We start from the raw sequence: 1,040,000 nt of genomic DNA, 5'->3' as shown, positions 1-1,040,000 counted from the left end.
TTTTTTTGTGGTTTTTAGGTCACACCCGGCAGTACTCAGGGGTTACTCCTGGCTCCATGCTCAGAAATTGCTCCTGGCAGGCTTGGGGGACCATATGGGACGCCGGGATTCGAACCGATGACTTTCTGCATGAAAGGCAAACACCTTACCTCCATGCTATCTCTCCGGCCCCGGATAAAACTATTTCTATATTATTCCCTAGTGTCCTTCCAGCACTTTGTATTTGTGTTCAATATACTTTTTGAAAAATACAGACACAAAGTATTAATTTTCTCTGTCACCACTAAATCTGTGTATCTCATTTATGTATTCAGTCAAATTCACTATTGTCGGTGTAATTGGTGTTGTCATCACTGTGGCCACCGCATCTTAACTGATACTTTAAAATATCTTTACTTCTTTGATTATGCCACCAAATTCAGAAACTAAAGCAGCAGTTCTAAATATGCCCATTCTACTAGCTACATTGGAACTGTTTTTGGTTAATCAGCTAGCTTTCATTTCAGAGGCAACAAAGCTCTGCTAAGCATAGGTAACAATAAAGGCATTTAAGCACTGTAAAGAGCAAAAGTTATCTATTCATGTGTAAGCAATTTCATGACTAAATTATTCCTAACACCTTTGTAGTATTCTAACTATAGTTTCCTTAGCCATTCATCTATTATCAAGCATCTAGGTTGTTGACAGTTTCTGGCTATTGTAAGTAGCACTGAAATGAATATAGGTGTGCAGCAGGCATTTTTGTATGTGTTTTTATGTTCCTAGGGTATATCCCTAGAGAGGTATACCTCAATCATCTGGAAGCTCAATTTTTCAGGTTTCTGAGGAATCTCCATAATGTTTTCCATAAAGGTTGGACTAGACAGCATTCTCGCCATGAATGAGAGATCAGTGAATGAGAGATCTTTTCTCCCCACATCTCTGCCAGCACTCATTGTTGTTGTTTTTGTGATGTGTGCCAGTCTCTGTGGTGTGAGATGGTACCTCATTGTTGTTTTGATTTGCAAATCCCTGATGTGGAGCATTTTTTCATTTGTTGTTTGAATTTCTTCTTTGAGGAAATGTTTGTTCATTTCTTCTACCCATCTTTGTATAAAGTTAGATTATTGTTTTGTATGTGCTAAGCTCTACCAGTGCCTTGATATATATCTTGGATATTAACTCTTCATCAGGTGGGTATTGGGTGAATAGTTTCTCCCATTTTATGCATAGTCTTTGTATCCTAGTCACCATTTCATTTGCAGTGCAGAAGAGATTATTATGCTGAGTGAAATGAGTCAGAGGGAAAGTGATAGACAAGAATAATCTCACTTTTTGGGGGTATATAAGAAAGAAGAGTAGTATGGTAATAATATCCAGGGACAATAGAGACGAGGGTTAGGAAGACCAGTCCAGGGTACAGAGCTTCCCACAAATAGTGGGAGAGTGCAATTAGGGCAGAGAAGGGACTCTGACAATAATAGCTGGAGTGATCACTTTCGACAAGTATTGGATACTGAAAGGAGTAAGTGATAGGTATAATCCCCTCAGTAAGAATATTTGCAAGCCACAGTGTCTAAAAAGGTTAGGAGGAAGAAGTGAGAAAGAAAGAGAGATGAAGAGAGAGAGGGAAAAACCTTGGGGGATGATGTATGGATATACATCATCAAACAATTGAAAAATAAAATTTAGAAAACAATTAAAAAACAAAAAAGAATACAATGGGCCTAGAAAGTCCATGAAAAGAGGAAGAACAGTACAAGGATATTCACTTCCTCTCATCTTCAGTTATCTTACTAACCAAAATTAACCTCAAAGACATAGCCTTATCACACTTCTGGGTTGTTTCTTCATCTCTAAGATGACATAAATTGGATCAGAAGATGACTGAAAAGGCTGAAGCACATACCTTGCATCTAAAAATCCCAGGTTCAGTTTCTAGTACTGCATGTGTCATGTCCCACCCAAAAATTTTTAAATGCCAGACAACACCCTTCCACAATGTGATAACAAGAATCGAAACTCTGAATTCTGTAGCCAGTAAATCTGACTGGACTGCAGCCACCACAGAGAGTGGCAGCATATATTAGTATTAATAGAGAAGCAATGACTGTGTAATCTGAGGCGGTCCTAATAACAATGCTTCTCCTAAATCAAAAGCCCAAAATTAAAAATATATATCAAAAATGTATGATTAAAATTTTGCAACTAAACAAAATATTATATATAACACAGAACCACCAGATATCAATGATTTGGAGCAACAGAACATGTATTTCTACCTCAGAGGTCTATAGGTTGGAATTTAATGATGAGACTCACATTGACTCATACTAATTATTCATTAGATCTATGATGATAGAACATGGGTAAGAAGAGTTTTGGTTACCTGTGGCATGTTCTTCACATGGCAGATGGTCAAATCATTTGCAAAGCTGACAAAAACTTTCCTGTCTGTTAAAATCTCAGCTCATGGCTCAAAAGATACAACATGCAGGGCTCTTGACTTGCACACATCTGACCCAAGTTCTGTCCTCAGTATCTCATATAGTTCCCGAGCCCTATAAGAAGTAATTACTGAATTAAGAGTCATTAGTAAGCCCTAAGCACTACTAAGTATTGCCCTAAAACTAAAAATTAAATGTGATTTTTAAAATAAAAGTTGAAATCTTGAGGAAAAATAAAAAGCTTGTCTCAAAGTTGGCATACTATTACTTTTGTAAATAAATAGCAGCAATAATAAACCAATCTCAAAACACAAATATGCCATTCAAAATATTCTCAAATCCTTAGCAGTGACCCTCATGAAATAAGCCCATAATCAATATTTGCTATTTCTTCAAATTAATACTTAGGATAGCATGGTGTATCATTTGGCTGATTTGGTTTCCATAATCACATTCTGAATTATTTTAACTATCAGTCCTTGTACTGAAATTTGACTGTTGAACATAACTTGAATTTTACTTCATTAATAACACCATTTGTTCCTATTAACACCCCCAGGCATAGGACATCTAGAGAAATTCAGAACTCCAAGTACTATATGTGTTCATGGACCAGAATGAAAAGTTCCTAAGCAATAGGGTTCTTGATACCAAGAATAACAGAGCTGTTCCTAGTCTTCCAAACTCCATGTGTTTGATCAGTTAACACACTAAACTTTAAAATTTTTTATTATTATTTTTTTCACTATTGCCAGCATTGCAAAGTCAAAATAGCTGTGGCGGAACAAGCTGTTCTGCCTCATGTCTCATCAACATTCCTTGTTCAGTGTATCAAAACACAGAGAGCAAACAGAGCAAATGCAACACTCCAAAAAGTTCTCTTGTAGGAATTTTCTTCCTGTTAAACGCTCCACAGTTGTCTACCCAGAACATCACAAGAAAGGTGGGTATTCAGTAGATCTAAATCATTAATGTTATGAATCAAGCTAAAAATCACTAGGGTCTATACCTCAGATCAAAAAAGAATCACAGCAAGCATGTATGGATGGATGCTCTCAGTTTTTCCTTTGAAAAACAAAAATATATGTATGTCTACATGAACTAATATCTAAGGCTAAATTTGCCAACAATATTTCCCCCAAAAGAATCGATTAATAATATTAAAAAGTATATTCCCCTAAAATATAACTCCCTGACTCACAAGAGCCATTGATTGACATGCACTAATCTCTTTAGATACCTAGGAAGAATTTTAATTTTAAAAGCAAATATATAGTAAGTTTTACTATGCCAAGTAAATCAGATGGGTCCAATAAAAGAAACCTAAAAGGTTGACAATCATAAAAATCAATTCATTGGGTCTGGAATAATAGCACAGGAGGCAGGGCATTTGCCTTGTGTGTGGCAACCGAGTTTGATCTCCGACATCCAATATGGTCCTCGCCCCCCAGCCTTCCAGGAGTAATTTCTGAGCACTGAGCCAGGAATAATCTTTGTCAGTAGGTGTGGCCCAAAAACAAACAAAAGAAATCAATTTAGCTAATTAACTTGCCTTTAAAAACAAACAAACATATATAGGAGAAAATTCTAAGCTATTTGTCTACATTTAAACATATTAAAAATTTAATCAATGATTTTGTTTCTATTACTCATAATCTTGTAATGAAATTCATAGCTATCCCAATAAAAGTATCTAAATTTAAGAGAGAGAAGGGTACAGTCAATTAAGTTCCAAAATATTATAAATGAGATAGACTTAAGTTTGCCTTCCTGTTTAAAATTTTTTTATTTCTGTTTTGCTAAGTTTTTAGCTTTAAAATGCACTTGCCTGCATTATTTGAGCTCTCAAGAGTCAATCAAAAGATTTATTCTCCAAAGAAGATTTTCCTTTCTCCTGAGTTTGTGGTTTGACTTTCTGTCCAATGCAGAAGTTCCAATATCTGTTAATATTATTGTACATTTTAATGTATATGTAAAAGGACTGGGAAAAATACTTTCCAACTTATTCCTAGAAGAGAGAGAATGATCTTAATGTCATGGTCAAATTTCTCCATTTAGTATTTCCTTTTCACTATTCTTTTTCAATGCAAAAGCAAGGCATTCTGTTTTCATGCATCAATAAAGGGATATAATGGATCAAAAGTAAACGAGAAGGGACTGGAGAGATAGCACAGCAGTAGGATGTTTGCCTTGCACGCAGCTGATCCAGGGCAGCCTGTGGTTTGAATTCCAGCAACCCATATGGTCCCCAGAGCCTGCCAAGAGTAAACCCTGAGCGCCACCTGTGTGACCCACCAAAAAAGTAAAGGAGTAAAAGAACATTTTTTTCTGTTTTTGTTTGTTTTGTTTTTCTGGGTTTTTCTTCTTTTTTTTAAATTTTTATTGTGGTTGAAGTGAATCACAATTTTCTCACAGTAATATTTGAGGCACATAGGGACAATGAGTGAGGGGCATTCCCACCACCAGTGTTGTCCTCCCTCCACCCCTGTTCCAATCATGCATCCCACATCTCCCTCTTTTACCCCTGTAATGCTAGTGCAACTGTTTCCCCCTTGTGCAGCTTGTTGTAGATTGGATATCGATTCTGTTGTCGTTGACTTTGGATTTGGTATTCAAGTCTGATCAGTTTTTATTTCCACCAAATAAACATTCGACTATCTAGCCTTGGTACCATTGGGGGAAGAAGAAAAAAAAAGGAAAGCCAAAAAGAGAAAAACTAGGAGGAGTGGTCTAGGTGTCATTGTTTTTCTGTTTTTCTTGAAAGAATATTTGTTATATTTTGCAGCAATTTTAGTCTCTGCTCATTAGACACTACAAGCACTCTACCCAATCCTTGGTTGTAACAACCAAAAATGTGGACAGACACTGTTAAATTAGACACTGTTAATTTTACTGCTAGGTGAAAAACAACTGCTTTGGGCCAGAAGGCCAAAAGCAAAAAATGATATCAGAGATAATAGTACTAAGTAAATAAGAATCTGCCTCACTCCTAACCCCAATAGCATCTTCAGACAACACTTGAAAATATTTTCCAGTCTGGAGAGGAAATAATGAAAACCTGAATCAACAACAAAAGGTTAATTTAACTGCTTCCTGTGTCAAGTTGCAGAAAAATAACAAGCTACCTAAGAGCTCAAGAGAAGAGATTTGTAATCTATTGTTCTAGTATAGTTCAGTTTTGTAGCTACAGTTTTAGAATGTATCTATAAACCACAAGATATAGAAGCAATAAAATAATTCCTGATAACATTGTCCTGCTCAAAAGAGACTTCCATTAACACTGAGAAGACTTAACAACAACAACGATTTGCTTACAGGACAGGGCTCCCTGCATTGCCCTTTGATTGTAAGGTGAAACCAGAGGACGCTCCACATCCTGACTTCAATGTTGGATATACAGATTCCAGGATCTTAAATACAGAAGCTTGATACCAACAACAGAGACTGTGTGAAAAATATAAGTGTGTTGGCACTACAGACAATGTCTTGGATTGGACGATCTAGCTTGCCTGGAGCCTAGAGTTGGTCTTGTGCCAGGAACCTTCAGGGGTCGGGTCTTTTTGTATTTAGGCCAAGGTTATTTCTTTCCATGTCCCTCATATTTTGGTGGGCCTATGCAAACAACAATTGCCACTCTAACACCATTTTTGCTGTGCTCCTTTGACTCTAATCCTTAAAAAGAACCCAGTTAAGATTTGAGGTCAACTTAAGCTAATATGCATGAATATGGAAATGTAAAAAAAAATGCTATGCCTGTAATGTTTAAGGAGTTATGTAAGTTTTATGGCTTTAGATTGCCTTGTGTGCTGTTAAGAAATATTATAGTGTGTTACAATCTTAATGTTCTTTGGATGAAATTTCAAAGTTGGGATATCAGCAAGGGGACTTCTGAGAATTATGTTATGTATTGTCCTTCCACTGTAACTTTACCTTGTCCTCTTTCTTTGCATCCTTGTTCTCATAATTACAAATAAAAAATTAAAAAAAAAAAAATAATTCCTGATAACTCAAGAATGGAAATAGCAGAGAATATGGCAGACTAGCAGTGGCCACCTGTATAATAGCAAAAGTCATCTTCACAGTGACCAAAAAGGAACAAGGGGCCGGAGCAGTGGTGCAGGTCGTATGGCGTCTGCCTTGCATTCGCTAGCCTAGGACAGACTGCGGTTCGATCCCCCAGCATCCCATATGGTCCCCCCAGCCAGGAGCAACTTTTGAGTGTATGTATAGCCAGGAGTAACCCCTGAGAGTCACCAGGTGTGGCCAGAAAAAAAAAACAAACAAAAAGGAACAAAAGTGGTGGAAAGAGCCAAAAATGAGACAGATTATGGCGACATTGAATGGTTTATTGGTGTTAAGACTCTGATTGCCTCCACCTCAGTATCACATCTTGCTATTAAAATATCTTCAAATAAGATGGCGGAGAGATAGTGCATTAGGTAGGGCACTTGCCTTGAACACAGTCAACCATATAGCAGTTTGATATATTCCTTACCTATACAAGAAATAAGGAGGAGAAACCAGGTAACATGTCAAAAACTTTAGAAAATAGTTTCTTAAACCTATCACATTGGTTGAACTTCAAAGTCATTCTCTCATGAGTCTGGAAACATTAAATCTGAAATTAGGGTGCATGCAAGGTAAAAATTTCTAGGAAAGAATTTTTCCTTGGTTTCTCCAGTTTCTGATGGTTACCAGTTACCCTTGATGTTCTTTGTATTCTTTTTATTTTTTAATAATTGAGGTTTTTAAGGTTAAATGATAAATTTTGAATTATATAATTTTACAAGTTTTTTCTTTCTAATTTTTATTGTAACATCAAGTGACCAAGTGATTCATAATACAGTCATTTAAAGCACTAAATGTTCAAACACCGAGTCTACCACCAATGAGTCCTTCCTTTCACCAGTGTCCCCAATCACCACCCACCCACCACCAGAGCCTGCCTCTATGCAAATACAAACAATTTTACTTCAAATTGCTTGTTGCATTACAAAGGTAAGTGGAATTATCAAAACTTACATCAACATGGGTCTATTTAAAATTACTGTAATCTCAGTCATGATGTTACTAAAGTTAGTGTCTAAGGATTTACTGGGTTAAGGCTGGTGCTGTTGAACCTTCCGTTTTACTGTTTAGGCTTCATTGACCTTGGTAGAGTACTATGTTATTTTCCCATAAGCTTTCCTGTAATATTACTGAACTGACACTACTATAAAATATTGAAGTATTGTGTAGCCACGTGTAGCTACTTAGTTCAGGATTTATATATCTAAAACAAATTTGGTGGCTTGGAAAGTCTGATTAACGGTAAGTCATGGAGCTGGGCCTTTTCTGTCACAGGGTGTAGGAGCTAGCATTTGGCTATTGTAGTTCATGCAGAAAGAGGAATCAGGGCCCCCTTCCCCACCTCCTCTGTCCTTCTGAAAGAAGATGCCAGCAGGACTGAACTACCTAGAAAGTATTAACAGTTATTTTCTTTTGGAGCATGATACTCTTTATTGCTCACTAGCTTATAGTTTCAACTCTCTTCCTTCATGTCTCTCTCTCTTCTTATTAGAGATCACTTTAGTCTAATATGACTTCCATTTAAATGAGTATATCTACAAAGCTTTTATTTTCAGGCAAAGTCACACCCACAGATTCCAAATGGACATGAACATGGCCATTGCATGACAGGGAGGAAGGAGCAATACTGTTTAATCTTGCAACAGGCTATAGAAAAAGCTAAGCCAGGTTTAGAAAAACAATACATTTTTACCTGAGTTTGTATTTTATAGTTTGTACAAATTCAAGGCAACAAAGAAAAAGTACACTCTTGCTATTGCAAATTATAATTTAGATATTGAGTAACAAGCCATTTACTTACTATGGTTCTGAGGAAAATTTACATTCTTTCAGTGCAAAAGACAGCTGTATTATAACATGTGCTAAACTGTTCACTCTAAAGGAAAATCACTGACACATATAATTGGTACTTAAAGCCTCTCTTGAAAAATTAACTAACTTGAGTTGAATAAAAAGAAGAGAATTGGAATAGCTTGTATCTCACCTACTGGTAACAAACTATTATGCCACAATGTGCTTTCCTCTTGCAAAATTGGACAGGTATGTCATAATATTAACACTGAGCAAGAATTAATGCTCACTGTGTGATTTAAACCAAAGTGATAGAAGAAAAACAACAAGCATAAAATTGTCTTATCAGCAGCAACAAAACACTTATATAATTCACGAATGAACTCCAAATCATGCCCACATTTATAGTAATTTATATCTATTTCTGTCCATATCAATAAAGCAATATCATGAAATAAAAGAAAATCAGTTATGCACCAAGCTAAATCTGATCCTGGAAAATCTAATGGAAAGGTTTATGACATTTCAATTCACGTTTTATATATATATATATATATATATATATATATATATATATATATATATATATATATTTGGGAGTGCTGGTTTGCAAAGGTCAAAATCACTGTTAGCCAACCAATAGGAAGACTGATGTTGAAATCATGAAGTGATTAGTCACCCACAGGTGAGGTGTATAAAGAATCTGCCTCCACTACTTTGTCATGGCCATCACAAAACTACCATGCCCACTGATAGACAAAAACATATATATACACATATATATACACACATGAGCATGCACACACAGAAATAAAAGATATAGAGAAGATACGATATTGTCAGCAGCTTTTGTGCCTACTATTTACCAGACCCTGATTTCCATAGTAGCAAACATCAATGATATAGGAAAATAACAGTCCCAGGGTATAAAGGTATGAACTGGAAGGGACTATTATTGCACAGTCTACCTTAGTGAACTAGGTGAGAGGTAACTAGTATTAATAAAAATGATCTCACTTGAAAATGAATTCTACTACCCTTTTCAGAACACTGCTTCTCCACTTCCTTCAGCTCTGATATAATTTTATTATTATAATTGCATAAACCTTTCATCTAAGGATGAAGAAGTAAAAAGAAATTAAACAATGAGGTCTGGGAAGACCATATCACTGCCAAATCCTGGTATGATTCTGATATTTTAAAACAAATAAATTCTGGAAGTCAGAGTTACATAAAATTCCTCAATCATACTTGCCATTTATTTTGTGATAATTCATCACTCTGATAAAACGTTGAAAAAATGTGGCAGGTCAAATCAGTTTTTAGTACATCCAAGTATAGAATCTAGATAAAATACTACACTCTAGTTGTTTTATCACTCAGATGTAATTTTAGTAGACTGAAATATCTAATTATTAGTAATTTAAGATAGTCTCTTACTTATAAAAAGAAACAATTACTTAACTTATTGATTTATTAACTTAGCATCTATCAGGTCATCCAATTAACAATTGGATGGTAAAAAATGTCACTAAGTGTCTTATATAGAACAGACATTATATTAAGCAATGATACATACCAAGAAAAAAAATAATTAGGAGCCACCCGGGACGAACCCCAGTTTGATTCCTGGCATCCCATATGATCCCTCGAGCCTGCCAGGAGTGATTTCTGAGTGCAGAGCCAGGAGTAACCTTAGAGCACCACTGGTGCTCACTGTTGGTGCTCATTGGTGGTCACTGGTGTGACCCAATAACCCCCACAAAAAATATTATTGGTCTCAAGAAACTCATATTATTGTATAGCAGTCACAAATATCTTACTGTATATCACTATCAGAAAAAAGATTCTTAAAAAATGAAAGACATTTTTAACAGTATCTCAGAGACAAGAGAGATGAGGGCTGTTATAAGGTGCAGCTCATGACATAAAGCTCATCACATAGAGTGATGAGTGCAGTTGGAGAGATGACTACACTGAAAACTATCATAACAATGTGAATGAATGAGGGAAGTAGGAAGCCTGTCTCGAGTACAGGTGTGGGGAGGTGGGGAGGAGGGAGATCTGGGAAATTGGTGGTGGGAATGTTGCACTGGTGAAGGGGGGTGTTCTTTACATGACTGTAATCATACAACTATAATCATGTTTGTAATCACGGTGTTTAAATAAAGATAATTATAAATATATATATAAAAGAAAAGAAAAATGATTCAAGCTCCTTTCACCCAATACCATTATTGTATAGTTCTTTATTTGTAACTTATAGATAAGTACTGTACTAAGTACTACTAAATGTGGTATGTGTATATATAATATATTCAGATAACTTATGTCAAAGAAACTGCACACACAAAAATTGAAGTTAAAGAACTGAGGTTACCAAGCTTGAGATAAGAAAGAGCACAAGGACAGTGGTGGAAACTGTGGACTTTGGGCTTTGGTGGTGTCTAAGGCACAGTAATATTTTATCCAGGAAAATAAACATCAGCACTATTGTAAATCATGTTGCCTCAAAAATAGTTTTTTTTCAATTGAGTTTAGGGGCCAAAGCAATAGCACAGCAGGTAGAGCATTTGCCTTGCATCAGGTTTTGATCCCTGACATCCCCTATGGTCCCAGAGCCTGCCAGGAGTGAGTTCTGAGCACAGAACCAGGAGTAATTCCTGATATCCACTGGGTGTGACACACACACACACACAAAATAAGTAAATAAAACTGAACTTAAAATGGAAATAAAACACAAACAGTTCTAAGTGAAGTGATAGAAAGAGTTCAAAGCAAAGAACCAAAACTTAAGTCAGCACCGCTAAGGATAGTGTCCTACAAGAGAGGCAGGATATTGTCCTTTGGCAGGGCACTGCTAACCTGAGCTCCACTAAGTATTTCTCTCTGGAAACATCCCCTGCCCATCCCAGACCTCCATGTGCATCTCAGTGACTTGAGTGCACAAAAATTTTAGGGCTGAGCAGTTAATGTCATCTAGTCCTTCATAAATAAATGATTTAGGAGACAATTTTTATGGATAGAAAAGCTTTACTTTGACAACCTTCAAGAATACCTTCATTTTTCATTTTGTACAAAAATTTCAGAGACAGACTGAAGCTTAAGTAGGTAAAAATATAACTACCTACAAGTTCTTTCTTGTAGTTATTAATAGTTAACAACGAAAAGCCAAATTCTGTCTCATTGTTGGAAGTCATCACTAAAAAGAATCCTCTTATCATTGACAGATGCTAAGACTCAGTGGTTTGAATCATACCATGTGTTACAAATTAAAAGCCTAAAATCAAAATAATGCTAGTATGGAGAAGGAGAAAAGCAATTGTTAGGAGCTGAAGGAACAACATTTAACAATGCCCACTTTTACTAGCAAAATTAAAAATCTTCCCAGAATTAAATATTGTATTATTGCCCAGGTAAGCACAGTGATAAAGTCTAAGTTCACTCTACATAAAGTTTTAAAGAATAGCTATCTCCTAGTTCTCTGAAAATGAAAGATAGGAAGTTTACACACGAGAAAGACTATAATAATATCTCCTGGATCATTAACATTATTTATTAATTGAATAAACTTTTATTTTGTTAAACAACTATATTTTAAGTTTGATTTTTATAAGGATAATTCATTTTTGTTCCAATCAGAAAAAAATACAACCATTTAATAAATAAAAATGTTTAGTAAAAGAAGTCATATGTAATGAAAAACACAATAAACTAAAAGAATCAGTCGTTTGGATTCAAAAAAAAAAATCACGGCTGTTCAGCCATGAAATTGATGGTCATTAATATTTGTGCTGATGCCTGCAGTGACTGCTGTTATAGCAACAAGGTTCCATCAATTAACTCCAAAGAATCCCTTAAATTTGCCCAATTCTGTTCTTTGGGAATGCTGCCTTTCAAATATAATTGTGTTCCAGCACTGCCCTCTACTTGTTTTATGTTACATTACAGCTTACCCAAAAAGTTTTTCCAACTGGGATCCATAAATAGGCTAAACATGCTATACTTTCAATCTGCAAAGCACTTCTAGTTTCTTCCCCTAGTGACAGAGAAGTGGTCAGAAAGACTTCCTTTACTGGAAGATGGTATGTATACTGAATGTTCTTCTGGAAAGTGTGAATTACCTATAAAAGTAAGAATTAGCAGTCTGGAGAGATAGCACAGGGTAGGGCGTTTGCCTTGCATGCAGATGGATGGTAGTTCGAATCCTAGCAACCCATATAGTCCCCTGAGCCTGCCAGGAGCAATTTCTGAGCACAGAGCCAGGAGTAAACCCCTGAGTGCCTCCGCCAGGTGTGTCCCCCCTCCCAAAAAAAATAAGTAAGAATTACCCTCCTCATTGGTGGGCTTCCCAGCCACTGATGCAACAAAACACCAAATTTCTCTGTTTTGCTGCTGGATAATTTCTCTAGATACACGTAGCACAAGATTCTATGCTTGCATTCACCTCTAACTAGTGAAGCACCACGACAAATCCTTTAAGTTTCTGCATAGGACAGTGTTTCCCAAAGATACTCGTCCTGCTAAACTGCCAGGAAGGCATTAAAATGACTAAAGAGGGCAGTGCACATCCTTGCATACAATTGCTTTCTAGCTGTTGCTTGAATAAGGTATATTTCCGGTGGGATGCTGTTGATTTACTTTTTCAGCAAAAAGGTCAATTGGTTAATTAAGTGTGGGAGCTTCTGTTAGGATAATTTTTTAGTACATGTGTAAACGTGAGGCTTTTTTTTTTTTTACTATATAAGATTATTTAGAGTGCTTCATGAGTAGCTTCTTGAATTTTATTTTAGCAGACATTTAACAAGCAAGCTTTGAAGTACACTTTATGTACTAGATATTGCACAGAATTGGCCATTTAAAAACAACTATTGTGCCTGCCTTAAATACACCATGTATTAATGTCTCAAATGACATAGGAAACAAATAAAATATACTCATTTTCATTAATGGGTTCATTCCTTCACAGTATTAGGTGATGAAACCATATACCTCATTCTCAAGGAGCCTACTCATTATTTAGTATATTCTAATTTATAGGAATAGAGATGAGTTTTTTTATAAGGCTTTGGCAAATTAACAAATTAATGCATTATATGAACATTTACTAGTCCTGGACACTAGACTTGATGCCATGAATTCAGAGTGCATAAAAACTATTTTCAAGAAACTGATAGGAAATAAATGAACTAGCGCAAGGCAGGAAGTGTTCCATGCTCTATAGCTGGTCAATGAGCTCTTCTTAGTGGACCTGAAGCAAGAACTTGGATTAGATCTTATATGATCACTGTTTTTTAGGTAATAACAGAAGAGAAAACAAGGGGCCAAGAGCACTAGACAGACACTGAGAAAGGACCAAAGCAAACAGGGCCATGATTAATACAAGAGAAATGTGCAAAAATTCAGGGTCTTTTGAAGAAGGGTTTTCTTTAAAATTCAAAGAACTTTGGGGGCACTCAGAATAAATAATAGTAGAGAGCATTTTAGAGATACCCTGAGTGAAAATGGGGAGTAGCTGAGGTTAGATATTAATGGTATCTCTGTCATATTTGACCCAAATAATCATTTCTATAAACTCAAATAGTCTCCTTACCACCACTGAAAAGAAAAAAACAGAAATGAGCTGAAGGAGGAAGCTTAAAAATAAAGCACAGGGGAGTGGAGGAGCTCTTCACCTATGTTCTCAGATGAAGTTTGACCTGTAATGTGCCTGCCAAAATGGCAGGCAGGGGGTAGGGGAGGGTGTTAGGAGTTGGGGAATGATGCAGTATGGGACACTGGTGATGGAAGTTAATACTAGTGAGATGGTGTTAAAATATGATGTGCCTAAAATTCAAGTATAACTTTATAACTCAACAACTTTTGTAAACTATGGTTCTTATATTAAATTTAAAAATTATTTTAATTATAAATAAAACCACTTTTCCAACTGGTGGGTGGAAGACAAATGGGTAGGGTGAGGACATTGGTGGAAGAAAGTGGACACTGGTGAAGCAATTCCTGTTGAATTTGTAGACCTGAAGCCCAATCATGAATAATTTTGTAATTTCACAGAGACAAAATTAAATTAAATTAATTTAAAAAATAACCACAATATGGGGCCGGCGAGGTGGCGCTAGAGGTAAGGTGTCTGCCTTGCAAGCGCTAGCCAAGGAAGGACCGTGGTTCATTCCCCCAGCATCCCATATGGTCTCCCAAGCCAGGGGCAATTTCTGAGCACTTAGCCAGAAGTAACCCCTGAGCATCAAACAAGTGTGGCCCGAAACCAAATAAATAAATAAATAACCACAATAAAATAAAATTAAAAAATTTTAAATACTATTCTGGGGCAAGAGCAACAGTACAGCTGGTAGAGTGCTTTACCTTTCACCAGGCCAACCCCAGCACTATATGTTTTCCCCATGTCCCACCACGAGTGTTCAATGAGCTTAGAGCCAGAAGTAAGCCCAGAGTACAGCTGGGTGTGGCCCCAAAACAAACAAAGAAAAACACAAAACCAGATTTCCTGAAAGAATTAGAATAACTACTTTGACTTAGGTTAAAGATGAAAGTTCAACTGCCAAGTCAAAAATGTTTGAGAACTTCATTATCAAGTTTTCTATTTTAAATAAATTATTTTAATCAAACATTTCTGATGGACAGGCTTATTCATATTTAGAACGTTCTGTTCAAATATAAACAATAGAGGTTTTTTTTTTAACCATGTTTAACACAAATCTTCAAAGCATTGTTTCTCAATCTGATCCCACCCAGTATGAGACTCCAGGCAAGGTCTCAAAGGGTAACAATCTGCAGGAAAAGAGTGACATCTGCAGGTCTATGTTGCTGCATAGTAAAAGACACCAATTCTCCCCAATTACTCTGTTTGCATGCACATTGCATACTGAGCACACTGAGTAAATACCATGAATTATCAATAAGTTTACCTATTGCTTGCATAAGCAGTAAATTGCTTGCTTGATGGTGGTTGCAAACACATATACATAGAATTTCTAAAAATTAAAAGAAAATAAGCTAAAGAGAAAGATCTAATTAAAGGCCAGCTATTCAACCCGTTCAGATCATTGTTTCTCACAGAAACCATTCCAGATAGACTGTGGTTCCACAATATACATATTGTCCTGGTCGAGTCAGTTAAGGGTGTAAGTATAGGGGTTTTTGTGTTTCCTTTCCTTGTTTATTTGTGGGTATTGAGACAAACCTGGCAACTTTCATGGGGTTGCTCCTGGTTCTGAGATCAGGAATTATTCCTGTGTGCTTGGGGACTATATGGGATGCCAGAGATAGAACCCAGGACTGGCCATGCAAGGCAAACACCCTACTCACTGTACTGTAGCTGTACTAATGGTAAACCTCATTTTTCCTGTGCTCAGGTAAGTCTGTGGATCCTGTCCTAATATAGCATGCTCCTTCTTTCTTATACTGGCACTCCACTACTAGTTTCTCATTTATTCTTCCTTGTGAATACTTTCTGGAAACTTCTCAATCTTCCTCATCTCTTTGAAAACTAATCTCCTTTCTATTTTCTCAAGATTCCAATCATCTTGCAAACTTATTCCACCAATTACTAATGGATCTCTCACCAAAAGAAGACACGAGTATCCAGGCCTTTGTGGCAAACTCATGAAGACAATACTCTTCTTTGCAGGAAGCTCTACTTGAATCTAGTCGTCCAGAGTAAAGTCAGATTGAGTGTTCTTTTTATATGCCATAGTTTAAACCTATTTCCTGATTTGCCTATAAGCACCGGTGACTAGCCAATCACATTGCATGATTTCATTGTATAATGTAATTTAAATTCCTGATGAATATATATATTTTTTCATGGTGTTCCCTATAGTGTCTAAAACTGTCAAAAATTACAAAAGGTATGTCAACTTAAATTTTTGATCTATTGAGTCTAACTTCTTAAATTTTATTCAGTAAATAAAGACCCCTTGAGCACTACCAGGAGTGACTCCTAAGCAGTCAGGTGTAAGCTTTGAATGCAGCCAGGTATAACACCCTCCAAAAAATAAAGAAAAGCTTTTTTTTTTTTTGGTCAATTGTCTAAGGCTTATATCAGATACAAGACAATTAGTAAGCTACCATTCCTGCTTCTTATAACTAAGTGATCTCTCCAAGTAGTTCTTGAACTAAATTCTTGCCTATTTTACAAGACGCTGTTTGCTTGGAATTCTACACTGTGAATCAGTAACAAAAGAGAGGTAAATATTAAAATAGCATATGAAATTCTAATGCGGACTTGTTTAAAAGCATTTAGGTCAATGGCAGAGGGAATCATTAGGAATACAGATGAAACAAGTTTGATCAGAGTCTTTAACCTTATCAAACATCACTCTTGCCCACCTCTATCTCTCTCCTCTTATCTCTCTCCTTCCTCTTACTTTTGAAACAAAATCATTTTAATTAAAAATAAAATAAAATAGCCTAAACCAAGATATGTCATTTCTAAATTATCAAAAGTCAATGATAAGGTAAAATTATTGAAGGCTACTGAGAAGAGAAAACTTACCAAAACACCCCTATTAGGCTTTTAGCCTAATAGAAACTCTACAGGCTAGAAGAGTGTAATAGCAATCAAATTGCTAAAAGAAAAATGAAAAAGACAAGAATTTTTTTCACTGCAAAATATTTATAAAGAAATGATGAAGAAATGAAGGCTTTTTACACACAAAAAAGCTAATAGTGCCTATCACAATGAGAATTGTTTTATAAAGATTATTTAAAGATACTCTTCTATATTAAAAGAAGAAATAAAAATAAATCCAGAGACAGTACAATGAGTAGGGCACTTGCCTTGCAAATGGAAGATCAGGGTTAAATCTAGCATCACATATGGTCCCCACAACACCCTTAGGAGTAATCCCACCGTACTGACTACTGTGGGTCCTGCTCCAACCCCAAGAAATGAACAAAACAAAAGACAAAAACTTTAAATAAAGTATAACAGAAATGAAAGAGAAAAAATACTGATAATTAGAAAATAAAATGTAATAGGGAAGAAAGAAAAGGACACTCTGGTCAAATGAATAGACAAGTCAATACCAATACAAAAATATTTTAGATCTGGTGTTTGATACAACTCTCACAATAACCACAGAACAAAAAAATTGGAGTAGAGGCATTTAGATTAAGAAAATGGAGAAATAAAGAAAAACACCATGGGCTTTGCTGGTGGCTGACCTAGGATGGAGCTAGTTTTAATTCCCTGAAGTCCCATATGGTCCCCAAAACCAAAACCAAGCTAAAACAAAAATTTTGTAATCAATTTTGAATCCAGAGACCTATACAATTACATAGTCACTACTTTTCAACTAATTTTTATTCATCAAACTTATCTCATTCTATAACTTTTAATAGCCAGACATTTCAACAATTCAGTCCAGAAGCAAAACAAAACAAAAGAGACTAACATGCTTTCAGACATTAAAAAGTTTTCTAATTCTTAAAATTTCAGATATGTGTAGAAGAAAGTGTTTGACCTGCCAATGTTTGTTGAATAAAAAAAGAAGATCTTTTTTGATTTAGTTTTAATAGTTCTGTATTTTTGTTTTAAGTTTTCTTTTGGAAGTTCCTGAAAACATACATTTATTTGTTAAACAAATACAGCCTAACTAGTAACTGAAGCTGAGTTTCAGTCAGCCTGTAAGATTAACCTCATGGTTATTCAGTCATTAGTTTTTATTTTATCTTCATTTTCAATGAACATTAAAGTTTTAATGCACAATCTAGGCTGCTTGCATTTTAAAGTGACTTTGTTCCTCCTTTTTTTAAGCAGTCCAAGTTAGGTACAGATTTATTAGCAAGGAGTCTTATGGACTGGAGGCTTCCTCTGGGAGGAGTGAAAAATGGACTGTTTCTGAGTTTTTACCTTAGAAAGTCCTAAATTAGAAAGTTTGAAAGAATTTTTCATATGACACATTAACATAGTATGGGAATAAAAAATGATCAATGACAACAGAACACAGGAACCAGTTTATAGAACTGAGCTCACCATAGGTCAGGGGTTAATAGGATGGGACCCTGAAACATTAATGGAGGTAAGTAGGTACTATGGTTGGGGAATTTCAGAGGATGACAATGTGTGCTAGAAACCTTATCATCAACTGTATTGTAAATTACCAGGGTTTCAATTCTGAAAAATAAAATATTTTTTAAAAGAAGGGCTTTTTTTGGTTTTCGGTTCTTTCTGATCTTTTCTTTCTTTGTTTCTTTATCTTTCTTTCTGGTTTTTGGGCTCAGGAGACCATATTTGGTTTTTCAGTATGAAACATATATAAAGCACCTAACACTGTAAAATCTCTCCAATCAAAGGGAGTGTTTTTTTTTTTAAAGATTCCCCATGTGATGGATGAATATAGAGAGCATTGTGTTAAGCAAAATGAATCAGAAGGAAGATAGACTTAAAAAGAGTGCACTCATTTATGAGATATAAAAAATAAAGTGTGGTAATAATACCCAGAGACAATAAAGTTGAGGGTCAGAAAGACCAGTCCATGGTACAGAGCTTCCCACAAATAGTGGAAAAAAGAAGTTAGGGCAGAGAAGGAACCACTATGCCAATGATAGTTGGAAATGATCAATCTGGACAAGAACTGGGGTACTGAAAGGAGATAAAGTGATAGGAATGATATCCCTTAGTAACATATTGCAAACCACAGTGATGGTGGGAAATATGCACTGGTGAAGGGTGTTGTCCATTGCATGACTGAAACTCAATCATGAATAACTTTGTATTTGTTTAAAAAATACTATATTAAGAACAACCTGTTTAAATAAAGTAATTAATAAAAATAAATTAAATTAAATTAAGGCACATGAAAAAATGATCTACATCACTAATCATCAGGGAGATGCAAATCAAAACAACTATGAGGTACCATTTCACCCCACAGAGAGTGGCACACATCACAAAGAATTAGAACAAACAGTGTTGGCGGGGATGCAGAGAGAAAGGAACTCTTATCCACTGCTGGTTGGAATGCCGTCTAGTTCAACCTTTATGGAAAATGATATAGAGATTCCTCCAAAAGCTGTAAATCTCCCTTAAGATCCAGCTATACCACTCCTAGGAAAGTACCCTAGGAACACAAAAATACAATACAAAAATCCCTTTCTTACACCTATATTTATTGCAGCACTATTTACCATAGCAAGACTCTGGAAACAACCAAGATGCCCTTCAACAGATGAATGGCTAAAGAAACTGTGGTAAATATACACAATGGAATATTATGCAGCTGTCAGGAGAGATGAAGTCATGAAATTTTCCTATACATGGATGTACATGGATTATATTATGCTGAGTGAAATAAGTCAGAGCGAGAGAGAAAGACGCAGAATGGTCTCACTCATTTATGGGTTTTAAGAAAAATGAAAGTGTGATGAGCTTAGTTAGAGAAATAACTACAATAAGAACTAACCTAATGATGAGATTGTATGAGGGAAATAGAAAGCCTGTGTAGAGTACAAGCATGGCTCGGGTGGGGAGGAGGGAGACTTGGGACATTGGTGATGGAAATGCTGCTCTGGTGATGAGGGTTGTTCTTTACATGACAGAAATCCAACCACAATCATGTTTGTAATCAAGGTGTTTAAATAAAAAAAAACCTGATTTGGATTCTTTTCAAGTTGATACAATGAGAGGAGCAAAAGAGATGAAAGATTATGTGAAAGGTGTTTAAAAATTAAATTTAAAAAATTCATGTGATTTTGACTTCCTCTGGAAAAGCTCTAGTAGGAAGACAGTATCTCCCAACTTTCAGATTCAGTCAAACACAAAAATCACATCATATAACATATAATACAAATTAAACATAACATCTGAATAAAGTACCCATTTAATATCATACAATGATATCATACCCATATCATACTATGGGATCACTCCTTCTGGGTCTCAGAGGACCTTAAATGCCGCCAAGGATTGAAATTGAGTCAGCCACATATAAAGCAAGTTCCTTTAATCCTGTACTATCTCTCTGGGCCTCAATACTAAGGGTGGAGTGTGGGGGTTTTCTAGAATTTGAGCTGATCTTGTTATCAATTTGTTCTTTAGGAGTACCTGCTCCTCTCCTCAGGCTCAGTCAGTGGGCCTACGTGAGGAGAATGAGGATCTGATTGGGGTGGGTGCAGAAAGTGTGGTAGGAGATACTCAGGACAGGGATATGACTCAGGTTTCTAGTAGATGAAGCATCTCCAGTTTCTTACATCCATTTCTCCACATCAGCTCCAGTTTCTCAGTAGTTTCTGTCTCTACATTCATGATTTGTCTTTCCCTGTTCCCAAGCTTTTTCCCTGCAGCTAGAAGATGAATATTCATTCAATAAATGCTCCACAAGTAAATACTGTCATGAAAAGGAAAAAAAAATTGCACATAGGAGATTTCCATATACTTTTTCTATTGTTTACACAAGAGATTTAACTGCAGGAAAGTATTACAATTCTGGGAACTCTGGGGGCCAGGCCTTCCCTTTTTCCAACTTATATTTGAATCAGGCTTTGGAAAATAAGGATTTGTAGGTCAAACATATCTCAGGTGTTTAGGATGCAATTTAGGACAATTTAGGAGAGAGGACAGAAGTTAAGGTGACTTATCTTGCATGGTGGAGCCCCAAGTTGGATCCTTGGCACCAAATATGGTCCCCTAACCACCACTAGCAGTGATCCTTGACACTGCTGGTTGTGGCCTCAAGCTCCCTCCTCCTCCCCCTCAATAAATAAAATTTGTCATTGTAGGAAGATAAATATTTCCTATTTTGTTCTTCAAATGTCAAAGTCTCAGAGCCTGCTAGGGACTTTTAAATCTGCAAGATTTATAGCATCCTCTTTCCAATAGAACTATGAAGAGTGGCTTCTAAAATGGTCCGCTAGCTTAGGTGATGACCTACTAAGGGCATTCCAGGGACTGCTCCAAACATCTCCCTGATTATATTCCTCCCTAAAATATGGAATTGACTACAGCCTCTGCCATTTTCCCCATAATCTTTATAGGAAAAATGATTTGCCCTTCAGTTCAAAGGCAACAAGTGTCCCACTGTATCCAGCTGCTGATCCCTCACTCACCTCTAGGTGCGAGAAACACCACCAGGTGCCATTAAAATTTTTCAGACATCATGACACAGAAATCGCAAAGCTGGATGACACTATGGAACTGAGTCCTTTCTCCATTGCAATGCTGCTTCCACATCTCACTGGGGTGAGAGGAAACTCTTTTAGCCTTTTATCACAAAGAACTCTCTAAATTCAGGCATGGCTTCTTTTGCTCTTTTCTTACTGTTTTTATATTTACTATTAAAGAGTATTTGATTTGATTATTGTCTTTTTAGTTATTTATAAATTTTTGTTTTTTAAAAAAACATTTTTGTTATATCATCATGACTTACCAGGTTGTTCTTAATACTGTTGTTTTGGGCATTAAATGTTCCAATACCAATTTCATCACCAGTTTGACCTTTCCTCCACCAGGGTCCCCAATTTCCTAGCTAGACCAAGCCTGCCTCTTGCAGGCACAAACATGCTTCATACTGTTTAGCACAATATAAAGGCAAATGGAATTATCAAAACTTAGATCAACAAAGGTCAATTTGTAATAATTGTTATATCTTCTTTTATTTTAATATAATTTTTATTTTGATCATAGTGTCTTACATATTGTTGACAATAACATTTTAGGTACATATTTACATAAAATCAGGGGGGATTCCCAACCCCAAATTGTCCTCTCTACCCCTCCGTTTTTGTCCTACCTCCCATTTCCTCTTCCCTCACCCCCAGGGCAGCTAGAATATGTGGTCCCCTCTGTATCCAACCCACTACTTAGTAGTCTTGCACCTGTTTGGTCTTGATGCCTCTCTTATCTCCCCCTCTAACTGTAGGCAGGACTAGCTAGTTCAAGTTGCGTGGTTTTGCCTGAAAAGGAGAAGATAAATAAACTGGGGTAAGAGTCTAATACTCCCAAAATGGGTGGAATCCTTCTAGAGGCTCTCATCATCGATTTGGGAGATGAAGGAGAGAAAGAAGGTGAAACACTCCACCAGTACCAAAAAAAGTGTCAATTATCCAGTGAGGACTCCAGCTATATCGATAAGCACCACAAAAAACAGATGAAAAACAAAGCAAAACAAACAAACAAAAAAAACAACAAAAAACAAAAACTAATAAACAAACCAAAAACACGCCATGGTCTTGAAATAAGAAACATGGCATAGCACATAACAAAGGAAAAGAAAAGAATAGAAAAAAATAAGTATAATTGGGGACAACGATTTCAATAATCACACCCAAACAGAGAAATCGACCAAAATAGATAGGTAAATAAAAATAATAATAACAATAATAAATGAAGGTAAAAGATATATATATATATATATATATATATATATATATATATATATATATAAAATACCAAGGTTTTGTGCTTTTTGTATTTTTGTTTTTTCCCCTCCTGCCCTGGCACAGTAAATATTGGGGTCATTCGAAAAGGAATTCACATGGCCTAAGAAATATGGGGTTTCTCCGTCCTTGGAGTATACTGTCATGGGATCAGCTCTAGACTTTGCTCAGGATCATTTATTCTCCCGGTGGTGTTTTTTGGTGTGTGGAAGACTTCTGTTCTGTCCAGGGTGATACACTCAGAGCTCTGTGTTTAGAGGTCTCAGTATCTGCACAGATCCTGAGGTAGGACTTATGGTGAAGTCAGTCTTTGTGGTTCTAGAGGTTCTGTTACCTCAGTGTCGTTTTAGTCCATCTTCTGTGGTTGGTGACCTTGGTCTTTGCACTGAACCTAGGATGGCACCTAGGTTAGCGTCTTTCTTTGTGCTTCCAGAAGGCCCATTTTGTTGCAGTTGTCTCTGTCAGACCTTTGGGACTGGGGATCATGCTTATTGTGCAAGTCATAGTTCAAACCCTAAACTAGGGCTTTTTTATTGGTCCCAAGATGTATACTGTCTGGTCGTGGTTCTAGTAGCCAGTCATCTGTAAGTCACGATCTTGGCTTTTGGACCTACCAAAGGGTGCCGAGTCTTCTGGTTTTGTCTTGTCGTTAGCTGGTAAGGTAGGCTAATCTGCTCTAAGGTCAAGTTGTTCACATTTTCCTCTTTGTCAGGATATCATGTTAGAGCTGGCCCTTGTTGTTGACCCCGCAGTATTAAGGCTGTCCCGGATGGAGTTTGTTTCCTGCAGCTGTTGTGAAGAGCTGTGCCTAATTGTTATATCTTCTAATGGTGTTGATATGTCTTTGCCTAACATTGGCAATTGGCAATAACTTATTGGATTGTTGTTGAGTGCTTGTTGAGCTGATTGGTGCTAGTTGAGCTTTCTGTGTTACCATTTAGATTCACTGAGCTTGGTGGTCTTCTATACAACTTCCCATTAGATTTGCGGTAATCCTACTAGACTAACACTATTATGAATTTTTGAAGTGTCATACACTTCTGTGTATGATCATTGTGTGGTCAAGGATCTAGAGATATGGAACAACAGACTTAACGGTTTGATAAGGTTTGGATGTGTAGTTGGGCCATTTCTCTTGGAGAGTATTGGGTCTGGCTGTGGACAGCTTGTGCCTTCAGGCAGAAAGGAGAATCTGCTTCCCTGCATTTTGAGAAGGCTCGGGGTTTACTGGCCCAGACCAGTCAGCCTGGGAAGAATCAATAGCCATCATGTTACTTTTATAAAATTTATTTGTGGAGCTGGACTATTTCTGCTTTCAAGATGGCCTAGTTTATTAATTTATTCACAAGAATACTTAGGTACTTTGGGGTTACTCTCATCATAGTGCTTGAGGGGCACTCTCAGCAATGGTTAGGGAACCCTGTGGTGCTGGCATCTGAACTTGAGGCAGCTCTTTTTTTTTTTTTTTTTTTTTTTTTTTTGGTTTTTGGGCCACACCCGTTAATGCTCAGGGGTTACTCCTGGCTATGTGCTCAGAAGTTGCTCCTGGCTTGGGGGACCATATGGGACACCGGGGATCGGACCGCGGTCTGTCCAAGGCTAGCGCAGGCAAGGCAGGCACCTTACCTTCAGCGCCACCGCCCAGCCCCGAGGCAGCTCTTTGAGTCATGTCCTCAGCCTAAGAGTGTTAATTTTTAGCATTAAATCACATAAAAGGAGGGGAGAACTGCAGTGAGTTATGCATGATTTAGGTCTGCCTGGAAGTCATTCTGTGACAGGTTCCATAAATATTTTGTTGTCAGAGCATTAGTTCTTTAAGGTCTTTAAATTCTGCACCATGACCAGGAAAACAGTTTCTTTTTTTTTTTTTTTTTTTTGAGGTTTTTGGGTCACACCCGGCAGTGCTCAGGGGTTATTTCTGACTCCAGGCTCAGAAATTGCTCCTGACAGGCACAGGGGACCATATGGGGCGCCGGGATTCGAACCCATGACCTCCTGCATGAAAGGCAAACGCCTTACCTCCATGCTATCTCTCCGGCCCCAGGAAAACAGTTTCTAATAATCACTGAGCATATTTCTGTTTTGTTTCAATTACCAGGTTATAGGTTCTCTTTCTATATCTTAAAGTAAAATCTCCAGAAAGAAACTGACTTGTTCTGCTCATTTCCATGGTTATTTTAACACATTAGCATTAAAAGGAGATATAGAATAAAATGAATACTCACTCTAAATTTCTTCAGAATAACTTATTTTGAGATGCTAAACAGATGTATATTTATTTCTTTGTATAAATTTGTGTGGTGAAAATAAAGATTGATTTCATAATATTTATGAAAATAAACTTTTTTCTGTACTTCAGTACCGTTTTTCCCTTTGTAAATAACATTCTATGAGCAAGAAACTTTCAAGAACTATGTCTTCTTTAAATTTGTATCAAGATCAGAAAACTTTCTACACTTCTATATTAACAGAAAAACATTAAACATATAATAAAAAAACATTTGTGAGTCAATGAATAATAATGTACCATATGGGCATTTCTTTCAAAATCCTATTTTGCTTATGTATAAGATTATATGAAAATTAAGTCAATTTATATGAAGAAAAAAACTCAAAATATTTTGAGGTACCATGATTTATAATTCTATTAATGAAAGAAGTCTCAATTCCTCAACATAACACCTAAATCTATTTAGGGCATATCTCTATTTACTTTTCCCGTTTTAACTATCAATATGATTTATATAATAATATAGATCTCTTAATACCAAATTAGCATTTATTGGATAGACCTGACACTGATTCACACATCTAATCTTCACAGCATATAGCTCTATTATAATCCCTATATTTCCATTAGGAACATTGAGACATAAAGTAATTAAGTCTTGATGCAGGGCCAGAAATAAACCATTAAGCTAAACTGACCTACAATCAGCTACCACCTACTAACACCAATATAATAATGTATCATGTGTAAGGACTGTATGCCAGGTAAAGAGCAAAGAGTTCTACATAATTGCATTTTGAATATGTATCACAGTTAACTCAAAACAAAGCTGAAAGTTTTCCCTCTGCTCATTGTCATAAGTTGTACTCTACAAGGTTTTATTTATTCTATTGATTTTTTAATCACTTCCATTATATGACTTCTTCATTCATCGACACATAAACGTAATTGGAAGTGTTTTATTTCAATGCCAGACGTTTGGAGATTTTTTTTTTTAGTGTTCCTATTTACTTCTAGCTTGATTCTACTCTGATCAGAGCACAAATAATTCACGTTTCAAATGTATTGGGGCTTTCTTTATGGGCGTCTCAATTTACATACGCACCATTTGGTAAAGATTACTCTTTTCCCAATAATGTTTACATATCTTAGAAAAAAAAGAAAGAGGAAGGAAGGAAGGAAGGAAGGAAGGAAGGAAGGAAGGAAGGAAGGAAGGAAGGAAGGGAGGGAGGGAGGGAGGGAGGGAGGGAGGAAGGGAGGGAGGGAGGGAGGAAGGGAGGGAGGAAGGAAGGAAGGATGGAAGGAAGGAAGGAGAAAGAAAGAAAATAATAAAGAAAGAGAAGAAAGAAAAAGAAAGAGAAGAAAAAGAAAAAGAAAGAGAAGAAAGAAAAAGAAAGAAAGAAAGAGAAAGAAAGAAGAAAGAAAGAAAAAGAAAGAAAGAAAGAAAGAAGAAAGAAAGAAAAAAGAAAGAAAGAAAGAAAGAAAGAAAGAAAGAAAGAAAGAAAGAAAGAAAGAAAGAAAGAAAGAAAGAAAGAAAGAAAGAAAGAAAGAAAGAAAGAAAGAAAGAGAGAGAAGGCATGTTGATTTAGTGATCTATTATCTACTTTGAAACCAAGATCTGGTAGCAATCACTGATTTTTGTCAGTAGGTTTTTGAGTAGGTTGAGTGTTTTTTTCTTTTTTTTTTTACTATACAGTGAAATGTAAATGCAATTTATAAGTAGTCGGTCATGAGAGAGGAAGGAAGGAAGGAAGGAAGGAAGGAAGGAAGGAAGGAAGGAAGGAAGGAAGGAAGGAAGGAAGGAAGGAAGGAAGGAAGGAAGGAAGGAAGGAAGGAAGGAAGGAAGGAAGGAAAAAAGGAAGGAAGGAGGAAGGAAGGAAGGAAGGAAGGAAGGAAGGAAGGAAGGAAGGAAGGAAGGAAGGAAGGAAGGAAGGAAGGAAGGAAGGAAGGAAGGAAGGAAAAGAAACCTGGACGGACCCTCTTAATATCACATATGTGAGCTTTTCCAAGCATCAAGAAACTAGCAGAGCTGGCTGGCTCTCTGGTTGTTGTCTTTCTCCAGCTAACTTTTCCCTTGATTTTTGCAAAAGGTTCATTAACTACTGCGCTTAAAACCTCTAGGTAGGTCGGGTTCCTGCCGGAGCATTGCCTACAGCCGGACAGAGGCTCCTCCGGCCGCCAGGGGGCAGCGTGCCACAGAGCCGACCCACGTGCTCACACGCCCCCAGGTCGCCCTGGCCTCGCCGTCCCCGCTCATCCCCGTCCCCGCCCAGAGGGCGTGGCCATCCCGGCGCGATGACGTCACGTGTGCGACGGCGCTGACGGCGCGGCCCGAGCGTGCGCAGTGCCGGGCCAGGGGAGCGTCGGGGCAGTGGGACGTCGCTCTGCTCCTTTGGGCTCCGGGGCGGGGGCTGCGGGGGCGGCGGCGGCGGGGCCCCCTCCCCGGGGAGGCGGAGCCCGGGCAGTCTCCCTGGCGGGGAGCCGGGGTTGCAGGAAAGGATGCACCCCAAGCTGCTCAAGAGCGCGCATTACATCGAGCTGGGCAGCTACCAGTACTGGCCGGTGCTGGTGCCCCGCGGCATCCGGCTCTACACCTACGAGCAGATCCCCGTGTCCCTCAAAGACAACCCCTACATCACCGACGGCTACCGGGCCTACCTGCCCTCCCGGCTCTGCATCAAGAGGTACGGTGCAGTCCAGGCCCTGGCGGCCCCCTTGCCCCCTGCGAACCCCCCTCTTTTGGGTCGACTCTCGGCTGCTTTTCTCCATGCCCATCATCTCTCCTCCCTGCCCCATCCTCCTCTCTCTGCCTCTTCTTTTCCTTCTTCTCCTCCACCACCTCTTGAGCCACAGGATGCTGCTGTTGTTGCTGCTGCTGCTGCTGCTGCTGCTGCTGCTGCTGCTGCTGCTGCTGCTGCTGCTGCTGATGATGATGATGATGATAGCAACCACTGTCCAGAGGACTTGACTGTCCTCCCAAAGTGTTTTGCAGTTTACAGAGCCCTTTATCCCCATGTTCTGGGATGATGATGATGATGATGATGATGATGATGATGATGATGATGATGATGATGATAGCAACTACTGTCCAGAGGACTTGACTGTCCTCCCAAAGCGTTTTTGCAGTTTACAGAGCTCTTTATCCCTGTGCTCTGCTGGGTGCTGCTTGTTGGGGTTACTTACATGTTGCAATCGACTCCAGTTTCGGTTCCCCATCACCACCCTCTCTCTGGTCTATAGTTGAGCTTTGTTGTGCTTTAGATTTTAGAACAATCTAGAAAAGCCAGATGCTTAGGGAGGGAAGTGGGAGGGAAGGATGGAGAGAGACAGAAATGGGGTACCCCCTTCTTACCCAAACACTCTACCATTCTGACAACAGCAAGATATGATCCTTGTTCCTAGGAAGTTGCCGGAGTCTAGCCAGGATGACACATTTAAGGACACGGTTACACTGTTATTACACAATAACTGCTGTGGGAAATGCCTGGTAGGAAAAGGACCGCATCAGAGAGAGCCTATTACAACCACTCAATCGCTATTTAGAGGGTCTCATAAAAAAAAAAAACAATAATAAAAAATACCTTCATCATTTCCTAAAACCGAGTTCCTGAAATTCTAGGAGATATAAAAACAAACCAAACTGTAAAAAGTATGTACTAGATTTTAGGACAGCTTTATGTTACAAAACCACCTGGTGACCTCACTGTGAGAGAGTTAAGAATCCAGGTCACTAGGGGTAGGCAGCCCCAGTGCTGGAATGCCGACTAGTGATTGCCCAAGCAATTACCACATGTTCAATATTGATCCTCTTTTCAGAATAACATTTTTTCTGGTTTCATCTGCTTTGTCCTAGATGTGTCCTGGAACCAGTTATGTAGCTCAGTAGTAGAATACTATTTGCCTTGCATCTTAGATCTCATGTTTGTAGTTTTGGGTTCGATTCATTTTTCTCTCAAATGGCTCCTGAATATAAGTAGGCAAACATATAAGAATTAAGAATTGAGCTCTGCTGGTGGATGTTGAAAACTACAAGGATAGAGAAGGTATTGAATTGCATTAAGGGTGTTACAGTCACCTAGTCCTGGGTCTTCTGCATTCTGATGTTAGAATTTCAGTCTCATGGAGTGGTAAAAGAGATACAGTGCTTTGAACATGAGCAGTTAAAAAGACTTAATATCTATGTTTGCCATTTCACTGCTGTAGAAACTTGTTCAGAAGATTCAGGTGTCTCTTCTCTATTTGTAAAAAAAAATTCAGAAAGTAACAAACATAAAATAACATATAATTGATAATTGACTGAAATTGAACAGAGTATGTGCTTTTCTACCAGCTTCCTATTGGTTCCAACTTCAGCTTTTGCCTCTCTTTATGCTATCACAAGTAATAAGAGCAGATTTAGGATTAAGGAGAGTTTTTGCATGTCACAACTTTTCTACCAAAATACTGATTGAAGCCTTGCCTTTAGAAGGCCAAAGCAATAATCCAGTAGGATTTACTCTCCAGAATCCCATATGATCCCCCCCCCCAAGTACAGTAATTCCAGAGTGCAGAGCCAGGAGTAACCCCTGAGCATCACCAATTGTGGCCCAGAAACAAAACAAAAGGTTGTTTCTCTCAGTTTAATTAGCCAAGTTATACTGGGTTGTACAAAAGTTTTGAGGAAGCAGGCAGAATATGGTACCTATCAAAATCGTTTTTAGATTTCTCTCACACTCCTACACCATTCTTTTCTTCCCATCTACATGTACTTGATCTTTTTACAGAATAGGCCAGAATTCAATAGTTATCTCACTCAAATAATAGGAATTATTTTTCTATATATTCACTATATTCTTTATGATCGTTAGGTAGTATGGACCTATTTATGCTTATGATAGGGAAAGGAGAACCATGGTGATCGAAGCAAATTCAGCAGGTTAGTGTTTTACATGAATTTTTTCTGAAAAGTATTCTGAATCAGCACAGTTCAGAGATCCCACATTACACACAAAAATTATATTTTGCAAGAGTTTTTTTTAACCGTTAGTCACTGATAAATTATTTACATTTTTGATAATCACATGAATTTGAGCCACTTCTATAGAACCACTTTACAAAATTAAGGAATGGGAAGGGACTTGGAGCAGCATCTAATCTGACTCCCTTGTTTATAGGTGTAAAAGTGAATCCAGAGAAATCATGTTATGTATTCATGATCATGGTGTTCTGGACTTCTGTCAGGGTGATAACCTTCCACCAATCTGTGTGGGTATTGTTAAACTTACACCTGTTTTTCAGGCCATTTGGAAAGAGAACAGATAGCATTTCAATTGAAAATACTATTGCTACTAAGACAGATAAATGTTTTCCTTTTGAAACTAATTTAATTCAAAATAACTACAATAAATTTTCAGCATGCCTATCTTCAAGAACATTTCCAGTAGGGATTTCTATTTATGCTACTTCTTTTAAAATCATATAACTTTGTATTTGCACCTGGTAATTACAAAGTATGTCTTTTAAGTCTGAGCCTAATTTAGCAAAATTTCAGGTTTTATTATTAAACATCAAAGTATATTAGTTAATTTTTATTTCTGATATATAAATTGATTTATTATCAATTAGATAATTAGATTAGATAATTAGAAATGATCTGGGGCCGGGCGGTGGCGCTAGAGGTAAGGTGTCTGCCTTGCCTGCGCTAGCCTTGGATGGACCGCGGTTCGATCCCCCCCCCGGCGTCCCATATGGTCCCCCAAGCCAGGAGCGACTTCTGAGCGCATAGCCAGGAGTAACCCCTGAGCGTCACCGGGTCTGGCCCAAAAACCAAAAAAAAAAAAAAAAGAAATGACCTAATCCGAGCAAGGACTGTGCTTGGAATAGTAGGGCATAAAGATGAATAGTGACAGCATCTTAGGATTTGAAAGGCTAAAGAACGAGGTGGAATTTATACATTAAAAAATCATCATCATCATCATCATCATCATTATTATTATTATTATTATTATTATTATTATTATTATTGGGCTACATATTGAGACAACATCCAGCCATCCAGAAGTACTCGAGGCTTACTCCTAGTTATCTGTTCTCCTCGTGGTACTTGGTGACTATATGCATACTGGAGATTGAATTGGGTCAACCACATATAAGCAAGTGCCCTACTCACTGTATTATCTCTCCACCCTATATATAAACAACTCTAATATGAAGAAAAAAATGGTAAGTTGGATAATAAAAATAAGTATGGAAAAAAATTTAAGCCCACAGACTTGGTTATATGAGAAAATTTAGATTAATTAAATGATATTTCACACATAAAACAACAAAGATGGGCTTAAGTGTTCAAGGAAGCAAGTATTACACAACAAGTATTAACACAACTGTTCCTAACCTTTGAATGCTGACAGGGAGCAAGACAGTGTGAATTTGAGTTGCATGTTTGTTTGTTTTACAGTTTGTTTATTTTATCCAATGAAACGGTAAACATCTGGAGCCATTTGCTGGGCTTTTTTCTCTTCTTCACTCTGGGAATATATGACATGACATCTGTGTTACCATCAGCAAGTGCATCCAGAGAAGATTTTGTAATTTGTTCTATTTGTCTTTTCTGCTTCCAGGTGAGTTATTTCATAAACTATTAGTAAAGAGAATTTCATCCAAGCAGACATGAGTAGGTGACTTCTTTAGCTTATTCACCACCTGCTTTAAAGAACCCCTAAATCTATGACTTTGTTCATGTACATAATATAAGCACCAAGAGTATTTGTAATATATTTGAGTATTATTAAGTTTTAGATTAAATACATTTTAAAGATTGATTACTTTTCCTTTTATCTTTCTTTTTAGATATCTCTGCTATAAGATAAAGAATAGAACTAGAACAATAATTAGAATCTACATACTGTTACCTGGTTGAAGTAAAACAGTGTCTGCTTAAAATCTATTTAAAAGATTTCTCATTTTTTAACCTATTCTGTGAATTTAGTGTTTAATGTCTTGTTTTTACAATTTTTGCGCTTTTACATTCCTCTAATGCTTAAGTCCTTGATCCTTTTACACTATTCCAAATAATTCCATCTTTCCTCCTCACTTCTTTTATCAGTTGCATTTATCTTCAAGAATTTGAAGCACCTTTAAAAATTGCATTTTATAGTTTTTCAAACAGTTACTTCTAAGGAAGAAAACAAATGCAAACTTTAATCCTGTTAATTAAAAAAATTCTAGAAGAACCCATAAAAATTCAAAGAAAGCGCTGTCTTTCCTCTGAACATAGGTCAGCACTCTGCATTTAATCTCTTGTTACTCTGAGAAGTTAATCTGTAAGTCAGCTTATAATGTTATACCAATGATGTTTTTTTTAATATAGATATATCATTAAAATCAACCTTTCGTTATTCTCAACCTTTATTATTTGATTTTATTTGTAGCTTTTGACCACACATGCAAGGCAAGCACCCTCCCTACTGTGCTCTCAGGCCCTAATTTCAAACTTTAAAGATAAGTGACTCAGAGTCCTACCCTTCCTCTAAGAATATTTCCCTTCTTCTCTTTTTCCAAATCTGATTCTGAAATACTTAAATTTTTCTTTGAAGAAAAAAATGCTGTTTTATTAAGTATTTTTGTTTGTGTATTTTGTGCCTCGAACCTCGCATATATGCATAGCAAGTACTCTACCACTCAGCTGTATCTCAGACTCTAAGTATTTTTTCAAATACATTTTTTCTTAGGTTTAATTTTTGAATTGAAAAATACCTAAACATTTTTGGTGGCTTTTTTTTTTTTTGGTGGTGGTGGTGAGGGCAAGGACTATACCCAGTAATATACAGGGCTATTTGTGTGCTCAGATTATTTTAAGAGTTCAGCTCTGATATTTAAGTAGAAATTATTTTGTTTTCTTATTAATTAAACTTTTAGATGTGTCTTATAGACAAGATACTCTTGACATCACTAATAAGTAGAAACTTATTTGTAAACTGTACTAGTCAAATGCTATTACGCATTTTTCTGCTTACTTTTCTTTGTCCTTAAGCCTGGCTTCATCTCTTTAATACATAGATACAAATGGTATTAGTTTAGGAATTATAAATTTTCATATTAGTTTTGAATTGAAAACAAAAAAGTTAAAATATGATAACCAATGAAGAAAAACCAAAGTGTGACAGGACTTGTTGTGGTTGACAGGGCAGTAAAATCTGATTTCCTTACCACTAGTGCAGTGATTTTTCTGTTGTGTGCTGCAACTTGCTGACAAACAGCAAATCTTCCCCTTGAAATGTACCATTTGTTGGCAATTGAAGCAATAGTACAATGGGTACGGACGGCACTTGCCTTGCATGGGGCCAACCCAGGTGGCCCACCTAGGTTCAATGCCTGGCATCCCCTATGGTTCCCAAGCACTGCTAGGATTAATTCCTGAGTTCAGAACCAGGAGTAATACTTGAGCACTCTAATATGGCCCAAATCTCAAAATGGTAATTAATATTAAATAAAAGTGCCATTTGTTATTTTTTATTAGCACATATTTACAGATTGCTCATCCATTGTCTTCAAATTCCTTTACATAGTAGACAGCATAGTAAATCACTTATACGTTAATGTGTTTATCTTTCATTTTAAAAGATTCATTTTTTTTTTTTTACTTTTATATACCTGGTGATCTTCCAGTGATTTGTGCCCTTCCAGAGAGCTTTCTTAGATAAGAATAGACTTGTAAGACAATTTCATTTTAGATTTAATTCATTAAAAACTCCAACCAATATTTTGCAATATTTACATCTGAAAAATATTTTCAAAGTATTTTTCATATTCACATCTAGACACTAAGTGAGCCAGCCATCTGGGACACAGTGCTGCAGACTAACCTTTCTCTAAGATAAAGACACCCAGGTAGGCAAAGAAAGGGAGTAGGAGGAAATTAAGTTTGTGTAAAGGTCCAAAGCAAGAGAACTTAGCACTTTCAGACATTAATCTGGTACTAAGTCTTAGAAGTTGAAGAAATGATGAGACTAAGGAAAGCAGGCAGGAGCCATATTCTGCAATATTTGGACATTAAATTCTTTGTCTATTTCAATGGGGAATGTATGCTATTATTTTATTGGAAACAATTTTTACACTAGATATTTTCTCAGCATTTGTGTGTTTTTTGATTGTTTGTTTTTTAATAATTATTTATTTAAGGACCATGGATACAGAAATATTCATATTTGGGTTTCAGTCACAGAATGTACAGAGCCCTTCATCAGTGCAACTTTCCTACCACCAATATCGCCCCTTTCCCTCCTATACCCACTCCTGCCTAACTCTGGGCAGGCATTCTGCTTCCCTCTCTCACTCACTCTCTTTCCTTTCTGATACTGTGATTTGTACTATTATTAATGAGAGGGTGCCATACGTATCATTTAATCTCCCCTTTCAACACCCATTTCTTGTCTTAGAGTAATCAGTTCCAACTACCGTATTTTCCGGCGTATAAGACGACTTTTGAAACAAAAAAAAAAAGTCAACCATACGCCGAGTATATCCCCAAAAATGTTTCAATATGCCGCTAAACGAAAATTTTCTGAATATTGCCACAAAACGAATTTTCCAACTCGATCCTCCACCAATCACTGCAAGGCTGCTCAGACCGCCTCTCTAACTCAGCCAATCCAAGCAGGCTTTTTATGCATGCAAATTAGACAATGTTCTGGACCCGAATCTACACTGTCAAAAGCCTGCTCAGATTGGCCAGAGTCAGAGAGGAAGTCTATTACAGTAGAACCTTTGAACCTTTGCTTGTTGTGATTGGCTCACTGTGGAAGATACAGTTGCAGCACAGGAACATTCTGTCTTATACAGCAAATATAGGCCTAAACCTATGTTTTAACTGTAAAATTAGAGGGTCGTCTTATAGGCCGGAAAATACGGTAGATTTCAATTATACAAAAGAACACCCCCCTTCACCAGTGCAACAATCCCATCACCATTGCCCTTCATCTACTTTTTCCCCCTTCTCACCCTCCCCCCTTGCCTGTATTCAAGACAGGCACTCTATTTCTCTCACTCACTATCATTGTTATGATAGTTGTCAATGTAGTTATTTTTCTAACTGAACTCACTACTCTTTGTTGTAAGCTTCAGAACGTGGGCTGAACCTTACAGCCCTCATCTCTATTGTCTCTGTATTATTATAAGACCATTGATTTTTGCATGTTAATTTTGTAGCTTGCCATTTTACTGTACAAATCTGTTGTTTTTAGAAGCTTTTGGTAGAGTCGAGGGTGGGGGCAGTTTTGACACACCTGGTGGTAGTCGGGTTACTCCTGGCTCTGAACTTAGAAATCATTCCTCGCAGGCTTACAGGACCATATGAGATGCTGGGGTCGAACCCTGTCGGTCCTGGGTTGGCCACATGCAAGGCAAATGTTCAACTACTGTGCTATCACTCTAGCCCCCTTCTTTAGGATAGGTCATATCACCTGCAAACAGTGAGACTTTGACTTCTTTCTTTCTTATCTGGATGTCCTTAATATCTTTTGCTTGCCTGATTACTATGACAAGTACTTCCAATACTCCGTTGAATAGAAGTGGCCAGAGGGAGCAACCATGTCTTATGCCAGATTTTCGAGGAAAGGCTTTCGGTTTTCCCCATTGACTATTCTGTTTGCCCTGGGTTTAAGGTAAATGGTCTTGACTATATTGAAAACTTCTTTCTATTATCATCTTGAGAGTTTTTTAAATCATGAGCAGGTTATGGACCTTATCAAATTCTTCTTTGAATTTATTGATATGATCATGATTTTTCTTTTTCTTTTTGTTCATATGATGTATTACATTGATTTGCATATGTTAAACCATTCTTTCACTTCTTAAATGATTCCTAGTTGGTCATGGTATATGACCTTCTTGTTGAGCCATTGGATCCTATTTGCTAGAAATTTGTTGAGGATCTTAGTGTCTGTGTTCATCAGGGATATTGGTCTGTAAATATCTTTTTGTGGAATCTTGTCTACCGTTGGTATCAGGGTGATGTTAGCTTCATACAAACTATTTGGGAGTGTTTCTGTTTCTTTAATTTCCTGGAAGAGCTTGAAAAGGATGAGCAGTAAGTTCTCTTTCAAGGTGTGAAAGAATACACTAATGAATCCATCTGGGCCTGAGCTTTTGCTTTTGGGAAGACTTTTGATTACTATTTCAATTTCCTCAATAATGTAAGGTCTAGATTAGATAGGTCTAGGTTAGATATCCAGATCATCTTGGTTCAACCTTGGGAGGTTATAGAAGTCCAAAAGTTAATCCATTTCTTCCAGGTTCTCTTGATTTGTGACATGCACAACTCACTGCTGCCTCCAGGGTTGGGCGCAGCTCACCGCATTACTCTGCACATCTTGCTGGGTCCTGTCTAGGCCCCTTGGCATGCACCCACACTGCAGCCTCTGAGGGGAAGGGACGGCTCACCACATGGGTCCCATCCCATTTAGCTTTTAAAGGGACTCTTAACAATATAAACACCATTTAATTGCTTTTATTTTAATTGAATCACCATGAATTACAGAGTTAGAAATTTTATGGTTGAATTTTAGCCACAATGTCCAGTTTCCTTTTCACCTCCCTGCACTTTTCCCCTCCTTGTCCTAAAGTTTCCTTCTATAACTTATATATACCCCCTCACCCCTACCCTCATGGCAAACTACTACATAAGACCAGTTCTGCTCTCTTTATTTCTATTGCCATTGGGCATTTGTTATTCTCCTATGAAGTTTCTTAATGCCCCACATCTGAGAGAAATCATTCTGAGTCTCCTGTTCCTCTCCCTCTGACTAACTTCACTCAATATGACACACTCTACATCTATCTATGTAACACATCCATTTAAAACAGGAGCTAGGAAATGTAAGATTACTTTTAAAAATGATTCTTGGGGGGGAAAAGAAAAAAAATAAGGATTCTTGGGGCTGGAGAGACAGTACACTTTCCCTGCACTCAACCAATTGGTTTAATCCCTAACACCACCTACAGCCACTCTGAGCACCACCAGGAGTAATCCCTAAGCAATGAACCAGGAATAAGTTCTCGGCACTTCCCAGTTTGACCTCAAAGCTGAACCAAACCAACAGGAAAAATTTAAGGATTCTGTATTTGCACAATACATTTTTACCTTTGTTTGATGCACTGGGCTTTGTTTCCTCTTTTATTCTTTTCATGATGAAACTCAATATGTTGGTGTCTTATTATTACTCTAAGACAGGGGTCTCAAACTCAATTTACCTGGGGGCTGCAGGAGGCAAAGTCAGGGTGATCCTTGAGTGCAAAGTCAATAGTAAGCCTTGAACATTGGGGGGTGTGACCCAAAGAACTAAAACAAAACAAAAAAAGGTTCCTTTAGGGCAGCGCCACAAAATGTTGTACAGAGAGCTGCAAACGGCCCGCGGGCCGCGAGTTTGAACCCCTGCTCTAAGATATATATTGCAGTAGATATACTAGGCTAACACATCACTTTATGGAAGAAAGTAAAAGTCACTTGAAATTCTAGAGGATTTGGTATTGGGTTAAAATACCTGTAAACATGTAGCTCTGTACCAATATCACAGGCTTCTGCTTATTTACTTACTTCCAAATTGTGCTTCTCTCTACTTATAGTTTTATGTCACTCATCACTTAATCAATGAACTTTTTTCAAGCTATGTCATTAAGACTGACATTCAGTCTCTGGGCTCACTTTGTTTTATTTCAGTGTTAAACTGAGAAAACAGTTAGCAAAGTTTGAGTTATGGTTAATATGGCTAGTAAACACTGACTTGTAGCTTGATAGTCAAAGCTGCAGATCATTAGAGATTTTTAAACAGTAGATAGAAAAGTGGGATTGTATCTCGGAATATTGACTATTGAGAATAAAGCTCTGGGAAGTGTTTAAGTTTGATTAGTGACCACGTTATAGAATAGATGAACATTTTCTGCCTTAATAGTTGTCTTACAAAAGTATTTGTCAAATTTATCTACCTCATAGTCTTTATTTTCCCAGTTTTCTTCACTTCCATATTGCTGGCTTAGTTTAAAAGGTCTTGTCATTGCTGCCATTAGCTGAGGCTGCCATCCTCAGCTTAAAGTCTCTGCTTAAATTCTACCTTACTCAGAATATTGATGTTAAAGCTTTTTTGTCTAGAGCAGTGGTCTCAAACTCAATTTACCTGGGGGCCACAAGAGGCAAAGTGGGGGTGATCCTTGAGTGCAAAGTCAGTAAACCTTGAACATTGGGGGTGTGACCCAAACAACTAAAACAAAACAAAACAAAAAAGGATTCCTCTAGGGCAGGGCCACAAAATGTTGTACGGAGGGCTGAAAACAGCCCACGGGCCGCGAGTTTGAGACCCCTGGTCTAGAGGATTTATCACAATCATGTTGTAAAAGTTAAGGTAAAGTTGACATTCTGGGTGATTCTGTATTTCTCAATATGCTGTTTTTCTGAGGAATCCCTCTAAATGTGTACATTTTTATTAATGCCCTTGGTGGATACCAAATCACTTTATATAATCCTGTTCAGGTGATAAACCAGTGTAGTCCTTTTTCTTTTCTCATCCATGCAGTAAGCACACAGACACCCATGGTCTTTACACTCTCTCCCCTATTTTCTCATTGTGCTCTGTGTTGACTTTTCTGCTGGACTTCTTCCATCACCGTTGTTCACTTCTTTCAAAAAAATATCTTTCTCTGGTTGTAGAGAGAGATCAGTGGGGGTAGAGCACTTGCTTTGCAGGCAGGCTTATCTCTGGCATTCCCAGATGACCTCCTGAGCACCATGTGATTACTGAGCAGAGCCAGGAATAACCCCTCTGCATCCCTGAATGTGGCCTAAAATCAAACAAAAGAATCTTTGAGAAGTAGAGATCTCATCATCATACTACCAGCATAGAATGGTTATTAAATACGTGGCAAATAACAGGTGTGAGGTTGGAGGGATTTCTACCAGAGAAACCTTACCATCAATCAGAGACACTGGTTGAACCTATTAATGCTCTTCTCAATTTGGCAACTACATAGTCAGCATTAAGTCCTCATTATTTTTTCCTGTATACAGCAATGCTGTGTTTAACATAGAATTTTTGAATTTTTTTATTTAAAGAAAATGCATCACATAGTTGACATAACTGATCATAATACATTTCTTTCAAGATAAGTGAAAGCAAAGTTATTGAAAATATAGAAAGAAAATAGAAAAACTAAAAATGGAAGAGTAGAAAAGTAGAAAAAGAGTAAAAGAAAAAGTGAAAAATTGTGAAAATTGTTGTATTGTTGTATCTCCAATAAAGTCATTAATAAAATAGCAGAAAGTTTAGTAAGCTCTTATTTTTTAAAGATAAGAGATAAAAATACAATAAAAAAGATGTGTCGGTTGTTTGCATAGGCACAGCAAAATAGGGGGGGAAATAGATCTTTGGTCTATTTTTAGACCTTTGTTCAAAAAAAAGGGGGGGGGGGAGACTTTACCCAAGAAGTATCCTGGCATAAGACCAACTGTAGGCTCCAGGCATACTAAGTGGTCCAACCCCAAAGTCTTTCTCTGGTCCCAGTAAAAGCTCTTCACAATCACGGTTGTTGCTGTCAGGTTTCTGTAGTTAAAGATCCTGGTTTCTGCACAGACCCTATGTTAAAGTCAGGGTGACGCCTCCAGAGCATCTTCTGGTCTCATCTCACCATTAGATGGCAATGCAGAAAACACTGCTGTGTGAAAGCAGATCGTGTGGTTACCAAGTCATCGGGGTGTCATATGAACCCACTCTGGAGTAAGTCAATGCCAGGGCAGCAGAAGGACTTTCCTTGGTAGGAGTCGGATTCCTGGTGTTGGTGTAGAAGACAGTTCTGTTTCCATAGACGGGATCCAAGGTTCAAGGGTGAATGGTCAATGTCCAATCTTCTGAAACCTAAGCCAAGTCACTATGACAAGTGTTCAGGGTATAAGGCCCCACTACAATATATAATTTATGTGTTCCTATCTCTATTAGATAAGACCTTAATTGCACACATAAGATTTCCTTTTTCATAATGTGCCTTTGCAAAAAGGAACAATGCCACATGGTCCTACTGGTGCAGATGGGGGTAAAAATAAGCCAGACAATCCCAATAACCTGGTTCTATTATGAACACAGAACACTGGAGAAACTTAACTACTAGAATTCCCTACTATAGATACAAACAAATGGGGAAAATTGCTGCTACATAAGAAGGTAGACAATAAGGCTTATACCTATTAAGGAAATACATCTAAAGAAATATTCAACAGAGATATTCATGTCCCCTTAAGTCTTTTGAAATAGTCTGGGTGGGATAAAATTCAGAGCACAGCTTCAGATTGTGATTTGGTCTTGTGAAGTCTGAAAAATGGCTCCCAGTGGTCACATATCAAGAAATGTTCTCAAGCTGGGGGCTTCTCAGAAACCAAATCTGGTAGTGAGCAACAGTCCACAGCAAAGAGGGGTGAAGGAAAAGGGGCCACCGAGTGCAAATCAGCAGCAGTGGCAGCTTCTTAGGCTGAGAGTCTATCTTTTCACTTTGGGAGCTGGTTGGCAGCTTGCTGGGGTGGAGGTAATGTTCTACTTCCTGAGGAGTTAAGAACTGAGGGTAAAAAGGGGTAAATGGGAGGAAATAACAGATGGGTGGCAAGAGAGTGAAGGGCTAGAAAAGAATTTGTAAGGTGGTAAGCAAAAGGAGGAAGGGGTTATACATAACAAGGGGAAGGACAGTATACAACATAGACATGTACATTACAGATGGACATTAGAAAGACATTGAGGTGGCCAACACATACACTCATGAGCACACATAGACACTGAGGATCGATTTATGGGTTACAGTTGAAAAGCTGAAAGGTGAATTGGGACAGAATGCTTAAAAAATATAAAGCTAGCAAGTCAGATGGTAAGGCTTTCCATTTTCCAGGCCAATCATATTGGTCAGGGTCAACTTTACTGAAGAAAGGCTTCATGGGTTAGATTGTGTATAGAGCATTCTTAGAAACAACCATAATTTTCAAGTCTAAAAAACTTAATTTTCAAGTCTAAAAAACTAAGTGTTATAGTAATGAACACTATAAGAGGAGTCTGCACAATGAAATATCATCTAGCGGGTCTTGAGCATCCAGTTTCCTTTCCTAAAAGTAATCTAAAATCATGAGCATTAAAGTATAATGGTAAACTACCTACAGTTGAAAACAGATTATAATAATGTTCAATGAATGAGCTCTGTAACAGAAGTTCATGGCATGCAATTGCATATTCCATTGCTATCTGTGGACATAAACATTAGATTCTATTAGCAGGCATAATCCAGTAGAAAATGAATAGGTTAGAATTTTTGTCGTGACATCATAATGATCCCTGTCTTCTGAGTCTTAATATAGTATAGCATTGCAATGTGGAACTGGGGTGACCAACCTATATCTCCAAGTACCACTGTGAACAAAAGGGGTTATTATAGACAGAGTAAACTTAAGACATTAAAACTCCTATAGTGAGCACTTACTGGGAGTTCATGGCTTTCAAATGCATTCTCACCCATTTCTGTGGATAAAAGCAATAGAACATTATTATTGACATCTATAAAGAACAATTGATTGGGCACCTGCTCAATCTAAACATCTGTATGTGTTCTTGACCTGAGAGTAATCCATTGACATTTAAGGAAACCATTGAGACAGAAAGGGCAGTTGTGCCATTATATTGTGTCGAGTTGTTGTTGTTACAATTGGGGATATGGTTTGTGTAATTGATCTTTGTGTAGCTATTTAGGGTCGGTTTTGATAGCGCAATTATTGCGAGCTCTTTTTTGTCTGAGAATGTTTTTAACCCTCCCTCCTATGTAAATGAGAGTTTAGATGGGTAGTGAACTCTAGGTTGAAAGTTTGAATATGTCATTCCACTCTTTTGCCTGGATTGTTTCAAGTGGAAGATCTGGTTTGATTCTTATGCTGTTTCCTTTATACTCAGTTTTTGGGGTTTGTTTGTTTTTTTTTTCTCCTTACTGCTTTAAAGAATCGATCTCTTTTTTTTTTTTTTTTTCCATTTGGATTACAAATGTCTTGGTCTGTTTTATTTGGCACTCTTTTTGCCTTTTGGATTTGTAGAGAAATCTCTTTCCCAAGGGTGGGGAAGTTCTCTATTATTTCTCTCACTACTTGTTCTTCCTTTTTCCCATTTTCTTCCCCTTCTGGAATTCCCATAATTCGAAGATTATTCCTCTTGTCTTTGTTCATTAAGTACTTTACATTTTCTTCCAGGGTTTTGCCACAGCTTTCTTTTTTGGGAAAGAAGGGGGTTTCATAATGACCTGGAAGGAGGCTGGATAAAGACCCAAAAGAATAGTCCCATTTGCATTTGATGGAAGGGAGTAAGGCATGACGTTCCCTCTCCCCCCACCCCACCCCTGACACAAACCTGGCTAGTCCCAAAAGGCAGATTAATGGTGATGGCACTGGAATCCAGAAAGAGGCTGAGGGAAGGCTGGAAAAGAGGGACCCATTTGAGCTTGGTGGAAGGGATTAGCGTTTAACAGAGTTTAAAAATAAATTCTACAGTGAACTCTCATAGGCTTTATAGTTTTAATTGAATAAAACAAGTATCAGAAGAGATGTATAATATAATTACATCAGGGGCCGGAGAGATAGCATGGAGGTAAGGCGTTTGCCTTTCATGCAGAAGGTCGGTGGTTCGAATCCTGGCATCCCATATGGTCCCCCAAGCCTGTCAGGAGCAATTTCTGAGCATAGAGCCAGGAGTAACCCCTGAGCACTGCTGGGTGTGACCCAAAAATCAAAATAAAAAATTACATTTAATTCTTTGAAGTTTTTACATATTGTGTATGTATGCTGTGAATATATTCATTTAAAAGGGAAGATGCATAATGATACAGTTCATCTTTTATTTGTTCTTTTTTTAAGAACAGATATTGGGTTACAGAGATAGTGCAACTCTTACTTAAGGCAGTGGTCTACCCCATTTGATCCCTGCACTACATATAGTCCTTACAGAGCCAATAGTAGGTCCTAAGCATCACCATATACTACCCAACTCACTCCAACCCCCTGCAAAATAAAGTGGGGGGGGTACATATTACTTCTTTAGTAAATACCTTTGCTTTTTATTTGGGGGCCACACCAGTTTATGCTCAGGGCTTACTCCTAGTTCTGTGCTTCAGAATTACCCGATGGTGCTCAGGAGACCATATGTAGTAATAGGAATTGAATTTGGGTCAACTGAATATGGGGCGGAGGGGGCTCTAGTAAATACATTTTAAAGGGAAGTTTATTTATGAATTTTATTATGAATTTCCCAATAAATTGATTGCTATTTTAAATATATATGATGTAATTTTCTATCTACTGTTATATTCAATAAACATATTCATTTGGAAGGAAGAGGTACATGAGACAAGACCTAAAAAACAGGGTTTTTAATGGTGGGTAGTATAGCAGCATTATAAGTCTAAAGCATCGATTTAGCATGAATACTATTGTTAACCTAATAAAAATTTTCCTAGTTATAAAATACTGTCATTTTAAACTGTTTATGATTATTAGTCCCATTTTCTTGTGAGGAAAAGAGGCAGGTTTAGAAATGATGCAACTTATCCAACTCTTAAGACACAGCTAGAATCCATACCCAAGTCTGACTGCATGGGAAGCTGAACTTATTATCACTTTTCTAAACATTATGCATGTATTTAAGTTCTTTGGATTTCCCTTTGCTAAGAATTGTTGCTTCTTTCCTAGGTCTGTATGCTTTGCTCTGTCGGCTATCATCTTTTCTCCTGCCATCGATCCGAAAAAACCTGCCGGAGATGGATGGCACTAGATTATGCAGGAATTTCTATTGGAATACTGGGTTGCTATGTATCTGGAGTATTTTATGCATTTTACTGTAATAATGTAAGTAACTTGAAATGTTTTCTATTCTTTCTTTTAGGTAGATCTGTTGAGCTTCTGATATAGCGTATGATTAATTCCTTTGAGCTTACATTATAGCACATAATTAGTTTATAGATGAAATAGAAGTCTGATAAAAGCATAAACCCATTTTCAAAGGGAACTAGTATTCTCTCAAATCTATCATCAGTTCAATACTCGTTTTCTTTTTATACAGTTATTTGCTGAACATTATTGTCAATATTAAATTTATATATATCTATGTGCCCTGAAATATACTCATTTTAATTTTTATACCTAGACGTTTGTAGACATTTAAACTTTTACCCATGTTAACCTTGAGAAAATTATGAAACTGGTTGCTGCTTCTTTCTCGCCCTTCTTATCCTTTATTCCTCCTCTCTGTTAAAAAAATATTAAAAAAGTAAATTAAAATTAAAAAATTGGGAGCTGGAGCAGTGGCACAAAATGGTAAGGTGTCTGCCTTGTCCATTCTAGCCTAGCACTGACCGCAGTTCGACTCCCTAGCGTTCCATATGGTCCCCCAAGCCAGGAACGATTTCTGAGCACATAGCCAGGAGTAACCTGAGCATCACCGGGTCTGGCCCCAAATCCAAAATAAATAAATAATAAAATGTTAAAAATGTGAACACTCATTTTTTGACATTTCAATTTATTTATCCACCATATTCTTCTGTGAGAAATATTTTTTCTGTCATCTTTGATGGTATCTTAGCATTTTCATGTCTTTCCTGAATTCTGAACTTGCTTTCTGACCAAAAAATTAGTTTTATGCTATATTCAAGTTTCATACCCTAAGACACATCCTCCCCCCAAAGATGGGGGGAAAATGTCTGTGCATCTGGTGGGGCGAATGCTACCTAGAGTTGAAGCCTGAGTATTTAAAAATTGTTTATTTTCTGATGTAAAAAAATAGGTTAGGTAAATGTGTTTAACCACCCGTGGACCTGCGTATTATTAAATATACTTCAACCTCGCAGGCTGGTTGTTCCCAGCCACCATCTCCTGATGGCGTCTAGCATTGCACCATTTACTTTAGAAATTTTTTTTTCTTGTTTTCCTCATCTGAAAACTGAATCTTATGGTCAGGTGCATCTTATAGGGCGAAAAAATACAATAATCTTTGAAACACTACGATCAGTAGTTACCTTGATCTAAATGTGTGGGCTCACCAGTAAGACTCTGGATTTCAATCCACGTCCCTTACCTTTTGTTCCAGCCACATCTTCCTGCAGGCTCAGCACAAGCAGGCCTCTTCAAAAAGTCCCAGTCAGCCAGTAGCATTGTTTTACTGTCCCACCAATCCCTTTTTTTAATGTTTGTTTCTCAGCTAAAACTGAATTTCTCTTGGGAGCAGTATACATACAACTAGTTAATTCTAGTCCTTATTCATGAGTCATGGGCCTGCCCTGCCCTGCTCTGCCTTGCCCATCCCTCTGCATGTGGCAAGTGCTCCAGCTCCCTTGGTCTTTATTATTGGGAAGATTTGGCAGCTATACAAGATTCTTCACACTGCTTGACATTTCTTAAGCAGGACTTTTGTCACTTCTATAACAGAGAAAACCTTGAATATAACTGAGGCTTAAGAGTAGCAAAGAGGGCCCGGAGAGATAGCACAGCGGCGTTTGCCTTGCAAGCAGCCGATCCAGGACCAAAGGTGGTTGGTTCGAATCCCGATGTCCCATATGGTCCTGCCAGGAGCTATTTCTGAGCAGACAGCGAGGAATAACCAATGAGCATGCCGGGTGTGGCCCAAAAATAAAAAAAAAAAAAAAAAGAGTAGCAAAGAGTTTCCTGTCTGACTACCACATTTTCTCCTACTAATAGATTTTAGTGGCTTTGCTTTTATGGGACCGAGTACAAATGCCACAATCTTAAGAGGGAAGATCTCTGTGTCCTGGTGCTCATGGCTATCTTCCTTATCCAATAAGAATTCAAGTCCCCATTCTCTCTTTATATCTAGTCTAGTGGGTTTTTTTTTTTTTCTCAAAGAAAGTGGCTTACCCAGTTTATTGTGTTTTTTTCTCCTATGCTGTCAGGATAAACAAATTGCAAAAATGACCATGTTCTATTATTCTTAAAGAACTCCACTATCACCTCAATATCATGATGTTTAACTTCTAACCTGATAATGATAAATCCTGCCTCTCAGCTTCTCTTTTGAGATTTTTTTTTTTTTTCTCATGTGCTGGTCCTTGAAAGCTCCCTCTTCTCACAAAGTCTTTCATGTTTTTTCAGGACCCAGCTCAGAGGTGGAATTTTTTTTCAGCTCCTCTTAACATTGATTGCAATCTCTTACTGTTCATAACCCAGTTATACTATTTATCATTTTGGTTTGAGCATTTGTTTAACAGTCTGCCTCTCCTGTTGTCTGTCAGTTCACACTGGGAGAGTCAGTTTATGGTCATCTTGGTTTCTACAATTGCACTTCATTTGTGTGTGCATATACTAGTCATTAAATGTGGTCTTTCCTAGCTTGTCTCTGTAGAATTTGACTTGTAATCCTGAGAGAAAAGTTGTGTAGGAAATGTGTCTATGTGTGTGTTATAAGAAAAAAGATAATCATGTTCAGAAATGAAAATGCCACATTTGGAATGTATAATGTTACTCCTTTCCTTTTCCTTATGAATAACACTGAACATGTGCTTTCTGTGTTTTAGTACTGGCGTCAAGTGTACTTGATCACTGTACTGGCAATGATCCTGGCAGTTTTCTTCGCTCAGATTCACCCCAATTATCTCACACAGCAGTGGCAGAGGCTCCGTTCTATCATCTTTTGTTCTGTTTCGGGATATGGACTGATCCCTACTCTTCACTGGGTTTGGCTCAATGGAGGAATTGGTGCTCCTATTGTACAGGTAGGTTGAGAGCAGTGGGTATCACCTTCTCACACACCTTCAACAAACCCCCATTGTTTTGTTTTTGTCCTATCAATTGTATTCATTGTAATAGTATGATTAAGGTAAGGTTGGTCTTAGACATCTGCAAATTTATAATTCTATCTTGATGTTATGATTTTTTTTTTTTTTTTTTGGTTTATGGGCCACACCCGGCGGTGCTCAGGGATTACTCCTGGCTGTCTGCTCAGAAATAGCTCCTGGCAGGCACGGGGGACCATATGGGACACCGGGATTCGAACCAACCACCTTTGGTCCTGGATCGGCTGCTTGCAAGGCAAACATCACTGTGCTATCTCTCCCTGCCCGATGTTATGATTTTTATATCTGTATAGATAAGCAGTTTTTATCGGCTGTGACACTGCTTTCAACTTTGTCAGCTGGAGCAGAGATAATGCTATTGAAAACATAAGTCTAGAGGAAGGAACAGTGGGGTTTTCTGTTTACTTTGTGGATTAGGGGGGGTGGGAAAGAATTTTCCTTAGACCTATTGTTTTAAATATCTGTGATAAAGAAAGGAATAAATCATGTCAGGAATTTTGTCAGTTAGAGATTATTTAAAATCATTGTAACTGAAAGCATTTTCTTGAGTTTGGGATAATGGAGGGCCATTTGGTGCACTTTGGGAAGAATTTGGGTGAGATAGAAACTGGAAAAACTTAAGAATTACATTCTTAGAGAATTGTATAAAAAGGCTTTTCTGTGCTCTCTCTCTCTCTCTCACACACACAGACACACACACACACACACATACACAAAAGAAGGAGGCTTTCCTGGGGCTGGAGTGGTAGTATAGTGGTTTAGTGCTTGCTTTGAACATGGCCAACCCAGGTTTGACCCCTGGAACCCCATATGGTCCCCTGAGCCCACTAGGATTGATCCCTGAGTGCAGAACCAGGAGTAAGCTCTGAGAATAGCTGGATGTTTACTTTTCCTACCTAAAAAAGGCTTTTCTTAGTATGCACTAGAAAGTAAACAAGATTTTTATTTGGGGGAATAGTCTGGGAATCAAAACCAGGGGCTCATATATGTAAGGCAAGTATATAGGAAGTTTGGCTATACTCTCAGACCAGCTTGAGGATTTGTAATAATTGCCTCTCCCTCATCTTCCCCCCACCTCTTACACCTCTAAATCTTTCAGAAATGACAGACTTGTGCAAGGGCCTTTAAATTTAAATTTCACTTTTTTTTTAAAAAAAAAAAGGCAGAGACATAGCATGTTTACAGATACTTGCACAAAGTTCACGATAACATGGTGGAAAACTTGAAAAAAGTTCCACAGTACTGTGAACTGGTTCAAAAGATCTCAGTCATATGCCAACTTGATAAGAGCTTCTTGAGATTGAGAAGTTTGAAAAATGGTGAGAGAGCAGTGATAAGAAACATAGCATGTTTCTGGCCACTTGTGAAAACACCATTTTTCTGATAGCTTCATTTTCATAAAATAAAGGAAAAAGAATGAGTATTTGCCACTCCAGATGTAATTCTAACCCACAGAATAAAAATAGCTGATAACTGATCAAAAATTTTGAGTTGAACATCCCTTTTCCAAAAGCTTATTTTGACAAAAAGTCAAACCCACTTAGCCAGTAGATTTTAGGGATTTGAGAAGAAAGGAAGGTAACTTTCCCATGAAGTGTTCTAAATTCTAAATGGTGGGAGAATCTCAAATGAATGATCATATGATCATAGATCATACCATTGAGTAAGCAAGACTCTTCCTAAGAAATCCTCCAAAGAGCTTTCTTTTTATTTTTTTGGTTTTTGGGTTGGGTCGCACCTGGCAAGCTTGGGGACCATATGGGATGCCATGATTCTAAACACAGTCCTTCTGCATGCAAGGCAAATATTCTACCTCTATGCTATCTCTCCTGCCCTACCGTTTTCATTTTAAAAGATAGGAGCAAAGGTGAAAAACTCCAGAAGGGCTAAACCTAAGAGTAGAATGAAGTTTTTTTTCCAAAATATTTGTGAAATCTAGGTTTGATGGCCAGAGCATATACAGGTTAGGGGAACACATGGTAATCATCCAATATTTCCTGGTACATTAGGTTTCTCACTGCAGTTAAGAACAATATGTATATATTGCAGCTGGCTGCTTTTCTTAGAAGGAAGGATCTTAAAGCTGGAGTTCCTTTAGTATTTTATTTTCCATCTGTTCCCTGTTTAAGGACTGCTTCCTGCAGTCCTGAGAGCAAGGTTTCAGTATTGAATGCTGTCCAAAAAGCAGTTCCTGCTCAAATGAATTCTGCTGATTTATTAGATTTATCATAGATTTGGGATTCAGTCACAGTAGAAAAAACTATGGGAGAAATAAAACTGTGTTTTGCCTTTTTTAGGACTTTGCACCTCGTGTTGCTGTGATGTATGTGATGGCTCTTCTTGCTTTTTTGTTCTACATTTCCAAAGTTCCAGAACGGTACTTTCCAGGTAGGAAATGGCTTCTCTTGTGATAGCATAACTATTCTACATCTGTGATTGGAGTATCTTCCTTGGCACATTAACTGAATTTTTTTTTTTTTGGACTATAGTATGGCCTAGTAATCAGTTTGATTTGAAACATTGCCTGTCTAGGGGTTTTTGGGAGCCTTTCTCATCCTTGTAATGTGAGTTAAGTCCTCAAGGGACTGCCCTTCCACAATTATAAACCAGTGACATATCTGGCTGTCTAGTCTGGGACTACTACTTAAAGAAAAATAAAGGATCTTCATATCCCCAAAATAAACATTGACTCAGAGTGGGGGCAGAATTCCCATGTTTTCAATTCAGAGAAAATAATTGGATAGACATTAACTAAAGAATATGGCCAGAGAGATAGTATGGTGGGTAGGGCACTTGCCTTGCATGTGAACAACATTGGTTCAATCTTCAGCTTCCATATGGTCCCCCAAGCCTCACAAGGAATGATCTTTGAGTAAAGAGCCAAGAGTTTTCCCTGAACATCACTAAGTATGGCCAAAACTAAAACAATAAAATTAGTTAATAGGACCTTAGGTAGAGTCCGTATTTTCCAGAACATATATTTGCTTATTTAAAACTTCAGTTCTAAAATCAGATGCTGGGCCAGAGAGATAGCACAATGGTAGGGCATTTGCCTTGCATGCAGCAGACCCGGGAGGAACCTGGTTTGATTCCCGACATCCCATATAGTCCCCCAGCCTGTCTGCTGAGGGGCGATTTCTGAGTACAGAGCCAGGAGTGATCCCTGAGCACCACTGGGTGTGGCCTAAAAACCAATCAATCAGTAAATGAAGTTTAAGAAAAATAAAATCAGGTGCTTGGGTTCAAATCTCATACTGGCTTCAAGAACTAATGAACAAGTCCATAACGCTGGCTCAATTCTATATTTTATTATTTTAAGAAAATTCCCACGTTAATAATCTCTTAGGAAATAACTTTTAACTGCAACGAAATTAAGTTTTAAAACTAAATATAAACTAATCAACTGTAATTAATCTGTTTACTATATATTTCAAATTATTCCCATTAATCTGATATAATTCAGAATATATCTTAATCCCTGTTAGAAATTAAAAGTGATTCTAGTAGACTTCACTATGAACACACAACCTAATTTCTTTATTTCAGAAGCACTGATTTGCAGTGCTAATTTCCTCATTTTGTTCACAGCTTTCTGAATTTCACCAGTTATAGATAAGTGAGACAAAGCAAATCATCAGATTTCTGAAATTAAGCAAGGAAATTCTGAAAACACACTTGCAATAATAGTTCTAAAATTTACCTACATATTTGAAAACACTTAAAATTTAAGTAATAACTATTCTTGATATCACAATTCATTATTTTATAGAATAAAATAATAAAATATTGTCTTTTGTAAGTAATTTTTCTTTTAATCTAAGCATTTCAATGAGTATTCTTTCCTGTCTTCTTTTCTAGGACAACTAAACTACCTCGGATCTAGCCACCAAATATGGCATATCCTTGCAGTAGTGATGTTATATTGGTGGCATCAGTCAACAGTGTATGTCATGCAATATAGACATAGCAAGCCTTGTCCTGACTATATTTCACATTTATGAATTCAGGTATGGCTTCCTAGTATATGTTCACTTGTTAAGCAATATATAATGGGGAGTTGTATACCCCACTATTTCTACAATTCCTATTTATCCTTTTCCTCTTGTTATATCATGAATTATATTTAAAATTACATTATAAAAATGAAAAATTATACTTGAGGATATTTAACAGTAACTGCTTAATGAACCCTTGAGACTACTAATTTGCTACTTGTACAGAAAGTGAAAATTAGTTGGAATTCATGAGAAATACCTGAATATAAACAGTGACTTAAAACCAGTAAAGACAAAGAATTTGTTTTACCAGCTTAATTTCCTTGGGAAGAGCTTACTCCATTCTGAAATAGTCTTCCTATGTGATTAGTTCCATAGAAGATCTGATTTAGAGAAGATAATTACAATAGATCATTGTACAATTATCAAGTTTAAGTGCCTAATGAAGGCAAGGGTTACTGTAGCCTATGCTTAATACAACAAAGGATAGTGACTTTGAATAATCACTAGACTTTAAATACATTAATGAGAACCTGGTACTCCACCTATTTATTTCCTTTAGCTCTTTTACCTGTAGGTTCTCTTCTCCCTAGATACACTGGATCTTTTTTAAAGTTACAAAGAGCAAAATCTTGAAATCTCTTCTCCTTTAGGTCAAGTGGCATTGAGAACAGAGTGAAAACTTGCACTGTCATTTTAAATCAAATAAGAATTACTTTAGAAATTTGATTTGCTATCAGGCAATATAATTTCAGATCTACTTAATTCTACATAATAATTGAACTCCTGGTAGTGGACTGCAGATTTTTTTCTTCAGAACTCCTATAGCATAAGGTTTTACCTCAGAATTTGTAGCCCTATATTTCCTGATGTTGGGAGTTTCTACCTATGTGAGTCCGATAAGATTATAGAACCCAGGTGAGCCAGTTTGGTCACTAAAATGTACCTTAATGTCTTAGAATAGTCTATCAGATGCTCCAGTTGGTGACATTAGTCACTGTTTATGAAGTATTAGCATCATGTTGGTTAACACAGCATTGATAGTCACTGATTTTGGGGTCTGAAACATTAAATATGCTTTTTATTATACATACTTTAAAAACAGACCTACCACCTTATTCCATCTACATAACATTTGGTTTGTTCATATGCATAAATTAACTCCTTTAAACAATTTTCGTAAAAGCATATGAAATAACAGGGTATTGAGTGATATATCTCGAGGTCACTGTAACTACAAAATGCCAAAAGTGTTTATTGACGGAGGCCTATTTCCAAAGTGACAACTTGTACATCTGATATTTGAAATGTTACTTTAATGTGCTTCAGTTTATTCATCTGTAAAAAAAATTTTTGGAGCTAGAGTCCATGAAGTAAGAGGAGCTTACTTGTACATAGCTGAGCCCAATTTGAATCCTACATATCCAGTCCTTTAAGCACCACCAGGAGTGACCACTGAGCACAGACCCAAGGAGGAATCCCTGAGCCCAAAACCCCAAACAAAATTGGCATTTTTTTTTCAGTATAGAGTATACTCTGTTATACTTTTAGTTAGTATCTCTGCTAGAATACACTGAACTAATTTGATGCACCTTCTTTTTTTTTTTCTTCCGGGCCACACCCGTTTGATCCTCAGGGGTTATTCCTGGCTAAGCACTTGCTTATCTCTAGCGCCACCTTGCCAGCCCCATGCACCTTCTTTTTAATAACACTACTTTAAAAGTGCATTTGTAAGACTACAATATACCATTCTAAATGACATGAGGCTGTGGTGTAGTAATTGGTTCTATTTTCCCTAAAATATCTTACTGGCTCACATGATATTGTTTTGAAAAGGCATTTTGACCAAGCAAAATTATTACTAGTCATAATTTTAAACAATGGAGTTCAGTTACTTTAGGTCTAGCTCCATGCTTCTGGATAAAATATAAAAATAAACTTGTTTTGGTTTTTGAAAAATATTCATGTTTTTGTCACTGAATGAGATTGTGTTTGACAATTTTTGTCATTGAATGAGATTGTGTTTGACAATAAATTTGAAAGGCACATAGGTCTGGCTCTCGGGAGAATTCTAACAATAAAACATTGAAATTTTATAATTTGATGAAAATATTAAGTATTGTAAGGAAGAAAGCCTCTCATTTTTATCACTGAATATAAATTGTCATCTTTTAACAATAACATGTATGAAAATATTGACCACCAAATGTGTGTATTTGGTTTCTGGCAAAACTTTTGACTGTCAACATTTAAAGGACTTCTATGTGTACCTCCAAATATTTATCCCTAAAATAATGTATACTTAAGTTATTTTTGTTTTTACCAAGTTATTAAAGACTAAAAAAAGCACACTATTCTCCTAACAGACTAGTTTTAGCTTTACCAATATGTAAACTAGAGAAACTCTACCTATAGACTGTGCAAGTACATTTTAAAATAATCTGTGGCTGTTTCAAATTGACATGTGATTTAGGTTGGAGTTAACTCATTCAAGAGACAAATATAATGTCATTTTTAAATAGTAGGATGGTTGTCTGTCTTTTTTGCTAGTACATGGAGTATAATTCTGTAAGATGCATGGGAAAAATGTACTGTGTAAATAAATTGGGTTTACTAATATGTGATTGCTGCCTGTCATCCTTTACAATACATAACTTCAAATCATATTTTAGAATCAGGAATGAAGATTCAGGGACAATCTGTCACATCTTACATCATCCCAGTTGGACTAAGTATCCGATTTGAAGATTGTGACTGAATGCCATAAAGCTGTACAACTCTTCATTTGGCAGGTACCTACTTAAAGAGATTGTGTGCCCTGTATTAAGTATCAAGGGCAAAGCCCGCACTGCTGGATTTTTGCTTAGCTTAAGATTCCATTCCTATTTTCTATCCCTGCCAAAATATGTAATGAAAAATCAACTACAATCTTATAAAAGATTAGAAGTGCTTTTATATATATGTATTATCACAATAAAGGGATATTAAGTAACAGTGTCTACCATACTCTATCATACTTCTCCATACTACCATTACTTCTCATTAGGTAATAAGATACAGCAGTTCAAACTGAAACTATATTTGAGAAAACATTTCAGAAGACATGAGATACAGTGGCAAGGATCTGTGAAAAGTTACACCATTCTAGGGTAGGAGTGAATAGCCGCCATATATATAAGATTAAAGGGGCCAAAGAGATAGTACAGCAGGTATAGTGCTTACCTCACACACAGCTGACCTGGGTTAATCCCCAGCTTCCTCTATGGTTTCCTGAGCATTGCCAAGAATATTCTTAAGTGCAAAGCCAAGAGTAACCCCAAGCATCCTTGGATGTGGCCCCAAAACAAAACCAATCTGAATATTAAAGTCTAGTATTTAGGTGTAAAATCTCATGCCCTGGAAAACATTAATATCTCACATCTGATGGAGGGGCTAGATTTCCTTTATAAAAGTAGAATTGTAACTCAGATCACAGCTTGTCTTCCTTCTCTAAAGAAGTGACTGTGGTGATGGTGTGAACACTATTTTAAACAAAGACATTTTTTTAAAGTTGACTATAGCCTAATTTGATCAATTTTACTTTCTGTATCATTCTTTGTTAACAGTGTAACATTTTTGTTTTGTGCCTTTGTACAGTTAAAAAAAAATAAAAATCTCTTAATTTTCCCCATATAATTTTAAGTAGAAAGCTTAAATTATATATTTTCCTTCTAACTTCTTCAATTGATTTCTTTCTAACTTAAAAAGTAAGTTTATGGGGCCGGAGAGATAGCACGGAGATAAGGTGTTTGCCTTGCATGCAGAATGACAGTGGTTCTAGTCCTGGCATCCCATATGGTCCCCCGAGCCTGCCAGGAACGATTTCTGAGCATAGAGCCAGGAGGAACCCCTAGGCGCTGCCTGATGTGACACCACCCCAAAACAAAAAAAAGTAAATTTATAATAAGTAGGATCAAACATTCCAGAAGTTACCAATCAACCTAAATACTGCCCAGATTTTGTAGAATAAAATGTAATAAGACAACAGTAGGCAGTGCTTATAAGCCAGAGCTACTTTTCTGACATAATTAAGGTTTATGGTATATTATTTAGCCAAATATTTTTGCCATTTATATAACCAGGGCTTTATTATTTTTTTAAGAGAGCTTAAAAAAATTCTATAGGGTCCGGGTGATAGCTTACAGGCTGGAAAGTTAAACCAAGACTGTATGGTCCGCAATCAAAGACAAAATATCTTTGTCCCTCCACCACACACCTTTGAGGACCATTGTAGAAGACCCAAACAACATTGGATGTGGTACACACACACACACACACACACACACACACACACACACACTCACTCTCTCTCTTTCTCTCTCACACACACACACACACACACACACACATACACACACACACTCTCTATTTGTTTCAAAATACAAGATCTACTTATTTACAATCTTTTTCATTTGTTTTTTGTGCCATACCCGGTGACGCTCAGGGGTTACTTCTGCCTTATACACTCAGAAATCGCTCCTGGCTTGAGGGACCATGTGGGATACCAGGTATTGGATCCAGGTCCGTCCTGAATAGGCCGCATGCAGGGCAAACGCCCTACCACTATGCTATTGCTCTGGCCCCAAGATCTACTTATTTAAAATTTTAGAACTGTAAGCACAGAGCTCTAATTTGTTTTTCTCGTCCACTGGTTGATGCATATAGTGAGTACCAAAAATCAGGGTGAATGAAAGAACTTAAGAGAACTTTACAAGACAAGTAATGAAGCACTAAAGTCACTGATTATAAAGAATATGCAATCCATCTGCAATTTATTGCATTTAAAGAAAGCAGTTTACTAAAACAGGTCTGATAAATACAGTAAGAAAATAACTTTAAATTTCAAAAACAAAGTAAATGAGACAGAATTCAGTCAATAAAAACATGTAATGTAAAGGCAATATTGTAGTAAAATCTGTTAGTGCTTAATTAGATATAGGAATGGGGGAAAGCAACTTAATTCTATCACATAAGTTTTCCAGCTACATTTAAAGACTGAAGTTACTTTAGAAAGTATATTTTGTAACAAATAGAAATATAATTAAGATGTAGATCAGATTTATTTAAAAAGTTAATTTTCTTAGTGGTACATAAGAGGCTTCAAGAAATTCAAGTTTAACAAAAATGGGAAGTATAATCAAAGAAAGTGCACTTAAAGCTGTTTGTCAGCAATTAAAAAGTAGCTACTACTATGCTGCTTACTACTAAATGACTCAAAAAGCATAGTAATAAAAATAATTCTCTTTCAAACGTAGCACTATAAATTTTAAAATTAAAAAAATAAAACAAAACAATGATCCTTTGCAGTTTCATCTACCTTATTCTCTTACTGGCTTTATAAACCTTATTAGGAGTGAACGTTCTTTCAGAAGTGATTGTGGTTGCAATTCCATTTAAATTTTTAAAATTCACATTAGCTCCACAGTAGAGATATGACAAGAGCATGTATGTGCACATATATTTATCTTAAACCACTAATAAAAGTTTTCATATAAACTATCATTTGTTATTCTCACAGTAGATATGTCATTCTCATTCTCACAGTAGATGTGTCAGCTTGATATTGGACCTAAGATGAATAATTTTTCTAAAACAAATTAAAAGTTCAGTTGAACATTCTACAAATATTAAAACCAAGGTACCCAAACTCCTCAGAACTAGTGTTACTATTCCACATGTACCTTCTAACAGTGCTTACTGGAAGTACCGAAACCTAATAGACAAAGAAGAGGAGCTGAATAATAAATCACTGCCTTGGTGAATGTCAGAGTAGAAAGAAATGTGGGATCCTCCTTAGCATTTTCTACCAGCACAATGAGGACAACAATCTATCACAGTAAAAGAATAGACAGGATAAGATCCAAGGGCATGTTTATCTACAACTCCTAATAATGTCATAACTTGACCCAAATACACAGAGACAGGGCAGATCAGTGGGAAAATGACACTTTCCTGATCAAAACTTTCTGAATAAATATTAAAGTCAAGTTATATTTTCATCCAACCTATATAACTTTTTCTTCTAATATAATGTACCAAGTAATTTTTGTATGTTAGCAGATAAGATCTTTTGTTGCCTTAAAAGCTTATCAATATTAATACTTTAAACGAGTAATAAAATAATTAAGCAAATACTCCACATTTTAAAAATAAACAAGCACTATTAAAGCTGTTAGCATAGAAGCAACTTTGGCCTTATATTTTTGCTAGTTTCATAGTATTTTACTTCCCTTAGTGATGTTCAAGTATAACAGGTTTAGAGCTATACCCACTTTAAATGCTAAAAAAGCAGTGTCACCTGATTAATTCCTAAACAAGAATTGGACTATCCATCCCAAAAGAGCAAAACTTATTGAGTGTTGTGCACTAAGAATGTGTTGAGAAATCTTTCACCTATCTTGGTAGTGTTAACTCTCATCATTCTCATATTGGAATTACCTTGGCAGATTGTGAATAACCTATTCCTAACAGTAGTGGTAGGAGATGATTGAAAATGGAAAGCAACCCTTATTTCTATACTCCTTAGGAAAATGTTTCTACTTCAAATAACAGAATCTCCCTTCCCCATTTCTGCTTATCTCAGTGAATCTCCTATCGAAGGCTGTATGTTTCAAGCTATAATTGAAACACTGGGCTGTGACATATAATAAACATAAACATTTTAAGCAATTTTAGTTCTTTCCTTAAAGTTTATCCAACATCATAAGCCAAAGTGTCTTAGTCATTTGAAGTTATACATACAGTGTTCCGTGAAGCAAGGGTAAAGGCCTAAAATACTCTCTAGGACGTATTACATGTTTACCTAAGGAGACCATACTAATTCATTTACTGCCCTTCTAAATTATAAAATGCATGAGTCTAGCAGAAACCAAGGCCAAGGACTAAAATATTCAAAGAAATATATTGTGTACATTAACAATATTCATTTAAAAAAAAACGTGTTTGATACAAACCTACTGGAATAGTAGTTCATGAATTTACTATGTGCAATCATCAACTCATTGCTTTTTGAATAAAGTATCACTCGAATATACACCGTAAGATTTTAAAGAACTACTTGAATGTTTTGCATTAGCAATATTAATTAACCTGAGAATCCGTAAACAAAAAAAAAAAGGTGCAAACAAAGTATTTGCCTTTGGCACAGGACAAATAGCTGGTATGGCGGGGCTCTAAAAAGTACAACTCTTAAGCAGTGATGCTTAGTAATGCTTAGCTTGTCTCAGTATCTGTCCACAAAAATGTATGTGATTTTTTTTTAAATAAATATGTAGTTCAGTCACATACATTTGGCTTCCCTCCAAGTTTAAAACTAAAAATAGGCATGATTAATCCCTATAATTTAAAGAGTTTTGAAACGAGATTCCTAATACACAATAATTGGTTTAAGGGGTCATTTTAAAATAGAGAAATCAGAGTGCCAGTTAATGAAAAGCTTTCATCCCTTTCGTAAATAAATTTGATAGTTCTAGAAACTTCTGTATATTAATTTTATAAGAGGACAGTTAATGATAACTAAAAAAAAAAGTTGGAGACACATAAAGTACAGATTCTGTAATTCACATTAATTCATATATGCAATTTCTAGAAAATCCTATTTAAAATTGGGGTTGTGATGTTAAGAAAAGGCAACTTAGGATTTACACTGTTCAAAACAAAAAGGCAATTTGGTAGCTGGGTTCTTTGTACTAGTGGCATAGTCGGCTAGCATTGTTAGTTGCTTGTCCCTCTTCAGCTAAGACCTTGGAGCCATTTTCAGATCTTGTGTAATAGTGCAGAGGTACTTGCTTGCAGCAGGAAGTGTGAATCCTGCCTATAAGGCTTTGTGGGTTTCACTGTTCTGTGCACTTATTAAAACAACTCCACCTCCAAAAGTAACTACAAAATTGTTTACAACTTCAGTGATATTTGGTGAAGGTGGTAATTTAGTAAGTACACTATTAAATGCAACATGATTTTATATATTGTAAACAGCTTAAAAATTCCATTTCAGCTACATGTTTTCATTAAGCAAAATTTCTATATAATCCTTGTCCTCAACTCCATTTTTCCATTAAATCTGCTTTATTAGGAATATAATATTAAATGTTCTGGGCCAAGTAGCCATTCATATAAAGTATAAAATGGTTTCTTTTTTCTCTTTTCGGTACTGATTCTTTTTCAAAAGTCAGATTATTTTCCTTCAGTTTCTGTTACAGACATTTTTTCTCCTGCTATTTAATGGCACTTGTTTTAAAATGAAGCAAAAGTTTTAGTTAGGCACGATAGTCAGTTACTTCTGGCTTTGCTTTGTAGAGGAAAAAAGGACCAAAAGTTCTGCACTATCCAGATAATAACTTAATTCTTTATGAGAACTAGATTTTTTTTATCTTTCACTGTGTGAAATTAGAAGAAACCTTTCAGATATTCACAAAAGTAATCTGTATATACAAGTAGGCTTAATTTTCAATGCTGGATTCTGGAATGGACCTGGAATTACACATATACAAATTGTCACAAAAATAACCATACAGCTTGAATCCCTTGCAATGGCCACACAGCTGGGCAGATGTCACATTTTCCCTGGGTGTCGAAACTGGTTAGTACATGCCATTCAGTGCCCTTTTCTGTTGCTTGGCAGGCATGTCAAGTCACCACCCAGTGAAAATGTTCCTATTGGGTTTTTCTTAATCACCTATTCTGATTGACATGTCGTAATTCCTTCAGATTCATAAAACTGCCCGTACTTTTTTTTTTAACAGGAGTTTAAAAATGCCAAGAGGTCCCTCAAGAGAAGCTACTGTTTAGAAGGAAATGGAGCGGCACCAAATGGGTCCAATTCCACTGGCTGGGACTGTTGGGACTGATGGGAAGTGATGCTTTGCACCACAAGTTCTGTGAAGGGCACAGCACCAAAGTCATCCATTTTCAGTGCATCTGTGCCATGGAATGACCCATGCAATGAATTTGGCCTTGGCCGCCCGGGCAGGACAGGATTGTGATCAGCACAGATGTCACTTAGGCTCTGATGTGAAGGATGCCAAGGCAGGTCTGGAGGATGGAAGGGTTTGGCCCCAAAGGGATCCAGCAGACTCTCCTCTGGTTGCAGGACACTGCTCCTGTCCTTCCCGTCAGTTAGTGCAACGCTAATATTCTCCTTGGAGTCTGAAATGGTTAAAAACTCATTGCTACTCTGCGAGTCTCGGCGACCCACCTTTCTGTGCCTGCGAGCCCTCTCAGGAGTGCGGTAGGTGGGCTTCACGGCTTTCTTGGTGCTGGTGGGCGTGCCATGATGCCGCTTCCCATTACTTTTGGACACATCCTGCTTGGTGCGCCTTTGGCGAGAAGAGAGTTTCTGTAAGCTGCGCTGTTTAATTTTTTGTTGATGATTCCCCGTTATTTCCTCAAAGGGCACAAGCCCAAAAAGGTCCTCCTTACTTTCACTGGTACCTGTTGAAGTAGGGAAAGGCTGAAATGGGGTGGAGCCAAAAATATCAACACTTTTTGGACAGCCAGGTCGAGTGTGTGCTTCAGTTACTGCTGCAGGGCAGTCTGGGATAATCACTTTCTTGCTGAAGGGGGCCTTTGTGAAGACATCAAACTCCTCTTGCTCCAGACCCACAGCGGGGAAGCGGAGCTGTTGAGAGAGGTTCTTTTCATTCTCTCCTTGCTGAGTGTGTACTGCAAAGAAGGGGACAGCGCCAAATACATCACATTCCTGTTGAGGAGTCTCTAGTCCAGCATCAGAGGGAACCTTGCTTGGGGAGAGGAGTGCTGTATTAGGCTCCCGAACTGGCCCACTGTAAATAGGGCTCATGCTACTGTACTTGGTTTTGGCCTGCTCATAATCAGAATCGGAACTATGCTTCTCCTCCTCTTCCTCCTCTTCCGAATCCATAAGGAGAGGCCTGTGACCCAGATTTTCTGGTTCAGTGTCGTCATCATTAAAGTCTCCTTGTTCACCCTGGAGAACTTCTTCCTCTTGTTCTTCCTCTTCACTGCTCTTAGGAGAAGGTGGGTCTGATTCAAAATCACTTTCGGATTCGGCATTCCCCTTTTGCACTTGAATCTGTATTGATGAATTCTCTGACACTTTCTTTCCAGCCCGGTGATCTTTAGATACTGGACTTGCTTTTCTGTTCTTCATAGGATTTACAACAGTCTCTTGATTCATGGGTGGCTGTTCAGTGCTCTTTTCGGGAGAACCTGAAAAATCAAAGAAAAATTATTAAAGGACCCAATGCATTTCTATTTGCACTAAGCATTCATATTTATTTTAACACAATATACTACAAATCTCTCCTACCACTTCTCTTAAAGGAAAACATGTATTGTGATTGAGCTTAAGGAATACATTTGTTCTGAACCAGATGAGTGAGGTAGAACCTTTAGTGCTGCAAGATTATTTTTTTTTTATAATCAGTACAATATAAGTTTACTTAAAGCACCCAGAATAGGCTTCTTACAATGGATAACCACTTCCCACCATCAAATAAGGACTGCTGAGACTGGAGTGAAAGTACAGCAGCTGGCTGACTGGGTTTGATCCCTAGCACCACATATGCTTTCATGAGCATATCCAAGCATAATCTGACTACTTCTGGCAGAGTCCAAAAACAACAAAAAACATTCTTTAACCTCTCTTACTCTGATGCCACCTAAAATGATTTCCTGCTTCTAACTTCATTCTAAGTTTTACAACTTGTGTATTAAATGCCATGTGTACACAAGTAACTTAACTGTTTAGTGATGTTTCCTTATACTATTTTGGGGGGTGGGGGAGGAAAGTGGCTCCCAACCCATACACGGGCCCTAACAAACTAGGCTGGGCCAAATGGATCTTTCTCTGACAGTGCTGGGGGGGGGGAGGGGACTTGCAGGACTACTGTAATAGTACTCAGTGGATTCCAGGACCCCAGTTGGTGGTGCTTAGAGAGAATGCCGTACCATTCACCCTGATCCTGCTATCTCTCCAACCCCCACATTTCACTATGACTTTCCAATTACATTATCATGAGTGAACATGGGCACATACCCATAGCTTGATCAAAATTAAACTACTAAAATGAAGATGCAGCAAGATCCGTCTATACATGGCACATCTCCATTTAACTATTAATAACTGTACTACTAGATATTGCCAATAAATGTTTGCTGATTTTTTAATTGTATTTTCATAGTATGATTAAAGAAAATTGTATCAAACACAAGAGTACTTGATGATTTTCATGTAGACAGAAAGCAACTTTCCTCATCTTGAGTACTGATCTTTTGTATAGACAGATTGTATGGTTTACAATAGTCTGTTAGTTTATATGAAAACACACTGCCTTCCCCCATTTACTTCCCCATCAAACTGCCCACGTGTAGGGATCAATCAGTACTAGCCCAACCATACAGTCATTCATTCCACTCCAATCCATTTTAAGATTAAATATTAATGCAATCACATATAGTTGTGTCCCCATTCCTCCCACCAAAAAAAAAAAAAAAAAAAAACAAAAGCTGGGTTGTGGAAGGATTATACTTTCCTTAATTAAAGTGGTCTTGGGGGGGAGAGATGGTACAGTGCTTGCCTTGCATGTAGCTGGCTCTGGTTGAATGGCCCTACATGGTTCTCAAAGGGCCACCAGGAATAACCTCCAAGAATAGAACAGAAATACCCCCTAAGTAAGCACTATCTGGTGGGGTCCCTGAGCCCAAAAAACAAGTGATGGCCTTTATGGCCTGCGATATCCTACATCTCTGAAATATCATAATCGCTGGCTATTTTTTGTAGAATTTACTCTTTTATCACTAGATTTTCATAAATGTTACGATGGCTTATTCTGCCCATCATCTGAAATGCATACATGACAGGATCTCATACTTAACATAATTACCCACCCATCTTATAAATCTAGTACATATCGTGTTACTGCTCCAAAATCAATTTTAAGAAATCACCTTTGCTCTGAGCATGTTCTCTTTGTGCCAGAGAAAGCTCAACAGGCTTTGTGTGCAGGTGGCCTTGGTTTGATCCTTTGCACTATGTGGTCCTATAGGAGGAACCTTGGGAATGATGCCCAAGCTGACTATAGCCCACATGTAACCTCTGGGTGTGACAAACCAAAGAATGCTCCTTACCTGTCCCATCTAAATTAGTGAATGATACCTTCATCTCATTCTACAAACCAGTGGAAATAATTTTCTCTTTCCCCCTCAAATAATGACAATGTTTTTGAAATTTCAAGATTTTTTTTCCCTTTTATCCCTCTGCCACTTGTCTGTTATGTTCCTCTTCATTAGTGACATTTCAGTCTCTAAACTCACCTACCTCCAATCCCAGATTCCTCAAACTGTTCTTCTGCAGCATGTTTACTAAAATAACCTAGATGAAACATTCCAGGTGTCTGCTTAAAACCTTTTTATGGATCCGCAAAGCAAGGCTTTTACATGTCCTACCCTGTGACCTTGATGTCTTTCATGGATATTCTTCAGGAATCACACCATAACTCTCCCTGAATAAGTTTGGGTAAAGGTGTTTTGTTTTATCTTATCTCACTGCTTTTCTTTTATTAATGTTGCCTATCAAAACTCAGAAACCTGGGATGTTGGGAAATATAGTTTAGAGGCTTAAAAAACCTGCCTTGCAAACTAAAGGTCATGAGCTCACCCCACTGTATCACTACCACATGCATGTGATTGTGGCAACTTGGCTGCTTTAGACTATTCAGCTATGATTCCGTGTAATCCCCAGCAATATCACAGTCAGATATATATGAGTATAACTAAAGGGAACAACCCCTGGTGAGCACGAGTGTGACTAGTCCATGCACAAGCACCATACTTACACAAGTGTAACCCTGTGGTTAAATGTGAGCACTGATCTGACAGCCTCTGAGTATATCAACATGCTAAACAAACACAGATGTGTATGTGATGCCTATCACTGTACATGAAAAGGAGAAAAATCACTCAGGAGCCTTGTAGACATGGGTGGCCAGGCAAGCTTTGCTACCATCTTTGCTACTGTGATACTTTAAGTACAGTGACTGCTCTAGTGCTCTGGTTGCCATGAAGGAGCTCTCCAGAACAGAGGCATCCAAATATATTTGACGTACTGTTCCTTTTCCAGTAAATTACTTAGTGCCCCTAGAAATCCACCTCTCTAACTGAACAAACAAGAAGTGTCCTTGGTTGCTTTCTGAGGCTACTACCACCCTGGACTGTTCCAGTGTCCCGGGAAAAAATATTCTAGAGGAAATACTTGAAAACATTCTGTGTCTGATGTTCCCACTGAGCCTAGTAGAAGTCTTAATTATAGATCTTTCTGTACATTTATGTGTCTGTTTTTCATAACATACCTCTCATTTTTTTTTTTTTTGATTTTTGGTTTTTGGGCCACACCCAGTGATGCTCAGGGGTTACTCTTGCCTATGAGCTCAGAAGTCGCTCCTGACTTGGAAACCACATGGGACGTCAGGGGATCGAACTGTGGTCCTAGGTTAGTGGGTGCAAGGCAGATGCCCTACCGCTGCGCCACCACTCTGGCCTCTCATTTCTATCCTAATTTATAGTCAATCAATATTTGCTGAATGGAGCAATGGCTACTCTGAGCTCTCTGCTCTGTACACATACTCAGCATAAAAAAAAAAGTTACATTGATCTTTTTAAATTGAGTATATTTTTTACCTGAGAATTCAATCACACACAATAACTTGATTTGAACCCTAAGATTTTTAAGACAATCTCTACTCATTATATAGTGGTGAATGAATGGTTTCTATATTCAGTTTATAAGCAAATATGGAAGGTAACGAGTCTAGGTAACAAAAAATACCAGAGTTCTGGAATACCCAAGTGGTGCAGATTAGAGGGAAAGGGTAGGGGCCAGGGGTGCAGAAACCTACACTGGTGCAGCTGACAGGAAGCAACTGTGCAGAAGACAGGTAGAAAGCTGAAAGACCTAGAACCAATTAAAAAATAAAGTCTAATGTTTGAGAGAGACCAAAGGGGCCAGTGTGGCTGGAACATGCTGAACAATGATGATATTGCACGAAATGAAGTAAGAGGGAGGGAAAGGATCAATCTGTAGAAGTTTCTATATCAAGTTAAATTCAGATTTTCTCCCAAGATAAGTGTGGTTGGCAGCCATTACAAAGTGGTTATATGATCAGATCAAAACCGAAAAAAATATATAGTTCAGCAACTGAGTACTTGGTTTACTCCCCAGCATGCGTGTGCGCACACACACACACACACACACACACACACACACACACACACACACAACTTGGGATGCATAATTTCTCTACAAGTTCTTGAATGCAGTTATTTTGTCTTCTATTCTCCTTAATTCTCTAATAAAAAAAAATGCTTTGCTTTGCTGTCTTCTAAAATTCTTTAGCAGTGATAGAATTTGGGGTACTGGCCAGGAAACAGAGAGATCAAATCAGTAAAGGAAGAACTGATCATTGAAATCAGATGTTAGGGTTGCTTCTCTCCTTAGACTATGGGTGGCAACCCCATTTGAAGACTAATGCAGTTAGGTTGTGAAACTTTTTTTTTAATTAGGGCTCAGAGAAATAGTACAGGAGGTAAGGCGCTTGTTAAGCACACTCAATCCCTGGCATCCTATCTGGTCCCCTGAGCCTGCCAGAAGTAAATCTGAGCATTGCCAGTTATAGTCCAAAAACATTTAAAAAAAAAAATACATGATTTCAGGATGGAGGTGGTGGAGAGGGAATAGAATGGCGGTGACAGTACATGTCTGTGGCAGTGATCCAGGCTTATCTCCAGCACTCCATAGGATCACTTGAACACTGCTAGAAATGATTCCTAAACTCAGGGCCAGAAATAAGCTCTGAGTATGGCACAGTATGGTCCCAAAACTAAGCAAAACAACAAAAAATATATGATCTCAGTAAATGTGTATCTACTTTATACACCCTGGGATTGCACAAACAATTAAACCAAATCATATGCAGGTTCTTGAATTTAATTTCTCTATACCATTAGGCTACTGATATTAAAAAGATTACTTTTAGATTGGCTGTAGAATTCTTTATTCATTTTGAATTTATTCAAAATCAAGATAAAAAGCTATAATAAACTCAATAAAAGTACAATCCTGTCCTCACAATAGTACACTCCCTAAATTTTTTAATTTATTACTTCCATTGAGGCTACTTCCCATGCATAATTTATAGGACTACCACAATTGCCTGCTCATGGACACCTCCTGAACATTCCATTTTTTCTCAAAGTGTATTCAGTGAAACACTAATGATGGAAGAAGAAAAATCAACGGTCTGTGGTCTCCAGCAACTGAGTTTATGAAATGCTGCACACCTATAGATACTTCTATCCCTCCTGACTTGGAGCCAAAATGTCCATTGTATTAACAGTGGATTCTGCATGCCCCTGCACCAATTGCAGTGCCAACTCAATAGTTAAGTGAGGTGCTGATAAGCTCTATGCAGAAGAATCATACTTTTAGGATGTCCAAGATAACCTAAATTTAGTTCACTCTGAACATCTATATGCTCATTTTATGGAACATCTATTACTGCTCACAAGCAATCTTGCTTTTAATGCACTTTTACAAATGCTGCTCCACAATTTCTACAGGAAAACTCCCATTTTCTAGGACCCTTAAGATTTTGTTCCTGCAGTCTAGAACTCCTAATAGAGATAATCCATTTTGGAGAACATCCTTCAATTTACTTGTGTTTTGTATTCTTAAGCATCAGTTATTTATTTTAATTTTCTTTAAAAAAAAATTTTCTTCTTAGATTTTGATCCCAGTTTTCCAAATTACTGCTCCCTTTACTCACTGGCCAACACTGGCTAACAATGGCTGCTGTCAATTTCTCAACTATGTACTAATTTAATTAGTAGGTGTGTTTAAGAGATGCTACTAAAACATCTATTCTTTTATTGTCAGTGTGCATATAAGATTTTAGAGTTTTCTCATCATCTTTAGTTATCTTTAAGGTATCAACATCCACTATTCTGGCAAAACATTGTTTATGTAACGTTTAAGCACTCAGAGAATTAACTCTTGAGTTATTTCTTTCTCAGTATTTTATATTTTTTTAACTTTATTGATTGATTGATTCACTGATTAGTTTCTGGGCCACAGTCAGGAGTGCTCAGGAATTATTCCTGGTTATGCACTCAGGAATCACCCCCGGCAGGTTGGAGGACCATATGGATGCCAGGAACCGAACCGGGTTCTTCCCAGGTCAATCACATGCAAGGCAAATGCCCTACTGCTGTGCATCTCTCCTGCCACTTTCTCAGTATAACATAACATATAGGTAATAAATTTAACAGAATGACTATCTCTAATAAGATCATATTTAAATATTGTGCGAACTTCATACATAAAACATGTTAACAAGAGGTTACACATAATATCTTAAGAAAGAACTGAAAATATGTCTTGAGAAATAATAAGCACTCTTAACTATCACCTTCAACTCCAGGGTAGGGCAAAAGAATCTGTTATTTATCTTGGGATAGGCTCAGGAAAGTACTTGCCTTACCTGTGTGAAGCCCTGGCTTCAAATCTCCAGCACTACTAAGTAAGCATGTGTACTTATTATCTATAATCACATCCATCACATTTCAACCTTCCTGCAAAATGTTTGAATTTTAGGTTTGATAGCGACTCAAAAGATGAGCGGAGAAAGTAGGCAGATAAAATTCCCTGGCTGTTTCAAGAAACACTAAGGCTCACTTTAGAAATGACCAGAACTAATTAAGCAAATATAAATCTACTGATCTTTTCAAGCAAACAAATTTCATTTTTAAAAATGTCTTCATATGTCATGTGGTCATATATGCTCATAACTTTTTTAAATTTTGGGCTCAGACACAATAGAAATTAGACTTACTCCTAGTTCTGCACAGAGAGATGACTCCTTGTGGGCCCAGAGGTATATATGGAGTTGTTGGAATTGAATCCAGGCAGGCCACATGCAAGCCTACAGCTCTAGCCCTCTCAACTTTTTTACATAAATATAATCCCTATAATACAGAGTTTAAAATATTACTATTTACTACTTAGGGTAGTCACATCTTATAGTCCTCACTGCCACACTGTTTAGTACTCTAGAAGCAAAAACTGTTTATCCTAAAAAGCTCCAGCCACTATGTAACCCTGAAACCCTTATTTAGCAAAGCCCACCCCCATCAGTGAGGAAGAGTCTTGAAAGTGGAAAACCCTCCAACAACAATGAACCAGCCCAATCTTTTCTAACTTATTTTTACAGTATTTACTTATTCTTTTCTATCTTTTGTTTTCCCCTCCTTTCACTCTAATCTGTATCTCAGCCAATTATTTATCTTTCCTTAACTCAATTATTTCTTAAGAGCTCAGACCCAGCCTATGAGGGTCAGGCCTCCAACAACCACCTAGGAATACATCATTAATGTGCGTCTTTACATGGGCATGAGCTTGTAGACAGTGGACTCCTCTCTGATTGCTAAATCTAAAATGTAAACAATCCATGCCCAAAGTGTATATAGCCCCTTTTATATATTATCCCTTCTACTCCCTTCAGAAATCCTTCTATCCTTTCATCCTCCAATTCTGATCCATTATCCTTATTTAACTCTTTTTACCCTCAATTCTTAACCCATTAGGTACCAAGACCAACCTCCTGTTCCAATAAACCATCACCCAGCTCCCAAAGCGAAAGAAAATCCTCTAAGTCCCACATTTCTTGCCTTGGCAAGAAAATACAACCTACTGACTCATGCTTTGTGGCCCTTCTCACCCTCCCAAATGTGGATGGTTGCATGCTACTGATTCAGCTCCAGAAGGACCCGCCCAGTCCAAGGACATTACCTGAACCCTTATGGCCGCAAATCACTTCTCAAACTCAACAAGACCACGATGTGTGATGAAAATGTACCATGAATTTCACCCCACACACACAAAAATGTCTCAGAAGACTTAATGGGGAAGCCTATATTTCCTTTATATGTTTAATACCTCTATAACAATACCACTAGTCTATATATTCCCAAATGTAAGGTAGCCCCTTAAACACCTTTTTTTCTTTAATTCCTTTTTAAATTCATTTTTATTTCTTTCTTTTTTATATATTCATAGATAGTTTTATTTTTTTTTTTAACTTCACCTGTTTTGGCTCTACTTGGTATGAAAACATATTGCCTGGGATGAAAACTCCATTAAAAGCCAGGGCACAAAGATTCTGTAATCTGACAATCTTACCTCAAATGTACCAGCAATATATGGCGCCATTACTTTTTGCAAAGGCATACTAAAATAAGGGGGAAATTTCATGTATAGAAACAAACTCTTACCTACTAAAGATAAGAACCCATACATTTTATAATACACGGTGCCTCCCATCCTGAACATGTGTCATGTGGATCCAACTTAGACTCCAAGTGACCTAGCAGTGCCTGTCCAATCCTGTGGCCTAGACCTCAGACATAAAAATGATACAGTTCCCCACAATAGCACCAGGAACCAAACTCCCTTTGGGAAATTCCTAATACCTCTCTAGCACCAACATGCGCCAATTTTGATATGATATCCTGACACAGAGGAAACAACAAAAACTTGATCTAAGAGCATGAATGTCTTAACAGTAAGATAAAATCAGAAGACATGTCTCTCTTTGACCTGTGCAAAAACCAAGACTGACAACTAATGAAGACTGACATTGACAGCCACGACTGGGCAGTGCTTACCCTGGGACCAATAAAAAGAACCCTAGTCTAGGCTTCGGTCTAGGATCTTGTACAAAAACCAAGATCTACAATCCCAGAGGTCTGAGGATGACAACTGTGACAGAATAGAACTTCTGAAATCATAATGTAAAAATTCTATTGCAGGCTTTGTCCTAAAATTTGTGAAAAAACTGAGACACCACCAACTAAAAAAAGACTGATCACAACAGTGATGGATCAGAATTTCTAGAACTATAAAGAAAAACTATTCCTAGACTTCGTCCTATGACCTGTGTAAATACCAAGATCTCGAATTAGAGAGGCCTGATTATAGCAGAAAGATGCTTGGCACCATAAAGACCTTGGTGTGTGAAAGAGTATGTACAGAGCCTGAAGTGGTTCTCATGACAGTATGCTTCAAGGAAGGAGAAACCTGAAATCTCTTAGACAAAGGGAATTCCCTTTCTAACTTCCCCAATAATTACTATGCCTTTGCAGAAGGAAAGAGAGGAGGAGGAGGAGGGAGATGAGAGAGGAGGAGGAGGAGGAAGAGGAAGAAGAGCAGCAGCAGCACAAACCTTTTTATGTAGTTGGGGGTTTTTGACTGGGCTTTTTTTTTTTTTTTTTTGCCGTTGGTTTTGGTTTTTTTTTGGGGGGGGTTGTCTGTTTTTTTGTAGATGCTGGCTTTGGTTTTTTGTTCTATTTTTTTTGTTTGTTTTCTTGTTATTGCTTTGTTTTTGTTTGTTATTGGGGTTTTTTTGTGTTTCATTACCTTTTTCTTCTTTTTTTTCCCTTTCCTTTTCTAAAGTGAAATTTATAATACCTAGAAATATTCCTAGTTTTTTTTTCCTTTTCCTTTTTCTTTTCCAATATCTCCAACAGAACCACATTACTTGAATCATCTTGTTCAGCCTCAAAAATTGAGGGGGGAAAATGGATGGTACCAGGTCCAGACACTCACATGAACATTTAGTGGAAATAAAAAATGATCAAAAAAAATGATCAGACCTGAATATCAAACCCAAAGAACCTATACCCAATCCACAATAGGCTGTACAAGTGGAGTCCAGTTACACTAGTATACTGGGAGGTAAAGGAGGGAGATATGGGATGCATGCTGGGAACAGGGTGGAGGGAGGACAACACTGGTGGTGGGAATGCTCTGATTCATTGTCACTATGTACCTTAAAATTCTAATCCCCATATTTTTTGAGATTTTAGTAACATAAAACCTTTTTAATTTCAAATGGGAGGATGTGAAGGGAAGGGGGAAGAGATTAGATTACCCAAAAATATTCTGATAGTAAATTCTTTCAGATTACAAAGATGAGAAAGTATCAACTAATTTTTGTTTGGATGTTCATTACTTCTCTATCAGCTCAAAGAAGATGAATGGCTTGATATTGCTATTGTAACCATATATAAATAAAGTAGGTAGGCAATGTAATGCAACATATATAACATCAGCAATTTCTGATGTTTCATCTTTTGAAGTAAAATGAATAGGGCATTCATTCTGAATTGGTAAGCATGCTGCTGCCTGTCATCATTTCCCAGCAATTTTATCAAGCCAGCCCCCACGATTAGTAGATTAATTCTGTAATTTTATAATAATTTAGGTAATATAGTAAAATAATGTGAAAATTGAATGTAATGACACTTAGCTTCTACCCTCTCTGCAAGCCTACATCCAGATCCCAGATTCTGTCTCCTCATTCATTTGATACGGAAGCTGAACCTACAAGACCTTTTTAGACAGAAAGACGATTCACATCCCTTCCAACTGAGTTCCAGCAACCTCCATGGCTGACCTGTGTCATCTCTGCAGGCCTAACTCCAGACCTAATTCTGCACCCATAGTTCCAGCTCACACCCTGAACACACAGTGCCCACATAAGCCAAGCATAAGTTCTACCATCTCACCTCACATGAAATAGCTATCATTGTCAGAGGATCAGTTGGGGAAAAAAAGGAGCAACATTCACCCTAATTTTTAAGAGCTTGACAACAACTACGAAGATGCATCCTCAAAGCATAAATGAGACAAAATGAAAAAGCCCACCAAACTCATGAATGAAGATAATAATGAACAAAGAAGAAGTATCCATGAAGAAGAGGTACCCATAAAAAAGGATGCAGTCAGCAAACATATGGAAGTGTTCAATATCACTTTAAGGAAAATCTAATCAAAATGGCAGTAAGATATCACCTCCTACCAGTGCGAATGACATGTACTAAAAAGACTGAAAACAACCAGTATTGACAAGATTGGTAAAATTAATGTTTTATAAGTATTTTACCAAAAATATTTTAAAGTAAGTACCAGAGAAATTAAAAATGAACTTTAAAATACTACTGACTGCAGCATTATTGAGCTGCTGATGGACTGTGGAGACTTTTGTGTGGAAGTATGGGGATTTGGGCCATGACCAGCTGCTTGCAGACCTGACTCCTGATTCTGTGCTCAGAAATCAATCCTTGCAGTGCTTGAGGGACTATATGTGATATGAAGATAAAAGTAGGGTCAATTGGGGCCAGAGAGATAGCATGGAGGTAAGGCATTTGCCTTTCATGCAGAAAGGTCATTGGTTCGAATTCCAGCATCCTATATGGTCCCCTGAGCATGCCAGGAGTGATTTCTGAGCGTGGAGCCAGGGGTAACCCCTGAACGCCCCTCCCCCCCAAAAAAACTAGGGCCAATTATATGCTAATATAGCACTTTAACCCCTGTGATAACTTTTGCTGCACACAACCATCAAAAATGTGATATAAAACTAAATTCAATTGGTAATCAACTTGAGAAAAGTTGGAAGTTGTTAAGTATCAACTCTCTAATACTACAAATTAGCTCGATAACCAAGAAGCTTCTTTCTGCTTCACCATTAGAAAGAATATACTGTTGGCAATCAAACAAATTGAGCTATTACTCGTTCCCTACTTAAATCCTCTTATTAACTGCTAAACATTATAACGTAAGGCCCCAAACCATGGATCAAAGCCATAGATAATTCAAAAATAGAGTACATTTTTCTTTTGAAATCAAATAAAATTTCCAAGTAAAAGAAATGTTACAGTCCTACAGCTGGGACCCTAGTAAGAACATTTATTATAGCTTAAGGCACTACATTGACTATAAAATTTTGGAGAACAACTATGTTAAAAGGTAATCTTAACGCTAGAGAGAAATGGAGGCTCTGGATTCAAGTTTGTGATTTGGGGGATTTTGCTGAAATAAAAAGTGAAGGGAAAATTGCAGCTCTAGATGAGAAAATTTACATCAATATATATAAGTATATAGTAACTATAGGGAAATCATAAATTTTTCCTGTTTTTAAATTATATGTTACTTCCTTTTTTAGAGAATATTACATTATAATGTTACGTAAGTTTCCAGTGCTTGCTCATGATTAAAAAATTAACATGTGTACAGTATTAAGTTTGGAATGGAAAACAATCATCTAAGATTGCATTTTTAGAGAAAAGTAGAATTGAACATAAGCAATTCTGACTTCTTGTAACTCCAACTCAACCAAAAAAGTCAGTAATTTATAAATTAATTACATACTGGAGAAGTTAAATATTTTTCAGGCACTACCAATAACAAAATTATAGGTACCTGCTATAAAGTATTTTAAATTATGACCTTCAATCTTCAGTATCTAATGATTGGACAAAAGAGGTACAAATGAGAGAGATTAAGTAATTTGTAAGTGAAGTCACATATAGTAAAGAAAAACCTAGCTGATTATGTCCTGAGCATCAGGTACATGGCTTTTGTTTATAAAACAGTAGTGTGAATTGTAATGTATCATTTTATATATTCTATTTACCCCTACTGATTTTCAGTACACTTAATCCTACTAAGAATTTTAGTTTTTCAGAAAAAATTTTAAATTACTAGTAAAAGCACTGGCATTTATGGAGAAATTTATTTACCATTCTGTGTTAATTTCCTAATTATCATTATTTGTTTTGTGAACCAGTTAAGATTTTTATAAGATATATTATTCAAACAATTCTGTCCATTAAAATACTGTGAAACATGAAATTATCCCAACTTTGCTGTTTATCTCTTTAAAAAATAGAATGCCTTAGTCTCAAAGATTTCAAATTAATATAAATGTTGACAAGCTTAATATGTTACAACTTGGAGCCGGAGAGATAGCTTGGAGGTAAGGCGTTTGCCTTTCATGCAGAAGGACGGTGGTTCGAATCCCGGCATCCCACTTGGTCCCCTGTGCCTGCCAGGGATGAGATTTCTGAGCCTGGAGCCAGGAGTAAGCCCTGGGCACTGCTGGGTATGACCCAAAAACCAAACACCAAAAAATAAAATATGTGTGTGTGTGTTACAACTTAATTTTTCTAAAACTAAAATAAAATATATAGCTTTCTCTGTTGAAGAGAATATCATCTAGCCCAGTATCTATGGAAAGCAGTATAGCAATATATATCTATTCTAAGACCAAAAGTATCAATTCAAAAAAATAATGTTCTAGTACCTCAGAGAGGGCACCAAAAAAAAAAAAAAAAAAACAAAAAAAAAACTTAATGTGCATTGCAGTGCTAAGTACAATAGTAAAGAAGTTGTATTAAAATATTTGAAAAAGAAGAAATCTTACAGTTTGTTGTAACTGAGGTAGAATGGGGGGAACTGATGGTAATCAAATTAAGTAAAATAAAGGAGAAGGAAAAGACCAAATAGAAGGTTATCTTACTGATCTGTGGTATATAGAGCAACAAAGCAGAGAAGAGAAATAGCCTGTATCAAAATATGACAAACCCTTAGTTTTAATTTGCACAACTAAATGAAGAACAAGCAGTCAGGAGAATGTGCGGGAAAATAGAAGCAGAATAGTGGTAGAGTAGCTCAAGCACTTTCGTGGTAATGAATGTGCATATCATTATTTAAAAAGTTAACATTCTTTGAAATATCTTACAATAAGAAAATTATTTTAGATATAACTATCATGTTTGGTGTAATATTGGTGTAATTTTGTTGTTCATACAACTCTTAGATGTAATTTATCTTCATTGCTTAGAATTTTTTTCTTTTTCCAATTTCTTCCTAAAGCTGATAGAGCATTTAACTTTTGTTTCACTAGATCAACTATTTACTATTAGAAGAAAATAAATGGGAACCCAAGTTTTTATGTAAAAATTACATATGCACAAGTATTTCTAAGTTTTATAATGAATAGGTCAGTGGCAAGAAGTCATTTCTCAGGTTTTTATTTTGATTATAGATTTAAGAACTATAAGCTTAAGTTAAAATGAGAATGTAACAAATGATCACCTTTTCTTCTCTCCTTGGAAGAACATATCTCCTATAACCACTCCATTCTTTTATTCTATGTAGTCAACTTTCCATAACCAAATGATTCCAATGTTCATTTTCAATATTAATCTGAAAATATTTTTTTAAAAAGTAGCATTTAAATCTAAAAACAGTTTTAAGGTCACTATCCTAATCTAAAATAAAAATGCTTAAAGAAGTAATTTTTCTATACATCCAGTGAATATCATTTAGCTAATAGTGTGGCTACAAGTCAATATTCAAACATAGCTAATTCAGGGTCCAAAACGGTGGTGCAAGCAGTAGGGCATTTGCCTTGCATGCACTAATCTAGGATGGACCGCAGTTTGATCCCCCAGCATCCCATATGGTCCCCCAAGCCAGAAGTAACCCCTGAGCCACTGGGTGTGGCCCAAAAAAATAAAAAAAATTTCTCCCTTTCAATCTTTAATAAGTTTACTATCTAAAAAGGAAAAACAAAGTAATAGTAGCAACAATCCTAGGGCTACTAAAAAAAGATACTCAGGGAAAAGACATAAATAAGACTAGTTCCTTACTCTACTATTCATTTCCCCAGGATGCTTCTTGAAGCTATTAAATAGCAGAGAAATTACATAGATATAAGCAAACCTTGAAAGATTTATGCAACTTCTAGAGTGTAAAAAACAGCTATTACTGGCTGCTTTCTGCAACAAATACTGCTTCTTCTGAGAGCTTACAAAAACCATTTTGAGATATACATTTTTATGAACACTTCATAATTTAGGGTACTAGTTGTATATAGGGGGCAATGTTGATTAAAAATGTATAAGAAACTGTCTTCTCCAGTTAATGAATCAATGTCTCATTAAAAGACAATCTGAAGAATTACAGCAAAAATTGGCAGAAATTACACACTTCAGTCAATAGCAGAAAGTAAAACATATAATATAAAAGCACTGAGAAACACTAGTTCTAGCTAACTAAATCTTTATCTTAAGCTGTAGCACTGCCTCAGTAATACTGCCTTAGTACTAAAAAAAATTCATTTCTTATTTGAGCTTTTACCATTATAAGCTTTTCCTTTGTTTCAATGTAAATTTTCCACTGTCAATGGTAATGTAACCTTGTAATTTGCCTGCAAAGTTCATACTGTCTTACCACCCGGGGGAGGGCATCCATCGAACATTTGTTTTTCAAATTTCAGAGATATATAAGAATATTTAGCTCTGTATGGCTTCTTTGATATAGTAGTGTGTACAATTCATCTTTTGTTCTTGTATAGTGCTCATTAATACTGTTGTATGCTATATAAATATGTTATAGTTAATTCACGCTGTAAGTAGACATTTGAAGTATTTTCAGAGTAATTTGGGTGACTGGAGTAAGGAAAGAGTGCAGGGAATAATAGCCTTAAGTCCAAGAGGGAGTACTTTCTATTTGTTTGCTTCAAGAAAGTGGATTTCCAGGAAGGCATTGAGTAAAATTTTTTCCTAAAAGGGGGATTGTAGGGAACCAGAGCTATAGTACAACAGACAGGACATTTGCCTGGCAGGCCAATCCCCATTATCCCTAATAGTCCCCAAGCATTCCCAGGAATGACCCCTGAGCTCAGAGCTAGGAGTAATCCCTGAGTAAAAATGGGGGGAGAATTGTAGTACAAATAGATTCTCTAAAATTAATTTATATAGGTATATAAACAAGCTAGAGAACCTTTTCTAAGAAAGCATGATTTCTTCTGAATTCCCTTACTAAGATAAAAGAAACTTTTTCCCACCATAAACATATATACAAATCCATTTATACCAAAATCCAAGCACATGAATTTATACCAAAGTAGATCCTATTCCATTGTACTATCTTCAGTACTTAATCAGGTACCTAAAATATTATTAAAATATTTTAAGATAGTTGACAGTAACCATTTATACCAAAATCCAAGCACATGAATTTATACCAAAGTAGATCCTATTCCATTGTACTATCTTCAGTACTTAATCAGGTACCTAAAATATTATTAAAATATTTTAAGATAGTTGACAGTAACTTCTGGGGGTGGCAGTCAAAAGCATTAACATAAGAAGAAAAGAATAGACAGGACTGGAGAGTGTGGTGGGTAAGACACTTGCTTTGCACACAGTCAGCCCAAGTTCAATTCTTGGCATGAACATAATCCCCTGAGCCCTAGTAGTAATGATCTCTGAACAGAGCAAGGAGTGAGCCCAGAACAAATCAAAAAGCCAACACATAAAATGTGACAAATACAAAATCATCATCATTAGTAGCCAGGGATTAAACCCAGAACCATTAATGCTTTTTAATTATAACTATAAACAAATGTATAAATCTGAAAAATAAGGGTTTATTTATGCAAACACTACAAAAATATCTTTAAATGTATTCTAAGTATATAAAACAAAAGACTCACACATGGATATTTTTCGATAGTATTAAATACTAAAGATGAAGGGTTATTCTCTTTCTATAAATCAACACTTCTATTTGGCAAAAGGCAAACTGAATGACCAACAGAAAGAATGACATAATAAAGAATGACTACAACTAAAATGTCTATTCTATTCTTTGTAACTAACACTTACTTTGACATTCTCTTAATATAGAGGTTGCAGTGAGGAATGAATATGCTGTTGTTTTTATATGTATTTTTTATAATTGTGATGTTACACATGTAACTTGCCTGAGTGAGAAATGAAAGGAACAGAACCAAAAGGATCTTCTGGAGGATGGTTATGTGGAGCAGAAAGTGGGTTTACATTCTTATCTGAGGGTGCTCTCTCCTCCAGTCTGTCTGCAAAAATAAGATGAAACAAAACAAAAAAAAAATAAAATAAAAACAAAATGGTTGTTGAATTTTTTAAATGATAAACAGCACAAATAAAAATGAAAAGTACACAAACCACCTTTTTTGAAAAATAGTGGATTCAGAGTTCATTTATTTAAATATTGTGGGTATTCCAAGTTAGCTTAATACGAATTTACTGCTACACAGACAAGCTAACTAAATACTCTCCATACCAGGTTTATTTAATATATTAAGTGAATTAGTAGCCTGGTATGGTCTATTTAAGTATTAAGCTAAAACATATTCAATTTAAACATACTTAACAGACATGCTTAGATTTTTTCCAAAAGTACATATAAAAAAAAGATAGTAAGTGTCCATTCATAAAATAATGATAAACATTTTATGTAACTTGTAGAATAAAAGCAATACCTAAAAATGTAACTACAATAATATGCTTTCAGTAATTAATTTGTTACTTCTAATTAATAAACCATCCATATGCACAGCTACAAAGATATAAAGGTCTCTTTAACAAACTATGACTTAATAATAGCTTATTGATCCAAAAAAGTATTTGAGCATCTGATATGTACAGATACTATACAACACAACTAGCATACAACATCAAACAAAATGAAGACTTGAAGACAGCTACTCTTGTAGATGATGCGATAGCATGAAAAACTGAATAGTAACAAAAAATGTGTATTGTATGTTAAAAAGATGTATGGAGAAAAGTGCAGTACAGGCTAAAAGAAATTAAGAGAGGAAAAAATTACAATAATAGAGTGATCCAAGTGAGAGAGAGTTGAAAGACGAGGTAGAAGAGCTACATGCGAAAGAACTAAGCCAAAGAAAACAAAGAGCAAAGACTCAGTCAAGAGTAGGTAGACTTGGTTATGTTTGAAGATCTAAAATATACTTAATTTCTAGCAGAGATCATTTTCTTCTGTTCTTAAACTCTGCATATAATATACTGCCAATGAGTTCTTGATTTTTATAAGATGCCTCTCCTATCCTCTAATTCAGCAAGCAAACTTTAATTTTCAGGATCCATTCTGCCTCTCCAGATATTTCAACCATTCCTAGATCACTCATGTTTAAGGAATTCAATGGGTTTCAATTTGAATTCTAAAGAATTGCAGGGTGGAAAGGCAACATTTAAATATAGTCAGAGTTCATTTTTCACAAAAATAATCCTTTAACAATCAGAATGAATCAAAAGCCCCAATTTAAAGCAACAACTTCAGTAAATGTTTTTCAAAATTAACATTAACAAAATTAACATTCCAATCACCTGCAAGTTTGTTATAATGCATATTTTGATTAAGGATAGGTATGAGATGAACCCTAAGACTTTATATAAGGACAAGGTCCTTGGTGATGTAATTCAGGGATCACACTCTTGAGAAAGCACATCTGTGGAGTCTACAAGACCCTAAAAATACTCTATTATTGTTGTTACTAACTAATCAAAGAAAACCTTATCACTTTATGATAATGAATCCAGTGTCTTTTATGCTAAAAAGTACAGTAATTCAACATGTCTGCATAAAATTTTACTTAAAATTTTATTGGCGTACTTAACAAAATCTGGCAATTTATATGCAAATAAAATTTAAGCAAACAAAACTTTTTAAATCTAAGAATTCAATGGATAACAATGAAGATGTATTTTATTTTAGGTATTATTTTTCAGAATTAGGATTCTGACTATACATTTAATAAAGGAAGTCAATAGAAGGTCTTGACACAACTTTTCTTTCTTTTATACCTATTGAAGAAAAATAGTTTAGTAACATCTTTCTGAAAAAATAGGGTTGCAGGATAAGTTATGCAACTAAGGGTCTTTGTGGTAGGAAGTCACAATCAAACTTAAAGAAAGGTCTAACTATAAACCAGATATTATTCCTTATTTAGGTTGAGTAGGTAGGTAATTAGCCTAAAGGAGAATTCTTCAACCATAGTCACCAAGATTCCTATATATGCTGTCCGTGGTCTGTAGTAGATGAATCACTTTAACTGAATAGAATATATATTTAATATGGGATCAAACTTTACAAAATGTTTATGTACTGTAAATGGTTCACTAGTCAGAAAAGCAGTCACTACTAAGGTTTTGAATTCCAACATATGGTGTATAAATCCTGTAAAACAATTGTAAATGTATAATAAAGTGTATAAAGTTCATAAAGTTATCTGTATACTGGAGTATAAAATACAATATAAATAGTAATCTTAGATATTTGAAATGCCCATGAATTCAAATTAAATAGCATATAGAGCTATTTTTCAAACATACAGCCTAAAATCTATTTAGTTCCATTTTCAAATATAAATTCTTAAATATACTGAGCTCCATTTTGAAACATTTCTTTTTTTCCTTAACACAAAACTTGAGCTTCATATGTCCAATAAAATACTTACCTTATCTTGTCATCCCCCCAATCATGTTGGTAATAGACCATGTTTGTTCAAAAATTTTAATTAATGCTAAATACAAAGTATAGAATTTAGTATAGTATATATATTCTATAGCATCAGAAAATTAACCTACTGAAAAATTAAAACTCAGCAATTTATATAAAAGATTTTAGCAAATAAATTGATCAAGTATCAAAATGTATTCACTGGCTATTTCTGAAATCTGTTCTAATATACTTGAAAAGTTGTTATTCTGTACTGAAAACAGATCTGAATTAACTTAAAACAGTAAGACCTAATGTTTTATAGCGTATTACATATAAAAACATTTGTATCAGTTTTATTCTGTGGTTTCAATAGTGAAAAAAATTATATGCAATACACTTTGCAAAGCTGAGACTCAGTCTTTAAGGTTTTCTATTTCTGCTTTCATTTATTCTGACGCAATTTTAAACAGGAACCATTCCAAAGTGATAGCACAGCGAGTAGAGAATTTGCCTTGCACAAAGCCGACCCTGAGTTCAATCCCTGACATCCTATATGGTCGCCCGAGCCTGCCCAAAGTGATTTCTGAATGCAGAGGCAGAAGTAACCCCTAAGTGCCTCCAGTGTGGCCCCAAAACCAAAAACCAAAAACAAACAAATACATCAAGAATAAAAATATTTCATTTACTATTATTTTTAATTATCATATATAGCTTTGCTACTTGAGCAAATGCAATTTTAAAAATTTCCAAAATAAATGCTTGTACTCTCACTGATGTTAATAATACGTTAAATAATATTACAGTTCAATCTCTGAAAGTTTACATACTAATCTGGCTATTTGGTTAAAAAAAAAAAAAGGCAGAAAAATACAAACTTAAAAATATCACTGAACCATGTATGTTTTCATGATCATTTAATGTTCATTAACATTTGGTCTTACAGGAACAGGTGAAAAAAATCTCACCCAGGAACAATTATATAGTTACATGGTAAGCAAAGCAAAATAAAAATCAAATTTATTTTATATGCTATGTGCTGTAATCACCTGGTATATGAAATCAGCTGTTTTCTTAAGTATAACTAAAATAATTTTTGTTTCAATTGCCAGATTTTAGCATTTTCATGGATTTATGGGTGCATGTGGAGGGAATTTTTTTGTTCTGGAGTGCTCTTTATATATTAGCCTTTTTGGTTTGAGGCCACACATAGTAGTGCTCAAAGGTTATTCCTTGCCCAAGTTCAGCAGCTCACTATAAGAGTACTCAGGACCAAGAAGAGTAAATCAAACACAAGCTTCCCTCATACAGAGGATGCACTCAGCCTATACCAAAGTGTTCTCTCCCTATACTTTACATTTATTTTATTTTATTTAAATATTTTGGTTTCTGGATCATACCTGGCAGGACTTACTCCTGGCTCTATGCTCAGGAATCACTCCTGCAGAGCTTGGGAAACCTTATGGGGTGCTAGGGATCAAACCTGGGTTGGCGGTGTGCAAGGCAAGTGCCCTTGCTCTCCTTGTAGTGCTATCACTCTAGCCCTAAGACTTTTACTATCTTAAAATGCATTACGATTTAAATACTACCTCTGAATAACACACACTGGTAATATTTCTGGATAGGATATCCTTTTCTTTTTATAAAAATAGCTTTGTCGTTTTAAGAAAAAGCTTCAAACAGCAATACATTATTTTAAACAATCATTACATGCGCAATGCCCTCACTTTTAAGGGCCATACATAATGTTCATTTTCCATCTGGAATGTGTTCATAAACCAAACACGATTACTTTAGAAGAACTTTTAGAAAAATATTGATAAATCCCTGTGCTAAAATAAAAATACATGTTATAATAGTTTAAAAAAGAAAGGCTGTGCTAAGAAAAGTAAGATTGATATTTCAACAAATCAACAATTTATTCATTAAAAAGTTAAGGACCAAACAGTAACAACCACCAATCATTTTTTTTCTTTATACTGCTAATATTAGTCTTCAACTATAACTCAGTTCTAGAAATCTTTTTATCCATCAGTGGACTTTAAACCAGGTTAAGACAAATATTATATATCTCACTGCTTGCTAAATAAAAGAAATGTTAAAAGTGATCAAATAGAATTTAAAAAATTGGAAGGAGGAAAATTTATAAACTATGTGCTATTAATCATTGATTTATTTACTAATCTTATTAAAAAAACATTTGAATGCCTGTTACTCTATCAAGTACTAAGGGAAAAGGCAGGTTATTTTTCCACTTTCTTCACTGATATAATGTCACTTCTGCAAAGACATATTTAATCATGAATCCCTTCTACTTTGGTTATTTGCCAACTGAAATATACATATGTGTGTGTGTGTGTGTTCAAGATATAATTTTTAAATGCTGATTAACAGTCAATAAGCTCGACACACATCCCGTGTGTTCCCTTTGTGTTGCTTTGGAGACAACAAAATAATTCTCAAAAAAAAAATTTCAATACTTTTTATAAAAATATGTCAAAAATTAATTTTATCAATTTTTTATTTTTCCGTTTGATGGGGGTGAGAAGACATGGAATGAGGAGACATTCAGTGGTGATCAGCTCTTACTTCTTGCTCTACACTCAGGCATCATTCCTAAAGGGGTTCAAGGGACCACCAGAATGCGTGCCTGGGATCAAATCCAGATAGTATTTAAATCACAGTAAATCATAGTATTTGAATCATAGTTTAGGATCACACAGTAACCTGTGTACAAGGTAAGCAACCTACCTGCTGTACTTTGTCCCTGACTTTACCAATGTTAACAAACCTTTTTTAAAGGCTCAGAACTCATTTTAATCTGCCTTAAAACAATTCAACTTTTCATTATCTTATAATGAATAGAAATAATAGATTTATATTCCAAACAATTATTCCTACATTAACTCAGAATACTTATAAATCTAACAAAAAACAAATACGAATTTAGAACAAAACGTTTCATCTAATAAATATTCTCATGAGATCAATTATCAAAAATAAATAAATTATAACTAGGGATTAGTAAGACCTTTTACTATGCAAAAAAGGAAAAACACAAAGCATAATAAACACACATATACATGTCTCAGAAAGCTGAAAATGATCATATTCTATAAATGAGTATTATTCCTATTTTGCATTGTCTGATAAACACTCCATATATACCTTTTAAAAAACACTTTTCTGAAATATGGAAGGCGAGAGACAGTTTCAAAGGAAATGATTTCAAGTAAAAAAACATTGAGATATCTGATTTAAAGTGGGAAAGAATTTATTTAACTTTTACCATAGCAGGACAACAAAGCAGCCCTTTTATGTTACCACTCATTAAAAGGGCATTACAAAACATTAACATAATGTAGTATCCCAAGTTTTCTTCAGGCACTTTCAAAGGGCATTTTAGACCCACAACACTTCTGACTGAGCAAGAAAATAGCTGCAAAATGAGTAGTAAGGCAAGATATAAATGACTCCTTTTTTATTTGAACATTAATTTTATATATTTTGAAATTTCTAATTTTAAGAACCAAAGTTATGTAGGTAGATTTAAGTGTTAGGAATCAGCATATTACCAGCAATCCTGGGTTTAATAGCTACTACCAAGCAATTGATTTCTAAAGCAACGACACAGTTTGATATTGTATCAAAAGAAAATGTAAAATAAATTGGCTTGATTTCCCCCCCCTCAATGCACAGAAAGAATTTTCTATTCACCACCTCAAGACAGTCTTTGGCCATGCTGAATAATTATGAGTTGTTATTTTACTGTGAAGCAAAATAAGCCTTCAAGTGTCCCTTACTTGATCTTAGAAGGTCAAATTCTCTATCCAACAGTTCCTCTTCTGTTAATTTAGAGAAATTATCCTCTCCAAAAGGATTCCACCCTGACATATCAGGTGGGTTATTGATACTCTTCTGATTTGCGATATTTGTAACTGCCTCTTTATCAGCAACTGACCTACAGTAATATAAGAAAAAAGGTAAAAATTAGAACTGAAGAAATTTAAGTGCCCCAGAATTCAGTTTAAAAATTCCTAGAATGTGGATCATTTATTAAGGCAAAGATTACCAACAGACAAAAGTATGGGCTGAAAAGGAAACCACTAAGTTTTGAGACATCTGATCCTTTATGCACTGTAGTACTTGTTTATTAAATGCATTATTTTTCTCAACCTCCCCCATCTCCCCACCCACCTTTTCCTTCTCCTTTACTTTCTTTCTTCTTATTTCCCTGCCCCAACACTCCCATACATATAGGCTGAGTTGGGATGGTTCTACAGCAAACTGTTTACATTATTAACTAACAAGTGGAGAAGTTCAGTGAACAAGTGTATAACTAAAGTTAAATACTTTAGGTTTCTCATGGCTAATTCTTGGTCATCTGCAGATATGTTTTTTCCTCAGTTAATCTTTTTAACCTAAAAGCTCTACCAGCTACCTAAAATATTAGTAAATATTCATAACAGTTAACAGATTTGTCTTAATGGTAGATTAAGTAACATGGTAACAATGTCCATGTTTATAGTTTTAAAAAACGTAAATGTTGTTAGTCTATTTATTCTAACTTGTGTGTATATATATGCAATACTAGGCCTCATATATTCAAAGAAGGAACTTTCATTACTGAGTATCATCCCAAGTCCTGGTTCTTAGAAAAAGAAATTCTGAAATATTTCCAATGTCAAATCTAAACTTTGAAAAAATATATGTCACAATTCTTTCATAATGTACTATCTTTAGTAAAAATACAAAATGCATTCATGTTTTCAGTACTTCATTTACTCCACAAAAATTTGCTCTATGAACCAATGTATTTAGTTTTATTTATATTTATCTATTTACTTCTAGTTAGTAACCCAAACATAGCAGTGTTCGGGGAACCTGTGGTGCTGGGAATTGAAACCAGGGCTCCTGCATGCAGCGTTCTTAGCGCTTTCTCCAGCCAGACCCATTAAATTAAATAATGTATCTGAATAGGAAAATACAGTATTCTTCAGCTATGTTGCTCCCAATAAGCATTAGGGAGAAGGGCAGAAGGGGATGAAGAAATTGAGGGTTGGGTCACAACTAGCAGTGCTCAGGATTTACTCCTAGTTCTATGCTTAGGGAATAGTCCTAGCAGGCTCAGAGAGCCATATATGATCAAACCCAAGTAGTTGTTCAGGGCAGGTGTTCTACGCACTATACTACAGCTCTTGCAGAAAGGAAAGAAAAAAGGAAGCAAAGATGGGAGGTAAGAAGGAGGGAGGAGAGAGGACAGGAGGATAGGAAGACAGGAGGACAGGAGTATAGGAGAGAGTGAGGGAAGGAAAAGAAGGAGAGGAAGGAGGGGAGGGGAAGAGAGGTAAATGGGAAGGAAGGGAGGGAGGGAAGGGGGAGGGAGAAGGAAGGAAGGAAGGAAGGAAGGAAGGAAGGAAGGAAGGAAGGAAGGAAGGAAGGAAGGAAGGAAGGAAGGAAGGAAGGAAGGAAGGAAGGAAGGAAGGAAGGAAGGAAGGAAGGAAGGAAGGAAGGAAGGAAGGAAGGAAGACAAAGAAAACAGATACAAATATTTGTATCTGTATGAACCAAATTATTCAATCTTTACTAGGAAATGTCATCAAATTAACTGTAATAATATATTTTTAAAGTAAATTACTTGTCTTAATGATCTTTTAATACTGAAGCAGTTTGATGTGGTCTGTTTCTATTTGTATTACAAAAACTTTGTTACAAAGGTTAAGACAATAGTCCTTTTAGCCTTTTTTTTTAGCATTTAATACTACCAAGCATTAATACTACCAAGTTTATGTGCAAATAGCAGTAAGAAGAACTGACTGAAATAAAATAAAGGGTGATAGTGCATAGGGAGCAAAAGATCTCTGCTAGGAGAAAAAGGGGGTTCATGGAGAGATGAACTCTAAATACAAAAGCTAATTAGCAATTCCATTTTTATTGAATTACATCTACTTTCCAGTAATTTCCTCTGCATTCACTAGAAAAATACTTGCCTATTGGCACTATAAGAGGAGTCCAGTAATGTTCCCTGAGCTGGAAGTGATGAAGCATATGAAACTAAAGCTGGCGAGAACTCTTGAGGGGAGGTAAGATATTCAGGTGATGCCGGTTGTTGAGACTGCTGATGTTGTGCTAGCATTTGCTGTTGCATGAAAGCCTGCTGATACTGCTGCATCTGAAACAAGAAATGCTTTGATGGAGAACAAAAGCAAAGCCACTATAAATCTGTCAGCATCACCTCTATTTCGCATATTTTCTCCTTTTCAGGTTGGCTACAAAATCAGAAAGCACAAAAATAATTTATATCCAAAGGAGAAGCTCTGTGGTGACTACTAGGTCACTACAACAAGATAAAATAAATCTAAGACAATGTAAAGTTAAGTAGATTTGGCACCAATGTGGAATAGAGTGTTCCACCAATGGGGTGACGTAGGGGGAGGAGGAATATGGTTGGGCCACATCCAGCAATACTCAGGGCTTGCTCCTGGCTCTGTGCTCAAAGATCACTCGAGAAGTGCATAGGGGATCATATGCAGCCTGGGGATCAAACTAATGGTTAGCCTTAATACTAACTAGTTCTATAGTCCAAAACCTTTAAAACAGTTTAAGAAAAAGATAAAAGCATAGCCAATAATTGTGGTTGTTATTTAAAATATAAAATTCTCTAAATCACATGCAATTTCTCTATGATTTTTACTTTTTTATTTAATATATTTACTAAATAAAGGAAATAATAAGGATTAATGGTAATAGATCACATGTTATACTATTAGAAGAAAAAAAATCCCATTTCTGAAATTCTCTCTCTTTCTCCCCCCCAATAGTCTCTACCCCCTTAATCCCAGTAAGCACAACTAAAAAGCTATGTGCTCATCATAACTGCAACTAAACATGTAAGCACATAAATATATCATTTCTTTTCTCTCCCTCTCTCTTCCCCAGTAAGCACAAAATATATGTGGGCATCATAACCATAACTTGAGTGCATCACCTGAGTGATCCTCCACAGCAAGTACATGTACAAGTACCACAAGTAGAGCTGTGTAAATCCCAGTGAATACTGGTGTGTGGGAGCCAACATTTGATGGGTCACCTCCAACAAGCATCACAGCTAAAAATGTATAAACAACATTGTATGGCATGTACATAATTAAACCCAATCATTCAACGGCATCACTATCGGGAATAACAACAAAAGAAGGAGCAAGAGGACAAAAGAAAAAAGTTAACTATAATTGATTTTGAATTAAAAATGTGTAAGTTCGAGCCAGAGCAGTGGCATAAGCAGTGAGGCATCTGCCTTGCCCGTACTAGTCCAAGACTGACTGTAATTCGATCCCCCGGTGTCTTGTATGGTCCCCCAAGCCAGGAGTGATTTCTGAGTGCATAGCCAGGAGTAATCCCTGAGTGTCACTGGGTGTGGCCCAAAAACAAACAAGCAAACGAAAAAAAATGTTGTAAGTTATGGACTAAGTGACAGTATAGGGGTTAAGGAGTTAAAACAACATGAATGAAGCCAGTCCTGGTTCAATCCTTAACATTGCATATGGTCCTCCAAGCACCTGCAGGAGTATTCATGGGCAGAGTCAAAGTAACCTGAGTACTAACAACAGTGGCCAAAAAACAAATATAGTAATAATAATAAATATGTATAAATAGAATGTCATGGTCTAGCATTGGTCCTCAAACTATGGCCCATGAACCACGTATTTGTTCCCATTCTGATTTTTTTTTGTTTTGTTCTGTTTTTTGGGGCCACACCCATTTGATGCTCAGGGTTACTCCTGGCTAAGCACTCAGAAATCTCCCCTGGCTTGGGGGTGACCATATGGGACACCAGGGGATCGAACCACAGTCCTTCCTTGGCTAGCGCTTGCAAGGCAGACACCTTACCTCTAGTGCCACCTCTCTGGCACCCCATTCTGATTTCCTAACTTCAAAATAAGATAGACACAGTGTGCATAGGAATTTGTTCAAAGTTTTTGCTTTTATTATAGTTCAGCCCTCCAACGGTCTGAGGGACAGTGAACTGGCCCCATGTTTAAAATGTTTGAGGACCTAGAGTAATGATACATTGAGTAAGGAATTTGCCATGCAACATAGCCAACTGAGATTCAATCCCTGGCATGCTATATGGTCCCCTGAACCCACCAGGAGTAATTCTGAGGACAGACCCAGAAATGCCTGAACAGTGTGACATGTGTTCCCAATGGCAAAAATATTAAATTAAAAAAAAAAAAAGTCCTGGATACTTTGAATTCCTCCTACTCTGTAATGAGAGAAATCTCTAGAAATTATCTGTCACTTACCATTGCAGGAAACTGTGATGTAGAAGGCTGTGACTGATACCGCGAATGTATTAAAAACTGTTGTTGAAGTATCTGTTGCTGTTGAATTGCATGCTGATACTACAATAAGAAAACATTATCAATATAACTGATGATTTTAATGTTAGTCTTTCTTTTAAAATTTAACAATGCTTTGAGTCTGAATGCTATTATAAAACTGCTATCTATAGTTGCTAAGTGACTAACTTATATATGCTTATTAGCCTTCATTAAAAACTATCAGCCTGGGGCCAGAAAGAGAGCAGTAAGGCATCTGCCTTGCATGTGCTGACCCGGGACAGTCCAGGTTTGATTCCTGGCATCCCACATGGTCCCCAAGCTTGGAGCAATTTCCCTGAGCATCGCCAGGTGTGGCCCAAAAATCAATTAATAAGTAAATAAATAAGCCTTTAAAAATATTATCAGCCATCTATCTTAGGGTCAAGTAAATCTCAACCTAAATTTGGTTAACAATCGAGGACGTCTCCTAAAGAAACTTGTATCCAAGATTCATCACAGCATATCATCACTCTCCTGTTTCCTTTAACTGATTTCTTCTGGCCACCCAGTGGTAGTATTATATGGAGAAATACATAAGAGTCATACACATTAAATAAAATTAATACTGCAGAATAGACAGGAGAGATAGTACAAGGGCTCAGGCATTTGCCTTGCATTTTAAAGCCAGGTCAATCCCTCAAAGTATGATCCTCTGTGAGATTCTAAGCAATGATCTGGGCACAGTTCTCAAGCACATTCCTCCAATCCTCTCCCCCAAAATACTAAAAATGATAACAGAATTGGTAGTTACAGTCATTAAATTAAGAAAGAAAAATAGGACAACTATAAATTTGTAGGTTCCGATGAGCTCAAAATATAGGGCAAAATATAATGTTTTTTCTATGCTACTCCCAATAAATTCTACCCCTCATATCCCAAACCAAGAGGGAAAAACAACCTGAGAGTATCACTTCTGAAAGCCTCAAATAATCATTTCAAATATAGTGTTAGTTATTTTAATGTAATATAGTACCTATAATTATAATAAATGTTGGTACCTATTCATAAGGGCAAATAACTAATATATTCTTCCTAACATCATGCTATAACCCATTTCAACAGAGAATTTATATCATAGAAAATGAATAAAATACTTATACTACTAATAGTTTGGAAATAGAAATGGAGCAAAATGTCTATTTATTTATAGTTAAATGTTACCATGCTACAGTGGATATTCAGTGATATTCAACAGCTCTATGAACCTAACAACACTTCCATATTGAAATTAAAAATAACTAATTGCTAGCTATATAGCATCATATTAGACATTAAAAATTCTATAGCCTCCACCAATATGGGGCCGGTGAGGTGGCGCTAGAGGTAAGGTGTCTGCCTTGCAAGCGCTAGCCAAGGAAGGACCGCGGTTCGATTCCTCGGTGTCCCATATGGTCCCCCCAAGCCAGGGGCAATTTCTGAGCGCTTAGCCAGGAGTAACCCCTGAGCATCAAATGGGTGTAGCCCCAAAAACAAAACAAAACAAAAAAATTAAAAATAATAAACCTATATAGACAATAGGGCATAAAATCAATACACAGAAATTTACTGCATTGCTATAAGCGAACAATAAAGTATAAGAAAAAGATGGGACCAGAGCAATAACACAGTGGATAGGGCATTTTGCCTTACAAGCAGCTAACCCAGGTTCAATCCCAGGCATCCCAAAAGGGCCCCCAGAGTACCTCCAGGAATGATCCCTGAGTGCAGAGTTAGAAGTAGGCCCTGAGCACTGTTGGGTGTGGCCAAAAACAGGCAAAAAAAAAAAAAAAAAAAAAAAAAGTAAAGGAAAAGAAAAGAAAAAAAAGAAAGAAAATTATTTTAATGCCCACTTATAATCAGGGAACTGCAAATCAAAATGACAATCAAAAAAATCAACTCACATCAGTGAGAATGGCCCATACCCCACCTCCAAAAGGGAAAATAAAAGTAAAAAATAAAAATAAAATAAAAATAAAAGTAAAATAAAAGTAAAAATAAAATGGAAGTAACATGATAAAGAAAGGAATTCTCACTGACTGTTAATGGAAATACCAACTGGTTCAACCTCTATGGAAAACAGTACAGATACAGTTCAAATAAATAAAATAGATATTCAAAATGAACTATAATTATGCTTCTTGGCATCTACCCCAAGGGCACAAAAACATTGATTCAAAAATAGATCTGCACTGCTATGTTAAGTGGTGATAGTCAACACAGTCAAGATTTGGAAACAATTCAAATACTCCCAAAACAAATGGAGCAAATAATGGAATTATGATATGTGTACACACAACAAAATGTTACTCAGCAATAGGAAAAGATGATATCCTGTAATTCACTATTACATGGATGGACCGGAAAGTATCATGTTGATCAGTGTGATAAAGGGAAAAGAACAAATAATAAATGATCTCACTTATATAGGGTATAAAAGAAACCTATTAAGGTATAAAAAGTGACCTATAATGACAAATCTTTAAAGTCTACCTATATAACTGGGTTTGCTATTGGTTTGGGTGATTGTATTCAGAGGAATCCAAAGACAGTGGTAACAGTGTTGATATTCTGCTTTTTCCTTTAACACTAGTGTAAATAATAATGCCTAAATATTTTTCTAATTACCTGATGTATATAAGCATCCTGAAGTAGCTGATGTTGCTGCTGGTGAGGATGAGGATGCTGTAGATGAAATTGCTGTAATCTCCAGTCTCCCTGTTGTAGTTGTTGAAGTACTCTATGTTGATGGGAAGGTTGCTGAGAGGGGCCCTGACCCAGTAAAAGTTCAGGGCCATTTCCAGGTCGTAGTGGGCCTAAAAGAGTTTTCCAAAATCTTTTATTACATACTCAGAATTCTGTTAAATGGCTGTATTTCACATTCCAATAATCATTTAACCAGGCCATTCAATTCTAATTTCAATATGAAAACTTCCATGTGTATATATTTCTAAAGGGATTATTTATTGCAAATAGTTACAAAATATAGATTTATCAGCTAAAACACTGAACAAATCAATGTAATAAATGCTTCATCTTTCAAAATTCTTCCCTACATAAGCTTATTATCTAATATCAGTTCCAGACTTCTCAACTGTATCATGCATAATATTACTCACATGTATCTACCAATATGATTCTATCTGGGATACAATTTTTGACCTATTACAATTCCTCTTAACTTTATAATTCAAATCTCTCTTCCTTGTTCCTTCATCTAACAATTCTATTCACTTAATATTTCATCTTTTCTTGGCATATTAGTTGTTTACCTTGCTACTTTCTGACTAAGAAGCCCCTCATGTAATTGAAAAATACAAAATGTTCTATACTTTTGATGTTTTAAAATAAACTTAAATTCCTACAAGTGATACTTTAAGGAAGCAAGTACTTATTTTTATACTACATGCTTCCTTTGTCTACGACTCTAGAAAAATAATTAGTTGAGCTTATAACATAAATGATTCTTGAAGATCTATTACCAACTTCACATTATCAACCTGGTTAGAAATTTATACTCCTAAGAAATCAAGCAATAAGAGATTTGCTTAATTTAAATGTGAGGGATATATTACCTTTTGGTCTATGGTTATCAAATTCACCAGGAGCAGGGACTTTAACAGGTGTTGCTGAATTCTGGATGGTCAGTACAGTGGGGGCAGTAGCTGTAGAGTTGGCCTTTGGTCTTTGTCTTGGTGCAATTGAGGTTTCTGTTGGTCCAATGGTATCTGTTATTCTACAACAAAAGAATAAAGTTCACTCGCAATATTGTGACTGTTTCTAATTTACTACTTGTTCTGTAAAAGCATGTTTCAACAAATGCATTTTATTGATAATTATTTTAGTCCTTTTGATTTCTAAGCCTCTCACTGTCAAGTATTAAGCATCTACTACAAATAGTAAAACAAATCAAAATGCAAGTATTTCCTTAACCCATTATATTACTATTCATAGTTTGTCAATAAAATTATAAAAAATATAATAAAAAATAAAATTAGAAACAACTAAAAATTTCTCTTAGCTTGAACTTTAGAATTAAGAAAGAAAAATAACTGAGCCTTAGTGTAAAATAAAAGAAGGCACAAATATTAACAAATGAAGATAGTTGCTCAATCCAACTACCTGAATATTAATCCTTCCTTTACTCAGCACAAACAAACAACTTTCTCCAATAGGATTTGATCTGGGACACAGGTATGGTAGATCAAGTAATACTGTTTTAAAAGCAAGGAATATAAGCAAAATTTAAGGAAAGACAAAGTTTTTTTTGTTACACACACCCTTTCTTTTAAGCCAAGGACAAGACTGGAGAGGAGTACAGATTATAAAAACTCAAGAGTACAGAGTATAGAGCCAAGAAAAGCACTTCTGGGTGTGACCCAACCACCAACCAAGTCCTTCCCAAAAAATTAGGGAAACCTTTTAACTTTCAAGTTTTTTAATTTTATTTTCAGTTCAAAATACTTGGCCTTTTTCTACTAGGGAGAAGCCTATGTTGTCTCTTGAATTGCATTCCTTTCTTCCTCTCTCCACATATCTCTTTTCTTACAATAAAATTTTTTTTTCTTTTTCTTTAAAAAGAACTCAAATGCTTTTGAAAACAGAGTCCTATTTTATTTCTCATCTGGATTATAAAATTTCTTTATCAGTACTCACACAAAATTTTCTTTTTTTTTTTTTTGTTTTTTTGTTTGTTTGTTTGTTTGATTTTGGAGGGGGCCAACCCGGTGACACTCAGGGGTTACTCCTGGCTATATGCTCAGAAATCGCTCCTGGCTTAGAGGAACCATATAGGACACCAGGGGATCAAACCAAGGTCCGTCCTAGGCTAGCATGGGCAAGGCAGACACCTTACTGCTTGCGCCACTGCTCCGGTCCCGCATTTTCTAATTATTTTAACCTTAAAAACTTTACCTATGATTTCTTAAGTACTGCAACATTTGGAGATTTTTCTTTCTACTGTAATAGCTACTACTATTTTCTATCTACTGCACATAGCTCTACTTTACACAAGAGGGAGCCCTGTTAACAACTATTTTCAAGAAAAGAGTAATATTAAGTGAAAATATTTTAACTAAAGAACATATTTATAGGGCACAGAATGATAGCATAATGGGTAGGGTACTTGCTTTACATATGGCTGACCCAACTTAGATCTCCAGCACACCATGTGGTTCCAAGTCCCACCAGGAGTTATCCGTGAACTCAAAGCCAGGATTAAGACCTAGGCAATACTGAATATGGCCCCAAACCAAACTATTAATAATCCTAGCCCCCATAAAAGAAATTTGTGATGGGCCCAAAGAGATAACACAGCAGCGTTTGCCTTGCAAGCAGCCGATCCAGGACCAAAGGTGGTTGGTTCGAATCCCGGTGTCCCATATGGTCCCCCCGTGCCTGCCAGGAGCTATTTCTAAGCAGACAGCCAGGAGTAACCCCGGGTGTGGCCCAAAACAAAACAAAACAAAACAAAAAAAAGAAATTTGTATTATAAAAGTATTTGTTCCAGGTGGAATAGGGGATGCTATAAGTTATATGAAAAGTGACTAAAAGCACCAAGTGATGTGTGTATATAGTTTGGTTGAATTCTAATGATAAGCAACTTATTTGCTGAATTCAAATTTTATAGATAGCTCTAAAACCAGTGATGAAATGACTACCTTCAATTATTTGAAGAAATATTATATAAAAATATGTGTTTGTCTATTCATTCTTTACATGACGTGACAGTCAAAGAGATCTCACCCTGTTTTGTTATGTTCTAAACACTTCTATTGAGATTATGATAAACACAAGCAAATTTCATGCAAGCTAAAAGTTCTGCAGATTTGTCTTATGTTAATATTTCCTAACCTAACTTACTGAACCACTATATCTTATCCATTGTACAGTCACAGGTACTTGAGAAACACTGCATAATCTTCACTGATTATAAAGAATATCTAAAAGGATATGGTTCATGTTTATGGAAATATAAAACAGCAAAAACAATCACTGCCAGACCAGCACTAGAATTCAAACAACAATTCAACTTTCATGTTTTTGTTTGTGTTTGTTTTTGGGCCACACCCGGTGGCACTCAGGGATTACTCCTGGTTCTGTGCTCAGAAATCACTCCTGGCTCTGAGGACTTTATGAGATGCTGGGGATGGAACCCACATCAGTCTTGGGTCAGCAGCGTGCAAGGCAACAGCTCTACCGCTGTACTTACCATTCAGGCCCAATAATTCAACTTTTAATCTAACTTGGTTAAAGAAGGATTCAGGTAAAAACTGGAGGTAAAGAAGCAAAAATGATATTCTGTAGCAAAAAAGGAATTAAGTATTTGTCAAAAGAAAGAATTCTGGGAAGAGTGGGCAAAGTGAATATATATAAATTAATAAAATGAAAAACTGAATAGTTATGCCAATACTTGCTGTACAGCCACAGCAGCACAACCAACCTGTTTTTTCTCCTTATTATTAGCTAAAAGGCTTTCCTAAAATATACATTCTTCTAAAATCCTTCACTGTTTCCTTTCCACTGTTAAGCTATGAATCATAAAAATGTCATTAGTTTAACAGACCCAAAAACAAGTGTAGAGTTGAATTCTGGCTTTGTGAAGCAAACCAGAGCTCTGGTTGGAGCTGAAGTACAGCATTACCTTACATGCTGCTGCCCAGAATTCAATCCCAGCATTCCATATGATCCCTCAAGCCTGCCAGGAGTGATCCCTAAGTGCAGAGCCAAGAGGAAGCCCTGAGCACTGTTCAGTAAGGTCCCAAAACAAAAAACACAAGAGCTCCATAAACTGAATGTCGGAAAAATAAACAATGTCAGTGTTTGAAAATATATAAATGATAATGCTAGTTTAAAATTTCTCCATATCATCCCCTTTAAAATATTAAATTTTTCATTTAAAAAAAATTTAAGTTATAAAATTAGATTTTTTTAAGTTCTTCACTTGATACTATCATTAGAGTAAATCTATACTACTGACCCATAAGCATCAACGAAGCATTAATATTTTTCTAAATAAATAATTTAAAGATTTAAAATATCACTACTGACTTTAACTGCACTATTTCACTTTTACTGGATTTTAATGTTTTTTTGCAGTGCTGGGGATCTAACTCAGTTATCTACTTATTATTACAGAGCATAGGTTTCTGAACTTATTTAGTTTAAAGACCTTATTTCAAGTAAGGGACAATACTCCTTAACTCTTGGAAATCTACCTTGTGTTAAGCAAACAAAAAAAGGAAGAGCTACCCAATTGCACCTTGAGGTTATCACAAATATCTCAGAACGGTTCCAGCACCACCCTCATAACCCCCAGAGAGTAAGACTGCCAGGTTTGGAAAAAACTGTTGTAGAGTTCTAAGTTGTGAAAGGATATAAAGATAATCAAAGTATTGTTCTTGGGGCCGAAGCAACAGCAAAGCAATTAAGGTGTTTGCCTTGCACGAGGCAAACACAGGACGGACCCGGTTCAAATCCCGGCATCCCATATGGTCCTGAGCCTCAGAAGTGACTTCTGAGTGCAGAGCCAGGAGTAACCCGAGCGCCGCAGGGTGTGACCACCCCCAAAAGAACAACAAAAAAACAAGTATCGTTCTTGTTCAGTTAAGTCATGCTTTTGTCCTAAATTATAGGCCTATAGATTTAATCATAAAAAATGTGAAAGTACAAGCATCAATTAAACTCAACTGACAATTCTACAATAATTCATGAACTCAAGAGATAGCTTAGAAAGCCAGTGGCATGTCTGCCATGCCAGAAGCTAGGGTTTATTCTAAGCATCACATGATCACCTGAGTACCAGAGCACACCAGCAATAGCTTCTTCTAAGTTCCTGACCCCAAAATAAACGGCTTAACTAAAACAGTTGAAAACAAATTCAGAATTATAACCCAGCTATAACAGCAGCTGCTAACAACAATGTCACAGAAAAAAGTTGTTCATTTTAGATTCCTAAATGTTAAACGTAACTTAACTCCTTGTATGTCAACAAGAGCGTATGAAACTGAAGCGCATAAAATACTATTTAAACAATGCCTTCTTGTTTGGTTTTGTTGGGGAAAAGGGTAGTTGGTTTTCGAGGCACAGAGTGGTGCTCAGGACATACGCCTGGCTATGTTCTTAGGGATAACTCCTGTGCTTGCTCAAGGGTCTGTATTTGGTACTGAATATCAAAGAGAAGCAGGAGGCCACAACATAAGGAAGGCAAGCACATTACTTAGCTCTCCAGCCTTATAAATGTCACATTTTTTAAATATGTCAGAAATGTTTTAATAATAAATAAATAAAATACTATTTAATAATAAATATTACAACCAAATCTCAATTAGAGCTTGACTAAAAGTTTGGTGTCACTGGCCTAAATGCTCAGTATGACATAAAAAGTGACTGATTTTATCTCTCTCTTCAGTTTCATTTACCACCACAGTCCCCGATCTGTACCCTTTTCTCCAGACTTGTGGTTTCATGAGGGCCATTCTCTTACTCATAGAGTATTAGTCCATCATTCCAGGTAAGCAATCATCTTTAATAGGAAAGTTCAATGGAAGAGTTTTTCTTAATAGAAAAGTCAACAACTCCCATATAATACAAAAAAAAAAAGGTTAGAAATGTCTCCAAATGCAATGTTACATCTGACTGATAATGTAAGCTACAGTTTTATTAACAAATTTATGTCTTACCCTGTATAATATATAGAAAACATTAATATGATAAATAACTATAAAAAATAATTTAAAATTTTAGATATTTCATCGTTAGGGAATCTCCCAAGCAGTACTCAGAAGCTAGGGGGTAGTCCCTGAGATACTCAGGCAACCTAGCTTCAAGAGTAGGCCTAAAAATGTGAAGCTTCTTGGGCCCCACGGTGGTAGCTATACTCAGAAGCCTCCAAGATCACACTTCGTGGTTCTCAGAAGGCTGGGCACTACTCAAATACAATTCCCAGAGCATACATAGCCTGTGTCTTGATGAATGATTATGTCCTAGCCCCATTTCTTTCTCTTGTTTTGGTGGGGGATTGGGTTGTGCCCACACCCCAGTGAGACTCATCAAAAGGGAAGTAGCCAAAGTAGTCCCAGACAAGGAAAGTACCTTACCTCCTACACTACCTTTTCAGCCCCCACAGCCTCTATATAATCATTTCAATTTTTTCTATACATTCTCCAAAATAATACATGATCTACATATTTATTAAAATACATGCTATTTTATTACTTTAGAATACTATAAGACAAGTTCTCTCTAACAGCTACTTTCCTGACCTTAAATTAAAAACACTATACACAGGGCTAGAGAGATAGTAAGCAAACAGTGTGATTTTGCCTTACTCCTGGCTGATCCAGGTTCAATCAACAGCATTCATTATGGTCCCCTAAGCCCATCAGGAGTTATCCCTTAGCACAAAGTCAGGAATAAGCTCTGAGCACAAATGAGTGTGGCAAAAACAAACAAAAACACCATACAGCAAAAATTTTTCATAAAGGTTATCATATGAAAAAATAGACAACCATACCCATAATACAGACCCTGTAACATCACTAGTAATCTAATCACTTCTCAATTGTTCCGTAAAGAGCTCAAGTGATAAGAATGTTAAATTCAATATCTAATATAAAAAGGCGTATTTTATTAGCTATATGCTACAATAAATACAATAAAATATATATCAGTGAGTGAATGTGATATAAAAATCACAATTGTGAGTATTTTAAATATTTTAACCCTTTTTTTTTTTTTTAAATGCCATTTTAAATATCAATATGGTTTTGCCTACCTGGTTTTTATTTGGTTTTTCCTAGCAGCTGCTTCACTAGCAGTCATGGGTTCAGGAAGAGTTGAAGGTAAAGAAGAATTCTTGGAAGAAAAATACAAAACATTTTATTTTAGTTTTCTTTTAATTACACAGAGTTTTATTTAATACTGTGCCTTTAGTCTTAAGCCTTAAAGTACTACCAGTGAGATACCACTAATTTCACCTTAGGTATCCACACACTGCACATATATTGCCAAAAATCGATCCGAAAATGGCACATGCTATACAAAATGTTAACTTTCATATTCATGTTATACAAAAATAAACCTTGGAAACTAAATCTCTCTACAAATATGTATATCTTGGGTCAAAAGAAATATTACACCTATAAAATGACTTTAGCATTTTGGAAGAAGCATATAAAGGGACTGTTTCTACATTAAATAAAAAGTGAATATTGCTTGTAAAACTAGAAAATCAGAGAAGAAAATCTGACTTTCATGTTCTACATTGCTTGGCTAAGAATATATTATTAGCTTTTACTAAAGAGAAGAGTAAAAAAATTCTAGTCAAATGTCAACACTTTCTATTCATAGGATGTTGGAAAACCATGACTTTTAGTTGACACAGAGAATATATTAGATTGATATCAAGACAAAACTTTGAAAGACAAGAAAGATACCAATTTTCTTCTTTTTCTTTTTTCTTACTGGGATAGATTAAGATATCCACTCCCTCAAAAAAAAACAAACAAACAAACAAAAAAAAACCCTATAAGAAAAAGTCAGGCCACAATGATCTTTACAAAGCTAAAAAAGATGATCAGTTTCAGATTTAAGCCTCTGTAAGATTAGCAAATCTGCCCTATGTAGTTCATCCAATAGTTAAATATACTTTGATAACACTAAATAAAATTCAGTCTTTGAACAATATAATGCATAACTAAGTTAGCACCTTCTATAAAATGTAGAAGCTTGGTTTTCTATTTATATTAGTAATATTCATAATTACAATCATTGTTTTATAGGAAAAGACAATAAGTAATTCCAAAATACAAAAAAATTAATAACTCCTTCATTAAACTCTGGTTTTTCCATTAGAATACCTGTGGCTCTTTACACCTAAAGCAACTAAACTGTCTCAGTTTAAAGTACGTAGTCTCAACTTTTTGGTCCCCTGAAAATCTAAGTATCATTTTTGAGTATTCAGGCTGAAACTATTTAGTTATAGCAATCTGTGGTAAATAATTTAGCAACAGTCAAAGATGTCACTGTGTTTCCCATTAAAATACAAAATACAAAGAGGACCGATGGGAGGGATAGTAGGAGGGAAACTGAGTATGCTGATAGAGGAAAGGGGATGCTTGTTAAAAAGACTGGTACTGGAACACTGCCTGAAATGCAATTATAAATAACTTTGTAATTCATGTTGACTCAATAAAAATTGAAAAAATAATAAAAGAAAATAAAAAAATACAAAACATCCCAGTGTCCTTGACCTTGTAGTTTCCCAGCAGTTTGGCAACTGTGACTTTATATAAAAAAAAAAAAAATACTAGCCGGAGAGATAGCATGAAGGTAAGGCGTTTGCCTTTCATGCAGAAGGTCATTGGTTCGAATTCCGGCATCCCATATGGTCCCCCGAGCCTGCCAGGAGCAATTTCTGAGCATGGAGCCAGGAGTAACCCCTGAGCGCTGCCGGGTGTTAACCCCCCCAAACAAAATACTAAACACAAATATACTATTAGACCAACTGTAATGAACTAAACATAGTATGAGAAAATGTGAGTGTATATATGTATGTATATATTTGTATATATGCACTCACATAATGAAATAGGTTAAAATTTTATATATTATCTGAAAAACTACTTACATTGATGTTCGATACTGGGCAATCCTTTTTGGCAAATTTAAATGCAAAATAGGACACTTGAAATATATCAGGTCTTTGCTCTGGATCTGGCTCTAGCATAAACCCTATGAAAATAATTCAAAATATTAAGTTTCGCTGAACACAAGCAACTTAAGTCCACATTAAAAGGATAATAATTTTTCATCATTCTAAAAATAGTAATAATTCTAGCTAAACTTTAATGCTTATATAAAATACAGATATCACTCTATTCCACAAGTAATACCTCAAGCTAGAGAATATAATTCTCAAATACTTCATGCTAGAAATATTGGTGACAAACACATTCTTCGGAGAAAGTGGCACCAAACAAAAATTAGTTTAACAATCACTAAAGGATATTGAAGTGACAGCAGAAACAATTACTTCCACTATTATCTACAGTATATTTACCAGTTTTTTAAATAATCTTGAATCAGTAACTAAAAAACCAAATTGTATATGGTAAAATATATTTAACAAAGTAGGCAGTGTTGACCTTATAATTTTTAAACACCAGGCTTTTCGCCCATACTGATGCTAACTATATCCAATATAATCCAATATATCAGCATATTGTCCATGTCATGTGCAGATATATGAGCAGAGTTCTATGGTGCTATTATGAAAAGATTTCACACCAACATTAATAACATTGCTTGAAATGTTTCTTTTTTTTTTCTAGTCAAATGAACAGTCGCTTTTCTTTATTTCTTGGGTAATGTGACAATTTAAAGTTGCTAAGGTTTACAATTATATTAAAACCTATATTCATCTTTTATTAACTGAGATATAATTAACTTAGTCTTATGTTCAAAACATTCTTAAATCTATGTAAAATGTACATCATTAATTATACATTACTCTGAAGTTTGCTAATAAATTAGAGGCTAAAATATAATATGGTTAAAATGATTAATTATAATTAAATCCTTTCAAATTTAAGATTTGAAAAATGCATTATGCTTCTCTAACAGTAATGACCTATTTTTGGCAAAAAACAACTCAAGTGCCATTAACACAAATGCTTATCTAAAATCAGTTTGAACTTTCAAAATTGCTCTCATTTTTCAACATTGTTCCATGAAAAAATAAAAACTTAATTCTAGTATTTCTAACTTGTAATTTTTAAGAAATATAGATATTATTTATTCCAATATTTATAGATATTAAATGTTTTCAAAGTAAAGGCAGTATATGAAATGGATAAATTTATATTCATAATTTTTACAACCAAATATTAAAAAATTATCAAAATCACAAATTTATTATTTTCTTCTTTTCATTATGGCAAGATTATTTGACTTTTAAATACCTAACATTAAATAATTATATATATATTCCATAAAGGCTGCACAGTAACAAAAATAATATAGTTGCCTATTAAATAAAGTTGAATATTTTTTAAATCTGAGAAAAGTAGGATGAACAGAAAATAAATGGCTGATTCCCCCACCTAAAGGGTGAAAAAATAAGACTAATAGTATCAGTAAATTATGTAAATTGTTAGCATAAATATAGACCAAAACTTAGCTCTCCACATACTAGCTATCAACATAAATAAGGTCACAAAATTCATTAAATGAATCAGTTTCCTTAAAACAAACAAACAAACAGGCCCGGAGAGATAGCACAGCGGCGTTTGCCTTGCAAGCAGCCGATCCAGGACCAAAGGTGGTTGGTTCGAATCCCGGTGTCCCATATGGTCCCCCGTGCCTGCCAGGAGCTTTTTCTGAGCAGACAGCCAGGAGTAACCCCTGAGCACCGCCGGGTGTGGCCCAAAAACCAAAAAAAAACAAAAAACAAAAAAACCAGATGCTGAAACTAAGTTATTCCTGACACTAAATACAAGGAGTAAAATTTCTGAGTCTTTCAAAAGATAAAAATAGTATATGGGGAGGAAGATTTTGAGGAAAAGAGCCTGGGCTACCTGAGCATGCTCAGTGCCAGGAGTGATCCCAGGCAATATGCAGGAGCCAGCAGCTGAAGTCAAATCAAATTATTGTTGAATCAAAAACTCAAGTAAAAATCAATGTAGTTCCCATTCAAGTCACACAAAATAATACTTGCATGGGTCTATATAAAAATTAAGTCAGCATCTCTAAAATTACAGCTCAACAAATTTAACAGAAAAATACTTTGGATAGAGATTTCCCGCTAAGAATGTTGATTTTTTTTTTCTTCCACAAGCTTCCAGTTATTTCACTTACAATAATTTAACTAAAAAAAAGAAAAGAAAAAAAGAAATACTAGTTCTGCAACCAAAAAGCTTCAAGTACTAACTTTCTAAAAATAGTAATCATGGGGCCAGAGTGGTAGCACAGTGGCAGGGCATTTGCCTTACATGGGGCTGACTCAGGATGGACTTAGGTTCAATCCCAGGCATCCCATATAGTTCCCCAAGCCAGGAGCGATTTCTGAGCACAGAGCCAGGAGTAACCCCTGAGCGTGGGCAGGTGTGGCCCAAAATACAAACAATAATAATAATAATAATAATAATAATAATTAATAATAATAATAAAATGAATAAAAATAGTAATCCATGGACATTATCACTAGGATTTACAAAATATGTGCGTGTGTGGAATTTAGATATACCATGCTATATCACATGTAAAGCATGCATATCATACACCACTCCTAATAAATACAGAAATGAAACCAAACTTAACAGATTATTATAAGCAGATTCAATCAAAACCAAAAATTCCAAAATAGCATATTTGACATAGTTCTCGTAGCTGCCCTCAGTTGTTATCAGCTTTTCTACATATTCACCCCAACAGTAAAAAAGCAGACCCAAGGGGTTGGAGAGATAGCATAGCAGTAGGGCATTTGTCGTGCATGCAGTCAACCCAGGATAGACTGTGCTTTGAATCCCAGTACCCCATATGGTCCCCTGAGCCAGCCAGGAGGATTTCTGAGCGCAGAGTCAGGAATGGCCCATAAGCTCTGCTGGGTGTGACTCAAAAACCAACCCCCCCCCCAAAAAAAAGGGCAGACCCAAAAACTTATAATCGTATGTAGTTATTAAAAAGTCTATCCTGAAATAAATTACTTATACAAAGTCTTCAGGAGATCCATCATTTAATAATCTAAAAAAACAAGTTCTGCACCAAAGCATCTAAAGAACTTCTGCAGGAAAAATAAATCTTATTAAGTATGTAATAGCAAAAGTTCTACCCCTTATCCAAAAATCAAATGTTAGCTACGGATGAATTATATCACTAGTGTGGTAGTTGTTATACTGTAAATGCCATCTCTTCTGAGTGCTTACACAGACTAAAAAGCACTTTTCATACTAATTTTCAAAATAATCTTAAAAGGTTTATTAATACTTTTAGTGTGCTCACTTCAGAAATGAGACTGAGATAAGTTAGGTACCCAATATTCTGTACTATGTATGATAAAGTATCCTTTTGGATCCAGAGACCCTGACCTTAATCTTCAGAACAGATTTACTTAACCATCTTAAAACACAGAGGCTGAAAGAATGCCGAGGCAGGCAGCCTTCTGTTCACTGGTCCTAACTACTCAGTAATCCTGTTACTTATGGTTCTCTTCGATATGTTCTCTAAGTTCTTTTCCACTCTAAGGATGCTGAGAATAAATAAAATGAAAAAATGTAAATAGAACGGAAAATTCTTTCCAAATAAAGTTGCTCATGTTCTTTAGAAAACATCAAATTACAGATTTTTTTTTTGTTAAGTAATGAATGCTAGTCTCAGTGATGTGAGATTACTTTTCATTGTGGTTTTGGCTTGCAAAGCATTTTCTCATATCCCATTTGGTCATTTGCATATGCTTTGTTTTTAAAAATCTCTGTTTTGGGGTCAAAGCGATAACAGAGGTAGTGCGTTTGTATGTAGCTAACTGGAATGGACTCGGGTTTTATCTCTGGTATCTTAGATAGACCCCTGGAGCTTGCCAGGAGAGATTTTTGAGTGTAGAGCAGGAGTAACCCCTGAGAGCCACCGGGCATGGCCCAAAACCCAAAAATAAATAAATAAATATAAATATCTATTTTGCTATGCTTTATTAAACACTGCATTTATAAGTACCATAGCCATTTTAATTCCCACCTAGTATTCAGTTTATTAACAAAATAAATGATGCAATTATCTAAAATCAACAATATCAGCTTTTCTACTCTCATTACAGATACATACCCACAAACATACACAGAAAATGAAAGAAAAATTAACCTAACACAAAAATACTTACAAGTAAATTAAATGAACCAGTGTGTATATGCTGCCCTGTCTCACAAGCAATAATGTTTAATAAGAACTTTAGGCACTAAGCTATCTAAGGATTCCCCTAAAATCTTCAGTTAAATTAAAACATTATATGTAAGCAACAAAACCATGTCATCTTTACAATGACTTACAATGAATAACTTTTTTTTTTTTTTTTTTTTTTTTTTGGTTTTTGGGCCACACCTGATGAAGCTCAGGGGTTAATCCTGGCTATGTGCTCAGAAATCGCTCCTGGCTCGAGGGACCGTATGGGACATTGGGGGATCAAATCGCGATCCAGCCTAGGTCAGCCATGTGCAAGGCAAACACCCTACCTGCTATGCCAATGCTTCAGCCCCACAATTAAAGATTTCTATACAAGGAAAATAATTCGGTTAGCCAAAACAATAAAAAGCCAAAGTAAGTCTCTCAATCTGTTCTTTTGGTACTACAATTAGTTTTTGCATGTTTTTGATTTCCTAATTTTTGAATAAAGGAAAGGGAAAGCAACTGCTTAAAATGAATGAATTAAAGGTCTAATGCTCATGCAAATATACCTAAAGATTATACTTCCTTTCTTAAAAAAGAAAAACATATTCTGCAAAATAAGGACAAAAATATAACAGGGCTAATGGGACAGACCTATGACTTTAGAGTACTGATACCTGAGAAGGTAACTTGGATTACCCTTTGTACTACTAAACCTTATCTAGGAAACTTAAAAATATCCACATATTAAACAATAATTAGTCTGCTTTGTAATTCCTTATCTAAGCATTATTTTCCAAAGTTTTTCTTTACTGTTGTTTCACATATATAATAATAAATATTAAAGAATAAAAAGGAGTATAAAATAATAGAACCTAGAAGCAATATTGCATGATCTTTTCATAATCTTTCCAAATACTTACTTATTAAGCAATGCATGTTATGGGAATAACGAGAATTATTTGGGATGGTGAAGCTTCCATCACATATGGCAACCTGACTCTCACCAAAAGGAAGAGTGAAGAAACAAAGTTTATACAACAAACATCCCAGTGCCTATAAAACAAAAAAGCATGAATGACTATGAAAGATCAAGTAATCAATATAACAAGTAAAAGCTAGCCAAAACCAAAAAGGTTACTTAAAAAATAATAAATACGAGGTCAGAGCAATAGTACAGTGGTAGGGCATTTGCCTTGCATACAGCAGATCAAGGACAGACCTGGGTTTGATCCCTGGCATGCCATATGGTCCCCAAGCCTGCCAGAAGACATTTCCGAGCACAGAGCCAGAGTAACCAAGGTGTGTTGGGTGTGGCCCAAAACCAAAACAAAACGAAATAAAGATAATACATAAACCAAGAATTAGTATTTCTATACCAGTTCAATCATTTCACAAATAACTGCTACCACAAACTGGTGTATTGAATTTTGTTTGTTTGTTTGTTTTTGGGTCACACCTGGCAGTGCTCAGGGGACCATATGGGATGCCAGGATTCTAACCACTGTCCTTCTGCAAGGCAAGACAAATGCCCTACCTCCATGCTATCTCTCTGGCCCTGTACTGAATTTTTTAAAAGATACATAACCATCTCATTTTCATATTTGTCTATGACATCTATCACTAAGTGGCTCAATAATGCTATCACTGAACTCTAGTTCGTGAACAACAGCTCAAATTAGAAATGGCTGGCACCTTTTGCAAAAAAAATTTTATCTTCTTATACAAAAAATATATATTTTACATAAAACTAGTGCATAACCAACAAAGTTCAAGAAAACCTCCAATAAAGTCTTATTACAACTTCAATTCTGGAGCCAGAACAATAACACAGAGGTAGGGCATTTGCCTGGAACACACTGACCCGGGACAAACCTGGGTTCGATTTCCGGCATCCTATACAGTCCCCCGAGCCTGCCACGAGCAATTTCTGAGCACAGAGCCAGGAGTAACTCCTGAGTGCCACCAGGTGTGGCCCACAAACAAACAAAAAGACTTCAATTCTTAGTAAATAATTATATTATTAGCAGTGGAATTTGATCATACTACCTAAAACTAAAAACTGGCAAATCAGCTTTCCTTTGTAGGATTTTCTCCATTCATCAACTTGCAAATAAAACTAAAGTTAAAAAAATTATTTTTAACTACTTTGAAAGTTCTAATAGACAGAAATAACTTCATGAATTTAGCAATACAAACTATAAAACTTTTTAACATATCTTTCAATAAAAATGATCAGGGAGGACCAGAGTGGTGGCACAGCGGTAGGGCATTTGCCTTGCACAAGGCTGACCTAGAATGGGCAGCAGTTCTATCCCCTGGCATTCCATATGGCTTCAAGCCAGGAGCAATTTCTGAGGACATAGCAAGGAGTAGCCCCTGAGCATCAATTGGGTATGGCCCAAGCCTCCCCTCCCTAAAAAGAAAAAAATTATTAAAGGGCTGGGGCTTTGATTTGGGGTAAAGTATCTTTACATATCTTGCATACATGAGACCTGGCTTTGATCTCTGGCATCACACACAAACAAAAAAAAGCTTTAAACAGATTCAAAAATTTTTAAATATTACTCAAAAATAGGCTACATAACTGGGTCATTTATTAAGAGCAAGAAAACTGCATATAACAGAAATAGAAATAGAGAGTTCAATGTAACTTTCAAAAAATTATGATGCAGGGCCAGAGAAAGAGAGTGCAGCACCTGCCTTGTATGCAGCTGACCAGGGTTCAAATCCCAGCACCCATATGTAACCCCAAGCCTACCAGGAGTGATCTTTGAGTGCAGAGTCAGGAATAAGCCCTGAGCATCAATCATCAGTTGTAGAACAAAAAACAATAAGGAAAAAAAAGTATAGCTTATTCTGAAAGGAAAGCATTTGTCATATTTATATAGCAATTAAACATAAGATTTCCTGAAGAACTTGTTTTGTTGTTCTTATTAATAGGGGCCAGAGCAAATGTACAGTGAAAGAGCACTTGCTATGCACACAGTAAGCAAAGCTTTTCAAACCCAATCACCCCATACGGTTTCATGAATACACCCAGAGTGATCCCTGAGGAAAGAAACAGAAATAAGCCCTGATCACTGTTGGGTGTGGCCCAAAAACAATTATTAATAGTATAAATTATTAGTATTAGCCTTCCTATTGTACAAGCAAAAGAGATCTACTTTTTAGTCAGTTTCATTTTATCAGATCACTAGTATAGTATTAAAAACGTGCACTATAATTTTAATCACTTTAATACATTAATATAAGTAGTGTACTTATATATTAAACTATTAAATGGGGGGTTAGCCACTTCCAGCTGTGTTCAGTGAACAAGAATTATTCCTGGCTCTGCACTCAAGGATTAATCCTGGTAGTCTCTGGAGATCAAATGAGGCACTGGGAATTGAACCCAGGCTGGCCATGTGCAAGCAAACACCCTACCCACTGTACTACCAAGAAAATACTTTTTGAGTTCCGCATAATTATTTTAGATAATATGCTAGTAGACTGAAAACACAAATCTGAAATATACTGATTCACACAGTATAAACATAAAGAGGCGGTGTTTGGGCCACATCAGGCAGTGTTCAGGGGTTACCTCTAGCTTATACACAGGGGGTTATTCCTGGCAGTGTTTGGGGGACCATATGGGGTGCTGGGGATCAACCCAGGGTCAGCTGCGTGCAAGGCAAATGCTATCACTCTGGCCTAAAGGTGTCCTAATTTTTTGTAATAAAACCATTTCCTTTTCATTTTGAACAATCAGAATTGTTGGGTTTGTTCTTTATTTGTTTTGGGGTCACACCTGTGACACTCAGGGGTTACTCCTGGCTATGCACTCAGAAATCGCTCCTGGTTTGGGGGACCATATGGGACAGTGGTGAATCAAACAGCGGTCCATCCTAGGTCAGCTGTGTGCAAGGAAAACGCCCTACCACTGCACCAGTGCTCAGGCTCCTGAACAATTAGAACTGTTGAGAGAGAGACAGGCAGACAGAGACAGAGAGACACAGAGAGAGACACAGAGAGAGAGAGCCAATGATTTGACTCTGAAGGTAGAAGAATATCACCATCTCAGTTCTCCTCATTAAAAAGCCAAATGAAACATATATTACTAAACTTCCTTATTGCGTCCTCAATAAAATTAGCTTCACATATCTAAAGATAACCTACAATATAAATTTCCAAGCCAGAAAAATTGTTGCCAAAACTATAAAGTTTAAAATGAATGCTTTAATCTCAATATAATTCTTAATACTTTTTGAAACAAATAGGAAATTAAAAAATTAATTTTGGTTTTAGGCCACAACACTCAGCATCACTCAAGGATTACTCTTGGTGGTGGACAATATGCAGTGTGCAAGGGAATATGAGGTCAATCTCAAGCAAGATAAAAAATATTCTTAATTCCTGAGCTTTATCTTTGGCCCTAAAAATAAAATTCTTGGCAATGTGAATTCATTTTATTTTCTGGATAATCTTGAACTAATATTTAAATGTTGTAGCATATTTCTATTTCACTAGACCTAAGGCATAATAATAGCATCATGGAAATGAAAGTTCTGTCAGGCACATATAAATAAATTTTGTTTTCTTGTAAATTTTCTTGAACCTTATAAAGTATCTCTGAGTAGTGTATTTGAAATCTTTATACATTAAAAAAGTACTCTCCCATGTACCAATTTGATTTTTTTTTTAGGGCCACTCCTGGCAGTGCTCAGGGGTTACAACTGGCTTGCACCCAGGAATTAATCCTGGTAGTGTTCAGCGAACTATATAGTATGCTGGGGATCAAACCCAATTTGGTGAAACACCAAGCAAATTCCCTACCCTCTACAATACATACAGCTCCAGCCATGGCTCTCCCATATACTAATTTATATTACTCTTTCGGGAAAAGTAGAGGTAAGGCAAATTGCGCCCACACAGTGTTAATCTGGGGCTATTTCTGACTGTGCTCAGAGTAACTCCTGACAGTATTTGAGAAGGTTATGCAGTTCTGGGAATCAAACTGGGGTCTCAGCATGCAAAATAAGCACATTACCACTTATATTGTCTCTTCAATCCAAACTAATTTACAAATAATATAAATTTTTGGGTATCAGTATCATTTTAATATGCTACCTTTGGTGAAAAAAAAGGGGGAGATTATCCTTTGGTTAGACTACTAACAACAATGCACTTAGTGACTAATTTTTTTATCAGTCCTTGATGATTTCAAAACAGTACTCAATCTATGTTATCTATTGTTTCTCTCTGCTGTTGTAATAGTCTTATAGATAAGTATTTCAACAGTAGTCAAAAGCTAGGCCAAATAAGACTTTATAATCACATTGTCTAATACTCTCATTTTATAAATCAAGACCCAACTGAATTTGTGTTCTGTACTATATGACAAGTCACTATAATTTAAAGAGTCAAATGTTAATGATGACAAAACAAAGTAAATTTTAGTAATACAAGTACATAATCTAGAAGCAGTATCAAATTAACCAAGTCAAAAGGCAAATGTTATTTTTGAATTATTTCAATTTTAATTATATAAATATTTATAATTATATGAATATAATTATTTTACCCAATTATATAAAATTTGCAAATTCAATTTATAAGTTATTTCAATTATACTAAGTTTATAATTTATATATATATTTCAATTATATAAATATTTACAAATTCATCTGCGACAAGGTATAAGATCACTGGGGAAAAGGTACTTATTTTGCACAGATAAAAAGATATCCAAGGGCTGGAGAAATAGTACATCGTGTAGGGCATTTGCCTCTAATATGGCCAACTGAGTTCAACCCCCAGTATCCCATAAGATCCTGAAACTAATGGGAGTGATTCCTGAGTTCAGAGCCGGGAGTAACCTCTGAGCACTGTCAGGTGACCCAACATCTTAAAAAAAAAAAAAAAGATATCTAAGACCTGCCTGACAAGTGTGTAGTCTTATAAACCACAAAGCACCAAAGGCTATGGCCCTAGTGCCTCAGATGCAAGATCAAGCTATCAGTACTCCAAAGTACTGGTTGGGAGACCTCTCCCCCAAAACAAATAATATTTTATATTCAAATATAACACTGAGAAAAGAATAGTTCAGGAGAAGACAGTCAAGGAGATAATAATTTGACTTTTACACATTAGGCTCAACTACTTTCCAAAACTTTTAAAAATAAAATAATTTTTCTATAAACTAGTAAAACTCGTAGAACTACTTTTTCTTTCATCCTTAATATGATTACCAGTGGGAATATGGCTAAATACCTGTTAAATTTAAATGAGCTAACATACAAATTATATGTTCCTGGAAGTTTATTAATTACAGTCAAAATAAAGTCATAATTTGTATCTATAAATTTTAATGAGTTACTGCCCTAACATAAAAATTGAATTTAGGGCTGGAAAGATAGTACAACTGGTAGGGTGCTTGCTTGATCTGCAAGTGGCTGACCTGGGTTTGATCACTGACATCCCAAGCCCAGCAAGGAGTGATCTCTGAATAAAGAACCAGAAGTACTTAAGCACTGCCAGATGTGACACCAAAACAAATTGATCTAAATAGAAAACAGCACAGTAATTCAAGCTAGGCATATATACTAAATGATAAAAAAAAATTTCAACCTATAAAACTGAACCAATAGTATGTTTACTTAAGAAAAAGCTGTACGAGGCCAGAGATATAGCATGGAGGTAAGGGGTTTGCCTTTCATGAGGAAGGACGATGGTTCGAATCCTGGCATCCCATATGGTCCCCCGAGCCTGCCGGGGTGATTTCTGAGCATAGAGCCAGAAGTAACCCCTGAGCACTGCCAGGTGTGACCCAAAAAAAAAAACAAAAAAAAAAAAAAAAAGAAAAGGCTGTACTTACATTAGTTTCCATTGAAAAGATTCTAAAGACGGAGAAGGAATATAGATCAGTGGGAGAGTGTATGATTAACCTATAAGAGGCCCTGGGTTCAATCACATTTGATATCAATGCACATGATATCAAATATTTAATATTACCTTAATAATATTAACTTAATGTTACCGCAACATAATATTTTAAAAGTTATGGATAGCTTTTTTATACAACAAAATTCCATTTCAGAAAAAAAAAATTTAAAAATATCAATACTCAGGCCAGAGCAATAGCATATCGGTAGAGTGTTTGCCTTGCACACAGCTAACCCAGGACAAAGCTGGGTTCAATCCCTGGTGCCCCATATGGTTTCCCAAGACAGGAGTGATTTCTGAGCACATAGCCAGGAGTAACCCGAGTGTCACTACCAGGTGTGGCCCAAAAACAAAATTTAAAAAAAAAAAATCAATACATAAAATCTAAATTCCAAAAATACTACAGCTAAAAGTTAATAAAGTTAATAAAAGTTAATAAAAAATATATAACTAAGATGCCCATTCTAGAATTAAGATGATAAATATGCTAATATTTTGGTATTATGATATTTTTAATACTCTTGACTAAACAAATTCATAATAGAGACATTCTTAGTTAATTTGGGCTTTGACAATAATGTATCACTGTCCTACTCTTTGTACTCTCATGATTAAGAGGTTCTATTTTATTCTATTCTCTTCTACTTATTAAGAAATAATTTTCCTATACAAGGATGTACATGGAATCAATTATGTTAAGTGATGAATGCCCTACCGCTGAGTGAGAGAGATAGACACAGAATAATATCACTCATCTATGGGTTTTAAGAAAAATTAAAGAGATTACTGTAATAAGGCCCAGAGACAACAGAGTTAAGAGCTGGGAAGGCCAGAAGAACCAGCTCACAATCTGAAGCTCACCACAAAGAGTGATGAATGCTGTTAGGGAAATAACTACACTAACAACTAGCATTACAATGTTAAAGAATGAGAGAAGTAGAATGCCTGCCATGATACAGGCAGGGGCGGAGGAGTGGGGCACTGATGGTGGGAACGTTCCACTGGTGAGAGGGGGGTATTCTGGTTTGTTTTTTTTGTTTGGTTTGGTTTTTGGGTCACACCTCGCAGCGCTTTGGGGTTACTCCTGGCTCTAAACTCAGAAATCGCTCCTGGCAGGCTCGGAGGACCATATAGGATGCCGGGATTCGAACCACTGTCGCATGCAAGGCAAACGCCTTACCTCCATGCTATCTCTCTGGGTCCCGGGGGTGGGGAGGGAGGTAATTCTGTTTACAATTGAAACCTAACAACGAACATGCTTGTAATCATAGTTTAAATAAACATTTATATTAAAATAATAATAATAATAATAATAATAAATAAAATAAATACTTTTGGAATAATCAACTATATTTATATTTTTTTTTAATTTAGAGAAAATATGAACCTTTTGTTACCTTACCCAGATATCAGCCTTAGTGGTGATGCATTTCCCTCCATAAAGGTTGATCATTTCAGGAGCTCTGTAGGACAGAGTTGTATACCTGGTAGTAAATAAGTTAAAAGGATGTAAAACTTGAAAAAAAAAAAGACATTATACTGCTTCTACATGAAATTATTATGACATACGTACCTTTGTAGTCAATAATATTACATAGAAAATAATACTACTTTAAAAACTATTAAAGGTCTGGCAAGAATTAATTAAAACAAAAGATTGTATTTTATTCAATAAGGAAATAGTTTCAATGTTAAATCACTAATCACTAAATATACATTTTATACTAATTTAAACTATACTTTAAACTAATATAACTTGACCATAAAATTATCCCTACCAGACCATTTTATTAATTTTAATGTATAACTTCAATTCTCAAAATATTGATTAGTTTGTTTTATGTACTATAATATAAATTTATGTTATATTTTATTTTATAATTATTGTTCCTTAAAATAATGTGGTAGTCATAATTCTAAATATGTTAACAGTACTTTTAGTAAAAATTTCCAAATCAAAAGTTACTTGAAGTTAAAAGATACTGTGAATAATAGGGCCAAAGAGAAAGCACTGCAAGCAGCCAATTCTAGGTCTATCTGAAGTACTCTATATGGTCCCCTGATCACTAGAAGTAATCCCTGAGTGCAGGGTCAGGAGTACCGCATTTTTCATACCATAAGAGGCACCTTCCCCCACCAGTGTGCCTGATGGAACAAATGCCACCTGGAGCTAAAGCCTAAGTGCTGGGGAGGAGAACATCTAAAAACCATGTGCATCTTACAATCAAGTGTATCTTATACAGAAAAAAATAAAATAAATGCTGCTAACAATTTGTGGGTGTGGCCAAAACAACAACTAAAGGATACTATAAATAATTGTTTATCAATGTAAAATTCCCGTTCTTTATAAATTTTAATGAACTTGTTATCAATTTCAAGACAGCATATCAAACTATGGAGATAATTCCTAATTTTGAGGTTCATTTATAGGCTTTGTTTTATATGAAATATCTTTTTCTTTTTCTTTTTCTTTTTTTTTTTTTTTTTTTTTGGTTTTTGGTTTTTGGACCACACCCAGTGATGCACAGGGGTTACTCCTGGCTATTCACTCAGAAATCACTCCTGGCTTGAGGGACCATATGAGACACTGGGGATCGAACCACAGTCCATCCTAGGTCAGCCGCAAGCAAGGCGAATGCCCTACCGCTGAGCCACTGCCCCGGCGCCATATATAAAATATCTTAAAGTTCAACTTCCTATCATTTTACTTTTTTCCAAATACCCAAACTGGATAAGATAATTTGGAATGACACTAGTAAAACCCAAACACCAGAATATAAACTACAAGACAGCAAATTGGATTTTACCGTACTGCTTTATGGCTCTATCAAGATTACTATCCACTACATATTAGTGAATATCTGTTGATTAAAGAAACAGATCATTAACTTCTCAACTGAGCTGAAAAACATAAAAATACCTCCAGAGCTTAATTTTATCACTAATGCAAAGGTCTACTAAATCTTAATTAAACTTCATAGTTCAACAGCAAGAAATAAAACTTATAGCAAGAAGAGGTACCTGAATAGAATCCTAGAGCAGTCATACATATCAAAATCCAATAATTTCTTAAATTACATATGCACATGTATCTCTAAGAAGCAATTAATCTATTAGTCTTGTGTTCTGCAGGACATTCATAATTAGAAAGCAGTTTGCTTTATGAATCTAATATAACCATCATAAGCTAAATTCCCCAAATAAAAGTCTAGAAATCTCTAGTGTTATACCAATAGGCTGAAAGAATACCAGTTCCACATAAACTAATCCAAAATATAAATTATAGTTTCAATGATAATACTACATAGGCTTAAGCAACTGGAAATTTGTGAAGTGAAGAACAACAACTTAGAAAAAGAAACTACTTAGTTTCCTATTATGAAAGATTTTTCTACACCCCATATCAATTATTAATGTAGTATACTATTTACAAATTTCTGTTTTCAAAAGTTACATCAAGAAAAGTCAGGGAGAGACCAAAGAGAGAGTGCAGTGGTAGGATATTTGCCTTGTATGTGGCTAACCCAAGAGGGACCTAGACCTGGGTTCCATCCCTGGCATCCCATATGGTCCCCCAAGTCCAAAGCCATTTCTGAGCGCATAGCTAGGAATAACCCCTGAGTTATTGAGTGGCCCCCCAAAAAAATTAAAAAAAAAAAGTCAGGGAAGAATTGTTTCTGATTAGCAACCATAGATAGTACAAAATTAAGAAAATAAAGTACAATTGGAAAGATAGTACAGCAAGTAAGGTGTTCGCCTTGCACACAGGTGACCTAAATTCTATCCCCAGAATCCAATATAGTCCCCTCTGAGTGCACCAGGAGTGATTCCTGCACACAGAGCCAGGAGTACATCCTGAAGACATGAGGATCCCTGAGTGTGGCAAAAAAATTTTTGACATATTTCTACTGGCTTTCCAACACACTATTGAAAAATAAAATATCTTCCAGTTTTTAATACATTTAGAATTTAAGCACTTTTTAAAATAAATTTGAAAGGGGGTGAATATTTTATGACTGCAACCCAACTACAAACATGTCTGTAATCATGGTGCTTAAATAAAGATATCATTAGAATTTTAAAATTTTAATTTAATTTAAAAATAAATTTATTTTTTAAATTAAGCTTTAGGGCTACACCTATCAGAACTCAAGAGCTATTCTTGTTGGTACTTAAGAGATACGTGGAATGCCAAGGATGAAACCGACAGTTCCTGAATGCAAAGCATGGGCTACAGCATTAATTTTCAAATCTCTGCATCACATAAAAGAAATATGTTAAGCTAGATCTAAGTGATTACATAAAACTCCCATTAATTATTTCATCAATTATTATATCTTGTTAAATTTCTTGGTAAATTTTATTACAATGTGGATTTTTAAAGAAATCTACAAGTGGAATATGTACGATTTTCATTAGAAGCTAGTCAAAGTTTCAAGTTTAGGAAGCTATTCATCAAACAAAGGACAATAAAAACAGGAACTTACTTCTTAATCTCTTCTTCAACTACATTTACTCCATCTTTTTGAGGGTTAAGAAATTTATTAGTGGCACTGCCAAAGTCACAGAGTACATAGTTTCCACCATCATTCAACAAAATATTCTCTACCTTAAGACAAGAAAAATAAGTGTTAGTGTTTCAAAGTAAAAATTATTTTTTAAAAAAAATGTAATATATTAAATATTGAAGGGTTTGTAATAGAGGGAGAGAGGAAGAGTGGGAAAAGAAAAGATACCTTAAGTTATGATGAAAGAAATTCATCAAAGAGAAGTATATTTTATTATTTCTGTTTCTCTCTAAAAGAATAAAAGTGAGTCTCCCAACCTAAGGTGATTTTTTAAGGGGCTAAGAAACCCATGAAATCTTCTCTAAACACTGGCTATACGAAAAAGAGAACTAGTAGAAGTCAAACTATATACTATATCTCCATTTTGTTTTCTCCTTTACTGATATTTTGGCTTATCTATAAAATAAGTATTACTTATAAAATACAAGTATTACTGTAAACCCATAAAAATCTATGTTTAGTGGTCATTATATTATTTTTATCAAAAATGTTACACTTCAAGATTATACTTTCAGGGATCATTTCTATAGTATGTGACTAGAGAAGTTTCTCTGATCGTGTAGAGCACCCGAACCCACGAGGAGGAGCCAAAGCGTCCTCTCCTGAGCGTGAAGCCGGCTCTAGGTGTCGCTTCTGCAACTGCCTTTTGCCATTGATGATCGTTCTCCCTTTCCTCTGGAGAGGGTAGAGGGAAACGATGTAGTCTGAGTGGTAAAAAAAAAAAAAAAAAGTTACACTTCAATACTGAAAACCATAATTTCTATAAGAAAAAAAAGAGATAAAAGAAAAATTGCCACAAAGGCAGGTAGGGGAGAGCGTAGAGGGGGAGGCGGGAGGGAAATAGGATATTGATGGTGGAAAATGTGCAATGGTGAAGGCTATCATACATTTTATCACTGAAACTCAATCATGAACAACTTGTAAAAGAATAAAATATAAAATAAAATAAAATTGGGCTGTTAGTTAAAAAAAAGTTACACTTAAAAACAAATTTTACTATATGCCTTGAATATTAGAGTCATGTAAGTTTCCAAAACAGGGGAGCACAGTTCAAAACCCAACTCTACTATTTATTAGTGTACCTTAGAGTGATTTGCTAAGCTACTCTGGTAATTTAGCTCCCTAATCTAAAAAATTTGAAAGATATTTATTTATTTAATGTGGGATTATAGTAAAAATTTTAAATAAACTAAACATATAAAGTGCTTGAGACAATATAGTAAATATTCAATAATGGTTACTTATCACCATTTTTCTCAATATTTCCTATTTTTGATCATCTCAGAGAATTCAATTTCTCTACACCTCAAATTGTTAATATTAGTTTTAACATATTTTTCTATAGACTCAACCATTTTTAAACCTGTATACAATGGCCAGGAAACAAGATAGAGGTTATGTTTCCAAACAGGGTTTGATACCCAACACTATATCCCTGGCTCCCAGAAATTGCCAGGTGCGAGCCTGGAGGCTCCAAATACAAACAGATGTGGCTCTGTTTACCTTTAGCACTGTAAGGATTAAGCTGTATCCTATCTTCAGGCCCTTGCATTGAACCATATGTCCAAATGGCAGAAAATCACTGGTAAGGTTCATTTGGGAGCCCTCCCAACAACAAAAAATAATAAATAAAACCTATGCACAAGAAGTATCAGTAAAACAAAATAACTTATACACAAATTTATCTACATTTATACAAATTATAAAAACATGTAACATGAATATGATCTATATAAAACTATGCAGTTCATTATCTTCTCTGATTTTAAATCTAAATGTATCTGCTGAAAACATTAAATTTAATGAAAAAGTTAATGAGCTGTGAAAGCACAAAAAAAAAAATACTAAATATTGGGGGAAATGGTAAAAGTTTGATACTAAAGAAACTAACCAAATTAAGGAAAGATTAGAGTTACTCAACTTTTTTGAAAGCTGGAAACTTTCATCCTTTCACTATGTTTCTCTATATGATACTTTAATTAATAATTTAGTTTTATTAATAGGCAAGTAACATTTTAAAAACTTTAAATCATCTTTGGTGTCTTATGAACATTGTATGATCATTCATAAAGTTTGTATTTGAATTACAACACTGATCTTGCTATTTGCCAGACACTATTCTAACTGCTTTGACATATCCCCACAAAAGGTAAGGATACTTGCTCTCCCTCAGTGGATTATGTAATGCCAATGAAAGTGACAACTACTATTAACAGGTATAGTGGATAAAGAGCAGGAATGCTTGATTATAATGATAAATATGCAACTCTAGACAAGACTGAGAATATAGATCTGAGCAGAGAGAGTGTGGAGGAAAAGGTTAACCATTGGCATAAAGCGTTTTTGGGCATAAAGGAAAATAAATTTTTATTAGTGTTTCTGGGTAAAAAAGAGGCTACCAATTGTTCTAGGTGATATGTGTGAGGTCATCACTAAAAAATGTATAATATTCAAATTCAATATTCTTACTTAATAGGAATATCAAATATTCAATATTCCTGTTAAATAGGTATATTCAATCTTTTGAGAACTTTTGTCACAATAATGCTCAGTACTTATGAGAGGCAAAATAACGTGACCTTAAAGACAACCAACACAAAATTACTATAAATTACATAAAACTATAATTATATTGCAAACAATGAGTAGAAAAACCCATTTAGTATATAAAGAAAATACTGATGCTTAATATGGTATACAAGAAGAATGAGAAATGCTAAACTAGAAATAGTATGGGAGGATATTAAACCTGTGTTAGTGATGATCACTTTGAAATGAAACTTTTGAAAGTCACCTAACTATGTATAAAAGAAGCCAAGAAGGAAACACTAAGTTCCCTACTATAGCCAACCTAGAGATTTTCAATATCAGGAAAAGAATAATTTCAATTCTACAATCTTTAGAGAGCCTTAGGAAATGGAATATGTAATGTAACAGAGAAACAGATTTTAGTGCTGGCAATAAAATGTGGCTCAGGGGCCGGAGAGATAGCATGGAGGTAAGGCGTTTGCCTTTCATGCAGGAGGTCATCGGTTCGAATCCCGGCGTCCCATATGGTCCCCCGTGCCTGCCAGGAGCAATTTCTGAGCCTGGAGCCAGGAATAACCCCTGAGCACTGCCGGGTGTGATCCAAAAAAAAAAAAAAAAATGTGGCTCAAATTAAAATAATCTAGGAACATTTAACTCTAAATGTAAAAAAAGCCATTCATACCTTCAGATCTCGGTGTATTATTGGAGTCTTACACTGATGCAATCTTGCAACAGCTTCACAGGTATCACAAAATATCTGTAACACTTCTGGTTCTGTAAAGCCTGTTTGTAGCTTCTTATTCATTTGATTCACAACCTGTCCAGCTAACCAAAAGAAAAAACATTATGCAAAAACATTTCAAATAAGTGAATGCTATCACAAACAAACTAAAAATAGGAAGGCAGTGAAGTAGCTCAATGGGGATTGACCGGAAGCCTAGTCCAATAAGAGGTTCAACTTCTGTCACCACATGATCCGAAGTATCACCAGGTATAGCCCTGATGGCCCCAGTACTACAATGTTGGAGCAGTTCATCATTACCAGTACCTATCAGTAAAGCCATCAGGGCCACACTGCTGGACCAAGTGGCACTGGATCCCCGAGGCCCTTAAGCATCACTGGGGTGCTGCGTAAGGTGCTTAAGCACCAAAACCCCCACAAGAAATAATTACATGTTTTTAATGTTATAGTTTCAGGAAATTGGGAACTGACTCTTTCATAATCCTTATTGTAACAGTGCTTATTATAGCAGATTCTACTGATTCAATGACATATTTTTCACATTTTATATGAGATAAAAATAATCGAACATAGATGATGGTTTCCTAATAAAACTGACCTTTGTTTTTAAGATGTAAAGGAAAAATTATCCAGCATTGGTTAAAAAAAAAAAGGTGAACAAAAATAAATATTCTGGGGAATAGAGTAGAGCAACTTGCAAGTGACCAACCCAAGTTCAATCTTTGCTACCTCATATGGTCTCCTGAGCTCACCAGGAATTACAGGAATTATCCCTGAGTGCAGAGATAGGAGCAAGCCCTAAGCATCTTGCCAACTGTACATGTACGTACATACACACACACACACACACACACACACACAGGAGCAAGCCCTAAGCATCTTGCCAACTGTACATGTACGTATACGTACACACACACACACACACACACACACACACACACACACACACACACACGAACTATCCCTGAGTGCAGAGACAGGAGCAAGCCCTAAGCATCTTGCCAACTGTACATGTACGTACACACACACACACACACACACACACACACCTCTCAACAATCATCCAGCCTGCTCAAAATAAATTTGTCTACTGTCAAAAAATATACAGTTCAAAGATATATAGTAAATATTCATACAAATCATTCCCAAACATTTTGTTCAGGAGGCCTAGCAGAGCCTCCTGGTGATTTATAGCCAACCAGATCAGAAATTCAATAAGAAAACCAAGAATGTGGTCGATGCTGCTCAGGCCCTGTAATGCATGAAACTACAAGGGCCACAACAGTGGTGCTTTGAGGTCTCCAGGGCTTTATCCAGAAATGTTTGGGAACCTGATGCATTTATGGCAAGTTCTTAACCTCTACACTCCCTCTCCAGTCCCCAAAACCTAAATTTAAATTGAAAAGAATTAAGGGAAAAAGTCCTATCTAATGATATAATATCTAAATAATAAGACTCAAGGATAATTAAGGATGAACCAGGAAGAGATCAAGAGAAAAATATTAAGGCAATAGCAAGCAGCCTCTAGTATATAAAAGTCTCTGGTTTAGTAAAGAGTTTTATAGTTTAAAGAAAACCAATGGGATATATACGGTCTAAGAAATAGAAATAGAAAAGAGAGTAAGATGACATAAATCTAAGAAGGCAATCAGGGATGTGATATTTTAGATTTTATCTTAAAAACCAAGGAATTTCCTGGTTTGACATTTTTTTCCTGGTTTGACAAGTTCTCCTTGACTAGGGACTAGGAAGATCAAAACTACTAATGCTTATAGGTAAGAGATAATGAGCAGAGTAAATACTTATAGGCAAATAACCAATTGTATACATCTATATACTACAAGGTACTAATGGAACTTCACAAGAAAAAAAAAATCTAATCTCATCCCAAAAAATGGGGAAAAGAAATGAAAAGACATTTCCTCAAACAAGAAATACAGATGGCCAAAAGGCACATGAAAAAATGCTCCAAATCACTAACAGGGAGATGCAAATCAAAATAACAATGAGATCTATCATACTAGAGAATGGGGCACATCAATAAGAACAGAACAACCAGTGCTGGCGCAGATGCAGGGAGAATTTATCCCTGGTCCAGCTTTTTTTTTGGAAAGCAATATGGATATTCCTCAAAAAACTAGAAATTACTTGAGCTTCCATACGATCCAGCAATACCACTCCAAAGGATAAACCCTATGGACACAAAAACACCATGCAGAAAATCCCTCTGCATTCCTATGTTTGTCACATCACTATTTACAATAGCCAGAAACTTGAAACAAACCAAGTGTCAGAGAAAAGATGGGTACCTAAAGAAACTGTGGTACATCCACACAATGGAATGCTATGCATAAATGGAATACTATGTTAGGAAAAATAAATTCATGAAATTTGCTTATATATGGATAGATATGAACATTATGCTGAAATGAAATGAGTCAGAGGAAGACACATAGAAATATAATTAACTCACTTATTTGTGGAAAATGAGAAAAGTATAAGTATACTAATAAAATCAACATAATAGAGAAGAGGATCATGAGGTCCAATCCTGAGTCAGAAGCTTGCCACAGAAATAGGTGAGTGTAGTTAGGGTAGTAAATGGTCCACTATGATAATGATAGTTGGAACTGATCACTTTGGACAAGAACTCAGTGTGGAAAGGGAATAAAGTGATATGCATGGTAACTCTTTATTAACAATTGTGCAAATCACAGTATCAAAAAGAAGAAAGGAGGAGACAGAGAGAAAGAGAAATTCCTGCCCCAGAGGCAGGTGGGTGATTGATTTTAGACGGGAAGGAAACTTGGGGACTTAGTTGCAGGAAATATATACTGGTGAAGGGTGGTGTAAATTCTATGACTGAAACTCAACTATGAACAATGTTGTAACCACAGTGCTAAAAGAACAAAATAAAACTATTTTTATTCACTTAAAAAAATTGGCATAGGGGCCAGAGAGATAGCATGGAGGTAGGGTATTTGCCTTGCATGCAGAAGGACAGTGGTTCAAATCCTAGCAACCCATAAGGTCCCCCGAGCCTGCCAGGAGTGATTTCTGAGCACAGAGCCAGGAGTATCCCCTGAGCGCAGTTGGGTGTGACCCAAACACCCACCCCCCCAAATTGCATCATGGGGCCAGAGTTGTGGCGCAAATGGTAGGGCATTTGCCTTGGAGGTGCTAACTTGGAACAGACTGTGGTTCAGTCCCCCGGTGCCCCATATGGGCCCCCAAGCCAGGAGCGATTTCTGAATGCATAGTCAGGAGTACCCTTGAGCATCACCACGTGTGGCCCAAAAAGAAAAAAATAATAATAATTTTATTTTGCAGCTTAGGAGGCCAAAAAGATAGCACAACAGTATGGTGTTTGCCTTGACACAGCCGATTCAGGACAGGTGGTGGTTCGAATCCTGGCATTTCATATGGTCCCCAGGAGTGCTTACCAAGAGTGATTTCTGAGCACTGAGTCAGAAGTAACCCCAGAGCATCGACAGGTTGGACCCAAAAACAAACAAAAAAAAGTTTGTATCTTAAATATATCTTATCAAATTTGTCTCTTTACTTTTTATATGGCATTATTTTTCTTTAATTTAAATATCATGGTTACAAGGCCATTCATAATAGTTTTCTCCCTCTACAAAGCATATTTTATTACTACAAAAATTTTATGTTAATGTAATAAAATAAAAATTATCAATGTTTCAATTTCAAAAAGATGTTAAAAGTCAACATTTTTCTAACCTTAGTAATCGAAAATATGTATTTAAGATTGTATTTTACAGCGTTGATTTTATTATTGACCCCTAAATCATCACCCTTCACAATATCCACAACCTTTGGCCATGTCTTCAGAACAGTTATGGGAGATTTATATTTCCTAATTTGGGCTTAGTTATAGATCTTACTTTGGAAACAGAATAAGGTTGAGGGACAGTAGAAGTTTCAGGGCAAGGCCTCAAGAAGCCTCATATCATATATTCCATTTGTTCTCGTTGTGATTCACCTATGGTTTACATACTACCATGTAATACATAGTAAAGGAATTCCATACTAGTGCTAAAAAAAAGAAGGTAAGGAACAGCTAAACAGTCATTCCTACTAATCCCAGAAACTCACTGGCTTTTGTAAGTCTATATAAACAGTACCGCCTCCCAGCCTTGGTTTATAAAAGATGACTCAGTGATTCTGAGCAATAATAAATGATTTATGCTACTGCAATTGGAGATATTTTGCTATTAACTAAAAGTTAACAATTAGTAATGAAAATAACTATAGAACCCATCCTCCCCAATAGACATTTATTTAAAGGAAAATATGCTGAAAATTTCAAAAAATTTTATTTCTAAAAATCTGATACCTAAACATTTAACAAAAGCTTAGAACATTCCCAAATCTTAACCTACAAAGAATTAACAAAAGTGTCTATAGCACTTATTAAAGCACACTATCTAATATGTTCTTCTACTTTACTTACAAAAAGAAACTTCACTTTTAAGCATATTCATTCAATAAATTAACTAATATAGAGGAAGTAAAGTGAGAATTTATTTTCTCACTCTACCCATCCACAATTCATTCCTCCATGTGAGTAAAAGGAAATTATATAATTGATTCATCTAAGAAAAGGAACTGAACACTATTCAGATTCTCTCATGCCTTCTCCTGCTGTATGTGTGTGCATATATATACACATAAACATATACATACATATATATTTTACTATATAGATATAGCGATATAAACACAGATATGTAATTAGAGATAATTCAATAAAACTTATTCTTTGCATGCAGAAGGTCAAGATTCAACTTCCAGCCTGATCACTGCAGGAAGTGGGGGCCCGTCTCAGCATGAAGCAGAGCTAGGCATAGCCCCTGGGTAGTACTGAGTGTGGACCGAAAACAAAGCAATAATAAAATATATAGCACTGCTCATTTAGAAAATACATTTAGTAGTAACAAATCAAGCTGCTGAGAAATTTGAAAAAGAATACAGAAAAGAATTCAGAAAATACAAGTAAATAAAAGAAAAACAATGCAAAGCACACACCAAAAAAAAAGAAAAAAGAAATATTTTTAATCTTCAAGCAGCATCTGTGTTAATTTGAAATAACCCAAAATGAAAACCTAAAATGAAGCAAGATACATTTTGAAGACATCACTGAAAGAAAAAGTTCTTCCAAATTAAAAAAAAAAATCACACATTGCAAGAATGATAGTGCAGAAAGTAAGGCGCTTGCTTTGCACACGGTTGTCCTGGATTTGTTCCCCCAACAATACTATTTGGTGCTCCACACTACAGAAATAATTCTTAAATGCAAAGCCAGGAATAATGTCTAAGCACACTAGTTGTGGCCCAAAAACAAAATAAAAGAAAATTCATCAAAATCATACTGTAGGGGGTGGGAGGAAAAAATAAATCACATTGTAATTGAAGAATTTCATAGAGATGAAAGATACACCTAATCAATGTTCTAAATACAAGTAGAATAAAAGAAATTTTTCAAAATAAAAGCAGATCTAGGAATACTAATATACAAAGTAAAACACTTTTAAAAATACAGAAAATGATAACTTCATCCCAGAAAAAAAGTTTACCAAAAGAATTCATAATCAACATAATATACATCTTGAAATTTTAGAGTACTAAGGAAAAATGCTAAAAGTGGTCATGGAAAAAAAAAGAGGTCACATAATTGAGGAAATTATATGAACTCAGACATCTTAAATAGTAATGCTAGAAAAAACAGAGTAATGAAAAGAGACTACTTTTAAATTTCTAGATTAAAATTATACCCAAGGGGGTGGGGTGAGAAAAAATTACAACCTAAAAATTCTTTTGTCAAATTACAAAGTATAAATGTAAAACTATATGCCTTTATATATGAAGGTTCCAAAACTGTTTCCTGCCCTAACCACGTTATTCGGTAAGCTGCTGGAAGCTGCACTCTACAAATGAGATGGCAGAAGGAAGGGGGAAGGGCAGGAGAAGCAAGAATTCTAAGATAAGAAGAAAAGTCAAAAGAGAATTCCCTGAGAGATAGCAAATTGCTGTGCAAAATTAAGTAGAAACTTAAGGGCCTTCAGAGGTCATTTCTAAAAGAAAAAAATTCTACAAATATCAAAATATTTTAAACAAATTATAAAATTTACAATTCTATTGGGGTAAAATAATACGCATGTGAAGACAACTAGGCAAGTAAAAAATTAGGTATTAATTCAGACAATAAAAAGGAAAATATGATTAAAGTATTAGATGGTATACAGTTAAAAAGCAAACAAAAATATTTTAAACACTGATTATTCATTTAGTCCCAAAACTGATAACATACTACACTGAAGTATCTTTCCTTGAAGATACTGCCAAAACATAAAATCAGAAACAGCATGGGACCAAAAACTAAGACAGTACAGGTGTTAAGGTTCTTGCCTTTCATAGGACTAACTCGTCTAGCACAAAATATGGTTCCCCTGAGCAATGTCAGAAGTAATACCTGAGGACAGAGTCAAGAAGAATAAGTCCTGAGCACTGTCAGTATAGCCAAAAAAATAATAATAAAAAGCAAAACAAAGGATGAGAGGGAGGAAGGGAAAGAGGGAGAGAGGGAGGGAGGGAGGGAGAGAGGGAGGGAGGGAGAGAAGGAGAGAGATGAGATAGTATTAGGAAATTTTAAGGAACTTCCTTATGCCCTACCCTGATTTTCTAAGTTTATTCTTTTGTCATACTCCAGGGATCTCACTAAAACTATGTATTTTGTTCTACACAGAATGTGAAATAAACATTAGAAGTGACTTTGTATAGTTAAGTAAGTAAATGCATACATGTATTTTAATATCTTATGAAAATATAGAATTAAGTATGAGAAAAAATTCAACTATTTCGAAGTGGTTACCTAAAGACAGGACAGTGACTAAAGTGAAGCTTTAAAAAGTAGGTATAAATATGTATATAAATATATATTTGATATATAATTTTTCAGGGGCTAGAAGGAAGTAGTAAAGTGCATAGTTTTGCACATCTAAAGCATTATACTATCTTTCCTTCTCTCTCTCCTCTCTCTCTTACACTCTCTCTTACATTTCTTTTCTCTCTCTCTCCTCTCTCTTCCCCCCACAACATCACATTAGGTATTAACATGGTTTTCTATCTTCTGATATTTACCCAAAAATAAGGAAGATTTATAAAGCTGTAAAATATTAAGTATCAAAATACATCCTCTAAATTACTACATGTAAACTGATAAAACATGACATGGTGCTAAAAAACATATAACACTAATACTGATTAATAATTCAGTATTATGTTGGACTATAAAAACTCATGTAGGGAACATGCAGTATAAATATTATTTTTCTAAAAGATTTCCTTTTTTAAATTCAATTTTAATTCTCCACTGACAAGTTCATGTCATCACTATAGCAACTATAACTAGATTTTAACTATTTTAATGACATTTCTTAATTAGATAATTAAAAGAAGGGATTAAAGGAAGTGTACAGAATGAAATGGGGAAAACCCAAGACACCTAGTAACCCATATTAAGAACATTTTTAGTATAATCAACTACAGAGATACTTACCTCGACAATATTCCATTAAGATAAGCACTTCCCATACATTATCGCCAATTGAATTAACAGCGCAGTCCAAATAACCCACAATATTTTTGTGACCAGATAGTTCTTTCTGTAAGAAATAAAACTTTCGAAAGTTAACACATACATGGAGAGCTTTAACACTAATAATGACATTAAGCATAAATTCATGTATTTACAAAATTCTTTTAAAAAATTAAGACAGGCCTAATGATAAAATCTGACACAATTTAAAATATAATTATATAACTTCTTTGAAAAATTTGCTCATATGCCATTTTTATTATTTCTAAAGGAAGAAGAGGAGGAATCTCCAAAGCTATGCTTAGTAAATTTAGGGCCCCCTCCCAGGGAATCCTCAGACAACTGAGAATACTACTCAGTGGCTTGGCAATGCCTGAGAGTCTCCAGGGCTACATCCTGCCAAACTTGAGCCTGCATGGCTGCACGACAATACTTAGGAGACTATAAGGTACAGGAAATCAAACCAGGGTTTGCAAGGCATGCATCTTCACCCTTATACTATCTCCCTGGCTGATGACTACCATTTTCTAAGAAAATATTCAAAGAAAATTTATTCTTATATTCAGACTGTTCATTCACTTGAGAATACCAGTCTCCAAAAGTAAGATACCTCTGAGACACAAAGGCAAAATACAGAAACCTTTTCGTATAGCATGGAGGTAAGGCGTTTGCCTTTCATGCAGGAGGTCATCGGTTCGAATCCCGGTGCTCCATATGGTCCCCTGTGCCTGCCAGGAGCAATTTCTGAGCCTGGAGCCAGAAATAACCCCTGAGCACTGCCGGGTGTGACCCAAAAACCACAAAAAAAAAAAAAAAAAAAAAAAAGCAAACTTGAACACATTTACCAATCAGCAGTTACACTCTTTTGTTTTGCCTGCAACGAACACATTACAATTTCAAATTAAGTCTAATGACTGACATCTATTTAAGTAATTTATATTCATTTATATTTTAACTAACTGAAAACTGAGCAAAGGGCAAAAGAAATAGTTTTTTTTTTTTTTTAAACAAGGGTTCAGGTGTTTGTATTATAATGACTGGTTCCATATGAGCCTTGGTACTTCTATTTATGTGGGCCAAAAACTCCAAAAAAAAGAAAATAGAAAGACTGAACAGGGCCCGGAGAGATAGCACAGCGGTGTTTGCCCTGCAAGCAGCCGATCCAGGACCAAAGGTGATTGGTTCGAATCCCGGTGTCCCATATGGTCCCCCGTGCCTGCCAGGAGCTATTTCTGAGCAGACAGCCAGGAGTAACCCCTGAGCAATGCCGGGAGTGGCCCCAAAAAAACAAACAAAAAAAAAATTTAAAAAAAAAATTTAAAAAAGACTGAACAAATGGCTAAGTGGATTTCTATAAAGAAAACAAAGATTACAGCTCAAAGGAATGGCCTACATGCTTTGTATGGGGGAAGCCATGATCTACCAACGCTCCCCAAGAAACATTGGGAATGGCCCGTGTACAGTGCATTAAATATCAAGTATCATCTGATATTTGATATCCCTGAGTATCAAGAACCATCTGATATGCCATCAATTAATCAAATAATAGAAATAAAGATGAGAAAAATATGGCAAGTAATACATTAGTTCCTAATACACTATACATCAATACCTATGATCAATAACAATAAGAATCAGGCTGGAGTGATAGCACAGTGGTAGGGCATTTGCCTTCCACACGGATGACCCAGGATGGACCCGGGTTTGATTGCTGGCATCCCATATCTGCCAACAGCAACTTCTAAGGGCAGAGCCAGGAGTAATCCCTTAGTTCTGCCGAGTGTGGCCCAAAATCCAAAATAAAATAGTACAATAAAAAAAATAAGGATCTAACTAGAGACTTAAAAAGCAATTGCCAATAATACTATTTAATTTGCATTCACTATCATTAACAACAGACATAGTTTAAGGTTAAGAGATAATACAGTAGTTAAGGCACTTGCCTTGCATGTGGTCAATCCAAATTCAGTTCCCAACATTACATACGACCCCACATCTCACCAGAAATGATCCCTGAGCAGATACTTCAAATACCGTCATGTATGACCAAAAACAGAAAGCAAAATAAAATCTAAAAAGCAATAAGCCTAGTTCTAACTATAAAATGCATTTTAAGATCTTGGCTAATAACACCCAAATAAACAACCTAGATACATAATTACATAATTGGAGATGGGTCAGAAAAATAAAATGTGGTTTACTACCCTAAAGAATTTAATCTCCTTCTAAATACTTAATCTCCTTAAAATATCTTGTTCAAAAGAAAAGCAATTCAGTGTTGCTGCTGCTGTTACTAGTGGCAATCACATTTCATAGGTCTCAAAATTATCTGAATTCCACTGACATAAGGATTATGACACAAGAGTACCGAATCATGGCTTGTTTAATGAGAAACAGTGTAAAATGTTCCATTATCTTGGAACAAGTCATTTTACTCTTTTAGCTAATCATCTGACTTAAAAAAAAAAAAACTCAAATCTAAATTTCTCATCAATTCTAGTGTAGCTAAGGAGCAGACGCAATAAAAACACTGTATTTCTCGCTCTATAAAGCACACCTGACCATAAGACACACAGATTAGTTTTTATGAAAACAAAAGAGCAAATATTTAAAGAAAAAGATACAATGTGAGACACCATTAGGAGATGGTGGCTGGGAACAACCAGCCTTTGAGGCTGAAGTATATATATAATATGCCAATCCACAGCTGGTTAAATGCATTTACCTAACTTATTTTTTACATCAAAAATTTTTAAAAAATAAACAATTTTTAAATACTTTTTGTTAATATAAAAATAAAGTAAGAGTCACAGCAGCTAATAGTCTTAAACAAAAGCTCTATATGTAACCTGGCTGTAACGTACTATGTGGTATGTCTGTGCAATAAAGGAGGCGTAACACTGAGGATGTCAAGTGGTAGTAGATGCTCTCCTCCCCTGCACTCAGGCTTCAGCTCCAGGTAGCATTCGCTCCATAAGACACACATTTTCCCCCTATCTTGGGGAAGAGGGATGTATCTTATGGTAAGAAAAATATGGTAAGTTAGGTTGTAAAAAAGTGCCTATCTTCAAACAAAAGGGAGCCAAAAATAGGTGTGATAAAGATATTAATACAAAACATTTTTTCTTAGTAATTGGAAAACAGAATTGACAATAACTGTTATAAAATGTGAAAACACTAAGACCTCATAAAAAGCTGATAGAAACATAAAATGGCTGTCCTAGTATAGAAACGTCTGGCGGTTCCTTAAAATGAAAGTCTAACAGAATTACAATATTACCCATACTGCTCCTACAGGAACAAAAGAAATGAAAATGGGCACTCATATACACACGCACATTACTTTTTTAATAGTCATGGGATAGTGGCAGACATATTAATACTTTTTTTTGTTTTGGGGCCACACCCAGTGATGCTCAAGGGTTACTCCTGGCTATCTGCTCAGAAATAGCTCCTGGCAGGCACAGGGACCATATGGGACTCCGGGATTCGAACCAACCACCTTTGGTCCTGGATCGGCTGCTTGCAAGGCAAACGCCGCTGTGCTATCTCTCCGGCCCAACATATTAATACTTTTTTAAAAAAATAGCTCCATCAACAGATAACTAAAAAATTGTAGATGAAACATGAAACAAAATAAAAGAAATCAAACAAAAAATATACATATTGGAGCCAGAAAGATAGTAAAATGGGTAGAGCACCTGCCTTGCACACGGCCAACCTGGGTTCAATCCCCAGCAACGAATATATTGCCTCACTCTTCACAGCTCTGCCAGGAGCAGAGTTAGGAGTAAACATGGAGACTCTCCCTGAGCAGAGTTAGGAGTAAACCTGGAGACTTCCAGCTATAGCCCAAGAAACAAAATGTATATTGCATGGCTGAATTTATATAAAATTTTATGAAATATCAAAAATAGGTAAAATCACAGACGACTACCAGAAATTTAAAAAGGAGGAAATTAAGAAGCAACTATATAAAGGAAAGAGGATTTCCTTTTAGAATGACGAAAAGCCAATTGCAGAATTATGTTGATTACACAATACTAAACATATTGTAAATGTCACTAAATTGTTCATTCTAAAAAGATAATTTTATACTGTCAAATTCATTATAAACAAAAAGGAACATTTTAAATATATAGATTAGAACCTGATTAAACAGTAAATGAAAACGATAGAGAGAACAGAAAGAGGCAGAAGGGAAAATAAGAGAAGTAGGAAAACAAGTGGACAATAAGAAAAAAGAAGCAATCCAATTCAAAGCACTAAGAATTAAAAAAATCTTTTAAAAAGCAAATTGTATTTAACTGTTTTTATAATGTTTTGTTTTCTTAGTACTGCAATTTCCTTTGCCTATTAAAATATGTTTTTAATTTTTCTAATGTTTAAAAAGAATTTTTTCTTACCACCTTACTATATATTACAACAAATATATTAAACCAAAAGCAAAACTAATTGGTATTTGTAAATACTAACACATACAATTAATGTATTAAATCACACATGAGAATGGTAACAGCATACATACAATTAAGAGACAAATATTTAGAAGGCATTTCATTATCTTTGTAGTTTTATATTATAAGCTGGGTAGTAAACAAACTGATATTCATTATATAATCCTCTTAAGTTTTTTACCTTTGAAATAGTCCACAATTAAAATATTTTAAAAATAGAAAGTAAACTAGTTTCCCACTGAACCACAACAGAGAAGAAAGAAAAGAGGTGACAATAATTAACTAACCCTATTATGGTTATAAGGAATGGGTTGCAAATTCCCAGATAATTTACCAGTTAACTTAACCATCTTCAGAGATTTTCTAGGTGCACCTAAAATCTAGTTAATGTTATGGAGAAATATGAAACATTAAATTTTAATGGAAATACATTCACTTACCATAATTGTAATTTCTCTTTTACAAATATTGAGGTCTGGCACATTATTGACATACATCCGTTTCAATGCATGGCGCATTCCACCATGAGTCCGCACCAAGAAAACTGTGGAGAATCCACCTAGCAAATAAAGTATCAATTAATTAAAAAAAATATAAAACTGCTGTCAAATAGTTTAACCTCAAGAGAAAATATTAACTATCAAATACAAAAATAAGAATAGTGATTATGATATTAAATGCCAAAGGACTGGCTTACATTTAAAGCATAAAGTTGCAGATATAGAATAACATACTCCCAAGTGAATACACTCCTCTTTTAAGATTGGGGAAGGTGGGTGTTTGGAGGGCAACAAGATAGCTAAATGAGCTAAGAGTATGCAAGAGGTCCTAGTTCAATTCCCATCATGCATGCTCAGGTACCATCAGGAGAAAACCCCAAGCACAAAGCCAGGAACAGTCCCCAAATCAAAAGTAAGGGGGATGTGCTCAGGGGTAAAGCACTTGTATGTGATCTTGGGTTTTAAACCTTAGCACCATACACACAAAAACGTATTCTTAACAGAGACTGTTTCAGAGCATTTCCTTACATGTATAATAATTTATATTATGCATAATGATATATAGATATCTACACACACTGCATATATATGCACTTAATCCCCAGCAAGGAATTTAAAAAAATGTTATAATACCCAAGGCTTCCATTTACATGGAACAGATGTTCAAGTATATATGACTGTTCTACACATCAATGGAATCACATGGGTGAATCCTTCATGCATATCCTGGGAATAAAACATTGGCTATAATGAGACTTCCCTTCTATCCCATCATTTACTACTAGATGTGTAATCCATTTTGATTAATGGGATTCAAGAGCAAGTTTTTGGGGGTTTATTGGGAAACATTTTCTATCAAAAAAACAAATTTGAGGGAAAGATCCTGATCTTTTCCTGGTGTGGGTATTTTATTGGATAGGAATATGTTTAATATCATGTGGACCCAACTTAGACTCCATGAGATTGTACAGTGATTGTCCAATCCTGAACCCCAGATCCCAGACATAGAACTGATGTAGTGCCCTGTAACAACACCAGGAACCAAACTCATACTGGGAATTTCCTAATACCGCTCTGGCACCAACTTGCATCAGTTTTGATATGACATCCTGATAACAAGGAAACGGCAACAACTTGATCTAAGAGCAGAGTGTCCTATCTCATCACCTAACAGTAAGATGAAATCAGAAGATATGTCGTCTTTTGATCTGTCCAAAAACCAAGAGTGCTAACTACAGAAGACTGACTTTGACAACCATGACTGGGCAGAACTTATCCTGGGGACCAATAAGAACCTACCCTAGGCTTTAACCTAGGACTTATACAAAAATCAAGATCTCTAATTACAGAGGTTTAGCTCTGACAACTGAGATTGAGCAGAACTTCTGAAATCATAATGAAGACTCTATCCAAGGCTTCAGCCTAAGATCTGAGCAAAATCCAAGACCACTTATTACCGAAGACTGATTACAACAATGATAGAACAAAACTAGAACCATAAAGAAAGACTCTATCCTAGACTTTGTCCTATAACCTGTGCAAATGCCAAGATCTCTAGCTACAGAGGCCTGAATTTATCATCAACAACTGAGCGGAAAGTTTCCTGGCACCATAAAAATACCATGGGGTGTGGTAATGAGCATGTATGGAGCCAGTAGTTATTCCCATGGCAGTATGCTTCAAGGGCAGAGAAACCCTGATCTCTTATGCTAAGAGAATTCCCTTTTTTATTTCCAAAACATACTGTGCCTATACAAAAAAAAAAAAAAAAAAGGAAGCACAAAACCTTGCCACACCAGCACTCCTTTGTTTTTTTTTCTTTTTATTTATTTTTTTCTTTTTCTCTTTTTTCCTTCTTTTATTTTCACTCTTGTGGTTATTACTTGGTGAATTTTTTTTGTTGCTGGGTGCCCTTTCTTTTTTTTTTTTTTTTTTTGGTAGTTACTATTTTGTTGTTATTGTTTTACTGTTGTTTGTTGTTATGGGTTTTTTTTTGGTCTTTTTCCAGTAAAACCACATAACTTGAATCATTTTGTTCTGCCTCATGAATTGAGGGGGGGGGTGGGGAATGAATGGTACCAGGACCAAACAGCCATATAAACATTGAGTAGGAAAAAAAAATGATCAGACTTAAACACCAAACCCAAAGTCAACAACAACAGAATCCCTATCTACAACAAGCTATACACAGAGGGGAACGGTTATACAAGGGGTGGGGGGACGGGACAAAAGAGGGCTATATGGACCACATGCTGGGAAAAGGGGGTGGAGGTAGGACAACCCTGGTGGTGGGAATGGCCCTGATTCATTGTCACTATGTACCTTAAAAATTAATGTGAAAGATTTGTTAATTCTTTTAATCACAAAAAAACTTTAAAAAAAAAAGAAAAGATAAAAAAATAGAATATGATATTTAGCTCTACTGCAGTCATTTGTGGCCACAATGGAAACAAGTGAGTGAAAATGACCTAGAACACTGACATAGTTAGGTTAATGAATTCAATCCCTCTAAAACCATCTCTTTCCAAAACACTTACGTGACATGATAAAAATAACTTCATTATTTATAACAGTTGGTTGACTGCAACCAGGAAAGTCTTTTATATAAAATATATGACTAAATATTCTAAAGAAAAATTACCTACGTACTAAGCTACATCCCCCATGCCTGTTTGATTAGCCAATCTTAACCATTCTTAACCAATCACAGAAGACAACTGTATAGCTCTGACTTAATAAATTAGATATAAAACAATCTCCATATAACTCCCATTTCTAAGTTACTTTGCTAATCCTTTCTACTAATCCTAAATTAGAGATCTGGAACAATGTTTTATAACAGTCACAAAGTAATAGAGTGGCAAGAGATACTTGAAAAATAGGTAGTAATGACTTTTACAAGTTAAAACTTAAGAAGACAGGGGCCGGTGAGGTGGCACTAGAGGTAAGGTTTCTGTCTTGCAAGCGCTAGCCAAAGAACGGACTGCGGTTCGATCCCCCTGCGTCCCATATGGTCCCCCCAAGCCAGGGGCGATTTCTGAGCGCATAGCCAGGAGTAACCCCTGAGCATCAAACGGGTGTGGCCCAAAATCCAAAAAAAAAAAAAAAAAAACAAAAGCAAAAAAAACCAGAAGACAAGATATTATCTAGATAAGAAAGTATCCAGAGAGAGTGAGTTAATACAGGGTGCTTGCCTTGCTTGAGAATGACCGCTCCTGGGCACCACCAGGAATAATCCCAGAGAAAAGAGACAGGAATAAACTTCCACACAGCCAGGTGTGGCAAAAAAAAAAAAAAAAAAAAAAACTAAAGTAACACAGAAATTCATTGTTTTAAAAATAAATAATAGAACTTTTAGATTAAAGAGAAATAATAAGAGAGAAAAACATTAAGTATTAAAAGATGTACAGTTTGTGGGAGGAAGAAAATAGAGGAGCAGACATTAAGACTGAAAGAATTAATAAGTAATTAATAAGTATTTGTTCATGTAATTAGACTTGTTACACAACAACTTAAAACTTAAGAGTTTCCTTTCCATATCATTTGGCACACCTTTACTCTGCCTTATCAACCTGACACTCTCTCTATTCAGAAGTTAAGCAACTTGAGACACACACACACACACACACACACACACACACACACACACACACACACACACATATGCAGGGGCCTGAGAGTTAAGTCAAAGGGCTACAGTACCATTCTTTCAAGTTGGAGGATGAATTTGAATCCCTTTCTCCACACTGTTCTGCCAACTTGTATAGCTCTTGGAGAACCAAAAACTGCTTGGCTTTGAGCAGCACCATATTTCACAAGGAGTGGTCCTGTGTTCCTAGAGTACTACTTACGAATGCCCCATCAAAATAAAAAGTAAATGCAAGTGCGTAACTAATGCATTTAAAACGTGGCCTTTAAATTAACCGAACTGACAGAAAGAGGAAAAAAAAGAGGGCCGGGGATGTAGTTAGTTCAAGTGATAGAACACATTCTCCGTGGGTTTATTCTTAAGCACTAAATCCTTGCCCCCAAAAGCAAGAGGATCTGGCTCAGACCCCCAAGCACTGCAACAACAAAAATTAACAAAGACAAATATGCTATTTGTAATTTCTCTGGTACTGCCTAACGAAAAATAATTTCCCTAATCACAAGATATTTTGTCAAATAAAATGCACATTAAATGAATCTTCTTACAAGGAACTCAAAGAAAACTTGGAAAACTTACATAAAAATAGTAAGATTAAATGTTTTGTCACCATCGTTCTAAACTCATTTTCCTAGTCCAACATATAAAGCATTACTCATTCACAAAAAGAATACAGATTACCATGAGAATTAAGAGTAAATAGACTTAGGGCCAGAGTGATAGTACATAGTGGTAGCGCATTTGCCTTACGTACATCTGGACCCAAGTTTGATCCCCTGCATCCCACATGTCCCTGAACTCACCAGGAGTGATTCCTGAACTCAGAGCCAGGAGTAAGTCTGAACACTGGTGGCTGTGACCCAAAAATCAAAAAAAAAAAAAAAAATTAAAAAGTAGATAGAATTAAAGTTGAGGATTATATATAAAGTTGATTCATCAAAGACTATCAACATATGGCAAAAATCCTAGATTGAAAGACATGGATCCAAAACATAAAAAATAAAAATAATAAACACTGTTTTATATTTTACTGGGATGAAACAAACCTGGAGATTACTATTACAAGTATTAGAGGGGCTAGAGCAATAGTATAGTGCCTCGATGGCGAACCTGTGGCACAGGAAGGCCTTGCAGCTGGCACGTGGGTAGGTCCGCAATTAAGATATGCCACACGGCAGGAGGCGAGCGTGCCAGTGTCTGCTTTGCAGCTCACCTGGCAACAGGGCCAAACTGGCCGTTGAGAGGACCAGGCATTGTGAGGCAGTTTGGGCGCTCGGGCTCAAAAAAGGTTAGCTATCACTGGAGAGTGGGTAGGGCACTTGCCTTACATGCAACCAAACCAGGGTTCAATTCCCAGCATCTTATATGCCCCCCCCAAGCCTGCCAGAAGTAATACCTGAGCACAGAGCCAGGAGTAATCTTGAGCACCTCCGATGTGAACAAAAATATAAGAGTAAAAGCACAGTAATACTAACATGCTTTCTGATGCGATATTGTACAGCATTACCTTTGTTTATACCTATAACCTAAGAAATTCAAAGGCTTAACTTCGGAGGGGGATAGTGCCAGGGATCAAACCCCAGTGTCTCACACATATAGCACAATTGCTCCACAACTGAGTAACATGCGAGTTCAATACTGACTGAATGTCTTTTAAAGTTTTTCACACATGAAGCAAAAAACTTAGAAATGTATTCTCTTTGAAGTTTTTGATACATACAGCTCCAAGATCCAAACACATCAAACACTTATGAAAGACTGGACTTTGGGAGTCAGAGATATTATAAGAGTTAAGGCATCTGCCTTGCACATGGACGACTCTAGTTCCATCCCTAACACCACAGAGAATCTCCAGACCAATACCAGGAGTGAATCCTGAGTACCAATAGGAAGTAAACTCCAGAGAGAGGGGAGAAGGGAGAGTGGAAAGGTAGAGGGGGTGTGGGAGGTGTAGAGAGATAATGGAGAGGAGAGGAAGAAGAGAGAATGAGAATGAGAACACAAACTGGGGCTTTAGTTGCATTCATTTTTCCCAAGTATATTTCCTAGGAAATGGAAGATGAGAGGTGAGAGGATTAAATTAAATGAGGTATTGTTGTATTATGTCTAGCCCCAAACATCATGCAAATCAACAGGCCTGAGGAAACACCAAGATTGTCAGCAACTTCCAGTTTCAACCAGAACCAACAAAAACAATGTCAAAACTAAATTCAAGACAAGTGTACTTTACTTTACAAGATGAGGCACTTTACTTGCCTGTGTGATTAGAGCCAGAGGAATAAGTTTCCTACTTAACAGACCAGTGACTTATGATACATCATGATTTATTACCTTAGAATCGATCAATAATGCTAGGATTTTCTTTTAAAAGTAAGTAGCCCTTATGATACATCATGATTTATTACCTTAGATTCGATCAATAATGCTAGGATTTTCTTTTAAAAGTAAGTAGCCCCAGGCCAGAGTGATAGCACAGCAGGTAGGGCATTTGCTTTGCACAAGGCCTACAGAACAGTTAAATCTCCACCATCCCATATAGTCCCACCACCCCCATCCTGCCAGGAGTAATTTTTGAGCATCCCCAACAGGTGTGGCCAAAAAATAAACAAACAAATACATAAAAGTAGCCCTAAAGAGAACTACTACCTTAAATTATTTACTATATTACTGTACCAGACAGTGATTACTAGAATTAGTTAAGTGCAACTGAATTGATTTTTCAGGTACACTGGACTGATCAAGAAATGGAAGGAGAGGAATCTGGAAAGAGAAGATAAGTAATGATCTCCTTATTCAAAAGTACTAAGAATAGCATTAAGTGCACTGACTTAATTCTCTTAACATCATGAGGCAACCTGGAGCTAGAGCAATAACAAAGTTGTAGGGCATTTGCTTTGTGACTGGGTTCTATCCTCAGCATCCCATATGGTCGTGCACACAGGGCCAAGAGAATCCCTGAGCAGCTTATTGAAGCAATTTGTGAGTCCCATTATTTAGATGAAGAATAAACTATAAACTTAGAAGTGTTCAATGCTAGAACAACAGAACCAGAAATCCTACTTTATCCATAAAACTCATGCTTTAATAATTTCTATATCCAAACCTATCTGCATTAGTTAAGTAGAGATCTGTAATTATAAATAGGAGAATCTGTGAGAAACGTAATGTTAGAGCAACAAAAGGAAAATGGGATTAATCAACAGAGAACAATTCCCATCCCACTCCCACTTTTCTTGCTCAAAATACCTTATTCAAAAGCACTTTCCTTACAGAAAACAGGCCTATCTATAGATCAAACACTTTGAGGAGTGAGGGTGGGGCAAAGGGCACCAAGTACCATATCCTTCTGTATCTTCAAGGACAATTCCTAGCTCTATACTGGGGTTGTACTGGCAAGGTTTGGTGGAACATGCAGTGTCCAAGAAGAAGCTTGGGTCTCCTATACACAAAACATGTGCTATAGATTTGGACTGCAAAAACAATATCCTTAGAATAGTGCACTAATTTAGATAGTACTATAAATATTCAGCTTCTCTCAAAGAACTTGAAAATAAGAAATTTCCTCTATAGCACCAATTAGTTGGAGCTATCATTTACTAATTCAGATAATTTAGCTATGTCAGCTTCTCTTGAAGAACTTGGAGCTAAGAATTTTCCTCAATGGCGCTAATCAGATGGAGTTGTCAGTTACTGCTAGCCTTTATTAAGGCTTATATATGTAAGCCCTCTGCAGTTCATGACACTGCCTGCTACTATCCACTGTCCCAAAATATTCACTCACTCACCCTACTTCACATCCTTTCTCTGCCCTGAGCAGGTGCTACAACTTCTTCTAAAAATTGTATCTACCACAGTCAATGTATTTATATTTACTTATATGTGTATGTAAAAATATATCTGTTATACTTATTTGTCTCCCCCATCGGCTTAAAAACTGCATAAAAAGAAAGACCGTATGACTTATTTATCAGTTTCATCAATGTGTACCACCTTGCACGGCACTCAAATGTGTTGACTTAACAGTTAAACTGGTTCTGCTCTAAGAGTAATAAGTGATAGCCTGACCCAGATCAGTGAATAAAAAGCACTTGATTTCTCACTAATTGTTTTCCATGGTATTGGCTGTATTTGTAAAACACAAGACAATTTCAAAACAGAATTTCACTTCTTTGCCATTTAAACCATTCAACAAATATATGTTAACTATTCGTAATTAGCCAAGCTCTGTTTCACATGCTAAGAATAAAAATAACTACAATTAGGGCGGGAGAGATAGCAAAGCATAGGGTGTTTGCCTTGCAAGCAGCCAACCCAGGATGGACCAGGGTTCAATTCCCAGTATCCCATATGGTCCTCAGAGCCTGCCAGGAGCAATTTCGGAATGCAGCGCCAGGAGTAATCCCGGAGAGGCGCCAGGTGTGGCCCAAAAACAAACAAACAAACAAAAAAATAGCTACAGTCAGTGCCAAACTTAAAATGTTCACCTTCTGGCTTTTATTACTTCATAACAGTGCAAAAGCAATACATATCAGAACAAATCAATACAAATTCTGAATCTTGATCTTTTCCCAAACTCGAATAAAAACTCCCAAGTTATATCAAAACTTAGAAACAAGCCATGATTTTTTATCATTTGCATAGGAATGTAAATGTAATGTCTTTTCATAGCTATGCAAATATAGAACTATGAATAGAACCATTTTTCAGATAGAAGCTCAAAAATACAAACAATTGAACAATATTATAAGCCTATCCTCTGAATGCTATCAGTAACTGAGCTAATATAGTGGCTTCATGTATTACTGAATACTACTTTAGAATACACTTTATACTGAAAAACTTGAAAAAATATGCATTCTTTCAAATATTTTTACATTTTATACATTTTCAAATACATTTAATAAGCATATGCTCAGAGATTCAAACATGACTATTGTTGGCAAAGTTACTGGCATTGATTTTTCATACTATTCACTTAATTTAACATTGCTCCAATCCTTTTTGTTTAAAAGAAATTTCAGGAACCAAAATGATTTTCAGTGTCAACAATATGACTATGTGTCCTACTTCTTGACATAGTTTCAAAAACAGATATAAGCTGTCCCTAACCAGGTCAGCTAAAAGGACAGATATCAAGGTTTTGGTAGATTTCAAAGCTAATGTTTAGGAGAGAAAGCACATAGAAAAAAGTATATGATAATCAACAAATTAGCCTAGGCTTTATAAAGTAATTCTGCCTTCATGTGATAGCCCCAGGATTCCATCTGTGGCATTCCATATGGTTCCCAGAGCCCACCAGGAGTGACTACTGAGGGAAGAGCCAGAAGTATTCCAAGCATTACCAGGTGTGGCACAAAAACAAAAACAAACCAACCAAATGCTCTTAAGAAATGTCATTATTAGGAGCTGGTGAAATATCACAGAGTTCAGGATACATGAGAAGTCTGGTTGGATCTCTGGTGCCCCAAGGCCCTTGAGTCTTGCCAGGAGGAGGCCCCTGAGCAGTGTTGATCTGGTGGATCCTGGCACCAGCACTGCAGAACCTGAGCACAATATGCAGTGTCAGGTCCTAGCACTGATTACAGCCTGACCAGTTGGCAGAGAATCATGAGAATAACACCCAGGGCTCCAGATCACCACTTGGGTAAAAACAAGAAATGTGAAAACAAGAAATGTCATATAGATGGACAACTAATAGATTACTTGGTAAAATAACATTTAGTTGTGAACTTATCAAGAAGCTCAACCTCATTAACTCAAGATGCACATCTATTATATATATGTATATATATATGTATATATGTATATATATATATTCACTTTCTAGTTATGTTCACAAAATTCAGGGGAGAGAATTTCTGTTGTAATTAAAATTAGTCTTGCATCTGTAATCTGATTTGTACTTATATATTTAAAAAATTATTAAACTATTTTCATATCCAGATATTTCTGTTTGTCTTGTTTTGTTCCGTTTTGTTTTTGCTTTTGGAACACACCCAGTAGTGCTTAGGACTTACTCTTGGCTCTGCGCTTTGGGATCACTTCTGGCAGTGCTAAGGGGACAGTTTGCACTGCCAGAGATCAAACCTGGGTTGGCTACATGCCGAATGCTAACCTTTGTACTATCTCTCCAGCCCAGTACATGAATTAGAAAAAGATTTTAGCGAAATTCCTGCCACTAAAGTACTTAAACAAGTACCTCTTAACTCCCTCTAACCATAGTCTCATTTGTAAAATTATTTTTTACAAAGAGTCTGCCGGGATTAATCAATTCTTTGAAACTACAGATCATAAAATATGCTCTCAAGGATATGTTCCAGAGACAACCCAAAGCATTGGAGCAAAGCTTTGTATTCAAGCAGCCTAAGCACTGCCAGGATCAACCCCACTCCTAACTCCAGCATTGTGATTGGTGCCTGAGCACAACGTGGACCAAAACATCTCAGACACACAATCTAGTAGGATAAATACAGTAAATGAGGAGTCAGGAGATAGTACAACAGTTGAATGCCTGCGTAGCATATGTTCACAACCTGGGTTCTTATTTTGGCACCAAATGTTCCCTCTCAAGCATCATCAAGAGCAACCCTGGAGGCCCTGAAGCACCAAGTGTGGCCTTAAATCAGCACCTCTCAGATTAACTGGTAAATCCTGGCACTACTGTGCCTGAACTGTATCTCATCCTCAGACCCTTGACTGAACTACTGAATCCTCCAGGACTCCTGAACACCTACAGGTGTAGGTGTAACTTCTTAGAACTATCAGAGGCAGCTCCCAAAAAAAACTCATCTTTTTTTTTTAACCTAACTACTATTTACCGTGCAAGAAGTTCCATTGCCAAAAAAATAAGCAACTGCAAATGTATTTTATGATGGGTTACATAGGGTTAACCAAAAAACTGTCAAGAGGATATCTACAGGAAAACTGTTTTGTTTCTATTTTTCGGTTTGGGGGCCACCCCATGGCAGTGCTCAGTAGAGGACTCTGCTTAGGGCTCACTCCTGCATATTATCAGGGGATAATAAGCTGCGCTGGGACTCAACCTAGGTCAGCCACATGCATGGTAAGTGTCTTAAACCCTGTACTATCTCTTTTTTGTTTTGTTTTGTTTTAGTTTGGTTCACACCCAGAGGCACTGAGGGGTTAGTCTTGAGCGCTCAGAAATCGCTCCTGCCAAGCCTGGGAGACCATATGGGATGTCAGAATTTGAATCACAGTCCACTTTGGATTGGCTGCATGCAAAGCAAACACCCTACTGTTAGCTATCTCTCTGGCCCAGCTGTACTATCTCTTGACCATCAATTGAAGCTTTGAAAAGTTGACACATTCCTGGCAATCTACAAAGTGACATCCATGTACAGAATATATTAAAGATTTAAGAAGGTCAGTAGAGTCTCCCACTTCAATATGACCTTGAAACTAAATGTAAAAGAGAATTGTAAAGTACTCTAAAGCACTTAACTCATGCACAATTGCTTCTATCTAACCACTAAACTAACTGGGTAAACAATCCAGTAGCAATTCAATACAAATTCCAAACATTACATAATCAATGCAACAAGTCACTAAGCAAACAGCAACAACATATTTTGAAGAGAGGAAGCTAATTGCAAACCTGTGACATACTAAGTGTCCAGTTTTCAATTAAAATTATCATAATTTTTCTATGCCCAAAAAGAAGAGGAGTGTAAGGGAAGCAGTCAAAGATATTCTCTAAGGAAACTCAGATGCTGGACTAAACTTTCAATCAACTCTGAACTATTTATATATATTTATATATTAAAAACATCCAAAGAACTAAAGTATGCAAAAAAAGTGTTATCTTACCAAGTGGAATTCATCAGTACAATCATTATTAGTGCTTTTGTAATCTTAACATTTTGTCATCTAACGCCTGATAGAGATTGGGAGCTGGGGGATGAGGGCATGGTCAAAGCCACTCCAGGTGCTGTTCAGAGGCCTTATTTTTTAAAAGAAACTTTAGACTCATGATTAAAAAAAATACATAAATTAGGGGCTGGTAAGGTGTCTACCTTGCAAGCGCTAGCGTAGGACGGACCACGGTTCGATCCACCGGCATCCCATATGGTCCCCCCAAGCCAGGAGCGATTGAGTTCTGAGCGCATAGCCAGGAGTAACCCCTGAGCATCAAATGGGTGTGACCCCCAAAAAAAATAAATAAAAATAAATTAGATTTTAAGACAAAAAATGGTCACTAAAGATTAAAAAGGTGGGCGGAGACATTTTGGTGCTGGAGATATGATACAGGAGTTAAGGAGCTTGCTTCACATGCACCCAGCCCAACTTTAATCCGTAATACCACATGTGGTCCTATGCATGGCACTAGAACGGATCCCTGAACACAAAGCCAAGAATAAACCTTGAGTACTACAGGGTGTGATCAAAAATGGGGGAAGGGGACAGAACTTGAACCTTATAACTTGATCTATAAGACATTAAAAGAACACTTCCATGTGACATCAACAAAAACAAAATGCACATGAAATCTTCTCCAGGATATGTTAAAAGTATAAAACAAGTCTCAACACATTTTAAATGTTTGAAATTACACAAAGTATGTATTCAGCCACAATAGAATAAAATTAGAAATAAAATAAAATAAAATACAGGGCAGGCGAGATAGCATGGAAGTAGGGCCTTTGCTTTGCATACAGAAGAACGATGGTTCGAATCCCAGCATCCCATATGGTCCCACAAGCCTGCCCTGCCTGGAGCAATTTCTGAGCGTAGAGCCAGGAGTAATCCCTAAACGCTGCCAGGTGTGACCAAAAAAAAAAAACAAAAACAAAAACAAAATAATAAAATAAAATACAAGAATTATGCAATTTAGCTGATAATTAACCATCTTAAAAAAGAATGCTCACTGGTGCTGGAAAGATAAGATAAGGTACTTGTCTTACACACAGCCAACCCAAGTTTTATCTCTGTCAACCCTTATAGTCCCCTGAGAACCACCAGGAATAAATCCTGAGCATCAATAAGTGTAACCCCAAAACAAAACAAAGTGCCACTTCAACAACACATACACTAAAATTAGAATGAAAGAGAATATTAATATGGCATGAACAAGGCCCTTGAATAAGCATGATTCAAAAATTCTGCAAATCATAACATACTTTTAAAAGAAATATTTTGACAAATTCATAACTGTGTATAAACTGATGATATTCATAATCAAGGAATAAAAGAATCTCAAGGGAAATGAACCTACTTAGACATGAGTAAAAATGACAGATTTTCACAGAAAATCAAAATGTTGGGATTACAGTTCTTTAAATTTGTAACTTCAAACAATTGCCTAGAAAAAAAAATCACGAATCAATAGCCCAATCAAAAATCTTTAAAAGCACGAAACATGTTATACTCAAGCAAAATAATAAAAATTAGGGTGGAAATAAAGAATGGGAAAACTAATAACTCTAGAGAACTAACAAAACTGAAACATTTTCTTTAAAATGATCAACAAAACTGAAAAGATCTTAGCAAAACAATGGGGGAAAATGACTGAAATGAGTAATAAAATATTTACCAACATTACACAAATAAAAATAATTATAAGATGAACAATTTTATGCCACAAATAAACGACAAAAGAAATAAAATGGGAAGAAGGGAGATGGGGGCATTGGTGGTAGGAAGGTTGCACTGGTGAAAGGGGGGTGTACATTTTATGACTGAACCCCAACTACAAACATGTTTGTAACCATGGTGCTTAAATAAAGAAAAAAATGAAAATGAAATGATCCAAGATTTTCACAATATTCAGCAAACAAGTTAAAGGAGGAATTTTCTCAGAGTAACAGAACATCTGGCTAAATTCCACAGATAATGTGGAAGACTAAAAGCTTTCCCCTTGTGACCATGAACTAAGTGAGAATATTGCTCTCACCAATTATAAATTTAGTATTATGTAGAAAATACTAACCAAGGTATTCACAGTTGAATCTATTAAATTTTCTTACAAATTACAGACCAAACAGACATAATTAAGAAAAAAGTTTGAATCCATAAAGTTGTATTAGAAATAAGTCAATACCAAATAATTAATGGTGACGGTGGGACAACACATCAAACATCGACCAAAATTATATTTACCCTCAATATATAATAGAAGCACTACATATAACACAACAAAAAAAGACAAGCCTTAATCTTGGCTCTAAAAGGAGATGGATATACTCAGGAACCTGGTAGATACAACTAGAAATTTTCTCTAAAGGAAGAAAATTTGAATCATGGGAAAATTCAACTAATAAAATTCAATGGGATGTGAGTAGTCAGTGAACAATTTTTCCAGTTAAGAAAATCACTGAGCATTTAAGAAACCAGCAATCATGAACAAAAGTCAGAAGAAATATCCAAAAAAACAATTACACTTTAGGGACCAGAGCAGTGGCACAGTGGTAGGGCATTTGCCTTGCATGCAGCTGACCTAGGACTGGTCACGGTTTTATTCCCCAGCATCCCATATGGTCCCCCAAGCCAGGAGCAATTTTTGAGCACATAGTCAGGAGTAACCCCTGAGCATCACCAGGTGTGACCCAAAAACAAATAAAAAAAATGCACTTTAAAAAACTTTCAAATACTAGAATATCAACTACAAAATATAAAGTAACTTATTTTTTGACCCAGAATGATAATATAAAGGTTTATGTACTTGCACATAAGCAAACTTTCTTTGTTCTCCAGCAACACATGTGGTCTCGCTCAAGCACCACCAGGAGTCATCCCATAGTAGAGAGCCAGAAGTGAGCCCTAAACATAAGTAGGTGTGGCCCAACCCCTCCCAAAATAGAATAAAAGCTTTACATATTTTAAGAAACAAGATAATAAGTTGAGTATAAAAAGAAATAAGAGGTTATAAAAATCAACAAGGACAAAAGACACCAGGAATTTTTTACATGAGTTCAGTCTCTAATATGAGAAATATAGTAACTAAAAGGACAACAAATGAAGCACAGCTGAAGGGAGTACTAAGAGGCTTAAGAGACTATAGGAGTGCTTATACATAACAAAATGTTGCACAAAGAACTATGTCAAAGTCAAGAAGGAAAGGTTATGGTTCTTAGTAAATACAATGAAAACTTTTAATACATAGCCAATTACTAAGGGAACTTGGAAAAGGATATTATCAGAATCAATTTGGTTAGGAATTCTCCAACCTGAAGTAAATTACTAGACTCAGAAAATTCAAGAATTCAAAGACAGCAAAACAGAAAAATCATATTTATTTGTCACTGTGAAACTGCCTACCACCAACAGAGAAAATAGGAAAGCCACCAGTGAGAAAAGACAGATTACTCACAAAGTCAACTAGTGGCTACCAACTTCTCAAATAACAGAAGACAGACCATGAAATAATAATGTCAAATTGCTCAAATATGCTTAGAACTCAAGGTCAAGGAAACTCTTGCTAGAATAAATTAAAATAAAGATTTCCTGGGTAACAAAATGAGTCTCATTAAAGTGTGAGTGAAGGCAACTAAATGTAGATAAGAGTATATATAGAATACAAAAAGAATGAAAACTGATAAGGCATTAATTTGTAAAACAATAAGAAAAACCATCTGATCTGTGGAATAAAGAAAAGCATAGCAAGCTAAGATAGGTGCATTATCCTACTTTTCTCCATTAACCAAGAATGGTGTTTGAAAAAAATAATCAGGGGTTCTTATATTTATGGGGCAAATAGATAATAACTTTAGTCTCACTGTATTAAACAATCACTAAAAAGAGGTAAAAGTAACTTCTCATTAAAAGGGGGTTGGAGGAGGTATTGTCATAATCAGTCCAAAACAAAGCAAGAAAGGAATTTTGCAAAGATAACAAGCACTGTCTAAAGAGACTTAAAAAAAAAAAAAACAGGAGCCAAAATAGAAAGATATTTTGGTGTGAAGAAGTACTAAGAAAAATGTTAATCAGAATGAAGTAAACTAGTTATAGGTGAAGAACTTCTGCCTTATTTATATTGATGGATTGTCTGCTTGGTTTTGGTTTTGGTTTTTGGGTCATACCCAGGGGTGCTCAGGGGTTATTCCTGGCTCTGCATTCAAATGTCTCTCCTGGCAGGCTCAGGGAACCATATGTGATGCCCGGGATCAAACCCAGGTCTGTCCTGAGTTGGCCACATGCAAGGCAATGGCCTATGGCTATGCTATCACTCGGCCCCATATATTGATGGATTTTCTTTTTATGAAAAAATAATCTCTATTACCTATGACATTAAAATGCATACTCTACTATTGCAATAGTCCAGGAAACAAATAATGGAGATATTCACAGAAAAGAGATGGCGAGTGAATCTCTCCTTTTGTCACCTGGATTACTTGTGAGCTCCCCTGTTCAATCACAACACATATAGATAGGTTTGGTAATTAGATCAGGTTTTCTAAAGTTTTAATACAATTTTTAGGGGCAGAAGATAGCTCAGTGGACTGGAGTGCACGCTGGAACCCTGGGTTCAACTCCAGAAACTAATTAGTCTCCCAAAAACATCTAGGAGCAACCTAAGTACAGTTTACTATGATAAAAAAAAATAAATAAATTTTGGTTTGGTTTGGTTTGGTTTTGGGGCCACACCAGTGACACTCAGGGGTTACTCCTGGCTATGTGCTCAGAAATAGCTCCTGGCTTGGGGACCTATAGGGGACACCGGGGATCGGTGTCTGTTCTGGATCAGCCGTGTGAAAGGCAAATGCCCTGCCACTGTGCTATCGCTCTAGACCCAAAAATAAATAAATCTTTAAACAATTTAGAGTCTGATAGCATGTCTATGACTGCAATAAGTAAGTATGAAGTACAGCTGTATTTAGAAAATTCATGGCTGGACCCTATAGTACAGAGGTTAAGCTGCCTTGCACACAGCCAATTGAAGTTTAATCCCCAACACTGCATATAGTGCCCAAGTATCATTAAAAGTTCCCTGACACAGATTCGAATTAAGTGTGGTCCTGAACACAATTAAGTGTGGTCCAAGCCCACACACACGTACCACCCCCCCCAAAAAACCACACAAAATTCATAATTTATCAATAGGTTAACCAGGTAAAGATTTGAGGGAGTGGGAGATAATAAGATAATAAGGTAAAAACGCCAATACAAAATGAGCTCATTTTGTATAATGGAATGTCAACTACATTTTAAACAGTTTTGAAGAATATTGGAAAATTACAAAAAGTGTAGGGTAAGGGGTACTCCTAGTATGATACTAAATAACTCTGAAAGACTTATTTTTTTAAATGTTCAGCCTCAAATTTTGTTTACAATTTTAGTGTCACAGATACTGATTATATATATATATATAAACAATGCAATTCAATCTAAAATCATTAACTAATTAAATTGGACATTTTCTATTTAAGATATTTTATAGTTCAAATTCTACTTTTACCAAACACAAGCAACTCACTTTCCAGTTTTGAAGACAGCTGTTACGTCATTCAAATTTAAATTATTAACAAATGAGAGGGCAAAAAAAGTTTTTTAACTTCTGGAAATTAAGTTAATTGGCGCTAAGTAACAAACACCATCCATACATTAACATTTAACACTCCGTTCATGAAGACAGAATTAAAATCCCACATGAGGATTGATGGTTAACAAAAACATCAGAAATTATACTTCTGAAAACAAAATTACTACTAAAATTGCATGAAGAAATAGGGTAGCATTAATTTCACATCATCCAATCCAAACTAGAATAAACATTTCTTTTGAAGTCACAGAAGATTTAGAGTGTAATGTTCAGGATATGTTGACTCCTCTGGCACTATCTGTTATCACTATACAAGCCCGAACATGCTGATGCTTACATATACACTTTGTAAAACAATCTCAAGTGTGCCAAGTAAACACAGTGCCTTCTGTAATTAGAGGCAGAGGCAGTTGTAACTACTGAAAGAAATCTTAGAACAGAACCAAAGTATCAGTAGCCAGCCAGTATCTATTACTTCAAGGCCAGTTACCAAAACCTTGGCCCATAAAATAGATACATATTTAAACATTCTGTGTACATCTAAGAAAAGCCTTCTACAATATTTCAAAACTATTTATCTGATGTTACTAAACACAAACAAGTCTGAAAAGAATAGTTTGTTGTAACTTCAAGTACAACTACTGAAGACAATTTCCTGACGTACCAGAACTGTCAGGAAAGGTATGACGTTTCCTTCTGACCAATTACCATTCCCTAGGCTAAATAGTATATTGACTACTAATAGTCTATTCTATTAATGAAAAATCATCCCATTAATCACCCTCAAATGTGGCACTTTATAATTATCTGTCTTGCCCCTCAGTAAAGAATAGACTTTTTGCCTTAATTGACTGGCAAATCCCTCCAACCACAATAGTTCAAACGTCAGAGCAGAGAGACATCTCTTACACCTATATTCCATACATGTGATCCTGGTGAGACTATATGCAGCATATAAATGGAGAAGAATTTGCAAACTCTGATACACAAAGACTGTAAGACTCAGCCTTACAAATACTTCACACTTCACCTTGGGGCTAGAGCGATAGCACAGCTGTAGGGTATTTGCCTTGTACATGGCTGACCCGGGAGGGACCCAGTTTCATTACCCAGCATCCCATAGGATCTTCTGAACCTGCCATGGGCAATTGCTGAGTGCATTGCAGAATCAGGAGTGGCCTCTGAGCATTGCCTGGTGTGGCCCAAAAAAACAAAACAAAAAAAAAAATAGTTCACCTTAATAAAAAAGTTTATTACACTAACAGAACCAGTACACAAAACTCTTTAATGTGTGTAGACACACATTTAAATCTGTGCCAATGAATCAAATATTTTCATACACTTTCACTTCTCAATACTCTTACCTACTGAGTATTTACAGCATTGAGTTACTAAGATAAAATCTGGAAAATTTTGAGTTGTAAACAAAGGATAATTTCTATACTGTCTATAGACTAAAATCTTCAACAGAATCTCTATGTAAATCTTTCTGAGAAGCGCTATATAACTTTCAAAGAACTTCAACAATTTTTACTATTCTATCAAAACATTCAAAAGGCAGTACTTTTTCCATTTATCCTCTTTGATAGACATAGGTCCTCTTCTTCTTCCTCTATGTGACTGGCAAAGCAAGAGAAATAGTACACTGTACTTACTCTGCACACATCTAAGCAACTTTGATCCCTGCTCCCCATAAGGTCCCCAACCCACCAGATGTGATTCCTGAATGCAAATTCTGAGTCAATATTAAGTTCTGACCACCACAGCCAGGTATGGTCCAGAAACAAGAACAAATGTCTATATAATTTGCTTCTAGTGTTCCTAGACAATTCCTTCTATATAAAAATGGAATTACCATTTGATCCCCAGCTCAGGGACCATACGGGATGCTGGGGATTGAACCTGGGATGGCCACTTGCAAGGAAAACATCCTACCTGCTGTGCTATCGCTCCAGCCCCTGCCTGATTTTCTTAATTTATCAAAAGCACCAAACGCAATATAGAAGAAAGTTCTCTAGACAATTAGTAGTTTCTACCAAAATAAAGAAAGATAAAATTAAATATCATTCTTATACACTACAATTGTCTACAGAGATATTTAAATTTTTAGGTAGAATTTCCCCCAGAAGTGCCACAAGAGTCACAGCCTCCAATGTCAACAGTGGGTAGGGAATCCCATTTGGTGCCAGGGAATTAAACTCAGGGAACCACACATGCTCTATGTGCCCTACTATTTGTGATAGCTCCCTGATCCCAAAACAACATGTAAACAGTCACAAGACATGAAGAAGTATTTATCATCACTTTCTATCAGAGAAATACAAATCAACATGACAATGAGATTCAGAAAGGCTGCAAACAACCAGTGTTAGCAGGGATGTCAAGAAAAAAAGATTCAATGCTGTGTGAATCTTGTACAGTCTGATCTCATTGGAAAATGCTGTGAAGTCTTTTCCAAAAAGAATAGAACTCCCATACAAATAAAACCCAGTGATTTCACATCTTGGCATTTATCCCCAAAACACAAAAACACTAATGCAAAAATATATATGTGCATCTATATTTATTGCAGTATTTATTAAAACCAGGATATAATAAAAAGCAAATGTCCAACAACAGATGAATTGATAGGAAAGTCACAATACAAGAATAATCATTTCATTTTTTCTTTGTTTTGGTATATTTTGGGACAACAGAGAGAGATGCTCAGGGATCACTCCATACAGAACTCAGGAGTGCCAGGGATCAAATCCGGGTCAGTTGCATGCAAAGCAAATGCCTTACAGCTGCTATACGATTGACCCAGTATTAGTCATTTCCTAATAATCAAGAGATTAAAAAAAAAAATCAAGGGATCAATACATTAAAAAAAACCTCACTCCTAAACATGTATGCACTTAATTGATAGAAAATCAAAATATTTAAAATTGCTAACAAACACAAAGAAATATATTGACAGCAATACAACAGTAGTAGACTTTTAATACTCCTGGACAGATCAACAAAGCAAAAATACTCAATGAAGAAATTAGCCTCGAAGGAAAAAATAAGAGAGTTGGGCCTAACAGACATATATAGGACCCTCCATTCCTTAAAAATTGAGTACATTCTTCTCCAGTGCACACAGGACACACCCAAATAGACAACATGCTGTGTTACAAACATAACTCCATAAAATTAAGATGTCTTAGAAAGCATACCAAATACATCTCCAGACCATGCTGCTTTGAAAGCATAAAATAATTACTAATCAAAACAAGAAAATCTCAAACAATATAAACAAAAAATAAAATTTTGGGGTCAGAGAGATAGCACAGCGGTAGGGTGTTTGCTTTGCAAGCAACTGACCCAGGCCGATGCTTGGCTCAAATCCTGGCATCCCATATGGTCCCTGTGCCTGGCAGGAGCGATTTCTGAGCATGGAGCCAGGAGCACCACCACATGTGGCCCAAAAAAAAATTTTTTTAAATAAAATTTTGTCCTAAGTTAAAAATAAAAAACAACCATGGTAATACTCATTAAAAAAAGAAAGAAAAGGCCCGGAGAGATAGCACAGCGGTGTTTGCCTTGCAAGCAGCCAATCCAGGACCAAAGGTGGTTGGTTCGAATCCCAGTGTCCCATATGATCCCCTGTGCCTGCCAGGAGCTATTTCTGAGCAGATAGCCAGGAGTAACCCCTGAGCACTGCCGGTGTGGCCCAAAAACCAAAAAAAAAAAAAAAAAAAAGAAAGAAAGGTATAGTATATGTATAGACAATAGCACACTATGCATCTATAGAAATAAATAAAATCTTGCAGTTTGCTGCAATATGGATAGACCAGAAGATTATCATACATAAAAAGCAAAGTAAATTTAAGAGAGGAGAAAAATTAGATGATCTCATTCATCTCTGGTTTATGGAGAAAATAAAACAGGAATAATAATAATCATCATCTGGAATGATGACAAATCCTTGACCTTTAATTAAGTACAAAACAGATTACTTAGTAGTGGGTTCAGGAAATGAAGAGTGAAGGAAGAGGCAGTCTAAAAGTAACACAGGAACAATGGTGGAAGATTTGGGGCACTTTTGTGGTGTTAAAGAGTAATAACTGGGGCCAGTGAGGTGGCGCTAGAGATAAGGTGTCTGCCTTACAAGCGCTAGCCAAGGAAGGAACGCAACCGCAGTTCGATCCCCCAACGACCCATATGGTCCCCCCAAGCCATGGGCAATTTCTGAGCGCTTAGCCAGGAGTAACCCCTGAGCATCAAACGGGTGTGGCCCGAAAAAAAAAAGTAATAACCATACCATAAAACTATAAGTGTTAACACTATCATAACCATACTAACTAAACTATAATAAGAAATGGAAGCAAGCTTTGTCTTGTCTTGGTCTACAATTACAAAATTCAGAGTAAGGGCCTGGAGAGATAGCACAGCGGTGTTTGCCTTGCAAGCAGCCGATCCAGGACCTAAGGTGGTTGGTAAGGTGGTTGGTTCAAATCCCAGTGTCCCATATGGTCCCCCATGCCTGCCAGGAGCTATTTCTGAGCAGAAAGCCAGGAGCAACCCCTGAGCGCCGCCGGGTGTGGCCCAAAGCCCCCCCAAAAAAATTCAGATTAAGCAGTGTGAAGAGGGGAATGAGTAATAAGGAAGAGGTGGACTGGAAGTGAATAAAAAATTGTGAGGTGAAATAAAGACTGTGAAGGGTCTTGTGTATTTTTGACGGTGGTGAAAATGCAGTGACTACATCAAAACAGTAAGTACTAACAATATTATAACCATGTTACCTTAACTATAATTATAATAGATTTCTTTGTCTTAAAAGCATTTGTACCCAAATTTCAGTTTTCTCATTCAGCTATAGACAGTTATATTAGCATATATTTTACTTAAAAGAACATAATAGGGGCCAGAACAATAGTGCAATACGTAGGATGCTTGCCTTGCATGTTGACAACCTTAGTTCTATCCCTTAGTTCTATCCCATATGGTCCTTCAGTCCCTGCCAAGAGTGATTCCCCTAAGCATTCAGTCAGGAGTAAGTCCTGATTATCAACAGGTATGGGCCATTTACTTTTTAAGCAGAATAATAGTTGCAAAAAAATTTTTGGTTAATAACCATTAGTGTGAAATTTAGGAGAATTCCGGTTGGTATGCCCCAAAATGTCCCTAAAAGTACTGTCCATTATCTATTTAGAGACTACTGTAAAAAAGCAGGCCCATAGTTTTTCTATGAACAAATTCTTTCAGAGCAAAATAATTCATATAAATGCCATAAATGAAAGCAATCTATAAGGGGCCAGAGTGATAAAAGTTCATAAAAAAAAAAAATTTGCCTTGCATGCAGCCAACCTGGTTTTGATCCCAGCACCCAGATGTTTCCAAGTCCTACCAGGGGTGATCAATGAGAACAGAGCCAAGAATAAACTCTGAGCACTGCCAGTGGGGTGCAAAATAAAAGGGTGATGTTAATGCAAATGTTGATATATATAAAGCAAATGTTTTCACAGTATTATGAAAAATAATTCTGACATCATAGATCTCTTTTATCTTTCAGAGTGCCTTAGGGGACTTTCCACCTTAGTTCCTCAACCCCTCTTTCAGATCTATTCCTGAAGTTTATTTTTCCAGAAAAACCAATAAATAAAAAAGACAGAAAACATCACAGAACAGTTTTGTTTTCATTATCACTTAAAATACATATTTTTAAAATGTTTAACCCAGAAGTAATGCCAAGTTAACTGGGAGGTATGGGGAAACTGGCCATATCAGCTGTACTCAGGGATCACTCCTGTTTAAAATCAGAGGACCATATGGAGTGGAGGAGATTGAAACCAGGTAAAGCACCTACAAGACAAACACCTTACCTGCTATACTAGCATTCAGGCCCTGTCAAGTTTTTGTTGGTTTTTTTTGTTTTAATTATTTTAAGTCATCTAGGAATGTCTTCACCACAAAGTCTCTGAATTTTAGTATTACAAGTTTAAAGTCAAATGCATTTGTATTATGTATGATAATAATCTTGTATTTTTTAATTGTGAATAAATTTAGCACTAATGAATATAAAACGGAATATGTTATTATGACACATCAAACTTTAAGCCTAAATGTTCCTATAACCTTGAACAAAAAGAGAAGGAAGTGAAGAGAAGTCATCTATTTCTCTTCCTCTTTTTTATTTTCCTGCATGAAATCTTAGATATTGATAAGATATTCAACTGAAAAAGCTAAAGGTATTTGATTTTAAACTACTTCTATTTCAAAAGTACCTTATTTCTCTTATGACTAGACTTCTATAGAATAAAACAAACTAAATTAAAGGAAAATGTAATTTTAACTCTTAAAAATTAAACCTGACATCTTAAATAACTCTAAAGGGTCAGGTGGTCCTTTTAAAGAACAAAATAAGAAAATTCTAACCCAAATATTTAGGTTCTGATATCGCTCCTCTTCCACTCAGACTGCTCAGGCACCCAGCTGCCTCTGGAATATTCGTTCTTAAGCCTGTGTGAATCCCCAGTCTAATCAGAGACCAAAGTTAGATAGGCAATGGAGCTAATTAAGAAGGCCACATGTAGTACAAAAAATGTTAAAGTCTTGAGACCAAATACTAACCTTCACAACCAACATTAATAGTAAAGCTTTACGTTCTTTTTTTTTTTTGTCTACTTTCTTATAGTTAAATTAGGAAACTGATTAGCTGCTACCATTACAGGAGACTTAAAGACACAAGACATACTAATATTTTAAAAGATATTAGTCAACATAATTTTCACCAGATAAGACATTTAGACTATCTTCTACAGAATGTTCAAACAGTCTTAACTTTATTCAGTTCTTACAATCGCCATTCCTATATTTAGTGATCAAAACATGAAAAATAAGAGTGAGCTTCATAAAGCCCATAATAACCACCATAACTTCTAAAATAACACAGGACAGGAAGATATTTCATGGGCAAGAGTCTAGAGTTTAAGCCAGCACCACATAGTCCTTGATGAGAACAGTCCCCAAACACCAACAGGCTCAGTTCCAAAACTAGTAATAGTAAAAATGACAAAACATATAACGTTTATTAAGAAAGACACTATGTGATAACAAATTTGAGCTTTGAATGCATAAATAGTAGTTTATCATGCCAGAAATGTACAGAAAGTTATACCCAAGTTTTCACACTTTGATTCTTATAATAGGACCTTAATCTTACAAACTACTAACATTTTTTCTTTGTTTGTTTTTGGGCTTTGCACTCAGGAATCACTCCTGGCAGGCTCGAGGGACCATTTGGGATGGAGAGGATCGAACCCAGAATGGCCAAATGCAAGGGAAATGCCCTAAATGCTGTAGTACCCCTCAAGCCCCACTAGTAACATTTCTTAAGAGTAGCGGTACTTACTGTCAAAGAGCCATATATAAATACTATTTAACCCCCTTCTGCAAACATTTCTAAATTCCCACCTTAGAGAAGTTAAAAAAAAAAAAGCCCATATCTGTAACAGATACTAGGGTTTAAAAATAAAGAATTTTTTAAAATAAAGTAAAATTATTTTATTACAGTATATTATATATCATATATATCATGTTATGTTCTGTTATATAAATATATTTATAAAATATAAAATTATAAAAATGAGTATAATATATATATTTGGCTGGAGCCAGAAAGATAGTGCACTGGGCAGGGCACCGGCTTTGCATGCAGTTCAATCCCCACAACCCAGATGGTCTCCTAAGCCCCACAAGGAGTGAGCCCTAAGTACAGAGCCAGGAATAAACCCTCAGCACAGCTGGATGTGACACACACACAAAAAAAAAGGTCCTAAAAATGATCCATTTGCCTTGGATATCCTAAGGATTTCTCCTTTGGGTTGTATAACAGTACTTTAATAAAAAATTTAAAACTTAACAACCAGTTAAATAATCTAAGAAATAATTTAAGCTGTACTAGTTGAAATTTTTAGTAACCCTCTTTTAAATCAACATTACTGTATACATGCCAGTTAATTACTGCATACTACACCAATTAATTAATTATCTTACAAATGTCAGGAATACTAAAATATATATGTACCACTAGGAAGATATACATCCTACTTCTGAAAAAATCAAAACACGAATGTTCTGCAAATCATGACTCAGTGAGTACATCTTTCTTTAAAACACACACACACACACACACACACACACAAAGAGTAGACCATTAACATTCAGTAGGAGAGGTTTTGTTATGCAGGCCAAAGAATGAAAAAAGTGGGTCACAGCCAGTGATGCACAATCCCATTCTCTAGAAAAACAGTCCTGAAAACATTAAAACACTTTACTACCCTATTAGTAAGTCATTTTAATACTAGTATTTCAATGATTTTAGAAAAACAGAAAAATCTAGACAAACCACTGACAATCTTAATCAAAACATTTAAAGTATATAAAAGATGCCATCTAGGAGATCCTTGGTAGGAAGCTTACCACAAAATCGGGGAATGGGAGAAAAAGGAGAGATACAGTTAGACCCAAAAGGGACCCCTATGACAAACCATTATAGTTGGACATGATCACTACACAAGAACAGGGCTGAAAGAAAGTAAAGTGTTATGCATGATACCTTTTTCAGTAACAGGATTGCAAACCATGGTGCCTAGACGGAAGAAAAGGGAGGAGGGGAAAAGAGAAGGAAAGTGTCTGCCAAAGGGGCAGGCAGGGAGGCGGGAAGGGAACACAGGACACTGTTGGTAGGAAAGGTAAACTGGTGAGGGATAAGTGCTAGAACATTGTATGACTAAAATTCAATCATAAGCAACTGTGTATTTGTATCTCACGGTGATTCAATAAAAAAAATAAATAGGGGCTGGTGCAGTAGCGCAGCTGTAGGGCAATTGCCTTGCATTCAGCTGATCCAGGACAGAATTCGGTTCGATCCCCCAGAGTCCCATATGGTCCCCCAAGCCAGGAGCGATTTCTGAGCGCTTAGCCAGGAGTTAACGCCTGAGCATCATCAAGTGTGGCCCAAAAACAAAAACAAAAAAATTAAATAAGGCAGAAAAATGTTCAAGAAGGCTCCAATCTGCCCTAATAATTAAACCCAGCTGCCAAAAACTAACAATAAAGAAAATAAGTAAACACAGCATATAGGCAGGGAAAGGAGTATATGACAAATTATTCTTCCAGGCAAATAAGGAATAGAGGAATTTAAGGATAATGATGTTAGTTATTAACATAATAATTACATGGTGTTTTACCCTCTGATCTGCTATGGCAGACCTAGAAATTTCCTAATGTAAAAGAAAATGTAATGTCTCTCTACCTAAACTGTGCCCACCTCTAATATTAAGGTTGGAGCTCATTACAGAAGTGAGATTACTTTCTTTTAAGAAAGAAGGTAATCTTCATCTAGAGGCTTGTTGACCCATTCATTAGGCCTTGGTCCTACCAGTCACTCAAAAAAAAAAAAAAAGAGCCACAGTCAGGTGAATAAGTTTAATATTGTTACTTTCTATAAGATTAGCTACCCAGAGATTATACTTTGGAATAACATTCCTTCAATCTTTTTACGCCTGTGGACTGGTACCTAGCTTCATATTAGTCCGGCAATCAGCTGGGGTAAATGGCCACTTTCCAACTTTTTACCACCTGCAGGCCAGCACTGGTCCATAAATGTTTGGTTGAATTCCACTTCTTTAGCTTGCTCTCTTCAAAAGGGAACTCAAACTACACCTTCTGGGGGAGTCATACCTACTAAGAAATGCTATGCAGCAGCAACAGAAACAAGAAGAAAGTACTGTTAGTGTAGTCACAGCAGAAATCAAGCAGGTAAATCAACCAGGAACAGATCTACCTGGTGGTAATTTTTCCATTCATCTACTAAATGTTTCCAAAGTAGACAAGACCACCCTGAGAGGAGCTTGAGAGGAGCTGAAAAGAGCCAAGAGGAGCAGGAGCAGTAGAAACCTTGTGTGTAAATGAGGAGGCAATTTCTAGTCATTTAAAGAAAGTGAATGTTAAGAGGTAACTGAAAAAAATCTGAAAAGGGGGAGTGAGGACAAACAAGGTTGGGAACCACTGACCTAAACAATTGGCTTACATATCGTTGACAGTAATATTTTAGGTATATGTCAACATAAAATCAGGGGAATTCCCATCACTGAATTGTCCTCCCACAGCCTCCGTTCTGGTCCTATCTCCCATATCCTCTTCCTCACCCCTGGGGCTGCTAGAGTTAAGTGGTCCCCTCTGTGCCTGGCTTACTACTTAGTGGTCTTACACATGTTTGGTCTTGGTACCTCCCTTATTTCCTCCCCTAATTGGGAGGCGGCACTAGATTGTCAAAGATCTTTATAGATTCTAGTTTCTATAGAGGAAGGTTTTTTGTTGTTGTTGTTATCGTTTTTATTTTGTTTTGGGGCCAAACCTAGTGGTGCTCAGGGTTACTCCAGCTCTGTGCTCAGAAATCGCTCCTGGCAGGCTCAGGGGACTATATGGGATGCTAGGAATTGAATCCGGGTCCGTCTGGGGTAGGCCACATGCATGGCAAATGCCCTACCACTGTGCTATCTCTCTGGCCCCTCTATAGAGGAAGGTAACAAAACACAGGTTAGTATCAACTGAACTTGAATATTAAATAAGATTGCTATCCAACTATTTTATAGTCAATATAGTAAATTTTTATGTCTTCTGAGCTATTCTCAATTCAAAAACTCGGTAACTCACAAAATATCTAACATTAGTATAGTTGCCAAGATACAAAGATGAGTAAAGACTACAAGACAGTTAACTGCTTTTTAATTTATATGTGATTGGACCACCCAGCAGTGCTGGGAGATGCTCCAAGCCATGCTTTGGAGACCACAAGGGTCCATGGGTAGAATCAAGCCTCTGGCAATGCAAGCATATGCTCAGCCTATTAAGCCATTGTTTCAGTCCAAGTAAAATGTATTTTAAATGTATCCTGAAATATTCAATTTCAATACACATGTGAGATTATAGAGTCTGCATTCTAAGTATATACTATAAGTTAAAAGTTAATAATGAAAAATGATAAGGAGTATTGAATACATGAAGTAATCTGCAATAAAATGCATAGAGATTGGTTGGACTCAAACCCCAGACTAAGTCTGTATTTCAGGGACCAGTGAGAGAATACAGACAGGGTTATTGTACATGCCTTGGAAGGGGTCAATCCTGGTTGATTCCTGTTCCGTCCCCAGTACAACACATACTGGAAAATCCCAAGTCCTGCTCTGGAGGACCCATCCCACAGTACAAAAAGTGTAATCCTATTAATTCCTAGCCGTGCAGGAGACAAGCAACATCACATTTCAGGCTCTTGCATTGAGCCATGAGCCTAGTTGGCAGAGAATCTCCAAGAATAGTCCTGAGGTCTCCTGACCACCACTTGGGAGCCCCATCCCACAACACACATGTCTGTATTATTCTTGGTCAAGAAAATAAAAGAAGATAACATGATCACAAGTCCACTTCGTAATGAAAAAATGTATTGGAAGAAAAACAAAGAGTGAATTTGTTGACTAGAATCTAACCACGAAAAGACCTGTATCCACAAGAAAAAAATCTCCAACAGATATTAAGGAGCCAACCGAGAGCAGTAAGCATTAATATATTGAGAAATGAACATTGTTTTAGGTATGATATCTTGTCCTTAGATAAATTACCTCTAAAATGAAGAGGATAGAAAGAGTACAGCAGGTGGGTAAGGCACTCACCCAACTTACAGCTGACACAGGTTTGATCCCCACACTCCTAAATGGTGTGCTGAGCCAGCCAAGAGTGATCTCTGAACAGAGCCAGAAGTAAGCCCCAAGCATGGCTAGGTATGGCCCAACAGGTTAAAAAAAAAAAAAATTACAGGCAGAAACTGAAGATTATATTCTAGAAGATATCATTAAAATCTAAAATATTCTATGTAATGAACTTTACTGCAGGTACTTTCCTTTTGCTGTGAAAGCATATACCACAATCAAGAACAAAATTCTATATAGCTAATTAAAACAAAGTGTATACATGGCTGAATGTTATATACTAACTTATCTAAAATGATTCAGTTGTTTTTGAAAATATTGGGAAAATAGCACATGGGATAAGGCCTTGCCTTGTATATGATGAAGGCCAGTTCAATTCTTGACATTGCATTTGGTCCCCCCCAAGTACTACCAGAAGTGATCTTTGAACAAGGCCAGAAATAACCCAAAAACTACCACCAGATTACCAAAAGACAAAAGAGAGAAAACCTGTTAGGTCTGGACAAATAACACAAGGGTCTTAAGCACCTATTTCCTTGCAAGCTATGGTCATAAATTCAAATGTCTGGTATTCCACATGAACTGAATACAAGTTTGACAGCTCTCACTAAGCCTAAGAGTTTGGCTGTTTGTAATCCCTAGTATGACAAGTGGTATCTGGCTCCATAGCAGTCATCCAAAGGGGTGCAATACAACTAAAATACCATGTGAGCACCATGGTCAGAAAGTACAAATTTTGGCAAGCGTATGTTTGAGCACCACAAATATGTACCTCAACTACAAACTTGAGGTCAAACGTGCAAATGAAGAAGAACAGATCCCATCATAGAACACCATGACAAATAGTACAGTACATTCCTAAGTACTCAAACCTAATGAGCAATCAATGGTCAGCTAGAAAGGGGTGTGTATAATACAACAATATGGCCAGTCACACAACAAGGAAGAAAAAAGGGAATGAAAAGGAAAAGATTTTTAAAAATGGATAGATAGTTCAAAGGGCTTGGAGTACATGCCTGCATGGAGAGGCCTCTACACTTGTAATGACACCCACCCTGCCCAAACACAACCAAGAAAACTACGCACCAACCAACACCAACAAACACACATACATAAACCTTAGCTCTACCAGAGTGGCTAGAAATAGCTACAAAATACCACCAGGTTTAACACAAAAAAAAAAAATTTTTTTTGGAAAAAAAAAAGTAATACTGGGCCTCTAAATTTCTGTTATCTTTTAGGGAGATAAAATAATTTACCATCTTTGCATTTGAGTGCTTGCATAATTTAATTTAAGTCAAAAAATGCAATGTGATGAGAAAAAAAATAGCTACAAAGGTCCCGGAAGTTGAATTACATATGCAAAGGCCAAATAATAGGCGAATAGATTTGGTAACAGATCAGGGAAAATACACATTGTAGATAAAGAAAATAATTATTGGAAATAAATTAGAAAAATAAATAGAGGTGAGATTTTAAAAGATAACAGATTGACCATGAATAATCATTACTGTCAGACCCAAGAAAAAGGGTTTTAGGGACAGTTTTTCTTTTTATTTTGTTTTGTTTTGTTTTCCATTTTTATAGCACAGCAAGTTGTGCAGTGTCTACTCCTGGCTCTATTGTCAAGGGGTTACTCATAAGATCAGGAGACCATATGCAGTGCCCAAGGGATCAAACCAAGGCCAACCACATGCAAAGCAAGCACCTTAATCCCTGTACTATCTTTCTAGCTTCACATATAAGAAAGTATTACCCAATCATATTCAAAAATACCTTTGCAGCCCCTAACCTAATGTTAGAGTACTACAACATATTGATGGTATTTCAGTTCTGAACACCCCCATTATTGAATGCAATGACATTTTTAGTCCCATAGACTTTTTTTAAGTAGTTCCCTACTATTTAAAGAAGAATCAACTTCCTCCTATTACCAATCATATTAAACTCCTCTGAACAGCATAGAAGACTTATAGAAATATGTAATCAAAAAGCCAGTGCATGTTTTAATAGAAACACAGCAACTTACATTGCAATGCAAGTGTATAACAATTTGAAACTATATTCAGCTAAAATTTCCATATGGCTCTACTTCAAATGGATAGCCCAAAATTGGATTTGGTTAGCATGTCACCTTGAAACTGATTTTAAGCAAAAACATGAAAATGCCCCAGTCTTCTAAGTCTTGAAAAGATATTAAAAGTGCAATTACACTATTTTCAAGCATATATAAATAATACTTGCCTAGAAAATATTTGATGCAAAGAATATCTCTGAGAACCTACTTTTAAACGTAAATATAGGATCAGGAAGGTAACTCAAAGGATATATAGCACACACAAAATTTCCAGTTCAATGCCTAGTCCCATATAATAAGCCTCCTATTGGGTATACTTTGATGGTTTCAACATCACTGGGCCTGGGCAGCACCACATCACGAATAGGTCCCTCACTGGGAATCACACCCAGACATATAAGCACCACTGGCGGGGCTCCACAAAATTTTAAAAAAATGATAATTTAGTGTATGACATTAGATATGTAGTACATGTAATATATGAATATAAATATAGCAGGCCTATAGCATTGATCTTTGTTTAAGAACTCCATAAACTTAAATTCCCCTAAATTGTATATTCCTATGACCAAAATCAATACAATACCCCCAAATCTACAGTAACACCTTAATTTCCATTAGTGACATTCATATAGCAGTGAAAATTTTTAATGAGGCAGCTGGAATCAACACTGTAACATTGCTTTCTTGTTCCTGCCTTCTAGTCTCAGACAATAAGCATATGCCTTTTTCACCTCTATAATGTCTTGTCTTTCTTATTTCCATGCTTTTAACTTATGTTGTAAAGTAGCATGACTATCAAGGGGCCATGAAGAGAGCTCAAAGATCTGGAGTGCATGCCTCGAATGTGGGAGCCCTAGGTTCAACAGCCAAGGTCTCCCCTAGAGTTAGAATTAGCACTCAGCAACCCTAAATAAGGTCCAAAACTAGAAAGTCCCTCAATCATAATACAAAAGCACAACACAAGACCAAGAACATTTTGATGCCCCTTAATATTCATGAGATACCATTTCTTTTAGGCATGAATTACAGTACTACTGGTCATGAGTTCAATGTTCCTGTTACTGAATCAACAATATATATACAAGTCTTTCAACAAAAATATACATAATACATAATACTATGTGTGTACATATAGCCATCTATATGACCAAAATGCAGAAGCTTGCAGAGCCATAGGTCTGTATTCACAAACTCACTACTCGAGAATTAGAGAGGTCAGATTCTAGCTCAGTGGAAGAGGACATTCTTTGCTATATGCATATGCCACAACAAGTGACCAAAAAGGATAAATCTGATACATAATACATGTATTATTAAATTGCTATGTGTGTAAGTATGGAGGCAGAGAGTGAGGGAGGAAAAAAGAAGACAATCAGATTTTTGAGAGCTAGTAGCCTGCGATTCGAACAGCTTGGTAAAAGCACTTCAGGAGCACATCTGGGCCCTTTTAAAAACAAAGCTTATCCAGGGCCCGGAGAGATAGCACAAAGAGATAGCACAGTGGCGTTTGCCTTGCAAGCAGCCGATCCAGGACCAAAGGTGGTTGGTTCGAATCCCAGTATCCCATATGGTCCCCCGTGCCTGCCAGGAGCTATTTCTGAGCAGACAGCCAGGAGTAACCCCTGAGCACCTCCAGGTGTGGCCCAAAAACCAAAAAAAAAAAAAAAAAAAAAAAACCAAAAAAAAAAAAACAAAGCTTATCCAAAGAAAAATAGTTAAAGAATTACTAAAGTTATTTTCTAATGTTTTATCTTTTTCTACCCTTTTCCACACAAAACTACCCTGCCCTGATTTGTTTATATACTCTAAATTCAAAAGCCTTTTTACACGAAATTTCTCTATTTCAGTTGCTTATCTCCATTTTCCTTTCCAACTCAGTAATGCCACAATTTAAATATAGTAATATTTATGTAATATGTATAATAATAGTAATATGGTAATAATGATGCAAACAACTGTCAATAACGGATGTTTGTTTGGGGATCACATACAGCGGTGCTCAGAGTTTACTCCTCGCTCTGCATTCAGGGATCACTCCTGGTGGATTGGGGCAACCAATATGGAACATCAAGTATCAAAGGTCAGCTACATGCAAGACAAATGCCCTGCCCCACTGTACTATCTATTGTTTTGGCCAGTATTAATTAGGAGGGGGGGGCCATATCTGGTGATGCTCAGAGATTACTCCTGGCTCTGCACTCAGGAATCACTCCTAACAGCCTCGGGGGACCATGAAGGGTGCTGACTGATGATGGAAACCAAATAGGCCCGGTGCAAAGCAAACACGCTACCCACTGTACTATCACTGGGGCCCCAGCCCTTAACTTTTCTTAATGCCAATACAGTTTGTGCTTAAATACTATATTTAAATTGTGGCATTACTGATTTGGAAAGGAAAATGGATATAAGCAACTGAAATATAAGTACAGTAGGATATTGGGTAGGATGCTTGCCTTGTATTTGGTTTATCCATCCCAGCAAGACATCTGACCCTACAATCTACACAGCAATGGCTGGAGTGATCCTTGGCACAAAGCTATGAATAAGCCCTGAGCAGGGAGCGGGGAGGGGCATTGAGATGTCAGGATCAATCCAAACCAAATAATGCCTGAAAGAGATAAAATATATCCTGGAAGAAAATCTACTTTGGCCTTTCCTCCAGAGCAGGCTAAAAGTCTAGTACCAGAAGTTTAATACATAGGGTGAAGAAGTCTCATCTTCTAAAAGGTTTTCTGAAACCCAACTTCTTTCGAGTATTTAAGTGGCAGTTTTTCCCATCGAAATGACGGACTTAGGGCTGGATAGATAGTACAGTGGTCTCTTGCAGGAGACCAACCCAGATAGATCCTCAGCATCCCATATGGTCCCTGAAGACAGCCAGAAGTAATTCATAAGAGCTAGGAGTTGTCCCTAAGCATTTCTGGTGTGGTCCCAAAATCGGGATGGGTGAGAGGGGAAGGACTCACAAACGTATGTTAATGAAGCACTCTTAACAGTAGCACAGCATTTGAAGTCTTTGGGGAAGTGGGAGGTCTTATGGTTAAGTAAAGACTCCCTTCTGAACTTCATTTTTATTTTCATTATTACTTAATGATAGGGTATTAAACGTTTAGCAGTAAAATAAGCTGCAGATCCAAAATCTAGTTTGGTTAAGTGTCAATGTTTTATTTCTGCTAAATAAAAAAACCCACCTGAAATTTAGCAAAATAAAATGAATGTAACACAACTCAATTCACACTTCAACTAAAGTCAAAAAACTACAGTAAGTTAAGATGACATAGGAACAAATCTACATCATCTTTAAACCAAAACAACGCTTTTGAAATCCATTCATAATTTTTCTTTAAAAGGGGTGGAATGTACGTTATAGTAAACTACCAAGATCAACCACCAAAGATTCATTTAACTTTGAGAAGTTCAGGACTCACCTCTCCAAGGTCCTGCTTGTCTATTGGGGGCAACAGCTTGGGAAAGGACATCTATGTGTCCCAAATAAATTCTAAATCGTTTCTCTTGAGAATATTTTGTGGGGGGAGAGTGACTTACTAAGTTGGGGGGGGGGGGGGCTCTTAAGTTTTTTCTCTTGCACAAATTCACTTTTGTCAAAGTTTCAACAAACCCAGGCAGGAGAAGAAAGCATCCATCGCATGCTTTCAAACGACTCCAAGGTCTACCACAGAACCAAAAGGACTTCGACTTGTTTTCCCTTAACCTTGGCCGGCCGTTAAATGATTCATTTAGCAACAACTAGTTATTTCTTGTAAACTTCTAAAAAGAGTATCGGCTTAAGAGAGCATCCTCCTGCAATGAAGAAAACCCCAAAGGTCAATGCAGCCAAACCAAGCGATAACCGAGGAGGCATTGCCTACCCTTATCCCAGAGCGAGACCAAAGTAAGTAAGTTAAGTAAGTAATAAATAAATAAATAAATAAATAAATAAATAAATAAATAAATAAATAAATAAATAAATAAATAAATAAATAAATAAAAAGTGTGCAGAATTTCCCAACCGAACAAAACTCCTCCTGGGAGCAGCACGCCAATTTGTAACTTTTGCAGGCACGATCTAAGTGAGGATCCTAAAAGACTGAACCTTAAAAAAACTTGGGCCGGTGCAAGTGGACCTTACACTCTTTCCCATCTGCAGACAGCTGAGGCTGTCGGAGGGAGAGTAGTAGTACACCCAGGGGTCAGATTTAAAAAATAAAAAAGAATCTAAGGAACCAACCAACATCGATCTTTTCCAGGCGCTTCCAAAACTTACCACCAGCACCCCAGCCCCAGAAAACCGCGCAGCAAGGGGGGAGAGGAAAGAAAGCACCGAGGCAAAAAATAAATAAATAAATAAATAAATAAATAAATAAATAAATAAATAAATAAATAAGTGGGGGGGGGGGCTCATAATCGCCGGCCAGCACGGAACCGACCGACCCAGCGGGCAGCAAGGTCCGCTAGCCCACGATCGGGGGTTGAGTCTGTGGATATGTGGGTGTGTGTGTGTGGGGACGGGGCTGGGGCCCCCCTCCGCCAGCAGAGCAGAGCAGATCGGGTGGGGGGGAAGCTTCCTTTTGCAGCTCGATCTGACCCCCTGGTGCAGGGGTGGCCAGCGGGATTTGCACCCTCGCTGCCAAAGGCGAAAAGCAACCCGTGTCCCCTCCTCGATCGTGGCTAGGACGAGCTGCTTTCGCGTGCGTGTCTGTCTGCTGTCTGTGCTGGCAGATCGCGGCGCGGCGCGGGTCGGGCTCTCCCAGAGGAAGATTCGGGCTCTTTGTGTGCAACTTGGTCGACGCCGCAGCAGCCGGCGGGGACGCGTCCTCCAGGGCCGGGGATCTCTGTCTCTCTTCTGTCTCGATCTCTGCGTCTCTCTCCCTCTCTGTCTCCCCCTCCACAGCCCCGGGAGCAGCGTACCTTCGGCCAGCGCCTCCTCCAGGGTGACCTGGTAGCGGCCCACGGCGAACACCCGCACGCCCACGGACGAGCCGCCGGAGCCCGAGCCCGAGCCGGCCCCGACCCCGCCGGCCCCGCCGCCCGCCAACGCCGCCGAGCCGCCGCCGCCCTCGCACTTGGGCATCCGCGAGAACTTCTTCATGGTCCCGCCGCGGCCGGCGCGCGGCAGGAGGGCGCGGAGCTGGCGCCAAAGGGCGCGCCACACAGCGAGTCCTCGGCCCCGGGGGTCCGGCCGATCACGCAGCGCAGCGCAGCGCGGCGGAGCCTCACATCACAGCCCGCGCGCAGCCAGCCAGCCCGCGCGCACTGGCTCGGCCCGGCCCCGCCGCCCGCTCCTCTAGCGCCGCGACCCAGCAGCTGCCCAGTTCCCGCAGAGGGCGGCGGAGGGGCGTGTCTTCGGGGCGTGGCTACAAAGGGGCGTGGTTACGACGGGGCGTGGTTTCGCGCGGGCGGCGGAAGCCTCCTGCGCGAGTCGAGCCCGCCAGAGGCTGGTTGGCGGGCGCGGGGGCGGGAGCTGAAGAAGCGGGAGGCGGGGCGACAGGCCCCTCCCGCGAGGAGGGAGTGGGCCCGCTCGCGTCGCTCAAAGCCTGACAGCGCAGCCCGCGGCGCGGCGCGGCGCGGCCCCGCCCCGCCCGCCCGCCACTCGCTGCCGTTGGTTGGCGACGCGGCGCCGCTGGTTGGTAACCGCTCTCCCCAGTCGTGGGGGAGGGGGAGAGAGGACGCCCGCGCAAGCGCATAACGCGTCCGCGCTGTGCCGGAAGTGACGGTTCCGGCTCCTTGTCACGTGGGCGGGGCCTGATTCTGGGGCTCCAGGTCGAAGAATCTGGGCTTACAGGATGCAGCCCGGCCTCCTGCGAGAGGCAGAGTGGTGGTCCCAAGAAGGCTTCACGCCCGCCAGGGCCTAACTAACATCCGGGTTCTGTCCCTCAGGGGCTTTAAATGCCGACGATCTCTACATCCTTCGGAGGAGCTTCTAAGCGGCAGTTTGAAGTTTCCTGTCTTCTGGGCCGGAGTGCTGTGACAGCGGGCTGCTCTCTCTTTCTGCACAGACTCGCTCCCTTGCACCCCCATTTGGCCTCCAGAGCCCGCCCAAGTGATCTTGCTGTCTGCAGCAGAGCCAGTTGTTAAGCCTTGGGCACCTCTGGATGTGGCATGGCCCAGGCCCTTCCCTCCCCTACCAAAAACAAAAAAAAAAAAATTGACTTATTTTCTCAGACCATCTCCACAGAGAGAATCATTGGCTCGCCTATCTCTGTGGGAGATCGGTGGAAGCAACAGAATGATCACGGATTCCACTATAAATATTCCATTTTTTTTTTCTTTTGGTTTTTTTGGGTCACACCTGGCAGCGCTCAGGGATTCCTCTTGGCTCTACGCTCAGAAATTACTCCTGGCAGACTCAGGGGACCATCTAGGAGGCCGGGATTCGAACCACCGTCCTTCTGCATCTAAGGCAAACGCCTGACCGCTGTGCTCTCTCTCCAGCCCCACTCAATTTCTGCCGCTAATGGAGTCTCCGTTATTAACAGGCCTTTCGGGAAGCGTTTGTGGGGTGGCTTTTATTGGAGGGGGGAGCGTGCATTGTAAAACTGAAAGTATTTGCAGCATAACCTGTGTGCTATGCAGCAACCATGGGAAGAAGAATAAGCTTGAGTCCTTTGCAGATGGTCACCTTGGAGTGATGAAGCCTAGCATCACCCAAGGCCATTCAGTTACCTTGACAAATCCTACAAATACTTGATTCTGTACCTGGAGCTGTTCTGGAAGAAAAGAAAAAAGTGGCTATGATCATGTCATTGGAAACAGCCCGTATATTTAAGAAGCAGTTCCAGAGTTATTCTCTCCACTGTCACCTCATCTTTTACTAAAAGATCTACCCAATTTTAAAACAAAATAATACACCCAATTTCACACTGCAGGAATCTGAGCTGCTGAATCTCTTCTAGGTGAGACAGACCAAGGGAACTTGTGGATGACACATTCAGGAGCGATGAAGAATGGCAAATTGGAAAGTTTATGTTTTCTGGGCAGCGAAATCTTAAATTCATATGCTTCCCACCAAAATGAATTATGAGACCACTGTAGCCAAAGCTATAATGTCTTAAGTGAGGCCAGAAATCTGGATTTATTTCTAGCTGATCCCAGCTTTTTTAAGTAGGCCAAATAGTGTCTACCTGACCCCCAGTCTGCAACTTCTAAGGAATTAAGTGTACCCTTTCATATTTCACTGTTTTTACTGAGATATAGACAGGAAACTTAGAAAAATTTTAAAGTTTTCTAAGCCAAAGAAAAGTATCAAATCTTATTATGGGGCCCAAGTGATAGTATGAATGTAGGGCCATTACACACAGCTCAATCTACAGGATCTTATATGGTCCTTGTACATTAGGAGTGGTTCCAGAGAGCGTAGCTAGATGTGATCTAAAAGCCAAAATAAATAAATAACCCACTACACTAGAATAATTCTTTTGAGACCTTGCCTTTAAAGTATATTTCAGCACAATGGATGTCAGGTTATATGTCATATGATTAAGGTGCTGTGACACCTGGATTTCAATTGAGAAATGAGTTGGGGGCCGGGCGGTGGCGCTAAAGGTAAGGTGCCTGCCTTGCCTGCGCTAACCTTGGACGGACCGCGGTTCGATCCCCCGGTTTCCCATATGGTCCCCCAAGCCAGGAGCAACTTCTGAGCACATAGCCAGGAGTAACCCCTGAGCGTTACTGGGTGTGGCCCAAAAACCAAAAAAAAAAAGAGAAATGAGTTGACCATTCTCATTCCTACAACCTTCACTTTTTTTCTAAAGTTGACTATCTCATATAATTCAGAATAAGAATCAACGTAACAGGGCCCGGAGAGATAGCACAGCAGTGTTTGCCTTGCAAGCAGCCGATCCAGGACCTAAGGTGGTTGGTTCGAATCCCGGTGTCCCATATGGTCCCCCGTGCCTGCCAGGAGCTATTTCTGAGCAGATAGCCAGGAGTAACCCCTGAGCACCGCCGGGTGTGGCCCAAAAAAAAAAAAAAAAAAGAATCAACGTAACAGAGCCTCGGCATAAGGCAGCTTCACCCATCACATCCCAAAAATAAAGTCTCCTAACTATTAGTTTATTACAATCTCTGTGGTCGAAAAAAAAAAATCACTTCTGTGTACCCATAAAACCTGACTTAAGGCATGGAAATTTTTCATTAGTTTAAGTTAGGGACCCTCATGAAATCTTAGGTCTGCAATATTTGTCAAGCATAAAATAAAGTTCAAAAGCCCTCAGCTCTTGAGAAATTGTTTCAATATCATAAAAAACTTTGTGGATGAAAAATTAGTATTTAGGAGCCAGATAGGGCATTTACCTTATGTGTTGCTGATTCCTGGCATCCCATATGGCCCACCAAGCCCTCCAGGAGTGGTTCCTGAATGCAGAGACTCATAATTAAATCTATTTAGACTGGGGAAGCAGTACAAAGTTTAAAGCTCTTGCCTAGCATACAGCTGCTACAGACAGCCATCCACTGCCAGGCATATCAAAGATGAGTATTTGGGGGCTTAAGAGATAATACATGGACCCTGCTGTACTCAGGGATCAGGCCTAGTAGGCTCCAGAGACCATATGGAGTAAAAGGCAATAACCATACCTACTATATATAAGTTGTCACTTGATGTGAGTTGTCACTTGACTTGCATACTGCTGGTAGATTGGATACCTAACACTCCATATGGTCCCCTAAATACAGATTCAGGGGGAAAATAATGAGTATTCTTGGTTGGTTTGTTTCAGGGCCATACCTGTCAGTGTTTAGGGCTCTGCACTTAGAGGCCCCTAATGGGGAGCCATGGGTCAAACCCAGGTCAGCCTTGTGCAAGGCCAGTGTTCTACCACTATACTATCATTCTAGCATCAAGAATACATATTTTTAAACTAATTTGTAGATGGACATTGAGATATTAAGGATAGACACTCAGGCCCGGAGAGATAGCACAGCAGTGTTTTTGCCTTGCAAGCAGCCGATTCAGGACCAAAGGTGGTTGGTTCTAATCCCGGTGTCCCATATGGTCTCCCATGCCTGCCAGGAGCTATTTCTGAGCAGACAGCCAGGAGTAACCCCTGAGCATTGCCGGGTGTGGCCCAAAAACAAAAACAAAAAAAAAAAAAAGGATAGACACTCAAAGATATACTGAGAAATCTACTTTCATTTTGTACTCATTATTAGACTCGGGCTAAGGAGGAAGAATATTCATTCTGACCTATTGAAAAAAATTAAAATTCTTGAAAAAAAATGTAGGGGCCAGAGCGATAGCATGGTGAGTAGTGTGTTTGCCTTGCACACAGCTGACCCAGGTTCCCTGCCATACCAGAGGGCCCCTCAAGCCTGCCAGGTGCAATATCAGAGCCAAGAGTAACCCCTGAGCACCACAGTGTGTGACCCAAAAGCAAACAAAAAAACATAGAGCTAATATTGATTCTGATTATCTCAAATACTGATATTGAGGTGACCCACAGAAAGAACAGAAATAGAATGGTTTAATAATTTACATTTTATATTTTTAGTATATATATATCTTTAATAAAATATTTATATTTTGCTATAAAAATAGTTGGAATTAGACATATAATCAATGTTCTCTTTAAACAGACTACTTCACTTTGCAAGGCTTCACATTACAATATTACAATTGATCAACAGACCATTTTAGCTAACAGATTCTTAAGAGGAAAGATTTTGACACTAGAGGAGCAAAAGATAATTGTTATATTTTTCTGCTGCAAAATTATAAACCTTTTTTTAACTTTGACCCTGAGTCTCAAAGACATATAATTAAAGTTATATGTCACATAAAAGGCTTATTCCACAAAATATAATTACCTTTATTAGTTATCTCTTCTAATGCCCAATTAATCTTTTTTATTCAAAAATCACCATTTTCCTTTGCTAGTGTGTTTTGTTATTGCTTTTTGGGAGGTTTTTTTGTCCACACCTGGCAGTGTTCAGGGATTACTTCTGGCTGTGCTCTCAGGGGTCATTCCTAGCAGTACTCGGGGGACCATATGGGATGCTGGGGATTGAACCCAGGTTGGCCATGTGCAATTTGCAAGGCAAACCTCCTACCGGGTTTGCTGTTATTGCACCAGCCCCCTGCTAGTGTGTGTTTTTTTATCATTAACCACTTCACAGTTTCCTTTTGAAATGTTTAACTGCCTAATATTTACTTTATATATAGTTAAGTGAACTTGCTTTTCCTTTCCAAAACCATGTAAGTCATAAACTCCATTAAATGAATATAGACATGTCTCCACTATTAACAAGTATTAATGCCTCCAGTATTTGGGGAGAGGAATATTAGGCCATAACCAGCAGTGCTTAAGGATTATTACTAACTCAACTCAGGAATTATTCCTGGCATTGCTCAGGGGACCATCTAGGGTGCCAGGAATTGAACCCAGGTGGTTGTACGCAAGGCAAACACTCTACCTGTGTACTACCACTCCAGCCCCTATCATCAGTATTTACATTCTCTTAACATCACTCAGCCTCATCACTATACCTTGTAAAAATGTATGCTTATCTAAGAACTATCAGTATGATACTTCTCAGTCAATCTTAATAGGGAAAATGACTTGTTTAGCACAAAATATTTTTAGTAAAAAAATTTTCCCTACAACTTGACCATGCTTTAAAGGAAAGCCTGCAAAAAATTAGCAACTTCAACAAGAAGCTTTGATCCCAAGAAGCTTTGATCCCAGCTTAAGAGCATGGAAGGGGGATATGGGAAATGGAATTCTATACCATGTGTAAAGCACCTTAGTCTCACATTTTATGTCAAGGATAATTTCCTCTACTCCCTAAAGAGGTATTTGCTCTAAGATGGGATTTAAGACACATTCCTGTATATATTTCAGTCCTCCCTTTTCTTGACTATCTTTGCATTTCCATCCTTTGAATTACCACACTTATTCCCAGTTACATTTATCAAGAACTTTAGCAGAGTATAAACTTATTGGACCTGTGCTAGTGACAAGTGCATTATGTATTGATCAAGCAAAATTTCTTTTGTGGGAGGACGGAGGGGACCTTGGACCATATCCAGCAGTGCTCAAGGCTTACTCCTGGCTCCGTGTTCAGGGATCATTCTTGGTACTGCTCAAGGGATTATGATATGGCATGGTGGAATTGAAACCAAGTCAGCCACATGCAATATAGTACAATAATGCAAATGCAATTATAATGTAATATAACAAATAATACTCATGGTATTATTGCTCTGGCCCAAAATACAATTTTATTTTAATATTAAAGTCATTTTATTAATGACAATTGTATTGATATTCATATTAATAAAGTAATTTTAAAATACATTATTCCTACCTTGCAATTAAAAATTTTATGTAAGAAAAAGAAAGAAAAAGAGAGAAAAAGGAAGGAAGGAAGGAAGGAAGGAAGGAAGGAAGGAAGGAAGGAAGGAAGGAAGGAAGGAAGGAAGGAAGGAAGGAAGGAAGGAAGGAAGGAAGGAAGGAAGGAAGGAAGGAAAAGATTAAGCACACTATTTTTGTACATGTTTTTAAGAGTAAATGAAGATTATATCATATACTAATATATCCACTTCTTTTTATTTTTTTATTTTTTAATATATCCACTTCTTAAGTCTTATTTGCAAATTGCTCTTTGCTAACCACCTTCAGTTACAGTATTTTCTTTTTCTAAAAATAATATTCAAGAAATCACTCTATGGGATTACTTTGCTTTTTTCTAAAGCTTTTAGCTTTTCATACTATACTTTGTTTCTTTTATCTGCTCACAGCAGAAAGCCCACTTATATGGACAGATAAAAAGGTTTTCCCTATTTACCATGACAACAACCAGCTAATGCTTACTGATAAACTTAGTAGCAACTAGTCAGAATATTTACAGGCTATACAAGTTACACTCCAGAGTACAAATTTAATTCAGAGGGGAAAGGAGTTGTCTAGCTCAAAAAAAAAGTTCACATATTGTTACATTTAATTAAAATTCTAGTCATTTTTATGCAAATCAAATATTCTCTGTAGAGTCCTCATGTTGTATCTGTGTTATAGACAAGCACATTTATTACACCCTCTTAATTAAAATTTTTAATTTATGCATATTTGTGTTTTGAGACACTAAAATGTTCTTGTCTACACTAAAATGTTCATTCGGTACTATAGACACTAAATTTCAATTTTGCACACATACTTAAACATGCCTGGTTTTTGAAAATCTATCTGTATATTTTAATCAAAACAATAATTATAAAATATTCATATACATAAAAACAAAAACAAAAAATTGGAAGAGCAAGGGAGGATGGTGGACAAGTGTGGATCATTCCCAGTAGTCCTCAGCAGGCTACTCCTGGCTCTATGTCCAAGAGTGACCTGTGGCAATACTCCAGACCATATATAGTACTGGGGATCAAACTCAAGTCTGTTACATGCAAGTGCCTTAATCCCTATACTAGCTCTCTAATCTTAAACATTCTTCTTTAACTTTGTAGGGGAAAGTTTAGGGACACACCCAACACTGCTCAGGGCTTACTTCCTACTCTGTGCTCAGGGCGAAAGGACGGACTCACAATATGAAGCTCACCACAAAAATGGTGAGTGCAGTTAGGGAAATAACTACACTAACAACTATTATGGCAATATTTTTAAATAAAAATATTTAGGCACCATGATTACAAGCATAATTGTAGTTGAGTTTCAGTCATAAACAGAACACCACCCCCCCCTTCACCAGTGCAATATTCCCACCACCAATGTTCCCTTCCTTCCCAACCCCTGCCTGTATTCAAGACAGGCATTCTACTTCTCTCACTAATCTAGATTGTCATGATAGTTGTTAGTGTAGCTATTTCCCTAACTGCACTCACCATTCTTTGTGGTGAGCTTCATATTGTGAGCTGGTTCTTCCGGCCCTCATCTCTATTTTCTCTAGGCATTATTACAATAATGTCCTTAATTTTTCTTAAAATCCATAGATCAGTGAGAGTATTTTGTGTCTAACTCTCTCCCTCTGACTTACTTCACTCAGCATAGTAGATTCCATGTACATCCACATATAGGAAAATTTCATGACTTCATTTCTCCTGACGGCTACATAATATTCCATTGTGTATCTGTACCACAGTTTCTTTAGCCACTCATTTGTTGAAGGGCAGCTTGGTTGTTTCCCGAGTCTGGCTATTGTAAATAGTGTTGCAATGAATATATATTCATTATGTGTGAGGAAGGGATTTTTTAATTGTATTTCTGTGTTCCTGGGTATATTCCTAGAAGTGGTATAGCTGGATCATATGGGAGCTCAATTTCCAGTTTTTTAATGACTCTCCATAATGTTTTCCATAAAGGAAATCATGACAATCTTAATGAGTGAAAGAAGTAGAATACCTGTCTCAAATATAGGCAAGGGTTGGGAAGGAAGGAGTGGGGGGGGGAGCATTAGTAGTGGTAATGTTGCACTGGTGAAGGAGGGCATTCTGTTTATGACTGAAACCCACTTATAATCATGATGCTTAAATAAACATTTTTATATACAAAAAAGGGAGGGGGGAAAAGAGACAGCACAGCGGTGAGTTGTTTGCCTTGCACGCAGTTGATTCAGGATGAAAGGTAGTTTGAATCCCAGTATCCTATGTGGTCCCCATGCCTGCCAGGAGTGATTTCTGATCTCAGAGCCAAGAGTAACCTCTGAGCACTGCCGGTGTGACCCAAAAATAAAAAAAAATACCTTTAAGGAAGACATTATACTTTATCTTAATAAAACATTAAAATGCAAATATATTCCCTTATTTATGTTTTTTTATCAGAAAAAATCAGCATTAGCAATTCCAATAGAACATTAATATTTCATGTTATTACATCTCTTCAAATAAGTAACACTAAGCACTAATTCAACCAACTCAATCCATCTGAATTACTAAGAATTTATAAGCATTTTAAAATTATGCACTAAAATCTTTAAATTCTAAAACTTGCTTTGAAAGCCATCAAATGCAAAGTCTACTGTACTTTTAGTTATTTCATTGTTTACGTCAAGTCTTTTATTCATACCTACCCATTAGTATACCTATAGTAATGTGTAATCAAAATCAGTTTCATAACTATACTTTATTCAGTACTCATGAATGTAGTAAATATTATTTATAATAGCACTCACAAGATAATATGTAATTATGTTGTAAGAAATACAACTCCTTAACCAACATGTTCTACTGGTTCTTGGCATGTAAACAATATATTTTGTGAGATAAATGGAGAAAAATATAGCTTGATGAGTTCTATAGTTTTGATTCATAGTAAAAAGAAAAAGATCAACTCCACATAAATCTGAAGGTTTTAGATAGAAGTATAACATTATACAAATCAGTTATTTGGTTAAATTATCTGTATTTGTATGTCTCAGTTATTTAGTAGGTTATAGGAGCAAGTTCTTAATATTATTATTTTTGCTTAATTGTTTTAGCATGTTAAAATGAGCTTTTTACTACAACTCCAGAAAAAGCAGAAAACACTTTAACCAATAAATGTTACTGTATCTTTATCATAATAGATATTATGTATATATAATATAGTATATGAATATAGTATATGAATATACTATTCACAAAGTGTGAATAGAGAATTGGCACCCAGAATTCACATTATAAATTTATATTTTTGAATCCTAATATTAGGGTTCTTTTTATAAACAATTCTAGTCTTTGTGAATGCATGTTCAATTTAGTATTCGTTATTCAACAAACAGTTATTAAGTCAACCACAATGTAGGACTCTGCAAGGGATAAAATGATTCATAAAGTACTTTTTATTAAGGAAATACTGTCTTGAGAGAGTTGCATTCATATTTAACACAAGGCAGAATGCTAAGTTCTGTAGTAGAATGAAATATTAATAAAATGCCAAGGAGCAGCATAATGGAGAGACACATGTTAACCTAGGTATTAAGATAGACTTCACAGAAGGCAGGGAATTTAAAACAGATTTGGAGAAAATCTGAGATCTCAGCAGATCACAAATATAGAACTATATCTACAAATAAGAACACAAATAAGAACTATATCTACCTCATACCTCCCATTTCATCTACTTTTAAACTGCTCTGCTCATTTTCTAATGTAGTATTTTTGTTATTTACCCCCACTAGTGTTGAGACAGGAATTTTTTCTTTTTTTGGGGGGGGCACACCCAGTGGTACTCAGGGGTTATACCTGGCTCTGCACTCAGAAATCACTCATGGCTGAGGGATCATATGGAATGCCGGAGATCAAACCAGCATCCATTCCGGGTTAGCTACATGTAAGACAAACTCCCTACTACTGTGCTATCACTCTGGCCCCAGACGTTTTTTTTTTTTTTTTAGGGCCAGACAGGTTTTTTTTCACTGATGTACTTTGATGTCTAGAGTTCCTTGCCTTATTGTAAACACTTGACAATATATGAGGATTAAGATAAGAAAAATATAGAGGTAGAAATTGCAGTTAACTTTTTCAAAGGAGTAATTTGCATCCAATATGACTAGTATGAATAGTTATGCAAAATATTTGATGGCCATATGACCTTAAAAAAAACCATAAGTACAAACGTAATGAAATGTCCTAACTTTGTCTTCACCTCTCCATTAAGAAATGAAAACACTTTTTTTTTATAATGAGAAACTGCTGGTGAATGCTAGTAACAAAAAGTGTTTGTTGAATATGTAACAAGAAGCTCTAATTCTTTATCATTTTTAGTCAATTTGCTGTGGTGGAGAGTGGGTAGGACATCCTATTATGCTCAGGTGCTACGACTAGCTCTATACGCAGCGATCACTCTGGTGATGCTCAGGGGCTATACGCAATGCTGGAGATCCAAATACTGACAACAATATACAGGTGATGAACCAATTACTCATACCTAACTAATGAAAATGTCAAAGAGCTTGGCTATTTTTAAAAAATCTAAGCACGAAAAGCTGAGGCAATTGGATTGGAGCACAGGCTTTTAATGGGCAACTCCAATATCTCAACACCACATGGTCCCCCAACACCACAAAAAATGACTCCTGAGCACCGAGCTTAAATAACTCCCTATCACAGCGAAGAATTGTCCAAAGAACAAAACAGCACCAAAAAACTAGACAAAATATGCAAATACTTAGCAACCTAATATACATATACATATATTTGATTTTGTAATTTCTTCTTGCAGATGTATAGTATTCCATTGCGCGTGGTCGCACACACACACACACACACACACACACACACACACACACACACATATACTTTTATTATCCACTCATCTGTTTTTGAGAAGTTAGGCTGGTTCCATATCCTAACTATTGTACTGAGTGCTACAAAGAACAATAGTGTACATACCATATTTATTCGAGTATAATGCGCACCCACGTATAATACGCATCCCTAATTTTCTATTAAAATCGGTATAAAATTTTGTTTCACACCAAGCATTGTAATTGACAAAACAAAAAACAACAACAACAAAAAAAAACGTTGTTGAACACATGCGGCCATGATAAAAATCATTTATTGGCAACCTAAATTGGTAAATTCGGTATACAATACCGAAATAAAATTATCAGTAACAATATTTATTTAAAATGCTTCGAAATCAGATTCATCATCAGACACACTAAAGAGTTGTTCCCATTCTTCTCGAGTTAATTTTTCATCAGATCCCAGTTGGCAGGAACATCTGTTTCTCCAGTTTCTTCGTTTTCTTCTGAGTCTGAATTCCACAGCAGGTCGTCTTCTGTGCCGTCCATTTGATTGCTGATGCCTTTCTTCCAAAAACTCTTGAAGATCATTTCTTTTGGTATGTCTTCCCATGATGTTTGTACCCAGGATGTCACGAGAGATAGGCCAGGTTTCTTGAGGTTTCTTTTTTCTTTGTACAGTGTGTGGCTGCACCCCGGAAAAGACACAGTGCGAACTCACAATCCACCTGCGCCCTCATTGAACTGGCCACCACTGCCACCCCACCCCATCCCTCGTTTATAATGCGCACCCAAACTTTGATTTCTTTTTTTGGTAGAAAATTTTGCGCGTTGTACTCGAATAAATATGGTATGTCCCTTTGTTTTTTTGGGTTTGTTTCGTTGTTTTTTGTTTTGTTTTTTGTTTGTTTGTTTGTTTTGGTTTTTTTGGGCCACACCCTGTGACGCTCAGGGGTTACTCCTGGCTATGCGCTCAGAAGTTGCTCCTGGCTTCTTGGGGGACCATATGGGACGCCGGGGGATCAAACCGCGGTCCGTCCTAGGCTAGCGCAGGCAAGGCAGGCACCTTACCTCCAGCGCCACCGCCCGGCCCCTGTTTTTTGTTTTGTTTTGTTTTGGGGCCACACCCGGTGACGCTCAGGGACTACTCCTGGCTATGAGCTCAGAAATCTCTTCTGGCTTGGGGGACTATATGAAACGCAGGGGACAGAACCCAGGTCTGTCCTGCATCAGCTGCGTGCAAGGCAAACGCCCTACTGCTGCACTCTCACTCCGGCCCCAACATATATCCTTTTGTATGAATATTGTTGTGTCCTAGAGTAATTGTTTGGTTGTATGGTAGTACTGTTTTTACTTTTCTAAAAAAAATCTCCATACTGTTTTCCACAGTGGTTAAACCAAGAAGATTCCCATCAACAATGAATGAGAGTTCCATTTTCACAATAGCCACCAACATCAATTGTTCTTAGCTTTGTTGTTGTTGTTGTTGTTGTTGTTGTTGTTGCTTGGTTTTTGGACCACACCTGTGATGCTCAGGGGTTATTCCTGGCTATGCGTTCAGAAATTACTCCAGGCTTGGGGGGACCATATGGGACGCTGTGGATTGAACCGAGGTCCTTCCTGGATCAGCCTTGTGAAAGGCAAAAGCCCTACCACAACGCTATTGCTCTGGCCCTTGTTTTATTATATTTTATGTTCAGTTATTACTGGGTCATATGATATTTCACTGTGGTCTTGATTTGGATTTCTCTGACAAGTGATGTTGACCATTTTTTCCCATGTGTTATTGGCCATCCTCTTGTCTTCAAAGAATTGCCTATTTTTCACCGTTTTTGTGAGTGATTTATATATATGTATATATATACATATATATGTATATATATATGATTTACCTAATGTGTTGATTTAAAATATTTTTCGTGTTTAGTTGGGTGACTCTTAGTTTTAGCTCATGTTTCTCAGCTTTCAGAAACATTTTAGTTTGATGAAGTCTCGGTTGTTATTTTTGTTTTTGTTTCTTTTGCCAATGAAGCCATATCATTAAAAACAACTTTGAGGTTTAAATTTTGGTGTATTCATCCTATATTTTTCTTAATTATTTTATAGATTCTGGTATAATTTCTGGGTCTTGGATATACGTTGTGTAGGTTTTGAGATGTGGATCTAGCTTCATTATTTTACATGTGCCTATCCAATTTTCCCAACAGCATTTATTGAAGTTCCTTTGTCAAAAGTAGTTGAGCAGAGATATGGATATTTTCTATTCTAAACAGAGAAAATGAACTGCAGTAAACTAATAGAAAAGGGGCCAGAGCAATAGCACAATGGTTAGGGCATTTGATTCCTGACATCCCATATGGTCCCTGGGCCTGCCAGGAGTAATCTCTGAGCACAGAGCCACGTGTAACCCCTGAGTGCTGTGGGTTGTGACCCAAAACAAAACAAAAACAAAAAAATTAAAGAATAAATGGAAGAATGCTTTTGTGAAATAATTTTAGAATTTTTTCTACTGTCTCCTATATAAAAAAAAATAAAACATCTTGACTATGTTGCACCAGACTAGCTCCATATAGACTCACTCTTTCCTAAAAAAAAAATGTAAACCAACCTATGAAAAATCATATGTGCATTGGCCACATAGTAGAAATCTGGACATCTTGGGAGGAAAGGAAGGGCCAAGCTCCCACCCTGCTGAAGCCAAGCCTGCTGTATTCGTCAACCAGTCACCATTTTGCATATGGCCCTGCCTCAGGACCCCTCTATGATTTTTTTTAATTTTTTTTTAATTTAAACACCTTGATTACATACATGATTGTGTTTGGGTTTCGGTCATAAAAGGAACAACACCCATCACCAGTGCAACATTCCCATCACCCAAGTCCCAAATCTCCCTCCTCCCCACCCAACCCCTGCCTGTACTCTAATCAGGCTCTACCTTTCCCTCATACATTCTCAATATTAGGACAGTTCAAAATGTAGTCATTTCTCTAACTAAACTCATCACTCTTTGTGGTGAGCTTCCTGAGGTGAGCTGGAACTTCCAGCTCTTTTCTCTTTTGTGTCTGAAATTTATTATTGCAAGAATGTCTTTCATTTTTCTTAAAACCCATAGATGAGTGAGACCATTCTGCGTTTTTCTCTCTCTCTCTCTGACTTATTTCACTCAGCAAAATAGATTCTGTGTACATCCATGTATAGAAAAATTTCATGACTTCATCTCTCCTGACAGCTGCATAATATTCCATTGTGTATATGTGCCAGTTTCTTTAGCCATTCGTCTGTTGAAGGGCATCTTGGTTGTTTCCAGAGTCTTGCTATGGTAAATAGTGCTGCAATGAATATAGGTGTAAGGAAGGGATTTTTGTATTGTATTTTTGTGTTCTTAGGGTATATTCCTAGGAGTGGTATAGCTGGGTCGTATGGGAGCTCGATTTCCAGTTTTTGGAGAAATCTCCATATCACTTTCCATAAAGGTTGAACTAGACAGCATTCCCACCAGCAGTGGATAAGGGTTCCTTTCTCTCCACATCCCCGCCAGCACTGCTTGTTCTCATTCTTTGTGATGTGTGCCATTCTCTGTGGTGTGAGGTGGTATCCCATTGTTGTTTTGATTTGCATCTCCCTGATGATTAGTGATGTGGAGCATTTCTTCATGTGTCTTTTGGCCATTTGTATTTCTTCTTTGTCAAAGTGTCTGTTCATTTCTTCTCCCATTTTTTGATGGGATTAGATGTTTTTTTCTTGTAAATTTCTGTCAGTGCCTTGTATATTTTGGAGATTAGCCCCTTGTCTGATGGGTATTGGGTGAATAGATTCTCCCACTCAGTGGGTGGCTCTTGTATCCTGGGCACTATTTCCTTTGAGGTGCAGAAGCTTCTCAACTTAATATATTCCCATCTGTTAATCTCTGCTTTCACTTGCATGGAGAGTGCAGTTTCCTCCTTGAAGATGCCTGTAGTCTCAATGTCCTGGAGAGTTTTGCCTATGTGTTGTTCTATATATCTTATGGTTTGGGGTCGGATATCGAGGTCTTTAATCCATTTGGATTTAACCTTCGTACATGATGTTAGCTGGGGGTCTAAGTTCAATTTTTTGCAAGTGGCTAGCCAGTTGTGCCAACGCCACTTGTTGAAGAGGCTTTCCTTGCTCCATTTAGGATTTCCTGCTCCTTTATCAAAAATTAGGTGATTGTATGTCTGGGGAGCATTTTCTGAGTATTCAAGCCTATTCCACTGATCTGAGGGTCTGTCCTTATTCCAATACCATGCTGTTTTGATAACTATTGCTTTGTAGTAAAGTTTAAAGTTGGGGAAAGTAATTCCTCCCATATTCTTTTTCCCAATGACTGCTTTAGCTATTCTAGGGTGTTTATTGTTCCAAACAAATTTCAACAGTGCCTGATCCACTTCTTTGAAGAATGTCATAGGTATCTTTAGAGGGATAGCGTTGAATCTGTATAATGCCTTGGGGAGTATTGCCATTTTGATGATGTTAATCCTGCCAATCCATGAGCAGGGTATGTGTTTCCATTTCCATGTGTCCTCTCTTATTTCTTGGAGCAGACTTTTATAGTTTTCTTTTTATAGGTCCTTCACTTTTTTAGTCAAGTTGATTCCAAGATATTTGAGTTTGTGTGGCACTATTGTGAATGGGGTTGTTTTCTTAATGTCCATTTCTTCCTTATTACTATTGGTGTATAGAAAGGCCATTGATTTTTGTGTGTTAATTTTGTAGCCTGCCACCTTGCTATATGAGTCTATTGTTTCTAGAAGCTTTTTGGTAGAGTCTTTAGGGTTTTCTAAGTAGAGCATCATGTCATCTGCAAACAGTGAGAGCTTGACTTCTTCCTTTCCTATCTGGATTCCCTTGATATCTTTTTCTTGCCTAATCGCTATAGCAAGTACTTCCAGTGCTATGTTGAATAGGAGTGGTGAGAGAGGACAGCCTTGTCTTGTGCCAGAATTTAGAGGGAAGGCTTTTAGTTTTTCTCCATTGAGGATAATATTTGCCACTGGCTTGTGGTAGATGGCCTTAACTATATTGAGAAAAGTTCCTTCCATTCCCAACTTGCTGAGAGTTTTGATCAAGAATGGGTGTTGGACCTTGTCAAATGCTTTCTCTGCATCTATTGATATAATCATGTGGTTTTTATTTTTCTTGTTGTTGATGTTGTGTATTATGTTGATAGACTTACGGATGTTAAACCATCCTTGCATTCCTGGGATGAAACCTACTTGATCGTAGTGGATGACCTTCTTAATGAGGTATTGAATCCTATTTGCCAGGATTTTGTTGAGGATCTTTGCATCTGCATTCATCAGCGATATTGGTCTGTAATTTTCTTTTTTCATAGCATCTCTGTCTGGTTTAGGTATTAGGGTGATGTTGGCTTCATAAAAGCTGTTTGGGAGTGTTTCCGTTTGTTCAATTTCATGAAAGAGTCTTGCCAGGATTGGTAGTAGTTCCTCTTGGAAAGTTTGAAAGAATTCATTAGTGAATCCATCTGGGCCTGGGCTTTAGTTTTTGGGCAGACTTTTGATTACCATTTTTATTTCATCAATGGTGATGGGGGTGTTTAGATATGCTACATCCTCTTCCTTCAACCGTGGAAGATTACAAGAGTTCAAGAATTTATCCATTTCTTCCAGGTTCTCATTTTTAGTGGCATAGAGTTTTTCAAAGTAGTTTCTGATTACCCTTTGAATCTCTGTCATATCAGTAGTGATCTCTCCTTTTTCATTCCTAATACGAGTTATCAAGTTTCTCTCTCTCTCTTTCTTTGTTCGGTTTGCCAGTGGTCTATCAATCTTGTTTATTTTTTCGAAGAACCAACTTCTGCTTTCGTTGATCTTTCGGATTGTTTTTTGGGTTTCCACTTCGTTGATTTCTGCTCTCAGGTTTGTTATTTCCTTCTGTCTTCCTATTTTTGGGTCCTTTTGTTGAGCACTTTCTAGTTCTATATGCTGTGTCATTAAGCTACTCAGGTAAGCTCCTTCTTCCTTCCTGATGTGTGCTTGCAAAGCTATAAATTTTCCTCTCAGTACTGCTTTTGCTGTGTCCCATAAGTTCTGATAGTTTATGTCTTTATTGTCATTTGTTTCCAGGAACCTTTTGATTTCCTCCTTGATTTCATCTCGGACCCACTGGTTATTGAGCATGAGGCTGTTTAACTTCCAGGTGTTAAAGTTTTTCTTCTGAGTCCCTTTGGAGTTCACAAATAATTTCAGAGCCTTGTGGTCAGCGAAGGTAGTCTGCAAAATTTCTATCCTTTTGATCTTATGGAGGTATGTTTTATGTGCCAGCATGTAGTCTATCCTGGAGAATGTCCCATGTACATTGGAGAAGAATGTGTATCCAGGTTTCTGGGGATGGAGTGTCCTATATATATCCACTAGGCCTCTTTCTTCCATTTCTCTCCTCAGGTCTAGTATGTTCTTGTTGGGTTTCAGTCTGGTTGACCTATCCAGTGTTGACAAAGCAGTGTTGAGGTCCCCCACAATTATTGTGTTGTTATTGATATTGTTTTTCAGATTTGTCAACAGTTGTTTTAAATATTTTTCTGGCCCCTCATTTGGTGCATATATGTTTAGGAGAGTTATTTCTTCCTGCTCTACATACCCCTTGATTAATATAAAATGTCCATCTTTGTCCCTTACAACCTTCCTGAGTATAAAGTTTGCATTATCTGATATTAGTATGGCCACTCCAGCTTTTTTATGGGTGTTGTTTGCTTGGATAACTTTTCTCCAGCCTTTTATTTTGAGTCTATGTTTGTTCTGACTATTCAGGTGCGTTTCTTGTAGGCAGCAGAAGGTTGGATTGAGTTTTTTGATCCATTTAGCCACTCTGTGTCTCTTAACTGGTGCATTTAGTCCATTGACATTGAGAGAAAGAATTGTCCTGGGATTTAACGCCATCTTTATTTCAAAATTTGGTGTGTCTTTTGGTTAGTCTTGTTTTGAATTAGGTCTTTCAGTTTTTCTCTTAAAACTGGTTTTGAGTCTGAAAGTTTCTGAGCTGTTTTTTGTCTGTGAAACCATGTATTCTTCCGTCAAACCGGAAAGTGAGTTTTGCTGGGTACAGTATTCTAGGTGAAGCATTCATTTCATTCAGTCTTGTCACAATATCCCACCGGTGCTTTCTGGCATTGAGTGTTTCTGGTGACAGGTCTGCTGTAAATCTCAAGGATGCTTGCTTGAATGTAATTTCCCCTTTTGATCTTGCTGTTTTCAGAATTCTGTCTCTATCTGTGGGATTTGTCATTGTGACTAGGATGTGTCTTGGGGTGGTTTTTCTTGGGTCTCTTTTGGTTGGTACTCTTCGAGCATGCAGGATTTGATCACATATATTCTTTAGCTCTGGGAGTTTCTCTTTAATGATGTTCTTGACTGTTGATTCTTCCTGGAAATTTTCTTCCTGGGTCTCTGGGACTCCAATGATTCTTAAGTTGTTTCTGTTGATCTTATCATAGACTTCTATTTTCATCTGTTCCCATTCTTTGACTAATTTTTCCATTGTCTGTTCATTTGTTTTAAGTTTTTTTCCAATCTCTCCTGTTGTATGGAATTGTTGTGTATCTCATCTTCCACAGCACCAAGTCTATTCTCAGCTTCTGATACCCTGTCCCAGAGCTTATCCATTTTGTCATTCACTTCGTTTACTGTTTTTTTCAGGCCTGTTATTTGACATGTTATTTCAGTTTGGAGTTTTGTGATTTCTGTCTTCATATTTTCTTTATTCTTATTAGTGTTCTGTTCTACTCTATTCATGGTTTCTTTGAGTTCTTTGAGAATATTCCATATTGCTACTCTAAAGTCCTTTTCTGAGAGATTGATTAGTTGGTTGGTCATTAACTGGTCATCAGAATTGTCATCTTCATTCTCTATGTCTGATGCTGGCCTGCGTTGTTTCCCCATTGTCACACTTGTATTGTGGGTTTTTCTACGTGTTGCGGTGGTATTCATTGGTTATATGATGCAGGCAACACACTTCTCTGGCTCCGCCCTTTCTGGATGGGCCGACTTGCCTCCAAGGTAGGGGAGTCCTCCGTGGATGAAGCCTCACACAGGATCAAATCTTAGGCCCGAGCACGCAGCAGAGTAGACAGTCTGGAGAGAAATTCTTGCTTCTGTGATCCAGCACAGTTCTTAGTGTGGTTTTTTTCTTCTTGTGATGGTGTTCTTTTTTTTAGAAAGAGCGCACGGCTGCGTAGCGAAGTGGAGCTAAGTGCCTTCTGGAGCCTCTTTTCAGCCCACTCTCAGGAGGTTCACGCAACAGTATAGCAGAGAGACACACACGCAGCACTCACAGTTTTTCACAGTCAGGCCCCACTGGTCAGGCGTAGTTTTCACTCGCTCGCTGGGCAGCTTCAGAATGCTGTATTTTTGGGGTTCACTTCCCAGGACTCTGAGGAGAGTCACTGGCTCGCTGGGAAGCTTCCTAATGTAGTTTCTTTGGGGTTCGCTTCCCAGGGCTCGGAGAGCTTCCAGAGTTCAGGAAAGACAGAGAAGAGTAGGACAGGGCTCCCTTCAGGTGCTCAGTTTCTGGCTCGCTGGGTAGCTTCCGAATGTAGTTTCTTTGGGGTTCGCTTCCCAGGGCTCTGAGGAGAGCTTCCAGAGTTCAGGAAAGAGTGAGAAGAGTAGGACAGGGCTCCCTTCAGGTGCTCAGTTCCTCAGAAGAAGCACAGCCCGGTGGGGACTCTGCAGGTAGAGCAATCAGCACTCTGCCTGGAAACCCCCACATGCAGCCATTTCTCACTCACCCCCTCTATGATTTTCTTTGTGACATCAATCTGATCAAACTTCAGTTCCGATGGTATTTGAGCATATTGGAGCACATGCAGGCATCCTACCCCATATCTTTCTTCTTTCAGAAGCCAGGAAGCTTAATATTCCTAAAAGTAACAGTATCTGCAATATTGTTTTGAATTTCTGGACTTCATTTGTTTGATGGAACACACCAATTTAGCATAACGGACAGCTAACAAGAAGAGCTTACTAAATCTTCTGCCATTATATTAATGACTTTATTGGAGACACAATACTTTTTACAAATGTGTTTGCTACTGTACTTTTTTCTTTCTTTAAAATTCTTCCTTTTTGGGGCCGGAGTGATTGTACAAGCCATAAGGTGTCTGCCTTGCCCATGCTAGCCTAGGACAGAGTGCAGTTTGATCCCCTGGTGTCCCATATGGTCCCCCAAGCCAGGAGCGATTTCTAAGTACAGAACCAGAAGATCGCCAGGTGTGGCCCAAAAAGAAAAAAAATGTTCTTTCTTTCTATTCTTTTTTAAATAATAACTTCGCTCTCACTTATCTGGAAACAAATGTATTATGTGCAACTTTCTCAACTATGTGATGCATTTTCTTTAAAAAAGTTTAAAAAAAAAGGCTTCAAAGTCATCATTACTGTCCTTCTGAAAATGGCAGGGCAGAGCTATTTTGTGCTAGTACTCAATTTTATTTTTTTTTGAGGGGGTGGGCATACCTGGAAGTGCTCAGAAGTCACCCTTGTTAGGATCAGGGACCATATGGAGTACCAGGGGTCAAATCTGAGTTGTCTGTCTACAAGGCAAACATCTATCTATCTATCTATCTATCTATCTATCTATCTATCTATCTATCTATCTATCTATCTATCTTTATATCTATCTATCTAGTCATGTATAATATCTTCCTTATAGACTAATTCTCATAAGAATAGGAACATTTATTTTCTTTACTACTCTTTCTCCAACCTCTATAACAGTGTCTGGACTATAGTAAGTACTTTAAATTACTAGTATAGAAAATTTGTTCTATGGAGCAACACTTATGTGAGAAACAGAGGTAAGTTTTTACTAATTAAACTGTTTCTACTATTAAGAAATTGGATTGGGGAGATAGTACAGCAGGTACTATCTCTCCTGGCCCCAAATACTTCTTTGTATTAAAATAAATAAATATTATAATAATGGCAGGGCAAAAGAGACATTACAGTGGGTAGGCCACTGGTTTTGCATATGACTAACCTGGATTCTATCACTAGCACCACATACAGTTCTCTTATCCCTACCTGGAGAGATCCCTGAACACAGCTAGTTGTGGTCCTCACCTACCTCACCCTCCACCCTCTCCACATATTGGCAAAGACCAAGAGGAGTGAAAGGTATAAGAAGTATATATAAAAAAAAGTGGAGCCGGATGAATAGTACAGTGGGTAGGGTGCTTCCCTTACAAGCAGCTGACCCTGGTTGGATCCCTGGCATCCTATATGGTCGCCAGTACACTGTTTGTAGAGATTCCTGAGTGCAGAGCCAGGAGTAACTCCTGGGAATCTCTGGGTGTGGCCCCAAAACTAAAACAAAACTTAAAGAAAAATAAAAAGCAAGATAATGTCTCTGTTTCAGGATAGGGGTACATCTGTTGGTACTCAAGAGACCATGTAGTAATGAGATGCAGCAGACTGCATGCAAAGTATCCCTGTAACTGAACCATTCTCTCTGACCCCAAAAACAGAGTCTTTAAGGCTTCTTCATTTACAGAACAATGCTAGCAATCTCAGGCCAACTTCTACTTCTCTTAAATGGTCTCATTGTCAAAAATCTCTTTTTTGAGTCACAAAATATGTACTTACTATCTCTCTGTATTGCTGAAAATGATGGATGAGTTTAACATCTTGCTGGTTATTCTATGAGTCTCTGCAACCCAAGTTCAAGTTTTACTTGCTGATTTTATTTTTGGGGTTTCTGGATAAGACTAGAGAAGGGACAAATTGAGTCTCTTAAACAATAGACAAGTAGCATGTACAGGTTTGTTGTGCACAGTGGTCTACCACTTCTCCATAGAGCTACAGGAAATCCCCGTTTTAGAATAAGAGGTGTGAAGCAAGAATTGGAGCTTAATGGCCACCAGAATTTATGCATATAATTTAGCTGCTTAGAACAGAGTCTAGCCACTACAGATGGGATTGGTTTACATAGAACAAACCTCACTATTCCCTGAGGACTTAGGGTCTCAGCATTTTTAAAAAGACAGATTTGGAGGGGCAGGAGTGGTGACACAAGCAGTATGGAGTCTGTCTTGCCCACACTAGCCTAGGACAGACTATCGTTTGATCCCCCAGCGTCCCATATGGTCCTCCAAGCCAGGAGCGATTACTGAGCACATAGCCAGGAGTAATCCCTGAGCGTCATCGGTATGGCCCCCAAACAAACAAGCAAACAAAGCAATGTTTTAGGACATGTTCCTTTTTTAGATCATTAATTAAAAATAAAAAAGAAAAATTTAAAAAATTACCCATCACTCTTTATTTTTTCAGCAATTAAATTTAATTTGAACATTTCATTCCTTTTTTGGGGGGTTGGGTCACTTCCGGTAGCTCTCAGGGGTTACTCTTAGGTCTGTGCTCAGAAATTACTCCTGGCAGGCACGGAGATATGGTATACGGGGATTCGAACCACTGACAGTCCTGGATCTGGCAAAAGCCCTGGCGCTGTGCTACCGCTGCAGCCCCAATTTGAATATTTCTTATAAATACAAAGCCAAGATAAAAAAAAAATCTCCTCAATATGATACCAAAGTTCCTTCCGTTAGGTCAGTTGGGCAGCAGGTGGGATTTGGCTTAGAGTTTTTTCCTTTGTATAAATAGATAGTGTGCGTCCTTTCTTCCAAAGATTTCTTTTTTTTTTTAATTAATAATTTTTATTTTGACCTGTCTTTTGCTTGTTTAAATCCCCCCCCCTTTTTTTTCCTTTTTATTTTCTTCTTTTTTTTTTCTCTAACCTTCAAACAGAACCACATGAACCATATTGTTCTGCCTCACAATTGAGGGGGAAATAATGGAGGGCACCAAGGCCAGTCATATGAATATTGAGTAGAAATAAACTTAAACAACAAACCCAAAGCCAATTACAACAGAATTGATACCCAATCTACAACAAGCTAGACACAGAAGGACCACCTATACTAGCAGCTTAGGGGGCAAAGGAGAAATGATATGGAATGCATGCTGAGAACAGGGGTGGAGGGAGGACAACATTGGTGGTGGGAATACCCTGATTCAATGTCACTATGTACCTAAAATTCTACTGTGAATGATTTGTGACACAACCTGATGGTGGTTAGGAATTGCTCATGGCTCTGTGCTCTTAGGTCCATCCTGATAGTGCTTAGTTGATCACATGGCATGTCAGGGACAGAGCCAGGATAATGTTATGCAAAGCAAGTGCCTCAATCTTGTACTATCTTTCTGGCTCAAATTTTTTATTTTTTTCTTCTTTTTTAAAAATTTTTATTTTTTAATTTATTTTATCTCAGCTTCAGCCCTCACCAGGGGAGGAGAAGGAGAGAGAGAGGGGTGGGGAAGGAGAAGGAGAAAGAGGTGTGGGGGGAGAGTAAGGGAGAGAGAGGGAGAGAGAGAGCCTCTGAGCAGGGAAGGAGAGCTTGATTTGTTTTATTTTAATTAACATATTTAAGTACTATGATTACAAACATATTTGTAGTTGGATTTCAGTTATAATAAAAGAACACCCCTTTCACCAGTGCAACATTCCCACCACCAATGGCCCCCATCTTCCTCATCTTCCCCCAATTGCTTGTATTTGAGACAGTAATTTTATTTCTCTCATTCACTACCATTGTCATGATATTTGTCAGTGTATTTATTATTCTAATGGAACTCACCACTCTTTGTGGTAAACCTCATACAGTGTGCTGGTCCTACCAGCCCTTAACTATATTGTCTCTGTGTATTATTACAATAATGTCTTATATATTTTTTAAATTCCATAGATGAGTAAGCCTATTCTGTGCCTATCTCTCTCCCTCTGACTTGTTTTACTCAGCATAATAGTTTCCAGTTCCAAGAAAATTTCATGACTTCATTTTCTTGACGGTTGCATAATATTACATTGTATATATGTACCACAGTTTCTTTAGCCACTCATCTGTTGTCAGGCATCTGGGTTGTTTCCAGATGTTTCTGGCTATTGTAAACAGTGCTGCAATGAATATAGTGTAGAGAATGCATTTTTGTATTGTGTTTTTGTGTTTCTAGGGTATATCGTAGGAGTGGTTTAGCTGGATCCTATGGGAGCTCAATTTCCAGTGTTTTGAGGAATCTCCATGTTGTTTTCCATAAAGGTTGGACTAGATGGCATTCCCACTAGCAGTGAATAAGAGTTCCTTTCTCCTCGCATGCCTGCCAGCACTGATTGTTCTTATTCTTTGTGATGTGTGCCAGCCTCTGTAGCATGAGATGGTACCTCATCGTTGTTTTGATTTGCAACTCCCTGATGCTAATGATGGGGAGTATTTTTTTTTTTTTTTTGGTTTTTGGGCCACACCCGTTTGACGCTCAGGGGTTACTCCTGGCTATGTGCTCAGAAATCGCCCCTGGCTTGGGGGAACCATATGGGACGCCGGGGGATCGAACCGCTGTCCGTTCCTTGGCTAGCGCTTGTAAGGCAGGCACCTTACCTCCAGCGCCACCGCCCGGCCCCATGGGGAGTATTTTTAGGTATCTTTCAGGCATTTGTATTTCTTCTTTGAGGAATTGTCTGTTCATTTCTCCTCTCCAATTTTTTATGGGGTTAGATGGGGTTTTTTTTCTTGTTAAGTTCTGTCAGTACCTTGTATCTTAGATATTAGCCCCTTAACTGATGGATATTGGGTGAATAGTACCTCCCAGTCTGTGGGTGGCCTTTGTATCCTAGTCGCTCTTTCCTTTGAGGTACAGAAGCTTCTCAGTTTAATATAGTCCCATCTGTTTATCTCTACTTCCACTTGTTTGGACAGTGCTGTTCCTTCTTAAAGATGCCTTTGGTCTCAATGTAATGGAGCATTTACCTATGTGTTTTTCTATATAATTTATGGTTGTAGGTCTGATATCAAGGTCTTTAATCCATTTGGATTTGCCATTTGTGCATGGAATAAGATGAAGATCCAATTTTACTTTTTTTTTGCATGTGGCTGACAATTTGTCTCAACACCACTTGTTAAAGAGGCTTTTCTTGCTCCATGTTGTGTTACTTGCCCTTTATCTAAGATAAATTGATTGTATTTCAGGGGGACATTCCACTAATTTAAGGCTCTGTCTTTATTCTAATATCATGCTGTTTTTTTTAATGACTATTGCTTTGTAGTACATTTTAAAGTAGGGAAAAGTGATGCCTCCCATATTCTTTTTCTTTAGGGTTGCTTTAGTTATTCGTGGGTGTTTTTTTTTTTTTTTGGTTTGGTTTTTGGGTCACACCCGGCAGTGCTCAGGGGTTACTCCTGGCTCCATGCTCAGAAATCACTCCTGGCAGGCACGGGGGACCATATGGGATGCCAGGATTTGAACCAATGACCTTCTGCATGAAAGGCAAATAAATACCTTACCTTCGTGCTATCTCTCCGACCCCTATTCGTGGGTGTTTATTGTTCCAAATGAATTTCAGGAATGTTTGATTCACTTCTTTGAAGAATGTCATAGGTATCTTTAGAGGAATTGCTTTAAATATGTACAAAGCTTTGGAGAGTGTTGCCTTTTTAATGATGTTAATCTTCCCAATCCTTGAACATGGTATGTGTCTCCATTTCCTTTTGACCTCTTTTAATTTTTGAAGCAGGTTTTGTAATTTTCTTTGTATCAGTGGAGTCACTTCTTTAGCTGACTCCAAGGTATTTCAGATTGTGTAGCACTAATGTAAATGGGATTTTACATTTCCTATCTATCATGTGTGTATAAGAAGGCATTTGATATTTTTTTCTTGTTTATTTTGTAGCCTGCCACTTTGCTATATGAATCTATTGTTTCTAAAGGTGTTTTGGTATAGTCTTTAGGGTTTTATAAATATAGTACCATGTCATCTGCAAATAGTGAGAGCTTGACTTCTTCCTTTCCTATCTGGATGTCCTTGATATTTTTTTTCTTCCCTAATTGCTATGGCAAGTACTTCTAGTACTATGTTGAATAAGAGTGGTGAGAGGGGGTAGCCTTGTCTTGTAACAGATTTTAGAGAAAAGGCTTTAATTTATCCCATTGAGAGTAATATTTGCCATTGAATTGTGGTAGATGGCCTTGATTATATTGAGAAAAGTTCCTTCCATTCCTATCTTATTGGAGTTTTATCATGAATGGGTGTTGATCCTTATAGAATGCTTTCTACACATATATTGATATGCTCAAATGGTTTTTATTTTTCCTTTTGTTGATATAGTGATCCACTTCTTTGAAGAATGTCATAGGTATCTTTAAAGAAGTTGCATTAAATCTGTACAAAGCTTTGGGAAGTTATGCCATTTTAATTATGTTAATCCTCCCAATCCTTGAACAGGTATGTGTCTCTATTTCCTTTTGTCTTCTTTTATTTCTTGAAGCAGGGCTTGGTAGTTTTCTTTGTATATGTCCTTGACCTCTTTAATTAAGTTGACTCAAAGGTATTTCAGTTTGTGTAGCACTAATGTGAGTGGAATTTTTTTTAATGTCCAATTTTGTTGATTGATTGATATATGTTAAATCATATTTGCTTTCCTGGAAAGAAACCTACTTGGTCATGGTGTATGATCTTCTTGATGATGTGTTGAATCCTATTTGCCAGAATTTTGTTGAGGATATTTGCATTGTGTTCATCAGGGATATTGGTTTGTAGTTTTCTCTTTTTTTGCAGCATATCTGTCTGAATTTCGATCAGGATGATGTTAGCTTCATAAAAACTATTTGGGAGTGTTATTGTTTCTTCAATTTCCTGAAAGAGCCTGAAAAGGATTGGTAGTAGCTCCTCTTGAAAGGAAAAAAAAAAAATGAAAGAATTCATTAGTGAATCTATCTGGGCCTGGGCTTTTGTCTTTCAGAAGACTTTTGATTACCATTTTAATTTCCTCAGAAGTGATGGGTCTGTTTAGATATGCTAGCTCATCCGGATTCAACTGTGGAAGATTATAAGAGTCCAAGAATTTATCTATTTTTTTCAGGTTCTCATGTTTTATAACATAGAGTTTCTGAAAGTAGTCTCTGATTTCCTTTGGAACTCTGTTTTATCTGTAGTAATCTCCAACTTTTTCTTTCAAATCTTATTTACTAAGTCCCCCCCCCCTTTTTTTGTGAGTTTTGCTAGTGGTTTATCAAGCTATATTTATTTTTTTTTCAAGGAACCAACTTTTGCTTTTGTTGATCTTTTGGATTATTCTTTGTATTTCCACTGCATTGACTTCTGCTCTAATCTTTGTTATTTCCTTCTGCCTATTTTTGATTCATTTTATTGATCATTTTCTAATTTTACAAGCTGTTTCATTAAGCTATTTATGTAGGCCACTTCTTCCTTCCTGACGTGTTTGAAAAGCTATAAATTTTCCTCTTAGTACTGCTTTTGCTGGGTCCCACAAATTCTGATAATTTGTGTCTTCAGTTTCATTTGTTTCCAGGAATCTTTTGATTTCATATTTGATTTCACCTCTGACCCATTTGTTGTTCAGTAGTAAGATGTTTAATCTCATGTTTTACAGTTTTTCTTCTGTGACCTTCATAGTTCACTTCTAATTTCAGTACCTTGTGATCTGAGAAGGTAGTCTGTACAATTTCTATTCTCTTGATTTTATGGAGGTATGTTTTATGGGCCAGCAGGTGATCTATCCTGAGAATGATTCATGTGCATTGGAAAGAATGTGTATCCAGTTTTCTGTGGAGTGCCATATATATACTTTATATATATAAAACTTTTTAAAGAGAGTTGTTTGCTTGGATGATTGTCCTCCAACCTTTGATTTTGAGTGTTTATTCTTACTATTCAGATATGTTTCTTGTAAGCAGAAGTATGTCAGGTTCAGCTTTTTGATCCATTTTGCCACTCCATGTCTCCTAACTGGTGCATTTAGTCCATTGACATTGAAAGAGATCATTGTTACGGGATTTAATGTCATCTTTATGTAGGAGTTTTGTGTGTATTTTGGTCTGTCTTGTCTTAAAGTAGACCTTTCAGTTTGTCATTTAAGGCTGGTTTTGAGTTTGTAAAGTTTCTGAGCTCTGATTTATCCATGAAACTATGTATTTAAAAACTCTCTTTAAAAAAATCTCACTTTTATTCAAAGCTGAAAGTGAGTCTGGCTGGGTGCAGTATTCTAGGTGAAACATTTATTTCATTGAGTTTTGTCACTATATCCCACCACTACCTTCTGGCCTTGAGGGTTTGTGTGTGTGTGTGTGTGTGTGTGTGTGTGTGTGTGTGTGTGTGTGTGTGTGTGTGTGACAGGTCTGCTGCAAATCTTAAGGATGCTCCTTTGAATGTAATTTCCCTTTTTGATCTTTCAGTATTTTATCCCTATCTGTGGGTTTTTATAATTGTGACTAGGATGTGTCTTGGAGTGCTTTTTTTGGGGTGGGGGCAGTCTCTTTTAGCTGCTACTCTTCAGGCATTCAGAATTTGATTGCTTGCAGTTTTTAGCTCTGGGAGTTTCTCTGCAATAGAGTCCTTGATTGTTGATTCTTCCTGGGGATTTTATTCCTGGGTCTCTGGGACTCCAATGATTCGTATATTGTTTCTGTTGATTTTATCAAAGACTTCTATTTTTATTTGCTCATATTCTTTGAGGATTTTTTCCACTGTCTGATTGTTTTAAGGCTCTTTTCCATTCTCTTTTGTTGTATGGAGTTGTTATGCACCTCATCTTCCAATTCACTGATTTGGTCCTCAAATACTATTACTCTGTTGGAGAGGCTTTCCATTGGTTTTTCATTCCGCCTACCATGTTTTTCAGTTCTGTTATGTCAGTTTGGAGTTTTCTGATTTCTAGTTTCATATCCTCTTGATTCTTATTTGTGATCTGTTCAGCTCAATCTATGCCTTTTTTCTTCTCTAAACTCCTTATCTGAGAGGATAACTAGGTGGTTGGCTCTTTTAGTATCATCAGAGCTGCCATCTTTATTTTCTATACATGGTGTTGGCCTCCTTTGCTTCCCCATTGTCATTTCTGTAGTATTATGTTTTCTGCATGTTGTGCTATGGTTCATTGACTAGGAGATGTGCATGGCCGTGGAGTGAAGCAAAGTAGCTGGGCTCCTGTGGTTCCACTCTTTTTGGTTGGTGCCAGCTCACCTCTGACCATGTGGCTTCCACAGATGCTTCTGGGCGGGGTTGGCACCAAAACCCACTGCTGTGAATTCAGGAAGCAACAGCTTGAAAGGTGGTTGGCTACAATCAGGCTCCCTCTCTTTGATTTATTTATACTGATTATGAGCACCACACCTGGTGCTCCCTGTTCAGAAGACCAAATAGTGCAGGGATTGAACCAAGATTTTTTCATGAAATTCATGGACTTTAGATCTATCTCCCTGGCCCTTACATATTATTTTGATCCTCTGGGTTGCTGGGAATTTTATTTTTCTAAGATCTCCTTCTTAATACCTGTTGTTCAAAAATATTAGATGCATTTCCTTAGCTCTTTGACTTGAAGATAGAAATTAAATGAAATTTCCTGTTTGGGCATGAGGCCATAGAACAGTTTTTTGTTTATGTTTCCCATATCTGAGATCTCTTCAAAGATAATCTCTTCAGAGCTATCCAGTTGACTGTTCAACATATTTCTCTCATGAGCAGGAGATGACATTTTAGTATATGTAGGCTTGAAAATGCTGTGCAGAGTTCTTATACTTTAATATAATTCTTGAATATGCTTTCCAGAGCAAGCATACATATCTGCAAAGATTATTATGGCTAAGAAGAATTCTTCCTTCCTTCTTTCCTTTCCTTTAAAAAGCACTATTCTAAACTTAGTTGAAATAGTCCTAGTCATGAAGAGACTCAGTAGTGTATGAAGTTTACAAATGTTGAAAGCTTGAGAAAATACAAAATGTATAATATTGTTTCTTCAAATTTTATCACAACATGATTTATGCTGAATTAGCATATTTTTATACTTCAATCTCAAATCTTAATGACAAACCCACAGAGTTGATCAGGGTGTAGCCTTTTAAGAGTTATATTGGAAGTTACCATTTTTACAGTTCTTCAACATTTATTTTTAGAACAATAAATGATACATATTGGTCATGATATATATAAATTACTTATTTATTCATTTTTCAAGTTATTGAGTATTTATTGAGTGCTTATTATATCCGAAGAACTGAATTGAAATTAATATCTATTTTTAAAATTACACCTCTAATTGCTATTTGATGTCATGGAAAACTTAGTTGGCTGAATTGGAGCATATACATGCAGACACTGTACTAATTTGATCAGGTTGCATTTCCTGTGGTCTATTTTCTTCTTCTACATTAGCCAATAATAACTTATCTTAAGATTTTTGCTTTATGTAAGCATTTCTGACTGCGAGTGATATGCAAGTATTTAGAATTTTAAGACAGACACTTCCTCTAAGTTTCCTTATTTATTAAAAAAGAGAAGATAATTTAAGACTTTTGCACTTAGCCATCTAGGATTTTATGATGTTAGTTTATAAATGCTGACTGTAAGGGAAAATATTTTTTGCAAACAAAGTTCTATGGAGATACCAGTAAAACTATGCAGGAAAAAGTATCCTCTGTATTTTAGTTCCTCTGCAATTTCTATTTTATTTGCTTCTAGCACCCATATGTTCTATAAAAACACTAATATATCAGCCCCCCCAAGTGCAAGAAAAAAGAGTACAAGTTATAGTTCTGAAACTCAATATCTACTTTATTAGGTATATTATTTTTTTTCTCCAGGCTCAAGATTGCTTATCTATGAAAATGGATGGACACAGCACTTTCCTCATGAATTGTGATGATTAAAATATTGAAAAATGATGCACTTAACACATATAAACATACATTAGAGATTAGCAAACATTACTTTTTTGTTTATCAAATAATGACACTCAAGAAGAAGCACAACCACTGCCTAGTATAATAATCATTTCATAAAAGAAACAACATAGCCTCATCTAAGAGGTAAGGTTTGACCTAAGTGGTAGTTTAAAATTTGGTGGTATTTCTACATTGCCATTGTTGTTCATTTCACTTTTTTTTTTTTTTTGTGGGAGAGAAAAGAATGGATCAAGAGTGATATAGTGTGAGGAATTGCAATAATATATGCAAGGCAAATATTTTGCCACTGGGCCCGGAGAGATAGCACAGCGGCGTTTGCCTTGCAAGCAGCCAATCCAGGACCAAAGGTGGTTGGTTCGAATCCCGGTGTCCCATATGGTCCCCCGTGCCTGCCAGGAGCTATTTCTGAGCAGACAGCCAGGAGTAACCCCTGAGCATCGCCTGGTGTGGCCCAAAAACCAAAAAAAAACAAAAAAAAATATTTTGCCACTGAGTCATATTCCTGGTCTCATATTTCTTCATAAGTAAATAAAAACTTCATTTTGTTTTTATTTTATTTTATTTTGGTTTTTGGGCTATACCAGGGGACGCTCAGGGGTTACTCCTGGCTATGCGCTCAGTAATAGCTCCTGGCTTGGGGGACCATATGGGAGGCCAGGTAATCGAACTGTGGTCCATCCTAGGTCAGCCATGTGCAAGGCAAACACCCTACCGCTGCACCACTGCTCTGGTCCCTATTTTATTTTTTATATATATTGGAACCAGGATCTTACAGACACCAGACAAGTGTTCTAACACAGAACCACACCCCCTGGTTCAGAAAACTTCTGCTTAGGCCAGTTTTAATCTGCACACTCGTGTTCAGATAACATTGCAAGTGACTTTACAGTTCTCTTTTTCCATTAATATGTGCCTACCACTGCCTTGAAACCCAATTTTTCTTTCTTTCTTTTTATTTTTATTACAGTTTACTGACTAATGTATTCATTCTTTACAAGAATAAAGTCTAAATATTGGAAATTTGTCTAAATAAATTATATTAATAGACTTTCAGACCACATGTCATCTGTCAAGGAAATAATTTAATTGTCCTTAACAGCACTTTTAACCCATAGCTGATTGTTCCTATACACACCTATTCTTTAGGTTTAGCCTTCAGCTTGCTACAGGCAGAATGGGTCTTTAAATGGTTCTCTCAGTAGCATCTGCTTACCACACTTAACTTCAGTATCAATCATTATAACTTAAAGTAGATCAGAAGGTCTTTCTAAATTTTCTTTAATTTATGCCTCTTCTCTGGATTAAAGTCAGTCATCCCTACAAAGTCTGTGTCTTGTCACGAGCCTCAAGAAAAGAGAAATTGAGAGTTTTTTTTCCCCAGGATTAATATGACAGGAACACTGTACTCCCAATGAGCCACTGGGTAGAACTAAATCCTCTACTAAATGTAGAGTTCTTTACAACAATGGAAAAAAAAATATTTGTCAGTGTCACAAAATGGCCTTCTGTTCCCCACATCCCAGGTAAACGCACAGTGAGGCAAAGAGTGAGTCCAGGGCCAGAGTAAAGGTCTTAAATCTGACTAACTAACCCACTGTGGAAAGTAGTTCATTTCCCTAAACTTTAATTTTCTATAGATTGAGATTAGGAATTAGACCTAGTTGAATTAGCTCAAAGAATCAAAGCTCATGCTTTGTAAGCCTTCAATACGGGGATCAGGACAGAAGCAATAGCACATCGATAGAGCGTTTGCCTTGCACATGGCCAACCCAGGACAGACTCATTCGATTCTCCGTTGCCCGTATGCTCCCCCAAGCGGGCCAGGAGCAATTTCTGAGCGCAGAGCCAGAAGTAACCCCTGAAAGCCGCTGGGTGTAACCTCAAAACCAAATAAAATAAAATAAAATAAAATTACAGGGGTCAGTTTTGGGCACTGAATCTATACCCAAGACAGAGCTAGGAACATCCTTAGTACCTGTGGTATGACCCCAAAACCACAAGACTAAAAAGCAGTTTTTAAATAAAAAAGAATAGTATTTAATCTTTTTGTTATTGTTGCTTTTGTGCCACATCTGATGGTGCTCAGGGCTTACTCCTGGCTAAGGCTCACTGATCACTTTTTGGAGGACCTGGGAATTATATAGGGTGCTGGAATGAACCAGGGTTGGCCACTTCCAAGATGTGCCCTACCCACTGTACTAATGCAAATGTCCCTAAAAAATAATTTAAATCACAGGCTTGTTATGAGAATTTGAAATAAATCAACTCGCAAATATTTTAGCACAGTGCTGCTTCTGGTAAACATTCAGTACATATTAGCTTTGTTATTTTTTGCCGTCTATAACTGGATGTGCCCACTTTGCTGCTAGCTTCATTAAGCACTTAATACTGAGTACATTTACTGTTTCAGTCAGGACATACTCTGAAATCACAAAATATGCAAACTCAGGTCCAGGTCTGAACAAATGCAAGGCATATCTTGGAGTTCCCCTTATACTTATTGTTTCACACAAATATTCTGGCTTTTACAGAACTTTATTTTACTTCCTCAAATTACCTCTCACTTCTCTTTTGCTGCTGTTGTCAGTTCCAACTCATTTAGATTGTTTTGAAGACCGAACTCTATGTTTCCTTTGAGTTTTGTTTTTATTTTTATTTTAAGGTTTGGTATTATGATTGATAGCACATTCTTTAACTTCCAGTAAGGATGCCTAGTATATAAAATATCTTGATTTACATTGACTTACATCTCAGCAGTCATGCTTGACTAAGTTTCTTGAAGTTGTCAGAGGTCACTATCACAGTTCTTAATTATCCATATAAATAAAATGGGCTTGTGGGTACAGATAACAGAAGATTATAGATTCTAAAATGATAGTTAACCATGCAGCAGAGCCATATCCAATGACAAGACATTATGATTAAAGGAATTTAGCTTGTACACAATCTCCTTGAAACCCTATTCTTTGACATAGATATTTGATATTTTTATAATTTTATGTAGTGTGTTAAGAAATTTTAGCTTTGAATTATAATTTTCTCAGGAGTCTGTTCTGCAATCTTACAATAAAAATTAAAAATTCTAAGTTGGTTCTGTCTGGGCAAGCAGGTGACCAAACAATGCGTTATATGATTAATCTCTAATGTAGTTAACACAGAATGATAAGTATGCTTTTATCTTGCTTCTTATTCCTAAAGCTAGCTTCAATCTATGAACAAGGAAACAGTGGTGCCTAAAGCTGCCTTGTTTTAACAGTGGAACACAGGATTTCTAGATATATCTTTTTGGTATTGTCTTTGTTACCTTTTACTGTTGGTTTTATTTTATTTTATTTTATTTTATTTTGCCACACCCAGTCACACTCAGGGGTTACTCCTGTCTCTTAGGAATTGCCCCTGGCAGGGCCGGAGAGAAAGCACAACAGCTTTTGCCTTGCAAGCAGCTGACCCAGGACCTAAGGTGGTTGGTTCGAATCCTGGCATCCCATATGGTCCCTCGCGAAAAAAAAAAAAAGAAATCGCCCCTGCCTTTAGAGGACCATATGGGAAACCTTGCATTCCTGCATGCAAGGCAAACATCCTACTGCTGTGCTATCACTTAGGCCCTAACTGTTGATTTTAGCACTTGAGGAAATACAAGATAAATCTCTTCTCTTTTGAGTGCTTGAAAAATTTTATTATATCCAACCTGGTGTTGCCAGCCCGGCTAAATTGCTTCAACCCTCTGAGTTTATTTATTGATTTTATTCTAGAAAAGGAGGAAATCAGATTATATGAGTAATAGTAGAAACTTTAATATTAGATAATTCTGTGAAAAATCTCTTTTGATGCTAGTATAGAATAATCCAACACAATTACCAAACATAATTTCAAACTTAATGTTCAAAGTATTTCTACTGGGCCATTGCTATTTTTATTTTAAAATGAGAAAACAAGGGATCAGAGACAAATAAATCATATCTTAAGTTTTTGGTATTGGCCCTCTACTCTAGGATTTCTTTTGATTCCAACTTATTTTCTTTGAAAAATTGCCTTTAAATTCTTGGATTTCATTGTCAACTGTAAAATAGGTTTAACTACAAAATCATATTAACCTTTAATTAGCAGATCATCCAATATGTTCTGTAGCCAGTGTCAGGAGATTTTGCCAGCATATTAAATTTCATTTTTTGAGAACTAGACCTAGGCTTATGAAAATATAGAAATATTTGGAAGTTTATAAGAAATTAGCAGTGAGGGGCTGGAGAGATAATATAGCCAGTAAAGTGTTTGCCTTACACACAGTGCACCTGATTTAGATCCCCAACACTGAATGTGATGTCCTGAACTTAGCAATTAGAGTCAAGAGTAGCTTTGAAAATTGCTGGGTGTGGTCCAAAAAACAAACAAAAAACAAATAAATAAAAAATGAAAAGAATTAGCACCAGAAAATGTATTATTATAACAATGATTATTCCTTTAGCGTTCGGACACAAGGACCTGCCTTGTACCACTGAGTTATTTTTACTTATATTTTTTCTCATTTATCGTAAGAACTCTGCGGAGTACCATTTAACATACATTACATTATTACTTCTCCTTGGGTTTTGTTTGATTTGGACCATACCTGGCTGATAGTGATGTCAACTAATGACTTGCCTGGCCTATGAGTAAAAAGACAGGAATTATAGACAAGTCTTCTAGGCTACAAGTTTTAGGTGCTTTCCATCTGCAGATATTTTCTAAAGTGTCTTTCAGGGCTCAAAATGCTCTTTTCAAAAATTATCAGTTGGGTTTGATTGAATATATTTAGGTTCTCTTAGAGATTCATATTTGGGAGGGCTAGGGGCCACACCCAATAGTGCTCAGGGTTTATACCTGGCTCCACTGGCTTGTGGCACCTTCTGAGGTTCCAGGGATCAGATCAAAGCTAGGCAGGCCACCTGCAAGGCAAATGCCCTATCCTCTCTTTTTGATTTGCCCTTCTTTGGCATTCATAGAGTTTAGACATTTAAGTTTTCCAGAAAATCCCCAAAAGGAAACATGCTTAATGATTTCCTTCCTAAGTCTTTTTATTTTTTTTTTAAATTTTTATTTTGACCATATTGGCTTACACATCTTTCACAGTAATATTTTAGATACATATTAACATTGAATCAGGGGAATTCCCATTACCAAATTTGTTCTCCCTCCACCCCCGTTCCCTTCCTGCAACCTATATCCCCCACCCTCACCTCAGGGCTGCTAGAATAAGTGGTCCTCTCTGTGTCTAGTTTACTACTTAGTGATCATATATCTGTTTGGTCCTGGTACCCTCCCTTGTTTCCCCCTCTATTTGAGAGGCGGAGCTAGATAGTTCAAGTTATGTGGTTTTGTTTGAAGGAAAGAAAAGCAATAGAATGGGGGAAAAAAATAAAATAAGCTGAAAATGGGCGGAGTCCTTTTAGAGGCTTTCAACCTCAGTTTGAGAGAGGACAGGAAAAAGGTAATTGAAACACCACAACAAAAAGAAATATCAAATAAAATATCCTGTGAATACTACAGCAATAAAGACAAGCACCACACAATAGTCTCGGTCCTGAAATAAAACCAAATAAAAGAAAGAGAAAGAGAAAATAAAATAAAATAAAATAGGGGGCCGGGCGGTGGCGCTGAAGGTAAGGTGCCTGCCTTGCCTGTGCTAGCCTTGGACGGACCGAGGTTCGATCCCCAGGTGTCCCATATGGTCCCCTAAGCCAGGAGCAACTTCTGAGCACATAGCCAGGAGTAACCCCTGAGCGTTACCGGGTGTGGCCCAAAACCCCCAAAAAATAAATAAATAAATAAATAAAATAAAATAATAAAATAAAATAAAATAAAATTGGAGACATCAAATTCAATATCTACACCAAAACAAAGAAGTCAAAAATAAATAAATAAGTAGATAAAAGGATTATTTTGTGCTTTTTTGTGCTTCCTAAGTCTTTTAAACTGACTTGTAGGTCTATTTATTTTCTTTTCTTGTTTTGGGGTCACACCTGGCAGTGCTCAGGGGTTACTCCTGGCTCTTCGCTCAGAAATCGCTCCTGGCAGGCTCGGGGGACCATATGGGATGTCAGGATTCGAACCACTGTCCTTCAGCATGCAAGGCAAACACCCTGCCTCCATGCTATCTCTCCACCCACCCCTTTTTTAAAATATGGAATGCTTCACGAATTTGTATGTTATTCTTGTGCAGGGGCCATGCTAATCTTCTTTCTATCCTTCCCATTTTAGTATATGTGCTGCCAAAGCGAGCACTTGTAGGTCTTTTTATCTAATTAAACACATTAATAACTCAGGGAACTGAATCCTGTGTAGAAACACCTCAGAGATATTGCTGATTTGATGCTAGACCACTATAAAGCAAACACCATAGTAAACATAGTAAAAACATAGTAAACATAGTTAAAAATTACAAGTTTTTAGGTTCTCTGGTGCATGTGAAATTCATATTTTCACTATTTTGTAGAGTGTGAAGTGTACAATAGCATTATGCCAGAACAACCATGTACATAGCTGGAAATGTGACTCAGTGGTACAACACAAATTTTGCATAAGTGAAGTCTGTGGTTCAATCCCTGGCACTAAAAATAAATAGATAAATGCGGTCAATTTATATAACTTAACTATAAAGTCCTTTATGGCCAAAATTTTCAGGAGAGATAATACAGCTCATCGGATGCTTTACCTTGCATGATCCCTAACTAGAGTCTAATCATATTGTCACCTTAAACACATCTAGAAGTGATCCTTGAGCATAGAGCTAGGAGTAAACCCTGAGGACTGCTTGTCATTACACAAAACAAACAAAAAAAGCTAACCATCATCAGATGAGTCTTAAATGAGTCATAATTATTTTGCCACAGACCTTCAATTTGTAAAATGCAATATGTGATGGGCTGGAGAGATAGTATGAAGGGGTAGTGTGGTTAAGGCAGTTACCTTGCATGTGACTAATTCCATTTTCCATATGGTTCCTGGTCACCAGCTGAAGTGGTCACTAAATATAGAATCCAGATTAAGCCTTAAGCTTCATATGGTGTATTCCAATCCAAACAAAAACAAAAACACAGCATCTAAGATAGCAATGAGGTAATAGCAAGAGATATACCTATAGAGGGATATTCTTTTTGTAAATTAGTACTTCCTGTCAGATGATATTAGAAAGCAATTTTGGAGACTGAAGAGATGGTTCGGTAGACTGAGTGTATATTTTACCTGTAGGAGGTCTAGATTTGATTTCTAACACCATGTGATATCCTAAGTACTGGATGTGGCCCAACACACAAATAACAAATATAAAGTAATTTCTGTAGAAAAGTTTGCTCTTTCCCCCAGATGCTAAAATTATATTTTCTCATGAGTTAAATAGTGGATTCTCATGAAAACAAATCTGGTCTTAAACAAATTTCCTACCTCTGACCGAAAGAACAGAATAATGTCATGAATTGCATTCATTAGAGCATTAGATAAAACAAGTATGGAATTATATAGACAAGTATTGTCTAGTCACACTCTGAAGGTAAGTACAAGAGAAAGTGCCCTTTCTTTCCACTAGATTTCTGCAATTTGGCATGCTGTACTTTTTAAAATTTTTATTTTACTTTCTTTTGGGTGGGATTGGGCCACACCCAGTTGACGCTCAGGGATTACTTTCTGGCTATGTGCTCAGAAATAACTCCTGGCGTGGGGGACCAAATGTGAAGGATAGAACTACAGTCCATCCTAGGTTCGTGCATGTAAGACAAATGCTTTATTGCTCTGATCCCTATTTTACTTTCATGTTAATATTATTTGGAAGGATGGTTTCAGGAATTTAACTCAGAACTTCACACATTCAAGGCAAGTGCTCTATCACTGAGTCACAGTCCTGGTCCATTTCATTCTTATTTTAGTGTGAAATAAAGAAACATTTTTGAGTTCTTAAAAATAAATAAATTCTTTAATTGGATCACTATAAGATACATAAAGTTGTTCATAATTGAGTTTCAGTCATATAATATACAACACCTTTCAATAATGCACAGTTCCCACTACCAATGTCCCAGTTTTTTTCCTTACCTCCCTCTTACCCTCTAGCCTGCCTCTAGCCTGTAGAGTAGACATTTTTCTTCCTTTACTTCCATTTTTTTCCTTTTAGATACTGATGTTTACAATATTATTACTAGTGATATATCATCTATATCACTTTCTCTCCTTTCAGCACCCAGTTTTTGTTAAGATTGATCATTTCCAACTATCATTGTTACAGTTGTTCTTTCTTTGCCCTAACTATACTCCCTCATTATTTGTGGCGAGCTTTCTACTATGGATTAGTCCTTCTGGCCTTCATCTCTATAGTTTCTGGGTATTATTACCATATTATCTTTTTTTTAATCCCACAAATTAGTGCAATTATTCTATGTCTATCCCTCTCCTTCTGACTCATTTTGTTCAGCACTATACTCTCCATGTCCATCAATGTAAATGAAAATTTCATTACTTCATTTTTCCTAACATCTGTGTAGTATTCCATTGTGGAGATGTACAGTTTCTTAAGAATACTAATCTGTTCTTGGGCACTTGCCTTATTTCTAGAATTCTGGCTATTGTGAATAGAGCTACAATGAATATAGGAAAGCAGAGGATATTTCTGTGTTGTGTTGTTGGGATCCTAGGCTATATTCCTAGGAGTGGTATTGCTGGGTAACATCAAAGCTCAATTTCTAGTTTTTTGAGGCATATCCATACTGTTTTTCAATAAAGCTGAGCCAGTGGACATTCCCACCAACAGTGAATGAAGGTCCCTTTCTCTCCACATCTGTGCCAGCACTGGCTGTACTTGTTCTTTTTATATGTGTCAGTCTCTGTGTGATATATCATTGTTGTTTTGATTTACAGCTCCCTGATTATTAATGATATGGAACATTTTTTCATGTGCTTTTTGACAATCTGTACATTTTTCTTTGAGGAAATGCTGTTCTGTTTTTGGTATCACAGTGATATTAGCTTCATAAATTTCTTTGGAAGTGTTTCTCTTTCTTTAGCTTTTTCAATTTCCCAGACAAGTCTGAAAAGGACTGACAATATATCTACTTCAAAGGTTTAAAAGACTTTACTAGTGAATCCCTCTGGGCCCAGGCTTTTGCTTTCGGGAAACCTTTTGATTACCATTTCAATTTCCTTGATACTGATAGATCTATTCAGGTATTCCAAATTATCTTGGTTCAATCTTGGGATGGTATAGGAATTCAAGAATATATCCATTTCTTTTAACTATCTATGGCATAAAGATTCGAAAAATAATCTTTAATTACCTTTGAGTTTTGAATATCTGTTGTGGCATCCTCATTTCACTTCTGATTTAATTTTCACAGTTCTCTCTCTTTCTTTGTGAGTTTTGCCAATGGTTTATTGATCTTGATTGATTTTTTTAAAAACAACAACAACAACAACAACAACAACTCGGGGGCCCGAGCGGTGGTGCAGGGGTAAGGTGTCTGCCTTGCCCACACTAGCCTAGGATGGACCGCAGTTTAATCCCCCAGGTCCCATATGGACCCCCAAGCCAGGAGCAATTTCTGAACACATAGCCAGGAGTAACCCCGAGCATCACCGGGTGTGGCCCATCCCCTCCAAAGAAAAACAACTCTTGCTTTCATTGATCTTTCAGATTTTTTTTGAGTTACCAGTTTACTAATATCTGCTCTAAGTTTTCTTTTCTTGGGGGGGAGCACACCTGGTGATGCTCAGGGGTTTCTCCTGGCTCTGCACTCAGAAATCACTCCTGGCTTGGGGGACTATAGGACACTGGGGGATCAAACCGCTATCCATCCTAGGTTAGTGAGTGCAAGGCAGATGCCCTACCACTTACATCACCACGCCAGCCCCTATCTGCTCTAAGTTTTGTTATTTCCTTCTTTATGTCTGCTTCTGACTCATACTCATATTGTTAGTCATTTTCCAGTTTCTTAAGCTGTGCCATTGTTATTTATTAACTATTATAATTGTTATAATAGTTATGATTAATGGGTCCTGTACGTAGATCCTTTCTTCCTTCTTGATGAATGCTTGTAAAGCTATAAAATTTCCTCTTAATACTGCTTTTGCTGTGTCCCACAAATTTTGATCATTTGTGTCTTCATTCTTATTTTTCTTCATGTATTTTTCGATTTTCTCTTTAATTTCCTCTCTGACTCTCTGATTGTTAAGTCTTTGAGCAATTGTTTTAAGTATTTTGCTGGTCCCTAATTGGGTGCATATTTGATTAGGAGTGTGATTTCTTCCTGAAGAACATATACCTTGATTAGTAATAAATGATCCACTCTAAGAACTTTATTAAATCTTAAATCTATGCCAACTATTTTGGCTTTTTTTTTTTTGGTTTTTGGTTTTTGGTAACCCCAGCAGCGCTCAGGGGTTACTCCTGGCTCTATGCTCATAAATTGCTCCTGGAAGGCACAGGGGACCATATGGGATGCTGGGATTCAAACCACCGTCTTTCTGCATGCAAGGCAAATGCCTTACCTCCATGCTATCTCTCCAGCTCATCATCTAATATTATTATGATCACTTAGCTTTTTAAGTACTTTAGAATAGTTTTGGGGCGGTAAAGACACCCCATGGATATTTTTTTCAATTTCACTCTCTCTTTCCTTCTAAGCCTTTTCTGCAAAAATATGATCCATTCTTAGAATGTTAGTGACTTCATATTGATGCTCAACCTAATAAATGTATAAAAAATATTATATCTTAGGTCCAGACAGAAGTACAATATATGTTTGCCTTAGATAGCTGACCCAGGTTTTATTCCCAACAACCCCTATGATCCAAGCACCACCAGGAATGATCCGTGAGTGCCAGAAATAAGCACTAAACACTGCCAGATGTGATCACAAAATAAAGCCAAAATGCCTCAAATATTATCAAGTCTACATATCAAGTTACATAAAACATTTACTGATGTCTGTGACAATATAATTTCTTTTTGGAAGTTTTTTTTGGGGTGTTTGGGAATCACAACTGGTGCTCAAGGGATTATTCCTAGCTCTGTATTCTGGTATTGCTCCGGATGGGTGCAGGTGACCATATCGGAAGCCTGGGATGGATTGAACCTGGTTGGCTGTGTGCAAGATAAACACCCTACCCACTGTGTTATTGCTATGGCTCCTCCTTTGGAATATTTTTTTTTATGAAATTACCATATATACTCGAGTACAAGCCGAAAACCTCGAACTTGGTTTATATTCGGGTCATACAGGTTATTTGATTCAGTGCACAGCACGTTTTCTGCCATCTGCTGGAAGCGGAGGTGCTTCAGTTCAGTTCACAAGTCGCGGCTGAGCTGAAGAGGTAAGCGGCTGAACTGAACTGGATGCCATTAAACTATTGAACCCACAATATTCTGCGCTTTGTATGAGACTGACGGCACTAATGATGATATCTGCGAACTCACTGATGATGGCAATGTCTATGCTGATACGCTCACATCAGATACAGCCGAGGCTCTGTTTGGACATACAGAGGAGGAGCAGGAGAAGGAGGAGGAGGAGGAAGAGGAGGAGGAGGAAGAGGAGGAGGAGGAACAATCCAGTTTTGAAGGATTTTAACCTTTGTGATTTAGCTTTATTACCTATTAAGCTATGGTTTTCTGCATGTTATTTAAAGTTTTAAAGTTATAGTTGCTAGTTTAGAGTTTTTCTTTAGCCATAAATATTGAAAAACAACCTACTAATTCCTCAATTATTGTAATTGTTTTGGGTATCTATTTTTATTTTTGAAATTTACCAGTGGCTGCTGCATTTTGACCTCTGCTTATACTCGAGTCACTAAGTTTTTCCAGTTTTTAGGGTAAAATTAGAGGGGATTATACTTGGGTTGGCTTATACTCGAGTATATATGGTATTTCGTTTGCTTTAAAAATACTTATTTTGTGTGTTATAAAAGATAGGAAAAAATCATAACTTTTAGATTCATGGACAAATAGACAAATTTAGTCTAATAAGACACTAAAATTGCATAGATAAAAAGATCTCTCTTTACTATGTCCCAACTCACTTCTTCTTGAATTTCCTGAATAACTTGAAATAAAGGCAGTCTCAGAGTTAAAACACATGAGTGTACAAGGAACAAATGAGTCAGATAAGAGAGTTATAGACATGGTAGCTATAATTATTGTCAATTTAATCTTCTGTCTTTGCCATTGTTAATTTAGTCCTTCTGTTTTTGTTTTTAAAGCTTGATTTTGACTCACTTCATGGAATAGCCCACTGAAAACTAAAAAAAATCTTTTAACTATTTAGGAAGAATTATTTGTACTTGGTTACCTCCTACATTTATTAAGTTTGCTCTATCTACATATGAAAGTCTGTGGTTGATAATGTCCAATATTATGTAGCTTATGGATTAGCTATCCTTTTTTATCATTATTTGTTAAAGTAAATTTTATTTCAGTGTTTTTAAAAAGCTATTATTTAGGCCAGAGCAGTGGTGCAGCATTGGGGTGTTTGCTTTGAGAGTGACTAACCTATGATGGACTGCTGTTCGATCCCCGGCGTCCCATATGGTCCCTCAAACCATGAGGGATTTCTGAGTGCAGAGCAAGAGTAACCTCTGAGCGTCATCAGGTGTGGCCCCCTCCAAAAAAAAAAAAAAAACAAAAACTAAGAAAAGCTATTATTTATAAATTCTTATCTTAGAATTAATAAAAATGTGTTTAGTTTTAGGGCCACACCTAGTGGTGCTCAGGGATTATTTCTGGCTCTGCACTCAGGAATCCCTCCCAGAAGGCTCTGGGGACCACATGTGATACTTAGGATCAAAACTGGATCAGCTTAGTGCAAGGCAGATGTCCTCCCTGCTGTGCTGTCTCTCTGGCCAAAATTATAACATTTAAAAAATTATTTTTTTGTTTTATGGACTACACAAAGAAGCGCTCAGGGACTACTTCTTGCTGGGTGCTTGGGAATTATTCCAATAGATACACAGGAGACTTTATGTATCCAACAGATATAGAGTGTCATGTGATTCAAACCTGTGTCTCACATGCAAAGCATGTGCACTAATCTTTTGAGCTATCTCCCAGCCCTACCTTAGAATTTCAATACTGACATCTTCTTAATGAAATCAAAGTAAATATATGTGTGTTTATACATTATGTATATGCACATGCATTTACTTTTGTAAATATGTAAATATTTACATAAATACACCTAGATTTACTTACAAATATACTTATTGCAGCCATATCTAATTCATAACAAATTATTGGAAACAACACATATATCATCCATTAAATATTAAAGACAGAACAGAGCCAGAGAGATTGTAAAGCAGATAGGACATTTGCCTTGCATGCAGCTAACCTGGATTTGAAGCCTGATGACACATATAGTCTCCCTGATCCCCTCAAGGAGTGATCTTTGTTGGATTAACCGGGTTCCATTCTATTCAGTATTTGCTTATTACTCATTAGTTGGAAGCATTTTTTGAGTGGAAGCATCCTTTGATTGATGCCTTAGAACACTTGTTCTCCGCCCCAGGGCGTGGTCTAGCAGTTGCTGATCAAATCCCCAAGTTTCAGGTAAAACCACTTGTGGTTTAGGTTTTCCACCCCCCTAAGTTACCTGCTTCTTAGGAATTCCTGAACTTGTTTAATCCCCTTAATCATGTGTGAATTATTTCCTGCATCAGTGTTTGCTTCCAAACCTGCATCTCTCCTGGATGTGGATGTCCTGGATGTGGGGCATGAGGCTTCCGCTTCTAATCCTAAGCATAAGGCCAAGTGTAAGCCCTGTGCACTGCCAGTTGTGGCTTCCAAGCAAAAATATTAATATGAAACAAGGAAAGCTATTCATAAATAATATTAGGAAGAAAATGACAAAATAGTACATATAATTTCAACTCATTTTTGTTTAAGCATTTATATAATCTATGCATGGGAAAGTCCAAAACAGAAGTAAGAAACTAAAGTAATAGTAATTGAACTGAAAAGAATGATTTTATTTAAAATGAAGATATTGTGTTAAATATTGTGTTAAATGAAGTAAGCCAGAAGAAGAAGAATAAATACAGAATGCTATCAATTAGATGTGTTATTTAGAATAACTGCATGAAGAACCACATTGATCTGAATGGTAGATATCTTGAAGACTATAGGCACTAGGGTATAATAAAGGGAAGGAAACAAATTGAGTGGGAGAAGCACAAAAGCCTTTATTCTCTTTCATACTTCCAAGAAACCTGCTGCAATGGACACAGTTTTTTTAGATTGAACAGATGTTTAATGAGCTGCTCTTTATTGAGGCCTATAATGTTGTAATGCTTTTATCCACAGAAACAGGTGCAGAATGTGTTTGGAAGCTAGGAACTCCCACTACAGTGCTCACTATTGAATGTTTTAGTGCTTTAATTTTAATATGTCTATAATAACTCTTTAATTTCTTTGGTCCACAGTGGTTTTTGGAGATATAGGTTGGTTGCCCTAGTTTTGCATTTCAGTGCTATACCATATTAGACTCCAATACAGTGCTCAATATGGTAATGTTTATAAAATTCTCTATCCATTTTCCTCCTATTATGATCTAATATTTATATCCACAGATACCATTGAAATAGGCAATTGCACACCATAGACTTTTGTTGCAGTTTCCATTCATTGAGTATGTTTTAGCATTTATTTTGTTCAGTTTAAGCTGTTTATTATGCACATGCTGTCAGTTTGCTTTCAGAAAAGGAACCTGGGTGCTTGAGATCTTGCAGATAATACTTTATGCAGTGCTCACTACCATATTTAGTATCCAGATGTGAAAATTATGATTGTCCTAAGAATGCTCTATACACAATCTGGGGCCGGAGAGATAGCATGGAGGTAAGGCGTTTGCCTTTCATGCAGGAGGTATCGGTTTGAATCCCGGTGTCCCATATGGTCCCCCGTGCCTGTCAGGAGCAATTTCTGAGAATGAAGCCAGGAGTAACCCCTGAGCATTGCTGGGTGTGACCAAAAAAACCACAAAAAAAAAAAAAAAAAAAAAAAAGAAAGAAAGAAAAAAAAAAAAGAATGCTCTAGGGGCCGGGCGGTGGCGCTCGAGGTAAGGTGCCTGCCTTACCTGCGCTAGCCTAGGAGACGGACCGCGGTTCGATCCCCCGGCGTCCCATATGGTCCCCCAAGCCAGGAGCGACTTCTGAGCGCATAGCCAGGAGTAACCCCTGAGCGTCACCGGGTGTGGCCCAAAAACAAAAAACAAAAAACAAAAAAAAAAAAAAAAAAAAGAATGCTCTATACACAATCTAACCCCAGAAGCTTTTTGTTTTTTGGGTTTTTTTTTGGGGGGGGGGGGGTCATACCTGGTGGCGCTCAAGGGGTTACTCCTGATTTTGTGCTCAGAAATCGCTTCTGGGAGGCATGGGGAACCATATGGGATGCTGGGATTTGAACCACAGTCTGTCCTGGATCGGCTGCATGCAAGGCAAACTCCCTACCACTGTGCTATCTCTCCAGCCCACCCGGGGAAGCTTTTATTTAGCAAAGTTTACCCTCATCAATGATCATTTGCCTAGAAACTGGGAAACCTTTCTGGTTTTCACTTTCACTAGATTTACTGGTCTCCTATTTTTTAAGCACTCTGACCCATTCCACAAGGGTTAGTTTCTTCAACTGCAACATATGAATCAATCACCAATGTCTGTCTATGTGTGTGTGTGTGTCTATGTGTGTGTGTGCTTGTGTATGTGGTAGACATCTCTATGTCTGTTTAATCTGTATTGTACATAACCCCTTATTTTTCCCCTCCCCTGCTTACCACCTTACAAATCCTCTTCTGTCTTCTCACTCTCTCAACCCTCTTAACTCCTCAGAAACCTGAACCTTTCCCCTGCCCCAGCAAATTGCCAGTAGGCTCCCAAAGCGAAAGGACAGCCTCCCAGACCTCCTTGTTTCTGCCCGGGAAGAAGCTGCTGCCACTGCTCCTGCTGATTCATCCTATGCGGCCCCCCTTTCCCCACCTCCCCTTCCTATAAACTATTGCTTGTTACTGGATTTGGCTCTGGAGAAACCCTCAGCTCAAGGACACTACCAGATCCCTATGAACCATTTCTCAGATTCCACAAGACTATGGCGCGGAATGAAACTGTGCTCTGGTTGAATGTATGCAAGGCAAATATTTTACTCACTGTATTATCACTCCAGCCCATCCGTTCCTTTTTAATGTAAAAATGCAGTATGAGTGACATTGTTGGGCTTTAAGATATTTATTTTTGATTTACAAGAATGGTTTATTTTTATTGTTTAATGAAGAACAATTACAAGTCTTCGCAGTTGTAGTTAAATTCATAGTAACAGTGAATAAGGGCTGTTCCCATCACCAGTGTTGACCTCCCTTCACTAGTTCCCTGAATGCATCCCAAACCTCCACTCCTAGCCCCCTGGACTACTAGTGTAACAGGTCCATTTTGTGTTTGGCTTGTTATAGTTTGGGTCTCTTGATTCTGTTGTCATTGACTTTGACTTGGGCATTTAGATCTGACCTCTTTTTTTTTTAACCACTCAATGTTTCTGAGACTATTTGGCTTCTGGGCCCCATTCACTTTTTTTATTTTCTCAATTTGTAACAAGACATAGAAATATGAGACAGAACACAAAATGAATCAAGCTTTATGGTTTTATGGAAAAGCTAGAGCCCCTTTCTAGAACATAGGTAAAGTTAAAAGAAGAAAAAAAGAGAAAAGAAGAAAAGAAAAGGTAGGGGGTGCAGGAGCAGGTGTGGCTTTTTTTTTTTTTTTTTTTTTTTTTTTGCATAGGCCCATTAAACGTCGAAGAAATTAGAAATAAAAAATTCCATTGGGCTGGAGCAGGATTCTTAGCCAACACGGGCGGGCAGCTGGCAGGCCTCCGTATGTGCCAGCGGCCCCTTAGCCCGGCCTAGGGTAGGGGGGCTCGGACATGGGTCACCCGACCCCCCTCTCCCCCTTTCCTCCGGATCTCCAGGTGGGTTTCTGGAAGGAGCTGATGGGGCACCCTGGGTTTTCCCCACTCCCTGGCCGGGTCTGGACCCTGGCCTAGGGTGGGGCTTAAATCCCTGTCCTTCAGGCTTGGGAGGGTCTCTCTCCCTTCCTGGAGCAGGATTCTTAGCCAACACGGGCGGGCAGCTGGCAGGCCTCCGTATGTGCCAGCGGCCCCTTAGCCCGGCCTAGGGTAGGGGGGCTCGGACATGGGTCACCCGACCCCCCTCTCCCCCTTTCCTCCGGATCTCCAGGTGGGTTTCTGGAAGGAGCTGATGGGGCACCCTGGGTTTTCCCCACTCCCTGGCCGGGTCCGGACCCTGGCCTAGGGTGGGGCTTAAATCCCTGTCCTTCGGGCTTGGGAGGGTCTCTCTCCCTTTCTGGAGCAGGATTCTTAGCCAACACGGGCGGGCAGCTGGCAGGCCTCCGTATGTGCCAGCGGCCCCTTAGCCCGGCCTAGGGTAGGGGGGCTCGGACATGGGTCACCCGACCCCCCTCTCCCCCTTTCCTCCGGATCTCCAGGTGGGTTTCTGGAAGGAGCTGATGGGGCACCCTGGGTTTTCCCCACTCCTAGGCTGGCTACAGAGGTTGGCTAAGGGGGTGGAGATTGATCTGGGGGGTGGCAGATAGCTGCTCAGCTATACTTAGGCTGTCACTGGCAATTTCATACCAGTCTACATTTTGCAAACCACGCGGGGGCGAACATATGCTCCTCCCAACCATTAGTACCCCAGATTTACTCTTCTTAAGTTCAGTAACACACAGTTCTATTCTCTGACGAAAGACATACAGTAGATCTAACAAATCCCAGAACTACTTAGAAGGACAGAAATTAAACACATATTGAACACATATATCTTTTGAATATTTTATGGGTATTTTCTTTAACTGATGTAACTCTCTATATATTCTTCTACTATGATGTTTCTATCCACTTTTCATCTTGTCTTTTCTTTGTAAGCTGTTCAGTAAGGATTGTTGGTGGAACTGTCCCTCAGTTTGATTCCTATGATTGAACTATGTCATGGAAACTGCTGGTCTTGTTCCCATTGCCTCCAGATGCACCAATAACGCTTCATGGCATTGATCCTTGTTTGCATAGACACATTAAAATGGGAAAACACCATACATACAGATAAGTTCTTATCTAATAAATCTCAGTACAATGAACCTTACACCCTGAACATTGATATAATGACCTGGCACAGGCCTCAGAAGAATGGGCATCCTCCATTCACGCCGGAACCAGGCAAGCTATCTACGAAACATCCAAGGTCTTTTATAGCAACAGCTGGAAGCAGTCCTCTACCAGGAAAGACTCTACCAAGGGTCTGACATCGACCTCTTAAAAAGAGACTTCCGTTTACACTGAGAAGACTTGACAACAACAATGACCTGCTCTACAGGACATGGTTCTCTCTATTGCCCCATAAGTGTGAGGTGAAATGAGAGGATGCTCCGCACCATCCTGACTACAATATGGGATATGCAGACTCCAGGATCTTTAATACAGAAGCATGATACCAACAACAACAGAGACTAAGTGAGGAATGGAGGTGTATTGCCACTACAGAGGATGACTTGAATTGGACAAACTAGTGTGCCTGGAGCCTAGAGTCAGTCCTGTGCCAGGAAACTTCAGGGGTAGGGTCTCCTTGTATTTAGACCATAATTTGCCTTTCCAGATCCCTTATGTTTTGGTGGGCCTATGCAAACAAATGCCACTTTAATACCGTTTTTTACTATGTTCCCTTGACTCCAATCCTTAAGAAGAACAACCCACTAAAACTTTTGAGGCTAACTTAAACTAGTAAGCATATGCATGGAACTAGAGAAATGTACTTTGCCCTCAATGTTTAAGGAGTTACATAAGCCTAATGTCTTTAGATTATATTGTGTGCTGCTAAGAAATAGTATGTACTACAACTGGGGATTTGAGGGACAAAGTAATTGTATTGTACATGAGTTCAGTTTTGTTTTTCTTAATGTTCTTTGGCTGAAAGTTCAAGACTGGGATATCATCGATGGGACTACCGAGAATTCTGTTTATGGGTGATTGGGCTTCCACTGTAACTTTACCCTGTCCTCTTTCTTTGCATCTTTGTTGTCATAATTAAAATAATAATAAAAAAATTAAAAAAAAAAAAATTCCATTGGCCTAAGAGATATTGTCTGGTGTGCCATGGGAAAACTTCAGTTTCATCCGTAACATGCAGCTTCGGTTCACAAATAGACAAATCATTAGATTTATTATTTCATAATATTTATTATTTCATAAAAAAGTAATTCTAAAAATAATTTCTTTGTGTTTATTTGATTCCTATTCAAGAGAATTACTTTATATATAGTCAATATAGGCACGAAGTTAAATTTTTTTTTAACATTTTCTAATGATGGTGTGCCTCATATTTTTTTTTCATGAAAAAAGTGTGCCTTTGCACAAAAAGGTTGAAAACATTGACTTAAAATATCTCTTTTCTTGAGTTAACTCCAATTCTTGAATTAACAGAATTAAAATATTTAATCTTACCATAAAACAACAAATGGTCTTTATCAAGGAAATACCTTTCTCCCCTTTTTCAAGCTTTGGAAATCAAATATGTGATTAATAAAGATATGTTTAAGGTATAAAAAGTGACAAAGATGCTAACTAGGTACACTAACACTGAAATTAAATCTCAAATACTTATTTTCTAACCTTGTACATTTATAGTAATATTTTGTTTTACTGGTGAAATTCTTACTTTAGGCAATAAAATAAAACAAAAATGATTTAAATATAAGTTCACTTGTAACATTTATAAGAAGCTGAAATATGACATTAGAAGTGAATTTAAAATTACATTCAAATAGTTTCTAGCACAGATCAGCAGCACATGTATTTATTTTCTCATCCTAAATGAAAAGAGGGTTTAGTTAAAGCAAGTCATATAGCCCAAATTTTGAGATTTTTCATAGTTTTGGCAAGTGCTGCGATATATAAGCTTTTTGTGAGGTGGGGTAGGTGTGCTAATCCAGGTCCTTTCACATGCTCTACAACTAATGAATTTTATTTACAATGCAAGATCTACTGTGAAGTATTAAAGTGTTGTTAGTATTTTCAGTGGAACTTGCAGTACAAACAACTTTGTATTTAGGCACTTTATCCTCATTACAGACTTTTGGCCAAAGCTAAGAAGATGTCTTCCATAATGATTTTTTTTTTGGCTTTTGGGCCACACCCGGGGTGCTCAGGGGTTACTCCTGGCTGTCTGCTCAGAAATAGCCCCTGGCAGGCACAGGGGACCATATGGGACCCCGGGATTCGAACCAACCACCTTTGGTCCTGGATCGGCTGCTTGCAAGGCAAACACCGCTGTGCTATCTCTCCAGGCCCTTCCATAATGAATATTAATTATTACTTCTTGTAACACAATCTGCTTCACCACCTATTGTTGAAAATGTTCTATTTTTTTCCACAGTATTAGCAGATTACTCTGTTTACAGTTTGATTTTATATAACTTTTATGAGACTTCCATTAGAAGGAAATAAATTCTGAGAGATAGTACAGGGGTAAAAGTGTCATGCCTTAGGCATGGCCAACCTAGTTCAGAGTTAAGAGTAAGCCCTGAGAACTATTGGGTGCGGACCAAAACACAGAAAGAGAGAGAAATCAATTCTATTGCTAGAATAATGGAAAAATATTTGTTTAAAAACTAGATATTTAACGAGTAGAGCAAAGTAGCTGAAAAGAAGAAACTAGATTATGAATTTACAGAGTTATCACTGGTTAAAAGCCATATATTTGCTTCAGGACTATTCAGTGGTTTTCAAGATAAAAATTAATTTTGGTTATAGTAATAGGGATCAGACAAGAATTGTTAGTCCCAAACAGTTGCATTTCCTAACTTTTTTTTTCTCTGCAACATCAGGTGTAAAGCCAGAAAGGGAAAAAAATCCTATTAGGAAAACCTATTGAAGTAGACTTGATTAACTACGAGAGAAGCTGCTCTAGTTTTGAATTAAAATAGGCAATCGGTATGTCACTCTCTTTTATAAGCACAATGCTCTAGAGAAAAGCATATTAGACTTTAGAAGAAATACTTGGAACTTCAATTTTTACAGGCTTGTTGGAAATTTTTATATTCCATATATAGAACTGAATATTATTATGATAAATTAAAAATATGAGAAAAATATTAGAAATATGAGAACAAACTTAAGTACATCATTGCATTTATAATATATGATATACCTAATTTTTTTACTTCTAACTCTTTAGCTTTAATTAAAACTTTTTTTTTAATTTTTTGACACCATTGTGAATTACAAATCCCTCATAGTTGGATTTCAGGCATACAGTGACAGTGAATTAAGGCCTCTCCCATCACTAGTGTTGACCTCCCTCCACCGAAGTTCCCAGAATCTATCCTATACATCCATGCTTAGCCCCCTGGCCTACCACTATAATAGGTCCATTTTGTGTTTTCATTGTTTTTGTTTGGATCTCTTAATCTACTGTTATTGACTTTGACTTGGATATTTAGTTCTGACCTATTTTTTTCTCCACGAATGTACCTGAGACCAGGTGGGCCCTGTGCCCCATCCTCTTTTTTTTTCTTTTCTCAATTTGTAGAAAGACACAGAAATATGAGGTAAAACAAAGTACTTCCTGTCCCAAGGTTCTATGAAAAGGAGGGAGCCAGGGCTGGAGAGACAGCACAGTGGCGTTTGCCTTGCAAGCAGCTGATCCCAGGACCTAAGGTGGTCCATTTAAATCCCAGAGTCCCACGTGGTCCCCCGTGCTTGCCAGGAGTGATTTCTGAGCAAATAGCCAGGAGTAACCCCTGTGTGCCGCCGGGTGTGACCCAAAAACCAAAAAGAAAAAAAAAGAAAAGGAAAAGGAGGGAGCCCCTATCTAGAAGATTCAAATAAAATTAAGAAACGGCAGGTGGCAGTTTATTTTTTAATTTTGCATATCAAAAAAAATATTGGGGAAATTAGAAAGGAAATACCCTTGGCCTAAAAAATCAGGATGTCCTACCCATGAAACATCCTGTTATAAGTTTGACTACAGGCTCTGGGCATACTAATTGTCCAACCCCAAAGTCTTTCTTCATAGTTTCAGGAAAAGTTCTATTCAATGAAGGTTGTTGTAGTCAGACTTCTATAGTTAGTGATCTTGATTTTTGCAGATCCTATGTCAAAGCCAGGTGTCATGGAATGTCTTCTGATTTCATCTCACCGTTAGGTGGCAAGGCAGGGAAACCTGCCCTGAAAGCAAGTTGTTGCTGTTTTCTGGTCATCAAGGTTTCACAAGGTGCCAGAGGGATAGCATGGAAGTAGGGCATTTGCCTTGCATGCTGAAGGATGGTGGTTCAAATCCCAGTCCCATATGGTCCCTGGAGCTTGACAGGAGTGATTTCTGAGCGTAGAGCCAGGAGTAACCCCTGAGTGTTGCCAGGTATGATGAAGAAAAGAAGGAAGGAAGGAAGGAAGGAAGGAAGGAAGGAAGGAAGGAAGGAAGGAAGGAAGGAAGGAAGGAAGGAAGGAAGGAAGGAAGGAAGGAAAAAAGGGAATATAGGAAGGGAGGGAAGGAAAGGAAGAAAGAAAGGAAAGAAGGAAAGGAAGGAAAAAAGGAAGGAAGGGAAGGAAAAGATGGGAAGGAAGGCAAGGAAGGAAGGAGGGAAGGAAGAAGGCAAGGAAAGTAAGGAAGAAAAGGAAAGAAAAGAAGGAAAGGTAAGGAGGGAAGGAAGGAAGGAAAGAAGGACAGGAAAGGAAAGGAGGGAAGGAAAGGAGGGAAGGAAGGAGAGGAAAGGAGGGAGGGAAGGAAGGAAAGAAAGAAAAGGAAGGAAGGAAGGAAAGAAAGGAAAGGAAAGGAAAGAAGGAAGGAAAGGAAAGGAAAGGAAAGGAAAGGAAAGGAAAGGAAAGGAAAGGAAAGGAAAGGAAAGGAAAGGAAAGAAGGAAAGGAAAGGAAAGGAAAGAAGGAAAGGAAAGGAAAGGAAAGGAAAGAAGGAAAGGAAAGAAGGAAAGGAAAGGAAAGGAAAGGAAAGGAAAGGAAAGGAAAGGAAAGAAGGAAGGGAAAGGAAAGAAGGACAGGAAAGGAAAGGAGGGAAGGAAAGGAGGGAAGGAAGGAGAGGAAAGAAGGGAGGGAAGGAAGGAAAGAAAGAAAAGGAAGGAAGGAAGGAAAGAAAGGAAAGGAAAGGAAAGGAAAAAAAAGGAAAGGAAAGAAGGAAGGAAAGGAAAGGAAAGGAAATGAAAGGAAAGGAAAGGAAAGAAGGAAAGGAAAGGAAAGGAAAGGAAAGAAGGAAAGGAAAGGAAAGGAAAGGAAAGGAAAGGAAAGGAAAGGAAAGGAAAGGAAAGGAAAGGAAAGGATTGAAGGAATGAGGGAAACAGGCAACCAGGGAGATAGTGAAAGGGACCCACTACCCATACAATAAATTCTTGGGAGTAATAAAACCAATGAACCCTAAGGATGCCAGTACCCATTTTGTAGACACAGGAACTAGGCCTAATATTACCTTTAATGATGCCGACACAGACCCAGAGATGATTAGACCTTCTATCAAGAGAAGTTTAGGCAGTAACAAAGACCAGAAAGGGAAGTCAAAGAGGATCATCACTGCTACCAACTTTCTCCTTGAACTCTTAGGTACAAAGCTCCACATAGGACATATAAAAATCAACTTGAACAAAGAAAGTTTATTCTTGTACTTCCCAAATGTATGTGTTGTTCCAGCACATGTGCTGCCCAAGTGCATGTGTTACCTACCTGTACATATGTATTGTTGGCAACCACATGTGTCACTTGCATCTCCCTCCCATAGTGTTGCTTAATGCTTGGATGTGTATTGAGGTTCTGTCTCCACTCTGGAAAAGTCCATGTCCTCTCACCCCTCAGAAGTTGTTTGACTTCACTGTTCGTCTCCTCCTAAATTAGTTGTAGTGAGGAGAATGTAGAGACTCTAAAGACCTGGATAACTTAGGAAAATGAAGATGAGAAGCATCACTTTCCTCAACATTAAATTGTATTACAAAGCAATAGTCATTAAAACAGCATGGTATTGGAATAAAAACAGATCCTCAGATCAGTGGAATAGACTTGAGTATTCAGAGCATGACCCCAGACATACAATCAATTGATCTTTGATAAAGGGGCAAGAAACACAAAATGGAGCAAAGAAAACCTCTTCAACAAGTGTTGTTGTGACAATTGGTCAGCCACATGCAAAAAAGTGAACTGGACCTCCATCTAACACCATGCAATTAAATTAAATTAAAATGGATTAAAGACATAGATATCAAGCCTGTAATACCTATATACCTGAAACTATAAGGTATATAGAAGAAAGCATAGGCAAAACACTTCATGACATTAGGACTAAAGGCATATCTTCAAGGAGGAAACTTCACTTTCTAAACAAGTGGGGTCAGAGTTAAGGAAATGGAACTACATTAAACTGAAAAGCTTTTGTACTTCAAAGAAAATAGTCAAAGGTCACCCAAGGAATGGGAGAAACTATTCACCCAATACCCATCAGATAAGGGGCTAATATCTAAGATATACAGGGTACTGACAAAACTTAACAAGAAAAATAAATCTCACCCCATTAACAAATTGGTAAAAGAAACAAACAGATATTTCTCAAAGAAAAATAGAGATGACCAAAATGTGGAGCCCTGAATTCTGAATAAGAAGGGTTGCCATTTTCTAAAAGAATACATGTTGTAAACCTCATAGGCTTCTCTTTTTCAAGCCTAAGTTTTTATTAACACCATCCTGAGATACCTGGCTATACCAGATAGCCTATCTAGAAAGGACACAGGAAAGCTGTAGGAAGGTACCCTCGACAATAGCCTATCATTTTAAAGATCATCAAAAAGTAGAATCTCCTTATCTCCTCCCTATACAAACTGGCTTGTAAGTTTGGCCGGGTTCATCTCCTGTGAGAAATGACTCAGGCTAGTTAGTTTGGAGTTTTTGGTAGAAGGGCTAAAGTTTTGTTTACCTTTACTCTAATTGTGTAGTTTAGTTCTTGGACTTCGGTTTCTAACACAAAAGGCACATAAAAAAAATTCTCTACATCACTAATCATCAAGGAGATGCAAATCTAAACAAGGAGCTATTATTTCATGCCACAAAGACTGTCACACATCACAAAGAACAAGAACAACCAGTGCTGGTGTGGATGCAGTGGGAATACAGTCTAATTCAGTCTTTCTAGAAAACAATATGGAGATTCCTCAAAATACTGGAAATTGAGCTCCCATATAATCCAGCAATACCACTCCTAGGATATACCCTAGGAACACAAAAACACAATACAAAAAAATGTCGTCCGCACTCTTTTGTTCACTGCAGTGCTTTGGGGAGGAGGGAAATGGGGACATTGGAAAGGGTGACAGATGGGTGAAGAGTGTACTGGTGAGGGGTGTTGTATATTAGAAGACTGAAACCTGAATACAAACATTTTTGTAATCAAGGTGTTTAAAGAAGTTATTTAAAATATAAAAGAAAATAAAATAAGATCTAGGACTGACTTTCTTTTCCTGTCAAGAGAAAGGCCTAGTCAAATATTTGCCTGGCTTCTTCATAGCACAGCTGAGTTGGATAGAGAGTAGATTTCCTTATGTGAAGTGGTGGGGAGAAAGTTGCCATCTACCCCCACTCCACTTCCACTTCACACAAATCACCTGAGGTAGAAAGGAAGGAAGGAAGGGAGGGAGGGAGAGAGGGAAGAAGGGAGGGAGGAAGAAAGGAAGGGAAGAAGAAAAAATAAAAGGAAGGAAGGGAGGGAGGGAAGGAGGAAGGAAGAAAAGAGGGATGTAAGGAAGGAAAGGAGGAAGAGAGGGAGGAAGGGAGGGAAGAAAGAGGGAGGGAGGGAAAATAAAGGAGGAGGGAAGGAAAAGGAGGGAAGGAGAAAAAAGGAAGAAAAGAAGGAAGAAAGAAAATGAAAGAAAGGAAGGAGGGAAGAAATAAGTAAGGAGGGGGAAGGAAGGAGGGAGGGAAGGAGAAAATAGGGAGGGAAGGAAGGATGGAGAGAAAAAGAAAGGGAAGGAAGGAAGAAAGGAGAAAGGAGGAAGAGAAGGAAGGCAGGAACAAAGGAGGAAGGAGGGAGAAAAGGAAAGGAGGGAGGGAAAAAGGAAGGAGGGGAGGGAGGAAAGGAAAGAAAGAAGAAAGGGAAAGGAGGGAGGGGAGGAAGGAGGGAAGAAAGGAAAGAAGGAAGAAAGGAAGGAAGGAAGGAAGAGGGAAGGAAGGAGGGAGGAAGGGAGGGAGAGAAGTAATTAGGGAGGGAGGAAAGAAAGGAAAGAAGGAACAAAGGAAAGAAGAAAGAAAGGAAGGAGGAAGGAAGGAGGGAAGGAGGAAGGAAGGAGGGAAGGAGGAAGGAAGGAGGGAAGGAGGAAGGAAGGAGGGAAGGAGAAAGGAAAGATGGAGGGAAGGAAGAAAAGAAGAAAGAAAGAAAGGAGAAAGGATGTAAGGAGGGAGGGAAGGAGGAAGGAAGGGGAGAGGAATAGAGGAAGGAGAAAGGGAAGGAGGGAAGAAAAAATGAGGGAGGGAGGAGAGGAGAAAAGGGGAAGAGAAGGAAGGGAAATGGGGAAGCAAAGGGTGGAGAGGAGATGGGAGGGGAGGGAAGAGATAATGTCTTTATTTGCTTTTATATACTTATTTCATCTCATTTATTGGCTCATTTTTCTAGCTATATTTATACATATGTCATGCTCTGCAACACTCATCGGGTGTTTGTAAAGAATTCTCCGGCCTATTTCTGATTAGTTTGCACCTTTTTATGTGTTTTACTGATAAAGCATTTACTCAACACTTGTACCTTTTAAGAGTTGATTGTTTCTCTCCTTTGATAATTACTAAACTCCTTGAAGGCAGTGGAGAATGTCCTTGAACTAGATTTTTCACTGTCCTTAAAAACTAAACCTTAATTTCTGCTAAATTGCCAGTTGTGTTCGTTACCCTGGTTGTTTTTGTTTGTTTTGTCTTTTATTTTAAATTTTATTTATTTATTTTTGTTTGTTTATTTTACCTTTTAAACCTAAGAACTTCTCTGACTGTTTTTGTTTGTTTTGCTTTCTAAACCCAAGAACTATTTTGGAGATAGTAGTAAGAAAAATCCGCCAACTCTTTCACATTAACACCTCACTGCCTCAAAGCATATGCTAAATCAAGCTGTTCAGAATCTCTGCACCCAGCTAGCTACTCAAAATAGGAGGTGGCTGCTTGAATGAGTAGAGAACCTGCTGAGCAAGTTCTGGGTCCCTAGTCCACTCCCCCTCATCCCCCTTCCACACCCCAGGACCAGAATTTGTACTTTCCAGGAGGCCTTTGCCAGTCCTGACATGTGCGCTCAAGAGGTAAGCCAAGAAAAGTCTTAGTACAAATTCTAAGTGTACTTGTTCATGGTTCATATCTTTAAGTTTTTGTTCTTCTTCTCACTTTTGCAATGACTAGAGCCCATCCTGGCTGTGGGTCTGAAGGATGCACACAGGGCCACCGATTTCCTAGCTTATGCTCTCATTCCCAAATCTCCAACACAAAACAGTGCTGAGTGTTTGTGGAGAAACTCACGGTTCGAAATATTCTTTAGTGAGGTTCCAACTGGCAGCTAACAACATCGTTAGGTTGTTAGTTTGTTGTGAAAAGGAATTTTGCTTCACTAAAATGGTGAAAGAAGCACCACTTCTGTTCTGTTAAACACCCTTTAACAGAACGAAAACTGAAAATGGCCTGTTAAGAATTAAAATGAGTTAAAGATGACTTAGGAACATCTCCCTGGAAATCCTGGGAGATGTCAAGATTTTGGTCTCTATCCTGCAGCCTGTTCTTTTCCAGAAAGAGCCTCTATAGTCTCTGGATGAAGTTCAGAACTCCAGTTATAGATTTAAAGAATAAAAACAGGCCTTTTAATAAAAGTCTCAGGTACTTCTCAGGTCTTTAGGAAGAAGTTACAAGAGCATTGATAATATCTAGAAGTATTTGAATGTGAAAGGCTTCAAGGCAGGACTCTTTACTTTGCCCTGAGGCAACTGATTTTCTTTTTCCCATCTCCATCCTTTTTGCTGTATGAAAACACCCTTATGAAATATAAAAAAAAAAATCAGACTGAACAGCAATTATATTAGATCAATGTCCTGATGTCTGGAAGCCTCTTTACCAGGAAGGCAAAGTGATTATTTTGACAACTCATTCTAACAAGAAGTGGGTATTATTTGTTCAGTTTTAGAGATAAGGAAATTGGGAATCAGGGACAATAATTTGTTCAACATCGATCTATAAGTACCAGATAAAGTTGCAGATTCAAACTTGCCTTGACAGAACTCTAAACTTCAGACATTTTCATATGAACGGTTTTTCTGTGGTTGTTATATTTAGCCATATTCCTTTTTAAACAGCTTTACTGGGCCAGGGTAATGAATTAAGGGGCTGCAGCACATGATTTGTATGCAGAAACCCCAGGTTTAATCCCAATACCACCCAATCTTTTTAATTTTGACAGGTATGGCAGAGGGTGGCAGGTCAGGTGCAGCTGATAGCTGCCTTAGATAAGCTGGCAGGGACCTGGATGTTCACACGGCAGGAACTTGTACCAGTCCCTACACCTCCATGTCATTCACATGCATCTCACTCACCACAATAGTACAGTGAAAACTGGGTAGCCTTTATGTATATTTAACCATTACTAAGATTTTATCAAATTTGTTCTCTCTGGCTCTGTTGTTGAATTACTTTGTTGTTGTTAGGGTCTGGAATCTAAGGATGAGATAACATAATTGGAGTAAAGCTGACCAAACTTTTTTATAAAATATAAATGTAAATATATGAAATATAATGTAAATGTAAATATATAAAATATAATATATATATGTATTTTTAATTTACTTTTTTTGTTTGTTTTTGTTTTGGGGCCACACCTGGTGACACTCAGGAATAAAAGAGAAAATAATGAAGTACAGTGACAAGCAAGTTTTTGGAAATTATTGTATCTCAGTTGCGGTCATTAAGTCATTGTTAGAAGGTTTAATAAGCCACGCCTGGTTAAACGGGCCCTGGGGGGAGGGGGTGAGAAATTCCTCCCTAGGCATCCAAAAATGTATTCAGAATATTCCTTATTCTTATGTTATGTTTTGCGTATACAGAATGTTCATTTTGTATTCTGCCCTTTCCCATACCCCTACAAAGCTCTTTTTTACTCCTTAACTCTCTAACCCCCTCTCAAATATCACTAACCTACATTACTCTTTTTAACTTCAGTAGTGTACAATCCTAATCACAGTTCAAAGCTGTGCATTGTGTATGACAACCCCAAACTGTTTCAAGATACATAAAATGGACACTTATTTCTTTAGAATATTTTGTGTTTTTTCTCTGACAGCTATAATTCTTACTAAATGTTGTCTTATACAGTGATGATTGTAACCACTTTTTATCTTCTCTTTTTGAGCTGTTTAACAAGGAATTTTGGTGGAAGAGTCCCCCAGTTTAATGCTTATGATTGAACCATGTCATGGGAATCATTGGAATTGTTCTTATGGCCCCCATATGCGCCAATAACACCACGTGGCATTGCTTCTTATTTGCATAGGCACATTAAAATGGGAAAATACTATACATACAAATAAGATCCTATCTAATAGAGATTGGAACACACAAATCTTGTAGTGCAAAGGGACCTTACACCCTGAACATTGACATAACAACCTGGCACAGACCTCAGAAGAAAGGGCATAATCCATTCTCCCCTGAACCAGGGAAGCCATCCACGAAACATCCAGGCTGGTCTATAACATCACCTGGAAGCAATCCTCTACCACGGAAGACCTACACTGCTCAGACTTCGACCTGCTCAAAAGAGACTTCCCTTAACACTGAGAAGACTTAACAACCACAACGACCTGCTTACAGGTCAGGGCTCCCTGCATTGCCCTTTGATTGTGAGGTGAAAGGAGAGGATGCTCCACATCCTGACTTCAATGTAAGATATGCAGATTCCAGGATCTTTAATACAGAAACATGATACCAACAACAGAGACTGTGTGTAAAATAAAAGTGTGTTGGCACTACAGACAATGTATTGGATTGGATGATCTAGCTTGCCTGGAGCCTAGACTTGGTCTTGTGCCAGGAAACTTCAGGGGTCTGGTCTCTTTGTACTTAGGCCAAGGTTATTTCTTTCCATGTCCCTCCTATTTTGGTGGGCCTATGCAAACAACAATTGCCACTCTAACACCATTTTTACTGTGCTCCTTTGACTCTAATCCTTAAAAAGAACTCACTTAAAATTTGAGGTTAACTTAAGCTAATATGCATGTATAGGGAAATGTAAGAAAATACTATGCCTGTAATGTTTAAGGAGTTACATAAGTTTTATGGCTTTAGATTGCCTTGTGTACTGTTAAGAAATATTATAATGTGTTACAATCTGGGGACTTGAGGGACAAAGTAATTGTACATAGATTCTGTCTTATTTATCTTAATGTTCTTTGGCTGAAATTTCAAAGTTAAGATATCAGCAAGGGGACTTCTGAGAATTATGTTATGGGTGATTGTCCTTCCACTGTAACTTTACCTTGTCCTCTTTCTTTGCACCCTTGTTCTCATAATTAAAAATAAAAATTAAAAAAAAAAAAGAAGGTTTAGTAAGCACTTGTTGCTAGTTGACCATTCTTTTATTTCACCTATTTATGAATATTAGGTGGCTTCAAATACAGATTGGCATCTAAATTGATTGATGTGTCCCTATGGGAATAACATTAATAAAAAAAAACCACAAATGCAGCTTCAAGGCCCAGGAATTCCAAGCACTATTGGTGATACTGCAACTTTTGTGGGGGTGTTTTTGGCTGTCTGGCCTTCTGGAAGTATACTAAGTTGGGGAGGTGAGGAGTGCCACACTCACTCCAAAAAAGTCCTGATGATGTCAGCCCAAATACTGGCATACTTGCAATTCTGCTCAGATTGAGTTTCTGTAGAGTGCTATAGAGACGTGCTGAATCAGGAACATTGGCAAAAATGGCAATTGTGATTGATGGGTGTAGCAGGCATGGCTTTTATAAGATGGATACTTGACTTGTCTTCTCTTCTTGAAATTGCCAGATTTTATCTGCACCTACTTATAATTTTTCATGGTTTGGTTTATATTTCTTTCAAGAATAAAGTAAGTCTGTGGAGCTGACCAAGTGAAGGCACAAAGACTGCATTTGTGCATATACTTCTTTTGTTTGCTGCTTGTAACATCCATGATCTTACTATACTAGAATAATGGGAATTATTTTATTTTTGTTTTCATTTGGTTTGTTTTTGTTTTGGTTTTTGGTTTTTTTTTTTTTTTTTTTGCTTGTTTTTTAGTTTTTGGGTGACACCCGGCAGTGCTCAGGAGTTACTCCTGGCTCTGCGCTCAGAAGTCACTCCTGGCAGGCTCGGGGGACAATATGGATGCCGGGATTCGAAGTGGGGTCCACCCTGTGTTGGCCACGTGCAAGGCAAATGCCTTACTGCTGTGCTATCGCTCTGGCCCCTATTTTTGGTTCTTATTTGGATGTTATCAAGATTATGTATTTATACTTAGATAGATCAATGAGATTTCTTCATAATCATATACCTAGTAAGTAGAATTTCTTTGCTATAGAATATTCAGTAGATCAGCTTGGTGAAATCTAGCTAACTTTTCAAGAGAATTTGAACATTTAAATTATCAATTAGCTTTCTAAATATGTCAGTTTCAACTTCTCTAAATGCTACAATAACTGCCTAGGTTTTCATTAGTCTTGACAAAATTTTTTTTTTTTGGTTTTTGGGTTACACCAGGCAGTGCTCAGGGGTTACTCCTGGCTCTATGCTCAGAAATCGCTCCTGGCAAGCTCAGGGAACCATATGGGATGTCGGGATTTGAACCAATGACCTTCTGCATGAAAGGCAAACACCTTACCTCCATGCTATCTCTCTGGCCCCAGTTTTGACAAATTTTAATTTCATTTTTGTTGCTTATTATTTTGAATATAGGGTGGTTGCATGCCATCTATGCCATTTGCAAGTTATAGATGGCACAAATAGTGTAGCTTTTCAGACTTAAGTTGTTTGAAATTAATGTGTTTCTTGTTGTTCCAAGTAAACCATCTTGCACGAACCTGGATAGCTTTATCAATTTATATTTAATTTATATTTATTGGGGCTGGTGAGGTGGCGCTAGAGGTAAGGTGTCTGCCTTGCAAGTGCTAACCAAGGAAGGACCACAGTTTGATCCCCCCACGTCCCATATGGTCCCTCCAAGCCAGGGGCAATTTCTGAGCATTTAGCCAGGAGTAACCCCTGAGCATCAAATGGGTGTGGTCCGAAAAACAAAAAAAATTTATATTTATATAAATATAAATTTATATTCAATTTATATATGTTAGGGGGCATACCTGGTGACGCTTAGGGGTTATTCTTGACTATGCGCTCAAAATTTCTCCTGGCGTGAGGGACCATATGGGACGCCGGGATAGAACCAAGGTCTGTCCTGGGTCAGCTGCATGCAAGGCAAATGCCCTACCACTGTGCTATCACTCCGGCTCCACAATTTATATTTAAGTATTCAAAGTTGATAGATATGTTTACTATAAAAAGTTAATGACCTCTCTCTCCTTGTGTTTTTTTTTTAACTACACATGGCAACAGATCTTGGGGTTACTCCTGGCTCTGCAATTAGAAATTAATCCTGGCTGGTTCAAGAGACCGTATAGGATGCCAGGGATTGAAATGGGTCAGTGTCTACAAGGAAAATACTCTACACCTGTGCTATTGCTCTGGCCCCTCTCTATGTTTTTTCATAATCAACAATTGAACCAATTAGAAAAATGTACGTTTGGGCCTGGAACTGGATGATATGGCTAATAGACAGAGCACCTGCCTTGTTGACTTGAGGCTGGACATTCACATGTTGCATACAAATTCTAAAACTCTATTCATGATCCCTGTTATACAAAGGAGTCTGTAATTTCTAATGCATCATTGCTATGTGAATACCAGCACTATATTAAATTGTGTGAGCACTGCAACTTTAATCTGTTTACCAACAGCTCCGAACTGACCAGGTTAGTATTGTCTCAGGCAAGAGACTAACCCCACCCAAGGTCATGAATCAAATTATATAGGAAGGGGGATAGAGGAAGATTCTTGCTTTTTAATGATCTTTAAAATGATTGGCTGTTGTCTAGGGTACTTTCCTATTGCTCCTTCCCCAATAGGCTACCCATATGGCCAGGTAGCTTGGGGTAGTGTTAATGAAAATAGGCTTGAGAAAGCCTAAGTTATGGTCCTTAAAAATGGCACCCCATCTTGTTCATAACCTAAGAGAAGTCTGACATGATGCCTTTAAAAAATGGCTTCCTTTCTTGGTTAGAACAGGACTCCACAGTTGTTTGTTTGTCTTTGGACCACACAAGATGATGTTCAGTGATTAGTCTTCATTACTCCTGGCTTTTTTTCTCAGGAATCACTCCTGGTGGTACTAGGGGATCACATGGGATTCCAAGGTTCAGACTAGGGTCAGGTATGTGCAAGGCAAGATCCAGCCCTGTTGTTGAAACATTTTCACAGTTGTTGAAACACTTTCTCATTTCTCCCTCCCTATATATAGACATGAGTCTCTAAGATCTGTAATAATAAAGTCATTTTCTGCATAACTACATTGATGCTTTTCCAGTGGGAAATGTTTCTAGTGGGGGAGGAAATGGCTTCAAAAGAGAAACAGCCACCTGAACTTCTGTTCTATTTGACCTGCTTGATCTCTGGGAAAGTGTCTTGTAATTAGGGCTGATAAAATGTGCAGTAGCAACTAAGGAGTGGACACTGAGTTTCTCCCAATTGGAGGGAGTCATACTTCAGGCTGCATCTGAGGCACTTGATCTATGTGGTATATGGGAACTCTTTGCTTCTATTCAAGTTTCCTGGGAACCATAGTCTCAGGCAGGAGCAAGGATTTGTTTATTGTAGAAAAGGAATGTCTTTTCCCAAGTCTATTGTCAGCCTGGAAGAAAAGAATCACAGGAGGAGACAAATAGTGACATAAGGAACTTTTATTAAAAGGGAAGCACATATGTAAAATTGGAATGATACAGAGAAGATTAGGATGGTCCCTGAGCAAGAATAACACGTAAATTTGTGAATCATTCCATATTTATTTAAAAAAAAAAAAAGAAAAGAAGAGAGAGAGAGAAGCAATGTGACCAAGAGAAAATGAGAGCTTCTCCAGAGAAAGCAGAGCCTTAAACAGACAACATTTGGTTGCCTCAGCCTGGGATTCTCTGCACAGATAAGAGTTATTGCCAGGATGTTATCTAAGAAGAAGATCTTAGAAAGTTTTGTGGTCTTCTTTCATATTCATGGCTTGTTCCTGCCGAAGTTCATGTGTGCAAGGCACTTTAACTTTTTTTTTTTTTTTTTAATTATGAGAACAAGGATGCAAAGAAAGAGGACAAGGTAAAGTTACAGTGGAAGGACAATACATAACATAATTCTCAGAAGTCCCCTTGCTGATATCCCAACTTTGAAATTTCATCCAAAGAACATTAAGATTGTAACACACTATAATATTTCTTAATAGCACACAAGGCAATCTAAAGCCATAAAACTTACATAACTCCTTAAACATTACAGGCATAGAATTTTTTTTACATTTCCATATTCATGCATATTAGCTTAAGTTACCCTCAAATCTTAACTGGGTTCTTGTTAAGGATTAGAGTCAAAGGAGCACAGCAAAAATGGTGTTAGAGTGGCAATTGTTGTTTGCATAGGCCCACCAAAATAGGAGGGACATGGACTTTAACTTCTATATTATCTCTCAGGTTCTACTATGTTGTGCTTTGACTTTTAATCAAGGCATAGTTCAAACACTATGAGACAGATCACACAAATCACACCACTCTATATATTTTTTGTTTGTTTGACTCCTACCCAGTGGGTGCCCAAGGCCTACTCCTGGTTCTACACTCAGAATCACTCCTGGCTGTATTCAAGACTATATAGGATGCCAGGGATCAAATCCTGATGGGCTATGCACAAAGCAAGCACCCTACCCACTGGACTATCTCTCAGATTTTGACACACACAAATCATCATGATAATTTGAACAGTTGAGAAATAAAATTACTTTTGTCAAGTCTATTAAGTTTGAATTTTATATTTTCTTACCTTAAAAATTTCCTTTAATATGCTTATATTGCCCATGTGGCTTTATTTATTTATTAATGTTAAAGTGTTTTTACATATGGGTTAACATAGGCATCATTTAAATATAGCGAGTATATTTTTATTTAAGTAATTTCACATATGTTTTCTTTTCCTGTTCGTTCTTGACTTTATACTGCTGTTACAGTTTGAATCTTCATGTTCCAGCTGTACTTAAGATCAGGCACCAATTTTAAGATTTTTTTCACATTACCATAATTGATATGGGGGCCTTGTAGTTTGGCAGGAAAAAGCTCTCTTGGTTTAATATCAAATTAGTCATCATAAAATTCAAGAAAAGGCTGTCAGACCCTGAATATGTGCACCATTTCCTGGGTCTTACTGGTTCCCCTATATTCTAGTTGTCAGTAGTTAACAACAAAAAGAAAAAGAAAGAAAGAAGTTATCAAACCAAAACCAAAGTCACAAATCTACTCAAAGGGCATGTTTAAAATGCTGATTATCAGTGGGACCAGAGAGATAATACTTAGGGTAGGGCACTTGATTTGCACAAGTCCAAGCAAATCAATTCCCAGCACCCCAGAAGGCCCTCTGAGCCTGGTAGAAGTGATCTCTGGATACAGAGCCAGGAATAAGTCCTGACCACCCAGGGTGTGATCCAAAAATAAACAAAAAGAATGCTGATTATCACATCCTAACCCCAAAGAGTTAAATAGAAAGTTCTAGGATAAGAAAGAGTAATCTGCAATTTTTACTATTTCCTGGGGCAAATCCTGTGCAGGTAGTTTTAGAGCCAAAGATCTGAAGCCACTCTTAAGTGCCAGATTTGCCCTTGACCTCTCCTCACGTTCTATCCCCTTGTCTCGGTTTTCTTTTCAATCAAGATATTTGCAAATATTTCTTGTTGAAGCTACTTAAATACTCTTCTCACTGTTCTCTCAGATAGATCTCATGAAAATGCACACATATTTATTAATATTTCTTTCATTACAACATTGCAGTTTATTGCCGACCTATTTCCAGGAGTCCAGGATGTTGCTTGAGGGCAAGAAGATTCATGGCATACGCTGGTACATAATTAAATTGGGATAAATTCTCAAATATAAACTTGAGTGATTATTATTTGAATCAATTTTATTTAAGGCTATTGATACATTTCATTACTTTGAAAATGTAGATAACTTAACTAGATAAGTCCTCCTTTATAATTGTTATGCAAATATACTTATATGTAATTGCTGATAATAAATGTTTTTTTTATAGATACTTTTTATAGAATAAAAATAGAAACTAGACCATGAAAAAAATGTTTTTAGTATGGAGTGGAAGGGAAGGGGTATACCTGACAGTGTTCTGGGGTTATGTTCAGCTCTTTACTCCAGGAACCATAAGATACCTGACTATGAGTTGGGGTTGGCTACATATTCTCTGGTCTTAGACTGTGAAAAGTTATTCCCAATTATCTTGTAATTCTACAAGAATTCTAGTGTCCAGGAAATAGTACAGGGGTTACAGCACCTGGTAGGCACTGAAAAAGACTGTGATTTTGGAGGGCCTGAACACTGCCAGGTGGTCCTGGTAGCCCCCGGAACTGCAGGTTCCTGAACAGCCAGCATTGAGGTATTCTTCAGACCCCCTGAACACCACTTGGGAGGCCCATCTCCCAAAGAATGTCAGAATTTCTATAATTAAATGTAAGAGTTCTATAATTCAATATAAAAATACAAGACACTTAAATATGGGGAGATACAAATTAAAATCACAATGAGATACCATTACATACCTGTGAAGTGACACCGTTGGCAAGGATGCAGATTACCTGGATCTCTTATGTGCTGTGTGGGAGTATAAGTTTGTATAGTCATCTTAGAAGAAAACTTGGCACCATGAACTATACAATCTTCTAACTATGAGCTCTGAAGACATATCTACTGTTATTCAACAATCCCACTTTAAGAGAAATTAGAGTACTTTCTTTTTAAAAGATATGAGTAAGATATTTTATAGAATTTTATAATAAAATTCATTTTTAATAAAGTATATAGAACTCTTCTTTATAATAAAATGTATTTTTAATAAATTTTATAGAGCTTTATTTATAATAAATCCAAACTAAAGACAGTCTAAAAGTCACCAGTAGGAGAACAGATAAACAAAAATTTATATAATGGAATTTGACACAGCAATAACAGGAGTGAATTACTAATACAACAACATAGTGGACTTCACAGACATGATAATGAGTCTAAAAAGCCAGAAATGATAAGCTAGAGAATAATATAGTGGTAGAGTGCTTGTCATGCATACAGCCAAACCGTGTTCATCCCTGGCTCCTCAATAGTCCCCTGAGCCCACCAGCAATGATCTCTGAGCATAGAACCAGGAGAAAAACCTGAGTATAGCTGGGTGTAGCCCAAAATGCCCTCAAAAAAAAGGGAAAAGGCCAGAAATACTATATACAATAATTTATTTTCTCTGAAGTTGAAGAATAGGTAAAATTAATTCTTGAGTATAAAAGACAGAATAATGCTTATCCTTTGAAAAGACTGTGACAAAGAAGAGGGTCAAAGGACCTCCCTCTTGGAGGATACTAAATGTATTCTGTATTTCTATTAGTAATCTTTTTCTGAAATATATATACATACATATATATTCAACAAGGTATAACTTGAGTTTGTACCTGAATTTATTATTATTCATTATATGCATTAATTTATTATACATACATTATTTATTATACATAAATTAAATTCAATTATAGTTCAGGTGGGAAATATTTGGCACAACTTATAATACATCTCTATATTGCTAAATGTAGATAACATAATCACAGGACTTGGCTGATTCCTTCCATATTCCATTCTTCCCCAGCCAGTACCAGTTTGTTAACTATAAATAGGAATGAAACAGTATTTTCCTTATTCAGTTATAAATATAGACACAGAACAATGAACTCAGTGAAATTAATAGAATATAGTAAGTGATATATAAGAATGTAAAGGGGCCAGAGCAGTGGTGCAAGTAGTATTTTAATTTTGCCTTGCTTCAGTTTGATCCTTCAGCGTCCCATATGATCCCCCATGCCAGAAGCAATTTCTGAGCGCATAGCCAGGAGTAACCCCTGAGCATCACCAGGTATGCCCCCCCCCCCAAAAAAAAAAAAAACAGAAAAAAGAATGTATGCACTGCTCTTATCACGCACTTGTGCTAAAATTTACATAGTTCAATACAGCATACCTGGCTGGGAGTTTTTGTTTGTTTTGTTTTTGGGGGGCATACCCAGTGGGCCATACCAGGACTGACTCCTGGCTTTGTGATCAGGTATCACTCTTTTTTTTTTTTTTTTTTGGTTTTTGGGCCACACCGACTGTGCTCAGGGGTTACTCCTGGCTATCTGCTCAGAAATAGCTCCTGGCAGGCACGGGGGACTACATGGGACACCGGGATTTGAACCAACCACCTTAGGTACTGGGTCGGCTGCTTGCAAGGCAAATGCCTGTATGCTATCTTTCCGGCTCCCAGGTATCATTCTTGATGAGTTAGGGGAACTATATGGAATGCCAGAGATTAATGCCAGAGATTTGCCACATTTAAGGCAAGCTCTCTACCTGTTGTACTATCTATCGCTCTAGTCTGGAGTCATGTTTTCAAATCATTAGTAATTTAATGACAACTTTTTTTTAAAAAATGCAATTTTCTCTACAACGTGTATGTTTCTCTACCACCTGAATTTCTTCAAAGTTACATATTGTCAAATATGGAAAAAATTAAAATACTATAATTCATCACATAATTTTATTTTGTTCTACTATTAAAACTCTCCATGAGAACAAAGAATAGAATAGTTAGAAAGTAAAATTAAACAAAGCTCACCATTTTTGTTATGATTCATCAAATAACAGGGAAGGGATTTTTCTTTACTCTTTAGAAGAAACCACCATTTTCCAACCAACCTGTATTTGAATTTCATTTTCAGGAAAAAATCATTTTGCTTTGTGTCTAGAAAGGCTGTTGATCTGATGAGTAATAGGGGTAGATAATGAATGCACAGGAAAGGCTGATGGATTTGGTCTCTGATGGAGAAGTTTCTTTGATCTATGTTCTCTACTTTGGTGTAGTAACAAATGGCTCCTTTATCCTTTGACTAAACCTGACCCTTCAGCATCACTCCTGCTGGTCCCCAGACATTTCGTAAATGAGCATTAAGCCTGCATAGCTACAGACTCATAGCTGATTCTTTGTCTTTTATCAAGTAAACATAATCACAACAATGAGGCACTGTGTCAGAAACAGGGGTGTGGATAGGGCTGTGTTGTAGAAGGGGTCCTTAGTCAAATTCTCTTTTCTAGCTAGTTACTGGATTTCAAAAGCTGCCCCTCTCCCCTTATAACTGTCTTCTTTCCTGGAGTAGCTCATACTGCTATTTCATATCTTCCAGCAGGACTCTCAGGCATGTTCTCGGATCCTTGTGAGTGCTGCCTCTTGCCCAAGGCCCCTTACTGCAGCGATGTAGGAAGAGGTGGAGGGTTTCTGGAGTCTGCAGATCTTTTCACCTAGAATCTAGAGCCAGTTTTTTTTTTCTCCTTAAGAATTCTTGACGCCTCTATTTTAAGGCTGACACATTTTATTATTATTTCTAAGGTGTATAAATTGGATTTGCAGGTGGGTTTAGAATCCAATATATCATTTTATCTTCAATTTTAAGAGGCAAGATAAAATTTTCTACATTCATTTGCTCTTACTCTGCCCCAATCTTTATGCATTACAGCTCTAGTTTAAGGCACTGTTTCTTTTCTTGTCTTTATTTTGCCTCTTCCCTTCTCAAATTTATCTATAGGCTTTATTCATGAACTTATTCAGCACATATTTTGTTGAACATCCACTATTACCATCAATGTTTCAAGATTATAAGCACAACAGTGAACAGGCCATATTTCTGATTCATAGGTCTTGTATTCTAGTTGTTAATAAGGAAACAAATTTATGTAAGTATTAGGAAGAACCCCCCCCCCCACCTTTTTAAGCTTCACAAATTTTCATGTCATCCTTGCACAGGGGCCATGCTAATCTTCTCTGTATCATTCCAATTTTAGTATATGTGCTGCTGAAGCGAGCATTAGAATCCTTTTTATGTTCCAAAGAAAGAGAGTTTTCCTGACACGATGAAACTATAATATGCCGAATAAATGTGACCAAAGAATCCCTATTTTAGGAAGAGTACTTGTAGGTTGGTGAGTAAACCTGTGAAAACTGGTCTTTATCAAGAGATTGAATAGTTAGGAACAAAAAGGCAGCTAAATATACACTACTAGATAATTTCAACTATCATTACAAATGTAATTAATTTATAATCTACAGAGACCATATAATTACCATATATATGAAACACACATTTTATTTGGTGACTTGTCTTGCTTCGGTCTTCCCTTTTGCTTTATTTTTATTTTGCGGCCACACCTGGCTGTGCTCAGGGCTTACTTCTCGCTCTGTGCTCAGGGATAGTTCTTCGGGGACCATAGATGGTACTGGGAATGAAACCTATATCAACTGCCTGCAAGGCAGGTAGATACCTTACTCTGTGTTATCTCTCTGGTCCTACTTCCTTCAATCATTCAAGATGCTGTTATTAGGTTGCTGTCCTTTTCATCTTATCCTTTGATTCCATTCTTTTCTTGAAACACTTTTCCCCTGGCAATGGCTGCTCTGACCTTCTCCCTCCCCCACCTTTTTTTTTTTTTTTTGGCCCACACCTGTCAGAGCTCAGGGGTCACTCCTGGCTCTGAGCTCAGAAATCACTCCAGGCAGGCAGGGGTGGGGTGGGGTGGTGTGGTGGGGAAAGCCTGGAATAAAACCTGAGTTCATTCTGGGTCGGCTGCTTGCAAAGCAAATGCCCTACTGCTGTGCTATCACTCCAGCCCCTGATCTTCTAATCTTCTAATTCTTTTTTTTTTTTTCGGCCACACCCGTTTGATGCTCAGAAATTGCCCCTGGCTTGGGGGGACCAAATGGGACACCGGGGGATGGAACCGCGGTCCTTCCTTGGTTAGCGCTTGTAAGGCAGACACCTTACTTCTAGCGCCACCTCACCGGCCCCTCTGATCTTCTTCTTCTTAATGTTTCACATTTCCCCCCTAATCATTACCAGGAGTTTCCTTTCATAGCATAACCCTGTCAAAAAGGATTTACATGTGGGTCCTTGGCACATACTTTTAGGTGATTATAATATCATTCCTATGCGTAGGAAATTGCTTTTTGAGAAATAATTCTTTTAAAGTTCAATTTCCACACTTTGTTGTTTGTATGAGATAAAAAAAAAATCTTTGAGAAAGGTGCCTTCCAGGACCTTCTTATTCAGCCCAACAAGCTGCTTGTACATAAAAATATGTTATAAAATTCAGGGAAATTGTGCCTTAAAAGACATTCATTATGAAGATGGTTGAGTAATTTATGTTATGCTCAGTTACATACATCGAAATCTGAGTGGAATTGCTTTTAAAAAAACCAACAACACCCATTTGTAGTGTGACTCACACTTTGAATGAGTTCCAGACCACCTGTTGTTTATTCCCTTCCTTTTGGAACTCTACCTTCATTCTGGGTTTCCTCCAGAGGACATGGAACAGGGATTTGCACAGAGCTTTCCATTTAATAAATAAACCCTACAGTGGAGTGGATGCCATGAGTTTCATTAAATAATATAGGGAAGCTGAATTTTGGATCTGTTTGGCCAGGCCCTTGGGACTATATAATCTCTATGATAAACGCTAGTGCTTAGCCTAATATCTGGACCATAGAAAGTACTGAATGTATCAACGAACAGAAAGTGAAAAGTTATATAGCTAGTAACGAAATGTTTTTCAGAACAGTTTAATTCTGTCTCACCCATAACTTGGAAACTGCCTATGTCAGTTTCTTAAACACTTTTGTACTCATAATGCAAGAGTTTTTTTTTAATTAAAACAGTAAATACAAAATTATCATCTAAGCAGACTCTGTGGTCTACAAAAAGAGTACTTTGCACTCTAATTAAGAATATAGCACTAGGGGAGGGGACAGGGGCTGGGAAATAAAAAGAACATAGCACCAAATTACATCAAAGACACATCTTTGTTTTTGTTTCGTCTTGTAATTTGGAACAAGGAATCAGAGGGACAGGTTGAGGCCAACTAGCTAGAAGTATTTAATTAATGGATTAAGATCTCATAGCTGGGGCTGGAGTAATAGCACACCCTGTAGGGTGTTTGCCTTGCACACGGCTGACCTGGGTTTGATCTGTGGCATTCCATATGGTCCCCTGAGCCTGCCATGAGCGATTTCTGAGCACAGAGCCAGGAGTAACCCCTGAGTGCTGTGGGATGTGGCCCAGAAACCACCACCACCACAACAAATCCCATAGCTGCTTTAGAGGCTGCTCAGATTATATATACTCAAAAGATGGCAATTAAAGTATCTATAATGATCAAACATAAAAACGTGCTTGTTAAGGAATAGGCTGGAGGGTGGGAGAGAACTTAGAGAAATTGGTGGAAGTTATCATCAATGATGGGACTGAAGTTGTTGGAACATTGTATGCCTGAAACTATTATAAATAATTTTTATGATACCTAATTGTTTTTAAACTCTGGAAAAACCAAGTTGTTGGTTTTATTGGTTCTGTGATTTCAATCTATCGTACCAGCTCAAATCCTTCTTAGTTTTCCTCTTGAGTTTGTGCCATTGATTTTCCAGTTTCAGGCCTGCCCCAACTAAAAGTGCTGATGCATCCACCAGGGATGTGGAGGTCAAAATATTTTTAGGTTTTGCTACCCAAAATGAACTACTACTCATCAATCAGGATATTATATGTGCCTTTCTTGTTAGATATGCAGAATATCAGGCTGCACCCCAAATCTTCCATTAACAGTCTACCTTTTAAAAAGAACATTTGTGGACCAAAGAGATTGCACAGTGGTAGGGCATTTGCCTTGCAAGTGGCTGACTCAGGACCAATGGTGATTCGAATCATGGCATCCCATATGGTCCCCCATGCGTGCCAGGAGTGATTTCTGAGTAGAGAGCCAGGAGTAACCCCTGAGCATCGCCGGGTGAAACCCAAAACAAACAAACAAACAAACAAAAAGAACATTTGTGTTAAACTTTGAGAAGATTTTGTCTACAGGACTGTTACTCAACACCAAGCACTTAAAGACTTTTATAAGTCTCAGAATCATTTGAACAAATAATTTGAACATAACCACTTGAACATACACAAAAATTTCTGGTCCCTAGCTTGAGATTTGATTCACATAGTCAAGAATTGACTGGAAATCTCCCTTTTAGAGCATTAACTCAGGATAAACACTGATAGTTGGATTTTTATGTTTTGTTTTTATTATGTTCCTATTAGCCAGTGTCCTGTGTTTTCAAAATCAGGATAATGATGGTTTCACAATTTCTCTGCAGAAAAGATTCAGTGCAGTTCAAATTGTAGAAGAATTCTTGCAACTGGTTCTTAATATCTTATGTAAGTTCAACTTACATAAACTATTGTAGAAATTAATAGAGATTATGGGGGACACTTATACTATTTACTTTATTCCTCGGGATCTCCTTTCAATTCTGAGACTTTCTCTTTATCTCCAGCATTGCAGTTATAATTCTTTAATCAAAAGCATCCATCTCTGCTTAACACAACACATGGGAATTTGTAAGAAGTCATCAGAGGACACATAGAATCAACAAGTAATCTATTGAACCAGACCCATGAATGGGTAAAAATATGGTCAAAAGCTAAAAAAACCAAGAGTGAAGGGAGGAAGTAGGAGAATAGGAAGAGGTGGGACTAGAGCTAATATAAGGACAGTGGTAGAGGATCTTGAGCTCTTTGGTGATTGTGAGGTTTATTATCTATTTATCAAAACTACAAATTGTAAATAATATATAACTATGCATAAACTATAGCAATACTAACTTAAAGAAAAGAACTAAGGGCCTGTCAGATATATTATACAGGTTATGCATTGATTTGCTTTCCCTGCAAGTGATTATGGCTCTGACAATTCAGATCCTGAAACCTCTGAGCATAGAACCATGTGTAACTTCTGAGCACTGTTAGGATGCCTGGAAATTATAAAAGCAAAAGGGGGGCGAAGAGATAGCATGGAGGTAGGAAGTTTGCCTTGCATGCAGAAGGACCGTGGTTCGAATCCTGGCATCTCATATGGTCCCTGAGCCTGCCAGGAGCGATTTCTGTGCATGGAGCCCGGAGTAACCCCTGAACGCTGCCAGGTGTGACCCAAAAACCAAAAAAAAAAAAAAAAAACCAGAGTGATAATACAGCAGGTAAAAGGCACTTATCTTTCATGTAGCCAATCAGAGTTCAATCTCTGGCATCCCATATGATCCCCCAAGCACTACCAGGAGTGATTCTTAAATAAAGAGTCAGGAGTAACCCCTGAACATAACTGGGTATGGCCCCCAAAACAGAATCAACAAATAAACAAACAAAAAAGCAAAGATAGAACCACTATTGATATAGGGGGTCTGATAGTAGGAACTTCTTCAGTTTTAAATGGGAGCTCCTCCATAATTATAGCAGAAAGGTAGTACAACAGTACTCAACTTTTGAGAGGGTGAAAAGTCCTATATATGTCTGCTAGGCCCACGCTTTCTTCCTTCAAGGACAATGTTTCTTATTGATATTTTTTTTTGCATAGTTCATTTATCCAAATGTGATAGCGTTAAAGTCTCTTCTACTATCCTATTGCTGTCAATATCTTCCTTCGTGTCCATTAGCTGAATGAGATAATAAGATGAAGGTATATATGCCTTTGTTTTTTATGAAAATGTTTGTACAGCTTGTCTTGTCTTTTAAAGAAATTCTTTTAATAATTCTAGCAAAACTGGTTTCAACTAAGAACTTCCTAAGTTGTTGCTCGTCTTTTAAGTTTTGTATAATTTCTTCAAATCTAAATGCAACTCTAGTTGGATAGAATATTCTTGATGAGCTATTCATTTCATTGAGGTTTTTATTTTTCTCATTGTCTGTCTTCCCTATTCACAGATAGATCTGCTGGAGTCTTACGGGTTTTCCTTTTTATAATTCTCCTTTGATCTTGCCACTTTCAGTATTCTTCCTTTGTCTTTGTCTTATTTTATATTCTGACTACAATGTGTTATGGAGTATTTCTATTTGGATTTATATTCATTGGGATCCTTAGGGCCTGTTGAATTTGGATTGCATAAATTCCTCAACACAGAAAATTAATTAATTAATTAATTAATTTATGGTTTTGGGGTCACACCTGGCTGCACTCAGGGGTTACTCCTGGCTCTGCTTTTAGAAATCGCTCCTGGCAGGCTCAGGAACTATACAGGCTGCCAGGAATTGAACATAGGTTTGTCCTGGGTTGGCTGCGTGCAAGACAAATGCCCTATGCCCTACCACTGTGCTATCTCTCTGGCCTTAAGAAATTTTTTTGTTTGCTTGTTTGTTTTGGTTTTTGGTCAAACCCGGAAGTGCTCAGGAGTTCCTCCTGGCTCTGTGCTTAGAAGTCACTCCTGGCAGGCTCAGGAAACCATATGGGATGTTGTGATTCGAACCAGCGTCCATCCTGTGTACAAGGCAAATGCCTTACCGCTATGTTATCACTCCGGCCCTGGAAATTATTTTTTTAAATAATTACAAATATTCTTTATTTTAGGTACAGTGATTTACTTTTTTTTTTTTTTTTTGGTTTTTGGGTAACACCCGGCAGCACACAGGGGTTACTCCTGGCTCTATGCTCAGAAATCACTCCTGGCAGGCTCAGGGGAGCATATGGGATGCCGGGATTCGAACCACTGACCTTCTGCATGCAAGGCAAGCATCTTACCTTCATGCTATCTCTCCGGCTCTGATTTACAACGTTGTTAATGGTAGAATGAAAGCAGAGTGAAAGTAGAATGTCTGCTTTCCTTCACCATTGTCCCAACACTGGGAAATTATTATCTGTGGTTTCTTTGCTTAGTACAGTGGTCGGCAACCTGCAGCTCGCGAGCCACATGTGGCTCTTTACACTTTTAATTTGGCTCTTCTGTGTGCTGGGCGGCCGCTCCAGGAGTCAGGACTCTGCTACTAGCCTCTGTCAGTGCACACCCTGTGTGGCTCTCAAAATAAATTTCAATCGTGGTTTTGGCGAGATTTGGTTCAGTTGGAAAAAAAGGTTGCCGACCACTGGCTTAGTGATTCCTTTCTAAATTCACCTTCCCATTCCTCTGAGACAGATGATTCTTATGTTGTTCCTCTTGAACTCATCTCATAGTTTCCCCATAGTTGTGCTCTTCATTAATTTTCAGACATTTTTCATCTTCTATTGGTTTTTATTTTTTATTTCTATTTCTATATTTATATTTATTTTTGGTTTTAAGGCCATATCCGATGACACTCTGGCTATGCACTCAAAAATCGCTCCTGTCTTGGGGAACCAAATGGGATGCCTGGGGATTGAACTGCAGTCCATCCTAGGCCAGCCATGTACAAGACAAAAACCCTACCGCTTGCACCACTACTCAGGCCTCTTCCATTGTTTTTAAGCGATTTCCTGCATTTTTGTCTTAGAGTTCACTGATTTTTCCTTCAACTGCTCTTTACTATTACTATTTACTTTTCTGATGTTTTTCATTCAGTTTTTAATTTGACCTACCATTGTTTCTTGTCTCCTCTAATATCCTGTATTATATGTACTTCAAGTAGAACATGAATTCTACTCAGAGTTCCTGATTCCATTTATCATTGTTACCTCTGGATATGTAATAAAAGGAGAGATGTGATATTTTTGCACATATCCTGAAGTGAACCTGCTGAGGTACAGTCAGCAGGCAAGTGCAAACAGGGATCCCTGAGGAAGAAAAGTATGTGGCAGAACAGCGATAAACCAAGCCTGTGACTGCCATCATTGTTACCTCTCTATTCAAGCATGTGCTGGTGTGAAAAGAACCCTTCCATTCTGCACACAGTAGTGAGACCAAGCCACAGATGTTGTGGACAAATGAATTTCATCATTGTTTAATGTCTAGCATCTCACTGACCTCTATCCATCTGATGTAGTAGCATGTTCTCTCCACTAACTTGTTTCAAATTATTTTCTCCAGACATTGCCAAATATCCCAGTGGAAAGACGGTGCCACATCTTCTATAGCTGAGAACCATTTGGTGAATTAAGTCATCGGCTGCCATTTGTCATTTGATGAAGTAAGTCATAGCCATGCCCTGTGAGGAGAGGCATCAAGAAGACTTAAAGTATACCAGGAGACTTGCTTTATTGAGGGTCACCTCCTCTGAAGATTGGTACAAGGAATCCTAATTTCTGAACACTTCCCAGATATTGGGCCAATGTCTAATTTTTGATGGGTTCCTTATTCTAACAACTTGTCTGAAAGTCACCTTTTGCTACTACTGGCAAGATTTGATAATCTCCTTGTCTGATAATTGGTCTCGACTTGCTTTTTTTTTGCAGCTCTGTAGTGGCACTGTAACAGCACTGTGGTGGCTGAACTTGTGTCCCTCCTCTTTCCTCTTTCTGTGGTTAACTGAGCTATCTCTAGTTCTGTGTCATAGCATATGACCAAGCTCTGGGGCTGGTAAGGCTGATCTTGCAACCTCCAAGGATAGCATGTGCTCTCCAAATCTGAAAGGCATGTCTTATAGGGTTTTTTTCCTTAAAGGAAAAAAATATACAAATATATATCTAGATAGATAGATATTTTATTTTGGTTTTGGAGGTTACACCTAGTAGTACTCAGGGCTTACTCCTGCTGGTACCCAGTAGGTTATAGACAGTGCTGGGTTCTCCACATGCAAGGTGAACTCCCTACTCAGTGTCTCTCAAAAAATTATTTTTCTAAACATTTATCTCAGGGGCTAGGGAGATAGTTCATAAAGCTCGAGCACATAATTTGTATGTTGAAGGCTTAAGTTCAATTCCTGGCACTGCATAGTTCCTTGAGTTTTGCAGGAGCAATTTTCAAGCACAGAGCCAGGAGTATACACTCAGCATTGTTGGGTGTGGCTCCAAAACCAAAAGAAAAACATCCATCTCAGGAACGATTAGAGTTATTACAGGTTTATTACCTTATTGTCATTCCGACTGCTAGTACACTTTTATATTCCTCATTACAGGGTACAGAGCTCTTGGGCTAAGGAAGAAAAACCCACATCACTCCCTGCCTCTCTCCTTAAGTCAGGAAACTGAAGTACCAGTTTTATTTCTCACTGCATTTGTTTGTGGGGGTGCTTAGGGACCATCTACGTCCAGTTCAGTTGTGGGTGTCCAAATCTGAGTTTCCTGCATGCAAAGTATGTACACTAGTCCTTGAAGAGTGTGTGGTCAGCTTCAAGTGGGAATTTAAGAGCCATAATGAACCTATCTAGCTTTCCCAGAAGGTGATATAAATCCAAGCAGAGGTGCCCTTACAGCAAAAAGTCAGATTTCTCCTGCTCAAACATTTTATGTAGTCTTTGGCTTAGAGAAATAAACCAGCTTTCAAAGACCAAGCCAGTCATGCGATTCTTCTTGTGTTCAGAGCAAGAAGCCACTCTTTGAAAGATTTGACTGATAGAGCCAGTTCTGGTAAGAGCCTTCTTGGAAAACCTTTCTTTTAGTCTGCTTAGTAGTATGACTAGGATTCAGGCCATGTCTATTCTGTTTCTAGAGCAGTGGGACTACTTCCCCTCCCCCCCAATCAATGAGTTAATTAGAAGCCGGGGAAAGAGTAACATTGGAGGAAAGATGAGAACACTGTGAAAATGAATTGTGCCTTTATTAGAGGGACCTCTGGGTCAGAAGTTTGAATTCTGGAGGCTCTGGTGGGTCTGGTGTGTGAGGAGACCAGCTGTGTGGGCTCAGCAGAGAGGAGTACAGAGAAATGAGGTCAAACAGACAACAGAGAAAGACCATTTGATTTTATGGATCAGAGATTTGCGATTGTATATAGAATGAGCTGAGAAATTTTGCTGAGGGGAAATTTCATGTAGAAAAATAACTTTACAATGGTAATTTATGGATGGCCCACCCAGAATTGCTTAGGGTCTACTCCCTTCTCAGTGCTGGAGGTCTTTTCTAGAGGGAATTCCACATGATATTGGGGATTGAACCCTGAACTCTTGCATGTAAAGCATGTACTCTAGCCATTTAAACATGTACCCAGGCCCCTACTTCTAAAATTTTATTACAGATAACTTAATTAATTTTCATAAGGATAACACCCAGTAGTACTCAGGTGCTAGAATTTCTCCTGGTGATGCTCAGCCCAGCAGTGTTCTCATTATGGCTTGGTGCTCAGATCTAGGGGTGTTTGGAGGGTGGGGTGGCATGTGTGCTGGGATCAAACTCAGGGTTTATTAGCACATTATGCTTGTGTTCTACCTCTTGAGCTCTCTCCCTAGTTCTCACCTGTCTATAGAGAATTCTTCTGGCTTACATGCTGAGAACAGACAGTGAAGAAGAACATGAAACAGTGACCCTAGTTAGGCAGAAATTCCAGTAATCAGGGAAGAGAGATGGTGACCTTCCAGGTGAATTAGACGAAGGTTATGAATGGTGTGGTGTCAAAGACGACATATTAAAGATCTGAGTGAAAATGAAGTGTTATTTTTCCGAGAGGAAGAGATTGTATATATTTAGAAAGGAAGGGATGGGGCTGGAGCAGTGGCACTAAAGGTAGGGCGTCTGCCTTGCAAGCGCTAGCCTAGGACGGATCCCAGTACTGCTACAGCCCTAAGGATTTTTTTTCTTACAAACAGGAAAAAGGACAACATATTTATAATTCTGGAAATGGCTCAGTAGAGAGCAAAAAATATTGATGATTCAGGAAGGAGAAAAGAAAAATTCTGGACTCTACTCCTTAATTAGGCTAAAGAAATCTCCAGTTTCATACAGTTTCTGAGCACCACCAGGTGTGGGCCTGGAAGCCCCCAGCACTTAGGAGTGTTCAAGAAATTCTTGGCACCTGAGGACATGAGTAACATGACACCTTCAGCTCTTTCATAGAACCAGGGTTGGCTGGTTCTCTGAAGGAACTCCTGGTCCTCCTGAGCAAGATTTAAGACCTCCCTTATCCCAATAATAAATTAATTTAGAATACGAAAGAAAGTTTGTGATGTGGTTTTATGCACAGTTTTGATGACTTTGAGTATGGACAAAATCTCCTCTGTGGATTCAGCCCATTAGTAATCATTTGTGCAGTCCAAATCCCAGTATTCTATAATGAGAGAGACTCAAAGAAGTATGAATTCTTCTTGTCTTTGAGTATCATTCTTGGTGGGGTTCATGAGATGGTGACAGGAATCCCACCCAAGTTGCCTGCTTTCAAGTCAAGCTCTCTACCTACTTTACTGGAGGGTCCATGCCACTTTTTAATAGCAACACCCACCTTCTACCCTCACCATTGTAAATGGTTTGTTTGGAATTTTAAAATGATAGGTTATTTTACTTATTTCTCAACTTGGCATTAGCAGAATAGTACTTCCTTTGGTATTTTACTTCTTTGATTCAGAGTATTTATAAAATTCATCCATGTGAATTTTTCATTCTCATTGCCCAAGGACATTTCACAGTATATTCCAGAAAATTCTTTTATTTATTAAGTCATTTTGCTGCTGATGTGTGTTGAATAATTTCTAGTTTGGGGCATTTATAAATAGCAGCAACTTAAATACATTTGAATATATCTTCTGAAATATGCACATCTCCTTTTGGAACAAATTTGCACATGTATTTTAAAGGGAGGTGAGATTCCTTTCGGCATTTTCATGTTGAGTTTCCAGCATCATCCTGTGAGTACAGGTGAAGCCACGGAATCAGAATGACCATATGTCAATATTCTTGGGTTAGTTGTTGGGCTTTTCATGAGACTATAGAGTGACTGAAGCCAGGGAATCAGGTCTCTAGTATGTGTTACCAAGTTGCAAAACAAGTATTTCATGTAGGTAGTTTAGTAAAGATTAAGCAAAAGTTGGTTCTCATTGCTTCCTTAGTGGCTTTGAGTCGAAAGTTTTAACTAATTATTTTGTACCTTCTGAGAAAGGTAAATAGCAATTCTTACAATACTAGAAAAGTTTTCTCCTCCCTCCCTTCCTCTCTCCCTACCTCCTTTCTTCCTCTCTTTCCTCCCTCCCTTTCTCCCTCCCTCCATTCCTTCCTTCCTATCTTCCTCCCTCCCTCCCTCCCTCCCTTCCTCCCTCCCTCTCTTCCTTTCTTCCTCCCTCCCTCCCTTCTCCCTCCTTTTCATCCTTTCATTCTTCCTTTTCCTCCCTCCCTTCTTTCCTCCTTTTCTTCCTTCCTTCCTTTCTTCCTCATTTTCTTCCTTTCTTCCTTCTGTTCTTCCTTTTTCATCCCTCCCTCCCTCCCTTCTTCCCTTCCTTCCTTCCTTCATCGTTCCTTCCTTCCTTCTTTCCTTCCTACCTTCCTTCCTTCTGTTCTTCCTTTTTCATCCTTCCCTCTCTTCCTCCCTCATTTCCTTCCTTCTTTCATCCCTCTTTTAGTCCTTCCTTTTTTTTTTTTTTTTTTTGCTTTTTAAGGTGATGCTCAAGTATTACTCCTGGATATGTACTCAGAAATTGCTCCTGGCTTGGGGGACCATATGGGACGCTAGGGGTTCAAACCATGGTTAGTCCTAGATCAGCATGTACAAGGCAAACATCCTACCACTTGCACCACCACACCAGCCCCCAGTCCTTCCTTTCTTTTCTATTTTCTTCCTGCCCTTCTTTCTTTCTTCTTTATTTTCCTTCTTTTCTTCCTTGTTTTCTTCCTCCCTCCTTCCCTTTAATTTATTTATTCTTTTTTCCTTCCTTCCTTCCTTCCTTCCTTCCTTCCTTCCTTCCTTCCTTCCTTCCTTCCTTCCTTCCTTCCTTCCTTCCTTCCTTCCTTCCTTCCTTCCTTCCTTCCTTCCTTCCTTCCTTCCTATGTAACCACTAGACACAGAAAATGTCAGGGCATTTGATATGTGGCAAGCATAATTGAGGTATAACTAAATTTTCAGCTATTATTTTATAAAATCTAAATTTACATTAAAATATTTCACAATATTGTGGGGCTGGAGAGATAGCACAGCGGCGTTTGCCTTGTAAGCAGCCGACCCAGGACTTAAGGTGATTGGTTTGAATCCTGGCGTCCCATATGGTTCCGCGTGCCTGTCAGGAGCTATTTCTGAGCAGATAGCCAGGAGTAACCCCTGAGCACAGCCGGGTGTGGCCCAAAACCCCCCTAAATTTTTTTTCACAACTGAATTAAGGTATATTGTAAAATACATTAAGATTGCATAAAATGGATAAAATATCTTTCTGTTCTGTTTTTGGGGGTATAACCAATGGTGCCTGGGAGACCAGGCAGTACTGTGGCTCAAACCCGAGCTTCCTGCCTGAAAAGCATGCACTCCAATCCTTTCATTGAGTTCTCTACTGCAGATATCAAATATCTTATTAAACCATTCATTTCTATTAAATATATAGAGAGATAATATTTTGTTTGAAATAATATGGAATACTATTACATTTAATTTTATTTGCTTTTATACTTTTATTGTGGCCTTTATAACATTTAAAAATTGCACATATGTCTTACATTCTATTTTTCTGGCACAATGCTGATTATTTGTGCAAATGTATTTATAATTTTGCAGGAGCACATCCATCAGTACATAGGTTCTACTGCTCTGTGATCATGGTTAACCTGGCCATGCTGGAAAACCAAGTGATGCTGAGGATTGAACCAAAGGCCTCTGCTTTCAAACACACCATATTTCCCCCAAAAGATGGCAGAAAATTACACAAGAACTATGACAATCATCTCTTTCAATATCAATGGACTACATGGACCTATTAAGAGACACAATATGGCAAATGAATCAGAAAATCGAATCCATCACTCTGCAGCCTTCACAAAACACATTGAATTTCGTCAATATTTTTTTTGATCCCCAGCACTGAATGTGGTCTCCTAAGTACTGTAGATCTGAATTTGCCCCTCAAAAAAAGGTGTGGCCTTTATTCATTTTATGACATATTCTTTGTATGGGACATAATGCATTAAGTGGAATAAAATTATCTTGTTTTTTAATTAAAAATGGTTCTCCCAAAAGATTGACTGTTATCCTTAACTACAGATTAAAATAATAAGAAAGCCCATAATTATTAGAGATTTCACCTTTATGATATATCATTCCCTATGGTAGATTTAGTATTTAGTAGTCTATCTCCTCAAATTAATTTATTCCATTTGTATAACACCTTTCATCTTAGAAATGCCAAACATCACATAAAAATTTCTGTTTAATTTTAGTTTTGTTCTTGCTGTTTTTTGGTGTTTTTTTTTTTTCTTTTGTGCTTTGCTTTGTTTTTATTTCAGGACCATGGTTATGGCTGCTGTCTATATTGCTCTGGTGCTTTTGAGTTTTTTTTTTTAATCTTTTATTTTATTTTATTTTTTGTATTGTTGTTATGTTTTTCTTACTTTTCCCTCTCTGCTCTAAAACTGATAGATATAGCCTCTAGAAGAACTCCTCTCATTTTTTGCTTGTTTGATGTTTGCCCCATTTTATTTTATTATTATTTTTTTCTCTTTCCTTCAAACAGAACCACACAACTTGAACCATCTTGCTCCGCCTCACAAATGGAGGGGGAAATAATGGAGGGTACCAAGACCAAAGAGTCATATGAATATTAAGTAGAAATAAAAAAAAGGATCAAACTTAAGCATCAAATCCAAAGCCAACAGAATCAATACCCAATTTACAACATACTAGACACAGAGAGGATCACCTAGACTAGCAGCCTGGGTGGGGGGGGGGAAAGAGGGTGATATGGGATGCTTGCTGGGAACACGAGTAGAGGGAGGACAATATTGGTGGTGGGAACGCCCCTGATTCAATATCACTGTGTACCTAAAATATCACTGTGAATGATTTGTAATCCACTTTTATTAAAATAAAAAAAGAAATATCCAAAAAATATTCTGTTTAATATTAACAATACAACTATGGCCTGAAGAAAACTGCTATATTATAGAGCTAAGTTTCCAGAAAGAGTTCAAAGTGCTTCATCAGTTTTAACTATACCGATCATGTGCATAAAATTTCCAGCTGGCAAGTGGTTACAATTGGGAAATGACTTCCTTGTATAAAGTTTGAAAAAGATAAGCTGGTAAATTGCATTGAATTTACAGCATACTTGCCTATTGCATTTCACTGCTTAATCTACAGGTTTTATGATATACTAAAAAGTGGGGTGCAGCCATTATGTGAAACTTTTTAGAAATTATTTTTATTGCAGTTTAGATAAATAGTTTCAAAAGAATTGATCTATATTTTTTTGAAGTTATTGAACTTTCACCACCTCCAAAGTGCTCAGGACTCTCCACCATTGTTCTTAAATCCTGTGTCAAATCTATTTCACAGTCTCCTAACTCTCTACCCTCACTCTCTGGCTCCAATTGCTTGGTAATCTCAGTTTTGTGATTCAAGTCCAAGGTTTGTCATCATTTATGCAATATATTCCCTTGTTTTGTTTCTTTGTATGCCATAGTTGAGTGAGATTATTTGGTATTTATACTTCTTCTTCTGACTTATTTGACTTAATGTGACACCCTCCAAGTTCATCCAAGTTGTAGCAAACTGCAAAATTTTATTTATTTTTTATATGGCTGCATACTCAATTTACCAGCCAGTGTCTGGGTAAGGAAGAGAGTCACCAAATGAACACCCAGCCCCACTCCCTTCATTTACAGGAGAGTGGCCCATGTTCACTCCAGACTGCACTTGGTCTTCAGAAGCCAGCACCATTGTTCCAAAGCAGCACCACTAATGAGGTCAAAAGATAATCTTCCACTCTCAATAGAGTTCCCTTAGAGATCTCCCTGGCAATAAGAAGTCACCAAACAAAGTGGAAAAAAAAATACCCCAGCCACCTGTACATTCTCTCTGGAAAAAAAACTTCATTTTTTTCAAATTTTTCAAAATTTCAATGGAAATTTTTTGTATGTTTACTTAATCAAAGAAGCCATGGAACAGACAGCTAGTAAATCACAAAAGGATGTAAGAACAGAAATGAGAAAACTACAAACAGAAATGTCAGAACTGAAAAATGTGGTCGGCAAAATGAAAAAAACTCATTGGAAGGCCTCACCAGCAGAGTAAGAGCTGAAAGGACATAATAAGTAAGTTCTAAGATGAGGTACAGAAAACCTCCAGGCAATGGTAGAAAGGAGCATCCTTAAAGGTTATAGTAAATTTATGAAATGAGACTCTTCAAGCCTGAAGACAATGGTAAGATATAGTAAAACAAACAAAACAAAAAATAATTAAATCAATGCCTCACCAAGAATTCTTCATTCAGCTAGACTCCATTCAGATTTGAAGGAAAGATACACAACTTCACAGATAAACAACAGCTTTATAGACTCAAAATTATCTTCACAAAGAGGACTAAAGGGGTTACTTTAAGACAAGATGAATCACACAAACACACCAAACTTGTACAGAAAGTTTGTAGAAAACGCCATGACAGTAATCTCATATGATTTCATAGTATTCCATTATATATATATCCTATATATTAACATTTAAATTCATTCATGTGTTGATGGACATTTGAATTGATTCTGTCCCTAGCTGTTGTGCTAATAGTACTATAGCAATCAACATGTGTGTGCATGTACCTTTTTGATTAATGTTTTGGAGGTATATGCAAAGAAATGGAATTTCTGGGTTGTACAAGTTGTATGAGAGTTCCATTTTTACTTTTGAATAAGTCGCCATATAGAGTTATTTTTGGTTCCTTTTTTATTGGGGGAAAGGAGAGGACACATCTAGTAGTGGTCAGACCTAACTCTTGATGATGCTCAGGAATTACTTCTGGTGGCCTTGGGGACCCTATGTAGACCATGTGTGCCAAACTGAATTTGGACATGGTACATGAAAGGCAAATGCCCTACCCACTGTTCTATTGCTCCAGTCCTACCATAGTTTTTTATAGAGGCTGAACCAGGTGACAATCCCACTACCAGAGGAAAAAAATTTTTATTTTTACCACATCTTAGCCAATACTGGTTGTTTCCAGTGTATTTGTTTGTTTGTTTGTTTGTTTGTTTTGTTTTTGGCCCACACTTGGTGATATTCAGGGGTTACTCCTGGCTCTGTGCTCAGAAATTGATCTTGGTTTAGGGGACCATATGGGACGCTGGGGATTGAACCCAGGTCAGTTTTGGGACAGCCGTGTGCAAGGCAAACACATCTTACTGCTGCACCATCGCTCCAGACCCTGTTTCCCAGATGTTTGTTTTTTTATCTTACTGGAATAATGGGATATGTTGTGTTTTGACATGCATTTTCTTGCTAATAGGCAACAATAAGCATTTTTTTATATTCCTATTGTCTATCCATATATTTTCTTTGAGGAAATGTCAATTCATCTCCCCTAATTTTTAATGGGGTATTGTTTGTTGTTATTTTGAACTTTATGAACTTTATGAGTGCTTTATATACCTTTATATACCTTACATAGTAAACCTCCACTGGGTAAGGGCACAAAAATCAAATAATAATAATAATAATAATAAAAATACTGAGTGTAAAATAAAATCCCAGAAGTTGTGAGATCACCCAGGCACTGTGTTTCTAAACCACATGCAAGTGGGTCTGAAGAGGCAGGGTAGGGACAAATAAATAATAAGCCAAGCCAGTCAGAAGAGAGTAGTTTGTCAGCAGCATCTGTGGCTTCTCCCTCATGGTGTCGGTGTCGGCCCCTGCCAAAAGCCAGATCTCTTCCTTATTAAACCAATTCCCAACACCAGGATGAGAGAAGGTTGAGTAATCCAGGTGGGCTTTTACATATCAACAAAGAGATTTACAAGAAAGATGAATATTGGGGAAATGCCTTTGTTTTGGGTTAATAACTAGGTGTCATCGTACAAAAGAGCACAAAACAAAAATTTGAAAATATGGACTATCTGCAAAACAAAATTAAGGTTTTTGCTTTATTGTCTAAATTTAGCAAAGAAATTATTACATAAATTAATAACATTATTTAATAAAATGAGACTTGGCCATTGTTCATATCCAGCCATAAATTTTACAGGTTCTTTGACTACGGTTAAAAAATACTGACCTTTATTCAAATGTGCCTTTTAAATTGGTTAATGTTCACTACCATTGTTCATTCAATGTACACTCTCAAACCCAGGGTGAGCAAATCTGATAATTGGTGCTAGAAAATATTGCTATAATTGCATCATTTTCCCTTATAATTTATTTGTTTTTAAAACCTTCATCCAGGGGCCGGGAAGGTGGCTCTAGAGGTAAGGTGTCTGCCTTACAAGTGCTAGCCAAGGAACGAACCGCGGTTCGATCCCCCGGCGTCCCATATGGTCTCCCCAAGCCAGGGGCGATTTCTGAGCTCATAGCCAGGAGTAACCCCTGAGCGTCAAACGGGTGTGGCCCAAAAAACAAAAAAAAAAAACCTTCATCCAAAGTGAAGGGCATTGATGTCTGTCAGGTCAAAGTTGTGAAGTTATAATCTCAAACTGTAAAGCATAAGAAACATGGACTTTTAAAATTTTAAATTAGTAGTATTATAATTTGTGTTTTGGGTCTCCATCCAGTCCAGCATTCAGGAGTGACTTATGGTGCTCAGGAACCATATACATTGCTAGGGATTAATCTATAGTCAACTATATCTATGTTAAGCATTTAACCGTTCACCATCTTTCTGGCTATGGACTATCCTTTAGCTTTTTTTTTTTATTGTTTTAAGATTATTTTTGTTACCTAATTTATTATTTAGTTTTTAGGGGGATTTGGGCTACAGTTAAAGGTGCTCAGGACCATATGTTGTATCTAGCATTGAACCACGTCAGCTACATGCCAATCAAGTGCTTGAATCCCTGGACTATCTTTCTTGCCTTATTTATTATTAGAAATATTTTTTATTCTCCTTTCCTTTTTTATTGTTGTTGCAATGACCAGGGCTGACACACATGACTAGTTGTAATACTTGTACATCATTAACTATGGTTATTGGAGGTGACACTTCAGGTTGTGGTGCTAACAGTCCTGGCTAAAGTGCTCACTTAATATTATCTTCCTTAAATTTTGGTGCTTGGATGTACTCATTGGGGTTCTAGGTCTTAGTTGAAGCGCATTGATTCATGGATGTGGTACTTACTAGGGATTGCTGTGGTAATCAAATTATTTATACTAGAGGTAATATTTCCTTGGTACTCAAACATCTTTTTCCCTTGCCATCTTGCTGCATGCCTCTTTGTGTAGTATTACTTGCATACTTTCGGCTGCTGTACTGGTAGAAATCACTCGCAGTAACAGGAATTAGAAAAAAACAGGGATGCCAGGTTTCAACAGGGGAGTTGCTTGGACTGCATGAGGTGCATGTACTTGAACTTATGATTATATGTTTGCAAGACAGAAATTTTTCAGCTGCTTTGCCTCTAGGCCAATTGCTTTTTTTTAATGGTTTTCCTACATGCAGGGAATTACTAAACTATAAAAAAAAATGGAATTTTCATCACTATTGAGGATTCAACTTCTTATTTTTAAAATCTTATTGAATTGTGGCCGGAGAGAGAGCACAGCGGCGTTTGCCTTGCAAGCAGCCGATCTAGGACCTAAGGTGGTTGGTTCGAATCCCTGTGTCCCATATGGTTCCCCGTGCCTGGCAGGAGCTATTTCTGAGCAGATAGCCAGGAGTAATCTCTGAGCGCCGCCGGGTGTGGCCCAAAAAACAAAAACAAATTATTGAATCAATGTGAATTAAAAATTTATTTATAAATTTTTATGATTTTTTGATTTTATGATTTATTTATGATTTTATGATTGATGTTTCACCACCAATTCCTTCACCAAAATCCGCTTCTTACCAAGGATTCATCTGCTGCTGATAATACACATTCTTTTTTTTTTTTTTTTTTGGTTTTTGGGCCACACCTGGCGGTGCTCAGGGGTTATTCCTGGCTGTCTGCTCAGAAACAGCTCCTGGCAGGCACGGGGGACCATATGGGACACCGGGATTCGAACCAACCACCTTTGGTCCTGGATCGGCTGCTTGCAAGGCAAACGCCACTGTGCTATCTCTCCGGGCCCTGATAATACACATTCTAAGGATAACACATAAGAATATTTATGTAGCACCCAGAAAGTTGGGTCTTTGAGTCACTGGTTTTTACTAACCCAACACTATTCCCAAACACTTCCAGTGTTACTACTGTCCTTGCCCCTGAGGGCAGGGGTTGAGGGCTGGAGGGAGATAAATGGTCAAATCATAATTACTAATATTAACAAAAAAGACTTCTGGCCATATGGAAAATACTCTTTTCCCTGATCAGTTGGATGCAAGAGTACAGAGTTCCCTCTTTTCTCTTTCTCCTGATTGAATATTATCCTGGAATCTGGAATTGTAGGAGCTGTCCTGCAAGCACAGGCAGGCTATAACTTCAGGCATGGTGGCTCCAGCCACTGAGCCACTGAACAAATCTCAGCAGTGTCATTCTTGAAGAGCTTCTTATTGTGTTAGAAAAAGAACCCCCTCTCTGTTGAAGATATTATATGCTGCTGTTTTTATTTTTTTTCTCCTTAAAGTATTTTTTGTTTTGTTTCTGTGTCATACCCTGAGTTTAGCTCAGGGCTCTGTGCTCAAGGATCACTTCTGGAGGGCTCAGGACCATACAGGTTGCTAGGAATTGAACCTGGGTTTGCTGTGTGTAAACAAACATCTTACATCTCTCGAGCCTGTTTAAAACATTTCTAACTGGTTCACAGAGTAAACAATTCTCTTCTCTAGTCTGTTATGCTAATACTGATAAACTTGTTGCCTAATGGTTTCTTGAAATCTAGTGACAAACTCTTTCAAGGCCTCTCATTGGATAAGAAAATGACTAGGTTTAGGATTCTAGCAATCTAGAGCACAAAAGACCCAACCTGGGGGGCAAGGAGTGAGACCTGTCCCAGTGCAGGAAGGAGTCATTTTCCCTTTGTCTTTCAAGTCACCTTAAAGGCTCCCTTCTTTCCTTTTTTATCTGTTTGAAGTAACTATTGTCTTCTATTCTGGAATTTAGGTTCTTTATAAATAAATGGGGTCGAGAATTCTTGCTCTCTGCTACAAAGCAAGGGAGCAAAAAATGAGCTAGCAGTTCCAAGTGAAGAAGAGAAAACCAAAGAACCAACATCTTTAATCTGTGAGTGAGCAGCCCGTTTAGGGGACTAATTCAGGCATTTAGCTACCAAGCCAAGTACTCTACTTCTGACCCAAACACCAGTTCACAAGTTAATAAATTACCTTACCACATCTACTGGTCTAGCAACTCAGCCAGCACAGCAAAAACACATTGTAAAAATAGTTACAGCTGATTAACTAAGATGACTTTTGAGTCTTGTGCCAATTCGCAAGATGAATCATGTGGCTTGTATCTTTTCTGCGCACTAGGTTTCCTAACTCACATATGACCGGAAGCTTACTCTTTTTCCGCATACAAGCAGAGAGTTGGTGGAACTGCCTCTGTGAAGTCTAGAGAGAGGAAGAGGCAAAGGACTTGAAAGTACCTGATTATTCATCCAGAAGGCCTCTGCTAAGATTCTAAGACCTTCTTTGTATTGAAGAGTCAGAGCTTTCATTTGAAAATATTTGCCTCACACTTCTGAATTTTCATTTTTTGATTGAAGGTTTTATTTACAGTTTAAAATTTGTGTTTTGTTGTTTGAAAAGCTGTCACTTTATATGAGTAATTGTAATTGTAAATGAATGGACATCCTAAATATAGGAGTTTGATTAAAAAAAATTCTGTACATCATAGAATGGAATGCCCTATAACCATACAAGCTGAAAAAAGATGTGGTCCAGAGTAGATATGATAATCCTCCCTTGGAAGCCTGGCTCCTTATATACTCATTTTCTATGTAACTTCTTATACATATTTTTGGTTTATATGCAGGTATGTTAATTTTTTTATTTTTATAAAAATTAGGATGCTGCACATACTTTTATATTTGTTTCTCATTTTTATTTTCCCCTTTAACATTTTACTATAATTTAGGTAAGATTTTATATTAGTACCAAAGTATATGATATTGGAATATAATTGTATTGTACTGCATTGCTATCAAAATGACCATGACAGGTTCCCACCTTCCCCCATGATGTTGCCTCTAGACTTATCATTATCCACCATGCTTCCTCCAGTGCTTGGGAATTAGCTTTGTTATCTAAGGTTAAGGAAGGGCTTAAAGTTGTTCAATATTTATCTATTCCCTTGTTTTGCCTCATATCACAGATGAGTGAGATAAATTTTTCATGATAATAAATTTTGGTTTTCTTTCTCCCCAAAGGTAATTTGTGTTTGCTTGTTTATTTATTTAGTAGTTTTGGGGCCATTCTAGGCAATGTTCTGGGGTTACTCTGGAAATCATTCCTGGCAGTGCTTGAAGAACCAGATGGGATGGCAGGGATTAAATCAGTCAGCCATTTGCAAGGCAAGAACCCTGCCCCACTAAACTATCTCAGAAGCCTCTCATTTGTGTTTTAACCTTTTCTTCACATTTGTCTTAAACATTTTTAATTACATTTATTCCCAAGGTTCTCTATCTTTTGGGGTGTTGTTTGGCACTTTTTCATTCCATTCTTTAATTGGTGGATGTCTGTATAGATGTCTTTATTTTATTAATTTTAATTTTTAAAATTAATATATTTAAGCACCATGATTACAAATATGTTCATAGTTGGGTTTCAATTATATAAAAGAACACCCCCTTTACCAATGTAACATTCCCACCACCAATGCCCACCCAACTCCTTCTTCCCTCACCCTGACCTGTATTCAAGACAGGCATTCTATTTCTCTCTCTCACTACCATTGTCATGATAGTTGCACTCACCACTCTTTGTGTTAAGCTTCAGTTTCCGGCTCTCATCTTTATTGTCTCTGGGTATTATTATAATGATGTCTTTTATTTTTCATAATTCCCATAGATGAATGAGGCTATTCTGTGTCTATCTCTCTCCCACTGACATATTTCACTCAGCATAATAGTTTCCATGTCCATCCATGTATAGGAAAATTTCAAGACTTTATTTTTCCTGCCAGCTGCATAGTATTTCATTGTACATATGTACCACAATTTTTTTTAGTCACTTATTTGTTGTTGGGCATTTAGGTTGTTTCCAGATTCTAGTTATTGTAAATAGCACTGCAATGAATATAAGTGTGCAGAAGGCATGTTTGTATTGTGCTTTTTTGTTCCTAGAGTATATCCCTAGGAGTGGTATAGCTGGATCATATGAGTTTAATTTCCAGTTTTTTTGTAGAAATCTCAATATTGTTTTTCATAAAGGCTGGACTAGATGGCATTCCCACCAACAGTGAATGAGAGTTCCTTTCTCCCCACATCCCTGCCAGCACTGATCGTTCTTATTCTTTGGGATGTGTGCCAGTCTCTATGGCATGATGGTATTACATTGTAGTTTTGATTTGCATCTCCCTGATGATTAGTGATGCCGAACATCTTTTCATGTGTCTTTTGACCATTTGTATTTCTTCTTTGAGGAATTATCTATTCATTTCCTCTCCCCATTTTTTGATGGGGTTAGATGTTTTTTCCTTGTAAAATTCTGTCAGTACCTTGTATATCTTAGATATTAGTCCCTTATCTGATGGGTTTTGGGTAAATAGTTTCTCCCAGTCTATGGGTGGCCTTTGTATTCTAGTCACTATTTCTTTCAAGGTGCAGAAGCATCTCAGCTTAATATAGTCCCATTTGTTTATCTCTGCTTACACTTGTTTGAAGAGTGCTGCTTCCTCTTGAAGATGCCTTTGGTCTCAATGTCATGGAGTGTTTTATCTACATGTTCTTCTATATCCCTTATGGTTGCAGCTCTGATACCAGCGTCTTTAATTCATGTGAATTTGCCCTTTGTGCATGGTGTTAGATGGAGGTCCAAGTTTGCTTTTTTTGCATGTGGCTGAACAGTTGTCTCAACACCATTTGTTCAAGAGGCTTTTCTTGCTCCATTTTGTGTTTCTTGGATTAATCTTTATCAAAGAGTAATTGACTATATGTCTGGGGAACTTTCTCTGAATAATCAAGTCTATTCCCCATATCTGAGGGTTTGTCTTTATTCCAAAACCATGCTGTTTTAATGATTTTTGCTTTGCAGTGCAAGTTAAAGTTGGGAAAAGTGATGCCTCCCATCTTCTATTTCCTAAGGCTTGCTTTAGCTATTTGTAGGTGTTTATTGTTCCAAATAAATTTCAAAAGTGTTTGATCTACTTCTTTGAAGAGTGTCATGAGTATGTTTAGAGGAATTGTATTAAATCTGTACAGAGCTTTGGGGAGTATTGCCATTTTAATGATATTAATCCTCCCAATCCATGAGCAGGGTATACATTTTCACAAATTTTGATTACATTCACAAGGCTTTGATTTTGCCCTCAGGTATGTATTTACTATGTTAAAATCTAAGTTGAAATTTTCGGTGCCATGGTTGTTGTCAGTTGTGTACACTCAAGGCTCCTTATAGTAAGAGCACACACACATATACATATTATGGCATATATATGTCTATATATGTATATATAGTAAGACCTTTTGGAGAATAATTATAATTCTGAGACTAATAGAAAGGTGCTGCCAGAACACAACTCAATGAAAACTGAAATCTTGGCACGAAACCTATTCTACCCATTTCCTACCACATAGCTAATGAAAGTCTTCCTGATATTCAGTTTCTTTAGTTGAAGCACACTTTGTTGGTGCCTATACCCATGCTGTATTGCATTTTTTTTTTGAAGCACAAAGGAGAAACTTTTTATGTGTTTACTTTTGAAGGGTGGGACAACTTAGTCTATGAGATCACCTATTAGTAAGTTATTTTGCATAATCATCTAAACTGCACACATTACATGCAATGTAATTACAATAAATGTTTTCTATTTCTGTATTACAAGAATAGGCAGTCATAATTGGAAAGAAAGGAGAACTATCCTCAGACCTATTAGTACATAACCTCTATTGCAATTTAGCTGTAACGGGGTGGCTTTTAAATGGAACAATTTATATAGTTATTTTCCAAAAGAACCTTGGACTCAAAAGGTCATTCAATCAAAACCAAAATATTTATGATCACCCCTTTTAATAACCCTACCTATTTTTTATTTTAGTATACAGTAACTACTTCAAAATTATAGCAGAATGGTTTTCTGTTTGATTTTCATTTTTCAGGGACAAAAAGCTTGTAGCTCTGCTTGGGCCAACTTTCTCAATGCCTATTTTTCAGTCATACAATTTCACTGGCAGCTTCCTATCAAATTCTGTGGTACTATATCTATCAATGCCTGGATGGTTCATATTATTTCCTCATCTCTTCCTCTATTTGCATTTGCCTTCATAGCTTCTCACCTGAATCCACTGCCTTTGTTTCTTTCTTTCAGGTTTTTTTTTTTTTCTTTCAGGTTATTTTGAACACCAGCTTCCAGAGTCATTTTTCCAAAGAGTGAATAAAATTCTCTTGCTGTGTTCTTGCCTAAACTCTTTACTGTCTTCCTCTTATCCCCTAAGTAAAAGCCATATAGAGCATGGTGATTTAGGTTCTTCATGATTTGTCACCTGTTTACCTAAGAGTGTATAAATTTAAATTAAAACATTTTTATTGTTGCAGGTTTACTCCTGATAATGCTTAGCATTTGGATGTGGAATGTGTGGTGCCGTGATGGAACTCATGGTCTCACACTGAGTTTGCTGTGCATACTTGTGTCCATATTTGTGTTTTAAGACCCAACCCTGAGGTTGAGAATCAACCCTCCTAGGGATGGGTGCAGGACAGAAAAGAAAAAAAAAAAAAAAAAGAAAAGGGAAAAAAAGTAAAAGAAAAAAAATTTAAAAAAAGGGAAAAAAAGGATCAAGTTTTCTAGACTGGAGATATAGTTCAGTGCAGAAGGCCCACTTATATCCTCCAGTTGTACCCACTTCTCAGAACATGTGCTGAAAGAACAATTCTGAGCACAAAGTCTGGTGTATCCCCAAAGCAAACCAAAACCCAAACAAATCAAAGCCAACCAAATCAACCCTTCAGTAAAGTCTTTATAGGCAGTTTACGTATTGATACTTATACTGTGTCTTACATGTATATCTGTCATTGCACATGGCATCACAAAGTACTTTCTTTTTCTCCCTAAAAGCTTAGATTTATATTTCAATGTTTTGAAAAAGAAAATTTGTCCTTTTTTTTTTTTGCATAGAATACAGAAAAAAATACATGCCCTAAAAATGACTGCTAAATTGAAGCCTTGGAAAACATGAAACTTTACTCAACAAGGTTACTACTAGAAATGAAAAAGAGAATAGGAATTTATAACAAGTTATTTACACACTGCTGATATTCATCTTTGCCTATAGACCTATCAGCATCTCAATGAATAGAACAAATAAATGGAAATGGCACTGGAGAGAGTCCAATGGGTGATTAAGGGCATGCTGTGCAGACTGAAGACCCATTTTTTAATCCAAACACTGCTGGAAGGACCCTCAAACACAGAGCTCAGAATAGAAGTATAAAATCCAATAACATCCACCTTATCAATAGGCATGTGTAATAATAATTGAGAACTCTGTTTCTCAACCTTGCTCCCCTTCCAACCTTGTTCCCTTCCCCACCAGTTGTCCCCTAGACTTGTGCCATTGGTTGTCAACTATGACCTCATTGGATTATCCTGGAGATATCCAGGGAGTCACATGACCCCAACTGAGAAATGCTGATATAGAGGAACTCTTTTTTTTTAATATAATTTTTATTTTGATCATAGTGGCTTACAGTTTGTTGACAATAATATTTTAGGTACATATTTACATAAAATCAGGGGGGATTCCCATCACCAGTTTGTCCTCCTTACACCTCCGTTTTTGTCCTACCTCCCATATCCTCTTCCCTCACCCCCAGGGCTGCTAGAATATATGGTCCCCTCTGTACCTAGCCTACTACTTAGTAGTCTTGCCCCTGTTTGGTCTTGGTGCCTCCCTTATTTCCCCCTCTAACTGGGAGGCAGGACTAGCTAGTTCAAGTTAACGTGGTTTTGTTTGAAGAAGAGAAAAGTAATAAACTGGGGTAAAAGTCTAATACGCCAAAAATGGGCGGAATCCTTCTAGAGGCTCTCATCATCGATTTGAGAGACGAAGGAGAAAAAGAAGGTGAAACACTCCACCAGTACAAAAAGAAGTGTCAAATATCCAGTGAGGACTCCAACAATAACGACAAGCACCACAAAAAACAAACAAACAAAAAAAAACACCATGGTCTTGAAATAAGAAACATGGCATAGCACATAAAGAAAGAAAAAAAGGGAGAGAAAAAAATAAGTATAACTGGGGACAACTTCAAAAATCACACCCAACCAGAGAAATTGACCAAAATTAGATAGGTAAATAAAAATAATAATAATAAATGAAGATAAAAAAATTAATATATAAAAAATAACCAAGGTTTTGTGCTTTTTGTTTTTTTGTTTTTTCCCTCCTGCCCTGGCACAGTAAATATTGGGGTCATTCGAAAAGGAATTCACTTGGCCTAAGAGATATGGGGTTTCTCTGTCCTTGGAGTATATTGTCATGGGATTAACTATAGACTCTGTTCAGGATCATTTACTCTCCCGGTGGTGCTTTTGTGGTGTTTGGAAGACTTTTGCTCTGTCCTGGGTGATACAATCAGACCTCTGTGTCTAGAGATCTCAGTATCTGCACAGATCCAGGGGTGGGACTTATGATGCAGTCAGTCTTTGTGGCTCTAGAAGGAGGAACTCTTTTTCTTTTGTTGTTTTTTGGGGTCACACTCAGGGGTGACTCAGGGGTTACTCCTGGCTCTGCGCTCAGAAATTGCTCTTGGAAGACACGGGGTAGGGCCATAGGGAATGCTGGGATTTGAAACACTGTTTCTCCTAGATTGGCTGTGTGCAAGACAAATGCCTTACCGCTGTCCTATCTCTTGCCTCATAGAGGAACTTTTCTTTTTTTTTTGTTTTGTTTTGTTTTGTTTTTTGGGTCACACCCAGCCACACTCAGGGGTTACTCCTGGCTCTATGCTCAGAAGTAACTCCTGGCAGGCTCAGGGGACCATATAGCATGCTGGGATTCGAACCACTGACCTTCTGCATGCAAGGCAAACACTTTACCTCCATGCTATCTCACCGGCCCCCTATAGAGGAACATTTTGTGGTAAAGTATAACCTGATATTCTCAAAACATCTGAAAAAGTACTATTTGGCCCATGCTGTTCAGAATAGATGTATTGCCCAGGCTGCAGAATTCTAATGCTTTGAATTTATAGAATTTTGATAACTAAAATTAAAATGATAATGATTCATATCTACCTTACCCTTTCATGGAAATATGAATTTGTTCCTTCACTATGAAATCATTGTACATAATTATCTTCAGATAGCAAATAATCACTTTAGCATAATATGCAGATATTAAAAAGACATTTTCTTTGTGTGTGTTTTTAGATTTTTTTTTCTATTAACTCTCCTGAATTTTTTTAATGTCTTTATTTAAACACCGTGATTACAAACATGACGTAGTTGGGTTTCAGTCACAAAAATGTGTAGTCATGGCCGATGGACTTGAAAAAGACATTTTCTATTTCATTTCTTTTCTAGCAGGGTGTTTACTAGAGTGTTTCTTATTATTTATTTATTTTTTAGGGGGCCACACCTGGTGACTCTCAGGGGTTATTCCTGGCTCTGCACTCAGAAATCACTCCTGGCTTGGAGGCCCATATGGGATGCCAAGGAATCGAACTACAGTCCGTCCTAGGTTAGTGCATGCAAGTCAAACACCCTACCGCTTGTACCACAGCTCCAGCCCGTTTCTTCTTATTTTCGACTAGTCAATTTTATGTTGAATATCACAACTTACAATAGTATTATTATGAATATTTTAGGTATACAATGTTACTACATCACATTCAGCTCCAGAGAGTCAATATACCTCCACCACTGTCCCTAGGTCCTTTCTGGTCACTACCCAACCCCCGTTTTGCAGACTCATTTCTTTTTTTTTTTTTTTGTGGTTTTTGGGTCACACCCGGCAGTGCTCAGGGGTTACTCCTGGCTCCGCTCCTGGCAGGCATGGGGGACCATATGGGACGCCGGGATTCGAACCGATGACCTTCTGCATGAAAGGCAAACGCCTTACCTCCATGCTATCTCTCCGGCCCTTGCAGACTCATTTCTGTACACAGAATCTCAGAATTAAATTTTAGTGGTCTTTGTGGATTTCTTTATTTGGCTTGTTTAATGCTCCATATAGAGTGAGATCATCTGGTATTTGCCCTTCTCTTTCTTACTTTGCTTGTATGATGCTGTCTAGTTCCCTCCAAATTGTAGTTCCCATTTTTCTTATAGCTGAGTCATATTCCATTGTGTTCACATTTCTTTATCCATTCATCTGTTGCTGAGAGCACCTCAGCTAAAAATGTGACTTCCTTTGAATACAACTAACTGTTAAAATGTCAAGCTTGATGATGACAACAAGGAAAGGGTAAATAGTTTAAAAGGAGTCCTGCTAGGAGTGATTCTTGAGCACAAAGCCAGGAATAACTCTTGAGCATTGCTGGGTGTGGCCCCTACACAAACAAAGGATCTAACTCTTGGTATTTCACTTTATTAAACAACTTTTTTCTTTTTCTTTTTAGATTTGTCTTGAAGTCTTTTTTGGGGGGCCGGGATGAGGTGGGTGCCAGGGATCACCCCTGGTAGTGTTCAAGAGACAACATGCAAGGCCAGGAATTGAACCTGGTATAATATACGCAAAACAAGTGCCTTCTTTCTATACTCACATTCTAGCCCAATTGATTAGCTTCAGCAAATCACTGAATCCTTATAAGTATAATTTCTCTCAGAATATTATACCTCCTCACAAAATGAGATTAGTGATACCTTATCATTCATTAATAATAGAAGATTATTTAAAAATGGGTTCTCTCAAACATTTGAAGTCTCAAGTTTGGAAAAATGGCAGGAACAAAGAAAGAGAATTCAGGCAGCAAATATATTGAACCATACCGAATCACTGTACCAGTGACACAAATTCTACAAACAGCCTCTGGAAGCCTCATCTTTGGCCCCCATCCCTGGTGGCCCTGAGCACACTTGCAGGAGAATACTGTTGCCATTTCTTCCACCAGAATGAATTATTGTTTCACAAAGTTCTAAATCTAGTGAGAGGATGGTGAAAAGAAAAACACAACACACATATTAGAGATTTTGTTTCTTTGTCCTTTTATTATTATATTTAAATAGTAGGAGATTGGTTATGTTCCAAATCTCAGAACAGAAACTTCCTAATATAAAAAGTAATTAAGATGGGGCTGGAGAGATAGCACAGCAGTACCGCATTTACCTTGCAAGTGCTGACCCAGGACCAATGATGATTCAAATCCTGGCATCCCATATGGTCCCCCGTGCCTGCCAGGAGTGATTTCTGAGCAGAGAGCCAGGAGTAACCCCTGAGCATGCCAGGTGTGGCCCAAAAACCAAAAAAAAAGAAAAAGTTATTAAGATGTTTCACTCAACTTCTATGGACAATGCCATGGGAAGAAGAAGACGAAGAAGAAGAAGAAGAAGAAGAAGAAGAAGAAGAAGAAGAAGAAGAAGAAGAAGAAGAAGAAGAAGAAGAAGAAGAAGAAGAAGAAGAAGAAGAAGAAGAAGAAGAAGAAGAAGAAGAAGAAGAGAGAAGAAGAAGGAGGAGGAGGAGGAGGAGGAGAAAGAAGAGGAGGAGGAGAAAGAAGAGGAGGAGGAGGGGGAGGAGGAGGAGGAGAAGGGGGAGGAGGGGGAGGAGGGGAGGGGGATGAGAAGAAGAAAAGAAGAAGAAAGAAGAAGAAGAAGAAGAAGAAGAAGAAGAAGAAGAAGAAGAAGAAGAAGAAGAAGAAGAAGAAGAAGAAGAAGAAGAAGAGTCTTATATGTAGCATTACTATTCTTAGGCATTTATCTAAAATGTATAAAAACATTAATTTGCAATGTGTTCCCCATGTTCATAGCAGCATTTTTCCGTCACAGCTAGAACATGGAATTGACCTGAATTCCCACCAAGTGACTGACTAAAGAGGTTGTCTTATATGCCTAATGGAATATTACTTGATATTACTTGGCTAATAAAAAGATGAAAGTGAATACATTATGGAAAAATAAGTCAGAAAGTAAAGGACAACCACAGGATAGTCTTACTCATTTCTGGAATATGAATAACTAAAGTAAATAAACTGGCAAAACCAATAACACTAATTCCTAGACTCAGTGATAACTGTGGAAACAAGAGAGATAACCATGGGGAAAGGGAAGAGGGTGGCCATCTTTTAAACGATGGGATCACATTGGAAATTTGGTGAGTGACAATGAGAAATGTCTTAGACATATGCAAAGTTGTTAAGCTGTATTCCCCCAAATCTACAATATTGCTAGCTAATGGCAAATACCTTTTTTTTTTTTTAATGATGTTCCAAGTCTAGGCCCCAGAGTATTGCAAGGAGAAAGAAAGAGATTGAATGGAAGAGGAGAAACAAATATGAAATGATAGGGAACAGGGGCCAAGAGATTTCAGGTGCAGTGGTAGTGTTAAGAAAGGACAGAAGTGGGCCAGAGTGATTTCACAGCGGTAAGACATTTGCCTTGCACACAGCCAACCCGGGATTGACTCGGGTTCTATCCCTGGCATCCCATATGGTCCTCTGAACCTACCAGGCACAATTTCTGAGCACAGAGTGAGAAGTAATTCCTGATTGCTGCCAGGTGTGGCCCAAAAATCAAAATAAGGAAAAAAATGGACAGAACTAAATACCCAAGCCAGAGTTGACAATAACGAAATCATGAGATCCAAACTTTAACAACCAAAATTAAAAATGGGCCTATTATGCTGGCAGGCTGGGGGGCAGGGGTGGTGGCATGGGATACGTTGGTAGGAAGAAGTTGACACTGGTCCGAATTGGTCTTGAAACATTGTATATCTGAAACCCAACTATAAAGAACTTATCTGGTATCACTGCCTTCAAATTTGTTCTTTCTAGTCTTTATCTGGGGGGGGGGGTGGGGTTATTGGGGAATCAAGCCAAGTAGTAATCAGGGGTTACTCCTGATTTGTTGCTTGGTAGTAGCTCTCAGTGCTATGCAGGGATCAAATTTGGTTTTCTGTATGCAAAACACTTGACTTATCTTCGCTGCTTACTCCTCCACTTCTTAACTCTACTTTCATCAGTCTCTCCCTCCCATGTCTTATTCTTGCCACTGCTCTGTTTAATGATCCTCTTTCTTTAATACTGGGGCAAATGCAGATGTATGAGGATACCAGAACACGCTTCTTAAGAAGTTCTTCATTTGCTCCCATGATGCTTTTGATCAGCTACTCCCATTGCTTCATTTGTGCTTCTCCTTCTCCAGGGAAGCTTTGTGCTGGCCAAAGTACTAGTGTTCCCAATGGATCATACTATTTTTTTTTCCTTTTTAAAATTTTTTTTATTTTTTATTATTGTTTTAAATCTAGTTTTGATAGATTTCTTTGTTTTGGGGTAGATATTGAAGTAGTTGTCCATTTTTTTTAATTATATATTTACTTTTTCTTTCTTCTTTTCTCTTCTTCCTCCTTGCGCCTCGTCATATTTCCTATCTCAAGACCATGGCAACTATGTGGTGCATATTTTTTTAAACATAATTTTATTTTGATCATATTGGCTTACATATTGTTGACAATAATATTTTAGGTACATATTTACATAAAATCAGGGGGGATTCCCATCACCGGTTTGTCTTCCCTACTCCTCCGTTTTTGTCCTACCTCCCATATCCTCTTCCCTCACCCCCAGGGCTGCTAGAAAATGTGGTCCCCTCTGTACCTATCCTATTACTTCGTAGTCTTACACCTGTTTGGTCCTGATGCCTCCTTTATTTCCCCCTCTAATTGGGGGGCAGGACTAGCTAGTTCAAGTTATGTGGTTTTGTTTGAAGAGGAGAAAAATAATAAACTGGGGTAAAAGTCTAATACGCCGGAAATAAGCAGAATTTTTCTAGAGGCTCTCGTCATCGGTTTGAGAGACGAAGGAGAAAAAGAAGGTGAAACACTCCACCCCTACGAAATGAAGTGTCAAATATCTATTAAGAGTTCCAACAATAACGCTAAGCACCACAAAAGCAGAACAAAACAAACAAACAAACAACCAAAAAAACCCAAAAAAACAAAAAAACAAACAAAAAAAAAACACGCTGTGGTCTTGAGATAGGCACCATGGCAGAGCACATGAAGAGGGAAAAGAAGGGGCCAGAGAGATCACATGGAGGCAAAGCGTCTGCCTTTCATGCAGGAGATTATTGGCGCGAATCTCAGTGCCCCACATGGTCCCTCGTGCCCGCCAGGGGGAATCTCTGAGCCCGGAGCCAGGCATAATCCCTGAGCACTACTGGGTGCCACCCAGAAATCTGAAAAGAAAAAAAAAAAAAAAAGAGGAGAAAAAAAAGTGGGGGCAATAACCTCAATAACCACACTAAAGCAAAGAAATCAACCAAAAATAGATAGGTAAATAAAAATAATAATAGTAGTACATGAAGATAAAAAGTAATATATGAAAAATAAACAATTTTTTCCCTCCTGCCCAGACACAGTAAATATTGGGGTCATTCGAAAAGGGATTCACATGGCCTAAGAGATATGGGGTTTCTCCGCCCTTGGAGTATATTGTCATGGGATCAACTATAGACTCTGTTCATGATCCTTTATTCTCCCGGTGGTGCATTTGTGGTGTTTGGGAGGCTTCTGCTCCGCCCTGGGTGATATAGTGAGACCTCTGTATCTAGAGATCTCAGTATCTGCACAGTTACAGGGGTGGGACGGATCATAATATTTAATGTATTTTTTGTATAAAGGGAAACTACAAAAAAGTTAAAAAATATATTGGCCTATGGACATTTTATCTTATGAAAAGCAATTCTGCAATAACATACTTGCCTTGCATGTAAAGGAACAATGGGATCCATCCATCACCCCCAAAAAAAAGGAAATAAGAAAAAGGCATGTTTTGAGGGACTTCCCAGACAAGAAAGAGGTGTTGGCAGGCTCTGAAGCCTGTAGACTTTAATAGGAATGTCACATACATAGTGCAGTTTCACCAAAATGAAAGAATGTTCTAGAGTCAAAGAAGCCAATTAACACTTTCACCTCATTTTTCTTGCTTCACAGAATCTTGGCAAGCTTTTCTTGACCTATGGAAAGGGAGCTGGAAAGTAACTCAGATGAATACAATAGATATTTTGCTTAATTAACAACAGTCTGATCACAGGCCAAATTGTAGAAGAGAATTGTGTACAGTAGCCTGGAAATCAATCATGCTCTGACGGTACACCCACACTGGCCCTCCACTTGTAGAAATTATTTTCTTGCTCTTCCCTGCCAAGAGACTTTAATTTCAGTTTCATGACTCAGCAGATGATGCAGATAAGTAAGGCTGTGGAAGGATTCACAGTCAACTGATACGATGACTTTTTCTCTGGTAAGGAGGGCAGGGCTGAGTGCATGAGGAATCTTCTCCTGTGTCCTTCTGTATTACTTAAACATTTTGCAATGTTAGTATATTATTTTTGGAACTGCATTTTTTTTTTGTTTTGGGGCCACACCAGCAGTGGACATGACTTATTCCTGGCATAATGCTCAAAGACCACTCTTTTGGGAACCATATGCAGTGCCAGGGATCAAACTGGGTTCGCTGCATGCAAGTCAGTTGCTCTACCTGTTGTACAAACCTGTAATATCTCTTTGGCCCCTGGACATGATTAACTTTAATGTACTAAGCAACAACCAAATGGTAAAATAAGCACACAGATGAACTGTTATAAGTTATTAGCATATACAAACAACCCTGTCAATGACTATTAATGGGGGGGATATAAGCATATGAAAACATACTACTTTTCATGCTTTAATTTCTTTTTTTTTTTTTTTTTTTTTTTTTTTTTTTTTTTTTTTTTTTTTTTTTTTTGGTTTTTGGGCCACACCCTGTGACGCTCAGGGGTTACTCCTGGCTATGCGCTCAGAAGTTGCTCCTGGCTTCTTGGGGGACCATATGGGACGCCGGGGGATCGAACCGCGGTCCGTGCGCAGGCAAGGCAGGCACCTTAGCTCCAGCGCCACCGCCCGGCCCCTCATGCTTTAATTTCTTAGCTGCTCTTTTCCTGTTTGCCCCTTTCCGGTTAATATGTTTTCTTTTTCTTTCCCTTCCTTCCTTCTTTCCTTCCTTCCTTCCTTCCTTCCTTCCTTCCTTCCTTCCTTCCTTCCTTCCTTCCTTCCTTCCTTCCTTCCTTCCTTCCTTCCTTCCTTCCTTCCTTCCTCACCACCCTTCCTTCTTTCTTTTTCTTTTTCTTTCTTTCTTTCTTCCTTTCTTCTTTTTATTTTCTTTTTTCTTCCTTCCTTCCTTCCTTTCTTTCTTCCCCTTCTTTCTTTTCTTTCCTTATTCCTTTTTGCTATTTCTTTCTTTCTTTCTCTCTCTTTCTCTCTCTTTCTTTCTTTCTTTCTTTCTCTCTCTTTCTCTCTTTCTTTCTTTCTTTCTTTCTCTTTCTCTCTTTCTTTCTTTTTCTTTCTTTCTCTCTCTTTCTTTCTCTCTCTTTCTCTCTTTCTTTCTTTCTTTCTTTCTTTCTTTCTTTCTCTTTCTTTCTCTCTCTTTCTTTCTTTCTTTCTTTCTTTCTTTCTTTCTTTCTTTCTTTCTTTCTTTCTTTCTTTCTTTCTTTCTTTCTTTCTTTCTTTCTTTCTTTCTTTCTTTCTTTCTTTCTTTCTTTCTTCCTTCCTTCCTTCCTTCCTTCCTTCCTTCCTTCCTTCCTTCCTTCCTTCCTTTCTTCTTTCACCTCACACAATAAAAGACAAGTACTCTACTCTGTGCTCTCTCCCTGGGCCTCTGGGGTTTCCCCCCCCCCATTTTTTACAGGGGAGTGTTTTGGCCTTAATCATTAGTTCTTGGGGCCTATTCTTGGCTTTGTCTTCAAGAGTGATGCCTGACTGTGTGCTCAAAGACCATATGAGATGCCAGAAATAAAATTGAGGTCGACTGCATACAAGGCAAGTGCCTCTGTCCTTGATCAAGATTGTTATAAGAAACAGGAAGTTGGCCTGTTTTTATCACACACACTTCTTTTCAAAGAGTATCATAGTTTCTAATTTGATTTTCATTTAAATCTTGAGGCAGAACATCAGTTATTGTTTTGCTGATGGGGAAAATGCCTACAGTTTTGTTTTGAGGTCACCCTAGTGGTACTTGGGCTTAAGCGTGTCACTAAAATCAACTGCTTAGCTTAGTCTGCTAGGTCAGAGCTCAGGCTCAGTGATGCAGCATGGACTAGTGGGACAAGTGACATCAGAACTACTACAATAGTGCTCAGGAACAGCAGCGCTATAACCAGTAGTGGCATAGATCAAACTTGGAACCTTGAACATGTAAGATACTTGAGTTTCCAGCCCTGAGAACTATCAACCTTTTCTTGCAGTTTTAGATAGAGCAAGGATGAAATTCTGGTCTATGAATGATTTTTTTTTTTGTTTCCACCAGGCTATTTTCAAATTATAATCCATACACTTAATTTTCTATAAATATTATTCTTTTTTAAACTTTATTTACTTATTAATTGGTTTTTGGGTCACAGCACAGCACTCAAGGGTCACTCCTGGCTCTGCACTCAGAAATCACCCCTGGTAGCTCTGTAGCAGGCTGGGGGACCATATAAAATGCCGGGAATCGAACCAGATCCCTCCCAGGTCAACAGCATGCAAGGCAAACACCCTACCACTGTACCAATATTATATAATAAAACCATACAATTTACCATCCCCATTCTCCTCTAATACTCTTTCTCAGTTTCTTATATTTTCTTTCATAAGATGAAAATAAAATTCATGTTTTATAATATGTGTGAGTGTTTTGGCATGAAATTATTTCTCTAATGAGAGTGTCAACTCTATGAAGACACAAGCTATGAATTCTTCTATTCCCCTCCTTAAATCAGTTAAGGCGCATGCACAATTAATGAACAATTAATTAATGCACAATTATTGAATGGCTGAACATTAGCTCCTCTGTTAGGTAGCACTTTTTCATTCAATAGTTATTTTTGTTTGTTTGGGGACCACATCTGATGGTGCTTAGGGGCTTACTCCTGACTTTGAACGCAGGCATCTGTCCTGGTGGGGCTCAGGGTGCCAGAGAATAAATCATATGGGTGCCAGAGAACGAACATAAATTGGCCATATGCAAGACAAGTTCTTAATTGCTGTTACTATCTCTCCAGGCCTAGTCACAGTTATTTTTTAAATAAGCTTGAATAAAGAAGAAAACATGTTGACACAAATATCTAGAAAATTGAGAAATCAGCTGGATTATATCATAATTTTGGGGGGGTTATTTCTTCTCTCCCACCCCATTTTATCTTTGTTTCCTCTTTCCCTTTCTCCTCCCTGTTCCTTTGCTTTCTTTTCTCTTTCTGGTTTCTGCCATACTCTACTACAAATAAGTGACTTCCACCTCTTCTGTGTACCACTGTAGCTCTGAAATTTCTTCCCTAGTTGGGCATCCAGGGAAAAGCAAGGATCTCTAAGTCAACATCAGTATTTAATTTTTGGAAAAGAGATTTTAGGCTACTTGGAGCTGTGTCCTAAATGAGGGAGATGTCTGGTGTTTGGAGCCCCTCTAAACCCATGCATTGGGTGGGTGTATTGGTTCCCCAAAGCAAGGAGTGCAGAGCAGATGGAAAGTATATATGGTCTCCATAGTCTCACAGGAAAAAAAATTTTTTTTTTTTGGATTTTGGGGTTTGGACCACACCCAGCAATGCTCAGGGGTTACTCCTGGCTGTCTGCTCAGAAATAGCTCCTGGCAGGCACGGGGGACCATATGGGACACCGGGATTCGAACCAACCACCTTTGGTCCTGGATCGGCTGCTTGCAAGGCAAACGCCTCCGCTGTGCTATCCCTCTGGGCCCTCACAGGGAATTTTATTATCGTATTTTCCGGCGTATAAGACGACCGGGCGTATAAGAAGACCCCCTAATTTTGCAGTTAAAACATAGGTTTAGGCCTATATTCGCTGTATCTGACAGAACGACCCTGTGCTGCAACTGTATGTACCACAGTGAGCCAATCACAACAAGCAAAGGTTCAAAGGTTATACTGTAAAGACTTCCTCTCTGACTCTGTCCAATCTGAGCAGGCTTTATTCAGACAATTTTCGTTTAGCGGCATATTGAAACATTTTTCGGGATATACTCAGTGTATAAGACGACCCCCGATTTTCGGTTGACTTTTTTTTTGTTTCAAAAGTCGTCTTATACGCAGGAAAATGCGGTAAGTAAAGAAGTGCCTGTTTGAGTAATTTCCTGCTTCTTGAATCTAAACTCTCGGGATGAAGCTAAATGAATAATCCTCTTGCTGTTTGAATGAAACCTTCATTATTTTTTTTAAATGGACTTTACTTTTGAGTGGAAAGTTGCTAATAAGTTAAGGACACCAAAAGAGCAAAGACCAGACTCAAAATTTAGCATCTATGTTTGTTCAGCAAAGCAGAGGACACTGCAAAATATTGTTTTAAAATTCATTCTGGCCTCTAGCCAAAAAGGAACTCTAGAAATCTGTTTGCAGATTAACTGTATTTCAACATCGAGGAGGAAATGTGTGGCTTGGTGTATAGCACAGATGTTGATCCACATTTCATGGAGAAAATGCTGTAGGCAGAACACATTTTTCTCCATTGGAAGAGCACCAAATGCTAGTCATTTCCAAGGTGGTGAAGGCATTGAAGGTTGTTAGTCCTCTAGCCTTAATTCTTAAAGGTTTTCAGTTCTCAGTATTTGTTAGTTTTCTCAATGTTGCAAAGTTTTTCTCTGGAAAAGAAAGAATACACTATAAAATAGCTAAAACACAAAAACTGTTATCAGTAACTACTTCAGGGTAGTTTACTTTGATACCTTTTCCAAAGCTTGCAAGTCCTCAAAACTCAAGTTCATAAATGAGTGATTTGAGTGCAACAAGTCCAACTCAGATATCCAGCAACATAGAATTTGAGAGTCAGTAGTACTAATTTAAAAACTGTAATTTCCCTCTTCTCACTTATGGCTTTTTGTTTTTAAAAAACTGTTTTTAGGGAGAAAAAAATTTCTGCTTTTGAAGGTTCTAAATATATGTGATTAATATGAAAAACACAGAAGGAAATGATAACAACCTCACATCCTGTGCTTCCTGACATCCTCTTTTGATTTTATGAAGTTTCCTGTCATTACTTTTCATTATATTTATTTTAAGGAAGTTCCTGTAACAAGAAAATCGAGGCCAGAGTCTTTTAGTGACCCTCCCCTGGCCCCATGTCCAATACTACAGAGATCTGGAGCTTTCCATTGCAGTTTTATGCCACATTAAAAAAATTAACTGGGGTGCTTGTCATACTAGTAGTACATATGGAAGGGCCTAGGAGCCATGAAGAGAAGCTTTAGTGCAAAAGAGAAAGCAAGATGTATATTATCCTAATGTCTACAGATTTTCACAGTAAAGGAACAATCAGAAAAATGTCACCATTACCCTTAGTCAGCCTTGTTAGCAGCTACCAATTAGTTGTCATCATGCTAAGTGCTTTACACACACACACACACACACACACACACACGCACACGCACACACGCATACCTGCATATTGCAGGCTTGTCATATACCATGATTTTTTGTATCAGAGCTGAAGGTTATGTTGATGGTGGTCACAATTTTTTAGTGCATCAGGATTGGAGAGATAGTACAGAAAGTACATTTGCCTTGTACATGCCCGACCTAGGTTCATTTCCTGGTATCTCATATGGTCCCGCAAGAATGCTAGAAGTGATTCCTGAGTGAAGAGCCAGGAGTAATCTCTGAGCATAGCCAGGTGTGCCCCAATATAAATAAATAATAAACCAATTTATTTGTGAATCATGAAATTAATTAGTGTGTAGAAATATACTCAAACCTAGAGCATACTTGAGAAGAGAATTGTATTATCTTCATTCAATAGATAAGGAATATCAGAATTTGGGCTAAGTACCTTGCCCAAATTCAGTTCATTTATTAAGAGGGAAATTGAATTTGGAGACTTCTTGTCTCTAAAACTTTTTCTTAACTTCTTAGGTCATATACATCATTTAATAAATCTCCCAACAATTATCAACAGTATCTCCTTTATGGATAATTTAAGGTTCTGGTTAATGGAGCAGCCTGTATCATTTAAAATATGGTTTAGAAAATCAAACTCAGGACCAGAGAGATAGTATAAGGGCATATGCCTTGCACCTGGCTTTCTCCCCTTTCCAGTTCAATCCCTGGTACCCATATGGACAACTAAACACTGCCAGGAATAATTCCTGAGCATAGTAGCAGGAGGAATTCCTGAGCATTGATGGCCGTGTCCAAAAAGAAAAAATATCTGTGTCTATGCCTGCGTGATTTGTGTGTGTAATATTAAGGTAGTGGGAAAATTTCATAGGCTTCAGTCTCACTAATATAGATATCAATATTCACAAGTAATTATTTTGGACAATTTTTTTACTTTAAAATTCCAACATCTGTGCTGGAGTGATAGTATTGTGCATATGGTGCTTGCCTGGCATGCAGCCAACGAGGGTTCAATCTCCAACATTCCATATGATCCCTCGAACACTTCCAGAGTGATCCTTGAGTGCAAAACTAGGAGTAATCCCTGAGAATTGCTGGGTATGACTCCAAATAAAAAACTTCAAAACTTCATATGACTGGGGGAAGGAAATAGCTCAAAGCTCTTGAGAATGTGCCAGGCAGGTGGAGACATTGGGTTGATTCCTAGCACTGTATGATCTTCCAAATATACTATGATAGCCCTGCTGGTCCTGGGCAGCACCAAACAGAGTGTTAATGGGAATGACCATCAGTCCCAGGCCCACCGCTGCTTCCCTAAAATCCTAATAAGTAATTGTGTATTGATATTGACAGTTTTTAATTGTGTATTGACAGTTTACGCAAGACTTTTCTGAATATCATGTGATTCACAGTCTATGAATTCTGCATGCGGCCTTTGTGGTACAGACAGTAAAAGTGGTTCGGGCTGATAAAAACGTGTTATCAACAGGAAAGCCAACACATTCTGGCTCTCATCCAACAGTATAAAAATGGTGCCTACAGATAATTTATCTTTATGAAATTTCCAGTTCTTAAAGAAATAACAAAGCAAGCCAATTAACGGTCATGCAAGTGTATCTCAAAGTTCCTAAAAAAACAACATAAAAATACAGCCAAGACACAGAATAGAATCACTCATCTATGGATTTTAAGAAAAAATAAATACATTACTATAATAAGGCCCAGAGACAACAGAATTAAGAGCAGAGAGGGCCGGAAGGGCCGGCTCACAATTTGAAGCTCACCACAAAGAGTGGTGAACGCTGTTAGGGAAATAACTACACTAACAGCTAGCATGACATTGTTAAAGAATGAGAGAAGTAGAATGCCTGTGGAGATACAGGCAGGGGTGGGGGAGAAAGGAAGCATTGTGGATGGGAATGTTGCACTGGTGAAGGGGGGTATTGTGTTTATGACTGAAACCCAGCTATGAACATTCTTGTAATCATGGTGCTTAAATAAAGATTTATATATATAAAAAAATACAACCCAGAAATTGAACCGGAACACAAAAACCTCTTGAAGATAACATCTCTAACTTAGAAAGAATGACAGTGATAATTCTTAAATACTTTCAAAAAGTCCCCTCCCCCAAATTAGTAATTCACCTGTCATGTCAACATTCATAAACTTAGTCTTAGTTCTTATTAGAAAAGAATAGAACCCCTGTAGTATTAGAGGAGGCTGGTTCAAGGTTCAGACTCATTTTCTTCAGTCACTAGTCATGTACTCTTCCACTTAAACTACCTCTCATCCCACGATTAAGATTTTATTTTCTAAAAATTTTTATTGGTTTTGGGTCACACCCGGCAGCGCTCAGGGGTTACACTTGCCTCTGTGCTCAGAAATCGCTCCTGGCAGGCTTAGGGGACCATAGGGGATGCTGGGATTCAAACCAGCTCCTTTCCTGGGTCAGCTGCATGCAAGGCAAATGCCCTAAAGCTGTGCTATCTCTCTAGCCTCCTAAGATTAAGATTTTAACAGTTACACTCAAACTTTTTCACAGGATTATAAATTGAAGATTAGAGTTTTTATTGTGGGTTCTGGGAGGATTTTTGGATAGTCAGGCAGGACTCACCTATAAAATTAATTTAGTAATTAGTGAAGTGATTTTTTTTATTGTTTGTTTTTGTTTTTGGTCCACACTGACAGCACTCAGGAGTTATTCTTGGCTTTGTGCACAGAAATCATTCTTGACAGGCTAAGTGGACCATATGAGATGCCAGGATCAAACTTGAGTCACCTTTTCATGGAAAAATCTTTTGGAAGCAATGACTTAATCAAGAACTTTTAAAGAAAATAAAATATATCCATTATTATTAGCCACTTTAAATATCAACACTTAGAAGGCACATAATAGACACGTGAAACACTGAAATTAGTTTCATAAACACTATTAACAAGGACTCTCTACGGAGCAGCCTGGCATTCCCCTGTTGTTCTATTTAACATTGAAAAAGCACTTCAGGGACTGGTGCAATAGCACTTCGGGTAAAGCATTCACCTTGGTTGTCTCAGAACACAGACTTTGGTAACAGGAGGGAATTGCAGGGAAGTATATTGATAACCTATTAATGACCAGGACAAAATAGCAAATCCCCCCTGGTCCAGCATTATCTCCAGTAGAGATCCTACTCTTTGATCTGGCTGTGATAATTAAGTTCAAGATATACCAAAGTAGAAAAAAGAAAAAGGAGGAAGAACTGAAAGAAAAGGGAAGGAGGGAGAATATGAAGAAGGGTGAATTAGAGTAAAACAGTGTGAGAGCACAGGTTGAGGTTCCGATTTAAAAAAGACAGGGAAAGAAGAGGGAAGAAAGAAAACTAAGAGGCATATAGGGTGAGGTGTGGCAGATAGTATGCTTTCGTTGCCAATAATATAATCTTGATTTAATTTTAGCTACAAAGAAATGGATTGATCTATTGACTCAGTGATGTCACAGGGCCAAACATAGCTTTGGCTTCAGTTGTGTTTCTTTTTTTTTCTTTCTTTTTTTTTTTTTTCTTTGAGATAAGAATGACTACAAGAGCAGCCGGGACCATGTGCTTCATTATTCCTAAGAGAAGACTGTATTTCCGTAGCCAGAGATAGCTTCCCAGCATCCTCCTGAAAATTTCTCCCTGTACCTTATTAAATGTAGGAAATGAAGCATATGCCATCAGACAGCTCAATAGTTTCTTCCAGTACATGGAATCCATTTCCTCTCATTAAATGAGAAGTTAGAGAGAAGAGAAAGATACTTTTCCCTCAGTAACTAGGTAATTGACACAACTCTGATATACGAATTTTTTAAAACTTTGTTAATATTTTCTAGTAGTTCTAATAGATTTGATACGAACATATCTGGGGTGGTAATCAGGCTCACTCCTGGTTCTATGCTCAAAAATTTCTCCTGGGGTGCTCTGTAATACTATGAAGTGTTGGGGATCAAATTGGTATCTCCTGCAGGCAATACAGTGCTCATTAAACTAGCTCTCTGGCCCAATATTTTTTTTATCATCAAAACTTTTATTTTGGTTTTGGGGTCACACCTGGCGGTGCTCAGGAATTACTCCTGGCTCTGCGCTCAGAAGTTGCTTCTGGCAGGCTTTGGGGACCATATGAGATGCTGGGATTCGAACCTGGATCCATCCTGTGTTGGCCACGTGCAAGGTAAAAAAAAAAAAAAGCCTTACAGCTGTATTATCGCTTTGGCCCCATCCAAACATTTTTATCTCTTGCAACCTATTATGACACTTTTCTTGACATTTAAATAAAAGGGAAGAAATCAAGTACAGAGAGAGCTTCTATTTTCTAGATTCTTTACCACCAAAAGAAATCTTCCATTTTTCTTTTTTTTACCCTAAATAGCATGCTGCATTCACTCTCCCAGAGACAATGCACAATGATTGACCTCTGCTGGAACAAACACCATAACAAAGAATCATTCGCCATTGTACAGTGCTTATTTTTCTTTCTGCTTCCCTTCCCCCACTCAGAAGTTCTACTTCAGCATTCTCCTCATGTACACTTGCCAAGTTTCTGTGTCATGACACAAAGATTTTGCTGGTTAGGATCATTTTTAGCCTGAAGAAAAGGCGGACACAACACCAGCTAGGCTTAGATGAAAAGCACACTGCTGAAAGTTTGTGCTGCTTTGAGGGCTCACTTTATGAAAGACTAACGTAAAGTCAACAACCCACGGTTGCTCAAATCTGGGTTTTGGTTTCATTGTCACCACCGGCCACTTCCCCACCCAGGAGAATTATAGCTAAGCGCTGTTTTAACTACTTCCCCAGAGGGAGTGTTAAGAAGAAAACACATTCTAGATCCCCAATAAATCATTTCTAGAGAAGAAATATTTCAGGAAAATTAAACAAAGTATCAAAAATCCTTAGTTGGCAATCTGCTGTTGCAGAGTTTGAACCAGGCTTTTCTTGCTTGCTTAGATAAACACCAAAGAAGGGAAGTTCTGAGCAGGAAAGAAAAAAAAAAGTTCTGTCCAGAAGCTTTAGGCGAGAATAGCTAACCATCACTGCTGTCATCACTCCACTGCCCACTTAGACAAAATTAAATTAGATCATGCTTTAACTCTTTCCAATGAGACTAATTATTTTCACGATTTCTAGAGTGGGGACTCCATACATTTAGAAACTGAAGTTTGCAATATGTGTTTCGCTGTTGGAAATCTCAGCCAAATCTCTATAAAAGTTAACCAGCTTTCTTTCCCTTGTGCCTGGTTAAAAAGGTAGAGGCAAATTGCTCTCCCAGGGATATATACATGTGATAGGACATAGCTCATTCATCAGTGTTTACAAATGCCTTTCAAGTTTTAGAACCATCCCTCTCTAGTGATTTTTCTCTCTCTCTACTGTCCTGATGCCTAGTTTTCTCTTTGCTGTACCATTCCAGAACTCAGTTACCATTAATCGTCACTGTCTTACCATCCCACAACAATGTCAGCTCAAATTTATTAGCTGAGTTTGCTGCTGGCTGCCTCCATAGCAACCAGTTGAAAATATTTTAGGACTTTCCCCATAAGTCCATACTGAACAAAAGCACATCACCACTTCTTTCGGTTTTAACATTTGTCTACTGCAGGAGCAGCTGGATAGAATTCAGAAAACGTTTTTCAGCTGGAAACAGAAATAATCAACTAGGTCAAATGTCAGGCCTTTTTTTTTTTGTTAGTTGCCCTAATGATTGCCATCTCACCCTAATGAATGATTTATGATGTTCACCTTGAATAAATCACTTACGTTATTTGAATTTCTAGTCTGTGTTTCCTAAAATTGACATTCTTAGGATAAAAAATTCTTATAATAGCAGAGTTCAAGGAACCAATTGATACATTTGACTACAGAATTTTTTTTACAAGATGTTTAAAATATGTATTTTCACATTTCAAAGACATCTAAGGACATCAATCAACATCTTAAAGAAAGCTGTAGGCACTAATTCTCCTTCCTTCAAAATGGCCTTCCAGCTTGAAGATGCAATGGATTTATAAATATATGCTACTCTACTCCCAATAGAGTATTCTGAATGATTCCTTTTCACAAAATTGAAGAAATTAAACGTTGACTAGACAACTCATAATGTCTAGTCAATAAAACAAAAGAACAATGTGGTTCTATTGTCATATAAGACCTTGCACACAATAGGTAACATTATTTTGTTCAACCACAATTACCTGATTCTTGGTAACTGCCCATTTTTAATGGTTTAATTTTATCATTTAAATTATACGTGTGATTTTTTATTTATAGAAAACACATGTCATAGGATTTTCAAATAGATTGCTTATTCTATTTTATAGCAACATAATCTTTGTTGCATGTTAAGAAGGAAATTATTTTCCTTTTTGGGTGGGAGGGGGGTTGAGCCATTCCACTGTGTTCAGGGCTTACTCCTGGCTCTGCACTAAGGATCACTCCTGGCAGTGCTGTAGACTATATGTGATGATAAGAATTGACCTATACATTGCCTTACCCACTGTACTATCTATCCAGTCTTTTTTTAATTTAATTTTTTTAAATTTTTTTGTGCCACATCCATCTATGTTTAGGGTTAAACATGTTTAGAGTTTCTATTTCTTACTATTTCCAGTAACTTACTGAGTCTTGGGACAATCCTGTGACCATTATCATCACCATCATTATGACCATCAACAGCAACACCATCATGACTGCCACCAACATCATTATAATAATATTTCACATTTGTTGCTTAATGCCAGATAACTAGTAAGTTAACAAATCGGATCTCAGTTAAATGTCATAAAAACTCCATGAGGTCAGTATAGTTTTTTTTAAAGTGTAGCTTGTTAGAAAGTACATAGCAAATGAATGATAAAGGCAAGTCTAAAACCCAATGAATCTTTTAATTGCTATTCACTTCCTTTTAACTCTTACACAAGTGAAAAATTGAATACTGTCCCTAACATAAGGATTGGGCTTACAAAATAAATGGGGTGGGGGGCTCAGAGATCCAATTTCACAGAATAATTTTTTAAGTCGTTTTTCTCTTAATTCTCATAGTGGTAAGAAGCTTTTCTAATTTCTTTTGAATTCAAAGACAGCTTTTATTTTCATCCACATACGATGCTATAGAAAACCCAGATTGCATTCATTATGAGCTATCCTCATGACTCTTGTTACTTGTTTACAACAGGGCTCTGGCTTGTTGTAAAATCCTGGCCCTAGATTTTAGGTGAAGTCATCTTAGAAAAAGTCAAAAGTCATAGAAATAGAGTTTAAAAAATGACAAATATTGCAAGCATTCATTCTGTACTCCCTCTATCTCAGTTTTCCAATTTCTTTTAGTTGAAAACAAGAACAGTAAAAGGTCTTTGAAAGTAGAGGATTTTACAAATACTCACAACTACCTACAAACAAAAGCCAAACCTACGCACTCCTACATCCTTATTCCATACAAATCAGATAATATTAAAACTACTTGGAAAGTGCTTACATCTGTGAGCATATACAAAAATGATTATTATACAAATGAACAGACGATACAACTAGCAAATACTTGGTTGACTTGTTCTATACAAATAAAAGGATAAAAAGACGAACTGGTGTGTACTGAAAAGAAAATTCAGGACTTAAGGCACTTGCTTTGCATGCAGTTGACCCTGGTTTAATTTCTTGGCATCACATAGTATCTCCCAAACATCACCAGTAGTAATGTCTGAACTCTGCTGGATATGACTCAACCTTCCCTAAACCCCCACAAAAGAATAAGCCTGGAATCCAGTTAAAAATTCAGTGATAGAGATTAGCAACTTTCTCAGTAACTTTCTCAGTTAGTCTAATCTAGTTAGAATGCAGAGCAAGAGAAGAGTAGTTGAATAACTTTGTTTTGCCTTCTGAAAAAATCAAGGCAATATTAAGCATTCAATTAGGGAGCAGAGCAGAAATATTTTTAGATAAGATGAGTAATAGTCCAGCCACTTTGTGGGAATGAGAACTACAGAAAAAATCTTAGCGTGGTAGCTTGGTAGAGAATGAAATATCTAATTTCTGAAATGTCACTAAGAGTTTTGAGTGACAGAATCAGGAAGGAAGAATGAGTAATCCCCAGTCTGTGTTGCATTTTGATTCTTAGGAAACACTGTGTTGAAGAATATGATAAAATCCATCTCTCTTACTTTATTCCCTTCTTTTAGGATTTTAACTCACACTGGACTTTTATCAACTGAGCAAATCGTGATTCTGAAGTATTCCACTGGGATATAGGGTTCCAAATGGCAAAGGATCTTGTCTGTTTTGTACATGTTTCTTCACTGAGTACCCAAAACCTTGTAAGGGCTTAGTAAATATCTTTTGGGTGAATGAATGAAACTCTCAGTGTTCAATCACTAGAAACCACCTAGAGAAATACTTGGAACATTTTTGTTCATAAAAACAAAAACAGTGGGCCCAAAAAGAAAAATAAAAGAAGCAAGCAAAATTGTCATCTGCTTGACAACTGGGTTATTTTGTCCGTATTTACTAGGCACTTGTGGCTTCCTTGCAGGAAGGATGCTAGAAGGAAATAATCATGTGTTTTTGTATATGTGTGCATGTCATTATTTTTATTGGCATAAGTATATCAGATCACACAGGCATAGTTGTTCTTATGTTTGACTTTAATTATTATTGTTGTTGTTGTCTTGTAACATAGCTAACAATGCTTAGGGGCTACTACAGGATCCATGATTGGGAACACATCCAGCAGTGCTGAAAAAGGTGGGGAGTGGGGAGAGAAGGGAGACTGAAGCCAGGCCTCTGGCATGCAAAGCATTGACTAGTTTAGTTCTCTCCAACCCAGAGGACTCTTAGGGACTCTTCATTAGCCTTTCTGGAATGAAGGCGTTTCCTGGTTCTCTTGATTTAGCAATAATTATTTCAAATTGTAAGAAACACGTTTGACTCAAACAAAATAGCCCATTCCTACTAATAGCTCAGTGCTGATAAGAGCTAGGTAACCTGGTAAGGTCACTCCTCCTTGCAGAAACATCATGACATCTAAATTGGGTGTCTAGTGGCCTTGTAAACAAATTAAAGTGACCTTCAGAAGAAACCTCAAACTACTAGTTGAAGATGGTTTGGCTGGGACACATGACTCCAGATCAAAATCAAAAGTTCCAGAAATACTGAAATAGCTGAAACAGAGACATGATCATTATAGGAAGCTGAGGAAAGTTCAAAGGAGATTTTTAAATTATAGAAAAGAAAGAAGAGGAAAAAACCCAGCAGGGGAAGCTGGTGGCATTACCCATACTACAGGAAATGTTGCTGAGATCCTCTGAAGAGGAAGGGGAAGGAGCAAGAAGTGCAAAACAAGCTGCCAAGACAGGGACAAAACAGGAAACAGGAGTGCTGATGAAACTCAGCTATAAATCGGGAAGAGCAAAGTATCCAAGCTACTGAGCTCTTAAAGGGTACCAGGAGAAAAGGAAAAACGTAGTGAGGTACTCAGAAAAAGCTATATCTTTAATAATGCATTCAGTTATAAATAAGGAAGTCTTCCTTTCCCCCTTAAATAACCTGGGAACAGGTTTGTTCTATCATGATTATTTCTGTTGTTTCTTTAATAAAAGGTCTGTCTCAGAGCAAATATTGCTTGAAATAAACGAACCTTTGTTCATTCAATTTGGGTAGATTTTGTTGTTCATATGGTACCAGAGATATCTGGTATCAGTGTTGGTCAAATGACAAGTAACATTTAAAACCTTAGTCCCAATATGATTGATATTATTTAAGTTTTTTTTTTTTTTGGTTTTGGGGCCACATTGAATAGAGTTCAGGGGTTACTCTTGGCTCTTCACGCAAAAATTACTCCTCTCAGGCTCAGGGGACCATATTCCCATATGCTGGAGATTGAACCCGGTTCAGCCGTGTGCAAGGCAAATGCCCTATCTGCTGTAAACGCTCTGGCCCCTATTTGATTCTTTTAAACCTTAGCAAATATATATTATAACACCTTCAGGTTCTACAGAAAGTTCCTAAGACTGTAGTTTGTAAGGGCAAATAACCAATGGAAGAGTCACAGATCAACCACTTTTGACTACAGTCTATTCTAGATACCATTTCATCTTGCCTTCAAAATTACAATTATTTTAGCAATACCTTTTATTTTCTGAAAATGTATTTATTGCCTTTAGCTCAACTCCATTTATCTACCAGACTTGCTCTATTTTCCTTACTTAATAGTAAAGGGCAAAGCAATGGGCAAAAAAATGTTTAGGAATTAAGGAGAAATATTTCAAGAAACAAAAAAGGGTTTAATAGGCCCAGAAAGGCAGTGTACTAAAATCAGCTGGGGATGAAAGATTCTTGAGTTCTTTTCTATAAGAGTGAGTAATCTACCAATCCCTAATGCTAGGCTTACTAAGATACTCTTAGTAGGTTGGTGACAGAATCCTTTTACCAAATGGGAGAGGACCAGTAAGTCATTTTCCTTACCTCTATTTAATAAACATTGAAATGCCTTGGGGCCATGGGGTGTGGTTACAGTTAGTAATAGAACACTATTATTATTTGTGAAATAATAGCTGGGTATGGTCAAGTATTTTTTCCAAAGTCACCCAACATATCAATTTTCAAATTTCTCTGTTGATTCTGGCTTCATTTGGGATTTGTGATACAGCTAGTAAGTTAGCAGCAAATTATACAATTACCTAAATTGAATTTAATGTAAATCACTTAAGGCTAGTTGTTCCTTTATTTCTTTTTTAGAAATAAAAACTGACTTTATAATTAGGGCTTATATTTTTCATTGGGCTGCCATCCTGTTACTATGGCATGTAAAGACACTTTCTTTAACCTTCAGGTTAGTTTAAGATTTCCTAACTGCTTTTTCATAACCCAACTGTTTTGCCATGTTTCTTGAGTTAGGAAATTAACTGCTCTGGTACTGTTGCTTAGAGTCTCTCTTCGGGGTGTAGGGGTTTTGGGGGTATTTGCACCACACCCAGAGACTCTCAGGGATTACTCCTGGTTCTGTGCTCAGGGACTGAATCTGGGTCAGTGACATATAAAGCAACTACCTTGCTAAACTGGGCACTGGTCCTGAGTTCTCTAAGGGCTTAAGAAGACAAATTCTCCCTCCTTCCCCCAGCATCTTCACATTTACTATTGTAATAGAGCACAATGGTCAAGAAAAATGAGCTTTTACCTAAACATCAATTTTTGTTACTGTGCTTTACAATTTTACAGTACAAATACAAAAAGTGTTTTACAGTTTTTTCATGAACAACCAAACCCCTCACCGGAGTGTCTGTTTCCCTCCACCACTATGCCTGACTTATTCCCCCAAATTCACCTCCCCACTCTCAACCCCTCTGAAACACCCCTTTCCTCCCTATTCAAGTCCTTTTCATATGGTAAACTTTATTCTGTAAACCATTTCTTAGGTTCTGTTGCTTTTGGTCATTTGCAATTCCCTTACTATGCTTCTTTATACCTTATATAGGAAAAAGAGCATTCTATATCTTTATCACCTTCTGGCTAACTTCACTCAGCATAAAACCCTCTAGATCCATCAATGTAGCAGCAAATTGCATGTTTTTGTCTTTCTTTATTGACGACTAGTATTCTATTGTGTATATATACACCACAGTTCTTTATCTGTTCTATTACTAGATACTTGTCTTCAGATTTTTGCTGTTGTGAATAAGTCTGCAATAAATATAGGAGTGCAAATGCCTTTTCTGAATAGTATTTTCTTTTTGGTCCTGGGAATAGATAATAAGAATGGGGGGTTTGAACCCCTAAAATGAAATTTAAATCTTATACATTATAAAACAAAAATAAACATTGCCATTGGACCTGATACTATGCGTATTATTATAAGAGAATGGTAATAGTTTTAAGACCCAATGAATATGAAATATTTATGAAGGAAAACCTGAAACAGGAAATTCTTCTCATTAACTTATAATTTTTTTCTAATGCTTTTCATATGGAAGAGACTTCTAATTGTCTGCTCCCATTTATTCTCTCTTCTTCAACAGAACACTGATTTTTCAGTTGGTCAGAAAATGCAAAGACAGAAACTTTATTTCCCAGTCTTCATGGTAATTAAGTATGGTCCCATGGCTATTTTCTGTCAAAGATAATTTCAGGGTGGTAAAGTTCAGAAAAACTACCTTTCTGGATCTCTATAAAAATATTCAACTTATGTTGTCCCCATTTATACTTATTTTTTTTTTCTTTTCTTTCTTTATGTGCTCTGCCATGTTTCTTATCTCAAGACCATGGCGGGGTTTTTTTTGTTTGTTTGTTTTGTTTTTTTGCGGTGCTTATCATTATTGTTGGAGTCCTCACTGGATATTTGACACTTCTTTTTGTACTGGTGGAGTGTTTTACCTTCTTTTTCTCCTTCGTCTCTCAAACCGATGATGAGAGCCTCTAGAAAGATTCCGCCCATTTTCGGCCTATTAGACTTTTACCCCAGTTTATTACTTTTCTCTTCTTCAAACAAAACCATGTAACTTGAACTAGCTAGTCCTGCCTCCCAGTTAGAGGGGGAAATAAGGGAGGCACCAAGACCAAACAGGGGCAAGACTACTAAGTAGTAGGCTAGGTACAGAGGGGACCACATATTCTAGCAGCCCTGGGGGTGAGGGAAGAGGATATGGGAGGTAGGACAAAAACGGAGGTGTAGGGAGGACAAATTGGTGATGGGAATTCCCCCTGATTTTATGTAAATATGTACCTAAAATATTATTGTCAACAATATGTAAGCCACTATGATAAAAATAAAAATTATATTAAAAAATATTCAACTTAGCTGGGAGGGGTACTTCTGCTTTTTCATCTTTTGGCCTGCAATACAGATGTGATAACTGGAACTTAAGAAATTCAAAGATATTCTTAAAATAATAAAAGCCACATGTCAGGACAATGGAGAAAAACGATAGTCCAAGACTAGTCACTAATCATATCCTACAAGAGCATAGTTAGATTGTCTTCCTCCAGGCATCTTTTATCTGAGAAAAAAACTCTTCTCATATTTTGGCACTGGTAATTTATACTTTTCTTTGTTTGTAACAAAATTAATACTAGCCAATTTGTTGACAATAAAGTAAAATTAACTCCTGGACTAATATGAATTTTTGAGTTTGAGCTCCTGTAACTTAACAGGATTGGTAATTGCCTTATGATTTCTCTCCCACTTTTTTTTTTGGCGTTTTTGTGTTTTTGTTTCTGTTTTTTTTTTTTTTTTGGGGGGGGGTCACAGCTGGTGACACTTATGGGTTAGTCCTGGCTATGTGCTCAGAAATCGCTCCTGGCTTGGGGGACCATATATTGAACCCAGGCCCATCCTGGGCAGCCGCATTCAAGGCAAATGCCTTACTGCTGTGCTATTGCTCCAGCCTCTCTCTCTCTCTCTCTCTCTCTCTCTCTCTCTCTCTCTCTCTCTCTCTCTCTCTCTCTCTCTCTCTCTCTCTCTCTCTCGCTCTCTCTCTGTCTCTGTCTCTCTCTGTCTCTCTCTGTCTCTGTCTCTCTCTCTGTGTGTCTCTCTCTGTCTCTCTGTCTCTCTGTCTCTCTCTCTGTCTCTCTCTCTCTCTGTCTCTCTGTCTCTCTGTCTCTCTGTCTCTCTCTCTCTCTCTCTCTCTCTCTCTCTCTCTCTCTCTCTCTCTCTCTCCTTTTTACAGAACCATGGAACATGAATCATCTTGTTCTGCCTCATGTATATATGTCTTCCTACAAATTGAGAGAAGAAAAAAGAAAAGTAGATGGGACCCAGAGGCCAAGTGGTTTTAGGAACACCGAGTGGAAATCAAAAATGATCAGACTTGGGGCTGGAGCGGGGGTGCAAGCAGTAAAGTGTTTGCTTTGCCCGCACTAGCCTAGGAAGGACCTTGGTTTGATCACCTAGGAGCCCCATATTGTTCCCCAAGCCAGGGGTGATATTTGAGCACATGAGCGGCACCGGGTGTGACCCAAACCAAAAACCAAAACAAAACAAAACAAAAGGGCCCGGAGAGATAGCATAGCGGCATTTGCCTTGCAAGCAGCCCCGGTGTCCCATATGGTCCCCCGTGCTTGCCAGGAGCTATTTCTGAGCAGATAGCCAGGAGTAAACCCTGAGCACCGCTGGGTGTGGCCCAACCCCCCTCCCCCCAAAAAGAAAAGAAAAGATCAGACTTAAATACCCAAACCAAAGTCAATGATAATAGAATCAAGAGACCCAAAGGACAACAAACTATACACAAAGGGGACCTATCACACTAGTAGTCCAGGGGCCTAAGGGTGGAGTGGAGGTAAGGGATGTATGCTGGAAACTGGCAGAGAGAGGTCAACACTGGTCGTGGGAATTGCCCTAACTCACTGTCACTATGTGCCTGAAGTACAACTGTGAAAGACTTGAAATTCACATTGGTCTCAATAAAAAATTTTAAAAAACATCCAATATACCTAATAATTTAAACTAATTTCTGTTTTTAGTTTTGGAAGTTTTGCTTTGCAGGAAAAATAATAAAAGAAAAAATTGCACCAGATTTTATTCATTACTGGATATCCATATATTTCTCTCTTACTAACATCCAGAAACAGTATGACTTTTATCTCAGCCAAAGTATTTATTTTTCTTCATATTTATATAATTTCTTGAGCTTATAAAGTATACTCATATAATTCTTATTTACTATAACCATAAAGTAAGCAAGACAAGTCTAGTTACCTCCATTTTCCAAACATAGTAACTAGATTTTCCTCTTCATTAAATCACTTTGAAGTAGATGAGACTATTATTATGCTCACTACACAGAAAGCAGAATCCTGAAATGCTCTCATCATTTGATCCAAAGCCTTGACTACAAGCTGGCATTTAATAAAAACTTGTTGGAATTCTGAGTTGATAACTGGTGAGTGAATGAATAAAGAAAATGAGGCCCGGAGAGTTAAAAGAGAACTCAATGTCACAACAAGAAATAAAATTAGTGTTTTCTCACTCCTACACTAATTTTTTCATTACATTATATTGCCTCTTCCTAGAATTTTGTTATACAACTTGCTGATGTGTGCATTTGGGAGTTTTGTCAGAGAAGGCAGTGTTCAGATGTTCATCAGAAAGGTGCACTTCAGCTGATGGCCCAGCATAGCATTGCAAATGTCATAAAAGAGCTTGCTTTCACTGGCAGCCCTCTGAACCTTTGCATATTAATGCTGTGCCCAAAGCTATTATCCATGATAAGTGACTTACTGATGATATAGGAGTTCCTTCACATGTCCTTCACATGAATAGCTAGCAAGGAGTTCCATTTCTAACGTTGCCCAAACCCTAATATGTTTCACTTGGAAAATATTCTAGGAGGTTTTAGGATTGTGGTGGTGGTTATGGTTTATCTTGAGCATTTGTTGTTCTTGGGGGTCTCACCTATGATGCTTACGCCTAGCACTGTGTTCAGGGACCATGCCTGGTGGTGTTGAGGAATTAAACCACAGTAAAGGCAAGTGTCCTGCCGACTGTATTATCACTCTTGTTCCTAACTTTATTTAAATACTTGAATTAGGAAATGCAAAAGACACAATAGACCATAATATTCAGAACATTTTCTTTCTCCTAAAATACTTGAGAAATGGAAAAAAAAAAAGCCAAAAAGACCTAAAATCATCACCCAGACTCAGTAAAGCATATATGTCTATTGTAAATAGGCATTGTTTACAGATAATCAAGAGAAAAAAATTTATTTCTATTAAGTCATCTAATTAGTCAAGATATTAGCTATTACTCAAAAAACTAAGAATTGAGCTTCTATATGACTCAGCAATTCCACTTTTTAGTATCTACTTCATAGGCCCCAAAACATTATTTTAAAAAAATGTTTGTACTCCTATGTTCTTTGCAGCCTCTTTACAATAAGCAAGTATGGAAATGTCTGAAAAGTTTGAATGTTCACAAACAGATGAATGGATAAAGAAGCCCTGGTATATATGCAGAGAAAGAGAGAGAGAGAGAGAGAGAGAGAGAGAGAGAGAGAGACAGACAGACAGACAGACAGACAGACAGACAGACAGACAGACAGAATGATCCCTCTCATATGTGAGATAGGAAACAGCATAGCAAAGAAAACAGAACAGAGAACTGTTTTTTAGAACTAAGTTTACTGGGGCCGGAGAGATAGCACAATGGTAGGGTATTTGCCTTGCATGCTGCCAACCCAGGAGGGACCCCGTTCGATTCCTGGCAACCCATATAGTCCACCAGCCTGCCAGGGGTGATTTCTGAGTGCAGAGCCAGGAGTGACCCCTGAGCAGTACTGGGTATGGCCTCCAAACCAATCAATCAATCAAGTTTAAAAAATTTAAAAATGGGGCCGGAGAGATAGCACAGCGGTAAGGCATTTGCCTTACATGTGGAAGGTCGCTAGTTCAAATCACGGCATCTCATATGGTCCCCCAAGCCTACCGGGGGTGATTTTTGAGTGTAGAGCCAGAAATAACCCCTGAGCATTGCCGGGTGTGACCCCCCCAAAAAACAAAAAAAATTTAAAAATACTTAGTTTACTAAGGTGGGGGTTGAAAAGAAGATCCTGAGACAATGGTGGAAGGAAGTAGACACTGGTGGAGGGTATTGGATTGAATTGGTCTTGTATATATTTTATAATATTTATAAAGTCATTAATTTATAAATTATATAAATATAAAACGCTATTATAAATATTATAAATCAAGATGCCTCATAAAAGATGAAATGATATTGCTCTATTTTTAGAAATACTGGTCACATTTTCTGACCTAGTAGAAACCTTAAAAAGCCCAATGGAATGCTTTTTAAAATATCACTTTTTGTTTTAGTGTACATAAATTAAAATATTCCCATTATATATAAAATATTCAAAAATATATAAAAGTATCTGAGATAACCTGGCCTGTAATAATTCTAGTACTTTCATCTATGTGGAGCCCAGATTCTATCATGAAAATTAGAATATTCTGTGCAGACTACTTTCTGCCAACCACATGATTCTAACCATTAATCCCTGTCTATAATCCCTACCTATATTTTACCATAAATGCATTACTTTATTAATAAACTAATAGTTGTTTGTTTGTTTTGGGATCTGACCATGTTTAAAAGCTATTCCTGGCTTAGTGTTTGCTCACAGCAGTGATCGGAGGACTATGTGGTGCCAGAGATCCAACTAGGACTGACTGCAAGCAAAGCAAGCACTTTAAAGTCTATACTATCTCTCCAATTCTCAGCCTTTATTTTGTTTTTGTTTGTTCTGGGACTATATCTGGCAGTGCTCAGACATCACTCTTAGTAGTGCTCAGAGTGATCATAAGGGATGCTGGGGGTCAAACCTGAGTTGGCTATGTGCAAGGCATGTGCCTTATCTACTGTACTATCTATATATTCCCCCCAAGCATGTATATTGACGCACCAATTGAGGCGCTAAGGATAAAGTAATTAACAAAATTAATGAACATTCTCTCTGTTAACTGGAAGAGAGAGAGATGAAAAACAAATAAATATGGTCATTTAGTGATGTATATAAGAAAAAAATGATTAAAATGGTTAAAAATTGATTAAGAAAAAATAAAGTAGAATAGGGAGATATAGAATGTCGAGACAAAAGCTTGCAACTAAAATGAAATAATAAAGATTAGCACGGTGGCCTACAGTGCCTACCTTGGAAACTTTTGGTTCCAAGTCCAAGTACCTGCGTCCCAGAAGTGCTGGACACAATTCTCACAGCTCTGCTGTCTAAGTCTATGGTAGCTTTGCTGCTTGAATGTTCCAACACCATAGGTGGTTTCTGATTGCACCAGAGACAGATGTGTTTGTGTTCCATAAGGAAGTGTGACCCCAGAAAACATCACAACTAAACTCTTTTCATGGCCCATAACCAGTCAATGCAACCTTTGGTTAGAATGTTTGTAGCATTAAGGCATTCCCAGTGAGTATCACAACCATAATTAATATGCCACTACTAAAAGGTCAATCCCTTATGAGCACTGAAACCCTACAAACTTGGTGATACTACAACTAAATATGCATAGCATCACCTGTCATTCTATATGTGTGTGTGTGTGTGTGTGTGTGTGTGTGTGTGTGTGTAAAATCAGGAAAGGTTACATAGAAGATGAAACAGCAGCTGGGGGTTTAGCTCAAGTGGGAAAGTGCATGTCTAGCAGGTGTGAGGTCCTGAGTTTGATCCCTTCATTACAGGTACCTACATCTTTGCCTCTTCTCATCACTTTCTACCCTGAACCCCTGTCAGATACAGAAGCCCTGATGGCTTAGAGTACCACCAGGCTAAGAACAGGCAGAAATGGCCCTGGAACACTTCCCTGCCCCAACTCCATAAAAACTGGGTATGCCCCCTGCATAAATATCAAAAGAAGAGGGTCAGTAAATCTTGAAGGAAGCTGGATTCTGGGAGATTATTGAAAGCATGGCGAGCACATAAATCCTCAGCCAAGAAAATGCCTGCCTTGTATCTAGAACAGTCAGAGGCCAATGTGACAAGCAAAGGAGAAATTAGTGGATATCAGTGAGATTTATAAGGAAGCAGGAAGAGGTAGGTTGCTAACTGGCATTGTATGAAAGTTGATTTGGTCATTGTTAGTTTTGTTTGGGGTATATCCCAAGTGATTCTAGGGGCAACTAGACCTATACCTCTCAGTGCTCAAGAGGCAATAAGTTTGATCCAAAGATCAAACCTAGGACCCTGTTTTTTTTCCTTTAAAAATTATTTTTTTTTTTGCAGGGGACACCAGGAATTAGCAGGGATCACTCCTGGCTGGCTTTGGAGACAATATGTGGTGCTTGGGATTGAACCTGATTTGTCCACGCAAAGCAAATGCACATCCGCTGTACTGTCACTCTAATGGGGCCCTGTTTATATTAGGTATATACTCTATAGTCCCTTGAGCTCTCTCTTAGGCTCTTTGCCTTTTACTTCAAGAGTAGTGGAAACCTTTGGTAGATCTGGGCAGCAAAGACATGCGAGATTACATGTTTTAAATTATTTTTATTATAGAATGCCCATGGCAGGAAGTACACAGGAATTAATCCTGGCAGTACTCAGAGGACCTTAAGTGGTGCTTGGGATTGAACCTGAGTTTCCTCATGCAAGGCAAGTGTCGAACCACATATATTATCTCTTTTTATTTATATATTAATAACATCACTATGAATAAGAAATGGGATAAAAATGCAATAAAGGTAGTATGGTGATTATTGCAATCTGTTTAGAAATGCTGCAGATATTTGCTGATGCATTACATTTTACATAAATTTCATGTAAAATCAAAATGAACTTAATGATTTTGGTATGAAAAGTAAAAGAGGACATTATCATTAACATATACATAAAAGACTACATAAAATATATTTGAAAAAGACCCACAATTAGTACTGAAGTCATTGCTAGTCACCAAAATAGAGGAGTAATGTAGGCAATTGCTTTTTAAGTCAGAATATAAGGGAAAAAGTTTGACTGGAGTTATAAATTTGCGTGTTTATAGTTTACAGGTGACCTTCAAAACAGAGAAGACATATATTTGCATGTAAAAATATGTGGGTAGGTAGGTGAGGCATGAAAAATAATTTGGATTCAGAGTAAGTGTCCAAAGTTGCTCACAGGGCATCTGATTCCTATGTGCTCATCCCTTGCTATCCCACCCTATGCTAAACTGCACAGTCATGAACTCACTTGGAATCTCCTATCACTGCCTTCATCTTTATCTGGCATCTAAAGTGAGGCAAGAGATAAGCTGCAATCATTGATCTGCATTACACACTGTGGCCCAGACAGGACCCAGAGAGACATACAAAGCAGCATAGTTAGCTGTTCCCAGCACTCCAAGGACAAATGAGACACAGATATACCCGTGCAAGGAGAAGAGTAGAACTGCTCTGCTATGTGGCTATGCACATATCTTCTAATCAATGGACCTAGCACAAAACATAGAAAATACCACACTGCAAAGGATACAACAAGAAAACAATGCAGATTACCACCATGCCTAGAAAATGAAGATGATAGCTTTGCCAGCCCAACAAGTATTGGCCACCTATATAGCCTCTTCAATGAAGACTTAGAGAAGAAATCTGAAAGATGTTCAAAGAACTAAAGAAACAATAAAACAAACTAAATGAACCATAAATCAGATTTAAGAGTATATAAAAGTAGAAATGAAAAAAATTCAAAGTGAAATAACAGGACTGAAATACTTGGTAGACAAAATAAAAAACTCACTGGAAAGCCTCACTAGCAGTAACAGCTGCTCAGGACAGATTCAGTGAGCTAGAAGATGAGTTGCACAACACCTCAATACCACAGAAGAGGTTGGAAAAGAGCCCCAAAGAAAGTGGACAGGTGACAACAGACTCTGGGATAAACTCAATGGAAACAGCATAAGAATCAATGAAGTCCCAGAGAACCAGCAAGAAAACCCCAATGAAGAATTAATAGTCAAGGACATAATTGCTGAGAAATTCCTAGACCTAAAGAGTGCATGAAATTACAGTCAGGATGCCTGAAGAGTACCAGCTAAAATATCCAAAGAAAAGTACTCCAAGGCACATATTAGTTATAATGGTGAATACCACAGATAGAGATAAAATACTGAAAGCAGCAAGATCTAAAAGGGAAATTACATACAAAGGAGTTTCCTTATCATTTTCAGATTTGAAGGAAGGATGCACAGCTTCACAAATAAACAACAGTTCAGAAACTTTACTCAAAAATAACCTTAAAAGAAGAGCTGTAGGGTCCACTTTTAAGCAAGGCAGACACAACATATACACCAAGCTCCTACAAAAAGATGACACTTAATCCCATGAAAATCATCTCTCAATGTCAATGAACTAAATACCCCAGTTAAGAGAACAGAGTGGCAAAATGATCAGAAAACTGAATCCAACATTTTGCTGCCTACCTTTTGGTAGCTCCACCTGCTAATTCCTCTCTTCAATTCAGCTAGAGTGTGAGGCCCCTCAAGTATTTAGTGCTTTGCTCCTTGAACAAATCATCAAATGTGTGGAACAAAAGGCCTCAAGATGCTGACTAAGTGCTAAGCTGGTAGAGACAACTGTGATGAGGCCATGCTGGATCTTGCTCCTATGAACACTGAATTATATCACGAGGCCCAAGTTTAATAATATGAGTTGGCCATGAACTCCATTGTTTCTAGGACACCTACTTGTCATCATTTATGAGTGAACAGTTCACTCACATTTCTGAATTTTTCGGAACAGTCATTTCCTGTTTGATTCTTTTCAGCTTCTCTTTGATCAGAGAATGACTGAAAATTCTGTCTGTTCTACAATATCTGAACAATCCTTTACAAACCAAGCCCTAGTGATTTCTATTCTGTCGTAGAAGACAGACAATATCACTGCAAGTTTGTGTAACACCATCTGATTTGAGGAGTGGGTAATCAATAGATATAGAAGGTAGGATGCCATTCCAAATGGAATTTATACAGAGTATGTTCTGCAGGGGTGAGGTCAACCAGATTTTCCCCAGGGAGGAAGCTTTAATAGCAGTATTCCTCTTTAAGATTGAGAAATCATTGGTTCGAATCCTGGTGTCCCATATGGTCCCCCGTGCCTGCCAGGAGCTATTTCTGAGCAGACAGCCAGGAGTAACCCCTGAGCGCCGCCAGGTGTGGCCCAAAAACCAAAAAAAAAAAAAAAAGATTGAGAAATCACCCAGCCCTCCCTGCTCTTGGCAAGCCAACCACTGACTTCATGCTATTAGTCAGCATTTTGTTTCTTATTGAACTGCCTGGATCTGTACAACCGGTTTGCAAAGTTGAAGAACTTCTGGACATACCCACAGACACAGCACCTTTGGGAAGAGAGAGCTAAACAGTGCAGAGTGAGAACAGCGGAAAGGCTTTACAGCTCACAGCCCCTTTAATCAAGTCCATGTCATGGTCTCCTACCCCCTACATTCTTTCCTCTCTTTCTCTAATTTGCAATCTTATTTACTCTTCTAGGAGGAGCTCAGATTTGACCTAGATCAGCCTTCTTTAAACTAGTCATTCCTCTTTTAAATATGTTTATTTTGTCTTATTCTTAAGTCTCTTTTGCAATCCATTTATGTCTTAGGTTTGTAAATTTCCTGTAGCCTATATAAGTCTCCTGCAAAATTGGATGGACTAGTTTGCATTCCTCATCCTCAGCACAATAATTTAATTAATTTTGAAAAAAATGCTTTAATTAAATATTTTCTAATGAAATTATTTGATTTGGAGTGAATCTGACAATATTTAGTTAGGCAATTGTCCAGTCTTCATGGGGCACATCTGAAATCCCCAATGAACTCTATTACTCCTGGGTTGTTACAGCTTCAGCTAATGGAGTATCTAACAGGTCAGCTATGGCCTATAGGAGTCTCAGCCTTAATCGGCTGACAGTGGCACTGACATAATCTGTCTTCAAATGATAAGGGAATCAATCACATACATTTAAATAGTTCTAGTACTAATACTTAAATGACTAGCACAGCCCAATGTAATAAAAAGGGAAATTCTTTTTTTATAATAATTTTTATTTTGACTAAAGTGGTTTACATATCTTTTACAGTAATATTTTAGGTACATAATTAACATTGAATCAGGGGAATTCCCACCACCAAAGTTGTCCTCCCTCCACCCAGTAAGCATCCCATATCCCTTTCCCTTACCCCCTGGGCTGCTAGTATAAGTGCTCCCTCTGTGTCTAGCTTGTTGTAGGTTGGGTATCGATTCTGTTGTCGTTGGCTTTGAATGTGGTGTTTAAGTCTGATCATTTTTATTACTACTTAGTGATCATACAACTGTTTGGTCTTAGCACCCTCCATGATTTCCCACTCAATTTGAGAGGCGGAACAGATGGTTTAAGTTCTGTGTTCTGTTTGAAGAGAAGAAAAGAAATAAAATGGGGTAAAAATCAAAGAAGCCAAAAATGGGTGGAGTCTTCTAGAGGCTCTAAACATCAGTTTGAGAGAAAAAAGGGAAAAAGGAAGAGAAACACCACAACAATACAAAAAGAAAAATCTAACAAAAAATCCAGTGAGCACGACAGCAATAAAGACAAGCACCACATAATAACCCCAGTCCTGAAATAAAAACAAAACAGAGCACAAAAAAAAAAAAAAGGAAAACAACAGTAACAAAACAAAAAAAATTTATTTTGTGCTGCTTTTTTTCTTCTTTTTTCTGCATAGTCACAGTAAATATTGGGGAAATTAGAAAGGGAATTCCCTTGGCTTAAGAGATACAGACTTTCTCTGCCCTTAAGTATACTCTCATGGGAATAACTACAGACTCCTTGCATGTTCATTTACTCTCCCCTAGGTCCTTTTGTGGTGTATGGAAGACTTCTGCCTATGATGAAGTCTTTATGGTTCTAGAAGTTCTGTTTTTTCACTGTCCTTTAAATCAGTCTTCTGTAGTTGATAGTATTGGTTATTGTGCTGACCCTAGGATGAAGCATGGGGTAGTCTTTCATTATGTTTCCAGAAGACCCATTCAGTTGCAGTTGTCTCAATCAGACCTCTGGAATTAGAGATCTTGGTTGTTGTACCGATCGTAGGCCAAAACCTAGACTAGGGCTTTTTTATTGGTTCCAGGATACTTTCTGACCAGTCATGGCTGTCATTGTCAGTCTTCTTTGGATAGTGATCTTGCCTTTGCACATATCAAAGAATGATAAGTCTTCTGATTTTATATTATCGTTAGATGGTGAGGTAAGAAAATCTACTCTTAGATCAAGTTGTTACCATTTCCTTATTGTCAGGATATCATATCAATACTGGTGCATGTTGGTGCCAGAGCAGTATTAAGAATGTCCCAGAGACTTTAGGGTTTTCTAGGTAGAGTATCATGTCATCTGCAAACAGCAAGAGCTTGAATTCTTTATTTCCTATCTGAATTCCCTTGATATCTTTTTCTTACCTAATTGCTATAGCAAGTACTTCCAGTGCTATGTTGAATAGGAGTGGTGAGAGTGGACAGCCTTGTCATGTGCCAGAATTTAGAGGAAAGGCTTTCAATTTTTCTCCATTGAGGACAATATTTGCCTCTGGCTTGTGGTAGATGGCCTTAACTATATTGAGAAAGGTTCCTTCCATTCCCATCTTGCTGAGAGTTTTTATCAAAAATGGGTGTTGGACCTTATCAAATGCTTTCTCTGCGTCTATTGATATGATCATGTGATTTCTATTTTTCTTGTTGTTGATGTTGTAAAGTCTCTACAAAAAAGCTTCTAGAAACAATAGACTCATATAGCAAGGTGGCAGGCTACAAAATTAACACACAAAAACCAATGGCCTTTCTATACACCTATAGTAATAAGGGAGAAATGGACATTAAGAAAACAACCCTATTTACAATAGTGCCACACAAAGTCAAATATCTTGGAATCAACTTGACTAAAAATGTGAAGGACCTATACAAAGAAAACTATAAAACTCTGCTCCAAGAAATAAGAGAGAACATGTGGAAATGGAAGCATATACCCTGCTCATGGATTGGCAGGATTAACATCATTAAAATGGCAATACTCCCTAAAGCATTGTACAGATTTAATGCGATCTCTCTAAAGATACCCATGACATTCTTCAAAGAAAGGATCAGGCATTTTTGAAATTTGTTTGGAACAATAAACACCCTAGAATAGCTAAAGCAATCATTGGGAAAAAGAATATGGGAGGAATTACTTTCCCCAACTTTAAACTGTACTACAAAGCAATAGTTCTCAAAACAGCATGGTATTGGAATAAAGACAGGCCGTCAGATCAGTGGAATAGGCTTGAATACTCAGAGAATGTTCCCCAGACATACAATCACCTAATTTTTGATAAAGGAGCAAGAAATCCTAAATGGAGCAAAGAAAGCCTCTTCAACAAGTGGTGTTGGCACAACTAGCTAGCCACTTGCAAAAAATTGAACTTAGACCCCCAGCTAACATCATGTACGAAGGTTAAATCCAAATGGATGAAAGACCGAAACCATATATAGAACAACATGTAGGTAAAACACTCCAGGACATTGAGACTACAGGCATCTTCAAGGAGGAAACTGCACTCTCCAAGCAAGTGAAAGCAGAAATTAACAGATGGGAATATATTAAACTGAGAAGCTTCTGCACCTCAAAAGAAATAGCGCCCAGGATACAAGAGCCCCCCACTGAGTGGGGGAAACTATCCACTCAATACCCATCAGATAAGGGGCTAATCTCCAAAATATACAAGGCACTGACAGAACTTTACAAGGAAAAAAACATCTAATCCCATCAAAATTGGGGAGAAGAAATGGACAGACACTTTGACAAAGAAGAAATACAAATGGCCAAAAGGCACATGAAAAAATACTCCACATCACTAATCATCTGGGAGATGCAAATCAAAATAACTATGAGGTATCACCTCACACCCCCAGAGATTAGCACACATCACAAAGAATGAAAACAAGCAGTGTTGGCAGGGATGTGGAGAGAAAGGAACTCTTATCCACTGCTGGTGGGAATGCCATCTAGTTCAACCTTTATGGAAAGTGATATGGAGATTCCTCCAAAAACTGGAAATTGAGCTCCCATACGATCCAGCTATACCACTCCTAGGAATATACCCTAGGAACACAAAAATACAATACAAAAATTCCTTCCTTACACCTATATTCATTGCAGCACTATTTACCTTAGCAAGACTCTGGAAACAACCAAGATGCCCTTCAATAGATGAATGGCTAAAGAAACTGTGGTACATATACATAATGGAATATTATGCAGCTGTCAGGAGAGATGAAGTCATGGAATTTTCCTATACATGGATGTACATGGAATCTATTATGCTGAGTGAAATAAGTCAGAGAGAGAGAAAACAAGGCAGAATGGTCTTACTCATCTATGGGTTTTAAGAAAAATGAAAGACATTCTTGCAATAATAACTTTCAGACACAAAAGAGAAAAGAGCTGGAAATTACAGCTCACCTCATGAAGCTCACCAGAAACAGGGATGAGTTTAGTTAGAGAAATAACTACGTTTTGAACTATCCTAATAAAGAGAATGTATGAGGGAAATAGAAAGCCTGTCTAGAGTACAGGCAGGGGTTTGGTGGGGAGGAGGGAGATTTGGGACATTGGTGATGGGAATGTTGCACTGGTGATGGGTGGTGTTCTTTACATGACTGAAACCCAAACACAATCATGTATGTAATAAAGTTGTTTAAATAAAAAAAATTTAAAAAAAAAAAGAAAAGAAAGCCTGTCTTGAGTACAGGTGGGGGTGAGGTGTAAAAAAAAAAAAAAAAAAAAAAAAAAAAGAATATCCCAGAGGGAGTTTGGTTCCTGGAGCTGTTGTGGAGAAATGTATTGGTTCTATGTCTGGGATCTAGGGTTCAAGGTTGGACGGTTGCTGTCTAATCACCTGGAGTCTAAGTTGGGTCCGCAACACATATGTTCAAGGTGGGAGGTGCTCCTGTATTGTAAAAAAGTATGAGTTCTTTTTCCTAATAGATAAGAGCTTGTTTCTATACGTAAAATTTCCCCTAAAAAAAGGAAATTCTTCAAGTGTCGATTAAAAAAAGAAAAAGAATATCTGTGCCTAGGGATTTAGTGACATATTTTATGTAGATGAGTAAATAGGAATTGATAAATTACAGTTATATGATTAGTATCATGCTAGTTTCAAGTTTCGGATTATTAAAAATACCTACATCTAGTATAACTCCATTTATTACATTTCTTTTTTGTCTTTAATTTTCATATAGGAACTAAATTTACAATATTTATAAATGAGAGTTTCAGATATACAATATTCCAATACCACACAAGCAATGACAATGTCAGCATCTCTCCACTGATGGCTCATGGTAATCCCACTTATTATTGTAAAACAAAGCTAAAGATAAATATTCAGAAAATTAGTTACTTATTTCTTTAATGAAGTATCCTTGATAAACAGCTGCCAATCATAAATCATAGTTTATAGAGACCACTTTATATTAACTTGAACTATTACTTATTTCATTTGAACTCTAAAATATATTACTACAGAATTTTTAGATTTTACTTATGACAGGGAAGATATAATAATTATCATAATAAAATTCAGTACAAAATAAAGTTTCAGATAATTCTTTTAAATACCAGAGTTGACAACTTATTTATATTAATGAAAATATGGATGGTATATTGTATTAAATTATTTGAATTTCTTTATTTTTATAGCTTAAAATCTTACAGCAACTGATCATCACAAATTAACTTTCATTGACTAGCTTTCTGATAATCTTATTCTTTTCACTTTTGCCATTCCTTTAATTTTTGTTGGGGCAAGAAATATGAAATAAATGTGTTATGTTCCTGGGGCAAGTTCGAGGGTAGTAGAGAAACTAGGGACATTGGTGAAATGAAGATCATACTGTAGGACTGGTGTTGGAATATGAGAGACACAACTGTAATAGGAACAATTTTGGAAATCATGGTGTCTTTATAATAAATAACTGAGAGGAAATTAGTATTATGTGAACAGAAGAAAGATTCTGTCTAGGGCCTGAAGAGATAGCACAGGGCGTTTGCCTTGCAAGCAGCCAATCCAGGACCAAAGGTGGTTGGTTCGAATCCCGGTGTCCCATATGGTCCCCCGTGCCTGCCAGGAGCTGTTTCTGAGCATACAGCCAGGAGTAACCCCTGAGCAAGGTCGGGTGTGGCCCAAAAACCAAAAAAAAAAAAAAGAAAGCTTCTGTCTATGCTGGCAGGCTGAAGTGTGCTTCTAGCAATCACACAGCAGATACGAAATGAAACCAGACAGAGCACAAAGAAGAAAAACCTTGGGTTTGTTTGGAAACAAAACAGAACCCTTGATTTTATTAATTTAGTTTAGTGGGTTTTGTTGTTGTTGTTATTATTTTTATTTTGTTTTTGTTTTTTGATGAGGAACTTACAGGTACACAACTCCTAGCAGAACATAGGCCACAATTCTGCATTGCCGATCAAACCTGGGCACAAAAGCATGCACTCTAGTCATTGAGTTATCTCTGTAGCCCTTGATTTATTTTTGATTAAAGATAGACATATGAGGAACAAAATTTAAAAGGGATATAACAATCTTTATACAACAAATGACCCCACTCTTTCCCCTTCAGCCATTTCTCCTCAGCTTTAATTAGGCTTACCTACTTTATTTTAAATCAGTATTAATTATTATTAGGAGAAATATTGGAACACAAGTGGCTGTGCTGAGGACTTATTCCTGACTCTGTGTCCAGGAATCACTCCTGGAAGTATTCAGAGAACCATATATTGTGCCCAGGACTGGACTGAAGTTGACCTCATGCAAAGCAAGGGCTTTAACTTCTGTACTATCTCTGCAGCTTTTTTCTTTTTATCAAATGTAGCCTGACTAACTCCCTTCTATTTGTTATTGTTTGTTTTTATCATTATATAGCTGGAGGTTGTGGTGTCAGGGACTGCAAACATATGTGTCACTAGGATTACACATGTACTAGAAATGTAGGGTGGTGGTGCCTCCTACCTGCAAAGAGGCCTCTCCCATGGAGCCAGATTCCAGGGATCTTTGGTTCTTTCTAAATATACATATATACATTAAATATATACATATCTATACATATCTATATACATATTTAGAATATATTATATAAGTATATATATTATAATTTGAGTGTTGGGGGCATATACATATTTTGCTGAAGTAGAAAAATACTTTTAAATGTAAACTAATGTGATTTTCCAAGGAGAAGATTACAAGAAAAAAAATTTTGGGTAGATTTTGTTGGCTCTTTCTCCAGTAGTTAAAATAATTAAAGATCACTTCCCAAACCTTTTTGTTGGATTTTGTGACATCATTCCTAAATTTTGCAACAACAAGGTTTTTTAATTACTATATTCTCAACTTCAGCATTAGTTAATTATATTGCTAATGTAAAGACTTTTTTTCTTCAGAGAGCTCTACTGTCTAATTCCCTAATTCCATACCTCATGAAGAAAAAAATTTTTTTTCGTTTGTTTTCGGATTACACCCGGCAGCGCTCAGGGGTTATTCCTGGCTCTATGCTCAGAAATCGCTTCTGGCAGGCTCAGGGGCCATATGAGTTGACTGGATTCGAACCACTGTCCTTCTGCATGCAAGGTAAATGCCTTACCTCCGTGCAATCTCTCCTGCCCCATGGAGAAAACATTATCCAGCTTTGTCATATTCTGAAAAGGAATTTCCTACTGGAATTTCTTTCAGTTTTTCTAAATATTATTTAACCCATGGGAACTAATTAGTATATTCATATCTAACAGGCTCCATTTACTTACAATATTTAGAATAATGCAATAGCAAAAAAAGTCTTAGGAGGTGTAATTTTATTGATATGAGTGGAAAAGAAACTATTTAAAGAGATATAAAATTTGTGAAAATTGGACAAGTAGTAATAACTATAGATGAATTGTATAAATAATATATATTCTGATGGACTTTTAATTTACCTGAAGTGATTTGTCTTTTAGTTGATTGCAAGTATAAGGATTTGAGTGATGAGGTTATTTATTTCTAAATAGAATTTATGTGACTTGGTGACCACCTCAGACTCAGGTCTTACTTGCCAGCTCTGGTCTTACTACTATGCCATCTATAAGTTTAACCCCAGTTTTATTTATTATTTGGCTTTCTCTCCCACTGTTTCTCCAAATTCCCTTGTTCTTATTCAGCTAGTGTTTCTTGTAGGAGATTAATATAAATCTAGGTGGAAGAGTTGAATAAACACTAATATAGCATTTTAAAAAACAGGATTCTTATTTTAGTTCTCTTCTAAGCTAGATATTTTAGGCAAGGATTTCTGCAGCCTAATTCTGTTTTAATGAATTGGGGCGGGGGGGGGGGGCTTGTGGTGCAACTAGTGGTGCTCAGAGACTACTTCTGGCTCTATGCTCAGTCACGTGTGGTGGTATTTGGATGACCATGCAAAACTGGGGATGTACTGTACAACTGGGATTGACTGAGTACAAGGCAATTGTCTAACCCAGACTATCTCTCTGACTCTATATTCTTGCCCTGTATTAAGCAAATATTTGCTGAGAAAATAATGTGTGTTAGAAGCTGTTATAGGGGCTAAGATACAAAGAAGAATATGGTTCACTTTGGATCTATGTGCCTGCTCTCTGCTTCCAAGGAAGCCCAGTCTCCCGCAGCAGCAGACACCACCATAGACACCACTAGTCTGTGGCACTTCTCTATGGAGCAGTGCATTAAAAGTGTGCATGAAGGGGACCAGAGAGATAGCATGGAGATAAGGCATTTCCCTTGCATTCAGAAGGTCGGTGGTTCGAATCCCAGCATCCCATATGGTCCCCTGAGCCTGCCAGGAGTGATTTCTGAGTGTAGAGCCGGGAAGAACCCCGGAGCCTCGCTGCTGGGTGTGACCCAAAAACAAACAAACAAAACAAAAAATAACAAAAAAAGTGTGCATGAAGACAACAGAGGAGCCCTAGAACAAGATTGTTACATGTGAATGTAGAATGTTGCTCTGGTGCATAGTGTCTCCAGTGAAAGAGGGCAGCTTGGGCAATGCCAGTGATTTTGAAGTCTGAGTGGCCAGAAAGTCAAGTAAATATGAGTACCTCAGATGGAGCGGTAGGCAAAGCCTGCTCACTCATCAGCTGAATTTGCGGTTATAAACAATCAAATATATACAGGCATGTAAGAACAAATGCACAGTTGAGCCTTTTAAAAGGCAAGAGGGGTAGTATAGTGGTTAAGGCACTTGTCTTGCATGTGAGTGACCTTAGTTCAATCCCCATACCTAATATGGTCTCTGAGACCTGGAGGATCCCTGAGTGTCTCTGAGCATCACTGCGATGCCCCTAACCAAGCAAAAATAATCCTTTGGTTCTATGAAGTAAATGACTCTTCTTTCTTTCTCTGTTCCTACCATTATTTGTGTGTTCACATTACAGAAAATTGTATGCATGAAAAAATATTCTGAGACTTGAAAGTCTATAGGGAAATTGGAAGAGACTTGTAGTCAGGAGAATTTTATAAATGATGCAAAATATTTTCAATTGAGTGTTGAATGTTCTTATTAACATTCATTCTCATGAAAAGAAGCCTTATGACGCTAAGAAAATCAAACTTGGGGCATGGGGTGGAGAAAAAAAGCCCCATCCAAGCCCATCTCCAGCTTTTTCTGAGGAGTATGAGCAGATGAGGAAGAAGCTTTGCAGTCCCATTGGTGGATAAAAATAGGCACCAAAGTGGTGGTGGTGGTGGTGAAGCAGAAAGAGGAGAAAATTTAAAGTTAGTGATAAAAAGGTACGGCTTCATTTTAACTTTACCTGGTTTAGTTTAAGCACAAGATTGTTGCATGTGAATGCAGAATGTTGCTCTGGTGCATAGTGTCTGTGTCTATTGAAAGATCTTCTGAGACTCTGATTCCTTTGTTGTAAATTAGGGGATTGACTGTAGCGTCCTCTTCCTCTACTGAGAAAGTTCTATTAGGGAACTTGCTTGCAGCAGAGTTTTACTTGCATAGGTATCTATTGCTTTCAAATCAGTGTTAAGTCTTTCAATCAAGAGAAACACAAAACATCTTCCCACTCAAAGTTGAAATAGATGAGATGAATTGCATGATCTCTCAGTCTGAGTGAGCTAATTATTAAGGAGGTAATAATAATCATTATTATTATTAATTATTATTGGAGGGAAGATTTAGGAAGAGATTGGTGGGGATATGTGAGCTTTGATTTGTCTATGCAGATTATGATGCAAGGAAATACGTCCTTACTCAAGGGCTGTCAGGAGAAATCTAAATGAGGGCAGATGCAGAGAAAGGTATTTGGTGGTGTTGACACAGTATTAAGTCTGGGATTCCATTCAGCAAAATAAAAGCCAAGAGAAGAAAGACCCTAGATCAGAATAAAGCCAGACAGATATCTCTCTGAATAATAGCTATCATCTTTTGGAGTAACCCCTTTTTTTCCATCTTTAAGTGGTGACTATAAGCAATAAAATAGCTCTGGGGAAATAAAAGACACATATAAAGAAAGAACAATTCAAGGCTCAAAGTAGAAAAGTAAAAAAGGAGTCAAAAGCTAGGGTCTTAGGTACAGACGGTCTTTTTTCTGGGAAAATGTGATGCAATAATAGAAATATAGCTCATTCTAGTAGGTCATCTTAGGGGCTGAGGCACGTGAATTGCCCAGAAATGGGCATAGGATTTAGATAATAAAAGGGCTCAAACACATGCATGCTGGAGGCATGGATTTGATCTCCAACCCTTCATGGTCCACCAAGAGCTGTGCTGGGAGAGCTCCTTGGGGTATAGACCCTCAAAAACAAGACATACTCACCCCTCCTAAAGGCCAGATTTGTTTGGAATCTGCATGGGAAAGGTGATGTTTCAGGTAAAACTAAGTCTGATTTTAGGAGCTACTCTACTTTCAGGACAGAAAAAGAATGAAGGGAAAAAATTTCAGATCCTGAAAACAGAATTTAAACATAGCTACTTTTATAAGAAACTGTCAGAAATTGAATATAAATGCTCTAAAAATTTAGTGAGTGATAAATGTACTTTATAATTTCTTAGAAATGTAAATCACTAATCTACGATCATTAAACCCCTGATGAGCTTCTGAGACTGATATTGTCTCACGCAGGTGAAAAGTGAAATTCTTTGTTTTCTCACAATAGAAATAGACTTTTTAAAAAATGGAACTAACATATATTTCTTGTAAAGGAAGTATATAAATAAAACATAGAAAGTAAAAGCTTACTTTAGTTTTCATTCAAGTACCAGTAAATATGTTGTGAATTATATGCCTCTTCTAGTATGATATTAAATTACATTACGCATAAATTTTTTTTAATATGGGAAACAGCGGTAGACAGTAGACTAACTGCTCAGCATGTTGTGAAGCTCTGAGTTCCATTCTTAGGACTGTAATGGCTTCCTTAGCATGTGGGCTTTCCGGACATCATTGGGTGTGAATTCTACATAATTAAAAAAAATAATAACAATTAGGGCTGGAGTGATAGCACAGCAGTAGGGCATTTGCCTTGCACATGGCTGACCCAGGACGAACATGGATTTGATTCTTGGTATCCCATATGGCCCCCCAAGCCAGGAGTGATTTCTGAACCAGGAGTAACCCCTGAGTGTCACTGGGTGTGGCTCAAAAACCAAAAAAAATTAACAGTTATTTGCCATCTTGTGAATTTGTAAAAAGTTACCAAATACTTAAATATATAACTCTTCTGATTTGTCACCTGTCATCTGTCTTACGATGTTCATTTGTACTCAAGAGTTTTAAACTTTTTCTGAACTTTTTTTTCCTTTGGTCAGTATTCCCATTCTTTGAAATCCTGTAGCACCAGATAAGAGATCTGAAAGATTTGAAATTACCAAAATACGGAATGTTTTGCAACACAAGGATGGAAATATAATTATCTCATGAAGAATAGATAGTAGGTACTTGAACTGGAACATGTGTTCTGTAGTTTGAGTTGCTGTGTTTAAATCCTGGCCTGCTCAGGTCCTAATGGTTTTGGTAGGTCATTTTTTTTCTATTTTATTATTTTTAATTTACTTTATTTAAAAAGCATGTATCACATAGTTGACATAGTTGATTTTAATACATTTGTTTCCAGATAAGTGAGATCCGAGTTGATTTTAAAGAAATAGAGAAAAAAAAGAAGGAAGAAAAGTGAAGGAAAAAAAGAAATACTGAGATAAGCAAGCTAAGGAAAGGTTATGCTTTTTTTTTTTTTCTTTTTTTGGTTTTTGGGCCACACCCGGCGGTGCTCAGGGGTTACTCCTGGCTGTCTGCTCAGAAATAGCTCCTGGCAGGCATGGGGGACCATATGGGACACCGGGAATCGAACTAACCATCTTTGGTCCTGGATTGGCTGCTTGCAAGGCAAACGCCGCTGTGCTATCTCTCCGGGCCCAAGGTTATGCTTTGTAGAAAAATAAAAGTTAGTCCTGGCCTCTGCCCAGTTTCTCCAGCCTGACAACCATAGTTCTCTAAAAATTCTGATGCTAGGGACCATTCCCCAGGCCACTTTGACTGGATTCAGGTACAGAGCTGGTTGCCTAAGTGGGTTGGCAGGGTTTTAGTGTCTGCTTCATGCAGGAGCTTCTTTCTACCTGACCTCCTCAGGCACTCACCCCACGGGTAAAATGGTGCTAGTGCTTAAAATTATATTTTTTGGTTTAATAAACAAAAAATGAATATTATGCAGAGAAACATCAAATATAGATAGTATTGTAAACCAATGTTAACTCAATAAAATTTTATTTTAACAAAATAAATGCTGAGTTGTATGGTTTATTTAAGAAGAACACAATAGAAATTAACAGAAGGGTATGTTTCATGAAGGGATCAGCTAAAAATGACTGTCCAACATACATTGGAGGTTAGTCCTGTTAAATTCTCTCTAAATAAATCCCATAAGTTAGTTTTAATAGAATTAGCACCAACTTCCTTCTAGTCACAATGAAAGAGATCAGTTGTTTTTAATAAAGCTCATAGAGTTAAACCCTGATGCCTTTGGTTAGGTCCCATTGACCCAGTTTTTTCCTGGCTTAGCTATGATTTTTAACCAACCTCTTTTGTTACTAGCCTTGAATTCTTCTTGAATCTATCTCATAAGCCATTCTAAGGCCTGAGATGGCATAGAAAGCATACTTTCAAGCATCTCAAATCTAAAAAACAAATGCAAAGGTCATTAAAATTTTGCATAAGAAGATCATTTTTATTGTGGTATAATTTACATTAGATAAACACCATTGATTTTAGGAGTTTAATTGAATAAGTTTTTTTAATTTATTTATGCAGGCTAGTAGTAGTATTCAGACCAAGATTTGGAACATTTATGGCAAAGGACTAAATAGTATGATTTTTGTGTGACTTTTTTCACTGTGCATAATATTTTTAGGATTCATCAATGTCACTACTCTTTGAGAAGGCTCTTTTAATTGCCAAATAGAATCCTACTTATTGATATGCCATATTTTTTATGGCATGGTCCAGTTGGTAGACATTCAGATTATTTCTAGTGTCTCACTATTCTGTGTAAGTTGCTATGAACATTTTATATAAAAGGCTCAGTGTGAACATCTGTTTATACTGCTCTTCAGTAAATATCTAGGAATAAAACTTTTGCATCACATACTATGTGTGTGTGTGTGTGTACCACCAAAGAAACTACAAAATAATTCTTCAAGGGGTGTACTGCTTTTATTTCCTACTGTTTACGTTCCTCTGCATCCTTGGGAAATTATTTACAAATTATTTACAAAAGCCAATTTCTTTATTAAAGAATATCACAATATCTAGAGTGAAAAAAGATTTTTGTGGGAATCATTAGGATAAAAAAAAAGCATCATAAATCAAAAGAGGGTGGATTGGCACTCACCAAATAATGTTCACCAGGAAACCAACCCAGAAGAATTATGTGGGCAACAAGCTCCATGGCTACCAATCCAGACTGTGCTCTCAACTGACGACATTCATGCCACATGCCAGGCCTGCTGTCCACAAGCCAAGCAATCTGGGCAACGCATTGTTTTTGCTCAAGTTGTGCCTCATTGAAATTCTTTTTGGAGTGTCCCTTTCGGTCACAAGTTCTCTCTTTTGTCCAAGAGCCAAGATCATGAAGCTTAGTACAGCAAAGCTTTTTTAATTTGCGCTGCTGATTTCACCTCCAACTGTGTTAGAAAAACTGGCTAACCTGCCCAGGCAGTTGTTTTGATCAACAACTGTCCCTTGGCTTTCCAAGGTGAATACTAGTTATCCTTCATTGTTTGACACTCCTCTGTCTCCTACTTTCAGGTTACTTTTGTTTGTTTGTTTGTTTGTTTTGGGGTCACACCTGGCAGTGCTCAGAGGTTACTCCTGACTCTACACTCAGAAATCGCTCCTGGTAGCTCCAGGGACCAAATGGGATGTCGTGATTCGAACCACCGTCCTTCTGCATGCAAGGCAAACACCCTATCTCCATGCTCCTATTTCTCTGGCCCCAGGTTACTTTTTAGTAAGAGTTCATTTTATTGTTTTTGTTTTGTTTGGGGTCACATCAGGTGGTGCTCAGGGATTACTTCTGGCTTTACAATCAGGAATTATTTATGGTTGTGCTCAGCAGACCATATAGATGCTTGAAAATGAACCCAGGTCAGCTACTTTCAAGGCAAGCACCTTACCCACTGTACTCTCTTCAGCCCTCTCAATATTTTTATGCTATTACATTCAAGAGAGAGCAAGATCTCTGGCTCTGCTTTACGATGCTTTTAACATTTTGAAGAAAAACATTATTTTGAGTTTTTCTTGTAAATTGTAATGACAGAAGCCAAAAATAAGATGGAGTAAACCCCAAAGGAATTAATCTTAGCTTTCTCCAGGCAGGGCTGATCCTGCCAACATCTACCTACTGATTCTATCTTGTAGTAAAAATTTTAGCAGAAGTAGCCAAGCAATGATTCTTATTGTCCAACCAAATTCTGTATGATAAGCTAGAATTCCAAACTTGGACAGAGTGAAATTTCACCCTGATTAGTCTTGCCTGTTTTTTTCTAATTGGCACTTGGCCTAAGGGCTTCATGACAGGAATACAACACTTCCCCTACTTCCCACCCCATTTTCTTCTTCTTCCTTCCTTATAATGAAGTAATCATTTGATCAACTATCAATGACAAAATGCTTTCACAATGTCATCCATCCCATTTTGTCTAAACATTCCAGAGAACTTGTTTTGTTCTCTGCAGCAAAAAAAAGATCATTCTCGAAGTTCAGATTTCTACTTCCATAGTATAGCGCTGTCTCAAGAAAATTGGTGGTTGCCCAGCCAGAAGCTTTGATCATACCACTTGTCAATATATTATAATAATATGTGGAATAAGTTATTTCTTAACAAAATTTCTTAAAAAGCAGAAGTGCTATTTCTCCTTTTGTAATAGAGCATGAAAACAGAATATAGAAAATTTGTTTAATTGTTGCAGATGAGCACACAAGTTAGAACTCACATATTAAATGCCTACAGAAAATCTACAAAATAAATGCATCCCCTGTCATCACTAATTAGCACAATTTGTCTTTTATATCTTTCACAGTTTTTCTTACTGAAATCAACTTGCATTCAAACATTCCATGCACCTTCCACTAAAAATAATAATGACAACAACAACAACAACAACATAACGTTTCTCTGACTCCATCTTCTTGCCCCAATGAATATTAACTTCGTTAGAAACGTGCTGTTGCTGCGACAGATATCAAAGAACTATTTTGATAGATTGTTTCCCCTTCACTCTTGAAGCCAACGTTTTTTTTTTTAATCACTTCATCGAAACAGCTTTGACTGAAGTTCTCCTAACTACTATGTTTTTAAATTCACCAGGCATGTTTAGTTTTTATTGCAATCATATAAAATTCAGGATTTAACAAAGCTGACCACTCTCTTTTATGACATTTTTTCTTTTTTTTCTTTTTTTTTATTTAAACACCTTGATTACATACATGATTGTGTTTGGGTTTCAGTCATGTAAAGAACACCACCCATCACCAGTGCAACATTCCCATCACCAATGTCCCAAGTCTCCCTCCTCCCCACCCGACTCCCGCCTGTACTCTAAACAGGCTCTCCATTTCCCTCATACGTTCTCATTATTAGGACAGTTCAAAATGTAGTTATTTCTCTAAATAAACTCATTACTCTTTGTGGTGAGCTTCCTGTGGTGAGCTGGAACTTCCAGCTCTTTTCTCTTGTGTGCCTGAAAATTATTATTGCAAGAATGTCTTTCATGTTTCTTAAAACCCATAGATGAGTGAGACCATTCTGCGTTTTTCTCTCTCTCTCTCTCTGACTTATTTCACTCAGCATAATAGATTCCGTGTACATCCATGACATATTTTCTTAAGTTTAGTTCCTTAAGTCTAAGTTCTTGTATTAATAAGTGGCCAATAGTTAAAGTTTAGCATATTTATTATATCTAAACCTAATATTTAGTTCCACTCTTTTATTGTCCCAACCAAATAAATGTGCTCTTTCATCTATTCAATAGTTCATGCCAGAAAACTCAAAGTACTTCTTTTTGTTGTTGTTGTTGTTGTTGTTTTGTTTTGGGGCCACACCTGCCAATTCTAAGGTGTTATTCCTGGCTCTGCACTCAGAAATTGCTCCTGGCAGGTTTGGAGGACCATATACAATGATGGGAATTGAACCTGGGTCTGTCACGGGTCAGCTGTATGCAAGGCAAACGTGCTACAACTGTGCTATCTCTCCAGCCCCCTCAAAGTACTTATTTGACATATTATTGTTCACTATTTATAACCAATCATCAGGTCCTGACAATCTTGTTTCTTAACTTTTCTCAAATATTGACACTTTTTTATCTCTATCCTTCCTTATAGCCTGTTTTATTAATTGCTTATTTGATTAAGTATAGGAATCAAAGATCACTTCAATCTTAAAATCTTTACAAGAGTCCCACTCTATTTAGGATTAGTTCCCTACTCCTTAATATATCAAACACTCTCTTATAGGATCTTACCCCTACCTGTGTCTTTAGCATCATTTTCCCCTGCTCATTTTATCCCAGCCCATCTTTCAAATCTCTGAAACCAACAAGATTTTTTTCTACTTCAGAACTTTTGTAAATGAAATGGAACAATTAACTCAAGTAAACTTAAAACAAAAATAAAGATAATGTCATTGTTCCTGGAAACGAGACATCTGATATAGAGCTAATCTCCAACATGAATCATTTCAGGAATTTAAATTAGGCCTTATAGTTCTCCTTATCTTTGATTTGAGTCCTTTTTAACCTGGACTGTTATCAATGGAGGTGAGATATCTAATATGAAGGTGTCTATTGTATAATGCAAAATTAATCTCACCCAAAGAAAGTTCAGGTCTATAACTATAAACTTAAACTTCTGAAGCTCTTGGAATATATAATTGATATATTAATATAATGCTTGGTAAGAATGTCTTTGTTTGCCTAGATTATGGAGTTCAGCTAGGTAGCCACAATGTGAATTATGAGTTCAGCTTTGAACCATATACACAATGTGATTTTTGAGTCATGAGAAATATCAGTTGATCTTTAGAAGCTTTGGAATCTGAGCTCAGTCACATGGGCAATCAGTCAAACATAGGTGACAGAGCTGCCGTAAAAACTCGGGACTGAGGGTTGAATGAGTTTCCTGGTTGATAGCATTCATATTGTCACATGTAGATGCCAAGAAACTAATGCTGTTCTAAGTCCATGGGAAGAAGACTACTGCAAATTTAAGGCTTGGAACTTCCAGATAATGGGAAGGCTTTTATTCAGCTAATTTTAATCTTTTTTTTCTTGTAATAAAAAGTAACCATGAATACTGTAGTTTACAGAGCTCTGCAAACATCACTAATCAAATAAATAAAAACTGAATAAAATTAAAAAATAAACTGAAAGAGGTTTTAGGAACCACCTAACTTGGTTAAAAGAGCACCCATTCTACTTACTCAGCCTTTTCTTCCTAGGCCAGGAGTCCCCATTTACACAATTTTAAACTGAGATCCTCTTGGAGTACCTTGGGATCCACAGGGCCCATATGGTTCTTTGGTTGAGAAACACTGCTCAGATCTATAGTTTGTTAATTCTCACACACACATATTATCAATTTAACATTTTCATGTGTGTGGGGGGAGGAGAGATAGCACAGTGGTTGGGTGCTTGCCTTGCACACAGCTGATCCAGGACAAATCCGGGTTTTATTCCTGGCATCCCATATGATCCCCTGAGCCTGACAGGAGTGATTTCTGAGCACAGAGCCAGGAGTAACCCATGAGTGCCATCAGGTGTGACCTAAAACAAAAATAAAACAAAACAAAAAACAAGTGCACAAAACAGAACAAAAACAAAAAAATTTATCTAGGGGCCAGAGAGATAGTATGGAGGGTAGGGTACTTGGTTTGCATGTAGTTTAACTCCCCACATCCCAGATGGTCACCCTAGTTCTGTCAGGAGTGATATCTGAGTGCAGAGGCAGGGATAAATTCTGAGCACAGTTAGGATAACCCAACTCCTACTCCACAAAAATAATTTCCAGCTAAATTATTCTGGTGGAATTTTTAAAATATAGATTCTAAAATAAACATTCTCAGAAAAACATTTGCTGACTAATTTAAAACAAGTGTCGATCCTGGAGTCAGAGTGCTAAGCCTGGCATTTGTGGTATCCTGTCTTTGATTTCTGGCTCTAAAAATAAACAGAAAAAAAAAAAACAAAAACAAACAAAAACAAAAACAACCCAACTTTAACAAGTGGTGGCCTGCAACCAATCACCATAGTCTAGGGAAAATGCTGGGAAGTCTTGTCAACTGTCTGCCTACTGCCAAATACTAATTACTCACATGAACAAAGTCATAGATCACCAAATAGAGAATAGGAGTGCTGTGTAGGGCATTTGTACCAGCATTTTCCTCTTGCTAGACTTTTTCAGATTTTTATTCACTACCCCTACTATCATCACAATTATTTAGTGACTGACTCTACTCACCATTTTGAGTTTTAAATTAAATGTTATTTCACCAAAGAGACTTTCTTCAGTAAAAATACAATTCCCCACTAAAGTGTTTTATAACCCTTATTGGTTAGCAATTATCTCTACCTTTGTGTTATTATTAAAAATAATATTTAATTATATATATTTATATTATATATTTAAAAATAATGATTTAAAATATATTTCAAGACTATATCTATGATGTTTATTACTTATTAGGTCCTCAATAAATAGGTAAAGAACCAGGGATGTTGAATAGCAGTAAAGTACATGTTTTGCTGGCCTTAGATATAGGTTCAGTCATCAGCATCAGAAAATGACTATCCCACTTTCCCCCACAAAAATACTGTAGAAGAAGAAAATAAGAATAAAAGAATACCTGTTAATGCATTTCTTTTATCTAAAGGCTTGTATAGCATTTTCAAATGTTATTTTTTGGCAGAAGGTCAATAAATTACTTTCTGGCTAAACTTTGGATGTAGTTATGGAAAGCAATACAAAGAATTGACAATGAATGTTGTTTGTTTTGTTTTGGGGCCACATCTGGCATGCTCTACTGGATGCTTAAGACCGGGAGCTTCCAGAAGGTGCTCAGAAGATCACGCAGTGCCAAGAACCAGTTCTGTAGTTCCCACAAACAATGCATGTGTTCCAACCCTTGAATCATCTCTCTGGTCCTCACTACAATCTTTTTTTTTTTTTTTTTTTTTTTTGTTACACCCGGTGTCTCTCAGTGGTTATTCCTGTCTAAGCACTCAGAAATCGCTCCTGGCTTGGGGGACTATATGGGACGCTGCGGATCAAACCACAGTCCTGTCCTAGGTCAGCCACGTACAAGACAAATGCCTGACTGCTACGCCACCCCCACTGGCCCTAATTCACTACAATCTTGTAGTTAGAAATTCAAGAACTGCATAAACCTAAGAAGTAAAAAAATAAATAAAATTATTGGATAAATCCACTTTGTCATTCTTAGTAGAAACAAAGTATGTAATATCTGTATGGATTATCTCTCATGAAACACTCACAGAACTATGGGCTTCACCTTTATCACATTTTTTTCTTCCTTCCTTCCTTCCTTCCTTCCTTCCTTCCTTCCTTCCTTCCTTCCTTCCTTCCTTCCTTCCTTCCTTCCTTCCTTCTTCCTTCCTTCCTTCCTTCCTTCCTTCCTTCCTTCCTTCCTTCTCTCCCTCCTTCCCTCCCTCCTTCCTTCCTTCCTTCCTTCCCTCCCTCCTTCCTTCCTTCCTTCCTTCCCTCCCTCCTTTCTTCCCTCCTTCCTCCCTCCCTCCCTCCCTCTCTCTCTCCCTCCCTCCCTCCTCCCTCCTTCCCTCCTTCCCTCCTTCCCTCCTTCCCTCCTTCCTTCCTTCCTTTGTATTTGGGTCACACCTGGTAGCACTCAGGGGTTACTCCTGCCTCTGTACTCAGAAATCGCTTCTGGCAGGCACGGCGACCATATGGGGATGCTGGGATTTGAACCACCGTCCATTCTGGATCACTACTGCAAAAGCCTACTGCTGTGCTATCTCTCTGCCCCCCCCCCTTATCACATTACTATCTGAATTCAGCCATATAGTGATCAGTGAGAGATAAAACAAGGCCTGGTGTTGACTTTAGCCCTTGACCAGGAAGGTAAGATGAATTAAGATCACATTGATATCACATGGTTAAAACAAGTTTATTACGCACCAAACCTAGAGTCTCTAATTCTTACTACCAACCTAATGTTGCATAACCATACAAATATACTGTCTACATATACTGCTACTCCCTTCAGCTAGGCATTGTGCCAAAAACATGACACAAGATCCAATGTAATATATTTGAATGTGAATAAACTTCTACCACCTTCTATATACATTTCTAATTACTTGGTTTTCCAACATTCTTTGCAATACTTCCTGATTTTAGTGACTTACTTTATTTATATTACTTACTTCATTTTCAGTTTCAATTCTTGATCATTTGAGATCATTGGGATGGCACAAGACCCACCCCCCAAAAAAATAGCATAATTCAACAATATCTTCTCTACTATTTCAGAACAAGTGCAGACTTCCTCTTAACAAAGCCTGCACCTGAAAAAAATGTGGGGCTGGGACTTCCCTGGTATTTACTCTCACATGGAATCTGAGGCTGAAATCAAGCAGGAGAAGATACAACTGATCAAAGAAGGAAAGAAAAAACTCATTCTGCTAATACATTTTGAATCCTGAATCTAGCTATAATCTGAAGTCCATACAGTATTGCTGGATTTTCAGTCACATTACTCAATAAATTTTATGAAGTAATCCTTTGGGAAAGAATTTCTATTTTTCTCTTTCCAAAAAAAAAAAATCTTACTGAGAATATCTTTGTAGCAATGAACTAAAAACACATTTCCACACTCTTTTTGCAAAGGGAGAGAAAGGAATGCAATTATAGCTATTTTCTGGAGAGTTGTATTGCGCATAGCAATGGAAATAGGTTTTTAAATTCTACTCTCTTCCACAGAGAGAGTTGGGGGGAGGGAAAAAAGAAGCGTACTAGAAATGATTTAAGGACATTGGTAGAAAGTCTTTGACATTGTGGTGGTGGTGAAGAGGTAGGAATGTTGTACATCAAAACCACAAAAAGTCACCAGGGAGATTGTACAACAGATAAAGTGGTTGCCTTACACTTGGCTGACCTGAGTTCAATCCCTAGCACTCATATCACGCATATGGTCCCCCAGAACTCCACCAGCAGTGATCCTTGAGTGTAGAGCCAGGAGTAAGCCCTGGGCACGGTGGGTGTAACCCTTAAATCAAAATCAAAACAAATCCATAAACATCAACACTATTGCAAACATATTACAACAATTTTAAAAGGGTGAGCAGTAAGGCCAGCAAGATTTGGTTGCAGATCTTTTCATTTGACGTTTTTCTTTTTTAGGATAGTCATGGAAGGACACCTTTTCTCACCTCCAGCACAGACTTAATTTCTATTGCTGGGGCTTTCTTCTGCCAGCTGGCAGGGACTTGAATAGTTTCCTCTAATTAAACCTGATGCTCTGGACAGGCTTAACACAGCTGAAAATTTCCTCTAACTCCCTCTAGACTCACATATTTCTTCTTTCTGTCAATATCATGACAAATGTGTCTATGGAAAAACCCTCTTCAAAATCTTTCCAGTCTTAGAATAATACTTCCAGATGTCATCTATTTTCAAATACTTTACGTGCTCCAAAATTAAAGGGTCAGAGAGATAGATAGGACAGAGATTAAGACACTTGTCTTGCATGAGGCTGACCCCAATTCAATCATTGGTCCAAGCAATGCCAGGAATGGTATCTGAGCACACAATTGGATATGGTTACAAAATGTCCCCCAACATCCCTCCGGGAAAAATCGAAGCAAAAATTAGGCCTAACTAATAACTTTTCTGTTAGCTAGACTCACAGAAACAAGAACAAAGAACATATCCTGTAGAATTATTTAAGGTAAAAGGGAATCTAGAACCATTTGGTTAATAGTAATGCTTTCAGTGCAAGAAATCTTTAAATAAAAATTCTAAATGTTTATATGAAAAATGGATAGTATCAAAATGGTGACAAAGTATTGACAATTGATTATAAAGCAGATACTAGCAGTGGCAGAAGTGAAGGAAATAACAGATCAGAAACAATGTTTTCTCAACCTTTTCCTATCATGTACCTTTTCTTGACCTGGTTTCCTCCCTGTGACCCTTATCCAATCAATTGTACTCTTAATTTTATTAGGTGGCCTCCTAGTTGTACACTTTTTACCCCCTCTCTGGGGGCCCACAGAGGGGAGATATTACATCCAGTTGAGAAATGCTGAATAGAAGTGACATAACAACAATGTAGAGGGTCTGGGTACTTTTTTGATGAAGAGTGCTGGCTATGTACATTAAGGCCATTGATGATGGCAATTTAGTGTAGCATAGTTAACGAAATTACAATAATTTTTTAATTCTATATTTAATTTGAAAAGACATATAAGTGAATCCTATAATAGAAGAAATTCCATTTTGTCAATCCAACTCTAAGTGTCCAGTCTTAGAATAATATTTCCAGATGCCATTTATTTTCAAATAATGTACCTAGTAAGGCTAAATTTATTGTATTTATTTTTAATTTTTATTGTGGTTGAAGTGATCAATTTTCTCACAGTATTATTTTGATGACATAGTGACAATGAATGAGGGACATTTTCCATCATCAGTGTTGTCCTCCCTCTACCCCTGTTCCCAGCATGCATCCACATCTCCCTCCTTTACCTCATAATGCTATTTATTTATTTATTTTATTTTGGTTTTTGATTTTTGGGGCCAGTGACACTCAGGGGTTACTCCTGGCTATGTGCTCAGAAATCTTTCTGGCTTGGAGGACTATATGAATGCGAAGGATCTAACTGCAATCTGTCCTAGGGTTAGGCACATGCAAGGCAGATGCCCTACTGCTCGCCGCCACTGCTCTGGCCCTAATAAGGCTAAATTTTCATTTAAGGCCTAATTTCTATCCCAATAATAATGGCACAGACCCCCAAGGTCCTTCCTTTAAACATAGCATACTGGCCCTCGACCATAAAATGACATGATTAAACAACTCTAAAAACACCCTAGACAATAGGCCAATCAACTTAAAGGTCAAGACTTCCTGCTTCTAGAAAGTCTTTATACAACCCTGGTTTGTGACCCTGTTGCAGGTCAGCCCCTGAAGAGATTACTGATGGAGGGATGGAGGATGAGGTCTTTCCCCTCCAGTTCGGAGCATGCGTCTGCCACCCCTGTCCAGCCCACGGTTTTGAGGTGAAACAGGAGGGTAAAACAGTTCGCAGACAGTCAGGCTTGTGGAAATATTAGCTTTATTCGGTGGACAAGAACTGAAATCCAAAGACTCAGCCTCAGTTCCAGCAAAACGCCCCTCGCCTTCCACAGACCCTTGTTTTTATCCCCAAAATAGGTACCACCCAATTGTGGGATCAGAAACCACCCAATGGTGGAAGCAGAATCAGGTACCACCCTAGGGTGGGGGCAGAATGTCAGGTCACACCCTAGGGTAGGGCACAATCACCGATCAGGGTAGGGTCAGTAACATAATCATCGCATAAAATGTTTACATATACAACAGACCCCTTGACAGGGTCTCCTCCTGTGGTAGGTGGCCTTGATCGTTCATTTTGTAGTTTATTGGTAAAAGCTTTGTTTTGCTTTATTTCAATTATGTGATCTAGTCCTTTGACTCCAGACCCTAACATTTGGCGGATTCTCTGGGATCAAACAATAAAGACCCTGTCACCAACATAGCTACCAAGGTCTTATGGACATTCTGAGGCCTCCTCAAGTTAGGTGAAGACCAAAGGGAGATGGAGCTCTGGGTATATTCCAAGGGGAAAAACTGGGTGCAGAATTGTACCTGGGCCTGAGGTAGTATGGGGATGCCCCACTCATTTCTAGGGTCATGCAGGAGCCATGATATTTGCAGTGGGATCTTCGAAGTTTGTGGGTGGAGTCCATACATTCCCTCATCTGTTTTGGGTATCCAGTGTGTTGTCATTGTCTTTCTTTATGTTGTCTTTGTCAGGACTATGAATCAGGGGAATGCTAAGGAAAATGTCACCCTCTTGAGTTGGTGAAATTTGGTTTGAGCTCAGCAAAATTGTGTGTTTTGCTTTTGTGCTTGTAGTTGAGTCTTGTGTCTGTCTTTGTTGTATAATCTGCAAGTTTGGCACTAATCCAGGAATGGAGTTGGAAGGTCAGGGTACACTAGTCTCAATTGGCCAATAGGCTCAATAGTCCTGGAGACATACGTCTTTCTTTTTTTTTTTTTTTTTTTTTTTTTTTTTTTTTTTTTTTTTTTTTTTGGTTTTTGGGCCACACCCAGTGATGCTCAGGGGTTACTCCTGGCTATGCGCTCAGAAGTCGCTCCTGGCTTGGGGGACCATATGGGACACCGGGGGATCGAACCGCGGTCCGTCCAAGGCTAGCGCTGGCAAGGCAGGCACCTTACCTCTAGCGCCACCGCCCGGCCCCTGACATACGTCTTTCTTGACCAACATTAGCTGCCCTCCTGTCATTCTTTTTTTTTTTTTTTTTTTTTTTTGGTTTTTCGAGCCACACCTGTTTGATGCTCAGGGGTTCCTGGCTAAGCACTCAGAAATCGCCCCTGGCTTGGGGAGACCATATGGGACGCTGGGGATCGAACCCCGGTCGCGATCTTTCCTTGGCTAGCGCTTGCAAGGCAGACATCTTACCTCTAGCACCACTTCGCCGGCCCCTCCCTCCTGTCATTCTTAAGTGAGAGCAGAGAAACATAAATTGAGCTTTCATGCATGTGATGGAGAAAAAGGAAGGAGCAAGACAAAATGAAGGGAGAAAGTCCCAAGGAGACCGGGAAGTCAGTCCCCATGTTTGTATCCCCACGAGATCCCTACTCCAAGGGAAAAAGCACAAGTCTACGTCCCTTCTCTTTTTATCCATACTGCAGGTCTGTGAGTCTGTCAATGGAAATGAGGGCAGAGGGGGAGAGAATGAGCAGAGTCCAGGCTTGATGGGATAGGTGGTAGGTAGACAAGGGCGTGGGGCAGGGATGCCAGGCTACTAATTTCCACTGATTGGAAGTGGCTGGAGAAGAGCACCAGAGACTTAGAAGCTGATGAGACCAGTAAAGAAGGGCTCTGGCTGGTAGAAAGAACTATTAAGGCATTGGGCATTGGAAGACTTTATTAACCCAGGCCTGAAGGAGTTAAAATCCTCCAGAGAAGCTAAGAAAGTCTAAGGTCTAGCTTTCTCTTTTATCACCTACCTGTTTGGAATTCCTCAGCTGTGGGCACTTATTTAGTCTTTGTTAAGGAGTCATCTATAAATAACAGACTATCATAAAAAAATGGCCATTTTAAAATTCAAGCCAGTGGGCTATAAAGAGCAACTTTAATTTTTAGTGGTTTCTCACCTTTCATGCTGTTTTAACCTTCAAGTGTAGAGAAACAACCTCTTTAATTTTAATGGTTCCTAAGAATGAAGAATTGGGTGGAAAACTTTGCAAATTATTGTTTGGCTTTTTTCAGATTATATCATTAATTTGTATGCCCAGTTCATGGGAATGCTGGATATTGTTAAGGTAACTCAATTTCATGTCAATTTTGTCACCAGATATCAAACTTATTGTTAACCTTCAGATAGTTTTAAGTGTGAAAAATCTCAATGGATAATGATAATCTTAGTAAATCCTATCAATGTAATCATACTTGATTGTCAATATCCAAATGATGGGAAACTGATATAAAGGCTTTCAATAAGTATCATAAAGAACATTTTGGTCCTGTTAGGTGAAAGCGTGCTTAGCAATTTGTTTCCAAATTGAAAGAGTACAGTTTCAAGTTTCTCTCCTAGATCCTCAGCTCTGTTTTAGGAGGAGGATATAAGAAAAGGCATGGGGGTCGGAGAGATAGCATAGCGGTGAGGCATTTGCCTTGGATTCAGAAGGACGGTGGTTCGAATCCTGGCATCACATATGGTCCCCTGAGCCTGCCAGGAGCGATTTCTGAGCTTAGAGCCAGGAGTGACCCCTGAGCACTGCTGGGTGTGACCCCCCCCCCAAAAAAAAACAACAACAAAAATATCAAAACAAACAAAAAAAGACATAGAAAGAGGCTGGAGCACAGGGTCCATGCTGGATACATGCAGGTGCCTGTGACAGGACTGCCTGTTGGACAATGTAGAAAGAAAAGGTAAGAGAAAGGAGTATAGATGTGTGTTTTATACAAAAACGATAATGGATGATTTGTGAATGTTGGGTAAAAAGAAAGGGATTTTGTGAAAGTGGAACCAGTGGTTGCAAATTGGAATGAAGAAAAGTTACAAAATGCCCTTCAACAGATGAATGGCTAAAGAAACTGTGGTACATATACACAATGGAATATTATGCAGCTGTCAGGAGAGATGAAGTCATGAAATTTTCCTATACATGGATGTACATGGAATCTATTATGCTGAGTGAAATAAGTCAGAGGAAGAGAGAAAGATGCAAAATAGTCTCACTCATCTATGGGTTTTTAAGAAAAATAAAAGATATTCTTGCAATAATTTTCAGAGACAAAAGAGAGGAGGGCTGGAAGGTCCAGCTCACTTAATGAAGCTCTCCACAAAGAGTGATGAGTTTAATTAGAGAAATAACTATCCTAACAATGTGAATGAATGAGGGAAGTAGAAAGCCTGGCTAGAGTACAGGCAGGGGTGGGGTGGGGAGGAGGGAGATTTGGGACATTAGTGATGGGAATATTGCACTGGTGAAGAGGGTTGTTCTTTACATGACTGAAACCCAACCACAATCATGTTTGTAATCAAGGTGTTCAAATAAAGATATTAATTTAAAAAAAAAGAAATGTTACAAAATTAATGTAAAGAAAAGTGCAGAAGGTTTGAGGATATATACTGAGGAAAGAAACTGTATGGTCAAACTGGATTGTTATTAGCATGTCTCTAAAATTGATCTAATGTTCTAGTATAAATAATTATATAAAGGGGCCAGAGTGATAGCACAAAGGTAGGGCAGTCGCCTTGCAGGTGGCTGACCCAGGACAGATGCAGGTTTGATTCCCAGCATCCCATATGGTCTCCTGAGCCTGTAGGAACAATTTTGAGCACAGAGCCAGGAGTAACCCTTGAGTGCTGCCAGGGTATGGCCCAAAAAACAAACAAACAAACAAAGAATACTATGGAGAAGGAGCTTAGAGCTTAAGGGTTCATGTTACAGTACTCTTCGAAAATTGGACCTTTAGATATTCAGTGAGGTGGCGCTAGAGATTAGGTGTAAAAAAAAAAAGATATGGCAGTAAATCAAGGTTTCCGAATGAAATTCAAAATTATATGCATAATTATTGTTCTGTATGCTCTGTAAATTTTGGGAAATATTTGCTTTTTCTCTTTTCTTGGCACCTTCAGGTTTTTTTTAAATTGGTAATGTTACAAGTACTCTTCTAATCTCAGGGAGACCATAGAGGCAGACTGACCTAAGGAAATCGAAAATTGTCTAGGAATGCCTAGATCTGTAAGGACTGGCTACAGCTTGAGTTCTCTCACAGTCCTGGAGAGGGATGGGACAGAGGATGAGAGGCATAGAGCCACCTTCGGCTTATGCTGACCTGACTTTCACATCTTTACATCAGCCAAGCCTGGGTAACCCTGACATGATTGATAAAGTTATTATTAATAACCCACCCCTCTGTCTTTGACCAATCCCCAGTAAAGTAAGTCTCTGTAAATAATGGGGTGCCCCAAATAAAGATTTCTCCAGTCATGCTGGGTTTATACAAAGACACAGGTCAAGTTTAATCAGCTATCTGGCTAAGTTCAAAGTAAAGGTGTAGAGAAAAAACTATTTTTCTCCAGCTGACTGAATTAAATATAATCTAGTGAGCATACAATAAAGACCACTCCTGTTGGATAATGCATATAAAAATGTAATTATTGATTGTAATAGATTGTCATGAAAGAACTAAAAGCTCTACATGCTATTGCTAGTCTAACTAGGATAGTGGGAGTCAGAATTTTACCAGGGAAAACTTATGCTGAACAGGACAGTAGAAGTAACTTAGAGCCATTACTGAACCTAGTAGGGGTTGTGGGCCTCCTCTCCAGGCAACACCTACATAACACTGGAGAACTTATGCTGAGGAAGAATGGCATCATGACCTCACACAAGTGCCTAAAAGCTCAGGGAACAAGTATAGTGCTATGATGCTTTGGTTTCTGTTGTTTAACTTCTGTGTCATCATCCCAGATGGAACTCTATCCTTCCAAGGATTAGATAGGACCATTTACTGTTCCAGGGCCTGATCATTTTAAATGATATTCCTCTGTCTAATTGATCTGATCTTTTTCAGATGTTGATAACTGCAAACCCAAACCAGACAATTACCTGGACCCCTATTAAAAGCCATGGTACCATGAGATTTCATACCTTCTTATAGGTAGTGTTAGAATCTAAAGTTTGCTTTAGACCTAACAGTAGAGTCTACAGTCTTTTGCCATCCTGAAGAAGTTACAGAAGATGGACCAAATGTGAAGGTCAGCATGAAAACTGCCAGAGAAGGGGCAAGAGGGGACACAGAAACTAACAAAAACCTAGCAGGAATTACAGCCTATACTGAAGATAATTAGCATCAGGTGTGGGAGGCATTTGTGTTACACCCAGTGCAGGGAGGACAACAACCATCACAGATTCTCTCCAGGCAACTGGGTTCTAAGGCTCTATTGTTATCTCCACCTCAACAGCTAACAGCTATTTAAGTTGCATGATTGAAGAAGAAGCAGGGACCGCCTAGTTCCTCGAAGTGTGGAGTCAACCACCCAGATGAGAATTACCCTGATAAGGCCCCACTGCAGATTCAGCTGACTCAACTCCCAGAAACAGGACAGAATGCAGATCATCCTGATGTTCCTGCTGAAGGTGGTGATCATGGATGATTGGTTGGAATGAATACCCCATTTGCATATGGACTATATTTAGACTCTTACCCAGACTGTGGATGGAGGGTTTGTGGGTCAAACTGTCACCCTGGGGATCCCTCTCCTAAACTTTGACTTATGAATTTTTGGGGTTTCTGAGTATGCTCCACAAGATCTCCTCACATTCTCTAGTGTTATTCAGATCACATAATTACAGTTAAGATAATTGTGCTAAGGTCCCAGTATGTGCCAATAGATAGGAATGGGAACAGAAGGACCTCAAGGAGAGTCAAATAGTTGACTCAGTTCCAAGAGAAGAGAAGGGAATGTGAAGCCTAGAGCAGAAGGGACTCCATTTTGTCAACCCAATGTTATGTTTCCATTTAAGGCTAACAAGGCTGTTTCCACTTAAGGGCTCCGTTTCTATCCCAACAATAATGACGCAGACCCCATGGTCCTATAAGTCATCCTAGATATCTAGCCATAAAAGTACATGATGAAACACCCTAGAAATACCCTAGACAATAGCCAATCAACTCAAAGGTCAAGACTTCCTGCTTCTAGCTCTATATAACTTGGTGTGTGACCCTGAGCAGGGTGACCTCCTGAAAGAGGTAGCTCTGATCAGTCATTTTATAGCTTGCTGATAGATGAAATAAAGCTTTGTTTTGTTTTATTTCAAATGTGTGGTCTGGTCCTTTGATTCCAAAGTATACATCATCATGTTCATTGCAGCACTGCTTACAATAGCCAAATACAATACAAATATAATAAAAAAAAATACAATACAAAAATACAAAAACAATCTTAGTTAACAATTAACAAATGATTGAACTAAAAAGTTGCGGTATATATAGACAATGGAAAACTATTCAGCTATAAGTAAAGATAATCTTGCCATATGGCAAGTACTTAAAGGCATTATGTTAAATGAATTAATGCAGGATAACAAGAACTAAATGCTATTGCTCTTCGGTGGAATAAAAACAAAACAGATAAAAGCAAAACAAAACAAAGAGGCAGGGATAGACCCATGGTTAAACCAAAAAGCAAAACAAAACAAAACAAAACACACTAATTTCTTCCTCAAACAAAAAATTAAAACCAAATTCTTGTATTTTGACTGCAAATAGAATTTATCAGTGGGTAAGGAAAGTGAGAGCTAAGGGTGGAGAGGGTTAAATGCAATGGGTTTGAGAGTTGTTGGTATTATTTTAGTGGGTAGTTATATTTGAAGATTAAGAGCTAATACTTCTAAAATAGAAGTAGTGATGGAAAACAATGCTTCCTGGAAAAAAAAAGAAAAAAGAAAATAAAATCCAAGGTGTGTGACATCTACTGAGACAAGGTACATTCTGTATGTGCTCTAGTTATTGAATTGAGCAATTTTTATTTGTGAACATAATGAATTTTTTTAACCTTACAGGAAACTACCATTACCTAACCAAAGGACTTGCTTCCAGTAAAGAATAGGAAAAAATGACTTGATAATGATTTCGTAAAAATAATATTTTGGATAATCAATATTTACAGGAATGAAAATAATATGCTGGAGCTTGCACAGGCTCTTCTCTAAAAATCTTGCCTGTTGTACTTGGGTCTTGTTTAAGATACCAAAGTTGAAAACTTTGTAAATAAGAATAGATGTTATATTATATTGTATTAAATAGTTTTCTTTTCTTTATTGAAATAAGTTAAAATTTCATAGCACTCAATCATCACAAACTGATTTATTGATTTATTTTCTGATAATTCCATGTACCATTCTTTTAAGTTTTGTTGAAGTAAGCAACATGAAATCAATTGGTTATGTGCCGCAATTGGGGCAGGATGAGGGTAAGGTGGGAGGACATGTAGGGACATTGGTGGAGAGATGGTCACACTTGTGACAGTATTGGTGTTGAAACAGTTGAAACAACTGTACTATTAACAATTTTGTAAATCATAGTGTCTTAATAAAAAATAAATCATAAAATAATAAAATAAAATACTGGTATAGATTCTTGATTAAAACCATAAAATAAAGACCAAACTTTTTTTTTTTTTTGGTTTTTGGGCCACACCCGTTTGACGCTCAGGGGTTACTCCTGGCAATGTGCTCAGAAATAGCCCCTGGCTTGGGGGGACCATATGGGACGCCGGGGGATCGAACCGTGGTCCGTTCCTTGGCTAGCGCTTGTAAGGCAGACACCTTACCTCTAGCGCCACCTTCCCGGCCCCAAGACCAAACTTTTTACAACTAAGAAATGGAACCAAGGGAGGCTCAGTGACAAGGAGGATTGGAGGACCATATGTTTTGCTGGGGATTGAATCTGGGACAGTTTTTTGCGTAGCAAATACTCTACCTGCTTTAGTATCTCTTCAGCTTGGAAGCTGAGTTTGATCCTTGGCAGTGCTTATCTATGTCAAATCTAATTCCTGATTACCATATATGTGGGACCCAATTATGTATTATGACAGAGTGTGTGATCTCTCTAGTGTACAACCCTGTGTTTAAACAGCTAAGGTTAAAACATGTAAGCACTGTAGCCAGGCATGCTACTTGTGTGAGCATCCCAAATAAGTATGCAATACTACAACCATGTTTGTGTATGACCTCTAATCAATGCAATAACAAAGATGAAAGGGGAAAGATTTTTTGTTTGTTTTGGGGCTACAATGGGCTGTGCTTAAGGTTTAATTCTGGTGTGGCTTAGGGGACCATATAAGTCACCAAGGATCAAACCCAGGTCAACCATGTACAAGTCAAGACCATTCCTGTAGTATTTGCTTTCAGTCCTAGAGAAAACAATTTTTTTTTAAATTTTGTTGTTGTTGTTGTTGTTGTTGGTTTTTGGTTTTTGGGTCACACCCAGGGACATTCAGGAGTTACTCCTGGCTCTACGCTCAGAAGACGCTCCTGGCAGGCTTGAGGGACCATATGGGATGTCAGGACTTGAACTGGGGTCCACCCGTGCAAGACAAAACGCCTTACTGTTGTGCTATAGCTCCAGCCTCCCCCCCTTTTTTGAAAGTTTTATGTGGTTTCTTTTTTTGGGGGGGTCGGGGCGCGGGTTGCAGAGAGCTAGTGTAGTTTTTGCACACATTTTTGCACACAGCCAACCAGTTTGTGGCCAACCTGCTTTGAACCTGGTATCTCCTATGTTTCCTTGCATACTGATAAGTGATTCCTGAGTGCAGAGTCAGGAATGACCTCTGGGCATTTCTGGTTGTGTCCCTAAAACAAAAAAATAAATAAAATAAAAGTCTGGTTTTGTTTTTATGAGGGGTTTTTGCTCTATACCCAGTGGTGCTTAGGGGTTATTTCTGACTTCTGCTCAGGTATAATCCCTGGAGTGTTGGAAGGATCATATGTGGTGCCAAGATCAAGCCAGCAAGGGTAGTTAGAGTCTTAACCCCCGTACAACTCTTACAATACTATTTCTCTAGCTCATATAATAAAAATACTTTTATGGGACCCAAAGGCATCAGGTATCTGGGTTGGAGGTAAATGTCAGTATTCTTCTATTCTAAGAAGAACCATCTTCAGCAGTGCTCAGAACCCCCACTCAGTGAAAATAGGAAGGTGTGGGGTGGGAGAGTATGTGAGTTTGGTGATCTGAGCCCAGGCCCTTGTATATGCTGGACTTGTACTCTATCTCTAACCATGTTCCCCATACTCAGGACTAAAGAAATTATTCTTTTTCTTTCTTTTATTTTGATTGTGTGTTTGTTTTTAGGCCACACCCGGTGATGCTCAGGGGTTACTCCTGGCTATGGGCTCAGAAATTTCTTCTGGTTTAGGAGACCACATGGGACTCCTGGGGATTGAATCATGGTCCCTCGTAGGTTATCACATGCAAGGCAAACGCCCTACCCTATGCCACCGCTCTGGCCCCTATTCTTTTTCTTTTTATTGTAGGGTTGTCTTAAATTATTCCCCAGAGATTCTCACTCCCTAAGATTCCTAGTCAGCATTATGGCAATACTGGGAACCATGTTGTCATGGAATTGAATATGGGTCAGGCACATTTAGTCAGTATTTGCTATGGTCACTCTCAAGTACCCACTCTCCATCTCTTTCCTGAGTGTGGCAAGGAAATGATTTCCTAGAAGTTTAATTTGCTGTTTTCTAGAGCTCCTTTCTGGTAAACCTTTCTCTTAGAGTTTTGTAAATAACCAACTCCCTATGTTAACTCCAAATTTGATTAAATTAGCAAAATAATTTCTTGTCTGCCATTAAATCTAATTGGTTGAGCAAAGCAAAAGTACAGGGGCGGGGGCCGGGCGGTGGCGCTGGAGGTAAGGTGCCTGCCTTGCCTGCGCTAGCCTAGGAAGGACCGCGGTTCGATCCCCCGGCGTCCCATATGGTCCCCCAAGAAGCCAGGAGCAACTTCTGAGCGCATAGCCAGGAGTAACCCCTGAGCGTCACAGGGTGTGGCCCCCCCAAAAAAAAAAAGTACAGGGGCAAACACTTGCCTTGCATGCAATTGACCTAGGTTCTGTCTCCAGCACTGCATACAGTTTCCTGAGCACAACCAGGTATGCCCCCTCCCCAATATATATACAAGAAAATCAAATACACCAACTTAATTAAGAGTTTATGCCACTATTCTCATGAGTCCCACAAATCTGCATCTTAAACCCACATTCCTAGTTGAAATATTCTTATTCATTGCTAACCTCTTTTACACTAGGTTCCACCCCTCATTGTTACCTGCAGAGATTTCACACAGTATAAGAGAATCCTGAAGGGCTTGGGTAAATTATATCTTGCAGAATAATAGTAAATGGGATGTATGTGTAGATACATATGGCACAGCAAGAGATGCAGATAGAGATGTAGATTGAGAGCCTTGGCCTTCACTGTGGAGGCAGACAAGTCTGTAATATGCAGAATGGGCAACTGATACTGCAATTCAAGATTAAAGGTAGATTTACCCTACTTCACACTGGGAAGTCTTTGTATCTTAAAGTCTTTAGCATTTTAGATGTGACCCATGCACAACATGGAGGATGATATGGTTGACTCAGTCTTCTGATTTTAATCTTTTATTTGTTTGTTTGTTTTTTGGGGGCCACACCCGTTTGATGCTCAGGGGTTACTCCTGGCTAAGCTCTCAGAAATTGCCCCTGGCTTGGGCGGACCATATGGGACCCTGGAGTATGTAACCCGGTCGAGATCTTTCCTTGGCTAGTGCTTGCAAGGCAGACACCTTACCTCTAGCGCCACCTCGCCGGCCCCTGATTTTAATCTTAATCTAAGTTACAAACTATTTCCACAGAAACACATAGGATAATTATTTCCACAAAAACACATAGGATAATTTGAGTGCCTGAGTTCTGCGGCCTAGTCAAGTTGACTCATAAAATTAATTACAGGGGCTGGAAACAGTACAGCAGGTAGGGCATTTGTCTTGCATGTAGCTGACCCAGATTTAGTCCCAGGCACCCTGGAGCCCACTGGGAGTTATTCCTTAGTGCAGAGCCAGGAGTAAGACCTGAGCACTGTCAAGAAAAAAAAAAATAGAATTAACCATTACAGTTTGGTTATTTCTTTTCTTCCCTCTCTTCCTTCCTCCTTCCTTCTTTCCTTCCTTCCTTCTGCCCTCCTTTTCTCCCTCCTTGTCCTTCCTCTCCTTTCTTTTTCTTCTTTCTTCCTTTTCTCTCTTTTCTTTCTTTCTTTCTTTCTTCTTCCTTCCTTCCTTCCTTCCTTCCTTCCTTCCTTCCTTCCTTCCTTCCTTCCTTCCTTCCTTCCTTCCTTCCTTCCTTCCTTCCTTCCTTCCTTCCTTCCTTCCTTCCTTCCTTTCTTTCTTTCTTTCTTTCTTTCTTTTTTTGTTTTTTGGGCCACACCCATTTGACACTCAGGGGTTACTCCTGGCTATGTGCTCAGAAATCGCCCCTGGCTTAGGTGGACCATATGGGACACCGGGGGATCGAACCGCGGTCCGTCCTACGCTAGCGCTTGCAAGGCAGACACCTTACCTCTAGCGCCACCTTCCCGGCCCCTCTTTTCCTTCCTTCCTTCCTTCCTTCCTTCCTTCCTTCCTTCCTTCCTTCCTTCCTTCCTTCGTTCCTTCCTTCCTTCCTTCCTTCCTTCTTTCTCTCTTTCTCTCTTTCTCTCTTTCTCTCTTTCTCTCTTTCTTCCTTTCTTCCTTTCTTCCTTTCTTTCTTTCTTTCTTTCTTTCTTTCTTTCTTTCTTTCTTTCTTTCTTTCTTTTTCTTTCTTTCTTTCTTCTTTCTTTCTTTCTTTCTTTCTTTCTTTCTTTCTTTCTTTCTTTCTTTCTTCTTTCTTTCTTCTTTTCTTTCTTTCTTCTTTCTTCTTTCTTTCTTTTCTTTCTTTCTTTCTTTCTTCTTTCTTTCTTTATTCTTTCTTTCTTTCTTTCTTTCTTTCTTTCTTTCTTTCTCTCTTTCTTTCTTTCTAATACAGTGCCTCATACATGAAAGCAAGTGCTCTACCACTGACTTATAGTTCCATAAACATCTCCTGTAACCTATCTTTCCATCTGTTTGCTTGAGATTTGTTATCCTATAAAATCACTGGTCTCTCAATAGTTCTTGGAAGCCTTGTCACTCTCTCAGAGGATGAGACAGAGCACCGCTTTTCTCCTTTATAAGCTGCCTTCTAACCCCTCATACCCTTACTAATCTCATATTTAGCTCATGGGAAACCTAGGCTGTTCGACACAGGATGTTCTGCCTGTGATGTACAGGATCTGTTCTCACTCTAAAGCCACTTTGAGCTGACTCATGCCCCTTCTCTCTAGCTCTGTTCTTTGTCATCATAAAGACATCTAAAATATTTTCTTTTGGGGGTGTGGGAGGCACACCCGGTAGTGCTCTGGGCTTACTCCTATACTTCTGGCTCTATGCTCAGCAATCACTTCTGGCAACGTTTCAGGGACTTAGTGTGCTGTTGGGGATCAGCCATGTGTGCTGTGGGGGTAGGTCGGATGCAAGGCAAATACCTACCCCCTATTCTCACTCTCCTGCCTTTGTTGTCTTTAGTGGGGTCTTTAGTGAGTTATGACTTAAATCCTGTTAGTTTTTCAGATATCAGGACCTCCATAGCAGTGTCTGCCCCAGACTATTACCTTCATGACCACCTCCATGGAATTGTGTTCTACTTGCAGGTGTTCCTGAGTTTTCTTCATCCAAGGGCAGTCATCGCCTGTAAATCTGCTTTCAGCTTCCCAGGCATTCAGTCTTGCATCACACAGTTTTTGCCTTTTTTGCTTCCTGTCTTGCTAGATTACACGTCTCTGGGGAAACCCCACAACCTGGACTCTCAAAGATCCCAAGGGAAAAAAGATCTGAAGTAATAATACGGTAGATACTTTTTACATGTGGATTTCTCCTTGTGTGGGTATGGGTTGCATAGTCAGCGGTGCTGAGGGGCTACTCCTAGTTTGGAACATAAGGTTCTCTCTTGGTGATGTTTGGTAGACTATTACAGTACTGGAAATCAACCCTTTACCTTACCCTTTTAAAGTTTGCATTATGCCCATTTATCTATTTTTTGGCACCATCCCTCCACTTTTTAAAAGTTTCTCCTCTCTTAATTGCTACTATTTCTCATCCTTCTTTAGCAGTGAGACAGCAAAATAGCCTGAGGACTGCTGAGTGTAGTGCCCCCCTAAATATCCATGCATTTTTCTATTGTAGTAGAAATCAAGTAAGTTCCATGAAAATGGAACCACCTTATCTGCTGTACTATTTCTCTAGCCCCTTTTTGTATTTTTGAGTTACAACATTCCTATTTCTTCACTACTACCACAATGTCAGACTCTCTACCAAAGTCTTTAAATTCTTTTTAGTTCAGGTCCGGAGAGATAGCACAGCGGCGTTTGCCTTGCAAGCAGCCGATCCAGGACCAAAGGTGGTTGGTTTGAATCCCGGTGTCCCATATGGTCCCCCCGTGCCTGCCAGGAGCTATTTCTGAGCAGACAGCCAGGAGTAACCCCTGAGCAACTCTGGGTGTGACCCAAAAACCAAAAAAAAAAAAAAGTTCTTTTTAGTTCACTCTCTCTTCTTATTTCACACTGTGGTTTGCACTATTGTTAATTAAGAGATATCATGATGTCACTTTTATAGTAGACCCTTTTCTACTCTCACTGCACTCTAATCTTTTTGGCAAACTTTCTACCTCCTAATCCTCATTTCTGTTGTCTCTGGATATTACCCCCACACTGTTTAATTTTCCTTATATCCCACATGTGATTGAGATTATTTTATTCTACACTTATCTCTCTCTCTCTAAACTCATTTAACTCAGCATAATAATCTTTATGCCCAACCATTTATAATCAAATTTCATGACTTCATTTTATCCTAATGACTACATAACATTCCATTGTTTCTTTAGCCACTCATCTGTTGTCGAGCACCTGGGTTGTTTCTCAATTCTGTTATTGTAAATACTGCTGCGATGAACATAGGAGTATTAGGTGAATGCCATTTCTTCATTAGCAAATGGAGAGGCCTTGTTATACACCTAAACTGAGGATGAATCTGTGAATTGCACATATGAGTCTGAAGAAATGATGGATATTATTAGTATTAAAAAGAGGAATCTGATCAAGTAAGCTCTAGGTCAGACTCATTTGCTGAAAGGAAAAGGTCTGGTCTGAATCAGGTTGGGGAAGATGAATTTCCCCTAAGGGAACTGGGAATGCGGTGTCCTTTAGGGTCTCAGGAGTTAGCTTCCAGAATATGCAATCTTTGGAATAGCAAAACCTTTGAAGCAAAATAATCTGTTACATGTTCATAGTAGCAAAAAAAAAAGGGGGGGGGATGGTACAAATAATATCCAGTTTTAGATGGAATGTTAGAAGCTTTTTATCAGGTAGATAACTTTTTTTGTTTGTTTGTTTTTCTCTGGCCCCACCCATTTGATGCTCAGGGGTTACTCCTGGCTAAGCGCTCAGAAATTGCCCCTGGCTTGGAGGGACCATATGGGACGCGGGGGGGGGGGGGGGGGGGGGGGGGGGATTGAACCTCGGTCCTTCCTTGGCTAGTGCTTGCAAGGCAGACACCTTACCTCTAGCGCCACCTCGCCGGCCCCAGGTAGTTAACTTCTGACTAGCAAAAATTACCTAATTGAACCCCTCTTTGTATCTTTTCCAACATATCTATTTAGTTCCTCCATGGAACCTTCTTGTACCATGAGTTAAATAAAAAAGCATGGCCATTTAAAAACATAAATGTAACTGACATGTAACTTTATATTATTTTTATGTGTTCGTTGTGATTGAATAGGTATATACATTGCAATATGTATATATATAAAGTGTATGTATTGTACATAGCATAAAGTTAGGGCATTATCACATAGTTATGATTTTTTTCTTGTGATAAATTTTCTTAAGATTTTTTTTTCTCTTAGAAACTTTCAAATGTGCATTATATTATGGTTAAAAATAGTCATTATATGTTGCAAAATAGCTTTTGATGGGGCTGGAAAGTGATGGGATGGAGGATGAGGTCTTTCTTCTCCAGCTAGGACCACTCGTCTGCTACCCTATTCAGCCAGCAGGTCTGAGGGTTCAAGATAGTAGTGGGTAGAAAACTCACTGCCATCAGGCTTCAGGAGACATCAGCTTTATTCAGTGGATAAGGCTGAAGAATCCATCCCAGAACCTCCCCTTCCTCAGACCATTGCTTTTATACACAAGAATCAGTACCACCCTATGGTGGGAGCAGAATACCAAGTAAGGAATAATCCAATATACTATCACCAGGTCACACTGTAGGGTAGGGCCAGGCACAATTACTGATTAGGTTAGGATTAGTAACCCAACAATCATACTGTATATTACATTCCCTGAACTTACTTATCTTTTTTTGTGCTGGGTGGGGGATAAAGTCTGCCAACTGGTGTTTATGGGGATCTGGGATTACTTGTAAATTTTTTTTGTCAATTTGGGCAGATAATTCAATGCAAGGGCCTGAGAATGTACTGCTTCTTGGGCCCTACAGTACTGGACGTTTTGTGGGAGATCCTGGCAGTTCTCTGAGGCTTCTAGGTCTGTACCCACTGGTGCTGGTAGAACCATATGGTACCAGAGATACAACTGGTGTTAATTATAAATAAAGTATACCCCCGTATTGTCTCTTTGGTTTCAGAAATTCTTTGTCTTATAACTGTATCTTTGGTCATTTGACCAGCTTTATTCATTTCATCTGTACACTAAACCCTACCTCTGATAATTACCAAACTGTCCTATTTTTCCCCCCTAGGTTCTACCTATGAGACTTTCTTAGCCTGATGTATTACTCTATTGCCATCTATCAAATATCAGAAGGAAGGGGCCAGAGAGATAGCACAGCGGTAGGGCATTTGCCTTCCAACCCAGGACGGATGTTGGTTCAATTCCCATATGACCCCCATAGCCTGCTGGGGCAATTTCTGAGTGTAGAGCCAGGAGTGACCCCTGAATGCTGCTGGGTGTGACCTCCCTCCAAAAAAACCCAAAATATATCAGAAGGAAACAGTTGGTCAGGATTATGATTAATTTGCCCAAGGTCACATAGCAACAATTGGTAGTTGAACTCAGAACTTTCAGTCTTCCATTTATTCTTTGGAAAGGTTGGGAGACTGTTTTGATTGTTTTTCATAAGTGAGGCTCATTACAATCAAGAAAAAGCCTTTGGAGAAGCACAAAGTCCCTAGAGGTGAAACCCGAGAAAGTTCTACAAAATTTTCACAGGGGCTTTCTCTGGGTGGATTATAAGTTCTGAGAAACTTTGGACCTCCCAAGAAGTTTTTGGCTGCACTTAGCCTAGCCAAACTACTTACCCAATTTCCAGAAAAAAGAGTAAGGAGAAACCCAAGAATAGATAATTTTGTTGTCTGGTGGGCAGGAAATAAAAACAATGCAAAGATTTGTCTTTGTCTAGCCAACACTGCCTAAATTAGAAATCAAAATAGGGTTTAGGAAGAAGCAGGCAGAGGCAAGTTCAGAAACTGCTTTTTTCCAAATCACTGTCTTCTCTCAGAATCTTGACTGGATAAACTAGAGACATTGTCCAGCCATTGATGCTGAATAATCAGTGGTGAGGTGATCTATGTGGTCTACCAATATCTAAAAACTAGGCAATAGAATTCAGTTTCATTTTGTGAATTCCATCCCAGAGAATACTGAAAATGGCCTTTAGATATTTTAAGCAAACAGAATGCTCCAATTTCTTTTTTCTGAAATTGGAGGGAAGGAGTGAGAGGAAAAGAGAACATGGGTGGAGAGAAGGGACTAGAAAGTAGAAAACAGGAGGGAGACTGCAGTTGAACTTCCAGGGGCCTCAAAAATAGTAAGATAAGTGAACATGAATGATGGACACAATATTCAGTGTCCAGAGATGGTCTCTTTACAAAGAATGATTTACTTATTCTATGTAATCTTTGCTGCATAGCATTGACAATACATAGCTGACAATCCTGGAAGCTTGTTCTCATATTTGATCCAAGTTTACATCTATGAAATACCTATCAATTAGTTTAATATCTGACTCAGAGTTTTCATTCCCCGGAAATTCATCCCTGACAGTTCCTATCAAACCTTTCTTTGAACACTAAGCTCCATTTTGGTACCTGTTTGTTTGCTTGTTTGTTTATTTTTGAGCCCTATTTGCCAGTACTCAGGACTTACTCTCCTTTTTAAATATTTTTATATATGCTTCTTAAAAGTTAGTCACCATGAAAATTACAGTTAGTCATAATTGAGTTTCAGGCCTACCATGTTTCAATATCAGTTCCTTTTAGTATTCACTTCCCTTCACCAATGCTACCCCCACATTTGCCTCTCAAGAGTCTGCTTCTATAAGAGACACTATAGTTTCAACAAAATTTTTTGCACCGTGGTTTACAGTACTGTTGTTGATAGGGTTTCTTTCTTTTTTTTTTTTTTGTTTTTGTTTTTAGGCCACACCCAGTGATGCTCAGGGTTTACTCTTAGCTATGTGCTCAGAAATCGCTCCTGACTTGGGGAACTATATGGGACATCAGAGGAACTGAACCTCGGTCTGTCCTAGATTAGCGCATGCAAGGCAGATGCTCTATCTCTTGCGCCACTGCTCTGGCCCTAGTTTCTTTTTTTAAATTTTATTTTATTGAAACCATTGTGATTTAAAAAGTCCTTCATAGTTGTATTTCAGACATACATTGAATTAGGGCCATTCCCACTATCAGTGTGTTTATTCCACGAATGTTCCCAGAGTGTATCCTGTACCACCGCACTTTGTCCCCTGGTCTGCCAGTATAACAGGCCCATTTAAAGTTTAGATTGTTATAGTTTGGGTGTTTTTATTCTACTGTTGTTGACTTGGTTTGGTTATTTAGTTCTGTTCTTTTTTTATTTCTACCAATACACATGAGACCACTTGGCTCCTGGCCCCCATTCCCCACCATTCTTACTTTTATAGAAAAATGCAGAAATATGAGGGAAAACAGAGTAATTCATGTCCCAAGTTTCTATGAAAAAGGTGGGAGCCCCTGTATAAAGGAGTTTTCAAAAGGTGGCAGGTTTTTTTCGTTGTTGTTGTTTTGTTTTTTTGGGGTCACACCTGGCAGCGTGTAGGGGTTACTCCTGGCTCTACGCTCAGAAATTGCTCCTGGCAGGCTCGGGGGACCATATGGGATATCGGTATTGAAACCACCGTCCTTCTGCATGCAAGGTAAATGCCCTACCTCCATGCTATCTCTCAGGCCCCATGGTGGCAGGTTTTTGCATAGGTGCGACAAAAGTTTGGGAAAATAGAAATAATTAACCACTGGCCTAAAACAGACTGTCTCTACCCATAAACCATCCTGCCATAAGACCAACTACATAAGATCAACTACAGACTCCTGGCATACTAAATTGTCTAACCCCAAAGTCTTTCTTCATGATCTCAGAAAAAGTTCTCCTCAAGCAGAGTTGTCATAGTCAGACTTCTGTAATTAGAGATTTTGGTTTTTGTACAGATCCTATGTTGAAGTCAGGATATCACAGAGCATCTTCTGGTTTCATCTCACAGTTAGATGGCAAGACAGGGAAACCCATTGATAGGGTTTCAGATATAACATCACCACCTTTCAGCACTACTCTTCTTGTTTGAAAGCTTCCATCCACCATAGACATTGATCCCTCCCTGTCTTATCACCCAGCCCCCTAAAGTGACGTGCTTCTTACTAATAAAGGTTCTCAAGATCTTTGTTTCCATTGTCTTTAGGTATTTGTTATTCCACTATTATGTTTCTTTATATCCTTCATATAAGATCATTCTGCTTAGGTTTCTTTATTTCCCACTTATGAAAGAGACCATTATCCCTCTGACTAACATCACTCAGGTTCTTCCATGTAGCAATACATTTCATGACTATTTTTTTCTTGTGGCCGAGTAATATTTTATTGTATCTATATTTTATAGTTTCTTTACCCAGTCATCTATTTTTGGGCACTTGAGTTGTCTCCAGATTCTGACTAGTGTGGATAGTGCCGCAAGGCGCATAGGAATGCAAATAGCATTTCTCCATTTAGTTTTTGGGTCCTTGGGTATATTCCAAGAAGTGAAATTGCTTGGTCAAATGGAAGCTCGATTTCTAGATTTCTGAGGAATGTCCGTATTGTGTTCCAGAAAGACTGGAGTAGTAAATGAGAGTCTCTTGCTTACGGCATCCAGGCCAGCACTGGTTGTTCTTGTTCTTTTGGATGTGTGCAAGTCTCTATGGTGTGAGTGAAGTCTCATTGTTACTAAGAACCTTTTTAATAAGCACACATTCTTTTTTGTTTGTTTGTTTTTTGGGTCACACTCAGCGGTGCTCAGGGGTTACTCCTGGCTGTCTGCTCAGAAATAGCTCCTGGCAGGCACCGGGGACCATATGGGACACCGGGATTCGAACCAACCACCTTAAGTCCTGGATCGGCTGCTTGCAAGGCAAACGCCGCTGTGCTATCTCTCTGGGCCCATAAGCACACATTCTTACACTGTATATAAAATGTTTAAAATTAGTACAGCAATCACTTGCTTAAAATTTATAAATTACAACTTAGGAAAAAGAAGAAAAAAGTCTCCTATAATCTTGCTACTCAGAGATAAACAACATGTCATGTATGCATTTAAGTTTTTCAGCTTTTATTTCATTTAACTATTTGTCAGCATGCTCTCTCCTCCCAGTTAGGAAGAAAATAGCTCTCTCTTTTATATTTAACCCCATTCTTCTAACTATAAACCAATCTATACTTCTTTCATAAATTTTATTTTAGTTTTGGTTTTTGGACCACACCTGGTCCTGGATCTGCACTTGGGGAATACTCCTGGCATTGCTCAGGCAGTGCTCGGTACACCATATGGGATCATGGGGATCAAATCTGGATGGCCTGCCTGGTAACAACATTACTGAATGTGTTACATTTGACTACATTGAATTACAAATTTCCAACTCTTCAAAAGTTCTGATCATTTTAAGTGTATTGGTCGCTTTCTTTTCATATTTATTTTAGGGGTCACATTCAGTGGCATTCAGGGACTATTCCTTGCTCTGTGCTACAGGGACGGTACGGTGCTAGGTACCTGCACTGGAATCTGTGCATCCTTCATGCAAAGCACGGGTTTTAATTCATTGAGCTCTCACTCTACCTCTACACTCACCCTTTAAACTATATCATCCTAGGTGACTGGTTTAACAAATAAGGAAACTGTAGTTAAAGGGATATTGTTGCAAGTCAGCCCCTGAAGAGGTTGACTGATGGAGGGATGGAGGATGAGGTCTTTCCCCTCCAGCTCGGAGCATGCGTCTGCCACCCTGTCCAGCCCACGGTTCTGAGGTGAAACGGTGGGTAAACAGCTCGCAGACAGTCAGGCTTGTGGAAATATTATCTTTATTCGGTGGACAAGACTGAAGTCCAAAGACTCAGCATAAGTTCCAGCCAAAAGCCTCTCACCTTCCACAGACCCTTGTTTTTATCCCCCAGAATCAGGTACCACCCAATGGTGGGATCAGATACCACCCAATGGTGGAAGCAGAATCAGGTACCACCCTAGGATGGGGGCAGAATGTCAGGTCACACCCTAGGGTAGGGCACAATCACCAATCAGGGTAAGGTCAGTAACATAATAATCCCATAAAATATTTACATACACAACATATATAAATACTTTTTCTTTGCTCATAAAACCACTAAGTTTAAAGCTGAAATTTGAACCTCAAGTAGATTGGCTTCTGTTTCTTAGAGTTCTCACAGCCTTTGAGCACCAAGTAATGTTTCTTCTATTATATTATTATTTAACTCTACAGGTTAGAAACAACTGTGTCAGAATCTGGTCAAATAGCAGCAAAATGGTCAGCCTGATAAGGGTAGCTCTATTCTTCTCACCATACCATAACTATCACCAGCACCATCACCATCACTAAAAATCTCCATCATCACCACATCCTCAGTACTTTATTAATCCTCCAGGTATCTTTGCCTTAGTCTCCAGATTATAAACTCCTTGAAATAGAACAAAAAACCAACTTTATTTATTTAATAATCTTGATAACTTCAGCATTCAGTATAGTAGCTGGACTGTCGTTAGTACACAATTGTATTAATGAATAAAGAAATGAAGATATCGGTTTGACTGGTAGCAATCAGTGAAGGTATTTCATGTGAAGAAATCAGTTAACACTTGTTTAAGAGGATTTGAGGTACACAATATGGGTTTTTTCTTTGTAAACTTGGCTTTCTAGCAACAAAATGAAACAAATCTTAAAATTTTCACTTTGTATATCCTTTATTTTTAAAAAAACATTGATTTATTTATTTAGGTTTTGGGGTCACACCTGGCGGTGCTCAGGGATCACTCCTGGCTCTGTGCTCAGAAATCTCTCCTGGCAGGCTCTAGGGACAATGTTAGATGCCAGGAATTGATCCCTGGTCCCTCCCATGTTGGCCACAAGGTGTTTGCAAACACCCCAATGCTGTGCTATCGCTCTGGTTCCTGTATATTTTTAACTCCTAGGACCAGGTACATAGATATAGGTCAGATCTTTAAAAAGAGATGTGGATTTGATTGATGCTTATCCACTTTGACTTGGTCCTCGGTTCTCTACCCCATTGTCACAAGTTCCTTTTGAAGGAACTGAATTTTACATGTCCATGTTCAAAGTCTGAGAGCTGAGAGCATAACAAGTAAACTTTAGTTGTTAGTTCAGACCTCTGCAAGACACACTGGGCCATATATTATTGTTAAATTTATTCACAAAGTTTGTGCCAAAAGAGAATGCATGGAAGTTTTGATTTTTTTTTTTTTTTTTGGTTTGCTTTTTGGTCTTGCTTGGTGTTCTCTGGTGTTACTTAGGGCTGTCTTCTGGTACCACTCAGGGATCACTCCTTGTGGACTTGGGGAGCCATATCGGGTCCCAGGAATTAAACCTGGTAGCTGCATTCAAGGCAAGTGCTCTTTCCACTTTACTATTGCTCCAGTCTTGTGAATATATGTAAGTTTTGATAATCGGTGTACTCTTCTTTTTTTAAATCTTCTTTTTTTGGGGGGTCACACCTAGCAGCACTCAGGGGTCACTCCTGGCTCTACACTCAGAAATCGCCCCTGGCAGGTACTGGGGGACCATATGGGATGTCGGGATTTGAACCACTGTCCTTACGGATGCAAGGCAAACGCCTTACCTTCATGCTATCTCTCCGGCCCCAACAATTGGTGTACTCTAATGCATGTAGGTTTGTTGTCTTTTCTTTCCTTTCTTTACTCCCTTCCCCATTCCTACTTGGGGTCACAGAGAGAGGCCTGTCAGAATGGCTGTGGAATGTTTGGAAAGCAGTGGGTTTTAACTAACCCTCTCATGCTTCTCATGTAGGCATCTCACTCCACTGAGTCAATTGTGGACAACAGCATGGTTTTGTTTTGAAGGACACACGGTTGAGGGGCAAGGGAGAGAGCTCAATTGGCTGAATGCATGCTTTGCATAACAGAGATCCAAGGCACTATCCCTGGCACTGCATGTTTTCCTAAATACTACCCACAGCAACCACAGAGCTGGTAGTAGTCCCTGAGCACCACCAAGTATGGTCCCAAAACAAACAACAACAACAAAAATGTTCACAGTTGAATGGAGTCTTTTGGTGTTTTAGGTTTGAGGGCTGAGGACTATTTATTTTTTAACCACCAATGACCCCAGTCATTTAATAATAATACTGGTACTCTGGTAACTAACTCTCCTACTTTCTAAAAATACTTCTGTCTCACTTTGGTTTAGTAAAACTTACAAGAATAGCAAACTCAGGTCCCAGAACAGGACTGGCAAGAAAACTGACTGAGTTTGTTGAAACTGGAGGAAACATAACACTAGAAAAATGACTATGCACAAAGCAACTAATAGTTGCTTCATTTTCATAGTCCCATAGGAGAGGTTGAGAGTGAATAGAATTGATCTGAGATTGTCAATTTGCTGTGGCAGTCTTTAAAAAAAAAGTTTGGGGTACTTTCCATGGTTTATAAAACACAAGGGGTTTTTTTTTTTTATATAGGCAGGAAATTGCAAAGATCTCCACTTTATCTTCCTTCCTAATTACAAACTAGAAGAAATAGCTTTTTTTTTTTTTTTTGGACCCGGCAGCACTCAGGGGTTTCTCCTGGCTCTATGCTCAGAAATCACTCCTGGCAGGCTCGGGGGACCATATGGATGCTGGGATTGGAACCACCGTCCTTCTGCATGCAAAGCAAACACCTTACCTCCAAGCTATCTCTACGGTCCCTAGAAGAACTAGCTTTATATCCTCTCTGGACCCCCTAATGAACGAAGAATAAACAATTTAGGATTTTCCAAAGTGAGCCAGAGAATAATAGCTTTTAGGGTAAGACAGGTCCTATGCGGAGTGCTTTGCCTAAACAGTCTTAGAGAAACTTCAGAACTATCTGTGTATCTTAACAAAAGCAAAAACTATAAATAAAAACAAACTATTACCATCCTGGTTTCTAATACATAGAAACAAAAAGTTAGAGAAGATAATAAGTGATTAATTCACATGTTACATAATTTGGGGGGGGTGTTGGGTCACACCCAGCAGCGCTCAGGGGTTACTTCTGGCTCTACACTAAGAAATCGCTCTTGGCAAGCTCAGGGGACCATATGAAATGCTGGGGTTCAAACCACCGTCCTGCATGCAAGGCAAATGCCCTACCTCCATGCCATCTCTCCGGCCCATGTTATGTAATTTTTAACTGATGGACAGGAAATAAACTTAAGGACCCAGTTCTTAGATTCTGCATCTTTCACTGCTGAAATACACACATGATAAAAGAACACTGATTTTCTAGCAAGCCATTTTAGTTAAGACTTTCAAGGTCACAGAGGCCAATGCAATAGAACAGTGAATAGGGCAGTTGCCTTGCAAATGGCTGGACCTGGTTCAATCCCTGGCAACCAATATCCCAGGAGTGATACTTAAGAACAGACTAAAGAGTAAGCTCTGAGCACTCTTGGGTGTGACATCAAAATAAAACGAACAAAAAACAACAAAAAAGACTTCCAAGACCATTCTTGGAAATATCTTTATGCAGTAATAAAATTAGTCTCATTCACTTATGCTAAATGTTTATAAACAACTGTTACCTTCCATTTACTGGGAAAAGGTAAGCCAAGGCAATTACAGTACTACAGTACTATTGAGGTGCATTTACAAATGCTTTATTTAATTCTCACAGCTCTGTCAAGTAGGTGTTATTTCTACTGGCAAAGAATTGAGGTGTAAATAAGTTAAATATTTGTCAAATACCTACTGTTATAAACACTGTTATAAGAAATAGTAGGGTCCAGATATAAGCTCAGTTTGATCTGATTCCAAAACTAATGCTATAAAAACAAAATGAAAATGGAGGTTATTAATATGTCATGAGAGTCAGGTAATAGAAAATGATACATAGAAAAGAAAAAAGACATCTGAAATATATACTACATAAAGGTTTTCTTCAGTGTGCTCTTCAAAATAGGCCAATCAATTTTCTATTTAATATTCTCATTTCTTTTCTTTTTTTGTTTTTGCAGTTCCTCATGATTAAGCCAAATATCCTATCATTTTAGAACACAGTGTACCAATCTCTTGCCTTCTGTAATTCACCAATCGTAGAATCCAGGACTCTTTCCAACTAGCTAATTTTCTCCTCTTTTATAGTCTTCTGGGACTAAATTTAGTGCTTAATGAGATGAATGTACTACTTAGGCAGGTGGTCCAAAGAAAAGTTAACATAGATTTCATGTAAATGAAGATAGTCCTGGGAGTGGTAGGAAAGTAGAAGATTGAATTAAATGACCCTTAGGTTCCATTAGAAAGGAATTTGTGGCAACAATAAGATGTTTGGGCCATAAAAAGCATCCTATAGTCGATGATATAATGAAGATCTCCAGCAGTTCATACTTGGCCCAGTTATTCTGAAGCAATTAAAGTTGGCTTTGCCTTTGGGACCTGGAGCCAGATCCACTTTAAACTTGACCTGCCCCCTTGTGGAAATGGGAGGCAATAAAAATATGCCCCTTGACTACTGGAGTATTAAGATGTAACCTATGGAGCTTATCTCCAGTATCAGTGTGTGTGTGTGTGTGTGTGTGTGTGTGTGTGTGTGTGTGTGTGTGTGTGTGTGTGTGTGTGTGTGACCCTATGTCTGTCTTATGTTGATCTGTGTGTGTGTGTGTGTGTGTGTGTATGGCATCCTATGTCTGTCTAATTGTTCATCTGTATTGTTCATAATGCCTGTCTATATTGTATATAGTCCTTCCCCCTGTTATAATATAACCCTTCCTTTCCCCCTTCCCGTTTATTACTTTATAAATCCTTTTATATTTTTTCACCCTTTCCTCCTTGATTTGTTATTTCTCCTTATTTAACCCTTTTACTTTCAGGTTTTAACTACTTAGGAACCGGAACGTTCCTCCCACCCCCAACTAGCTGCCAGCCTGCTCCCCAAGTGAAAGGACAGCCTCCCAGCCTGCCTTGCCTTGATCTAGGAAGAAGCTGCCGCCACCACTGCTGCTAGTTTGCTCTGTAAGGCCTCTTTTCTCCCACCTCCCTCTGCTTTGGGCTGCTGATAGCTACTAGATTTGGCTTTTGAAAGACTCTCAGTTTGAGGACATTTCCTGATCTGGTTTTTCAGACTCCACAAGACCATGTCGCAGGCTGAAACTGTGATTCGCATTTTATCCCCCACACCTAGACAATTTCAAAACACTTAAAAAGGGTATGTATATTTCCTTTATATATTTCTATAGATGTACTTCCTTAATAGGTAAAATTTTAGTGTATACTATTTCCTTTTATGAATGTACTTTCCCTGTCCCATTTTTTGGATTTGCTTAATAGAAAATTCTAGTGGATACATTTCTCTTGGGGTCTGAGTTGAGGTGAGAACCAGGATATAGGGGTTGTTTAGCTTGTTATTTTTACCCCCCATATACACCAGTAGTATCATGTGGCATTGTTCCTTTTTGCATAGGCACATGACAATGGGAAAATCTTAGATATAGAAAAAAGTTCTTATCTAATATGGATAGGAACTCATAAATTTTAATGTTCAGGAGGGCCTTTCCCCTTAAGCGTTTGTCATAGTGATTTGACATAGGCTTCAGTCAATTGAACATTGACTGTTCATCCCCAAAGCTTGGATCCCATCATTGGAACCAGTACAATTTTCTGAATCAGCACTAGGAATTGAATTTCCACAGGCACTGACTTGCCCCTAGATGGATTCATATGAAACCCTGACAACTTGGAAACAGCAACAAATTGCTTTCGGGGCAAGTTTCCCTGTCCCATCACCTAAAGATGTGATAAAACCAGAAGATGATCTGTGATACCCTAACTTCAAGATAGGATCTGTGCAAAAACCACATCTAATTACAGAAGTCTGACTATGACAACTCAGATTGAGGAGAACTTTTCCTGGAATCATGAAGAAAGACTTTGGGGTTAGACAACTTAATATGCCTGGAGCCTGTACTTGGTCTTATGGCAGGATGCTTCATGGGTAGAGACACCTGTTTTTAGGCCAAAGATTGTTCCTTTCTATTTCCCCACTGTTTTCTGCACCTATGCAAAAAATTGCGATCTTTTAGATCACAATTTTTAACCTTTTTAACCTTTGAGAGAGGGGCTCCCGCCTTTCTCATAGAACTTTGGGGCATGAATTACTTTGTTTTACCTCATATTTCTGCATTTTTCTATAAAATTAAGAAGGGGGGAAGAAAGAATAAGGGGCCAGGGACCAAGTGGTCTCAGTTGCACTGGTGGAAATAAAAAAGGACAGAATAGATATCCAAACCAAAGTCAACAATAGAATAAAGAGACCCAAACTGTAACAATCTAAACTTAAAATAGGCCTGTTACACTAGCAGGCCATGGGGCAGAATGGTGATTTAGGATATATGCTAGGAACATTGGTGGAGTGAGGTCAACACTGGTGGTGGAATGACCCTGATTCACTGTCACTGTATTTCTAAAATCCAACTATAAAGAACTTTGTAAATTACAATAGTTTCAATAAAAAAAAAAGATGATCTAGTAGGTTAACATTTACTGAGTGCTCGCCACATGCTGCATATTATGAACAACTTTAAGATGTTTTCTCATGTAATTATTAAATTAAATTTATGAGGAAAAGAGTATTATTGTTCCCACTTTAAAAGTGAGCAACATGTAAGTTGGTCAGATAAAGTGTCTCAAGTTCTAGATAGGACAGTGCAATTGCAGGACCCAATTATTCAATCATGCCTCTATCCTGTGCAGTATGGTCTTTTCATCGCTATGATATTTATATATTTAAATATGTAAGTCTTGTGGTTCATTAGAAAAATCATTAATAATAAATCCTAACCTGGAGATAGCATGATTCCATAAGAATCATTAAAATATTCTCTACTGTCCTATTTTGTCTTTTTTGAGATAACATGGCTTAAAAGAGTATAGATGTTTAGACAGGGATATAGGTTTATCACATCACAACCACCATTAAAGGGCCAATTATATCTACCAGAGTCTACAGGGCCCATCAGTCCAATCTTCATCCTATCATTCTTAGTACCTCAGTTTTGTTGTCAGACTAAGGTATTTTTTTTTTACTAGACAGTGTCTCTGCTCCTGTTTTTCTATATATTAATAAATTAAATCATTTGGTATTTGATTTTTCCTTCTAATTTGTTTTTCCTTATTGTGAGCTTTCTGTGTTGTAGCCAAATGACAAGACATCTTCTTTTCTTACAGCTGAGTAATAGTCCATTGTGAGTATATTGCAATTTCTTGATGGGAAGAGGGGCTTGGAGATTTCTGACAGTATTCAGGAAGTACAGCAATTCTCTGCTGATTGGGCCATTAGTGTAGCACAAGACCCTTTGGTTCTGAGGATACCCAGGCTACCCTAGTGATTATGAGGGTCTCCAGTACTGTACCCAAACAATCCTCTGGGGACTGTGTGGCTCAGGAAATCAAACCTGGCCTAGGTACATGAGTACACTTTTTATCCTCTGGCTAATTTCTTGCCCCACCAGTTACTTTAACAACTCATCTGTTGTTGGACATTTGTAACTGCTTTGCTTCCAGATCTTCCATATTGTGAATAGTGCTGCATTAAACATAGGTGCATCCCCTTCTCAATTAATGTCCTTTGTTTTCTTTAAATAGATGTTTAGGAGTGGGCTTGCTGGGTTAGACAGTTCTATTTTTATTTATTTACATTAAATTTTGTCTATTTAATTTAATTTATTTTATTTTTTGGATTTAGATCTAATCTCTACACAAGAAAGAACTACTTCTTGGGCTGAAGATAGCATGAAGGTAGAGCGTTTGCCTTGCATGCAGAAGGATGATGGTTTGAATCTCAGCATCCCATATGGTCCCCTGCGCCTGTCAGGAGCGATTTCGAGCATAGAGTCAGGAGTAACCCCCGAGTGCTGCCGGGTGTGACCCCAAAACAAAAACAAACAGACAAAAGAACTACTTCTCTATCTTTCTGAAAAGTCTCAGAAGTGTTCTCCAATAAAATTTGTTGATTAAAAAATGTTTTATTCCAGGGGCAGAAGAGATAATACATTTGGTAAGGTGCTTGCCTTGTATACAACTGTTAAATCCTCGGCATCCTATAGGCTCTCCTGGGCCCACCAGATCCTCTGAACATTGCTGAATGTGACCTCAAATCCCCAAACACAAATAACCCCAAAGCCTCCCTGTACTATTCCAGTTTAATTATTTCTACAGTAGTCCAAACCTAGAGATTATTAATGAATATATTTAATATTTAATAACACGCAAAATTAATATATTTAATAATACTTAAAATATAGCATATTAGGTCCCTTCAGAAGATTTTTTTTACGTTTAGTTTTATAAATGTATTTTAGAGGCATAGAAAAATCATAGAGACTAATTCTAAATAGCCATTCTAGTAAAGTAGTATTTAGCATGAAATAAGCACAATTAAAGGTTGCCATTTAGACAGAAAATGATTACAATGATAGTTCAGCAGATGTTTTTGAATACTGGAGTAGTTTATTATGCACTGACAAACTCTTATGTGTTGGTCAAAACAAAAATGGGAAGTCTAGGATTTTATATATCTCTACTTTTGTCTTTCCTTAAAGATAAACTTAAGTTATAGATAAACTGAAATAGCAACAGATTTTATAATTTAAAAAGGCTATCATTGCTACCAGGTACAAAACAGTATTGGCAGATACTAAAACCAAAAACGTAAGTTGCTTTTAACTAAGGCAACAACTTTTAGTACTTGCTTTATTTTGGGGTTTTGTGTTGTAATGTGAGGACGAAGCCAGGGCCTCATACATATAAAACATGTTGTTCCACTGAGCTGCATTTAATGTTGGAAACTATATAAACATTTATACTTCCTGGGCTGGAGAAAGAGTACAGCAGGTAAGGGATTTACCTTGTACAAGGCTGACCAGAGTTCATTCTAAATACTCCATATGGTTCAGCCCTGAACACTTGGGAGTGATTCCTGAGTACAAAGCCTGTAGTAAGTAAGTAAGTAAGTAAGTAAGTAAGTAAGTAAGTAAGTAAGTAAGTAAGTAAGTAAGTAAGTACAAAGCCCTGAGAACCACTGGGCATGACTCCCAAATAAAACAAAGATTTTTTTTTTTTACATTTTAAGAAGACACATTGAATACTTGGGATAATATAAACAGATATTTTTACCTTTTTAACATTTTCATTTATAAACTACAACATTTAAGATGAGGAGTTCCCAAATAATATTTTTTTAATAGTTGCTTTGGCAGTTAAATTTTCCATTAGGAAAGCAAGTTGTTGTGTATCATTGATTGTACTTTCCAATCCAGTAACAAAGAGGGAAGTGGAACTGTTAGAAAGGTTCATGGTGAAAGCAGGTAACCTTTGAAATTTATGTTCTCGCTTCAGTCGTCTCCTCCACAGATCTTCAAGAGAGCAATCTCATAGTCCCCAGAAGTATCTGACTGTAAAGAACAGGATAGACAGAGAAGACACATAAAACAAAAGCAATGATAGGAATATAAATAAACCAAATTTCACAATACTGAGGGATTAATGAGGTATGAGACTTGTGACTTTACCCATTTAGTAAAGCATTTCTGTAATTCCATCGTTCCATCTCTGAATGTAATTGTGTCCCACTCTAGCCTCCTCCTTTAATTAAATATATGTTTAAATCTTCCTTATTGCAGTCAAATATAAATCCAAGTTATAAAATAAAGGCGTCAAGTATATAATATCACTTAATTTTAACAAGATATTAAATGATTATAACTAACCGTTGTCAGATACTATTTTAAGGTCTCAGTGTATGTTAACGACTTTAATTTTAACAATAACTTTTTAACTCCTAAAACTGCAGTAGGCATCATAAATTATTTCCACTTAACAAACAAATACGTAAAAAAAAAAAGTGATTAGAAAATTTGACCAAAATTATATAAAGAAAAAGCAACAGGAAGAATTCAAACCTAGACAACACAGCTCCCTACATACACTACATTATACTGCTTAACTTCGGAAGGTGACAAGAACCAGATCCCCAAAGAGTGTCCACTTCAAAGAATAAGTGCCTTTTCACCTAGGGGAGTCAATCAAGATAACCACTTGTTGCTCTTTAAACACAATGATCATTATTATGTTTGAGAAGATAACTATTTGAATTTAAGTCTGACTGCTTGTTCAAAATACTTAAGTAGAGGGGAAAGAGATGTCCTGCAGTCTCACATTATTCTTATTTTGTTTCAAAGCAAACAATGAGAACTTCTTGTGAACATAACTTCACACTTCTATAACTAGTGTAAGTGGTAATGTCGAAGAAGCAATGAAGAGGGGTGACTTGGTGAGAAGGTTGAATACTCCTAAGAAAAACAGTTATCAATGGACAGTCTTCTGTTTACTGCAGATTTTTCTTCTTTCTGCTTTATTCAGGTTTCATTAGTTTATGCTTTACCATCTCACTCTCTCTTTTCTCTTTTCTTTATTTTCTCTGTCTTTGTTTCTTACACCTCGGAAAAGTTGAAAGTGCTCTGTCTTTATGTTAAAAGAGCTCCCTCTAGCCATCTCTGGTCATAGTGGTAAAGAATTACAAGGGCTCAATCACTTAAGTGAAACTAGATATCCTTGTTATTTAAAACAGAGGAATGCATAGAACATGTTGATGCACTGTTAGTGTAAAATGTTTATACTTCTACGTTCTTCCACTTTTCAGTAATACAATATTGTATTTGTGTGGTACTTCATTATATAAAGAAGTTAATGTGTTTGCAAAACTCTTAAACATAATATCTTCCTAGTATATATTCCGAATTAGACCAAATTAATTGTTCTTAAGAAATAAACTATATGCTAATGACCTGTTGTTGTTGTTTTTGCTTTTGTCACCAGGATCTCCTCAAATTTGGCCACTTCACCCCTTTCCCATCTACCCTCCATGGTAAGCTCCATTTTGTAGACCAATTCTCAAGTTCTGGTACCTTTGGTCATCTATTATTCCTATATCATGCCTCTTTATATGTCACATATGAGTGATTATATTTATCTGTCCGCTGGCTGTCCTCACTCAGCATGTCCTCACTCTAGCTCTATACAATTAGAGATATATGTGTTTCCAGAGCATTCATCTCTGAGATTCCACTGACCAGCATGGCATGCAAGCACAGAAGCTATTTAACATATTGTTTAACCTCAAAGGCAGACACAAGACCCAGTTTTCTTAGAAAAATGCCCTATCTAATCCCCAATTTCCTCTTAATTCCTTGCTACCATATAAACTCTGCAATCCTGTATTTAATTGTATGTTGCTTTATATTATTATCTTCTAATAATTTAATCCTTAGTCACTTCATATCTCTACAAAGATGATGAGTTGAGGGAGGCTACTATGTTTTTCATTGAAGAGCTTATTGCTGTTCTATTAATTGTAGGGGTACTGTTAAATAACAAAATTCAACTGAGCACATTTTAAAGATCTAATTGGCCTTATTTAATGATTTATGAATCAGGCAGTAACCCATCTAGAAAGCAGAAAGATCCTGTTGTACAAACTGAAAAGTTTTTATAATCAGAAAGAGGGTGGGGCAAGGTTACTTGCAAAAGAAAGGATTACTTTAAGAAAAGAGGAAGGCAAGGAGATCTTATGCAGATCTCTCCATTAGGAGGCCACTAACTAAAGAGTTAGTGTAAATTTCCACTTTGAGGAGAGATTTAAATTATATTTACATAGGGACTTAGCATGAACAACTCCATTTTGAACCTGTTACCTTTTCTTTTTAAAACAATTCTTTATTAATTGATCATGGAACTCTACCCTAAAATCTAACTGCATACAAAATTTCTTTAAATGTCTTACTATGATTAATAAGAGATACATTTATTTTTATCTACTTTCTTCTTTCCTTCCCTACTTATCATTTAAGACCTGAGAAGGATATTAATGAACAAAGATATGCCTAAATAATAAGTAAAAGGAAGGGGCCAGAGAGGTGGTACAGGAAGGATGGCACTTGCTTCAAATGTAGCTATTTCTGGTTTAATCCCCAGCCCCATAGATGGTCACCTGAGTCTGCCAGGAGTAATCTCTGAGCACCAACAGATGTGGCCCCAAAATTAACAACAAAAACAATAGTTCTACTAGTACTACTACTACTACTACTACTACTACTACTACTACTACTACTACTAATAATAATAATAATAATTAGAAGAAAGAGGAGAAAGAACTGAAGGTCCAGATAATACAAAATATGAAACTCTAGTTCCCAAATTGTAGAAGCTGAGCTATATGAAAAAAGTCTTCCCATCAGTAACAAAAACTCAATAAATTACTGGATTATGTGAATTAGGTGGTAAATTGAAGATATAATGATATCTTCTGCATTTTAAAATAATAAGGTGAACGCACTAGCAATGAATTTTTCCTTTTCTATCAAGATACGCATAAAGTTTAAACGTTTCCTAATATAATAAGTCTCAATTACCTAGACAACTGGGGGAGAGAGAGCTGAGGGGTAATTTAATTTTTTTGGTTTGCTCAGGGTGAACCAAAAGCCCAATTTTTGTCTCAACCTTGTTACTGGCAATCTTTATAATGTATGAGTCTCCATTTCGGCCTTAGTAAGTGCAATATGATTAACATTATTGAATCTTCCTCTGTTGATTGAAACTATTGTTAAGTGTCAGGATCAATCCCAGTTGAGTGTGAACACTTGATAAAATCTGTGCCAAGCCCCAGGCACAGCCTGAAAGTTGCTGTTTTGAGTGAGCTCTTGATTTAAACTTAGATACTATCTCTTTCTGCAAAGATTTAGTGTGGTAACAAAAGCTTCCTTTAGGTTTTGTTCTGACTTGTTTTGCTTTGTGTTTTTAAAAGATTTTGGTAAACAAATGTTTTTCCAAATATTTGTGGACTGAGATTCACTTGTCATTCATTCAAAAAACCATCTGAGACACCAACAAAAGTTCAGGTGTGTCTGAGTGGAAGAACTACATAAAGGCTAAACCAATGGGATTTTCAAGGAGATGATGGAACTATGGTCTAAGCTGTGGTACCCTCATGTCCTGTGGTGTTATTTCCCACACTGTAGGGTCCCAGCCTTTCACAGGGCTTGCAGAAGCTTGCCAAACAAAATTGAATCATGCAGTTGGCATGGTGACTCCATACTGTCCTTAAGGACTTCAGCACTCAGAGCAAAGTTGTCCTCCTTCCAACCCAGGGCAGTCATTGAGGTCTGGCTCCCAACTCTGGTTTAGATCTATTTAACTTTACCCTATGTCAAAACCATTCTTTGATGCTAATTTCTTCACAATACTTTCTTTGAAGGAGGATAGGGCTGCCAAGGCAGGGAAAGAACGCTGGATGCTGCCTGCAGATGTCTGCAAAGTCAGCCCTGGCTTGGCTTGAACAATTCTGGTCTGACACTATCATGTACTTTCCAGTGACTTTATTATGCGAGCTGGGAAGCTGGGGTACAAAACAACCTGCAACACCTATGAACCAACCCCTTAGTATTCCTTTTATCAGTTGCCATAATCTTTTGGCAGCCATGACTTCTTGAAAATATGTTCCCCTTCTCTTCCTTTTCTATTGTTGTTGCAAGGATGGGGCTACACACACTTAGCTGCAGAGCCTTGTGTATGTGGTTGTAGTGCTTGTGGGAAATCGCTTTCTTTAGCTGTGATACTAGATGACATTTTTTTGTTTCCAAGCTTGCTGGGAGTTGTACATATGGCCTGAGTGTTTGTACACTTTAGTTGTGGTGCACCAGGATCACTTTTTGTGGGAATGCCAGTGATCTCAAATGGCTGGGTCAAATGGCTTTATGCTGGGAGAATCACTGGTGAGGTAGTCAAGGATTTGCAAGGGCAGGTGCTTTGCCACTGAGCTGTCCTTCGTGACTATGATTTTTGAACCATGAGCTTAATGTATGGAAGCCTCTGGAACAATTTAGATCTTTTGTATTTATTTTTTTATTCATAGTCTAATCATTTATTTGTAGTTTTTATGCATTTCAAAATATCAAATAAGACATGAAAACAATAAAATAAATTTCATTGTTAAAACAGAAAGAGAGATCAATGGTAGAGCAGATGAGATGTTTGCCTTGCAAGTGACCTACCAGGGTTCAATAATTCCCAGCACCGTAAATGACACCTGAGCCTGCCAGGAATAATTCCTGAGTACAGAATTAGAAGTAACCCCTGAACACCAATGGTTGTAGCCAAAACCAAACCAAACCAAAACAAAACAAAAAACCAGAAAAATTTTGCAGAGATAACGCAAGTGGTATAGCATATGGCTGGAATGTACCAGACCTTAAATTTAATCCACAGAACCCAGCATAGCTAAAAGTGGCTCCTGTATCCACTGCATTTAAATTTAATTTTTAAAGAATCAGAGCAATAGGGGCCGGCGAGGTGGTGCTAGAGGTAAGGTGTCTGCCTTGCAAGCGCTAGCCAAGGAAAGGACCACGGTTCGATCCCCCGGCGTCCCATATGGTCCCCCCAAGCCAGGGGCAATTTCTGAGTGCGTAGCCAGGAGTAACCCCTGAGCATCTAATGGGTGTGGCCAGAAAAACCAAAAAAAAAAAAAAAAAAAAAAAAGAATCAGAGCAATAGTATAGCTGTAAGATGTTTGCCTTGCACGTAGTTGACACAGATTCAATCTATGATACCACATATGGTCCCCTGACCCTGCTAGGAGTGATCACTGAGCAAAGAACCAGAACTCTTGAGCACCATCAGGTATGGTCCAAAAGCCGTCCAAATCAAATATGCATATAAAAACATAAATTAATTAAAATATCTACAAGGTAGAAGTATAACATATTGTAAGAAGATTCTCACCCAGAATGGCAGAGTATAAGGGGAATAATTTAATTTAATTTAATATTGTTTTTTTTTTTTTTTCTTTTGGCCACACTTGGCAGCACTCTGGCTTTGCACTCAGAAATCACACCTGACAGGCTTGAATGACCATATAGGATGCCGTGGATCAAACCCGGGTCCGTCCTGGTTCAGCAGCATGCAAGAAAAATGCCCTACCACTATGCTATCGCTCTGACCCTAATTTTATTTTATTTATTTTATTTTTTCTTTGGTTTGGGGGTCACACTTGGCAGCACTCAGGGGTTACTCCTAGCTCTGCACTCAGAAATTGCTCCTGGCAGGCTTGGGGGACCATATGAGATGCTGGAATTCTAACCACCATTCATCCTGGGTCGGCTGCATGCAAGGCAAACGCCCTACCACGATGCTATCTCTCAGGCCTCCCTAATTTTATTTTTAATTAAGAAATTATAATAGGAGGATCAAGAACAAGAATACAGGAAATAGGAAGCTTGCCTTGCATATGGCCCACTAGGTTCAATCTCCAGCATCCCATATGGTCCCCAAGCCTTGCCAGGAGTGAATCCTAAGCACAGAGCCAGTAGTAAATTTTGAGCACTGCTCAAAACAAAACAAAACTTTGTAGCTTTGTAATACAAGAAGTTAGACGCAACTGCTGATGTGGTAGATACAAATCTACAAATAATGACCTGCTATGAAACTGTTAAAAGAGGATAAGAAAGTTTCCTATATACTAAAACAACAACAACAAAAAATTCCACACTGCAAAACCATGCTTGTTTAATACATCTTTTGGGTAAAAAAAAAAAAAAAAAAAAAAAGAAGTTAAAAGTATACCTTTTTTTTATTCTACTGCTACATTGAAATAAAAACACTGCAATATAAGCAAAAACAAAAAAGCCATATGCAACTCAAAAAAATGTGGCCACTGAATCTAAAAAGTACATTAAATATCTATATGTGACTATCTTTAAGGTGTAGTTTATTATTGCTCCTTTAAACTCAGAAAATACATTCATACATAAATAGAAAGAGTAAAACCTAAGTCACATAACTCCTTAAAAAGAATTTTTAAGGATTAATAGGAAAAGAAGGAGTAGAGAAGGGGGAAAGTATTTTGCTCTTTTAAAAAGACTTACTTGAGGGGCTGGAGAGATAGCATGGAGGTAAGGCGTTTACCTTTCATGCAGAAGGTCATCGGTTCGAATCCCGGCATCCCATATGGTCCCCCGTGCCTGCCAGGAGCGATTTCTGAGCACGGAGCCAGGAAAAACCCCTGAGCACTGCCGGGTGTGACCCAAAAACCACAAAAAAAAAAAAAAAAAGACTTACTTGAATTGCTGAATAGAGGGAATAACCATAATTTTTCTTAAACTCTGCTCGAATGTCCATAAGGTCAATTTCTGATCTGGAAACCACTATTCGGTTCAGAGTAAATTCATCAGTTCCTGCACCCTGTTATGAAAATCAAGAAGCCCACAATTCAAATGGTGAGGAAAAACAGTGAGCAGTGCCCAAATATTCAACCACAATGATCCTTCACTCACTTATATCAACTTTATCATTCATTCATTCAAAATAAGTTTACTGAGCAATTACTTTGTCAGCCCTACACCAAATGCTGAAAACAGAGATGAGATATATTCTTCTAGATTACAATTTTGTGAAGGACACAGGCAAAAAAATTGCCTATGTTATAAAATGGATTAGATTACAAGAACCTCATGGTTCTGAAGAGATGTTTCAGAGGCCTGATGCATGCTTTACATATGGGAACCCTGAATTTAATCCCCAGCCTGCTTGGCCTATTGAGTATCACAGGAAAGGCCCCTGTTCTCATAATCCCACTCCAACTCTGCTGGTAGTACTTTGGGTATGAACCCCTCAAAAAAACAATAAAGGAAAGAAAATATTTTTTTAAAAAAGAAAAGAAATTGAAGTATGTTTGAGAAAGTAGCATTAAAGTGAGGCCTAAATAATCATTCTCAAAAATGGTGTGGGATGGAGCCTAAGCAGTAGCACAACGTTAGGGCACTTGCCTTGCACAGGACCTAGGAAGGACCACAGTTTGATCAACCCCTGGCATCCCATATGGTTCCCCAAGCCAGAAGCGATTTCTAGTGCATAGCCAGGAGTAATCCCTTAGCATCACTGGGTGTGGCCCAAAAAACAAACAAACAAAAAAAAAAGTGTGGGATTCATATAGAGTGCAATGTTTCAATAGTGGAAAGGCCTACCTACATGAAGTTTTTTTTGGGTTTTTTGTTTTTGTTTTTGTTTTTGGTTTTTGGTTTTTGGGCCACACCCGGCGGTGCTCAGGGGTTACTCCTGGCTATCTGCTCAGAAATAGCTCCTGGCAGGCACGGGGATCATATGGGACACCGGGATTTGAACCAACCACCTTAGGTACTGGATCAGCTGCTTGCAAGGCAAACGCCTCTGTGCTATCTCTCCGGCCCGCCTACATGAAGTTTTAAGGCAAGAAGGAAAGTCACCTCTAGGGATGTATAGATTGTGAGGAAAAATAATGAAATGTGTCAGAAAAGGCCTGAACTTGAAACCATGCAATAAAATTCTGTTTGTTTGTTTGTTTGTTTGTTTGTTTGTTTTTGGTCTTTGGGCCACACCCAGTGATGCTCAGGGGATACTCCTGGCTATGTGCTCAGAAATTGCTCCTGGCTCGAGGGACTATATGGGTTGCTGGGGACCGAACTACCGTATTTTCCAGCATATAAGACTACCGGGCGTATAAGACGACCCCCTAATTTTGCAGTTAAAACATAGGTTTAGGCCTGTATTTGCTGTATCAGACAGAATGTTCCTGTGCTGCAACTGTATGTACCACATACAAGATCCATCCCTGACAGTCTTGTAGATGATGCTGAGAACTGAGAATGAAAAGGAACTAGCCAGAGGCAGCTTTTGAGGAGCAACATACTGGGGCAAAGAAACAGAAGAAAATACTATGACATGTCTATAAACAGACAGAAGATAGAGGAGACTGAAGCAAAAAAAATAAGGAGAGTGGGTGCAATGTCCTTTCAAAGGACTGGAGAAGTCCCCGTTCCTTTTGGACCTCAGAATGGGTGCAGATTTGGGTTGGGGAGTGCCATGATGGACACAAAGTATTCATGTAGGTGTAACTCCAAAGGTACAGTGATGGCAAAAGTCCAGTAAAGAAAAATAAACAATCATGTGCCCTCCTCTCACCCCGTGCAAAATTCTGCAGATATTGCAAAAAGCAAAAAGTATAATGTTGTAGTTCACCACTCACTACTGGAACTACACACAGGAAATGCGGGTGTTAATATCCGGTGAGGCTGCTGACAAGGCGAGATTTATTTTAAGTAATGCAGCACTGAATAAATGGCTCATGTTTGAAGTTTAGCTTAAAGAAATCTAATGTGGGGCCAGAGAGATAGGGCATTTGCCTTGCATGAGAAGATGGTGATTTGAAACCCAGCATCCCATATAGTCCCCCGAGCATGCCAGGAGCGATTTCTGAGCATAGAGCCAGGACTAACCCCTGAGCACAGCCGGGTGTGATCCAAAAACCAATATATATATTGGTTTTTGGATCTCTCTCTCTCTCTCTCTTTCTCTCTCTCTCTCTCTCTCTCTCTCTCTCTCTCTCTCTCTCTCTCTCTCTCTCTCTCTCTCACACACACACACACACAGACATAATGCCTCCACTTAAATAGTGAAATAGGGAGCTGATCTAGTCCACGCTTTAATGCATCAAGCTCTATAATAACTAGGATACTCATTAGCAACTGAAGAGACAATTTTGTAGACAAATGCACAGCAACAAAAAACTCATCCAAGAGGAAAAAAAATGTATCAATGTATCAATGTAAGAGATATTACACATTCTCCTTGAGGGAAGCTAAGAAAGTATATGACATTTCCAGACCAACCTTCAGAGCTCCATGTAGTCTTTCAGCTAAATAGGCAGGCATGTTCCATGCACAATGAACTGTCGAGAAAAGCAAAGTAAGATTCAGTTTCCTTTACTAGAGAATAAGCTAATCTATAGTTATATGTGGGTTTTTTTTTCCCCTTAAAAGATTACCTCTATACAACTTGCTCCTCTACTGGCTTTTATTTAGAAAGAATGAGTAGTCTAAATTCCAAAGCCCTATAATGGAATATTTGAATGGAACTTTGTAATTATCTTTAGCCACAGGGAAAATAAAATTACCTGCCAAGGAAATTCCCACAACAGCTGACTCATCTCCACCTTCCAGACATACTAACACCAACTCTTACACTGATAACTCCCTAGGGTGTACCATAGTTCCATTCCTAACATCTTTGACTATTGCTGAATAACTATCTCAAAACTGCAGTGAGGTTGTTCCAAATAACTCATTAGGTAAAAAGGGGACACTTAAGTTCAATTGAAAGCCAGTTTTCCCTTTGAAAAGATTTTCTCTGAGATGACCAGATTAAAATTTAAATATTTTATAAGTGTATAAAAACTAGTGAGAGCAATTTGCATTAGAACCATTGCCTGTCATCTACATTTAGTAATCAAAAGAATTACTATACTTTAATTTTTATTTCTGTTTTTGGGCCACACCCATTTGACACTCAGGGGTTACTCCTGGCTATGCGCTCAGAAATCGCCCTGGCTTGGGGGGACCATATGGGACGCCGGGGGATCGAACCGCGATCCGTCGTCCTACACTAGCACTTGCAAGGCAGACACCTTACCTCTAACGCCACCTTCCCGGCCCCACTTTAAATTGTTTTTGGGGGCCACACCCGATGACACTCAGGAGCTACTCCTGGCTATGCGCTCAGAAATCGCTCCTGTCTTGTGGGACCATATGGGATGCTAGGAATCGAACTTCAGTCTGTCCTAGGTTAGCACGTGCAAGGCAGACACCCTACTGCTTGCACCACTGCTCTGGTCCCTATACTTTAAATTTTTTATTGGAAAATCAAACAGAAATAAAGCAAGAAAAGGGTAAATGGAAAAAATATGACTAAATTCATCATTCTTTCTTATTTCCCTGTACCTTGGGCACTCCAGATCTAGGGGGCCGTTAGGAGTAGTTTGGTACCAGGGATTAAGCTTCAAATGCTTTAAACCAGAACCCATTTTAAGGCTTCAATTATCCATTAAATAAAGTAAAACTAGAGGAGGAATAAAAAAATCTGTAGAGAAGGAAACTATTTGTTGCAATATAATTACTTGTACAATCTTAGATCTGATCTTCAAGTAGTGAATGAAATTTTTAATGAATTTGGAGATCAGCATAAGATTACTGGTTTTCTCATTATAGTTAAGACTCTATTTTAGGATAGGCTTTTGGTTTATAAAAGTGGTTTAAAGGAAATAGAAGAAAAATACTTGAAACTCAAACATGCAATCTGGGACAAACATGAAAACAGAGTTAGCTGTGAAGTTAGATGAAAAGAAACCAACCATTTAAATTGGCTCTACCTATATTTCTCTAAGGTTCAGATTAAGCAATCTTTAATTATTTGGTCAAACATTGTTATGGACAACTTTAAACTATTAAACTTTTCAATCATATCCCTGCCCCTAAATCAAACTTCCCATAACCCTTCAGTGTTTCCACTGTTTTATGTTCTTAACCGCAAGGTTTATTGTTTGTGTATAAAAATTGGAGAGGTAATGGTATATTTTAGCACTTAAAATACTTTCTTTGGGGGGCCGGAGAGATAGCATGGAGGTAAGGCGTTTGCTTTTCATGCAGAAGGTCATCAGTTCAAATCCCAGGGTCCCATATGGTCCCCGCCGTGCCTGCCAGGAGCAATTTCTGAGCATGGAGCCAGGAGTAACCACTGAGTACTGCCGGGTGTGACCCCCCCCAAAAAAAAATACTTTCTTTGGTACCAACAGTTTAACTAGGAAAACTCCTGAATCTTAGAAAGTCCGTAAAAGGTTATTATAATGAACTTTTAAAAGCTCAACACTGTCCATTTCACTTATTCTGTTACCAGATTAAACTCCCATAGTTGTCTCTCTTTTCCACAGGCCCCTTAACTCTTACGTTTCCCCCAGCCTGAGTAGGATCTAAAATGCAGAACATACCCCTGAACCACCATACCCCAATACTCATGCCCTGTTGTTTGTCAGCTTCCTTTTAAACATTTTGTCTTACTCCTCTTTATAAAATAAGATTTTTTTCTATTTGATTTTGAGAGTTTTGCTCATTTTTTTATATCAAAGTGTTCTCTAAATTTCAATCGTCTTTTTAAATAAAGCATTTTCTTCTCTATATCCAGATTACTTATTTGGCTGCCAAAAACTTCCTATTAATTAATTAGGAATTAATTCCATTAATTAGAAAATTCTAACACGCTTTCTAAGATAATACATCTCGGATAGGCTTTTCCTATTAAAAAATGCATTGAACTTTATGGAAAGCGATATGGAGATTCCTCCAAAAACTGGAAATCGAGCTCCCATACGATCCAGCTATACCACTTCTAGGAATATACCCTAGGAACACAAAAATACAATACAAAAACCCCTTCCTTACACCTATATTCATTGCAGCACTATTTACCATAGCAAGACTCTGGAAACAACCAAGATGCCCTTCAACAGACGAATGGCTAAAGAAACTGTGGTACATATACACAATGGAATATTATGCAGCTGTCAGGAGAGATGAAGTCATGAAATTTTCCTATACATGGATGTACACGGAATCTATTATGCTGAGTGAAATAAGTCAGAGAGAGAGAGAGAGAAAAACGCAGAATGGTCTCACTCATCTATGGGTTTTAAGAAAAATGAAAGACATTCTTGCAATAATAATTTTCAGACACAAAAGAGAAAAGAGCTGGAAGTTCCAGCTCCCCTCAGGAAGCTCACCACAGAGAGTGATGAGTTTAGTTAAAGAAATAACTACATTTTGAACTGTCCTAATAATGAGAATGTATGAGGGAAATGGAGAGCCTGTTTAGAGTACAGGTGGGGGTCGGGTGGGGAGGAGGGAGACTTGGGACATTGGTGATGGGAATGTTGCACTGGTGATGGGTGGTGTTCTTTACATGACTGAAACCCAAACACAATCATGTATGTAATCAAGGTGTTTAAATAAAATATTTAAAAAATGCGTTGAAGTATTGTATTACATTCCTGGTATATGAGATATTCAGAATAGACAAATTTATAAACAGAATGTAAATGAGTAGTTACAGTGGATACAAGGTTTCTGTGGGACTGATAGAAATATCTTACATTTTATTTATTTATTTATTATTTTATTTATTTATTTTGGGATTTGGGGCCACACCTGGAGACATTCCGGTCACTCCTGGCTCTGTGCTCAGAAATTGTTCCTGGCAGGCTCTGAGAACCATATGGGATGCTGGAGATCGAACCCTGGCTGGTCTCAGGTTGGTCCCAGCTCTGCTGCATGCAAGGCAAACACCCTTCTACTGTGCTATCACTTCAGCCCCAGAATTATCTTAAATTTAGACAGTTGAGATGACTGCACAATTTTGTGAACACACTACAAGGCAATGAATTTTATACATTGGGTGATTTCTATGCTATATTTGTTATAGTTCATTAAAGATGCTTGGAGGGGCCAGAGCAGTGGCACAACCGGTTCAGTCCCCCAAGTCTCATATGGTCCCCTAAGCCAGGAGCGATTTCTGAGTGCATAGTCAGGAATACCCCCCCCAAAAAAACAAAATATGCTTTGAAAAAAATTTGCATTCTAATAGTAGCCTAAAATAAAACATTAAAATGTGGTTTATTTTAAAAGCTGGAGTGGTGGCACAAGCGGCAGGGTGTTTGCCTTGCATGAGCTAGCCTAGGACGAACCACGGTTCAATCTCTGGTATTCCATATGGTCTCCCAAGCCAGGAGCTATTTCTGAGCACAAAGCCAGGAGTAACCCTTGAGTATCACCAGGTATGGTGTGATTTTTGTTTTTGTTGTTGAATTATAAAGTCTTTTACTTAATAAAACAATGCACATTATAGCCTGTCAATACATACAATTCAAGGTATATTTCCCAAAATTCTTAGCACAGTGATAAAAGTTCATACATCCCAATAATGATTTCCAAATACTACAGTAAAGTGAAAAGCAGTAACATTGATGTAAAGATGAGGCACAAAAAATAGGAAAAAAGGGCTGGAGTGATGGCACATCAGTAGGGTGTTTGCCCTGCATGTTGCCAATGCATGACAGACCTGGGTTCAATCCCTGGCAACCCATATAGTCCCTGAGACTGCAAGGTGCGATTTCTGAGCACAGAGCCAAAAAAAACCTTTGAGTGATTCAGTGTGGCCCCCAAAAACCTAAACAAATAAATAAAGGGGAAAATCAGTGGGTAGAAGTCACTGAAATATTCTTTCATCTCATAGGGGATATTGGTATCTCTTCCATTTGCATTTAGAAAGCTTTCATTTTGCCTACATTTCAGCAATTTTATCAGAGTCAATAGTGTTTCAAGCACTGTTTGGTGTCAGAAATCTATTTTTGGCACTGAGGAACAAAATCTCTGAAGAGTGGGGCATAGATAGTGAATTCTTGTGCCCCCATATGTTCTCTTTGCTTTATTTTAAAAAATTGCAACACAGGGCCCGGAGAGATAGCACAGCGGTGTTTGCCTTGCAAGCAGCCGATCCAGGACCAAAGGTGGTTGGTTCAAATCCCGGTGTCCCATATGGTCCCCCATGCCTGCCAGGAGCTATTTCTGAGCAGACAGCCAGGAGTAACCCCTGAGCACCGCCGGGTGTGGCCCAAAAACCAAAAAAAAAACAAAAAAAAAAATTGCAACACAGACCATGTGGTGTATTTGCCTTTCAGTTTAAGTCTTCACTGCAGCTCTTCAGAGGGGTTCACAGACAGTATAGATAATATAATCCAACTGCCTGAGTTAGAACCCAACTCCATAGTTAACCTGTGTAACCTGGGGAAGGAACATAACTTCTTGGTGCCTCAAATGTCCCTTCTCTACCAAAAGGATGAAAATAATCTAATTCATGGGATCATTATGAGGCTCTGATTATTTGAAACTAGTTTCCTAAAATAGGGTCACAAAGTAAATGACTGATCAGTATTTATTTGAAAATTTATTCTGCAATGTCCAAGTTGGGAGACCCCTTATAAGTGATGTTAAAAACCATCTGAAAGCTGACTCTGAGGTCCACTCAATTAAAACTCCCCCTAGAAACAAGCTACTATTGATGAGGGTGGGCTTTGGAGATTGAGTGAAATGTCAGATGTATGGAATACAGTTTGCCTTTCTTGAAAGAATATCCTGGAAGAATGGACAGATGGCTGAGACCTCACAGAAAAGTCGTAGCAGTTTATGTAACACTTTTTTTTTTGTCAGTTTATTAATCCCATGTCTCACTTGGTGGGGATTTACTTTGTTTTTGACATACTCCCTACTATTTCAGCCAAGGAGGAGGAGAGGTGGAGTTCCAACCTGGGCTCAGTTTTGGGAGATCAAAGCAGTAATTCCCAAATAACCAAATATGGTAAATTAACAATTTGGTTTAGGGCTCACTTTTCAACAAGTCTCCAGGAATATGCCAATAAAAATATAGTATTTATTTCTCAAAGTCTGTAACCCACACACGGTGACAAGCCAGATACAAAATAGTAAGAGTAAGAGTAAGAGTAAATTAAGTTGAAAAAGATGACTTCTTCGGATATCCATTTGGCAGTATTTGTTGAAGATATTGTTTTTGCTGCCTAGTGTATGTTTGTGGGGGAGTATATGGGGGTAATTAAAACATAAAGATGACACAAGACACAAAGATGAACCAGCCAGCATTCTTATGTAAAAGATCTGACCTTGACAGATTTAAAGTGCAAAATACCTCAGTTCAAGTACACAAGGGCTTACCTATGGCCAGCAGTACATCTGCAAAATGCCCAGATAATTCTCCTTTTATGCTGTCCTCAATGTCCTTCTCGCAAATTTTTCTGTATTCAACGAATGCTAAAAAGCAACACCAAAAACATTCAGTGTGTCCCAGTTGGCTACCCTTGGATAATATGTTTTTTATTTTTATTTAACACATAGGAAATCAATCTTTAAGTGGAAAGTCAAAATCTCCTCTTAACTATCAATATTTGAACACAAAAGTTTTTATACATTTGTGCTTGCTTCTTTGTTGTTGTTTTGTTTTCAGACCACATCCAAGAATAGTTTGGGGTTACTTTTGGCTCTACACTCAAGAATCATTACTAGGGGTGGGGGAAATAGCATGGAGGTAGTGCGTTTGCCTTGCATGCAGAAGGACCGTCGTTCTAATCCCGGCATCCCATATGGTCTCCCGAGCCTGCCAGGAGCAATTTCTGAGCATAGAGTAGGAGTAACCCCTGAGTGCTGTCAAGTGTGACCCCAAAACAAAACAAAAAGAATTATTATTAAAGGCCCTGGTGGTGGTGGTGGTGGTGGTACTATATAGGGTGCTGGAATTGAAACCAATATGGTTCGAACAGCCTTACTCACTGTACCATCTCTCTGGCCCATTTTTGGTTTCTTTTAAATAAAATAACTAACAAGAAACTCCAAACTTCACAGTTTATTTTCCTTCAATTATTTCTCTTTCTCTATCCATCATAGGTTAGCATTTTTAAAAAGTCTGAAAGGTTTAAATGATTTATCTAATAAGATGGGCAACTTTTAAATTATAATGCATCTGGGAAACAATACTGTGTGGTGATTTGTCAAATATGTTTTATCTGTTAAGAATCTTAATTATAGAGATTTATTTTTTGCTGAGTAAACAATTCCCTAAGGCAACATGGCCTGCTTCACACTTACCAGAATGTATTTGAGTTTCTTGATCAGTATTTGCCCCAAAGCAAAACCTGCTCTATGTCACTAAGTATTTGGATGTATTTTATAAGCCAAGCAGTTTTGGCAAGTATATTTTGAAAAAAAAATAGTTTGCTTTTACTTTTCAAATTACAACACTACTAAAGCAAATTAAATAATATCATTACCATTATTTTACAAAACTATGATGCCCAGTTATGGAAGGCAACATTGGAATTTAAAAGTGACTGTACAATCAGGGACATGGCTCAAAGGTCTGTGTACCTTTGTATCCAGGACCCTCAGTTCAACTCCCAGCTCCACATGGTTCCCTGAGGACTCCCAGCACTGTGCTAGGAGAAGCCAAATAGTGAGTGAAGTGAGGAATTGGGAAGAGAACTTGAGACTGGTGGAGAAATGCTAAAACTATGGTACTAAGGGTCTATATGCCTGAAACTCTTATTATGATGATCATACTGCAGAAAAAAACAATTAGAAGAAAAAAAAAAGTCATTGTAGTATCTGATTCTTCATTTTCCCATCAGGCATGATGGGGTCCTCTACAGTGGTTCTCAATCTTGAAAACCTGAGAACTACCCTTGCTGAAGTACCTATTCTTAATAGGAAGGCCAGTGGATTTTAAACTCTACATACCTGCAGACTATCCTAATCCACAGACTATTAGTTGAGAACCACTGCATGTAGTCCTGCACCAGGAAGCTACAGTGAATGGAATTTGGGGTTTCTGGATATAGTTTCATGAAGTAGCAGGGTGGGGTCACTGTTCAGCAAGTTAGTGTAACAGTCTGATAAAAGGAGTTATCACTGCATCCCTTACCTGTGAGACATCAGCAAGTATTCAACACTAATCTATATTAATGCAACAACAAAGACTCTACAATGCTTGGTTTTACGGAATGCATCTATGCAGGATAGAGATGGCAATACCATTAGCCACTTTCATTGCACAGGAATACACTGGACACCCCTCACAGCTCTCAGTCACTGGTGGTCCTCTACTTCTCCTGGCACCTCACCTGTCTCTCACTAAACAATCTGCGAGATTTGAAGGAAAACTGGAGCAGTGTTTACTCTGCCTTGAGTGAGAACACAGATTTTCAGACTGTTAATGAAGACCTCTGGGCCACGTCCTATACTTTTCATTTTATTTTTCCTATATTAAACATTAAATGTCCTCTATTAAACCCTCAACATTAGCAAAAATAACAAAATGCCAACAAAATTGTCACGTAAGTCCTTACTTTGTCTCAGTTGAGGAAAGCTCCTAAAACATAGGATCTCCGTGAATTTATCTTCATCTGTGCCCCACTTGTTCTCACCAGCATCATAGAGAATCTATGATGAGAAAGAGGAGAAAGACTTCAATGTTATGTCTCTCTTTATTTTATTGACGAGATGAATGAATGGAAAGATAGCTTAGAGATCTATGCCATCTGAAATCCAAATTGTGGGGAGTTGTGGGGGAGGTGCAAAACCAAAGAATTGTCACCCCTACACGAAAGGCAGAAAGTTGGGATGGCGGTCCCCAATTTCAGGCTTCTCCTACAGAAGAGAAGAGGTTCCTGCTGCACTTGGGAACACACATGCAGACAGTTGAGGAGGAGGCAGAATAGTGAATGGAGATTTTTTTTCCTTGCTGTTACTCACCTGGGCATCTTTTTTGGCCAGATATTCATCTACTTTCAGACTTTCATCTCTCCTACCCTAAATGGGAAAGATGAAAGAAATCAACGCTTTTAAAGACCAAAGCTCTGACACTTCACCCAGCACAGTGTCTCAGTGCATTTTTTTTCATGTGACAGCACAAAGGAATCTGACACTTGGCTTTGAGGGCTCTAATTCTGGCTCTACCACTAACTAACCATGAAATAGGTAACAAATCACATAATGTTCCAATTTTGCTTTCTCTTCTGAAAAGGCAAAGGAAATGAAGATAAGCCAGTGAGGAGGCTTGGAAACATATTATCTGACACAGGGCTTGTGTCCAAAACAAAGAACTCAAAAAGCCACCATATTAAAAAAGAAAGGAAGGAAGGAAGGAAGGAAGGAAGGAAGGAAGGAAGGAAGGAAGGAAGGAAGGAAGGAAGGAAGGAAGGAAGGAAGGAAGGAAGGAAGGAAGGAAGGAAGGAAGGAAGGAAGGAAGGAAGGAAGGAAGGAAGAAGGAAGGAAGGAAGGAAGAAGGAAGGAAGGAAGGAAGGAAGGAAGGAAGGAAGAAAGAAAGAAAGAAAGAAAGAAAGAAAGAAAGAAAGAAAGAAAGAAAGAAAGAAAGAAAGAAAGAAAGAAAGAAAGAAAACTCAATTAAAAGTGAGTAAAAGATCTCAGATTATAAGAAAGCACAATGAAAGATGTTTAAGTTGGGGGTATCACTAGAAAATTCAAAATTAAAACACACAAAACTTAAAACAACAGCAAGATTCCATTCCTGTTACAATGGGCAAAATCCAAAATATCTTTAGGTGTGGTCAGTAAAGATGTGGAACAACAGAACCATTCCCAAAATCCATGCAGTGGGGGATGCCAACTAGTTTCGCCTCTGTGGAAGAGAGCCAGAGCAATTTTGTACAAAACCAAGCATACATTTACCCATAGAGCCAATAATTACACTCTTTATATTTATCCAAATGTGTTTGAAATAAAAAATTTTGAGGACTTATGTACAGGCCTAGTGAATATAGAAGAGGGTTAAGGCATTTGCCTTTGAATGTACCCAAATCAGGCTAGGTCTCAGGCATTACATAAGAACAATCCAGCTTGCCATAGTAAGCCCAAAAGCACCCACCAAGGTTGGCCCTCAAAAAATAAAAATTAATATTCATTTTTAAAATTATGTTTCAGACTATGTAAATGTGGTGTACACATATTTAAATATACTAAAAAATAGGTATTCTTTTAATTATATAAGCTTCAATCATAAACGTATATGTATACCTTATAATGTACTCATAGAATACAACTATAAATAAATGTACATACTTATGCTAGCTGAATTGTTAAGACACTTTTAATGTCTCAAAGCACTTTTTAATAAATATATTGATGAAAATCAGATTGCTTGGAAGTAACCAACATGGGGATCACCAGAACTATCCCTTGGCAATTCTCAGAGACTCAGATCCAGGGATGGAGTTTAGAGCCTGGTGTAAGCCAGTCTAAGCTCCAGTCCTTTAGAGCTGTTTCTCAAGGCCTAATTATGTTCTGCCTTTTTTTTCTTTTTTGTTTTTTTGGGCCACAACCGGTGATGCTCAGGGGTTTCTCTGGCTATGCACCCAAAAATCGCTCCTGGCTTGGGGGACCATATGGGAACCAGGGAATTGAACCTAGGGTCTATCCTAGGCTATCTCAAGGCAAGACAGACACCTTACAACTTACGCCACCAACCCCAGTTCTGCTTTTCTGATCACAACTAAGCATTAGCTTACTCAGAAGAGATGTAAATGTAAAATAAATCATTTCATAAGAAAAAGCCTAAACTTAGTTATGACTAATTTTAATCTTCTTAAACATTATTCTTAAATATGCTATTATTTGGTAGTTAAAAAGTAACGAAGTAAAACCTTACATCTGCCAAAGTCAACAGAGCTTTCCGGAAATCACCAGACGTCTCAGAACTAATGTCGTCTCCAAGACTCTTCTTATATACTAGAACCAGATAACAGGGCAATTAAACCTTGAAAAACTGAAAAAAATCATTATGAAACAGAGAAAAGCTTTAATATAAACAGTGGCAAGGAATGAACCCTGATAAAATAAATATTGCCTTTTTTATTTCTCAGCTTCCTGTGCTCTTCTGAGATAGATACATTTTCTTTCTTTCACTCTCTTTCTTTCTTCTTTCTTTCTTTCTTCTTTCTTCTTTCTTTCTTTCTTTTTTCTTTCTTTTTCTTTCTTCCTTCTTTCTTCTTCTTCCTTCCTTTCTCTTCCTTCCTTCCTTCCTTCCTTTCTCTTCCTTCCTTCCTTCCTTCCTTCCTTCCTTCCTTCCTTCCTTCCTTCCTTCCTTCCTTCCTTCCTTCCTTCCTTCCTTCCTTGCTTCCTTTCCCTTCCTTCCTTCCTTTCCCTTCTTTCCTTCTTTCCTTCCTTTCCCTTCTTTCCTTCTTTCCTTCCTTCCTTCCTTCCTTCCTTCCTTCCTTCCTTCCTTCCTTCCTTCCTTCCTTCCTTCCTTCTTTCCTTCCTTCCTTCCTTTCTCTTTCTTTTTTTTTGGTTTTTGGGTCACACCCAGCAGCGCTCAGGGGTTACTCCTGGCTCTACGCTCAGAAATCGTTCCTGGCAGGCTTGGGGGACTATATGGGATGCCGGGATTCGAACCACTGTCCTTCTGCATGAAAGGCAAACACCTTACCTCCATGCTATCTTTCCGGCCCCTGGATACATTTTCTTGAATATGTTATCATAGTGCATGTAGTAGATGCACAAGAACAGAAAGAACTGTCATTCTGGATAAATTATGGTCCATGTCTAGGTCTCTCAGGAGTTTAAGCACTTACTTGCCTTGCATTAAGCTCATCACAGTTCATTCTTTAAGTTTGCATATGGCTTCTCAAGGAGTGATTCCCAGGCACAGATTCGAGAGTAGGCCCTAAGCACCATCAGATATGACCCAACCCCTTATCTCATACCTACTACATAAAAAAAAAATCAGACTCCATTTAATCTCACTCTGGCACAAAGAAACACGTGAAAGAAAAATTTGGGTGGGCAAGTTGCTAGTTGGCTTTTGGTTCTTAGATCTCTTTCCTTGGTACTCAAACCCTCAATTTAAGAACTCAAATTCAAATTGGAATTATCTCTCTGGTCACTGAAAAAATTTTTAATTAAGAAATATCAAGCTGGAGCTGGGGAGATAGCATGGAGGTAAGGTGTTTGCCTTGCATGCAGAAGGACGGTGGTTCGAATCCTGGCATCCCATATGGTCACCTGAGCCTGCCAGGAGCGATTTCTGAGCATGGAGCCAAGAGTAACTTGAATGCTGCCGGGTGTGACACAAAAACCAGTACCAGGGAGATGACTCAATGGACTGAGTTAAAGCTTTGCATTCTGAAGGCCTAGGTATTCCTCAATACCTCATAGTCGTGGATGACAAGCACCTCCAGGAGTGACCCTGAGCACCGAAATTGAAGTAGCCACTGAGTACCACAGGTACCGTTCAAAAACAAAGGGACAGAACACCAATAAATCAATAATAAAATCAATAAAAAAGTTATTGTTTTAGAGTTATCTGAATAAGCCATGTTATGCAGCCTATTTAGTTTCATGTTAGAAAATGAGAATGAGTTCAATATAAATTGAGATCTAACTTAGGCATTAAGACACACGAGAGTAGAGAAAATAAATAGGATGTTTTAATAGTATACAAGTGTCTGAATCAGAATTCAGATATCTCACTCTCTCACTCACTTCCAGGTGTGCCCCTCCCCTAACTCCTCCCTCCTTCTACAGTGAGGCTTGGGGGTTACTCCTGGTCCAGGAAATTTATCTAGCAATATTCAGGGGATCTTGTGGTGCTGAGAATACAACTCAGTGTCTCTACAAACTAAGTTTGTGCTCCCTACCCCCAGTGATATTACTCCCAATTTATAATCTATGATTCAATATCCTTCACACAAAATTTATTGTAGAATATAAAATACTTTAAAATACTTAGAATACTGAACACATTTTTCTCAGAATATTATTCTATCTATTTAGACGCTGTTGTGCACTTATACAGAACTAACTTACCACCTCAGATGCCTGGTCACTTTGCAAGAACCAACTTGATATCATCCTGAGTGGTATTCATGTTACCCACTTTATACCACTGACTAAAACAAAGTTGGCCTTAGACCAGCCTGAGAGGCAACCTGATGGAAGAGCTTTGAATAAACTAGACAGTGCTGATTGGCCCACTGACAAGAGACAAGAGCATAGAATGATAAATACACCCAAATAAAAGAATGATAAAGAAATGTGCACCAGACTTTTGTACAATACAGAAGTCAAGAAGAACCAGAAACCAAGGGTCAATATAAGTTAGACAACCTGTAGTGAGAGAAGAGAGGCTAGTTAGCTATCTAAAATAGGAGAAGCAGAGAGTGAGAGGAGAGTTACTATATTGGAAACCTCTGCACAGCTATAGTAAGGAGGCTGAAGGAGTAACAAGAAAGCTGAGTCCCCAGCTAGCTCTGAATTCTGAATTTCGGTAAAGCATGGCTATACTTGATTGGGATGCTTTCCTTCTTTTACTTCTTATGGGTGATTAAATGTAAGACTACCAAGGTAATCAAACTCAGTGTCACTCAACTGGAGCCATATGACCCTCTGAGGGTTTCCAGGATATTTCAAGGGGTCTTAGTAAATATCATGTATATATTGTGGATCATAACACAATACTAGGGAACTCAGTGGAGAATAGGAGGCATAGAAATGAAGAAAGTTAAATGGGGACCTTTGAAAGAGATTAAGAAACACTTTAACAGGCACATTTTGATTCCTTGCAGCTTAACTTAGACCAGACTTAAGACTTCAGATAACTTTGAACTATTATCATCTGTAATATTTATAAAACAGCTGAACAAATATATGCTAGAATTTCACTTGGAGAGGTCAGCCTCAGTCTTGAGGTTCTTTATTCCATAAATATTGGATTTTATCCCCACTTTTGCTGGGCACTAAAAAGACAGCAGTGACCAAAATTGACCAGATAACCCCCATTCATAGAGTTTGTGTCAGAGAGTTCCTGCTAAATAATGGCTGGAATCCAGCAAGCCAGCAAAATTTAGGGAAGAAACATCTCTTCAGAGAAACACCAGCAGTCAACAAGGTGAAACTGTGCACAAGAAATGACAAGCGAAGTTACCAGCAGTTGTTCTGGTCAGAGACAGCTATCCTGATCCTGTCTCCCTCCTACAAAGCCTAAAGATAATGACAGTGTTAGCCTCGTAATTCTTAACCCTGACAATTTTGTTTAAATTTTCAGATTGGACGGTGTATGCCTTAGGTGAACAGTAGAGGAGGGAAATGTATTATTCCACTTTGATTTGCCACAAGTGGGAGTTAAAAGTTTGGCCTCCCTGTTCTTTTCTTCTAGGAAACAGCTGCTGATTATCAAGTAGGTCAAATGGTTCCTTTCAGACCATGTGTATTGTCATCGACATCTTCCAAAATGTCAGATTACAGTCAGTGAAGCACTTTCTCAGATCATCGTCCTGTCTCTCAGCTGATTGGCCTTCAGTCAGCAATGGAATGCACTTGGAGAGAAAGCTTCAGGCTAGGAAGATTTTTTTTTTTCTTCTTCAAAAATATGTGGGTCCTGTTTAAAATCTTCTTTGAACTTTGTCCTCTGAAGAAGCTTCCTAATACAGAATTGATTTATCTGATTCACAGACAGAGATCAAGGCCCTGTTAGGTATACTAAAGAAACTGGGTTGGTCCCCTAGTACCTAGGCAGAAGAATTTACATCTTTGGAATTTCCTAGATAATTGGATTGTCTTTGTTACTCAGAGCAGGCCCTGTAAATAACGCCTAGAGTTTTGCTCACAAGAAGAGTCAAAATAAGGGCTGGTCATCCAAAAAGACCAACCAACTTTGAGATCTCAGGTCACATATTACTCTGACCTCTAGAGAAGAAAGTGGAACAGGAGGTGAGGTTCATCAGCTAGTGAATCTTGATAATGTAGTGAAACCCCAACAAAACTCCAGCTCCTAAAGATCAATGAGTAGCTTCCCTGTTTAGTAATTATATACTGTTTGCTGGAGAATGATGCTTCTAAAAACATAGGATTGTTTTTTGAAGTCATGCTGACCTTAGTTAGTGTCATAAATGCTTTGTAGTGACTTCTGAAATTTCACACGGCTAACATCCTGTAAAGACTTTATCTAATGACACAGAATTCACATACTCAACACATTCTTTGAATTATCCAGCTCATTTTCTGTACCAGAAATCAAGTGGCTAATAATCTCAGTAGTTTTTTTAATATATAATGCTAATAAATAATATTTGTATGTCTTACATTGATGAAAGTGGTTGATTCAATTAAGTTGTGATGCAGAGAACAAAATCCTCCATAGTGCTGATGTTTAAAAAGCAACCATTAATACCATTATTATGCAGCTGTTTCTAGGTTAATATGTTTTTCACCCATTTTAAAATGCAGCTTTCCTTCTTTGAGTGGGGAGAGAGTGTTGGTGTCAGACTCAGTGGTCTTCACTGCCTGCTCCTGGTTCTGGAGGTCAGTCATAACCCCTACCCATGCTTGGAAGACCATATGTGGGTGTGAGGGATTCTAACTGGGTTGGAGAGGATGCAAGACAAATACAAGTATTTTTTAAATTTTTCAATGATATAAAAAGGCACTTGTCTTTATTTTTGTACTATCACTTTGTCTTTTTTTCTGTATAAGTCTAGTTTTATTAAATGCCTTGTCAAGAAACAATTGCTGAGTTTCTAAGGAAAGCAGCACAACTTTGGGTCCTATATTTAAAAATAGTGGTAAAGATATGCAGAAAATAGATTACCTGTATAGTAGGCTTGAGAAATCTCCTTTAACTGGCTGCTTGTTCTGGTAACTAAGATTTCAATCAATGTGCTTTCATCAGTTCCAGTGCCCTTTAAAAAGAAAAATCAATCAAATTTTAGAACACTGAAGAATTCCAGTCTTAAATACCTTGTTTCATAAATATTGAAAACTGGCTTTAAGTCAATTAATATAAGGTTTTATATTGATTAGATTACTTATACCTTATGTTATTAGATCACTATAAAGTAGTTTTATAGTTTTCCAAAATTTTAATATAAAATTAAAAGTAACATGAATGATCGGTTATCTGATATACACATGTCAAACGAGCATCTTTACTACCTGTACTATTTTGCTGGCCTTCTCAACTGACTTTAAGAAAGGGATATTGCTTTAGTTTTTCTAGGTAATGATTAAAAATGTTGAAAGAGCTTAAGAGAAGAGCTGATGCTTCTCTTGAGAAGTAACTTTACCCATGGCAAAATCTTCAGTCTCTTGTCAAAAGTTCTAGGCTTCCCTTTTCTGACGGCTTGCACTACATATTTCATTCAGATTTGCTTAGCCACCTCCACAATAATATAACCAATTCCTTGCAATAGTAGCTCATTTTTCTTTCTCCTTGCTTTTTGGTGTTTTGTTTTGTTTTGTTTTGTTTGTTTGTTTGTTTGTCAGTGCGCAGAGCTTACTCCTGGCACTGTGCTCAGCGATCACTCCTGATAGTGCCTTGGGAATAGTATGTGTTGTTCAGGGAATGGATCAACATTTGCCATGTATACTACCTTGATGGCCTTGCAATAAATCTCTTAATATATGTCTCCTGAGGCCTGGGAGGTAACTTGGTGATCAAAAAAACTTTCAAAGACAAGTAGATTCAGGTTCCACAACTTCTCCCCTATTTCCAGGTTATTTTTTTTTACCAACTGGAGAATACAATCAAAAGGAGTCCAAACCTGCAGTATTAACATATATATTTCAAGTGTGCAATAGAAAAAAGCCACTGTTTTTTAATGACATAATAAAAACTTGGACATATATGTCTGTATAAGGCACATTCATACCTTCATGGATTTCTTCAGTTGCTTCGCATCAAACACTGCTGGTGGTGTCACCAGGGCCACCAAGAGATGCTCAAAGTAGCCAGAAAGATCACCCTTCAGGTCATCTTTCAGTGTCTAAAAGAAGATCCCAGAGAACAAAACATGAAATACCTTTCCTTTCTCTTTCCCCAAATTTCTGTAATAAAAGATGAATGTCAGCACCTACCCAGACTAAAATGTACTAGTCCAAAGGAAATAAACATGATAAAAATATCCCTATTATAGGGCCAAAGCAATAGTACAGCAGGTAGAGTGTTTGTCCTGCATGTGGCCCTACCGGTTTAGGTCCCCAGGATCCCATATGGTCCTCCAAACTTGCTGGGAGTAATTCCTGAGCACAGAACCAGGAGTAACCTATGACCACCACCAGAAGTAGCCCCAAACCATAAAAAACACAACTCCTCCCCCCAAATATCCCTATGGCTATCAATCTGCATCTTGATTTGTTTCCCCGAAGTTCTATTTTATTTTATTTTATTTATTCTATTCTATTTTATTTTAGAAGGAAGTCCATGCAGAAGTCAAATAAATGAAACCCATATATATCCAAAATCAATGCTCTAGGTCCTTCATGTTCTCAAAATGGGGATGGAAAGGGTAGCAGAGTAGTTCTACATGTCTACAGTTTCACTGTTAAGTGTTCTATTCCTGCCTGTTTTTCAGTGACTGTCACCAAGATGTTAATAGAAAAGGTATATGATGTTAATGGTTGACAGTGCATCTTTGGAAAGAAGGTAGAATTAGACATCAAAAAAGTGGTTTTCTGGCACCTACAGTATGTGTTACCATAAATGTGCAGTGAGGCAAATAGGTTGGACACTACTTATTAATGTTGTCCTTTGGTGCTATTTTCACATATGATACAATTATGATCTATCTCCTCTGCATAAAGAAAGAGAGCATAATTTTTATTTTCAATACTGAAAAGAGTGTTATTGAGCTTTCCCCTTTCTTTTCTTAATATTTTCAGCTCAAAAAATTGGCAGCCACTCAGACTGCTAAGACAATATGTATACAGAACAGCAAGTCATACCATTGGGGATTACAGTAGGGATATACTCCTACTAGCTATGCTTTCATCTCCACAGAGGCTTTTTTTCTGAATGCTGAATCCCCTCAGCAACTGTTTTCAAACCAAGACTTTCAAACTGATTTGTATCCTACTTCCCTACCCCACAGTGAGAAGTGACAAAAATCTTTTACCTTCATCTTTCATTTTTTTGGAAATCACTAGACCATTTGTGTCTCTATATTTGTGTTGACTTGTCCTGAAGCCTGGTCATGCATTAAAATCAGCAAAAGGTTTCTGAGCACCTGTTGTATGCTAGGCATTTAAAACCAACTTAGACATGACCCCTATTCCTAGGACATAATGAAAACAAAAACCATTTCATGATAATACTTAAATATAATAAGTACTTGATAAAGAGTGCAGGTCAAGTCTCTGAGGAAGATATCTTAGTGGGGTCTGTGAGGTTGGAGAACACTTTTGAGAAAGGAGATGTTTGGGCCACTCTCAGCAGGGCTTAGGGAAAATTCCTGACTCTATGCTCAAGTCATCTATGGCTATGTTAAAAGGGCCATATTAGTGATAAGGATAGAAAAAGGGCTGGTCAAATACATGGCAAATGCCTTACACCTGAACTATTGCTTCAGCACGCCCAAGCACACTTGGGGGAAATGCTGAGTGAGCTGACATTTAATTTCTAGTCACTAGACCCTAGACATTCAATTTTCAACAACAATAGTCTGACTTATATAGATTTATATAAATCTAAGATTGGAAACAAGACTCCAAAGCTCTGCATATTTTCCTAAATCTCTCAGCACTGATCTATTTCCTCTGTCTCTTTTACTTGTCACTGTCCTAATAATAGAATTCTTCTTGTTTCTTATATATGTACATTTTTCTGCTTCACAAATTTTGCATTACATCTTCTGTCTAATGTGCTCTTCCCAAGACCAAGCAGAACAGAATTCTTCTTGCAAAGTAAAGAGGTGAGTGACTACCTGATTAAAAGGAGCTATTCACCAGTGATTCTCTATAATATCAAATTTTCGTTCTTTTCATAGCACTTACAAATTATTTGAATTTCTTGTATTTACTTATTTTTCCCTTCTAGAATGTTAGCTCCATGAAGGAAGAGAGGACTGGCTTTTTATATCTCCAAATGTCTAGAATATCTACTAACAGAGAGTAGTGCCAAACAAATCTGGTTTGAATAAACTATCTGGCAAATGCCAATTAATTTATTTGGTTCATTGATTCTGGTTGTTATTCAATTTTCACTTACAAAATGCATCAAATCTATAAATTCATAAATATCTTTCAATTGGTAAATAAATTACAACACTATTTATAATAGAATGTGAAAACAACCCCAAAATCCAAGAACAGATGACTCAATAAAGAAATGATGATACATATAAACAACAGATTACTACTCAACTAAAAAGAATCATTCAATTTGCTGCTACATAGAAGGAACTGGAGGGGATCATGCTGAGTGAAATCAGTCAGGAGAGAGACAACAATAGAATGAGCCCTCATATGTGGATATGAAAAAGCATAGTAAGGAAGCAACAAATTGCCAAAGGCAACAGAATCTGAAAAGTGGTCTATAGAACAGAGTTTATCAAGAGCTGGTGAGGGGACTGGGTTTGTGGGGTAGTTGGGAAGGGACACTGGGTAGTATTAAAGGAAAGTGGACACGTAGACTGTGTGGAGTTAGAACATTATATACATATAACCTTGTTATAAACAGCAATATACCTAAAATGTGTTTTTTTTCTGATTAAAAACACAAAATTTTTTTTCCATAATGGCTTACATATCTTTCACAGTAGTATTTTAGGTACATATTAACATTGAATCAGAGGAATACCCATCACCAAATATGTCCTCCCCCCATTCCAGTTCCCTTTCTACAACCCATAAATGTTTTTTAATAAAAACTACAGTAATGAAAAAATAACAAGAAAAGACCTTCTATGATAGGAGTTTTAAGTAACCAATCAGACAGTGCTTTACTATTGGGTGCATCTTAAGTTCTGCAACTTCCCCAGTGTCTACCTAATCCCCTAAGAGAAGCATCTTTTCCTCCCCTACCAGCTGTGATAATCAAACGTCTCAAACATTGTTAAATATCTTCATTTAAAACTGAGCTTATTAAACTAGGTTGGGGTCCAATACATGTTTTTGTGAACTGAATGTGAGAGGTCTTGAAGTATTTGGCAACATTAAAAAGTTTCTAAACAAGAAAGGCCCAAAAAAAAAAAAACATAATTCAAGGTCAAATGTTCAATCTCTTTATCATTATTTGTGCTGCCTTTCTTGGGTGAAAAGTGGAAAAAGTGTGAGAAGATTGATTTAAGGCAACCCTGCTAATTCCACAGGTAAAGCAACTGAGACAATGAAAGAACAAATAGCACTGGCTATTCAGCCAGCAGCAGAAAAAACAAAACTCTTGTTCTGAGTTGCAGCTGATGGTACGTGCTGCATTTGCTGTTGCTCTGTATTGGAAACAAAAAGACCAGTAAGTGGGGCATCCCTGGTATGTGATTAGTTCTTTGGTGTCTATTATGTAAATCAAAGTGTACCTTGTCATAAGCTTCTTGATATTCCTTCGCAATCAACTGTCGTTGAGCATTTGTCCTCTCAGTGAGAATGTCAATGAGAGCTTTCTCATTAGTTCCTAAATGAAACAAAGAGAATTTTCCTTACTGTCAGATATTTCATATCTGCCATGAGCAAAAGAAAAACAATTAGTTGTTTGAAACAAATGCAGGTTTTTACAAGTTGGACTCTTTATTTCTTTTGTTTAGTTTTTGTTTTGTTGTGATTTGGGGTCACTCCTGGCAATGCTCAAAGGTCACTCCTAGCTCTGAGCTCAGCACCTTTTGGGGTGCTGGGGATCAAAACTAAGGTTGGCCTCTGCTGCTGTACTATTATTACTGCAGCCCCTGGTCTCTATTTCTTGTCTTGCTTGGCTTTTGCAAAATAAAATGAACTTTACTGGGCATAAAGGGAAGAAAAGAAAACAACAACAACTCAGTTGTTTTACCCTTAAAAGATTTTGTTTCTGTGTTTTCACCTTTCATATTTCTCTTATCTCCATACTTGGTATTAGAATCTTTCCCTCTGTATAAAGGAAAGGAACTTTCTGTGTATCTTATGGATCAGTCCACTTTTATTCATAGTCATAGTTAATATTTACAGCAGTCAGGGGAGTAGGTCAGATTCAACTGTGGTAAAGATAAAGACACTAATACTTAGAAAAGGTATCCCAGTTGCAAAGTCATGCAATTATAAGTGGCACAGAAGTACACTTGAACCCAAATAGTTTGATTCTGAGACATGTATTTCCCTTTGATTCATTTCTCCCTCAGTGCCATAAACTTATTCACCTGCCGTAAATAAAGAGCATCTCAGGCAGGGCTGATCCAGACTAATGGATTAACTGAGAATACTTTAATATCCCTACTACTTGGTAACTACAATATTCAGAAAGTGAGGATGGTGTGCTGTCTTCCTTTGCAGAAAAGACTTGTGTTGGGGTGGGGAAACTGTGGTTGCTTTATGATCTTTAGATCTGCTTGACTAAAATGGTATAGAAGATCAGAATAAATAATAAAAACAAAAACTGAATTTACAAAATCTAAAGTTTTGTATCTTCCAGCATGAATAAGACACCTAAATTGAAGAACAAATTAAGATTATTAGGTAGTAATTTGTAAGACAAGCATCCTATCTGCTGCTGACTGTTACTCAGCCCCTACTCTTTTTATTTCTTTGCTGGCTTGGCTTTTGCAAAATAAAATAAACAAATAAACAAGGGATTCTTTTGTTTGTTTGTGTCTACACATGGCTATACTCAGGGCTTACTCTTGATGGTATTCAGGAGACATATGTAAGTACCAGGGATGAATCTTGGATCAGTCACTTACAAAACAATGATCTTACTCGCTGTACTATTTCTCCTGCTCCCTCCACCGATTCTGAGTGATGGAGAAGAGGAATAAAATAAAGGCACAAACAGGATAAGCAACAACTTTAGACATAACTCAAAAAATAGAATAGATCTTGGAAAATTATTGGGAAGAATGCTAATTTGTGTATATATTCTGTTGGTAAGATTAATTTGAAATAAATGTGCATCAATCTAAAAACTACTATTTGTGGGTATTCTAGAGGAATACTAGCACTAGTACATAAAATGTCACTATTATAATGTGTATAATGTTATATACTTATGATGAGTATAATAAGCAGGAATATTTATGGGAGTATTTCCAACTGTAATTGAAAAGAATTATAGGCCTTTTTAACTATTCACCAGTAGTTTTATTTTGTGATATCATGATGTAAAAGAATACTATGAAGCTAAACTCATTAATGAACTAGAACTAAATGTACCAACAAAATAATAGTAAATATGTTAACAAAGAAATCTCAAAAAAGCATAATGACAATTGAAAAAGCACACAATACTACATTTTGTACTGTAGAAGATTTATGTAAAACATAAGGACTAACCTATGTAGCTGTAGAACTAACCTTTTTGTTGGAATTATCTGAAACTTTTTTGGTTTGGATTTATTTTGCAGCCAGCCTGGCTATGCTCAGGTCTCATTCCTGCATCTGATCTTTGGGATCACTACTGACAGGCTCAGAGGACTACATGTCATACTAGAGATTAAACCTGGGTCAGCAGCTTGCAGGGCAAGTGTTCTACCTACAACTCTGGCTCTGATTGCAATTTTGAATGGCTTGTATCTCTCCAGAATGGAATGGCAGTGAGATCTAGGAAGACTTGAGAAGGACTGCATCTGTAATGATTTATTACTGTACCAAAGATGCTGTTATTGATTTATTACTGTACAGATATTGTTACTGATGATGGTAATATTTAATGTTAAATAAACATACAAAATAATAAGATTTAGTAAAATTGGACTTCTCAGCCAATTTAGGCAAAAGGAACCTACACACTTGTGGGATAGTGTGTGTATGTGTGTGTGTGTGTGTGTGTGTGTGTGTGTCTGTGTGTGTCCGTGTATTTATATCTGTGGTCCTGGAATTGAACTCAGGACTTTTATACGAAAAAGACACTTTAAGATCATAATTTTCCTAGTTTGCTTCAACATTAAAAAAGGAATTACAGTACAGATAGTAAAAAGATTACTTTGCACACAGCTGACTAAAGTTCAATTCCTGGCCACATATGGTCCCTTGAGTACTTCTAGGAGTGATCTCTGTTCACAGAGCCAGAAATAAACCCTGAACACATCTAAGCAAGACTCCTAAACAAAAACAAACAGAATGGAATTGAAAAAATAAAACATTACTTACCAAGTCCTTTAATTGCCTTATGAATTGCTTCAGCATCCATAGTTGGGTTAAAACCTGGATAATCTCTGATAGTCCCTTGGAGTCCAAGCTAGAAGGCAATATTTGACAGTCTAGCTTGTTTAAAATAATATTTTGGACCGTAGTTCAATCCCCCAGCATCCCATATGGTCCCCTAAGCCAGGAGCACATAGCCAGAAGATACCCCTGAGCGTCACTGGGTGTGGCCCCAAAACCAAACCCCCAAACCAAATAATAAATAAACAAAATAATATTTTAATTTACATGCCATATTCACAGTGAAACATAGAATAGATCCACAACTTCCACCCTTCTTACTACTTCCAGTGTTTAAGAGTACATCTCTCAGCCCTAGCATTTAGGAAATATGACATTTACTGAGGCCTCTAATAGTAACAACCATTAATTATCTAGAGCAATGAACTGGGTTAATCCCAGTAGTTCTAAAGAAGATTGCTTTAAATTACTATCTCTGATCCCCCCCCCCCCCATGGGCTCAGTGTGGGCTATCTCTTTGCAGGAGACTCCTGGACTGGAGATAGCAAAAAAAAAAATCTATGGAGGAGCTCAAGGAGCACCATGAAGTGAGTTTGTTCCTAAGAAAGCAGGGAAGACACTCCTTTTTTCCTATTGCTGCTTAGAAGCACCATCCAAAGATCAGATGTAGGTGCCCCACTGTGGAGCAGACAAGAGTCCAGGAGACCAAGATCCTTCTGACCCCCCTCCCCGGAGTAAGCTGGCCCCTTCTCAACTCCAGGAACAGCACAAAGAAATATGAAATGTAGTCATGAGAGGAGCCAGGAATGCCTTCCATCAAAGACAAGAGACCATGTGGAAAAAAACAACTGCTTGACCAACCACATCCTCCTATGATATCTCTGAATAGTCCGAATTTTGGTGGCTGGGAAGAGACATGCAGAAGCCAGAGTCAGCCTTGAAAATCTGCTTAGAGGTATAAAGTGGCTATGTCACCTGCTGCCTTCTCATTAATTGACCTCACAATTTTAAAAATAAGAACTTGGAATCTGCATGAAGGCAAAGAGCAAAGTGGGAAGTTTCTATATCCTCTTGGTCTTCAAGAGATAATTCAAAGCTCTTCATCACATCTCATGCAGAAGTAATTATGTTTATAGACTTCAAAATGCTTTCATTAATGTTGACCAAGTTCCTTAGGGAACTTTACACTAAAGATTCCATAAATGAAAGGCCCATTAGGACTGTTTTTAACTTTGTTTAAGGAATGTGTAATCTTGATTGATAAATTCCTTTTTGAAAATTCCACTGACACAGATCTTCAGGAACAGCATGGGAATGGAAAATTCCACAATAGTCATTTTCAATACATAAATTAGAAACATGACAGATAGCTTGGCTAGACAATTCTGTAAAAGAGAAAATAAAATATCTTAAAGCTTCTGGATACACTGAAGTCACAAAGGCTTGAGAAAAAAACAGGTAAATGCATACTTTTCTAATATCTACTATCAAGAAAAGACTTTTCTACTATCTCCATAAAAACAAAAGACAATTTGATAGTGAAAAATAGAAAAAATTTCCAATTAATTGTGTAGCTCACTACCTAGTAAATATTGAAAGGGGGCAGGAAGTGGTGCTGGTGGGGCTGGAGCTATAAGAGAGCTCGTAGGGCACTTGCCTTGCGTGTATATTGCCAGCTCATGTTCTATACCTGTCATCCATATGGTCCCTGTTCACTGCCAGGAATATTTCCTGAGTCCAGAGCCAGGATTAACTCTTGAGCATTTCCAAGAAAATAAAAAGGGAAGAAAATAAGAACCATTCATTTTATTAAAAGAAAAGAGCCACACACTTTTAAAATGCCATCCAAATTCTGAAGCCAATTTTAGTGAATTTTTTTCCAATTCATTCAGTTATTACATGAGCACCATTATTTAATATATTTTTGCCTGAAACATTCAGAATAGTTTTCATGACTTAAAAATATCTTAAGCAAAAAAATGAATAGACACTTTATTGATAGATTAATCTATTGATTGAGGGGCACACCCAGCTACTCTCAAGGCTTGCTCCTAAAGTGCTTAGGGGACCATAGGCAGTGTCAGGGAATGAAGCAAGTTTGCAAGGCATGCTCCTTAATCCTTGTATTACCTCTTTAGCCCTCTAGCAGATTTTTTTTGAACTAATGCAAGCCAAGATGTAAAATAAAAGGATTTTCAATCATTCAGGTCAACTTTCTGTGTGTGTGTGTGTGTGTGTGTGTGTGTGTGTGTGTGTGTGTGTGTGTGTGTGTTTGGGGGTCACACCTAGCTCCATGCTCAGGAATTATTCCTGGTGAAGCTCTGTGGACCATATGGAATGGCCAGGATAGAACCCTGGGTGGGCTACATTCAAGACAAGTGCCCTATCCACTGTACTATTTCTCTGGCACCATGAAATACTTCAGCTCAAGCCACAAAGTCAACTTCTTTATGTCCATTTAAAATTTGAAGCTCAATCTTAGAAACTCATTTGCTTAACATAATGTAATAAATAGAACTCCAGAATTTAAATACACTTCTCTTTTTATTAAATTACTCTGTATTCTACACCACTTTAATGCCTCACAGGATTCTGAACCAATGGATTCATAGTATAGTCCTGGGTCAGCAGTGTCAACTTCACAGGAACTTACTAGAATATGATTTTTCAGGCCCCTGTCCAGTCTTAGTGACAAAACAGTTCAGGAGCTAAGGTTCAGCTTCTCTTTTTAAAAAGCACTCCAAAGATTGTGATAAAGTTTGAGAACTACTCCTCTAGTTCATTCTCAGCTGCCAGAAAAACCAAAAGCAAAGCTGAGCAAACAAATAAAAGATCCTCTTATGGGTGTGGGAAAGAATTTGATGAGCTCTTTGTTTCAGGAATGTTGGCACTTTTACAGCTCAGCAAAACTATGTGCATTGCATGTTTCATTGCAGATTAAATTATTTAACATCAAAATTATTACTTAATATTTGACATGTTTATTTCCACTAATTTTAGTAACTGAGAAAAAATATTCATGTGAGTGTGGGAATATTTGCCTATATAAAATTTTTTTTTTTGGTTTGGAGGCTAGACCCAGTGGTGCTCAGGGTTTGCTCTTGGCTGTGCTCTTAGGAATCATTCCTGGCTGGCTCAGGGGCTGTATGGAATGTAGGGAATTGAGCCCAGTTGACCACATGCAAGGCAAGTGCCCTACTCATTGTACTATAGCTCTAAGATTATCTAAGATTATCCTAAGATAATATTGGGGGGGGGCACATCTGACCATGCTCAGGGATTACTCCTGGCTCTGCACTCAGGAATCATTCATTTAATGCTTGAAGGACCATATGGGATACCAGAGATTGAATTCAGGTCAGCTGAATGTAAGGCAAGTGCTTACCTATTATACCAATTCTCTGGCCCTTTTTATAATCATTTTTTTCAAACTTCTATTCATATCCCTTAAATACATTTAGTTGATTTCTTTGTCTCAATTTTATATCTCAGGTATACATCAAAATAAAAAACCCTTAAATCAGTTAAAAACAAATGAAAGACTATCTCAAAAGAAGGGGGAATAATATCTCTAAAATAATAACAGTTGTTGTGACTTTGAGTTCAGCAAGTTTTGGGCTAAGTAAGTTTGTTCAGTTCCCCCACTGCTCATCCAGTCCTGACAATAAACTAATAAAACAGATACAATACTTAACCATAAATTATGATAAATCTGAACTTGCCTGAATTCATGTAGCCAGTTAGTGGTCTCTCTCATTAGTCTTTGCTCCTAGTTCCTAGACAAAGATTCATCTCTTCGTTTTTCTTTTTCTTTTTTGTTCTTTGGGTCACACCCCACAGGGGTTCCTCCTGGCTCTACACTCAGAAATCGCTCCTGGCAGGCTCAGAGGGACCATATGAGATGCTGGAATTCAAACCACCGACCTTCTGCATGCAAAGCAAACGCCTTGCCTCCATGCTATTTCTCTAGCCCCCAGATTAATCTCTTCTGATTCAGTTTTAGATTTACACCATCTCTCCAACTCCCTTATGCTTAAACTCTCCTCTGGAGATCTGTTACCTCCAGGAAATCTTGTCAATGTGGGGAAGGCCATGCAGAACCTGGGAAGCTTCTGCTAGTCATCCTAAAAAAGCCATTCCATTCTTATTTCCCAGGGCCACTTGGACCTATAACTTTATGCAAAATTTCCCGAGTTTTCAAGGTGTTAATTTATATCCAATATGAAGAAATGAGAGAGAAAAGAACAACATGCCAGTATTTTTTTTTTTTACAAAAAATGTATTTAAAACCAAACACCCCAGACTTTGAACTATAGCTGCTTCAGGGATACTTTGAAGATGATGCAAAGTCAAATCTTTCATCACTTCATATAAACCTGGAAAGGCCATAGTTAAAAGTTAAGTTTTCAAATCAAAGCCTCTGATAAACCATCAGGACTTCAGAACTCTCTGAGAGCCAGGAGAAATGATGTCCCTCAGCTCCATCTCAAAGCATTGCTTTTTTTTATGAAGGTTTATTTTGGGGCATGGGGAAATGCTTCATAATAAATGTAAAAGTAGACCAAACTAAAAATAATAAAAACTTAGAAAATGTAAGAATTTTCTTTTAATTTTCCAAATAAAAGGTATTTTTTATTTTTATTCTTTTATTTATTGGTGTGTGTATGGGGGGGGGTGTGAAAGGCCATGCCCTGGTATTCAGGGCTTATTCCTGGCTCTACACACAGGGGTCTCTCCTGGCAGTGAGTGATACCTTATGCTAGAGATCGAACCTGGGTTAGTCATGTACAAGTTAAGTGAGAACTTTACCACTGTATTTTGCTCCAGCCCTGAAAAAGGTATTTTTAAAACCAAAGAAATTTGATCTTAAGAAGTCTGAAATAAAATATGATAAAAGGCAGCAGGCGTGTCTACTGCTGCCATCTCCCAAAAGTCATATACTAAAATCCTAACTCAAACCTTAAAGTTTTTTTTATACTTGTTTTGATATTGGGTTATCAGTAATTTAAGATGGTGTCAGAGTGGAAGTACTGTGAGCCCCCTACTCTCATTTGACTGGTGTTCCTAGAAAAAGATGATGTGAGAAGGCTTTACAAACATTTCAGAACAGTTATTTCATTAGAGGATTTGTAAGCTTTTCAACAGTGATTTCTTTACTGTCATACCTTTGGTATGTGATAAGAGAGAAGGGTGTTGGCTGGAATGGAAAGATGAGTGTGTTTCAGAAATTGAGATGGAGAAGAACAAACAAGCATGAAACGCTGATTGTAATGAAGAGAACTCCTAACACAATCCACCCTCTGCCTTCTCCAGGCTCCTTGGGTTTATTTCTGCCACTCTAGCTTGTGTTGTTCTTTGTCTGCACCTTTTCTCTGCCTGACCTTTGCAAAGTAGGTAATGTTAAACTGGAAAGAAGGATCTTGTCTCTTTTCTTTCTAATTCTCCTGTGGTTTATTTCTTTCCTTATTGCATGCTAATTTTCCCCACACATGTATCTATAGCTTTCTCTTCTCTTGAATATTCAATATCTACTTTTGTAACCTGTTTTTATACTTCCTAGAACATTGAAATATATGGTATATATGTCCTGTATATATGCCATATATAAATATGTATTTCATATATCTTATATAATATTACAAAATATATTTACATATATTATACCACATAGTATTATTTCTTCCCAAGATTTCTCCTCTTCCATGAAACAGATGCTATTATAGTGTTTCACATATGTTTGCTTATGTATTCCTACAGTGACCTCCTTGTCTCAGGAGAGAATCCAAGGTTACTTGGCTAATCTGGAGACATCAGGATATAAAACCAGGCAATCTGGTCACAATTCCTACACTCATTGTTAATCTGCCTTTTCCTACAATCACCAGAAATATGACTATTTCCTTTACCTTCATCATTTTATTTTCATGCCCAATCAACAAGAACTGTTGTGACTAGTTCCAAAACAAAAATCTCCTATATATGATTTCCTATCCTCATTCTGTTACTCATGTTACCATGATAAATCCTGCAGTCAAGGAGACATGTCTCTCCTGATTCTATTTTCCTTCCTTTGTTTACCTCCTTTGTTACCATCTTCATCATAGTTGTCAAGGTTCTTTGAGAGCTCTAAGTCATGCCTTTTCCCAATGAACACTCAACAGACATGTATAAAATCCCAGACATCTTGAATTCTGCAATCTACATGATTCAGCTCAATACCCTTACCACCTCACCAGGGGTCAGTCTGACCTTTGGCTCCAGTCCCTGAGAGTTTGGCCAAGAGAATTTGGAACTCTTTTTATAACAGTGCTTGTGTTCATACTCTGTATGAAATATTTTTCTACCTCCAGTTCTTTGCTTCAAGGCTATCTTCTCTGCAGACCTTCCCTGGCCACTTGGCTTGAGAGGTCTTCTCTTTTGCTTTCTATCTAGCATCTTTCATTGCTGAGATGTCTACCCCTTTTAAACAAAATTCTAGAGAGCAGTAATATTTTGTTTTACTTTCTACAATATCTCAGGTGTTAGTCCAGAACCTAGTCAAGAGAAGGACTTAAAAGTAAATATAAAGAGTTAAGTGCTTAGGTTTGATTCCTGGTCAATAGCATGGTGGGTACAATTCTGGTAGCCCCTAACATTGCTAGCCAATGTGGTTATGCATTTCTGGTACTGCAGAGCCCAGGCAGCATCACAGTTTTAGACCCTGGCATTGAGCCACTAGTTCAATTGACAAAAAATTGACCAGTGAGGTCTCCAAGCTTCCTGAGCACTTCTTGGGAGGCAAACAAATAAAATTAAGTAATGAAGGTTGTTGGAAATATGTGTAAGCAAGAAAATTAAATTCCAAAGTAGGAAGTAGGGAGATTTATCCAAGTTCTACACTAGTCATTGGACTGTCTGATGAAGCTGAATTAGCAACTGTTTAATAATCAATGATTGTTGTATACCAGGAAGTATAGGAGACATTAGGAATATTTCAATGACCTTGTTCAGTATCATAGACTACTCTAGAATTTTCACTGTTATTTCTAGACATAGGGACATGCATTTCTTGGTGATTCTACCATCTTTTCTCTCTATTTTTACTCTGGCAACAGCTGGTGGTGTTCATGGCTTACTCTTGGCTCTGTGCTCAGGGATTATTCTTGGTGGGCACAAGGGATTCTGGGAATCAAAGCCAGGTGGACTGCATGCAAGGCAAGCACTCTACCTGCTGTACTATCTCTCCAGCTCCAAAGAATATTATCTAATGCAAAGTAAACCGAGATCATGGCAAATCCATGAATTCCAGTGAAAGGTTATTGGGACTATTGGGAGTCTTGATGGTCCTTGAAGGATGTCAAAGTAACAAAAGAGAATGGTAATACCTTCTCAGATGTCCTTGTTTTCTTCCTAGAACTTCCTAGAACTTTGTGGTAGTTTTCTTGTTGTTCTTACAATACTCCTAGACCATCAGCTTCAGAGAATGTTACCTGCTCCTCTCGCAGCAGGAATCTTCCCTAAATAATCTCCACCTCATTCCCTCACTCTGTGTTCAAGTCTGCTTACATAGAACTGAGTAGAAAAGAAGACTTCCCATCACTTTCATTTTCTCTGGACCAATTAAAATCGACTTTGTGCTACACATTTGTCTTTTAGGTGTCCTCCTCAAATAATATCAGAGGCTTGTAAGTGCCCTTTAGTTTACTTTTCTCTGCTATGTCTCAGAGCCGAAAACAGTGCCTGGCACACCAGGGAGGCTTTGTAAATATTTGTTGAGTGAATGTGTGAATACAAAACACATTTTTGTACTGGGTCATGCTTTCTTTGATAATCTCAAGTGTCACCAACAGACTTTTCAGAGCTCCACATCACATCTAAAAAATAAAACAAATGCATTTTTCACCTTCTTTCAATCTTGTTCATATAAAAGTAGCTGCCACTACTCTTATAAGCATGCCTCCATAACCTAAGAGAGACATTTAAACACAAATAGAAAAACAGGGAAGCAAAGATCTGATAATCTAGGAAAAGGTATTATTGTGGACTTTTCTGTCCTTTTGATTTATTTTCTTTTAATCATTTGAGACCTCTTTTACCAATACATTGTATTGCAGTACTTTAAGCTTTGAATTTACCAAAAAAAATAGACTTTCAAGAGACTCAAGTCATAACTTTCTTCTTTACTTTCCTTGTTCTGGATCTGAAACTGTTTTATTATGTCTTTTTTTTCTGATTTACCAGATTTATTTGATGCTATTCAGTAGACTAGAAAAATAGTGCTTTTTATGATTAAAATGAAGGAACAAATATATGTTCTCTCTCAGTTGAGCCAGAGTTAGGTGGGACAATAAAAAAAAAAAAGCTCTTGAATGTTCATTCCATTTATTCACAGGAAACTTTTGTCTTTTCACTCAGATCACACAGTGTTTCTTTTCTGCTGTGTTTTGAAACAAATGTCAAATGCTTTGATTTAAAATCCAGATATAACTTGTTATTCATTTACTTCCTGCAGAAGGCCATTTGTGTCTCAAAATGCCAATATTTACCAAAAGAAGCTCAGGAACATGGTTAAAAACACATAGCATACAATAGGCAGAAAGGTATAATCATGGTGAAGAATACCTAACTAAGTATGATTTTCTACTCGAAGTCATTTTAACAAACATAGGTCTCAAGTCAGTTTTCCCAGTGCTGGGATGCAAAAGATGGCAGGAAGACCAAAAGGGACATGGGTATGATGTAGGTAGATCTGTATTGTCAGGAAGAGCTGATACATAGGAAAGACAGACCAGAAAGTGAATAGAGCTCTCACAAACTCCAAAACCCAGGTTTAACACCCAAGTAAGTGCCTATGAGATCACTCCTGGGACAGAACTGAAAGGTTTTACCTTTCAAATATAATTCTCTTATATGTTAGCATGTGGCTCTTTCCTAAAAGCTTTACCACTGGTGTCTTTTCTCAGGTTATACAAAAGAAATAAGCCCCCTAAATTCTCATATATCAAACACACTACTATTATTCCCAGGAAAGAGGAAGGGTCAGGCAGGGAAGGGAAACTGTTCTAGTTCTCAACAGGAAAGCTTCATAATGGCTCACTTTTTCCTGTGAGCAAGTTTCTGCCCTAGATAAGTTCTCTCCAACCTTTTCTCTATCAAGAATTCCTTTCAGAGGCTGGAATGATAGCACAGCAGGGAGGACTTTGATTTACACAAGGTTAACCTGAGTTCAATCATTAGCATCCCATAACATTCTCTAAGGCCTGCTAAAAGTGATCCCTGAAGACAGAGCCAGAATAAGCCTTGAACACTGCCCAGTGTAGCTCCCAAACAAAAAACAAACCAAACCAAACAAAAAATTTCTTTTAGGCAGGCGAGATAATATGGGGCTAGGACAGTTGCCTTGTAAGCAGTTGACTTTGATTCAATCCTCAGCATCATATATGATCTCTCTAGCCCAACCAGGAGATACCCCTGAATCATCCATGAGCACCACTGGGTAAACCCCAAAGAGAGAGAAAAAAATCTTTCATAATATCTTTTCTAGTGGATATCTGTGGAAATAAGGAAATAAGCCTTATTTTTTTGAGGTAATATTTTATAAAATTTAATTGAGATATTGTGATTTCAAAACTATCTATTGTACAGAGGTTATTTCTGGTACTTTCAGTGAACCATATGGGTTGTCTGGGATCAAATCCAGGCTGGCTGTGTCTAAAGCAAGCACCCTAACAGCTGTACTATCTCTCCAGCTCATTTTAAAGTTGTATTATTGTAGGTTGAGTTTCATAAGGTTGCTTATGAAAGTGATTGTAGTGGTTTTGATACACATTAGATACTTTTTCTGCATTCCCCCACAGCCCAAGGCCCTTGACCATTGCTTCTTTGTTACCTCTCTTTAGCCTCTTCTTTCAACTTCCCTCCGTTTCTCTCCTCACCTGACATTTTTTGGGAGGACACACCCCATTGAGTTTAGGGATTCTTTGCTCAGGAATCACTTCTGGCAGTCTCAGGGGTCTAGATGAAATGCTGGGACTGCAGTGTACAGACAAACGTCCTACCCACTGTGCTAACACTCTGACCCTAACCTGGCTTTTTCATCTTCTCTGTAATCTAAGATCAAGAATTTACCCACCTTTGACACCTTCCATTCTTGTCTTTTTGTTCTGTATACCACAGAGAAGTGAGATCATCTGGTATTTGTCCTTCTTTTATTTATTTTAATTTTATTGAAACCATTGGGATTTACATTGTCCTTATCCTTTTGAGTAACTTCACTTAACACACCTTTCAGTTCCATTCAAGTTTCAGATTTCATTCTTTCGTGCATGTTCTGCATAGATTCCTTCCGTGAGTTTTCTAACTCTACTAATAGCAGTGCTTCCTGTCATAAATTATGAGTTTATAGTTAAATAAATAATTATAAATGACTTTTTAGTTTGTGTCACCTTTGAAGTTTTGCACCTTTTCAATTCGGAAATTATTTTTAAATACTCCCACATTTGATATTTTATTCAGCATTTAATTAATCTGAAGTTAATACCAATATTAAAAAGAGGGTATACAGATGAATGTTTTTCTAAAATGGTTACAAGTTTTCCTAACATTTATTAAGTCATCTTTTTATTTTATTTTCTACATCTTTTTTATATGATGATCCTAAACTGAATTTATTTTCTCTAGATTTGACCTTTTTACTTTGGTGCCATCATAAATTATTCCTAGCTTCAATAACATTTTAATATTTTCTTCTTTTTAGAAATCTACTAGTTTGTTGTCATATTATTTTTTGATAAATTTTATGAACTTGATTTTTTGTATTTTGATTTGATTTATTGTGATAACTTAATTTTTACTTACCCAGATAGATGCCATGATATCCCCCCTTGAGATTTCACTAACCTATTAAAAGAAAAATATATAAGTGGTATAATTTTATGATTCAGATCACAATAATTTCAGACTAATGCTTACTCTTTAATCTAGAAAATATAAGTTAACATTATAGAAACTCTATTTCAGCAAGAGGGAATATTTCTCACATTATGTACCCTACTTAATAAGTACTAACTGAGTACCTACTTATACATGGGCTGTACTATACCTGTGAAGGACTCAAATTAGAAGAGAAAAAACATGCCTAAACATAAGGCATGTAAGTAAGTTTTTTTGAAAGATAATTTTTAACTCATTTAAAATCCAATAGAACTCTGCTGATTGCTGGCTTCTTTTTACCAGAAAGACTACCAACATAGGGTACAATGATAAAGATTTAATAAATTATATTTTCTCATCTGGCTTCAATTTTACCCCTTCTATTTATTGTGATATCTGTATTCATATGTTACATAATCCCATAGCTCTTATAAATAGTACATCTGCTCTCTAAGGAAGTGGTCCAGTCCTTGGTGGGTAGTACTCAGAGGTAAAACAGGAAGTTCTTAACAGGACAATTGGCAAGGCAGGCACATTGAAAATAGACATTATTTAAGCATGCTGGTGCTTCTCCAGGGTAATTTATTGCTCCCACCCATCCTGGGAACAAATGTTCTTCAAAAATTCAATGGTAGCCCTAGAGTAAATTTCAACAGGAAATTACATAATTGGTTCCTAAAAATATTTAGCCCTGATTACCTCAGGCTCTCACTTAGCCTAGCAGAGTTCACTCTTTAGTTATAATTTCTACTAGAATTAAGTTTCAGTTAGTTCTAAGTGATTAAACTACTATAACTTCTAGTTTCTACATGACTTTAGAGAGTGATCACACAATAACATTGCTTCTTATTTTGCCTCTTAAATCTAGACACAATTTTTGTAACTCTTAGTTTTCTCATCTTAAAGAAGGAAGATCAGAGCACTGACTGAGATAATATGTATGGGTTCCCTCCTCCTCATCATCATCCCAAGTGCTTCTAAGAAGACTTTATTAAAGCAAAGAAAGAGTTACCTTTCATAATAGGGAAGGGAGAGCTGTCCTAGTCTCCTGAAATAAGGTACCAAATAACACACTGAAGTGAGATCACACTCACATATAGTAAAAGAAGGAAGAACATGATAAGTGCACAGCCTGTATAAAGGAGTTCCCGGGGAAGGAGCCTGATGGCACCACCGTCACGGCTCCAGCTGTATGAGGCGTCCAGCACGGCTGCTGCAAAATAAATGCTGAACACTAGTTTTGCTTCTCCCCTATGTCACAAAAGCAAAAGTCCTCTTCAGTTTTCTCACCCTTAGTGGAAATAAATTCTAACTAGGGCTTTTAAAATTTGGGGGTGCTCATATCATAAAATCAGCTGGAATTTCATATCTTGAATATTTCACATCATATAAAGAGATTGGGGGAGATAGCTGAAGAGATAGAGCATATTCAAGCACTGTATTCCCCCACCCCAGCATAATACCTAATAGAGCCCTAGTGGGCCCCAAGTATCAATGGCCTAAAATAATCAGGTCCCCATTCTGAGTGGCTATAGCAATCAATACTCACTCACCACCACCCCTGAAACACCACTAGGGATAACCCCTATAAAAATAGGTAAACAGGGCCTGGAGAGATAGCACAGCGGCATTTGCCTTGTAAGCAGCCGATCCAGGACCAAAGGTGGTTCATTCGAATCCCGGTGTCCCATATGGTCTCCCGTGCCTGCCAGGAGCTATTTTGATAGCCAGGAGTAACCCCTGAGCATCGCCAGGTGTGACCCAAAAACAAACAAACAAAAAAAGGTAAACAAAACAAAGACCGATTCCACACAAAGAAGTTTTTGTCATGATTGTTCCCTGGGACAAGAAGGTCCTAAAATAATTCTAAGAGACTAAATAAATGATGGGGAGTAGCTCCCTTTTAGAGCATCACCTCTGCAGATGAAAAAACTCTGGCGCAAAGGGTAGGAGGTTCCAGCCACAAGAATTAATAAGCACCCCCTACTGGCCCAGACTTCAAAGATCTGGCTGGTCCCTGTCATCCCCAAATGCCTGACCCAAGTGTGGGCAAACTGAGGCTCTAAATGTTTAATTATTAAATTATTAAAAATGACTACTGCTGTGATTTCTACTACTGCTGTAAAGTACTATATAAATGGAAACCAAGCTCCTAACAATAGAGCTTTGCGGAAAGAACTTTATTTTGACATCATTCTCCTTACTTCCTCCTCCACCTTTATTTAACCATAGACAGTTTCCGGTTCTCTTTACATGTTTAAATTCTCCTTGTTATTCAGGTGACTTTTTCTGTCTTCGTGGACACCAATAATAATATAGTTTCAGAATAACGTCTTAAACCACATTTTATTTTATTGTATAGATTTTTGTTTGCTTGTAGGCTACACCCAGCGGTATTCAGTGCTTGTTTATGGTTCTGCGCTCAGAAAGCACTCCTGGAGGGACTCGGGGGACCGATGTGATGCTGGGAATCGAGTCAGGGTCCCAGGATATCCAGGATCACATAGCCAGGATTGAGTTATGTGCAAGGCAAATACGTTATCTGCTGTACTATCTTACTATCACTCCTGACTCCAGATTTGTTTTGTTTGTGCGTCTTTCATTTTTTTTTAAAGTTATAAATGTAGCTTCCCCTGTGGGAGAGACTGGCTGTTTGTGTAGTACAAAATGTTTTTCCTGGAAAGCATTGGAGAGGCAACCCGTTATCATAGATTAGAGGCACCTCCAGGGCCCAACGGAAGTGAATTTCCTCAACGCGGTCTTTTGCAATCAAACACTCGGATTCCTCACCTTCTAACTCAAACACCAAGAAAATGATTCATGGGAGGTGAATTGGATTCTGTTGCAATGAAAGGAAACATCAAGGAAACAAACTTCCTTGACCACCAACTTTCTCAGACTCTCAGAGCCCAAGATTTAAGTATACTTTCCTTCCACCTCCTAAAAAATTAAGTAAAATAAAACTATATATTTAGACAATGAGAATGTATTCACAAGGAAAATGACGCCTGTACCTGAGGACTATGACTAAACTTTCCTTTTCTCTTTCTTCTTTTCTTTCTTTCTTCCTTTCTTTCTTTCTTCCTTTCTCTTTCTTTCTTTCTTTCTTTCTTTCTTTCTTTCTTTCTTTCTTTCTTTCTTTCTTTCTTTCTTTCTCTCTCTTTCTTTCTTTCTTTCTTTCTTTTCTTCCTTTCTCTTTCTTTCTTTCTTTCTTTCTTTCTTTCTTTCTTTCTTTCTTTCTTTCTTTCTTTCTTTCTCTCTTTCTCTCTTTCTTTCTTTTCTTCCTTTTTCTTTCTTTCTTTCTTTCTTTCTTTCTTTCTTTCTTTCTTTCTTTCTTTCTTTCTTTCTTTCTTTCTTTCTTTCTTTCTTTCTTTCTTTCTTTCTTTCTTTCTTTCTTTCTTTCTTCTCTCTTTCTTTCTCTCTTTCTCTCTTTCCCTCCCTCCTTCCCTCTCTCTCCCCTTTCTTTCTCCCTTCTGCACTCAAATCATTCCTGAGAAAATGAGAGGAATATATGTGGTGCCGGGGATCAAACACTGGCTGGTTGCTTGCAACACAATACCACCCACTATTGCCCCAGCCCTCCCAGCACTTTTTCTGTTCCCCAAACTTTTGGGTCGCGCAGACCAAAATGGCCATTGAATTACTAAGGGGCTAACACCAAGGAGCAGTGAGGGATTTAGGGTGCCCAGACAGCCGCAACTCCAGCAGGATGACCCTTCCAGAAGAGGGATGGGATGTCCCGGGAGGCGCGTCCAACGCGCGGCATTGCGTGTGCGGGCCGCGGTGGAAGCTGAACTTACCGCGAGTAGCTGAGAGCAGAGCGAGTCCAGCCAGCAGGGAGTCCGCCGGGAGGTGCTATGAGCCGGTTCCAGTGGGAAAGCACCGCCGCACCCCTTCCTTCGCCCGGGGCCCGCCCCCCAACTCCACCTGCTAGACCTGGACTTCCGAGAAGCCACACCCCTCGCCAGAGTCTCCCTCTGAGCGCTCAGGCCTATAATCCTTTTACTGAAAGCTAACCGTCCCTACACCCCGGTATTCATCTTCCTGCAGTCTTCCTAGGGAATGCCACTCCCAATTGAGACATTCCCCAGACCCCAAAGAGCTCACCTCCAGGTATGCATGTGACACTAGCATTCATCCAGCACTTTCTTTCTGCCCAACCACTATTCCTTACCATGGACCCGAATTTAAATCTTACAGTCTTGCATGGGATATGGTACTAAGACCCCACTTTGGTCAATAAGGGCACTAAGAAGCTGAGAGTTTATTTAGGTCCTTTGAGCAGTCACATGGAAAATAAACGGTAGAGCTAGGGGTTTGAACTCAGCTAATTTCGTTTTCCTTTCCTAAATTGTTTGGCTCTTAATGTAAGGATTAGGACCCCAGAGATGAAAAACAGAAAGGGTATCCTAGAATAACCCAACAAATGAAGGAAGTGGAAGACCAAAGCTCTCCTTATATGGAGGGATTTATGAGCACTCGGGCTAAAGGATGTTACTACAGATGAGAATAAAAACTGGGGCAGAGAAATAGTACAGGGGTTAAAGCACTTGTCAAGCATGGGTCAACACTGGAAAGATCACTGGCACCCTGCCCTCCAGTACTTCCAGGAGTGATCCCTGGGCACAGAGCTAGGAAAAGCACCTAACACCTCGGGCTGTGCCTGTAATGAAGAACAAGAACAAGGGGTAGGAGAAGCTCCTATAGGCTGAATCAGGCAATTCAGCAAGTACTTGATTTCTTTATCTGTCTTCAAGGTAACTAGAAGAGAGGCTACATTTCTTTTTTTCTTTCTTTCTTTCTTTCTTTCTTTCTTTCTTTCTTTCTTTCTTTCTTTCTTTCTTTCTTTCTTTCTTTCTTTCTTTCTTTCTTTCTTTCTTTCTTTCTTTCTTTTGTTCTTTTTTTCTTTCTTTTTTCTTCTTTCTTTCTTTCTTTCTTTTTTCTTTCTTTCTTTCTTTCTTTCTTTTTTCTTTCTTTCTTTCTTTCTTTCTTTCTTTCTTTCTTTCTTCTTCCTTCCTTCCTTCCTTCCTTCCTTCCTTCCTTCCTTCCTTCCTTTCTTTCTTTCTTTCTTTCTTTCTTTCTTTCTTTCTTTCTTTCTTTCTTTCTTTCTTTCTTTCTTTCTTTCTTTCTTTCTTTTTTTACTATTGGCTAATAGGGTTCTGTTTGAGTTATACATGGCAATGCTCAGGATTTATTCCTGTCAGTATTCCAGGATCATATATTGTACTGGGGTAGTTTCTTGGTCAAGTCCACATGCTTTGCATGCTCAAGGACCAGAGGTGATCCTGGGTCTCACTAGCTGACCCCAGAACTGCTGGGTATATATGTAGGGATATCTATCTATAGCCAGTGGTCCTCAAACTTTTAAAACAAGGGGCCAGTACATTGTACCTCCAAATTTTGGAAGGCAAACTATAGTAAAAACAAAAATTATGAATAAATTCCTATGCACACTGCATATATCTTATTTTGAAGTGAAGAAACAAAATGAGAACAACTACAGTATGTGGCCTGTGGGCTGTAGTTTGATGACCACTGATACCCCAAGAAGTTCTGGGTGAGCATCTCAGCATCAATAGACCCTAGCATGGAACCTGCCGGCTGGTCCTGCTGTTAGAATGGATCCTGGTGCCCCTGAGCAAACTGTTTGGGATTGTCTACCTCAATCAGAAGAGAGAAGAGAAAATTAAATTCCCTTAGAGAAGCTACAGGATCTGTGCCCTTAAAATTCCAAAGAGAGAGCTATTTAGAAGTGGAATTGGAGAAATTGTAGGAGTTATGGACAGCTCTGCCCCTTGCCCTGTGCTTTCAATTTGGGCTTTTCTCCAGATACTGCTGGAGACAAAGAACTCTATTGGCACCCTGAGGGCCAAAGAGGATAGAGACATCCAGGCTATACCAAGGTGGAACAAAGCCCAAAAGTCATTCAAAAAGCCCAAGTTAGAAAACAATCAGGAAGACAGCTAAGAAAGAGGTTGGGGAATATAGACCCCCAGAATAGGTAGGAAGAGCCACGTTCAAATCTATGCAGCTGCATCTATTGATTGTCATAGATGGGGTGGCTTATAAACCCCATAAATGTGCTTTTCCTTTATTGGGAGCCAAGAAATTCACAACCAGGGCCTGTGGTGTCACTGTCCAATGAGAACCCACTTCCTGGCTCAGAGAAGCTCAACTTCTTAATGTGTTCTCAATGACAGATTGGTAAGGTAGTGTTCTGAGCTCTTCTTTTGGTAGATTTGTGGGCAGGGCACACTCAGTAGAGCTCAGGGTATAAACCTGGCTTGGTGATCAGGGCTGTGTGGTTCTGAGAATTGAGCCAGAGTATCCTGCAGACCCTTTGAGCTATTCCATTCCATCCATCCCATATTCAGCTGTCACTGCTCCAGGGCTTAAAATTTTGATTGACAAATTGTGGGGTACATGCATGCTCAGACAAGCAGCTTACAGTAATTTCTAGTCTTTCCTGAAAAGCATTGTGGTTAGAGTTGTTTAATGCTTAAAACATTTTATTTTTATTTTCTTCCCTTCCCTTCCCTCTGTTAATAGTCTCAATATTCTTGTGATGACGAGAAATCATTGCTTGGCTGTGGAACTCACTAGGGTTCACACACAGACTTTGAGATCATTGAGGTTTAAGTGTTCCTATGGACCTGTGCTGACTGAGGGGTGTCACAAAACCTTGCAGCACTAAGATTCACAAGTTGCCAAGCACAGAGAACAGAGCCACCACAATTTCTCTTGACACTGCAAGGAATCAAACCTGTACCCTCATACTTACAAGGCAAGTGCTTTAGCTCCCGAGCAATCTCTCAGTCCTGTCTCAATTTTTATTTGTTTTTGTTTTTTAATCTACATTTGGAGTTTCTCAGGACTTGTTCCTTGCTCTGAATGTAGGGATTACTCCTGGGTCAGTTGTATATAAGGCCAGTGCCTTACCTGCTATTCTCTCTCTCTCTCTCTCTCTCTCTCTCTCTCTCTCTCTCTCTCTCTCTCTCTCTACCTGAGTGAACATTAAAAGCTACCAACAAAAATAAAAAAAATTAAAATATTAACTATCTGTATATTTGCCATTCCACTTTATCAAATGCAACATATTTGGTAGTATTTATTAGAATGTTCTGAAGATGTTTAAAGACTCAGTGATACAGGGGCCAGAGTGATAGTACAGCAGGTAGGATATTTGCCTTATATGTGGCCAACCCAGTTTGATCTTTGGCATCTCATACGGTCCCCTGAGCCTTGCCAGGAAAGATTCCTACATTAAGGTAGGCTTAACTCAATCAAGAGTAAGCCCTGAGCACTACTGGGTATGGCCCACCCTACCCCCCAAAAAAACAACAACTAGATAAATCTTTTATTTTGTCCTTTCTGATTTATTCCCTACACTCTCACACTCCAGAGATAGTCCAAAAATAAAGTTAAAGTGAATGTTCCTATGCTTGTTTCAAAGTATCAATATAACCATTAATATAATTCATCACAAGTAGGTCTTTAAAATTTAAGTAAATGGGTATCTTCATATACACTTTCCTCCTTGACCTATATTTTTCCACTTGACATATATTCTTCCTGTTCAACTCTACTTAGTCTAATAGCTACTTCCTTCATTAATTTTTGCTTTTTTTATACTATACCACTTTATGGCTGTATAATACTCAGTTGGCCTTTACATTGGAAGTAAATTATTCCAATATGCATATTTTGTTCTAAATATTTATTTACTCTAAATAATGCTGTAATTAGTCTTATTACATATAACTTCTGTCCACAGTATATTAATTGGCTACCATTTGAAAATAAAATAAGCAAATAAGGAAATAAGAGAAAATGGGCAGAGGAACTTTGACAGTGGTAGTCACTACAAGAATGCACAAATAGATTTACAGATGTTATTGCTTCAATAATTTGTTGTATTTATTTATTTATTTATTTGCTTTTGTGCTATGCCTGGTGATACTCAGGGGCTGTTCCCAGGTTAGTGCCGAGAGAGGCAGTTTCACCTGGTGTTGTTCACTGGTCCTGTGGTAGTGGTTTGTGAACATCAGGCTGCAACTTGCTCTAATCCTGGAACCATCTTGACTCAAACATTTGTTTTGAAATAGCCTCTAAGGAAGCAAGTTTTACTATCCTTTAATAGTGTCTTTGCTATAATAGTTTGAGCTGCCCATTTTTACATTTATATTGGGAATAATCATTTACAAGGGTGTCTTCTCCTTATCAAAAACGGGAAGATAACCATGTTTCTAGAAACCGTTATCAAGGGAGAAGACGCTGATTTAAGTCTGCACTGCAGCTTCCTTCCTGTCTATTGTGTCTTCTTCAGTAAACTCCCCACAAACCCCACAATAGAATCTTTTATCTCTATCTCAAGACATTGTTTAAGGGGTGGTTTGGGCCATTTTGCATAACTGCTCAGTTTTCTTAGGTCTCTCCCACACAAATAGAAGGCATACATGTCCTTAAACTTTCGTTTTTATTACAAGGAGTGTATCAGCCAAGAACCTAGAAGGGTAGGTTCCTTGCCTTCTATAAGTGGGGAAAAAAGTAAGAGAAAGAAAGAAAAATGTGTATAACTTATTTCTACCATAAAGCTACATATCAAAATACTCTTCAAACTCAGAGACAGAAAATAAGTCTTTTAGTCTCTTATGTCTGCAGGACTGCTGAGGTGCAACTGCTTCAAGGATATCCCAGGGATCAAGCAAGAGCCATTTGGAAGAAGCCCTTCTCTTGCTGATGTCAGAATGTAAGCACATACTTAGCTGCACAAGGACTCCTCAATAGTTCTTTCTTTCACCAAGATTATGACGCCTGGAAAGGCACAGGAACAACTGAACAGAAAAGGAAAGCTTTATTGTCAATGTAAACAATTAAAGTTGAGACAGACATCTGCCATCATTGCTGGAGAACACAGTCTGGCTTATGTTCATCAAAGACTAAGCAATGCAATTGCTTATACATATTCTAGTAGTTTTCCAATAAAATCATACATGTTCATAAGGTTGAAAGTGAATAGTAACATAAAATAAACATCAGTCACATGTATAAAATATAGTAAAGGCTACAGGAGCTGTGATTTTAGTATGTTATGAAGAGCAAGGAGGAGAGGCCAGGAAGAGCTACACTACATGTATCCACAGCCCATGTTGTCCACCAGTGAGTGGCCTGAGGTTCTTATCAGCACAAAGGTGTTGCCAAGGTTTATTTCTGGCCCTTAAAGAGCCAAAGAAATGCAACAGGCAGCTTCTCCCAGAGAGAGATTAACACAACCTTCAAACCACAGGCCTCAGTCATGTTTAAGCTTTTCATAACTCCAGAGTATCCTTTTGCATTTATTTGAAAGGAACAGAGATAAAAGGAGCAAAATTAGGAAAGAAAACTACCTCATTTTCTTTATTTAATTTTTTATTGTATTATTATTATTATTATTATTATTATTTTTTTTTTTTTTAGTTTTTGAGCCACACCCGGTGGTGCTCAGGGGTTACTCCTGGCTGTCTGCTCAGAAACAGGTCCTGGCAGGCTCGGGAGACCAAATGGGACACCGGGATTCGAACCAACCACCTTTGGTCCTGGATCGGCTGCTTGCAAGGCAAACGCCGCTGTGCTATCTCTCCGGGCCCTTTTTATTGTATTATTATTTTATTGTAAGCACCATTATTTATAGTAGTGTTAATGGAATCTCCTTTAAATCAAACAACAGATCCATCTTACTGGCACTGCCATGTTGAAACTTATGGACCAGTTTGCCAAACTGAGCAATTTGACCATTATATAGAAACAGGAAAACTTTAGTTTGTCCTGTGCTGCCATTAGTTTTTTGTTTGTTTGTTTGGTTTGAGGCCTGGTGGTGCTCAGGGGTTACTCCTGGCTTTGCACTCAGAAATTATTCCTGACAGGCTTAGGAGACCATATGGGGTGCCAGGGGTCAAACCCAATTCAAACAAGCATAAGGCAAATGTCTACCCCCTGTTTGCTTTTTAAATTACAACATTAATATTTTTTTTAGACTCGCTATGTTCTACAAAACTTTTAGTAATAGAGATTTGGGGCATACAGTATTTCATTTCCAAACCCCTCAAAAGTATCAGCATCCCTCTACCTCCATGTGTGTATCTCCCTCCCTCCCACACTCTTACTCCAACCCCTTGGCAAACTCATTTCTATAGGTCAATTCCCAGCATCAATTGTCATCAGTTATTATGCTATACCTTTTTCCAAGTTTCTTCATATCCCACATATGAGAGAGAAAGAGTCCCTGTTAGGATTGGGCTCAGCTCCAGCATACTGCAGCAGGTTAGCCTAGTGAGTTAGTAAGTGGGGATGAGGGAGTGGAGGGCAGAAAGTGGAGCAGGAAAACAGAACAAAGGCATTTGGTTTCTAATGTAAATCCCCACGTCAAAGCCTAAACTCTTTCCCAGAATCAGAAAGCTACATACACCCACCTACAAAATTGCCACCTTCAGAGCCTGCCTTGCTGACCTCCTCCTGGTTTGGTTTTTCCCATTTGATTGAATGCTTTTATTCTGAAAGAAAATTGAGCAGGGGCCGGAGAGATAGCATGGAGGTAAGGCGTTTGCCTTTCATGCAGAAGGTCATCGGTTTGAATCCTGGCGTCCCATATGGTCCCCCGTGCCTGCCAGGAGCAATTTCTGAGCGTGGAGCCAGGAGTAACCCCTGAGCACTGCCGGGTGTGACCCAAAAACCACAAAAAAAAAAAAAAAAAAAAAGAAAATTGAGCAGCTTTGTGAACTCCAATTTACCCTGTAATTCTCTCTGTGTCTTCCCCAATAATATGTCTACTAATTGTTACAGTAAACTATGACTTTTACACTTCTGTTTGTGAGATTCTTTTAGTTTGGGGTTTTTTTTTTTTTTTTTTTTTTTGGGTGGGGGGTATATGTCACTGGATGTTTAAGTTCCCCTACCCAGTGGTTCTCAGGGACCACACATTGCTGGGATTTGCATCTTAGCCTCCCATATGCAAAGCATGTATTTATTGGCTAGGAAGAGGGTTCCTAAAGCTGAACCACACACTTTGTCTGCTGAGTCTTAACACTGTATGGTCTACTGAGTACCTCTAGGAAGCAAATCCCTGAGCAGATGACAGGAAGTACTGACACTGGAAGGTGCAACTCTACATTAAAAACAAAGCAAAAACAAAAGAACCTATGCACCCAATCTTTTGAGCTATGTCCCTAGCCATGTCTGAAGACTCCTGTCAGCCAATAATAGAAAGCCAAATGAGAGAGCATAAAAACCGGCTAAGCTTTGCAAGAGCTGGCTCCCTGTGTGTGACACCAGGCGGGGAAAATCCGCGAAAGTACACCGGCCCAGTGGGGCTCAACTGTGAAAGACTGTGAGTGTGACCTGTCTATGTCTGTCTACTGTCCTCTTGCGTGAAACTCTTGCGAGTGGGGCAAAAAGAGCCTCCAGAAACCTCGCTCGCCCAGACGCCATTTTCAGGGAGGGACTTCAGAGCATAAAAACCGGCTAAGCTTTGCAAGAGCTGGCTCCCTGTGTGTGACACCAGGCGGGGAAAATCCGCGAAAGTACACCGGCCCAGTGGGGCTCAGCTGTGAAAGACTGTGAGTGTGACCTGTCTATGTCTGTCTACTGTCCTCTTGCGTGAAACTCTTGCGAGTGGGGCAAAAAGAGGCTCAGAGGAGCACGGCTGCTCCGCTTCGCTACGCAGCCATGCACTCTTTCTAAGGAAAGAACTCCATTGCAACAAGAAGGAAAAATCACACTAAGAACGGCGCTATATCACAGAAGCAAACATTTCTCTCTGGACTGTCTTCTCTGTTGCATACTCGGGCCTAAGATTTGACCCAGTGTGAGGCTTCATCCACGGAGGACTCCCCTCCCTTAGAGGCAAGTCAGCCCATCCAGAAAGGGAGGAGCCAGAGGAGTGTGCTGCCTACATCATATAGACAATGAATACCACCACAACACGTAGAAAAACCCACAATACAAGTGTGACAATGGGGAAACAACGCAGGCCAGCATCAGACATAGAGAATGAAGATGACAATTCTGAGGACCAGATAATGACTGAACAACTAATCAACCTCTCAGATAAGGACTTTAGACTAGCAATATGGAAGGTGCTCAACAGACTCCAAGAAACCATGGATCGAGTTGAACAGAACACTAATAAGAACCAAGAAAATATGAAGGCAGAAATGACAAAACTCCAAACTGAAATAACATGTCAACTAACAGGACTGAAAAAGTCAGTAAACGAAGTGAATGACAAAATGGATAAGCTCTGGGACAGGGTATCAGAAGCTGAGAATAGACTTGGTGCTGTGGAAGATGAGATACATAACAATTCCATACAGCAGGAGAGATTGGACAAAAAACTTAAAGCAAATGAGCAGACAATGGAAAAATTAGTCAAAGAATGGGAACAGACGAAAATAGAAGTCTATGATAAGATCAACAGAAACAACTTAAGAATCATTGGAGTCCCAGAGACCCAGGAAGAAAATTTCCAGGAAGAATCAATGGTCAAGAACATCATTAAAGAGAAACTTCCAGAGCTAAAGAATATATGTGATCAAATCCTGCATGCCCGAAGAGTACCAACCAAAAGAGACCCCAGAAAAACCACCCCAAGACACATCCTAGTCACAATGACAAATCCCACAGATAGAGACAGAATTCTGAAAACAGCAAGATCAAAAGGGGAAATCATGTTCAAGCAAGCTTCCCTGAGATTTACAGCAGACCTGTCACCAGAAACGCTCAATGCCAGAAAGCAGTGGTGGGATATTGTGACAAGACTGAATGAAATGAATGCTTCACCCAGAATACTATACCCAGCAAAACTCACTTTCCGGTTTGAAGGAAGAATACATGGTTTCACAGACAAAAAACAGCTCAGAAACTTCACAGACACAAAACCAGTCTTAAGAGAAAAACTGAAAGACCTAATCTAAGACAAGACTACCCAAAAGACACACCAAATTTTGAAATAAAGATGGCGTTAAATTCCAGGACAATTCTTTCTCTCAACGTCAATGGACTAAATGCACCAGTTAAGAGACACAGAGTGGCTAAATGGATCAAAAAACTCAATCCAACCTTCTGCTGCCTACAAGAAACACACCTGAATAGTCAGAACAAACATAGACTCAAAATAAAAGGCTGGAGAAAAGTTATCCAAGCAAACAACACCCATAAAAAAGCTGGAGTGGCCATACTAATATCAGATAATGCAAACTTTATACTCAGGAAGGTTGTAAGGGACAAAGACGGACATTTTATATTAATCAAGGGGTACGTAGAGCAGGAAGAATTCACTCTCCTAAACATATATGCACCGAATGAGGGGCCAGCAAAATATTTAATACAACTGTTGACAAATCTGAAAAATAATATCAACAACAACACAATAATTGTGGGGGACCTTAACACGGCTTTGTCAACACTGGACAGGTCAACCAGACTGAAACCCAACAAGAATATACTAGACCTGAGGAGAGAAATGGAAGAAAGAGGCCTAGTGGATATATATAGGACACTCCATCCCCAGAAACCTGGATACACATTCTTCTCCAATGTACATGGGACATTCTCCAGGATAGACTACATGCTGGCACATAAAACATACCTCCATAAGATCAAGAGGATAGAAATTTTGCAGACTACCTTCGCTGACCACAAGGCTCTGAAATTATTTGTGAACTCCAAAGGGACTCAGAAGAAACACTTTAACACCTGGAAGTTAAACAGCCTCATGCTCAATAACCAGTGGGTCCGAGATGAAATCAAGGAGGAAATAAAAAGGTTCCTGGAAACAAATGACAATAAAGACACAAACTCTCAGAACTTATGGGACACAGCAAAAGCAGTACTGAGAGGAAAATTTATAGCTTTGCAAGCACACATCAGGAAGGAAGAAGGAGCTTACCTGAGTAGCTTAATGACACAGCTAATAGAACTAGAAAATGCTCAACAAAAGGACCCAAGAATAGGAAGACAGAAGGAAATAACAAAGCTGAGAGCAGAAATCAACGAAGTGGAAACTCAAAAAACAATCCGAAAGATCAACGAAAGCAGAAGTTGGTTCTTTGAAAAAATAAACAAGATTGATAGACCACTGGCAAACCTAACAAAGAAAGAGAGAGAGAGAAACTTGATAACTCGTATCAGGAATGAAAAAGGAGAGATCACTACTGATATGACAGAGATTCAAAGGGTAATCAGAAACTACTTTGAAAAACTCTACGCCACTAAAAATGAGAACCTGGAAGAAATGGATAAATTCTTGGACTCTTATAATCTTCCACGGTTGAAGGAAGAGGATGTAGCATATCTAAACATCCCCATCACCATTGATGAAATTAAAACAGTAATCAAATGTCTGCCGAAAAACAAAAGCCCAGGTCCAGGTGGATTCACTAATGAATTCTATCAAACTTTCCAAGAGGAACTACTGCCAATCTTGGCAAGACTCTTTCATGAAATTGAACAAACAGAAACACTTCCAAATAGCTTTTATGAAGCCAACATCACCTTGATACCTAAACCAGACAGAGACGCTACCAAAAAAGAAAATTACAGACCAATATCACTGATGAATGCAGATGCAAAGATCCTCAACAAAATCCTGGCAAATAGGATTCAATGCCTCGTTAAGAAGATCATCCACTACGATCAAGTAGGTTTCATCCCAGGAATGCAAGGCTGGTTTAACATCCGTAAATCTATCAACATAATACACAACATCAATAACAAGAAAAATAAAAACCACATGATCATATCAATAGATGCAGAGAAAGCATTTAATAAGGTCCAACACCCATTCTTGATCAAAACTCTCAGCAAGATGGGAATGGAGGGAACCTTTCTCAATATAGTGAAGGCCATCTACCACAAGCCAGTGGCAAATATTATCCTCAATGGAGAAAAACTGAAAGCCTTCCCTCTAAATTCTGGCACAAGACAAGGCTGTCCTCTCTCACCACTCCTATTCAACATAGCACTGGAAGTACTTGCTATAGCGATTAGGCAAGAAAAGGATATCAAGGGAATCCAGATAGGAAAGGAAGAAGTCAAGCTCTCACTGTTTGCAGATGACATGATACTCTACTTAGAAAACCCTAAAGACTCTATCAAAAAGCTTCTAGAAACAATAGACTCATATAGCAAGGTGGCAGGCTACAAAATTAACACACAAAAATCAATGGCCTTTCTATATACCAATAGTAATAAGGATGAAATGGACATTAAGAAAACAACCCCATTCACAATAGTGCCACACAAACTCAAATATCTTGGAATCAACTTGACTAAATATGTGAAGGACCTATACAAAGAAAACTATAAAACTCTGCTCCAAGAAATAAGAGAGGACACACGGAAATGGAAACGCATACCCTGCTCATGGATTGGCAGGATTAACATCATCAAAATGTCAATACTCCCCAAGGCATTATACAGATTTAATGCCATCCCTCTAAAGATACCCATGACATTCTTCAAAGAAGTGGATCAGACACTTTTGAAATTCATTTGGAACAATAAACACCCTCGAATAGCTAAAGCAATCATTGGGAAAAAGATTATGGGAGGAATTACTTTTCCCAACTTTAAACTGTACTACAAAGCAACAGTTATCAAAACAGCATGGTATTGGAATAAGGATAGGTCCTCAGATCAGTGGAATAGGCTTGAATACTCAGAAAATGTTCCCCAGAGATACAACCATCTAATTTTTGATAAAGGAGCAGGAAATCCTAAATGGAGCAGGGAAAGCCTCTTCAACAAGTGGTGTTGGCACAATTGGATAGCCACTTGCAAAAAATTAAACTTAGAACCCCAGCTAACATCATGTACAAAGGTAAAATCCAAATGGATTAAAGACCTCGATATCAGCCCCAAAACCATAAGATATATAGAACAGCACATAGGCAAAACACTCCAGGACATTACAGGCATCTTCAAGGAGGAAACTGCACTCTCCAAGCAAGTGAAAGCAGAGATTAACAGATGGGAATATATTAAGCTGAAAAGCTTCTGCACCTCAAAGGAAATAGTGCCCAGGATACAAGAGCCACCCACTGAGTGGGAGAAACTATTCACCCAATACCCATCAGATAAGGGGGGGGCTAATCTCCAAAATATACAAGGCACTGACAGAACTTCACAAGAAAAAAACATCTAACCCCATCAAAAAATGGGGAGAAGAAATGAACAGACACTTTGACAAAGAAGAAATACACATGGCCAAAAGACACATGAAAAAATGTTCCACATCACTAATCATCAGGGAGATGCAAATCAAAACAACGATGAGATACCACCTCACACCCCAGAGAATGGCACACATCACAAAGAATGAGAATAAACAGTGTTGGCGGGGATGTGGAGAGAAAGGAACTCTTATCCACTGCTGGTGGGAATGCTGTCTAGTTCAACCTTTATGGAAAGCGATATGGAGATTCCTCCAAAAACTGGAAATCGAGCTCCCATACGATCCAGCTATACCACTCCTAGGAATATACCCTAGGAACACAAAAATACAATACAAAAACCCCTTCCTTACACCTATATTCATTGCAGCTCTATTTACCATAGCAAGACTCTGGAAACAACCAAGATGCCCTTCAACAGACGAATGGCTAAAGAAACTGTGGTACATATACACAATGGAATATTATGCAGCTGTCAGGAGAGATGAAGTCATGAAATTTTCCTATACATGGATGTACATGGAATCTATTATGCTGAGTGAAATAAGTCAGAGAGAGAGAGAAAAACGCAGAATGGTCTCACTCATCTATGGGTTTTAAGAAAAATGAAAGACACCCTGGTAATAATAATTTTCAGACACAAAAGAGAAAAGAGCTGGAAGTTCCAGCTCACCTCAGGAAACTCACCACAAAGAGTGATGAGTTTAGTTAGAGAAATAACTACATTTTGAACTGTCCTAATATTGAGAATGTATGAGGGAAATGTAGAGCCTGTTTAGGGTACAGGCGGGGGTTGGGTGGGTTGGAGGGAGATTTGGGACTTGGGTGATGGGAATGTTGCACTGGTGATGATGTGGTGTTCCTTTTATGACTGAAACCCAAACACAATCATGTATGTAATCAAGGTGTTTAAATAAAAAAATAAATAAATAAAAATTAGGAAAAAAAAAGGCTGGGACCCTATCAAGAAGCTATAAATATAAATAAATTTAAAAAAAAATAAAATAAAAAATAAAAATGAAAAAAAAAAAAAGAAAGCCAAATGAACTCAAGAATCAGTTCCCCAAACTTCAAGTCAAGCAACACATGTGTATGTGTGTTTCTTGCTTGAATCTTTAAAATATTCCCTATGTTCTTAATCTAGTGTTTTTCACCCAGGGTCTTCCCCTGTGGTTGTGGACTCAAATCATAATCTTTATTCTTGAATAAATGCTCTCTATATTACAGTATGGCCATTTATCAGCCAATGTATCTTATTGGCTAAAGCAAAAATAGGCATTCACATCAGAAATTCATGATGTTTTATGTTTGATTCCAATGGAAGCAGAAATATGCTCTTTCTCTTGAGAGTAGAGATAAAAGAGTCTGAACACTTACCAAATCTATCTTAGTATACAGGTAGTAACTTCACTGCAGAGTGATTTGGATCTAGTAACATGGTCAAGTTTTGTCAAATGGAAAAAGGGCAGCTACTTAGTCTCTTTATCTAATATCCAGGTTTGGGGACAGGAAGAAATATTCAAGGTCTCAAGGTCGCAGGAGATAGTGAGGCATAAAATAGGAATTTCCTAGGGGAAAGAACTCAATAAACAATCAAAGAGTGTCTGGGTATTTGAAACTACAAAATAATCAGTATGTTGGTCTACTTTCTAAAATCATTTACTATATATAGCTCAGTTACTGTTCAAAATGCTTTCCTTTGCACACATTCAATGATTATTTATTGATTATTATCTATTTTCACCATAGTTATATGAGATAGGTTCTATCCTTTGTATTTTAAAAAAAAATATAGGAGCTATTCCCAACAGAACTCAACCTAGCTGTGCTTGTGCTCTGACTGCTTTATTGGGTGGCTATAAGAACTTCACCTACTGGTACTGGGACAGTGCACACTGAGTTGGGGATAGAACTCAAGACCTTGTACAAACCTAAACTTTCTCCCTGACTCCACATGTATGGGAGGGAGGATAATACACTCAGCAGTGCTCTGAGAACTGTGATGCTGGGATGGAATCCAGGGCTCCTGCATGCAAAGCAAGAAAATCGTCTTTGAGCTATCTCCCTGCTCCTTCATGTATTATTAAGAATTGGCTAGGCTATAAGAAGTGCAAGAAACTGGACCAAGGTCATCACATAGCAGATAAATTGTTCTTTGGGGATTCAAACACAGATTACTTAGCTTTTAAACTTACCTTTATTACTACAACATACTGCCTATAAATCTATACAACACACTGTCTATAAATCTACCAAGAGACAGGTCAGGAATGAGAGAGAGAGAAAAAGTCAATAACCTAGGTGAAATTACTCTCTTTGGTGTGTGTGTGTGTGTGTGTGTGTGTGTGTGTGTGTGTGTGTGTGTGTGTGTGTGTGTGTTTCCAATGCTGGGAATGACACCAAAATTTCATGTATACAAAGCAACTGCTCTTCCACTGAGTTAGAAACCTAGTTTAAAACAAGAAATTAGAACTGAAGACACAGGTGATCTTTAGAAACTTCAAAGGCAAGGAAATGAGCCAAAGAATTATGGGTTTTATGACCAGAAAGCTGACCACAAGTCACACTAGTAGGTCCAGAAGGTAGGACTTGTGGTAGAGATAAGAGACTGATAAGCCTGAGCTTCCCCTGATATTTTCAACTCCTTTAGCTAATGTATAATATTCAGAACATAACTTTCTACTAATCTTTTACAGGTGTTCAGTCAGAATGTTCTATACCCTGCTTCTCCTGATAACAGCATCTTTGAATTGCAAAATTGTTATAAATAAAAGCTGTCTGGGACATCTTGCCTCGAGGACAGATCTGGCTCTTAATTTTAAGAGTAATCCCTTTATCTTGGTTTTTGGTGAATTGTTAAGGATCCAGAAGATCATTTAAATTGTTCCTCCTTTCGACCCCTGGAAATGTCTTTTGGGGAGTATTAAAATCAAGATATGATGTAAGAAAAATATTGCTCCTTCACCAGTCCTTTGGTAAGACTCAATGCTCCAAGGCTGGGCTCCCTGTGGAATGCAGGAGTTGAGGTCTGATCTGATGAGAGAGTGAATAATCTCAGCACCTGCCCAGAGAAAGCTGAACAACCTCAAGAAAGGAAAATGTTCGGTAGGTTCAAAAGTCCAGTCTATTATTCAAGCAATAGACTCTAATCTACAAGGAAAGTTCCAAACAGTGGCATTTGGGAAAAATGTCTTATAAAACTAACTTTGCAAAAACAAGTGGCATGCATTGCATTCTGGAGTTACCCACATCACAACTTGGAATGTGTTTATGCCTTTCTTTTACTTTATGAGGTTCCCTATATTCTCCCATCTTACATTTAATTCCAAGACTTTACTTTCTCTTTCTTTTCATTTTATTTTTTTTTTTTTTGGTTTTTCGGGCCACACCCATTTGATGCTCAGGGGTTACTCCTAGCTAAGCACTCAGAAATTGCCCCTGGCTTGGGGGGATCATATGGGACGCTGGGGATCGAACCGCGGTCCTGATCCTTGGCTAGCACTTGCAAGGCAGACACCTTACCTCTAGCGCCAACTCACCGCCCCTCTTTTCCTTTTTTAAAAAACAAAAACAAAAACTGAACAAGACTTTAATCCATCTACCAACAACCCCAAACTGACCTTTCTGGGTCATCTCTAGAAGAATATGAACCCCACCCAAGGTAATAAGATTATATTGGGAATAGGATCATATAGATAAGGGATATAGGGAGGTTCTAGCTTATTGATGATCAGAGACATCGGAGAAAGAGTTAACTCAGAAATAAAACCAAAGTTGGTGCCTTTCAGGAAGAAGGAACTAGGGGTTGAGTGAGCTTGGAAAAAGGCTCCCTTGACAACCAAGTTTGAATCAGAGTAAATCTTGACAGCCAGGGTTTGAATTAGACTATCCCTTGACGACCAAAGTTTGAATCATAGTATTCCTAGACAACCAAAGTTGTCTAGGAATTAGAAAAATCAGTGATTAATTAAGACATTGACACAATGAAATAATTATACTGTTAATGTTCTGTTAATGCTTGTAATTTCTAATAAACTGCTGGAAGATTTGACTTAGGGTCCTTACCAAGACTCCCCTAGTGGGATGAGGCTCAGACCTTGGTTAAACAAATAAACTTCCTTTTGCACCTTGCATTATCGGAGGTTGATTCTCTCAGTGCTGGGTGTCAACTGAAACCCTGACACTTTGACTCTCCAAATTCCTGATTTGAATTCAAGTTTTTGTTTCCATGGTAAGAGGTGGAGAGGGGACCAATAAGCAAAAGGTACCAATCAAAGGACTAAAATAGAGTTCCTGCAGAAGAGAAACACCATACTCAAAAGGTTTAAGTAGATTTCATGGGGAGCTACTTGCAGAGTGTGAGCAGGGGTAAGGGAAAGAAAGCCGAAGAAATGAGAAGGACAGGGACAGGAATTGGCTGAAATTACAGCCACCACTAAATCCTCTTGGGCAAGAGAGGGGCCATGAAATGCAAACTTGGAAAACTAGCTAGATCACAAAAACAGGGCTTCATCATGACTTTTGGACAGAGATAAATGCAGGCCTCATAAGTCAAGTAAAGGAGGGAACCAGAGTGGAGAGAGATGTCCTCCACCCCTAACTACTTTCCTATAGTGTCTCTAATTGGTCAATCTCAACTAGAAGCCATAGATTAGGGAGCTTGAAGAAGTGTGGAAAGTTGCTCTCTTGGAGTACCAATGGAACAGATAATTAGCTGAAGATAGAGTAAGTCACCTGCGACTTTTGTGAGACACCAGTATAAACCATTTTTCATTGGTGAATCTTGAAGAGCCACTTTTGCTGTTGTTGTTTATTTTTGTTTTGCTTTGTGACTATATCCAGCCGTACTCAGAGTTTACCCTGGCTTTGTACTCTGAAGTCAGTCCTGGCAGGCTCAGGGGACCATATGGGGTACCAGGGATCAAACCCAGGTTGGTCGTACACAAGACAAGTGCCCTATCCACTGTATTATCTTTCTGGCCTTGGAAACACTTTTTTTTAACGAGGAGGAGTAGTTTCAAAACATTCCTGGTGATGCTGAGTGCTTATTCCTCCATCAGTTCAGTCATGAGCAAGACAAAAGCCTTACCTACTGTACTATCTGACCTTGTGGTTGATATGAAACTAGGAAATTCAGTATGAAACTTTTAAAGATTATCTAGATTAGAACAATGATTTTCAGTTATTTTACATGGCTACTACTAGGATTGAATGAGCTAATGAGTGTAAAGGAATCATAGCTCTCAGTTACTTTAAATTTTAACCCAGGCTGCTTGCTACTCTCAATATACCATGCTTAAAAACTTAAGTTCTCCCAGAAGCATGTAAAAGAGATCACTATTACAAACTGTGACATACTGATATTAAGTTGAAATCTAAAATATATTGATGTTTGACTATTTTTTAACCTACAACATCAGCAATTTCAGGAGGTGAAACCAAATATTTTCAATACAAACTCAATTCTCCTAACTCTCCTCTGTTTCTTCAAATCCTTAGAAAAGAAAAGACTCAGTTTCCTAAGTTTGACTACCATGAAATTTCAGGACTCATGAAGCATTCCCATAGTTCATGCTAATTATTCATAGATTGGTTTTTCAACATTTTCTTCACACGTGTGAGAGATATCCAGAGCTTTGAGCCTACTGTAAGGCGAAGAACAATCAGAGGAAACTGAAAGGAAAGGGAGTTGATATTAAGACTCTGCCAGCATCTAAGGAAATTCTTGCTTTGTCCTAGAGTGATTTCCCAGATTTTATAAAATTCATGTGTTCACAAGTCTTGCTGAGTTTGTCAATGCACCACAATATGTAACAACCCCCCACCCACCCATATAGAGCAGTCTCCCAGAAGGTAAGGTACATGAACGCATGGGCTTGCAGAATGTCAAATTGGTCTGGGTTCAGTTCCATTCTGACCCTGCCATTTTATTAATTGGTTTAAGGCCACCTTTGGTAGCTCTCATAGCTCACTCTAAGGGATCACTCCTGGCAGGGACTGGGACTTTTGTTCCTTGTCCCCTAATCAAATATGACTCTGAGGATCAAACCAGGTTGGCAGCATGCAAGGCAAGAGCTCTACCTACTGTATCATGTCTCTAATATGAACTCTCCTTTTACCTTTCACAAGCCAAAAAGTTTTTGTTTGTGACTCCTGGCCACCTCCAGAGTATAATAGACACTGAACACATCTCAATAGATGTACAAAGACAGAGCCATGTTATTCTATCAAGCATCTGAGAAGGTTTGATAGTGATCCAGGATAATCATTTTATCAGATTGCACTTGGCCATTTGAATTATTCCTCCTTGTTCTAGACCCTCAAATGATTGCAGAAGAAACATTATGCTAGCCTGAGGAGATACAAGTTATTTTTCCTGATTCTCTTAGCATTATTAATATGAGTCTCAGACTCACCTCTTTAAGGAGAGAGGTTTTCTGCAAAATATTTCGTCTCAAACTTCAAAATAATCCTGTCATCTTAATGGTAATGTCTGTGTTAAAGAGACGCAAAAATCAAGTACCCAAAGAAGAAAAAAATGACCAACAGATTGTCGTTTATTAATACAAATTTATATAGTGGTATATATACTACTGGAGAAATCAGAGATTAATAGCACACAAACTGAAACAGGAGATACAATAAAACATTTGAGAATCAAAAAATCAGATTAACAGCACCACAAATGTTTTACTCAGTCTAAGCAGGTGTGTAGTATCAAAGAAAAACAAATACCTACAAAACACCAGGACTGAATATTATGAAACTGTGCAAATACACTCTGTTCTTTTCCTCATCCAACCATGGGATGAGCCACCACTAACACCCTCCAAGAAGCTGGAGGCAACTAAATGGCAGTGAGGCAGGAAAAACAAAGGTGCAGATTTTCTTAATCATCACAGGATGTGAGAGAATAGAGCAAGCCATAGGGGCTTTTGTTCCTTGTCCTCTAAAGGTATGGTACAAAAAGTTAGTGGAATACACACACACAAGGCATTAGTGAGCAAGTAAGGGAAATGGAAAGCAGAGTTTTGACTCCAATAGAATCCAAATCAATTACCAAGTTATCTGATCCCAAATATGTAGTACAAAACTTACCAACAAAATAAAAGATTTTGTGTCAAAGGAGTCCATCTCAGCTTTCCATTTCTGCACTTCCTATTCAGTAAGTGTGCATTCAGGAGAGCAGACTCCCCTGAATTTAATAAAATGTCTATAACTAGAGGGAGGGCAGAAAGGAGGTGAGGCAGAAAGACCCATGGTTTTTCTGTCACAAAGATAATTCACCACTTTAAAGTCGTCAGGATACCCATATATTCCACGAAGAAACATAGAGCTCTTTAACCAAGCAATCTTCATTCCTACCTACCATCCTCCTCCTATCCCACTCTGTATTCTTCCCTTACAGGGATCCTATTTATTTATCATGGAGGGTTAACTCAAGAATATTTGAGCAAAAGGGAAGGTGCTGCTTTTTCGTGAAGGTATCCTGGCAGTGATAACAGTTGTGAGGAATTGGTCAAACCAACCATGGTCACCCAATTGTTTGGCTTCCTGTCTATGCAGAATTGGAACTAACCCTCTAGGCTGCTCTGCAGAAGATTTTGGGCTGATGTATTCTGCAGCTATGAGTCAATTCTGGATGTTCATCAGACCAAGACAGAAGTTCCAGCTGAGTTGGCAATGTTGGTCTTAAGTATCACCTAAATGGTTCTGGACTCAGTCATCCTAATTTATCCTTTCATAACACCACACTCATCTATGAATGTGAAGCCCACTTTCCTCTCAATGTTCTGCTCTGAAGACTGGCTCACAGGCTGATCTACTGACAGCACAGCATTCAGACTTTTCTGTCCAGTCTTCCTTCAGACCATGCCGGACTCATGCCTATGTTATTAGTGGGTTTTTGTTCCACTACTTCATAATTCAAATAGAAGAAACCATTTTTGTGCTTTTTTTCCTTTTTTCCTTGACAAAACTCTTTCAGCACCCTTTTTTCCCTAAGTGTATTTCTCTGTCACTGACCCAGACACCATTTAGTTTTTTTTTAACAAAACAGGTATTTCAGGAGTGCTTGTAATGTGCAAGGCACGACAGAAAAATCAAAGGCACAGCTTACACTAGGTCTACTCTCAGGGAGTGCTGAGTCTGGTAGAAAAACTAAATAACCCTTCATGGTTCATTTTTCCTAGCTTTTCATATCAAAATTATTCCCATTTGGAATTTTCTCAAGAGTGTGGGTCATTCTATAGTGTGAACTGTAAAATGTGTGCTCTGTTGTCTGCTCAGTGACTGTTGTGTGTTGGGCATTAGGAAGATGGCATGTTTTTAAACGCTGAACAATGGAATCGTGATTCCCATTCAAAACAATATAAGAAGCATGCTTCGGGTTTTTGCCAATAAGGCAGAAACAAAAAAGAAACACAAAAGCAAGCTGGGCGCACACCACTCACAAAATAGCAAAGCTATTATTTGAACACAAAATCATTTCAAAGCCCCATGTTGACGGCTTTGCAATGTGTGGATATGGTCAAATAAGTACCCGAGCTACCAGAAAATAATCCCTCAAAGGAACGATCCCTGAAATACTGTATCAAGAACTGGATCTCTCTGCTGAGAGTACTAGTACTTTTTTTTTCTGCTGTGAATACTATCAGGGCTTTGTTTGCTGTGAATACAATATTTTTCTTTTTTGCTGTGAAGACTTATTGACATCTATTAATTCAGATTTTGCACCGATCTAGGGTTTCTCCTGATTTGCTTTATTCAAAGATGTCACTTGCTTTTCTGAAGAATCCCTTAGCTGGCAAAACAGCAGGGCTTGGTTCATATTGTTTAGATCTTGGGTGTCAGGTGTGTGTGTGTGTGTGTGTGTGTGTGTGTGTGTGTGTGTGTGTGTGTGCTTTAAGTATCCATAAATGCTAAATACAGAGAAAGGGCAAAGTACAGTGATCCTGTTTTTTTTTTTTTTTCTTAACCACTTTTCAGGATGTCCGAATGCATCCTCAGGATCATTCAGCAAGGATTAGACCCTGAGATAATGCCACGGCCAATGATCGTATGGTATAAACTAGCACAAGGATATCCTCCTAGGCCAGGGAAAGAGTCACTGATGGGTTCTGAGATGCTTGCCAGGTCTTTTATTTCTTTAGGAAATCAAGTTTTCAAGTTCCTCTCTCCTGTCCTTCCCCCTGACCCAACTCATACCACCTCTTCTGTTCTAATTAGTGTGACAGGAGAGGCCTGTTTTTAATATTTTTCTCACTAATTGTGGAGCAATGCTTGAGACTAGAGTAAGTACTTGAAATCCCGGATGAAGGCGTGTGGATAGACAAAGTACAGTTAGTGGTTGAAGAGTGCAGGTTGTTGAGTGGCTACAATGAGCAAAGATAGACTTGTGCTGATTAGCAGGAAAGAAGTGGAATCTGGGTCTTAGCGATTCCAAGGGTGCCATCCAGAGACTGAGTAATAGTAAGCTGGAACTGGAAGAGAAAGACCCTAATGGCTGTCTTTGAGATCTTCCAATGTGTGTCCCCAATCCTCTATGCTTGTGTCCTAATGCTACAGCATTTGCTGTCTGAAGTTGGCCTTGCAGAAGGACCGGTGTGTAGCTTCTAGGACTACTAGAGAAATTATGGGAAATGATGACCACTCTAATGCTCTGGGGGTCTCCGTCCTTCTTCCTTTAATGAGGTAGCTCAGTTGTGAGTCAATGCCTGTGATGTGTGTGCCTTCTGCCAAAGATATAGTTTTCCCTTTTTCCTCTGCAGGATTATAAAAATACCATTATACCCCCTTTTTTTTAATTTTTTTTATAAAAATGGTTTAGAAAAAGAAAATACACGCAGGACTCCTCCATTAAACTTCTGTTCCGTCTTGTAAATTGTTGTGGACTCTGACTTCCAGATTCAATTTTTTAACTTTAGCACCTTTGAACACATATGCACCCTCAGCTTCACTCAGTAGGTTGACATTCCGCACGGTGCAGTACTGTCTGTTCACGTTCTTCTCTACCCTGTCTGGGCTCCTCTTGGGCACATCCACCTTTGTGTTCAGAGGGTACTCCTCCAAAATGTTCTCAGTTGGAGTGTTCTTCCTCTGTTTCTGACATTTCCTGGTGAGAAAGCAGGCCACCAGGCACACAAGAAGGAGCAGCATGATGGCAGCAAGGGCACTGCCAATAGATGCCCCTGTTTGGGACAGAGATGCAGCAATGATGGGTTCTTGCATCTCCAGATTCAGGGACTTCATATTGGTGCCATTCTTGACTTGGTCCCCTTCATTGTCATAGATGAGGGAATCATCAAGGGTCAACTGGCCACTGGGATCCACCAGATCCCTTCGGGAGCGCCTCACAGACGCTGTAAGAGAGCGCTGGACCCGGGGCCCTGAGATGGTATCAGGGCCAATGATGTAGATCACCTGGAGATACCACTGGTGTCCAGCTTCGACCTGCAAGAGGAATAGATGTGTTACAGGTGCTCCTGAACCTTACCATATCCTCTGAAGAAAAGAAACGGTGAGGCAGTCACTATCACAATGTTTGGTAAAGGTTTTCAGGAAAAGTATCAGTAATGGTTGGTAGCTTCTTGGTAGAGACTTGAACCATATAGCATACGCTCTTGCATTTCCAAATAAAGGTGATTTGGGTTAGTGATTCACACTATTTTCTGTTATCTGATCAGTGCAAGGATGAGCCTTGAGAATGAAATTTTCATAGTCTCCTTATGCAAATGCTTATTATTTGTTGGTCTTCAATTTTAGCAGGGAAGCAGTGTTATTTTATATTTTTAAATTAGTTTTGGTTTTGGTATTTGAGTCACAGCAGTGCTCAAGGGCTTTATCTGAAAAACTGCTGGAGGGGGATGTTTCTCTTAGTGGTGCTCAGAGGGCCATGCAAAAACCCAGAAATCTACCCTGCTTTCTTACATACTAAGCATGCCAAAAGAGTGCTACTCTTTTGGACTATCACTGACCCCCAACAAAACATTATGAATAACAGCATTTATTCCAAGAGAGCTTTAATTGCTGGCTGAATTAATTTACTATTTTTTTGGGAGGGGGGCTATACCCAACTGTGCTCAGGGCTTACTCTATTTTTCTTTTCTTTCTTTTTTTTTTGGTGGGGGAGGGCACACCCGGTGATGCTCAGGGGTTACTCCTGGCTTGTGGACCATATGGATGCTGGGGGAACAAGCCACGGTCTATCCTAGGCTAGCGCCGGCAAGGCAGATGCCTTACCACTCCACACCACTGCTCCAGCCCCAATAGGGCTCACTCTTGGTTCTGTATAGGGATCACTTCTGGTGGGTACTTCGGGGACCATATAAGGTGTCAGAAATATATCCAGGTTGGCCATGTGCAAGAGAAGTGCCTCAGGGGCCAGAGAGATAGAATGGAGGCAAGGCATTTGCCTTTCATGCAGAAGGACAGTGGTTCGAATCCCAGGATCCCATATGGTCCCTTGTGCCTGCCAGGGGTGATTTCTGAGTGTAGAGCCAGGCGTAACCCCTGAGCACTGCCGGGTGTGACCTCCCCCCTCCAAAAAAAAAAAAAACAAAAGAGAGAGAGAAGTGCCTTACCTACTGTCCTTTCTCTCTTGCCCAGTACTTTAATAATTATCGATAAATTTCAGCTAAAATAGTCATTTGACAATACAAAACACCTTCTCTGTGCATACCTTTGTGCAGAATCAGAAAATTCCTGGATCATTCCCTGAGTTGTTATATCAAGTATTTTATTTCCATCTCTTTGCCCCCCCCCATCCACCATGAATTCTTCCACAGTTTTGACTTAACTTTAGAAGAGTTTTAGATTCGAAGATCACAGATTAGTAATTAGAGGGAAAAAAGTGGATGGTGACCAGTGTGATCGTATACAGCAGGTAAGGCACTTGCCTTACACGTAGCTGACTCTTGGTTCATTCTTTGACATTCCATATGATGTCTGAGCACTGGAGTGATTCATGAGCACCTAGTTAGGAGCAAGTTCTAAGCATTACTGGTTGTGGCCCAAAAACCCAAAAGGGGAGAGAATCAATTCTAGGCACTCCAAATTATTATACTATATTTATGATTTGGTTAAATGTCTACACATGCTTAGAGAAGTTAGCAGACATGGCCAAGAGTCCAAAATTCAGGCACATAAGAATTTATTGAAAATGGATGCATCATATGTAGTCCTGATATCCTCAATGGTTATTGACTATCTGAAAACTTTAAGCCATTTCATCAACATTCCGATAAATGGGGATATATGGAAAAACTTGAGGTTAAATAAAAATGTTAATGGCAGCTTAGTGACTTGCTAGCAAGAATGTCATGAAAGAACTAAACAGCCTTAGTGTCATCCCTTCCTTGTGACCTTTATTATGGCCTTGACTCTGTGTTTTGGTTCATCCCACACTCACCTTATATAGTGCATCTACTTTCAGGGTAAATCCATCCACACCTGGCATGCTATTGACTATGTGGAAATCAGGCAATTCATAGGCAAAGTGGGCCTCAAAGGGCACATCATGGAAATACTTATCAATTACCTCCGGCTGACTGCGGTCCTAGAATTTCAGATAAAAAAAAAATACAAGGTTTAAAAAGATGGAACCACTGTACTGAGGGGTACTAACCATTCTAGGTGAGGAGATTCCTGATGTATTCCTCAAAGCAGGATGTGAGATTCATCTGCTGTCTCAAAGTTGAGAAAGAATTACCTACACAACCAACTCTCATGGTATTTGGATATGGGGTCCTTTTCATAGTTACAAATAAAGCATCCCACAATTTTATTGCTTATGTAGTCTCTAGTCTCTAGTTATTAATATTCTTTATATTAATATTAACATTAAGCAATAAAAATGTATTTAGAAACTCATTTTTTTTTTTTGGTTTTTGGGCCACACCCGTTTGACGCTCAGGGGTTACTCCTGGCTATGTGCTCAGAAATCGCCCCTGGCTTGGGGGGGACCATATGGGACGCCGGGGGATCGAACCGCGGTCCTTCCTTGGCTAGCGCTTGCAAGGCAGATACCTTACCTCCAGCGCCACCTACCCGGCCCCGAAACTCATTTTTTAAAGTTTTATTTTATTGTCATTCACAGTCCCAAGAAACCAAGGCAGACAGAAATAAAGCAGTAACCATTATGACTCAGAAGTGCCATTTTCACCATAGGACTGTGAACCCCAAGAAGAGAGCAAATGCTTGCTTTGCTCTCCAGTCACAAATTTCTTCTAGTCAGTTCCACTGCAATACAGAGAAAACACTACCACAACACAAAGGTCACAATGGGAAATCAACCAAAATCTCATCATGCTTAGTAAACAAATGTAGTGGTTCTGAAGAGCCATTAAAGGAACTTAAAGGAACCATCAAATGGACAACCATTAAGACTCAGTAGGATATAAGATTAGACATTAAAAAAACTTCAAACAGAAATGACATGACAGAAAAAATTGGTAGTTGAAATGAAAAACCCACTGGAAAGCCTCACCAGCAGAGTAACAGCTGCTGAGAATGGAATCATATAACAGCAGAACTTGGAAAGAGTCTTAAAATAAATGAACAGAAGATGAAAAAAGTCCTCAAAATTAGTGAATAGATAACAATAGAACTTTGGGATAAATTCAACAGAATCAACATAAGAATCTTTGGAGTTAGAGAGACAGAAAACTCCAAGAAGCAATAGTCAAAGATATCATTGTTGAGAAGTTTTCAGAGCTGAAAAGTGCTCCACTCACATCCTGAAGAGTACTGAAGAGTTAAATGATGGGAATGTTGCACTGGTGATGGGTGGTGTTCCTTTTATGACTGAAACCCAAACACAATCATGTATGTAATCAAGGTGTTTAAATAAAAAAAAATGCCAAAAAAAAATGAGACCCAAATAAAAACACCTCAAGGCACATCCAAGTCACAATGATAAAAATCACAGATAAAGACAATACTAAAAGCAGCAGATAAAAAAGGGAAACTACCTACCAAAAAAAAAAAGCATCCTTAAGATTTATCTTAAGCAAATTGATCACAAGCATCCCTCCAGGCCTGAGGCAGTGGTGGGATATAGTGAAAAAATTAAATGAAATTCCTACTTCCTACTTTCACTCAGGGTTAAAAGAATACACAGCTTTATGGATAAACAACATCGCAGGAATTTAACAGATTCAAAACCAACTTTAAAAGTAATGAAGGGGTACTTTAAGGCAAGACAACCCCCACAAATACACCAAACTTATACAAAAAAAGGCACAAAATTCCATGACAATCATCTCTCTTCATGTTAATTGTCTACTCTAAATGAACTCATTAATATACACAAGGGGGCAAAATGGATCAGAAAATGGAATCTAACATTTTGCTACTTGTAAGAAACAGAAAACACAAGCTCAGAGTCAAAGGTTGGAAGATAATTCTTTTTTTTTTTTTTTTTTTTTTTGGTTTTTGGGCCACACCCTGTGACGCTCAGGGGTTACTTCTGGCTATGCGCTCAGAAGTTGCTCCTGGCTTCTTGGGGGACCATATGGGACGCCGGGAGATCGAACCGCGGTCCATCCTAGGCTAGCGCAGGCAAGGCAGGCACCTTACCTCCAGCGCCACTGCCCGGCCCGGAAGATAATTCTTAAGCAAATAACTCCTTTAAAAAGGTTGAGGTAGGGGCTGGAGAGATAGCATGAAGGTAAGGCATTTGCCTTGCATGCAGAAGGACAGTGGTTCAAATTCCAGCATTCCATATGGTCCTCCGAGCCTGCCAGGAGCGATTTCTGAGCGTAGAGCCAGGAGTAACCCCTGAGCACTGCTGGTGTGATCCAAAAACAAAAACAAAAACAAAAGAACAACAACAACAACAACAACAAGAAGTCTGGGGCAGCCTAACTAATATCAGACAACATAGACAATATGTACCTAAAATATTACTATGAAAGATATGTAAACCACTTTGGTCAAAATAAAAATTATTATAAAAAAGAAGAAAAAGAAAATAAATGCCCAAATGCAAATAAAAGTTTATGAGAAAGAGCAGATCATTTCTTAATAATCAAGAAATATGTACATTAGGAATACATCATACTCCTAAATATATATGACCCAAATGAGGGGCCAGAAAAATACTTAAGGTCTCAATTTATTGACTTAAAAACATTGAATACTTTATTGGTAATCATGGAGCAGGATAGTGGATTTAAAAGGGGGGCAATTATAATTTGTATGAATTCATCAGGTCCTTGACTACAACTTGTTTTGAAAAGGTTTGCCATGAAACCATAGCTTTAGAAATTCAAAGCCTGTCTCCCACATTAGAGTTACTTAATGAAAATTTGCATCCTTAAGATCCTTGAATGATTCATATGTATATTTAAAAAACATACATTTGAGAGATTAAATATATTTCTTTGGGGTGCGGAAGAAATACAAACTTGCCTAGTGAGATCAATGTAGAATCAATCTCTGTACCTCAATGGTTTCCTGACCCCACCAGGAGTGATCCCTGAGTGCAGAACTAAAAGTAAGCACGCAACATCATGCAGTGTGGCCTCAAAACAAACAAAATATAATTCATTTAAAAGTGACAAATAAAAACCCTATTTTATTTGAGCAATTTAATATAGCTTACTTTTTTTACTTATAATGTGAATAGCGAAACCTATTTACTTTATAAGTAACATTTTTTTCTTAGTAAAAACGTCTTTATTCACTTTATCTCAGAAGAAGAGAGGTTATATTGTCTTTATTTTTGCATCTTTTGAAAAGAACCTATATCTTCCTAACTTATTTGATATTACACAAATGGCAATATGCTGTTTTGACTTGATATATTAGTAAATTTTGGCACTGAATAGCTATGGTGTTGTAAAAGGGAGGCTTAAACGCTTTCTCCAGATACTTATGAAAGTTTTAGTCCTGAGTAAGCAGATGTTTAAAAAATTAATTACAATGTGATGACTGTAAATTTGCATAAATCACAACTGGAGTCTCTTATCAATAAGCCTCCATGTCCTCTACACTCATAAGGGAAACTTTCTGTTTCTAGGGTTATCAATAATTGATTATTTTGTGACCCACAATAACCATCACATTTGATAACATATACTGTCATTTAGTTGACTAGAAACTAAATATCTACAAAGATCAATAACTATATCAACAAAAATATCTACTAAGAACCATTAGTAGGGGAGGAGCCTTCTGCTTTTAAGAGAAACTCATAGATAGTGAAGAAAATCTACTTGTGTATAATACTAAATGTCAGCATACCAGCAGCAGAAATCTGTGTTTTAGGTATTTGTTTGGCTGAATGCATCCATACTGTGGTCCCTCATTGTAGATTGTCCCCGTGGGATCAAAGAAAGGTACATAGCCATCCTTGCCAGTACAAAGATAGACTTTCTCCAATTGAAGTTTGTAAGCAGAATTAAGGTTTTGTTCTGGATTCCAAAGTACTCGACCATAAAGGATTTGACCTGAAAAGATTGAGAGGCATTAATTAGGTCAGAGTTAACAATGAAAGCACGTCAGAGATAGAAAGGATTTAACACACTGCCTTAGAGGCAAAGTACTTTTCTATGAGGAGCACTATGATTCTCTATTCCCCTAAGGTGCTAAAATAAATGTGTTCATTATTGATTCTTTCATTCAGTACATCCTATATGTACTGAGATGTACTTGGTACTTGGTACTAAGATGTACCAAGAATACTGAGGTACACAAGCTCCAGCTGAAAGGACAGAAATAAAAGCTAAGCAATTACTGATGACAGCTACCACCTGTCAAATTCACATTATTTATTGTTAGGTATTATACTAAGTTCTCCCTGTGTGAGAATTTTATTCTCATAACTGAGGGACTCTGAAGGTCACAGAGCAGACTTTAAAATCAAGGCACTTGGCTCCAAAACCCAGAGTCCTACCACCCCTACTACTCCTTTGTTAGGCAGCACAACAGAAGTACATAGTTTTGGGATTTTTTTTTTGTTGTTGTTGTTTTTGGGCCACACCCGGCAGTGCTCAGGGGTTACTCCTGGCTGTCTGCTCAGAAATAGCTCCTGGCAGGCACGGCGGACCATATGGGACACTGGGATTCGAACCAATCACCTTTGGTCCTGGATCAGCTGCTTGCAAGGCAAACGCCGCTGTGCTATCTCTCCGGGCCCTGGGATTTTTTTTATGCTTGTTTTTGTTTGTTGTTTGGTGTTTGAGCCACACCCAGCTAAGGAACCACTCCTAAAGGTCTGCGGGGACCATATGGGATTCTGGGGACAAATCTGAGTTAGTTATATGAAAGGCAAGTGCCCTATTTGCTGTGCTATATCTCTGACTCTATACAGTACATAATTAGATGTGCCTATAGCTCAGCTCAAGAATCTGCCTGGGGAAAAGTTAGAAAGGATTTTATAAAGATACAAAAAGTAAGCAGCATAGGAGAAGGTATAATGCACTTGTTAGATTTTGTGTTAGCATTTGTTGAACTGCGAAAGTAAGACCCAGAAAGAGAATTTTCCCAAAGAAAATCCACATTTGACAGATTGATAGGTATTAGTCCTATGGAGCTACTCCTTTCTTAGGGTCTGTGATAAGACAATTTCTTAATTTATTCTATAATTTAATTTTCCCCAAACCCAATTGATTCCAAACCCTCTCCCAGATAATTTACTCGTGGCATTGAGGAAGCAAATGTGACCTGGATAGGAGAAGGACGTGGAAGAAGAAATTCTTGGGAAGAGAAGCAAATAAGGTTGAGGATTAAAGTTGAGAATATATGGGCCTGGAGAAATAGCATAGTGGCGTTTGCCTTGCAAGCAGCCAATCCAGGACCAAAGGTGGTTGGTTCGAATCCCGGTGTCCCATATGGTCCACCGTGCCTGCCAGGAGCTATTTCTGAGCAGACAGCCAGGAGTGACCCCTGAGCACTGCCAGGTGTGGCCCCCCCAAAAAAAAAAACAAAAAAAAAGTTGAGAATATATATATATAAAATACAGGAAAGTATTTTGGGGAGTACACTGTGTGTGTGTTTGGGTCACACTGTGCAGTGCTGAGGAATTGTTCCTGACTCTGTACTCAGGGATCAGGGATTACTCTTGGTAGGATGCAGAGAATCATAGGCAGAAAAAAGAGTGAGACTTTTGATAATAGAGGGCATCTCTAATTGCAGTAGATGTAGATCAGGATGACCATTTTAAGTAGAGAGAGAATGGTGGGAATTCAAGTAGATTTGGCATAAAGCTAGGAGGCAGTGAGGCTTATACTGACAACTACTCTAAGAAGTTTCCTCAAACTTAGAATATTAGAACTGAGTTGGAGATTCCAGACTTGACAGAAAAAAATATGTGTCTGTGCCTTGATTAAAACTATAACAATCAAAGGCATCTTTCCTGGGGAATTGGCTGAAAGGGACAAGCAGAGGTAAGCTGAAGAAATTCAAGTGTTATCTTGCAGTCCTCAAGATCAATGATAAATTCTATAGGCAAAGAAAAGTACTTACCTTTTGAGAAGGCACCTTTGTAATCCATTTCTGCCAGGGACATATCAGAAGTGTTGGGATCCATTAGGAAAACCTTCTCATTGTTACATAGCTGGAATTCAGTGTTGAGTGAATATACAACTGGCACAGGGCGGTTGGTCTGCTGAAATGCAATGGGTATCAGGAATCTAGAGGTGGAAAGAATAAGATCTGCGTGAAAGCAGGGTCCACTTTACATTTGTCATTCAAACGGTCATCTCTTTCCTACCCTTCTAAGAATCTGAACAGTCCTTTGTAGCAGATGCTAAAAATTTACTAAATAAAGTGATGTGTGTAGAAGTATGTTAGTCTAATATTATAAATCGTTGTCTTTGGAATGCTTCAAATTGTTATTTTTCCTGAGCCTTTGATTCTCACGGCTTGCTTTGATTCTCCTTTCCAGATCCATATAGCCTAAGATTGATTCTTCTAACGTAATCAAAATGTACTTATCCTCGGTCTTCCTTTTCAACACAGTGTGAGACAATATTCTCTCTCTTCATCCCTGACTCCAACTTCTTTAACCTCCTTTTTCAATTTTTGAACCTGTCCTTTTCCCCTTACTTTATTCAAGCTCAGTGGTACAAAGTTGTTCATAATGCAGTTGTTTCAGGCATTCAGTAGTACAATACCAATCCATCACAGTGTTACCTTCCTTTCACTATTATCTACAGTCTCCCACCCATCCCCAAGCCTGACCTTTATAAGGCACAGAATAATTTATTTTATATTATTTTATATTTTTTTTATTAAAACAAAAGTCCAATAATATTGAGATTATTGAGTTATATTTCAGTAAAAGAAAATTTGAGAAAATTGTTATATCTCACGATGGGGTCATTGAAATCATTATTGGGTGGTTTTGAGCTGTTTATTGCTAGTTGAGTCTTTTGTGTTATTGCTTTGGTTTATTGAACTTACCTGAACTTTTCTGGATTCTATGCTACTTTCCCATTTAATTTGCTGTGCTCCTACTTGGCTGTCAGTATTGTGGAATTTGGAGGTATCACAAGATCATGTATGTGGTCATGAGCTCCAGGAACTCTAGCATCTTGAGAAGGATGATGCATGGCCTGTGCTACACCTGAGGGCACCTCAAAGTTCTCAGAATGAAAACAGGTATATTTGTGATTTTCAGTATCATGGCCTATAGCCCTTTTGAGATTAGCCATGAAGCTATGAAACTGGATTGTTATTTACATGGAGGTGGCTGTGGGATGTAGGTGTGGCTGCTGAGGCTTCCAGCAATTGATGGAGACTGAGAGTGAGGGGAGGCTATCCACCTCAACTCTGAGAAGACCTGAGAATTTTCAGCCCCTAAACTTGTGTACCTGAAATTTTCTTTGTCTTGTTGTAGAGATTAGTTATAAAGCAGTGATGCTGGGTCATTTGCATTTCAGGAACCCCAGAGTGTGGGTGAGGTTTGCCAGGGCTTTAACAGCGCAGGGACTTGGCTCACCCTCCTCCTTTGAGCACTGAAGACTTTCTCTGCTGTCTCTTGTTTTCTCCAGGTCTTTTGACAGTTCTCTACTCCATATTTTCACTGCCTTGGTACTCATTATGCAACAAATATTCACCGAGAATTTATTATGTGGTTCACATTCTCTTAGTGATGGAAAGTTATTTATGAACAAATGGAAAAACATCCAGATTCAATAATAACTTGGGTGTGTGTGAAGACTTCTCGTGCCAATAGGAAATGATTGGACACAATAGTATAGAATTAAGCCCTAGCATCACTAAGTATGGACCCCCAAAATAAAGAACAAAGAGGGGAAAGAGGCTGGGAAAAAATAAAGGACAAGGAATCACTAATTTGATTTAATATTTATGACTTAAAATTTTGATTAAAATTCTGACACTTTCCAAGGTAGAAATGGTATCAGATTCCATTACTCCAAGATAATTTTCCACATAAAAAGCCAGTCCCAGGCCTGGAGAGATAGCACAGCGGCGTTTGCATTGCAAGCAGCTGATCCAGGACCAAAGGTGGTTGGTTCGAATCCCGGTGTCCCATATGGTCCCGAGTGCCTGCAGGAGCTATTTCTGAGCAGACAGCCAGGAGTAACCCCTGAACAACGCCAGGTGTGGCCCAAAAATCAAAAAAAAAAAAAAGCCAGTCCCAAGTCAAGCTTTTGATTTGTCCTTCTGATTCTTGAGCTACAATGGAAGTTCTTATAATCTCTTTATATAATTTATTTTTTAATGAAGCAAGATAGTGTTTATTGAACAAAAGTTACTTAGAAAGATTTGATGGGAAAGAAAGAGGTACATAGGAATTCAAGAGAGAACACTACTTGAAAAAAACATATGGTCTTTTTATTTCAGGTAACAGTTGTAAATTTAGGTTTTTACTTGAGATTCTGTAAGATGTCTGAAAGATTGTTTGTCAAATCAGAGGTTTTTATAAAAAATTTTTTTTCTCTTCCAGATTTGTTTAATCTGTGACAGTGGTTTACAAAGTCTGGAATCCTTGTACTTCCTATACACTTAATCTTAGCCAAAAGGCCAAGAAGCAATGCCCTATTCTCTAAATGGCTGATTTAACATCAAAGATACTCATAGATATAAATCAACAAGCAAATCAGGATATAGTGAGGTGTTGAACATAGGAGCTTCTGAAAGTCACTTCATTGACAACTGGGGTATAAGAGTGTCCCATGTAATAGAGCAGCATTTTTCAACCACTGTGCCGCAGCACACTAGTGTGCTGTGAGATACTGTTTGGTGTGTCGTGGGAAAAATTTTAATTTTATCCGTAACATGTGGCTTGGGAATTTTTGGTCTATTTGTGAGTCAAATTGTGGACTATATATATATATATGCATATTGTGGACTATAAGAACCAAAAACAGAGAGAGACTTAGAGCTGTTGATGAAGAACTACGTGTGTGCCTTTCTTCAATTCCTGCCAGAATATCAGCTTTGTGTTCAGCCAAACAGGCCCAGGTTTTGCACTGAGTAAGTGAACAGAAATCCGAACCATTATAAAATACTTTATTATTTCATAATAAAGAAATTATAAAATAATTTCTTTGTGTCTATTTGATTCCTATAAAGAGAATTACTTTATATATAGTCAATATAGACACAAAGTTAAATTTATGGTGGTGTGCCTCGTGATATTTTTCATGAAAAAAGTGTGCCTTTGCACAAAAAAGGTTGAAAAACACTGTAGTAGAGGAATAGACAATCAGTAGGATAAGTGAAATAAAACAAGTAAAGAGATGGGATCAGATTGGTAACTAGAGGCCACATCACCAAAGTCTTAGTTGTATGTATTATAAGGATTCTAGGTCTTGGTTAAACTTTTGAAAAAGGGGTTTTGTTGTTTGTGACCATACCCAGTAGTACTCCTGAATTATTCCTGACTCTGCACTCAGGGGTCACTTCTGGCAGTACTTGGGGGAATCATTTGCAGTACCGAGGGTCAGATAGGGTTGGCTGCATGCAGAAGGTTGGCTGCTCTCCAATTCCTGAAGGAAGGTTTGGAGAAATGAGTCGAGTCTCCTATGTTGAGACTAGACAGAGGACGCCTGTTAGGAGGTTACTGTAGTGATTCAGTTAAAGTGATGCAGATGGTTCTAACCAGGCCAGTTACTAGAGAGGCATACAAATGACTGAGCTTCCCATGGTTTTCAGAGTTATCGATAAACTCATCTTACCATAGCATGCTAGATATGGGGTGTTAAGTCCCAGTGAGAGAGAAGTCAAAGATGAATCCAGTTTGGGGATTTGGGTGTAAGTCAGTATATAACCATCAACAAATTTCTCTGTAAATGGCCAGGCAATAAATATGTTGTTTATTATTGATTTTAGTTGTTGTAATTTTGGGGGGGGGCACACCTGGCGGCATTCAGGGGTTACTCCTGGCTCTCTGCTCAGAAATAGCTCCTGGCAGGCATGGGGGATTATATGGGACACCGGGATTCGAACCAACCACCTTTGGTCCTGAATCGGCTGCTAGCAAGGCAAGCGCCGCTGTGTTATCTCTTTGGGCCCAGTTGTTGTAATTATTATGGGAATCATATTTGTTGGATTTTTAGGAGTGGAGAACAGACACTTAAGATACTTGGGGATCCCCAGGATCATTTCTAGTGATTCTGGGAAGGGACCACATGGTGCTGGAGACTGAACCCACAGCCTCACATATGAAAAGCATGTGCTCTATTGCTTGAACCATATCCCTTGCCCAGAGAGTATCTATGGCAGACTTCGTGGGCTATGTGATCTTTGTTGTAACTATTCAATTTTGTTTTCCTAGAATAAAAAAACACAGTTTGTAAATTAATGCATATATGTTCTAAAATAAAATTTCAGATAAAAATCAAACAATGAGCTAGAATTGGCCAGTGGGTTATAGTTTGCGAATGCTGACCTTGAAGACTGAAGCTGCCCTGAGTGAAATGAGAAAATAGTAGGAATAATAGTATGGTGGAAGAAGGTGAAAGATTTCATTATAGATATGTTCAGTTCAAGAGGTTAGTAAGTGAGCCACGGGGAAATACTAAAGAGTCCATATGACTGAATTAGAAGGTAATTCTGTGTTGGAGTTGTTACTTTTCCTTAAAATAAAAGGTGAATGAGATCTCTGAGTGAATAAAGAGAGATTTCAAACCTGAGACTAAGGTACTTCAAATTCAAAGGACCATGGATTAGAAAAGGAACCAGCAGAACAAACAGTGAGATGGGGCCAGGAAGGTGGCGCTAGAGGTAAGGTGTCTGCCTTGCAAGCGCTAGCCAAGGAAGGACCGTGGTTTGATCCCCCAGTGTCCCATATGGTGCCCTTAAGCCAGGAGCGATTTCTGAGCGCATAGCCAGGAGTAACCCCTGAGCGTCAAACGGGTGTGGCCCCCCAAAAAAAGCCACAAAGAACAAACAGTGAGGAAAAATAAACAGAGCGTGATACTCTGAATGAATAAAGTATTTTAAGGATTAGCTTGATCAACTTTTAAATATCCAGAATGAGTCAAAAATATTGAATTTAGCCTGTAAATCTAGGATAAAATTTGTAGCCACTTTGACGAGCAAAAAAAAAAATTTGGTTGAAGACACTCACATAAAAATTAGACAGTGGCTATCCAACCCTGAATTCTTGATCTCAGACATGGACAGACATGGAACTGATACAGTTCTCGGCAACAGCTCCAGGAACAAAACTCCCTCTGGGACATTCTTTTTTTTTTTTTTTTTTTTTTTTTTTTTTTTGGTTTTTGGTATTTGGGTCACACCCAGCAACTCTCAGGGGTTACTTCTGACTCTATGCTTAGAAATCACTCCCTGACAAGCTTGGGGAACCATATGGAATGCCAGGATTCAAACCACCATCCTCCTGCATGCAAGACAAATGCTCTATCTCCATGATATTTCTCTGGCCCCATCTGGGACATTTTTAATACTGCTCTGACACCATGTGATTAAACAGTGACCATCCTAACCCGAGCCCTAGATCTCAGACATAGAATTGACATAGTTCTAAGCAACAGCTTTAGGAACCAAACTCCCTCTGGGATGTTCTTTATACTGCTCTGACACCAACACGTGCCAGACTTGATATGATACCCTGACAATGAGGAAATGGCAACAACTTGAACTAAGAAAAGGTTTTCTTACCTCACCATCATAAGATAAAACCAGAAGACATGTCATCCTTTGATCTGTGTAAAATCCAAGTCACTAACTACAGAAGACTGACTGACAAACATGACTGGGCAGAACTTATTCTGGGACCAATAAAAAAGACCCTAGACTAGGCTTTGGCCTATGATCTGTAAAACAACCAAGATCTCTAATTCCAGAGTCTGACTGAGACAACTGCCACTGAGCAGAACTTTTGGAAACACCGGACCATCGACTACAGAAGACTGATTAAAACAACAGTGATGAAACAGAACTTCTAGAACCGTAAAGAACCTATGACCTGTGTGAATACCAAGACCTCCAGTTACAGAGGCCTGATTTTATCATCACGACTGAGTGGAAAGTTTCCAGACACCACAAAAGGACCTAGGAGAGAGTAAAGAGCACGCACGGATCTGTAGTTATTCCCATGACAGTATGCTTCAAGGGCGCAGAAACCCCGTATCTCTTAGGTCAAGGGAATTCCCTTTTTAATCTCCCCAATATTTACTGTGCCTATGCAAAAAACTAATTAAAAAGAAGACAAATTAATTTTTTGTTACTGTTTGTTTTTTGTTTTTTTTTTTGTGCTTTGTTTTGTTTTTATTTTGAGACCATGGTTATTGTTTGGTTGTTGTATTTATTGCTTTGGTGCTTTTCGGATTTTTGCTTGATTTTTTTTTTTTGTATTGTTGTTATGTTTTTCTTCCTTTTTTTTCTTTTTTCTCTTAAATTGATATTTATAGCCTCTAGAAGGACTCCTCCCATTTTTTGTTTGTTTGATTTTTGCCCTTCTTTTCTTTTTCTTTCCTTCATACAGAACCACATAAATTGAATCATCTTTTCTGCCTCACAAATTGGGGGGGAAATAATGAAGGGTACCAAGACCAAACAGTCGTATGAACATTGATTAAAAATAAAAAATGATCAGACTGAAACACCAAATCCAAAGCCAAAAACAACAAAATCAATTCCCAATCTACAACAAGCTAGATACAGAGGGGACCACTTATACTAGCAGCAAAAGAGATGGATATGGGATGCATGCTGGGAACAGGGGTGGAAGGATGACAATATTGGTGGTGGGAATGGCCCTTATTCAATGTCACTATGTACCTAAAATATTACTGTGAATGATTTGTAATCCACTTTGGTCAAAATAAAAATTATTTTTAAAAATGTGGGGGCATCTTGAAATAATTGAGAGAAAAATAAAAGTGGAACCAGAAAAATAGTATTCAAAGGGGATTTTATTTTGAAAAAATGGGAGATTGGGCACATTTTTTTGTAACACCTGGTTGTGCTTAGGGCTTATCCCTGAATCTTTGCTCAAGGGTCATTCCTAATGAGGTTCAGGGGGACATATGTGATGCTGGGGATTGGAACTGGGTTTGCTATACATGCAAGAAAAGGGTCTTATCAACCCTATAGTATCTCTCTGGCACTGACTGTGACAATTCTTATAGAAGGGTAGGTTACTTGTGAGTTGTCTTTAATAAAGTAAACAAGAGGGTTTGGGCTTTAGTACACAAGTGGAGACTGATTTTTGACTACAAATAGAACTATTCATTCACAATCACAGGTGTATATGTGCAGATATATACACAAAAGTAGGCATGGTAGTAGGAGCTTGTAAATGCTCCTTGTTTCCTAAATAAACTAAGACACAAGGTCATTGCTGAGGCTAGGTCAGGGGAAGACGTGACATAAATAAGGCAGTGACAGAATGAAATTATTAGTTGGGGAATGATTTTCTAGTAGGCTAATTTTTTTTCTTAGCAGCACTGGAAATCCAATCCAAGGCCTCACTCAGGCCAGGCAAGTATTTTACCAATAAGTCAAAACTCTGCTCTATCCCTTTTTAATTATTGCAGGTAGATTTAATATTAGTTTTAATGAATTTAAAAATTGCTGATTTTGACCTGATGAACCTTCTGGTTGAATACTCTTCCCTTAAAAGATCATCTTTTGCCTAATTAACTTTTTTTTAGATAATATCTCAAACATAATTTTCTCTAAGAAGCTTCTTCTGCACTTCATAGAGGCTTGGTCAGAGCCCTTTCCAGTTGTCCTAATCACAAATTGTTATTTTTTTTAGAGTACATAGCTGTTTAATTAATTAAAAAATGTTTTTTGCAGAGGAAGTAGTTTAGGCCATACCTGAAGGTACTCAAGGCTTATCCCTGACACTGCTCAGGGATATCTCCTGCCCATGCTCAGAGGATGATATGCACTGCTAGCAATCAAGCCAAGATGGATCACATACAAGGCAAGCACCAATGCTCATAGCATTGCTTTATATTATTTTTGGTGGGGGAGAGCATTGCACAACAGTTTAGCAAACCCTCCTAGTGATTCTGGGCCAAATGGGCCATCGTTTCCATGCAAGGACTCAAAGAAGCAATTTGCTTACCTTTCAACACTGTAAATAACCAGACTATCTAGCAGTGTTATCTAGCTTATAGAGCTGCACTGTGGACCACATGATTCCAGGATTGAACCATGGTTGATGACATGTGCTTTATGCCCTGAGCAATATCTACAGCTCTGCTTTTTACATTTTAAAGTGTGACCTACTACTACTCGATGTAAGCCAACTTTACTCATCATTGCACCAGAGTCTATATGCTTAACCATTGCAGTTTCAATGTTAGCTCTGCTCTGGGCACAAGTATTTGTTATAGAGAAATGCACAAGTAATAACTCGCATTCATTATTTCTCAAATATTTCATCTGACAATTCCTTAACTTTAGTTGCATGTTGTACCAGTGGAAATTTGAAAGGATTTGCATATAGGAGGAGCTTGAGGGTTTAGAAGAACTTTATATAATCCAAGTCAACTCTACTTTGACTATTAGTTGCATCAATAACTCATTTATCTGACTGAGCATAGAGTCAGATAACATTCATATTATCTGTTAATAAAGCATTATTAGAATACATATATAAGATAATATATAATATGATATAGCATAGTATATAAGATTATATACTATGTGGTATATAAGACACTAAGAATGTATAGTAAATAAATCAATAATAGAGTTGAGAAGATAATGATAATCATAAGAGTAAAACATAACAGCTCATAAAAATATACATAATGAGACAAAATTCTTTAGAATAAAGTCTGAAGGTTCTATTGCATCCATGTGAAGTCATATAGATGAGCAAATATAACATTAGGCTCAAAGAAAAGTCATCCCAGAAATAATGGAGATCCACATATAATAATTAACTTTGCTGTGAAGCAAAGGTATTCAACTCTGAGGATACAGTAGTACAGTGGGTAGGGCATGCAACTGACCCAGGATAAACCCTCTGTAACAAATATGGCCCTGTGAACACAACAGGAATGATTCCTGAGTGAAGAGCCAAAAGTAAGCCTTAAGAACTTTTAGGTGTAGTCTCAAAGCAAAATAAAACAAAACAAAATATCACATACTACAAAATTAAAGGCTTTGTACTTAATTGACCTTGCATATGGCCAATCCTAGTTCAATTCCCAGCACCATATCTATTCCCCTGAGAACTTCCAGGAGTGATTCCTGAGTCCACTAGTACTCCCAGAAGTGACCCAACACTCCTTCTTTCTACAAAACAAACAACTACAATACTCAATCAGTAGAAACTCTTCAGAAGTGTACTAAGAGACATACAGCTTTCTTTGTAATAAATAGAAAAACCTTGAATTATAAATATAAATAGAATAGAATGATCATAGTAATTGCAAAAATATTTTACAATAATTACTTTAATGCAGTGAAAAACAAATTATAGGCATGAATTAACAAATAATTCCTGAAGAATTCCCAAAACTGTGGAGATGATTTATGTATAAAATAATTATATTGCATTTAGAACATGTAAAATCATGAAGTAAATATGAAGTGAACCATTAGCCAAAATAAGGGTTGAGATTAAAAAAAAAAACTAGTTAGTGCTGTGTGAGAAGTGGGAGGGAATAAAATTGAAAGGGATTCTTTTCCTCGTGGATTCAGCTCTCTCAAGTATGGTGAATGTACTAAAATTCTACTTGACTTTTTGTAAGAAATGTGGAAAGCTCCAGACACACAAAGTTACATAGCACAAGAAAGGCAAAGATTCTCTGAATGGCCAAGGCAAGTGGTATATGACAGGAAGTGGAATGATTATGGAGGTCTAAACCAATTTTACAGAAATGGCTATAACTATAAAAAGATCATGTTGAGGCTCGAATGTGTCGAGGCCAATTGCAGTTCTAAGTGAATGCTGGTCATTAGGAGATATAGTATTTTGAGCTGGGATGGGAGATAAAAGAGAAAGGGACAAATGATCCAAGTGAAGGTTTAAACTTTATATTTTTTTATTATAAAGACAAATCTTGGGTTGTGTTAAGTTGTGAATAGTGTATGTTGGTGTATGAGTTGGGTTGTGAATAGTTGGTCTATGAGGAAGGAAATGTAGTCTTTTTTTTGTTTTTGTCTTTTTTGGCCACACCCGGTGATGCTCTGGGGTTACTCTTGGCTACGCAATCAGAGATTGCTCCTGGCTTGGGGGACCATATCGGGCGCAGGAGGATCTGTCCTAGGCTAGCTCAGACAAGGCAGCACTGCACTGCACCACTGCTCTGGCTCTGAAATGTAGTGTCTTTAATAAAGTTTCCTTGAGAAAAAAAAATCTGAAAGGGATTTGGGTTATTTAAAAGGTACAGTTAATGCATATTTTATTTCCTCCTGATTCCTAGTAATAGCAGTTATAAATGGAGGTAACAGCACCAATCTTGTGGGGGATCATTGTAGTGAAAATAAAATGTTCAGACTTAGTGCAGTCTATCATGTGATCTATTCTGTCTACAGAGTCATTACTGTCACTGGTAGTTACAATTCATTTTATTATCATTAGTACAGCCCAAGGGATACTCAAGTCATTGCAGCTATAATTGATATTAAATACTGTTCTATTTCTTTAGGTTTATATACTCACTGTATATGACCTTCTGAATATCTAAAATATTTCATAATTAATAAAATGTACTATATTATCAGATTTTTGCTGTATGGTATTGTAACTGATAGCTACTTTCATCTGACCTTCCCCTGCTATTCCCCACCCATACATACAGAGGAACTGGATTACTTGTCAGTAATTGTCATCTATAATTGTTATCTGTAACAGAAATGCATACATATAATTATATATTTAAAATTGTGTAATTGTATAATACAAGTATTTGTACATATAAAAACACTTTGGAAAATAGTTTGGCAGTTTCTTTAAAAGTTATATATCCAGGGACTCAGCATGTAGGGCACTTAGTTGGGCATGACATAGACTGACTGATACATCCTGAGATATTATTATCTATGGCAGCCATGCTCTGTAAAATTGCAATGAACACTGAATTAGTAAATTCAGAACCAATTTTCATAGGGAAATACAGAGTGGAGTTCCTACAGCTTCTGCTCAACAGTCTCTTCAACTGACCATGATATAAATCTGCTTAATTAAAGACACATTAGACAGTCTACATTGCTATTGCTTATGACAAGAACAGTATAGCTTATGCCTGAATAAAACTTCCCTTAGGGTGTATTATACACTATAAGATACACCACAACCTTCTGGTATTTAGAAATAATGAACATCACTACAGCACTATGCTCTGGAGTTATTTTATTTATTTTGTTATATATTTATTTAGATATTTTAGAATATGCCATAGGAAAGAGAAAAAAAATAATGTGTTAAAAATTAATGAACTTCTCCAGAGAGGAGAGAGCTGGGAGTTATTTTGAACATCAAAAATTCAATAGAACGTACAAAAGTTTTAAGAAATTATACCTTATAAACGCTGAAAAGGATACTTGCCACACAAAGTGAGTTGATACAACTTGACTGGCAGAGAGCCAACCTGATTAACCTGTGCTGGGAAAGAGCATGTCACATACTGACTTTGTACATCCGTTAATGGCTTCGAAAGCATCAGGAAAGCCAATATTGGAGTTAACAGAGATAGTTAGTGGACTAGAAAATTGACATATAATGGGGCTCTGTTTCTCCTTACCTTTCTGGGGCATGTGCGGTACAGGCCAAAGGCTTCTCTCCAGGATCTATCCAGGGCTGAGTGGGTTGTACAGTGCAGGGAATCAAGTAGATGGTATACTCTCCTGAGTAGTCCTTCCTGGAAACATGAAGAGAAAACTGTGGCTAAAGTGAATATTTGCAGATTATTGACCTTCCCTGAAACACACTGGTTTCATTAACCACTTTTTAGAGGGTTTTGTGTAATACGTCCAAGAACTTAACGAAGCTACACACACAATTTGCAGGATTCAGCACTGATTATTCCAGCCTTCAGAGTAGTATCCAGAGACGTTTAAGAGAGCTATTTTATGCTTGTTTTGCAAAATTGGATGAGGAAACCGCAGTTTTAAAAATTCTAAAAGACTTTAGTGAAGGCAAAATATAACTAGCCATTTTCTTTAGCATTTTATACACAATTTGATGGTCTCTGTTTAGTACTTTGAGTTCTCTGACACTGTTCAACACCTCTGCTACAAGTTTGATTTCTTTTTTTTTTTTCAATTTTTTTTATTTAAACACCTTGATTACATACATGATTGTGTTTGGGTTTCAGTCATGTAAAGAACACCACCCATCACCAGTGCAACATTCCCATCACCAATGTCCCAAGTCTCCCTCCTCCCCACCTGTACTCTAAACAGGCTCTCCATTTCCCTCATACATTCTCATTATTAGGACAGTTCAAAATGTAGTTATTTCTCTAACTAAACTCATCACTCTTTGTGGTGAGCTTCCTGAGGTGAGCTGGAACTAGTTTGATTTCTTAAGCTGTGACTCAGCCACAGCTGATGGAACAGGCAGCAAATGCCTCAGGGTTATAGGATGTCACTGCAGAAAGAGATGGCCAATCCCATCATTTATTTCATTAGGGGTTCTGAGGCCCCTTCCCAAACTCTGCTCTGGGTCCAGTTGAAGAGTAGTAGCTCCTCCCATGGGAGATAAGTTGGGACTTCCCCTCAGTAGCTGATGGTAACATAAGGAGCGTGGAACCTTTGCTCCCTCACCCCTTTCATTTCCCACAGTCTCACCAAGGAGCAGCTGCAGCCCTGTAGGTGGCCTGGAAAACAGCCAGATTTCCAGAAGCATCCAGAAAATACTTCATGAATTTTGGGAGGCTGCCATCCGTTGAATGGGAGAGCACAGGGTTGTGAATCTTAATTATAACTATTGTGAGCAAATAGTGTCTGTATCCTCTGAGATCATGGTGTGACTCTTTTCTTTTATAGTACTATGTCTACCAGTTAGAAAAGTGAGAGGAAATGTTTAGTAAAAATAGTGAAACAGAGGGTTTATGGCCCATCCTGGGATTAGCTGAGCAGAATGGCTCTGGCTAGAAACTGGGAGACTATTGGACTTGGGCTTTGCTTGGACTCTGTCCTGGTTTTAAGTTGTATACAAAACATGCAAGCCTATACTTAAGGACTTTGGCCTTAAGACCTTTCAAAAAGCCTATGAATCTTCCATCTTGCATTCCTGAGACCTTTTTTCCTCAAAGTTTAAATCATCAGGATATGAAACCTTCACAACATACTCACATGACACAGATGAGGTCACTAGGAACTTTTAGTTCAAGAACTATTTAATTAGGCAGAATTGTCCAGGACTGACCCTTGCACTCAAAAATCCATGATCCTATGGTTCTTCTGCACACAACCTGTAGCTTTGTTTCACTGGAGTAAAAGTCACCACGCACTTTCATTTCTTTAACTTTCTCACCTCCACCCCTCCATGCTCGCTGCACTCATATCACCGGGTCTCCTTATGTTCGCAGAAGCCAGGAGTGCTGTGCACCTTGGCACAATTCCAGGATCATCTACACAAAAGTCCCTCTCCTCTTTCAATTCTTTGCTCAAATGTATTTTCTTAATGACACCTGTTTTGGAAGTGCCTAATTAAAACGATAGTTTTCCATAGCCCTGATTCTGCTTGCCCTGCTTTATATCTTTTATCCTCCCATAGAACACATCACATTCTAAAGTTTTATGCTATTTATTATGTCTGCTCTATTGTGTTTTCTTCTACAGTGGCTGTGTGCAGGGATCTTTACTTTGTTTACCCATGTATTCCAAGACCCCAGAATCTCCCTTGATACACCAATACTGGATGGACAAGGGAATTAGGACAAATTGCAGTCTCCCAATCCTGCATTTCTACTTTCCTCCCAATCTTAAGTATATTGAAGGTCGCTTTTCTCACTGAAAATGTAAATATACCAAACACATCTGTGAACAAGTCTTTATGCTATAATTCTTCTCCTTATTTTCTAAACATTAGACTTTGTCCATGTCATACAGAGAGTGCCAGGGAAGGCAACTAAGACCAGAGTCGACGATGGGTTCTCTCTTCTGTAGGATATTATGGAGCTCTGCGCAACTCATTAAGTGCTGGGCATTCTTCACTTGACCACTTTCACTTTCATTTCTCTAGCCCAAATGCAAGGTCCTCCTGAAGACCTAACTTATTCAGGTCCTATCGTGTGTCCAAACCACCAATTTAAGTTTCAAGATGAATCATCCTACCATGAATCTCAGAGAAGTTCAGAACTGGGTGAAAAATGGGACATATGGCTTTAAACTGTATTAAAGCAGAAGCTGAAACAAAGTGGGTCTGAGGAAAAGTGAACTTCACAAACTACAGGGTCAGATATCACTATAGGAGTTGGGGCTCCCAGTTCAAGTTTTGCAAGAGGGAGAGAACAGAAAAGACACCAAGAATTGTAAAGAAATGGTGTGAGGATGGAATGGTGTATTAAGGGAAGGAGAGGTATGTAAGAATTGGGTATAAGGTGAGGCTAGAGAGGAGGGGAGGAGCTTTGGACAAGCAGTGGGGTGTCCCAGAGACCCACAGAGGTCAGTTTCACTGTCTATAAATAAGGACAAAAGTACCCATTTAAGCTTATGCAGTTCTAAGAAGCAGTCCTTAATATAATGAAGATAATTTTAATTATAAAATCTATTTCAAAAGAATAATTATATCAAAACTCACCTAAAATAATACCAAAAATCAATCACTGACAGCCTTTTAAACATGAATCTTTTTTTTTTGTTTGTTTTTTGTTTTTTTGGGCCACACCGGGTGGTGCTCAGGGGTTACTCCTGGCTGTCTGCTCAGAAATAGCTCCTGGCAGGCACGGGGGACCATATGGGACACCGGGATTCGAACCAACCACCTTTGGTCCTGGATCAGCTGCTTGCAAGGCAAACGCCGCTGTGCTATCTCTCCGGGCCCTTAAACATGAATCTTAAGACAATCTGTTATTTTGTAAAGTGGGAACAAGATTTTCAGGCTAAAAGTATATCTTAATTTAGTGACCTATTAAACAGGGATAATGATATTTATGACAGTCCTGGTTGTTCTGTTATCCATTTCATGGTAATAGTTTTCACTTTGTATATTCTATTCTTTTCCAGTTACAAATGAATATTTTATTGTATTTATATAACCCCTCTTCTATATAATCTCTAGATTAGATTGGGAGATGAATGACATTTTTAATTTATCTATAGGCTAGAGAACCATAAAAAGTGACAGCTGGACCTAATAATCAGAGATCTTGGTTTGATTTAGGTTATGGTTACTGGAATTGATATTTTTGAAATTATGTTAAAGTTGTTGTTTTTTTGGGTTTTGTTTTTGGGTCACACCCAGTGACGCTCAGGGGTTACTCCTGGCTATGTACTCAGAAGTCACTCCTGGCTTGGGGGATCATATGGGACTCCAGGGGATAGAACCGCGGTCCGTCCTAGGCTAGCGCTGGCAAGGCAGACACCTTACCTCTAGCGCCACCACACCAGCCCCTATGTTAAAGTTTTATTGGCTTCATTTCCCAAATCCTTTGCAGGTGGATATAGCAGTTGATTCCTTTCCAGCTAGTGAGAATGACAATGATACTCTGTCTTGCCTAATCTTAGCCTTGAAATAAGAGCGACCACTTCCTGGTTTATCATTCCAAAGCTTGTCTAAGCTATATTTTGTTTCTTTTTCTCTTTGCTAGATTATTTCTATAAATACCCCTTTTATTTATTTATATTTATTTCGAGCCACACCAGGCAATAATCAGAGTTTATTCCTGGCTTTGTGCTCAGGGTTTATTCCTCACAGTGCACAAGGGACCATATGTAGTTCCAGGAATCAAACCTAGTCAGCAGCATGCAAGACAAATATTTTTATTCTCTGTACTGTCTCTCTAGTTTTCAATTCCCCTTTTGAAATCCAAGTACAGCCTTTGGGGAGGAGGGCACAAGTCCTGTTTTTAAACTGAAAGAAACAGAACCCATTTCTTATCTACTCTAAAACATCATACATATTCACCTGTTGTAAGAGCTTGTGGCTCTCCAGAGTTGATATGGGGAGTCAAAAGTCTGAGCACTCCAGAGGAGCTGTAGGTCGAATTCAATGCCTCCAAGATGGTCTGGAGTCAATATGAAAGACCTAATATCAGGGAGGGTGTGATGTTCCATCACAAACTGTCCTGTTTCAAGAGAAACACATGAAAATCAGTGAGTTTTATTGTATTTGTGATAAATCCTACAAGACCCTGAGAATTGATTTAACACTCAAATGTTGAATGTACCTTCCTGCCCCATAGAATATAGCCCACATTGGTCGGAACAATATGTCATCTCAGTCTAGCCTATTTCCTTGCTAATAAGGCTCACTATGGTCAGATACATTTATAAATAATAATAATGTTCCTTGTGGAAATGGTGCTAATGAGCAGACATAATTTCAGAGTCAGTATGTGATAAGAAATATCACATTCTTTATATTTCAACCAACATGCTTTTTAGAGATAGCAAGTCTTGTAGTTTAAAAATAAAATATCAATTTTGGATAAAATAATAAATCTCATTTAGGGTCACCCAAGTCCTGGTGAAAGGAAACAATTGGTAACCTCAATAAAAAATTCAGATTCTTTAGTAAGATACTTTTATTATTTAAAAACTGCTGTAATAGGGGCCGGAGAGATAGCATGGAGGTAAGGCGTTTGCCTTTCATGCAGGAGGTCATCGGTTTGAATCCCGGCACCCCATATGGTCCCCTGTGCCTGCCAGGAGCAATTTCTGAGCCTGGAGCCAGGAATAACCCCTGAGCACTGCCAGGTGTGACCCAAAAACCAAAAAAAAAAAAAAACTGCTGTAATATAGTGTCACAAATAGGTAAAAGTAGGGAGACTACTCTAGATTTTAAAAGACCAAAATATCATATATGAATTTTGAACCCACCTCCTTTATATAAACTAATAAAAATAATATAAGTAGTTACAAAAATATAAAAGACATCTATAAGAAATAAAAATAGGGCCTAGACTTAACTGACTCAGTGTTAAAGCCTTGGATATGATCACAAGGTTGAGCTATACGAGAGAATATTCTTTTCCCAAAATAATTTCTGCACATTATTAGAGTAAGTAACACGAAGGCATGACTTGCTTTCAAATACTCCAAGTTAATGTACATACATACCAAAATGCTAAAAATTATTGACTATTTTCTTTGTTCTATTAATAATCCAAATTCTTTTGATAAAAGTGTTTATTTTATTTTAATTTATTTTTATGTTTTGGGCAACACCCAGTGATTCCCAGAGGTTATTCCTGCCTCTGTATTCAGAGATTATACCTGGTTGGGGCTGGAGAGATAGCACAATGGTAGAGCATTTGCCTTGCACCCTATGGATGGTGGTTCAAATTCTGGCTTCTCATATGGTCCCCTGAGCCTGGCAGGGGTGATTTCTGAGCATAGGAGTAACCCCTGAGCACTGCCGGGTGTGACCCAAAAACCAAAGATCAAAAACCAATTAAAAAAAAAAAGAAGTTAAGAAAGAAAGAAGTTACTTCTGGTTCTGCTCAGAAAACCATATGGGATGCTGGGGATCAAACCTGTATCATCCATGTGCAAGGCAAATGCCCTACCCACTGCACTCTCTCTCGGGTCCCAATGAATACTATATTTTTTTAATATTATTTTTATTTTGATCATAGTGGCTTACATATTGTTGACAATAATATTTTAGGTATATATTTACATAAAATCAGGGGGGGATTTCCATCACCAATTTGTCCTCCCTACACCTCCGTTTTTGTCCTACCTCCCATATGCTCTTCCCTCACCCCCAGGGCTGCTAGAATATGTGGTCCCCTCTGTACCTAGCCTACTACTTAGTAGTCTTGCACCTGTTTGGTCTTGGTGCCTCTCTTATTTCCCCCTCTAAGTGGGAGGCAGGACTAGCTAGTTCAAGTTATGTGGTTTTGTTTGAAGAAGAGAAAAGTAATAAACTGGGGTAAAAGTCTAATACGCAGAAAATAAGCAGGATTCTTCTAGAGGCTCTCAACATCAGTTTGAGAGACGAAGGAGAAAAAGAAGGTGAAACACTCCACCAGTACAAAAAGAAGTGTCAAATATCCAGTGAGGACTCCAACAATAACATAAGCACCACACACACACACACACACACACACACACACACACACACACACACACACAAAACCCGCCATGGTCTTGAGATAAAAAACATGGCAGAGCACATAAAGAAAGAAAAGAAAAGAAAAGAAAAAAATAAGTGTGAATACCATATTTTTAATAAAAAGTTTGGGGGAAATAACATTGATATTACCTCTGAACTTGGCATGGGTTTTGAATTCAATGACAAGTCGGCCATCTTCTCGAATGTAAATTCTGATTATTTGAAGTCTTGCAGAGAGCACACTATCAGTCTGAATTCCTGGCAGATGATCACAAACAAAACATCCACATTAGGGCAAAGAGATCTCCCAAACACAAATCTATGTGAGTTACTCCAGTGACTCCTTAAAACTACACAATTAAAATAATTGGAGAATGCCAGGGATCGACTCAAGTGCCTAGACATGAGAATCAATGAGCATCACTCTAGCCTATACATTAATTTGAATGCAATTTGAGAAAGGTTTACAAATCCATATGAACACAGAAGCTATTTAGAGACATTTACGTATCAAATTGCATGGCAGTTCATTCTCATTTGTTCTTTTCTCAAAGTTCCATTCTCCTTGACATAATCTTTTATACCTGTCAGTCCCACTCAAATTCATAGACTGAAAAATCACTTGAAAACTTCATATACTAGAGAGACAGTACAAGGTTATTGTACTAGCTTGCATGTTTGATCCCTGGCATATATATGGTCTTCCAAACACTACTGGGAATGACTCCTAACAGAGTCAGGGAGACCCTGACCACTGCCAGGTATGTCCTGAGCCTCTCCCCCTAAATTCCTACTCTTTTATAACAAAAACTAAAAAACAAAAATGCTTTTCACTAGTCAGGCAGTATCTGTGACAACTCAGATTTCACAGGCATGTCTTGCTTATGCAAAGACCCAAGATTTATCATAGACATAATGGTCTCCTAAATATTCCCTGGTATAATCCTGATGGTCTCCTGAATCTTGCTTGGGAAGCCTCCTATCCTCAACAAAAAGTGGCAAATTTGTTAAATTTATATTATATAAGTTATATTTATATTAAATAAACTGTCAAATTTATATTAAAATTGGTTTCAGCACATCTTCATTCTGTATTTTTTTCTTACCAGGGCATTTATCAGGACTTAATAGAAACTTAAACAAAAAGTCCTTGTGGCTTCATTTTGTATTCACGCCAAAGGAGAGTGAAATGGTAGCTTGCTGAAAGCAAGATAAATATGACATTATGTGAGCAAATTGTCACTTTAATCTGAGCAACTCCAATAATAACATCAGTAAGTTAGTATAAAAAATTTAAAGGATCGGGTCCGGTGAGGTGGCGCTCGAGGTAAGATGTCTGCCTTGCAAGCACTAGCCAAGGAAGGACCATGGTTCGATCCCCCGGTGTCCCATATTGTCCCCCCAAGCCAGGGGCAATTTCTGAGCTCTTAGCCAGGAGTAACCCCTGAGCATCAAACAGGTGTGGCCTCAAACAAAAAAAAAACAAAAACAAAAACAACAAAATTTAAAGGATCATCTACACCACAAGTAGAATAAAAATAAAATTAACAAAATCCCCAAAGCTCATACCAGAACCAGAGGAGAAAAATTTGAAATACACAATGAATAAACAAATAAATAATGAATGAATAAATAAAATTAAAAAAAGAATTTAAGGGGCCGGGCGGTGGCGCTAAAGGTAAGGTGCCTGCCTTGCCTGCGCTAGCCTTGGACGGACCGCGGTTCGATCCCCCGGTGTCCCATATGGTCCCCCGAGCCAGGAGCAACTTCTGAGCACATAGCCAGGAGTAACCCCTGAGTGTTACTGGGTGTGGCCCAAAAACCAAAAAAAAAAAAAAAAAAGAATTTAAGACAATTATAAAGGGAACCTATTTTCTTTAATAAGAAGTGATTCCTTCAGTATAGAAAACTCTAAGCACTTCATTTGATAGGCTTTTGATCATACTTGTGGTCCTCAGGCCTTACTCCTGGCTGCATGTTCAGAGGACCATAAGTAGTGCTAGGGATTTGAACTGAGGTCAGCCACAGGCAAGGCGAATGGCTTCTGGCCCTCTGGTAGCAATTTAAAAACACTGCTCTACATCAAGTAAATCACTGCTATGGTGGGAAAGAGAAGTGAGTTTGGAACAATGTGTCGAGTAAAAGACAATGAAAAGAAGGAAAAAGCAAATCACAATTCAGACCCTCTGGAACAGGAGTCTCAAACTCAATTTTCCTGGGGGCCGCAGGAGGCAAAGTCGGGGTGAGGAAGGGCCACATAAGGGATTTCACACACAAAAAAGTCCTCAAATGTCATTATTAACAGTTTTAATTATTTCTTCTGAATATGAATAGAACATTGAGTGAAGATCATAAACAGTTCTTCTGAACATGGCATCTTTTGACTATTCCTTGCTGCCAGAGACTTGACAGCGCTTCTTCTCACAAATCTGAACCACATTTGGCTTTAGAGAGGAAGCAGTTGAGACCCTCAGTGTGGCTTAAAGATGATCATCATTAAGTCTAGACCTGTACTTTAACTTATTGAAGTCAATGTGGAGAATAACTTTTCACACAAATATGTGCTCCCAAAAAGGCACATGGTGCGCTTGAACATTCGGGAAAGCTCAGGGAAGCTGGGGGGCAATTCTCTCAAAAATTGCCCATGCATGTCTGCTTTTCCACTAATCTTCCTGAACTTGGCTTTGAGATCAGAGTTGCACTGCAGGTCAATGAGCTCCATTTGAAGCAAAGGAGGGGCATCTTGCACATCAAAGGAAAAGGGGTCCACAAAAATTTGGAAAGTGGCTCTGTGCTTTTTGAAGTCTGCAAATCTGTGATCAAATTCCTTCTCTAGCTTAAAAATAGCATCAACATATTTCTCACCACTGAATGGTATGCCTGCATCCACAAGTTTCTTGCATGCTGGGAAATGGCAAAGGTTTGTCTAAGAGAGCCTGGATTTCCATAACACAAGTTTTGTGGAGAATGCTTTCACGTTGTCATAGGCAGCACTGATACGCTGCCCCGGGCCTCGTAACATCTTGTTTAGTTCATTCAGCTTATGTGTGATGTCAACAAGAAAAGCTAAGTCCATGAGCCATTTGTGATCACTCAACTCAGAAACAGCATTCCCATCCTTCTCCAAGAAGGCTTTCACTTCTCTCAACTAATAAAACCTTTTCAGGACATTTCCCCTGCTGAGCCAACGTACCTCGGTGAAATAGAGCACATCTCCATATTCTGACTCCATTTCCTCTAACAAAGCACGGAACCTCCTGTGCTTTAAGCCCCTGGATCTGATTTGGTTGATGCATTTCACAACAACAGACATCACATTATCACATGGCAGGCAATTACTACAAAGGGCCTGCTGATGGATAATGCAGTGAAGAGCAATGGCCTTCTCTACACCCTCCTCTTCAAGTATTTTTTTGAACAAGTGCCAACAGTCCATTTTTCCTCCCTGTCATACCTCTGCAGACGTAAGGTTGTTCTTGTTTGAGTGTTTGTAGGGTATAGGACAACAGACACTGTTACAAGTCACCACTTAATTTTTCTTTTAATCTGGCTTGAGCATATTGGAGGAACACTTTATATCATTTAATACCTGTTCTCCAGAGGACAGTGTCGTAGAAGAAGGAGAACTCCATCTCAGTGTGGTGCTCCAATGAGGCCCAGCCCCTGGGGGCTGTCACATAGATGTAGGAGACATACAGGGGCACGTGCACTGTAAGGAAGGACTGGGCTGAGTCTCTCACCTGCCAAACAACAGTGGACACAGAGTGGCTTATTTCTTCCCTTGGGATGAAATAGCATATTATCAACACAACTCAACTCAGATTTAGCTCAGTGAATCATAATTGTTAATCAAGTATTCATGACTGTGCTAGATACCAGGTTAGGAGCTGAGTCCTCAGCTGTAGGGACAACTGCCCTGCCTCCCCCCTCACACACATTGCCTTTAGGTTTTTTATGGAGCTTCCTGGTAAGTAAAGAAAATATAAAAATAAAAATGTAAGTAGCAAGGTAGGAATCTTGTTTTTTGAGATAGGATGATTTGGCAAAGTCGCTTCAATAAAGACACTTCTGACAAGGAAGCAGTTTTACCTTCACTGAGATTGTAAAGTATCATAGTCATTCCCAAAGAAGCAACCCCGCCAGTGTGGATTTTGCCATAGGCATATAATCTTTCAGTGAATGCATCTGTCCTGGGACCACTAGAAGAGCTGGAAACAGCTTTAGTTAGGAAGATAAGCCAATGTGGATCCTGGGGATGAATATATATATATATATATATATATATGGCTGATTAGGATTTTGGAATCCCCAAGTGTTCTTGCTCAAAGAACAAAGTCTATGGGATTAGGACACTATGCCTAGCACATTTACTCACAGCTCAGAGCAGCATATAGTTGGTTGATTCCCCAGTTTATACAATGCTTGGCTGAAATAATTTTGAAAAGGCATCATTCATCATGCAGACATAACTCTTACTGACATTCTTCTAAAAGAAAACCTCTGGCTGCTATCTATTTGATTCACTAATTTATTTTTAAATTTTACTATGCATTGGGCAATAGGGGATGGAAAGATAAATTACGATCAGAAGCTTTCATGTTTATACCATGTCTGTGTGAGTGAGGGAATTTTAAAAGTCTATTGATGAGTTTCTCTTTATTTGTTTAAGAAGAATATAGGGGCTATACTTGAGAGTTCTCAGGACTTATTCCTGGCTGGGCTCAGGACACCATATAAGGTACTAGGGATCAAATCTAAGTTGGCTGGGCACAAGGCAAAAGTTCTACCTGCTGTATTATCACTTTGGCCTTGGGAATATTAACTTTCGAGGGGGTGGAGAAGCAAATCAATTAGTGACTATATGTATATATTCACTAAGTTTTGTATTTCTGACTTAGATCTAGGTTTACTCAACTACAGGATCCAAAGAAAATAAAGAATGCCTTAACATTCTATGCAGCAGGGGGCAGTATTGTATACAAAATGAGAATCAATTCTCAGGAGTGGTATGGTAAAAAAAATAAATCATCTTAATAAGAGACTTTTCCAGAATACTTACAATTAATTCCCTTACAAGTTTCTTCTCTCTGTGTGGTCAAATTTCATTTTAAATAAAAAATCCACCATCTTATTTTGAGGCCCCTGAGATAATTGATCAAAAAGAAGTAAACCTATTTTGGAATTCACCTTTTCCATGAAGACACAGTAAGTACACAGATACAAATAACTGTCCTCCTATGAGCTTGTCTATTTATTGTAATTTTTTTATTACTGACAGTTATACACCTTTTAAAAATGTCTTAATTTTGGTAAGTGATTTCAGTTTAGTATAGGTATTAAATCAGAGTGTTTTAAACAATTTTCTCTCTATAATGCTTAGGGGTGGCTGTGTTCTATGGTCTTTTAAATTTAAGATTTTCACCTGTCATTTCAACTCATTTTTCTTGGTGGGAAAGAGAACACAAAGTATAGAATAGTAACGAGAATATGCCTCTTAAATACTAAGTAATAACCTAATCATCAAATATACATTTCTTTAGCTCTAAAATATACTCAGAAAGAAAAGAAATTCTTGAGAAGTAAATACTAGATATGCATATAAATGGCGGTGACAGGAAAAAAATTCACTTTCATATTAACTCAAACATTTTCCATTGTCATATTTTAATCACTATTCAGAGGACTTTGTGGGGGCTGTAGTCCTGATGATACTGTGGTCTACTGCAAGGGTCTCAGAGAGATTCTCCTCTGTTGGTTCACTTAGGAATCACTGGTTACAAAGAATTCCATGAAGCGCTCTGGAAATGAGTGAGTACGGCACCCAAGTGCCTGTAGTCCATAGGCCAGAGCCTGGATACCCACCTGGAAATCAGCAGTTACAGAGCCCCCGCAGACATCAATTAGCTCAGTCATATCATAATAGGCATCAAAAGTCCACACACAGCTCTTCAGGTTCAAGTGTTTGTAGAGCTGGATGGACTTTGACTCGCGCACCTTAGGGTCAAATTGGAAGGGGCGGTCATAGCCTGGGCCCAGGGCGGTGCTGTCGTAGACACGATCATCCAGGAAGCCCGCCTCTACAATGGGGGGAATAGGGAACTGTCAGGGAACTGCAGGGATCTGTCTCTGTCCACAAGGATCAGTGGGAATGTGTTTGGATAGTAACAGAGTTTGCATCCACCCAACACTGTGAAGAATGCAGCCATGCCAACTCCCACTGGATTAGGCCTCAATGACCAGAAAGCTGTGGGAGTTTGGTTCCTTGGATACTCATGCCTGTGAGCATGAGTTAGAGAGATTTGATTCAGGAACTTTCCTGAGAGGTTTCAGGAACTGTAGAGAAGAGAACAACTACAGTACCATATGTCAAGGAGCCAGAGCTCAGGGGCCGGCAGATCTCAAAAAAATACAATATATTGTAGCTTCTCCTGTCATACTTGGGAAGCTGGGTCTCTACTTTGCAACAAGTCCTTGAAGAATGGATTTGCTGTTTAGATACTTTGCTGATGAGTTGAATTGTTAAGAGTCTTTTTTCTTTTTAAAAAAGCTTTTATGGCATGCTCACAATCAAACATCTGATTTTTACCTCACCCTCTGATGGTATCTTCTATCTTGGGGAAAAAGTCCTAATTTTTTGTTAATGAGTAAAATAACTCACTAATGATGCTTGACGAAATTGCCCGGTTACAGGCCAAAATTACTGCATCAAATGCTGCCAAGAAAGTGAACCGTTCTAAATTAAAGGAGACCTTTAAGCAGCAGAGAGCTGAATACAGATAAAATTTAGAATATTAGGACTGAAATTTTTTTTGGCAATGCTAAATGTAACTGTAGTATGTTGAGTTGACTTATTTCCTAAATATTTGGCATCAGCACACAGCCTTCTACTCCTCCAACTCTAGATCTCAATGAACATGTGTTGAAGTGAATTGTGTTTTCATAAGAAGAGATGCAAACTTTCAGTCCTCAAACATGGTATTTTTCTTTCCCCAGCCATATATGTGGGACAATTAAAATTTCATACACAACTCAGTGATTTACAAATAATTTACACTCAGCTAATTTCTATTGTATAAAGACCATGCGTCGGCAAGTGATGCTTAAGGAATATGAAAGAGCATATGAATGTTCTGTCCTCAAAAAACACCATTCAATGATTCATTAGTTGTGAACAGGGAAAATGTATGTTTAATGTGCGGGCAAATGGAAACAAAGGGATTCTTGGTCAGGTCAAATATCTGAACATCAAAATGCAGAGCCTCAGCTGTCAGCTGTTCTGCATATGTCTGCTGCAGATTAGCACAGCTCTAGAGTATGTCCTCCAGCAGTGGTGTGTGTGACTAGTACTGACAAAATGGGGTAAGAAGGTCCTCCTGCTCTGGCTGGAAGTAGGACCTGGTAGTAAGACAAGTCTAAAGGATGGGCTCTTGCCAGAGATTACTGCAGTCAATGGTTGGCGTTTTGTGGGGCCTATTTTGCAGTTCTTGCTTTCTCTCTCACCCTTTAAAGCATGTGGCTCTCTAATAAGCATTTTGCACCCCAAACTACTTTTCTTTCTGAATAACATAGCATCTTCACTTTATCATTGAAAACTGTGATGATCCTGGCTTTTATTTTATTTTATCTTTATTTCCGATTAATTTATTTATGTGTGTGTGTTTTGGGGAGAATTACAACTGGTGTGCTTAGAGGACCATAAAAGGTGCCAGGGACCAAACTTAGGTTATCAGTGTACAAGGCAAGTGCTTTAATTGTGCAGTGGCTAAGGCAGAGGCAAATGGATGGGATCTTTACCCATCTATCTTTTCAATCCTGATCATGTATTTTAAAGCATAAGTCACAACATGCTCCCTAAATAAGAAGAAAGAACTACGACTGACCATAGTAGGTACTTTAAAAAAATCCATCTACTTAATGTTCAATTTGTTCGGTAGCAGGTATTCTCCACATATAAATTATATATATAATATATAAACGTATTTATAAATATAATAGATATAAATCATAATATATATGTATGTATGAGACCATTAATTCCAAAGTCCTTGTTTCTTGCTATTTACTTCACTGTCAGAGTTGCCCATGTTTGGTTGCTTGGTAAGAGAGAAAGCCTCTAATCAGTATGAATTTTGAGGACCAGAAAACAGAAAATACAGGGTTCACTTAGCCTTTTCCCTGAGGGCCAGAACACTGGGAAGGACTAAAAAAAACTAGCAGAAAACTTTCCCTTACCTGAGATGCCTCGCTGGTCGCGGGTGGTGACAAGATTGGAGCAGACATGCTGATGTCTGTAGATGGACTCAGATAATAGAAAATGCAAGTTGTGTAAAGGCATGGTAGAAATGAGGGGCAGCATTCCATCCTGGTGGGGGATCTGCACGGAGATGTGGATTCTAGGAGAACAGAACAGGAAAGCTTAGCTGTAGGCTATAAACTTGTACTAAGGCACAGTTCCTTCTCACATTGCAATGTTTTCACCAAAGAAAGCAGCATTTCAAAGCTTTCCATGGAGGATTTATCTCCAAACAGGAGGGAATGGGTGCATATGTTGAGCTGTCATCTCCTGGAGACATCATCTGGACTCAGAACTGAAAACAATCAAGCTCTGTCTTTTGTTTTATGGCTTTGGGTTTTTTTCTTTTTTCTTTCTTTCTTTTTTTTTTTTTGTATATAAGAAAAGATAGCATCATAACCACAAATTACTCGAAAGCTTTCTTTTGCTTTTCATGAAAGCTCTGACTTCTGATGAGCTAAAGGTGAGGGACTGATAGGCATACAACTCTCCTTGCCTATATAGTGAATGTTGCTGGAGTTAGAGAAAGGGAAACTCCTATTTTTTTTTTAAATGTATTTCTGAATTAAAAAGATACTACTGAGGTTTTTAATTTTAAGGTTTCACAGGAAAACTCTTAGAAGAAAGTATATTTCACTGCTCTTTATTGTCTTGCCCTAACTGAAAATGGCTTTCCCTCTCCTCTTTCAAGTTCTTGCAATACCTTGCACTGGACATGAGATTGTGCTCTGTGGCACGTTCTCCCTTGATATATGTCCCTCAGTGATTAGGAGCCTGAATGCAGGAACTCTGCAACTTATTTATGTTGGCTCCTATTTCATGTATGTTTTCAAGCACTGTTTATCTTGCCTCCCACTATTAGGATACGGACTATTTCCTTTACTTCTTTTGTTTCTCCAGAGCATGCAGGATATAATTCTAAATAAAATATGAGCTTAATAAATATTGGCTAAGATTGCAACACAGAACAGAACTGTACTTATGGCAGCAATTTTCCATTGGGCAAGCTTAAATTTTCAGCATGTTTGTTGAAGAGGTCTTTAGGGTTTTACAGCTTGTCGCTCAGAGCAAAGATGCATATTTTAAAGAGGTCACAACCTTGGACAATCAGTAGAATGTCTCTTACTAGGAAGAGGTTAGTATTGTTCTGGGCACTTCTTTCATTGTCTTTTCATATAACTGAATTTCAATGTCAAAAAAAAGAGAAGAATTTGCATATTTTTGGTTCCATAATTCAAATCTTATTTTCTTCAAAACTAAGCTTCTCATCAAGGCACAATATAGACATAACAAGTCTAAAGGAAAATGTAAAATACGTATTAATTCTTTTTTCACAATGTAAAATTTAAAGTATCTATTTACATCAATATAATAGTGGTTCAGGAAAATTAACAAAAGTTCTGTCCACCAACATACAGTTTACAACTCAAAGGACTGGAGCTATGATTGCATAGGGAAAACCTGGGTTCCATCCCCCAGCATCACATGGTCCCCTAAGCAAAGAGATAAGCATAGCCCTTAGCACTGCTGGGTGTTACCCCCAAACAAAGATAAACAACAAAACAGTGTTGATGCTCATTGGTTTGTTAGGTATCTAGAGAGTGCAATTTGGTGCCATGAAGTACACATACAAAAGAATCATGACTCTGCTCTTACCACTACTCCCTATGGGAACACAGAAAGTATGAGGGATGTTAATGTGCAGAGAAACACTTAAGTGGGTGCTGGAGAAAGTGAAAGGAGGTTCTCCCAGATTAAACTGGGTAGGAAGGTGAAAAAGTTATTGGAAGAGATATCACAAGCTAGGTATAGCAGAACAAGATTGAAGTCCAATGAGCAGAAGAGGGTAGTGGGGAATTAGAGTTAATAGCAGTAGCTTGGCAGAAGAATGCAATCTAAGATGGTTTAAAATTTTAAGGAAATTTTATATGGTTCTCTGTGGATGAACAAGCAAGTGAAGATGAGGCTATGAGGCAGTGAGTCCATTCTGACTGAAACTGAAAATTTTACACATGCTATGCACTTGTTACTAATTATTCATTGACAGAAGCATCCTTCATTGATCTGTCCCAGGTAAAAATATGAGAAAGATGGCTGGAGATTTACTTCTCCTTTCCTTGTGGAAGATTCTGGCCTCTGACCTGTTTGGATGCTCCTTATGCTTGACATCCAGGTATTTCAAAGTCGCAATGAAGGACTGAGCCTGGAAGCCTCTAGCTGTCCCAGCTACTACTGGGGTGTGGCAGATAGCACTGTCTGTGCCAATGGTAACGATGTTGCTCCTTAAGGGGGTCCCCACATGGCCCACCTTGTCCACAGCCTTTGCTACACAACGTACATGGAACCTCCGGCTGAAGTAAATGCTATCCAGGACCTGTCAGGATAAAAAAGGAAGGCATATGTATGTGGAATAAATAGCCTTTTACATTGTATCTTCTGAGTGGTATGACACAGATCCTAGAAAAAAGTAATCTGTGAAGACTACCCACTCACCAATCTATCCATCCAGCCACATAGCCACTTGCCACCCACCTATCCATCTATCCATTCATCCATCCATCCATCCATCCATCCATCCATCCATCCATCCATCCATCCATCCATCCATCCATCCTTTCACCACATAAGTATTGACTTTCTACCAGAAATTAGGAATGAGGACTAAGCATTGAGGGAGTCAATGAGACAGGGAACAAGTAGACATATATATTCTTAGTAAGATGCAGAGATGACTGTTCTTCTGTTTCTCTTCAGCTGGTATGTTGGGGGCTCTGGGCAGGGCAGATAGCCATAGGCCCCCCTGGGCTGACCACTTAGTCCAGGGGACTGGGATACCCCACACCAGACAGGTCTTCAGGGCCACGCCTGGTAAATCAGGCCCTGGGGGGAGGGTGGGGGGGGAGAAATTCCTCCCCTTGCATACTATACCCCACTCAGGAGTTCTTTTCTTATTAGTATTCATTTTCAAAAGCATATATATATATATATATACTTTTTAACAACACCCCAAAATATTCTTAATTCTTGACTGTTTCTTATCTTACTTTAACATTATGTATAACATAAGGATCACTCAACTAGCTTTTCCCCTTCCAGCAAGTCTCCAAGTGACTCTTACTGAGGGCATAGTAGCAGGATACAAGAGAGAGATTCTCTCCTTTGTGAAGTTCTTTCTTTCTAATAGATTATTTCCATTCCCAAACCCTATGACCACATGTTCCAAAAGTATAGTAACAGAGACTGAGAACTTGGTCTATTATCTATGGGCCTTTAAGTCTTTTTATATTATTTCACATATCAAGAAATACAGAAGCCATAAGAGTGTTTAATTCAATCTACGTAGAGTCAAAGAAGGTCATCAGATTCTCTAGATTATATGTGAATACACATAGGGAAGAATATACGAAGAAAAAGCAATTGCTCGGTTTGTGTGTCATAAACCTCCCACAAAGCAATCATACAAACTTATAAATTCTCCCCATGAAAACAATTATCATTGAAGTTCATTAAAAATTAAAGAAAAAATTTCCAGTACAATTTTTAATTAGCTGCCAACACTTTATTTATTTATATATACATGGACTTATTTCAGAAGGGATTTGGGGCACCTTATAAAATACATGCAATGCAATGGTATTAAATAGGTAGTTGAAGAAATGAAGAAAAGGCAAAGAAAATATGGTAGAGTGAGTCAGTAATCCATTGCAAAAATAAAAATAAAAAGAATCTATAAATTTGGTAAATATTCGGCTTACATCAAATCAAACAGAGAATTAGATACTTATACAACTTAAGCAATAATATCTTGCCATATCAATTTTAACAATATAGAAAACAATTTAAATTTGGGAAATTTAATTTGCTCTTCTGGTCTTTCTGAGCAAAGTGTACCAAAAACAAGAGATAAAAGTGACCTACTTTATCTCTAGTCCCTATTTATGTCCAAGAGCATTCTGTCATTATTATACCAACCCATGACAATGAACTGTGAGTAAAATAGAAAAACTGGAGAAATTTTTATTTCCAAAATTATTAAATGAACCTGTTTCAATCAAATGTCACTGGTGTTTTCTATGTGCCCTATGTCATTGGTGTTTTCTATGTGCTGACTTATTTTCAGTCCTGCCTCTAGAGAGATGAGAACTCATTTCCAAGTTGCCACAAGCAAAGTAGTCAGTGTGGATTATTCTCGACTTCTTTAAAGACTACATTGTGAACTTCATTTCTGGTCTTCACACAGAGATTTGTAAAATGTAGATCATTCAAATAAGCAGCTTTTTCTTTTGCTTAATAACTGGCTTACACTATGGGCTATCAATATGCTGGCTACTTTGGGGTACATAAATATGAGGAAGACCTTGGTGAATTTAATGATTTTTTTTTGTATGGTTTTGGGTCAGGAGATACTTCTGGCTCAGTGCTGGAGCAACACTCTATTGTTGAGGTATCATGCATTACCTGTACCGAACCCAGGCCTCTCACGTACAAAGCATGTACTACAGAACCTGAAAAAAAAATTCCCTGCTGGATCCCCACTCTATGTGTTTAATCCTATTATACTATTGAACGATTGATAAATTCTGAGAAGTCATTATTAATTGTACTTACCTGGAATCTATGATTTATACTTACTTTCCCACTATGCAGATCTTTTTCTGGTATCTTCCAAGCAGTTCCAAGGACCATTCCCAGTGATAACCAAGTAGGCCAATTGATTCTAAACTTGAGCCCACTGATGCAGTACCATTTTAGCCCGGTGATGTTGGGAACCAACAGGGCTGTACTTGGAGGTACCTAAGGAGCTATGTGGTGACTGGGACCAAATCCAGGCCCTTATGCATGCGTGCCATGCACCTCTAACCACTGAGCATCTTCCCTACCCCTGTAAATCATTGTATTTTCTGATTCAACAACTTACTTTTCTTTTCTTTTTAAAATAATTTCTTTATTTAAGAACCATGGTTACAAAAATGTTCATACTTAAGTTTCTATCATAGAATATGTATCACCCTTGACTGGTGCAATTTTTCTGCCATCAATGTCCCCAGTTTCCCTCCCTCTCACCTCTCCTCCATGTATCTCTGTGGCAGGCATTTTGCTTCTCTCTCTCTCTATCTCTCTCTCTCTTTCTCTCTCTCTCTCCCTCCCTCTCTCTCCTTTGTTTCTATCTTTTTCCTTTGTTGATACTGTGCTTTGCACTATTGTTAATGAAGGAGTATCATTAATCCAACTTTCTCCCCTTTTAGCACTCAGTTCTTGTCCAGAGCAATCAGTTCCAATTTTCATTGTCAAAGCAGACAATTCTCTGACTGCACTCACTGCTCTTTGTGGCAAGCTTCCTACTTTGAACTGGTCCATCTGGCCTTTGTCTCTAATGTTTATAGATATTATTATCATACTGACTTTTATTTTTTTCTTATGTCCCACACAACGGAATACTATGCAGCCATTAGGAAAATAAAGCCTTTAAATCATTTAAAATTAATTAATAATTATTATTTGTATTTTTCTGGTCACACTCAACTGTGCTCCTGGCTCGATGCTTGTGGCTCACTCTAGGTAGGGCTCAGGAGACCATACAAGGTGCCAGGGAGTGAACCTGGGTAGCCACAAACATGACAAGTGCCTTGTCTTCTCTACTATATTTCCAGTCCCCAAATCATTATTATATGAAATTTCTTAATGGCCTGTTGAGTAGATAAGTGAAAAAAAGATTATTTTTCATATTGGGAGTCTAAAGTTTTAGAGAGACTAAGTATCTCTACACTTACCCATAGGCAAAAATCAGGATTCATAAATAGATCTTCTAATAACCTAGTTGTCTTTTAACTCTCTATACCCTATTCCTTGATCTTATACAGAAGAATGGAAATCCTAGGTATAAACTCCGTAACTGCTTATTTATCTTATACCAAATGCCATGCTGGAAACTTTAGGCCTTAAAGTTTAGGCAATTCATGAATCTGAGCAACAAAAGCCAGTTTTTTCCCTGGTATGATCAGACCCACTCTGCAGACCTACCATGTGGTTGACACTTGTGAATGGTGTGTTGTCAGTGATGGTTTCAAAGGGAGATCGGGCCCCATTGCCATCTGTGGGGGCAGCCACTTCCCAGCTGAACTGCACCGATGAGTGGTTGATGCCAGCCTCACTGCAGCGCTCTCTCATGATGGCATACTTGGGGAAGTGGGGGTCGCAGGGAGTGACACAGACCAGTGGGTAGCCTGGGGAGGGGGATTTCTTGGTTCCTTCCTTGGTAACCTCTTCCACATGGTCATAGTCGGCAAGGGTGACAACCTGAAAAGGAGCAATAACTAAGTTTTATCTGGGGTTGGGATTTGAGAAGGCCAAAAGAACTAAGGTTCCCCTCCCAAGGATCCCTAAGTTAATCACTTCTCTTGAAACTGAACAAGTTTTGATAACATTGCTGGGTTAACCTAAAAATGGCTACAGATTTTTAGTGGTAGAGAAGATCCTACTGCCTAAGTTAAAAGTGTTTTTTGTTTGTTTGTTTGTTTTTGTTTTGTTTTTAGGTTTTTGGGTCACAACCGGCAGCACTCAGGGATCACTCCTGGCTCCACACTCAGAAATGGCTCCTGGCAGGCACGGGGGACCATATGGGATACCAGGATTCGAACCACTGTCCTCCATGCTATCTCTCCGGCCCCATAAGTTAAAAGTTTTATTAGCTCATTAATCTCATTCCCAGTCATGTGAAATATCTTTCACATGTGATACTGGTACCAAAGCTGTATCACAAATGATAGCTGCCAGTTAAAAATTGCCTTAAATTGTTAATGGTAGGTAGTGGCCAATTTGGCAAAAATGAAAGTAAATAAAGATAGTATATTTATTATATAATAATCAAAGACATATCTTGAAAAAATCCTTCTATAAGATGAGATTATCTAGGTGGGTTAGAAGACTTAGTTTTTTGCTTCATTATTATGAGCTAAATTTCTCTTGCAACCTCTATGCAGTATCCTCTAATAAAAAATTCAATGCATTCATATACTTCATCACCAAACTAGAAAATGTGGGATGGCATCTGTACACTGAACCCTAAATATGTGGCATATATGTAGGAAAATCAACAGAGGAAAGTATTAATATTTACTTTTCTGGCCCCCACCAAAGAAATGAGAAGATCATTGTATGTTACTTTTGTCTTTGTTTAGACTAAGGTAGCAATATAATTTGGTCTTACTATGATAACAGACAAGGGTCTCTCACCTTTAGCATAGTTGACATTTGTGTTAATATTTCTTAGTTATTGGGGTAGCCATATGCATCATAAGATGTTTAGCAGCATTCAAGACTTCTACCCATTACATATTTATTCTACACAGCCTGGAAGTTGAAAATTGTGACAACCAAACATGTCACTAGACGTTGCTGAGTGTCCCTTGGAGGTGACAGGGTAGAGCAGGGAAAGGAATGAGCTCACTCACTTTTGGTTGAGAACCACAACAGCTATCTGTACTTTTATGAGCTTTTGTCTACTATCCACTAAGGCACAGAAGCACTTAATTCAAATCAAGGCAACTCACAATGGGTGGTGCTGGCAGTATAAGGCTTCCAGCTGCCTCCTGGTCCAGAATTGTCACTGTGGCAGTGGTCACATCACCAAGAACTGCCTCCAAGGGGTCATCTGGACCAAGGACTAAGGAGAAAGATTCATGCCACTCCCGGTCTTCATTGGACAGAATCTCAACTTTAAAAAAGATATGGTCCATCCCTTCACAAGGACACACAGAAAGAGAAAAAGATACCATTAGGTGATCTACTGGCTTTCTGCTACAATATGCCCTTTCCTCTTAGAAGCTTTATATAAATGCTGTGCTGCTGATAACCATAGCCCCCTCTCAAGCAAAGAATGTTTTATAGACCAAATTCTACTTGTAGTAGAGGCTCAGTATTGCAAATTTACTATTAAACATGGGGTGAGAATTAATGGTCCCTGCCTGACACCAGCTAGTGGTAATAAAAATCTATGATCCAAAATATACTCCACCCTGGGTTTAAATTTTTTTTTTATTTTATCCTTTTACACTTAAGAATAAGCTCCTGTGTAGCAAAAACTCAGAGGCGACTTGTCAGGTTTTTTTTGGCCTGTTAGGGGAAACTTTAGAGCCTTTCTCTTTCTGCCATGCCCAGAAATCAGAGCTTTCCACTAGGTCTGGGCAAGAGCCAACACCACAGACTCATGTAACTATCGAAAAATAGGCACAACTAGTAGAAAAATTCATGAACATACCAGCCTCGCACGTAATTGCACTGCAGTATATGGAGAGGAGGCAGTGACAAGTCTTCTGCCCTGCCGAAGCCCTGGGGCCTGCTCACATAGACCCACCCCAAATGGACCTGTCTCAACTCCAAATGGCCTAGTATCACTGCATCTCCTGTTATTTCTGCAGATTCCTTCCTAGCTGCCAAACATTCCTGGTATGGTAGTTCTGTGGCTGACATCTCCAGGGAGCTTTGGAGCCAGGTCTGTTGTTCACCTTCCACCCTCACCTTTGCACCTTTGTACTTCCAGATGACCCTGGAAGCTACATATGAGAACTAGAGCCTTCCTTTATGTCTGAGCAAGTGGCCAGCAAGTAACTCTTAGAAGAGAGGGCCAATAGCAGGAAAAACTCATGGGCATACTGATGATGCAGCCAGTTGTACTGGTGCTCTTCAGAGGGTTCCAATGAACCATAGCTATTTTCATATAAGCTCATCAGTTCAGCACTACATATCAACAAATGTGTAGACGTGGCTTCACAAGCAGCAGAAGATACCCCATAATTTTAATTCTGATTTCCCAGTAGCAATACACAAAATATTAAGTAAATTGTTCTTATCTGCCATGGGGTAGGCTTTGGGAAGCTTGGGAAATTGATGTTGGAAAGAATTTTATATTCATAGTGGACTATTGAATGCCAGAAAATAACTGTATAAAAACTATAAATTACAGTGCTTAAAATTTTTAAAATTTAGTTAAAAAATTAAAAAATTCTCACGTCTGCAAAAAAATATGGAGGAGAAACAAAACAAAAACAAAAATGAAAGCTACTTTCTCTTCTAAATAATCAATCCCTGAAACTATAAATACTTCTGGCTGTTGCTATTGCTCCTTTCTTTCCTCAGATAGCTGGACTCTCTACTTCTAAAAAGCCATTTGTATTTCATCACATAGTTATCGCACCCCGTTTCTTATTTCAGAATTTTGTGTGTAACTTTTCATTATGTAATTTTTGCATGGTATAATTTAATCATCATATCACTTATAAAACAAACAGAGCAATACCGTGTTCACTTAGTGGCATAGAGATGTACCCCATCTTTCTGCAAAAAAAGGCATAAAATCTGCAAGAATTATATGGAAATACAGGCCTCTTTCTTCAGATCATCAGGTAGAAATATAACAAGTAAAGACTCTTAAATCTGAGATACTAGGCAGCTGAGGAGGAAGAGCATTAGCCCTCCCAGTCAAATAACCCAGGCATACTCCACATGATATTGAACCTTCCCATGTTCAGTGGGATGAGACAAAGCACTTCTCTTGTTTCTGAGGTATCCATTCTTTTTCCTCTACTTGCTGACTTCTGTCAAATGTCTAACACCATTGCCCTTTTCTTTCTGACTCACAAATGAAGTCAGTATCCTAGCAGACTTCAGCCTGCTTCACTCTGTGAAAGCAGACTTCCACAGCTCCTGAAACTTCTATGAAAAAACCTAGCACACAAATTAATCCCTTCATTATCTCACACCTTTCCTTATATTATTTAATTTATGACATTTAAAATGACCACTAAACAGGTCATATAACTTTCATATCATTTATCCCTGACTCAGTGCCAGTCTAAGATGAACTATTTATTTGGGATCATACCTGGCAGTACTCAGAAGTTGCTTCTGCTATTGCTTGAGGGAAACATGATATGCCAAGCATCAAATCCAGTTCTTCCACATACAAATCATGTGCTTAGCTATCTCCCTTGTCACATCCCTCCATGTTTGAAATTCCACAACTTCTTTCTCCTAGTAAGTGTTAAACCATTTGAATGCAGAGATTGTGATATCTTTCTGTATTTTAGTAATCTGAGTTGCCCAGCACACAGTTTGATGTATCAATATCAATGTATATCAATATTTATTGAATAATAGTAGTCACAGACATATACATAACTATATATAATTTTAATCAAGTTCCTCGACTCAAATGAATCATTGGTCAATGGGAAGAAATTCTTTTAAAATGAAACAAAACCTCCAAATGTTCTGAAGAAAGAGACCCATTTATTTCTCATCTCATGCTATTTTGGCTTTGCTTTTATATTAGTATCATACTCAAGTTCTCAGAGGATCACTATAACAGTACTCAGTGGGGCAGTACTCAGCATAACAGTACTCAGTGCCAGAAGTCAAACCTGGGCTTCCTGCATCTTGTGGATATGCTCTAATTCTCTGAGGTATCTCTCTGGCCATCTCATGCCATGTTTATTAACTAAAAATATTTCTGTAACTGCAAGTACATGCTGAGTAACTACTAATTATTCCCCCCCTTTTTTTGTTCATTCCTTTATTCCAAGGATGATACATGATATTTGCCTCTCCTCATATATTGAGACTGGTTTTCAATTACCTGGACTGAACTTCAAGACTCGACTCTTTGGGTAATAATCCACGCCAGACTGGGCAGAGCCATCCCTTGTGCTACAGCGAACCTTGGACGTCCTGTTCTGATCTCCTCTGCGAATAACCTTGATGTTTAGGATGGCCATGGCATCTGGCCCTGAGGGTTCTCTAACTTGATATGCAGCTTCTTCAAACTCAATGGTTGGTGCTAAGGAAACACGGTTAGAAAAAGAAGCACAAGTTAAAATAGCACAAAGAATTCGGATGCCCACAGAAGCACCTTGTGATGACAAGAGAAAATTTTTCACATTAGTTAACAACACAAAGGCAAGATGTCTTGCAGTCATAAAAATAAATCAGTATTCATCCCCCCTAAGCAATGGTAGGATAAAAGAAATTTATCTTTGAGAGTGAAGGAGTTGTTCCTATCTTTTTTCTTCTTGGAGGTGGGGGCATACTCTTCAATGGCTCTGCACTCATGAATCCCTCCTGGTGGTGCTCAAGGGATGAAATGAGATGCCAGGGACTATACTATCTATCTTTCCAGTCCCAGTAGTTGTTTCTTATTAAAAAACAATGCAGGAAGGGAGATATTTTTAAGCACGATGAAAAGCATGCTGCCTGTGTTTTCCATCAGGGTATTACAGCTCACTAAATATGTTGAAATTTGCACAATTTATCTAGGGACTGGGATATAGAGAATCCTCGATAAAAAATCTATTGATCATATAAATCAACTCTTCTTATGAAATGTGAATTGATAGTTTGTAATTTTTCTTACTTCTTCACATTTACCAAATCCAGCTCTTCATTTCCGGTCTTTAGAATTTCCTCCGATGGCTCTTTTTCTCCTACTCTTAGCCTTTCATAATGTCCCACTGTTATTTAATTTGGAGTGTGTGACTGATCTAGTTTGAGATTCTTTTTGTTTGTTTGTTGGTTTTTGGGTCACATTTGGAGGCTCTCAGGGGTTACCCCTGGCTCTGGCTCAGAAGTCACTCCTGGCAGGCTCAGAGAACATATGGGATGCCAGGAATCAAACCGGAGTCAGTCTGGGGTTGGTCATGTGCAAGGCAAATGCCCTACCGCTGTGCTATTGCTCTGGCCCCCAGTTTGAGATTATTTTCTCATTTCTAGGGTATGATTAATATTATGCTAATTTACACCAAAATTTCAGTGAACATCTTGTTTTCTATTATGCTTTCATGATAAAGAATGGCAATAGCTATAGAGTGAGATAAAAGATGGAAAAATTGGACCAGAGACATAGTTCAATGAGCTGATTGTATGTATTCTATGGGGGTTACCAGGTTAATTTCAGGACACTGCATATGATATTCTGATGTTAAAGATAAGAGTAGTTGCTGTGTACTGTCAACTGTGGTCCAAAACCAAAAATGGGAAAGGTGAAAACAATTATAAAACTTTAAATATTTTATGTACAACATAGATTAGTGGGGAAACTTCTAAAGTCTCTGTGTTCACTTTTCCTTTGAAATCCCATGTTACTTGAAACTTAAGGGTTTTACACTAACACAGTCAATTTGATCTGCTTGAACTTTAATTATTGTTTTTTTATAACATAATTATTCAAGTCGGGATTGGAATCTAACCTTTGGCTAATGATTAATTCAACACCAAGACTATCCAACATCCAAGTTAGTCTCTAACTTATTATCACAAGCCCTAAGATTCCTATTGACGAGAATAGTACTATCAAATCAGGGAATATTAGAAAATTTGTATTCCTAATCAGATTCTAAAACATGATTAAATAAGGTTCATATTTAATATTGCTATTTATAGCTTATATCACTCATTTTATATTTATAATAAATATTCATGTAAAAATATATAAATATTGCAATACAGTTATCAATAGACACTTTCTTTGCAATTGCATTTTTAACATCAATGATAATTACATTATTGTCCAAAAATCAATTAATATCCTACGACCTAAGAGCAGCTAAGGGTAGTATCTTTGTTACCATCTTCATCATTGGATATGGTGATGGTGGCCATGTTATTTTTCCCAATTCTGGCTCCACTCCAGTGGTTTCCAAGAGGATGACTGAGGTAGACCTTGAACTCTTCCTCAGGCTCAAATATCGAGTCATCATGGATTGATACAGTACAGTTCTTCATCTAAAGCCAATGGCATAAGATAAATTAAATTTTGTGGCAAGATATCAACAGCCTTCATGTTTTCCTAGAAAGTAATCTTTCTGTACAACATGAAAAAATCAACACAAATTTAGAAAGATCTAAAAAGACTGGGAACATAATTCCATTTATCCAATCTGGTCACCACAGAAAACAACAACAAAGACAAAGAACCACCTGAAAAAAAAAATAAGATCTAGAGATATAGCATAACAGGTAACGTGCTTGCCTTGCAAAATGTCAACTCAGATTCTATCCTCAGCTATGCATATGATCCCCTGAGTATCTCCAAAAGTGATTCCTGAGCACAGAGCCAGAAGTAAAGTACTGAGCACATCTGGTCATGCCCAAGACAAAAACATAAAGCAAGCAACAACAAAAATACCAACAAAATGTATTAGAGTGTTATTTCAAAGTCGTGAATATATACTTTGCATGCAGGACTCTTGTGTTCAATCCTGAGTATTGAGCTGCCCCCTGAATGCACCAAGAAGAACCTTAAGCATGGCTGGGTGTGGTTCATAATAGCAAAAAACATAAAAGCATCCAAATGGTGTAATTTATAAAGAATAATTCTTATATCTTATAGCTCATAAAGTAAAGTAGAACACTGTATATAAGACATATATAATTGTATATAAAACATATATTTTATAATTGTTAGTCATGAGTTATGAAACAGAAGAGCAATAAAACCCACTAAAATAAACAGAGAGAAATTTGTCTGTTTCCACCCTTTTCCTGGGCTGACCAAATACATTTGCGTATATAATATGTAGATTTATTTTGGTTAGATGTTAACATAATAATTATACTTCCTGGAGATGTGAATTTGTTCATTTTTCTTTATACAAATTGAACGGCCTTCTGAGGAAATCAGACTGGCTTCCTGTTAGGCAAAGAAATCTCTCAGTGCTGCAGAACCCTCAAATCTGCTGCCAAATGCTGTCTCTCCTGAAAAGTGCTGACTACAGAATTTCTGCAAATGCAATCTAAATTTCTATTTGATGGGAAAGAAATTAAGTGTTTCCCTAACTAAATATCCTCAACTGAGAATTGTATTCTTGAGAAATGTAAACTAACATTACAAGATTTTTAGACAGCAGAAATCCTCTAATAGCATACGGGGTGATTATTGTTAGTTGAAACACTTTAAATTAATTAAACACCATATTTTAAAGGATTTGTGGGTTTACAGATGTTTCATCCTCTTGCTTTCTATGTTATAGTAAACAGCAGAAAAATAATCTATGGGCATTTTAATGTGGCTAGATAATCTAGTTTACCTTCTGTTTTTATTTTCCTAACTTTCCTACAATAATAGTTTCTTGGGGATGAGGAAATATTTCAAAAAGCTTAGAACACATGCCTTAAATACAAGATTCTTAAGTTTGATCCTCACAGCATGTGTGTGTCCCCAACAAATGACTTCCTTTATGGAAAGCATGAATTCAGTAAAATCCCTAAGGATTTATATATATATATATGCATATATGCATATATGTATATATGTACATGTTAATGAGGGACCTGAGAAATAGCACAGTGAGTAGGGCTTTGCTTTTCATGCAGCAACCTGATTTCAATCCCCGGTATTCCATATGATCTGCTGAGAATACTAGGAGTGATTTCTGAGTGCAAAGCCAGTAGTTACCCCTTAGTTCTGCTACAAAGTATGGCCCAAAAAACCAAAAACCAAACCAAACAAGAAGTCATGTTAATGAATGACAAGTTCCAAAGACTTATCAAAGAAGATAAAAAAAGTGTGCTATGAATCATGTTAGTGATCATAGACTAGGCTATATTTTATTTTATAATTATATTACATTACAAACTGTCTCTTGGATAGGCAGTGAATCCTTTATGAAATTAAAACAAATATAGACATGTTGACTAAAAGTTGAAAGATTTTATCTGTAGTATTTGTATATGTCTTTAAATATGTGTTTCAACTTGCCACCAGCAAGACTCCCATAAAATTCATAATGAAGGCAGAATATTTATGAGCTGAAAATCAATAAAATATAGAAAACCAAAGAAAGAAGATATCAGAGATTAAAGAGGAAGAATTTGGGGTGACCCAGTGTAGCTAAGATTTCCTTATGCTAAACTTTAAAAATATGTAATCATAAAGCAAAAACTCTGATACATTATTTGATATCAAAATAAAAGTATTTGGGTGTTCTGTAAGAAAGAACAGAAAATATTTTTATAATAAATAAATCTCCTGAACTGGCAAAGTAGTAATACTGAGAAAAATAAAAATAAATATGATAAGACGGTAAGAATGAAAGCAACTCTCACTAGTAACAAAGAAAAACCAATGCATTTTCATGAGAGGAAAACCAATTAGCTATCTAGTAGATAAAATAGTAATCAATTGAAATGTACAAATAAGATGCTTTTATACATATTTCAGTAGCAAAAATTTAAAAGTGAGTAATGCTAAGTGCTGGAGAGGATGTAGGGTTATCTCAAACTTAATGCATGCTAGTGTCTTTCTGCAAAGCTTTATGACACTATGTTTTCAAAGTAAGCTCTTTAAGGTCTAGATCCCAAAAATGTTGCCATTGAATGAATCTCTCAAAACTCTGAGCCAGGAAACTAGAGGTGAAAGAACTAGAGGTGAAGAAACAAGAGGGTCTAGGCACTTGGCTAGTGGTGGTAGTGGTGCATAGTAACTTTGCATATTAAACCTATAAATGTATGCACTGTGGTAAGCCCATTGGCTAAACTATGATCAAAACACCTTTTTCTAAGAAATAAAAAAGAAATTTCAACAGGAGTCGAAAGTGGCCACGCATGAGACTATGCAATGTAGCATTACATATCATGATAGTGACTGAGTTACTGGGTTAATAATGACTTTCCTCATTGTTACTGAGAATAAACAAGTAAAATACAGTAAAAGTGCATGAAACGTCATGCAACAGTTGGAAGCAACTGTGGATGTACACAAAGAGACTATGGACAGAACTTAAAATATTATTGGGTAAACACAGAACAAATTTAAATACAGAATTAAAAGTTATACAAATAAGGGTTAAGGAGAGAAATCAAAGGTCTTGTGTGGATGGATGCTTTGCATACTGGAGGCCAAAGTTTTATCTCAAGCATTGTATATCTCCCCAAGTTGACTGCCAGGATCAAGAGCCCAATCCCCAGCACCAGACAAAATGTATGACCTGAGCATCCACAGGCATGGCCTCAAAACAATGCACTTGGGCTGAAGAGATAGTACAATGGATAAGGTCACTCAGCATACTTTAAATTTCCAGCATCCCATAGGATTTTCAGAGCACCCTTAGGAGTGATCCACAATGAAAACTCAGGAGTAAGTACTGAGCACTGCCAGGCATGGCGCCCAAACCAAACCAAACAAACTAAAAACAATGCATATATAAAACAAAGTATTACAAAGAACAAATAATAAATAAAGAGTACACACTAAGAGTAATCAATTGATGAGCACTCAGTTGGGGAAGGGAATGGGTCTGGAGAACAGAGGTAAGATAAAATGAATAAACAAAATAAGAGAAAGGCTCTGGATTGACCAGAAGACTATGTGCATTGAATTAAACAGTAAATGGATTTAAGAATCTAAAACCGAGTTGATCTTCAAGCCTGTGATTTCCCTTGAACAAGTTTGTTGCTTGCTTGTTTGCTTCTTTGCTTGCCTATTTCTACTCTAGAGAAGCCTGTATTTGAACGTATACCTCTCACTTTTTCTCCCCTTGAGATAAATCTCAATAAAAATTAAACTGCTTCATAAAACAAACAAACAAACAAACAAACCCCTGAGATCCCCAAATGGAGGACTACAATTCTCATTCAATATCTACTTTTAACCTACATTCATGCTGCAGGCCTTGAGGCTGATGTGATCAGATTCTTAAGGGGATCTGGCATTTCTCAGGAGTCCCAGATTCCAAGTACATCACTTCAATTAGAGAACCCCTACCAGCTTTAATCAGGTCCTCACTAGAATGCATATAGTTCTGAGACAGGGGACTAAGAATGGAGAACTATATTGTCTTCCCCTTCATCTGGGATTTATAAACCTTCCCCCTGCAACCTTTTTGTTAAAAATGAATTGAATCACCATGAATCACCAAGTTACATAGTTATTTGTGATTGAGTTTCAGGCACTCATTTCTTTTATTTTTTTCACATTTCTTTCTTTTTATTTTTTATAATTATCTTTATTTAAACACCGTGATTACAAACATGATTATAGTTGTATGATTACAGTCATGTAAAGAACACCCCCCTTCACCAGTGCAACATTCCCACCACCAATTTCCCAGATCTCCCTCCTCCCCACCCCCCCACACCTGTAGTCGAGACAGGCTTTCTACTTCCCTCATTCATTCACATTGTTATGATAGGTTTCAGTGTAGTCATATCTCCAACTGCACTCATCACTCTATGTGATGAGCTTCATGTCATGAGCTGCACCTACCAGCCCTCATCTCTCTTGTCTCTGAGATACTGTTAAAAATGTCTTTCATTTTTCTTAAAGCCCATAGATGAGTGAAACCATTCTGCGTCTTTCTCTCTCCCTCTGACTTACTTCACTCATTTCTTCACCAGTATTTCATTTCCTCCACCAATGTACCCAGCTTCCCTTCCACTCCCTAACCTGCCTTTATGGCTGGTACTTTTTACTTTTTCTTTTTGCATTTATGGCTTGTAATACTGTTACTTAAGGAATATCATATTTATCACTTTATTTCCTTTCAGCAACTATTTCTCACCTCACTGACTACTTCCACCTATTATTGTTGTGGCCCTTCTTGCCCCAGACATTAGGTATATAAAATAGGTTTGCAAATATATTTATGATGAATCACACATTTATTTGAAAAAAATTTATAACTTTCATAATGAACTCCATAACCCCATGTGGAGTTTAAGTCCACAGCCTAAGCAGCTGGACTATAGATAAACATTGGTGGCATATTTATCTATAATCTACTTGCATATTGAGACCTCATTATTTAGATTATTTTAAATTGCCATAGTACTACAGAGTACCTAAATGTACCAGCTCAACTAATAACATGTGTATTTGGTCTTAAGTAGGAGATAAAGACAGTAGCCACTTTGAATAGATAGTACATCATTTTGAAAGAAAAAATTCCTAGGAGGTTCAGAACTTGTCTAAATTACTTCAGAATGAACAAATAAAGGTATCAAAGGAAGAAGAGAGTTCCATATTTGGGCCACCATAAACCCACTTACCTTGTCCCCTTTCAGAAAAGTAATCCGGGATGAATCTGAGTTTCTTCGCTCCTCAAAGTCCTCCATAACCTGAGCCGAAAGGGCTTGAGTGTAGCACCGCACTGATGACTCATAGCTCAAGTCTCCACTCCGGATAATAGGCACATGCAGGACTCCATCCTTCTCTTTTACCAGTAGCAAGTCCTTGGCAAACTGCATGTTGGGTACTGGTAATCAGAGAGAAGGTGGTGGTATAGTTAGTGGGAGGGAGACACCAGGAAGAAATAGATCTGTCAGCCCTCACAGCCCTTGGACATAAAAGAGCTGCTAGGGCTAAGATAGGGGCTTGTAGACACAATCAGTGCTCCTCAGAATAGGGCAATGTTTCTAATCTGAGTGTGGTTCTAAGAAGCAGAATGGCCACATTTCACACCTGCTCTTATTGTTGTGTGTGTGTGTGTGTGTGTGTGTGTGTGTGTGTGTTTAATTTTGTTTTGGGAGCACAAATACAGGCCTTATTCCAGGTAGGGCTCAGGGGACCATATACTGTTCAAGGAATCAAATCAGAATTTGTCACATACCAAGTAAGCCCTGAAACCCTGTACTAGCTCCCTAGCTCTGTATATACTTTGTTCAGCTACACAGTGTGGTCACCATACTAAGCAAGTAAAGAAAGGGCATAGTAGAAGAAACTTGGGTGACAACTTCGCACTCTGAAAAATTCCCTTAAAGCTTACAATAAGAAAAAAGGACAATGCCTGATGGATGCTAAATGAGCATGTGCATGACATTTTTCCTGGGTCAGTGAGGAAAAAGGAAAGAATAGGGATGTAGGCAGGGAGGAAAAAAACAGTCCTGATTTAAGACCTCTTAGCATCAGTAATTTGTTGGCACATTTTCTAGTGTAAAATAAATCTTCACATTGTGAGATCACCCCAGGCACCGTATTTTCAACCCCAGGTGGGTCTGAAGAAGGGTAGTTGTGAAGAATTAATACACCAAGCCAGTCAGGAAAGTCATGGAATCAGTGGCTTCTCTCCTAATGGTCTCTCTATATGCCAAGCCAAAACTGACCTTATTTTTGTTCTCCAATACAAATTCAACCACTTGGGAAGGAAGAGTGAGATCTAGGTGTTTTGGATAATAGCCAGGTGCCATCTAACACACTCACCCTTTCTGTTCAGAGCAAAAAAATAAATTGAGAAAGGCGACAAAAGATTTGTTCTATTGTTCTCCACCAGAGGTGGGAATCCCAGATCAGTACTTATAAAAATTGGTGGTTATTTTGCATAGGCACAGTAAAATTTGGCACTAACTGTGTCAAAGGTTAGATTGTGCAAATATCATTCTCAAAACAATCAACTTTTTTCAAATCCTTGAATTTTAAATATCACATATTTTCACAGTCTTCTCTGAACATAAGAATTAAAACCTTGGGGCCAGAGCTATCACAGAGGTAGGGTGTTTGCCTTGCACACAGCCAACATAGGATGGACCCCGGTTCAAATTCCGGCATTCCATATGGTCCCCTGAGCCTGCCAGGAGTGACTTCTGAGTGAAAAGCCAAGAATAACCCCTTTGTGTTGCGGAGTGTGACCCCCAAAAAGCCAAAAAACATAAAAACCCAAATTAAAACCTTTTTGCAGATACGCTTAATTTGAAATTTTTAAATATTCTTACACCGAGCACTGTAATATGAGTCCAAGTTCCTTTTCTATAAACTTCTCTAAACTAAATCACATGAATATTTCTGCATATTTATACAGTTTGAAAAAAGTTTGCTAAAACATTCTCATAATGAACACTATAATAAGAATATATAGATAGTATCCAAGTTCCTTTTCCACCGACTTCTGTGGTCAAGGACATTAGATATTTTTGCAAACATAATTTGTGAATAAGTTTCTAAATGGTATACACTATTGAGCTATTGAGCAATTATAAAACATTCATTAGGATAGCTGAGACCCATTAAAAACCTAACAACATTATGCATTTACCAGGACTGTGTAAATTAATATTAAATTGCTAGAGTTGAATACAAAAAATTCTGTTTGCAGTGAGCATAGAACGAAAGAGTAGCTATTAATATCTATGCAGGTAGAACACACAGTCTAACCAGCAATATAGTGATCGATGCAAATAGGATCAAAAGATAAACCTAGAAGAAAGTTGCACGAGGTTCTGAAAACAGCTTTTCCTTAGTTGGGCTTCAGCTGAGCTTGGATTCTCTAACTTCTCCATTTCTGCCTTCTGTGGTAGGCTGCTGTGGTCTAGGACAGAAAGTTCTTTGGTATCTGGGCTGGAATCTGGGTGGGGAACCTGCTCATCTTCCTGCTGTTGATCCCCTACAGTGGGGCTTTCTCTTTGACTTCTGCCCCATCAGTGACCTTGATAAGCTGAAGCAGGTTTTGGGGGATGCTGAGGTCCTTGTACAAAGTACCTTTGGTGGCCTTGGGACTGCCCAGTCTTCAGTTCTCTCCTCTTCGTTGCCTGCTTCTGTGCCACTGGAAGGGGCCTCTGCCACATTCAGATGAGGGGCCATATGCACCACTGTTCCAGTGAAGGGCACTGCACACTCAGTTCAGTTCAAGGAGGCCATCATGGTCATTATTTACCAGATGGTCAAGTCACTCATCATTGTCGGGGTCTTCTCAGGTCTCTGGGTCACTTTTTGAGAGTCAGTTGTAAAACAAATCCTCCGGTTGTGAAATCACCCCAGGCACCGTATTTCCACCCCCATGTTGATTAGGTCTGAGGAAGGGTAGCCACGAAAATTAATACAGCAAGCCAGACAGGAAAGAGTCCTGGAGTCAGCAGCTTCTCACTGCGTGGTCACTCTGCACACCAAGTCAAAACTGACTTTTCTTTGTTTCCCCAGTACAAATTCAACCAGGTGAGTAAGGGTAGAGTGAGTTCCAGGTGGACTTTTATATATAAAAGAGCTAGGTAAAAAGAAAGAGGAAATTGGGGGAGTGCCTTTGTTTTGGGTAATGGCTGGATATCATCCAACATCTAGTGTCATACAAAGCCAGAAGAGACCTAGATTTTTAAGAATTATCTCCAAAACTTTAAGGAAGCAACTAATTAAAATAGAATAAAGGATAGCATGTGGTCAAGGGTAGACTACATGATTGACCTATACAAGGCCTTGTGTTCAATTATCAGTAACATACACACACATTAAACCTTTCAAATACAAACAAAATACATCCATGTGCTAAAATTGATGATTGGCTTAGTTTTTTATTTCTGTTGCGTGTTACCTGTTCCTTTAAAACTTATGATGCTAAAACAAAAGCTTTGGAATGAAGAGGCAATCCTAGTTGTGGTACTTATTAGTTGTATGACAGACGTAAGTGGCATAGATTTGTTCAGAATCTTGGGATTTTACAAACATATAAATTGGAGGTGTGGACAGATAGTACAGGGGTTTAAGTGCTTAATTTCCATGTGATCAATTTTAGTTGGATCTCTAGCACCATAAGTCCACCAACCACTGCCAGGACTGATCTTTGAGAACAAAATAAGGAGTCTGTGTGGGTATGTTCTCCCAAAAGGAAACATAAAAATATATATATATATAATTTATATATAAAATATATATAAGTTTTAAATGCTAATATTTATTAGCATTTATTAGGGATTTTAATGGAAGACAATGAAGAGGGTTTAATAGATATCAGGCACATAGCAGGCACTCATATTTTCATAGGAATTATTATACAATGGCTTTTATTGCCAGTACCCCAGGCTTATCAATTGGAAGAGTCCTCTTCCCTCTCACTGCAGTGCCTAATAGATTATAGTAGGACCTACCAACATAAAATCTTTCCTTGACTACCAGTTATTAATGTTTGAAAAAACAAAATGAAAGATAGTTCACATGCTTCCATTACTAAGTCAAAACTTCTGCTTTGGAGCTGGAGAGATAGCATGGAGGTAAGGCATTTGCCTTTCATGCAGGAGGTCATCAGTTCGAATCCCGGAGTCCCATATGGTCCCCCGTGCCTGCCAGGAGCAATTTCTGAGCGTGAAGCCAGGAATAACCCCTGAGCACTGCCGGGTGTGACCCAAAAACCACAAAAAAAAAAACAACTTCTGCTTTATTACTTACAAAACTTACTACTTTATTACTAAAGTAATAGTCACCACTTTCCTAGATGTATCCTGGACATTTCCTCATTCTGGCTGACCTAGCCTGTCAAACTAGAAAGGATGAAAGGAGGGGAAAAAGGAAGGAGAAATGCAGGAAAGAAGAAAGGAAAGGAGGGAGGAAGGGAGAAAGAAAAAAGGGGAGAAAATGAAAAGAAAAGATGAGTGGAGGAAGAAAGAAGGGATGGAGAAAGGAAGAAGAAAAGACAGAAGAAAGAAAGGAGCATCCAAGTATTCTTCAAGAGTATGTAGGAAGCTCTAGCTTAATACAACTCAGGTCTGTTGGTGATAACACAATTAAAATAAAGTCTCTATCTGGATCAAGTCTAAGAATTAGGGGCCTGCGAGGTGGCGCTAGTAGAAGTAAGGTGTCTGACTTGCAAGCGCTAGCCAAGGAAGGACCGTGGTTCCATCCCCCGGTGTCCCATATGGTCCCCCCAAGCCAGGGGCAATTTCTGAGGGCTTAGCCAGGAGTAACCCCTGAGCATCAAATGGGTGTGGCCTGAAAAACCAAAAACCAAAAACACACCAAAAAACACTAAGAATTACCAATTACTACTGAAAAATACAAAAGCAACTAGTAAAACAGATATTCCTTTAACAGTATGTGTTACATAAAGGAAAGTTATTAATAATGTTGGTCTTAGGGCCTGCATGTACTAAGGGCTCTATTGTCCTAGCCAATGTCTGTGCTAATACAAGGTGGGTGTCAAGGACCTGGTCTAGTGCAGAGGGACACCTATTGCCATGTTCAAATTAACATCAATAAGGAAAGTTCACTGCATATGGCTGATGAGCTAGTGATTTGGGTTGATTTCTTTTCTGGCCCCATAGGCATCTAGTCAGATGAGAAAGTTTAAAACATATGCAAGCATCTTGTCATATGTTAAGCAACTCAAATTTTATTTTGTAGCTGTTCTTTTAATTATTTAACGAAATTATCAGCCTTTCTCCTTAGGCACTCTTGAGAGAGGGTGGGGAGGGAGGAAGGAAATTCAAGGAAAAAGGAACAGATATAAAAGGAAAAGAAAAGAAAAAGGCAAATATTTCTTCTGATTGATGACCAGAACAGTCCCTATTAGTAAGGGAAAAAAAAATCTATGGCCTTGGTCTCAGAAATGAGAGAGACTATGAGACCAATGAAGTTAGGAGTAAATTTATAAATGTGGTACATTCAAAGGGCCCAGCACAGGTCACACATTATGTTAAGTGCATTGTGTAAATTGTTTTGTATCACCTTCTCAACAACCCTACAAGTCTGTGGGTGCCTGGCTTGGAAGTAAGTTCTGCCCACCTGCATATTCCTTTGTCCTTACATTCCAGAGCAGCACATTACCATTAGCTGGATACCCCTCTTTGAATGCATTTGGGGTGTAGAACTGCCTCCCCCAAACTATTTCAACCACTTTCAGCCACCTACAACTGTGCCCAGCAGATACTTTTTTTTTTTTTTTTTTAGTATAGGGCATTTACTGTCCATGTGTCATCATGTTATATGAGAAAGTTTTGTGTCCTGAAAGAGATCAGGAATTCTTCAGCCTTCCATAATCAATATAGGACTGAGTACTTAGACACACAAGTAACTGACAAAGGAAATGCAAATACCATTGCTTGGAATTTGATAAGCTCTTCATAGGATTTATTTATTTATGGGAAAGGGAAGAGGCAAAACACCTAATGCTGGGGATCAAAATTATACCTCAAACATGTGCTCCATGTTTTTGAGGCTGTTCCCCAATCTGGTTTAACTTTGATTTCATCTCCGCCTCTGACTGTGATCCTAAACAACTCACCTAACTTCCTTTCCACAAACTGAAGGTTAGAGATATTGTAAGATTTTCTACTCCACAAAATGCAAGCAAGCACATGGAGAAAACTTAGTGTAAGCTATTAAAACTTATCTATTACTGTGTGGAAGAATTAACCAAAGTTAATTCTGGGCATGATAATAGGTTCCTGAAATGGGTTTTGGAATTTCTCTCTGTGGGATAATTTTTTGTTTCTTTTTTAAAAATGATTTTATTTAAACAGTGCGGTTTACACATTGTTCATAATACATAATATATTTTTAGTTACAAAATTGTTCATGCTTGAGTTTCACTCATAAAACATGTAACACACTTTACTTTTCTTGCCATCAATGTCCCCACTTTCCCTCTCCCCCACCTTCTCCATATGCTTGCTGCCTCTGTGGAAGACATTTTTCTTCTCTCTCTCTCTCTCTCTCTCTCTCTCTCTCTCTCTCTCTCTCTCTCTCTCTCTCTCTCTCTCTTTTAGACACAGTGGTTTGCATTATTGTTTTTGAAGGAGTATCAAGCATTATCATTTTATCTACTCTTAGCACCCAGTTCTTGTTAGGGTGATCATTTCCAACTATCATTGCCATAGTCGTGGGATAAATTCTTGATGATGATGTATAGATGTATCCTTAATGAAAAAGGAGAAATGCTTTCACATTTTAATTTTCTAAGCTTGCAATGCTGAAGTACATCAATAAAATGGGGAGATCAATCTAAATGGAATCTTCCTCATTGATCAGAGTTAAATGAGGTTTATGTATATTACTTATGTTCCATTGACAAGTCTCATAAACTATACATGTATCATGTATCAGGAAGAAAAGATAGAACATGCGGTAAAATCTATGTGGCAGATACCATGATATTTTCAGATTTATCTAATTTAATCCTTTCCAGAACCTTGTCCGGTAGGCATTTTCATTAATTATAGGCAAACAAAATGAGGCTCAGTAACCTCGAGCTATTGGCGTAAGGTTAAAGAGCAATAAAGTGGTGAAGCTAGAATTTTAGAACCTGTGAATTGACATTTATTTTCTACTTTATTCAAGGGAAATTAACTATTTCACATGTAAAAGAATCAGAAGACTTTTCAAAAATAAAATGAATAAATGGTTTGCTTTCATTTTTTAAAATTCATTATAAAAATAATACCAGAGATTCTACTATATCTGAACTAAAAAAGACCATGTACTATAGTATATAAAGCATAGACTCAGAGCCTGAACCCCTAGAATGTGCACTGGTTCCTATATCCTCGATTTTTAGTGTAATACTGGTGTCCCCATTCCCAGTCCTCTTATTTACAGTAGAGAAATTATGATTAAATAAAACAATGTGTAGAAGTTCATACTAAACTCTGAAGTCACATGTAATATAAAATATCATTACTGTTATAAACTTGTTCTCTGTTCAAAAATTACCATTCACAACTCAAAAACCCAAATATACATCTTCCAGAAGGAAATAGAAAAGAAAAACATTACTTTCTGAAGGACAATGTTAAGAAAAGAAAACGACAAGAGGTTAGGATAAAGTATGTTTAAAAAGCCAGAGAAGTGGAACAGTGGATAAAGCCCGTGCCTTGCATTGACTGACATCAGTTTGATACCTGGTACCATATATGGTTTTCTAAGCACTGCCAAGAGTGATCCTTGAGCACAGAGCACGGAGAAAGCCCTGAGCACAACGCCAGAACTGAGTCCTGAGCACTAAGTGTGCCTTAAAAACATAAACATATACTTATATTTTCAAAGTATACGTATTCGTTCAGAATTTGTACCAAAGTAACAATAAGAGGAGCAATTAAAAAGCAATAAATATTTGAACAAATGATGTCACCAAAGAAGATGTAAGTGCGACAAGCAAGCGCCTAAAAAGATTTCATTGTCATTGTCACTAGGGAAATTACCTTAAACCACAGGCTATCCTAGGAACCTATTATATTAATTAAAAAAAGTTCACAAAATCTTAACAAAATCACATGTTGGTGATGAGGTGGAACAACTAAATCCTTATGTATTACTGTTGATAATGTGAAAGGTTACAATCACTAAGGAAAATAGGCTAGCATTTCTTCTTTTGGGGGGGGGTTTGGGTCACACCTGGCAACGCTCAGGGGTTATTCCTAGCTCTACACTCAGAAATCGCTCCTGGCAGGCTCGGGGGACCATATGGGGCACCAGGATTCGAACCACCATTCTTCAGTGTCTAAGGCAAATGCCCTACCACTTCACTATCTCGCAGGCCTCACAGCTAGCATTTCTTTATAATGTCAAACACTTACTACTATGACCCCAAATTCTCTGATCTTAATATTTACCCAAGATAAATGAAAAAATCATATTCATAAGAAAACCTATATGAAAATATTTATAGCATTCTAGTCATCATGGGAAAATACAGAAATAAAGCAAAATATTGAACATGTAAATATATTTAAAAAGCCTGTGATATGTAATACTAAGCAATGATAGTGAGGAGCCATATCATACACATGGAAGATGCTCAAGTATATTATTATTTTGTGGGGTTTGTGGCCACACTTCATAGTGTTAGGGATTGCTCTGGGCTCTGCTTTCAGGGATAACTTCCATCTATGCTCAGGGGACCATATGGGATGCTGGGGATTGTCCTTGGGTCAGCCACATACAAAGGCAAGTGGCCTATCTGCTGTATTATTGCACTGGCTCCTCAAATGCATAATAATAAGTGAAAGACACTTAATTAAAGATGCTACACTTACATGTGTCTATTTATATGACATTTTAGAAATGACAAAACAAGGGACAGTAAACAGAACAGTGATTGGTAGGGATTGGGATAGCGAAAAGATGACTCCAAGGGGTACAGGATTGTGAGGTATTCAAACTGTTCAATAACTTAACAGGGTAGGAGGCATGCTATCGTGCATTTGTAAAAAACTAATGCAATCTATAAAGAAAGTGAACTTTTATGCATTAAATTTTAATGTAGTTTTAAAATAAGATGTCAGGGCCTGAATGGTAGTGCAAGCGGTAAGACGTCTGCCTTACCTAGGACTGACCGCAGTTCGATTCCCTGGCATCCCATATGGTCCCCCAAGCCAGAAGCGATTTCTGAGCACATAGTCAGGAGTCACCCCTGAGCATCACCAGGTGTGGCCCCCCAAATATAAAAAAATAATATGTCATTTTGCATATCCACAATAACAGATATAGATATCGTATCTAATCCTCTATCTGCTTACCTCCATATTCATACTCCAAATATCTACTTCTACTTTCACATTCATATCACACATATGATACAACAAAATCACTAGTTACAAATGTTGTGTATACAGAAGGGAATTGGAGGATAAGGAGACAGAAGTAGAAGAAAGAACTCCATAATATAATTTTTACCTTCTTAGTCACTTGATTTCTTATAATATAGAAATTAAATTATTGGGGCAGGAGCACTAGAAAGCAGGTAGGGCATTTGCCTTGTTTGATTCCCGGCTACCCATATGGTCCCCTGAGAACTGACAAAAGTTCTTCTTGAGTACAGAGCCTGGAGTAACTCTTGAGCATTGTCACATATGGTCACAAAAGAAAGCAACAAAAAAGAAATAAGTAGATTATTAAAAATAAAGAAAAGTATTAAAGATCACACTACTATGTTGCCTATTCCTTCTTCAGTGACTTCTCAGTGACTAGAATAATTGCATCATAGGCCTATGTCAACCTTTGGGGGATGCTAAGGAGGGCTTGACTTGATCTTCCTCCACTTCTAACATTAGACATTCTACATTTCTGCAGATCATTCTGAAAAGCCACTATTCTTCCTTGTTCATCCTCATATTATTTAGGTGAGATTACAATAGTTACTTGTATTTTTCTCATTTTCTGTGCCTATTCACTACAGCACACCATTCTCTGGAGAGTTAGTGATAGTTTCCTAAACAAAACCCCCACTCCTCTGCTATGACACCCATTGCTTCCCTTGGATCACAAATTCTTTAGTCTAGAACATAAAATCTCTTTAAAATTAATATTGTTCTCTATCTCAATTCATTTCCTTCTTTTTTTTTTCCTAAATCCAGTACTTTTTTATTATATATAATTTTTATTACAGTCAATCCCATGACACTATACTTCAAGGGTGGAGAAACCCTATATCTCCTGGGCCAAGGAAATCCAGTACTTTTGCTAAGAATTATCCCATAAACATTCATATTATCAGAAGGCTTGTTAGGAATTAAATATTATTATTGATGATAACCTCTATGATTCTAGTGGAATGATCTTAATAGTCTGATATAGTTAAAAGAATGTAAGATACAAAATAAGACTTGTTTCATTTTTTTTTTCTCATAGATACTTTTTCCACTTTTCTATTGTTGTTTTGGTTTTATTTTATTCAGACCATTATTAATACTATTGCTTCTGAACCAGTAGAAGACATGGAATCAATTTTTTTTTTAACACCACCCATCACCAGTGCAATATTCCCATCACCAATGTCTCAAGTCTCCCTCCTCCCCACCCGACCCCCGCCTGTACTCTAAACAGGTTCTCAATTTCCCTCATACATTCTCATTATTAGGACAGTTCAAAATGTAGTTATTTATCCAACTAAACTCATCACTCTTTGTGATGAGCTTCCTGAGGTGAGCTGGAACTTCCAGCTCTTTTCTCTTTTGTGTCTGAAAGTTATTATTGCAAGAATGTCTTTCATTTTTCTTAAAACCCATAAATGTGTGAGACCATTCTGCGTTTTTCTCTCTCTCTCTGACTTATTTCACTCAGCATAATAGATTCCGTGTACATCCATGTATAGGAAAATTTCATGACTTCATCTCTCCTGACAGCTGCATAATATTCCATTGTGTATATGTACCACAGTTTCTTTAGCCATTCGTCTGTGGAAGGGCATCTTGGTTGTTTCCAGAGTCTTGCTATGGTAAATAGAGCTGCAATGAATATAGGTATAATGAAGGGGTTTTTGTATTGTATTTTTGTGTTCCTAGGGTATATTCCTAGGAACATTCCTAGAGTGCCGTCTAGTTCAACCTTTATGGAAAGCGATATGGAGATTCCTCCAAAAACTGGAAATTGAGCTCCCATACGATCCAGCTATACCACTCCTAGGAATATATCATTTCCTTCTTCTGGGAGATGAAATCTCTCCTAATATTCAAAACCAAAGTGCCTTCTCAAAGTCTTACTAGTTTTTAAATATGAATGTTTTGAAATTTAATATATTTATTATGTACAATCTTTCTATTTAACAAAACTTTATTGATTCCATGAACTTCCTTTTGGGGGGCGGTTTGGATGTTGGTCCATAATTGGAAGTGAGCTGGGCTTACACCTAACTCTGTGCTCAGGGATCTTTCCTGATGGTACTTGAGGGATGGAAAGCATATGAAATGCTGGAGATCAAACCAAGGTTGACAGTAAGGCCAGTGCCCTACCTGTTGTTCAATCTTTCTGAACCCCATTTAGTAAATTTCTATCACATATGAAGACCCTAATTAACTAAAACCTCCTTTGTGATATCTTTTCTATTTCTTCCATATATAGTTACTATTCAATGCCTTTTACTGACAGTTGAGCGTTTACAGTACGATTAGAGGATCTATTATAATAACTTCTCATTTTTTCTGTTTAATATTCTGATCCTCCAATGAGATAGTGAGTTTTTTGAGGACAATTTTATGGTTTATAGTCATAGAAACTATAGAAACTTATAGAAACACAAATTGTTATTTCTAGATAAAAATGTGCACATAGGGGGTAGAGTGATAGCACAGCGGTAAGATGTTTGCCTTGCATGCAGCCAACCTAGGACGGACCTGGTTCAAATCCTGTCATCCCATATGGTCCCCGAGTCTGCCAGGGGCAATTTCTGGGTGCAGAACCAGGAGTAATCCCTGAGCACTGCTGGGTGTGACCCCAAAACCAACAAAAATGTATACATACATTTACTCATTCTCATAAAGCCACATTCACTTCTTAAATGAAAATGTTAATGAGTTTCAATGTCACTACATGGAAAATTAGGAACGTTAGAAATAGCGTCTTTTGAATCTCTTTAATCATTAGTCTCTTACCGTCCTGGAATGTGTCGTTAATTGCGATAACAGCCTGGAAGGGTTTGGTCAGCTCAGCCCCTTGTGCTGAGCTGAGGAAAACCACAAATGTCTCCAGCCCTTCAATTACTGGATACTGAGTGTCATCCAAAATAGTCAAGGTGCAATACTAGAAGAAAAATTAGGATGTTAGCTACCATTATAGTGGGTATCAATCAGTTTATAAATATACAAGTATTGAATTACATATACCTAAAACTAGCATATTTTATTTCAGTGATATCTCAGTCATTTAAAAGAATTAAAACAATTTTAAAATAAAATAAACATTATAGAAAGCCAAATACTTAACATTCATTTACCCTTGGGTATTTATTTTTCTTGAATGGTCTTAGTGTACATTTTTTTTGGTTGGCTTTTTGGGCCATACTCAGTGGTACTTAGGGCTCTCTTATTGTTCTGTACCTCTGTCAAGGCTTAGAGGACCATATACGGAATCAAGTATTGAATCTGGGTTGACCCACAAAGTAATCTGGGCTGACCTACAGTACTATTGCTCCAGTCCCCAAATATATTTTTTTATTTAAACATTTCATTTTTAACAATTTCCTTTGTTGATGTTGTAGCAAGGACTGGGGTTTGTACACACATGGTGTGAATCTTGAACACCAGGTTTTGGTGCTTGCACTCTTGGCTGAGGTGCTTTCCAGGGTCATAGTCCTTTCAGTTGTACTTGTTGCATGTGTGCTGATGAGGGGGGTCACACTCCTGGCCTTGGTGCAACCATATTGATTTAGTTGTGTGCTCCTAAGGGATTATCTTCTTTAATGTCAGTGCTACTATACTTGGCCATAGTGTGGCTGGAAAATTGCTGTAGCACTGGGATTAACAAAGAGCAGTACTATCAGGATTGTGCTTAGCACATACTGAAGCACAGGAGAAAGGTCTCACAATTTCAAACCTGCAAGTAGGCATTTTAGCCACTGAGCCATCAATTAGATCTTTCAAGGACATGTTTTGTTTGTTTTGAGGGTCACAACTGATGGTGTTCAGGGTTACTCAGTTAAGTTCTTGTGGCAGAATGTGGTTCTGGGAATAGAATCTAGACCTCCTACATGTAAAACAATGGCTAACCTTGAGCTATCACCCCATCCTTAAAGTGAAGAAATACATTATAAAGTATATTTTTAAATTTACATGAGTAATTGTTGGTTTATCACAAATATTGTTTCTAGATATGTGGTTTCTAACCTAAATTTTAGGTGAGCAATTTCTAATTTAAATCAATGAATACTGGTGCTGAAAATGTCATTTGAAGAGTTTTTAGAAGATATTTTCCAGGTTAGTTCTTGTTAATCGGTTGTATTTTGAATGGAAAGAAGACAATAATATTGTAAAGGGTGGTGGTGTTTAGAGTCCTGTCCTCCAAAGAACCTGGAAAGCAAACTAGAGATATCATTAAAAAATTCTACTGGATGGGGCTGGAGCGATAGTGCAGCAGTAGGGCTATTTGCCTTGCACACGGCTGATGCAGGATAGACCTCAGTTTGATGCCTGGCATCCCATATGGTCGCCCAAGCCAGGAGCGATTTCTGAGTGCATAGTCAGGAGTAATCCCTGAGTGTCACCAGGTGTGGCCCAAAAACAGACAAAAAATTTCTACTGGTTTTTCACTGCATTTTGCTCACCTTCTCAGTGACTCCTGACCCAAACTCTATTTTTCTAGAGCTGGGAACATAGTCAACTCCTGGAGTGGCTGAGGCTGGGTCTGAGGGACGTGTTGCACACCAGACAGATGTGAATGTAGAAAGGTCAGTGCCATGGCGGATAACTGGAATTTTCACTGTGCCTGGAGTGAGAGCACTGAGATATCAGCAATAACCCTAAGTCAGAAAATTATCAGCATTTTCAAACCCTTTCCCTTATAAGAACGGCCAGAGTCAGCTTAATCCTGTTAGTGCATCTTGCCCTATTTCAGTGGTGCTTTTGTGCGTCACACCAGGGAAGACTGAAAGGTGTCATTAACCATCATTCATTAAAACTCAGATAATGAATAGGATGAGGGACCCACAGAGGTGGTCCTGAGGGTCAACCCCAAAAGGAAAGTGGTTTTGTAACTCTCAGAATAAGTGTTCACAGGAAAGAACAATGAAAACTAGAGAGAACCAACTGAAAAATGGAGAAAGAATAAACCTAGAGACTAGGGCCTAAGGGGTGAGGTAGAAAAAACTCAATTAAGAAAGAACCAGCTAGGGGACTCTACAGGACCTGAAGCTGAATGTTCCTAATTAAATATTCCTAACTGGGTTGATTTCTCTATTTTACCCAAGAGGTGCACACATCCTTATTTAAACCACATGTGCTTACTGATTATCTCCAGAAGGTAGTTCAAATTTGATTCACTGTGACATTGTATTTTGTAGAGTTCTAATGACAATATGTATATTTTTAGCTATTTTCACAACCAAGGTCAGAGAAAAACTACATTAAAAGTTCAGCAATCACAGCTGAAAGCTTCCAAGCAATAAGGGCTGGTCATATGGTAAAAGAGAAAAGGAATGAGAATATTTATAATAGAAAGGTCCAGCCTTTAATACTCACTCTGCTATATACTTGGCCTTTTTAGCCCTCCATTTGCTTTTATCTGTAATATTACTTCTTTCATAGGAGAATAAATGAAAACTTCTGGATAGTACTAGCTATAGTCTCTAGCATTCAGTATGTGACCAAAAATACTTGGTTCCACTACCTCTCTGAATTTCAACTTTCAATTCAGAAAACCTTTTGATTATGTAGCTCATATCAATAGGAAATCATCCAGCTGTTGCCTCTCTGGCCAACAGCAGGTAAACAATGTCCAGGGCCTGTGTAGGTAGAAGAGGGTAGGCGCCTGGGTGGAATGAGCCTTCTTCTGACTATTCTCAGTTATTATTTGTTTTAAAACATTAGATAGACACTTAAATTTTTTTATTTTCGTTTTTGGGTCACACCCGGGAGTGCTCAGGGGTTACTCCTGTCTTCATGCTCAGAAATCGCTCCTGGCAGGCTCCGGGGACTATATGGGATGCCGGGATTCGAATCAATGACCTTCTGCATGAAAAGCCTTACTTCCATGCTATCTCTCTGGCCCAGTCACTTAAAATTTTGACATTTATTTTGTTTAAGCGGCCAGCAAACTACTGCATAACACATCCAAGTTCAATAGATCTCACCCCTCCCCAAAATTAGCCCCAAGTGCCTGGCTACATATTCTCCCCTTGTAGACCAGAAAAATCAGTTTGTGCATTCCTAAGACAGACCCTTCCCTGCCATCAGTAATCAGAGAAAGAAAACTGAAGAAATTGCCTCTCCTTTACCACCTTCCATCCCTGGTCTTGGTACATGGCCTCAGAGCACAATGATATCATGGAGAAATAATATTCTCAGTTTAGGAATATTTAAAAACTATTCTTAAAACAAGAGGAAAATAATTGAAGAAAGGGATCAGGAAAGGCATGTTGGAACTCAAGTACTGTCTCCCTTACCTGCATCCTCGCTAACTGTGAAGGCTGTATTGCCCAGAGAAATGGTAGAAGCATCATTGGGCCCACTGATGAGCACCTTCGCAGATGCCACCCTTCCGATGCGGGCATTGTCAGAAGCATCTGCTAGGGCAATCTCAAACTCTTCTTCATCTTCATACTCGCTGTCGTCAATGAGCATGACATCACAGGTGGACTTGGTAATACCAGGCCCAAATATCACACGACTCTCAGCAGACATTCCTCTAGATTTAAAATCAGAGCCTGATTCAAGAGCATAGAGGCTACTTCCCATAGCCGATTTAGGAACTGTGTAGCAGATTGCAGAAACAATGCTGCTCGAGTCCCCTGAAATACAAATGAAGAGAAAGTCCATATATCTAAGCCAGTTCTTAAAATGTCAAGTTCGGTCATTACTGAGTTAGACCCCCACCTGACAGGTTCCATGCTAGTTCTGTTCAAATCCTTAATATAAAGGAACCCTCTGCATTATAGTTTTCTTTAAGCTTTTATGGCACAAACCACTTGAGGACTTAATTTACCCCCAGATACTTCACCAAACAACTTAAAATGGATTTCCTACGCTGTGAATTTTGTGCTCTGTTAATTCACAAGACTCATTGCTCACCATCTAAGACCACAGCGGGTAGAAAGATAAAAGACATATTTGGTATTTTAAGTAGCAAAGTAATTGTGTCCTGAAGGTAGTGCTATGAACACAGATCACTGCCTTTCTGAATAAACTTCTGCACTTTAATTCCCAGGGAGAAGCAGCTTGTTTAAAAAAGAAAGACAAAACAAAATACAACCCACCTGCTTCTTTATACAATTTACTTATTAAAGCTGCCATCTTCTTGCTTTGAGTCTGGTTTGCTGGCAAGGCAATCAGTAGGGCCTTTCTGTTTTCCAAAGGGGCATCACCAAGAGTTTGTGCTAGCCACAGTATTTGTTATACTAATACTTCATTTAAAATCTTTTGCAGTCTTGTGACTGAATGGGAATTTAATTTCCATGTGTTTTAAAGTCTCTGTATTGAGCGTTCATAACTGTTCAATTTTTGTTTGCATAAGTCTATCCAATCTTTGATTTCTTTTGCCCTCAGGAATCACCCTTTATTTCCTCATTGTTTTATATCCCATCCATACTCTCTTTGAGGCACTCGTGTAGGGCACTCTTTAAACATACTTTCAATATTCCATATGCTAAATGAGACCAGTTCTAACCATAGCTTCTTTCTTTGATCAAGACTATTAAAATGTCATAGATCTATTAAGAATATAACATTTATAAATAATTTGGAAAGTTAAATACAACTGGTCTTCTAGTCCTATTGAAGAATTCAGGGGAAAATTACCAAATTTAGCAAAGAGCTTTCTAATTGTTCTCAATATGGGAGACTTATAATATGGTTGTTATAGGGAATGAAATGAATTAGTGCATGTATAATACCTACACACAGAGTTAATTTAGTTAGTACCTGAGCATTGGGCCCAGTAACATTAATTTATCATCAATAAATGTAACTATAGCTCTGTGTCATCTTTGGCACCAACAGACCTTTTCTTTTGATAGGTGCAAACAGAAAGCCAGCACTTTCATTGACTTGATAGGTCTTCTTATCAAACTCCAGTGTGGGTTCATCCTCAGTGTCATTGATAATAACTTTTGCCTGGGTGATTGTTCCTAATAGGGCATATGCCGGCATGCTGAGCTCCACAGTGAAACTCTCAATATTCTCAAACACATCATCATCATTGATGGCAATGGTGCAAGACTTGGTGTCCTCTCGTTCATCAAACTGCACCTGTCACAGGGAAACAACAAAGAAGTCAAGCTGTGCCTCAACTTCCCAATTTGCTTTTCCAGATAATGGAAAAGAGAATCCATGCTCAGTGAGCAAGCAGTGAATAAAATAGCTAGTTAGGCCACACATAACTTCCTGTTATATTGACAATACTTGGCTACCTCCACCCCTTCTTGATCTGTACAATGGGCTGATTTCCTATACTGTAGCATAGAAGGTAAATATATAATTGGGTATACAATTTATTTTTGTTTTTAAACCAACCTGGCAGCACACCAGTGGTTACTCTTGGCCCTATGCTCATAAATCACTCCTGGTAGGCATGGTGGACCATCTGATATGCCGGTACGGAACACAGATTGGCTGTCTGCAAGGCAAAAATTCCTATACTATGCTACCACTCCAGCCCTTCTGAAATTCTTTATTTTGTGGTTTATCAAATGGCCCTGTTCTCGCTCTGATGTCTCAATACCCCTCAATACCCAATCTCGTGATATGGTGTCAGTGGAGTTTGGGGGCCTCTAGGACTACACTAGATGGTAAGTGGGGAAAATGACTTGCTATGAAGGCACCCCAACTCTCAGTGACATCTCAGCCTAACTTTAAAGTTCAGAAAAGCATCATAGTTCATGCTCTATTTAATAAACTCACTTGAGACAGCAAGAGCCATTTGATTACTCAGTTACCTTTCATTTTTATGTTTTTTATTTTTATTTATTTTTTGTTTCTGGATGACACTCAGCAGTGCTCAGGAATTACTCCTGACTCTGCACTCAGGAATCATTCGTGGTAGGGCTCAGGGAAACCTTATGGGTTGCCAGGGATCAAACTCAGATAAGCTGAATGCAAGGGAAATGGATTACGTGCTGTACGATATATCTATACCATTAACATAACCTTTAAATAGAGCTAGGATCATTCCTTTGTCCAACACCAAGATAGATGACTCAAATTTTGTGCAAATCTAGACAGCAGATATATCTAAGTAATTTTTTAAAACTTTTGGGCACATAAATCTGAAAACCACAGTTTTCATTAACAATTATTTCATAATTAATTGATCAACATCTAGATATCAAAACACTCCCAACTCAATGAAATACTTACTAGATATATATTTTGATATAGAACATATTGCTTTGTTTATTTGTTATATATTTCGTTATAGAACATATGCTTTGTTTATTTGTCTTTTTTGTTTTTGGTTTTTTTTCTTTTTTTGGTTTTTGGGTCACACCCGGAAGTGCTCAGGTGTTACTCCTGGCTCTATGCTCAGAAACCGCTCCTGGCAGGCTCTGGGGACCATATGGGATGCCGGGATTCAAACCATCGTCCTTCTGCATGCAAGGCAAATGTCTTACCTCCATGCTATCTCTCTGGCCCCTACATATGCCTTTTTGAGCTGCTAAAAGACTCCTTAGTTTACCTGTTTTTTCCCCAACCTCTTAATTTTGATATCAGAGTCCACATAAAATGATTCACAGAGAGAATCCACACCTCTTTACAGATATTACACTTTCATAAATTAATAAAACTTTTCTATTTTCATAATTAGTTTCAGGATACATCCAACAATGTTCAGGAATTACTCCTGACTTTGTGCTCAAGGATAACTCATAGTGAGCTTGAAGAGATAATACAGGTTGCTGATCCCCTGATAAAATTTCTGAAAAAAAAAAAAGGATAAATTACCTACTAAGTGCCCTACATTATATCTCACTTAAGATATCAAAATAGGGGCCAGAGTGATGGCATAGTACTAGGGTGTTTTCAGGACGGACCTGGTTCAATCCCCAGCATTCCATATGGTTCCCCTAATCAGGAGCAATTTCTGAGTGCATAGCCAGTGTGTGGCCCCACAAAGAGAAAGACAAAAACAAACAAAAAAGATATCAAAATATAGGTTGCTTGCCATAAGAAATTCAGTATTTAGCTCTACTCTGTTTCCTTTTTGCCTTTCCCCTGTCCATTGTTATTCACTCACACCTAACAATAGTCATCACTACGGGGGTCAGAAACTTGCAGATATCTCTCTCTACTTCAGGTCTTCTCTTAGCACACCCACCGATCAACATCTGCCAATTCACTGTCTTTGAGACAACTCACAGGCAACAGGTCCCAGACAGAATCAGGGTCATCTTCTTGCTGAACCTGCTCTTCTGACGGTGCCCTCTCTTAGTCTCACTTCTGTTTCACTAAGTAGTTGGGAAGGGTGCTCTCAAATAGTGCTCATGGTGTCTGGGGGCTCTTCCCAGTGATTCTCCATCAACCAGACTGGTTGCATCAAGTATGTGACTTACTTGGGTCTTCAAATTCAAGACATTACATGGGACACCCTGGTGGCATTCAGGGGACCATGTTGTGTTGGTCATCCAACCAGTATAGGGAATCACATGTGAGGCATACACCTTAACCCCTGTACTCTACTCTCTTGATCCTGTCCCCCACTATACAATGCACCATAAAACCCTATTTTTACTCACCTATTGAAAGCACATACTTTCCTCTATCTTTACTTTAAAATAGTTTATCTTTCTATTTTCTTTCAGGTGATTCTCTACCAAGAGTCGTCCAATTGGTATCCCCACCTGCCACCCATCCCCAACTCTCTTCCTTCCCTTCAGATAAAAAAAGGTGAAGGCAGAGAAGAAGGGTTGGAACACCAAAGTGAAGTGAAGTACAAGATGCTCTGAACACTTTGCGGTCATTTAGCAAAATGTGTACAGTTTGAGGAGCTATACAACATAGACTTCTGGCAGTCAACCTGTTGAAGATTAGACTGGAAAGAACATAGGGGACATTGGGAAGGGAACATCAGAAAACTTTGTAAAGAAGTATGCTAACAAAAGAGAGATGAGTGGAAAAGTGCAGTGAGTAGGAGCCACTGGGGCCTACAAGCATGCCAGAACCCTGGCTGAAGTCTGCCAACAGTCCAGTAAACAGAAGCCCCTCAGACACCTACCTGACCGGCATACTCCATGTAGTCCTGCTGGCCAGGCTGGGAGCTTAGCCTGGAGCTGGAGCTGGCAGAGCCTTGCTCAGTGCGACACAGAACGATGGCATATTGATTGAGGTTACCAGTCCTCTGCACACTAACACTGACAGATCCTGCTTTCTCGCTGACGTTGTAGCTAGAAGCACAGAGAGAGGCATTCTCTGAAATGCTGGCTCAGTTTGTGAGACCTATTTGCATATTTCCTACCGCTTTTGATTGGTTATTGATGTTGGAAGTTGAGAATTTGGGTTCCTCTAAGAAATCAGGCACTCATAACAAGTTACCAAGGAAGCTCTAGATGTAGATGGGTTTCACTCTCATTTTTAAAAAGAGTTGAAAGTTCATTCAGAGGACATAGGAATGAACAATTCATATTTTAGAACACAGACTAACAATAAACAATTTTTCCCTAGGGTAACAGTGAACTTCAGTCAATGAATTTTGTGGGAAGAAAACAACTTGGAAGGCAATTCATGGCTTAGTGCAAGACTCAATTCTAGATTGGAGCTCTAAGAAGTGATAATAGAGCTAGGGCAGTGTCTAAGGGAAGAAAATGAGAATTGGTATAGATAGGGTAGGTAGGTAGACAAATGGAGATCTGTGCAAACATGGTGAGAGGATACAGTGATTGGGTGTTCCCACTGGCCTACTAATCACACGTTAAAACTTATTCCATCATGTGATGGAATTTTATTAACTCACGAGAATGGAGTACTTATGAATGAGTGAATTTCTCCTACTAAAGGAGAACCCAATGAATTTCTGCTCCTAGTTGCAATATGAGAACATAGCGAGAAGTCACTGAACCCAGAAATTGATATCACATCTGGCTGGCACCTTGATTTTGGTATTTTCAGTTTTTGTCATTGTGAGAAATACATTTTTATTGTTTATATACCACTGTGTGGAATTTCATAATGTCAGACTGAACTATGACATAGGGTTAATTTAACTTGCTGATGGAAATCTGCATAGTTTTGCAAAGTAGGAAGCAAATAGTCCAAGTGTAATTAATTTTAAATAAGAAGGTAGGGTTTGGGGCTGGAGTGATAATAGAGTAGGTAGGAAATTTATTTTGAGCATGACCAAATTGGATTATGTGCCAAGGGTTCATTCAACTCTTGGCATCCCATCCAGTCCCCTTAACCTGCCAAGAGTGATCCCTGAGAGAAGAGCCAGGAGTAAACCTTCAGCATAGCCAGTGTGACCCCAAAACAAAAAAACAACGAAACAAACGTAACGTATGTAGAGTATTTTATCTAGAATGAATCGTGAGTATAGTATGGGTTCTCTTTTTCATCTCTGAGGATGGTCATTAAACCAAGGCTGTGTACTATTGTAAAGGTTGCAGGTGAGAGTTTAGTCTTTTGACAGCTGTGGAACCTCTTTTGGTTTCTGATACTTTGATGTTGTGGAAATAAACAGTAGTACAAATTTCATAACTATAAGAACTAAATAGTCCTGTCAAGTGCCTAGAGCAATGTCTGATGCTATAGTTTCTGTGAACTGTTTGGTGCTATTATAAAATTGCTATCACCCAATAATCATCATCACATAACCAAAGCTGAATCCCAGAGGACTTCCTCCTGATTTTCTCTAACTGCTAGACTTATATCCAAATATGAACTCAAAGTAGCAAATGTACCTGGTATATTTGAAACTGATAAGGGACCACTGGATGTGGAAGACATTGTCCCTGACCACATTGGGTTTACTGTCTTTCACCAGAAACTGAAAACTATCCATCATCTCGTGGATCTTCTCTTCAAACAACACATAGCGAATCAAACCCAAGTTCACCTCCTCTGTGGTAAAGAAAGACACTAGATTACACAGGAAGTTAAAGACAATTTCATAGATCCCCACACCAATACACAATATATTCTAATGAGTTACAAACAAAACTTATTTTTCCAACACCAGCAAAAATATAGTATCCAATCTATAACAAACTCTACACAGAGGGGAGCAATTACACTAGCAATTTGGGGGGGGGTGGGGGAAAATGAGGGAGATATGGGATGTATGCTGGGAACAGGGGTGGAGAGAGGACAGCACTGGTGGTGAGAATAGCTTTGATTCATGTCACTCTGTACCTTAAATATTACTGTGAAAGATTCATAATTCACTTTGGTCACAATTAAAAAATATAAAAAAAAAACAAAAACAAAAAACATAGTATCCTTAAAATAAATGTTTTTGTCATATTTTCAAATAAAATCCTGTAGTTACCTGTAATAAAACATGAGTATCTATGCATAGAAAATGCTCTTCCACTATTATAAAATGAGAATTCCAATGTTCGAAAAGAAAGCACTTTAATATTACAACTATGGAATTTTAATAGAAATCTGAGAACAGACAGAGAGAGGTTTTTGGCTCTTTTCTCTGCTTAAATATACTCATTTCCACCCTGAAATCCTTCCAAATAAAGTTCTTTGGAAGGTATATGCTAAGAAGAAAATCTAGGGTTAGATTAAAATAGCTCATTTACAGGCATTGATAATAGGAAACGAAAACTGAGAACAAGAAAAAGAGATGAGACAGGAACATGAAGCAATGACCACTCTCTCTCAATCAGGACCCTCCTTGATGAAGTTTAGAAGATTCCAAAAAGTTCTTAAGAAGCTAACACACAAAATAGTCAGCTGTATGTGACTCAATAGGAGATTATTTTTTTTGAGCAACCTATTCATGCTGATTTTAATTTCTTTGATAAGGACTCAAAAAAAAACCCTCAGAGAATAAAAATATATCACACAAAACCAGATCTTTCATAAAGTTTGATAATATATTTTGTTTTGTGCTTACAAAAAAACCTAACCAAAAGCTAAAACAATCTGGGAGCTGACAAAGAATGGTAAAGACAAATTTTCTTTGTCACAGTTCAGAGTAAAAGGATGACGTGGGATGGAGGGAGAGAATCGGGAAAAGCAAAACTTCTGTTAGGTGATAAGATAACAAAAGATGTCTTTGCTGGTGAATAGGTTACTTGCAGGGATAGTAGCTAAGAAGTGATTATAATGGGGGCTAGAGAGATAGCATAGAGGTAGGGTGTTTGCATTTCATGCAGAAGGACCGTGATTTGAATCCTGGCATCCCATATGGTTCCCTGAGCCTGCAAGGAGCAATTTCTGAGTGCAGATATCCTGAGCACTGCTGAGTGTGGTCCATAAACAAACAAACAAAAAAAAGTGATTATAAGAAAAATCAGGGGACTAACGAGGTGTCAAGGGACTAGATTTCTCTCACTTTCCAGGTTCCTTGGTGCCTACCCTGTGTGAATGTTGCAGCAGCCCTGCCAAGCTGTAGCTTGTTCTCCACATAGCCATGATCAGGGCCGTCCGTGATCTCATACACAAGCTGCTGGTCCTCTGTGTCTGGGTCAATGGTCAGCAGCTCCTTCTTGGTGATCAGGTTGGTTGCCTGAAATAGAAACCCATTAAGTTTAATTCCTGAGGTGGGAATACAGTGAAAAGAAGCCCTCTGACTCAGATTTAATTCAGTTCAGCAATGATTTACTGAATACATTTACTGCATGGAAATGTTGTCAGGATTGGAGAGGTTATGAGCATAGACACCATCCAAATCTTTACCCTTGAAGTGTTCCCACTTCATTGGGGAAGAAAAGTTCACAGAGTAATTGCGGCCAGAGCAATGAGAAAGATACAAAATGAATCCTATTTACTCTTGGGAGAAGGATAGGTTCATCCCATCTGCCGTTGGAGAAGACATTTGAGGTATTGGGATTTGAATTTTGTCTTGAAAGGAGGTTGGATACTTATATAAGAATTTTTTCTCACAAACCTTGAGAAACACAGGCATGAAACATGATAGTAGAGGGAGATTTTGACATTGCACTCTCCCCACTGGACAGATCCACTAGGCAGAACATCAGTAAGGATGTAGGAGCTCTAAATGAGAAACTAGAAGAGCTGGGATTAATGGATTTATACAGAGCCTCCATCCTCAAAAAACTGAATATACATTCTTTTCTAATGCACACAGAACATTCTAGAATAGATGACATTCTTTTTGTTTTTTGTTTTTTGTTTGTTTTGTTTTGTTTGCCACACCTGGTGATGCTCTGGCTTATGCGCTCAGAATCACTCCTGGTTTGAGGGACCAAATGGGACACTGAGGGATCAAACCGCAGTCTTTCCTAGCCTAGCGCGGGCAAGGCGGATGCCTTACCACTGTGCCACCACTTCAGCCCCCAGATAGATGACATTCTAGAACAAAAGTTTAATTTACAAAAATTCACAAACATAAACAATCATATGAAGTATCTTATCAGACCACAATACCACAACGATAAAGATTAATTGTAAAAGAAAGATGTGGAGAAACTCTAGTACTTGGAGATTGAACAACATACTGCTTAATAAGAGCTGGATCAAAGAGGAAATCAAGGAAGAGAGAAATTCCTTTAGACTAGTAATAATGAGGAAACAAGTTACCACAATCTATGGGACATAGCAAAAGAAGCATTTAGGATGAAACTTGTAATGATACAGGTGTATCTAATAAAAATAGAAAAATAAAATCAGCAACCTGTAGGCATACTTTAAATATCTGGAAAACCAACAGCAAAAGAACCCAAACACAAGTAGAATAAAAGAAATAATAAAAACTAGAGTAGAAATCAATGACATAGAACCCAAGAAAACAATACAAAGAATCAATAAAAAAGGAGCTGAATTTTTGAAAAAATAAACAAGATAGAAAAGCCATTGTCAAGACTTACAAGGAATAAAAGAGAAATAAACAAATAAATCATCAGAAATAAAAAAGGATAAATTACAAAAGAATCTCAGAAAACCAAGATATCATGAGAGATTATTTGGAACAACTATATTCTGTTAAGTTAGAGAATCTACAAGAAATGTACAGATTTCTGGAACCATATGATCTCCCAAAATGAACTGAGGAGGAAGTAGATAGTCTAAACAGGCCAGTTACAAGAAAGGAAATTAAACCAGTAATTAAGATCTTCCCAAGAATAAAAATCTAAACCAGATGGGTTTATGGGTGAATAAACATTCAGAAAAGAATTACTGCCATTGATCCTTTAATTTTTCCAAAATATAGGAGAGATGGGGAAACTTCCCTGATACCTTCTATTAAGCTAACATTACACTGATTCCCAAAGTTGACAGAGATACTACCAAGAAAGAAAACACTCATGAACATTGATGCAAAAATCCTCAACAAAGTCATAGCAAACTGAATCTACCAGCACTTTAAAAAAAAAAAAGTTGTACATCATGATTTTACATGGGTTTCATCTCAAAGATCTAAGGGTAGTTCAACATATGCAACTCAGTTATAATACACCACATCAGTAAAAGCAAAAATAAAAATCCTATGATCATATCAACAGATATGCAGAGAATGCATTTGACAATATCAAACACCTATTCATGATTCAAACCTGCAGAAAAATAGGTGTGAACAGAACTTTCTACAAGATAGTAATAGCTATCATAAAAAGTCTATAGTTAATATTATTCTAAAAGTGAAAAACTGAAAACATTACCAAGGAGGTCAGGCAAAGGCAAGCATGTCCATTGTCTCCCACATAGCATTAGAAGTCCTAACAATAGTAATCAGGCAGGAGAAGAAAATTAAAGAAATTCAATTGGAAAAGGGGAAGTCAAATATCTTTATTTGCAGATAACATGGTGGTATACATTAAAGACCCTAAAAAGTTCACCAAAATGATCATAGATCTGCGCAATAGCCAAGTTCGCTGTCTACAGATGACTGACGGTTACAACCATGAAAGGGCAGAAAGTATCCTGGGTCCAATAAAAAAAAGCAATATTCCAGAGCTCAACCTACAATCTGTACAACAACCAAGATCTCTAACTCCAGAGGTATGACTGAGACAACTTCAACTGAACGGGTCTCCTGGAAGCATAACGATAAGTGCCATTCCTTGACCAGTACAGAAACCAAGATCTCAAGATACAGAGGTCTGATTTTATCATTCATGATGGGGCAGATATCTCCCATACACCACAGAAGGATCTAGGGGAGAGTAAATGAACACACGTGCCATCCGTAGTTAATCCCATGACAACATGCTTCAATATTTACTGTGCCTATGCAGAAGGAAAGGAAAAAAAAAAAAAAAGAGGAACCAGCACAAATTTGAGTTTTGTCCTTGTTTTTTGTTTGTTTGTTTGGTTGGTTGGTTGGTTTTTTTGGGGGGGCCTTTGCTTTTGCTTTTTTGGTTTTGTTATTGTCGTTGTTGTTTCCTTTCTTCCTTTGTGCTACGTTTTGACTTTTTTTTTTTTTAGAAGCATGATTAATGTTGGTGCATATGTCTAGTGCTGTAGTGCTCATTGGATTTCTTGTTTGATTTTTCTTTTTGTATTGTGCTGATCCTCATTCTCTTTCCCTTTCTTCACTCAACACTGAAGCTTAGATCCTCGAGAAGGACTCTGCCCACTTATGGTCTGTGGTACTTTTACCCCATTCTATTTCTTCTCTCTCCTTTTTTTTTTTTTTTAAAATCATGATTTAAATTTAATCATGAATAAATTAATGATGTCAAACATGAAGCAAAATTTTTCCTTTTGTATAATTACATCATTTAAGCACATTTGTTACAAAATAGTTCATGATTGAATTTCAGTCTTACAATGCACATCATCCTTTTTTCTTTTTTTTTTCACACAGACCAGTTAATCCTAAATTGTAGTGCATCTTTTATACTTTTTCTTTTTTTTTTTTAACACCACCCATCACCAGTGCAACATTCCCATCACCAATGTCCCAAGTCTCCCTCCTCCCCACCCAACCCCTGCCTGTACTCTAAACAGGTTCTCAATTTCCCTCATACATTCTCATTATTAGGACAGTTCGAAATGTAGTTATTTATCCAACTAAACTCATCACTCTTTGTGATGAGCTTCCTGAGGTGAGCTGGAACTTCCAGCTCTTTTCTCTTTTGTGTCTGAAAGTTATTATTGCAAGAATGTCTTTCATTTTTCTTAAAACCCATAAATGTGTGAGACCATTCTGCGTTTTTCTCTCTCTCTCTGACTTATTTCACTCAGCATAATAGATTCCATGTACATCCATGTATAGGAAAATTTCATGACTTCATCTCTCCTGACAGCTGCATAATATTCCATTGTGTATATGTACCACAGTTTCTTTAGCCATTCGTCTATTGAAGGGCATCTTGGTTGTTTCCAGAGTCTTGCTATGGTAAATAGAGCTGCAATGAATATAGGTGTAAGGAAGGGGTTTTTGTATTGTATTTTTGTGTTCCTAGGGTATATTCCTAGGAGTGGTATAGCTGGATCGTATGGGAGCTCGATTTCCAGTTTTTGGAGGAATCTCCATATCGCTTTCCATAAAGGTTGAACTAGACGGCATTCCCACCAGCAGTGGATAAGAGTTCCTTTCTCCCCACATCCCCGCCAACACTGTTTATTCTCATTCTTTGTGATGTGTGCCATTCTCTGTGGTGTGAGGTGGTATCTCATCGTTGTTTTGATTTGCATCTCCCTGATGATTAGTGATGTGGAGCACTTTTTCATGTGTCTTTTGGCCATCTGTATTTCTTCTTTGTCAAAGTGTCTGTTCATTTCTTCTCCCCATTTTTTGATGGGATTAGATGTTTTTTTCTTGTAAAGTTCTGTCAGTGCCTTGTATATTTTGGAGATTAGCCCCTTATCTGATGGGTATTGGGTGAATAGTTTCTCCCACTCAGTGGGTGGCTCTTGTATCTTGGGCACTATTTCCTTTGAGGTGCAGAAACTTCTCAGCTTAATATATTCCCATCTGTTAATTTCTGCTTTCACTTGCTTGGAGAGTGCAGTTTCTTCCTTGAAGATGCCTTTAGCCTCAATGTCCTGGAGTGTTTTACCTACGTATTGTTCTATATATCTTATGGTTTTGGGGCTAATATCGAGGTCTTTAATCCATTTGGATTTTACCTTCGTACATGATGTTAGCTGGGGGTCTAAGTTCAATTTTTTGCAAGTGGCTACCCAGTTTTGCCAACACCACTTGTTGAAGAGGCTTTCTTTGTTCCATTTAGGATTTTTTGCTCCTTTATCAAAAATTAGATGATTGTATGTCTGGGGAACATTCTCTGAGTATTCAAGCTTATTCCACTGATCTGAGGGCCTGTCTTTATTCCAATACCATGCTGTTTTGATAACTATTGCTTTGTAGTAAAGTTTAAAGTTGGGGAAAGTAATTCCTCCCATATTCTTTTTCCCAATGATTGCTTTAGCTATTCGAGGGTGTTTATTGTTCCAAATAAATTTCAAAAGTGCCTGGTCCACTTCTTTGAAGAATGTCATGGGTATCTTTAGGGGGATCGCATTAAATCTGTACAGTGCTTTGGGGAGTACTGCCATTTTAATGATGTTAATCCTGCCAATCCATGAGCAGGGTATATGCTTCCATTTCTGCGTGTCCTCTCTTATTTCTTGGAGCAGAGTTTTATAGTTTTCCTTGTATAGGTCCTTCACATTTTTAGTCAAGTTGATTCCAAGATATTTGAGTTTGTGTGACACTATAGTGAATGGAGTTGTTTTCTTAATGTCCATTTCTTCCTTATTAGTATTGGTGTATAGGAAGGCCATTGATTTTTGTGTGTTAATTTTGTAGCCTGCCACCTTGCTATATGAGTCTATTGTTTCTAGAAGCTTTTTGATAGAGTCTTTGGGGTTTTCTAAGTAGAGTATCATGTCATCTGCAAACAGTGAGAGCTTGACTTCTTCCTTTCCTATCTGGATTCCCTTGATATCCTTTTCTTGCCTAATCGCTATAGCGAGTACATCCAGTGCTATGTTGAATAGGAGTGGTGAGAGAGGACAGCCTTGTCTTGTGCCAGAATTTAGAGGAAAGGCTTTCAGTTTTTCTCCATTGAGGACAATATTTGCCTCTGGCTTGTGGTAGATGGCCTTAACTATATTGAGAAAGGTTCCCTCCATTCCCATCTTGCTGAGAGTTTTGATCAAGAATGGGTGTTGGACCTTGTCAAATGCTTTCTCTGCGTCGATTGATATGATCATGTGATTTTTATTTTTCTTGCTGTTGATGTTGTGTATTATGTTGATAGATTTACGGATGTTAAACCAGCCTTGCATTCCTGGAATGAAACCTACTTGATCGTAGTGGATGATCTTCTTAATGAGGCATTGAATCCTATTTGCCAGGATTTTGTTGAAGATCTTTGCATCTGCATTCATCAGCGATATTGATCTGTAATTTTCTTTTTTCGTAGCATCTTTGTCTGGTTTAGGTATCAAGGTAATGTTGGCTTCATAAAAGCTATTTGGAAGTTTTCCTGTTTTTTCAATTTCATGAAAGAGTCTTGCCAGGATTGGTAGTAGTTCCTCTTGAAAGGTTTGAAAGAATTCATTAGTAAATCCATCTGGGCCTGGGCTTTTGTTTTTGGGCAGACATTTGATTACTTTCTTAATTTCCTCAATAGTAATGGGTGTGTTTAGATATGCTACATCCTCTACATTCAATCGTGGAAGATTATAAGATTCCAAAAATTTATCCATTTCTTCCAGGTTTTCATTTTTAGTGGCATAGAGTTTCTCAAAGTAGTTTCTGAATACCCTTTGAATCTCTACCATATCAGTAGTGATCTCTCCTTTTTCATTCCTAATACGAGTTATCAAGTTTCTCTCTCTTTCTTTCTTTGTTAGTTTTGCCAGTGGTCTATCAATCTTGTTTATTTTTTCAAAGAACCAACTTCTGCTTTCGTTGATCTTTTGGATGGTTTTTCTGGTTTCCACTTCATTGATTTCTGCTCTCAGCTTTGTTATTTCCTTCTGCCTCCCTATTTTTGGATCCTTTTGTTGAGCACTTTCTAATTCCATGAGCTGCGTCATTAAGCTATTCAGGTATGCCCCTTCTTCTTTCCTGATGTGTGCTTGCAAAGCTATAAATTTTCCTCTCAGTACTGCTTTTGCTGTGTCCCATAGGTTCTGATAAATTGTGTCTCCATTGTCATTTGTTTTCAGGAAGGTTTTGATTTCCTCTTTGATTTCATCTCGGACCCACTGATTATTCAGTATGAGGCTATTTAACTTCCAGGTGTTAAAATTTTTCTTCTGTGTCCCTTTGTAGTTTATATATAATTTCAGGGCTTTGTGGTCAGCAAAGGCAGTCTGCAAAATTTCTATCCTCTTGATATTATGGAGATATGTTTTGTGTGCTAACATGTAGTCTATCCTAGAGAATGTCCCATGTACATTAGAGAAAAATGTGTATCCAGGCTTCTGGGGGTGGAGTGTCCTGTATATATCTACTAGGCCTCTTACTTCCATTTCTCTCCTCAGGTCTAGTATATTCTTTATGGTTTTCAGTCTGGTTGACCTGTCTAGTGTTGACAATGCCGTGTTGAGGTCTCCCACAATTATTGTGTTGTTATTGATATTATTTTTCAGATTTGTCAACAGTTGTATTAAATATTTTGCTGGCCCCTCATTCGGTGCATATATGTTTAGGAGGGTGATTTCTTCCTGCTGTACATATCCCTTGATTAATACAAAATGTCCATCTTCGTCCCTTACAACTTTCCTAAGTATAAAGTTTGCATCATCTGATATTAATATGGCCACTCCAGCTTTTTTTTTGGGTGTTGTTTGCTTGGATGATTTTCCTCCAGCCTTTTATTTTGAGTCTATGTTTGTTCTGACTATTCAGGTGCATTTCTTGTAGGCAGCAGAAGGTTGGATTGAGTTTTTTGATCCATTTAGCCACTCTGTGTCTCTTAACTGGTGCATTTAGTCCATTGACATTGAGAGAAAGAATTGTCCTGGGAGTTAGTGCCATCTTTATATTAAAGTTTGGTGTGTCTGTTGGTAAGCCTTGTCTTAAAGTATGCCATTCAGTTTTTCTTTTAAGAATGGTTTTGAGTCTGTGAAGTTTTTGAGCTGTTGTTTGTCTGTGAAACTATGTATTGTTCCTTCAAACCTGAAAGTGAGTTTTGCTGGGTGCAGTATTCTAGGCGAAGCATTTATTTCATTGAGTTTTGTCACTATGTCCCACCACTGTCTTCTGGCCTTGAGTGTTTCTGGTGACAGGTCTGCAGTAAATCTCAAGGATGTTCCCTTAAATGTAATTTCTCTTTTCGATCTTGCTGCTTTCAGAATTCTGTCTCTATCTATGGGATTCGTCATTGTGACTAGGATGTGTCTTGGGGTGTTTTTTCTGGGGTCTCTTTTAGTTGGCACTCTTCGGGCATGCAGGATTTGATCACATGTATTCATTATCTCTGGTAGTTTCTCTTTAATGATGTTCTTGACTGTTGATTCTTCCCGGAGATTTTCTTCCTGAGTCTCTGGGACTCCAATGATTCTTAAGTTGTTTCTGTTGAGCTTATCATAGACTTCTATTTTCATCTGTTCCCATTCTTTGAGTAATTTTTCCATTGTCTGATCATTTGCTTTGAGGCTTTTTTCCAATTTCTTCTGCTGTATGTAATTGTTATGTATCTCATCTTCCAGTGTACTGATTCTATCCTCAGCTGCTGTTAACCTGTGGGAAATCTCAAACATGTTTTTCTTCAATTCATCTACTGAGTTTCTCAGACCTGTTATTTGATCTGAAATTTCCGTTTGGAGTTTTCTCATTTCTATCTTCATATTCTCCTGATTCTTTTTAGTTTTCTCTTCTATACTTTGTTTGAGTTCTTTGAACATGTTCCATATTGCAACTCTAAACTCCTTATCTGAGAGACTGACTAGGTGGTTGATCATGTTCAAGTCATCAGAGTTGCCATCTTCATTCTCTATGTCTGGCACTGGCCCATGTTGTTTTCCCATTGTCACACTAGTACTGCGTGTTTTTCTACGTGTTGTCATTGTATTCATTGGCTAAATGCTGTGCACCGTCGCGAAGGGGAGCAGAGCAACCGTGCTCCTCTGGCTTCTCCCTTTCTGGGCGTGTCAACTCACCTCCACGGAAGGCTCACAGGAAGGCAGGCTGGCAGATGGGCCGCAACCAGGATGAAATCAGGCCAAAAATGCAGGACAGCAGAGTAGAGAGGCAGAATGGTGCTGGCATCTGAGATCCAGCGAAGTTCAGTGGCTCCTCCCTTTCTGGGCGTGTCGACTCACCTCCACGGAAGGCTCACGGGAAGGCAGACTCCCCGGAAAGTTCACAGGAAGGCAGGCTGGCTGATGAGCCGCACCAAGGGTGAAATCAGGCCGAAAATGCAGGACAGCAGAGTAGAGAGGCAGAAGGGTGCTGTCATCTGAGATCCAGCAGAGTTCGGTGGCTCCTCCCTTTCTGGGCGTGTCGGCTCACCTCCACGGAAGGCTCACGGGAAGGCAGACTCCCCGGAAAGCTCACAGGAAAGCAGGCTGGCTGATGAGCCGCACCAAGGGTGAAATCAGACCGAAAATGCAGGACAGCAGAGTAGAGAGGCAGAACAGTGCTGGCATCTGAGATCCAGCGAAGTTCAGTGGCTCCTCCCTTTCTGGGCGTGTCGACTCACCTCCACGGAAGGCTCACGGGAAGGCAGACTCCCCGGAAAGTTCACAGGAAGGCAGGCTGGCTGATGAGCCGCACCAAGGGTGAAATCAAGCCAAAAATGCAGGACAACAGAGTAGAGAGGCAGAAGGGTGCTGGCATCTGAGATCCAGCAAAGTTCAGTCCTCTCTCCTTTTTTTTAAAATTTTTTTTAATTCTGTTTTTGCATACAGAACCACATAACTGGAACCATTTTGCTCTGCCCTCAAATTGAGAGGCAAATAACAGAGGGTACCAAGTCCAAATAACTGTATGATCATTAAACAGTAATAAAAATGATCAAACTTAATCACCAAATCCAAAACCAACAACAAAAGAATCGATACCCAACCTACAACAAGCTAGATACAGAGGGGATCACTTATATTAGCAGCCCAGGGGGTCAGGGAGGGGGGTATCAGATGAATACTAGGAATGGGGTGAGAGGGAGGTCAACTTCGGTGGTGGGAATTCCCCCGTTTCAATGTTAATATGTACCTAAAATATTACTATGAAAGATATGTAATCCACCTTGATCAAAAATAAAATATTAAAAAATAAAAATAAATTAAAAAAATAAGAAAAAAATGAGCACAGAAACAATAAACCAATACAGCACATGGCTGGATACAAAGCCAATGCACAAAACTCAGTTGCATTTCTTTATACAAATGACTCAAAGAAGAAAGAGATCAAACAATCTGTTCATTTATAAACCATTAAGTGTCTGGGAATCAATTTAATCAAAGAGGTGAGAGACCTACACTGAAATAACTTCAGGGGCCAGAGCGATAGCACAGTGGTAGTGCATTTGTCTTGCATGCGGCTGACCCAGGACAGACCCGGATTCGATCCCCCGCCAAGCCAGGAGCAATTTTTGAGCACATAGCCAGCAGTAACCCTTGAGTGTCACTGGGTGTGGCCCAAAACCCAGAACCAAAACCAAAACATAAAAACTTCAAAATACTTAAGAAAAAAAATTGAAGAACTAAGTAAATGGAAAAACATTCCATGCTCATGAGTAGAAGAATAAATGTTATCAAAATGATCACATTGCCTAAAGTACTATATAGATTCAATGCAATCCCTGTCCAAATTCAGACAACATTCTTCAAGGACTTAGAGGAGTCAATTTTAGTATTTGTGTGGAACCAAAGGACCCCACAGTCAATACTGAAAACAACAACAGGAACAAGAAACTGGAGGATTCTCATTAACTTGAAACTGTAATACAAAGTTATAGTGATCAAAACAGCATTGTATTCGAACAAAGACAGACTTTCAAACAAATGGGTCAGTATAGAATATCCAGTTATAAACAACCAAGTATATGGTCAATTAATCTTTAACAAAGAAGCTAAGAACATGAAATGGAAGAAAGAAAGCCTCTTCAACAAATTGTGTTGGGACAAATGAATAACCACATGTAAGAAATTAAAGATTAATTCATATCCCATACCTTAAACAAAAATCAATTCAAAATGGATCAAAGACCTTAAGATCAGATCTTAATTTATAAATTACATTGAGAAAAACATGGGCAGTACATTCCAAGCCTAGACCTCAAAGGAGTTTTCAAAGGTAGGATGCCAATGGCAAGATCTATAGAATCAAATCTGAATAAATGGATATACATCAAACTAAAAAGTTTTTGTATGTCAAAAGAAAAATGGGCTAAAACTCAGACAGCTGATTGGGAGAAAATAATTTCTCTCAACACATCAGATAAAGGGTTAATATCTAGGATATACAAAGTACTCACAAAGATTAACCCCAGAAAACCTAAAAATCCTATTTTAAATGGGGAGAAGAAATGAAGAGAAACATATCTACCTGAGGAAGACCAACAGATGACCAACAGGCACATGAAAAAATGCTCATTATCACTTGTCATTAGAGAAGTCCAAATCAAGACAATGAGATATCATCTTATACCAGTGAGGATGGCAAATATGAAAAATACTGGAACAATGGGGCCAGAGCAGTGGTACAGCAGTAGGGCATTTGCTTTGCATGCAACTAACCTAAGATAGACCGTGGTTTGATCCCCTGGTGTCCCATATAGTTCCCCAAACCAGGAGCAATTTCTAAGTGCAGAGCCAGGAGTAACCGCTGAGCATCACTAGGTGTAGTCCAAAAACAAAAACTAAAATACTGGAACAATTAATATTGGTGGGGAGGTGGTGAATAATAAACTCTCATCCACTGCTGGTGGAAATGCTTTCTGGCCCAACCCCCATGGAAAACAGTATGGAGGGTTCTTAGTAAACTCAGAGTCATACTGCTATATGATCCATTCCTGCTATTGGGTATCTATCCCCAGTACAGGAAAATACTCAACAGAAAGAATGTATGCACACTACTCTTCATTGCAGCACTCAGTACAATGATTAAGAGTTGGAATCAACCAAGATGTTCAACAACAGATGAATGGATCATGAAGATGTGGTACATATACACAATGAAATACTACATAGCTTAAGGAATGATGGAATAATGTAATTTGCTCCTACATGTGGATGGAACTGGAAGATATTGTTTTAAATGAATTAAGTCAGAAGAAGGATAAGTACAGGATGATATCACTCATTTAGAATATTTAGAATAATTGCATAAAGAAATGCAATGGTTCAGATGAGGGTTATTGAGAAGATTCTAGGTTCCAGACTAAGGAGAAGGGAAGATATTGAGTGGAAGAGTTGGAATATAAATATGAAAAGATGAAGAACAGGGATCACAAGGTCTTATGTGCATTTTGTGATGTTAAGAAAGAACAGAACTGATTTTACAAGCCACAGTCAACAACAATGGAATCATGAGACCCAAACTTTAACAACCAAAATTAAAAATGGATTTGTTATGCAGAGGCTGGGAGGGCAGCAGTGGTGGCAAGGAATACACTCTAGGAATATTGAAATTACTGGGATACTGGTGGTAGGATTGATTCTGAAACACGGTATGTCTAAAACATGACTATGAATATCTTTGTAAATCCCAATGGTTTAAAAAGAAAATTAATAAATAAGGTTGGATCTTTGAAAGAATGACATAGTACAGGGACTATGGCCATTTAATAGATTTAGTAATTAATTACAGTGCTTAATCTTAAGTAAGATGAATATTTATTTCATAACATTATTCAAATTTATTTGTTAAACTTTAATTCACTTAACCACAAATATTCAGTGAGAATGAATATTTAAGAGAGAAAAGGGAGTGGTAAGTAGTAATAAATATTACCGGATCAAGCAGAATGAGAACATGTGCATGACCTTGGCAAACAAGAGCTTATTTGGTGACTGATGGGAGTTTTGCAATAGGGTAAAAATGAGAATAAAAATCTAGAAGGCAGAATGGGCCCAGTGAACTGATTTAGAGGGATACTGCTAGTGGGTATCATGTGGCAACACTGTACCCATAAAACATTTAGACACATTTACCACATTCTATCAGTAAAATTAAATAATAGCACATTGCAGAGTATTGAGAAGAGAATGAATAGTGCCAAACATGTAAGGTAAAATCAGATGAGATGATAAAGAGAGATCATACAAATTTGACTTTATTTCTTATAACAAAGAACTCCTATTCAGGGGCCAGAGAGATAGCACAGTGAGTAGGACAATAACCTTGCATACAGTTGATCTTGATTTGATCTCTGGCATCCCATATGGTTCTCAAAGCCTGTTAGGAGTAAGTGTTAGGCAACGTTTGGGTGTGCAACCAAAACAAACAAATGAAATTTTATCCAGTTCATTGGGAAGTCATCAATATAGTATAAGAGATATATGTAAAATTAACTAATTAACAACAGGAAGATAAAACAACTATCTCAGAGAGAATAATATATACAAAATAAATCAGATTTCATAATGATGGATGAACTAGTTGTGTCTGGTTGTGCATAAGAATTTTATATTGTTGGCAGAGGTTTTCAAATGGCGCTCAGGAGGCCTTTGGGTTCAGTCAAAAGAATTTGAACACATGCAAACCATACACCTTATCTCCAGTGATATATATCTGGCTGGGAATTTAATGACTGATGCTATCCAGTGAGATCAGTGATACACATCTTAAAATGGCCAAATTGTAATTCAGGAAAAGGAGAAACATTCCAAAATAGAATTCATTTAAGAATATACACTACAGAAATACCTCTTTCTCATCTATGAAATATTTCAGTTGTTCCCCCAACTTTGTTTTCCCAACACTCTTAACTGTCAGTCCAGCTGAGCACAGAGTGGTTCAACTAGCAACTATTTCCCAACCTCCCACATAACGAATAGGGCCATCTGACCAATTTCTTGCCAATGGTACAGGTTATGTGTTCCATAAATTACTTAGAATTAGCTCCAGTCCTCTACTTCCTTATTTCTCCATTCCTATGCGGTGTGTGTTTGAGGATGGGGATGGAGAGAAAGGCTAGGGATGTTGATGAATAATTGAAGAAAATTGCCCATACTGTTGATAACAGCAACTCAGTAATGGCAGAACAGTAAGACAGAAGAAATCTGCTGTAATACATGGTTCTTTTCTTTGTTATCCCCTTTTACTTGAGAGAACTGTCCACATTCAGTCTTTCCAAACTCTCATGTTTTGAACTCCTCTGCTGTGAGGATAAGAGTAGCTCTGCTTTGAGTTACAAGAATAAACCATACTATATATAATCTTACCTAGATTCATAGCATTTGCCTTTCTTAGCAAGTTCAAAAACTTCAAAGATATAACCATAAATTAAGCTGATTCCTATTCAAGAATCTATATCATGAGGAAGGAAGTTACCATTGATTGGTAGGAACTAACTTTAATAATGATTTTGTACAAAGAGAATGAGAGTATAGGGAGGAGGACTGAGGTGGTTTTCAAGTGAAAAGTTACCAAGAGCTGGTGAATAGTTGTATTTATTAGCTAGTTATAGAACAGAGCATTTTATCTTCCCATCTTACTTTGCCATCCATATACTCTAGCCACTGGAGACCCAGGTTGGTGACAATTCTTGGAGTGCCATCATCTACAGGGAGGATGTCTATGTGGAATTGCTGAGGTGCTGCTGTCATAATCTGTTGGAGGAAAACAAACCAAAAAACTCATCTATCAGTCACATACATTTGAGACCTGTCAAAACCAAGACCTACAATATTGAGGGGATTGAGATTGGTTCATACAGCAGGAAGGACAACCAAACCATTCCCAGTATTTAACACCTCTTAACATGAAGTGGATGAGAGAAGGCTAACAGATAAAAGTAGTGCCAATTCAGAAGGAAAGCAAGAAGCAAACAACATTCTTGCTAGTATTTCACTAGCTGTGAGAGATGGTTCACACAAACCTATACATTCATGGAGTTAATATGGTTCTGTGGTGAAACAATAAACAAAATATTTTTTCAATACTCTTGTGGACAGAAATATAATCATTAAAATGTAAAATCCATTTTTTTTTGTTTTTTGGGCCACATCTGGTGATACTCAGGGGTTACTCCTGGCTCTGCACTCAGAAGTCACTCCTGGCTTGGGGAACCGTGTGGGACTCCAAGGGATTGAACTGCGGTTCGTCCTAGGCTAGCGCTGGCAAGGCAGACACCTTACCTCTAGCGCCACCATGCTGGCCCCTAAAATCCATCTTTTGCCAATGGAGAGAGATTTCATGGGAAAACTTTCTTTTATCTCAACTTTAAAAAATATTTACTTTAATTAACTTGTTTTGGGGGGTTGTGTCCAATGGTGTTTGAGGGGCTGTTCAGTGCCAGCGACCTAAGCTGGGCCTCCCTCACATAAAGCGTGTGCTTAGTTCACTGAGCTATCTCTCTGACTCAAGAAAATGTCTTTCTTTCATTCTTCCCTTTGAGGGAGAACTGTCCACATATGAAAAGAGAGGCAGGATAAATCAGGAATTAAAGTGTTGCTAGGAATAGTGAAAGGATTTGAGTTTATAACTTAATTTCCATGTAGATACACTGATAGACATAACAGACATGGAGAGACCTATTAGCACTTTCTAGTGGGCAAAACAAGCCACCATATAAGACATGCCTGTTCAATCTTCCTACTAAATCATTTCCATTTTTAAAAATGACACAGGGCCCCTAGAGACCAACTGTGACCTTTTAAATTTATCAGAGAAGCAGCCCTCTTGCTTAATTATCTTGAAGTCATGGTTTTCTTCTGAAAAGTTAAACTAATCAGGGGTCAGTTCGAGTTTAGGGAACGCAAATGAAAGCAATAACCTACCAGATGAGGAAGCAGTGCAGACCATGAACTGTAGGGAACTCCCTGGAGCTTATACCACTGATATTGGACTGACCTTCTCATGCCTGTGGGTCTAAAGGAGGCAGAGAACTTCTCTTCTTGGGGAAGAGCCACCATCATTTAACTAGAGAGAAAATGCTACACAACTAAGAATGGATCCCTCTGTTACTTTCAGTGGGCATGAGCTTCCTGAGGTGCTCACTAAAGTAGTTTGCTGAGTCAGGCAGATACAGTAGAGGCAAAGGTGGCCACAGGCAATTGTTCCTGGAGGAGAAACATGGGAACACAGCAGCATCCAGGTCAGGATTAAACTTGCAGGGGTCTCAAACTCAATTTACCTGGGGGCCGCAGGAGGCAAAGTCGAGGTGATCCTTGAGTGCAGTCAGTAGTAAGCCTTGAACATTGGGGGGTGTGACCCTAACAACTAAAACAAAACAAAACAAAAAATGATTCCTCTAGGGCAGGGCCACAAAATGTTGTATGGAGGGCCGTAAATGGCCCACGGGCTGCGAGTTTGAGACCCCTGGATTAGAGGAATGAATAAGATTGGTAGGTAAGGCAGCACAAGGGGGAGCTTAACTTTTTCCCACAGATATAGGACCACAGAGAAAAGTATCTTCATCTGTTTCACAACCTGGTCCTAAAATGCTAACAATGGTGGTTATTACAACCACAGCTTACTGAATATTTTTTTGTGTCTGAAGCACTGGTACTTTATGCAGAGTAAAGGTAGGGTCGATATTATTCCCATTTTACAGATTGGGGGTGTTGAAGCCTAGAGAGGTTATAAAGTATACATCTATATGAGTATCATAAGGATATACTACTCATAAGTGACACAGCCATAATTATTGAGAGAGCCATAATTTAAATAATAACCTACTGTGGGTTCTTTGGCTTTTTTTTTTTTTACACATATGGCAGTGCTTGGCAACTACTGCCTGTCAGTGGGCTTGGAAGATCATGTGTTGCCAGGGATCAACACTGAACCTCTTATAAACATAGCAAGTGATCAGTCTGTTGAGCCATCCTGAATCTTTTGGATGCAAAAGTCATTTTTAATCACTGTTATTTTCCCCAAATTAGAAGTCTTGAGGACCTGAGGTAACTAGAAAAATAAATAAACAGAAAACCTAGAGTCAAATAATATTGTTGAAAAATTATATAAACTAAAAATAAAAGAAATAAAGCATGGGTAAAATTTGGAGAAATTATAAAAGGCATAATGTTAGTGTTCATTTTTTCTCAAGTGTAGTAGGCACTAAATATGAATTACCTCCTTAGATTTATAGATGAATGAAAGCTAGTGATTACTATGATCCCTTCTGTACAATTGGAAAGCTAAAGTTTATTTTTCTATCCCCATAATCATTTATCTGGTGAATGTGTGCTTTGGAGACCACATCTGGCATTATGCCAGCCAGATGATCATGGGGATAAGGAGACTTTAAGCTGTGCTAGAATTTGAACCAGTATCACAGTAACCACAGTTGCTTGCTAGACAAGCATTTTAAACTTCATACTATATTTCCATTCAGAAACATCAAAGTTTAGAGAGCAGAAGTAATGTTGTCAACGTCAATTAGTAAGTTACAGACAAAGAACTCAAAGAACTCTCCATTTGTCCAAATATCCCTTCAGCATCACACCTCTGCAAGCTTTGCTGGGCCTCCCTCTCTGCCTCACCTTCTTGCCTCCCTCCTGAACAATAAAGAAGGGGTTGGTGCCATCAGTTACTGTGAAGGTGAATCGGTCTTTGAGGGAGTTGCTGCCATCGTGGCTGTAGCTGATGCGGTTCTGGTAGATGTCATCCATAGTGAAGGTGGAAGTGTGCTGGGAGCGAGGTTCACTGCCAGCTCGTTCAATAGTGCCATGGCGTGGCAGCTGTGTGATGGTGAAGGTGACAAACTCAGCCTGAAAGGGTGGCAGGGAGTAAGAGGAGAATGGAAAAAGAAGACCAGTGAATTATGGTCAATAGAGAGTCAAGATCAAGCCAATTCTCTAGCATAATACCGTAAGAATGGCATTTTCTTTATAAACACAAAATATAACATTAAGAAGAAAAATCATGGGGTCAGACAGTACAGTGGCTAGCACAGATGCCTTCCACATAGCTGACCCAGATTCAAACCCAAAATGCTAAATTAAGAAGAGAAATCATGGGGCCAGAGAGATAGTATATTGGATAAGTTACTTGCCTTGCACATAGCTGATCTGAATTCAAAACCTGGGATCCCATATTTTCCCTGAGCCCTTAAAGAAGTGATCTCTGAGCACAAAATTGAGAGTAAGCACTGACTGAGCACAGGTAGGCATAACTCCAAAACAAAAAATAAAAAGAGGAAACATGATGTTTGTTATAACTCAAATTATACTTAGATGTCTTTGTTAGACAGTCTTGGTCCTAGTAATAACGTAGGATGGTAGAAACTAAACTTTTTGAAATGATAATTTTATTTCCACACAGTTTTTGCCAGTTTCCCCAAAACTCTCTTTTATCTGTTTTATCTGTTTGTTTGTTTTGATTTTGGGGGCATACCCTGAAGTACTCATGTGCTCATGGATCAGTCCTGGTGGTGGTTGGGGAACCATAAACACTGCCTCAGGAACTTGGGTGAAACCTAGGTTGGTACCATACAAGGTAAGCTACCTTGTATTTTCTAAACTCACATACATAATCCCAGATGCATTGGAGCCAAAACTAACCTCCTACTTCTGGTTTTTCGGGCCACACCTGTTTGATGCTCAGGGGTTACTCCTGGCTAAGCGCTCAGAAATTGCCCCTGGCTTGGGGGGACCATGTGGAACGCCGGGAGATTGAACCACGGTCCTTCCTTAGCTAACGCTGGCAAGGCAGACACCTTACCTCTAGCGCCACCTCACCAGCCCCTAACCTCCTACTTCTAATTGCTACTTCTAAAGTGACATGGAAAAAAGAATGAATAGAAAACCTTGCTCAAGACTTCTTCCAGCAACTTAGGACAAGATGCAAAGGCCTGACCTGGGCCAAAACCTCTTCTGAACTGCCCCTGAGCTTCTCTCTGACCTCACTCTTTTTTCTATCAGAATGCTTGTTCACTAGATTACAGTTCTTGGCCTCATAGATGTCTTTTAAGCATTCCAAGCACACTTGAAATTTGACCACAACCTTTTGCTTTCCCTTTTCTTCTCCATATAAAACATGCCATTCTACTTAGAGTTCTCTCTGCTGAAAAAAATTAGCTTACTAAGGGAGCTTGAATATATAAGTCAGGGACATATACCTGTCTTGCATGCATTCTATCTCCAACACATTATTACATTACCAACCCTTCCTAGACTATGCTGACTAAAGTAACACACCCATTGATTGCATAACCCATAATCCTCTAATCATAATATTACAATTTCCATCTCTCCCTTTGTTCCTATAACTAAAAGGTGTAAGTTCCCTATGGTCTAAATTTACCTACTCTGTTCCTATTTACAGAATGTGACACTTAGTAAAAAATAAATATTTGCTGAAAAAAATAAATGAGTGAGTGAATAACTGAATGAATGAATCAATGAATAATTGAGTTCTGGCAAGAATTCATTGTGTACAATACTGATTAGTAAGTGGTGTACAAAAGAGTTCATTATGTCACACTGTTAGATACCTTACTCTGAAAGCATCACAATAATAAGTGATTAGTTTAAAGTTGTCATGTTTACTAAACACAGTTCATTAATTGGATCTTTGTTTAAATTGTAATAATGAGTTAATATCCTTATGTTATTATATATTATCATGTCATTATACCTCAATATCATTAACTCAGAGGAATTGAAATGATGGCAATAAAGTGGTGTAAAAGGTGCAAAAAAGCTCTGTCCATTCAAGTAGAGAATTTAAAAAAGGGGTAAAATACCGCTTACCTAGTTTTCTATTCAGATACCAATGTATTTGGAACTTACACAATATTATAATGCCACATAACCTCAATCAAAACTTAAAATATCAACTTGTTAAAAAATTGTCAGCTGTAAGTGGAGCACAGAATAAGTGAATTTATAGTATCAGAAAGAGTGGAAAGCTGTATGCTCCCAAACATGTCCATTGCTTTTTGTCTCTATTTTCTAGCATTTCAATCCTTCAAGGAGGTCTGTGATGACCACACACCCCAGGATGCACAAACACAGAGTGACAGATCCTCATTCTCCCTCAGACCTTTATTCACCCAGACAGCACAACACATCCTTACCTCGGTGTCTGCATCCATTGCCTTGAGCTCAAATTCGGTGATGGCCTTTCTCACTCCCTCCTGGACCCGCAACCCTGAAGTCTGGACAATGGGCAGTGAATCATCCACAGGACGAATGGTGATGTGGAAAGTCTGGGTTACCTGGAATGGCAGAAAAGTGCAGGTGAGCACTAGAACCCAGTAGCTACCAAGAAGAAATTAGGTATGTTCTCTCTCTCTCTCTCTCTCTCTCTCTCTCTCTCTCTCTCTCTCTCTCTCTCTCCATTGCTGGTATGACTGTCTTGCCTGCTGGAACCTCCAACTGGGCTCTTTTGACAAGGGTCAATGAAGGCTATTCTATGCTGGTGTTTAGAGGAAAATGATGCCCTCAGAGAAATAAGACATTCTGCATACTCCATTCAGAAGAGACTGTGCTGAATCAATACTCATTCTAGGAGGCAATCAAGCTTTTCTCCTACCTCATTGACTCCATCAGACAATGTAAAGCTGAAGGCATCGGAATGTTTCTCTGTCTCACTGGAATGGATATACTGAATATTTCGTGACATCAGGTCAGCTTGAGTAAAGGAACTGATCTGGAGACCTAGGGTAAAAGAGCAACAAGGAAAGAGATAGAATGTTAGGCATATTTCTAAGACTAGGGAGATGTTCCCTCACCTGATAGAGCTGTTTGTATTCTTCTCATAATATCTATATGCTTCTATCGAAGGCCTGTGATAGACTTGCTTGTGTATTCAATTTTCTACAACAGCATATGTTCTTTGGGAGCACAATGTTAACTTAATTATCTTGACTGTACTTTGTGCCAAAGCAACAGCAGGTGCTCAATAAATGTTACCCTCTTTTCTCTTGGGGTTTATGTATGCAGGACAAATCTGTGAAAGGCAGCCATTCCTTTATTTTCCAAACACCTCACATTTAATTTTTTACTCCCTCATAGTCTCCTAAACTGTCCAATTTTTTTCTCTGATTTTTAATATGATTCATGAGCTTTTGAGCACAGAAATCTTAGGACTTAGCTAAAGAGACTTTGCTGTGGTGATGGGCTAGCCATTCTTGGCCACTCTAATTTCAATGGCTATTTTCCAAGCCTTTTACGCTTATAGGTCTATGCTTTTAGTACCTATACACCACAGAAGCTAAGGCTGGCAGTAACAAAACTTACTCAAAGACTTGGGAGTTTGGGAAATCTAATCTATATAAAATCTAAAATCATTTGGATAAATGATATATTTTAAATGCTATGACTTGTTGGTAAATAATAAGATAAACAAAAATACCCTTTTTTAAGAATTAGTTTAAAATGTAAAAGAAATAGAAAATGGGGCCGGAGAGATAACATGGAGGTAAGGCATTTGCCTTTCATGCAGAAGGTCATTGGTTCAAATCCCGGCATCCCATATGGTCCACCCAGCCTGCCAGGAGCGATTTTTGAGCATGGAGCCAGGAGTAACCACTGAGCACTGCCGGGTGTGACCCAAAAACTAATATATATATATATATATATATAACTTCTTTGTTTTATTTTATTTTTTAAGTTTTTGAGTTAAAATCAGTGGTGTTTAAAGCTTTCTCCTGAGCTCTTTAAACAGGGATCTCTCCTACTGGGATTCAGGGGACCACACCATACCAGGTGCTGGGAATTGGAAACCTGGTTGGCTGTGTTCGTTCAAGGAAAGTGATCTACATAATGGATTATTGCTTTGTTCCCAGAAAATAACTTTAATAAGGCCAATATAGTCCACAAATGAGTAACACATTAAAGTCTTAATTTGATTTTTATAGAACCTTGCTTAATAGACATTGGCTAAGTATATGATAGGGAGTTTCCAGAGCCACCCCAACCACTGGTGCTCAGCGGCCACCAGGGATATACCTGGCTGTGCTTGAGTGCTATGGAGTGCGAGGGGTCAAATTTAGGGCTTTAAGCATAGGTTTACATGTATGTTCTCTCACTTGCACTATCTCCCCAGCTCACAGCTATTTAAGCTTTTAAAAATTCACTTTTCATATTTATTCAAAATTTAGACACTATGATTTACAATATTAGTAATTTCAGTCATACAATGTTGTAATACCACACCACTATTGTAGTGCTACTGTGTTTCCTTTCATCAATATCTTAAGGTCCTCTCCCACCTCCCCACTTGTCCCATTTGTCAAACTCAGTACTGTAGATCAACCCTTAGGGTCTTTTCCCATTAGTAATATGTTATTTACTTCCTCTGTTTCATTATACTCCTCATATGGGAGAGACCATACTGTGTTTTTCCTTCTCCCTCTGACTTGTGATTAGCTTCCAATCGTCTGCTCTTTGAAAAGGGTTTCAGCTAAGAAGTAAAAGAAATATGAACTGCAAAATTAAGCACTTATTACATATATGTTTTTAAATGTCCATCATCATTTAGCAAAACTGTCCAGAAATCTATATTAGGGCTTCATTCTCTGGAGACAGCCATGACTGAAATAAATTCTTATTTTTTAGTTCCTCAGCACAAATATACTTTTCCTGAGTCTAGGTCTTGGGATATTTATTTTGTGCGATAGCCTGGCTCTGAAATTCATGTACTATTTCTTGGGATTTATTGTTTGCCATTGTTAATCCTGACAAAAACAGTTTGCCTTTTCTGTTTAAAAACAAAAAGACTGGGCTTTGATTACTTTATGTTTAAATGTGACATCAGTGTCATGCTCTATTTTAAAAACAAAAATCCATGTCATGGTTTACATTTGCATCTCTCTTTATCATTTGAAATTTGTCACCCAGATACAATAGCCTCCTGGGTATCGGAGCATTAATTTTTTGATGAGGCATTTTATATTTCTGGGCTTGCTACATCAGCTTTTGACAGGGAAAAAATGCAGCCCCTGTCTTCTAGCTTTGTCTTGTGGCTCTGGACAGAAATCTATACTGTTCTTTAAAAATTTAATAACTTCAGGCTGGTTGCACTGAAAATTTAAATCTCTGCTCCTGATGTGAATCCATCTTCACAGCTCATGGGGAAATATGGCTCTGGATTCCCACAGTCAACTAGTAACCCCATTCATTCTTCTTTTTATAAGACAGACTGATTAAAGAACATGATAGACTTTTTTTTTCCCTTCCTCTTAGGAATGAAGTTCGAAGATTGATCTTAGTTTTATAAGAAATTTTTTACATAGAGGAAATTGGCATATAATAAATTACAAGTAAAGTGCATAATTTCATAGCTTTCATACATTCATGAAACCATCAACCATCACCCTAATCCTTATTGTGCGCATAACTATCACCCTAAAGCTTTCAACCATATCACCCTTCATCCTTGCCTTTTCTGTCTCCTATACTATTGTGTAGCAACAAATGAATAACCTTCAGTCACTGTTGTTAGTTGGCATTTTCTCTAATTTTTTATTTTTGCTTTTGAAGCCATTAGCAGCAGGCTGGGCTTACTCCTGACTCTGAGCTTAGGGCTCACCCCTAGTACAATTTAGGGGAACAGAAGTATGCTAGGATTCAATCCCAAGTTGGCCACATGCAAAGCAAACACTTCCTACTCAGTCCAGCTCCTTCTTTAATTTTTAAAGAAACATAATAATACAGTTTAATTATTCTATGCATGTTTTTTCTACTTGAGCAATACCCCCCATTTACATAACTGCATGTATTAAAACTTATTCCTTTTGATTGCTAAATAATATTTTGTTGTGTGGCTGTCTTAGCCTGTGGTTGGACATTTAGGCTATTTCCAGTTTGATTGAAAATTAATAAATGTCATTAACAAGAAGATTAGAAAAGTAATCTCGGGGGCCGGGCGGTGGCGCTGGAGGTAAGGTGCCTGCCTTGCCTGCGCTAGCCTAGGATGGACCGCGGTTCGATCCCCCGGCGTCCCATATGGTCCCCCAAGAAGCCAGGAGCAACTTCTGAGCACATAGCCAGGAGTAACCCCTGAGCGTCACAGGGTGTGGCCCAAAAACCAAAAAAAAAAAAAAAAAAAAGAAGATTAGAAAAGTGAGGTGGTTCATTTAAAATTGTACAGCTAATAAGAGGACAGTTCTTGGACTAGCACTTAAGGGTGGACTTGAACTAGCACTTGGATTAGCACGTAAGTATATAAACCCAGAGGATATGCCTGATGGAAGCACATTTTTAACTCATCTAGCCTCCTTAGTCTAAGAAACCTCTTGGATTTATCGCTTATCTTTTAATTCTTTCCAATATAAAAGTAACACATGCCTGTGAAAGAAAATATAAATAGCACAGAGAAGTGGAGAATCACAAAGAACACTCACAAATCTACATTAAAATACCATGATAACTTTGGATTGGATTGCACCTTCTAAGGTACTGAATTTCCTGCCATCTTTGACTTGATTAAAATATTAATTTTGATGGAGCATTTTATTTTATCAATACAAATTAAGTGACAGAGGTTAACAAGCTAGTACTTCAACATAAGTTTCAAGAGGACAAGGATTTTTTTGACTGTTTCTATACTAAAATGCCCTCTGAAGAGTGTGTGAAGCACAGGGAAACCCTGACTGGTCAGTAAATTTAGTTCATCTATGATCATTGATATCTGAGATGTTCCATGCATGGACTGACAATACATACATTTTAAATATTATTTAGCCTTTGCTAATTGGGTATTGGAAGACTTCAGTTACTCATCAACAAACAACTTCAAATAACATATTGTTCCTCTTGGCTGTCACAGAAGGTAGTTACTGTTTGAAATATCTTGAAGGCTTTTAATCTCGTGGAAGGTGATTTCAGTTACCAACCTTCTGGCTAAACTATGTATCTGTCAGTATTATGGAGACCCTCATTAACCCTGTCAGTTTTTCCAATTCCCCTAGAGGGCCAGCACATTAGCGAAAGCTGAGGCCAGGTCAGAGAAGTGAGAGGAACAAAGCCTCTCTGAAGAAATTGTCTCCCTAATAAAATGTTCAGTGAACACTTTGGCCTTCCTGCTTTCAGAGAAGCTGTGGATGGTTCTGTATATGTTGTCTGTGTCATTCCTCAGGCTTGTGCTCTGGGAAACTTTTCTGTTCCCACTTTCTTCAAGCCCTGTGTTATGGGCTTATTTGTGTTCCCCTAAATTCACGCGTTGAAGTCCTGACCTTCAATCCCTCAAAATGTGACCTTATTTGGAAACGATACCTGAAGATGTAATTTGTTAAAGTGGGCTTTTCAGGATCAGCCCTAAGACACTATGTTGAATATCTTTATAAAAGAGAACATTTGGATATAGACCAAGTGTCAGGTGAACAGGAAGATGAGCAGGAAAAAGAAAGGGAAAGTTTCTTCCCTCAGAGGAAACATACTGTTTCATGATAACTCAGGCCTAAATCTGGGAGTCCCTAAATCTGGGAGATTATACTTTTCTGTGCTTGAGCTGTTAGTCAGGGGTGCATTTGTTCTTTTTTTTTAAACTGGATTTTGGGTTACATTGGACAGTGCTCAGGAATCACTCCTGGGAACTAAGAGGACTATAAAGGTTGCTGGGAATTGAACACAACACTCACAGGCCATATGCAAGGGAAATATCCTGCCTATTGTACTATGGCTCCAATACCAGATTGTTTTTTTTATTGTTGTTTTGTTTTTAGGATATACCTGGTGGTATAGCTTGGAGGGTTACTACAGTTCTGTACTCTGGATTCCCTGGTGTTGCTCAGGATCATATTAGGTGCTGGGTGTCAGACCTGGGCCTCTTGAACACAGAGTATGAGATCTTCCCTTATGCAGTCATTAAAAGGGCCAGAGTGGTAGTACAGTGGGTAGAGAATTTGTCTTGCATTAAGCCAACCTGTGTTTTTTTAATGCATTTTACCTGCTATGTCACCATGTAGTTATATATATACTAGAATCAGTCATTTGTTTATTCATATTTTGGGGCTATACCTGTCAATGTTTAGTGGTTATTCCTGATTCTGTGCTCAAGAATATCTCCCTGTGGTGCTCAGAGGACCATATAAGATGCTGGGATCAAAGCCAAATTGGCTTAATGCAAGACAAGTTCTCTAAACACTGTACTATCACTCTGGTACTTTTAATCACCTCAGAAAAAGCAGATAAAATAATTATGACAATAAGATTATGTATTTTGGTCTTATTTAATCTCTCTAATAGTAATTGTATAAGAAATGCTGTTGCTTTTAAAATATAAAAATTTGAGTGGCTATACCAATGAAAGAATTGTTTGTCTCTGGTGATCAAAATTAATGCTTCTTAGGGCTGCCGCTGAACTAGTCAGGGCTAAGGTCAGCACTTAACGCACATTCATAATGGTTCTGGAGAGATAGTACAGGAGGTAAGGAGTCTACTTCACATGCAGCTTACTTTGGTTTGATCCCAGCGCCAATCATAACACTCTGAGCACCATTAAGAGTGAACCCTCAAGAAAAATAATAGTAACAAAAAAGCACAACCATGCCTTTTTAGATGATGACAGAGAGGTTGCCCCTATTGCAGTTTTACTTTACGAGAGAACTTAGTTGAACCTCTCAGATAAGAGTGAGGAAGATGAAAGATGAGTGAGGAAGGAAGAATCCTAATGGTCTGGCTCGTCATGCAAAGAGAATAAGTTTAATTTAGTCCCTAACAGTGAGAGCATCCTAAACTTTAGCCTGGGTTCTAGGATTACTGACTCCTCAGGGGCAGATGGGTCAAAGCCAATGGTGGCTTGTTCATGTCCTACTGCTGACTTTCCTCACTCTATGCATGCCTGAACTACAATGTCCTTTACACAAGGCCCACAGACATTTATGCTGCCACTATGTCAGGATGGCTTCTGGGGGGAAAAGCCTACTTCTTCATAAGGAACCCCAAAAAAGTAAGTTTAAAAGTTCAAGAGCCAAATGTTATGTTTATCACTTGTAAGAGGGAAAGGAAAGAGGTTTGTCTAAAAAGAGATTTCCAATTTTATAGACTTTTATTCTTTAACTAAACTCTTTCAAGAAGAACTTCAAAGAGAATAAAGAAGAGAAAGTGGAAAAATGATAGGCAATACCCTGGAAAGTTCCTCTCAAAAGGTTTTTTATCAGCAGAAGGACTAAGACACCTAAATTCAGCTTTGAGAGCATTAATTTTATTTTGATTTTACTTTAGTTTGTAGTACTCTGCATGGAATACAGGACATCACAAATGTAAGACTAGTGCTATATGCTGAGCCAGCTGCCCAGACCTAAAAGAAGTCACTTCAATGAGCCAGTCTTGGTGATTTGTTAGTAAATAACAGAAGATGCTGGTGGTAGAGTCCTTTTAATTTTTTCTAATGGTACAGGGGATTGAACACCTCACACATACAATCTACGTACTCTACTGATGAGCCTACATCCCAAGCCTGAGGGATGAGGTCTTGTTTGATTATATTTTATTACTTCAGCCAAATACATTTTCCTGAGGTCTTAATAAAAAAGTTGCCCTTGGGGGCTGGAGAGATACTGGAGATAAGGCATTTGCCTTGCAATCAGAAGGTTGGTGGTTCAAATCCCGGCATCCCATATGGTCCCCCGAGCTTGCCAGGAGTGATTTCTGAGCATAGAGTCAGGAGGAACCCCTGAGCGCTGCCGGGATAACCCCCTTCAATGTTGCCCTCAGCAGATGGAACTGCACAGAAGAGTTAGTTTCCTACCTAGAAGGGTAGGAAAACAGTCTACAATTCATAGAATTTGAATGAAGGTAAGCTGAATGGCAAATAACAATTTTCTTCAACAACAACAAGAAAAGTATATCCCTGAGTTTGAAAGATGACTTAAATGGCTGAGCACATGAGACTCCTGCATGCAGGTGGGAGTTCAATCCCACCACCAGTGCTTCATGGTTCCTTGGGCAGAGTCTGAAGAAATCTCCAGCACAAAGCTGCTGAGCACTGCTACATGGGGTCCACTGCTCCCACCAGCCAAAAAGATCCCCAAGATTCACCTCCCACGAAACAGAAAGTCTTGGCGACTCATAGTAATGATGGCCTGTTTCTCTCCTGTGTTGCAGGATCTTCCTTTCTGTGCCCTTGCTGAGAGCAATGCTCTCATCTGAAAAGGTGGTTCATGACACATGGATAATATACCAGGTCTAGAGGGGAACTTCCTAGACCCAAGAAGGAGCCACCTGGTTGGCAATCAGCAAAGGGTCCATGACAGAGGCTTCTAAATGCATTTGGGGATTCTAACAGATAATAAAAGGACCCTTATTTCATCTGGTCAAGAATTCGTTGTGTATTCTTCAGCCTCTGAGAAAGGTATGACAACACTTGCAGGGTCTGTGCTAAGAATAAGGTAGTTTTCTCTTTAAAATACACTTGGAAGAAATAGTGCCTGGCTCTTCTTTTGAGAGAGAAGCTTTGTGGTTCCCATATCCAGGAGAACCTTAGTGGCTACTCCTGTCTCTGCTTTTAGGACTCATTTCTGGCAATGTTCAGAAGGCCATTATGTTGTGCCAGGGATTGAACTAGGGTTGGCCACATGCCAGCAAAGTGTCTTAACACTTATACTATTTATCTGGCTTATCCCTGGCTCTTATTGAAGCATAGGGATGAGACTGCCCTAGGGATGGTATTAAGAGATGTGTGGTTGTTGTCTAATGGAAGTGTGCCGCTATCAATCTACTCACCAGGGAATCAAATTAAAGGCAAGAAAAGAATTCAGATTTTTGATTAGATGCCACAGTTCCCTGGTCCTCATTAACAGTCTTAGTGACCTTTTAGGCAGGCAATGATTTTGCTAGACTATTCCATGCACAGGAGGACATGTTTCATCCTTAGCTTTGCCTCAAAATGCTCATTTTGCCATCACATCCCTCCTCACATCTCAGCAGGACCACTTGTGCCCTAAAAATGACAGCCCAGTGTCCTATTCCTGGAGAATCAACAGTGCTGCAGCTGTGATCATCTAACACTCCCTCATCTGTATTTACAAGATCCATGCCTATGAGTTAAGTAACTGGATGCTCAGTTGGGCCTGGTATTTCCCAGCCTTCTTGCTCACAGCTTTGGAAACTATGATTTTACACTAAAACTCTTAAAAAAATATAGGCTATGACTGGAGAGACAGCTTTAGTGGGAGGAGCGTATGTTTAGCATGATTACGGTTAAATTTGATTTTTAGCACCCATCCCTGTGCCCCAGAACCACAGGGGGGTAACCCTGTGGCACCCACTGGCTTGAGCACTGGTTACACAGTTTGAGCTCTCCTGGGACTGGTCCCTTCAAAGAAAATTGAAAAGAAAACAGGCTCTGTGGTTAGAAAGATGCCAACAAGCCCAGCACTAACTAACTTCTTTGAGGAAAACTAATTTCTTTGAGGAACTATCTTGAAGTTGCCTTCTCCTTGCAACTTAGCTTTTTTCCGAATGATAAAAATCCCAACTCTAATTATTCAGAAAAAAAGGAGTGTTTTGGCCCCTAATATGCCCCTCAGGGCATAGTGCCTCAGCCCACATAGGAACTAGAATCTGAAACTACTGCTCCTGAAAGGAAAAATGGAGAATCTTCAAGATAGCTTCAAAAGGTCTGCATACTTGCTTTGCCCTGCTGAGGGTCTGGGATCAATTCTCTGCGACACTTGGTACATTTTAAGTATCATTGGGTAAGATCCAAAACCATCAGGTCCATGCAGTAAATGAGATGCTTTAAGTCTTTCTACTTCTCTAAAGAGAACTCTCGATTACAACTGTTGGCCAGTCAGGAAGCATGGCACGTGAGTGAATTCCTCTCACAGTTCATAGTCAGGATGAGGCCTGAAGCTTCAGCTGACTGTGAAGGGCTGGCAACAAAGGGTCATGCCAAACAGGCTTCTGGTTTCAAAATAGCTCATTGAGTGCCCAGTGAGTGCACCACAAATACTGATAAGGAGTCTGTCTGCTCTTCTTGGAAACAAAGCTCAACCACAACTCCAGTACACCAGCCTCACCCAGACAGGCAAGAGGGGTGAGGAGCCATGGGTTTTCTGACAAAAGAAGAAGGAATCAAGATATATTTCTCTCGATGGCAGACTTCTAACATCATTGTTTTATTTTATTTGTTTCTTGGGCACACCCAGCAGCGTTCATGGGTCACTTCCGTTAATGCTCAGAGAATTGTAAGTGGTGCTGTGGACTAAACTCAGATCAGCTACATGCAAAGTACATGCTTTTACCACTGTACTAGCTCTCCAGCTCCAATAATTATTTTTCATGGAAGTAACATGGCATTATAAAATCATTATAAAACTTCAAGAGTGCATCATTCTATATAGTATATTATTAAAAGTTGAGTACTTCCCTTACTTTATCCAATTTACCTACCCCTTCATCTCCTTTTGTCTGGCAACCACTGATTTGGTTTAATTATTTAAAACTATACTTCTATTTTCATTATTTTTATTTTTTGCTTCTTTATACAACAGATATGAGTGAAATCACAGTGATTATCTTCTTCAGCTAAATGATATCTAGAAGCATCCTACCTCCAGGTATGGGTATACCTTCAAGTATGGGTATACCTATGTTGTGGTAAAGGATAGAATTTCTTCTTTTTTATTTTATTTTATTTTTATAGCTAAGTACTACTTTATTGACATGTACTACATCTTTAACTTTAAAAAGAATCACATTAATGGAAATACTTCCAGGGCAGATAGGGAAAAAGAGAATTCTAGCTAATGCCACATTGAGACTAGAGTTAGTGGTATAGAAGGGACAGGATGGGGGTTTTATGAATAAAGGGGATGGGTTTGAATGCTCTAGTTACTTAGAGTTACTAGAAGTGGACAGGTAAGACCATGTGGATTGGGAAGCCAAGACTGGATGAAGGGGTTGCCTCTTGCTCTTCCTCTGGTTTGGAAAGACATATTCTAAAGGGAGAGAAAAACATGAATGTCTCTTTATATGCCTTTCTGGTCTGTCTAGAAAATTTAAATAGAATCCCAATGAATGTAATCATGGTCTATTTTGGGCAGACCCATCTGTCTAGGACACTCTTTCCTTCTGTGCTTCCTGATTCTCTCTTCACTTTCTCCAGGCTGATCTGGAACAGCATCCCACAGGCATTACTATAGTCTGGGTCAGATAAAAGTGGTAGGTGGGACTTAGCCTTGGCCTCTTGCTTGTAGCTCTGCCTTCTTAAGCTTGGAACAAGGTGGGCACAGTGGACCAACTCAATAGTCCAAAGTCTGTCCTTCCATCTTTGGAGAGACATAATCAGCAGTTTGACAGAACCCTGGCAGATGCAATTAGCTCATGAATTAGTTATCAAGTATCTCATGCAGCCAAGGTCTGTCAAATGCTGATCTGCAAACTTCCTCAAGAACTTTAGGACAAAACGGTCAGCTACATGTTTTACTTTGCAGTAGGGATTTTGACCAATCTGTCTAGCCTTCTTTTTGAACTCTTAGCACACAACACTACACTCTCTCCTCCGCCATCATCCAGGGACCCCGACGTAGTTCTTTTCCTTCACCTACTCTGCCTGATCCCCCTTCACCCCTTGAAGCTCCTCTCCTACCACTCGCCCTTTCAGTCATGCTGCATCAGTCAAGCTAGACCTTTCTTTGCTGTAATGTTTACAGTTTGTCTAGGATGTTCTTCTCTTAGATGTTGCCATAATTAGCTTCCTAATTATCTTCAGATCTCTGTTGAAATGTCCTCTTATTATTAGGAAGGCATACTCTCAGTCTCTTGTTTCTTATGTTCTGGAATGCCCTTATTTTTCCCACTTTAAATTCCCCAAGACTACACTATCTCTACTGTTTGATACTCTGCATCAGAAAGTGCGTGCCATAAGCACAAGTAGGGCCCTGTTTGGCCATCTCCCTGGGGGGAAAGAATGAAGAATATGTAGTTTAAAATATAAACAAAACCAACAGAGTTAGCATCTCCTTCCAACTTCTATGGTCTCATTGAAGTATAAAATAAAGACTAGTTTATCTTCAGATTGCTTTTTAGGAAGTATCTCGTCCTCCCATCCATTCAGCTGCCAAGTTTCATAGGTTCACTGCTTGAAATTCATAATTCCTTCCATCCTATTTATTGAATACTTACTAGGTACCAGGCATTGCCTCCTACATTATTCTCATCACACTATTTCCACTGCTGCTCTTTCAGATGAAACTTCTCTACCCCCTACCTGACCAAAGGTGAAACTTCTTCATCTGCCTCCTATCTGCCTCCTGTCACTGCCTCCTATTTTTCTTTCAGATCATCCTATTGGACACTAGATAAGTTTCCTTTCCTTTTCCTGCTCAAAATTCTGCCATGCTTCTCTATTGTCAATTGAATGAAATATAGATGACTTATCCCAACATTGAAAACTCCCCCTTAAATATCAATCTACTTAAGAGCTCCATCTACTACTCTTTTCAGAATCAAAGTTTTCTCTAAACTGGTCTATTCATTATTTTTTGAATGTGCTCACATGCTGTGTCCATTTCTAGCAATAACACAATTTCTGTCTTCCTCAAATTTGTCTCTCTCTTTTTTTTCTTCAAATTTGTCTTTTAAGAGCACTCTGAAATGCCACTGCTGTGCACCTTCCCATACAAAGTAGCCTCTCCCACTTTTGAATCTTATGACACCAAGTTTAGACAGTTCTAAATACCTCCTATAATTTCCCTGTGCTGTGGTTATCTGCAGAGAATTGTGGAGGGCCAAGATAATCTTACTTATCTTTACCCTTACAAGAATAACTAAAACAGATTCTGGCTCAATGTATGTGCTCATTTGTTGTTTGCTCAGCTGAAGTTTTGGCACACGTTTTGTTCTTCTTCAAAGACTTTAGAAGAAGTAGGTTTTAGGTTTGACATAAAGGAATAAATAATCCTGTTATTATTAAAAAAAAAGTATTGCTTACCTAAAATTGCAACAGAATCTTTAATTCATTTGTCTATTGAACATTTACTGTGTATTAAATATAGTACAAAATAGTATATGATGGAAAAATTAGTACAGTAATAAATAATTAGGAATGAAGAAAGATCCTAAGTGATAGGGTTATTCCCTATAAAGTATCTGTGATGTTAAATCCTTTGTTGGGTATTTGTGAATCCAAGAACAGGCCCCAGAATGAGAAATTACTTCCCATCCCCTTGTCCCCTTTAGGGGGGAGACCTTGGTAATATTTATCCGCAGCAAATAATAATCCACACAGACAAGAAGGATAGGGCGTAAAAGATTGGGCAAAGAGAGAGAGCGAGTGAATCCTCTTGCAGCCTGCAAACAGCTTTCGCAAAAGGCCCCTCTCCCCCGTCCATCAAGCTATTTATTGCCAACTCCACAGCACCCCCACCTGGAAGGTCTAGGTGGGGCAATAGTCACAGAACAATCCTAAGGATATATTTTTATATACAACAATTCCAAGAATAATCTTATGGAAACTTTTTCATATACTACAATTCCCAAATGCCTACTAACTCCCAAATTTTGGGTTGATGGTCCAAAAGATCAGAGTCTGACCTGGTGAGGTTGTATGTTCCAGGTGGCCCAGCTGGGGCTGTGTAGTGACTCTGTAGACCAATTCTTCAGGCACAGTCTCCTGGTCAGTGGCAGAGAGCTGCAGAGTGGTGATTTTCTTCACTGAATTTTCATCCAAGACAAGACCTTTATTGGTGATGATGACTGGTGGGGATTTGTCTTCTGAAAAGATCAGAAACTGATTTGAGATGAAGTTTTTCAGGGAACTTTTCAGTCATTGAATTCTTCTATAAGAGTGAGATCTGAATAGTCCTCAGAGGGACACCAAGGAATCAGAGGAATTATTTTTGGAATTACAGGGTATACAATCAGCTCATGAATAAATAAATAAAATAAAATGAGCTTTTAATCAAAGCTAAAAGCACCAAAGGTATCTTCCACGTATTACATTGTTTTTTAGCTGTTTGGGGGGGCCAGAAGGAAACAGAATTGAGAGCAAAGTGATTATTTTAATCTTGATCACTCACAGTTTTCATATCACTTGCATAAAGAATGGGTTCAAACCTTAAAGTGATGTCCACAGTATAATCTATAGACCCGTACAATACAAAAGTAGTTTTAGAAATCCAAAGATCTCTTACCCTCAACGCTGATAGAAAAGGACTGGCCAATCAATTTGTTGCCTTTTTCATCAACCACATCAAATTTAAAAGTAAAACTACCACTAGGTTCTCCTCTTTCATGACTATATTTAAGTTGGCCTGTAAAAAGGACAAGAAAATTAAGACTTGATGGTAGTGCTTTTTAGTTTATATTTCTGACATTAACTGGTTTTCCCATCCAATGAATCAATTAACACCATATCACTTTAGTTCTGCTTTTTATATTTCTATCTAAAGTATTCATTCATTTCCTTAATTTCCCTACTGTGCACCTTTTCATAATTAAAGATCCCCTTAGAATAAAGTCATTCCAAATTACACTGCTTGTGGTTGAGGCCATGAGAGCTGTCAAAGATTATGAAAACTAGATAAGAAAATTTGCCCACATGTGAAAGGCATGGACTGTACACACAGCATGAGTGTGACCTTTCATGTAACTTTTCACAGGGTGAAGAACATAGAATGCAGCCCTCACTCTCCAAGAACTGGTTGTATCCATTTTTTGAAAGACCCTTAATCATTTTAGGAATTACAATATAGACAATCAACCTACAAAAAATGGTGGACTACAACCAATGGTGTTCAGGATTTGCTCCTAGCTAGGGCCTAGAGGACTTATCATAGAGCTAGGTGCTCCTAGCTCTGCACCCAGAAAATACTCTTGGCAGGCTGTGGGGGATCATAGAGGGTGCCAGAAATTAAACCCAGGTTGGCTGCATGCCAGGTAATCACCTTATCCACTGCAGAGTATCTCAGATTCCTGAAGTGTATTATATTTTGTTAAACCATAGCATCACTTTTAAGTACTTTTTAAGTACTTTTAATCATTACTTTAAGTACATGGAAATATATCAATATTTAATTTGCTCACACCTCCTGGTGCTCAGAGCTTACTTCCTGCTCTGTACATAGGGGTCACTCCTAGAGACACTCAGGGAATCTTAAGAGGTGTAGGGGATTGAATCCAAGTTGGCCACATGGAAAAGCAAGTCCCCTTCCACTGTACTATTATCCGATTCCCTTTGGGCTCTATTTAAAGAAAGAGATACTGAAGTAAAGAATGAAGGAATTAATCTCCCTTTGCCTTTTGTTATGCCAAGTGAAATGAGGTTTCAGATGCTGCCAATTTTAGGTGTTAATACATTGACAGGGAATTCACTTCTACTTTCAGGGGTATATTTCTACCACTGAATGGAATTGCACTTGACTGTGATTACTTCCTTCACCTCGAAAATGTGTTCCCAGTTTTATCCCTGAAAGTGCTGTACAGTAACTATGTAGCATTGAACATTTATGCTTTTACATTACATCAGCATTTCCTGGAGGAGGGATGAGCTATGCAGTCTCCCCCAGGCAGCTCCTATTTATGCCCTTCTATTTTGCTTAGTTCATTAACTTGTGCTCTTTGGGGAGCCGGCAAAAAAGATATAAATTGTTCACCTATGGCAGGCATAATTTTCACCTTAATCCATCCCAATTCACTTGTTTTTCATTTTTCTCTCTCTTACATACCTCTTAGCATCAGAGCAAATGAAAATGATTTTTTTCTTCCATAATAGCCTCAAATTCCATCATCGCTATGTCAAAGCATAAACACATTTTAAGTCAAGAAAGATAGTTCTTTTTTAAGAAGCAAAATATCAAGGAGACAAGAAAGAATAAATGAAGCTATTATTCAGAACAAAGATAGAGGGAGGCTGTGGCAGTAGCACAATGGGTAGGACATTTGCCTTGCACATAGTCAACAAGGTTCGGTTTCTGGCACCACATAAGGTCACTTAAGCACTGTCAAGAGTGATCCCTGAGTGAAAAGCTAGGAGTAAGCCCCGAGAACAGGCTTACAAAAAATCAAAAGCCAAACAAAACAGAGGACACTTCCTAGTGCCATGGGATTCTGGACATGGGATTTCATCCTGATATAGTGTAATTGGGAGTCTCACAGCAGAGAAGAGTGAGCTACCTTGACTGATGTCTGCTTGTGTGAAACTTTGGACTGGACCATCGACTGAGATGTGCTCCATCTTGTCATGTTTGACCACTTGCAGGCGTCCAGCTGCGGGGTCTTCTCTCAGCACATATGTCACTTTATGGGCATCTGAGTTTGTATCTTTGGCTTTCAAGTGCTGTTCTGTGATACGTACTACTGATCCTGTGAGAGAAGATAGGTAGGTTACTCCTATCACTTCCTCGGAATACCATGTTAAATGATTTCAGAAAAATCAGACATTGATTTGTCATATAATTACAGGGTCTTGGTAAGCATGAGTTACATTCCTTACTCAGTTTCTAACTGAAGACAATTTAATTTTCCTAAGAAAATTAGTCCCAATGTCCAAGTTGAGACCCTACCCTCCTCTTCTTCTCTCCTCCTCTTCTTTTAAGATTATTTTTCTCTCTATGTAAACCTTTCCACTCTCTCCCTCCACTTTATTCCTGTGACAACTATATAATATCTTCAAGTCCTGTGATGTAAATAGTTTCAAGATCCATAAAAAAGCATGCTGGAGCAATTTATTTACATCTTGAGGGTCACCAAAAGAAATTTACATAAACCCATCAACACAGAGAAAGTGGAGGTTCCTCAAAACTGAGGGTATGGTGAGAATTGTAGATTGAATTTGAGTCTTGGGTCCTCTGAGGAATGAAGAACAAAGGCAAAAAGATTGACAGCTACTGGCAAATACTTCTTTTTAGGGCAGTTGCTTCCCTCTTGTCCATTTCTATATTAAAATTTGTACATTTTAGGAAAGAAGATCCCAATCCTTCTTAGTAATGTACCCTGCTATGTGGAAAGGCATTCCACCAAGACCTGAGCATCCCTGAATATTCTGAGCCAAGTCAATGCCAACAAAGTTTTTCATCCAGTTCTCAACCAGGGTATTCTTAGTGAATAGCCTTATTGGACGTAAGAAGGGCTGTTTTATCTGAGACAAAAATCAGGTTTCTTATGGTTAGTCTACTAGTTCATGGGACAGTCACCCCCAACTCAATGTTCCTCTTTTGTAATGCAAGTCCCTGTGTTTGGTGGTCCTATCAGGACACTTGGTGTCACCGCTATCAAGCTTGGAAAACAGAGAGAAGTGACAGATTTGCTAGTGTTGATGCTGCCTGCAGTGTTATGGATAGTTAAAAATTTTGTCTCTGATAAGAAATCTCATATCTTCTTTCAGCATTGATGAGAGAACCAGGCCAGTTTATTGCCTTGTGAAAAAGGTTAAAGTCAAATCCTAGCCATGAGAACTGAGATCTTTGGGATCTTCAAACTTCCCAAATCCAAATAGGTCATATATTTTTTTCATGACATATGGAATGAGGAATATATAAACAGAACCTTAGTAAGCTGTAGATGCTTGTGGGCAAAAAACCAGAGTCCCTAGTTCTGATCCATGATAAACTATGCCACTTGCCCTAACAGGGGTCTCAAACTCAATTTACCTGGGGGCCGCAGGAGGCAAAATTGGGTTGATCCTTGAGTGCAAAGTCAGTAGTAAGCCTTGAACATTGTTGGGTGTGACCCAAACAACTAAAACAAAACAAAACAAAAAAAGATTCCTCTAGGGCAGGGCCACAAAATGTTGTATGGAGGGCTGTTTGTGGCCCGCAGGCCACGAGTTTGAGACCCCTACTTCAGTGTTGCTAAGCCATAGGCAACACTGTGAAGGTTCAACTCTAGGAAAGCATTTCTGTTTCTAAGTTATATGCAGAATCTCTTTTAGTAAATGAAAGCTTTTAGTTGTCTTTATATGATTTGCACTTTTTAAAATAAGCATATCATAAATCCTACTGTATTTCTCTTGTTATTGGTTTCTATGGTGTTGGTTAAGTAATGGCAATACTCTATAGGAGTCAACAAATAGTTGGATATATTAAAATTTTCAAAAACCCCAGACAAATTATAAACACTTTAAAACCTTTTCTCAAACTTAGAAACATTGAATCAAATGTTATAGGTTTTTGTTTGTCACTAACAATTCTTAAATTCCTAAATTTAATTCCCAAATTCTTAATTTCTAAAACAACAGTTCTCCCTACTTCAGTTCCCCAAATTAGATTCCTAGTTCAAGATCCTCTCAGAGAGCTAATATGGAAGGAATGAATATACACTGACAAAGAAGAAATACAAACAGAAAAACAATGGCCACATGCTTCCATTCCTGTGGTACCTGTGGAGAGCTGTAGGCCTTGGTTTACTGCCAACTGGGGAGTGTCACCTGAAGGCAGCTCTACATATATCTCCATTTTCCCTATGTCTCTGTAGAGGCCATCACTCAGGGAGAACTGGAATTCGTCCACTGCCATTCCAGGCCCACCAGGAATGTATCCCACCAACCCAGATAGGACTTCCTGGTAACTGAAAGAGGACCCCTGGGTCAAAATTTTTCCATTCTCAAGAGGTTCAGAAGCAGTTCGCCTTAAGAACACTTGACCTGAAAAAGAAAATAAAGAAAAACAAGGTAAAAACTTTTCAAGGAAACCCAGCTGGATATAGTAATAGGTTTTAAATTCCCAGGTCACTAAGCATCAAACTCTCAGGATACTATGGATTATGAACAAGTTTTCTGTTTTCAAGGACTATGTACTACTATCCAGGGTAGTTAGGATAGTTGAAGACTCTCACTTAAGAGAGTGAAAGTGAATGAAGGTAAGCCAAAATGATCTGCAGTCTCTTCTATGAGCTTTTCTTCCAACAATTTCTTCAAAAGGGTGTTATGATGATGGACTTAAAATACCACTTGGGAGATGAAAGTTAACGAGTTTTAGTATATCAAGGGGATTATAATAGGAGACTTTTAGAAAAGTTGGTAAAAGAGACACAGAATTTTTTTTAGCTTAGCTTTAATCAGAAGTAGTGCTTTCTTTGCAAAAGGCACAAGCTCATAATAACATCTGGCATGCATTTAACCTGAGGTGAACACATTCTGCAATTAATAATAAGGCAGGCATACTAGTCCTTGCCTTAGATGGCTCAGGATTAGCAAGTAATGAGGTTTATTCTATGAAGAGACTTAGGCTCTGATACCTGTTTTGCTTGCAGTAACAAAGGACACAAACAAATAAATAACCAAACCCAAAAACCTAATTGAATTCCAGACATCAATTACCTAGAAATCAGGTTTTCAGAACAAACAGTGTCTACTGTGAAAATACAGAATCTTTGTGTGAATTTGATTATATTTCGATACAAAGAAAACACTGTATATAAGCGGGGCAGAGTAACAATCAATGGAAAATCTATGCGTTTATTCTAATAACACATCCAGCAACTCAAGTAAGAAACTTTTCATAATCATTGTATCCTACCGTGGTGAGGGGTATTGGTCAATACAAAAATCAGCTCATTATCTGGAGTGTCCAGGTCTTGTAGGCTCAGAGAGGAATTGCTTATCACCTCTCCTGAGCTCAGCTTTACTCGGAGGGGCCGCAAGGTCATCCTTGGAGGTTCATCGTTCTTTGTCTGATTAAAGCAAAAAATATGCTGTTTCCCATGGATATTGGTTGAAGGAGAATGAAAAAGAACATTATACAGGAAAAGTAACATTGTCAGCATTCACTATCAAAATAGCATTGAATACGACATACTCTTTCATTTCCAGAAAAAAAGTGGTTAGTTTGAGAAGAGAATAGGTCACACAAACAAAATATCCTCTTGGAAAGAAGTCCATAGAAATCTTGTGGGATATCTTCCTTAGACACAGTGACCATTTTTACCAGCCCAAAATATCTGCATGTGCTTGGACAAGCTCACAATATTCAGAGGATTAGAGGCATATGATTTGAAATCAGAGCTAACTTAGAGTGCCTACCGCATACTCTTTCCCATGGAAAGACAATTTAGCTAAACGTGTGTTTCTAAATCTGTCTCTATATTATCCCTGCCCTCAACAATGCTACCAAAAGGAGGCCAAGAGTAGCTTATGTTTTATCTTCACAAAGCAGAAGGTACTCCTTTCTGAATTTTATTTTTTGGAGCTGGAGGCACATATTCAGCAGTGCTTTAGGGCCACTCACAATGGTGCTCAGAGAACCATATAATACCAGGGATCAAATCCATTAAGAACATGTACTCCAACCCTCAGTTATCTCTCTGGCTCTTGAGTTTTATCTTTAATTCATCTGTGGCCCTGAGGTGGTAGTGAAAGTCTATATAGTTGCTCAAATAAAAAATAAAAACAGCATCAAACAAACTGCAATATTATTTTTAAAAGTTCACATAATAAAATTTTAAATTATTTAAAATATAAGAAAAATGAAAAGTACACCTAGAACCACATTTAATAATCTCAGGGCTATGTAGGCATAGGTTAATTCTTATCTAAATGCAAGATAAAATGTATTTCCAGTAAACTTCTTACATGAGACAACTAAAATGAGAATAGATTTCCAAGTTGAACCAGTTCAGTGCCAATCTTAATTTTAGGAACTTCCCAAAGATCAGGGCTATATTTTTAAAACCTGAAGGTCAGATATAATCGTTTTTGCTTTTGAATTTTTCTGCAAAAAATACATACATCCCTATGTAATGGGGTGATATTATGGTCAAAGGCTCAACTTTTCCAACATACAAAGTCTTTACCTCTATAGTGATGTTGATGCTGTGGATTTCTGAATGACTGTTTCCATCACTTATGTAAAAACTAAAAATGTCATGTGTGGGCTCAATGCTTTCATGAACACTCTGGAAGTAGTAAATGTAGTTTTCCAGAACGTCTTGAATAGGAAAGGAGGCATCATGATGACCAGTCATTCCGGGTCCAAAACGATCACCTGCAACAACAGCACTACAGATGACTGGATAAAGAATATGTGGATCATATACACAATAAAACATTTGTCACCAGAAATGTACTACTGTTTTCTTTCAACATGGATAGAATTGGAGGAACTCATACTAATCAAAATTAATCAGAAAGAGAAAGACAAATGATGTTTTATGTAGTTCACATGTGACATAAAACAAACGGAGAATAGAAAATTTTAAGGAAAAGGAATGCTTAGTCTTAGTTGACAAAACAGAGATCACCAAGGGTAGGTAGGTGTGGTGTTGAGTTGAAAAGAGCCAGTAACTGTAGGGGATGGGTTTAGGCACTTTGTGGTGGGTGAAGTGTGGTAACATTTTAACTCTAATACAGAAATATTTGCACTCGGGCAAACCAATATTGCCTCAGTTTAAGAGGAGAAAGAGAGAACGTATGAAAATGAGTCAGAAAGCATAGTAGAATTATCAACAAAAGATGGAAATATTTCAGGATAAAGGATGAGGAGTAATAAGAGTACACAATGAGGAGTACACAAGAACAGGAACCAGAAAAGCTGGGGTTGAATCCCAGTTTTCTCACTATTTCTCAACTCTGAATGAGATGCCATATTGCATTCACAGGATAACAGATGAGATAACATGCAGAAAAGCACTCAGAATGTTGTTATTTAATATTTTTATGTATTTACATTTTTGCTGTTTTGTCCACACCCATAGTGTGCAGGGCTTATCTCTGGCTCTGTGATCAGGGATCACAAGGGACATGTCCTGTCTCTGTCCTGTCTCCTGGTCCCCATGTTGCTGTTTTTATAGCATAGAAACAATGATTGTTTTATTAGAAATGTTTGATGACAAAAGTTCTGGGAGAAGTGATGACACAGTTAAAAGGTTCCACTTTAAACTTCAGTTAGTTTCAAATGTCATCTGGTTGGTCATGCTAGTAGAGGAACCTTTTCTCTTTATATAAAAACAGGTTAACCTTCTATAGGTCTTTCTATTTAAAAAACAATAATAATAAAAACACCAAACAACAACAACAAACACAACTCTTTCCTCGAACAAGGTTTTATCTCTTCTTTCAGTTCTTTAAGGAAAATGTTGTGTGTGTGTGTGTGTGTGTGTGTGTGTGTGTGTGTTAAGAGTTCAGTTCTAGAATGGTACATCTATATCATTGTGATGTTTTGGTATCATCAGAGTTCAGTTGCACCAGAGATAGAAAATACCATAGAAAGTTCTGCTCCAGATCACTCTTGGTCTCATACTAGCTTCAAATACTGTTAGTCAAGAGGAAGAAGAAGCAATATCTAGCTAATGAATGGCTAGTTTCTTATTTGTTTCTAATTGGAGTCTAATTCCTGTCTTTAAATTTTTACCAAAGTTTTCATTTCAAGAGAATTAAAAGAAACGCTTTCGTGTTCAAAACTCCCAAAATATAAAACAATGAAGAAAAGCACAGACAGAGGATCTGAAAAGAGCTAGGTTTTCTCTGTTCATCTTCTATGGTCCTTTGCAAAGGTCAGGTCCACAGCAAAACTATGATTTACTTGGACAGTGGAGGCAGGTCTTTCCCTCCCACCCTAAGTTTATGGCAATATTCAAAGCTTACTCCTGTCTCTTTTCTCAAGGATCACACCTGGTAGAGCTCAGAGGGCCATATGGGTCCCAGGATGTGAACTAGGGTTGGACACATGCAAGGCAAGTGCTTTATTCACTGTGCTATTGCTCCAGCCCAACAAAACCATAATTTAAAAATACACCAATTTTCTGAATTTAGAGTGTTATGTTTTAGCTCACCTCCCAAGGAAAACGAGGAGCAAAAATATTTTATTTATAGTTTACCTGAAATAAAAATTCAAGGCAAATAATTTATTTTTCTCGCAGAAGTTAAATTTAATCCTATAGATTTGAGTAGGCACCAGAAGCCTAGATAAATCCAAATGACCTGTGATCCATTTAAGCCCCAATAAGTTTCTATACTTCATAGCTTCCAAAAAAGACTGATATAATTTATTTTAATTTTTATTTTCTCTTTTTATGGATCACAATAAATATCAATAATATGATTTCTTTATTTGGTTCATCAATAGCCAGAGAAAAACAAATGATATCTGAATATACTTAAATAGAGTCTTATCCTATTTTCTCTCATTGGGAAGCAGACTATTCAACAAATGAATATGTCAATGATTCTTCTAATACTTAATATAGCATCTTCTATTTTTCATATAAATATTTTATTAGCAAGTTTTGCCTATAGAACAAAATATTCTATACGCACATTAAACAATTCTTTTTGTTTGTTTCACACATGGCAGCACTCAGGGGTTACTCCTGGCTCTGTGCTCAGAAATCACTCCTGGCAGTCACGGGGGACCATATAAAATGCTGGGATTCAAACCACTGTCCATCCTGGATTGGCTGCATGCAAGGCTGAAGTCTTACCACTGTGCTATCTCTCTGGCCCCACATTAAACAGTTCTTAGTGCAAGGCAATTCACATGAACATCTACTTCTAAAGGAGCTGGAATCCAGCAATGCCCTAGAGGTCACCGAAGTGGGTCTTATCCTATTTGTGCTGCTACTAAATGCATGTAGAGCTCTATATTGTTAGATTTCTCACCTAATAATATACTTATTCTGCTTCTCTCCTTCTTGCTAGCACAAAGTTAAAGCCACTTCTTTTAGATTTTGAAAAGACAATCTGATAAGATGTATTTTAAATCTAAATAGATGGCTTCATATACATAAAAGATTTGGTTTAAAGAGTTTCTCTCTTGGAGCCAGGGATGCTTACAGGATGTGCCTTGGGACAATGATTTGACTTGCTGACCCTTTCTATCTTATGCCTAGAAAATAAAATGTTGAACAGCAACTGTTCTCCAAGTGTGGCCCTTGATCCAAAAGAAATGGCAGCAGTCAATGAGAAATGAAAATGCACCAACCACATCTATCTTCACACTAGAAATATGGAGGTTGCTACCCAAGAAAAGTTTTCTCAGCCTTCAGGTAAGTCGTGTGCATATTTATAACCACCGTTTTTTGTTTTGTTTTGGTTTGGTTTGGTTTTTGGGACACACCTGGTGATGCTCAGGAGTTATTCCTGGCTATATACTCAGAAATTGCTCCTGGCTTGGGGGACCATATGGGATGCCAGGGATCAAATAAAGGTCTGTCCTGGATCAGCCACATGCAAGTCAAATGCCCTACTGCTGCACTATCACTCTAGCCCTATTTATGACCACTTTTAAGAGAATTCAGGCTTGTTAGATATTTAACTTCTAGACCAGTGAAATATTCTTCTATACATATTCTAGAGCAGTGGTCCTCAAACTATGGCCCATGGGCCACATATTATATTTGTATCTGTTTTGTTTCTTCATTGCAAAATAAGATATATACAGTGTGCATAAGAATTTGTTCATAAGTTTTGTTTTTACTATAGTTAGACCCTCCAATGGTCTGAGGGACAGTGAACTGGCCCCGTTTAAAAAGTTTGAGGACCCCTTTTCTAGAGTAACATAGATTGGAACTAGGAAGCCTTAATAAATAAGATATTTCCTGGAGAGAAGACCAGAAGCAATCATCCTTTTATGATTTCTAACCTTTGCCCATGACCTTCCCTTTGCCCCCTAATCACTTTGTGTCCACTAACCCAATATACCTTTCAGCAACTTCCATTAACCTTGCAAGTTGCAACTCAAATGTCACTTCCTCACACTTTCCTGCTTTCCCAGGCAAAAGAATTCTGCCCCATGTACTCCTTTAGCCTTGACATCTCATTTTTTGGGTTACATATCAGTCTTCCAATGTCTCTCTCTCAAGGAAAGGGATGTATATTATCCTTTTTTATATCTATTGTATCAAGCATACTTGTGTTGAGATAAAGCTAACCCAGCATTAAAAACATGTAAGTATATATACTGAAAGATAAGAGAGACAGGCTCAGTCCTGGGCACCATGCTGACCATAAGCATCTCAGTAAGTGAATGGTGTCTCTGTGGGAGCTGAAAGCTGCCTCCAATTAAAGCCCAGCACTAGTGCTCAGGAAACTTATTCAAGAGGCAGCAATGCAGCGACCTGTCAGGAGCTGTCTCAGCCACCTGTCACTGAGGTCTTGAGGGGCCTGTGGATGCTGTATGCCTTCTCAGATCTCCTTCAACATCAGAATCACCAAGGGCTCAGGATGCAGGCAGATGGTGGAGGGGAAGGATAGTGAACGGGGGAATTGGACAGACAGGCAGACATCTCAATTCTCAATTCATGTTCCAACCTAAGAAGAAGCTGCATTTGAGTTAAACTGCCTTTGCCTTATAATGCAAAGCCAGGCATTTCCACTGTCTTGACAATCAATTTTGAGTATGACACACAAGTCCCTTCTCCCCCCAGCAGGCAATCCAAATCCCTTTAACTTAATTTTCCATAGCTCTGATGTATCTCCTAACAGCATACAAAATTTTCTCATTAATTAGGCTTCTTATCTCTTTCTCCCTCAACCTCCTTGCACTAGGATTTAAGGCACAATAAAGGTAGAGGGCAAGAAGCGAGTCTTTGTTTTGTTTACTGATATGTGAACCAGTCATTGCTCATCATTTGTTCACCTCACATGCATATTTCTGATAAATTACTGGCAACTTTCTTGTATTTCTTCAAAATAGTTTGATTCCTTCTAAGTTTTCCATCTCTGGGTTTATTTGAAAGCAGTAACTTCCCTCCACCATCCCTTTTTTTGTGTCCTGAGCAATCCTACAGCAAAACTACCTGTCCCAGTATTCTCGATGCAGCCAAATTTGGGTAGAGCACTTAGTTTAATGATGGCATCTCTCCGGAGGTTGTCAAGATCCTCAGCAGCAAAGAAATGGTGAAATGAGAGCGGGGCTCTGCCACCCTCGTCAACCTGAGAAAGAAAAAAACATGGAAACAGTCCTTGGGTGGTTACAGAGAATTGCAATAAAAAGAACAAATTGGAAAGTGCCTCTGAGGGTGACCTTCCAGCACCAGTTCTATTCTTTGAGAAGGTAGAGCCTTTCCAGATGGGATGAGGAATGTACAAAATGCAGAAAGTAGGCAATCTTTCAGTGTCTCTCAAAGCTACTCCCAGACACAGTATATTCTGGGACTCCTTTCCAAGTTATGCTTCCTTTGATGTTTGGTCTGGTGGTACAGTTGCTCTGGCCCATTCTAATCACCCACTTGATTTTGTATAGCTGCATCATAGGTCTGCCATTTTCTTTCTTTCTGAACCAGCACTCAGAAGCCCAGATTAGAAGGACCTCCTTTGGGTATTATGTGAACAGTGTCCTATAGTGCTCCAATCAAAATAAAGGTGGCATTTTCTCCTTTTAAACATAAGTTTACAGATGTTCAGTCAGAGAGCTTACTATACTTAAGAGCTAGAGCTTATTTTAAAGTCAATGAATAGAATAAACCAGTGTCAGCAAAAGCAATATCCAGCCAACTTCTCATATTCTGTAACCTGAGCTTCGCTGGACTGCTGAATTAAGGTCATGCAACTGCATTTTGAATAGCTTTTAGTGATGTAGGAATATCTACAAGTTACAAAGTAGAAGGTCATCCTGACTCTGAGAATACCCAAGGTATAAAAATGGAATTATCAAAACCAGTTAGAAACAATTCAGGTGAAAGAGTACACTGGGTAAGGGCTCTTGCTTCACTGATCCAGGATCCATCTTCCACACTCCATATGGTCCCCAGAATACCACCAGGAGTGATACCTGAGCACAAAGCCATGAGTACTACTGGATGTGGCCAAAGTCCAATAAACAAACAACTCAGCCTTATATTTGAATTTCTGGAGCTATAGTACAGTGAGAAGGGCATTTGTTTTGCACGTGATCCTCTAGAGATCAATCCCCGGCATCCAATATGCTTTCCTGAGCCTTTCAGGAATGATTCTCCAGGAGTAGTTCTGTTTTAAAGATGAGGGAATTGATGCTAAGCAAGATTACATATTTGGTCTAAAGTCACTTAGCTAATAAGTAGCAGAACCAGCACTAGAACAGGTAGTTTCAATAATCAGAATTCATTGTAGATAGCCCTACCTTCTCACTGCAACACTGTCAATATTTAGTGATAAACATCAAATTAATGTAAAAACTGACTTGGTGCTTTGACATACAGTCATACCCCATATTTTAGTTGCTGCCAACAATATATTGTAAATTCTTCAAAGAATCTTTCACTTTTAATTTACCCCTAATCTAGATATTTTATGTATACCCTTATACACAAAATATATATGCTATATCTAACACATTAACATTTTATAACGAAATAACAAGAATATAAGTGTTAGATATATATAATTATTTTCATACTTTCTACAAAGTTATGATTGAAATGTTATAATATTGTGCAGACTCTTTGGGGAAAAAGTTGGCAGCCAGCTCTGCAGCAACCCTCTATTTATATCAGATAGATCCCAGCTCTCCATGACACTCAATGCTTATTGATCTGAGAATTGTTTACCGTGATAAGGTCAGCAAAAGCAATGACTGGAGGTGGAATCTTGACAGGAGTGATCATGATGGTAAACATCTGATTGTCCAGATGGTTATGGTCCATATCGGAGACAGAGAAATAGAAGCTATCAGTAACCATATGGCCTTCAGTCTCAAACACAGCTGAATACCTAAAGAAGCCAGACACGTCAGGTAAGATGACAGCACCTTTGTTTAAAATGAAAACACAATCAATTTATTCTTTCAAAAGGATTATTAATTAGGTGCTTAAATAATTTTTAAAAGCTGTTAAAGTATTTCTTCTGTCCACTAAAAAGTGGATATATACCGAATGTTCTTGCTGTTGATGTCTTCCATTGTGAAATTGGAAACCTCTGACAATTCTTCCACCTCAGGTCCTTTGGTTCGTAAGAGAGTGCCAAATCTGGGTAGAGAATTTAACTGAATCCAAATCTCTGAGTCTGGTGAAGAATCATCCTAATCAGGAAAATATGAGTCAGACAATAATGCACCTCTGCAAGAACAAATACTCTCAGTAGCAAAAGATCATGGGACACTTTTATATGGTAAAAGTAGCTAAGTTTCTTTCCTTCTGTGAAATATCAATTTCATTTCAAAGTACATGAAAACTACAATATTTATTCACCCTAAAATGATGCTTTGATGGTAGCTCTTCTTTCAAGTGTAGCTCTTTGGGATAGTAGGGGAGACATGCACTTTAGGTATGGGGCATAAAACTAAGTGATGCCCTAGTAGTCCCGATACGTTGATGGTTTATTGAAAGCATCAAGTAAAGAACAAAGCAGAGGTATAAGTCAACTTTCTATAAACACATATGTGGGCTTCTGTGAGAGTTCCTCAAGATAGTTGGACTTTTAGAAAAAAAAAGATTTTATTGCTACATATAATACCATGATAAAGAAATAAGGGGTGTCAATTAAGTGATATTCAAGTGGCAAAGTTTTTATTTAGAGAAGAATTTAAGCTAGATTATAAACTTATTTTTATTAGGAAGGAACTATACTATGAGTACTCAAGATGTAAAGACTACTTTCCTTTTATTTTGTTATTTATTGAGAAATAAATTTAGTTTTCTGTGTTTCTGCATAAATAACAATCAAGTTTCTTAATTAACCATTTTCTCTTCCATCAAGATTTTTTTTCCAGCAAGATCAAGGAGGTAGCCACAATGCTCATGACCTCAGTTCAATTCTCAGGTCTGTTGTCTGAGGCCCTGATTGATCCAGACACTGAATTCTGTCCGAGCAATCCCATACTAGGGTCCGAAGGGTGAACCAACCTGTCTAGTTGGTGCAGTATCAATGGGAATAGTAGCCTTAGACACTCTGAGCATTGCTTGGGAGTACCAAAAAGTATTTTTATAAGAATTGTTTTTTCATGTATGAGATTCTGGAGTCTATTTCTGGCACTGCAAAAAATAATAAAAAAGAGTAAAGAATAGAAAACAGAGTATTTTTGGAAATCTCTAGGAGACAGGCAACATTTATTTAGAAAGTTTCCCTTAGATCTATGTAGTTGAGAGCAGTTGTCTGTGGAAATGGACACTATACTCTTTCTCATTGCCACAGTAAGAGGAAACATGACACAGTCAATTCTACTCTCAAATGTAGATTTTCATGGCCATATTGTAGTTAGTTGAGGTATGGGATCATGAATATGAATATGAAGCCTTGATCAACAGAAGGCAAAGGAAGATATGGTGGTTGGCCCAACAGTGCTTGCCTATCTATTCAGTGCTGGAATGGAGACAGGGATGTAAGTAGCATAAAGAATGAAATTCAAGGCTTCTCAAAAGTTAATAATATGTTCTGAACTATGTCTTCAGTTCCTAATGGCCTTTACTATTTATTATTTATTTGGGGGACATATTCTGCCAAACTTAAGGCTTACTCTCACAGAATTTCTTGTGGGTTGCTTCTGGTGGTGAAGGGGGTACAATGTGGTACTTGAGATTAAACCTGAGCCTCCTCTATGCAAAATATGAATTCAACTCCACAGCTGTTTCTCCAGGGATCTTTAAAAATGGATAATTTAGAGCTTCAACGTAAATCACAGAATTCACCTTATTTCTGTTTGTTTGTTTTGTTTTGCTTTATTTATTTGGGGGCTATACTCTGTGCTGCTCAGATGTATCTCTTGGTTCTGTGTTCAGGAATCACTCCTGGTGGACTTGGAGACCACATGGGATACTGGGGGTTGTATCTGAGTCAATTGCATACAAAGCAAGCACCCTATCCACTGTATAACCAATATAGCCCCACAATTTTTCTAATTTCTATTTATTTATTAGTCTATTTATTGAGTAGAGGCCTGGACCATCCAAGGTTGTCTGGATCTGTCCACAAGGATCATTCCTGGTGGGGACCATATACAGTGTTGTGATTTGAACTGGGGCAGCAGCACGGGCCTTATCCCTACACAATCATTCTGGTCCCATTTATTTTAAGCTAAATTTTAGCTCATTTATTATTATTGTACATTAACTATAGGGTTTTCGATGACTGTTTAATATTGGTTGATTTATCACTGGACTCTTTTTTTAGAACTTTTTTATGATTACAAACATGATTGTATTTAGGGTTTCAGTCATAAAAAGAACACCCCCTTCACCAGTTAACATTCCCATCACCAATGCCCTCATATCCCTCCCCGTTTCCTGTGTTAGAGAGAGGCTTTCTAACTTCCCTCACTCATTGACATTGTTATGATAGTTCTCAGTGTAGTTATTTCTCTAACTGCACCATTTTTTGTGGTGAGCTTCATATTGTATCACTGGACTATTAAAAAAAAGTTCAGGGAGGTAGCTACACATTTCTATTAAGAAGGTATTTACACCCCTTCTGCTGTCATCTCCTACATGATGTACATATCACCAGATACCAAACAGTGGTCACTCATATCCACGGGAGCTGTATAACTGTTTCCTAATTTTTCATACAATATGAAGTATTTCTTTTATACACTTCCTACTATGGATATTCTCTAAAAGAGAACTTTTAAAGTGAGAAGTGTCTGAGAGAGAGTGTAGTGGTTAAGACTCTTGCCTTGTATGCTTCCAATCTTGGTTGGCGCTATATAGTTCCCTTCGCATCATCAGGCATTACCGTAAAGCCCCCTCCCCCAAGCATTGTTAGCTGTGTCTCTGAAGGCCCGAGTACCTCTGGGGTGGCTCTGTAATTCCCTTCATTAAAGGGCCCAAGCAGCACTGCATCCTCTGGTTCTCATATTGAATTGCCCATGTTCCTATTTGAGAGTCTTGATAGTAGCCCCAGTTGGGGTATAAGGAGTGTGGCACTGAGTATTAAGAACCCCCCGCAAAAGACCCTGAGAAATCTGCAGTACTGTCTTCTGAAATGGTAATATGTAAAGAGAGAGCTCTTAGTGCATGATTAGAATGACAAACTTATAAATTCTATGCTTACAAGTTTGACATGTTATGTATTATTTAATGTCATGTATACCTTTATGATTATGGTTGAAATCTGAGACAGCTTCTCAGTTTAAAAAAAAGCATAAAATCAGGGGGTGAGAAAAAAAGAAAAAAGTATGAAATCAAATGCTTAATAATATAGATCTGTCCTCAAGCTACGTTTTTTAGTCCTACTCCTTATTACTTATTATTAATTCAGTTTTAATTTTCTTGTTTACACATTTCAAATAGAACACTGGAACTTTGGAAACAAAGGTTTTCCTATGAGCTTCCCCTTTCTCTTGTCCTAAACTATCAACTCCTGAATCTTATTTCTGATGTTCTTTAATTTCTTGATACAGTTCGTTATTTGACTACAAATACCTATCTCTTAGGTCTTTTTTTTTTAAAACATAAAAGGGAGTTAGACTTTTCTTTTGTGTAATATTGCTTAGTTAATAGTAGGCTGTTAAGATTAACCAACATTTTGTATAGTTCTAGTTAATCAGTTTTGAGTACTCTAATGGCCCCATAAAGTTAAGTTTACTCCATTATCTCATCCTGTTAGTGAGCATTTGGTTTGTTTAAATACCTTTATTATTACCAACATTATTGAACTCATACCGCAGGAATATTTTGAGTGCAAATGAAAGTTTCTCTTGTATTGGAAGATAGGAGTAGAAATTTTACAGCAGATGAATATTTTTTCTCAAAGGCAATGCTAAATTCTTTTCTAAGGTGGTGGTTACAGTTCAGATAAGACTTTTCCTTTCCAAGCTCTCCAATTATTTGGTTTGTTCTTTTCAGACCGATATTCTGCCAATTAAACTGGTATAAAATCATATATTAACCGTTTCTCAACTTACGATGGTTTTATAATAGCTCGTTCACACTGTTTTAACTTCACAACAGTGTCAAAGTGATACCTCTTAGCTAGAAAGATGACTTAAATTTGAATTTTTTTTCAGAGATAGCTTCATGAAGATAGTACTCTCTTGATGCAGACCAATAGTGGCTGGCCATAGCTCCATACTACTCATGCAATCATGAGGGGAACAATTGGACACTTTATAGAAAAGTTCCTCAACCTTTCCTATTGTGGTTCTCTTGTTCTGTCCTACTTGTTGGGTTCCCAATCCAGTGATATGGCTTCCCATTGCAGAATTTCACCAACATCTAGGGATTCCATTTTGTCTGTGGTTGAGAAACACTTCTCTGGAGGATATTTTTCAAGTCCAGTACAATGTATTGAATAAAAGTACATAATATAAACAATATTTTATTCTAAAATAGTCTTTGTGTAAGATGATCTCATCCAATGGAGGCTGATGTAAGGGTTTTGAATATGTTTAAAGTAAATTAGGTTAAACAATGCAATAAGTATCAGGTAGGCAAAGTCTATAAAATGGATTTTTGATTACAATATTTTCCATTTACATTGGGTCTATAAGGATATAATTCCATGAAAAGTTGAAGATCTGTAAAGTTTTTATTGATTTTACCCTATTACTAAAAAGGTGAATATCTCTTTCCACATTTATTGAACTATGTGTTCCTCTTCTGAAATTCTTGTTAATTAATGTTTCCTGCTTGTTTTTCTATTAGATTATTATTTTCTTCTTTATCAGTGAAGTTCTCTATATTTTCATTTTGGTTATGCTTGCTGCAAATCTCTTTCCAATTTGTAACGTGTCAAAATCCTGAATAGATGGTGTCTCAGAGAACATAAATTTATTTTTAATATAGTTAAATTTATCAATATTTTCTTTATAGTTGGCACTTTTTTGTTTCTAGCTTAAGGAATTCTTCCTATCCTCACATCATTAAAATATCCACCTGCATATTACAAAAGAATTAATCAATTTTACTCAAGATATTTTGATACTTTGTAATTAGTATCTATGCGTAGGGTGAGATAAGTTCTTTCTGCCACCCTGCCACCCTCCTCCATAGGACATCATTTCATGCAGATCCATGGTATATATAGTATAGGACTGTTTCCACTGATCTGTCTTGTTGCATCTATTTTCTGTCACTGCCCTATGTGTGATTCTATTTCTGGATTTCAGTAGATTTTTGTGCTATCCTGTTTGAAATGGTGTAGTTTTATGACAAACCTCAGTCTTGAATAGAGTTGCAGATTTATCATTTGCTTTCATAATTGTCTCTTTATTCTTTCTTTAGATATTGCCAACTCAGCTTAACTGTTCCATCAAAAGTCTACTGTGCTTTTAATTGGCTTTCAATTTAATATTAAGTTCACTTTTCAGGAGAATAGATATAGCTTGATACTAATTGTTTTATTTTTGAATATGGCATATGCTGTCAATTACTTGCCTTTTTTATACTTCTATCAATTAAGAATCATAATATTTGGGCTGGAACTATAGCACAGCTGGAAGGGCATTTGCCTTGCACATGGCCAACCTAGGTTTGAGCCCCAGCATCCCAGATTGTCCTCTAAGCCTGCCAGGAGTGACTTCCGAGCACAGTGATAGAAGTAACCTCTGAGCACCACTGGTTGTGGCCCCAAAATAAAAAAAAAGAGTTCTAAGATTCCTTATAAAGGTACTGCCTATTTTTATAGATTTAATTCAATGATATGTTTTTTGTAATGCTATTAAAATGGTGCCTTCTTTTATCTTTATTTTATTTTTATTTTTGAGGCCACATCCAGTATTTCATAGGGTTTATTCCTGGTTCAGTGTTCAGGGTCCCTTGGGGAACCATATAATAGGGTGCTGAGGATTGAAACCAGATCAGCTGCATGCAAGGTAAATGCCTTACTCACTGTACTATCACTCTGGCCCAAATTATATCTTTTTTAAAGTTACATTTACCAGTTACTGTTAGGTCATAAACAAAAATGCCTATAGCCATTTATATTTTTTTATTTATTTAATTTTTGGGGGGTCACACTGGGCTGTGTTCAGGGGCTACTCTTGGCTCTGCACTCAGGGGTTATTCCGGTGGTTCTCAGGAAAACTTATGGAATGCCAGGGCTCAAATCTGGGCCAGCCACATTCAAGGCAAGTACCCTACCCATTGTGCTATAGCTCAGGCACCTAATGCTATTTCTTTATCTTTTCTTTGTTAAACTCTTTTTTTTTGTTTTTGTTTTGTTTTTGGGTCACACTTGGTGACACTCAGTGGTTACTCTGGCTATACGCTCAGAAATTGCTACTGGCTTGGGGGACCATATGGGATGCAGGGATCGATCCAAGGTCCATCCTGGATCAGCCGCATGCAAGGCAAACACCCTACCACTGTGCCATTGCTTTGCCCCTAAACTATTTTTTTTTGGGGGGGGCCACACCCGGCGGTGCTCAGGGATTACTCCTGGCAGGCACGGGGGACCATATGGGACACCGGGATTCGAACCACCACCTTGGATCCTGGATCGGCTGCTTGCAAGGCAAACACCGCTGTGCTATCTCTCCGGCCCAACTATTTCTAATACCATATCATAGCATTCTTTTTTGCAGGGATTCGAATACACCCAGAGGTGCTCATGGGTTACTCTTGGTTCTCTTCAGAAATTGCTTCTGGCAGTCTTAGGGGACCATATGGGTTGCTGGGGATCAAACCCATGTCTGTCCTGGGTGGTCTGTGTACAAGACAAATGTTTTACCTGCTATGCTATCACTCAAGCTCCCTTATCATAACATTCTTTTAGATTTTCATTAGATTCATTATTATTTTTCCTTAGAATTTTACACATCTCTTTTTACATTTATTTCTAGATTATTATATTATAATAGTAGTATAAATAATATCATATTTTTTAATAATTGTAGTTTTGGTTAGTGCTTAGAAAGATTAGCATTCAGGGGTTATACTTGGTTTTACACTCAGAAATTACTCCTGTCAGGCTCAGAGAACCATATGGGATGCTGAGAACCGAACTTGGGTTGGCTGAGTGCTAGGCAAATGCTTTAATGTGCTATCATTACAGTCCAGAAATATTATCTTATATTATCCTTCCCAAACTATAGAGAAAAAAAGTAAGACCTAGAGAATTTAAATAACTGGTCAAAAGTTCACTACCCGCGTAAAGGTGAGATTATATTAAACCCATCTAGTCTAGCTACACAACCCAAACTATCCCACCTCTCTTTGCAAAGCAAATTGAGCAAAGGAAGCTATTGAGAAACAACACATAATCCCATTATCCACCTTCGATTTTAAGAAAAAAATTTTGAGGGTTGCACTAGTTGTATTCAAGATTTACCCTCAATCTGTTATCAAAGATTACTCTTGGTGGGTCTTACAGGACCATATATAAGGGATCAGTTATACCATATCTCCCACCAACTTTGCCACTCTAGTACAATGACTTATGCCAAATCAAGATCATTCTTTTAGGGGCAGATAATACAGAAGGTAAGAAGCTTGTCTTTTTTTTTTTGTTTGTTTGTTTGTTTGGTTTTTGGGACCCACCTGGCAGCGCTCAGGGTCTACTCCTGGCTCTACACTCAGAACTTGCTCCTGGCAGGCTTAGGAGACCATATGGGATGCTGGGATTCGAATCACTGTTCTTCTGTATGCAAGGCAAATGCCTTACCTTCATGCTATCTCTTCGGCCCCTGAAGCTTGTCTTTTAAGTAACTGACCCCAGTTCCATCCCAACACCTCTTATACTTCCTTTAGCACCACCAGGAGTCTCTACTGAACACAGACTTGCAGTAGATCCAGTAGATCTAAGGCCCAGTAGATCTTTCCCTTCCCCCCATGTCCAAATATAATCCTTTTATATTCTGCTCCATTTCACATGACTTTTCCAACCTTCTGGATTTTCCCTGCAGACACATTAACTATATCTCTGAAAATATTTCCAGTTGACACTGAGTACAAAATTCTACAACCCTTAAAGAAAGGATTAAAACATTTTAGCTAAATCTTTAAAATATGCTATGCTTTCAACACTCCAGAAAGATTTCCTTTGGAGTCTTTTCTGCTCAAATGGGTAAATTCACATTCACACGGTCTTTGAAAAATTCACGTTCAGTTGCCAATAGGCTTGCATTTTTGATATGCAGCAGCTTATAATACTTAGTTAATGGCCAAGAACTGCTCCAGGAGTGCTATTTTGGTCTGTCAAACATTTTTCAAGGCTTGGTGATCTATTGATTAAATCTATATTCATACATTTTATGAATTCTTGAGTTTCATAAGATTCAAAAGACCATAACCTATGGTAAAAATCACCTGTCAATTAAAAAGAAAAAAAAAAACCAACACTGTTCTGAAACTAAATTAGACCCATGAGAAGAATCAGGGTGCAATGCAGTTTCCCATAATTTAAGAAAAGACAATTTGAGGGAAAAATCTGTGCAAAAGCAATTGAAGCAATTGTTCCCAGACCAATGCTTTATCTTGCAGGCTACAATTCAGGACTAGACTTTAAAGCCAGTCTTCAGCTCAGAAAGAATTAAAAGAATGAAAATTATACAGTGATTGCTTTTTTTGTTGTTATTGTTTCCTTTTTTGTTTTAAAAGCCAGGTTATTGGGTAGAATTTTTTAATTAAAGCTTTTAATTCTAGGTATAATTTTCATTCAATTAATCTTTCAACATAGTTGTTAAAACTATTCATATAAAGTGGTAAAATGTCAACATTCATAATAAATACCTCATAAAATATTAAAGAAAAAAAACTACGCATCAATACAATAATAGAATTCACAACTGTTTATAACATATAACTGAAAACCAAAATGAAAATTTCTTAGCTTGAGAGGGAGAACCAAAAAAAAAAAAAACCGATGAAATCAGTAAATTATGAATATTTATCCATTAGGCCAAAGAAATTTAAAACAAATCTAGAATTTCTGCCTGTACCTTAAGCTTCCTAACCACCTGTTTTTCTTGAAACCTGAGAGGGGAGGAGAGTCATTTTGCCTAGAAAAGCTGGCAAGGATACCAGAATTCTGAAACTGAGAAAAGATCCAATGACAAGCAGCTTTCTAGCAGTATTTCTGGTAATGGGTCAAAAAATACTATTACCTATTAGCCATAGGCAGGTTTTTCTAAAACACCCATTCCCTAAAATTTCCATTCAAACGATTATGTATGGAACTTAAAAGAGAACATTTATGACATTGACATTGCGTCTTGTTGACAATATCCTCATCCCCTACATACACACACATACACACACAGTTTACACACATGTTCATTCATTTCTATTTATGTCTGATTAAGAGACAATGGAAACAGCCAGATTAAACAGGATGACTAGTCCTAAGAACAAAATGATAGAGAAGTTGAGAAGCAGCTCTGGATATGGGAATACATGCACCTCACAATTCAGTCATGACAATAGGTCACAAATAATCAGTCACTACAATCTAGTGAGGGTGTGTGTAGGGGTGAGGAGGAGTATGAGAAGGCAAATGTAGGAACATACCTCGTAAGCCAGATGTGACCGAGTGATGATGGCTGTACTTTTACTAGCAACAGTGATGCTAAGCAAAGCCCCAGCAGCTAGTCTAGGCCTGGGGTCATCCAATGATATCACCTGTACTTTCACTTCCACTGTGGTGGTGGCCACTGTATCTGTGACTGAGATCTCCAGGCTGTCTTCTTGGGCAGAGGAACCATCATGCATATACTGCAGCACATTCTTCTCAATATCTGCATACGTGAATGTGTCCCCTTTCAAAGATAAAGCATGTGTACAAAAATGAATTTTTATGTAGATAAAACATCTTATTCTCAAATTCCTAAAGTCCGTGTAGGATCATAAACTCTGATTACCAAGGATCATGAGTCTAATCATTAGTCTACCACAGGGGTCTCAAACTCAATTTACCTTGGGGGCCGCAGGAGGCAAAGTCGGGGTGAGGCAGGGCCACATAAGGGATTTCGCTTACCGAATATTCGCAATAAAAATCGCATCAGTAAGAAAAAAATCGCAAACAATCGCATTAAACACTTGCATACCCCGAACGGAACTGCTTGGTGTATGCGAATGTTTAATGCGATTTTTTTACTAATGCAATTTTTATTGCGATTATTCGGTAAGCGAATAATCGCGAATACTGTGATATTTGAAGGCCAGCAGGCCACGAGTTTGAGACCCCTGTTCTACCAAATTCAAATTCTCTTCCTTGAAGGGTCTATAGTCCATCTTTCACTGTTTTATTAGGTGACTAATTTCACTTGTAATTTAAAAAATTTTTTAATAATAATGAGCCAAAATTTATCCCAATAAGAGCCATGATTTCTCTTAGAAAAAAAGTAATGAGAGTTAGGGAATTAGCTCAAGTGGTAGAACACATTGCCTACCATGAATGAGGTCTTGAGTTCGATCCCTGGAACCTCATAAACTTAAATCCCACCAATACTGAGGGCACTGTCAGGTGTGGCAGAAAGAAAGGAAGGAAGGAAGGCAGGAAGGAAGGAAGGAAGGAAGGAAGGAAGGAAGGAAGGAAGGAAGGAAGGAAGGAAGGAAGGAAGGAAGGAAGGAAGGAAGGAAGGAAGGAAGGAAGGAAGGAAGGAAGGAGGGAGGGAGGGAGGGAGGGAGGGAGGGAGGGAGGGAGGGAGGGAGGGAGGGAGGGAAGGAAGGAAGGAAATACAAACAAAGGAGGGAAGGAAGGAAGAAAAAAAGAAAGAAAGAGAAGAAAGGAAAGAGAAAAGAAAGATATGAAAGGAAGAAAAAAAGAAAAAAGGGAAAGAAGAAAGAAAAAGGACAACTCTTTAAATCATAGTTCTTTTAGAAGCTAACCTTGTTCCTATGAAGGTTTTGAAAGTGTAATAAAATAGTAATATTTGGCAAATCTATAAAGTTCTCTAGCTTACTTAGTAGAATACTTTGTTTTTATTTTAAAATATGTAAAAATATATAGATATGAAACTAGAATCCAAATTGCCTGAGTCTTGAGTGGCTATTTCATGATAGGAATTGAATGAAAATGTTACAAATACACAGATGTAGAACAAAACAAAAATCAAAATAAAAAACTAAGCGCTGGTTTTATTAAAATTTAAAACTTTCTATATATTACATTAAATTTACTCAAAAATTGTTTTAATAGATTTTATAATAAAGTTTCCTCATAGATTACAGACTCTACTAAAGAGTATTACATAATGTTATTTCAATATGTATTCCTTCTTGGTGGCCAGAATGATAGTACAGAAGGTAGGTATTTCCCTTACATGTGATCAACTGGAAGTCCTCAACATGGTCACCTAAATGAGCTCCTGTAAGATATTAGAAATCTATACTAAGCACACTAGTTTTAGTAAATTAAAGAAAATTATTTCAAATACTAAATAAGTTTTGGTTAGTCTTACCAATTTGATTTATATCAAAAACATCTCCTTATAATTATGGAGATTATTTAGTAGAATACATTGTTAAATTCCTATTAGAAATTAAAATAGGGTTTTGAGAAAATAGATTACAGAAATAATCATCCCAAGGCGACTACTTGATAGAAATAATATTCACTTTTATATGTAAAGGGTACTAATGTATTAGAATCTTTCTATGCTTGTTTCTGCTTTTTTGGGTTGTTGGACCATATCCAGTAGTGTTTGGAGATTACTCATGGCTCTGTACTCAGGAATCACTGCTGAAGATGCTTGGGAGACCATATGGAATACAAAAAATTGAATCTAAGTACACTGTGAGCAAGGCAAGTGCCCTACTCTTTGTATTATTGTTCCAGCCCCACATTCCAAACAACATACAATTTTTTTAGTAAATGGTGGAGGTAAAGTAAATATAATTTTGGAAGGCTCTCATAGTATCAGCATAGATAACACTCTACAGTATATTCTCTTTTTATGAATGGAGGTACATGAATTTACATCTCGTTAGAGTAGTAGTGCTAAAAATATTGTGAAGATTTATATATAGTAAAGAAATATGGGCCAGAGCGGTGGCTCAAGCAGTAAGGCATTTGCCTTCTATGCATGGTTTGATCCCCATATGGTTCCACAAGCCAAGAGAAATTTCTGAGCTTCTGAGCATCACTGGGTGTGGCCCAAAAAGCAAAAAAAAAAAATCATATATGAATGCATTGTCATAACAGTTAACCATAGAAAAGTGTCAGCTGACACATCACATAATGTCCTAAGTACATTTCCTCCAAGTTTCAGAAAGCAACCACTTCACCAACAACTTAAGGAAAAAGTTTCATAGATTTGTGGTATCAATGGTGAGGAAGAAAACAAAATCCCAAATATATTAGCTGATGAAATAAACATTAAAGGATTTTCCTTTCAAATAATATCAGAGTTTTTCAAAGTTCTTTTTTACTTCTCCAAGACACAGAAATTGTAGAGAAATATTCACTAAGGCGAACAATGACAAATGAACAGTTACCTGCAACCATAGGTCCCTGGGACCCAGCTGTGTACTTAAGGAGTGCACCATGTTGTGGAGGTTTACGAAGCTCAAAGTAGAGTTCTTCAGGGTCTGTCTTAGTATCTCTTACTATCAACCCAAGTCCTGTAGTCAGAAGAATAAAATTTGGTGAGAGGATATGTACCTTAAAAACTACATCTTAAAAATCTCTCTCCCTACCCACTCACTCCTAAACCCAATAAATCCACAGGTCAAACTGAAAACTATACTGTGAATAATTTTATAGATACTAAAAAGCATTACATAAGTTTTTTCAAATACAAGAAAAGTGAAGGCTGATAATATAGTTACCAAAGTTTAAGTAGGTTCTTCCTTATCATGCTGGTCCATGTAGCAGCACTAGGGTTTGAACTCGGAGCCCCATATTGCTAGGCAAGCTCTTTAAGCCACTGAACATTTTCCAGGCTCCCCAAATACTCATGCTTTTCTCCTACACAAATGAGGCCATAGAAGCCCACACAGAAGTAAATCCTGACTAGCAAGTGTAAATTTTCTTAAAGAAAATAATCTCAGAAATAGTTTTGTTGTCTACTCTTTCTTCCCTTCTTATTTATCTAACTCCAGAGAAAAACTGTTATTTTAACAGTAGCTACTCTGGTCATCACTAAAGTGAGGAGTAGGTAGTTATGATAATGCACTTTCTATATGGATTTTTTTTATAAGTGTGTGATAATTTGAGGCCAACATTAATTATGTGAAAGTGGGAGAAGGAACTATAGGTCACAACTAAGATAAAACATAGTAGCCACAGTTTGCTCTTAATACTTTTGGTTAATCTAAACTTCAGGGAAGTAGGCATACTAATAGAGTAATAAAATCACATACAAAATAGCTGTGTTCAAGTCTTATAACAGGTACTCTAACCCTTCAACTTTTGAAGGTCACTGTAATCTGTCATTTCTCCAACGTGACTCTACTTTGTAAACAGGAAACAGAGAGGTCACTATAACCTGCCCCCCTCTACGCTTCTCCTCTCCCCTCGTATGCCATATTTTAGTGATGGTCCCAAATCAAACTACTGAAGGCTGAAAGGTAAATTCTGTCGCTGTATTCCATCAGTAAGCAGCGATCACTGAAGGTTTATTTCCTTTTCTTGGTGTTGATTATATATGCATGGAAATGGATAGGAAGAAGGGTATAAATGAGACTTGCACACAACTTCTGGAAAAGATGCTCACTACTTTTTGTCACCATCAGAAGTCTGGAAGAAACTGTTGATAAAATATGGTTCCAATTTCAAAGCCATTTCCGTTGTTACTTTTGGACTCCCAGCTCTCACCTACAGATGTGCTGCCTCCTGGAGTAACCTCAAGCACTGGAGCAGTGACTTGAAACGATGGTGGGAGCTCATCAATGGGTAGTAAGTGAATGTTGAGGGCCATCTCTGGGCTTGTATGCTCTCCATCTGAAACTGAAAAGAATAACACACACACACCCCAACTTGTAATCTGGTCAGGTTATTTCCATAAATACATAGCCAGAGATATTTTTTAGATTACTTCCTACTTTGAAGAGATGTGTATATGCAGAAAAAAGTAAGTAAACAGGATATGTGAGCTATTCAAACAAAGCCTTTTTCTATCAGATAACAGAAAAGCTAATGTTATTCCAAGAAGCAAGTTTTATGACAAGGTGATGTTGATAAATGTTAGTGGGAGAGGAAAGTAATACAAATATGCACTCTTGGATGATGGTAGTATTGGTCTTTATTTATGGAATTATTTTTTATTCTATTCATCCTTCTAATTATTCAGAAAAATATACTATTTCAATATATTGTAGAATGAATATATGGGTTTATGTTTCATCAGAAAAGATGTATTTTAAAAGAAGAGAGAATATCCATAAAGATATCTCTAATGGCATTTGTTTAGAAGTAAATGACCCATTTTTGGCTGGTCATTATGCACTATGTAATAAATGAAATACTGCTTTGTGAATGAATGGTAACTTTAAAATTTTATTTTCCTAAATAATGTGACATCTAAAGGAACACTGATCACTTGAGAGAAGTAAAAGCAGAGCTGCTCAACCCCTAACTCTTATTTCTACTTTTCATACCCTTCCTTCTTGAAAAGTCAGGCCTAGAGGAATACTTCATACACAGCAGCATCTATATGTCTACCAGTAGTTATCAATGAGAAACTTTAGGATTCATTGCCTATATGTCTGATATAACTGACTTGGGTTGGTTATAAAAAATATTTCTCTCCACCACTTTCTAGACATAGTAATAAGGCAATAGCAATCCAACCTCTACTTGACCCTATCAAAGCAGTGTTCAGTGAATTCTAGAAATAATTACATTCAGCATTTAGATTTCTATATTTCCTTTATTAACTTTTGGTGGGGCACCTACTAGATCTGTGCTCAGAGATCACTCCTGGTAGGGCTATATAGGACTCCAGTTATCAAATTTGGGTGAGCACAGAGCAAGGTTTGTGTCTTACCAACTCTTCTATTGCTCTGGACCCAATATTTGCTTTATTCTTAAACGCAAATCTAAAGGAATGGTTAGTTTTTATAAGATACACTTCATGTACTGGAAAAGACAGAAATAGTTCTACTACTGAAGAAAAGACATTATTTCCATGATAATGAGAACTGTGTGACTCTTATTATTCAATAAAACATCAAAATTAGGGCCGGGCGGTGGCGCTAGAGGTAAGGTGCCTGCCTTGCCTGCGCTAGCCTAGGACGGACTGCGGTTCGATCCCCCGGCGTCCCATATGGTCCCCCAAGCCAGGAGCGACTTCTGAGCGCATAGCCAGGAGTAACCCCTGAGCATCACTGGGTGTGGCCCAAAAACCAAAAAAAAAAAAAAATTATTGCCACTGCTTCTTTGTTCATATTCAATCTTCTTCTCTGGATCATCACAGGGAGGACTTAACTTTTGGGGATTTGAAAACAAATTTCAGTGGATTCAGGGTTCTCCACGGACCCTAGATTCTAAGATTCATATACTTAATAAAAATATAAAAGATAAAATATTTTAATGATTTCTTTGATTTTATTTTTCAGATTAGAGATGTAAGGGAGGCTCCCACATACTTATTTTACCAAATAACTGAAAGCAAAGAACCTAAAACATTAATAGCTGCAGTCTTAACAACCAGCTATCAAGGTGAAGCCTTGCCTCTACAAGTAAATGAAAGAAAGCTCGATTCCTGATGTGTGGCAATACTCCCCAAAGCACTGTACAATGAAATTCCCCTAAGGATACACATGATATTCTTCAAGAAGTAGATCAAACAGTTCTGTAATTCATTTGGAACGATAAACACCCCTGAATAGATAAAGCAATCCTTAGGGGAAAAAGATGGGAGGCATCACTTTTCCCCAACTTTAAATTGTACTACAAAGCAGTAGTCATTCAAACGGCATGGCATTAGAATAAAGACAGACCCTCAGTGGAAAAGACTTGAGTATTCAGAGAATGTTCCCCAGACATACAACCAATTAATAATTGATAAAGGGACAATAAATGCAAAATGGGTCAAGGAAAGCCTCTTCAACAAGTGGTGTTGGCACAACTAATGAGCCACATGCAAAAAAGCAAACTTGGATCTCCATCTAACGCCATGCACAAAGGGCAAATCCAAATGGATTAAAGACCTTGATATCAAGCCCAAAACCATAAGGTATATAGAACAACACATAGGTAAAACGCTCCATGACATGGAGACTAAAGGCATCTTCAAGGAGGAAACAGCACTTTCCAAACAAGTGGAAGCAGAGATAAACAGATGGGAATATATTAAGCTGAGAAGCTTCTGCCCCTCAAAGAAATTAGTGATGAGGATACAAAGGCCACCCATGGAATGGGAGAAACTATTAACCCAATACCCATTAGACAAGGGGCTAATATAAAAATATACAAGGTACTGAATAACAGGAAATAATACATATAACCCCATCAAAAATGGGGAGAAGAAATGAACAGACACTTCCTCAAAGAAGAAATACAAATGGCTGAAAGACACATGAAAATGCTCCACATCACTAACCATCAGAGAAATGCAAATCAAAACAACAATGAGGGACCGTCTCACACCACAGAGACTGGCACACATCAGTCTGGCGGGGATGTGGGAAGAAAGGAACTCTCATTCACTGCTGTGGAAATGTCTTCTAGTCCAGTCTGTATGGAAAACAATATGGAGATTCCTCAAAAAAACTGGAAATTGAGCTTCCATATGATCCAGCCATACCACTCTTAGGGATATACCCTAGGAACAAAAAAAATGCAATACAAAAATACCTTCCTTACAACTATATTTATTGCAGCACTATTTACAGTAGTCAGAATCTGGAAACAACCAAGATGCCCTTCAACAGATGAATGGCTGAAGAAATTGTGGTACATATACACAATGAAATACTACGCAGCTGTCAGGAGAGATGAAGTCCTATATTTTCCTATACATGGATGTACAAGGACTTTACTATGCTGAGTGAAATAAGTCACAGGGAGAGAGACACAGAATAGTCTCATTCATCACTGATCTATTAGTTGTAAGGAAAATAAAAGACATTATTGTAATTATATCCAGAGACAATAGAGATAAAGGCTGGAAGGAACAGCCCATAAGATGAAGCTTACCACAAAGAGTGGTGAGTTCAGTTGGAGAAATAACTACACTAAAAATATCATGATAATGATAATGAGTGAGAGAAATAGAATGCCTGTTTCGAATACAGGCAAGGATAAAGGAGGAAGTCATTTAGGCATTGGTCGTGGAAATGTTGCACTGGTGAAGGGGGGGTGTTGTTTTTTATAACTAAAACCCAACTACAAACATGTTTGCAATCAGGGTGTTTAAATAAATATATTTTTTAAAAAATCAATAAATAAAATAAAATAATGTGTCTATTATAAAACTGCAATGTCAAGGTATGTGAGATAAAACTCTTGAAGATTCTGAAAACATTTGATGGTCTAAAATGTTTGGGAACCTGTATTTTCTATACAGAGCCACAATAAAAATATTTATTCTTAAAAAAATGAAAAAAAAAAGAAAAAAGGAAAGGAAGGGAGAGGAAACAAGAGGGGAGAGGAGAGAAGGGAAGAGGACTTGAAAGAAAAGAAACCATATGTTCAACCATAAATAAAAGTGAAGTCTTAATAACCTTGCATTGGATAAATCTCATGATAGAAGAAGAAAGAAAAGAAGAAAAAGAATGACAAAGAATTGTAAAAAGTGATAGATTAAATATAAAAAATGAGCAAATGAAAGTAAAGATGGTTTTAGATATCATATAGATAAAATAATACAGTATAATTAAAGTTATATATTTGAAACTGTTCCAACAGGAGTTACACTCTACATATATTCTATTTTGTTGTAGTTTTATTGTTCCTTAAATAGTAAGATTTCATAAAATAAATAAAAGTAAACTAACTAAAAAAAAAATGAAAGAATGGCCTACAGGGCCAGGCCTGGTAAATCGGGCCCTGGGGGAGGGTGGGGGAGAGAAACTCCTTCCCTATGCATACACAAACTACAGAGGTAGGGGCTGGGCTCAGAAGACTCCACATACCAGGACTTCTGTTTCTCTTCGACTGGTATGTTGAGGGCTCTGGGTGGGACAGCTAGCCATAGGCCCCCTGGGCTGACCATTTAGTCCAGAGGACTGAGATCCCCCCATGCCAGACTGGCCTTCAGGGCCAGGCCTGGTAAATTGGGCCCTGGGGAGAGGGTGGGGGAGAGAAACTTCTCCCCAGTGCATACAGGACCCCATTCAGGGGTTCTTTTCTTACTAGTGTTCAATTTTATAATTGTACTTTTTAACATCTCCCCAAAATGCTCTTATTTCTTGACTGTTTCTAGGAAAGGAAATGGAATGCCCTTGATTTAGAGGATAACATTCAAATAGATCTCTAAAATCAGTGTATATGTAGACGTGACTTCCTATACAGTGGCCCTCTCTGACTGCTAACCCTAATCCATAAACAATTCATCTATACAATGTATATAGCCCCTCTGATATATGTCCATCCCCCACAGCAGAGCCCCTTCTACTCCCTCATCTCCCAACCCGGATTCGTTATCTTTCCCTTAATTAACCCTCTTTACCCCCTGTTCTTAAATCGTGAGGCACCAAGACCTCCTGCCCCAACAGACCACCATCCAGCTCCTCAATGAAACACACCCTATTTATCCCCCATCTCTTTACTTGCCAAGAAACCACAACCAACATGCCTACTGACTCAAGCTTTGTGGCCCCTCTCACCCCCTTCAAATCATGGACTGTTGCATGATACCGGAAACACCTTCAGCACAACCTCCAGCTCAAGGACACTACATGATTCTGTAATGTTGCAATCATATCTCAAACTCAAGACCAAGGTCTATGATATGCAAAAGTGTCTTGGCTTTCACTCCCCATAAGAATATCTCAAAAGACCTAATTGGGAGGCCTATATTGGCTTTGTAAGTTTAATACCTATATAATAATGTATCTTAAGATGTGTATTTCTAAACATACAGGTAGCCTCCTCCATCACTTGTTTCCTTCAAATACCTTTTTTTCTTTAACTCAGTTTTATCTATTTGTTCTATTTTTTATATATACATATTTTCTCTATCTTCACCAGTTTTGGTGCTGTTTGGTACAAAAACCAAGAAAACGTCTTGCCTGGGATAAAAGCTCAGATCAAAACCAACCCCTAGTATCTGTGATCTGTCATCCTTACCCAGAATAGCACCAGCAATACAATATAACACCAATGTTTTGTATAGGCACAGTAAAGAAAGGGGAAAACATAGACACAGAAACTACTTCTTATCTTCTAAGGACAAGAACTCACACTTTTTATAACACAAGGGTGCCTCCCATGCTGGACATATGTCATGTGGATACAACTCAGTCTCCATGAGATTGTACAGTGTTATTCAATCTCAAACCCAAGATCCCAGATGTAGAACTTCTACAGCTCCCTGCAACAACACCAGGAACTAAGCTCCATTGCGAGATTTATAACATCGCTCTGACACCAACTTGTGCCAGTGTTAATATAACAATGAGGATAGCATGGGAATGACAACTTGACATAAGACCAGGTTGTCCTATTCTAACACTAGATGAAAATCAGAAGATGTATCGTCTTTGAACTGTGAAAAATAAGAGCACCAACTACAAAAAACTGACTTTGACAACTGTGAATGGGCAAAGCTTACCTTGGGAGCAATAAGAAAAATCCTACCCAAGGCTGTAGCCCAGGACTCTTACAAAAATCAAGATTTACTAGTACAGAGGAGCAGAAGAACCTCTGGAACCATAATATCCTAGGGACTGAGCAAAAACAGGGAGTACAAGATATAGAAGACTGAACACAACAACAAAGATGGAACAGAACTTCTAGAACCATAAAGACTCTATCCTAGACCTTGTCCTATGACCTGCGCAATTTCCAAGATTGCTAGCTACAGTGGCCTGATTTTCTCATCCACAACTGAGAGGAAAGTTTCCTGGCACCACAAAACAAAACAAAACAAAACAAAACAAAAAAATTTTGGGATATGGTAATGAGTATATATAGAGCCAGTGGTTGTTCCCATGAAAGTATGCTTCAAGAGGGGAAAACTCTGAATCTCTTAGGCCATGGGAATTCCCTTTATTCCCCAATACTTACTGTGCCTATGCAAAAAAAAAAAAAAAGTGAGTGTAACACCAAACCCTGCCACTCCAGCACTCCTTTTTCTTGTTTTGTTATGTCTGTTTTTAATATGATTTTCCTTCTCTTTTTTCTTCCACATCTTTCTTTTTCAATTGTGTGGATATTATTTGGTGATTTTTTTTGTTGGGTGCATTTTTCTTTTCTTTCTTTTTTCTTTTCTCTCTTTTCTCTTTTTTTTGGTATTTTTTCTTCTCTTTTCCTTATCCCTTTTATCTCCAATAGAATCACATAACTTGAATCATTCAGCCTCACAAATTGAGAGGGGAAAATGATGATACCAGGAACAGTCATATAAACATGTAGTGAAAATAAAAAATGATCAGACTTGAACACCAAACCCAAAGTCAATGACCACAGAATAGATACCCAATCTACAACAAGCTGTAAAGTGGAGACCAGTTACACTAGTATTCTGGGGGGTAAAGGAGGGAGATATGGGATACATGCTGGGAGCAGGGGTGGAGGGAGGACAATACTGATGATGGGAATTCCCTTCATTCATTGTCACTATGTACCATAAATAATTCTGTGAACGACTTGCAATACACTTTGATCCCAATAAAAATTTATTAAAAAAAATGAAAGAAAACTATCATCTAGCACATATTTCTCAATTATAATAAATAACATACAGGCACAGAGTTATGCTAGCAAGGAATACTACTTGGCTACAAGAAAATACAGAAGAAAGTCAGCAAGAAGGAGAGGGGCAGAAACAATGATTTCTCTCAAATATGGGATATAAGAAAGTACTAAAAATTAACAAAGATAATAGAACATGAAAACTGGTTTACAGAATGAGGTTAGCAGAAGGGACCATAAGACAATGGTGTATGGAAGCAGACACTATGGTAAAGGTGTGCTGTTGGAAAAATTAAAGTTTAACTCAAAATGGATAAATATAAAATAAAATGCAAAGCCATAGACCATGTAGGAGATCATATTGATGTTGTAAGTATAGTGATAGCTTTTGCATGTGATAATAAAAACAAAACCCATGAAAAATATTGATAAGTTAAATATCAATATAACTGAAAACATCTGCTCCAAGACAATATTAGACAATGAGAACAAACTATAAATTGTGAGAAAATATTTGCAAACACACATTATAATAGAAGGATAACAACTACAAAAAAATCCAAACCATCTAATTCAAAGATGGATGGGGGTTGGGGAGAGAGCATAAAGGGCAATTAGGCATGTTCTTACCCTGTAAGGTTTGGTTCCATCACTGGCACCATGTGGTGGTCCCCTGTGCTCTGCTTGGAGTCACTAGCTAGAAATAACCCCTGAACACTGCTTAAGTGTGCCCTACACCAAAAATACCCCCAAACAAAAATATAAACACATCATCTAACCAAACTATGGGTCAAAGACTTTAACAGACACTAACCAGAGCCAAGAGGGCCAATGAGGAAGTTAAAATAGCTAAAACACAAGTCTTATATTGAAGCCCTGATTCTTTGTGGCCCCCAAGCAACAAATGAGCATTGTGTGTGTCTCCTCTCCTTAAAAAATAGTCACCAAATCTAATATAGAAGTATGATAGCTAGGAATATGAGAAGATGCTTTTCATCACATGTACTCAGAGAAATACAAATGAGATACCAGGGCCATAGAGATAGTACAACAGATAGGGTGCTTTTCTTGCACACACCTGATCCAGATTTGATAGCCAGGATCCCATAAGATTTCTTGAGTCCACCAGGAGTGATTCTTGAGTGCGGAGCCACCTGTACACCGAGTGTGCCCCACCCCCCAAAACGCACACACCACAAACACACAAATTACAAATGAAATGAGATACCAGTGAGTGTTCATTACAATGACTGATGAAAGTCTGGAAAAAAGGAAATTTACATTCATTGCTGATGAGGATACAAAATGGCACAGCCACTTTGAAAAACAGTCAGGCTGGTTCTTATAAAATGAAACATATTTTATATTATTATACATCAATTTCAATCCTCAGCATTGATTACGGATTTATGTCCACACACATACACGAACTGTGACAGAAGTATATAGTAGTTTCTAAAAGTTGGAAACAACCAACTTGTAGTGTATTTTTGTAGAATTGTTTTTGCTTGTCGTCCCACCTGGATCTTTTAGGTGGGGCAATTGAGGAAAGAATAAAGAGCTTGTGTTCGAGGCGAAAAAAAAAAAAGGCTTTTTGGCACAAAAAAGTATATAGTAGTTTCTAAAAGTTGGAAGCAGCCAAGATGTCTTCCAGTAGGTAAAGGAGTAAAAACAGTTCAGTACATATTTCCAGACAATGGAATATGGTTTGGAACCAAAAGGAAAAGAACAAACAAGGCATGAAAAGACACAGGGGAACTTTTAAGTGACTACAACCAAGCGAAAAAAGAGCTAAGCTAAAATTACTACACACAAATTATTTTAACTATGTGACATTCTAGAAAAGTCAAACTATGGGAGACAATAAAAGATGATTGTTTCCAGAGGTAGGAGGAAGGTTGGGGAGATGAGTAAGTGAAACATACAAGATTTTTAGGGTAGTAAAAATCTTTTTTTGTATTATGATTGGCATGTCATTATGCACTGAACCAAACCCACAGAATGCATATCCAGAGTGAGCCCTATGGTTTTGGGTGATTGCAATATGTCAATGTACATTCATTATTGGCTTAAAAATGTACCCTCTAGTGAATGATACTAATATTGGGATAGACTAGGTATGTGAGGAAGCAGGGAAAGGATGACTCTGAACAAACTTCACTTTAAAAAGGTCATCACAAAGTATAAGAAAAAATCATATAACAAAAATCTTACACTGTACTCCCAAAGCATATCCACTATTATAAACCAATATTATCTTTGTACAAATGGAGAAAATGACTTAAAGATTTGTACATGTGCTCACATTAATATTGAGATGGGATGCAAGAGATGTTATTCCCCTTAGACGTTTCTCTCTAGTCTTGTGATCTTAACTCTGCCAGATTCTTTTGACAATTAGACACCACTATTGTTTTCCCAACAATTTCTTACTCATTTCTCTGAGTGAGGACTTATTCCTGCCCTTTCCTTGAAGCTTTTCCCACAATACAGAATACAGAAGTGCTCTCTGTGCTCTTACAGTCAGTAACTAGTGTTTGAGTAATTCACTTGCTCTATCTTCTACTGGACTTTCTTGGGTTTCTTGCCTTAGTAAGTGCCAAAGAAACTTTTAGTGAAATAAAATGGAGTACTCAATATTTAAATTTACTATACATATATCTTTTAAAAATATGTATGTATGTAAGAGGGGTATGTAAGGGATAGTATCACACCTCGTATGTGAACAAGAAAGGATTACTCCTCTGTAAGCACTATTCATTTATTCCAGGATGAGAGAAATATAATTATACAGTTGATGCTCAAGTATTCTGGGTTAAATTTGTCATCTACTGATAATCAGATTCTTTTCAATAAATATAGGAATTATGGGGCTTGAGTAATAGCAAAATAAGTAGGGTATTTGCATGTGGCTGAACTGTTTGCTCCCCAGCATATGCTATGGTTCCTCATGCCCCGTCACTCTGTGAAGAGCTAGGAGAAATCCCTAAGCGCCACCAGATGTGGTATCAAACCAAAATAAGCAAATAAAAAAACATAGGAATGCATGAGTTGTTATGCTTATGAAACTAAAAATAAATCTTCAAGAAAAGCAAGCTAAATTCTTGTAAGTAGACATTTCCTTTACTCCGCACAGTATGCTTAATATTCATTTAACTTAAATTCTTAGAGAAGTTAATTAGTAATCCTTTCAATTACTTAAGTCTTCAGGTAAAAGTCTAAAACTTGAAAACTAAATGGTACTACCAAAATACCTGCATTTGATATACCAAATGCATACCTAGATCATACTAAACTAATTATCAGACACATGAATTAAAATCCCAATAAAGGAAATTGAGGCAGAATGGTATATCAGTCCTGTTTGTAACTCAGGGACACCATTTTGCCCCCAAGAAATTCAAGAAGAGTATGGCCACTGTGCTCCTTTCTGTGGCTGTACATATCTTACCCTCTTCATACTTCATCATGAAACACCACTACATTGGAAAATCACAGTAGGAACACAATGTAGAAATAGGTAACACTTAGTAAGATAGTAGTTCTGAAGACCCATTCTGTATTGACTAGTGATATGACCTCTCCATAGAGAGAGGAATTGTTGAGGATAGTCAAGGAATTCAAAGAAACAATAGAAAAGACAGAATAAAATATAAGAAGATATGAGAACATAAATATTTCGAGAAATAACAGAACTGAAACATTTGGTAGGCAAAATAAAAAAAATTTACTAGAAGGCCTCTCCATCTGAGTAACAGCTGCTGAAGACAAAATCAGTGGGATTGAAGATAAGATACATAACACCTCTAGACAACAGCAGGAGATGGAAAATATTTCAAAATAAACAAACAGCTAACAAGAAATCAATGGGATGAATTCAGAAGGAACATCATGAGATTCATCGGATTCCAAGGAGCTAGGAAGACAACCCCTAGAGGAAGCAACAATTAAAGGCAACATTGCTGAGAAGTTCCCAGAGCTGAAAAGTCATTGAACCTATATCCTAGATGTCCAAAACATACTAGCTAAAAGCGATTCAAATAAAAATATTTAAAGACACATTCTAATCATAATAATGAAATAACTAACAGAAAGCAATAAAATAGTAAAAACAGTAAGATTAAAGGAAGAAATCATGTACAAAGGAGTATTGTTAAGATTTATATCAGATTTACCAAAGGAAATCCTCTAGGCTCAAAAATAATGGCGGGATAATGTGAAAAAACTCAATGAAACGAATGTCTCAGCAAGAACGCTTTACTTAGCCAGAGTTCCATTCAGATATGAAAAAACAAAGCATAATTTCACAGATAAGCAACAGCACAGGAATATCAGAGACTCAAAACCATCTTTACAAGAAGAACTGCAGTGGTTACTTTAAGACAGGATGTGCCAAACTCCTCCAGAAATATGTCATATAACTCCAAGACAATACTCTCCCTCAATGTCAATGGGCTTATTGTACAAATTAAGAGACACAGAGTGGCAAGAAGAATTAGAAAATTGAACCTAATAACCTGCAGCCTGCAAGAAACACATTGGAACAGTCAGAACAAATACAGACTCATAGTCTAAGGATGAAATATAATTCTTTGAGATAATACTCTCTAAAAAGTTCAGGGTACCCATACCAGTACCAAAATGATGTAGACTTCAAGCTGAAATAGGTTATAAGAGACAGTTAAGGTTACTTCTTAATGATCATGAAAGAACTCACACTCTTAGGAAGAATTTGCACCCTTAAAAACATTTATGTACCTAATGAAAGAAAAATACATATAAGAACTTCTAATTGACTTTAAAAAAAAGGCTGCTGCTAGCACAATAGTAGTCAAAGACTTCATCACTGCTCTGTCACCCCCATTTTTTGTTTTTGGCCACACCCAGTGATGCTCAGAGGTTACTCCTAGCTATGCGCCCAGAAATTGCTCCTGGCTTGGGGGACCATATGGGACGCCGGGGGGGGTGGGGAGGAATCGTACCGAGGTCCATCCTGGGTCAGCCATGTGCAAGGCAAATGCCCTACCGTTGTGCTATCTCTCCAGCCGCTCTGTCACCTCTTGATACATCAACTAGACTAAAGTTCAGTAAGGAATATTTGACTTGAAGAAAGAAATGGAAAGATGGGGTATATAGACTATATAGCTATAATATATATACATATATATAATTTTTTATCCTCAAAGAGCAGAACATATAATCTACCCCAGTGCAGATGGGACATTTTCCAAGATAAAGCTCATGTTAGAACACAAAATATACCTCCACAAAGTCAAATGGATAGAAATCATACCAACTATCTTCTAGATTCTGTGGTTTTGAAAATAGAAGATAACCACTAATAGAATGAAGAAACAACACAAATGTTTAGAAATTAAACAACTCACTATTGAACAGCCAGTGTATCAGAGAAGAAATCAAAGAGGAACTCAGAAGAATACTAGAATCAAGCAAGAACGAGGACAGGAGCAATTAGACTTTGTGAGATATAGCAACAGCAGCATTGAGAGGAAATTTTATAGCTCTGCAAGCATTCATAAGGAAGGACTCACATAAATAACCTGACTACACAGCTTGAGAAATTGGAGAAGGATCAAGGAAAGGATCCCAAAGCACAAATGGAAGGAAATAATAAAATTTATAGTAGAGAAAAATGAACTGGAACTAGCCCCCCAAATACAAAAGATCAATAAAACCAAGATCCAGTTCTTGTAAAAAATAAACAAGATGAGTAAACCATTAGCAGGACTCATAGAGAGAGAGAGAACCTAAATAAATTGAAGCAGAAATGAATCATTACAAGCACCAAATAATTCAAAGGACTATTAGAGATTACTTTGAGAATTTTTGTGACATGAAACAAGAAAACCTAGAAGAAACAGATAAATCCTCAGACTTATAATTCTCTAAGGCTGAATCAAGTTAATTTGAAATACCAGAGCAGAACTATCATTATTGAGGAAAATGAAATTATAAACAAAAGAACTAACAACATTAAAATAAATAGCTGTAGTTCCCAAAGCATCATACAGATTTAATGTAGTCCTTATAAAGATACTCAGGCCATTTGAAAAAAAATTAAATGCTCCTGAAATTTATTTGGAACAATACCTCCCCACTTCAAATCTCCAAAGACATTCTTGGGGAAAATGATATGGGAGACATCACTTTTTTCCAACTTCAAGCTCTACTACAAAGTTGTAGTGATTTTTTAAAAAGCATGGTATTGGAATGAAGACAGACCCACAGATCAGTGGAGTAGAGTTGAATATCCTGAGACTGACCCTCGGACATCTGAACAGACAATCTTTGATAAAGGAGAAAAAAAATGAAGTGGAGCAAGGAAAACCTGTTTCACAAATTGTGTTGGGGGAAAACTGGTTAGCTACATGCAAAAATGTGAATTCATATCTTTCTTTGATGCCATACACAAAAGTCAAATCAAAATGGATGAAAGACCTTGATGTCAGACCTGAATCTATAGAGGGAAACATAGGCAGAAATCTCCATGATACTAAAGCTAAAGGCATCTTCAAGGATGAAACACCATTGATCAAGCAAGTGGAAGAAAAAGTAAACAAATGGGACTACATTAAAATAAGAAGTTACTATTCCTCAAAGGAAATAATGACCAGTATACAAAAATCACCCATGGAATAGGAGAGCTTATTTACCCAATATCTGGTTTGGTTTATAGTCAAGACATACAAGGCACTAGTAGAACTTAACAGAAAAAAAAATACAACTCCATCAAAACTGGGGAGAAGAGATGAATAGAAACTTTCTCAAATAAAAAATACAAACTGCGCATGAAAAAAATCTCTGTATCACTGAATTCGGTAGTTGTAAATCAAAAAATAATGAGATATCTCACAACACAGAGACTTTTACATATTTAAAAAAAAAACAACAAGATGACCAGTGCTGGTATGGATATCAGAAGAAAAGGACACTCATTCCTGGTGTGAATGTCTAATGATCTAGTCTTTTTGGAAAACAATATGACTGTGCTCAAAAAAACTAGAAATTTTAAGTTTCCATTTGATCCATCAATTTTGCTCCTGAAAATATACACAAGGGCCCCAAAACACAATGCCAAAAAGCTCTCTGCACTCCTATGTTAATTGAAGTTTTATTCACAATAGCTAGAATCTGGAGACAACTCAAGTGGCCAAGCACAAATGATAAAGAAAATGATAAAGAAACTATAGTATAACTACACAATGGAATACTATGCAACTATTAGGAAAAAAAATGAAGCTATGGAAATAGAATTTGCTAATACATGGATAGATATGAAGAATAGTATCTTGAGTGAAATGAGTCAGAGGGTAAGGAGCAGACATAGAATGATGGCACTCATAGGTAGTATGAGATTAATACCCAAAGACAAAAGAAAAGGGGGTCAGGAAAGCTGGTCCAGTGTAGGAAGCTTACTGCAAATAAGGAGAAGGACACAGTTTAGAAGAGTGATGGGATTTGTTGAAAAATGTCTATCTGGACAAGAACTGGGTGCTTATAGGAGGTTAAGTGACATGCCTGATACCTCTCAACAGCAGTATTGAAAATTACAGTGTTTAAAAGGAAAAAAAGGGAGTAGGAAGATAAAGAAAGAAGGAACATCTGCATAGAGGGAGAATGCTGGGGATGGGTTTATAGGAAAGAAACTGGGGCATTGGTGGGGGGAATTGTACACCAGTGAATGGATAGAACATTATATGACTAAAACTAAACCATCAGCCACTTTGTAACTATGTATCTCATGGGGATTCAATTAAGAAAAAAAATCCTAATAGCCCTGTTTAACAAAGGTAGAAATCGAGGCACACTGCTTATTCCAATGGCCCTAAATTTTATCATGCTAAAAATACTATATGATTTGTCTATGCAGTTACAATGATTAAATAAAATTACTTGTATTGCAAATTGTTCTAATAATTTTAATTTTCTATTCAAATACACAAAGCATAATTTGTTATACCACTGCCAATTATCTGAATTATCTAGAGGTCTCTATTGAAAATGAGCTGATTCTCTGGGTTATCCTCAGCAATATTGGAATTTACTGCTCATCTAAGTGTAACTTTTAAGCTATAAATAAAAGTCTGTGAGTTTGAGGGATATAGTCCACCAAGATCTATCCTCGCATAAAATATAACAGTACATGTGGATGGTTGATTCCCCTGAAATAGTTTATTTCAACTACTCAGCTATTTAAGAATGTTATTTATGGTCAAATCATCCTTACATGAGACCTAAGAAGAAAGCTTGTCCTTCTATTACCCCAGCATAGATGCTGGATGTAACTCTGCCTTTGCTCATAGGTCCTTAGCTTTTACAGTACTGTGAATTGAAAGTAGGAAACTGTGATTCTCTGACCATAGAGGTCTGAACTCATTCTGTTGAAGACTATTTTTAGAACTATTTAAAAACTATTTAAAAGACTCTTGTTTAAGACTATATGCTATATATGACCATTATTCATCAGTGTCACATTGGAATGATTATGTGCCAATCATTGCTTAGAGAGGGCTATATAAATTTAATTATTACTTATGCTCCCTATTTAGGTATGAAGCATAAAAGAACAATGAGGTTGAGACATTTTTTTTAGAGCAGGCTGAAAACTTGACAGTCTAGACTCAGAGAATAAGACCTCCAATATTTAGTATTTGAAACAGATATTAGAACAAATTTAGATGGAGCTAAACAAAACTAATTTTATATCCTTGGTAAATAACATAACCTTTAAAGTATATTTTAGAAAATAACTTACATAAATGTTAACATTTCTTAGAAAATAGCTCAATGTAATAATAATGAAGCAAAAGGACTTATAAATAAAGAAAATATTTCCAGTTTCTAATGAAAATTGAGATAAAAATCTTTACCTGTAAAGTGGAATTTCACCAATTCTGGGAGACCTGGAAGAATAGAAGAGAGAAAATTAATATAGTAAATAATTTGGGACCAGAGATAGACAATGGGGAAATACAAACTATAAGGCAGAAGTGAGAAAAGCAAAGCAAAGTTTAAACTAAATTATGATGATTTAAAGAGCTATTACTAGGTAATTTGGTAATATTATGTTGAATTTAATGGTACTGGCACTAAGTTTAAATAAAATAACCACACAATACAATAATTTTATATCATGGCCATTAGTGTGATTTATTGAATGCATTTTATCAGTACATAAAATTCTACAAACAGGTGAACGGGAGTGATGTTGCATATGACTGACAAGGCTCTCTGGTTGGTCAATTCCATTGTAGAATTGAGTGATGTCGGAGACATTGATTTACAGGCTATAACTGAGTGAGAGATTTATGTAGTGGCATCTATCCATAGATTATACAGCATAGACTTTTGTTCTCTTTAAAAAGGCTTTAAGAACATCAGCTACAGAAATAACTTCAACCACAGTTTCTTACCCTCTAATCCCAGGATAACCTGAGTTTCTTATAAAGAAAAGCTTGTAAAGTAGGGAGCTAGAGAACCAAGAAAGTTCATGGACTATGAGTTATTCATTACTAAGCACATAATATACTCTGTAGAGAAGAAAAATCTCTTCCCTTAGAGATTTTTAACCTAATTGAGAAGCTAATCAGTTTCTGGATGACTGCATTTATATAAATAATGGCAAATATTACTAGAGATACTTGCAATACTTCTCCAGAAGTAGTTCTAACATTACTTAATTCAAGTTCAGCTCACCATAAAAAAATGACCTATATGAATAAGAATACTATGCAAAAATACATTTTGTAGGGTCAGAGAGATAGTACAATGGGTAGGATACTTGCCTTGCATGCAACTGACTCAGGTTTGATCCCTAGCATTCCAAATGGTTCTCCTGAGCCCACGCTTAGAGCAGGGCTAGGAGTAAATACTGGGGGAATGAGGGTAATATAAAAATACAAAAATAAATGCAGAAATACTTTGGGATTAAGAACTCAAATATATTGCTTTTCAATAAGCTGTGTTAAGTAGTAGATGGTGAGAAGATAAATGGTGTGGCAGTGGGAAGGCAATCTGGGTTTAGCGAAAGGAAATACATTGGCTTAAATTACAGATTCAGTTTCTCACTCAGTCTTTTCTCTATGAAGATTCCTTCTGTCAATTCATGTTATAAACACAAAAACTTATCTAACTTCTCTGTTCTTAGGTGTGAAATTTCCTGAGGCCCTGTACCACCCTACCTAACTGGACTTCTCAGATCCATTCCGTCGGACTGCAGACAGAGTTCTGCATGAAAAGTCATTGATTTTCCTAAGTCTTAAACATCTGGGAGTCAGAAAAATATTCAAATCTTAACAGGGTAATAGGATCTCTGTTTCTCCGGAGTCATTCTATTCTACTTAACCATCCATATTTTAGACACACTGACTTTATTTTCAGTAACATATAACCTCCGTATATAGGTGAGAGCCTTTCCTTCATGAATGTTTGCCAGACAACCTGCACATTCATACTAAGCCTGGTTAGCTTCAACCATTTCATTACCAATAACCTCCAAAAGCAGCCTGAATTTATCCTTCATTCTAGGTCACTTTTGCCTTATCTAATTCTACCACTAAACACCCTCCTTTCCAGAACTCTTAAATCAATTTTCAAGTAAGCATTAATTAAATTCTCTCAATACCCACACTCCCCAAATTGCCAAGAATGGTATGCATGCCTCTTTCTCTCTCATAATATCTGCAGGATGTCATGCAACAATTGATTCATACGAGGCACAAACTGGTATTGAGTGAAACTATACCTGCTGCATAAATATATGAAAATGAGAACTGAGGAAGTCTGGAGATACCTTAACTCACAAGTCTTATGCTAATCTAAATTTTTTGTTTGTTCGTTTTTGGGTCACACCCAGGGGTTACTCCTGGCTCTACTCTCAAAAATTGCTTCTGGCAGGCTCAGAGGATCATTAGGAAGTCAGATTTCGAACCACTGTCCTTCTGCAAGCAAGGCAAATACCCTACCTCCATGTTATCTCTCTGGCCCCTAATTTTGAATTTTTATAAACAATGCCATCAAACTACTATTTGGAGAGACTATAGAAAGAGTTAGGGTGAGTTTGCCATGGAAGAAATGAAGACGGTGTGTGGGTGCCACAAAACAGGATAGAACTCATTACCAGCAAAGGAGAAGGACATGATTTCCTGGAGATGGGGAGCAGCAGTGGGAGGACGGTACATGACTTTGCCCTGGTTAATATCTTCCTGTGTGAAGTATCTGATGGGAGTGTGAGGCCGGTCCCGGTATTCGATGGTACCTGAAAAATGACAATCACACGAATGACGACAATTGAAGAATACAGCCACAAAGTAGAACCTTCTTCCCCAGGAGTCTTGTCCTCCTTTTGAACAACTATTCTCAAGTTTCTCTTGAGAACTAGTCTTCATTTATTCAAGAAAAGGGAACATCTGAACATCCAATGAAATCTTGTCTAAGAGTTGTTGAACAGAAACAATAAGAAATACTGTTCATAATGAAATATCCCAAAGTCACTTTGACCAAATAATTCTCCACAAGTCTTTGTCAAGTGATTTCTCCCAATTGAGTTTCAGTTTGAAAGTCAAGATTAGTGGAAAATGGCATAAATGGGTCTTCTGGGAAAGCTGGAAGGAGATTTTTTGTTCTTTCTTTCAGTCATTTCTGAGTCTCTGTGATGATCTTTGGCAATCATAACAAGAATCTTCTTGTTCTAATGCTCACTGGATTTGCACTTAACACTCTGTAACAAAGACATTAGGGGTACATATTTGCCTGTTACTTTTAAATTTTGCTCATCTAGAGTGATACTAGCGTCATATTCCATGTTCCTGTAACTCTTTAAAAAGTGGATGAGGGAGCTATAGAAAAAAATTACTTATCTTGTAGGCAGTTTAATTCCTGTACATATGCATATGGTCCCTTGAGCATTGCTAGGAGTGACCACAGGCCTCAGAGCTGGGCTAAATTTTAAGTACATCTACTCAAGACTTGACCCTCAAACCAAAAATACATAAATAAAAGAGGACAGGTGTGAATTTTGGTGTTGAACAATTCTTCTGAGGGGTTGGGAGACCAAGAACAATGATCCAGGAGATAGCCAAGCTACTGGTCTGAAAGAACTTCCCTTCTGTCCTGGTAATGTGGAGAGAACAGCTCTTTAGGACTTTGCTGATTAACAAAAGGGGAAGGATAACTTTACTATTTCTAATTGCTTTGGTACTTATTAAAAGGGTCATGGTTATTAATGTATAGACCTTTATTTTTTTAGGGAACTTTATCATGTGAAAGGTCTGTAGTGGGCCTTGGGGGCCAGCATCAGAGAAAGGAGCTGAAGAGTCAATAGAAATTGATTTCAGTTTCTGTGAGGGACAGCTATAGTTTATTAGATATGTTTAAAAGTAATAGATTGATAGGCTGGGGTGGGGCCAGGTGGTTGATGGGTGGGCCCATATCTCCTATGACTGCAGTTTCACACTTATATTTTTTCCTAAGTTTCTTCCCTAGGAGACATAGAATTGGGAAAGGGACTGCGTAGGTGCGGTTCATCAATTTAAACAATTCTTAGCAGTTTTTGATAGTTTATTTGCTTGTTTTTAACCACATCTGCTGTGTTCTAGGGCTACTCCTGACTTTGTGCTTAGATGTGATCCTGACAGTGCTTAGGGATCCATATGCAGTGCAAGGGTTCAAATCGAGTTGACTGCATGCAAGGGAAATAACTTTAGTCCTGACCAATCTCTCCTAGCCCTCTGCAGAGTTCATTATCCTTAGCACATGTTCATTCTGCTGTGGTCTGTTCCTATTTGACAGAGCCTGTGTCTATCCAGCTCTGCCTGGTAGTGGATGGTGAAATTCAATTCAGTGTTTGAAGTTCATACATGCACTCTAGGTTCTTAGTAGTAATAGTACTGTCAGTGCCAAAAGCTGATATATTCATCTTTGACCCTCTTAAATGTTCAAAATTCCGAAGGATTGAAACAATGGTCACTTTTTAAGTCCTTAAGAAATATAAGTAGACAAAGCAAAGTTCTGTGTTCACCAAAGTAACCACTGAGTTAAAGGAACATGGAGGGTCAAAGAATTTGTATAAAACTAATCCAAGATTTATTTTTTTGTGTGATGAAAGTATTGCAATAGTTGGAATAATTAAATATATATGCATAATTGTCTAAATTGTCTAATCAGTCAAATGATGGCATTAAAGTGGGGATATACAGACCTAAATAACAAACCCAAAGTCAACGACAACAGAACCAAGATTCCCAATTTACAGCAAGTTATATACAAAAGGGACCTTCTATATTAGCAGTCCAGGGGGCAAAATGAGGAGCTGTGGAATGCATGCCTGAAGCAAGGACAGAGGAAGACAACACTGGTGATGGGAGTGGCCCTAATTCACTGTCACTATGTACCTTAAATATAACTGTGAAAGACTTGTAATTCACATTGGTCACAATAAAATAAAAAATAAATGGTGATACGTACAGTATTATATATGTGTGTGTATCAATTAAGTTCATTTTGAAAAAAATAGAAATATAAGCACAAAACTGTGAGGTTTTAAAGCCTGATTAACAACTGAAGGACAAAAGGTAATTTACACATTTTACCTTGATTTGGATGCAGAGGTAAAGTGATATTATATATAATCTTTCCACTTGGCATGTTGGAGTTGACAAAGGAGAGGGAATGGGGCTGAATCACAGTCAGATCATCTTCTCGAGCCTAAAGAAAATATAAGAAGACAAAAGAAAATAAAAGGTGATGATAACAAAAGTCAGAAGCAAAACCAAACCTTACTAAGAAAAACAAAAACAAAACAAACAAAAAAAACTCATTCTGGGCTTTTACATGATCATATATAGTAAAATACTTTGCCCCCAGAATTCAAAGAATTCTTACAATGCACGGTTATCCCTTAGGCTTTCGGAATTTAAGGAGGTTATAGAGTCCCTATTATTTCTTCTGGCACCTGGCCATTTGCTTCCATATCTCTGCCCCCAGGATTATGCTGGTGCCAGCTGCAGGGGTTCCAACACAATCATTCCCTGGATGAAGCACACAGCTGTACTTGTACATGTGTGAAACAAGCTGTCCCAGCTGGCTTTTCCTGTTTTCAACTGGATTGGTACAAAGTTGCTCCTCTAAATTAATAGCCTAAAGTTATATCTGCTAAGAAGGAACCCTACCCCTTCATCCTTCCTAGTTTACTAATGTGAACTGTGATGTTTTCTGGTTTCCAAAAATTGTGAAGCCTGACCACTAACAGCAGAAGTAGCTGACCACTTGAATTCAGAGACTTATTAGTAGTTTATTAAAACTCAAACCAAGAATCATTATTTCTCTTTGCATCCTCTCTGTTTAAAAATAACTAGATAATTTTTCTTTTTCTAGCCTTTATGAGTGAATCAAATAACATTAAACAGAGGGCACACTTTGTTTTTATTATCCATTCACCAGCATATATCCATAACCCAGAAACACTGGCAATACTCAAAAATGAGAAGAAGAAAAATAAAAGACAAATTCAAAACCCCATAACCAGACTGGAATAGTAATACAGAGAAAGTAGAAAGAAGAAAGGGAAAAAAATTTTGTGAGCCTGGACTCTTGTCTGGTTCTTTACCTGCTGTTAATAAGAGAATAAATATATCTGCTCATTGCAGGCTCTTCCTAACTGACCCCAGGAGGGTTAGAGCTTGATGTGTTCTCTTGCTCTTTGAAGCTCTGTTTCTTCCAGAAGGAATTTCCCCATTTAGGAAGGGATTAAGAAGGGCTCAGTAATTCTCATGAAGGAGGGTGTGGCAGTCTTCCTTTTAACCATGAAAAGATTGAAGGTTGCAGTTACTCTATAATTGTACCCAAGGCATACTAGTCCTAGGGAGAGGCGGCATTAGCAGGTTAGGACAAACCCCTATACTTAAGAGTCATATTTCAGGCTATTGCTCAGGTCTGGAATGTAAGGAGCAAGAAAAATTAGAATTGCAAATAGCAGCTGGCTTCTCACCCCAAAATAAAACAAAGGCAGCAAATAATATGTGTGCATAATATGAGCAGACTATGGTACACACATGTACAAATATACAAGTGTGACCAGGTTCATTATTTAGGGCTATCTGCTACTTTTAATGTTAAAACCATCAGAGTAAAAATTCTCAGAACACAATAATGTTTAAAATGTAGAAGTCCCTAAAATGAAACAATATAAAAAGAAAATTATCATTCTCTCTTAGACACAGGACTATGAAAAGTGAAAACAGTTTTAGCCAAGAAAATATTTTACTATGAAGTATATTGATATAATTTCCTTGCTAATAGAAATTGATACTAGGCAGAAAAAGGAAGAATTTGATTCTCTTAAGAGAGTAATGTTCAGATTGAGATATATTAAGATATAATCAATTTTATAGTTGGCTTTTGGAATGCTCAGCATTTATCAATTAAAGTTGTTAAGAAATGAATGAATGACTTTCAGGGAAACCATTACAAAAGGCACTTTTAAAATTAAAGTATCTGTCAACAAAAGAATATTATTATTTTCATAATACCTACATTACCTTAACACATCCAGAATCCACCTGTTTCTCCCTCTGCATTGCCATCACCACCCTGCTCATGCACCAGTCTCTCTCAGACAATCTCCAAGGCCTCCCATCTACTCTCTTGCTCTCCCTACAGTTACTTTCAGTGTAAGTTTGAGTTTTGATGGTAGAGGAATTGGGAACTTCGGTGGTGTTGGGTACTCTAACTTTGTGCCTCAATACTATAAATTTCAACACTATAATCACTAAGTTGTAAAATATAACAAGTTAAAATAATTAAAAAGATCATGGAAGATGAATGTAGCTTAGTTATAGATCATTTGTCATGCATATGTTAGGGCCTAGGTTCAAACCCCAGAATCCCCACACTACCAAAAAATTTTTTATATAAATAAGTAAAAAATAAATTTTAAAAATACAGAGGATAATATACCCCTGATTAATGCCCTGCAATGGTTCCTCGGTGCACTTAGAATAAAAATAAAAATTTTTTATAATATCCTGTGAGGCATGGTGATGTAAAATCTTCTACCCCGATCACCAATACAGACACCTATGAATTAATTTACTGGCTTTGGATAACTCTGTTCCAGCTGCACAATCTTTCTCTTCCTTGAATGTCTATGTATGTTAACAGTTCCATGCCTCTAACCACATGGCTCTCTAACCTTGTATGTTCTTTCCTCAGGAATCTGCATGATTATTTCCCTCATCTCCTACATTTCTTTCCGTAAAGGTCATTTCTTAATAAAGCCTATTCAGGGATGGAAGATATCTAACAACAATAACCTCTTGGACTTTGAGCACAGAACTGAAGTTACCAAGTGAGAGAAAGAGGAGCAGAGAGGTGACTTAGAAGTGATTCAAGGGGGCCTGGAGAGATAGCACAGCGGTGTTTGCTTTGCAAGCAGCCGATCCAGGACCAAAGGTGGTTGGTTCGAATCCCGGTGTCCCATATAGTCCCCCGTGCCTGCCAGGAGCTATTCTATTTCTGAGCAGACAGCCAGGAGTAACCCCTGAGCAATGCCGGGTGTGGCCCAAAAACAAAAAAATAAAAAATAAATAAATTAGAAGTGATTCAAGGACTGTGTTGGGAGGGGCAGCAACATGCATAAGCATAAACACTAATGTAACCCTGCTACCTCAACTCCGATTATGAAAAAAACACACACAAAGAAAGGAAACAGCATTCACTATGTAAAAATAAGTTTTAAACCTGAAAAGATAAGCTATTTTACAAAGGAAGACATACAGCATTGCTAAGTTATCTGGAAAAAAAATTTATTCAGTATTAAACATTGTAAAATCCTCATCCCTTATTTAAAAGTATATGCAAGATATTCTATACCCCATACTACTTCCTTTTTGTTTCTATTCACAAGATCTGTCTTTTGTTTTACTATCCAAACAAATATAGTAAATAAGCATTATTTATTTTATTTATCAGCTATTATCAAATTTTCTCTCAAAATAACAAGTTTTGGGTCTTTTTGTGATGGATTTTAAGCTCCTAACATATAAAGGTGAGTGCTCATGCCCAATAAAATTTTTTAAATAAAAATATCATTATGAAAAAATGTAGCAAAATAATAAAAGCATGTTTTGTTTTGTTTGTTTGTTTGTTTGTTTTATTTGGCAGGTGAGTTGTTATACACTCCTTAGAAGATTCCGACTTCCATGGCCACCATCCTGCTAAAAGTTTGTCTCATCAGTAAGTTTAAAGAATATTTCCATTATATTTCCTTTTATATAAAAAATTCTGGGTCATATCTGGTGCTGCTCAAGACTTACTACTCCTGGCTCTGCATTCAGGAATCAGAGATTGAACTTGGGTTGGCAACAAGCAAAGTCAACATGTAATTATAGCCATACTCATTTGTAATATGGCTCTGACTCCTGCCCACTATACAATGCACTATGTAGTATTTCCATTACGTTTCAATGACATCTAAAGAACATTTTAACATTCAATCTTTTAAAAGCATGGATGACTTAAACCTTCAGGTCAGAATTGATAAACATTACTGTTTACACTCCATTATAAAGAGAATCAGTTTAATCTGTTGACTTTCATGCTACCAAAGCAGCAAAGCTCATGACAGGCCAGAGAAATTAGATGTCCATGAAAAATGAGATAGTAAAATATAGGCAGTGCAAGAAATCATCTTCTTTGATAGTTTAGTTACTGCAACACAATTAGATGTTTAGAGATTTGTGTAAGACCCTACTATGTGCAAGGTACAAAACAAAGAGTTATGGGAAATGTAAAAGAAATTAGAGACAATTTTCTCAATGAGTTCAAGTTTTTGATAGAAATAGGGAAATGATCAATAACTCTAATGTAAGAGAGAGTGATACAATGAAATCTCAGATAAAACACAGCAAGAATTCAAAGGATAAAGAAATATTTCCAGAGATTATAGATAATAATTCTATTAGTATTTGAAAGGTCTCAAGAGGAAACACAGACACACAAGCCCACGGCCATAAAACAAACAAGCCTAGACTTGAGTTTATCACAAAACAGATCAACTGTTAGAACTGAATCCCTGTGAACCCTAATGAGAGAATTTACACTACAGCAAAATCTACAGAAGTAAACAAAACCAGAAAAAAGTGGGGAGAGGGGAGGGCTAATGTAAGGTCTTTGTTTCAAATGGGACCTTGAAAAATCCAATTCTGCTTACTCCAATTATTTTTTAAAGGAAATAATAAATAGCCCATGTTTGTAGAGGCAGAAAAGTAAACTAGAGACAACAGGAGAGATACATGGTACTGGAAACTTGTGTGTGTTGTGGGGGAGGATGTGGTGCAATAACATTACACACTAAAGGTACATATAATAACATTATATAGTTAGCCAGGCTAACCAAAGTTGAAAAAAGTTATTGAGCAAGTTCTTGACTTAGATCAACTAATCAGACAAAAAGACAAAACAATATAGTAGAAAGAATGAGAATATAAAATTTGATATATCATATACAAAGTGTGTGCATATCCATATGATGAATTTGTTATTTAAATTTAAAGGTGGTGGATTAGAAGTTACTATGTGAAAGTAGACCTGCACGTATTAATTTAATTAATATATATATGCTGACCAATTATTTTATAAGGCATTATACTAGATGATAAAGATATAAAGATTAATGATAAAAATATTTTAGGTCAGAAATATAGTACAAGGTTTAAGTCTTGAACATGGCTTGCCTTGGTTCAATCTTAATTATGACCCCTCCCCAAATGCTACCAGAAATGATCCCTGAGTACAGAGCCAAAATAGAGTAAGGCTAAGCTTACTGGATATAGCCCCAAGACAAAACAAATCAAAGATTTTTGTCTTAAGATCTTCTAGGTCAATGGTGGATAGACTTTTTAAAAACTGAGTAGATCTGAATCTACTAATTTATTTGTATAATCCATAATTTTACTTTGTCTATCTTATTGATTGATAACTATATATAAAACTATATCTATGTATACAGTTCTAATTAGCATTGTAAAAAATCCCATAATATTGCCCTTAAGAATCTTAAATTTGATGAATAACAGAATTACTGAAAGGTCATAAAACAAAATTTCCATTTACGGCAGGTATTTTATCTCGTTTTATTGTTTCTCTTTTGGGGTCACCCTTGGCAGTGCTCAGAGATTACCCATTTCAGTGCTCAATGATCACTCTTTGTGGAGCTTAGGGGACCATATATAGTGCTGGGGATCAAACATAGCCAATTGCATGGCAGGCGCCCAACCTGCTATATTATCTATCACTCCAGTCTCTGGGCAGGTATTTATTGTTCATCTTCTCACTCTATAAAATCATCCTTGGAAATCTTACTACCTGCCAAAAATAATTTAGCAAAGGGTTATCTCCGATCCAGGATATCTCATGATCTTCCAAAAACCTTTAATAGGTTCACCCTTTAAAACCACAATTCAGACTTAACTCATCAGGCCTTTAACTCCTGATCTCAGAGCCATCTCTCACTCTTGAGGAACTGGGAAGTCCTACTTTTGTTGCTTACTTAACTGAGCACAATGCCTATTTATGTCATTTAATCACTCACTAATATTTATACCTTTTAAAAATTTGATTTTCAGGGATGGAGTGGTGGCTCTAGAGGTAAGGCATCTGCCTTGCAAGTGCTACCCTAGGACGGACTGCAGTTAAATCCCCTGGTGTACCATATGGTCCCCCCAAACCAGGAGCGATTTCTGAGCACATAGCCAGGAGTAACCCCTGAACATCAATGGGTGTGGCCCCAAAACAAAACAAAAAAAATTGATTTTCACTAGTGTCAGACATATAGCATACTTGAGATAAAGTATAGCTTAATTCCTCTAGATATATGCAGGCTTCACAAATCCAGATTTTGTTGACAGCTCCCAACCTAAATCTCCTTGCCTGTTCTTCCACACACCTTAACTTAAATTTTCTTTCCCATCTTAACCACTTTAAACAAGGTAGTACAGCAGTAGTAATAACTTGCTGTACAACTAATTTCAGACTACTTTGCACTTGCAAAATTAAAACTTATATCCATTAAACTAACAAGCATCATTCTACTTTTAGTTTCTAGGAGCTTGACTAAAGATATCTTTTATAATTGGAATAATGTAGTACCTACTTTTTATAATGGTTTATGTAATATAGGATAAATTATGTCCTCAAGGTTCACCAATATTGTGACAGATAAAAGAATTTAATGCTTACTGTAGTTCAGAGAACATGATTAAAAACTTAAAAAATTAACTTTCATGGTTTTGATGTATAAAGTTACTACACCTTCACCATCAAAATGCTGAAGACAACCTCACCCACACACACATGATGTCCCTATAGTACTTTTTTTTTTTTTTTTTTTTTTAGTTTTTGGGCCACACCCGGCATTGCTCAGGGGTTACTCCTGGCTGTCTGCTCAGAAATAGCTCCTGGCAGGCACGGGGGACCATATGGGACACCGGGATTCGAACCAACCACCTTTGGTCCTGGATTGGCTACTTGCAAGGCAAACGCCACTGTGCTATCTCTCCGGGCCCCCTATAGTACTTCTAGTCCATGTCACTTCTAGTCTGACTTCCTTTCTTCACTGCTTGTTAATCTTAGTTTTATAATAAAAGACCAAGACTTTGAAATTGCATGTTTTCTTATTTTATTTCTCTGTATACAATAGATGAGTGATATCATGAAATACTGTATTTTTCACTTTATAAGACAAACCTGACCCTGGATGCCGTTTTTAGATGCTTTTCTACCCTGCACTCAGGCTTCGGATCCAAGTGGCATTCACTCCAAAGATGCACTTTTGGGAAAAAAATGTGTCTTATGATACTAAAAATATCGTACTTATTTTTTTTCTTAATCTATGACTTACTTAACTTGACTTCTCCAACTCTGTTCAAATTGCACCAACTGTAAGATTTTATATTTTCTTTGTTTCATTTTGTGTGTATATATATATACATACATTTATAAACACATATTGCTCACCATTTCTATATCTTTTCATTGATTTTTAGAAATTTAGGTTGTTCCATAGTGACTGTTGTACTTATTACTGCAATGAACATAGATATACATGTATTTTTTCTATTTGGGGGGTAGGGAGGCACACCCAGTGGTACCTAGGGCTTACTTCTAGTTATACAATCAGAGATAACTCCTGGTGGTGCTGGGAATTGAACCAATTGGCCACAAGCATGCAAGGCTGTACTTCCACTTTGGCTACTATGAATATATATATATATATTTTTTTTTTAAATTAATGTTTGTGTTCTTGGCATAAATGCCAAGAAATGGAATCACTGGATCATACAGAAGCTCTGTTCTTAGTATTTTGACAAGTGTTCAAACTGTTTTCCACAGAGGCTGAACCATATAATATTCCCACCAGCAGTGAACGATGGTTCATTTTTACTACATCCTTGCCATCACTGGTTGCTTCCAGTTTTTATTGTTGTTGTTGAGATATGCCATTCTCACTGGTGTGACCCAGCTCAATGTCATTTCAATTTGCATTTCCCTGGTACATTTTTGAATAATATTATGTTGCTGCATGTACCATATATGTATATGGCATATATACACACATATATATATATATATATATAGTTTGTTTATTTGTTTGTTTTTGAGCCATACCCAGTGATGTTCATGTTTTATTCCTGACTCTACACTCAGATCATTCCTGGAAGTGCTTATAGGAACAGATGAAGTTCTGAAATTAAACCCAGTCAGTTGCATGCAAAGCAAGTGCTTTACCCACTGTCCTCTCTCTGGTCCATATTCCACATGTCCTTGATCCCCTTAGTTATTGTGGCGCTTTTGGGTTGTTTCCTGAAAACCTATTATTTGGCTATTATTAATGATGTTGCAATGTTTATGGAAATAAAAGCCTTTTTGAGATTCCCACTAACTTTTAACCTTTACAGCGACTCCATGGTTTTTACTTGAGCTCCTTGTTTCCTCTCTAACTTCATTTAGGTCATTTACCATCAAGTAATTTCTCTACTACAAATTCTTCAACATCCTACTGGCACTAATAGCCTTTCAGGAAAGTATAGAAACCCTTTCATCTTATTTTTAAGGTCCTTCATGATTGACTCTCATTTCTTGTTTCTTCTTTACAGAGGAATTATGCTTCAGCAACTGAACATCCGGTGATTTCTCAAGCAGGTCATGTTCTTCGGTGTCTGCACCCGTTTTCACTTGCTGCTCTGCCTGTAATGAATTCCCTTCTATTCCTAGCTAGATAACTAAATCTTCAAGTGTGGTTAGCAAAACTGCAGTGCTACTATTAACAGAGTTTGTTAGAAACACATATTTGATAGGTATATTGAGGAACTGTTCTATGACTTCCCACTGGACTCTGGGCCTCCCATTTGCATGAAAATTATGGCTCTGTCTATATGCTTATCATTACTTTGTCATGGTTAATTAATTTATTTGCCTCTACTGTAGATTCTAAGTTTCCACAGAAAGGAGAATTTTTTGAGGGAGTGTAGAGAGGGATCTATTAGGATATTTTAAAGCTTACTTTTTATTCTGTACCCATATATTGCTCCTTGTAGTGCTTGGGGCCCATGTGTGGTGCCAGGGTTTAAAATGGGGTTGACCAAATGCAAGACAAGTATGTTGCCCTAGTACTAACTCTCTGCCTAGAGGCTGTGTTTAATGATTATTGAGTCTTCAATGATTAAAGCTGTTGGCATAAATTAGGGACTCAAAAAGTACTTGAAATTGAATGATTAGAGAGCTAACCCTAAACATATATATGTGTGACTATACAAACATGTATTCAGCAATACATATTCATAATACCTTCATGTGCAAAACATGTGCTTAGTGGACTTCAAATAATTGAACCGAGAAAGTTTTTTTGTTACAAATTACAAGTATTTTCCGTAATCAATAGTCCTAGTTAATGTACAAAAATGTTAATAAATGATGTATGGTTTAAGGAATAAATTAGTAGAGCAATCACAATTTATTGAAAACTAACTGTTGTACTATCCTGATATACTAAATGACCTCATTTGCAAACATGTAATCTGAGATCCTACAGGCTAAGTAACTTGAAAAGCCATTGGAGGTTCAGAGCAGGAGAGAAGGAACAGAACCATATTTTTGGCTCCTGGCCCATTTATTTCCTCTAACCTCAAAATAACACCACATTAGCATTTGGCAAGAAATGTGTATGCACATTTTTCTTTACACTTTAGAGAAAATTCTGATCCAAGTTCTTCCAGTCAGAATGATGAATTATAGACTTGATAGAGCTGCTGAATTATGATTTCTTTAAATTACGGTTTATGGTGGAAATGCCGATACCAACTATTCATTAAAAACTTTCTATTTCCCCTTTTATGTCTCTGTCATGCCCCAGACCCATAATTTCTAAAACTATGGCTGCTTTCTTTGTTGTGGCTCAAGGCTTATACACTGTGTGGAAGTGTAATTATGTGGGCACTAACTAAAATATGGATTCATAATGATTAATTTATAAGGTCTAATATATGCTATAGGGTTGCATAGAAGGGTGCTGACATTGCATACCCCTTAGACATGTGGTTACAGTGGATTGACTAATTGTCTGAACTAAGTTTCATGTGCTAATTTAGTAGTCCTCTGATTTCAAATTTTTCCATGTAAACTTTCTCCTTTTCACAAAACCAACAAGGCCTTCAGTAAGGCATTGACCTCCACATTTTAACACACTTCCTCTATTCTCCTAATTTCTCTAGTCTTATTAAACTATTGATAGTTTCCCCCCAACAATCACACTTTCTCTCACTTCTCTGGATTTTTACATCTGTTATTATCTCTCTATGCTTTCTGAACTGCTACCCACCATCTGGAAACTTTTGTCTGGATATCTATACTTGTCTCTCTAGAGTAAGCATAAATAGCATCTCCTGGAAACTTTACTAATAAAGAGGATACTCTTAGAGGATACTTTAGAGAATTTAAAACATGAAATAAAAGTTTCTCTAGCAAGGTGGAGCAATAACTGACTATATAATTAGACCCAAAATTCATTGATAAATATATACATGGAATTGTTCAATAGGAGGATCTAGCTTTCCAGAGAATATAAAAAGAATGTCAGCAATAGCCAGAAGTCAAGGTAGATTTCATCTGACCTTCACATTACTATGAGAATTTGAAGGGTTTTTTTTTTTTTCAAATCAAAGAGGAATATCTTTACATAGCCACTAATATTTGCTCCCCAGTCTGGGAGACATTTATTGGATATTAAGCAGAACATTGGCCATAAAGTTTATACAGTAGGTATTACTTTTGCCTCACATAAAGCCAAACCAATTTTGACCACCAACACCACATATGATTATCTGAGCATCACAAGGAGTGATCCCTGGACAAGTTAAGAGTAAGCCCTGAGCCCTGTTGTGGGTAGTACCAAAAAAAAAAAAAAAAACCCACCTAATTAAATTAAATTTAATTGAAAATAACATTCCATAAAATCCTATCAGCATGCTTCTTCCAAATGGAAACTGTGAGCTTGATCAACTACTCACAGTCATATGAAGAGAAGCTCCTGGAGAGAGTCTTGGTGCTTCTGGTGTCTGTGGTAAAATGGCAATGTTGAACATACGGCTTTCCAGATGGGTGTGGGCATCAGTGGCACTGGATACCTGAAAAGCAAGGTCTCCTATTAGCCTCAAAGCTGTTCTCAGTTACAGTATGTTTCTGCATGTTTATTTTCTTCTTTATGGACACAGCTGTCATCCATTCCATGTCTCCTGCCTTACAAGTTACTGCTCTTTATATTTTAGTATTAAGTTTTCACTAATTATAAAAAGTATATTGTAAAACATTTTGGGCAGTTCTTAAAAAAGTGTAATTAATAAGATATCATCTAGAATTTTCTCAGCTGGAAAAAGAAGCTGTTAATATATTGATGATTTTTAATATGATCAATTTTCAATGCATGCTGCAAGCTTTCTGCATGTTCTGTGTGTTTTCAAATTTTACTTAATAAAATGTGCGATTTTTTTTACTATATCGTTAAATATGCTGGAAAAAAGTTTGATAGCCATATATCTCTCAATGTGCACATAGTATACAAGTTTTATGTGTGATTTTTTAGTCTATATTTTTTTATCTTTATCCAACATAGACATCTACACCTAGGTAATAAGTATTAGTCTTATCACTGCAAAACATGATTGCTATTTACAATTAGACCAGTGATGACAAAAATTAACTGCTTCCTGTTCAAAATGGCTGGAAAATGATTTCCCCTCCTCCAGGGAGACTAAAATTGCTCCCAAACGTCCTTCTCTCTTGTCTATTCCCAGGCTACTCACAAGAATTGCAGGGACTTACATGGCAATGTGTATCCATATTAATTGCAGTTGGTGGGATCAGGATCTTGAGAAATGGGAGGAACAGAATGTTCTTCTCTATGTATTTTAAAGTTATAATTAAGAGAAAAAACTATTTTCTATATGTTGGCCATGTTAGAGGCCTGGAATTACAATATCAATTAATAATATTGATTCTAGTACCTATGCAATTCAGTGAATATCTATTGCAGGAACAGCCTTGTGCTATTTTACAAACAGTATCTTACTTCCCACAAAGTAGATGCTGCTATTTCAATTTTTCACAAATGAGAAGACTGTAGGTCAAACTGGCTATCTGAGGTGTCCAGGTTACAAGGCTGATAGGATCAGTGGGTTCCTGATCTCTCTCCTGGTCAGGATGACTTATTTTGTAGCTTTTGGAAATTAGGAAAGGGGAAATATATAGGCTGTCTCTTGAAGTAAGGGGGTTGAATTCAATGGAGATAGTGAAATGTGGACATGTTACTGACCTGGGGAATGGTTCTAAATTTCTTGCTAAGTACATTGTTTGAAATTTCTTTTAGACTTTATTCTGGAGAACTTGCATCCATGTGATCTGGGGGCTCCTTCCCAGACTCCATAAGACTCTACATGTGCCTACTTTCTCCTCACTATGCCATGCTCTATTTTAATACTACTTGCATAAGTCCCAAGTCTGGCATGCAAAGTAACAGATGGGAGGTATTGATGCCTTGTGACAGCACATCAACATTAAAATGGAATTAAATCCATGCAGCTCATTGTATTGTATTTTCTGCTTTAAAAGGAAAAAGAAAAGAGTCATTAGAACAGCATCTTTCTTAGTTTAAAATCCTTCAGGGACACTAACATGATGAATGGGAAAAGTTGCTAACCGTTTATTTTAGTACATAAGCTATACTGTTTGTGCTGTTTCCAATCAAAATCTGAGGGAAGCCTATAAAATATGAAGACTTTAAAAACAAACACACCAAAACTTTTCCATCCAGGAGAACAAAATCTCTGAATGTTGTTTCATATTTGCAATAAAGATGCTGCTAGAGTTTGGATGCACTTTCAGATTGTCTTTAGAGGAAGTTCTCAAATCAAGTAAGTGAACTTATTACTCCATTATTTCTTCCCATCTAAACCCAAAACAATCTCTACTCTTCTACAAAATAATTTTGAATAACTTTTGGTTAATTTAAAATCCCTTCCAAGGACACTAAAAAACTCTCACCATGGAAGATATTCTAGGGAATATCCCATAAGCTTGGAAGGAGATTTTTCTAAATATAAAGTTCAGCTGCATGTCTTAAACTGTAACAGGCTTTTTTAAAAATAAACTTAAGGGCCGCAGTGGTGGCGCAAGCAGTAAGGTGTCTGCCTTGCCCATGCTAGCCTAGGACAGACCACGGTTCAATCCCCTCAGTGTCCCATATGGTCCCCCAAGCCAGAAAGATTTTTTCGTGTCACCAAGTGTGCCCCCAAGACCAAAACAAATTAATTAATTAATTAAAAATAAACATAAGTTTTACTGTTTTATAATTACCCACATAGTAACAAGTAGCAAAAACAATCAAATACTATTTTGAGTATTCCCTTTCTGGTAAATTCTCCATATTGATAATATTTTTCATCCTGATATTTACATAAACCAAGTCAGCTCCAATGATTCTATTTTGGTGAGGTGACTTCTTTTGATTGAGGTCTTTACTTCTATTCTGACACAGAAATTGAGGATTCTTAGTTCCCAGGTGCTCAATATGAAAAATTAAGTTAAGAAAAGGCTATTTAATGTTTGTGCTTTCACTGAAGATTCAGTATGCTCTACATAATCTCATTTTAATGGTTTCCAAATTTATTTCAACCTGCTCTCTGGAAAAACACATCTTTTACACAATATAAATTAATCAGGCAATGAAGATGTGCACACCAGGCATAAGAAGCAAAATGGATGATATAATTTTAACAAGGTGAGCTCACCCTGGGAGTTTATCCCTAGATGAATTTCTAGACAAAGGCCAAGTCTCTGATTTAGAGAGACTGACTGTTGATGCTGTTTTGACGGATAATCATGGGCATTTCTTTATCTTTTCTCTGACACTTTGCAAAATTCTCCCTTGTGCCATGTGTAATTGCTTTCTTTCTCATTTATAATTTCACATTATTTTGTATTTCTGTACAATTTTTTATTTTGTAATTTTTCTTTACTGAGGTGTGTTTAATTTTTGCCATCTTTTCAAAGCATCAGGTTTTGTACTCATTTTTCAATTTAAGCACTTAATAATCAATTCTGCTTATCTCTATTAATTCATTCCCTTTGCTTTCATTATGTTTCCCTGTGGTACCTAGATATTTGAGATAAATATTAAAGACATTTATTTCCATGCATTTGTACTCAATAACCGACCAGAAAATTATCAGTTTTCTTCTGAGTATCATAATAACCATATAATTTTAAGTGTGTTTTTTTTGGTTTGGTTTTTGGGTCACATCCAGCAGTGCTCAGGGGTTACTCTTGGCTCTATGCTCAGAAATAGCTCCTGGCTGGCTCAGGGGACCATATGGGATAGTGGGATTTGAACTACCGTCCTTCTGCATGGAGGGCAAATTCCCTTACTTCCATGCTATCATTAATGTATTTTGTTTAAACACCTTGATTACATACATGATTGTGTTTGGGTTTCAGTCATGTAAAGAACACCACCCATCACCAGTACAACATTCCTACCACCAATGTCCCAAATATCCCTCCTCCTCACACCGCCCCCGCCTGTACTCTAGACAAGTTTCTATTTCCCTCATACTTTATCATTATTAGGATAGTTCAAAATGTAGTTATTTCTCTAACTAAACTCATCACTCTTTGTGGTGAGCTTCCTGAGGTGAGCTGGAACTTCCAGCTCTTTTCTCTTTTTGTCTGAAAATTATCATTGTAAGAATGTCTTTTTTCTTAAAACCTATAGATGAGTGAGATCATTCTACATTTCTCTCTCTCTCTCTCTCTCTCTCTCTCTCTCTCTCTCTCTCTCTGACTTATTTCATTCAACATAATAGGTTCCATGTACATCCATGTATAGGAAAATTTCATGACTTCATCTCTCCTAACAGCTGCATAATATTCTGTTATGTATACGTACCACTGTTTCTTTAGCCATTCGTCTATTGAAGGGCATCTTGGTTGTTTCCAAAGTCTTGCTATGGTAAATAGTGCTGCAATGAATATAGGTATAAGGAAGGGATTTTTGTATTGTATTTTTGTGTTCCTATGGTATATTCCAAGGAGTGGTATAGCTGGATTGTATGGTAGTTCGATTTCCAGTTTTTGGAGGAATCTCCATATGCTTTCCAGAAAGGTTGAACTAGACGACATTCCCACCAGCAGTGGATAAGAGTTCCTTTCTCTCCACATCCTGCCAGAACTGTTTGTTCTCATTCTTTGTGATGTGTGCCAATCTCTGTGCTGTGAGGTGGTACCTCATAGTTGTATTTGCATCTCCCTGATGATTAGTGATGTGGAGCATTTTTTCATGTGTCTTTTGGCCATTCATTAGTAAATCCATCTGGACCTGGGCTTTTGTTTTTGGGCAGGCATTTGATTACTGTCTTAATTTCCTCAATAGTGATGGGTATGTTTAGATATGCTACATCCTCTTCCTTCAACCGTGGAAGATTATAAGAGTCCAAGAATTTATCCATTTCTTCCAAGTTCTCATTTTTAGTGGTGTAGAGTTTCTCAAAGTAGTTTCTGATTACCCTTTGAATCTCTACCATATCAGTAGTAATCTCTCCTTTTTTATTCCTAATATGAGTTATCAAGTTTCTCTCTCTCTTTCTTTGTTAGTTTTGCCAGTGGTCTATCAATCTTGTTTATTTTTTCAAAGAACCAACTTCTGCTTTCGTTGATCTTTCGGATTGTTTTTTGGGTTTCCACTTCGTTGATTTCTGCTCTCAGCTTTGTTATTTCCTTCTGTCTCCCTATTTTTGGGTCCTTTTGTTGAGCACTTTCTAAACTCTATGAGCTGTGTCATTAAGCTATTCAGGTATGCCCCTTCTTCTTTCCTGATGTGTGCTTGCAAAGCTATAAATTTTCCTCTTAGTACTGCTTTTGCTGTGTCCCATAGGTTCTGATAGTTTGTGTCTCCATTGTCATTTATTTTCAGGAAGATTTTGATTTCCTCTTTGATTTCATCTCGGACCCACTGGTTACTCAGTATGAGGTTGTTTAACTTCCAGGTATTTAAGTTTTTCTTCTGTGTTCCTTTGTAGTTCACATATAATTTCAGGGCTTTGTGGTCAGCAAAGGTAGCCTGCAAAATTTCTATCCTCTTGATATTATGGAAGTATGTTTTATGTGCTAGCATGTAGTCTATTATGGAGAATGTCCCATGTACATTAGTGAAAAATGTGTATCCAGGCTTCTGGGGGTGGAGTGTCCTGTATATATCTACTAGGCCTCTTTCTTCCATTTCTCTGTTCAGGTCTAGTATATTCTTGTTAGGTTTCAGTCCTGTTGACCTGTCAAGTGTTGACAATGCTGTGTTGAGGTCTCCCACAATTATTGTGTTGTTATTGATATTATTTTTTAGATTTGTCAACAGTTGTATTAAATATTTTGCTGACCCCTCATTTGGTGCATATATGTTTAGGAGAGTGATTTCTTCCTCTTCTATATACCCCTTGATTAATACAAAATGTCCATCTTTGTCCCTTACAACCTTCCTAAGTATAAAGTTTGCATCATCTGATACTAGTATGGGCACTCCAGCTTTTTTATGGGTGTTGTTTGCTTGGATGATTTTCCTCCAGCCTTTTATTTTGAGTCTATGTTTGTTCTGACATTCAGGTTCGTTTCTTGTAGGCAGCAGAAGGTTGGATTGAGTTTTTTGACCCATTTAGCCACTCTGTGTCTCTTAACTGGTGCATTTAGTCCATTGACATTGAGAGAAAGAATTGTTCTGGGAGTTAGTGCCATCTTTATATCGATGTTTGGTGTGTCTGTTGGTCAGTCTTTTCTTAAAGTAGGCCATTCAATTTTTCTTTTAAGAATGGTTTTGAGTCTGTAAAATTCTGAGCTGTTTTTTATCTGTGAAACCATTTAATTTTCCGTCAAACCTGAAATGAGTTTTGCTGGATACAGTATTCTAGGCGAAGCATTTATTTTATTGAGTTTTGTCTCTATGTCCCACCACTGCTTTTTGGCCTTGAGTGTTTCTGGTGACAGGTCTACTGTAAATCGCCAGGATGTTCCCTTTAATGTAATTTCCCTTTTTGATCTTGCCGCTTTCAGAATTCTGTCTCTATCTGTGGGATTCGCCGTTATGACTTGGATGTGTCTTGGGGTATTTTTTCTGGGGTCTCTTTTGGTTGGTACTCTTCGAGCATACAGGATTTGATCACATATATTCTTTAGCTCTGGAAGTTTCTCTTTAATGATGTTCTTGACCATTGATTCTTCCTGGAAATTTTCTTCCTGGGTCCCTGGGACTCCAATGATTCTTAAGTTGTTTCTGTTGAGCCTATCATAGACTTCTGTTTTCATCTGTTCCCATTCTTTGACTAATTTTTCATTTGCTTTAAGTTTTTTTTCCAATCTCTCCTGCTGTATGGAGTTGTTATTTATTTCATCTTGTTATTTATTTCATCAATTCTATTCTCAGCCACTGTTACCCTGTTGGAGAGCTTATCCATTTTGTCATTCAATTAGTTTACTGTGTTTTTCAGGCCTGTTATTTGACCTGTTATTTCAGTTTTGAGTATTGTGATTTCTGTCTTCATATTTTCTTGGTTCTTATTAGTGTTCTGTTCAACTCGATCCATGGTTTATTTGAGTTCTTTGAGCATCTTCCATATTTCTTGTCTAAACTCCTTATTTGAGAGATTGATTAGTTGGTTGGCCGTTTTCTGGTCATTAAAATTGTCATTTTCATTCTCTATGTCTGATGCTGGCCTGTGTTCTTTCCCCATTGTCACACTTGTATTGTGGGTTTTTCTACATGTTGTGGTGGTATTGATTGGCTAAATAATGTACACGGCCACACTCCTCTGGCTCTGCCCTTTCTGGGTGGGTCGACTTGCCTCCAAGGAAGGGGAGTCCTCCGTGGATGAAGCCTCACACAGAATCAAATCTTAGGCCCGAGCACACAGCAGAGAAGACAGTCCAGGAAGAAATGCTGGGCTTCAGTGATCCAGTACAGTTCTTAGTGTGATTTTTTTTTCTTGTTGCAGTGGCATTCTTTCCTTAGAAAGAGCGCAGAGGTGAGGGAAGACAAATCGGTGATTGGAATCCCCCTGATTTTATGAAAATATGTACCTAAAATATTATTGTCAACAATATTTAAGCCACTATCATCAAAATAAAAATTATATTAAAAAATGAAAGAGTGCATGGCCACGTAGCGAAGCAGAGCTAAGTGCTCTTCTGGAGCCTCTGGGAGAGCAAATTTTCTGGGCCCTTTTCGGCCCACTCCAAGAGGTTCAGGAGACAGGACAGGAGACAAACACACACAGGCAGCACTCACAGTTTCTCACAGTTGGGTCATTTTAAGTTTTTATAAATAAATTTGTCTTTATCAATATTTCTTAATGGTTCACTATTTGTCATCCATTTTAACTGGTAGTTATTTCGGAGAGGCTTCAAAAATTCAAAATAGTTTGACATTTTTACCCTTTTATTAGTAATTTCTAATTAGATTCATAATAGCTAGAGAATGTCCAGTTTAATTTATTCTTTATTTTGTTGATTTAATTTAATTTATAGTTTGGTTGCTTATGACAACAAAAATCTATAGATTGGTTCCTTAGTAACAACAGAAATACATTTCTTATATATAAACTATGAACTCTGTCTATCAGGTTTCATGGACTATATATTTTTTTGTGGACTATATATTATCAACTTCTCATTGTGTCACCATAATGGGGAGAAGAGTCAGCTAACAAATTTTGTTGTGGCCTTTGTAAGTACAATATATAATTATGATTTCAGTGTACAATTATATGGGGGATTTGCATCTGTGGGACTTAATCGTAGAATGTGGAGGACACAGACATTGAATCTATAGCACTTATACGTGATCCAAAATTATAAATGGCAAAAACTAACACTTACATAGTGATAAACAGTTTGATAAGCATTATCTAGATAAATCCTCACTCTCACATAATTTTACTTTATATGTGAGGAAGCTAAAGTCCAAAGATTTTGCCTAAGTAATATGACCCAATTACAGTTAGTATATGGTGGCACTGAAATATGAATACATAAGATTTGGTTATTAAATCCATGATCTTAACAAAGTAGAGTAAATGTTGAAAGAACATCTGAAGGGCATCTTGGTTGTTTCCAGAGTCTTGCTATGGTAAATAGTGCTGCAATGAATATAGGTGTAAGGAAGGGATTTTTGAATTGCATTTTTGTGTTCCTAGAATATATTCCTAGGAGTGGTATAGCTGGGTCGAATGGGAACTCAATTTCCAGTTTTTGGAGGAATCTCCATATCGCTTTCCATAAGGTTGAACTATATAAAATTCCCACCAGCAGTGGATAAGAGTTCCTTTCTCTCCACATCCTCGCCTGTTGCAAGTCAGCCCCTGAAGAGGTTGACTGATGGAGGGATGGAGGATGAGGTCTTTCCCCTCCAGCTCGGAGCATGCGTCTGCCACCCTGTCCAGTCGATGGTTCTGAGGTGAAACGGTGGGTAAACAGCTCGAAGACAGTCAGGCTTGTGAAAATATTAGCTTTATTCGGTGGACAAGACTGAAGTCCAAAGTCTCAACCTCAGTTCCAGCCAATTAGCCCTTCGCCTTCCACAGACCTTGTTTTTATCCCCCAGAATCAGGTACCACCCAATAGTGGAATCAGATATCACCCAATGGTGAAAGCAGAATCAGGTACCGCCCTAGGGTGGGGGCAGAATGCCAGGTCACACCCTAGGGTAGGGCACAATCACCAATCAGGGTAGGGTCAGTAACATAATAATCCCATAAAGTGTTTACATACACAACACCCACCAACAGCTTGCTCTCATTCTTTGTGATGTGTGCCAATCTTTGTGGTGTGAGGTGCTACCTCATAGTTGTTTTGATTTGCATCTCCCTGCTGATTAGTGATTGGAGCATTTTCTCATGTGCCTTTTGGCCATTTGTATTTCTAAATGACTAAAGAAACTGTGGTACATATACACAATGGAGTATTATGCAGCCATCAGAAGAGATGAAGTTTTGAAATTTTCCTATACATGGATGTATATTGAATCTATTATGCTGAGTGAAATAAGTCAGAGAGAGAGAGAGAGAAAGACACAAAATGGTCTCACTCATCTATGGGTTTTAAGAAAAATGAAAGACATTCTTGCAATAATTTTCAGAGACAAAAGAGAGGAGGGCTTAAAGTTCCCGCCCAATTCATAAATCTCACCACAAAGAATGATGAGTTTAGTTCGAGAAATAACTACATTGCGAACTATCCTAACAATGAGAATGTATGAGGGAAATAGAAGCCTGTCTAGAGTACAAGTTGGGGTGGGGTGGGGAGGAGGGATATTTGGGACATTGGTGATAGGAATGTTGCACTGGTGATGGGGGTGGTGTCCTCTTATATGACTGAAACCCAACCACAATCATGTTTATAACCAAGGTGTTTAAATAAAATATTATTTAAAAATAAAAAAGAAAGAAAATCTGAAAAAAATAAGAACTTAAAAAACCCATATGATACTATAATACTTTGAATTACTTTTTTTTGAACACCATAGCGGTTTCTATCATTAACCTGTTTGCTATGGAATGACTCAGAGACAAGTTAACCATAATAGAGTGAACAGATTAAAAATGTTCAGTTCTGTTAATTAAATTTTTCTTCCCTCAAACATGATTTTCAAGTCACCACCAAAATGACTTGAGTTGTTTACAAATAAGGATAATGGCTTCTAGCACACATTCCAGATATTAGACAGGAGAGGAAGCAGAAGTTACCTGAAAACGGAAAGAGTCGCTCTGGGCTGGGACTCCAGAGTGCCTGTACCACACAATGCCTTCATCAATGTCTTGCTGGCTGAAGGTGCTGGTTGGGGTTGCAGTCCTTCCATCAGGCAGGTGCTGGCCTTCATCTGCAGGGCTATCTGCTGGCATATTAATCAAAAGAACCAACTCTCCTAGGAAAATCACAGAGTTAGTGAGGCATAAGTGAGCCAGAGTTCTTCTTATGTTCTTTTTCTATCATATCTTTAATCATAAAGAAATAATATATTTCATTTTTATCCAAGGTAACATTACATTAACTGAATTTTTTAGACAATACCAATTCAAACTTTAAGTAAATATTTCCATATTCCAGACAGAAGAAATGAAAATCAGTCAAGGTCAATTAATAGATGAAGTTGCTGATTTGTGTCTATTACCATTACCTTGGTAGAGCCACACAATCATGAATATTGCAAACAAATATCTGCACATAGAATGTATTTATTTTTATCTAAAGTTTTCTATTTATCATAAAGTACTTTCCACCTAGGATATCTTTCAGTATAAACATAATAGAAATTGGAAGAAAAATATATTATTGGAAGAATTCTCCACACTGAAAATAATAGCTAACATTTAAATGCCTATAACAGATATTGCATGAAACAATAAACATGGTAGTTCAAATACAGCTCCACCATGTTGTTACACAAACTTAAATAGGTTCAAAAAAATCTCTGCCTCTGTGAGAATAACAGTACTAACTTCACCAGTGCTTATAAAGAATGTAGATCAAACTAATCCTTGTGATTTAATCTTTTAAATATTCTGTCATTAATTAATCTACTCTAGTGACTTGTTCTTTAATTTTAGAGTTTAATGTTTATTCAAGGTCACACAATGGTAAGTGAAAGAATTGGGACTGATCTGAACTTATATTCTTAGTTATGGAATATTACCAATTGTGATTATTTTATGTTTTCCTCTCTTGCTACAACTGTAGCAAGGAAATATAAATATGAACAGCAACACTAACAAATATCAATCTGTTTCTATTGCTTACTCTTCACATGGAGCTACTGTCCTCTTAGGGTGTGATTATAAACCAAGGTGTTATAGAAACAATAAAGTAATAAAGTAGATGTACTAAGGGCCTCCAAATAGCACCAAGTGTGACCCTAATGATCCCAGGCACTGCAGGAGCCAAGAGCTACTGTCCTTGGATTCTAAGCATTGAATTGGAATGGCCACTTGGCAAAGTACCATCAAAAGGGGACCCATCAAAAGGGTCTCTGACAGAGTATGCCACCATGTAAAGACCAAAGAAAAGTTCTAGTAAAAATGCATCTAACAATAAATCTAAAAGAAGCTTCCATACCACCTAAAATATAAAGGGGACTGTGGCGGGAAAGAGAGAGAGAGAAAGATTAAGAGAATAGAGAGGAGAGAGTAAGCTAGATAATGTGTTTATATCTTAGCATACTAGAATTATCAGGCAATTGCAATTGATAAGGCATTTTGATTACTCTACAGAAATTTGATATCTTATTTGGAAGACATACTCAAACATTTATATGCACCAATTTAGCCTTAAAGTAATATTTTGGATGATAATGAAAGTTGAAATGAGAATAAAACATTAATACTCTTCTTTATATAATCATGTATAGAATCAACTTGGTCTCATTTCTTTTCTGTATCATTGCTCATTTGTATCTTAGTCACAAATTCCATTACCCATTTCTCCCTGGTTCAACTTTTGTTCATAAGATTCTACTAATAAATATGCTTTTCCAGGATGTGGACTGTTTATAAATGTGAATACAGTTACAAAACATTTTGAACGGAGATTTCCACAATAAAAATATGGTAAATAGAAAGATTTAAAAGAATTCAAATGTAAATTTTCCTAGATATTCTGTTTGATGAAAGAAACACTTAACATAACATTCCCTTAAAAAAGGCTATAAAAATCCCATTTTTTCCTGATTAAAAATTGCCTTGTTACATAGATTTATAACTAACAAATAATATCGGCTAATTCCATTCCAAACAGGAACTAGATAGTAGATGAGTACCTACTAGATAGTAACTACTATTGTTGGCCTTTTAGGATGGGCAATGTCAAGCAAAATGCAGTTCCTTCCTCTGAGAACAGCCTTCATATGCATCTGGGAGCCACTGTGAGATTTTCAGTGGGTGAATGGGATGAACTGATTTAGAACTCACAGTGTACATGATCAGAATATAAAGAGCCTTTGAGACTTGAAAGTCCTGTTAAAGAGGCTGAACTTCATTCCATAAAATAAAAACATTCCATGAGAAAGTGTATGTCTTGCTCAGGTGAGGCTAAGTGAGATCTTGTACCACAACACTGGTGTGATCACCTGTACAGCAGCTGTGAACTTGACATGCCACAACACTCCTGGCTATAAACCCTGGCACCACAAAACAACAAAGTTCAGCAAAAAAAATATCAACAACAGGGGCCGGAGAGAAAGCATGGAAATAAGGCGTTTGCTTTTCAGGCAGAAGGTCATTGGTTCGAATCCCGGCATCCCATATGGTCCCCTGAGCCTGCCAGGAGCAATTTCTGAGCATAGAGCCAGGAGTAACCCCTGAGTGCTGCCAGGTGTGACCCAAAAACCAAAAAAAAATAATAACAACAACACTTACTTAGAATAGTTTAACCAATTATGAAGCTATTATAAAGCCCAGATTTGAAATGAGGACCTGAATAAAGGTAATAGAGCATGGAAAAGAAGAAATGGATACAAGAGTAATTAAGGAATTGGAAAGAAGAGAACTTTGAAAATGGGACTGTTAGGGAGGGAGAAAGAGAGAGAGGAGAAAATGAAGTCACTGATGGGTGGGGAGAAGTAAGGGAGCAGGAAGAGGCCAGCAACGTGTATGTGGAAAGCCAGGTGCCTGTGAAAAGCCCATGAATGAATCCATGAAAAAATAACAACATTTGAGAGAAGTTGAACCCAATGAGTGAGAACTGTTGTGGAGCCCCTTCGCTTTTATAAAATGGCAAATAAACAAAGATGGTACTTTAAATATATAAATTTTGTTTATATAAATTTACTTTAGTGAATAGCATGGCAGTGAGAAGTTCACTTTCTAAACAAGGTATCTTAATGTTCCAACCCAGAAAACTGTAACTTTTTTTTTGGGGGGGGGGGTTGGGTCACAGCGACGCTGCCCAGGGGTTACTCCTGGCTCTGTGCTCAGAAATCGCTCCTAGCAGGCACAGTAGACCATCTGGGATGCCAGGATTTGAACCGCTGTCTGCCCTGGATTGGCTGTTTGCAAGGCAAACACCCTACCGCTATGCTATCCGACCCTATAACTAACTTTTTTGGAGGCATATCAAGCCGTGCTCAGAGACCCTTTTGTTGGGTTCCCTTTTGATGGTACTTTGCCAAGTGGCCAATCCAATTCAATGCTTAGAATCAAAGGACAGTGGTGCTTGGCTCTGCAGTGCCTGGGACCATTAGGGCCACACTTGGTGCTATTCAGAGGCCCTTAGTACATCAGAGGCTGAGGGAGGCATCCAATGCAGAAGATTAAAACTGTGTTCAGGTGCATGCAAAGCATGTACTCCTACCACTGAGCACTCTCCCTGGCCTTAATCATTATTATCTTTAATCCCACATTTCAAGGTAATTATTATGAGAAAAACTTCAGGTTACTATATACTTGTTAGAAGTGGAAATAATAATGGAGATATTTTTAAAAGGGTTTTATGAAATCTGTTGTGATGTTCAGGAGTGACACAAGGAAAGTCCAAAAGAGTTTGCTTTGAAGTTAAATTAAAATAAGCTGGGTGATATTAGTATGATCTATATGATAAAATGAATTTTTTAATTTACATTTTAGGTTTAATGCATACATTTAATTATTTAGCATATCATCTAGCCCATAAAATGTTTATAGTGGGATGTATGATTTCTATGTTGTTATTTTTTGTTTGTTTGCTTTTTTGGCCATACCTAGCTGTACTAAGGGCTAACTCCTGGTTCTATGCTAAGACATTACTTTTGGCAAGCTCAGAAGACCATATAGGATACCAAGGATCAAATCTGGGTTGACCATATGCAAGGTCAGTGCTCTAGTCATTGTACTTTTATTCTGGCTCCAGTCTTGTTTTGTTTTGTTTTTTGTTTTAATTTTTGCAGTGCCAAAGATCAAATCTAGGGATTCACACAAGAAAATCAACTTTTCTACCACTGAACTACATATCTTGCCTATTTTGTTTTTAAAGGAGATGTGCTTTTATTAAAAGTCAGTTCATTGGTATCACAACCTTGCTACATGGCATCAGACAAAAGTCCTAGACCACTGACTTCAAGAATAAGACCATGACAAAAACAACAACAAATGAACAACTTACCAAACTGGGGATAATCCTCTGTAATTTTGTAGATAATTTCTGAGGCACTGGCACCTGGAGCTTCAGCCTGTAAGATCCTATTGGTGATCTGCAGCATCCCCCCTTCTGGAACCCATACCATTGAATTAGCTACAAGTCTAAGACCATCAGCATTCTAGAATAATGAGAATGGACAGAATTAGATCCATATAAAATACCCAGTCCATAAAACCATAGTTATCATAGCATACTGGTACTACTGCTCATCTATTAAGAGAGCTTTAGTATCATAATATGAAGTACATATATGTTATGTGTGAATATAGCAATATATATATAAACATATATATATGCCATCTGTCTAGATCATGCTGCTGTTTTACATTTACCATGAGGTTAGTTCACTCACAAATACTAGGGCAATTTGTTCCATTGGTCCATTTCCCTGTCCTTTCATACATCTTATTTACCCACATTCAGTGACTCTTCATTAAGCATTTCTATATGCTGGCCCTTATCCTAGAAGCATAAGATATATAAGATTAGCTGAAATAAGACCTTAGTTTTAGACATTACAGTATGGTGGGTAGATAGACAAATGAGGCTCTGTAAGAAGTGACTATTTCTTCCTTGTGAGATAGAGTTGGGCCTGTATCCAACTACAAAGCCAGTGTTCTGTGCTCACCTGTTCAAAGCAAAGTTCAAAGTCTCCAAGTCCTGCAGCAGTAACTCTCCTAGGAATGCTGATGGAAGATGTGACCAAAAGAGGAACTCGACAGGAAAAAAAATGAACTAAACTGACTTATGCCTACTACACAGACCACAATATTGACTCCGCACAGAAATTTCCCCCTGTTTTATCATAGCCAAAAATCATTCCCAGGCATATACACTTTACAGACAATGAGAAATGCCTTGCTCAAAAGAGCATCTTCTATTCACTGTGCCTGTCCATCCAACTCTGTATCAACTCACCTCCACATGCTTAGAAGCTACTTTTTTCTTAGCTCTGCCCTTTAGACACATTCTCTAGTGTCTTTTCAAGAAACCAGTCAAGATGCTCCCTTCTCCTGTGTCACTTCCTTGTACTCAAGCAGAAGTTTCAATAAATACCTCCTGAATCTTTTTCCTTAGCCTTTATCTATTTACTTTGAGAGTTAAAGAATCTTGGAATTTATTGCATTTGATTATCCCAAGAAAAATAACATGAATTAATTGTTGAGTGTCAAAAAGAAAAGTGTACTTCACAATGTAGAAATGGTAAAACTGATTCCAGGCAGAAGGTCCATCCTGAACAATAATAAAAACATGTGAGACCATGCAGTGGACTTAATAAAATATCAATATTGGGTATAGGAAGAGTATAGGACTTAAGGCATTTGCTTTGTACTGCATAGCCCTTAGTACTTCTAGGAGCTATTCATGAGCCTAGAACTAGGAGTAGTCTATGAACATGGCTTGGTGCAACCCAAAAATGCAGAGGGAGAGAGAGAGAGACAGAAAGAGAAAGAAGAAATCTATGCTTCATTTAACAAGGTACAGCACCCATTCATGATAAAAACTCTCAGCAAGATGGAAATTGAATAAAATTTACTATATACTGTCAAAACCATTTATCACAAGCCCATGGCAAACCCTATATTCAATGAGAAAAAACTAAAAGCCTCTAATATCTGGGACAAGACCCAGTAAGATCACTAATATTCAATATAGTATTGAAAGTACTTGCTGTAGAAATTAGGAAAGAAAACGATATCAAAAGCATCCAGATAGGAAAGGAAGAAATCAAGCTCTCAGTATTTGCAGATGACATGATACTCTATTTAGCAAACCCTAGGCTCAACTAAAAAAGCTTTTAGAAATAATGGACTTATATAATAAAGTGGCAGGCTATAAAATAATATGCAAAAATCCATGATTTTCTATATACAAATAATGAAAGAGAAGAAAAGATATTAAAAATAACAACCCCATTCAAAATCATGCCTCAAAAAATCAAGTATCTTGGAGATAAATTAAGAGGTAAAATAATTATACAAAGAAAACTACAAAAACACTGTTTCTAGAAATAAAAGAAGTCACAAATAGAAAACACATACTCTGCTCAGGGGTTGGATCAACATCATTAACGTGGAAATACTTCCAAAGCATTGTGTATATTTTATGCAACTTAAAAATAACTATAAAATTTTTAAAGAAATAGTTTAATACTCCTGAAATTCATATGAAATAAACATCCACAAATAGCTAAAGAAATCCTTAAGAAAAAGAAAATTAAAAGAATTATTTTCTCCAACTTCAAACTGTACTATAAATTTGTAGTCATTAAAACAGCATAGTACTGAAATAAAGAAGACCCTGAGATCAATGGAACAGACTTGAATATTTTGAGACTGATTGGCAATTATATGAGCAATTACTCTTTGATAAAGAGTTAAGAAATGTGAAGTGGAGCAAAAAAGTCTCTTCAATAAATGGTGTTGGAAAAACTGGGCAGCTACATGCAAAACAATGAACTCAGACCTCTCTTTAATGCCATGTACAACAGTCAAATCAAAATGGATGAAAGACTCTGAAATCAGACTTAAAACCATAAGGTACATAGAAGAAAACATAGGCAGAATAATCTATGACATTTAAGCTAAAGGCATCTTCAAGATGAAACACTACTGGCCAAGCAAGTGGAAGCAAAGATAAATAAATGGAAATACATTAAACTAAGAAGCTTCTACACCTTAAAGGAAATGGTGACTAGGATACAAAGACTACTCATGGAATGGGTGGAACTATTCACCAAATACCCATCTGAAAAGGTTTAATATCTAGGATATATAAGGCACTAGAAGAACTTAGCAGGAAAAATATATCTAATCCCATCTAAAAGTGGGAGAAAAAATGAACAGACATTTCCTTAAAGAAGAATTATAGATAGCCAAAAATACTCCACATAAAAAAATGATCCACATCATTAATCATCAGGGAGATGCAAATCAAAAGAGCAATGAAATATCATCTCATATCACAGAGACTGGCCCACATCAAAAACAACAGCAACAACAACAACAACAACAACAACAACAAAGCAACAACTAGTGCTGATTTGGATGTGGGTAGAAAGGGACTCTCATTCACTGCTGATAGAAATGTAGACTTATCCAGTCTTTTTGGAAAACAAAATGGATATTCCTCAGAAAACTAGAAATTGAGGTTCCATCTGATCCAGCAATACCACTCCTAACACTAAACTCTTGGAACACAAAACGCAATGCAGAAAAACACTCTGCATACCTGTATTCATTGCAGCACTATTCACTATATCCAGAATCTGGACACAATCCACGTGCCCAAGAATAGATGAATAAATTAAAAAAACTTTGGTACAACTGCACAATGGAATAACACTAAACTGCTGTTGGCTTAAATATGGATAGATATGAGAGTATTATTCTGAGCAAAATGAAGCAGTAGATGAGGAGAAAAATAGCATAATCTCACTCATTTGGGAGATTTTAAAAATAGTATGGTATTAATATCCAGAGACAATAGAGATAAGCGCCAGTCCATGGTAGGAAACTTGTAAAAATAGTGGTGGAGTGTAGTTAAGCAGAGAAGAGACCATTATGACAATGATAAGTGGAAATGATCACTCTGGACAAGAACTGCCCCTTCAGTAATAATATTGCAAAATAATGTATCTAAAAGGGGAGAAAGGAAGAGAGAAAAAAAGAGAAAGAAAAGAGAGAATGAGCGAGAAAAAAAAAGTCTGTCTCAGAGGCCGGCAGTGGGGAGGGTGGGAAGGAAAGTGGGGACACTGGTGGTGGTGGGGAATGTGCACTGGTGAAGGGTGTTGGACATTGTATGACAAAAGCTCAATCATGAACATTTTTGTTCATTTTAAAAAACTAACTATATTATCAACAACCTTGTAACTACAGTATTTAAATAAATCAATTAAAAGAAAAAAAAAGAAATCTACCTGGTGAATATCAAGTTTAGGGAGCCAGAGATGAGGAAGAATAAAAAGGGACATTTCCTGGAGATTGGTTATTATGAAAGCATCTGAGCTAAAAGTCTCAATTCTTCATTGAGGCACTGAAATGTCAATGTGAATCTTGATGGAAGAAAATGTGATTGTCAGGTCTGCATTTCAGAAGCCAAGACTCCAACAGCAAGAAGTGGAGACTGGGGATAAATGAAGCTGTTAGAAACTATGTTAAGAGTTCTTGGGATGGCCAGGTGTGAGAAGACAAGAAGGTAATTGCAGTGGGAATGAAAAGACAGAAACAGATTCTAGAAATTCAACAGTGGGAAATTCTACAGGCCTTGAAGACCGATTGAAAGTGAAGCCTTAGAAACAATGGTATGAAAAGAGTAGGCTTGAAGAAAGCAGCTGTTTAGCAGTTCAGAGAAGACCACCATTTTAATTGCTAAAGCTAATGTCATTAAAAAGTCCTGCCACTCTTGATTTGCTAGGTGCATGCCTTCTTCCAAAGTCTTATAATCAACATTTTCCATTGAATGATATTAGAAAAACTGCTGGTGCTCTGTTTTCACTTTGTATTCATATTTTCAAAATCAACACATTTGATGGTTTAAAATACGGTATTTCAGAAGAGATGTTTTCCTCAATTATTGTTATTATTTTCAAATATGCCGATAATAGAAAAGTGCAATCACTTTCAAGGGAGGGACATGTAGAACAGAAGCAAACATTTCTCTGCAGTATTTGGGCATGAGGGCATTTGCCTCCCTCCAATGTGGTCATAGCTATTTCTACTACTACATTTATCAGGGGTCTGATCACTCTTAGTGCTCTGAAAAATGGCAACAAAGCTATTTTCAATTGTTATGAGTGTTTAGGGGAAAATTTCAGAGAATTTTCCTCTTTCTTGGTTGCAACATAATCATTACAAAAGAAATCACAAGTTGCCAAGAATTTTGCATAATATCTGCCAGAAAAAAATGAGAGGAAATACCCTATGATTAAATACAGCAGTTTTATGCAATCATGAATACACTTGAACCCGAGTATCTCAATTGCTAGAAATCTTTCTAATAGCCACAACCTTGTCCATTATGATGATGGCTATACAAAATCATTCTTACATCAACAGCATTCCAAATAGACAAGATATCAAGATGATGTGTCATGTTTCAAGCAAGTTAAACATTGTGCCCCAAACACAGGACCACGGTTTCTCTCCTTTCAGCTTCACTTCAGCCATAAGATTCTCTGTAGCTTTTGAAGATAGTGCTCCTTGGAAATTACTGTTTGGATACTAGCAGCAAAAGCTTATGAAAAGTTCTGAATTTCAGGGTTATGAGACAGTAGGCAGTTAGGGCATAAACCTAGCTTACGCCTTGAGATCCTGAACCTCCACAGCAGCATTTTGGTGTTCTCCCTTCCTAAAATTTCAGACTCCACCACAAACCATGATTAGAACCCACATTTTTTGTCCTTGTGCCAGCTTTATCCAGATATTTACATATCAAAATTGTATGTTTAATGCTGAAGGAATACAATGTGATATTTTAATATATGTAAGCATTATGAAATGATTCCTTGATCAAATTAATGAACATATTCATCGTCTCACACCTCTTAATAGTGTTTCTGGGTGCGGATAAGACCATTTAAGTTCAAGTCTTATTAAAATGTAATTAGTAAGTGCAGTATTATTTAACATAGTCATCACATCCCTGTTAGATCTCCAGAATGTACTAATCCTGTCAGTGAAATCTTGTATTTTTTGACCAATATTTTCCATTTCCCCCAATCCAAGCCCTTTCCAACCCATACTTTATTCTGCTTCTTTAAATTCCTTATAAAACAGAGGATCATAGAGGTCTTTGTTTTTCTATATATGACTTATTTGGTTTAATACAAAATCCTCTAGGTTAATCCATACTGTCACATATGGCATAATTTCATTCTTTAAGTCAAAGATATTGTTTAGTATATAGTCAACAAATTTTTCTTAGTTCATTTAGCCATCACATTTAAAACATGGTATTTTTGTATCTTGGTGGTGATAAATTAATGCTGTGATGCATACAGGACTTCTATACAGATAGCACTTTGAGATTCTGTTTTTATTTCCTTTTAATACATTCCTAATATGGGGGATAACGAGATCAAATGTTAGTTCCATTTTAAATTAAAATTTTTTTCCTCCAAGCAGTGCTTAGGAGACCCAGGTATCCCACTGACACTTCTCAGAAAACTGGGTAGGTTCTTAAATGTGAAGGCCTGAGAGAGATGCTATGCCACTTAGTCCCTGCATTGTCAGGGAAACTTGGGTCTCTCTGGAAGTGCTGGGGCCCTCTAGGGCAAGGCCCAGAGGTTCTGGGAGCATACTAGGTTGCACTTTGCAAAAATTAGATAAAACGGGCTGTGAATGTGCTAGTCTTGGACCTTGACCATGGTACTGTCTCCTAGATGCTCGAAAATTTCTCTTTCTTCTATATTCTCATCAACATGTCACTTCTCCCTTTAATAAGAACCATTTTCATCTTAACAAAGGATCTTAAAGACTTCTACACTGAAAACTAAAAACTACAAGCCACTATTGAATGATGTTATCAAAATGAACATCCTACATAAAACATTATAAGAAATCAATGCAATTCTCAAAAAAATCTGATAGCATTTTTTGATTTGTTTTTGGGCTACACATGGACGTGCTCAGGACTCACTCCTTGATCTGTGCTCAAGGATTAATTCTGATGGGCCTTGGGGAAACATATGTAATGCAAAGGATTGAACTCAAGTCAGTAGTGTGCAAGGCAAACATGCAACCTTCTATCTCTTCAGTCCCTCTTATAGATTTACCTGTAATAAAAAATAATTTTTATTTACTTTTCTAAGAAGATAATATTTATCATTCCTGGAGGGAATTGGGTGACCATATCAGGTGCTAGGAATCAAACACAGATTGGCTGCATGCACAGTAATATCTTACCCACCATATTATCTTTCAACCCCTAATAGAATTGTTTAAGGACTTTGAACAGACTCTTTAGAATCATGTATTATTCTGAAGAGTCAAAGGTATTATAGGAATAAAAGATGAAAGTTAGTAAATTTCTTAATTTTAAAATAGTATCTAAAGCTTTAGTAATCAAAATGGCAAGATACCTTTATAAACAGACATTCAGATCTGTGAAATACAACAGAAAGCACATAAATAAACCCTCAGATCTATGAACAGCTAATTTATGTACAAAAGATGAGTGTGGAGAAAGAAAAACCTCTTCAATAAATAATTTTGGGCAAATTAGATAGTCACATGAAAACCCCATAACTTTAGATTACAAAACTACTAGGCTTTGGCCTAGGATTTGTATAATAACCAAGATCTCTAATTCCAGAGGTATGACTTTGACAGCTGAGACTGAGCAGAACTTCTAGAACCATAATGAAAGACTATACTAGGCTTCATCTTAGGATCTGTGCAAAAACCAAGACCACTAATTACAGAAGACTGATTATAACAACAGTGATAAAACAGAACTTCTAGATACATAAAGAAAGACCCTATCCTAGGCTTTGTCCTAAGACATGTGCAAATACCAATATCTTGAATTAGAGAGACCTGATTATAGCAGAAAGATGCCAGGCACCATAAAGACCTTGGGGTATGAAAACGAGTGGGTATAAAGCCTGTAGTTGTTCCCATGACAGTATGCTTCAAGGGTGGAGAAACCCTATGTCTCTACGCCAAGGGAATTCCCTTTTTAATTTCCCCAATATTTACTGTGTCTATGCAAGAAAAAAAAAGAAAGAAAAATAAGAAGCACAAAACCTTGCCACACCACCACACCACCACAGCAGCCATCCTTCCTCCTTTTTTTTTTTTTTTTTTGTTAAATTTTTTTTATTTTTGGTTTTTGGGTCACACCCGGTAGTGCTCAGGGGTTACTCCTGGCATTACACTCAGAAATCTTCCTGGAAGGCTCAGGTAACCATATGGGATGCTGGAATTTGAACCACCATCCTTCTGCAACCAAAGCAAATGCTATCTTTCCAGCCCTGTTGTTTTTCTGTGCTCTTGTGCTTTTTTGTAGTTACTGGTTTTGGTTTTTTGTTTCTGGTTTTTTTTTTTTTTTTTTTTTTGGTTTGGTATGTTTTTCTTCATTTTTCCCTTTCTTCTTTTGAATTGTTATGTTTAACCTTTAGACAGACTCCTCCCAGTTTTTTCTTTTCTTTTTCAAACAGAACCACATAACTTGAATCATCTTGACCTGCCTCATAAATTGAGGAGGGAAAAATGGATGGTACAGGACAAACAGTCATATGAACATTGAGTAAAAATTAAAAAAAAAAGATCAGAGTTAAACACCAAACCCAAAGTCAACAACAACAGAATCAATACTCAATCTACAACAAGCTATAAACAGAGGGTGCCAGTTACACTAGCAGTCCAGAGGGCAAAGGAAGGGGATATGGGATGTATCTTGAGAACAGGAGTGGAGGGAGGACAACACTAGTGGTGGGAATGGCCTTGATTCATTGTCACTATGTACCTTAAAAATTACTGTGAAAGATTCATAATCCACTTATATCACAATAAAAATTAAAAAAAAAAAGAAAATAGATTACAAAACTACGATTACCACAAAGTGTGAGGAGAACAACATGGTAAATCAAGAGGTGAATTAGAAATAACATTAGGAACATGCCTGATGAGGGTGAATCCAGAATGCCAACATCATTACTAAGGATGCTGAGGGTTTGAGCCCAAATCTAGCACAGAATTCCTGAAGGAAGCAGAAACTGAGGTGCCCTGCATACGGGTGAGTCTGGGTCACCGACATCATTACTGAGGGCCCAAGCACATCTCTAGTAAATGAACTCCGTCATAAAATGTAGAAAAAAACACACAGCAAGCATGACAATGGAGAAACAACGCAAGTTAACATCAGAAATATTAAGTGAAGATGGCAGCTCTGATGACCCGAAAAATGCCAACCACCTAATTAGCCTCTCAGATAAGGAGCTTAGGTAGAAATAAGGAGGTTATTCATAGAACTCAAAGAAAGCATAGATCGAGCTGAACAGACCACAAAGACAGAAATTTGAAAGCTCCAGACTAAAATAACAGGACTGAAAAACTCGGTAGATGAAATAAAAACCTCAATAGAAAGCCTCTCCAACAGAGTTAACAGAATTAGTGACCTGGAAGATGAGATACAGAACAACTCCATACAGCAGAAGAGACTGGGGAAAAAAGACTCAAAGCAAATGATCAAACATTGGAAAAGTTACTAAAGGAATGTGAGCATATGAAAATCGAAGTCTTTGCTAAAGTCAACAGAAACAACATAAGAATCACTGGGGTCCCAGAGACCCAGGAAGAAAATCTCCAGGAAGAAACAGTTAAGGACATCATTACTGAGAAACTCCCAAAGCTAAAGACAGAATGCAACCAAATTCTGCATGCCCAAAGAGTACAAGCTAAAAGAGACCCGAAGATAAGCACTCCAAGACACATGCTAGTCATGATGACAAATCCCACAGATAGTGATAGAATACTGAAAACATCAAGGTTAAAAAGGGAAATTACATTCAAAGGAGCATCCTTAAGATTCACAGCAGGTCTGTGGCAAGAAACCCTCAAGGCTAGAAGATAGTGGTGGGATATAGTGACGAAACTCAATAAAATGAATGCCTCACCTAGAATATTACACCCAGCCAAAGTCACTTTCAGGTTTGAAGGAAGTATAGTTGGCTTCAAGGATAATAAATGGCTCTGAAACTTTACAGACTCAAAAAACTGGAAATTGAGCTCTCATTTGATCCAGCTATACCACTTCTAGAGATAGACCTTAGGAACACAAAAATTCAATACAAAAAATCCCTTCCTCACACCTATATTCATCGCAGCACTTTTTACAATAGCCAGTCTCTGGAAACAACCAAGATGCCCTTCAACAAATGAATGGCTAAAGAAACTGTGGTACATATACACAATGGAATATTATGCAACGTCAGGAGAGATGAAGTCATGAAATTTTCCTAGGCATGGATGTACATGGAATCTATTATGCTGAGTGAAATTAGTCAAAGGGAGAGAGGAGACACAGAATAGTCTCACTCATCTATGGGTTTTAAGAAAAATTAAAGACATTGAAATAATTCCCAGAGTTGAGGGCCAGAAAGACCGGCTCAATATATGAAGTTCACCACAAAGAGTGGTGAGTGAAATTCGAGAAATAACTATGCTGAGTACTATCATAACAATGTCAATGAGTGAGGGATGTAGAAAGACTGTATTGAAGACAGGCGGGAGGAGGGCATGGTGATGGGAATGTTGCATGGTGAAGGAGGGTGTTCTTCTTATAGCTGAAACCCAACTACAAATATGTTTGTAATCACGATGTTTAAATAAAGAAATTATTTAATAAAATAGGGCCGGAGAGATAGCATGGAGGTAAGGCGGTTGCCTCTCATGCAGAACGTCATCGGTTCGAATCCTGGCATCCCATATGGTCCCCCGTGCTTGCCAGGAGCGACTTCTGAGCGTGGAGCCAGGAGTAACCCCTGAGCACTGCCGGGTGAGACCCAAAAACCAAAAAAAAAAAAAAAGAAATTATTTAATAAAATAAAAAATTTAAAAAAGAAAAAAATAACATAAAGAGATTGGTAGAAAATCTTGTAAACTTTCTCTGTGGTGGGGTGCAGTTAACTATGTACAGCAAAATTATATATATACTCTATTCAAATCATGCTACTGAAATTATAATGCAACAACAATAATAATAATAATTTTACCCAACACGCAATATTTAAATTTATTTTTAAACCATTATGATTTACAAAGATATTTGCATTTGGTTGTCAGACATACAATATTTCAGTGCCAATCCCAACAGCAGTGTCAACCTCCCTTCATCAATGTTGCCAACTCATTCCATGCTACCACTCCCTACCTGCCATGATAACAGGCTCATATTTTATTTTGCTTGTTAGTTTTGTATTTAAAACCAACCAATGCCCCCCTGAGACCTCTTGGCCCTGTCTTTAGTCGATTCCCTCCTCCATTCATTTATTCTCATTATAATCAGAGTGTTCTTGACAACAACAGCCATGTAAATCATTGCATTTATACATGAAGTTATTCTAAATACCACATATAAGTGATATAATTCTGTTTTTATTCTTCTTCTGGCTTGCTTCATTTAACATATATTTCAGTTCCATCCAAGTTTCAATAAATTGCATGAGTGCACATACCTTACAGCTACAATATTGCAATGTATATATGTACCACTTCTTCATGATCCACTCATCTGTTGTTGGACATATAGGCGGATCCCAACTCTTAGCTATTGTACTGAATGCTGCAACAAATAGTGATGTGCATACATCCTTTGAGATGAGTGTTTTTTTTTTGTCCTGGGGATAGATACCCATAAGCAAGATTTTTGGGTCATTTAGAGATAGATTTCGAGTTTACTAAGAACCCTTCATATTGTCCATAGGGGTTGGGTGAGGCAGCATTGCCACCAGCAGTGGATGAGAGTTCTTGTTTGACCACATGCTCACCAACAGATACTATTCCCAGTATTTTTGATATGTGCCATCCTTACTGATATAAGTTGATGATATCTCATTGTTGTGTTTAGTTGGATTTCCCTAATGTTAAGTGATGATGAACTTTTTTCTTTCCTCTGTGGCCACCTTTTGTTCTTTCTCAGAGAAGTGTCTATTCATTTCTTCTCCCCATTTTTGATGGTGTTTTTTATGTTTTGTGGGGTTAACATCTGTGAGTATTTTGTATATCCTAGATACTAATTCTTTTTTTTCTTTCTTTTTTATATTTGGGGGGGGTCACATCCAGCAGCATTCAGGGGTTACTCCTGGCTCTACCCTCAGAAATCGTTACTGGCAGGCTCGGGAAACCATATGGGATGTTGGGATTCAAAAGACCATCCTTCTGCATGCAAGGCAAATGCTATCTCTCCAGCCCAGAAACCAACTCTTTATTTGATATGTGAGTTCAAATATTTTCTCCCAGTTAGATATATCTTTGAATTTTAGCCCATGTTCCTTTTGCTATACAGAAGCTTTTAAGTTTGATGTAGTCACATTTATTCAGATTTACTTCTACAGCCCTTGCCATTGACATCCTGTAACTGAAGACTCTTTTTTTTTCGTTTTTAAACATTTTTTAGTATTTTTTATTTATTTAAACATCTTGATTACAAATATGATTGTGATTAAGTTTCAGTTACATAAAGAACACCCCCCTTCACCAGTACAACATTCCCACCACCAATGTCCCAAATCTCCCTCCATCCCACCCCACCCCCACCTGTACTCTAGACAGGCTTTCCAGTTCCCTCATTCATTCACATGATTATGGTAGTTCTCAGTGTAGTTATATCTATAACTGCACTCACCACTCTTTGTGGTGAGCTTTATGAAGTGAGTTGGAAGTTCCAGCCCTCCTCTCATTGTCTCTGAGGATTGTTGCAAAGATGACTTTTTTTTTCTTAAAACCCATAGATGAGTGAGACTATTCTGCATCTCTCTCTCCCTCTGACTTATTTCACTCAGCATAATAGGCTCCAGGTACATCCAAGTATAGGAAAATATTATGACTTCATCTCTCCTGACGACTGCATAATATTCCATTGTGTATATGCACCACAGTTTCTTTAGCCATTTGTCAGGTGAAGGGCATCTTGGTTGTTTCCAGAGTCTGGCTATTAGGAATAGTGTTGCAATAAACATAGGTGTGAGGAAGGAGTTTTTGTATTGTATTCTTGTGTTCCTAGGTTATATTCCTAGGAGTGGTATACCTGGATCGTATGGGAGCTCAACTGCCAGTTTTTGGAGAAATCTCCATATCACTTTCCATAGAGGTTGGACTAGACAGCATTCCCACCAGTAGTGAATAAGAGTTCCTTTCTCTCCACACCCCTGCCAACACTGATTGTTCTCATTCTTTGTGATGTCTGCCAATCTCTGAGGTGTGAGATGGTATCTCATCATTGTTTTGATATGCATCTCCCTGATGATTAGTAATTGGATAATTTTTTGATGTGCCTTTCAATTTCCTCAATAGTGATGGGGGTGTTTAGATATGCTATATCCTCCCTACTTAATTGTGGAAGGTTATAAGTGTCCAAGAATTTATCCATTTCTTCTAGGTTCTCATGTTTAGTAGCTTAAAGTTTCTCAAAGTAGTCTCTGACTACCCTTTGGATCTCTGCAGTATCTGTCGTGATCTCCCCCTTCTCATTTCTAATACGGGTTATCAGGTTTCTCTCTCTCCCTCTCTCCCTTTCTTTGTGAGTTTTGCCAATTTGCCAATGGTCTATCAATCTTGTTTATTTTTTCAAAGAACCAACTTCTGCTTTCATAGATCTTTCAGATTTTTTTTTTGGTTTTCCACTTCATTGATTTCTGCTTTCAGTTTTGTTATTTCCTTCTGTCTCCCTATTTTTGGTTCCTTTTGTTGACCATTTTCTAATTTTATGAGCTGTGCCATTAAGTTATTCAGGTATGCCCCTTATTCCTTCCTGATGTGTGCTTGCAAAGCTATAAATTTTCCTCTCAGGACTGCTTTTGCTATGTCCCATAGATTCTGGCAGTTTGTGTCTTCATTATCATTTGTTTCCAGGAAAGTTTTGATTTCCTCTTTGATTTCATCTTGGACCTACTGGTTGTTCAGTAGCAGGGTGTTTAATTTCCAATTGTTAAAGTTTTTTTTTCTGTGTGGCTTTATAGTTCACATCTAATAATTTTGTGGTCAGCAAAGGTAGCCTGCAAGATTTCTAGCCTCTTGATTTTATGAAGGTATGTTTTATGTGTCAGCATATGGTCTATCCTGGAGAATGACCCATGTACATTGGAGAAGAATGTGTATCCACGTTTTTTGGGGTGGAGTATCCTATATTTATCTACTAGTCCTCTTTCTTCCATTACTCTTTTCAGGGTATGTTTTTGTTGGGTTTCAGTCTGGTGACCTATCAAGTGCTGATATGGCCGTGTTGAGGTCTCCCACAATTATTGTGTTCTTATTGATATCTTCTTTCAGATTTGTCAGTAATTGTATTAGATAATTTTCTGGTCTCTCATTGGGTGCATATATGTTTAATAGTTTGATTTCTTCCTGTTGTACATATCCCTTGATTAGTACATAATGTACATCTTTGTCCCTTTCAACTTTTCTGAGTATAAATTTGGTGTCATCAGATATTAATATGGCCACCCCAGCTTTTTTAAGGGTGTTGTTTGATTGGATGATTTTCCTCCAGCCTTTGATTTTGAGTCTATGTTTGTTCTGACTATTCAGGTGTGTTTCTTGTAGGCAGCAGAAGGTTGGATTCATCTTTTTGACCCATTTTGCCACTCTGTGTCTTTTAATTGGTGAATTTAGTCCATTGACATTAGAGAGACGATCGTCATAGGATTTAATGTCATCTTTGTAGATAAATTTGCTGTGTTTGTTGGTCTCTGTTGTCTTAAAGTAGACTTTTCAGTTTTTCCTTTAAGGCTGGTTTTTCATCTGTGAAGTTTCTGAGCTGTTGTTTATCCATGAAGCTATGTATCCTTCCTTCAAACCTGAACGTGAGTCGGGCTGGGTGCAGTATTCTTGGTGAGGCATCCATTTCATTCAGTCTTGTCATAATATCCCACCACTGTCTTCTGGCCTTGAGAGTTTCTTGTGACATGTCTGCTGTAAGTCTTAGGGATGCTCCTTTGAATGTAATTTCCCTTTTTGATCTTGCAGCTTTTAGTATTCTATCTCTATCTGTGGGGTTTGTCATTGTAACAAGGATTGTCTTGGGGTGTTTTTCTTTGGGTCTCTTTTAGCTGGTACTCTTCAGGCATGCAGGATTTGATAGCATATAGTCTTTAATTCTGGGAGTATCTCTTTGATAATGTCTTTGACACTTGATTCTTCCTGGAGATCTCCTGCCTGGATCTCTGGGACTCCAATGATTCTTATGTTGTTTTCTGTTGGGTTTATCAAAGACTTCTATTTTCATCTGTTCACATTCCTTGAGTACTTTTTCCATTGCCTGATCATTTGTCTTAAGGTTCTTTTCTTAAGGTTTCAATTTCTTCTTCTGTGTTGAGTCTTTCTGCATCTCATCTTCCAGCATGCCAATTCTGTCCTCAGCTGCTTTTACCCTGCTGGCGAGACCATCTACTGAGTGTTTCAGTTCAGCTACCGTGTTTTTCAGATCTGTTATTTCAGTTTGGAGTTTTCTGATTTCTGTCTTTGTGTTATGTTCAGATCAATCTATGCTTTCTTTGAGTTCTACAAACATCTTCCATATTGCTATTCTAAACTCCTTGTCTGAGAGGTTAATTAGATGGTCGAAGTGTTTTAGGTCATCCGAGCTATCATCTTCATTCTCTGTGCATGTTGATTGCCTGCGAGGTTTCCCCATTTTCCTTCTTGTAGTGTGATTTTTTTCTGCATGTTGTGGTGGGGTTCATTGGGTAGAAAGAGTGCGCAGCCGCAAAGCGAAGCAGAGCGGCCGTGCTCTTCTGGAGCCTCTGGGAGTGCTATTTTTCTGGGCACTTTTCAGCCCACTCCCAAGAGGTTTTGGACACAGGACAGTGGAAAAACACACACAGGCAACACTCACAGTCAGGAATCACTGGGCGGGCGTAGATTTTCCCAGCCTAACTGAAGACTCTTTTGAGGTCTAAGTCTTGAAGTGTTCTGCCTATGCATTCCTCAGTGATCTTTATAGATCTGCTTTCAAAGTCTTTGATCCATTTTGAATTGACTTTTGTTGGTGTGAGATATGGACTGATCTTTAATTTCTTACACATGGTTAATTGATTGTCCCAACACCATTTGTTGAAGAAATTGTCTTTATTCTATTTCATGTTGTTGGCTACTTTGTCAAATTAGGTAATGCGATAGCTCCCAGTTTCTTCTTTTTCCAATATGGTGTTGGCTATGTGGTTATTTTTTTAATGATTTGACACAAACTTAATAATTAATTGTCCTAAGTCTTTGCAAAATGTCTGAATTTGGATAGGTATTGCATTAAATCTATATAGTAGTTTGGTCATTTTGATAACATTGATTCTTCTAATCTATCAGCATGAAATGTTTTTCCATTTCCTTTGGTCTTCAATTTCTTTCTGGTGTTTTGAATTTTTCATGGTATAGTCTCTCACCTCTTTTGTACTATTGGTTTCTGACATTATTTTTAAATGGAATAGACTCTTTGATGTATTTTTCCTCTGAGTCATTATTTTGTATAAAGGAATGTGTATTGACTTTGTAGTTGGCCACTTTGTTGTACTGGCTTACTGTTTCTAGGAGCTTATTTTGTAGACTGTTTTGGATCATTGATATATATCATCATGTCATCTGCAAATAGAGATAGTTTGACTTCCACTTTTCCAATTTGAATCCCTTTGATTTCCTTCTCTTGCCTGTTTGCCATTGCTAGGATTTCTAATACTATATTGAAAAGAATGGAGACTATGGACATCCTTTTCCGGTGCCTGATCTCAGTGGAAATGCTTTCAGTTTTTCACCATTAAGAATAATGTTGGCTATGGTCTTTTTATAGATAGCTGTTACTATTTCAAGGAAGGATATTTTACACGCATTTTGCTGAGTTTTAATTATGAATGGACATAAATATTTTTTCAATTTGCATGAAATTTGTCATGTACTATAAAGTCAGAAGCATCACATTCTCCATACTATCTATAAAATGTTGCCAATATAACTTAAAATGATCAAACTTTGTTTCACAGCAAAGAAATAATCATTATGTGAGGTGATATCTCCTTGTTGCTTTAATTTGGCACTTCTTCGGTGATTAGATGTTGTTGAACAGCATCTTTTCTTATATTAGTTGACTGCTTATTTGTTTTCTTTCTTTTATTGCCAACACATGGATGAAGCCAGAGTCTTAGACATACAGGAAAGAGTTCTGCTGCAGAGCCATAGCACCACTTTCCAACATGTCTTCTTTTAGGCATATGCCTCTGCAGGTTCTTATGCTATTTAAAATTTGTTATTGAATTTCTTTTTCTTAAATATCTTATATATTAACATTTTATGGGCTATTTTGTTTCAGATATTTATTCCCATTCTTTAGGTTGCTTTTCCATTTTAATTTTTTTTGTTTTGTTTTGTTATTTTTGGGCCAAACCTGGTGACGATCAGACTCCTGGATATGAGCTTAGAAATCGCTCTGGCTTGGGGGACCATATGGGATGATGGGAGATGGAACTGAGGTCCATCCTAGGTAAGCCGTGTGCAAGGCAAATACTTTACCGCTGTGCCACCACTCAGACCACTACATTTTAATTTTTTTAATTGTTTTATCTAAGCAATTTATATCACCAGTTACAAAATTGTTCATTGTTGGGTTTCAGTCATACAATGTACACCATCCATCCATGTGCACCCTTCCCTTCACTGATGTCTACTATTTCCCTCTCACCACCACCCCTACCTTGCTCTACTCTAGCTACACTCAGCACTCTTTGTGCTGAGTTTTCTACCCCAGGCTGGACCTCCTGACATTTGTATTTATTGTCTTTAGATATTATTACCAGACTATCTCTTGTTATTCCTGTATCCCTCAAATGAGTGAGATTATTCTATATCTATCCCTTTCCCACTGTCTCATTTCATTCAGCATAATAGTCTCCATGTCATATATCTGTAAACTAAAGAAGTTAAATATTCTATTAGCTGAATAATTTCCTGCCTGGTGAAAGTTTATATTTCTTTCAGGATTCCACATAAAAGGTAATGAAATACCAACAAGCAAAACTGAGAGTAAATTTAAAACAATGCTTTAAATTCATTTTATAGAATAATAGGCATGCAGAAATGTTGATAATAAAGGTTAGTCGTTATATATTATACTACAAAAATATATTAATATCATAAACCAGAAGAACCAAACATCCATGGTTTAAAAGAATAACATTCCTATAGGTAAAATAAAACTTCTCTGCCTTTATATCAACTTTTGAGATATAAATGATAAGTCTAAATAATAAAGTAACCCAATCAGAGGTAAAAATATACAAGAAAAAAATTTAAATTAAATTAAATGGAAAAATACTGTTTGAATATAAAAGGAATCATAATACTTGTTTAATATACAAAACCATACCTTATTATGCAAATACATATATCATAGCTTTAAGATTTTAATTTTTCAGGACATTTAGATTTTAGGGAGAATCCATGTGGCCTGGAAGATAAAGATGAAGCTTACATGCTATTTAGCAAGATAAGGAATGATGGAAAGGAATATTACTGAGTTGTTTTAGTGTTTGTCAGTATGTGTGTAAACCTTGCAGTGGTCCTCAAACTATGGGCCACAGGCCACAAATTGTATTTGTCCCCATATTGTTTCTTCACTTCAAAATAAGATATATGCAGTGTGCATAGGAATTTGTACAGTATGGTCTTCCAACAGTCTGAGGGCCAGTAAATTAGCCCCCTGCTTAAAAAGTTTGAGGACCATTGCTAGAGGCTTCCTTCTTCAGGTCAAATATATAGAAATTTGGGGTCCTTGGGGCATTGATGGAGGGAAGTAGTGGTTGGTAGTGGGTATGATGTTGGAATAAAAGATGCATGAAATCCTTATTTATTTTTAATTTCAATAAAAAACTATCTTTTATAGTATTGAAAATCAAGGTATCTAAAAATTGAGGAATAAAATAATATGGAATCTTCCACTAAAGATTTCAACTGCTTTATAGAGATAGCGCATTCACATGTTTTATATATCAAAAATATAAATGTATATGATATTAGTTAAATCAATCATATATATAAATAAAATTTTCTTCAAAGCCCTTCAGAGACACCAATTGAATAAATCAAGTCTAAATGTAGTAAAACCTTGATACATGCTAAAATTTATTTATGAAAGACTATTAAAAATAGACAGTCTTATATCACTTAAATTTGTAATTTCCACAACATTCTTAATTATGTGTCTCTAGAAAACATCTTATTATATGTTCTTATAAGATATGCTATGTGTCCTGATAAACAAGACAAACAATGGACAGGCGAGATTAAGGAAGCTGAGAACCTCACTCCAAGTTCCAAAAGCCAGAAAGAACTTGTGGCAATAGAATTTTCTATCCAGTTTATAGCATTACACTTGGGGGACTTTTAAGATCAAAGCATTACCCAGTTGTAGAAAATAAATTGTTTCAACAATAAAGGAGGTCAAAAAGATCACCAAATTTATTGCCAAAGTGGAAAAAAGGGGGAGTTTTCATGGGCTCCTTAATTAATGGAAAAGAAGGTAATTCCTTGAAAGCCCAGGAGTGGTGAGAACCCACCAATAGCAAGACTCTGCCATGCCCAAATCTTACTCCTTTATGATATGTCAAACAGCTTAAGAATCATCACTTGAGCAGACTAGAGTTTGATAATCCACCCAATTAGTGAAAGACTGTTCAACAGAGCACTTTTTATTACCTTTTAATCTTCTTAACTTTTTTTCCTTCCTTCCCCCAACAGAAGAAGTTTCAACATTAGTCCTAGTTGTATTTTCTATACAGTGACTCAGAAAGTCTGGAGCATCATGGCAGGGCTAATTCACTACCTAGCTATAGAGTACAATCATATTTCATAGTGTCTTGACTTAGGCTTCAATCAATTGGACATAGGCCATTTAACCCTAAACCTTGAATCCTGTATTTGGATCCAGCATGGTTTTCTGCACCACAGCAGGAAATGAAGTTCTACCAGGGAAGGCCCTAATGCTTCCCTGGCACTCACTTGCTCCATAGGGGTTCATATGATACCCTGACAACTTGGAAACAGCAACAACTTGCTTTCAGGACAGGTTTCTCTAATAGTGAGATGAAACCGGAAGACACTCCATGACACCCTGACTTTGACATAGAATCTGTGCAAAAACCAAAATCTCTAATTACAAAAGCCTGACTGTGACAACTGTGATTGAGGACAGTGATTAAGGGCCATGAAGAAAGACTTGGGGTTACACAACTTACTATTCTCAGAGCCTGTCTTATGGCAGAATGCTTCATGGGTAGGGACACTCTGTTTTTTAGGCCAAAGGTTTTTCCTTTCTATTTTTCCCAACTTTTGCTGCACCTATATACAAAAAAAAACCCTGCTACTCCTCCTTTTTAATCTTTTAGATAGATAGAGGCTTACACTTTTTCACAGAACCTTGGGACACAAATTAACTTTGTTTTACCTCATATTTCTGCATTTTGTATAAAATTAAGAAAAATAAAAAAGGAAGGAATTAAATATCCAAGCCAAAAGTCAACAATAAAAACAAGAGATCCAAACTATAAAAATCTAAACTTAAAAAGAATCTGCTGGCCAGGGGACAAAGGATGATGGTATAGAATGTATTCTAGGAATACTAGTGGTGGGATGTCAACACTGGTGGTAGGGATGGCTCTGATTCACTATATGTCTGAAATTCAACTATGAAGGACTTTGTACATCCTTGAAACAATGCTTTCAATAAAATAGAATCAAAAATAAAATAAAAAGAGTACAATCATGAGGGCCAAAGTGATAGCACAGCAGTAGGGCATTGGCCTTGCATGCAGTCGACCCAGGACAGACCTGAGTTTGATCCCGGGCATCCTATATGGTCCCCTAAGCGTGTAGTGAGTGATTTATGAACCATACAGGAGTAAACCATGTATGCCACCAGGTATGGCCCCAACACCCTCTCCCCCCCAGAAAGAGTACAATCTGAGATTGGGAAAAACTCTACAAAATTTTGAGAAGCTAGAGCAGAATTGACAGTTATATTACTACTCTCAGTCCTAGAAAGGGAACCACAACATTAGCAGTGGTTTCCTAAAGACTTCTTATCCAACTTGAGAGAGCAAGTCAAAGATAGAAATCCAGGTACCAGCCTTCCTCAATGGGCACATCTATTCACAAATGAAAAAGTGCATAACTATGATGTATTTGGTTCAAGAGCCCAAGAGTGAAAATGTTTCTCAACTACAAGGCTTCCTTCTCTTAGCACTTTTTCTCCTTTCATCTCTATGACTAATTTAAAGTACCTGTTGAAGACCATCAAATTAGTTTATATATTCATTCAGTAGGAATTAGCCCTAATCCCCTTGGCCATCACATATAAACTACCAGCTAAGACAGCAGTCAGCAACTATATTCATTCCAAATTTAATAAACAGGTAGCCTCAGGATAAGAACATGGGTGTCTATCTTCAGAAAAGATTTTCTGAACAAAATACATCATGTTGATGTCACATTTGCTGGAAACTGTAAATAGCTGAGGCCATTTTTTTTCTTCTTGGGCTCCTAGACTTATGATTATAAATAGCTTCACTTGAAATAAGATGTGTTCAGTCCAGGGGGAAGATTCCAGGAGGCCTGGGGCTCAGACAACTTGGACAGGACACGAGAAAAGAACTAAATTACTTGTCCAGTGTGTCCATTAAAGGTAACAAAATATATATGACCACAACTTTGAAAAATAGGGACTAGAAAGTAAAGAGTCGTATGGCTAAATTGTGAGGAGCAAGAGCTTAATTCAAAATAATAGCTCCAGCATCCAATATCTTTAGCAAAAATTTAAACTTTGACCCCTTTTCTCAGTGCCCACTTTTGGAAAAATTATAGGTGTCAATTGTACAAACATCACTGAATGACAAAATTAGAAAAGATTAAATGTTTTCATTTTTATCAAACTTTAGTGCTAAATAAAATTTTAAATTAAAAAAAAAGTCTGCCCAGAATAGCATTTTTCTTTAGAAAAATTCAAAGACTAATGTTAACTTTCTTTGCTGAGATTTGTAAATATCTGAAAATTAGATAAGAAAAGTATTTTTAATTCTTTTTTTTGTTTGTTTTTTTGTTTTTTGTTTTTTGGGCCACACCTGGTGACACTCAGGGATTACTCCTGGCTATGCACTCAGAAATAGATCCTGGCTTGGGGGACCATCTGAAATGCCTGGGGATAGAATCAAGATCCATCCTAGGCTAGTGTGGGCAAGGTACTTACTGCTCTGAGCCACCACTCCAGCCCCGGATTTTTAGTTCTTATAAGGAAATAGAGCATCTCTGTAAATATTACTTTATTACAATGTTAATTTATTGCTAATATTTCTAGAGCTGAGGATATGGTCACTGAATTTTATCATCACAGTACCTTGGTTTAATCGCCTTTATGTCACTGGTGAGACAGAAAAGTCTGACACTATGAGAAATAAAGTGTAGAACCCACATCACTACATGGTTTTAAGGGGTTTTAAGGCTATGACTGACTGTCAAAGGAGGTCCAGGCACTTTAAATTCCAAAACGATACCTGAATTACAAACACTATAGGAATTTCATGTTCTATGTTTAGGCTTTATTAATAACCAGAAGATTATAAAAAAAAAGTTAAGAGATTTTCTTTGTTTTGTTTGGGTAGCGATAGCAGTTAAAATCCTAGAAATATCCTTCAACCCTGAACATCACATGAAATGATTGTGCAATACTCTGAACTGAACTCCAAAGTTGGAGATTGAAAGCACGATAGGAAAGGCAGCTGACAGGACTGCATTGAACTTCTATAACAACCTTTGGAAAAGCACCGAGAAGGAAGAAAAGTTTTTTTTGTCTGTCTAGACTTCGTCTTTTCAGAACTAAATTTCATCTCCCAGGGTGGTTGTTTGGTGGGTGATAATTAGGATTAGCTACAAGGTGGCTTTGTGCCAATTCTGTCTCATAATCAGTCTTCACTTATTCCCATCTATCTTTTGCCACCATCTCTTATTTCAGTAGCAGGAAATAAAGATACAAGAGCTGAGAGACTAACAAGCAGATCATATTAGATTCAGCTGTTTACCTTCCTGAGGATCAGCTACAAATTTTGAATGATCTATTTTTTTTTACTAGTCATTAATGACATATTAAGTAAGTACTGATAATTGGAATAATATGTTAATTCACAGTCTCCAAATCTACCACCAAACAAACAAACAAACAAACAAAAAAAACCCATTCTTGCTGTGGTAGAGAAAAGACCTTCTAGTGAAATAGCTTCTAGTGAAATAGTACGTGGTTTTCAAAATGTTTCTCAAGAGGCTGGAGATGTGGTACAGGCGTTAAGAAGCTTGTCTTACATATTATCCAATGTTTGTTCAATCGCTGGCACTGCCAGGAGTGATGCCTGGCAGTAAGAATTAATGATCCCAAAACAGAAAAACCAAAGACCAAAACAGAATAAATCAATTAATCAAACAAACAAACAAAACAAAACAAAAACTTTTCAATAGGTCTTTTTAATAGGCTAGCATGTGTTAGCCTAGTATTGTCCCAAAATGTGATAGCCATTACATTAGAAACCTCTAAGAACATCTGATATAGTATGTAGATTAGATTTTATAAAAAAGCTCAGGCTAATGACCACCAGGACTAGCCCCAAGGACCACTGAGCACCCAACCTCTCACAAAGTTATGATAGTCAAAGTTTTATAGTTGGATTAGCAAAATAAGAATTTATGTGCAATATTAAATATTAATTATCTTCCTGATATTATGTAAAAGTGATAGGGGGCAGATAAATCATATAATAAAGATGATGCTCACGGTGTCCCCAGCCAGCACAGGTTCAATCCTGTGCATTTCATATAATCCCTCTAGCACAGCCAAGAATGATTTCTGAGAACAGAACCATAAGTAACCCTTGAGCATTGCAGTGTGTGGCCCCAAACAAAACAAAAGGTGGTTTGATAGGGTCAAAGAGAGAGCTTTGAGGGAGGCCTTGACTTTCATCCCCAGCACCACAGGACTCCTTGATCACCACAGTGTACAGTTCTAATTTAAAATAATGGGAGAGGTCATAAAACTTAATGCTGGGATTAGAAAGAATTGCAATAGACTTAGTGTGCCTGCTTTACAAGTGTGTGGTCATAATTTAAAATTCAAACAGTTTTACATGTCCTGAGTACAATTCTGGCAGTTGTTATTTGAGCCTGGTAGCTAAGTTGCCTGCATTCACCAGCTATGAACGATTTCTATTTATACCATAGTCATGTGTGCATAAGGACTACAAAAAAAAATATAACCTCTAGCAGGACCACAATTCAAAAGATGTGCAAGAACCTCAGTCAGGAAATGTATCCTTTAGCAAGAATGTCAGAACCATCGTGATCCTTAGAAGCACCATAATCATAACTTTAGTAGCTCAACAGAGAGTACAAGTTCCAGCATATATGTGCAAGCATCTAAAGAAAAGTGTGCAAACCTCAGAGAGCACCATAGCCAATGTCTGTTGTATGCTATAACAATCAGTGCAGCTAAAAATGTGTGAGCATAGAACTTGGAACTGAGGAGGTTAGAAGAAAAGGGTAGAAAAGGAATTATGGGAAAGTGATGGAAGAAATGTTGCAGTAATTCTGCAACTGTAAGACAATGATTTTTTAAATGGACATCTCTACTACAATATAAATTAATCTTTCCAAAATAAAATTAAAATATGTAGACACTAGAAAATGGCTACAATGTATGTACATATATAGTAATATACAAGTGCTTAGTGTGGGGAAATATAAGTATATAATAAGCCTATTATTTTCAAAACTATTAAAATAAAATTTTAAATTAATTAAAAACACTTGGTAAATAATAAGGTAGACATGTGGGTATTATCATAAGGCAAAAACATGAAATCATCATAAAAATGACTCTGGCTGCAGAATATTGATTGCTCTTTCTGTGCTCCAACCTGCAGACAAGGTCCGAAAAATGGCTAATCCACAGGTGCAAGAAATTGTATAGCATGATCCTAATACATGACTGAAAAATCACAGAAATTTCTTGTCAGCTACCTACAGTTCATCTTGCCTATATTGTATGGCCTATTATTGATGTTATAAATATATAAAAATAACCTTTGGCAGAAAAAATGGTTTCAGAGAGAGAGAGTGAGTTTCCTTATTGTACTTCAGTTGGGCTACCACAATGGCTGACCTTTCACATTCTTTCCAATTCATTATGATAACCTGACTATGAGGTCCACATGACCTTATGGCAGGGCTGTACTTACTTTTTATGAGCAAACTAAGAGAGAACACAAAAGAATCAATGGAAGTGATACATTGAGAAGGAGCAAATTAAAATAAAGTTACCCATTTTGTAGTGAACTTGAAAACAGTTTTCTTAGATCAAGGTGTTCCTAATCAAATATACAACTACTTCTTGAGATTGGGAACTATATTTTATTCAAGTTCAGTGGCAAAATTTAGTCTTGAATAGCTTCATAATAGGTGTTGAATAAATGTGTGAGAAAATACATATATTTATCAGTACTGCAAAATAATATAAACAGAATTCTACATTTGGGTAAAAAGAAACTGTAGCTTAAGAATACCACCTACTGGGCCAAACAGTATAGTGGATAAAGTGCTTGCCTTGCATGTAACCAATCTTGCTTCAATATCCAACACCCCATATATCTGAGCCCTACTTTGAGGGGTCCCTGAATGTAAATTGAAGAGTAAGTCCTAAACACATTCAGAAGTGCTATCTACCTCCAAAAATAAAAGGAAAAAAGACACTTACCTTGGGAATAGTCTTTACATGAAAGAGTATGTTTCGAATGGAGTGTCCATCATTGACCTGCAAGACGACAACATCAGATGTGCTGTCTGAACCATCGTGAACATAGTGGAGAAGTCCCCTGGAGAGCTCATCTAGCCGGAATTGATAGAGTGGAGTTGTAGGGAATTGTAGTGTTTGGAGCAATTGGCCATGAAGTGGAGGATCAAGTACTTCGACGACCACATCCTGGGGATTGTCGTCATCTCGGATGTCAAGTAGCTGGTTGGTGATAGTCCCCTTCTCACCCCTGCTAATATGGAGGGCCTCATTTCTCAGCACATAGGGAGCCTGAAGAGTTGAGAGGAGTGGAAAAGAGATCACTGAGCAGAAAAAAAGACAATCCAGAGGATGATGAACCAGCTATGTTCTACTGGGTTGGTATCTTGATGTTTTTCTCCTTCAACAATCTAGATTATTCCAAAAAGGGTTAAACTATTGCAGAAGCAAAGCTTTTGCTAGATAAGATCAGTCCCAGCGATTACTGCCAAATAAATTACTTTCACCTCTGCTTCTGGAAAGTTCTTAAGCCACTTCTTAAGAGTATTCATCGAAGTAACTAAGGTGAATTGCTTATTTCTATCTCTCTAAAATCTCTGATCACTGGAGATATACAAGAGGTTCCCAAACTTATTTGGCCCACTGAACACTTTTTTCTTTTCCTTTTTTCTCATTTTGGTTTTTTGGGCCACACACAGCAATGATCATGGATTTCACTTGGCTCTGAGCTGAGGAGTCATCCATGGTGGAGCATGGAGAACTATACAAGATGCCAGGGAATGGAACCCAGGCTGCCTGCGTGCAAGGCAAAGGCCCTACCTACTGTACTATCCCACCAACCCCCTACATGCCACTTTTCAAGGAAAAACAACACCATGAGAATCATTCATGTTTAGATGAATCAGCCAAAAACATCCCTCAATTGCATTCAAGGCACTCAAGAACAGGTCAATGTTGGGGAAACCAGTCAGTGACCTAAATCCAAAAGAGACTAATCAGCAGTGTTACAATTGTGGACCTAAACTTGGAACCTATTCATCCAGGGGTCTCAAACTCAATTTACTGGGGGGCAGCAGGAGGCAAAGTCGGAATGATTCTTGAGTGCAAAGTCAGTAGTAAGCCTTGAACATTGGGGGTGTGTGACCCAAACAACTAAAACAAAACAAAACAAAAAAAGATTCCTCTAGGGCAGGGCCACAAAATGTTGTACAGAGGGCCATTTGCAGCCGTTGGACTGTGAGTTTGAGACCCCTGCAAGCCATGTGGTAGCACGCAGACTCTTAGCAAGGAAACTATTTGCACACTGAATTTATGATATTTCAGGTCTCCTACAAATTTCTCTGGGGTGTCTAACCTACAATTTTATGAAGGCCATCTCAACTCTGCCTAACAAGATTGTGGGCAGAGTGAGTAAGGCAATCATCTGGTTAACTCATATGGCACTGTTAATAAAGCAAAAGTTAACATTTTTCGAGGAGCATTGGGTTTCCTTCACCATTTTGAGTAAGCAGATAAAATGTCCACTCATAAGATAAAAGTTAATGAATCAAAACAGAAAAAAAATTCATTAAAAAAAAACCTGAGGCCAGAAGCCAAAGAAAACATTATCTTGGTTATTTTATATCCTTTAAAGTTGAATGGACTTCTCAGCATATTGCTTTCTTTAATCCAAATGGCCTTTTATTTAAATTACCCAAGTACCCTCCTGGCCTCCTGGAAATTTCAATACCTATTAAAGTAATGTCTAACTAATGCATTATTTTAATAACCGCATTGCAAAATCCTATATAATAGCTAGTCCTCATAATTCCCAAGAGAGAATTCAAAAACTATGACTCTCTACTTGGGGAAAAAAGACACCTCAGATTCTGAAAGAGGGAGGTCAAAGGTAATATTAAGATTCATAAATGGAAAAGATCAAATTAACTCAAATGAGAAAAATCTTCATGAAGACTCAGATTCATAATCAAATATTAAAAAAATTTAAGGGAAGAAAAAGCCAATAAAATTCAAATAAAATTTATTACTAAGATTCTACTTTGAGAGCCTAGGAGTTATCAGGGGATCTGGGGCCATTCTTAGTAATATTTCGCAATCTTCCTGAGGGTTCTATGCTGAGAACCTGCTGTATTCCTGAACCATGTGCTGTCAAGAATCAAGTAGGGGGTCCTAGTGTATGTACCCCTGCCCTCTATGCTATCTTCCTAGCCCTAGATCCCACTGCTTAACTTTTAAAATGGTAAAAGTTTCATATAGAATGAAAATAATAGAAAACAAACCATCACTATCTACTCACTTATTTGGGGTAAAATTTTATTTGGGAACTCTGAGAACTCACCTTCTCTGATTAAGAATTCAACCACCAATATCTATTCTGTTTTTTACTAACTTATTGAAAGTGGCCATATTACCACACATACATAAAGAACAAAAACACCATTTGTTGCACTTAAGCAAAGAGAAACATCTAAGTCAATATGTTCCGTGACCCAATTTGTCCCTCTGGTCCATATTTATAGATAACAGATTTTAGCTTTACGTAAAAAGAAATTACTAAGACCAGAGTAATAACACACCAGGTAGAAAGTTTGCCTTGAATGTAGCTGACCTGGATTTGATCTCTAGCATCCCGTGTGGTCACCAGGAATAATTCCTGAGTGTAGAGCCAGGAACAATTTGTGAACATTGCAGAGTGTCGCAGAAAAGAAACAAATTTCTGAGACTAGAATAATAGTAGGGCATTTGCTTTGCATGCAGCCAACCTGGAGTCAATCCCTGGCATCCCGTATGGTCCCATGAGCCCACTAGGAGCAGTACCTGAGTTCAGAGCAGAAGTAAAACTTGATCACTGCTGGTTGTTCCCCCCATTAAGGAAGGAAGAAATAAAAGGAGAGAGAAGAAAAGGAAGGAAGGAAGGAAGGAAGGAAGGAAGGAAGGAAGGAAGGAAGGAAGGAAGGAAGGAAGGAAGGAAGGAAGGAAGGAAGGAAGGAAGGAAGGAAGGAAGGAAGGAAGGAAGGAAGGAAGGAAGGAAGGAAGGAAGGAAAGAGAAAGAACGAAAGAAAGAAAAAAGAAAAAGAAAAGAAGAAAGGAAGGAAGGAAGGAAGGAAGGAAGGAAGGAAGGAAAGAGGAAAGAGAAAGAACGAAAGAAAGAAAAAAGAAAAAGAAAAGAAGAAAGGAAGAAAGAAGAAATAAAGAAAGAAAGAAATTCATATTTTTTTTGGTTTAACCTTGAGATCAAATTAGCTTAGGATCAATTTCTAATCATCCCTGAATTTCAGTTATCCCTAAGGTAAACTGAAGAGAAGTTGGTCTGGGTGGAGAGCAGTTTGAGCAGTGACTTTTGCTTCAAGTCTATGTTATCTATGATCTCATTTTTATTTTGGGGGAAATATAAATATTATGTGAGAAAACACAATGATCATTTCCTCCAGCTCAGAATTAGCATGCTAAAGAGCTGGATATTTAGGTTGTCTATATAGGGTATTCAATAGTTAGGTTGTTTATGTCCCATTCTTTATTCTCCATATCAGAATACACCTTTCTTCCTTTCCTCTTTGCACATTTGAGCTGCTCAATCCTTTACACTCAGTCAGTCAGCACATCTAGCATGATATGTATTCTGGGCACAGCAGTTCAACTTGGCAGATGAGTGATGAGCACAGAAGAGACATCACACTTAGTTTTATAGCATCTTCCAGGATTGCCTCTGACCCATGTTTGACAGATGCCCACACTGGCATCTCATTTAAGTTGATCGTTAACAAGGTGCTCTAACTACTGAAAACTGAGTTTGACATGATAGGTAAAAGAACTCAAACATAACCCTTGAGAGAAAAATATGTAGATAAACTCACCTAAAATAAAAATGTCTTAACTGGAACAACTTACAATTGTTCTGAAGAGCCAGTGTTGGATTCAATATAGTAAAGCCAGGCACCATAAATGCCATTGTTAACAACAAATATTTAGTGTGTAGCCATTTTTACTGAACACATTTCTTGCCTCTCTTAGCAGTATTGCCATAAATAATTTACTATAAAATTTGCTGTAACTTATCTCTTCTTCTGAAAATTGGGAATAATATAACAGAGGGTTTATGTGAGGATTGAATGACAAATGGTAAGAAAAGTAATACAGACATGTACTTGTTTTGTTAAAGTTATTACCCACAAGTACTAAACACTGCTCTAGTGGAATGTAGTATAACTGAAACAAAATTAATTCAACTCATCATTTTTACTAAAAGCACAGGAACCTCAGTTTGCTTTTAAGACTGAGTGGATATGTGAAATTATTAACTATGCAGCACTTTCATTACCTGTGTTGAAAATGCTTGTATGTTGATCAGCTTTGGCTCAGAGAAGAACTGTTGGTCACTGATTTTCAGCGAAAAGTAACCTTTCCTAAAAGAGTGCCCAAGAACAGAAAGAGAAAATACAATCATGTTAATCATTAGAAAGACGAAATTTAAAAATATTTTTTGGGGGTGCGGTGTGGTGGGGATTCTGGTCATTGGCTAGAGCATTTGCCTTGCAGTCAGGAAACTGCTTTTCAATCCCTGATGCCAATGCACAACCAAGCTTGATGTATGCCACTCTGCTGCCTGCCATCTCTGGTTCTTTTCAACTGTACTACAGGGTGCAGATTCTCCTTAAGAGAGACTGGCAAGCACTGAAACTAAAATGAAAGCACCAGAACACCAAGTATGACCACCCATAATCAGTACATGTACAAGCTGTAGGAATGTGAGCATCATAAAATGACAGGTGTCTCCCTGTAAGCTACACAACTAAATTGTCAAGATCATATAAATGAGTCATGATTATCACAGCAGCAACATCAACAGAGGTAAGAAATGAGAAGAGGGGGAACAAAACCCTAACATTTCCAGGTTATAGGCAAGTAAGAATTTTCACCAAAAGTATAGGAATAAAACATTAACACTGGAAATTAAAGAAAGATGTCTGGGAATGTAGCTAAGTACAGCCATACCTGTGTGAGACCCTGGGTTTGATTCTTAGCACAGGAAAAACATCTGACCAGATAAAGATGAACATAAAGAGATGCAGGTAAAACTATTGTGAATTATTAGATCTCATTAAAAAATAATGTGAATTTGCTTTTTTCTATTTTAAGTGGAATAAATAGGGGCTGAAGAGATAATATAATGCTTTCCTTATATACAGTGAGTCTGGCTTCAACTTCTGTCACCCCAAATAGTTTCCAAAGCCTCACTAGAAATGATGCTTGAGAACAGGGCCAAGAGCAGCACTGAGCACTGCTGGGTGTGTCCAAAAGTAAAACTAAAATCTAAGTGAAATATATAATAGATTGGAAACAGTAGTTAGGCCAAGACAAGTTAGTAATATATTATAAGATAATGGTCTAACAGGAGAGTGAAATTGTTCATAGTAGCTGACTATTTCTTAATGATTTATTTCTCCTGCAGACCCTCTTCCTAAACCCTTTCAGATTCATGGCTGTGATCTCCAAATAATGATATTTGAAATAATATTTGGATTAGATGACTACACTGTGTTACATATACACATATATGTAATGTGGGGTCAGAGAATGAAAGCTATCTTTTGGAAAGTAGGAATTAGCCTGAAGGCCCCATGTGACTTTAGGAAATCACAGTCTATCATATCTATGAGATTGTGGACCATGGTCTGATGAATGATGAACAGAGACACTGAGATGAGAAGACTCCTATTTCCCATTCCTAATTCTGTGCTCTGTTCTTGCTCTGAAACCCAATATACCTTAATTCTTTTGAGAACTGAGCCAGTCCCATAATGTTATCCATAATAAACATTACAAGTTACCTCAATCTAGTTCAAATAGATTTCCATTACTTGCATCCAAAGGTTCTAATTAGTATACAAAATAAGATTATTTTCTGCGGTTCCTATTTCCTGTGAAAGAGTATTATTTCAACATCTTCAGATGAGTAAAAGGGAAGATGGGAGACAAACCAGCAAAGAAGTCACTGTTGCCTCCTCAGACGTATCATTAACACACTAGCACGTTTTAAACTCCAGTCTGCTAAAAGAACCTTTGTTTTTCAAGTTCTGTAACAGGTATTCGTGAACTAGATATACACTGAAAGAATGTGGCGGAATCTCAAAAGCATTATAGTAAATCCCAGAAATAAAGATTATATACTATTTGATTCCACTCACATAATATTTCAGAAAGGATAATTATTGAGGGGTAGAAAACAGACTAGTGCTTTTCAAAGTTTTGAGAAGAAGGAAGAAGCTACAAAAGAAACAACGGGGGGGGGGGGCAAAGTATCTGCTTTATATCTTGACTGTGGTTGTTGGCTTAAGACTGCAAGAACCTATTATTTAACCTATATAACACTCACATACTTTGAGTGTTAACGAATGTTTATATTTCACTAAAAGCAGGATATTTTATTGAATGAAAACTATACTACAGAAAAATTGATTTTTAAAAGTTATCTTTCCTGTATTCCAACATACTTCCTGCCTCATTTATTTTACTTGCAGGGTGGGCTCCCAAGCAGTGCTTGGGGGCTTAAGGGCCTAGCAATATAACATAACCAAATGGTTCAATACTTGGGCCTAATTATGTGATGCAGTTCATGCCTAGTGAGGCATAGATGTCACAAGGGCTACGTCTAAACTATGAGATGCTCAGTGGACCATACATTGCCAGAAATTGTGATTGTTTTCTAGCCTTGAGTCATCTCCCTGACACTTCTGCACCACATCAATCCTGCCTCTCTCCAATCCCATGCCTAGACTTTAAGATAATACAATTGAGGTAGCAGAAAGCATGAAGAAAGGGTTCAATTCCAACCAAATGGTAAAATTGTCTTTTGATGGCATCAAGGTTGCAATAACTACGGAAGCATTTCAGTGAGGTCACTTCATCATGATAACTATGGCTTTATTTAGATTGTCCTATCCTTTTCAGCAATTTTTCTCCTCAGAAAGAAATCCAAAAGCTAGTACAGCTGAGTAAAGTGCTTGACTTGTAAACAGCTGACCCAATTTTGAGCCCAGCACCATTAGGATCCCTCAATCTCTGTTAGGAGTGATCCCTGGGCAAAAGCAAAGAGTAAGCCCTGAGCACATCTGGGTTTAATCTCCAAAACTAACAAAAAAAAAAAAAAAGAGGATAATATAGGAAAAAAAAACCTTAAATCAAATTCAAAAAAACCGATGTCACTATCTTCATGGGGGAAAACAAAACAGAATACAAACATTTGTTTTTGGATCATTCAGAGACGTGGATGCCTTATATATTTGTGTATATTTACTTGTATAAAATTTCCTTTTTCATGAGTTCCTGCCAACCTCATTTTACTATTCCTTTTATTCTTTCTTTTGTACATATTTTAAATAAAAAACTACAAAATTACAGTGTGTAACACAAAAGTGGAATGCTGAAAGAATTTCCGCCCCCAAAGAGCTACTATTCGTCGCTCCTTTTCAGGGTGCAAAGCTGACAATGCAAGAAAACGTGATGAAACATGAGAGAGGCTAAGGAACTAAAAGGGTTGGCTTTGGTTGTCTATGGTATTTATAAGTTCCACAAATTGGTTCCGTGACAAATAGCTATTAGTATTGCATGATAATTGTGGTATACTTTGTGTGTTACACAAAAAAAAAAATGAGAACAAAACAAAAGCTTGAAATGGAGCGAGAATTTCAAGAGTATTTCTATGGCATCAAACACCATTAGTTGAAGCTTCATTTCTGTAGAAATAGTTCTCTATAGAATGGTTTTATTTTTCCCCTTGAGGATTAAAACATGCCTAAAACTAAGTATGCCCCAGAATTATTAAGGAAGCAGAAACTATAGTGGACAAAAAAAGATTTGTGGAATTAGAGAGCTGTGGGTGGGAGTTTTAGCTTCATATTCAAAGACCTCGGACAATATAATATATATCCTCTAAAGTATCCTCTATAGTCTACCCACAGTGTAGGAATAAAAACACATAATTTATATAATATTCTCAGCACAGTGCCTGACTCATGGCAATTAGTAATTAGTTATTCTTGTTCCTATAAGTGACCCTTAGAGATTACTAACATCACAATGTTAAATTGCAATAAAAAAAAGAATGCCAAAAACTTCTCTCTCCAACTGTCCTCTAGTACAAATCTTGATAAAAAAAACCTCTCCATCCTATGACCTGTGCAAACACCGAGATCTCTAGTTACAGAGGTCTCATTTTATCATCCACGACTGAGCATAAAGTTTCCAGACAGCACAAAAGGACCCAAGGAAGAGAGAAAGAGCCTGTACGGAGCCTATAGTTATTCCCATTACAGTATGCTTCTAAAGGGAATTCCCTTTCTAATATCCCCAATATTTACTGTGCCTATGCATTTAGTGGAAATAAAAAGTGATCAGATATTTGAACACCAAACCCAAAGTCAACGACAACAGAATCAATATCCAATCTACAACAAGCTGTACAAGTGGGGATCAGTTACACTAGCATCCTGGGAACGAAGAAGGGAGAAGTGGGACGTATCCTGAGAAAAGGGACAGTGGGAAACAACACTGGTGGTGGGAATTCCCCTTAATCATTCTCACTATGTACCTTAAATATTACTGTGAAAGATTTGTAATTCACTTTGACTACAATAAAAATTAAAGAAATGATTTTATGTAATATAAAAACTAATGTTATTTATTATAGTTTTATATGATTTGTAATATCAATATTATATACTAGTAATATATTATATAATTATACAATATACTTATATATAAGTATATTCAATGTACTTATATATTATATATATTATACTGTGAAAGATTTGTAATTCACTTTGGCTACAATAAAAATTAAAAAAATTAAAGAAATAATTTTATGTAATATAAAATCTAATGTTATTTATTATAGTTTTATATTACTTATAATATCAATATTATATACTATTAATTTATAATTATACAATAAGTATATTGTATAATTATAAAATAAATATATTCTATAATTTACATATTATATAAATATTTCAATTAGGAATAATGGTATCTCTATGCCCTGAGTTTCAATTTCTTGTTTACATATATAGTCTTCTGAGCAGACAGGGGTAAGGATAATCCAAGAAGCTAATATTTGGGGTACATTCTCTGATTTCTGTATAGTAGGTTTTCTTTTTTAATTTATGCCTATTTTTGCTTGGGTTGGTGTTAACAATCAATTTCACTTTTCAAGCACATGTCAGCTGGATTGGAAAAACATCAAGAAGTGTGTTAAACATAGAGCAAAAGTGAATGAGGCTTAAAAATTAGCGACATTTAAAGGTATCCAATGGATAACAGGAAATTCATATGACTCTTTGCTGCTTTTGAACTCTGAGGTTCTAGGAATCACACAATTTCTCGAAAATCATAGAATTGGTCCTCAAGGTATATTTCCCAATGCTGACGAAGCAGCTGTAGCATCTAGATATGGAAGCAATTCTGTTTCTGCTAATCCCCAAACTGAGCAATTGTAGTAGGAACTTCGCTGTTACAGCAGAGAATTACATATAATTATGTGATTAAGTGATTAACTGCCCTTCACACAAGCACTCTCTGAGCAGTTATAGTGAAATGAAGGCAGGCAGCTGAAAGCATGTGTCCTTAATGGAGAAGGGAATGGGTCACTTCTGAAAAAAGGAGTGGGAGGGTAAACCTTAATGAGTCAGAGCCAGGAGGAGAACAACACGGCATAAAGTCACCTGGGCTTTTCTTTGCTGTGCACAAAACGCACTTTTTTCTCGTGTACATCTTTCCAGCTAAAATGACCAGCCTTGTCAAGCTGGACTTCTTTTCCATTCCTTGAAAACACTAGCTGACCATTGGTAGGAGTGCTCACAACATGGAAAAGGAGGTCTTCAACGCTGCCATCCTGGTCTCGTACATTCAGAAGGGAAAAATCCAGTGGCTTCATCGAACCAATGGCAAGAGTGAGGGAACCATTTATATAAAGAGTAGGAGTGTGCATTTTTCCTGAAAAACATATGAAGCCATGTCAGTATACTTAGTTGGTATAATTGGTAACTGGATACTTTATTAAAAACATAGATTAGTAATATTCATTCAGAGGCACAAAAATGAATGATTATAATTTCATATTCCATCAGTCACTTCCTCATTCAGTGGCTTTTACGAAGATACAAATGAGGATAATATAAGATCTCAATACTCAACCATTACCTTGGTTTAAAATATCAGAGCAGACCTATGTGATGTTTAATTAAGCAATGCTTCTCTAGCTATGGCAATAAAAGTAAAGAAACAAAATTTTAAAAACATAGATAAATCGGATGTTTAAAATAGTCTTTTGCCTCAAAGAAAACCAGCAAAAATGTGAAGACTGAGTGGTAAAAAATAATTTAAAATCTTTTTTCTGAAAAGGGTCTTGTAATGAAAACATATAAAGAACTCTTACAACTCAATGAAAGACAACTCAATTTAAAAACGGTGAATAATCTGTCTTCATTTAGAAGACATACAAAAGGTTAATGAGTACATTAAAATGTTTTGGACTGTGTAAGTCTTCAGAAAAATATAAATTAAAACTTCAGTGAGATGCCACTTCACAATATCTAATAAGGACAATAAAAGTGTTCTTTTGAGGATGTGATAAATTGAAACTATCATCCATTGCTGTTTGGGATGTCAAATGGTGCTATAGCTTAGGAAAAACAATTTGGCAATATTTTCAAACAAATTTAAAACTACTAGATGACCCAGAAAATTCATCCCTGAGAGAACTAAAAATACAGATATTTTTAAACATATTATTGCATAAAATTTATACATAAACAATCATAGCATGTTTTTATAAGTCAAAAGTTGAAATAAACACAAATATATTCATTAATGGATAGATGGATCAAAGAAATGCAGTATATCAACAGAATGCATTCTTATTCAGCCATTAAAAGAAACTATGTAGCAGCACATACACATATTTATCACTTGGACTAACTCAAACTATGTCAGAAATAAAATAATATAAATTGTATGTTTCCTTTTGTGTAAAATGTCTAGAGTGAGCATATTTGCAGATACAGAAAGTAGATCAGGGACCAGAAAGATAGTTTAGCAGGTAAGGCAATTGATCCTTCGCACCTCATATGGTTCTCAAGCACTGTTAGGAGTAATTCCTGAGTGAAAAGTTAGTAGTAACTCCTGAATATTGCTGGGTGTGACCCAAAGACAAAACAAGTAGAACAAGTAGAACAAAACAAGGAAACCAGAGGGAAAAAGTTGTTGATAGTTAATGGATTTCTTTTTATATTGATTAGATTCCTGGAATTACATCATGGTAATGGTTTCTAATTATGTGATATTCTAAAAGTGTCTGAATTTTATACTTTAATTAGTAAATTCTAGCTCATATAAAACATATCTCAATAATCATAATCAAGAATCAAATGGAGATTTAATTGTATAAAAATGTTAATTCAGTCTCACTACCAGAGATTTCAAAAATGTCCAAGGGTAGAACCTCAGCTATTTTATGTTTACGGGTAATCCTAATACCCTGTCAAACTTGAGAACAATGGATGTATTCCAATGCATCTATTAAAACATCTATGGGACCAACAGATTCATTCAAAGCAAGAAAAGAGGCTAATATGATTTTTAGAACAGCATCAATTAATTGATAATGAATGAGAATGATGAGGCTTATATTCAGAATTTATGTAAAACATGCATTTTGGTAAAAGAATTGTGCATCTTTTATCCATAAGAAATGTCTGATGGGTAACCTGGAATTTTTTGACCAGGATGTAGAAATTCATCCTGTGTCTAGATTCAAGTTGGTAATGTTTCTTTTACAATTGGGTGAGGCAAGACTGCTTGACAATGCTAAATTTCAGGGATACTAATATTGAAGTTATTGTAATAAAAGCAAATACATTTTTGCAAGCTGCCTCACATTATGTATGTATTATGTATGTCTCACATACCCCAAGATAATTTAACTGATTCCCAAGTAATTCAGGTTGCAGAAGAATCTCTCAAAAAATAAATGAAGAATTTTTTTCTCCCATGTGAAATCTTAATATCTTTAGAAATCAGAAATGTAGATAAGAATAGGACATTGTGGCAGAAAATAAAATGAGCACTGGTGAAGGAATAGATGTTGACTGTTGTATGACTAAAACTCAAACACAAACAATTTTGTAACTATAAATCACTTAGTGATTAAATACTTAACTTTATTAAATAATAATGAAAACAAAAAAGGATGAGTACAGATGTTAAAATATGTCTCATGTAACCAAGAAATGCTCAGATATAAATGGCTTCTAAATTTCATTCATCTATATAAATTGTGGAATTCAAAATTAGATTTAATTTAAATTTAATTCTCTTTTTATTTAAGGTGAAGTGTTATTATCATTTTGAACAACACTAGATCTATTCCTTTAAAATGCTACCTTTTATTTAATGGCTAGCTATATGGCCTAAAATCTATTTGCTTTAAATGTATGAACCTTATGGAGTTCCTCATACTATCTATTATTTATTTATCAATTATCTTCAGTGTTTGCACAAAGGAAACATCACTATAATGTGGCATAATGAATTATTTAATTTATATATAATAAGCAATATCTTAAAGTGTACAAATGTATTTTCTACATTGTATTATACATTAAATACATAAATGCAATTTTCTACATTGTGACTACAGTTAAATGTTATGCCAAATTTTTCATCTATTTGTTGTAACTTTGGGGGGTTGGTATTTATAATGACTTTTAAAACCAATATTGGCTCTTTTCAAAGATCTCAGATGTGGAGTCATCTCATAAAAATTTCTACAAAGATTTTTTTCTTGCTATACCAGAGGCTTTCTCAGAATAAGAACCTTTCTTTTATATCAAATGTATCTGCAAACTCAATCATTGTAGGGAAAATTACAGGTGGATTCACCAGACCATCCAAGGACAAGCACTTACCAGAACATGTTTCATTAGTAGCATGAACAGAGAAATCAGGAATACAGTTGGCAATGCAGAGGCCACTCTTCAGGAAAAATCCATGGTCACAGATATAACACCGGTCCATGTGGTGGCACTGCAAGCATCCCTGTGGGCAGGCTACCAAAGAAAGAAAAAATTAAATAAGGTACGAGAGAGCCAGGAGTGAGATATGAGTGACACCAGATGTGGCTCAAAGCACTGTCCCTCAAAATAATTAGCTATATTGGCTTGTAAGAGAGGCAGATTATGATAGTTAAGACCCATTTTGGGTATTGAGAGCTTGAGCACTTTTTTCTTTTCTCTTCTTTTCTTTTATTTGAGGGGATACACTGGTGACTCTCAGAAATCGCTCCTGGCTTGGGGGACCATATGGGATGCCGGGGATCGATCCGAGGTCCATCCTGGGTCAGCCGCATGCAAGGCAAATCTCCTACCACTGTGCTATTGCTCCAGTCTATTGAGCACATTTTTTTAAAATAATTTGTTCTGAAAGTTTTCTTTTGGAAAATGGAGATATCAAAAGCATCTAATGCAAATAACTGTTGAAAGCATCACATGTAATATGTGGCATGAATTTAGAACAGTGCCCATCACACAAAAGTATTATTCCATTGCACTTCTATTACCATTGCTACTTTTATATTACCAATATTGCTATGACTACCATGTTAAATGTATGAGTAGAACAAGCTATTTAAAAAACTATATTATTATTTCTTTGGGCTAAGTTAATAATTTTTTCATGTTTCATAAAAAATTTCTTTGCTGCCTAATGCTTTTGCTTCTCTTTGGGGAGGGTGTACCAAGTAGTGTCCAAGGAGGCCAGAAGTTGTGCTCAACAATGTCTGGTCAACAGAACCAGATGATTCAATGCCAAGACCCAATAATGTGAAGCTCTTTTAGTCCTGTGGAGCTGGAGACCACTAGAACCACATCAGTAGTGGTGCTCAGGGGCCTGTTTTCTATTTCATTGGTTCAGTTTATGTTATAGATTGTTTAGGTCCCAGGATTAAATCAGAATATGTGGTTTTACTATGTCATTTTTTTTTTTTTGGTTTTTTAGTCACACCCGGCAGTGCTCAGGGGTTACTCCTGGCTCTACGCTCAGAAATCACCCCTGGCAGGCACGGGGGACCATGTGGGATGCCGGGATTTGAACCACCATCCTTCTGCATGAAAGGCAAATGCCTTACCTCCATGCTATCTCTCCGGCCCCCATACTATCTTATTTTTTAAAATAATTTTTAATTGAGTGAGGTTCTATGAGTTACAGTACTGTTATTGATGATTTCACAAGCACATAATTCCAACCCTACATCATCAACAGAATGGCCATCTCCAATAATGCCAATACTCCACTGTATAAACTCCTGTACAAAACACTGTACAAACACTCCTCTGTACAAACTCAGTTGTATGAATCAGTTCTCCCATTATGTTGCCGTTGGCTTATTTGTTGATACTTTGGTGTGAATTTTTTTTTAATTTTTTTTTTATTTAAACACCTTGATTACATACATGATTGTGTTTGGGTTTCAGTCATAAAAGGAACACCACCCATCACCAGTGCAACATTCCCATCACCCAAGTCCCAAATCCCCCTCCTCCCCACCCAACCCCCGCCTGTACCCTAAACAGGCTCTACATTTCCCTCATACATTCTCAATATTAGGACAGTTCAAAATGTAGTTATTTCTCTAACTAAACTCATCACTCTTTGTGGTGAGCTTCCTGAGGTGAGCTGGAACTTCCAGCTCTTTTCTCTTTTGTGTCTGAAAATTATTATTACAAGAATGTCTTTCATTTTTCTTAAAACCCATAGATGAGGGAGACCATTCTGCGTTTTTCTCTCTCTCTCTGACTTATTTCACTCAGCATAATAGATTCCATGTACATCCATGTATAGGAAAATTTCATGACTTCGGGGCCGGAGAGATAGCATGGAGGTAAGGCGTTTGCCTCTCATGCAGAAGGTCATCGGTTCGAATCCCGGCGTCCCATATGGTCCCCCATGCTTGCCAGGAGCGACTTCTGAGCCTGGAGCCAGGAGTAACCCCTGAGCACTGCCGGGTGAGACCCAAAAACCAAAAAAAAAAAAAAAAAAATTTCATGACTTCATCTCTCCTGACAGCTGCATAATATTCCATTGTGTATATGTACCACAGTTTCTTTAGCCATTCGTCTGTTGAAGGGCATCTTGGTTGTTTCCAGAGTCTTGCTATGGTAAATAGAGCTGCAATGAATATAGGTGTAAGGAAGGGGTTTTTGTATTGTATTTTTGTGTTCCTAGGGTATATTCCTAGGAGTGGTATAGCTGGATCGTATGGGAGCTCGATTTCCAGTTTTTGGAGGAATCTCCATATTGCTTTCCATAAAGGTTGAACTAGACAGCATTCCCACCAGCAGTGGATAAGAGTTCCTTTCTCTCCACATCCCCGCCAACACTGTTTATTCTCATTCTTTGTGATGTGTGCCATTCTCTGGGGTGTGAGGTGGTATCTCATCGTTGTTTTGATTTGCATCTCCCTGATGATTAGTGATGTGGAACATTTTTTCATGTGTCTTTTGGCCATGCGTATTTCTTCTTTGTCAAAGTGTCTGTTCATTTCTTCTCTCCATTTTTTGATGGGGTTAGATGTTTTTTTCTTGTAAAGTTCTGTCAGTGCCTTGTATATTTTGGAGATTAGCCCCTTATCTGATGGGTATTGGGTGAATAGTTTCTCCCACTCAGTGGGTGGCTCTTGTATCCTGGGCACTATTTCCTTTGAGGTGCAGAAGCTTCTCAGCTTAATATATTCCCATCTGTTAATCTCTGCTTTCACTTGCTTGGAGAGTGCAGTTTCCTCCTTGAAGATGCCTGTAATGTCCTGTAGTGTTTTGCCTATGTGCTGTTCTATATATCTTATGGTTTTGGGGCTGATATCGAGGTCTTTAATCCATTTGGATTTTACCTTTGTACATGATGTTAGCTGGGGGTCTAAGTTTAATTTTTTGCAAGTGGCTATCCAATTGTGCCAACACCACTTGTTGAAGAGGCTTTCCCTGCTCCATTTAGGATTTCCTGCTCCTTTATCAAAAATTAGATGGTTGTATCTCTGGGGAACATTTTCTGAGTATTCAAGCCTATTCCACTGATCTGAGGACCTATCCTTATTCCAATACCATGCTGTTTTGATAACTGTTGCTTTGTAGTACAGTTTAAAGTTGGGAAAAGTAATTCCTCCCATATTCTTTTTCCCAATGATTGCTTTAGCTATTCGAGGGTGTTTATTGTTCCAAATGAATTTCAAAAGTGTCTGATCCACTTCTTTGAAGAATGTCATGGGTATCTTTAGAGGGATGGCATTAAATCTGTATAATGCCTTGGGGAGTATTGACATTTTGATGATGTTAATCCTGCCAATCCATGAGCAGGGTATGTGTTTCCATTTCCGTGTGTCCTCTCTTATTTCTTGGAGCAGAGTTTTATAGTTTTCTTTGTATAGGTCCTTCACATATTTAGTCAAGTTGATTCCAAAATATTTGAGTTTGTGTGGTACTATTGTGAATGGGGTTGTTTTCTTAATGTCCATTTCATCCTTATTACTATTGGTATATAGAAAGGCCATTGATTTTTGTGTGTTAATTTTGTAGCCTGCCACCTTGCTATATGAGTCTATTGTTTCTAGAAGCTTTTTGATAGAGTCTTTAGGGTTTTCTAAGTAGAGTATCATGTCATCTGCAAACAGTGAGAGCTTGACTTCTTCCTTTCCTATCTGGATTCCCTTGATATCCTTTTCTTGCCTAATCGCTATAGCAAGTACTTCCAGTGCTATGTTGAATAGGAGTGGTGAGAGAGGACAGCCTTGTCTTGTGCCAGAATTTAGAGGGAAGGCTTTCAGTTTTTCTCCATTGAGGATAATATTTGCCACTGGCTTGTGGTAGATGGCCTTCACTATATTGAGAAAGGTACCCTCCATTCACATCTTGCTGAGAGTTTTGATCAAGAATGGGTGTTGGACCTTATCAAATGCTTTCTCTGCATCTATTGATATGATCATGTGGTTTTTATTTTTCTTGTTATTGATGTTGTGTATTATGTTGATAGATTTACGGATGTTAAACCAGCCTTGCATTCCTGGGATGAAACCTACTTGATCGTAGTGGATGATCTTCTTAACGAGGCATTGAATCCTATTTGCCAGGATTTTGTTGAGGATCTTTGCATCTGCATTCATCAGTGATATTGGTCTGTAATTTTCTTTTTTGGTAGCGTCTCTGTCTGGTTTAGGTATCAAGGTGATGTTGGCTTCATAAAAGCTATTTGGAAGTGTTTCTGTTTGTTCAATTTCATGAAAGAGTCTTGCCAAGATTGGCAGTAGTTCCTCTTGGAAAGTTTGATAGAATTCATTAGTGAATCCATCTGGACCTGGGCTTTTGTTTTTCAGCAGACATTTGATTACTGTTTTAATTTCATCAATGGTGATGGGGGTGTTTAGATATGCTACATCCTCTTCCTTCAACCGTGGAAGATTATAAGAGTCCAAGAATTTATCCATTTCTTCCAGGTTCTCATTTTTAGTGGCATAGAGTTTTTCAAAGTAGTTTCTGATTACCCTTTGAATCTCTGTCATATCAGTAGTGATCTCTCCTTTTTCATTCCTGATACGAGTTATCAAGTTTCTCTCTCTCTTTCTTTGTTAGGTTTGCCAGTGGTCTATCAATCTTGTTTATTTTTTCAAAGAACCAACTTCTGCTTTCGTTGATCTTTCGGATTGTTTTTTGAGTTTCCACTTCGTTGATTTCTGCTCTCAGCTTTGTTATTTCCTTCTGTCTTCCTATTCTTGGGTCCTTTTGTTGAGCATTTTCTAGTTCTATTAGCTGTGTCATTAAGCTACTCAGGTAAGCTCCTTCTTCCTTCCTGATGTGTGCTTGCAAAGCTATAAATTTTCCTCTCAGTACTGCTTTTGCAGTGTTCCATAAGTTCTGAGAGTTTGTGTCTTTATTGTCATTTGTTTCCAAGAACCTTTTTATTTCCTCCTTGATTTCATCTCAGACCCACTGGTTATTGAGCATGAGGCTGTTTAACTTCCAGGTGTTAAAGTGTTTCTTCTGAGTCCCTTTGGAGTTCACAAATAATTTCAGAGCCTTGTGGTCAGCGAAGGTAGTCTGCAAAATTTCTATCCTCTTGATCTTATGGAGGTATGTTTTATGTGCCAGCATGTAGTCTATCCTGGAGAATGTCCCATGTACATTGGAGAAGAATGTGTATCCAGGTTTCTGGGGATGGAGTGTCCTATATATATCCACTAGGCCTCTTTCTTCCATTTCTCTCCTCAGGTCTAGTATATTCTTGTTGGGTTTCAGTCTGGTTGACCTGTCCAGTGTTGACAAAGCCGTGTTAAGTTCCCCCACAATTATTGTGTTGTTGTTGATATTATTTTTCAGATTTGTCAACAGTTGTATTAAATATTTTGCTGGCCCCTCATTCGGTGCATATATGTTTAGGAGAGTGAATTCTTCCTGCTCTACGTACCCCTTGATTAATATAAAATGTCCGTCTTTGTCCCTTACAACCTTCCTGAGTATAAAGTTTGCATTATCTGATATTAGTATGGCCACTCCAGCTTTTTTATGGGTGTTGTTTGCTTGGATAACTTTTCTCCAGCCTTTTATTTTGAGTCTATGTTTGTTCTGACTATTCAGGTGCGTTTCTTGTAGTCAGCAGAAGGTTGGATTGAGTTTTTTGATCCATTTAGCCACTCTGTGTCTCTTAACTGGTGCATTTAGTCCATTGACGTTGAGAGAAAGAATTGTCCTGGGATTTAACGCCATCTTTATTTCAAAATTTGGTGTGTCTTTTGGGTAGTCTTGTCTTAGATTAGGTCTTTCAGTTTTTCTCTTAAGACTGGTTTTGTGTCTGTGAAGTTTCTGAGCTGTTTTTTGTCTGTGAAACCATGTATTCTTCCATCAAACCGGAAAGTGAGTTTTGCTGGGTATAGTATTCTGGGTGAAGCATTCATTTCATTCAGTCTTGTCACAATATCCCACCACTGCTTTCTGGCATTGAGCGTTTCTGGTGACAGGTCCGCTGTAAATCTCAGGGAAGCTTGCTTGAACATGATTTCCCCTTTTGATCTTGCTGTTTTCAGAATTCTGTCTCTATCTGTGGGATTTGTCATTGTGACTAGGATGTGTCTTGGGGTGGTTTTTCTGGGGTCTCTTTTGGTTGGTACTCTTCGGGCATGCAGGATTTGATCACATATATTCTTTAGCTCTGGAAGTTTCTCTTTAATGATGTTCTTGACCATTGATTCTTCCTGGAAATTTTCTTCCTGGGTCTCTGGGACTCCAATGATTCTTAAGTTGTTTCTGTTGATCTTATCATAGACTTCTATTTTCGTCTGTTCCCATTCTTTGACTAATTTTTCCATTGTCTGCTCATTTGCTTTAAGTTTTTTGTCCAATCTCTCCTGCTGTATGGAATTGTTATGTATCTCATCTTCCACAGCACCAAGTCTATTCTCAGCTTCTGATACCCTGTCCCAGAGCTTATCCATTTTGTCATTCACTTCGTTTACTGACTTTTTCAGTCCTGTTAGTTGACATGTTATTTCAGTTTGGAGTTTTGTCATTTCTGCCTTCATATTTTCTTGGTTCTTATTAGTGTTCAGTTCAACTCGATCCATGGTTTCTTGGAGTCTGTTGAGCACCTTCCATATTGCTAGTCTAAAGTCCTTACCTGAGAGGTTGATTAGTTGTTCAGTCATTATCTGGTTCTCAGAATTGTCATCTTCATTCTCTAATTCTGATGCTGGCCTGCGTTGTTTCCCCATTGTCACACTTGTATTGTGGGTTTTTCTACGTGTTGTAGTGGTATTCATTGTCTATATGATGTAGGCAGCACACTCCTCTGGCTCCTCCCTTTCTGGATGGGCTGACTTGCCTCTAAGGGAGGGGAGTCCTCCGTGGATGAAGCCTCACACTGGGTCAAATCTTAGGCCCGAGCATGCAACAGAGAAGACAGTCCAGAGAGAAATGTTTGCTTCTGTGATATAGCGCCGTTCTTAGTGTGATTTTTCCTTCTTGTTGCAATGGAGTTCTTTCCTTAGAAAGAGTGCACGGCCGCGTAGCGAAGCGGAGTGGCCGTGCTCCTCTGAGCCTCTTTTTGCCCCACTCGCAAGAGTTTCACGCAAGAGGACAGTAGACAGACATAGACAGGTCACACTCACAGTCTTTCACAGCTGAGCCCCACTGGGCCGGTGTACTTTCGCGGATTTTCCCCGCCTGGTGTCACACACAGGGAGCCAGCTTTTGCAAAGGTTAGCCGGTTTTTCGGTGTGAATTTTTAAGTCCCACATATAAGAGAACATTCTACTTCTGACTGATTCACACAGATTGATATCCTCTAGTTTCATCCATGTTTCAGCAAAATATATGATTTTATTCTTTCCTGGATATGCATACTATTCCATTGCGGATAAATACCACCAATTCTTGATCCATTCATCCACAATTGGTCATTTGGGTTGTTTCCATATTTTGGCTAGTGTACTCTTGCAACTATAAATTATACACACTGAATATCTCATTTTAACTCTTTTTAGTACTCTATGTCTCATTTTTTTCAGCTGTAATATAAAATTAACAGTGTCCTCCATTTTCTACCTGGTTATGCTGAATATTGAATTATACTGTGAATAGAGGAAACTTGATGAAATATAAAACACCATACCATCTCCAAGTATGAATTGTCATTGTATGAAATGTGATGTATCCTTTAAAGTTGGTACATGGTAATAATTTTTGTGAGAAATGATGAAAACAAACTAAAGAAAACATTTATGGATAATTCAGTCTACAAGGATATTAGGACTTTGGGTGAAAATTTAGTTTTAATAAGAGCTCAGTGAGTCTCACTAAATTGTTCTGTGAGACGAGTATATTCAACAAAGATATTATGGCAATATCAGGGTCACCCATGATTTATTCTATACACTGATAGTTCTAAGCTCATATCAATAGGACAGATTTATTCTTAATGGATATCACATCCTAGTTCAAAATAAGCACTACATCCAATAAAATATTGGCTTTGTTTCCATAAAGACCTTTAAGGACAATATTGATTTGTGCAAGAGAATTATTGGCCTGCACTTCTAGATTCTATTTAACTAGCAACAGGCAGATGCTAACAGGAAACCATCAATTACTTAAATCAAGCTCCAAGTTTCATTTTGCTTCTAATTCAGATTCCCCTTGAACACTGGCACACCTGACTGACTTATTTGCTGCCCTCATGTTTTCCCAGAGAACTCAGCACGATATCCAAGTTACCTGTGCATCTGTGATTTATATGATCAGCAAAGTACCCCTTGCCACATTCCTGGACACACTGAGATTCTAAGAGGAGAAATGGCTCTTCACAGCGGGTACATTCACGGGGACCTTGGCACTGGAGGCAGTAGCTATCACAGCCTGAAAGACAAAAGTTAACAGGAATATGCATGGTTTTCAAAGAGGTTCTTGGCCCTTACTGCACAGCAGCATTAGAGCATTATGAGTAATGCAACCTGGTCAGTGGGGCAAAGCATGCTGCAGTGTTCAAGGCTGTTAAAGTTGTCTTGACCAGCTGGGTTCCTTGAGATTAGCTACTCAAAATCTTCCAGTTTCAATGTTCTTTCTTATAAAGTGAGAATGGACATACTGTTCCACCCAGCTGTCTGTGAAATACTAAATTAAGCAATGAAAAGTACTTGACAAATTATGACATTTATTAATCACTATTGTAACTAGTATCCAAACCTTGGCTCTGTACAGCTTCCCTCAATCACTCACTCACTCAGTGAAAAAGTGTCAATCCTTTTGACCTTAGTCAGCTGTTATCGTCTCCTAAAAATGCTCCTGTGAATTCTGAGTAGTACCTCAGGCTTGTAAGATTTTGTGATCAAATGAGGCTGAGATCTGGGGAGAAATCTCAGAGAACTAGAATATATTTTGCATGTAGGAGATCCATTTTTGATATCTGTCATTGCATGGTTCTCCAAGCACCACTGAAAATGCTGTCCTGCCTCTGCCCAGAAAAATCAAGTGAAGTTGAAAAGAGGTGCTAGGACTAAGAAAGGTGCTTATGAGCTAACTGGAATGTAGAGTATTGTGGGAGGCAGGTAGAGTAACATATGTCTCTCATGTGCTCAAGTAACCAGAGTGTATAAACTTCCATAGCTAAAGGAAAGAACTCTTCAGTTCTTAAGGAAACCATACATATGTAGATGATTATGCACTTTAAAGATTCTCATACGGATTGTTCCCAAATTTTACTAAGTATATTTGAACAGGAAAAACAGTATAGGGATCATTTCCCTTACACTTAATAAAAAGCTCTTAAAAGAAACCAGAATTTTGGTGAGGGTAGGGAAAGACAGAAGGGAAATTTATTCCTTCTCAGAACAGTTAAAAATCCAAGAAGGTAGAAGTTTGGGCGAAAACAGGTCAAGGGCTCTGGGCACTTACTCTTACAGATGCCTGAATGGCGGTAAAATGAAGGCGAGCACTGCTCCACACAAGCTCCATCCTGGAGTACGTAGCCATCCAAGCACTGTAGGCAGTCTGTCCTCAGAGGCCCAGTACATGCACTGCAACTCCAATCACACTCTAGAAAGAAAGAGCACATTAGATTGACTACCTTCCTAATCGTCCTCGGAACCAGCAACTAATTAATAAGGACACTGTCTGCAGCTGCAAGAGGTAAAGTGAGGACAACATGAAACATGTCAGCTAAGTAAGGCCTAATATAGCTCTGCTTGTAGCAGCCTGAATGCCGCTTGGAGGTTTAGTGTTTGCTAATTATGTTAGACATGGGCATGTACAACGATCACTCCACACTAAAACAGAGTTTGTTTGGCAGCAGGGCCAACAAGGAGCCAGTTCAACTACATTTAATTTCACAGGCCCCAGAGTTCTTTATCTTTGTGCCACCGGATCTTCATGCAAAGCCTGCTATTAGGAGGAGAAAATATGCCTTTTCAAATCTAGTCTGGAGCTCTTCCCAGGGTCTTCTAAGTAAGACTTTAGGAAAACCAAATTGAGAATGTGTCTACATCTCAACTGACACCAGGTTAGGATCACTGCTTCTCCTAAACCAGCTGTAGAACAATATATACTCGTGTTAAATAGGACATAGGGAATGTTCCAGAAGGCAAGGGTTTAATGAAATAATGGAGGATTTTATTTAGAGAGTAGAATTGATTTAGTCACATGCTTATTTGTTCACCAAGTACCTACAGGAAGGACAAAACTAAATAGATATAACAAGACAATAGATCTATACCCTGCATCAAGGACCTTCTGTCCTAGGAGGTCTAACTTTTAATATACCTCCAAGCAATCCAGGAAAACTGTGACAAATGCAGATAATCACAGTCAACATCAGAAATAGTGAGTCTCAGGAGAGCATCAGAGGAGAGCATGCTGTAAATATTGTTATTGCTATGAGTCACTTTTGAGTTTTTTTTAATATTTTGTCTTATAATACTATTAATTACAGTTCCTTGTGGACATAAATCCAAAATCAAATAAATAAATAAATAAATAAATAAATAAATAAATAAATAAATAAAGTTATCTTTCCTGGGTTTGAAGAAATAGTACAATGGATAGGGTACATGTCTTTTATATGGTGAATCCAGGTGCAATCTCCAGTGCCATATTTAGTTCTCCAGGTACGATAAAGAGTGAACCCTGATTGAAAAGCCAGAAGTAAGCTCTGAGCACCAATGAGTGTGGCCTGACCCCTCCCCAAATAATTTAATAAATATTTATCCTTTTTTAAAAAATAAGAGGTGTTGCCACTGCAGACTAGCTTTGTTTTGTTTTATGTTTTACTCAGGCAATTTTGGTCCAGTTCAGAAATCATATTTGAGAGTTAAAAGTTATGCTAGTTCTAGCTGCATAAATGGAAGTTGGGACAAGTTAGCATGTTTAAGTCTCTGGGGTTTGAGGACAAGAAAGTATACAAGTCATGACTATGCCACTTTTTATTTGCACATTTTTTCTCTTTTAAAAGTGCTTTATTTTTGGTTTGGGACCTATACCAAGCAGTGCTCAGGGTTTACTTCTGGCTCTGTACTCAAGAATTATTCCTGGTAGTGCCTGGGGGATGATATGGAGTGTAGGGGTATTGGGATTTGAACCCAGGTTAGGTGCATGCAAGGCAAATGTCCCGGTTGTTGTATTATCACTCTGGCTCCTTCTTTAAAAATTATCTGCCTCAGTTTCCTCAGTTTCCTTACCTATAAACTGGGGATAAATATAGTAACTATTGCATATGGCTATTGTGAAGAGTAATAAACAAATACATATAAAGCATGTGGGGGTTTGTAGGATAACACAAAGGGATGGCTTGTCTGACATATGTGAAATCCCAAGTTTGATCACATGACTCTAAGGATTGCAGAGTGGACCTCGTGGTCCCCAACACTGTTAGAATTGAGCACCTAGCCAAACAAGCTTGACACCGCTGGATCATATATTTTAGGGTATGAACTCCAGGCTTCTAAACACAAATGGGGAGAGTCTCACACAAACATAGAGCTAAACAGTACATCCAACACTGAAACACAGTAACAACTAAAGAGATATTTACAGCTCAAAAGTTTTTTTTCTGAAGAACATATCTCTGCTTAGAGTTTCCTCACCACCATCTTCCCTTATTGAAAATCTGGAGAACCCTCTCACTTGTCACCTTTCTCTCTCCTTGATGCAATATTTCTAAGAACCAAAGAGGCAGGTAAAATGTACACGACAGTACCCGTGCTTCCAAGAAGATTTATAAAGTTAATCTCACTCATTTATTTGACTGAATCGGTCCTAAGGGAAAATGCCTAAAACAGAACCTTGAAAACTGCCAGCATAGTTATGAAATCATTTACAACAGGGAGGATTTGTGATAATCTTGTTTTTCACCACAAACTGACAACGGCTTGTTAGAAGGAGGGGCAGGAGCCTTCTGTAGTCTGGAGCAGAGCAGACCACCTAAGTTGAAAGCCAAGCAGAATTTTTTGGGATGGAAAGTGCATAATTTTGCAAAGCCTTAAAGCATCCCAAGTTTACTTGACAAATGCTTGATCTCCATATGAGCCTCCACTTCTCTAGCAGAACCAGTGTGGAATGAAGAAGGAAAATAGAACAGGAATAAAAGAAATTCATTGCTTAACTCGTTTCCCTTGGCTAAGCTCTGTCACTCAAAGAACTCCTGGAATTCTAACGCTTGGAAATTAGGGGGAAAGTACTTGGTTTTTGATATTTCCTCTGAAGACAGACTCAAGGGCTGTGTCTCCACTTAAGACTATTTGGAAACAGGAGACACTGGTAGTAGTAAAAGTGCACTGGTGAAGGTTGGTGTATATTATATAACTGAAACTCAATCATGAACAATTTTGTAACCACATTGCTTAAATAAAGTTATTATAAAAATATAATGTTTTACTATATGAAAAATACCAAAATATAAACTGCGGAAGAAAGATACAGAACTGAATTCACAAAGTGATGTCAATTTTGCAAAAGTAGTATTTTGCATAATGATTTTTATTCTACATTCTTATGAATTATTAAAATAATTTCACAATGATATTTAATTTACAATTTTGAGGGGTTTTGGGCCACACCCGGTGATGCTCAGGGGTTACTCCTGGCTATGTGCTCAGAAATAACTCCTGGCTTGGGGGACCATATGAGATGCCAGGGGATAGAACTGCCGTCTGTCCTAGGTCAGGCACATGCAAGGCAAACGCCCTACTGCTATGCCACCACTTCGGCCCCTAATTCATAAATATTATAGAGGCACAAAAAGTTAATAAAATTAAACTTTATGAAAAATATTAGGCTAACATACATAAATTATACAATTCCTAACTGCTCTGTGCTTGCTATCCAGTAATCTTGAATTGTATGTGAGAGAGTTTATGGGATCCAGGGATGTAATGAAAATCTGTAAAATAGGTCTGATAGTATAGAACAAGAGCTGGGTGTGGTATCTAAGAAGCTTATGATGCCTCCAATAGAGATGAAGTCACCTCTATTTCATCCTGCTGCATTGTTTGATTATAACTCCAGCTTTTTGGAGCTGGAGCGGTGGTGCAGTGGCAGGGCATTTGCCTTGCACACAGGACCACAGTTCGATCCTTTAGCACCCCATATGGTCCCCCAAGCTAGGAACAATTTCTGAGCACATAGCCAGGAGTAACCCTTGAGAGGCACTGGGTATGGCCCAAAACCGTTCTTGCCCCCAAAAATAACTCCAGCTTTGCCAGACAATCAGATCATCTGGACTTTTAAATGTTTTCTGATATAGGTGGATGGGATTTGATTAGGTTTTTCTCCTGGCTCTGTGCTCAAGGATAATTCGTGGCCCTGTTCAGTAGACCATATACTCTGTTGGGGATTGAACCAGCATTGGTTGCATGCAACCTTAATCCATGTACTATCTCTCCAGCTCCAATTTTTCTGTTGTTTTATTTTTAATATATATATATATATATATATATATATATATATATATATATATTAATTGAAACACTTAGGTGAAGCAAGAAGAATACATTAAAATTCAATATTTTCAGTTTGCCATCTGTAATCATTTCTGTTATTTGCACATAAAAGGGACTCCAAAATATTTCCTCAATGAATGGATAAAAATACACAATAACTTCTTTCAGCAAAGTCTAAACAAGAGATGGTATTTTCAAAATGTGGGAAATTAGACAATAATAAAGGGGCATTGATAAGAAAAAGAATCATCACACAATTCAGAATGTTTTACCTCTGCAAGTCTTGGTGGAGAAGTCAAGATAGTATTGTGGAGCACAGACCTCATCCTGACACTCCCCAAAGAGTAGGACCTTGTTTGGATCTCGGCAAGAAGTACAGCTGTTCTGTGAATCACAGCTTCCACACTGTGCACTGCATGCTGAGCAGAGAGGGAAAGAGAATGACCAGATGATTATAATTGCAAATACTGAAGCATTGATCAAACCTAGACAGATGCCGCAAAGCAACAAAGTCCTACTTTAAAAAAATAGTATAACCTCTAAAAAAATATGATGGCTCACAATTTTCCCCTAAATAAATAAAAATAATAAAATATAATCATATATTTCAGAAAAGATATATAACAAATCCAAGAATGGAAGTCCCACATCCAAAATGTTCTTCAGTTCAGGAACAGGATTTATATATATGCCAATGGCTCAAGATTAACAGATTAGAGTTTTATTTGAACCCTACTTAGTTTGTTTTGGCTCACACTTTGTTCAAAACCCAGACATCACTTCTGTTAAGTTCAGTGGATTATATAGGGTGCCAGGGAATAAACCCCTTGACCACCATTTGCAAGGCAAAGACTTTGTACTATCATTCAGGCCCCTGAATGCAATTTCTTAAGAAATCACATTCCATAGTTCACTGGATAGATCTAGATTTTTATGTGAGGCAAAATTGGATATCATCTTTATCATAGAGTTCAAGAAGTCCCATATTTTATAAACGGAATACTTAAAGGTGACCACCTGGATTACCGATTTTCCCACTTGTATTTCTCAGGAGACATTCAAATCTGATCATGCTTTCTTCTCTAGTATTACAATTGTACTGGGTTGTTCATGATAAACAGCTGAGGTCTTTCTTGACACCTCTCTTTCTCTCACTTCTAAAATTCACTCACTCATGAGATACTCAGGATTATTTGATTCTCCTATATAATTCTCAGGACTTTTAACTTTGTTCAATATCCACAGAATTTAATAAGCTAAGCTTGCAAATAAAGAACTGTAGCTGATTTGAAGTGCATACCACAAAGTGACCAGTGAACCTTTATTAAGTAACAATAGAAATGTCTATAGTGGGCCTGGAGAGATAGCACAGCGGCGTTTGCCTTGCAAGCAGCCGATCCAGGTCCCCTGTGCCTGCCAGGAGCTATTTCTGAGCAGACAGCCAGGAGTAACCCCTGAGCAGTGCCAGGTGTGGCCCAGAAAAAAAAAAAAAAGAAAAGAAATGTCTCTAGTAATTAATTAACTGTAATTAATTGCTGTTTATTGGATCCACACTTAAACAAAAACAAAGAAATCATACCCATGATATTTAAACATACTATATCCACCTATGTAAAAACATACAATTCACTTTCACCAGCAGAAAAAATTTCACATTTATTTTATTATTATTATTTATTTTTATTTATTATTTATTTTTTATTTTTATTTATTTTTATTATTTATTATTATTTATTATTTATTTTAGCTAGTTGAAAAATATTATTTTATCTAGTTGAAGAAATAAACTAAATTAGAAATTATCTAATATAAGCAATAATATAAGCAAACTTCTGCATTTATGGCTGAGAAGAAAAAGAGACTATAAAAGATTTGCTTAGACAGAAGTTCCTACACATATTATCAAATTATTTTAATTCATCAGAAGCTTACTAGAAGTGAATGACTACTAAGGAAACAAAGTGTTTACAATCTCCATGTAACCTAAACATTAGTTGTCTGCCCCTTACCCCATGTCATCTGCTGACAAGGCACTGCCCCCAAAGAAGGCCCAATGGCCAATTCCTCAGCTCAGGGTAACAGCTGAATGCTCCTTGTCCTTTACTTCCAAGTCTCTGCCAGTGTCTCTAGTAAAGATGTCTACTCTACAGTCTTATCACCCTGCACCCTCCCCGCCCTTCCCCACCCAGTACTTCTATGTGCTTTTTAGCAAAACTCAGTCATTTCACCAACTTCAAAAAGAAATGGATTCATGTTGCACACTTTGATAGGTTAGAAGACTAGACATAGAAGACTGAGGTGGGGGAAGCAATAGAGCCACACTGAGAAGGGAATCTTACCACTAGTCTCTCAGCCTTTCTGTTTCTCATTCAAATACTCATCCTTCAGAGTACTTCCACATACATCCAAGCCAATTGACTTCTGAGCTTTCTCCAAAAACAATGTAGCTGTAAGGGGCATATTTTCCATCCTCTGCTACTCAGACTACACAGAGGATCTGTCACATTACAGTATGCTGCTAAGACCACATTTGGAATCTCAGATGTGGTTTTCATGAGGTCATTGTCCCCACAAGAACTGTCCAAGAGGACAGAAGAGAAGATAGTAATTGGGAAGAAAATCAGTGAAGGGAACAGGGATGTACTACTGCTACTGCTCAGCGAGGAGAGCACTGCTCAGTTTATGAAGTCTACTGCCTCTTAAGAGGCCTGCACTCTCTCTCAATGAGGGTTCTCTACTTCTGCTTGATGGTATCCTATTCTCCCTGAAGCAGAGAAGTCCAAGTAGAAATTGACAGCTAATCTCATAATTTGAGGATAAGCATATGAATGAGGGAAAAGGCAGTATAAGAAACTTGGGGGTTGATAATGAATGAGCTGAAAAAGCAGCTAACTCACCTACAGTATCCTTGACTCCCCAAAAATGAAACTGATTTCTTTCCTTGCCATACAATTCTGAGAGAGAATAAGAATGTCTGCAGTAGATATAAGGTTGGCTATAGAGTTGTCTTCCTAATCTGCCTATGAACATCTCAAACTCTGGTAGCCTCGTCGATTTAAAGTCCCTGACTCAACTACTCATCCTTAAATTTTGGTACTCAGTACATATTTCTAAGGGTTTTTGTGATCAAAATCTGCACTTTCCAGACCTTAAATTCTTCTATAAAAGGTCAATAATGCCTCTATTTAAAATGACTATTTTCTTAAAAGTCACCTACTGTGCATTTTATAAAATTATCAGACTATATAATTATAACTATGAATGTTTTAAGAGACATTGTTGCTTTACTTTACATACTCAACTATCTATTTTTCCCTTATACCCTAACTTAGGGAGATGCTTTATTTAATAGCAGACAGAATAAAAATTAAGTAGCAGCCAAAGACTAAAGTTAGGTGAATCTTAATGCAACTGAAATAGCTATAAAATCCTATTTACATGGGAGCAAAGCAAATGCAGAATTCACCCTGCATTCAAGCAAAAACATAAAGAGAAATGTTTTAATAAAATATACTTATTACCTATCTTTTCACAGTAATAATGTTTTTCTGTACTATTATTTTTTGTGATTCTATTCCTGTGAAGAGTTTCATAAATCTAAGTCACCATTTCTTCACCAATATACTCTCACTCTTGAACAGAACATGCAAGTATTTCATTTGAATCTCTTGTGTTGCAGAAACTACAGATTCTGGCAGACAGATGACATATATCAAGCAAAGTTTTTATTATAAAAGTGTAAGATTCTTTTCATCAACTCAAAAAGTACTTTGTATCTCTAGTATCTCAACAGATGATGTATGAATTCATTTCAAATACAAATCCTTGAAAACATCTCCACCAATCCTTGTGTCTATTTATTAAACAAAAATATCACTCATAACTTAATTTGTCCTTTATTTCAGATGATAAGAATAACAATGGCAAATGTATTAGGAAAAATATTCTGTGAGGTTTTGTGATAATCAAGATACTATTAGATAGAAATGCTATTTTCAGTTCTCTTAATGAATCCGAGGCCTGGCAATTAGTTCACTTGGTTCAGATCACAAAGCTATAAATGGTACATGGAATTTTGACTTCAGCCAGCTCATTTTAGAATTCCACCTCTTAGCCACTGCTGTATACTTCCTTCCATATTGTACATTCTAGGACAAATAATTTAAGTATCAATACTATATTTGTTAACTATCATTCTTTAAAGAGACAATGAAATGATTTCTTTTTTCTTTTCTTTGCAAATCATGATTTAGTGATTGATATAAAATAAACCACCACAGCCTATCTCAAAAGTGTTCCTTCATCTGTAAAAATTTCCTAATTTTTTCTCCTTAAGATATGACCTTCTCCAAATTCATCTTAATTCTTTGTTTGTGCCTGACACAGGCAATTATTCATTTTTTGGCTTATTTGAGAAAATATCTATACAAGTTAAAATGACGACCGTGTGACTGTTTGAGCAGAAACTGAATGCTATGTAGTGTGTCAAGCTTTGCAGAGTGTCAATATTCAGCAAATATATGTCAAAAGAAAATTAATCCAGAGGATTATGCCCCCAATTCTGTACTAGAATGAGGTTCGCTCTTTGCTCAGGATCTGGAAATTAAATTGCTTAGGAAAAAAAACTATATAAATTAACATTTATTTTTCTCCATTAATATTTTAAAATGAAACAACTGTAAAACAGAGAGGTTACACAATGAACCCACAATTATGCAACTTGTACTGGGAGAAAAGATTTCCAATTTCCAATTAGGGAAATATCTGAGTTACAATATGCTATCCATACTCTTCATAAATTAATTTGCTCTCTTTTTTATGAAAATACAGGCTCCTTGGTGAGATGAAGGGAACAAGAACTTCATATTCTCTTAAATGAACTCAGTAAAAAGGTAAGGAGAAAAAAAATGTATTTTTGAAACCTACACTGACAAGCATGGTTGTTATCCAGATAGTGTCCAGGAAAGCAGGTAGTACTGCAGGTGCCCAGGTGAGTCAGAACAAGGCCGGGATCACAAGAGGAACAGGAGAAGGGACCTTTGTTATGGCAGGTCTGGCAGGAGGAGTGGCATTCTGCAAAGGGAAAAAGACACACACAAAGACTGTGAAGCTAAACTCTCTTACAAAGCAGTGTCCCAAGAGCCAGTAATAAAAGTCCCAATGCTATGAGTATGAGCGCAGGTTTATGGTCCCACATGTGCAGTCTGCCTCCTCTCTCTCCCGTGAAGTTTAAGCTTCTCAACTGCTGCCCCCAAAGAGAAGCCCCTGGGACCCCCAATGGCTCCCGGCTCACCACTTACTCACTTTTACAAACTCTTCTCGCTGCATAGTATCCAGAAGGGCAGCTGGGAACGCAGTGGTCCCCCAGCAGCAGATGCTGGGTGTGCTGGCACATCAGGCAGATGCTGCCGTTGCTGTGAGGGTCAGCCACACAGTGTCGACACAGAGGATGGCAGTCTAGAGAGGGCAAAGAGTTAGAGAGAAGATGGGACTGCTGTGAGCACCACTCTAATCATGACACCAAAGTGCAGAAGGGACTGCAATTAGCACCACAGCATCACAGACAGTCAGGGACTTGCCCAAAGGCAGAATCTGTCAGTATAGTAGAAGCTTGGGACTTCTACAAGCTGTGTGTTTGAGTTTTGTTGCAAATGACCAGGCCCAGCACAGTGATTGAATTTTCATTCATTTTCAATTGAATAACCTTCATCTACACAGCATATGACAGATATTTGCTAGGGAAATAGAGAAAACTGTCAGACTGACAGACACAATATCATTAATACTATCAAGATGCCCCTAGATACTCCCAGAACTTCAGAGCAGCGCAGGCCTACTCACAGGTGTTCCTGAAATATGCATAGCAACCTCTGCATGGTTCATTCCCTTAGACATGGTCTCCAGGGTCAGTAGAGCAATATCCTTTTAAGTTATAAAGAAAAGTTGTGGCATAAGATATACCAATTCACCAAAAGCTCCATTGTACAAGATATGATTGGACAAAGACAGTACTGTCCCCACTATAGGTAAAAAAAAAAAAACTTCACTGGTCCTGTTTTCCAGTGTTTCCCCTTCAAGAAACATTTATTGACCTACATCCCAAATGTGGGAGAAAAGTATAATTCCTGGGCCAGAGCAAAAATACTGTAGAGAGGGCATTCGCCTTGTTCATAGCCACCCATATGGTCCCAGCATCCCATTTGCCCCCCCCCAAGCACTGCCAGTATGGAGCAGAGAGTTCTCCTAAGCTTTGCAATGTATGTACCCCACCCCAAAATTCTTAATTTCTCACTATAATAAAAAAGAAGAGACCCGAGAAAGTAGATGAGAGAGCTCTGGTGCAAGGACTTTACCATCCTCCCTGGTAGGAATTAAGCATCGATTGCATTTGCTAAGACACCTCTCCTGGGTCAGGAACATCTTATTTCATGTCATGTCAACTATTTATAAATAAGAGATAGTGATTTCTAGTGCTATTTAAACAAAAGAAATTATATCAATGAAACAGAATGCTTGTCTCTTGAAAGCTGTGAAAGCATAACTTTCTCAATTCTTAGAGATACTGTCTTTATATTTGGTCATTATATATTTTTACTACCAGAAGCTTATCTCAGCCCCATATCAACACCACTTCATCTATATGCAAAGTCTGTTTACAACTATTCTTGTTACTCCAAAAGCTGCACAAGACAGTTACTTTCTCAGATTGCTGATTTTTCTAGAAGCATGCCAACCAACAGCTACAGATCTTCCTCAACAGTTCAAAAATTTCAAATTCAGGCAGTCTTTTGTCAATACCAAGTAAATTTTACGTGTGCACATGTGTGTCTGTGTATGTGTGTGCATTGGGCCACACCTAGTGTTCAGGGTTTAGTCCTGGCCCTGTGTTCCAAGATCACACCTAGCAGGGTTCTAGAAACCATATAGAATGCCAAACATCAAAGCTGGGTTGGTCAGGTGAAAGGTAAATGTCCTATCCATTATACTATCACTTCGGCCTCTATCAGGCACAATTCTTAATATCCTAAAAGGAACATTGTTATCCCTCAGTGTTATAAAATAAGCTCTTTCACACCCTAATTTACCTTATAATTTCTCCACAATGACAACCTTTTTTGTTTTATTTCTGTATGTTCTCCTCATAGCATAAAAACACAGTCCTTGATGCTCCAAAGGGCAACTCAAAAAGCTCTGACAGCAAATGGTGGTGACAAATGATTCTTGTGGTGAGGTAAGTACATGAGAGAATTAGGAACCCAGGAAATACTACTAATACAAGACTCCATCATTTGAAATGTTTTGGCCTTCTCCTCTTTGAAGCATGTGTTTACAGAGTTCTGGTCTCAGACATGTATTAACAAGCTCTGCAGGTGTTCCCTGGTCTAAAAACTATACCTGATGGAATCGTCCTCTAGTGTGCAATTAGAAAAACAAAAAAAGAATAATCACTAAGGGGATGCTTTGAAGAGAAAGTATGCATATTTAGAGTGTTTTGTGGGTACAATAAATAAATATTTATGGATTTGATTTATCTTTGGGATCTCAAATGCTGTTTATGAATATAACATATTAATTACTGATAAAAGAAACTAGTAAGTGATTATGAGTGTTCCTTTCCAGCCTAAAGCAGCTGCATCCAACCCCTCAGTACTCATCTCTAGTCCCACCTGCAAACACTTCCACCTCTCCCAAGGCCATTTCATCCTCTAATTACTTCAGGCTAGCAAGTGTGAGCACCTTTGGTTCCTTGCTGCCAACCTCAAAAAATCTACCCCTTTTTATTTCCTTTCTCCATCCCACCCCCAAGCAGGATGACATAAATTCCTCCATCCACATTCTTGATGTAATTTTCAATATTACTGCATCTTTTTGAACCTCCTTTCTTTGGGCCACTCCCAGTGGTCTCGATTCTCTTGGTTTGGTTCTCAGGGATCATTACTGCTAGGACTCGAAGCCTATGTGGTGCTGGAGATCAAAACTTGGTTAGCCACATGCAAGGCAAGTTTCATAACCACTCTTCTATCTCTATGGCCTCAATTATTACATCCTATACCCATATCCTTTCACACTTCTTCACCTGAATCTCAGTCATGCTACCTCCCCATCCCAAAGAGAAAAAACCACACCTCTTGCCTATATACTGCTCAGTGTCCTTAACTCCCTATTCTTCACTTCACTGTCATGTACCTGAAAATGCCATAATTCTTCTATATTATTTTCCTAGGTAAGGTCTCTGTTTACCTATTAATGATAAAATCTAATGGCCTCTAATTTTGTAACTCCAAACCCCTGCGATACACTTCATACTACCCCTTTTCATTGATACCATGTTCCAACTTGGTACTATCTAGGCACCCTCTTCGTCAGGCCCCCCTTCTCTACCTCTAATTACTGTATTAATGTGGGCATTCCTTTTAACCTTCAATTTCTTCTGTACCCTTAACAAGGTCTTACTCTTTGGAGGTCTTAATGAAGAAAGATTTGTATCATATTTTTGTAGCGAGTTGCCAAGAGGTTACCACAATGCAGAGACTCCAAAATCATTTAATGCTTTCCTCTCATTCTACAAATTCATGATAAGCCACAGAAGCTATTGGAAAAAATATATATGTATAACTGTATGATGACATTAGTGCCTAGGAACACAGGAAAAATCAATAAATGATACCTGAAAAATATAAAACAATCAACTGCAAGTTCCCAAAGCATTACTTTAATTCAACTTAGCTTATAGTTTCTACCTTACTTAAGACAGTTTAATTACTCAAGTCTAGAAATCTAGAATTTCAAAGCTTTGTTCATAAGCTGTATTCATCCTGTGGTTATAGTAAGAAGCTAGAAAGCTACTACATGGGTTAAAGTGTTTGCGTTGTAATGCAGTCAAACCTGATTTGGTCTCCAACATCACAATGGTCCTTCAAGAACTGCCAAGGATCATTCCTGAGCACAGAACTAGGACTAGCCCTTGAGGAACAATCAATTAACTCAATCAATAAATAATATTCCTAATATACAGTAAATAAGATCCTATGAGTAGAGTCATTCTCCAATATCAATCTGAGTAATCCTGTATTTATTTATTCAAGCAAAACTTTTGTTCAATTCTTTCCTATATAAGACATTGAAGAAAGCCCAAAATAAAATCCTGCTCTGAAGGCTGACTGATTTTATTAAACCAATAAGAAAACAAAATCCTAAAATCCAGAAGGCAATGTTGTTTCACTGAAAGTCAAACCCTCTTTGGAAAAAAACCCTCTTGGGAGAGCTCAAAATCTGCAGGGAAAGGAGCCATAAAAAAGCAGAGAAAAGGGGGCATCAGTATTAGCATTGCAGTTGTGACTTGTCATCACAAAAGTTTAGGTCCCAAGAGCAGACTAGAGAACTCAGATATGACAGCATGTGACTGGCCAGTCCCACTGCACAGAGCTGCTTGTAAGTGTGGTATGGGCTTGGGCTCAGGACCACTGCTATCACTGAAACAGGAGACTGGCTGAAGCAGGCTCAAGTCAGTAGCTTTAATTTGCTGAATCCAAGATCAGCCATGGAAGAAATGTTAAAAAAGCACTTATAAAGTATCAAAAAAACCCAAATATTTAAATTAAGTATGAGTTTCAGTGAAAATAAATTTCAACTTTGAATAATTAGTCTTCCTTTTCTTCATAACTTGCATATGATTTTACATCTAGTAAGATTATATTAAATGCATACATATAACTTTGCTATTCAATATAATTAGCATTTGTACTGGCCATTACAAGTGATATTATTAAGATCTTTTTTAAAGATTGCATAATATTTCAGCATTGAACAAAATGACTAGTTTTTGTAACTTTAATATTTACTTCCAGTTTGTCGACTTTTAAAATTAAGGGAGTTACCCAGGACATTACAGGCATCTTCAAGGAGGAAACTGCACTCTCCAAGCAAGTGAAAGCAGAGATTAACAGATGGGAATATATTAAGCTGAGAAGTTTCTGCACCTCAAAGGAAATAGAGCCCAGGATACAAGAGCCACCCACTGAGTGGGAGAAACTATTCACCCAATACCCATCAGATAAGGGGCTAATCTCCAAAATATACAAGGCACTGACAGAACTTTACAAGAAAAAAAATCTAATCCCATCAAAAAATGGGGAGAAGAAATGAACAGACACTTTGACAAAGAAGAAATACAAATGGCCAAAAGACACATGAAAAAATGCTCCACATCACTAATCATCAGGGAGATGCAAATCAAAACAACGATGAGATACCACCTCACACCACAGAGAATGGCACACATCACAAAGAATGAGAACAAACAGTGTTGGCGGGGATGTGGAGAGAAAGGAACTCTTATCCACTGCTGGTGGGAATGCCGTCTAGTTCAACCTTTATGGAAAGCGATATGGAGATTCCTTCAAAAACTGGAAATCGAGCTCCCATATGATCCAGCTATACCACTCCTAGGAATATACCCTAGGAACACAAAAATACAGTACAAAAACCCCTTCCTTACACCTATATTCATTGCAGCACTATTTACCATAGCAAGACTCTGGAAACAACCAAGATGCCCTTCAACAGATGAATGGCTAAAGAAACTGTGGTACATATACACAATGGAATATTATGCAGCTGTCAGGAGAGATGAAGTCATGAAATTTTCCTATACATGGATGTATACGGAATCTATTATGCTGAGTGAAATAAGTCAGAGAGAGAGAGAAAAACGCAGAATGGTCTCACTCATCTATGGGTTTTAAGAGAAATGAAAGACATTCTTGCAATAATAATTTCCAGACACAAAAGTGAAAAGAGCTGGATGTTCCAGCTCACCATAGGAAGCTCACCACAAAGAGTGATGAGTTTAGAGAAATAACTACATTTTGAATTTTCCTTATAATGAGAATGTATGAGGGAAATGGAGAGCCTGTTTAGAGTACAGGCGGGGGTTGGGTGGGTAGGAGGGAGACTTGGACATTGGTGATGGGAATGTTGCACTGGTGATGGGTGGTGTTCTTTACATGACTGAAACCCAAAAACAATCATGTATGTAATCAAGGTGTTTAAATAAAAAAATAAAAATTAAAAAAAAAATTAAGGGAGTTACAAGACCTCTGTATATGTGATATGTCTAGTTCCCAATATTATGCATATAATCCACATTATTATGGCTTTGATCTATTATATTTTGAATATCAGGTTTTGTCCGATTATAGATGCAAAATCTCTTTTGAAAAGATGCTGTATGCAATGTCATTGTTCCCATTTTAAAAATATGAAAACTAAAATGAAGAAATTATATTGTTTATAAATGTATAAATATATTCACAGCATAAACCTTCAATACTATAGAAACAGAAAGAAGTGAAGTCTGCTGTATGACCAATAGTTTTCCAGAATGTATCAATTTGCATTTCTAAGATATATTTACTGAGGCTTTTTTTCTTTTAGTTACATTAGACAATTTTAAAATAGCAAAAAATAATTTGGCTTGCTTGTTTATATTGTTTAAATTTTTATATTCTTCATTATAAGTGAGACTGAACATTAAAAATAAAAGTTTTTTAAAGAAATATTCAGGAGCTGGAGTACTAGTACAGCACCCAGGGTTCTTGCCTTACATGTAGTTGATAGGGATTTTATCCTCAGCACCCCATATGGTGCCCTGAACACTTCCAGAACTGATCAATAAAGTTAGGAGTAATCCTGAGCACTATCAAATGTGGCCCCTATATAAAAAACAATGGAAAATATTCAAGTGTCTACTTATTCACAGAGTTTCATATGGTGAAGAAAAATCAATTCTGGGTATATAATTACAATTGAGTATGAAATATGTGTGACAGTAACAATAATTTTAGCTATTAATCAGTGGTGAGTTCTTTCCTTCTCTACTATCCATTCCCCCACTAGATCATCATAATCTTTGGAGGTACAGACTATAATATGCTTGCAGTTAAAACTTTCAAAACAAACCCCCAAATTCATGTCACCAAAAGCATGGAAGAAAGATAAGAGAAAAAATTCAATGTGCAATGGATCTATTAAACTCAGGACCATCCCCACTAACACAGCTTACTTCAAAGACCCTTAACTTTCTAATCCCAGTCTAGAAAATAGCTTTAGCATCATGGGGTCAAGAAAAAAAATCTTTCATTTTGGCCCCCATTTTCACCTTTTATCAAATATGGTTGGAGCAACTCAATCTTGAGTTGGAGTTAATCTAGAATCCAATAATAGTAGAGTGGAGTTGGGCTATGTATCTTGCTTTAAAGAGGACTAAATCCTGTGTCACAGAGCAATAGAGCTGGTGACACTTCTGGATGAGCAACAAGACAGATGTGGATGCAAGGGACAGCCATAAGTCTGTGACAGACATTCCACACCTCATTAAGAGGATAAGCATGGGCTTTTGTAGCTTCTAAGAGGGATGTCAGCTCAGCCCAAGAGGTAAGAAAGGTTTCCTATCAGAGGCCAAACCAGGAACAGAGTAGAAATTAGCTGAAAAGAGAGTTTTGGGTTGATATAATTTGAAAAGCATTCTAAGAAAAGAAATAGAAAAACATCCAAAGAAAATCTAGAAGATGAACAAAACCGGATGCCTTCAATAAACAGAAAAAAGCTCACCCGAAGATATGATAAAACCATAGAGGACCTAGCTGAACTAGTTCTGCAATACTTTCTAAGTCACAAAAATGTGTATCATGGGGCAGGAGAGATAATATGGAGGTAAGGAGTTTGCCTTGCATGCAGAAGGATTGTGGTTCGAATCCTGGCATCCCATATGGTTTCCCGAGCCTGCCAGGAGTGATTTCTGAGCATAGATTTAGGAGTAACCACTGAGCACTGCCAGGTGTAATCCAAAAACAAAAACAAAAACAAACAAACAAACAAACAAAAACGCCAAAAAACTAAAAAGAAATACCAGTAGTGGGGCCGAAGAGATAGCATGGAGGTAAGGCATTTGCCTTGCATGCAGAAGGATGGTGGTTTGAATCCTGGCATCCCATATGGTTCCCCGAGTCTGCCAGGAGTGATTTCTGAGCATAGAGTCAGAAGTAACCCTTGAGCACTGCCGTGTGTGACCCAAAAACCAAAAAAAAAAAAAAAAAAAAAGAGCATCATGCTAAAGGCTAATGTGTGTGCATGCTTACATGCAATAAGACTGCTTCTTAAGGTTTCTATGTATTATTACATATTTAAATGAGAAATTGGTGAATGAAGGTAACTAGGGATAGTAGAATACATTGGAGCCACAGAAGTGAACCAACCTTCCAAGAAAACTATGGTATACAGTAGCTCTTAATATAAACTTTTCCAGGAAGGGGAAACCCCCTTCATTTGTTCTTTCAAAGATTTTCTCTATGAATAATATCCTGCAGCTGCAGTGATCTCCAGGGGCTTAAGCTAGACTAAGCATATTAAGAATATTAATAATGTTATAAAGTGAAACAATCATGGCAGTGAATAGAGATTCAGGATCTCCTTAAGAAGTTAATGTGTGTCCATGTAACAAATATATTAATTCTAAATTTTCACATATACAATGTGTGAATTTGCTTTTTGTTTTCTTTTTGCTTGATTTTGAGTTACTGCTATTAACAGTATTGTAAACCATGATGCCTAGGATAAAAGAAAAAAAAGAGTTAATGCTATTAAGAGTATTGTAAATCATGATGTCTAGGATAAAAGAAAAAAAAATAAGTAAGAACAACACATCCTAGGGGCCCGTAGAGTTACAACTGAGGATTAAGGAGCCTGGTTATATGGTCAGTCCAGAGCTTGGCTAGACATCACTGCTCAAACACCCACTCAAAAAAAAAATAATAATAACTTGTCAGTGGTTTGATTTCCAGGAATGACCAGGAAGAACTCAGCTCACAATAGTCAACCTCCAAAACTATTTTCAAAATAAAAACAAAACAAATTAAATTCTTCTCCACATTAAAATATTTGGTCCATTCTTTTTAAAGACATTAATAAAACTTGACTCTTGTTCAAAATCCTTTAAGTTAAAGGTGTTAATGCAGATGGATTGGATACTCTACTTAACTTCTTCCATTGATAGACCCCTTTTAGGTTTTCTATCTGTGACCCAAATCTTCCTACACTCCTAATAGGAAACAGCCAGATCAGTTCTTTTACTCCTCTTCCCCTGCCATAGTTGGAGTCCCCTGATGAAAAGGGAGGAATGATAAAGATAAAAGGGGAACAAGCAGATTAAGGATAGGAATATATGGTTCTTTAAAAGGAATTATTAAGTATTTAATAAATCATTACATTTGTTAAATGGCACAAGGCTGGGCTGAGGTAGTTCCTGATAACCTGGATGACCCAGACCCTGCCAATAGCCTAAGACAATGGAACTTAGTCATATTCTAGATGACTGCACTCCAGAGATAATCATCATCTGCTTTATCAACCCACATACTTTAAATTCAGTGAAGAAGGGGCCAAAGTGATAGCTCAGTGGTAGGGCATTTGCCTTAGAGGCAGAAGGATGGTGGCTCAAATCCCAGCATCCCATATGGTCCCCATGCCTGGCAGGAGCAATTTCTGAGCATAGAGCCAGGAGCATTGCCGGGTGTGACCCAAAAAACAAAACAAAACAAAAATTTCATTGGAAAAATGCTCTCTCTCTCTCTCTCTCTCTCTCTCTCTCTCTCTCTCTCTCTCTCTCACACACACACACACACACACACACACACACCACATTTGTTAAAAAGGTATAAAAAGGGAAAGATTTCTGTATGGGAAGAATATTGATGGAGAGATGTTAACACTGGTGATGGAATTGGAGGTGGAATAATCTGTCTTAAATTCAACTGTGTTCTATTCTTTAAAATATCTTTTAACTCATAAAAAATACAAACAAGCAGAAAAAGCAAAGTAGAATCTGGTCACATCAGTACCTAATAATAAACTTAATTTTTTGAATAAAGAAAAATTGTTCAAGTAAAAATACTATGAGATTGTAAGAAATGTGGAGACCTGTTACAGGTTAATGTGGGTTATAACACTTGGTTTTCAATATTCATTTCAAGCCCAAAGCAAAAGGGTGCTACTTGGCTATTGTGTGTGACAATTTACAATTGCCTTGTCAGTGCAATTTGAGATAATGAAGAGAGAACTATCCCCATGGGCAGTCAAATGTATCAATTACACTATCTAAATATAATTAAGAAGTGGCATAAGTGCCATCAGCACACACAGGATGTGACCACGTGCCCTGGGGAATTGCTAGGACACCAGTCACTTTACAAACAATCAAATCTCTGGGCATGTTTTCCAGGAACTAAGTTGATTACAAGGCAACTCTTGGTAGGTGGTGACCAACTGACAAATTCTAATTCTCCTACTTGCTGGACTAGCAGCATAGCAGACACAACTGTCAGAAACTGTCTTTGGAGTGGGAGCAATACTATAAAACTGGGTAGGGAAATTGCCTTGAATGTGGCTGACTTGAGCACCCATGGATGTGGGACAAAACTGAGAGGGGGGGAAGGGGAGGAAGACAAAGAGAGGGAGAGATGGAGATAGGATGGGAGAGAAGGAAGAAAAGAAGAAAGAAGAAAGAAAGAAAGAAAGAAAGAAAGAAAGAAAGAAAGAAAGAAAGAAAGAAAGAAAGAAAGAAAGAAAGAAGAAAAAGAAAGAAAGAAAGAAAGAAAGAGAGATAGAAAGAAAGAAGAAAGAAAGAAAGAAAGAAAGAAAGAAAGAAAGAAAGAAAGAAAGAAAGAGAGAAAGGAAGGAAGGAAGGAAGGAAGGAAGAAAGAGGAAGGAAGGAAGGAAGGAAGGAAGGAAGGAAGGAAGGAAGGTAGGAAGGTAGGAAGGAAGGAAGGAAGGAAGGAAGGTAGGAAGGAAGGAAGGAAAGGAAGGAAGGAAGAAGAGAGAGAAAGAGAGAGAAGAAAGAGAGAAAGAAAGAAGAGAGAAAGAGAGAAAGAAAGAACAAAAGAAAAAAGGAAGAAAGGAAGAAAGAAGGAAAAAAGAAAGAAAAAGGAAAAAAGGAGAGAGAAAGAAAAGAAAGAAAGAGGAGAAAGAAAATGAAAAGAAAGAAGAAAAGAAGAAAGAAAAAAGAAAAAGAAATGAAGAAAGAAAAAAGAAAAAGAAATGAAGAAAGAAAAAAAGAAAAAGAAATGAAGAAAGAAAAAAAGAAAAAGAAATGAGAGAAAGGGAGGGAGAGAGGGAAGGAGGAAGGACGAGGAAGAAAAAGAAAGGTTGTTTTTAACTGAAACTCAAATATCAACAACCTTTTAAATCGTTTATCTCATGGCAATTTAATTTAAAAAAAATTTTTTTAAGTATCAGTGTTCTTTGAAATGCCAGCAAGGCACAGAACAAATTCTTTAGCTTCCCTCCTTACTCCATCTCCCACTCCTCCTCCTCCTCACAGGTGATATTTGGAACGATTTCACAGGATATAGTTAAAAAGAGATTTTATTGTCATAGCTTTACTTTTTACCAGGGCTGTTTTTTCAGAAAGAAGAAATGTTCAACCTACCAATCTAATCACCTCTGCAAGGTTTAGCCTCCCTTTTATAAACCTCATCTGTGTTACAAAGCATTTGCAAAAGACCTTCTTGTCTATTATCAAAAGAAGATTAGCCTCAAATATGAATTCATGGGAGTATGCAACTATTAACTGCAGAAACACAGTACCTATTTGGATGTTATCTGAGTCCTCCCATTTCCACTAAGTAACTGAAGACTGATCTGTCATTATTTCAATTACAGCAAAGAATATTTAAACATAAGACTCCTTAAGCACGACAAGAAAAGAAACTCGGATCATTTATGCTTTACCTTGCTTCAGATAACTGATAAAAAAGCATGTGGTTGTGGGGAGGGCAGATTGAATTCCAGTTGTTTGTATATGTGTCGTCTTGCTAACAAACCCAGTGAATTAGTACTTTAAGCAAACAAATTAATGAACACATTATAAGGGAGGCTGGTAATACTGTTATAACTGGAACTGAAATAAATACATTTCATGGTTGTTGTTTTAAAGACACAGAGAATGCCATTTGTTTTCTAAACAAATAAATATAGCATGCAAGATTGTTCAAAACATACATAGATACTATTTTGAGTCAGCAGCTGCAATATTCTCAAATATACTATGTGCAGCCATGAGAAATTACATGTGGAGATAACCCTATGTTGTTTTCTTCAAATCAGACTCTGGCTTCAAGAATCAACACGATTACCAACAGTCTTGATGGAGGGAAGCATATGACAGTGAAATAACTTAATTCACATCTTTGGAGCAAAGTCAGAAAAGCTTGACAGTATTAAAGTCAATGTACACTGTCGAAGCATTGGCTTTGGATGTTGATTTTATGGAGCAGTGACTCCTTAGTTGATAAATAATGACCTATAAAGACAAATTTAGACACACAGTGAGATTTGTAATAATGTCCTGTCAGTCGATTAGGCTCTTAATGCAACCACATTAAATGTGTTTTGAAGCAGTTAAAATAATCATCACTTGTAGCTGTTTCTCACAGGCATAAAGTAGTGATTTCATCATAAACTAGAGGATCTTAAAAGTGCAAAATTCGAGTCCTGACACTTTTAAAACAGATGGGGGTCTATTTGTGAGTCAAATACAGAAGGAACCCAGAAAACATTTTTCTTTTAGTCATTACTTTTGTTCTAGCCCCCCCCCCATGAGCTCTTTTAAGTCATAATTTCTTTTGATTAGGTGATCCAAAGTAACACAGAAAGTGGGAAACAACAAAGAACAAACCTCCCACCCCCTTTTTCAGTGTCTGTGGATATTATTTTCTCTGAAAAAATAAACAAACAAAACAAAACAAAACAATGAAACATAAAAATGCAGTAAACAAACTGGCCTTAACTTTACAGGACACTGTTTTCTCTCCAGTGTTTATTATCTGAAAAATGTGTTAAGTAGAAAGGGACAGGATCCAAGGAAGCAGAACCCAAGAATGGATTATTAAGAGGCATCTCTGAGAGGCACTGTCAACTGAAAGGACCAAGCTCTCCTTAGATTGGGGGCTAGTGCTCACTGCAGACAGGAGGTGTAAGCAACCATTCCTGCCCATCCATCATGAGGCCTGGTCTAAAACCTTTCATCATGTTTTTCTCTTAGTTTACCTCTAATATAAAAACCTTCCATTTCCATTTAGTATAGAACAGAGACACTATGAAAGTTACTGTGGGAGTTAGAACAGGGAGGCAATCTCAGATCCATATATCAAGATGCTCATCATAGAAACTAATATTAGAAAAAAAAAGGCCACTTCTAATATGCAACAGGTTGCCAAAGGAGGGCTAGAGAATAATTTATTCAAATGGAATAAGAACTTGAATGCTTATTAGGTGTTTGCTAATGATGGGAAAGGACAGTTTGGGGAGAATATGAGGAGAGTATCACATGCAACTGGGTAGCTTGAAACAGCTCCTCAAGAATCAAGGGAAAGACTAGAAGCACCTAAGAGAGTGTCAGAACCCAAAGTTGATACTCTCATGGTAAGAATAAAAGCCTTAGACATACTAAAAACTCTTTACAAAAAATGAAAAATTGTCCATGAAAGATGAGTTTGGTTTCCTCTAGACTTTCAGAGAAAGGTGAATACATTTAAGAATCATTGCAAAGATGGCGCTCGAAAGCTGTGGAAGTGGTGAGAATGTTAAATAGACAGGGAAGAAGTTGGTGTAAATGAACTGTTTTTGAATTGAGCTGCTTGAAAAATCAGTAGTCTGTGCCCAAGACAGAGAAAGAAAGGGAAATTGTGGTTAGGAAAAAAAGAAGATGGAGATTTCCTCTGGAGAATTTAAAATATAGTGGTCCTATGGGTCAAATGTCCAACAGGCAGATGAAAAATAAGTACTGCGGGGCCGGGCGGTGGCGCTGGAGGTAAGGTGCCTGCCTTACCTGCGCTAGCCTAGGAGACGGACCGCGGTTCGATCCCCCGGCGTCCCATATGGTCCCCCAAGCCAGGAGCGACTTCTGAGCGCATAGCCAGGAGTAACCCCTGCGCGTTACCGGGTGTGGCCCAAAAAAAAAACCAAAAAAAAAAAAAAAAAAAAAAAAAGAAAAATAAGTACTGCGCATGCCCACTGCACTTGAGCTACAACTTAATGAGAAATTAGAAGTGAAGATTGAGACCAGAGAGAAAAGCTCTGCGCAATGGGTTTAGTATATGTTTTGCATGCAGTTTGCCAAAGTTTGAGCTCAGAACTGCATGTTTCTCCCCCTCCTAATCCCCACTTCTGAAGTGACACCTAAGCATCAAGACTGGAGTAACTCCTGAGCACTTTCATCATGCATGGTCTTGAAACAAAAAGAGAAAGGAGGAGAGAAAGAAGAGAAGGTGGAGGAGGTTGGGTTATTGTGGTGAAAACTAGTAAGGTACTAGAGAAAGGGAGAAGAAAAGATAAAGAGGAAAGAATGAAAATGAAATGGGAAACCAGAAGAGGCAGCAAGTCACTGGAAAGACCAGCCTGAGAATGTAATGGGACAGGAAGGTTTGAGTCAAAGATGGTGGGGCTCTCTTGACCAGGATGAAAGAGGTTTTCTCTCAAAGAAGGGGAAAAAGCATCTAGAAGATATTAAATACATTGAGTAGAATAGGTAAATGACCTTTTGTTTTATCAGAATGTGCTAGTCTTCTAAAAAGAAAAAAAATCAAAGATGTAGTAAGATTTGTGTCAAGAAAAAGGAGGGAGAGGGACTATGGAAAGCCATAAAAGGCAAGATAATAAAGCATCAAAATTTTTTTAAGCATTATATTGCTAAGAAGCAGAGAGGGTCTTATCTGAACACAATTAGGTGATGAAGGCTGATGACACATGGTAAGCACCTTCACACCCCAACTTATTAGGTGTGAAACACTGATAAACCGGGTAAAGTCTCCAATTTCAGTCTTTTGGGCTATAGAACAATGCTGATACTGATCATAGAACTGACCTGCCATGGCTGGAGTTTGAATAAATGAGATAATATATAGGAGAAGCCAGCACGTAGCAAGTGTTATTATATTTTATTTGTAGGAAATCAACTCAAACTTGATGTTGAGGAGCTGTAGAGATAGCATGGAGGTAGGGCGTTTTTTTTAAATTAATATCTTTATTTAAACACCTTGATTACAAATACGATTGTACTTGGATTTCAGTCATATAAAAACATCCCCTTTACCAGTGCAACATTCCCATCACCAATGTCCCAAATCTCCCTCCTCCCCACTCCACCTCCCCGCCTGTACTCTAGACAGGCTTTCTACTTCTCTCATTCATTCACATTGTTAGGATAATTCTCAATGTAGTTATTTCTCTAACTGCACTCATAACTCTTTTTGGTGATGAGTAGGTAAGGCATTTGCCTTGCATGCAAAAGGACGGTGGTTCGAATTCCGGCATCCCATATGGTCCCCTGAGCTTGCCAGGAGCCATTTCTGAGTCTAGAGCCAGGAGTAACCCCTGAGCACTGCTGGGTGTGACCCAAAAAACAAAACAAAACAAAAAACAAAAACAAAAAAACAAACAAAAAAAAAAACCCTGATGTTGATACTGATCATCAAAATTTCTTGTAAATCACTATTTTTGATTATCATATATAACTCATGGAACTTGCACGTGTAAAAAGTAAAGGTTGCTTTAGCAGTTTTGCTGTCTTTAGTAACTAATCTATGAATCTAAATTCAATTATGTGCTTCAAGAATATCCCCTCAAAATTTTTCTCTGCAGTTCAGGGTCTGGCCTATAGTTCTTCCAATTATAATTAATTTCTTGCATCAGGAGTTCTGTCAAAGTGACAGCCTTTAACTAGATCTTTGTGTCATTTACCAAAACAAGTTGAGGTATTGTAAATAAAAGTCATATGAAGGAAAAAATGCAAGTTCTTTTTCTTTTCTTTTTTTAATTTAGAAAGACATCAATTTAAACATAGGTCATGTTCTCTTTTTTGAAAGGAAAAGTTCAGCGAAATGCCTTGAAATATTCAATCATCCTTCAGCAGACAGTATGGGATTTGCTTTATTTAAAGCAGAAATCTAAAGAACAAGGAAGACACAATCATTGGAAGCTCTGGATAGAGATTGAATATGTGCTTCCTAGTTCAAGCAATAGGAGATAGGGTGACAAGATGAGAAATAAGAGCAGAAAGTGCATTGCAAAAAAAAGAAGATAAGGAAAATAAAAACAATAGGAGACACCAGAAAATTGAAAAAATATAGAGGTAGAAGAATAAGATGAGATGTAATGTGCTGGGAAGTAAAAAAAATAGAGATAAGAAAAATATGATTAAAATTACAATGAAAAAAAAACATGGGTCACATGAAGAGGAATGATTCTTTTAAAATATTTTTATTATAACACCACGATTTACTAAGTTGTTCATAATATAGTTGTTTCAGGCATTCGGTGTTCTAATATGAATATGGAACACTAAATGTCTTAAATATGATGGAGTCTTATAGGGTAGATATTTGACACCAGATTCCTGTCATTCTTTTAACCACTTCATTTTCAGAGTTTAGTTAACATAGTTTACATGGACTATATCAAAGAGCTACACCTCTGCACCTAACCCAATTTTTCTTGATCACCATCTATGTACTAGATAGGCACTGTATGGAGGGTCTACTTCTAAATTCAATGGGAAGTTTGCTTGGAATGATCAAATAAAAATGTAAGTGAAAAATGCTTTGTCAGCTATATTCCACACACCATTATTATGTTAATGGCTGGAAATAAAAGGACTAGTCCCAGAAAAGCCTTCAATGTCAGCTCTATATGTCATATTTAACCTTCCATGTACTGAAGAGTAAGTCTATCTCTAGCTAGGTATCACCCAGGCCCATCATTGAAAACTTGAAGATCAAATTATATTGAACAGATACAACGGAATGAATTTAACCACTTAAAAGACAAATATGTGTTTTTTCCCATTTGTCAACCATAAAATTGTAACATAGTAATATTTTAAAAAATAAATACATGGTTGCATTAAAGCCCATGTGAATTCATATTAATTATCAAAAATTTAGGTTAATATTTCTCTAAAGCTTATTCAGTTAGTAAGGATAATACAGTATAGGATCACATGTATACATATGACCATCTAAATCAGCCAGCCAGTCAGCCAGTTTTACCATTTTTTTCAACAGTGACTCTGCAAGTCACCCAGTCCTTGCCAATCTACAAATCAAAGAAGGCATTCTTGAATCCCTATTGTGCATAATCAGTTGTATACAGCATTAAGGAGTACAACAAATTGAATGAGTGAGTCAGTGCTGGAATCAACTCCCTAGGTGCAAATCTTGGCTTTATCTCCTGTCTTTTGTCATTTAGAACAAGTTTGAATTTCTTTCTGTGTTTCAGTTTCATCTTCCAAAAATGGAGATCAAATTTCAATCTACCTTGGAGGGTCATTGTTAATATTAAATGGTAAAAAGCATTCAAAGCAATTAGCACAAAACTTGTCACGAAATACGCCCTTAGAACAGTCAGCTATTATTAGATCCCAGGAAAAGAACTTTCATAGAAAACCCGAGTTAGTCAATGCCAAGTGCCAGGTAATTGGTAGAAATAATCAGGATTCCAGGAATTACAATGTGGGGGGATGCCAGGAGGAAGTAGGTTTTCAAAGGGAAGGAATCTAAGCAAGGCCACAAGGCATGGATGGGTAAGATTTTTATGATCAAACCCTAGTAGTAATTGCTACATGATATAATGTGTGTCTTTTTTTCTTCCCTGTGGCTGAGAGTAGCTACAGTGAGAAGTAAGGCAGTGCTAACCCCACACCCCCCGCACTGAACAGCAGCTATAAAACAGAAGTCTCTTACTTCTCTGGTTCCAACTAAGCAAGTCTAGTAGACACAGCTAACTGGTATACTGACCAATAAAGGCTCTGTCCAGTTCCCTAAATGCTTTCCACTTGAACCACTTATTAATACTATTTTATGACTATTAGTGTTGCAGTTGAAACAGCTTTTTCTAGAACAAGGGTTTATTGGTCTTTAAACTTTTGCATGTCTTTAGTCTTTCCACCACATTTTTAAAGGCCTTCTTTCAGAAATCACAGTAAATAGGAAAAACATAGAAGGAACTCGGGCATTCAACATTATTTGAAAATAAATGCTAACAAGTGTTCTAATTGTTCAGTAAAGGTCTGGAGAGCAAATTTCTATAGCCCCGATACCAGAGGATAATCACTGATTGGTTTTCAGTGCTAAGCAGAAGCGAAAACTATCAATGTGAGTATCAATGACCCCTGGCTTGCCAACAGAGAAAGGAAGGGAGGAGGAGAAGAGCACAGGTTCATTATTTGATTTTACACATAGGGAGTGCCAATAAATTGTTCCACGCCAGTTAGCACAGCATTGTACAAGGATTGCTCTGATAACCACTGGTTAGCTTTGTGAGATGCTAGAATAAATGAAACAAAAGATGCTCAAGGTAAAATGAAAAAGTTGGAAAAGGTGTCCAGTCTCATTCATCATAGAGATTCACAATTTTCTTTTTTTTTTTTTTTTTTTTATAATTTTTTTTTATTTAAACACCTTGATTACATACATGATTGTGTTTGGGTTTCAGTCATAAAAGGAACACCACCCATCACCAGTGCAACATTCCCATCACCCAAGTCCCAAATCACCCTCCTCCCCACCCAACCCCCGCCTGTACCCTAAACAGGCTCTACATTTCCCTCATACATTCTCAATATTAGGACAGTTCAAAATGTAGTTATTTCTCTAACTAAACTCATCACTCTTTGTGGTGAGCTTCCTGAGGTGAGCTGGAACTTCCAGCTCTTTTCTCTTTTGTGTCTGAAAATTATTATTACAAGGGTGTCTTTCATTTTTCTTAAAACCCATAGATGAGTGAGACCATTCTGCGTTTTTCTCTCTCTCTCTGACTTATTTCACTCAGCATAATAGATTCCATGTACATCCATGTATAGGAAAATTTCATGACTTCATCTCTCCTGACAGCTGCATAATATTCCATTGTGTATATGTACCACAGTTTCTTTAGCCATTCATCTGTTGAAGGGCATCTTGGTTGTTTCCAGAGTCTTGCTATGGTAAATAGAGCTGCAATGAATATAGGTGTAAGGAAGGGGTTTTTGTATTGTATTTTTGTGTTCCTAGGGTATATTCCTAGGAGTGGTATAGCTGGATCGTATGGGAGCTCGATTTCCAGTTTTTGGAGGAATCTCCATATCGCTTTCCATAAAGGTTGAACTAGACAGCATTCCCACCAGCAGTGGATAAGAGTTCCTTTCTCTCCACATCCCCGCCAACACTGTTTATTCTCATTCTTTGTGATGTGTGCCATTCTCTGGGGTGTGAGGTGGTATCTCATCGTTGTTTTGATTTGCATCTCCCTGATGATTAGTGATGTGGAACATTTTTTCATGTGTCTTTTGGCCATGCGTATTTCTTCTTTGTCAAAGTGTCTGTTCATTTCTTCTCCCCATTTTTTGATGGGGTTAGATGTTTTTTTCTTGTAAAGTTCTGTCACTGCCTTGTATATTTTGGAGATTAGCCCCTTATCTGATGGGTATTGGGTGAATAGTTTCTCCCACTCAGTGGGTGGCTCTTGTATCCTGGGCACTATTTCCTTTGAGGTGCAGAAGCTTCTCAGCTTAATATATTCCCATCTGTTAATCTCTGCTTTCACTTGCTTGGAGAGTGCAGTTTCCTCCTTGAAGATGCCTGTAATGTCCTGTAGTGTTTTGCCTATGTGCTGTTCTATATATCTTATGGTTTTGGGGCTGATATCGAGGTCTTTAATCCATTTGGATTTTACCTTTGTACATGATGTTAGCTGGGGGTCTAAGTTTAATTTTTTGCAAGTGGCTATCCAATTGTGCCAACACCACTTGTTGAAGAGGCTTTCCCTGCTCCATTTAGGATTTCCTGCTCCTTTATCAAAAATTAGATGGTTGTATCTCTGGGGAACATTTTCTGAGTATTCAAGCCTATTCCACTGATCTGAGGACCTATCCTTATTCCAATACCATGCTGTTTTGATAACTGTTGCTTTGTAGTACAGTTTAAAGTTGGGAAAAGTAATTCCTCCCATATTCTTTTTCCCAATGATTGCTTTAGCTATTCGAGGGTGTTTATTGTTCCAAATGAATTTCAAAAGTGTCTGATCCACTTCTTTGAAGAATGTCATGGGTATCTTTAGAGGGATGGCATTAAATCTGTATAATGCCTTGGGGAGTATTGACATTTTGATGATGTTAATCCTGCCAATCCATGAGCAGGGTATGTGTTTCCATTTCCGTGTGTCCTCTCTTATTTCTTGGAGCAGAGTTTTATAGTTTTCTTTGTATAGGTCCTTCACATATTTAGTCAAGTTGATTCCAAGATATTTGAGTTTGTGTGGTACTATTGTGAATGGGGTTGTTTTCTTAATGTCCATTTCTTCTTTATTACTGTTGGTGTATAGAAAGGCCATTGATTTTTGTGTGTTAATTTTGTAGCCTGCCACCTTGCTATATGAGTCTATTGTTTCTAGAAGCTTTTTGATAGAGTCTTTAGGGTTTTCTAAGTAGAGTATCATGTCATCTGCAAACAGTGAGAGCTTGACTTCTTCCTTTCCTATCTGGATTCCCTTGATATCCTTTTCTTGCCTAATCGCTATAGCAAGTACTTCCAGTGCTATGTTGAATAGGAGTGGTGAGAGAGGACAGCCTTGTCTTGTGCCAGAATTTAGAGGGAAGGCTTTCAGTTTTTCTCCATTGAGGATAATATTTGCCACTGGCTTGTGGTAGATGGCCTTCACTATATTGAGAAAGGTTCCCTCCATTCCCATCTTGCTGAGAGTTTTGATCAAGAATGGGTGTTGGACCTTATCAAATGCTTTCTCTGCATCTATTGATATGATCATGTGGTTTTTATTTTTCTTGTTATTGATGTTGTGTATTATGTTGATAGATTTACGGATGTTAAACCAGCCTTGCATTCCTGGGATGAAACCTACGTGATCGTAGTGGATGATCTTCTTAATGAGGCATTGAATCCTATTTGCCAGGATTTTGTTGAGGATCTTTGCATCTGCATTCATCAGTGATATTGGTCTGTAATTTTCTTTTTTGGTAGCGTCTCTGTCTGGTTTAGGTATCAAGGTGATGTTGGCTTCATAAAAGCTATTTGGAAGTGTTTCTGTTTGTTCAATTTCATGAAAGAGTCTTGCCAAGATTGGCAGTAGTTCCTCTTGGAAAGTTTGATAGAATTCATTAGTGAATCCATCTGGACCTGGGCTTTTGTTTTTCGGCAGACATTTGATTACTGTTTTAATTTCATCAATGGTGATGGGGGTGTTTAGATATGCTACATCCTCTTCCTTCAACCGTGGAAGATTATAAGAGTCCAAGAATTTATCCATTTCTTCCAGGTTCTCATTTTTAGTGGCGTAGAGTTTTTCAAAGTAGTTTCTGATTACCCTTTGAATCTCTGTCATATCAGTAGTGATCTCTCCTTTTTCATTCCTGATACGAGTTATCAAGTTTCTCTCTCTCTCTTTCTTTGTTAGGTTTGCCAGTGGTCTATCAATCTTGTTTATTTTTTCAAAGAACCAACTTCTGCTTTCGTTGATCTTTCGGATTGTTTTTTGAGTTTCCACTTCGTTGATTTCTGCTCTCAGCTTTGTTATTTCCTTCTGTCTTCCTGTTCTTGGGTCCTTTTGTTGAGCATTTTCTAGTTCTATTAGCTGTGTCATTAAGCTACTCAGGTAAGCTCCTTCTTCCTTCCTGATGTGTGCTTGCAAAGCTATAAATTTTCCTCTCAGTACTGCTTTTGCTGTGTCCCATAAGTTCTGAGAGTTTGTGTCTTTATTGTCATTTGTTTCCAGGAACCTTTTTATTTCCTCCTTGATTTCATCTCGGACCCACTGGTTATTGAGCATGAGGCTGTTTAACTTCCAGGTGTTAAAGTGTTTCTTCTGAGTCCCTTTGGAGTTCACAAATAATTTCAGAGCCTTGTGGTCAGCGAAGGTAGTCTGCAAAATTTCTATCCTCTTGATCTTATGGAGGTATGTTTTATGTGCCAGCATGTAGTCTATTCTGGAGAATGTACCATGTACATTGGAGAAGAATGTGTATCCAGGTTTCTGGGGATGGAGTGTCCTATATATATCCACTAGGCCTCTTTCTTCCATTTCTCTCCTCAGGTCTAGTATATTCTTGTTGGGTTTCAGTCTGGTTGACCTGTCCAGTGTTGACAAAGCCGTGTTTAGGTCCCCCACAATTATTGTGTTGTTGTTGATATTATTTTTCAGATTTGTCAGCAGTTGTATTAAATATTTTGCTGGCCCCTCATTCGGTGCATATATGTTTAGGAGAGTGAATTCTTCCTGCTCTACGTACCCCTTGATTAATATAAAATGTCCGTCTTTGTCCCTTACAACCTTCCTGAGTATAAAGTTTGCATTATCTGATATTAGTATGGCCACTCCAGCTTTTTTATGGGTGTTGTTTGCTTGGATAACTTTTCTCCAGCCTTTTATTTTGAGTCTATGTTTGTTCTGACTATTCAGGTGCGTTTCTTGTAGGCAGCAGAAGGTTGGATTGAGTTTTTTGATCCATTTAGCCACTCTGTGTCTCTTAACTGGTGCATTTAGTCCATTGACGTTGAGAGAAAGAATTGTCCTGGGATTTAACGCCATCTTTATTTCAAAATTTGGTGTGTCTTTTGGGTAGTCTTGTCTTAGATTAGGTCTTTCAGTTTTTCTCTTAAGACTGGTTTTGTGTCTGTGAAGTTTCTGAGCTGTTTTTTGTCTGTGAAACTATGTATTCTTCCATCAAACCGGAAAGTGAGTTTTGCTGGGTATAGTATTCTGGGTGAAGCATTCATTTCATTCAGTCTTGTCACAATATCCCACCACTGCTTTCTGGCATTGAGCGTTTCTGGTGACAGGTCTGCTGTAAATCTCAGGGAAGCTTGCTTGAACATGATTTCCCCTTTTGATCTTGCTGTTTTCAGAATTCTGTCTCTATCTGTGGGATTTGTCATTGTGACTAGGATGTGTCTTGGGGTGGTTTTTCTGGGGTCTCTTTTGGTTGGTACTCTTCGGGCATGCAGGATTTGATTACATATATTCTTTAGCTCTGGAAGTTTCTCTTTAATGATGTTCTTGACCATTGATTCTTCCTGGAAATTTTCTTCCTGGGTCTCTGGGACTCCAATGATTCTTAAGTTGTTTCTGTTGATCTTATCATAGACTTCTATTTTCGTCTGTTCCCATTCTTTGACTAATTTTTCCATTGTCTGCTCATTTGCTTTAAGTTTTTTGTCCAATCTCTCCTGCTGTATGGAATTGTTATGTATCTCATCTTCCACAGCACCAAGTCTATTCTCAGCTTCTGATACCCTGTCCCAGAGCTTATCCATTTTGTCATTCACTTCGTTTACTGAGTTTTTCAGGCCTGTTAGTTGACATGTTATTTCAGTTTGGAGTTTTGTCATTTCTGCCTTCATATTTTCTTGGTTATTATTAGTGTTCTGTTCAACTCGATCCATGGTTTCTTGGAGTCTGTTGAGCACCTTCCATATTGCTAGTCTAAAGTCCTTATCTGAGAGGTTGATTAGTTGTTCAGTCATTATCTGGTCCTCAGAATTGTCATCTTCATTCTCTATGTCTGATGCTGGCCTGCGCTGTTTCCCCATTGTCACATTTGTATTGTGGGTTTTTCTACGTGTTGTAGTGGTATTCATTGTCTATATGATGTAGGCAGCACACTCCTCTGGCTCCTCCCTTTCTGGATGGGCTGACTTGCCTCTAAGGGAGGGGAGTCCTCCGTGGATGAAGCCTCACACCGGGTCAAATCTTAGGCCCGAGCATGTAACAGAGAAGACAGTCCAGAGAGAAATGTTTGCTTCTGTGATATAGCGCCGTTCTTAGTGTGATTTTTCCTTCTTGTTGCAATGGAGTTCTTTCCTTAGAAAGAGTGCACGGCCGCGTAGCGAAGCGGAGCGGCCGTGCTCCTCTGAGCCTCTTTTTGCCCCACTCGCAAGAGTTTCACGCAAGAGGACAGTAGACAGACATAGACAGGTCACACTCACAGTCTTTCACAGCTGAGCCCCACTGGGCCGGTGTACTTTCGCGGATTTTCCCCGCCTGGTGTCACACACAGGGAGCCAGCTTTTGCAAAGGATAGCCGGTTTTTATGCTCTGAAGTCCCTCCCTGAAAATGGCGTCTGGGCGAGCGAGGTTTCTGGAGGCTCTTTTTGCCCCACTCGCAAGAGTTTCACGCAAGAGGACAGTAGACAGACATAGACAGGTCACACTCACAGTCTTTCACAGCTGAGCCCCACTGGGCCGGTGTACTTTCGCGGATTTTCCCCGCCTGGTGTCACACACAGGGAGCCAGCTTTTGCAAAGGATAGCCGGTTTTTATGCTCTGAAGTCCCTCCCTGAAAATGGCGTCTGGGCGAGCGAGGTTTCTGGAGGCTCTTTTTGCCCCACTCGCAAGAGTTTCACGCAAGAGGACAGTAGACAGACATAGACAGATCACACTCACAGTCTTTCACAGCTGAGCCCCACTGGGCCGGTGTACTTTCGCGGATTTTCCCCGCCTGGTGTCACACACAGGGAGCCAGCTTTTGCAAAGGATAGCCGGTTTTTATGCTCTGAAGTCCCTCCCTGAAAATGGCGTCTGGGCGAGCGAGGTTTCTGGAGGCTCTTTTTGCCCCACTCGCAAGAGTTTCACGCAAGAGGACAGTAGACAGACATAGACAGGTCACACTCACAGTCTTTCACAGCTGAGCCCCACTGGGCCGGTGTACTTTCGCGGATTTTCCCCGCCTGGTGTCACACACAGGGAGCCAGCTTTTGCAAAGGATAGCCGGTTTTTATGCTCTGAAGTCCCTCCCTGAAAATGGCGTCTGGGCGAGCGAGGTTTCTGGAGGCTCTTTTTGCCCCACTCGCAAGAGTTTCACGCAAGAGGACAGTAGACAGACATAGACAGGTCACACTCACAGTCTTTCACAGCTGAGCCCCACTGGGCCGGTGTACTTTCGCGGATTTTCCCCGCCTGGTGTCACACACAGGGAGCCCGAGATTCACAATTTTCATCTACTTACTTAAGGTTTTAAGAAATCTTGTAATAAAGAAAATAAATTAAGTTTACTTCACTAAGCAATCCCCAGATTTATTTGGTCAGTAGGCTTCTTTGTACTATTATTAACCATTTGAACCTGAGTACATGGAATATAATGATAACATTCTCAGAGTAATATTTCTTTATTGACACCTGTCTTTTGTTACTTACATTGTGACACAGTTATAAAAGTTGAATTAACCATTAATAATTGTTGTAGAGGGTCTGGGTATGGCTTAGTAACTAAAATATTTGCCTTGGAACCATGCGACTGTAAATTTGGCTCAGGGGTTACTCCTAGCCATGCGCTCAGAAATCGCTCCTGGCCCAGAGGACCATATGAGATGCTGGAGGATCTAACCACGGTCTGTCCTAAGTCAGCCAGATGCAAGGCAAGGGCCCTACCTCTGCACCACTGCTCCAGCCCCAACACCATAATTTTTTTAAAAATAATTAATACTAGGGGCCAGAGTGGGCACAGTGGGTAAGGCCTTACATACAGTTGACCTGGGTTCAATCTCAGGCATCCCATATGGTCCTGCATACTTGCCAGAAATAATCTCTGAGCAAGGAGCCAGAAGTAATGCCTGAGTGCCACTAGGGTTGGATATCTCTTCAAAAAAATTAATCTTTTATACAAAAAAATTTTTTTCAAATAAAGAGTTAGGACTTTCCAGAGTGGTGGTGCTAGAGGTAAGGCATCTGCCTTGCAAGCACTAGCCTAGGAAGGACCACAATTTGATCCCCCAGCATCCCATATGGTCCCCCAAGCCAGGAGCGATTTCTGAGTGCATAGCCAGAAGTAACCCCTGAGTGTCAAAGGGTGTGGCCAAAAAATAAAAAGTTAGGACTTCAAGTTCAGGGTAAAATAAAGATAGAAAATGAGCTACTGGTGACTCCTATAAAAAAATAAATAAATAAATAGGCTTCTGGGGCCGGAAAGATAGCACAGCAGTAGGGCATTTGCCTTAGACACAGAAGGAAAGTGGTTCATATCCATAGATTCCATATGGTCTCCAAGGCTGCCAGGAGCGATTTCTGAGCATAGAGCCAGGAGTAACCCCTGAGTGCTGCTGGGTGTGACCCAAAAACCAAACCAAAACAAAACAAAACAAAAAACAAACAAACCTAGGGTTCACTTAGACTTCTAGCCTTAAAATTTTATAAATTCCTTGCTGTTTCTTAGATCCAGTCTGATGTTTGGGAAGCAATTAGTATTCACAGTCTTCAACTAGAAATTACCAGCAACTTGGAAATAATTGCTGAAGATTCCTTCTCTTTAGCATCCCCTGTCTCCCAGGCTCTGACTAAGACATTTCTAACTTCTCTTTGAAACATGAAATCACCACTGTCTAACTGTTGTCACCCACAAAGCAACACACACACACACACACACAAACACACACACGTCCTCCTAAAATATCACTCAGACTGAGTAAAGCAATATGCCCTACTCCTCAAACTCTAAGTAATGTTCTAATCAGATGTCTTCAACTCCCATCTGGATTATTCTAACTACCTTCTAAACATCTTTTTGCATCTAGTTGTATCTTATCTTGTAAATAATTTTCCACTGAACTTTTTCTGTACAGAAAGACTACCTGGCTACTCTTCAGTTCATTCTCCTTCAAAAGAGTTCACAAAGGCTGTCAAGCTCTGGCCTGGTTTCCTTCTTTCTCTTTACCTCTCACTACTTCCAGACTCTTGGTTGACATTCTACTCCTTGATGGTGCATGAAGAGATAAAGATGTTGGTCTGTTTTCTGGAAAGTTCTACTCTCTAAATCTCCAAACTCTCTAATTCTTATCCGTAATTCAAACAGCTGTTATGATATGTTTGAAAAAGTCTTCAGTCTCCGTACACTCTGGTTGATGTCAGATAGAGTTCTCCAATAGGCATATTTCATGTTTATAGCAAGATCATATTCAACACAGATGCCCTTCTTTTATAACTGTATATCTTAAAAGCAAGTCACATTTCCATTTTTTGTTCATCTTTAGTATTTAGCATTGTGCCTGGCATGGAGTATGTGTTTAGTAAATGTATGAAACAGTAGTAAATGAATGAACACATGACACTGCTAAAGGAAAAAGTGAAAGGTGATAGGATATAAAAATATATATTTTTAAAAAGTGAACTTTGGGAGTCAATGCACTTCTCTGAAAGATTAACATTTAAATTATTGATCAAAACAATTTAATAAAAAGCAGATAAAATATATCAACAAAATATTTTCAAGACTAGATACTATTTACCTCATTCAAACCTTTACTTAATCTATCCAATTCTTAAGAAAACTAAGATTTGTTCCCTTTTATTTTACATAGACCCGCTCTTCTGCAGACTAGGGATCTCTCAAATAATTTTGGCCAGTCCAATGACTCTTTATTATAATGGTCCCCTATTTGCCTTGAAAAATTAATGCTTCCCTTCAATCACCTAATTGACTATCGAAGAGGGCTCTGGACATTAAATAGAACAGATCTCATTAAAAATTAAATTTTTCCAATCTCCTTATATAAACATTTATTTATAAATTATGCCCCAGCATAAAAATTTTAGAATCTCCATGCAGAATGGGTTGGAAATAGAAAGTAACCATAAATGTGCTATGTTCTACCTCCTTTCTCTAACCATAGTCTACCCTCTTTGTGTCCATCTTCAACACAAGTGGCCAATTCTATACACTGAATCAAGATATATCTTCTCCAGTCTCTCATGACCTTTACAATTCAGTCCAAAAAATTTAACCTGGACCTTTGAGCTCTTTATACCCTGGTTCCAACTTAAACTTCCATTTTATGAATGCAAATATAAATGTATATGTTATATAAATGTACATATATTTATACAAATATATATAAAGAACTTATATTCTGCAGTCATGTAGGAACATTCACTGGCTATGAACAACTCACATATTTACCCTTTGGATTTCTAATTTGATGGAAGCATACCCAGAAACCCATCTGATGTACTTTTGTCAAACTGAGTCCCAGTTTCTTCTGGAGGAACTTCAGTTCCTACCTCCACATAGGCATTACATATATTTTCCTACTCCCTCCACTAGACTCTTAACAATTTTCACTGCTTGTTATTACTTGAATCATTGGTTCTTCAAGTCAAATAAGCCAAAGGATCTCTGTGCCTCTTCAAACCATCAGTAGATTCAGATACAAGTCCACCAATAAGCCTGGTCATGTTGAAAATGCTTAGCCAATCTGGTAGATGCACTTTTATGTCCAAAAGTAAGACTGATGGCAAAGGACAGGAATCAGAGACTTCTCAAATGTGATATTAACAAACTCTTCCTTCTGTCATGATTTCTCAGGCTTTAATGGTTTCACTTAATGGTTTCACTCACCAGCACAGTATCCCATGATGTTGAAGAACTGTTCTTCCTTGCAATTAGTCAGGCAGTTCCCAGCAGTAAAAGTGATGTGAGGGTGACAGGAGACACAGTCAGATTCCGAAGGCCCTTGGCACTGCCTGCAGCTGGGGTGGCATTCTAAGGGGGAAAACAGGAATCAGAATAGAAAATATCACCTTAAGTTATCTGGTCAGTATATGACAAACTTAACATACTCCACAGATTACACTGAGGCAACTCCCAAATAGCAATCATCTTTAAAGATTGCTGAGCAAGCCTGGTATAGTCTTAGATGAGAGACGGATGCTGCCCTTCTGTTTTCAACAAACAAAATCAAGATCTATAATCATGAAAAATGGAGAAACTAGGACACTTTCCAGAATGGCCACCATGACTATCCCATCTCTGAATCAAGAAGTGAAGATCAAAGCCATAAAACAGCAGAGTGGTAAGATCCTGACTCCTTCCTAAAAATACCATGATGGAGAGAGAGCAGTTAAGACAGTGAGCAAAAGGAGAGACGTGGCTCTCAGAAATTCTTGGCAGGCCCACGAGAAAACAGACATAGCCCGCGATACTAAGACTTCTCAGACAGTAAAATACTAGCCAATCAGACACTTTCTTAGATGCCTACTCTAGCAGTAAGATGCAATTAAAATGAAAAGTACAGGGAAAAAAAGACATCCTCTTTCTGAAAGTAATGAGAAGCTGTTTGAAGTTCAGTTTCTTAGACAGAAGTGTTTTCCCTAGAAAAAAATTAATAAGTGGCACTGCACTATAAAAACAAAAAACAAAAAAACAGTGAGTCACAGTAGGTGTAGGCAATCAAGAGAAAGCGATGGCAAGAAATAAAAGAAGCTGCAGCTGTAGCTGCAAGCGAGCTGCCAAGGTGGGCAGCAGGAATGAGCACATGGAAGGAGATTTAAGGATTTTTCTGCCAAGGATGAAGAGGGTTAAGCCTGCTGATTCCAAGAGGAGGGAGGGGAGGGAACAGAGCTGAGAAGAGCTTGCTGAAACTGATGACATAAAAATCCCTTCTGGCTCAGAGCTGGTGGAGCAAAGGCATGGATCTTGAGTCAAGGGAATTGCTTCTCATTTCTTCTGGAGAGAAGCCAAGAGAAGATAAGGAATTTTAAAAACATGCTAAAGAGCAAGCCAGAAAATGAACTGCTGATTAGAATGCTAACATTAATTCTCATCCCCTCCTAACATTCCTGAGCCTCTTCATGTTCAAAGTGCCTGTCTAAAAGATACTAGGGTTACAGGCTGGTCTTCAGCACCCACTTCTTTCTAAATATTTCCAGTGACCCGGGCACCCCATAGTGTGTGGTACCATCCTTATGCTGGCTTCCAACGGCCAGAAACAGAAACTGGGAAGAGATAGAGCTTTTTATACTCTCTTCCTTAATGGTTACACACACCAAAACCAACTGGCCTAGGGCAAGTAAGCAGAAGAGCAAAAGATAATTTTCAAGAACAATTCCAATGACTAAGAAACCAGAAACACTCCTTGCTGAGCCTCAGCATGTTGGGTGCCTAGAAAAATTTAAAAAAGTACTTGGGAAAAGAAAATTGAAAAAGAAATATATTGACCTTCAATCCTCTTAGTGTTCATGTTAAATTTCCTCTGTGAAGTTTGAGGCTAGATAAGTCTAATAAGTGTTAATTTATTTTTAAACTAGGATATATAGGATATTAAAATTAGATGCATATAGTCTATCTTTTGACTCCTTAAATACATATACTACTATATCATAACAATGAACTTTTCCTTTTTTGTTCACCTTATATTTTTTAGAAATAAATTAGCAGCCATGATAGAAAGTATTTTGTTATTCTTGTATTTTCCCCTGGAAATAAAAGAAAACACAGTGCTATAGAAAGGTGGTTAAATTTTACCATTTTGTCAATTGCAATAAAACCCTATACTAATCTCAACTAGAAATTTCTAGGATATCTGGTTTCTAAATATAAAGGTAGTTTTAAAATAATATTGAATTGGAATAATAAAGAAGAAAACAGACATCTTTCTCCTTTTGCTTTATTAAAATTGAGTGAACCAATTGGGGCTGGGAAGCAAAGTGTTAACAACAAATGCTTTCAGTACAGAACCAAAAATAAAACCTTGAGTATTACTGAGTATGACCCCAAAACAAAAATCAAAAACAAAATAAAAATTGTTGCCCGTCATTTGGTATGTGTTTGTGGATCACTGTCAAACTCATCCCTCATTGCTTTGCATAGATCAAGTTGATACTAATTTTTCACTTTGTCTGTTTTACCCTTTGGGAAGACCAGGATTTATTCTTGCTCATTTTTTGCTTTTACTCCTAAAAATTCAAGACAAGAATTTATGGCCCAAACACTGCCTCCTGGTTTGGAAAAGTTTCTATTTACAGAGTTTGGCTGATAAGAAGTTGAACCACTGGGCATAGGTACTATGCCTCAGTATGCTACATAACTCACCTGTGCAACTGCCTTCCTGGTTAAAGAATCCATTTGGGCACCGAGAGAGGCAACGCCCTTCCAACAGCACACGTGAAGGCTGGCAGGCTGTGCAGTTGTGTGGACTCCTTCCTGCACATCCCAAACAGGACTGGTGGCAAGCTGAGTGAAAATAAGAGTGGAGGAAAGAAATGAGAAAAGTTACCAGGTGACAAGGACAGGGACTCAGCTTCTGCCATTAGTATTCCTGGCAAGAATATATTCCATATGCTCCCAGGCTTTCTTGAAGATCATGTGCAGCTTATATATTCCTTTCTGAAGGACAAAAATATAAAGCAAGCATCTGTGATCTTGGCCCAAGTCAGGGACAAGTGCCACAAAACAGAAATAACCTTCTACAGACTCAACTATTTCTGCCCACTTTCCTATTCTCAGCAAAAGTCAAATCAAGACTAAGAAGCCACAACATCAGCGATCAGTAGACATCTAGACACCAAGCTGCTGATCACGCTGCTTAAACTTAAACTCAAGAGAAAGTCAAAGTGATTGCTCTCTTAATCACCTGCACTAACTGTAGTTCATGGTCTTTTCTCAGAGCATTACCTTTTATTAACTCGGTGATTCTCCTAGGGAAAACATAGCTTTAGATATTGATTTCACTGATGTGTATAGGGTGACTATTGTCTGATGAAGACTTGATATACATAAGGGAAAGCTAACAGCCCAATATTTTGAATGCTCTAACATATCCACCATAGGGTGGGAGAGAATACAACCTGTATGATACTTCCTTTCTTTGCACCTGGTTGACTTGGTGCAAATCCTAACACTTATGGTCCTAAAAGCCTGATTGTGGTGCAGAGCATACAGTAAACCTGAGCACTGCTAGGCAGCCCCCAAATAAATAAAAAAGCACATCCGTCATTTAAGTGGAATACAATGAATAAAAGACAAGGAACTGTAGAGAAAAAAAGAGCATCAAATTTTAATTTGACAACCTTGACTATGCTATGTAATTTCTTAATGTAATTTCCTCATGTATAATATCAGAATGGAAACTGTACATACAGTTTGGGGTTTGTGGACACTACCTGGATCAATGCTCTTAGAAGAGAAATGAATACATACAAGACTTAATAATATATGCCACAATTGCTACTATTAAGAACTATTAGGGGAATGGAGCAATAGCACATGGTAGGGTGTTTGTCTTACATGTAGCCAAACAGAGTTCAATCCCTGGCATCCCATTTGATCTTCAAGCCTACTAGGAATAATTGATGAGCATAGAACCAGGTATTTTCTGAGCACCATCAGGTGTGGCCCAAAAACCAAAAACCAAAAAAATAAATTATTAGAATCCACTGGTATAAAATTATGATAAAGGAAAATACCTCAGATCTCCTACATCAGACCTTTAAGGGTAAGGAATATTAATGTCATCCCAAGGATGTCTTTATTAATGGAGCTTTAGCTTTTCTTCTCTTTCTTTTCCTTCTCTCTTTATCTTTCTTTTTTAATTAATTTACTTTAAATTGAAAGTTGAGTGCAAATTTCATTTTCATTTAGTGTCTTATTTATTAATACTTTTTAATTGATTCACTGTGAGATACACAGTTACCAAACTGTTCATGATCGAACAGTGTTTTCTTACTTCCTTTCTCCTTCCTTTCTTTTCTTCTTTTTCTTTCCTTCCTTTTTTGGGGAGATGATCACAGCTGTGTTTTTTTTCTCAAGGCTTACTTTTTTAAAAAAAATTTTTATTTTATTATACTATAAAACAAAAGTATTACTTTCTGATTTAAATAATTAAAATCTGAAATTACAGTACATAAGTAAAATCATCACATGAATGACACATGTAAAATATTTAGCATAATACAAAAATTATCATTTGGATTTTATCAAGAGTGAAATATTCTACAGTATGCATAACATTGTCTATTTAAGGAATATATGCATAGACTTTCATTAAGTTACTTTAAACCTTTCTTTGTTTTTATAAACATTTTATTTTTATAAATATTTGTTTTTCCAGAAGTTTTTTAAAATTTTTATTGAGACCAATGTGAAATACAAATCTTTCCAAGTTATATTTAAAGTACACAGTGACAGTGAATGAGGGCAATCCCCACCACCAGTGTTGACCTCCCTCTGCCACAGTTCCCAGCATGTATCCCATTCCTCTACTCTTACTCCTCTTGCACTGTTAGTGGAACAGGTCACTTTTTGTGTATAGATAGTTGTGATTTGGGTCTCTTGATTCTATTGTCATTAACTTTGGGTTGGTTATTTAGGTCTGATCATTTGATCCTTTTGATATCCACTCAATGCTCATGAGACTGCTTTGTCCCTGGCAAAGCATTCACTTTTTTTTTCAGTTTGTAGAAAGACATAGAAATATGAGGCAGAACAAGATAATTCATGCTCTATTATTCTAATTAAAAAAATAAAAGGAAAGTGGGCAGGAGCCCCTGTCTAGAAGCTATAAATATAAATTTTTTTAAAAAGAAAGGGGATCTGGTATGGCAAGTTTTTTGTTTGTTTGTTTTTTGTTTTGTTTTTATGCATAGGATCATCAAGTATTAGGGGAAATTAGAAAGAAAATTCTTGGCCTAAGAGATACAGGATGTCTCCATTGACTACAGGCTCTTGACCTGTTCATAATCGAACCCCATCTTTATGATGACAGGAAATGTTCTGCTCAGTTGTGGTTGTCAAATTCAGTCTTCTATAATTGAAAATTTTAGGTTTTGCATAGATTCTAGGACAAAGTCTAGGACAGAATCTTTCTTTCAGTTCCAGATGTCCTGCTCAGTCATTGTATTTAGAGATCTTAGTTTTTGCACAGATCAAAGGACCAAGTGTCTTCTGATTTCATCTCACTGTTAGGTGATGAGGTAGGGCCACCCACCTGCCCTTAGACCAAGTTGATGCTGTTTTCTTGTTGATAAGATGTCTTTTGAACCTGTACTAGGCATGTTGGTGCCAGAGCGGTATTAGGGACTTCCCCAGGGGGAGATTAATTCCAGGTGTTGTTGTAGGGGACTATGTCAAGTCTAAAATTGGTATCTGGGGTTTGGGGTTGAACAGTCGATGTTGGATCACATGAAGTCTAAGTCAAGTCCCCATAACATGTGGTCAGGGTGAAAGGTGCCCCTATATTTTAATTTTATGAGTTCTTATCTGTAGTAGATAAGAACTTGTTTCTATACATAAGATTTTCCCATTTTAGTGTGCCTATGAAAAAAGGGAGAAGCCATATTATATTGTTGGTGCACTTGGAGGTAAAAAGGACAAGCTATACAATCCTTGTCTGGTTTTGATCCAAACAAGACTATTCTTTTTGTTTTGTTTGTTTTTGGGTCACACCCCACAGTGTTCAGGGGTTACTCCTGGCTCTAGGCTCAAAAATCGATTGTTGAAGGCTCGGGGAACCATATGAAATACTGTTATTCAAACCACTGTCCATCTGCATGCAAGGCAAACGTCCTACCTCCATGCTATCTCTCCAGCTCCTAAGCAAGACTATTCTATTAAAACTTCATACCAAGCAAAACCAAAAACAAGCAAAAATAAAAATTCAAATGAAAAGAAAAGGAGATGGAGGAAACTACCTTTTCAATTGGAAATAAACACACTAACAGGTATACTATTAAGAAATTAAATATACAAGGAAAATATAGATATCCCCATTAAGTTTTTTGGGATGATTTTGGGGGAGATGAGATCCAGGGCACATTTTCGTCCCACACTGTCTTATTAAGTCTAAGAAATGGTTTGCAGCAGTAAGAGATCAGGTAGTGTCCTCGAGTTGAGGATCCTTCTGAAAATGAGCTCGGTAACAAGCAATAGGCCACATTGAGAGGGGCTGGGAGAAAGAGGGCCACATGGAAAACATCAGCAGAAGTGGTGGTAGCAGCTTCTTGCTAGGGCAAGAGATAAGGGCCTGAGAGGGTGCCCTTTCACTTTGGGAGACAGGTGGCAGCTTACTGGGGCAAAGGGACAGTCTCGGTTCCTAAGGAGTTAAGAACTGAGGGTGAAGAGGCAATTTTTTCTTCATTATCATTTATCTCAAGGAATCTTTTTGTCTCTTCTTTAATTAACTCTTTGATCCATATTTTGTTTAGTCTCCAGGTGTTAGATTTTCTCCACATCTTTTTACAATCAATCTTGATCTTCATGGCACTGAGGTCTGATAGGGTGTCTGATAAGGTACTTAATATAATTCTTATATTTGTGACCTTATCATTAGCCTTCCTTTTCCCAAACTTCATGGATGCACTAGCATCTATGCAAAGACATTTCAATTTGTATCATATATTTCCAGGCAGACTGGATCTAGCATTTTTTGTCCTAGAAAATATACAGGTCAAACCCCAGCTGAACAACCAAAGAATTAATTTTCAATGTTTTATCATACTTAGATAACCTTACTTGTTTTAAAAATAACCTCTAAAGCAGATATACTTTGAGCCAGGTTTTATACAACTAGTTCAATAGCTCACTTTCTTAAATGCCCTGAAACTCCAGCACTCTAACCCACCAAATATAAAGAATACTGGTGAAACTAAGGAAGACACCTACAGTTGGATATATGGAGAAAAATCTTAGCAAGTTTCCAAGACCAACAAAACAACTGAGCCTTATTAGATGAGTATCTGAAATAAACACTTGATATTTTAGTAACAGAAATCAAGGAGTCTCTAGCCTGTGAAATGAAGAAATCTACAGATGAACAATTCAACCATTTCAAAGAAGAGCTCTTTCAGAAGATGAGAGAATCCATACAAACGAACTGAAGGAACTAAAAAAAAAAAACATGTTAGCAAATCATAGTAACAGAATTACACAGGTGGAGAATCACATAGATGAACCTGAAGACAAATTACAAGCTAACATTCATAAAGAAGTAAAAAATAAAGGAGAGACAAAACATTGGAAGAAAATGTAAGGTACTTAATGACCAAAGACAAAATAAATAATATAAAATTATAGAAATACCAGGAGAGGGAAATGGGAAAGGGAAAGAACAAGTTGTGAGAAAAATAACCACAGAGAAGTTTCTCACTCTCTGGAAAGAGGCTACTGTACAAATCCAAGAGGCAATAAGTAGCAAACAAAATAGACCCTCACTAGACAACACCAAGACATATGGTAATACAAATTGCAAAACAAAACAAAGAGAGAGATGGACTCATTAAAGCAGTAAGGGAAAAGAAAACTGAAAGTATAAAAGAAAGAAAAATAAGACTCAAATCAGATCTTCCATTTGAAACAATCCAGGCATGGAAAATAGTAGGAATGGCATATTCAAACTACTGAATAAAAGAAATTTTCAGCCTAAAGTCCACTACCCAGCAAACCTCTCATTTACAGGGGAGGGAGAGTTAAAAACATTTTCAGTCAAAAAAGAACCATAATATTTATGCTAATCAAACTGACTCTTAATGAACTACTCAGAGATCAATTACAAATCCAAATACACAATTGTAACAGCAACAATCCTACACAATATAATGGCATAACAGCCCTTTCTTTCAATAGTTTCCTTAAATATTAATGTATTAAACTCTCCTATCAAAAGGCACAGAGTAGTGGGTTGGATTAGAAAACAAAACCCACATCTACTACCTGTAGGAAACACACTTGAAAGTTCAGGATAAACACAGAATCAGAGGAAAAGTATGAAAAACAACTGTACAAGTATTGGAAAACAAAATAAAACTGAAAGATGGGACAGCCATTCTTATATCAGACCAAATTGCATTTAACCTCAAGAAAGAATTTAGAGACAAAGATGGACACTATATATTGATCAGGGGATCAATAGACCAAGACATATTAATTCTAACCAACAGTTAAGCAACAAACATAATACCAGCAAAATATGTAATGGTTTTGCTCACAAACCTAGAGAAATATAAAGATGTTTCCTAGAGAATGTTTCCTAGAGAATGAAAACTTGATAGTAGTGGGAGATTTCAACACACCATTATAGCCACTAAACAGATAGTCTAGGCAGAACACTAGCAAAAATATAAGAGCCCTAAATAAGAAACTAGAAGAACTAGGACTATTGGATCTATACATGGGCTTTTATTCTCATAAAGGTTAATACACATTCATCTCAAGTGCACACGATACCTTCTCTAGGATAGACCACAGTTTAGGACACAAATCTAACTTACATAAAGTCACAAATCTAAGAATTATACCAAGCATTCTATCAGGCCACAATGCCACTGAGATTGTAAAAATTGTGGAGAAAATATAATACATGGAAACTAAACAATAGCCGGATCAAAAAGGAAATCAAGGAAGAGCTAAAGAGATTTTTTGGATGAACAATAATGAAGAAAAAATTACTAAAAATCTATGGGACATAGCAAAAGTAGTATTCAGGCAGAAACTAATAGTAAGACAGGCCTACGTTAGGAAAGAAGAAAAAGACAAAATCAACATTTAAAGGGTATTCTTTAAGTGGTCTGAATAACTCACAGTAAAGGAACCAAACATAAGCAGAAGGAAAAAAAAACAAAAACAAAAATCAACAATCAACAATATAAAAACAAAGAAAACAATACAAAGAATTGATGAGACCAGGAGCTGGGTTTTTTTGTTTTTGTTTGTTTGTTTGTTTGTTTGTTTAAATAAACAAGATAGACAAATCACTGGCAAAATTCACAAGGGTAAAAACAAAAAATACTCAAATAAATTGGATCAGAAATAAAAGAGGAGAAATTACAACAGACCCCAAGAAATATAAGACATCATAAGAGCTTATTATGAACAACTGTATTCAGTTAAGCAAGAAAACCTAGAAGAAATGGACAGATTTATGAAAAAAATTTAAAAAGTCATCTCCCAATACTGAATGAGGAGGAAGTAGAAAACCCTATATAAAATAGTATGAAGAGTTCTCACTATATTTAAAATTGAGCTGCCACATGATCCAGCAATCCCTTTCTTAGGTATCTATCCCCAGGTCAGAAGATCATTCATTTAAAAGAAATGTATGCACACCCCTATTTATTGCAGTACTCAGTGCAAAAGCTAAGACTTGGAATCAACCTACATGTCCAACAACAGATAAAGAATCAAGAAAATGTGGTACATATATACAAAGGAACACTTCATAGTTGTAAAGAATGATGCATTCATGCAATTTGCAGCAACATAGATGGAACTAGAAAATATTATGTTAAATGAAGTAAGCCATAAAAAGAAAAAATATAGAATGATATCACTTATGTATGGTATTTAGAATAACTGCATGAAGAAACACAATCTTCTAAATAGTAGTTGTCTTGAACACCATATAGAAAGAAGGAAAGAAACTGACTGGAAGAGGAGAAACACAAAAGCTTATATCATCTTTTATACTTCAAAGAGAACTATAGCAAAAGATACAGTTGCTTAGATTGAGCAGTTGTTTAATGAACAATTAACTGCTCTTTATAGGTGTCAATAATAATGTTTTAATGCTTTTAGCCACAGAAACAGGCACAGAATATGTTTGGAAGCCATGGACTCCCACTACAATGCTCACTCTAAGAATGTTTTAGTGTATTAATTTTTTGTTTTTGTTTTTGTTTTTGGGCCACACCCGGCGGTGCTCAGGGCTTACTCCTGGCTGTCTGCTCAGAAATAGCTCCTGGCAGGCACTGGGGACCATATGGGACACCGGGATTTGAACCAACCACCTTTGGTCCTGGATCGGCTGATTGCAAGGCAAACGCCGCTGTGCTATCTCTCCGGGCCCTTAGTGTATTAATTTTAATGTCCATAATAACTCTTTAATAATTTTGTTCACAGTGATAATTGGAGATATGTTTCACAGTGCTATATTATTAGACTCCAAATACAGTTATCATTATGATGTCATAACAAATATTCTAACCTATACATTTTTTATTTGATTAAGCCTGCAATATGATTTGATATTTATGTTCATAGGTGCCATTGGAATAGGCAATTGCATGCCATTGACTATTACTATAGTGGTCATTTATTGAGTATATTTTTGCAATTTACTTTCAATTCAAGCTAGTTTACTATTTTATCATAATGCTCATGTTGTCAATTTGCTTTCAGAAAAGAAACCTGTGTGCTCAAGACCCGTTAGATGATACTGTATGGCGTAGTCTCCTTTTGTAGTGTTCATTACCATATTGCTTAGTTTTCTAGACTTGAAAAAATTGTTTTATGAATGCTCTATGCACATTATTATAGGGTTTTGTAGTTAAAGGCTGATTACATACCTGTTCATTCTAAACCGTTGTTTTCGTTGTTGCTGGTTTCTTTATGGTACAATAGACAGTAGAGGCTTTGTGTTGTTCCTCTTGCACTTGATATGAACACTTCTCCCCAGTAAATGCTGACAACTACAGTGCTTGGAATTTCTACCCTATTAGACAGTTGTATTTTTTCTTGGAGTAGTATATGTATATTTGGTGTGTGTTCTAAATATCTCAGAGAAGTGCTATTATTCTGTATTTTTCCTACTTCTGGCTTACTTCATTTAACATAATATTTTCAAGATCCATCCATTTGCTGCAAAATCCATGATCGTATCATTTCTAACTGCTATGTAGTATTCCATTGTGTATAAATACCACATCTTCATGATCCACTCATCTGTTGTTGGGCATTGAGGTTGGTTCCAAATCTTGGCTATTGTACTGAGTGTTGCGATAAATAGTGAGTACACACATACTTTGGGATGAATGTCCTTCTGACTTGGGGATAGATACCCAGGAGAGTAATTTCTGGGTCATATGGCAGCTCAATTCTGACTTTACTGAGCACTCTCCACACTGTTTTCCATAGGGGTTGGACCAGGCAGCATTCCCACCAGCAGTGGATGAGAGTTCCTTTCTTACCACATCCACGCCAACAGAAATTGGTCCCGTTATTTTTTTTTTTTTTTGGTTTTTGGGCCACACCCAGTAACGCTCAGGGGTTACTCCTGGCTATGTGCTCAGAAGTTGCTCCTGGCTTGGGGGACCATATGGGACACCGGGGGATCGAACCGCGGTCCGTCCAAGGTTAGCGCAGGCAAGGCAGGCACCTTACCTTTAGCGCCACCGCCCAGCCCCCGGTCCCGTTATTTTTTATGTGAGCCATTATCATTGGTGTAAGGTGGTATCTCATTGTTGTCTTGATTTGGATTTCCCTAATGATGAGTGAGGGTAAGCATGTTTTCATGTGTCTATTGGCCATCTTTCAGTCTTGCTCGGAGAAATGTCTATTCATTTCTTCTCCCATTGTTCTATAGCTTTTTTAGATATTTTTGGTATTAACCACCAAAAATATCTCTGACCTTGGTTTGCATTTCAAAGCTGTGATAAAGGCTCTACCTATTAAGAGGCTTGACCTAATGATTTAATGGTATCAGAAAGTTCCTGGCCTGGTGGCATTTATTATATGTACATAAACACACTTTTCTATTTAAAGGCCTCCCTCTCTGAGTTTTTTGTTTGTTTGTTTTTGGTGCACACCTGGCAGTGCTCAGGGGTTACTCCTGGAACTGTGCTCAGAAATTGTTCCCGGCTCAGGGGACCATATGGGAAGCCGGGAATCAAACCCACATCTGTCCTGGGTCAGCTGAGTGCAAAGCAAAAGCCCTATAGCTGTGCTACCACTCCTTTGTGTTTTTTTTTAACTCCAATGTTTATTTGTTTGTCTGTTGATGCTCAATATTATCCTATTTTATTCAAGGTCCAGGTAAAATATTAATATTTTATGAGGCATTTCTTAATTTTGAGCCTATTATCCTATTTCTTTTCCTTTCCTTTAATAATTTTTACTTATACCAATATGAATTACATGATATTATCTTATTTCTAAATTTTCTATAATTCTACCATGATTTTTTATTTTGTACTTCACTTCATTACTTTATTCAACCATGAAGTCTCTAAAGGTTGAAAGTGGATTTACTTTACTTGCCCATCTCAATCCTACTCTATTTGGTTTCTGAAATATTATGTATGTATACAAATTAAAAAACTACTTACAGACACATTTTTTTTTGTTTTGTTTTGTTTTTTTTTGTTTTTGGGCCACACCTGGTGACGCTCAGGGGTTACTCCTGGCTATGCGCTCAGAAGTCGCTCCTGGCTTGGGGGACCATATGGGATGCCGGGGGATCGAACTGCGGTCCATCCAAGGCTAGCACAGGCAAGGCAGGCACCTTACCTCTAGCGCCACCGCCCGGCCCCAGACACATGTTTTTTTAAATATTGTTGCCACTCTGCTTTATCTATAAAGATTTTCTTAGAAGATTTTCTTAATGTGCATACCTGCATTTTTTAAGACACAGATCAATACCTTCATATTAAGCTAAGCTCAAAGTATTGGGTTAAAACTTCAAAATGTTCCAAAACATATGTGGTACACAATTCTAAATTCAATATGTAATTATGTCCCTCATGTTGACTGTTCCTGCTTGTTTTAAAATTACTAACAGAAGAGACATTCTCTTGTATCATTTCTTGTAATCTTTTTGTTAATATTCCAGGAAAGAATTTTTACCACTATTACTCATTTATTATATATGAAATAATCAAACTTTTAGAATAATTAAAAAAGAATGCTCTATGCACAATTTAACCCGGAAGTCTTTCTTCAGCAAAGTTTACCCTCACCAATGATGACTTGCCTAGGAATTGGAAAACATTTCTTTTTTTTTTTTTTTTTTTTTTTTTTTTTTTTTTTTTTTTTTTTTTTTTTGTGGTTTTTGGGTCACACCCGGCAGTGCTCAGGGGTTATTCCTGGCTCCAGGCTCAGAAATTGCTCCTGGCAGGCACGGGAGGACCATATATGGGACGCCGGGATTCGAACCGATGACCTCCTGCATGAGAGGCAAACGCCTTACCTCCATGCTATCTCTCCGGCCCCTGGAAAACATTTCTGAGTTGCCACCTTTATTTTTTTTTAAGCACTCTTACCTGTTCCACTCAGTTTTGCAATTGCAACCATGAATTGATCTTCATTGTCTATGTATGTGTGTGTGTATGTGTGGTGGACACTTTTATATCTTTCTAATGTCCTTCTGTATGGTACATAATATTGCATAGAGTCCTTCCCCTTGTTATATGTGACCCTTCATTTTCTCCCTCCCCTGCTTACAAATCCTTTTCTAAAGTTTTACTCCCTCAGCCCTAATCTGTTATTTCTCCCTATTTAACCTTTTTACCCTTAGGAGCTGGAAGTTTCCCCCACCCCAACGAGCTGCCAGCCACTTCCCAAAATAAAAGGACAACCTCTAGCCTGCTTTGCCTCGGCCCAGGAAAAAAGCTGTCACCACCATTACTGATGATTTGCTATCTGTGGCCCCTTTCCTCCCATCTCCCTTCATTGTGGACAGTTGCTTGCCACCATATTCGGCTTTTGAGAGACCCTCAGTTCGAGCACATTAACTGATCCCAGACTGTTGCAAGCCATTTTTTAGACTCCACAAGTTCACACTGCAGGCTGAAACTGTGCTCCAGATTTTATTCCCTTCCCAGACTATTTTAAAAGACTTAAAAGGGTGTATTTAGGTGTATTTCTTTAGGTGTATTTGTGTACTTCCTTAGGTATATTTCCTTATAGGTATTTTTTTTATTCTCCTACTTTTTTTTTAATTTAATTTTTATTTTGATCATAGTGGCTTACATATTGTTGACAATAATATTTTAGGTACATATTTACATAAAATCAGGGGGGGTTTCCATCACCAATTTGTCCTCCCTACAACTCCGTTTTTTCCTACCTCCCATATGCTCTTCCCTCACCCCTAGGGCTGCCAGAATATGTTGTTCCCTCTGTATCTAGCCTAATACTTAGTAGTCTTGCACCTGTTTGGTCCTGGTGCCTCCCTTATTTCCCCCTCTAACTGGGGGGCAGGACTAGCTAGTTCAAGTTACGTGGTTTTGTTTGAAGAAGGGAATGGTAGTAAACTGGGGTAAAGGTCTAATACGAAGAAAATAAGTGGAATTCTTCTAGAGGGTCTCATCCTCAGTTAGAGAGACGAAGGAGAAAAAGGTGAAACACTTCACCAGTTCAAAAAGAAGTGTCAAATATCCAGTGACAAATATCCAGTGAGGACTCCAACAATAATGCTAAGCACCACAACAACAAAAACAAAAACAAACAAAAAAAAAACAAAATAAAAAAAAAACCCCGCCATGGTCTTGAGATAAGAAACATGGCAGAGCATATAATGAAAGAAAAGAAAAGAAAAGAAAAAAAGTGTAATTGGGGGCAACAGCTTCAATAACCACACCAAAACACAAAAATCAACCAAAAATAGATAGTTAAATATAAAAATAATGATATTCTTATTGTATATTTACTTATGTAGATATAGTTTTTCCCATCCCTTTGTTGGATTTGTTTAATAGGTAATTCTAGTAGATAAGATTCTCTTGGTTCTGAGTTTATGTTAGGACCAGGTTATAGAGATTGTTTAGCTTGTTATTTTTACCACAATATGCACCAATAGTATCATATGACATTCTTCCTTTTTGCCAGGCACATTAAAATGGAGAAATTTTATGTATAGAAAAAAATTTCTTATCTACTAGGAATAGGAACTCCTAAATTTTATGTTGCAGGGGAGGAGGGCTTTCATTCTGAAAATTTTGGCCATTCACCCCCGAACCTTGAGTCCCATCTTTTGAACTGGCACAGTTTTCTGCACCAGCACAAGGAGTCAAACTTCTATCTGGGAAGTCTCTAATGCTGCCCTGGAACTGACTTGCTCCAGTGTGGGTTCCTGATGTCTTGGAAACAAACAACAACTTGTTTTTAAGGCAGGTTTTTCTGTCTTGCCAACTAACAGTGAGATGAAACAAGAAGATGCTCCATGACACCGTGACTTCGACATATGCAAAACCAAAACCTCCAATTACAGAAGCCTTACTGCAACAACCATGATTGAGGAGAACTTTTCCTGGAACCATGAAAATAGATATTAAAATTAGATAAGGTAGTATGTTCAATGTCTGTATTTAGTCCTATGGTAAAATGTTTAATGTTTAATGTTTTTAGGCCTAGAACCTTTTCCTACTTTCCCAAACTTACGTTGTGCCTATGAAAAACAAAAACAAAACAAAACCAACAAACTACCACCCTCCTTTTTAGCTTTTAGGTAGGGCTCCTAACTTTTTCATAGAAATTTGTGATATCAATTTACTTTGTTTTACCTCATATTTCTGCATTTTTTATATAATTACAAAGAAAATGGTAAGAAAGGATGGGGGCCAGTGGCAAAGTGGTCTTAGGTGAATTTGTGGAGATAAAAAAGGACAGAAGTAAATATCAAAGCCAAAGTCAACAAAAATAGAATCAAGAGCCAAATTATAATAATCTAAATTTAAAATGGGCCTGTTATACTAGATGGCTAGGGGGCAGAGTGGTGGCAAAAGATATATTCTTGGTGGAGAGAAGTTGACACAGGTGATGGGATTGGCCCTGACTGATTGTATGTCTAAAATCTAACTATGAAGGACTTTGTAAATCAAAATGGTTTCAATAAAATAAAATTTAAAGAAAAGTAACTCAGCACCCATCCCCTACAAATCTATGTTCTTTAAGGGAATAAACAAAAAGCAGTCCCTGATTGCTCTTGAGTTTTGTTACTACTCCTGTAGCAAATGACCCTGCAGAGGGCAGCACTGCTAACTTTGGGGGAAAAAATGAAATTCCAGTACATAGAGGTTAAATATCTGATCATATGCAGAACAACACAGACACCTGCCCTCTATGCAAGACTAATAGTGCTCATTCTCACTGGGAAGTGTCCCATCTAACTAGTTGAGAAATATTTTGGTTATCATCTATATATACTATAGAACATTATGACATCAAATTTTATTTATTACATTAAAAATAGTGTTACTTGGGCTGACAAAATACTACAGCAGGTAGGTCACTTGCCTTGCATACAGTGACCTAGGTTCTATGCCCAGCATTCTACATGGTCCCCTGAGTAGAAGCAGGAGCAATTTGTGCAGAGCCAAGACTAATCTCTGATCATTGCCCAGTGTGGCCTAAAAAGCAAAAAGGGGGTGAAGGAAACAGGAACCAATAATAGCTCAAAGAAATAGATTGCATGCTTTGCCCACAGGAGACTGGGATTCTATCCCTAGTTCTGCGTGATCCCCCAAATGTAGCTACCATTACTGCAGAACACCGCTGCATTTGGCCCACAAACCAGAAAACAATAGAGCTAGAGTCCTAATTTTAAGTGATTGCTTTTTTTAAAACACTGCCTTAAGAGCTTTATTAGCATAATTTAGTGTTGAGAATTTTTCCCAAGTATTTTTAGAATAGCTGAGAAAACTTATTTTAAGCACTTATTATAAAAGAAGAGTTTGCAGCTCATTATTTAAGGCATTTTGAACAAAAAAATGAAAGAGCATATAATGATAAGTCAGGTAAAGATGTTTTAATAAACAGCTATATTTCACTGCTAATACAGAGCTTTCCAGAATGATTTGTGAAAGTAAGCATGGTCTACATAGTTAAATAGTCCTATATAGTTAACTATGTCTTTGTTAGACTTTACCTAAATTGCTAAAATTCCTAATTCCTCCTCATATATTTCTAATAATTAGGAAATTTAAGCTATCCCTTCAGAATTAAAAAGTGAAAAGAGTCCATGAATTTTGTTCATTATTCTATTTCCTTCCATTTTCTCACAGTGTTTCATCTTAACTCAATGTGAATCAAGATTGCTACTGAATTATGTAAAACAGGAAAGAAAAGAAGACAAGGAGCTTAAGGTTGATGAGTCAAAAATTCTCAGTAAAGGAATCCTCTTTGTTCTCCATAAAATTTTAGAAATCAACATCCTCATAGTTGCTTTCAGAACTGACTTCATTGGAAATGTTGAAGAACCGAGTAGATAGCAAGCCAATTAGCTGGCATATGGCATAGGAGAAAAGACATACTGGGAAACTCTCTCTTCAAAGTGCCCTTTTCTCTGCAATGCTCTATTTTCATAGATACAGCCATCTACATCTTTAAAACAATTCCATAAAACCCCAGTCCTGTGCTGTATTTGGAAACCTCTATACTATTTCAATGACTTTTATGAGGCTTGATCATTCTATGGAAGCTGATTTCATAGCAGAAGTTAGAGTCTGAAGTCTAAGATCCTTCAAGGAAGACTAACTCCATTACAGGGCATATATGGAATAGACATGAAAGAAGTTCTATGAATAATTTCCTCAGTTAATGCTCCATTTTTAAGGAGTGATTTTTCAACTGGTGACTGAGTATATTTCTAAAAAAGCATACCTGCGTTGCTAAAGCATTAAAAGTGTCCTTAGATGGCTGTAGAGTCTAGTCAACCTCATTCCATTAAAAGTTTTATGTAAAAATAATTAAAATACATCAATTTGGAGACCCATGGTATGGCTCTGTGCTATAGAACCTGTCTTGCAAGTGGAGAATGTGAGTTCAATCACACTGTGCAACAGCTTTGCTGTCTGGGACTCCAGCACCAAAAACAGAACCCCACAACTAGGAAGTATGTGTGTACCACAGCCAGGACTGTTACCTCCAGTAAACATGCAGGCCAGTACCAGAGCAACCACTAATGATCATCACTCCTAGAATGCGTTAAAATATCACAACCGAAAAGAGCAAGCATAGATAGCACCACAGTCAAAGGCACGAACTCCACAAACCAGCCTGTGTGAGTCCCAGTCATACAACAGTAATATGAGGGAAGGGAAAAACATTTTCAATTTTTCCATTGAAAATTTCATTTACATTTTAGAAAACAAGCACTACCACTGCTCTTTGTTTTTTTTTTCATTTTAATGAAATAAAATGAAGTTTAGCACCATGACTTTCATGTATAAAATTTCTCTCATTCAAAACCAATTTTTAAAGGTCCAAAATCTTTTTTTCTAAAGGAAAGTCCTATAGCCAACCCCTAAAATTCACAAGTACGCTCCACTGAACATCTTCACAATTTTCAAAATTGCCTTCTCTAGGAATGTTTAAGAACCAAATAGATAATGAAGTAGTTCATTATCTGACAAGGAATTTTTTCCTTTCAATTATGATGTAAATGCCAAAAATCTTCTAGGCCAAACTGTAGACTACTATGATAAAGTATGAAAACTAGTGAGTGGTGTCAGAAACAACAATCTCTCCTTTCCCTCACCTTCTTTGATCTTTTGATCTTCAAAAGATGTTATTCCCCACACTGACATCCACTGAAGGAGGATTGGGAACTTTATGTGTTGAAAGTCACATCCTTTCTATCTCTCAGCACTTATGCTATCTCTATCCCTGGAATTTCTACATTTATGCTGACTAACTGGGTGAGTAGGTGGGAATGTTGGGGCATGGACAAGTGAGTGGAAATGCAAAGAACACAGATTTATCATTCTCTTGAATCGTTTCTTTTTAACCTTTCTCTGTTTGCGGCATTACTAAATTACTAAATGCCCTTCAAAATGTCACTGTCTGCCCTTTTTCTTCTTGCTCTGAGGCAAATTCTTCCACAGTTTTAATGATGATCTCCAAGCTTGTGAGTCTCACAGCTTTTTGTATATAGCACTGGATGTTACCTGAAGTTAGACTGTACCAGTCTAACAGCAGAAGGGATAGCTCTACTTGACTCTTTCTGATTATCTCATGCTCCTCTTTTCCAAAATAGCATGCATATTCACTTCATGAATTCTGACATTACATTCCTTCCACCCACAACTGTGGATCATTTCCACTCCCAATTCACAGTTCACTGCCTCCCTCCCTGAACTTCCTTCTGCATTTTGTCTTACTTGGTAGCATTATAATTCTCCAAGTCACTGATGCTGAAACCCTTAGACTGTATTTTTCCATTACCACCTCATAACCAAGATATGTTGGCTCATTCTTCATCTTGTTCTTTTTGTGGGGCGGGCCACACCTGGCAGTACTCAGGGGTTACTCTTAGCTATGTGCTCAGAAGTCGCTCCTGGCATGGGGGATCATATGGGATTTCAGGAAATCAAACCAAGGTTCATCCTGGGTTAGCCATGTGCAAGGCAAATGCCACCACTTCAGCTCCTGGTTCATCCTTCTTCAGTCTATGTCCAATCTTTCCTAATTCAATGATCCTCATGACCCCCTGGTTCAGGCCTTCAACATTTGGTTCATGACTTGAATTAGTGCAGCTGCTTTCTTATTAGTCCTACTATTTCTCCTCAAATTACCTGTTGTAAAACCACCAGATAGATGTTTCCAAGCTGCAAATGAACCAAAGAATTCTTTGCTTAGAATTTTTTAATGATTCTCTGATACCAATTGTGTAAACTCTGTGCTCCTTATATTAACACATAAAGCATTTTATGACATTACTTACTCAATAGTCTCCAGATTTTATTTCCCAACATTAACTACTTTGAACTTTATACTGCAGAATTATCAAATACATGGCACTTTTCCAAATATACCATAATTTACACTTGCTGTTTTCTTAGAATAAATGATCCATACCTACTCTCTTCCCAGGTGAGTTTCCATCAGTCCTTCAACAGCCCCTGTGTAGTGTTCCCTTGACAAATCTTTTCTTATACCTTCTCCCCAGAGTTAGTCTGCAGCTCTTTCTGTGCCTTGTGCATGCTGCCATTTTAGCAAGTCTTTTATGCTCTTAATTACTTGTTCAGAAGTTAGCCTTCCCTAACTTGATCATGTTTTCTTTGAGGCAGGGTCTCTATATAAACTACCTTTCTATCCCCAAAGCTTACCACACCTAGGCTATAAAGGCAAGAAGGGGAAAGTGAAGAAGATTGAACACTACCTGAAGGTACACATTTATATAGCTTATGTGAGCATTTCAGGGACTACATTAAAGTGTATTGCTTAATATAGATGCCATGTATTTTATTAAATTAATGCAAGGGGATCCCAACTTCATAAATAGTAACATACTCTTAAGCTGAACAGGCAGACTCCTGCCCATTTATATCTTTAATTAAAACTCCTTGCCTTAAGGGCTTTGACAAATCTTAGCAACAACCAAATAGACCAAAATATCCACAATATGCTTTATTTTTTTTTCCATTCACCCAAAGCAAGTTAATTAATTGGTCAAAATAAGTGGTGGACTTCTTTTAAAAGAAAATTACTAGATTATTGGGTAAATTTAGAAGTATACAAACCAACAATAATTGAATTCTTTCTCATAAATTTCCCTTTCAATTTGCTTTATAAAATATTTTATTTTAATCCCTAAAAAAACCTCCTGAAAATACTATTTCACTGTCAAAAGAGATTCATCTAATTTATTTCAAAGATTTCACCTCATCCAAGTTATTTTTTATTTGCTCACCACAAAATCCACAATGCAAGTTAGGGAGGGAACATGGCTGACTTCTTCACTATTTTATCAAGAGGTTTCTCTGGCTTCAACTTAAACTTTTATTTTACTAAATATTAGTTTATAATGTTACACAGGATTCATGTGAGCATTAGTCTAAATACAAATCTTTATAAACATTAGAAGTGAGTTTCTCATATCAAAAATGGTAACAATCAAGGAAGGATAGACAGCTCAAAAGTCTGAAGTATGCTAGATCATCCTGGTTTAACCACAGACCCATCACTACTGAAGAAATTAAAATGGTAATCAGAAGTCTTTCCAAAAACTAAGACCCAGCTGGATTCACTAATGAATTCTTTCAAACCTTTTTTTTTTTTATTTAAACACCTTGATTACATACATGATTGTGTTTGGGTTTCAGTCATGTAAAGAACACTACCCATCACCAATGTCCCAAGTCTCCCTCCTCCCCACCCGACCCCCGCCTGTACTCTAGAGGAACTACTACCAATCATTTTTAGGCTCTTTTAGGAAATTGAAGAATCAGAAACACTTCCAAATAGTTTTTATGATGCTGATGATACCAAAACCAGACAGAATTGCTGCAAAAAAATAAAACTGCATATCAATATCCCTGATGAACCAAATGCAAAATCCTCAACAAAATCCTGGCAATAGGATCCAACGCCTCATTAAGAAAGTCATACACCATGACCAAGTAGGTTTCACTCCAGGAATGCAAGGATGGTTTAACATACAGAAATCAATCAACACAATACACCATATCAACAAAAAGAAAAATAAAAACCATATGATCATATCAATAGATGCAGAGAAATCATTTGATAAGGTCTAACACCGATTTTTTTAAAATAAATTTAATCAGGCAATGCTGGTGAACAGGTAAGAACTTAGTAGGTGAGAATAATTATAGTTACTAAAATATTTTACTTACTCCTAAATGATAGTGCTTTATAAATTCTAAGTTGACTATTGAAAAATTCCTTCCAATAACCTTTTAGAACTAATAGTATAACTTTCTCCTTTATACCAGCAATGCTACCATTTTCCTATGGATCCTTCTAGGCCATGTGCAAAAAAAAAAAAAAAAACAACCACTCATGTCAGAGCTCTGTTTTCTGAAATCCCAGGCTAAGTTCTCAGAAAGAATCATAAAGGCTGGATGAGTACAGGCAATGAACCATCTTACAGAACATTTTGCCGTGGAGGCCACCTCAAATTCCCCTTCTCCCCAATTACCCCGATCTGAACTTCACGGCACAGTCTATTAGGAAAGTATGTGCTCTGGCATTGGTGTTGCATTATCCAACTATTATTTTATTGTCTGTATCTCTCACTAAATTTCACAGGAGTTAGAATGGCATCTGATTCATTCCTGAGTGGATCTCCAGTGACTTGACAATGCCTGGCACCCAGAGAATATGCAAATAACATTTGCAGACAGAAGAATTCATTGTGTCATTGTGCTTCATCTTCTAGTAAACCATGTTCTCATTGGGCACGGTTTGTCAATATTATCTATTTTGATCCTTCAGTAACAGACTTAGCTTTTCAATGAATATTAAGAGCAATGTTGCTACATTACTTGTAGCTCAAAGTAGAAATTGTATGTTAATTTCCGATACCAATTCAGATTCTAAGCAAATTGCTTCTTCCTATAAACATCTGCCTCCTACTTGCATTAACTGCAGCAATATTCTAATCACTTTACACTGCAATCGTAGAGAAAGAGAATTTCAGAAAACAGTCATTTTTTTTCCTTATAGAAAAGGTAAGAGATGAAAAGCATTGTAGAATACTCCCAATTGTGTGTGAAGCTTGCATGCACAAATATACATAATAACCTTTTTGAAATGTTCTACAAAAAGGCCAGGGTTTTTTGAAAGTGTATGAGGACAGTCCAATGCAATCTCAGAGGACTCCCAGGTCTTATTTTATAATAACACTTTGGAAGAACTGAAAATGGAACAGATTGTGGAAAGGCAGGAAGGTTTCCAGAGATATGGGATGAGTGACAGGAAATACATCAATCAACAACTCCATGTTCAGGTAGGGGCTGGAAACAATTGTGGTTGCATTCAGTTTCCCAGTGGAATCTTGGGCAACTCAATTAACCTCTTTCTGCCACAATCTCATCAGTTATAAATTGAATACAACAATTCACCTAGTACAGTTGCATAGGGATTTGGTAATAAATGTGAGGAGACAGCTATATGTGTGCTATCTAATAATATTAAATTAAGTAGCATAAAATTATGGGGCTACAAAGGATGTAAGGCATCAATCTAGTCTTTCTCATATGGAACCACAATTAACCCATTTCTGGCGTATTAAAAGAAGATGACTATAGGAAAATATTCCCAAAAACATCCCTTCTCAATGAGGCTTCCTTAAATTTCTTCTGTGTCCCAACCTTTTGGCATTCATAGGCTGTGGTTTGCCACTTCAGAGAGTGCAGCATCCTGGTTTAGAATCTGGATAATAGACTCAGGCTGACATGGGTGCTGACTGGTCTAGTCTCATGCTGTCTACTTAACTTCAATCATAAACAGTCTAAATTCCCACCTGCCCCAGTTATCCTTTATGGTAGCTGTTCCACTGACCCCGTATCATTGGCATCAGAATTAGATGCCACTAATCTAGATTAGGTACGATGCTCAAGGATCATGTGATTCTAAGGATTGAACATATAAGGCATATACCCTCTTGTGCTATCTTTCTAGTCCCAGTTTATGAGTGTATGTCCTGTAGTTAAATGTTTTACTTATTTGCTTATTTATATATATATATTAAAATGTACTTTACACATAGGGTTACAATAGTGTTGAAATTTATGGCATTGCTCTACTGTCATTGCATCCTACTACCAAGTGTGTTAACTCTTGCCACTGTCCCTATCTCTTCTCTGGTCTGATCTTCATTTCACCTGACATATAAATACAAGTGGCTAGACACTATTGTTGATTTTACTTTAGATAGTGGTGGAGGCTTGCCAGATGTGGTCCAAAGAAGCTAGTTTGGTAAATGTGCTCCACTGAAGATATTTTGCAAGTTAGAACAAAAGAGAACATTCTCACAACCTCCCCCCACAATACCCACTTAAAAATGGAGAGGCTTCAGCCTTTTCAAATAGTGGGCAAGAAATAGGGGCCACAGAGAGGAAAGCTGAGTGCTGTATGTATGTATGTATGACTTATGGTAGCAGCAGCAGCAACAAAAAAGTTCCTATTACACAATCAGTTATGGAAATAAAACTTTGGAATTTAAGAAGTCAATTTGAGTTTGGTCAATGAATAATACATAGACAGAAACTAGTAGTAAATATTCCCAACTGATAGGCACCCTGGCATCTCAGGGAGAAGGGGGTTACCCTCTAATGTTTCTCAACATCAGAACATATGCATCCTGACCTATCAGTTGAACAACTTATCAAACATTTCACACCTCTTTTGATCCTGGGAAAGAGCCAGTATGAAAAATAACTATATTTGTTCTAGTGCTATGAATCAAGTGTGAGGCATGGCGCCCCTACATTTCAATCTAGTACACATTCTTCTGTGCTGTATTGACTGACTCATTGTGTCCATATTCTTTCACCTAATCTTGAAATCCAACATTTTCATGAGTGGGTCAATTCGAAACAAACTTGAAATAATTGTTAACAAGTGGGTGGTGTGGGCTACAGAATTATATTTGCAATATTCTTTCTGTTTTATTTTATTTTGTTTTGGGAGTCATGCTCAGTGGTATACAGATTTTATTCCAGGTTATGAACTCAGAGATCACTCAAGAGATGCACAGATGAACTATATGTGGTACTGGATTCGAATTTGAGTCAGTCACTTGCAAGGTAAGTGCCTGCCTGCTGTATTCTTTGACCAAATCTGCTGTATTCTTACAGGATGTTCTAAAAATTAATACACACAGTTATATTTAGGAGAAAAGAGATGGATGTTATGTATCAAAATGTTAGAGGCATTTAGGCTTAGATGGTAGGTTGTGTGTAGATTATTTTTATGCATTTCACAATTTAATAAACATGTTTAGAAGGAAACGTAACAGTAATAATATTGGTTGTTTGTTTTTTTTTTTTAATGACATTTGGCAGTTGCTCCAGGCTTACTCATGGCTGTGAATTCAGGGATCTCTGAGAGTGCTCAAGAAAACATATGGTGCCCGAGGATAAAAATCTGAATGTCACTTAAAAGACAAGGACCCTCCTACTATATTATTAGTCTAACCAAGAATTACACATTTTTAGGTAGTTGGAGAGTTAAATATTTCACCTAGTAAATGGCAGCTTTTTTGGACTTTTTAAAAAATGCATACCAACTAGTCCTCAGAAGACCATGTGCTGTCAGAGATAAAATCCTGACTAATACAAGCAAAACTGTTTGCTCCAGCCTTTATAATTAATTTCTGGCCCAGGTAGCTTTTTACAGGAGGAAAAAAAATGCTTTTTTTTTACCCCCAGGGATATATTATCTATCTACCTATCTACTTATCTACCTATCTGCCTATCTACAACATCTACCTACCTACCTTCCTTTCTTCCTATCTACCTACCTACCAACATATCTGTCTGTCTGTCTGTCTATCTATCTATCTATCTATCTATCTATCTATCTATCTATCATCTATCTATTATTTTGAGGTATGTACAGAATTCATTAATGTTTATATGGCAACTGAGAACTAAGTCAACTTATTATGGATAGGCTCAATTCTCTGTCGATTATTCAAAACAATGGCAGAATCATTTGTTGGGAGAAAAGGGTTGTTGGAATCACACTTAATAGTTTTCATGGCTTACTCCTGGATCTATGCTCAGGAATCACTTCTGGCAGCTCAGAGGACCAGATTTGTTTTGCTCGAGAATCAAACCCAGGTTAGCAAAATGTAAAATAAGAGCCTTACATGTTTTGTGCTATATTTCTGATTCTAGGCAAAATGACTTTTAAATTTTGATGGTAGTTCAATTTTTCCCTGAAGTAAACAATTTACATAGAAAAATAACAAATTAAAAGAAATCAGATTGAGAAATCAGATTATCTCAATCAATGATTGAAATAAGAGAGACAGTAGTGTGGCTAAGATACTTGCACAAGAAAGTACCTAGGTTCAACACCCAGTATCTCATATTTGTCTCTGAGACAGAGTAATTTTTAAGTGCAGCAACTAAGAGTAAGCTCTGAACATTACCAGGTGACTCCAAAACAAAAGAAGTAGAATTCTACAGTGAACTCTAGACCATTTTTCTACTATTCCAACCAGTCTCTGAAATAATTCCTATTGGTCATATCTTAAAAAGGTAATTTTGGGAATAGTAGGGTAACAGGAACTACTATCTTCGGATTATCAATTATTCATAAGGGATAGGGAGGACATAAGCTGGAACCACTGCATAATCTCCCATTCTCCCATCCCATGACAAGATCACAATCCTGAGGTGAAAATGAAGGTCTTCCTGACTTTGATCCCTCCTCACAAACTCTCTCAAAATGTGAATACCACAAGCACCTACCATTTCTTAGAGTCACATTACACGTACCCTTCACACTGTCCAGTGCTCTCCAAGTAAAACCTTGGCTCTGCAGTGGGGCAGGCACTCACCAGAGGGGAGGTCTGCCCCAGGCAGCAGTTTCACTTGCAGTCCTTCCTCTGGCTTCTTACAGCGGGTACAGTGAGAGGGCTCTGGACCCACACAGGTCAGACAGGAGGAATGGCAGGCTGCCAAAAGAGACACAGGGGCAGAAAAAAAGCCCTGGAGTCATCTATATGGAACAGTCAAGGAAAGTTCCTTATATAAAATCTCAACTACTTAGAAAAGGTCACCACATACATCTTTTCTGAATATTGGTTTTCAAGTATTCCTGGCAGAGCACAAGGCGATAATATTTGTAAGAGACAAAATGAAGATGAGGTTACTGGGCACATCTCACTGGTCCTGAAAGGGCTGTCAGGCTAGAGTTTGGGGGGATAAACAGTAAAATGGACAATAATTGGCATGGTTCTCAGAGAAAGGGCATCTACTGAGTGCCAAATTTAACATTATGCCCTTTCGTTTTTTATTGAAGATCTAGAAAGAGCATTTTGTACGAAGGCCCATACCTGCACTTTTTTTTTTTTTTTTTTTGCAAAGCAGTGGTTATGTTATTGTCAATTACGTTACCTATCACCCTCTCTATAGGGGTCCAGGTACCAATTTATCTTCAGATTTATGGAAGGAAAGGCTCCTTTTCTAACAAGGAACAGGACTCTTGTGAGCAGCATAAGAATTGACAATTTATCACACTTTTTTAGTTACCAGTGAAAATCAGAGTCAAAGAAAGCCCTGGAACAACCTCAAGCCCACATTTTGTGAAAATGAACTTGTCCAAATTTAAAATATTTCCTGGATTTATTACAGATGCCTGTATTTTAAATGTGTTTTTCTTTAATTAATCTCTAATTCTTTTCCAAGATATAGTATATGTAAACAAACAAATTAATTTTACTTAATTAAATTATTAGTTACCAATGTTCTACTTTCAAATGGCTCAAATCCTTCTGCCCTCACAAAGAACCCAAAGCCTTTTTGGCAACGACTATTTAAAATTTTTTTATTTTACTTAGCCCAGAGGCACTGCTAAGGGATTCTCAGTTTACTCTTCAGTATCAGAAAGAAAAAAGAGAGAGAGAAAAGAAAAGAAGAAAGAAGAAAGAAAGAATGAAAGAAAGAAAGAAAGAAAGAGAAGAGAAAGAAAGAAAGAAAGAAAGAAAGAAAGAAAGAAAGAAAGAAAGAAAGAAAGAAAGAAAGAAAGAAAGAAAAGAAAGAAAAGAAAGAAAGAAAGAGAGAGAAGAAAGAAAGAAAGAAAGAAAGAAAGAAAGAGAGAGATAGAAGAAGAAAGAAAGAAAGAGAGAGAAGAAAGAAAGAGAGAGAAGAGAAGAAAGAAAGAAGAGAAAGAAAGAAATAGAAAGAAAGAAAGAAGAAGAAAGAAAGAAAGAAGAGAGTAGGAGAGAAAGAAAGAAAGAAAGAAGAAGAAGAAAGAAAAAGAAAGAGGCATTCTTTGAGAAAATAAAGAATCAAATGAATACAAAGAAGAAAACAGTGAGCCATGCTAGAAAATGGAGGAAATCAGATTTAATTTGGGTAAGAAAATGACATTCCCTTAAAGGAGTGCCAGAAAATTTAGCAAGAATCCCTTGACAGAAAAAATGTAATGAGGAAAATGTATGATCATCACAGATCCCTTAGGGGAAAGTTGCCCCCGAAAAGTCACATTGATCTGTGTCTTTAGTATGCTAACCCTGACAATACCTTTGCAGACCCCATGGTCGGGGTGGAAGCCCTCTCCACAGCTGGACAAACAGAGACCTTGATGTAGAGCCTGGGGATGGGAACAGGCGGGTACAGTGGGAGATCAAGGGTCCAGAGCAGCTGGCACATGAGCTATGACATGCTGAAAGAAAAAGAAGATACAGTGACATCTAAGTAACTAAGAAGTCCTCTACCCAGGGAACTTTGTGGAAGGGAGCTCTCTCTGCTACTGCTTATAACTTCTTGCTACAGTTACTCACCATGCCCAGGAAAGAGGGTGTTAAAATTTGCTTGTTTCCCAGAACTGTTCCTGTGTCCTTTTTACCATCCTTCGACCTATACTCTACTATTCTGTAGATACTCTTTATTTAGTATTTATATTATTATTAGAATATTAGTATTTGTATTGTGCAATTGTATTTGTATATTATATATAGACATTTTCAATATCCACATCAAACATCAAGAGGTAGGTAATATTAATCACATTTTACTGATTAATGAGTCTTTAAGGAACTGAAAGTCTTGGAGGATTAAAACAATATTTACTGAAGTGGAAGAAATAGTACAATAAATATACAAAGATAAGGTTCTTGACATGCATAAGGTCAACCTGATTTTGATCTCCAGTACTGAACATGGTCCCAAGTCCCACTAGGGGCAGAGCCTGGAGTAAGAAATGACAATCATGTGGTTGGCGCCCCCACTCTTGTTAGTGAATATCATGAAGAGGCTAGGATTTATCCCTGTCTGAACCTAAGACACACTTATAATGTAAGAAATAATGGCTAGGTCATGAGATTTAGCTTCCTTGACACAAGAGAGGTTGGACAAAATGGTCATGTTAGATAAACTGGGACATGCTTAGAGTCCTAGGAAAGAGAAAGATGATGACTCTGGAGAACAATGGTCAGGACCTAGAAGAGGGGAGTGTTAAGACAGAATGAGATCCTTGGGAACAAGATACTAAAAAAGGGAATAAAAAGTAAGAGAAGAGGTTAGCCAAATAGCATTACTAAGGAGGGGTTGTGGAATTTATATTCTGGTACTCATAAGCAGAAATGAAAATAAGTGAAGTAGAGACAAAAATAATTCCAGAAAGCTCTCTGTAAAAGAAGGAGGAGAAAGAGGAGTAAGAAGATGAGGAAGAAGGGAGTAAGAAGAGAAGAAAGGACGATAAGGAGGAGGAAGAGAAAGAAAAGAGGAGGAAGGAGAAAAGTAGGAAGAGGAGAGAGGAAGAAAAGAAGATGATGAGAAGAAGAAGAAGAGAAGAAAAGAAGAGAAGAAGAAGAAGAAGAAGAAGAAGAAGAAGAAGAAGGAGGAGGAGGAGGAGGAGAGGAGGAGGAGGAGAAAAGAAGAAGAAGAAGAAGAAGTAAGAAGAAGAAGAAGAAGAAGAAGAAGAAGAAGAGGAAGAAGAAGAAGAAGAAGAAGAAGAAGAAGAAGAAGACAATGATAGACAATTAAATCCACAAAAATACACAACTTTGAGGTGGGGATGTTTAAGAACAGTAACTCATAAAATGAAAAAAAGCATATAAACTTCAAGATTTCATGAGCTATCAAATTTAGTTTCCTCTTTTACTTTGTTTTTGGATTATGTTATAGTTATCAGTACCCTGTTTATAAGCTTAATTAAGGGAAGATTCTGTCAAACCTATCCCAGTTAGTGATGATTTACCAAGCACCCAAGGACTGTCTGATGATTTTAAAGATGTTTTTGGCATTTAAAAAGGATTCAAATTATCTTTAATCATGATTGATTTAGGTAAATCCCTTTATTTTAATCACTCTAATCTCACGTATTCCACCGATATCTTCTATATCAAACACACATAGGCTCCATAATAAAAAGGAAATCCTTTTAATTTGACATTCCTTCATCACACAAATTCTCCAATGAGCAGCATGTAGGAGAAAATGTGTTAGAATTTTTTTGTTTGGTTCATTTTTGTCCATACCCAGTATTGCTAATGAGTGCACTCTTATCTTTGCATTCAGTAATCACCCCAGATGGTATTCAGAGGACCATGTAGATGCTGAAGATTAAACCGAGGTCTTCTGGGTGGCAAGGCAATGTCTTACCTACTATATTATTGCTCTAGTCACAAACATGTTAAGTAGTCTTTTGATGACAACCCATGCCTTACCTTTGCATCTGCCAGTGGCATCAGCATAGTAACCACTGGGGCATTCAGAAGTGCATTCCCCATCATGTAACACTGTCTTTCCAATACAGGTAAGACACCTGGAACTATTGGGGTCCACAGCTCTTACAGGATTGGTCACAAGCTATAGAAGAGAAAAAGTTAATAGATCAAAGTCAACAGGGAGGGAAGGAAACAGAGCTGTCCTACAAAGACAAAATTTGTGTCAACATAGTGGTCATTCTCTGACTGCCCAAATGACTTCTGTTTTTGTTTTGACATTTTCAGAAGATTTCTTTTTCTACTTTTACAGGTGAAGGTGAGCAAGCACTATTCATTAAATGGAGAACAACAAATAATAGACACACACCCACATACTAGTATATACAATTAAATGTTATTTAAAATAAAAATGGGCCTTGGGTAGGGACAGCTTCCAGATATTTTTTAAATATTTTTTTCAGTTAGTCACAATGATGTTAACTTCTTTGATTATGATGTACTATCTTTTTGTCACCAGCAAAGTGCCCAAGGTCTATGGAGAGTAGCAAATAAAAACATCTGCTGCTCAATTATATTTAAAATTTCAGAACTTAAAAATGAATTTTTTGTTTATATTGTCAAATATCACATCTCCTAATTTATCTAGTAAACACAGAAAGGGCAATTTAGAAATTCAAAGTTCAGAGGTGTAGGAAGGACAAAATTGGTGATGGGAATCCTCCCCCCCCTGATTTTATGTAAATATGTACCTAAAATATTATTGTCAATTAATATGTAAGCCACTATGATCAAAATAAAAATTATATTAAAAAGGAATCATTTAAAAATAAAATAAAATAAAAAATTTGAATTTATTGCCTAGTGTACCTGTTAATATTATATTTAACCATCGCATACATAAATTTCTGTTTTTACAGATAAATTTTGTAAGGAAAAATTTTTAAGCCATTTATCTGTTGAAGGGCATCTTGGTTGTTTCCCAGATTCAGACTATTGTAAATAGCACTGCAACAAATATAGGTGTGCAGAAGCCTTTTTGTATTGTGTTTTTGTGTTCCTAGGATATTACCTAGGAGTGGTATAGCTGGATCAGATAGGGGCTCAATTTCCAGTTTTTTGAGGAATCTCCATATTGTTTTCCATAAGGGCTGGACTAGACAGCATCCAACCAGCAGTGAATGAGAGTTCCTTTCCCCATAATTCCCTCCAGCTCTGATTGTTCTTGTTCTTTGTGATGTGTGCCAGAAACTCTGTGGCATGAGATGGTACCTCATTGTTATTTTTATTTGCAACTCCCCGATGATTAGTGATTTGGGACATTTTTTTCAATGTGCCTTTTGTCCATTTGTATTTCTTCTTTGAGGAAATGTCTGTTCATTTTTTCTCCCCAATTTTTGATGAGTTTAGATGTTTTTCTTGTTGAGTTCTGTCAGTACCTTGTATACTTTAAATATTAGTCCTTTATCTGATGTGTATTGGGTGAGTAGTTTCTCTTTTCTGTGGTGGCTTTTGTATCCTCATCACTATTCCCTTGAGATTATATATGAATTTTTCTATAAAACTAAGAAGAAAGGAAAAAAAGAAAGGATGGAAGTCAGGGTCCAAATGGTCTCAGATGCCATTGTGGAGAAAAAATAAGGACAGAACTAAATATGCAAGCCAAGTCAATGACAATAGAATTAAGAGATCTAAATTTTAACACATTTAACTTAAATGGGCCTGTTACACTAGCAGGTAAGGGGGCAAAGCGTGGTGTATAGGATGCACTCTGGGATCATTGGTAGAGGGAGGTTGACACTGGTGGTGGGAATGGCCCTGATTCCTTGTATATCTGAAATTCAACTATGAAGGAATTTGTGGATCACAATGGTTTCAATTAAACAAAATTAAAAACAAGAAAGAATATTCAGTTGGATACCCCGTTTTTACATTCTCAATATTTAGGTGAATAGACCACTTGTCTAAGAATTTAACTTATCTAATATATATCAAAATTTTGTTTTATGTGGAAAAAAGTTGAAGGTTTTTAATACAGTGAATTAAAGATCTTACCAGAGTTATAAAAAGATTACGTTTTTAAAGGCTTAAATTTATACCGATTATTATTTAGAAGTAGGACTGTAATGTTAGGAAATAGTCAGTGCAACAGTCATAATACTTTAGCTTCTTTACACAGGAAGAGAAGATGCCAAGTAATAAGCAGGTTGGAAAAGTAAAAGGGAGTGGAAGAAAAGCAATATTGAGCAAACAGTATATTTTTGTTTGTTATACTACAAATAAATAAATGTTTCTATTATCCATAAAAAAAGAAATTCAAAGTTCAATAAGAAAGGTCATGATATAAAAATTTAATGTTAAATTTGACCTAATCTACTCATCTCACTGAATTATCTTGTCCCACAGTTACCCTTCTGTTGCGGTGGTGGCACACTGGCCATGCTCAAGGATTATATTGGCTCTTTGCTTAGGTATTATACCTAGCAGACTTGAGGGATCATATGGATGCCAAGAATCAAACCTGAGTTGGCTGCATGCAAGACAAATGTTCTACCTGCTGTTTTATCACTAAAGCCCCACTACAAGAATATTTTAAGGGGTTGAAACGGTGGCGGAAGCTGAAGGCAATTTGCCCTTGCACGTCCTAGCCTAGCACGGACCTCAGTTTGATCCTTCAGTGTTCCATATGGTGGCCCCAAGCCAGGAGCGATTTCTGAGCACATAGCCAGGAGTAAAACCTGGCTGAAAAAAAAAGGGGGGGGGGGATATTTTAAGCTCTCTGTAATGTATTGTGCCAAGTGACAGGAACACAAAAGACAGATTAACTTAGTGTCTGCCTTAAGGGGCTTAAAGAGAGTCTCATGGATGGAAAGAGACATGCAATATCAGACATATGGAAGACTTCTATATAGACATAGTGAAATTCCAAGAGTAAGTAGAAGGCATGAAAGTCCAAATTTAAATTCATAAAGAAGCAACCTCTCGAGCACTATTGTGGGATGTGGGTAGAACATGCCAGGTCAATGGTAACGTATTTCTGGATGAAGCACCGCGTCAAAAAATACATCCAGAGTCTGACAAAAAGCCTGACTGTCTAGGAGAACAATACCTATACAGTCAGAGAAATGGGAAGCTCTGGATTATGGAAATCTCTAAGACATTTTCATACATTGAAAAATAGTTGGAGTGCCTAAAAATTGTTTTTGTTTTATTTTGTTTTGGAAGGAAACATAACCACTGGAAATAGGTCTGATCTGTTCTTGTAGGGTCCCCTGTATAGGAGGGATGTTAGTGTCTGTGCTATAATTATTAGAGTCAGGGGTCATAATTAGAAATTTAAACACACCTGGCTATGAATGGAAGGGAAAAGAAAGAAAAATAATTAAAGTGATGTTTCATCTCTCTAATACTGTTAAGTAGTCAAGGTTGGTACAAACTCTAGAAAGTCTTTTAAAACTAGCCTGAAAAATTATATCAAGAAAAAAAAGAAATGTTACTTCAAAAGTAGAGATAGAGATTAGTCTTAAACAGAATCAGAAAAATTTTTTTCTGAGAAAAAATTTTTTTCTGAGAGTTAAGGAATGTGAAAGTGTTTTAGCTTTCTGCAACATTTCAATTCAATTACACTGTACTCATAGGTTAAGCTTTCATTTTTAAAGATTTCTTATCATTAGGTAAGCAGGGCTTTCTCTAATGCTAATGTTCATATGTTTGGCATACAAAGTGCAATGTACCCAATTGCAGTCTCCTTCAAGTCACACCTCTTAGAAATAGGCTAAGAAAGGCTATACAGCATTCCCACCAGCAGTGAATGAGAGTTCCTTTCTCCCCACATCCCACAGCATTAATTTTTGTTGTTCTTTGTGATGTGTACCATTCTCTGTAGTGTGACGATGATACCTCCTTGGGCTGATTGCATCTCTTTGATTATTAGTGATGTGCAGCATTTTTTTTCATGTGCCTCTGTATTTCTTCTTTGAGGAAATGTCTATTCATTTCTTCTCACCATTTTTTGATGGGGTTAGATTTTTTTCTTGTTAAATCCTGTCAGTACCTTGTATATCTTAATATCTAAGCCCCTTATCTGATGGGTATTGGGTAAATAGTTTCCAATTTCATGGTTGACCTTTTTTACTCTACTCTCTATTTCCTTTGAATTGCAAACGGTTCTCCAGTTTAGTGTGATCCCATTTGTTTATCTCTGCTTCCACTTGTTTGAAAAGTGGTATTTTCTCCTTGAAGATGCCTTTAGTCTTAGCCTCCAGAGTCAGGCAGGGGTAAGGGATGGGAGGGAAGTGGGAGACATTGGAGCCAGAAAAGTTGCATTGGTAAAGGAGGATGTGCATTTTATGACTAAAACCCAATTATGAACATGTTTGTAACCATGGTCTTAAATAAATAAATTATTTTTGAAACTAGACTAAGTTCTTTAAAGGAAAAGCAAGGGAGCCAAGGAGGCAATTTAAGTGAGAAAATACCTGCTTTTATGCTTGGCTATGGGATCAATTCCTGGCACCCTGAATATTTCTGGGAGCAGCCCTGGCCAGGTATTAATAAGTAAACCTCACTATCAAAGAATGTTTCAAGAACAGAGATTACTATAATTTTTTTGGTGGGTGGTAGTAAGTTTGGGACCACTCCCAGAGATGTTCTGGGGTTACTCCTGACTCTGCACACAGGAATCACTCCTGGCAGAGATTGGGGGACCATATGGAAAATCAGGAATAAAACACAGGTTGGCTACATGCAAAGTAAATGCCGTACTCACTATACTATCTTTCCAGCCCCAACTTTAATTTTTTATTGCATGTATATCACATTAACCTACTGAAAAAAATCTTAAGAACTTAGGGGGGAAAAAAGAACTTAGGGGAAAGTTGCCAAGTGATGGAATCAAAAGGTGCATCCTAATTCTAGATAACTCAGTAGCTCTCCAGAAACAAACATGGAAGTCAATAATCTTCAATAATGAACAAGGATTGTGATTTTCACATCAGAAACACTGATGATAAATATGAAAGCAAAAATACAAATCTGACCAGAAACTCCATAGAAACACCTGAATTTTCTAATTCTAGATTAACATCTCAAAATAAGCTGAATAATTTACAAGTGAATTTTTCTAGATTTTTGAGATATAAGAAGACAGAATTTATGAACAAAAAGTTACAAATAAAATTTTAAAGACATGTCTAAATAATAATTAGATAGTATTTATAAACTAACATGAAATTATTAGGAAGATGTACTTTCTTCCCCCCCAAATAATCCAACGTATTCTTGCAACATTAAGAAAAGTTTCCATTTAGTTTACTAAAAAGTAATATAGGCTGAGAGAAATTATAGTAGATATGGTGCTTGCCATGAATGCAGCCAACCCAGACTCAATCCCCAATATCCCATGTTTTTGTCCCCCAGTACCACCAGGGTAATTCTTGAGTGCAGAGCCTCAGGTAAATCCTGAGCATTTCTGGGTGCAACCCAAAATGCACCCCCCCATAAAAGAGGAAGGTACAGAAGAGCATCTCTCTTATCAGTAACACAGTAAAGAAACATAGTAAAAAGAGTAATAAAAGCCAAAGTTAACAGAATCTGAGAACTGTCTCTAGAACTGAGCTTAACCTTGCATAAGGGATATGGGGGAAGTGGAGCAGAGAAGACTGAGTAAGTGATGAAGGGAAGCAATACTCTGGTGGAGAGTGTGGTCTTGACACATTGTATGCATGAAATCCTATCAGTAGTGTTGTAAATCATGGTGCCTCCAATTAAAAATTAATAAGCATATTTAAAGTTCATGAATAGCTAAGTCTAAAATTTGAAAATACAATGAAATAAGGAGAGAATTTAATAAACTAGATACTGAAACATAATATAAATAGAAAATTAACAAAACAGGATAATGTGATAGTGATACAAATACCAAAATTTCTTCTGCTAGAATAGCTCAGAAAGAGACATGTTGCATACAACAAAACAAATGGAAAAGTTCCCATTGAATTACTAGATGATTCAGGGAAGAGTGGGTCAAAAAATGAAGAAAAATGGGGCTGAAGTGAATGAAGGACACTCACTTTGCAATGCAAACTAACCAAAGTTCAACCCCTGGCATAGTGCCCCAAATACTACTAAGAGTATTCTGAGAGCAGACCCAGATAACCTCTGAGGCATCACCAGGACTGCCTGGCCACCATACCCAAAATGCAACAAGTAGGAAATATAAAAATATACTATAAAATAAAAAAATATAAAAATATAAAAATAACAGAAAAAGGGGGAAAAACTAAATTCATTCTTTTTTTCTTTTTATCTTTTTTTTTTTTTTTTTTTTGCTTTTTGGGCCCACCCGGTGACACTTAGGGGTTACTTCTGGCTATGAGCTCAGAAATCGCTCCTGGCTTGGGGGACCATATGGGACGCTGGAGGATCGAACCGTGATTTGTCCTAGGTTAGAGTGGGCAAGGCAGACAGACACCTTACCCTTTGTGCCACCACTCTGGTCCCCTGAATTCCTTCTTGAATCCATATATACAAGGGGACTCTAAAGAGATCAACTAAATAATTAAGATAAAACTATTAAATTAATAGAAAAACATGTAGGATAATTTCTTGTGAACCTGTACAGAATATCTTTTTTTATCTCAAAATAAAATCTTAAAGTAAAAAATTCTGCATAACATATTTCTGCTTGACAAAAAAGCAGCATACAAAATGTTAAAGGGTAATAGAAAGGGAGAAAATACTTGCATGCTTGGACTGACAAAAGTTACTATCTATAGCATAAAGGGAACTCAATAAAACTAGCCATAAAAGGCAAGTAAACCATAAAACAATAGTGAAATACATTAGAAATAAATTTACAGAAGTGGGAACCCAAAAGCGGAGGTTATTATATTCTCAAAATCATTAAAAATGAGAATGAACATCCAAATAAGTTGTGCCTGTATATCTCTTGATCTGAAAAAAGTCCTAAAGATTGATATTACCCCATTGCAGCAAAAAATTTGGAGTGGAGAGTATTCATGCTTTGGGCACAAAGAATGAACACTGGATTGCTACCAAACACTGCAAACATTCAAAAGAACAGGCTTCATTGAATCAAGAAATGTTTACTTAGAAAATTTGGATTGTTTATATCTTTTAATCTTTGCCACTGGAATAAAAATAAAATGATTTTAAAAAAAAAGAAAATAGACAATTCATCCCTGAGTTTTCAGTCTTACAGAAATTTACCAAAGGAGCAAGTTCAAAGCTATTCATGGTTTCCTCTAGTGATGAAGTGTGGACGGAGGAACTGCAGTCTCTCAGTGGCAGATGGGAGAGTGAGGTGTGGGGAAAGCAGCCAAGAAAGAGCTAACTATTCAGTAAATGAGAAGCAAAGTATTAAGATGATAGAGCAAACACAGGTAAACTTTAAAATGTGTTGAGTGAGCAAAAAGGGGAAAACATGAACTTTTGTAACATCATTAAAAACGAGTCCATAAAAATAAAAAGATAGAAACATAAAATTAATTCCACTACTGACTGCATATTTAAGCCAAGAAAATGAAACCACCTAACTCAAATCCACATGCGCCCAAGTACCCATCTATGAATAAAAGGAGAAAAATATAGTTGTGTGTTTATATACACATTTTATAAATAGAATACATATATTTCTATATGCACACATATATCTTATATTCATCTATTAAAGGAATTTTTCAATCATATAGAAGAATAAACTTTTTCTATTTGTGACATGACTGGACTATAAATCAAGTAAATTTATATCAAGTAAGTTTAGGACAAACTTACCATATGATCTCTTTTAGAATCAAAGAATAATAACAAAACCACTAACTTTATAGAAATTGGCCACTGACCAGAGGCTACCAGAGGAGCTAGCAAGACTTTATTATTATACAACTAGGAGTTGCTACCAGAGTATATCACTAAAAAAAAAAGTGTAATTTTGTATGATGACATATATTATTTAGGCCTAATTGATCATATCCCAATAATACAAATATGGATAATCATGCTATACATTAAAAGCTAATATAAAGTTAAAAGTAATTATAATTAAATTATATTATAATTTATAATTATAAATTATATAATTATAAATTTGCATATATAATTTATAAGTGTTATATACTATTATATATTGTAATATATAATATAATGTAATGTATAGCATATATAATATACACCACTATATAATAGATAGTGTAGGATGTTTGTCTTGCACTTGGCCAACCCAAGACCAGACCCGAATCGGACCTGGGTCAATTCCCCGGTATTTACATGGCCCCTTGAGGATGCCAGGAGGCGATTTCTGAGTGCAGAGCCAAGAGTAACCCACTGAGCACCACTGGATATGCCCCAAAACTCCAACTCCTCAAAAAAAATAAAACTAAAACAGCTGCATAGGTGAGGAAGAGAAATGAGGATAAAAGGAAGGAGAGAGAAAAAGAAAGGAGTTTGATTAATGAAAAATTTGTTAACTTGGGGGTCAGAGTGATAGCACAGAGGTAGGACGTTTTTCTTGTACATTGCTGACCTGGGTTAGGCCCGGTTCAATTCTGGCATCCTATACGGTCCCACAAGTAGGCCAGGAGCGATATCTGAGTGCAAAGCCAGGAGTAACCCCTGAACACCACTGGGTGTGACCCAAAAACCGAGAAAAAAAAAGAAACCTTATGAACTTATTTTGATTTATTATTGTGAGCTAAACTCAGGAAAGCCCTTCATAAAAGGCACAAGTACTTAAAAGATCAAAGAATAAGGAGGTTATGTACTTTCCCTACCCTTTATATCTAATATTTGTAAAACATAAAGCATGTACCACAGAATACTTTAGACTATGAGAATTTTTTCTGACCCACTGTTTATAACAGGCTATGCTGGCTTTTTCCCCAGTAGTTGTTTAAAATTCTACTGATATGAGGTACTTGGTTATAAATCATTAAACCAATACGAGCCAGTCCTTTATCTTGAATATACTAACCTGAATCAAAAATAGGTCAACAACTGATCAGCACCAGACGTCTTAATTGACATTCCAACCCTAATCACAGATTTGGTTTGCTGATATGTTAGCAGTTATATGACTTTCTGAAAGTTTTAAATATACTTTGGGAATTAGCAATTTTATGACTTCAGTCTTGTGTGTCAAAAGACTTACTGGCCAAACCGAGTGGTATCAAAAACTCTCGCACCAGGCAAAACACGTGGGAGGACCCAGCAAACACTTGATCAAATGATTGATTGGTTGAATAAGGCCAACAACAATAAGCTCTGCTGCTTAAAAATTATCTTCCGATGCTTTGTATCAAAATGTGTGCAGAGAGCATTTCAGGATTTGCTCTCGCCTTAATCCTCCCTTTGTAAAATTCTTTTAATTCACTAATCTTCCCTTTTATTTTTAAATTTTCCCCTTTCATAAGAAACTTGTATCCTTCACTCTACCTATTAGCCCTCACATCCTCTGGGTTCACACTAATAATCACTCCTTCTAAATACAGCAAATGCTTACTTAATGGTCATTCTAGGTTCTTGGACAATGACTTTAAGTAAAATGGTGTATAACAAAGAAATTCCTCAAATAATGACAAGTTGTTTGGCATTTTCCCCATCAATGTCATAATGAAAGGAATATTGAATGGCAGGGCTATCCAGAAAATATTGTCTAAGTAAAAATATCGGGCCTCCTCATTGGTGAATAGTCCCCAGACTCCTTGGGACACGAAGGATAAATGGCTTTGCGTTTGGTTTAGTGCAAATGTAACATATGCTGATCTTAGAGCATGCACCTTAATTGATCAGTAAAGTGTTCTGACAGAAAAGATTAAAATGCTTTGCTCTTTCTTCCCCTTGTTCCTTTCCTGCATCCACACAAAGCCACCTGTAACTTGTCCTTAGGATAGGAGATTTTTCTCACCAGAAATGCTGATGGATCTCTGCACAGCTTTCAGCAAGCAGCTGTCATGTTTCCCTTAAAACAAGTGGATATGTCAAGCCCAGAGATCATCTCATTTGGGCTGTGGCCCCCGCTCAGTAAATAAAAGGATGAAGATTACTTAAGAAAATTTCATGGCCTGAGTATGTTATTAATATAGTGGATTTTAATGATTAAAGAGCGAGACAATTGATTTTTTATAGGTTTAACCATAGCATGAAACTCAGTTCAAAACTCTCCATTCAATAATTTGTTGGTTTACAACTGTACATCTTGATTTTACCCAAAACAATGATTATCCCTAGTTTCTTTGTATCTGTTAGTTTACAACTTGGTTTTATACAAAACAGAGATTTTCCTACTTAGCAATCAGCAATTTCTGTCAAGCAAACCCTTGGTGGGACTGGCTCAGGATAGGCATTCTGCCCAGGGGGGAGCTCTGTGCTCAATAAAATCTGGCAGGCTAGTGCCCAGAAATACAAAGGCCATCCACTGAGTGGGAGAATTATTCACCCAATACTCATCAGATAAAGGAACTAATATCCAAAATTTACAAGGTAACTGACAGAACATATACAAGAAAAAAACAACTAATCCCATCAAAAAAATAGGGAGAAAAAAATGAACAGACCACTTTGAAAAAGAAGAAAGGCAAAATGGCCAAAAGGCAATGAAAGATGCTCAACATCACTAATCATTAGGGAGATGCCAAATCAAAAACTATGAGGTACCACTCAAGCCAGTGAGATTGGCACACCATCACAGAAAAGGAAAACAAGCAGTGCTGGGGGAGAGGAAAAGAAACTCTTTTTCACTGCTGGTGGGAATGACGTCTAGTACAACCTTTATGGAAAGCGATATGGAGATTCCTTCACAACTGGAAATTGAGCTTCCATATGATCCAGCCTATACCACTCCCTAGGAAATTATACCGAGGAACACAAAAATACAATACAAAAATCCCTTCCTTACACCTATGTTCATTGCAGCACTATTTACAATAGCCAGACTCTGGAAACAACCAAGATGCCCTTCAACAGATGAGTGGCTAAAGAAACTGTGGTACATATACACAATGGAATACTATGCAGCCGTCAGCAGAGATGAAGTCATGAAATTTTCCTATACATGGATGTACATGGAATCTATTATGCTGAGTGAAGTAAATCAGAGGGAGAGAGAAAGACACAGAATGGTTTCACTCATCTATGGGTTTTATGAAAAATGAAAGACATTTTTAACAGTATTTCAGAGACAAGAGAGATGAGGGCTGGTAGGTGCAGCTCATGACATGAAGTTCATCACATAGAGTGATGAGTGCAGTTGGAGAGATGACTACACTGAAAACTATCATAACAATGTGAATGAAAGGGAGGGAAGTAGAAAGCCTGTCTCGAGTACAGTGTGGGGGTGTGGGGGAGGAGGGTGATCTGGGAAATTGGTGGTGGGAATGTTGCACTGGTGAAAGGGGGTGTTCTTTACATGACTGTAATCATACAACTATAATCATATTGTAATCACGGTGTTTAAATAAAGATAATAATAAAAAAAGAATAGTGATATATGAGAAATTAACTCATCTACGGTCACAACTTCCCCCATACTTCACTGGCCTCTCCTCGGGTTTATAAAGCAGTGGGAATAGTGTCTGCAAGGAAGCCCTAAACTGATCTAATTGCTATTGTTAAAGTGGGGGTTCAAGATAGAACAGGCAGTAGCTGTTTCAGTTTTATGTCAATGGAACCACCTCCATCAAAAGATCTACCTCTGGCCAGCCTAAACTTGTTTTTATCTCCATGCAAACTTAGAAGGCAGTCTAGAGTAAATGGAGCTTAGAATTAAAGAAAGGAAGGCCCACTATCCTTGATAGTTGTGATGTGAGCATGTAGCCTGCATATCATAGTTTTCCTCTGCTGGATAGGGTTAAATTAAGCACCCAACCTAATGTGTATTTATTTAGGAGTTGGGCCATTAGAGTGGATCAGGCAAGTATGTTACTACCAAAATATCAGTGAGGTTGAATACAAAAATATCAGTGTTGACAGTCATTTGTTTATTTGTGGAGTAAAAGCTATACTTGTGACCAATGTTAAGATTTAAATAAGACATAGGTTGTGGGGCTTGGAGAGATTTTACAGTGGGTCAGATACCAGGATACCTATCTTGAGCAAGGCTGACTCAGATTTAATCTTTGCCTCCACAGATGGTCTTTCAAGCCCTTCTAGGAGTGATCCTTGAGCACATGAACCAGAAATAAGTCCTATATACCACCCAGATGTGGTCCAAAACACCCTGCCACCCAAAAAGTCCTATGGTCTGATGGTGCCTTAAAACTTACCAATGCAAGTGCCCTTGCTTGTTGTAAAAGCCATCACCACAGCTGTCTTCACAACCTGCCTTCTCTCAGCACCTGGAGGGGATCTCTGCAGGACAAGCAGTGCTTCTCAAGTAGGACCCCAGCAGCAGCACAGGATTCACTGCATACTGTGGGGAAATAGTAAAACTTAGTGAGCAAACTACAGTCAAGGACTGGTGGCAATTTTTTCTTAAAATATTTTAGAATCAATAAGCAGGGGTTGATTACTTTATTCCTAAATTGCTATGAACATATGCCCATGCTGAAGAAAAATACTTATCCCACAAAAAAACCCCAAAACTCTACTGCTAGCCAGAAGTACAGATTTCGATCCATCATTGCTCAGAGAATTGGAGCAGGGACTCAGAGGGGTAGTTTCAGGAAGGAAATCAGTGATGCAGGGACAGAATGAAATGAGAGATGGAACTTTACACTCTGTCACCTCCCCTTTACAAATGCCCAGAAAAATGTCCACGGACAACTATCCCAGTCCCTATCAGCAGGAGAATAAGCTAGGTGGTTACCTTAGTGGGTCTTGAAGGACCAAATGCTTGATTTCAATCACCCCTTCCTTTCTCCTCCAGTATCTCTCTCATCTCTCTCCAGTATCTCTCTCTCCTCTCTCCTCTCTTTTCTTTTTCTATCATAACTTTCTATATCTCTCAGTTCTTGGACTCTCTCTCTCTCTCTCTCTCTCTCTCTCTCTCTCTCTCTCTCTCTCTCTCTCTCTCTCTCTCTTTCCCTCAGTGTACATCTTTAGGATAGGGGTTATAATTCTTTTACATTTTATGTTTTCCAGCCTTACAATGCTCATTGACCATTCATTACTATAAGCTAGAAAATGCCCTCCTCTTACAACATTTGATTTTCAATTATTATTCTTGCCTATGCTTCACTTTTACACCAGCTACAGAGAGAGGGCCAATTCAGAATGATTGAATATATTCAGGTTTGGTTAACTGCACAGCTTACCTCTGTGCATTCTTGTGTTAGTTGGCATCATATTTTTGACTGTTGCTTCACAATGGAGCACATCCTATTTCTCAGAGATATCCATTCTGACCAAAATTGGTGGGAGAATAGCTTTGCTGATTACAAGAGACTTGGTAACTATACCCAGCAATTCAATTAGGTGTCCCTTTGGAGTGAGAAGAAAGGATGGAATACACTGCACATTTCAAGAACCAATTTTCTCCTCAGTTCCAACTGCACCAGGAAAGATTTCACTTCAGAAAAGTCTGTCTTCAGCAAATATAGGGACAATTACAAGTAGGGTTTCAGACATTAATTTGAAAAAGTTCTGAAAGAGGAAGAAATGACCGTAACTTATATATATATTTATTTATGTATCTATTTATTTGATCTTTGTGGTCATACACAGCAGTATTCACTCTTGTCTTTGTGCTTGGATTCTCTCCTAGCAGACTTGGGATTGAATCCAGGTGGGCTATTTGCAAGATAGGTGCCTTACCCTCTGTACTATCTCTCGAGGGCCCAGACATTCTTGGGGAGATCCACAGCTTTTCTCTGGAGGATAGTCGGAAATTCAGTGTTTAAGGTACTGAAACAGCCGTTTGTGGCTGGAGAGGCAGGGCAGAGTTGGGTACAGTGGGGCCTAGATTGAGTCCTGGCTGGTGGGAGAGGCAGCAGGAAAGCCAATTACCTAACCTCAAAAAGAAAATTGACAGACAGACTTAAGCAGGAAAGAAACTGCCATGATTTATATTTTAAAAGCACTATCTGGCTGCCATGTTGAGCAGGTTTGAAGACTTATAGGCAGAAAGAAGGCTGAAGGCACTGCCACCACCTCTCTAGAAGAAAAGTCAGTGGTGGTGGTGGTGGTGGTATGTGTATGAGGGGGGCCAGAAATGGAGGAAGTCTGTACAATTATTTTTCTTCTCAACCACAATCTTCATAAGATCAGAGACAATTTCTATCCCAGTTGGCTCAAGACCAAGCACATTGCCTGGCATACCACATGTCTCTTGAGTGACTTCATTTATAATTAATGCTTTTCTTTATATTTTGCCAGTGCAATATGAAGAATATAGTTCATGCCAAGGATAAGCCCAAAACTGCACTATAACTATAGATGCGGTTTGCCAAGAGAACAGGAACAAATCTAAATTCTTTTCGACACATGAGAGTCTGTCATTCACTTAACTTCACTTCAATGACTGACTAACATCACTATTTATTTCTCTATCTCAGTAACTCAGGGACTCATGGCAAAGCTGCTGTCTAAACAAATAAAATAAGAATCCTAGGTCTCATTTCCTTAAGAAAGGTACCATTATTGATGCATCTATCATCATTAAACATAAACAACCACTACAGCAGCCAACAGGTGCTGTGCCAACCTCTGGGGTCCTTCCAGCAGTTACAGATAAGTTATTACTACTTAAACTCTGCTCCCAGGAAACCTTGATCTCACCCCAGCATCTATGTGTATTAGTGGCATCCTGCACATGACTTGGAGAAAACAACTGTTCCAGGAGGGGGTGAGGAATGAGACTAAATTAGGCAACGGGGTCAGATCACAATTGCAAGACTTAAAGGCTAAGAACCTGAAACTTCCTTCCACAGAAGTTTTATGAGGGCATTGCAATTAGATCAGTTTTGTGGTTTTTTTTTTTTTTTAGAACATTTGCTATGAGGAAAAAGAAAACGTAATAGCCTCAAGATGTCCTCTAAGGAATGAGGCCTGCTTGTTCAGGGGTCTCGGCATACAAAACATCAAAACCCCAACGTGTTAGTTCTCTTTAGGGACTGATTGGTGGACGACATAGACTACATTGGCTGTTGCAATGGAGTAACTATACAAGATTGCCTTGCTAGTTTAATGTGCTCCAGAGAATGCTAATAAGAACAGGGACTGAAGAGAAGAAATTACAGGCTCGGGGAGGCCCCACCATAAACTGAACCTTGCTTAGCATGTGAGACCCTGTTCCTGAACAGCAGTTCCACAAAGCAGGGTCGACCTTAAATAAGGCATGGGCTGTCCGGGGGTTCTGGATGACCCAGAGGTAACATCCAGTTGGCAATGCCTCTGGCTCTTTCCTCTAGCTCTTATAACCCTATTCACTTATGCTTCACAGGCTTTTCAAGGTGTGTCACAACTTCTCTATAAACTTGCTGAACTAGTCCAAAGTTATTACTCCTTCCTTGTATTCCTGCAGCACTCTTGATAATGTCTCTTTACATTATTTATTCTACTGTATCTGCACAGTGTTTATTTAAAAGCCAATCCCTTCTATAAAGGTAATATCCTCCACAACAGTCATCCAAAAGGATTTATGCACTACCATTATTCATTGCAGCACTCGAGTACAAGAACTTGGAATCAACAACAGATGCCAACAACAGATGAGTGGATCATGAAAATGTGGTCAGTATATACAATGAAATACTACATAGCTGTAAGGAAATATGTAATTTGTAGCAACATGGAGTGGGACTGGGAGATATAATATTAAATGAATCCAGAAGAAGGATAATTACAGAAATGATATCACTTACATGTGGGATTCAAATAACTTTATGAAGAAACACAGTGGTTTATCTGGTAGCTGTCTTAAACACCCCTTGGCTCCAGGAGAGTATAGCAAGGAGAAGGAAAGAAACTGAGTAAAAGAGAATACAAATATGAAAAGATGGAGGCCAGAGGCCAAGTGTTTCAGAACAAATATCAAGCAAAAGGCAACAACATGGAATCAAGAGACTCAAACTTTAATAATCTGAACCTAATGAACTGGTTACACTGCAGGATGGGGGGCAGTGGTGATATATGGGATGTACTTGGGCAACATCGGTGGAGGATATGTGGTGGGTTTTGGCTCTGATTCATTGTATGTCTGAAACCCAACTATGAAGGACTTTGCAAATCACAATGGCTTCAATAAAATTAAAATTAAAATAAAGGAAGGAGATCAAAGTTGGTGTGGATGTGGGAAAGAAAAATCCCTCACCCACTGTTGTAAGAATATTCATTATTCAACCTCCTGTGAAAACAATATGGACACTTCTTGAAAAACTAAAAATTTGCTACCATATGATCCAGCAATTCTACTACCTACATACCTATCTACCTCAGGGCCTCAAATTTATTCAGAAAATACACCATGCCCCATGTTCATTTTAGCACTATTCATAATAACTAAAATATGGAAACTACCCAAGTATCCAAGAGCAGATGACTGGATTAAAAAGCTATGGTACATATGTATGTATACATGTTGTACATAAAAGGTTATGGACATATATACATATATATATATATATTATATATATATATACACAATAAGATGTGGCAAGACCTGATGATATCATGTTGGGTGTAATGAGTCAGAGGGAGAAAGACGACATATCTCACTTAAAGAAACAATAGGAAAAATAACAAGTGACCATAGGCAACAGAAACCTGAATAACTGGTCTGCAGAGTTGGGCTTATCCTGGTAATGAGATGTGGAAATATGAGGAACCCTGAGATTGTGAAGGTGAGACGGACACTGGTTGGGGCTGTGGAGCTGAATGCTGTATGCACAAATCCTATTATAAGCATTCGTGAATCAAAATATATATTCACCAAATTAAGGACCATGATCTCTAATCATCATAACTGACCAGAATACAGATTGATGCTTCATCATTAAATATATGTTACATCAAAACAGCAGAGTTTAAATTTCTACATGAATCCTACTAACCATGATATCATAGCCTAAAGCTACAACAAGTTAAGATAGCTAAGTTTTCCAAGGAAGAACATGCTTTGTATGTAGGAGGGCCTGGGTTTGATCCCCAGTACTGTCATAGATCCACAAGCTGGTTTCACCAGGAATCACCCCTAAGCACTGAACTAGAATTATTAAACCCTGAGTACCACTGGATGTGGCCAAAAATGAAACAAAAAATGATAAGATTGAGGTTGTAAAACTTATCTAGTAAGAAATAAAAGAGTCATCTCTTATAATGACATACTCCAACTGTGTCTTACAATTGATTTTTAATTTCTCACACTAAATGAATCATATACTACTGTAGGCTTATTTTTATGTGCCTATTACCCACACCTGGGTTATTATAAAAATATAAGATCACTCTCTGATTTTTCATCATAATTTCTCCTAGTGATACATTCCAGATCACTCAGTTAGAATTATATCTGAAGAAGTTGTGGCAGTAAATTTAAAAAGAAGGTGAATAAGGGAAAGCCATCATCTAATCTCACATGCAATAGATAAGTTATTTGCAAAAGCCCCTGGCCGTAGCAAGACAAGCATTGGCTTGCTAGCAATTTCATTTCAGATGAAAAGGAATGAGTTACTTTCCTTTTGGCAATCTTGACATCGAAACCTCCTCTGAAAAAAAGAAACTACTTTTTTGTACTTGACAATTTTGAAAGAGACAATTACTTAAAATTTTTTATTGTGCTTCTCTAAAAATAAAGCACTGTCCTCTTTCCAGTTATATTTTTCCAGTTAATATAGCCAGAAACATTAAAAGCATTTGTTACAGGAAAATTACTTTTAAGGAAGCCCCCAAACTATAGATAGAGGAATCCAGATATCCAGAAAGAGCAGCTCAGGCTGCAGTATAAATTGCCCCTTTTTAATAAGAGATGCTGTGCTGTTCTCTCTTAAGCTCCCTGTTCTCATTTACTTCAAAAAATGACTAGGAAATACTTGAGAAGTTCACAATATTCTCAGGAGACTGAGTCAATTCCAATAAGAAATTTTATTTGGGGACTAGAGTGATAAGAAAGCAGATAGGATATTTCCATTTCATTCCATATAGAATTGATCAACTCAAGTTTGATCCCTTGGCACCTCATCTGATCTCCCAAGCACCAACAGAAGTGATCCCCAATTGAAGAGACAGTAGTAAGCCCTAAGCACAATTGGTTGTAGATCCCCAAAACAAAGCAAAATAAAACAAAAACAAAAAAAGAAGTTCTTTTTGGAAGTAAAAAGGCTTTCTTTGTACATTAAATTTAATCTCAAGATTCCACGATTTCATAAGCTATAAGGTGGCTATCTGAGGAGTCTAAATAAAGGGATATGGTGAGATGACATATTTGAAAAAAGCTAAAATAAAAGTTCTAATGATCCCCAGTAATGGTACAATCTGGGTGATCTAGCACATCGTGTTTCAATTTCTGTTCAAAGCTCTACAATAAAAATGAGAGAGAAAATGCAAGTTCAATATGACACAGAAGAGAAAAAGGCAATAATGATGATGATGGAAAAGTAGGTAAGAAAGAAAGCAAAGAATAGCCATGAAACCCCTTGGGGCTTATTAGTCCACAGTTACATTAAGAGCCCCCACCACCACCACCACCAAGCTCTTTCCTCATACCATCTACAAAACAATTAAAGCACTATGAATGGGAATTGAAAACAGTTTGGGATGTTCATGGAAAGGTCCAGATATTAGGCAGAAACCACTGATATACTATTTAAAAGGCTGAAAACCACTGGGGTAAACTGATCATTCCCACCCTATCACTGACCATATCAGGCCAAGAAGATTTATCCAAGAAGTGCAAATACTGGACATATTTAAACAGAAATGTTCATCTGAGTAAATGTTCTACTAAAATCTTCTCTTGTCCCATATCCATTGGGTATTTTCCCTCAACCTGCCCTCTGTGTCAACTGAAAACCTTTCTTCCCCAAATAGAAATAGATGATCCCCACATATTTTGAAAACACATATGGGACTAGAGTGTGTTTGGAAAACATGAACATGAGAAGAAAACTAAGAAAACTTCATCTTTATGAACTTTTAGAAATAAACTGTAAGAGAGTAAGAGGGTCGGTGGCACCTGTCTTGCATACAGATGATCCAGGTTCAATCCTTGGCACCATATATGGTCCCACAAATCTCAGCATGAGTGATTCCTACACTTAGATCCAGAGTAAGCCCTGGGCACTGTCAATATAAAGGACAGCAACAACTAGATGCAATGGATTGGACAAACATGAAGATTGCATACATGGTAGTTAAAAAAAAGTAGAGGAATGGTTCAACTTTTACAACCGAAGTTTCAAGGGAGCCAAGGGTTGGGATGTTAGTGGGGAAAGCTATTTTATGTATGTATGAAGGCAGGCAAATATCCTCTCTCAACTTTCCTTTTGTATTTGCTGTATGGTGAATTAAAACTCTGCTGCAAAATTGAAAAGAAGGAAAAGAAGGAAATATATACTGACATATATACTATTTAAAACACATGCATGCAAAACAATAAGAACATACATACAAAAATCAATATGAAAGTTGAGTTAGTATAGTTACTTAAATAGTAAACGATGGGGAGAACAGGAATTGGAAATTAGGTTATAGGAAAAGAAGGAATAAAAAAGGATATACATAAGAGAATAATTTGGCTTAGGCACTGATGGAAACAGACTTTGTTAAGCATTATTAACCTGGGTCTCATTGTATAACAATTTGATGCATTTTATATTATTCAAGTTGATAACCTTAATAATAATATTATCTACTATAATTAAAGTGGTCAAAGCAAGAATTATCATTTTTTCTAAGATAAGTATAAATTTTGACTTTTTATTTTATTTTTTGTTTTTGTTTTGGGGCCACACCTGGTGATGCTCAGGGGTTACTCCTGACTATGCACTCAAAAATTGCACCTGGCTTGGGGGACCATATGGGACGCCGGAGAATCAAACCAAGGTCCATCCTAAAGTCCTAGGCTAGCATGGGCAAGGCTTTACCACTTGTTTCCACTGCTCCGGCTCTAATTTTGACGTTTTTCAAGAGAAATATGTTAATGTGCATCAAAGAGTCAATTTGTGAGAGAAGTATAATGCTTGTCCTCAAAGACAGGCAGGGGTAGAGAGGAGGGTGATGGAGGGCATTGGTGGTGGGAAGGTTGCACTGGTAAAGGAGGGGTGTACTTTTTATGAATTAAACCCAACTACAAACTTGTTTGCAACATGGTGCTTAATTAAAAAATTAAAAAGAATATTTTTAAAAATTAAAAATGTACATAGTTGGGACCAAGCCTTCACAAGTTTAAGAATTTACTTAATTAAACATATTCAACCCAATTTGTAGTAAAAATGTTTTACAGCATGGTTTTTATGAAAAATAAAAATTGGGCACAGAAAGACTGGCTTGCTGAGTTCGTATACATTTACAGATGGAAAATGAGACATATGTTTTAAAATGCCATTGTAGAAAATAACGAATAACATGGGGAAAGCAAGTGATAAGTAAAATATAGTATACATTTAATTGTAAAGAAAAAGATTGTGTGTATAAGTGCATAATTTACACACACTCAAAATGAGGGGGAAATGCACCAAAGTAGTAGCAGAAGAGTCTGCGAGAGTTCGCATTAGTAATTTTACCTAAGTTTTCTCTTGCATCTTGAACTTTACTTACTGTACCTAATTATTTTTTGGAGAAAACATAATTTATTTTGGTAGTTACAAGAAAAATTACGAAAGGGAAAACGTGATGCCAATGGTTCTTTTCCCTAAGGCGCATGATGAGTAAATAGCTAGTTAATACATTAACCACACTTGTGATACAGCTGAATGATTTTGCTAATCTTAGGTGTATTTGAGCTTCTAGCTGTGCCTCCTATAGACAAGATTACTGGCCTGAAGGAATAACTCTGCAGTCACTTTCCAGATCTGCATGGAAAATAATTTACAAGCAGTACAACTTTATCATTAGCAGGCAAGTCAGAGGGTGAAGACATTTAGACCCAGGGACATTGTGTGAGCTGTCCCTTCTGTCACTTGCACCTCCATTTATACTCCTAAATCTACAACCCAAATCTCCATCATGGTTTTCCAAGACCTAACTTGCACCCAACTGAAACTCACAGGTTCCACTCAATTATGGCAACCTTTAGCAGCCCATAGCTTCCAGGAGTCTTGGGATTTTTCTCACTGATAACTCAATGGTTATGGATTACCTGATGATTCTCTGGGTTATTTGTTTACAGATTCTGGCAAGAACAAGACAAAGGAAGAAGTTCCAATCAAAATCAAGTTTTTGGTAGGAAGAATTCAAACTTTCTGACTACATAGGCTTAACTAGTTTAGAACCTGGTATCAGTAATTATGGAGATGCTGTGGACTCTGTGGGTAACAGAAAGGGATCGTGCACTGTGGAACAGGAAATCAAGTTGGGGTGAAGAAGAGGGGGGAAAGAATCCATGACATATAGACCAGCTAAAACAGCTGAGAACCTAAGAAAATGGGCAGAAAGTAGAGGACTTGTCACTAGTTTATAATCCAAAAGTAAATTATTCTGGGGTTCAGAATAGTTAGGAAAAATGGAATTTGTACTGCAAGACACACTCTTGTGTGCATTGGTGCAGGCTTTCTCTGCTGCTTTATGACACTCCTTTCTATCACTTTTCTTCTAAGCATATATAGCAGGGGTCTAGAAGCAGCACAGGCAAGTGCCAAACAGTCTGCTGCTGAAGAAAAATCCCAAGTAAATACCACACCAGCTGCATTTTCCTTCTCCTCCCATTTTTACTTTATCTAAAGGTCAAAGAGGAAAGGCACCTGAAATAAGACTTTTCCCTTTTTCAGTGGGTCTAATTGACTTCAGAATCTACATTTTTGAAAGGCAATCCTGTCCTCCCTTTGAAATGGCTTCAAACGAGCTTCCCTGAGTACTAGTTGAGAAGCAACAAGGGCATTGGAGGGGCTGTTTCTTTTTTCTTTTTGATATTGTTCTATGACTATACTCAAATAAACAATCTACTTTAACACTAAACTACCATTTCAGCTTATAATGATATTTTTAGTTGTCCTTCTAGTATTGAAAAAGTCCCAAACTATCTTAAAGATGGTAAATAAAAAGAAGAAAAAATGACACTAGAAAAATAGAAATTCTTTACTGTTCCAGAGGCCACACCTAACTAGAAAATTACTGACGGGAATAAACTATAAAAAGTGAAATGGAAGATCAGTCACCTGTAAACCAAAGTCTAGGCATGCCTGTACAACACTGCACCCTCCCCCCCCTCACTCTCTCTCGCTCTCTCTCAGTGGCTTATCACATTTTTAATCAAAAATTATTCTGGGTCTTCTATGTGCTTAGTATTATGGAGAATTCAAAAGTCTGTCTCCATAGTCACTTCCTAGAACACAACATTTAAAATGTCTTTACAGCTTTGGTACTAATAGACTCATATCATACAACAAGAAACTCCTGAAATTATTTCTTTACTGATTTACTAACACTGTCTGACCTTTGACAGAGTAAGTTTCTTTCTTTTCTTTTTTGGATTTTGAGTCACACCCACCCAGTTGTGCTCAGGGCTTACTCCTGGCAGGACGCAAAGATTGAAACCCTACTACGAACATTTTTGTAACCATGGTGCTTAAATAAAGAAACTAATTTTTTTTAAAAAGGATTTATGCAGTGCCAGAGAGCCTTTTGTCTAAGTGCAAGGCAAATGCCTACCCACTGTGCTATCTCTCCAGCCTAAGAAAGGAAAGTTCTTATTTCCCTGACGTATTTCCAATATTTCTGCAGTGCTTAGTGGAAGAGAAAAGTTCAACAAATATTTACTTTCTGTACAAAATCAGATGAGAATTTTACTTAAAATCGTACACCTTCTTTAAAAAAGCATGCAGCACTTGCTGTGGAGAGGGAGAGCATATTTTCAGTGGAGTGCCAGAAAAGGTTTTAAAAATACATAGAAAATAAAGAACAGAAAAAAATGTATATGCTGACAATGCACTAGACATGTGCTGGGTTCCTGGGCCCCCAAACAGAACATAATATCTGGCAAGTATATTGTGATGGTGCCTCCGGTTGGGTGGGAGCTGGATTAGCCATGAAGGACTCCAGCTTGACAATGACTAACTCAACAGAACAAGGAAGGCTTCTGTTTCTTGAGGATTTCAGAACAGCAGTCGCATAAATGCCTCTGCCAAGAAGCCCTGCCCTGAGTACAGCTCAACTGGACTAAACCACATGTTGGAACACTCTGCCAAGACCCATTAAGCCTTCACTGCTTTGGACCTAGCTCCAGGGGTCAGTACTTCATTTCCATAAATGGTTGAGCAGCTCTAATCAAACATAATTCCATCAAATAATTTACTTAGAGGTTCCTCTGTTTAAAGCACAGCATTTAAACTTTAACTAGGTCAGTATCCTGGATGTATATTTTTACAAGTTTTCTTACTAGAAGATTTTTCTCTGCATATACCATCCTAGTGGCTAAGAAACATGTAAATAATCACATATTTCTATTATTTAATCTGAGTATTTGGAGAAAGTTAAAAGATTTTAACTAATTGTGATTAAATAGAGTAAATTGTTTTATATATTGTATTTACTTTGCTTTTAAACATGGAAGTATAATTTATTTCAAATCAGATACTAATGGCATAAAACTCTTGCTCTTAATGCAAACTATTTGATCTACCATTAAAAATTTATAGAATAAGAAAAACTAGCAACTGCAGCCTATTGTTATATCCACTATGTACAGATATAATATAATAACATTTCAAGTATCTCTTCTAAGCTTCAAAATAATGGTTTAAAGTAGATAAAACTAGAATCAGGATCCAAAGCTATTAAATGACTTGTTCCAAAACAGGCAGCCGTAAGTAGCAGAGCTGAAAATTAAAATCTTTCCACCTTTTACAAACCTAGGACATGCAGTTGCTTGATTCTATAAGATACAAAATGAAATCCCAAAGAATTAAGAGCACATAGCAAACATATAATAAATTATATAGGTATTTGTGTGTGTTTTATTATATTAAGATGCATCTATCCATACTTATTTGCAAGCTCACTATAAAGAAAAAGATGAGGTCTCTTTATGCTTTTAACATTGAACAAAATACAGTGAAGAAAGATGTGGAAGTTAGGGAATAGTGAAGAACAATAGAAAGCAGAAATTCAAGTTTCCTAAGTTGTTGAAGGAGGTAGCAGACATACTCATCAGTGCCAAATGCCAAGTATAACTTTTCCAGCTTTACCTTTAAGGTGACTGATGCACAAAATTGAAGAATACGCAGTTCATAAGCAACAAGATCACTCAAAGGCCTGAGTATATGCTTTGCATGCAGTAGCTACAGATTAGAACTGTGGCATTGCATGCTTCCTGAGCACTACAGGGAGTGGCCCCTGAGCAATAAACCAAGCTCAACACTCTCAGAGCTGGCCCCTACCTCAACCCCACCCCGCAAAAACAAAGAATGTATAATATGATAATCAGGCTAGGGTGATTATGTTCTGGCTATTATTTCCTAGAAATGGGTCACAATGGGACAAGCTCATAGGAAACAAAGGGGAAAGATGCTCTGTGGACCAAGAAGAGTAAATGTAAGAGGAAGGCCATAAAGACACATACTGTCTTGTGTCCAACAGTGTTGAACTTGATCCCGGCTGATGGCAAAGGAAGTCTAGGTGTTAATGCAACCTGAATGTCATACTTTAAATTGAATTTGGACATGAAAAGGGTGATTACTTGTAGTAAACCTGCCATGGGAAAGTGGTATGTCTTTGATTTAGAGTGCTATAAAATGGGCAATGCTGAGTCCTACGGTAAAGTTAGGAAAGCAACAACTGTAGAGTTAGAGGTAGTAGAACAAGCAGAAATTGACATAGGTGCACAGGGTGTCTACCATGACAACACTCCAGTTCAATTACATATAACTGGTATTATAGGTATGAAGCTTTTCTTGCACATGACTGATCCAGCTGATCCAGCACCCTAAGCCTCACCAGGAGTTATTCCTAAACACAGAGCCAGAGGGATAAGCTCTGAAAACTGCCAGTTTGTGACCCCCAAATCAAAACAAAACAAACATGCTGGAATTAATAGGCAAAATACCCATGTCCATGTTTCTATGCATACAAAGGAGTATGTGCAACACAAAGCTCAATGGAAAATGAAGAAATGATAAGGGCTGTTACGATGCAATTCTCAAATCTAAGAGGATTTAAGGATCTATGCTCATAGGAACTAAAGAATAAGCCTAGTCCATGGGCCAAGAAGAGTAAAAGAGAGTTTAGTGTGTAAGGCATTTGTCTTTCATGCAGTAAACCTGGTTTGATTCCTGAAACTATATATGTCCTCTGAGCACCACTAGTTGTAATCCATGAGAGCTGCAGGATGTGATCCACACATCCACAAAAAAATAATAAGGTCATTGTCTGGCCTGCTCTCTAGTTTAACTGTTCATACTCTTTTATTGAACAACCCTATTTATGAGTAACTTAACTTTGCCCTGTATTTTCCACTCTTTCCTATATTCAGCTTTGAAGACATGAATATTAAACAAGTAATTTCTCATAATTAGTTTCCTCAGCTTAGTGTTGACTTTTTGGTAATTTGATGGGTCAATAAATTGGTGAATTATTTTACTCATAACATATATAAATGGCCAGGTAAAGAGGAACTAATTCCAAAAAAAAAAAAACCTGCTGTCAACACAAACTAGCCGAATTCTCCTTGAAAAGTTTAGAACATACTGCAAAAGCTCAGAATGACTTAACAGCTTCCAAGGTCAATGCTGAAGTCACTAACAATAGGATAAGCACTGATATTAAGAAAAATTTTCCTAACAAGGCTTATTTGGAAAAATTGCTTAGGTGGTCTTAACATTAAGACAGAATATGAAACTGGATCTTAAATTCAACTTTAATTTTTAAGATCCTTCTCTCATCTCTTCTGTCTTTCCTCTTTTCTCCTTTCTGTCTTCTCATTTTATGCCTAAAATTGCAACCAGGCTGAACTAAAGCAAATTGGTTTCATTCCCTAGAGGGAGCATGAGCAAATTTTCCCAGCAACTTTCTACTAAAAGCATTTGTGTATGGGTATGTGGTTAGAATGTAGAAGCAGTCAGCTAAGTAAACCAGTAATCAAATGAAACATTGCCTATTTCAAAATGCCCTCAAAGAGCATTAACATCACCAATTAAAACACTGATTATAAGAGATGAAAATAGCCCAGAAAGAGAAAACAAGAAAACAAGAAAAACATGCATGCAGGGTATGTGGCAGAGGGTAGAGATGGTATGGAGGGAAAACTAAAATCCTTTAAAAGGCAAGTATGTCACAGAGTGCTAGCCGTGGGGTCTCTGAGATGGAATATGATAAAAGAGTAAAATCAAAACCACTGTGATTGCATCAAATTGAAATTTCAGCTGTCTCTTTAAATTGCCTAATTTGACATTAACAATGACATTTGTATCTGCCTACTTAGACACTAAACCAACAGGCAAAACAGTACATGCTAAGGAATAAACATTAAGGGCTTTTTTTTCTCTCTTTTATTGTTGAGACACTGGCTCTAGAAGGTTCAGCTAGCAATTACCTGCACAGGAGTGATGATCCTGGTAGAATCCATCCCCACATGTGACTACACACTGCCCATGCCGCATCAGCAGGGGTGGCTGACAGGAGGAGCATTCGTGTCCATTATTGCATGTGGAGCACTGAGGTAGACAAGCTGGCTCCAAGCAAAGTTGGAAGAGAGAAAAAAAGGAAACTCTGATTAGCCAAAGACATCACCCCAGGTGAAACCTAGGTAGCCCTGGGGCACTGGGCCCAGAGTCAAGAAAAGTAACTATAGGGCCGGAGAGATGGCATGGAGGTAAGGCGTTTGCCTTTCATGAAGAAGGTCATCAGTTCAAATCCCGGTGTCCCATATGGTCCCCCGTGCCTGCCAGGAGCAATTTCTGAGCCTGGAGCCAGGAATAATCTCTGAGCACTGCCGGGTGTGACCCAAAAACCACAAAAAAAAAAACCAAAAAACGAAAAGTAACTATAAATATATCAAGATAGACTCCATATCACACTTTACCTATATGAATGCATTTCATCTTTTGGTTCGCTTTTTGAAGCCGTTATGAATCCTAATTTTGCAGATGAGAAACAAACTTACAGAAGTCTGAGAATGAGTAACTTGCCGAAGATCAGAGGGAGCTGGCGTTGGACATTGGGCTGTGGGCTCAGGAATTTATGCTCTTTCTTTCTTATTTAATTACCCCTAATATATTTCTCAGTTTTACAATTTTATAAGAAAATCCCTCCTGACAAAGATATAAACAATGTTCACAAGGGCTAAAGATGAATTGGAAAAAAGTAAGTAAATACAAAATTGATAAAAATCAGTTCATCCTTCTTATTCTTAGAACAGTGTTATAGTTTAAACACTGCATTTGTTAATACTCTTAATCCTCATAAGACAACTCTGAGAGAAGTACTAGCATTACTTCATTTTACAGATAACAATATGAGGCACAGAAAGGTTAAATATACATTAATGGGTATGAACGTACAATTTCTTTTAAAATGATTCTAAATCTTGGTATTCGGGCACCATCCAGCATTGCTTTGAAATTATCTCCAGCTCAGCTTCTGGGGGAAGAGAAGCCTTGGATCGACCCAGGCCTTCCAGATACAAAATCTGCTCTAGTCTTTTGAGTTATCTCCTAAGCCCTGAAACTATGCTCTTTTTATTTTATTTTATTTTATTTTGTTTTTTTTTGTTTTTGAGCCATATCCGGAGGCACTCAGCGGTTACTCCTGACTTTGCACTCAGAATTCACTCATGGCAGGCTTGGGGGACAATATGGGGCCCTAGGGGTCGACCTCAGGTCAGTCATGTGCAAGACAAAAGCCTTACCCACTGTGCTATAGCTCCGGCTCCAAACCTACACACTCTTAAATGAATAATCAGCAGTAGGGCTATTTATTAGAGGGGCTAAGTAACTGATCTGGGCTCAATCATGTCAAATATCCCAGGTTAGGATCATCTTTAAGATACATAACATTCTGAAATGCACTTGAATCAATTCTGGATCCTCATATAACACATAAATAAAGGCAGTTATCAATGTTAAAATTTTATCTTGAAGTAATTTGAGATTTTAATTAATGACACAAAGTATTCTAGTGGTATTACTACCCTTGAAAATTCTCAAAAGTAACCAAACTCAGCTATGGCCACCAAGTTGGCATCTGTTCTCCGTATCATCTCTCTTCAAGTACGCATTGAAATATCAGTAAATGTTAGAAGAAAGAGACCTACAGATAAGAGGCCAAGTAACCTAGAGAAAATGTTATTTCTTTCTAATGGTTTTAGGAAATGGAACATTTCCTGTATGCATGACCCCTTCCTTGACAATAGTGAACTCCAGCCCACCTCTGGCTGGTCTGCCTGAAATCATACCTAGACAGAGAGCACCAGCCTGGTAAAATCCCAGACCACAGCTGTGCACACACCGTCCATTGCGCAGCAACTTTGTGGGATCCTGGCATAGGTCACAGTGGTCTGGAGACTGTGAGCAGGTTAAGCAGTCTGGATGGCAATGATCTACAATCACAGAGGAATAAGAGAACTTAGTAAAGATCATGTTTCTTTTACAAGTTTTAGAAAAAGAATCTATTGGGGTACAAGGAACAAGGTAAAATATAAAGAAGGAAAAGTTCTACAATTTAGACATGATAAGGCTCCCACATAGCAAAACGATCATTTCAAATAATCCCTCTTTGTCTGAAATAACTATTTTCAATAGTATTCAATTTAAAGATACTGAAACATTATTGAACTTTAATAGTTTCAACTACTTTAATAGTTTCTATCTCTCAAGATGCTTTTAGAACGAATAACTATAGAATAATCATAGAATATTACAGAAATGGCATGTGTATTAGAGCTTCTTGGCATTCCTAATATCTGATGCATATAAAAAATCAAGACCTCAAAACTAAAAGCATTTTTAAATGTTTTTATTCTCTTGAAAAATGGTAGCTTTATTTTCTTCAAAGTTTCTAATTTCATTCTCATATAATTGGGATTATCACTCAATTTAGTCAAAATTATTAGCAAAGAAACTTTCAAGTTTTGAAGTCGTCAAGGATCTGATTTTCAAGACACAGAACATTATGCTAGGCTAAATATTTGTTTTGAAAAGTCCAGGGAGCCATTTTGGTGAAGGTAGTGAAATGAAACTACACACTTGCTTTGCTGTTCAGAAACACTATGATGAGCTAAAATAACTTGAGTGCTACAAGAGAACTGCCAATGTGAGAAATTGTAACTTACAGATGAAAACAATTAATTATGAAATATGAATAAAAGAAAATGCCACATCTCCAAGAGAGACTAGCTTATGGGCGAATTACTGCTCAGCCAGAGCAACTGCAGTACTTGCCAACAATTATTAACTGGAACTAATTCAACCCCAGGTGATTTGAAAGCAGAGTTGCAGAACAAGTAGATAAAATTTTCTTTTGGAAAAAAATTAATAAGTCTTTAAACTTCAAAAACCCAATTAAGTATTCCAAAAGGAACATGTGTTTAATTACTTTCCTTTAAAAGAAATGGACAGCCATAATAAACTTTCTACAACTTTTCTTCTATCTTCAATAATAGAACAGACCTACCACATATTTTTGAAAACTGTTACATGAGTTTATAATAATATGAGATAGACTGTGATATATTTATTGATATGAATATTGAGAGAAAGGCAGCAAAAACTATCTCAATGGAAAACAATCAAAACATTGGACCCACCTGATGTGCAGTCTGGACAACAATGTCCTTTCACCATTTTGGTTAATGTGGCCACAGGACATGGAGGACAAGAGGGTTCATAGCAAGTCACCTGAGCCCCCTGACACTCACACACCTTGCAAAGGCCATCCTCCCACTTCTTTCCCTCCTACAAGAAACAGTAATGAATGATATTACCAGCATGCAGTGATTTAGAATGTAGTTTGCTAGAAGGAATATTATAATTATAATAAAAGTGATTTCCATAAAGTACAATATCTAGGCTCTGCTGCAACTTCTAAATTGGGCTGGGGGCTCCCCAGTGGTTTTCATAAAGCCTCGGGGCCCCACCAGCATTTTCAGCCAATGGAACCAGAAATTCAATGCAAGCACCGAAGTATACAAATCTACTTGAACTCTGTAGAGCCAGGGATACCGGGACCAAACTGACAGTTCTGAGATCTCCAGAGCTGTACCTGGAGATGCTCAGGAACCATATTCTGCCAACAATAAAACCTAGGCGTGTGCCCCAACCACTTTACTATCTTCTGATGCCAACTATTTCCAGGTCCCACACCTATATATAAAACAAGACAATAGTAACCCAGTCTTAATTTGAGAAGAACATTTCTTTTTGTTTGTAACTGTTTGTTAAATTGGGGTGGGGTGGGGTATTGGGACATACTCAGCTATGCTCGCTCAATATTGAGGAATCACTCCTGCCAGTGCTCCAGGGACCAGTGCTCCAGGGACCATATTTGATGCTGGTGGTCCAATCAAAGTCAACCACATGTATAGCAAACACCTAAACCTCCTATACTATTTCTTTGGCCCTAAATGGCTTATTTAAATGTTAAACTCAGATTAACCTATCTTACACTGCCCCATTCCTTCTTCCCCCAAAAGCCAATCACCAAAGGGGATTATTAATATATCTAGAACTTATCAGGTACATTAACTATACTTTTATATTAACCTGGGAAGCTGATTAAAGTCCTAAATTTCCTTATTATAACAGTAAAAACATCAAGAAAGTCATTGTATTCTTAAAATAGAAACTTTTTCATGGATGCAGTGGTGAGACTGGTGTTGAAACATTGTATGCCTGAAAGAACTCTATCTATTATGAACACTTTTATAAGTAACAATGTCTTAATAATAATAAAGAAAAAAATTAATGCAAACTTTTGCATGACCACTGTTGATGGGCTGCTTATGTGCCAGGAGTTTTCTCACATTGAAATATTCTTTATAACCAAGTAAAGTGTGGTAAAAAAACATTAGCCATTTAATACAGCATCTGCAAGAGAATTATAAAGAACTCACCCTATTGAGAGAAAAGGGACAAGCGCTCCTACCAGAATATTTGGGGACAATGAAGGAAGTAAGTTGGGAGAGAACAGAAAAGCATGTTTTAACATAACAGTTTATAAAATGTTTCTAATAGTGATCATTCCCAAATATTTAATGTGAGTTTCTAGCAACTATGATTAATAATATTAAAGAAATGATCATGTAATCATGAAAAGGAAGAAATAATTTCCTTTCATTTAAGATAGAATGGCCTCTAAATCTATAACTTCCAAAACTGTACTCTAGGTTGTGCGACCAAGAAGTTTGCATTTTTCCTTAAAAAGAAACTACACAGGTTCACTGGGTAAGCACTTGCCCTGGGTTTAATCTCCAGAACCAATTCTGGTCTCCTGAGCCTCACCAGAACTGGTCCTTGAGTTCTGATCCAGGAGTAAACTAGGATGTGGAGGAAAAGAATAAGCACAACCAGTTGTGGCCCAAATCCTGCTTCCTTCCAAAAGAAACCACGCGAAAATTGTCTTTGAATAGCCTAAAAGAAACACTGTTTGGCATGAAGATCTGAGCATTTCCTCAACCCTGAGCCTCTACTTCAGACATGAAATAGCACTGTTAAACTGAGTTTTCAAAGTTGGGTTGGGGATGGGGGAAGAAAATTAGCATATGAAACGGAGTATTTATGTACAAGATTATAGTGAAAAAGTATTTATTAGTCAGGGGGAAAATAAGGTAAAAAAAGAGAGAGAGAGAGAGAGGGCTTGAACAATAGATAAGTCCTTGCAAGTAACCAATCCAAGTCTGATCCCTAGGATTCCCTATGGCCCATAAAGCCTGCCAGAAGTGATCCTGGAGCCAAAAGTAAGCTGTGAGTGCTGCTAGGTGTGGCATTAAAAACAGATTAAAAAATAGTGATCAATGGACAAAAGTTTAATTAGTATGATCTTATTTTAGACCACAACCAAGTATCTTCAAATCTGACTAGTAGAGAGAAAAAAAGAAGATAAAATAGGTAAAAGGGTCAAGTACAAAGTGATAGGATAGAAGCTAGACTTGTAGAGGCAAACATCACATATTGTATTCTGTTGTTGACTTGTAAGACTATGCAATTGAAATCTTAACATGACAAGCCAATATTACTTCAAAAGTTATTTTAAATAACTATAAAAAACTAAATCATTTTTGTTTACCAAGATAATTTGGGCAGATCATTGTTTAAAACAATTTCATAAATAGTAATGCACAGGTTAAAAAGCTATACTTACGGGAACATACTTAACTTCACTCACATTAGAAGATCCCTAGAAATAAAAAAATACATCTATATTAGACCACTGAAAACATTAGTAGTCTGATAAATTTTTTATGAGAAGTTACCTACTTTCCACAAATAGGAAAATTATTTGTTCTGAAAAGACTAAAACAGGGGCCAGAATATAGCACAGTGGTAGGGTGTTTGCATTGCACATGGCCAACCCAGGATGAATCCAGGTTTGATCCCTGGTATCCAATTTGGTCCCCCAAGCCTGCCAAGTGCGACTTCTGAATATAGAGCCAGAAGTAACCCCTGAACACTGATGGTGTGGCCCTCAAAAAAAAAAAAAAAGAAAAAAAAAAGACTAAAATATAATCACAAGTAAGAAAACCGTACCATGATGAGATAAGTCAACATGTTTAGGATATATTTCAGTTCTTTGAGAAATTAATTTGTTATATTTTGAGATAATTGTTTTACAATAATTTTCATGTTTATCCTTTTATTATATAAAGTTATTCAAACACATCCTCCACTAAAACGCCAAAAACTTTCCACCACTGCCTCTAACTATTGTATGGTCATTTTTACGAATTTTTAGTTTCATTTTGGGCTTGAATATTGCTTCAACTGCCCTCAATTTTAGAGACTTCACAGCCAAATAAGCTTAATTCTTAAGAACTATTCTCGATTTAAAAAAAAAAAAGAAAAGAAAAGAAAAGATAAGGCCTCCCAGTGCTTACCACAGGCTGTGTTCTTTACACTGACTGTATAAAAAGAGGAGATACAGTAAATGCTCCCAATATACACCTCAAACCAGGCTCTTTGCCTGGTCTGTATTGTGAATGGGGGGACAAAAAAAAAAAAAAAAAAGAACTATTCTCAACATTGGCAGTATGATTGGTGCTGAAACATTATATGTCTAAAATTTAACTATGAATAACTCTGTAAATCAAAATGCTTTAAATTAAAAAAATTTAATAAAAAATTTAAAGAGCCTATTCTTGAGTTCTGTATGAATGACACCAGTGTAATACAGAAACCATACTTATTTTAAATTATTTGTTTTATTTAAATTTCATTGGTCTTAATTTGCCTTCCAAACTAGACAAGAAAAATGTTACTATGATTCAAAAAATATAAATTCAACATTTATACGAAACCTTTAATAGCCTAACTTCTTAGGAAACAAGGATGACTAAACTATAAAAAAATAAAACCACTGTGAAACAGGATAATATTAATAGCATCATTTTATTTTATTTTATTTATTTCTTTAAATTCCCAACCTGTTGTGCTAACTCCACAGAACCTCCAGAATCTGTCTATATGTGCCTATTGAGAGTGCTCCCCAATACCACAATCCCCTTGAGCACTGCTGGATTGATTCTGGTTTCCTCCCAGCACCACTAGCCTGAGCATTATGGGCCACACTATGTAGAGCTCTCTGCCAGGACTGGCCCTGAAGCCCCTGCATACTGCTGGCTGTGATCTCTATGGATCAGACAAACCAACCAGCAGTGGATGCAGATTATTTGTGGACTACACAGGTGGAGAAAGACATGGCTACTTTGAGCCACACTAATTAATTCTCCATACTAACCCCATAGGTAAGGTCACCTACAGAGCAATGAGGTTTTGTGGAGGAACATCAATAGAGACTTTTCCAGGTCACCAGCTGCTGGTGAGTAGTGGACAGAGTGGTATCTCTACTGATTGTAGACAGTGAATCTCAACCTAATCGGCAGGGCCAGATACCCAGTATAACCCTCCATGCTAGAGCTTCTGGGGAGGGGTGCAGGCAGCAAGACCTCCAGAGTTCCTGGGTGCCAGGCTGGGCAATACTGCCCAAGACTAGAACTGCTGTTTTCAAAGGGTGTTTGAGAGAAATAAACAGTTTCCAGAGGATTATGGATTCTTATATTTGGAGAACTTCGAAAGCAGTGCCTTTTCTATGCCAGAGAGTCTATAAATAACCTTGACATCTTGTTAATAGGTAGATTCAGTTTCAGAGGGTCTGGGATGGGGTCGATGCTTTTGTTTTTTGTTTTTTAATAATATTTTTATTTAAGCACCATAGTTACAAACACGTTTATAGTTTGGTTTTAGTTATATAAAAACAAAACAAAACAAAACACCTCCACTCACCAGTGCAATCTTCCCACCACCAGCAATTAATAGCATCATTTAAAGCTCAAAATTCTAGGTCAGAAAATCAGAAGACTTGTCACTCTTTGGTCTGTGCAAAAGCCAAGATCATGATCTACAGAAGACTGGCTGATAGGACCAGGACTGGGCTGTATGTATCCTGGGACCAAAAAAAAAAAAAATAAAAAAGCCCTAGTCTAGGGTTTGATCTACGACCTGCACAACAATCACGATCTCTAATTCCAGAGGTCTGACTGAGACAATAGCAACTGAATGGGTCTTCTGATAACATAATGAAAGAGGCTACCCCAGGTTCCATCCTAAGATCAGCGCAAAGACCAAGATCACCAACCACAGAAGATGGATTAAAATGACACTGAGGGAACAGAACTTCTACAACCACAAAGAAAGACTTCATCATAAGTTCCACTCCTTGACTTGTGCAAATACCGAGATCTCTAGGTACAGAGGTCTGACTTTATCACCCAGGAAGGAGCAGAAGTCTTCCATACACCACAAAAGCACCAAGGGAAGAGTAAATGAACCTGAAAGGAGTCTATAGTTAATCCCATAATAATATATTTCAAGGGTGGAGAAGCCCTGTATCTTAGGCCAAGGGAATTCCTTTTCAAATGACCCCCAAATTTACTGTGCCTGTGCAGAAGGGGGAAAAAAAGGCAAAAAGCACAAAACATTTTTTATTTTATTATAATTTTTTATATATTTATTTATCTAGTTTTTGTCGATTTCTTTGTTTTGGTGTGGATATTGAAGCTTTGTCTCCATTCTTATTTTTTTTTTCTTTTCTTCCTTTATGCGCTCTGCCATCTTTTTCATCTCAAGACCATGGCTTTTATGTGGTGCTTATCTTTATTGTTGGAGTGCTCACTGTATATTTTATTTAACACTTCTTTTTTGTACTGTTGTGGTGTTTCACCTTTGTTGTGTATGTAAATATTTTAGGGGATTATTATGTTACTGACCCTACCTTAAACAAAAGGGGGAATTGTTGTGTATGTAAATATTTTAGGGGATTATTATGTTACTGACCCTACCCTGATTGTTGATTGTGCCCTACCCTAGGGTGTGACCTGGCATCCTGCCACCACCTTAGGGTGGTACCTGATTCTGCTTCCACCATTGCGTGGTATTTGATCCCACCATTGGGTGGTACCTGATTCTGAGGGATAAAAAACAAGGGGTCTGTGGAAGGGGAGAGGCTTTTGGCTGGAACTTATGCTGAGTCTTTGGACTTCAGTCTTGTCCACCGAATAAAGCTAATATTTCCACAAGCCTGACTGTCTGCGAGCTGTTTACTTGCCGTTTCACCTCGGAACCGACGGCTAGACAGGGTGGCAGACGCATGCTCCTCGCTGGAGGGAAAAGACCTCATCCTCCATCCCTCCATCAGTCAACCTCTTCAGGGGCTGACTTGCAACACACCTTCTTTTTCCCCTTTGTCTCTCAAACTGAGGATGAGAGACTCTAGAAGGACTCCGCCCATTTTCAACATTTTTGATTTTTACCCCAGTTTATTACTTTTCCTTTCTTCAAACAAAACCATATCACTTAAACTATCTAGCCCAGCCTCCCAATTAGAAGGGGAAACAAGGGAGGTACCAAGACCAAACAGGTGTAGGATCACTAAGTAGTAAGCTGGGCACAGAGAGGACAACTCATGCTAGCCCCAGGGGTGAGGGAGGAGGTTGTGGGAGGCAGGCTGGGAAAGGAGGTGGAGGGAGGACAATTCAGTGATGGGAATTCCCCTGTTTTTATGTTAATATATTAACATTACATAAAACATTATTGTCAACGACAAAAAAAAAATTCTAGGTCAGGCATTTAGTGTCTCAATATCCTTCTGAGAGAGTAATACTATTGACCTGATGTTAATTTGAACATCAAAGAACTTGGCCAAAATACCAAGTAGTATATGAAAAATTAGGGATTTGAACCATAACCTGTACTGTTAGTGCTACACAATATTGCTCCTCCAACATACACAGAACAATATGAAAAATTAGGGATTTGAACCATAACCTGTACTGTTAGTGCTACACAATATTGCTCCTCCAACATACACAGAACACTGGTAGGTTGACAGATGCACTTTTCCCAAATCACAAAGAAAGGAGGTGTAGTTCAAAAATCAAACATACATGATCCCAACACTTGACTGTCAAGGAAGCAATTGTCTTTATGGTTAACTGGCATATTTTTCAGAATGCAAAGATCTTAAGAATATTCTAAAATTACATACAGAAAAACACGAGCTACCAAAATGTAAAAAAATTAATGTTATTAAGAAAAATGTTACTATTTTAAGTATATATATATTAAAATCTAGACATAAAATATATAAAATATTTACAAATGACATTGCATCACAAATGGCACTGCATATCCAACCTTTAAAATTCTTTTACTAAAACTGAAAGATAAATCTAGAACAACATTCTTCAATTTGTGGACCAGCACCAGTCCTCTATTCTGGTCCACAAATCAACAATTCTATCCTAGGTAGGAGACCAATCATTTTCAACCTTTCTATGCATATAGACTGAAAGCTTAAGCACTGTATATTGAATGCCACGTCCTCCCTAAACCACCCTTTCTATGAAGTAGAAGAGAAACACTTTACCCCCAAGTAAGAGCAGACACTAGTAGATCTACCTATTTCCAGTTTCAGTGTCACCCTACAGGCCCATATAACAACCCAAGTTATCCTTTCTCAAGATAATAACTTCACTCCACTTCAAACTCTTTAACATTCTCAGTCACCGTAACATCTTGATCACAGGATAAAACACAGCACATTTATCACAATGCTAGGTAACCTACTGCACCCTTCACCAACTGCTTTGGTATATATTTACTTGCCTCTAAACACACTTCCTTCCTTGCTATTCCTTGAATATGCAAAACATTCCTCTGCCTCATTTATTTTCTCATGTGCTCATCAAACTTCCTGGTGTCCCATCCTACCACTGCCTCCTCACCCAAATATTCTTGTATTCTTCTCATTTCAGCTTTTGCTCATTTTTTCCTACACAAGAAGACTTCTTTTATCATCTTTTGTAAAGAAGCACCTTCCCCTACAACAGTTACTCTCCTAACCCACCTTCCTTCCTTAAACAGCAGTCTTTACCACTGACATGTATTTGTCCTTTGTGTCCCCAAACTAGAATAGTAAGGTTTGTGAGAGCAGGGATTCTGCCTGCTATGGCGCTTCTGTAAACCCAATGCTTAGAGGAATAGACACCCAATCACATTTATTGAACAGTTGAATAAGTCAAGAAAATAAAAAGGAATAGCCCCTCATTCAATTCATTTTGAACTATTGACTTGAGTAGTATTTGGTAATTAGCCCCATACTCACAAATGCTGTGTTTTCTTCATATCTACAATAATCATTCTTCGCAAGGCATTCAGGACAGCATTTTCCATCTAAGTGAATTAATTCTTCACCCTGTAGGAAGAAAATCACATGGGGCCTATAAAAAATGAGTATCTCTAGGAGGTAGTGATAAAAAGGGGAAGACAGTGGTTTCCTAGACTTGAATGAAAACTTTAGCACATCACTTTGCTTGGGCCAATTACTATTTCATTTACCTATGCACCAAAATCCTATGAAAAATCTAGTCAACATAGCTCACTTTTTCCAAGTGGTGTTTCTTTCTAGTGATTTCCAACCTATGACCAGCTCAATAAATATGAAAGACAACTTTAATGCTATAATTTTGAAAAGTTAGAAGTTTTAGAAAAGGATCGGGTTATCTTAATCTACAGAACTGGAACTTGTGAATTTCATTAACGGTGCTCAAATCAAACCAAAATTTTCCCTTGAATACAAAATCAGCTGCATCTCTTTATGTTCAGGCATAAATTAAACAGTGAAATCCAATTTCTATTCAATATTCTAAGACATAGCCAACTCACATAATTACTATTTTAAAAATTACAAGAGAAAAAATTAGAAGGTAAATGTTTAAGCTCCAAAGTTTTAATATTTCAACTTCCTAATCTTAATTTCATTATCTTTATTTTTATTATAAAATAACAAATATATATTCTGAAATCTATGCTATTGTAGCCTTAGCATAGGGAATCTGCTGTCTAAATCACAGTTGTGTTTCCATATTTTATACAAATATGCCAAAATCTAATATCTGTAGGTCAAAAATATTTCCTCTTACTCAAGGTATATTGATTTTATAAATAATGGTGTTAATTCTTTAAATAAAGACTTAATTTTAGGTGAGTTTCATATTACATTTAGGTTGACAAAACCATGTTAGATAAAAAGTAAATAATGTAAAGTTATATAAACAATAACCAAAATAATATTTAATGTTTTAAAACAATGCACTAAAAAAGAAAGACAAAATAAAAAGTATTTGGTTGTCTTGTAACATTATAAACGGAGCTTTTAAGTCTTCTTTTCTACTTTTCTTGAGTCTTTAATTGTCTCAACTGAATAAACATTATTCTAATGAATAAGAATAGAAACTTTTCAAAGAAGCACAAAAGTTCGTGAATTATAGTAGCTTTATAGTATCTAAAAAGCTATTAAAAAAGGGGGTTATGTAGATCACTGTCCATCAAATTTAATGCCAATCAGAGGCCAGCAGAGAGCAGCTGGTGCTTATAGAGAGCAGGCATATTTACATATAAATTGTTTTTGCAGAAACACAACAAATCAGCTGCTAGTGAAATCTGCTTTCCAAGCATATACAGGGGTCTAATGGGCACATACTCTAGACCTTTAAAACCTATTTTAGAAGGGAACCGAGCATGTGCATTGGCATATAAAAAACAAGCATTCATGAGCACCAGTTATCACGTATACAGGCAGAACTTTAAAATGTAGTCTGAATTAACTTGATAAAACGAAGAAGGTGGTGCTTCTGAGTCTCCAAAAACTACTGTAAATGCCAGTAAACCCTGCTCACAAGAAGCAAAGATTCTGCTTTAGTGAAGTAGGAAGTTTAAATAGATTTGCTATAAATAGAAGTCTGGATGTCCCAACTGCATCAGATCACTGTGGTGGGGCGCTTGAATTAGCATTTAACTTTTGCTTGAGAGTAGTTGCTTTGTGATACAAAACCAATTCTTTTCTAAGAGAATTCTGCTGCACCAGCCAGATGGCATCTGCTACAATCCCATATCCAGCCACCATACAAAAGTCCAGGACCATGTGATTCTACTAACCTATCTAGTCCATTGTAGTATAAAATAATAAAAAGACCCTTTGGATAGGCTTGATGGTAGGGGATGGTGACGGAGGCCTTTCTCCTCCAGCCCAGACCACGTATTTCTGCAACCCCCTTCAGCTGGCTAGTCTACCATTTCAGGGAGGTAGTGAGGAGAAAATCCACTCACAGGCAGGCTTCAGGAAATATCAGCTTTATTCATGCCCTAGCCAACATGTGTGGCTTCTCTCATAACCTTTTATGCTGGATTCCTATTCAGCCCTGCATTGTACCTTGTCCCTCAGCAATCTCCTCCTGCTTCCTTCTCTGTCCTCCATCCATGCAAATCTCCCTTTGCTTCTCAGGCCAAACTTTTTTGTTACCTACCAAAGATCCTGCCCAGAAATGGGCAGGTCTATCTTGTAGGTAAGGTTACACAGGAAGAATGGGGGGTGGGGTAACAGTCCATCAGAAATGATGAACCTCCACAAAAAAGAAAATATGTCCCTCACATTTATGGCCAGTATACCCTCCTCTATGCATCTGTGGGTGTGAGGAGTGCTCAGGACGCCCAAAGGGCTCCTCTCAGAGACTCAGCTAACCAGTTCAATTTAAGGTTTCAAGGATGCTTAGGTGCTGGGTAGCTGGAGATTACTTGGACTACCTCTGTTGGGTCACATATAGTGATGCTCAGTACCTCCATCTCTGCATCTTGTAATCCTAGATCAAATTCAGTCAGACAGGCAAGTATAGACCTTAAGGCCTGTACTATCTATCTGACCCCTCTTCAATGTATTTAGTAATAAATTTCACTCACTTGTATGTATTCATATGCCTAGTATGTAAATGTTTGTCCCTATTTTAAAAAAAAGTAATAAATTTCCTCAACTACTAATACAAAATACAGAGAAAAATGGTAGCCATCAGAATATACCAGGTCATCTGATAACTATGTCTCAATATCTATAGAAAGGATTAGCTATATTGAGGACAAGGGTCATGCAATGTTCTCTTATTTTAGCAAAGAAATACCAATTTAATGCTATATGAAGCATTGCTTTGATAACCAATGAAATAAAAATTATAATAGTGAAATTGAATAACTTTATATCTTTTTCTACTTTACTTATCTACATCTCTGTGGATGTAACATACAGTTAAACAAATGTCTGCACCCTTCTTACAAGATAAAAAAAAATCAAGTAAACTTGGAGCCAGAAAAATAACATAGTGGATAGAGAGTTTGTCTTGCACACAGCTAACATGTTTTTGATCCCTGGCACAACTAAGATTTCCCCCTATAGGCATTGCCAGAATTGATCCCTGAACAGAAAACCAGAAGTGAGCCTTGAGAACTGCAAAGGGTGTCCCCTACAAAAATAAAAATTTTATATAAAAAAAAACATCATTTGGGGGCCAGAGTGGTGGCACAAGCAGTAAGGCATCTATCTTGTGTGCGCTAGCCTAAGAAAGACTGCAGTTGGATCCCCCAATGTCCTATATGGTCTCCCAAGCCAGGAACAATTTTTTAGCACATAGCCAGGAGTAACCCCTGAGCGTCACTGACTGTGGCCAAAAAACTAAAACATAAAAAATCATTTGGATACCAGATAGATAGTATAATGGGCAAAGAGCTTGCACATTTCCAAACTGAATTCAAACCCTGGCACCCCCTATGGTCACCCAAGACCCTGCCAAGAATGATCCCTGAGTGTAGATCTAGGAAAATTACTGAGCACTAAAGGTGTGATTTGGAAAAACAAAAGGAAAAAATAAAATCAAGTAAAATGATTTATTAAAAGCAGGACATAAAATAGAATTGAATAGAAATACTAGTAGCACACTTCCACTTATTCTCTTGACAAACATAAAATTTTTCTTCAGCCATTCCTAGTGCTCTTAATTTCTATTTCCATAATTGTTGATATACCACACAGTATCATGTATTTCTATTTAATTGACCTCTCTGAAATCCTGGTAATTCTTTATACTAGAATATAGCTTATCTATCTTCTTAACAACAAAATAAGCAGAATTTAAGAAATTTAATTTTTTCTGTTTTCTCAAAGTCATAGTCTCAAAGTTAGTATAATGGCATATAAATAATATCTGAGGGATATTTAACTAAGGAATATCTTTGGTAAGATCCCATTGTGTCTAAATTTTCTCTTCTGGTAGTGTTTCCATAGTAGAATCCAGGGCCTTAAACAAAATTTGGGCTCGTAGAGGTCATGTGTGAGAAAGAAACATATCTGATTAAAGAACTAAAGAGATAGGCTGCATTAAAACTATTCAATTCACAGAAAAGAAGATGAAGTAAGAAAGTGAAACAGAGTAAAAGAAAACAAAGTTGAAGCTATGGGTCACCAAAACTTATAATTTTTCCTCTAATAGAGATCTTTATTATACTACTACAGAGAGGCACAGGGTGTGATGAGTGCATGAAAATGGATTACCATTGTGATTATGGGATAAATTAATTTCTGTGAATAAGACTGTTTGCCTAGACCTGACTGAAAAGATGGCTTGAAGGAGATCAATGCTAATTAAAGCCTAAACTTCTCCCCTAAACCCTGAAAAACTGAACAAATGAAAAACTTTTAAAATGACCCAGCATCCTGTGGAGAGACAACCAAAGCCAGGAAGCTGGTCTCAGTCAGAGACCACTAAAAAGAAAGGGACCCTGATTAATTTTTTTCTCATCTTCATCCAACTACTCTGAATCCCACAATAGAAAAGGAAAGAACAGAAATGAAAAAGTCATGTGAAGGGAAATAAATCTGCAAGAAGCAAGATGCTCTTTACCCAACTATGTCTTCGCTCTGCCAAGACACAGAAGTAGGAGGCAAAATGAAAAATAACCCTGTGGTTGACAGCCTTGCTTGAAAGGTTGTTCCTCCGTGGGCTCAATGTCAAGAGAAGCTGAGATGCGGGGGAGAAAAACTAGAAAGAAAAATGTCTTCACAGACACCCAATGCTTCAGATCATCCAAGTTTCCCTCAAATACCCAAGTTCACAGCCCCTCGGGAAATTGGTAAGGCGGATGGGAGTGGTGAGGGAAAAGGAGACAACTTAAAAGCGATTTCTTTTGCAGTGGCCAAAATTAAACTCAAAGAGAACATATTATATCTACACTCTAAATAGAGACTGCATTGTTAGAAGCTTCTAGAAATTCTTCTAGATTTCAGAAGACAGCAATGGAGTCAATAGAGGTCATCAGAGTTAACTATTGGCAATGGTTCACTCCCTCCAGATTTGACAAAAAACAAAACTTTCTTTTCTGGTGTTCAAGTGGCCCTCAGGTGCTGGCTATCTTTTTCGCTACACGCTGCCAACTCAGCCACTCTCGGACGGCAGGGAAGCACCAGTAGACCTCTGTTTCCAGTCACAGTGATCCAGGCAGACCACCAACACAAGAGCATCTGCATGGACTGATAGGCTGATGTCCCACACCATGTTTTTCCTTTTCATCTGTCTAGCTCTGGGCTTCCAATCTGATGATATTCACTGAAAGCCAAAAGCCCTGGGAGGCTATTGCAAGCCAGGGTGAACAAACAAGGACATTGACTTCCCAACATAGACCCACTGCTAGAAAGGACCTTGAAATGTGAGCAGTCATTCCCTCTGCTGATAAGCAAGAAAAGATGCACATAGCTCGCTGGAGAGAGCTGGTAGGGGCCAGTGGTGAGAACTTCAATTCTTACCTGAGCACACTGCACTTTGGCACATTCTCCAATGTGGCAGGTCACTTGGCCCCGATCACACATACAAAACTCACAGGCTGAACCCTTCCACATTTCATCCTGATACCGCACAATCCCATCATAGGAGCAGCTTCCAACTGGAGACACACATTCCTCACAGCACTCTCCATGACGCCGAGACCTTTTTAGACCCTGAGGAAACAGAGAGAATGCTGGGAAGAATGTTAAAAAAACTAAGGAGAAAATGAGACCAATAAAATTACATCATTGTTTGTTGCTTCTCAACCACCCCTCACCTCACCTGGCTCAGATTTCCCTCCACTTCATCCCTTCTCTTTAGGATTAGATGTATCACATCTCTCTCCCATATTCTGAAAATCATAAAGCTTTTTGTCGCATCAAAAGAGACATTAAGAAAACCATTTGGGGGCCAAAGTGGTAGCACAAGTGGTAAGGTTTCTGCCTTGAAAGTGCTAGCCTAGGATGGCTGCTGTTCGATCCCCGGCATCCCATATCGTCCCCCAAGCCAGGAGCAATTTTCTGAGTGCATAACCAGGAGTAACCCCTGAGTGTCACCGGTGTAGACTAAAAATAGGAAGGAAGGAAGGAAGGAAGGAAGAAAGGAAGGAAGGAAGGAAGGAAGGAAGGAAGGAAGGAAGGAAGGAAGGAAGGAAGGAAGGAAGGAAGGAAGGAAGGAAGGAAGGAAAGAAGGGAGGGAGGGAGGGAGGGAGAGAGGAAGAGACGAAGGGAGGGAGGGAGGAAGGAGAGAAGGAAGGAAGGAGAGAGGGAGGGAAAGGAGGGAGGAAAGGAAGGAGAAAGGAAGGAGGGAGGGAAGGAAGGAGGGAAGGAAGGAAGGAGGGAGGGAAAGGAGGGAGGAAAAAGGGAAGGAAAAAGTAAAAAGGAAGAAAGGAGGGAGGGAAGAAAGGAAGGAGGGAAGGAAGAAAGGAGGGAGGGAAGGAAAAAGGAAGGAAGGAAGGAAGGAAAGAAGGGAGGGAGGGAGGGAGGGAGAGAGGAAGAGACGAAGGGAGGGAGGGAGGAAGGGAGGGAGGGTGGGAGGGAGGGAGGGAAGAAGGAGAGAAGGAAGGAAGGAGAGAAGGAAGGAAGAAGGGAGGGAGGGAAAGGAGGGAGGAAAGGAAGGAGAAAGGAAGGAGGGAGGGAAGGAAGGAGGGAAGGAAGGAGGGAGGGAAAGGAGGGAGGAAAAAGGGAAGGAAAAAGTAAAAAGGAAGAAAGGAGGGAGGGAAGAAAGGAAGGAGGGAAGGAAGAAAGGAGGGAGGGAAGGAAAAAGGAAGGAAGGTGGGAGGGAAGGAAGGAAGGAAGGAAGGAGGGAGAGAGGGAAGGAAGGAAGGAAGAAAGAAAAGAGAAAAGGAAGGAAGGAAGGAAGGAAGAAAAAACCATTTAGGGCAGGGGTCTCAAACACAATTTACCTGGGGGCCGCAGGAGACAAAGTCGGGGTGAGGCAGGGACACATAAGGGATTTCACAAAAAAAAAGTCCTCAAACGTCATTATTAACAGTTTTAATTATTTCTTCTGAACATGAATAGAACATTGAGTAAAGATCATGAACAGTTCTTCTGAACTTGGCATCTTTTGCCTATTCCTTGCTGCCAGAGACTTGATAGCACTTCATCACAAATCTGAGCCACATTTGGCTTTAGAGAGGAAGCAGTTGAGACCCTCAGTATGGCTTGAAGATGGTCATCATTAAGTCTAGACCTGTACTTTGACTTATTGAAATTCAATGTGGAGAATAACTTTTCACACAAATATATGCTCCCAAAAAGGCATATGGTGCGCTTGAACATTCGGGAAAGCTCAGGGAAGCTGGGGGACAATTCTCTCAAAAATTGCCCATGCGTGTCTGCTTTTCCACTAATCTCCCTGAACTTGGCTTTGAGATCAGAGTTGCAATGCAGGTCGATGAGCTCCATTTGAAGCACAAGAGGGGCATCTTGCACATCAAAAAAGGGGTCCACAATAATTTGGAAAGTGGCTCTGTGCTTTTTGAAGTCTGCAAATCTGTGATCAATTTCCTTCTCTAGCTTAAAAATAGCATCAACATATTTCTCACCACTGAATGGTATGCATGTTGGGAAATGGCAAAGATTTGTCTGAGAGAGCTGGGATTTCCATAACACAATTTTTGTGGAGAATGCTCTCATGTTGTCATAGGCAGCACTTATAAGCTGCCCTGGGACTCATAACACCTTGTTTAGTACATTCAGCTTATGTGTGATGTCAACAAGAAAAGCTAAATCCATGAGCCATTTGTGATCACTCAACTCAGAAACAGCATTTCCATCCTTCTCCATGAAGGCTTTCACTTCTTCTCTCAACTCAAAAAATCTTTTCCGGACATTTCCCCTGCTTAGCCAATGTACCTCGATGAAATAGAGCACATCTCCATATTCTGACTCCATTTCCTCTAAAAAAGCACAGAACCTCCTGTGCTTTAAGCCCCTGGATCTGATTTGATTGACGCATTTCACAACAACAGACATCACATTGTCACACAGCAGGCATTTACTGCAAAGGGCCTGCTGATGGATAATGCAGTGAAGAGCAAAGTTATTCTCTACACCCTCCTCTTCAAGTTTTTTTGAACAAGTGCCACCAGTCCATTTTTCCTCCCTGTCATCGATGGCACTCCATCGGTTATTATTCCAACAAACCTCTTCCATGGCAAACCTGCATTCTCAATGGCATCACACAGATGCCGAAATATCTCATTAGTGGTGGTCTGGCCATGCATTGGAATTATTGTGAGCAGCTCCTCTGACAATTCAAAATTGCAATCAACACCACGGACATAAATTGTGAGCTACGCAGTGTCTGTTATACCTGTGCCCTCCTCAAGAGCAACTGAGTATGCATCAAAACATTTGGCTTTCTCACACAGTTGATGATAAATGTCACTTGACATGTCAGAAATGCGCTCTGCCAGTGTTGGCAGAAAGGCTGATTTTGCTAAACTGACCTTTCTTTTCTGGACAGATAATACTTGCAGCCTGTAACATGCATTTTTTTAAGAAACTCTCCTTCTGTGAATGGTTTCCCTGCCTCAGCAATCATCTCACTAACCATGTAACTAGCTTTGACGATGCAACATTCTCTTTGGTTGCTTTCTTGAAGAAATCTTCTTGCCTCATTAGACATGCTTTAAGACTGGCAACCCGCTTGGCTCTCTCATTTCCTTGATATTTTGCACATTCCTCAGCATGTTTAGTTGAATAATGGCATTTCAAGTTGTATTCCTTGTGCACTGCAACTTTCTCTGAGCAAATAAGATATGTGGGAATGCTCCTGTGCTCAACAAAGAAATACTGCGTCTCCCACTTTTCCTGAAATTGTCTATGCTCGTCATCAATCTTTCTCTTCACTGCAAGCTTTGATGAAGTCATGATGAAGGTATGACAAAATCTAATTCTGTAATAAACTTCTCTCCCTTCTCCCCCTTAGGCCTCCGATAATGCATGGGACAGGGGGCAGGAGCAGCAGAAATGACGTCTGCACTAGGCACAAAGTATTCATGATTATTCACTTACTGAATATTCACAATAAAAAATCACATTAGTAAGAAAAAATGGCAAAAAATCACATTAAACATTTGCATACCCTGAACAGAACTGCTTGGGGTATGCGAATGTTTAATGCGATTTTTTTCTTACTAATGTGATTTTTATTGCGATTATTCGGTAAGCGAATAATCACAAATACTGCGATATTTGAAGGCTGGCCATGGGCCACAGAATGTTGTACGGAGGGCCACAAATGGCCCATGGGCCACGAGTTTGAGACCCCTGATTTAAGGGACCCATAACACCCTACTTTAGGTACCCCTATTCTGCCAGGAGTGATCTCTGAGTACAGATCCAGGAGTAAGTCCTGAGCACCAACAGGTGTGACCCAAAACAAGAACAAAATAAAATAAAGGTGCCAGAATCAAACTTTGAGAACCAATTAAAACATTCTCAAGTACCAAGTCAATGCTAACAAGTTCTTCAAAACCACTACTTGTAAAACAAAGAAAAGCACAAAGGCTAAAGTAAAGTGGGTGGGGCACTTAGCTTTCATGTGGCTGACCTAAATTAAATTCCGTTAATACCATATAGTGCCCCCAGCACCTCCAGCAGTAATTCTTGAGTCCGGAACCAAGAATTAATCCCTGAGCACTGCTGGGTGTGGCCCAATTACCAAAAATATAAAATGAAGCAAAACAGCATGTTATGAAAACAATTTGATCCTAGGCTACTTAATACAAAAAAAGGGAAGGATAAAATTTCCATAGGATAAGATCATAAAAAGTCCAAAACAAAAACCCAAAACAAGAAAAGATAGTACAGATAGAAAAGATTGTTTTAAATGTGGCTGACCAGAATCTAATCTCCAGCATCACATATGGTCTGCTACATACCACCAGGGATGATCCCTAAGCATAGTCAGAAATAAGCCTTGAGCATCACAAGATGTGCTCCATGCCATCCCCCTAAAAAAAATAAAAGATCCATAGTGCTCCAAATATTCAAGAATAATATCTATTCATTCATGCATTTTTACGTCCACTTATTCCAGCTAAAGTTCTTGGATGACCAACCTACTCCAGAAGCAATGTTGAACATGCTTCTCATCACAGGTCATGCCACATACACATCAACAGACTCAAACTGAGATACTGTCAGAGCAATGAAACAAATGAGCACATCTTAGACAGGTAGGAAGACACAGGAATATCTGGAGAAACCCCATATAAATGTTTAGACAGTGGTCCCATTCACATCGATATCAGAATGAAATGATCTGATTTTCTACATTGAGCTTCCATACCTTTTCGCATCGTAGTGGAGGGCAGGCTTGCTTATGGCATCTGATCTCCCCTAGGTCACAAATGCATGTGGTACAGGCATTCTCACTCCACTGTTCACCATGCTAAGAAAGGAAAATAAAAATGAAAACCCAACTGTTAAATCTAGTAACCAGAAATACACAATGTTTTATATTTTGTAACAGAACTGAGTAGAATGTACTCCTGAGAAATGGCATCCTTTAGGTAGCCATAACAGCCTACAAGAAAAAAAAAAGTCATCAATATTTCAGGGGAATTTTGAATTTATTTTTATTCCACTAAGCTAAATCCACAACATATTGAGATCCTTTTCTATGCCAGGAGGTCTTAAAGCACTGAGTAGGTGAATAGGAGGCACTGAGGATTGGTTAAGCAATGGTCATTCTTAAGCTCTTTTTCCTCATAAAATTTAGCTCTCCCTGCCATACACTCTGATTCTCAGTTTCCCCCAAGCAACTGGGTCTGGGACACTCTCCCAATTTCAACCTCCTCAGGATAAGTTTGCTAGAGTGAAAAGCTGAGAAGTCTCTTCTCCCTTCTTCCCCACAAAAATTAAAAGCCTACCCTTTCCTCCCAGCAATCTTCATGATAGTGTGCTGTATGAGCTGAGCAAGGCCTCTGAGGCACATGTGGGGCACAAGACTGAAGGCAAATACATGCACTGAGGATTCCAAAGAAAAAGAGCAAGAGAGTTTAGATACTTGATGACATCATTGGGACCTGAATTGATCAACCCTGCAAGCTGCCCTACTGTAGGCTTATTGTTTTATGAGATTATATAATTATATATTTATAATACATCTGTATGTGTCTAAGTCTATATTTACAACAGCTCACAAGAGGTTATAAAAAACCTTTTTTTTAATTTTAGGCACAGGAGTTTACAAAGTTATTAGAGTTTCATACATGAAATATTCCAGATATTTTTATTGTAGTCTTTTTTAGAAGCAGCTAAAAGCGCCAAGCAGATGCAGAGGCTATCTCTTCCAGGGCAAATTAATCTAACACATATGCGGCTGTTATTCTGAATAGCACAGTTCTTACACAATTAGTCCTCACTTATTATCACTGGTAGTCTCTTGAAATTGAAAACTTGACGTGAAATGACATGGAAGAAAAGCCAATCCTCAAATAACATCATTTAGTTGACCAAAGCTGGAATTTTTTTGTTTTCATCAACATTATCATCATTATCATAAAATGATGATGTAGGAATATTTTTTTGGTTTTTTGTTGTTTTGGTTTTTTGTTTTTGTTTTTGTTTTTGTTTTTTTTTGTTTTTTTTTTTTTGGGTCACACCTGGCAGTGCTCAGGGGTTACTTTTGGCTCTACACACAGAAATCACTTCTGGTAGGCTTGGGAGACTATGTTGGATGCCGGGATTTGAACAAGCGTCCTTCTGCATGCAAGGCAAACACCTTACCGCTGTGCTATCTCTCCGGCCCCGAAAATCAGGTTATTTAAAGACTTGCTATTTAAAAAATATCCTTCCCCAATAATTTATATTCAAATATCAAGTGATTTATCTAGAATTTGTGATACGAATCCGTTAATTAATACTTCGTCCCAGATTCTCACCAGAGTCATAACCCAAATCTCAATTTAGTCTTTCTTAGAGTGGTAGATGAACAAGTAACAATTGGGCTTATTTTTTTCATATGTTCTTTGCTTTTAAATACTTCCTTCTTTTAACTCAGCTGAACTCTCCTAAGACAGACCATGCACTCATTCTATCTGCTGAACTCATTTTTGTCTGGCACCCACTGTGTCAGGAAGTTATTTTAGTGCAGGGCCTCTTGAACTTTTCCCACTCATGACCCCTTTATTGCTGAAGAAATGTTAATGCAGTCCCAGGTATATAACACATATAAAAAATTGACAAATCATAAATTCTAAAATAAATGATCCACAATCCCACATTCAATTACACTATCCCATAGGGGTTCATCCCCGACTATCTAAGAATTTAGGCTCCAGACCCAAGAGTTTCAAGAATACCACTACTCTGATAGTGTCAAAAGAGTTAAAAACACCTAATCTAATCTAATCTAATCTGTGCCAACAGCATTTTCCAGTGTGAAAGTTCCAATACCATGTTTTTCTTACCTTCTTTCTCTCCTTTATGACCCTTTTACCTCTCCAAGTGTAGGGTGACAGTACTTCTGACATTAGTATGTAATCCAAGCAAAGCATAAGATCTGTTCCAGTTTCCAACCTACTCAGAATAACCAATGGGAGACTTCTTCCTAGTAGATCTGTGAGCAGTTCACCGAAGTTCATACACCAAATGCTGATGGCCAGCACATTCCTTTATATTGCTAATACCCTGTGATTTCATTTTTTTTTCCATAAAGGCTTTTCATGAAAAGCAGAAATAAGCTGTTTATGTACTAATAGTGTTACTATTTATGTTTATGTTACTACTAGTGACAAAGAGTCAGAGATAGAGGTAGGGAGGCAGAGTGGCCGGCACAGTGAAGAGCTGATGTGTGAGGATGGATGTCAAAATATCTCTATGAGTATAACCAAATTTACCTCATGTACTTGGCCAGTAGCAGAGCAGGAATGAGAAGAGCACTGTGGACAGCATTTTCCAGGGACTCGAATCACAGTTTCATCCTGAATACCATGAAAGGAATTGTTAACACAATCAACAACAGGTGGAAATTCTCATTCATAGACAATTCAATCATGTGTGTCAAGCATCTTGAAACAGCAATTATCTAGCACTGGCTCCCAGTGACCTCGTACTTTAATAAATATTAGCATATCCAAGGTCAAAATTACTATTAAAGTCCACAACTATCCTCTTCTTTTGACATTTAGTCTGCCACTCTTACATCCCTGCATTGACTTTTACATTTTTATTTAATCTTGATTTTGGTTTTGAGATCACTTAGTGCCTTAATATTATTGTCCAGCTCCTGCACTAACTTATTTTCAGATGAGTAAGAATAAATGTTTAAGCATAAATAAAAGGTCGTTTTAAAATAAATAATAGTTAAGTGTCTATTGAGAACTGTGTTAAGTGCCTACAAGATCCTGCAAAGTGGATACTTTATACACAGATAAGGAAAACACAGTGAGATTTTTGTGGCATGCCCAATAATTCACAGCTACTCTCAAAATGAGAAGTGGCTGGATGCAAGATTTCACAGACTCTCCCACAAAATCACTTAAAATATTTATATACTTTGTTTTTTTTGGGTTTTTTTTTTTGGGGGGGGCGCACACCCGGTGACGCTCAGGGGTTACTCCTGGCGATGCGTTCACAAGTCGCTCCTGGCTTGGGGGACCATAGGGGACGTTGGGGGATCGAACTGCAGTCCATGCTAGGCTAGCACTGGCAAGGCAGACACCTTACTGCTAGCGCCACCATGAAAAATATTTATGTACTTTGGGTCAGGAAGTACAGGGGTGAAACTTGCCTTGCACATGGTAGACCCAGGTTTTATCCTGGCACCCATTTAGTCTTAGAGCACCACTAGGCGAGATCCCTGAGCACAGAGCTAGGAATAAGTCTTGAGCACAGTCGGGTGTGGCCCACCCTTCCCAACAGTTTCGGGATGAAGAGATCATTAAGGGGCTAAGGTGCTTTCTTTGCAATGTTGCTGATCCTGGGTCAATCTCAGGCTCCACATATGGTACCACAAGCACTGCCAGAATTCACCCCTGAATACCACGCTAGGAATATTTGCTGAACACTGCTGAATTGTGGTCCCAAAACAAAACGAATGAAAAGAATAGTTAAATTTCTACTGCACTAGTAACAAAGTCAAAATGAAGGTAACCTTCCTGATAATCTATTTCACTATAGTTTTGCAGCTTAATGTAAAGCCATATGGATGTCCTAACAAGAAAAAAAAATCAATCTTGACTCTAGACAGCTCAGTATAAGTACGGAGAAGTAAGGTTAAATGTCAATAGGATCTTTCCCCCTCTTGGTCCCTATATTCTTGCCTCTATCAGCTCAATACACGCTGCCAGAATATCAAACCACCTGACTCTGGCTCCTAAGAATTTTCTAAGCTACACTCACCTTTATTAATGCCAAAGGGTCAACTTTTCACTTTGACTTATCACTACAGCTTCTCAAAGGGCAGGCAGGGAGATTAATTAAAGGTAGAGGAATAGTGTTGGACCAACCAATGATGAAAGAATTACTAGATTTTATATAGAAGATGCCTCATGAACAATTATTTTTACTTTTCTTATGAGAACAAAGTGAGGCTATCATGGTTGATCTAATATTCATTCTGTAAGGAAAACAGCCACTATACTTTGCCGGAAATGTGAAATAACTTTAATTTTAAATGAAAGTTCCAGTTATACCAGAGTAGTTTTCTTACACTCTTAATATAATCTATCAGACTAATGCATTACTCTATAGTAGAAATTTATTTCAAAACCTAAACAACTAGAATTAAATGGACAACTCTTTTCTCATTTTGGGTAATTTTATTTCTTCAGTATCCCATATGTAAAACTGAAGTTTAAACTTTTGAAGTTTAATAATGTATGTGAAAATTAGATATGCATTGAAATCAATGAACATTCCTTGACCTCAGAACTCATCAACATAATGAAATAGTTAGGAAGTAGAATAAAAGTATATCCAATGTTGCACTATTCCGTATCTTTATTGCAATGTGCCAATAAACAAAGCCTTTACAGCATTATGTAAACAGAGAACATGTTATCATGATCACAAATCTTAAATAGAAATAGTCAATGCAAGTAATAACAAATGTGGACCAGACACCTAGTCTTTTCTAGAGACTAGGGGAGGAAGAAACACTTTTATTAGTTGATACAAAAAAAAGAACAAGTTGTCAGATTATATTAACAATTTCTAATTATGTATTTTGTGACAGAGAATTTTAATAGATAACTAAAAAATAAAGTTGGAGAGATGGAGTGTTTGAGTGAAAATGTCAAAGATATGAGAAAAAAAAACATGGTTGAAAGTAGAGATTACATTTCCCTGGCATTTTATAAGCAGAGCTGAAGAAGCAAGTAAGGAGATCAGCAAGGTGGATCTGAGAAATGGGAAAGGGTTTTGGATGATGCATTTTTGGAATTTTTATACACACAAAGCTGTAACAAACATGTAGTCTCTATAAGCCTGGCATACTTTGGATCATGGACAAAATCCATCCCCCTAGCACTTGCTTTTTATCAAGTTTCATTGGAACACAGTTACATACATTTATTTACATGTTATCAATGCTATTTTGTGCTACAAAGGCAGAGTTAAGTATTCCAACAGCAAGGCAAACAAAGCTAAAAATATTCTCTATCTATCTTGTTACAGAAAAAGATTTTCTATTTTGAATTTATATAGTATCTTAGGAGTTGAAAACAAAAAATACATATTTATAGTTAATTCCATATCATTTCAATATGACTCCAAAATTCTTTTTTTTTTTTTGGTTTTTGGGCTACACCCGGCAGTGCTCAGGGGTTACTCCTGGCCGTCTGCTCAGAAATAGCTCCTGGCAGGCACGGGGGACCATATGGGACACCGGAATTCGAACCAACCACCTTTTGGTCCTGGACTGGCTGCTTGCAAGGCAAACGCTGCTGTGCTATCTCTCCAGGCCCTACAATCCTACTACTTCTTTCTTATTTTATTTCATTGTAAGAACTTTTTGAATAGATGTTGGAAGTACTATGAATTTTAGAGCATAGATTGTTTTGTGACTTGGCTTTTAAAGATATGTTATCTAAAATTTATATTTCTTTTTTTTTGTTTTGTCTTTTGTTTTTTTGGGCCACACCCAGCGGTGCTCAGGGGTTACTCCTGGCTGTCTGCTCAGAAATAGCTCCTGGCAGGCACGGGGGACCATATGGGACCCCACCACAACACGCAAAAAAAGTAACACTACAAGCGTGACAATGGGGAACCTCGCAGGCAAACACCATGCACAGAGAATGAAGACTATAGTGTGAATGACCTAAAAAATTCCAACCATCTAATTAACCTCTCGGATAAGGAGGTTAGAATAAATATAAGAAAAATGTTTGTAGAACTCAAAGAAAGCATAGATTGATCTGAACAGAACACAAAGACAGAAATCAGAAAACCCCAAACTGAAATAACAGATCTGAAAAACATGGTAGCTCAACTTAAAAGCTCAGTGAATGGCCTTGCCAGCAGGGTAACAGCAGCTGAGTACAGAATCGGCATGTTGGAAGATGAGATGCAGAAAAACTCAACACAGAAGAAGAAATTGAAAAAGAACCTTAAGAAAAACGATCAGGCAATGGAAAAAGTACTCAAGGAATGTGAACAGATGAAAATAGAAGTCTTTGATAAACTCAACAGAAACAACATAAGAATCACTGGAGTCCCAGAGGCCGAGGTAGGAGATCTCCAGGAAGAATCAACTGCCAAAGACATCATCAAAGAGATACTCCCAGAGTTAAAGACTACATGCAATCAAATTCTGCATGCCCGAAGAGTACCAGCTAAAAGAGACCCAAAGAAAAACACCCCAAGACACATCCTCTTTAAGATGACAAACCCCCAGATAGAAATAGAATACTGAAAGCAGCAAGATAAAAAAAAATTACATTCAAAGGAGTATCCCTAAGACTTACAGCAGACATGTCACAAGAAACTCTCAAGGCCAGAAGACAGTGGTGGGATATTGTGACAAGACTGAATGAAAATACTGCACCCAGCCTGACTCACATTCAGGTTTGAAGGAATGATACATAGTTACATGGATAAACAACAAACCAGAAAGTTCACAGATGAAAAACCAGCCTTAAAGGAAAAACTGAAAGGTCTACTTTAAGACAAGAGAGACCAGCAAACACAGCAAGCTTATCTACAAAGATGACATTAAATCCTATGACAATCATCTCCCTCAATGTTAATGGACTAAATTCACCAAATAAAAGACATAGAGTGTAAAAATGGGTCAAAAAGATGGATCCAACCTTCTGCTGCCTACAAGAAACACACCTGAATAGTCAGAACACACATAGACTCAAAATCAAAGGCTGGAGGAAAATCATCCAATCAAACAACACCCTTATAAAAGCTGGGGTGGACATATTAATATCTGATGACACCAACGTTATACTCAGAAATGTTGTAAGGGACAAAGATGGACACTATGTACTAATCAAGGGATATGTGCAACAGGAAGAAATCAGACTATTAAACATATATGCACCCAATGAGAGACCAGCAAATTATCTAATACAATTACTGACAAATCTGAAAGAAGACATCAATAATAACACAATAATTGTGGGAGACCTCAAATGGCCCTGTCAACACTTGATAGGTCAACCAGACTGAAGCTCAACAGAAACATACTAGCCCTAAAAAGAGTAATGGAAGAAAGAGGACTAGTAGATATATAGGACACTCCATCTCAAAAAAACTGGATACACATTCTTCTCCAATGTACATGGGTCATTTTCCAGGATAGAAGACATGCTAGCACATAAAACATACCTTCATAAAATCAAGAGGATAGAAATCTTGCAGGCTACCTTTGCTGACCACAAGGCTCTGAAATCAGATGAATTACAAAGGCACACAGAAGAAAAACTTTAACAATTGGAAATTAAACACCCTGCTACTGAACAAGTAGTGGGTCTGAGATGAAATCAAAGAGGAAATCAAAACTTTCTTGGAAACAAATGATAATAAAGACACAAACTATAAGAACTTATGGGACACAGCAAAAGCAGTCCTGAGAGGAAAATTTATAGCTTTCAAGCACACATCAGGAAGGAAGAAGGGGCCTACCTGAATAGCTTAATGACGCAGCTCATAGAATTAGAAAGTGCTCAACAAAAGGACCCAAAATAGAGAGACAAAAGTAAATAACAAAGCTTAGAGCAGAAATCAACGAAGTGGAAACCCAAAAAACAATCCGAAAGATCAACAAAAGCGGAAGTTGATTCTTTGAAAAAAATAAACAAGATTAATAGATCATTGGCAAAACTCACAAAGAAAGAGAGAGAGGGAAACCTAATAACCCGTATTACAAATGTAAAGGGGGAGATCACGACAGATATTGCAGAGATTCAAAAGATAATCAGAGACTACTTTGAGAAACTTTATGCTACTAAACATGAGAACTTAGAAGAAATGGATAAATTCTTGGACACTTATAACCTTCCACAGTTAAGTAAGTTAAGTAAGTACTGAGGAAATTGAAACTGTAATCAAACATCTGCCAAAAAAAAAAAAAAAAAGCCCAGGCCCAGATGGATTTCCTAATGAATTTTTTAAAAATCTCTCAAGAGGAGCTACTACCAATCCTAGCCAGGCTCTTCCATAAAATTGAAAAAAGGGGAACACTCCCAAACAGCTTTTATGGAGCCAACATCGCCTTGATACTAAAACCAGACAGAGATGCTGCCAAAAAAGAAAATTACAGACCAATATCCATGATGAATGCAGATGCAAGGATCTTCAACAAAATCCTGGCAAATAAGATCCAATCCATCATCAAAAAGATCATACACTATAACCAAGTAAGTTTCATCCCAGGAATGCAAGGATGGTTTAGCATCCATAAATCTATCAACATCTTACACCACATCAAAAACAAGAAAAATAAAAATGGCATGATCATATCAATAGATGCAGAGAAAGCATTTGATAAGGTCCAACACCCATTCTTGATAAAAAAAAAAAAAACTCTCAGCAAATGGGAATGAAAGGAATCTTTATCAATCTAGTTAAAGCCATCTACCACAAGCCAATGGCAAATATTATCCTCAATGGAGAAAAACTAAAAGCCTTTCCTCTAAATTCTGGTACAAGACAAAGCTGTCTGCTCTCACCACTCCTCTTCAACATAGTACTGGAAGTGCTTGCTATAGTGATCAGACAAAAAAAAAAGATATCAAGGGGATCCAGATAGGAAAGAAAGAAATCAAGCTCTCACTGTTTGCAGATGACATGATACTCTACTTAGAAAACCCTAAAGACACTACAAAAAAGCTTCTAGAAACAATAGACTCATATAGCAAGGTGGCAGGCTACAAAATTAACACACAGAAATCAATGGCCTTTTTATACACCAATAATGATAGGGAAGAGATGGACAGTAAGGGAACAATCCCATTCACATTAGTGCCACACAAACTCAAATATCTTGGAGTCAACTTGACCAAAGATGTGAAGAACCTATACAAAGAAAGCTATAAAGCCCTACTCCAAGAAATAAGAGTGGACACACGGAAATGAAAACCAATACCCTGCTCTTGAATTGGCAGGATTAACATTATTAAAATAGCAATACTCCCCAAAGCATTGTACAGATTTAATGCGATCCCTCTAAAGATACCCATGACATTCATCAAAGAAGTGGATCAAACACTTATGAGGTTCATCTGGAACAATAAACAACCTCGAATAGCTAAAGCACTCCTAGGGAAAAGGAAAATGGGAGGCTTTACTTTCCCCAACTTTAAACTGTACTACAAAGCAATAGTTATCAAAACAGCATGGTATTGGAATAAAGATAAACCCTCAGATCAGTGGAATAGGCTTGAGTTCTCAGAGAATGTTCCTCAGACATACAATCACCTAATCTTTGACAAAGAAGCAAAAAATCCTAAGTGGAGCACGGGAAACCTCTTCAACAAGTGGTGCTGGCAGAACTGGTTAGCCACTTGCAAAAAAGCAAACATAGACCCCGAGATAACATCATGTATGAAGGTAAAATCCAAATGGATTAAAGAACTAGATATCAGACCTGATACCATAAGGTATATAGAACAACACGTAGGTAAAACACTCCATGACATTGAGACTAATGGCATTCTCAAGGAGAAAACTGCACTCTCCAAACAAGTGGAAACAGAAATCAACAGATGGGAATACATTAAGCTGAGAAGCTTCTGCACCTCAAAAGAAATAGTGCCCAGGATGCAAGAGCTACCCACCATCTGGGAGAAACTATTCACCCAATACCCATCAGATAAAGGGCTAATATCCAAAATATACAGGGCACTGACAGAACTTTACAAGAATAAAACATCTAATCCCATAAAAAAAATGGGGAGAAGAAATGAACAGACACTTTGAAAAAAAATAAAAAAGAAATACAAATGGCCAAAAGGCACATGAAAAAAGGCTCCTCATCACTAATCATTAGGGAGATGCAAATCAAAACAGCGATGAGATACCATCTCACACCACAGAGATTGGCACACATCACAAAGAATCAGAACAATCAGTGCTGGCGGGGATGTGGAAGAAAAGGAAATCTTATCCACTGCTGGTGGGAATGCCGTCTAGTCCAACCTCTATGGAAAGTGATATGGAGATTCCTCCAAAAACTGGAAATTGAGCTCTCATTAGACCCAGCTATTCCACTCCTAGGGATATACCCTAGGAACACAAGAATACAATACAAAAACCCCTTCCTCAGACCTATATTTATTGCAGCACTATTCACAATAGCCAGGCTCTGGAAACAACCAAGATGCCTTTCAACAGATGAATGGCGAAAGAAAGAGTGGTGCATATACACAATGGAATATTATGCAGCCATCAGGAGAGATGAAGTCATGAAATAAAATAAAGTGACAAAGGATCAGAAGTATCTCTAGGAAAAATATTTAAGCAAATATGATGTAGCAAAGCCAAAATAAAGAAAATATTTCTAGGAGTGTAATGCAGACCAAAAAGACTTCAGGCTTAAAGAAAGAATATACAACTTTATGGATAAACAACAGCTCAGATATTTTAAAGACTCAAAACCAACCTTAAAAGAAGAACTGAAGGGTTTACTTTAAGGCAAGACTGACCCCCCCCCCAAAAAAAACCCATAAACCTGCTATAAAAGGATGAAAAGAAATGGCAATAACTGCTCTTAACATCAATGGACTAAATGCACAATTAAGAAACATAGAATGGCATGTGTGTGTATGTATGTATATACACACATATATATAGCTCTAGAAAGCTGGGTTCACATTATTTCCAATGCACATGGGATATTCTCTAAGATAAACCACATGATGGGGCATAATACATATCTCTATAAAATAAGAGAATAGAAACTGTATCAACTACTTTCTCAGATCAAGATGCACTGAAATAGAAAGAACTTTAACACCTGAAAATTAAATAGCTCACTACTGAACAAAAAGAGGTGAAATAAAAGAGAAAACCAAAAGATTCCTGGAAATAAATAAGAATGAAGACACAAATTATCAGAATTTGGGGGACACAGAAAAAGCAGAAATAAATGAACTGGACTACCAAAAAACATCTAAAAGATCAAAGAAAGCAAAAGCTGATTCTTTGAAAAAATAAAAAATAATTGATAAACCATTAAAAGACTCAAAAAAGAAGAGAGAAAACTTAATAAACTGAATCAGAAATTAAAAGAAAATATCACAACAAATAATAAAGGAATTCAAAGTGTAATCAGAGATGACTTTGAGAATCTTTATGCCACAAAACAAGAGGACCTGGAAGAAGTGAATAAATCCTTGGACTATAACTTTTCTAGTTTGATCCAGTTAATCTGGAATATCTGAACAGATCTATCACTATTGAGGACATTGAAAATGAAATCAAAGCTTCCCCAAAACAAAAGCCCAGGCCCAGATAGATTCATTAGTGAATTCGTTCAAACCTTTTAAGTGGACATACTGCCTATCCTTTTCAGGTTATTTCAGGAAATTAAAAAAAACAGAACTACTCCAAATAAATTCAGGGGTTTTGGTTCTGTTCACAAGACACTGGACACAAGCTAAAAGCAAGTAATTTCAGTATTTATATTCCTTACCAGGGAAACTGTCCCCTATTTGAGCAAAAGAAATTTCTTTCTTTACCAAGACCAACTACTAAGATTTGATTATAACTTAGAGAAATACACTGATATTTGCCTAGAAAAAATTGAAATAGATTTTTTAAATGTACCTAAATAACACTTCATGGTCAGATATATATACACATATATACAAATATATATGTGTATATATATATAAATAAATATATATATACATACATACATACCGTATTTTCAGGCGTATCAGACAACTTTTGAAACAAAAAAAAAAAGTCAACCGAAAATCGGGGGTCGTCTTATACGCCAAGTATATCCCGAAAAATGTTTCAATATGCCAATAAACGAAAATTGTCTGAATATTGCCACAAAACGAATTTTCCAACTCGATCCTGCACCAATCGCTGCAAGGCTGCTCGGACCGCCTCTCTAACTCAGCCAATCCAAGCAGGCTTTTGATGCATGCAAATTAGACAATGTTCTGGACCTGAATCTACACTGTCAAAAGCCTGCTCAGATTGGCCAGAGATAGAGAGGAAGTCTATTACAGAATAACCTTTGAACCTTTGCTTGTTGTGATTGGCTCACTGTGGAAGATACAGTTGCAGCACAGGAACGTTCTGTCAGATACAGCAAATATAAGCTTAAACCCATGTTTTAACTGCAAAATTAGGAGGTCGTTTTATACACCCAGTCGTCTTATATGCCGGCAAATATGGTGTGTGTGTGTGTGTGTATATATATATATATATATATATATATATATATATATATATATATATATGTATATGTATAATCCAAAGAACTAATTGTAAGGATTTGAGCAGATAGCTCAAGGAAGCCTGCTTCATTAAAGCTTGAGCCTCCCAATTTCATTCCTAGTACTGCACAATCCTCCACTACTCCAGCAAAGGAGTAGTTAATCCTAAAACCCCCAGTAGTGACCAGACTGAGCAGGGAGAGATCACAGAATCCCAAGAGCTGATTGGAAATCCCCACATCTCTAAAATCATGGAATTTTCAATATTTTAACAGTGATGTCAGATCTAGAGAAGTTATTATAAGTAATCTGACCATTGTTTTTATAAATATGTAAAATAAATTGAAAATCGATCTATAATTAAGTGTTCAGAATCCTTACATATCAAGTACCTTTGACATCTGGTATCAAATTTCAACAGTTTTCATTAATTATGTATAACAAGGCAAATTGAGTATTTTAACCTAAGGTTTATAATTAATGTTTCTTAAATTGGGAACTAGAATATCCATTTATTTCACTCAAGAGTATTAAGATGAAATTTTTTTTTTAATGAGGTAACAAAGTTTACAAAACTTTGTGTTTGAAGAACCTGGAATTACTACAGTGGTCAGGGTACATACTCTGCATGTATCCACTCCAGACTTGATTTAAGGCACCACATAATCCCCCAAATATGGAGCATTACCTGGTGTAACCCAGATACCTGTGCATACCATTGAGTGTGACCATTTAGGTCCCACATTTCCTGGATATCTTTAGTATTATCCAACATTGCAGGGCCTGGCCAGCATAACATCTTGGTGCTTACATTGTACTCTAGTACATTGGTCAAGAATCACAAGTGGGATCTGCAGGATCTCCTGGGAAGATCCCCCCCCCCAAAAAAAATGACCATATCTTGCATTTGCTTTGACATTTTGCAAATGATAGGGAAGATTCCCATGTAATGCAACCCAAAAATTTCTGGGACATACAAAGTCATCCCCAGTGATTTTTTTTTTAACAAGTATATATTTAGCTGAATAGTAATGCCTGAATATGCAGTGCTGCTAAGACTTCAGATGCCCGGGATGACCCAGGATATCCCAGTGCTGCTCACAGGCCAATAGGATCACCCGTGGCAATGCTTAGGTGGTCAAATAGTGCTAAGATTCAACCAGGATCAGGTGCGTGACTTGCATGAGCCTTAGCCCCTTTATTTTATCTCCAATCCTAGGCAAAATATGTTTTAAGGGTATAATTTAAATCTTATTATTAATTTCAAAATATTATTACCATTATCACTTCTATCATCGAGGTACCTGATAGCTCTTCATGTGATTCTTTGTCAAAATTTAAATCAGAAGGTCCATTCCTTCTGCCATAGTCCTTCAAAGCCTGAAACTGCTTCTCTCTCATTCATGCACAGGGGAACTGAACCTGGCATGTGTAGATCAAAATGCCCAAACTTTATTGTGTTCTCTGAATATGACATTGCACACCCCACAAAGAAGCTCATTTGTAATCTTAAAGCCAGGACATAGCTTTATGATAAAGTGGGGAATAATAGGTAAACAGTGAGCTGTTGTTGGCATAGTATAAGATGTTACAATCAATGAGATTGTCTTCCCCTTTATTTGGTAGTTAGCATTTCTGGTCTAATTGTTTTTTGTCCGCCTTTTAAAATATTGCCCAATGGTCACAAAGAACTATTATTGATTTTGTTTTATTTGACACAAGGCTCTGCTCTCTATCAACTAAATGTAGCTTCTAGCTTATTCTTAGATCAAAAAATGAGCTATTTTTCCACTAGCAGAGAACTCCCCTTATAGTAATCTGTCAACTGCCAAGAAACATTCAGAAGAGCCTCTGAAAGAGTGAATTTCTGTACAATGCCTCTTAAGTCACATCTATTTGTGGGTTTTTTTCTCTTCTAAATGCATATTAAGTGCCTAATATTTTGAAAATCAGATCAGTTGCTTTAAATGATGAACAAGATTCCATTATGTTAACTCTCTAGAGAAAAATCCTCTGTTAATTTCAATCATTATGCTATAAAACTCAAAAAATGTACATATGGCTAATAAAGTTCAACAACATGTCTATACCTTTAGAATAAGAACGTAATCTTAACTGTGAATTGAAAAGCAAAAACAAAGCCGGATCACATTCCTGAATTTTCCAGATGTTTAGCATGACATTTTGGGAACATTTGCAACTGGAGTGGATGGCTTCTTAGCAGTACCCGTAAGGCTCAGTTTCATTATATAACAATTAGCCTAAATGGCTGGTAATTAGAACTATCTGTAGCTTCTTTGTATTTATTGTTTTATGCTTCTTTACCTGGTTACAGAACAGAGGCTGACATTGGGCTGTGAAGCACTGGACGATCCCATCTCTGCAGAGGCATCTGGCACACCGGCTCAGTGACCACTCCTGTCCATCTTGAAATACTTGCTCCTCATAGGAACATGGTTCTGAAAAACCAGAGAAATAATGATTACTGAGGAATTGCTCTTCCTCATCCCAGGACTGTCTATCCAGTAGAACAACAAGGCCCTGGGTCAGAGATTCAGTGCCAAGATAGGTACACCATATTTGGGGGTTCAGGGCTCTACTCACTCTCTGTAGTCTTAGTAACTTTGTCTGATGAGATCTGTACACAACAACCAGCAAGATAATGTAATCGGTGTGGGAATTGAAACTCAATTCATGTATAGTCCCACCTCTGCCTCTTCTGCATCTTCCTGTAGCTCGTTCCCAGATGCCTGCTGCCCAGTTCTACCCTATAAAAGCTGCCACCATCCACCCATAGCAGGGGCCTGGGTGCAACAAGCGGAGGGGCTTCTTTGTGTAACAAGAAGCAGAGGAGAACTCGGAAGGGTATTAAGGATGTCCCCGTCTACTCAAGTAGGTATCCCCGTGATAGAGGGAGCGTGACATAAAATAGCAAACTAAAAATATTTCATATTTAGAAAGATAGTGTGTGTATAGGGGTGGAGGGTGAAGGTAGTGGGGATGATAAAAATATTTTTCCCCACTTTTTGAATAAAGATTCCTACAATTTCATGTAACCCTAGGAAAAAGGCTGCCAAAAGTCATTTGCATAGGGAGCCAACCAGAAAGAACCCTAAAATTTGAAAGGATCCCCCAAACTCAGTGAGACCACTCCCCATTTCATCACAAATTCTGATTTTTTACTTAAGTGGGGTTATAAAACAACTGTTGACCCTCTCCTGGCACTATCTGAAATGCGCTGATACTCTACTTTCATCATTTCCTAAGCATACTTTTTTTTTTAGTCCTCAGAATAAATCCATGGCAAAGGATTGCTAGGAATGGGACAGCTGGGACTAAGAAAGCAGGGGATATTTTTTTTTTTTTTTTTGGTTTTTGGGCCACACCCGGTGACGCTCAGGGGTTACTCCTGGCTATGCGCTCAGAAGTCGCTCCTGGCTTGGGGGACCATATGGGACGCCGGGGGATCGAACCGCGGTCCGTCCGAGGCTAGCGCAGGCAAGGCAGGCACCTTACCTTTAGCGCCACCGCCCGGCCCCAGCAGGGGATATTTTAAAGAGAAAAAAAACAAGAATAGAGAATAGCTTCCAGGTGTGGCTAAGAATAATTGTAGCAATTATATACCCAGAGAGAATGTAATACAGCAATGACAATAATTCCTATGTTTTGTAAAGTATATGCTACTTATTTATAAAAATAGAAGGGACACATATCCCTAATGTAATAAAAGTGGTACTTAGACAAGCATGTATTCTAAAGAGAGGGCCTGGAAATATGCCCTTGGCTTGCTAAACCGCATCTTTTGTTTGTAGATAGAAATAATCCCCATGGTGGAAATGCAATAAAGACAAATGAAATACCTGCTTCCTGCCCTGTGTATCTAGGAGAGGGATGTTATATCACCTTAAAGACCAGCCAGAGGAATTCATGCTAGCAGTACTACATGAAGAAGTGATTTGTTGCTTCCTCCCTCAGCCAAGGGACACGAAGAACCACCTTGGCTTCTTGAATCATATCAAAGCATCTTGTTCCTCATCTTTCTCTCTTTCAAGAGCTGTGAATGGAAAGGGATGCATCTGGCCAAGGCAAAATAAATAAGTCTGATATTCACACAATCTCAAGTTAGAGATTGGCTCCAGCCTTACTCTCTGCGACATGGATCTCTGCCAAGCACACAGCTACATCTCGGTCTTAAGAAGGCATGGAATTAGGGATTTTTGAGGCACATTAAGTATGAAGAAGAAAGGTTGAGATATTCCTAGGTGAACCACAAAGGCAAAAAGGATCTATCTAAAGTTCATACTCACTCCCAGGACCCACACAGACTGGGCAGCAGCTTCCTTCTGGGATAAATTCCCTTTCCCCTGGTCCACATAGCAGTCGTGGGCATGGCTGGGGGGTACATCTGACTTCTCCATGAGAGCAAGAGCACACACTGCATGGAGAGGAAGTCCACTGCGCTCCATGCTGAAAAGAGGAGGAAAAAAAAAAGGTTATTGCTGTAATATAGGTTTTTATTTGGTCAGATAGAAGCAAACATATTTCAACACAAATGGGGATGACACTAAGGGAAAAAGAAAGATCTGAGGTTCATAAGGTTAAGATCAGGGTTAGGTGCTGAAAGTAGAGAAACAAACAGGCAAGGCACCCCTTCATTAACAACAGTGCAAAACACAGTGTCAAAAAGGAAAGAGAGTGAAAGAGAGAGGGAGAGAAGCACTTTGCTTGCCTTAAAGTAAGGCAGAGGTAGGTGGCAGGAGGGAAATGGTGATGGAAGGGTGCACTTGTGAAAGATGCTGTACATTGTACAACAGAAACCCAACAATGAACAATTTTGTAACCATGGTGCTTAAATAAAACAAATAAAAAATTTTAAAATCTGGGCTTCAATGTTCCAAGTAAGAGACCAATGACAAGATTGACTTGCATCCCTAATATTTTACAACTTAACATTTTCTGAAATGCACAAAAATGCATAAAAATGACCCATTTCCCATCATTTGAAAACTTTCAATAAAGTTCAAAGTAAAATATAAACAACATATATTTTGAGCTATGGCATTCTTCACAATTGTTTTCAACAATTTTCACTGTAATTCTGTTGCTTCTTCTTTTCACCCAGATTACTCCCAATGTCCATGTGCTCATTTGCCTCTCTCCATACCCTCTCACCATCTTGCCCCTTCTATTTCAACAATTAATTGGTCTCTGGGAAGGTGCTTTGATTGCTTAGAAACATCGATTTTATTCAGGTATCACTGTTCCTTCTGATGAAATCCACCCCCACACACTGAATGTTGTTGGGTTGCTGATCCACACTGGATCATATACAACCTTCACAAAGCTATCATTCTATCCATGTTTTCAGTTTTCAACTATGACATGATTTTTCTAAGTCAAAAATATATAAATGAGCTGCCTTCTCAGATGTGATGCAGAGTTGAAGGTTGAGGGGCTAGAGTCTTTAATGTAGAAAGGTACAAATATGTAGACTGCTTAAGGAAGTAGCTGTCAAAGCATGCTGTTCTCAATAGCAGGATGGAATAACGGTGACCTTTTCTAAGATGGAAGGGGAAATTCAGCTTAATGAATAAGATTTTCTTTACGTTTTCTTTGGTAATGTTTTTCTTACAAATGAGAACCTGCTTTCCCTTACCTTTATTAAATATAATATAAATTCAGCACAAATTACAAATATATTTCAATGATAAGTATTAGAAACTTAATCATCTAAATATAATCTGTAGATTATGGCTGAGTCACTAAGAAACATTAAAAAAATTGTTCCCTTATCCTCAAATCAGTATCCAGAATTATACACCTCCTTCAAATACCTTTCTTTTTTTTTTGGGGGGGTCATACCCAGCAGCGCTCAGGGATTACTCCTAGCTCTATGCTCAGAAATCACTGCTGGCAGGCTCAGGGGACCATATGGGATGCCGGAATTCAAACCACCGACCTTCTGCATGCAAGGCAAACACCTTACCTCCATGCTATCTCTCCGGCCTCTCAAATACCATTTTTAATATAATTTTTATTTTGATCATAGTGGCTTACATATTGTTGACAATAATATTTTAGGTACATAACAACATAATATCAGGGGAATTCCCATCACCGAATTATCCTCCCTACACCTCCGTTCCCATCCTCCCTTTCATATCTTCCTCCCTCACCCCCCGGGCTGCTAGAATACATGGTCCCCTCTGAGCCTAGTTTACTACTTAGTGGTCCTACACCTTTTTTGGTCTTGGTACCTCCCTTGTTTCCTCCTCTAACTAGGAGGCAGTACTAGATAGTTCCAGTTATATGGTTTTGTTTGAAGAAGAGAAAAATGATAAACTGGGGTAAAAATCAAATACGCCAAAAATGGGCAGAGTAGAGGCTCTCATCATCGGTTTGAGAGGCGAAGGGGAAAAAAGAAGGTGAAACACCTCAACAGTACAGTGTCAAATACCATTTTTATAGAAGCACATCAATACTTTTTGCTTCTAAAAATGGCTGCTTGGTTGGAAGCATGCCATGCCTGACTTCTTAAAATTACTAATAAACTATGTATTTCTATTATTGTTATTATTATTATATCATTATAGTTAACAACTATCCATTTATTTAGAATGTAAGTCTGTACCTTATTATCATTAAGATTACTTTGCTCTAGCTGGATTTAACTATGGGTAGAGGAAGGTAACACACATGGAGTCAGATGAACCAAGAATGTATTTTGCCTCATGCTCTATTTCAGATCCCAGTTCATCTTCTGCCTTGGTCCTGGCTACAATAAGTGAGTAGCTTAATATTTCTAACTCTCAGCTTCCTGTCCTGAGAATCTAAAAAGCATCAACACATCCCCTTTGCTGCCTTATTATAGGATTAAGTGAGGTAGCCTGTTTCATAAGGATTAAATGAGGTGTTGCACAAGTTCAGAGTCTTCTTTCCTCTTTTCATACCTCCAGGCCAACTGGCATTGTAGGGATGGACATATGGGCCAAGGCCAAGGCCTCTCCCATTGATCTATACTTCTACTGTAATTAAATATAAACTTTTAAATTCAGTTAAACATATAATGGACAAGTTCACAGCTTGCTAATAAAATGTTGGATAATAAAAGCTAAGGAGCAATTGACATTTAGGTTTTGAAAGGTCTAAATGTAAAAGCAAAGAAAGAAATCACAAGAGAAAAATGAATAGGTGCTACAGAGTGAAATTCTTTTAAGTCTGTAAAAAAAACAAAAAGGTGTATGACAAGCTGGTTTTTAAGCATGCAAGTTTTTGCTTTTTATTCAGGCTCTGCCTCAGAAATCACTCCTGGCAGGGCTCTGGAGACTATATGGGATAATAGGGATTAAACCTGGGCTGGCCACATGCAAGGCAAATGTGCTAACCACGGTACCATCTCTCCAGCCCCAGTTTTTACTTTTTATTTATTTATAAAAAGAAAAATAAATAACCAAAAATACAGTCTTTTTGGTTAACACAATTCAACTTTATTAACTACAAAAAATAGTAGTTTAAATAAACTTAGATAATCTTGTTTAATAACCAGATATAAGTTTAAAATTCTTAATAGCTAGTATTGGAGTCTCCTCTACAAAGTCTAGTACTTGGAATAACTTCAGTCTAGTACTTGAAATAACTCAACCTGATATAGCCTGACTTCAGCAATTAGACTTGAACTATATATACATATATATGTATATATAGTTCATTTTCTTTTCAAGAAAAAAATATATATATTCCCACAAGATTTATTATGAGACAGGCAACTTAAAACTGAATTTAGTGAATATGTCAATCAGAGATTCAATAACATTTGTCAGACATTTTGACTACTAATTACAATTTAAATAATTATCTGAAAAATATAATAATAAAAAATTAAATACAATAATGATGTTTAATTGTCTTTTAAAATGAAATTGAAAAGATTTTAGTGAAAACTGGAAGCTACTAAAATGCCCAATGATAGGAAATCAGGTTCTTGTATACTGTGCTAGAGAAGTTATCTACAACATAACGTTATGTATAAAAGTATGACATAAACTATGTTCATAATAAAATTATAATCAAGTAAATGCTAGCTACCCACCCAGCTTCATAGTTTTCAGAATTCAGTTTTTTCAATCATTAATGAATTTGTTTTCAATTTACATATTTTTTCAATTTGCCAATTTTTTTTTGTTTTGTTTTTTTGGGTCATACCTGGCATTGCTCAGGGGTTACTCCTGGCTCAGAAAACGCTCCTGGCAGGCTAAAGAGACCGTATGGGATGCCGGGATTCGAACCACCGACCTTCTGATTGCCAGGCAATCTCCATGCTATCTCTCAGACACCAATTTTCCAACTTTATCCCAATGAAGAAATTTTTACTTTTGTTATCAGAAAACATAGTGCTATTAAAAAGTAATCAAATGAATTAGTTATGTATATGGCAAATAAAGTAAATTTGAAGGTAGCATATGAAATAACTTGAACTTCAGAGTTGAGATCTAACATGGAAACATCCTATCATTAAAATAAGAGTTTGCTTTCATTTCTAGAAAAATAACTACTTCTTAAATATTTCAGACACACACCACAGAAATTAATTCTATAATTCTATTAATTCTAATAATAGCTGTCAATAAACAAAGATTTTTCAACAATGAGAGGGATACATTAGTTGTTCAGTTCCTTTGGTTTCTCCAGTGATGTGCATTTATTATCTAACCCAAGAGACATAAAAGTAAGCAGCTATGTTCCATTCATAATAAATCTGATAAATATGAACATAACATCAGATATTGAATGTGGGAATTCACTGCTTGATGAAAAAGACACCGAGAAAACTGCGGCTAGAAGTCAATATACATGATGAGAGAGAAGAAATACACCAGCCTGTGGGAAAGTAACAAGCCCCATCCATTTTCATCTCCAAACCAATGGTGTGATTCTCACCTGAGTAAAACTAGGGATCATGGAGCTAGTACAAGCATACATGTATATTTTTCAAAATTGTTCTATAAACCCATTTACAGAAGCCTCAATTTTAATAAATGTTGGTGATAAAGAATTTTGTCATAATCAAGGAAGAGCAATAATGTTCTAATAAAATCTGGTTATAGCTGTGCCCCCTGAACCCCACTAATGCCTATTGAAAAGATGAGATTTTGATGCTGGGCAAAACACAACAATCCTAAACATGTTCTTCTGCCCACCCAACTACCATTTTGTCTTGGCTGTTGACAGAAGTCAAAAGGAAAGATCAGGTCATAATGTCTTTGCCTGGCTTACTGGCAGGATAAAAATTATTTTTCTTCATGTAATTTGTTAATGTTATGAAGTTATAGATCCAGAATACTAAATATCTGGAATTATTGGATGCATATTTAATTACATACCCTGAGGAGAACAGAATTCAATATTCATCTCTTCAGTCATATTCATAAGTTAGTTCTCTCAGCCTTCCAGAAAACCAAAGTAAGTCAGCCTCTCCCTCCTCATACCTCTCCTCTATTGGTGTTACACAAGACCATCACCACCTGCTACTGTCTTTTCTTATGAGTCGTCCCACATTATGTTCTCAGACATGGCATTATCTGGGGCTGGGATGAAATTAGTGCAAAAAAGAAAAGGAGGAATAAATGGTTCTCTCACTTTCCTTTCTCAAACTCATTGTAGGGAAAAGAACAACAACACTCTTTAGGAAAAATTATTTCAAGTTTCTCTCCTGGACTTCTTGGCAAGGCTGGCAGACATCCAAGAAGCTATTTGGAGGGATAGCTTAGAGGAGGTCATGGATGACAGAGTCCCCTCCCAATGCTGGCTGTAATAAGCCTCTGCAGGCTCTCAAATTACTGGAGTCAGCCAGAAAGCTCAAGTGCTTTCCTCACTCCAGGGGAAATACTGGGACTCTTGTCTTGACTTGCAGGTGCCAGCTGTACACAATGCTGTCTACACTGCTCAGGAGGCCTCCAGGGAGTGAGTTAGTTGCTTTAAAAAACAGCCTCCTTGGGCCCAGAGAGATAGCATAGCGGCGTTTGCCTTGCAAGCAGCCAATCCAGGACCAAAGGTGGTTAGTTCGAATCCCGGTGTCCTATATGGTCCCCCGTGCCTGCCAGGAGCTATTTCTGAGCAGACAGCCAGGAGTATCCCCTGAGCACCGCCAAGTGTGCCCCCCCCCCAAAAAAAAAAAACAGCAATCTGGACTGAAAATAGAACAGTGTAAGGCAATCACCTGGCTTTCCTATAGCTGACTCTAGTTCCATTATATGTGATCTCCTCACCTCCAGTCCCATCAGAGAAACAAAAGAAGCCCCCTATGCATGGCCCATTCCCATTTACCCCCAAAAGACACAGTGAGGCAATTGACCAGGTGAAACTCAGGCCAAACCCAGATAAACATTTAACCCACTCATAAAAAAATGATATAGCAAGAGGACTCGACAAACTTCATGGGGAAAGAAAGGAGAAAGGCAGGGAGAAAAAAGAAAAAAGGAAAAGGGGAGGAGAGTAAAGATAGGAGAGAGAAAGTGTAAAATAAAAATCCACAGGTTTTGAAATTACCCACACATGCCATGTTTCTAACCCCACAGGCAGATCTGTCTGAAGAAGCAGGGTAACAGCCAAGAAATAATAAGCCAAGCCAGTCAGGAGAGAGTAATGGAGTCAGTGGCTTCTCTTGGCATCTCCCTTGTGGTGTCTCCCTGAACCAAGCCAAAACTAACTTTTCTTTTTTTATTTCAATACTTACCGTATTTTCCGGCACATAAGATGACTTTTGAAACAAAAAAAAAGTCAACCGAAAATCGGGGGTCGTCTTATACGCTGAGTATATCCCGAAAAACGTTTCAATATGCCGCTAAACAAAAATTGTCTGAATATTGCCACAAAACGAATTTTCCAACTCCATCCTGCAACAATCACTGCCAGGTTGCTCGGACCGCCTCTCTAACTCAGCCAATCCAAGCAGGCTTTTGATGCATGCAAATTAGACAATGTTCTGGACCTGAATCTACACTGTCAAAAGCCTGATCAGATTGGCCAGAGTCAGAGAGGGAAGTCTATTACAGTATAACCTTTGAACCTTTGCTTATTGTGATTGGCTCACTGTGGTGCATGAGCACAGGAACACAAGCAGCACATGCAGCACAGGAACGTTCTGTCTAATACAGTGAATATAGGCCTAAACCTGTGTTTTAACTGCAAAATTAGGGGGTCGTTTTATACGCCGGCAAATACGGTATCTACCAAGAGAGGGAAGGTCAAGAGTGAGACTAAAGTATCTACCCAATGGGCTTTTACATATCAAAGGAAGATGTTTAAGGAAGAAGAAAGTTGGGGGGTTGATAGTTGGGTATCACCTTACAAGGAAGAGAAGGGGAAAGGGAAGAGGAAGTGGGTTAGAAGAGTGAAAGGAGGGGGAAGGAAGGGGAAGGAGTAAAAGAAAGGGTAAAGAAGAGACGGGAAAGATAGGGGAAAGTGAAACATAATTATTTAAATTTTTGTTTTGTTTTGTTTTTGGGCCACACCTGGTGATGCTCAGGAGTTACTTCTGGCTATAACGCTCAGAAATTGCTCCTGGCTTGGGGGACATATGGGACACTGGGGGATTGAATCACAGTTCATCCTGTGTCAGCCACATGCAAGTGGCCCTACCACTGCGCCATTGCTCCAGCCCATCATTTTAATTCTATTAAGATTAAAACTACAACCCCATATACCAGGATTTCACTGTTCCTATTCCAACTGGTATGTGGGGGTCACTGAGTGGGGGAGCTAACCGACAGGCCCCCTATACTGACCACTAGTTCAGGGGAATGGAATCCCCTAAGCCAGACCAGACCTTCAGGGCAAAGCTGGGCAGCTGGATCTTTGAGAGTGTGCAGGGAGGGAGACAAACCTTTCCTATGCCTTCCCTATGCATAAACAACTGGACTAGGCTGGAGCCGGGCTCAGCAGACCCCACATACCAGGATTTCACCGTTCCTCTTCCAACTGGTATGTGGGAGTCACTGAGCAGGGGAGCTAGCTGACAGGGCCCCTGTACTGAACACTAGTGTAGGGTAATGGGATCCCCAAGCCAGACCAGGCCTCAGGGCGAGGTGGGGCAGCTGGGGTGAGGAAGGGGAAACCAGACCCTTCCATAGCCATAAATGGGTTTATGTAGTGGACCCTCTTTCAGGGGTGTCCTTTGTCACTAGTCCTCATTTTCAAAAGCGCATGCACGACAACTATACTTTTTAACCATTATTCCACAATGTTCATAATTTTAGACTGTTCCTAGGAAAGGAAATGGAATTCCCAAGACCTGGAGGATAATACTCAAATAGATCTCTAAAGTCTGTCTATATGTGGGCGTGAGTTTCTATACAGTGTTCTTCTCTTTGATTTCCAAACCTAAACAATCTATGTCTATAGTGTATATAGACCCTCTTATAAAGTACCCCTCTCCACACTTCAGAATACCTTCTATCCTCTCATCCCCCAATCCTGATGCATTATCTCTCCTTATTTAACCCTTTTTACCCTTAGTTCTTAACTTATTAGTCACCGAAACCGTGCCCCAACAAACCACCACCCAGCTCCTAAATGAAAAGACACCCTCTCAGTCCCAATCTCATGCCCAGCAAGAAACTACAACCAGTATACCTGCTGACACATGCTATGTGGCCCTTCTCACCCACCTCAAAACATGGACAGTTGCATGGTACAGGATTCAGCTTCAGAAAGACCGACCCCCCAGCTCAAGGATACTACCTGATTCTGTATTGCTACAAATCATGTCTCAAATTCAAGTCCAAGGTGTGTGATAAAAATGTGCCTTGGATTTCACCCCCCCCAAGAATATTTCAAAATACTTAATTGGAAGGCCTATATTGCCTTTGTATTTTTAATATCTTTATAATAATGCATCTTAGGGTGTATATTCCCAAATAGAAAGTTAGCCTCCTCCATCACTTTTTTCTTCAATTACTTTCTTTTTTTTATTCAGTTTTATTTATTTGTTATATTATATATATGTATATATACATATATATATATACATATATATATATTTTCTTTATCCTCACTGGTTTTGGTTCTGCTTGGTATGAAAAACGAGAAGAAAATGTCTTTACTGAGATAAAAGCTCAGGTCAAAACCAGGGCACTGAGACTGTGTAGCCTCTCATTCTTACCACAATAGCACCAGCAATGCAATATGACACCATAAGCTTTTGTATAGGCACAGTGAAAAAGGGGAAACCATATACACAGAAACAAGATCTTATTCTTCTAGGGAAAAAACTCATACTTTTTATAACACAGGGGGTACCTCCCACCCTGAACATGGGTTATGTGGACACAACTCAGTCTCCATGAGATTGGACAGTGTTTGTTCAACCCTGAACCCCAGATCCCAAATGTAGAACTGATATAGTTCCCTGCAACAACATCAGGAACCAAACTCCACTGGGAAATATAAACACCACTCTGGCACCAACTTGCGCCAGTTCTGATATGACATCCAGACAATGAGGAAACGACAACTTGATCTAAGAACAGGTTGTCTTATCACATCACCTAATGGTAAGAGGAAATCAGAAGACATTTCGTCCTTTGATCTGTGCAAAAACTAAGACGCTAACTACAGAAGACTGATTTTGACAACCATGACTGGGCAGAATTTATCTTAGACCAATAAGAAAAATCCTACTCTAGGCTATAGCCTAGGTCTAGGACTTGTGCAAAAATCAAGATCTCTAATTACAGAGGCTCAACTTTGACAATGAAGACTGAGCAGAACTTTTGGAACCATAATGAACACTTTATCCTAGGCTTTGGCCTAGGATCTGAGCAAAAACCAAGACCACTTATTACAGAAGGGTCCTCAAACTATGGCCCGTGGGCTACATATTGTATTTGTATCTGTTTTGTTTCTTCGTTGCAAAATAAGATATAAGCAGTGTGCATAAAATTCGTTCATAAGTTTTGTTTTTACTATAGTCAGACCCTCCAGTGGTCTGAGGGACAGTGAACTGGCCCCCTGTTTAAAAAGTTTGAGGACCCCTCACAACAACAATGATGGAACAGAACTTCTAGAACCATAAAGACTCTATCCTAGACCTTGTCCTATGACCTATGCAAATACCAAAATCTCTAGCTACAGTGGCCTTATTTTATCATCCACAACTGAGAGGAAAGTTTCCTGACACCAAAAAAAAACCTTTGGGTGTGGTAATGAGCAGACACGTAGCCAGTAGTTGTTCCGATGACAGTATGCTTCAAGGGTGGAGAAAACCTGAATCTCCTAGGCCAGTGGTTGGCAAGCCGAGGCTCATGAGCCACATGCGGCTCTTTACACTTTTTAATGCTGCTCTTCTGTGTGCCTAATGGCCGCTCCAGGAGTCAGTACTCCGCTCCTAACCTCTGTCAGTGTATGCCCTGTGTGGCTCTCAAAATAAATTTCAATTGTGTTTTTGGCGAGATTTTTTTTTGAAGAAAAAAAAAAAGGTTGCCCACCACTGTCTTAGGTGAATGAAATTCCCTTTCTTACTTCCCCAATACTTACTGTGCCTATGCAAAAAAAGGGGGTGGGGGCACAAAATCTTGCCACAACAACACTCCTTTACTTTTATTTTTATTTTTTACTTTCCCTCTTTTTTCTTCCTTTTTTTCTTTCTTTTTCACTCTTGTGATTATTATTTGGTGATTTTTTTTTTTTTTTTTTTTTGCTGCTGGGTGCTTTTTATTTTTTGGTAGTTGCTACCTTTTTTTTTTCTTTTGGTAAAAACTGTTGGGTTTTTTTTTTTTTTTTTTTTTGTCTTTGTCTTCTTCCAACAGAACCGCACAACTTGAATTATCTTGTTCTGCCTCATGAATTGAGGGGGAAAATAAAAATGAACAGTACCAAGACCAAATAGCCATATGAACATTGAGTGGAATTCAAAAATTATCTGACTTAAACATCAAACTTAAAGTCAACAGAATTTATACCCTATCTACAACAAGCTATATGCAAAGGGGAACAGTTTCACTAGCACTCCAGAGGACAAAGGGGAGACATGGGACACATGCTGGGAAAAGGGGTCGAGGGAGGACAGCCCTGGTGGTAGGAATGGCCTTGATTCATTGTCACTATGTACCTTAAATACTACTGTGAAAGATTTTTTATTCACTCTTTGGCCACAATAAAAATTATTATTAAAAATGATTAAGACTAGAAAATTTAGAGTCAATAATTTGGTGGGGTACCATGTCCAGTGGTGCTCAGAACTTATTCTCCTGGCTCTGGGCTCTGGGATCACTTGGGGGACCATATATGGTGACAGGAATTAAACCTGGGTCAGTCTTGTGCAAAGCAAGAACCCAACCTGCTGCATTATCTCTCTGGACCCACTCAAAATTTTTATAGGGAACATGCAGACCCTAAGAATTCAAGGACACTGCTGGCAATGCTGATACTGGCACGAGGTGCTGTGAACAAAGTTAGGGTCCCAAATATGCTCTATCACTGAGATATATCTTTGATCTTTTGTCTCTACTTTAAAAAAAAACTCATGTTTCTACTTAAAAATTATCTCTATTTGAAGAGGAGTTCTTGAAGTATTTTCCTTCAAACTATAGTTCATGAAAGTCAGGTCTTTTCTGTTACATAAAACTATAATTATAATATTTTTGAGGGAATACATTCCAAAGCTTGCATATGGAGTCTTTGAAATGTCTTTAATCTTATTTTGAATCCTACATACATCCTCTCTTAAGAGATTCAGTTTGGTATTTTTGAACTTCACACCTATTCTAATCACTATAAACACTATACACTGGCATTATTTTCATTACCAATATGCTCTTTGATTCTTTCAAATTGATGGTAGTTTCTCTGCAAAATATACACCATCACATGGAATGCAGACTAAATGGTGATACATTATAAACACATTTCCAACACAGATCCCTGCCTGGGTCTCTCAGCCTCACATTATGCAGAAGTGAAATAGTGGCTTCCTCATGTAATTAGGAGGCTAAGACTCCAGTGAGATGATCCTGTCCCCTGGGGGGGAAGCACACTGTACTTTCGGAGTTTTAGGTACACATACTGAATAGCAGCCTGGAGTGGGTATATCAAATCCTGCCAACCTATGCCCTCTGCTGAATGGAGAGACACTAACTTGGGGAAAGCTTTGTGTCAGGTGAAAGATGAGGATCAGTGCCCACAGCTTCTTTCCTTCACATTCAATTTCACTTGCTGCTTCAGAGTTACATTTAAGTCTGAGAGAAGATGAACTGTATTCAATTCATAGAAAATCCTAATGTGTTTCAGTAATTCCTTTCAGTCAGTATTTGATGTCTCTAAATTAAGTCTAATGTCTCTGGAATGAGAAAATATGGTAAAAGAATTATAGCATCAACTTCTAGTACTACAGTTATAAACTGTGGAAGGGTGAACATTTTACCCTTAATTGAAATTTGGCCATACCTGCTGATATTTCTGGTTTTCAGGAGTGTGCATGTACATGCATTTATGTGTATGTATATGTAATCTAGTACCTAGTGAGTAAGAGCCAGGGAGACTAATAAACAATCCTACAATGCAGAGGATGGCCTACAAGACAGCCGTAAAAGTTCCAATAGTCCTGACTTTCCAAAATTCTACCCTAGTGGAAAGGGCCCTTAATTTGTAATAAGAATACCAAGATTTTAGAATAGGTTATGCCAATTACTGGCAATACAACTTTGGTCAAGTATTTCAATTTTTTATACTCAATGTTTTCATCTTTAACATGGTAATAATAACATCTATTCTACTCGCAAACTCAGGCTTGTTTTCCAGTATCAAGTAAAAACAAACATATGGTATATAAAGACAAGATAGACATTTCTTACTCAGCATCACACAACTCCTTCAACATCAATATTCTCCGACTTCTCTTCCCACAGACGCGAAAAGCAATGGACAAACATTTACTTGGGTGTATGAAATAAGTAAGACAGCTTTAATCTTATTCAGGAAAGCTAAATGTCCCCAGAAAGGCAAATGATCTTCATGTCCTCTCCATTTCAAACAAAGAGATACACTCTCTCTCTCTCTCTCTCTCTCTCTCTCTCTCTCTCTCTCTCTCTCTCTCTCTCTCTCTCTCTCTCAATAAGTTGAGCTTTGGGCTTTCCCTGATCTACAGAACTATAGATGCAGAAGCAACCATAGCTTAGAAAATACTTACTGCATGGATTTTGTCTTCATGATGGCAAGATCCAGATGTCCCGGACACACACTCAGGGCAGCACTGGTTGGCAGGTATTTGAAGAACTTCTCCCTGAACATTTAAATACAGCTCAGTGTAAAACAAAAGGGACAAAACACAGTCACAGATATGTACCCACATCAGAGTCATCGTGAATTCATGATTTTTTTCAGGTGATGAGTATAGATTAAAAAAAAGACAAACAGGGGACAGAGTGGATAGGGTTTTTGCCTTGCATGTGGCTGACCTGATTCAATCCCCCACATTCTATATGCTCCCTGAGCCTGCCAGGAGTGTTTTCTAAATGCAAAGCCAGGGGTAAACCCTGAGTACCACTGGGTTTGGCCCAAAAGCCAGAAAAAAAAAAAAAGATAAAGAAAAAGAAAAAACAAACAAAACCAAACCAAAAAGATTCTCCCCGTCAAGAGAAACTTGTCATCAAGGTAAAAATGAAACCCCTTGGAAATGTAAATTCCTTGAAAATTATCCACATCTTTTCACATATAATGAAGAGAAGAATTTTGTTCACCGGAGTATTTCCTCTAAGTGTCACAGAAGAAGTGCAGTCAGGGGATAATGGGAGATGACATTTCTCTAAAGGGGGTCCTTTCTTTATATAAGTGACCACAGAGTCAGCAGTGTTTGGGCTAACCTATAGGAGGCCTCTGCAACCAGTAGTTGGGGGATGATGTGTGCTCATGTGCTGAAGTTCACTGTTACCTGGGCTGCAAGGTCGGAAGGCACAGGGGCAGGAGACAGAGGGACAAAGCTGGGAGAGGAAACAGCATTGTTGCAGAAGTATCGAATGTACAGTGGGGATCTGGGTAGAATTCCTGGCCTCAGTAAAGATTAGCTGAGTTTTTCGAGGCTTGTGTACTCGCAATTGTGTTTCCTAACAACATGTGATATTATCAAGGGACTGGAATACCATCCGATACTCCAAGATTTACTGAAAAGTTGTCACCTGCTAACTAACCATTCATTTGCCACCATCATGAATCTGCTTAGCAAAGAGTTATTGAAACTACAGATACACATTTGTCTCTGGAGCTCAATGTTTCTTATTTTAGGTTCTCTAACTTATCATTATCCTACAACCATAGATTTTAGAATTTCCTCAAGCCTAGATATGTGGTAGAATGAGGGATAAGTTATTTTGACCCAATGCAAGACCCAAAGTAAGCAGGAAATCGTGACCTGTTGGGGCTGAAGGAAATCTGTCTTTCCTTATATTTCCTCAATAGAGTTTCTTTCCCATCCCCCATACTGACATCAACTTCAGCCTGGCCATCAGTGGTCTGTCTATGGTAATTACAATAGCTCATATAAACTCTTGTCCTTCTTATTCTCTTACCAGTGATCAACATTGTTGATACCTTGGCGACCACAATATTACTTCTTTCTATGACCATTTTCTTATTCCCCTACCTCTCTGCCTGTCCTCTTAATCTTCTTAAGTTTCCCGTCTCATGTTCATTTAGGCTTTGTGCCCCAAATTTTACCTTTGATCTTATATTCTCTTTTAATACTATCTCTTTGGATATGTTTATTTTTCTTTACAGTTCTGGGATCAAATCCAAAGCCTACCCACATGCAAGAGCTCTATCACTAAGCTATATTCGTGGCCCAAGTATATTAATTTTAAGGTTTTAACGAGTTTGTCTGCTAGTAATAACAGACAACTTTTATCATTAGTCTTTCCAATGCTGCACTTTCCTCAGAATTTTCTCCTCAAATGCCCAGCTGGCTTCCTGACATATCTACCTGCCTCCTTCATGAGGCATGAAAATCCAATGTTCACCAAGAAATTATTTTCCTCAAATCTGGAATGTCTTTCTTTATTATCCTACATTCCCATATCAGTCAGTAGCTCAGCTAATCCTTTACACCCTCTTCTACTGGGTCAATTGTATTATTTTTTTATTGACACTGCCCTTTTGCTCTGATCATTATACAACTAATACTCTGGTTCAGGAATTTATCTGTTGATTTGTATTATTCTCACAGTCTCTAAAATGATATGGAACATTGTTACATGTGCCTTTTGACCATCTGTACTTCTACTTTGAGGACATGTCTGTTCATCTCTTCTCCCCATTTGTATGGGGTTATATGTTTTTTTCTTGCTAAGCTTTACCAGTGCCTTATACATCTTAGATATTAACCCCTTATCAGAAAGGTATTAGGTGAATAGTTTCTCTCACTCCGTGGGCAGTTTTTGTCATCTTTGTTTCTTTTGAGGTGCCTCATAGTTTAATGTAGTTAGGACAGAGAATGTACCATTATGACAATGATTGTTGGAAATGATCACTCTAGATAAGAACTAGAAAGGAGATAAAATGACAATATTAACAGTAACAATATTACAAACCACACTGTCTAAAATAAAAAAGGAGAGAAAGAAAGTGAAAAATAAAATATCTGCCACCGAGGCAGGCAGGGGAGAGGGCAAGAGGGAAACTGGGGACATTGGTGATGGGAAATGTGCACAGATGAAGGGATGGGTGTTGGACATTATATGACTGAAACTCAATATTCAACAACTTTGTAACTGTGTATTTCATGGTGATTCAATTAAAGAATGTGTTTATTAAAAAATAAATAAAAATAAACTATAAACTTTAAAAATAAAAGAATAAATGGATTGTTCCTAGTATTTTACATACTCCTTAAAAATTGGAAGGATTTATGGAAAAGAAAAGCTATTCATTATTCCCATAAACATTCATTAGTATTATTTTATGTTAAAACAAAATTTCAAGGGTTCAGAGTGATAGTAGAGTGGGTAAGGCATTTGCTATGCAAACTGCCAACCCAGGTTCAATCCCTTTGATTATTTAAAGCCCATGTGCTCCCTGATCCCAGAGCCAGAAGTAAACCCTGAGCACTACTGGGTATGGCTCAAAAAACAATAATAGGGGCTGGAGAGATAGCACAGCAATAAGGCGTTTGCCTTAGATGCAGAAGGATGGTGGTTTGAACCTGGGCATCCCATATGGTCCCCGGAGTCTGCAAGAAGCAATTTCTGAGCATAGAGCCAGGAGTAGCCCCTGAGTGCTTCTGGGAGTGACCCAAACAAACAAACAAACCAATAATAATATTAACAATAGTAATAATAATAATAATACAAAATTCCAAGCTCCAGAGTATTGCACATAGGCTCTCAATGACCTTAAATTCACCAGCTACAGAATTACTTCAATCACTTCAATTACTTCAATTATCCTTCATTCTTTCATTCAAAAACAGTTACTGAGAACCTACCATGTATCAAGTGCATGAGAATATAGAGGGACTAAAAGAGGCCGTGAAAAAAAGGTATATCAGTAGAATGGGGAGTACTCCATATTGAAGCTAGTATCAAGAAGAAAAAAGCATGGAAGAGGGATAGTAAATGTTTGGTAGGAATTAGAAATTTTCCATTTTAAACAAAATGACATTGGTGAAAGACAAAGTGCAGTATTAATCCATAATATTATTAATTAATACTACAGAGACAAAAAAACACTTTCAGTGGCTATGAAAGAGTATGTCTGGTCTATTCAGAGAAGGACAAACAGCCTTGGTTTTAAAGTCATATTTGAAGTTGAGAAAGGGAGAGATTGTAAGTTAGAAAAGTGCAGTGGTACATTAGAGGATATCATGAAGAGTTGCTCTGAGAAGAAAAACAAAATGTTGCAAAGCATTGGAATGATTTGGGGAGAGAAGCAATATAATGGGACTTAAATTTTAAAATGATCAGCTTAGCTCCTATTCCAATATGACAGTGAAAAAAGCAAGCATAAAAAACCAGTGAAACAAGAGAAGAGGCTACTGTGTGAATGCAAACAAAAGCAGTAAGGGCTGGCTTGGGGTAGGAGATGGAGACTGCATTTGGTGGGTTCTGTTTAATGAAAAAACCTTGGCACAAAGTATGGTCCCCAAAATACCACCAGGAATGACCCCTGAGTGCAGAGCTAGGAGTAATCCCTAAGCACTGCTGAGTGTGACCAAAAAAACAAAATAATAATAATAATAATAATAATAATAATAATATTAAAGAGATATGGGTATATAAAGACACTTCTTTACTCACAGGTAATATAAAGGTTATTGATTTAAATTTGTTCTGTTGACCATTGTTATCAAACATGTATCATGTTCAGTAATACAATCAATGTCTTTATAACAGATTTTATTTCATACAAAACACAACACTGGACCTTTGGGTCAGTTTAGTCTCTGACATGATTACTCTGCAATTTAATGGATATCTTTTGCAAGTATTTATTCAATAAAATAGATTAAAAATTTGATAAACTTTATAAGCAATGAAATAGTATCAAATTTATCAATTATTATAAAGATTCAGCTCATCAGAAATGCACCCATGCAGAAATTTAAAAACATTTTTAAAGAGAAATAGGACCTTTACTCTATGTTTAAAAAGGATGAGAAACTTATTAGCATTAGCTGACATGCAGGCTCAAGATTAATTACATGGAAGGAGGAGGAACCTCAGAAAAATAAACTGTGGCTGTGAAATTGACAGAATACTTTTTTTAAAAAATAATTGGTCTTCTCCAAAGAGTTTCAAATATTCAAATTTGAATCTTAAGCTCTCTCTCTCTCTCTGTCTCTCAATAGATTCTTTCTAAAATGAAGAAAGTCAGCACTTGGGAAAAGATATTCTAATAAAAGAGGTATGAGTCTAATCAAATAAAAAATCTAATAGAGGACAAAGGAAGATAAATTCTTCATACACTGGGTCAACTACAAGATTTCTTGAGTGGAATAAATCCCTCTTATCATCTGAAGAAGCTCAGTGCAGCTCAATGGCAGCCCAATGATATTACTCAGTGGCAAAATAATGTTTTTAGAAAATCATTGTAAAACAGTCTTCCTTGACTTTCGGTGTATGGTCAGTATCTATAGCTTTGACAACTGTCAGATATACAGAAAATCTTCGGGCAGTAGGTCATTAATCACATAATCATGATTAAGTTGTCAAAAATCTCTAGTCTTCACTTTCCTCCTCCATAACGTAGAAATAAAAATAACTGAATCTACATCATATTCTGTGTAGTAACATGGAAACATTTAACAGAATATCTGATCCAGAGCACATGCACAATAAGCAAAAATAAAGATGTACTTAGATAGAAGAAGTTAAATTAGTTCCATTTCTCACATCTAAGAATTGGGTAAAACTTTCGGTCAGGATTTGGAATAGAAGACACACCAGATGATAGAAAAATGGCAAACCCTAGCTTTCATTAAGATTATCAATACATTTAGGATACAATTAGAAAACCCTACCTTTTCAAAGGCACACTGAGGGTTTCTGCAAACAGCAGGTTTGCAGATAATGATATCACCATGGCAACGACAGTTCTGGCATGAATCGGGCTTCCAAATTGTAGCATCCTGCAAAGAGGCATAAGTTCGGAGTTTAAAACTGATCAGTAAAGGCATGCTTACACAAAAACGACACTGCCAGTAGGCCTACAACCTGAACAATAAAAAAGGCAAAGGTAAGTCACAGATAAACACAGTGCTTGCTGGGCAGTGATTAAACCTCAAGAAACAATAAAAGCAGGATAATCCGTTTCACCACAGTCAACCCATGTAACAAAAGACAAGGGCAAGTAGCTGAGAGTTGTCGATATCCAGAATAAAAACCATCGATTGGCCCAAAATCTCAGGAGAACAAGCTCTCTCTGACTTGAAATTTTTCTTAGCTGTTAACTAGTAGGAATCATGTTTAAAAGAAAAAGACATTTGGATTCACACTAACCATCACTCTAGAAGGAGCCTTTGCCACTTCATACTACTAGCACCATAAACTTCACTTTCCAGCCTTTGTTATTACATATTATAATGCTCAGCAGAAACAGGAAGCAAGTCAATATATTTAAGGCTGATAAACACAAAGAGTAACTTTTACATATAGAGCATTGCTCATTCAGCAAATTGAGATATAAAATAAATAATGCCTGTGCATATACATATAATCTCATAACTTAATTTTGATCCTAAAGGCATTGTGATGTGCATAAGGGCATTAAATAGATATAAATTAATGATAATATATTCATTCTCAATAAATTGGAAAGAAGAGTTATGATCCCAAACAGAAAACCAGTGAAAATGGGCTCAGTACAAAAAGGTAATAGAAAAAATTGTTCCTATTTTCCACCTTTCATCATGCTGAATTAATACTTCAATTGTGCCTTCTTTTGAAGTAACTCTAAGTACAACGACTGCAGAGATCTCACAGAGACCAGTTTCTGTCCTTTGAAAGGCTGACCTGAATTGGCTTCAAATATGGCTTTGAATTAAAACCATAACGATATTACAGACAAGAGAAATTATTTTACTTGGAAATTTCCTAACCCAAAATCCTATTTAATGTGGGTTGGAAACAGCCATACTGTTTGGGGAACTCTAAACACTAAACTTTTGTGTTTGTTTGTTTATTTTTGTTTTGTTTTGTTTTGTTTTTTGGGCACACCTGTTTGATGCTCAGGGGTTACTCCTGGCTAAGCGCTCAGAAATTGCCCCTGGCTTGGGGGAACCATATGGGATGCCAGGGATCGAACCGTGGTCCTTCCTTGGCTAGCACTTGCAAGACAGACACCTTACCTCTAGCACCACCTCGCCAGCCCCTCTAAACACTACTTTTTTTGGTCAGTACAATTTCAACTCCTCTCCGAATTTCCAGTTGGACAGACTATTCTACTGAAGTGCACTTGCCAGTTTTCAAAATCGCATGAGCTTCTTAAAATAAAACTCTAGCTTATATATATATATATATATATATATATATATATATATATATATATATATATATATATATATATATGATATAAATGCCTTTATATATAAGATACAAATATATCTCCTATTGATTTATTACTTGAGGATCTTTCAACACAATGCTGAACAGATTTACATATGTGATTTACACATATTTACAGATTTACAAATGTGAGCTATAGCTCCAATAGCAGGGGTAGGAGAGTCCTGGGTTGAGAAATGCTATATTCCTAACTTCTTAAGGAATATGCTTTAAGTCCCAAAGATATTAAAATATATTTATATGAGGTAAGATTACATTTCCCAGTGACTAATTCTATACAACAACTATAACACACACTCACACACACACACACACACACACACACACATTCACACCCCTAAGCAACTTAATTCTAAAACCCAACCAGGAATACCCCTGAGTTTCTTTCACTTACTGTTATATACATTCCTCTGAAACTGTCGATAGTGTGCCAACTCTAACCCAAAGAGCAATGACAAGAAGGTGAAGGAAAACAAATTTCATTCTCAAGTGTGACATAATAGATATTCCTATATGATTCCAGGCAAACAATATCAGTTTCAGCATACATATTAAATAAACATGTCAAGTTCACAAAGTCAGTGGTTCTTACTATTCATTGAGCTTATGCTGAGCCCTCTTGGAGCAGGGTGTGTTGACAGGCAGAGGATTTTGTGTCTGGAGGAGTGTGGTCTCATTTGTGTTTCCTTTACCATCATCCTTGAGTTCAGCAGAAAAGGAACTGACAGTCTGTACTAAATAAGTGCTTACATACATGACAAGCCAGAGAAGCTAACACTATTTTTATTTTAGCTACTACCCCTTTACAGATGATAAAACTGGAAGCAAGGAATTGAGATATTTGCAATAATCCCCAAAACTCTATCAGAACTAAGAATCCAGACTGTGAATCCAGGCAGCCTGAGCTTGAATTTTGGCATAACCATTGTGTGACAATGAGTCCAATAGTAAGTCAAGGGATCATGTCCCATATTTCTCAATTGTAAAATGGAAATGATAAAGTATTTAACTCATAGGGCTATTGAAAAGCTCAAATGAGATGATGCATTTAAAGAGATTTAAACAGCACCTAGAACTACTGCCAATTCAACTTAATATATTTTTAAACCAACAGTTTTCTATAGTGTCTCGGGCATTTCACAAATATTTTCTAAACATTTCCTTTTCTCAGAGAAAAAGCAGTCTTTTAGAACCAATAGTAAGTCAAGGGATCATGTCCCATATTTCTCAATTGTAAAATGGAAATGATAAAGTATTTAACTCATAGGGCTATTGAAAAGCTCAAATGAGATGATGCATTTAAAGAGATTTAAACAGCACCTAGAACTACTGCCAATTAAACTTAATATATTTTTAAACCAACAGTTTTCTATAGTGTCTCGGGCATTTCACAAATATTTTCTAAACATTTCCTTTTCTCAGAGAAAAAGCAGTCTTTTAGAACCACAACTTTCCTATCTTACCTCTCTAGCGAGGCAGATAAAGCACTGTGAAATGACGATGATTGCTATGGTCCTGGCACTGAAAGATCTAGAACACTATAGCAGAAGAGAGGAATAAATCTACAGATTGGGTTTTCGAGACAAAAGTTATTGAAAAGAACCTGTTATGCTGAATTAACATAACCATGAACCCATTCCTTTTTTTTCTTTTTTTTTAAATTTTTTTATTTTGAATTATGAGAACAAAAGATGCAAAGAAAGAGGACAAGGTAAAGTTACAGTGGAATACAATCACCCATAACATAGTTCTCAGAAGAAGTCCCCTTGCTGATATCTTAACTTTGAACTTTCAGCCAAAGAATGTTAAGATAAATAAAACAGAATCCATGTACAATTACTTTGTGCCTCAAATCCCCAGATTGTAACACGTTATAATATTTCTTAACAGCACACCAGGCAATCTAAAGCCATAAAACTTACATAACTCCTTAAACATTAGAGGCATAGTATTGTTTATATTTCCATGTACATGAATATTAGCTTAAGTTAACCTCAAATTTTAAGTGGTGTTTTTTTTTAAGGATTAGAGTCAAAGGAGCACAATAAAAATGGTGTTAGAGTGGCAATTGTTGTTTGCATAGGCCCACCAAAATATGAGAGGCATGGAAAGGAATAACCTTGGCCTAAATACAAAGAGATCCTAACCCTGAAGTTTCCTGGCATAAGACCAACCCTAGGCTTCAGGTAAGTTATCGTCCAATCCAAGACATTGTCCGTAGTGCCAACACACTTTTCACACAGTCTATGTTGTTGGTATCATGTTTCTGTATTAAAGATCCTGGAATCTGCATATCCTACATTGAAGTTATGATGTTCTCGTTTCACCTCACCATTAAAGGGCAATGCAGTAAGCCCTGTCCTGTAAGCAGGTCGTTGTTGTTAAGTCTTCTCAGTGTTAAGGGAAGTCTCTTTTGAGCAGGTCGATGTCTGAACCATGGTAGGGTCTTCTGTGGTAGAGGATTGCTTCCAGGTGATGTTATAGACAAATCTCACAATTAAGGGGCAATACAGCAAGCCCTGTCCAGTAAGCAGGTCATTGATCTTGTTAAGTCTTCTCAGTGTTAAGGGAAGTCTCTTTTGAGTAGATCGATGTCAGAGCAGCTGTAGGGTCTTCCCTGGTAGAGGAATGCCTCCAGGTGATGTTATATACAACCTTGGATGTTTTGTAGATGTCTTCTCTAGATCAGGGGTGAATGGAGAATGCCCATTCTTCTGAGGCCTGTGCCAAGTCTTTATGTCAATGTTCAGGGTGTAAGGTCCCATTGCACTACAAGATTTGTGTGTTCCCATCTCTATTAGATAAGAACTTATTGGTATGTATAGTATTTTCCCATTTTAGTGTGCCTAAACAAACAAGAAATAAAGCCACGTGGCGCTATCAGAGTATGTGGGGGCATAAGAACATTTTCAACGAACCCATTCCTTCCTACCTTACAGGTAATGGACAGTCATCGGCTCCATTAATTGCTTATAGTGCAACATGGCCCAAAAGCACTACTCAATTTTATTCTTTTCCAATGCTAAATTGTTACACATCAAGCCAGGAGTAACCCTGATCTCCACCAGGTGTGATGCAAAAACAAAATAACAAACCAAAAACACTATCTTACTTGTATTGATGATGAAGTAAATAAAGTTGTGGTTAATTTAAAATAAAACAAGTCCTTTACCAAGGTCTGAATAAATGATCATATATTTTTCAGATCTAAAATTGACTGAATTGATTTCAATGGTCCTATAAAATTGTTTTATGAAGGTTGAGATACTAAAGTTCCTCAATAGGTAAAACTTTGGATAGAGCCATAAAGTACAAAGAAATAACATTATTAAGTAACTTTTACAGATTTTCTATATAGCTATTGTAATTTTATCTCTTTCTAATCCTCTCAATCTAACATGACAAAAGGAATGATATCAAAAGGTTTTTATTAGAATATATATTAAAGGATTATACTATAATAATTTCAAAAAACAATACAATATTATCTGCTTAAAGAGCATTTACAATTTTATTTCTTTTAATAATATATTTAAAATCTGTGATTACAAACGTGATTATAGTTGGGTTTCAGTCACAAAAAGAACAACTTGTATGTGAATAACGTGTTTTCCAGAAACTGTAGTGCCTCCATTCCCCAAGTAAGTTTAAAATTTACTTTACATAGTGGGGAACAGGGGCCAAGGGGACTTATTTGCATTGGTGGTGTTAAGAAGGACAGAACTGAGGGCTGGAGCGATAGCACAGTGGCAGGGAGTTTGCCTTGCAATCACACAGCTGATCCACAACAGACCTGGGTTCGATCCTCAGTGTCCCATATGGTTCCCCCAGCCAGCAGCGATTTCTGAGCACATATTCAGGAGTAACCCCTGAGCATCACTGAGTGTGGCCCAAAAATTCAAGAAAAGGAAGGACGGAAGGAAGGAAGGAAGGAAGGAAGGAAGGAAGGAAGGAAGGAAGGAAGGAAGGAAGGAAGGAAGGAAGGAAGGAAGGAAGGAAGGAAGGAAGGAAGGAAGGAAGGAAGGAAGAAGGAAGGAAGGAAGGAAGGAAGGAAGGAAGGAAGGAACTGAATAATTTGGTAAATCATAATGCTTTATTTTTTAAAACTTTATTGATTCTTTGATTGATGGATTGATTAATTGGTTGATTAATTAATTGATTGGTTGTTGGACCACACCCAGATGTGCTCAGGGGTCACTCCTGGCTCTGCATTCTAAAATCACCCCTGGCAGGCTGGGGCGCCATATGGTTGCTGGGGATCAAACCGGGTCCCTCCTAGGTCAGCCACATGCAAGGCAAATGCCCACTGCTGTGCTATCACTCCAGCCCCAATCACATGTTTTAAATAAAAAAAATTTTTTAAAAACTTACTCCACTTGGTTAAGTAGTTTTGAACATTGACCAGTACTAAAATAAAATGGTAGTTATATCCCTCATCAGTACTCAAATTTCTGGGAGGAAATAATTTATAGGATTCCATAAAAAGAGCATAATCAACTGTAAACATAAAACTTTCTTCATCTGAATGATAGTATAACCTTACTTTAATTATTAATTCATTAATCTCATTTTAAATTCCCTTAGCTTCTTAGGTCAAAAATGAGAAAAAAATAAAGCTCCCCAAAGCTGTGCTTTCAAATTGCAAAGAAGTACTTAGAAAACAGTGGCTTTTTATAGAGAAAAACTATGTATATGCACAGAAAGTATAAAATTATATGAACCAGCATCCCAGGAGTGAGTTATGGGGTATTTTAAAATTGTTTTGAAATTTTCCTATACATGGATATACATGGAATCTATCATGCTGAGTGAAATAAGTCAGAGGGAGAGAGAGAGAGACGCAGAATAGTCTCACTCCATCTATGGGTTTTAAGAAAAATAAAAGTCATTTTTGCAACGATCTTCAGAGACAATGAGAGGAGGGCTGGAACTTTCAGCTCACTTCATGAGGCTCACCACAAAGAGTGGTGAGTGCAGTTATAGAAATAACTATACAGAGAACTACTATAATCATGTGAATGAATGAGGGAACTGGAAAGCCTGTCTGGAGTACGGGTGGGGGTGAGGTGGAATGGAGGGAGATTTGGGACGTTGGTGGTGGGAATGTTGCACTGGTGAAGGGGGTGTTCTTTACATGACTAAAACCTAATCACAATCATATATGTAATCAAAATGTTTAAATAAAGTTGTTTTCCTTAATCCTTATTTATATTTTCCATTTTATCAATAACATACATATCATAACATAATTTAATTTCAAAATAAAATAGAGTATGGAAGTAAAAAATTTGTACTCCATTCCCCTATGAACTAAAATCTGAGCTTTGGAGTTGAACTGGAGTTGAAATGGTTAAGAGGAATAGGAGATTGGGGGGAAATGTGGTTAGAACATTAAGTAAAACCACTTTCCAAATACATTTAATGAGCCATTTATCTCAGCTTCCCCACTTATTCCCAAACCTCTAGCACTGCACAATATTTAAAGAAAATTAACGGTTCCCTACTTGCCCTTCAAAGCAATGAAAGAACTACAATATTCAAGTAGACCTCATATCTTCATGTCTAGAGGTTCATTTTTTCCTGACATGTCTGCTTTTCTGGAAAGATAATCCATAAAACAGGATTCTTTGACTTAGCTCCAGTTCAGGCATGGAAATAATGGTTCTTGTTTGTCAAGGAGCCATAAAGAAATGAATCAATAACCTTCATAAGGTTATTTTAGAGTTCAATTTGCTCCCCAAGTGTCCTTCTGCAGACAGCTTAGATAAACAATACCTTTTTCACTTGATTTCATTTTAAAGTTCATGGTAGGCTCCTTATCCAGTCTCAGATAAAAAGAAGTAGAGGGCAATTGTTAAGAAAAGATGTGTGTCCTTGTATTTATATTCTCTCCTTACAGAAGGAACAATTACAACCTAATGCCAAATAAAAGAGAAAATATAAATCACTTCATATGTGAGGACATTTCAAAGACTCACTCCATACAAAATCCTACCCCCAGTCTAACCCCTTTGTAAAGTTTCTTATCCTCAGAAAGAATATAAGCAGTTTCCCATTTTAGAACTGTGGAGTGATTAGCTTGAACCTGATCTCTGCCTCTTGCTGTCATGAAATGATAAATCTGAATGCATCCGTTATAAGAATATCCACTTGGATATAGAAACAACAGCATAGCTCGCAGATGAAAAGAAAGCTGCTATATAGAACTGAAACTGTCTTTGTTCAGTTGCCTGACAAGATAGTCTGAACCACATGCAAAGTTAACATCACGTTTTAGTACATCTGTCTCTTAGAATAGTAGGGTACTGGTGGAGGAAAAGGAACAAACCACACCGAGTGCCATTATTTCTCCAGGTTCTCTCCATATTCAGAGCCCAAGAGATCTTCCCAGAATTCTGAGAGCAAGTAGCACACTACCCTGATTATCAATGAGTATGTAGACTCATTTATCTATTTGTATACATGAATGACTTTATAACTGAGAATATAAAAAAGAGTATATAAAGACTGAGTGAACCATAGAGACATATCTAGCAATAGATAAATCTCAGATTTAAATCTATTCTTTTCTTTCTATGATATAGAGACACCACTGGCAATAAATGGGTCAGTCCCAGACCATTGTAATCAAGCCCATGATTTTTAGTCACACTAATATTTTTGCTTCCAAACGTAGAGTAAATAAATGTTTATACTATACTATATTGTGTATGCAACTGAATTGTCTCAAAGAAAAAAAACTTTCAAATCAATTCCTGTTTATTTTGAAAATTTCAATTAATTTTAACTAATGAAATGTCATAGAGATGAAAAGTCAGCCATGCTATGGGGGAAATAACATCAATATAATTTCTAAATGCAAGGGTGTCACAAACCTTGAACTCAAAAGGGAAAAAAATCCGCAAAGCGCAATGAAAAACAAGTGCCATAAAAGTAGGTATCTTATATTGTAACCATAAAATACCAGTAATAACAAGTTTCTTATATTGGGCAGCAGTATTGTCACTTGTAATTCCATAACTTCCACTATAGTCCTTTTAATAGACCAAGGTGATGAGACTCACTAGGGGAGTCAAAATTTATAGGAGACTATGGTTATGTGTTAACCTGCGTAACATGCCCCTTGAGCTGCCTCAGGACACTTTCATTCCTCCTAATCTGATTTCTCCACATCCTCCATGACCCAACTGAAAGATCTGTTTCTTCAAGGAAGATTTCTCTATCTCCCAGAGCAACTCAGTATTTTCATTCATCGTATTTCCATAGCTCATTCTGCTTCCATAAAGCATGACATACTCCTCTAATTTCTGCTTTGTGCAGGAAGGAAAGTGAGAAAGAAGGTACTTCAGGGTTTCAGGTGATTTTACACATAATTTTTCTATTTCTGCCAAAAATAGTTTGATATAAATAAGGAAAATCATCACTCCCTATTTACAGATGAGAAAAGCAAATTTCAGAGAAGATATATAATATCCCCAGTGATGGAAAATGGTGGTATTCCTATTTGAAATATTGTCCATTGGATTCGAAAGTTTATGGTTTCTCCACTGTACCAACCTCTATAGCTATAGCTTTGGTCTATGAACACAATTAGCAAACTAATTGAAGGAGCAATACCAATATGGTAGAGTGGTAAATTAGAAGCAAATACCATTTCAGCTACTTTTCAGATTTGCAATCTGGGTATTTCTCCCTCTTTTTTAGTCTCCATTTCCTAGCATAATGTAAGAATAAATTAGGGACCCAATAGAATAAAAGTAAAGACAAAATAAATGAATGCCCTTGTTGGCACAATAATTGCTCTAGAGGAAGCATCTAATTAGCTTGGTCACTTGCCACAATCTTAGTCAGTTGATATAGCATTATGTATAATAGAGGGAGTAATTGTAGCATTTAGAACTTTAAAAATTTCAAATTTCAAAACAAGAGATATTAACTTTGTCATAGCTTAAATGTTTACAAAATAGTCACTATATGCAATGCTAGTAACCATATTCTTATACTAAAATATAAAAAAGTAATCCTATACAAAATAGAGTAAAAATTATCTAATGAAAGTGCTTTGCATTCTAAATTCTGGAGGAATGGAAGGAACACAAGCTTACCTCTGTAATTCTTTCTTTATAATCAATTATTATTATAGTTTTCTGTTTAACATTTGGTATTAGTGCACAAAATTACTGCAACCCTCCACTACCAAAGTGCCATAACCTTTCATCATTGTCTTCATATTGTCTTTTGTCCATCTTTTCTTTCCCCTCACCCTCTACCCCAATGTGCAGTAATATGAATTTTGTAATTGAAGGCCAAAGGTTTGTCATTCAATAAATACTGTTCCCGTGCTCGCTTTGGCAGCACACATACTAAAATTGAAACAAAACAGAGATTAGCATGGTCCCTGCGCAAGGATGACACACAGATTCATGAAGCATTCCATATTAAAAAAAATACTGTTCCCTTTCTTAGCCTCCCTCTATACCACAGATAGTGAGGTCATCCAGCACATGTTTTTCCTCTGACTTAACTTCTATTTTCATTCATAGTTTTTCAGTTGTTCTAATATAATCCTATTATATTGAAAGCACAAGCTGAGAGCACGTCATGAATTTAACCACCGAAAGAGTGAATTAATAAAATGTCTGTCTCATATTTCCACTTGAACTAATTAATTTTACATACTAGGGAGAAATAGTATAGCATAAACTTGTAATTGTGTTTTTTTCTCTACAAATTTAGCTTTCAAAGATTTAATTTCATATACCAAAAAGGGGGAGAAAGTATTTAAACCCTCAATTGCCTGCATGTAAAATTAAATTATAGCTATATTATCATTTTATTAACATGATTTATTTTATCATCCCTTACCACTCGATTATTATCATTCAATTTATAATTAGCTATTTATCTCCCCTCTTTCCCAATAAATAGTAAGAATAATTTCCTTATATAAAAGTAGCATGTAACTTCTTTGACTAAAACAATAGCTACTTTGTTAATTTAAAAAATTGCAGTAACAAAAGCTTTATAATACAGTGACTGAGGATAAATTGATAAATGCATAGATGGATAGATAAAGAAATTATTAGTCCCAAAATTAAGCAATGGTTGAATATTTTCTTATATAACTGTTAAAAACAGACAACAGTAATTCACTCTCTATGTTACTCAATAAAAACCTATGGTAGTCATATTCCATATGTTCAACTTGAGATATTGATATAACAGACTCAAGTCACAGTTAAAACCATTGTCCAGAAGTACTCCTCTATTTCTGACTGAAGGTTTGGTTCACCTGTTAATGTGATTGCATTCCAGCAAATCAAAGCTTTGTTATATATCATTTAAACCTCTTGTTTCATGTCTCGGTCACTAATCTTTTTTCTTGTTAGCTCCCTAATAGTTGACTTAATTTATAAAGTAAGCATAGCAAGTAATCATCAATGAACACCCATAGCAATATGTTCTGATTGATAGTTGATAGTTCTCTTGGTCTCTGTCCCTTTCTGTTTCTCTCAATATCTTACAGTATTTCAGACCATGGTTAACTAAGAATAAATTAAATTGTAGAAAAGCATAGGATGTGATGTAGGGAGAACTGTAAACATAAAAATATTAGATTGATTCTAAATAAAGGAAAATGGAACAAAATGATAAATGTGTGTTACTATAGTTATTTTATGTGTTCATATACAAATATATGTATATTAGATATTATGTATATGTATATGTGTATATATGTATATATTACATATATACAAATATATATATCACAGGTACACATTTTATAGTGTGTCACATTTTATAGAGTGCTCCTATGCTTTAGTTATTATTAAAACAAATTATTTGGAGGAAATATAGTACAGGAGGTGAGGCACTTACTTATCTTGCAAGTAGCCCATTATGCACCATATATTGGCCCACAAACACTGTCAAAAAGTGATCACTGAGGGGCCGGGAAAGTGCCGCTAGACATAAGGTGTCTGTCTTGCAAGCGCTAGCATTCGATCCCCTGGCGTCCCATATGGTCCCCCCAAGCCAGGAGTGATTTCTGAGCGCATAGCCAGGAATAACCCCTGACCGTCAAACGGGTGTGGCCCAAAAAACAAACAAACAAAAAAAGTGAACCCTGAACATAAAGCCAATAGTGAGCTCTCAGCACCATCACGTGTGCCTCAAATAGCTACCCGAAAGAAATTCTTTAATCTGTTATTGCTAATGTATGTTGTATTTGACCCAACACTACTTGTTTCCTAGATCCACTTTTTTATATAATTTTTATTGTGATCAAAGTGAATTATGAATCTTTCACAGTAATATTTAAGGTACAGAGTGACAATGAATTAGAGCCATTCCCACCACCACCCCTCCACCCGTGTCCTCCCTCCACTCCTGTTCCCAGCATGCATCCCATATCTCCCTTTTTTGCCCCCAAGACTGCTAGTGTAACTGTTCCCCTCTGTGTATAGCTTGTTGTAGATTGGGTATTGATTCTGCTGTCATTGACTTTGGGTTTGGTGTTTAAATCTGATCTGATTTTTTATTTCCACTCAATGTTCGTACGACTGTTTGGTCCTGCTATCATCCATTTTTCCCCCTCAATTTATGAGGCAAAACAAGATGATTCAAGTTCTGTGCTTCTGTTAGAAAAAAAAGAAAAAAGAAAACTGGGAGGAGTTTGTTTAGAGGCTATAAATATCAATTTAAAAGAAGGGGAAAAAAGAAGAAAAACATAACAAAAAAACCCATAAAGCCAAAACAAGCAACTACAAAAAAAACCCTAACCCTAACCCTAACCTTTCTTTTCATAAGGAAGAAAAATAAAAGCAAAAGATAAAAAGAAACAAAGGGAGGAGGGCTGGTGTGGCAAGGTTTTGTGCTTCTTCTTCCTTTTTTTTGGGGGGGGCATAGGCGCAGTAAATATTGGGGAAATTAGAAAGGGAATTCCTTGGCCTAAGAGATACAGAGTTTCTCTGCCCTTAAAGCATACTGTCAGGCTCTTTACACACTCATTATCGAACCCCAATGTCTTTTTATGGTACCAAGAAAAGTTCCACTCATTTGTGGTAGATCCACATTTTTCCAAAACAAGGATAGCTCTGGAGAGAATAGATTTCAACCAGCTTACACATAATCTATCAGCTATCAATAAATATAACTAATTTGGGCTGCTGTTGCCACCTACACCAAATATCATTTCAGCTAACAAGGATTTTTTGCCAGTGAGAAAGAGAATCAGGGACCAACATGGGCAGTCAGGCGCTTCTCAGTGATTTTTCTTTGTTAAATACTAAAGATCTCAAGCTTTTAAGGAAATAAGTTTTTCCTTTAGAAATGTTTGAGAATGCTTTCAAAAGCCACATGGAAAAAAATAATAATGATAGAGTAGCAAAATTGTACTAAACACCACTACTGAATCAACCTTCTTAGTTTTGGCAATGAGAAGTGTGTTAATAATAACTGCTGCTATTTACATATCCGATATTCACAGTGGAAATATCCTTCCAAATTTCTAAATCAGAGATTGTAAACAGGTTTTCTTACATATGCCAGCTCTGGAAATGGTTCATTTAAATGCTGTGCTGAGGAGGGCTCTAAAGCTCTAAGAGGATTACTACTGTCACAAGCTCAGGGTTAAGTCGTGGGGAGGAAAGGAAGTACCATGCAATGGAGTTTACATATTAGAGGCACTATAATTTACCCTATGTAGTATTTCTTTTTTTTTTGTTTTAAATTTTTTCTTTTTATTGTAAGAATTTATTCAAGAGACAAAATTGATTAACATAATGAGGTAAACTAACATAACATAATATAGTGACATAACATAACATAATATAATTGATATAATAATAATACGTGCAAGTCAAAGAAAGTTTCTGATTAAAAACACATTTTTTTTCCATAATGGCTTACATATCTTTCACAGTAGTAATTTAGGTACATATTAACAATGAGTCAGGGGAATACCCATCACCAACTATGTCCTCCCCGCATTCCAGTTCCCTTTCTACAACCCATATACTACACCATCACCCCCCGGGCTGCTAGAGTAGGTGGACCCCTCTTTGTCTGGCTTACTATTAGTGATCACATATCTATTTGGTCCTGGAACCCTCCCTTGTTTCCCCCTCTATTTAAGAGGCAGAGCTAGAAAAATTGAGGTATGTGGTTTTGTTTGAAGGCAAGAAAAGCAATAGAATGGGGTACAAAATAAGAGGAAAAAAAAGAAGTCAAAAGTCAAAAACGCTGAAAATGGGCTGAGTCCCTCTAGAGGCTTCCAACCTCAGTTTGAGAGAGGATGTGAAAAGGTAATTGAAATACCACAACAAGGGGCCGGGAAGGTGGCGCTAGATCTATGTAGTATTTCACTACTGTCACTTTATTAGTGAATTAATGAGAAAAAAAAAGTGGGTAAAAAGAAAGCTGTCTTTCTTTTCTCAGATGTTAATCATCTGAGGGCCCAAACCGCTCAGATGATCAACTTCAATGATGAGACATATCAAAAACGTTTTCCTTTCCTTATTTTTCCATTTAACTTTTCAATTCTTTCAAGACATGTAAGCTTTTCCTCATTTATAACTAATTTACAAAATGTGCTTTGGTTCTGCATCAGCTACTGTTCCAAAGAATGCCCAGCATAGGCCACAACTGGCACAAGAGGTTAAGACATTCACTTCTGGGAATGTGGATCTCCAACCCATTTTAAATCAAAAGGAAATTAACTGCCAGTTCTGATGGGAATGGCATAGTGACTAAGTACTTAAACCAAGCAATCCCCTCTCAAAGTCAGCAGAATACACAGTGGTGGTATTTTCTTAACAATAAGAAATGCTTGATAAGCTTTGCTTCAAGCTTCTCTGTTTGCCAGGAAGCCACAAGAGAAGCAAGGGATCGGGTAACTGCAAGAAAGACCCTCCTAGAGTTCACTGGTAACTCCAGAAGCAAAACCCTGAGCAAATTCACTTCTGGTACAATGACCGACATCACCCATTCCCTGCCAAGTGAGAAGACTTGGCAGCTGAATAATACAGCTTTCATTTTACATTTCCACTCCAATTAGTTGACAGTACTAGTCAATTGGCAAAATGCAAGAGAAGTTGAAAGGCTTCTATGTGGTTTACAGAGCAGTGTCTCTGCAGATAAAAAGATGAAAAGCCACTCAAAAGGAATCAGGAACCAATCTCTAGAAAAGGGCACACTGCAGACACCCACCCACAGGTAGAAAGAAGGTTTAGATAGTTCACCTGAGTCATTTCAGCTTAACCCCGGTCTCACTACTGTTAGACAGTTAGTAGCAATAGAATTGAATTGCTGCACCTTCAAGGTTTAACTAGGATTTATTAACATCACACAATATATCCATATAAAAGACCCATTGTCCTGAGAACTTCTTACTTCCCAGACCCTGCACTGCAGTCAGTAATTACAGAAAAGACACTGAACTTGTAGAATCAGACAGCACATCAGGTAGGGTGATTGCCCTGTAATAGTCCACTCAAATTGGATCCTCAACACCACATATGGTCCCTTGAGCACTGCCAGAAATGATGCCTGAGCAAAGAGCCAGGAATAGGCTCTCAGCACAGCCAGAAGTGGCACAAACAACAGAAATAAATAAATTTTTAAAAATGATTGCAGAACTTGTGTACGAATTTTCAGATGTTTAAGAGCTGTTAGAGAAATGGGAGACAATGAGTTTCTGAGGAAGCTTATACTCTTCTGGGAGAGAAACAAAGAGACAAAAGAGTAGACAGTAGGGAGACAGAGTGGGCCAGTGACTTTAAATAACAGAACCAACAACAGATCTGCAGACAAGTGCCAGAATCCTATGTAAAACCCATAGAGAGGTTCAACAGAATCCACTGGGTCAGCACAAGTTCTGACTGGTAACTCTAATAACTCTTTCAGACTTAAATAGCATCAACCAGTGTTGCCAGCCCATTACAAGGCCATATCCATATTGAACCTGGGCAAAGCTCCACAGCTCTGTTCTGCACTGCTCTATTATTCCAGATCTTCTAGGAGACTCAGTAAAACCTTGTAAACAGCCAACAAGAGTTCTATCTGGCTGCATTGTAGATGGCTCTGAGATTTCCAGCACCCCCAGGGGAATGATTCCATTAACAATAGAACATATATTATAATTTAATTCCTGTGCTTTATCCAAAAGATACTATTTCAGTCTCTATCCATTTGGGGCACTGTGATTGAACTTAATATGGACTGAAGGGTTTTTTTCCCCCCATGCTGAATGTCAAATGTAGAAAAGAGAAAGTATTTCTTTGGAAATCAAGGCTGACTACCCTGATTTTTGGTAACACAGAATCTCACTTGAACCTGGGCTCCATTCTAAAGGTAGAAAGCTGATACATCATAAAATGTAAAGAAAATTATATGGCTTTTATGTGGCTTGGAGAAGATAAACATGGATATGTAGAAAATGAATTTGTAGAAGGAGGGTCTTTTAGATATACCAAAATCTTTAGTCAGACTAAAAAAAGCATTCTAAGGAATGCAGTTAAAAGCGTCCTAGTTAGCTAATCTGTACAAGTGAAGACAGAACATATGCAATTTTTAAAAAATTTCAAATACATATGCAAAAAATGCCTTCAGGCAATTTTACTTTTTAACTATCAATTAATCAACCCAGAAACTGTTAAGCATTTTATTAATATTGTAGACAGACAAAGATTTGTTACAGAGAGCAGACAGAAAATTTGAAACACAAATGGAGACCTTGAAAAAATTTTTGGTATGTTTATATTATAAAATCCTATATTTCATTATATTCACAATAAGTTCAATATTCTTGTTTTTCAGTTTGAAAATATAACAGTTCATGGCCATAGAAATAGTACATGAATTCAGATATATCCTCATATTTGGCTACCTGGTTCAAACCCTGGCAATACATGGCCCCCTGAGCATCATGGGGATGAGCCGTGGAGGGCCCTAGCAACTTAAAAACCCAGCATTACGACACCTGAGTAGCATCGCATCCTCAAAGCTCTAGTATTGAACTGTCAGCACGGTTGGCTTAGAATTGCCTGAGGTTGCCTTCAGACAGATCTCTCTCTTCTTTCAGTAAGTAGTTTGTATGTTATTATTATAGCAGTGTTGTTCATTTATTTTACAAAAAGAAAATAAGATGCTATAGCATTCTTGGAATTCCTAAATAATGTTGCATATCTAACTAAAAGAAGCTCCTAAATAAAATACCAAAAAAAGATGCAATATATAAACAAGGCTTAATGTCTGAGCTGGCTTTAAAATTTTATTGCTTTGACTCTTCACTTAATGTAATTACTATACCAACTAGAGAAACTAGACTAATCTTTTTCTGTTCTGGCTAGAGAAATAGTACCGCAGGTAGGACATGTACTTTGCATGAAACTGAACCACGTTATATTCTTGGTACTACATACTGTTCCCCAGGGACCACCAGAGGTGATCTCTGAGCACAGATCCAGGAATAAGCCCTGAACACAGCCAAGTGTGACCCAGAAACAAAAATGAAAATAAAAGACAGTGTGGAGATGATCTCTAGAGACAAAGAAATGAGGATTAGTAGGACCAGTCAATGGTAGGAAGCTTGCCACAAAGAGTGGAGAGTGCAGTTAGAGTAGAGAAGATTCTTATATGCAAGGGGCATTCATGGGAGTAGTGCAAACCACAACATCAAAAAGAAAGGGGGAGAGAAAGAGAGAGAGACAGAGACAGAGACAGACAGAGAGAGAGAGAGAGAGAGAGAGAGAGAGAGAGAGAGAGAGAGAGAGAGAGAGAAGTAAAATGTTTGCCCCAGAGGCAGGCAGGAGAAGCTGGGTGGAAGGGAAGAGGGCATCAGGGAGGGTGAGAGGGAAACTGGTGACACTGGTGACAGAAAATGAGCACTGGTGAAGGATGTTATACATGTAAAACTGTAACTCAATCATAGACAACTTTATCTGTGGGGGGAAAACCTGTATTATGAACAACCTTGCAACCATGGTGTTTAAAAATAAATTTTAAAATATTTTAAAAAATTAAGTTTCCATTTGTTTTTGATTTTTTGTTTTAATTTTTGTTTTCGGACCACATCCGGTGACACTCAGTGATTACTCCTGGCTATGCGCTCAGAAATTGCTCCTGGCTTGGGGGACCATATGGGACTGGGGGGGATCAAACCAAGGTCCATACTAGGCTAGCGCGGGCAACCTTACCGCTTGTGCCGCCATTCCAGCCCCATCCATTTGGTTTTTGAAAAGACAATTTTTATGTTTTTTTTTTATGTTTGTCAAATACATACAAACCACTACTGATAAATATTTCTAGGGGCCAGAGAGATAATGTGCTCACTTTGCACATACCTTTTCTGTGTCTGATCCCTGGCATGCCAAATCGTTCCTCAAGCCTGACAGGAATGATTCCTGAGAGCAGAGTCATAGGTCTTGAGCACAAAGAGGTGGGAGGGATAAAGAAAACCCAGAGAATTCTAGCTATAGACATAGTAAAAACACATTTTCTTGAAAATTAGCTGAACTTGATTCAACCTGGACTTTGTAGGTCATTTTGGTGTTTATTCCAATCAATACAGCTTTATCAAAGAGAAGGTCACAAACAATGTGTAAATGAGCCAGCAGACAATGTATCACTAAAACCTCACTTACAGGCATGGATATATCTCCTTTTCCTCTTTTCTAAGCTGAATTAATATTACATTATATTATATTGCAATATAACAATAAATGAGCTTAAGTTTTGCATAATTATACAATACCATGAGTATTACATCAAATACATCACATAATTATTATTTGTCTTGAAAAACTTTTGTTTTGTTTTGTTTTTTGGGTCACACCCGGCAGCACTCAGGGGTTGTTCCTGACTCTATGCTCAGGAATCGCTCCTGGCTAGCTCGGGGGACATATGAGATTGAAGATTGGGATATTTAGGATTCAAACCACCATCATTCTGAATGCTGGGCAAACGCACTACCTCCATGCCATCTCTCCAGCCCCTTGGTCTTGAAAAACTTAATTTTCAATAATCTAAAATTGTACCACCTATTCTGAGCTCACCAACTATAGGATTGTCCTGCCAACATTAGCCAACATTATGATCTCCTGTGTCAAGAAAAAATAACTCGACAAAATTATTTGTGTTCATAACATTTCAGAAGGATGAGAAATAACATTCGGGGTCTCTCAAAAAATAGTATGGAATTTGTTAAGCTGAGAACAATCTTCATAATGTTCATCACCTACTCCAATCCATACCACTCCTGGTTCTGTACCCTGATAATGAAATCCTATCCCCTGCTGCTGTCCTTGAGCTGTACTATAAGATATGGGGCAAGTGAGATTGTCAACCTGACAGTGAGAATGATGGGCTCCCTCATTACCTGATTTCAGGAGGAAAAAAAACAATGCTTTCTTACCTGCCTATCATTAAGTAAAGCAAATCTTTCTTTGCAGAGAAAACAGAAGACACTTACTTCCACAAATAGAAAGATTTCTCCAGAAATTGATTATCTGTGGCAGCAAAAATAGACTCAACAAAATGTTAAGTTTCAAATGTGTAGCAACGAGACACTTAATTATCCTGAAATCACAAGCTAATTCTGAAGAAAGCTCAACCTTCTAGACAAAGTTGTTTCTTTTTTTTTATGATCATTTCTTTATTTAAGCACCATGGTTACAGAAATGTTTCTAGTTCCCTTTACGTCCTAGAACGTATACCACCCTTCATCAGTGCAACTTTTCCACCACCAATGTCCCCATTTTTCACTCACACCCCTGTCTCTGGGACAGATATTCTGCTTCTCTGTCTCACATACACTCTCTCTTTCCTTTCTGACAATGTATTATCAATGAGGGGGTGTCATGCATATCACTTTATTCCCTTTAGCACCCAGTTCTTGTCCACGGTGATCAGTTACAACTATCATTATAATAGTAATTGTCAGTGCAGTTAGATTCTAACTGCATTCACCACTCTTTGTGACAAGTTTCCTATCATGGGCTGATCTTCCCAGTCCTCACTCATCTCTTTGTCTCTGGATATTTTTTACCATATTGTCTTTTATTTTTCTTAGATCCTATAGAGGAGTGAGACTGTTCTATGTCTATGCTTCTCTATATGACTCATTTTATGCAGCATAATAATCTCCATGACTATCCATGTATAAACAAAGTTGTTTCTTTATTTGCCCCTCGATGAGATGAGCATTTCAGATTCAAATATATTTAAAACCCATTATAATATTGGAGATATTTAATTAATCTGACCTGGAAAGTGCCTATTTTTAAAACCTTTTTGAAATACATCTTTGGATAGTAGTACTTTTTATTTATCTTGGCAATTGGCTAGTATCAACGGTAACCATAATAAACTGCTGCTAGTTTTAAAAGCAAATGCAACGAGAAAATGTACTTTTAGAAGTGCCACTTTAACTCTTTATAAAAGATAATGCATTCTGTTTGTTTTTTAAAAAAATTCAATGTTCTGGTTTACGAAAATAATGGCTCTTTTGTGTGAAATAAAACATACTCATGAAAATTCAAATAGAATTTGTTTGCTAATAGACAAAAATGGTCTTAAATGAGGTAGAACTGCATTCTTAAACAAGTAATTCACTCTGTACACAAAATGTACAAATAGGGCCACAGAAATGTTAATTGTTCTTCCTAATAGGCACATTAAATAGCATTTAGTTAATAATGTGAAAAAAAAATAAAATCTTTGTCAAGATAAGGAAGAGAAAAATTGGCAGAAGAATGCAATTATTGTATAAGTGCCTCCTGGATTTTATCTGGAGCCAAAATTCCATATTAAAGGAAATGAATGTTGAAATCGACAGTCTCTCCGAAAATGGAATGGAATGTGTCTTCTTTAATGTACAAATTCTGTTTTGTGAGTTCAGAGATAAAGAATTCATTTTAATGATCATTTTTAAAGAACTGACACATCTTATAGTTGAAGAGTAACATGCAGAAAAGATAAGCATTAGTTACTTGAAAGCAAGTAACCTATAAATATCATCTTTTTTTCTCCAAATTCCATTCCCTCCCATAGGACAAGCAAAGCAACTGGATTAAGTCAAGTTGTTAATAAATTTTTTTCAAGGGCAGGGTCAAAATGATGATAGTAGAATACACACTTTGCAAGTATGAGGCCCTGAGTTTGATCTATAGCAACACCCAACAAAGAAGATTGTAGTTCCAAAAATTTTAGAGTAATTCTCTTAAATTTGTCCTTAGACAAGATCCAAAAAATAGGGTTAAATTTCAACAAGAACTAAGGCCAACAATATGCACTTGATTTTGTATCCACTTGATCTCTTTGCTGCCAATTTCTGCTACTATATACCCTTGGCTTGGCATTACAATGTTCAGAGAATGAACTGATTACACCAAGAAAAACTGTAGGTTGTTCTTCTCTAATTTATAATAGTGTGGCAAAAACATAGTGAGATTATTTTCAGATATATTCAAAATATCTTTGAACAAAAAGTGAATTTTAGGACAGCATTTTGTTTTTATATTTCATAAAAATAAGTTATAAACGTTTTATAAAAATATGTCTCACTGGTTAAAAATATATAATTTCAGAGGTATAAATTTATGTTTAAAACAAACATCTACTATCAAGTTCCAGTGACATGCCTCCATCAAAAAAGTGTCTTTCGGGCCCATATATATAACTTGACTAAATGACCAACTCAAGGAGTTCAAAGCAGTCAAAAGACATAAATAATAAAACAGAGCAGAAATTACTCAACTGGAATAAAAAAATCCAACAGATCAATATAACCAAGTTGGTTCTCTGAAAAAAATAAACGAGATCTATAAAACACTAACATGCTCACAAAGAGAGAACCCTAAATATTGAATCAGAACTTAAGGATAGAACATCAAAACAGATACCAGAGAAATATTAGCTACAGAAGTCTAGTCAAAACACAAAAGCCTAGACCCAGATGGGTTCGCCTATGAGTTCTTTCAACTCATTGAGAGACTTGTCTCCCAAAGCATTCTAGGAAATTGAAGAAACAGAAAAATACTCCCAAACAACTTACATGAAGCAAACATCATCTTTTTACTAAAATCAGATATGAGAGAGAGGATATTACAGGCCCATATCACTGATGCAATGATTCTCATCAAAATATTTGTAGATAGGGGGCTGGAGAGATGGCACTGTGGTAGGGCATTTACCTTGTGAGCAGCCAACCCGGGAGGGACAGGGTTCGATTCCTGGCATTCCATGTGGTACCCCAACCTGCCAGGGCAGTTTCTTAGTGCAGAGTCAGGAGTAACCCCTGAGCGCTACTGGGTGTGTGCCAAAGAAGCAATCAATCAATCAATCAATCAAATCAATCAATAAATAAAGATTTAAAAATAAATTTGTAGATAGAATCCAATAATTCATCAAAAAAGGTCATACACATGACAAAGTGAAACTTAACCAGCTATGCTATGCAAGGATGATTTACCATATGCAAATCAAATCAATGTTATACACTATACCAATAAAAGGATAAAGAAAAATCATAGAACCCTATCAATAGATGCAGAAAAAGCATTTGACAAGAACTAGCACCATTCATAATTGAAGGAACTTTCCTCAACATAGTCAAAGCCATTTACCACAAGCCCATAGCAGTATTATACTCAAAAAACGAAAAAGGTTTTCTCCAAAATCAGGCACAAGGCAAGGATGCCCATTCTCACCACTTTTGTTCAAAATAGCATTGGACATTTTTGCCATATCAATTAAACAAGTCAAAGTATCATAGGTATCAAGATAATAAAGGAAGAAATTAAGCATCCAGATGACATGATACTATATTTAGAAAATCCTAAAAACTCTACAAAAAGACTCCTAGAAACAATAAATTTGTATTGTAAAATGACAGGCTACCAAATTAATATGGCTTTCCTCGATGCAAATAATGAAAGAAAAGAAAGAGGTTTTTAAAATCCCATTCACAATTTTACCTCAGAAAATAAAGTATCCTGGAATCAACTGAACTAAAGAGATGAAAGATCTATACAAAGAAAACTATAAAACACTACTTCAAGAAATAAAATGGAAATGGAAATATACCCCTTGCTCATGTATGGAAAGAATTAATATCATTAAAATGCCAATACTCCCCAAAGTAGTGCAGCTTCAATATATCTATAATATCTGTAAATTCTATAAGGATATCCATGATAGTTTTCAAAAAAATAAATGAAACATACCTGAAATTCATATGCAACAATAAACTCCCTAAATAGCTAAAGCAATTTTGGGGGAAAATAAGATGGGAGGCATCACTTTTTCCAGCTGTAATGATTAAAATAGCATGGTATGGGAATAAAAATTAGATAAATGGAATAGAGTAGAATATCCTAAAATAGAACAATATTTACGCAGTTAATCCTCAATAAATGGACAAAAATATGAAGGGCAGTAAGAAAAGCTTCTACAATTATTTGGGGTTGAGGAAACTAGTCAACTACATGGGGAAAATATGAGCTCAGACCTCTTCCTAATGACATGAACAAAGCCAAATAAAAATTAATTTAAAATGTTCATATTAGACCTGAAACCATAAGGTACGTAGAGGAAAACATAGGCCAAACTTATGGCATTAAAATTAATCTTTAAGTATAAACCACCACTGAGAAAGCAAGTGGAAGCAAAGATAAACAAATTGGACTACATTAAATTAAGAAGTTTCTGCACCTCAAAAGGAAATGATGAACAGCATACAAAGACTGCCCATGGATTGGGAGAAATTATTTACCCAATACTCACCTCACAAAGGATTAATAGCATATATATACATATATATATATATATATATGGCATCTGCTAAGACTTTAGAAGAAAAAAATCCTAAAACTTATCAAAAAATGGGGAGAAGAATGAACAGTCTTCCTCAAAGAATAAATACAAATGCCAGAAAGGCCATCAATAATTGCTCTGTATTAATAATTATTAGGGAGATAAAAATCAAAGGAATATCATCTCACCATGAAGACTAGACACATCAAAAAAAATACATGAACAGTCAGTGCTGGTGTGGATGCAGGGAGAAACGAATTCTTATTCACTGTTAGTAGAAATGTCAACTAGACCAGCCAATATGGACATTGCTTTAAAAAAAAACTAGAAATATAGCTTCCATTTGAACCAACTCCACTTTTTAGAATATACCCCAAAGGGACAAAAACAAATAGAGAAAACATATATGTGTCCTACATTCTTTGAAACACTATTCACAACAGCCAAACTCTGAAAACAACCCAAGCTTCAAAGAACTAGATAATGAAACTATGATATATTTATACATACATATACACACATACACACACAAACACAATGGACTACTATTAAGCTATAACAAAACATAATGTCATGAAATTTGATGCTACATGAAGGGACCTAGAGAGTATCATGCTGACTGAAGTAAGTCAGAGGGAGAGAAATAAACACAGAATGATCTCTTTTGTGTGACAGACATAAAGAAACATAGTGATGGAATAATGAATACCCAAAGACTGGAAAAAAAAGAAATATGGGAATTGGTATTTAATAGGAAATAAGCTCCTTGAGGGGACAGAAGAAAAGAAATGGTGAAACTCCTATAGTGGAGGAAAGCATTCAAAGGAGGTAAAGTATTATATATGAAAGTATATATATGTATATATACATATTTATATTTATATATAAAGTATTATATATGAATCTCTATCAGCAACAGTATTTTAAACCACAGTGTAAAAATTTATACATCAAAACACCTCTTATAGAGGCAGGCTGGTGAGGGCAGAGAGGACACTGGTGGAGAAAAGTGGACAGTAGTGAAGAAGTTAGTGTTGAAACACTGTATTCTTGGAACCTCTCTGCAGATTCTCTCTCCTTCTTTTTCCATTTTCTCTCAGTAACCACCCTCCTTTTCATCAAGCCTAGTAGTATTACTTTTGTTGGTTTTAACAGTTCATTTGCTTCTATATTCAGATATCACAAATGAATAAAAACATCTGGGCAATCTTTCACTTCCTTACTTATTTCACTTATTAAAATTACCACCTCAAGTTCTGTCTATTTTGACCCCAAAGGTACAGTTTATTTCTTTGTTTTTTAAGAACTATTGGTATTCATTTAGTGTCTTTCATCTTTTCTTGAGCATTTTGGTTAATTCTATATTATGGTTATTGTGAATAACGCTGCTAAGAAGACTGGTGCAAATATATTCTTTCAAACTGAATTTTATATTCTTCAGAAAAATGTCCAGGAGTAGTATTGCTGCACCATATGTAGTTCTATTTTCAGTTTTTAAGGATGCTTCATACTGTTTTCTAGAGGCTGACATAACAAAAAAAAGAAAACGCTTCAACATAAACAATATACTTCTGAATAACTCTTGGATCAACAAAGAAATCAAAGAAGAAATAAAAAACACTAGAAACCTAAGAAATGAGTTCTCCAATCCTCTGGGAAGTGACAAAAGCAGCAGTAAGAGAGAGTTTATCACAATACAGGCACACATCAATAAGCAAGAGCAGTTTTCAATAAGCAATCTAAATTTACACCCAAAGGAAATATGTAAAAGTGGACAAGACAAAACCAAAATGTGTGTAAGAGATAACAGAGAGCTCTCTCAGTACTACGGGTGAGAGAGAACAAGGCAGTCACAATAGCTGAGAATCTGACAAAGTACAATGTAAAATAACACATAAAAATAGTAGTGACTACCATAGATCCAGCAGACCTTGAGCAATGGCTTTCAGAGGTAAGAGAATTGACATAGGGACAAGTGGAACAAACAGAAGAGATGAGGAAGACGATCACATCTCCCCCAAATGACTCTTCCATCTGTTTCCATTTCTCAAGTTCCACTGCCACATCTAGATCAGGCTACTCTCATCTCTCCCCTGGATTGTGGCTCCACTACAGATACTCTCTTCATTAATTTTGTCTAGTCAGAAAGAGTTTTTTTTTTAATCTTCAGGATAGCTTAAAAAGCTAGAATGCATGCCTTAAAACCCTAGTAGCTCCAAATCCAACCCCTGGCACTATGTATCCAACATCACCAGGGCTGACTATGCTAGACTGTAGCACGCTTGGGAGGCTATAAATAAATAAATAAGTAAATAAGTAAATAAATAAATAAATAAATAATGCAATTAGAACAACCTATTCTCAAGGTCAAAATGTCAATAAAATTTGATTGCTCTTAACAGCAAATTCAAATTCCTTAGCATTACCTCCCAGCCTTCTTTGTGCTCCCCATCTATTAAGTACTTCCAGAGTGATGAACATACTTTCCTCCAGAACACTGTTTCTTTTACCACAGTCTTCCCCTTTTTCTAAATTGGTTCCTTCTTTCTAACTTATAACTTCCCCTTCTCATGCCTGTCCTTCCTGTTTCCTCTCTCCAGCACAGGCCCTTATATTCCCTCTAAGCACTTTTAGTTTTCCTTCAAGGTACAAAAAAACATTGGAAATCATTTTGTTTCTGTGTTCATTTTCTAGAAGGTAAGACCCAAACAAAGAACAGGACTATGCCCAGTATGTATACTGCTGCATGACCGACCCCTGTGCCTATATCTGTGAAAACTTGCTAAATGAGAGAAGCAACGATGTTCCATTCCTCCTTCCTTCCCTTTCTTTCTCCAATCACCTTGAGAGTCCCTGAGAATTATGTCACTCACCAAAGAATACATTACTAGTTGGTTCGTTCATAAAACAATTTTCTTGTGCAGGCTTTTATTCATGTATACTGAGTGTACAGTGGATCCCAACTTTTTTTAAAACTAAAATAACATTATTTGTAAATAAGAGTTAAAGTGTGTCTTCATTTTAAAAATTAAAAATAAGCAGCATTTCTAAGCGAAAGGGATTGTCCCCTTGTGTGCTGGCCAGTGGGCAGCTTACATGGAAGCTTTCTTTAAACCTAACCACATAGGATGCTTCATTTTCACCACTGTCTTCACATCTTCCCAGGCCAACCTAATGTTCAAAAGTCATGTTGTGTCTCCAAATACTTATTCAGTGCCCTATGGGGGACAACCACCATGGGCAAAAGGCCATATTGCTCCAGGAATTCTACAACATGGAATTCCTTCTTATCATCCAGCTACTAGTGGGTTTTCTGGCAGAAAAGCCCTGGGTAAAGGTAAGCAGTCTAATGAACCTGGAGACTCTGGCACTCATCTCCTTGATGTTAATAAGCCAGAAGATTGAGACCAGAGTGATAGCACAGTGGGTAGGGCATTTGCTTTGCAAGGGGTCAAGCCAAGATCAATCCTCAGCATCCATATGGTCCCCCAAGCCTGCCAGGAGTAATTTCTAAATGCAGACCAGGAGTAATCCCTGAGTGCTGTCAGGTGTGGCTCCAACCCAAAAAAAAGAGCCAGCAGAAGAATAGAGACAGAGCTACAAATTTGTGCTTTTGTGTTTTATTAAAGGCATGAATGTTGTAGTCAAAATCGTGTGTATTCGATTTATTTACATAAGAATATGGGTCAGATGTTTGAATGAGAAATATTCTAGGATATGTTTAGACAGTCTGGGTCCCAAATATTTTATGGATAGAATAACTTTTTGTTTCTCTTCAATTTAAGTTTACTATATTCATTCAGCCCCCACATGTCCTGAGCACTGTGCCAAGCCACATAACAGGTCAGAGTGAGGAACTGCCTAAAATATAAAATAAATTATGGTGCATTATGTGTAGGTTCTATAATAAATAATATCAGGGAAGGAGAATATGCAAACAGTGACAGGCAGCCACAATATGAGCAAGTAGCCAGGAAAGCAAATTTTCACCTAAAAGAGTGTTTTATTACACTCTTGGTTCATATCAGCATTATTCACAACAGACAAAATGTGAAGTTATCCAAGAAAAATGAATACAACAGAAAAGTAACATACAAAATATAGTTAGTGTATAGATATTGTAGAATATTATTCCACTATATAAAGGAAGCATTCTAACATACACTACAATAGAAATTTATCTGGAGGACATCTACATTAAGTAGGCCAGTTGCCAAATGCAATACTATATAGTATTTGTCTTCCATGTATATCAGATATTGTAGTCACCAAAAATCATAAAGATAGAAAGCAAAAATGTTACCATGTCTGGAAAGAAGGACTGGGAAGTTATCTTTCAATGGTTATGGGAGTTTATTTTCACAATATTAAAAGATTTTTAAAGATTTGTAGCACAACAATGTGGATAATATATAGGATATATATGCTACTAAAATCTCTAAGCTTAATATGGCAAGATGCTAATTTTTTTCTGAGCTTATTATACCAGAATTAAAACAAAAAACAAAACAAAACAAAACAATGTTTTACAGACCAAGATGTCATTAAGCAAGCATGGCTGAAACAGCCGTCCGTGAGATTCAATCTCTGTTCTTGCTGTAACCTACTCTCATGACTAAATACCCAGAAAGTCAAGTTTTACAAACTGGCTACTGATTGACGGCTTTAGAGGAAAGGGAGGGAAGAGCGCTGCTGGTAAGGTCATTAATCTTAGGGGACACTGACAGTTTACCTAGATCAGAACTTCTGGGAGGACAGTCTTTGTACAAAGAAGGCTGTCCCCTTGTCCCCAGCTCTATAACAAGGCTCCTCAGTTTATTCAGACTGTCAAGAGGTAACTAGCTACTGGACTGTGTAAGGGCAAACAGATGAAAATAAACGGCAAGCCAAAGCCAGGCAATGATTCCACAACTCCTTTGTACACAGCCCACACTGCTTCTCCTGGTTATGAATGGGCACACTAATTGGTCTTGGCACAAGAAAGTTATTGGCTCCAGGAAAATTTCTGTTGTAAAATCAGAAACACTTCTCACACGCAGCCCTGACAGTGGTCTAAGAGGTATTCAGGTATAGTGTGTGGGATGTTTGAACACTATGAAAGATGTGCTTTCAAAGCTGCCAGAAAAAGGACAAAAACCAGGGAAGGTAGTAGAAATATGATGGGCAAAATGTTAATAATCCCTGAATCTACATGAAAGTAAACACAAGGTTACTCCTACAATACTCAGGGGGTATCCAGGGCCAAATGCAGTAATGATTGGGATGCTAGGTCAAACCTACATACTATCCCTAGGCCTAAAGTGTGCTTGTTTTAATATGTTTATGGCAGAGCAATTTATTCCAGACTTGTACTTGACAACAAGAGATAAACAGAATTCAGATTATTTCTAACCTTCAAGATATTATAAAATTAGTCAGGAAAATTTATGACTGATAAACTATTATGATGTCTTTACCCAAACTGGTCACAGAGCAAAGGTATGCAGCTAGAAAATTGAGCAAGATAAAAGAATAGAGGCTTGTCTTTTTTAACCTGTGTCTTTTTCCAACTAATCAATCTAATCTACAAAGGGAGCCAGGGCAAAGAAATCACTTTTCCTGCACCTAGTTCCTTGGCTGTGACTCTTTCCTGAAGACGAGACTATACTATCAAGTGTTTCAGCACAATAGCAAATCCAATGGCAACCATAAATAATGAACCCAATATCATTTAAAGTTAGCACGTATATTTTATCCCAGGAATCACATTCCTAGCATGAGTGTTTCTAATTTGAAAAATTACTGCTCTGTGTCTGATCAACTTTCAACCTGGGAAATGAGAGTGATAACCAATAAAAACAGAACCCCCCCCCCCCAAAAAAAGGAGAAAATTTTCCCTTGTCCAAGAAGAGTATACAATGACAATGAGTGTTTAATTAAGTAAATGATTATGTACGCTATTTGGGCAACTGTCTATATACTTTTATCTCATATTTAAGAGATAATTTAGATAAAAATTCAACCCAGCTATCTTTTATCCATTCTTTAATAATATTTATTTAATTATAAAGTCCCTAGATGCTTATTCCACACAATTTGTGAAATAAGACATGATAAAATCCCTCTTTTATCATTTTGTTTCCTTCCATTTGTGTTTTAAGAGGTACAAAAAATGTGCCAAGGGAAGATGTTGTCCAATGATTGCAAACTTTCAGACATGAAATGATTTATTTCTGAGAATTATATGTATAGGCCAGTGACTGTAGTTAGAAATACTATGTTTTATACTTGAAAGTTACTACAGAATTGATCGTAAGAGTCCCCTCCTCATATATATAAGTTATATATATATGTGTGTGTTTATTGTATATATATTGTATATACAGTATACATATATACACACAACAGTAACTATTTAAAGATGATATATTGAATGTGTTTTTTGTTTGTTTTGGGGTCACACCCGGCAGCACTCAGGAGTTACTCCTGGCTTTATGCTCAGAAATCACTCCTGGCAGGCTCAGGGGACCATATGAGATGCCGGGATACAAACCACCAAACTTCTGCATGCAAGGCAAATACCTTACCTCCATTCTATCTCTCCAGCCCCGATATATTGAATGTCTTGATTGTGATAATCATTTCACAATGTATATACTTACCAAGTCATCAAGTTGTATACTTCAAATATATATAATTTTATAAATTTTATAATTTGGTAAAGCTGGAGGGGGATGACAAAAAACAATAGTGTAGTCTTGGCTTAGAGAGATAACACTAAGGACTAGAGCACATGTCTTAAATGCGTGAAGTCCCAACTTCAACGCCCAACTTTGCATATGCCTCCAGCACTGCCAACGGTAGCCTTGATGGTCCCTGGTACCACTATGCCTGAGCAGCAATACATGTAATATCCCAGCATGAAGACATTAGGTTCACAAATGGGGCTGAGTATTACTGGAAGAGACTTTGCAGCCCCCTGAGTACTGCTGGTATTTCTTCAAATAATAATGTCCTAGATTGCCTATCCCTTTTAGCAACTAGGCATGTTCATTTGATTGCAGCAAAGTGAAAGCAAGTCCTAGGAAATAATGTGCAAAACTTCAATTTTGTTCAAGTAGAAGGTGCTTGGCATAGAAACACATTTTCCTCTACTCTCTTCCTTAATACACAGAGAGATAAAGGGCTTAGTCTTTACAACCATACAATACCAAGAGTCAAAAGCCTGACATAAAAGAGGAGGTTGTATGCCCCAAACTGTGAGTAAGACTCTAGTCTTGGTGAACCACTCAGCTATCACCCTACAGGTTAGAAGTCAGTCCCCAGCTTCCAAGAGGGTGGACTGAAGATGTCTACCTCCTATAACATGGTTTCCTTCTGAGATTAACCTGTATCCAGAAACTGAGTCATAGTAAGATTTCAAGGAGGTGCAAAGACTTGGTCTCAACGCTTAGTTTCCTCCATGGCCAACTCTGAGGAACTATCCCAGCCCCAGTGGTCCCCTAGTGAAGTCCTACCAACAAAGACATCTCTTTGTGCCTCCTCTCACTAGTATAGTCCCCAAGAGTACACCATCATTCCCATTCCATGTGTCTGATGAGGGAATGCAGCCTGAACAGTTGATTTGGGGGAGGGATATGCATGGTAAAGGAGTTGTTTGGATCCACACCTAGATGTGCTCAGGTGTCACTCGGCCATTCTCAGGGACCATATGCAATGCCACAGATCACTCCCGAGTCAGCTGCATACAAAGCAAGACCCTTACTCTCTGTATTATCTTTCTGACCCCAACTGCTTTTCCTAGGGTATGGCCACCTAACAGACTCTATGATTTTATAAGCTAAAAACTACTGATTTCTGTCAAGAGGCCTGACACCTGCAATTCCCTTGCTATGCAACGTTTGTGGGGACATGGGTAATTCACTTTCCTTTTCTCTTACCCAGATGCTGTCACACAAGGCAAATTTATTTCCTTTAATTGTATCATCCTTCTCACAGGCAAGGACAGAACAATAGCATATGAACCATTCCTATGGCCCCAATTTTTCATGTCAAGAAAGAGTTCTGAAATATGAAGATCTTGGGGAGGAACAAGGTGAAGCTAAAAGCTAAGACTCAATAGCAGTGAGGAATGCCTCCAAATATAACTGGTTTCTTCCACCTCAGATTGTATTCTTTTGCTGATGAGTGTCTACTTACTATGTACCAGGTGCTGCGTTTGGGATTGAAGGTTCAAAATGATGTTAATAGAGGCCTAATAGAGCCCGGTGGGCGTGGGGGGAGACAGTAAATTTAAATACAAACTCCTCAGACTGAGTAACTTAATAGAAAGAGATGAGCACTATGGCAGAGATATCCAAGGTTTAGAATAAGAATTAGAAACTCCAGCCTTTAGCCCAGCAGAATCTATTTCCCTTAGGTGGGAACAAATGGATGGAGTCCTGGAAGTAATTTACATGAGGGGAGACAGCAAGATGGCAGATGAAGCAATGCTTGGAAAAGGACAGCCCCAGAAACTGGGAAGAGAGGTGTGAAGCCATATGGGTGTGCATGTATTTTATCTCTTTAAGGACAAGGTACAAACCAGCAAGGTAGGTGCACTTGGTAAAAAGTCATATCATGAAGACTAAAGAGTATAGGAAACTCTTCTATGGAAACTCCAAACAGAATCCAGTCAGCTGCATTGGGAGGCAGGCCAACAGTAAAGAAAGAAAGTAAATGAAATTAGTCTCCTTGATCATAGACCCAGAATCAAATACTACTCTTAATTAAGAACAGTTATTTTCAAAGGTCAGGATCAATGAGTCCTACTACTATGGTTTAAAGAAAAGTAACCTGTAGACCATGATTTTGCAACTCTTTCAAGTCTTCTCCCATCCTTTTCAGCTCATCCTTCAACCCTACCCTCACCTTAGCTCACTTACACATTCAGAATTTCATTTACCTACACTTCTGGTCGAGGTTTGAGCTTTGGTTAGCTCTTTCCTCTCAGTTCCACTACTTTCTAGTTCTTATTTTCTAGTTCTTCCAAGACACTTTCTAGGGTATAGACTCTAGGAAGACAAGACCTTTCTTACTGACTCAACTCTCCAAACCTGGCAGTTTGAATCTTATTTAAAATCTGATGAATTGAGGTCAGAGAGATAGCACAGTGGTAGGGCATTTGCCTTGCATGTAGCTGATCCAGGACAGATAGTGGTTCAAATCCCAGCATCTCATATGGTCCACCCTGCATGCCAGGAGCGAATTCTGAGCAGAGTCAGGAGTAACCACAGAGTGCCGCCGGGTGTGACCCCAAAAACAACAACAACAACAAAAACCTAATGAATTAATTTATTGAATACATATTGTGAGTTCTCTTATCTCCTCTCTTTTATCCAGCAAGGCATGATTTCATAGTTAGCCCTCAACAGTCTATCTGAACTTGTTAAAAGGTGGATACCTCCAATCTACACCAAGCTAGCTTTAGTCACACAGTTACTAAAAAATTGTCATCAAAGAAAGTGAGAACAGAGAATACACAAGGTAATTTTTCGGTTTTCTTATAGGTAGTTGTGTAAACAAAGAAAGACCAAGAGATGGGGCTGGAGGAGTGGCACGGCAATAAGGCATTTACCTTGCATGCACTAACCTAGGATGGATCACTGTTCGATCCTCCAAACCAGGAGAAATTTCTGAGCACATAGCCAGGAGTAAACCCTAGACATCACCAGGTGAAGCCCCCCAAAAAAGAACAAGAGGATTCTGAGAGACACAGTCAACATAATCTACATTAAATTTGTTTGTTAGGGGCAGAGCGGTAACATAGCAGTAGGGCGTTTGCCTTGCACACGGATGATCTAGGACGGACCATGGTTCCATCCCCCAACATACCATATGGCCCCCCAAGCCAGGATCGATTTCTAATCACATATTCAGGAGTAACCCCTGAGCATCATCGGGTATGGCCCAAAAATCAAAATAAAATAAAATAAAATAAAATTTATCGTTTAGTGTGCAGCCTACTTGAAGACAGATTCTAGATCATCTTCATAAATCTAATTCCTGGCAGAATGAGAAGTTTCTACTATATGGAAATTATTAGAGAAGTGTATGAGTTGAAACAGAACTCTTGAATTGTCAATTAAAATGTTTGGTATAATTAATCTGCAACAGAGACAAAAAAAGTTATATATTTTTCTCTCTTCCAGACAAATAACCCACTATGTGATCATACATTAATTTATGCAAGCTGTAGCCACTAGATTCAAGCTTATCTTAATTTCTTAGAAAACTCTAAATCAGGGGTCTCAAACTCACAGCCCGCGGGCTGTTTGCGGCCCTATGTACAACATTTTGTGGCCCTGCCCTAGAGGAATCTTTTTTGTTTTGTTTTGTTTTAGTTGTTTGGGTCACACCCCCCAATGTTCAAGGCTTACTATTGACTTTGCACTCAAGGATCACCCCAACTTTGCCTCCTGTGGCCCCCAGGTAAATTGAGTTTGAGACCCCTGCTCTAAATCTTCTAGTTGAGGTTGGTGAAACATATTGCTTTATCATAATATATTTTAAAACCAGTATCTACTCTTAGAATGCATTTTATTTCTACCAAGGGATCATTCTATCTCTTTGCTACCTTCAATTTCAGGGAGTAGAATATTTCTGAAGTTGTCTTGTGCCCCAAACTCCAAGAGGAAAGACTGATAAACCAATCATAGGGAATAGGTATTGGCTCTCAGGCAAAGTATCTACTTTTTAAGGCCCTGTTTTCTTTCTTTCTAAATGAAAAAGAAACAACTATTCTCTTTTGGTTGGAGATAAAGAAAGCCAAGGGGAAAGAAAATCTCAGATACATTCTAGAGAGGTTTAGAGACAGGTTACAGAGTAGCAAACCCTAATCATGGGACACACAGCAGGTTACAGAGTGTACACTGTATAAAAGATGATGTAGGGACAAGACCAAGCCACTATACACAGAAGCAAGGCAGATGGTGCAGGGACAGAACAAAGACAAGTGACAATGAACATGGTAAAAGGAGACACCTGCACTTTGGGAGGGACCCAGTCCCATATATTTATGGTTTTCCTTTTTCATTTATTTAAATTATATTTTACTCTATTTAAGGACCATGTTATACATAGTTTCTGATAATACATTTGTTTCTGCCACTACTTGCTCTAAGACCAATCTCACCACCAATGTAAAATTCCCTCCACCAATGGTCATTAAGTCATTGTCAGAGATTTACTAAGCTATTTGCTGCTATTTGATATTTCTCTTATTTGTTTTATTTCTGAACATCAGGTGGATTCAATTACATGTTGACACCTAAATTGGTATGATCCTCCTGGGATGACAGTACTAAAACATTTGGAACTGTTGCATGGTTATATATATGAGCCGGCCCATGACTCACAGTTATTTGTGGTCGTAGATAGGACTTTTTCCTGAAAGAAGGGTGGAAGAAAAGGGACACCAAGACAAGGATGCTGATCAAGGTGTCAATTTTATTTTAAGCAAGCAGAGCCTTTATAGGAAGTGAACAATAGAGGGTGGTTACATGAACAATGCAATTTCTAGATGTATTCATAAAATTCACAATGTTCTGCCACCATACCTCCTGCAAGCACATACCATAGTTATATAACAAGCCTTCCTGTGTGGTCATATTCTTGCAGGGGAGTCTGTGTCAACTCCTGCCCATTTGGCATGTACACATCTTGAGTTCAGATTAAGGGCAATGCTGAGACAAAATGTCTGTCCGAGGCAAAATGGCTGTACTTATGCTAAGCTATATTTCAAAGGATCTGGCTCCCAACAATTCCCCCTTTCTTATATAAGTAAAACGAGCGCAATATCAAGTGACAGAAATTCTGGCGATGTGCCGGTCTTAGACTATTTGGGGGCTACCCTAAGTGACACCTGGAAGGGGAAGGTGGGCTAACACTGTTAGAGACCCAGACTAATCCCGTCTTTGGCAACACCGCAGCCTAATCCACCACCATTTCGGAGAGGCAGCCATGCGCTCCAGTTCCTCAAAATTCAATTGTACCTGAGAATGGGTAGCCAGTTGTTGATAATGTACAGCAATATGTTTTTGGGTAGCATTATCCACTTGACACTTACACATCTTGAGTTCAGATTAAGGGCAATGCTGAGACAAAATTTCTGTCTGTGGCAAAATGGCTGTACTTATGCTAAGCTATATTTCAAAGGATCTGGCCCCCAACATATATACAGTAGTGTGGTCCAGGAATTCCAAGCTCTGTGTCTGATATTCTGATGTTTATGGAGGAAGGTTTCAGATGTCAGACCTTCCAGAAGTAGGAGAAGGTGGAGGGGGAGGGTACCCACATTCACTTTGTCAAAGTCCTAGTGATGTCAGCCCAAATACCAGCATACCTGGACTTCTGGTCATTTTGTCATCCCTGCAGAGATCACTAGTTAAGTGTGAAGTTGAGCCATTGGCAAAGCACCAATTGTGGGTTATGGGTGCAGTTGGCAAGTCTTCAGCAGGGCTTACATGATTTTAGCTGAGAGGCTTGTATACCCATGATATTTCAGAGCTTGGTTTGCATCCCTTTGGAGAATAGAGTGAGTCTATGATGCTGTCCAAGGCAGACATGGCAATGGTGTATGTGGGGCTTCCAGGCCTATTTATTTAAACTGTGAAATAAACTTTAACTTCTTCAGCATGAGTTTTGTATGCAAATCTTTCACACAATACTCAGAGATCCATGAGCTCAGGAATAATTCCACTTTCATGGGGAAAAAAAAAGAACAAATAATTTCGCAAATGTTTTCTTATTCTGATTTTTTATTTAAGATTATTTTCTACTAACATGTAAATTACTGATGACAACTAGTAATGCAAACCATAGCTATGAACTGGGGGAGGAAGAGAAGGTGTGGCAAGAAGAGAACTAACATAAAGAAGAGATAGGAGCCAATCATAGACAAGGAGGGGTAAAAGATTTGGGAACAAACCCAGTTAATCTGGTCCTATGCTAGCTATCTCCAATGGGAAATAAACTAAAACTGACAGACAAAAGAAACTGAGAGGCAATCGAGTTCTTAGAAAACAAATGGGCAGAGTATAGGGAATACTAGGCAAATAGCAACCAGAGAGAGAGAGCCATTTCCACAGTCTAGAGGGCATTGGGGAAGAGCTATTCCCGGAACTCAGAAAAGCTACAGCATTTGGAGAAAAAGAAGCCCAACCAAGAACAGACAACTCACATGATAGAAGTTAGGAAAATAAATTATGCTCCTGTCTTTCATTTTTATACCAACTGGAAGGCAAAAAAAGGGAACCCACTCAAGTCTCCAGAGCTGCAGAATAGAGAAAGCAATAGATATTGAGGGAATGAAAAATATCCATCCTAAATACAGTTTGATCTCTGGGGTACAATTTTTGGAAAAAGACAATGGTAAGGTCTATGATTCTAGTCAAATAGTTTTGGCCTTTTACAGAGTCAATGCTATGATAAGGAAAAGAACATACTGGGTTTGTATTATAAATCTGACACGTGTGGAATTAGTTTTTGGTTCCAGATTAAAAGTCTGAAGAGTGGGATGAAAAGTGATGTGAATTGGAACATAAAAACCTAAGGGCAATTCTGATGTTCTCAGTCCATATAAATAAGCCTTGAACCACATGGGAAGTCAAATACTACATAAGGTAAATTCTAGTAACATAAGGTAAATTCCAGAAAGCACGGCACTGCTTGTTTGAAATAGGCTTATGTGTGCAACAAACTTCCCCCTGGCATGGAGGTGTCATAACATCGCCATGAGATATTTTCACAAGAACCCCAGGAGCTTTCTCCTTATAGACTTTGACGGTGGCATTCTGAAGATGTAAATACTCAGGTGAGTCGAATTCCAAAAGTCCAATGGACAGTGGAGAGAACTGGCCATAAAATAAAATCTCATCTATTCTTGCACTAATTTGACTAGCTCAAGGATAAACAAAACTTCAGGGAAATGATTTAAAAAGACCAAATACCATGAAGTACTCTAGGGCAATTGTGTACCTATAATGATAAACAATCAAAATACAATTCATTCTTCTCTGTTCACTAGGGTCTAAATCAGACAATGTTTTCTCTTAAAATAACAGTTCTTCACTGTTGAAGTATAAAAATGTGAAGAAAATCCACTTTAATCTTGTTGACCTTAAAGATTTGGTCTAATAGTATACACCATTTTCATAATAATTTTTAAACTTATAGCAATTTAATACAAATAATTGAAATCAATTTTAAATGTGCTTATAAATAATTTTTTCATCTACAAAGGTGGAGATGCATCTTCATTTTTATTTTAGAAAATATCCTGAGCAGGGAAGGTTCATTTAAAGACTGTTCATTATTCTCACATATGATACTTGGGTCCTCCAATGGGGAGGAGAGAACACCCATTTGAAAACTATAGCAGTTAAGGGCCACGGAGATAGCACAAGAGGTAAAGCACATGGTTACAATGACTTTGGCCCTGGTTAGAATCTCTAGCACCAAATCTGGTTTCCTGAATACCTCCAGAGATCACTTCTAATCATAGAGCCAGTTATAGTCCTTGAGCACTGCCAAGTATAGGAAAAGACGGAAGTAAGAGAAGACAAGGGAAGGAGAAGAAAGGGAAAGAAAGGGAAGGGAGGGGAGGAGAAGAAAGGGAAAGGGGGGAGGGGAAAGATAGGGAGAGAAGGGGAGGGGAGGGGTAAAGAGGAGAGGGGAGAGAAAGGGAAGAGAGGAGAAGGGAAGGATGGGAGTAAAGGGGAAGGGGGAAGGGAAGGGAGGGAAAGTAATGGAAAGGGAGGAAGGGAGGGGAAGAAAAAAATGAAAGAGAAGGAAATGAAGGAAAGAAGAAGGAAGGAAGGAAGGAAGGAAGGAAGGAAGGAAGGAAGGAAGGAAGGAAGGAAGGAAGGAAGGAAGGAAGGAAGGAAGGAAGGAAGGAAGGAAGGAGGAAGGAAGGAAGGAAGGAAGGAAGGAAGGAAGGAAGGAAGGAAGGAAGGAAGGAGGGAGGGAAAGAAGGAAGGAAGGAAGGAAGGAGGGAGGGAAAGAAGGAAGGAAGGAAGGAGGGAGGGAGGGAGGGAGGGGGAGGGAGGGAGGAGGGAGGGTGGAGGGAGAAGGAAGGAAGGAAGGAAGGAAGGAAGGAAGGAAGGAAGGGAGGGAGGGAGGGAGGAAGGATGGAAGGGAGGAAGGAAGGAAGGAAGGAAGGAAGGGAGGGAGGAAGGAAGGAAGGGAGGGAGGAAGGAAGGTAAGGAGGAAGGGAGGGAGGAGAGAGGGAGGGAGGAAGGAGGGAAGGAAGAAAGGAAGGAAGGGAGGGGAAGGAGAGGAAGTGGAAAAAAGGGAGGGAGGGAGGGAGGGAAGGAGAGTGAAGTGGAAAAAAGGAAGGGAGGGAGGGAGGGAGGAAAGAAGGGAAGGAGGGAGGGAGGAAAGGATGGAGGGAGGGAGATAGGAAGATAAAAGAAATAACAGCATGGGGCCGGGCGGTGGCGCTAAAGGTGCCTTGCCTGCGCTAGCCTTGGACGGACCGCGGTTCAATCCCCCGGTGTCCCATATGGTCCCCCAAGCCAGGAGCAACTTCTGAGCGCATAGCCAGGAGTAAACCCTGAGTGTTACCGGGTGTGGCCCAAAAACCAAAAAAAAAAAAAAAAGAAATAACAGCATGGTCATTCATTCTGGAGTCAAGGACCTGAATTCATTTTTACTTACTCACTGTAACTTTGCTAATTATTATAGGTCACTGAACTAGTTTCTTGGCAGGTAAAACAGAATACTAATACTATTTATTCATAAATTAATGTCATGACTATAGAGCCTACTAGAAACAAGTAATTAATATTATGAACTCTCCTTTCACTTTAAAATGTAAAAATACTTTATTAGTATATCTACATTATTTTACTTATATAGATATATCAGAAGTCACTTTCCAAATAAAGAAAAATATCTACTTTATTTCAGAAACATTGCACAAAAAATATAATTAAATTAAAAATTTCCTCTATTATCTGTCATGGTAATGTTCTTTGTAAACCTCTGAGTCAGCAGTTTAAAAGGTAAACAAATGTCCTAATTGGACTCACGTTTGAGGGTGTGAATATCCTTTTAGCTATCTGATTTCTGATGCACTTTTGTTCTCCCTCGATTAGTATCCAAAAGACAACAATAAAAGTTCTAATTGAAGTAACGCATGGCAATCTATTTCTTTTCCAGGCTCTGCATTTGATGAGCAAAGATTGGATTTCAAGGCTTAATGAGTAATTTTGGAGCCAATTCCTTTTCTTTCTTCCACCAAGGCCTAAAAATCAGAGTATACACAGCAGTGTTTTTTTTTTTAAAAACAACTTTACATTTGGAATAATTTTAAAATTAATGCTATTCCAACTGACACCCACTTCTTCACACCCCTTGTTATCCTTAACATAATTCAGAGCTGTTCCTGGGTACATGGCTTTCAGCAACGTCACCATCACATATGGCAGAAATGAAAAAAGCTGAACTACTTTCATAAAGGAGACAGAAATTTCCCAGGACAGAGAAGAAAGAGAGACAACAGTTCTTTTGCTTCATCTTCTACCCCACCTAGGTGAGAAGTCTGAATTGGCCTTTAGTTCTTAGAGGAATAGCATCTGTAAAACAGGCAGCTTTAATTCTCCTTTAACTTCCTTAAGTATTATGATTGCATTAGTTCTCCCAGTCTTTCCTCTTAAAATGATTAAAGAAATGTGTTCAGTGATCCTGATGTAGAAAAGATAAAATGTGAGGGAATATTCAAACAAAAGGTGAGTTCCCACAAATATTACTGAAATTACCTAAAGGAAAATAATACATTTGGTTGATGTTAAGCAGAGCATTTGTTTGCCTATTTGTTTCCTATGCAACTATTTGTTCTTCTAGTCACAAACTAACACAAATTTAGTCACAACCTTCACAAAAGTATTCTTTTACAGTTCTGGAAATCTGAAGTTGATTTAGGGTCTCGAATGATAATTCAGCAGGTAGAGTACTTGTCTTGCATGCAATCAATCAGAGTTCGATCTCCCAGCACCCAAAACATTCCCTCAAATCTCCACAAGAGATTCCTGAGTAAGGAAGCCCTGAGTACAGCCAGGCATGGCCCAAATAGCAAAGGCAAAGCAAAGCTGATTTTACAGCACTAAAGTTAAAGTTTCATTAAGGTAGTTTCTTCTCAAATCTCTATGATGAAATATGTTTCTTTGACTTCTTCAGCTTCTGATGAACACTTTGTCATCTAGTGTCTTCTTTTATCTTCAAAGCATAATCTCGCTTCTATCATCAAGGGTTTTTTCCTATTCTACAGTGGTCTCTCTCCCGTTGTGTACTTTTATAAGGAGCCATGTACTTGATACATGCTTAGATATACTTGGATAATCCAAAATAATCTCCCATCTCATATTCTTTTTTTGCTGTTGTTGTTGTTTTTTGTTTTGCGGTCACACCCGGCAGCGCTCAGGGGTCACTCCTGGCTCTACGCTCAGAAATCACCCCTGGCAGGCATGGGGGACCATATGGGATGCCGGGATTTGAACCCTGGTCCTTCTGCATGCAAGGCAAACGCCTTACTGCTGTGCTATCTCTCTGCCCCCCCCCATTTCAAATTCTTTAAACTAATTACAAAGTAGTTAATAATTGGCAAAGTTCATTTTGCTTCTTTTTTTTTGGGGGGGGGACACACACCTGGTGGTGCTCAGGGGTTACTCCTGGCTGTCTGCTCAGAAATAGCTCCTGGCAGGCACAGGGGACCATATGGGACACCGGGATTCGAACCAACCACCTTAGGTCCTGGATCGGCTGCTTGCAAGGCAAACACTACTGTGCTATCTCTCCGATTTTGCTTCTTAAGAATTATGTGATCTAGTTGGGAAATTGGAAATAAACTACTTGGGATCAGCATACTAGAATAATGTGTGTGGTCATCATTCTTAAAATACTAAATACGAAGGTTGTTTACAGTGGCTTGAGATCCAATTTCCTAATTTAATGGCCCTCTTTCCTGCACTTCCTCTCAAGTAGAGAAGAGGCAAGGAATCAACTAGGAAACAGAAATGTTTAAACTCCCCTGAATAGACAAGTCTAAGGAAACTTAGTCTACAATGAAACTACAACAGTAGAGTTACAGATCTTGTCTTTGTTACCCTTGTTTTCTTCTCTTTATTTTGGTTTTGGGGTTACACCCGGCAGTGCTCAGGGATTGCTCCTGGCTCTACGCTCAGAAATCACTCCTGGAAGGCATGGGGGACCAACCATATGGGATGCCGGGATTTGAATTGCCATCCTTCTGCATGCAAGGCAAACGCCCAACCTTCATGCTATCTCTCCGGCCCCTGTTTTCTTCTCTTTAAACGCTTAAAACTTCTCTTTAAACTCAAGAAAGTAATATAATCCAAGTTTTCTGTGGCCACCGGATCACTTATTTTTTTCCAGAAAAGTATCTGTCAAAAAAAGTCACTGTATTCTTGCTGCTTTGTGTAAAGAAGTTTAGTTTATAAAAATCAGAAGTTTACCCATATTAGACTTAGACACTTTAAAAACTGCTCTTTCTGTTGTCAATCTGATAGTTTGAAAGTAACAAACTTGTGCATTAGCCAAAGCTGCTGGTACAAGTAATATACATTAAAAAATGAAAAGAACTCGTTTTTATAATTTTTAACCTACCTAAAGAGTCTAAGAGACTGAATTTTAACTAAGATTGCTACTTCAATGCTCTTTCTATTCAGAGACACCTAACTCCTTTCCATTCACTGAATGAATCAACACTGAGTCTCTGAAAATAGTCAGAGACTCTTACTTCTTTTTTTTTTATAAATTATTTTTTATTTAAACATCTTGATTTCATACATGATTGTGTTTGGGTTTCACTCATGTAAAGAACACCACCCATCACCAGTGCAACATTCCCATCACCAATGTCCCAAGTCTCCCTCCTCCCCACCTGACCCCTGCCTGTACTCTAAACAGGCTCTCCATTTCCCTCATACATTCTCATTATTAGAACAGTTCAAAATGTAGTTATTTCTCTAACTAAACTCACCACTCTTTGTGGTGAGCTTCCTGAGGTGAGCTGGAACTTCCAGCTCTTTTCTCTTTTGTGAGAGACTCCTACTTCTATCTCAAGTTCCACTACCCACAAAATCATCTGGGCTTAGGGCCTTGGTCCACAGTAACAAGCAAACCATGCACTTGAAGTGCCACCTTGATAGGAGATCGTCCACATGGATGCTTTGCCATGAGCTAGTATCCGTAAGCAACCCTCAAACCTAGAAAAGAATAAAAATATAATGGAAAAGACAAAGATCAAATATATCTATGCTTAGAGGTTTCCCATAACTTGCTTTCATTGTAGAGATGACTTTAATGCTAGTCAGTCATGAGTAAGGCAAGTACCTGAACTCCTATCTCTATGGTCTGGATCTTGTATTTATTCTTAACTATCCTTGCATCTATCACATGTTTCCTTTCAGTTTTTTTTTTCTTTGCTTAAAAAAAGGGGGGGGAGGCTGACTGGTAGTGTTACACTGACTTCTCACTGACTTTTTTTTTTGACAGATACTTGTCTGGAAAAAAAATAAGTGATCCGATGGCCACAGAAAACTTGGATTATATGACTTTCTTGAGAAGATGGGGTCATATTGTAATACTGCAGTAATCCCTTTATTTGGTTCAAAATAACACAGGAGAGAGATTGAAAGATAACTTCCAAGTATGTGTTAGAAGCTGCTCTCTATTTTCTCTTAACTGCAGCATACTTTCTTCTCAAACCCGACTTGCTTTTGCAAAAGTAAGCAGGGCTGTTTGGGGAGAAATATGTCAGCAATAACATATGACAGGGGTGTGCCTTATCTGCCAGTATCTCCTTATCTTGATATCTGTGTGCATTGAAATGAGGTACATACTCATGTCTCCTAGAAGCTTACAAGTAAGTTATTTATGATTGAATATATGTTGTGTCCAAGAAAAGAGTTTTGTTGATTTTTGTTTAAACTTCCATCTATTTAGAGTAGTAATAGCCACAGCAAAAAATGAGATTTTGACAAAGATTAGAAACTAATGTTGAGAGTACTATCTCATCATTTCAAGTCAAATTTACAGTACATCAGCCTTACATAAGATCTATTTTCAATTACTTTATACTGCACAGGCAAACAACCAAGGTGGCCGTGGCAGTTCTTCCTGTCTCGATTTCTATAAAGGTGTTCATATAACAAATGTGTTCTAGACCGCATGCCTGTATTTCAACCAAATTCATGTACTAAAACCTAATTCCCAAAATGGAGCAGGGTCTTTGGGAGGGGATTAAGTCATAAGAGTGGGTAAAGACCTCATAAATGGCCTTATGGCCCTTATGAAAAAGGTCTCTAAAATGCCACTCAGTTCTTCTGCTATGTAAGAACATAGCAAAAAGATACTGTAGCTGAGTCAAAGGTTCCCTCTCACAAGAGTATGACACCAGACATGCAATCTGATAGTACTTTAACTTGAGGTGCTTAACCTCCAGAACTGCAAGAGATAAATTTCTCTTATTTGTTAGACACTCCACCTATGATTTGTCAGAGTAGCCCCAGTCAATACATGCATACTGACTTTGCAATATCCTTTAGGTATCTTGCAGTCCCAATTCACAAAGGAAAAGTAACTCTGTGCCCCACTGTTTAGTGATGATTATTCATACATCATCACCAATTTATTTGTCACATTGACTGAGTGTTATATCAAAATTCAGAAAGAATTCTAAGCACTTTACATATGGTGAATTATTGAAATCCTTTTTATTACAATTGTACAGTCCTGATAACACATGACACGTTCATTGATCCCAATGGACTCCTCACTTCCTTAATTAAATCAGATTTAGAAAAGTTGAGATACCACACCAATGCATAGATCTTCTCATAGATTCCTTTAAGAGAGAACATGAGCTAAGACCAAGGAAGACAAATTGACATATTACAAATACTATATATTTCAAAATAATAGTTTGCTTTGTTTGATCTGTTTATTGATGTTTTGATAATTATTTTAGAAAACTTCGGTTTTATGCCCTGTAAACAAATGTCTCACAGAAGCATCTGCCCCAGAGAATATTTTTTCTGATATTCACAGAACAAAAACAGAAAGTCAAAACTTCACTGCATAAAAGGGCATCAAGGTAAGGAGACAGTCCACACAGGTGGTAAGTCTGGAGATAATTCCCTAAACCACAGTCGTCCTTCAGTTAGGAAACTCACATGAGCCACTGCGCTAAAAACTGAAATTCCAGTTTGCTCTTCCAGCCATATTCTCCAAATCACTTGCTCGTCTCAATGTTTGTTAGCTTTCTCTACTCTAGAGAAGCCTGTGTCCTCTTGAAAACATACTTCTCTCTTGCTCTCTCCTCACATCTTTCTAAATAAGTCTCAATAAAAATTTACCTAACTTTAAAAAAAATCAAAACAACAATAACAACAACTAATATCTCTGGCCTAATAGATATCATTTCTCATTTGCCACTGGCTCTTCTCTGAAATCACTAGATGACTCTTAATGACAGCCCAAAAAAGAATTGTGAGATTCAATTAGATACCCAGTTCATCAAAAAAATACACCCACCACAGAGTGTCAACTGGGGTTGTACAAAAATACATGTCTAAAAATGCCTTTATTCTGAGACTTAGAGGATGTGTTAAGTAAAATAAAGCAACTAGAAAACCAGAAACACTGTATGACTTATCTCGTTAGAGATAAAAAGAAAAAATAATGGAAAAATGAAACAAAAGCCAAATCAGACTATAAGAGCAAATAGCTACAGAAAAGAAGAGGATAATGTAGAGTGATAAAGTTGGCCAAGGAGGTCAACTGTATGATGGAATACAGAAACTTGACTTTTGGTGGAAAACATAATGTAAATATATATATATATATATATGTGTGTGTGTGTGTATAATATGTTGATTCATAATACTATATACCTAATATAACATAATGGTATATATATGATGATTTATAATGCTATATACCTATTAACAACAATGCTATATATCTATTACCAACAACTATTCTTGTCCACAAGAAGTTGACTACATCCAGCCCAAAGAAAAAAGAAGAAAAAAACTGGAGTCTAGATAAAAACCAGTCAGTAGGCTTTTGGAGGTCAGAATCCAGCAAACATAATTCTGCATGCTCAAAATCATCCACAACTTAAAAAAAAAAGTTGAAGCCATCCAGTTGCAGAGCTCTCAGAGCTGAACAATTATCATTTGACAAACTTACCACTGATTATAAATGCATTAACTGAAATTTTTAATTGCATCAAGTAGACGTAAGTGTAGAGTTTTCCACCTTTTGTGTATATAAATACTTCCCACCCCCAAGTAACTCAAACACACAACTCAGGTGTTCCTTGAGTTTGTGTCTTCTAAGCTGCAATTCTAAAATTTCAAAGAAATGTTTTTTCTTTGATATAACTTTAGAAATAGTTGGTATCTTTGCCAATAACATTAAGATATTAGAATATTTCTAAAGTATTTTTCATCAAGCTATGTACAGGAGAAAATGGCAAAACATCACTAAAAAAAAAAGTGTACATCAATTTCCCTCACTTATTTTTTCCATTTTTTTTCTTTTTGTGTGTTTTTCCCAAAGCAGAATCAGAGAAAAGATAAGGAATTAGGGAATAGGTTTGGGAAGAGGTAATTTATTTGAAGATGTTTCAGGAAACATGAGAGAATGGGAAAGAAATGTGAGACAAAGACAGATGAAATAACTATCCAATGGTGTATGATAAAGATCCTAGCCAATGGATCTATGTACCAACAGGCTCTCTAAGAAACAAAGAAAATGCCTAGGATTTTCATCTGTAGGGAGTTATTAGTTGAAAAATACCAAGGGGCATTCGGCCCCCTACACTAAAGGCTGCATTACTCATTTGCCAAGCTGGTTGCAGTGACCTGAGAAAGTTCTGGGATAAAAAAAAAATGAGAAGAGTCTGGCCTGTAGTTAAGGTAGGACATTTTTGATGTAAGTCTGAGTTTTCGTAAAACTAATTTCCCCCCAATGGTGTAACTGGAAAAAGGTGGGTGAAGAAGATATAACATGAAATACAAAAAGTGTTTATTATATGGACCCAGTCTAAAAGTAGCGTATGCAACTGGAACAATACTACAGAGGGCAGAACACTTCTTTGCACATGGCTGACTGGGTTTGATATCCTTCAATCTCTGCCAGCAAAAAATTAGTGTACAGGTTATCTGCTCATTTCTATGTAACATATTTAGTCCACTTTGACACCTATATTTTACTTTGTTCCTTTTTTTCCTTATTTCTTGTCCATTTTCTTCTATATCTGAAATAAACTATGTTCTATATCCAATAACCACCCGACTTCTGAGATTGTACCACTTAAAAAATTTTAACAATGCTGTATATAATTTTTAAAATGTAATCAATTATTTCTTTTGTGGGATATATAAAGATACTCCTTCTGGGGGGTGATGATTGAAATAGTGGTGGTAGTAATTGTAATAAAAATACTAATAATTAAAACTTTTTTGCTTGTCAGTCATTACATGCATGAATTCACTTAATCACCATGACAATTCTTTGAACTGTTTTTTTTTCAATGTTTCTTTATATTATTGAGATACAATTAGTAACTTGTCCAACATCAAGCAAATAGTAAGTGGAGGAACCAGAATGTGAACCCAATCTATCCAACTTAAAGAGACCATATTAATTTTACTAAATAATAGAATGATATATAATGATAGGTAAAGGGGCCGGAGAGATAGCATGGAGGTAATGCGTTTGCCTTTCATGCAGAAGGTCAATAGTTTGACCATACCGTATGGTCCCTCGAGTATGCCAGGAACGATTTCTGGGCATAGAACCAGGAGTAACCCCTGAGTGCTGCCGGGTGTGACCCAAAAACCAAAAAAAAAACAATGATAGATAAACAATAATTGTGTCCATCATGATAGCAAAATGGATGGGTCATTTGTTTGCAAGGATCAATCCCTGGCACTCCTTATTGTTCCCTGAGCCCAACAAGAGTGATCTGAGAGCAGAGCCAGGAATAAGCCTTGAGAATCACCAATTGTGCCCCTTCTCACCTCCACGACAAAAACAAGTATTATTATTAAGGCTAAAAATATGAATTGTCTGTAGGCACAAGGGTTTGGTATTTGAGACCTATCAAAGCAATAGTACAGAAAGTAAGTATTTGCCTTGCATGCAGCCTAATCCTGGTTTGATATTTGACACACAAAAGGGTTCCCTGTGCACTACCAGGAATGATTCCAGAATGCAGAACCAGAAGTTATCCCTGTGCATCCCAGGGTGTGGCCAAAAAAAAAATAAGTAAATAAATAAATAAATAAATAAATGAAATTGACAAGACTCTTTGCAAATTGCTTAAAGCATTTGTTCAAAGTAATATCCCTGGAATCTCACATGTGTGTTCTATTTTCCCAATGATCTCCAATCTCACTTCCTGTATTTCTTGTATCTCATGCCCACATTTATTGTTATAAAATTTTTTCTCATTCTATAAATTGATTCTATTTGATACATCTATCACACTATCTATCAACAACTATTGTGATATATAAGAATTTTAATTTAAATTCTTCACAGAAAAAAACAGCTTCAAGCAAAAAGGGTCGATGTTGGCATTTCCAAGTCCTTTACATGTTAAAGCAATTATCCCAAATTACTCATGTAATGCTTTTTCTTCTCCTCTAACATTTCTGAGGATACATGAAATCTTGGAGAAAACGCAATATGAAGTGACCACCAGCTATACTATGGAATATTTGCCCCACAGACACCATTAAAATAAAGAAACCAATTTAGAAACAAAATGAAACTCTAAATTAAGCTCAGGGTTTTAATTTCGAAAAAGATGGAGGAAATAAAAGGTATAATAAGAGTATATACTAGATTAGTCTAAAGAATATAATTATCAAGTCTTTCCAAAAGATTTTTCACAAGATTTTATGCCAAAGCCTAGGAACTAATTAACAAAAACCCTGCAAAATTTCATCCATTGTTCAATAAACTTCCTGAGTCCAAACTATTCTAGAAGAAATATGTTATCTAAAGGTTCTAGTGATATTTTATCTGGAAACCCTAGATATCAGAGATAATGTGATCAATAAGATATGATGACTTTACATAAGAAGCTGGTCTTGAGAGTTTAAAAGGATAAAAAAGAAATTAAATTTCTCTAGATGGCTTGATGCACATATCCCTGGACCTGCTAATGGAAACATTTTCTTTTACCACTTTTAAATGTTAACTTCATATATTTAAACATTTATATGGGTTTCTTCATCACCAGATAACACTAACTCCCATGAGTAATAAAATGCCAGACTAATAACAGATCTCACAATTTAAAGTGATAAGATAAACAATTAGCTTCTAAGAAATAATGGAGAAAAATCTAAGTTAATGTATTTAGGAAAATTCAATCCAAATAATATGAGGAAACCTAGAAATTCCTAGAAACCATATAATTCAATCAAATGATAAGAGGAAACTCCTGGAAACCTAGGAGTCACAGTGGATCACCTCTGCTCTTCTCATGTTGCCATAACCAAAACTCACAAACTTGGGGAATAATAAATATGGCACTTTATTTGTCATAGTTCTGAACTCTGGAAAATTGAGGACCATAGTGCTAGTTGGCTCTTTCTGGAAAGAGTCGTTCTAACCTGCAGACAGCAGCCTTCTCACAATGTGTTCATATTTCCTTTCCAGGAAACCTGCACTTAGACGTACTTAGATGTACATAAAGAAAGTGATGTCTCCAGACCAAAGAATAGTATAGTTGTAAGATGCTTTCCTTGCATGTTGCCAACCTGTGTTTAGTCATAGGCACTATGTATGGTACTCAAACACTACCAGGAGTGATCCCTGAGCACAGAGTCTAGAATAAATCTTAAACATAGCCAGATATGTGCCCATATTCCCAACTTTTTCTTGTCTTTTGTTTCATTTTTGGTTTTTGAGTGGTGACACTCAGAGGTAAATCCTGGCTCTGAGCTCAGAAATTACTCCTGTCAGGCTTGAGGTACCATATGGGACACCAGGGGTCAAATCCAGATCATTCATATACAAGATAAATAAATGTCAGACCCACTGTACTCTCACTCTGGACCCACTTTTTCTTTTCTTATACTCTAGTCAAATCAAGGTTAATCTTCCAGCTTCATTTGACCTTAATCATGTCCCTAACAAGTCCTGTCTACAAAGTCACATTGGAGTGACAGGAATTTGGGAGAATATTTATTCAACAATACACTGAAAGCTGTCAACCTAGTACACTGCTACAAATAAAATGCACTAATAATTAAATAACTACTTAATCATTTAAATAGTATTTAGGTAAATATTATATAGTTAGCATTGTTTAGTGTCATTGGGAAAAGAAAGGAGGTAAGGAAGGAGGTATTAAAGACTCTGCTTTGACAATAATACATTTCAGTAAATAATGATAAATCATAAACACCCAAACAGCTATATAAAGGTCTGTAGGTGATGGATAAGAAAATTGGGGACATGACCAATTTAGAAAACAAGGGCAGAGAAGGCCTCTCTGAAGAATGAATTTACATTTAAATGTAAAGGATAGAGAGTGAGTTGTTTCTGAGAGAGTTCTAAGAAAAAAGAGTAGACAAGTCAACCTATCCTCCTGGAACTGAAACTGCATCCTTCAGCCTATCAGCAAAGAATAAAAGATGGCTTGGTTGTACTACTGTCCTCCTCCAAAACCCCTCATACAAAAGGAAGTCCATAAGATTTACAGTAGACCTATCAAATTAAACTTTGAGCCAGAGAGTATGCAGGGATATAATACAAAACTCAGTGAAACGAATACTTCACCAAAAATACTCTATCCAGCAGCTTCATGGACAGGCAGCAGCTTAGGGAGTTTATAAAACTAGTTTTGCAAGAAGCATTAAAAAAATACTTCACTAAAAGACATAAGAAACTTCCCAACATGTGGCATTAAGAATGACACTCACCATAGAATGTCATATGCATATGCATATGGCTGTCTTCTTCTAGATTAAGAAAGGTATGTTTACTCCTAGTTTAAGGGATTTTATACATTTTCAATAATTAATACCTTATTTATATTGGTTAAAATAACTTGTGACCAGAGAGATAGAACAATGAGTAAGGTGTTTGCCTTCCATGTGGTAGAACCAGGTTAAATCCCCAGCTCCCAGGATGGTCCCCCAAAAGTAATTCCTGAATGCAGAGCCAGGAGTAACCTTTGAGCCCCTCCAGGTATTACCCCAAAACAAACAAAAATTACAATTAAAATATATTTTAAAAAATGACTTAACTAATTATAACAAATTGACTTATTGATTTCTTTTATGACAATTCCATTTACCATTCCTTTAGTTTTTGTTGGATCAAGTAATATGAAATAAAGTTGTTATATGCCTGCCTATGGGCAGGTTGAGTGGGTGGGAGGGAACTTGGGAATATTAATAAAAGAAGGATTTTGCCAGTGGTGAGATAAGCGTTGCAACACTGTATGCCTGAAACAACTTTATTATGAACAACTTTGTAAATTATGGTGTCTTCATAAAATTAAAAGTAAGAATGATAACACAAGGACAAAAAAACTGAAAAGCTGTCTACAACTATACTTTCTAAAGAAATATTATACAATCATTCATGTGCTCAGATAAATAAGACCTGGGTTCAGTCCTTAGCACTATAGTGTGTCCTGAGAACTTCTGGGAACAAACTTCGATAACAAAGCTGGGGTAGCCGCTGATCACTGTAGACATGCCCTTAAAAATAAAGTAAATACATATATACAGATATATATGCAAATATATGCAGATATAGACATACTTTGAAAAAAACACTAAATATATCAGGCCAGATTTTAGGACCAAAGATTTAGAGAAAAAGTATATATATATATATATATATATATATATATATTACTGCCACAAAAGTTGATATAAAATGTACAAATTAAAATTCTACACCAATTAAGACACTGTGAGATGACAGGATGAAAAGAAGATGAAAATAGAAAAAAGTAATGGCATGACATATTGAGAGTTTATATCCATAGAGATTGACACCACACTAAGATATGTGTGTGAGTGTGTGTGTGTGTGTGTGTATAAAGAGAAAATTATTTAATCAGATACAATTTTGATAGTTTCTAAAGAAATCACTGAAGACTAGAACTATTGATAGAGTTTGTATAGTAATTGGCGTTACTGTGTACACCATCATTCTGGTCTGGCTGTCAAGCTTTGGGTAAAAACCTAAAAGAATTTGTCTTAAACTACATCTATATAAAGATGCAGGGCCAGAGACCAAATGTCCTGACCAGAAAATGCTAATAATCCTCATGTGAGTCAAACTTAGTGTGTTGGTTCCAAATTAATATAGACTTCCACACAGTTCACAAGTGACAGGTTTTATGATAAATAGAGTACTTCAGTAAAAATGCTATTAAATATATGTGAAGCCTTGAACAGATGACATTTATAATAGATATCCCTAATAACTGATCACCATTTAGTATGTTCTGGTCCAGGCTCACATCAAGGTTTCATGAGTCTAGAAGCAGGGAAAATCTTGGCAAGATCTTAATTTCCCAAGCAGTCTATCAAACAGCTGTTTTTCACCACTCTAAGGCATCAGTCATTCATCAATGCTGTTTCTTTCTAAGATATCTTAGATATCTTTCTAAGATATCTTTCTAAGATAAAATAAATATATGTATTTTAATCTTCAGAAAGCTGATCTAGAAGTTACTAATATCCCAACCTATTTATTTCACAAACTCTAAGTTCTCAATGCCATGAAAAAGCAACATACACCTCAGCTTTTCCAACTGCAGATATAGAATTGAATGTTCAACTTTGGGGCCAAGACCCTTTTGGAGCCATGAGACCTTAAAAAGCACTGGGATTAGCAAGGTCGAAGAAAAAACAAAAGGATTATTTTAAAAGAAACCACACCAAAAAAAAAAAATCTCATTAGAAATGCCAAAGCAGAAGTATGGGATAAAACAGGGAGCATCTGTTACAGAAACTGAACACAACAACAATGATGGAACAGAACCTCTAGAACCGTAAAGACTCTAACCTAGACCCTGTCCTAGGACATGCGCAAATACCAAAACTGCTAGCTACAGTGGCCTCATTTTCTCACCCACAACTGAGAGGGAAGTTTCCTGGCACCATGTAAAAAGCCCTTGGGATGAGGTAATGATTATCTATGGAGCCAGGGGTTGATTCCATGATGATATGTTTCAAGGATAGAGAAGCCCTGAATCTCTTAGGCCATGGGAATTCCCATTCTCCTCCAATGCTTACTGTGCCTATGCAAAAAAAAAAAAAAAAAAAAAGTGGAGGGAATGCCAAACCCTGCCCCCCCAGCACCCCTTCTTTGCTTGTTTTGTTTTGATTTGTTAGTTTTTTACTTTATTTTCCTTCTCTTTTTCCTTCCACTTTTCTCTTCCCTTTTCACTCCTGTGATTATTATTTGGTAATTTTTTTTTCTTTTCTTATTAACGGGTGCATTTTTTTTCTTTTTTTCTTTCTTTTTTGGTAGTTGCTACCAAATTTTTTCTTCCTTTTTTTCTTATCCTTTTTATCTCAAACGACAACAGAATAGATAATCTACAACGAGCTGTAAAGTGGAGACCAGTTACACTAGTACTCTGGGGGGAAAAAGGAAGGAGAGATGGGATGCATGCTGGGGACGGGGGTGGAGGGAGGACAACACTGGTGGTGGGAATGCCCTATATTCATTGTCACTATGTACCATAAATAATTCTGTGAAGAAAAAAATAAAATAAAATACGTTAAAAAAAAAAGAAATGCCAAAGCAAACTTTGACTTAAAATTTGGGTCAATAAAATAGGACAGGGAGTTAAAAAGTTAAAAAGTAGAAATTATAAAAATAAATGTCAAATCAAGTGTTGATGCTTAGCAACAAGTTAGCAAATGGGAAACCAGAGAGATAATACATCAGGTAAGGCACTCGACTAACCCAGGTTCAATTCCAAGCATGAACCAGGAGTGATCCCTAAGTGCAGATATAGTACTAAGTCCTGAGCATTGTCAGGTGTGAGTCAAAAACAAACAAAAAAGTGAGCAAACTGCATATAGTAACATAGAGTTCAAACATTTTGTTAGTCCTGATCGGCTTTAAGTTTAGTTTTAAACGCTAACCAAAATTATACATATTCTGAAATTAGAACTTTGAGACTATCAGCAACATATAGGTAGGACCTTGCCAAAGTCTGCTGGTACATTTTCCATAAAGAAAATGAAATTTTGTTCAACAAGCCAATCAGATTGGCATATTTGGCCTCTGGTTCAACAGGGGTTCAGTCATAGTATAGAAAAAAACAACATACATAAGGAGACAAACAAACCACATATGAACAATCTGTGCTATAGGGTTGCTTGGCAGCCATGTGAGAGTGAACAGGCTGGACATTTATTGAATACAATATGATCCCCCATCCTGGTTCCCAGCACAAGTTATTGTTTAACATGACATGAGAACAGTTAGTAAGCATAGTCAAAATTCAAGGGGCTGAATTTTAGAGGACTAGACTGGAATATTTCACATAGTCAATCAGCAATCACCCATAAAATACAAGAGTAAGGTCAGGGACAGTTTCTTATTCTATTTTTGCCTATGTTGCCTTCTACATGAAGAATACTCTAAACTGTTTTATTCTATTATTTTCTGAGCACATATATGCTTTCGCTTTAATCTCATCAATTCCTTCCTGAGTGGAAACTTTGCTGCTTATTTATATTATCAAGATCTATGCTGCTTTGCCTAGGAGAGTTATCCTGACCTTTGGGTGGGGTTTTATTAAGGAGATAATCTCCCACAAATGATATTATCTAAAAAGCCACATACTTCATACAAGACTTCTCATAAACAAGTTTCCTGTGATTCAAAAACTTCTGAAGTGGGGGAAAAAATAAAGGCCAGGAACATAGCAACTTAGATACATCTACAAGTTTATTTCAAAAGCAAGAAAGCAACTTGCAATGTATAAACTGTCTAGATTCCATAGGGAAAATCAAGTCTATTTTAAAGCTCAAGTCAATAAACTAGCTATATGCTACTTTAATCCATTTCAATCAGTTGGCTGTGGTTTCACTTGCATTCAATTGAATGACACTCACTGACACAGAACCTACCACAGGCCTACAAACTTCACCAGGAGCTCTGGAAATAAATAGCATCAGCTGAACTCTACTAGGACTGTGAAGCACATTTAGAAATGTGATCATGCAATCTGGTAGACACTGAACGCCAGAGTATGGCCAAAGAGAAAATTGAAAATTAATTTACCTCTTTATTGAAAAAACAAAGATGTGAAAGTTTCTTGTTTTGTTTATTTCAATTTGGCTAGGCAAACATATGGGGATGAATGAGAGAGCAAAGTTATTTGAGCGAAGTTTATTTGTAGCACACACTGAGAATTTTCCCTAGGTGCTGCTGTGAGGTGATTTTGCAAGGATAATTAAAAATTCCTTTAATCAAAGGGGCAGTCAGTTAACTAGAAGCAAAAGGAATCATACTCGGTGAGAGTTTGCTAAGCAGCAGAACAATCTCTAAAGAAGACTGAAGCAGTGTACCCTCTAAAGAGGACTCTGCGTCTACAACTGTTCTCCCTTCTCTAAATCTTCCGTTTCCTACTACCTGTAGATACCATCTCCTATCTTTGTTCAAGCATTCCAGACTGCATTTGATCTTCCCTCCCTGATTACCTAGAATATAAATACAGGATTGCTTAGTCAGCTATCACAATCACACAGTTTGTAAGAAATCTCTTAATATTATCTCCTATTAGTTCTGCTCCTCTAGTGAACTGCAGGTTGCACAGTGATAACTATCTGCACTTCACAGATTACTTATGAGGATTAAATGTGACCTTTACAAAGTTTCAAGCAGTGTTCCTCAAAGTCTTCTGTAAGTATAAGTCATCTGGTACACAGTTTCTGATTTGACAAATCCAGAGTAAGACCCAAGAATCTGCATTTTAACAAACTTCCAGTCAATTGTCGATGCTAACAACTGATTATCAAATACAGTTTGATTAGTAAAAGATATCTTAGAACAAATACAGAAAATAACTGCTAATTTGCTTTCCATACTGCCTATTTGTTTCCATAAGTTTAGGTTTCTATTTATTTTTATTTATTAATACACATAATTCACTAACTGCTTTCTACACGATAATAATATAAAAGACTGTGGGATGAGTGAAAAAAATAAATATTCCCAATATGGTATATATTCGGGGAGGCCAAGATCCTCACCTAGTAATACTAGTATTCTGTGATTAATTAGTATTCTATGTTGAGTATTCCTAAAAGCCAACACTGTAATGTTACACTGGGTTTTTACCTGATAGTTTAAGTTTGGTTGCCATGGAAATAAAAATGTCCCTAAGACAAACAAAATAGAGATATAAACTGCAGGCCACAATGCATGTGTCCATGTTCACAAACATCATTCAATCTTCATCACTTTCTAGAGATATCAATGGTTGCCTTATGCCAAACCCAGAGACTAGAAAAATCCATATCTGGCTTGACACTGGATACCTTCAACCCCTATATCTCAACCTCTATGCTCTTTATAATATAGTCACTCTCAGCTGTCCTTTGTCACCAGCTGCTCCTAAAATCTCCTTTATATCTCCTCTTCTGTGTACATCTCTTAACTCTGGAGTTCCTGAAGTTCTCTCCTATCTTCATCTATCCCCAAGTTTTCTACTCCTTCCACTAATACCCAATTCCTCTCCATGCTGCACTTGATACCGCTACAGGTCTCTTTCTTTGAAGGAATATAATTTAAATGTCCCCAAGTATTTCAGACTCAGAGTTACTCAAGACAAGTTATCAACTTGTGTTGCTTCTGTAACCTGCTTTACTAAATAATGTCATCATCTATTGGATTAATGAGGTCTCTTGCATTTCAGGCTTTCCTCAGCTGAGCTATCTGCTTCTTAGGAGCAGAAGGCTTACAAGTTGGAAGTCCTGGATCCATTTCATCCCCTTCAGTGTGTGTAAATTATTTCCTGTGTCAGTTGTGTCTCTCCAATGTCCTGATCTTGGAGAATGAAGCTTCCATCATAACGAGAGAGAGGGGGGGGAGGGACAGAGGGGAGGGGAGGGAGGGAGGGAGGGAGAGGGAGAGAGAGAGAGAGAGGGAGAGAGAGAGAGAGAGAGAGAGAGAGAGAGAGAGAGAGAGAGAAGAAACTCTTGACTGGAGTTCATTCTTTTTTTTCTTATCTGGATACCAGTTACTTATTGTCCAATATCCAGAGCTGCTTCTCCTAGGATACCTTCCATATCTTCAGTCTGGATCAAGTTCCACTCCTTTGTGCTCCCTGTATACATATCCATAGGAAACACTTGCCACATAGTATTAAGACTAAGGATTTACCAATATAAGCAATGTATTATGACAATACTCTGAATGTTTGTTTTATCATTTCATAAACAAAATTCATGGTCATGTTTGTGAGAATTAAATTTTCATCTTCCCGTCCCCCTCTAGACTATGGGAATCATGATATTAGAAAACCTCTATCTTGCGCGACACACTCAGCAGTATGCCCAGTTTTCAAGACACTATATAATGCTCAATTAGTTGTTGAACAACTTAATACTTACTTGTATTTCTCCTCCACTAGACTGAAAAGTCCTGGGGAATAAAGACTGACCTTCTTTCAATGTCCCAAGTGACGAGTGATAGTGATAAGCATTTGATGAGTGTTGGTTATGTTTTGTTTTTTTTTGTTTGTTTGTTTTTGTTTTGTTTTTTGGGCCACACCCATTTGATGCTCAGGGGTTACTCCTGGCTACATGCTCAGAAATCTCCCCTGGCTTGGGGGGACCATATGGGACACCGGGGGATCGAACAGTGGTCCTTCCTTGGCTAGCGCTTGCAAGGCAGACACCTTACCTCTAGCGCCACCTCACTGGCCCCTTGAGGTTTATAATTAAACATCCTGATATCACCAATAATCAAAAAGAATTTCATATACAAATGAGCATCTGTCATTTGGATATTTTCAGCCACAGCTATGCAAAGATAACACCAATAGCCACAGTATCCTTGCACCAGCTGCCTAATTTCCTATGTCTCCTTAAGTTCTGCTTTTAGAGCCATCAGCAATGAAAGTTACATTCATTTATTTCACATATGGCTTCTAGTTAAGTACCTTACATACTTAGAGACATACACAGGGTGTCTCTTAATAGCATCAGATGTTATTACAGCCTTCAGATAAAAGTAAATTCCCGGAGATAAGTTACTTGCGAGAAATGAAATTCAAAAATCTATCATTTGTTTACTTTCTCTGGATTTCTTCCACTTTAAGTTTAGAGAGCTGTCATTTTAAATATATTTTCTAGTGCAAGGAAAGAAATGCTTTCCAAAGTTTCACTTTACCGACAGTTTTATGCAACGAAGATTTTTAATGGTACTCGTTTAGGGGAATTCCACTTACTTCTATCCAAAGCCTGAGGAGATTGTAAGCAATGTCTCAGCATAACACACTTCAATACCTGCTGGCACTTGATATTAAAAAAGAAGAGGCCACCACAGGTGCTTTTTCTGTGGAGAGCCAGATGTCAAGAAAAGGCCTGAAGGCTGAAAGAATGAGAAGAATGCAAATGATCCAGAGGGGTGGAGCAGATATACATCTTCCAGTAAGTGTAGATAACTGTATTTTCTCAACTCAGTTCTGAGTACGGATTCTAAGTTACATTCTCAGGGAATTTTCTAGTGTTATGCTCAGACCACTAGAACTTTAACATTAAAAAAAAAAAGAACATCTCACTATTCTCTGAACTTTACAGATCAAGACTAGACATTTAGTAGATGAGAAGAGAGGTACATCAGGCCCTGTAATTATGTTATTTCATCTTTTCAATACAATGCTAACAAAAAAGAAATATCCCAGTGAACACTAACCAAAACGACATTTGAAGCTCGACTCTCCTTATATATCTACTTAAAGGTTTCTACTTTGAGATTTTTCTACTTTGAGGTTTCTATGAAACTGCTGATAATGTTAAGTCAGGACTTAATAGATTAAAATTTTCTTGAAGATCAAACCTGGATATTCCTGGGGGCTGTGCAGTTAGAATCACAGACTTTTTATTCCCCTCAAACTTTTGGCTATGAGCATTGGCCAGAGACAGAAATTCAGGAACTAGTATCTTTCAGTGAGAGCCTCCTGTGAACCACACCTACTATAGGCTCTACTGGGACAATATCCTATTTAAGTTCCCCAAATAATCCTGTAATGGACTAAAAAGTGTCTCTCAGAAATTCATGTGAACTTTAAACCTCAGAAAGTGACCTTATCTGGAAATAGGTTCTTTGCAGGTATCATCTGTTGCATTAAAATAATTTCATACTAGATTAGCCTGAACCCTACCACAAGAACTTCTCATCATCATAATAAAGAAAACAAAGACACAAAGAAACGAGAGACAGATGAAGAAGACAGAAACAATAGAGATGAAAACATTGCTTCCACAAGCCAAGAAATGCTTGAAGTCACCAGAAGCTGGAGGAGACGATAAACAAATACAATTAATCTCCATTTCAACAAAGCATCAACAGTCCCCAGGAAACCCTTACAGATAGATAATATGACCAGAGATAAGGGAAGGTTGAATAGCAATACTCATTGAGGTGAATTAACTGATCAGTCTCAATTTGGAACTTGACATTTCAAACTCTCATGATATGTTGAAGGATCATTCCTGCCTTCCTGTTATGTTTAAGATTTTTACCACCAACTTAGATCAAGACTTATGTGTCTATGGGGCTGGCTGGAGTGATAGCAAAGTGGGTAGGGTATTTGCCTTGCACACATCCTGGGATTGATCCCGGTTTGATTCCTGGCATACCATATGGTCTCCCTAACCTCAGCATGCCAGGATCGATTTCTGGGCCCAGAGCCAGGAGTAATCCTTGAGAGCCTCTGGGGTGTAGTCTCAAAACAAAAACCAACAAAAGATTTAAGTGACTGAAAGTTCTATTTAACATATTTCTTCTATATTGTACTGTGGTATTTATATTTCTTTTCCCAATTATATTAAAAGCATCCTAAGTATAACCTTTAGGAAACTTTGACTAAGTAGCCTGCATATAGCGGAGACTTCAACAAATGGTTGTTAAATAAAATTGTAGAATAGGAGGACAAGTTGCAAACTTAGGAGTGAGCAGTGCCAGATAAATGACAGCTGTCTACACATAGTTAAAAACTATTGAAATTAAGCCAGATAGCTCTGAAAAACTCAGAAAAACTAATGAATACTGAGTTGATTTCTGCTCATTTTCAGTTAAAGGAACTCTCTCTAATGGCAAAGGGAATGGACCAAACCCAGAGTCCTCCCACTGATATTAATGGAAGGCACTTTAAAAATTACTCCTGCTCCTAGTTGAAGAATAAATTATATACAATTTTCCATGCCCAAAGTCTACAATAAAGAAGGCTTCATAGTTTAATCTTTTTTAATAAAAAATGATCTATTAATGATCTATTAATGATCTAACTAATGCCCTATCCCACATCTTAAAAAGATAAAGACAAGAGAAAAATCATTTTATTTCTCTACTAAGGAACAGTTGGTACCCTGAAAGTGGGAAAGAGAAGACAAATTACTAATTCTCCCATGGCCAAAGCAGCACTTGACATTCAATTAAATAAAATCTAAGTGACTATGGTCTTATTCCTATTGATTTGCAAAATAAAACCCACCAAAATTCAGAAACCTAGAATCTCTCAAGAGAATAATTATCTCTGATGCTTGAGAGTACTAGTGTGGTTGGATTCTATTTATGCCTGTGCTCATCTAAGGCAGACAGTCAAGGCAGAATTTGACCAAAAGGGAGAACCATGAGAATATTAGAGAAAAATAGAGAGGTAATTGCCCTTCTCTGCTGAACACAAACATCTAACCAGTCCCTTATTGGAAGGCCAGCTCATATCAGTGTAGCTTTGCACAAACTTGCTTCGCTTACATCCCCTTAAAGACTCCATCCACAGATCTTTCAGACAGAAGATTGCTATTACTTCAACTGTAACTAGCCTTGCAATGCTACACATTCCTGTGATTTCCTCCTACAATGTTCTGCTTAATGTTTTATCAAGGTACCTAATTTAGGTCTGTAGTCCATTTCTTGACTGATACAGACATCAGTGAAGACCAACACACTAGAGGTTGGATTCCCAGAAAGAGTAAATGGGCCCCACTCAGAGGCCACTCCAGCAGGGCTTCACACCTGTTTCTAAGAATGCAGATAGAATCATGTAGGAATATGGATTCAATTTAGCACTAGAGATTAGAGTAAATCCATTAGGAAAAATAATTTAATTGTTTTACTTAAACATCATGGTTACAGAATTGTTCATAGTTGGGTTTGAGACATAGAATGTACACCACCCTTCACCAATGCAACTTTCCTATTACCAATGTCCCCGTTCCCCCCCCTACCCCCACCCCTGCCTCTGAGCAGGCATTTTGCAAACTCTCTCTCTCTCTCTTTCTCTCTCTCTCTCTCTCTTGAAAAAAACTTAAATCAACTCAGAGACCAAAGTTAATCTTTTCTCAAATTCATAGAAAAATAATCTTCATCCTATCTGATGAGATCTGTACAAGAAGCAATGTGGCAAAAGAAAGAAGGTGTAGGGGCCGGCGAGGTGGCACTAGAGGTAAGGTGTCTGCCTTGCAAGCGCTAGCCAAGGAAAGGACCGCGGTTCGATCCCGGGCGTCCCATATGGTCCCCCCCAAGCCAGGGGCAATTTCTGACCGCTTAGCCAGGAGTAACCCTTGAGCATCAAACGGGTGTGGCCGGAAAAAAAAAAAAAAAGAAAGAAGGTGCAATGTCCTAGTTGATATCAGAAATGCTCCCATGTTTTCAAACTTTAAGATTGGTTAGATTACCTAAACTCTTTTGAGAAGAAAGGGTCACACCCAAAGTGCTAAGGGCTTACTCTTAGCTGGGTGCTCAGAGATCACACCTGATAGTACTCATAGGATCTATGTGGTACCAGATATTGAACTGGGGTCAGCTGCATGCAAAGCAAACACCTTACCTCATGTACTATCTTCTCTATCCCCAGATCATTTCAGTTTTAAGCAACAAGGATCCATCTTCCAAACATATTTGTTTAATGTATCCAATATTCTTCTTGATTCCTATTTGGCCTAAAGTTCCTTTGTGATGAGTATCTGATACTAGTTGTGGCCTCCAGAAGACACAACACTGAAAGCAACTAAAGAAAGCAAAGATGTCTGAGGATTCTCTCCCCCTCTTTATCCTTCTTCTTATCAGAGCTGCAAGAGCTACAGGGAGAACACAGGTGCTCAAATCCTGGTCCAGTGCTGAGAAACCAATTAAGCCTCTCCAAACAGAGTTTCTTTTTTTGCAAAACAAAGGTAATTAGGAGTCAAAGAGATAGTACAGTGGATAGGATGCTTCCCTTGCACATGGCCGACCCAGGTTTGATCCCTGGCAACCCACATGGCCCCCTGAGCTGCCAGACATAATTCTTGAGCTCAGAGCAGGAATACTTCATGAGCACAACAGGATGTGGCAAAAAGAAAAAGAGGTAATTAATCCTACCTTATGAAGTCATTGTAAAGATTAAATGAAAGAAAACATTTAGGAAAAAAAAATAGTCTGCCACACAGCTAGTGCTTAATGAATGCTATTATTTATTGCAATTAGTTTGAGGGTCAAAATATTTGGTTTTGAAGGTTCTAAGAACTTTCACTTATGAAAATGTGAAGCATGTAGTAAATACCTATGAGGAACATTAAAGGAGAAAGAGGAAATAATAATAATAAAAAGGAGTTTAGAAAAACAAAGCAAAATGCAAGGGCAGAACAAGGTAGGAAGAAGCACTTCTCAATGGAGAGACGAAGATTAAAGGAAGTGTGCAGTGCCCCTCAGCCAGTGGCAGGCATATAGTGGGAGTTTAATTAATGGGAGCCAAAAGTATTAGGATTTTAAAAATCTCAAAAGGATAGCCTGCCTAATCTCTCAAAAAAAATTTTAGTCCTCTACTAATGGGATAAGGGGCCAGTAACCTTCTGAACACAGTCAGATTAGAGCTGACGGAGAGAAGCTGGCCTGAATTTGCAAAGGCTGATTTTACAAACTTCATCTTTCAGCCTTGAACCAACCTGCTGAGATCCAGTAATGAAAATCTTCACAGCACATTACTGAATACAGTAATGCCTTTCTGCCTCAATAATGTTGCAGCCTGTGCATGAATGCAATGCTTTATTTGTCTGCAGTTAGGAGAAAATTCAATGATTTACATTTAGGGTTTAGGTTTTGTCTCCAAATGAAAACACCCCAGTGACAATTTTTACACAAGTATTTCCACTTCTAGCAAATGGTTCAAGATTTACATGTGTTCTTTAGCTTGAGACTTCTGACCTCATTCAGCTTTCCTTTCTACTAGATATAAATAAACCTGGTTAAAAATATATACTCCTGTCTATTTGTCACCAAGACAAATTATATTCCGTTACTTTGATGCCTGAAGATGTCCAATACTAGTCATTCAGAAATTTGACTTATCTTAATTGGTTGACAACTATATGCTCGGCATTTTTTGAGCACAGCAGACTAAATACAATGCCCAAACTTTTCCCCCTTCATGTATTTATTCCATCAGAGATAGATTACCATTCTATGGGCAATTATTAGAGTAAAACAAAGGGTCTTTGGGTGAAGATAGTTGAACATTGGGCCTGGATTATGTTGCCATCATTGGCAGGGCAGAAAGCCTCACTATTCATTAAGTTCTCTCCTCATTATCTTCTCTTTTCATATATAATTCTCTTGTGTAGTTAAATGATAGTTGCCTTTGTTAGGCACATCCCACAATCATACCAAATATGGAAGTAATGTGATGACATAGGTATATTTGCCAGGTCCTAAATTAGCAATAAGGTATTCTATGTGACCTAAGTGGTCCATGATTTCTTATAGTTGAGAGCATGAGCCAACACATTTAGAAGTAGAAGCAGTAATGCAGCAAAATTCAATTTATGCAGAACTCCTGGGACAATCGAAGCTCATTCAGAGAAGCTAAGCAACAGAGACTGGTCCTAAAAATAAAAAGCTCTGCTATTCTGATCTTACATATACTCTTGTGTTTTCAACTGAAACACCAAAAAACACAGCAGACACCAAGGGATCTAATAATCAAGAGTTAGTCATATGGTGTCCAGTTCTGCCATCTGTACAATAAAGTTGAATATAAATAGGACCTGATGATAAGATGTAGTAAGAATTATTTAACACATTGAAAGTAACAGTGCAAATTAAAATGTTTTCACTACTTCAACACCCAGTCATTTCATATTCATGAAGTTATTTCAAAACAATGTTTAAGTAAGGATCATCTTCTCCATAACTTCCCAATAAGAAATAAATACGTTCTTAAAAATTTTAATAGTACTGGGGCTGAGCGGTAGCGGAGCTGTAGGGCGCTTGCCTTGCATGCAGCTGACCTGGACAGACCTTGGTCCAATCCCCAGTCCCATATGGTCCCCCAAGCCAGGAGTGATTTCTAAGCATATAGCCATGAGTAACCCCTGAGCATCACCTGGTACGGCTCAAAAAACAAACAAACAAAAATTCTAATAATTCTAATAATACCCTTCATTAGGACTTATTGGCTTTCATCATTCAGTAAATATGATCCCAAGTCTCTCAACTTTATATAAACACATGACCTAGGTAAGGATGAATAGAAATGAAATATACAACTTGAGTAATAATATTCCAACTAAGGGCTAGAGAAATAGTACAGGGGTTAAGGTACTTGTATGCAGCCAGCTTTGGTTCGATTTCAATTATCATGACCATACCTTGGTATTTTGAACACCAGATGGTACAGTTTTATAGACCTCTAAGCACAGGCGGGGTGATCCAGGTAACCCCCAGCACTATTACCTCCAAGCAGCATTGCATATTGGGCCCTCACATTGAACTAGTAGTCCAATTGATCAAACATCTCTCAGGAGGACCCATAGTTCTCCTGTGAATTGCTTGGGAGGCCTACCAAAATCCTCACCCCAAATATTCTTACTAAAGGTAAAATGTATAAGGATCAAATTGCCTTTCAATTTCAAATCTAATACACCTCCTCTGTTAAAAAATTATCTGAAAGCTCCTGAGGATGAGAGTGTAGGAGTTTCATTGTGATTATAAAGCATACAGATATCAAGGGTGAATATATAAAGAAATAAGAAAAGATCCTAGGAGTAACTTCTCCACAATCCTATAAAATGACAAGACTCATCCAGAAAATAGATACTTGAAGGCTACACTCAAGGCAGCAGAGAACTACTAAACCCAAGGCGCTTAGTGGGCAATAAAAGGCAGGGTAAAAAGATATTTCGCAAGTGGCTTGGTCTCTAGACAGAAATAAATTTACCTCTGGGCTAATGAGATGGTACAGAGGAAGAGATCTTGTCTTGTATGCAGCCTACTGAGGTTTGATACCAGGCATACCATATGAGGTCAGGAAGGAAGGAAGGAAGGAAGGAGGGAGGGAGGGAGGGAGGGAGGGAGGGAGGGAGGGAAGGAAGGAAGGAAGGAAGGAAGGAAGGAAGGAAGGAAGGAAGGAAGGAAGGAAGGAAGGAAGGAAGGAAGGAAGGAAGGAAGGAAGGAAGGAAGGAAGGAAGGAAGGAAGGAAGGAAGGAAGGAAGGAAAGAGGGAAAGAGGGAAGGAGGGAAGGAGGGAAGGAAGGAGGGAAGGAAGGAGGGAAGGAGGGAAGGAAGGAGGGAAGGAGGGAAGGAAGGAGGGAAGGAGGGAAGGAGGGAAGGAAGGAGGGAAGGAGGGAAGGAGGGAAGGAAGGAGGGAAGGAGGGAAGGAGGGAGGGAGGAAGGGAGGGAAGGAGAGAGGGAGGGAGGGAAGACAGTCTCCTTGAAGACTTGAAAAAAACTGGAAGTACATATGACTTCAAAATGTGACAAAACCCCAAAAAAAGCAGTGATACACTGGAAGGACTTGCAATATTGCTATCTTCCTACCTGACATCATGAAGTCTCAACATAATAAATGTATTAGAGGACAAAACATAATGCTAATATTTTTTGCATGCTGGGTTTTAATCAAATTTCCCTCTTCTGTCTAAATTAACATTTCACAATGCATTTTTCTTTTTGCGCTCATGGATAAACTATTTCTTTCAACACAGAAAGCACAAAGGCATTGTCTTTATTATATGGTCACCTCTAAATGCAATTCAAAATGATGGCATTCTGAGGGAAAGTATTGTCTTAAATATAAAAAGGGCCCAAAGATCTTTTCAATTAAAAACCTAACAAATAAACTATTTGTAGACAATAAACTATTTTCTTTAATATATTAAAAACTATAGACACAGGAAATTCAAAAAAATGTGGTGTTGGGGGGTCAGAGAAATGGCACAAAGGGTGAGGATCTTGCCTTACATGCAGCTGATTAGATTCACCCTTAGGAGTCATTCCCATTTGCAGAGCCAGAAGTAAGCCCTGAACAATACTGGGTATGGCAAAACAAATAAACAAAAATATCATCTAATAAAAAGTAAACCTATTGCATCCAGTTAATACAAAATAACAACAGGTAGCACACTTACGAATACAATGTACTAGCAGATGAAAAAGCACTTAGAAGGGCAAGAAAAATGAAGTCTGAAGAGCCTAATTCAAGCATGCAAATGAGAACATTTAGAGGAAAGGGTAAAATGTGAGAAGCAAGAGGAAGATGAGATCAAGGAGAACAAGGGGATTCTATAAGTCAAGACCCATGTTGAATTCTGGAAGAACAACATTAAAATGTACTGTAGAGTGATCAAGGTCACGATAACAGAAGCCATTCTTGACTTAGAACGTGACCTGAGAGAGAAAATGACAGTGGAAAAGCATGGTGAATTCTTGCAAGGGATGTATAGATAAAGCTAGTAAGACAGTGAGCTAAAATAAGAAATCTGTAAGATCCAGGTCAAAGAGCATGTACTTCGTTTCATTTGGTAGGAAACTGTCATAGGAATACATGTGGAGTAATAAAGAATAAAGTAGGTTAGACCCTAGGAAAACTTAATAGGCTATAATGACAGTACTAGAGACGCGGCTCAAATAGTAAAGCGCATACTTTACACATAGAAGGCTGTTTTTTTCACCTCAGATGCTTCATAGTTTCAACCCCAGAACTGCTGGACCTAAATGTATAAACCTCTAGAGCACCAACAGGTCCAAGTACTTCTGGAAGTATCTTCTTTCCACCTTACACTCCCCAAAAAAGCAATAAATAAATAAATAAATAAATAAATAATAAATGCTGTGATGATGAGCTAGATGAAGCACCCAATGGCAGGCAGGAGAAAGCAGTTTTGCAGCTGTATCCTTATTTTTGTTCCTAGTCAGAAAATGACTTCAATATTCCAGGCAAAATGGCTAACGCACATTGATGGCAACAGAAAGAGTGTAAGAGAAGCTACAAAAAGAGTTACAGTAGAATTTAATTATGTCTCATATTTTGCATAGATTGTGCACACACATAGAGAGAGCAGAGATGCATGATTAAGTGACTCTAGAGCCTGCATTGAATCCTAATTCTGGCTTTTCCAGTGCCCTGGCACATTACTTAACCTCCTGTGGAGGGCTACGGCAGGACATATAAGTCAGAAGTGGCTCGAACTAAAATAGTGTAAAGGTTGTTTTATAACAAACAAAATATTGTTTATCCATAGTGAGGATCCAGTTAGGTTTTATTTCATGGTTTTCAAGGTACCAAATGAAACAGAAAAGAAAATCACAAGCAGCTCAAGGTTCCACAATCCTGATCTGTAAAGTGGTGGCTGGATCACTGGGAATACGATTATGACTAAGGCTGTGTGATACTGTGCTTCAAATCCCCACATATATAGGGATTCAAATTACCAAAATATAGTTCTTGTATTTCTCATGTGTGATCTTCATCCACTGTTTCTATCTCATAGTTTCCCCCTAAAGCCTTGTTCCCCAGTGTGGTGAGAAATAAAAATGTCTTTTGCTATATGAATGAAGGTAACTTTTAGAAACCCCTTTTGGATAGGTGTTGGTTGCCAAAAAAAAATTAACCTCAGGATAAAAGTTTGAACTTTCAATTCAGTCCTTCTTAATCTGCAGGAAGAAGATTGGAGCTAAGAGGCTGAGTTCAAAGATATATGGTAAGAGTTCAGCAATCATACCTATGTAATGAAGTCTCCAAAAAGTCCAGGAGGAGGAGGGCCACGATTTAACTTTAATGATTTGATTTTAATGAGGAGGGCCATGATTTGGAATATAGCTAGTTGTAGAGTGAATGTGTTGTTTCAAATAGAGTTTCATCCCCAGAACACAAAATAAACAAACAACAAAGGTTGTGAGAAGATGACTTTGAAGAGCTTTCAGGTTTGTGAACAGAATTTTAGGGATAATGGCACCCCTAGAGCGGGCATGGGATATTCATGCCTTTCCCCAAAACCATGCCCTCAGCAGTCCCTCCTGGTTGCTGATCCTATTTACTTTTGTATTCTTTTTTTCTTTTTTTTTTTTTTTTTTTTTTTGTTTTTGGGCTACACTCAGTGGCACTCGGGTTTAATCCTGGCTCTGCACTCAGAAATCACTCCAGGCAGGCTGAGGGGACCATATGAAATGCCAGGGATATAACCCAGCTGGCCCCGTGCAAGGCAAATGCCCTACCCACTGTGCTATTGCTCTGGACCCCAACCTTTGTATCCTTGATAAGCACAATTAATTTGTGTAGTGAGTAAATAGAGGATGCAGTTTTCCTGCATTCTCTTACCATCTTAACAAATTAATCAAGCCTTAGAATAGTGTCCTGGGAACAACCCTTTGATTAATAGCCAGGCAGTAGACCACAAGTACAGACATTAAGCTGAGCAGGTACTTGAAGTCTGAAGAGGAGGTCATGAGAATCTATGCTCAACTGAATAGAAGCATGGGTAATTGCCTGAGGCTTGCCCTGGGCCTGTAGCAGGCTTCTGAAGTAAAAAATTATCTTGGAGCCCTGAACCTATAAAATCCAATATTGTCTCTACATTGATAGTCAGAACTGAGTTGATATCCTCAACACAATGCTGTTATCTGAGAACTATTGACTTAACCTGATATTCATACACTCTACTGAGTGCAGGTTCAAGTTCTCCAAAAAATCCAACTGGCTGACAATAAAGCTAGGTATTCAAAATGAAAAAACTGAACTGACAGTTAATTGCATGACAAAAGGATGCCAAAGAACAGCTCGCCAAAAGCCATGGAAGAAAGTAACCCAAGAAGAGAATTTAGCAGTAGAATAAATTCAACTGATGATGCAGTGTGGAAATTAGAGGAAGGCAAAAGGAAGACTGAAGAAAGAACTCATTGGGATGAGCAGATAAGAATGGTTAACAGGGCAGGAGAGAGAGCACAGCAGGTAGGATGTTTGCCTTTCACAATGCCAAACCAGATTTGACCCCCAGCATCAACTATGGTCCCCCAAACCTGCCAGGAGTCATTTCTGCATACAGGAGTAACCTTGAGCATCACTAGATGTGCCCTCCTCCCCCAAGAAAAAGAATAAAAGAAAAGAATAGAAAAGAATAGAACAAGGGTTAGTACAGAATGCTAGATTTAATCATCAGGACATTCCTTCTAATCTTTTTTGGTTTTTTTTTGGGGGGGGAGGTCACATCCATTGAAGCTCAGGGATTATTCCTGGTCATGCGCTCAGAAATCACTCCTGGCTTGGGGGATCATATGGGACTCTGGGGGATCGAACCACGGTTAGTCCTAGGCTAGCGCTTACAAGGCAGCCTTACAGCTAGCACCACTGTTCTGGCCCCTCCTTCTAATCTTTTTAAACATGTTACTATCTTTAAAATATAATTTATAAAAACAAAAATAAGGAGAGAATGTCAAGTGACCTCATGACATTTCTCAAAAATGTAATCTTGATAAAATCCCTAAATGAACATTTTTTTCCTTGCCTGCTCATTTGTTCAACAAATAATTGCTATGCAAAACAATGTACTATTACTACTACTTCAAACTGTGAGGGATGCAGATCTCATCTATGGTTTTAGCACTTATAGATTAAAACCTTTCAGACTATATGAAAATAGTTATCAATTTTACAAGATCTAATTAACAAGACAACAGGTGTTGTTACAAGGCAATATGAAAAGAAGTGACAAACAAGTGATATGTGCTAATGAAGGGAAAATATCAGTATTGGCTGCTGGCTATCGTTTCATCTAGTCATTCAATAAGATTTATTGAGAATCAACTATATAATCAAAACTACACTACCTATGTGTAATGTAATGGTGAAAAATAAACAGAAACTCAATCCCCATCCTAGGGGAAAAGATGGGTAGGAAAAAAAGAAAAATCCAAGTTGAGAGTAAATGCTAGAGTTCTAATTTTTATCCCACTCCCAGTGGTGCTTAGGGTACCATGATATATTGGGTAATGGTGGGGTGTATTCAAACCTGAGGCTCCCAGATGCAAAGCATGTGGTCCGGTCCTTTGAGCCTCTTTCTGAATTTAGTACTTTCAAAATGTTATTGGTCAACACAGAAGATCTTGGCAACAAAAAATTACATTATAAAACATTTATCTTTAAAAAATGTGGTTATGCATGGGCGCACTTTATTCTACTAATTTTATAGTACCTGCAAGATTTTACTAACCTTCTATGTTAGCTAATATCTACTGAAGAGGTGTCTTGTTTAAGTCTATATTTAATCATCCTGAGTCTTGTTTAACTCATCTCATCTCCATCTTAAGACAATTAAACTGAAGCTTGAAGAAGTTAACTTTTTCAAGGTTAAAGCTACTAATTCATAGGGCCAGAATCAAAAGTGAGATCTGTAGTAACCCCTGAATTTCAGGGTGTTTCAATTAAGCTGCACTTCCTCTAAAATCAGATGGGACCCAAAGTGCTTTCTTTAATTTGATAAAGAAAATACTCTCTTTCATTTGCTTCTCTTAAGAAAACGTTTTATTATTTCTTGACATGACTAAAACCCAACCACAATCATGTTTGTAATCAAGGTGCTTAAATAAAGATATTAATAAAAAAGAAAAGGTTTTATTAGTGTTGGATCAAACCATGTGTTGCTCAGGTTCTGGTCTTGACTCTGCTCAAAAGTCATTACCAGTAGTGTTCAGAGATCAAATCTGGGTCTGTCTCCCTTGATCTGTCTCCCTCATGAAAAGCATGCACTCAGACCATGCAGCTATCTCTGGCTCCCAAGAAAAAAGTTTTAATATTAAGGTAACAATAACAATTGCATTGAAAATAATGCCTTAACATAGCAACAGCCTTGAGCTTTACATAAGAGAACACTCCTTGGCACCTATTGTTATAGTATTTAACCCCATTGGAGAACTTGATAATGCTAGCAATAGTATAAGAACAATAATTTGATATTAAAAACGTATTTTGTTTTCTCACCTCCTCAATTTATAAGCAACTCCCAGGGAATCCCAGGCTGCATAGGTACAAAGGTTTCATTCTGGGGCAGGAATTGGGGAATAGTATGTAGTGCTGGGCATTGAACTCTGAGATTTGAGCATACCAGACAGGCATGCCAATCCTTTAAGCTACCTTCCACTTCTGGTCAAAAGGATGTTTGGTGGCAGAGGGATAGATTGTAATGTAACAAACCAAATTCCAAAGTTGTAATAATTTATGGATTTCTCCTCTTCTTATCTGATAGAGCTCAGGCCCCATGTGCCACAGAAACTGAAATTCTAGTATGGTAAGGATAATTAAAGTCCCATGTGGTCACTTGCAAATGGCCCAATAGCATGTCCAATATTGGCTTTGTTCAGTTCATTGATGACTTAATGGAGATAAAATGCATCCATCTTGGTGCCCCTTGTCCAGGATCTTCTGACTTTAGTGGCACTAGAGAGGTACTGCACACACACACACACACACACACACACACACACACACACACACACACACATACACACACACACACACACACACACACACAGCCAGAAAGCCTCAGTGCTTATGCACCTAATGTTAGTAACCACAGGAAGTCAGAAATGAAAACAATAAAATTTAATGAACACCTACAATGATCTAGACATTGTGCTTGGAGCCCATGCATTGCTTTATTTTATTTTTACAATAATCCTATAGGGTAGGCATTACTTTTCCCATTTTAGAGATGGTATTCAAAGCGGAAAGATTAGTAAGTAGACCAAGGTTACACTACCTAAATGCCAGAACAGTATACTAATATTATTGCCTGCACCAGCCCATGAATTCCATGCGCTATATTAGATTTTTTTTTTTGAAGAGATAAAACTATTTCCCAAAGACAATGTGACTACTGCAAGTAGGTACACACACAAGTTCACTACACTACACACACACACACACACACACACACACACACACCGCTCTCAGAGAAGTTTGAATTCTTGATGATTGAAAAAAATTACCTGATTTATTCATGAATGGCTCAATTCAATGGTACAGAGGAATAGAAGAGAAACCTGTAGTTTACAACTCTCTTGTTAGACCTATTGGGCTTTACAAAATCTTTCTTGTAGTACATGCCACGGTCTCAACCTGGATCATAATTTACATCTAAATTTCCCAGTCAAGAGGTGCCAACTTCAGTAAATTGATACTTCTCAGAGCCTTCTTTTATTCTGTTTTGCCAGGTATTTTGTACACAAAGTACCCTCACAAAATCTAACAATGTTCAGAATCAGCCAGACACAATGGATCCAGAGAGAAAGCATCTCAAGGTCTTTCTTTTGGCATCTGCCTAGACTCTTTAACAAAGAGCAGGTGCAAGAGCCAGAGAAATTGAGAAAGTAGCAGATGAGATGCCCAGAATCTACTCCTAGACATAATTACTGCAAGAGAACTAGGATCACAGCTGAAAGGCAAAACCGTGGTCTCAATACTTTAAGAAAAATTAAAATTCAACTGCAAGGAAATCTGCAATAAAAAGAAACACATAGTAATTAAAATGGCACTTTGTACATTTTGAATGTTTTGGCTCAAGAAAAATAAGATTTGAAGTTTTAGAGTGAATTTATATTTGCAAAACTGTCTTGTATGAAATTTTACAAGGGGAGAAAGCCAAGATGCTATATGAAAGACAAGATGAAGGAAGGTAGGTAGGAAGGAGGGAAGGAGGAAAGGAGGGATGGAAGGGGGAGGGAGGGGTGGAAGAAGGGAGGGAGGAAGGAGGGAGGAAAAGAGGGAAGGAAGGAAGGAAGGAAGGAAGGAAGGAAGGAAGGAAGGAAGGAAGGAAGGAAGGAAGGAAGGAAGGAAGGAAGGAAGGAAGGAAGGAAGGAAGGAAGGAAGGAAGGAAGAAAAGAAGGAAGGAAGGAAGGAGGGTAGGAAGGAAGGAGGAAGGGAAGAAGAGAAAGAAGAAATGAAGGAGGGGGAGAGAGGGATGGAGGAGGGAACTAGGAGGGAGGGAGAGTTGGGAGGGGAGAGGATAGGTGGGAGAGGAGAGAGAGGGAAGAAGTATAAAAATTAAGAAAATTTTCTCACTAAGGTGGTGGGGAGGAGGATGATAGGGGGCATTGTTGGTAGGAATATTGCACTGGTGAAGGGGGGGGGTGTTCTTTTTATGACTGAAACCCAACTACAAACATGTTGTAACCATGCTGTTTAAATAAAGATATTATTTTAAAAAAAGAGAGAGAAAATTTCTCACTAAAGGCATCCTCAAGGAGAAAACACCACTGTCCAAACAAGTGGAAGCAGAGACAAGCAAATGGTATTAGATCAAACTGAGAAGCTTCTGCACTACAAATGACACAGGGACTAGGGTAAAAAGGTCACCCACAGAATGGGAGAAATTATTCACACAACACCCATCAAATAAGGGTCTAATATCTAAGATATACAAGGTACTGATAGAACTTAACAAGAAAAAAAATAATCTAACCCCATCCAAAAATAGGGAGAAAAAATAACAGATATTTCTTCAAAGAGGAAATACAGAAGGTCAAAAGACACATAAAAAATGCTCCACATCACTAATCATCAGGGAGATGCAAATCAAAACAACAGTGAGATATCTCACACCACAGAGACTAGCACACATCACAAAGAACAAGAACAAACACTGTTGCCATGGATGTAGGGAGAAAGGAACTCTCATTCACTGCTGGTGCGAATACTGTCTAGTACAACCTTTATGGAAAAAAATGGATATTTTTTTAAAACTGGACATTGAGCTACCATATTATCCAGCAATACCACTCCTAGGAATATACCCTATGACCACAAAAACACAATACAATAATGCCCTCTGTACTCCTATGTTCATAGCAGCACTATTTACGATAGCCAGAATCTGGAAACAACCCTGATGCCCAACAACAGATGAGTGGCTAAAGAAACTGTGATATATCTATTATTGAAATACTATGCAGCTGCTAAAAAAAATGAAGTCACAAAATTCGCCTCTGCATGGATGGATATGGAGATTATTATGTTGAGTAAAATAAGTTAGATGGGGAGAGAAAAAGCACAGGATAGTCTCACTCATATGTGGGATTTAAGAAAATTAAAAGACAGTCTAATAATAATATCAAGAGACAAAAGAGATGAGTGCCAGAAGGACCAGTCCAGATATGAAGCTTATCACAAAGAGTGATAAGTGCAGTTAAAGAAATAATTGCACTAACAACTACCATGGTAACGATAGAGAGAGAAATACAATGCCTGTCTAGAAGACAGGCAGGGGGAGAGGGAAGAGGGAAATGGCGGACAATGATGGCGGGAAAGTTTCACTGGTGAAGAGAGGTGTGCATTTTATGTCTGAAACCCAATTGCGAACATGTTTGTAACCACGGTGCTTAAATAAAGAAATTATATGGGAAAAAGAACATTTTCTAAACATATTCTGAAAATCCAGAACATAAAACGAGTGAGTATAAAAATAATCTGAGACCCATGAATGTCACCAAGTATCCATTGCAACCTGATTTTATAAATACTTTTTAAAATATAGGGCTGAATAAAACTGGTCAGAAGTAGGGGGACACTATGGAATGATATCTTTGATATGCAGGATAAAAAGAAACAGAATTGGAAAATAGCAAACACACAAAGGCAACAGAAACAGAAATTGTCTTCAGTAGGAAGTTTAGTAGCATGAAGTGGGGATGGTGAATGATAGACCGTGAGATAATAATGAAGTAAATTGGTACTTGGGTAGAGATGCGTGCTAGAATACTTTGTCTATAAATTTCTACTACCTGTTTGTAAACTACAGAGCCCAAATATTAAAAATAAATGACAACATAGGAACTGGAGAGGCAGTACAGAAGATAAAGCATTAGCCTTGCATATAACCTACCGGGATTCAATTCTCAACTGATAAAAAGGAGTAAACCCTGAGCAATGCTGGATGTGTGGCTCCCTCTCCCCACTTGCCCCCTCAAAACATGCTCTCTCTCTCTCTCTCTCTCTCTCTCTCTCTCTCTCACACACACACACACACACACACACACACACACACACACACACCATCATAGTTTATAGGTCTCAACAAGTGCCTATCAAGATCAATTGATGCTTCCATTTTACAATTAATGCCATTAGATACACTTGCTTCTCTAAGGACAGTAGATCAATTAACAGTTTAGATAGCCAATAACATATCATCTAAGTTACTTCCTAACTAAATGTAGGTAAATTATTCAAACAACTTTTCTGTAAAATGTAGAAATAAGCAGTTCCTATTGTATAGCATTTCAAAAAATTAAATCCAAGGATTTGGAAGTTTAACATATAGTGACAATTAATACTACCTATATAAATATTAATCATTATAGTTATCACTGTCATTTTAGCAGTATTTATTAAAATAATTCTCTAGAGCGGATCTGCCATAAACCCTGAATTGACTGTTTTATCTGAACTATGTTACAAAATCTATTTTTCTCTCTTGAGAAAAATATTTTCCATGACACATTAGACCATACATTAATTTAATTTGTAAAAAGAATAAGTTTACTACACTGCATAGCAAACATCTTTTGGGGAGAACCCGTACCCAGTGTGGTGCTCAGAACTTAAACTTGATTTCAGGGATCACTCCTGGCAGTGCTCAGGGAACCATATGTGATATCAAGGATTGACCCTGGGTCAGCCTCATGAAAGACTAGCACCTAACCCGGTGTAGCATAGCTCTGGTCTCATCTTTTGATATGTGTATTTACCAGTCTATATCCTTCCTGAAGCAGAAATAATCTTACCTCTGACTTTAGCAATGAATGTAGTTTTCTATAAATTGAATTAGCATTTATAGAATGCAACTTCATAATAAAAACAATACCAGTAGACAAATAAAATAATCTAGAAAACTCCCTTTTCTTATTTTTTTTCTTGGTGAGAGCCACAACTGACAATGCTTCTGGATTGCTCTCAGTGGTGCTCAGAAGGGCCAGACTAAGGGATACCAGGTAGTCAACATAAGTCTCCCACATGAAAAACATATGCTCTGACTTTTAAGCAATCGTCCAGGCCCTTGAGACTCATTAATTATGCTTTAGTCACCTTGATTTTTATTTTAAAAAAAACATGTTATTTTTTTAGGTTGGGGTAAATAATACATCAAAAGCAAATAGACTAAGTATTCTGACAAATACAATAGAATTTCATGTCTTACTCAAATAATAATCCAGGGCAGATGTTCCTGTTTAAAAGGGGGCTCTGCTCCAGGTAATCATTTAGAAGCAGGGTTTTTTTTTTTTTTGGCAGTTCTTCTAACATCAATTTATTTGCCATACATGTGACTAATCCACACAACCAAGAAAAGAAAAGAATAGAGAAACACTTGCTGAAGATCTTATGGAATAAGTAGGAAGGAAGCCAAGATTTTCCACTAATAATCCCTGAATTGAGTCCAATGACATACTCCAAGGGAGCAAGGAGATATGAGAAGGGAAGTGAATTTTCATTATTGTTGGCTAGCAGCCTCTGTCAGTCGTGGTGATTAATTCTATTTGTTTTATTCAAAGGAACTAATACCTAAACATGTTTGTTAGTATTGAACAAACTCACTTTTCTGATAATTGTTTCTGATTTATTTTTTACTAAATATCTATAGTAAAGACAAAACTTCTACAACGAGCAGAAAATAAGCTTTGGATTAATTACTGACCATCAAACTATTTCCTTGCTTAATTAACTCAACTTTTGCTTATTTTCGTATGTGTAAATGTTAAGAAGTAATTAAAAAAGAAGGGGGAAATTCTGATTGATGTAATGGATCTAACCATTAAAACCTTAATCTGCAAGGCTTAATCAATTAATCCAGTCCACATGTCTGTGTCCAGTGATTTTAAGCTTTCGAAGGTAGAAAAAAATATTCTTTTAATTGTTTCCATATAAATAAATGACCCTTGCATATACGTATAACCACATTACAAGTTCATCAAGAGTATTCTTTTATATTTACCTGAAAAATGAAAATAGTTTCACAACATGAAAATTTTTAATTTGTTTAATATAGCCTTGTGTTAGACTTTTCTGGTGAAGTAAGGGGGGCATTCTTTCAGTGCTTATATATAATCAGAGATATTTAAATAACAATTAATTTGTGGAGAGGCATTAGGATAGCAAGTAGGATACTGCCTTGCATGTAGAGTACTTGAGTTCAATCCACAGCATCCTCTATGGTTCCCCAAGCCCACACAGGAGAGATCCCTTAGTGTAGAGCCAGAAGTAAGCCCTGATCACTGCCAGCTGTGGCCAAAAAACTAACAAAAATAAACCAAAAAATAACTTATACACATATTAAATGCAAAGATTCAAAGGGAACTATTGTCAATTAGTTGCAAGACATTTCTATGCTTTTCCAGTGAAACTTTGGAGTTGATTTCCCCATCTCTTGAATCCAGAATGACTTGGAAATTTGCCACTGTCAAAGAAGCGAAAAGCTTTGGGGAATCATGTCATCGTATGCAAGATCACATTTTTGAGAAACATACAAAGCCCAGAACAGGTTTCTAGATCTTGGGAAATAGATGACACATTAATTTTACTGTCCAATCAACAGACAGAAAAATAATCCACAGGAACCTTTCTTGTTGACAGTAGTAGCAGCAGCAAGCTCCATGAAAACCAAGCAGGCCACGAAAAGCCAACACATAAGGTGGATCAGCACGGTTACCCAGAGATATTCCTGAGGAATAGTAAGTGCTGAATACCCCAAGATCCTGAGATCTTGGGGTGATATGTAACATAATATGACTAATTTGCAAACACAGATTAAAGCATTATTTATCATCACTACTCTTCATAAACACAAGTATTGAGCAAGAAGGAAAAAAAGCAAACACTAGCAAAGCCAGGTTCAAAATTCAGGTCTTTTAATTTGTTTAATGTCCTTTCCATGAAATCGAGTTGTTTCACTTCCAAAATGGTTGGATTTCTCAAATCTATATAAACCAGTAAGAACTGAAAAAGGCCACAAGTGGAGCTGTCAGACCTTCTCAGAAAAAGAGAGTGCTAAATGATGCTAAAAGGAAAGACGATGGGCCCGGAGAGATAGCACAGCGGCGTTTGCCTTGCAAGCAGCCGATCCAGGACCAAAGGTGGTTGGTTCGAATCCCGGTGTCCCATATGGTCCCCCATGCCTGCCAGGAGCTATTTCTGAGCAGACAGCCAGGAATAACCCCTGAGCAGCGCTGGGTGTGGCCCAAAAACAAACAAACGAAAAAAGGCAAAATTCTTGATAAAGTATTTTATTTTATTTTATTTTTGGTTTTTGGTTTTTGGGCCACACCCGGTAACGCTCAGGGGTTACTCCTGGCTATGTGCTCAGAAGTTGCTCCTGGCTTGGGGGACCATATGGGACACCGGGGGATCGAACCACGGTCCGTCCAAGGCTAGCGCAGGCAAGGCAGGCACCTTACCTTTAGCGCCACCGCCCGGCCCCCGATAAAGTATTTTATAAACTTTTACTTAATCCTAAAGAAAGGTCACTGGCTATTTTCTATCATACCATTAGGTAAAAAAGCATGAATTTTTACCTAGACATTAACTATAACTTAGCTATTCTTTAAAAGGGAGGTAACAAATAGAGAGAAATTTCAGTATGACCAATGTTCATCCATTTTTAGAGTATCAAGAGAATTTAGAAATCATCATTTTAATTTACACTCTGAGAAAGAATTAAAGGCTCAAAAGCAGACACTATTTTAAAATGCTATAATCCCATGGCCTAATATTGGACCTGAATGAGTAGAGAAACAAATCCTAAAAAGAACCTATTAGTCAAGAATCTTTTAGGAAAAAAAAATTCAGGATAATAATTTTTGACAAAGTAAAAGTTCCATTTTGAATAGAATGTAGGTGTGTGAGCCCAGCAGCAGTGACTATGAACTATAGCTTGAGTTTGAACTAATAAAAGGACCATTTTTAATTAAATTTTGGTGTGTAAACCCAGCGGCAGCAGCTATGGTAAGTGGTCAGTTTGGACTAAAATAAAATTGCCATTTTTTACTGAACTGAAATATGAAAGCGCAGAAGCAGTGGCTATGGGCAGTGGCCAGAATTTAGACTTCAAAAAGCATAATTTTTAATTGAATTGAGCCAGTGGCACCCAATAACCATCTAACATATACAAGGTATTGATAGAATTTAGCAAGAAAAAAAATGTATGAGAAGAAATAAATAGACATTTCCTCAAAGAAGAACTATAGCACATGAAAAAATTCTCCATATCATTAATCATCAGGGAGATGCAAATTAAAAAAAAACAGTGGAAGTATCATCTCACAACACAGAGACTGGCATACATCAGAAAAAAAAAAACTAGAACAATCAGTGATGATGTGGATAAAGTGAGAAAGAATCTCTCGTTCATTGCTGTTGGGAATAATGTCCAGCCTTTCTGGCAAACAATGTGGATATTCCTCAGAAAACTTGAAATTGAGCTTTCTTATGATCCAACAAAACCACTCCTAGGGATATATTCTAGGAACACAAAAAACACAATACAAAAATGTCCTTTGCACTCCTATGTTCCTTGCAGAACTATTTATAATAGCCAGAATCTGGAAGCAACCCAAGTGTCCAACAACAGATGAGTGACCAAAGAAACTATGATATATCTACACAATGGAATAATACTATGCAGTCATTAGGAAAAATAAAGCCATGAAGTTTGCTTATATATTGATGGAAATGGAGACTATTATGCTCAGTGAAATGAGCCAAAGGGAGAGGGATAGACATCGAATAATCTCATTCACCTACGGGACATAAGAAAAATAAAAGAAGGTATGATAATAATATCCAGAGACAACACAGATGAAGATCGAGAGGACTAGTCCATGGTCATAAGCTTGCCACAAAGAGTGGTGAGTGCAGTGGGAATAGAAAAGGCTACTGTGACAATGATAGCTGGAACTGATCACTCTGGACATGAACTGGATGCTGAAAGGGAATAAAGTGACATTCATGGCACCCCTTCATTAACAATAGTGCAAATCATAATATCACAAAAGGAGAGAGAGAAAGAGAGAGAGAGAAAGAGAGAGAGAGAAAGAGAGAGAGAGAGAGAGAGAGAGAGAGAGAGAGAGAGAGAGATGCCTGGGCAGGGGAGGGTTGATGGGAACTGAGGATACTGGTGGCAGAAAATGGGCACTGTACTATGAACCAAAGTGTCTAAAAGTAAAAGAAAGAAGAGTGAAAGAGAGGGAGAGAAGAGAGACAAAACAGAGAAGGAAAAGGTATAACCCAGAGACAGGAAGGGGAGAAGGCAATATAGAGGATGAGAGGATAACTGTGGACATTTATGGAAAGAAATGTACTGGTAAAGGTTGTTATAAATTTTATGATTGTAACTCAATCATAAATAACTTTATCTGTGAAATAAAAAATGACTATATTATGAACAACCTTGTAACCACAATGTTTAAATTACAAATAAAAGAAAATAAGAGTTTTAAAAAGACTGGTGTTAGGATGATAAATCAGAAAAATACATGTAAATTCTTTAAAAGCCTATATAAAATAGAGCAAAAAATAGATAAAATTTATAAAATAGAACAAAAAGTAATATAAAGCTTTTTAAAAGGAAAAATATACTAACTCTATTTTGTCTGTTTAAATATAGTTTTTAAAATATTTAAATTTAAAATAAAAATGGGATTTTTAAGGACCCTTATATTCCTTTTGTAGAAGTAGTTATATAGCAATAACTTACATTTTTATAATACATTATTTCTGGCCAGGGCTTTTTCTCTTTAGGACAATTTTAGTACCTTACATCAGTACTAAATTTATACCAGAATTTTAATAAAATCAAAATCTTTCTAAATCTCATCTTACATCTTTAACATCTCATTAAATTTGAAAATACATGAGCTTATTACTCGGCCAAATGTAATTTCTGTTTCTTAAATTATTTAATTTGTACTGTGTCAAAAACTTTATAACTCAGAGCAGTATGAGAAACTGCTAGTACAATCCATAAATCCTTAAAAGAATCTCACCTGTATATTCAGCATTACCTACTGCCTCCATATTATCCCACTGGAAAATGCTTACTATGTGATACACAGATGTTCCAACTTGACCACTGTTAGACCCAATTTTTGCCTTAGCTTTAAAATCTGGTTATTTTCTCTGAAGTATTTTATTGTAGATCATAAGTATGAGTACTCACAAACTCTGACTCAAATTGTTTCTATTGCTTTCTCTGTCAAATATAGAAACCTACAGTCTCCTAGAGCCCAATCCTGTTCCAGCTATATATCTGTCATCCAAAACAAGGACACTAGGAACTAGATAAAAAGAGCAAAAACCTCTTTCTGCTGCCATCTTTGTCATATATGACAATATATCGCTCACTCCTTTACTGCCCTAATGCTAAATAGAGGGAAATGCATTAAAATGCCTCTCACTGCTTAGTTTGGTATGAATTAAAAGATGAGGAAGAAGGCTTCCTTCAACAATCCAAATATAGAGGTAAATACAAAATAACTTTTTGATCAATTTTTGGAGCCATGGAAGAAGTTTTTTGTCATATCATAACTTGGAATTAATTTTTCCAAAGAAACAATGAGAAACCTTAGCACTAAAGATCAACCCTAATACATACTACCAAGATGTGTAGATTAGAATAGAAACTTAACCTTTATTTATCTTAATTTAAAGTATTGTTCCCTTGGCAGGTGCAGAAAAGGAGAGTCTGTCTGGTCTAACAACCAAATAAACCCTTTCCAAATGGGACCACATCTTAGAAGAAAACGAGTCCTGAAGTTATGATCTCTGCTAATAAAACCATTATATATATCACCCACTCTTGGATAATTAGCTCATTCAATTATGTGGAATCTTGGCCCTCAAATTTAATTAAAATCATTTTTTAAACAGTGAGCAATACTCTATCGATTTTTCTAAAAAGAAGAAAAAAGTGTCCAAAGAATGACAAATAGAGTTTGTGTAGTAAAGTGTGCAGGAAGTATACCCAGAAATTTACCTTTAAAAATGATGAATAAAAATAAAATGAGAATAAGAGAAAAAAATGTTTCTTATAAGAGTTGGGCAATATTCCAAAAGTCTCCACTTTAAAAATAAAAAATAAAAAGGTGTCCTCAGCACCTTTTCCATCATCTTAGGTTTGGGTGTGGTTTTCCACAGACATGTGGTTAAGTAAAATGTTAACAATTGAGAATTATCTGCCTGTTGCTTCTTGCCTGATGCCACTTCAGTGCCAGGACCTTTAAGCAATGCATGTTCAGTCCAAGAAAAGGTGAGGGAAGAAAATAGCCCAACCAGCCATCATTTTTTTTTTGAAGTTAACTATAAAAATGCATGAAACACATTCGGGAACTTTTCTGGACAATTTCATTATCTCCCAATACTAGATGCTTTCATTGACAGGGCAAAGAAATAAAGTTCTTTAACACACTCCTTTCCTCCAGGGGGAAAAAAATATCAGCATCAGACTTAACCAGAGTCTAAAAGACTCTGCTCTACCTGTAGCCTTAGGAAAAATAACTTGGGTTTCCACAGTTATCAGATAAAAGCAAAACATTCGACTAACAGGCAGTGACAGAAATGGAATAAATGTAACAACGATGACAAAGGCAGCCAGGTAAAATTTACAAGATGCTCTGCACAGAGAACTTTACAGTTGAGCTAGATTTGTGATTTTTGCCATCATTTAAAAGGACATTTCCACAAATGTAACCTATCACACTCAATCTTCATTTACAACAGTGAAATGCTGCTTTCTGTTTCCTCAGAAAGGACAGTGGTGCTTAGGAACATAGGACTACTGCAATGCAAGAAAAGAGCAATTTCAAATTTCAAAAAAGTCATTCCGGTGATACCATTTCTATCTCTCCCCCACCAAGAACCAAATTTTTCTGGAAGAATATACAAACTGGAAAATAATAGTCATAAATTAATGTTGATTATTAGTATCTTTTCCCTACATAATATACTGAATTTATAAAATAACTTTTCTTATAGATTCCTTTTAGGTACTAAAACTTGGCCTTCTAGCAAAAAAGGAAAGTCAACATCACAAAAAAATAATACTAAAATTATAAGACAAGAAACACATTAAGGATCATATTTCCATAGTACTAAATTAGTAATATGCATATCTTTAGACCACACTAGGAAAAATTTCCCCTGTGTTGGAGAGATGGTTCAATAACCTAACCGAGTTTTAGCATCAACATACACACACATACACACACACACACACACACAAACACACACACACAGTTCTAATAAGGCAAATATGATGGCAATAAAGCTGACATATCTAAAAGTAATCATAGTAGTTAATATTATGAACTTACTCTAAGCCAACTTAAATGTTTGCATAATTCAATTTAATTATCAGAATAATTCTCTAAGCTAAGCATTATAATGAGTCCTCTATTTTATGTAAAATCAAAGCATAGACTCTCAGTTTCGTTTAGATGACACTGCTGAAAAACGGTAGGTTCAGAATTCAAAGTTGTCTTCATCTAGTCCCCAGACTCCACACAGAAGAAAAAATTTTCACATAACTTATGGTTTAGATATTTTGGAAGTAACGTTTCTCATTAAGAAAAAAATGATTCTTTTAATTAAAATAATCATGTAACTTTTTCTTTCTTAGAAAAAATCATTTTAAATGGAGTAATGATATAAGCCATTGGGGGGATGAGGGGGGGAAAGATGGTAGAGCAGTGAAAGTACATGCCTAGCGTGCACCTGATCTGGGTTCAATTCCTGGATCCACATGACATCCAAGCATTGCTGAGTGTGGTCTTGAAGTTCTGTAGCACCACAGGTATGATCTGAATATCCTCAGCACCTACTGAGCAGCATTGCATCCTTTTTCCCTGCACTGAACTTCAGGCCAAGATGGCTGACAACCTGGTGGGACAATCTGGTAGGGTCCCTGTGTCTCCTGATAGGACCTCCAAAAATGAAACAAATAAGGTAAATACAATGCCAGAGAAAATACATAAAAATACACTTATGAAACATATATAAATTCATTTTCAGAGGCCAGAAAGATAGTATAGGGGATAGGTTTGCTTTGCATGTGGTTGAAATGGTTCAATTCCCAGCACTCCTGAAGTGATCTCTGATCAGGGATAAGCCCAGAGCACAGTTGGATATGATTCCAAAAATAAAAATAAGATAATAAAAATTAAAAGTGTGCCTCAGGAATATTACAAAATGGAAAAGCATTTGCCTTACATATAGCCAACCCTGGTTGAATCTCCAGCACAATATATGGTCCCCTAAATATTTTTGAAGTGACCTCTGAGCACAGAGCCAGGAGTAAGTCTGAGTACAGCTAGGTGTAACCCATATCTCTAAAAATAAATAAAATACATTTATAAAATAAAATATTCCAATTTAAAAAAATACATCCTCCTTGGCTGTTTTATACTATATTGCAATACACAAAATACTATACACAGAACATAGGATATTAACAAATTTCACTGGGATTACAACAAACTTACTCATTTTCATTTTGTTATTCATTCATTTTGTCAACCTTTAACAGTGTTAGTAAGGAATACTATACTGTCTAATGCTTACATAAACAAAACAACATTGGGTGACAAGAGCAAATTGAAAGATCTCTAATGAAGTCTAATTTAATGAGTGAAATTTAAACAGCCAGATTACAGTTGGGCTTTTAGTCCCAATGTTTGCAAAACTCCACATATTCAAGAGAAGTAGGTTATACCTTCCTATAAAAATTCATATTTAATATTTTGTCAACAGATTTAAATTTAAATAAATAAAGTATAAAATTTAAACAAGTATGATCTAAGTTGGCATATCAGACCTCTTGTTCTTTGACTGCGAGACAGTAAATTGTATTTTCAATTAAAAGTATTTAAAACATATTTCCTTTTTAACTCAACCACATTACTCAGACTTTCTTCATCTATCCTTGTCTTCTTCCTTATTAAAAAGTTACTCATTGGCAAATTAAAAACTATAAAATCACAAACACTATAAATAAATGGTAATTGCCACACTGGTTAACAAAAATAGATACCTACTTGGGGTTGTAAAGCAGATAAAATAAGTTGGAGCTCATATGCAAATTCTCAACCATTCTTCCTCTCCTTTTTTGGAGGAAACACTTAACATTATTATAAATGTCACTGAATACAAAGGAATAATGATTAACTAGCTCTAAATATTGTTTAAAGGTAAACCTTCCCAAAATTAATGGGATTTTAATCATTACAACTTATGAAGACATGACCATCATTCTAGAACAATGTCACAATAAAAACTCAAATCCCAAACAAGAATTTCCTATTTCCTCTGCATCTCTTACAGTCATTTAAAGGGGGTTGGAACAGTCAATAGCAGGAATACCCTGTCTTGTATTAGTTTCATATCACATGCAAAGCACTGAAGGTTTACTCTACCACTCAAGAAAAATAGTTCTACTTATCCATATCACACACTATTGGCATTCATGTTCTCATGTTACTTCTGTTCAATTTTGTCATGTCCATCCCTTATTATCCCATTATTATATTTAGTTACCACCAATGAAGCCTCAAAAGACAAAGGTAGTATTCTTTTTTTTTTTTTTTTTTTTTTTTTTTTTGTGGTTTTTGGGTCACACCCGGCAGTGCTCAGGGGTTATTTCTGGCTCTAGGCTCAGAAATTGCTCCTGGCAGGCACAGGGGACCATATGGGGCGCCGGGATTCGAACCGATGACCTCCTGCATGAAAGGCAAACGCCTTACCTCCATGCTATCTCTCCGGCCCCCCAAAGGTAGTATTCTAATGCAATTGTATTTCTCTCAAATATTCACCAATTGAGTCTTGCCTGTTTTTTTCTTCAGGGTCTAAAGAAAGGAAAACCTGTGATCATCTAGATACTGTTATATGCCCCATCATATAGCATCAGATGTGTGTTACTGACTGCTACTCTGTGTGACTGCAAAGGACTGTCCTAGATGTCAATAGGATCCCATTTTTAGACTATAGTGAAAATATTCCAGAAAATATCTATTACAAACATCATGTGTGATTAACTCTTCATCACTTCTGAATATCAAGGTACAATATCAAGTACAATGATTGTAACTTTAACACTTTATCAATGCAACAGCTCTCATTCATGAAGAGATATTTTATTAATGAACTTGCATAGCTAAGTTGACAAGAAAATTCAAAAACCTAAATACTTTAGGAAAGAAGGTCATGTAAGATATATAACTGGCTAAACAAAAACAGTTTCACAACAAAGAATGAGGATCAAAATAACTAAAGTACCATTTGTATTGTGCAAATTATTTATTGCAGCTACTCTTAAAAATAGAACATGGAACATAGTTTCCAGGGTAAATATTTTGCTTGTTGATTTGTCGTTGAATATGCATGGGGCAGATTTAATGCATAGAATTGTTTGAGCACCACAGCTGCTGGGTCAATCAATCATTTCACTCAGGATAGCCTAATCAAGCAACTTCCACAAAGTAATCCATTCAGACAGCAGCTTCCAAGGGCAATCTAGAAGGGAATCTAGGTATTGCGAGATCAAAAGATACTAGAAACAAATGAACATTGCACAGCTGAAAATTAACCATAGGTTTCCCATACCATCTTTCTAGAATTGAGGCAGATAGGGGAGAATCAACCTAGAGGAACCTGATGGGAAAGCAGTTGAGCTAAAGCCACATTTGTCCCAAAATCCCAAAGCGATTGTTCGAAATTTTTCACTAATGGTGTAACATTTACAATCAGTCAATTCAATTCAATCACTGAAAGGTCTCCTTGAAACAGTGGTCATTTTTCAGACTGCCAACACTACCTGGGGACATAGTCTGGTTTCCGTAATGGGCAAACACCATTTCTTTAAAGAATCTAATACATAAGCCAAGTTCAAGTACTGAAACAATCACTGACTGGGTGGACATCACTGTTTCCTCTGGCCAATACAATGATTCTGGATAGCAACACAGATAGAAGCAAATGGTTTTAACTGGTGTATTTCCTGCTTTTTCTGTCCAATACCTAGTAAGCAAATAAAATCTGCCCATCTTTTAAGTCACCATGATAAATTTTGTCAAATAGATATAGTATATTAAAAAAATGAAAACTTGGGTTTCAAAAATACACAAGCTTTATAGTAATAAAGCCTTTGTAAATGTATTATACCTGTCAAGTTCACAAAGATAAACTCAAGAAATCATTCTATCATTTTCCAATGAGTCCAAACCTACACCCATTAAATGTTGTCAGTAGACAATTATTTGGGATCAAGTTTTAACTAAGATTCTAAGTGCCCAGAAATAGCCAAAGGCAGAGGAGCCATGGACTTTATTTTAGAACTGGTTAGCTACCAACAGCATAATAAGCACAAAAGGAAAGATGACCACATGAAAGAATTACGTTGTTTGCTGTTTTGGGATTTTTTTTTTAAACTCTAGCAGCTTGGCAACTGTCCTAGATCACAGCTTTGGGAAAGAAATATATCTCCCTGATGAAAAATGAGCTAACAGAGATCCCATTGATGGCCCACTCACCAGCTCTGTATAAGTCCATGAATTTCACCTTACACAGAGCTCAACCAAATTGATTTCCTGCATAAAGAAAAAAGAGAGAGGAAGCTGGGGACACAAAGCCAGGTATGTGTGAACAGAAGTAAAAGATACCATAGTACTAGAAGAACAACATTCATCCTAATCATATAAAGTGTGGTGTTAAAAATGCTTGACTGAGTTTCCTTTCCATTGCTTATCACCTGAGGCTATAAATAAGATGCAGAATGCCATGTGTTTTTATATTAGAAAAAGCAAGTGTCTGAATCATCAGTTAACTTGAAGAAAAGGTCATAAGAGAAATAATCATTTTGACAAATTCATTTGCTTTCTAACTACTTTCTCTCATTCTCAGATTTTTGTGTCCTTCCTTCCCATTTCAGCATCATTTACACAGCTGGCCTTACTCTTGGCAACCTGCTTAGAGTAAAATTAGATCCATTTAAAATATTCACTTTTTCTACTTTGTTTTTCAACAAGAAAACAACGTTTTATACAATAAACATTCTCTCTAGTAGATCAATTATTCCACTGGGTAGGAAGAACATAGAAAGAAGCATATAGAACTTCAGAATGGAGATATCCCAGAGATAAAGTGCGTATATTCTCTACCACTATTCATGGATAAGTCATATTGGATTACCCCAAAAAAAGCTCATGATCTTGGTGTATGAAACTGTGATAAAACTCTCTAGGCAATTTTGCTTTGTTTGCTTTTAATTACTCATCTGCTAAGATTTCCAGTTTGCTTATTTTCATATTGTTTTCTCGCCAGGGATATAACATGGATTGGCTTGGTTTTGTATTTTCTAAATAAAAACAAAGAATAATTTTAAATGATATAAAATAATTATGTAAATATAGTAAAACAGAAATAGAAATGTAATACTATCTGGTTTTCCCAGGATCAACTGATTATCTTTAAAATTAATCATAAATTTGGAACAAGTATATTGGTGCTAAAGACTAGGCACTAAATGGACATATATTCATAGTTTTTAAAACTGAATGTAAGATAATGTTTATAATGTTATTTTTTCTTTTAAAAATTTTTGTAAAAATCTTATTTAAAAATATTCAAAGTAGACTTAGGTGAATAGATCAGGATTATCTTAAATAAGTTAAACACTACTAAGCCTTAATTTCCTCTTTTTATAAGAAAATAACATATTTCCTCAGAAGTATATACCAATAGTTCTAAGAGAATAAGATCAAAAGAAATTGTGGGTCACAGTATCCTCTGTGTTTCCTTAAAGACAACTAAAGATACCATTCCCAGTGATAAGTAAACTCATCTCTAACATAAAGGGCATATCATATATTAACAGCACACATAATGTACAGTCTCTTAACCTCATGGGATAGGGATACAGAAAAATAATCTCATAAATTACAGGTGACTGAGAAAAGGGTAAATCATAGTGAAAATATACAACCCATTTATTAGAGTAAATTTATGCTAACCAAAAGACTCTGGCAGAGGGCAGAGATTTCATGCAAAGAATTTTATCTAGGATGAGAAAAAATACTTCTAAAAGATAAGCCAGGAGTGTTAGGTTCAATCCTTAACACCACTGAGAGACCACAAAGCACCAACAGCTGCTGGGTGATCAAAGTGGGAGGAGGGCTCAGTTGAAGAAGTGAGATCCTGAAATAACACCATCTACAAACTTCAGTAGACCATCTCTGGATAATAAGAGAATTAATGTTATAAAAAGTTAGGTTTACAAAATTATGTAATGGAGGAATTATGGTACTCAAAGCAGATCAAGAAATATTAAGAAATAAGTTAAATTATTTCATGTTCTGTTCTCAAAAAAAAAAAAACCAAATGGTAAAAAAAAGTAAAAAGTTTAAAGTACAGTATAAGTTTCTTGAGTTTCTTTACTCTCCCTTATTATGTTAGAAATCAATACTACTTCCTGGGCCGGAGTGGTAGCATAGCAGTAGGGTGTTTGTCTTGCACATGGCTGACCAAGACAGAGGCAGATTCGATCTCTAGGATCCCATATGGTCCCCCGAGCCAGGAGTGGTTTCTGAGCCAAGAGCCAGGAGTAACTCCTGAGCATTGCTGTGTGTGGCCAAAAAACAAACCAAACCAAACAACAAAACCTGCAAAATCTACTTCTTCGTATCAGGTGAGAATGTGGACAACCTAATGAAATGTGTGGTCCTTAGCATTCATCAAGTACTAAATTTCTAAACATATTTTGAGTCTTGTTTTTCCTGAGAGGAAAGAACCTTCTGTTTTCTATTTCACAAACTGTTTTGACAAATAATGTGGACCAATCAAATACAAATTTAAGGGAATAGATAGAAAGCAATTTAATTTGACTTTCTTACAAGATAAAATCATGTTAGTTTCAGAATGTATGTACTTCAAATCTTACACAAAAGCTTAAGAAACTGGAAATATTCTGGGCACCATTCTTGATCTGAGATTCAGAGGTGCTTATAGGTATGAACCCCATCACACAAAACACAGAACACAATTCAGAAGACAATGGCATTTGATAGTCATCCCCGGAGCACAGACTGAGATGGTTGTAGGAGGAGCAGGCTGTAGTTGGGATTATGCATGGATGACTAGTGACGGGTTTTGTATGTCACAGTCAAAACATCTCCAATCTTCAGTTACAAAGATTGATCAAGGGCCAGAGAGATAGTATAGGAGATCAGAAACTCTTGCTTAGCATAAAGATGACCCTGGTTCTATCCCCAGCACCATATACACCATATACAGTTCACCAGACACCACCAGGGATTACTCCTGAGCATTGCCAGGTATAACCTACCCCTGTTCCTTCCAAAGAAAAAAAGAAAAAAAAGATCATTACAGCATTAGTGTGGAAAAATTTAGAACAGTAGCATGAATAAGACAAGATTGCCACCGGAAACAGGGTCATTTGTTAAGCAATAGTAATAGTTATAATGTTAAGCTATAGGTCAGATGATCATCAAAGAAGATTCAAGTAGAAGCTGAGTCATTAAAGATAGAAAAAGCAAGGGAGAGCTCTGAGCTATATTTAGGCAGCAAAGTGTGTAGGACTTTGTCATTGGAACATAACTACAGATAATGGATCAATTTTCCTGGGAAATGTTCCATCAATTTATAGTCATGTCATACATAAAGTCTTACCACTAAGAATCATAGTTGTATCTAAATAAAGAAACTATTTAACCCACTGACCCTTCAGCAAACAGTATGCACACAAATATTTGGAGGGACAATTCGATAATTCTCCAAAATTGAATCAGTCATTACCTATTGATACTAAGCAATTATCAGTTAATCGGAAAATATTTATATAGGATTTATATGCAAGAACTGATTTACATGGCATGAGCTGTAACTGCAAAAAAATTGTAAGATGTTCTTGAATTCAAAATGTCTGCATCAAGTCTGAGAGAAAATACATGTATACAACTTTAAACTATAATTAGTTCTAAATTAAAACATATTTAATTAAAAATTAGCCTGCTTTGATTCTTCCTGGGAGCTTGAGAGCAACCCAGGGCCCTAAACAAAGCAAAACCATCCTGGTGAAAAATTCAAGATTGATTCCCATGTGTTTGCACTCAGTGATATGAAGATACCACATATTCAACCTCTCAATCTTTCCTATGAGGGGAGGGGAGTGCCTTGGCAGTGCCCTTTTGCTTTCAAAGCTCACACAAACCAAACATACAGGAATTCACAAGGAAAGGTATGAAAGATGACAATTAAAACTTTAAAAAGATTTCAACCTTTGTAAATGCACCCACCCACCCATTTCCAGAAAATATAGCATAATAGTACAAAAATTATAGGACAGACTGACACAGAACAGACAGAACAATGCAGATACGGCAAGAATTATTACTTAGAATCAATCTTTTTGGGGGCGGGGCACACGCAGTGGCTCTCAGGGGTTACACCTGACTTTGTGTTCAGAAATCGCTCCTGGCAGATTCGGGGGACCATATAGAATGCCAGGGATCAAACTCTGGACAGTCCCGGATCAGTCCCAGGTCAGTCCAGGGTCCCAACGTCACTCCAGGGTCGGTCTAGGGTCGGTCCAGAGTTGGGCGCGTGCAAGGCAAACACCTCTATGCTACCTCTATACTATAGCTCCAGCCCAAGAGTCAGTCTTTTTTAAATAACAATTGACAAAAAAGACATCCTGTCCATCAACAGACTACAAAGATTACTGCAAAAGGAAGCAAGGACACAATCTTAAAAATGAACATATCGGGGTTGGAACAATAGCACAGCAGGTTTTCCTAGAACGTGGCCTATTCAGATTCGATCTAGGGCATTCCATATGGTCCCCAGAGCCTACCAGGAGTTATTTCTGAGTGCAAATCCCTGAGTGCTGCCAGGTATGCACCGCACCCTGAATACTCTGTTGGGTTCAGATCAGCAGTTAGGTCTTGGTATTTTTCTTATTCTTACAGAAAGATAGGAACTGCAATCGTTTTAGCAATCCCTAGCTCTAGGGAACCAAAGAAAGTATCTACCAGCTATTCAGAAGTTTTGATGCTCCCTATAAGGAAGGAATTGCAGCTTATGCTTTTCTTTTAAGTCTGCATTACACTAAGAGGAGCATGGATTTTTAAGAAAATGGCCTACTTTTCTTCATGAAAGGAGATAAAAGCACATTTTGAAAACCTGTGTAATTTGTCTTTTGATTCAGGTCAAGCCCATGATCTTCATTTTCCATTAGTACTACCAGGAGTGCACTAAAATAAAATTCCCTCCCCAAATTATAGGTTTCACTACTCTGAATCACAGGGTCTTCCTCAAGTAATACCTTTTGCAGAGGGTGGGGCAGATGGATTTTCATCAGATTATTTTAAACCACTAATCATAAGACCAAAAGGAGGGTCCCTAAAACACAGGTGCTTTGTCTGTTTAATTCATTGCTATATCCCAGTGACCTAAAACCCTAAATAGAACATTAAGTAAGCAGGGAACAGTGTGATGGTACCAGAATTAGGCTATATATCTTTTAGTGGCTAGTAAAAAAACCTTCACCACTGGATGTGGCCCTGGAAGCTCCCGCATACGATTTGAGAGTCCCTTAAATTAAAAAGATAAAAGTATAAATATGCATCTTTGAAATAAACCGCAATTGCTATGTGGGCAAGTGTGAACTTTTCATCCACAATAAAACTTTAAGATGGAAGAGAGGTATTAAAAAATGGTTCCAGGTGCTGGAGAAATAGCATAGATGGTAGGGCATTTGCTTTGCACATGCTGACTAGGGTTTGATCCTGGGCATCCCAAATGATCCCTCAAGCCTGCCAGGAGTAACCTCTGAGGGCAGATCAAAGTAACCCCTGAGCATGGCCCACAAACAAACAAAAAGATGGTTCCATAAAAGTTGGCTCTAACTTTGATCAACAGATATTTCACTTCAGAATTCCAAATAATTATAGTATAATTTTATGTTTGTCTATGAGTATCTTATTGGTTTACTTAGAAAAACTGACTAAGGGGGGGCAGAGAGATAGTACAGCAGGTAAGACACTTAGCAATTCCAGTTCAATCCAGTTCAATACATATGGCTCCCTAAGTATTACCAAGTAGGGCCAAAACTCCCCTTCCAAAATAAATTCATTATTGTGAGCTCTCAGAGAGCTACACACTTGAAACAGCCTGAAACAAGCTTTTCTCCCACAGACTCAGTGGCATCTCTTGGAAAGCTTTGAACAATCAAACTCAGTAACTACAAGGCTGGCCTTGGCCTCTGGCATTAGACAATAAAACACAAAAGGAAATAAAAATGTCCATCAGTGGATGTCCCCAAGATAAACAATATTTAAAAGCCTCCAACAAGAAATCCGATGGTCATATGCAAACATCCTTTCTGCATTCACAGTATAAATCATTTCTCCAGCAGGCTCTGTTTCAGGGTCCTAGTGAATCATTCAGCTGCAGTAAACAGTGAAAGCAATCAATCTCACAGGCCTTAAAATTTGTATAAAGACTCACTGCCTTTACAAACTATTTCTCCAGTCTGAATATTTTTTAACTTTTCCTTTGGTTGCTAAAGTTAACCAAAGTGATCTACACCCAACAGGTTATGCTCTGATTCAATAAAATCCAAAAAGGTCATTAGAAAAGGGAAGAAGAAGAAGAAAGAAATGGAATAAAGAAACCCTCTCGGCAGGAGCAATAGCACAGTAGGTAGGGTGTTTGCCTTGCATGTAGGCAACCAGATTCAGTCCCCAGCATCCCTATATGGTCCCTGGACCAAAGCCAGAAAGTAATTCCTAAACAAACACTTAACCAGGAATAAGCCCTGAGCACCTGTACCAGGTATGGCCCAAAAAGCAAAAAACAAAACCAGAAACCCTTTAAACCAAAATACTATTTAAAGTCAAAGAAAGTTAAAAATTATTACTGTTGGTTGAAATGAAATGATGGAATCCAGTCTTTGGTGTGTATTTAGGAAAGATGCCAAGTTGTGGGAATTGTAGGGGGAGAGAGACAAGTAGATAGTCACCCCCCAACTTAATCCAAACCAAATCTGCTCTACTTTCATCTTTTATAGACTAGGAATCGTAAAAGAGACTTCAGTAGAAAATAAGTCACCATTCTAAAGAAGTTTGAAAGCTACTTATCTTGTGCAAGGTTTAGGCTCTCTTGCTTGAAGGCTGGCTAAACCTGACATTTCGATTTCCTTTGGGAGACTGGGCTCTTTCCAGTTTAGAGACTTCCTGTCTAGAAAAACTCTTGAAGTTGCAGGCATTAGCCCCTGAACTAACTTGATTTGAAAAGAGTAAGCAGTATTATTGACCTTGAAAATTCTGACAGCACACTACCTTGATTTTCTGCTTCATTATGTCCAATCTAAGCACTCACTACTGATGTAGCCAACTTCCCACTCACTTGTCCATGCTCCACTGCCCCCTGGAGCCACCACCATAGCCCTGACGTTGGCAAACAGAAGAACACACACCATCCCTCACATACCAAGCGTTAAAGGGAGGTGCAGATGATGACAGCTAACAGTGTTCCCAGGTTGTCTCCAACATACTTCCATTAAATATTGGAAAACTGAACTTTCTCTGGTGATAAAAGTTTTAAGTGTAAAAGTGGCTAAATATCTATCATGATGTACACTGTCTAAAGAAGAAAGGAAAAACAGGAGAAAATCAGTGTATAATGAAACATCCCTAATACAGAGAACTACTTGGTCATTTAAGGGTTTGAACTCAGAAAGCAAAAAATAATTAATTTTAATTATATACATATGTAAATAAATGTAATAAGTGAGAAGGCCAGATAGAAAACTGAATGTATAAGATATTTCATTTGAGAAAGAAAAAGAATAGATATGTGTATATGTGTGTCCAAACATATGTTTAACAACCCAAGAATCAATAGATGATACTTCCAGTAAAACACATGACTAGAGGGGTCTACAATATATTATATATGTTTTTAGTCTCTTTGAATTTTTTCTATGAATAGTTCTGGTCTCATAAGCACTTATTATATATAAGTTTAGAAATGTTTTAGGCTTTAGAAAATTGAGAAAAGCCAATAACTTCTCACAAACAGAATTTAAGAAGAAGAAAGAAGTAACTCCAATCAAAAATCAAATATTCAAAAGCCATCTGTATATTTGCTGCCAAGGATGCTTGTGGCCTTGCTCAATTACCCAAAACTTGTCACTCACTATAGGCCTTGCACACTGCAGCCAACTCTGACATTTCCAGGATCTGGCTGTTCCCGATCACTGCCTCCTCAAAGGATAACAGGAGAAGCCAAAATACAAAAGAGCAATAGAATTCCAAATCTGGAGCTTTATTCCTCAGGCAAAAAAACAGCAATATGGAAATGGCTCTCCCCAATGAAAGAGTGTGAATTGCTTTCTTTGTCTAAGTTTTTAAAAGCAGACCCATTCTTCAGCCCACTATTCAAAAGAAGAAGGTCTCATTCACAGGAGTTGGGCTTCTCCAGAAAATACTTCAGTTGATAGATAAGACACAAAGTGCACATGTCCATGTGTCTTCATAGGTACTTTTAGAAACATTTTGAATCTCCAATCATTTTAATTGGCAGAAATAAACACTTTTGAGAAAAGAAAGATGAATTGCATTAAAGTTGAAATCAAAATGGAAGTGACCAATTAGTCAAGTTATTGATCATCTGTAAAAACTCTGTGGTCCTCAAATAAACAGCTTGATCACTTGAATTCTTAACATAGGAAAATGTAATGCTTTGGGTACATTTGAATAAATATTTAAGAAAACAGATACAGAATTAATGTCATGTGAAACATGGAAATTAGGCTATTATTAAAAAATTCAAAAATGTTCACTAAAGCTCAATTCCCAATGAATCAAATTAGGGTGTTGTTTTTTTTTAAACATAATTAGGAGGGGTTTTTTTTAACATAATTTCAACAAACTTACTTAGGACATCTTTTAGAATTCCATTATTTCTATTCTAGGTTGAAACTTACTAAAAATCATTTAAAGGATTTACTAACAAAATCATATCTTATTATTCTATTACATGATGTTGTTTTAGCTGAAATGATATATACAGTTTAAACTTTGATGCTATTACAGTCAACTATTACTGTGTCTATGCAAAATAACAATCACTTTTGTCAATTCTGATCTGGGGTTCCTGCCTTCTAGCAGAGAACAATATAACACGGCTTATGTACCCCTCAATTATTTAAACAAAAAGGGGAAGTTGTTGGGTTACACCTTATTTTACCTGTCCTTACTGCCCCACCCACAGATAGTCTCTGTGATCAATAAAAATGGCAGTTCTGGCAAGCAACTAGCTCTCCATATGAGGAAGAAAACTGCCAGGCTACATGTGTTTCACCCATAGTCTGATTTGAATAATTTCATGTGCAATCCTGATTAAGACTTGTTCACCAAGGGTTGAAGATAAGGCATGTGGGGTGATTTTACATTTGGCACCTGAACAGCAACCTAGGACCCAGGAACCAGAGAAGACTGTAATGATGGTGAATGACTTGATCCTCTGGTGGATTACCACCATGACAGCCCCCTCAAGCTGGACTGAATGTGCTGTGCCTTTCCCTGTAACATCAGTGAACATGACTCTTGTTCTGAATGACTTCATATTGCTCTGGTCCATCTACCTGCATGCATTTCTTACTCTGCACTGTATGTTCCAGACTTCCTAGAGATTTTCCTGCACACATACCACAAGAGGGAAAAAGGGTGCCTTCCAAGTGGTGACAAGTTTCTGATCTAAAGACCTTCCCAGGGCTGATAATTTATCGTTGACTAGTGACACTAAACCAGAGAGACCCCCATCTCCCAAGAATGATGAGCCAGCTATCATCTCAGCATACTCAGAGTCTGAAAACAGCTCAACCAGAGATATCCCCGTGCAACAAACACTGAGTATACAAGTATACAGTATACAAGCTGATGGTGGCAATCCAAGTCCTGGTCACTATTAAATGGTTCAATGTCTGGAATAGTTATGGATTTATCGACAGAAATGACATCAAAGCAGATGTCCTTGTTCACTGGAAACAATCCCAGAAAGTTTCTATGTAGCATTGGAGACGGGGAGACTGTAACGTTTGATATTGTGGAAGGAGAGAGGGGTTCAAAAGTTGTTAATGTATCTGGACCTGGCCAATTCATCCCTAGCCTCACTCAGTTGCCCCACCATCTATGGTGGCAGAGACCCCTCAGGCTGGTCAGAAGCAGTCAGTGAAGGGGAGAAAGGTGAAACTCTGGGTAGCATCCCAGACGCCAACACCTACCATCTTTCCTCTACTGGAGGCATTTTTACCAGAACCATAGCCCCTGACCTTCAGCAGCTTATCAATAAGACCCCCAGCAGCCTAATACAAAAAGTGAAAATAGAAAAAATGGAAGATCCAAGACCAGCCAAAGCCCAACGGAGAAGCTGCCTTCAGAACCTCTTGTAACTTTCTCCTAGGCTAATCTCTTGACCCTATTTGGTTACTATATTGATGGTTAAATTGTGTTTTATCTGTATGGATTTTACTGGGGTTTTTTTATGCCCCACTGTGAACAGAAAATTTTGTATCTAGCTTTCGTGTTTTAATATTAGTTTACAATTCTAGGGAAATGCATAATGTTGTTAGTTTTAAAAGTTCTCAGCTATCCTAGTGAATGTTTCCCAATTACTATATGTTTGATTGTGTATATTATGTAGCAATTTATTCTCAAATTATGTCTGCAAAAATGCTCTAATTTCTTTGTCCACAGAAGTAGATAAAAAAAGGAACTTGGATACTATAGACTTTTATTAATAGTGCTCATTATAAGAATGAGTTTCAGCAAATTTATTTTCAAACTGCATATACATATATGTGTGTGTGTGTGTGTGTGCATAGATGCTCTTGTGATTTTTGTTTAGAGAGTTTATGGATAAAAACTTAGATATTCTGGACTTGTATTACAGTGCTTGATGTAAGAATGTTTAAGATGGGGCCAGAGAAATAGTATGGAGGCAAGGTGTTTGCCTTGCATGCAGAAGAATGGTGGTTTAAATTCCAGCATCCCATATGGTCCCCTGAGCCTGTCAGGAGTGATTCCTGAGCATAGAGCCAAGAGGAACCCCTGAGTGCTGTCGGGTGTGACCCAAAAACTAAAAACAAAACAAAACAGAAGAATGTTTAAGAATTTTCAAATTAAGTGTATCTTCAAAAAGGTTCTAATGTTTATTATGTTCAGAGAAGTCTATGAAAATGAGTTGTGAGATGTATAAGATAAAGAGATGGGAAAAGCTGATTATTTTGAGAATGATGTATACAGTTTAAACACTGATGCTATTACAGTCAACTTTTACAGTGTCTATGCAAAATAATGATCACTTTTGTAAATTCTAATCTGGGGTTCCTGCCTCTCGCAGAGAACAATATAACAGGGCTTAGGTACCCCTCAATTTTTTAAATAAAAAGGGGCAGTTTTTGAGTCACACCTTATTTTACCTAAAACAAAGATCATCTTTGGTTCCTTTGTATGTTTGTTTACAACTTGGATTTACCCCAAAACAGAGATCGTCTTATTTGAAACTTGGTGGATCTGGCTCAAGATAGCCTGTGCTATCTGTCCTTACTGCTCCACACACAGGTGGTCTCTGTAATCAATAAAAATGGCAGTTCTGGCAGGCAGCTGGCTCTTCATATGAGGAAGAAGACTGGTAGACTACACGTGTTTCACCCTCAGCCTGGTTTGAATTATTTCATGAGCAATCCTGATTCAGACTTGTTCCCCTGGGGTTGGAGATACAGCACGTGGAGTGATTCTTTACACATTACCACAGTTAAGTCAATGTAATAAATGGTACCACACTCAATTTTATAAATGAGGAAACATGGTGATGGCAAAAATGGCAAAATGAAAGAGTTGTATCTAACCAATTTCAAATCTATGTGACTAATTTGGAAGAAGGCCATCCTGCCATAAATTTAGTTCCTCAACAGCTTATTGTACATGCAGAATTACTTTGTCAATGCATCATGTATTCTTTGTAATAGGAGCCAAATTTTTATAAGGTTAAAAAAACCTCAAGTCAACAGTAATCATACTTTGTTCATCTATTGGTCTAAAGGATGTAAAACTCCCATACATTAGCAGTTATTCAATCTGGTTATAAGACTTGACTTGATAATGCTGAAAACAATGCTGCACCTTAAAACTTGTCACAATATTCTACTAAAAAAAATTGGAAATGAAAAGAAATAAGTAATGATAATAAATTAATGATATTTTGTGAGGCCCAAATTTTAGTTGGTGATTCAACAAAAACCTAGTTAATGGACACAATCAACTATGATAAAATTGTAAGTTTTTCATCCTTTCCATTATAGCCAAAAGAAATGAAATCCTTATTTATTAAAGTAAACTAGATTATTAGAATGATCCTGATAAAAGTTAGAAATTACTTAAAATATTAATTTAGAATTAATTAATTTGATGAGTAAATTAATTAATTTGAGGATAAATAACTTTTGATACATTGAGTTAAAAATTATCAGTGCGGGTCCAGCGAAGTGGCACAAGAGGTAAGATGTCTGCCTTGCAAGCGCTAGCCAAGAAAGGACCACGGTTCGATTCCCCGGTGTCCCATATGGTCCCCCCAAGCCAGGGGCAATTTCTGAACTATTAGCCAGGAGTAACCCCTGAGCATCAAACAGGTGTGACCCGAAAAAAAAATTATCAGTGCCTTTTTATGGAAAATATTGCTCTTGTTCTCCCACTGAAGCCTCATCTACAGCCACATGTCATCTAACCCAGAAATGAAACTCCAGTTCTGACCTAATACCTGTATTTCTTATGGAAAATCTATAGTGTAAAGAGAAGCAATACCCCCTCAATATAACCACAGCCCTCATTTCTCCTTCCTCTTTTATCCTCTTCTTTTCTGCTCCCTTCTTTTTTTCTTTTCCTTTTTATTTTTTTCTATCTCTTTGCAAGCATTTCAGAAAGGTGACCTGCAGAAATCAAAGATTTCTTTTTTAATTTGTTTTCGGTTATTTTGGGTTGCCCTGTTTTGTTTGGAGGCCATACTTGGTGTTTAGAACTTACTCCTGACTCTGTGCTCAGGAATCAATCCAAGCAGTTGTTGTGTTGGGGCCATAGCCACTGATGCCCAGGGGTTACTTATGGGTCTGCACCCAGGAATTATTCCCAATAGTGTTCAAGGGACTGTGTGAGATGCCAGGGATTCAACCACAGTATACCATGTGCAAGGCAAACACACTAACTACTATACTATCACTCTAGCCCCAAGATCACAATTTTTAATATAGGAAACAAATTGCTTCAGCTTTTTCAGCTTTAAGTAAGTGCCTTCAAGAAGTGATTAGTATTGCAGGTCCTGAAGAGACTGGAAATATGAATTAGCAAATACATATCACACTGCCATTCTCCATTTCCAGTTTTGGTAAAAGTATGAAGAGTTACCAGGTAAAAAGGCTAAACCAGAATTGCTCTAAAATACAGACTATCAAGCACAAATGAATGAAGCATCTTCCTTTAAGAGAGAAAATTGTGAAAGTCATCAACAAAAATACCAGTAGGCATTTTCTCTGAGACAGTATTTTAATGAAACTATAATAAACTATACTAGAAACAAAGGTTAAAATATTTACATATTAAATGATATTAATTCTGAGTATGGCTACAAATATTTAGTTTAGGGAAGCATGAGAATAGAGAATATAAATAAATTAAATTTGACAACAACAATCTTTATTGAAATTATATGATGAGTACATTGGGGTTTCCTCTACTAATCTCATTACTTTGTGTATGATAGAGAGGTGAGGTAACTATGTATGTTCAAGACCATAAATGGCAACACCATTGAAAATACATTTCCTTAAAAACAACAAAAAATTTTAATTAAGAAAAAAAAAGTTTTGTATTTTGGGGGGACCACATTGGCAGTGATCAGAAGTTACTCCTACCAGTGTTCTGGGGACCATATGGGATGCTAGAGATCAAACTTGGGTCAGCTGTGTGCAAGGCAAATGCCCTACCCACTGTACTACTATTTCAGCCCCTAAAAAGATAGGGGTTGAATAAATAAATAAATTAAATAAATTAAATTAAATTGTAATATAACTAATCACAATGTCTATATACCTAGTATGAATCTTTGTAAAGGCAAAGAAAAAAAGCATAAAAATAAAATTAACATGACTAAATACCTTAGGTATTAGAAAAAATAATTATGAGGCACAATCATTTTATTTGATATATTTGTAAAGAACCACTATCATTTATGCATACATATTAAATATTCTTTGATGAATTTTTTTAGATTTTAGCAAAAAAACAAAATGGAAGAAAGTATAAGGACTAAATAAATTGGCCTGGAATTAAGTTGGTAATAATGTATGTGTTCATTTTATTATGAACAGTTGTCAGAAATTATCTTTGCAAAGACAAATGTCTTTTCATTTGTCTGAAATTATTCATAATAGACAGTAAAAATATAAATTAAAAGGAACTTAATTTTAGTTTTTTCCTAATAAAGGAAATATTGCTAAATGAACAAAGAGCCGTGATCCTGTATACAAAATACATTTTTGTTTTCTTTAGTGAACAAGATATTTCTCTTAAGACTTTTATATTCTTTGACATTTCCTGGTTCACAATTTCCAAAAGTCTTAGAGCTCCATAAACAAAGTGAATTAAAAACAAATCTCATATTATGTTAATAGGAGTAATTTTGGGAATATCCTGAGTCTAGATGCTAATCAATAAGGGCCCCTTCTCCCCACTTCTAATTTCTTGGGATAAGAAGACTAGAGACTAGAGTTAGAGTTCTATAGCCAGTATCAATGAGGTAATATATCTGTGGAGGATAAAGGCCCCCAAATGAGTACATCAGAAAGCTTCCAAGTTTGATTCATCAGAACACGTCCATATCTCACCTTACCAGACTTCTAAATACACAAGGAGAACTGTTCCTTCTTTTTGAGAACCTTATATTTCTCTTCATTTGGCTGTTGATTCATATCCTTCACTGTCCCTTTTCATTAATTTGTTGGATAGTGAGTAAGCAGGTTGTCTGTGTTCTGTGTAACACCGGAGTAAACTAATTTAAATTGAGGACGGTGTGTTGATTGATTTTTTGTTGCTGGTGTCTTGCTTTGTTTTGAGTCAGATCTGGCAACACTCATGGTTATTCCTGGCTTTTTGCTCATGGGTTACTAGTTGCAGTGCACAGAGAACTGTATAGGATGAAGGGGACCAAACACAGAGTCATCCATGTGAAAGGCAAACACCATACCTACTGTACCCATGATGGCATATTGAGAACCTTTGATTTATAACCTACTCATCAACAGCACTGATAATATGTTTTGATACATACCCTAAGTCTGAGGTAGCAGTCTTATTAAGAGTCTGTGATCTGTTGCTGGTTGTTCAGAAACACGGGTAATCACTGGCCTTACAACTAGCATCTAAAGCAAAAGGTGGTTTGGGGAAACTGAGCCTTTAATCTAGGGAATATGATCTTATGTCCTTAGCTATAGAGAATAACCCCATCCTACCAGTATCCAAGAATTCTTGTATTATGAAGAAGCCTCCATACAAAAAGGTAAAAGAATGAACCACTTTTACATATTTTCATATTTTAATATTCTCTCACACAATAGCTAATAATTTTTCTCCTTTAAATTTTAGCTTTACTGAGTAGTAACTAAAAAATAAAATTAGAGTATAAATTGTTGTCATTTTACATATGTATACAATGTATAAAAATAAAATTTGGGGAAAAGTAACCCGACTGAAGCCAGAACTTTACATACATGAGGTATGTGCTCTATTGCTAGCTACATGCATTTGTCTTTCTTTGTCTTTCTCTCCCTTTCTCTTTCTAAATATTCCTGTTATATATATATATCTAAATAACATCATATCTAGTTTATTAACACACTCATTACTGTATATGTTCTGGTATTATTCTTTGTAAAAACACTAAAGTTGAAATATTTTATCAACTATAATCATTTTTTGTTGTTTTTTGTTTTTCAGTTTTGGGGGGCACACCCATTGATGCTCAGAAGTCACACCTGGCTATGTGCTCAGAAATTGCTCCTAGCTTGGGGGATGCCAGGGGATCAAACCAGGGCCCTTCCTAGGCTAGAGCTTACAAGGCAGTTGCCTTACCTCTAGCACCACCGATCTGGCCCCAACTATAATTCTTTTAAAAATCTAAATTCATATCACTGAATTAGCCTTTCAGAAAAAAACTGAAAAAAAAAAAAAAAACCAGAAAAAATACATAATGAAATAAAACCACTTGGAACTAGTAAGACACACAGATCACACAAATACAAAATGTGGAAGATGAGGAGTACAAGAATTGAACTCTAGGGGCCGGGAAGGTGGCGCTACAGGTTAGGTGTCTGCCTTGCAAGCGGATGGACCGCGGTCGATCCCCTGGTGTCCCATATGGTCCCCCCAAGCCAGGAGTGATTTCTGAGCGCATAGCCAGGAGTAACCCCTGAGCATCAAACGGGTGTGGCCCAAAAACCAAAAAAAAAAAGAATTGAACTCTAGAGTGAAGTTGAGATCTACTTGATTTTTATTTAAAATGAGTCATGAAGACTAGACACCTAGATGTAAACCTCAGCAACTTAGGACAAGGGAAGGGTGTCACTAGAACATTATGGGTAGTGTAGATATCAAAATACAAGGAAAGAGAATGCATGTACCAATCAACCAAACAACAAAAGAGAAAAAAATGCCAGATTCACACTAGAATACACATAGAAAAAAATACAGCAATAAACACTTCTCTATCAAGAATAACCCTAACCATTGTTGATTTAAACTTTCTAATTAAAAGAAAAAATGAAGGGATATGAAAATAAGCAAAATATAACTATCTTCTATTTCCAAGAAGCCCACAGCTCCAAACATAAAAGTAGGCTCAAAGTAAAATATTGAAAAACTATACACAAATAGTAAGCTTTTTTAAGAATAGAGGCAAACAGATCCTAGCATATAAAATATACTTTAAGTCTGAAAAGGTAACAAAAAATATAAACATTATACAATGATGAAAATATATCCATCAAGAAGACTCAATACTAGTATATCTGCACTGAAGGAGTATTAAAATATACAAAAAAATTATTGATGAATCTGAAGAAAGACAGTAACAGAAACCCAACTATAGTAGGAAACTCTAAACATCACACCCTCTCTCATCAACAGACAGATCAAACTGAAAGAAAATCAATTTTAAGAAAACAAGAACCTTAATTGAGGAATTGGACCAGATGTTACTTTTAACATTTACCTTGCTCTCTAAGCCCCAAAGTTATATAGATATTTTTCTCAAGTGCTCATGGAACATTCTCCAATTGAGATTACAATATTGATAAGAACAAGTGTCAATAATTTCATGTAGCTTGAAATCATAGCAATATCTTTTTGGATCACAGTGTTATAAAACAAGAAATCAATCATAAAATTAAAACTGAAAAGCTTCCAATATATGGCGACTAAACAACATGCCACTGAACAATAATAGACCGTGTTAAGAAATAAGGAATAATTATTTTTAACCTGAAAAAAATAAAAGCATAAACAATCAGAACATATGGACTACTGTGCTAAGAAAGCTCACTGAGTACAGACTACACTAAGACACCAAAAAATTGTCTAAATTTATAACAAAGAAATTAGAAAAATTACAAATAAAAGCTAAAGTCTATATAAGAAAGAAATTAAAGTTAGAAAAGAACTAAACAAACTAAAGACAATACTAATGGTCAAAGAAATTGAAGCTAGCTCGTCAAGAGAATAAACAATGGACTTTTAATATAACATATAAAGAAAAAATAGGTGAAATAATACATGACATTGAATCTACAGGTATTTCCGAGAATTCAATGGCATAAACTATGCAAAAAGCAGCAAAAATAAACAGATGGGACTAAACAAAAGTATTAAGAAGCTTCTGCACTACAACAGAAAAAATTAGGTCACTGAGAATAGTTGGTAAGGTATCTCCTTAGCATGCCGACAAACATTACCAGTACCCCAAAACTGTTCCCCAAGTTCCGAAAAGTGATCCCATGAGCATAGTTCATGGGAGGGATGTCTGCCTCTTGCTCCCAATAAAGAGAAACTATAACCAGATTAACTTCATGAATTCTTCCTTTTATTTTTTGGTTTTGGGGCCACATCCAGTGATGCTCAGGAGTTACTCCTGGCTATGCGTTTAGAAATCGCTCCTGGTTTAGGGGACTATATGGGACGCTGGGAGATTGAACAGTGGTCTATCCTAGGTCAGCCACGTGCAAGGCAAATGCCATACTGTTGCACCACCACTCCAGCCCTGGCTTTATTAATTCTTAAAACAACCTGATGAGGCTCACATTATTATTTTTAACCAAATATCTAGAGCAGAAAGACTAGAATGTGCACCAAATGTAAAGAAGATAAAATGAGAATCCAGCTTAACAGATCTCTAAAACTGACATTACCATACATATTTCCAAATCCAGAGTAAAGGTCTTCTCTCTTTCAGAGAGAAACTTAAAAAAGTGAAAAGTGCTGATTCCAGACAGACTCAATCTTTCAAATGATACTGAGCATTTCCCTTGCCCAAAAGCTTCACTTCTAAGAGAATATATCAAAGAGAACAGCATTTAATTTAAAGAAAATGTAGGGGGGGGGGAAATAGAAGCAAAATCATAATGAACATGTTAATAACTAAATTATAAAATTTAAAACTCTATAGTCTTCAGTAAGAAAATTTTCCATTCTTTATATATCTGAAGAGAAACTGGCACAAATGCATATTTTCTTTAGCATTTAATAAGTAACAATTACTAGAAAGAATAGGGCTTATAAAGGGCCTTTGAACATATACTGTGGTCATATACAAGGGTGGCATATGACTCTGTTAAAAGTTTCGGATCTTTTCTGTAGCTAAGAAAAAAAGAACAGACCAAAGAATTATTTTTTAAAAAGCCTCATATATAGTCCAGTTCTGTTGAGGCTCAGAAAAAAAACAGGTAGACTACATGAAAGTCTTTTTAGGGCAAATTTTCAGAAGTGACATTATGTCTACTTGCTTTGGAAAGCTTTTCTGGCTGGAAAAGAAATTTTTTTTCTGAGAAACACCAGGAACCCCAGATCAGGCCAAGACTGGCAGAAAAACAAAGGGATAAGTGCCCCGTTCCCCAAAGATATAATCTGAGAGGTGACACCCTTTATCTGTTGAGGAAACACAGGCTTCTCCCGCCCAGGGAGCACAGTCTTCTATACTTTGCTCCACAGCTGCACTTGTCCCCTAATCAATCAATGTACACTAGTACAACATGTAGAAGAACCACACTGTAAAAGACACTATGGGAAAGCATAGGAACACAAACATGCTTAGAGAATGAAGATGATGGATCTGAAGACTCAATAAGTACCAGCTACTACATAGCCTCTCTGAGAAAGACTTTAGAGAAGAAATTTGGAGTATGTTCAAAGAACTCAAAGAAACCATGGAACGAACCAAGTGAACCACAAATAAGAATCAAGAGGACATGAAAGTAGAAATAAGAAAACTCCAAACCAAAATATCAGGATAAAAACTTGGTAGCCAAAAAGAAAACCTCACTGAAAAGCCTCACCAACAGAGTAACAGCTTCTGAAGACAGAATCAATGAGCTGGAAGATGAGATACATAACAATTCCATACAACAGAAAAGGCTTGAAAAAAGCCTTAAAACAATCAGAAGATCAGATGATGTAAAAAAAAATCCTCAAAGAACCTGAACAGTTAAAAATAGAGGTCTGCAATAAACTCAATAGAAATTAAGTTTTTAATAGAAAATAGGGGGTTGGAAGGGAAATGGGACATTGGTGGTGGACATTCTATGACAGAAACCCCTCTATGAAAATTTTTGTTAACACAGTGATTAAATAAAAAAAATAATTTTTTTCTGTCAAATGGCTCATTTTCAGAGACCTGAGGCCCCATGGGGCCTGATTTACATTCCTCCTATGAAGAAATCTCTTCCAGGCAATAAGCTTCTAGTGAGATCCCACCCAGTACTAGCACCCAGTGTCTAGCACACCGCTGGCACAGCAAAGCTACAAAAACAGACCTTTTTTTCTGACTTTGTTTTATATTTTCTTATTGAAGGACATTACATTAAGAACTTAGACAGGCTTCAGGGAACATCACTGCAAATTAACAATGTGGCCTTTTTGTCCTAATCAAGTAACCACTAATCCATCTTATAGTCCAAACATATATTATTGTTGTCTATAGTTCCTCTGTGAAAACAGCTCTGGAATGAAGAAGTAACCAGTATAATATCTTCCTCGTGATCTTCCAGTTCTTCACACACACACCATACCGAACCACACACACATACCAGATACTCTTAATTCATAACTTCACAATTTGCACCCCCAAAACTAACTTTATTTGTATTTTTTGTTTGTTTTTGGACCACACTTGACAGCACTCTAGAGTTATTCCTGGCTCTGCACTCAGAAATCACTCCTGGAAGGCTCAGGGAACCATATGAAATGCCAAGGATCGAACCCAGATCGGCTGCATGCAAGGCAAACGCCCTAAATGCTGAGCTATCACTCTGGCCCCCTAACTTTTTTTGAAACCCCCAAATCAATGACACTGTTTACAGGCACAAAATTAAATTTCCGTGACACCTTGCTACTCATTTGAAGTCAACCAGAAGACACGCATTTTTTGTTTCAGCTTTTACATAAACAAATGTTCTTTTGCAGTTTAATTGCAACTGAATTTTTCGCATTTTTTTGCTTTTTTTGTTGATGTTGTAGGTGGTGGTGGAGGTGATTTTGCTGCTTAAAATACCTTCTATATTCAATACAGAAGTGCTACTGGTTTTTTGTACATGCCTTACAGACAAAATACTTGAACTAGTTAAGTTCTTTTAAGGGCTGAACTGTAGTACTGTTAGCTATGAGTTCAATTTAATGAGTCGGAAACATGTTAAATAATGTCTTTAATCAGAAACATGCATAAAAATAAATATACACATTGATCAGCTGATAAAAACATCATCAGAGACTCCGAGAAGCTGTTCTTTGTAGGTCTTGATGATCAATGGTTTGTATCTGCTAATTAAGTGTTCATAATTTTATAGAACTATAACTACTACAAAAAATTGAGGATTGACTTTATATTCTGTCAGAATCTATGTAAAAATATAAATGGCATTGCCCTTAGTTGGGATCTTGTTGGAAGGAAATATACTAAGAAAAGCTAAAATGGACTTACTTTTAAGTCCATACCCCAAATAAAAACCTGTTCTACAGCTTCAGGTTGTGTTCAGAATATGCACATGAGTTGTGTCCATAATGTTCCTGACACCAGTATGCCTATCTTGATGGGAACTAGCGTGTCTACCAGAATCCTTTCTTCTGTCCTACTTACATAAATATTCTGAACCTTGCAAAGAAACAGCCCAAATATTGCTAAGCTTCTTCCTCAGATCAGTTTGTAACTGTCATTAATAATTGCAGATTGTGCCCCCATGAGAAAGTTCTCCAAAATCCTCTGTGTTAGAAACACTGAGCAGTAATAATAAATAATTGATGCATGCACCTGAAATTTCTTACAATGAATGCATGTACTAGGAGATTTTAAAGACGAAACATCAGAGCAGGAATGGGGGAAAGGCAAAGAGGGGAAATCCAAAATAACGGGAAAAAAGACATGAGTTAAAAAAGAATAAATAGAATGATAAGAATTTAGATACTGGGGCTGGCGAGGTGGCGCTAGAGGTAAGGTGTCTGCCTTGTAAGCGCTAGCCAAGGAAGGACTGCGGTTTGATCCCCCAGTGTCCCGTATGGTCCCCCCAAGCCAGGGGCAATTTCTGAGTGCTTAGCCAGGAGTAACCCCTGAGCATCAAATGGGTGTGGCCCGAAAAACAAAACAAAAAAAAAGAATTTAGATACCAATGCACTCAAGCATCAGCAAGATAGAAATTGTCTCCATTTACAAGTATAGGGATATTTTTGCAGTTTTGATTTTCTTTTTGATCTGGCTTATAAATGACTATCTCAAAAATATAAAGTCAACCCAATAGTCTAATTTGTGGATAACACTTTTATATAATTAAACCCTAATAGCATACAATTGTCCTTTCATGAAAATTATATTTTAAAAAAGAGTATTCTCCTTTGATTTTTGAGCTCACACATGAGGGCTCAATTTCTACCCATTTACTTAGTGAAATAATTGTCAGTAAGTGGTTTAGCTCTTACTTTCCTCTTTTTGGGCCAGAGGGATTATTGAGAGGGTGAGGTACCTGGCTTGTATGCAGTTAACTGTCTGCATCCAGGCACTATATACTGTCCTTTGAGTATGGGTAGGGGTCACTAGCACAGAATTAGGAGAATACCCTGAATACAGCCATTATATCCCCAAAAACTCACTCCTAATATAAAAGGGAAAACAAACAAATGATATATCTATAAAGTGGGAATAATAACAGAATCTACAGTTTAGACTATTTTTAAATTTTAAATAAAATAATACATATAAGGGCTGGAAAGATAGTACAGTGGGTAGGGTATTTGTCTTGTACACATCTAATCCAGGTTCAATTCCTGGGGCCCCATGTGGTCCCCTGAGCACTTCTGGGAGTGATTTCTGGCGCATAGTCAGGAGTAAGCCCAGAACACCAGATGTAGCCTAAAAACAAACAACTGCAGATGAAACCCCTAACACAATCTAGCATATGAAGATATAATTTATTAATATAATATTATAATTGATAAATCACAGACAGGTCTAAATAGATATTAAGGAGATTTCAATCAGGTAAAAACACAGCATTGAACATGTTACAGAGAAACGCCTATAGGGTTACATCTGCATCATGATGAAAATTTTCTTTGGAGATTTTAGCATTTCTGCTTTTCTGCTTTTCTTATCTCAATGCTACATGACTTCCTGGGAGATCTATGGTCTCCCAGTGACCACAACTAATCTCCTACAAGTCAAAATTATGTGATTACATATCCAGCACTTGAAAGCCTCAGTGATATCCCATTGATGTCAGAGGAGGAAAAGCAACTGAGAAATACACTGAGAAAGAGGGTAACAGCGAAAATGGTTCAAAGCACTACCACAAACAGGTAAGAGAAAAAACAATTCTGTGGTTCAAAGAAAACATGCCATTCCTAATATTTGAGTTGGCTTTTAAATACTCAAAATACACATCATGACACATACCTACCACAATAGTAAAAACATGCTTGTCAGTTATATTCTGTAGAAACCTGTCCAATAGCTGATTTTGAAATAATTACAATGAGGAAAGGAGTCCTAAAAGACATTGTTAAAAATGAAATGTGAAATAAAAACTAAATACTGACATCATCATGCCAGAGAACGTCAGACACACCCAAAAGTACCATTCAAATCATCCAGCAAGTACTAAGAACAAATGTGCAAAATGCATAATGATTTTAAAAAATAGCAATATAAAAAGGCAATATGGAACCAAAGGTGTAAATATACATTATGGTTCATTTGTTACCACTGATCAAATTAGTCACTGGCTCCACCCACTTAAAATATAAACAAGCACTGCCCTTGAAAGGATCTTTTAAATGATCTAATCCTAACTTCTAGCAATTCAATATATTTCCAATATATACCTACTGTCTTAAGAAAGGTTGTAGAGTCAAAGTGAAATGTATGTTTAGTCTATAAAGACATCAAAGAGGTGTGAATGTCTTGATGCCACTTCCTCACTGTCTTACTTTACCAGGAACTTGGCACGCCATTATCAGTCTGTCTATCATTGGCTTCTCTCCAAGCTAACCCACTGTGGACTTGTGGAATGTGACTTGAGTCATGTTCCTGCCAACACCTTTATCTTCTTCATCCATGTACTCTGTTACACAGCACCCACAGTCACTAACTCTGGATCAACCCCCAAATCTGATCTTTCAAGGGCTGCTGCACATCATTAGACAAAGTTAATATACCCTACAATGAATTCCATTTTAGATTTGTGATTTCAGCACCATAATGGCTACAAACTTGGCTAGTTATGAATTCTTTAGATTTTGTGGTTCTTGATTTGCCTAGATCTGAATCAAATCCAGAAACTGGACCAGAAAGGGCCATGTATTCTCAAATGGAAAATGGAAGGTTTCAAGAAAGAAGAGGAGGAGGAGGAAGAGGAGGAGGAGGAGGAGGAGGTCCTGCAATAGAATTCACCCAAAAATCCATTTACAACCTTACTGAGTTGTGTGAAGAGAAAAGTTATAGTTAAAAATAAAGCTGAGGCTAAAGAGGAAGAATGCTGATAAGATATCTAGATGGAAGGGAGAATGTTGACTAGAAGGGGTTACTAAAAGGTCAGACAGCCAGGCACTAAAGAGAACAGTTTGAGCTATAAGGTCAAGAGAAAGCTCCAAATCTCAACTTAGAAAACAGATGAGCATCAGGTAGCACCATTCCTTCTGTGCAAACCCCAAGATCTGATTTGGTTAAGTCAGGCCAGGTTAGAAACCTGCCTGTTCCATACAGTGATTGTCCAACTTCAACAGCTGAACAAATCCTACCTCATCACTTGAAAAGCACCCAACTATACCATATATCTTTTCCACTACTGCCCCCTCTACCGAATTTGAAGCTACTTCCATTTTCTTTGTAGCCCATGCAATCTGTTTGTTCTATGTTGTGTATGTAAACATTTTATGAGCTTATTATGTTATTGACCCAACCCTGATCAGTGATTGTGCCCCACTCTAGGGTGTCACCTGGCGTTCTGTCCCCACCCTAGGGTGGTACCTGATTCTGGGGGATAAAAACAAGGGTCTGTGGAAGGCGAGGCGGAGGTTGGCTGGAACTGATGCTAAGGATTTGGACTTCAGACTTGTCCTCCGAATAAAGCTGAATTTTCACAAGCCTGACTGTCTGCTAGCCTTTTACCCGCCGGTTCACCTCAGGACCACTGGCTGAACAGGGTGGCAGATGCGTGTAGACGCGTGCTCCGAGCTGGAGGGGAAAGACCTCATCCTCCATCCCTCCATCAGTCAACCTCTTCAGGGGCTGACTTGCAACAGTTCTATATCACCCTCTCTGTTAATTTAGATCGACTGACAATCTAAATAACAATAATCACTGTCTTATCTGTCTCTGATCACTGTATTATCTATGTATTAATCTCTGCTGTATTTTCAGATAGTCCCGTTCTTCTACTTGTCTCCTTCTCTTAGTCCAAAAGAGTGCTTATAACTGAGCGCTAATTAAATGAAAATAATCATTCCCACTTTCATTCCACGAACATTAGCTATGGGTCTATTCAGAGCACAACAGTGCTGGACTGAACATCTCTGCACGCTCAAATACAGAAGGGTGTCAAGTGCTGTTGACTATATGGCTGGAAATGTTTTTGTTTTTGTTTTGCGGTGTGTTGTTCTATCTCAAGAAAGAGCATGTTTGAGATCACCAAACAAAGACCTGTTTTCTGGCCTGAGCATGAAATGACTTCTCAAGTGAAACAGGAATAGGATGCTTTTCTTTTAGTCATACCTCATGTAGAAGCCAATAGCAATTGACTTTCACTCTTGGCTTTCTACATCCCTATGAAGTGGGGTAAAGAAGTGAGACTGGCCTTCACAAAGACACTTAAAGGCAGGATATGTGGGAATTAACCACCAAGAAACACAAACCAGCATTGACAGAGCCCAGCTTTACAAACCTAAACTGGCTACAACAGAGGAAGCAAAGCAATTTTATAGGTTAGGTTTGAAGTATTCTGAGGTTTTAATAGGCTGTTTAGTGAGTGCATTTAATAAAATTATCTCCATGGAGATGGTCCCAGGTACTAGTTTTGCTACTTAAATCCATGCCAAAGTTATTACAGAACCCCTGGTTTAAAATGTTGGTCATTGCAGGAGAACTAATTTCAGATTTCTCATTTCCTATACAGATGACATGCCTGCATAAGCAATTAATAGTGAACTTTTTTATTTTCCACCCTAGTCCCACTACTAGCCACTCAACAGCATGTAGCTACCTACACATTGTTCCAATGATCTCATGTGCTCTGTGTCACAATATCAGCCCTACACAGAAGCTCAGAGGCTTCCTAATGTGAACAAAGGAACATCTCCAAGTGACACAAATGATAGTTTCAGGTACGGTGAATTATTTTGGCTTCTGTCTACACTGTGTTTATTACGAAGACTTAGCATAGACACTTTTAATACAAGAATCATTCTACCCAGCAGATAACTTTTTCTAATATCTAAAATGCAAATACATTCCTCATTTATAAAGCAAAATAAACAATGTCATAACTCAGTAGGTAGGGATGAGAGTGGTGCAGGGAGAGAAATAAAGAAAAGTTGTCTGAGCAGCTGGTGGAGCTTCCTCCAAAAGTTGGGAGGAAAGGGTTAAGGTGGTTGCATCTGGCTTCATCAAAAAGATTGAGCTGAGAAGTTTTTCTGTTAATGTAAATCTCTGTATCAAATCCTAGGTGATTATGTTTCAGTATCAGAATTTTAATGCGGAAATAATTATTTCCCTGAAAAGACATTTTTATCCAGAGCACAATGAAAGCAAGCACATGAAAAGGCACACATTTTCCAAATTCCATGTCATCTTTGGAAAATAAGTGATTTGGGGCATCAGAGTAAGAGAACAGTGGTTAACATGCTTGTCTTGCATCTAAATTAAGCACATAGCAAGGAATAAACCCTAATCACTACGTAGCAGTAATTTCCTTAAGATCCAAAAAATAAAACAGGAAAAAAAATTTTAAATAATAAGATAACTATTAAAGACTTCAGCAAACCTTCCCCCCAAACTGCTATTTCCATATGAGAGCAGCATTGTGTCTGTCCCAAATCCTCAGTCATAATAATTATCTATGGAGGGGAATCTTGTAATAAAAAAAAGTTGGGGGCCGGAGAGATAGCACAGCAGTAGGACATTTTGTCTTGCACACACCCAACCCAGGACAGACCTGGGTTCAATTCCCAGCATCCCATATAATACCCCAAGCCTGCCAGGAGCAATTCCTGAGTGTAGAACGAGGAGTAACCCCTTAGCATGGTAAGAAATAAAAATATTAAAAATGTATATTAAAATAATTTTATTTTAGATAAATTTCATTATAGGTTTACAGATAAATTCTGCCTCCAAAGTTCACCTGAATTTAATATTCTACATAATGATATTATCATTTGATATATAATTTAAGTCATTATATATGAAAAAACTATGAAAATTGGAAGAATCTATAAATTAAAATGCTGTTTATTAGTAAATATTTAATTGTCAGACTAGGGGGCTTAGGAATTTCACTATTTAAATTTCTTGAAATAGGAAAAAGAGAAATAAAGCTAAGGTTTGAACAAAAATTATTCTAGAAAAATGGAGTGCCAGAATGGTGTAGAAAGTGATTTTGCCAGATCTAGCAAATATCACTTTTGCAAGCAATCAATATGCATTGCTGAATTTATAAGCAGTGCTATTGAAGCTATTAAACACAAAATGCAATCAATAATTACAACAGTCCTGTGATTTATCCCAGATTTCTACACCTTAAGTTCATTGTAATCATCCCAAGTCAGGACTTGCTGGACATTTTGATAACATGTTAATACTATGCTTGATACCAAGTACATATTTTTTTTTAAAATCACTATCAATCGGGAGCTTAAAAGTCTGAAAGAAGTAATAAAAATACTTCTTAAAAAATTAAAAATTGAGAAGCCAAAGATATAGCACATGGGTTTAGGTGCTTGCCTTAAATGGATGACTCTGGTTTGATTCTCGGCACTACCTATGGTCACCAAAGCAATGCCAAAAGATGACTCCTGAGTACAGAAACTCCTAAGCACAGCTTGATCTAACCTCCAAACCAAAAAGAAAACAGATCAAAATAAACAATAATAAACCTAGACAGAAAGAAGGAGGGCAGGAGAGAGTGATTCCAACTTTGAGTTGAGAGAGAGCATCAGGAGAACATCTTGGGAAGTGCTTAGTCTGGAAGACCACTGGAACTGCAAAACAGAACAGGCCAGGAGATAGTACAGTGGGTAGGGTGTTTGTCTTACATATAGCCAATCTGGGTTCGATCCCCAGCATCCCACATAACCCCCAAGCAAAGTCAGAAGTGAACTCTGAGCATAGAGACAGAAATAAGCCCTGAACACTGCCGGGTATGGCTGAACCCAAAAACATATTGTAAAAGAGTGGGAGAGGGGGCCAGAGTGATAGCCCAGTGGTAAGGCGCTTGCCTTGCCGCTGCTGATCCAGCACGAACCTCCGTTCTATCGCTGTATCCCCATATGGTCCCCCAAACCAGGAGCGATTTCTGAGAGCATAGCCAGAAGTAACTGCTGAATGTCACCGGGTGTGGCCCAAAAACCAAAACCAAAACAAAAACAAAAAAAAAACAAAAGTTGGAGAGAGGGCAGAGAGCTATAGTACAGTACATTATCATAAAGAAAATTCTTACAACGTCCATTTAACAACTGCAATTTAGGGTCAAGTGTTGAAGAGTGGTCTTGAAAACAGATTCTGAATTGATTCTATTGTGGAAAGTTTCGTGGAAATATAAACAACTAGTTGTGAATGGTCTATAATCTTCTCATGGGTGAAGTTAAATGAGAGAATAAAGATATGCATCTACATAGTAATTGTAACCACACAAAATGGCTGAATGCCACCTTGAGTGATGAAGTGATTACTCCCAAATCTGGAGTAGGAAAAATGAGGAGAGTGGAGTGAGGTACCTATGGAGGTAGAGTTTGTGGGCAAAGAGATTGATTTGGCTCCTCAACCCTGCCCCTGAACAGCTGCCACCTCTTGGCAGCCATGAATGAAGACCTGAGCTGAGAGAAGTTTCAATCTAGGAGGCAAGGGACCTTGATCAGTGCTATTTGGCTGGCTACATAACTCTAGGCCATCTTAGCTGCAGGGCACTGTGTTGTATGCCCATTCCTGCTGGTTAGGGGTCTCTATGCTGCCTGCCCATGGAAGTACCACTTTTCTGAATTGGACCAGCTATTGTTGGCACAAGACATTTCCACTGCTTCAGCTTTTACCTAGACCCCATCACAGGTTGATGTGACAGTGGCATGATCTGTTTACATAAAGCTTCTGAGAAAAGTCCCATGAACACTTGCTCCCTTTCATTGCAACATAATCTGGCCCTGGAGGCTATCTGAGATGGGATATGCCTGTATATGTATGTATGTCTGTGAAAGAGAGAGAGAAAATGAGAGAGAGCATGTGAGTGTGATATGACTAGTATGTGACCTGCTGCCATATGACAGTGACCAACAGAGTAGCTGGCTAAATAGCTTGCTACCTTCTATCTCTGGCTACAATGCAACAGCACACAGACTCATTCTTCTAGTGTCTACTTGGGCATTGTCCATGCTGCGAAGTGGGAAACTAATGCTTGAAGGTCTTAAAAAAAAGTCTGTCCTGAGCATTGTGGAATCAAAGGAATTGATCTGATGTGACTAGAAGGTTTAAGCCTGGGCAGATAATCATACTCTAAAGTTAGTTCAAGAAAAAATATTCACTTCTTTGGAAAAAAATAAAGCTATCTCATTTTTTTGTTGTATGGTTAGTTTGAGGGCCATACTTGGCAGTGCTCAGGAGCTCCTCCAAGTAGGTACATTGCTCAGAAAACTCTCTTGGTGGTTCTGAAAATAGAACTCAGGCCTCCAGCATACTAAGGATAGCTTCAAATCTTTAAATTCTTTCCTGGCCTCATTTCATCCCATTCTTGCATCATACTATGCACAAAAATATATTCCAGTAGATACAAGACCAAACAAAATCAAAATTATATAAATGTTAAAGGAAAATGGCATTTTAACAAAAGAGCTGCTTTCTAGTCAAGTTGCCTTGGTATAAGTCACATTTAACAATCAGAAGCATAAAATCATCAAGGATGTTTGCAAAATGTCATCATCATTTTTACTTAAAATAATTTAGGCAAACATTTGGTTTAGGTCAGTTTAGATCTCATCTCCTCCTAACATCCTGAATGTTCCTCAATAATTTTAGGATTAAGGTCAAATTTCTCATATATACATATATATAAAATCTGGTTTAATTTCCACTCTTTTTATTTCGTTTCTAATTTTTGGACCACATTTGGTCGTACTCAGGACCTACTCCTGACTCTGAACTCAGGGGTTACTGCAGTTGTCCTTAAGGAACCATATGGAGAGAGGTTGGGGGACTGGTGAGTATACAACCTGAGCCAGCCCTGTGCAAAGCCATTTACTTTGAGTCCACAGCAAACATCATGCTTCGTAGAGAAAAACAGAAAACTTTCCCTCTAAGATAAGGTGCAAGACAAGGCTGCCCACTCTCACAGCTACTCTTCAATATAGTATTAAAAATCCTGGTCATAACAATTAGGCAAGAAAAAGATATTTAGAGCATCCAGATTAGAAAATAAGTCAAACTCTCACTTTTTTGCATATGACATGCTACTATACCTAGAAAACCCAAAAACTTCAAAAACCTCCCAGAAACAATAGATTTATGCAGTAAAGTGGTAGGCTATAAAATCAATTCTCAGAAATTCATGGCTTCTCCATATGAAAATAATGAAATAAAGGAGAGAAATTTTAAAATACCATTCACAGTTGTGCCTCAGAAAATCAAGCACCTTTCACTGCTTAACAAAAGTAGTGAAAGTTTAGATTTATACAAAGAGAACTATAAATCACTACTAAAAAAAAAACTACAAGAGGACATGAGGAAATTAAAACACATACCATGTTCATGAATTGCAAGGATTAATATTGTGAAAATGACAATCTTGTACAAAGCACCAAAAAGATTCATTACATTCCCTATAAAAGCATCTATAACATTTTTAAATACAGGTCAAATATTGTTGAACTTTATATGAAGTAATAAAACCCCAGAATACCCAAAGCAATCCTAGGAAAAAAGAAGATGGGAAGCTTCTCCATTCCCAATTTTAAGTTATATCATAAAACTGTAGCAATCAAAGAAGAATGGTACTGGAAGGACAAACTCTCGGATCAATGGAATAAAATTGAGAGTCCAAAGACATATTCTCAGGTATCAACAGGGAGCAAAAAAAGTGTGAAAAAAGCAAACAAACAAGAAAAATCCTCTTCAACAAATAGTTTTTTGTGTACAAATATGAACTGAGACTTTCTAACACCATGCATGAAAGTCAAATCAAATGGATTAAAAAACTTAATATCAGACCTGAATTCATAAATTACATTGGGGAAAACATAGATAAAACTCTTCATGATACTGAATGCAGAAGTACTTTCAATAATGCAATGCCATTGTTCAAGCAAACAAAAACAAAGATAAACAAATTAAGACACTTCTGCACTGTAAAAGAAGTGATGACATATGAGTAAAAAGATACCCACAGACTAGCAGAAAATATTTGCCTACCACTCATCTGACAAAGAATTAACATTCAAGTTATATAAAGCACTGGTAGAACTTTACAATAAAAAGTCAATGGGAATAACCACTATAAATAAATAATTATATATATGGCATATACATATAACATATATATTATATAGTTATAAAGCAAATTCCTTATGAAAAATAAGAACAGACTAACACCATTATGAAGGTGTGGTACATATATACAATAGAAAATTATGCAGATGCAAGAGACAATGAAATAATGCAATTTGCCAAAAAACCTGATTGGAACTAGAAGACATCAAGTTGAATGAAGTAAGCCAGAAGAAAGACAAACACAGGGTGATCTCACTGATATGTAGCACACAGAAAATTGTATGAGAAAATGTAAGAAAATGTAGTAAAGGGGAGATGCCTAGATTATCCTTGACAGTAGCCTGTAGGGCAGGGAAAATAAAGAAAGAATAAAAAAAAAGTGGAAAAGAAAATGATGAGAAAGGGAAATAATGGGGGAACAAGGAAGTAATGGGGCTTTAGTTATACTAGTGATGTGTTCAAGTGGCATTGCTCTACATCCAAAGCACAGACTCAACAACACTGAAAACATGTGATTTAAGCTGCAACTACCCAACTTTGTGATGTGTCTGTCAAGGTGGTAGATAGGAGGTGGGTTGGAGGATAAGGGTAGGGAGTGACAGACTCTGGGAGCATTGGTGATGGGAGCTAACAATGGTGATGGGATTAGTGTTAAAATATATGCCTAAAGCTCACCTATTAATAACCTTGTAAGTCAGTTTAATCACAGTTCTTTAATTAAATTTTAAAAATTTAAATGAATGGGTCTGAGGAGCTAACACAAACAAACAAATAAGCAAACAAAATCATCAAAAATGGGAAAAGATTAAAGAAACATTCTCAAAGAAGGGAATTCATAAAGAGGGAATCAGAGTAGAAATACAACATAGAGCACTTGCCTTGCAGGAGTCCAATCTGGCTTGATCTCTTGCATCCCATATAGTCCCCCAAGCCTGCTAGGAAAGGTTCCTGAGTGTAGACTCAAATACGTCCTGAACATTACCAGGGGTAATCCCACCCCAAAAAGAAGACATAAAGATGGTCAAAATGAATATAAAAAGTGCTCTGCATCACTGATCATCAGAAAATAGCAATCATCAATGAAATATCTCACACCACTGTGACCGGCACAACCACTAGTTGACCAAAGACATCTAGTTTGAGTGGGAACCTAGTTTGGGTGAGAAAAACAAAGACATCTAGTTTGGGATGTGGAAAGGGAAAGGAACCCTTATTCACTGCTTGTGAAGGTTTGGTTCACCCCTTTTGTTAAACAAATGGACACTTTGCAAAAACAAACAAACAAACAAGAACCTAGGAACTGGTCTTTGATATCAGCTAGCAATTCCACTTCTTGGGATTGACCCTAAATGTCCAAAAATTATTTAGAAAAGACATTTCTTACTCCTATGCTCATTGCACCACTGTTTATAAATAGTTAGAAATCTGGAAACAACTCAACTAACTGCCCAAATACAGATGACTGGGTAAAGAAACAACAAGGTATATATACATATATATGTATATAATAGATATACATATATAATAAATATATATACAATAGGTTTATAAGAAATATACAATATACATGCTATATAATATATAAAACATATACACAATAGATATATACACAATATACTTCTCAGCTATAAGAAAATATAAAATCGTACTATTTGCTGCTGCATGGATGGATCTGAAGAGTGAAAAGATTCAGAAGAAAAGAGACAGATGCAGAATTATCTCTCTCATATGAGAAATATAAAGTAAGGATAAAACAAATTCCTAAAGGCAAGAGAAACTCAGTACTGGTCAGTAGCAGAAAGCATACTACTGCAACTGGATGCAGATAGTTCATGGTAGGGGAGATACTGGCACAAGTGATGGCAAGCTGACACTCTCTGATAGAGGGTGTGGTGTTGGAATGTTTTCTGCATGAAACACTGCCATTATCAATATTATATATCACAGTGCCTAAAATAAAACTTTAAAACTAAATTAAAATAAAATAAAATGCAGTGTTTTCACTTTACCTAATATGTAGGTGTTTCAAAGGAAGTTTGTCTAAAACGTGCTCCATCATGGATCCTCTAACCCTGGATCCTCCTCCTGCTTTCTCTCTCTCATAACTGAATTATTCCAACATTCACTCAATTGGCCCAAAAGAACCTGGAAACCATCCTTCATTCACCAAATCCTACTTCCTTCACTTTCTAAATATCTCTTAAGTCCCTGACCCTCTCCATGCAATATTCACCTTATCAATGCAGCCATCATTCAATTGCACTCTATATCTTTAGCAAGTGACAAATTTGATCACAGCTTTCTCCAGTTCAAAATCCTACAATAATTCCTACTACTATAAAAAGAAATCCTGCCTGACCTCCTTCTTACTGTTCCACCATTCCAGGTGAGGCTTGCCTCTGACTGACATCACTAGATCTAATTCAAACTGGGAGGCAGATAACTACACTAACAACGAGTATGACAATGGTAGTGAGTGAGAAAAATAGAATGCCTGTCTCGAATACAGGCAGGGGTGGAGGAGGAGGAAGGTTGGGGCATTGGTGGTGGGAATGTTCAGTGGTGAATGAGGATGATCTTTTTTATGACTGAAACCCAACTACAAGCATGTTTGTAAACACAGTGCTTAAATAAATATATTATTAAAGAAAAAAGAACTGGGAGGCAGAGTCTGTCTTTACTGGGTGGGTATCAGAAGCTTTCACACCCAACCTATGCTATATTAAAGGCCCACACCACAGTTCTTGAAGTGCCAGCTGCCTATCTGCCACTTTTACAGCAGATCTACTCAAAAACTACATGTTGCTCACAGTGATTCTTTCTGTCATTATGAAGAACAGGATGAAGAAACAACAGAAATAGAAATTATCAATAAGACTTTACAGGAAGTCAAGATTAGGATTACAGGAATCAAGACCCAAGAGACCCCAAGCACCCCAGTAAGAACAGATTCAATTAGGGGAACTCCAAGACACAATACACTAAATTAAAAAGGTTAAAAACATCTAGCAAATAATCATCACAAATTTACTGTAGTTGATTTTTGGATAATTCTATCTGCCATTCCTTTAATTTTTTTTTGAACCCAGTAAAATGAAATAAAAATTTTATATGCTACCAATGGGGACAGGCTCTGGGGTGGAAGGGAAACTTGGAGGAATTAGTGTTGGGACACTGTATGCCTAAAATGACTCTATTATGAATATTTTGTAAATCATGGGGTTTGAATAAATATTCCTTTCATTTAAATTAAAAAAAAAAGAAAGAAAGAAATTGAGGGGCCAAAGCGATAGTACAACAGGTAGGGCATTTGCCTTGCACATGGCTAAACCAGGTTCCATCTCCACCATACCATAGAGTTTCCCAAGCCTGCCAGGAGTAATTCCTGAAAACAGAATCAGAAAATAACCCCTGAGCACTGATTGGTGTGACCCAAAAACAAACCAAAAAAGAAAAGAAATTCAAACCTCTTAGAGTTTTTCCTTCACCAGCACAGAAATAACAATCTTTCCTAGTCGTTCACATTACTCTTATTCAACCACTCTAAAATGGAGACCACTCTAAAATACCTTAATTAATTAACTGGGGGAGCACCACCCCAGCAGTGTTTGGTGGCTACTCTTAGTTCAGTGCTAGATAGCAGCTCCTACTCATTCTTGGAAACTATGTGGTGAGAGGGAATCAACCTAGGGCTCACGCACGTAAAGCATTTACTCCAACGCCTTCAGCTATCTCCCTAGCACTCTAAAATACTTTAAGCTCCTCCAATAATCTCATTCATTCATATTCTCTATCTCACCTTCCTAGTTCACTCTTTCATCCTTTCATTTCCTTCCCAGCCTTGAAGTATATTGTTCCCTTTACCAGAAACATCAGCTCATGCCTTATCTATTCTCTTTAACAACTGCTTAATCATATATCATGAATACAAGACCCCATCTGTCTGATTCAGTTTCATAGTGTCTAATGTAATATAAGGCACATACTAAAAACTTAATAAATATTTATTGAACAATAAATGTTAGGTTTCTTTCTGTGCGCCTTTTAATTATCGTCAGGCTATAATTTCAAGGCTCCATTAATTTGCTTGTAATTGAAATGAAAGCTTTGACTAATACAAAATAAATATATTCTAGGGGTTCCTGCATGGTCACAGAAACTTGGTCAATAATACTTTCACCCTTACCCTCTCACTTATTGTTTCTTGGTTTATAAATAAAGATGTTTTGTGATTTTAAATATGAATTAACATTCAAGTTGTACAACATGATTATTAATTCATATATTTAAAGATTTAAAAATAATTAAAATGAGATTTGAGGAAGTGTAAAAGGCTGAACTAGCACAGAGCAGAGAAATACAACCAATATGTACCAAGGTTTTCTATTTACACATCTATTGTGTTGCTGAGGCCCTGGCTAGAAACAGATACATTTCTTGTCCTTTAGGGATAAAGATTCTAGAATCTAAGAATGACAACACATGTCTACAATATCTTTAACTTCTGACATCCTCATGCTCAATATGTAAGAGTTATTCATATTTTAACTGCTGTAGGTGGCTATTTTGAATAAAATCACCACATGTGCTCTGGCACACAAAAAGAGAAACAGCAAGTCTACTGTATGCTTTAAGCAGACACAGCACAACTGTTTTACTGCAAAACATACCAGGCTCCAATCTAAAACAGAGCTTAAACATAACCAAAGAAGTCTTTGGTTATACAATAAATCTGAAGAGTGGCAAAGAGACTGATAATACACCCTGCTGCCTACTAACTAGCAAGGGGATAAATCTCCCAGACCAGGCTGGCTAATTCCTTTGCTATGTTAAATGCTTTCTTATGGCGTGCCAAGAGGCACATAAGGCAGAGCATGCTTGATTACACTACTTGTTGGCAAGGGCCTTGCGGACCCATCAAAGAAAGAACTGCAGGCCATGCCAAAGACCCTCCCGCACCCTATCAGGGTTCCCATTCTATCACAAAAGTTCCAGAACATTCCCAAGATGGGGAAAGGCATTGCCTGAAAAAAAAAAAGTATAAGTTTGGGACCAGAGAAATAGTACAAGAGTTAAAATTAAGGCATTTGCCTTGCATATGCCAATCCAGTTTAATTCCCCCCCCCCACCTTGAATGGTTCAGAAAGCACAGAGCTAGAAGTAGTCTTCACTCACTGCCAGATGTGTACCTTAAGTCCCCTGAAAAAGAAATTGAAATCTACACTCTCTTTTGTATTTAAAGATCAGTTAGTGGTGACAAAAGGGGAAGAGGGACTTACCCCAATCAGAACAAAGGGTAAATCAGGAAAAAGTGACAATAATGAAGTATGAAGTTGCATTTCCAATGAATTTGATCTAGCATGCTGATCTTCAATGGTGCACACCTAAAATTTATATAGTACTCAAATTGTTACTTCAATTTTTAAAAATCTGAAAAAATCAAAAACAAAACCTCAGGAAGGATTAAATAGGTGTAATCAGTGAGGTGCTAGAACAGACACATTATTAATAAAGACTCCTAATCAGACTTCTTCCTATGCTTGATAGTCTATAGAACTGTAAATATATTGGTAAACTACTTTACCAATATATTTAATTACAATACAATTTAATTACAATAACTAAATTGTAAACTATTGCTCCCTACCTATACCAAAATCATTCACATTCCAGAAAAGACCAGTTTCATGGGTAAGAGATTCATGAACTTTCACTGTATTTCCAAAGAAATGACCCAGAGAAGTATCACATCATCTAAGGGCTGTACTCTGTAAATACCTGTCTCCCTAGATATCAACTTTGATTTGTGTTAAGATTAAGAAGCCATATTTCAAAAAATTATCAGATCTAAATACCTAAACCAAAGTCAACAACAATAGAATCAAGAGACCCAAACTACAAGCAGCTATATACAAAAAGGACCTGTTACACTAGCAGTCTCAGGGACTAAGGGTGGAGGATATGGGATGCATGTGGGAACAGGGCAGAAGAAGATCAACATTGGTGGTTGATCTCTGCCTTGCAAGCACTAACCTAGGACAGACTGATGTTCGATCCCCCCAGCGTCCCATATGGTTCCCCAACCCAGGAGCAATTTCTGAGCACATAGCCAGGATTAACCCTGAGCATCACCAGGTGTGGCCCAAAACCCTCCCCCTCCCAAAAAAAACATTGGTGGTGAGAATTGCCCTAATTCACTGTCACTGTGTATAACTGTGAAAGACTTGTAATTTAAAAATAATAATAATAATAAAGTGAATTTTAAAAATTAAAAAAGAAGCCATATTTTAATCCTCCAGAAAATAGCAAAGACCTTTGAAACAACACTGAACTACATCATTTCATCTAGGTCAAAGTTTCAGATTTGGTCCAGACCTAGCTGCTAACACCACTAAGAGCAAGAGTTCCATTCAGTTGAAACATTAGAAAAAGCTAAGGCTGCTACCCATTAGAATATGTTCTGTCAATCTTACACTGAAATAATTCTAACCCTTAAAGTGAAACCTGATCCCAAATATCCAACAAGGATGGTCCAGGAGACAGTTCTACACACATGCATCTTTTTCTATCTTTTCCTTTGGAAACTGACTAGCCTGAACTTCCAAGGAGAGCAAGTAGATTAAACAAGTCATATATACCCCTGAAACCAGTAAAAAAAAAAAAAAAAGTTTAATGTCCTCTCCCTTTAAATTATCTCAGAAAGGAAATGGTGTACCCCCATGTCTGTACAGAGCACTAACAGAAAATGAAGAAACAAAAACTATAAATCTCAGATTTAAGTCTCATAGAGAATACATAATACTTCTTAAACAATTCCAAATTAAACTTTAGAGATAATTCCATAAACAAAATGTTTCTCAGTGATCATTCATGCCCTGCTAGAACCATTTCAAAAAAAAAAAAAGCTATCATATTATTGGAAATCACATAAATAAGGTTTACTGTCACTATTGTTTTATAGGGAAAATTGTTTAAATTTAAGGTTGTCATATGAGTCATAAGAAATCAGATTATATTTTAGAGAACCAAATAAGGCTATGAACACCAAAAGAAATTCATCAATATAATGATATTCTGTTCAAATATGTTCTATATGTTCAAATATGTTCAGTTAATAGTTAACAGCCTGGGTACTGGAGTAATAGCACAGCAGTAGGGCATTTACCCTGCACACCACCAGCTGGAGATGAGCCTGAGTTCTATCCCCACATCCAATAAGGTCCTCTGACCCTACTTGGAGTGAATTCTGAGAGCAGAGCAGGAGTAACCCCTGAGCGACTCCAGGAATAGCCCCAAATAAACAAACAAATAAAAACAAAGTTAAAAGCCTATCACTTAAATTATCCCAGTTAAGACAAAATGACAAAAGCAAACTAAAGATATATTTTGCATTTTGTCTTACCTCAGCAGACAAGTAAGGAACACAGATCAGAGACACTTTTTCTACCTTTTCCATGAAGTAATATTAGCTGTTCTGGATGGTCTAGTTCAGCATTTTTCAACCACTGTGCCATGGCACACTAGTGTGCTGTGAGCTATTGTCTGGTGTGCCTTGGGAAAAATTCCATTTTCATCCATAACATGCGCTTCGGCTCACAAATAGACCAATCATTATGAAATACGTTATTATTTCATAATAAAGTAATTATAAAATAATTTCTTTGTGTTTATTTGATTCCTATTCAAGAGAATTACTTATTATATATAGTCAATATAGTCACAGAGTTAAATTTATTAACATTTTCTAATGGTGGTGTGCCTCATGATTTTCTTTCATGAAAAAAGTGTGCCTTTGCACAAAAAGGTTGAAAAACACTGGTCTAGTCTGAACCATTCTGTCACAACAAAAGTAGTCAAGACATTTAGTTTTGCTTCCATTCTTCCATTAACTTTAACGAAGTTTTCTAAAGGTGAGTTTTCCATATGTTGGTTGCTAGAGTTGTCATCAAATCACATGGGAAACTTCTTAAAAAATAAATACTAGCACCCCAGGAAGCAAAGGAGGAGCGATATGGGATGCATGCTGGGAACAGGGGTGGAGGGAGGACAACATTGGTGGTGGGAATGCCCCTGATTCAATGTCACTATGTACCTGAAATACAATCGTGAATGACTTGTAATCCACTTTGGTCAAAATAAAAATTATTAATATAAAAAATAAATAAATAAATAAAGTCAAACAACAAGATTTGGAAATCCCACCCTTATCCCAAAACTTGGTTAGCTTCCTGAAACTTTAATAAATTATCTGGCTATAACACAAGATTAGGTCTAGGAAATCATTATCTAAAAAGTATCAACTGAAATTGCAGAAATTACATTTGCAAACAAATTACCAATACAGAAAAGGATTTTTAAAAAATAAGTATTGATGGAAGGCATTAAAAATTTAAATTGATGATTTGGAGTTAGTCATTTCCTCACTTAGAAAAAAGCAGCCCTGCAAGATCTATTGGGCAAGGATAAGTATATAGTATGTAGAATTGTTCCTGCAATAGGATAAGTATATAGTATGTAGAATTGTTCCTGCAATACATCCTTATGACATTACAAGAAGATAACATTAATTATTTGAATCTTAATTATGTATATCATGTTAATGTTTTCCAAGTCCATCTAAAAGTCGGAGCCTCAAAAATTAGCACTCAGCAAAGAGAATTTTTTATGGGAAAAACTCACACAGTTAAGGTATATCATACAATAAAATAATTTGTGGATGCAAAACCTATAGATTTAGGGGTTCCAGAGGATAAGTAAAGCTTGTAAATAGATATATAAAATCACTATGTCATTTTTTTTAATTCAAGCAATCTCTATTTTTTTGATTGAGGTAACATTGGTTTATAATGTTATTACAAGATCTTATATACTTCAGGAGTGCAATTTCAAATTGCAAATTCCTTTAAAGGCAGCAGTAAAAAAACAGATTTCCATGTATTTGTTGAGTAATTATTCATTAGTTTCATTTATTCAACTTTTTTCTGACTTTTAATCAAGCTTCCAAAATATGCTGACTACACAATTAGGCATTTTCCTATTCTGCTATGAACAATGATTAATTCAACTAAAATTTAGATTTATTATATGAAAAATATAAAAGCAGGGCACTAGATTCATTAAGAGGAGACTGCCAAGGAAATTGCAATATAGTACAAAATCAGGTTGTCAGACTGTATGAAAGTACTTCTTTTTCAATAGTTTTGGTAACGATGGTTACAGTAGTATTTGCATTTATGGTCTTGATATACAGTCTCACCTCACACTAAAACACTACTCAAAGCCATGTCCTAGACTTATTTCCAGTTCACCTCATTATTCAACTTCCCTATCTTCTCCTCCTTATTTGATATTTTCAGTTTGAAGATACAAGGCCAACAGTTTGTTAACAATTGAAACTATTCCCTTGTCTTACTTATTTATATGTTTACCTAAATGAAATCATTTGTTACTTGTCCTTCTCACTTTGTGAAAACATTTCTTGATCTTTAAAAAATATATATTCTTGGGGCCGGTGAGGTGGTGCTAGAGGTAAGGTGTCTGCCTTGCAAGCGCTAGCCAAGGAAGGACCATGATTCGATTCCCCGGCATCCCATATGGTCCCCCCAAGCCAGGGGCAATTTCTGAGCGCTTAGCCAGGAGTAACCCCTGAGCATCAAACGGGTGTGGCCCGAAAAAAAAACAAAAACAAAAACAAAAAATATATATTATATATTCTTAATGTATTTAGAGATGCAAATATAGGCCTGTCTTTTCTCCATATTTCTCTGTTAGTTTTCCTGTGTCTAGTTTCTATCTTAATTAACTGTTCATAATACATTATTTCTAAATGCACCTTTTCATACATCTTTACAATTTAGGCTACTGATTTTATGCATTATCATGATACATCATTTCTAACATTATTTTATTATTATTGATTACAGTACTATGATTTACAATATAGTTAATAATGGTTTCCTCTGTGCATAATTCCAGTACCAAATCTCTCATCAATGTACTCATCTCCTTCCCCCAAGAATCCCAGTGCCCTCCCTGATATAGACTTTATGAAAGTCTATAGATTCAGTTATGTAGATAAATTCTCTCCTTGTGTTGCATTTGGCTCTTTGTTTCTACATTGCTCAGCATCTTTGTCTCACATGTAAGTATTCTATTTCTATCCCTTTCTTCTAACAGAGTCCAGTACATTCAAAAGCCATAGTGAGGAACATACATCCTCTCCCAAGTCTTTGTCAATGCCAAAGAATCTCCCTCCCCATATCTTTTCCTCATTTCCTCCTTGAAACACTGAGAAGAGCAGCTACTGGGCTCCTGGTTAAAGACACTAAGCATGTGCCTTTTGCTTGACTGAGAGAGGGAGAGAGAGAAAAGAGAGAGAGAGAGAGAGAGAGAGAGAGAGGAAAAAAGAGAGGATTATATCCAGCAGCTTTAAATAACCCAAATTCTAGAACTTCATAAGTCAGCCATGCTATTCATCTCTCCCCATCTTCCAAAATAAGGATAATGGGTGAATGTTATATAATCTTATAAAACCATATTGTCACATAGTCTGATAAAACCATATCAGGTAAAACCAATAATTCAGATTACAGATGAAAAGCAACTATTCTCAATATACATTTGTTTCAGCATAAGGCAAAGACTCAGGCTGCTGGGAATTATCCACATGAAACCACTAGATGCCAGGAGGAGAATCTGAGATTCAGCTAGTTTTCTACAGAACAGTAACCTAAAGTGAAGAAAAACTGCAAAGGGAATCAGCCCACTGATGAGAAATCAAATAAATTCCACAAATCTACATCAGAAGAACAATGGAAGAAGTCAATATAAAGCAAGGGTTAGACTGAACACCTTGTCTGAAAGTCAGGACTACCTTAACTTTATTACAAATTGTGATGATGTAAACATTCTATATCTCAACAGTAAAATGCTGCAAGACATAAAATACATGATAGAAGTGTGATTCCAAAACAAGGCTTGTCTTCTGTAGACTATCATTAAATAGACATTGTTTATATATAGTATTTACTATTCATTAATTAACTACTACTACTGCTTCTCTTTTAGTTCAAAGATTCTCATTATAACTGTAGGTTCCTAGAAAACAAGCATTAGCCTTTCATCTCTCCATCATCAGTTAGCCTGGCAGTCATAACAATTGTGCAATGATCTCCTAAGTGGATTGAATGAACAGATTTAAATCTCAACTTCTCATTTTCTGAAAAGATGTACAGGATGAATTCATTAACAAACAATAAGAGGACAACACTGGTGGTGGGAATGCCCCAGATTCAATGCCACTATGTACCTAAAATCTTACTGTGAAAGCTTTGTAATTCACTTTGGTCACAATAAAAATTATTAACAACGACAAAAAAAATTCTTTTACCTTCTTAAAAAACAAACAATAAGAAAGGAAGCCAAACTTTGATGAAGCATTTAATCTTGCTGCTAAGATTAGACTTCTTTTTTTTTTTTTAGAATCTGAGCTAGATTTTTTTATTAAGTTTATAAATATACTTTTAAATATTACCTTTTATAAATTTTTTAACACCACCCATCACCAGTGCAACATTCCCATCACCAATGTCCCAAGTCTCCCTCCTCCCCACCCGACCCCCGCCTGTACTCTAAACAGGTTCTCAATTTCCCTCATACATTCTCATTATTAGGACAGTTCAAAATGTAGTTATTTATCCAACTAAACTCATCACTCTTTGTGGTGAGCTTCCTGAGGTGAGCTGGAACTTCCAGCTCTTTTCTCTTTTGTGTCTGAAAGTTATTATTGCAAGAATGTCTTTCATTTTTCTTAAAACCCATAAATGTGTGAGACCATTCTGCGTTTTTCTCTCTCTCTCTCTGACTTATTTCACTCAGCATAATAGATTCCGTGTACATCCATGTATAGGAAAATTTCATGACTTCATCTCTCCTGACAGCTGCATAATATTCCATTGTGTATATGTACCACAGTTTCTTTAGCCATTCGTCTGTTGAAGGGCATCTTGGTTGTTTCCAGAGTCTTGCTATGGTAAATAGTGCTGCAATGAATATACTCTACTTAGAAAACCCCAAAGACTCTATCAAAAAGCTTCTAGAAACAATAGACTCATATATCAAGGTGGCAGGCTACAAAATTAACACACAAAAATCAATGGCCTTTCTATACACCAATACTAATAAGGAAAAAATGGACATTAAGAAAACAACTCCATTCACTATAGTGTCACACAAACTCAAATATCTTGGAATCAACTTGACTAAAAATGTGAAGGACCTATACAAGGAAAACTATAAAACTCTGCTCCAAGAAATAAGAGAGGACACGCGGAAATGGAAGCATATACCCTGCTCATGGATTGGCAGGATTAACATCATTAAAATGGCAATACTCCCCAAAGCACTGTACAGATTTAATGCGATCCCCCTAAAGATACCCATGACATTCTTCAAAGAAGTGGACCAGGTACTTTTGAAATTTATTTGGAACAATAAACACCCTCGAATAGCTAAAGCAATCATTGGGAAAAAGAATATGGGAGGAATTACTTTCCCCAACTTTAAACTTTACTACAAAGCAATAGTTATCAAAACAGCATGGTATTGGAATAAAGACAGGCCCTCAGATCAGTGGAATAAGCTTGAATACTCAGAGAATGTTCCCCAGACATACAATCATCTAATTTTTGATAAAGGAGCAAAAAATCCTAAATGGAACAAAGAAAGCCTCTTCAACAAGTGGTGTTGGCAAAACTGGGTAGCCACTTGCAAAAAAAAAAAAATTTCTTTTTTTTTTTTTAATAGTCAATGTGAAACTCAACTGTAGAGTAAAAATGCTTACATCTAATTTGGTCTCAGTTAATTCTTTTTTTAATATATTTTATTTTTTTAAGCACCTTGATTACATATATGACTGTGTTTGAGTTTCAGTCATGTAAAGAACACCACCCATCACCAGTGCAACATTCCCATCACCAATATCCAAATTCCCCCTCCTTCCCACCCAAACCCTGCCTGTACTCTAGACAGGCTTTCCATTTCCCTCATACATTCTCATTATTAGGACAGTTCAGAATGTAGTTATTTCTCTAACTAAAGGATTAGACTTCTTAACTTAAATTAATAAATATAATAATTTGCATCAGAGACAGATAAAATCAATCATGTACACACACCAAAAGTACAAAGGGAAAAAAATCTTGTTGACTGACAACATATTCCCCTCTGACCTACATGTGTGCTATGGCTGTGCTTCCAAACCTCTCACTCTCTCTAGCCCTTGATAGATTTGTACAAAATACCCTTAATTTAACTTTACACATTATGGAGAAAACCCATTAAAATTATCATGGTCAAAAGAACTGGTTGAGTCTGAAGTGAGCCTGGTATGTATAATAACAAGACAATATAATAACCCCTCATGAGTTTGAGTTTCTCTTCAGATTTATTTCTAACTATCTTATTTTTGCTTTTGTTTAATGTTAAAGTTGCCATGACCAATATCGGAAGACAAGAGTAATGTAATGAATAAAAACACTCTTTATTCCATGGTATAAGTACTAGCTTTGAGAACTATGCTAAGTGAACTTCAAAAGAGAATACTTTCCACCAGTGGGAGCTTTATTCTAGTGCATCTATTCATATTTGGTATAGGAAGTTGACTTTATCCCCCCATTTGAGTAGAGAGCTTAACCTCTCCCATCACAATTACTGATCAGTAAAGCCAAGGGGGGGAAGAACTGTTAAAATGCTACTCTTCACAAATGTGTATCCTCAATGGGCTCATCACTCTACTCTGTCCCAGGTTCCTCTCCACCAGACTACCACAAGATCCTAACAGGAGAAAAGTCTGTATCAACTGTCATACACATGAAGACCTAAAGCATCACCAGCCAAACATGGTCTCTGAGAAGGCAAGAGCAAATTGAACAATGTGTAACTTTTCAGACCCTGGGTATATGAAAATATTACTAGCAGGTGTTATTAAAGTTTTCATTTAACAAGTAAAACTGCTTGATGAATGTTTTTCCCCAGTACCATCACAGGATCTAACAGTCAGTTAGTACTGTAGATAAATACACTAAAACAAGTCTGTTTGTGACTTCAATTCAGTAACTTTCCTCAGAGAACTTATAAAGTCTTGTCAATATATCCTGAGCACAAGAGTTTTCTATTTGCTTCTCTGTGATAAGCTCTCCAGGAGGCAGAGAGCTGCTTTTTTCCTTCTCTGTTTGCCCCAGAATGAACAGTGGTAGGTATTAGGTATTAAAGATGAAGCTATACACAGAATAAACTGTTTTCCAACATGCTTTTGTTAGTCTATGCATATGACAGAAATCTAAATATGTTTCTAATAGGTTTAAAGGAGAGAGATATGTAGTGCTTTACTTAGTTCTGTACTTGGTTCTACTCTAGATGAAACTATTTTACTCTTTTGTTCTCTTCCCTCAGATCTGAAACAGGGGTGAATGCACTCATTATATGGCAATAAATTTAGATATGTGACTGGCAGAAATCGATCGTAATGTGGCAACTTCAATCTCAAGGTAATAAAATCTTTATAATAGTCTTCACAACTTTATATATTTAGCTTACACAGCTGATTTCTACTAGCTGCTCCTTTTCCATCTTTTTTTTCATTCTTTTAGCCTTTTCTGTTTTTACTATAACTACACTGTTCTGCTCAAAAAAAAAAAAAAAGAAAAGAAAAGAAAAGAAGACACCTTTGTGAAGGTGGTATTTAACACTTTGTTAACTTGGAAAATGCAGGAAATTTGTAAAGTCATTCAGTAAAGTTCATACTCGGTGTGATAATGATCACAGCCAACATGAAGGGAATAAATCCAATTAGCATATGGGTACTTAGAGTTCATTCATTTAATATGAAGTGACATTTTGATAACTAAAGAATTGAGCCATTAGCACTCTCTGGTTACAACCAGTCTGACAGATTCTGGGCACGAACTTCACTAATTGAGTTTTCAAGGACTTAGGTGAGGCTTAGTAATGTGGAGGCATTTGGTGCTGCTTCCTCTGTAGAATTTCTGATGGTCCTTTGGAAGTGGCTACTTTTCCAAATTTTCTAAAGACGTATATTCAACTTAAATGGTTACAATCTTTTGTTCTTTTTATTTTTCTTCTGAAAATCTCATAGTCAAACTTTATCAACAAAGTTCAGTTGGTTACAACATTATGAAAAAGTGCTATTCAAACTGAAATATGATAAATAGTACAAGTCCTGTGCTTTGCAAAGGGGAGACATTTTAAAAGGCCTCTATTCATGAGGCGGCCATAACCATACCACCCAGAAGAACTCCTGAGGACACAGTAGAGAAGATCTCCTGAGGACACACCAATAGAGTTAGGCTGTCTCTGCCAATGAATAGTATAACCAGAAGAGTCACAGCCACAAACATATTCCAGCCAATGAATTCTAGCACAACACAGAAAAAACACCACACTACAAGTGTGACAATGGGGAAACAACACAGGCCAACACCAAGCCTAGAGAATGAAGATGGCAGCTCTGATGACCTAAAAAGTACCTACCATCTATTTAGACTCTCAAATAAGGAGTTTAGAGAAGAAATATGGAAGATCCTCATAGAAATCAAAGAAAGCATGGATTGAGCTGAACAAATCATAAATCAAAAGCAAGAGGATATGAAGATAGAAATAAGAAAACTCCAAACTGAAATAACAGGTCTAAAATAAAAACCTCACTGGAAAGCCTCTCTAATAAAGTAACAGCAGCTAAGGAAAGAATCAATGAGCTGGAAGGTGAGATACATAGCAACTCCATACAACAGAAGAGATTGGAAAAAAGCTTTAAAGCAAATGATCAGACAATTGAAAAATATCTTCAAAGAATGTGAACAGATGAAAATAGAAGTAGTTGAAAAACTCAACAGAAACAACATAAGAATCATTGGAATCTCAGAGACCAAGGAAGAAAATCCCTAGGAAGAATCAACAGTCAAGGACATCATTGTAGAGAAATCTCCAGAGCTAAAGACTGCATGCAACCAAATCCTGCATGCACTAATAATATCAGCTAAAAGTGACCTGAGGAAAAGCAGCCCAAGACACATCCTAGTCACAATGACTAATCCCACAGATAGGGATAGAATAGTGAAAGCAGCAAGATCAAAAAGGGAAATTACATTCAAAGGAGCATCCTTAAGATTTACAGCAGATCCAACACATGAAAGCCTTGGTGGGATATAGTGACAAAACTCAAAAAAATGAACACTTCACCTAGAATACTATATCCAGACAGACTCACATTCAGGTTTGAAGGAAATATACATAGCTTCATAGATAAACAACAGCTCCGAAAATTTACAGACTCAAAACCAGCCTTAAAAGAAAAACTGAAAGATCTACTTTAAGACAAGACAGACCATAAGACACATCAAACTCCTTTATAAAGAAGACACGAAATCCCATGACAATTATCAGAGTGGACTAAATACATCAGTTAAGAGATCCAGAGTGGCAAAGTGGGTCAGATAATCTGAATCCAACCTTCTGCTGCCTACAAGAAACACACCTGAATAGTGAGAACAAACATAGACTCAAAGCCAAAGTTGGAGTACAATCATCCAAACAAACAATTCTCTTAAAAAGCTGGAGTGGGGGGCCGAAGATATAGCATGGAGGTAAGGCATTTGCCTTTCAAGCAGAAGGGTGGTGGTTCAAATCCCGGCATCCCATATGGTTCCCCGAGCCTGCCAGGAGCGATTTCTGAGCATAGAGCCAGGAGGAACCCCTGAGAGCTGCCGGGTGTGACCCAAAACAAACAAACAATAAAAAGCTGGAGTGGTCATATTAATATCGGATGACACAAACCTCAGATTCATAAAAGTTATAAGGGACAAACATAATCATTTCATAATAATCAAGGGATATGTACACTCACTCCTAAACATATATGCACCCAATGAGGGACCAGCAAAATATTTAATACAATTGTTGACAAATCTGAAAGAAAATATCAATAGCAAAACACTAACTGTGGGAGACCTCAACACTGCCCTGTCACCCCTTGATAGTTCAGCTAGCCTGAAACCCCACAAGAATATACTAACTCTGAAAGGAGAAATTGAAGAAAGTGATCTAGTAGATATATAGGGCACTTCATCCCCAGAAAACTGGATACACATTGTTCTTCAATGTACATGAGTCATTCTCCTGGATAGACCACATGCTGACCCATAAAACATGCCTCCATCAAATCAAGAGGATAGAAATTGTAAAGACTACCTTCTCAGATAACAAGGCACTGAAATTAGAAGTGAACTACAAAGGTACACAAAAGAAAAAATGTTAACACCTGGAAATTAAACAGCTTACTAATGAACAACCAGTGGGTCAGAGATAAAATCAAAGAGGAAATCAAAACATTCTTGGAAACAAATGACAATAAAAACACAAATTATCAGAATTTACAGGACACAGCAAAAGTGGTACTGAAAAAAAAACAAACAAAAAAAAAAGTGGTACTGAGAGAAAAATATGTAGCTTTGCAAGCACACATCAGGAAGAAAGAAGGAGCCTACATGAATAGCTTAATGACACAATTTATAAAATTATAAAATGGTCAAATGGAACCAAAAATAGGTAGGCAGAAGAAAATAACAAAGCTTAGAGCAGAAATCAATGAAGTAAAAATCCAGAAAACAATCCAAAAGATCAACAAAAGTAAAAGTTGATTCTTTGAAAAAAATAAACAAGATTGATAAACCACTAGCAAAACTCACAAAGATCTCGAGAGAAACTTGATAAACTGGGTTAGAAATGAAAAGGGTTGAGATCACTACAGATACTGCAAATATTCTAAGTGTAAAAACAGACTCCTTTGAGAAATTCTATATCACAAAACATGAGAACCTGGAAGAAATGGATAAATCCTTGGACTCTTATAATCTTGCACAGTTGAACCAGGATGATCTAAAATATCTAAAGAGCCCCATCACTATTGAGGAAATTAAAATGGTAATCAAAAATCTTCTTAAAAACAAAAACCCAGGCTCAGATTAATTCACTAATAAATTCTTTCAAACCTTTCAACAGGACCCACTACCAATTCTTCTCAGGTTCTTTCAAACAAATTGAAGAAACAGAAACACTTCCAAATAGTTTTTATGAAGCTAATGTCACCATAATACCAAAACCCAACAGCGATGCTGCAAAGAAAGAAAAATACAGATCAATATCCCTGATGAACACAGATGCAAAGATCCTCAACAAAATTCTAGCACGTAGGATCCAAGGGCTCATCAAAAAGATCATACACCATGACCAAGTAGGTTGGTACACATCACAAAACACAAGAACAATCAGTGATGGCAGGAACATGGGGAGAAAGGAACTCTCATTCAACCTCGGTGGGAATGCCATCTAGTCCAGCCTTTAAGGAAAACAATATGGACATTCCTCAAAACCTGGAAATTGAGCTCCCATATCATCCAGCAATACCACTCCTAAGGATAATTCCTGGGAACACAAATACACAATACAAAAATGCCTTCTGCACACCTATACTCATTAAAGCACAATTTATGATAACCAGAATCTGGAAACAAGCCAGATGCCCATCAACAGATGAATGACAAAAGAAACTGTGGTGCATATACACAACAGAATACTATGCAGCCATCAGGAGAGATGAAGTCATGAAATTTTCCTATGCATGGATAGACATGGAAACTATTAAGCTGAGTGAAATAAGTCAGAGAGAGACATAGACACAGAATAGTCTCACTTATCTATGGGATTTAAGAAAAATTAAAGACATTACTGTAATAAGGTACAGAGGCAAGAGAGATGAGGGCTAGAAGAACCAGGCCACAGTACAAAACTTACCATGAAAAGTGGTAAGTGAAGTTAGAGAAATAACTACACTGACAACTACCATGACAATGGTAATGAGTGAGAGAAGTAGAATACAGGCATGGGATGGGGGGAGGGAAAATGGGAGCATTGGAGGGGGAAATGTTGCACTGGTGAAAGGGGATGTTCTTTTTATGATTAAAAGCCAACTACAAACAAGTTTGTAATCATGGTGCTTAAATATAAAAGATAATACTTTAAAAAAAAAAAAAGGAAAGTAATACAGGGGTTAAAGCACATGCCAGCTTGTATAAACTATTTTTTTTGTGTATGTGGTTTTTGGGTCACACCCGGCAGTGCTCAGGGGTTACTCCTGGCTCCATGCTCAGAAATTGCTCCTGGCAGGCCCGGGGGACCATATGGGACGCCAGGATTCGAACCAATGACCTTCTGCATGAAAGGCAAATGCCTTACCTCCATGCTATCTCTCCGGCCCCTGTATAAACTATTTTTATAATCTGAGCCATAATGCTGTCTAAAAATAATATGGAATAGTCCTATTTTCTATCCAAATCCTCATTTTAAAATTTTACTAACACCTTAGATTTTAAAAACTACTAAAAGTGATCCTGATTTGAAATTTGGGAAAAAAGGAAACCAAATCTCACAGATGTAAACACAGGAATACCAAGTCACTGTACTTTCTACTCCTGCAGCTATTAGCATCAAAACAATTCCAAAGTGCCTAGCAGATGTGAGAAAAAGAAAGAAAGAAAGAAAGAAAAGCATGAATTGAATATTTGAAGCAAACACCAGCACAAGGGAATTCAAATGTTGAACTTGTACACAATTCACAGCTTGAACTAAAACATGTTCTTGAACAAATGTTTCTTAGCTTCTCCTTTTGTAAAGAAAACAGAGTACATTTGTTGGTCAGCTACCAGATATCTGGTATTAAGAGCCAATATAAATCAATCTTATAACAAATCATTTCTCTTTTTTGGAGGGGGAAGGAGATAGGGTCACAACTAACAGTACGCAGGGTTTACTCCTGGTTCTGTGTTCAAGAATCGCATCTGGTGTTGCTTAAAGGAGCATAAGTGGTGCTAGAACTGTATTGGCATACACCTGTAAAATCATTTTCCTTTTACTTTCATCTTTTCTGAATTAATTGGCACACGAACCCTTAATTACATCAACCCTGACTCTCCAGTGATTTATGCCATTTTTATGCCATTATATTTGCTTTATATCCTTTATGTTATTTATGTTGAACTCTGGCTAATAAAAGTGGCAGAAAAGGCAGCAGAAAGATAGAAACATGGCTGTCTCAGTAAGATCCAGAAGCTGCTTCAATACCCCCTGGCCAAAATGCATTTTCTTCTGCGAATCCATCTGATTTCTTGTGCGACACCCTTGCTGCCGGCCTGTCTGTTCCAGGGTCAACATGAACATGAACATGAACATGAACACAGTAAATACCATGAACTGCAGGTGGCTGAAAGCAAGCTGCAGGCAGCAGCCATCAACCCCCTTGAAACCAGCCAACCAGCAATCCCAGAATTACTCCCACATAACTGGGATCAACCTCATGAAAGGTTCAGTGTCTTTCAAATGTATGTATGTGTATGTATGTACACACACACACACATATATATATGTATATATATATATATATATATATATATATATATATATATATATATATATATATATATATATTGGTTTTTGGGTCACATCCCGCTGTGCTCAGGGATTACTCCTGTCTGCTCAGAAAAAGCTCCTGGCAGGCACCAGAGACCACATGGGATGCCGGGATTCGAACCAACCACCTTAGGTCCTGGATCAGCTACTTGCAAAGCAAACGCCACTGTGCTATCTCTCCGGCCCGAAAGGTTCAGTGTCAATCCCTGTGCTATCTCTCCAGTTTCAATGGTTATGGTTTTCTTTTTTTGTTTGTTTTTGTTTTGGGGCCACATTCGGTGACGCTCAGGGGTTACTCCTGGCTATGCTCTCAGAAATCGCCCCATGGCTTGAGAGACCATATGGGATGCTGGGGGATAGAATTGCGGTCCAGCAAGCCAAGTTCAAGGCAAACGTCCTACCTCTGTGCCACCGCTCCAGCCCCATGGTTATGGTTTTCTTGAACACAGTTACTGCACATTACTACCACTAGTGTCCAAGTCTCCTAACTGATGTTTCCATGTCACCTCCATATATTTATATATTTTTAAATGTTTTTGAAGGGAAAAGGTTTTCCAGTAGGGAAGAATCATCAGAGTAAAAATAAAATTAAAAAAGAATGTCACTGGTCCGGAGAGATAGCACAGTGGCGTTTGCCTTGCAAGTAGCCGATCTAGGACCAAAGGTGGTTGGTTGGAATCCCGGTGTCCCATATGGTCCCCCGTGCCTGCCAGTAGCTATTTCTGAGCAGACAGCCAGGAGTAACCCCTGAGCATCGCCGGGTGTGGCTCAAAAACCAAAAAAAAAAAAAAGAATGTCACTTTTGGACTCATATTCAGACAATTTTCAGCAGTTACTGAGCAACAAGCCTGAGTTAGGGGGATGTGGTAGACTTTATATTATAGAAACTTAAAGTTCCCCATGTTCAAAACAGATCTGATGTCTCTCAACCAGTGTCTCCTATTGGTTGAATTATGGTGAAACCTATAAGACATTAATGAAAAATAATAAGTAAATGGAAATATATTTCATGCTTACAAATTAGAAAAATCCATATCATTAAAATGATCATATAACTCCAAAGCAATTTTCAGATTCAATCCAATGGATTTTTTTCTTTTTTACAAAATTAAACAATACAAATCTGGAGAGATTATACAAAGGGTGCTAGCTCTGCACACAGCTGACTCAGGTTAGATCCCCAGCACTCCATATGATCCCCTAACTCCCATCAGGAGAAACTCCTAAATAGAGAGCCTAAGAGTAAGTTCCAAGCACCATTGGTTATGACTGAAAAAACAAAATTAAAATAAAATATAGTAAAATTGAATTTAACTTAAATAAAATAAAAAAACAGGGCCAATGAAATAATACTGGAGAACTAGTCCATGGTAGAAAACTTGTCACAAAGATGAGACAGAGCAGAGAAGATAGAGCAGAGAAAGGACCATAATCACAATGATAATTGAAAATGATCACTCTGAACAGGAAATGGGTGCTGAAAGGAGATAAGCTAATACGCATGATGCCTCTTCAGTAACAATAGTGCAAATCACAGTACCTAAAAGGAAAAACAGAAGAGAGAGAAAGAGAGAGAAAGTGAAGAAAAATGCCTACAAAGAAACCAGATAAATTTACACTAACAAATCTGTGTCACCACTATTAAATGAACTGAATAAAGAAAAGAAAATAAAGTCACTGCTATGGGGCTTGGTGAGAACATTTGGTGGAGGAAGCTTTTAAAAATAATAACACTATTTATGAAGTAAATTTGATGAAGTAAAACTTAATCAAACTGTTAAAACTTCTATATAGTTTCCATTGCTGGTAGGAATGCCATCTTGTTCAGCCTTTATGGAAAACAATATGGAGATTCCTCAAACAACTGGAATTTGAACTTCCATATGATCTAGCAATACCACTCCTCTGGATATACCCTAGAAACACAAAAACACAATATAAAAATTCCTTCTGCACATTTATATTCATTGCAGCTCTATTTACAATAGCCAGAATCTGGAAACAACCCAGATGCCTGACAACAGATGAGTGGCTAAAGAAATTATGGTACATATACACAATGGAATACAATGCAGACAATCAGAAGAGATGAGGTCATAAAATTTTCCTATACATGAATGGACATGGAATCTATTATGCTGAATGAAATAAGTCAGAAGGAGAGAGATAGACACATAATAGCCTCTCTCATCTATGGGCTTTTAGAAAATTAAAAAACATTGTAATAATACACAAAGACAATAGAGATGAGGGCTGAAAGGACCAGCCCATGATATGAAGCTTGTCTCAAAGAGTGGTGAGTTCAGTTGGAGAAATGACTATACTGATAACAACCATGACAATGGTAGTAAGTGAGAGAAACAGAATGCCTGTCCTGAATGCTGGCAAGGGGTGGCTGGGGAGGGAGATGGAGGGCATTGGTGGCGGGAATGTTGTACTGGTGAATGGGGGTGTTCTTTTTTTTATTATTTATATAACTGAAACCCAATTACAAACATGTTTGTAATCATGGTTCTTAAATAGATATATTAAAATAAAAAAAAGAACACCAAACTGTTCAAACTTTTATATAGCAGCAACCATCTAAAATTAAAAGGCAACCTACTGAATGGAAGAAAATACTTGTAAATAGTCTATCTTTAAGGGATTAATAGATAAAAAAAAAAACATACAATTCAATATCAAAAACAGAATCCAATTTTAAGATGCAAGAAGAATAGATATTTTTCAAAGAAAACACTTATATGGCAAACAGAAAAATGAAAAAATGTTCATCATCACTTTATAGAAAAATGCAAATCACAAACCACAAGGCGATAGCCACTCATTAAATAAAATAACTCATAAAAATAGAAAGAAGAGTGTTGAGATGAAACTTAACTGTAACGTTTTTCATGTCTGAGTTTCAGATTTTAATCCTTCACACTACCAAATAAACACAGAGAGTTTATTCAGAAGATAAATATAATGATACCAGAGAGTTTGCTCAGAGGTCAGATGCAAGGAATGCACAAAGACTCAAGTCAGATTCTCAGCACTGCAGGGCCTCCGAGCACCCCTGAACGAAGAATGACCTTAAGGCACCTGAACTGCTTGGGAAGTCTTCTCCAAAATTTCTCTATAGAAGAGTAAACAAAAAATAAATTGCATCAAGTAAAAATTGGTGTGTATGTGAAGAAAAATGAAACATTATATAGTGTTGGTGAGTGTGCAAATTGGAGCAACCATTCTGGAAAACAGTATTGAAAGCTCCTCAAAATATTAAAAAGGAAACTATATGATCCAGCAATTATACTTCTGGGGATTTATGTAGAGAGAACAAAAATACAAACCTCAGGGCCGGTGAGGTGGCACTAGAGGTAAGGTGTCTGCCTTGCAAACGCTGGCCAAGAAAGGACCACGGTTCGATCCCCCGGTGTTCCATATGGTCCCCCCCCAAGCCAGGGGCAATTTCTGAGCGCTTAGCCAGAAGTAACCCCTGAGCATCAAATGGGTGTGGCCCAAAAAACTAAAAATACAAACCTCAAAATGCACCCATGTTCACTGTAGCATTACTGATAATAACCAAGAAAGGGAAATAACCTTTAAGTGTCTATTAATGGATGGATAAAGAAAATGTGGTATATGTACACAAGAGAATATTAATCAGTCATACAAAAAATTAGATCTTCACATTTGCAACAACACAGATGGGCTCTAAAGGCAATATGCTAAGAGAAAATGATAAAGTCAATACCATATTATCTACTTATATGTCAAATCTAAAAATCAGAATAAATGTCAAGCTTTTAGATACAAATATAGCAGTTTCTGGTGGGAAGGAGATATGGGATTGAATGAATAGATCAAAGGATCAAAGAGAGTCAGAAAAGTGGCTCAGAGTAAATTTTAAATGTCCTCATCAAAAGAAAAATATTTTTAGGGGCCAGAGCAGTGCCACAAGCGGTAGGGCATTTACCTTACTTGTGCTAACCTAGGATGGGACGCAGTTCAATCCCCCGATGTCCTATATGGTTCCCCAAGTCAGGAATAACCCCTGAGTATCACCGGGTGTGGCCCAAAAACAAAAAATATATATTTTTAAACAAAAAAAAAACAATTAAACAATTAACAAATATTAACCGGATTTCTTGTGAATATTTTGCAACATATAATTTATCAAACTATAATAATGTAAAGTTATATGTTTGATATTCCTTAATCATTGAAAAACACAGAAAATATTTCTTTTTTAAAACAAAAAAGTTGGGGCCGGAGAGATAGCATGGAGGTAGAGCATTTGCCTTGCATGCAGAAGGACAGTGGTTCGAATGCTGGCCTGCTAGGAGCGATTTCTAAGTGTAGAGTCAGGAGTAATCCCTGAGCACTGCCGGGTGTGACCCCCACAAAAAATAGAAAGTTGACACAAAAAAATGGTTTTCAAATTATGCTTTGATACCATGCTCTGAAGAATTCTTGTGCTGTTCTCAAGCAGAAAAGGCAGGACAAGAAGAGGAATTCAAGTAGGTTTTTTATTTTACATAAAGTAAAAATAAATTACACAAATATAAATGAAAGAATTGGAGTGATAATGCAGCAGGTAGGGCCTTTGACTTGCATGCAGCCAACCCAGGTTCAATACCCAGCATTCCATACGGTCCCCTGAATCCATCATGTGTAATTTCTGATTGCAGAGCCAGGAGTTAACCCCTTATCACTGCCAGATATAGCCCAAAAACATAAAAAAAAAAAGTGAACACTACTGGCTATCTTCAGCTTGCAGTCTTTCTGATTTTAAATGCTGTGCTCTGTTTTGTTTTGTTGCTTTACAGCAACCTCGAAAATAAATATAATTTATCTATTTTCAACATACAGAGAAAGTCAACATCTTATCTTGGAATGCCTCACTAACCAAATCCAGACCTCTCTCCATTCCAATACCAGTTTCTCTTCTAGGCTGTCTCTTGCCTCTAAACTCAAAAGAATATTTCTTTCTAAGATTTCTTTCCTAATTCTTATAGAAAACCAGCTTCCTTTCAAGTAACTCTAATTTAAGTGACCACAGAAGAAGGAAAAGAGCTCTAACAGAATAGATTAGAATTCAACTCAATGTGATAAGATGGGGGGGGGGGGCATATGTGGCAGTGTTCAGGGGTTACTCCTGGCTCTGTATTCAGGAATTACTTCTGAAAGACCATATTGAATGGTGCCGATTAGGCATAGGTCTGCTGCCTGCCAAGCTAGAACCTAAACTGCAGTCCTACTCTTCCAGGCCCCTGATGATATTATTTCTACTCAAACTGAGTTTCACTTACATCACACAACCTGGAAATCTCTCTTCCAGACCTGAAAACACTTCTTTTCAATACTGCTCCACAAAGTTCCTGTCCACAGTGGCTGCTTTCACATAAGAGATAAGGCTCTGGAACGACACTGCCTGTGCTGAAATCCCATTCAACAACTTTCTTGCTGAGTGAATTTGTGTAGGGACCTCTCTGGGAAGAAACTTCTTGTAGGGTCATTATAAAGAGTAAATGCTTAATATCTACACAACACTTGGAACAGTGCCTGGAGTATATTAATGCTATAAGAAGTATTCATTGAAAAACTAAATTAAGTAAACACAAAATTTTATTTGTTTGGGGGGCCAAACCCGGGGATGCTCATGCATTGTTACTCCTGGCTCTACACTCAAGAATCACTCCTGGTGGTGCTCAGGGGCCTAAGGGATGCTAGAGATTGAGCCTAGGTTGGCCATGTGCAAGGTAAGTGCCCTACCTGTTCTACTATCTCTCTGGCTCTAAGTAAAAACATTTTAATTGCACCTCCCTCTGGTGCCCCACCTTTTTATTGATCGGTCAAAGGAGTCAAAGGAGGAGGGATGAAGGTGATGGGTGAGGGCAAAGCAAGAGGCCAGCTCAGAGTCCACTGACCATCTCAAATAACCTCACAGTCATTTCTGTCTAAAAGGCCTTCAAAATTTACTTTCTCTCATGCCTACATTTCATACCAGCTCTTCCCAGTACTACAAACATGTGTGATGAGGTTAAAAAATAAGTGACTGAGGCTGGCCTCCCTGATAGCACATATGTGCATATGTGCGTGAATAATGCCAGAGATGTCCTAAGACAAAGCAATGATTTTTTTTAATTATTAGTCTATGGATTCAGAAGTACTCAGGGCTTACCCCTGACTCTGTGCTGGGGATCACTCCAGGTAAAAATCAAGGTATCCTATGAAGTGCCAAGGATTACCACATGTTAGCTACATGCAAGGAAAACAAGTGCCCAACCTGCAGTACTATCTCTTTTTTTGGTATTTCTCAAAGGAGGGCCACTCCTGGCAGTGCTCAGGCATTACTCCAGGTTCTGCATTTAGGAATTATTCCTAATAGTACTGGACCATATGGGATGCTAAAGATCAAAACCTGGTCAGGCCCATACATGGCAACCACCCTACCCGCTCTACTATTGTTCCAGTCCCTGCACTATCTTTTGAACATCAGGGCTTGGTTTATTCCTCCTGTCCCATACACACAGCCATCACCTCAAAACAGGAACACATTCCCAAGAACTAATATCTCATTCGCTTTGCTGGTTCTGCCTCCAATCTTTCCAGTAGAGGATTCATTGAGGTCAATGTCTTTTGACATTAATTGGATTAATTACCATGTGTCAGATTTGATTCTCAGCCCAGGGCATCTGCTAGTCATTAAATAAACTCTATGCCCCTAAGGAACTCATATTTAGAAAATGTAAGGACCATCAAGCACATACATTTTACTATGTATGTACATTAACTATTTCTTTTTTTTTTTTGGGGGTCACACCCAGTGGCACTCAGGCTGCCACCACTCACTCCTGGCTCTGCCCTCAGACACAGGGGACCATATGGGATGCTGGGATTTGAACCACTATCTGTCCTGAATCAGCTGCATGCAAGGCAAATGCCCTACCACTTTGCTACCTTATTTCTAACTTTATCAGAAATATAAGGAGCAGTACTAAGCTCTAAATGGCTAGTACTAGACATTCTAATCCAATTCATAAAAGATGATTTCCAAAGGGAGCTCAAGAGTTATATGAAAAGGTGAGAAATGTGACCAAAGACAAAGGAGAACTAAAGACAAAATTTTATTTATTTTATTTTAGGGGTTTGAGGCCAGACATAGTGAAGAAAAATTAATATCAAAGTTTATTTATTCTATTGGTTTGGGTCATACTCATTGTTGTTGGAGAAGCAAGCAAGGGGTCAGCATCTATAAGACAAGTGCCTTACCTCCGGTAGTATCATCTCTTTAGCCTCACAAGCTCTTTTTTCTCATGTTTAACCTAAGGCCAGTTCTACTTTTCCCACACCACAGTCCTTGAACAAGTTTGCCAGAGCAATCACCACAGAGTAATGTAGGCTGCAGCTTAAACAACAGATATCTATTTTCTCAAAATTCAGGAACTTAGAGGTCAGCAATCTACGAATTGTTAGTGTTGGCTTGATCTAGATCACTCTCTTGGTTAGAAGGTACATGGAATCTATTATGCTGAATGAAATAAGTCAGAGAGAAAGACGCAGAATGGTCTCACTCATCTATGGGTTTTAAGAAAAATGAAAGACATTTTTGCAATAATTTTTAAAGACAAAAGAGAGGAGGGCTGGAAGTTCCAGCTCACCTCATTAAGCTCACACAAAGAGTGATGGACTAAGTTAGAGAAATAACGACACTGAGAGCAATGAGAATGTATGAGGGAAATGGAAAGCCTGTGTAGAGTACAGGCAGGGGTGGGGTGGGGAGGAGGGAGAATTGGGTTATTGGTGATGGGAATGCTGCACTGGTGATGGGGGGTATTCTTTACATGACAGAAACCCAACCACAATCATGTTTGTAATCAAGGTGTTCAAATAAAATATATATTTATAAATAATAGAAGAAATAAATTTAAAAAATAAAAGAAGAAGGTAGCTGTCTTCTTTCAATATCTTCACATAATCTTCCTGCTGTGTAGATCGGTGCTCTAATTTTCTTTTCTCATAAAAACACCAATCATTTTTAAACCAGCCCCCCAACGACCTCATTTTACTGTAATTGCCTCTTTTAAGGTACAATCATCTTCAAATAAAGATATAATCAGAGCTACTGTAAGTTAAAACATCAAGACAGGAATCTAAGGTTCACACAATTCAATTCAACAATCTTCTACTGCCAAAATCAATACCAAAATGATGTAAGAATGAGACTTCATCAGGCATTAAATAGATCCAACCAGGGTTTTTGTTTGTTTGTTTGTTTGTTTTTGGGTCACACCCAGCAGCACTTCTGTCTCTGTGCTTAGAAATCGCTTCTGGCAGGCTCGAAGACCATATGGAATGCCAGGATTCGAACTACCATTATTTTGCATGCATGGCAAATGCCCTACCTCCATGCCATCTCTTCGGACCCGTGATCCAACCAGCTTTTATGAATTATTCTGGTGGGAAAAATATGCTCCAACTTCCAAATAAGTAAATTAGAAGAAACTTAGATCTATCAATTTAATAGACCATCTGGAATTAGTCTCCCTACAATGAGGCTTTCACTGTTCAAATGAAACTTAATTAAGCAGGGTCTAACAACTTGAGGATAGAATTTCTTCTCTTGAAAAAATTTTGACACTTTTACATGCAAAATAGAGATCTTTATGGTCAATTAGACAAGCTGTAAGAATTTCTTTATTTACAAATATTACATTGCCTTTAGAATTGTGATTTTGAAAAATTGTTTCCTGGTAAAGGAGGGGAGCAGATTACGGGCAGAGCCAGGGGTCTCAAACTCATGGCCCAAAGGCTGCAAACGGCCCTCTGTACAACATTTTGTGGCCCTGCCTAGAGGAATCTTTTTTTGTTTTGTTTTGTTTTCGTTGTTTGGGTCACACCCCCCAATGTTCAAGGCTTACTACTGACTTTGCACTCACGGATCACCCCGACTTTGCCTCCTGCGGCCCCCAGGTAAATTGAGTTTGAGACCCCTGGACTGAGCATTAGCTTAGTTCCTCTTGATTTCAAAAGTTCAGTTAATACTTATTTACCTAAAAGAAGACCAAGAAAAATTTCTAACCCTACTTATACTTTAGTAAAACTTGTTTCAATGGGCAATTGGAAACTTCTGGAAAATCATCAAAGATGTTTTATCCTCCAGTGGACAAAGGCATCGATGAGACGCTTACAAGTTCAGACAAGATAATTTCAAGGTTCTTCTCTAAAAGTTTTTGTAATTCCTTTAAAATTGCATTGTATTAAAAGAAAAAAAAAAAACAGTTCTGTTATGCTCGAAAGATAGTAGTTACAACACGTACCCTGCTTGTGGCCAACCCAGATTCAATCCCAAGCATCCATTTAGTCCAAATTATGTCAGAAGTGATCCCTGAGCACGGAGCCAGGGGTAAGCCCTCCGCATTGCCAACTGTGACCCCAAAACAAAACAAAACAAAGTACTCTTGACTAAAAGCCAATTGCTAATTTATCCAGGGGAGATTACCTGAAGCTAAAAATGCTGAATTGTAGCAACTGAATGTGGAAAGGGCAGGTTTATAAAAACTAAAGGCAAAGCACACTGACCATAGTGTCAGGCAGCTCCAGGTCGCAGTCCTGCTTGATACTGTTGTTAAAGACTTAAAAAATTTTATTACCCAGTTGTTCTTCCCTAGAGTGGATCAGAATGATGACTACAGCTACCTCACAGGGCTTTGGAGAAGATTAAATGTGATGATGCATGTAAACCACTTAACACAATGCCTAACAGTAAATTGTGATGACAATTAGTCTTATATAGGCTCCATAACAACCCCATAAAATAGATACTACACCCATACTCACTTCCAAAATAAGAAAACTGAGACTTAGAAAAGTTTTCACTTACCTAAACTCAAAGAAATAGTGCAGAATATTCTCTAACTCCAGACCCTGGATTTTACATTTAACCAAAATGTCAATGAAATGTTTTCAGATGAAAGGACACTTACCAACTTTATCCCCTCCTATTTTCCTTCAATTCTATCAACAACATGGGTATAAAAAATTATTTCTTGGGGCTGGAAAGACAGCATGGAGGTAAGGCGTTTGCCTTTCATGCAGAAGATCGGTGGTTCAAATCCTGGCATCCCATATGGTCTCCTGAGCCTGCCAGGAGCCATTTCTGAGCATAGAGCCAGGAGTAACCCCTGAGCGCTGCTGGGTGTGATCCCCCCCCAAAAAAATTATTTCTTATTCTTAAAGTTATTTCTTAATTTTAAGCTACTGTTAAATGTAATAGTAGACCATAATAAAAATTATATTAAAAACTAAATAATTCTGAAATTCCCAAACTAAATAATAATTCCAAAAGAATTAGTAGATACTCTGTCTAAATTATATCCTAGGTGCTAGATTATCTAGTGTTTTATAGATTATCTAGTCTATTTTCATTCAGTAAATATATTTACTCCCATGAGGCCACAAAATAATAATTAAAGCATAGTTATTATCCCATTTTAAAGATAATAAAATCAAAGCATAAGAATTCTGTAACTTGGGGCCAGAGAGATAACACAGCACATAAGGCATTTGCCTTGCATGCAGCTGACTAGATTCAATCCCAGACATCCCATATAGTCCCCTGAGCCTGCCAGGAGTGATTTCTGAAAACAGAGCACAAGTAACCCCTGAATAACACTGGATGTAGCCCAACAAACAAAAGTAAAAAGAAATAATTTTGTAACTTGAGCCAGAGAAAGGTATAGGTGATAAGGATCTTACCTTGCAGGCAGGCGAGGTGAAGCTAGAGATAAGGTGTCTGCCTTGCAAGCCAGGACCAAGGAAGGACCACGGGTTCGATCCCCGGAGTCCCATATGGTCCCCACAAGCCAGGGGCAATTTTGAGCGCTTAGCCAGGAGTAACCCCTGAGGGTGAGGCCCAAAAAAACAAAACAAAACAAAACAAAACAAAAAAACAAAAACAAAAAAACTAACAAGGATCTTACCTTGCATGTGACTGTAACGGCCATGATCCAGGTTTCAGGACAAAATTTGGCCTCCTGAGCACTGCAAAGGGTCACACATAACTTTTGAAAACCCACAAGTGTGGTCCTATGAAGCCTCATCCCTCCTTTCTCCCTAGGTAACTTGATCTTACCTGCAAGACCCCGCCCATTCCTGGGAGGGGTCTTGGAAAAGGTAGATAAGGCCTTTGACCCAGGGGATTAGGCCTTTTTGGGTCTCTGCCCTTTTGGTCTTTGGCCAGCATGGAGGTGAAAGGGAAGATGGCTGAAAGGAGTTAAGATGCAGGGCTAGCGAAGAATGGCTGTGCTTGAAAGGTTATGATATAGGCCACACGCATGTGGTGGATAGGGCATGAATAAAGTTGATAGTTCCTGATGCCTGCCGGTGAGTGAGTTCAATACCCGTCGCTTTCCTGGACCCCAGACCCGCTGGTTGATGGGGGATGAAGCCACGTGGCCAGGGCCTAAGGACAAAGGCCTCCATCCTTCACCATCCACCACCATCTTTAATTATTTAATACAACAGTCCTACTCCTTCACTCCAAAAGAAGTAAAAGAAAGAAAAGAATTTTGTATCTTGCCCAAGATCTAAGACTACTATGTAAAATAGGATCTGAAGTTAGATCACCTAGTTCCAATATATATTCTCATAGTTGGTACTTGATACTGAGTCAAATAACTTCGCTGACAGTGTATAAACTGACTCTTTTCAATTTCTTGAAAAAAAAATCTACTTCATTAGGTGAAGCAATGATTATGCAATAATTAATTACATATTTTTTAATGCAAGTCAAATCTCAGCTCAGCAAAATTTCCACCAAAAAAAGAGAACGTTTGTCACATGGCACATATTAGAACACTCCATGTCATTAAGATTCTATTATAGATAAAAGGCAGAAAAATTCCAATTTTAGAACATTTTCAACTAAATATTCAACATATATTTAATTCAACATAGGAGTAGAAATATATACATATATTTGTATATATATATATATGCATACATGTAAACTTACATATCTATAGTATGCAGCTTCAACTCAGTTCAACTTTGGAAAAAGCTATGCTATCTCAAACAACCAAAATAGTTACATTTGAACTTTTGCCATCCTTTTCAGTTTTTGGAAAATTATTTGACATCCACTGGTCTTACTTTTCATCTTTTCCCTCACATGAGAGATGTTGGATGGGCCCAAGTTCTTTGGGAATACACAGATATTATGATAATATAAAGGGGAGTAAGTCATGCTTTGCTGGTTACACTTTTAGAGTTGCAAGCAATTACTGTCTGTAAATAATGTTCCCTGATCCATTCACATTCCTGTGCTCTCTAAGTGCACAGTAATGTCCAAGTCACTTGTGGTAGTTTCGGAGACTAGTCATGGGCATTTAGGCCAGAACTCAAGAACACAGTCTGGACACCAGAAGTATTGGACTCCAAAGGCTCATTCCCATTAAAGACAGTCAAATACTGTGTCTATCAGAACACACTAGAGACCTCAACAAAAATAAGTGAAAATAGATATTATAAAAACACATTTTTTTTTTTTTTTGGTTTTTGGGTCACACCCGGTGGTGCTCAGGAGTTATTCCTGGCTCTGTGCTCAGAAATCACTCCTGGCAGGCTCAGGGGAACATATGGGATGCCAGGATTCAAAGAATCATCTGTCCTGGGTCAACTGCATACAAGGCAAATGCCCTCCCTCTGTGCTATCTCTCTGGCCCCTAAAAACAAAATTTTTCTAAATGAAATACTTTTAAATTGGTCTCTGGGGTATCAAGTTATATATATTTTTTTTATTTTGTCTTCATAACTCACAATCCACTGGTTTTGTGCCTTTGGATGCTAATTTCTTATTCTACTAAAAAAGTTAATAGGTGCTTCCACATAGAACAGATGGTTTCTTAAAAAACAGAATTACTAAATAAATAAATAATATTTTAAGCTGTAGAGCATCTGGCCAGAAATAGCAGATCTAGTAGTACAGATTTTAAATATATGTTATTCTTGTTCAGATAAAAATAACTTTTAATTTTAGCAACTTAATCATCTGCTCTTCTGAAATCTTAATAATGTTTAGATGGGAGTAGATATTAAATATAATCAGTTGTCATAGTGGTATGAATACTGTTTTTTACTTCAATATAAGCAGCATTCCTGAGTCATAACAACTGCAAAAATAGAAATTCACTTCAATTTATATTAGCACTTTTTTTATCTTAGCTTCTAGAAACCCTGGTGAACTCCCTCCCATTACTGCAATGTTTACTTTTTCATGGCTCCTGCACAGGCATTTAGAGTTTTCAGCAGTATTTATGATAAATTTTCCATTTTGGAATAACTTTCTCATATCTTGAATGTTTATCTAATTGTTTTGGTGTGAGAGTGGCTCCCTCCTTTTGGCTGCACCTAAATAAAAAAAACATGTAGAATCAACTATTCTTTGGTGATTTGTGGCTTCTCCCCTGTGGCATGCTGGTCACCTGAGCTGTATATCAAAAAAAAAGTGCCTTTGCTATCTTTGTGATGCACAGAAGTTACTGAAAAATCTTCTGATACCCATGATCTATGCATCTGAGGGGGGTGGCAAGATTTAACTTTGCTTGAAGGAAAAAATACACTCCTAATGGAGCAAATATGATGAACTAACTTCAAGAAAAGGTTCTTGAAAACCACTTCCATTCCCAAGGTCTATAGAAACCCTCAGAAACTAGCACCACAACCATTGATCAAGTGCTACCACATGCCAATCCTCACAAAATCCATCTAGAGAACAGAGACCTGAGGCTATCACCAATTAAACACCTTGCATAAAATAATTTTGTAGAAAAGCAAATGAGTGGGAAATAAATTCAGATCTACCTCAAAATCCCTTTTCTATCTCTTTCAATATTCCTAATCATTGAAAAACTAAGAAAATGAGAACTTACAATTTCAATAGCATAAGTTAGGGAGAGGGAGCATCTTCCACTGAGTTACACAAGCTTCAGAATGCTAGAATTGAAGTATTTGTGATCCAAAACTATTTTGAGTGGCCAAAGAGACAGTACAGGGGGTTAAGGCACTTGCCTTGCATACATCAGGCCATATGGCCCTACTCTGTTGGATCTGAACACCACCTTGTCACCCTGAACATCACCAGGAACAGACATAAGGACCACACAAACAGATCCTGGCACCAAACAGCATCACATTTTCAGGCTTTTATATTGAACCTCCAGCCTGGTTGACCAAAAATCACCAAGAAGGGTCTCTGGGAAGCCCTTTCTCTTCCAAAGGAAAAAATTGAAAAATATTTTTTAATTAGCAACAATGAAGACCCAAGAGCTATGCATGTTACACAACAGTAAAATATATTTTGGTTCATTCATAGCACTGTGAACAATCATGATCATAAAGAAAATATCCTCTCTGGAAAATGAACAAACACTTCTCAGACAAGCAGATAGCCAGTAGGCACATGAAAATATGTCCAGCATTATGGGCTGGAGTGATAGCACAGCAGGTAGGGTGTTTGCCTTGCATGCGGCAGATCTGGATTTGATCTCCAGCATCCCATATAGACCCCTTAGCCTGCCAGAAATAATTTCTGAACATAGAGTCAGGAGGAACCACTGAACATCACCAAGTGTGTCCCAAAGGAAGCAAGAAAAAAAATGTACAACATCACTTGTTAATAGGGAAATCCAAATCAAGATGACAATGAGATATCATCTCATATCAGTGAAATGGTACATATCAAAAATACTAGGAACAATCTGTGTCCATATGTATGTGGTGAAGAAGAAACTCTCATCCTCTGCTGGTAGAAATGGTGTCTTGTTCAACCCCTATGGAAAACATTATGGAGAATCCACAGTAAACTTGGATTTGAGCTGCCAGCAATTCCACTTTTGGCTATCTACCCCCAGGACTTAAAAACATTCATTCAGAAGAATGTATATATATAATCATTCATTGTTATAATAAGTACAACAGCTAAGATATAGAATCAACTTAGGTGTCCAATGACAGATGAATGGATTGTGAATATGTGGTACATATGCACAATGGAAAACTATGAAGCTGCAAGAATGGAATTTGCAGCAATTTGGTTGGAACTAGAAGATACTGTGAGAGAAGTAAGCTAGGATATAAAAGACAAACACAGCTTTATTTCACTTATCTGTGGTATATAGAATAATTGGATGTGGAAATATATGTAATAAAATAAGTTACCTAGATCAGACTTGATCCCTGAGCTTAGAGAAAAAGGACAGAGAAGCAGCACCAGAGAGATAGCATAGCAGTAGGGCATTTGCCTTGCATACAGCCAATCAGGATGGAAGGTATGGTCCCCTGTGCCTGCCAGGAGGGATTTCTGAGCTCAGAGCCAGGAGTAACCCCTAAGTGCCAAAAAAAAAAAAAAAAAAAAAAAAAAAGACAGAGAAAGAAAGAATCAAGGCAAGAAGGAAAAAGATAAGGAGAATAAAAGTCAGGGCTTTAATTATACTGGTGATGTGAGAGAGTGTACAAAGCATAGACTGAACAACACTGAAAACATTAGAACTAGCCTGCAACCACTAAACTTTGTAATGTACTTATCTATCAAAGTGGTGAGTAGGGAGTAGTGGATGAGAGTAGGGGATGGGGAGAAATGGAGTATGGAAACACAAGTGGAAAAAATGGACATTGGTGGTGGATTTGATGTTGAAATGTATATACCTAAAATCAATTATTATCTGGTTTATAATCATGGTTCTTTAAGTAAAAAGATACTTTTTTTGGTTTTTGGTTTTTGGGTCACATCTGGCAATGCTCAGGGGTTACTCCTGGCTCTTTGCTCAAATCACTCCTGGCAGGTCAGGGAACTATATGGGATGCCGGGATTTGAACCACTGTCCTTCTGCATATGAGGCAAACGCCCTACCTTCACGCTATCTCTCCAGCCCCTAAAAGAAATAAATAAAAATAAATTATATAAAAATAAATTTAAAAGAAATAAAATTTTCTCTATAAATTCTAAGGGAGATCAAAGAAATTTTTAAACAGCATTATTAATATGATTCACCTGGTTACTAGATTTCTCTTAATACTATACACTATGAATTTGAAATGCCCAAAACTGAAGGTAGAGAGTCCATGATCATTGCAACAATCAAACTTAAAATGAGTGTTGGCATCCTTGATGACCAGAACCCTGCCCACAAGAATAATCTTTAATGGCTCAAATTTCTTCTAAAATCCAAATTCAATTATTTTTAACAATGTAGTTATTTCAAGTTTTACTGTGAATTAGGCTCCTACTGAATATTAATATCCATGATTTATAAACTACAAATTTATCCTTTATGTAGCACATAATTATAATCTTGCCAGTGCCAGAATTATGAGCCTCTTGAAATTTTACATTTGAAAATTATGCTCAGTTAATGCATAAAAGGATAAGAGAGGCCATTCTATGCCATGACAGCCTCTATATCAAGTAGAGGAAAAGTGCCTTTCTTCAGTTGATGACTTCTAGGGAAAAAAAAATTCCCATGTCATTTGTTTTCTTCCCAATGACAATGGGAAAGTCATTTCTTGCAATGCACAGCTGCACCTTAGGAATAACAGAGATTTACAGCTTCAATGAACCTGAGTATAGATGACTTCATGGTTAAAGGGCCCCAAGAAAAGCATTAGCCATCTTGCCCAAAGATGAAGGAAGAAAGTCAGAGTTTAGAAAGCTTTGGCTCTCAAAGCTTAATTTTGCACTTAACCAAAACGGTTGACCTTCTAGGGTAGTTTTAAGTTCAGTTCTAAAAGTAAGAAAAACATTTTTAAATTGACAATAAAGATTACAAACTTGTTATAATTTTGAAAAGATGCTTTTTACTTTCCCAGTGGCCCTGAATAGAATTGACCCAAAAATTCTAGAGGTGTTCAAAATCTTCTACATCAGCTTACCTTTCAACATTAAAAACAATTCAATACACTCACATTTCTCTCCAATAAGTGATTAACTTCCTTCCAATATGACACCTAAGGCTTATGCTTCTTATATGGCCATACCTTCATTATATTTGTGTTTAACTAGAATTGTTGTTTTTAACATTATATCACTTCTATAAGCTCTGTCTAGTCTAAGTACACTCACAATTACTCAAAATATTGTTCTGGGTTACAAGTTTTCAAAGCTAAGTCTATTGTTGTTACATGGGTTACAAAAGAATTGATTTCAAATTACTTGTGAAAGAGCAAATTTTGAAAAGCTATCTATATAATTTCTATTTCCTCCTATTCGTTCTTATTCTTTTTATAAAGAATGTAAGTGGCTTATGTGTTTTGCAGGTAAAAACAAATAGGAAGTCAGAGTGATCACATGTTTGTTTTGTAAGATTAAAGAAAGAATTTTAACTTGGAATTCACAAAGGGAAAATAAATGTCACGATAGAGATTTCATCTTAATTCAAGTGAGTCCATTAATACAAGCCTGATGTCTCTTGGACACCACCAATTTATGACTTATTTTAACATGTGGTCACTGACCCCAGTGGCTCACCAATGCTCATCAGACTTTTTGCAAGTACATCTCCATCACCCTTCTCATGTTCAAAACATCTTCTTGGAAGGCAGGCAGAGGTGGTATAGGTAGGGGACACAGGATAAAAACTTCCCAAGTATTCAAACCTGTATTTACAGATCTGTCAACACAGCATGCTCTGCTGCCCAATGCTATTACTTTGACATTCCTTAGACCTGAAAGTTGGTGGTTTCAGTATCAGAATATCTTCAGTAATAAGTCATAAATAAACCAAGGAAATGGTTGTTTTTACCTATATAGACTTAAGAGATGAATGATGGTGAGAAGGAAGTATAAAATGAATAAAAGAAATATAAATGATCCCTTAAATATAGGAGCACAGAAATACAATTAAGGGCCGAGTGATAGCACAGTGGAAAGGTAAGTGGCCTTGCATGAGGCCAACACAGGATGGACCCCAGTTCGAATTGCAGCATTCCATATGGTCCCAGGGCCTGCCAGAAGTAACTTCTGAGCTCAGAGGCAGGAGTAACCCCTGAGCACCGCAGAGTGTGACCCAACCCCCACCCCCAAAAGAAAGAAATGCAATTAAAGCTATGCTGAGATGGCCAGAAGAGAAAATTCAGAGGTATAACACTTGCCTTACACCTGGTTGGCCCTAATTTGTTCCCTGGCACAACATATGGTCCCCTGAGTATCATTAAGAATTATCATTTTGGGGCCGGCGAGGTGGCCCTAGAGGTAAGGTGTCTGTCTTGCAAGCGCTAGCCAAGGAAGGACTGCGATTCGATCCCCTGGTGTCCCATATGGTCCCCCCAAGCCAGGGGCAGTTTCTGAGTGCTTAGCCAGGAGTAACCCCTGGGCATCAAACGGATGTGGTCCAAACAAACAAACAAAAAAGAATTATCATTTGGGGCTTGAGCAGAAGGGCATTTGTCTTGCATGTGACCAACCCTGGTTCAATCCCAGCACCCCATATGGTCAGAAGTAAGCTCTCAGTGATGAGCAAGGAGTAAGCCCTACGCACCACTGTTTGTGCTTCCAATAATAAAAGTAAGATCTTGGATGTGACCCTCCTAAAAAAGAGTGATCCCCTAAGCACAGGCAAGGTATAAGCCCCACTGTCAGAATTGTTCCTCTCTCTCTCTCTCTCTCTCTCTCTCTCTCTCTCTCTCTCTCTCTCTCACTCACTCACTCTCACACACACACACTCTCTCTCTCTCACACACACACACACACTCTCAGACACACATACACATGCACACACACACACAAACCATACTGAAATACTACTTCTTGCCAAAAGTTGAACACCTACTTAATCACAAAAAGGAAAAAAAATCACTTAGAATGATTTTACACAGAGAAATTTAACTATACATAGTGGAACATATTTAAAGACATTTTTTTTTAAATGAAGACACCTTAAATTGATTTTAGTAATTGTCTTGGTAAATTCAGTATTGATTTTATTCACCTGAAATTATCCACAGACATATAGCAAGCATCAAAGTGTATGTTAGTTTTATTTACCATGTGTGGTACCCCCAAGAACTCCTGAGCATAAAACCAGGAATAAATCCTGAGCACTGCAAGGTATAGCCCAAAAGGCAAACAATGTTAAGGACCAGGGAGAGATATGCTCAATGGTATATTACGCAAATAAGAAAATATTAAATCTTGTTATTTGCAACAACATGGATGTAGGATCATGATAAATTAGAGAAAAGGGAAAATGCCAGATTATTTCACTCATGTGTCAAATATAAAAAATAAAAGCAAAGAAACAGAAAGAACAAAACAAATATTTAAATTCTTAGCAAAAAAATTGGCATTACCAAAGAGGAAAGAACTTTAAATGATGACCCAAAGGGCTGTAGCAATATATTGCTACTTCAATGGTTGGTGTAGTGTGGTATCATACATTTGAAAAAGTGTGAAACTCGGGCCCGGAGAGATAGCACAGTGGCGTTTGCCTTGCAAGCAGCCGATCCAGGACCAGAGGTGGTTGGTTCGAATCCCGGTGTCCCATATGGTCCCCCGTGCCTGCCAGGAGCTATTTCTGAGCAGATAGCCAGGAGTCACCCCTGAGCACCGCCAGGTGTGGCCCAAAAACCAAAAAAAAAAAAAAGTGTGAAACTCTATCTCTAAAATATATATAATTTTATAAACAAATATTTGCTCAATAATAAAAAACTAAAGTGAAAAGAGAGGGAAGATGTTTTTATTGAGCTTTACTCAATGAAAAAGCCAAAAAAAAAAAAATCAATGATCAATCTAGAAAAAAAACATATTTTTGAGTTACTAGATTTTGGTTTCTTTTTTTTTTTTTTTTTTTTTTTTTTGGTTTTTGGGTCACACCCGGCAGTGCTCAGGGGTTATTCCTGGCTCCAGGCTCAGAAATTGCTCCTGGCAGGCACGGGGGACCATATGGGGCGCCGGGATTTGAACCAATGACCTCCTGCATGAAAGGCAAACGCCTTACCTCCATGCTATCTCTCCGGCCCCTAGATTTTGGTTTCTAAGTAACATTTCCCTTTAAAAGGAGAAAAAGCCGTTGAAAACCTAGCTGATTCTAGAAGTAGAGCAGAAAGTAGTATATAAGATAAGGACTGAGTTTGTTTAAAAGAATTGTCAGACTTCTCTGTTCATTTGTAAAGGACAAAACAGCAAATTTAAGAGTTCCTTGTTGTTTGAGAAAGGGTCAAATTGAGCAATGAACAGTATTGATAGCAATAAACTGATATATCTCAATATGTTAGGAATTCATAAATCTATAATAATTTTTTCTATAATAATTTTAAAAAGAAAAAGAGAGAGACCTAGAGTTCCTTCAGTGATGTCATAAAAGAAGTTCATTAGTCTAAAAAACTGGTAAATAAAAAGAACAAATCAGAAAGAGAACTTACCCTGCCTTTCATCTCTAAATGTGCTTTAAGATATTCAAAGGAAAGCTGCATCTTTTTATTTATTTATTTATTTTGGATTTTTGACCACCCCTGGTGATGCTCAGGGGTTACTCCTTGTTATGTGCTCAGAAATCATTGTTGGCTTGGCTTATTTTATCACCTATGACTGATTGGAAAGTTTCCAGATACCACAAAAAGACCTAGGGGAGAGTAAAAGAGCATGTATGGAGCCTGTAGTTATTGCCATAAAAATATGCTTCAAAGGCAGAGAAACCATGTATCTCTTAGGCAAAGGGAATTCCCTTTCTAATCTCCTCAATTTACTGTGTTTATGAAAAAAATGCACAAATTTTTTGTTTTGTTTTGTTTTTTATTGTTTTTGTTTTGTTTTGTTTTTTCATTTTGTTTTTATTTTGGGACTGTGGTTATTGTTTGGTTGTCTTTATTGCTGTGGTGCTTTTTGGGTTTTTCTTTTGATTTTTATTATTTTTTGTTATTGTTATTGCTGATTTTTTCTGTTGTTGTTGTATTTTTTAAAGAGAATAATAGGCCAATTTATTTGATAGACACTCTGATGATGCAAAGATTTTCAACAAAATTCTGGCAAATAGGATCTAACACTTCATCAAAAAGTTCATACACCAAGACCATATGGGATTCATTCTGTACATACAAAAATGGTATATTTTTGAAGCAAATCAATCATAATAGACTATGTCAATAAAAGTAAAAATTGTATGATCATATCACTAGATGCAAAGAAAGCACTTGACAAGACCCAGTATCCATTCATAATTAAAAAAAAACTCAACAAAATTGGAATTGAAGAAACTTTCTTCAACATAGTCAAGAACATTACCACAAGTCCACAGCTAGTATTATACTCAATGAGGAAATATTACAAATTTTCCCTCCAAGATTAGGCACAAGACCAGGTTGTCCAATGTAGTCACTTCTATTCAATATAGAACAGGAAGTACCTGCCATAGCAGCTAGGCAAGACAAAATATCATGAGCATCCAGATAAGAAAGAAAGAAGTCAAGCCTTTACTATTTCTATGACATGATAATATACTTAGAAAATATCAAAGGCTCCACCAAAAAGCACCTAGAAACAACAGTAAAGTGGCAGGTTACAAAATTAATGAACAAAATATTCAAGATTTTCTTATAATAAAGCAAAAGAAAGTGATTTTAAAAAGTCCCATTCAGGGGCCCGGAGAGATAGCACAGCGGCGTTTGCCTTGCAAGCAGACGATCCAGGACCAAAGGTGGTTGGTTCGAATCCCGGTGTCCCATATGGTCCCCCGTGCCTGCCAGGAGCTATTTCTGAGCAGAGAGCCAGGAGTAACCCCTGAGCACCGCCAGGTGTGGCCCAAAAACCAAAAAAAAAAAAAAAAAAAAAAAAAAAAAAGTCCCATTCAAAATTGTGCCCAGAAAACCAAGTTCCTTGAAATCAGCTTAACTAAGAGGTGAAAGACTCTTACAAAGAATTTTACACAATACTATTTCAAGAAACAAAAGAGAATATAAGAAAATGGAAACACATCTCATGCCCATGGACCAGGAGAATCAACACTATCAAAATGGCAACACTTCCCAAAGCATTGCACAGACACAATGTAGTCTCCAAAGCAGGATACCTATTATATATATATATATTTTTTAAATTAGTATCTTTATTTAAACACCATGATTATAAATATGATTGTAGTTGGATTTCAGTCTGTTGTTTTTGTTTTCTTGTTTGTCTTGGGGGTTAAAATGATTCTTTTCCTTTTCTCCCTCTCTTGTCTTAAATTGATATTTATAACCTCTAGATGGACTCCTCCCAGTTTTTTGTTTGTTGGATTTTTGCCCCCCCCCCTTTTTTTCTTTCCTTCAAACAGAACCACATAACTTGAACATCTTGTTCTGTCTCTTAAATTGAGGGGAAAATAATGAATGGTACCAAGACCAAACAGGCATAGGAACATTGAATAGAAATTTAAAAATGATCAGATTAAACACCAAATACAAAATCAACGACAACAGAATCTATACCCAATCTACACCCAATCTACAACAAGCTAGACACAGTGGGGACCACTTATTCTAGTAATCCAAGAGAGGGGGAAGAAAGGGGATTTGGGATGCATGCTAGGAACAGGGATGGAGGGAGGACAACACTGGTGGTGGGAATGCCCTTGATTCAATATCGCTATGTACCTAAAATATTATTGTGAAAGATTTGTAATTCACTTTGGTCAAAATAAAAATTATTTATAAAACATATATTTAAGAAATATTCTTAACAAATAAAAAAAAAAGAAATCGCTCTTGGCTTGGGACCATATGGGAGCCAGGGATCGAACCACAGTCAATCTGTGTGCAAGGCAAATGCCCTACCGCTGCAACATTGCTCTGGCCTTTCTTTTTTATTTATTTATTGGTTTGGGGGCCACACCCGTTGACACTCAGGGTTACTCCTTGCTATGCACTCAGAAGTCACTCCTGGCTTCGGGGACCACATGAGACTCGGGGATTGAACCCTGGTCTGTCCTGGGTCAGTTGCGTGCAAGATAAATGCCCTACAGTTGTGCTATCTCTCCGGCAGGACGTGTCTGTTCATTTCTTCTCTCTTTTTAAAAACAGGAAAACATTTCCCATTATCTAAGAACTGTCTTTTTCCTCTTACTCTAGAATTGGAACTTATATGTCAGGCTTCATCGAATCACAGATGGGTCAAAGAAAGGGAATTATAAAAATACCTGTTCCTATAGCCTTGAAGTTAATTGATATCTGTACCCCTGGGACTACATGAATTTTCAGCAAGGACACAGTGAAATTTATCAGATAAAGTAACTTTCAGATTCAGAAATCCATTTCTCTCCTAAGAACAGGTTAGCAATCTTTTCACTATATTCCTTCTAACACTCTTTTTAAAAAATGTACTTCTCATCCATCTGAACATATATACAATGTAATGCTCTTTCAGTATGTTAAAATATCAGGGTCACCAAATACTGAGGCATTTCAAATGTCAATATAAGTCTTGAGAAAATAAATTAGTCTAATAACTCACAACTAATTCTTCTGTAAATCACGCAATTACTATTCTTTGACTTTTAAAAATGTTGAAGAGAGAACTAATCAATAGTCAACTGATCATTAAAATAATTTCTAATGATAAATCAATTGATTTTTGCCCTATAATTCAGAAGAAGTTCAAAGAGACTATAACAAATTCTCTCCCTCCACATCCACTTATTATAAGAGCAAGATCTGAACTTACATCCAAACAAGTGAAAAATAGGAATAGAATTAATGTTGAAACCTGTCTCATCAAATAATAAATAATATGCATTCTGTGCAAACTAAATGGAAAAAGTCCCATTCATCTCATTAAGAAATGCACTTCCAATGCAATTGTACTTCTGACATTTCACTGGTATTTATCAAAATTTGTAATGTATTTATATTGTTTTGCTCACTGTGATAACTTAATTCAAAAAGCATTACTTAACACTTAAGAGCCTTATGTTCACAAGAATCTTTACAGATGTTTTAAATTTAAATTTATATACGTATTTTTGTTGCAGAGAAGTATAATAAATCAACAAAATACTTCCAAACATAAAAAATAAATTACACAAGAATAAACTGAAAATATTGAATCAGAAATCAAAGTTTAAAGATAAAACAATATATATTTTCTACAAAAATGTGGAGGGAATGCTGCCTGGTCCAACTCCTATGGAAAACAGTTTGGAGGGTTCTCAGTAAACTCAAAATTGAGCTGCCATATGACCCAGCTAGCTCTCTCTTGGGTACCCATCCCCAGGACAGAAAAATTTCATTCAAAAGAACGTATGCACACTGCTATTCAATACAGCACTCAGAACAATAGTTAAGACTTGAAATCAACCTAGATGTCCAACAACAGACAGGGCTGATTGTTTGGAGCTGGACCAATAATTACAGGAGTTATGATCCTTACTTTGCACGTATCCAATCCCAGCTCAATCCCCAACAACACAGTCCCCTAAGCACCACCACCAGGAGTAACCCCTGAGAGAGTAAGCATTAGCCCTTTACACCACTGGGTATGGCCCAAGCCCCTATTTTTCCTCCATAAAATAAAAAGGAAGTTAAAAGACAATTATTATTTGGGTAATTTTATGAGTAATGGATGTAGATGTGGTAAGCAAATTGCTACAAGGTCAGTTTCTGCCTCCCATATGCAAAACTAAGCATGCATTGAAATTCCTGGTCTTATTTAAATATTAAATATTTTATAAGACAAAGTAATTACCAGAAAAGAAAGAGGAAGAACAGATAAATTAAGGAAAAGGAAAAAATGTATGATGATGAGAAACAGAACTGTACTTTGATCAAGATAAAGGAGAACCTACATATGATGGTTTTTCGGTGATGAGTACTTGAAAATACAATGTTATAATGCCTTATACTTCAATTTAAAAAAATTGTACACAATATTTTTTTGGCTTTAGGTCAGACCCAGAGATGCTCAGGAGTTACTCCTGGCTCTGTGCTCAAAAATTGCCCCTGCTTGGAGCACCATATGGGACGCTGGGGGGTTGAACCGTGGTTCGTCCTAGGTTAGTACATCAAGGCAAACGCCCTACCACCTGCACCACCGCTCTGGCCCCAAATCTGTACACAATATTTTTATGTATTTTTGGAAGAGAGGGAGATGTCTCAAAGTTGAGCACATACTTTGCACACAGGAACCCTTCTATCCAGAGCACACAGTACCCCAAACTTCATTGAGGTGGCTACCCCAAAAGAAAATGTTAATCCATAAGTAAATAACTTGTAGTTCTGTCCTCCTGCCCTTTAATACAATGCCCTGAAGAGTTCACAGTTGTCTATCTCTCGACTTTGACAGTTCCTCTATCTCTAACTGACAAGAGTCAGCAGCTTAGAAGGGGGCGGGGGGGGGGGGGATCCTGAATGACTAGGTAACTGAGGGTCAAGGTTCTTGCCCCTTTATTTTCCAGGAATCTAAGAGTAGTATTTCCCAGGAATTTGAAACCCAAGTAATACTGCTCTTTCCATTTTATGCACTTGCCATCTCCTTTGTGTGTGTGAAATTGTTCCTAGAAGCTAAATAAAGATGTGTTTGTCTGCTACCCAAAACATACAACTAAAAGCATTGATTTTGGGGAAGGATGTCAGTTTTGCTGCAAAGTCTGTGCCCAAGCTGTCCAATATAGTAGCAACTCGGCACATATGGTAACATATTTATTTTCTAAAAAGAAAATATTCTATCAATGTTAACAGCATGTATTATATAATAATGATCCACTCCTATCTCTTTCTTTTTTTTTTTTTTTTTTTTTTTTGGTTTTTTGGGCCACACCCGGTGACGCTCAGGGGTTACTCCTGGCTATGCGCTCAGAAGTCGCTCCTGGCTTGGGGGACCATATGGGACGCCGGGGGATCGAACCGCGGTCCGTCCTAGGCTAGCACAGGCAAGGCAGGCACCTTACCTCCAGCGCCACCGCCCGGCCCCTCCTATCTCTTTCATACTAGCCACACTTCATGTGTGCATGCAATGGGTGACTACAGGTAAGAGTGTTGAATATTTCCATTGTTGCAAACAGATTTACAAACCAGTGTTTCTCAACTAAGAGCACCCAAGATATTCCAAGGGGGGCAAGGGATGAAAATTGTTAAAATGCAGGCCACAGAAAGAAAATAAGATCAGAAGACCTCAATCAGAGAAATGTTGACAAACACTAGTCTAGACTACTACCGAGCTAAACACCATCCTCATTTATGGTGACTTTCCTTCCAGAGAACCTGTTTCTTCTCCTTTAGAATCTAATTTTCTTATCCTTTCCCACAGGCCATTCAACCTCCGTAATCTTTTGATGACATGCGAGATTCAAATTCCATTTGTTTCCAGGGTTGAAACTCTTTCCTGTGGAAATCCTAGCCCCCCACAAACCAGAAGATGTATTTGAACACCAATTAACACAACACAAACTTTCTATGTTAGTTTGAGAGGTTTTTGTTTTCCAGCATAAGAGCAAGGATAGATTTTAGGGTAGCAAAGCCCAGTTCCATCTGCCTGTAAATCCCAGTTTCAGATCTAAACCAGTAAGATAACTTAGGACACATTTAAAAGGTAATTTAACTATAAAGATTGGGGGCTTGTGGTCCTACCCCCAGTGTTGTTTAGAATTCCTGGCTCTGGGCTCAGGAGAGGCCCCAGGGGATGCTCAGGAGATCATATGTAGTGCCATGGCTTGAACCAGGGTCTGCTGCATTCAAGAAAACACCTTACCTCCTTTACTATGTCTCCAGCACCAGTAACTATGAATTTAAAATGAAAAAGTCATAGTCTTAGCATACAAATTGAAGATTACAGTGGACTGAAAATAAAATTTCCATAACTATAAAGGAATTTCAGGTAGTAAGAAGTTTATGAGCCCCAAATGTACATACCCCAATGTACGTCTCATGGAATGCTCACATGTATCGGCTTGTACAACAGATCTGCACGAGTTAAACTCTGTATTTATGACAAAATCAGAGTTGAACAGAAAAAAAAAATATTCACACAGGACTTCCCAAAGCAGGCATATTACCAACTTTTTACATGTACAAACTCCAAACAGTAGACTGTATCTAATGAAGGTAACCTATTCCACTTAAAAAATATGTACTTTTTATTGACATCCTGTGTGATAGAAAAAAATTTTTAAATAAATTAAATGATGAGGGAACAAGACTCAAAATCTTTGGCTAAGTGCTGATCTATGCATCTTGCTCTTTCTCCTAAAGGCCGGAGTGCTCCAGCCTCTTCGTAAGCAATGTCACTGATCAGGGCAACTATACCTTCTCTCTAGCCCACAGGAGCTCTGACTGAAAGGCTCTCTGCAATTCTGAGGAAATAAATCAATAACGTCCTCCCAAGGCACTGTGGTATGTATTTTAGCTCTTTATTGGTTGAAGTTACTAGTTTCTTTTTCTAGTTTTTAACTGCTATTTCTTAGCTGTATTCCAACAGATGAGAATGCTGAAGAAGTGAATTACTAAGGGTGAGATATCATTTTATTTGTGTGATTAGTTGTACATAATGTTGCATCTATAAATGGAACATAAATAAAACTGGAAGATGGGTGTTTTTAAGACAGAACTGATGGCAAAATATTTTTGCTCAGTGTTAGAGTACAGTAGTTTGAGCACTTGCCTTGCATACAACAGTTGTGGACTTGATCTCCAGCAACCCTTATGGTCTCCCAAGTTCCACCAAGAGTACTGCCAGAACTGCCTAGCCCAAAGAAAAGACTCTGGAGTTGGAGCTATAGAATAGTAGATAGGGTGCGTGCCTTGCGTCCTGCTGACCCACGTTTGATCAACACCCTTTTGGTACCCTAAGCACTGCCCGTAGTAATCCCTGATCACAGAGCTAGGAGCAAGAGTTTAGCACTCTCACAATATTTTTCAGATTATACACACAAATACCTCCCCCACTCCATGACACATTAAATATAGTAAGAAGAATAAATGAAAGCTCTTAATTTGGGGTATTGATATGTTTCCATATCTTATTAAATCATCATTTTGGGAGTAAAAACTGAAATGTTTAGTATAAAGAAATACAGAGGAGAAAATTTGGAATATTCAATAAATAAGAAATATAAATTTTAAATAACATATCTTTAAAAGCCAAGACACAAAACAATCTATGCTCTAAAATTCATAGTACTTGCAACATCTATTCAAAAAGTTCTTACAATGAAATAAAATAAGAAAAAAGTACCTTTAAGCCTTGTTGAGTTGGTTCATTTGTTATTTTGGGGGGTCCAGTTACTCCTGGCTCTACACTCACAGTTGACTACTGGGAGACCATTAGGGTGGCAACAATTTAGCCTGGAGTAGCAGCATGTGGAAGCTCCTTAACCCTGTTCTAAAACCCAGTCCCTAAAACATGTTTACTAAGAACTTTTATAAATATTAAATGCAACTATGATGTCCTTTTAGAGCTAATTCAAGTGACAGATCCCATGCCTAGCTAGGTGAACCCCTAATACCTCAAGTCCTTCAAACACCACTAGGTATAATCCTAATTTTCTCTACCCCATCACTGCTGGCTAAAAAACTCCCCAGAGAAAAAGTCCTTTTAACACACATTTATATTTCTTTGTTCTTTCTTCTCAGCATTTTCCCCAGTTTCTATACAATTCTTTACATAACTGCTCACATTTTATAGTCATTTTTTTCTTTTTTTGTTTTTCTTGTATGTGGTCGGTTTGGGGCTCACAGCCAACAATGCTCAGGGATTATTACTGGCCCATTTACTGCTCAGGGATCACTGCCAACAGTGCTCAGGGGACCATGTGATGATGCCAGGGAATATACTCAGCTGCTGCACACACACACACACACACACACACACACACAAATGAGCTTCAGTTTGCTGAATTATCTCTCCAACCCTCACAATATTTTGAAATCACATTTACATAAAATTATATGTCAAGAACCTATGCAGACTCTAGTCTTTCCTGCCCAATACCCACTTACTGCACCTTTGCCTAAAATACCAAAACTAAGCCAGTTTACCTTTACTTTCAGTTGGGGATATCAATAATCTTTGATTCACAATGACTCTCAACTATGCCAAAACCTTGTTGAGAAACATTAGTATCAATCTGAAACATAAACTACTTAATATCAAACCACTGAGTTGCTAACTTCTATCTTTGGTTATAGGTAAATAGGCTTATTGATTTCCTTTCCCCAAGGGTTGTCTTTGAAATTGTCAGTGAATAGAAGCAAGAAAATTAAATATTTCAAAGAAAGCTTCCTTAATCCTAGGGAGAGTAAGCTTAATTTGCAGCTACTAAAGGGCAGTAAATTAAGAATAAGGAAATGAACACATTTTTAACCTATTTCATCACAAAGTCAGAGGGAGGGCAGTGACACTGTAGTTCAAAAAAAAAAAAAAAACGAGAAGTGACAGCTTTCACATAAAAGTATAAAATTACTAAACTCAATGCTTAAACTTCCTCCGCTCTCACTCCTCATGGTGGACAATGATTTTACTATGAAAGCTATACATCAAATCATTGATTCATTTCAGAGAACTGAAAAAATACTTGGCCCTATGCAACTAGAGCTCCATCTTTCTAATCGATATGTTTTCACTCTCCATCACAAACCATTCTCGACTAGTCATTTATCAAAGGGAAAGAAATGAAACAAAGAACCCAAGAGATGTTCCAAACATTTCAAAAAAAGCATTGCATTTTCCTAATGCATTAGGCAATATAACACCCAATAACTTTACTATCGTTCTTCAATAAAATTATCAAAAAATAACATCAGTGTGTTTGGCCCTAATCATTATATATATCCATTTTTTGCTGAGTATGGTCTTCAACAAGTATGAATGATTCTTTCTTTACTTCAGATAAAAGATAGCCAGGCTTTCCCGAAGCCCCACCCTGCACAAATGGGGTAAGGGTGGGGAGCAGGCTGGCAAACTTCTGACTTCCAGCACAACTAGGGAACTAGCTTCCTCTCTCTGGGACCGGAAGCCTTGGCAGCATGTGGAATAGTACGACTCCAGGCCAAAGGCCCTTAGGCCAAGCTTAGGGGAGTCTATGGGGCTTGGCCTCCCCACCAACAGCCTTCCCTCTCCTTCATTCCGGAACTCCAGGGAGCCAGCGAGGTGGGTGCAGGGGAGTAGTTTAAAGAGGACCCCAGGCTTTCCCGAAGCCCCACCCTGCAAAAGTAGGGCTGTCTTGGGAAATTCGCTGGCAATTTTCCTCCCACCATTGTCCATTCCCAAACTGCTGCGCGGGAGCGCTAAATATAGTATTGATAGGTGAATAGTATAGCTAGTTTAATAGGATACCATAGGTACGGAGCCAGGAGTAATCCCGAGCACTGGCAGGTGTGGTTCAAAAAAGACAGTGCGTACAAGCCAGAGGATTTCAAATGTCTGTTTATCTTTGTGGAGAGCATCTACTCCAGTCTTTCTTGGCCAAACTAACTTCCAATTTTAAAATGTAAAGTCTGGTTAATTCTAAGGTTTGTGTGTCCCCCATAGGGTTAATAATACCTGGGAATATGACTCTAAGAGCGCTGACTGGAAAACTCATATTAAAAAAAGGGGGCAGTTATCTGCAAATATGAATTACTGGGGATGGTGGGAGGTGGTGGCTTAGGGCCATATCTAAAGGTACACAATATTTGCTCCTGGTTCCATTCTCAGGAGTGGGCTGTGGTAGTGTCTGGGGACTATATACAGTAGGGGAAACAAACCAGGGTCAGCAGCATTGAAGTTCAGCTCTTAATCCCTGTACTATCAAGCCCAAATAAAAGTACTGAAAAAGTATAAAGCAAAGTTGCCAATACAGGAGCTGCCTGAAAATGATGCTCACTTAGAGTGAATTTTCACCAAGAAATCTGGCATAAAAAGTCCTAATGACATCATGCAAAGACATGGATGCAGCTACATCTGATGCTATCTTTATCCTTTATCCTTGAACTTACAAATTAAAGGTGCAGTGAATTAAACTCCAGTTTAAGACACTCTGAGTTGAGTTTTCTTCACTCTCACTCAATCCTGAGTAATGCAATTGTCATATATTATTACTCTGCTCCTCTTTCTCCAATCTTAATTTGCTCCACCATTACCTCTTCACTCCCAATTGATAATCATATTTTCTCTCTCTCTCTCTCTCTCCTCTCTCTCTCTCTCTCTCTCTCTCACACACACACACACACACACACACACACACACACACACTTTCTCATTCTGTACCCTCTGCTTATAAACCTTCTCCATCTTTCTCACATAAAAAAATTTTCCAGTTCGCTCTTTAACCCCATGTTCTCCCGTGAACACCTATCTTGTTTGCTTGTCTCTATGTTTCTTTGCTTGCTTATTTCCACTCTGAAGAAACCTGCATGTGTTCACTCTTGAACATTTTTTTCTCTTTCTCTCCTCACAGATCACTCTTTTCTTTATTGAAGCACCATGATTTACAGTTATTCGTAGTTGAACTCTAGACACACAATGTCCCAGCATCAATTCTGCCATCTTAGTCAACTCCCTCCACAAACGTTCTCAGGTTCCTTTCCCATACTGCCCCCTCCCAGTATGCCATACTGACAGTCACCTTTTTAAAGACTGATTGTTAAAATTTGGGTCTCATTACTTCAATGTTGTTCATTCTGTGGTTTGGCTATCATGCAATTTGCTGCAACATGAATTGAACTGGAAGATATCATGTCAAAAGAAGTAAGCTGGAAGAAGAACAAATACCACATTTATAGTAGTGGTGGGGCGACAACTGAAAAATAACCAGAGGTAGGGGGAAGGGGTCAAGGATATTCAAGAGCATCAATGGTGTTAAGGAAGGTCAAGACTAAATATAAACTAGCATTTTTCTAAACATGTTTCATTCAATAAAAACTACCTTGTTTCACTGGAGGAAAAAAGATTTGATTAACATTGAAAGGAGAACATGAGTGGAGTAAGGCTTCAGTTAAAGGATTTGGGGTTCTCGTTTTGCAGCCCAGCTCCGGGGCAGAAATTATAGACCAGGAGAGGCTACTGTGCCCCAAGAAAGATCAGTCTTTTCTGCATGTTAGGCCAGAAAGGGGGTTCGGGTACCTTTCATAACATGAGATTCTCTGGCTTACTGCAGGCTTTCATTCCTGTCATGGCTGAGCTGATCCAGAAAAAATACAGAGAAAGATATACAGAAAAATAATGAGAGAAATATAAGCAGCTACCGAAGAACTTGAGTAAATCCATGCCAAGGGCAGCAGAAGTTTGAGGCACAGCTAACAGGAAAAAAATAGTATTGTGAAGAAAGAACTGGCCCTGCTTGACTGAACCAATGTGGTCTTCAAACTTATGTGTCCCGTGTAGGTCAAACGGGAGCTGGAGGAAGCATGAGCCGCTGTAGAAAGAGGTTGGACTACATCACAGTTAAATTAAGTAATACAAAACCCAGCTCCAGCAATCAGAGCAACAAAGAGACACACTGGCTCAGCCTCAGCTCCAGAGGGCCCAGGTAGCCTAAGCTAGAGTTCCTGGAAAGGCCTAATCTCATGATGGGAAGGGAAGAAAATGAGGCAGCTCTAGAATAGCTAATAAAACTGTAGATAATAAAATATGGGGTTAAAAAAGGTTCTCCCCCACTTATCACACCTATAAGCACAAATTTTATTTGTCTTTTTATTAGTTAAGCAAAAGAGATTTTACTGAAAGAAATATGGAGATGGGGCTAAGATAAGATGTTTTAGAGAAAATACAGGCTTTGTAGAAAGAAAAAGGTCAAAACACGTTTTTAAAAATAATTTTAATCACCCCATCTAAATAGAATTATCTGCCTTTCACTTAAGATTAGCTCAAAAATGTGTCTACATGGTTAGATGCTCTTCCCATCTATTATTTTAATGGGTAGATAATGTCCCATGTCAAGTTAATCTATGATGATTTATTTAATCACTCATTTAATAGAAATATTTGTATAACCTCTTAGTTTGCACTATAAGTAATACTGGAAAGAACAGTTATTTGTGTATAATTTTTCTTTCTTCTAAATTAATTCCTTAGAACAAATTCTTAGAAATTTATCAAAATTGAATTTTATCTTTTAATTTTATTTCTAACAGTTATAAATTGATATTCCATTTTGGTTTAACTTAGACCTGCTTACTAACCATAATTCTTCTTAATATATTTGTTTGATTCTTGTATTTTTTTTCTCATGGGAACTCTCTTATTCTTAACGGGTTTAATTTTTAATGTCGATAAGATTCTTAAATATTTGCAAGGATCCTGAGTACGTACTAAAGCGGTCTTTTAGAACTCTACAATATTTGAAACTGTAGGGTTTCTTCTTAGTTTTACAGTTTTTAATTTTTTTAACTTGATAAAACTTGCCAATTTAGTCTTCTATCCACCTTTAAAAACCAAGTGTTGGTTAACACAATGTATGGGTTGAAGTACATGCTTTGCATGCTGGAGCGCCAGCTATTATTTTGGCACTCTTGGATGCCCCTGTCAAGAACCCCAGAAACGGGCCGGAGAGATAGCATGGAGGTAAGGCGCTTGCCTTGGATGCAGAAGGTCAGTGGTTCAAATCCCGGCATCCCATATGGTCCCCACGAGTCTGCCAGGGGCGATTTCTGAGCATAGATCCAGGAGTAACCCCTGAGCACCTGCCAGGTGTGACCCAAAAACTAAAACAAAACAAAAACAAAAAAAGAACCCCAGAAACAGCTCCAAAACACCAAGCTGGGAGTAGTTGCTGAACACAGCTAAATATGGTCCAAAACAGAAAGCAAAAACCTTTTTTTTTTTTTTTGGGGGGGGGGAGGTTGGGACACAGCTCAGAGGTTACTCCTGGCTCTGTGCTCAGAAATCGCTCCTGGCTCAGGGGACCATATGGGATGCCGGGAACTGAATCCGTGTCAGTCCTGAGTCCGCCTTGTACAAGGCAAATACCCTGCAGCTACTATATCACTCCAGCCCTCAAGTATTGGTCTTAAACTTCCATGAGAATTGTCTACTAATAGAAGTCAAATAGAAAATAAAATTGTTACATGTTCCCCAGAAGCATAATAGACACAAAATATGTATACAAGGACACTCTTTTGGGGATGCCACACCAAGGGTCATTCGGGGTTACTCGTGGCTCTGAGCTCTGAGACTATATGGGGTACCAGGTATGGAACCCAGATAAGCTACATGCAATGCAAGCATGTAATCTAATGTACAGTATTATGTCTCTGGCCTCATATGCATACTCTTTTTAAATGCATATTCTCTGATACAAAAGTGTCTCTCTGGGGCCAGAGCTATAGCATAGCGGTAGGGTGTTTGCCTTGCATGCAGCTCACCCAGGACGGACCTGGGTTTGATCCCCAGCGTGCCATATGGTTCCCCAAATCAGGAACGATTTCTGAGCACATAGCCAGGAGTAACCCCTGAGCATCACCAGGTGTGCTCTTCCCCACCCAATAAATAAATAAATAAATAAATAAATAAATAAATAAAACAAAATAAAGTGTCTTTCTAAATAATTAACATTAAGAAATACAAAAATATAAGTAAAAAGTGTGCACGGATGTTCATTACAATGTTACAATGTCTGCAAATCTGAACATTGTTTATAATACCAAAATAGTGGACACCAGGTCATCATCTTCTCGTTAGGTAACATTACTTTTAAAAACGATATATCCTTGGAGCCAGAGCAAAGCAGAGCAGATAGGGTATTTGCCTTGTGGGTGGTCAACCAGGTTCGATTTCCAGCATCTTATGTGGTCCCCCAAATCCTCTGCCAGAGCGGTGGCGCTAGAGGTAAGGCATCTGCCATGTAAGCGCTAGCCTAGGATGAACCACGGTTAGATTGCCCGGAGTGCCATATGGCCCCCTAAAGCCAGGAGCGATTTCTGAGCGCATGGCCAGGAGTGGCCCCTGAGTGTCAATGGGTGTGGCCCAAAACCAAACCAAAACAAACAACAAAAGAAAGGAACCAAGAGTAACCCCCAACACCTCTAGATGTGGTCTAAAAACAAAAACAAAACAACAACAACAACAAAAACCAATTTGTCCATTTTTCAGTGACAATCTAAAATTATCACTCTAGACAAGAACTGGGTGTTAAAAGGATATAAAGTGATATGCATGATACCCCTTCATTAATGGTATTGCAAACTATGGTATCTAAATGAAAAGAGTAAGAGAGGGAACAAAAATAAATATCTGCTTGCCATAGAGGCAAGCAAAGCAGAGGGCAGGGAAGAGGGCAGGATGGAAACTGGAGAAATAAGTGGCAGACCAAACCTGGTGGGTCTTCAGGGCCACGCCTGGTTAATCGGGCCCTGGGGGGAGGCGGGGGAGAAATCCCGCCCTTTGCATCCCAAAACTGCAGAGGCACGGCTGGGCTCAGACCACTCCACATGCCAGGATTTCTGGGTGTTTGACTGGTATGTGGGGGGCTCTGGGCAGGGCAGCTAGCCACAGGTCCCCTGGGCTGAACTCCTAGTCCAGGGGACCAAGATCCCCCCAAACCTGGTGGGTCTTCAGGGCCACGCCTGGTTAATCGGGCCCTGGGGGGAGGCGGGGGAGAAATCCCGCCCTTTGCATCCCAAAACTGCAGAGGCATGGCTGGGCTCAGACCACTCCACATGCCAGGATTTCTGGGTGTTTGACTGGTATGTGGGGGGCTCTGGGCAGGGCAGCTAGCCACAGGTCCCCTGGGCTGAACTCCTAGTCCAGGGGACCAAGATCCCCCCAAACCTGGTGGGTCTTCAGGGCCACGCCTGGTTAATCGGGCCCTGGGGGGAGGCGGGGGAGAAATCCCGCCCTTTGCATCCCAAAACTGCAGAACCGCGCGGGGGGCTAGCGCCCCCGCGCTTACTTCATATATTAAGTGTATTCCTACTGTTACGTTACTTTTTACGTATCCAGAATCTTTATTATGTATCGTGCCCTTTCCCACATCCCTACAAAGCTCTTTTTTATTCCTTTACTCTCTATCCCCCCCAAACATCTCTAATCTACATTACTCTTTTTAATCAGTAGTGTACAAGCGTTATCACAGACCAAAGCCGTGCATTGTGTGTAACAACCCCAAACTGTTTCAAGATACATAAAATGGACACGTATTTCTTTAGAATATTTTGGGTTTTTTTCTCTGACAGCTATAATTCTTACTAAATGTTGTCTTATATAGTGACGATTCTAACCGCTTTTCTTCTTCTCTTTTTGAGCTGTTTAACAAGGAATCTTAGAGAAAGAGTCCCCCAGATTAATGCTTATGATTGAACCATAATTGTTCTTATCACCCCCTTATGGGCCAAGAACACCACGTGGCATTGCTCCTTTTTTGCATAGGCACACTAAAATGGGAAAATACTATACATATAAATAAGATCCTATCTAATAGAGATTGGTACAGACTAATCTTATAGTGCAAAGGGACCTTACACCCTGAACATTGACATAACGACCTGGCACAGACCTCAGAAGAAAGGGCATTCCCCTGAACCAGGGAAGCCATCCACAAAACATCCAGGCTGGTCTATAGCATCACCTGGAAGCAATCCTCTACCAAGGAAGACTCTACACTGCTCAGACATTGTCCTGCTCAAAAGAGACTTCCATTAACACTGAGAAGACTTAACAACAACAACGATTTGCTTACAGGACAGGGCTCCCTGCATTGCCCTTTGATTGTAAGGTGAAACCAGAGGACGCTCCACATCCTGACTTCAATGTTGGATATACAGATTCCAGGATCTTAAATACAGAAGCTTGATACCAACAACAGAGACTGTGTGAAAAATATAAGTGTGTTGGCACTACAGACAATGTCTTGGATTGGACAATCTAGCTTGCCTGGAGCCTAGAGTTGGTCTTGTGCCAGGAACCTTCAGGGGTCGGGTCTTTTTGTATTTAGGCCAAGGTTATTTCTTTCCATGTCCCTCATATTTTGGTGGGCCTATGCAAACAACAATTGCCACTCTAACACCATTTTTGCTGTGCTCCTTTGACTCTAATCCTTAAAAAGAACCCAGTTAAGATTTGAGGTCAACTTAAGCTAATATGCATGAATATGGAAATGTAAAAAAAATGATATGCCTGTAATGTTTAAGGAGTTATGTAAGTTTTATGGCTTTAGATTGCCTTGTGTGCTGTTAAGAAATATTATAGTGTGTTACAATCTTAATGTTCTTTGGATGAAATTTCAAAGTTGGGATATCAGCAAGGGGACTTCTGAGAATTATGTTATGTATTGTCCTTCCACTGTAACTTTACCTTGTCCTCTTTCTTTGCATCCTTGTTCTCATAATTACAAATAAAAAATTAAAAAAAAATGACAAAAAAAAAAAAAAAAAAAAAAAAGAAATAAGTGGCAGAAAATGTGCACTGGTGAAGGGTATTGGACACTGTATGACCGAAACTCAATCATGAACAACCCTGTAACTCCGTATTTCATGGTAATCAATTAAAGTATTAAAAAAAATAAAATTGAATCCATTTTCATTTAGAAAAAAAAACACTGAAAGATAACTTTGATTCTCCAATTTAGGCCAATAATCCAGGTTTATGCTTTTAAGCCCTGTTTTTTTTTTATCTACTTTTATTGTCTACTTTATTTAAAAGTATTTATTGTCTACTTTATTTAAAGAAGCAAAAAATTTTAAATGCTTAAGAAACATTTTCCCTTACTAAAAATTTTTGACTTTAGTAAGTTTGCATAAAAATAGCTCAAAGAAATACAGCCCTGATGAACGAAGTCCTTCTTTTATTATACTTTATATTTATATCCTGTTACTATTGAGGGTTGGTCATTAACAGAACAGAGAACAAACTATAAAAAGGTTGTTTTTTAAGCTAATTCGTTCTACTAAAGTAGCTAACCAAAGCAGCCACTTAATATATTTTTCTCATAAGCACTTGAGTTATCTTATTCCTAACTATTCTTTTTTCTTCTAAGTCCTCAAATTATTAAAAAAATTTTCTAGCAACTTTTCTCCACAAGGTCTACTACTTTCCTTGAAGCAAATTATCATAAAGGTCTTTCATTTTAAAAACATTAAATATAAAAATTAAGAAATGTAATAAAGGTGCCAGAGCCATAGCACAATGAGTAGGATTTGCCTTGCATGCATCCCACCTAGGTTTGATCCCCCACTCCCATATGGTCCCCCACGAGAAATTTCTGAGAGCCAGGAGCCAGGAATAATTTTTGAGCACTGAGCCAGGAGTAACCCTTGAGCTCCACTGTGTGTGGGCAAAACCAAAATCAAAACAAAACAAAAAGAAATGTAATAAAAATCAGAAAGTCAAGGGCCGGAGAGGTGGCACAGAGTCACTAGCCAGCACTAGCCTAGGACGGACTGCGATTTGATCCCCTAGTGTCCCATATAGTCCCCCAAGCCAGGAGCTATTTCTGAGAGCATAGCCAGAAGTAACCCCTAAGCATCACTGGGTGTGGCCTAAAAAAAAAACAAACAAAAAATCAAAAAATCAACAAGAATATAATAAAATCTTTGTCCATCATAGGAGAAAAACATGCTGTTCAAAATCTAGGGTAATGTATATGTGTATATAGGTATATCTTTACTACAAGTACATATATACATACATGCAGATATCAAATAGCTAATTTTTAATTTATTACACAATAAGATATATTTGATCTTAATACTATGAAAATATAATTTAATCTTAGAAAATTGTGAAGGATAAATCAGATATGTCAACTAAACTAAGAGGAACACAAAAAATTATATTGTCACCTCAAGAAGCATCATTATGAATTTATTATTAAAGGCATGGACTAAGGTCTATTAATAGAAGTTTCACTAAACATGACACCAGATGAATCCATTTTTGCTGAACTAATCATAAACATAATAGTTCTGACTCACTACTGAAATATATCTGCAAATTGATTCTTTTTTGGAGGGGAGGCCACACCCTGTGATGCTCAGGGGTTACTCCTGGCTATGCATTCAGCAATCGCTCCTGGCTCAGGGGACCATATGGGACACTGGGGATGGAACCAAGATCTGTCCTGGATCAGCCGAGTGCAAGGCAAATGCCCTACCAATATGCTATCACTCAGGAACACACACACACACACACACACTTTTTTTTTTTTTTATAAAAAGATGATCAATTGTTGGGGCCAGAGCAAGATAGCACAGGAGGTAGAACATTTGCTTTGCACACAGCCAACCCAGGTTCAATCCCCAGCATCCCATATGGTTCCTAGAGCCTGAGAGGAATAACCCCTGGGAACTGCCAGGTATGGACCCCAAACAAAAACAAACAAAAAAATTAACAGTGATCACTTTCTCTCCAAAATCTTTATGTAGCAACTATAGCTGAATGCAGATAGAAATAAGAAGGAAAATAGTGTAGAGAAAGATGTCATGTCTCATTTCTAATAATAATTATCTAGTTTGTAATGACTGGATTAGAATTTAAGAGCAAATGATATCCATTTCAAAGTGTCCCCATTGCCTATAGTATGTAATTCTAATATCTCATTCTGGGCCCAAATGTGATCTGGCGTTTCAAAATCCCTTTTGGATATACCCTAGGAACACAAAAATACAATTCAAAAATCCCTTCCTCACAACTATATTCATTGCAGTGCTATTTACGATAGCCAGACTCTGGAAACATCCAAGATGCCCTTCAACAGATGAATAGCTAAAGAAACTGTTGTACATATACACAATGGAATATTATGCAGCCGTCAGGAGAGATGAAGTCATGAAATTTTCCTATACATGGATGTACATGGAATCTATTATGCTGAGTGAAATAAGTTAAAGGGAGAGAGATAGACACAGAATAGTCTCACTCATCTATGGGTTTTAAGAAAAATAAAAGACATTTTTGCAATAATTCTCAGAGACAAAAGAGATGAGGGCTGGAAGATCCAGCTCATGATATAAAGCTCACCACAAAGAGTGGCGAGTTCAGTTAGAGAAATAACTAAAGCTATACTGACAACTATCATAACAATGTGAATGAATAAGGGAAGTAGAAAATCCGTCTCGAGTACAGGCAGGGTGGGGTGGAGAGTAGGAAGATTAGGGACATTGGGGATGGGAATGATGCACTAGTGAAGGGGGTGTTTTTTATATGACTGAAATCCAACTACAATCATATCTGCAATCAAGGTGTTTAAATAAATATTTTAAAAAATCCCTTCTGAGAGGCCAGAGTAGTGATACAAGCGGTAAGGTAGATGCCTTGCCCATGCTAGCCTAGGACGAACTGTGGTTCAATCCCCCTGGCAATCCATATGGTCCTCCAAGCCAGGAGCAATTTCTGAGAACATAGCCAGGTGTAACCCCTGTGTGTCACTGGGTGTGGTCCAAAAAAAAAATTCCCTCTGAATGTTATAGCCCATCATTATGAACATTTTCTATCTAACCTGTACTGCTTATGATTTTATCCACACTGCTGCTCTGCTTTAAGAACCTTTTTCTCATCCACACTAGTTCTAAACATATTTTAAAGTCAATATCAAAGTGTTTTCCTTCATGAAAAGCTGGCTAGTATTAATAGTTATCATGCACCTATTACTAACTACATCCCAGATACATATTTTTAGAAGTTTGTTTTTCAGCATTACTTTAACAAAACATCTACATTAATTTATTGCTTATCTGAAAGATATCCCATTGTACCCAGCATCTGTTTTGCAGCAGGTGTTCTAGAAGTATTTTCACACCCCAGCAGTAAGAGTGACCCCAAAAAACTCCTTCCTCAGGATCAACTTATATGGGGTAAGTTATAACATTCCTGCTTTCATGACATGCTAGCATTATTTTTAGCTTTATGTGTATTATTTGGTTGGTTATTTGGTGGTCTGGAAATGCAAAAAATTCCATATAATAAAAATAGCCGTTGTTTCTTTACATCTTTTCAACTTCTGAAAATTTTCATAGAAATGCTATTTTTAGATAGGGCAAGTCTTATTATCGCACTTTTCTTTGCAGAAGCTCTATAATAAGGCACATCCTATAATTACTATTTTAATGATAGCTAAGTCACTTGTCCAAGGTCAAAGAATAATAAAAATTCTAAACTTCTAACATCTAAACCTAGAACTTGATCCTTAATCAAATGTCCTTTTCTATGCTAACCCTTATCCAAGAATATTTTAAACTGAGCTTATTGTCTAGTTGTAAGCCAGCATGCTTTTGAGGAAGTAGCATAAAATTTTATTTATATTGACTTAAACAAAAGAAATTTCATATTCTATCAACAATCCCCATGAAGAAATATCAGTCCTTGTAGAGGATAAGTCAGGAAACCAATAACCATACTTTTTGAAGAACCAAACTCTTCCCAACTCTATTCTTCTCTGTTTACTTGTATGTGTTGACTTAGTTATCTAAAAGTTAAGAAATGATTGCAGCAGCTACAAAATTCATATGGTCACACTGCCGTTTTCATTTTCAGTAAGCTTGCTATTTTAAAATTTACCATTCATGGGGAATTCTTTTTCTTAAAGTTTCCTTCTTGTGCATGGATATCAACATCGAGGACTTTCTTATCCTTGAGGAGACAGCATAATTTATCTAACAAGTACATTTAGAAGAGTAACTAGGCATGCTTAACTCAATTTTGTCTTCTGTCCTTGAGGGAGCAAACCTGTTCATGAAGAACTCAAAGTTTCTCTGCTTCTTCAGTCATTCCTACCTGAGAGTCTTTCTACTAAATATGGCAAAGCTTCCTCGTAAAGATCTGTCTGAGTTTTCATTTTCATTTGAGCTATTTTCTTTCATTCCCCAGAATGAATCTAACCCATTGTGGCAGGGGCAGTAAGCTTGCTTGGCAAAGAAAATCATACCTATAGCCAGATAGCACTGGGGCTGAGGTACTTGTCTTGCACAAGTTTAATTCCCAGGAAATTGAAATTCCTGGATTCAATGCACCTGGGTTCAATGGAGGCGTTGCACCATATATGAAACCCTACATACCACCAGGAGTGAGCCTGAGTACCTGAACCACTGAGTATGTTCCAAATCCCTACCCCCGAAGAATAAAAGAAAATCATACCTAGCTCTCTTCCTTAGCTTGAATGATTACAAAATTAAGTTATATTTTTGCTTCTGCATTTATTCTTTTTTACTTAACTTGCTTAGAACCAAAAGTGGAGAGAGAGGTTTAATCAGGATATCCTTTCCAAAATTCCAAGAACTAAGCAACTTCCAAGACTATAATCACCTCTAAATCAAGCTCTTACAGAAACTTATAAACTTCCTAATAAAGTTTCATTCAAGCCATGAGGGGCAAAAAGGGAGTCTAGGGAAAAAATTAAAAGAGCCAAAGCTGGAGCAATAGTGCAGTGGTAGGTCATTTGCCTTGCACGTGGCTGATCTGGGACAGACTGCTGTTTGATCCCTGGCATCCCATGTGGTCCCCCAAGCCAGGAGTGATTTCTGAGTGCATATCCAGGAGTAACTTCTGAGTATCACCGGGTGTGACCCAAAAGTCAAAAAAAAAAGAGAAGAGTTGCTACTGGGTACTTAACTAGGATCTTCTATTTATTGTAGGACTCATAAATAATGGCTCATGTCTTCTTATTCATGAAAGCTGATCAATAACTACATGTACTCCAGAATATCATTCTTAACACAATACCTATGGCTATTTGAGGAAAGGTTTCTGCTTAGCCATTCATTAAATGGTAAGTTTCCTTATGTTCATAAACTTCCTCTGGATTATAGGGCAACTCAGAAGAGGAAGAGAACCAAAGAACAGGTGATTCTGTTAATAATTCTTTGACTCTCTAAGAGAAACCATTTCAAGGATTTAAAATAGAAAAAAAAAACAATAAAATTTGTTCTCCAATTTGGACACCTTCCTCTCCCCAGCACCCCCCTGCCCATTCCATTTCCCTTTGAAATAAAGGAATCACACACATTTAATAAATAACCAATCTTGGGAGCTGACAAGAAAAAATTCACAGGTCATGGCCCAAAGTCAAAGGACTTCCTGAGTACTAACAATAAATTCTCTTTTACTATGAAAGCGTTCACTTCTTCCCTTTTTTAGCTTATAAATTCTGGGAACTTAAGAAATCATTATTTAAAAAAAAACTTATTTGGTAGAGAAAAGACTATTCGCATTTTTACATAAAACTTATCTGATTTTTTAAATTTTTGTTTTATTAATTTTATATATAAGTATCCCTTTCTGTTCAAGTGCCATCCACATGAAATTTTCAAAGCCAATTTTTCCTTTGACATTTGCCATTCAAATATCAATAAAACATAATTGACTTAGCTCTTACTGACATTTGGTATCTATATGTTGTCTTTTCAGTGGACTTTAAAAACTAAAGTGTGACAAGATAATACCATAAGTGGCATAAATGAGAAGCAAGCTATTGTCTAGAGAATCTACACATATATACATATATAATGCACATTTTTGTAATGTATAAAATATATGAAAGTGCATATATTTTGTATTTTAAACAAGACAAATGAAGGACAAAATGAGGGACCAGGTTGCAAAGCAAAAATTATACAAACTTTAAAAAAGGTGTGGGTATTATCCTACCAGTAAATAAAGATATGTGATCATGCCTACATAGTTTGAACAAATTAATATGATTTCCAAACTCTGTTGCCTCTTCTAAACCTAAATAAACCATAAGAAATATGTTTGTTAACTTAAAACATCTGTTCCTGTTACAAGAATATGAATAAGAATGAAAATGCATATGGATTATTCAACTATTCTAAGACATAAATTCCCAAATAGGAAACTAGCACATCTAATTATGACTGATAATTTATAAAAACCCAGCAAGGAAAAAAAGAGTCATCTGAGGCATTGAGAGTCCAATTCTTACCACCTGGCATCCAAGAGTATAAAAGTGCTTCTTCCTATAAAGATACAGAGGGAGAAATATCCACTCTAAAGTCAAATTTTCTTACACTCTCTTGGTGCTTCCTAAGGCAGAAATACAGAATTCTAATATTCAACCTACACAATTTAGAACCGAACTTAGAAGAGTGCCTAGATGCCATATATAAAGTTATTGCTACCTCAATTATGATTTTTTTTTTTTTTGGTTTTTGGGCCACACCCGGCGGTGCTCAGGGGTTACTCCTGGCTCTATGCTCAGAAATAGCTCCTGGCAGGCACGGGGGACCATATGGGACACCGGGATTCGAACCAACCACCTTTGGTCCTGGATCGGCTGCTTGCAAGGCAAACGCCACTGTGCTATCTCTCCGGGCCCCTCATTTATGATTCTTTCTGTACTGCCTCAACTTGAATACCTTTAGTTAAAGGAAACTCACTGCACTCTAAAAATTATTCCCAGCACCAAGTACTGTAATGATATACTTTTGGTTCTGGGTGGGTTTTTTTTTTTGACCCTTAAAAGCAAATTACACAATCTTTTAAAATAAATGAAAAGGAATAAGAGGCACTAAGATGTGATTATTTGTAGACTATAACAACAAAGAAAAGTTATACTCAGAAGACAGAGAGTAAGTACAGGGGTTAAGGTGCTTGTCCTGAATTCAATCCCCTATACCTCATATGCTTCCCCAAGAACAGCTAGAAGTGATCCCTGAAGCACAGTCAGGAGTGAGCACTGAGCATCGCCAGGTATACTCCAAAACAAAAACCAACCAAAAATACATGACAGCCCATAACATCCAATGGTATTCTTTTTGTTTGTTTGTTTTTGGGTCACACCCTGCAGCACTCAGGAGTTACTCCTGGCTTTGCACTCAGAAATCACTCCTGACAGGCACAGGGAACCATATGGGATGCCGGGATTCAAACCACTGTTCGTTCTGGATCCTCTGAGTGCAAGGCAAATGACCTACTGCTGCACTATCTCTCCAGTCCCTGGTATTTCTTAAAAAGAAAAAATTACTGAGTAAGGTTCTGTGATTGATAATTCTGTTAATTATAGCCTTTTATGCACATAATTCCAATACCATACCCATCACCAGTGTTCCTACCTCTCCCAATTGTATTCTTAACTGTTGACTAGCTGTTTTTATTGCTTTCCTGTTGAAAATATTCACAGGATGGTAAGTATTTCACACCACCATAGCTGATAATTCAGAGTATTTTATAGTAACCACTAACCTAAGTTACTTATATTCACTAAGGGTCACAAGGAACTTTAAAAACTAAATAGGGAAAGTTTCCAGATATGGTCACAGGGGACCGCAAATCATCACTGGGATCAAGTGTCACTAAGAGTGAACCAGAAAATAATTTTTTTGCAAAATTATTTTTATAAATAAAACTATATTTACTGGCAAAGATGAAAAAAGTAATGGCTAAAGAAACTGTGATACATATACACAATGGAATATTATGCAGCTGTCAGGAGAAATGAAGTCATGAAATTTTCCTATACATGGATGTACATGGAATCTATTATGCTGAGTGAAAGAAGTCAGAGAGAGAAAAACGCAGAATGATCTCACTCATCTATGGATTTTAAAAAAAAATGAAAGACATTCGTGCAATAATAATTTTCAGACACAAAAGAGAAAAGGGCTGGACGTTACAGCTCACCTCATGAAGCTCACCACAAACAGGGATGAGTTTAGTTAGAGAAATAACTACGTTTTGAACTATCCTAATAATGAGAATGTATGAGGGGAAATAGAAAGTCTGTCTAGAGTCCAGGCTGGGGTTGGGTGAGGGGAGGAGGGAGATTTGGCCATTGGTGATGGGAAGTTGCACTGGTGATGGGTGGTGTTCTTTACATGACTAAAACCCAAACACAATCATGTGTGAAATCAAGGTGTTTAAATAAAATATATATAAAAAAGAAAAAAGTAAACTTACATGTATATATGCTATTGGTGAATATATAAATTCCTACAACCTTTATAGAAAACACAGAGGGTCCTCAAAGAAGTAAAAAAATAAAACTAACCACTTTATAATCTTGCAATTCCATTCCTGGATATATATATTCCAAATGAAATGAAGTCATGATCTTAAAGATATAACTGTATCCTCATGCTCACTGCAATATTATTCACAATAGCCAAGATATGGAAACAAGTTAAATAGCCAAAAACAGAAGAATGGATAAAGAATATGTAAGATACATTGCTCAACCTTTAAGAAGATCTGAACTGGGGCACAAGACGCAGAAAGACAAATATTGTATGATCACACTCCTTATATAAGTTATGAGAATAGAGCAAAGAGTAGAATAATTGGGGAGCAGGGAGGGAGAAAACTTTTAGACATGCAACATAAAGTTTCAGCTATGCAAGATGAACAAGTTCTGAAGATGTAATGTACAGCAATGTGATCATGAATAACAATACTGTATTGTATATTTGAAATTTGCTCTGCCAATAGATTGTAAGCATTCTCGCCATCCAAAAACATAAAAACTAACAAAGTGAGGTAATGGATATGACAATTAACTTTAACACGGTGAATATTTCACAATGCATATGTATATAAATCTTCCAAGCCAAAACACAAATGAACTTTTAGACTATAAGACCAATTAGTGATTACCAGAAAAAAGGGAGGAAAGAGGAAGGAGATGCATATAGATAAATCAAGACAAAGGTAACAATTGTTAGCTGAAGTGAAGGACAGAATCTGGCTTTTAGTGATGAGTCCATGAAATACACATAAGCTAATTTTCAATGATTCTCATGTGAAACCGAATTTATCAACTCAATGTTAGTTAGTTCAAAAGAATCATTAAATTGTACCTGATAAATACCCTGTAGGAATGGTTCATTGGCTTAGAATACCTGCTTTGCAACTAAACTCAATCCCTGGTACTGTGACATGCACAATACTGACAGCTCTGTTATAGCCTTGTGGCTGTGTTGTCTGCAAAGCCTGATAATGCTGTAATTTCTTTTTTTTTTTTTTTTTTTTTTTTCATGGTTTTTTTTTTGTTTGTTTGTTTGTTTTTTTTTATTTAAACACCTTGATTACATACATGATTGTGTTTGGGTTTCAGTCATAAAAGGAACACCACCCATCACCAGTGCAACATTCCCATCACCCAAGTCCCAAATCACCCTCCTCCCCACCCAACCCCCGCCTGTACCCTAAACAGGCTCTACATTTCCCTCATACATTCTCAATATTAGGACAGTTCAAAATGTAGTTATTTCTCTAACTAAACTCATCACTCTTTGTGGCGAGCTTCCTGAGGTGAGCTGGAACTTCCAGCTCTTTTCTCTTTTGTGTCTGAAAATTATTATTACAAGGGTGTCTTTCATTTTTCTTAAAACCCATAGATGAGTGAGACCATTCTGCGTTTTTCTCTCTCTCTCTGACTTATTTCACTCAGCATAATAGATTCCATGTACATCCATGTATAGGAAAATTTCATGACTTCATCTCTCCTGACAGCTGCATAATATTCCATTGTGTATATGTACCACAGTTTCTTTAGCCATTCATCTGTTGAAGGGCATCTTGGTTGTTTCCAGAGTCTTGCTATGGTAAATAGAGCTGCAATGAATATAGGTGTAAGGAAGGGGTTTTTGTATTGTATTTTTGTGTTCCTAGGGTATATTCCTAGGAGTGGTATAGCTGGATCGTATGGGAGCTCAATTTCCAGTTTTTGGAGGAATCTCCATATCGCTTTCCATAAAGGTTGAACTAGACAGCATTCCCACCAGCAGTGGATAAGAGTTCCTTTCTCTCCACATCCCCGCCAACACTGTTTATTCTCATTCTTTGTGATGTGTGCCATTCTCTGGGGTGTGAGGTGGTATCTCATCGTTGTTTTGATTTGCATCTCCCTGATGATTAGTGATGTGGAACATTTTTTCATGTGTCTTTTGGCCATGCGTATTTCTTCTTTGTCAAAGTGTCTGTTCATTTCTTCTCCCCATTTTTTGATGGGGTTAGATGTTTTTTTCTTGTAAAGTTCTGTCAGTGCCTTGTATATTTTGGAGATTAGCCCCTTATCTGATGGGTATTGGGTGAATAGTTTCTCCCACTCAGTGGGTGGCTCTTGTATCCTGGGCACTATTTCCTTTGAGGTGCAGAAGCTTCTCAGCTTAATATATTCCCATCTGTTAATCTCTGCTTTCACTTGCTTGGAGAGTGCAGTTTCCTCCTTGAAGATGCCTGTAATGTCCTGTAGTGTTTTGCCTATGTGCTGTTCTATATATCTTATGGTTTTGGGGCTGATATCGAGGTCTTTAATCCATTTGGATTTTACCTTTGTACATGATGTTAGCTGGGGGTCTAAGTTTAATTTTTTGCAAGTGGCTATCCAATTGTGCCAACACCACTTGTTGAAGAGGCTTTCCCTGCTCCATTTAGGATTTCCTGCTCCTTTATCAAAAATTAGATGGTTGTATCTCTGGGGAACATTTTCTGAGTATTCAAGCCTATTCCACTGATCTGAGGACCTATCCTTATTCCAATACCATGCTGTTTTGATAACTGTTGCTTTGTAGTACAGTTTAAAGTTGGGAAAAGTAATTCCTCCCATATTCTTTTTCCCAATGATTGCTTTAGCTATTCGAGGGTGTTTATTGTTCCAAATGAATTTCAAAAGTGTCTGATCCACTTCTTTGAAGAATGTCATGGGTATCTTTAGAGGGATGGCATTAAATCTGTATAATGCCTTGGGGAGTATTGACATTTTGATGATGTTAATCCTGCCAATCCATGAGCAGGGTATGTGTTTCCATTTCCGTGTGTCCTCTCTTATTTCTTGGAGCAGAGTTTTATAGTTTTCTTTGTATAGGTCCTTCACATATTTAGTCAAGTTGATTCCAAGATATTTGAGTTTGTGTGGTACTATTGTGAATGGGGTTGTTTTCTTAATGTCCATTTCTTCTTTATTACTGTTGGTGTATAGAAAGGCCATTGATTTTTGTGTGTTAATTTTGTAGCCTGCCACCTTGCTATATGAGTCTATTGTTTCTAGAAGCTTTTTGATAGAGTCTTTAGGGTTTTCTAAGTAGAGTATCATGTCATCTGCAAACAGTGAGAGCTTGACTTCTTCCTTTCCTATCTGGATTCCCTTGATATCCTTTTCTTGCCTAATCGCTATAGCAAGTACTTCCAGTGCTATGTTGAATAGGAGTGGTGAGAGAGGACAGCCTTGTCTTGTGCCAGAATTTAGAGGGAAGGCTTTCAGTTTTTCTCCATTGAGGATAATATTTGCCACTGGCTTGTGGTAGATGGCCTTCACTATATTGAGAAAGGTTCCCTCCATTCCCATCTTGCTGAGAGTTTTGATCAAGAATGGGTGTTGGACCTTATCAAATGCTTTCTCTGCATCTATTGATATGATCATGTGGTTTTTATTTTTCTTGTTATTGATGTTGTGTATTATGTTGATAGATTTACGGATGTTAAACCAGCCTTGCATTCCTGGGATGAAACCTACTTGATCGTAGTGGATGATCTTCTTAATGAGGCATTGAATCCTATTTGCCAGGATTTTGTTGAGGATCTTTGCATCTGCATTCATCAGTGATATTGGTCTGTAATTTTCTTTTTTGGTAGCGTCTCTGTCTGGTTTAGGTATCAAGGTGATGTTGGCTTCATAAAAGCTATTTGGAAGTGTTTCTGTTTGTTCAATTTCATGAAAGAGTCTTGCCAAGATTGGCAGTAGTTCCTCTTGGAAAGTTTGATAGAATTCATTAGTGAATCCATCTGGACCTGGGCTTTTGTTTTTCGGCAGACATTTGATTACTGTTTTAATTTCATCAATGGTGATGGGGGGTGTTTAGATATGCTACATCCTCTTCCTTCAACCGTGGAAGATTATAAGAGTCCAAGAATTTATCCATTTCTTCCAGGTTCTCATTTTTAGTGGCGTAGAGTTTTTCAAAGTAGTTTCTGATTACCCTTTGAATCTCTGTCATATCAGTAGTGATCTCTCCTTTTTCATTCCTGATACGAGTTATCAAGTTTCTCTCTCTCTCTTTCTTTGTTAGGTTTGCCAGTGGTCTATCAATCTTGTTTATTTTTTCAAAGAACCAACTTCTGCTTTCGTTGATCTTTCGGATTGTTTTTTTGAGTTTCCACTTCGTTGATTTCTGCTCTCAGCTTTGTTATTTCCTTCTGTCTTCCTGTTCTTGGGGTCCTTTTGTTGAGCATTTTCTAGTTCTATTAGCTGTGTCATTAAGCTACTCAGGTAAGCTCCTTCTTCCTTCCTGATGTGTGCTTGCAAAGCTATAAATTTTCCTCTCAGTACTGCTTTTGCTGTGTCCCATAAGGTTCTGAGAGTTTGTGTCTTTATTGTCATTTGTTTCCAGGAACCTTTTTAATTCCTCCTTGATTTCATCTCGGACCCACTGGTTATTGAGCATGAGGCTGTTTAACTTCCAGGTGTTAAAGTGTTTCTTCTGAGTCCCTTTGGAGTTCACAAATAATTTCAGAGCCTTGTGGTCAGCGAAAGTAATCTGCAAAATTTCTATCCTCTTGATCTTATGGAGGTATGTTTTATGTGCCAGCATGTAGTCTATCCTGGAGAATGTCCCATGTACATTGGAGAAGAATGTGTATCCAGGTTTCTGGGGATGGAGTGTCCTATATATATCCACTAGGCCTCTTTCTTCCATTTCTCTCCTCAGGTCTAGTATATTCTTGTTGGGTTTCAGTCTGGTTGACCTGTCCAGTGTTGACAAAGCCGTGTTTAGGTCCCCCACAATTATTGTGTTGTTGTTGATATTATTTTTCAGATTTGTCAGCAGTTGTATTAAATATTTTGCTGGCCCCTCATTCGGTGCATATATGTTTAGGAGAGTGAATTCTTCCTGCTCTACGTACCCCTTTGATTAATATAAAATGTCCGTCTTTGTCCCTTACAACCTTCCTGAGTATAAAGTTTGCATTATCTGATATTAGTATGGCCACTCCAGCTTTTTTATGGGTGTTGTTTGCTTGGATAACTTTTCTCCAGCCTTTTATTTTGAGTCTATGTTTGTTCTGACTATTCAGGTGCGTTTCTTGTAGGCAGCAGAAGGTTGGATTGAGTTTTTTGATCCATTTAGCCACTCTGTGTCTCTTAACTGGTGCATTTAGTCCATTGACGTTGAGAGAAAGAATTGTCCTGGGATTTAACGCCATCTTTATTTCAAAATTTGGTGTGTCTTTTGGGTAGTCTTGTCTTAGATTAGGTCTTTCAGTTTTTCTCTTAAGACTGGTTTTGTGTCTGTGAAGTTTCTGAGCTGTTTTTTGTCTGTGAAACCATGTATTCTTCCATCAAACCGGAAAGTGAGTTTTGCTGGGTATAGTATTCTGGGTGAAGCATTCATTTCATTCAGTCTTGTCACAATATCCCACCACTGCTTTCTGGCATTGAGCGTTTCTGGTGACAGGTCTGCTGTAAATCTCAGGGAAGCTTGCTTAAACATGATTTCCCCTTTTGATCTTGCTGTTTTCAGAATTCTGTCTCTATCTGTGGGATTTGTCATTGTGACTAGGATGTGTCTTGGGGTGGTTTTTCTGGGGTCTCTTTTGGTTGGTACTCTTCGGGCATGCAGGGATTTGATCACATATATTCTTTAGCTCTGGAAGTTTCTCTTTAATGATGTTCTTGACCATTGATTCTTCCTGGAAATTTTCTTCCTGGGTCTCTGGGACTCCAATGATTCTTAAGTTGTTTCTGTTGATCTTATCATAGACTTCTATTTTCGTCTGTTCCCATTCTTTGACTAATTTTTCCATTGTCTGCTCATTTGCTTTAAGTTTTTTGTCCAATCTCTCCTGCTGTATGGAATTGTTATGTATCTCATCTTCCACAGCACCAAGTCTATTCTCAGCTTCTGATACCCTGTCCCAGAGCTTATCCATTTTGTCATTCACTTCGTTTACTGAGTTTTTCAGGCCTGTTAGTTGACATGTTATTTCAGTTTGGAGTTTTGTCATTTCTGCCTTCATATTTTCTTGGTTCTTATTAGTGTTCTGTTCAACTCGATCCATGGTTTCTTGGAGTCTGTTGAGCACCTTCCATATTGCTAGTCTAAAGTCCTTATCTGAGAGGTTGATTAGTTGTTCAGTCATTATCTGGTCCTCAGAATTGTCATCTTCATTCTCTATGTCTGATGCTGGCCTGCGCTGTTTCCCCATTGTCACATTTGTATTGTGGGTTTTTCTACGTGTTGTAGTGGTATTCATTGTCTATATGATGTAGGCAGCACACTCCTCTGGCTCCTCCCTTTCTGGATGGGCTGACTTGCCTCTAAGGGAGGGGAGTCCCTCCGTGGATGAAGCCTCACACTGGGTCAAATCTTAGGCCCGAGCATGTAACAGAGAAGACAGTCCAGAGAGAAATGTTTGCTTCTGTGATATAGCGCCGTTCTTAGTGTGATTTTTCCTTCTTGTTGCAATGGAGTTCTTTCCTTAGAAAGAGTGCACGGCCGCGTAGCGAAGCGGAGCGGCCGTGCTCCTCTGAGCCTCTTTTTGCCCCACTCGCAAGAGTTTCACGCAAGAGGACAGTAGACAGACATAGACAGGTCACACTCACAGTCTTTCACAGCTGAGCCCCACTGGGCCGGTGTACTTTCGCGGATTTTCCCCCGCCTGGTGTCACACACAGGGAGCCAGCTTTTGCAAAGGATAGCCGGTTTTTATGCTCTGAAGTCCCTCCCTGAAAATGGCGTCTGGGCGAGCGAGGTTTCTGGAGGCTCTTTTTGCCCCACTCGCAAGAGTTTCACGCAAGAGGACAGTAGACAGACATAGACAGGTCACACTCACAGTCTTTCACAGCTGAGCCCCACTGGGCCGGTGTACTTTCGCGGATTTTCCCCGCCTGGTGTCACACACAGGGAGCCAGCTTTTGCAAAGGATAGCCGGTTTTTATGCTCTGAAGTCCCTCCCTGAAAATGGCGTCTGGGCGAGCGAGGTTTCTGGAGGCTCTTTTTGCCCCACTCGCAAGAGTTTCACGCAAGAGGACAGTAGACAGACATAGACAGGTCACACTCACAGTCTTTCACAGCTGAGCCCCACTGGGCCGGTGTACTTTCGCGGATTTTCCCCGCCTGGTGTCACCTGTAATTTCTGACTGTACTCTAGCCAGGTGTGTGAGCACCACAAGGCGTGTGCTCTCTGGTGAGCCCCGAAAATAATGTGAAAGCACCATGGCCAGGAAGTGCAACCCACAGCAACAACTACAATTAAAAGGGGTACAACTCTATAAGCACAACAGGACAACTATGCCAGAATCACAACCTAAGATTTGATCAAGCACCACAACTAAATCATAATTGTGTTGAGCAAGCACTTCAACTAAAAATGTGTAAGCACCACAGCCAGACATCTGTGTGACTCACAAACATTAAGCAACAGTAGAAGAAAATGGAGGTTGGTGGGTAGGTAGGTAGGTTGGTAGACAGGTAGGTAGGTAGACAGGTAGGTAGGCAGACAGACAGACAGACAGACAGACAGACAGACAGACAGACAGACAGACAGACAGATAGATAGATAGATAGATAGATAGATAGATAGATAGATAGATAGATAGATAGATAGATAGATGATAGATAGATAGATAGATAGATAGATAGATAGATAGATAGATAGATAGATAGATAGATAGATAGATATAGATGATAGATAGATAGATAGATAGATAGATAGATAGATAGATAGATAGATAGATAGATAGATAGATAGATAGATAGATAGATAGATAGATAGATAGATAGATAGATAGATGATAGATAGATAGATGATAGATAGATAGATGATAGATAGATGATAGATGATAGATAGATAATGATGATGATGATGATAGATAGATAGATAGATAGATAGATAGATAGATGATAGATAGATAGATAGATAGATAGATAAATAGATAGATGATTGATAGATAGATACATAGATAGATAGATAGATGATAGATAGATAGATAGTAGATAGAGATAGTAGATAGAATTAGATATATAATTGCAGATTTGTCAATTATACTTCAGTACAGTTTGAAAAATATTAATGAAATGTATAACATTGACTGCAGAGGATTCATCTTTACATCCACCTTTTTTCTTTTACTCAAAAGAAATGGGGCAACATAAAATAAGTGTAACAATCAGAAATGACTTTAACATTCTTCAAATTACATACAAAAATACACAGAAAACTCATCTATTATAACAATGTTCTATGGCCTCACTGTGGATAATACATTGAGGAGCTGGAGTGATAATCTAGTCAGTATGGTACTTTCCTTACAAGCAGCAAAACCAGTCTCTATTCCCAGTATTGGTCCCCCAAGCACCAGCAGAAGTTATCCATGAATGCAGAACAAGAGTAAGATCTGAACATTACCAGGTTTGATCCAAAAAACAATTTAAAAAATAATAACACATTGAACCTTCACTTAGAGTGGGACTATTGAAGTACATGAGACTATTTCAATCTTTTTTTAAAATATAATTTTTATTTTGATCATATTGGCTTACATATTGTTGACAATAGTATTTTAGGTACATATTTACATAAAATCAGGGGGGATTCCTATCACCAATTTGTCCTCCCTACACCTCTGTTTTTGTCCTACCTCCCATATCCTCTTCCCTCACCCCCAGGGCTGCTAGAACATGTGGTCCCCTCTGTACTTAGCCTACTACTTAGTAGAGACTATTTCAATCTTAAGCACTAAAGCGTATTAAGAATTGTAGAGATCTAAAATTGCAGTCCAACATGATAATTAGATCATGTGTAGCTATTTAAATTCTAATTAATAAGAAGCAAATTTTTAAGTTAAGTTCCCTGGGGCTGGACCTTTCCCAGTAAGATCTGTAGCACTACAGTGTTTCCCCCAAGCATCACCAGGAGTGATCCCTGAACTCAGAACCTGGAGTAATCCTGTGTAAGCACTGAGGACAACCCAGTGACACCCAGGGAGGAAAAATCTGTTAAGACCTTTTCTATAAACTCAATAAGAGCATATTCATAGATACCATGTTGGGCAGTGTGACTAGAACATTTCAACCTGCACAGAGAATTCAATTGGGATTAGCACAGGTGTAACCAGAATCTTGGAGAGGACTGAATCTAACTCATTCAACAAATTTAGAAACTGATGCCTAATTTCTTTCAAATGACTTACACAGGTAATTACAGAGCCAGAAACAAACAAGATACTTCCAGCCTCTGTCACTCTGTCATTCCTACTCTGCTATCTTGTTGCTATCTTGATGACATAAGTGCCTATTTTATACCGAAAAGTTCTGGGTTCATTCATAAAATTCTTCAATTCTCTTGGAAGAAGATAAGCCCTATTATACAGAAGATGTGCCACTGTACAAAAGAAACAAGTCACAACAGGCATAGTGCTACCAAGATTTAAACTCCAAAGTTAAGATCTTTCCACTGTGTTAATCTATTTTACTGAACAGTTCTGTTTACTAGTCCTTAAAACATATTTTTCCTAAAGAAAATCATGACATTTGTTGGCATGTGGATGGATTTGGAGAATATCATACTGGAAAAAGTCAGAAAAAGCACCTATACAGAATAATTTCTCACATATATGGAATATAAAGAAACATAGTAACAACAAATGTCCAAAGGCAAGCAACATAGACTGAAAACTAGTATTCAGAACTGAGAACTGGGCTTTACCAGGGAGAGGAAGATTGAGGACATTCTGGTGGAAGTGTGGTGTTAGAAAGGTTGTATTAACGATGTTATAAATCACAATGTCTCAAATAAAATCAATAACATTTTTTTTAGAATGTGCTTTTAGGAGCTGGCGAGGTGGTGCTAGAGGTAAGGTGTCTGCCTTGCAAGCGCTAGGCAAGGAAGGACCGCAGCTCTATCCTCTGGCATCCCATATGGTCCCCCCAAGCCAGGGGCAATTTCTGAGAGCTTAGCCAGGGGTAACCCCTGAGCATCAAAAGAGTGTGGCCCAAAAACAAAAACAAAAACAAAACAAGAATGTGCTTTTAGTGGGTAGAGCAATAGTACAATAGGGTAGGGTGGTTTGCCTTGCATACAGCATCAGTCCCCTGAGCACTGCCAGGAGTGATGCCTGAGAACAGAGCCAGAAGTAAGGCCCTGAGCTCTGCCAGGTGTAGACTAGGAAAAACCTCAATGAAGAGCAAAGGAAGAAGAGTTGTTTGCTTGTGTGGGGGACTCCTAAAGGAACGTTAAATGCTTTTTCTTCAAGATCATTGACTAATTACAGGATATAGTATAAATTTTGAAATTTAAAAAAAATTATAATCATATTTGTATGTATGTATATGCATACATAAAATTGGGACAGAGAGACAATAAAAATTAAAAGCACTGGCCTTGCATATGACCTACCCTGATTTAATTCCTGGCACTTCATTTAATGCCACTCTTGGTACCATCAAGAGCTACCACTGAGGGGCCCGGAGAGATAGCACAGCGGGTGTTTGCCTTGCAAGCAGCCGATCCAGGACCAAGGTGGTTGGTTCGAATCCTGGTGTCCCATAAGGTCCCCCCGTGCCTGCCAGGAGCTATTTCTGAGCAGACAGCCAGAATAATCCCTGAGCACCGCCGGGGTGTGGCCCAAAAACCAAAAAAAAAAAAAAAGAGCTACCACTGAACACAGAGCCAGAAGTGAGATGAAACATCACCATGTATGAATTCAAAATAACATTTATTACATTTTCACACTCAACTCTTCTATAAGAGTCAAACAAATGAAATAGGTAGATGGATTCTCGATTTAGCACAGTCATACACAACTTTCCACAAGGGTTGACTTTTGAGAAAATCCTGAGGGCAGTATTTGAGGGATACAGTGAGGTAAGAAAACTACCCAACTCAATTTCTCAAGTCAGCAATTCTCAAATATAGAATTTTCCTAGATACTTTTAAACCCTAGGTAACTTCTGACCTGAGGGAATGAAAAAAGGAGAAAACAGGATAAATAGCATTAAAGAAAAGAAAGACAGCTGCCGTTACACTAAAACTGAGAGATGGCAACCTGGGGCTAAGAAACAAATCATGGTGCATATCGCCATGGAGTTTTCAGAAGTTGGGAGATGCATTACAGTCGAGGGCTGTATGGATATATGAGTCCTTAAATGTCCTAGAATTGCGTAGTGAATTCAGTGCACGCTCACGCAGGAGCACCTCAGTGCAGTAGAAAGAGGTTAGTCAGGGACATCTGGCTCTTCTTGTGGGAGGTCAGGACAGAGACTGACAGAGACAAGTGCATGGCAGGTGCAGCAGGGAGGCTGTGGGCATCTATTCTGTAGAGGAAAACACTTGCTGCAACTAAGGAGGACACACGAGCAGACTGGCTTGGCTGAAAAATAGAAAAAAAAAAAAGCGCATGCTCTGGAAAAAAGCTTTGAAGTCAGAAATCAGGTTTGGATCTCTTTCTCTCTACCACATAACTAGTTGTGCACATTACCCATACCAGGAGTAATTCCTGAGTGCAAAGTCTGGAGTAAGCTCTAAGCCCTGCCAGTCATAAGCCCCAAAACAAAACAAAACAAAGCAAAAATATTACTGTGAATATATACAATTACCCAGGACTCTTGAATACTCTAGATATGTCTCATCTACTGTCAACACCAAGGATAATTCAGATGACTTATTAATATTACTCATGTCAAATAATGGGGTTGTGATGTAAATGAGCAATCCCATTAGAACCATTTTAATTCTGTTTTTTATTATAGCGTTTATGAAGCCAAAATAAAAAAGTGGTGAAGAATAGCTTGTCATGTCATTTATTATAGTTGATGGAGTGTGGACAATCTTTTCAATAAGTCCTTTAACACAGTTATTGCACCATAGTACATTAATGAAGAGAAATGCATGAGACTTGTATCAGGATACCCCCCAAGACAACCTGACATTAAACTCAAAATCAATTCTACCTACTACAAAGTTCAAAAATAAAATGTTAATTATTTTAAGAAATTGTTAACCAATAATCAGATTTATAATTCAAGAGCAATACTCCATATTTTATTCAATATTATACACATAAATTTGGGGCAAAAGAAGTTCAAAGGGAAGATGAAAAATAGGTAGATAAGCTAGCCATGCCTAGGTTCATATCTTAGAAAAGAATGGGATCCAATTTTTCTCTCTGATGAAGAAAGTCATGGAATAACAAAGTATGTGTTAATGGTTTGAACTTCTCTTACAAGACCTGAGTGTCTAGATGTGGACTAAATCACTCTAGAAAAGGTATTAAGTAATTGGGCATGATTGTGCCAGATAAAAGAAATAAATAGTCAAACTGAGAATGAAAATAAGCACACGTTATAATGATAGAGTCACCTCATTCATTCATTAATCTCAAACAAGAGTTTTACATTCAAAAGAAAACAAGAAAATATATAAAAATTGACCTACCGGCAACAAGGAACCCTGATAGACACAAGCACCTGTTGAGGGAAAAAGAAAATAATTAAAAAGAACAAATAATGGAGTAACAGGCACTGCCTAGCTAAAACTATCTACATGCATCTTAAGAATCAAACCCATCTTTTCCAAAATCCTTCAATTCTGAGCATTTTGCCTGTAAGGGAATAATACCACATACCACAACAGTATTTTCAAAACATGCATGAGAGACAACAGTTTGAAAACTTACTATTTGATGATGGTAAACCGTTGGCCTTGGATATAGAAATAAGTATGCCAAGGAAAAAAGAGTGTGAGGGATTGGAATGTGATGGGGGAACTGGTGATAACAAAAAGGGTCAAGGGCCTTGGGACATTTCCCTGATGTGGAGATGAAGTGGCCATGTAAAAACATAAAAAACCATAAGAGTCTACTCTAGTGGAGTATGTCACCCAAGATGATAATAATCAAAACTATAATAAGCTAAAATATTTTAAGTGAGTTTGCTAAAAGGAGTGAGGTGTGGAGAGGGGAGGACACTGACACTGATGGAGGGTTTGAGAGTTGAAGCATTAAATACATAAAAACTGTCATCAACAGCTTTGAAATCAGAGGTTAATTAATGATTACTAATTATAATGGTCATTATTTTTTAATTATTAATAATTACTAAAAATTACTATTCGGGGTTCAAGAATATTAGCATAGAGTCAAAGGCACATGGCATTTTTGCAAAAGGGGACCTCAGTTTGATCCCAAAACCACATCCCCCCAACACCACAGTGTCTGGCCTTAGAGGCCCCCAAAGCCCTAGGGTGGCCTTGGTGATCCCTGGCACTTTGAGACCTAAGCAGCTATGCATGCTTTTCTGGCCCTCAGTAGAACCTTCCAACCCCTTCTGGATGATTGCAGTCAGAAGTAGTCTACCTCAGGAGCACTTCTAGTAGTCCTCTCCTCCAAATTAAATTTTTTAAGAATCTTACTACTTGTATTTAAAAATAAATTTATGCATAGAGGACATACATATATATCGTATATAATATATTGTATAATATAGTATGATAGACCATACATATGCATAGTATAGTATATATATGATATATATATACGTAATATATATATATTTTCTCTCTTGGTGATAAAAGGCAAAGCCTCCATCATTCTAGTTCAAGTTTATTAGGCCAGACTTCAAAGCCACTCTGCTTACACAGCTTCTGCTGTGCAACCAAACACGGCCAGTTTACAGTCCTGTGATGATACTTTCAAAATCTTCATGCCTCCTTTCATTTTGTTTCCTATATAGAGCTGCATTCAACCTATTCTAGTTGCTTGAATTTGATCCCATTCTCCTTCATGGAAGCTTTCCCTCACAGAATTCTACTTTTTTCCTCTGAGCTCTTTGTGCTTGCATTATCCATCTATGTATTCACTCTGTGCACTTCCTTTCTAAGGATGTGGAAACATTATAATTACTCCACGACAGTGAGACATATTCTTAACACTAATGCTTCTTTTTCTTCTTTGTTTTTCAGAACTCCTTCATATAGTAGGTACCCCAGTAGGTAAACACATGCCATATGTGGCATCCAAAAAAAAGAAGGGTAAGCCGAGGTGAACACTCAAAAAACTGGAGCATATATCTGGCATATATAAGGTCAGTTCACTGGTCCTGTAAGATGCAGCTCTGGTAACCCACAGAATCAGCACTAACAACACTGAATCATGGGGTGTAAGCACCCAACTGTCAGACCCACAGAACCTGGAACCTTTTTTTTATCTTTATTTAAACACCATGATTACAAACATGATTATAGTTGTATGATTACAGTCATGTAAAGAACACCCCCCTTCACCAGTGCAACATTCCCACCACCAATTTCCAGGATCTCCCTCCTCCCCACCCCACTACACCTGTACTCGAGACAGGCTTTCTACTTCCCTCATTCATTCACATTGTTATGATAGTTTTCAGTGTAGTCATTTCTCCAACTGCACTCATCGCTCTATGTCATGAGCTTCATGTCATGAGCTGCACCTACCAGCCCTCATCTCTCTTGTCTCTGAGATACTGTTAAAAATGTCTTTCATTTTTCTTAAAGTCCATAGATGAGTGAAACCATTCTGCGTCTTTCTCTCTCCCTTTGACTTACTTCACTCAGCATAATAGATTCCATGTAAAGAACCTGGAACCTTAAGCACTACTTGAGAGTTACACACTCCCTAAAAGAAAGAATAAATAAGTAAAAACAAAGAGAAAAGGCATATTTACTATAGTATTTCATTTCCATAAGATGTCATAAAGTCTAAAAATTATTAACTTCTTAGGAAAAGACTGGCTTATTTTATCCATCAATAATGGAATTATAAACAATCTTCAAAAAATGAGATGACTATCTACACTTGGGGTTTGAATAAAAGACCTCAGTGGGCAAATTTATTGAAATGACTTTTGTGCCCTTGACATTCAAATAAGAATAACTGAAGATAAAACCTTGGAAGGAAAATCTTCTTAACTGACTATATTTCTTTAAGAAATCCTTTTCCAAAGACAGTGTTTCAATCTATTATAGTCATAGGACAACCTATATTTATATAATATATAGGTATCTATATGCATAAAATACTCATCTATGAAATCTGTGTACTTAAAAATCATAAAAGTACATGTAAATGCTATTCTACTTCCAAATTACTAAAATTGACATTTAATCAATTCTGATATGTAAAACATAAAGATCATCACTTGGGTATAGTTTTTAAAACTTTAATCTTTAGAGAAAATTAATTCAACTTTTAGAATAAGACTCTCCTCAAATTATTGTATTGCTCTCTTCCATAACATTACTTCCCATAAACCAATATCTTTTCCAAATTCCATAAGGAATCAAATCTCTTAAGTGCCCAAGTACCCATATCAAAATTCAATTCTTCATATTGAGTGAGATTGATATAACACTCATTATAACATGAAAAAAGTAAAGTAACATTGAGTATGGCACCACATTCACACTTGGTTAAGCCAAACATCTGCTAGAAACTCAAGTTAAATTGGAATATATCTGCTGATACATTCCATCATTAAAGAAAAAAAATCACTCAGTTTGGATCCTCTATGATGTACAATTCCAAAAGAAATTGCTTTCCCCTCTTTCCTGAAGGGCTTTCCTAAAACAGAGCAGTTTTACCCAGAAGGCAGCTGCACAAATGAGTCTCTATTAATACGGCTTTCAAAATCTCATGTCTACTCTCTCAAGAAAATAAAGCATTCTAGTGTGGTGCCCAGCCTATCAAACATTTATCACCACCCAATGCCAGATGTGGTCCTCCAAAGCCAACATATTTCTCCCACACTTGCACACATCTTATACCCACTAGCAGATGAAGCTGGGAAGTTTGCTGGCCTGGAGTACAGAGCAGTCTCTGATTCAGTACTGAAGTATAGAGGTCTTTCAATGAAAAGTTCACACCTAACAATACGGAAAACAAAGGTATTCTCACCACTCCTTGTTTCTTTGCTTAAGGAGTCTAAGAATGAGGTCCACAGTGATAACTTCAGTGGAATTTTAAAGGAAACTTCAATGCAAGGTGGATTCTGACAATTGTTATGAATCTAGGAAGAGAAGCAAGCCTTCTTCAAGGGAAATCAGGAAAAAAAATTGACAAGAATTCCCTGAGAACTTTAACAACTTTATCTTAGTTGTATCAGATACAGCTGAGCTGCTGAATCATTTAATTTCTCAGGGGCCATGAGAAAATGCACAGACTTCTACAAAGTGAATTGGTGACAATAGTATCAAGAAAAAAGCTGAGATCTTGACAACTTCCTCCATGTGGTTGGATTATTTCTGGAGGTCACAGGAGCAAAATGTCACTTCGTAATTAACTTAAACACATGTCTGTTTTCAAGCTCCTTCACATATTACAAAATACTCTTGATGTATATACATTATAAAGTTTTCAGAGAAAATGTGCACTAATTTGTATCAGTACTTACTTTCTGAAACTCTTTTGATTGTTTTGGGGTAATGCCCGTGGCGCTCAGGGGTTACTCCTGGCAGACTTGGGGCACCATATGGGATGCTGAGGATCGAACCTAGGTTGGCCATATGCAAGGTGAACACTTTACCCACTGTGCTATCACTCCATTCCCTGAAACTCTTCACTATAGAAATTGTACCTGGTAAATTGAGTAAATTAGAGAATCTAAATTCAAGGGTCATAAAAATAAAATATCAGATACATGAGTCCTAAGAACTAGTAGTGACAAATAGGACCAAAGGATGCAAAGAAATTTGGAAAGTGTGGTATCACAAATGGATGATTCATTAGGAATAAGCAGTCAGTAGTTGGCATTTAAATGTTCAAGCTTTATGTTGTGTTATAATTCAGCATATGGCTTGTACACTGTGGAACAGTTAAAATAGAATTGGTTTCTGGGCTAACAGAACAGCTCATATCCTGGATATTGTCAATCATGATTCAAAATCAATTAATAGAGTAGTTAAAGTGAAAACAGGTCAACTGTTTGTTGACATGTGACTCAAACTTTGCCATGTGGTAGTCCCCTCCCTTGCCTCAGCCATGTGGTAAAAAATATTTCAGGAGACTCTTGACTGTATAAAAATTGAGCAATATAGTCACTCAAGTCTATAACACTGAATGTAGATTGCAGTAACCTCACTAAATAATGTAAATGAGAAGTCTAATGCCCAAAACCCAATTCCAAGGACCAAAAATGCAATATGCTAACAATACATCACCTCTTTATTTCCACTAGCAAGTAGTTGCAAAAGCCAAATGATGCAAAGTTGAAATAATTACATAATGAAAAATCTACCAAGGACCAAATTTTACATATCCCTAGTGCTACTTGATCCATTTGAATGATTTCTGGATATACAAACTCCTGGAAAGAAAATATTAGTATTTTATTTTCTAATGTATGCATCTCTTACCAGACATTATCTGACACAGTCTCAGTAAAGAGTTGTGGCAGACATTTTTCCAGCCAACTGGCTCTCTTGAGTTTTAAAATTGAGTTTTAAGCACTAAGTCTGACAAAGCTGGCTTACTGGAGCCTTTTTTCTTTATTGTTGTATTGATGCCATATCCAATGGTGCTCTGGCTCTGTCCTCAGGAGTGAACACTGGCAGTGCTCTGGAACCATTATGTGGTGCAAGGGATTCAAACCAGGGTGTGCTTGCTGCATGCAAGGAACTTCCAAGTCAATAGAATCAAATATACCGGTCCAATCATAAATAAAACATGTTGGTGATTAAATTATCCTTGTCAGCATATTATTAATAGTATTTATCAAAAACATGGAGAGACTGTAGGATTAGGTTAATCACCAGGGAAGTGACAGAACACAGATTACAATTCAATTCTTTAACCTCCAAATTCAATCATCTTTTCCTCTATCTAAGCCAACTTGTTCTATCTAGTGTAATATCACAGGATTTCCACCAGTCAACACAATATGAGATCTACTTCCCTAGAGAAATGTCATGCAGAACTTATCTGAATTTTAGAAAGTAACTAGGTTCATTAAAATTTCTCAGTAGGGCTAGAGTGATAGCACAGTGGTACAGCATTTGCATTGCACATGGATGACATGAAATGGACTCAAGTTTGATCCCCAAAATCCCATATGGTCTCTGAGCCTGCCATGAGGGATCTCTGAGTGCTAAGTCAGGAGTAACTCCTGAGCACTGCTGAATGTGGCCCAAAAACCAAAAAAAGAAAAAAAGAAAAAGAAGGAGGAGGAGGAGGAAGAAGGAAGAAGGAGGAGGAGGAGGAAGAAGGAAGAAGAAGGAGGAGGAGGAAGAAGAAGGAGGAGGAGGAAGAAGGAGGAGGAAAAAGAAGAAGAAGAGGAAGAAGAAGAAGAAGAAGAAAAAGAAGAAGAAGAAGAAGAAGAAAAAGAAGAAGAAGAAGAAGAAGAAGAAGAAGAAGAAGAAGAAGAAGAAGAAGAAGAAGAAGAAGAAGAAGAAGAAGAAGAAGAAGAAGAAGAAGAAGAAGAAGAAGAAGAAGAAGAAGAAGAAGAAGAAGGATATTTTTTTTCTGTAACTTCTTGGTTTCTTCTTATTCTCAAAACATTGTCGTCTTGACAGCATAAAACAATGCAATGGGTAAGGTGCTTGACTTGCATATATCCCACCTGGATTAGATCCCTGGCACCCCATACAGTTCCCCAAGTGATTCCTGAGTGCAGAGCAAGGATAAGCCCTGAGTATAGCCATGTGTATTCTCCAAAAAACAAGATAATATAAACTAACAATATTTGCTTACAAATTTTTTTTCTTTTAATAATTAAAATTTAGACAGAGTATGTTATAACTGACTACATGCAAAAAAAAGCAATCTGGAAAATATTGATCTTTTTTTCTACAGTGGTTGATGAGTAAAAATATTTTAGAGCTATCTCCTAATCATCTTCTACATATGATACATAATTGAAAAATAGCCCAAAGAGTTAGGTAGTTCACGAAAGGTCATAAGTCAGCTTTCACAACCTAAGCTTAATTTAAATAATTGAGATTTGACCATATACATCTATCTAGCCATTATTTTTTAATACCAAATGTATATCAGAGCTGAATTAGAGATAGAAGAATAACAGGAGGTGCTGGAGAGGTAGTAAAGGGGTTAAAGTTTATGTCTTGCATTTGACAGTCTCTGCAATGGACACCACAGATGGTAGCCCCCAAACACTGACAGGGGGTTATCCAAGATCTGCTAGGAGCGATCCCTGAACATAGCCCCTGAGCGCCATTGGGAGTGGCCCCAGAACAAAAACAAATCAAAATTAAATTAAAACCTAGGAGCCATCTTAATATTCAGCAACACATATGTAAGTGAGGAAGACCACATCTTTATTTACAGAATTATTGATCAGTATGCCAGAAGCATGTGACAGAAAAATTCTCTGATAACAGAAAAGAAAGCAAAATTTCTTTTGGGGGTGGTGCTCAGGGATTACTTCTGGATCTTCCACAGAAGTCACACCTAGTAATGCTTAGCAAATCAAAATAAGGTTCACCACATAAAAGGCAAGTGCCTTGACCCTTACACTATCTTTCAGATCCAAGAAAACAAAAACATAGTCTCATCACAAGATAATGTGACTATGCTTTTCAGGTTGTAAAAAAGTCAGACAAGGTTAATAGTAAATACTCAAGAAAATCTCTAGGGCCCGGAGAGATAGCACAGCGGCGTTTGCCTTGCAAGCAGCCGATCCAGGACCAAAGGTGGTTGGTTTGAATCCCGGTGTCCCATATGGTCCCCCGTGCCTGCCAGGAGCTATTTCTGAGCAGACAGCCAGGAGTAACCCCTGAGCACCGCCGGGTGTGGCCCAAAAACCAAAAAAGAAAAAGAAAATCTCTAACAGCCTTAAACTTGTTCTAAATGTTATTTTTAGTTTAATATTTTTTATTGAATAGTTAGATAGTTAACAAGTTGATGGCTGAGTTTCAGTCATATAATGTTCTGACACCCCTCCCTTTACCAATGTTCACTTCTGCCAACCATTTCCTGTTTCTCTCCCTCCCCACCCAGCCTGCCTTTATGTATGCAGATTCTCTCTCTCTCTCTCTCTCTCTCTCTCTCTCTCTCTCTCTCTCTCTCTCTCTCTCTCTCTCTCTCTCTCTCTCTCTCTCTCAATCTCTCTCAACGTTATTCTTATTCATTCATTCATTGATTGGTGTTGGGGTCACACTCAGTGGTGCTCAGAGCTTACTCTTTATTCTGTGATCAGGAATCACTCCTGGCAGGGCTTGGAGGACCATATGTAATGCTGGAGATGTAACCTGGGTCAGCCACATTATTTTTGAAATGAAAACTCCAACAGAACCAAAGCTAAAGTCTCATCAGAGACAGCTCATTTTTAGGGCAGTGCACTGATATCATCTATCAAAATTAATTTAATGAGTGAAATATGCAAAGTGCTAAGTAGAGTGTCAGGTAAAATAAGGAGTAAGCCCTGAGCACTGCTGGGTATGCTCCCCAAATAAATAAATAAATAAATGAGCTCTAAACAAATGTCCATCTTCAATCACTAAATAAGCATTTTTATTATGACGTGGAGAGTAAGTCTCAGAAATTTGCTTCAAATTTGGGAAATGATCGTGGAATACTCTGAAAGTAGGGCGAAATGGTTAAGCAAAGTTTTGCTGGGAATCTTTGGAGGAATAGCGCTCCTTGCTCCCAGCACAGGAGCTCTCCTCTTCCCTCATCGGAAGACCAGGCGTCCTTAAACTTTGCCCAACTTAGCAGCCAGTCTCCCTAAGAATGAACCCTGCAGGCTTTCACTAATAACAGTCTTTGTAATTCCAAGAGTTGGGGTGGTGAAAAACTGCCTCATTCCAGCTGCCCCCTGGTGAGCTCAGTGGGGAGAGCACAGTTCTTTCTCCGCGTGGCTGGTTTAGGATTCCAGGTAAGCAATTGCCTTCACCAAATGAAATGGCATTTTTCTAAGTCTCAAATTTAAACGAGGCTACCCCAGACTGACTCTCCCACCAGTTTTATTTCATCATTAACCCGGACACATATTTTTTTCCTTTTGTGCAAGCACATACATGCATATATACAGACACTGGTTACATCGTTGGAAAGAGGCGACATAGGCCCCAGACCTACTTTTCCCATGCTCAGAACACTCTGGACAAACTTCCCAGAAAGGGGGTGGGGGTGGGCAGCACCCTGGGGGCAAGTCCGGGAGGCTTTGCAAGGATAGCCAAAGCCATGCCTCTTTGTCCCCGGAGACTAACTAACTAAAAAGAAAAGGGGAACTGGTAGCTGCTGCAGGCAGCTAGGGGGTCAGCCTGAGTGAGTGGCAACTTTTGTCTTCTCTTTGCCCCAGGTCCCGCGTCGGAGCTCAGACCCCAGCTATGCAGCTTAGCTCTGGGCTCCAGGGCGGAGGAGGCGCCCGGCCCAGCGCCCGCCACTGCCCGGGCAGCTCAGATTTGCAGCCGGGCAGGTGAACTCTCATCTTCCCGCAGCTGGTTGAATAATGAATGGGGCCAGGAGGGGAAGCCGAGAGCGGGTGGCGCTGGATTAAGCCATCGATCCCCGAGTCGGCAGGGCCCCTTCCCCCTCCCTAAGCAGGAAAGACCACTTTCCTAGCTGCCCCAAGCAGGTGGGAGAGCCCAGAAGCTCTCACACCCGGCCTCTCCAACCCCAAACCCGCCTCCCCAACTCTGGGTTTAGTTATTTGGTTCATTTACTGACACTCATCAAGCTTTCTTTTGCAAGCATGGCGACAATTCTCCTGGTCTTTTCTTTTTCTCTCCCTCAGGTCCTGGGTTTACCCGCTGAACTGACCCACCCACCCACCCACCCATCCCCGGGGAAACCGGGGCCAGAGGGAAGTCAGAATGAAGCTCAACTCTTAAGAGCCACTTTCTTCCTGGGAAGGCGGGCAGGGCTGGGAACGGTTCTCCTAGAGCAGCTGAATTGCTGAGAGCTTAGGACACTCTCTAAACCCGTTCATTTATTAAAAAAAAAAAAAAAGAAAGAAAGAAAGAAAGAAAGAAAGAAAGAAAGAGAAGAAAGAAAGAAAGAAAGAAAGAAAGAAAAGAAAGAAAGAAAGAAAGAAAGAAAGAAAGAAAAGAAAGAAAGAAAGAAAGAAAGAAAGAAAGAAAGAAAGAAAGAAAGAAAGAAAGAAAGAAAGAAAGAAAGAAAGAAAGAAAGAAAGAAAGAAAGAAAGAAAGAAAGAAAGAAAGAAAGAAAGAAAGAAAGAAGAAAAGAAAATCTTCACGGGAGTTGACCCACAGTCTAGCTGGGAGAGAGAGGCGGGAAGGAGTTAGGGGCTTGAACCTGGCTTTTTTTTTTTTTTTTTTTTTTTCTGTTGCACAAAAGCAGATGCATTTTTACCCAGGTAAGAACAATTAATTGTTCGCCCCTCACTCAGGCTCCATGTGATTGCTTTCCATTCGGGAGCAGCGGGGAAAGTGCAAAGAAAGAATCCAATTTCTGAGCTGCCACCTAGCTCGACCACCCGCCTTCCAGGCACCCTTAGGGACAGCTGGTGAGTTGAATGCAAAAAAAAATAGACTTTTTCTTAGCAATAAAAGCCTACTCCGCTCCCTTGCCACCTACCCATCCGAAAACTTCCACCAGAACCACAATAAACCCACTAAGATTTTTTTAAATCACACACACACACACACACACACACACACACACACACACACACACACACACACGCACACACACACCCCTCTCTTACCTTCCGAATGATGAGGCAATCGTGCAAACGCCGCCAAGGCGAGGGCCACCCGGAGCCACACTTCGAAGACACCCATCGCCACCTGGGCACCCACGCTGGACAAGTGCAGCCTTCAAAGCAAGCATCCAAAAAAAAAAAAAAAAACCCAGCTCCGGGCCAAAACGCTGCCTTCGGCCACCCAGGCTGCGACGCGCGGAGAGAGAGAGCCGGGTTGGGGCAGCTGGCGGGCGGTCACCTCGGAGGAACTGGAGCCAAAGAACCGGCCAAAAAGAAAAGCCAAGCTCTCAAGGAGCCCCCGGAGGAGCCTGCAAGGGCGGGGAATTCAATTCATTCACGGCCGGGGCGAAGGAAGCAGGACACCACCAGTGTGGGGAGGAGAGCTGGAGGGAAGGAATCAAAGAGCAGGCAGAACGCAGAGCGCAGCCGCTCAGCCAAGTCTCGCCGGGAAGGTGTCCGTCACCTGCGGCTGGGATCCCCCCGAGCCTGTGTGTGCTCGAGCTGGCTGGGTGGGCTCCGGGGCACCCCCAGACCCGCTGCCCCAAGAGCCCGGCTTGCGCAGGTGCGTCTGCGGCTTGCTTAAAGTTCGCTCGCCGCTCGCTGGCGTGGGCTCGGCAGAAGGAGGTCGCGGGTGGCCGGGGCAGAACCCGCCTCCTCCCTTCGTCTCTCCTTCCCTCGGTGGACCTCACTCTCCCGCTCGCTGGATGCAAACTTTGTGCGATCGGGACTCGGACCGCGCTCTCTCTCTCCCTGCCGCTGCCGCAGACCGGCCCCAAGCTGCGGCGGAGGCGCGGGGGCCGCTCCTGCCACTTGCGCGCCCCGGTGGGGGAGAGCCAAGCGATTCCAAGCCACTGCCCTCTCGTTCCCTCCCAACACCCTACTCCACCCCACCCCGGATCGCACCAAGCCCGATTGCAAGCGAGGGTCGAGGTGCCAAGGATCACAAGCGCGGAGAAGGAGGAGCCAGGGTTTGAAATGCACGCGAGCTCCAGAGCCAGCCAAGGCTCCCTGAGTGAGGTCTCCCCCTAACTCGATGCCACTCCTTGCAGCGAGCCCCGGAAACGTGCAAAAAAAAAAAAATCAGGATCCAGTCTGAAGCCCCGCGTTTAAAGGACACTCGCTCCGCCTTTCCCCGTCTACCCTCCCTGCCTCTCTCTCTCTTTCTCTCTCGACTATTGCACAGGGTGAAAATGGACCCAGGAACTCGAAGCCTTTGGCAAAGATTCCAAAGAGTCACGTGGAAAAGCGCAGAAGCAAGGGGGAGGCGCGAGGGGGGGAGAGCTGGAGTGGAGGGGGAGACCGAAAAGAGCAACCTGATACCCTGAATTCGTTCTGCTTGGAGTTCGGATCGCCTTTGTCTTGGGGCGGGATCCCAAGTGGTCACGCCAGGGAGGAGGGAGGGCTTGGGGGAGAAGATGGCGAGATCCGTGGCAGAATCAGCCAAGGGCGCGCCAAACCGGGTCCACACCCCACTTTTAGATGGGGCGCCTGCTTCAGAGCGGGGTGCTCGCCTTCAGAGGTTCCAGAATACCTTCTACCTCTAAAAAAGCCTTCGTTCTTGCTGGGCTAAGTGCTGTGAGGGGACCCGATCCATCTTTCTCACTCTGGGACCCTCTGGTTGTCGCAGGTTAGGTTTTACAGGCTGCCAGGGAGGATCTTAGGGTGTGTGTCCCACCCCGACTTGCATCTTTACGGATCATCGAGAAAGGCTGTCAGTGGAACCCTACTCGCAATCTTGGCTCCAGCTGCGCCCCCAATTGCCGAAGACTGGGAAAGTCAGGCAGTCTGGAACATGCACTTGAAAAGTGGAGGCCTTTATTCCCGCCTGGACTAAGTGATGGCAGATAGTCTTGAAATAGAACCAAATACATAGAAAGAGTTGGTCTAGGGATGCCAGTGGTGGCTGGAACGCTGGCATGGTTGTGATTTGCCCCCGAGAAGAGACATTTTGGGTCCAGCTTGGTCAAGGGAAGTGTTTGTCCAAGCATTAAAGCCTCGGGTGGGTAGGTGGGGGTCCCACCTGTTTCCACTCCTCTAGTACTCCATAATGCTGGTGCCACTGGAACTCTTGCCCTTAAGGATTCACTCGCAATAGTGAATGAAGATTTAGGGGAAGATTTAGGGAAGCTTCTTAATGTCTACTTACTACTTGGCAAGAGCAAAAAGAACCTCAGTCATCCTGACAAAGATTATTCAGGGTTTAGAGGACACGGGCCCTGTGCAATGTCCCTCAGTCTGTTCTGGACCTTAATGGTCTCAGAGTCAGAAACTGTTTAACATTTTCATATTTGAGAGTAGGTGCTCATTAAACATTAGTTGGAATACTGGAATGAGTCCAAGGATAAATTCCCTGAGAGCAATGGCTGGGGCCCCTTGACTCCCACTCGGGTAAAAAACTAAAATAAAATAAAATAAAAAGTTTTCTCCCTTTTAGTACATCGAGGAGCCCAGGACATACATAGTTCAGAGAGTTAGTGCTCACCCCTTGCATGTAAAAGTCCTGCTTTAGATACCCAACCCAGAATCTGTCTAAACAGGATAATCACCCAAGCACTGCCAGGGTTCAAAGAGCACCTCAGGCAACCTGATAAAGATTCATGAGAGTTTGGAGGACCCCATGGGCTTATGTACCTCTGACCCAGCACAGAAGAGCATTTTGCTCTTGAGTATCACCAGGTGTGGCCAAAAAAGGAAACTGACCTGTTCTCAATCCCATATAAGGTGCTTCTAAAAATTCAACTTTTTTTTTTTTGGTTTTTCGGGCCACACCCGTTTGATGCTCAGGTGTTATTCCTGGCTAAGCACTCAGAAATTGCCCCTGGCTTAGGGGGACCATATGGGACACCTGGGGATCGAACCGCTGTCCTTCCTTGCCTAGCACTTGCAAGGCAGACACCTTACCTCTAGCGCTACCTCGCTGGCCCCTAAAACCTCAACTTTAATGCACTAATATTACTCCTTCTGACCACCACCCACCGACCCACCCTCTTATAGGAAGTTTGTAACTAGTACTGTCAGGGAATAATTTAGGCAATTAGTTTTCTCGGTCTTTAGTTTATTAGACAAAGGTGTATGAAATTGAACAAGGAAAGCCTCTTCAACAAACGGTGTTGGGAAAATTATCAATCATATGTAAAAAAAAAATGAACTCAGGTCCCTATCTCACACCATGCACAAAAGTAAATTTCAAAATGGATTAAAGACCTTGATATCAAACTGGAATCCATAAATTATATTGAGGAAAACATCGGCAGAACTCTTTATGACATTTAATCTAGAGGCACATCTTCAAGAATTCAGTGCCACTGGCCAAGGAAGTGGAAGCAAAAATAAACAACTGAGATATTTAAGAGACTTCTGCATTCCAAAAGAACAATGACCAGAATAAAAAATAAGACATCCCACAGACTGGGGGAAAATATTGGTTCACCACTCACCTAATATTTAAGGCTTAATATACAAAATATAGAAAGCACAGTATAATAAGAAAAAAAATCAACCCCGTCAAAAAGTTGGGAGAAGAGATGAACAGAAACTTCTTCAAAGAAGACATATAAATGGCCAAAAGCTATATGAAAAAATGCTCATCATCACAGAAATACAAATCAAAACAACAATGAAATATCTTACACAGACTGACACACATTAAAAATAACAACAGGGCCTGGAGAGATAGCACAGCGGTGTTTGCCTTGCAAGCAGCTGATCCAGGACCAAAGCGGTTGGTTCGAATCCCAGTGTCCCATGTGGTCCCCGTGCCTGCCAGGAGCTATTTCTGAGCAGACAGCCAGGAGTAACCCCTGAGCACCGCCGGGTGTGGCCCAAAAACCAAAATAATAATAATCATAATCATAATAATAATAATAATAATAATAATAACAACAACAACAAAAACAATAACCACCAGGTTGGCACAAATGTGGAGAAAAATGAGATCTCATCATTTGCTGGTAAAAATATTGACTCATTCAAAAATTTTGAAAAACAATATGGACACTCCTCAAAAAAGAAATTGACTCTCATGTGACACAATAATTCCATTTCTGAGCATCTACCTTCAAGGATCCAAAATTTCTATTCAGAAAAGATGTTTGTTCTTCTCTGTTTGTTGTAGTATAATTCACAATAGCCAAAATCTAAAAACAATTATTAACAGATTATTGGATAAAATACTGTGGTATGGATGAAAACCGGCCAATCTTTGCAAAAGCCGGCTCCCTTTGGGTGACACCAGGCGGGGAAAATCCGCGAAAGTACACCGGCCCAGTGGGGCCCAACTGTGAAAAACTGTGAGTGTGACCTGTCTATGTCTGTCTACTGTCCTCTGGCGTGAAACTCTTGCGAGTGGGGCAAAAAGAGGCTCCAGAAACCTCGCTCGCCCAGACGCCATTTTCAGGGAGGGACTCCAGAGCATGAAAACCGGCCAAGCTTTGCAAAAGCCGGCTCCAATTCGCTACGCGGCCGTGCACTCTTTCTAAGGAAAGAACTCCATTGCAACAAGAAGGAAAAATCACACTAAGAACGGCGCTATATCACAGAAGAAAACATTTCTCTCCGGAGTGTCTTCTCTGTTGCATGCTCAGGCCTAAGATTTGACCCAGTGTGAGGCTTCATCCACGGAGGACTCCCCTCCCTTAGAGGCAAGTCAGCCCATCCAGAAAGGGAGGAGCCAGAGGAGTGTGCTGCCTGCATCATATAGACAATGAATACCACCACAACACGTAGAAAAACCCACAATACAAGTGTGACAATGGGGAAACAATGCAGGCCAGCATCAGACATAGAGAATGAAGATGACAATTCTGAGGACCAGATAATGACCAACCAACTAATCAACCTCTCAGATAAGGACTTTAGACTAGCAATATGGAAGATGCTCAACAATCTCCAAGAAACCATGGATCGAGTTGAACAGAACACTAATAAGAACCAAGAAAATATGAATACAGAAATCACAAAACTCCAACTGAAATAACATGTCAACTAACAGGACTGAAAAAGTCAGTAAACGAAGTGAATGACAAAATGGATAAGCTCTGGGACAGGGTATCAGAAGCTGAGAATAGACTTGGTGCTGTGGAAGATGAGATACATAACAATTCCATACAGCAGGAGAGATTGGACAAAAAACTTAAAGCAAATGAGCAGACAATGGAAAAATTAGTCAACGAATGGGAACAGATGAAAATAGAAGTCTATGATAAGATCAACAGAAACAACTTAAGAATCATTGGAGTCCCAGAGACCCAGGAAGAAAATTTCCAGGAAGAATCAACAGTCAAGAACATCATTAAAGAGAAACTTCCAGAGCTAAAGAATATATGTGATCAAATCCTGCATGCCCGAAGAGTACCAACCAAAAGAGACCCCAGAAAAACCACCCCAAGACACATCCTAGTCACAATGACAAATCCCACAGATAGAGACAGAATTCTGAAAACAGCAAGACCAAAAGGGGAAATTACGTTCAAGCAAGCATCCTTCAGATTTACAGCAGACCTGTCACCAGAAACACTCAATGCCAGAAAGCAGTGGTGGGATATTGTGACAAGACTGAATGAAATGAATGCTTCACCCAGAATACTATACCCAGCAAAACTCACTTTCCGGTTTGACGGAAGAATACATGGTTTCACAGACAAAAAACAGCTCAGAAACTTCACAGACACAAAACCAGTCTTAAGAGAAAAACTGAAAGACCTAATCTAAGACAAGACTACCCAAAAGACACACCAAATTTTGAAATAAAGATGGCGTTAAATCCCAGGACAATTCTTTCTCTCAACGTCAATGGACTAAATGCACCAGTTAAGAGACACAGAGTGGCTAAATGGATCAAAAAACTCAATCCAACCTTCTGCTGCCTACAAGAAACGCACCTGAATAGTCAGAACAAACATAGACTCAAAATAAAAGGCTGGAGAAAAATTATCCAAGCAAACAACACCCATAAAAAAGCTGGAGTGGCCATACTAATATCAGATAATGCAAATTTTATGCTCAGGAAGGTTGTAAAGGACAAAGATGGACATTTTATATTAATCAAGGGGTACGTAGAGCAGGAAGAATTCACTCTCCTAAACATATATGCACCGAATGAGGGGCCAGCAAAATATTTAATACAACTGTTGACAAATCTGAAAAATAATATCAACAACAACACAATAATTGTGGGGGACCTTAACACGGCTTTGTCAACACTGGATAGGTCAACCAGACTGAAACCCAACAAGAATATACTAGACCTGAGGAGAGAAATGGAAGAAAGAGGCCTAGTGGATATATATAGGACACTCCATCCCCAGAAACCTGGATACACATTCTTCTCCAATGTACATGGGACATTCTCCAGGATAGACTACATGCTGGCACATAAAACATACCTCCATAAGATCAAGAGGATAGAAATTTTGCAGACTACCTTCACTGACCACAAGGCTCTGAAATTATTTGTGAACTCCAAAGGGACTCAGAAGAAACACTTTAACACCTGGAAGTTAAACAGCCTCATGCTCAATAACCAGTGGGTCCGAGATGAAATCAAGGAGGAAATCAAAAGGTTCCTGGAAACAAATGACAATAAAGACACAAACTCAGAACTTATGGGACACAGCAAAAGCAGTACTGAGAGGAAAATTTATAGCTTTGCAAGCACACATCAGGAAGGAAGAAGGAGCTTACCTGAGTAGCTTAATGACACAGCTAATAGAACTAGAAAATGCTCAACAAAAGGACCCAAGAGTAGGAAGACAGAAGGAAATAACAAAGCTGAGAGCAGAAATCAACGAAGTGGAAACTCAAAAAACAATCCGAAAGATCAACGAAAGCAGAAGTTGGTTCTTTGAAAAAATAAACAAGATTGATAGACCACTGGCAAACCTAACAAAGAAAGAGAGAGAGAGAAACTTGATAACTCATATCAGGAATGAAAAAGGAGAGATCACTACTGATATGACAGAGATTCAAAGGGTAATCAGAAACTACTTTGAAAAACTCTACGCCACTAAAAATGAGAACCTGGAAGAAATGGATAAATTCTTGGACTCTTATAATCTTCCACGGTTGAAGGAAGAGGATGTAGCATATCTAAACACCCCCATCACCATTGATGAAATTAAAACAGTAATCAAATGTCTGCCGAAAAACAAAAGCCCAGGTCCAGGTGGATTCACTAATGAATTCTATCAAACTTTCCAAGAGGAACTACTGCCAAGCTTGGCAAGACTCTTTCATGAAATTGAACAAACGGAAACACTTCCAAATAGCTTTTATGAAGCCAACATCACCTTGATACCTAAACCAGACAGAGACGCTACCAAAAAAGAAAATTACAGACCAATATCACTGATGAATGCAGATGCAAAGATCCTCAACAAAATCCTGGCAAATAGGATTCAATGCCTCGTTAAAAAGATCACCCACTACGATCAAGTAGGTTTCATCCCAGAAATGCAAGGCTGGTTTAACATCCGTAAATCTATCAACATAATACACAACATCAATAACAAGAAAATAAAAACCACATGATCATATCAATAGATGCAGAGAAAGCATTTGATAAGGTCCAACACCCATTCTTGATCAAAACTCTCAGCAAGATGGGAATGGAGGGAACCTTTCTCAATATAGTGAAGGCCATCTACCACAAGCCAGTGGCAAATATTATCCTCAATGGAGAAAAACTGAAAGCCTTTCCTCTAAATTCTGGCACAAGACAAGGCTGTCCTCTCTCACCACTCCTATTCAACATAGCACTGGAAGTACTTGCTATAGCGATTAGGCAAGAAAAGGATATCAAGGGAATCCAGATAGGAAAGGAAGAAGTCAAGCTCTCACTGTTTGCAGATGACATGATACTCTACTTAGAAAACCCTAAAGACTCTATCAAAAAGCTTCTAGAAACAATAGACTCATATAGCAAGGTGGCAGGCTACAAAATTAACACACAAAAATCAATGGCCTTTCTATACACCAATAGTAATAAGGATGAAATGGACATTAAGAAAACAACCCCATTCACAATAGTGCCACACAAACTCAAATATCTGGGAATCAACTTGACTAAATATGTGAAAGACCTATACAAAGAAAACTATAAAACTCTGCTCCAAGAAATAAGAGAGGACACACGGAAATGGAAACGCATACCCTGCTCATGGATTGGCAGGATTAACATCATCAAAATGGCAATACTCCCCAAGGCATTATACAGATTTAATGCCATCCCTCTAAAGATACCCATGACATTCTTCAAAGAAGTGGATCAGACACTTTTGAAATTCATTTGGAACAATAAACACCCTCGAATAGCTAAAGCAATCATTGGGAAAAAGAATATGGGAGGAATTACTTTCCCCAACTTTAAACTGTACTACAAAGCAACAGTTATCAAAACAGCATGGTATTGGAATAAGGATAGGTCCTCAGATCAGTGTAATAGGCTTGAATACTCAGAAAATGTTCCCCAGACATACAACCACCTAATTTTTGATAAAGGAGCAGGAAATCCTAAATGGAGCAGGGAAAGCCTCTTCAACAAGTGGTGTTGGCACAATTGGATAGCCATTTGCAAAAAATTGAACTTAGACCCCCAGCTAACATCATGTACGAAGGTAAAATTCAAATGGATTAAAGACCTCGATATCAGCCCCAAAACCATAAGATATATAGAACAGCACATAGGCAAAACACTCCAGGACATTACAGGCATCTTCAAGGAGGAAACTGCACTCTCCAAGCAAGTGAAAGCAGAGATTAACAGATGGGAATATATTAAGCTGAGAAGCTTCTGCACCTCAAAGGAAATAGTGCCCAGGATACAAGAGCCACCCACTGAGTGGGAGAAACTATTCACCCAATACCCATCAGATAAGGGGCTAATCTCCAAAATATACAAGGCACTGACAGAACTTTACAAGAAAAAAACATCTAATCCCATCAAAAAATGGGGAGAAGAAATGAACAGACACTTTGACAAAGAAGAAATACACATGGCCAAAAGACACATGAAAAAATGTTCCACATCACTAATTATCAGGGAAATGCAAATCAAAACAACGATGAGATACCACCTCACACCCCAGAGAATGGCACACATCACAAAGAATGAGAATAAACAGTGTTGGCGGGGATGTGGAGAGAAAGGAACTCTTATCCACTGCTGGTGGGAATGCCGTCTAGTTCAACCTTTATGGAAAGCGATATGGAGATCCCTCCAAAAACTGGAAATCGAGCTCCCATACGATCCAGCTATACCACTCCTAGGAATATACCCTAGGAACACAAAAATACAATACAAAAACCCCTTCCTTACACCTATATTCATTGCAGCACTATTTACCATAGCAAGACTCTGAAAACAACCAAGATGCCCTTCAACAGACGAATGGCTAAAGAAACTGTGGTACATATACACAATGGAATATTATGCAGCTGTCAGGAGAGATGAAGTCATAAAATTTTCCTATACATGGATGTACACGGAATCTATTATGCTGAGTGAAATAAGTCAGAGAGAGAGAGAAAAACGCAGAATGGTCTCACTCATCTATGGGTTTTAAGAAAAATGAAAGACACCCTTGTAATAATAATTTTCAGACACAAAAGAGAAAAGAGCTGGAAGTTCCAGCTCACCTCAGGAAGCTCACCACAAAGAGTGATGAGTTTAGTTAGGGAAATAACTACATTTTGAACTGTCCTAATAATGAGAATGTATGAGGAAAATGGAGAGCCTGTCTAGAGTACAGGCGGGGGTCGGGTGTGGAGAAGGGAGACTTGGGACATTGGTGATGAGAATGTTGCACTGCTGATGGGTGGTGTTCTTTACATGACTGAAACCCAAACACAATCATATATGTAATTAAGGTGTTTAAATAAATTAAAAAAATTTTTTAACATCTATGAAAGGAACAGATGTGGGAATGCATTAATGAAATCTGATGGCATAAAATTCAAATCCCATTAAAATTCTCTTGGTTGTGATTTTTATCATAATTGATGTGAGGCGGATAAAGAGACAGTACAAGAACCTTCTCTCCTCTCCATAGATAATCTTCTTAGAAGAATTGCAGGCAGACTCAGCTCAGCCTAGTAAAATGAATTAGGGGCTGGAAAGACAATGCACTTTCCTTACATGGAGCTGATCTTGGTTCAATCCCCAGCACCATATGTGATTCCCCCAAATTATCCCCTGAGCACAGAGTCAAGAATAGCCCCTGGTTATTGTTGGATGTAGTAAAAATAAAAATTGAATAAAAATTGAATAAGCTTTCCTTATTCCAAAAAAAAAAATACTGTGGTATGATATACAGAATAGAATACTATTTGGCTGTAAGAAAAACTTAAATTATGCAATTTGATGCTACATGCATGGACCTCAGAATATCATCCCGAGAGAAGTTAGTCAGAAGAGAGACAGACACAGAATTTTCTCAACCAAAAAAAAAAGAAAAAAACAGTAAAGGAATAACAAATTGTCAAAGGCAACAGAACCAAGAAGTGGTCTACAGAACTGAGCTTACCTTGGTGGGAGAATACAATGAGAAGACAAGGAAGGGGATGTTCTGATGTAGGGAGGGCATAGGATTGGAATCTATTATATGTGAAACCCTATAATTAACAGTATTGTAAATCATGATGCCTAATTTAAAATTTTAATTAAATAAATTAAATTATTTAATTAAATTTAATTTTATAGGGTTACTCCTCCCCCCTAGTACTTGACTTGATCATGACCAGAGGTTACATCTTGTTGACAGTCTAGAAAATAAGCAAGAGAGTGGCATATTTCATAGATTAAGCCAAAGAATTTTTACATGATAAGGCATAAACATAATCATTTCAGACAGATCTCTGGTCAAGAATCAATTTGATTTTTTTCCTTCTCATTTTTGGCCACATCTAGTGATGCTCAAGGAAATAATACAGGCTCTCTGAATACCCCCAGGTATCACTCCTAGCAGTGGTATGGGGTCCATTCTGTGTATTGAAGAAGACTGAACCGAAGTGAGCAGTATGAAGGCAAGCATCTCATAAACCTCTGTATAATCTCTCCAACCTAATGAAATTAAGTTTTTGGTTTGGCCTCACACCAGCAGTGATCAGAGCTTACTTCTGGATCTGCTCTCAGGAATCATTACGGCAGGGCTTGGGGAAAGCATACTGGAGGGTGCCAGAGATTAATCCCCAGTCAGTTTCATTGTAAAAGCAACATTCTACCCTCCTGTACTACCCCCCTAGCACTGAATTTGTTTTCATTCATAAATCATATATCATTTGAGACCAGAGCAATTGTATAATAATTAGCACTGCATGATACCATTGCAATTTCCCATCCTAGTTTCCATCCCTTGACCACAAATGATCCCTTTTTAGTGTACCAGAAGTATATGTCTGAGTGAAGAGCCAAGAGTAAGTCTTGAGCATTGCTGAGTATGGTCCAAAAATAAAAAATAACAGCATGCATACAATCATGGCATTCAAAGCTTATAACATCAGTCAATCATAGATTCAAATCATAGAATCCTCAGCATGTTATTTATAATAAACTTATGCTAAATAATATGAGTTACTTTTTTTTTAAAAAAAAAAAAAGGAAATAAGCAAATGGGAGAAGGGACACAGAAGAGCATTACAAGTCCTCACAAATTCATCATGTGATAGATACAATCTTATAGACTTACCAGCCTACCACATTGCCCACCCCCTCCCCCATCAACATCCCCAAATCAGGGAATAAAAGCACAGTACTTGTTCAACATCTTTGATGACCAAATAATTAAACATTTTTATGGCTACTTACATTGATATAGAGAAAATATTTAATATAACCTATTTCCATTATGATGGCAACTTAACATTCTTAGTGCATACACATATTATCCTAACTTATCTTTAAACCTAAAAATATCTTTGCAAATGAGTACTTATTCTAATAGCTATTACCTCTACTGACAGGGAGTTAACCAATTTACCTAGCCAGAAATATTAAGGTCTATAATTCTCTTCATTCACAATTTTGGGATTCCAGAATTTTTGTTAATAAGGTTTATAAAATCTCTATGGATTATCCCTGCTGACATATTTTGCCATTTCCTTGTCTTGTTGACTGCCTCTCTTGTGCAATTGACTTATTTAATATTGCTATAAATACAGTAATAAAAAACAACCAATACATATAGAATATTTTGCATGTGATTCTATAAACTTTCCCATTGAATTTTCTAATAACTCTAACAGGTATCTTCATATACAATAAAAGATAACTAATGTTCAGATTTAGGTATTCTGTTAAAAATCAGACATAATAAGTGATATTATATTTAAATATATATATTATATATATTATATTATTATATATTATTATATTATATTATTATAATATATAATTATATATAAAGCATATTATAAGTGTCTCTTAGAGTGATAACATACCAAATTCCCCAAATCACTGTTTTAACAAAATAAAAGTTTATTTTTTAATCACATGGTGGCCCCTGTGAACTGGTGACTTTTCACTGCCTAAACTGAATAGAATACAGGACATGTACCGTAAGACCAAGAGAGAAATAACAGAAAAATGTTTGCAATCCTTAAGGGTCCCCAATTCTTCCTTGCTGAATTCAGTGGTAAGAAGAAGTCACATGGGGTGGAGAGATAGCATGGAAATAAGGTATTTGCCTTGCATGCAGAAGGACAGTGTTTCAAATCCCGGCATCCCATATGATCCCCCGAGCCTGCCAGGAGCGATTTCTGAGAGTAGAGCCAGGAGTAACCCCTGAGCGCTGCTGAGTGTGACCAAACAAACAAACAAACAAACAAACAAAGAAGACACATGGTCCCAACCTAATTGTAGTAGCTGTTGAGCTCACAGAAACACAGGGATATTGTGTGAGCACTATCTGAACAACTTCCCTCCAAGCTTTTAATTGTCTTAACTGCCTCAAGCTACACATTCTTGTCTACTAGCCAAGTCCCAGGTTGAAATTTTCATTTTAACAACTTGATTTTGCTAATCTGCCAACTTCCCACCAACCTGTCTTTACTTTTTTGCTTTTTCTTTATTCATTGCCTTTCCCCATCTAGTTCTCACTCTCTAACATGCATTGTCTTCCTTCAGTCAACTTCAAACTATGATGAGTTTTCTATTTTATTTTTTCTGAGGTAAGGCATCTCTAATTTCCCCTCACCTGCCTTGAGCTTATCCCTAAAACAGCAGAGCATTTGTTTTTTAATTGCTTATCTTTGGCTTTTAACAAATCAGTTGCTTTATCTGCTTCAAATCATTAAAAAAAAAGACTATTTAAATAATACAAAAAAAAGTATTATTTACATTATAATTTATAGAAATATAAGTGCCATAAAATATAAACAACTCAGAGGAGAAAGAGATCAAAGAGTCTATCCCATTTACATAGTGTCCAAAACTGTCAAGTACCTAGGAATCAACCTAACAAAGGAAGTGAGAGATCTATATCACAAAAACTTCAAAACACTTAAGAAAGAAATTGAAGATCTAAGGAAATGGAAAAACATTCCATGCTCATGGATTGGAAGAATTAATTTTATCAAAAATGATCGTCTACCTAAACTACTATATAGATTCAATGCAATCCCTATCCAAATTCAGAAAACATTCTTCAAGGACTTATAACAGTCAATTATGAAGCTTGTATGGAACCATAAAAGACCTAGAATAGATTGGAAGGCATCGTATTACCTAACTTGAAGCTCTATTACAAAAACAGTGATAAAAAAAAAAAGCATGGTTTTGGGACAAAGACAGGCTTGCAGACCAATGGGACATAATAGAATGTGTAATGACAAATCATCATGTGTATGATTAATTAATCTTTGAAAAGAAGCCAAGAACTTGAAGTGGAATAAAGACAGTCTCTTCAACAAATGATGTTGGAACAATTGGATAACCACATGTAAGAAATTAAAGATTGATCCATATCTCACACCTTACACAAAAGTCAATTCAAAGTGGATTATTAAAGACCTTGAAATTAGACTGGAATCCATAAAGTTCACTAAAGAAAACATAGAACACTCCAAGATTAAGTCTTTGAGGCTAGGACGCCAATGCCAAGGGCTATAGCATCAAGCCTGAATGAATGGGACTACATCAAACTAAAAAGTATTTGTATGGCAAAAGATACATGGGCTAAAATTAGAAGACAACTACCTGAATGGGAAAAAATGTTTGCACTAAACATATGAGATAAAGGTTTGATATTTAGAACATACAAAGGTTAATACTACAAAACCTATAAAAAAAAAACACATCAAAAATTGCGAGAGGAAATAAACAGACACTTCTCTGAGGAAGTCCAATAGATGGCCAACAGGTACATGAAAAAAATGCTAATCATCACGTATCATTAGGGAAATTCAAGTCAAGATAACAATGAGATATCATTTTATACAAGTGAGGATGGTATATATCAAAAATACTGAGAAAATCTCTGTTGGCAGGGATGTGGTGAGAAAGCAACTCTCATCCACTGCTAGTAAGAATACTGCCTAGTTCAATTCCTATAGAAAATGGTATGAAGGATTCTCAGAAAACTCAAAATTGAGATGCAATATGTCCAATAATTCCTTTTGGGGTATCTATTCCCAGGACAAAAAACCATTCATTTTACAGGATATATGTACACTGCTATTTATTGCAGCACTCAATACATTAGCTAAGACTAATCAAGACTAAGAATCAATATAGATGTTCAAAAACAAATGAGTGGATCATGAAGATGTGGTACTTACATACATAGCTCTAAATAATAATGCAATAATGCAATTTGCAGTAACATGGATGGTACTGGAAGATATTATGTTAAATGAAGTAAGCCAGAAGAAGAAGGATAAATACAGAATAATAGCACTTATATATGGTATTTAGAATAACTGCATGAAGAAATATGATGGTCTAAATAGGAATTGTCTTGAACACCCTTGACCCCAGAGGAGAAGGAAAGATACTGAATGGAGAAAGAGAAATAATAAATATGAAAAAATCAGGGCCCAAGGGCCAAGTGGTCTCAAGTGTATTGGTGAAGATTTAAAAAAACAAACAAACAAACAAGAACAAAACTGAATAGCCAAGCCAATGCCAACAACAATGGAATCAAGAGACTCAAACTTTTAACAATCAATACTTAAAAATGCCTATTGTAGATAAATGGCTGAAGAAACTGTGATACATATACACAATGGAATATTATTTTTTATTTAAACACTGTGATTACAAACATGACTGTAGTTGGGTTTTGGTCACAAAAAAGAACATCCCCCCCTTCATCAGTGCAACATTCCCCCCCCCACCAATTCACCCATATCCCTCCACCCACACCCCCTGCCTTTATTCAACACAGGCATTCTACTTCTCCCACTCATTAACGTTGTCATAGTAGTTGTTAGTGTTCTAACTGCACTCACCCCTCCTTGAGGTGAGCTTCATATCGAGAGCCAGTCCTTCTGGCCCTCATCTCTGGGCATTATTACAATAATGTCTTTTATTTTTCTTAAAACCCATAGATAAGTGGGACTATTCTGTGTGTGTCTCTCTCCCTCTGACTTATTTCACTCATCATAATAGATTCCATGTACATTCATGTATAGGAAAATTTTATGACTTCATCTTTCCTGACAGCTGCATAATATTCCATTGTATATAAGTACCACAGTTTCTTTAGCCATTCATCGTTGAAGGGCATCTTGATTGTTTCCAGAGTCTGGACTTTATAAATAGCACTGCAATGAATATAGGTCACTAAGAAACATTATGCTGCCACCAGGCGAGATGAAGTCATGAAATTTTCCTATATATGGATTTACATGGAAACTATTATACTGAGTGAAGTAAGTCAGAGGGAGAGAGAGACACAGAATAGTCTCACTCATCTATAGGTTTTAAGAAAAATAAAAGACATTATTGTAATAATGCCCAGAGATGAGGGTCGGAAGAACTGGCTCACAATATGAAGCTTACCACAAAGAGTGGCGAGTGCAGTTAGAGAAATAACTACATTAACAATTGCCATGACAATGTTAAAAAGTGAGAGAAATAGAATGCCTGTCTCAGATACAGGTAGGGGGTGGGGGAAGGAGGTACAAAGGGGGCATTGGTGGTGGGAATGTTGCACTGGTGAAGAGGAGTGTTCTTTTAATGACTGAAACCCAACTACAATCGTGTTTGTAATCAAGGTGTTTAAATAAAGATATTTTTAAAAAATGGTCTGTTGTATTGGCAGGCTAGGGGCCAAAGGATGGTGGTATGGGATGCACTCTGGAAACATTGGTGGTGGAGGGAGGTCAACATTGGTGGTGGGGTTGGCTCTGATTCATAGTCTGAAGCCCAATTATGAAGGACTTTGAGGTTTTTGCTATTTTTTAATTAATATCTTTATTTAAGCATCATAATTACAAACATGTTTGTAGTTGAGTTTCAGTTATAAAAAAAGAACACCACATTCCCACCACCAATGCCCCCATATCCCTCCTCCCCCCGCACCTGTATTCAAGACAGGCATTCTATTTCTCTCACACTACCATTGTCATGATAGTTGTCTGTGTAGTTATTTTTCTAACTGAACTCATCACTCTTTGAGGTAACCTTCATCCTATGGGCCTGTACTTCCAGCCCTCATCTCTATTGTCTCTGGGTATTATTACAATAATGTTTTTATTTTTCTTAAAAACCCATAGATGAGTGAGATTATTCTGTTTGTCTCTCCCCCTGTGATTTATTTCACTTAATAGTGAATATTTCACTTAATAATAGTCTCCATGTCCATCTATGTAGAGGAAAATTTCATGACTTCATCTCTCCTGACAGCTGTATAGTATTCCATTGTGTATATGTACCACCGTTTCTTTAGCCATTCATCTATTGTCGAGCATCTGGGTTGTTTCCAGATTCTGGCTATTATAAATAGTGCTGCAATGAATATAGGTGTACAGAAGGCATTTTTGTATTGTGTTTTTGTATTCCTGGAGTATATACCTAGGAGTGGTATAGCTGGATTATATGGGAGTTCAAGTTCCAGGTTTTTTTTTTTTTTTTTTTTTGCTATGAAGGACTTTGTAAATAACAATTAAAAAAATTTAATGTAAAAAATAAAAATAAATACTTAAACTAAGGTCCTAATTAAGAAAAAATATATATTAACAAAGAACTCAACTATAATATTAACTCCCCCACTATGAAAACTACAGTAAAAGATTGACTTTTTTATACCAAACTAAATAATTGCTTTTTAAAAATTATCTTAATTGAAAAGTCAATTTACAACCTTTTTCACCCACTCAATGGTATAGCTAGACCACAATTTCTAAGACAAATTATACCAATCTACCTTATTATTTTAAACAGCTGCTTGGGTTAAACTGGATACATTTTTACTTAATCCTCTTGAAAAATATTTATATTCACCCTTTTATTTCACTTTTTTTTTACCTCTTATAAATGGCATAGTATTAAGTGTTCTTATAAAATTCCTCTGTGTACTTATCCAATTATTTCTCAGGGATGAACTTTGACAGATGAAATTGCTGCATCAAAAGCTGTGTGTTTTTTGATGCTGATACTATATTTAACCTTTGCAAATCTCAAAGGTGAAATAGCATTTTGCTTACCACACTTATTAACTAAATCACCTTAGGTCTTACATTACCCTTTCTGAGGTTTAGATTTCTTATCTATAAAACTTACAGTGAACTTTTCCCCTGGGATAAAGTAAATAAACCCCCAAGTCTTTGGGTTTTTTTATTTTCTTTTCCTATCAAGGTAAATCCAAACTCCAAAATACTGTAGTCTTAACCTTTCTGGCAGCCTGAGGGTGCTCTTCATCCTTTGGTGGCTTGCCTTATCAGCAGACAAAATTTTGTTTGTTGGGGAACCATGTGGGATGTAAAGCAAGCAACCTTCTCACTATCCTATCTCTCTGGCCCTATTAAATATGTTCTAATATCTCCTCCTATACCCACCACATCAACATTGGAGAAAACCAAGCATACGTGGTCAATGAAAATTTCAAGTTACCCCAGCAGTCAGAAAAGGGAAAGCAGATATATCTTCTCAACACATTTAATCAATTTTCTTTACTGTGCAGATTATACTTGCACTTGACTTGTTTAAAATAAAAGTACTACTGGGATGCACCTGGTTCATCTTGAACTTCACTTTCACTTAATTCCAGAAATTCTCTTCACTTCTTAATTCCCTGCTTCATCAGTTACTTATTATTATGCTTAAAATGTCTTGAATACTCCCTCAACCTTACTCCAGGGGCTTTTGCCTGTAGAGTGCCATAGCATTGCCTGAGGGTACAGGAAAAGCACTTTTTCCTCCCCAGGAAGACTGTTTCTACTGGGGCCTACAAGGTGAGCTGACAGTAAAAAAAAGAAAAGAAAAGAAAAGAAGAGCACCTTGAATAACATACCTATCTAATCAAATACTGGTAACATATACAACACACAATAAACATAAAACTAACAAACAAAAATATTGACCAACTTACTAATCAAAATAAACATATATGTGACTTAACAGTGTATTCTATTAGACAACAGACAATCAACTACGTAACATTTGGGTCAAAGTAACTATAACAATGCTACTTTCCTTCAGTGAACTCTGAGCAGCATCATAAATGATAGAACTTCATTCAATAAGCCCACTGTCTGAAAAATCATTGGGATAGCATGTTCTAAAAACACTGAAGATATTATACAAAAAATACACTTCATTTTTTTAAAACAATAAAACTTGTGGGGGGCTATATGTTACTTCAACCACTATTCACTCTAAATGCTGCCTTATACTATTTCAGCTTCACCTGCCATCCAGATCTGCTTTTATTTGTTTCTACTTTTGGTTCACATTCTGCAATGTTCAGGGTCTACTCTTGGTTCTATACTCAGGGATCAGTACTAGCAAAGCTCAGGGAATCACAGTAGCTCCAGGTATTGATTCAAGTCAGCCTGTATGAGAGACTTACCCACTGCACCATCTTTTCAGTCCCAGATCCACTTCTAAACACAAAATAATTGTCAGAAACTGAACACGCTTTTACTAGTAGAATTTACAGAGAGTTAATCACCAAAGAAAAGCCAGAACTTTGCTTTCTTACAAGCATTCTACAAACATTTCCTTATGTTTTGTTGGGCTACATTTACTCCTATGTCCATGAATTTGGGGGAGGGATACACATATTGGATCATAATATCTAAAGAGAAAATAAGGAATACATGAAGTAGTAATCACTAGACAATCTCCAGAAAAAAAATTTCAACAGAGTGCAGTTTTCTCCTGAAGTTGAGTTTTTCTCAAAGTATCTTTCCAAGGTAACGTAACTAAAATTCAACTTAACTTAAATCAAGTCTATGGTATGTCCTAAGCTCCTGTTCCCTCTTCCCACCAAGGCTTTTTAAAGATCTGAGAGGAAAAAAAATAAAAAGAATAGCATATTCCACATATTCAAACATTTTCAGAAGTAAACTCATACTTTGAGTTTACTTTTACTGCAATACAAAGATATTTGCCTCTTTCCGGAAGAAAAAAGACTGTGTTATCTCACTCAGCTCAGGAAGTAACACCTTCAATGCAGTCAAAGTTCTAAGTCTAACTGGTTGACTGACTTCAAGTAAGTCAGTAATAGATCTTCTAACTTCTCATCTGCAAGAAGGAGATAATAATATTTGGAATCTACTTACCAACTTGGGTTGTTTTGAGTCACAAATTAAGAGAACGGATATAACAATCTTCTAAAACACTGGGAGTCTATAAAGTATAAAGTATTATTATTAAGAACTTGCAGCTAGGTTGGGCATTTTCATGTGCAAGGCAGTTTTAAGACTATGAATAATCATCTTGTAGTAATTGGATATGTAAATGCTCCCAGAGGTCTATTTCAGCAAGCGATTCAGATAAATCAAAACTGATGATGATGCTGCTGATGATAATAATAATGATATTTCTCTAATGGTGAATGAGACACAGGAAGCAAAGGTAATGATCTCATAGCTTCATCCACAAAAGAAGACTAAGTATATTTTAGTAGCTTGGTTTTTAAAAGATTTCCAACGATCAAATCAGACTGTAACTTTTTTTTTTACTATCAATGTGAGTCTAACTGATTAGCATTTAATTTTGTAGCTTTTCTCTCTTTCCTTATGAACATCTAATAAGAGCTGAACTGCACTGAGTGGCTTCAGTATCTCTGGAGTGTTTCAATCTTGAAATTGTTGTGAACTTTGAAAAGACAGGAAAGACTGGCCGTGAGCTCCCATGGGAATCTCTTGGCAGTCCTTTCTGAACCTGCTGTCATTTTGGGAGGTTATAAAGTTGAGAAATATTTCCCTGGTGGACACAAGTCAAAAAAGAAGGTAGAAAAGCAGACAGTAAAAAAGCCATGACCCTATAACCCTTTAGGTCTTCTTTAGAGCCATTTGAAGTATCTAAAATATAGGTGAAATATTCGTATCCCCTTGGGTTGACTCTTACCAACTTCAGGCTCCTATTTCTGTGTCCACCATTTTGCTATTTCTCACCAGAGCACATTAGCTTGATATTCCCAGAGGAAATTGAACTTGCAATAAAGTAAAGAAAAGCTTGTGTGTGTGTGTGTGTGTGTGTGTGTGTGTGTGTGTGTGTGTGTGTGTATTTTGGGACACACCCAGTGGCACTCAGGGGTTACTCCTGGCTCTTCGCTCAGAAATCGCTCTGGCCCCAAGGATAAGCTTTTTATAAAACATAGGATATATTAAATTGTTGTCTTAGTCAGGAAAAAAATATGCTATGAATATAAGGGAGCCCACTCAGATAAATAAAAGACAGAATTGCTAAGGCCAAACAATAGCACAGTATTCAGGTTCAATCCCTGGCATCCCATAACTCCCCGCCAGGAATGATTCCTGAGATCAGAGCCTGAAGTAACCCCTGAGCACCGCTGTGTGTGCCCTATTCCAGAAGAATTAAATTGCTTTCGATTGGACTGAGCAATTCCACCCTGCACCCACCTCCCACAGGCAAACTTGGTAGCCTCCACCCACAGCTGCCATCTTCCCAGCAAAAAACAGGCCCAGCTCTTCCACCAAGCTCCAAAATAAAATAATGCTGCCAATAGTTCCCAGTAATGCCTTTCTAACTTGAGTATTTGCAAATATCCTCAGTTAGCCTGCCTTTGCAGTTATGAAAGAGAATCTACTTACCTGCATTTATACATACTCAGAAAAGAGAGGGTGGAGAAAGATTCCCCTTTCTGCAGGAACTACAGCAGCACAATGCCATCCACTACACCCTTCAACAGAAATAGTCCAACTCCACAACTCAACCATAAACTTCCAAGTCACCAAATTTATTTCAGAACTATAAATTTTGAACTTCATGGCCACAGTGGCTATGTATATAGTACCTCATAGTGTCAGCCAGATAGTATTGTAGGCAATCTGATGGAAAATTTACCTGGCTGGGGCCGGGCGGTGGTGCAAGAGGTAAGGTGCCTGCCTTGCCTGCGCTAGCCTTGGACGGACCGCGGTTCGATCCCCCGGTGTCCCATATGGTCCCCCAAGCCAGGAGCGACTTCTGAGCGCATAGCCAGGAGTAACCCCTGAGCGTTACCGGGTGTGGCCCAAAAGCCAAAAAAAAAAAAATTTACCTGGTAATCTACCAACCTCAGTGAACCTAAAAGTAACACAGAAAAATCAACTAGCACCGATAACTGTCCAATTAATTAGTAGGCACTGGATTTAATAACACCTTGGAGAGATAATAATCATTTCAGAGTTTTGACAATTCCATATGCCTTTGTTATAACAAGCAATATGAAGTAATTTTTTTTTACCTGCATGGCGATAGGGTAGGGTGGTGGGTGGGAGATTGGAGACTCTGGTGAAAAAAAGGTCACCCTGATGGGAATAGATGTTTGAACATTTAATTAATGCCTGAAATGACTGACTTATGAGCAACTTGATAAATAATAGTGTTATAATACAAATTAGAAAAAAACATAATTTTAGCAGACCAATATTTTTAAAAAGACATAAACATATATAATTAGGATAGAAATATTATAAAGGAAGACAGTAAGGCACTTATTTGCCTTGCATGCCACCAATTCTGGTTCAATCCTCTGCATTGCAAAAGGCTCCCAGCATTACCAGTAGTGTTATAGAAGCATAGAGACAGGTGTATATCTTGAGCTGGGTGCAACTCCCTAAAAAAGTAATTAGTTTTATAGATACCCAAGAAAAGAACAAAGTGTATGCATTTATGATAAAAATATCATATATAAAAAAAAGAAAAAAAAAGAAAAAAATATCATTTATACAGATATCATATATACAGACATGTATATATGATCTAGCATGGTTATAACATCATGTTTTTCTTTTATGTTTTTCACTCATAAAAAATCAAGCAAGTTTTCTACTATAAAAAATCAAGCAAGTTTTCTACTATAATTTTCCAATATATATATATTTCATGGACAATTTTCTTATCTATAGCTATATTTATAAGGTCACTTATAATTTGAGTCTTAAAATAAATTTTATATTAAGCTAAAATGTAGCATATATGATTCTACTTTATATCTATACAACCCAAAAGATCTTAAATTATTTCCATGTCCAAACTTGAGGACTCCATGGTTACTACTTTAGTTAAAAGAAAACAACACTCTGAAAACAGTCATTTAATTAGCAGTACTCATGGCATAAAGCCCTCCACCCAGAGTAATGCTTTTCTAACTTGAGTAATTACAAGTATCCTCAAGTTAGCCTGCCTATGCTGTTACCATGTGATTGAAAGAGAATCTACTTTCCTACATTTATACATAAAGCTCTTTACAGTCCCAAACTTATGTACCTATTCAGGGAAGAAGCAATTAAAGTTCACTATTGTTAAAAAAAGATATATAAGCTATCTGTAGCTGAAATGGTCAACTTCATTTAGAATACATTTGAAGAAAGAACTGCAGCTTGAGATAGAAATGTAAAGGTAAAAAAAAATCATCCCAAACTAAAAATCCATCAGAGGGACTAGAGAGATAGTACAATAGGTACTTGCCTTGCACACAGCCCACCTGACTTTGATCCACGCATCCTATGTAGTTCCCTGAGCACTACTATGCGTGATTCCTAAGCACAGAGTCAGGAGTAAATAATGAGCGTTGACCATCTGGCCCCAAAACTAAAATAAAAAGAAATAAAAACACATAGTCATATAAGAGAAAAACAAGATAACTTTGGAAAAGCTTGAACTCATGTCCTCAGAATTCTTTGAAGAACAGTATTTCTGGAAAAATGCATATATATGTGTATACATATAAATATATTTATATAGACATACATACATGTACACACATATATATGTATACATATATATATATACCAGAAAAATAGTACAGGGGCTAAGGCAATTTGCCTTGCACATGAGCAATCATGGTACAATCTGTAGCACTATATGCGGTCTCCAAAGTAAACCCTGAGCACCATTGCGTGTGAACCCCAACTAATTATGCTTGTCACATTTCTATCTGAAAAAAGAATCTTTTCTCTATTCTTTTTAAGTTTTTAATTTGTGATTTACACATTTATTATTGGAGGGGTCATCACATTCAGCAGTGCTTTAAGGATACTCCTAGCTCAGTGCTTGGGGAACATTGTATTGGAAAATTCAAATCCAGGCTTCCCACATAAATGGTATATGCCCCAAACTTTTGAACCATCTCCCCTTCTCTCCAGCCCCTTTGTTTTATTATTATATTCCTCCTTTCTATGCTTCTTGGGATGTGTTTTGCATGTTTTGATTACCCTTCCATGACTTTACTCCACTCATGAGTTCCAACTTTTTGTTTGTTTGTTTGTTTGTTTGTTTGGGGCCACACCCACTGATGCTCGGGGTTACTCCTGGCTATGCGCTCAGAAATCACTCCTGGCAGTTGATCCATTTAAAATAGTGTCTAAAAATATCAACGTGGGAATCAACCTGACAAGAGAAGTGAAAGACTTATACCAGGAAAATTTCAAAAATGCTTCAGGAAGATATTGAAGAGGACCTAAGGAAATGAAAAAACATCCCTTGCTCATGGGTAGGAAGAATCAAAATGACTATCTTACCTAAATTACTATAGAGATTCAACACAATTTCTATCCAAATTCAGACACCATTTTTTAAGGAACTAGAACAATTATAAAGTTTATCTGGAACCACAAAAAAACTTAGGTTAGCCAAATCCATACTAAAAGAAAACCAAGAAATTAGGTGGCATTTTTTTGTCTAACCTGAAGCTTTATTATAAAGCCATAGTCATCAAAACAGCATAGTACTGGAACAAAGACAGAGTATCAAACCAGTGGATTAGAACAGAATATCCAGAGACATACCCACAAATATATGGTCAACTGATATTTGACAAAGGATCCAAGAACCTAAAATGGAACAAAGACAGTCTCTTCAACAGATGATGTTGGAACCACTGGATAACCACCTGTAAGAAACAAAAGATTGATCCATATTTCATCCCCTACACAAAAATCAGACCTGGAAATCAGACCCGAAACTAAAGTTCACTGAGGGAAAAATAGGTAGAACACTATAAGACTTATACCTCAAAAAAGTCTTTGATGATGGAATGCCAATGGCAAGAGTAATAACATCAAACATAAACAAATAGGGGGCCGGCGAGGTGGCGCTAGAGGTAAGGTGTCTGCCTTGCAAGCACTTGCCAAGGAAAGATCGCGACCACGGTTCGATCCCCCGGCATTCCATATGGTCCCCCCAAGCCAGGGGCAATTTCTGAGTGCTTAGCCAGGAGTAACCCCTGAGTATCAAACGGGTGTGGGCCGAAACACAAAATAAAAAACAAAAACAAAAAAAACATAAACAAATAGGACTACATGAAACCAAAAAGTTTCTGTATGGTGAAAGAAACACTGGCTAAAACTAAAAAACAGCTAACAAAATGGGAAAAAAATTTCACACTTGTCACATCAGATAAAGGACTATCGGTCCTTTATATCTAGGATAAACAAAGCACTCAGAAAGGTGAGCCCCACAAAGCCCAATAAAGCCATGAAAAAAGAAATGATGCTTCGGGCCGGGTAGGTGGCGCTGGAGGTAAGGTGTCTGCCTTGCAAGCGCTAGCCAAGGAAGGACCGCGGTTCGATCCCCCGGCGTCCCATATGGTCCCCCCCAAGCCAGGGGCGATTTCTGAGCACATAGCCAGGAGTAACCCCTGAGTGTCAAACGGGTGTGGCCCAAAAACCAAAAAAAAAAAAAAAAAAAAAAAAAGAAATGATGCTTCTCTAAGGTAGACAGACAGATGAACAAGAAACACATGAAAACATGTTAACCATTACTCATCATTAGAGAAATACAGATAAAGACAACAATGAGGTACCACCTAACACCAGTGAGGATGGCTCACTTCAAAAATAATAGGTCCAATTTCTGTTGGTGAGGATATGGTAGGAAAGGGTCACTCATCCACTGCTAGTGAGAATGCTGCCTGGTCCAACCCCTATGGAAATCAGTATGGAGGGTGCTTACTAAACTCAGAATTGAGCTGCAATATGATCCAGCAATTGCACTCATGGGTATATACCCCCAAGATGGAAGAATATTTATCCCAAAGTATGTATGCACTTCACTACTCATTGCAGTACTCAGCGCAATAGCCAAGAACTGGAGCCAACCTCGGTACCCAACAATGGATGAATGGATCATGAAGAGGTGGTATTTATACACAATGGAATACAACATAGCATTTAGAAATGATACAATCATAGATTTTGCAGCAACATGGAAGGATCTCAAAAATAATGTAAGTAAAGTAAGTAAGCCAGAAGAAGAAAGATAAATACAGAATGATAGCACTTCTTTGAGGTATTCAGAACATATACCACATTAACATATAGCAATCCATGAACAAATACAAGGGTTGAAAGGGTAACATCTCCAAACACCGTAGGTGCCACCATATAATGTGGTGATGTGTCCACATGAAAGGGAAGGGTGGCAACATAAAGATGAGAATACCCATTATAACCTAAAGAACCCAGCAACGACGGATGCAACAGTTTTTGAGTGAACAGGTATGCAATCAACCTTTAACCATAAAGATAGATAATAATGTCCTAAAGTACTTTTCCACAAAACCAGGTGTAGAATATGATCGGAAGCCTGATTTCTCGCTGCATAACGATATGCTTTAATGCCTTAATTTTAACCAAGTATAAAATAACACTTCAGCTTCTCTGTCCACAGGGGCCCTTGGAAACAAAGGGTGGGGCACCCTAATTTTAAACTTGGCGGTCAATCATGCTGGGATACCATATACAGTGCCCATTATGTCAATGTCATGATAAAATACTCTAACCCACTTCCTTTTGTTTATGTCTTCAGTTAGGACCCAAAGTATATGATCATTCAGACCACTGGAACTGTTAATGGCGCACCACAGACTTATGCTACAGGTCCCACTCATCAAATACATTTTGGTAAATCACTACGTCCTTTTTTTTCCCTCTTTCTTCTTTCTTTCTTTCTTTCTTTCTTTCTTTCTTTCTTTCTTTCTTTCTTTCTTTCTTTCTTTCTTTCTTTCTTTCTTTCTTTCTTTCTTTCTTTCTTTCTTTCTTTCTTTCTTCCTTTCTTTCTTTCTTTCTTTCTTTTTCTTTCTTTCTTTCTTTCTTTCTTCTTTCCTTCCTTCTTTCTTTCTTTCTTTCTTTCTTTCTTTCTTTCTTTCTTTCTTTCTTTCATTTTTCTCTCTTTTTCTCTCTACTTCTTTTCCCCATCCCTACTCTTCTTTATCCATTCAATCTATTGCACTGTACTTAATTATTCTTTTCTCCTCTCTCTTACCTTTTATATTCCCCCTCCTTTCTCCCCTAAGCCATATCTTAACCAATTATTTATCTTTTCTTAACTCAATCATATCTTAAGAGCTCAGACCCAGCCTATGAGGATCAACCTAAGAATAGAACACTAACATTTGTCTTTATGTGGGCATGAGTTGATAGACAGTGGACTCCTCTCTGACTGCCAAACCTAAAGTGTAAACAAGCCATGCCCAAATTGTATATAGTCCCTCTTATATATTACCCTTCTTCCCCCACTTCAGAAATACTTCTAGCCTCTCATCTTTGAATCCTGATTTATTATCTTTCCTTATTTAGCCTCTTTACCATCAGTTATTAGCCCAGTAGGTACTGGGACCAAACACCTGCTCCAATAAACCACCACCAAGCTCCCAAACCAAAAGGACACCCTCTCAGCCCCACATCACATGCCTTGGCAAGAAATTACAATCAACAAACCTGCTGATTCATTCTTCCTGGTCCTTCTCCTCATCCTCCTAATCATGAATGGTTGCATGCCACTGACTCAGCCCAGAAGGACCCCAGTCCAAGGACAATTCCCTCATGAGTACAATAATTTCACAAACTCAGCAAGACATGATGGGTGATGAAAAATGCCCAGATTCCACCCACCACAAGAACACCTCAAAAGACTCAATGGGGAAGCCTATATTTCTTTATCTGTTTAATACCTCTATAATAATATCTCCTAGTCTGTTTATTCCCAAAAGAAAGTCAGCCTCATAAACAGCATTTTTCTTTAATGTCTTTTTTAAATGTCTTTTTATTTTTCTTCTATAATATATCTATATAAATATAGATATAATTTTTTTTCTTTTCTCTCTTTCTCTCTACAACCTCACCTATTTTGGTTCTGCCTGGTATGAAAACCTACAAGTAAAATCTTGCCTGGGATAAAAGTTCAGATCAAAGCCAGGGAATAGAGATATCATACTTACCTCCAAGTCTACCAGCAATATAATATGTCACCATACCCTTTTGCATAAAACTCTAATAAAGGGAAATATTATGCACAAAACCAAGCTCTTATCTATTAGGGATAAGAACCCATATTTTTTTTAAATGCAGGATCACCTACCACTGTAAGCATGTGTCATGTAGACTCAACTTAGACTCCATGTGATTGGACAGCAACTGTCCAAACCAGAATCCCAGATCCCAGATGTGGAACTGACACAGGTCCAGCAACAGCACCAGGAGCCAAACTCCTCTGGGGGAAACTCGGAATGCTGTCCCAGCACCAACTTGCACTAGTTTTAATATGACATTCTGACTTGAGGAAACGGCAACAACTTGAGCCAAGAGAGGGTTGCTCCCATCTCAGCACCTAATGGTATGATGCAACCAGGAGACATTTCATTCGTTGCCCTAAGCAAAAACTAAAATTGCTATCTACAGAAGATTGACTTTGACAAATATCCGCTGGACAGAACATATCAAGGGACCAATGAGGAAGTTCCTACCTAGGCCTCCGCCTAGG

At 37.6% G+C, this 1,040,000-nt stretch overlaps 4 protein-coding genes, 1 long non-coding RNA gene, 8 other non-coding genes and 1 pseudogene across 13 annotated transcripts; 8 read left to right on the top strand and 6 right to left on the bottom strand.

Moving 5' to 3' along the window:
- The first annotated feature begins 27,382 nt into the window (after positions 1 to 27,382).
- PAQR3 (progestin and adipoQ receptor family member 3) lies at positions 27,383 to 60,731 on the top strand. Its single transcript, XM_049790285.1, has 8 exons — positions 27,383 to 27,596; positions 31,349 to 31,511; positions 43,634 to 43,789; positions 46,468 to 46,665; positions 49,044 to 49,134; positions 50,605 to 50,753; positions 53,414 to 53,552; positions 59,542 to 60,731. Exons 1-6 carry the CDS (start codon positions 27,412 to 27,414, stop codon positions 50,745 to 50,747), a joined length of 936 nt encoding a protein of 311 aa, XP_049646242.1. The 5' UTR covers positions 27,383 to 27,411; the 3' UTR covers positions 50,748 to 50,753; positions 53,414 to 53,552; positions 59,542 to 60,731.
- Positions 45,598 to 45,731, top strand: LOC126033281 (small nucleolar RNA SNORA29). The gene has a single exon (XR_007504390.1). It is a non-coding gene; the product is annotated as a small nucleolar RNA SNORA29 (small nucleolar RNA).
- BMP2K (BMP2 inducible kinase) lies at positions 58,937 to 167,557 on the bottom strand. Its single transcript, XM_049790307.1, has 16 exons — positions 167,377 to 167,557; positions 131,453 to 131,571; positions 126,517 to 126,622; positions 118,878 to 119,020; positions 115,586 to 115,707; positions 112,501 to 112,582; positions 105,095 to 105,227; positions 99,928 to 100,031; positions 98,074 to 98,153; positions 91,874 to 92,034; positions 90,927 to 91,114; positions 88,245 to 88,343; positions 85,929 to 86,110; positions 83,742 to 83,899; positions 77,423 to 77,533; positions 58,937 to 60,965 (listed from the first exon to the last, which is right to left on the bottom strand). Exons 1-16 carry the CDS (start codon positions 167,555 to 167,557, stop codon positions 59,557 to 59,559), a joined length of 3,378 nt encoding a protein of 1,125 aa, XP_049646264.1. The 3' UTR covers positions 58,937 to 59,556.
- Positions 116,166 to 116,379, top strand: LOC126032854 (small nucleolar RNA U3). The gene has a single exon (XR_007504022.1). It is a non-coding gene; the product is annotated as a small nucleolar RNA U3 (small nucleolar RNA).
- Positions 167,558 to 204,558: 37,001 nt separating the features above from the next.
- Positions 204,559 to 204,665, bottom strand: LOC126033119 (U6 spliceosomal RNA). The gene has a single exon (XR_007504273.1). It is a non-coding gene; the product is annotated as a U6 spliceosomal RNA (small nuclear RNA).
- A 27,759-nt stretch (positions 204,666 to 232,424) lies between these two features.
- LOC126033171 (U6 spliceosomal RNA) lies at positions 232,425 to 232,533 on the top strand. The gene has a single exon (XR_007504315.1). It is a non-coding gene; the product is annotated as a U6 spliceosomal RNA (small nuclear RNA).
- Positions 232,534 to 238,552: 6,019 nt separating this feature from the next.
- On the bottom strand, positions 238,553 to 238,659 carry LOC126033112 (U6 spliceosomal RNA). Its single transcript, XR_007504267.1, has one exon. It is a non-coding gene; the product is annotated as a U6 spliceosomal RNA (small nuclear RNA).
- Positions 238,660 to 352,363: 113,704 nt separating this feature from the next.
- On the bottom strand, positions 352,364 to 395,572 carry ANXA3 (annexin A3). Its single transcript, XM_049790312.1, has 12 exons — positions 395,536 to 395,572; positions 384,685 to 384,772; positions 381,933 to 382,027; positions 378,294 to 378,407; positions 377,234 to 377,324; positions 372,299 to 372,378; positions 370,387 to 370,443; positions 369,981 to 370,074; positions 367,798 to 367,893; positions 361,858 to 361,916; positions 359,273 to 359,395; positions 352,364 to 352,557 (listed from the first exon to the last, which is right to left on the bottom strand). Exons 1-12 carry the CDS (start codon positions 395,548 to 395,550, stop codon positions 352,498 to 352,500), a joined length of 972 nt encoding a protein of 323 aa, XP_049646269.1. The 5' UTR covers positions 395,551 to 395,572; the 3' UTR covers positions 352,364 to 352,497.
- Positions 395,573 to 421,570: 25,998 nt separating this feature from the next.
- Positions 421,571 to 799,023, bottom strand: FRAS1 (Fraser extracellular matrix complex subunit 1). The gene is given in 76 exon segments (XM_049789877.1): positions 421,571 to 422,267; positions 424,225 to 424,371; positions 428,061 to 428,266; positions 430,284 to 430,450; positions 441,968 to 442,084; positions 446,299 to 446,458; positions 448,603 to 448,710; positions 452,042 to 452,192; positions 454,315 to 454,529; positions 456,685 to 456,845; positions 458,887 to 459,119; positions 462,767 to 463,042; positions 464,296 to 464,483; positions 467,379 to 467,579; positions 469,363 to 469,519; positions 474,782 to 474,987; positions 486,791 to 486,938; positions 488,458 to 488,618; positions 490,294 to 490,638; positions 491,848 to 492,094; positions 495,057 to 495,225; positions 496,735 to 496,894; positions 498,365 to 498,515; positions 512,537 to 512,650; positions 515,525 to 515,752; positions 518,062 to 518,202; positions 518,520 to 518,644; positions 531,470 to 531,649; positions 532,069 to 532,188; positions 534,050 to 534,238; positions 536,253 to 536,516; positions 537,391 to 537,544; positions 538,664 to 538,854; positions 543,605 to 543,740; positions 545,333 to 545,495; positions 545,654 to 545,802; positions 555,164 to 555,411; positions 558,092 to 558,217; positions 559,413 to 559,544; positions 575,288 to 575,320; positions 577,537 to 577,674; positions 580,007 to 580,121; positions 590,978 to 591,094; positions 600,746 to 600,924; positions 605,130 to 605,283; positions 630,654 to 630,980; positions 635,008 to 635,092; positions 640,409 to 640,679; positions 643,652 to 643,792; positions 651,992 to 652,132; positions 653,168 to 653,308; positions 657,477 to 657,623; positions 662,131 to 662,277; positions 662,509 to 662,661; positions 690,630 to 690,773; positions 693,102 to 693,242; positions 716,958 to 717,003; positions 717,005 to 717,147; positions 718,718 to 718,805; positions 718,807 to 718,859; positions 720,865 to 720,976; positions 720,978 to 721,006; positions 723,495 to 723,505; positions 733,152 to 733,195; positions 733,197 to 733,285; positions 747,494 to 747,628; positions 749,354 to 749,497; positions 750,704 to 750,851; positions 753,256 to 753,291; positions 758,773 to 758,862; positions 764,290 to 764,481; positions 769,112 to 769,213; positions 771,666 to 771,749; positions 783,996 to 784,129; positions 785,978 to 786,137; positions 798,853 to 799,023. Coding segments are annotated over 76 exon segments (11,913 nt in total). The 3' UTR covers positions 421,571 to 421,673.
- On the top strand, positions 753,972 to 754,104 carry LOC126033301 (small nucleolar RNA SNORA51). The gene has a single exon (XR_007504409.1). It is a non-coding gene; the product is annotated as a small nucleolar RNA SNORA51 (small nucleolar RNA).
- Positions 799,024 to 804,257: 5,234 nt separating the features above from the next.
- On the bottom strand, positions 804,258 to 1,011,734 carry LOC126032665 (uncharacterized). The gene is made up of 3 exons (XR_007503889.1): positions 1,011,638 to 1,011,734; positions 1,001,421 to 1,001,452; positions 804,258 to 804,279 (listed from the first exon to the last, which is right to left on the bottom strand). It is a non-coding gene; the product is annotated as an uncharacterized LOC126032665 (long non-coding RNA).
- On the top strand, positions 814,054 to 814,157 carry LOC126033129 (U6 spliceosomal RNA). Its single transcript, XR_007504282.1, has one exon. It is a non-coding gene; the product is annotated as a U6 spliceosomal RNA (small nuclear RNA).
- On the top strand, positions 975,280 to 975,669 carry LOC126032649 (prefoldin subunit 6-like; annotated as a pseudogene).
- An 18,172-nt stretch (positions 1,011,735 to 1,029,906) lies between the features above and the next one.
- LOC126032783 (small nucleolar RNA SNORA49) lies at positions 1,029,907 to 1,030,034 on the top strand. Its single transcript, XR_007503981.1, has one exon. It is a non-coding gene; the product is annotated as a small nucleolar RNA SNORA49 (small nucleolar RNA).
- Positions 1,030,035 to 1,040,000: the final 9,966 nt, after the last annotated feature.

This window comes from Suncus etruscus, chromosome 16 (assembly GCF_024139225.1).
Source record: "Suncus etruscus isolate mSunEtr1 chromosome 16, mSunEtr1.pri.cur, whole genome shotgun sequence".
Taxonomy (NCBI): domain Eukaryota; kingdom Metazoa; phylum Chordata; class Mammalia; order Eulipotyphla; family Soricidae; genus Suncus; species Suncus etruscus.
This window is presented reverse-complemented; position numbering and strand designations above follow the sequence as displayed.

Excerpts from the sequence above, each read along its gene's own strand:
- PAQR3 (XM_049790285.1), top strand. The coding sequence starts at position 27,412 with ATGCACCCCAAGCTGCTCAAGAGCGCGCATTACATCGAGCTGGGCAGC. Across the intron at positions 27,597-31,348 it reads TCCCGGCTCTGCATCAAGAG|TTTGTTTATTTTATCCAATG; the intron begins GTACGGTGCAGT and ends TTTGTTTTACAG. Across the intron at positions 46,666-49,043 it reads TTGGTGCTCCTATTGTACAG|GACTTTGCACCTCGTGTTGC; the intron begins GTAGGTTGAGAG and ends TGCCTTTTTTAG.
- BMP2K (XM_049790307.1), bottom strand. The coding sequence starts at position 167,557 with ATGAAGAAGTTCTCGCGGATGCCCAAGTGCGAGGGCGGCGGCGGCTCG. Across the intron at positions 112,583-115,585 it reads GTTGAAGAAGAGATTAAGAA|GTATACAACTCTGTCCTACA; the intron begins GTAAGTTCCTGT and ends ATTTACTACCAG. Across the intron at positions 60,966-77,422 it reads TCCTTTCATTTCTCACTCAG|GTTCTCCCGAAAAGAGCACT; the intron begins GCAAGTTACATG and ends TTGATTTTTCAG.
- ANXA3 (XM_049790312.1), bottom strand. Across the intron at positions 370,075-370,386 it reads TGGCCAAAAAAGATGCCCAG|ATTCTCTATGATGCTGGTGA; the intron begins GTGAGTAACAGC and ends TTCTCATCATAG. Across the intron at positions 367,894-369,980 it reads CTTTCCTCAACTGAGACAAA|CATTCGTTGAATACAGAAAA; the intron begins GTAAGGACTTAC and ends GTTGCTTTTTAG.